This window comes from Cydia strobilella, chromosome Z (assembly GCF_947568885.1).
Source record: "Cydia strobilella chromosome Z, ilCydStro3.1, whole genome shotgun sequence".
Classification (NCBI taxonomy): domain Eukaryota; kingdom Metazoa; phylum Arthropoda; class Insecta; order Lepidoptera; family Tortricidae; genus Cydia; species Cydia strobilella.
Genome location: NC_086068.1, coordinates 52,873,933 through 54,027,365, shown reverse-complemented (window position 1 = coordinate 54,027,365; position 1,153,433 = coordinate 52,873,933). Strand labels below are relative to the sequence as shown.

The following is a 1,153,433-nucleotide window of genomic DNA, read 5'->3' as shown; positions in this document are numbered from 1 at the left end:
AAAAAATATTTTTATTTTACGCCTCTTTTTTATTTATAATATAATTAATTTAATTTTTCACGAGGATTTATTATTTATTTAGATCGCTCTAATATATTCACAAATCTAAAATTGGAGATTAAATTGGAGATTGAAGCCAATGAGGGCTATCGTTTTTTTGCTCACCAGTTGGCGCCTCTGTTGATGGTGGTCCAAAAGACTATAGAAAAGCTGTCAGTCATTGAAGTGACAAGTGACATTTGACATTTCGAACTATGGAAAAGACCACCATCTACACTAGCGCCCCTAGCGGCGAATTCATACGCGTTAGCCCTCATTTATTTTCTGATCAAATCGGTCGATTTGACCATCCCGCCTGCACTGGCCTTTAGAGAATTACGTATAAAACGTGTAGTCTTGATGCTTACAAAATCGTGTAAATATATACGTAAAACATATTTAAATTAAGTAATTATTAAAATGACATTATTATGGTCTATTTTTTTTTAATACGCATGAAGTCTACTGGTACAAGTTTACCACAATTTATTATCACACATGGATAAAAAACCTTAGAAAAAATATAGTAAAAGATTACCTTCTTTTTTTAAATAACGGTAATGTGTATGGCTCTGCAATGCGAATTTTAATTTACTAATAGGTAAGTACTTACTGCGATTGTATGAATACATTTAGGTAAAATGACGTTATATAATCGCTTTGTATAAACGCGCTACAAGTTATCGTTTGTCTTAATCTGTCATTTTGACTTATGTATGTATTGTAAGATGAAGAAAGGGACAGGACATAATTTAATTAATAATCTATCATATGTTTTCAGACACGTTTGCATAATTTATTTGGTTATTTCTCAACAACTACTCGAGCGATTTCGATGATCGGGCGTATAAAAACGACAATTCGATGAAAAACTAGGGTTCATTTTTAAAATAATTATTTTGACCGAGTTTTCGCGGTAGCCTGGTGGGTATTATATTGTAAAGTAATGATTCGATTTAATTTTCAAACCAGAGGGTAACGAGGGCGAACAATCGATCCCTCTAGGTTTTATTGTTGCTAAGATTCGCTTTTGAGTGTTTTCAAGTAAGAATTTCAATATTTATAACAAAAAAAAATTTATAATAATTGGTGTGTGTGAAATCCCTATTCCGCTAACAAGGCTGCCTATGATGCCACGTGCAGTGGGACGTAAGTGGGATGCTTGTGATGATGATACAATCATTGTTTATATGATATAAAGTCTAATTTCATGAATTTTCGAATAATGCCTGCAAAAAAAATTAGCAATATGATAGATTATTTGCCGTTACTGTATATCTACTGCTCATAATGTTGTTCACAGCTTATACTTACGTGCGTATTTAAATACTACAAACCACCACGAATAATAGAATACTCCACACGGGTTTCGCGTCTCTACGAGGATACCTCGGATGATGGTGGGATTTTGTCGCCGTCCGCCAAAGCACAACAGTTTTTTCCCCTCATTAACTCGGAAAGCCGTCTTTTATCCTTTAAAACAAGCGGGGAAAAACGCATTTTATCCACTAGTGAGGAAAGTAGTTTGACCTTGAATGGAGCATGTTTAAGTAGCTTGACAGATAACAAAACATAAAACGCTCATAATAATGGTTCGTTCGATATTAATTATCATTAAATAAATGGTTGGAGAATCTAATAAAAAATACAAAATTTAGCTTTATTTAATAAATTTAAGTCATAAACCTTAAAATTCCATAAGAAACGTTAGATTTTTTATAATGATGTTAAATATAATTCTGAACGCACAAGTTGAGTCGATGCAATTTCAAAACGCATCGTTGACATTTCATACGTCAGAACAGAAATGTCAATATTGTCAACAAATTTTTTACTTAAAAACACTTCTCACCGACTCACGTAAAAATCAGAATTTCTAGTGTTTTCTGTTATAATATCGTACAAAAATAAGTTATTCCAGTGATGAAGATGATCTAACGCCTGTGGATGTTGCACTTTCCTCGCTATAGTGAGGGGAAAAGTTTTGTGTTACACACGGGTGCAAATGTATTTTACTTAAATGTATTTTACTTTTTATTTTACGCTCAGGATTCTATTTTAGAACAACCAACTCAACTATAGAATCCTTTCGCTTGCTCGTGTTTCAATTCCACACTCGCGGGTAAAATACAACTTTGCACCCTTGTATATTGTATAACAAATAACTATTCCTTCGAATCACAATAATATTTGTTTGAATTGAGGGTTACCCTTAATCCTGGTTTAAAAATGTGATGGCATTTTTTCGTATCCGAATTTGCAACACAATCTGATTAAGCATTTATCTTTTACTTACCTATTGAAATTGAACATAAAACAAATCAGGCGGACCGTATGCTTGTTTGCCACCGTCGTGGTATTAAAAAAAAAAAACAGTCGCACACAGAAAAACAAATATTTAACAAATAACCTTTTATTAATCAGTGTGCTAAGTAGGTACTGAAGCTATAGTAAAATATGGTAAAATGAACCCTATACAATGATGGATATAATTAAGTAACTTTTAATTTTCTGTCACTTAAACCGTCACCCTGTAAAATGCGGACCAGAGTGATGGGGAAACGGAGGGTGGAAAAGTGACAATTTTTTAGGGTTTCGTAGTCGTATGGGGTATCGTTGGATAGGTCTTTCAAAACAAGTAAGGGTCTCCAGAAGACATTTTTTTGAATTAGTAAATATTATCGGAAATAATCGCTCCAAAAAAAAAATGTATATCCAAAAAATATGAAAAAAATCGTGAAACAAAAGATTAATAAATACTTTCAATTAAAACTATAGCGAACATGTCTGGTCCAGTAGTGTTTGAGTTATTGTAAAATATCTTATTTTCTTAGTAAAAAGACGTACAAAGCGCTTCAAAGGTACCCTTATGTTAGGAATGTACTTACTAATAGCCCCCGTTTGGCCTATTTTGACAGAATAGTAACTATGAAATCCTACACTGAGCATCGCCCGACATGCTCCTGACCGGTTATTACTACATAAATGATACGATCGATTGAGACAAGAACATGTCTTCTTTATAATGCACTATAAATATTACAACTTACTCAAAAAATACGTGTTTTCATTTATAACGAAAAAATGCACTCTTATTGAGACAGCCTTTAGTAAAGGATTACCTATTTGTATATCTCTTTCAAATCAGGTCATTTAATGAAATTTTTAAAACAAATATCATACTTAGTTATGCTTTAATTAGAAAGTGACTGCTTGTTTAAGTACTAACTTAAAATATATTTGTCTCTTCTTGAATGACTCGCAGTATTGAATATTTGGATCAGTTATATGAGTAACTGCCAATCAAGTACTTATACATATTTTAAAATCTGAGAGGTTAGTACGAAATTGACAGGAAGGCAAATGAAAGATACAAATTGCATAAAAATTCAAATCGCCGGGGAATTTCCGCCTTCGGTTCACGAATGAAAAATGAAAGTCGAACGAAAAGCTAACTTTATGAAACTCGTGCTGTATCCTGCGGTGTATTTGCAATAACGACTTTAAATCATAACTGTAAAAGCATAGTTTTCACTGAAGCAAATGTAACATAAAGTGCTTGGCAGAATTACGCTCAAAATATTATTTATGTGATGCCATTGTTTTTATGAACGATGAAAACATTTCTGGGTTTTCGATAAATCCTGTTATTCAAATCATTTCAAAGATTCATTAAATTTGCGTATGCATAAATAAGCCCTTTTAAAGGATTATTTTCCAGTAACAAACCTTATTTGCTATTTCACAGAGAATAGAGTGTATAAGATGGTTATTGCATGTCATAGTGAATTTTGTAGTCACAGTAAATTTACTGCTATCTATCGACACAGGATTAAAACTAAAAAATGTAAATGTATGAAAATATCAAAAATGTATATAATTTATGGATAAACGAGTTTTTATTTATATTTACTATTTTTTATTATTCTTAGAAAGAACGCCATATGACTTTGGCCTATGTTCTTTCACTGATATGTGTAAAATTGTTACATATCAACCGGCGACGCCATCTACACGAGTATAGGCCAAAGGTATGGCGCCATCTATTCGAGCATAATTTTTTCTTGATTTTCCGAGGCACGTTTTTTCCTTTGACTTATCTTATACGCAGCTACATATATCTTTGGTTATTTTGTTTCTAACGAAAAATATTAAGAAGTTGCTATGTTCCCTTTATGTATATGTTGTTGTTAAAGACTACGCCCTCTATCTGCAGGTTTATGAATTACTTGCTTAATGAATAATGGTAACGCCATCTGTTGAAGCAGGCGAACATTCATTCAAAACGCGTTCATTTCTACTAACGCCATCTGACTTCTTCTATCATGATTTAGCTTCTATTTTTGCTGTCTCGTACTCTATCAACTGCTAATGCGCCATCTAGTTTTAAAGGAGACAAGCTCTTTGAAAAAGACACCATTTCTACTGGCATCAAAGATAGATATAACTCCGTAATAGATAGATACAGTCTAAGGAAAAAACGTGCCTCGAAAGTCACGAAAATTAGATTCTCGATCAGATGGCACCACTAGTTTTGGCCTACTCTCGTATAGAGGGCGTTGACGGTTTCGTTTGGTTTTTATAATTTTAACGCATATCAGTGAAAGAACATGCGTCAAAATCATATAAAAATAATTAATGCAAATAAAAAATTCATTTATCCATATTTAAATACATTTTAACGTATTTTTTTATAAAAGAATTATATCTTCATTTTTAGTTTTAAAGTATGTCGATAGATGGCAGTGAATTTACAGTGGTTACAAAATTTACTTTGACAGTACCGCTCTTTCTTGTTATATCCTCTTTGACTGGCATAAAGCCAACATTCAGGTATATAGCGCCATGTAGCGGTGGGTTAGGCAAGCTATCACATCACTACTTTCATGGAAAAAGCGCCCTCTTGTGATAATGCTTGTGAACTACATTGAAGTTGTATTTTGTTGCAGTGTTGAAAAGTTTAAACATCCAACGCCACCTAGTTAGTGATATTTTGTTACAAGGCTTCGTTGTTATGCCGCAAGGACGTGCCACTTGTACTTGTACTTCTTGCAAAATATCGTTAGAGGGAGTTAGGAGTCCGCAGGTTGTACGAATCTGAAAGTTGTATTGTATTTCAATTTCTAAATATGGCTTTCAGGATGTCACTTTCAACATAAGGGTTATTTGCCAAAAAATATAGATAACAAAGGACTTTCATTATTAGTCTTAAGCTAATTGATTCCATTGTGTTACAGTCACCAGTTCATTGATGAGTTGATAAAATTAAGTGAATCAATGTTTTGTCACTAGTAGCCATGGTTGTCCATAATTGTCCAGGGGAAAACAACTCTCTCTTATAATTCTGGTTTTATGGTATTCAGTTTTAACAAACATGCGTCTTTGTGGTAAATAGAAACCATTTCCACTCCATAGATGGCCCATGCCAACTGCTATGCTTCTGCTTTTGCTAGTATAACATGATACATACAAAATTTCTTCTAAAAAAATTGTGCCGCTATTGTCCCTTGGACAACGGGACAGAATAACAACACAAAAAAGTTGACACACCCAATTACAGGAAAGAAAATCCTTCCTGACATCTAAACTATATCAAACAGAAAACAGTACAGTGGCTGGCCTGGTACCAAAGAGGATATAATAAGATAGAGCGGTACTGTCATAGTAAATTTTGTAACTACTGTAAATTCACTGCCATCTATCGACATACTTTAAAATAAAACTATGAAAACGGATTATATCGCGTATATTGAATTTATAATACAACGATACGATACGATAACGATATAATCCGTTTTCATAGTTTTATTTCATGAGTAACTATCGCGGTAACCGAAGACAATATGACATACTTTAAAACTAAAAATGAAGATCTATAAAAATACGTTAAAATGTATTTAAATATAGATAAATTATTTTTTTATTTGCATTAATTATTTTTATATGATTTTGACCCATGTTCTAACAATGATATGAGTTAAAATTATAAATAACAAACGAAACCGTCAACGCCCTCTATACAAGAGTAGGACAAAACTAGTGGCGCCATCTGATCGAGAATAAAATTTTCGTGATTTTCGAGGCACGTTTTTTCCTTAGACTGTAATCTATTACCATAGAGTAACATACTAGAGCGGTACTGTCATAGTAAATTTTGTAACCCCAGTAAATTCACTGCCATCTGTCGACACACTTTAAAACTAAAAATTTAGTTTTTTAAAAATACGATAAATTGTATTTAAATATAGATAAATGATTTTTTGTATTATGCATTAATTATTTTTATGATTTTGACCCATGTTCTTTCACTGATATGCGTTAAAATTGTTAAATAACAAACGAAACAGTCAACGCCATCTATACGACAGTGGGCCAAAACTAGTGGCGCCCTCTGAACGAGAATCAAATTTTCTTGATTTTCGAGGCACGTTTTTTCCTTAGACTGTAAACATCTATTACGGAGTTATATCTATCTTTGCTATTACGGAGTTATATCTATATATATTAGTTATTAGTTTTTTTTTTTTTTTTTTACTAACAGGCACAGCCACCATAGTCAAGTGGACGCCGAAGCGCTCGCCGGTGTAAATGGAACATGGCCTCTTCCCGCCACGTGGCCAGCTGCCATTATTGATTTCCGGCACGCGAGCGAAACAACGCTATACCACAATTTGTTGCACTATTTTCCGTCCCGTTTTCCCCCCAATACATGAATATGACCTATTTTTATGCTCTTTTCCTTTAATAGCAGGCTAAGTAATTAGGTGAAAAGTTTGTGTTGCGATCGTAATCACGTGACACTGAGGAGAGGTTATTTCCTTGTTAATTTAAAATTAAAAAGGGTTCGGTCATATTCCATTGGGGAATTTTCAGCTGGTGAACCCTCTGGTTTTATATTTCTGTGTAAAACTAATATGGGCCATGGCACTGTACAACTTTAGTGTTACAAACGTTATTTTGTTATTTTTAGTGTTCCGTACAAAACTTTGTTCAAGGAACACTTATGGGATCACTTCGGTCTTGCTAATCGGTAAATTGTTTGGCAAATAAAATGCGTTTACAGGGGTTTGGCTGTTTCTGTATCAACCCGTGGAGCGCCCTACGGACACACGTGTGTCTGTAACTAGTATAGGATTCCAGACTACTGTGAAACTGGGTGCTCCAGTGGTTAAAGCTTTATATCGGATATTTTTGTTATTATTACTTTTTGTAACTTCTATTAGGCTATCGGAAGAATTCGGTTAAAAATATTGTCCATTGTATATAGATGAATTTCAGCAGCACCTGTATTTTTTATTATTTATTTAATAAAAATACAGAGTATTCTATAATAATAATCATAGCCCCGCAAACTCAATAAAGAGTTTGACTGTGGGGTCATATCAGTCTCTAGTTACATATGTACTTAACTTAATTATATTATATAGTAGTGCAATTACTACAAAATATTGAGGTAGTGTATTTTTAACAAAGATTTAAATTTAGAATTCTCATTTTCACATCTTATGGCTTCGGGCAAACTATTAAGTAAGTATGGAATTCTTTTCCTAAGGGTTCTATCCCCGTAGTAGTTATTAATTCTAGGAACGCATAGTTTGCTGAAGTCACAGCCTTTGTGATGTATGTGTGATTAACTGGAGTGTTAATGCATCCTCTGAGTTAAGCTCCTGTCGGCCATGGTTATTGATCGCAAGTAGGTATTTATGTTTTAAACTGACTGGTAAAATATTGCAAATTTTGAATAGAAGTCTGTAGTTACCTTTACATTTGAGTTTAGTTATATGGTTAACAAGTAATTTTAATAACCGCACTACACAACCAAAACATCGAACAGACCTATATTAATTTAATCAAAACCATATATAAGAACAGCACAGCAGACATTAAACTCCAATCTTCCGGACCAACGTTTCGGGTACAGCGAGGTGTCAAGCAAGGGGACCCGCTATCTCCAAAACTTTTTACGAGCACGCTCGAAGAAGTTTTCAGCAGCCTGGCGGTTTCTTGGGAGGAAAATGGAATAGTCATCGGTAACAGGAGGTTGTCAAACCTTCGTTTTGCCGACGACATAGTTCTTTTTGCCTCCTGTGCCACAGAACTTCAGCAAATGCTCCAAGATCTGAGCAACGCAAGCCTTCAAGTTGGACTTCAAATGAATCGTGCAAAGACTCAGGTGATGACTAATAGCACGAAACGTTAGGTCGAAGTTGACGGGCAGATTATACAATATGTCAACGAGTATATATATTTGGGCCAGTTAGTCTCTTTCAGCGACAGGCAAGACAAGGAAGTTGAGCGCCGTGTTCAAAACGCCTGGAAGAGCTACTGGTCCATGAAGGAGCTAATGAAGGGGGACCTTCCAATGTCACTAAAGCGTAAACTCGTTGACATGTGTATTCTGCCTGTCCTAACCTACGGTGGCCAAACATGGTCGCTCACCGAGAGTCAGAAGTCCAAATTGAAGGTTTGCCAGAGAGCAATGGAGCGCAGCATTCTAGGTGTCACAAGGATGGATCGCATCCGAAACACTACACTGCGCTCCAGAACAGGCATAGCTGACGTAGGGGAGAAGACCGCTAGGCTGAAGTGGGACTGGGCAGGTCACGTCTGCCGCATGCATCCGGATAGGTGGGTTTGTATAGCCACCAAGTGGATGCCGCAAAAGAAGCGCGGACGTGGCAGGCCCAGGCGGAGATGGCGGGACGACTTAGACACCTTCACTAATAACTGGCCGGAAACAGCTCAACAACGGGAGTCATGGAAATCAAAGGGAGAGGCCTTTGCCCAGCAGTGGGACACTACAGGCTATTAAAAAAAAGGAATTTTAAAAATCTGATCTGCATATTTTCTAATTTATCGATATTGGTCTTAGTTGTGAGCCCATAGCTGTCAAGAGCATAGCTTAGTATTGAATCTACAAGTGACATGTATAAACATCTAAGTGTACTTATAGGAACTTTGAATTTTAAGTGAAAGAATTTACCTAATAAAACTCAGTTTTTCATAAATTAACAATGTAGGCTATGTTATGTGAAAAATAAATGTCTCCTATGGATATAGATATTTTTGAGTGGTATTCGTGTATATAGTTCGACTACAGTAGATGTATAAACGATAAAAAAAATGACCACGGTCCTTTGATTTTTATGATATAAATCTCTAAGTAAAATTTTCATAACAAAAAAAATTCAAATATGAGTGAGCACTCCAAATTAAATAAATTTAAACCTTCATTTATTGAACTATCACACAAATATGTATATTTTTTTTATTGAATTGCAACTTGGTCAAAATGTAAAAATACTTGAAATATGGCCGTACTAGGTAAATACTAACCATCCACTCAAACTCCTTTATAATAATAAAGCAGAGAGTCGAATGACAGCTAACGGATATGATTCACAATTTTAAAACATTTATACCTAAACCGCTAACGAGTAATGTTACACAAATAATCCACATGTTTTTTTTTCAATAGTTTTATTATTATTCCCTTTGCCCAGGCCCACTAACATGCAGCGACAGTGCTATCTCATTTACTCCGATACAAATAGTCAGTGTGCGCGCGTTAGGTATTGACAGCCTCTTAAAGACGTTCTAATCACGACAGTAATGCTCGTTGCCGCATTACTCAACTCGATAATAATAACACCGAAAAGATAAGTAAATATACAGACCTGTCTATAGAGATTAAAACCCAATGGCGAGTGAACACAGTTAAAACCATTCCGATTATCATTTCATCCACAGGTGTTATCCCCCGTACTCTGCATTCCAGCTTCAAGACTTTGGACATTCACCCACTCACGTACATAATCCTACAAAAAGCTGCCGTTATGAACACATGTAGAATAGTTCGGAAATTTCTAGCCCTAGAACAATAGTCTTAAATATATTTCTATATAGGTATTCGTTTGGCCAAAAGCCCGCGGATATGGAAACAAAACTTCCTCCAATTGGAGAGAAAAATAAAGAAATACCAAAAATAATAAAAATAATCCATTTATTGCAAGTAAGTTACACTCATGATGTGGTTAATAAGACTTAATTCTAAATTATGTATTAGTATTTCTTAAACCTAGGGATACATCTATATCTATAAATTATTTTTTAATACATTTGCTCAAAAAGTGCTACTTTTCATGGCTGTTTAGCGTGCGGAAAGTTGGTTTTCGCGAACTAGTGCTTTTTACTTTTCCAATTTTGTTAAATTTATAGGTACTTGTTCCAATTCATGACTAGTACTTATTGATGAGTGTTAATATTAGTTTCCTTTACATAAAACTACATTTTACATAAAAACCTACTGTCAATGTAAGAATACGAAAAATATGCATATTTCATATTTTATTACTTACCTCTTCATCATTACAAGTATTATAACACGTTTATTTTTTAACGTTGAAAAACCGTTCTTAATAAGTTGTCTGAATGGAACGGAACGCCTGTCAAAGAAGAGGCGTTTTTTCTTACTGCAAGAATGTTTCAAGTTTCCAAAGGCAACATTCGATATTGTTTTTATAAATATACGATATTCAAATAATCGTTAATAACGATATTTAGGTAGACTTATATTGACCAGGATATAGACCGTGATTACTTTTTGTATTATTTGTGAGCTCCCGATATTTCGACGCAGTTACATGCATCATGTTCACGGGTGACTGAAGATTTAAAAGAAGAAGAATTAAAGAACACATTGCTGCGGTCAAGAACAATGACGTTCGCAAGTCAGCTATTGCTCAGCATCTGCTTGAGTCGGGTACAAATCACTGGATCGAGTTGCATAGTCCCAAGGTCATTTCGACAGAACGCCACTATATACCAAGATTGGTAAGAGAAGCCGTTGAAATTCACAAATACAAAAATTTCAATCGTGAAGATGGGTTTAAACTGTCAAATGTGTGGAATCCTGTGATTTGTTTGTGTAAAACACCAGCGATATCCGAATCAAACACGCGTAGTGACACCGTGAGTGTAGTGTGTTTGGACAGACCAACGAGTGTGAACGCGACCGGATCAACAAGTGTGAATGCGACCGTTGGTAACGTTGAAAGTGAACGCAGCCGACGCGCAAGAATGAGGGTAGACAGAGCGCTATCTACACAACTTTGACACCCACCCGCTATCTTCAGTCACCCGTGAACATGATGCATGTAACTGCGTCGAAATATCGGGAGCTCACAAATAATACAAAAGGTAATCACGGTCTATATCCCGGTCAATATAAGTCTAGTGAAACTAACCGTGAATCATTCAAAACTCTGATATTTAGGTAATAATAGTACAATGTTTTATATTTGTAAAAAAATACAATGTGTACAATGTTGTATGAAGTGGGTTCAATAATAATAACAAAATCCATTCTAGTCGAATAAAAGCTAAAAAAACACCTCTTCATAATGTCAATGTCAATAATGTCACAGAATTAATAATATAAAAGTTTCGAATTCCTTAAATATTTGTAGTTTTTCTTATTTTTTCGCAACTGTATTAAAAAACGTCGTTCGATACACGTGCGGAAATGTCATTCTTCACTCGTCCCGAGTCTTGCCACTCGCCTACGGCTCGTACTCGATATCTCGGTACTCGTGAATTAATGACATACTTTTCGCACTAGCATCGAAATGTACTATTTCTTGTCAGCTGAGTATGGCACATGTAGCCGACTGCAGCGTAGCAAATAGGATAAAGCGGATAAAGTGTCATTCGGATGTCAACTGCAGCCGCATTACAGCCGCGATTATAATGTTCATTCTGTTACTCATTTTATCAAGGAAATTGACATTACAACATCGCCTGAACAGTAATGCAGGTGCAGTTGACATCAGCGTCAGTGAGCGTCAGCGTTGAGCGTAGCCGTTCGAAGTGTTTTTCCCTGGTTGGGGCAAAAATGTACGACTCGCCTAAGCTAAGCAAGCGGTTGCAATAATCGCCCAGCAGCGTTGTAGCCTGACAGCATTATGCAACAGACAATTCAGTAGAGTTCAGCAAATTGTTTGCGATGCAGATTCGCCCAACTTGGGAGATAAAAGGGTTTGCAGCTGCACCGCTTAAACTTGACTTGGAGTTCAACTTGTACCTACGACATTGTCTGAGCAAAGATAAATATAACTGCGTAATAGATGGATACAGTCTAAGGAAAGAACGTGCCTCGAAAATCGATAGATGGCAGTGAATTTACTGCTGTTACAAAATTTACTATGACAGTACCGATCTATCCTATTATATCCTCTTTGGTCTGAGTAATAAAGTTCATAAATTTATGCTTCATGCTTGTATGTATGTATGTAAACAATTTATTGTACATAAGACAGATTACAAACACAATAAAAGAACAAAAATATGTTATTATTGTATACAATGCACAGGCGGACTTAGCTGTTCATTAGTTAGCAAGATCGAGACCTCATTTTTCTAACTTCTCATTTTCACTCTATTTACTTATTAAGTACTTAGTTATTAAGTCCACTATGATTTTTTCAACGAGTTCTCACGCGAGTTGTTTCTAGAATATACAGTGGCGTAACTAAAGGTGGGGGGGGGGGGCAAGTGCCCCGGGCGCCATCCAAGGGGGGCGCCAAAATGGGCAAAAGGCAGCAGCAGGGAAAAGGAAAAGGAGTGTACAGGTTTTTAAAGGGTCGGCAACGCGCGTGTAATATCTCTGGTGTTGCAGGCGTCCATAGCCTACGGTAACTGCTTACCATCAGGCGGGCCGTATGCTTGATTGCCACCTATGTGGTATAAAAAAAAGGGAAACTTTTGTCAGTCGTCAGGGGGCGCAAATTTGGTGACTGCCCCGGGCGCCATATCCTCTAGCTACTCCCCTGAGAATAGACCCAAAATGGTTGCAACAAAGTTAAAGTCACTTTGGCAGCCATGGTTACGTCACCTGGGTCACACTTTAAAATAGTTATTAATAGTATACGGAATTTAACCGGATCAACGGGCCTTTTAGGGTTCCGTACCCAAAGGGTAAAAACGGGACCCTATTACTAAGACTCCGCTGTCCGTCTGTCCGTCTGTCCGTCTGTCTGTCTGTCACCAGGCTGTATCTCATGAACCGTGATAGCTAGACAGTTGAAATTTTCACAGATGATGTATTTCTGTTGCCGCTATAACAACAAATACTAAAAACAGAATAATATAAATATTTAACTGGGGCTCCCATACAACAAACGTGATTTTTTTGCTGTTTTTTTCCGTAATGGTACAAGAACCCTTCGTGCGCGAGTCCGACTCGCACTTGGCCGGTTTTTTTGTTAATTTTAAGATTATTTCTTTATAAGCTTTCTAAGTACTAATTAATATGTTAGTAGTATGTGTTACAGCGTTCCTTCTGACAATCTTTGCAACAGCTATCCCCTGCCTTACGGGACAAACAACAGCAAAAAATCAAGTTTCAATTGACATACATATTATTATTTAAAATATTTGACGGAGTCTTCAACATAAGTGTCCTTTAAAATACCTAGGTAATCCATGCACACTAAAAGAGGCAACTAGCAACCTGAAGACTTTGCTAGGCTTCGTGGAGGAGCTGGGGTGGCTAGAGTAGCGCTACCTCGTTTCACGCAAAATAGGCACATTTGGATGTCGATTTGCGGAAAATGCCCAGCAAAACTAACTAACTAACTATAGGTGTCCTTTTGAGAAATTCTTCTTGGACACGCCCTTAATAATTTAAAAAAAGGAGTCCACTATCGACACAATATACTTAATTTTTTTAAGCGCAAAATTCCTATAACAGTCATTATTCTATTTTTCACTCGAAAGACTCGACTTCTTTCATATAACTACTTCTTATTATGTAAAGTTTTAAAGTATGTTATCAACTGTCGGCCTTTATAAAGCATTTTTACAGAACTTAACCAGTTTCTTATTTAAAGTACATTATTCTATATACCACACAAGGTACCTATTGTTATTTCAGTTATTTGCCTCTGACGTCAAGTATCTTTATATTTTAAACTATTGTGTTGCTCATAATATGCAGTGTAGGGGCTTTTACTTTTTAGGGTTCCGTACCCAAAGGGTAAAAACGGGGCCTTATTACTAAGAATCCACTGTCTGTATGTCTGTCACCAGGCTGTACCTCATCAACCGTGATAGCTAGACAGTTGAAATTTTCTCATATGATGTATTTTCTTTAAATCGTCAAGTATGGAATGAAGCTCAGCATCAATATTTCTTACTGAAACGATAACTAGATCAAGACACTCAAAGGAGTATCGTATTAAGGAGTATAGAATAGTCCTCCTCATCATTTTCGATGACGGCGACCCTAAATATTATGGACGTATGTCTAGCGTGAGCCCTAATGTGGCTGGCCAGGCCGAACTTGCTCTTGAATACTCTAGGTTTTGCACGCGAGACAATAAAGTTGGCCAGCTGCGATAAACGTGTACACGTAGGAGGGGTTAGGTCTTTCTTTCTGCAACTGGAGTTTAATGTCTAGGCGTGTGAGGCGGTTATCTTCAAATATTTTGACACCGTTATGGATGGTAGAACGCCAAGATGACCTTCTTCCAGCAATCTCCTCCCAACACTTACGGTCGATGGCGCAAGCGCTCAGATGCTCAGAATATCGTATGCATTTGTATTAAACCACAATTTGACTTCAGATACTCATAACTATTGGGACACTGCAGAGAGCCTCCGCAGCATACGCTATGCTATCATTGAAGCCTTAGTCAAACTGCGGTATAATTATTACGGTTAATTATACTACATAGCTTATGACCACTTCCGGGTGACTTTGGTATAAATAACCTATCTAAACCCTAGTACCTACTCACAGTTCTTCTTGCAGTAAGTACCTATGAATACTAACTCCATACAAGCAGGAGGCAACTAATATTTGAGCTAGCTAGAGAGTAACAACTTATATTCTGATTCTGTGTTCTAATGTTCAAGTGTTATTGATATGTAATATTATAACAATATATACATCTGTGTTTTACTTAAACAACATACGCATAATATTGTCTTCGGTTACCGCGATAGTTACTCATGAAATAAAACTATGAAAACGGATTATATCGCGTATATTGAATTTATAATACATCCCGACGTTTCGAACTCTTTACAGCGTTCGTGGTGAACGGGTGACTCGTCAACAATACGTGAATACACGCGATATAATCCGTTTTCAGTTTTATTTCATGAACATACGCATAATTTAGAAATAGAAATACTTTATTTGGTGTTAAACATAAAACTTAACCTATAATACATCTTATTCTAATATATTCTAACACCAAAATAGATTCCACTCACATAATGTTTTTCATCACACTTGCGATACAAAAATGAAGTATAAAGACAAAAAACTGTGAATTATAATACTAGAAACTTCATAACTCCCTAGAGGAAATGCTTTTTCTATAGTTCCCGCTATGCCTGCGTGCAATTTCACATTTACTGAGCGAGTGTGAATAAAAATACTTTTTAATCTTACTTTTAAAAGTTGCTATCGAAGTACAATTTTTATAGGGGGTGGCAGATTGTTCCAACACTTCGTGGCGGCGTATCGAAAGCTGCCTCGAAAAGCAAACGTACTGTGCTTCGGGCCAACAAGCCATTGTGCGCCCCGCACTTCACGCTTAGAGCATTGTATCTTATTAAATAAATATGAAGGTATTTTTGTATGCATTACTCGAAAATCAACATATAAGAGAAGTGTAAAGTTGGCCTTGCCGACATATTCAATAATTTATTATTGTTTAAAAATGGAGTGATGTGGGAGCGGCTTGGTACATAACCAGTTAAAACATTAATCACTGCATGTACTAAATATACCTACATGCTAGTTTCACCCAGACAGCGTCAGCGCTAAATAGTCACTAACTTTGCAGGGCATTAGGCTAGGTTAGGCTATTTTAATTTCCGTGTCTAATTTAGGTGTTTGCCAAATAATTGTTCTAGTAAATAAGTACAATTTGAATTTTAGGCTGCCAACTTAAAGTATATTTTTTTATTCCGTAGACTAAAAAACATTTCATGTTTTGCTAGTTTTTTACGTCTTATAAATATAAATATAAAAAAATATATATATAAGACGTAAAAAACTAGCAACACATGAAATGCCATTTTAGTCTACGGAATAAAAAAATAGACTATAGGTAGCTGAGCGGTTTTGACTTCAACGAAATCTAATCCGGGATTGGGACCATATTAAGAGTAGTCGTAGGTACAATCAGCAACACTCTTAACAGTCCATCGGTGGTCCTTATGCCTTTTGTAATAAGGTTTATTGATAGACAGTTAACAGTGTGGGCGATGGTACTAAACCTTATAATGAAATACACAATAATAATATTTTTAGGGTAACTTTTGTAGTGTGTAAAAATGTTTGTCTAAGTAGCAGACATACATATAAGCTAAATATCCTAAATTTAAAACGATACATCAGATTGTTTTACACAAATTTCATTAGCCGGTAGCGTAGTCCATCTTCAGAACCAGAACTCGGAGCCTGTTTAATTACATTGGGAATTGGGCAAGGGGTCTTCTTAAACTTAACTCCTAAATTATTCAGTACTCGAGTCGAAGGCGTCTGGGTTCGGATGCACTAGAATTATACATATACAGGGTGACCTTGTTATCTTTGACCATTTTTTTCCAGGTACTATGTATCACTCACTCAGAGGTTGACAAATGATTAATTATTACGAAAAGACTGATTGGAATCATTCTCTATCGTGACGTGACTATAGCGTGACGTCATTTTTCCGTCAACGATATGACATGTACGGGCCATAATGTCAATAGGGAAGATTACTCATTATTTGTCATAGACGTCTTATGACTGGCAGAAAATGACAGTTAATATCATGGAGACTATATAAAGGAGCCAAATCTCTATGTATGAAAAGTGTCCATCAAAAAACAGTAATTAGGCGGCGCCATCATACACCGAAATACTACCAAAAACAACCTACGTAAATTGGTCGGGTTATTTGTTTGTTCATGTTATACTCATGTCCCAGAGCCTAACTAGCGCCACCGGAGAGATTAGGAACTATTATTTAAAGCTGAAAGCGGTCACTTTTGCAACAATTCTGCCATAAGAGATTGGCATCCTTTCTATACCATCCATAATTAATATTTTAATTTAGACGTCATTGCATTTTGACGGTAACAAGCCCGTGAAAAGTAGACGCAGGCCTTATCTCGTTGCAATAAGGTTACCACTCAATTGCCTTCACGCTTTAAATGTATTGCGAACAGAGCTCTGAGCTCATTCGCCTAGACCGCTTAGCATGCCCGTTGTCGCGATCGACTATACGTCAAGCGTCAAGCGCGACTTGAAATTTGCAAGTCATGTTAAGCGGTCATATATTGGTCATTATACGGCTAGACATAGCAAAGCCACTACGACTTTTTCAGCCGATATACTCTGGATCCAGGCTATACATTGTGTAAAATGCGTTGGTACGGCCGCAGCCGCCAGTTCAAAGTTCAAGTGTGCCTATAGAAGTAAGGTAAGCGCAGCGCGCCGCGGTGCCCTACTGACCGGGTCGGAGGCTGCATTTAGCTCCTATTTAATGTAACGCAAATGTACTCGTACCATTGCAAGCAGACCCAATGCTTGCCAACGTCGAAGGACCAATTTTTATGTGCGAGACAAAATTAAGGGGCCCTTGGTCCTGACCGTGTCTCCACATTAAAACAACTCGCTGCAACTTGCATTATAAGTAGACATCGCGGGCTCGTGGCATTAAGGTAGCATTTGACGTTTCTGACAGACTAGTGATGTAACCGTGTTTTTACAAGTAAGTTCGAGTAAGGTACAAGTCGAACAAAGGGAACCAATTAGAAAAAATATTTTCAATCATTTAATATAAGGATAAGTTCGCCTTTGTACTGCCTTCTATCTCTGAAAATCCACTTGACTTTAATAACAATCATAACATTTGCATTTTTAATCAAACATGGTCAAAACTACGTTCCTTATTTCAATGGACGTTTAACGAAATCCAATGATGTTAGGTACATCCATGTACCTAACATCATTAAGAAGTGTAGAATCTGTCCTTGCACATGTACTTATAATTTACGCTTAAATAGAAACTAGACACACCAACTACAAGTTAACAATGTAATTCCATTAGTCCAGCCGATGCATTTTCGAATAAAGGCCTGGGTCGATGTACGCTGCACCGCGCCCGCGCGTTCTGCGTTTGACCCCTACACGTGCTCGCTGTATGCACTTTGCGAACTTACTGCGTATAACCGACTTATTTTTTTTATACCACATCGGTGGCAAACAAGCATACGGCCCGCCTGATGGTAAGCAGTCACCGTAGCCTATGGACGCCTACAACTCCAGAGGTGTTACATGCGCATTGCCGACCTTTTAAAAAGCTGTACACTCCTTTTTAAAAGAACCCCTTACTGTAGACCCTCGGGAAAACCTCGCAAGTGGCCCTTACTTCTCTACATTATTTTTTAGAAATTAGATGCCCTCTAACGCTTTGACAATGTGTTCAGATATTTGTGAGCACCTTGGTCGCTCCGATATATCTGATGGACACTGGACAAAGACAATTTTTACATTCTTCTTTTAAACATTCCACGTGGATCGTCATCTAATTTCTAAAAAAATAATGTAGAGTAGTAAGGGCCACTTGCGCGTTTTAGGGTTAGCCGACTAACTCGGAGTTAACCGGTTAACTCTGAGTCCTACAGTACAATTAAACACTGTTTAAACGGTTAACTCCGAGTTAGTTGGCTAACCCTGGAACGTGCAAGTGGCCTATGAGGATTGAAAGGGGGAGTTAGGTGAATTGTTTTCCCCCTCGTGCAGCAACTGTGCAAAAACTTCCAGTGGCGCAATATCAAGTTTAAACAGTGACAGTTGAATAGTTAAATGCAAAAACCGGCCAAGTGCGAGTCAGAATCGCGCACGATTGGTCCGTACCATTATGCAAAAAACGGCAAAAAATCACGTTTGTTGTAGCCCCACTTAAATATTTATTTTATTGTGTTTTTAATATTTGTTGTTATAGCGGCAACAGAAATACATCATCTGTGAAAATTTTAACTGTCTAGCTATCACGGTCCATGGGATACAGCCTTGTGACAGACGGACAGACAGACAGACATACAGCGAAGTCTTAGTAATAGGGTCCCGTTTTTACCCTTTGGGTACGGAACCCTAAAAATAACTCTTTCCTACGGCGTTAGCATGTTTGCATATGAAAAAGTTGGCTTTTTGTGATTATATATTGAAAAATATGAATAACTGTTAGGTTAGGTTAGGCTAGTTGTTTGGTTGTTTTCATTGCAACATTCTACATAAACTGATTTTCATAAATGACAAAAATACCTTCACGGTGATAATAGTTCTTGATAGGTACTACACTGTTAACAGATGGGTCATAACTGTTTTAAGACATTACACATTTATAATTATGCACGGCTTGAGCTTGGTTCGGCAAACTTACACAATGGCCAAGGTTCTTTTGTTCTTTTGCTGTAGCATTTACTAAATTAGGCGTCGCCGTTTAAAGATGTAACTAGGATCATGACTGCAGCGTTGTTTGTTAAGCATTTCAGCAGCGGGAAATGAGCGATTGATTGCTTTTTTGTCGTTGCCGTAAGTACTAATGTCACGTTAATCAGTCAGTTTTTTTAACACATTCACTGCCATTGGAATAATCCATTCAGCCATTTTCAATTTAGAGCAGTTCAAAGTCAACTCTGAATTGTGATTATTTTGATATTTGTAATCTATCACAAAGCGTTTTCATTTGGTACCCCACATGGAATGTTTAAAAGAAGAAAGTAAAAATCTTTGTACAGTCGCCATCAGATATATCGGAGCGGCCAAGGTGCTCACAAATATCTGAACAAGCACTCTAACGCCTTGACAATAGAGGCGTGTTCAGATATTTGTGAGCACCTTGGCTGCTCCGATATACTGCCGACTGCTGCTAATGGCGTCTGTACTGCCGAATTTATGACGTCATAGTAACTGCCCCCACCATTTTTGTGCTAATGCATCATAATGCATTGATACTAAATATTCCCATATCCGAGATAACATGAGCGAAAATCGATTTCTAAAAAATTTAAGACAAAATACCGACTCACTACTGTTTTGTTTTTAAGAGCAACGTTTGAACGAACAGTATGTAGGCTGTAAGCTCTTTTTCAGATCAACAGTTATTGGATCACAGTGAAAAGTGTGATGTGAAACAGTGCAGTTTGTGAATTCAGTGAAATTGGCGAGACAGTGTACAGTGTAGTTTCTTAGTTCCAGAAACATTGTGGGACTCTGTATGGTTGGTAAGCTGCTTTATATGTTGGAACAAACTCATTTAGAATACCTATTCCAATCTTTTTCTCTATTCTCTTAAGGTTGAGCAATATTTTCATTCTTTTATTTTAATTTGTGTAAAAATACAAGCCCTATCAAAAGTAGTAGTCTTACCAATTAATGAAACTTCATCTCAAACCGTTTACACTCAAAGATCACAATGCTACATGGTCCAGAGTAAAACAAAAATTATGAAATATTTGTAAACAGGGCAGCTCTACTGAATACGAGACGAATTTAAAACCAAACATTAATTTTTAGGGTTGATAAAGTGAATAGTTTTGGAAATAATTCGAAAAGATGTGTACTCACCCTCTCAAACTTTTGACTCATTTTTTTCGTCTTCGGTTACCGCGATAGTTACTCATGAAATAAAACTATGAAAACGGATTATATCGCGTATATTGAATTTATAATACATCCCGACGCTTCGAACCCTTTACAGCGTTGACCACCATTGACCACGAACGCTGTAAAGGGTTCGAAACGTCGGGATGTATTATAAATTCAATATACGCGATATAATCCGTTTTCATAATTTTATTTCTTTTTTTTTTTCATTCGGAGCGATTATTACCGAAGAAAATATTACCTATATCAAAAAATGTTTTCTGGAGACCCTTATTTGTTTTAAAAGACCTATCCAACGATACCCCACACTATAGACATAGAAAAAAAAATGAAAAAAAAATTGTACCCTAAAAAATTTTGTTTATAGTTTTTATTTTACCGTTCTGTCGCAATGCATGATTTATGTTATCATGCCAAATTGCAGCTTTCTAGCACTAACGATCACGGAGCAAAGCCTCGGACGGACAGACAGACATGGCGAAACTATAAGGGTTTCTAGGTGACTACGAAACCCTAAAAAGGCAAAATAATTAAATGTAGTCGCGTGAAGCTCGTTAATGACGTTAATTATGTGTACAAAACGCGAGATTTTAAAGTGTTATATATGAAAAAAAAACATGAAAGTAAACCTTAATAAAAACTTCCAACGAAAAATATAAAGAACATGATCGGTTAAGCCGTTTTTTAGTTTTCGAAAAGTATTTTTATTTGAAAAAAATGTAGCCGGTACAAGTGCTGTGAAGGTTCACCTTTGCCTGTCATGTACATCTACTAATAGCCCAGTTCAAGGATGCCTATTGTGATTGCCAAACTACGGAACCCTACACTGAGTATGGCCGGTTTTATTATTGTCATGTCAGTCATTTAAGTTCAAGGGTATAGACAAGTATAGATACATTTTCAACACAAGACTTTCCTCACAGCATATTTAATCGTAAAACTGGGTCGTAAAACTCCAAACGTGAATGTGGGTTGTTGTGTAAAAGAACATCGGGGCAGAGGCGGTTGCAATATGGAGAAACCTGCATGTCCGAACATACTTGGACATGGTTACCAACTTTAAAATATTTCATAGTTTCTGCAATGGTTTTGAGTATTAGGGGCATTTCACGTCAAGCGGGCAGCAAAAAAATTGTCAGGTTCTGGATTTTGTTCATAGTTGGATTAATTGGACCTATATGTGAACTTAAAAAATTTGGCATCATTACTTTTTTAATATATTGCTTCGTTAAAAATTTATACGCATTAAAAAAAACTACAAAATTTGTGGAACGGATTTAAAAAAAAATTATTGCAATTCTTTCAATGGATTTAATAATAACTAAATAGTGATTATTTGAGAATATGTTGATTTCCTTGAAGATTAATAAAAAAAAAATTGATATATTTTTTTTCATATAATAAACCGGAAGTTAGTTTTTTTCCAACTTCGCATTTTTTTTATTTTTACACAATAATGTAGCTTCTGGTGTACTAATGTCCTAAAAAATGTTTTATAATGGCATCTCGATTGGTTTTGAAGATTGGTTTGGACAGAATTCGAAAGTACTGCGCGACGCTCCGTACTGAGCGGTATTAGTTCTATGTGGCAGTCTTTAATGGCCAATTACGGTTTTTTTTTTACTTTTGCGTAACGGAATGTAATTTAGGAGGGAATTAAATCTTATCGGGTCCGAGGTGTAGGGTTGGAGCCGGCGTAGTTTTTATCGCGTTTATATATATATCTTTACTTGAAAATATTTGTAGTGTATAACTAGCCTTATGAACCGATTTTGCATGTACAACCAGCTTTAAAGTTTATAGTCTATAATGGTTCATTATTTTTAGTATGTGGGTGTTTTTGCACTTTGTAATTTTTCCTCAGTCACCCGTTGACCACGAACGCTGTAAAGAGTTCGAAACGTCGGGATGTATTATAAATTCAATATACGCGATATAATCCGTTTTCATAGTTTTATTTCATGAAAAAAAATCTAATTTATAAGTTTTGTTTTTCCTCGCAAGTGTGTTGAAAAATGTCTTATAAAACGCGTGTGCATTGTTCATTACACAGATCGGCTTTCTTATTGCGCACTCGCTTACAGCTCGCGCACACAATATCGCCTCGTGTGTAATGACCAACGTAGCACACTTGTATCATAATGTAATATTAACTACATATACGCTGTCGTCGCTGTCGATGATAAAATATTACTATGTTACATACAACTCCCTTGCTCCTCCCTTGTATGTAATGTACCCTCGGGAACAAGGGTTTCCTAGTTAGCTCAGAGGAGAGAGAGGGCACAGGGTGAGAGAAAAAAACACAGATTAATGCTGTAATGTAAATCGGCGGGTTTTTATGCCGGTTTATTGAAAACTTAGCTCACTTAGATCTAGTCGCGGTTGTCACACTGATGCGAATTCGTACGTTGCTCCGGTATATGAGCGTGGCAGCGCTATTCGCAAATATAGCGATGTCCCGCTCACACACCGGGGTGCGTAGCCAACGTGCAATCGTTAAGACGAAAGTGGAGGACCCGTGCGAAATTGCCCCTTCATACAAACGTAGTCCTCATTTTCCTCTGTGGGTATTAACGTTATTGAAAATATTTTGACACAATTTGTTGTATATCAACCAAAACTGTCTGTCGAATTTTTAATTATTATAAGAGTATGAAATCTGTTTTTCGCTCCTGATTTTTACAATATTCAAAAAATCTAAAAAAGTCAAACGTAGGGGCATAGCTATGGTTAATTTACATCAAATTATGTAAAAATATTTTTCACAATGTCAATATCCAGAGAGGAAAATTGAGACTACGTTTGTATGGAGAAGCGGCCACCCACTTTCCTCTGAACGCTCTGTAGCGAACGAAACGCAACTGTCACTGTCGCACTAGTGTGGAAGAGTGATAGAGAGAGATCACTACGATACGCTACGGAGCGTTAACGATTGGCACGTTGGCTACGCGCCTGGAGCGGCGTGCGAATCCGCATCAAATGTGAAGGCCGCCTTACACGCAAGACTTCTATACTTTTAGGCAGCTAGTGCTATTACATTTGTAAATTAATTAATTAAATGAAAAATAAAATAAAACTATGAAAACGGATTATATCGCGTATATTGAATTTATAATACATCCCGACGTTTCGAACTCTTTACAGCGTTCGTGGTCAACGGGTGACGAACGCTGTAAAGAGTTCGAAACGTCGGGATGTATTATAAATTCAATATACGCGATATAATCCGTTTTCATAGTTTTATTTCATGAGTAACTATCGCGGTAACCGAAGACAATAAATGAAAAATATTTTATAAAACAGTATGTTTTTATCGGTCATTTACATTAAAGTAGCAACACGTCACGTAACTGCTTATATATGATCATAGGTCATACATATCATTCGCCAAGTTCAGATAATATGCGTATTATGACATTTTTGGCACTTAAAATTCTTACTAGTATTGTATACACTACCGCTAAAAAGTATTTAGGCACCCGCAACTTTCACCATACAATTGTATACAAAACTTATTTTCAAAATCATACTGTTCGATCGCAGGCAAATGACTCTCTTACATGTTGGATTGAATTTTTATTTAGGTAAATATATTGAGCCTCAAATTGTTGCCAAAGACATCCTTTAAAATTTCGAGTTTATTTTATACAACGATTTAAAAAATACCTTATGTACAAAATAAAACGATTTTGTATTGGAAAACGATTCATGGATTTTTTTACGCTTGCCATTTGGTAAATAGGCAATGTACACGAATATTCTGCACATCATTTTGAAGCTCGATGTTTGTTAAATTAAAAAGTAAACAGCACAAAAAACTGTTACCCGACTACGACTTAGCGGTATAATTCTAAAAGTCGATTTTGTATACAATTGTATGGAAAAAATTACGAGTGCCTTATATAGTTTAGTTATAAGCGGTAGTGTAGGTATTAACAAAGATAGATATTACTCCGTAATAGATGGATACAGTCTAAGGAAAAAACGTGCCTCGAAAATCAAGAAAATTTGATTCTCGTTCAGAGGGCGCTACTAGCTTTGGCCAACTGTCGTATAGATGGCGTTGACGGTTTCGTTTGTTATTTAACAATTTTAACGCATATCAGTGAAAGAACATGGGTCAAAATCATAAAAATAATTAATGCAAATAAAAGAAATCATTTATCCATATCTAAATACATATTATCGTATTTTAAAAAATATTTATTTTTAGTTTTAAAGTGTGTCGACAGATGGCAGTGAATTTACTGGGGTTACAAAATTTACTATGACAGTACCGCTCTAGTATAAGTTACTCTATGGTATTAATTAAAATCTGGCCCGTTCATTTCTTAACCGGTATCACAAAAACGTCCTCATCATAGCAGGATATCGTACGGTGCCCACAATACGGCCACTTGGGCACTAAATTATTTAAAGGATAGGCACTTTTATTTATTTTAATCTTTGCTGGCTTAAATCGTCTTTAAAATATGATACTACAGATGATAGATATAATCTTATAAATAATTAAAACACAAAGCTTAATACAATATTGACAGACCCTTAACAAATATAATCTTAATCTCCATTTTAATAAACTTTCTTAGTTCCACGGGATCTAACCAGAGACAGAGGTTTTAATCTCGGACACATCGGAGAAGCCACAGTGCTCTACATTGTGGTGTCTTTATCCACACATGTACTAACATGTACTTGGAACATTGTCTAGACCGACGCTAACCTCTTTCTTATGTTCGCATACTTTACCATTATGTCAAAGGTTGATTTACACGAATAATATGGTATATATTATATATTACTAACCTACATGGTGTCCCACTGCTGGGCAAAGGCCGCCCCCTTGCGGCCTGATTCGAACTTTAAGATTCGGCAAAAATTTGCTAAAGATACGACATGGATCGGATATGTCAAGTGTCAAAAGTGACGATTCTTCAAACAAAAACCGGCGAAGTGCAAGTCGGACTCGCGTTCCGTGGGTTCCGTACATTACACAATTTTTAACAATGTATTTTTTATGTGAAACGTGAGTGAAAATTCCGTAGGGGTTTGGATAAAAACCTAAGTCCGACTCACGCTTTACTGCACATTTTTAATAGGTTTTCTCGTTATCTATAGGTAAAAAACTATTTAGCGCATTTTTTTTTTTTCAATTAAACCCAGTAGTTTCGGCGATAAAGGGGGAATGGAAATTTTTGGCCATTTTTTAAATAACATCTAAATTATTTATTTTAAAATTACAAAAAATATATATTTGAGATTCTCACAAAAAGCTCTTTTATTTGATATGTAGCACAATATTGTTTAAAAAACTTTATTTTTTAATTTTTACATTTAGCCCCAAAAGTGGCCCCCATGTTTAAAATTCATTTGTTTACGTTACATGTTCGTCTTTGGATCACAAACTTACATATGTGCACCAAATTAATTGGTCCAGTAGTTTCGGAGAAAATAGGCTGTGACAGCCGGACAGACAGACAGACTGACGCACGAGTGATCCTATAAGGCTTCCGTTTTTTCCTTTTGAGGTACGGAACCCTAAAAACATCACTTTTGACACTGACATAATTATCCGATCCTTATCGTATCTTTAGCAAATTTTTAATGTATCTAAAGTTCGAATCAGGCCGTTGATCTCCATCCGTTTCGGTTTTGAGCAACCTCCGGCCAGCCGTTGAGATATGCGTCCAGGTCACCCCGCCATCTCTGCCTGGGCCTGCCAGCTCCTCGCTCAGCTTGCGGCTTCCACACCGTAGCTATTTTCGCCCACCTCTGTAGTAATGGTAAATAAGTGGTTAACACATTAAATTAATGCATAATAATCACAGGTACATTGATATATTACCTACCTTTCGAAGAAGTAATTTTGCTTAGTGAGCTGCAGACATCCCTGTGCGTATAAACTTCTATGCAGCGAAAGTCAACGGTCTCTGCATGTGATTGTATACACGGTGTAACATGAGGAAACCGAATAATTTTAACGGCGTATTCCTGATCATATTTAGACTAAAATGTCCTAAAAAAATTCTGTAATTCGCCTAGTTTCCAAATTAATACCAATTAAAAAAAACAAGTTTTTATTTTATTGTTACATAGTGCAAAACACATTTTTGATAGCGATGTTGTCACTATGGGACGTCGTCGAAGTATCCGTATTGATAGATGTCAAAAAGTGACAAGTAACGCTGTGTAAAAACTAGATTTTACGCCAAAAAAGAGGAAAGTCCGTTTTAAGTGATAAGTTTACCAATAATATTTACTTTTTTATGTACAAATAAATACATTTAATAAATCGAAAAAAAAAATTTTTTTGTGCGAATTTGACCTAAACTTATTACATTTTTTCCTTCTTTTGGCCTCAAAAAAGCGTGGAAAAAATCTATCGATTTCCTCGTGAACACCTTGTATATGTCAGCGGCAGATCGTAAAATCGGGCATGTCGTGATTTTCCTAGGCATGTCATGAAACGCCGCCATTTCATGGTCTGACTAGCGACTACCAGCCATATCGTTCAAACCTCAACGTTTGACGATTTGCCTGGTGACGTTTAGGCATATCAAATAAGTAGGGTGTGATATTCCTAGACAGATCATGAAACGCCGGCATTTCATGATCTGCCTAACGACCACTAGCCATATCGTGCAAACTTCAAGGTGTGATATTCCTAGGCATATCATGAAACGCCGGCATTTCGTGATCTGCCTAGCGATCACCAGCCATATCGTGCAAACCTCACGGGGTGATATTCCTAGGCAGATCATGAAACGCCGGCATTTCATGATCTGCCTAGCGACCACCAGCCATATCGTGCAAACTTCAAGGATAGTCCGTTTTTGGGCAGCGTACGATTTTATAACTGGTCAAGCAAATCTTGATAGTAGAAAAGGCGCGAAATTCAAATTTTCTATTAGACGATATCCCTACGCGCCTACATTTTTTAAATTTCCTCTGCACTAATGGGTACGATCTGGCAACACTGGGGGACGCAGCGCCACATAGAATGCAGCGCCACTAGTGGTAAAAAATGCAACTATTTTACGATGCGCCCGGTATGAAGCTAGGAATTTCGACGAATACATTGCTTCTATCGATCTGCCGCCTTTTTTATAAGGCATATCGTGATATGCCTGGGTTAATCTTAGTCAGATCATGAAATGGCGGCGTTTCATGATATGCCTAGGAATATCTCAATGAAATTATTTTACGATGCGCCCGGTATGAAGCTAGGAATATCAACGAATGCAATTGGTATGATCGATCTGCCGCCTCGTTTATTAGGCAGATCGTGATATACCTGGGTTAATCTTAGTCAGATCGTGAAAGGGCGGCGTTTCATGATATGCCTAGGAATATCTCGATATGCCCGATTGTACGATCTGCCGCCGACATATACATAACTAAACATGCTACCAAAAAAAAACTTGTAAAGTTTGTATACTCATTTCCCTGTCAAAGTTTAAAAATAGGTCTATACCTATTTTCCCATCCGGAAGAAAACATGAAACTTGACATGCAGCATGTAGCTTCTGTAGATAAGAAACAAAAATAACTTGTCAACTGGATACGTGGTCGAAAAATGTGTAGGTATGAGTGTGGCGCTTGAAAAACTAGACAAATAAGGTTCTTAAATTCGTTTTTAATATTATTTCTGCTCTTGCGAATTACTTTAAACATTAATGATTTGATGTGGAAGGCATTTGTACAATCGAGAATCAGATAAAATGCATAATTCAAATCAGATCTACCTGTAATTGATTGATAAATAACCCGTTGACCACGAACGCTGTAAAGGGTTCGAAACGTCGGGATGTATTATAAATTCAATATACGCGATATATTTAATCCGTTTTCATAGTTTTATTTCATGAGTAACTATTGCAGTAACCGAAGACAATGTTATGATAATCTCAGCTTATCTACACCTAAGTACACGCTGAACAAACCTGATTACTGTATATTTAAAGAAGCCCCTGTGACAGTCTGAAAGTGGACAATGTATCCTTAATCAATTTTTAACGGAATACTGATACTAAACTACCTATATGTTACATAAGGTACCTATATAACTAACGTATCATTGAGATTGTTTATCCAAGTTTGGTTCCTTTTATATACGTAAAAAACTTGCCATATTACTTGCTATAAATAGTTACATTTCAAACGAATTTCTAATAATATAAACTAACAAATCATAATTTTGTACTAACAATAATATTTAGTTGTCCCCTCCATTTAGTTGTCCCCTCAGGACTTGAAAACCATTCATAAACCTAGGTATCCTCAATAGTACGCAAATCACTATCTAGTTTTCATTACAAAACTATCTCGTAAAAGCCTATCGAAAACCAATAAAACCATCGCCTACTGCTTAATGATGATCCAAAATAAATCAAGGCATTTCTAGATACAATTGAAGGGCTTCCCTCGACAGCGACGCGCTACGCGATACCAGAAACTGCATTTCACTTTCGTTTGGAACTCGGGCGAGACTGCAACGGAGTCCCTCAATACTCACTCCCCGTGAATTTGCTGCGTGCCGCCCTACCGTGTTGTTTACAAACGTAAATTGACTACTAAAACAGCTGTTAGCGCTTTCGCTTGATTCTTATTTTACGAAACAAATTTCTGCTAATGCTTTATAATTCGGTGGTAGTTTATGATATATGGAGTTTTAATATACAGGGTGACATTAGCCATTGGACAAACCCTGAAATCCCACGTAGGGCTACTTCTCAGGAATGCTCTAACGTTAATATTTTTTTAATAAGAACAAAAGATAAAAAAAAATTTTTCAAACAAAAGTTATTTTAAATAATCGACAACAAAAAGAAACATGCTGTATTAGTCATTGTCGCACTGCCAATGATTAATAGGTACAATTTTGACAATTTGTTCGAAAATATGCGGCAATGTTGACATTTGTCAAAAGTCAGAATCTTATTAGTGTCTTTAATAAAAAAGATAATCAAAAAGGTCGAAGAAGGTTTCATACTATTTATGACCTCAAGAGCTACTAACACATACAGGCTGCTCCAAAGTAAAAAATCGTAATTTGTTAATTTCTTCGTAACCGCTACACCGGTTGTTATGATACTTTGTATACTGGTTCTAAATACCCTATAATGCATATGTACAATTCGGCTTTGTCCAATGGCTAGGGACACCCTGTATAATGGGTTGTTATTTTTAATAATTTATTTATAACTTAAGCGAAAGTTTGTTATTAGAAGATCTAGGTATTTTGTACAACTAGGTACGCTTACTAACCGCGTGCGTATACTTACACAATGTACGCACAGCTGCAAAAGTGCATAATATCGGCACTTTATTCATAAAGTGGGGCATGCATTTGCAAAAACTGTTTTTTTTATGTCGCACATATCTTTTATTCACAGTGGTTGCCCTGACATTATTAAAAAAAATTTGACCGTACCGCGGCTACAGCTATAAGAATACTCTTATTTATTAGAGAAAAAGTATAATAAACGGTTGGCTTTTATAATATTTTAATTGTAACTACGAAATAAGACATATAATTTTAAAATAAAATTTGCAATTTAGAACTCGATATTCGAATTTACGATTTCAGGCTTGATTGAATAGTGCAATTTGCGTCTTCCAGTCTATGATGAATGTCTGTTATCGTACAATACGCCCTACGATAAGCTGTTCGGAGTGCACAGCTGAGAAGTGCAGTGGGCGGGGGTGGGAACGCATGGCACAGCGCGGGGGCGGGCGCGCGCTGCGTCTGCAGGCGACAGCGGGGGGCTGCTGGTACCCCCCGCCGTGTGTAGGCGGCCGGCTGGTCGACTCGTGCGGTGTTAAGTCATATGGTCGAGGAGCATAAAGCCTATGTTGAAGTAAGAAATTCGGTGGAGGGACCACTCTCCAAAATGGCAAGGCCAAGTCGTAGGCGGACTTACGGCACGGTGCGACACTTGCGCGCGCATAAAAGACTTGCGATCGCGAACGTCGGCGGGCGGCGACGCGCGGCGGGTAGGAGTGCGGGTCAGTGGCGTGCAGAGCGCGCCGCGGACGCCCGCACCGCAGTGTCGAGCAGCAACCCGCCATGCCCGGCCCGCGCCTCTCCCGCGCCGCCTGACAGCATGGCCCACCCGACCGCTACCACCACACGCAGCCACGCTCTGACGACGGTATGCAATCGCTGTCACATAAAAAAAAAATGCCGGCTCGCTCGTTTCATGCGACCTCGGCCCGTCCGCTGACCGTTGCTCCCGTCTAGTGCAAGTCTGTTAGTGGTTCTCGCGGTTGTGTGAGTGGCGGTCTGCGGACGGGGCGCCGTGCCGTTTTTATCATCTGCAGGTGGTGAGGAGTAGCTCTCTAGGTCCCCATGAGGGTTCCTAGATGGCGCTGCTGCTCGCTCCTGCGGCGGACAATCTCAGCCGTCTTGCCTCAAATGCCGCCTGTTGTTTTGCAAAATCTAACTAACAATTGACAAGGCATATGGTGAACCGCTGGGAGTGTCGATGGGTCGCTGGCGTCAGGAATGCAGGCATCAGCAGGGGCTTGAGCCCATGCCAGGTTTTAGGCTTTCCTGACCTTTCGTCACCGTCGTGTTATGGCCAGTCGTGGCAGACCATCACCACTCATCCCTTTCATACCGTCGTGACGTGCACGTGGACACTGCGGTGCCAACCTCAAATGTTATCAATGCCTTTAGACTTTAAGGTGACACTAACAGAACATTAACTAACACTGAAACAATCTTAATGACTCAAGTGCAACACCTCACTTCGAGGGAAAAATTTGATGAACTAGTATACTTAAATCCAGAATCGTGTTTAGTAAGAGAGACTAGTTAACCTAAAAAGTGGACTGCGGTGTACTTAGCTCTGCCTCTAGTTGTTAAATGAACATCCAGGGATTATAAGAAAGACTTGCAATTAACGGCTTTATGTCGTAAATACTACGTAGACACGTGATTATTAAAGGAGTGCCACCGTACAACCTGCCGCGCCCATGCCCTTAAGTTCGGTGAGTCCTAGATTGTAAATAAGGCTTCGCTGAGCAGGGCAATATAAAAGAGGGCAAATAACATGTACAATCTAAAATCTTCAAAACTAAGGCTAAAGCTCATCTTAGATGATGCATTTAAGTTCTAAAAACGTACTCTTGCGGACTCTTGGAGCGCTGTGGCGTACTGTTCCAAAGGTTATATCTATTCTGACCTTTAATACAAAAATACGTCATATATAAACATTCTTTTTTTCAATACTTCACAATGTTTTTATTGCTAACAATTATTGAAATCGTTACCTCTAATCAGAGCAGAGTATCAAAACAACTGAGATATTGATAGAACTCAAAAAAACTACTATTAATATGACGTAGTAGTAGTTTCATACTTCTTTTTTCATTTATCAAGTATTTTGACCAAATATCGAAAGGCATTAGCCCTCTCTTTCTAGCTCTCTACGGATTCTGCGCCAAATTCTTTGCAGAATTGTCGATCCATCCAACATTAGGTTGGTATTTAAGGCCAGCTATCCCTACTATATTATTACAGAATGATGTCTCATACCTTCATAACCTCTAATTGACCAAACATCATGTTACTTCACACTCATCTCAATCACTCATAGATTTTAAGATTCATGCACAAGGCGAATTGTTTTTCCAAATAAGTATCTCGTGGTTTCCTTAAGGGTCCCACTGACTATCAGTCCGCTGGACGATATCGGCCGGTCAGATAAAACAAAAATTTGACAGTTACGAGCAACTGACAGGTCAATATCGTCCGGCGGACTGATAGTCAGTGGGCCCCTTTAGCGCCGGGAAACTTTAATTAACACGTAGGTGCAAACCTTGCGAATGCCAGGAATTTGTTTCGATACAAGACGACAAGGTATTATGGCAAGTAACACGTTCTTACATTGCTTACTCGTACATGTAGTATTATAATCTCATGTCCTCATTGCTCGCTTCACAAAGCTGCAAAGGGCGTTAAAATATGTTCGAAATGACTGTTGATTGACGTTGGATACGTTATTTCTAATTGATATGTACAGAGTAGGTAATGAATTTGTAGTCTCTATGTATATGCTCGTAAGTTCGACGCCATCTTTTGTCGCTTTCCTAAATTACTCCTTTGTGGTAGCGGTTTTTCCGTAGGTCTAGCGTCTAGCTCTTGGCCCGGGCGGCCCGCGTTAGTATGTCTCCTTCTCACCACAGTGTTTGCAGCTTGTGATGTATTTTTGAGACTGTTCTGCTTCAATTTTACGTACGCTAAAATATATAGGACGTTTTACCTTATGTGAAACTAGAGCAGTATAGTACTGATGGGTAATCGGAAGCAATGACAAATTACGTTATTAAAATTGCCATCTCATATTAATGATGTAACTGTAAATGTCATGCCGTTGACGGAAAAATTACGTCACGCCACATGGAGTATGATTCCAATTAGTCTTTTACTTACTTATTATTACTTTTTAGTTAATTTTAATGTAAATTGATATAAATTGTACATAAATATGTCATATAATAAGTAAATACATATGTTTTATAAAATTGAACATTATAAAAAAAATAGTCTTTTCGTAATTGTTAATCATTTGTCAACCTCCTCTAAAACTTGACAATCCGTACATCTAACTGACCATGGAGACTGTATAAAGGAGCCAAATCTCTATGTATGAAAAGTGTCCATCAAAAAACAGTAATTAGGCGGCGCCACCATACACCGAAATACTACCAAAAACAACCTACGTAATTTAATCGGGTTATTTGTTGCCTTATATGGTTCATGTTATACTCATGTCCCAGAGCCTAACTAGCGCCACCGGAGAGATTAGGAACTATTATTTAAAGCTTAACGCGGTCACTTTTACAACAATTCTGCCATAAGAGATTGCGATCCTTTCTATACCATCCATATAACTGACTTTCATCTTCTTGTCACTCAACTAAATAATATATTGTTAGTTTATTAAATAATAGATATTTTTGATATTTAGTAGTGTTACGTATCAAGCATAAATTTTTCTACACGTCAATAGATTAGTTATCTCAATTTGTAGTGTTATACAAAGTATAACTCCGTGTATGTTAAATTACGTCATGTTTGCGTCAACGGTAGGCCCTGCTCATATGAAAATTATCAACAAGTTAATGGTAAATCTTACTCGTATTTGTAAACACGCAGACCTCGGTCCTAGGGTTATAATTTATTGACAGGTAGAGTTCCTATAACGATAATAGTTTTTTTTTACAAGGGGGAAAGTTGTCGTTTAACCTCTTGTGCTAAAATTGATACCCGAGCAAGCGAAAGATTCGAAAAATGGAATCTTGAGCGTTGCAAGGGTTTCAATGCATGAGGGTTAAACAAATGTTGCCTTCGAGTAAAAAACAAAATTATTCACCATACCAACACAAGGAAAATACTAACTGTAAAATATCAAACAAAATCAAAGCAAATCTATTCAAAATTAATTTTATTAAATATTTATCATTCAAAATCATAATTTAAAAGTCAATTTTACCCGCAAACATAAGATCCCAACTCAAAATTTGCATTTGATTACTTTGCCTCACATATGAATAAAATGCACCTTTCTTATCAGCTTTTGAACAATCAAGAGAGCCTTTTACTAGCTGGTGTGGTGTAAATTAGATTATCGATACTTTTCCCTAATACTATAGTGATCACCCCCAGTTTTGTTCGTAACTATATTATTTTTAAGTATTATTTTTTCAATTCAATTCAATTAATTTATTTCAGAATAAAAAATTCCATATACAATTACATTTACATTTAAAATAAAATAAAATAACTACTCCTAAATTAAAACTAAATATGTTAGTAACAATAGGTAATACTTAGAACTATGTTAGTTATAACAGGACCCGAAATATTCAGAATTTAAGCTTTTTTTACTTCCAAAAAGGAAAAAGTAAGGGTACCATTCGATTCCTTACATTTTATCCAAAAAAAGATTGTATAGCAACTATACATACCTACATATAACAAAAACGTAATTTTCTTGTTTTGTCCATACTTCAAGATGGGCTCTCAGTGACCTTGACGTCACGTTCACTTATCGTTTTGTTAGGAGCGTTTCGCGAGTGAAGTACGGCTGTCGGACTATCACTTCTGACTTTTGTATTGTTTTATTGCAAATGGGACCAAACAGACATTTGATCCTAAAAACAACCTGATCTATTGATACCATTACTCGTAATGAAAATTTGTCATCTAGCCCATTAAATAAATAAAAATTGTCGGGTCATTGGTGTTTTTAGGGTTCCGTACCTCAAAAGGAAAAAACGGAACCCTTATAGGATCACTCGTGCGTCTGTCTGTCTGTCTGTCCGTCTGTCACAGCCTATTTTCTCCGAAACTTGAAATTTGGTATACATATGTAAGTTTGTGACCCAAAGACGGACATGTAACATAAACAAATGAATTTTAAACATGGGGGCCACTTTTGGGGGGTAAATGAGAAAATTAAAAAATAAAGTTTTTCAAACCATATCGTGTTATATATCAAATGAAAGAGCTCATTGTGAGAATCTCAAATATATATTTTTTTATAATTTTAGGATAAATAAATAATTTAGAAGTTATTAAAAATTACCCCTTTATCTCCGAAACTACTGGGTCTAAAATTTTGAAAAAAATACACAAAATAGATCTTTACCTATAGATTACAGGAAAACCTATTAGAAATTGCAGTCAAGCGTGAGTCGGACTTAATTACTTAGTTTTTACCCTACGGGTATTTTAAAGACATTTCACTCACGTTTCACATAAAAAATACATTTTACATTGTTTAAACTGTGTAATGTACGGAACCCTTGGAACGCGAGTCCGACTCGCACTTGGCCGGTTTTTTTCAAAATGGCGGTGCCTTACATTTATTCAGTTTTAAGCTATTCTCGTGAGATCTACGGCTCACAAAGCCACTATTATAACATTGTGTGACGGGGACAATATTATAAAACACTATCAATACTATCATGTTCAAAATCTTGGAAAATTTCAAGAAATAATTCTAATTAGAAAAAGCCTGTTGACATACATAGTTTTGTTATGTTATCATACACACGCCGTAGCCTAATCCGGTGTCCAATTGGTAATAAGCACCGGACGAATCAGAGCTCATCATGTAATTTATTTAAATCGTACCCACATAATCACATAAAAGGGTGTCAATTGGCGGTCTCTCTGTTCAGTTATTGTCATTGATGGGGACTCGTATTCGGTAATAACACAATGCAACCGTGAACGTTTGGTGTAGGTTAAATTTAGTCAATGGCAAAGGTTAGTGTATTTTTTTCTATCTTTGGGAGGCTCTCGTTATGGATGAAGGCCAGCCGGCCTAGCCAAGGTGACAATCGCTATCGCTACGACAACGAAACGCTTTGGCTCTCTATCACTCTTCCATATTAGTTCGACAGTGACAGTTGCGTTTTGATCGCTACGGAGTGTTCATTCATGATCATCAATTAAGATGTTTCAAGCGTGAATTAACAAAAACATTTACACTTTTAAAGAGATTAAAGGGGCCCACTGACTATCAGTTCGCCGGACGATATCAGCCTGTCAGAACAAAGATTTGGCAGTTCCGAACAACTGACCGAGGACTGATAGTCAGCAGTGGGCCCCTTAAGAACTGCCTTCAACTTTCTATAAATGACCATAGATGTGTAGACTCCATCCATGTAAGCTAACTTTGCACCGAATTGAATAGAACAAAGTGAGGCAGTGGCATTATAAACGGACCATTTTTTTATACTAATTTGACATTAGTGATGAGATTGCCACATTATGTCAATGCAAATGCCATACAGAGTTACCTTGCTCTGACTCTACTAAGTTTATGAACCTCCAACACCATGCTGACGTACAGTCCTACAAGAAATTGTAGAAATTAAATTAAATGGACTCAAAAGCGAATCTTCTGGTAACACCAGTAGTTAGTTGTCTTGCAGTTTGAATGTTTTTTTTTTGTATAAACATCGTTTTTATTATATAATACTTCTGTGCTTAATAAGTTTTCTTTCGAACAAACGAAATTGCACTTAAGGAAAATAAATTCATGAATATCCTGCTAAAATGCCTGTAAAGAATTACGTAATACATAACTTATATTGATAATGCAAGGCATCAATTTACAATAAATAAATAAACGGACTGTAACAATACTTTGAAACGCTTGAATGATATGTGAAACACATAAGAATTACACATATGTGTGTATGATTGAATGATTACGAGTATACAGACAGAAAACGGTTTCTTTAGTACAGGAAAGTTAAGGAATAATGTGTAATGTGCATGCGGTTTTAGTGTTATGCGGTGTTAGTATATTTGTAGTCATAAAAATATATCACCTCTTCACTTTCGGGAGCATAAAAATTCGAATAAAACATTAAATCTGTCTCACCCGTGAAATTGATTTGAATACATTACAGACTAGTATTTATACTGATGAAAGTTTTATCAGTTCACATTTTATTTAATAGATTCAACTTCATTTGGGTCATAGTGGGGTTGAGCAGACATACATATATTTATATAGCAGAACGTATCACTTGCAATATTTCGAATACTATCCAGTTATATATACATTTCTTATGCTCAATGAGAATTTATAATTCCGCTTGATATAAATCTTAACAAATAATCTGCATTTGCAAAAAAATAATCTGAATAGCTACAAAATTAGCTACTTATAATTTATCGTGCTCTAAAATTAGAGATATAGTAAAGTAAAAATATAACTACTCACACAATATCTCGACTTTGCTTAAGTACTAAATTATACAGGGCACGACACGTCCTTATCAAACCTTGCTAGCAAACATCTCTGGACTGGCCAACACGTCAACCGAATGTCTCGCGCTAAAGCAAAATGAGCTCTCCTCTTTAATACTGTGGTACATTTTTCACCAGTGCCTCCATAATGGGGACCTCCATTTTCGTTGTATTTATGTGCTCTAGTTTTATATTTAGCGGCACTAGTTCAGATTTTAATTGCCTCGGACGTTGCTAAGGCTGCATCGATTGACTGTGATAAGGGTCTTTAAATAAAGTCCAGGTGGTCGAGATTATAGAAAATGACCTGTTGAACAATCTCTTAGGGTACATTTTAAATAACTAATTATTTTTTAAGAGAAGTAGGTACCATGTCTTGGGTAGATCTTTGCTTGGTTAGTAATTTAGAAGTATGAGACACCTTTTTTCATTTTTACTAAAACTTTTGCTTCTCGTTCATCGTACTTTCGAAGTATAAACATCTATTATTGACATGTTATTACTCATAGCGCGTCGAACTCATCAGATGTGTTAGCGAGATGTGTACGGGAGAATAATAGCAACTAACAATGTACAGTCGCCATCAGATATATCGCTGCGGCCGAGGTGTTCAAAAATATCTGAAAACGCACTCTAGCGCCTTGACAATAGAGATAAGATAAGATAAGATAATTATTTATTTGCTTAAACATGGTAATTTTAAGTTGACATAATCATTATAAGCAGTGTCACATGTGAGGCTTGTTCAGATATTTGTAAACACCATGGCTGCTCCGATATATCCGATGGCGACTGTACCCGTAGAATCATCATCAGTCTCTGGAGGCCGATTTTTGAATTTCGAGCGCTCGATTTCGTCACTCCAAAATCTGTGGAAAATGGCGAAATGCTATTTATGAAATACGAGCGATAGAAATTGTGAATCTAGTGGTGTATTGATCACTCGTTTTCAATTCTATTAGTACAATTTAAATGCCGAATGAAACGAAACACACGAAATAGAGCGGTCGAAATTCAAAAATGGTCCCCCAGATCTCTCGTTTACAGCGCTTATAAGGATACTGAAGGCATGTGAAAAGTAAGTAATAAAATAACTAATTTTACTTGAGGGAAAATATTAAAATAACAAAAAGATAGGAATGCGCGATGATGTATTAAGATTAATTATTTAGGTATTAACGAATGGCGTTCATCATAAGTACAGTCGCCATCAGATATATCGGAGCGGCCAAGGTGCTCACAAATATCTGAACACACCTTTATTGTCAAGGCGTTAGAGTGCGTGTTCAGATGTTTTGAGCACCTCGGGCGCTCTGATATATCTGATGGCGACTGTACCTACTAAATTGCTTTCATGCCTTGCCTAGGAAGGTGCAATTCGGCCGATCTTGCCGGGGACTCTTAGGGGTTTTGAAAAGCTAAGTAGTTACGAGTATAATCCCGTCGCTTGGTGCGTGCCTCCCTATGACACGTTTTCATAAATAAATAAACTCCCAACGACACCAATCCATGTCACCTTACTGTTACGTGCATTATTAACACCATTGACGGGATCTAAGCGCGTGTGATTTATTAAAAGTCCAGTCAATGAAGCAGCTGACCTGCTCACGAAATAACTTACAATAGATTTGCTCTTATCTCAGGTGCTTGGTAAAGAAGCGATATTTTAGTAGAAGGCATTGAGTCATTATTACTACAGAGAGATCGCGAGATTCACGTTCCGCTTCTATGGTTTTTTGTCAAAACAACAACAACTTATGATGCAAAATACTTACTGGTTCTCTGTGCCGGTTCTATACCTTAGTAATGAAAGTTCAATGCTTTTCTTTCTTTTCTTTTATTATTCCAAAGCAACTAAATCAAAAGTTAAAGTATGTTACTAGGTAAATCGATAAAGAATTACCTAGTGCCAAGTATTAAGTATAAGGTATACTTAATTGTTTTGTCGTAAGATAAGATTAATTCCGCTTATGTTGCAAAATTATGGAATATAGACTCACTGACGAAAACTGACTCAATTCATCTACCAGTTTCAAATGAAATGAAAATGAATGTAAATACGGGGCTTTTACAGTAATGCTCTTAGAGCAAAGTTTTCAGGAATGTTCCACAAAAAGTAAGACAAGCAACAAAACTAATAATCAAAAATTATTATTCTTTTCTTATAAATATTTTTTTGAATTTATGGGGACAAGAGTTAGACCAAGATAACTCTGCAACGACTTTGACAGCACACTGTGCAAACGTCATAATTTCATAGAAGTTGGATGTTTAAAATGACACTTGCACAGACATTTCATAACTAACCACCACCAAAAGAACAATGACACGTGTTTCGCCTCTACGGGGCATCCTCAGGAGATGCTTGAGATGTTGACGCTCTGACGCCCGGCAACAGAACGCGGTGCATGTAAAAAAATCGGCCAAGTGCGAGTCGGACTCGCGCACCGAGGGTTCCGTACTTGTTAGTATTTGTTGTTATAGCGGCAACAGAAATACATCATCTGTGAAAACATCAACTGTCTAGCTATCACGGATCATGAGATACAGCCTTGTGACAGACAGACAGACGGACAGACGGACAGCGGAGTCTTAGTAATAGGGTCCCGTTTTTTACCCTTACCGTAAGGAACCCCAAAAATACGCAAGTAAGTATAACGGGTTAGCACTGACTGACTAGCACGTTATGTTTCCGCAAAGTAACGCCTGATTCTATTAATTTTTAGGGTTCCGTACCCAAACGGTAAAAACGGGACCCTATTACTAAGACTCCGCTGTCCGTCTGTCTGTCTCCAGGCTGTATCTCATGAACCGTGATAGCTAGACAGTTGAAATTTTCACAGATGATGTATTTCTGTTGCCGCTATAACAACAAATACTAAAAAGTACGGAACCCTCGGTGCGCGAGTCCGACTCGCACTTGGCCGGTTTTTTTTTTTTCAAAGCAAAGTAGACACATTTTACGGTAAGTATTTACTCTTTCTTACTTTCTCAAACCCAGACATAGAGGTAAAAATGAAATACAGCCGGCTGAGAATACGTTTGTGAGCAAAATCGTTTTTTAATGATTCCTAAAATAACAAAAATTATGCTATAACTGACACTAATCGGATTTGAAAAAAAAAATTTTAATGTGCCATATTCGCATTTGACTATAGGATAATTAATTACACTGTTAACAGAAAATTATCACAAAAGTGTGACATATCCAACACTTATGTGTCATGTCATACATTGTACGTTTAACATTTACTCATCAAGAACGGAGAGGGCAATAATAAAAATGCTTTTATTTCATTATTATATTCACAAAATTTGTATGGTACTATAGATAGTTAACATTTATGTGCCTAAATGATAAATAAGTTCAATATTTCTTAAATGCAATACTTTTCGATAAGTTTTTTTTTTTTGCTTCTTTTCGCTCTCCTGTAAGTGGCGTATGGCACAAACCGGTTTCTCACCTGACGATACTTAACTCTGCTATACCCACACGAAATAGAAACGACTATTCCTTTATAAAATAAAAGCTCCGTGAACAAAGTTTTGTACGGAGCTCTAAAAACGGCAGGAAGTTCTTACCTCTGAGAACGTATTTCTGCAAACAGTCCGGACTCGAATACAAAGCAAAGCAAATTACATTGCTCTAGAGAAATTAACTACAGTCTGTTAAGACTTCATCCAGTTCAAGAGTTCCTTTGTGTAAATTGTATCCTATGTTTACGGCTGCTAGACTTGGAGGCGCTTTCAGAATTAAAATAAACTGATTTGATATGATTGGACTAACATGATAGTTACACAATAATTAATATCATATTTTGGTGACCTTTGATTTAAAATATTCCTTATCTATATTATTAAAAATCTCGCCCCTTCCGTTATTTCACATTAAAGGAATGATTTCCAAGATAAAAATGTATCATACATATAAGTTAGTCAAGATTACAAAGCCTACGTTGGGTAGGTACTGCTGGCATGTGGCAAAGGCCTCCTGCGGCTAATTTCCACATGCATTAATAACTTTAAATAAATATAAATTAATAACTGTTTAAAAAGGATAAAGGATAGATTTCGATTGAGAAATTACACATTCGTAGACACCGACTACGAACTTCGTAGGCAATGCTACGGCACGCGTAGCACATTGCATATTTATCACGCGCAACTCAAAATTGCTCGCTGGCAGACTACACCACTCTCGTGCTTCTAAATTGTACTAGTTTTCAGTCGTAAATATATAAATACACTTAACACATGAAAGTACACAACTCATGTGTTAACTCGATAGTTATTATCGATATCTTATAAAAACTAAGTAAAGACCTGGTTAAAAACAAGACACTTTTTCCCTTATTTCGCGTCAACATTTACCTATATACTCTTCATTATTCAGTTAGTTAGAATGAAGCTAAAATTTTAAAATATAATTTAAGGTAAAATTAGTTTCGGATTGTCAATAAAACAACACACAGAAAGTTTATTGTTACACATGGTAAGTTAATATTATAGTAAAATGCAAACAGTCAGTTCGGGTGCACTATTGGTCACTACTAACTTCACATGTTATTGTATTGTATTACGTCTCTGCACTAGAGCATTTTACGTTCCAAGTGGGATTTTTTCATTGTTTTACGATAAACAATTGAAATTTGGCTTTAAATGAATTTGTTATAAAATTTCCCTTCTGATATTTAATTCCCATTCCCCATTCCATTAATAACGATACTTTTGCCTAAATTGTTAATTGAAAGTACCCTCGAGAAATACTATAAAAATGTAGAATACTTAGTCACGTTTTAAAAAAAACATGAATTTTACTTTCCTCGTATTCGAAATGAAAGGTAGAGTGTTTAACTTGGGTGGAAGGCATCATTTCAGCCTCGGACTATTGGCAAACAACCTCGGCAGAGATGAGTGCCTTTCATCCCTTGGTTAACAATCTACTATAGACAACTCGCATACCAGTAGGCCGAGCACATGATTGGCGCGACAGTATCTCACCGCGAGATAGACTGCCCGTCTTTTTCTAACTGTATTAATTAAAGAGGGACGGGTAGTCTATCTCGCGGCGAGATACTGTCGCGCCAATCATATGCTAGCCCGGCAGGAGATTAAAAACTGGAGTTACTCGGTTGGTCGGTGTCGGTACAATTCTGTGGAATCATCATCATCTTCCCCGCGTTGTCCCGGCATTTTGCCACGGCTCATGGGAGCCGGACCCCAGGCAACTAATCCCAAGAAATGGCGTAGGTACCTATGGGTTGTACTAATGTACTCACCTATGGGTCGATTCACGAGAATCGGCGAGGATTCTCTTTTAAATATAATTTACAGTTTCAGTACAAATCTTGCGCCGGCTCTCGTGAGTTTTACCTATACCTTCAAACTATTACTACCTAGTACTGACTTGTTTTACAAACTGAAATTTATATACAATAATGAAACTCCAGGTCTTAATTTAAGAAATATTTGTAAACTTGTTTGTAAACGACTGTTTGTTTCTTAAATAAATAAAAAATATAACATCATACTAGACATCCCAAGAAAAAAAATATGCACCAAATATTAAAGCATGGAGATACTTTCCTGGTAGCGTAAGTAAATAATATGGTCTTTTTAAGTAAATAAAAAAATATTGGGAACCAGTGTGAACATAATATTTTCGCCAGAGTCCTACAGAACGCAGAGCTTGCAAGAAACCATCCGACAGCCTGACATTTTCCCCATATTTTTTTTTATATGTCAGTATTATGCAGCGTTAAAACATGTAATAGCTTATTAACTATTTCTTACGTGGCAGTATGATTTACATAAAAATGTGTTGTATTTATGGGTAAAACACACTTAAAAAGTGTAATGTCCAGTATTTTTCCCGTTGTCGATTATACGGCACTTTTGCTAAGTCCAGTATGTTGGACGTTGCCAAGTACGCGAAGAGTCAAATTATTAAATTTTCTGGTAGTTTTTGTGATAAATAAATTAAACAGAGAGATGTTAGGTATTCAAAACGTTTCAAAAATAAATAAAACGTTTAATCAAAAATCTTACGTACAACTAAATACATATTTTCTTCTGCCAAACCACACAGTGGTTTGTTGGCAGACGAGGCTCCTTTGTGTTTGTGTTAGCGGTTGATATGTAACTTAACTTTATCTTAAACCTAAACTTACCTACTTGCCTACCTTTTCCTACTTAACCCTTTACTTCATGCACAGCCTTATATGGCTGTTATGTTTTTACAACTCTGTTGATAGCTATTAAAGTTTATTTTTAACCAAATTTTTTTTTGACATGAAGTTAGGGGTTAACTTTCTAATCTGAGCGTAAAAAGTCATTACTAACCGTCTGACAAGTTAATGAACCAAATCCTTAAAAAATATTTTTTTTACGGATTTTTTTTCCTTTTCGTTCATCAAGAGAAAGACCCGATTTCAATTGAGAAATTTATTACTAAAAGTTTGATAAAAGTGCTTGCATTATTGTTAAAACCGTTGCTCAGATATTACTGCATCTTACGATACCCCGCTATGTTTATTTTGCGTCCAATAATGACGTTAAAGACTGGTAAATTTTGAACACCACGAGCTATAAAGTTATTGTTGAAACAACAAAAATATAAAAAAAAAATACGTTTTACTTAAATACATTACCTAAGTTGACATTATCGGTAAGGTAAGTGTATTTCTAATAAAAAAATTCAATTATTCTATATTTATTAAAAAAAAATACTATGAATTTGACTATTAAACATAGTGCTGAATACTCGGCAACGTCCAAAATACTGGACTTTTTTCCTTTTGCGGCTATTTCATTACTTCACGTCCAACATACTTGACATATGTTTTTTCTCAACTATTATAAATACAAAAAAATCATGATTTTTCTACAATAAACAGCCACATAATAACACCAAAAACACAATACAACACAGTTTTTTTGAGATTTTTTTTCCTTGTCGATTTAAGGGTTAAGTATGACGAAATATGAAACAAATGAAACAATCTATAATTATAGGTACTCGCATTTTTGGAAAAAATCATAAGTTAAAATTATTTTTATTTGAGTTAATCTTAGTACTTTTATTAGGCACCCACCCAGTAAAACAAAAAATGCCTATTCTGTTCGTGAAGGTTAAGGACACTAGTCTTATTTTCATGTCCCTGTTTCTGTCCATAGACTGCGGTAACATCTTCTATCCAGAGGCTGTATGCTTGTTTGGAACCGACGTAGGATTATAAAAATAATTTTATACACTTAAAAGTGTATCTAAGTATCTGTTTTTTTATTCCGTAGACTAAAATGACATTTCCTGTGTTGCTAGTTTTTTACGTCTTATAAATAGTGATGTGCTATAACCGGTACTAACCGAAAATAAACTATTGGGAGGTACTTATATTTGTTGATGAAGACGAGAGAAAACGCAATGAATACATCCGATCACTATACGATACGTCAATGTCATTTTTTATAATGTTTGAGTAGATTTGTCGACCTGTCTGGCCTAGTGGGTAGTGACCCTGCCTGTGAAGCCGGGTCCTGGGTTCGAATCCCGGTAAGGGCATTCATTTTTGTGATGAGCACAGATATTTGTTCCCGAGTCATGGGTGTTTTCTATGTATTTAAGTATTTATATATTATATATGAAGGGTATACGGAAAGAACATGTCTAGTCACTTAAGTAACATTTAGAGTAATCGCGGTTTTAAAATTTGGAACCATGTCAAAATGTATGGTAATTCCGTGACCAGGCGGCCTAGCCAAGGCGACAATCACTTGCGCTTCGCCATCGAATCGCTTTGTGTCTCTCTATCACTCTTCCATATTAGTGTGACAGGGACAGTTGCGTTTCGTTCGCAACGGAGCGTTAGCGATTGGCATGTTGTCTACGGGGCCAGGTCTTTTTTAACAAAAAAAAAGTTGTGTTACATATATTATACAGTGGTAGCAAAAGATATCTAATTTTCCGAAAAAAGTGACATGTTCTTTCCGTGTACCCTTTATATATCGTTGTCTGAGTATCCATAACACAAGCCTCCTTGGGCTTACCGTGGGACTTAGTCAGTTGTATTTATTATTTTTATAATTATGATTTTGACCCATGTTCTTTCACTTAAAATTGTTAAATAACAAACGAAACCGTCAACGCCATCTGTGCGAGAATAGGCCAAAGATTGGTATTAATGGTAGCGCCATCTGTGCGAGAATCAAATTTTCTTGATTTCCGAGGCAAGTTTTTTCATTAGACTATTCATTTTATAGGTACCATAGAGTAACTTATACTAGAGCGGTACTGTCATAGTAAATTTTGTAACCCCAGTAAATTCACTGCCATCTGTCGACACACTTTAAAACTAAAAATGAAGATTTATAAAAATACGATAAAATGTATTTAAATATGGATAAATGATTTTTTTTATTTGCATAAATTATTTTTATGATTTTGACCCATGTTCTTTCACTGATATGCGTTAAAATTGTTAAATAACAAACGAAACCGTCAACGCCATCTGTACGACAGTAGGCCAAAGCTAGTAGCGCCCTCTGAACGAGAATCAAATTTTCTTGATTTTCGAGGTACGTTTTTTCCTTAGACTGTATTCATCTATTACGGAGTTATATCTATCTTTGTAGGTACGGAGCTATATAGATCTTTGCCCTAACCCAGTCCCGACGTTGCTTTTAGAAGTATAGGTACTTAACATTGTTCATCAAGTATCATACCAATGTACCTTTTAGGTACAGAAAACCAAAATAGTACTTGCACAGTCTTCAACTTTATTTATCCAATGTAATTAATTAATCTTTACCTAATTTGGTCTGTGACTGCTAATTTGCCAAAGCTCTAACCTATTTGAATCCTATGTAACAAAAAAACTGCGTTGTGTTCTTTTATGGTAGTATGTCTCAAGCTGAATTAGAACAAGTACCTATTTTGCAGATATTCCTATTTCACACAGTAATATAAGCATTATTAAAGGGGAATAAGGTTTGTTTCAACATTGACCTGATTCAGTAAGTTCGCGGTCAATACCGGTGCCCTGTAGCTGATATACTGAATTCGTATGAATATGTACGCGTTGTCTTCGTAATGATAATTGGCTTCGTAATGATTTTAGGGGATAATTAAGTAACCGCTTAACCTTCGCGGCGGTCAAGCCGCTATACATGAGTCAACGTAATAAATCAAGTGCACCTTCCTACGCTCCAATAAGGTTTACTGTTGCGAGTTATATAAAAGAGTTGTAGCGGTTAAAAGATTAAAGATGTAATAAATTTAGAACGTAGTGCTCAAGAGTAAATAAAAATACTGAATGTAAATTTTGTAAGTAGATACGATAGCAAAATTGTATTTTTTTTATTGGCGTATTTCGTGAGCGCTACAGCTCACAGAGCCAGTAGTAGTATTTAAAATACCCAAACAATACTTATTAGTCTTATCAGTCATACGAGCGAACCGGCAGCTCGATAACTAGCTGCCGATCCGCGCCGCGCTACTGAAACCGTGTTTCATTCTTCAACACCGAACTGTAGTAGGTAACTACCCGAGCAAAAGATGACGAGACGGGCGCGTGACGTCACAGAGCGCTCTGCGGCTGCGACTATTGATCGGGTTGATAACGGTCGCTTTCTTACTACGTTCGTCTCTTTCACACGCGCGGACGTGTAACTGAAAGCCTGCGTTCCAAAATACGCTACTAATATTTATTTTAACGCAGCCGCCCGGGCTGAACACGTGGCAGGCGGGGCAAGGACGCTCGGTTTTTCAACGAACTGGCGGTAATGACGTGGCGTAGGGATCCGTGGTGCAATGGAAATAACTTTCAGCACTAAGCGGAGCATACGTATTGTACCTTTTCTTGCGCTGCATAATTTCAAGGAGGAACTTTTTATTTAAGCCTTATAACTAAAGTAGAAAGAACACAATAAGGGTTATTCTGGTTGTAATAAGAGGTTATGAATTTGATCTGTATTTGCTATGGATATGATCTGTTATATATGTAGTGTCAAAAGTGTCGTTTCTTCAACCAGAAACATCTTTTTTGACACTGACTGATCATTTATAACAAATCCAGATCAAATTTATAACCTGTTATTGCCCCCAATGAGTATATAAGACCTAAAATAACTACTTTTTCATACATCCTGGAATAAAACGATATACTTTCTTAAATCATGTACCTATATGAATGCTGCATGTTATATTGATGATGGGCAATATAAAGAATTTTGAACGTTGAAAACTCAATATTGACTCTCGTGAAAACCTTTCTTAAGATAAAGGAGAAAAAAAGATGTAGCGGAATAATGTATTTTACTCTCACCTCACCGGGATGTGCAGTACGCAGTGCCTTATGCAGTCGACATAAGGTACTCTTTGGTATAAAAACCACGTATCTTCACCTTACTTACTTATCATACTTTAGTTATATATAACGCTAGTACGCGTCTCTCTGATATGTTACTGATGATGGGGTAGGCTGAAAATCGTCGTGACGTCATCTACCTGACGATAATACCAACAGTGACAAATTAGCACACAACTGCATTCTTTGCAATTCAAGTGGGGATTAACAACTAAGCAACGGGGCACAACTAAATGGCAGTTAGAGCAATGTTCCCGGCATTTAAAGTAATAAACGTGATTCGGAGTTACGGAGGACTTTTTGCCTTACCCCTGTTTTTAAGTTACACCAACATTACACACCCTAGTAGTTTCTAGATTTGAATCTGTTAGTAAGGTGAAACGTTCTCAGTCAGTAAGAAAACTAGAATGGATAATAATAATACGCCAAATTAACTCAGACACGTTTCTATGTTTCCACAGCAGTAATTTAAAAATTGGTTCTGTATGAGGAAATGGGATAATAATAATTTTCCATTCATCAAGAATGCAATATCTAACGAGAAAATGCCGAGGATTCCTTGTTAGATTCTAAATGTTAGACTTCACTAGAGAGCAAACGGTATGGCGGTAATAACCGTGAACCATTTTGATATTTGTTAATAACATAGCAAGTGCGTAGTACAATTTAAGATACCTACTGTAATAATATGTTTTCACAACCAGTGTGTAAACGCCATACGATAAATAATTCGTGTTATTTCATTGTTGTAATTATTTCTTGTCCGTAAGTAAATAATAACTAATACCATCGCAATCGTTTTACTGCTTTGCTTGCGCATTTTAATTTATAATAAATATAAAAATCGACAATAATTTAATAAAACGTGTTTCGTCTTTCTTTAGGTTGACTAAGAATATAAAGAACTTTAGGAATATAAACCCAAATTTTCTAGTTAACTTGTTATCCGCATAAAGGAGTTGTACCTACTTTTCTACTAACTGTCAGAGAAAAATCATTACTTATGCACACAAACTATTAAGATAATGTCTATTGAAGTGGCAACTCTTGTTTTAATATCTAGTTATGACCCATACCGATTTTTTTTTATCAACTATGTATGCTTCCATGATAATGTAACAAGAGTAAAGAGATTAGCGATCACCATGTTACAGTAGCTAATAGGTATGCTTATTGATGATTACATTAAGTGTGGTCACAGTGTGTGATTTGTATCCTATCGCTCCGTTCCAAACGTCATGTAGGTACAAAACTCCGGCTGAAATGTATAATTCGAGTTGGAATATGGCCCAGTTTGACGCGGTCTGAAAGCCGGATCGAGTGATAGCAGCCTAGCTATACTATGTACGTATATCTACTTAAGTACGTACGCAGCCAGAGTGAGCTAGAACCATCATAGAACGGGACGAGGTAGGACGGTAGCCGTAGGTATTAAGATTTCAAACATGTAACGTTGACTTTATATTAAGCTCAGTGCACCTCGCTCGCACTTATATTTTAGCACGGATGCTACAAACAGAAACAATTGTCAAGTCAATATCATTAATATGAAATAGGATTGTAACTCCGGGAAACCTTCGTTAAACGCAAACTCGGCCTGAATCGACTTTCGGCTTTCAGTGTTAGATTATAATGTGAAGTTATAATTATGCGGTAGCTACGGTTGTCAAAAATTTACGTTTGACAATTCGTATGGTGTGTTCGCAAAATATATGGCACCTCTCGCGAAGATATCTTCTATAGTTGTCAAACACTCAGGCTAGGAGGATAAAACCAAACGGAGTTGCCATTTACAGGCGTTCCCCTCTGTTGAAAATAGTCGACCAATGGTCATACACAGTGAAAGTACTGAATGTATAAACTAACTTTATAAATTTAAGAGATTAACATTATCAGTGAGATAATCGGTAACTAAATAGTATGCTTTTTCGGCAAGGCACGATTTCAACTTAGGTTAGGTTAGAACTGTGACTTGTATCTTGGACTTGTCCTCGATTCCCGCTGGAACTTCTGGCATACCGTTGGTTTTTTAGTGGGTAGTGGCGCCTTTTACCGAGTCCCACATAACCCGCACTTTCTCCCCCGAGGGTGTGGGTATGCGTAAAGCATTTTTCCAACGAAAAAAAAATATAGGTTAGAACTGTGACCCTTACAGAAACGAAATGCTACTAGAAAAGTGGGTGGTTTTACCTCCTTTTAGTTAGGTAAACGGTGCTGTCTTTTTCATTTCATTGTCTGGAGCGCACCATCGACAATAAGTAACCTCTCAAGGGCATCTCCCATTGAAGTCGGTTTTTTTTTCTTAAAAAATATTTTGTATAATAAACAATTCATGTACCTATTGTTTCCCCACTTTAAAATCCCATATCGCAACCATTATAATTACTTATGTTAATACCTATTGGTATGTCAACAAGGTCGATTTCTAATATAATATTAATGGTATTTGTATTTTGACCTATTGACCAGAAATAAGTACATAGATGATGTAACTGCGTGTGTTCTCGCGTTGGCGTTAAAAGCACAACTTTCCGACCATGTGTATGTATTGTGTGAGGTCTGGCAGTCAAAGGGTAAAGAGCGCTTTCAGACTACCGTGTTTCTCTTTACGTATTTCGGCATATATGCTTACAAGCTCACTACATTTCACGTACCTATCTCGTGCTTATTCTGACTTACATGCGTTATCCGGTAATCACACGTACATGACACAATAAAGCGCTCGAATCTTAGATACTATTGCGCGGTATCAAATTTAAGGTGTAAATAAATATATCTTTGGAACGTTTGCTAGTAAAGATGTTTCTGAACTCGGAAGTACAACGCACTTATAATATGTATAGGGGAGACCGAGGTGAGTTGTGACAGAGGAGAGTTGTGACATGCATTGTCGATTTTATTGACCCTATTAACTGTTAACGAGCTAGCAACAGTGCGCATTTGTCAGCTAGTAACTTGAACTAACAAACGCGCGCTATTGCGAGCTCGTTATTAGTTAATAGATTCCAAAAAATCGACGATGTCACAACTCTCCTCTGTCACAGCTCACCTCAGTCTCCCCTACATGTTAGAATGGTAATTATAAGTATTATGACAGACGATAAAAACACGAGCGTCATAGCCCGCCTCGCGTTCGATATCACTAAAATATCGTGAATCTGCTAGGTGACCTTTGATCGATTGCTTCGAGGCTGGGTCGTGAAACCATACTTCATTTGAAACCTGCAATATGTTCTCCGTACTTGTGACATTCCTGGAATACTTGCTGTGTTAAATGTCTAGTACCTACGTAATAGGATATTGGAAATATTTCTTGGGATGCATATAACTCAGAAGAATCCATTTTTTGTATATTTTTTTCCGGGATTGAAGACCGATTTTAAAAATGTGTAATATTGTTGATATCTTTGTTATAATTGTACATTACTAAACCTATATATTTTTCACAAACCTAATGAACACGTGAACAAATTAATAAATTACTGCAGAGCAAAAAAATAGTTATTTACGATACAAGTGCGGAAAAGAGGAAATTCGAAACGAGTGGCGATAAATTAAAACACGACCGCAGGGAGTGTTTTAATCGACACGAGTTGCGAATTACCTATTCGCACGTGTATCGTACAACGTTTTACAGTTACTAGCCCTTTAAACTCTCGACATATGCACGAAAAGTGCTCTTTTACGCACTAGGGCGAGAAAGTAGCACAATATGTACTGTAAAAGATTATTGTATACCTGTGTTAATAAAACTCTACTATGAAAAGTGTTATCCATATCGAAGATATTTGCAAATTTCTAGAATTATTTTTAATTTTACGTTACTTATTAACATGCTCAGCTTGCTATGCGAATGCTACAATAAAAATTGTATATATAATGCATATTTTTGTTATTATATATTAAAACTAGGGACGCGCCCCGGCTTCGCACGGGTAGTGAAGCGTATTATTTCATAAGCCTATTTTTTTCGAATTCGACAAATGTTAAATTTTACCATATTATATTGTACAACTATATACCAGACACAAAAAAATGCGACCTTAAACTTTAACTATTTCACCTTCCAACAATATAACTCAAAAAGAAAGTACAATACATCCAGTCATCACATAATTTCGAGTAACAACCATTCACTTTGAAAGTCTGTTGTCTATGCATTTATTATCCCACTGCTGCGCAGTTGCGCACGGTCTAGCTACGCTTGTTTACCACCGATGTGGTACATATTAAAAAAAACATAGGCGGGTCATTCTACGAAAATCTCATTCCCCTGGCCATACCTATTCGCAAATTCCCGGGAAATTTCGCTGCAATTAAGAATTAAACTTAATATTTTGAAAATTCATAGTTTGTTTTTAATATCAATGACGTTTTAGCTTGTCTCTACTCCCTTTTCGACTGACCCTGAATGTCAAGTACATTTATTTAACCTACTTATACAGAATGATTTTGTTATGTCCGACCATACTCTGAGGGGTGAATATATAGGTCATACTTATGAGTATGACCTATATATTCACCCCTCAGAGTATTTACAACAATGTATTTCTGAACAATTTTTACTCCAGAGCCAACCTCGAAATCGTAAAAAAACCGGCCAAGTGCGAGTTGGACTCGCGCACGAAGGGTTCCGTACCATTATGCAAGAAAAAGCAAAAAAATCACGTTTGTTGTATAAGAGCCCGACTTAAATATTTATTTTATTCTGTTTTAAGTATTTTTTGTTATATTTGTTCCACATGTGAGTCGCCGAAATGTACGAGTCAGCGGATTTTTTTTCGTGTTCGGAGTTGGCCTCATAGTAAACGTTATTTAGTATGACCTACATATTCAACCCTCAGAGTATGGCCGGACATGACAAAATCTATTATCTATTATATTAAATATTAGCGTCCCGCCCCGGCTTTGCACGGGAAGTTCAACTAATTTACACAAAACCTTTACAAATTATAAACAAAACATAAACCTTCCTCTTGAATCACTATCTAATAAAAAAAACAGACATAGGGACAGACATACATACAGACAGCGGAAAGCGACTTTGTTTTATACTATGTAGTGATCAGCATGCATCAGATGTGGAATATAGTTGTAAAAATAAACATTTTAAATGCTGATATCTTTCTGTAGTTATCTTATTCACCACTAAGCTACAGTCATAACGCTAAATCATAGCTGAGACTACGGGTTTTTCGGTATGTAGCGAAAAACTTTATATTCATATTCATATTCCTTTATTGATAAAATTACAAATTAAACATGTCACAAATATTAATAAGTAAGTATAAGTATGTCAGTTTAATCACAATTCATTTAAAATAACTATTATCAATTGAAGTAAAATAAAATAAAACAATAAATAACACGTAATAATAGGTAGACAATACAATTTACAATTCAATAATTAAGGCATTAATCAGTACATTAAAATTAAATTAAATCGTTATTATAATATTCGAACATGTCATAAAATGCTTTTGCAGTTAGCCATTTTTTTAATCTGATGAAAAATATCTGATTATTATAAATATTTTTAATACTGCCGGGTGTATAAATGCAGAGCGACAATTCGCTCAATACGACTAAGCGCAGAACGTGTTAAATTATTTGTACCTATTGGCACAATCTAATGACAATGAATACTAGAATCCATCAATATCCTGCAATAATGCAGATCCGATTCGTGCAGTACATTAATCAAATTGAATGGCAACATCAATTAGTTAATTAATTTCACATTGTCACCCGATGCATTGTACTATGGCGACCCGGGCTTGAATTCAAATCAATACTCGTGACCTAGAAGGAAACAACACAGACAAGTTGACTAAGGGATACAGAGGCGTCGTTAGTAGCCATAGCGCCAAGAACGCTTGTAAGTGGCACGGCGTACGTTCCCAAAGTATTTAACCTTCATGCTGAACGCGTTTACTGCCATCGTGAGCCATGCGCTATGTTCGTAGCCGATACCACGTTTTTTTCCGCTTTGTAGCAAAAAGCGCCTACGAACAGAGAACTTGTGTACTTGTACCAATTTCCTATAATATGGAACTACATAAAGGCAGCTGGTTGGTAGAGAATCAGTATTTTTAACCCAGGCAATGTCTTGCAATTTTACGTAGGTACTCAATGAAGTTGCGTGACATTTTTGGATACGATAATGAGGTTTCGTGACGTGGCGATCATGTAATTAAAGTTATAAGCGTTGTTACCGGCGTGCTATGTTTTGCTGTAAGAAATTAACACATTCACTACCAGCGACCCGCTAGGCGGGTTTTCTGTTCCTAGGCGCTTTTCACTACATACGGTTCCCGTATTATATTTTATTTATATATCTTCATCATGCATGCATGCTCCCACAAATATGCGAAAATTACTTATTGGGATGCACTTATATAAAAAAAAACTTCTGTCATACCTGCCTGTAAAAAAAAAACTGTGTACCTATAGTAACAACTCTTCATTTATAACATTTAAAACTTTCGCGTTTTGAACACATATTAAATCACATTTAAAATCGGGTTTATCGCGAATTTATTTTGTTACCTTTATTTACCGACGTTTCGACACAAGGTTTGGTTTCACTGGTCGTGGTCGCGACTAACAGATGTCCCAGCAAAATGTTAAAACAGAGATTTGTGTGACTAACGAACTAAAAGTGTATTTAATGTCTACCATCACATTTTTAAACCACCCACTACACATAAATGTTAGTTATTGTCAATGGTCCGACACGCAACACTCACAACATCCGCGCACACATCCGAAGATAGATCCCTTGGCTTTAACTTTTGGATCGCTGGTCCCCAAGTTGCCGATAAGTTAAAACCATCTTCCCTATTTAAATTTCTGGGGTGCTTTTTGATTTCAATCGCTTCTCGCACAACTCGAGGATAATAATGGCGTTCAGCGGAGACAACTTTTGGTTTATGAAGCTCAATCCAGTGATTTAGCGGATTTGTGTACTTGGCGGTCTTTTTACTGCAGTTATGTGTTCTTTCACCCTCTCTTGCACACTTCGTTTGGTTTGACCAATGTACACACTTCCGCAACTACATTCTATTTTGCAAACGCCCGGATTTTGATACGGAATTACATCTTTTGGACTGCGTAAAAGAACTGCTGGTGGTGGTGGTACCACGACCAGTGAAACCTGTGTCGAAACGTCGGTAAATAAAGGTAACATAATAAATTCGCGATAGACCCGATTTGAAATGTGATTTAATAACTTAATTTTTCCGGCCTTTGCAAACTTTACTTGGAGATCTAAAATGTTGAATCAAGTCTGAAATATTGAATTTATAATGTTCCAAATGGTAAAAAAAAATGGTCAACAGAATAGCGAAGATTTTTATGCATCTATTATTAGGTACACTAATTAAAGTATTTAGGCACCCGCAATTTTCACCATACAATTTTATACAAAAAAAAATTCAAAATCATACTGTTCGATCGCAGGCAAATAACTCTTACATGTTGGATTGAATTTTTATTTAAGTAAATATATTGAGCTTCAAATTGTTGCTAAAGACATCCTTTAAAATTTCGAGTTTACTTTATGCAACGATTTAAAAACCCTTATGTACTAGTTCTTTCAAAATAAAACGATTGTGTATGTACTGGAAAACGATTTATGGTTTTTTACGCTTGCCATTTGATAAATAGGCAATGTACAAGAATATTCAAGACATCATTTTGAAGCTCGATATGTCTGTTAAATTAAAAAAGTAAACTCCACAAAAAACTGTTACCCGACTGCGACTTAGCGGTATAATCCTGAAAGTCGATTTGTAATTTTTTACTCTTTTGAATTGAATTGAATTGAAATAGCCTTTATTCCTGACTCAGTTTTTACATTACAATTATATTAGTATATGTATCTATATTTTATTTATTTATGCTCTTTTTTTTCTGCTTCTTTGTCAGGCTGTCTTTGACATAGGCCTCCTCCAGGCGGCGCCACTCATCGCGGTTTTTTGAGAGTCTTCTTCAGTCTTCAGGAAAGTCATCTTCCCATCTTTTGTATGGTTTACATTGGGGTCTTTTCTTTCCTCTTGGGTACCATTCCGTGACATCTTTTGTCCATTTGTCTTTTTGTGAGCGCATCATGTGCCCTGTCCATTTCCATTTGAGCGTTCGGATTCTCTGGGAAACATCTTCTGGTTTTTGGTTGTTTTTGGTTGTTTTCCTAATATCTGTGAGTCTGCATCGGTCTCTTAGTTTTATTCCCAGCATACTCCACTCCATACTTTGTTGAGTGACTTTGACTTTGTGCTCATTTTCTTTGGTTAAGGCCCAGGTTTCACAACCATATGTTAGTACTGGGAGTATACATGAGTTGTAAATTTTTCTTTTCCCAGAGATTGGCATTGAATTTGACTTCATAATTTCTTTTAGAGACCAGTATCTAGCCCAGCTGTTTGTAATTCTTCTTTGGATTTCTTGTGTTTGTTGTTTATGTGGAGATATTAGTTGACCTAAGTCTTTTACATATTATATTTCTTGATTTTTTATTTTTATTGTTTCTTATTTATTACTATTAGTCATAGCCTTCGTTTTAGAGATGTTTATCACTATGCCAACTTTTTCACTTTCATCGGTAAGCTGGATGAGCATGTGCTGTAAAGACTTAGAATCGGTAGCAAATAGGACTAAATCGTCTGCAAATCTGAGGTGCGTTAATTTGGATCCATTTATGTTTATTCCGTAGCAGTCCCAATTTAGGTTTCTAAATATATTCTCAAGTACCGCTGAAAAAAGTTTTGGTGAGAGTGGGTCTCCCTGACGTACCCCTCTTTGGATTTCGAATTCTTCTCCCTGTGTCTCTAGGCGGATCTTTGAAGTGCTGTTCTCATATGTGTTTCGTATTAAACGTATATATTTTAAATCAATTCCCTGTTTTTGTAGTGACTCATATATAGAGTTATGGTATATGCTGTCAAACGCTTTGTTATAGTTAACAAATGCAATGTAATATATTAGTCTATGTTCTGTGTATTTTTCTATAACTTGTTTCAATACATGCATGTGGTCGATGGTCGAGAAGTCACTGCGGAATCCAGCCTGTTCACGGGGTTGCTGCTCAATAAGTTGTTTGGTTATTCTTATGAGTATAACTTTTGAGAATACTTTGTATATGTTGCTCATGAGGCTTATGGGCCTGTAGTTATTAATCTCGCTCTTATCACCTTTCTTGTGTATTAATATTATGCTGGATTTGGACCATTGTTGTGGTATTTCTTCTTCTGTGAGGATTTTATTGAAGATTCTGGTAAGAGGATTTAGGATGTCATTGATTGTATATTTCAGTATTTCGTTGGATTTTTTACTCTTACTCTTTTCTTTTATGTACTTATATACCTATTAGAAAGTTAGAATTATTCTTCGCTGTTTACTAAGGTACGCTGATTGACTGCGTAGACGTACGACCATAGAGAAATAATAAGCCTAGCATAGTGCTCACTCCAAACATCAGTTTCTTTACTTAATAAATAGTAAATTGTATGGGAGGTATGCTAAAACGTACATTTAAAAGTCAACTAAAAGTTATAAACCAAAAGTTCATACTTATCATTATAAGGCTTAAATCTTATTACAAATAAGTTTTCACAAAGCTCGTTCAAAAATTATACTAGTAATTCTACACGTATTATTATAGGAAGTACACATTTAAAAATGAATCTGTCAGCCGTCACGTTACGAAAATCTATGTTAATCCAACAAACAAGGTCTTTTTAAGGGGCCCACTGATTACCAGTCCGCCGGACGATATCGGCCTGTCAGTTGTTAGGAACTGTCAAATTTTTGTTCTAACTGACATGCCGATATCGTCTGGCGGACTGATAATCATTGGCCCCTTAAGATTGAAAAATCGGACGGTTTCGTCTTCTCATGACGTAGGCGGCGCGTCGATCAATTGCAAAGGGAAATTATCCTATATCCGATATCGGAGTAATACCTAACTGATAGCTGCTAGCTTTAGGAGGCGGTGACACCTACAACGATGATGTTTTTTTCGTGAAGGTACGCACCAATCCACGTTTAGAAATCATTTTTGTAAAAATTAAATACTGCAGTGGGTACTCATAGTAAAGAATAAATAAATAGTACTACCGTACAGAAAGGAAACTTCCTACAAAACCGAAGTTTGACAGCGCTTCTGGGACGTATCATGCTGTCCCTTTCTAATATATGGCACTATCCCTTTCGGTTATTTAGGGTTGTCAAAATTCAAGTCATTATCTTGTCTGTGGTCGCGCACGCAAAGGGACGTCAAGTTGTGTCAACCCTAATAATTGCTGGGAGCAATGCTGAGCCGAAAGGAGCTAAGAATACCCGAAAGTAAGAGTTTCGCACCCCTGCTCATAGGCCTAGCGGTGTACGTAGGTATATGATTATGTATATGTATCGAAATGACAGATGCTACGAAAGGTCACGTGACTATTTCCATACATTATTTAAGGCCTAGTAAGTTCGTGTTCTTCTTCCACTTTCACTGAGTAAGCGTGAGCGAGATGAAAGTACGTGCCCGGGAGCGCCGATATCATGTTTTTTTAGTTTTAATTATTTGTATGTTTAAATAAACTAAGTAATCGATACGTTCCTACAAACATGTATTCATACATCGGGGTTTTTGGTGCGGGAATGTTTGACATTAGCCAAAGAGTAGACTTAAAAAACAGAATGTACTCTAGTAGGTTTCTACCTAATGAATAATTAATTAAACAAGATTAAATTAAAAAATAATATTTTTTATATTCAAATAAACTTTCCTGCCAAGTGAAACACGAATTTTTCACCACACCAATGCTAGGAAAAACAACTGTATAACATCACAAATCAAATCCTAATGAACGTTATTTAATTCCTATCATTCAAAATCATCATTTGAAAGTCAATTCTACTTGCAGACATCAGCCGGGCTAGCACATGATTGGCGACATAGACTACCCGTCCCCCTTTAATTCATACAGTTAGTAAAAGACGAGTTGTCTATCTCGCGGCGAGATACTGTCGCGTCAATCATGTGCTCGGCCTACAGAAATCAATTTAAAATTTGCATCAAATGACTGTGCCACTCTTGTGGATAAAATGCAACTTTCTCTTCCGTTTTTGAAAGATAAAAAGGGAGTTTGTGTAGTGAAAATAAAATTGTATCGTAGTGTGTATAAAATTAACAGAAATCAATTTAAAATTTGCATCAATGACTTTGCCACTCTTGTAGATAAAATGCAACTTTCTCTTCCGTTTTTGAAATTTAAAAAGGGAGTTTGTGTGGTGAAAATAAAATTGTATCGTAATGTGTATAAAATTAACAGAGAGGTCGTTATTCATTAGGCGTAATATGATGTTTTCTCAGACTAACCTATCTGTATATCTATTCTCTTACTCAAATCATTCCCGCACCAAAAACCCCGATGTATGAACATGATATTGCGGATTTTTAGAAGCAATATTCATATTTTTAGCTTTTGTGCATAATTTGTTAAAATTTTTTTTGACCTATGTTCGTGATTTCTTTTTTGTCGAGCGAAAGTCAAAAACTGATTCGACTTGATATAGTCCCTCGAGAAAGGACTCAAGATTCCTAATTAAATTTACAGCGGCCGTATTTTGATCCAAAAATGCTCTACGACTTCTTAAAAACTCCATTTTCTGAACCTACTGCACCTTAAGTTTCGATTGGCGGTTTCTACCAACGATTGGCATCTTGGCTAGACCCCCAAGTGGTACCGTACCTTGAAAACGTTCAACAAAGCGTTTATTTACTTCAACGCGTGTTATAAGTCAAACATTTCTAGTTGAACATTTCTGCTGCTCTGTAAATGCATAAACGCCGACTTCAAAGTTAAAGTTTGTCTTTGTCTTGGCGTTTGCGTCACAGGTGTCCTGTAATAAGCAAACCTTTGCTGGCACAACCTTCACCTTTAGACGGCGAACAGCGCCTTTGGAATTTGCACAAGTCACCTATTTATTTCTTAGCGAAGCTTTTCAGTAAATTCGAACAACGTGATAATTACTAGATACGAGATGTAATAGATACGTTATAGTTTAGTTCTCAACTAGTTATATTTTGCGGTTCGATTCAAGAAACCAATTGTCATTTCACGCTACAATTATTGTGACTTTTTGGATATCCATTAGATATCCATTGGATGTCTAAGTAATATCTTAAGCAAATCTAAGATCGTTCAAGAGGACATTCGGAATCGCGGAAATGTCAAATTTTACATGACTTTCTTAAATATCGTTATCGTTTCTGTTTCATATCTAGGGTATATCTAGTTGATATCTAGATCATTGTTCGAATTGGCCCATTTGATCCTTGCAAAACCGGGAGAAAAGTTTTCAATAGACTAGTTATTACCTAGTAATTTTATCTTAGGTTATTACGTTTTATAAGAATTTCCGCAATGTAGTAAAAAAAATTTATACTGCCAATATTATATAAGTAAAGGTTACGGTTAATTTTAAATCAATGTTAAGTAATGCAGAAGAATTATAAAAAAAGATCCAACATAATTGATCTAAAGTTATAGTTTTCCACTAATTTTCATTTTCTTATTGACTGCTATTTTATTGCACACAACTGTATATACTCGTACATTTGTTGATATTTTTATGTTTAGTTTTAATCGTGTGTCGATAGATGGCATTAAAATTTACTGTGACTACAAAATTTACCCAGTACCCTTCTATCCTATATATTCTCTTTGCTAATGCCTACTAATGTAGTTTAATTTTATATGGAAATATTCTAGAATATCTAAAACCAAATACAAAAAATATCATCTCTACCGAAAGAAACAAAATGCGTTTTTTTTTTTTTTTTCGGGTTTTATAATTAACAGATATAGAAAGGGTTATTAATACAGAGGAAATCAATACTGCCAATGTATTGACAATTTCCCGTCGAGCCCATGCAGGCGGACCTGCTGTAGGAGAAGACAACGTTTTTTAAACGACGTAAAATAGTACATTTTACAACTAGTGTGAAAAGACATTTCACACGTGTTGTAAACGACGTTTTTTAATACAATTGCGAAAAAATAATAAATTAATATATCATTAGTAGAATCATACCACCAACCCAAACCAAAACCAAAAGTACCTATACAGCCCGCGATACGCGAGCTGCCGCAGCCCGCGATACCTTCATACTCGTGCGCGCCCCGGCCGCGGCCGCCGCGGGCCCGGCGCGGGTTGGTCAACGACACCTCCGAGTAACTCATGAGGCCCTGGTACCTGCTCCGCGCTAAATTCAATTTTAACTGCGTTTCGAAAGTATAGTTTGGAACTAAAAAGTAAAAAGCACTAGTTCGAGAAATTGAGCTTCTCGCACGCTACGCAGCCACAAAAAGTACCACTTTTTGAGCAACTGTATTAAAATAGTACATTTTACAACTAGTGTGAAAAGAATGTCTTTTTACCACTAGTACCGAGGTATCTTGCCACGAGCTGAAAGCGAGTGGCAAGACTCGATACGAGTGGTAAAAAGACATTTCACACGTGTTGTAAACGACGTTTTTTAATACAATTGCGAAAAAATAATAAATTAATATATCATTAGTAGAATCATACCACCAAACCAAACCAAAACCAAAAGTACCTATACAGCCCGCGATACGCGAGCTGCCGCAGCCCGCGATACCTTCATACTCGTGCGCGCCCCGGCCGCGGCCGCCGCGGGCCCGGCGCGGGTTGGTCAACGACACCTCCGAGTAACTCATGAGGCCCTGGTACCTGCTCCGCGCTAAATTCAATTTTAACTGCGTTTCGAAAGTATAGTTTGGAACTAAAAAGTAAAAAGCACTAGTTCGAGAAATTGAGCTTCTCGTACGCTACGCAGCCACAAAAAGTACCACTTTTTGAGCAACTGTATTAAAAAATATATTAATTACAAAAAAACCTACAGAAATAAATTGTGATACTTGTACCGGAACGCACAAAAAGATATTTTGATCGATACTATGGTAATATGATAATCATGATATATCCGTTCAATTAAAGACATCAGCTATTAAGTATACATTATTGCCAATTCGCCATACTTCCGGTCTGTAAAATGACTGAAGTAGTCTTAATTTTTTAAGTGTCTGAAAATGCATTAAAGATAATTTTTGGTGTAATTATATAACATGTAAACGAATGGCTTAATAAAACTATCGAGAAGTTCCAAATAGTCCCTAACGGTGGTTCATTTATTTAGCGCTCATATCCAGAGCCGGCAAAAGCAATAAAAGTGATTTTAATAACATATATCTTATCGCCCCGATAATAATGCGATAAATATGGAAGTCGAGTTATGAAAACATTATATTAATTGATATCATGGGGGCTTTATTCAAAAACCGATAACCACTGCCGCATTTTAGCTTCCTATCATAACATTATTATGGTTATGAATCATAACCATAATAAATCTAAGTCAAACTTGCGTTTTGATATCAGAATTATATATATATATATATATATATGATGTCGTTTTGTAATCATTTTCCCGTGGGTACGGACAGGTACGAGCAAAATAGACGCGTAAATATCAATTTGATTTCAAAATATAACCTGTTATTATAATCAAAATACTCCTGAAGTTGTCACTGCTTCAGCGTAGAGCATGCTACGCTCGTAGCTCGTAGCACGCGTAGCTAGCTACAAACATTTCTTTAGCAAGAAATATTACGATTGACACTGACAGATCATTTTGCACCCTTATTGGACTTACACCCTATAGGGAATATTACGCGAAACTGCGTAGGGGGCGCCACTGCCATAATCCATTACAATCTGAGGGTCTACCGCGAAACAAGAAAATCGAAATCTCGTTATCTGACCTCTCTATCACTCTTGCATATACGAGCCATAAAGAGACAGATAACTAAATTTTGATTTTCGCGTTTCTCGGTAGGCCCTTTGTAAACAAACCGCCTTGATGCATCAATTATTATCTGTGAAATTAAAAAAAAAAACAGTTTAAGGTACAGTATGTATAAGTTACTCTATGGTTCGCGATAGGTGCTAGTGCTGCACTCTGGCGGCAGAACATTGCAGTAATACCCCGCATTGTGCTTATTGTGTCTTTTTTCGTTCGTTGCTGTAAGTTTATTTTTGCGACAATAAATGACTTTTTATTTATTTTATTTATGTCCATAACAAATTCTGATCATATTCATAATCTGTTATTACAAAGTCTGTTAAAATGATTTGTTATAGATATTTTGTACTCGCAACGTCTCAGTCGCACCAATATATGAGTACGAGCGCGATGCATAAGCGAATGATTTTAAAATGAGAAAATTAACAACGAATTCAAACAGACTGCTGGTACAGTCATCATCAATAGTATTGGATGAAACAACGCACCAAAAGTGCCTACAGTCCAATAGGGTAGTTGACACATGTTAAATTTTATAACGAAATCTAGTTAAATTGATATAAAATGAGCAATTTATCACAATCAATTCGAAACTTAAAAAATATATGGGAATAAAAAAAAACAAGACGATTTTCAAAAAAAAATATTTTTTAACCAATATACTATAACATATTTCAGATATGGACGGGCTATCCAAACAATACCTACTACATACTCGTATGTAGTTACAAGCACAAATGTATAGCAGAATGATGCTTTCGCTTACATACTAGTAGGTACATCTAGACCTGTGCATACAAGAAAACTATTACTTATGAAATAAAACTATGAAAACGGATTATATCGCGTATATTGAATTTATAATACATCCCGACGTTTCGAACCCTTTACAGCGTTCGTGGTCAACGGGTGACTGAGGAAAAATTACAAAGTGCAAAAATACCCACATACTAAAATAATGAACAATCATAGACTACAAACTTTAAGGCTGGTTGTACATGCAAAAACGGTTTATACGGCTAGTTATACACTACAATTATATTCAAGTAAAGATATATATTTATACGCGATAAAAACTACGCCGGCTCCAACCCTACACCACGGACCCGAGAAGATTTAATTCCCAATATGGGACCGGCAACAAACTCGGCGGGACACATCTTTTCAAAACATATTAAACTCAGAATGTCCAGCATCATCCAACACTAGACACACACACACAACACTTTTCATAGTTTTATTTCATGAGTAACTATCGCGGTAACCGAAGACAATATTAGAACTATTACTTTTCAAAAATGTCACCCAAATTCCTGATTTTGCTCCGAATCTAAAAGGGAGCTGCATACCGACGAGGCAAAAGAATTCACACGCTAAGTTCGCTGAATTTAACGAACAAGGATTAAAATCGGAATCCATTACTAAAAACGACAACATTTTGTGTTTCGTCACTTGCTTTATTTCCTATTTTCATTGTTTTCATGCTACAAATTTGCTTAACTTTTTTGTGTTGTTAGGTTACATTTAACTTGTGATTAATTAGATTTGCAAACCCTAAACCAAACAATATTACTTAACCTTTCCGATAAGAACATATGTAACATGTAGAAGCCGCATGAATTTATTTGACTAACTGTTGGTTAGTTTTAAAGTCACGACACAAAAACAACCCGCATACACCAACAATCCAGCAATCATTTAGTAAAACGAATTCAGTTTAACAACGACTGTTACGATTCGACCTATAAAAAGGTTCGTTATAAACGGGTGGCCCCATTTCTCCCTCTTCTATAAATACTCGGCCGATCCCGCTTAGCAGATAATTCATTTCCTTACGCTTAAATGACTGCAGTCCCTCGCTACGTTTGCGTTCGAAGAAAAGGTAATTTTACCTCGTGTTACTTATACAAGTTTTATTATAATCATAGAGTAACTTATACTAGAGCGGTACTGTCATAGTAAATTTTGTAACCCAGGTAAATTCACTGCCATCTGTCGACACACTTTAAAACTAAAAATGAAGATTTATAAAAATACGATAGAATGTATTTAAATATAGACAAATGATTTTTTTTATTTGCATTAATTATTTTTATGATTTTGACCCATGTTCTTTCACTGATATGCGTTAAAATTTTTAATTAACAAACGAAACCGTCAACGCCATCTATACGACTGTAGGCCAAAACTAGTAGCGCCCTCTGAACGAGAATCAAATTTTCTTGATTTTCGAGGCACGTTTTTTCCTTAGACTGTATCCATCTATTACAGAGTTATATCTATCTTTGATTATAACAATATAATGAATACCAGTATAACAAGGTAGCTACAACTGCCGAAAAACTAAATAACAAAAGACGGGGTCTCTGGTACATGTTTTTTGTGTAGTGGGAAATCCCCCATAGATTCTAGAGTCGAGTCTATAAGACTGGTCAGTCAGTTCCACTGGTGATTTAAGAGCTGGCAGCTACCTCGCGCAACGCATTAGCCTTTTAAGAATTTTAATTGATACTTCTGAGATTTTCAAGAACAGTAAATGACACAACATCAACAGCTATACAAAACTTCTAATTTTATTATAATCCCAAAGAAAGCTTATCTTCGACAGTAATAATTGTAGGTGTATATGTTATTGCTGTTTATGAAATTAGTCTTTAAAGACTTAGCTATTTTTGCATTGCATTTATAGCATCTAGGAATTCACTTCGTAAATAACATTTTCTCCTTACTTTTAATTATCGTGAATCTTCAGTAAAAGAGTTTTTACCTTCCGTTGGAGGGAAATCCTGATTGAGACTAAGCTGTAGTTATGTGTTTATAACTACAATTTATAATTGCAAGAAATTCAAGGCAAAGTCAGTATATTTTTCTCAGAAACATCTTTAAGCAACTTTATTATAAAGAATACCTTCAACAAATGATAGCCTGAATTGAATTGTTAGTTTAATGTATAAAGGCTCAGTCTTTAATAGTTAAAAACAAAATTCAAACCAAGTAATAGGGGGTATTACTGCAATGCTCTGCCACCAGAGTGCAGCAGTAGCCCGTTTAGTAAACCATAGAGTAACTTATACATACTGTGCCTCATCTGTGCCTTTAACAGTTTTTGACAAGTTTTCAGAGATAATAAAATATGACATTGATGCACCAAGGCGCTTTGTTAACTGAGGACCTACCGGAAAACGCGAATCCGAAATTTCGCTACGTCTCTTTATCCCTCGAATATGCAAGTGACAGATGTTAGGTAACGAAATTTAGATTTTCTTGTTTTGTAATAGACCCTCAAATTGTGGTAGTGGCGCCCCCTGCGCAGAGTTTCGCGTAATATTCCCTATTAACTTCAGTCTTCAATAGCGTGAAACTATATTTGAACCAGTGAAGATATCCTTTATTTACAGTACTATTCCGTAGTGCGTGTTAAGAAATAATTATGCTTGACGATCTATTACACACGTTCTGAACTAGCGACAACACTCAAATTTATTTTTATTGGCCTAATACTATGTAAACATACTTTATAATCAGTTGAATATTTACGGCTGTTGTGGTCCTGAATAAAAAAATATTACATGATTAGTTTCATGTAACTTTTGTCCGGCGACGGACGTAGACGAAGCTCATCGTAACACTGAAATGTAAAATCGAATTAAGGATCGACCCTGAGTCACCGCCGCCGTTTGCACACTGAGTCACACGCTTGCACTTCTTCGACGAGATTTCCTATTCCTAACTAATTGGCTTAATCCATTTTTTTGCTAGGATCTTTGCTAGTTACTGACTTAACAGGCAACAGGCTACGGCGTATTGCTAGAAGCTTTACAGTTGTCGTTTTTAATAACAATATCAGCATAATATTGAGACAAGCCGGAGAACTGTAACTGAGTCAAACTAATCCCAAGCTCGAATGTAATTGACCTCGCTACTAATTGACCAATGTTATCATCGGCTTCATTCAATCGTTAAATAGACCGGCAGTTGTTAAGGCGCGCTTAAACTTGCCCTACTGTTAAGCGCTTAGTTTAAAACTTAGCTAGCTCGATGGCTTGACTGACGGAAATGAAAACAAACACTACACGCAACTGATAAAACTATTGCTTAGCTTGTTTAACTTCAGCGGCGGTAGCACGGACCCATTTTTATCGTCTGTCACCATGCCTGTCACGTTCTAACAAGTATGTAAGTGCGAAAGTGACGGGCATACGGCGCGATTCGGAAAATGAATTAGAGATTCACTAAATATAAAATAATAAAGATATGTGACGTCTCACGGGTAAAGGTACCTAATGGGAGTTGGCGCTTACGCTATTATTAATGCCGCTCCAATTAATATTGGATGGCGCGTACGTCGCATCGTATGCCGCCGTAAGGTACCTTTTTCCGAGGAACGTCACATATCTTTACTTTACTATTTCAAATCTAGTGAATCTCTAATTAATTTCCCGAATCGCGCCGATAGTGACAGACGATAAAAATGGATTACCATGCTGCCACCGCATGCTTAGTTTGTTATTAATTTAACGGAGAGCAAGCAGTGTTTAAATGGTATATTTTAACATTTGTCGGTTTTCTAATTCATGAATGCTTAGGTATAAGGTCAAGCACCGCACGTGCATTTATGTGGAAAATGCAACTACCTACTCTAAAAATATAAGAAGTGAGTCTAGAGCTAGGACCACTCAGGCATACATTTTGATCGTGCCGCGCGAACAACCGCTCGCGCCGGCTCCGGGCGGCACATTCAAAATGTAGACTTGAATGAATCTGTTTTGGACGACAGCGGTGGCCCGGCGGCGGCTTTCCGCGCCTCCTACCGCCCCGCTTGCCGCGCCGCGCGCCGCTTGCGTCCAGTCCGCTGAGTCCGTGGCCTTAAGGCCTAATGGGTCGCTGGCAGTGAATGTGTTAACCTAACACGCTCTTCCTCGCTACGCTCGTCATCGTACCTACCTTTTGACTGTGACAAAATACCGTGAAAACTAGTTTTCACTAGTAAAAGCGCGTTTTCCATAGTCAAAACTAATTTTATCTAAATTAAATTTTGAAAGATTAGTGAAAACTAGTTTTCACCGAGGTACTTTTCGATACCTCGAAAAAATATTTAACCCCCAACTGGAGCATTCTACGAAATTGTCTACCGTTGTCCAGTACGAACGCCAATTTTCTGAGGATTTGCAGGTGTAAGTTTCCTTTTCTTAAACTATACTTTAAATTCTATATCTGGTTTAATAAATAACGAGTACCCAGCGCTAATATCGTACAAATTGACGTCGCTACACAGAATGCCATAAAAATACATTTGTTTTTATTTGACTTCTGTGCCGATATTAATAACCAACCAATACCTTAGCCACTTCTCTTTTATATGGCTAGGTATTAAGCATATTATAGCTTATGCCCTTCGCCATAGCTCTTGCGGCTCCGCCATAGGCCATAAGGTCCTGGCGGTTATCCAGCATGATCGAACTTAACGCAATCTAGAAATAGGAAGAACGGCACTACGTAGATACAATCATCAAAAGTGCTTACATTGCGTTGATTGAAAATGAAAATAATGTATGTAACGCGTGTGCATTGGTCATTAAACACATCGGCTTTCTTAAGCCACAATATCGCCTCTTGTATCACAAATATCACTATGTAGTATTTTTCTACAGTACATCCCGTTGAATGAAAAGGTACTTAATTGAATATGTGATTGAGAACTCAATTTTCTCCGCCTCCTGCATAGTAAACAGCATTCAATTTCCTACTAACCTTTGCTTGTGCCACAAATGCAAACAGCAACACGTGTACTCCCACACGATATGGGTTTCAACGCGCACGTGCCACAGACACTGCGCAGTATTAATGGCAAGGCTGAACCGAAACCAATCACTTGTTAGAAATAAATGCAAAAATTTACCGTGATATCATAAAAGTAGCATGTATTTACTTAATACCAAAGATGGATATAACTCTGTAATAGATGGATACAGTCTAACGTGCCTCGAAAATCAAGAAAATTAGATTCTTGATCAGAGGGCGCTACTAGCTTTGGCCTACTGTCGTATAGATGGCGTTGACGGTTTCGTTTGTTATTTAACAATTTTAATGCATATAAGTGAAAGAACATGGGTCAAAATCATAAAAATAATTAATGCAAATAAAAAAAATCATTTATCCATATTTAAATACATACATTTTATCGTATTTTTATAAATCTTCATTTTTAGTTTTAAAATGTGACGACAGATGGCAGTGAATTTACTGGGGTTACAAAATTTACTATGACAGTACCGCTCTAGTATAAGTTACTCTATGCTTAATACTTTTGGCAGCGTAGTCCGTTACCTTTTTGTTCTTTAGCTCTAAATAGTACGCAGAGGTTTCTAGTTTTTATTGATTGCATTTTCAGACACAAGTCTTTCCTTCCTTCCTTTATTTTGAATAGCACGTATTTTTATCATAGTGAGATCCAGGGTTTTCTTTTCTAATAAACAGTGTGACATTTAAATCGTGAGGTGGTTGGAGACTGGTTGGAGACTATACCTATTACTATTTGCACTTATAGATAACTAGTTAAGTATTAGGGTTCTTATTTCAAACAGGTTCGGAAACTGAACTCAAATGCTATACTAATTTCGTGGTCGTTTCACACTTGGATAAATAGGGAGTATTACTTCAATGTTCTGCCACCAAAGTGTAGCACTAGTGCACGTCGTAAACCATAGAGTAATTTATCCATACTATGCCTTAAACAGTTTTTTGACAAGTTTTCACTATGACATTGATGCATCAAGGCGGTTTGTTTAGATATTTACTGTAAACTGTGAAAATTTAAATTTCGTTATCTGCCTCTATCGATCGTATATGCAAGACTGATAAAGAGGCAGAAACCACACTTTGATTTCGTGTTTCGCGGCAGGCCCTGTGATTGTGCTAGTGATGCCCTCTACGCAGAGTTTTGCGTAATATTCTCTATTCATGTAACTAGTTTTGTTGACAAAGTTTTAATGCAGAATTTTTCCGCGGCAAATATTTCATACACGATGCAACATTTCTATAGCGTGCTCACTCGTGTCGCACTTTTGTTACAAGTTCTTTACAATAAATTTTCAACTGTACAAAATCCATTTCAACGCAAGACGTATTCCCTGTGTTTTATTTATTTTTAGTTTTTCATATGCGGTCTCTGCCCGGGGCCCGTGGCACTCACGCTAACTAGTTCGTGCCGTGCCCGACCCGTGTCCGACCTTACTTACAATATAACCTGACTAAATACTCTTTTAGTGTTAGTGGCAGTCACTTATTTCGTAGGTTAATTTTATTTTATGTTGGTGTGACACCCACGCAATTCTTTCGTGTGCCGCTTCGTGCCCGTTCGTGGTCCCAGCGTGTACAGTAGCCGACGATATGCCCCTAGTGGTGCGCTGTGCGGTTTAACGTGACTCATTCATAAAGAACTTCCAGTAAGCAATTTTCTTGAAATACATCTATCGCCCACATGATCGCCCACACTATTATATCTGACGCGACAGTCACTTGTCTACAAAATATTGATGTCATTTTTCCTGCCGTAGGTCCAGAATTTCAGATTTATCATTATCAACATCGGAATCAAGGGTGAAATGGAAAAGTTTCTAAGTAGTTTAACGATATTATTTATAAATACCTAATTGCAAATTAAATCAAATTAATGGTAAATACTTACATTAAATTTATTCCTATTAGTGACTTAAATATTCACAACACTTACCCGATCCGGGGAAACGCAGTAGACGCACAAATACAATACGAAAATACAAAAAAACTTAAATTAACTACTTATGCTATTCAGTTTCCTTAAATGTACAGTTAAAAAAAAAAACGTGTATATGTACCTAATATGAGTGTATGACTACGTTCACGTTTGGCCTCATTGTTATAACAACAATTTTAATGACTTACTTCTGAGTTTTCGTTTAAGAAACGGACTAAGAAGTTGTACTTTATCTCCGTTAGTCTGTTCAGACTGGGGTGACCCTCCATGTTGGGCGCCGCGACGTCGCGGGCGTGCGGCGCCGTCTCGTCTGCCACGCTCCTCAAACCCAGATAACCTCTTTGGAACGAACCCAGGGAACATTTTTGCCTTTTGATGTAGGCCTCGAGGTCAACCGAAATGTTATGGGATGTCCCATTAAGGGACTAACCCTATATTCTAGGTACGAATATAATTTGACAATGTCCTTCTGGGATGTCACTTTGTGGGGTAACTTTTTTAACGATTTTCATATTATAGCAAATTATAGTGAATAATATTGAACACACTTTCAATTAAAACATCAGTGCATACGATACGTTTATATACAGCTGTGAAAATAGGTTTAACTGGTCGCCAGCATTGAAGAGGGCGTGGGCTTTCGAGAGATAATCAATAAGGCGGCGGCTAATCGCGCCAACCAACCCGACACTGTATTTAATATTTACAATCCGCTCTTTGTATCTATTTAAAAAAAAATTACTAAGATAACAGAGCTTAGGCTTGGTTACACACACAAGGAATCGTTCTCGGAACCTGTTTCTTTTCGAAAAATAATTATGTAGGAATTTGTGAATTATTTAGCGGGTATCCGCCGTATCGAAACTAAAATTTAGCATGCGATTTCGTTACACGCTCACCGCTACTGCGGTAGACAGATCATTTGTTCATGTGCTCACCGCCAAGCACACATCTAGGTGAAATATTGAATCATGCAAAACTAGCGTAGTGTTGCCCAGCACTACAAAATGTATGAATTTGTTTAAATAATAATACTCTCCACTTCGTACCTCAATTTTATTATTATTTACACAATATTTGTAAATTTATATTATACTATCTGACATTATACTCTAATACTGGTAATACTAATGAGTAGGTACTGGTAGAAAAACAGGTTCGAATTTTTTTACGAAAGTATCAATGGCGAGTTCTTAGCTCCATATATTTTATAAGGCGCTTTGACGTATTTTATCAGCATACCTAGGTAACTTAAACGCTCAATTGTTTGTTTTAACTTACCTATTCTGTTTTTTTTAATGCCTGCACCTACTACTGTTTCTGTTAAGCCTGATGGGTGATTGGTAGAGAATGCCTTTAGGGATTAAGTTGTACGATATTTTGTGTATTGTGCAGAAAAGTTTAAATAAATAAATAAACATGCTGCTATTTATGCTCTTTCGCAGCACTCACTGGAAAACGAAGGTAAAAGTCGGACTTCGAAATATTTACTCGAACAGAACAGTAATATGTAAAAATCGCATACCAGCTGGAGGCGTAAGCCAAACTGGAGCTGCGCCAACTAGTTCATTTCATATTTGTTGATAGAAAAACTTATAGAAAGCCTGTACTTTGTATCTAGGCTAATCTACATTTATAGTTGACAAACTTAATGGAAGTTGTTGTGTGGCAAATATTTTATTAAAGCTCAAAAGCATTCCACACTGAATTTTTAAAATGAAGTAATAATTTTCCTAACAGTATGATAACTGGACGATCGTATACTTTTAAAGTGTGAAGGTGAAGATTAAACTAACCCCAATACTTATTAAAGAAAAAAACTCTCCAGCTCCATTTTACGCAGCTGTGTTGTCAGTTTTGTAAAAAATCAAAAAGAATTAAATTATTAAGTATTCGGGTCATACATTAAAATGCCATTACATTCAGGGAAAACTTCCCAACTATAATCCAATACTGCAACTATGGTTCACGAGTCCAAAAGGAAATTAATCATCAATACCGATGTCCCTCTTGATTTACTCCGAGTTTTTTCTTCCATTTATAAATATACCTTGCCTTAGAGCGACAAAAAATACAGTAAAAGACACACCTGAACTAAATAATTACAGTAAATTTTGAACCATAGTTGGGAGCTTTGTACTGTTGGGAGGTTTTACGGTACATAAAAGGTGTAGACAATCAATATACGATTTCAATATAGTTTTAACGTAGACGGTTATTGACTTAATTAATGCTGCAGTGTGGCCCTATGTAATGTAAAAGGGTCTCTATTGCTTGACATAATTATTGAAAGTCATAATGTAATGATTGTCATATTATTATTAGTCATAATTTGATTATTCTCAGAACGCGTAACTTTTGAGGATTGCCATAAAACAAACCTAACCTAACCTAACCTATCTATAGGATAACCCGAGGAAAATCCTGAAAAGTTAACGGTTTCAGAATTATGACTAATGATATTATGACAATCATTACATTATGACTTTCAATAATTATGTCAAACAAAGGGACCCTAATGTGAAATTAAGTTTAACTTTATTGCCCGGCCACTTAACTGAGACGGTTACTTAAGTACTTTCTTATCAACGCCTCAGTAGAAAGTACCTTAATTTATGTATTTAATGTATGCTTCCTGGTCATAATAAAAGCAGTCGAAAACAGACAAAACTTTAACCCCCTTATTCATTAACGTCTACTAAAGTTGAGACGCCGCTAATAATCGTTGATCCCTTTCCATCATACCAATACGTCGGAAAGGGACAAACGATTATTAGCGGCTTGTCAACTTTAGTAGACGTTTATGAATAAGGGGGTAAGTATTTACGAGGAGAACACTAAACTTGTAATGAAACGGTAATGTGTGCGGTTGTATGTTAGAAGCCCGGCTAGTAGGTACCTATTAGGTTCTAGAAATTTAACACATTCACTGCCATCCATGCCATCCTGCTTGTAGGCGTTTTTCGCTACAAAGCGGCTAAACCGCGTAATCGGCTACGCTCGTAGCGTTTTGCGCGCGCTGGCTGTAAATGTGTTAAGAAAGAAATTTGCTATTTACCTTTATCTATTCAGTAAAAATAAACACCATAATGCCGTTTCGCCTCTGGCTTAGGAGGTAAGAAGCAATTGCTTTTGCAAGAACGAGTACCTTCGCTAATTCTTGAGTTTGAAATTATTAAGCAAACGTCAGTCTCTTTTAAGCTGCAATAGGAAAAGTGCTAACATAGAAAAAAACCATCTGTACCTGTTTGCTTCGTAGTTCCACCCTTGTCGCAGCGGTCGCAACCGTCGCGTGGATTAGCCCAGCCACCCGGCGCCAACCCACCCACGTGATGGCGTCTGGCGCTTTTTCTGTAGGTTATCAAAATAATTAGTACATTACATTTCTAAAGTCATTAAAAGGCCAATTATCACTCGATACAATATTCTCTGTGCGACAAATGACTACATAATAAAATAATTTTTCGTACAATAAAATCAGTCGTAGACTATCATCGTTTTATTAGACAAATTACAATTTGTTTCCAATAGTTAGTGTATCAACTACCACCGGGCAAATCCGGGGGATTAGTGTTACTAATAAAATGTGTCTTGGTTACATGAAATAAATGTATTGAAATTGAAATTGAAATCTCCAAAATTGCTCCTAAAGTATTCTCGTAAATAATTTAGTAGTCAGTACCTATTATATATAGTAAAATAGGAAATTATTGACACTACTATGAACACAAGCTTGAACGGTATATTGATATTAAAATCTGTTAAGGGTTTTATATTGATATTAATGATATAATTATAATACAATAACTAGCATTAGTGCACGAGAAAGGCACAGGGCGTCGCGTCAAGGTCTTATCATAATAATATCAAAAATTTTACGAATTGTAAATTCAGAATACCGATACCGCTCCTTATACTCGTATCTGAGCCTTTTACCGCTCACCAAGTTGTTGAATACATGCTTTTAATCAGAGAAAATTCAATTAAATTAAAGTACACATGTAATAATTTTTAAGAAAAAAAAAACCGACTTCAATGGGGGATGCCGCTGAAAGTTCACTTATTGTTGATGGTGCACTCTTAGATTCCAGATAATGAAATGAAAAAGACAGCATATTATGCCTAATTATGTAGAAAAGTAGGTAAAACAACCCACTTTTCTAGTAGCATTTCGTTTTTGTAAGGGTCGCAGTTCTAACCTAACCTAACCGACTCTTCTGATAGCATTTCTTTTCTGTAAGGGTCACAGCTCTTACCTAACCTAACCTATTTTTTTGATAGCAGTTCTGTTCTGTGAGAATCGCAGTTCAAAACCCACCCACCAACCTAACCCACTTTTCTAGTAGCATTTCCGGGTCCGAGTCTGGGTCCGGATCCGAGTCCGGGTCCGTGTCCGGCTGTCCGGGTCCAAGTTTGGGTCAGAGTTTGGTCCGGGTCCATTCTGATCATCATCAGCAGTTCCACTTCATCAAATGTCACTTTTTTAATGTAAATGCTGGATTTGTTGATGAAAATACAAAAATTACTATACGTATGCCTTTCACATTTGAGGAGTTCCATCGGTTCCTCGTGGGTCTCATCATCAGAACTCAAGCTTGACAAAAATATGTCTTAAAAACTTAAGTTGCTTAACAAACATAAAGAAGAGGACAAATCGCCAAACGTAAACTTCCAGAACTAGTTTACTCAACGAAAATGAAATTCGTTTTATTATAACTTAACGCTTCGTCAAATCGAAACACGATTGGATTTTAATTCCAGTGCCGGTGTTCCAGCCGCCTCTAGGTTTTCGTCGAACACATTAAACCCTAGCGGAATTAATATTGGAAGTATTTGGAAAATGCAGCATGAATAATTCGGGATTTTAATTAAAATATGTACAGTCAAGGGCATAAATATATATACATTCCCAAAGTTTCAAAAATATGTGTACGCTCTTACACCTTAGACAATAAAGTCGTGTTCACATATTTTTGAGCCATTTGCCTGGATCGATATTTTTGCCTTCGACTGTACTTACGCGTTTTCCCGCTATGTAGGATGTGCCGTCACAGAAATATTCATAATATCTTATTTAATACGAGTAAGTAGGCCATTGAGCATATCCTTTTTAAATATGAAAGTCCCCTGATTGAATCAGACTATTGAATGATAATATTTATAACTGGTATTTAACTAGTTGACGTAGTAGTAGTACTGTACCAGTACTGTAAGTGACCCTACAGTATCAACACTGACATATACGCTAACGTCTACGTAATTTACTTTCTATACATCTCGCTCGCACTAATATGCCAGTACGAGCGAGATTCATAGAAAGTAAGTTACGTTCACGCTAGAGTCTAACCGGTCAATTCGAACAACGTGATAATTACTAGATACGAGAACAATACCATAGATAGATACGTTAGTTTAGTTCTCAACTAGTTATCTTTTGCAGTTCGATTCAAGAAACCAATTGTCATTTCACGCTACAAATATTGTGACGTTTTGGGATATCCATTAGATATCCATTGCGTGTCTAAGTAATATCTTAAGTAAATCTTAAAAAGAACTTTCAAGAGGACATTCGGAATCACGGAAATGTCAAATTTTACATGACTTTCTTAAATATCTCGTTATCGTTTCTGTTTCATATCTAGTAGATATCTAGATCATTGTTCGAATTGGCCCGTATGTCAGTGCCAAACTGATGGTAGCTGTACTTGTGCTTAAATAGGTGGAATATATTGAAATCGTTAAATTACATGTAAACGGCTAAAGTTTCTCGTTATGAAGCGAAATATGACGAGTAGGTAGTATTCAAGTTTAACGATCTTATACGATCTACGACACATCTCTTTTGTTACGTTTATGCTTTAGTGAAATTTTACCTTTAAAACGATTTATTCTTATCGCAAATTATCCCCTCCGGCCGCGTGGTTCGACAGTCTTGTCGGACGACAAGGAATTTTAATTCTGTCCGATCGATCACTCGGACTAAAAGGAATTTTATCAGTATCTGCCTAGGTACAAGTAGAATACCATTTACACTTATAGTACGTATTCTCATAGGAGACATCTAGAGGAATGGGGACGGCCGTTTGTGCATAAAAACGTAGTCCCAATTTTCCTCTCTGGATATTGAAATTATTTAAAATATCTTTACATAATTGGATGTATATTAGCCCTTACTTTTGACTTTTTAAGATTTTTTGATAATGGTTAAAATTAGGAGCGAAAAACTGATTTCATACAAATTTTTAAATGCTCCTAACTCTTATAATAATTAAAAATTCGAAAAAAATCAAACGTAGGGCATAGCTGTGGTTAATATACAAAAAATTGTGTCAAAATATTTTCAATATTGTTAATATCCAAAAAAAAAATTAGGACTAGGTACGTTTGTATTAAAAGGCGATTTCGCGCGGGTCCTCAACTTTCGTCCTAAGAGAGACATTGCCGCGCATATTTATAGTTGGTCCTTGAGAAGAGGTCCTCACACCTAGTCTAGGTCCAAAAACCTAGCGATTCAATTGAGCGGTTCGATGTGTCTGACTTTTTACTGACCTACTGTAGGACAATAAAAAACTTTATATTAATATAGTCTGTTCAATATCACATACCTACTAACACAAGTACCTATTCGACATTGACCATAGTATAGACGTGTATGCAGGCATACCAGCATTATTACAGCGAGATCCTTCACAGCGCGATTTGCAATAAATGTTTCGCAAAACATACCTTTGAAACTCGAGGCTCGCCGCTCGCATCCGTGAATGCATCTCTTACAATTATGAGAGAAATACTCGAAGTTTTAAAATGCTATTCATGCTGTTATAATGCAATCAATGCAGTCTGTTATGCAAATGCTTGCATGTTTATCGACAAATTTTCTTCTATCTTGTTTTTACTTTTTCTCTCAATTACTCGAAGGTTAACTTAAAGAGTTCCTTAAAGAGATAAGTTCGTTCGATCGATGTAAATTATAAAATTCACCTGTCTTATGTATCATAAAGTGCAGACTTCTTTTTATGGGGTTATTTAAAGTCTAAAGTCTATGCCAATAAGCCCACACCCACTCATGCTTTAAAAGAGGAAATTCGGTCATAGAAAATTTTGACAAAAGAGTGCGTATGTGCCAGCAAAGCCTAGGAGGACATTTGCCTGACGTATTATTCCACAAATAACCCTATTTTATGTATTTCAAGATTTTATATACAAATATATTATAACGAAAAAAAAAAATTGTTTTCATCAATTTCAAATTTTGCGTCCTTTTTGGGACACCCTTTATGTACCCAGGTCGTTAACTTTTATTGTATTGTCCACAGAAGAGACCTTCTTTGAAAAGCGTTTGACCCAATTATCACGAATTAAAGGGTAGCAAAATTTTCGGGTAGCGGCACTGATTTTAATAGCTGCCTAGCTACCCGAATTGAAATAGTAGATTGTGTCACAAGGGAGCAAAATGGCATATTTACGGCGAGGGCGTATATTAAATCTTGAACGAAGCGAAGGATTCTATAATTGAATCCTAAGCGTAGCGAGGGATTCTAAAATAGAATCCTGAGCGTAGTGAGGGATTCAAGTGTTACGCCCAAGGTGGAAATAATTTTGCTACCATGTGACACATACTGTTTTTCACATCACCTATGAGGAAATTGTTATGTTCCAAAATATTATTTAACCTTAAAAAATTATATGCAAAAAAGAAAAAAAATCATGTCCTAGAACAGAAAAGTGCCACTTTGATCCCTCATAGCAGGGAAGAAAAGTGCCACTATGATCCCTCCTAGTGGGGAAGAAAAAGTCCTTTATCGAATAGGTGATGTGAAAAATCCTTTTGTAAGTTTATAGTAGGTACTGTTACAATAGTACATTTCGATGCTAGGGCGGAAAGTATGTCATCACTCCAGGAGTACCGAGATATCTTGCCACGAGCCGTAGGCGAGTGGCAAGACTCGGGACGAGTGAAGAATGACATTTCCGGACGTGTATCGAACGACGTTTTTTAATACAGTTGCGAAAAAATGATAAAAACAACAAGTAAGAAATAAAAACTTTGGAAACTTAAAACGCCTCTTAGTAGGTAGTAAAAGTAAGAAAAACGCCTCTTCTTTGACAGGCGTTTCGGCAGCTATTCCGTTCCATTCAGACAACTTATTAAGAACGGTTTTTCAATATTCAATATTAAAAAATAAACGTGTTATAATGGTGATGAGGTAAGTAATTAAATTATAAAATATGTATATTTTTCGTATTCTTACATTAACAGTAGGTTTTAATGTTGATTACGACGTTTAAAGGAAACTAATATTAACACTCATCAATAAGTAGTCATGAATTGGAACAAGTCATCATCTTCCTCGCGTTATCCCGGCATTTTGCCACGGCTCATGGGAGCCTCGGGTCCGCTTGACAACTAATCCTAAGAATTGGCGTAGGCACTAGTTTTTACGAAAGCGATTGCCATCTGACCTTCCAACCCAGAGGGGGAAACTAGGCCTTGTTAGGATTAGTCCGGTTTCCTCACGATGTTTTCCTTCACCGAAAAGCGACTGGTATAAATATCAAATGATATTCCGTACATAAGTTCCGAAAAACTCATTGGTACGAGCCGGGGGTTTGAACCCGCGACCTTCGGATTGAAAGTCGCACGCTCTTACCGCTAGGCCACCAGCGCTGAATTGGAACAAGTATAAATTTAAAAAAATTGGAAAAGTAAAAAGCACTAGTTCGCGAAAACCAACTTTCCGCACGCTAAACAGCTACGTAAAGTAGCACTTTTTGAGCAACTGTATTAAAAAACATTTTATGCAAGTTATTTAGTAGCTAAAGACGTAAAGTTAATGTATTTACATACGTATTGACATCACATAATGTTTAATCTTATTAGGTGCAACATGTGGGTGACATTAAAAATCTGCCTACCTTCTCAACTATTATCATAATTCATTTATTAAAGGCTGGGTTGGACAATAGTCGCGTTTATAGTTTACGTTTTAGCATTTAGCACATATAATTTGATTTTGAATATAGTAACAAGTGATTTTTTATAAGTGAGTTGGCTACATTACAAATGCAGTCGTTTTTCTATGGATGCATCGTGAGTACATTGTGAAAATATGTTAAACGGACTGATTTCTTACTTATCACAGTGAGTGTTTGCGACGTTTGTTCTTTTGTGAAAATATGTTAAACGGACTGATTTCTAACTTATTACAGTGAGTGTTTGCGACGTTTGTTTTTTGTCTTGAAATTTATAAAGTATGTGGAATCGGCGCAAAGTATATTTCGTCGACTATAACGTCTACCGTATTCACATTAGGTTATTCACTCGCTTCAATGTTTACCAATCCAAAAGATCGACGATGCACAAATACCGGGAATAGTACTATGAACTGGCTACATTGCCATTGCTGCTCCGAAATTATGTGCTATAAAAAAAATATTATGTACAAAGGCCAAGCACACGTAAATTCCACCTAAGTAACAGTTTATTAATTTATTGCGAGCTTGCTGGAATAGGTTAGTCAAATCTGTGTTGAATATAATTTTTTTTTGTCAAAATAAAACAGCATCATTCGTTCATTTTAAAACCCTATAATTTAAACACTGTTACAGTTGTTATTTGACTAGCAACTAGCGGTGTAAACAGTCGCATCCGCTGCATAGTGCCTACGGTTGTTTACGATCAAACAGACAATCCGGAGTCTGTAATTTAGCCTTTAGCTGCAGGCCGTGTATTCCCTTTCACGAGTATCCGGTGTAACCGGTGTAACGGAACCTCCAGATACTTAGCAATTATCTGTAAATGGAGTGCTCTCTTAAACTATTTACCCGGAACAGTCAGCTCACTAGTGGTCGGCAAGCATTTGGAATGTTAACCCAGGTTTCACGGGTAGCATACATCCGATCGATGTATTTGCCTGCCTTTTGTCGACGGACGAAACTAGCAATATACCAGTGGATCTGTGAGCTGTAGACCTCGTGACAGGGATCGTAACCGATATTTAAAAATTTTGGAACATCTTTCTTAAATAATTTACATATTTCTATTTTCATTTTAAAATGGGTGTTTATTAGCCTCAATCTATTAAATTAATGATTTCAAGAAGAAAAAAACGTCACGGTTTATGATTAAACGAAATCATTAACCGTAAGTAAGTACCGATATCCGACCCCTGCCTCGCGATAAGCTTACATAAACTTAAAAATATAAAAAATACTTAAGTACATAGTTACCTAGTGGGGCTTAGTCAATTTGTGTAAAAATGTCCTATAACATTATTACAGTTTTATTATAATTATGTGTGTGTCCGTTTTCAAACTCGCGGGTCTTTCGAGCCCGGTCATTTATAAGGCGTGCGTGGGGATATAGATCCAACACGTAGAGGCCGTTTGGAGAGATTTATTATTGTAGTTACTTCGTTGAGTCATTATCTCAGCGATCTAACAATGGTCTTAGGTGTCATAGACCCTGGGCACTTAAGTCCAATTTCCACCTTTTAGAACATTTTTCAAAAAAAACGAAACGATAGATAAATTGTATTTAACTACTGAAACCCCTCACAAAATTTCACGACAATCGGTTGAGAATCTACAGGTCGCGTAGAGGAGAACATTCGGACATACGAAAGCAGTTTGCCCGTGTCCAAACGGAGACCTTTGCTAACGCTTCGGTCAATTAGTTTGAAATTCTTGATAGTTTGGTATTTTAGAATGCAGAATTCCAACTCATTCTACACTGGACAAGCCTTTATAGTCGTATCGTACGAGTAGTTGGGTTAAAGCTAAGAACAGTTCACAAACAGAGCGTGTTCTTATTTCATAACAGGTATAGTGTGACAAATTAACTAAATAAGGAAAAACCACATTGTAATATTTGATACACTATCGGTCAAGATATAATCAATTAGGTATTAAAAAATAGTAGCAATATGATAGCCCATATGGATATCTCCGTCTCCTTTTGTCACTTTCTACAGTGGAATTGAGAAAACTCATACCTACTTTCCTTTTTAGTAGGGTAAGTAAGCGCCTTGAGTATGCACTTTTCCTTATTCCTTAGGTCAAACAAAGCTGATTTGGCCCGGTAGCCACGAGATCGTACCGTGCATACCCCAAAAAGGGTGGGTGAAAGGGTCGGCTCCCCGGGTCCAATCTATGCTATATTTATTCCTGTTCTTAGCAACTGGGGCAAGTTATACATCATCTTCGTATAATTTAGGGACGAGGAATTCATTTTTGAAATAATTATTATACCTTTCCGTAAAAGAAAAATGATTTTTGTACAAAAAATTAAAATGTTATGTAATTTATTTGTAACAATTTTGGCTGTTACAATCAGATACATTTATTACCTAGTAGTAGTATTTTCTGAAATCTTTCCCGCTTTTCCAGAACTCAAAAACCGGAAATGCCATCAAATAATATAGGTATTATTATATTTATTATGCGTCATAAACGCAACCCCGTTTCCCGATAAATAAACAGAATTATTTATCCAGTTCACACTTCAAAACACCTATTAGACAAGCCTGATATCACATGCGTCGTCGCAATCAGAAGGTAGGTCAGCCGACTAGGGTCGCCGATTGCTCTATTATTGTTTGAGAACACGAGTAGCGAAGACTCAGTCGGCCGACGAGTTGCAGTCCTCCCACGCCGTACGAAAAAGCCTTAACTTGTTCATGTCTCATGGTTACGTACGGCCATTTGGTTCTGAGCAGCAAAGTGGGAGCCGGGCGAGCGGAGGCTGCAAGCGCATTCCCGCCCTGGCTCTTGGGCGCTGCGTTCGTGTCGTGCCGCCTCGCTCTTTATTGGTCTGTGCTTGTGCCCACCCCAGTTAATTTGGCTAAGAGACCATTCGTGGGTGTATAAGTGACTAAATGCAGTGCTTCTCGCAATGGGATTTTGCGCAATTACCTAAATTTTCAAGTATCGATTTAAGTTCGCGGTCGCCTATCAAGTAAATACATCGGTGAGTGATTTCAGCCGTAGTCTGCCACAAGAACATATTTAATGTAGGTTACCTATCTGCCAGGATATTAGGTTCCGTGTTCAATTTTCGCCATATCTACTTAAATAGTCCTGTATGTCTCAACCAAGGAAGGAAGTAGGAAAAATATTCTAAGTAAAAAATAGGTACTTTTATTCCCTACGGCAGAACCCGCTTGAATACGATCACGTTTAATACGATTTGCACTGGTCCCTGCAACTTGTTTTCATACATTTAATCACGACACGATTAATATTTACTCTCGCTTAAGATGTGGTCCCTTCAGAATAAACATCGGTATTAACGTTCAACTTTCATGACAGAGTACGGTTTGCATAAAAACAAATACACTAGTATTTTAAACCTTTATTTTTTATAAACAAAAAGAAAGACGCTAAAAATGTTTTAAAGTTTTGAATACTTTAAATAAATTACTAAAATTTGTTCCATGGATTTTGCAGTCATTATTTGACGTCTGTTAGAATAAATCCATTTTAAATGACTATAAGAACTGGCTGAGGACTGAAAATTATCGAACACATTTTTTTTTATTTGCATTTGCTAGTATTTTAACCTCTTTGCTTTTAGACAATTGGTTTATAATTTGTATAGTGTTATAACCACTGTTCTTTACCACATATACAAGTGTAACGCAACTTTTAAATTCCGGTTGCGGAAAAAAATATTCACTTTAGCTATTGCACTTGTTACACGCGGATTAAAAAGCGTCAATAACAGGCTTGATTTGATCATAATGTTTGTGATAATATGAGGCAGCATTTATCCACGAGTCCCATTATCACATCTGTCATGGTCACTGGTCGGAGCGGAAGAGGAATGTTTCCACATATTTGTCGAAATAGTTTTGTCCTTGAAGGAGCGTTTACTCAATTAAATCCATGTGCAATGCACGTTTACATTGAATCATACCTTTATATTGCCGAATAAGATTTGTAGCTGCTTTAGGCATCAGGAGGAGGAGGAGGAGGGATCATCATGGCATCAGTGGAAAATAATATTTAATAATTTATACAAGTGGTTGTAATATTGGTTGCCCCAAAGATCTGCAACGAGTTCTGAAGTCAGTTCTTCAAAAGTTTCATTGACAAATTTGGTTATTGTTAAATGGTTGATCACCTCCAATTAGAAGCAAATCAAGCAAATAAATGTGACTGGGTACTACTCCAGAGCTCAAACAAAAACATTTGCCACATTTTCCCTACGGAATCCGACGTTTCATCAACACTGAGATAAATCATTTTATTTTGCAATTATTGTCCGATTTCAATTTTGTTTTTTGTCACAGTTTTTACTCGTATTTTTGTTTCACTCGGCACAGTAATAGTTTCCATATTTAAAAGGTTTTCTATAAAATTTTGGGTTGACTATACTTTGTTTTTTTAAGCATAAAAAAACGGACAAGAGCGAGTTGGACTCGCCCACCGAGGGTTCCGTACTTTTTAGTATTGTTGTAGCGGCAACAAAAATACATCATCTGTGAAAATTTCAACGGTTCATGAGATACAGCCTGGTGACAGACAAACGGGCAGACGGACAGCGGAGTCTTAGTAACGGGGTCCCGTTTTTACCCTTTAGGTACGGAACCCTAAAAAGTAAAGAATCTTTACGTGATTTGTTATTGAAAATCGCTTTAAAAAATATTAACTATTACTTATGAAAACAAAAGAATATAAATTATCGTACATTGTTTATAATTGTTACATATTTGCCGTTTTCTTTTTATCAAAAGTGTGTTTTAATAAAAAACACGTCGAGATCACTTATCTTCTTTCTAATGCTAAAAAAACGAAGTATCATCATCATACCCGGAATCTTCCGAATGTCGTCCACCCAACGAGCCAACGAACGCAAGGCACTCCTGTCGTCTGAAAGTGGCCACCATTCCGTTAACATTTAGGCCCACCTGCCATTACTTTACCTGGCAACATGTCCCGCCCAGCTCCATTTAAGTTAAAAATAATTGGCCAAACCCGCAGTCTTACTTTATAATACTAGTCCCCCGCCGTGTCTGTCTGTTTGTGTGTATCGTACGTCAAATATAGGGTCTGGAAACAATATTGATTAGATATGTCAAGTGTCAAAGTGACACATTTTCTTTTTAAACAAAAACTTTTTACACTGACATCCATCTAATCCATAGTTTCTAGACCTTATAATCAGTAATTTATTTATTTATTTAAAAATTTAAAAGTTTAAATCAGGCAACAAGGCCCATATTACAAATACCTTACAGACTAACATACATTCGAGGGAAGCCAGTACTGTCAAACTGGTTTAATTTGATAGACATTCAGACGTACTCTATGAGTAACCACAGTTGAAATGAAACAGTACACAAGCTCAAATATATGCATTTTATAAACTTAAAAACTAAACACTATTTAGGCGACAAAACGGCGTGGCTCCGTTGAATCGTCTGGTCTTGTGTCAGATTCGGCAGTTTGCCCCGGAACCTCCGAAACACGACACCCTTCGGCCAGAAGTCGGAAGTCGGAAGTCGGAAGTCGGCTTCGGTCGGTCGGTCGGGTAATATATGACGTATCTTAAAGTTCGAATCAGGCCGTTTGCATTTGGTTTGCATGTTCACGATTAACTCAAAAACTATACTGAACGGATTTTCGAATGCGGTTTTTACCGATAGGTATTGATAAATAGAGATAAAAAAAATATTATAATATTGGGTGTTACAAATAAATAATAATAATATTTTAGTCTATACATGTCCCACTGATTGGGATTGGGCTAAAGTCCACACGCTAGCCCAATGCAGGTTGGGGACTTCACATAAACCTTCTTCGCATACATCCGTATGCAGGTTTCCTGACGATATTTTCCTTCGCCAAAAAGCTAGTGGTAAATATCAAATGATATTCCGTACATAAGTTCTGACAAACCCATTGGTACGAGCTACAATTTTAACCCGCGACCTCCGCATTGAAAGTCTGACATCAGATCCACTCGGCCACCAACGCCTGTTACGAATAAACTACATAAATAACTACCTATAATAAAATTAAAAAGTAAAAATTAAAGATCAATAGTGATTCTTGAGGAAGGTTTAAGTGTATAATTTGTTAAGGTTTTGAGTAACCCGTGCGAAGCAGGGGCGAGTCGCTAGCCCCTTAGGTACCTTGGATTAGTTGGATTGTTAGGCATACACGGGAGGTTTCCACTTGCCTGATTTTACACGCTAATTGCATTACCGCGATTTCTTACTACGGTTCACAATTTACCTACGGTTTTAAACATTCTAAATAATGTCGTAAAATGTGTCAATAATTGCGAAATAAAATAAAAAATATTAAGTCTATATGGAAATTTATTTTTACTCAACATTCCTAAAAACTTTCCTTTGTGTCTTTTGCCTTCACATAAGTCTTTAGTAGGGAAAATTTTCAAAACCATATAAAGATCCGGAGGCCAGAAACTTGAATTTAGCAAGAGCATTTTGTCACTATTAAAATATTTAAAAAAACCAGCCGTCCCTGATTTAACGCAAGGAGGAATGTACCTATTAAGTAGGCTATAAGCGCTGGAGAAAATTTTTATAATTCTTTAAATGGTTTTTTTTATAATATTAGTAAATTTTGGTTGTCTTTTGTTGCATTTGCGAAAACAGAGAGGAAAATATTAAGTACGCAATGGATATAATACGAGAAAATACCTCACAGTCAAAATATCAATTAGTAAGGACGGATACAGATAATACGGATATCACTTTGTCACACGGAACTTGACTCTCATTTCTGACTTTTGTATTGCCTTAATGCAATTAGTCCTATCTAGGCATATAATCCTCACAAGAAACTGGATCACTTGAGACCTAATAAGAAAAAAAAAATATCCCATTTTTTATATAAATGCAGTTTTGTTAACGTGCTGGTGCTGCGTTTCCAGGTTGGCGGCAGCGCAGGAGGCGGCGGGCGCGCAAGCGCGCGCGGCGCCAGCTGATACCATGGGCGGCGCGCATCAGCCCGCTACTCCGGGGCCCACGTCGCTCTTCATACTCTCCGACGAAAATCCTATACGGAGGTACGTCCATATTATGATATTACTAGCAACTCTTATATGCATTTGATGATTAGAAGAAGGTACACGTACGCGTACCTACAGCCGTACAGTCAGTATCAAATACACAAACACAACCCCAGTTCTATGGCAATAAAGGTTGGTTAGGAAAAACTTGGCCACTTTGGCTGTCACTATGTATTTGATGTTGATTGTACAAGTCGTACAATAATCATCAACAGTAGCGGATAGGATAACGCTTCAAAAGTATCTGGTACCCTGTGTTTTAACAGGTTTTAACTAATAGATATATATCTGTACACTACTTACAGTCCACTTTCAAAAGTATCTGGTACCCTATGTTTTAACAGGTTTTAACTAATAGATATATATCTGTACACTACTTACAGTCCACTTTCAAAAGTATCTGGTACCCTATGTTTTAACAGGTTTTAACTAATAGATATATATCTGTACACTACTTACAGTCCACTTTCAAAAGTATCAGCTATAGTTTAACATTGTTCAACATATAAGTAGATTTATATCTCGATTTTTACAGCTATCGGATAATATTAGATAATTTTGCCGCGTAGTCTCATCCGCTGCTATTGTTGCTGTACTCTTTTTACCTTTTAGGGTTTTAATAATACTTTATCTGTCGACACATGACAAAAAAAAACATAATTAAAACGAAGTTATCCAAGAACGACACCAGTTAAAATAAATAAATTTACTTGTAATGTAAATAATGTAACTTGTATTTACGTGTTAACTCGGATTTTAAACATGAAGTCAAAAATATCAAAAAGGAAAACAATAACTATGTGAAAGCCACTAGTTTTACTATTTCACTTGCATACTCGTATAAATAAACGCGTTAACTTCACGATATTATCCGCCTCTAGACTAGACTGAAGTGCCAGGGAAACGCAAAGCTAGCCATTATGGATATTGCAGTAGCAGCGTTACTTATTGCTTATAGATAGCATATAGACAAATGCATGATTAAGATAGTATGATAAAAAGTTACCATGTTTAAAATGTATCTAAAAGAAGGACTGTTTAAAAAACATAATATTTCGTCACTTTTAAACTCTATCATTTCATTAAACAAATGATGATAATAATATGTAGGTATAGGGCATGTAATAGCGAAATATATGTGGTAAATTGATTTCTGAAACCTAACTAAGTATGAATTCGCTGGTAAAATATTTTGATTAATCTTACCACCTTTTTCATGACATTCTTTCTTTTCTGGTAATACCACCAGCACGGAAATCATTAGTCATGGTCGCATTTTTATCACCTGTCATGTCATACGTCACTTTCGCACTCTCATATAAATATACACAAATTCAGGACATCGAGTAGTATAATTATTCCAAATATCAGCAAATTCTATGACCTGACCCTTTTTTCGCTGCCCGCTTGACGTGAAATGCCCCATTTGTTAGAACGTGACAGGCATGGTGACAGATGATAAAAAGGCGACCATCTTAGCCCTACTGAAAACTTAAAATTTTGTCGCAACCTTTAAGAAGCTGCTTACCGGCGAACCGACGAACTCCGAATATACCGAGATGACTCCGAATATTTTGCAGTCGTGATTTTGATGGTCGAAATTACTTTCATGAGACATATTATAAAATATAATATATATACGTCAATTAAATATACGTTACGTTTTTCTTTAAATATTTTGTGATTTTAATGCTCCAAGAAAGGTTCGTCCGTATTTATGTACCTACATACTTACACATGTAATAAACGTAGGTAGCAAGTAAAGAAAACTATGATAGTATTTGAGTGGATCGTCCATTTCTTATTGTTCTTTGTTCTGTCAGCGGGGCGACAACATTACTATAGATACAATGTAGATTATTAAAAATGTTGTATTATATTTTAGTTATATCTTGGTAGGTGACTCAGATGTTAAACTATACATACTCGTATAGGTACTATGCTCAATTCAATAGTAATACTAAGCGCCACTTGCGCCATCCATCCCACTAACCCGGGGTTAACCCGTTAAATCGTTACCAGTGTCAAAATGTACTGGTTACCATGGTAACTCCGGGTTTAACCGGTTAACCCCGGGTTTGTAAAATGTGTTAACATGGTCGTAGGTACTAAACAAGTTTCCTCATGATCTTGAAAAAGAGAATATTTTCGAAAATAATCGCTACAAAAGAAAAAAGGGTGTCCACCTCCCTCCCCCGCTAACTTATGAACCATGGGTCCAAAAAATATGAAACAGACTTCAAGTAAGTATGTAGTCGCGCGCGAGAACGCAATTCATGCTATAGTCGCAGTAGGAATTACGCAATTAAGCCAAACGGTTAGGAAACTAATAATTTAAACTACCCGTGGATAGTAATGATGTAGAATATTGACGTGTGTGTGGAGTAACTACTATACTATGTCTATGGTGTGGAGGTTCTGGAATGTCATTACCAAACGTAGGAACGTCATTATTAGTAAAGTAATTCTAAGTAATAGTGTCTGCTCTGCGTTGGCTTTAAAAAGTAAGAATGCATTGTACTCGGATGCACTTATAAGCTGGTATTTATGTATGCGTAGGTAGTATGACACATTTGACTCAAAAACGCTTTTACGTGCCCGACAGATTTACTCTTCACATCCGTGCTCGTCTTTTATAAAAGTTTGTAAAGTACTTTCAGTTTTCATTCAGCTATATAAACAACAACATAGGTACCTAATAGACTTCATCTCATTGTGTCTTAACTGCAAGCCGCGGTTTACTTGCACTGTGAAAACAATAGGGATGTCAGAACAATTTAAAGCGAAGGGGATATTCAGAGCCCTCTTTAAAGATTGAATTACGAGCAAAAGCGTAGACGGCTCTTGTTGTTAGCGATGCAGGCTTGAAATGCTGAGGCAGGCGTTTTTATAACAAAGTCCCCGCTGACAAAGTGAATTTGCCACATAACAAATTTAAGTCACATGTTAAGCGCTGTTTGTCAAGTAAGGCGTACTATACTGTAAAAGATTTTATAGCCGATAAATATCACTTTAAGCCAGTAGCTTGATCTTGATAGTATGATAAAAAGGCCATGCCAGGATAAGCTAAGTGAATCTGCCCCCAGCGAGTTTTGGCTTGTAATTTTTTTGATGATGTGGCTTTTTATTACTAACAAGTGTGCACAATTTTAGTAAAAACAAAACGAAATATGATCTTTCTTCGATTTTTTTTTCTAGCCAGCCGATTTTGACGTGCGTCACGTATGTTGTGCGTAAAGTAATGACAATTATATGACATCAATTATTGGATATATTTCTATACAAAAAACAATAAAAAAAATACAAAAAAAAATTTTTTTAAGTACTTTCAGGTCAGAGTCCGCTCCAAGTTTTTCACCAAAGCTAGCCTCTATAATAAGAGAAACGAACGTATTTACTTAACTTTATCTGTGGGAGGACAAGGTGTTTTTTTCAATTGAATACATCGCTATACATTTTCTATACCCGCTCGTTCAAGCTACTCGATTAATAACTCTTTAAAGAAACGTGCATTATTTTTCGCAGTTATATTTTTCTACGGGGCAAATGACAAAGTATCTAATATTTCATTGATTCCATATTTGTAATTGTTTTTTGTAATTTTTGGTTATTTTTATTGCTTGGAATTTTTTTACATGTAAATGTGCCCCTGTGGCCTATTTGCTGAATAAATGTCTGATGTTTGAACTATTCACGAATTTGAAATGAGTGGATGCAACTATTATTACCGACTCATGTTGGCTTAAGTATATAAGTATTTAAGTGTGGCTTGGTATGTTGAATCTTATTTCCCTAATAACACCAATTGTATTGTACGTTTTTATTTTTAAGTATTTTTAGTTTTTTTCCTACAATTGTCTTACCTAACTCTTTAGATCTTCTTTGTCTTTTTATTTTTACCAGCAACTATACTAACTTAATACACTACAATTGCATTTAAATACCAAATACTCTATTCCAGATAATATTTGACTCTAGAAGATGACAAGACCAGGTATTATGAACCTTTTCTGTGAATTTGTAATATTCTTTTTATTTAAAGTGAGTTAATTACAATATACATTTACCTAAAAGTAAGTCAAACAAAAATAAAATGCAGTTATGACATAACTAGTATTTATAGGTATTTATTTCATAAATGTATCATTTTCGTGGATTTTCGGAACGATTAATTTTGAAAATATTCACTTAATCCAAAGTTGGTATATCAAAACCCACTTGTTTTGAGTAGTCCATGTTATAATGATACCTCAAGCTATACAGTATAGAATTGAAGCAAGAAATTTACCCCACTGGTCAATTAAATTATGTATGGGATATAATTGTCTTATATTTATTTTATCACTATGTGTATGTAATATATATACGAGTAGGTACCCATGCCAAATTACATATTTTTAGTACTAACGATCTCTGAGCTAAGCCACGAATGAACAAACGGACAGATAGACAGGGTAAAACTATAGTTAACCATGGAGCCCTAAGAAGATGGAAATTTTTTTGTTAATAAAAATAATAAAAATAAAATTATTTTTTTCAGATAATAAGAAATCCATAGAGGTATCCATATAACGAATACAAAATTACAACTAACTTACATTAAACTTAGGAGTATGGATGGTATAGAAAGGATGCCAATCTCTTATGGCAGAATTGTTGCAAAGGTGATCGCTTTCAGCTTTAAATAATAGTTCCTAATCTCTCCGGTGGCGCTAGTTAGGCTCTGGGACATGAGTATAACAATGAACCATAGAAGTGCATAGAAGGCAACAAATAACCCGACCAAATTACGTAAGTTGTTTTTGGTAGTATTTCGGTGTATGGTGGCGCCGCCTAATTACTGTTTTTTGATGGACACTTTTCATACATAGAGATTTGGCTCCTTTATATAGTCTCCATGCTTAGGAGTGGATAAAATACAAGTTAAGTCAATCAGTCACATTCAAATTTAGAAAATTAACATTTAAAAGTTAAAATTTAAACATTATATACATTACAATTAAAATAAATAAATAAAATTAAAACCATTACAATTACAAATATAATTAATAATCGTGTCATTCAATTTGCAAATTATGATATGAAAGTCATTAAAATAATTGATAGATAAATGGGGCGAAAGTATTTTAATCTTCGATATTTTATTTAGGAGTAGGTTTGGAGCGAATAATTTAGAAAGGTTACTTATTGACATTGCTTATTGATTGACATGTGACACATAATTTTTTCCATAAAGAACCATTTTTGCTTTTGTGTAATCCTATGAATCCTATACTCTTTTCATCTAATCCTATCAAATGATATAACCTGTACTGAAATGACAGGTTGACAAAGTTGGTTGGTTGGTGTTTAGCTGCCGGGATAAATTGCCTGCAACCTACTTGACGGGTTATCTGTTAAATACGTTCATAGGCGTATTTCGCTATAAAGCGGAAAGAATACATTATCGGCTACAAGCGTACCGCGCAGGTCGAGCTGCCAGTGAATACGTTTGTATAAGAAATGGTATAATTTCCAAAGGCACTGCTTTTTGTTACAGCAGCTACTTCTTTATTTTTGTTGCCAGGAAAAACTAAGCATATTTTTCCCGGGAATAAAATAATTTTCTCTAGTTTTCTGTCAAAGGCGCTGATAACTTTAATAAAAAAGCATTTTACTTTACTAGAGCACTTAGCTAATGGAAAACATTTTTATTCCTTTTACAAGTTTTTATTTTCACTTTTTCATTGAAGATTTTTCATTATTATTATAGACTGATCGCCGATTGGCCCTAGTCACACCTGATTGAAAGTGAAGACAGGGCCTAAGATGGAGCTCACCGGTTCAGTAATAACCTATTCACTCTTGCTTTAAAGAGACCGAGGTCATATTGATCAGGGAATACAGATGGCGGGAGCGCATTCCACTCTTTAGCCGCCCGTACCGAAAAGGAGGAGGCAAAACGTTTCGTGCGAACAAATGGAACATGGACCACGAACGGGTGCATTCGCTCCCCGCGCCTGAATGTACGATGATGAAAAGGGGAAGGTGGAATCAGGTCGTGCAGTTCTTGTGCGCAATCACAATATCTTATCTTTCTTGTATAAAGGGTACATTATTGTAGTAGGTGATTTTAAACAGTGTGTTCAATAAGTTTAGTAAAACGAATTCAGCCCTAAACTTATGAAAGTTAGGAACGTTGACGAGCGCTTGTTCGATAATCTTTTAATTTTCCTTTTTAGGGTTCCGTACCTCAAAAGGAAAAACAAAACCCTTATAGGATGACTCGCGCGTCTGTCTGTTCGTCCGTCCGTACGTCTGTCCGTCTGGCACAGCCTCTGCTCCGAAAGTACTGGACTAATTAAGTTGAGATTGGGCACACAGATGTAAGTCTGTGATCCAAAGACGGACATGTAACGTCTACAAATAAATTTGAAACATCGGGGCTACTTTTGGGGGGGAGTAAATGAGAAAATTAAAAAACAAAGTTTTGCAAACTATATAGTATCATATATCCAATGAAAGGGCTTATTGTGAGAACCTCAAAATTTTATTTATATTTTTTTTATAAGTTTAGAAGTTATTAAAGAAAATATGCAAAAAATGACAATCCCCTTTTTATCTCCGAACTACTGGGTCTAAAATTTTGAAAAAAATACGTATTAGTTTTTTACCTAAAGATGTCAGGAAAATATTAGAAATATAGAGTCAAGCGTGAATCGGACTTAAGAACAAAAATGCGGTTAAGCTGTTTTAGGGACACATCCGCAATGGTTTACGTGAAACGTGGTGTTATTGTTATTGTGTGATGTACCCTTAAAACGCTAGTCCGACTCGCACTTGGCCGGTTTTTTTTTTGTAAATAGACCAACAGCCTAGTAAAGATCCGGTTTCGCGAAACATAACATTATAATAGCATATTTTTATTTACTTCATTCTGATTCGATATTTTTATATAATATATGCAAGAATCCTACAAATTTTTCACCTGGAAGGCAGTTTATAGGCCATTTTTTGCTAAAATAAGTGCCGCTTTTTAAATTCATATATGAATAAATATTTTGATTAGAGCGTACCTATTATCGACATTTTAATCAGTAAAAAGTTAAGTCGAACAATAGTACGAGTTACATTTATAAAGAGGCTATTATGGTTATTATCTTTTTATTTTATTTATAGACCATGTGTTTCATAGTTAGTAGGGTGAGGAGGAAGGGGCACATCCTTTAAAATTTTCGTAACGATTATTCCCATAAATACCTATTCAACTTTTCTTTAAGACTTATCTAGTAATGCGCCACGCGTCATTACATAAGTCTTTTTGTATCTTTTGTTACGTTTATAAAACAGTGCAGGTCAGCGGAAGTTCGCAATGTCTTAAGAAATTATTCCGTAAACAAGTTTGTAGGCCAGTGCAAATCGATATCGCATCTGTGTCAACGAGCTCAGTGCTGAACGTGCAGCACTGCCGTCACAAGAATGTCATTTAGTTTTGTAAGCAAAAGAAGCTGAGCGCCGGCATTTCCATGATGAATTGAACACAAGTTTATTGTTAACAGAGTACCTAAGACTGCCACTTACAATAGTTATTTACGATACAAGTGCGGAAAAGAGGAAATTCGAAACGAGTGGCGATAAATTAAAACACGACCGCAGGGAGTGTTTTAAATCGACACGAGTTGCGAATTACCTATCCGCACGTGTATCGTACAACGTTTTACAGTACATATGGCCCTTTAAACTTTCGACATATGCACGAAAAGTGCTCTTTTACGCACTAGTGCGAGAAAGTAGCAACATATGTACTGTAAAATATATTACTGTATAGGAATTAACACGGTTTATACTTAATTTTCATTTAGCTCGCTTTTGACATTGACATAAAGTTTGTTCTAACTAACTAATCCAAGATTCGAGCCACGACAATGCGTGACGATCGAATTATTTCCCCACACTAGCTCGGAAAGCCGTATTTTATCCTTTAAAATAAGCGGGTAAAAACGCATTTTATCCACTAGTGGGGAAAGTTATTTAATCTTGGATGGAGCATGTTTAAGTAGCTTTTGACAGATAAGAAAACGTAAAACGCTCATATTAATGGTTCGTTCGATATTAATTATCATAAATAAATGGTTTGAGAATTTAATAAAAAATACCAAATTTAGCTTTATTTAATGATTTTAAGTCATAAACCTTAAAATTCCATAAGAAACATTTGTTTTTTATAATGATGTTGAATATAATTCTGAACGCACAAGTTGAGTCGGTGCAATTTCAAAACGCATCGTCAGAAATGTCAACATTATCAAGTGTCAACAAACATTTTACTTTAAAACTTTTACTTCTCGTGTGTTGAAATACTCGCGGGTAAAATACAGCTTTGCACCCTTGTATAACTATTAAATGGGGTTGACCGCTCGAAGTATTTAGCAGATGGCGCCAGCATAGCTTGCCCTGTCAATCCCTAGAATTGTGTTTATTTAATGCAATTTTATGGCCTGGATGCCAGAGTCCTTTAAGCCAAATCTCATAGAAAAAGGCGCAAGCTATGATGGCGCCATCTATGCAAACCTTTCAAAGTCAAAGTCAAAGTCAATATATTCTTTATTCAAATAGGCCTAGCAACAAGCACTTTTAAATTGTCTAGTTTTAAATATTACCTTAATCTAAATATCAGAGCAATTTATTGATGCAGTTATTATTATTCTTAAAAAAATTGAATTATTATAGATATTTATGTCAAACTTAATAATAAGAATTCACGAAAGGATCGTAAAACACCAAAATTGTATAAAAAATACTAGTCTAGAAACTTTCTAGAATAAAAATCTAAATGTCAAAAAATTCGGATTACCTAATATATTTCATCATTATTAACACAATAATAAATAATTAATTATTTTCAATCACAATCCCACGGTGTTTCGTCATTCATGTAGTCTTGTGTTCTATAATAGGCTTTAGAGATAAGTTTACGTTTTACATATTTTTTACATTTATTAACAGATAATTCAGTGATGATATTTGGAAGTTTATTATAAAATCTTACACAGTTACCCATGAATGATTTTTTAATTTTATGGAGCCGAGTGAAGGGTACCGCAAGCTTATGCTTATTTCTAGTATTAATGTTATGTATGTCACAGTTTTTCTTAAAACTGGCAATGTTTTTATGTACATACAGAATATTCTCATAAATATATTGACAGTGCACTGTCATTATGTCAATTTCCTTAAATTTATCTCTAAGTGAGTCTCTATGGTTCATTTTATATATTGCTCGAATAGCCCTCTTCTGCAGAACAAAAATGGTATTTATCTCTGAAGCACCACCCCACAGTAAAATACCATATGACATAACGCTATGGAAGTAACTAAAATATACTAATCGAGCTGTTTTCACATCAGTTAACTGACGGATTTTGCTCACTGCAAAAGCTGCAGAACTCAGTCTATTCGTAAGAGTATCAATATGGGGACCCCATTGGAGTTTAGAATCTAAAGTTATACCAAGAAAAACTGTACTATCAATCAATTCCAATTCCTCGTCCTTCACAATGACACTTGTTTGCACATGCCTTACGTTACGTGACAAACTTGATACATTTAGTCTTTTTCTCATTTAACAATAAGTTATTAACATTGAACCAATTTACTACTTCTGAAATAGCATCGTTTACAGTTGCCAACCCCATTACGTAAATACATTACTAGGACCTGTCAAATTATATAGACTACCGTCATCCATCTTATTAACTCACGATTCGACCTTATTACTTAGTCATAAAGTCCACCAATGATTCAGTACGAGTGTTACTAAGCTTTGACCCCTAGAACGTCCGTGAAAATATTAGGTGAACCGAATAGTTGAAATTCTGATTGGCTGTCCGATGCAGGAAACTGTACACGCGCAGTTGAAAATGAATTTAAAATGAACAGGTTCTAACAGTTTAACCTCGCCAGTCGGTTAGTTCTCACTGTTCGATTTGTACATTTCTAGGTTAGAGATTTTCAGTTTGTGATGCAAAAATAATATTATTTACAATTTGGTACTATCCCGTACACGGGATAATGGTGTCCCGGACATTTGGGAGGCCAGTGCTGATACGAAGCCCTCCTTTGACAATTTAATTACATACATGTAAAGGGCACGCCGAGGTGCCCCAGTCCGCGTGGAATGACATCAGCTGCAGGAGTAAGGACTTTTGATAGAGTTAGACCAAGATAAGTCTGTAACGACTTTGATAGCATACGCAGTGCAAGTGTTATTTTAAATGTCAAACTTCTATGAAATTATGACGTACAATTAACATTTGCACTGCGTGCGCTATCAAAATCGTTGCACTTATCTTGGTCTAACTTTAGTGAGATAATTCTTTAAAAATAAATATTTTATTCATGTACAATACACTCCATTCCCGATAGGATTAGACAGTAAGAAAAATGGTCTTTATGAAGCAAAATTTTATGTCACATGTCAATCAAAGAGCAAGGCTTAGAATTATACCTACGCTCCAAACCTATAGTACAACCAGATTAAGTCTCACCTCGAAATCCTTCCAAAGATATGAAATTTGGTATGTATGTTAATTAAAGGTCTCTTTTTCATGTCCACACTATTTGACATTTGGGGACCACGAGTAATCGCAGCCATCTTGGAAAATGTGTACCATCCTGGAGAAATTTGCATTTTACTCTAAATATACGTTCTCTATGAAAATATGGTGTAAGGCAACATTAAAGCTTATTAAATTCTACACAAATAAGTTCTAGATAACTTTACGGAAAAAATACATCTTGTTATAGAAAATAATAGCTGAATCCAGATTTAGCGCTTATACCCTTTCAGGGGATATTCTCTTAATATGAAACTTGGAGGAATATGAATTCCACTTTTGTCTGTACATTTGTACACGTTCTACTCCAATATCAACATTTTACCCGACTGCGACTTAAACAGAAAGTAGGGTTATGGGTTTAAATACTGAAAATCAGTACACCCTGTAACTCAGGATACTAGACGGATTTTTTAAAACGACATATTGGTAGATTCCCCTTGCCCTTCACAACCTGTTTACACCTGTTTTATTAAAGAAAAATCAATACAGCTGCCTTGAGAGGACGCCGAATAGTAAATCATATTTTTACTTCTAGCGCCTAAACCATTGAGTAGATTTCAATAAAATAGACATCAGTAGATCCATAATTGGTACACGAGTGCTATGCAATACAAATTTACTAAAATAAATGGAGGAAATATGTGTAAAACTTAAAAATGTGACTATAGAAACAGATTTTAGGTCTTAAATGGGGTTTAAACAATAGTGACAGTAATGAAATTTGACCTACAATTTCAGGGATCCCTGTTTGCGTGTCATAAAATTGGAGCTTTGGGGACCACGGGGATCAAACGCCATCTTGAAAAGTATAAGTCTTTTTTGGTTTTTCTTTTTTTCTCGGAATATCTGGGTTTAATGTGAATACTGTATATGGCGAAACGAAAGCTTATTAAATTCTACACTAAAAAGTTGTACAACACCATGTCCCAAACACGAAGCCTTTTTCTAGAAATAGGGCTTACAAGTTACAAGGGAAGCTTACAAGTTTCCACACATTATTTTTTTTCGTGGTTGGGTAGATAATGTTTTTGTGTTCCAAAAATTGGTAAAAAAATTATACAGATATTTTTTTCTGACCCGTCTTAAAATAAAATTTTAGTAGGAGATGATTAAGTATAACCTTTTGACTTCTGAGCCATATTTCTAGAAGAAAGCTCCGTTTTAGGGACATGGTGTTTTATACCTTTTTTGTGTAGAACTTAATAAACTTTTGTTTCGCTATACACAGTATTCAACCCAGATATTCCGAGAAAAACAGAAAAACCAAAAAAGACATACTTTTCAAGATGGCGTTTGATCCCCGTGGTCCCCGAAGCTCCAATTTTATGACACGCAAACAAGGATCCCTGAAATTGTAGGTGTCAAATTTCATTACTGTCACTATTGTTTAAACCCCATTTAAGACCTAAAATCTGTTTTTATAGTCACATTTTTAAGTTTTACACATTTTTCCTCTATTTATTTTAGTAAATTTGTATTGCATAGAACTCGTGTACCAATTATGGATCTACTGATGTCTATTTTATTGAAATCCACTCAATAGTTTAGGCGCTAGAGATTTACTATTCGGCGTCCTCTCAAGGCAGCTGTATTGATTTTTCTTTAATAAAACAGGTGTAAACAGGTTGAAAAGGGCAAGGGGAATCTACCAATATGTCGTTTTAAAAAATCCGTCCAGTATCCTGAGCTACAGGATGTACTGATTTTCAGTATTTAAACCCATAACCCTACTTTCTGTTTAAGTCGCAGTCGAGTAAAATGTTGATATTGCAGTAGAACGTGTACAAATGTATAGACAAAAGTGGAATTCATATTCCTCCAAGTTTCATATTAAGAGAATATCCCCTGAATCTGGATTCAGCTATTATTTTCTATAACAAAATGTATTTTTTCCGCAAAGTTATCTAGGACTTATTTGTGTAGAATTTAATAAGCTTTAATGTTGCCTTACACCATATTTTCATAGAGAACGTATATTTAGAGTAAAGCGCAAATTTCTCCAGGATGGTACACATTTCCCAAGATGGCTGCGATTCCTCGAGGTCCCCAAATGTCAAATAGTGTGGACATGAAAAAGAGACCTTTAATTAACATACATACCAAATTTCATATCTTTGGAAGGATTTCGAGGTGAGACTTAATCCGATTGTACTACTAGTTCTTAGTAAAATATCGAAGTTGAAAATACTTTCACCCAATTTATCTATCAATTATTTTAATGACATTCATATCATAATTTGTAAATAATAACGAACTGTAATTGAGGAGTGTCTTTACAAAAGGGCTTATTTCTCTATACAAAAATAAGCCCTTTTGAAAAGACACTCCTCAATTATTGTAGTTTACAATAAATAAATAAAGTTTCCATGTAAAACACCTAAATAGGCAGAGGTAAACAACTGGTTACAAGAAATTGTTTGGAAACCTTCTAGTTCCGCCCGTTTTGAAACATCAGTTTTGGATTAAGTGAATATTTTAAGAATTATTTGTTCCGAAAGTCCACAAAATAATTACTTTTATGAAATAAATACAATGTCACGAGTCACGACTGAATTTTTTTATGAACTTTTAGGTAAAATATTATTATTGTAATGAGCACAAAGATATTCTAAGGGTCACTTACACCATCTCACTAACCCGGGGTTAACCGGTTAACCCAGTGTCAAATTGTACAGCGGTGTCAGCATGGTTGCATTTTTGTCACCTGTCACTATGCTTGTCACTTTCGCACTTACATACTTGTTAGAACGTGACAGGCATGGTGACAGGCAATAAAAGTGCTACCGTGCTAAGCCCGCAGGTTTAACCGGTTTACCCCGAGTTAGTAGGATGGTGCAATTGGCCCTATATAAAATATAGTATATAAAAATAATATTAGGACTTCACAGACAAAGCTTACAATCCCTGATTTTGCCATCTTCTAGAGATTCGACTCCGGAATGTTAAATTGTGTCTTCTGGAATGGAGTATAAGTAGATATGGTCTTCCTCAGGTCTAATGTAGGTACTATTGAACTCAGCAATTCATTGTCAAAACTGTGGTAAGTCATTCATTATTATATATAGGTAGTACCTAATTATCAGTTATCGACTCTTCAACCTTATATCCAGGAAAGATGACTTTTCTGCAAAGTAAGGGGCCAATAATTATACTTTAACGGATACCTACAGTTGTTAGCAACCATGGGCACTTCACGCTATGTGGGCAGTGGGGTTGAGTGCTTAATTACGTACATCAACCGCGAATCAAAATACAATCATATGGTATTTACTCGTATATTTATTTAAATCAGTATATTAAATTTTCGTTGTGTCAACTGAATTTAATTTAATGAAACTGTAATAACTTGCAGTTGCAACACGTATTGAATTATATAAAGGTAGTATTTTACTCATTAGTTTTATAATCCCTAGCAACTGCTGAACAAATGTTGGTTAGTTTGAGGCGTACAGCCTCCAGTTTAATTTAATGCTCCTGTTACAGGAAACACCCGGTATACAGTAGAATCCGCATATAATGACATCGAAGGGAAGTGACAAACACGTCATACTAAGCGGATGTCATATAACGCATAGTGGATTGACTTCTTATTTTTGTTAATTTTTCCAAATTAATCTCAAATTCCTTAGTGGCAGATGAGTTTTATGAACCTTGTACCAAATATCAACTTGCCACTGAGAATCAAAACTAATAGTTATTTGTTATACAAGGGTGCAAAGTTGTATTTTACCCGCGAGTGTAGAATTGAAACACGAGCAAGCGAAAGGATTCTATAGGTGTCCTGAGCGTAGCGAGTGTTTCAACACACGAGAAGTAAAATACATTTGCGCCCGTGTGTAACACAAAACTTTTCACCTCACTATAGCGAGGAAAGTGCGACATCCGCACGTTAGATCATCTTCATCACTGGAATCACTCATTTCTTTACGATATTATAACAGAAAACTCTGGAAGTTGTGTATTTTTACGCGAGTCGGTGAGAAAAGGTTTTAAGATAGTTTTAAGTAAAAAAATTGTTGACAATGTTGACATTTCTGATGTATGAAATGTCAACGATGCGTTTTGAAATTGCATCGACTCAACTTGTGCGTTTAGAATTATATTTAACATCATTATAAAAAAACAAACGTTTCTTATGGAATTATGACTTAAAATCATTAAATAAAGCTAAATTTGGTATTTTTTATTAGATTCTCAAACCATTTATTTAATGATAATTAATATCGAACGAACCATTATCATGAGCGTTTTACGTTTTGTTATCTGTCAAGCTACTTAAACACGCTTCCTCCAAGGTCAAATTACTTTCCCCACTAGTGGATAAAACGCGTTTTTCCCCGCTAGTGAGGGGAAAAACAATTTACACGCCTCGGCGCCTCGTGCGCACCAAACGTCCTCGCAGGGAAAGACGTGGGGACGGCCACGAAAACCAGCAAATGTGTCAACTAGTATAACCGGACATAGTTTCATGAAAATAGGATTTATAGGTTAGTAAGCGATTTGTCACTATAAGCGGAGTCAGCTTATCCGACTTTGTCACAAAGAGTTTCGTATGAAAATCAAACTTCGCACAGTAATTATAGTAAGCGGTCTGTTTGTTAATCCTCCCAAGTGTCAACCCATTGTCATAGGCGGCGAACGTCAGCTTGCGAAAATCGATTTTACACCTCCCTTATATTTCAATGGCACTCCGATTCTCTACAGTCAGAGTGTAAAAGTCTTGGGCATCTATATAGACAGCACCCTGAGTTGGAAGACTCAGGTGGCTGAAATAAGCCGTAAAGTTACGGGTTCTCTACACGCCCTTAACAGACTCAAACACTTTTTACCCGTTAAAACCAAAATATTAATTTTGCCCATAATTGACTACGGGGATGTGTGTTATCCGGACTTAAATGCTCTTGAACAAATTAGATCGCTTACTAAATAATTGCATTCGGTTTATTTTCTGTCTCCGTAAATACGACCATGTTTCTTTTTTCCGCTCTAAACTTGAATGGTTTCCTATACGAGTTCGTCTCAACATTCGCATGCTTTGCAGCCTTTTTTCTGTCATTAATGATCCTCGATCCTCCGAATATTTGAAAGCTTTCTTCAACTACTATAGTGTTTCTCGTGTCCGTCAACTTCGCTCTACTGGCAACCTTTCTCTATCTATACCATCTCACCGTACAGGTTACATGTCCAATTCATTCTCCATTCAGGTAGCTCGCCTTTGGAACAGTCTCCCTGTTAAAATTAGACAGTCTCCAAATAGATTCGCTTTTAAAAAAGCTTTAAGGGGATCCCATGCCCCAATGACCTTCGATTTGAATCCCTTAGTTTTCTAATGTTTTTTGTAGCTTATCATATTAACAGCAACGGATTTTAGCAATATAGTATCCCATATTTACTTCAAAGTTCATTGTTTTCGAAATATTTGGCATCAAAGTTGAACAATTTTAGGCCAAAAAACTGGTTTTCTGGCCATAACTTTTGTGTTAATTAGTTTAAAATTAAAACCTTAGACAAATTTTTAGAGACGTCTAAGACGAACCCAAATATGTAGATTTCGTATAAGTAAGATCTTTCACAGCAATCGAGATACGAAAAAAGTATTTTTTAGACAATGTTTAAAACAATCATAAATAAATAAGTATTAATTTTTTTCACAATCCGGTAGACAAAAATGGAGATAAAAGATTGATGAACCGATAGCCGCTTGTCTTACAATTCTATATGTAGTGCAAAAGTAGGAGATACGATTCAAAACTTGTCAAAAATCGATGAAAACCTCAGGCAGCCCCTTAAGTGAGTACTTTGCTGGCAGAATGGCAAAATCTTAGCGTCTCTGTTAGTTTCATCTGATTTCTTATGTATGTATATGTATCTTTATATGTATGTATTATACCTATGTATTATTTATATTACTTGTATTTGTTTAGTTGTATGAGTTGTGTAAAATACCTACTTTGTTTTGTAATTACAACGTGATGTTGCACCGCCTACAAGTTATCTGCTTTGCCCGAAGGTTGACTGGTAGAGAATACCTTGTTAGCATTAAGTCCGCCTTTTGTACATTTGTATTTTCTTTTGTGCAATAAAGATTAAATAAATAAATAAGCGGTTGGTCAGTATAAGCGGAGTCATATTAAACGGATTCCACTGTGTATGTAGGTATCCCTTATCAGGCTCAGTATTACTTAATACATTTTAATCTCCAAACCGACTGTTAACATCCCTGTATTACTGGAAAAATGCAACGCGTGGGTGGTAAACAACATGCTAGGTCTGTATCTAACATGTTGTTTACCATGTTACATGTGGTATATCTGTAATATACCACAATTAGTATGCACTAAGTAGGTACCTACTTAGTGTTACTATTAGATATAGTGTAGAGTATGTACTTTAACTTGATAACGTCAAAGGTTAGAGGTGTTCCCTGAAGACCCTTTTCTTTACTCTTCATCAGTGCCTTGTCATTTGCTCAGGCTGATACTCCACCATTAATGGGCACTTAGCGCGCATAATGTAAGTATAGGTACATTTCTTTATTATATATAGGTACTATAGGTAGTTATAGCAATGGAAGAAACGAACGTTAACTTTACTCGTAAAGCCTCTAGTAGCATACGACGGTGTTCTACTAAATTACTGCTATGAGGGTTAAGTGCATTATAAAGCAAACACCGATTTAATGAGGCGTGTATGGAAAGCTGATATAGTAATTTAAAGCATTAGATGGAGCAGAGCAGAGGCGATGCAATTGAAATTATAACCCTATAAGGTCCTATTAGTTACACTGTTCGTTACCGTCAGCTGTACAATTGCACATGCACAGTCTACTTAAAAAGTCTAACCAGTCTAAGACTGTTTGATTATAGAATAGATAGTTGATATAGGGACACCATTAAAGCGATTTTTAAAATAGCCATAGTCTAACCTAACTATGCGTACAGACAAGGCGAAAAAGGATCATTCCGCGAGAAGAATCGCAAGTTATGGTTTCATTGTGTTTTTAGTTATTAATTGGTGGCTACTCCCAACAAATCCAATTGAAACCTTATTGTTAAGAGTGGCTAATTCCTATGTAGTGGCCAAAAACTATAGCAGTCACCCTATATATCTAGAGATAAAAAGTAACTTATACTAAAAGCTTCCGCATATCAAAGTCCTCGTGACATTTATTTTACAATTACAAATAGGATAGGATGGATGCAGTAGGAACATTTAGGATAGATGCAGTAGGAACATTTTATAGACTCGCAATGTGGTTGATTCTATAGTTGGTCAAACCAAATTGTCAGTAAATAAGAACAAAAACTATTTATACTCATCCTTTTCTTTTGGGTGCTAGTACTAGTGTAAGACAAAAATAGTATGATTCTCTCTGTATTTGAAATGAGACAGTCCTTTGACAAACTATATTTTATTGCAGATTGAATGTTTCCCTGGCTTTTCCTGTGAGCATTATGTTGATATTACAAACGTACAAAAATCTCGTAATCAAAGATACACATTCAGTTAAAATATTGGTCTAATAAATCGGCCTTTATTTTCAGGTACACAAAGTTCATCATTGAGTGGCCACCCTTCGAGTACGCGGTGCTGCTTACCATCATAGCCAACTGCGTGGTGCTGGCGCTGGAGGAGCATTTGCCCAACGGCGATAAGACCATCTTAGCACAGAATCTGGTAAATTTTGCTTAATTTCTCATATCTCAAAGTGTATAATATTTCAACAATACTATCTAACGGACCTACTAGTTAGCGCATGCATGGTTACTTGAGATGGCTGTATAAACGAACGAACGAGATAAGCGAAGTATTAAACTGATGGTAATTAAAAAAAATGTTTTTCTTAAAAATGTAAACTTATTCGTGTAGAATTTGAATTTCATATTCTTATAAGTTCATAAGAAATAGCTAAAAGAGTTTTACCATTATTCGGCAATATCAAGACAGTTTTCTAGATCTAATTCTGAATACTTACCACGCCTGAACAACTCTTCCAGCACCAAAGGACACCAAATCTGCCCAACCCTGTATAATCATTGTTCGAATCGGGCCGTTATTAAGACGAAAGTGGAGGACCCGCGCGAAATCGCCTTTTCATACAAACGTAGTCCTTATTTTCCTCTCTGACTTTATTTGTTGTATTTTGTTTTATTTTATTAAACACAGCTCTGCCCCTACGTTAGACTTTTTCAAATTATTAATTATTATAGGAGTTGGGAGCATTTAAAAATTTGTATATGTATATCTGTTTTTCGCTCCTAATTTTTACCATTATCACAAAATCGAAAAAAGTCAAACGTAGGTAGATATGCCTTATATACATCCAATTATGTAAAAATATTTACAGTGCATATTGTGCTACTTTCTCGCACTAGTGCGTAAAAGAGCACTTTTCGTGCATATGTCGAAAGTTTAAAGGGCCATATGTACTGTAAAACGTTGTACGATACACGTGCGAATAGGTAATTCGCAACTCGTGTCGATTTAAAACACTCCCTGCGGTCGTGTTTTAATTTATCGCCACTCGTTTCGAATTTCCTCTTTTCCGCACTTGTATCGTAAATAACTATTTCCATAATGTCAATATCTAGACAGGAAAATGGGGACTACGTTTGTATAGAGAAACGGCCATCCTCTTTCCTCTTAACCTTCAAGCAGCACTGCATCCTCAACAACAAGCCTCTAACTTCGTTAAATATAATCATTACATCATTAGTTACCAAGCGTGGTTGTTGTCCCACCGTTAGATGGTATTGTCTGATTTAAATATTAGAAGTTATTGACACCTTTGTTTTTGTTACAGGAAAAGACCGAGGCGTACTTTTTAGGAATATTTTGTGTAGAAGCCTCGTTAAAAATTTTAGCTTTAGGTTTCGTTTTACACAGGGGCTCGTATCTTAGAAACGTTTGGAACATTATGGATTTTTTCGTTGTAGTAACCGGGTGAGTTATCAACTTTTTTAACTTATTTGTCGTCATTTTAAGTGGAAATATGGTTTCTTTTGCAATGAAATAGTAATAAATACTTAATTCTGATTTGAAATAACGTAATGAATTTATAATTTAACAGTGTTCATTGCAAAGGCAACGTTTTTAAAATAAATATGAAATACGATATTAAAGTTGTTATAATGTAGGCATTCGGTTGTCATTGTTGTTTACTTGCGCCGAGCACTGTTCGGTATGACGCCACTGACTGAGCTTGCTACGGCTAGGTCGATGACGATTTTCGCCGAATACAACGTCGACGTAGACCTGCGCATGTTGCGCTCCTTCCGAGTCCTCCGCCCGCTGAAGCTCGTCTCGCGGATTCCAAGTAATTCACAGTAATTGGCGAAAAGTTCACTAAATACGTAACTTATTATTGTATAGAACGTTCTCGCTAGATCTTTTCGATTATCGACTTTTTTAACAGTAGATAACTAATTTATATCGCTAGTTTTGAAAATAGAACTTTTTTACAAACATTTTAGTAAAAAAAAGTAGTGTCGGTTCCTCGGCATTTATTATTCAGAAGTTTTGTAACAGTTTTAGAACATGTGTGATATTTTTTTTGTCATTTATTGATTATTATGAGAAAGTGTTTTATGTATACTTTGGATTTCGGCTACCTGTTGCATATAATACTTAGTACGATTTTGGTATGTGTATAAAAAGGCTAAAACTTATTAAACTTAGATAAAAGACTATATATTTTAGTTATTAATTGAAATATATGACGTATTTAGATTAAAATGCGTGAATTATAACATGTGATTAGATCATCAATAATCAAGACTAATTAGTGACAATACTTTAGTCTCGTAGTAACCGAAGCTAGTCCTCGTGATTTGGTACAGATAGGGAGTGTGCTTGGGCGGCCGCACCAGTGGCTTGTACAAACTAACACTCGACAAGCACATTCCTGCGGGCCTCTCTCCACCGGCCTTCATGCTTTACAACCATACACTACTAGTTCTAACACCACTAATAGTACATAACTAATGACCACCTTGCCACCTGCATTATCCTAATTAAAATCAACTTTGTACTTGTGTATAAAATTAGAGCGTGAAGAAAAATTATAAGTGGGTACTTAGTATAGGTATCCTTGTTTCTCTTCAGAGCCTCTCTTGTTCAGTGCCCGGAAAGCAAAATTTAGTTTTTATGAAAGCTAATATTTAAGAATAATGTAATATGGAAACCGACTCCCAGACAAGGAAAATAACTAAAAGCTTAATTGCTCAAATGTGAAGAATGATATTTAGAGGTTTTTACTTTGTGCTAAATTCGCCCCACCAGACTCTAAAATTTAGTGTAGTAGTTTAGCATCGCACTTTAGAAACTAAATTTGTTTTAGTATGGTATGGTGGTTTTAACACTACTTCGTACATTAGATACATTATACATTCAAATCAAATTATGGGGAGTATGACGTGTTCCCTGTTTACACCATATTTTTGGCTAGTATTTTTTATTTGACCTTTGCAAACATACAACCAGTGGAGTGAGGTCCCTGTAGTAATTTTGTTCTTAATTTAGTTGCTAGTTCATGCTATAGTATCAAGTGTGTGTTTGGCAGTATCGTCACGCTGCAGCCGAACATCGCGCCGGATGTCGACTTCAGAACCTTGCGTGCCATTAGGGTGCTGAGGCCCCTTAAATTAGTATCGGGCGTCCCTAGTGAGTTTTAGCACATTCTTAGCATAGTTTACGTTGTTACATGCACTGGCTGTTGCATAATATTGGATTATGTTTAACTGTTCATTGAATTGTCTATTTGGTCGCCGTGTTTTAAAGGTGACTTATTACCATATTATTATGTACACTGTCTTGCGAAAAATAATAATAATTAAGATAACTGTTTTTAAAACCTAAATAGTAGTTAATTTAATGTTAATAAAAACAAACTAACTCAGCATTAAAAGTCAACTAATTATTTTGATTCATGTATAATGCGTAAAATAATGTAAACACCTTTTAAACACAGCGGAAATGGTATGCGATATTTAAAAATATTGTAATGTCAGTCATTTTTTATTCGAACCTTAACATTTCTTGAAACAAATGACACTGGCATGTACTTTAAGCATGCATAATAAATGGAGAAACATGTTAAATGTCTTCGAATGAGTAACGCGCTTCTTTTGTTATCATTTAAATTATGCAACAGCAAATATCCATTGTTCTTGTGCACGATTTGTTTAAGTTCTAACCCAATTATTTCTCATAAAATTTTAGTGATGGTTACATTCAGTTATTTCTTCCTATAATTTATTCTGATGGTGATGAATGAAAATGTTTACATCAATTTACGAGCGAACCCTTAACAAAGTGTGCGTCAGTCAAACTTATTTTTTCCAGTTTTATTTATACACCTCGCCAGGTTTGAGAGTGCGATTAAAATGATGAATTCGAAGTCTGTGGACGTTGTTGTAATTGCACTCTTACCTCCATTCAGACTAAATAAATGCTCAAAATGAGTCATGAATACTGAAGCCTTGTCGCTGAGTAAATCTAATATAACGATTAGTTACAATTTTTAATGCTTATTTTCCCATGTAGGTCTGCAAGTGGTGTTGAAATCCATCATCAAAGCCATGGCGCCACTGCTGCAGATCGGATTACTGGTGCTGTTCGCGATCGTTATATTCGCTATCATCGGCCTGGAGTTCTATTCCGGGGCTCTTCATAAGACTTGTTATAATTTAGAAGATATTAGTAAGTATCTTATCATAGGTTGTTCCATGTGCAGTTAGCATGAATGCCTGAAACTTCCGTCACATAATGCACGTTCGCACTAGATGTTTTCAAACTAAGTTGCAGTGGACAATTTAGTCATATTATCCTGAAACGTGGCAAGTTCTATCACTGACTATAATCGTCTTTTTAAAGTTACATGTGTGCTTAGATTTTCTGAGTGTTCACTCAGATTTTTCTTACGCTAGCATTATAAAGAAATTGATGAGTGGAAGTTATCAACATAGCATTATATTCATAACAATACCTTGTCGCGTTTCATTAAGAGCTAATACGAATTGTTAAACTGATCGTGCTGTTATAATTTTTACATTTAATTAAAAGGGTTTAAATAATTCTGAAGAAGATCAGTCTGACGATTTTTCTATCATAGTTTTAAGTTTCACTATCTATTCTCTATGTAGTATTGAGATATACTTAATTAAGATGCTTTTTGCAATGCCAGCCATGCAAGTTTTATAAAAATGCCAATGCGAATTAAGAGTATCAAACCAAGCTGACTGCGATGTTTACCTAGCGTATTGCAAATCAGTTCTTATGTTATGTATAGGACGCTTTTTAGCCATATTCGTAGTAATATATATTCTCTTAGATTTATCAATTTTCCAATTTGTAATGTATATTTGTTATGTTCGGGGTTTAGTTGGAATTTACTTACGTAGTCGTTTTACTGTTAAACTGACTTCAATTTTCCTGTATTTTTTTCATTCGAATCAATAAGTTTCGAAGATTATTATCACTACTGACATAATACCTACGTATCGCTAGAGTTGCAGAAAGATCAATTTCCGCAACGAATGGCAACTCTAAAATCTAGAAACTAATTCAAAAATATTTTACGAAACCATTTGTAAAAGATTTTTGTCTAATTAGATATTGGTACAATGTAAACTATTATGTGCTGTGCGATAGTAAGTATATAACGGTGTATTTAGTTCATGCTAAGCCTTATCTTTCGCATTTTTTTTTACAAAAACGTATGAAAAGCAATGAGCGAAAATTATTGGTGTTATATAGCATTATCTAGCATGTGTTGACACATACGTAGTAAGGCTTCCGTTACCTGAAGGACAATCCCAACTTGCAAATGGATTTGAATCTCATGTTAATATAACTCGTCCGTGCATCTCGCCCATATAACTCATTTATTTGTGCGAGAAACGTGTAGCATAATCGGATTAGGTCTAACTTCGAAATCTCTAGAACAATCCTGAAATTTGGTATGTATACAGGGTGGCCAAAAAATATGTGCATTCCCATTGCCAGGGAGCTTTAGGGATTATACTGAGCAACTTTTACTATGGGACCAACCCCGAAATCGCGAAAAGAAAAATTACCCTCCCATCGAAAATATGTATGAAACAGCCAAATTTTTTTTACAAAAAATTACATCTATAACAAGATGTACTTTTTCCGCAAAGATATCTAGGACTTTTTTGTGTAGAATTTAATAAGCTTTAATGTTGCCTTACACCATATTCTCATAGAGAATGTAGATTTAGAGTAAAACACGAATTTCTCCAGAATGGTACACAATTTCCAAGATGGCTGCGATTCCTCGAGGTCCCCAAATGTGAAATGGTGTGGAAATGAAAAAAGGGTCTTTAATTTATATACATACCAAATTTCAGGACTGTTCTAGATAATTCAAAGTTAGACCTAATCCGATTGTGCTAGTGCGCTGCGAGTAAAAAACTAATATAGGTTCTACGGAAGCATTGCTTTTACTTGCATTGCAGCTGTGCCTGCGTTGTGGAATGCGATGTAGTTAGTCGATTAAACAAATTAAGGTGAAATTGGATGTGTAATTGGATTCATTCTACTGCAATTATAAAAATTAAGTACTTAGTAGAATGACCGACACATAGCGCAGGCAAAGCTGCGGTGCGAAGTTATACTTTTAAAATGAATCGTCACGATTATAAGTAAAGCTTTATTTTTATTTAATTAAGTCATTTTAACCTAAAATGTCTTATAAGAATCTCCTTAGAAAGATTGCTTTAATAATTGCAGAAACTGTTAAGTTAGACAATTTTAATAATAATATTGACAAAATACTCGTATAAGGGATATTTTGTCAATATTATATTCTCCTTTGCTAATTAGAATGCAGTTAGATACTTTGAGGGTATCAACGCATTTATCGTCACCGAATCGGTTAGAACAGATGCCTTTTAAAGATCTGTACAGGGTTTAATGCACCACTAGAGTGCTTTTCGAAAACTGGAGGCGATTATGAATCAAAACTGACACTTCTTCGACTAGAAATGTCACTTTGGACAATAACAGATCATATCTATGGATATGTCAAATCCAAATCAAATTCATAACCTGTTATTACAATCAGAATACGCGTCCGATAGATACCGCCCGCCTTATAAATGAATACGTTATCGGCCGAATCCGAGCCGAAGCGAAACAAATGACGATTTATTTATTTCTTATGATATGACAGACAGAGATTTATCTGAGCCGTTTCCTATTCGGCGTCGACAAACGCGGTGACACCCTAAAGGCATCGAAACCAGGGTTAGCTTGCTAAAACGCGAATGTTCTCTAAACTGCGTAAGCTATAACGACGTTTCTATTTTCGCAGATGAAATAATGAATGAGGGCGACAGTGCCACGCCGTGCAACGCAGACAACAAGAGTTTGGCGCCGTTGGGGGCCAATGTTTGCGAATACGATAAGAGCACGTGTTTAGAAAAGTGGGAGGGACCGAACAAGGGCATCACGTCGTTTGATAACATCGGCTTCGCTATGCTCACCGTCTTCCAGTGTATCACGATGGAGGGCTGGACTGCCATCCTCTATTGGGTAGCCTATACCTTATAACATACTGAACCTGTACCCACGCTGGCTGACAAAAAAAATTGTGCCCAAAAAAGAGATGGTCATAAGGTGCTACTGGCATAAAAATGCAATAATAATTCGTTCTTATTTACAATTAACAACAAACTAATTTTTTTTACCTAAAAATATTGCGAATGTTCATTTCCCTCTGTTATTGGAAGTGAAGAAAGTTGGAGCCCAGAATAAGTAATAACACTAACGCGCAGAAGGTTCGCTTGCCTGAGACCAGGATAAGATACGGAGTAACTAATCCACGCCTAGTTGGTGTACACACCTGGTTAGTGTATAGAGACGTCGAAGCAAGTACTTGCTTGTTTGGGTATTTGATTTTTGCTGCTTAAAAAACGTTTAATTTCGAGTTAGCTCTTCGTTTGATCCATACTGAACGCGCCACTCTGTACGATCGAACGAATGCCGCATGCGAAAGTCTACAGCATTGTGCTAAAGGCATGGTGCCGTCAACTGTAGAATACGACAGGTACAACAAAGATTAAGGCAAATTAGGGCCTAAAACTGTTATTTACAGGGCACCTACCTCATACTCGACTAGATTGTGAACTTGTAGTAATGCATTGAATATTATAATTATTATGGCTTATACTACCAATTTCACAAAGTGATTTGTTATCTGGATGTGCCCAAACATTCGTGATGCATTTCTTTCCTTTATAAAGCTACGCAACTAAATACAATACGAAAGCCACAACGCAAATCAAATGAGTATACAAATGCATATTAAATCAGACGATTAAAAAAATAGGTACGGATATGACGAATGCACTTTTATCTTCTATGTTGCGTCACTCTCGCACTTGCAAACCTACTTGCTAGAAGTTACGTACACAACACAATAAAACACTATAAAAGCGCGATTATCTTATTAGGCCCGCTGGTTACGTGAAGCATTTGGAGAGTATACCGTGTCCGTCAGGGTTACGAATTTAAACGTGCATCGTTAGTCCTTTGACTTCTGATTAGATGAATCTAATGAATGAATTAAGTCGTTTGTTCCTTTTCCTGAGAATGTAAGGCAATTTTAATAGTTTTAATTAATAACTTGTAGCACAATAGCGTTGATACTTAATGCTTAAAAATAAAGCAAGAATTAATAGAAGACTTAGTTAACATTTTATAAATGGTCACCTTATTCGGCAAATCTTGTAAACAAGGACAGATGTCATTCACTATAATTTCTCGCGTCGAATAATGTTTCCTATTACAGTCTATTTGGTTAGGCAAAATTTAAAAAGTAATTGAATACATGTTTTTACTATACTTTTTTACTGAATTGTATCAATTCTAAATAATTTAATGTGCTTAATTTCCAAAAAATTATAACAAACATTTTACGTGTCTGCAATGCAACTCCATATAAAAATGAAGTGTCGTAGAGACAGACGATCGCTCGATGCGAGAGGTATAATAATTTAACTACCTGAAGTTGTATAGCCAGTAGCACCTTTATAACAAAAGTAAGTTCACACAAAACCAAACATCGTATGAAATAAGTCGATCAAATGATATAAATTTCCCAAATTATTGATTACAATATGGGTCTAAGTTGTCTGGGTTAAAAAATGATTAACAGAACGAATTAAATCATAAACACAAGCAAACAAAATAAGATGAAATTTAACTTTAAAATGGCACCGTCATATCGATATTCAGTCTATCTTCCTGAGATGCCACGTACTTTACCTATTATACCTATTCCACAAGCTAATCTGAACTTTTATAGACAAACACTACATAACTAGAAGTTCCAAAAAACAAAACAACTGCTCCTGTCTCAGGTTATAATATAAATATGCTAGTCGTTATGCGTGCCTATGCCTCTTCTTACGTTGAACTTTTCAGATCGGGAGCAAAATGACACCTGACTAACTACATTTCAATTGTTTCAGACGAACGACGCTTTAGGCAGTGCATTCAATTGGATTTATTTTGTGCCTCTAATAGTATTGGGTTCATTCTTTATGCTCAACTTAGTTCTCGGTGTTCTTAGCGGGTAAGTTTTGAAACGTAAACATGTATTAATTGCGCTTCATTCCTCTTTATTGTAATGTAAGCATCCATCAGAGTCGAGCATCAGAGTGGAATGAGAGGTGTGGAGAAAAAGATTCAGCAATAAGATCGCAAAGAGAAACATGCGCACCATTGTGAATGTAATTTCACACAACACAAGTGTATGCTTAAAGGCCTCTACTCACTTTGCAACAAATAGCATGTGATTTTTGATACATTGCCAGCTAAGGAGGTTGATCCACCTAATTCAATTGATCGATCAAAAGCTGCAATTTATTAAAAATTGTATTTGTTGCAAGATCTGGTAAGGCACGGCCACAACTTATTTGCTAGCAATGACCGATACAGTACTTCATCTCTTTCGTTATTCTTATACTAAAGAATTAAATACAGCATAAATACTAAGGCCAATAAAATCGACAACGATTAAATAATGTACTATTGGAATACATTCAGATTTTGATAAAGATTGAAACCATAAAGTACGAGCCCCGATGCAGTGGAGTTTTTCTAGTTATACACAAATTTTGATATTCTAATAAATTTTACACATGTAGATCTAACGACTGGGTAATGGGAACCATAAAAGTAATGTTTAATCTTGTTTATTTTGATCGTATAATAAAATTGCATGAGACTTTTATCGTTGAAAAAATTAGCTTTAAAAAAACTGTCTAAATCATGTTGTCCTCTCCTACAGCACTTCTGCATGCATGGGTTCGAAGAATAATTGTCAGTATAATTAGATATAATATATTTAGAATAAAATAAACTAATTAATCTTTTTGTAGTTATAATAGTATAATATAAGAAAAAGATGAAGTTCTGTGCCTATATTCCAATGAGCCACTCTAGCCAAACTATATGTAACATCATAAATTCCTCGATCTAGAGAGTTCTCTAACGAGAGAGGGCGTGTGGAGAGACGGGCCCAGTACCAGAAGGAGAGAGCGAGACAGATGTTCAATACGGACTTTACCGCTTATTTAAACTGGATCACGGAAGCAGGTCCGATGTGTGCAGTGACGCTAGGACCCTGGAGGCGTATACAAATTTGAAATGTGATAAAATTAAGATGATAGTAGGCAACCGCTCCTCCATACAAACGTCTGGGTATTGACATTAACATTTTCTAGGATGTCAATATCCCGAGTGGAAAATGGGGACTACGTTTGTATAGGGAACCGGTCGTCCGCTTTCCTCTTAATCTAATTGCATCTAGCCGCACTACAGGCCCCTGGTTCACCACATGCCAAATGTCGCCTGACACTAACAATTCACTGTACAATGCTGGTCCAACAAATAAACTTGGACGCTATGTACCGTCGTATAATTATTGACCCAGTAATGTACAGGAAATTGTGGTTGGTTAAATAGGCGCCTGTTGGTGTAATACTTTAAAATCTGAATACGCCTCTTGATTTTTAACCCCTCGAGCGGCAAGACGCCTCGAAATAAACAAATGTGCCATTTTTAATATTGAAAACTTTCCGTCTAGAGGTTGCGCGCCGCGCCGCACACAAATAAAATTGTTAAATTTTAAAATTATTGCTTTATCGCTCGAGGGAATTGCAAAATAAGAGACGCGTTTTATATAGATTTTTGTACATTGACCCGCCTGTTGCTATCTCTATTGCACGTGCATAATTATATTGCTGTCGCGCCCATGATGCCGGTTGTCAATGACAGTATGCGAGCGAGACAGCAATAAATTAAATACGAGTGCAATAGAGATGACAACAGGCGGGTCAATGTTCGAAAATCTATGTGGAAAGCGGTTCTTTACTGTTTGTATGCTACAAAATACAAAAAATCTTGACCTCTTAGCTCGCCGCTATATCTATATTTATTTTTATTGCTTAGATTTTGTAACGTACTTTGCTTGGTTGTAGCTATATAATATTTCAGCTTCTAACTTCGCAACGGTCAAGAAATATATGCCAAATAAAACTTATTTCATATGTTAATTTGAAGAAGTAGTAACCCATATATTTTATTGCTAGTCGGTAGCTATATCTAAACGCGAAAAAATCTAGAAAATATAGTAATAACCATTCATACGTACAGTATGATATTGTTTCCCATAAAGTTTTAAATCATAATGTATTAAAAACTGTAATATATGTCATATATTAAAGAAAAAGTGACTAAGCCCTCCAGAGGTGAAGGCCGGATTCGAACCGGAGGGCTTCGTCACTTTTTCTTTAATACGAGTATATGACATCTATTACAGTTTTTAGTTTATATATAGTAGTGTAACTTCTTAAAAAAAAACACAAATCAAAATATTTAATAAAATAATTTGATATGTTCCCAAACTTGTTCATAATGTATTGTTTGTCCGCATTTTCGTTAGTCATAATTTGGTTTTTCTCAGAAACGCGTAACTTTTACGGATTGCCATAAAATAAAACTTAACCTAACCTATATATAGGATAACCTTACGAAAATCCTGAAAAGTTAACGGTTTTAGAATTATGACTAATGATAATCTGACAATCATTACATTATGACTTTCAATAATTATGTCAAATAAAGGGACCCCTTATTAATTAAATTACATCATGAACATAATTATACTCGTATTACTTAGGGCAAATCAAAAGCAGGGCTATGATGCTAGTTACTTAGTGACAATGTAGACTATATCATCATAAAAGGGAAAGTAATAATCAGAAAAAAAAATATGGCTTAAAATCATTATCTCAACCCTCATTGCGTTGCCGCATTTGCTTATAATTGTATATGACCTACTAGCAGTTGCCCGCGACTTCGTACGCGTGGATTTGTATGTTGGTGGTTATGTATTGCCCTTTTACCAAGTTTCAACGTCTAATAGAATTTAAACTGTTGTGAGACATACTAACATTAAATAATTTTACGGTTTAGACTTACTAATTTCAGTCACTCGCACGACATGTTTCGGAGAGCCTAGGTCTCCATTCTCAAGCACTAATAGTGCGAGCAGCGTTCACGACGGCCGTATATCACGTACTGCTGCGCGCGCGCCGAGAAAGCCGGTTGGGGGTTGGGTTGCCCTTAGGGGTTGAACTTCTCAAAATCGCTTCTTATCTCTTACACTTTATAAATTCAACCTGGTGTGCAGTTTTCAAATTTCTATCGTTTGTAGTTTCGGCTCTGCGTGGATGAATCAGTCAGTCAGTCAGGACACGTGCATTTATATACAGTACATGTGGAAAGAATGAATCCTCAAAACCTTAAGTTAGCTCATTTTGCTTTAAGGAAACAATATTTTATTTTTGAAAATAAACAAAACTGCATTCAAAGTTTTTTTTGCTTGTCTAAAAATATTCTTGAATACTAAACATTCCATTTTATGGATATTTTGTACGACAGACGAATGTAAGGCCTAATGTTTCATGGAGAAATGTTATCATTAACGTTAACTGTATCGAATAGCAGAATAAAATAGCGTGTTTATCTTTTTTAATTTTTAGTCGGTTCGATTCCCGGGTGAAACAAGCGATTTCAAAAAATCTTTGAATGCAGTTTTGTTTCTTATTAAAAATAAAAGAATGTTTCCTTTAAGCAAAATGAGCTAGCTTAAGGTTTTAAGGCACTTTCCCTCCAGGGCCAATTCATTCTTTCCACACTGTATATATAGATTTGACACAATATAGGTGTAATGTCCATTTACAAATTTTACAGTTTAGAACGTATCGCTAGTTCTGCTAGTTATTAAGTATCGCTATCTTTACAGAGAGTTCGCTAAAGAAAGAGAGAAAGTAGAAAATAGGCAAGAATTTCTTAAGTTAAGAAGACAACAGCAACTAGAAAAAGAACTCAATGGTTATGTTGAGTGGATATGTAAAGCCGGTAAGTTACTTGCCTCAATGCACTTGCTCAAATAGAAATATTACGCTATAACTCAAAAAGCGGCGCGATTATCTAACATGCGGTCAGGGAAGCACAATTATAAGACTCAATTAATGTGTATTTTGTGTCTCCCAACACAAGCACCTTTGCTTACTGGGCGGCCCCATCCCTTGTATTAAGACGATGTACGTTTTTATAATAATAAAGAATATTGTATTATATATTTTCAGAGGAAGTAATTTTAGCTGAAGAAAGAACCACCGAGGAGGAGAAAATGCACATAATAGAAGGTGTGTATGCATTTTTGAGATCCAGTCGCTCTAAAATTATTTTGCATATCAAATTTGCGAATAAAATTTAACAAACCAATTTATTTAACAGCGCGGAGGAAAGCAGCTGCCAAAAAGAAGTTAAAAAACCTTGGCAAAAGTAAAAGCACCGACACTGAAGAGGAGGAGCAGGACGAGGAGTGCGGTGACGACGGTCAGTATACCCGTCTCGCTCTCATGCGTTTATCATTGCCGAGTGGCAGCAGCAAAGAACTGGTTAACATTACCTATTTTTCTTCAGACAGTTGTTTACTATTCATCCAGGCTCGGCAAGATTTTTCGTCGTTTCTTTGCAGAGGTCGTTTGCAGACACATTTTTCTATTTATTGTTTTACCTAAGGGGAACTTTCATGTTTAACTACTAATTGTAAAGAAATAGAAAATCGTAGAGCCAGTTCTTTTTGCTGTTTTTCATCTTTCATTTCTTACTTGCAGTAGGTACGAGTACATATGTAACTTCATCTAGCTGTAAAAAATGAATGTTTTACTTTCGTTCATTAGAAACACATACGCGTCGATAGCGACAGTATATTACTTACTAACTTTTTCACGACAATTTCGATAATTTTTCTTTCTTGTGAATAATAGATAATAGGTTTCGTGCCTTATTATTACAGTAAATTTATGAGTAATCTTTCATTTATAATAGCGATTTTTAAATCGTTTTTATTTTCTTACATAATTTTATGCGAATGTTGCATGACTGTGTTGATTTTCTTTTACACTCATTGCCACCCTACCTTAAAGTATTCGTACTCTATTTCTGTGTTGGTTGTTTACAGTTCCAAAGAAAAAGCAAGGTATGGGATCAAGCGTGATGCTGGTAGAATATTCCTTTACAACTTCTATGTAGTCAAAATAGTATAGTCATAGTCGTAGAATAGTGACCCCTTTCAGATCCCGATAAAGCGCCTTTACGCGCACAAAGACTTTCATGTGGCGTAAAGTCGTTTGAGTACCTTCTATGACGTCCTTGCTATTCTTTCATCTGTTGGTATATTTCCCACTGTCCATGTTAACTAAAGCTTGATAGACTTGGGCTTAGATCCTTACAGCAAAAAGGTTACCTTACAGCGTGACTTGAAAGAGGCTAGAAATAACATGACCAATATTCCCAGAGGGTCAAAGATTTATGAGCGAAGAGTCGAATTCGAGCCGTTATCGAATTTCGACACTAGCGGTGCCAATTACTACAGAGCCTAATTCGGGCACGTTGAGAACATCGCCAACGCTAGAAACATCAACGACATTTAGCTGAATGACGCTAAAATCCCAGTTCTTCCTATAGCTAATGTTGATGCTAGCCAATTGGTCGTTCGGAATTGTTAGCTTATTCATTAGGCTCGCATGAAGATGAAATATTTATATTTGATTAATGGTCCATTGGTGTTTTTAGGTTTTTTGAAGAGCAAGACGCGTTCGGTGGGCAAGTGTGCAGACTTCTGGCGGGCGGAAAAGAGATTTCGTTTTTGGATCCGGCACACGGTCAAGACGCAGTGGTTCTACTGGTTCGTGATTGTGCTGGTGTTGTTCAACACGATATGTGTCGCCGTCGAGCATTATAAACAACCAAAATGGCTGACCTCATTTTTATGTAAGTATTTCGAATGTAAGTAGCTACACATCAGTAATCTCGTATTATAATGATGCCAGTTAGTCATACATCAAAAATTAAAGAGGCAGTATTTATCTTTTATAATTATGATTTATGATTAATTCTAATTGATTTAGACACAATTTGTAAGTACTTAGATGTAGACAGCCTAATATTTACCACACGTTTTAGTCTGTCAACCGGCGATAGCATACTTGGTCATAACATTGGTTCTCGCGATACAAACTTGCCTAGTGCGATTATCAATGTTTTCAATTTGTACAGTGGAAACTTTGTTTAATACATACATTATTTCTTTTTTTTCCAGATTATGCCGAATTTGTGTTCTTGGGTCTTTTTATGATGGAGATGTGGGTGAAGATGTATGCTTTGGGACCTCGGATATACTTCGAGTCTTCTTTCAACCGATTCGACTGCGTGGTCATATCGGGCTCCATATTCGAAGTGGTGTGGTCCGAAGTTAAGGGCGGCTCATTCGGCCTGTCTGTGTTGAGAGCGTTAAGACTGCTGAGGATATTCAAGGTAACTAAAAAACGTTATTTCTCTTTATTGTATCCAAGTAATAATAAATTGCACTAACATCTATAGAAAATAGCGTTTTGTTGAAAGGGTATAGCAGGATAGCCTTGGAAAAATTGCCCCTAAAGGAAAAATTCGAACTGCAAAGCTAATTTAACCTTAACTTAAATCAAGGAAAAAATCTCAAAAAAATTGTGTTGTATCGTTTTTGTTTGGTGTTACTATGTGGTTGTTTATTATAGAAAAATCATGAAAAAAAATTATTTATAATAGTCTCGAAAAAAACATATGTCAAGTATGTTGGACGTTGCCTGGTTCAGCGTAAAGTAATGAAATAGCCGCAAAAGGAAAATACGTCCAGTATTTTGGACGTTCCCGAGTATACAGCACTATGTTTATTAATCAAATTCATGTATTTTTTAATAAATATAGAATAATTGCATTTTTAAATTAGAAATACACTTACCGATAATGTCAACTTATGTAATGAATTTAAGTAAAATCTATTATTTTTTATATTTTTGTTGTTTCAACAATAACTTCATAGCTCGTAGGTGTTGAAAATTTACCAGTCATTAACGTCATTATTTAACATTAAATAAACTTAGCGGGGTATCGCAGGATGCAGTAACATCTGGGTCTTTCTCTTGATGAACGAAAAGAAAAAAAATCCGTAATTTTTTATGGATTTGGTTCATTAAGTTGTCACACGTCTAGTAATGACTTTTTAATGACTTTTGAAATACCTAACACCCATCTGTTTAATTTATTTATCACAAAAACTACCAGAAAAATTAATAATTTTACTCTTCGCATACTTGGCAACGTCCAACATACCTACTGCAATGGACTTAGCAAAAGTGCCGTATAATCGACAACGGGAAAAATACTGGACATTACACTTTTTAAGTGTGTTTTACCCATAAATACAACACATTTTTATGTAAATCATACTGCCACGTAAGAAATAATTAGTAACCTATTACATGTTTTAACGCTGCATAATACTGACATATAAAAAAATATTGAAATATGGGAAAAATGTCAGTCTGTCGGATGCTTCCTTGTAAGCTCTGCGTTTTGTAGGACTGACAAAAATATTAGCGATTTAAGTGTAAAGTACAGTTAATAAATATTAAGATATTTGGCATTATAAAACAACCATGACCTGTACCTTTTGGATGGATAAAAATATGGCTTATAGAGCCAGGAAGTATATAGACTGGCGACGATAAACCATAGATGTTAACCTCCATGTTTCCTCTATTTCAGGTCACCAAGTACTGGTCATCCCTCAGGAACCTAGTGATATCACTCCTGAACTCCATGAGATCTATCATCTCACTGCTGTTCCTACTGTTCTTGTTTATCCTCATCTTCGCTTTACTCGGCATGCAGTTGTTCGGCGGCCAGTTCAACTTCGAGGAGGGAACGCCGCCGACTAACTTCAATACCTTCCCTATCGCGCTGCTTACTGTCTTCCAGGTACGTATCTCTAATTTTTAAGTGTGTTCTGGTCATATAATGACAAACCATGACCAAAGGACTACGTTCCTACCTCGATAATATACACACGGAAAAGTAAGTCTTGTTGTGAACAATATTCCAGAAACCTCCCCGACTTAGTTTTGGTGTGTATCGAAATGTTCTTAACTTTTGGAAAAATAAATTACAAATACTTCATTGAATTTTAAATAACGTTTAATTATAACAGGTTTTTTTATTATTATTAGTTTTTTAACTAAATTTGTAAACATTTTTTTTACATGTTCCTGATTGTGTACGGCAATACCTATGTCGAATCGCAAAAAAATTACCACTAAATCTAACCACTCGTCATTTTATAAGAATGTCTTAAAAATACGGAATCTCCTTTCTTTCAGATTTTAACAGGTGAAGATTGGAACGAAGTGATGTATCACGGCATCGAATCACAGGGTGGCATTCAGAAGGGCATGATCTACTCTTTGTATTTCGTTATACTGGTGCTTTTCGGAAACTACACTCTGCTCAACGTGTTTCTTGCCATCGCTGTCGATAACTTAGCCAACGCTCAGGTAAGTGCATTACTAATGAGAGCATTTCTCCGGTGATCTTATATTATATGTATTGTGTTGTATATATTAGTATTAGTTAATTGTTTTAAAAATTTAATGTTTCTTTTTATGTATAGTTTAAGATCTCGTTCCCAGTCCTATTATACTCAGTCCACGCTATGTACTCCTTAATTGTCGTACTGTATCAGGTGAAGTACTTTGACACAATTTTAATGCAACATATGTAATACATACGATGTGGCTGTACTTAATAAAAAAATAAAATAAAATAAAATAAATGCATTTCGTGAAATTATTGGCCATATCCCCCGCTAAAAATGATACCCCTTCGAACAAAAAAACATTGTCAAATTCCTACTAGCGTTACCATTTTAAATACCTTCCCTTCCCTCGCTACGAGTATAATATGAATGAGGTCACCAGAGATTTTAACGTTTTTTGTCAATATAACATCTGTGTTGCATTGTTGTGCCGCACCTGTAAATTTCAAGCTTTTTGTGTAAATGTTTTGTGTTTTCATTCCAGGAATTGACAGCTGCGGAAGAGGAACAGGTCGAGGAGGACAAGGAAAAGCAACTTGCAGTAAGTACACAACTCTCTTTACCCTGTCACGCTGTTTTCACATGAATGTTACTATTTCATCCTCTGATGCTTCCGACCTGAGTTGATAGAATCACTATTTTCAAAGTCATAGCATGTTCAACCACTCTTCCACGAGCATAAACACAACACTTTCGAGCGGTTGTTGTATGGAAGATCGGATGTGCTGAACAAAATTTGTTTCATACGACAACCTCTGTTTCGGCTGATTAGGAATTGAAGAAAGAGATGGGAGCGTTACACGCGGTGGACGGGATACCACCCGAAGTAGATTCCCCGTCGCCCACTACCAGGAAGGTAAAAGCAGCTCGATGGTGGTGTAAGCTAGGCTTGATCATGCGCAATAAATTTGGAACATTGTTGGTCAGAACAAATTATTATGGATGACTCACGCTAGTCCGTACCGAGCCCGAACTGTGCCTGACACGCTTACGTAGAATATACTTCTTATCTTGACAGTCACATATGCCATATGTCGTAGATTATTTGTTTACAATCTCTCGCTTCTACATTATAAAAAAAGGCTCAACTCTGACGCACGCGGGCTCGTGTCTAAATAATTATGTGCCTGAGCACCGGGTGACGGGCTCCGCTCGGTGTAATGTGTGTCATCTTTTATATGGGTGAATCAACTTTTTCTTGCCACTCGTTGGCATGGTTACGGTCGCCTGGGTCAGTCTTAAAACCCCTGTTCTATGGTTTTTATAATTACCAAATTTTTTTTTTTATGATATGACAGTTATAAATCGTTTTTAATGGGTCATCTACTTAGCATATATGTATGTATTGTAGAACGTAGTAAGTAGATATAATATTTCTTCTAACAAACTTTTCTAATATTATCTGGCTGACGGGATAGAATAACAACAAAAAAGTTGATCCATCCATATCATCTACTATCCTGGTACACTACACTGCATAGTCATTTTTATTTTCATGTTGACAATAAATAAAATCAGCAATGTTCTAAAAATGGTCTCATGCGAGTATGTGTCGCTTTTGTGGGCCTGATGGTTGTTACTTATAGGTGTTCTTTACATTGTTATCGTTGTTGTGTAGATTGCTATCTTGTATAATGTTATATCGTTTGTATTATCCAGGCGTAAACAGTACGTATTGTTATTTAAATTTACATCATCATTGTACTTCCTTTCTTCTGGCTGGTTCATAAGTGCGACAACCGACAACGAAGTGGTGACGTCACCTGTATACAAGCTACTTGTCTTATAGTATTGCATGTGTGTGTAGAATCTGCTGTCATTTACTACTAGCTTCGATGTTATGTTTATGTTATATATAATGTGTTATTGTCAAAAATTATTTTCTAGTGCTTAAACATTAAATATCAAAATTGTTTCAATTAGAAACCAATAAACATTGATTAATTTGCAAATTCGACGTTATGTTAAGTAATAGATTAAAATTCGTTACGAGCCTTGCTAGTTGACTTATATATAGGTACATAAACGTCATACACGTAGATTCTATTTAAGTTTATATTTCAAGTAGTTTATACTGTGTCTCAAACCATTCCAGAACAAAAAGAAAGAAGAGGCCAAAAAGGATGATGATGACGAGGTGCCAGATGGACCAAAACCAATGCTGCCATATTCGTCCATGTTCATTTTGTCACCCACTAATCCGTAAGTTTACTATATATGGCCAAACGGGGAAATTGCATCCATGGATCTCTAGAAATACAAGTAACAGGAATGCTGATTTAAAAGAGAGCGAAACTTTGAGGCAGAATATTCGAACATAATCATTAGGAAGGTCATTGGCGTTCACATTTAGATCAGTCAACTAGTATAAAATACGAGCACTGACGAAGACGACGTCCATTATATTATTATACACAGCCCTTGCGTTCACATAAACCACTGGAAAATTTAGACGACCGACTTAAATTACCTCTTTGAACTGCTGCCATAACAATACTGTTCTGTAAACGTCTGTATTAGCAATTTAGTTCAACTATCTTACTAATCTGTTTGAGCTGACGCTATATTTATTTTCACTGTCTTGGCAGTGCCATACTTGACATAGCACTTAGCATTGTCCGACTCTACGAGTATTCTGCCCCGAGTGATGTCTACATAACGAGAGACAGTTCTACCCACAGATCGTTTTCGACAATCAGATAGAAGTGCAGATTGGTCCAGGATTATCAACCCTTTCCCTCTACTTGTATTTCTAAATATGGTGCATTTACCTCAGTCGCAGATTCCTTTAGCTTTGTGCTGTTCTCGTTCTCATACCAAAAATCTTATCTGGGGACACGGTAGTGCCCCCGCCAAGACGAGCAAAGCGAAGCGCAAGGGCACTATCTACCTTTTCTCGAACCACTTTGACGTTTCTTTGAACCCTCAGAACTTGGGTTTGTATTACACCATTTATATTGCCCGGAGATAGTAAATGTAATACAAAATGCTTTTAATTATATTTAACCACAACCACAATGATGGAAACGATGTAATAATATACTTAAATTAAATATAAAATCAAAGTACATAACATATTAATAGTAGTCTGCTCATATTGCTGGCCCACTCCCACTCGCTCACTGATATCGGTACAATTAACTGCTACTTACAATAAATTTACAATAGTTGATTAAGGGTCGGTTGCACCAATCTGTTTGTCATTGTTAAAGAGTTCGCAAAATTTGATGGATGACGTCGGTCAGTCTGTCAAGTGCGGATGGTGCAACTGGCACTACATGCTCAAAATGTTTGCCTTCCTGTTCTCTACACAATGCAACACTTTTAATAATATCGTTTCCCGTTGATTTATCTATTCTTTCATGGTGAATATTTAAAATAATATTTCTAAGTTCAGTTTGTAACTACTGCACACTAATACTACTGATATGATTTTATTAAATGTGTAAATTCCTGGTCTTTATTTACAAGACATAAAATATTACGATTGTGGGTTTCGATCAGTACAGTAAAATTGCAGGTTTTTTGTTACCACATTTAGCGGGTTCGATTTCGGGACAGGCGATTATTTAAAATTCTTTGAATGCAGTCCGTATTGTTATAAAAATAAAAATAAGTCTTCTTTCAGTAAAATTTCCTATCTACAGTATTTAAAGTACTTCCCCTCCATGTGGCAAAGTCGTGGGACGCCCTGTATACGAGTACGTCGCTCGTGTTTAAAGATTGCGCAGTTTTCTTAATATTTTGTTTTCACTTTAGTTCATATGTACATATCTACCTCTTGAGATGTCTTTAAATATTATTATTGTGTATCTTCTTTGATTTCAGAATTAGGAGAGGCGCACATTGGGTTGTAAATTTAAAATACTTTGATTTTTTTATCATGATTGTTATATGTATGAGTTCTGCGGCTTTAGCAGCTGAAGATCCTGTAGTTGAAGAAAGCGCCTGGTACGTATAAATAACGTGCTTAAGCTAAATAATTCCCTTTAATCATTCAATTAACTTGATTAAGTTTAGCCACCCCTTTTATGTGATAAGCGTACATCCCACCTGGACCATATGGATACATGTAACTCCTGACTCTCCAGAGGTATCATACACTAATTTCCCGCCCTTAAGGAATCAGGATATAGAATAAGCCCCCTCATATAGCTCAAGATTGTACAGTCCAAGCAATTCTGAATATAAAAATATTTAGCCATTAGGTTGTAAAAAACTAACTGAACAATTTTTTTGACAGGAATAAAATATTAAATTTATTCGATTACGCGTTCACCGGTGTATTCACCGTTGAAATGTTACTCAAGATTGTTGATCTGGGAATACTATTTCACCCGGGTGCTTATCTTCGCGACTTATGGAACATCATGGATGCTGCTGTCGTAATATGTGCCCTAGTAAGCTTCGGTTTTGAAATCGGGTACGTAAAAAATATTTCACAATACTAATTATTAAACATTCGGAGCGAATTCGCTGGAGAACATGTGTCTTTAAATATTGTGCGACTGCTACCCGACGGATAGAGTTACTACTGGTGAATGTGAAAAATAAAGTGGCGGAATATAATTATATTGGTTGGCTTATTCACTTCGCCGCATGTTCTCTAGGGCTGTGTTGTTGGGTTAGAACCGGTGGTAGCTTTGGACATTCATTAGTTCATTGTAATATACCTAAATTGAAGAATATCTACATACTTTCACTTTCACTTCATTCGTATGAAAAAAAAAGATGTAAAACCATATGACTGTAATGCGGCGAAAGACACCTAAGTTATTCGAAACATTTTGCCCTAGATACTGCCTACTAAAAGTATGGGATTGTAACCATGCCGTCATTATATATATTTTTTCTATTGTTACAGAGGTGTGAAAAAGGGCGCTCAGAATCTATCCACGATAAAGTCGCTAAGAGTGTTGCGCGTGCTCAGGCCGTTGAAAACTATAAAACGAATCCCTAAATTAAAAGCAGTGTTTGACTGTGTGGTGAATTCTTTGAAAAACGTCATTAACATTCTCATTGTGTACATATTGTTTCAATTCATATTTGCTGTAATTGCAGTACAACTTTTTAATGGTAAATTTTTTCACTGCAACGATATCAGTAAGAATACATTTGAAGACTGCCAGTGAGTATACGTTGTTTTTGCTATAATTTCTGTGGTATTTTTGTCTCTACCTATGTTTTTATATACTCATAGTTTTTATATAGTTGCATAGGCAGTCAAGTAATTCATGTGACTAAAACAAACGGATGGCCGAGAAATCCCTTGTTTTTCACAGTTTTAATTCCGTGTATGTATATTTTTAAGTTGAAGACTGCATGCATATGGTCGTCATGGTATGTGGTATATCAAATGTATGTTTAAGTATGGATGATTTTCAATTGTTTTAGTTACGCGTTGTAGGTATGTTCCCATGAATAATCATTTTTATTGTACTCCATAACTAAATACACCATAAATAAATTATTTTAACTAACACTCATGGGATAAGGGATAATATACCAACTTTCTACTCTACTCAAGTGGAGTCTAACTATTCAAATGGGGTTTGTTTTTATTGCAGAGGGTCGTATTTCGTCTACGAGGCGAATAGCCTGCTGCCGAAAGTAAGCAAACGACAGTGGACGACGCAATTCTTCCATTACGACAACGTCGCCACTGCCATGCTCACGCTTTTTGCTGTACAGACGGGAGAAGGGTGGCCACAGTAAGTGCTGATCTTTGCATTCGCATCGTTTACGCGGGATACCGATCACTTCATAGATGGAGCATATGAGGCAACTCGCGGTCACAACGCATTATCCGTGCCATATTTTGGAATGTGATCACAATTTCCAGTATCAGTTACCTGAAACATCAGGTTGTGTAGTAATGGTGAAGGATATACAACTGAGTCATGGGTCGCGTCATAATACGTTACAAAAAACCGTATATGCGTGGTGACCGCGGCTCTTCTGCGGGAGTTATAATTGCGCGGTATCCCAACAACTCATCATCAACTCGAACTCGCCGCCACCTTTTGCTAATCAAAGCCTACGGAGTAGTCTATTTTCTTGATGATCCATATGTGTGTTGTACCTAACCAAATACCATATCCTAAAATATATTTTTCAGGGTGTTACAAAACTCCATGGCTGCTACGTATGAAGATAGGGGACCCATACAAAACTTTCGAATAGAAATGTCCATATTTTATATAGTTTATTTTGTGGTGTTTCCGTTTTTCTTTGTTAACATATTCGTAGCTCTGATAATTATCACATTTCAAGAGCAAGGTGAAGCCGAGTTACAAGACGGTGAAATTGATAAGAATCAGGTTAGTTTAGTATCTAACTGTGTACAGAAGTAGTAAGCAGTGTATTGTTTTTTTTTTTTTGTTTTCTCTATCATCTTACACAACATTCTTCTTTACAGAAATCGTGTATAGACTTTACTATAGAAGCGCGGCCTCTTGAGAGGTATATGCCAAGCAAAAGGGCGAGTTTTAAGTACAAAGTGTGGAGAATAGTAGTCTCTACGCCTTTTGAGTACTTCATCATGACTCTCATCGTACTCAACACATTGTTACTCATGATGAAGGTATGTATCACATTCTTTCTATTATTTATATATTTAAGTAACTATATTGAATTATTTAATGTCAATAATAATCGTGTCGATGATAGTAGGTATAAATATTGTATAATTGTTTGTACACTATTTAGAGTAAGATATCGTCTAACTAAACAAATTACATACAAACATGAGTAAGCACTTTGAATGTAAAATGTAGAAGCGGTCACTAATGTGTTGCTGGAAAAGTTAGTCCAACCACAAGGCACAGTTGATGACGAGTTAGTTTAGCAGAACAAATTCCGTAATCACTTAGCGCTCGACCAAAGCTAGACAGGTGCTTGTGACCGGACTCACTATGGCGTACCTGAAGACCACAAAAAAATGCCCCAAACGAATTTACTCAACGCTGACGCTGCCAGCGTCAACCACAATTAATAATTGAGTTTTACCAATGGCAGTCTACACACGTTTCTAGCGTCAGCGTCAAGTGAATTTGATCGGGACACTTCTTCGTGGCCTTTGGGTAAAAGGTACTTGTCGGAACTGGCGAGTATCTTTTAGATCTATCCACGATTGAGCCCGCTTCGTGTACAACTATCTAATTTGGTAAAGAGCATAATGCCCCTGACAATAATCCCCACTGTATGTTATACTTGCGTGCGTCCAATACTTGTCGGCACCAAACAACCCCGTTCTTGCAAAACTGTGTACACCTCACTTTGTAATTCCCGCCTTAGATACAAAGGAAACAAATACAAATTGGCTATTAAATTCAAAGTACTGCCTAGCGTAAGATTTTCAAAATTACACAACACATGCAACACTTACAATGACATTTATGGAATATAAACTCGTCGCGAGACTAGGTACACTGCATCGGAATGCGCCGTGGATCTGTCCAAGCCTATCCCGTCAAGTGTACGCCACAAATAATTTTATTGTTTTAATCCTACGTTAAGTTCTGTGTTCCTTTCGTGATTCCTTGCTTGCTATTCATTATGTATGTATCAATGTCTACTGCACGATAAGCGTATCCTTCCTGCACATCTACAGCACATGAAACACAAAATATAAATTGGACTATTCGTGCTTGTTGATGCACAACTACTCTGAAAGCAGTGAGCTCGGGGCATGGGCCATTATTGTTGTTCGTGTTGCATGATCTTGTATAAGACCTATTCCTAATTGTTTTTGTGAGCGATATGCATGCTTCGTGGAATGGCCTACTGCCAGGCGTGATGGTTGGTGGTGGCTATCAGCTGCTGAAATTTCACCGTGAAATCAAAATTTACATAGGAGATTATAACTGATCCAGTAACAATACAAAAGTTCATAACTGTTCAGAATTTGTGTGTTAAGAATCCCCTCATTATGTTACATTAATTTTAGTAATGTTCTATTTAGTAGGCAAGAAAGCATTTGCTGGCTCTCGTTCACTGTGACCCTGTGTATTTTTGTTTGATCTTAATGACTTGTCGGCACGTTTCCTCACCTCACTCATGCTATCCCTCCTTTTGTTATCCTTTTCTACCGTCGTCCAAAATCGTAAGACCTAAAGCTATGATACAACATTACTTGCCAACGTATAATTATCTAAACATCACATCTATCAGTACTCATTAAATGATTGAAGTCTTGATACGATTATATGGAGTAACAAATATCTATTTTCATTGCCATGGGTTTATCCAATACGCCTGGCACATCATCACAAAATGGCAGTACTATAATCAAAATGACCTCTACGCGGATATCCTCAAGTATTCGAATATGGGGTTCACTGGAATGTTTTCTGTGGAAACGGTGTTGAAAATCATCGCTTACGGTGTCAAAGTAAGTAAACCAATACACGGATCGTTCTGGTAAATAATTTTGTTACTATGGAACAGCAAAAATAGGTACAAATGTACTCTTTCTGTTTACTAATATGTTTTTTTGTCTATTTACATGACTGTATGGGAATAATTCAAGCCGAGTAAATAATATCCCTATCCAATGACCACCCAAATTTGATACCTTTTACAAGATTTCTCTCTTAAATTGATGGCTTAGATGCCAATGAAAACGAAACCATTTTTCGGCATTTCATTGTTGAGCATGGCTTTCCTGCTGCATGCGGCACCTGTTTGTTTCACACACAGTCAGTATCAATGTTCCTTTACTTTTACCTGTATTTGTGGTTTCAAGCTGTCTTCAGAGAGTTAGCCACCCGAACATGGGTCAGGTAAGTCAACAGTCGGATCAAACTTGGCGAAGTACTGCTGTAGTCAAAGGTTTGTTAAATTTGTTTCCTTGTATTAATTATATATGTACATTATATTGCAAGTTTCTTGTTAGCGTCTAACTAGCTCACAAGGGATTTGCAACACTTGATGTGTCTAGTAAATTGGTGGTGACGCAATTGTGCATGTTTGTTTACGTTTGCATGAACGCACGTGCTGCACTGAGAAGCCACAATATGACAACACATATACCTACACATTCACACACATATACTTACAACAGGGCCATGAAAAAGGGGAACTTAACAGCATACACCAGTACATTCACATCAACATGATATACACAAAATGAGTTTGTTTTCTACAGTTATAGCAGATAGTAGTAAAAGTTAATATTGTTAGATTATTAAACCAATGAGCCAGAATTATTTTTAAGAACACAGCAGATCGGTGTTTCTTTTGTCGTTTTGAGGGACGTTGTTAAAAGTAAATCTGGCTTGGTATTTACTTATAAAGTTTGAGGTTAAATATATTGGTATTGATTTTGTGGTAGTTTCACGAGGCTCCAACACTACTCATGGACTCGTTATCATTAATGAACCTCATCTTTACGATCTTCTTCCTTCTCGAGACCGTTTTGAAGCTGATTGCCTTCGGATGCCAGGTAAGCTACCCTTTAAATAGTACAACAGATTTAAGTAATGACATAATTCTTGTACACACGGCATAACATTGATTATTATTTTTTTATAATTCTGTCCAATAATGCCGTGTATATAAGACAACACACATTATTTTCTTTAATATATCTTAGAATGATTTTTTAGCATTCAATATTCAGTACTGACTTGAATATTATTAAATTAGAATTATAGATTATAAAACGCCGCTTAACTTTTTTATGATATAGTTTTCATGTCACTCAATTAAAAGTTTTCTAGTTATGCAAAATTAATTTGATTTTGAATAATATCTAAGAGAGAGATTCCTTATCCCACTCCACATCCTACTTGTTCTAAATAGAAAGTGTACATTTGTACCCCTTGTTTTTTTATTACTTTTCGACGTAATATTAATTAACATACGTTTATCCATTGTGTGATTATTTACACTGTGCATTAACTCTAAAAAGTATCATGTAATTTATATTTTCAGAATTTTTTCAAAGATCCATGGAATACATTCGATTTCATTACGGTAATTGGAAGTATTATTGACGCTCTCATCATGGAATTAGGCGTGAGTATGAATATCATGAAGTGATTTTTATTCTTGAGCTATTAAAATGTCCTTCGGGCTTCGAGATACTTCCAAAGCTTGCCTGGTGCCGTTGATCATTAAAGAGAAAAATAACTTTGAAACCTAAGGACTTTTTAAAACCTTGAGGATTGTACTTGCATTGTTTTTATTAAATCTAGATAGTTTTCTGGCACAAACGAAGTATTATCAGTGCTTGACAGAACTAAAACGATGCCTAACCTGATATCTGTAAAAACTTGAGATTCATAAGAAAAATTAAAACGCGAATAAGATAACCGTAAGATCGCAGTAATGTATAAATCAGTCAAAATACGAGTACACTCAACAGCAAAACGTACACTCAAAAGCAATGTTTTGACTCATTTTCTAAGTTCTTGAGTGTAAGTACATGAATGTCTTACATTCACTATTCCTTATAATAATTATTTAAATAAATTTTAGCGAAGGTTTTTTATTTTACTTAGAGCTACACTTGGAAGTATCTGTAATTCTAATCGCCGATCGTAAAAAAATCATTGAAAGATCGTTCATGCCAGAAAACACATTTTTCATTGTCAATCAGTGTTATTTCCAAATGTGACAACACGTTTGTTGATTTATCGCACACAACATCAAACTGGTAACTTTTATAGCCCAGGGTGTAATAAGTATACAGATAATTCACTTTTAGTAGTGCTATATTTTTTAAATCGGCTGCCGCAGATGAGGGTAATGTTTTTAAAAGTCGGTATGTTTGAGAACGGAAGGTAAACGATTTGTCCTGATTACAGAGCGATCTACCAGAACACTGTGCCTCTGACATATCCTGTCAGCAGGTAACCAACTGAGTTAATTGATTTGCTAGGAAACATAGTATTTTTATATACCTATAATGTTATGTTTACAACGGATTATAGTAGAACTCGCAATTAAATTTAAACTGATCGATAATTTATGGTAGTGCTAGTTTTAGGCTAGATTATGTAGTCACACATAAAGTGTTTTCTTAAATTAAAATTATTTAGTTACAAGTTTGTTCCAGTAAATTTTGCTAATAAAGAAAGTAATTTAGACGTAAATTATTTTTTAAAGTTTGGTGTTTATACGTAATTTGATAGTACTCTTAGTTGTGTTGGTTATCATTTAATTGATTTTGTTACATTGGTTGTTTTTGAAAGATCTGTTTAAGATTGTGTGAACAATTGATTATGGTACTTGATTTCTTTAATTTACTTTAGTGTGTCAATTCACAGACCGAGTCAGTGTGAATTTATCTCTTAATAAATTTGATTAGTATTAGAATTTATATCAATAGTATAAAATTAGGTAAACATATTTATAAGTAATGCGATCGTATTAACTAATTACTTTGTGGTATAATATATAGAAAACTAAATGTAGTTTATATAAAATCCATAAAAAAATTGATGTCAATATTTTATTGAAAAACGGAGAAAGCGCAAAAAAGTAATCAGTAATCACCTCATTATATGTGGCTTGTAAACGGCACATTAATAAACACAACATACTAAATAAAACAAAATTTCATTAAAATTGAATATTGTTATTCTTAATTCTGTAATTGTATCTCAAAGCTAAATTATACCTCTCGCGTTGAATTATGATGGTATTTAAGAGATTCCTTCAAGTCTCTTTTCGCTGGGCTTAATTTAAAAGATAATTGAAGAAATATTGTTCTAGAGTTAGACCAAGATAATTCTGCAGCGATTTTGATAGCCCTGACCGCGCAAGTGTTATTTTAAACGTCAAACTACTATAAAATTATAACGTATAAATAACACTTGCACAGTCTGTGCTGCCAAAATCGTTGCAGAGTTATCTAGTGCTGGCGGTACACCCCGAAATTCACTAAAATGCTGCAAATGGTGTTAAAGGTATGTAAATCGGTACGATTGATCTTCAGACCATTTGAATCAATTTGACTCGCAGCATCAAAAAAAGGAAAGGAGTTATGACATCATCTTTTTTGTATGGTAAAATTTATTTTTTGTAAAATTTACCTCAAATAATACCTAATTTAATATCCTCATGTCTAATCCCGAGAAAGCAATTTTGAAAATATTGAATTTTAGTATTTTTTTTTGTAACATTCGATTTTTACAAAGTGTGATAATACCGGTGTCGAATTACTCAATACGAGTATAATATCATTCGGGTTATTTAAACTTGGTTTACGTGTTCCTTGGGTGATATCTAAGGTTTAAGTAAGAAAAAGTTCTGATGGGTGGAGGGTGAGCTCGAAGAAGGGGAGGGGGGCATTGAAGGTGAGTATAGATTATTTGCTGTATACTTTTTTTTTAAATATTTAATTGATAGATGATAGATCACAATTTGTAATATAGAAAAAACTAAATCTAAGTATGTTCTAAATCGCTTTCTTGGGGTTAGACATGAGGATATTAGGTATTATTTTAGGTATATTTTATAAAAAAATATTTAACCGTATCGTATCTGAAGGAGCCCAAACATGGTATGTTTTAAATTATTTGTTTTTAAACATGTGACTGAAATGTAATGATGTGATATATTTTTAGAACCGGCTCAGAATGCCCTTTCATTTAATACTACACACGATAGGTTTCTGAACAATTTTTTTGTTTTTTTTACATACAAAAAAGATGACGTCATAACTCCTCTCCTGTTTTTTTTTGGTGCTTCGCGTCAAATTGATTTATATGGACTAAAGATCAATCGTGCCGATTTTCATAGCTTTAACACCATTTGCAGCGTTTTTTGGCGAACCGCTAACAGTAATCTTGGTCTACAGTAGCGGCAAATAATCTCATATTTTTTCAGCTACATTTGCATTTTTTTGTAATTTCTCAAAAACGGCTTTAGCGATTTCGATAAAACTTTTTAATATAGGGACGTATGAAAACGACAATTCGATCAACCTAGGGTACATTTTTAAAATAATTAGTTTGCCCGAGTTTTTGCGGTAGCCCGGTGGGTATTATATTGTAAAGTAATGATTCGATTTAATTTTCAAAAACGAGGGCGAAATTCGACCCATCTATGTTTTATTGTTGGTAAGATTCGCTTTTGAGTGTTTTTAAATAAGAAATTTAATATTTATAAGTTATAAATTATGACATACATGGTCGTATGGCATGTCGCATGTCGTATGGTATATATGGTCCTGATGATGATACAATCATGGTTTAGATGATATAAAGTCTAATGAGGAATCTTCGAATGAATGCCTGCATAAAAATAGCAATATGATAGATTTTTGCGGCTACTGTAACTCTACAGAATTTTTATTACTTACGTATGTTACATTTCTAAATCAATTAATGTGCTAAACCTTAAAAAAATGTTTACAAATATTTTACATGACAGCTACTCCATATAAAAATAAAAATGAACAGTCGTAGAGACTAAATATCATTCGACGCGAGAGGTATAAGTACAAATTATGTCTTGCTCCATTTCCGTTTTGCAATTTTATTAGTTATTTTCAACAAAGCGTATATATATAAGTATTATAAGTGTGCATTGGTGAGAATAACTAATTTTATTACTTACTTTGTAACTTTTGTAAACAAAAGTTAGTAATTAACGAATTTCAAGGTTCCATCAACACATTATTTTTTTCAAGAGTTAAAACAAGGCATTGTCATCATGCCTTTCTAGTATTAACTTATTCTTATTTCATTACAGTTTTATTTATTTGTGATGGTTTTAGTTTTGCTACCATTCTAATTGATTGTGATTGCGTGTTGCTACAGTTCCTGGTAAAGTTCTACGAGACCCTTGTTACTCTCGCTCTCAATAATGTCACGTACTAATAAACACGCATACATCAGTCCATGAGAGGCAAAAAAATTTCATATCATCAATAGGCCAATCAAATTAGATCCAAAAATAGGATTTTGAGGAATTAATGCCTAGCAAGCTGGAAATCGTTTTAATACTTTATTATTTGGTCCTAAATTCGTGTAATCTGAGTTTGCGCAATCCCAGGAGATGTGCATAAATTTTGGGAGCCTTAGGAGATATTTTTTTCCTTCGATTGCCAAACCACTCGATATAGAAGGAACCATCAATTACAATGGCACTGCCAACAAGGTTTGGTGGATCAGACACTGGTAAAAAGGCGTTTGCGGATTTTTAAGAATTTACCAAAAATAAATAAATTCAAAATGGCGGCCATTTTTTTAAAACAGTACGAATTCATCCGACAGACGTGCCGTTTTCGATCTACAAGCAAAAAAAAACTGAAAAAGAACAAAAATGTATGCACACCTCCTGGGATTGAGCAAACTTGGATTACACGCATTTAGGAGCAAATGAAGGTAATAAAACGATTTCCAGCTTGCTGGGAATTAATTCTTTGAAAAAATCTAATTTTAATGATCAATAACAAAAATATTACTTGGCTAATTCGCGAAAAGATAACGTGATAGCCAATCAGTGCTAACCCGTTATACTTACTTACGTATTTTTTACATGCAATTAATGTTCCCACTCTCCCACCGCAAAATAAAATACGCAAATAAATATAACAAACCACCACCAAACAAACAACACTCGACACGTGTTCCGCCTCTTTACGAGGCATCCTCAGATTGGTCTAACGCCCGGCAACGGAAGCCGCAACGCGGCAACGGAGGCGTTCCGTTGCCGGGCGTTAGACCGTCAGCATCTCCTGAGGATGCCTCGTAGAGAGGCGAAACACGTGTCGAGTATTGTTCTTTTGGTGGTGGTTTGGGTGGGAACATTAATTGCATGTAAAAAGTAAGTATAACCGGTTAGCACTGATTGACTAGCACGTTATCTTTTCGCGAATTAGCAAAGTAATATTTTGGTAATAATTAATATGGATTTTCGCAAAGTAACGCCTGATTCTATTCACTAAATTTGATTGGCCTACGAAGACTGCAACACTTTAAGAATATTTGGTTTATATTAACAAGAGGTAATTTTGTTAGTTTTTATTTTATTCGACGGTGTTGATGGAACTTCAGAGACTAGATAGTAGAACGCTGTTGATGCTTTGCAGGAAAACACTTTTAACGTCGGTTTCCTCCGCCTGTTTCGAGCCGCGCGACTGATCAAGCTGCTCAGGCAGGGTTACACCATTCGAATACTGTTGTGGACGTTCGTGCAGAGCTTCAAAGCCTTACCCTATGTGTGCCTTCTCATCGCGATGCTCTTCTTTATCTACGCCATCATTGGAATGCAGGTCTGTTCATCATTTCTCTCATATGTGTTTTTATGTTGCAAATGTGCCTTTACGGACGTAATAATGATGATGACAACATTTTCTTTCTCAATATTTTAGTCCGGGGAAAATTAATAGTTTGTATAGCTTTTACAGTTGGTATTCATATTAGACACAGTATTAGATTTAACTTGTTCATTGTATTTTCATTTATCTGTAGGTTTTGGGTACTGCAATGCTCATTAGCATTTTTTTACAAATTACCTAAAATAAATTAATATTATAATTAAAAAATAGCTCAAATATTACTTACTAGTTGACCTAGTTTAGCTTACAAGTAGGTTAGTAGTGTTCGGAGTGCAAGCTATTTTGCAAAGTCTAAAATTTAATCTAGTGCCGTAATTTTACTTTTCCTGTGAAATCTAGTTGCCATTTTGATAAAATATCCAATAGTTATTCATAAGGCGTTTATACTGTTTGCTAAATTCTACTAGCGCAGACATTCCTGCCAGATGCGTTATTTTGTTCCATTCCATCTGAACTCAGTAGTTTCATTCCCAAGACTCATTCCTTTTCCATAGGCTAACACGACATGGAAGCGCAGGAGCATTACACTGTAGTAGGCACTGATCATTTTCTAATGGCAGGTTTTCGGAAACATGCAATACGATCCAGACACTGCCATCAACAGGCATAACAACTTCCGATCTTTCGTGGGAGCACTTTTGCTGCTATTTCGGTGAGAGTACAGTACAGCGTAGTGGTGCCAACCGATCTTTTCTGTTCACTTGTCCACTGAGCGGCAGGGCGCCCACACGGCCGAGATTCGTCCTTACAGAGCATGGCACATGGAGTACGGTGTGGCATCTTGACTCAACTCTTGCGCAGTTGTGCCCAAGACTCCGACACTACTGTCTATGTTACATGTACATACCAATCATGATCATCGATTTCGCATCAACATGTCGTAAACATAGTGTTTGGTCACATTCAAGAGTAGATTTAGCCGATAGTGTTGTCTTCAAATTGTCCTTAATATTGCATCTCATTTTTGTAACTAGTAAACCCTTGTATACTATTGTTTTCGCATTGTACTCCTAAAACATTTTATTAGTGGTAGCAATAGATCATTTAGGTAGAACCAACTTAGTAACTGTTATAGAGCGGGGTGAGCATAGGATGTGTAGGGTACACGTATTTTTGCACACAATGCTGATTTTCTGTGTTGTATCTGCTTGGACACAGGTGTTTGGCAATATAGACTTAGCACCCGACTCAGATATGAACAGACACAACAACTTTCAAAGCTTCATTCAAGCACTAATGCTACTATTCAGGTAAGGGACAATACCATAAGGATAATATCGCATTACATTTTATATCTGGGTATTACAAAATTATAGACAGATAATTAATGTTGCTTTGCCATATTTGACAATTGCTGTTTCAGCATTAGCACTGATCAACAAAAATTGGATTACCTTTTGTTAATAAAATTTAAACATTTTTTTAAACAGGTAATATTAATAGTCTGTGTTTGGCAAATGCATGACTGCCCTCACTGCATGACGTTAAATTCGAAGTCAAATTGTACCTCCACATAGGTTTTTTGGCAAAATTAGTTTACACTTATTAGAATCACATGCATTCGAAAACTTAAATGTTTAGTTTGGAGTTACATGTTAAAAATAATTGGTCTACCCGACGATGCCCAATACTTTTTTTTTTTTCATCAAAACCGAATCACTGGTTCTTATGCTGTTGAATAAAATGCCAACAATAATTCATTAATCTATAAACATTCGGAATTTACTTAACCTTTTCGACGCCGTGTCAAACACAAAAGCTGTCACTCGGACGCCACGTCACCGAAGTGTCAAAACTGAAATTGAACTTTATGCACATGCACGTAGGTCTATGTTGCTCTGTTGTCTTCGACCGATTAATCCGTCTTTGGCGTTGGACCTGCGGTGCCGATATATCCGTCATTGGCGTCCAAAAGGTTAAGGGAGTAGAGATACGGTGTTTCGGTTTAGACTCCACGGCCAAAATACCCTTGAACTACTACTGACTGATCCTAATAATTTTAAAAGTTAATAAGATCTTCAACTCGAATGGCTGTGTCTTGGATTTTGCACGATTGCACACGTTCATATGCATTTAAAATAGAGGTCTAACAGGGGCCCCATTCGATACGAGAAAGTTACAGAAGCGACATTGCCATATCAAGTTTAGACAGACAAATATCGAATTGCAATACAGCCGTTAACCATCGCTACTTATCACCACGTCACTTCTATCAATTTCTCGAATCAAATTGGGTCACTATTCGTAGGTCAAGGGTATTTTGGGTAATTGTTGCAAATGCGGGTATTTGTTAGTCACTTGGTATTCAGATGCGCAACGGGCGAATCCTGGCCTAACATCATGTTGGCGTGCCTCAAGCCGGCGAAGTGCGACGAGAAGGCCGGGAAGAGTCCAAGCGAACCTTGCGGAAGTACGCTCGCTTACGCGTACTTCGTATCGTTTATATTCTTCTGTTCATTTCTTGTAAGTACCGTACTAAAATATATTCTAATTAAGACTAAAATATGATAATAAAAGACCTAAAGCCAATCTATCCCTACTATAAATTTTTGAACTACTTACCTACTTAAAACTGAACTATGGATCGCTTAAAATTGGCCTTCTATTTACTTCAAACTGCTACGTATATTGGTCACTCATCTTATGAGTTTCACTTATACAAGTAGTCTCGATTTCTTAATCGAGATTACTTGTATAAGTAAACCTTGCCATTCAGACTAAATTGTATATAAGTCTTCAAACAGACAGAAAGAAATTACGTGTTTATATTTGCAGAACATTTAAGTAATTGTAATTACATGTTTTAGCAGAAAAATATTTATTTTATAACGTAGCCCCAATAAATAGCTTTAGAGTCATAATTATACTCATGTAAAACGAATATCCACAGATGTTAAATTTATTCGTTGCCGTCATTATGGATAACTTTGATTACCTAACGAGGGATTCGTCCATCCTCGGCGCACATCACCTTGATGAGTTTGTTAGAATATGGGCCGAATATGACCCAAATGCCACGTAAGTTTTTACAACTAATATGTCAAGAATTCTATATATTTCTTGTGTTTATTTATGTATTTTTTTTTTTTAGCGGAAAGATCCACTTTACGGAAATGTATGATATGTTAAAAAATATGGATCCTCCGCTGGGGTTTGGCAACAAGTGTCCGAATAGGTTGGCGTATAAGAAATTAATTAGAATGAATATGCCGTTAGACGACGAAGGAAAGGTTAATTTTACTACAACTCTCTTCGCGTTGATACGAGAAAATTTAAACATCAAGATGAGATCAGGTAATTATAAATGGACAAAAAGTCATTGAAAACAAAATGAAAAATTTATTAAATGAAAGTTTTTTCACGAGTTATGTGTTTTCCTAGCGGACGAGATGGACCAAGCGGATGAAGAGCTGAGGGAAACGATTACTCACATATGGCCATTGCAAGCGAAGAAAATGTTAGATTTGCTGGTGCCTCGAAACGATGTACTCAATACAGGGAAAATGACCGTGGGCAAGATCTACGCGGGCCTCCTCATCCTCGAGAGCTGGAGATCGACTAGGTTTGGCCGAAATCCTCAGGGCGTTACGGTAAGTTATTGTGTGAATATTGTATTCTGCACTGATGTTTGCGTTCGGTATTTCAACAAAAATGAACTGTTGTTAGGTATATGTCGTAGGTGCGTAGTTTTAATGAAGCCAGAGTAAATACGTGTGACTACAGTGTAATTAATGTACAGAATCTTCTATTCCTTTGAGCCAAATGTAAATATTAAAGAATAGGTAATTACTACACGTTAAAGTAGTGTTTGTTGATGGACCCTTATAATTCCCACATTAGTGTAAAGTTTCTAACATTATAGTTAGTTAAGTATAGTTGATTGTGTTATTTATGTGGATGTATTGTTGTTAAATGACGCTAAAATGGAATTGAAGTTAAATCGAGAATGAGATTGAAAATTTCGATTGGCTTCTTTATATTAAGAGTGCTAGCAGAGTACAACAATACAGAGTCACGTTAGTGGAATCGACTCGTACGAGTATGAGTCGACTACATTGGTGGTTTACTTTTCAGGCATTCGGCGAGAATAGCCCTACGGCCAATCAGCCGGTAGTATTAAATATTTTACGGAACGAGACTTTGACTACTTTTTTCTTGCACTGTTCTAGACATTTTTATTTTATCATATTTTATCTCGCATCGTATTTGGAAAATCATACAAAAATAGATAATTCCAAATAGCAAATTATGACTTCTAAAGTCATCTCAATAGTAATCCATGAGATATATCATACCATGATAGTAGCATAGAATAGATACAGTTGATTTTGGCACCAGTGACGCACTTGATGTTAGGCTCAAATAAACTTGTGCGCGTCAAGCATATTTTTGTCTGTCAAGTGTCCGTCAGGGCTTCGTAAACCACGACATAGTGACCTGTCCTATAGTTGCAAAATAAACGTAGAACAATCTCATTGTTGGAGAGTTGTTTGGCAGTGTCTTAGTAGCTGCTGAATGTCCGACGTAGTGCCCCGTTTGTGTCGTCTTCTACCAAGTTGTATCGCTCGCTACTCCTACACCTTCTTCTAATTGTGTTGACTATCAATTGGCGAAATCAGATGTATTGTTTGACCGTTTTAGGAAAATTTGCATGACAACCATTTGATATTCTGAAAGTGTTTCTTACTCCAGTAGTTTGTGTTATACAGAATGAATGTTTTATTTTACTTTATCTGATTATCTACATTTTGGCTCAATTAATTTATTCATTGTAGAAGTCTGAAGATTACTGATGAACGAAATAATATGCTTTTCTGCTACGCTCTTTTTGCCTAAGAATGTATTTTTCTGTATAATAGAATGAAAGTTTAATATCGACACTATTTCAAAAAAGTTCGTACTCATACTATCCTAATCACTATCATTCCGATTTCACACTTACAATATCATGAGATGCGTGTTCTTTTGGAAGTAGTTATGATATATACTTTATTACAAATAAGGTAATTTTCATATAAGCGCATGTTGGAGAGAAATACTCAATCCTTCTTCTGATAACGAACGATGCAGCAGTCGTAGCTGCATACCAAACTGCATCTGGCTTCAATATTTTCGCACTAACCTTTCAACTAGCACCATGTATATGAATATATTAAAGCTTTGTAATTTACAGCTCTATCATATATGTATCGTCATCCAACGTATTCACTGAACAGAAACTCTGACATCGTACAATACCTACTAACATAGCGTGTTATAGTTGTTTTCTCAGATATACAGCTGCATTCATCTTCACAATACACCACAGATATACAATGCAGTATGTAGTCATGTTACAATGTCCATTCGTTGGAATTCTTACACTCAACAAACATACACTACGACACAAACTAAAGAACTCCAGCATGGACATGAGGTGTGGGATTGCGCAGACTCATGTAGTAGGCTTTAGTTCGGGGTTCCCAACTAAAAAGCTTGCATCTAGATAGTTGTCATGGTTTAGAAACCACTACTGAGGTTCTCACTGAACTCTGTTCCGCGGACCACCGGTTGGGAACCACTGCTTTAGTTAGTTGCCATTGCGTTTGTTGGCGGCGTGTGACATGAGCTTGCGCATATGCGTGTGTGGGGTGGATGTGTGAAGTGGGGTGCGTGGTGCAGAAGGCGTCCTTCTTTAACTGCCTGTTGGACGTGGCGGCGGGCCTGGGACCGGGCTCGCGCGCCGGCTCGCTGAGCCACGAGCCGCCCGTCGCCCTGCCGGTTGCTGCCCATCCCGAGGACCACGACTCTCACACCCTCGCCGACCTCGCCCGCCGCAACACCAGAAACTCACTCAAGTGAGTACTCATCATCTAAAGCTACTAGTTAAACCAAGACAAGTCTGCAACGATTTTGATAGCATTCGCAGTGCAAGTGTTATTTTAAACGTCAAACTTCTATGAAATTATGACGTACAAATAACACTGCGAATGCTATCAAAATCGTTGCAGACTTTTCTTGGTCTAACTCTATTTACTGTTACTGAGATTCAAACCTCGCAATTATATTTTTAACTTCTGTACTTGACTACATGGTAGTTATTCTAATATCTCTATTAAACGCTCATACTACGATTTATGGTCTGATTTGCCTTATTTTTCCCAAAAGTTAGCACTCCAAATATTATAATTTTTTGTACAGACCAAAACTGCGCCAGATGTATCTTGTAAGTCAGATAAATAGTGGAAGAAATAACTTATTTTTACCCAACTATGTATGTATGTGGCTATGTGGGTTCCATGCTACTTGACCGATTTTGGTGTGGCGTCAATCAATTAGCTTTTAGTGAGCTACATTTTTAGCCGACATTGAAAGAGTACGAGGTTTTTTTGTATGAAGGAACCGCAGTCGGGCTAAAGCTTTTAAACGTTTTGCATGTTGTGTAAAGATGACAGACCAACGTAAACTGACATGGCTTTATCTTTTGTTACAGGAACAATAAAAAGGTGAATTCCGTTTTAAAACGAGCCAACGTTAAGCTATATTTTTGTTGTAAAGCCCTATAATATTATACAATTAGCTATTGTGAAGTGCAATTTGATGTTCCACCGAAATTATTTCTCATCTCGTTCAAGGAGAATTGCACATGAGAACTGAGAAATATCAAAACTATTAATTAGAATGTTGTCCACAAACGTACTGTATCAGAATTATTTATGCTAAATAAACATGTCGATGCATCACCATCTGTTATAGATAGTATATGTTGTCATTTTATTTTAAAGTTAGAACAGTGTTTTGTTAATGTAAAGGACATCTAAGCCGTAGGTTGGTCCCGCTGTCCAGTGTTTGTTGTTGATCATTAGATAATTAATAAAATATTTGTTGTTTTTTTTAGGTATTTGAATTTGTGGTAAAGGATAACTTAGGGGCTTAGGCCCACTATATGTTTAATGGGTTGTATAATATATGTTGTACTTACTAAAAGGATAATGGTAAACGTTTCAAAGTTTACAGATGGTTTTTATAATTAGGTAAATTTTCAGTAATATAGGATTGTTTAACTAATCAGTAAAAATATAGTGTATTGAATTATTCGTGATAATATCTCAATATTAGGTATATTAGGTATAATAGTGAATGTCTCGTTTGTAACTATATGAAGCGAGTAATTTTTCTATGGACTAGACGTTGATAACACATGTTGATATAATTAGACATAGATTTTTCACTACCGATACATATATACAAACATTACAATCGTAATATATAACATTACACCACAACATAATATTCTATGTATATCGCATGAGTATTGGATCTATATAAAAGCATGCAACGCATGATGATATGTATTAGTTAAAACTTTTTACTTGGTAAGTAAATTATATTATTAACGAACAGCACCTTACTGCACGACTTGTAGCATGACGCAAATATTTTTCACTGATCTACTCAATGCATGATTTCCTTAAATGTAAAAATTTTGTAAATATGGGACAGTTATATGCTTAGATATGACACGAAAAGGTGAAGTTGTATACCCTAGAATAATTATTTTTTATTGACTTTTGTGTATGACCTACAGTGATTTTATAGGTGTTGGAGTTGCAAGACGTAGCTTCACATCACGCGTCTATAGAGTCTCTGGACGAGGCGCGACTAACGGCGCCGCACACCTACCAAAACGGTCACCACGGCAGGTCTTCCAGTTTGAGGTGAGATACCACACAAATAATTCACATTATTGTTTTACCGTTTATTTTGAGTTATTTCTGTTTTCATTTTATTTTGTAGTGTCATCGAAGAAGAAATTGATCTCAAAGTAATCGTTGTGAAAAACGGTATGTTAGCGTTGCACGTAATAACGTCCACTAACAAGTTTCTGAACTAACCCGTTTTTTATTCTGAAGGAATTTGCTGTTTCTTGTAATTGTACGTGACATGTAACTGCATGGGATGTCGCATGAGGAGAAACGGGTTGTAAGCCAAAGCTAATGAAGCGTGTTTTCAGACGGACGCCCAGTCCGAGGCGGCGTGGCCACTACGGGGGCTACCACCACGACATCGGGTTCTCGGACACGGTCAGCAACGTTGTGGAGATAGTGAAGCACGAACACCAGCGGCACGGCCGCTCACATCGCCCGCCACACCACTACCATCCACATGGTACGCACTTTTCCCTACAAGCTAACAATGCTACACGTTTGAGATACCCGAGTTAGCTGCCAGTTTATGTGGATTTGCTGGTAATCATACAGACGTCTTGCCACACACCTACTTAGTAGATCAACATAGATATCAGCAAATTTACCGATCGCCGTTTTTGCGAAAGTGCAGAAGCTGTGCTCCTACAGCGCATGCAGCTCTCCCTTTCTAAAACGTGGACAGTGGCTTCATGCTAGCAAATTGGAAATTGTGATTTTATCCAGAAATTTTCTAGTCTTTTAGCTTTTTATTGAGCTGGTTGCCTCAATTGTTATATTATTTTGTTCCCGTAGTGTATATTATATTCATTTAATCAATATTAACGATGACATATTTAACCTTTTCTTAGCTTCAATTAATCAATTTAAACAGTTTTGCAAACATTTTTCTTCTCATGAAGGTACTCTGAAAGTTTTGTGAGAAGATGGGAAGTCTAGCTAGTAGATGTAGACATATTATGTAGCCGTAGTTATAAGACATTTTATGGCCGATCCGGTCATGCTAAAATAAATATGTTGAATAGATACATAGTCTGTAAATTTTAGCCATACTTAATATCATCACAAAGCTAGTTATGTAATCTACATACCAACAAGTAGTTCAAATTAGTTATTATTAAATAACAGCTCATCCATACATGCTCATAACTTGGTTGTTAGCGATTCCTATCGTATGTTTTTTTTTAATCAGGAAATACTTAACATTTCTAGATTTAAGTTATAATAAATCAAGTTTATCTCAAGAAATCATCTTTCGTGTTCCAAATTACTATCAAGATATCTATCAAGTAAATGTGAGAGTTAGCAAGTACTCTAACATTTGTGTCATAGGGTCGGCACCGCCGCCAGCAGATGCAAAGGCGGCTGACGTTATACAACTATTAATAAAACGCTTGTAAAAACTTATTTCTTATTGTTTTGCCTGCTGCATGATATGGCGCCGACTTACAGAACTAACTCTTACCCACCCTTGTTTGCACAAATTTACTTGCTTTTTATAACTACACTAAAACTTCTGGTGCCTAAAGCGCATGCACTTGGCCAGTCTACCTGAACCATGCAGCATGCAAACGCTTAAAGAACTCTTCTTCACTTGGTCGCTTAGTGATTACAATAGTGTTGCAAACGAAAGTGGAACTGATTTGAGCATTATGCGATTTAGTGACGGTTGTGCCATAAAGCCCCAGAAATATCCCAGATCCGAATCCGTGTCCATCACTACCCGTACATTTGGTACCACCTTGAACAGACACCCCAAAACTTTTAGAGTCACCTTTGTGAGCAAGGAAATGAGGTCGGTAGTCCGACGGGCATAGGGTAAACCGTGGTGGAAGGTACATGAAGGTATTCCTGACAGCAGGGAAGGAGTGGAGAGCGCCGCACCCAACGACCAGCCTGAGCCAGCCCTCGCGGTCGCCCAGCCCGCCACACCACACCTACGGTGAGATCCACTCGCCACACACACCACACCCACACTCATACATACACACTGTCAATCAATCCAAACTCGAACATGATAACACACCTTCAAATTTCCGTTCCTCTGCTAACAATTAACTACATAGGTCTTTGTGGTAACAGCTAAAACACACAAAACTGATTTTGACGCACAAGCGGTACACCGATATTTCAGTTTCTTTTCTTGCATCTTACGACTTTATTCTTCAAAAGTCACGCAAGCCAAGTCAAGCTTTAACACAAAGTTTTACCTACACATATTCCTTTACTGTCCCAGACGATTTCTGCATTGAGTCACTTACGTTTGTCTATATTATGAAACTGAATTATTTTAAATACCTGTCGCGCATATCTTGCCAAAAATTTGTAAAGCAAAGGGTCTGAATTAAAAATATATATTGAAATATATACAGTCGATATTGAATTAAACTAAACATCTAAGACCCTTTGCTAAGATTAGCATTGTGTCTAAACCAAATTAGATTTTCAGTGTCAATATTTTGGTTTCGCACGCAGACGCACATGAAGACGAGTGACAGAGCCGTGTGTTTAGATGACTTGATACGTGATATTTCTAGGAAAATTGTTTGCACATCTGTTTATTGTCCAGACTGTATATTTTCATTACGACCCTAATTTTTCTTGTTTATTTCGGCAAAACGTTGATGTATTTTTATGTTGGTTGCGTTGCGAGTATATAAAGCGCATTTGCTTTAGTCGATGGGACCGCATGGGGCATTATAAAGCGCAAACAGAAAAGAACGCGGTTTCCGCATGCACGATGGGGGCCCTATCGAACTATGAAAATGGGCCTTAAGTAGAACGTCCAAATTATTCAAAGAACAGTTTGGGCTCCAATAGGTGAACGAGAGCGGGAGAGGGACCGCGACTGGCGAGCTTGGCGGGACCGGTCGTGGGAGAGGGACGGAGCGCGGCGCGGCCGCGGTCGGCAGCTCCCGCCCACGCCTACCAAGCCGTCCACGCTGCAGGTCAAGCAGCAGCCACCGTTCACTCGAATCACCCATAGCCCCTCTCATGTAAGTATACTCGTACTTGACTTAATAGAGTAGTTGATTTTTTTTTATTAATGGTATCAGTCGATCAGGTATGTTTTGAGGATCAAATGTCTGTATGGGACCCATTGCCTTAAAGAAATACAAGTCACAAATGATGGTCAAAGTAATGGCAATACATCGTGACGTCAAGATGTAACCTCGCTATTGCTTAGGAGCCGTTTCATGTATGGAAAACAAGGAAATTGCGATTTTGTCGGTGAAATGTTGCATTTATGTATATTATATTGTTGCTATACAAAAGTAAGAAATCGAATATACCATATTTTTTTTCTTTTTGTATGTTTAAAGAAACGTTAATTTCGAAACTGAGGTATTTCTTTATTATTCCCATATTTTTGTAAGTTCAATTTATTGTGAAAAATTGCTCATTTTCTATCTATTTAACTAGATTTAGGTACAAAATTCAACATGTGTCAACAACCCTATTATATGCACGCGTCTTCAGTAACTGTTAAAGTACCTGGCACCACCAGATGAGAAGTCAAGATTCTCCCAAAAACTTCATTTAACCCTTAGAGCGCCCTACTATCACACGTGTGATAGTAGTTAGAATAGGAGTTCCATACTACTGTAATACTGGGGCGCTCCACGGGTTAAAAAACCGGCCAAGTGCGAGTCGGACTCGCGCACGAAGGGTTCCGTACCATTACGGAAAAACAGCAAAAAAATCACGTTTGTTGTATGGGAGCCCCATTTAAATATTTAGATTATAATAATAATAATAATAATAGCCTTTTATTTCATGCAATTTAACATAACAATACTTTTTTTTTTTTTTTTACATTTAACTGCATAGCAGGTACAGGTAACATAACATGCAAATAGTATCTACTTATGTATTTATAAAAAAAATTTTTTTTTTATAAGTAGTAAATTTACATTTACTACTATATAAATATTTACTACTTATCTATAGTAATAACTTTTAAATTTTAATTATTTATAATATTTTTCCATTTTAATTATGATGAAAATAATGAATTAGATATGAATTATATACATTAATTAATTGCATGGCGCTTTGCGCATTTTTTTCTGTCTTGAGCTGATCTCCACCAGTGTCTGTCATAACTTCAGATCGTCTCTCCATCTAAGTTTAGGTCTATGATTTTTCCTTTTTCTATATCTGGGCACCCACTCTGTTGTTATTTTTGCCCATCTATTACTTGGCATTCTACATACATGACCTGCCCATGACCATTTAGTTTTTTTGGCTGCGTGGATGACATCTTCTATGCCTGTTTTTTCCCTTATAGCTGTGTTTCTTATTCTATCTTGCCTGGTTATTTTTAGCATCGACCTCTCCATCGCCCTCTGGCATACTCTAAGCTTTTCCGTTTGTTCTTTCGTCAGGCTCCATGTTTGAGACCCATATGTCAGTGTAGGAAGAATAGCCGTATTGAAGGTTGCTCGCTTTATTTTTATGGATAGGTCGCTTTTCATAATAAATTTTAATGCCCAGTACTTTTTCCAGGCTTTACTTATTCTGTTTTCTATCTCTTTGTCTTGTTTGTTGTCGAATGAAACCAGTTGTCCAAGATAAGTAAAATTTTCGACGTACTGCATCTCTTTTTGTCCGAGTTTAATTGGCGTCTCTTGTCCATTAGTCATAACTTTGCATTTGTTTTGGTTCATCACTAGTCCTGCTTCTTTGCACACATAATTAAATTCTGTTAGCATCATTTCTAGTGACGCTGGGTCTTTAGCAAAAATAATAACGTCGTCGGCAAATCTCAGGTTGCTTAGGAATTTCCCGTTTATTTTTAAGCCTTTTGTATCCCAAGGTAGGTTTCTAAATATTGCCTCAAGACTAGCATTAAATAGTATTGGTGAGATTGGATCGCCTTGTTTTACACCTTTTTGTAGTGCGAAGGATTCTCCTTGTATGTCAGTTTTGATTAAGGCTTTGCTGGTTTGGTATATGTATTTTAATATATTTATATATTTTTGGTCTACATTTTGAGCTTCTAGGGTCTTGAAGAGAAAAGTGTGCTCAAGCGAATCAAAGGCCTTAGAAAAGTCAATAAATGCTATGTAAATTTTGTGATTGTATTCTATACATTTTTCTATAATTTGGTTCAAGCTGTGGAGGTGATCGATTGTGCTAAATGAAGATCTAAATCCAGCTTGTTCCTCCGGCTGTTGTTCTTCTAAGGTTCTTTCTATTCTTCGTCTTAATATTGTCATAAACAGTTTGTACATACAAGATGATATACTGATGGGCCTGTAGTTGTCCAAATTATCTTTATTTCCCTTTTTATGCAGTATGGTAATTTTAGAGATGTTCCATTGTTCAGGTGTAATTTCTTCTTCTAATATTTTATTGAAAACTAAAGTAATAGCCTTGTGTAGTTCGTAACTCGAATATTTTAATATCTCGTTGTTTATTCCGTCTGGTCCCATTGCCTTTTCAGATTTCAATTTCGCGATAGCTGAGGAAATTTCATCAATAAGGAACGGTTTCGGTGTTTCACAGTCTTTTCTGTTGTATATGGTGGGATCAAAGTTTTTTGTAGAATAAAGGTGTTTAAAAAACTTGGTTGCTGTAGTAACTATGTCCTGTCTGCTCTCTATTTTGCCCGTCGTATTTGTTAAATTCGGTATCATTTCTTTTCCAATAGACATAATTCTCTCCGCCCTCCTTATTCCACAAACATTGGTAAGCACTTTTTCTATTTCTTCCATCTTTTGATGTTCTAGGTCTCTTTTGATTAGTTTTCTGATTCGTTTATTTATAGCCTTCAATCTGTTTTTTTCAGCTCTTGATTTATTTTGTTTTTGTCGTAATTGCAACTTTAGTTCTATAAATCTATTTGTCTCGTTCGAGTATTTATGTCTCCGTTCCTGTTTCGTTTCAGTACGTATTTCTTTTATAGCTTCTTGTATAGTTTTTTCTAAAATATTATATTTATTTTGAACTGTGTCCTGACCTTTGAATTGTAAGCCTTTTAGTAGTCTGTTAGTGACCTCGTTCACTTGGGTCGCAGAGTTCTTTGTAATTTTCGTCAATTTGCTTGCTATATTAATTCTTCTTTGTACATTTCCTATTATCATTTCTACGGGTCGATGATCAGACGTAAAATGAAGTTTTCTTATTACTGATATGTTAAAGATGTTAGTTATGTTTTGTATAAGAATGAAGTCTATCTGAGCTTTATTTAACTGGTTCGGGTGTTCCCATGTCCATCTTCGGTTTATTCGGTTTTTGTAATAAGTATTGCCAATTTTTAGGTTAAGTGTCCGTGCCAGATTTATCAATCCATCTCCTCTGTAGTTTCTGTTACCGTAGTTGTATGGACCTACCGTGTCTTCCTCTCCGGGTATTCTTTTGCCAATATGACTGTTAAAGTCTCCCATAATAAATTTGTTATTAGACTTGCTTCTCCAGTAGGTTGATTCTATATCTAGTATGAAAGATTCTACCTCCAAGTCAGGTGCGTCACTAGTAGGAGCGTAGACTTGTATAAAAGTATAAGTATTACGTTTTATTTTCATATCTAGACTTATAACTCTTGCTGAGGTGTAAGATATTTTGGTCACATAAGATTTAATTTCTTTGTTTATTAGGAATCCAACTCCATGTCTTCCTTTTTGTGTTCCATAGTAGTAAAACAGGTTTCCGGATTTAAGTTCAATTAGATTTTCTCCTTCTCTTCTTACCTCACTCAATCCAATGACGTGCCATTTATGGTTTTCTAAGCTGAGCTCTAGTTCTTGTAGTCTGTCGTTACTCATGAGGGTACGGACGTTGAACGTCCATATGTGTATTTTTTCTTTACCATCAGTTTTCTTCGTTGGGGGGTAGTGGTCTTTGTTAGTCCCCAGACTGACCAGGATACCTGAGGACTCTTTGTTGGTATGTGTTGATAATTCTTGTTTGCTTGATAGTGTTAGTGGGGAGGCCGCGATGTCTCATGCTGAGGGGGGTTCGCTATAATTTCCTTCCGTTTCAATTTCTCCAGCTTGTGCCAAAGCGGTGCTTTGCTGTGGTTGTAAGTTATTTCGTCCTTCTCTTGGTGTTTGTATCACAAACCCTTTAAGCGTTGCTTCCGTTCTGTTCTTTTTATTGGCTCGCTTGCTCGACGAGTTTCTGGCACCTATCTCTGGCGACTCGCTAAGATTTATTTTCCCGTTTTGATTCTTTTCTGTATTTTTGTCATCTTTTAAGTATATAATTTTATCGTATTTGAGGATAGCTTTTTTCCCGTTTTCTTTTTCTTTGATAAGTTATTGGACGAGCTCCTTGCGTTTTTCCAATATATTTTGCGGAAAGTCTTCCTTAATGTACATTCCATGACTTTCTACGTTTTTTTTATTTCGCAACATTTGAATTTTTTTCCCCAAAGTAGTCATGGTTACTATAATTGGTCTTATTTTTTCCCCTTTTTTCCCTATTCTGCGAACCGCTGAAAGTTCAAATTTTTCGCAGGAAACATTTAAAATTGTATTTATTATATGTAATATATTTAATTCCAGGTCTTCATAATAGCGCTCCTTTTCTGCGACGCCGAAAAACACAAGATTGTTCCGCCTTATGTATTTTTCGATATTGTCTAAGCGATTTTCCTGAATTTTCAGCTTGTACTCCATTTCATCGTTACGTTTTTGGAGTTGGTCAAATTTATTGTTTAAATTTTCGTTAATGCTGTCTTTGACCTCTTGTAGTTCCTTTTTGTGTAAACTCATCTCTCCTTGAATACTCCTAAGCATCTGTTTTATTTCGTCCATTTTATTTATTGATTTTAGCGCCCTCTATGTTTTGCGCCTGAGTAGATCGATATGATTGATATTAGCGCCCTCTATTGGTCTTAGTCTATACTACGACCATGTGTGGTCAGTATTAGAAGATCTGTATCCCTTGTTCGTCTACCATCCGTACTATTACAAGCGAGAATCGGCAGATGGCGCTGTAATCGATATATTATTGCGGTAGAATGCTGAATTTAATAAATAAAAATCACTTTTTAACTAAATCCCTTTTGAAAATATAAATACTGTTCACAATTTAATAGTTTCAAAGTATGAAATGAACACTTGCACTCTGGTTTGCACTAAATAGTTTGTAATTGAGGTTTATGTTCATTGTTTGTATTGCACAATTTATGTATTAATTAAGTCACTTCCATCTTATACGGCACTGTTAATCGATGTTTTCCAGGTGTAAATTATTTGTATATATCTTATTATTCACTTTTGTAGCACTAAAATACTGTTTATTATTTTTAAAAACGCTTATAATTGCGAGCTCGATGTAAACAGTTGCTTTGCAACCTACCCACACACATGACTTAATATTTAGATTATTCTGTTTTTAGTATCTTAGCTATCACGGTTCATGAGATACAGCCTGGTGACAGACAGACAGACGGACAGACGGACAGACGGTAAGACGGACAGACGGACGGACAGACGGACAGCGGAGTTTCCCGTTTTTACCCTTTGGGTACGGAACCCTAAAAACGAACGTATTTATCGCCGACTACTAAATTCCCCTAAAGAATAGGGTTGTTTCCACATGGTGAATTTTATAACTAAATCTAGTTAAATGAGAAATTTATCACAATAAATTGGAAACTTAATAAATATGGGAATAATAAATAAATACAAGATTTCAGTTTCAAAAAAAAATTTAAACTTCCAAATAGGAAAAAATAAGGATACCATTGGATTCCTTACATTTTATTAAAAAATATATTGTCTAGCAACAATATACATAATAACATAAACGCAATATTTCACCGACAGAATCGCAATTTCCTTGTTTTCTACGGCTTCTAAGCAATAGCGACGTTACAATGACGTCACGATGTAATGGTAATTTGTTTACATTATAGATTACCTATTACCGCCTTACATTATAGATATTTTTACTAGATTATTTAATGACTGCGTAACAAACGGAGTTTACCCCACTAACTTAAAAAAGGTTAAGGTTCAACCTGTGTATAAAGGAAAGGGCGAGAAACACGCGTTAAAAAATTATAGACCTATTTCGTTAATTCCGATATTTTCAAAAGTTTTCGAGCGGTTATTAAGCGACGAACTTATGTCTTTTTTCAATAGAAATGATATGTTGAATAAACAGCAATATGCGTATCAACCGGGCCGGTCAACAATTGACGCGGCGCGTGACGTAATAGGCAGAGTAATGGGTCACCTGGACGGGCGAAGGCAGGTCGCTGCGATCTTCTGCGATCTGTCACGCGCTTTCGAACTGGTAAGTCATCCGCTTCTATTAGCCAAGCTCGATCACTACGGCGTCACGGGTAACTATCACCGAGTAATTAAATCATTTCTTGATGCACGCAAACAGCTCACGTCCGTAAACGGTGCAAAATCTGATATCCTAGAACTCGGTCCCTGCGCAGTCCCCCAGGGCTCGTGTATGGGAAACAACCTTTTTATTTTGCTAATGAACGACTTCACCTCTGCAACTGACCAGGCGGAATTCGTCCTATTTGCTGACGACGGTTGTGTCATTGTTGCGGCTGAGACTTACTTCCTACTAAAAGTAAAACTGCAAATGGTCATGGATCAAATATCGGCTTGGTTTTCAGCTAATGGCATGGTGCTCAATGTTGAAAAAACCAACATAATACACTTTAGCCTACGGTGCCCAAGTGATCAATCACTAAATAAATTAAACGTCATGTGCAATGGCCAACCTGTACCTCAAGTCGACCAGGTTAAATATTTGGGACTAACCATCGATGCCGGCTTAAAATGGTCACCTCATATAGACGCGCTGTGCCTACGGTTATCTTCAGCTTGCTTCGCCCTAAGCAGATTATGCCCATGTATGGATTTGGCTAACGTAAAGAAAGCCTACTACGGCTACTTTAACTCCATATTAACTTACGGTATTGACCTTTGGGGCTGGGCTGCGGAACGTGAGCGAGTATTCAAACTCCAAAAAAGAGCATTGCGCATCATCGCTGGTGTTAGTTGGGATCATCCTGCAAAGGATTTGTTCATAAAATACAACATACTAACCGTACCTAGTCTTTACATCTTGGAAATGGCTAAGTATGTTAGAAGTAATATTAACCACTTCCATACCAACGCTGATGCGCACGGCTCCATCACGCGACGGCGACATGACCTGAGCTTGCCACACACACGACTGGCTAAAACTAAAAAATGCCTTAACTTCATTGGTCCAAAGATTTATAATAAGATCCCTCCGGCAATAAAGCAGGCCCCGAGTTATGCTTCATTTGTACGACAAATGAAAACAAAATTAGTCAAAGATGCATTGTACACCATTGACGAATTCTTTTTGTAAATAAGTATTTAGGTTGTAATAGTAATAGTTGTTTAATGTATATTTAATATGTAATGTAATGTGTAATCGTAAACAGACGGACGTATAAAATGTAAAATTTTATGAATAAATAATTGAATTGAATTGAATTGAATTGTTTGTTGTTGTGTTGTTTTGTTGAAGCGTTTCGTCAGTAAAGTGCGGGTGCCAGACTTCGACTATCATTTGTGACTTTTGTATTGCTTTAAGACTTTTAAGAGCCCGTTATCGATTTTAGTCGCAAAAATGTAAAATTTATAGATTTAGTCACTGAAATTGTACTCCTTTTTATACGTTATAGAAATAATAAGTACTGGTTTCTATTAGCACGTCTTCTCATCTTGCCGTTTAACAGATCAATTTTTTGAAAACGGATACTAAATTAGTAATGTTTTTTTTTTTGATGGACGTTTAGGTAAACGCGCGTAAAGCACTGATTTTGTCGCTCTTATTTGTAAATTTCGTAGTTTGGACGGCTAAAAATAGTAATGTTGTGTTACACATATCCTGTACTCGACCTTTTACAGACTACATTTTTATTATTATGAGTGTAAATGAAAGTTAGACGAAATCAATTTTCTCCAGAAATGACTTCAAAACAAGTGACAATATCTCTGAGAATCGACTTAATTTCAACGTAATTTTGATACTTAAAACCACCATAATTTTTTGATGAATTTTTAAAAGCTGCCCCTTCTCTTTATATATTACCGGTACGCACGCTCGCGACCTCATTATTAAAAGGGAAGATGAGAAGACGTGCTAATAGAAACCAATTCTTGATATTTAGATATTACGTAAGAAAAAGTGTATAATTTCAACGACTACATCTATCAATTTTACATTTTTGCTCCAAAATCGTTAACGGGCTCTTAAGACAATGGGATTGCTTGTATGTAAATTCAATGTTGACGTGTACAAGTGCCCTTGTGGCCTATTTGCTTAATAAATGTTGAAGTTTGAAGGTCCCATACAGACATTTGATCCTAAAAACAAACTTGATCGACTGATACCATTAATACAAATTTGTGAAATACCCTATTAGACTCATCAAAATGAAACAAATGACTTTCTGTACATGGGCAAAAAAAATAATAAATAATAGGTACTTGTACGTTTTTCTATTTTTTTAACGAATAATTACCTATACACGTAGAAATTTATACGAGTAGTACTTTTAACTATTACCTTCCAAAATTTTATGTATTTTCTAGACAGAAGAAAAACTAATTAAAAATGTATATATTCATGGGTTCTGTAGCGTGTTTCACTGTCGAAGTGGCTGTGAACGTACAAAACGGGAAACTACAAATTTCATCGACATTGTTTTGGTTGGTCTGTTTCAGTTATCATTAAGGCAAACGGTGCGGGACCCTGTGGAGCCTTTGCACGATGAGTACGAGTATGGCCGAGAAGTAGAAAGACTGATACACCGAGACTATAGATCTAGAGATAGGTACAGGTACAATTCTAAAATAATCGAATAATGCAAATGGATCGTGTCAATGAACAAAAAGGTATATCTAAATAAACCGAGGGTATAAAAAAGTTATTACTATTTCTCATTAATTTCATCACACCCACGTGCATGATGCCTATATCCTCTTTGCATCTTCTGTTCTTTGGGCCCACCAGCAAGCATTTTAATTTGACAGATCTAGAGCGGTGTTAAAATTTTAAAGTAGGTTTTGATAAGATCGCTCGCGCTTACTGGTGCGCACGAAATGCACTGCGAGATGCATTGCGAATTGCGAGTCGTGTCAAAGTCATCAGTAGTTGAGATTAAAAAATTTAGAATCTGCCATTCCTATCGTAGGGTTTTAGTCATTATGAGTTACCTATAGCCTCAAAACCGGAACTTCAAGAAAAAGGACGTGAGTATGTTGATTACATGCTGTTGTACGTTTGTTCACATAGTATTTGCAACAGACGCGGGCGGGGCTACGAGAGCGAGCGGGGAGGGCGGTCGTACGAGCCGGTAGCGCCGCTGTCGTACGAGGCCGCGCTGGCGCTAGGTCGCGGCGGCGGCGGCGCGCGCGCGCTTCCCTCGCCCGCGCCGCCCTCGCGCCTGCCCAACGGGTACAAGCCGCGCGCGCGCCACTCCGACTCCGACGAGGACGACTGGTGCTAGCGGCGCCGACGCGCGCGCTCCCAGAGAGACGTGCGCGCCGCCGCGGCCCCCGCGACTCACGCGCACACCTTCTGAAGCGTCGCGCCCGGCCCGACCCGCGACAACACGCCTCGAACGATCTCGTTTTTTACTCGGCGACCGTGTGTATATAGACGACTTACGTTGCTCAGGATTTTGGACGTCCCTCCTGGACACGGCGGACCTCCGCTGCGCCCCCTCCCGGCGGGCCTCCATGAGCTATATCCAAATTCTAGTATTTACAAAGTTTTGGAAAATTTAATTTTTAATTCGCTAAAATTTTACTCTTAATTTATATAACGATTAAGGTAATCGAAGTATGAAACAGTGCCAGACAGCTCGTTTGCGCTAGGATTTTTACATAAATGAAATTATTAGTCTGTATTGTAAAAGTAACTTTCTATATCATTAAATTTGCACTCGATAAAGTCCACGTATTAATATCGCCTCGCAAGGCGGCGCGCGTCTACATCTACAACTTAGTCGTTGGGAAACACTAGCAATTCATCGTCAGACAAATTAATACTAGTATTGTATAAAATATTTACATAGCAAATAATTTTTACTTAGTTAATATTATACCTAATAAAATAACATTTTTTATTGAATTTGCTGTCCTCCCCCAAGTGCTTTATACGTTATTTAAATTTAATAAATACAATTAAAGCTAAAAATATGGATTGTATATGTATTGTATTTCATTAAAGATGTCATTTTTAAATTAAATTGGGTAAAATTATGAAAATTATGTACTGTTATCGTTTAAACAAGATTATTCTGAATGATTATTTATATTATATGTAATGTTGTGAAGTTATATTTAGTGTTGAGATTGTTTAAATCATCACACACTAGGAGATTCGTAACCGTTGTAAGCATTGAGCCGTCGCCATAGTCGCGGGCGCCCCGCCCGGAGCAGGCGGCGCGCCCGTCGGTCCATTACATTCCAACCCCACACACTCGAACATTACCTATACACAAACCAAATGCTGAAAATGAACGCCACTAGAATAACTCTAGGGTCGCACGTTTGCTTCTCGTTTCTGGAATTTTAATTTGATACTTCCATATTACATTAATACAGTGACGTCCTGACGCCTGTTTATCTAAGGACAATTAAATATAACCTAATGTTTGTCTGTTTAAAAACGATTCGCATAATATAAAGTTCGTTAATCGAGATCAGGTGTGGCGTAATTTAATTATCAACGATAGCACCAGCTACTGAAGGAAACCTGCGTCACCATTTCTTTACAATCAGGGTCAGATAGGCTCACTAACAATTTACTATATAGAACTATTTAATTGTAAACTAATAACTTTATTGCATGTTGTAATTATTCGTTAACGATCTACAATTTAAATGAATGAGTATTTACAATCGTTTAGCCAATTCTGCCGGTTGTTACCCGTGCCGTGCGTGACGTCTTGTATTGGTGCGAGACCGGCTTGACTGTTTTTACTAGGATTTCAAATTACTTTAGCATTTAAGGTTTTTATTCCACCTAAGTGTAGCAAGACTCTAGGGGATAAACGTTTAATAATAAAAGTTTTATACCTTACGCTGTCTTAATAATAATATCCATTAATTGTTATCCTCCTGAAGCCTGAACCCTCCGTGTGGAACATGGCGACTACGAAATGTAATGCCCTGAACAGCAATCAGACAATGAGCAAACCGGCAAGTGCAATAAAGTTGACAGTTGATCTCTAATACTAGTATTAAATGGTTTCAAAGGCTGAATACCAATATTTTAAAAGCATTCATGCCATTTCCTCATTGTACATCTATAAAAGAACGTTAATCGCGGGGAAAGCGAAATAAAAGTGAGAATATAATACTATCTAGGTACCGACGATTCGCAGCTGTATAAGTGACACCTAGTGTACCTACGCCGTGTAGGCATTGTTAGTTACTAGTGGCTGTTCATAAAAATTGTTATTCTTTCTTGCAAAAAGTGCAAACTCATTGAGTGTATAATTAGTCTATTGGCTAGCAAATAATTTAATTAGTTAAGGTTTTTTAATAAGTAAACATCTCAAATGTTTGTAATAATCGTACGCCATACAAACATGGATGAGCGGACAAATAATGGCAAAAGTCTGTGTGAGATATTTATTAGTGAGAATTAAATACCTCCAAGCCGATCCTTTCACCTCGAAAGAGCATGTCATAAGCAATAAACATAGAAAGTACGCGTTCCGTATAATATTATGCTATTGCCTTATCGTCGCATATAACACGACTAATATTAATCATAATCATAGAATATATTTGGAAGCTAAGTACCATTGGTGACAGATCAAAACAAAATTAATTATGGATAAGGGCCTGTTTACACATTGATTGGTGTTTAGTGCGAGTTCATACATTTGCTACTTGCGCTTAATAGCAAATGTATGAATTAGCACTTAATACTAGTCAATGTGAAAACAGGCCATAAAACTAAGTGACTAGCATCCGTTTAATATATTATACCTACGTAGCGGCTTGTTCTAGTGCGTTACAGTAAGGCACTCGAGATATGACTGCCGGTCATTATAATGAAATGAAATCTTCTTTTCATATGAATGCCAGAAGTACTTATAAATTACAGAGTATTTACATTGCTAGCATTTAGATAATTATTTTAGTAGCAATTAGCCCGGAGGGGTGATAACCGTAAACAGTCAGCTTCTTAAGGCATCGTCATCAACGGCGACGGTGGTCATAAACGTGCCCAGCCGCGAAATTATTTTTCTTCGCGCTAAATGACAGATTACAAAACGCAACGAAAAATTTTATCCAACCACTCAGAATTTAACAAATTTGAAACTAGATATCAATATTAGATAATTATATGTAGGTACTTGGTTACACAAATTGGAGTCGTGGGAGGATTAAAATATCTACTTAAATATTTCAAGCTCTTGGACTGATAATAATTGAGCAAACTCCAATACTAAAAGTATTTAGTGATATTGGTAATTCTGTGTGATATATAAAAAAAACTAAATTTGCTGATAATATTACAAATGACATCATGACATCAATAATATAAATATTTCATATGAATCATGCCCCCACGATGCAGACGCTCTAACGTCTTGCTTATAAATTAGAGGTATTAACTGAATAATAATATTTCAAGCGTATGAACGGAATAATAACTAATCAATATTCAACACTAGAAATTTTTCTACATCTGTCAGCAATGGTTCGAGCGTGTAATGTAACCATCCCCTATATTGTACGGTTTAAGTCTTTTGTCGAGTCACACAAGAAATAACCATATGCTTAACTCCTACTTCATTGTACCTAATTAAAATGTATATGTATTAAATTGATCCAAACAGTGTAATGCATATACAAGTGACCCGACAAAATACTGACAAAAGGGAAGCTTTCACCTGTGTTCATATAGCACTAATTGTGATAAGATATCAACTCATGTCACTTCACGCGTTAGCTCCAAGAACCCCTTCCCTTGTTAAAAATACTCCATTATCTTGGCACTAACGTGTGGGCGCTGTAGCTCCTCAAATCATTACTTATACGACTTCAACACTAAACAGTAATATTTCGTAAAGCAATAAAAATGTCGTACACATACAGTAATATATTAAAATTATGGAACTAGTATAATTATACATAGCATCTCACAATATCTCATGTCCGTGGACGATTAAATTTGAAGCATTTCTCACGACTCATGCTGTAGGTTACGACATTTTAGTACGACAAAATTGTATATAAATGGTTTTCTGTGATAAAGAGGAAAAACATAATATTATTAGACCTGTGTGATTGCGTAGAGAAGTTGTTAATTTGTAGCGGCGGCGTCTGCTTGAGAGCGCGACGGGCCCTTGGATCATCCGATACCAAACAGCGAGAATTAATAGGATCTATTCGTTATTATTTGTATAGTGCTACTTCCTTTAGCGTGTAAACTAAATTAGTTACTTAATAAATCTGGGTATTTACATACTGCCTCAACGGCATATATTAAGGCAATAATTTGCAAAGCTTTTATACAATAAAGCAACCTAAAGTGAAATTCAGATTCGTGTTTTAAAATGATGTGATCGAATAAATTTTAGCTTGAGTGAACGTAATATTTTATGCATTTTTTTATTAAAGACGGCAAGTGCGAGGTAACAAGCACATTTATTTATTTAGAGTCGAGTTATCGTTGTGTTGTGGCGCATTGTGGTGATATAGCGGCCCGACACACTCTAGCAGGCGCGGCGGTATCCTGGCCGGGCAGATATTACTCGTCTCATAATGTTTGACGGTTGTTGTAGAGTCGAGGGGGTAAGCGGGTGTTTAGCTTTTAAGTGTGTTTCTTTTTTATATATTTTACGTCAGTTACCTATAGTTGATTATTAGTACAAAGTATCTACTCTGTAATGTGATGCGGATTTTTTCTGTGAGCTTTTAATAATAGTTGATAGATCATCAATATTGCGAGACATGTTTGTCCACAGGATAATGTAAGAAAACGTAAACGAACATATAATTGTGATTATTGTTAAACATGAGAGTAGTACAAGATGCCCTTATATAATATAAGAAACGTACGCCTTTTCGAAACGTGTTTGTATTTAAATTAAGACAAATCGTTGACCTCGACGAAGCGATAGAAAAAATTCGTGTTTCATAAATGTTGTAAATTTCTGATCTCGAAATGTTAGATTTCTTCTATGTAGATTTATTATTTATCCTGATACCTACATTCACTAATATATTTACATTGTTATTGTATAGCTGTAAAATAATTTAAAGCCATTATTAAGTTTATAGCGCCGATGGACTTTCGATGATCCAGTGGTCTAGCGTAACATTGGACGTACTTTGGCGCGCCGCTTAGTCCGCGCCGACCGCAGCGAGCGGCGCGAGCGCGGCGTCGCGCCCCGCGCCGCCTTACCGCTGCCTTACCGCGCCGCGACTCCCCTCACCCACTGGGGACCTCTAACAATATCCTCTTTCATAACAAATTACCTCGAATGGGTTTTATTAATCAATAAATAATATTACAATCGAATCTGTAACTTCCTTTAACAAAATTAAATCGTTTTCACCAGTTTGATAGCGGTCTCTAGTATAGTGATAATTAGAGGCGTATCTTGCTGCCCTCGCTGCGGCGTCGGCCACCGACTTAGTGTTATAAGACGTGTAAATATTGTAAAAAAGCGATCGTTATGTAGGTCGCCTGTGAAAATGTCTAGTGATACGTTACTAGTTATTCTTAATGTTAGCTAGGTAATCTCGTCCCCAACGGTTCTTGGATTTGAGTTGGGTGTTTCACTGCCTTAAAATAATGGAAATGTTCGATGTAATAGTTACCTTAAAAATACCACCGATGTGGCATTTAAATTTTTCTTATACGTTTTTTATATCATTCGGTAAATACGAAATATGCGGGACTTCGAACTGAGGACGCGCAAACTGTGACGTTTATATACTTATCTGTGATTGTGCAAAACTATACGATCCCATGGTTTGTACTATACGGTCGACTAACAGGAAACTAACGATATAATAATATTTTTATTAGATAAATCTTCGCCAAATATTATGCCCGCGAATCTATGACAGTATTGCACACATAGGTAAAATGAAAAAATACAATACTTACCTAAAAATATGCTTCACTTTTATTGTTTGCTTTTATTGACATTCATTTTTATAACCCATGCATATGATAGAGGAATAAAACGAACTATGAAATTAATGTTAAAGAACTTAATACTTTTCTACGTAATAGGTCAACAGCAGTAATTATAATCGATAATTATTCATAATAGATGGACTCGTTCGAATTTTGTTTGAATATTTGGCTCACTCCAGACGATTTCTATGTCGTATAGATTCGCGCGCTCCATTCCCGACTCGGTCCTTGCGCATGCGCACCCGCTAGACTCCGCGTTGTACTCAGCGAAGTGAGATAAGTGTTAGCCCAGTATTATCATGCCTGCCTTGCATCTGTGTATCGCTTCACGATCATCATATTTTATATTGAAATGATACATTTATTACGTATTAAGCATAGAAAGTTCATCGGCAAAGAGAGCACCATAGTATGTTTTTTGGTACATTCCAATAACTTTACAGGATAGTGCAATCCTATTGATATTGTATTAATAAAGAACCAAACTTAATATTAGTATTTAAGTAATTTATTATCCTAAAACTAAACTATACGCATGTTTTCACTATACTGGTAAAAATGGTTATGTACATTATGAAAGAGCTACTGTTTTATATATGAATTCTTGCTCGCCTGTAAAATTTTGCAGAATGAATCATATTATAAGATTGTACAATATGAATAAATGCAAAAAAAAGACAATTTCCTCGATCATGTGTGTTCATTTTACAAGCTTTTATTTAACTTGCCCTGTTAGAATGTATGTGTTTATGTTATTTAGTTAGTGTGGGTCAAATCTTGGAAACTAAATTTGACCCACTTCCCGATTTCCGCTTGAACTGAAACTGCATACATATGTAAATCAGATAACAATGCAATTTTATGATGAAATGGAGCTGATCTGATGATGGAGACGGGAACCATGGGAACTGTGATAAAACAACGCAAATTAATAGTGTTTGGGGTTGTTAGTGTTGTTTCGATGAGTATTAGTTGCCTGTTGGAAAGAAAAGTACAGTCAGCGATAAAAGATTGTACCAAAAATTTCAATTTTTGCCAAAAACATACGTAATATTTCCGACCCCAAACCTAAACCAAAGAGCGTATCGGCATGAAATGTTAATTATTCGAGGGTTCGTAAGCAATTCAATGAGTTTACTAGTTTAATTTCAACTACCTTGAAATAAAGCTAAAGATCACAATAAGTAATAGAGGAGTGCTAGTGCTGGCGGTACACCCCGAAATTCACTAATAATACTACAAATGGTGTAAAGGTATGAAAATCGGTACGATTGATTTTTAGTAGGGTGGCCGAACAGGCTTTAGGTTACTTTTCGCTCATGTCGTCTCGGACATGGGTATATTGGGTATCGTACATTCAGTATGATGTTCTGAATACAAATATATGGGGCATTTTTTATAAAAAGGGACCTTATTGTCGATGGCGCTTACGCCGCACAACGTCGCGCGGCATTGTATTTATATCGGAGCATCGTTAATAATGGCGTAAGCGCCATCGACAATAAGGTCCCTTTTTAAAGAAAATATCACATATGAGATGACAAGCGCGAAAGTGGTGGGGGTCGTTGCTGTGAGATCATAAAGTCGGCAGTACAAGGTTTTTTCCTTTTTTTTAAACATACCATGTGGGGTACCAAATGAAAGGGCTTTGTGAGTAGATCACAAATATATAACATACCGTTACATATTAGTAAACGTTCAAAATTTTCACAATCCACAGTTGACTTTGAACTGCTCTAAACTGAAAATGACAATGGATTATATACCAAGTGACCGTGAATATCCTCTATATAATGTTAAGAAGAATTAACCAGATATATCTATACTTAATATACCCATGTCCAAGATGACATGAGCGAACAACACAAAGCCCTTTCATTTGGTACCCCACATGGTATGTTTAAAAAAAAAGTAAAAAACTTTGTACTGCCGACTTTATGATGTCACAGCAACGACCCCCACCACTTTCGCGCTTGTCATCTCATATATGTGTATTCAGAACATCATACTGAATGTACTGATACCCAATATACCCATGTCCGAGACGACATGAGCGAAAAGTAACCTAAAAGTAGTCTTCTAGAAAGAAGACTACTAGACAAAAATATCGACCCTCTATTTAGACCATTTGAATCAATTTGACCCGTAACTCCAAAAAAAATTAAAAAACCGGCCAAGTGCGAGTCGGACTCGCGCACGAAGGGTTCCGTACCATTACGCAGAAAACGGCAAAAATATCATGTTTGTTGTATGGAAGCCCCACTTAAATATTTATTTTATTCTGTATTTGTTGTTATAGCGGCAACAGAAATACATCTGTGAAATTTTTAACTGTCTAGCTGTCACCGTTCATGATATACAGCCTGGTGACAGACGGACGGCGGTCTTAGTAATAGGGTCCCGTTTTTACCCTTTGGGTACGGAACCTTAAAAAGGAGAGGAGTTATTACGTCATCTTTTTTTGTATGGGAAAAAAATGTTTTGTTCAGAAACCTATTGTGTAGTATCAAATGAAAGGGCTTTTTAAGTTCTCAGCAACCTCGGCCGAATTTCACCTTTCCATACAAACAGAGTTTCATTCTCATTTTAAAACTACGTGTTGGATTGTAATGAAACTCCCATACAATGACATGTCTGTAATTAGTTTATATAGCTCCAAGTTTGTAAAACAAACAAAATAGAGCAAAAACAAGTTTTGTATGAAACACTTAAATTCGCTGTATTTTTTAACTATGATGGTATCTGAAGCTACATAAACTAATTACAGACATAGATATACCTTATCCTATTGTGAGTACAAAGTTTTAGAGCAAAGTAGCTACTCGTTTTAAAATGAGACCGTAACTACGTTTGTATGGAGAACCGAGATTCTAAAAATATATCACATTATTACATTTCAGTCCCTTTTTTTAAATTAGAACAAAAGTTTAACAAAATTTATTTTTTAATAAAAAAAAGATGTCATAACTCTCTCCTTTTTTAGGGTTCCGTAGCCAAATGGCAAAAAACGGAACCCTTATGGATTCGTCATGTCTGTCTGTCTGTCAGTCTGTCTGTCTGTCCGTCCGTATGTCACAGCCACTTTTTTCCGAAACTGTAAGAACTATACTGTTGAAACTTGGTGAGTAGATGTATTTTGTGAACCGCATTAAGATTTTCACACAAAATAGAAAAAAAAAACAATACATTTTGGGGGTTCCGAATACTTAGAACTGAAACTCAATTTTTTTTTGTTTTTTTCATCAAACCCATACGCGTGGGGTATCTATGGATAGGTCTTCAAAAATGATATTGAGGTTCCTAATATCATTTTTTTTAAATGAATAGTTTGCGCGAGAGACACTTCCAAAATGGTAAAATGTGTTCCCCCCCCCCCCCCCCTGTAACTTCTAAAATAAGAGAATGATAAAACTAAAAAAATATATGATGTACATTACCATGCAAACTTCCACCGAAAATTGGTTTGAACGAGATCTAGTAAGTAGTTTTTTTTAATACGTCATAAATCGTTAACCGCAATTTACCTTTCACTCTTTGTTTAAATTGTGTAATGTACAGAACCCTCGGTGCGCGAGTCCGACTCGCACTTGGCCGGTTTTTTAGGTGCTTGGAGTCAAATTGATTTAAAGCCTGACCAGAAATATATGACCATTGTCAAGCGGGCGCTGTTATTCTCATGTATAGAGTTATTAGAGTTACAGTTCAGTATATTATGAAAAATTTAGTTCCAGTGAAATTGCGCAACATGGCGTGTGATCGTATATTCCTGGTCGGGCTTTATATGGACTAAAGATCAATCGTGCCGATTTTCATAGCTTTAACACCATTTGCAGCGTTTTATGGCGAACCGCGAGCACTGCTACAATAGCTGTAGGTTAGGTTTCCATGTGGATAAGTAAATATTACTTTGCTATTTTGAGTTGAAATATTATTTGTATACACGTGTATAATTATTATGCTACGTTGCCCAAAAACAGGCAAAGTAAAAACCTAATAAATATACATATAAAATTTAAGTAAAATACATTCCAGGGCTAGGGCATCTTCTTTCCATTATTAATTTTACTGTTTTGGTGCCAAAACTTTCAGACAGATGAAACACGTCGTATTTTCCATAGATTTGCCCCTAAATACTGTTTATAAAATGATAGCACACATGGATTCCCAAGAACTGATCTCTATTACTACACTTCAAAGCAAAAGAACATTTTCTTATAATTATTTTACACCACCTCAACAAGTACTGAAAGATCCCTCACAATAGTATAAATATTATTCAAATTGCATGAGTAGAGCCCGAGCTAGTTGCTAACTAGGACCAGCCCTCGTACGCTCTCTCTCTCTCTATTGATTCTATTACTTTATTGGGCTTACTGTTACTACTCCACAATATTACCTAACGATAGGATTAAATATGTAAGATAAAAAATGATATAATGTAATAAAGTCGTCGTCAATAGAACTTGAGTACTTAAATTTATTTGAAACTTCAAACATATTGTAGTAAACATTACAATCTGGTTGCAATATCAAGCTACGGTTTAAATTTAAAACGGGACTATGATAAACTCAAATAATTAAACGCTTAGAAATTATGCCACAGATACATGTATAGTAGTCGGACAGACAAGTTCGAATTCAAATACAAAAATACACGTCGATTTACCAAATGGGAGTAAATTAAAAGAATAAATATGAGAAGTATTTGTGTGTTAACTGTGTACATCAAAAAAGAGATATTAATAAACAAGAAATAATAAATTAGCCAAATGAACGATGTCCCCCACCAAGTTTGCGGTGATACATTAATGTACTTAAATGTACTTACAGTACAGGTTGATATATTGGGAAGACACGAAAAAAATTTAGGTATTCGATCGCTTTGGTGAATCGCTGTATTTCTAAGATTAAATACGTGTTACATAGTTACAAAGTTCGAATAAACCGATGCTTGAAAAATAAACGATAATGTCGTTCTAATCGGAGGCGACGTCCGTGTCATTCGAGCTGATGTCGGCGTCGCTGGCCGGCAAGCTCACCCTGTGTATGCTCCGTGGGATACGATTTCTGTTTACATGCCGGTTTTGGTTTTCTGGGTGTGGAAAGAGAACAATTATTATTTATACCCGTAGGCTACTGCATAACATTTAAAAACTAAGTATATTGAAAGTGAAAGCCCCTTTCTTAATAAAAGAAATTGAAAAGAGGCGACGGCGTGTATTATACAGTTGTTGTTTTAAGACTTTATGTTATGAAAAACACGAAGTTAGGTTTTAGACGCGTATTTATCTGATCTATCTGGGTGGTAAGTATTGATTTAATTTTTTAAACATGCAGATACGTCTGCGAGCGATACTTCAAATTTTATATTAAAGGAAAAAATGGAAAAAGTTACACTTCCGGAAGTTACAAAGCTTTTTCCATTTTTTCCTTTAATATGAAATTTGAAGTATTGATTTGCCCCCTAAAGTTAAAGACTAACTTAACTACTGGATGGATTTTAATGATTGATGTGCATATATATCTATTAGTCAGAATCAGAACGTTCGTTTATGTAATGAGTTGTGGTGGAGTAATGACAGACGTGCGATTTTAAAATCCAAGATTGTAGGTTCAAATCCTCTCATTCTAATAAATTTGTAAGAACGTAGGTAAGTAAGGATGTTTACCACATTTGACTTTTGGAATTAGTCTGTTAGTACATTACTGCAGGCGCCAGGAAAGAAGGGCTTGATGGCTGAGTAGGTATAGACGATAGTGATACGAAGCCGGCAAGCCTTTTTCACGGCCAGGCATGTATAGTGCTTTTCTCAAACATATGCAATGAAATAAAGAAATACACCACTAAAAAAAACAAATTTTTCCTTCGACTTTGGCGGCAACAAGTTATTAATTGCTAATTCTGCCCTCGCCCTCAATTGCGACGGAGTACAATTAATTTCTTCGTCGCTATTATCATCGGAACTCACATTGAAAATTTATTAATAAATATCAATCACAAATATAAAAGATAAGATAAGATAATCTTTATTGGTGGCATACTGAAAATCCAGCTACTCTACTCGACAAAAGTTTTTTAATTTTCCCTCCAATATCTACATAATGTTTTTTTTTACGGAAGTCGTGCGTATTTGGCTTGTGTAGTGTTCGAATAGACCTTATTAGGGTTATTATACACAACCTGATATAGTTGGTCAAACCAAATTTTCAGTAAAAAATACTATACTCATCCTTTTCTTTTGGGTGCTAGTACTAGTGTAAGACAAAGATAGTATGATTCTCTCTGTCTATGTTTGAAATGAGACAAACTATAAATGCAGAGGATTTTAAATATTGTCTATGGTCTCTGGTGACTTAGGCCCCATTCGAGCATTCGCTAATCAGCGAAATCGACTCCACACTCACGTTTGCGGCTTCGCGCCGCGTAGTATGGTAGTATTCATGAACACAGACGCCATGTTTACATTAAAATTAAAAAAAAATTACTTCCCGGCCTAGGCCTTCAATTTCGTATGAAATTCCTTTACAGTTCTCTCGAGTTGCTCAGCCCGAAACGTGATACTTTGAAACCTGTTTTGACGCACATAAGGACGATATTTCATTGCATGTTTGAGAAAAGAACAATATTGCTGAAAAAACCAGCCAAAACCTAAAAAGTCCTGTCATACATTCTAACTGGCAGTGTGAACAGCAATCGACATAGGTTTCGTGTGCGTTATGATAATCGCTCGCCAATTGAATTCTCGCCGCTACGCCGAACAGACAGATGCCAAGAAATTTAAATAAACTCACCGGGCGCTGCAATGTCTAAAGTTTCAATCGATTCCTCTGGTGCAGCTACTGCTGAGGAATGTGATCGTTCGCCCGGTGGTGAATAGTCTGCCAGGAACGAGGCCGGGTCTACCACGATGGACTGGAAATAAAAGTATAATTTAATCTTAACGAAAAATAAATGCACAGCCGAGTTCAAAACTCGCGAGCGACTGATTGCTTCACTTCTTTTTCACTCCACAGCTCGGAAATATGACAATGGATGGTCGTTTTAGTCGTTCTGGGTTGTACTATAGGTAGGTAATTTTATTTTCCCGTCATTGATTGGTTGACACTCCACCAGTTTCATATGGTATTTCATTAGGTCTTTTAATCACTTTAAAAATAAGAAAGGTTGTTTATAGGTAAATCGTATAAGGCATTCTTTTAAGCGTTAAAAAAAACTCGTTTTTTTTAAAATAATAAATTGTGGATCCCTCAGCCGTCACCTGCCCCTGCGCCGTTAATCGTCATCTCATTGCCGGCTAGATGCACCCTTCAATTAAGAGCGGATTAGTCTTACCTCGCTATGAACTGTCGAGCTTGCAGTAGAGCTGAACGAAGTCCCCTTGCCGGAGCTGTCCTGCGATTGGTCGGCGCTGTGGATCGCGCACCCGGCCCCCGCGCCCGCGCCGCGAAATGTTAGCTCGTTGCCGGCTAGATACTCCCTTCAATAAAGATCGGATTGGTCTCTTACCTCGCTATGAACTGTCGAGCTTGCAGTAGAGCTGAACGAAGTCTCCTTGCCGGAGCTGTCCTGCGATTGGTCGCTGTGGTTCCCGCACCCGGCCCCCGCGCCCGCGCTGCGAAATGTTAGCTCGTTGCCGGCTAGATGCTCCCTTCAATAAAGATCGGATTGGTCTCTTACATCGCTATGAACTGTCGAGCTTGCAGTAGAGCTGAACGAGGTCCCCTGACCCGAGCTATCCTGCGATTGGTCGCTGTGGATCCCGCAGCCGTCACCCGCCCCTGCGCCATGAACCGTCAGCTCGTTGCCGTTTACGTCAAAATCCCGTTCGGGGACGACTTCTGGTAGGACGGCGTGCCGGCTCGACTAGTGTTAAATATAGAATATATTAGAATCCGTAAGTAAGTTATAAAACATTACTGTTGTACGTTGTACTATACTGCCAAGTATAAGCGATGGCCTGCCAGATAAGATAATGGTCATGTCAAAGCCATAAAATATCAAGCCTAAAAGGATAATATGTATATCTATAGGTATTTATTTTAATTAGTTAGTCATTAGTGCTTACTGATACTTGAGTACCTATTTCACTAGGTATGACGAAAGTTGCTCCCTCAACAACTAGAGAATTGACATGTAGACGAAAAATACCGAGGGCCTACCGCTAACATCGAAAACCGAATTTCGTAATATGTCTCTCTAGTGCTCTTGAATATTCGAACGATAGACGCATATAACCAACTTACGATGTTCGTGGTCGGCCCCCGGCTTTGGGATAATCATTGTGTAACTTACCGAGAAGCTACCCGACGCCTGCTGACTGATGTTATACAACCAGCTCGGGATTGAATCGTCTTCGTCCACCGCGCAAGACACGTAAGTCTCGGACGAACGGCCGGACACCAACACTTCTTCAGAGGTCTGTCACAAATTGTAGTTGTAGTTAACACATGTTAATAGAACATTGGCGTGTTACATATTTTTCTAACGTCTATGATCCGTTTCTTATTCTAAGTATAAAAATGTTGCACATGAAATGCAAGGCTAGATGACAAATATCGATCAGGTTTATTTTTAGAATCTAATGGATCATTGACCATTTATGGGACCCATTGCATTAAAACAATACAAATCCAGAAATGATAGTCAAAGTCCGACCGTCGTATTTCACTCGCGAAACGCTCCTAACAAAACGATAAGTGAACGTGACGTCAAGGTGTCTGAGAGCCCATTTTGAATGTATGGCCAAAACAAGACAATTGCGTTTTTGTCGGTGAAATAATGCGTTTATGTATATAGTTTTTTTTATAAAATGTAAGGAATCGAATGGTACCCTTACTTTTTTCCTTTTTGGAAGTTAAAAATTACTTAAATTTTGAAAGTTTCAAGTCCTGTATTTCTGTATTATTTCCATTGATCATTATGTTACTAGATTTTGTTATAAAATTCAACATGTGTCATCATTCCTATTAAAACTTGAAAACCTATATACTTATATTGCACACTCCAGATCCATGAAAATGGGTCAGTAATTCAGTAGGTAAGTACAGACAGGTTTCTAATTTCGGACCCATTGAAGCACATAAGGCAAGTAGTTTCTTTTTTCCAAATTTAAAGCTAATTTGTGCTTGTACCAGAGGACCGTTTAAATGAAGCTACAATACCGTTTCAATACTAAAACTGTTAAAAAGTAGCTTCCATTTGTATAAAATATGTCCAATAACCAGTGATCGGGATAGGCAGAGTATGAATACCTAAACTTGGTAGAACAAAGCCTCGGAAACGTATCAAGGAAATGATAGTGTTATAAATACGGTAGAAAACAATGCATTTCTCGTTTTTGTCCAAGACAAGGCGTAAAATTAAATAACCACTCTTTTTTGTAAGTTTCTATATAGGTATTTATTATACAGCTCAAAAGAAAATAGGTGCCTCTAAGCATTTCGAACGTAATACGTGAAAAGCACAACGACAAAACAGGCTGTTTGTTGCCTCATTTGCCAAAAAAAATGTTTTTTTATTTATTTCACGCCTAAATCATGTATTGAATAAAAACAAGGTATGCATTGTTTTTTACTGTATTTATAACGATTTTACTTACTTACTAACTTCCGGTGTTATTTCCGTGTATGTTATGTGTATTTTTATTGGTAAAAAAAATATCGCACGGCAGTCTCCACTTATGTCCTACCAAGTTTAGGTATGTCAACGAATTAAGGACTATGGGACATCTATTAGAGTAGGTTATATGCACCCATATTTTACTACAAGTCGCAAACATTTAATGCCGGCTGTACACACTCGTCGAGAGCCTCTCGCCGAGTCTCTACACCGCTCCGATCCAATCTGATGCGGGCTGTACAGTGCATGGGCGTAGCCACGGTGGGGCAAGGTGGGGCAGTTGCCCCACCCTGATCTCTGACCGCTTCTGGTCTGACCAGAAAATTAAATATTAATTTAGGTAATTTAAAAATTACTCCGCGAATCGAGCGCGCATGCACAGAGATCGTGTCTTTTATAGTTTATAGTTTTTTGTTTATTAGAGTTATTTGCGATTTCCGGATGAAGTTAAGGCCAGTCCAGACGGGAGCAATTTTTCGCCAATCTGATTAGATTGTCTGATGAAATCAGGTGGTGCGGACGCAAACGCCAATATGGCTCGCTGATTTCGACCACCGATTATGACCGATATTACTGAAAAAATTGAGGTGCATACACAAGAATACCAATTTATGACGCTAGTATTTGGGGGCATTTGTTCAATTTAGAACGCTCAAATATTTAAAAAATAAAAAATATTTAAACGATTAAAAAATGCCCCCCAAATACTAGCGTCACAAATTGGTATTCCTGCGCCCGCACCCCATTTTATCGGTAATATCGGTCATAATCGGTGAGCCAAATTGGCGTTTGCGTCCGCACGGCCTGATTTGACTGGACAATTTAATCAGATTAGGGAAAAATTGTCTCCGTCTGGACAGGCCTGAAGTTAGATTATTTACAGGCCTTTTTAGTACCTATTAATTATTAAATCTACCCTAGTCTTGTGCTATTTTCACAACTACAAGATAGTAAGGACATTTTTTTTTCTGTTACTACTGCACTCAACCCCTGGTTTACCAATAAAAATAAACCAGGGTTCGAAACAAAACAGCCTACGTACACTAAAACTAATAATTGGAATACTCCGTAAAAGTATCGAATCGAAAAAAAAAAAACTGAATCGTAATATGATTTGCCTTATGGGAATATAGTTCAGATCCGGAATCCGCTTTCAACTTTTACTATGTTATTTAGTATTGGGTTTCCAAAACTGCCGGGAGACAGCGGCGCCGGCCATCTACTTCAGCGGAATGACTCCCAAACTGCATTGCACATACACATGTGGGGTATTAAATATTCTATATTTAATTTCTACACTGTAGTAGTTTAAGAGCAATTTACAAAAGAAATCAAAATGACGTAAAAAAAATTCGATTATTTGGGTTTTACAACCAAACCAAAAGTCGGACGTTAAAGCGATGTACTACAATATTAAAGATGATGTCTCAAGCCATAAACAGATATCAAAAAATCAAAATCAGACCAAAAATGAAAAAAAAATTGTACCAAAATATAGGTATTTGCCAGAACAACTGCATTAAAGTATAAAAAATCCAAATTGGTCATTTTCAAGTTTTGGGGACCCAATACCATGCCCAACAACATACTAAAAGTTGATGGCGGTTTCCGGATCTGAACTATCTCTTCGACCGTTTCCCATAAGGCATAAGTACTATTTATCCGCTCCTCTTTCCCCTAACCCTCACTCTCCTGTAGATCGAAAATATTCGAGCTGTTTCAACCGTACCCTGTATGGTAACAGGGTACGGTTGAAACAGCCTCCCCTACTTCTGCCCCACCCCTTAAAAAATGCTGGCTACGCCCATGATGTGCACACTCGTTCTCAGCTTGTCTCGGGATGTCTCGACGAGTGTGTACAGCCGGCATGAGAGCGCGAAAAGGCGAGAAGGGAGCAGTATGTGGGAGCAGTCTAATAAGGCCTTAGCCAACTAAAAAAGTACTTACAGCTCGCCTAGCCGCCTGCGCACAACTCCCAGTCTCGGAATCGACGAGGTTAACGTAGTCTGGCTGTTGCCTGAACGCTAAAGGACTCGGTTGAGCGTTCACGGAGAAAGTGCTGAACGCGAGACCAGCCTTCGGTTTCTAAAAAAATATACAACTAGATTTAGAGTCAGGTCACATCAGATGCGCGAACTTCCTAGTAAATGAGATAGTAGTACCCTCAACGAACTATAATAACTATAGACGTCTAACTAGTTCAAAAATGGCGCCACGGGAATCGTGCCCCAAGCGACTCAACTGTACTTCCGCAGGTTGAGAATGTCAAATAGTGTAATGCCCCGCAAGAAGTTTGACATATATTTCTATTTTGGCCAATCAAAACTTTTATTGAACAATCATATTTTTTTTTTTTTACCTTTTAACCGCTTATAATTTTTCGTGTGGCGAATTGCGCCACCATTGGTGTAAACAAAGGATAAGCGTAGGTATGCATACAATTCCGACCGAACACCGACGTCTGTCCACTGTGCAATTCACGACACGACTGAGCACGCTGGTGTAACTAAATGCGATTTTGATTCCAATGTATAGGCCCCATTCGTAATGCTCGTAAGGCCGGTCTTTACGAAGTAATTTATATATATATATATATGTCTATGGGTTATAAATAAAAAAATAAAAAATAAATAAAAATGTTATTTATTTAGGTGTCAACCCATTACATTAAGAATAATTATTATATTAATCTAATTTATACATTCTAATCTATATTAAATTTTACTATTCTAAACTAAACTAAACTAATTATTACCTAATCTAACACTAATTAAATATTTGCAGCGGAGGCCTTGCTTATACAGTAGGTTGCGTACACTACGCTAACAATGCTGTTCATCGATTCGCTCACTCTCCCGACAAACGACCAGTGCCTTTTACGCATTATAGCGTAAAAGTCGTCTACTCTGTTCACGGCGAACATGCCACATGCACTACACCGCCACGGTAGCCGTAACATTGCACGAAACGCGTTGTTGTACTGTACTCGAAGCTTATTGAACGATCGTTTCGTGTAATGGTACCACAGCTGACTGGTGTAGAATGCCTGACAGTACGCCCTGAACAAAGTTATTTTAGCTTGGTCGGAACAGTGAGCAAACCGACGCGCCAACATGTTGCTTCTCATCGCTATGGCCCGCCTCTGTCTTTCGAGATCATCATCGTCCTTTAGTCTGTCTGTCAAAACGTGCCCTAGATACTTAAAACTATTTACAGTTTTTAATTCTGTCCCGTTTAGCCTAACGGGAGGAACGATATCTGAGCCCTTATCATATTTAAATACAATTAATTCGGATTTTTTAACATTATATTTTAGTCCGTGTGTTGCAGCATAACGCTCACAAATCGACACTAGTATCCTTAGGCCCGTGATAGAGGGGCTCAGCAGCACCATATCGTCCGCGTAGCTAAAGTTGTTGGCACATACGCCCGCGACGTGACATCCGACGGCAGCGCTGCTGAGCTCCTCTATCAGGTCGTACATATAAAGATTAAACAGCAATGGCGATGTAGCCCCCCCTGCCTAACTCCGCATTGCAACTTGTACGGGTCCGAATTGGCATTTCCCCATCTAACGCTGTTCATCTGCTTACCGTACCAGTATCTCAACAGATTGGTTATTTTACTCGGTACACCTGCTTTTGACACTTTATCCCATAATAAATTATAGTCAATAGTATCAAAAGCACGGCTCAGATCTAGAAAACAGCCGTATACCGACGTTCTTCTCTTAAGATAACTGTTCACTACGTTCTTAAGGCAGAATATAGCCATATCCGTTGAGAGACCCGGACGGAACCCAAACTGTGCATCGTGTAAACGTATATGTTTGGTAAGTATCGGGTTAATTAATCTTTCAAAAACTTTTGAGAACACGGTAGCTAACGAGATAGGTCTGTAGTTGGACGGGTCACTAAGATCGCCAGTCCTGTTTTTAACAACGGGAACCACACTCGTAGTCATAAATTCATCAGGTATGTAGCCATGCGCTAAACACAAATTAAATAATTGCGCCATCTTTACGTGTAATAATGGGCCTGTATACAAAATGTGTTCAATGCTTAGACCGTCGTGACCCGGCGACTGACCGCGTTTCATTTTTCTAACACACTGCAATATCATATCTTGCGTAATGAATAACTCGGAACCAGTCGACGGGTCACCACGGTCCCGCGTTTTATCGAACAAGTGAGATTCCGGCGAGTTTTGGAGTGAGTTATCGACTTTAAATTGCTTAATGAACAAATTTGCTATATCTTTTTCATTTGAATTCCATTTACTAATGTGATAATGGTCTACTTTGTTTATAGCTTAGTTTATTAGTATCCTTCCAGAATTGAGCGAAATTTCCCGCCGACCTATGGGAAGCTATAATGTCCAATTTAATAATTTCTTGGTTCCGTTGGCACCAACTTAATTTATTCTTAAATAATTTGCGTTTATTGGACATATTATCATAAATAGGACCTGAAGAAGGCGAACCGTGCAGCAACCATACTTTATGCGCTTCGCGTGCGTTGTTGTACAGTGGGAGTACATGATAATTCCAACCGGTAATTTTATTCTTATATTCAACCGGTAATTTTATTCTTATATTCAACCGGTAATTTTATTCTTATATTCAAAGCTGCGGGCGAGTTATATTTATGGAGGAGGGATTCAGTGATATCTGACAGATAAGTGTCAGTCATGTGGACCGGTTTTCACAGTCATAAATGTATTGAGAGCCTCGTCGATTCCGTCGCTGAGTACCCTACAACCGAAACATTTAGTTATTAAAATAATTTTAAATAGTCCACTTACCTGAGTTATGCTAATATTATCCTTATTTTCAGATTGAACTTCGCTTCCTGGCCTGGAAGTAGCGATGTTGTACCAACTTTCGTCTGCAAGGCTCTCAGAAATTTTCGAAGCTGACGGCTGCGACTTATACGAGAAATCTGTAAAACTCTGCGTCAGGCTTACTAACGACCCAACGCCATAAGTTCGGTGAAAACTACTGCTAGTCTCATACGTCTCAGATCCAATAGGAGTAACATTGTCAACATCAAAAGATTTTAGATCTGCATCCTCAGAAACTCTATTTAAAGTCACTTCCGATGTATATTTAAAGTTCAAGCATTCTTCTAACAGTTTTCTCATTTCATCTAAAATATCATTAGAGCTATCGGTTATGGTTTCACTAGTATTGTCCATCGCTTTCGACAGCACATCATTGTTTAAAATTCTGGGAGAGCTTTTATTGGAAGTATCACTTTTTGCTCCACTACAGTCAAAACCTGATTCAGTTTTCAAGTCTCGTGTATTTGATTCACTAGGATCAAGTACTAAAGTAGTTTTCGAGTCTTGTTTGTCATTTCGACAAAATCTAATGTTGGTATCAGAACTTTCAAAAAATGTTTTTGTGACACTGGACGTTGACTCTTCACTAGATGCAGCATTATTACCTGCCTCGTCTAACAATAAATCAATTTTTAGAGACAATTTCGAACAGTTTTGTGATATAGTAGAGATTTTCGGCAAGTGCTCTGCAACATTCGTGTGCGATTTTTTCGTAAACATTAAATTGGCTAGTTTCTTAATTCTGGAAACCATTTTGCTATCTGTCCCTTCGCATTTTATGCTAGATTTTATTGTTGATTTTATCGCCGTAGTTTTCCTACTTAATTGAAAAGGATGGAGATTAGTCAATACTGGGTTTAACGCGACGGGGGCGCTGTTGGTAGATGAGTAGGCAGAGTCGTTGTTGCTGAGATTACTGAGTTTGCGCCTTAAAACATCTTCCTTACTATTAGGTCTGGCCGTAACGGGCATATTTTCTACTGCAGTTCTGCAATGAGAGTTCTCCATTTCATTCCGAAACACAACGTAATTTACATCCTTTGGGGGTTTAATGGAGACTTTTACCAACGCCGATAACAGATCTTCAACTTTCGATTCCGATGGTATCGACGTTTTCTGTTCGTTATTTATATTTAACAGATTTGACAGACTATCTGATTTAGCCTCTATCTTGCTGGATTTTTTTGGTACATGCTGCTTTTTTGTCATTTTCTCCAAATAGGGAGGAATGTACACTTTTCTCTTCTTTGTAATCGGAATGGTATTTTCTTTTATTATAGTAGGCTTTGATGCAAATCTAGTATTCCGCGGAGGCTGAATTATCTTATTTGATTTCGCCTTTATTGGTTTTGAATAACTGGAGGTAAAAAAGGGAGATAAAATGTTTAATCGGTAGTACTTTCAGAAGAATGGTAATGAGCAATATTTAATGTAAGTATTTAAACCAATACCTAGATCAAACCAAAGAGAATTAATTGTATTAGAGAGGTAAAGTTAAGAAAAAACGTGCCCCTTAGTATCACATCCAAAACAGATGGCGCTGTACTGCGCCATATGCTTTGCGGTCACTGAATTGTCAAACGTCAACTTTTGACAATCAAGACTTTTGACAACCTGTCAAATTCGAAATTGTCTTAGATTTTACGCATCTTAAAAACTTACCTTACATTCGACTTGGATGTAACCTGTAATAAAATAAATTAATAAATATGAGCACCTAACTGAGCTGTCGCTCTGCTGAATAGAACAGCAAAAATCTATACAGGGTTGGGCAGATTAAGTGTCCTAGTTTTGTACTGCCGTTTAACTTAAATATAGCGGATTTTTTTTTAACTATATTATTTTTAGGGTTCCGTACCCAAAGGATAAAAACGGGACCCTATTACTGAGATTCCGCTGTCCATCTGTCCGTCATCACCAGGCTGTATCTCATGAACCGTGATAGCTAGACAGTTGTAATTTTCACAGATGATGTATTTCTGTTGCCGCTACAACAACAAATACTAAAAAGTACGGAACCCTCGGTGGGCGAGTCCGACTCGCACTTGTCCGGTTTTTTTATTAATCCAGAATTTATGCGTCTTTATGATTTCTAGACGTCAGATGAGGTAGTGCGTGTCGCGTGCAACTCTTTCTATGGTAGAATGCGTAAAGTTATACAGGTTAAAGGAGAGTGATTTGAGTTAATGAATTGATTTTGTAAATAGAGTATGATTTTTAAAATAAAAACAAGTTTATAAGGTATTAAAATTTGAAGTTTTGTTTCAATTTTATGGTTATTTTAAACTAGGACAGTTAATCTGCCCAACCCTGTAGTTGCGGACATAGAAAGTACCAAACACATTTGAATACATTTACGATGTTAAAACGTAAAAATAAGATACCTTTGGCACCTGCCGAATTACGGTCCTATTTTTAGGTACTTGCTGTTTTGTGGGAGCTAATTTAGCTTGTATGTGCATCTTAGTTACAGCTTCTTTCATCTTGTTCGCTTTAGTATTTCGGATTATTATAGGCGTAACGACGGTTTTTTGAACTATCGGCTTTTGAAGTATTGGCGGGACACTCGTTTTACGGGTAAACTTTAGTTTATCCAAAGAAGGTTGGTTAGATTTTTTAGGATTGCGATATCGCCTGTGTCGTTGCCACTTGCCTTGGTAAACTATGTCTTCAGATACCTGCAAATCTTTGTAACTATGGACATGGACACCTCCACAGCTCAGTTTGGACCGTACCCCCTTTGGTACATGCAAAACCCGAGACACTACCTGATTAGAATCTTTCTTTTTAATTTCATTCCATTTCGGCCGGTCATGTGGGCTAGGGCTCTTGATGTTTCTAGTTCGTATATTAGGTATAGTTTTCTTGGTATAGTCAAGAGTATGTTCCACTAGTAGGGTAGGGTGCAGAGTTTCAATTAGCACAGAGTTTTCGGGTAGTGTATTTATGAACTCGTCACCTACTATTGTGAAAGACCCAGAAACAGTTTCTGTTTCTTTGGATGTATTATTAATTTCATGATTTGAGTCTTTTATTTTGATACCAACAGATTTCATCCAAGGAGACGCCATTGGTTCACAAGGTTTCAAAATGTCGTGCGTCGAGGTTACGCAGTCATTTTTAAGGACTGCCCGATACTCATGATTTGAACCTTCAAATTCTAATGCCGGCCGAAGCATGTTTAAGGGACACGTGAATGAGGTCGTCGCAGATATCTGACGCTCTGTGCCGCATTGCACGTCCATGCTTACGTGACGAATCCCTTTCGATGTCGTAGGCTCATTTAAATCTATAAAAAAAAAAACTATAGAAACTAAAAGACCATAAAAAAAGATAAAAGCAAGCACTTTTTTCACTTTTTTCATTCTTCTTCAAAACTGTAAAATAAAGGAACTATACCATATAGAAAGAATTCCCGTGATGTCACGTTCCCTACCCCGTCAGGAAACTTCTCGAACGATGCCATATTATTAAGAGAAGTTGTTAATTTCGAATCCCTTAATTCTTGCTCGTACTCTTCGGTATCAATTTCTGGGTCTGTACCAATGGTATGTTGTAAAGCAATAAATTCCTGGCCGTCTTGCGTTACAATTTCTACAACCGGAGTCTTCAAAGGGTTAATTTTTTGCTGTACGCTGGTAGAAACTTGAGTGAATGCGCCTATTCCAGGTGGATCTAAACGTTTAAAGTACCTTTATTATTATTAGACTATTCATAAAAAAAGATGGAATAAGCTGGGCTTGAGTCGGTCATGAACTAAGAACTGTTAAGAATGAAATCCCGCGAAGGACCTTAAGGAACTAAATCTTTAGTAGAGTGGGATTAAAGAGCGCTTGACTGAGTGAAACGGCACATGGATGGAACGAAACGGTTGACAATGTCGCTGGCACGAGTGTGAACGAAATGAAAGAACGATGTGTTACTTCTAAACCCGTAAAATATGTAATTTTTTATAGCGTTAAGGTTGTACAAGTTGAATTGTATTCAGTTACCAAAGATTGGAAAAAAATCCAATGAATAACCGATTCCTATTCATTCCCGGCTTTCAACAAACGAAATGAACTAAAGGAACTAAAAGACCGACTAGTTCGTTTGATCGATTGACCTAGAGCGGAGCGCTCTCTGTAGTGACCGAGCAGGCACAAGACTAGAATAAACCCTAAAAAGACACTTCTCAAATAGTTCAAGAGTGTTGCTTAATTATAACAGACTGACGCTACCCTACCAACCGATTCATATTTTTTTTACAATTCACTCCCATCGACATATACAGTTACAAATGTATCGATTGGTGTGAAGCCATAAGTATCTACCATACCATACCATATACCGCAACTTTAGATGGATTCTTCTCGGTATGAGCAAAGTATGTGATATCATTCAACAAACTGTTCAAATCTGACAGCTCTAATTCATGCTCGTATATTTCTGCATCCACATCTGGGTCAGTACCAATCATTCTTTGCAAAGCCACCATTACCGTTTTGCTCTGGCTCAAAATTTCTACCCTCTGACTGTGCTCAGTGGCCGCCACAGGGGCCACAGGTGATTCGACTGTGTCATCCCTGGAGTTGATGGTTTTTTGTAAGGGCTCAGCTATTTTGTGATGCAAATGAGGATGACATAATTCAAGTATGCTGCCTGGAATCTAAAATAATAATCAGTATTATATTATTGATAGTGATATACATTAATGATCTTCATCGAAAAACAAGTTACCATAGTACCATATATGTGTAAATAAAACCTTCAAACTGACTATCACAAATCATGGGCCACATCAATATGTTGAAAGAAAGAAAATCTTAGCTAACATACTAAACGAATCTAAAAAATACTGCAAGTAAATTATATGATACACTTTCAAATGAATAGGTTTAATTTAAAGCTTACAGGTTTGGGCGGAACCGAGAGTACCAACGTAGGCCCCATTTTCCTCCTCATCGTATCAATACAGACTAATGTATTATTGTATGTCAATTTGTTCATAACTTTTCCTGGTTTATGTCTGGCACTATCATGTTTCCTGCCCAGAACTTTGTTACTAGTTGTATGTACGAGACTTCGTTTCACTGCTATTAGAGTCGCACTGTGTTTCGATTTTTTTTTACATATACTGCTGTTTGAGCTGTTAGTTATTTTCCTTTTCTTAGATTTGGTTCTGGTTTTCCCTTTATTATCTTTGTGCGATTTCTTGTGCTTAGATTGTTTTGGCGAAATTTTATCACCATATTTTCTGATTATTATATCGTTTGTTTCTTCTTGATACAGACTCATATCTTTTTCTTCCCAGTCTTGTAGACTGTCAATGTGTTGATCATCTAACGTGTAACGTGTCAATTCTTCGTTAGGCGACAAACTTAGATCATTAGTCTCGGAAGCAGGAAATTTGCAAAATTCTTTATTATCATGTAACTTTGATATGTCAACACTGCTACTATGTTCTAAAAACAAATCGTAAATAAAAATAATGTCTAATAATCGTTCATAACTCAACTAAAGTTTAAATTCCGACAGCCTTCAATACAACAATCGCAATTCAACATGTATACCGAAACCATTTTAGTAACGATACAGAAAAACATTCTCTAAGTAAATAGCTCCTTTATCACTGAGAAGTCGACGTACCTATCTGACGGCTTATGTTGGTTAAGACTATACACCGTGTTTTTTTTATTTCCGTTAATTTCAAGGGTGCATACCTGAGCTTAAATCAAGTAACTTTCTTTAAGACACCGGTATTCTAATTAACTCCATTTCGGAGATAATCAATAATTTATTTTTTTCTGATTAGGCCCCTACGAGCGTGTACACTTGCCTTAGGGCTTGATTACATATTGATTAGTGTTTAGTATGAGTTCATACATTTGCTACTAAACTTAAGTACTATCTTGGACGATCGATGTTCGAAATGACATTGATATGTCACAGTAGTCAATTGTTTGGTTGAGTGAAATGTAATGCGCATGTTACAACAACGCTATATGCAACATTTAATTACTTTTTATATATATATATATAAAAAAAAAAAAAAAAAAGAGAGAGTAAGATTAGTCAAGGAGCATATTTCAGATTTTTATAATTAGCTCGAATTCTCTTAAACTTGTTAAAGACCAAGTCTTTTGTAGAGACTGGAGTCGTCTTCGTAAAATTAAAAAATAAATAAATACGCATACGTTATTTATAGATATACTTAAAAGACTCTAATACCTACAAACACTAGTGACGGCTGTAAAGATAAGAGATTTAAATTTTTTGAAATTCCTCCTAAAAACAATTTTATGTCAAAAATGCCTTATGTTATTTAGGAAAAGAGCTGATCGATTTTTATCAAACATAGCTAAGAATCACCGCAAGGAAACTCGCTTTCACGTTAAAAAAAACTGCATCGAAATCGGTCCATCCGTTTAGAGAGCTACGATGCCACCGACAGACACACAGACAGACATTGGCGTCGAACACCCCTCTTTTTGCGCCGGCGGTTAAAAATGATTATAATCAATAACATAGACTCACTCGAACCGTCGGTAACCTTGGAAGGAGAAGACTTGTCACTGCCGTGTTCGTAATTCACTTCGTCAGAGTTATCTAAAACATACGTTCCTTCATAAACCCCTGGCAATCGTGTTAGATGCTACCAATGGTGCCATAAGGACGTGACGCGTCGCAAAATTTATTTATTTATTTAATTAGGTAGAGAAACAAAATACCTGCTGACATCCGCAATATAGCCTCATATTTTTCAACAAATCTTATCCTGGAAAAAACAAATTGATTTAAAATATTACCTTCTGTCGCAGTTAACTTTTTCGCCGCCAGTGACTGATATAAAGTCAACTAGTACATTTAGAATAGAATAGAATAGAATAGAATACTATATTCGTAAACACACACACAGACAATAGACATACATTAAAAGAACATGAAAATAAAGTGTCACGAAATGGCCCCATCTTAGCATGCTGCTGGCGACTTCCAGCGCTGATCTTCCGATGAGACCATCAGGTGCCCCACAGGCCCACACGCCACGACTTGATATGTTATACGGGTTGTCTGCGTACAATTTTTAACATAGCATTTATTAGATCATTGACGTGGCGACGAAAAGGGTAACCGTAACGCTTTAGTTGACAACAGCATTTTTAGGGTTCCGTAACCAAAGGGTAAAAACGGGACCCTATTACTAAGACTCCGCTGTCCGTCTGTCTGTCCGTCTTTCCGTATGTCTGTCACCAGGCTGTTTCTCATGAACCGTGATAGCTAGACAGTTGAAACTTTCACAGATGATGTATTTCTGTTGCCGCTATAACAAAAAATACTAAAAAGTATGGAACCCAACGTGTAGTTCCCAACGTCGTAGCATAAGTGTGATGAATATAAAAATTTGATAAAACACGTTATATACCTTATTAGTTTTTAGTGGTTATTTATTCTATTTAATTTAATTTTTACTGGATTTATTTCTAGGGTTCCGTACCTCAAAAGGAAAAAAACGGCACCCTTATAGGATCACTCATGCGTCTGTCTGTCACAGCTCACAGCCTAATATCTCCGAAACTACTGGAGCAATTAAGTTGAAATTCGGTACACATATGTAATTTTATGACCCTACGACGGACATGTAACGTAAACAAATAAATTTAAAACAGGGGGCCACCTGGGGGGGGTAATTGAGAATATTAAAAAAATAAAGTTTTCCAACTATATCGTGCTACATATCAAAAAAACAAATTACCATTCCCCCCCCCCCCCCCTACCCCTTTTATCAACGAAACTACTACACATTTCTAACAGGAAAACCTAGTTAGAAATGTGCAGTCAAGCATGAGTCGGACTTAATTACTTAGTTTTGAACCGACCCCTAAGGGTTTTAAATACATTTCAATCACGTTTCACATAAAAAAATACATTGTTAAAAATTGTACGGAACCCTTGGAACGCGAATCCGACTCACACTTGGCCGCTTTTTAATGTATTTAAATTTATTGTAAGTATTTATATTTTTTAAATTAAGTAATGGGTCTATAGCCTGAATAAAGAAACATTCATTCATTAATTTAAGAGGCAGTTTACCTTATCCTAAGGTAACAAAGACCCCCCCCCCCCCCTACAAATAACAAGAAAATTATCGTTTCTTACGCTGTATCATCTTCTGCTTTAATTCTAGACAATTGGACGTTTATTTTATCCCCCATGTCTGAAAAATATGAAATTATGATTAGAATTGAAGTCAATGGTTCTTGCCCTAATCATCTATAGCCTCCTAAGGCCCACGACCCTATTAGTAGTACTAATTATATTAATTGTAATGTTGCACTTCTTGTTTCGTTGGATTACAAAACAATAGATGTTTAACCATATTTCCTTCGATATTGATTTCATATTCAACTGCCATTTTTTTGTTTGGTGGCCCTTAGAGAGTATGTAATTAGCTCCATGCATGAATTTTTATTTTACTTTTGTAATCATAATTTATATCGTTTGAACACCGGACAAAATAAAATACTTTTGTAAACCATCACATTATTTTATTAAAAAATATTTAAAATGTTGAACAAATTTTAACGGTTGAAACGCTTATAATTTTTGGCGAGAATTCGACAGAGCGTGATAACGTCACACGTTGGACGGTCCAACTGACGTTTGCTACTAATGACACTACTAGTGAACTAATCTGTCGAACGCGTGACGACGCGTGACGTCACGTGACGTTTCGCGCGTTTCGCTCTAATTAAATGATGAGGCTAATTATAACAAACGTGTCCCCGCCCGCTACTTTGACCGCGTCCAGTTCGTTAACAATTCTCAAACAAAATTGTTAACTGGGCTACATTTCTAAAAATATTAGAGCTTACATTAGAAGAATATATTTTTCGAATTTGAAGGTCGTGCCTTAACCCTAAGCTAAGCAGGCTGACAGTTCTAAAATTACAATCGAATGGTTGAAGTGCCGTATGTGGGAGATATTTCTCCCTCAGCCTGATAAAGAGTAAAACGGTTTAGTCCACGCGTCGACTGTCAGTATATATTGTAACGGAACTGGTTCGTATAAGTACATATACTGAGGAGCATTACTGATCGTTACCTGAGTAAGAGATAAGCTATAAGATAATTCATTTTGTCAATACCTCATTGTTAGAAAAGGTTCTAACGCTTACAATACTTATACCGCATAAAGTAAGAAGACTTACCATAGCCCAAACCTTTTAACGGAACGATCTCGTTTTTCCGCAGATTCCTTCTCAAAATCGATTTCTCCGTCATCGTCAACAGTTCAAGAAGTTTCGATTGAAGCCATTTGGATCGATCCGGGCCCTGCATGCATGGCCCAGAGCTCATCGCGATCTTCTTCAGCCTACATACGACTTGGCCTAAAGCCTGCTTAATGTCCTCTTCTTGAGGTAACATCAGACGCAGCATCTTGATTTTGCGGCCAAGGGTCCGATTGAGCAAGCGGCCTGCGTAGTCAAAGGAATTTGGACTGCGGCAACATTACTAAAGTCTACACTATCATAAATGCCTACATACGAATCTGCGGAAGAGAGATAACGATCCAATATACTAGATTTACATTCGCGGCTCGTCTCGTGTCTCTCGTAAGCTCGTCGAGCTAATGATTACACTCTCGCCTCGTGGCTCGGCTCGTCCTCCTCCACGCGAGCCAGGCGAGCGCGAGCCGAGCCGCGAGACGAGCCACGAGCCCACCGTTTACACTCGCGTCTCGTGGCGCGGCTCGGCTCGTGGCTCACACGCAAATGTAAACCGGACTATAGATACTAGGGTTAGGGGAGGATAGTGGACGTCCGGTTCTCCATACAAACATAGTCCCCATCATGGATATTGACCTACGCTTCGCTTTGCTTGTGGCTGACAACTCATTTTTTTTTTTGAAGCGAAACCGCCTAGCGGGTTGCTGGCAGTGAATGTGTTAACGGATCTGCTATACAACATAAAACACTACCTGGTCATATGTGACGTGTTAATAAAAAAAATAACGAACCATTAAAATCGAGCCCGTTAGAGCTTCCATTGGATACGGATTCGGACTGAAAAAAAATATGTTGCCTACATGTAAATGCAAAACAAAAAAAATAGAAGGGTTTTGAATATAAAATCACATTACAATATCCTACGGCGTTTTAATCAAATGTTTATCTTAGAAATGACAGTTAGTAAAACAAATTAGTACTACTGTGCAACATATTATTTTTTAATACAGTTGCTCAAAAAGTGCTACTTTTCGTGGCTGTTTAGCGTGCGGAAAGTTGGTTTTCGCGAACTAGTGCTTTTTACTTTTCCAATTTTTTAAAATTTTTACTTGTTCCAATTCATGACTACTTATTGATGAGTGTTAATATTAGTTTCCTTTAAACGTCGTAATCAACATAAAAACCTACTGTTAATGTAAGAATACGAAAAATATGCATATTTCATATTTTATTACTTACTTCTTCTTCATTATAAGTATTATAACACGTTTATTTTTTAATGTTGAAAAACCGTTCTTAATAAGTTGTCTGAATGAACGGAACGCCAGTCAAAAAAGAGGCGTATTTTCTTACTGCAAGAATGTTTTAAGTTTCCAAAGGCAACATTCGATATTGTTTTTATAAATATACGATACACAAATAATCGTAAATAACGATATTTAGGTAATAATAGTACAATGTTTTAATATTTACAATTGTTTCTGTCTTATAGAACATGCATTTGAAAAATAAAAAACTTTCATTGAAGTGGGTTCAATAATAATAACAAAATCTATTCTAGTCGAATAAAAGCTAGAAAAACACCTCTTCATAATGTCAATGTCAATGATGGTCAGTGTCACAGAATTAATAATATAAAAGTTTCTAATTCCATTCCTTACTTGTTGCTTTTCATTTTTTCGCAACTGTATTAAAAAACGTCGTTCGATACACGTGCGGATATGTCATTATTCACTCGTCCCGAGTCATCTCTGAGATATCTCGGTACTCGTGAAGTAATGACATACTTTCCGCACTAGCATCGCACTACTTTACGCACATAATGTTATCATTAAGTACCTTATGGGTAAACCAATTTTTTCTTGTCACATTTACGGTCTCCTGGGTCACCCTTACAACCCTGGTTTTATGGTATTAAAATAACAAAACATACATTTTTATAGCAGTTATAAGCCCTTTTCATAATGGGTCATCTCATCTACTCAGTAGCATATTCAGGTGAAAACCAGAACTCACTACAGTATAATCTCACTAATCCGGCCGGCACTAATATGCTGACACAAGAGGGCCAGATTACTGGAAAATTCGGACTACTGGAAGTTAGAGCAAATCTGCATATTACTGATGTGTTTTTTAGTATGTCGTAGAAATACATTTTACTAAAATACTAAATTCAATGAAAATTATACTGTTATCTGGATTTATAAAGAGATTGAAAGGAGAAAATGTAAGCGCACATAGAAAATTAGGACATATAATGATTATTTGTATCCCAATTTTAGAGCCGAATTACTGGGTATACCTACCCTAGGATTTAACCAAACGGAGCCTCCACGTCTGTAATTTGCTGTACAAAAAAGTCTGCCAATTTTTGCGGGGGAGGGGAACTTCAAATGTATACGTAACGTCAAAATAGCCATGTCAGATAAACGTCAGTCCATACATTGTGTATGACCATTGGCCGACTATTTTCGACAGAGGGGAATGCCTGTTAATGGCTACTCCGTGACCATCAAAGTGCCGGATTATCGAGATTTCACTGTAACTGCATAATAAATATTAAATGAAAATCAACCTTGTTTTGTAAATTTAAATACCATAAAATCAGGGTTTTAAGAGATGTCCAGGGGAACGTAGCCATGCCAACGAGTGACATTTCACTCAACTGTTATCTTTGTCTTATACCTCTCGCGTCGAATGATAGTCACTATAACAGTTCCTAGAGTCTCTTTTGGTTGGTTTTAAAACATTATATAAAAAATATAATTATTACTTGAATGTTACATTTCTAAATCAATTACTGTGCTAAACTTTCAAACAATGAACTGTCAAGCCCGCTACAAACTCGTACGCGACTTCGCGCACGAGTGTGGAGGGGCTTCATAGCGCCCATCATTGGACGCGAGAGGTATAGTTACATTTAATACCATATCACAGACTAGACAGACACCGCATTATCAAGCGTTTACAAAGAGCACAAGGTCACCACACATAGTGCAATTTTTCTTGTAAAATACTAAGATTTGAGCAAAACAACTGAGTGGTATTCTACACCACTTTATACTACAACAGCCCAGTGTAGCTACCGTTAGTTTGGCACTGACTAACGGCAGCGTGAACGTAACTTACTTTCTATGCATCTCGCTCGTACTGACATATTAGTGCGGGCGAGATGTATATAAAGTAAATAACGTAGACGTTGGCGTATATGTCAGTTTTGACAATGTCAGTGACTCATGGTACGGGTACACGGTACACCCCTAAAGTTTACTTTTTACACGATTACTGATCGTAATTATGAGCGGAACTGAAATAAGCGGTCGCGTTCCCAAACTAAATTTGTACGGGAGCGCTTATGTGTGGCGACCTCGCTATGCGCTCCATCTAGTTAGTTGGTCTGTGTGCCATATCCAATATACAGGCTTCCATTAAAAAAGAAAATCGTATTTTACATCAAAGCTGGAGTCGAACTCCTCGTCATAGTTGGCCTGCGAGACATCGACGCCAGTGTACACCACGGATTTACCTTCCAACTCGTATCCGCTGTCCTCCATGACCATACTAAAATTTACACAAATACAGTCTAAATACCGTAAAGTTGCGTAACATTGCTTTGCATGCCCAACATTCCCTAGCTTAAAAAACGGTGAATCTTGTCTTTTTCCTAACCATTTGAGTGACGGTTTAAATTTTTTTTAGTGACATGTAATGTGTTAGTTAAGATTTTGTTGTTTAAACGTCCTGAATAAATTTTATTCTATACAGGTATATCTAATAATTAGATGCTGCACTTTTGTAAAGAAACACCGTTTTTTTTTTGTTTCAAGCCAGCCAATGTTGGACATGGTATAGGCAATGTTAAGAAAATTTAAGGAACCGTAGATTTTCTCAACATTCTTAGTATAGTATGTGTAACCCGTTTAAAAGTATATTTAATAAACATTATTTTTATAATAATCTCGTGTTTTTTTTTTTCAGATACTCAGAACGCAAAGTTCTTGGCAAATGAAGTAGCTACATCCAGAAAAAATAACGAAAATCAAACTTTTTTGAAAAGTTACTTTTCCCACCGTCTTTTTGAGAAAAGTTTTTAGAACTACATTTTATCTCCCGTTTACCCCTTTATAGTTTATTGTCCGATATCCGAAAATTAACATCTAATTATTTAAAAAAAAACCGAGAATCCGAAAAACTAATACTGACATAACTTTTTCAACGTCATCCGTGATATGTTTGACAGCGTCCATCAACGCCTCCACAGGTATCCCTAGTTTTCTGCCCAGAACGTGCTTATCAAAAAACTTGTTGATCTCCTCTGATAACACCTCGAGGATCACATCTTCCTCGGATCTCCCCTGGAATATGCAACTGATTCCAATTAAACCCTGTTTAAACTCCTTTTTCGACTAAATTATTTCTAAGATCGGGCAGTGTAGAGTTAGGGCACGTAGGGAGTACAGGGAGGGGTACGCGAGAAATACCTATGGCACAAGAAATAGGATAGGTAGTCTAAATAGCGTTTAAGCTAACTCTAAAACGACTTTGGAGTTACAAAGAGTGTAAATGCCACTGGTATTTACACTCTTACAAACATCATTTATGGTGACACTTCGACATTCTATCATTCCAAAGTCTGTGAAGTTTAACTTCTTTTAAGTTAACTTAACTAACTTAACTTTAACTTGGTCCGACTAAAATAAAGCTTAAAAATAATACAGCTTTAAAATATAGTATTCATATGTATCGTCCTAAGTAGGTTAATCAGTACCACAAACAATAATTTACTAGTAAAATTGTTGAACAAGCGAACGCATACCGCGAGCGAAGCGTCTCCGTTTCATCTTATGCATAAACCTTTTCAGTAGAGATGGGTAACTCAGGGGATATAGATATAAAAGATATATATCTTTCTCTTTTCATGAATCAGTCTTCTTGTCTTTACGAATCCGAATATATCAGTATATCCCAATATATCCGTACACTCGCACCCCCGGCAACGAATATAAGCGATGCCTATTGTCTCGGCCGCGCGTTGACGCCGTCGGTCGACCGAACACGAAGGAGCTACAGTACAGCGGTAGTTCGGGCGGGTTCGGACGCGTCATTCCGCGAGGACCAGATTACGAGTAGATAGTACCTACAGCATTTTTCATTTCACGCTCGCGCAACGCGCAGGATACAATGCAATGATGTGATGAGTCAATGAGTTCTATTGCATAAATAAGCTTTAATTAAAGTTGTTTGGACCTAGCATGATTATTTTCGTTGTTATTATACACTGGCTGCATTTTGTTCCCACAAAGTAATTTAGGTCATATTTTGTTAAGTTTAAGGATTTACACAAAACGTATTTGCGATTTCCTTCGTGAATGAATCCATCTATATCCAATATCCATCATGATATAATACAAAATGAAAGAAACAATCTCGCCACGGTATAATAACTACTCTAGTATCCTCTCTCTCACTCATAATATGACGTAAAGTGAGCAAGTGCCGATACAGTTGCGAGCGGGAGCAGTGACGCATACGGATATAAAGATATAAAAGAGTGATATATATCCCAGTGAGAGAAAGATATATATCACTCTTTTCTTTTTACACACATTTCGCCCATCTCTACTTTTCAGCCATTCTTTTGTCCATCTAAGTTCCCGGCCTATAGCCTAGCTATAGTCAGTTTTTTATTCCGTAGACCAAAATGACAACCACAAATGTCAAACGTAGAAATAATGTGACCTGCTTAAAACAAACAGTGCTGGTCTTTGATTTTGGTTTGTGAATAACCGATAAATATTAATTTTAGATTCATAATAAACAATAAATAAAATCTACTTGCTATATGATAGGAAATAGACAATAAATAAAATCTACTCAGTACTAATCTACTCAAACATTAAAAAAATAACATTGACGTATCGCCGACCTGACGCAACGCCATTTTGGTATTTTGGTTTACGACTTTATTTATTTTTTATACTACGACGGTGGCAAACAAGCATACGGCCCCCGCCTGATGGTAAGCAGTTAGTGCGAGCAGTTATTCGACAACGACATTCGTTACTTTATTCGTATAGTGATCGGATGTATTCAGTGCGTCTTCATCAACAAATATAAATACCTCACAATAGTTTATTTTCGGTTAGTACCGGTTGTAGCACATCACTATTTATAAGACGTAAAAAACTAGCAACACAGGAAATGTCATTTTAGTCTAAGGTAGTAAAAAAACAGACAAATTAAGTTAAATTGACGATTACCTCATACGGAAAGTTATACACTCCCACAACCTTATAATACTGGTTCCAATATGGAACATTTTCGCCCCAATTTACGTTGTTCCACACATGGCATTCATCCCCAGAACGTTGGTTTATTTTGCATGACAATTGATCTATCAACAGTAGGATTTCGTCCATCCAATCCATTTTGTCAAATTCGTTTTTCTCCATTAAATACTGTGTTATTTTAGAGAACTGCTTTACGTAATGCATGGTGTTATTTAACCTGAAATATTAAAGTAGAATCACTTACTTAGTACGAAATATAAAATGGAATAATAGGTAATGTTAAGATAATGGTAATGGTAATGATAAGTAATGTTTTAATAGTAATCAATTCTTTATCCGTCATTTTAACATTTGTGTTTGATAGAAAGGGAGAAACTTTAACAAAGATTTGCTAAGTTTTATGATTTGTAGGGTTCCGTACCTCAAAAGGAAAAAAAGGAACTGACCCTATAATCACTCGTGCGTCTGTCTGTCTGCCTGTCTGTCCGTCTGTCACGGCCTATTTTCTCCGAAACTACTGGACCAATTAAGTTGAAATTTGGTATACATATGACCCAAAGACCGACATGTGACGTAAACAAATGAATTTTAAACACGGGGGCCACTTTTGGGGGGTAAATGAGAAAATTAAAAAATAAAGTTTTTCAAACTATATCAAATGAAAGAGCTCATTATGAGAATCTCAAATATATATTTTTTATAATTTTAGGATAAACAGTTTAGAAGTTTTTCAAGAAAATAGGCGATAAATGACCATTCCCCCCCTTTATCTCCGAAACTACTGGGTCTAAAATTTTGAAAAAAATACAGAAAATAGATCTTTACCTATAGATCACAGGAAAACCTATTAGAAATGTGCAGTCAAGTCACTTGGCCGGTTTTTATAAATATGGGGGCTTGACTTTACATCCCTTCATCTACAATTTATAACTTTGACAATATGCATTAAGCCCAATAAACAGGCAGACTGGGTGTGATACCGCCGGCAACATATTTTAAGCCTCTATGTATGCTAGGCTTACAACAAGCATATATACATATACAATACAGAAAATACATTTTATGGTCATTATTATTCACAACGACGGGACTTAATCGCGTAAAATAAGTTTTGAATTTATGAGTAAAAATCGTGAAAGCTTAAATCAGTGTTTATATTCTATGGTTTCAAATAGTTCTTAGTTAATCTTCCTTAACATTTAGTGCTGAAATACAGACGCAAAAACCGTATCCTTGACATATAAAATATTAAAAAAGCAATACGAACCTGCTTGCAACATCTCCAATTTCATAAACATCTCCGTCGGATCTCTTACGAGGTCTCTTAATCTCATACATTTCGTTATCGTCGAACATAACAAATTTCTTGCCATATTCTACATCAAGGTTGCATTGAACACTCCTGTCTATAGCCTGAATCGTCAAGGGTGTGAAACTTGGTGAATGAGTATCCTCAGATGAGTATTGGCTGGAGCAAATCTCTGAAGATTCATCTCTGTCGAGTAGTACATAAGGTTTATTTTACAATACGTCTATGATTTTCAATTGTACAGTTGCAAGTAAGTAATATGTAATGTATTGTTATACGGTAGATTAAACAATATGTGGCTTTCCATGCGCAATAACAACCATTCTATCAAAATTTCTGTTAGAATTTTAGATTAAATGGTCCTTATTGTACTTGAAGCATAGGGACCACAGCCACATATGGTAGTTTGCCCAGATAAAAACGCCAATATACATACATACCTAAACCTACAAGTAGAATGTATAAGAACTACACTAACAACAGCTATCGCTATTGCCAATGTGATGAAAACAATTAAAAATAAACTACGAGAAGTAGGAAATTTTACTCTCTATTATAAATACGCGCAGAATTTTGCTTATAATCGATGTACATATATAGTTAGTCAAGCAAATCTTGTCAGTATAAAAAGGCGCGAAATTCAATTGGAATGGAATTCAATTCAAATTCTATGGGACGATATCTCTTCGCGCCTACATTTTTAAATTTGCCGCCTGTTACTAGTCGCACGCGCATAATTATATAGCTGTCCCGCCCATGATGGCGGCGGTCAATAACACTGTGCGGGACAGTAATACAAATTATGCGGGTGCGATAGAGATAGGGACAGGCGGGTCAACGAAATTTCTCGTACAAAGCGTCCTTTCTTTAGAGAAAGACACACACTTCTACAAAGTTATAAGAAATTCAGAAAGGCATAATATGTGGCTTTCCATCATAGAAGGATCCTTAATGCTTCAAGTGCAATAAAAATGTCCTTATTGCAGATAAAGCATGAGGACCCTTCTATGATGGAAAGCCACATATAATATTTACTGACTTTATTGAACATCGGGCTTTCGCATAGCGTAAAGATAAATCATATGAGGACGAATAATATAAATAAACATTTTCTAAGAGCTTAAAATGTTTTATTTAGGCTGCGTTTCTTCCAGATATGTGCGAGGGATGTGTTTGTTGAGAACCAAAAGAATCACTTCATTTCTATTGGTTCTTAAAAACACATCCCTCGCAACGCATCCTCGAACATCTCTCGTAGAAACGCAGCCCTATGCTTGAATTCTACTTTTGTGACTAAAAGTCCAATTTTACGTGTTGAAATTATAAACAGCAGTAGGGTGGCAGCTTACATACGCAAGTAACTAAAATGTAAAAAAAAATATATTTAATGCCATCTACATCACTGACGATTCTCGCGGGCTGTCAGAGTTCATGATTTTACTAGATTATGGTGTTACACATTTACCACGCGTCAGTGGAGCAGAGAGCTTAAAGCGAACCACGGTCGACGTGTTGCCTCCCTTTCACACTTACGTACGAATTTACAAGTGCGACCGAGAGGCAACACGTCGATCGTGGTTGGCAGTAGGCTCTCTGGTATGAGGTTTCTTCTACTTTAGACAAAGACATAACATATATATTACTTCTTAAAGACCGGCCTTACGGGCTTACGAGCACTACGAATGGGGCCGACACATTGAAGTCAAAATCGCATTTAGTTACACCAGCGCGCTAGTGAGGGGTAACGCGTATGAATTCGCCGCTAGGGGCGCTAGTGTAGATGGTGGTCTTCGCAAAGTTCGAAATGTCAAATGCCACTTGTCACTTAAGTTACTGACAGCTGTTCTTTAGTCTTTTGGACCACCATCAACAGAGGCGCCAACTGGTGAGCAAAATAACGATAGCACTCATTGCGCAGTGGAAAGGCGTCACCATTGGTGTAAACAAAGTATAAGCGTATGGATACAATTCCGACCGAACACCGACGCCTTTCCACTGCGCAATTCATCGCCACACGACTGAGCGCGCGTGTAACTAAATGCGATTTTGACTCCAATGTATCGGCGGCCTCATTCGTAGTGCTCGTAAGGCCGCGCGGTCTTTGCGAAGTAATATATATGTCTATGACTTTAGACGACTATTAGTTCAGTTGTTTATGTTCATACTAACTCGAGTAGGCTATGGAACGTGCTACGCGAACTATTCGCATTCTTGGGTGATATCCAGCCAATTTCGCTTACTTGTTCAGGCTCTGGGAGATCTGAAGATGTTCATTAAACTAAATATTGCGTTTTATTAAAGCATGTGTGCAATCGCAAAGGCTTATTCATTTAATTACATTATCATTCGCGTTTAAATAAAGTGGGCGGATACGGATATTTATTACTAATCACCATTTTGAAAGGCTTTCGTCCCAAATAAGTAGACATACTATTTGGTTAATAAAATCCAATGTACCTACCACTCTCTTAAAAGGGGCATTTAAGTTTTAGGGACGCAAAAAGCAGGTCTTTGAAAGGTTTCCATCAAAGAAATTACTACCTGCTGAACATTACTGCTTGGTGCCATTATTAGTTTGCAGTTGCATTAGCCTCTTGCCACAGAATAAATAATAGTACTAGGTACAGAAGATTCACTCTCTAACAAAACGCGTCTATTACGACAGATATGACCGCTAGGTGGCGCAAGCGCGAACAGGCCTCCGTTCCGTAGTGGTGCGCGGCAATTACTATGGCTAGACCCCAGAATTGGGGGCGGCCGCATGTACTTGTAGCGGAGCGACGAAATCGCGGAGTGAGTCACGGCTGCTCTTGCTAAGCCAGTTCATGCATACACAAGTAGATAGAAAACACACACTACACACAGTTTGTCATTCAGATATACAATACACATTGTTTATAGTATCTTATTTTACTATTAATACTAACTTGAAACCATCACCAAGCTGTTAACATTGAGTTCCATCTTCTTATAGTAATGTTTTGATATGAAGAGCACAAGCTGACTAAAGCAGCCATAGTGAGAGGTGCCAGGCGGTCCAGGGCCAATGCCTCTTGATATGACCATATATTCTGGGTATCTCATTACAATGTTGCTGCACCTGAAATGTTTAATAATGTAATGATGTAAATAAATACACTATAACGTTGAAAAATCTACAATCTTAAAACTCTTGAGAATACTTTTCGATGGCTGGTATGGCCTAGTCGGAAGTGCCAGAACGCGACGATCCTGGGTTTGAAACCCAGTAAGGGCATTTATTTGCGTGATGACTGATAAGGACAGATAGGGTCATTGTGCTAGTTTTCGCCCAGCTCCAGTTTTCGTCCACTTGTCAAAATTTGAATATAAACCTACATTACTGCACAGATTTAAAATTAAATATATTATTTGCTAATCCGTCAAGTGGACCAAAACTGGACCATGGACGGAAACTAGCACAATGACCCTAATTGTTCCAGAACCATGGGTGTTTTCTTTGTATTTAAGTATCTGTATATCATATATATTGTATTCTGAGTACCCACAACACAAGCAATCTTGAGCTTAGTAAAGTGAGGCTGAGTCAATTTGTGTTAGGATGTCCTATGTCCTATAATATTTATTTATTATTAACATTCATACTTATTTTGATTGCAGAATCCAATAGTTCCAAATAGTTAGGATCGAGAAAAACCAATTACCAATCATGCAACTGTTCTCTGGTCCATTCAAAGTAATGATCTGACTGCCTCAGTCCATTCTTGTCCAAATTCTTCATAAGACAATTAAAATCCGCATTAGGCGTAGTAAACAGGACAACCCAAGGCTTGACAAAACCAAACACATTGTGAATGAGCCTGTCTAGATCATGCGGCAACAGCTTCTGTATCATCTCAATAGCAATGACTGCATCACAGCCAATAAGCCGGTAGTCTGGGTCGGCCGCATTTCCTTGAAGTAGCTGAAATTATTACAAATGAGTCGCTGGGTTCTAGTAGTGTTGTAGTTCACCACATGCGAAGGTTGGTTGTCTGGCAATCTCATACTTTACATTTGGCAATCAACTTGATATGTTTCCAACAGAGATACTGGTTACCAGGTAAACAACCCAGGATTTAACACATTTATTGCCACCCAGACACACAAGACATCCGCCCCAGGCCACAAAAATACAGTCATATAAAATACTGTAGTACAACAATCTATGGGGTTAGTTCAACCATAAAATCCGATAGTCAGGTTTTCGGCATTAAATGTGTTAATTAGCTTAAATAAATTGACTTCAGAAGTCTGTTTCAGAAAAGTGGTATTTTGGGCTTGTGTTTATATCAGGGATGTAACAGATGTGGTTTTATCGGAACCTAAAGCGGTACCAGATGTTTTAAATTTATTTTATCGGAACCAGAAACGGAACCGGAACAGAAACGGATGTTTAATACCAAACGGAAGTTCCGACTTAACGGAAACGGAGCTACGTTCCGTAAGATCCGTGGTTTATATAGTATCCACTTCAACTCAAGTGGTTAAAAATTCATAAATAGAGTAAATTCATATCTAGTGTTCTAAATAACCAAAGATGAACTCAGACTTACAGTAATTTGCAATGGTTTTTCCCATCTTTCTAAATAATTTAATGATAAGTCACATATATCACAGGTACAGTTCAGAGAGTGTGCAAAATCTAGACCAAGTATTTGTGTTACTCCCGCCACTTCAGTTAGGTATCTCAAGAAATTTATGTCATAATGCTTCCCTATATTTAAGACCTGAAACATAAAGTCAAGGTTCAAATGTAAGTGTTACTAGACAGTAGAAGCCTTTATTGGCCAGAAAAGTACTTAAGGAATAAAATAACTGATCTGCATACAGCACTTCAAAGTTTCTAAAAGAAACTGCCAGACATTTTAGTTCATTAGAAATATTATACTCTTGGTATTCCTTCAAATAATTCGATATTTCTTATTAATTACTTATTGGGCATTTGTGCATGTTAGTTTTTATATTATATATAAGGATTATTGTATATACTGCTAATTGTTTTGTTTAGATGCATGATTCTATTATGTAATTGAGCGCTTCAATCGACAACAAACTGGTCACAGTTTGGCGATACTTAAATTTTGTTTCTAAGTATGTACCTTTTGTGTAAATAAATAAAAAAATATATATATCGCGTCGGTGTCGTAGGCGGAGGTGGGCGCAGAGGTAACTTTTCTGCCCACTTAATAGTGTCAATGGAAATTGAGCGGTTCCATAAGAAAAAAAATTGTGGTAATGAAGAATTTTAAAAATAAAAAATAAAACAGAACTTGCCTTTTCTAACCTGCCAAACCACTGCTCATCCATAAGGCAATCGCAGACTGCTGCATACCTTTGAGCGTACACCGGCGGGAAGAATACCACTCCACATTCGTCATCGTGGTCTGCATAAACCTGGTCTTCGATTTCCTCTTTCACATGCACCAGCCCGTTATCACTCAACTTCCTAACCAGTTGAGTGAAAAACGGAGGCAGCAATCCATTCAAAAGGGCCAAAAAAGATTCACGGAAAATAATCAGCATCTGCAATGCTATGATCATTATGCAGCATTATAGGATTTTGGGATTTGTAAAGTATTATTATAAATTAGATTGCAAGGATTTCTGCCAAAACTATTGCACTGACATGTTGATGTTCATATGTTTTTGTTGATGTTTTGAATTATGGATTTTGTCATTTTGAATTTTGGTGTTGTATCTATACTCTATGGTCAAGCCACGGATTTAGATTTTAATAAACCGGATGGAGTACACGGGCCAAAAAGTGTGTCCACATGAGAAGTCAAAGTGGGCGGTTGCATCTCTTTCTAATTAGGGTGACCAAGATCTTTTTTCATTCATGCATAGGAAGTCGGAGAGAATAGATATAGTTTTTTTTCTCCTCTGTAAAACGCTTCTCAAAACCTTACTTAATTTAGTCGTTATAAAAGCTGTTACTGATGACAGACAGACTGACAGACGGACAGCGGAGTCTTAGTGATAGGGTCCCGTTTTTACCCTTTGGGTACGGAACCCTAAAAATGGTCACTTTTTTTCATTTGTAGTCTGCCTCTTTCGCACTCATGGTATGTTCATATACGTAATGGCTTCTCTTTTGCACACTTCAGCTATTCTTTAAGCGTCATCGTAGTTAATTGCACCATTTTTTTTTAATTTGCCGCCTTCGTGTACTGGCGGAAATGTGTGTTCAACTTATATAGATAATTATGTATAAATGTGTCTGTAATATTTAAGGATTTTGGATTTAAATTTTCGCAATTATATAGCTCTCATTACGTGCACAAATAAATCATTTATCTATCTATCTATCAACCAAATAATTAAACATGCCGAAATAAAGATATACTTATTTAGGTAAACTTATTTTTACATTAAGTAAGTACGTAGGTAATCTTCTTCCTCGGTCCCTCATTGCTGAGGATCGCGACCATGTATGCTCCGTCTCCATAGTGTGCGGTCATAAGCCACATGAGTCACGCACTGCATGTTGCCGCCAACCACCCTCTTCACACCATCAGACCATCTCGTGGGTGCTTTTCCTCGCCCGCGCTTGCCATCCATTTGACCCAAGATAATCTGCCTTTCTAGGTCATGCTTCTTAGACCGCATGATATGTCCAAAAAAGCTGAGTGCGCGTTCTTGACATATTGTAAAGAGCCGCGTGGTGATTTTCAGCTCCTCTAGGATGGACTTATTGGTTCTCATAGCCGTCCAGGGTATGCGTAAGAGTCTTCGCCAACACCACATCTCAAAAGCGTCGATTTTTGCCCTGTCGCGACTTTTCAAACTCCACGTTTCGGCACCGTATACGAAAATCGAGAATACCAGAGATCGAGTCAGACGCACCTTGGTTGAACGACGAATGCTTCTGTTCCTCCAGATCTTGTCGAGGTTCGCCATAGCACTTTTGGCTATACCAGATCTACGGCGTATTTCGCCATCGCAGCCACCGTCACAGGTTATCAGCGACCCGAGATACACAAACTCACTTACTTTTTCATATTTTCTGAGTGCATCGGTGATGGGAAGTAGATTGGCTCGGTCTATCACCATTACTTTCGTTTTGGAATGGTTAATCTTAAGACCAAGCCTAGCACTCTCAACCTCAATTTTCTTCAGAAGGGTTGCCATCTCCTCTTCGCTTGATGCCACTATCGTCGTATCGTCTGCGTATCTCAGATTGCTGACCCTGCGTCCACCCACTACGACACCGCCTTTCCAGCCGTCTAATGACTTCCTCATAATATGTTCGCCGTACAAATTAAAAAGTTTCGGGGACAGAATGCAGCCTTGACGAACGCCTCGTTCGGTGTGGAAATTATTGGATTTTTCATTTTCCAGTTTCACGAAGCTCGAACCATCGAGGTACAAATTCTGCACCAAAAAAGTAAGGTAACAAAACTTTCACTTCTGCAACCTTTCACACAATATCTTTTACCCATTTTATAGTTTATTTCGCAAATAAATCTTGAGCGCCGCCATTCATGTATTTTGAAAATTTCTTTATCAAGTTGGGGATACCAATTAATATTCAAAGTTACTACAATGTCTACCATATTAAAATTAATGTATTTTTTGTTGTGCACATGCTTGGTTAAATCAGTTAATAATATTGACATTATAACTATTTACAAATTACGTAAAAGATATCAGAACCGCACTCTGAATATAGCACTTAAATAATATAAGAAGGTATTTAATTTTAGTAGTTATTGATATAAATACTACCAAAATGGTATTTTTTTAACATTGGCAACATGTGCGAGTGGGACACCGCGACCCACTTTTGCTATCTCATGTGGACCGTTTTCTCTAGTCTGGTACGAACACCTTTCTGGCTCGGTGATAAGGTTCAATTTAGTATGGCAAAAAAAGTGACAGCTCGCTCCTGTTTAGGGTATTACTTCATGGGTCAAGCCAACCGAATGTCAATGTCAAATGTCAAAGTTCTTGACCTGTTTAAGTCATTTTTAAAACTGCTAATTATATAAATGCGCGGTTTATTTAATCATATAGTTGGTCAAACCAAATTGTCAGTAAATAAGAACAAAAAAGCTATACTCATCCTTTTCTTTTAGGTGCTAGTACTAGTGTAAGACAAAGATAGTATGATTCTCTCTGTCTATGTTTGAAATGAGACAGTCCTTTGACAAACTATAAGGCCACATACACACGAGAGCTTAAAAAGCGTTGCGTGTTTGACGTACCCATAAGTAAGAGCGAGAAAGCGATATCTCTTTCTCGCGAAGCTCTCGTGCGAATGGGGCCTAAGTATAACGCTAGGCCATACGTGGGCCATATGATACAAACAAGCGCTTTTACAACGCTCGTTAAAAAAGCGTTAGAATGATACAAAAGGATACATGTGTACATGGATACACGATGGCGGTGGCGCTTTTTATTAAGCGTTGTTGGATTTCGACTTAAAGCGCTGGCCGTTAAATCGAATTTAGCGTGCGGGCGGATTCAAGCGCTTTTTTAACGCGCGTTGAAAAAGCGCTCGTGTATGTGGCTCTAAATTTCACGTGATTTGCAAGACAAAGCGGCAATTGATCTATCGATTAAATTTAATTATTATAGATTTTGCTAGTTTATTAAGTCACAAGAGAATTAAGTAGCTATAAGTGGAAAGTAAGCATATTAAATTGACTAAACCCTGTCAAATAAATTTATTGAACGTTTTCCATAAGCCCCTCCAGACTATGTGCGTGAATCGCGGCGCGACTTCGCGGAGAGAACATGTCGCGACGTTGACACTCCACACTTGCTCCACACTTGATGTGGAGTCTTGCCAGTTCTCGCTTCGCTCCTCCTTTGACGCGGGCTAATAAACGGACAAAAAACGGGGAACTAGGAGGACTACGAGGAGGAATCATGAACAATCTGCGAAATTGACACCACACTTACGTTCGCGGCTTCGCGATGTGATTCGCGTATGAGTGTGGAGGGCCCTATACAAACTAACCAAAGAAGAATAAAATTCCTTGGCAAATAATGACGCTACCGTGTAAAGGCGTGCCCTGTCTGGACGACTAACAAACGCCAACGACCGTCCATAATCATTTACGACACGTGCCAACACTGAAAAACGTTCGTTGACTTGGTCAGTACGCACCCCAATCCACACCGCGTTGGGTCGATTGCTTCAAATACTTAAGCTCCCTCCACACTCGTGCGCGATCGCTTCGAACGGTGCACTAGGGTTGCCACCTTTTTTCTATACACATATAGTATTTTTGTCAAAATATTGAAAAAATATAGTGTTTACTGGGAAATTTTAAAAAAATAGGACGGCGATTTGAGGCGAATTGAAAATTCAAGTCTCATACGATGCGATATCGGTGACATTTGTATACCCCATTCTTGAGTGATGAAAATATAGTATTTATCGTACTATATTGTTTTTGTATAATATATAGTACAAGTTTTTTTTTTTTTTTTTGTAATTTTGACATGTAATTTTATAGTGTAAGTGTAACATACCATGTATGATATAATAACATGTAAGCGCCTTGGTTATAGACTGTAAGCTTATTTGTAAATAAATAAAATGAAATGAAAGTGACTAAAATATAGTACGATACTATATATTATAGTATGGGTGGCAACCCTACTCCACTCGCGTTCGCGGATTCGCGCCGCGTATCTGGAGCGAGCTTTTGATGTTACCGCCTCCCTGCGGATCGCCGGCACACGCCAACAAACAATCGTTGGCGTTTGTTAATCCTTCCAGACACAGTCAACGAAGGCCAGCGAAACCCATTCGTTGGCGTTCGTTGCCCTGGGTGTACGCACCTGAACGAAGTGAACGAGAACCAACGAACGTGCGACAGCCAACACTGGCCAGCACTGAAAAATGTCCGTTGGCTTGGTGTGTACGCACCAAATTAATTTTTTCTTGTGGCAATATAAAGGAAAAAAATATTATTAAAAAAAAAGAAAGTATCACGAATCACGAACAGTCGAACACGAACCTATTCATTCTTCATTCACCGCCGAGTTCTCGAGATACATTGGTTTTCAAGAACTTTGCCAGGCGAATTTAGGTAAGTTGACAAATTATATTATTTAGCTAATCAAGTTTATTTTATTACAGCTACTACGATGTCCACAATCCTCACTTTTAAGGGTTTTGGAAAGCAGCATCCATTGTCAGTTTTTTGTAGCCACATGCTCAATCTTATTGTGGCACATGTTTCGCTTGAATTCGGGCAAAAAAATAATAGTTTTCTCGTGCGTTAACCTTGTGTTAGGTCAGCAGAGCTAACCTAGTGTTAGCTTTGCTGCGCGCTGCGGCGCTCCAGACTGCTGTGATAGATAACCCGTATTTCTAATCGTTCTATAAAGTACCCACTTTCGACGTTCCAGTGGCTAATGTTTTGTGACGGTCTTTTATTAGATGTGATAAAATTACTTGCATTAATAATTAGTATGCCTTTTGTTGTTCTAGAAGGTGTGCAGAAAATGATAAGTATGCACTAGAGCATTTTACGTTTCAAGTACGATTTTAATTTTTTACGATAAGTAATTGAAATTTGGGTTTAAATGGATTTGTTATACAATTTCCATTCTGATATTTAACTCCCCATTCGATAAATAACGATATTTTTGCCTAAATTGTTAATTAAAAGTACCCTCAAGAAATACTATAGAAATTTATACTTAGTTGTGTTTTTAAAAAAACACATGCATTTTACTTTCCAGGTATTCGAAATGAAAAGTAGAGTGTTTAACTCGGGTGAAAGGCATCATTTCAGCCTCGGACTATTGGCCAAATTACCTCGGCAGAAATGAGTGCCTCATCCCTTGGTTAACAATAATATAATTAAACTTTGTAAAAAAATACCCTCAATTTTATACAAAACATTCAGACATACCCCGACGTTACGCCAGCAGGTTTCAAAATAAGTTGGTGCCGGTTGTATTGTATTGTAGTTCGGGCGATTTTCCGCAACTCGACGACTGGCGCCTATTTTGCGTGACATGGGGGTGGGCTAGTCCTGCCAGCCCAGCTCCTCGAGGAAACCTATTAAATCTTTGATGTTGAGTAGGACCTCGGGGAGGTCTCTCGGGGATCCGAGATGTTTTGCCCTGTATGGGGCCACTCCGCTGCACTCCAGCACCACGTGAGAGGCTGTTTCTTCTGTCTCCATGCATCCTCTGCATAGGGGACTGTCTGTGACACCTGTTATAAAAAGATGTTTGTTAAATAGTCGATGACCTGTTATGACATTGGTTACCATGCTCAGTCGGGTCTTTCCTAATTGAAGGAGCACCCTTGTGAGCTTTCCGTTGATGCCAGGCATGGCTTGTTTGGCCTGTCTGCATCCAGTCTGGTTTAGCCAATGTTCTGTGTGTAGTTTCCCTGTACGTGCCAGCAGCATTGAGCGTACCTTGCTAAACGGTATCGGGAGGATCGGTTCTGGGCCAATCGCTCCCGCATTCGATCCTTGCCTGGCAAGCTCGTCCGCAGCATCGTTACCCCGGGATCCGCTGTGTCCTTTGATCCATTGTAGGGTGATCTTATTGTTATGACATACCTCCATTATGAAATAAAACTATGAAAACGGATTATATCGCGTATATTGAATTTATAATACATCCCGACGTTTCGAACTCTTTACAGCGTTCGTGGTCAACGGGTGACCCGCCATGAGTAACTATCTCTATCGGTTAACCGAAGACAATATTATACCTCCATTAGTCGTTCGTGGCATTCGTGTATAAGTTTGGATGTGACTATATGGCTTTTTAGAGCCATCAAGACTGCTCTACTGTCGGAGAGTATGCGGATGGAGGATCCTACTACCTTCCTTGCAGTGATGGCAGCCGCCGCGTTTATGATGCCCATGCACTCAGCTTGGAATACCGAGTTATGGGCTCCTAGCGGAGTGGTGATTGACATGTTCAGGTCTTCTGAGAAGGTTCCAGAGCCCGATCCGCTGTCTTTTTTGGACCCATCAGTGAAGATTCTGAGCTCCCGAGGATTGAGTCCTTCGTAATTGTCGTCCTCGTATAACTGTATTTTGTACCTTTTGTCGAAGATAGCTTGTTTATGAATCCGATCCGTGCCCGAATTGAGCACTGGAAATTCATCATATACCTTCTTCTTTTTCTAGGGGCTATGTAAGGCTCCAGAGCCTATGTATCACTGCGACCATCTCTGATCTATTGTGATCGCCACCTACTACAACTCTCGATCCAAACCTGGTCATATACCTTATCCAGGCAAGTTGTGTGAAGAGCTCCTATGATGTTGGACCATATATTAAGGGCTTGCAGCCTTACCGCTGAGAGACTGGCCTCTTGTTGTATGTGTAGGTGCAGCGGTGGAAGGCTTAACATGACCTCCATGGCTGCAGTCGGTGTGGACCTCGTACAGCCAGTGGTGGCCGCGCATGCGAGCCTTTGGAGTCTTTGTAGCTTGTCTCGTACGTTGTCTAGGTTTGTTCTTGGCCACCAAACCAGAGCACCGTAACAGCGTAAGGGGCGGATTATTGTCTTATAGAGCCAGAGAGTAATTTTTGGGTTAGTCCCCACCTCTTACCAATCATCCTTCTGCATTGCCAGAAGACAACTCCCGCCTTGTCTATACGTTTGTTGATGTGATCGTTCCAGTTGAGTTTACTGTCGAGAGTTAGCCCTAAGTACTTAACTTCATCGGTCAGCTGTAGCTCGGTTTGGAAAAGTGTTGGTCTGGTAAAGTTGCCAAGCGCCCTTTTATTGGTGAACATTACCATTTCTGTTTTGGTGGGGTTGACTGATAGGTCGAATTCTCTACACCAGCGTTCTACAATCTGAAGAGCAGCCTGGGTGAGATCGCAGACTGTACTGGCAAATTTACCTGATATTAATATTGCCAGATCATCAGCGTAGCCTATTGTGTAGAAGTGTTCCTCGTTCAGTTTGGTTATAAGGTTGTTGACTACTAGGTACCACAGCAGAGGTGACAGGACTCCCCCTTGAGGGCATCCTCGCACCGCCGCCACGGCCTGCGGTTCACCTGCATACCTTATAGTTCTTTTGTTTAGCATGTTCATAATCCACTTTGTTAGTCCGGGTTCCGCGCCGTGGCTATCCAAGGCATTCCCTATTAGTCATACTTGTTATGAACAAAATGCTGCACTTCATGATTAAAGCAAGCCGCTTTGCACAGTGATAGTAGGGACCAAACTGAGCGATTTGACCCGCAGCAGCGGCAGTTTCACCCCTTGGGAACAGAGATGGCGCCACTTCTTTAAAAAATATTTCAAAAAATTCTACAAGCTACACCAATGGACCGATTTAAATGTTTAATATCTCAAATAAAAGCTCATTATATACATTACTTTTAAAAAATACTCAAAAAATATATACTGAATAATTTCGACAAAAAACGGCATCTTAAATTTTTATTTTTTACTCGATTGATAGTTTTTACTTGATTTCTCAAAAAAAATGTATGGAACATGAATAGTTTAATGCATGTATATATTACTGAATAAATAACAAGTATTACAAAAAAAACCCGACACTGATACCTCTCATACTTCACAAAATATGAAAGTTTGAATGTGAGTGTAAATTTCTTCAAAATATATTTCAAAAAATTCTACAAGCTAAACTATTTGACCGATTTCAATGTTTAATATCTCAAATTAAAGCTCATTATATACATGACATAAAAAAATACACAAGAAACATATACTGAATACTTTTGACAAAAAACGGCATCTTAAGTTTTTTTTCTTACTCGATTGATAGTTTTTACCTGATTTCTTAAAAAAAAATGGGACATGAATAGTTATATACACACATATAGTACTGAGTATATAAAAAGTATTACAAAAAAAACCCGATACCGATACCTTTAATTCTTCACGAAATATTTAAGTTCAATTATGCACGCTCTTACAAATAAAATTATTTAAAAGAAATCTTCAACCGCAGTAAGTGCACTGATTTTCATATGAAATGTGTCATATGAAAAGAAATCACCCAATTTATTTTAATAAATAAAAAATAAATAAATAAAACCTGAATAAAGTTTTTTCCTGGTGCTGAATTACAATAAAATATAACAAAATAGAAATTATTTTTATTTAAAGTGACTACATTCGTAAACAAAAAACTTAAATGTCCTCTTCGGGTTCACCGATAGATGTAGAACTGAAAAAGAAAAGTCGTTTTGAGGTACTCGTACCATTCCAATACTACAAAATCACCGATCATACATGAACTGGTTGCTGTAGATTACTGTTGAATTATTTTTGTGCCGGTAGATTACTGTTGAATTATTTTTGCGGTCTTTTTTTTTAAAGTAATGTATATAATGAGCTTTGATTTGAGATATTAAACATTTAAATCGGTCCATTGGTTTAGCTTGTAGAATTTTTTGAAATATTTTTTAAAGAAGTGGCGCCATCTTTGTTCCTAAGGGGTGAAACTTGCGCGGCTGCGGGTCAAATCACTCGGTTTGGTCCCTTCTAACACTGTGCAAAGCGGCTTGCTTTTATCATGAAGTGCAGCATCCGGGCAAAAAATGGCCATAACAAACATGGTGACTAGAAAGAGGCACGAATGCCAGTCGCTAGTGACGTTGCCCAGGGTGGACCAGAGGAGACAGACGGACCTTTGGGCGGGCCGAAGCCCACCCAAACTTCCCCCTGTCTCCCGCTCGGGGAGGTCATCACACCACTCCACCCCTGGTGCAGGTTATCCCCTCGAAACTAAAACTACATTCAAAAGGTCCTAACTAGATGGCAATAAAATTATTCAAAAAATTAGTAACAAAATAAATAACACCAAGTCCGACAATGAATGCTTTAAAAAATTTAAAGAACACCTGATTAAAAAAGCTTATTATACATTAAATGAATTTTAAATAATTATAATTAATAAAGTACCCATACAATAAATAATACTTATATATTGTATAACCTTGTACAATAAACTCGTTCTCCTCTTGAATAAACTGTTTGCTGTGCCCTACAGGGTGTCATGTTGTATACAATTATATGTTAAGAGCCCTTATTCCCTGGAGCGTTCATCGATTTCACGAAATAACACTCAATAGATGGCGTTGACGCGCGGTACGCGAGCGCCGGCAACTATAACGCGTTTTGAACGCAGAGAAGAATAATCTTGATCTTTGTCGATTTCAACAGCAAGTTACATTATTTTTATTGTTATAGCCCCTCTTTTATTTTATTTTATATGCATGGTAGTAGTAATTTCAGTTTATTATGTTAAGAACATATACATACTTGTACCCAGAGATGACCAGGGTGCCTAGCCAAGATGCCAACCGTTTAGGTACTTATAGTTTACATTAAAACCAAATCTGCAGCTGGCCTCTGAAATGGGTAATAGAAACGCGATCCGTATGTCTTTCATTTTCCAAATGACCAGGGTGCCTAGCCAAGATGCCAACCGTTTATGCTCCGTAGCAAACGAAACGTAACTGTCTCTGCCGCACTAATATTGAAGAGTGATAGAGAGAGATTACGCTATTGTTCGCTTCGGAACGAACGACTGGAATCTTGGCTAGGCACTCGGGTTTAGTACCTACAGTTTACGTTAAAACCACTTAAAACCAAATCTGTAGCTGGCCACTGAAATGGGTAATAGAAACGCGTTCCGCATGTGTTTTGCTTTCCAGATAATCAGAGTACCTAGCCAAGATGCCAGTCGTTCGTTCCGTAGCGAACGATAGGGTAATTTCTCTCTATCCCTCTTTCATATTAGTGCGACAGAGACGGTTGCGATTCGTTCGCTACGGAGCGTAAACGGTTGGCATCTTGGCTAGGCACCCTGGTCATCTGCAAAGCGAAACACATACAGAACGCGTTTCTATTACCCATTACAGTGGCCAGCTATAGATTTGGTTCTAATGTAAACTATAGGTACCTCAACCTGGGTGCCTAGCCAAGATGCCAGTCGTTCGTTCCGCAGCGAACGATAGGGTAATCGCTCTCTATCACTCTTGCATATTAGTGCGACAGAGACGGTTGCGTTTCGTTCGCTACGGAGCGTAAACAGTTGGCATCTTGGCTAGGCACCCTGGTCATCTGCAAAGCGAAACACATACGGAACGCGTTTCTACTACCCATTCAGAGGCCAGCTACAGATTTGGTTTTAATGTAGACTATAGGTACCTAAACGGTTGGCATTTTGGCTAGGCACCCTGGTCATCTGGAAAGTGAAAGACATAAGGAACGCGTTTCTACTACCCATTTTAGAGGCCAGCTACAGATTTGGTTTTAATGTAAATTATATTATAGATACCTAAACGGTTGGCATCTTGGCTAGGCACCTTGGTCATCTGGAAAGGGAAAGACATACGGAACCCGTTTCTACTACCCATCCAGAGACCAGCTACAGATTAGGTTTTAATGTAAACTATAGGTACCTAAACGGTTGGCATCTTGGCTAGGCACCTTGGTCATCTGAAAAGGGAAAGACATACGGAACCCGTTTCTACTACCCATCCAGAGGCCAGCTACAGATTTGGTTTTAATGTAAACTATAGGTACCTAAACGGTCGGCATCTTGGCTAGGCACCCTGGTCATCTAGAAAGCGAAAGATACAAGGAACGCGTTTCTACGACCCATTTTAGAGGCCAGCTACAGATTTGGTTTTAATGTAAATTATATTCTAGGTACCTAAACGGTTGGCATCTTGGCTAGGCACCTTGGTCATCTGGAAAGGGAAAGACATACGGAACCCGTTTCTACTACCCATTCAGAGGCCAGCTACAGATTTGGTTTTAATGTAAACTATAGGTACCTAAACGGTTGGCATCTTGGCTAGGTACCCTGGTCATCTAGAAAGCGAAAGATACAAGGAACGCGTTTCTACGACCCATTTTAGAGGCCAGCTACAGATTTGGTTTTAATGTAAACTATATTCTAGGTACCTAAACGGTTGGCATCTTGGCTAGGCACCTTGGTCATCTGGAAAGGGAAACACATACGGAACCCGTTTCTACTACCCATTCAGAGGCCAGCTACAGATTTGGTTTTAATGTAAACTATAGGTACCTAAACGGTTGGCATCTTGGCTAGGCACCCCTGAACAGACCCGATCACCTAGGCGAAAAAATTTAATATTTGTGCTATAAAATGTACCTATGATTACATTGATCACCTAAGGATCAAGATTTTCTAATCGCAGTATACACCACTTCTCGGAACTAGCTCGTTGATTACGAACGAAACAAACGCCTGACGATCGAGCACAGGTCCGTCCCCTAAGCGCGCCCGGCGGAGACTGAGCGCGCAGTGTCGGTGCAGCGTGATTTATACGTCTTTTAAAAATATTTAAATTTACGGTAAAATAGGTCCTATAGTTATGATTATTTTTTTATGGGTTCACATAAAGTTAGAGTTTGCTATAATATTATTTTGAGTTCAAAATATAAGTACAATTTGCGATAAAAAAATATAATGCGACCCTGTTTTCACCGAAAAAATGAAAAAACTCGGAAGGTATTTTATCATTTTTTTTAAATGAATCTTTGATTTTCAATCATTTTAGCCCCTCGTCCAAGATATGGTGAATTGAATTGTAATCATTCATGTACCAAATGATTCTTGTTTACTGCAAAATTGGCAACCGAAACGACACCTTTCACTGCAAATTTTGAAAAATACTCCCAGGAAAACTCATTTATTTTAGGTTTAAAAAGAGAAAATGCAAACTTTAATTATTTCAGCCGCTAGTTTAGGAAATGATTATTTAAGAACGTTAACAGTTTTTGAATAAATACTAATAGTTACGTCGTAATGTTGAATGAAAAAGGAAGCATTTTGCAAAATACGCTCGTTTGTAGGAATAAGGCCTCTTAAGTATAGGTTAAGATACAATGTGATATGCAATAAAGATTATAAGTATGAGTATAACTAGTATACAGTTCAATTGTGTCTGGATGAGTGTTCATTATCAATATTTACAACAATAGTGAATGCAGCTGAACACACATGGTATTTTAGGGTTCCATACCCAAGGGTAAAAAGGGGACCCTATTACTAAGACTCCCGCTGTCCGTCTGTCTGTCACCAGGCTGTATCTCTTGAACCGTGATAGTTCGACAGTTGAAATTTTCACAGATGATGTATTTCGGTTGCTGCTATAACAACAAATACTAAAAAGTACGGAACCCTCGGTGCGCGAGTCCGACTCGCACTTGGCCGTTTTTTTTTTAAACTATAAAGTACTCCAAATACATTTTCTATGCAAGAAACAAATATGAGCCTTACTATTTCATATGGCTCGTATTTCATAGTAAAAAAAAAATTCAGACTATAATAAGCTTTATGTTTCCAACCAAGACCAAAAGAGGTTTACAAATGCACTGTTTATTATGTTACTGTTAGTATATATTTTTTATTGACATGAAACAATTTGTATTGTTAAACGCAAAGATTTTAAAATTACAGGCTACAATGACAACACCTACACTTGATTTGAAACTCCGCAATCAGCTGACAAGGTTCCTTCATACTGGAAATGAAGTACCCAAGTGTTTCCCCGGCTGTTGGCCGAAACAAAAATACTTTCAAGCTGAAAACTTGAAAACAATTGATGAGGCACTTGCTAATGGAGTCAATAATCTTGAAGTAGTGGATGTAATTCTAAAGGTAACTTGTCAAACATATAGGTTCTATATATTAATTAGAGCAACTGGCCAAATTAATTTGATAACTATGACGATATTATTATTAATTTAAAAACTGGATATAATTTTTCTAGAGACTGAGGGTCTACTGTCACCGTCAGAAAACGTTATCTGCCTCACTGTTGCTTGAATATGCAAGAGCGATAGAGAGGCAGACAATATAAAAAATGTTGATGTTTGCGGTAGGCCCTCTGTTACCGTTTTGTCCCAACTGGTCAGAATTAAACTGCAATATGATGATATATGACCAATACTGTTGTAGACACAGTTAAACTGACCAGTCCTAAGCCTTATTGCAACTCAATAAGGCCTAGGACAGTTTTCAATTGAGTGTTTTATTTTTAGTACATAATTAGGTGTTTTGGAATCAATTTCAGAATAGGGTTTCATGGAATCCAGTAATTTAGCCCGTGTTGTTTATCGGACTGCGATCTTGTTTCGGTATTATAATGGAAGATATAATGATGACGAGGGATTAGTATTAATACATTTAATACCGTGTAACTGTCGTAAACAGAAAAAATGACAAAGTAAAACCGGCGCCCGGTGTTTTCACTAGAAATTTACATCTATCTAGATAGTTCATCTTAAATTGCAAGTTTTTCTATAAATTGAGTTATTGTGATAAATTGTATTTATCATCTCTAATAGATATAGTGCTGAATTAACAATATGATTCGGGTGCAAGGGAAAATTCGTAACTGTGAGTGTGTAAAGTAATATATATTCGTGTGTAAAGTACTCATGTAAACAATGTCTACCACCAACTTAACCGTGACGTCACAAATGGACGCGAGGCGTTTTCGCGCGAGGTATACACCAGCTATAAAAAAATGCAATTATTTATGTTAATACTTATGAGTATAGCTGAAATATTGTGTTTTCCGGAACCAATACAAGTGTACCGACAGTATTAAAAGGGATATCAAAATTTGTCATCATGCCAATTATATTTTCTACACAGGCTTACAATGATGGGTGGTACACAAGATTTGAAACCATTGCTTTTGCTCTCTCAAAGTGCCTATTGCTTGGAAGTGCTGATGTCAAAGCCGCTACTTACAAAGCTGTTGGACAAATTTGCAACACTTCTGAGCAGATGATGCTTTTCTGCAAATTCACAAGGCTATTGAAAACAGGTACATAGTTTATTTAAATAGGCATGATGACAGTAATTAAAAGTAACTAAAATATTATATTTATTTAATGAAACTTTAGTCGTAGAATACGAAAAACGCATTTATTTTTTTATATTTAGCGAGATTGGTAAATGTTTTGTTAAAATAAAATTACAAAATACGCAAGTCCGCCATGATTCGGTGAACACCAATCAGAGCGAATGACGTCACGTTCATGTCAACAAATATCCAAAGTACTGAAAGTACTGGTTCTCCTATGGTTCTCCTGCTATTTTATTTACGATTCACGGATTCAATATTAGTAGTTTAAACCGAATATTAACTAATAATAATAACTTGAATCATTTACTAAGGCAAACAGGGCTAATTTGGAATAAACAAATTATTTAATAAGCTTCTAAGGAACGCCTAGAACGTGAGTTTTGTTTATATGAACTTGACGTCACTAGGGACGCCATGACACTTACAAGCGTTTTGGAGCGAATTTAAAATCTAAAAAACTAAAATGTAGTTTTTTCCTACTAAACCTTTATTAAATGCAGAAATATGTTATTCATACTAAATAATTAATGATTTTTAACATTATAGGACAGTTTTTCAAAATCTGTCATCGTGCCTATTACATTGGCAGAGCATAATAGGTATAAGCAACCGATTACTTTTCCTTTGATGCAAAATAAGGTGATCAAGATAGTGTTAAAAATTGAGTTCTATGGATATTATGTAGCTTTATCCTAAAGATTTGTAATCATGTATCTGGCTTACATAATTGCCGGAAATTAAACAAACAGAGATACGATAATCTATCTGGAAAGCGTCTTTATCCCCAATCCCCTGAAATTATCAAGTACCCATTGTTAACCAGTTTCGATTGAACACTATCGCTAACGTATGTATTCATAAAAACATACGTTTATACACAGGAAATGGCCAAGGTTGGTGCAATATCATCAGGTTGTGGTACACCTCCAAAGACACCATGGAACTAGCACAGGAGGTCACCAGGGTGAAGGCTCGCCACGGCCGCTCTCACAACACCCTCCTCAGGAAGAGCCATGTTAAGGTCGACGAAAATGATAAAGGTAAGTAAATTTATCATGTCCTATACAGTTTTAAATAAATAAATAAAGATTTCTAGTGAAAGTGCACGAATTTTAATCCGATACTTCAGGTGGCTCCAATAACAAGCGCAACCACATAATGAGGGCTATCGTTTTTTTGCTCACCAGTTGGCGCCTCTGTTGATGGTGGTCCAAAAGACTATAGAAAAGCTGTCAGTCATTGAAGTGACAAGTGACATTTGACATTTCGAACTATGGAAAAGACCACCATCTACACTAGCGCCCCTAGCGGCGAATTCATACGCGTTAGCCCTCATTAGCGGCTCGTATAAAGCACTCGCGGCGCATTCGCTGAATCTGGACGCACCTTAACAGAATATGGTAACGTGTTGACCTTTGGTTGCCACTTTAGGACAGTGTTACTTCGTTATATTAATGATATTTATTTTAATGTAGACTTACTTTGAGATAGGTTGTTCTATGAAATAAGTTTTTTTTTATGAAAAATGATATTTCAGCCCGCGACGCCGTCGTCAAATACGCGATCTTCGGTTTGAAAAAAGTGAAGCAACTGGTCGCCGACCACGAACAGACAAGGGCTGTGCTCGAGTACATACAACAGGTAAAATTTGTCTAATATATTTTTAAATAAGGATTTAATATTTTTTTATGTGTATACGGTTCCACATAGAACGAGGCACACGTGGCCACGATGCCTCGGGTAATGCACGACTTTGCAGACCGAAGTGCTTCACGCGAGAATATGCTTGCGAGGCGATTCGTTTTGTGTGGACCCTTTTGTGTGCCTAGCCTAGTGTAACAAGATGGCCGGAGTTAGGACTACAAACAACATTTTCATATTTTGCTAAAATATAATATTGACTTGTAATAGGTGGAGGACTTGAGGCACTGTGAGGATCCAGTCGCGGCGGCCGCGATGGTTGAACAACATCGGTTCACGCTCGACCACATACCCGGACATTTGCTGACTTCACAGGATGTATGTTCTATTTTTTTTCTATTGAACGAAATCAAACTATATTTAATAAATTCTATTTTTCTTTAGCTTCACTTGTTTCACGGGCTATGTGTAGCTACAAACAAATATTACAATTTATATTATTATTATTTCATTTATTCCTTTTATATCTTGGGAAAGGTTATTTATAATGTGAATATAAAAGTGAAATATGAAAACACTTACAAAACAATACAAAATACATATAAACACATTATAAAAAACCCAACCTAGAGTGCCGCCGGCAGCGGGGCAAGGCCCAAGCTGCCGGTAGTCAGGGCCGCAGAGTGAGGAACCGACGTACTATACGCGCCGTGTCCAAAATTACCGCCTTCTGCATCTGACCCTTGATCCAACCACCCAGCGAGAGTCTCTCTAGGTGGTGTTGGTCGAGACTCTATTATTATTTGTATCTCATATAAACTCACGGGTATATACATCCCGGTCATTTGATAGGCGTGCGTGGGGATACAGATCCAACACGTAGATGCCCTTTGGAGAAGTTTGCTGTTATGTAATACACCTGCTAGAACTCATTCACGGGTACAAATAGATACCCGTAAATCCGTTCCAACAGGCGTATAAACACAGTGGAAAAGAGTGCCGGTTATGGTGTTGAAGTTTGGCTGGTCAAAAGATTGGGCTATTACTGAGAGGTCCGGACACCTGCCATAACAATGTTGTACACGTTATTATTATTATTCTCTTTATTTATTATTTTTCTTACGTTAGGTTTTTTATAATATGCATATAAAAGTAAAATATAAAAACACTTACAAAACAATACAAAATACATATAAACAAATTATAAAAAACCTAACCTAGGGTGCCGCCAGCAGCGGGGCAGGGCCCAAGCTGCCGGTGGTCAGGGCCGCAGAGAGAGGAACCGGCGGACTATCCGCGCCGTGTCCAAGATCACCGCCTTCTGCATCTGACCCTTGATCCAACCACCTAGCGAGAGTCTCTCAAGGTGTTGGTCGAGACTCTTCGCTATGAGACCGTTCGCTGAAACGACTATCGGGACAATGATCGTCGAATCAACATCCCACATGGCGGTTATCTCGTGAGCCAAGTCTAGGTACTTACTGGACTTGTCCTTCTCGGCTTTCACGAGATTCTCATCATGGGGGATGGTGATGTCGACGAGCACGGCCCGGCGCTGCGATCGATCTATTATCACAATGTCAGGCTTATTGGCTACAATAGTCCTGTCAGTGATAATAGATCGATCCCAATAGAGCGTGGCACGACCATTCTCGAGAACTGGCACAGGTAAATACTTGTAGTACGGTACTTCGCAGTCCACAAGGCCGTATAGAAGAGCAAGCTGCTGGTGAATAATCCTGGCTACGAGATTATGTCTGTGCAAGTACTCGCCGTTAGCAAGATGAGAACAACCGGAAATGATATGCCTGAGTGACTCTCCGGGACGGCGGCATGCCCGACAAATGTCGACCGTACCGTCCTTCAGGATATATTTCCGATAGTTGTTCGTCATCATAACTTCGTCCGCAATTGCACAGGCAAAACCCTCGGTTTCTCCGAAGAGGTCCCCGAATCGTAACCAGTTCACCGACGCGAGCAGGTCTACATCGGGTCCCATGAGGGCCTTGTAGAACCGCCCGTGTAGCACCTTACTCTCCCATACCGCCCTGCGGCCCGCAGCACTTTGTACCACAGGTTTGTGCCAGTTCTCGTTTGCCAAGGAGAGCGGCGTGAAGTGCCTGTCCACTGCCACCACATCACGATGCATCCCACACTCGTTGTTAAGGAAATAATTCCTGAGATTGCACACCTCGCGGTTGTGGAGATCTTTGGCGTTAAGGAAGCCTCGACCTCCACACTTCCGTGAGATGTACAATCTCATAACTGACGAGCGTGGGTGTAGCATACGGTGTGTGGTGAGTAGTAGACGGACCCTCCGATCCAGGGCGTCCAGCTCGGTCTGAGTCCACCTTAGTATGCCAAAGGAGTATATGAGTATGGGCATTACCCAGGCGTTGAAGGCGCGCACTTTATTGCCTCCTGACAAAAGACTGTTAAGGACTTTTGTGAGCCGACTGAAAAAGCGCTCCTTCACCGACCGTCTAATACCCTCGCCCTCAATACCCAACGACTGTGACATACCAAGGTATTTATAGGTTTCTGATTCAGAGATAGATCTGAAAGACATTGTCTCAGAAAGTTGTAAATTTGTTGAATTTACAACCTCCCCCAGCTGTACATGCATAACCGCACACTTATCGACACCAAACTCCATTCTGATGGCGGTACTGAAAACTTCTGTGGTTTTTAATAGCACCATCAAGTCTTGGTTATTTGGCGCAAATAGCTTGAGGTCATCCATGTACAGAAGGTGAGAAATGACTTCACCCTCTCTCCGAAGCTGGCAACCTAACCCTGAATCCTTCAGCAGGGTGCTGAGGGGATTCAGAGCTAGGCAGAACCACAGGGGACTCAGACTGTCACCCTGAAATATTCCTCGCTCGATCCTTATAAAGTCTTGCGGGCCAGGGCGGTCATCTCCACCTCCTGGTTGACGAAGGACTGTGATCCACTGCCTCATACACGCACTTAGGAAGGATATTAAAGCTGCATCAAGTTTATACAGCTCCAATACCCTTCTCAGCCATGAGTGAGGCACCGAATCATAGGCCTTCTTATAGTCAATCCAGGCGGCCGAGAGGGCCCCCTTGTTCCGTCGAACTTGCTGGCATATGGTCATGTCTATGAGGAGGAGCTCTTTAGTACCACGGGACCCAACCCTACATCCATTTTGAGCGGAGGCCAAAATGTTGTTAGCGACAATGTGCGCGTTAATTTTTGCTCTCAAAATGGATGTAAGGAGCTTGTAAAGTGTAGGCAAGCACGTGATGGGTCTGTAGTTCTTTGCTTCCGTGGTACTACCGGACTTGTAGAGCAGGAAGGTTACACCAGTTGTTAGGGAAGGTGGGAGGGAACCGAGCTCTAGGGCTTGTTGGAACTGCGTTGCCAACCGTGCGTGCGAGCATCGAAACCATTTTAGCCAGAAGTTGTGCAATCCGTCCGGTCCAGGACTTTTCCAGTTCTGGGTCGTACGAATGGCACAACTTATGTCATCGGGGCTGATGGTGATAGCCCCCATAGGTTCGATGTTCTCGCACTCACGTTCGACAACGTCTATCCAACCGCCCTCCGTGTGTTCCACAGGCACTGACCAGATGCTACGCCAGAAATCAGTCATGGCAGTAGCATCCGGTAGCCGCACGTCGGACACACGAGAGTCGGCTTCCTCCCACCTTCGGTACACCTTCCTTTGGTCACTTTGAAAAAGACGATTCTGCTGGAATCGATCCACACGCTTTCTGTAGCGGCGAATACGGTTTGCCCATGCATAGACTTTCTGCTTTAGAAAGTCGATGCGCTCTGTGACATTGGCCATGTAGTCGCGGGGCCTGACATCCGTCCCCGCGAACGCCTGGTTCACAAAGCGCATTACTCGGGGGCGGTTGTTGCCCCCCCTAAAGCAGATCAGCTTTGCAATGAGAGTCCTAAACGAGCTGATACGTCGCTCAATCCGCGCTTGCCATGCAGGGACACCTCCGGCGGTCCTAGGTGCACGTTCAGCGTCCGGAAACTTGACTCGAGCAACACGGCACGCCGCGATGGCTCCGCAGTACATGATCGAGTGCGTATCATCTAAATCTTTACTAGTCCGTAAATGTGGCTCTAGTAAAGCGTTTAGGGCTCCCACTAGCGCTAGATTGCGTCTATTTATAGGCAGACGTGGTAATCGTGGCCTAGAGTTGGTTGTGGCGCGATACTGCGTAATCGTCTCTTCCAAAGTCCTCCTCAGTTGCTCATTGGCAGATGTACTCACGCTCTGACTCGCAAAATCCCCCTCGTCGGTACTAAAATCAACCCGCGGCGCCCCCGGTGCCAGGTCGGGTGCGGGCACCGGATCCGGCGACGTGGCGGGCAGATCTCGCATCGAGGCGGAGGCTGCGCGAGCAGAGAGAGCCTCCAGGCGAAGCCGATCAAGTGTCGCATCATCCAAACGCTTTAGCCGCTGAATGACGCGCACCTGATCCGATAATCGTTGCTCCGACACGGTGATGGTGGGTTCAAGAACCTGAAACAGTGGCAGTATTCTTGAACGATACGCGGATAGCTGTGTTCCCCCCTCTGTAGCCCCATAATAGGCGCGCATGACATTCTCATTAATGGATTGAGACCATCTCATGCGACGCACTATACCACCGGCAGCGGGAGCCGTGGGCGGGGCAGGATGTCCCGCAGGCCCCAAGCGTGCCGGCAGCGGTGGCCGCCCTCGTCGCGCAGGTGGTCGTGGCGGCGGCGGCGGCGGCGGCCCGCTCTCGTCACTGGACCCGTCTGTGTCAGGCGCCGTTGCAAACTCGTCGCCTGACGACGATGTGGACGAGGAACTGGACGAGGCGGGCGGGGGTGGTGGTCGTGCGCTTGATGTTACCGCTTTAGTTCGACTCCTTGTTATCATTTCTAATAATTTTGTAGTTTTGCCGGTGAAGTATGACAAATGTCAACACGGTTGTAATGCGACTGCGACCCATGGTCGCGGTGTCTACAATGAAAAATATCAATTGTCCGCATGGTTTAGTAATAACTCGGTTCACACATGAGTATTTATCACTATTTTAGGGCAAAAACCACATTTAAAATATATTTTATCAAAAGAAATGTAAAAGGACGTCTGTCAGTGTCAGCGGATGTTTTTTTTATTTATTATTATTATTATTATTAAAGCCTTTATTATACGAACTGTTGACATTTTATGTAACAATTATTAATATTTATTGTATGTTTCTTCTATATGCATGTTAGTAAGGTCTTTTTGACCTAGGCCTCTTCCGAATCGCCTTTTTCTATTATATTTAAGTATTTGTCCAACATTTTTTTCCATTTTTGTCTGTCTGTTGCCATTTCTTTCCAGTCTTTTCCTATTGTTTCTATTAGGTCTTTTTCCCGTCTTGTTTTTGGTTTGCCTTTTTTTCTCTTACCAATCTTTGGATTCCAATTTGTTGCTGTTTTTGTCCATCTGTTATTTTTCATCCTCGCTATGTGCCCTGCCCAATTGTATTTTTGTTTCAGTATATGTATCGCCGCATCTATAAGTTTTGTTCTTCTTCTAATCTCTGTGTTTCTAACTCTGTTTGATAACTTTATGCATAGAGTAACTTATACTAGAGCGGTACTGTCATAGTAAATTTTGTAACCCCAGTAAATTCACACACTCGTCGACACACTTTAAAACAAAAAATAAATATTTATAAAAATACGATTAATTGTATTTAAATATGGATAAATGATTTTTTTTATTTGCATTAATTATTTTTATGATTTTGACCCATGTTCTTTCACTGATATGCGTTAAAATTGTTAAAAAACAAACGAAACCCTCAACGCCATCTATACGACAGTAAGCCAAAGCTAGTAGCGCCCTCTGAACGAGAATCAAATTTTCTTGATTTTCGAGGCACGTTTTTTCCTTAGACTATACATCTATTACGGAGTTATATCTATCTTTGCTTTATGTTAAGGACACTTCTCTCCATTGACCGTTGACAGACTTGAATTCGTTTGATGATATCTCCTGTGAGTGACCATGTTTGACTACCATACGTGAGACAGGGTAGAATGCATGAGTCAAAGGCTAGTTTTTTTTAGTTTCATTGGTATTTTCTTCTTGAATATATCTTTCATAGACCAGTACTTTTATTCTATTGAACGAAATCAAACTATATTGAATAAATTCTATTTTTCTTTAGCTTCACTTGTTTCACGTGCTATGTGTAGCTACAAACAAATATTACAATTTATATTAGACTGTGATAATGGAGCCTGATTATGACAATCCGAAGATAGAACCATGGAACCAAATGTTTTTAGAATCTCCTTGATGTAATAGTTGATATTTGTAAATAAAATCAATGACGCTTTTCTGGTACAAAAGAAATGTGTACGAGCCGTGTGCAACACTCACTACTTAGAACCATGTAGGCCCTTATTTAAGGAAATAAAAGTTTTACCACTTCCATGCTTGTACATTAAACAAATGTGCATGTTTGTAAGAGAATTTTTTGAAAAACAGTACGAGTACCTTCTATCCAAGATCCACTAGTAAATAAATATTGTAAATATTTATTTACTAGTGGATTTATTTGTACTTGTAAATAAATATTGTAAATATTGCATGCCTTCTGTCTGATAGAACATAAGACACGCTTCTTTTAAATGTTTATCTACTTATGTAATACTATGTTCTTGCAATAAATTATTGATTGATTGAAAAAAAAATATAGACGACAATAAAAGCTTGTCTCGTATTTTTCTTTCAATGGCTCTATGTCTTCTATAGGGTATTTGACTACTATTCAAATCAGTTTCTTATTTCGAACTGTCAAACGATTTTGCTACTATGAAATTTATATTAAACACTAGCATGTGACGTCACAATCAAATTACCAACACTTTATAGTTTTATATAGGTTTTAAAATATAAATTGTGTCTCAAAATAACTGCTGTCTACGTTTCTCTACTAATCTTTTGGTGCTTTATATGCATGGTGTAAAATAATTTATTTTAAATACAGTCACAGTCAAAACCCTATTGCGCTATGGATATATCTTACTTAAAAATGTTCCACGCACACATTAACACATTGTCTATGGACATTACACACCCTTTAACCATTTGATATTTATTTCTAGTCATTCGATTTCGAACCGTAATTCTTATAGTAGATATGCGTTTTTGTTTTAAGTATATTGCCGCTACGGACTAGGGTTAAACTGTCTACGCAATTACACAATTAAAATTGTTTTTCAATATTTTTTAACCGCCTCTTAAGAGAACTATATAATATGCTTTGTGTAAACTTTATCATCGTCTCCAAAATAATACTTACAAAAACGCGTTTTCACTGAGGCGATACGGGAAACAAGGTAAAATGCGTTTTGACCTTTTACTTCATGTCATAATAAAATATTGCTATCAATAGAGTTGAATATTATAACTGCCATTATACGACTGCGTATGCGGTAGAGGGTTAACTAAAAACGGGTTTTTACGGTAACTTATACACACTAGTTTACAAACATTGGAAAATGGAAATCACTAGTACATGGAAAAAGCATCGAAAATTGAGGTTATCGGTATAGGAACTTCCTCCCAGGTTTTGCCCCCTAAAATTCAATGGCTGCCTATAACCATATTCTTATCCTCAGGTGTGGGACGCAGTGCTCCCTCACATGGAGCTCGGCGATCTCCTAAACAACGTGCAGCGCTTGCACAACATGGGTTTCCTCACAAGCGACTCGCCCACCACCGCGATTCTGGTGTCGTTGCTTAGCAACAGTGATGTCATTAAGAAGTCTAAAGTTACGCCCATCGAGGTTTACATCACGCTGAGTAATTACAAAAAAAAGGGCAGGTTGGTTTATTTATACTGTTATCATGTGATACCTTCTAAAAATAGGAATATAACGTATGTAATATCACTACATATTATAAAACAAAGTCCCCGCCGCGTCTGTATGTTCGCGATAAACTCAAAAACTACTGAACGGATTTTGATGCGGTTTTCATCTATCAATAGAGTAATTTTTGAGGCAGGTTTAGGTGTATAATTTGTTAAGATTTTATATTACCCTTGCAAGCCGGTGTGGGTCGCTAGTATATATATATATATATATATATTCGTTAGTCGGCAGTTAAATTAAAAAGTCCCAATTCTAAGACGTAAAATAATTAAGTCTGAATAGGTTAAACTTGACAGCTAATCAAGTTATCAGTCAAATAGTTGTTTCCATTTGGCGCCAAAAATATCTCAACTTGGTTATATTAGACAATCAATTTTAATTTTAAGTTCATGATAAATATTCAATGAAATTTTAATGTAAGTATGGATATTAGGTAAAACTTTATTTAAATAAGTTAAAATGATATTTTGCTAAGATATTATAGACAATACAGCTACAAGGATATTTTCATGGACAAATTTGTGTGGTACACAATTTAACAGAGGTTTAATAAGTTTTATAAATATGAGGGTAAGTGTACAGATAATTGAGTACAATGCCTATTACAGACCGCTGAAACACCAGAAAGCAAAAGTAGCCGTGGAGAAAGAGAGACGTCGCCGGGCCCGCCAGATATTTGATAGCAAGACCGGGCTCTGGCAGTGGTCAGTTACCCGCCGTCACCCCAAGGAGGTCAAGCATTGGGGTAAGTAAAGTATAAATGTATACTTCTTGCTTTTCAATCGGACTGCGCAAAACCACAAGGAAGGGTTAGCGCTTACTATATCAAATCTTTTTCAAGTCACTTTCGAAAGGTAGGGTGTGCCATGGATTTCCGAAGGCCGGGATGAGTTTTTGAGAGTTGGTTTTGAGAGCATGAAATATCGGAACATCGTTAAGAATACTTGATATGTAAAAAAAAAACCGGCCAAGTGCGAGTTGGACTCACACACGAAGGGTTCCGTACCATTAACTATAAAAACGGTTGCTTAACTTCGGTCAAAAATCAAGTTTGTTGTATGGGAGCCCCACTTAAATTTCTATTTTATTCTGTTTTTAGTATTTGTTGTTATAGCGGCAACCGAAATACATCATCTGTGAAAATTTCAGCTGTCTAGCTATCACAGATCAAGAGATACAGCCTGGTGACAGGCGGACAGACAGACGGACAGCGAAGTCTTAGTAATAGGGTCCCGGTTTACCCTTTGGGTACGGAACCCTAAATAAGGATCTCTATTGTTTCCCATATAGTTTTAAATCATAATGTATTGTCGACATTTTCGTTAGTCATAATTTGGTTTTTTCTCAGAAACGCGTAATTTTTCAGGATTGCCATAAAATTGCCTCCAAACAGGCGTTTATTGTAAAAAAAACATCAATTCAAGTGCCTACTATATTGCTGAAATCTTGTTCATCTTTAAACTACAGTTTTGTAATACCTAATAACTTTGCAGGCATCGATCAGCCTCCGAACCAAGCTGTGCTGAATGTGCTAACGAATCTGGTGGATATGACCTGGTCGCTCACGCCCAAAACTGGAGCGCGCTACCTTATCACTATGGACATGAGACCGCATATGTTTATAGGTAAACAACACTTCGGTAAACGGTGGTCTATGGGTGCAGTACATAAAAAGTACTTCTGAAAGACACGGTTCCCGTTGTGTTTATTTTTTCTAAATTTATTACAATTTGTTTTAAGTAACAAGCTCGATATAAAGGTTTTTGATTCCAACTATCAGAGTGAAACTACACTAACGAGCAAATGGTACAATTATTACTAGTATAATTATTCATTATACCTGCAATATACCCTCAGGCCGCCACTTCTGCAAGAACTTCGTGCTACCCAAAAAGGGTCGTAAGACGACCGCCACCGCCACCCCGACGAAATCGTCACCGGCGCCCGTCACCGCCGCTGGCGACGGCAACGCCAACGCCGAGAAGAAGTCCAAGAAACGTCTGCTTGCCGAGTGCTTCTATAATAAACACGTCTCACCGGGACATGCCGGTAACTATCTTTTTTTTTTGTTGTTTACTCTTGGCAGAATGTTTGGGGCAAGTTGGCAACATGTTGTTTAAAATTTACTAAATAAACAGCGGTTGGTGGGGTTAAATTAAAAAAGAAAATGAAATACATTTTCATCCATTTTTGGCATTTCTAATGCCCTAAACTAGAAGGCTTCGACGAAGATTTTGATCAAGGACAGCGATGGAATTTATTGATCTCGTCACTTACACGCGAATTAAAGTCATTGTTGGTGATTGTACATTTATTCCAAAGTCTTTAAATGCATATCGTCGTTATTATCTTAAGACCGTATTCGCATAGCAGAATAGAATTAAGTAGCTGCCCTCAGTGCCCCATTTATACATCTACGTTTCTAAACAACTATGTACAATGCAGATAATATTGTAATATTTGTTTATATTTTGCAGCTATCATACTGGCTCTTCAAATCCTGAAGCGCGAGGACAACGTGAAGCTCGCTGTGTTCACAGAAGAAGGCGTCCAAATCGTGAACGTCGACAAGAAATCGGCATCTATCGACCAGGCGGAGTTCATTCTCAGGGTAAACATTAACACTACTATTCATAAAACATAGAATCCTTGTACAAACCTCTGATAAGTTTTGTCTCTTTAACAAACAAAAATGTTAAAATGACGGTTATCAACGGTTTGTTAAATTTGACAAACGTTTATGTTATGAATAACGCCATTTTATGTAGTTTATTTAATGTCCTGCGAAATGGATAAACCATTTTCCGGTGTCATAATAGTTAAGAGTCCCCGGCAAGGTCGGCTGAATTGCACCTTCCCATACAAATGTAGTTCCGCTCTCATTTTAAAATTACGTGTTAGATTGTAATGAAACTTTGCACATACAAGGACATGAGGTATATCTAGGTCTGTAATTGCTTTATATAGCCATACAGTAACTTATAGTAGAGCGGTACTGTCATAGTAAATTTTGTAACCCCACTAAATTCACTGCCATCTATCGACACACTTTAAAACTAAAAATGAAGATTTATAAAAATACGATAAAATGTATTTAAATATGGATAAATGATTTTTTTATTTGCATTAATTATTTTTATGATTTTGACCCATGTTCTTTCACTGATATGCGTTAAAATTGTTAAATAACAAACGAAACCGTCAACGCCATCTATACGACAGTAGGCCAAAGCTAGTAGCGCCCTCTGAACGAGAATCAAATTTTCTTGATTTTCGAGGCACGTTTTTTCCTTAGACTGTATCCATCTATTACGGAGTTATATCCATCTTTGATATAGCTCTAGTTTATAAAGCAAACGAAATAGAGCAAAAACAAGTTTTGTATGAGAAACTTAAATTCGCTGAATTTTTTAAACTATAGTATCTGAAGCTACATAAACTGATTACAGACATAGATATACCTTATCCTATTGTAAGTACAAAGTTTCAGAGCAATCTAGCTAGTCGTTTTAGAATGAGAGCGGAACTACGTTTGTGGAGAACCGAGCTTGCCGGGGACCCTTAAAGGCCAGGATACATCGAGATCGCACACTATTGCACAAACGAGCAATTGCTATTCTGAAACGAAATCGTATTTACTAAACTTATTTTCCCTATAAATGTAGGTTTCTCTATCCATTCTATAGCAGGATGTTTGTCTCAATTATTGTTCTTATTTTTGTTTTGCGTAATATTGGCTCTGTGTATATGTGTGTGTGTGTGTATTTAAGATCTGTGCGTAATTTCAAACTACCACCAACAGAAAGCCAAACTCGGTCGAGTTCAACTAGACGCGCCCATAGAGTGGGCCGCCAAAAAGAAGAACAAGTACGATGTGTTCATCAACATGGTGGACCGGACCACGCGGTTCATGGAGCTGGATGAGGAGCAGCGGGGCGGGCGTGGCTCGGGGGGGAGGTTCGGGCCGCCGCCGGCGCCGTCCAAGGAGATCGCCGACCACTGCCCCGTTAGGGCGCTGATGCGTTATAGGGCGGCGATCCAGACCAACGCCAAGTAAGTACTATACCTAGTAGCCTATATACTAGCCGCAAACCAAACTGAGGACCGGGGTCATATCACTATCTCTCTCGTTCTACCTACGACCAAGGGAATGTGAATGAGAAGTTCTACGACCCCATGCAATCGTTAGTATAGTTTGCTGATAGTTAAAAAAGCAACACTCTCAACTCACCTTTAATGGACCTTATGTCTTTGCAATAAGGTTCAAGAATTGTCAGTTAAGTGTGAATAGTGGTACAGTAGAGTCCGGTTAGTACGACTTCGCATATAACAACCAACTGGTTATAGCGACGTAAGTATAGGCTCCTGTTTGGTTCTAGTATGAGCTACTATGAAAGTACATCCGTTTATTACGACTCCGCTTATAACGACCGACCGCTTTTAACGACGGAAATTTACACAAAATCCGTCCGTCAAGTCCGGTTACAACGACGAGCCACGTAGTTTTTACAAATAAATTGGTGGTAAGCTTACTTCGTCCCGTGCACCCAGCTCCTCTCCCCACTTTGCCTATACACAGCAAGACGAAATAAACATGTGACTTTTCGTAATATTGCAAGCTAAATAAAACCCACCTCACAGACATAATTGTGTAAGCTGGGTGACAATGCAATATTTTGGTACCTTCTAGCTGATCTGATGATGAATACAAGAGGTGGTCATAGGAACTGTGTGATAAAACAACGCAACCTAATTGCGTTTATTAGAATTGTCTCAATGAGTACAAGTTGCGTGTTGAAACAAAAGTACGCAGTCAGCGATAAAGGCTTGTATCAAATTGAAAATATTGGCAAAAAACGTATTTATTCTTTGACTGCCGATGTACGATTGTCATCTTTATTAGATCCCTAAGAATTATGACTTTTATTTTACGGGATTCGAGTAATTTGCAGGTGATGAGTGAGTACGCGTACAAAAGTGGTTTCTTCCAAACTCACAAGTCTTCATTTAAGGCAAAAACTCGTAGGTAATACTAACGTAAATATAAATATTTTAATTGAAATGTTTTTTTCTTTCTGTGATGGTCGCATAAGGATTAATAAATACAATATGATGTAATTATTTAGATTAAAAAATATATTAAAACTGGCAGTTCGTTTAGTACGACGTCCGGTTATTACGACGTAATATCAGTGGTCCATTGGACGTCCTTATAACCGGACTCTACTGTATAATTAGTACGTGAGGTAATAGGCCAAGCAATCTTCGTAGCTTTGTTTGGACTAGTTAGGAGATGAACATATCAAAAGTCCCCGGCCGTAACCCTGGTGCTGGGGGGGAGAGGGGGGTTTGAAGGTTCCATTTTTCGGTTTTTCGATTATATCTCGGAAACTATGCGTCGGAGCGAATTGGCCACTCATACAAAATGAAAAGAGATTTAATTTGTTACAAGTTTTATTCAGTCGAGTTTTTTGTTATCTCGAGTTTTTGAGATATCCGCTCTTGAAGGTTTATTTAGGGCTCTCATTTTTATCTTGATTATCTACATCAGTAAAGCTGCTAGGCCGGGTTTGGTAACGTTTTCGTATAAATCAGGGGGTGCTGAATTCATTTATGGTATCAACAATACACCTTTCCGAAGTAGCTAGAAGAAGATTTTAGCGATTGATATATCTATCAATTCGTATTGACACCTGTAATCGAAAAAAAAAACCTTTTAAGAAATTAAAGATGGCGGCCGAATATTAAGAAAATTGTGGTTTTTTTTTTTCTTTTTTTCCTTCTAATGAATCTGATAAATGGCATTCGTTTGATCCGCATTAAACGCTTTTCACTTATTGTTCACTCTTGTCTGAGTGTTCAGGGTGTTGTACGCTGGAACAAGAGTGAACCACTGAATTACCCATGAGTCTAGCGATTTCTTTATACGAAAGCTAAGCTAACTTTGGTTTCTAGGCTAATCGTGATGTCGCTAGCGTCGCACCGCGTCGCGACAACCGACGGGAGCCACGAGGGCGTCCTCGACATGATCGGCGTCGACGAGCACACGCCCAAAGTCATGGACGCATTCACACTCGGACACTTCAAGTAAAACCCCAAAACAAATGTCTGTCCGTATAGAAGGGACCTAAATGTGGGTCCAGGCTCGCCAAACACCGCGAATGAAGCTGTTTGCGGTGTAGTACGATATGTATTGCACAATTTGTGCGGATTAGCGGCGCATTCGCCAGGTTTGGACTCACCTTTAGTAACTAACAATTTAGGGCATTTTTTCATAATGCAGTAAGCATAAATCGCTCTGTGTAAGTGTAAAGCTTAAATTGGTTCCTTTTATGCGGTATAATACTAGAATAAAAAACTCCTTAGAAGCGGCGCTGGCAACGTGGACTGTCTGGTTATTTATCCAGATTATAATTATCTGAACATTACTCATAATTAATTTCCAGTGACTGAAATGATAGGTTTAAGTGTCAGTCGTAACATTCAGCAAAAACCGTTATACTGCCAGTAAGATAATCACAATTAATTTTACATACATATAATCAAGAAGTTTTTGTTATGAGATTTATATGTCGATTTAAGGAAATGAGCAGAAAAACGGAGTTTTAACGATATACACAAATCTGGCAAGGCGTCACATGCAAAGTTTTATAAGTTATATAAGTTAAATTTCAAGCTCAGGTGTGGTCCTAGTTCCAGCGTCGCTTCTATTTGTTGAATACACATCAACGCGTCAATTCCCAACATTTGGTCCTTAAATCGTAAGAAAACTACCGGTGTACCTCATTATAGTAATCAATTGATCTGTGTATTTTTACCACAAAGTGTTCCGAAAACCATGTGATTGTGCGTCTAAAATGTATTTTTACAGTACATATGGTGCTAATTTACCGCCCTAGTGCGGTAACTAGCACTATACGTGCGTATGTGAACAAAATTTAAAATCGAATTTGTTTTGACGTAGCCGGTGGGCCGTCGTGGCTTCGGCCGCTTATCGTCTAACTTTTGTTTATTAAGATATGCTCGTTTTGCTTCTGAAATTAGTTAAGGAAACGATTTATTTATAAGTTTTCTTGTGCTCTAGATATTGAAAATTACTGAGTTGTCAAAAGATCTCTTATCAATAGGTACATTTATATGAGACAAGCAAAAAGGTTAGTGTCGACCTAACACATATCGCTAATACACGATAGTATTATGCTACTGCCTTCTTATTGCATTTCATTCTCATTGCAGTTATTAGCCTCATGACGACAATGGGATGATATTCTTATTGGAAATATATGGAATACATGTTTTATCATGTCGTATATGATCGATAAAACGGCTAAAAGCGACAATAAAGTTTGTACAGGCAGAGCAAATCTATTTAAAACATACAAAACCACATATACATACAGTTTGGTGTATTTTGTTTACTGAAGTTTATTTGGCATATTAAGAAAATCATAGTATGTCGCTAAGGATGATATTCCGTCTGTCCAATATCTTGGTCCAATGTGTATTGGCGAGAGTGAGACGCAATTCACATTGGACGAAGAAATTGGACTGGTGGAATATCACCCTTACCTTCTACTGTAACTTTGATGCATATGTCGAATGATAGCACCCAGCTAAATATTTATTTTACATATATCGCTTTACACAAAATACCTATTCATGTAGAAATGCCGCAACCTATACTTCTGTATAACGTATCTTCCGAATAACATTGAAATGTTTTAACTCCAAATATCCTAAATGTTTATAGATTTGATGTTGTAGATCGACCTCACGTATTGTTTGTTAGTTTTTGTATTGCATGTACGCAAGTAAGTTAGTTAGCAAGTATTCCTATGTATAAGCGAGTTTTGTTGAGACGTAGTTTAAGCATAGTACAGGGTCTTTTTTTGATATCAAAATAGGCTCCTGTATCTCTTGTTTCACATATATAATCGGGGTGATAAGAGGTAGGGAATATTTCTTTTATTTAAAGTTTATAAAAGATTATATTTATTACACCTTACTATAATTATTTGCACCCTCCGATCATATACACGTGCCAGTACTTTGATGATTGTATACATACATATAACATGGTGAAAAATATTATTTTATGTGTAACTAAGTGCCTCGTATGAATAGTGAGTCGTTAATATTTAATATTATATTTGCCAAAGTAATGTTGCATTTGTAATTTAGCCACAAAGTACTGGCAGCTTTTGAAGTTGTATTTTAAATTATGGTACATACAGCATTTTGTAATAATATATGTATTATACCGTATTGGAATACATGTCATGCGACCGAGGACTATTTTTGAAAGGTATATTCATAATGCTTAAAGGTGCAAATGTTAAGAAAGGGGCCTTGACAACGTGAGGTACCTACTTTAATTGTTGTTAAAAAGGTTAAAATTTCAAATATTAAATATCTGTTTGAGCATTTAAATGCGCGGCTCTCTTTCTTGACCTTTTCAACTATTCTCTCCAAGGCCCAGCCTACCATACGCGAAAGAAAATGTCTCAATGGACATGCAATTCAAAAGTTTGTAGTGTTGCATTTCCTTTGTTCTGCAATATTTAGTGTTTCACCGTTCGCCCGTGGGACCCGTGGGTTACTGTTCTATCTTAGCCGGTCACTGCTAACACACCGTAACAAAGGAAATGTAACTCTATTACTTAATTTTATATGAATAATGCTATGGTACAACAGGCCTCACGAGATTTTAAATCATTGCATTCTCGAGGCGTGCTGATGCGAACGAAATTCTCCAAATCTGTGATGACTTTGGTACTCTCTGATGGTTTAAGTGTTTTTTATATCTAAAATATTTAAAAAAAAATCGGAAGGTTCATGAACATCATATTGTTAATTTACGCTTTGTTTATCTACATAATAAACAACAAATCGTTTTGTTAGATAATATATTAGATAGAGTAATCCTGTAAGATTTAAGTATTATCTTTGTTGGTCGACGAAACAGTTGTTATAAATTGCGATTGGTGTCATATAAAGCTGTTGGTAGTGACTACTTATTTACGATACATATGAAAATCTCTCGTAGCCATCGACAATAGATACTTGTTATCGTTATATAAATTTATGGCTAGTCACTATATCTCAAAAATAGCATTCTGTGATTTAATGATACCTTGGCAATTTCAGACTTTTAGGACTATAGTATTCGGTCCTGTGGTGGTGGCACGAAGAGAACTGTCACTAGATTATAATATTATTTGTTGAAATCGTCATAGACTGGACCAAAATTCAGGAATAAATAAATAACGAAGAAGAGAAACGAATAAAAACGAACAAGAATCAAAATAAAAACCTTTAAGTTGCTCTATAGTTGTCGAGAAAAATTACGTATCAGCCTTTGAATGTTAATACAAACGGTTCGAAAAAGCATCCCTAGACTAAATTACTGAATATTTTTTTGAATCTCCACGGGGCCGGATCCTATACAAGATACCTAAGGCATATATTATAAGGATTGCAGCCGCATTAGGTATAATCTAATATATATAGTATTACGCATGTAATGTAAAACTACCTGTTGTTGTTTCATTTTTTTTTTTATTAGTGTTATGAAGTTTTATTTTACGTTTTTTCTTTTCTTTTCAGCCACATTTGTAAAACAAGAGCTTGCTAGTGCATTTTTTTATTAATCTGGAGAGAACTAATTGATCCGTCCTATTTTGAATCGAAACATATTTAGGCACCTAAACAGTTTTTAGTTTTAAGTGTTTAGTACATAGTTACAATGATAATTATTTTTATTATGTATAACCCATCCACAGCAGCATACCAATGGCACCATTAAAGATAACAAAATTTAACATTAAAAAAATGTACTTGCATATTTTTTTCCTTTCATGATAATTAAACTCTTGTGTAAAACAGGCGTATTTTATTTATTTTCCTAGGCGATCATTATTATTACTATAAAGGAGTTTGAATGGATGGTTAGTGTTCTCCTTCTACTACCATGCATATAAAATAAAATAAAAGAGTGGCTATAACAATAAAAATAATAGTTATAGGTAGGCATATTTTAATATTCCTGCTTATACAATTGAATTGTTTGCATGCTGTTTGTGGACAGCTGAATACGGAGGACAACAACAAACGTGAACATCTGGAACTGTACCCCACTGTACCCTTGTCAAGCAAATAAATAATTTATGATTTAAAAAATATAGTGATAGTTCAATAAAGGTTTGATATTTATTTAATTTAGAGTGGTCGCTCTCATTGGAATATTTTTTTTGCTATGAAAATTTGACAGTGATTTATATCATAAAAATTACAGCAGAAACGTCTACGAACGATGCTATTAAGCTTAGAATAAATTTAAAAGTGGAAAAATGACTGCCTTGGGTGAGCTTGAACTTACGGGCTCTGGATCGATACTCCAGCGCTCTGCCAACCGAGCCACCAAGACATCATCCAGGGTCTAGGGGATTCTAAAGTAGAATCCTGAGCGTAGTAAGGGATTCAATTGTGTTACGCCCAAGATGGAAATAATTTTGCTACCATGTGACACATATGCTTTTTACATCACCTAAAATTATAATAAGCTAAAAAAATAATGCGGAAAAAATGTTAAAATAGTGTCCTAGAACAGAAAAGTGTTATTTTGATCCCTCCTAGCGGGAAAGAAAAGCTCTTTTTCGCATTGGTGATGTGAAAAAATAAATGTTAATGTGTCGCTTGCTACGCTTGTGGTTTAACTTAATTTTAGAATCTTTCGCTTGTTCGAGTATCAATATTAGACCGAAGGATTAAAAAACTACTTTGCTTCTTGTAAACCAAATAGGGAACGTGCATGATGGACCTGCTGCATTATAAATGGACGTACAGCGGACCACCTTACACACGATCGAACAGTCCTCGGACCGGACCAAGGTCGTGGTCCTGTACGCCTGTCTGTTACGACTTTAAAAGGTTGCAAGGTCTGTGGAGGACCTCTGGAGGACGGTGCAGCTCTCAAAGCTGCGTAACAGACTACCACACCGCGCCTCCACCTTGGTGCGGTCAAAATATATCTTTCTCGCTCTAACTTATAGCTGCGTCCTTAACGCACGTACGGGGACCACCGTTCACACCAAAACGTAGTGGTTATATACTCTTTGGTTCACACTATCGATAATGTACAATTGTACAGTCCGTTAACTCTGAGAATGACCTTCGGATATTAGAAAGATACATCGGGTATCGGCGGTAACACGCGAAGGTGATACTGCTGTTCTGCTTTCTTGTCAACTCACAAAAAGTTTTAAATTTACCGCAAAAAGTTAAGGATACCTATTGTCTCAATGTAAAATAAGCCCTAATTTAATGACATTATGCTTAATATTCGGTTGATGACTATTGCGATTTGACTTTTTGTCATAATCTAAATAAAATAGCATTAAAATAAAATCTGAATTTGAAATTCGTCCGGAGGTAATTTGAAAATAGAACGTCACACCGTCATTTACTACTTCTGGCGGAAATTATATAGTTGTTAATACCAGTCACATATTTCAATTCATAAGGGCCCGGGCCCTCCACACTCATGCGCATCGCGGCGCAAAGCCGCGAACGCGAGTGTGGAGCCTAGTTCGCTGATTAGCAAAAGGGATGCTTGCATACGAAAGTATTAAATTACACGTGAAACTGTTGGTAAAACTACTGTCACGACATTAATTTCACGTCACTAATTTCGTAATGTAAAATAAATGTAAATTTTAATAATAAGTCGTCACCTGTGGGGTCGGAGGGGTTGCAGGTGCCTGACACTGAAGAGGGGAGTGACTTGCAGATACGTTATAGTGCAAAAGATATAACTAAAACATTGCGGGATATGAAAAGGGGAAAGTCTCCCGGTCACGACTTTCTTAGCGTTGAGCACTTGCAATTTGCCGGCCCTCACTTGCCTAGAATCCTAGCAATGTTTTTTAACCTGTGCATCGGACACTCATATTTACCTACCCATATGACGAAAACGATAGTGGTACCTATTGTTAAAAACAAAACTGGCGATATATCTGATGTGACAAATTACAGACTATTTCTCTGGCAACAATCGTAGCCAGAGTACTTGACAGCCTACTTAACGTGCAATTGGACAAATGCTTGCATTTACACGACGCACAGTTCGTAGGAGTGCGATCATTTGTTTAAAGAACACTGTTGAGTACTATACTATACTCGGCGTAAAACACCTATTTATGCGTGTTTTCTAGATCTTTCTAAGGCTTTTGACCTTGTAAATTACGATTTACTTTGACGAGACAAATTTCCCTAGAGAGCTAACACGCATATTTATATACTGGTACGCCACCAAGGGAAATAGTGTCCGATGGGGAAACGTTTTGTCAGATGAATACGGATTAGATTGTGGCGTCAGGCAAGGCGGACTAAGCTCGCCAAAATTATTTAATCTGTATGTTAATGAGCTTATCGGTGAGCTCAGCAGCACGCATGTCGGATGCCACGTGAACAGGGTAGCATTCAACAACATAAGCTATGCAGATGATATGGTGCTGTTGAGTCCATCGGTAGGCGGACTGAGAACCCTTATTAATAAGTGTGTCATATGCTTTAAAACATAATTTAAAATATAATGTGTCGAAAAGCGAATACATGGTTTTCAAGGCGGGAACCAAGTGCCCATCTCATGTCCCATCCATTCGCTTGAATGGCGAGCAGCTTAAGAGGGTTAACTCGTTTAAATACCTTGGGCACTTGGTCACCGACGACTTGCGCGACGATGCGGATTTATATTCTTTGATGCGGATATCGAGAGGGAGCGAAGGGCTCTGGCTATCAGAGCCAACATGATAGCTCGCAGGTTCAGTCGGTGTACAGCGCAAGTTAAAATTACGCTATTCCGTGCGTACTGTATAGGTACATCACTGTATACCTGCAGCTTATGGTCGAGATACACGCAGCGCTCGCTCAATACATTGCGGGTTCAATATAATGACGCGTTCAGGGTGCTGTTGCGGCTGCCGCGGCATTGCAGCGCGTCTGGCATGTTCGCTGACGCACACGTCGACGGTTTCCATGCGACGCTGCGCAAGCGCTGCGCCGCGACGCTCCGCAGAGTCCGCGACAGCCGCCTCAGCCTCCTGAGCGTAGTAGCGGGGAGGTGGGACAGTGGCCTAATCAGGCACTGGTCCTCGCTTCACTTAGGTTTAGGTACTAATATAGTTAATACTTAAATAACTATTAATATATTTTTAAGTATTTTTTTGGTACTAACATGCTATGGACACCTATTCGTCTGAAATAAATGCATTTTTTTTTAAATCCCGCTTAATAGAACATGAAATCGCCCATTTGTATATATTTTCTGTATCTGTGCAGGTCTGCAGGAAGGTGACGGCCTTTTGACAGTTGCATGGCATATGAATTGTGATTGTTACACCCTAGTTTTGCGTTTTACACTTTGCCTTTTTGTAGTAATTATACTAATATACGAACCACTCCGCATACAGAAAAGATTAAATCTGTTGCATTTTATATAGCAGTCAATAAGAATCCTCCTCTACCTAATCTCGAGAAGTTTACTCTTTTTGTTCAAGTTTGTCATCGAGTTTTGTTCTGGTCTGTAAGCAAGATCCTGGGAACTCACTAAACTCGCAATCGTATCTTTACAATATATCTAAGATGACTGACGTGGATAAGTGGATCGAGATCGCAAAGCGGTGTAAATATCTGCCTGAAGATGATCTACGGGAGTTGTGCAATATTGTGTGTGATTTGTTACTTGAAGAGCCTAATGTTCAGCCGGTTCAGACGCCTGTTACAGTGTGTGGGGACATACATGGACAGGTAAACATAAAGTAGTTATAGGTTCACAAAGGTACATAAAGTATAAAACTAGTATCAACTTTATTAAAAGACTATCATAGATCAGTTCTTCCCAAACAGCATATTATAACTTAATTAGAATATCTCAACTTAAGTGGAATGATGATTATAGAAAACTTGTGTGCTTCTGCAGTATATTACGAAAATGAAAAGTATTGATAAAACATTCAGCAAATTAAGAATATGCGCAGAATGTTGTTAGAGTCAGACTATGCTAACTCTGCATGGCATTTGCAATGACGGCAGCGTGCGTTGTTATGACTTATGACTGCCTAGTAATTTTTCCACTTTTAAATTTATTCTAAGCTTAATAGCATCAATCGCAGACGTTTCTGCTTGTTAAAAATTAATTTAGAATGGGTAGCACATCGTAACTGATGAATTTCCAATATGACTTGGAACTCCGGTGGCCGTTTAAGAAGTGTAACACTCTTACGGTAGATGTCGCTAGGGACCCCTAGACCCATATAGTGGGAAGATTTGCTGACTATGGATGAGGTCTTGGTGGCTTAGTTGGCAGAGCGCTGGAGTATCGATCCAGAGGCCGTGAGTTCAAGTCTCACCCAAGGCAGTAATTTTTCCACTTTTAAATTTATTCTAAGCATTTTATTAATGTTTTTATTTCATGACGTTTTGCTATTAACTCGTTCTGTGTTTATGTCAATTAACTAATTTCACTTTCGGCTCATTAGATATTTTAATCATATGGACTATTTCTATTTTCAGACGTTTGGCTACTTATTCATTCTAATTCTTAGCCATCCAGCTAAACTGTATTTTTGCTGACTGAGTATTCTACTTTCATGTCGAAGCAGCTGAATTCACTATATGCTGACTGTGTATTTAAATTTTATGTCATCTAGCTGAAATGGTCGTTTAACGATAAGGTCAATTTGATAGTGACCCATTAAAAAAAACTGTTCTCTAAATAAACCCTCTCAACCCCCTTAGAAGACGTTCTTTACCAAACACTGATAAAATTTTTCTTGTATTCCAATATAATGCTTTGTGATAAAGTTTAAGGAAATTACTTTTCTTGTAATCTACAAGGCAGATAATTTCACTGTTATTATTTAGAAAAGTAAAAGAGTGACACTAAACATGCAAAATGTGCTCACAAACGAGCATCTCATTGTATATCATCATTATTTGACAGCATAATTTTTTAACAAGCAGACACGTCTGCGAACAATGATATTAAGCTTAGAATAAGAAAAGTGGAAAAAGTGGTCCAGAGGCCATGAGTTCAAGACTCACCCGAGGCAGTATTTTTCCCACTTAATTTTTTTTTTGTATTTCAGTTTTATGACTTGGAAGAACTGTTCAACATAGGTGGTCAAGTACCGCAGACCAAGTATATATTCATGGGGGACTATGTGGACCGCGGATATTATAGTCTGGAAACACTGACGTTGCTCATGGCTCTGAAAGCCAGGTATCCAGATAGGTGAGTTGTACTTTGCAGTCTTTACACATTAGAGTAAATTCTTTGTTTATTATTGTTTTTCTTACATTAGGATACAATTTGGCTGGTTTGAAGAGCTCATTCTGGGCGGAAATACGAAATCATAACTGTCCTGAAAAAATTTACGTAATTTTCAGTTTCCGTTTTCCGAGGAAGATTTATTAGGACACACATAGGGCATACGGTGATGTTGCTCTTTTATTGTCCAGAATAGGGAACAACCTGTCCACCAAATTTTATTGAAATCTGACGAATAAAAATCGACAACGAAATAAAAATCGGCTCATTAAACATTGAGCCTTATTGCTTTTCAACTGATCAGACTTAAGTAAGCCTATCGACATATTTTGCCCACCTGGTTCAGAGTTAGAGTGTAGTTATGCATAAGAAGGAACAAACTTATTCCACCACATACATAGCTGCATATCTGCATCTATTTTAAATACTGATCAAAAGGCCTATTTTTTGTCATTTGCATGCAAGTGGAGCGCATGCAAATTGCATCAATGTTGGTGATATAAATTTTGTTTTACTTTATAAACTTTATATTATGAAATTACATCACAGTGAAGATGTTACCCCTTATAATAAGATATACATATATAATTATATGTATACATTAGGTTGTCTTGTCTTATCTTACCTACGGGATATTATTACTATCGCTGCTGCCACTGGGACATCGCTATTATAATGTGCATAGCGCTGTCTCTCTCACACAGCGGATCCGCGTCAGGCCTCTTTTCCATGGCACGGTTTGACCACGGTACGGGGTGTTATCGGCGCCGTGCTCAAACCGTGCCGAGCTTGTACACGACGCGGTAAAATAACAGACGGCACAACGTAGGTACTACTAATTTTACGCGGTGCGCCAGGGGGGAGCCGGGGCGCACACGGCGGCGTTGCCGCGCCGTGCTAAAACCGTGGCCGTGTATAAACCTCCATAGTAGCCCGTACAACATTGGAGACCGTGTGTACAAGAGGCCTAGTATGACCGAAGCGAAGCCTACATTATAATTTTAATTAATTTAAATTTTATTCTTAATTTTTTTATTTTCAATTTTAATGCTTCACTGCTTTTATGAGCCATATTGCTTGAAATAAAGTATTAATAATAATAATAATTAGATTTCATTTAAAAAAAATAAGGTGTTTAAATAATGAATGAACTGATATAATTCAAATAATGTGTTGAACCATTAATGTCTTTGTATTTCAGAATCGTGTTGCTAAGGGGAAACCATGAAACCTCGCAAATAACAAAAGTGTACGGATTTTACGATGAATGTTTTAATAAATATGGCAATGTGAATGCTTGGAAGGACTGCTGCAGGGTGTTTGATCTACTGACAGTGGCAGCGGTAAGTTTAATGTACAAGTATACTTATTTAAAAAAAAATAGTCTTCAACAATAACACGTTTTGGCACAAGCATCCCTTTATCAAAAAGATTGGAGCTCCCTGAACTACAACCTACAACTATACCAACTGGAGCTGAAGCCCTTGGCAAATGCATTGGATGAACTGTCCTTTCTACCCAATTTCCGAAAGTACTGAAACAGGGTTATTAAGAAAATTTTAGGTGCTTCCGACTACTCGTGTCTATAAGGCCCGCGGCATTATTCCCGCTCCGCCATCTTAAAGTTACGCAAAATTAAAGATATATAAAAAAAAATATTGGAATAACTTACACAAATCGACCTATCCCCACAGTAAACAATAAGGCATGTTGTGGCTACTAGACGACGATATAAGGCAGAGTCACTACCGACAGTAACAGTATCGACTAGGCTAGGAGGGTTATTCCCACTAGTAAAAGGTGGGAAAAAAAAATCCAGTAGTTACCACTGGTAACAACTTGGTGGTAACTAGTGGGATTAACCCGGCTAGGAGGTCATTACTTACCTTAGATATGATTTTATGTTACAGCTAATAGACGAGACAGTGCTCTGCGTGCACGGCGGACTGTCCCCAGAGATATCGATGATCGACGAGATCCGCTGCATAGACAGGAATCAGCAGATCCCCCACAAAGGAGCCTTCTGCGACCTGCTGTGGTCCGATCCGGCGGATGTCGAGATGTGGTACAGTCGCCATCAGATATATCGGAGCGGCCAGGGTGCTCGCAAATATCTGAACACTCCTTTATTGTCAAGGCATTAGAGTGCGTGTTCAGATATTTTGTGTGGCGACTGTACGTAGTTAAGACGATAGTGGACGTTTACGTACTACGTTTTTATGGAGAAGAGGTCACGTGACGTCGTCCCCTTTCCTCTTAAGTAGAAATCATTTCGTTTACTCCCACTAGTTCATAGAATTATGGTATAGGTACCCACTTAGGTACCTTGTTATTTATCTTCAGTAGTAACCTACATTGCGGTTCATATCAGCAGACACCAGAGCGTCCCTTACGAAAGCTACTGTAAGAGTTACGGAAAAGAAAATGTTGAGTTACGGAAAATTCCATACGTTTTCCGTAACTCAGTGGAAGATTTTGTAGGACATACAGTGAAAGTACGCTTGTTTGTACAGAATAAGGATCTGTATCTATCCAACAAATTTTATCAAAATCTGAGAAAAATAAAAATATAACCCAAACGACACTGGTGGAAAGTTTGCGACCCTGTCTTGTGGTCGAGTTCATAAATCAAAATTAAATTTCATTGTTATTTAGTTGGAGATTTTCATAAGCTCTTTTGGATAAATACTTACTGACGACTCGGTCATTGAAATTTGTAGGCCTTTCTATACAGCCTGATGGATATTTGTAAGATATCTGAGAGTTGAATAAAACGGGAAAAGAAAACATAAACGTATTTCATATATTGATGTAAGTCAAGGAGAATAATCGGATATTGTGATGCCGACTGTGGACTGGACCAGTGATCCACTGGATAGAAGATCGTGCACGGGCTATGTATTTCTGTTCGTTCCGCGAGACCATTAGACTGAGGGGAATACGAAGTGCTCGTTTGATGTTCAATTCCATGTCTGCGCAAGAAGCCTTCAAAGTCTTTGTTGCAGTACTCTTTACCATTGTCTGAACGAATTGCCTTTATTTTTCTCTCAAGTTCATTTTCTTCTCTGCTCTTATAATCTTTAAAAACTTCAAGCACATTCAACTTGTTTTTCAAGAGATACATATGAACTTTTCTAGTAAAATCGTCTACAAAGGTAATAAAGTATTTCATTCCTCCAAGAGACCTTGCTCCATCGGTCCACATAAGTCGGTGTGGACAAGCTGTAGTGCGTCTGTAGCTCTCGTGCCTATATTATTGAAGGGCAGTCGGGCCTGCTTTCCCGTGAGACTGGTAGTACAGGTAACAGGGCTCTTACTTTTCTCAAGAAACGGTTCAACTCCCTCGGCACACTCCGGCAGCTTGCTAACATCTGTAAAGTTTAGATGTCCCATGCGTCTATGCCACAGGACAACATCATTTAAATTAGCAGAAGTAGTCGGGTTGGAGACAACTTCTCGGTGTGTATTCAAAATGAACAAATTGTTTTCATGTGTTTACCTTTCCCATACTTTCAACTGGAAGCGGTGTCTTACTGGCTTCTATCACGTTAGGTGTCGGTGGATTTGTGACGTCATACATCCAATCGAATCTGTTGGTCATATGCATCGAGGCACCGGAATCCACATACCAAAGGTCGGGGAATTTGGTCCGACAAAATGCTGAAAAAGCTACAAAAAAACTTTTACTTTCTTCCGGTTTTTCAGACTGCTTCTTTTTCGGAGCACGACAGTTCTTCGCGAAATGCCCGTGCTTGTTGCAGTTAAAACATCGGGGCCCACTATTTGCCTTCGCTGGACTTGCTTGACTTCCACGAGCGGCCTTACTCTTTGTGAAGAACGATGAGCTCTCGGGGCATTGAACTTCCTGCAGGAGTTTAGACTTGATGGAATCTGCGCTGATCTCGATACCTGAACTCTCCAATCCCATAATCATTGGCTTATACATTTCAGGTAAGCCTGCCCACATCAGCGTTCCGAGCCATTCGTCATCAATACTGAACTTAATATTTCTTAGTTTGTGGGCGGTTGACATTATTTTGTTTACGTAGTCCTCGACATTACTGCACGAGTCCAGCGTGGTAGTAATAAGGTTTCTCAACAAGGCTACTCTTCTGTAATAACCCTTTATCATCAAACGCCTTTTCTTAATTCTCCCAGGCTTCTTTACATGTAGTGGCATTCTGCACATGTATACTATAATTGATCGGGTCTAACAGCAAGATAAGCTTCGACTTCGTCTTTGTCTCCTTTTTAGTGTCGGTATTACTACCAGTAACACATGTCCACAATTCTTCAAGCTCGAAGTAAGCTTGTACAGCAAATTTCCAACTTGCGTAATTTTCTCGCCCGACAAGTTTATCAATATGTATATTATTATGTTATTGCCTGAATTCGACATATTTACGTGGTAACAATAATTCGATGAACATCTGACGTAACATAAATAATTCGCCGTTCAAACTCGCCCGTCGACGTTCAAGAGATGTGAAGTGTTCACTACGGCGTTTTATTCACTGACTCTTTTACTGCTTACAAACCACGCTCTGCTACCATGATGGATATTTGTAAGATATCTGAGTTAAATAAAACGGGAACAGAAAACATAAACGTATTTCATATATTGATGTAAGTCAAGAAGTGACGTGACAACACATGTCAGTAAAAACAGAAAAAATAAAACCTATCTAATGAGGTGGCGTTCTTAATCTCCAACACAGCCGAATATATTCTCAACCGTACAGCTTCTGGCAAGTTAAGGAATTAATTCAATTAATATAAAAACCGGCCAAGTGCGAGTCGGACTCGCGCACGAAGGGTTCCGTACCATTAAATTATTTATTTGGCAGGCAAGAAACCCAATTTTTACAATTTACAAAAAAAAAAATGTTCTTCTTACTTAATGTTCTTAATACTTAAGGTTTCTTTTATCACTTAAAACTTTTTTGTCTTTATTCCTTTTATTATGTAATAGGTACTTAGTGTTTCTTTTTGTTTATAGGATCCGACTGAAAACCAGCGTTGCAGTAAATTTACTGCAACATTATGCTGAGTCGAGACTCCTTTTTAACATCACGCTGTCTTTAATGCCAAGTTCAATTAATTTAGTTAAGTAATTTAGTAAACTATTAACCTACATATTTTATGTTTAATAATGTTTTGTGATGTTAAATAAATTTTCTCTCTCTCTCTCTCCATTACGAAAAAAAACAGCAAAAAAATCACGTTTGTTGTATGGGAGCCCCATTTAAATATTTATATTATTCTGTTTTAGTATTTGTTGTTATAGCGGCAACAGAAATACATCATCTGTGAAAATTTCAACTGTCTAGCTATCACGGTTCATGAGATACAGCCTGGTGACAGACAGACAGACGGACAGCGGAGTCTTAGTAATAGGGTCCCGTTTTTACCCTTTGGGTACGGAACCCTAAAAAGTACAATCAACGTCAAAGATATGTTTACGATAATTTTCGCCTTATTACAAAGGGATAAGGTGCAAGGCTAAGCAAAAGTGTAAACATATCTTTGACGTCGACTATATAAGCCTTGTGTCGAGTGTCCTTTATACTTCTCCTCATTTTTTTTAAATTCTCACGCCTGGTGACAGACAGACAGACGGACAGCGGAGTCTTAGTAATAGGGTCCCGTTTTTACCCTTTGGGTACGGAACCCTAAAAAGTACAATCAACGTCAAAGATATGTTTACGATAATTTTCGCCTTATTACAAAGGGATAAGGTGCAAGGCTAAGCAAAAGTGTAAACATATCTTTGACGTCGACTATATAAGCCTTGTGTCGAGTGTCCTTTATATTTCTCCTCATTTTTTTTAAATTCTCACGTTGCTTCCAGGTCGGTGAGCCCCCGCGGTGCGGGTTGGCTGTTCGGCAGCTACGTGACTGAGCTTTTTATGAACTACAATAGTTTGAATTTGATATGTCGGGCCCATCAGCTCGTGAATGAAGGTGAGTTGTTCCCTTGGTAGCATCCATGTATAAAAGACCTACGTACATAATCCCATAGAACAAAACTAGAAACAGGATACACGTGCTGGTGCCATCTCTATAAAAACTTTTGACAGTTACTAAGCCCATTTACCACTATAGACTCAAATCCATTTGGGATGTTGACTGACCAGTTAAATCAGCTTCTTTCTTGGAACTGGCAAACGATAATCATGAATGATTCCTAATTACCGGGTGTTGCATTTTTTAATTTATAAACTAATATTACCAGCCTTTACGATGGTGTAATAACTTAATAACTTTCCAGTACACACAAATGAGCATAGAGCATCTATTTTTTTGGCATGAAAATTGTATCAGAGACAACCTTTTGGACGCCAATGACCGATAAATACGCACCGTAGGTTCAACGCTAAAGACCGATTAATCGGTCATAGACCACAGAGCAAAAAAATACCCATATGCATAAAGTTCAATTTCAGTTTTGACACTTCGGTCACATGGCGTCTGGATGACAGCTTTTGTGTTTGACACGGCGTCGAAAAGGTTAACTATACTCAGCCAATATGGAGATTTATATAACACTAGCTAGGCAGCTACTCAATTACCTGTGTTCTTTGTAGTGGTTCCGTAGGTTTGTAGGTACCCAAAAATTACTGCGAAAAATTTTATTCCAATATTTTAGTGGTTTATTTCGTCTATAGCGTGAAACAATTTATATTTTCCCCGTTGTTTACAGGTTACAAATACATGTTTGACAAGCGGCTAGTGACCGTTTGGTCGGCACCCAACTATTGCTATCGCTGCGGCAACGTCGCCTCCATAATGGAGTTCAAAACAGTCTCTTTTCGAGTTGCAAAACTATTCCAAGCAGTCCCCGACGCCGAACGAGAAGTGCCCCCACAGCATACCACCCCATATTTCTTATAAGGATAAATGACGTGTTATACAGTATGTAGTGAAATAATTATCAATTGTATGTACTATTTTGTATAATGAATTGTGTGTTGCACATTTTAGTGTTTGGTTTTAATTTACTTGCCATTATACATGTATATAATATATCTAATACCCGAGTATTACGGCACGCTTTCATAAGGGCCAACGTTCAAAAGTATATGTATTTCAATTGACGGCGTATTCCCGTTTGTCCCCGCCGCCATACATGAGGCGGGGACAAATGGGAACGACTTATATGAAGCGCTTATTCCCATCTGTGTGCCCGGCAGGGGCCATATGAGAATACACTCAATCGACTTTATGTAATACGTATGGCATTCGTTTCTCCGAGCCAGTCATCTAACCTTAAAATTAAGTTATACAAAAATTGTACCTAACCTAACCATACCACTATTTAAGCACTCACATTCAAACAATGAATAATTTGTATTTGTAAAAACAAAAAATACTTCGTTGTCATTATCACAGCGTACTTACAATGGTTTTAAGTGCAATAGACCCTAGTGGCACTTAAGTCCTTTATACCAATTTCCACAGTTTTGAACATACTCCAAAAAATTAAACAACAGAAAAATCTATGTAACTAATGAAACTGCTCACAAAATTTCACGAGAATTGGTTGAGAATTGCGAGAATTGAGATTGCAGTTTGCCTGAGTCAAAACGGAGACCTTCGCTAACGCTTCAGTCAATAATCGTACTTAAAGTAGGTATATCGTTCTTCAGGTTCCAAATAGTCCCAAATAACTAAACGATTTTCAAGCTACTATATTTGTATTCTTAAATTAAGACATCAAATCAAACACCATTCCAGTTCATTAAATATATTCTTCAGTGTGGATTTAATCGTGAGAGAATTAATACTTCCGCGCAAAGAAAACTGTTTGCGGGACAGAGTACGGATTAACAGCTCAATCCCGGTTGTAATCAAAGGTATAGTCGAAGTAAGACTGGTCGAAGCTCTGCACACGCACGTAGCCGTCCTCGCCGCCAGACGCGTAACTCTTGCCGTCCGGGTGGAACGCTAAACTGTTGATGGGCCCGAAATGTCCCTTCACACGGCCGAACTCCTCTTCGAACACGAGATGGAAGAAGCGAGCGTCGAACTTGCCCTGACGAATCAAAAAACAATTATTCAGTCTGGGAAATTATCAAATTTAAACATATTACCAATATAATTTAATTCATACTTTAATATATAAGGTGCTAACAAATTAGTCACGGATATTTTAAGGGATAATAAAATAAAATAAAAATAAAAATAAAAAAGCCTTTTATTCTAAGCACTGAGTTTTCCTAGTTACATATACTCGTATTGTATAAAGAAAACATTTTTATTTGAAATTTGTTTTAGGTTTTTTATATATTCTTGTTTTGTGCGTTAGACCCCTTCTGGGTGAAGGCCTCCTCCATCGATTTCCACTTGTCTCTGTCTTGAGCCATTCGGATCCAGTTTTTTCCAGACGTTTTTTTGATGTCTTCGTCCCATCTTGTACATGGTTTGCCGCTACGTCGTTTGCCTAGAGGGCCACCCCATTTTGTGATCTCAGATGTCCATCTGTCATCTTCGAGTCGTGCCACATGACCTGCCCATCGAAATTTCAATTTTTTTGCATAGCACAAAGCATCTATAGTTTTTGTTACACTTCTTATTTTAGTGTGCCGAACTTTCTCAATTTTTTTAATTTTTAGGATGCTGCGTTCCATGGCTCTTTGGCATGTAGTGATTTTGTTTGAGACCTTTTTTGTAAATTTCCAAGTCTGGCAGCCATATGTTAGGCACGGAAGTATGCAGGAGTCCATTATTTTTCTTTTTAATTCAATTGACATATTGCTTTTTAATATTTCTTTGTAGCTCCAGAACTTATTCCAGCTTTGTCGTGATCTTCTTTCTATCTCGAGCTCGTTGTTGTTGCTTTCAAATCCCATTTGCTTGCCGAGATAGATATACTGTTCAACATACTGTACTGGTTCATTTTCCAAGGTGATATTTTTCTTTATGCTGTTTGTCATAATTTTGGTTTTTGATAGGTTGATCTCCAAGCCTACTTTTTTACTAGCTGCTTGGAGTGTTTCCATCATGTATTGTAAATTTGCACTTGTTTCAGCTAATAGGACCAGATCGTCTGCAAATCTTAGGTGTGTAAGGCATCTTCCTCTGACTTTTAAGCCATAATTTTTCCAGTCTAGTGGGCTTATAACTGATTCCAGTACAGAAATAAATAATTTTGGCGATAATGGATCCCCCTGCCTAACTCCTCTTTTTATGGGAAAGCTGCAGCCTGCTGTCTCTAGTTTGATTTTACTTGTGCTTTGTTTATATATGTGTTTTATTATTGCTATATATTCTCTTTCTACTCCTTGGCTTTTCAGTGCTTGCCAGATACTGGAATGTGAGATTGTATCAAATGCTTTTTGGTAATCAATGTAAGCTATGTATAAGGATCTTCGTTTTTCTTGGTACTTTTCGATAACAAGTTCGAGTGTGTGTATATGATCTATTGTAGAGAAGCCTTTTCGGAATCCCGCTTGCTCTACAGGTTGTGTTTCTTCTAGTTGTTTGCTTATTCTGCGGTCTATAATAGATGTGAAGATTTTGTATAAGGTTGATAAGAGGCTTATAGGCCTGTAGTTGCCCATGTCGTTAGGGTCTCCTTTTTTATATAATAATATAATCTCAGATTCTGACCACTGCGAGGGAGTTTCTGCTGTCTCTAGTATTAAGTTGAATAAAAATGCGAGTGGAGTAGCTAATATTTCAATTCCTAATTTTATATCTTCGTTTCTTATGTTGTCACAGCTGGGGCTTTTTTCAGATTTTAGTTTTTTTACAACTTGAATGATCTCAGCCTCATCAATTTGTTGTATCTGATTTACTTGATTTAAGCATGATTCCGTTTCAACATTATTGTTTTCTGTGTCTTGAGTAGCACTGTATAGCTTTTTGTAGAAGTTGGTAGCAATAGTAATAATATCTGTGCGGTTTTGTGTTGTTTCACCTGACTGTTTTAAGCCTTCTATCCAGGTTTTATTTGTTTGCAGCTTTTTGTATGCCTTTTTTAAACCCTTGCCTTGATCAAGATAGGATTGGAATGTCTTCAATCTGTAGTTCTTATAATCCGATTTTATATATTTACTGGTGAGTTTATATAGAGCACTGAGTTCATTCTTTTCCGATCTAGATTTTCCTGAAATTTTTTGTAGTTGTTGTCTTCTCTGTATCAGTGCCAAAGTTCTTTCTGTTAAGATGTTGTGTTTTGTAGTGGATTTTTTTTGGCGATTTTGCTTGTTTTAGACTGTCCTTGATGATGTGTATTAATTTATTATAGTGGGTTTGAACAGATTCTTGACTTTGATTGTTTCCTTGTGTATGTAGATGTTGTTGGAGGTTTGTCTTGTAGGTTTCTATTTCATTGTCAGTATTTAGAGTGTTATTCTGAATATTTGTATATCTGGACCTGTTATTTTTGAGGTTTTTTAACATTATTGTGCCTCGAACCATTCTGTGGTCAGTTGAAAAATTTAAGTTGAGTGTTTCTATATTTGTAAATAATTTCGGTTGATTTGTCATTATATAATCAATTTCATTTTTATATTTGCCATTTGGGGAGCGCCATGTCCACCTGCAATTTGGTTTTTTGTTAAAGAAAGTGTTGATCACCGAGAGCTTGTTTTCAAAAGCAAAGTCTATTAGCAGTTGACCTCTTTCATTTCTTTCTCCGTATCCATATTTCTTGGTTATAATGTGTTCTTCTTGCAGTGGCTTTCCTATTTTAGCGTTAAAGTCTCCCATAACTATTAGATTCTTATAACTGGATTCTATTGCTCTGTCTACATCTTTGTAAAACTTGTTGATTTCATCTTCACTTGCTGATTCTGTGGGAGCATATGCTTGGATAATGCTTATTTTATGTCCTTGAATGTTGAGGTCTAGTAGAGCTACTCTTTCTGTGATACCTCTAAAACTTTCCAAGTTTTTCTTCAAAGATTTGTTTATTAAAAAGCCGACTCCATACTTCCCTGGTGTGTTGCCGATGTAGCACAAAATATATTTTTCATATTCTTCTATCTTATTTCCAAATCTTCTGACCTCTGGGATAATACATTACATTAAAACAATTAACTTTTAACTGTAATTAAGGAAGCTTTGTATATCATTTTTTTGTTTTCATTTCCCGATCAAAAAAAAATATTATTAATTTTTAAAATAATCACCCCTGTTAAGATGTTAACACTGTCTGTCATGTCACGTCAAAAGTTGTCTTAAATGTCATTATGATTCGGCGGGAAAACGGTAGGTTAATAAATACAAGCGTCTGCCCACGGCTCTGCCCGTGTGGACAAAAAAACTGTCCCATGCGAACAAGTCGTGTAAAAAAAGTAGTGTGCTATTCCATACTAATAACCTATCTATGTGCCTAATTTCATCCAGATCAGTTTAAACTGTTTGGGCCTGACGTGATAGTGTAACAAACATCCATCCACCCACACAAACTTTCACATTTAATAATAATTAGGTTAGATATTTAACGAATGCTAACCTACCTAATTAACAAGTCTAAGTAATTTAAAAAGCAAGCACGAACATAAGAAAACTTTTATTAGCATAAACAGTTTATAAAAATTGTTGAAAATGGTGATGGCTGGTTTTCAATGCACAATAGTGCTCGCTTTCGGATATTTTCATTAACACGCATTAAGATCTCTCTTTCCCTTTTCATAACCTCAAAGGCGTCGGTAATCCGAGTTTGTAGTTCTTCTGACGTTCTGATTGTGTGCCCGGCGTTTCCATAAACCAAGTCTTTGGCTCGTCCCCATACGTGGTAATCAAGTGGTGTTAAATCTGGTGAGCGGGCTGGCCAGTTCACTGCACCTGCTTGAACCCCACCGCGGCCAATACGTCGTAATTGGAATCGTTCCGTTAAGTACCTTCTTACGTTGCGATCGTAATGGGGTGGGGCACATTACCAGGGGGGTGTCACTGCGCAGTTTAGGTATATTTGGCCGGCGCACCGCCCGAGACGGTGTATGGTAGTGGGCTGCCGCTCGGCTCGCACGATAGTCGTGTCACGTGGCGCTCGCGCAAAATTGTAAATACGCAATGGCTTCGAAACCTAAATCGCGATCTAATCTGTATAAAAGATAATGTTCTATTTACGGATGTCTGAATAAACGGAAGAACAAGGAAGCAGAAAAAACATTTTTTTTAAATTCCGGACTATATTGACAGACATATTTTCAAATGAATAAGTACTTCTAGGGATCCCTTATAGGGATAAGTCCGCCTTTGTACATTGTATATATTTTTGTTCTTTTATTGTGTGTGTAATCTGTCTTATGTACAATAAAGTGTTTACATACATACATACATACTTCTGTGGCATACCTACTTCCGTGAGAATCAGACATACTCTCTCCGGCTAAAAATTTTATGTTTACAGAATCAACGTTTGTAATTCCTACATATTTATCTTAAAAATAATAAATCAGTAGGTTACAAAAACTTGTCAAGTGACAACCCCGTGCCGACACTCGCAGCTCGGTCATAAAACTGCGGCGCGCAAAGAAGATTCACGGTTCGTGCGCGGTTATAAGTTTCAATTTTGCTTGCAGGCGGCGAGTGTAGGTATAATTTTATACCTAAATCTGGCTTCTGTGAAGGAGTGAATTTTCTGTACGGTAGTACAATTAGTTATTCTGTGACATTACATTGTCCTACGGAGATCGACTCGTACTTCATCTAGCAATTCTGGTAGCAGTGGTAGGCCTTCTTGTAGGAATTGAAGATACGTCCTTCCATTGAGGCGGTTGAGAAAGACAGGGCCCAACAAATAATCGCCAAGTAATCCTGCCCACACGTTAACGCTGAAACGAGTCTGAAAGTGGTCAGGACGTGCTAATGCAGGGATTCTGTTCCGACCAAAAGTGTGCATTGTGAATGTTAAATAATCCCACCCTCGCAAATGTACACTCTTCGATACACAGTATGTTACGTCTGGCTTTTCTAATAAGCCACTGACTGAATAATACACGTGGTTCATAATCCTGTGGTTGCAGTTCTTGAACACGCGTGAAATGGTAAGGATGCTTTCCCTCACGTTTTTGAATTTTCCATACGTAGACGTCACTGACATTAAATACGTTCGCTGCGTCCCTAGTACTGCTCATAGGATGGCGGTCAAAAAAATCCAAAATTGCAATTTCTAGACGAACTGGGCACCTAGGTTTACCGGCTTCACCTATTGGCATGATGTTTCCGGCAAGAAATCTTTGATGTGCCCGGTAGATAGTCTGAGGATTCACAATCGTATTGTATCTTTGTGCATAAAGCCTTGAAGCTCCTGCCGCACTGTAGTTTGAGTTGCGATAACATCTTACCATGTACTCGTTAAGTGTGTAGCGGTAATAGGCCAAGCAATAAGAAGGTATAGAGGGAAATGCTAGGAACACAATTTTTAACTTCGTAGCTTTGTTTGGACTAGTTAGGAGATGAACATATCAAAATGGGGATGGTGTCAATATTGATACCCATAAGTGAATTCAGCACCCCCGATTTATACGAAAACGATTCCAAACCCGGCCTCGCAGCTTTACTGATGTAGATAATCAAGATAAAAGTGAGAGCCCTAAATAAACCTTCAAGAGCGGATATCTCAAAAACTATACAAGATATCGAAAAACTTGACTGAATAAAACTTGTAACAAATTTTTCATTTTGTATAAGAGGCCAAGTCGATCAGATGCATAGTTTCCGAGATATAATCGAAAAACCGAAAAATGGAACTTTCAAACCCCCCTCTCCCCCCCAGCACCAGGGTTACGGCCGGGGACTTTTGATATGTTCACCTCCTAACTAGTCCAAACAAAGCTACGAAGTCAATAATTGTGTTTCAAGCATTTCCCTCTATACCTTTTTTTGGGCATTTATTTCCTGACCTATAAGGCATAGCGGTAATTAATTAAATTTATTTGCAGCCGACACAATCAGAGAGCAAATTGCATGATATTGACATTTAAGTATTTTATTTATCAACTTTAAGAGGCCACTTGAATGATAGTTTAAAAAGGTTCTAGAATGTCTAAAGAGGTCTCATTTAATTATCTTATTAACAGGGTGTTTTAACGTAGTAAATTTGTTTCCTAGTTTTTTCCAAAAAAACATAACAAAACCAATGATGTTTCATACTTAAATGTACTCCGAGAACCGAGTACTATCAGCTGTAAAAATATCCGTGACTAATTTGTTAGCACCTTATATATATTATAATTTCATTTTTATTTTTAATCTACAGAAAACAATCATCTAATAACCATAACACGAGCATAATTTTAACAAGCAGGCAATTATAATAACAGATGTTGCCTGTATATATGGAGAAAACTTCAAGCAAATGTCATCATAATAAGTGGTGGACATGACAATGTTGTGTGTTGTGTCCGACTGAAACATGTTTTTTGCCGAAACCCAAGATTCGGGTTTGGCTCTAGTTTCGGCCGAAATCGAAACTTTTGTAGATTTGTTAAAATCGTTGAAGAAATTTCATAAAACCGCTTTTATACGCATATTAAGACTGCGTCGACCGTCCAGTGGCGCCCTCATTAGGGGAATTGAGTTTTCTAATAAACCAATTAATTTCTGTATACATAAATCAGTATATAAATAATGTCCTTCTTGTTCCCCAACTTTTGGTTTTGTCATATAGTTTAGTTTCGGCCCGGCCGAGATGTCATGCCGTTTATCGGCCGAAACCGAAACAACGGCCGAAACCAAAACCGAATCTTCGGTCGGGCACTAGCTAACAATTGTTCTATATTATATATTTATACCAGTGGTAACACAAAGCACATTAGATACAGAAATTGTCAGTGTTTTATCATCACTTTGCGAGAAAGGGATCTACATTTGCATAATTTTAACCATTTGAGGTCCTTTTTACGCTATTCGTCTTCAAATTACTCCTTCCCTTCAAGTTCATAAATAAAAACAATACAATACAATACTGTAAAACCCCCTATATAGATTGAATTTACCTGTCTGGTAGACGTCGTGGTCACTTCCATAGCGTCCTGTCCACCGCCAAGTACAACATGGTCCAGAATGGGACTGAGGGCAGCAGAGTTGACCGGACGCTCAGTCTTGTACTCCTTGAGTAGCTCCAGCGAGCTGGTGTCGAAGAGCTTGGCGGTCTGGTCCTTGGAGGCGGTGATGAACATGGTGCCGTCGCGGGACAGCTGCATGTCGTTGATCTGGTGCGTGTGCTCCTTGATGGAATGTACTTTCTTGCCAGTCTGGAAGGTGTGGTTTGTTGTGTAAGTTTTTTGGGAAGGCCTGATAACCTAGCTTAGGTTTAGTATAAAGTAATATATTGGAAACAACATTTTATTCCATACATTTGAAGAATCATCAACTTCTCTGTTATACCAGGAATGAAACCTGGATTAGCAAGACAAACATTGTTGTATCATAAACAAAGGTTGGAAAAGGTGCCTAACTCATAAGTTTAGTCTCTTTACTGTATTTGATTTCTTTAGAGGAGGCTTTTGTCGGAAACCCCGACAACCTGACTAGTGAAAATCATTAAGCAATTATAAAGAAACTAAACATATCGTTAAAATAGTCAGTGAATAAACGCTAATTGTATTGTACTGTATTTGATATTCTGACATAATATTACGTTCTTAAGATATTTATGTACCCTTCTATTCACTAAATAAAAATAACATAAACGTACATTACATTTAACCAAAGAGGGATTATAATAAGATAGAGCGGTACTGTCATAATAAACTTTGTAACCACTGAAAATTCACTGCCATCTATCGATACACTTTAAAACTGAAAATGAAGACTTATAAAAATACGATAAAATTATTTAAATATGGACAAATGATTTTTTTATTTGCACTAATTATTTTTATATGATTTGACCCATGGCCTTCCACTGATATGCGTTAAAATTGTTAAATAACAAACGAAACTGTCAACGCCATCTATAGAGAGAGAGAGAGAGTAGGCCAAAGGTAGTGGCGCCATCTGATCGAGAATCAAATTTTCGTGATTTTCGAGGCAAGTTTTTTCCTTAGACTGTATACATCTATACGGATCTTTGATTTAACGTAACATTTAGTTATTTTATTAGTTAAAATAACACACTTCTTTGATCATAATAAATATTAAGCCTACCCTGAGATCCCATTGGATGAGGTCTCCGGCTTCGTGGCCTGTGATGATGGTTTCATCAAGGGTGCCCCACACCATTGACGTCACCTTGGAGTCGGTGATCTCCCACTTCAGGATCGGAGACGCGGACGAAATGGAGTCATCAACGGTTCTCGTGTCAATAATGAACACCTAAAATGAGTGTAATTATTGCAATATAAAAAAAAAAAATATCATTAAATAAAAACGAATCTGGAGGTTATGCTGAAAATGAAGTCTGACAGACAATGGTACAATTTTATCATTCTCTCAACATATTATAAAATGAAACAAGAAAATCAAATTTACTGAGCATAGGACTTTTAACTTATTTTGTTAATTTGTTTTAATTAGTTAAAATTAAATGAGTGACTTTTGAATTCAATTCCTGTAATAGGAAATTAAATATGCAAGGTAAGGATAATGTGAATCATAAAATACTAAATAACATGTATAAAATGTTCATTCTTCTTCAATATGACACATTGAATTTGATCTGTATGCTTGTTTTGTGATCTACCTACCAAGCCAGTAATAAATCAGACGTCAATGCAAACGGTCGTTTTACTTGCTAACGCTCTTTATGTAAATCTCATCCTCGATTTGCTTTAGTCGCAATGTGGTGTGTATCACGTACAGTTCTCAGGCAAACAGTTAAGTGATACTTTTTGAAGAAAAAACCACCAGTTTCATATAACTGGTGATTTCTTTTCAGTGGTCTAAAAAATACTTCTTTAAGTAGCCACTTTTGGCTCTTCACCTTCAAAGAGCCGTGTTTTGGCGATGCAATGGGAAACCATTTTTATAATAGACCAAGTATACAACACCCACCTCACAAGGATGACCCATGGCTTTGTCGGTGGTGTATGCAGCCTCATTGGCACTAAAGCTGAAGTTGCATGTCCTCACAGAGGAGTTTGTCTTCACCGTAGCTATGTTTTTGCCGGACTCCAAATCCCATAGTCTAGTCAAAAAGCAAAACATGTTATGACTATACGACTGCAATTATATGTTATGACATATAATTGCACACATAAAAAGATCATTTACATCATGATAATTATGTGGAATATATTAGGCTTAAGTAAATTCTGCAACCATAAGGCTGCATTTCGACCAGAGCTGTCTGAGGATGCGTTGCGAGGGATGTATCTGTTAAGAACCAATAGTGTGGCTCAGCATGCAGTGATTCTCTTGGCCCTTAAAAACACATCCCTCGCACATCTCTGGTCAAAACTCAAAACACAGCCTAAGTGGTAAGCTAGTATGTGAAGCTGTATTAATAGTAGTAATTTGTTTGCACACAAAGGTTTTAATTTCGCAAAGCATTAACAGGAATATATAGGTAACAACACACTTGAATTTATAAAAACAGAAACCAATATACTATTCAATAAACTCTAATAATCTTTGAATGCAGTTTTGTTTCTTTTTAAAAATAAAAGATTGTTTCCTTGAGCAAAATGAGCTAACTTAAGGTTTTAAGGCACATTCCCTACAGGGCCCATTCATTCTTTCCACACTGTATAAATACAGTCTACATACAAATATAAATAACGACCTCATGTGGTAGCAACCCTCAGCTATGAGGAACCGAGCAATAAGAAAGATATACAGTGTGGAAAAAATTAATGGGTCTTGGAGGGAAAGTGCCTTAAAACCTTAAGATAGCTCATTTTACACAAAGGAAACATTCTTTTATTTTTAAAAAGAAAAAAACTGCAGATTTTTTTTATATTCGCTTTGTCTCGCCCGGGAAATGAACCAAATTTACAAAAAATTTACACTCGATATTTTATTCCATTAGTTAATACAGTTCATGTTGATGAAAATATTGCTCCAAGAAACATTAGGTCTAGCACTCGTCTGTTGTACAAAATATCCATACAATCGAATATTTAGTACTCAAGATTTTGATAAATCATTTTTCATTTTCAAGGATATTTTAAGACGAGCAAAATTGAAGAAAAAAGAAAAATCTTTAAATGCAGTTTTGTTTCTTTTTAAAATTACTTTTTGTCTAATTCACAATGAGCAACATCGTGAAACTTTATACTACTACATTTGATAACTTACTCTTTATTTTATAGTAGACTAGAGCCTATCTATACAATTATTATTAGTATAAGGATAAACAACCTTAATGTCACTTAACTTTTTTAATAATTCATCTTATATTTTATCATGCATTAGTCTGAAATAAAAAGAAATCTAATCATGAGTAATTGTAATGTATTGCGAAAGCAGCAACTGAGATTCAACCAAAACGTGTCAGTTTTTAGAGGCTTACCTGCATGAACTGTCGCCACCTCCTGTGATCAGGTTGACTGTTTGCCAGTCGACGTCCAGGCACCACACTACACCTCCGTGGCCATTGAATGTGCCAAGACGCTCGCCGTTTAGCGACCACCAAACATTGGGCTTGGAGTCTTTCGCGGCCGAGAACAGCAAATCACCTTCGCGGTTATACTTGATCTGAGTTATGGCACGCTCGTGCCCTTGCAACATTAGGGGTTTCTGAAAAAAATATGCCATTACAAATAATCTTTCGATGTAGATGCAGAATGCATTTGATATCTTGACTGAATATTACCATTTTAATGATTATTCACAGGAAATTAGCGTTACAACATGTGGCGACAGCAATTTTTTGACAGAAAGGCCGGTGTAGGTGAATCATGTGGTGTTGCTATAGGTGAAAAATTTTAAAATGTTTCACACGATTTGGCTACCTGACTATAATTGGTCAAATTTTGGTCAAACCAAATTGGCAGTAAATAAGAACAAAAAAAACTATACTCATCCTTTTCTTTTGGGTGCTTGTTCTAGTGTGAGACAAAGATAGTATGAGTCTCTCTGTCTATGTTTGAAATAAGAGTACTTTGACTAACTATATATTTGAAAATTATAGTAAAATCAAGTACAATTCCCAATATATATAAATACTAATATACTATATATAAATAACAAATACTTCGTCTGCGTGGAATTAGTAATTTGGGTACCTTAATTCTTATACAAATCTGCTTTTTAATCCATCCTTTTTCACCCCCAAATTGGTCCACACTATACATTTCCATCCCATTTTTAACATCCTTAAGGGATGATTTCGGGGATAAAAGTTATTCTATATCATTTCCCACAGCTCAAACTATCCCCATACCAAGTTTCATCTAAATCGGTTCAGCGGTTATTGATTCCCCATACAAATTTCCACCCCCCTTTTCACCCCCTTGAGGGGTGAGTTCTGGGATAAAAAGTATCCTATGTCCTTCCCCGGGACTCAAACTATCTGTATACCAAATTTCAGCTAACTCGGTTCAGCGGTTTAAGCGTGAAGAGGTAACACATAGACAGACAGACAGACTTTCGCATTTATAATATTAGTATGGATAGTATGGATCGATTGAAACCTGTAATATTAAATAATACTTTTATTGAGATATATAAGATTTATTAACAAGAACATTGTACATTGCATCATCATGCATGTATTGACAACAATGACAGTGACAGATGGAAAACGCGGGAGACCTCCGGCCGGGGTTAAGGATGCGTTCCATGCTTCCATGTCATCCTTCCTTTTCAGCGATATCTAGCAGGCGTGATGATTAGCCGGCCACTGCGAGTACTTCGAGTTTGAGGAGCTGTCAGTAGCTGCTGTATTTCTGGACTCGACACAGTCAGTGTGGGTTTTACTGGTGATATAGGTGACAGCTGCCCTACAGCGACTGGTGACTGGTCTATAGGTGATGGCTGCCCAACAGTGTCTGGATCTTCTGTTCCTGGCTCTGGTGCCTCTGTGGCTAGCTCTGTAGAATTGGCTGTCGGTTTTAGGTGCCAGGAGTTTCTTTTATAAATTGCACCATCATCAGTCTCTACTTTGTAGGCTCGATGACCTTCTTCCGTCACTATTTTTGCGGGGACCCAGTTTTGATGACCTTTTCGTAGCATCACGTTTTCATTACTAACAAACTCTTTATTTTCCTTTTTTCCTCTGTCTGCATATTTCTTTTCCTCTTCTTTAATTTTTTGTAATTGTTTAGTGACATTTCTTATTATTTTTGGTATAAAGAGTTTACTGTTTGTAGGAAGTAAGGTTTTAGTCCTTCTATTAAACATCCTTTGTGCCGGTGACCCAAGATCTAGTCGGGGTGTGTTCCTGTGATGTAGTAACGCTAATTGTAAGTCTGTGTTGTCTTCCATACATTTTTTCATTAAGTTTTTAGCTTCTTGAACATAGCGTTCCGATAATCCGTTGGAGCGTGGAAAGTGTGGACTTGATATTCTGTGTTCAAAGTTCCATTCCTTTCTGAATTGTCTAAACTCTTGGCAGTCATATTGTTTACCACCATCAGTCAATAGTATATCTGGAATTCCAAATGTTGCAAACCAAGATTTCAGATTGTCAATTATGTCCAAGCTGGTAACTCTTTTCAGTTCCTTAAAGTCAAAGAAACCTGAGTAGCCATCTGCTATCACTATATAGTCTTTGCCTTTCAAATGAAATAAATCCGTTGCCACGAGACTCCAAGGGCGTTCTGGTGCTGTTTGTACAACAATAGGCTCCATTGGATTATCATTTTGTACTTTTGCACATGCTGTACAAGATTTCGTGTAATTGACTAAATCAGTAGTCATACCTGGCCAAAATACGTTATCTCGGGCGAGCCGTATTGTGCCTTGAATACCTTTGTGACCCAGGTGGCATTGTTTCATCACTAGTGGTACCATTGATATGGGTACTAGTACCCTGTCGTTTTTGAAAATGAGGTCGTTGTATACACTGAGTGTTTCTCTATAGTGCCAGTATTTTTTTAAGTTATCTGGTAATTGCCCCATTTTTTCAGGCCACCCATCTTGTATAATTTGTTTTAAGTTTTTCAACTCACTGCTATTCTCAATTTCTTGTTTGATTTCTTCTCTGCGGTTTTTTGAAAATGGCACAATAGCACATATTTGTAAGTTTTCTGAGTTAACATCTTCACAGTTTAGCTTCTCACAATCTCGACTCAAAGTGTCGGCTACATACATCTCCGAACCCTTTTTATATGTCACTTTGGGATTATATGGCAAAATCTGGTATAACATTCTTTGTAGTCTTGGTGGTGCACTGGTAAGTGGTTTTCTGAAAATTGTTTCTAAAGGTTTATGATCAGATTCTATTGATAAGTCCTTGCAACCCCAGATATAGTTATGGAATTTTTTACAAGCCACTAAGATTGCATTGGCCTCTTTTTCCAGCTGACTATAGCCTTGCTCAGTTTTAGTGAAAGATTTAGCACAGTAAGCAATAGGTTTTTCTTTTTGAATCATTACACCACCACAGGCATAACTACTAGAATCAACTGAGAGCAAAATTGGTGCTTGAGGATCATAAAATCCCAGAACAGGTGGGTTTTTTAACAGCTCTTTTAATTTGATGAATGCTTGTTCTTGTGGTTGATCCCAAACCCATTCTACATCTTTGTGTAATAATTGTCTCAGGGGGCTGGTAATGTCTGCCATATTTTTTATGAATTTTGACAAGTAGGTAATTAATCCTAGAAACCGTTGCAGTTCTTTTACGTTTTCTGGTCTCTTAATTTTTGTGATGGTTTCTATTTTTTCCGGATCGGGCTTTAAGCCTTCGCTGGTTACTATGTGGCCCAGAAATTTGACTTCTTGTGTACTGAACACACACTTTTCCTTATTAAGTTTAAGACCTGCGTTCCTAAACTTTTCTAGTACTCTCTGTGTAGTCTTCTCTAATTCGTCTTTACTGGGAGCATGTAGAAGTACATCATCCATTGACACCTCTGTATTTTCCAGGTCCGCTAAGAGTGAGCTCATAACTTGCTGGAAGACTTCTGGAGCTGATGCTAAGCCGAAGGGCATTCTTAAGCAAGAATATCTTCCAAAGGGTGTACTAAATGTGAGATACTCTGATGTGCGGGGTGTCACTTGCAGTTGCCAAAATCCTTTTCTACAGTCTAGCAGTGTGAACCATTTCGAGCCATGAATTCTGGCCGCAATTTCTTCAAGAGTATTAAGTGGGTAATGTCTCCTTTTTAAATTTTTGTTTATATCTGAGGGATCTAAGCACAGTCTTATTTTGTCATTTTTCTGCACCACAACCATAGGTGAAACAGCTGGTGTAGGCTTTGTCACTGGTTTTATTATTTTCTGTTCCACCATGCTATCCAACTCAGCTTTTACTTTTTGTCTTATGGTGTGGGGAATTTTACGTGCCGGGCATATTGGTAAATTTGGATTGTCTACTAAATCAATATCATATTTGTACTGTTTCAGGCAACCAATTCCTTCAAACAAGTCATCATTTATTGTAATAGCATCAATTCTCTTTACTAAATTTAATTTTTCACATGTTTTCCTGCCAAGAATTGGTGTCACTTTTTCATCAACAACATAGTATTTAATCAGGTTTTGCTGTCCTTTACTAATAGTCATCAGTTTGGTTTCACCTAAGACTTGCATCTTATGCCTTGAATAGGATGTTAGGTACCTGGTTGTTGATGGACTGACATGTGATTTTGTTCTATCCATTATTTCTCGGTTAATAACATTGCACCGACTGCCTGAATCAAGTTTGAACATCACTGTGACTCCATTAGGTAAGGTTAATGGCTCATACCAGTCTTCTGTACCCACATCATCATCAGTATCTATTGATGACACCATAAATCCATCTTCACTATCATATTCATCATTCTGGAGAAGTGAATCCACCGTTTTTATTTTGCAACATTTGGTGAGATGGTTTCTTCGGTTACATCTCAGGCATATTTTCTTAAAAGCAGGACAATTTCTCCGGCCATGTATAGTGTCACATCTACCACAATGAAATGTCTCTTCACTTTTATCTTCTTTTTTCTTATTATTCATATTGACGTTTTCTTCTTTTTTCTTAATATTTGTGTTTTTACTGTTCCAGGTAACCGCATCGACAGTAGGAGCCTGCTTCATAGTTTTTACTTGCATTTTAACTTGCTCCGCTGAGCGGCTGAGATCAATCGTTTTTTGCAGTGTAAGGTCTTGTTCAGCTAACAACTTCTCTCTAAGGGAGTCGCTCCTTACTCCTACTACAATTCTGTCACGAATGAGGCTGTCCTCTAAGGTACCATAATCACAGTTTTTCACTTTACTTTTAAGTTCTGTGAGAAATTCGTCAAATGGTTGGCCCTCTTTTTGTATTATGGTATTAAATATATACCTTTCATATGATTCGTTGATCTTTGGAGTGAAGTGATTTGTAAATTTGTCTTTAATGGTTTGTAATTTTAACTGCTCTTCACTAGTAAGATTGAACGTATTGTATATAACCACCGCGTCAGGTCCGATACATGCCATGAATACCGCCACTTGCACCGCTGGTTTTTTCTCTTCCAGGTTTGTAGCGATGGCATACCACTCGAATTGTTGGAGCCACAGCTTCCATGCCTTTGCTACATCTTCACTAGCGTTTATTATGAATTGTTTGGGCGGCTTTATGTTGACGTCTGTTTTGTTTTCGGCCATATTTTGATGGTTTTCCCTGGTTTCGGCACCATGTAATATTAAATAATACTTTTATTGAGATATATAAGATTTATTAACAAGAACATTGTACATTGCATCATCATGCATGTATTGACAACAATGACAGTGACAGATGGAAAACGCGGGAGACCTCCGGCCGGGGTTAAGGATGCGTTCCATGCTTCCATGTCAAAACCTTAGTGAAACCACGGATGTAAATTTAGATAGAGATTGTAGAGAAGCCGGATAGAATACACTGGCCAAAAAGTGTGTCCCCATAAGAAGTCAAACTTGATGGTGGTCCAAAACATGGAGACTATATAAAGGAGCCAAATCTCTATGTATGAAAAGTGTCCATCAAAAAACAGTAATTAGGCGGCGCCACCATACACCAAAATACTACCAAAAACAATCTACGTAATTTGGTCGGGTTATTTGTTGCCTTATATGGTTCATGTTATACTCATGTCCCAGAGCCTAACTAGCGCCACCGGAGAAAATAGGAACTATTATTTAAAGCTGAAAGCGGTCACTTTTTCAACAATTCTGCCATAGAGATTGGCATCCTTTCTATACCATCCGTAGTCCAAAAGCATGAATCTAGTATAACTGGATCGGTCATGAGGGGTGGGGGAAAATTACCGAACGGGATAGTCTTATGTATCTTTCAGTAGGAGTAGCAGAGAAAGCGCTGTTATTGTTTGTCCTTGTCATAGTTTCACTTTTCCACCGCTGCCACAACCGAGGTTGTGGCAAACAAATAAGTACGTGACATGTCATGTTTGTTCGTTGCTTGTTTAATTATCGTTGTTTTGTATGAAATTGTGCTTTCTCTTATGAAATATAGTGATGGTTAGCGTTTTGAATGCTTGAACTTTGATAAAATACTGGTGAATTGTTCTGTAATCGGCTGTAATAGCCGCTCTGAGCAAAAATATGAGATCATAACCTTTCACACGTAAGTACGGTATTTTACACCTTCCTCTTAACGCAATATGTGAGAATAACATCGTAAAATTACGTTACACTCAAAGCAATGTAGAATCAAACGATTTCAATAAAAATATCACAATTATTTACGCAAATTAACAAAACATTATTTGTAAAATTATCCGCCCAAATTACGTAGGTAGGTAGGAGTCTGAGGTCAGCCATTTTTAAACTTCTTCTTAATTTAGCTGCATAACAATCATGTTAGGGATACCAGATGAAAATATCATAATTTTATGGGTAATTTTGACCTCGAAGTTTTTTCGTACTTCTAATTCCAAAAAATAAATAAACAAATGTTGTGAAGATTAAATGTGGTGTACATTAATTGGTGTGATTGCGATTTGTGATTTCTTTAAATTAAAACCCATAATACATTTTATTTTACGTCTTATTTACTAAACATGTTTAGTTTTGTACCACCTGCGCGAATTATAGGAGGTATTTCATTGTTCATACGCCTAAAAAGAACGGCCCATTGACATTTTATTTAACAATTTTTTAATACCGTCAAACAAGCTAACTTTGCCTCCAGGGTAATCGCCCCAACGTGATATCAAATATTGGGGTAATTTTTACCAATATGGTATCCCCACGTTTATGACGTCATCTATGTCTATCCCTTACGGGCGCACGCGTATAGCTGGTCTATGTAATGCTAGGTCTATGTCCAAAAGACTAAAGAACAGCTGTCAGTCATTGAAGTGACATTTGACATTTCGAACTATGGAAAAGACCACCATCTATACTAGCGCCCCTAGCGGTGAATTCATACGCGTTAGCCCTCATTAGCGTGACCATAAGTCATATGTATATAGGATATTAGGATAACATGGAATATATTAGTAGGGTGTGTCATTTTCTAAATAAATATAAATTTTAAGTGGTCACGTTTTTTCATTTGTAGTCTGCCTCTTTCGCACTCACTCATGGTATGTTCATAAAGGAGGGCTTCCCTTTTGCACACTTCAGGTATTTTTAAGTATAAGCGTCATTGCAGATCTGTAGTTGCAAGTTTTTCAAATTTGCCACTTTTTTCTATAGACAGAAATGTGTCCTACCTTTATAGAACCGATTACATATATATAAATAGTTTGACAAACAGTTTCCGTAACAAAATATTATGTATAAATATAAGTCTGTAATGTTTAAGGATTTTGGATATAAATTTTGGCAATTATTCTATAACAAATCTCAAATCAAACATGCCGAAATAAAGACATACTTCTTTAGATAAACTTATTTTTACATTATAAATAAATAATAAGAATACCTACGTAAATAAAGGACCGATTCACAAAGTGCTGACATCATAGTCACCATGTAGTAATGAGTTTGAGTCATTGTATTGTGTATTAGTTAGATTTTAGGTATAAGCTGTATAATTACTTTTTCTCAAAAATGGACGGCAAAGTCGACGTTGCCGGTTAAAAAGTAGGTCGCGAAGTGCGTAGTTTATGGTCAGTCAAAAATTAAAAAGTTAAAAACATTGCAGTCTCGATTTCGGGACTGCAATGTTGCATACAAATTCCATTATTTGTCGAGTTCCAAACTTTTTAAAAGTTGAAGTGGCCATATAAATGAAGGCATAGGTCCATTAAACAGCCAAACAGATGATCAGTACTTATTATTATAATGTTGGTACCGCGACTATTTAGGTGTCTCAAATAGGTTGGCGTATTTTCAGCAGAAAAATACACTTCTATTTTTAATTAAAAAAAATAAAACGGCGGCAAAGCAAATCTTTTACTTTTTTCTGTGAAAATATATACATAAAAACGTTGCTTCTGTAAAATATTTCTATTATATTTGTATTTATTGCGCCATTTTTGAGAAAAGCACTATATATGACTCGGCTGGAAGGCTACTTGCTGGCTTCGGATTCAATTAAACGGACTCCCAAGGTCGTCCGTTTAAAACGAATCCTCAGCCAGCAAGTAGCTACTTCCGAGCCTCGACAATAATGTACTATTGTGTTTTATGTTTGAGCTGATGGCCAAGTTGCCAATGCTCGCAATAAATTAAAAAAAAAAAAGTTATGAGTTTGACAATTGGGGATACCAATTAATTATGGATGGTATAGAAAGGATGCACATCTCTTATGGCAAAATTGTTGCAAAAGTGACCGCTTTCAACTTTAAATAATAGTTCCTAATCTCTCCGGTGGCGCTAGTTAGGCTCTGGGACATAAGCCATATAAGGCAACAAATAACCCGACCAAATTACGTAGGTTGTTTTTGGTAGTATTTCGGTGTATGGTGGCGCCGCCTAATTATTGTTTTTTGATGGACACTTTTCATTCATAGAGATTTAGCTCCTTTCTATAGTCTCCATGCAATTAATATTCAGTTACTACAATGTCTAAGTCCGCTCCAGACTACGCGGCGCGAAGCCGCGAATGCGAGTGTGGAGTCGATTTCGCTGATTAGCTTCGCGCCGCAATTTGCGCACGAGTGTGGAGGGCCCTTACTATACTTTTTTTGTTTTTTTTTTGTTGTGCACATGCTTTGTTTAATCAGTTAATAATATTACCATCATAATTACTTAAAAGATATCAGAACCGTAATCTGATTATAGCACTCAAATAATATAAGAAGATAATTAATTTCAGTAGTATATTGATATAAATAATGGTATCTTTTTAACATTGGCAACATGTGCGAGTGACACACGGGGCTCTGGTTTGCTATCTCATGTGGACCGTTTTCTGTAGTCTGGATACGAAGTTCTGGCTCGGTGATAAGGTTTAATTTAGTATGGCAAAAAAAGTGACAGCTCGCTCCTCCATAGGTATAACTTCATTCATGGTATGATTGAAACCATGGAGACTATACAAAGGAGCCAAATCTCTATGTATGAAAAGTGTCCATTATTGTCCACAGGGATAACCCTGTGGACAATAATACAAACAAATAATTGTTGCCTTATATGGTTAATGTTGGCCGCTCCGATATATCTGATGGCGACTGTACAAATTTTTAATGCAAGGACAACAGCGGGACATTAAATTTTGCTAAACCGTACCCAGTACTTTGATACTTTTGTCGTCCTTCTCATTACTATTATTATTGGGTTGATCACTTCGACCAATCAGTGATCTATTGTGACGGCCCTTTAAAGTTCATTACTAATGCCCGTTGAGTCCAGAAAATTCCAGATTCTTTGGGCCGTAATATTCTGTACCTCATAGGGTTGCAGTACGTGCCGCCCTAGGTGGGTACTTCTTTTTGACATTAGTGGTCCACATGAACAGAGAATGTGCATTGCAGTCTCCTCTGACTCCTGGCAGAACCTGCATGTCGCATCTTGTTTCTTCCCAATTTGAAACATGTGTTTATTCAACTTACAGTGTCCAGTCAGTAATTCTAGTCACTGCGCAGGCTTTGTGTCTTTTGAGCCCTAGAAGCTCCTTAGCAGTTTGACTGTTGAACCCTTTGATTAGAGCTTTCAAGTGTTCTTGTCCGTTGACGAACTTCCACCAATCGACTGCTCTAGTTTTTAGGGTTCCGTACCCAAAGGGTAAAAACGGGACCCTATTACTAACTCCACTGTCCGTCTGTCTGTCACCAGGCTGTATCTCATGAATCGTGATAGCTAGATAGTTGAAAGTTGTCCAATACACATTTGTTATTATTTATAGGCCAGGAAATGAATGCTCAAAAAAAGGTATAGAGGCAATTGCTTGGAACACAATTTTTGACTTCGTAGCGATGAGAGCCCTAAATAAACCTTCAAGAGCGGATATCGCAAAAACTATACAAGATATCGAAAAACTTTCTTAATAAAACTTGTAACAAATTAAATCACTTTTCATTTTGTATAAGTGGCCATGTCGCTGAGACGCATAGTTTCCGAGATATAATCAAAAAACCGAAAAATGGAACCTTCAAACCCCCCTCCCCCCGGCACCAGGGCTACGGCCGGGGACTTGATATGTTCACCCTAACTAGTCCAAACAAAGTTACGGAGTCAAAAATTGTCCTAGACATCCTAGCGTTTCCCTCTATACCTTCTTATTGCTTGGCCTATTTATTACCTATCGAAGACAATGTCGAACAACTGTAAAATATTAGCCCGTGGATCGCCTTCCTATACATGTAGGTATTTATTTAACAGTAGCAAGATGGATTAAGGTAGAATGAATAGTCAAACAAATAATTCACATACATTTTATTTTCTTAATTTATTAACCATTGATTTCCAAGAGTAAAACTAAAAAACAAATTAAAGTACAAACACGTTATGCATCGCTAACTAAACACAACTTGTAGGTAACTTCTCTTGGCAAACCATTACAATCTTTTGACTATCAGCCGGCGCACCACACAACGAGACAATATAGAGCAGTACATGACTTTCTGAGTGCAATATTACACATGGGGCTGGGCCGGGCGCGACACGTACGCGACACGTACGCGACACACGTACATCACGAGATAGCTAACAGCGGGCATTCCATAACTATAATTATAAAGTCCTTCAATCAATACTGTCCTCACGCCAGCAATAAAATGATTATTTGTGCCATTCTCAATCATAAGGCGCTATTTCCATATAGCTCCAATTTGAAATCAACCTTATTGACAAGCGACAATGTGGTACCTTTTGGTTGAAAATGTCACATTTGTTTTATTAGGAATTAAACCCTGCACTGAGATATTTCGATGACAACTATAGCACCATCGCAACCATCTGTCAATACTTACGATACCTACAGTTTTAACGTTTCCTTTTTTTATAGAATTGATATGCAACTGAAACTATGACGCATAGTATAGCCAGATATCGAAACGAATTGAGTTCAACTAGGGAACAAATCAAATGGTTTTCATATGAAATATTTCTTGATGTTTTTTTTAAGTATAAGTAGTCACACTACTACTATACATTATAATTACTATTTCAGTTTAGAATTGAGTTGACTTTTTTGGTCCACTGTAGCTATTTATATGAAGTTAGTCTGAATAGAAAGCGCAAAGTGGACGCGTTCGGTGATAGATAAGGCCGTGTTGTAGGTCCGGTTGCGTTCGTGGCCCACAAATCAAATGGTTTCGCCGGAAGACCAGCGCTGACTTAAGGGTTAGCATTATGCTGAGGCGGGACAATTTCTTGGTAAATTATATACTTTTTGTTTTAAATATACTTTTTTTGTAATACGTTTGTATGAAATGTAGTTTGCCATGAATAAATGAATTATTCTATTATATTCTTAAAGAATAAGAATTTCCTTGTAAATTCCATTGCAGCGTCAGATTTGTGTCTATTGAAGTCCGTGGCCAGCCCGGCCCGGCCGGAACCAACGAGAACGAGAGCGATCAGCAACTAAGTGACAACTACAAGTACAGAACCCTATCGTATTGATAATACTTAAATTAAAGCGAACAATGTATAATATGCTAGTTCTGAAAGCGATAAGTCTTGAAATTGAGCGAGCCCAAATAAATACGAGAGTATAGTACAACAGCACACCCGTTCACAATCAACTATAAAATTGTATAAAGAACAGCATATAGCTCCTGCTCGGGCAAGGCGGCTAAAAGCCTGATAGAGTCGCGGACTGCCGCCCGCCGTGCCCGAGCGACCACTGCGCTGCGGCCCCATGGGCGAACCGTGACACGTGTACAGATAAACATACTTGTATACCATATTATATCTCTAAAATACTTCGATTCAGAAAAGTGAGGAAACATAGATACAAAATCGTAGAATGAACCAGACAAGCGAAACGTGTTTGTTTATAGTTTTTATTTAGACACTTAACCATAACAGAACACGATTACCTATTGTTATCTGAATAAAACATTTAGAACAGATGTCTATGAATGTGTATGTACTTATTTCAAATATTCATCAGTGACATGTAGTTTTATATATGTATATTGTATATGTACAACAATCACTCTTCAACGTTTCCAAATATATATATTCTGTTACTGATTTACACACCATTTTTCAGTACTATTTAATACAATGTCTAATGTACACAATTTCAACCCTTCTTTTACCCGAAATACACGAAACGCTATTTTACACAACAAACCTTACACTATCAATGTGAAAATATTTCGTCACAATATCTTACATGTAATTTTTCTTATGGACTGTAAAGAAAGTGTGAAATGCATTAAGTTTTTTGTTACATTCTTATAAATATATTAACATTATTACGTTTAAATTATTATATCAGTCAAAATATTTCCGCGATATTAACTAGGTCCACCCGTTGGCGCCCGCGCCCTCGGCGGCGCTCGGTCGCGTCACGCCACCACCGCACATTATATCTCAGCCTTAAAGTACTTTACAATACGGCGGCACTCGTTCGCGTCATGCCATCACCGCACATTACATCTCAGCCTTAAAGTACTTTACAATACATTACTGTACCATAGATTAACTATTAATAATTGATTGTGAGCGCATCGGACGGACGGCGGCCGCCCCAGCGCGGGGCCGCGGGCAGGCGCGAACTGCGCGGCGTTATGACCGTAACTTCCAGCAGCCTCTAAAATCGACTCCATTCCACAACGCATAATTAGTCTGTGGTCAGGAGTGAACTTAGTTTTAATTCAAGAGCCGACTGGTACGGATGCAAATTACTCAAACGCAATCAAATCACCAACCAGGAGCAAATTCTACGTTCCATTACTTTCATTATATTTTTGAATCTAATATCCTGGATTGCTTTGAAAAAAGAAGACGAGTTTGAAAGAAGAAATAGGCGATTAAGTCTTATTACAGAGTCCAGCAAATAATCAGGACAGCATCGAAAAGCATGTGGCCGTCTTATGTCAAAATAGTATATATTTACACAAGAAATGTTAGCCTCAGGGGGCTCTTCGTGTACTATTCTAATTAGGTACTCGCCAGTAATGCGCCAATTTTATCGTTAATTTCTATCAATACTATCCTTTGTACAACGCCAATAACATCCTTACCGTCCTAATCTCCATTTCATACAACGCCGTTAGTTTCACCTTAATAACAATATACGCTACGATACTAACAAAATAAGTGCCATATTATCTACATACATATAATCATTTACAAGTTAGTAGAATGACGCACGATTCGTGATTAGTTTTTTTTATGATTTCCTCGTAACATGTAATCTATAAAGGCATCTTTACCTCAGACTTTAGAGTTACACCGTCGTTAAGATGGTGTTTTATAAAACTAATTTACAATTAAGATAAATAAATATAGTTACCCAATTAAGGAGAATATTTGACATGAAGTACCTACAGGCGAGGATACGCCACGGCGGGACTGAGGGCCCTAAAGCAAGCTACACATGTGCGGATATCAAAGTCCTTCTGACGTAAGTGTGCAAAGCCGGCCGCAGATACCCGCTCAGTTAGAGGGCTATAAACGCGAACTTCCGGAAATAGAAATAGGTACTCGTATCTCTGTCTTTTTGTCACTCGCACATTGCAAGAGCTAAACATTGATATTAGACTAATTTCTAATTACGGAGTTAGCAGTAGACCTAGGTGGTAAGTAGTTGCCTTAGCGTGCCCCACGATTTGCCGCTCGAGCACGGGGCGCCCTTTACCCCGAATATTTACTCTATCACTGTTTAATTATCACATTTAACTTATAATTTCACGAACGCCGTTTTACTAAGTTAAATCATATACACATTAGTTACCTATAACAAAATTATTTTGAAACTAGGTAATTATATATTTAGGCATTTAATGGCAGTATTGTAACTGGTTGTATTCACTAATTTTAAATTTATACACATATAAAACACGTTAATACCTAACACTTATCTAATGGTAACATGACGAGGAACGGTCGTGTGTCGCTCGATTTAGTTAACACGGCTGAACTTCTAGTAATATGAATAGACTTCCACTTTTGCCAACTGAAGTCTAAGCCGAAACACACATTTCTGCTAAGCTGCCTCTATCATTCTGAACACAAAACTTTCGTCCAAAAACATTGAAAGAATCGAATGCCATATGTTCAAGCTAAAGGTTGGAGTGCTAGAGATGGGATTACTCTTAAGCTAGGGCCCAAGAGTGGCCTAGAAGAAAATTATAATCCAAATTATAAGTGTTTATTGGATATGAGTTACCGCCTTCATTGCCGGGACGAGATCGTAAGCTATACGTGGAATAACTATGTCGTGGCTTATTAAGTATGTGTAGAACGGTACGAGATGCCTTTTCAAAAGCGGCAATATTTTGCCAAAAAATTCGTTCTTGTACTAAGATTAAGAGCGTTATAGAAAGCCGTTCTTGTAACAGAGTTGCTACACGCTCGCCAAGACATCGATTAATGTGTGGTACAACGCTTAACCGTTTTAAACTAGAATCTATGTAAGTCCCTATAACGAACTTTTTGGTTGTAATTACTTAAGATAATCGGCGTACGTCGCCTTCCTAAAGCTATTGGTAACTGTTCACCGTTGCTGGAACGTCCATTATACTAAAACATTAACGAGAAATCTGAGACTTATGTATAGCAATAACGGCAAATATGTTTTAAAAACGAAAGGCAGTGATATACTGACAGTGTTAAGGTAAGAAAGTCTCTTTGTTTCTATTTATTTAAAGTAGTATTATTAATGTTATACAATTAAGTTTCATTTACCTATTTATTATACATATACATAATGTACGAGTACGGGATAAATATGGAAGTTCTATGAGGCAATGTTGTCGGAAAGGAAGTTGAACGGAAGATGACCATGATGAGAAAGTTTTGCGGGGAATGAACCATTGCATTGAGAGTTCTATACGTTGCTAATAAATGACTATGAAGGAATGATTTTTTTCTAAGTATATCCTGTGATTTTAGGTTCAGTGACATAAAGAAACTATATCTACCTACCAATTTAGTAGACCGATATATTTACGTATAAGTGCATAAGTAAATTCGAACATAGGGTGGGATGGATATCTCGAGTGAGATATTTGATGCTGATGTATATTACCTTCATACTTATTTATCGCAATTAGTGACTGGAAATTGAGCTCGAATTTGTCTAAGCACAGTAACAAACGAAGGTGTAAAGCACCTGTATAATAGGTACACGGGAAGTTAACTTCGTTTAGAGAAATGCAATAAGCAAGTACAATAAAACACCGTCTACAATGTACACCGGACACTTAAATTAATTAGTTAAGTCAGAATAGGGACAAGAGAAAACATTAGATAAAATTATAATGCACGAAACGTGTCTATAGATGCGAAATATTGGCAATAAAAATGCATAAGTTGTGACTATAGAACATTATGTTTGTTAGTGTATAAACAGTACAGTTGTATACAAGCAGTCTTGGTAAACACTGAGAGTACGTACTTACAGTCTACTTACATAACATTACTTACCAACAAGTCTTAGACAGATAAAATTCTCATTTTTACATTACACTGGTTAAGTGGTTAGGTACCCCTACACAATATAAAATGCAAATTAAAACAGAAATATTCCATGTACAAGAAACAAATCTATCTAAAACAACATCTTAACAATCTACCTATGCTATAAAATACTCTATATTTACAGAAGTAATATATTATGCGATCCGTCTGTCAGTTTTAAATATTAACTAACATTAAACTAATTTACACTAATTAGTATACACTACCACGTAGGTATAAAACACGCATTCGAGTCCCTGGCGCTTATCACATAAGAACTATTAATAAAAATCAGTCTGTCAATTGGGACGTTTTAATTCCTCTAACTAAAATAAACATCGTTACACACATGGACTCGTGGGTGCGAGTATGTAATGTAGCCGTGCTCGCAGGGAATTCACTATCGCGCGGTGAGGGCTGCCCGTGCCGGAGGCTTGGCGGCGGGCCGCGGCCCCGAGCCGAGCCGAGCGGCCGGGCCCCTTGGCGGGCGACTAGGAACATTTGTACGAGCTCTTGTGCCGGGGCAGTGAACACAGGTGGTGACATAAGACGCGCGGCGCGACTACACGTACTATCTGATCTCTGCCGAGTTTAACACAAACGGCACATAGAACATCTTGCTCTCGAGTAGGAGGTTCGCCGCTGCTTGGATCTGGGAACACGACAAAATAATAGTTAACATATAACTTCGACCAGCTGAGTGATTTCGAAAAAAACATTAGATAGAGTAAAAGTATGAGAAAATTATTGGTAGTCTAGGCCATTTTCCGAATATTTTCGTTATACGTATGTACCTAATTAAAAAGATGTAGGTAGGTAATACCTTAAAAAAATATATTTTTAAGGTAATACCTACCAGAACCAGAACGCAGTAAGGAGTTCAAAATATCGCATAGCCTAAATACGAACCGTATTAAATTGATCACAACTTATCCGATAATTACTAGAACCTATGAATTTTAAACCTATTTATCAATCCTCAACTTACCCTCCATATAAAGCCTGACCAGAAATATATGATCATGCGCCATGTTGCGGAATTTCATTGGAACTAATTTCTTACACTGGCAATAATTTTAATGATAGGTTGTCACTGTTGTCAGTGTCATTGTGGCGGTTTACTTGAATAATGCTTAAGTGTTGAATATTAAATAATAAATGACAAAAATGCCCAAAACTATACATAGTCAGGAGCGGAACATTGTTAATAATGTAAATAATAAACTGCTGGAAAAGAACAGTTCGGGAAATGAAACTATTTCGCTACGAAGCATTTCCAAATTAACATCAGAGCTGACAGGTAAACAAATCAAAATGTCATTATAGTCTGGTTATTACGACTTAGTTATTGTAGTGTTATGTTATGTTATACAAGCGAGGAAACACAGTAACAAAAATAAGTTTGAGTTTGGAAAATATTTACTATGGGCTTTGGAGAGGATCAATCTTGTTAATTGACACCCACCCTACCCAGTAACATGACCATCATCATCATCATGGTTGCCTTTTGGTGATCCAATCTTGGATGTAGGCCTCTTCCCAGAATGGAGTAACATGATAGACGAAAAATTTTTTCAACTATAGAGCTGAGCTGAGCTGATCGTGTGGCTAATTGTAGTCACACCATCTGGTATGTTACGACTAAATTTAATACATATATGTAAATTTATATAAATTTCTAGGTATATCGGTGGCATCTATTACGTGGATTACGAGAGAAGGTTGTACCTCCTGAGGTTTTATGTAAATCAAAAAATAAAAAAGAAGATTCAATTAGACGATTTTGACCTATGTGTGATACGTTAGAAAATAAATAAATAAAAGTAGATGTAAGTCACACGAGTTGCCAATCCACATTGTTCAGACTATACTGAACTATTGCCATATAAATGAGAATAATAGCGCCCCCTTGACAATGATCATATATTCCTGGTCAGGCTTTAACTTCACACACTCATTAGTCATTACGAGTATATATATTTTATTAATTTCTGCCCTATTAATTAAACGTAAGAGTTCTTGTGATATGTAAATACTGATTTTACTCCGAAGACTGGTAAATAGAATTTAAGTAGGTATGGCTCATAATTTCTTTTTTTATCCGCTGTTATTATTTATTAATATTATGTACTTAATAAGGAACCTCCGAGTCTGTTTCCTAAGTACACTACCGCTCAAAACTATTTAGTCACCCGCAATTTTCACCATACAATTGTATACAAAAAATATTTTCAAAATCATACTGTTCGATCGCAGGCAAATGACTTACAAGTTGTATTGAATTTTTATTTAGGTAAATATATTGAGCCTCAAATTGTTGCCAGACATCTTTTAAAATTTCGAGTTTACATTATGCAACGATTAAAAAATTCCTTATGTACTATTGTATATTGTATATGTGACTGTTTGTGTTCTGAATATATTAAAAAATAAAATAAATAAAATATTTTCGATGCGCTCATGTTTATGGTGTAGGGAGGAGTAAGGTTTGAGTTAGAGTATACAAAGTAGGTACCTAAGTACCTAAGAAAAAAATGCCTCACCTCAGGTATCCTGGCAAAAAGTTCCTGCATTCTGCCGGGATGGTGGGGAGCTGCGTGCTCCAGATAGCTGCGTAAAACCTGCACGTATCGCTCCTGAATGCCTTCCAATTCCACTTCTAAGACAAAAGAAAACATATGTAAAGCATACAAAACCGAAGTCTGAAACGTGTCATTTTATGAATCCCCACAACAGTGACGTACGCCATGTTTGGAAAACTGATTAGTTCCTAAATATAACACAAGTAGCGCTAAATAAGAAATGCTTAGTTCGTCTACTCGCCCTTAGATGGCGGTGTAAGGCTACAGCGCTCCAATGCCATTTGTATCGAGCGAGCGCGCGGTGCGGCGGTGACGTCACGCGCTCAGTAGGTCACTCCGATAGCGGGGCAACGACCGCGGCTAGCCGTTGACCTCCGCTCAAGCGCGCTGCGTCCTCACTCTATAGCCATTTCGCTTGCACGCGAGCGCTTTTCCACGGGTAGGCCGCGCGGCTGTTTCATGTGCGCGTTTTGCATTCAACCAAGCCGATGTTTTGTGTTTAGAAAATGAGGAAGGAAAAATAGACGCTTCATCATTTATTTACTGTTTATGTAAATGTTATTTTGTTCTATCTTGTGTATCGGAGTACTTACATGGTTTTGATTAAATTTAATAAACTGTAAGGTCTATTTATAAACTAACGACGACGGGGTTTCGGTGCGCTACCTAAATTTATCTGTCTGTGACCTTTAGCGCTGGTTGGCAGCACCGACTTTAGCTAATGTTTTACCTTTGTATTTTTACACAAAATTAAACTTATTAATTACATTCTTGACGCCAATTATATTGTATTTTTTCATAGCTCTTGGATAATTAGTCAGGAGTTATATAGCATTGTGAGTTTCTAGGTCAAACTTATACCTACACATTGGACCGGTTTTATAAGTAGCGTAGGACGTTTTAATTACACCTTGTGTATTTTTATTTTTCGTACTCTGCAACGGTTGCAGAGGACAAAAAATAAAAATACACAAGGTGTAATAAAAACGTCCTACGCTACTTATAAGCTTATAACATTGTGAAGTTTTGGTAACACATTTATATATATTAGTACGGTAATGAAGTGTTACTAATATAAATTTAGCCTCTGCATTTAGCAATTCGTGATACTCTGTGCTTCGATTTTGGTACGCTAACAATTGGGTAACATAACTTTGTTCTCAAATTTATCTATATGTAGAAAAGGGCGCAATAAGCAAGCGTACACGTTGTACGGCTAATCGGTGTTACGTAAAGTACCGCTGCATAGTGCGGGTATCTGCGGGGCGAAGAGAAAGTATCCTCAAGTCTCGCTTTCCGCTCAGAACTGTCCTAGCTGACGTAACCACCGAGAACACGAGCGACAACGGTGTATCTGGTAAGTAATATCATTTGAATTAGATACGACCTTGTTGATCCGTGTGAAATGACCAGCGAAAGTTGTGCGGTGATTATTCAGTCTTAACTAATTGTCATAACCGAATGTATTATGATTTAACTTAGATCATTCAATCTACGTAACCTATCTACGTTGTTGCAGATGATTATAAAATAAAAAATATAAAGATAACATGATAAATACGAGGTTGGTAAATACGAGCCGTAAAAAATATAGCTGCAAAACCACAACCAACACCTACCTAGGTAAGTATATACTTAAACTTTTATCATTTATTAATTATAAATTAAATGTATTTTATTTGTACCGTCGTCGTCTAAATAAAAGTAAAAGTGATGGTGTCAGGTTAGTTATGTCAAAACTTAGTTTTACAAATAAATATGTTTTTATTGCAAAGTTGTACGACGACATGAATGCTAAAAGCATACTCAATATTTATTTTATATAATGTAAGCAAAACAACCTATTGTCACGGGGGTTTCATTACGGGTAAATTTTCCATGGGATATTATAGACGATTATTTTGTAAACGATAAACTGCATTCCGTCGTACTAAAAGTCTAAAGATACATCTTTTAGAGCACGACCTTACAATGTTGTTCACAGGATTTCCTCAACGAGCTGCGATTGTAAACATTTCGTATTCATTGGAATATTGCGAATATGAACTAGAAATAGGAATAATTTTGAATTAATGCTCTTACCTAAAGGTCGGTCGGTCGGAACAGTACTGCTTTTTGGCGATATAGATGGCGGTAGAAACTATTCGTTGTCCGTGTTGAGCTTAAAGTAATTGCTACGGCAACTGTTCTGTCTAAAATCGTAAAATGTGGGCTACATGTGTCTATTTAGCGTAGCAGAACCCTAGTTTCATGTTCAATAGCATACCAACAGCTCAACGCGCACACATGCGCGCGCTGTGCAGACGCACATAGACGCGGAACTGTTGTGCAAGCACTTTCCATTTCACTATAGCCACAACGAGTACGTACAGTGGCTATAAAATGCTTTATGTGTTTTATATGGAAGCGCAGATACTTCATTTTAATAAAAATATATTGCTACGGAATTAACACCCTAATGTTCTTCGTGTTTTCTTGTACTATATGACTAATCAATTCTAGTAATCTCCGATGTCATGTACTTAGGCAAGGTAGGCAGGGAGCAAACGAAGGTTTAGGTACGCCAAATTTTGCTAAATGCTTATTGAAATCGGTAATAGGTAAATTTTATCAACCAGCTACCACTACTAACTACTCGTTGTTTAGGTGCTGATGCCATTAGCTGATACGCGACGCCATTTCTAATCGCTAGTACTTTGATAAGTGCGTACGTCGGTGCGGTGAAAATTAACATGGTATGTGAGGGCCGACCTAGTTGTACTGCGATAACGCAGGATGTCATGCCTAGTTTCCCTATTCTAGCTCATTTGTGCAAACATATGCTTTAGCACGACGCTTTAGAGGCTATAATAGCAGAAAACAAGGAAAGCTGCAACCGCTGTCAAGTGTATAAACTCTACCAGCGATAGCGAGTTTGCGTGGAGATGTTTTGTAAGGTCTATTTTAGGTGGGTAAAGAAGTAACGACACTAAAGTATCTAGACTCGTGAGGTGGTTCTATGTTCTAAGGGTTAATGTACGCTGTAAAGTGTTATTGGTGACAGTTAATAAGTCTTCCTAAAGTTCCTAATCGATTTCACAAGCGACAGCTCTCGCACGTATAGGTTACATGGACTATAATCATAATAACTGTGACGACTGAGTACTGACCGTGTTGCAATACTGCGCCTCGTTGTGATTTAATATAATATCTAATTTACTTTTCTTCTTTTTAAAACGGCCGAATAAATTGCACTCGAACAAAAACGTCCGCGTACTAAATCTAATAATTTCAAAGGATTCAGAATTAAAATTCAATTAATTCTTCCTCAGCCAACAAATATGAAATTTGACTCTTTCATTAAATTTCCGTTTGTTGATTTCACATGTTTATCGTCCCTGTGCAAAACCAAATGGCTGTAGAAGACATCATGTAGTCGAAATCCGGCTAGTTAATTTCTTTCATGTGCTGAAATAACGTAATTAACTGAAATTTTATAAAAGTAAGTATAACATACATACAGACAAGTATATTATAGATTACGGAAAGGTTTCGCTTGGCAGCAGATTACTTAATGGTAAACAACACACATAAATAAATAAAAAGTCACATGTGTAATTTATATGTACGTACTTTACTTATGCCCGAATTGATTCTTAATCAGCGAATGACGGAGTGTTTTTTGAAAGGCCAATATTTATTTAACCTAAATAACGAGCATCAGCCCGCGGGCCGGCGAAAGGTTATCCGTTAACAATTAACACAATTCCAAATCAGAGAGATGATTTCGACGTCACTATCGTTCGAAATGAACTACTTCCGTCACTGATATTGAAACAATTTGGGTACAATTTACACAAAAGATTCGCTGCGCATAATATACAAAAACGAACACTTCACATGTTTTAGACTTAGCTGCTTAAAATCGTATGCATGCCTTTAATAGTGTACTTACCTTGGTTCAACAATATGTAGACTTTGAGGCAGACGTACTCTTCCATCCGGAGTTGTATGCGGCGGAAGACGCAGGTGATCTGGGTCATCTTCTCCACCACCAGCCCCACGTCCAGTCGCAGCTGCTCCAAGGTGATAGGGCGCCCCATCAGCGAGGTCAGGCAGTTCTGTAGCGTCCGCAGGTTTGCGTTCACCTGAGTCAACACTCAATTGTTCATAACTTTTTTTACAATGCTGTCATAACAATAGCATTACTTCAACTAAATTTTCACTAGTATTAGATTTAGGTAGCTATTGATTGTAATTTGTGTCATAAATTATAATATGTACTGTTTTAGGTATTATTTGATAACTAACTAGTAAGCACTCAAGGTATTTCATAATTCGGAATATGTATATCAGTATATACAATGCTTTAATGGGTGCATTTTTATGCTTGTTTTACATCAGTAGAATTCTAATGTATTTGATTTTAGTATATTCATAGAAACGAATACAATACTTTAATTAAGTAGCTGGGTATGAGTAAGCAATATTATAAGTTCTTATAATTTCCCTGTCGTCTAAAATTATATGAAGGAAGAGGTACCTTTAAACCGGTCGCGTTCTATTCATATCTTCTTGGTTTACCTACGCTATAACAGCTTCTAACTATTTTTTTATTAGTTCCTTATGTAACATAGGAAAAGGCTTTAGACAATGAAAATATGTAACTGCATACTATAATGCATTTACGTAACGCACGCAATCACTTGCTTGATAAGTCAACTTACACTACATTTATAATCGATCTATTTCTCTTAAAGTGTATAATATTAATAAACTGGGTCATATCAATGTTAATAAGGAAGTGTATTATCCGTGATCCATACTCGTACTCGTACCTATGTTATATTTATTTATAAACTTTATTGCACAAATTTCAAAACGGAATTGCTTGTACCTTAGCCATTTTTAGATGTTTGTCGTAACGAACGTCTCGTGGGACAAATATTTATGTATTTATTTTAAACTTTATTGCACAATAAAAAATAAGTACAAATGGTGGACTTAATGCCTTAAGGCATTCTCTACCAGCATGTTTAAGGGACCGGGAGGAACGCAGTTCACAGCCCCCACGGGGGGTAACGAAATTAAATTTGGACCTAAGGTAATCAGTAGCGGAAGGATTGAACAAGATAGAGAAAAGAGGACATATAATTCTAAGAGACCTGCGCAAATATGTTGATAAGGATCAGCTAATATATAATTGGATCGGTTAAATGTAATGGCGTAATTGTATAATTTCCTACTTGTCAGGGGTACTTGCTAACTCTAACAATTATTTGATAGATATCTTGATAGTAATTTGGAACACCAAAGACGATGTCTTGAGATTAACTTGATTTATTATAACTTGATAGGTGTGCACACTTATAGAATAGCGAACGTGAATTGTGAATGAATGAATAGGTAGTTGTTGACTAATTACGAAACCTCTATAAAAACTAAATGCTGATGGGGCAAATGAACAATATGATGCATTTGCAATTTACTTGTACACTAGTATATTGTTCTTGAGCTCATTTACTATGTAAGTGAGTGAAACCTACTTCATATCTCCCTAACGTTTCATAAATATGTATTCAATTTCAATCGACATACGAGTATCTACTTTACTTATCAATGCAGGTGCATAAAAATGCAATATTTTATGTAACATGAATAGTTAAGTATACTTACAAAATACTTATTTGTCTAGCAGTAATATTATTCACCTTTCGAAGCAAATAACTGCATACAATTCCTATGCGTTCGATCGAGCCGAAGGCTATTGAAACGTCCGACGCGTTGCATTAGTTTACGGGTGTAATAGAGCGCACTATGCACTGAGCTCGGTCGAGTGCAGCTAGTTCTCTGCCAAAGGCAGCGACTTTCTATCGCGGTTGCGTAAGCGCCGATGCAGATCACGTAACTGCACTCCAAGCAAGCGGCGGAAGTCTCTGGAGCGAAAGTGACCCGGTGCCTGGTCCAACTGAACCCGGCTCAAATGCATAAACGAGATACTCTCGGTCCCTATCATGCTGTAAATGTAACACTCACCTCTTGTATGAAGTCGTGCTCGTGATCCGAGGAGGGCGGCGCGTGCGCGTGCTTCCCGTGCATCGCCTGGAACGCCGCCGTCGTCAGCACAGAGATCTCGTGCCACTTTTCCATTAGCAGCTTGGAGTGTATTTCCATCGGAATCTCCATTATAAACGGGAGTTTCTTCGTCCACGCGACCATCTTGTGTACGATGGAGTCCCCAATTTTGCAGAGCTTGTCGCCTATTTCTGAGGTGTCGTGCAGGAGGTCGGGCAGGTGGCGCACGGTGGCGATGTCCTCCATGGCATCGCAGTCGATGAGGGCGCGGATCATGTGCAGCGCCCTTTCCAGCGGCACCGCGCGGTCCCGTGAGGATGATACTGCGCTCTCTAATCGAGCCCTTAGGTGGACAACCTGAACGCAACACATCTATATAATATGTAAAAGGAAGTGTTCTCATCTAATTTAAGAGTTTACAAGTAAAATGTGGCATAAAAATAAAGTTTACCATAAATCTAAGAAACACAAGAGTAGAGTTATTTAATGGAAGTATGTGATATGTGAGCATGTTTTAAGGAACATAACCTAACTCTGATAATAAAGGACAGTTATGAGACTATTAATTATATTTACCTCGCTAGGATTGGTGAGAGCAGTCTTAAGAATAGTGCCGTTGACCAGATGTGGCGGGAGAGGTGGCATTGGCTCTTTAGGCTTTTCTGGTGGCGACGCCCGGCTTGTTGTTGTCGCTGCTTTATTTGCCTTTTTGTGCTTCTTATATTTTACTTTGTACAAATTGTACACTGCGCCGCTATTTCGGCCTCCCGGCATGCGGTCTTCTCTCACAGCTGAAAAATAAGTTTACTTAGTTTTGTTGGTACGTTGATAATCTCTAGAATACAATTTAAAAATATTTAATGTTACCTTGTAAAACCATGCCTTGTTCGATACATTTCTTGAAACGACAGTATTGACATCGATTTCTTTGCGCTTTTGTGATTTCACAGCCTCCATCAGCGACGCATGTGTACACGCGTCTATTCTGTACAGTTCTCTTGAAGAAGCCTTTGCATCCCTCACAGGTGATAATTCCGTAATGTAAACCTGTTGCTTTGTCTTCGCATATCATGCAGATCATGGGCTGTTCATCTTCTTCGCGTTCAGCTTCAGGCGCGTAGGCGCGTAGTTCCGGACGAGGCATAGAGTGTGGGCTTGGGGCTGGCGCGCCTGAAGCTCCGGCCGTGTTGCCTGCCGCCGCACTCAGGTTCAGAGCGTGTAGCTGTTGGTGAGCTGGCAGCTGTGATACGTCTCCTGCCCATAACAGTTCCATGTTCAATGGCGGGCCGCGCTGTCGCCTTAACTCGCCACCAAGGTTCAAAAGCAGCCTAGCTGCAGATTCCTCGCTGCATGTAGAGGGGTCGGGAGCCGGCGGTGTTGGCGTGTGTGACCCGCTCGGTGTCGCAGATGCCTCACCCCCGGGAGTGGGCGCCGGTAGCGTCCAGAACATTGTGCGTACGCCCCCGGATTCACCCATAATAACGGCGGGCGCCCCTCTCCATTGCGCAGGCCCTCGCGCACCTGTCTTGGGTTCCTGCGGTTGTGGCGGAAAGTGTCCGCCGATAAGTTCGGGCTTGACGCCGTTGATGCAAGCCGCTGGCGGCCAGGGCCCCGGCGCGAGAGGAGAGTGCACGCCGGGCGGCGGCGCGAGCGCTCGCGGCCTGTACGGGAGCGGTGGCTCCGGCGGCGGGCCCTCCAGCTTCACGGAGGAGTGTTGCGTGGGCGACGTGACCACGTGTTTAATGGCATGCGAATTGTCACACTTGTTGGAGCTGGCGGCTCCTTCGAACTTGATGACGGAGTATGGTGGGGCTGAGCGAATGACGGTGGGGTGGCAGGCCGGGGTGAGCGTGGGTGAGCTGCCGTCGTCGAACATGGGCGGCGGGTGCGGCGGCGTGCTGCAGCCGGCGTCGGCCATGCGCGGCGAGGGCGGGCCCGGGTCCGGAGATGACGTGCTGGTGTCGGCAGCCGACTCGCCTGCGGGAACGCCACACGGTCAACGTTAGCGACAAAATTCTCGTCTATGCGCGGGAAGGAAGAGAGCACCACGGACTTTTAGACGCAAGAATAGAAACTGGGTGAAATGTCAACGACCGCGCGGAGTGGCCGCGAGGCGCGGGGCGGGGACGCGACACTGCACTTCCCGACGCCGACTAGATTAGCCGGTTGCGTCACGACGACGTGAGCGTCACCGTGGCACATGTATCTAGCCGTATAGAAAACTGATTTGTAATAATTATGTATAACATAATATACATACACGTAACGGCAATGAAAAATGGTGTTAATTTCCAAACGTTCGAGGAATATTTTATGTAACAATCCGGAATAGACGTAGCGATAGAATATGTAGGAAGCGTGGAGCAGGCGCGAGATGCGGCGGGCGAGGAGAAAGTGAAAGCAGCGCAGATGCCGCGCCGCCCGGAAGCGAGCGCGCTCCGCTGCGCTCGCGCACAGAGCACAGCCACAAAGGGCCTATCTAACATGAGATTAACTGCCATTGAAAAACTATCATTTAATAAATCCGCAATAGTAATAAATAACGAATTATGCAAATTGAACTATATAGCAACAGAACCATTTCTTAACATCAATTAACAGAGAATGTTATTTTGCACAAATGTATAAGCTTTTCTCTTAATTATACAAACATTTACCGACTTTTTATGACCAAATCCATAGGCGAAGTACCCTCACGTAACCAGCTCACATCGCTATGCACAAACAGTCCGACTTGAGTAGAGCAATCACATAGTCCGGGGCCCGGGTTGAATTTTGTTTATATTAAAGTTGCGCTTAGACCGGCGCACGCGCTTCAGTTTAAAGGAAAAGCGAAGAAAGTTTTCCACGGCTGCGGCGGCGCGGCGGGCGTCGGTCGCGCACAGTGAGCCCGACCTACCACACGATGCGCCCCGCGGCCGCCCCCCTGCGCTTCCCGATCCCTCCCTCCAGCCACTATTAGGTCACTTCGTGCGTGCGAAGTGCAACACAATGACTGCAGACTAGTGCAGCGCGCACCACTCTCGCCTCGAGGACGATCTCTATTCGCTATGCGTCCTATGCTGGTGGGGACAGTGTTGCAAGAGGCCTCAGTACAGACATTATGTCCCGTTTTAATTGCTGTTATGTCGATTTTGGCCGATTTGTGCCAGCCGCTCGCTGTATAACCAGCACGGAAGAGATATGGATTACAACCGTGTGGGATTAATACCTTTCGGTATCGTACAGATATCAATATCACTTCCATACTAAATATTTTACTACTGAACTCTATTATTAAAGCTACATCCGTTTATCCGAAGCTACCTAGTGTATTAGGTATTATTACTTCCTGGAGAAAACCAACACGTTAAATGGGCACATCTGTTGTGAGGTAATCAGTCGTAAATACTGTTAATATTTAGTAGGAACTTATAGTATGATTATGATTCTTCCTCAATTTGAGTAACAGCGAGATTATGTCAGGAAAGCAGATACGCGCATTGACGGCAATGCAAATGTATTACAGAACTTTAGAAGCAAAGAAACATATTTTTCCCCTCACTAGCTCGGAAAGCGTCTTTTATCCTTTAAAACAAGCGGGGAAAAACGCATTTTATCCACTAGTGGGGAAAGTAACCTTGGATGGCGTGTTTAAGTAGCTTTTGATAGATAATAAAACGTAAAAGTTCATAATAATGGTTCGTTCGATATTAATAATGATTAAATAAATGGTTTGCAAATATTATAAAAAATACCAAATATAGCTTTATTTCATGATTTTAAGTCATAAAACTATAAATTCCATAAGAAATATTTGTTATTTTATAATGATGTTGCATATAACTGAACGCACAAGTTGAGTCGATGCAATTCCAAAACGCATCGTAGAAATGTCAACATTGTCAAGTGTCAACAAAAATTTTACTTTAAAAGTTCTCACTGACTCCGACTCACGTAAAAATACACAACTTCCAGAGTTTTCTCTAATAATATCGTAAAAAGATGAGTGATTTCAGTGATGAAGATGATCTAACGCCTGTGGATGTTGCACTTTCCTCGCTTAGTGAGGCGAAAAGTTTTGTGTTACACACGGGTGCAAATGTATCTGTTATCTGTGTATTACAACTTCATATGCAACACTTCAACCTTACTCTTTTCAACGTTGGATAGACATAAGAATTTTATCGATACGGTTTAGCCAATTATAAAAATTTTGAAAATAGAACTTCATACATTTCGATAAAATATTTCTTGTTTAAGGAGACTCGATTCAATGCAAATTAGCCTACTTAAACACGCTGCTGCGTCGCATCTAATTTGTGATTGGTTGGCCAACAAAAACATTTTATTTTATGTTGTAGTAGAAACAATTGCTTCATAAGTCAGAAACGCGCATGTGACACCCTTCATATTTAGCGTTGCTTGTTAGTCTCTATAGGCTACGGTGGCCAAAATCGAGAAAAAAACTGTCTTAAAATTGAATTTAGCAAGGGCCTCATGAGTTACGAGGAGGTGTCGTTGACCAACTCGCCGGAGGCGGCCAACCCCGGTGGCCGGGGCGCGTACGAGTATGAAGGTATCGCGTATCTTAGCTGTATACTTTTGTTTTGTTTACATTATGATTCTACTAGTTGAAAGTATAATTTTTTTGTCTCGTAGAAAAAGTATTGTATACAATAGTAATATAATCAATTGATTGTATTATTGTATTATTTTGACATTTTGTATAATTGTAAATGAAATTATTTAATTGTAAATTATTTGTAAATAGGCATGTTTTATTTAATAATGTAAACATTCAAACACAATGTATTATTGTATATCAATAAATGAAATGAAATGAAATAATCAAGCTTTACAAACACGGTACTCGACTGAAAAGTTCTCTATTATATCACGATTGTATAAAATACTATTTCACAACATCAGATCGTAAAGGCTCTCTTTGTAACTCAAAAACTGATAAGAAAGTTGCATTTATCCACATATGTGGCAAAGTAATCTAATGCAAATTTTGAGTTGGGTGATACAATTGATTTTTAAGTGATGATTTTAAGATATATTTACATATTTAAATTTGATTTATAATAAACTGTAATAGATATCATATATTAAGAAAAAGTGACGAAGCCCTCCAGTGGTGAAGGCCGGATTCGAACCGGCGTCTTTAGCTATCGCGGCTAACGCCATGAACCCCTAGGCCACCTTGCCACGTTGATTTATAGTTTTGCAGTTACTATTTTCGTCGCGGTGTTGAGGTCAAAAATTTTGTGTTTAACTCGAGAGGAAAGTTTAGGTAACCCTCGTGCCCTAAAACCCGCTCATTTTGGAATCTTTCGCTTGCTCGGGTATCAACATTAGTACGAGGGGTTAACCTATATATACCCTTGAGGTTCCAGGCTCACTCTCCTACAAATTTTAATGCGTAGGAGCGAGTTTTATTCAGTGGGTCAAAAACGATCCAACGGACATATTTGGGTCAAACAAATATTCCCCCTTGTAAAACAAATAACTATTTTCACTTACTGTCACAACCACGTGAGTAGGAATTGCTCTCGCCTGTCAGCTGCATTTGCAATTTATTTATTATTAAGTAGTTATAGGTAAATACCTATATATACATATTGTTAAATAGTGTAATTTTGTGTCTGTAATTTTTTTCATGTGTGATCCTTGCCTGTCACAAACGTTTTATTATTGTTATTATGTCTTTCCATATCTCGGGAGCATGGGGTCGGGGATGGTGTTCCGGACCTTTGGAAGGCGTGTGCGGAGCCGAAGCCAACACGTAGAGGCCCTTTTGATACTTTAATGAAATGTAAGGGGTATACCGAGCGGATGCTGCCCTTGCCCGTGTCATAGGACGCACGCAGAGGCAGCACCCGCCAAAGTGTAAGGACTATTAAGAGTTCATGGAATCTAAAATAAACTAGGTTATTGGGTGAAAGCGATGGACTAAGTAATGGGACAAAAAAACCGTAATATAACGGTATGCAATTTTATTTCCGGCAGACGGTGACTCGCCCTGCGACTAGGATGGCTCAAGGGCAACACCGGTGTAAGCGGCTCAGGGGTTGGCTGTTAACAGCCACTGTGCCAACTCGCGTCTTATGCATATTATTATTATCTCTTTATTTTACCATTTTATTAAGAATGAATATATATATTGTATGTGACATTAGATACAAATTATGCAGCTCTTATTTTGTTTTCACAGATTTGTGAAATTTAAACATGCCCAGTTGGGGGAGTGGAACAAAATTCAATTGAGATGTACTACTTAACATGAATAGGGCCACCTCTATACTCATAGGTATGATACGGTCATTCGTCATGATTATCATCATCATCATATCAGCCTAGTCGGTCATTCGTATTATCGTTTAAGTAGCCCAAATATCAACAGAATTTTAAAAGATGAATAAACTTTCCCGACTACGTGTACAAGGCTCCCAGGCTACCCATAGTGTTCAACTAGGCAACCAACTACTCAACACCAACACGCAAACGCCGCCCTAAAACGCGCTTTTCGTCCGGCGACCGACTTAAAGAAAAGCCTCGGGGATAAACATCGGTCTGTTTTGGTGAGTGTGAAGGTCGGCCTCGGCTATAGGCCCCGGTAACCGGGTCACACCCCCCTCTTCTGAGCCACGTGTAACCCGGCCCTTCCTAATTCGAGCCCTTTCTACGTCATCCAATTGTACAGATAAATGAGACCATTCCCACTCCGAAAAGTCTCGATGATTCGTATTACGGATACGCCTTTGTATCTGGCCAGCTTGCATTCAAATAAAATGGTTCAAAAAGTGATGATGACGAAAAATCTAAACTAATCAGCTGTATATATTCTGTTTGGGCACTTAGCGCCTGTAATTTCAAGTGGTTTCATAAACGAATAATGACTTTATGAGAATGTTTCTTAAAAGGCACTAAGCCTATTTACTAAATGTTAATTATTCAGTTACAATTTGTCTCATTCTTTCAAATATAAGTGTCAAAATGATGGAAAAGGGCAACGATTTCGACGGCAGTTTAGATTTGACATACGTTTATGAACATCACTATGAAGCTCGGCAATCGTTGCTATTATATTACCAAAATTTAAAATGCTACGATTTGCAGTGACTGTTCACAAATAAATCTATCAATGTTGGTGATTATTAAATAAGTGCTCTAGTTATAATAACAAAGGTTTTACACCTATGATTTATTACTAACCTTAAGAGTTACGATAACAGCAACAATTAAGTAAGTGGTTATTTATACTCGTAGTTCTGCGCCTACATATATAGCAATCTGCAGAATTTAATATGCTATGCAAATCTTACTTGCGAACTCATAAATGTAATCTGCGTTTCGATGACATTTCGAATCTCCGGACACGGTTCTTGAATGGAACCGAATACGCTTATCGCGTAAAAGTCCTTGAATGTTAAGCGGAATTAGGTCACTACGAGCCGGGTGAGCGTACTACGTTGTTTATTTTACGTATTCTAAGCGCCACTTGCACCACCCCACTAACCCAGGTTTAACCGGCTAACCCTGGAGTTACCATGGTTACCAGTACAAATTGACACTGAGTTAACGGTTCCACCGTTTTACCGGATAACCCCGGGTTAGTGGGATGGTGTAAGTGGCGCTAAGTAGCTTATTAGACTTTTGAGCTCCCGATATTTCAACGCAGTTACATGCATCTTGTTCACGGGTGACTGAAGATAGCGGGTGAGTGTCAAAGTTGTGTAGACCGCGCTCGGTCTACCCTCATTCGTGTGCGTCGGCTGCGTTCGCTTTCAACGTTACCACCGCTCGCATTTATACTGGTTGGTCTGTCTAACTCTACACTCACTCTATGCCTGTTGGTGTGTTTGTCTGTGTAAGTCTATTGAAACTAACCGTGAATCATTCAAAACTCTTAAGTAGCTTATTATTTATATTCGGAATGGGGATTCCGCAAGGGTCGTCAGTGTTGAATATACTTTTCTCGCTGCTTCTAAATGACCTTGCGAAAGCAATAACAGCGGGAGAAGCTTATATGTATGCTGATGACGTCGCTGTTGTAGTATCCGCACCTAATATAGATGAACTCGAGCTGCGCCTAAATGAAGTTGCTAGTCAGGTATCGAGGTATTTCAGTGTAAACGGCTTATTCTTCTTCTTCTTCTTTGTCCTCGCCTTATCCCTTTACGTGGGGTCGGCTTTCCTAATCTTGAGGCGCCACTTTGTTCGCTGATATGCGTCGTCACTGGACAGGCCCAATTCCTTCATGTCTCTCCGGACATTCGTCAGCCAGGTAGTTACTGGCCTGCCCTTTCCTCCCTTTGCTGCAGGCATGGAAAGGCACTTTTTCACAACGGCTCACTACTTATTACTTTATCTAAACGGCTTATTACTTTATCTAAATAAGACCCATTTCCTGCATTTCCATCTTGCAGGAAAGGATCCTAGGAATCTAGTGGTACTCGTGGACAGTGTCAAAGTAGGCCAGGTCCAAAACACCGCATTCCTGGGCATTGAACTTGATAGGGACCTTCGGTGGGCGGGTGCCTGCTTCGCACTGCGACGCCTGGCAAGGGTGGTGCCCAGGGATGTGGTGAGGACTTGCTATTTTGCCATTGTGCACTCGATCCTTCAATACGGCGCGGAGCTGTGAGGCCGCGTTGCCGAATGGGAGCGTGTCTTCCGAATGCAAAAAAGAGCCGTCCGAGCGATTGTGCAGGTAGGACAAAGTACATCTGCAAAACCACACTTTAAGGACCTCCAGATACTCACGCTGCCCTCTGTGGTGATATACCAAGTGGCTGTCTATGTGCGATGTCACCTTAATGAATACGCGAGAGGAGCTGACGTCCACGGTCGTAACTTGCGGAATGCCCACAGACTCCTGGGTGTTAAGCATAGGTTAGCCAAGTCAGCGAAACTAACCCACGTGATGGGGCCGACTGTGTACAACCGACTGCCGAGTCATGTCACGAATGCGTCGTCATTAATGAGCTTTAAAATGCACCTGAAACGATGGCTTATCGAGTACACTTTTTATAGCTTTAATGTGTTTATGGAGTACGAAATAAGTTCTTAAACATAGATTTAATTTATTTTAATTTTTATATTATTATGTAAAATGTTACATTAGCTACAAATACAAATCATATTTTGTAAATAATTTATAATATTGTGACATGTAATACGAAATATTATGATTAAATATATGAGTATGAGTATGTTTACATAAAAGTTTTCGTTCAGTTTCGAATCAAATGAATCAGACTGCTTTAAGTCTTGAACTTTATACTTATGAAATATTAGTATCTAGACGTCAAACATATCATTAGATAATGTGCATAATATTATAGAGACCGTGCGTGTTGGAGGGTCTGCCATCTCGTGACCTAAATCGAAATCGAAAACAATTTACGCTTCTAAGCATGTGCTGCCCCCTATACTTCACGCTGGTTCTATTTCGCATAGTAGGGTCTGCCATCTAGTGGCTTAAATCTAAAAATGGAAACTTGATAATGCTTCGCCCCTATGAATAAGGGGCTTCTGTGCTGCCGTCTACAGTTCATTGCACGCTCCCTATAATGCTTTTCGGTTGTTTATTGAATACTTCCGTTTAGATGTTTGAACGTTTATTAAGACTGGGCAGATTTGGATGAAATTGGCACATAAATAGTTTAGAATCTGAAATAAGTGAAGGCATATTTATCCTTGACATCTCCTAAGATGGATTAAATGGGGTTTAAGATTCAATGCGGAAGTACCAAGGAGAGAAGCGGAGAGATAGGTAATATAACGGCTTCTTTCTAAATTCGCGGGCACAGAGGCTACTCTAGTCAATATTTTTATATACCTAGGTACTCATATTGTACGAGTACACACAAGTTTCTTATCAGCATTATGCAAGTACAAGTGCAACAGGCGTGGCATGACGTGTCCTGCCACTCCTGCGTCACTTCGCGTCACCCCACGTCACCGGGCCACGTAAACCCCGTGACGCTTAAGATTTGCACGCACGTTAACGTAAACCAACACGGTTATCTAGAGGTGTGGGGATCATGACCAATCACTGTTAATAGATCAACGCGCGTACTAACGCGCACCGAGATCCACAAGAAACTCGTCGGGTAAGTAAAAACACCTGTGGTCTAACTAACAGAGCATCTCGCGGTCATCTCTAGTTGAGAATGGAAAGACAGAAAGGTTTCTTTAAAAGGCCCGCAATAGGTATAAACTGAAAATCACAACTGGTTACATTTCCGTTACTTAAAGTTTGTGAAGTACCTTCTCGGTGCTACTCCTTAGTTGTTTAATTATAAGATAATTTAACTAAATTCTAAAATTGTAAAAAAAAAAAAAAAAATCGCCTAGTTTGGTATTTTTCTATCCCTTACACACTCACTCAGTCCCACTCATACTCGCCCGATTCTTAAGACGATTCATAAGTCGTAGAGCAAAGCCTCGAGGAAACGTTACGTCGTATGACAGCTTACATCTTTCACTCATGTCTTATTCATGAGAGCACAATGGAAATAATTACGGCACCGGCACCGTTTTAATGCTTTCACCTCTTTTACGTAAACTTTCTTTATAACTGCGGGTTCACGCCGTCTTACATCATAATTACTATTCAATGATTTAAATGTTTTTTCTTTATTACATTAGTTTTTTTATCAGTAAATCTATTTAACGATCGGAGAACATAATATTTATTTGTGAAAGGACTTAAATATCTTAAACACTATTTTGAATTTAAATATGTTGACTATTAGCAAAGGCAAAGTTCAATCAAATAACTTCCAAAATTTATTCCTTATACGGTTTATATTTTTTATATCTCACTTAGACGTCCCGTATCTTAAAGCAAAAATTTTCGTGTTCCACAGAACAATATTCCCAACCAGTATTGTTCATTGCCGACTCTAAATTGGTGTATTTCGTAGGGAAAGGTGCGGCCGAATCGGAACTCCTTTAAGATATATTTCAACGGAGTGAAAGTAATTTCTCTGAAACCGGTCCGTGGTCTCTCACGGTCTTATGCCGTGAATAATATAACTTTCGTTAGACGATGACGATTATTATCAAACTAATCTGTTTACCAATAGCTATCGGATTATGCAACGATGTCATTTGCATTCGTAGAAACATTTGGAGTTGGGTGTCGGGTGTCTAAGCTGTTTCTTTTGACGATAACCGTGCATTGGTAAAATTTCGACATCGGTCTTTTTCAATTAATATTTGGTCAGATTAAGAATATGACAATTAACATTTTCATCCATTTTTAATTTAAATTATGTCTCAAGTGTGTCAGCCAGTTAGAATAACAATGAAATTACACGTAGAACGAAGTCGAAAGTGATAGCTGTCCGTGAGCAGAACTGTGATGTGCTTTAGCCTTATACAAAACGGCGTATAGTGCCCACAGATGCCAAGGTACGTTGCCTTTTCTAATCGGGCGTCGCGTCGGGCGTTACACGGCTCTCGTGGAATAACAATGGTTGACCTTAGTTCGCTTCAACTTTTAAACCTTCGGCGAGATCTCGTGCTATTGGAAATGCAACTTCAGGCACAAACATTGTATATTGCTCCAAAGCGATTTTTACTAAGTGTTACCGTACTGTTTACTCTTTAGCATACAAAACGCATCTCCGGGCCGGAAATTATGACTGTCCAACCTACTTATTAATTAATTAATTAATTAGTAATATACGGCTATACATGCGTCCAAACTCGTCTAAGAAGGTGCTCTCTTCCTTAATCCGTTAGAATGTAGAATGTAAACAAACACAAATGTAATTAGAAACGAATACTTGATGTATTAGAAACTTAATGATTTAGTGAGTAGCCAATTAAATTACTAAGAGGGGAAAAATAACTGACCAAATATAAGTAATATGATTATAATATTACTTACCATCGCTACTACATCGGGAGTCAACTTTACGCCTCTTTAGTTTTAGGTCTTGGAAGAGACTCATGTTGTCAAGGTCACACGGGCCGCGGCTGAGTGTCATTATTCCTGTAGACAAGGCAGAAGATCGACGTTAGTTACAATGTCAACAAACCAATAGGGTATTCCACAAATTGTTATTAATGGCATCAGTCGATCAGGTTTGTTTTGATCAAATGTCTGTAGGATATCCATTGTCTTAAAGCAATTCAAAAGCCACAAATGATGGTCAAAGTCTGGCACCTGCACTTTACTGACGAAACGCTTCCAACAAATTGGCATTACATCGTGACGTCAGCATGTAACGTCGCTATTGCTTAGAAACCGTAGAAAACAAGGAAATTGCAATTTTGTCGGTGAAATATTGCGTTTATGTATATTGTAAGAAATCGTATGGTAAGTACCATTATTTTTTTCCTATTTGGAAGTTAGAAACAACCCTATACTCGCCGAAATACACAAATAAACCTGAATAAGAGTCATAAAATTTTAGTCAAAAAACACAGAAATAAGTAAAGCAGCCAACGGTATTATTTCTGTTTCTGTAAAAAACGTTTGCCGACATCAGTGTAATACAGCAAAGTACAAAACTTCTCAATTATCATTTTTAGAAAATAGTTCTGCGTTTGGGAGGAATTGCCAAAACCTTTTCATTAATTTTCATACGTAGTCGTGGCAATTAGACCGCACATATATTTTCTGTGAATGACCGCTATTGGAACTACTTACGACGCTTCCAAGTCGGGACAAATCTGCTAATGTAAAAGGGTCCCGACACTTTCGCGTAAATATCGGGCATCATTTCGGTCCCGAACCAATTTAGACAGTTAATATATTAAATTCGTGACATTTGATGTCGAGTCAGCCTCTCCTCACAGTGTTTCAGTCGGACTACTGGCCGAACAAGTCGGACCCCATATTTTATTCAAGATCGTTTACTATTACGCGTCTGACGTCGCAAATTTTTATGACTTTGATAACGCGAGGAATTTGCACATGTTGTTGCGTGGATAAAATTACATTCTATATACTTAGCACATTTTATAAACTAAACAAAATGGCTTTAATTATAAATTATATGAGTGTTTTGGCAATATCATTTTATGGCAATATCATGGCTTTGGTAAACCTTTTTTCCGATACGTCCGGAATTAAAGTAATTAGCTGCTATTACATGCATATACTGAACATTGTAATAAATTAACGATTATTCGACTTGATTTCATGACAATAATCATTGACATTACAGCAAAACTTGAGCACACTAAATAAACAGAAGTCGTTTGGCTCGCAAATTCAAATTCAACATCCTCAAAAAGTAATATTGGCCCTATCTACAAAACGTCTAGTCTGTATTAAGTCAGGAACGTCATAATCATAACGCGAAAATTTAACGTAAGTTAGCCGTCCGTTAATCGGTTACCTGTTGCGTACGTCTGACTATAAATAGGTATCGAATTGGATAACACGCGATCAGTAGCCGCGTGTACGTCACTTGGCCGAGTGTTTACGTGATAATGACCGATATCGAACCGATCTGAGTTCACTGTCTAACCCTAAACTACTATACTTAGGCTAGACTAGTTTTGAATTCGTGGGCTTTAAAGATATGGGGACGTAGCAATATGGTTAGAGGGCTCGAAACGCCTTGCTGAAATAATCTTCATCAAGCGGCTCGACTTAAAAGGGTTGGGAACCTAGATGTTCCCAACTAGGCAGACTTAGCTAAATATCGGAATACTTAGGTACTTAATAATATAAGGTGATATACGGCTTGAAATGGAGAAAAAAGGACAACTCTAAAACTCGTTTGATAATGTAAACAATAGCGAAGAGGCTTTACCTATCTAACGAGAAAAACAACAATTAATTTATAAAAATATATGAGTTTTATTTTCTAAAGTGAGTCTATAGGTAATACCACCTACAGGTATAGGTACAAAGGTAAGAAAACGAAAGGTTCACAGCCTTGACTATTTTCGAGCGATTTTACAGCTGATCTATAAATAAAGCACTTATTTACCGTCACAGGTCATTAAACTCAGAATTAAAAATGTTTTCACTTAAGGACGTTCACTCGTGTTGCCCGACGTAATCTAGTCTACATTTTTTTTTGTTCTGATACAATGTTATAAAAATGGGTACTATTTATGTATCTACGTTTTAGAGCAACAAAAACGGATCACTTTCTATGATTTTTTTTGAGGGATGATGGAACTAAATAATTGTACGTAGCTACAACATAGGTACGTACTAATTTTACATTTCGTGGTACTTTTTACGATTTAATACGCTCCATCTTATGTTTAAAAATTATATTTATACACGGTGTTTTTTTTAATGTTTTCTAAATGGAGTTAATTAGAATACCGGTTTCTTTGAGAGTGTTACTTAATTTAAGCTCAGGATTGCATCCTTGACCTCCTCCTCCCCCCCTCCCCCCTCCTCCTCCTCCTCTTGATCCTTATTAACGGACTTAAAAAAAAAAACGTATTGAAACATTGCGCAAAATAAAGCTTCATTTATATCATATAAAGGGGTAATATTCGACCGACCTAAAAATAACATGACCTTCCTTCGTGAGTTAGCGGGGTGAAAATACGTCATTAGGTATTTTATTTATAGCCCGCGCAGCCAATGCACTCTTACTCATCATTTAGGTACTTACACAACTGCAATAAACGTGATACGGTTAAGTATTATCGACTTAATGCCTTATCAAGGTATACAATAGGCGACAAAAGTTTCTCATTTGCTGACCATGCCTAACCTTAATGATGAACAAACCATTCATTTTTAGCTACCGTATACTGTCGTAGTATGGCAAAACGTAGTAAATTTACGAGTACGTGGTTTATAAGCAATTGATAAGAAATACGTACATTCAGTGCCAACGTCATCCGATTTTTCTATAAAAAAAGCAATTTCCGGTATGAATGACTCATCTTGACGTCGAAATCAAATCTTAGAAAATAATTCGCAATGCATTCTTCCTAGATGTTAGTTGAGACGTCATTCACTGCCCTTTTGACTATAACATATCGAAAGAGTGAGACTCATGAAAGCTGTAACGAGTAGGTGGAAATACTATACGTCAATATGTTTGTATTTTGTGTAATATTGTAGGAAAATGAAATTATTTGGTTTTGTTTTAGTGAGCCACACTCTAATGATCAATTTACATTTACACAAAGGCAGGCTAAAAAAAACGAGCCGAATGTCAAAGACCTTGATAATGGAGTAGACAAGCAATAAACAATTCGCAAGCGCCAGCAGACAACAGTTTCGCAATAGTGTATTTGATCCAAGTCCACGGTTATTTTTAGGTTGATTGCACAAAATTTTATATCAACGGCCCCGTCTTAGTCGGACTCTCAACAGTGTATAGTCGCCATCAGATATATTGGAGCGGCCGAGGTGCTCAAAAATATCTAAACACGCATCTAACGCCTTGACAATAGAGGCGTGTTCAGATATTTGTGAGCACCTTGGTCGCTCAGATATACCTGATGGCGACTGTACATATTTGCTTAATTGTACCAGCTTAGTTAATAGCCATTAATGAATGCTAGTAACCGCTCGCGACTACGACTATGTTTTACTCCTCCTCTCCTCTCATTTTACCCATTAAGAGAAAATTTATGAGATAAAGAATAATCTATCATGTTAATACAGGTTCTTAAACTATACCTAACCCCGTCATTCATAAAACTTAGCAAACCTCAGTAAATTTTTGTCTCTTTCTAACAAACACAAAAGTTTAAATTACATGAATTAAATGAACGATTATCAACGGCTTGTTAGATTTGACAAACTTTTGTGAATAACGCCATTAATCTGTGTGTGCCAAATATCTTCCAAACCGTTCAGCCGCTTTTGCGTGCTTGCTTACTAAGTTAACGTTTTATAGTTTTTATCAATGTAATACCAAAATAACGTTTTTGCGTGATTTCTGTATAAAACAAAGTTTTACTATTAATTTAGCGCAAACGAATATTCGAAAGTAGATAGATGCACACATATTTATGTAGTAATAGGGTGTATTGACTTAATAAAACGCAATTGCTTTTTGTATGGAAAGTGAACCACCTTAACACCTAGAATATCTGTAATGTAAAACTCTGTTTGTTGTCAATCTCCTAGCAGCTGTCGGCAAATGCGTGATCTTCGGAGGAGCTAATACGCTTATTTAATTTCAGAAAGGCACTACTGGCATAAATACAGAATTAAAAGCCACTTTTAGTAACAAACAATAGACTTGTAGTACTTGTACGTTTGTCTGAGAAAGTCACATATTTAATTAAGCTTTCATATTGAGCAGTTGTAACCAGCTTAGTAATTTGGTCGTCATCAAATATGTTAAGTAAAATGATATACCAGCGTTTTGAATGTTGGCCGGCGTTGAATGAATTTGGGTCTTGTTAAATTGAAATCGATCAAGGGACAAAGGAAGCCCGAAGGTGAAACGCAGGCGTGAGGCGAGTTCGTGCGGAAGCGGCGACCGCGAGCAGGGCCGCTGCCCATTTCATGTTTACAAAGTTTTGATTAAAACCAAATAAACTTTTAAATCTGACTACTAGATAATAGCTGAACCGATGATTAGGTCAGGTCGGCTAACTGCGGCTCGCGAGCTCCTGCAACTCTTTTGAGGCAACATTGCACCTTTCGCGTTCGCGGAAATTCTCGAACCATAATATTTCTTTTATACATTTCATGTATATTGCAAATCTTAATGCTGTAGTGTAGCTCCTTATTATTAATGTTTGCACTAATCTAGCCTAGGTAGCTTGAGGGTTCCCTTTCAGTAGAAAAATCACAGCCTTGTGAATTACGACTGGTGGTTATAAAGCGGCTACTAATTTAGAACGGAAGTTGTGTTCTAGTAACAAAACATTGTTTGGCAGTCTAAGTAATCCATAAGTAATTAGGCTCGAGCATATCCCGCTTCAGTCAGACTAAAACAATATCAGTTTAAAACTGCTCGTAATATTGAGCCCATTCGTGTATACCTATATTGTATGTATTATAGTTCTTTAAAATGGTGATTATTGTATCTATGAGGAGTTATGCTATCTAAACTTGCTAAAGTCACATAAGTCAAGAATGGATTTGAAGTTAATTGCAATATCGTTCCGATAAGTAAAAAACCGGCCAAGTGCGAATCGGTCTTGCGTTCCAAGGGTTGCGTACATTACACAATTTAAACAATGTATTTTTTATGTGAACCGTAAGTGAAATGTCTTAAAAACCCGTAGGGGTCGGATCAAAAACTAAGTAATTAAGTCCGACTCACGCTTGACTGCACATATCTAATAGGTTGTCCCGTAATCTATAGGTATAGATATTATGTGTATTTTTTAAAATTTTAGACACAGTAGTTTCGGAGATAAAGGGGGGGGGGAATGGTCATTTTTGCCTTTTTTCTTGAATAAAAAAAAATGTATTTGAGATTCTCATAATGAGCTCTTTCATTTGATATGTAACACGATATAGTTTGAAAAACTTTATTTTCTAATTTTCTCATTTACTCCCCATAAGTGGTCCCCTTGTTTAAAATTAATTTGGTTACGTTACATAACGGCTTTGGGTCACAAACTTACATATGTATACCAAATTTCAACTTAATTGGTCCAGTAGTTTCGGAGAAATATATTCTACAAAAATATATACTACCTACTTGTAACATAGTTCTAACTCCTAATCATAAATTATAAATATTATAATCTAATAATTTGAGCGGGCAACTATCACGAACGACCGTATTTTTTTGTCTGACATTTAAGCTCAACATGTTACTGATGATCTTTAGAGCGCATCAAAACACTATAAAATAAGTTCTACTCGCCAAGTGACAAGGTTAAACAAAATACTCGTTGTGTTGCATCATCAAATAAAAATGTTAATGTGACTTACAGCTATCAGGAAGTGCAGCTTCCGACCGCTGCGCGGCGCCGAATGTAATATGTAGAACTTATTGTTTTTCACCTTCATCTATCTATTATGGTCGGGGAGCCCAAGAGGAGATTTTTAGAGTCACTCGAGCGCGTCAGATTAAGATATGGGGGATACCTTGCATCCTGTTGAGTACCTCCACCAAGTATGCGTCCTTGACACCGAGCAGGGGGTCAAGGACAGCCCGCCAAAATAGTAAAAAAAATCGCCACCTTGAAATACTCGAGCGCGTCAGATTAAGATATGGTGGATTAATTACTTGTTAAATAGTGCCCATTTCAATAATCTGACGATTTTAGCGATCCGTAAGCGAGTGCAGGGTCACAGATGCAAAAAAAAATCGCAACCTTGACTTACTCGAGCGCGGTCCATTTTTATTTTATTGTGAAGGGAATAATGCAAGAATAACTAAATAAAAAAAATCTGCCAGTGTGTCAAAAATCGTTTATGAAGTTTAGTGCACCCAGCTCTTTTCCCTTTAACTTTTTCGCTATCACGGACTCCTATTTGTAAATTAAGCTCTTTTATAAATTTTATCTAGGTTAAGTATAACTTACGGGTGTAAAATTTTATTGTTATTTATATTTTTAGTTGTTGCATTTTTTCCTTTCTTTCTCTCACACACTGTCCCCATATAACCCTCCGTTGTCATTATTTTAATAATACGCTTTTAACGATATAATTAAACAATGTTAATAACAGGGGAGCCCAAGATGCTACATTTGAAGTAACTCAAGCTTCGTTGTTAACCAACATTTATTTAGAAATCTCCAAACTGTGATATCTCGTGAACCTCTTGGTCGATTTTGATCTAGTGGATCTAGCGGGCTTCTGCTCATTGTTTTAGATACAAAAAGTTTATAAATAAAATAAACACATACGACAGGAATATTTAAAATATCAAAAAAATCAAAATGTCAGAATAAGGATACTGCTCCACATTATCGTCAGATTAAGGTTTTAGATAACTGGGACATCAATCTGAACCTGTCTGTATAATAATCTGACACGTTCGAGTATTTCAAGAAAGCGGTTTTTGTGACTCTGCCTTTTGCTTACTGCTCGCTAAAATCGTCAGATTATTGAAATAGACACTTTTGTAGGGTCCATTTAACAATCCCTTTGAATATGAGACGCGCTCGGGTAAATATTGTTTTTTTTCCAATTTTCTACCCTTCCGTGTGACAACCCTGACTATGTAAACCGGCAGATTAACATACCCTTGTTATCAGAGACATGTTGCGCGACTGACACTACCAATCGCTCGAGTAACTACACATGGTGTTTTTTTTTTACGTTTTAAAAAATCTATAGACGCTCTCCTGCTCGCTAAAAAAGAAAATATTATATTACATTTTTTTCCCATCATCTAATCTTTTGATTACAATAGGTTTCTACGACGATCAAGTTACTACACAATAAGCATCATCGCCTCCCCTGCTATTAGTATCTAAGTACCTGTTAAAGTTGTAATTGATAAAGGTCAGAGAACATGCCAAGTTTTGAACCTGTTTGCTTCCGCTATGCGCTTAACATTTTGACAAAGTATTGATATATTAAGGTAGGTAGTGGAGATTATACGTCGTGATATTTAAACTTCAAAAGACTGACTGTTAGTCAGTTGCTCAAATACCACATTTAGGTACATGATAGAGGTTAAGTGAAGATACATTTTGATTTTATATCGCGGATTATTTTTTAGACATTGGTTCTTCGCATTTAGGATATCGTACAAGGGTACAGATTGCATCGCACATACCGGTCGGTATAGGAAGTAATTCGGTTCCGGACAATGTCAGTGTCGCGCCGAGGTCGCTTAACCCGCGGCCATCTTTTCAATGCCTCGTTAACACTTTAAATTAATTGCTATCGAAAATAACACTAAATAAAAACTCAGACGTGCTACACTGGTAAGAATAATAAACTAATATAGTAACTTATTTTTGTTTATTAGGTTACTACTTATAATTTTTTAGTTAAAACCATTGTAACTAACTGTTTTTAGTTACTGCACAAAAACCCGGTTTAAAATGTTAATATATTAGATAAAGTTTAGTTCAATACTTATACCATCTAATAACATTATACCATCCAAAAGAACCCCAGATTTCTCCAAGTCATAAATCTACAGCCTTGAATGAAACATTATACATGCGTAAGTAAGTCTAAGTAATCTAAGCTCTATTTTATGTGAGATTGGTCCTAACAGTTTACGATATGAACCTCTCAAGTTTGTAATAATACTTGTTCGTTATGTTACGGGCTCGAGAGCCCCACCACACGCTCCGTGGTCGTGCGGCCTCCCGCGCCGCCTTGACATTTCCCTTCCACATTCACGCGCTGAAACGTTCCATTTTTTAAGCACTTCCGATCTAAACACTTCCTCAATTTTATTTTGATCTTGACTGGCTTGTCTTGAAATCGTATTTTTGTTGATGCTTTACATATTTTGCTAATTTCAATGTCATATCAAGTCGGTGTAAAAATAAATTATAATAATTTTAAGAAAATGTTATTTAACTGTGTGACTAATAAAGTTATGACTATAAAACTTACGAAAATATATAAATATATAGGTAGTCTTATTTCCGTAATCCACAGAAAATAAGTTATCTATAAAACTATTATTATATATTATGTAATCTATACGAAGTGGAAGTACTTAAATAAATAAAACATAACGCTCGGGTAGTCGAGTCATTTTTTGATATCAAAACGATTCAAATCCAAAGATTTAATAATATAATAGATAACAGCTGCCTAACACACACAAACAAGTTAATTAATTTATTTACACTAAGAGATCAGCGGTCGATGAAAAATACACGCATTGTTGGTCGAATGCCATACCTATTAGACCATAAAGTCATGACCGCGACTCTAGGTACTCAAAATGGCGAACAATGTATTTTCTAATGGCTCGGCCAACACGCCTATTATCATTTAAACTCAACAGCCGTCACCGGTATCCTCCCACTACAATACATTGAAAGGAAGCAGTGACATTCAGTACCTTTTTCGCTTTCACTATTGGAAAGTGAGCGTAAAAAACGTATTTCGGCAACGCCAAAATGGCGGACGGTCGTCGACCTCATCGAGTCATAGACCATAGACAAAGGGGTAGCCATATTGTAGCGAAAGTAAAAGTGTTGTCGGTCATAGAGTGACGGTTACGCAGTCACGATCACGATCCACGAGACGATTCGGGAATGTCACGGTTACCGCTCGAGGAGCTATCTTTTGTTTTGCAATGGAGAACGGCTTGCCCCAATCTGTTTTAGAACAGAGAGCAATTTATTGTTTTTGCACAATTCAGGGATTGCGAAAATCATGTTTTGCAGATACAAAAGTGATCATAAGACTAGCAATTTACACCAAGTACATACAGCAGCAGCCACATTTGTATGTGTTAATATACTGGGTGATCCCAGGGCTATAATCAAGAAAAGCAAAAAGTAATGAATATGATTTTGTTGCCATTATGGGTATGCGAATACCTTTTGCGAACAAAAAAGACAAAAATCAACACATCAAAATCAATCAAGATAAATCTCTGATTGTAATATGTACAGATTGTATAGATAGAAAATATGTACATATAAAGTAAACTATGCAATGTTTTTTCGTGTAATAAACATATATCAAAATAAATGGGTCTTTTTTAACTGTGCTCCGAAAGCTCGTTTGTCTTTCCCGTTCCTGCACCAAAATCACACCATGACTGGTGTTTGCCTGTTTGAAGGCACAAGTTAACTTTTAAATATCGAAGAGGCATCTTTAAATTTTACCGTCCCATTTGATCCATAACTGCATATATAATTTTTGTATCTTCTCAACGTGAGAATTATTTTAAGAAATTATACAAAAAAAACGAATAAAGGAATAACCACGAAGTAAAAAAAACGAGAACGAAAAAGGTACAAAAGCTATGATTGTATTTTTTGAATTTGCTTATATATGTATATATATATATATATATATATATACCATGAATACCTCACAACAACGCGAGGAAATTGCAATGTTTGTGCAATATAGAAAACTAAGATCTGCGTCAAGTTCTCAGAAATGAAACAAATAGAATATGATAGTCCTTCAGGTATATTTTATATATGTAGCTAAACGTAATTTATATACAGATATAGATAACATATAACGTCTTTAATTTCGGTTTGAAACTTTCAATGAAAGCGTACGAGGGTACGAGTAGAATTGTATGGAGTTCGTAGCACTACGCGTAGCAGTTGCTACGAAACTACGAACTGTATCTTTGTCGGTTGCATCGTTATTATAATCAAATGGATGATTTTGGGGTCGTGATCCCGAATGTCAAAAATGTGTTATAATGGTCATAATAAACATATTTCCCCATGGGACTAACCACAAAATCGCGAAAATAAATCTAATGTAACTATTCCCTTGAGGGCCCAAAGTAGACGAAATGTATGGGCCCAGGATTATATTTTTTTCACGATTTTCATATCGGTCCCATGGGAAACCTTGTTCAGTATGACCATCTCAATACATTTTTGACATTGGGGATCAGGACCCCGAAATCACCCAGTATATTTACTATACATTTTATATGAGATTATAGTACTAGTGTAACATTTAAAAAATGTTACAAATTCGCATTGCATTTTACAAATATGGCTTAAAAATGTCGCAAAATAAAATACAGAATTTTAAGGATAATGTGTGAACATGCAATATTTACCCATTGTGGAAGTCATGTTGTGCAGTCGGTGCGTGTGCGCGGAGGCGGCGCGCGCCTCGTCGGGCCCCAGCTTGCGCAGCTAGGGCTCCGCGAGCATCCCTCGAACTAGCTCTGAATACACCGATCACCTTTTTAATTTACGCCTGCGAAAATTTTTGGACACACCAACTCTCAGCATAGTTTCTCAATAAGCACTGGGTTCAGCATTCGGCCGGCGCACTTCCTGTGGAGCAAACGAGAGGGTAGCCCGTGTTCCAAGCTCGCGCTCCCCGAACCTCTCGATTCGGCAAAGTCACGATAACGACTGCGCGCGAATGTCGTCATGTCGAAATTCGAAACACTTTCACCTAAATATTCCGCCTCCGTTTCGGACGCGGGCGTCGCTCTCGACGCGCACGCACACACCGCCGGCGCCATCAGTCCTCAATTACGTACGCTGTAAAAATTGCGTCAGTGTTTTTCGTAGTCGACCTTACGCTCGACGAGTACGCCGCCGAAATATAGTCATCTCGCTCTGGTACTTATTCACCGTTACTATAAAAGTTTTTGTTTCGCTTTTTTATCTGAGCGCGCACACGCGCACGAGTGCGGATTTCGATAGCGAGGTCGTTGAACTGCCGAAAAAGATTTCTTTGGTATTAAAAAGTTGGTGGTAAGTGTTCAGTGTTAGGATGGGTCGTTTGCAGTTGGCGTATGGTGATGCCGGTGCGCGAGCGCGGCGTGTGTGGCCGAGGCGCGGAACTAGGTCAGCTGTGCCGGAGTGCGCGCGCCGCTCCCGACGCCATCCATCCGGATGATGCTCATAACTTCATTAACATCCACTTTTGTTTTTCTGTTTCATTTAATTAACTTAACGCGCTTAATAATGTAAGAATACATAAACACAAACATATAAGAAAATATGGACCAGTGGCGTTAAAACACGAAGATACGATTATATGAGCAGATAGAATCTCTTTCGTAATACGGCCTTGTCGGTACTGTTTACAACTCGAAGTACCCGCAATGCAATAAAATCAATACAAGTTATTATTTTAATGATCGAACGTACGCAATGGCCGCGCTAGCTGAACATCATGACAACAACATAACCTAGTTGAGCGGCCGTTGGTTTTTGTCTGAAAGGTTAGGCGGGCCGATGGCACACTTCGGTGTTGGATTACATTAAAACTGAGTTCATTCGCATCGACCGCGATTGTGGTTGCCTATCCATGAATCTGAACAATGACATTTTAATCGTTACTGTTATTTGATTCGCGTTTGATGATTGAAAATGATATGCGTGAAACAAAGTAGATACCTAAATTCAATAAATTTTGGTGCACCAGTAACACCTAGCTAGTTGTGAAAAGGTTTGTTGAACTATGTATGTAGATAAGTACACCGATACCCACGCGTGCTGCAGCCACTTGCACGTCATCCGTCACGTTATTCCGACAAAACGTGTCAATGGAAATTGAAATATGGTATTAACTATTAATACTTAAGACTGACATCTTTGGCCGATGACCGCTGCGTCCCGCCAGTCAGGTATCGTGGTAAAATTAGCGTGCGCTCATCGAAACTGGGTTAGCTATTCTGCTGCGCTAGTTAAAAATGAAACATAGCTCGTTAGAACTGCTGGTGAGTTACGCTCTTTTATGCCTGCACGGATGTTCCTATACAAACAGGCCACTCGAAACATTGACGCAACAATATGTACTATCCGTAGAATGGGAGAAAGCGACGCATAACCCATTTAGTATCGAAAAACAGGAAGCACCGTCGTTTGGCAGTGTATCATGTTCAATGAACATTGTTCATTTCTCAAGAAATATGGCCCCACTGAATAAGGCATATAAAAACTGCAGAAGATTTTTATTTTTTGTTAAATATACGTGTATGTATAATTCATTATTTTCCTGGCTTTCATATTTAAATGCGTATAATATAACCTAACACACGGATTTATAGAGAGGTAGAATGCTTAAAAATGTTCGAGTGGTGCAGTCACGGTTGGTGTTATCAAATACGTATTAGGGAAGGTCTGAGAAAAACGACATAAAATGTTATTATCTAATATAAACAGAAAGAAATATATTATACGACAAGTTCTATGTAAACAAGTTTTGCAATGTTATAAGGGGAAATTTTTTTGGTTCTCATTTGTTATCAGTTTAGTATTGGGTCATATCGATCACAGTGTGATATCGACTACAGGCGATACTGTTGATTTCACACGGCTCGCCGTGCAGGCTGATCTATTCGCGTTGAATGACCTGCCTTTTGGATAGCGCTAATCTCACAATCTATCAACACGGTTGGCTAATTATGACAAACATATTGCTTAACTATAGCGATAAACATGAGAACACATTAAAACATTTCATTCCAATGTGGTTATTCTCTACTTAAAACGAGTTCACTTTATTTAACTTTAAACATTATTTATTTGTTCATATAGGCAGTATCTTACTGTTACTACTGCACTACATGCGTCTTAGTTTCGTCCGGGTTATACTAAAAAAACCGTATGACCATTTTTTGTTAAAAAAAACTCAAGATTTTGGGTACAAATAATATAAAGCCCGTCCAAAAAAACCCGTGTATATATATTGAAAAGACGTATTCATCTAGGGATATACTAGCTAAAGTCTGACCAGAAATATATGATCATTGTCAAGAGGGCGCTGTTATTTTCATATATAGGGTGATAGTTCAGTATAGTATGAAAAAATTAGTTCCAGTGAAATTCCGCAACATGGCGCGTGATCATAATATACGATTATTCCTGGTCAGGCTTTAGTTAGACTCTACATCCGATTTGTAAGTGAATACAAATGAACTACAGAGTGCAGAAATATGAGGTAGAACATCTTTCCTTTCACAAGCACCGCAGAAAAAGCTATACATTAACTTAAAAAAATCAATTAATCTACAAGCTAAACGAATTACGAATCGTCCTTGATAGGACAACGAGATTCCTATTTATGATGTGCAATATAAGTAATTAATGAAATTATGAACTTCTTTTAATTTTAGTACCCACTTCTAATTTCTTTTCTACATAAAAATAAGAAAAATATTTTGTTTGATAATCTAAATGTATCAGTTTGTATTGGAGTACGCTGGTGAACCGAATACTGATCCATACATAACCCACTTAGATGTTGGCTCATTTGGGGTTCGAAACAATTGAAAATTGCTACGTGATTTAGGCCTGATAGCCACATTAGGGCTTACTTATGACGTCATCGGAAACGCGAAACACCTGACCGATAAACTGAATATTATTGTGATGTTTCCGCAGAGGCCCATGCCTGGTGACAATTGAAAATTCATCGAGTTGCACGATAACGAGGTGAACGACCTGACGCAAGTAAACAGCTTGACAATGCGATTCTAAATAATGAGTCTACCTACCCGTATTGTAATTACACTACACCTTATATTTTAACTGCTTACTCTCCATTTAATACGTTATATTAAAATTTCCTCTATTCAATACCGTGCAAGTTTTAATACTTTGCAGTTTTATTTACTTGAGTAATATGTCGCTAATGTTAACACTATGCACTGTTAGCAGGCAAATTTATCGCTGGTTGGCTGAATAATAATGCACTCGCATTGTTACGTATTAGCCGAACATATGTATATTTACATTTTAGGAGCAGATAACATTACTTATGCATATTTCATTCCACATATACATACACCAAAATCTTATGACATCACTAGCTTCTGCCCGCGACTTTTTTTGCGTGGAATGATGATGATTGATAAAACCGGCCAAGTGCGAGTCGGACTCGCGCACGAAGGGTTCCGTACCATTACGAAGAAAAACGGCAATATTTATATTAATTCTGTTTTTAGTATTTGTTGTTATAGCGGCAACAGAAATACATCATCTGTGAAAACTTCAACTGTCTAGCTATCACGGTTAATGACATACAGCCTGGTGACAGACGGACGAACGGATGGACAGACGGAATGACGGACAGCGGAGTCTTAGTAATAGGGTCCCGTTTTTACCCTTTGGGTACGGAACCCTAAAAAACGACCCTTTGTACTAAATTGCATCTAAATCGGTTCGGCGGTTGAATATCTATCAGGAATTATTCTCGGTATAAAACAAGTGTTACTGATCAACAGTAAAGACTGTACACGATATAATCCGGCCATGCCTGATCTGGTATATATTTTTACCGAATGGACATATTCAAGCAGTTATTTTATTTTGATAATCTGTATATATATTACTATATAATAAAAATACTATCATATTACAATATATAGACGTGTGTGTTTTCGCCATCATATCTTAAATTTATGTTCAGGGTTTTTGATAATCTTGACTCGCCACACAATTGTGTTTATATTTTTACAAGCTATTTTATGCACATTAGGATGTCATCTAAAAAAAAATACTTTTTGATACTCTTTTCTACTTGAGGTAGTCAGGAAGACTTTCTATTCCAAGCACTGAGTCGTTTTTGTATGGGAGGCATTTTTTTGCCAAAAAGTCGAATTCACCAATGTTAACTCAGTACAATTAGAAAAACGTTAGCTATGGTATAATTTGGCTTATCTAATTAAAAACAATAATATGTTTTTAACCTTTTCGACGCCGTGTCAAACACAAAAGCCATAGTCATCCAGACGCCACGTCACCGAAGTGTCAAAACTGATATTGAACTTTATGCTTATGCATGTAGGTCTATGTTGCTCTGTGGTCTGATTAATCGGTCTTTGGCGTTGAACCTACGGTGCGTATATATTTATCAGTCATTAGCGTCCAAAAGGTTAACAGGAGAATTTGGTAAAAACTGTCAGAAGACCGTAAACAAAAAAAAATAGGAACTGTGGAATATTTAATGCAATATTGTGTTTGTAATTTTATTATGTAGTTTGATAACTACAAATTATTTCAAAAAGTACTGCTTGAAGCACATTCATTAAAAATATATACCATATCATGCGTTGGCCGGGTTTTATTGTGTACAGTCTAATGTTGCCGACATAAGTAAAGCCAAAGATAGATATAACTCCGTAATAGATGGATACAGTCTAAGGACAAAACGTGCCTCGAAAATCAAGAAAATTTGATTCTCGTTCAGAGGGCGCTACTAGTTTAAGCCTACAGTCGTATAGATGGCGTTGAATCTTCATTTTTAGTTTTAAAGTGTGTCGACAGATGGCAGTGAATTTACTGGGGTTACAAAATTTACTATGACAGTACCGCTCTAGTATAAGTTACTCTATGGTAAAGCTCATGCTCATGCAAGATTTTTAGCTTGCGAGCAATTCAATCAGTCTCCCTTATATTTTCCAAATTAACACGCGCCTTTCAGTAGAATTAACGAATATTTGATTACACTCATATAATCAAACGATTACTTATAATAGATACCGCAGATATTGCGACAAAATGATTTATATGAAAATGATTTAGCGCTCGTGTGTAGGGTCACTTAGGTACACGCTTTTTGATGGTAGGCCCTCTGGACATGGCCCTTGGGTCAATAATTGTAGACCCCTGTACCGGTTTTTAAATAGATAGAAACTTAGTTTACCACCATGTAGATAAGCCATTAAGTGCATGCTCTCAATATTTTCCAATAAAAACACTTTAGTATAAATAAATAAATAAATAAATAAATAAATAAATAAATAAAACGGTTCAGCTATTCTAATTGATAAACATGAAAAGACTGGATCAGATACAAATGATCAGTATCGTCTGATTTCGTCTTCGACATGCCGATGGGAGGCTTCCCTATTCAAAATGCTTTCGCAAAGCGTAATAGGCTTTCGTTGAATGCCACAATGCACAATAGTTCGATGTCATTGGCATCCGTGATGTGACTAACAATTAGGCGACTCGTGTTGCCAAAAGCCAGCAACTATGAGTACAGTACTACACATTCAGAGGTAGTACACGTACACGCATTCCGGTAGACTAATAAGCATTGAACATTCATTCATTTATTACTTAATTGTGGTTGTATGGAAACATTTTAAAATTTATGTTGTTAAATTTAATTTATTTGACTGGCTTGTGGTAATTGATTGATTTATTGATTTTACAACACTTAACGAAACACCAAGGTTTAGGTTATAAGTAAATTGTATATAGTCCACACACACTTAACATACACTTTATGGAGGGTTAATTCGGTTCGTAAACTATATAATATCAAAGATAGATATAACTTCGTAATAGATGGATACAGTCTAAGGAAAAAACGTGCCTCGAAAATCACGAAAATTTTATTCTCGATCAGATGTCGCTACTACCTTTGGCCTACTCTCGTATAGAGGGCGTTGACGGTTTCGTTTGTTATTTAACAATTTTAACGCATATCAGTGAAAGAACATGGGTCAAAATAATAAAAATAATTAATGCAAATAAAAAAAAAACATTTATCCATATTTAAATACATTTTATCGTATTTTTATAAATCTTCATTTTTAGTTTTAAAGTGTGTCGATAGATGGCAGTGAATTTACTGAGGTTACAAAATTTACTATGACAGTACCGCTCTATAATATTATATCCTCTTTGATAATATCAATAGGGTTTCCATGTCAGTGTGACCGCTTGCTTTTTAAATCACGGACCCGCCCACATTAGCAATCCGGACAAGTTCCTTGAAAACGTCTACAGCTTCTAGAAAATGTGCATCTATGTTTTGTGAGCTGGGACTTCGAGTTTCAAACGATCAATAAGTAAATGTACTTTGTCACTAAAAATGTAACAAGCTCCACGCATATCTTGAAAACGGAACAGTTATCATACGGATTGCCAACATCTTATATTACCTGTAATCTACTCAGTTTGAATACTGCCGTGTAAAATGTACATTTTACCAAGTCTTTAAATAGTATTAGTAAATATTATTGAATTTAATTGAATATCAGAACCGATCTGAGGTATTAGTACTTTGAGTGCTTAGTCTTGTTTAGTTCAGTATACTCTCAATAGAGGACTATTGTATATATAAGCTAGTACAATAGGGCTGGTATCGAAATTCTACTTTATGTGTGGTACCTATCTAATGCTACGAATGGCCGCAGCACACATGTTATATAACACGGTGCAGCGCTCGTGACGCGCGGGCCCCGGCGCTCGCGCCTAGTTTCACAACCCAACCACCACAGCCGTTTTCACTTTTTCGCTGTCAAGAACGCGCGCGAACGATAAACAAAATAACATTTCGACCGTCACTGCCAACCATCCTATCCAGCCTAACAAGCCCAAACCGTCAAGCCTTGATCGAGCAAAACTAGTCAATACAACTCCGCGATTAGGTCGAATTTGCATCGCTGTCGAAGAGCGACCTACGACAACCGACGGTACGCATCGCGTAGTACAAACCACAAGGTAGAGGGACTTCTATCGGCAAAGGCTAAATGGCATTTTGAACTTTAATCCTCAACGGATAGTATCCTAATTAATCGAGCAAGTCGATGTGATTAATGACTTTACGGTGTGCATTTTGATATGTAGAAACGTCGAGGCTGTTCATTGACCTCTTTTTGGCACATACGAGTACACCGCAACTATACTGTACGACGAAACAAAAGACCAATTTCAGATATTAGTTAGTGGAACCTTGATCCGAACAAGATTGCTGTGTTTGCTGCAATGGTTGAGAACACGCGCTAGCATGCGAACTTTTTAACATAATCGGGTAATTTCCGTAGCCGCTACGCACGTAGACTTTCGTAGAGGCTTGCTACGTCTATAGATCATTGGTTTTGTTTCTTGTTCAGACATGTATTTTTAAAATCGAAACACGCCTCCTGAGATCGAATAGTATGTATGCCATACCAGCATCGTTATTTACAAAATGTATATATTTTCGTCTGAGTAATTACTTTTCATTCATAGTTTTTTGTTTATATTGTATTACAAACAGACAAGTCGAATAAGAGGCCAATGCGAATCCGAAAACCTCTTCATAATCTGACATTGACAGATATATAATATTTTAATATTTTCACCGTAGTATAACAAGATAATAAAGTTCAAATCCCCCTTCAGATTTAGATAAAAATTTTGATGTTGGAAATAGCCTCCAAGGGTCAGGTGGGGTAAATATAAGACGGGTAAAAATAAGACAAAGTTTTAAACACTCAAAAACTTATTCTATTTTATTCCTGTCATTTAAAAATAGGTCTACATACGAGGCTTATTTTTAAATGGAATAGGAATGAATTAGAATAAGTTTTTAATTGTTAAAAACTTTATCCATTTGCTGGTGCAATTCATACATCTCAAATATTGGTGTGAGTGAATTAGGCACAGCAAGTAATAATATACCATATTGTAATGAATAAATCGGTAGTAGATTTTTAATGTTCGAATGTGCTCTAGGTTTATAGAGCCAAAAGTACTGATTCCGGTTTCTTACCTGCTCTCGTCAGTTTTGAAATAATGGTATGTTCTTATAATCCGAACGCCGTTTGTTTTGTTACATAGTTACTATTGTTTTTTTTTAGAAACAAAAGCCGTTGTGTACTGAAATCTGCTTACTCGTCATAATAATAGCACGGCTACAATGGCTGACATTGCCTCTCACCGGCATGTAACTCGGTTATGTAAAAGTTCTTTGCCCTTGCTTATCCGGGACGAATGTATAAAAGATGTTTTAATTTGTTAGCACTTGTAGTGAAGGTTGTGCAATCTCTAACAATACAGTAGCGGCGACTGCTCATCTTCGGATACTATTTCAATTACTGATGTACTGTCGAAAATTTTCCGAAATTGCGAAATTTCCACATGAAATTTTTTCGGAAAGTTTGTATGGGAATGGAATTTTCTTTATTTCTTGTCAAATTTTCCTGATATTTCCTGGAACATTTGCAACATTTTGGAAACTTTCTGCTGCTTGTATAATTGTACATCTGTAATTTCAATTGACTCTTTTGTCGTGTCTCTCGAAATTATGTGTAATATTGAGACGCTACTTAATGACACAAAAACGATTTAATGAATTTGAATGAAATTAGTCACGCAAAATTGACAACCTGACATGAAATCATATAATAAGACACGTTTATCTTGGAAGTTGTGTCTCCGTCTAGGATACGTCATAAACTACATTAAAAATACCTTGAGTTGGAACCTGAAACTTTAAAAAAAAATTCCCTTTGCAAAAAAGTTTGGGTCGTGCGAAGTTATGCGGGTTAAAACGGTCAGTGGATTTGTATGGTATCAATAACGTTCTACGCCGATGATTTTATCGGCAATAGAGAACTGTTCAGTAATGTATGTTGTGTTAATACCAGAAGGTATATTCTTATTTAGTTGATTTTCAGTGAAGTAGATAAAACTCACCGACGCGTCGCGTCGCACCTAAACGAGGTTGTAATGTCACTGACAGGTGCAGATAAATATGAGCAAATTGGGTTAATTGATTTATTGTTACACGGCGTCTACTCATATTTAAATGGGAATAGTCGGCGCTGTATACTTACATTAAACTGTTTCAAGGCGACGCAATCTCGTCAGTAGCAAGTAACCTTGACTAGTCTACCTAGGTAGGTAATATTATTTATGTTTGAAGGAAGTAGAATAATAATTTTCACCATAAGCCTATATGCACAGTCCTACAAAAATATATCGTATTTAATGTGGTATTAATTTGATGAATTGACAAAAACAAGTGATTTCAATTTTTTACGCCAACACATAAAGAAAAAGAATTAAAAACTGCATACGTAGATTTAAAACTAGTCGTGGTAATTAAATTTAATATTTTTTCTTTAAAGTTTTTTTTTCAGCGCATCGCTACCGTGTATAATTTGGCTTCGACAAAACAATACAGTCACAGAAAACGAATAGTAATTATGATTCGGGTTTTCCTTATTCTTGAATACACGCGAGGATCGCTTTCGCAAGGGAGCCGCGCAGTCGCATCTTTTCGTAAGGCGCCAAGACGCGGCAATGTCATTGCTTATATCAATATAACACTCGCAAACTCGTAATTATTCAGACCTATTCAATCAGGATTAAGCTTTAAGCTAAACGGACTAGGTTTATTTTACCTTGATTAGACTGATGTCACATCGGAGCTGCAGAATGTCGAAAGTGGTTACGTAAATGTTGATGCCGATGAAAAGGCTAAAGTATTCATACCCTTAGAAGACGTGTTGGTGACACTCGTGTAAGTGAGTGAACTCTAAGAGTGCCGACACCGTGGCTGCAACGCAGTTTATGCAATTTGAATAGGATTTTCTACTTTCGGGTGTTTGTCTAGCGTAAATAGTTTGTAGAATCGATTGTTCTCGTATATTTTTAGGCTTAATTGATGTATCATAACTATTTTAATTTTATTAAAAGGAGCGCTTTTCTGAGGTTTTTGTATGAAAGATGACCAACAAAACCCACTTGAAACGGGTTTAATCAGAATCAAAAGTAATGCGTTCAGGGTGCGTAGCCAACGTGCAATCGTTAACGCTCCGTAGTGAAAGAAACGCGACTGTCAGGCCAAAAATGACGTTTTTCTTTGAAGAAAGAAACGTCATTTTTGACACTGATATCTAATCCATATCGTTTTGTAGAACAAGTAGATGTCGTATTTCATTGTTCGAATTACCCTGTGTCACTGTCGCACTAGTGTGGAGGAGTGATAGAGAGAGAGATGACTACGATACGCTACGGAGTGTTAACGATAAGCACGTTGGCTACGCGCCCTGAACTATTCATAGATTATGTCGAGTCCAAAGTGTTTCAGGTTTCCAAATGTTTAATAAGTTTTAGCAGAGATCGTAACCCACATTATGCATATAAAACGGTATTGTTTAAAGCTTAACTCTGCGCGGTACATGCGTTATTAAATTTCCAGGAGACCAAAATACTAAAACGAATTTCCACATGCACGTTAACCTAGCTACAAATATGCGTTACGAAGCCAGAATGAACGGTAAATTTTATATTTTTGTTTGCCTGTGTACGGTTCCCATCTATTTCAGGCATAGTGTTGCAAGTAATAGATAAACTATTTGTTAAAATACATCTACAAGTACAAGAAAAAGGCTGCATTACATAACCTACTACGAGTTAGGAAAATTATCTACTTTTATATTAGGTACTATAATTATTACTAATCAGTTCTGATTAACTTTGAGTGCTTTTGCCTCATCCGTAACTACCTTTACAAGCAAAACCTGTAGCTGTTTCAAAGATACTTAATGGCCTCAATGACTAATTGAGTGTTTGCAGGAAATACAAATAACTCGGTCACTCAGCTGTTAATGACACCACGTAACTTAATGACGCTGCGAAAACGCGAACAAAAATAAACTGTTTCGTGGAGACATTCCTCACAAAACGTTTGTGGCCATGCGTTTAAAATGTCTGGATGACGCGTGAGGAGCAGCCGTAACGTTAAAGTGAATAGTATGAGAACGATTCGGCTGCAAGTGAACAGCACTTGTCATTACGGCAGTGCACAGTTCGCTTGCAACTAAAAGCAAACATTAGTGCATCTTCAACATATATTTGTCTCGTGTGATAAAGGAATTAGGTTTGTGCAGCTCTGAGTGGCTGAGATCCGGTCGCAAGATGCATTAATTCTAGTACCTACTCCACACGCTAGCGAGTCACGCGATCACCACAGTAACACACTGCTAAAGAAACTGCGAGGAAAACGCCTTCCGGGGTGAACGGCCTGGTTGCGTAAAGCGAGCTCCGTGGCGCAACAAGCGCACACGAGGGCCTCGCGCGCAAGACCCAGCGCCATCTCGCGCGCTGCGCGAGAACAAGCTCACGCGCACCACATCTATACCTACCCATCTATCAGTAATTTAGGTCAATTTTAAAGCTACTTTACGTCGAGCAACGGAACTGCTGCCCGAGAAATGCTCACTAAGAATGTTTTTATTAAGGAAAATAAGTCTCGCAGGCAACATACGATGAATTAAAGAGGGTTAGTCACACTTGTTTATAAGCGAGCGCTTTATAAATGGTATCCCGGCTTGTAGCGCCGCGTGAGTGACGAAATGAAATTTTTATTCGTAGGTCAAGGTTTAGCTTCTCTTCGAAATGAGAAAATTGCCACATATCCACGACCTTAACGACCATGGGCCGAGTTCGCGACGTTTCGAAACTATAATGTGTAAAGACTTTAAATACTTCCTTTGAATTACCAGAGAAAAATAACAAACTTGTAACTTTGAATGAAATTACATTGTTTTTGTTTATTAATTTTTACCCACGAGTAATTAAATAATCCACAGTATCCTTTTATTTAGTTATGTTTGCACAAATTAGTTATGCAAATATACATGAATGAGGTAGTTATACTATTTTTATTTTCTACCTTGCAAAGAACTTGGTAAAGAAATGGAAAGTCGGTTCAGTTATACAACGGCACCTGATTGGGCCGTGAAAGCAGCGTGCGATTTTAATGTCAGTCACCCGTGGTCAAGGTTTTAAAAGTTTTCTTGCGCCTGTGATTATATCTTTTGTCCGAGCGGTGGGATAAATAATTACTTTAATTTTAACAGAAAAAAAGTTTCGCTTCTGCGAGTAACGACCGCTCTTTTTCGAGCTTGAGCATATGTTATTCACATTTGTGGCGTGGCTACACCACAGCAGTGTGGCTTGGGTTTAAATAAGTAAGTGATCTGTCGTAGTTTAAAATAACTTCGTGTGAATAGGCGCTATCTTCCCAGGAAACAACCATATGGAGTTTGGGCTAATTAGAAAAGTATAAAAAAGGAGTTGACACTTGTAAAGGACAGGAGCGTGTATGAAACAAATATTTTTGAGAGTAATTTGTCATATTTCTTATTTTGTCCTGCAAATATTAAGAGAATGTCTAACGTAGGTGGTGAATTGCGAAACTCGACAAAAAAATAAGACAATAGAAATGAAAAACCCTACGGGTCAGACGTGAAATTTTGTCTCATCATTCATCATTCAATTCAATTCAAGAGCTGGGCTCTTGTCGGTGCAGCGTGATGAAGTTGCCTCCGCCTTGGTCGATCCGAAGCCGGCCTTTAGTATATTATGAAATGTTGTCTAAAGAAAACTTTACAGTAGTGTAATATTTTTCTTAGTATACTCAAATAGAAACAAAGTAAACGAACTTGTAAGTCTATATGGCATGACGTAGTTTGAACAAAAAGAGGAAGGCCTCAAACGGAAAGCGAGAGTAGTGGGTCTAGGCGGCGGCGCGGGCGCCGTAGACGGGGTAACGGTACCGCGTTAGCGCTGCGGTAACGGGAGTACTTACGCGTGCGCGGTAACGGTACCTCCCGTAGGACCGCGCACGTGGGCTAGAGCCGCCCGCCGAGGGGGAAAGTGATGGCGTGAATGGCGTGATCATTTATTTGTTTTTGGTTTGACTACTTTTAGGCTTGGCAGGTATTATAATGAAATTAATCGATGCTAACGTTGCTATCAGTATTGTATGTAACCAAGCATGGATTTTACACGAAATTTGTACTTTCTAGTCACATATTTTAATTTGCTTGGGTAATTTCAAAGGTGGTGTGAACTCATGATTTTTTTACAAACATAACTTAAGTGGCGTTGGTCAATTACCGTCGCCGACAACTTAGCAGGTTCTATGGAGTTATTTTAAACAATTACATGTAATACAAAGTTGTAGCAAAAGAAGTCAAAAGAAAGGCTTAGTTTAAAAAACGTACAATAAACGAAAATACATATATACAAGACGACATACCTACAACGTTTTATGACTTGTTGGGAACAAAGTGCCACTACAATTCTTAGTACAGAAGTTTCCAACTAGATGGCGCTGAATGCCCCACCTAAACTCCGAGATTTTCTAAACCATTTCGATGAATATGGTGTGCAATATTTATTTTTCCATAGGAAAGTATCGACACAAAAGACGTTGTGAACCAACGCCCTTTTGGGCCAGTTGCATCAACCACAATTAGCGGAGTGAAAAAATGAAACTTTCCATACAGTATACAATAAAAATTTACGGTGACAAACGCTTTGGTGCATCCGACCCTTAGTCCAGTCTGTGAAGTACGAGTAGTGATCAACCAATAGACGAAGGGATTAATCGAACACGCCATTGAATACCGATGTCGACATTGACTGCGCTGCACTGCCCCACACCGGTCAGACCCCATTGAGACCTCAGCTTTCACTTTCGATCGCACACACAGATGCATAACGGTGTAACTAGCTATGACTGTGTGGGTAATGCCATTACATCACGTTGCTTTGGCTGACGCATCCAAGCGAAAGGTCACTATCTATATATAGAATAGATGTGCTCACTTTCCATAAGAATGTCTTTACTGTTAGATTTGATTTGCAGGTCGCTGACCCTTTACTAGCAAGACGTTCTGAAATTTTTTGTACTTATTGCTTCTTTTTGCCAATATGACTTTTGAAATAAAAATGAGTGTAAGCTTTATTCCTAAATGTTTTATACATTTGTATAGTAAATTACTTATGAAATGTGGAAGGCTTTTACCCTCTGAATTACACATAAAGTTACTTATCACCTAGCAAGGGAACAAAATAAATATAATATTCATTAAAAATAAATGTTAAATACAACAAAATTATAAATATTGGTCCGCAATTCTGGTAATTGTTGACGTAATACAAGGTATTAAATATTGTGAGACATATTTTAATCAGCCTTTATAATTGTGTTTATTTTACAACGAAACTTTTATAAGTTTAGTTGTTCATCATTTGTTGTTATCAGCAAAGGGAAGTATTAATAATAATTTTATTTCAGTATGCGCTCAGCATACGTGGCATTCAATTATTTATGCGCTAGTGTGATTAAAGCACATACAGGCGTATTCTGATTCTAATAACAGGTTATGAATTACATCTGGATTAGTTAGGTATGGATCTTTCAGTGTCAAAAGTGCCATTTCTTCAACCAGAAACGTATTCACACACGCAGAATTGCACGGATTTATGAGTGTTTGGTTTTCAATCATTATGTTTGAGTATAAATTTATTGGTAATAACAAAGAGAATAGAGGGTTATTATCATAGTAAATTTTTGCAATTTAAATTTACATAAAAATATCTGTATATATATATGGATAAATTCACCGCTGCACCTACACATACAACAAGAGGCCAGTCTCTCAGCGGTAAGGCTGCGAGCCCTTAATATATGGTCCAACATCATAGAAGCTCTTCACACAACTTGCCTGGATAAGGTATATGACGAATTTCCAGTGCTTAATTCGGGCACGGATCGGATTCATAAACAAGCTGTCTTCGACAAAAGGTACAAAATACAGTTATACGAGGACGACAATAACGAAGGACTCAATGCTCGGGAGCTCAAAATCTTCACTGATGGGTCCAAAACAGACAGCGGATAGGGCTCTGAAACCTTCTCAGAAGACCTGAACATGTCAATCACCACTCCGCTAGGAGCCCATAACTTGGTATTCCAAGCTGAGTGCATGGGCATCATAAACGCGGCGGCTGCCATCACTGCAAGGAAGGTAGTAGGATCCTCCATCCGCATACTCTCCGACAGTAGAGCAGTCTTGATGGCACTAAAAAGCCATATAGTCACATCTAAACTTATACACGAATGCCACGAACGACTAATGGAGGTATGTCATAACAATAAGATCACCCTACAATGGATCAAAGGACAGCGGATCCCGGGGTAACGATGCTGCGGAGGATCGAGTGCGGGAGCGATTGGCCCAGAACCGATCCTCCCGATACCGTTTAGCAAGGTACGCTCAATGCTGCTGGCACGTACAGGGAAACTACACACAGAACATTGGCTAAACTAGAATGGATGCAGACAGGCCAAACAAGCCTGGCATCAACGGAAATCTCACAAGGGTGCTCCTTCAATTAGGAAAGACCCGACTGAGCATGGTAACAGGTCATGGACTATTTAACAAACATCTTTTTATAACAGGTGTCACAGACAGTCCCCTATGCAGAGGATGCATGGAGACAGAAGAAACAGCCTCTCACGTTGTGCTGGAGTGCAGCGGAGTGGCCCCATACAGGGTAAAATATCTCGGATCCCCGAGAGACCTCCCCGAGGTCCTACTCAACATCAAAGGTTTGATAGGTTTCCTCGAGGAGCTGGGCTGGCAGGACTAGCCCACCCCCATGAAACGGCAAATAGGCGCCAGTCGTCGAGTTGCGGAAAATCGCCCGAACTACAATACAATATATGGATAAATGTTTTATTATAATATTTAGAACGCCATATGACTTTCACCATAGAGTAACTTATACTAGAGCGGTACTGTCATAGTAAATTTTGTAACCCCAGTAAATTCACTGCCATCTGTCGACACACTTTAAAACTAAAAATAAATATTTATAAAAATACGATAAAATGTATTTAAATATGGATAAATGATTTTTTTATTTGCATTAATTATTTTTATATGATTTTGACCCATGTTCTTTCACTGGTCTGCGTTAAAATTATAAATAACAAACGAAATAGTCAACGCCCTCTATACGAGCGTAGGCCAAAACTAGTGGCGCCATCTGATCGAAAATCAAATTTTCGTGATTTTCGAGGCACGTTTTTTCCTTAGACTGTATCCATCTATTACGGAGTTATATCTATCTTTGCTTTCACCCATGTTCTTTCACTGATATGTGTTAAAATTACTAAATATGTGTCGGTGTCGCCATCTACCCGAGTATAAGCTAAAGGCGTGGCGCCAACTATTCGACCATAATTTTTTCTTGATTTTCCGAGGCACGTTTTTTATATTATCTTACACGGAGTTACATATATCATTGGTAATACGCATTTTAATAATTTTTACTCTTTAACCAGTTTCTCCGCTCTTTTCGCGTTATATTTTAATGTTTCCATTGTAAGTCAGTGCTTAATACAAAATCTTATGGGAATATGGAATCTTTAAGCCGAGCAGTACCGTCTCAACGACAACAGTTGAGATGTTACGTGGGCCTGGTAGGTTCCCACGCAGTGGCGCGGGCGCCGCGCCGGCCTTGCCACCGGACCTTTGCGCCGACAATGCGCACGAGTCACGGACTCCCCTTTGTTGCCGCAAGAACGTTCTATACGCTTTGAAGTACTAATTTGTTTCCAATTATGCATACAAGAACAAAATGCTTTCGATTTCGTGGTATAAAGGTCAACTACTTAGGATAAACTCGGGCTGATTTGTGATAAAGCGATTTAATAAATAAAAAACCGGCCAAGTGCGAGTCGGATTCGCGTTCTAAGGGTTTCGTACATAACTCAATTTAAACAATGTATTTTTTATGTGAAACGTGAGTGAAATGTCTTAAAAAAACCCGTAGGGGTCGGATCAAAAACCGACTCACGCGTGACTGCACATTTCTAATAGGTTTTCCTGTGATCTGTAGGTAAAGAGCTATATTGTGGATTTTTTTCAAAATTTTAGACCCAGTAGTTTCAGAGATAAGGGGGGGGGGGGGGGGGTGGTCATTTTTTTGTCTATCTTCTTGAATAACTTCTAAACTGTTTTTCCTAAAATTATAAAAAAAATATATTTGAGATTCTCATAATGAGCTCTTTCATGTGATATGTAATATAGTTTGAAAAAACTTTATTTTTAATTTTCTCATTTACCCCCCAAAAAGATAATGATCTTTAATTTCTTGTCTACAATATTAAATTTTATTTCAAAAACAATTAACAAAAACAAACATAATAAAACTTAACCTATAGGTAAAAAACGGCCCCCCTGTTTAAAATTTATTTGTTTACGTTATATGTCCGTCTTAGGGTCACATATTTACATATGTATACCAAATTTTAACTTAATTGGTCCAGTAGTTTTGGAGAAAATAGGCTGTGACAGACGGACAGACAGACGCACGAGTGATCCTATAAGGGTTCCGTTTTTTCCTTTTGAGGTACGGAACCCTAAAAAAGATGTAATATCAAAATAGTCATAGAATTAATTGATAAAATAGAGAGGAGTTGGAAAAAATACACATATATACATTAAAGAAGTTCTACTTTAATCAAAATTAGTTAGTACTAATATGTCTTAGGTATACCCTCGCGAGGCCATGCGTATATATTAAACATTGTAAATATACGAGTACGTACTATTAAATAACAGACGGTTCCAACTCCTAAACAAAATAGTAGCTTCTGGAACTCAGGATACTCGTATGAATCGTTTCTAATATTTAAGTCGTAACAAATAGTAGCACTATTTTAGTTCGTGTCGTTACCGTTGGCGCTAGCTGCATATGTAGCTGTAATGTTCAGCCAAGGTATGGTTGGACCGGACCGATACAGTGACTGAGCGTTATAAGTAGGACGGTACGAGGCTTGTTTTATATAAATAATTTTAATTTAATCGTTATGTTGTATCTTCTGCTGTGTAACTTTTTCTTATTTAACAATTTGTTCATTGTATGTTATTTTATGTCTTTTTTCTTCTTGTCTGTTACCTTCCGTGATTCTTCTCACCTGATGGTCTCATCGGAAGATCAGCGCTGGAAGCCACCAGCAATATGCTGAGATGAGGTCATTTCGTGTCTCTCTTCTTATTTTATGTTTTCTTTTAAATTATGTAATGTTTTGTTTGTTTGTGCTTACGAATAAAATTCTATTCTATTCTCTTCTATTCTACTCTATTTAGGCCTTTATTGAGCGACGCCATTGTCACGATCATATTATTATTGTAGGTGACTGCACCGACTACATCCTGTTAGTACCGTCAGCTATTAGATAGGCCGATTTATGTCGTTCTGTTGAAAAAGGGACCTTAGGCCAGTAGGCACTTGAGCCGTTACTATTGATGCTTTTTCTAAGAACTTAACATTTACTAATTGGAATTTCAGAAAAGCCAAATATTCTTAGGCTAAAATAACTTCTACAAATTATTATTCTAACAAAAGAACGTAAGTACTAAGTAACTAGCTGGTTTGTCATTATTTGACCACATTTTGTTCACCTCATTATCATGACCGAATTTCCCGTACTTGTGAGAAAATAGTTTGCCATTTTGTTAGGTCATTCAAGGTCAAAAATGGATGGAAAGATAAAGGGACAAAAATGTCTAAACACTACCTTAATGTCCAAGCAACTATGTCGTGTACACATATTTGCGCCGTTTCAGCCCGTGTCGATATTATAGACCTTCACTGTATTACTATGATCTATAGTGTGATTACTGTTCATGACGCCTCAGTTACTGAATTGTTGGTTTAATTCCGCGATTCGGCTGCTTATTTATACCCTCTAGTCTAGTTACATTAACATTTTAGAAAAGTAAATATTATAGTTAAATAAAGGGTGTCTGTGTCTGTATGGTCGCAGCATGACATTACTCTAGCAGCTAGCACAAGCACGGCTGGCAGTTGGCGGTTGTCTAAAATTAGGGTCAATGATGACATAGTTATAAAATTGTCATTTAACGCCGTGTTGCCGCCGCGGCTGCTGTGCGTGACTACGTCATCGAATGTCAGTTATATATTAGCTATGTGTGTTTGCTGTATTATGTATACTTTCTATCGCATAGGGCTAAATTGGAAGCCACGGATCCACTTGAAACTATGAGGATCATTAAGGTTATATAATCTAAATAATAATAAATCAATAAGTTATATTAGTAGTTTATATACCTCTTTGAAATATATATGTGTGAGCTGTGGTCACCTATAAGTGGCTAAACATCTGTAATGTTAATTATCCTTGTTCTTATGTATTTGTATTATCCGTTGGTGATCCTTAAATAAATAAAATAATTTATTCTAGTTAACAGCGTTGGAACTAATTTGTTCTCCACCAATCATATGCACGATGGTATAAAAATCAAAATAAATATGTTTTTCATTTCATAGTTTAGTGAAAAGGTATTTAAGAATTGGACTGTACCTACGGCTTTTAACGACCACTGGTGTAACGACACAATGTAAATAAACATAAATATGCGATACTAAATTAGTTCAGTTTCATTACTGTATACTAAATGCTAACAATTATGCGCTGAATTATTATGATAGAATAGCTAAGGTTATTATGAAGGGTAAGTTTAATTTAATGGTACCATAACTTAATCGGCCGCGTCTATAAAAACTATATTCAAAAACAAAACACGATATTCTCGCACTAATTTAATTTCAATATCAGTGCATCGCGCAAGTGTGTGCGCTGTTAAGAACATGTGTGTTGAGCGTGACGCACTTGATATTGATAACACTGAATTCAAGTCTATCAGTATTATCAAATGCGCTAATTTTTAAAATTTACTTAGAAGCAACGATTTTAATGACAGTCTAGGTATTAAAATATGTTACACAATTAAATAAAGAGAAAAAATATACACTATTAACCTGCACTATTGTTTGCCGTACATTAATTACTTGAAGGCAGTAATACACTTTCTAAGGACACTCATCGTCTATGCGATAACAAAAGAAATAAACAGTTGATAAGATGCTATCGAATAACAAAATAACTCATCTTAGAACAAATAATTACCTAAGTATAAATATTATTGTTACAGTGCACTCACTTTCTTACGTCATATTGGGACAATAAAATAGGCCAATTTTTGTATAGTTTTCACACGAAACGACCCATTTTTCTATCGTTGTTGTATTACTATTGAAACCAGATTTATTTTTATTATTTCATGTGTTTTTATTTATGTATTTAAATGTAGTCTTTAATCGTTAGGGTCGATATAATATAAACACAATGTGAGTGTATTATTTCCCATTCTATTGCAATTGATTTATTTGAAATATTCCTGGTGTCAGTTTTTGAGGCCACTGGAAAATTTTAGTGCAGTCTGCCAAGAAATAGGCATTAAACAAAACTTCCTACGTTTATGAATACAGTATGATAATTAAGTAAAATTATACTTTTTAGCTGTGAAGATGCAGTAATTTTTGTTTTGTTTATTTTCTGTAATTAAGTATGTTGAAAATGTCTAACAATTTCTATGTAATACCTTAACATAAAGATAAGTTAGTTGTGGCACTTTTTACAAAAATCGTCATGCATTACAGTTGTTAAGGTTATGCTTTGTAGATGTTTGTAGTTTGTACATTTATACACCAATGATATATTTGGTTAACTTATTTAATCAAGAACCTACAGAAGCGGCCAGTAATCTATTTTCATATAAATAAATATATTAGAATGTATATGTATTCTAACATTAAACCTTGTATTCAGTCCCCCTTTTAACAAAGAGATGATGTAGATGTAAATATTGGTTATTTCAGGCATTTGACTTTATATTGAATGAAATGAGCTATTGAAGCTTCTAGATTTATTTCTTTAGAAAGTCATACCTAGATATGTTTGGGTCATTAGTAACTACTAGCGTAGCAATTAGATATTATTTAATTTTAACGTTGGTAGGCAAACTGTTATAAATGTGTGGCATATTATAAACAGTGGCGTAATCACAGGGAGGCACGGCAGGCGAAATGTCCCAGGCCCCCGGCCAGCTAGGCGCCCCAGGATTGTGTCTATTGTGAGCATCGGGGGAATCTCATTTTAATTGATGGATATATGATGAATTTACTACTAGTCTCGAATGGTATAGCTACGCCAACGATTAGTTATTATAAAGCGGATGCGTGATCTGCTTATGCTTTCGAATAAATGTTATCCACGTAGTTGCATCTCTAGTTCAAACATCAAACATTTATTCAGCAAATAGGCCACAGGGGCACTTTTACATGTTAATTTCTACAAACAATAAAATTAATCCAAAATTGCAAAAAACAATTAAATGTTAAATTACACAAGAAAAAAAAAACTATACAAATGCATAACATGCAGTGGCAGCAGGAGATTAAATATGTTTAAGTAAGTACAAGTATGTTCACTGAAAGTGGTTTAAGATTAGCGTGAAAATTTGGATTATTTTTTACATATATCCGTATTAGGAATCCTAGTTTAGGATATTATGATCAGATTATAATTTAGTTACCATCAACTGCTTCTACATTGCCTAGCCATGCCAAACATTGCCTGGCTTAAAAAACAGTGGTACTCTACCAAATCGCTATGTATATTTAATTCTTAATAATGGGAAGAGGGTAATCGTTAAAAGGAATACGACACACAGGTATTTGATAAAAAATTACTATTTTTTTGAGCCATTAGTTTTTGAAGCAGTTGACGGTATTCACATGGATTAATTTTCTGAAGTTAGATTTATGATTTCTATGTATCTGTATAATATAATGCTATACGATTAAATAAATATTATTTTATTCAATCAGTCGCGTATACTTAAGATTTAAAATGACCGACGTTTCGAGAACACACTTTACACTTAATTATGACCCCGTAATTATTATTTTTTAAATTCACCGAGCAGCAATGTACTGCTAACATTAAGAAACATAAGATGACATGACATTACGAGATACGAGCTTTTTAATAGTAACTGCCAACAAGCCAACAACACCGTTAAGAGATTCGCCCGTATTAGATTTACACACTGTATATATTTCGTCGCTGTTTTATATATATTATGAATAAAATTGAATTGAAAATTGGTGTGACACGTGTTTTATTACTCCCGGCGCCACAGCGTAGTTACATTGCTGCCGCTGTCACCTTGCAAGGTTCGTTGACGCATCTACGTTTTGTCCAAGCGACCTTAAGCCCATACCGCGCACTAGACTAAACTATGAACAACATACTACGTAATCAATCTATCCTCCTCGCACAAACTAACGCTGTAATTGTAATGACTGCGATGAACTTAGTGACGGTCCATGCGTTCACCTTTGTAGGCAAAGTGTGGAAGGCGCTAACAAAAATGAAGGGCGATGGTCGATTCAAGCGTTTGAAGGCAAACTTGGGTTACTAATTAAGAATCCACGATTGTGCGCATTGTTGTCGAAAGTTAATCCTGTGTACTGTATGTAACGACTTCAGAGGTTATATGAATTATCGTGTTGTGCAATTTGTTTACGTTACTATACAGTACAAACGTTGATCTGTTGAGCAAGATACAGGAAATTAAAGATTAAATACGTGATATATGCATTGATTATCTAAATAAGTGACCTTTGGTTTTCTTATTATTTGCGCATTATCATACCATACGCGTGGCAAGTTTAGATGGCAAGGCAATCAATTTTTATAAATAGATGGGTGAAACTGCTGAAACCCCGCTCTCTCTAATACCTAATAACTTTTCTAAACAGTTCGCAAAACTAGCCTGTTGTAGCCTGTTGGAACTGTTGGAAGTGACGTCATTAACTTTCACCAACCTTGGCACATGTTATTTTGTACAGATAGACACACTCCTGTCAAGTTCGCATGCATGTAAACGGATATTAATCTTTAACTCTTGACACGGAAGATTCATATTCTATTGAGGGGTAGGGGCTCGGTTAATCATTTGTAGGTGGTTCGTGCCCGCGATACTTCATTTGTATGGCGAGTGCCTGTCAGCGCGATCTAATCCATGAGAGCATCAATCTTGCTGGCCGGCTCGCATTTAACGTCGTTAGGATGCCAGGAGAAAGTTGCATGAAATAGTCCATGTCAATTTTGGCAGCATTACGAGTACTTATTCATTTTATACCTAGGGACCTTAATTAATAAATTTACTGTCAAATATCGGTACACAACGGCCCTATTATGGCACTTCTTATTACCTTCTAACGCCCTGAGTTCTTTCATAAGGTCTTCGGCGGTATTAGCGTTAGGTAGGTACTGAGTACTGACTAAGCCTGTAACTCAGTTTCAGACTAATTTAAACAAATCATACGTTTCAGTAGCCCGTGCAAAGATATAACGTGGTTTCAAATGAATATAACCTTTCATTTGAAACCACGGGTTTTAGTTTATACTAGTATCTATTGTTTTCATTTAATAGGGTTCCATATTACATTCTTCAGATACGAAAATTTTCAACCTAAAATATTGTGTCCAATACCAAAAATATTAATGTGATTTCTTGCGAGCACTCCTAGTACGTCAATTAAGCTGATTGTAAGCGAATTAAATATACTGATTTTATTCGCCCAACCCATTTTTTATCGGCGATATGAAAAACATTTTCGGTAATTTTCAGCCGAAGGAAACCGAGCCGTATTCACAACAGCATTGGTTGCAAATTGCGTTGCCGACGATCATGAGTGGGAGACAGGTTGCCCGGTAGATAACCTAAACGAAAATGCGAACAGTGATAATGATAAGCCGCGAGGCTATGGCGGGCGCGCACAATCGTTAGGTAAACATATGGGTCACTGAACCGACCTAGTTTCGATAGCCCACACGCCTGCCAAGTGTGCGCGTTTTACGTGAAACATAAGTTGATTTAGGAAAACGTTAAGTAGAAGGGTTAAGGTTCATATTTACTAACTGATTACTGCTTTTAAACAGTTTAAAATTTTTGAGGAAAAAACGACGCTGGCGTCCACGCAAGCGTCATACTTTCGTGTGTTTTAGTATACCTATTCAAGGAAAGCGATTGCGGCGTTTACAAAGTTGTATAAAAAAGAAGAGAATACGGAGGGAGTCTTAATTTCTATGAAATTGTGTTTCTCTCAAAAAGCGCAAGTAGATAAAAATAATACATCTATTTAAGTTTATTTAGGGAAAATTACCTCTCACAACGGAGGACACGAAAAAAGCTCATTAGAAAATAAACCCTAACATGTACCACATACCTCACGACGATGATTTACTTTTCTAGGATGATTTAGTAGACTTATTTAAAATTATCAGGTTTTATTAACTCCTGTAACAAACGGCCCTTTATGAATAAGGTATTAAGGCTTGAAATCAACAAGTTTAATAGCCTTGCAGTCCACCGTTTTAACTAACATAGGTCGTACCCGACACTGGTTGACGAAGGCCTGTGTTGTGACTGTTGTGAGGCTTTTGTGTAGGTATTAATGTGACGAATGAATGGCTCAGTACTACATGACCTACATACAGTGTAAAGGTTATTTTAGAAAATTGCGGCTTACGGCAAAATTTGGTTCTGTTCTGCAAGAATCTTGTGCTCTGCACGGAAGATGTGAATAACCTTTCTGATCTATATTTTTCACATGTTTTATGCTGGTTTTATACCCATGCATAAGTATTATAAATAAACTAGAGACCCGCCCCGGCTTCGCACGGATTACACAAAATCTTAACAAATTATACACCTAAACCTACCTCAAGAATCACACTATTGATAGACATAGACATGAAAATCCGTTCAGTTTATCGCGAACATACATAATACACACAAACAGACTGACGCGGCGGGGGACTTTGTTTTATAAGGTGTAGTGATATTCTGATAGTCAGCAACGATTAGATCATAAGTCAACTATAATACTCAATAAAGTTTTAATGTGTTAAAATAAGTATTAAATAGGTACAAGGAATATATTTACAGACTGACGTGTTTCTGGCATTATTTTTACGACGATAGGTAATAATATAAATTGTACAATATAAATAAGTGGATTATAAAATGGAATAATACGTAGGGACGCTCTAATCAAATAAAAATAGATACAATAATCAATTAAAGAAATTGGTACAATTTTTTTTGTTATTTCCCAACCCCTACATGATTGGCAAATAACAAAAAAATTATTATCCACTACTCTGTACACTTACTTTGAGGACCTCCTCAATATAACTACCTACATACATATATGCATTCCGTCTTCTACCTAAATAGAAGAACTTATTGGTTGTCGCAATAAACGTAGCCAACGGTGACCTAGACTAGACATAGCAAAACCTTTGGTATTCCATCCTTACAAAAAATCCTTATTCTGTATACTTTAAAACATGGTGAAACATAATTGTAACAGAACAAGTGCCTGACACTCTTTGATAAAGAAAGATAGTCTTATTGCGATTCCTATAAGAGGAAAGAGAAAATAGTGCCATGCTTTGTCCTTATCACAGACCGGGTTTTTTTTCATGATCGGGTTATGGCAGCATAGGTAGGCGATGGCGAAATACCGAAATTTATAAGAGTGAAAGAGAAAAAGGATTATGCTGCCTCTCTTGCTGCTATTATACATTAACCTGTCAATACATGAATATGTTTTTCTCTTACCCCTGGTCGCTCGGTTTCATGTCTATAACTACTATACTATGTCTATGTAACAGAATAAGAAATTTCTAGAATTTCGATACTACACGAGCGAACAAGTTGCGAGCTTTGTATTAGAAAAAATCTAAACAACTACTAGATGGCGACACTGCAACGCAAAATCCAAGATGGCCGACTGGACCGTCACGGCATGTAAAAATGATGTTAAAAATGGCGGTAAAATTGGTAAGAGTTTTTTACACAAATTGTCTTCTACATATACCAAACTTTTTTACTGGTATAAGTATATTAATATAAGTTATTGTTATTATACTGCATCAAATATACAGTTTACAAAGTTACTGATGTTTTGTTGTCTACTGAGATAACATAAATGAAATAAATATACCTCCATCTATGCATAAGTATTTAAGAAACATGTCATCACATAAATAAAGATTGAAGTTTGGTACATAATGTACTTGATAAGAAAACACAGACTTTTGGCACTTAAATATATTTTTGTGCAACTTTCGCATAAAAAAAATAGACGCGTTGCTAGTGCGGTGTGTGCGTGGCCGTCTGATAATAATAATGAATGGACGACAACTGTAGTGCATGCCAACATGTAAAACAACAACAGAAAAAAACAGGACAATAGTAAACAATACATCGTAACAGTTCTCACCGTAAAACATTTTGGCAAAAAAATCTTGTCCACGGGTCACATGTGTGTCCATTAAACCAAATCGTAACCAAAGAGTTCATTAACCAAGTATATACGTTACACTGAAACCGTCACTGTACTAAAGCTAGTAGCGGAGCGGCGCGAGCGGAGCGGGTATCGCGCTCACGGCGCTCGTACGGAAGTAGGTTACTAACTAAAGTTTTGTTTGGCTTGCGTGAGGCTGCGGCAGTGCACTCTGCTCGCTAGCTGCGAGCCGCGACTCCGTTTGCGTCCACTCCTCCCCCTCGCCCCGCGACTGCGCATCTTTCAATTTCGGCTCTTCGCGCCGCCCGCCCTCCGATACCATCCAAGCACAGGAGCACCCATTCAAGCATCTCGGTACTAGATATTTGCATTCATGATGCTTATTTGCCAGCTTTCTGTGAATGTTGATGGTCTGTCGTAAATTTGATGGAGAGGCGAGGTGACCTTACCTAGATTGTGGGGCGGATTACATTCATTTTATAAACGAACACTAGTGCACTGGTTAGGAACAACCCTAGCAACTGGCAAGCACAGAAGGGTTTCATTATAGCGCTCTATTGTTGGGTATTTTTCTTTTCGATTTCCTTTACGGGGTTCATTTTACTCTGGTAAGTAGGTCCCTTGTTAGTATTTTATTACGACAGCGGAAAACTAAGTTATTGGCCTTTTAACTATAAAGGCTGCATCTCACTTTTCTGGGAAATACAAATGTTTTTAAGATTTTACTTTTGCTCTCTTAGCGTAGAAAATTTTAATTATTAAGAGGGGGTGTAAAGACAGGAAATTAGAAGGAAACAAAAGATATCGCACGCCTGCCTGCCTGCCTGAAAATATACTTCTGTTTAAAATTTTGCTTGTCAGATCCCTCTTTTATACTAAAATTAGATTGCTATAGTATGCAGAGTAACGAAATACAAGTGTAAATAAATGAAAATTTTACATGTCCTCGCGATATTTTTGTATCGAGCCACCTTTAACTTTTCCATGTGTTGGTTGGTGTCTGCTCTTGCAAATATACTCGTAGTCTAGTTTCCGTGTGATTTTTTTTCATGGAATTTGCACTTGATTAGAATGTGTAAAAATTCAATATTAAAACTAGAATGTTGCACCCTCCTTAAACAAAAAACAATGTTTAAGGCTTTCATGTTTTGTTTTTTTTGTATTAAGTATCGTTAAGCGACACCGCAGGCGTGTCTGGTCCGGAATATTATTTTATAGTGGGCAGATGCGGACGGAATGGCATGGAAGAATCTAAAAAAATTAGGTCAGGATCAGTGAATGAATATTTTCAGTACTAAGGTGATTAAACTAAGTTTCATCCGTTGTGTCTAAAATGAATACATGCGTAAGTGCCAGTGTTACAGTCGAACTTTAGATTATTATGAACTGTAAAACAATTTCGCAATTTTCCGTCGGATATTCATGTTAGTTAGAGTAGGTACGTGATGTTGTGAGTGGCATGGGTCGGCAGCGGCACACACGACACGGCGCGGCGCTGCGGTGGGCGAGCGCCGCTTATTGTCGGTGGTTATGTAAGCCGGAGGCCGCGCCGACGCCGCGCGCCGCTGCTTCGAGTCAACGAACGGCATTGACACGCGCCCGCCGCCCGCGCGCCCCACTCTCCCCGCGGCGCCCGACGTCGCTGCTGGAACCACCAGCTGCGAAATTGGGTCACGAGCTCTGAGCCACCTCGCCTAACCGGCCACCAAACGCAGACCCTTTAAAGCTACGTAACTCACGGAAACTTTGACACCGACGAAGGGTCGCGGAGGCCAACCGAATCTGGTGTTTGAGAGAAGATGAACGATACGAACCGTCGGTCTCGTATCAGGACAGGTCAATTACTCTATCGATTTTCAGCGAGTATATTTGAACTATAAATAATTAAACGGGTTCAATGGTTCTTAATATAGTTCCGGAGTTTGAATTAGACAGTGACTGTTATGTCACTAACTCGTCGATTTATCTTCCACGGTTCTGGTAGCTCAAGGTACTTACTGTACTTAGGATAGGTTAGTAATAAAAAAAAGTTTAGTACCTTATGTATACACAACACAAGCCTTATTGAGCTGACGTCCTACAGGCAAAATAGGTCGATTTGTATAAAATTGTTCCATAACATTTATATCAAATATTAAAACAATTTGAAACTAAATAGACTCACTAGAGTTAGACCAAGGTAAGTCTGCAACCATTTTGATAGCATACGCAGTGCAAGTGTTATTTATACGTCATAATTTCATAAAAGTTTGACGTTTAAAATAACGCACTGCGTATGCTATCAAAATCGTTGCAGAATTTTCTTGGTCTAACTCTACCACATCTGCGTGTATTTAGTGCAAAAAAAAAACAACATTAACTGCCTGTCAAATCAAATAAACGAGTATAAAAAACAAATTCTAGGAACAATAGTTCCTAGTCCTAGGGCTCAATTGTTTAAAAGTTCTCATAATGTTCATGACATTGTAAAGTTTATGAGTCCCCGGCAAGCTCGGCCGAATTTCACCTTCCCATACAAACGGAGTTCGTTCTCATTTTAAAACTACGTGTTGGTTTGTAATGAATCTGTACATACAATGACATGAGGTATATTTAGGTCTGTAATTAGTTTATATAGCTCCAGTTTACGAGTATGAAACAAACGAAATAGAGCAAAAACAAGTTTTGTCTGAAAAACTTAAATTCGCTGTATTTTTTTAACTACGGTATCTGAATCTACATAAATTAATTACAGACATAGATATACCTTATCCTATTGTAAGTACAAAGTTTCAGAGCAAACCAGCTACTCGCTTTAAAATGAGAGCGTAACTACGTCAACTCGTCATAAAAGGATTCTAATATTTTCAGGGTTCATGTTCGTTTGTATGTAAATTCATTATTGCATCAGCACTATTAAGGGTGTAAATACTATTTTGTGACATGCAATTGCATGTAACTATTCAATCTCCATTATTATAGTATTTAAATATTTTCTAATATCAATGCATGAAAACGGAGAAGGAAAACCAGCACTGCGCCCAGCGTCGCCATCGAACGCTCGTGTCAATGAACGTCATTGAGCAATGCCTCCGAGTCATTAAATACCCTACAGTTACACAGATAAGGTCTACATTCGAACGACGGCACACCGCCAACTAGCCTTGGCTCCTACTAGCCTGGCTGACTTAGACATTCTATCCACTTTTACATAGCCTACTGTATAGATCTGATAAAGGTACGACTATATGCATGATGCAAGTCTATAGCACTGATCGATTGCTGTGAAAATTGCCATTTATACAAATCCAAAGTCTGTATTTTTAAATGGATCAGGTCACGTCCGAAATCACGTAAAATCACTCGATAAACCTTCAAGAAAAGTAAAACCGGCTTCAAAACGGATAAAATAAAATATTATCCCTTTTATATGCGCTAGCAACTGATACGTTTGAAATCGGTGCTGTCCGTCACCGTCTAATTTCATTAAATTACACTTGAATGCAAATGCTCGATTTGTTTATGTAAATACTAAAATTGCTATAATAAGTGTGTCTTTGATTAAGAAGTTCTCAATTACTCATGGATCTCATCATAAAAACTGGATTTCACAAAAATTAGATCTAGTAGAACTATTTTCTTTTGAATGAAAAAAGTATTTTAAAAATTTCTGAAAATAAATTATAATTTTTGAACTACATACATATGATAAAAATGGTATTAGAAGACCGTCTCAAACAAAATAACTAATGAAGTTTATTATTTACAGATTTTGGATAAACGGAAATCTGTGGGCCAAATTGACTCGTTTTAGTGTCATATCATATGACGTGTTGAATATTTTTAGTAACATTTTGAGTAATCGCGGTTTTAAGATTTGGAACCATGTCAAAGTGTATGGTAATTCCGTGGCCAGGTCATTTTAAACTAAAAAAAAGTTGTGTTACATATATTATACAGTGGTAGCAAAATATATAACTAATAGTTCATTAAGACCTGTACATTTTGAGATGAAAATATCATTTTCCGAAAAAAGTGATTAGACACCACGTTCTTTCCGTGTACCCTTCATATGAGGAAAATATTACGGAAATATCTCTTGAAACTGGATTATTTTTCTATATTCCTTAAACGGTTATTAAGGATATTATAAAATATTTTTGTGACCACAGCTATACATTTTTAGTACCTAAAATCGCATAGCCCTTGGCTGTAGGTACTAAATGTCATATAAACGGTATATTATAAATAATAAAGTATGTCTAAGAAAAAAAGTAGTGGTGGATGATCTGGTAATTCTGGTATATATTTTTACCGAATGTACATTTTCAAGAAGTTTTTTTATTTTAATAATTTGCATATATAATACTATATAACAAAATAAAATCGTATTTTAATGTATAGGTTTGTGTGAGTTTTTGCCAAATCAATTCCATCATACCTTTCATTGCTTGTACAGCGTTTTTTGACAATATTCACGCGTTTCCCGCTACAATGTCACAACTGTATTTGTATTTTTACAAGCTGTTTTAGGCAGATAAGAATGTCATCTTACCAAAAAAATCCTCCTTGAAACTCATTCCTATTTGTGGTAGTCAGGAAGACTTTCTACCCCAATCACTGAAAGTAGTTTTTATATGGGAGGCATTTTTTCGTCAAAAAGTCAAATTCACCAAAGTTAAAGAACCTGAGAACTATCGCAATATGAATACGATTAAAAATAAAATTCTTCTGCGAAAACAGGACGTCATATATAATTTGGATTATCTAATTAAAAAAAACCGGCCAAGTGTGAGTCAGACTCGCGTTCCAAGGGTTCCGTACATTACACAATTTAAACAATGTATATTTTATGTGAAACGTGAGTGAAATGTCTTTAAAAAACCCGTAGGGGTTGGATCAATAAGTAATTTAGTCCCGACTCACGCTTGACTGCAAGTTTCTAATAGGTTTTCCTGTGATTATTTGTACAGATAAAGGTAAAGATCTATTTTGTGTATTTTTTTCAAAATTTTAGACCCAGTAGTTTCGGCGATGGGGGTGGGGGATGGTAATTTTTTGTCCCCTTTTTCTTGAATAACTTCTAAACTGTTTATTATAAAATTAAAAAATATATATATATTTAAGATTCCCATAATGAGCTCTTTCATTTGATATTATGTAACACGATATAGTTTGAAAAACTTTATTTGTAATTTTTTTCATTTACCCGCCAAAAGTTTCCCCCGTGTTTAAAATTCATTTGTTTACGTTACATGTCCGTCTTTGGGTCATAAACTTATATATGAATGAATGAATGAATATTCTTTAATTCAGACCATGTCCATATACAATTAAATTTCATGTAAAATTAATATTAAATTATATAATAAATTTCATTTGTTAGTAGCAGTATTAAGCCTTACAACTAAGGTATATATACACAGCATTCTATTTTATTTTTTTACATACAGTAAATTGGCTTGCCTGTCAGCACATGTATCATATGGCAATGGTTCATGTACTGACAGTCAAACCTTGACGCAAATGCCCTCAGGACGCTGTTCGTGCTGCCCCGCACGCAAAAACAGTCTACCCTAGCATCAGCAAACATCCCCGATGCATACACAGCATTCTATTTTATTTTTTTACATACAGTAAATTGGCTTGCCTGTCAGCACATGTATCATATGGCAATGGTTCATGTACTGACAGTCAAACCTTGACGCAAATGCCCTCAGGACGCTGTTCGTGCTGCCCCGCACGCAAAAACAGTCTACCCTAGCATCAGCAAACATCCCCGATGCGCTGCAGTAGCGAGGCAGCCCCATCATCATCCTGAAGGCATTGTTGTACTGTACACGGAGGGCGTTGTACTGTTTCTGCGTGTAAGAGATCCACAGGCTGCTCGTGTAGAAGGTTGTACAAAAGGCTCTAAAGAGAGTTACCTTAACTTCAGCAGAACAGCGAGCAAACCTGTTGCAAGCAAACATATGTATACCAAATTTCAACTTAATTGGTCCAGTAGTTTCGGAGAAAATAGGCTGTGACAGACGGACAGACAGACAGACAGACAGACGCACGAGTGATCCTATAAGGGTTCCGTTTTTTTCTTTTGAGGTACGGAACCCTAAAAACTATATATTTTGCAGGAAAACTTGGTAAAGAATGCCAGAAGACGCTGTACAACAAAACATTGGTACCATGGTATATGCATATATTGCTAAAATTCATAGAAAATCTAACGGTATATCATGTTTGTATTTTTAATATGTAGTTTGATATCTTCAAATTACGTACAAAACGTGTTGCTTGAAAATTCACACTCATATAAAAGATTTACGCTATTATGCACGACCACTTTTTTTCGTGGACAGGCTTTAATTCAGCACTGCTGGGCACAGGCCTCCTTTCAGGCGCGAGAGGGATTGGGCTATAGTCTCCACGCTGGCCTAATGCGGGTTGGGGACTTCACATAAACCTTTGATTTCTTCGCGGATGTATGCAGGTTTCCTCACGATGTTTTTCTTCACCGAAAAGCTAGTGGTAAATATCAAATGATATTCCGCACATAAGTTCCAAAAAACTCATTAGTAAGAGCCAGGATTTGAACTCGCGACCTCCGGATTGAATGTCGGACGACAGATCCACTCGGCCACCACCGCTTGTGATAATACTACCATTTCTATGTGACATGATTTTTATACTATAATATAATACGATAATCAACAAAATTGATGAAAAAGATGACGATGTCTAGGTTAAATAAGCCAATTAATCCAATAAGCGAAATATCCAAAGTAGCCGAAAGGTGGAGGGAGTACTGTGCAGATCTATACAAGGATCAAAACTGCGACAGTCACTGGAATGCTAGCCGAGGCAGTAAGCCCAGAACCAGACATACTACGCTCGGAAGTGACGGAGGCCATTAGCCCTTAAATGCATGATTTTTTGTATAACTTTTTAATAAATTGAAATAGATGTGTCATGCTGTATAAAAGTAATAAATGTGATTTTGGATAGCTGCATATTGAGCCACGGACCATCAAATATACGATGCATATATACATCATTATGCATTTAAGGGTTAAGAAATTAAAAAAGAACAAAACATCCGGTCCAGATAATATCACAGCGGAGGTCTTAAAGGCTCTTGGGGACAAGGTGTCGACATTCTCCACAACATTTGTAACTCCGTATGGTCCACAAACTAATGGCCTTCAGATTGGGTACACCCCTCGATACTATCTCTGCACAAAAAAGGTTCTGTCAAGAACTGTTACAATTACAGAACCATTGCTCTCATCTCCCATGCTAGCAAGGTGCTGCTACACGTCATTAACAACCGTTTGAGGTATTTCTTAGACTGGAAAATACCTCAAGAGCAGGCAGGATTTGTTAAAGGCCGAGGCACACGTGAAAAAATTCTCAACGTCAACCAGATCATTGAAAAGTGCTATGAATTTAAACTACCGTTGGTCATGTGCTTCGTGGATTACCAGAAAGCCTTTGACTGTGTCCAGTGGAACAAACTTTGAGATGTCTTGAGCGAGTTTGGTGTCCCGCAGCATTTGGTTAAACTCATACAAAACCTGTATGAATCTGGCTTTGGAACTGTGAGGGTGGAGAACACAACATTTAGTCGTTTCGTGTTCCAGAAGGGCGTTCGACAAGGCTGTATCATATCCCCGATACTATTTAACATCTACAGAGAGCACATCATGCGACGAACGTTGGCATGCGTTGGTTGGGTGGGAGAACTGGGATGGAGGTGTTACGGTAGGTAGCTGCAAAATCTCTAACCTCAGATACGCCGACGACACCACACTCTTTGCTTCGATGAAATCCGAAATGAGAATATTGCGGGACCACCTTGAAGACACAAGCCGAGAACACGGACTAACTATCAATAAGGCAAAAACCAAAATCATGATAGGTGACGGATTCAATGCCTGTCAGCAAATAGACGCCCTTAACAGCTATGAAATAGTTAAGTTCACATACCTAGGCGCTGATCTGAGCAACAGGGGCGGATCTGAGGCAGAAATAATGTCTCAGCTGCAAAGCATATGGAGACAGGAATATTCTCAACAAAACCAAAATCAGAATAGTTAGGACCCTTGTCTTTTCCATATTTCTCAACGAAGCGAAAACCTGGACACTGAAAGCGGATCTTCGGAAAAAAGTTGATGCCTTTGAGATGTAGATGTGGCGGCGCATGCTCCGAATACCCTGGAAGGCACGTCGCACTAATGTATCCATATTAGCGCATCTCAAATTGGAAAAGGAACCTAGACTATCCACCATCTGTCTTCAACGAGTACTGAAATACTTCGATCACATAGTTCGCAGAGACCCTGACAACTTGGAGAGACTTGTGGTGATAGGAAAGGTGGACGGCAGACGGCCTAGAGGACCAAGTCCAACGAGATGGTCTGACTAAGTATCCACCCAGATGGACATCACACTAAGCAACGCTTTCCACAAAACAACTGACAGGGAGAAGTGGAGAGCTACCATAAGGAAAATTAGTATGCGGAATCACGATCCTCAGCAGTGAGGGACCGACTTAGAAGAAGAAGAGTCTAGGATTAGGTATACAACAGTGGCGGCGTAAGGCCACAGATTATAAAAAAATTCTTACGAAGTAAGGCGGCTATTGACCACTTGTAAAATGATAGGTGGGTATGAAAATTTGTGATGTTGATTCAAGTCATGAATATTTACATCTTTGCTTTCGACAGCAAGCACTTCGCACATAGCTAATAGAGGTATTAGAAGACAAATATACATTTACATAGAATTTTACTTTCGATATACTTACTAATATTAAGAGCGAAGAAGACGGCCGCTTCTCCATACTAACGTAGTCCCCATTTTCCTCTCTGGATATTTACATATATTTTTACATAATTTGATGTATATAAACCATTGCTAAGTATGTAGGTACGTTTGACTTTTTTAAATTTTTATGCTTCTAACTAGTAGCTTGGCGGAACAGGCTTTAGGTTACTTTTCGCTCATGTCGTCGCAGACATGGATATATTTGGTATCAGTACATTCAGTATGATGTCCTGAACAAAATTATATGAGATGAGATGACGGGTGTGAAAGTGGTGGGGGTAGTTGCTGTGACATCATAAAGTCGGCAGTACAAAGTTTTTTATCTTTTTCTTCTAAACATACCCTGTGGGGTACCAAATGAAAGGGTTTTGTGAGTAGATCACATATATATAACATACTGTAACATTTTCACTACTTGGTCTAACAAATTATTAGAAAACGTTCAAAAATTTCACAATCCACAGTTGACTTTGAACGTCCTAAATTGAAAATTACTGAATGGATTATTCCAAAATATATACCAAGAGACAGTGAATATCCTTTATATAATGTTAAAAAATAATTAACCAGATATATCCAAAAATAGATTTAGATTCATTTATTTCATAATACAGATTACATTATAAATTGCAGGCATGTCAATCTACAAGAATTCATATTATGATCGTCAAAACAAGGATGTCATAAGAATATAATCAATAAAATAATAATTTAATATATAAATAAATAATTTAATAAAAAAGGTACATCAAGTTGAATAACAGTATAATTTTCTGTTACATTATACTGCAATTATTATTAAAAGAAATAAAAAAAACTGACTATTATAATACTGACGGTTACTGTTATAATAAAAGAACATTTCAAAAATATATGTATATATTTTTGAAATGTTCTTTTCACTAGCTTTCATTTGGTACCCATATTGCTATAGTAAGAAAAAAAAAACAATCCCCCTCTCCCTTTTTTCATTAGCGGGCGCCATTTTCAAAATGTATATAGCCTTTGTCACTACCATAATTCTCTCGAATTCAACCACACCTCATATCTCAAAAACCGTCCAACCGTTTAGGCCGTAGGGCGTGCCAAATAATTTGTAAAAAACTTTGTACTGCCGACTTCTTGACGTCACAGCAACTACCCCCACCACTTTCGCGCTTGTCATCTCATATATTTGTGTTCAGGACATTATTATTATTATTGTTGGGGTGTTGTGGGCCTGTGAGTGTCACGTCGACCAAGCAGTGATCTATTGTGACGGCCCTTTAGAGTTCGTTACTAATGCCCGTTGAGTCCAGAAAATTCCAGATTCTTTGGGCCGTAATGTTCTGTACCTCATAGGGTTGCAGTATGTGCCGCCCTAAGTGGATACTTCTTTTTGACATTAGTGGTCCACAGGAACAGAGAATGTGCATTGCAGTCTCCTCTGTCTCCTGATAGAACCTGCATGTCGCATCCTGTTTCTTTCCAATTCGGAACATGTGTTTGTTCAACTTACAGTGTCCAGTCAATATTCTAGTCACTGCGCAGGTTTTATATCTTTTGAGCCTTAGAAGCTCCTTAGCAGTTTTGCCGTTGAACCCTTTGATTAGAGCTTTCGAGTGTTCTTGTCCTTTGACAAACTTCCACCAATCGATTGCTCTCGTTTTTTCTATGTTGCTGAGCAGAGAGTATGCATCCCGTTTTGTGATTCCACAGAACGGTTCTGGGCCGACCAGGGGTGTGTCTGCGCCCTTTCTAGCAAGTACGTCCGCTTCTTCGTTTCCGTTAATGTCGGAGTGCCCTGGTACCCATCTAAGTAGGACTTTGTTGGAGTTAGCCAGTGCATTTAGGTTTGTTTTACAGTTCTGGACTAGTTTTGAGTTTGACTCGAGGGAATCTAGTGCCAGCAGAGCAGCCTGGCTGTCTGAGTTGATGTAGATATGATGGTGTCTTAGGTTTCTATCCAGGTTAATCTCCGCACATTTGTTGATGGCGAAGACTTCTGCCTGGAAGATTGATGCCTGTGTGCCCGTGCTGACGCTAGCTCTGAGCTTAGGTCTCTCACCATAGATCCCGCATCCTACATCATTGCCTTTCTTGGAACCATCCGTGTACCAAATATGGCTTCCCTCTTCGACGTACATTTGGTCGTTGGTCCATTTGTCTCTAGGAGGGATTTCTACTGTGTAAAGTTTGGTAAAATGACATTCAGTGTGCGTGTCATCAGTGGGCATGCTAAGGGTTCTATTTGCAAAAACCCAGGCCTTTAGTTTGGTTAATGCTTGAGAGCGCCATTTTGGCCTGTTTAGCGTGCATATTCTGTAGACGCACTGCTTGGCCTCCTTTTGCACGTGCAGGTGGAATGGTATAATGTCCAGCAGTGCGTCTAGGGCCGCTCCCGGTGTCGAGGAGAAGGCGCCTGTTGCGGTTAAACAAGCCGTGCGTTGCAGGCTGTTTAGAGTATCTATCGCCGTCTTTTGGCTGGTTTTGTTACACCAGACTGCGGAGGCATAGGTGATAATGGGCCTCACTACCGCTGTGTACAACCACATAGTAATTTGGGGTCTTATGCCCCATCTTGCTCCTGCCATTCGACAGCATGACCACATGGCCATTTTTGCTTTTTGTATAATATTTCTCAAATGAGGGTTCCATGTTAACTTTTGGTCGAAAGTGACCCCTAGATACTTGACCTCTTCTGAGAACGGTACTATTTGTCCATTAAGTCTTGGTTGTGTAAGCTTTTCCAGCTTTCGTTTCCTTGTGAATGGTACTATTACAGTCTTGCTCGGATTAATGGACAAGTCATTTTCTCTACACCATTTGAATATAGTGTTTAGAGCACCTTGCATTAGGTTGGAAATCGTGTGGAGGCAAGGGCCTTTGACAATGACTACCAGGTCGTCGGCATATCCCTGTATGTCATAGTCATGGCCTGACATAATTGCAAGAAGTTGGTCCACTGCTAGGGTCCATAATAGTGGGGATAGAACGCCTCCTTGTGGGCACCCTTTTGTGGTATAAAAATTATGCTCTATGGTATTGAGGGTCAGAGTGGCTACTCTGTTCGAGAGCATGCTATGTACCCATCTGGTGGTGGTTTCGTCTACTTCCTTTGAATTCATACCATTGAGTATGGTCTCTGTGGGCGTATTGTCGAAAGCACCCTCGACATCAAGGAACGCACATAGAGCAGTTTGCTTTTCCTCTAGGGTTTTCTGCACCTTGTCAACCAGGTCGAGTAGGGCAGTCTCCGTAGATTTTCCCTTTTGGTAAGCATGTTGGTTTACACTTAGTGGTCTATCCACCAGGTATTTCGCTCTAATGTGTTGATCAATGATTCTTTCCATCGTTTTGAGTAGGAACGATGTTAGACTAATAGGTCTGAAGGATTTAGGTTGTGAATAGTCCTTTTTCCCTGCTTTTGGTATGAAGCGTACCTTGACCCTAGTCCATTCATCTGGTATAATTCCCCATGCGAAACTTGCTCGGAATATTCTGGCCAGATGCGGGAGGAGGAGTTCCTGTCCTTGCTGTAAAAGCGCCGGAAATACTCCATCTTCTCCTGCCGATTTAAATGGTTTAAATTTATCCAATGCCCATCTAATTTTGTTTGGTCTGAAAATGTTAGTTGCCAAATTCCAGTCGATATTGCTTGCCCTGTGGTTTCGAGAATTCCTTTGGGCGCAAAGTTGTGTGTTACTGGTTGAGTACGAACCGGGGAAGTGGGTGCCTCTAAGCAAGTCCAGAGTTTCCTCTTCTGCGTTCGTAAATGTGCCATCTGGTCTTTTAAGAAGACCGAGATAGTTGGTTGGTGTCTTGGAGAGTATTTTGTGAATTCTCGCTCCTTTATGAGTTTGGGCAATCTCTTCACAGAACTTCCTCCATGACCTTCTTTTTGCTTTCCTGATTTGTTTATTATATTCAGTCAGCGCTCTACCATACCTTTCCCACTCATTCGGTGTGGTCGAGTGATTGAATATGCGACGTGTGGACCTACGGAGATTTTCTAGCCTTTTGTTCCACCACGTCGTTGTGTTAGTAGTTTATGACTCTTTCAGTGGGCAGCTTTGTTCGTAGGCCCTACGTATGCCTTCAGATATTAAATTAACTGCCAAGTTGAGAGAATCTGGGGTTTTGACATATTTTGGGACATCCTTTAGACGGTATTCGAGGTCGGCCTTGTAGGCTTCCCAAGACGTTTCTTTTGGATTTCTACGCGTAAGTGGTTCCCTATCTAGAGAGCCTTTTACCCTGAACAAAATATGTCTATGGTCCGACATTGAATTTTCGCTGCTGACACGCCAGTCGGCTAGGCAGCTTGTCGCCTTTTCAGAACATCACACTGAATGCACTGATACCAAATATATCCATGTCTGCGACGACATAAGCGAAAATCGATTTCTAGAAGACTTCTAGACCGTCCCTCTAATAATAATTAAAAATTCGAAAAAAAAAACAAACGTAGGGGCATAGCTGCAGTTGATATACAACAAATTATGTTAAAACATATTTAATAATATTAACATCCAGAAAGGAAAATGAATACTACGTTTGTATGAAAAGGCGATTTTGCACGGGTCCTCCACATTCGTCTTTAGAGTACCTATACCATGAAATCGCATAAGCATACTCAAAGTAGAACTTTCGCAAGCGCACTAGTAATCTATAACAGCTATATTTTCTCAATGCGTCTTCTTTTCGAACCGCACGTTACTAGAAACGGTTTTGCACAAGCAAACCCTCTAGTAACGCGCGGTAAACTTATATCAACGACAGTTTCAGAATGTCGTATGTACCGTGAAAATTCATGCCGGGTGACGCTATTTTGACTTGAATCGGTACTTATTTATGTTTCCGTAGTCAAGGGCAGTGGTGATGCATATTCAACAGTATCTGTTACGTTCACGTAATCGCACAGCTCCACCGTAACCGTTACTTAATTGTAATAAAAAGTTTGTGCCAAGTGCATGATTCTAATCACAAAAATTTGAGGCCCAAAGTTAGCCGATCGTAGTTTAATTAAAGGCAAAGTTCATTTCATACTTATTTATTACAGATTATGTAGTATCAATATGTATATGAAATTCACACTATATGTATAATAAATTTAAAATAAAATCACAAGAATGCAACTGTATTACGGCCCAATTCGAACAATGCTTCTAAGAGATCACTGCGGTTTGACACATAACCTAACATTTTTACAAAAGTTATTTTCCCTGAAATATTAATAATAAACATTTAAGTTAACTAAAAAATTATATAAATAAAATATTTAAGTACAGAGACAGTAAGTACAAAGACTTGTTGATAAGGTCATGGTTGTCCTTTTAAAGAGCGAGATTACGAAGTAATGAAGGTAAAATGGTTTGTTTACATTATTTGCAAGTTCTATTGACGACGACTATAGTATGGTATAATGAATGCGCTTTTATCAGCTACCGCGTCATGAGTCACGCTGAGACATATTTAGGTACTTTTTAAAACGTGACAAGTAACGGCTACAGTGACTGACAAGAAAAGCGCAACGCGCAGATTCTTATCCTCAATATTGTTTGTCAATAATGGTATCAATACCAATGTCTTTGTAAATAATCTTCATTATTTGATTATCAAACATGGGAGAACGCTTATGAAAAGCTATGGGTATGGGCCTATGGGGGAAATTAAAATACCACTACAGTGATGGTTCGCTTGGCCGATCTACTGCCCGATTTATTTGTTTTAGTACTAAAACGCGTTGGATTGAAAAAAAGGAGTATTTCACAATTAAATGATTTTATTATACATATACAAGAGTAAAGTCATAAAGTGCAACTCAAATTATCATTCGGATCATTACTAATTCCTCAGTAAATATTAAACCTCGATGACAATCATATGGTTAATTAAAAACTTAATGATCAATTTGATGGACTCATTTGTAAATTTTGCATGTCATTACAAAACATTTGGTTGTAATAAAAAAAATATGAGTAATTTTTTTGGGTTCCGTACCCAAAGGGTAAAAACGGGACCCTATTACTAAGACTCCGCTGTCCGTCTGTCCGTCCGTCTGTACGTCTGTCCGTCTGTCCGTCTGTCCGTCTGTCCGTCTGTCCGTCTGTCCGTCTGTCCGTCTGTCCGTCTGTCCGTCTGTCCGTCTGTCCGTCTGTCCGTCTGTCCGTCTGTCCGTCTGTCCGTCTGTCCATCTGTCCGTCTGTCTGTCTGTCACCAGGCTGTATCTCATGAACCGTGATAGCTAGACAGTTGAAATTTTCACAGATGATGTATTTCTGTTGCCGCTATAACAACAAATACTAAAAACAGAATAATATAAATATTTAAATGGGGCTCCCATACAACAAACGTGATTTTTTTGCTGTTTTTTTCCGTAATGGTACGGAACCCTTCTTGCGCGAGTCCGACTCGCACTTGGCCGGTTTTTTTTATAATATTAACAGTTTTTAAAATATTGAATACAAAGCGTGTTTATAATAAGGTGCTGAACAAAAACGACCAAATGCCAAACTCGCTGATGCCCGTGCGACACGACATCTTTAGCTCTCCGTTTTCAAACTGCATGCACACGACATCAAAAGGGTTATAAAAGTGGCTTCAGTATCACGCGTGAGGTGTACAGTGCAGGTAGGGACACTGACCAGAACCAAGTACATAAATATTAATAATTGAGAGAATAAAGCGGTACGATTAATTGGATGGTTCATTCTGGGTAGAAAAATGTTGTAAACGCTTACTAACATACGATTGCTTATGTGAAGCGAAGTCCACGAACTCATGGCCAATGCAATAAAAAACCGGCCAAGTGCGAGTCGGGCTTGTGCACGAAGGGTTCCCGTAACATTACGCGAAAAAATCAGTTTGTTGTATGGGAGCCCCACTTAAATATTTATTTTATTCTGTTTTTAGTATTTGTTGTTATAGCGGCAACAGAAATACATCATCTGTGAAAATTTCAACAGTCTAGCTATCACGGTTCGTGCAGAGATACAGCCTGGTGACAGACAGACAGACAGACAGGTAGACAGACAGCGGAGTCTTAGTAATAGGGTCCGGTTTTTACCCTTTGGGTACGGAACCCTAAAAAGGACCATGAACACATCGGTCTATGATTATGGTTAGTTTCCGTAACGCAACCGCTACAAACACTTTCATTGTTTAGAACTTCAACTTTTTAACTGGTAACTTTTTTTTATGGACTTCTGAAAATGTAATTCTCAATACATCTAAGTATTTACTATTGAGCGAAAAAACACGAGTTAAAAAATAACGTAATACCACAGAATAAATAATAGTACTGCCCTACAGAACGGACACTTCCTACAAAACCGAAGTTTTACAGCGATTCAGGGACGAATCATGCTGTCCCTCTCTAATGTATGGCACTATCCCTTTCGGTTATTTAGGGTTGTCAAAATTCAAGTCATTATCTTATCTGTGGTTGTGCACGCAAAGGGACGTCAAGTTGTGCCAACCCTAATAATTGCTCGGAGCAATGCTGAGCCGAGAATACCCGAAAGGAGAAGATATTTTATGCCGATAAGTACTAGTATGCAATAGCCGAAATTCGGCGCTTCAGTAGAATATTCGGAATCAGCTAATGACTTCATAGCATCCCAATTATAAATATTTTTGTCTACGTATTAAAAAAAGTTCGTATCAATTAAAACCAAAATGCATAAAGCCTGCCTGTTTTTTGTTTGTATTTGTATAAAACCTGTCGCGTTAGCTCAATGCAATAACATTCATTAAAATTGGCTTATAGGCCATCAGGCAACGAATGCTCAAAAAAAGTTACAGTGAAATGTTTGGAACACAATTTTAGACTTCGTACCTTTGTTTGGACTAGTTAGGTGAACATACCAAAAGTCTCAGGTCGTAGCCCTTGAGCAGGGGGGGGGGGGGAGAGCGGGGTTTGAAGGTCCCATTTTTCGGTTTTTCTATAATATCTTGGAAACTATGCGTCAGAACATACAAAAAATGAAAGTTGATTAAATGTGCCACAAGTTTTATTTTGTCAAGTTTTACGATATCTTGTATAGTATAGTTTTTGAGATATCTAATCTTGAAAGTTTATTTAGGGCTCTCAATTTTTTCTTGATATCTACATCAGTGAAGCTGCTAGGCCGTGTTTGGTATGGTTTTCGTATAAATCGGGGGTGCTGAATTAATTTATGGTATAAATTGACACCATTCCGAAGTAAAAAATAAAAAAAAAACTTTTTTAGCCCCTTACGCTTAAACCGCTGAAGCGATTTCGTTGAAATTTGGTATAGAGATAGTTTCTACGGCCGGGGACTATTGACATGTTCACCTCCTAACTAGTCCAAACAAAGTTACGGAGACAAAAATTGCGTTTAAAGCATTTCCCTCTATACCTTCTTGTTGCTTGGCCTATTAGTCGATTCAATGATACGGTGGAATACACATTTACGCATACACAAAAATAGTCATAGTCATTTAGCAAATAATACGATGTGCATTATTCTACTGTCCAGTACAGTTGACGTCAAATATGATTACATTTTTCGCTTTATTACAAAGGCGTTAGTTGCAAAAAGTTTTAACATAATCTTTGATGTGGACTGTCTGTACGTAACGTATAACTTTATTAAATGTCATGAGCGTGGTTTTTATCTGCGGTAGCGTGCGTGCGAGGGGTGATGTGATGTGTAGCTACGAGCTGTCCTAGTTTCGCGCCGCGCCGCCTGCAGCGGGTGAAGGAACGTCATTGACCCAACTCTCGGCGACAGACATAGACTGGATCCATTGATCACCACACTTAATACTATAAAGTTTTCAATTACACCATTTTCCTTCATTACTTCGTAATCTCGCTCTTTAAAAATACAACCATGACCTTATCAACAGTCTATATACTTAAATATTTTATTTACATATTTTTTTTGTTAAATTAAATGTGAATTGTTAATATTTCAGGGAAAATAACCTTCGTTAAAATTTAAGGTTATGTGTCAAACGCTAACTAAATCTGTCATATTTGTTTACATTATTTGCAAGGTCTATTGACGACTTTATACGCTACTACTTCACGCTGTCCGCTTATTTTCGGCGACGTAACGTTGAGTTTTTTGAGTGGCAAACAAGCATACGGCCCGCCTGATGTTAAGCAGTCTCCGTAGCATATGTACGCCTGTAACTCCAGAGGAGAGTTACATGCGCGTTGCCGACCCTAACCCGGACACCGGACCCTCGTTGAGCTCTCTGGCAAACTTACCACCTTTATCTTGATAAAATACTTACGCGCATTTGTGATACGTTTACCATAGAGGTTTCTCCAAATTATAAATCTCGTTCGCACCCACATTTAATCCTCCCAATCGCACGTGCAATGTGCTCGTCGTCCACGCCAATTGACAATTTGTAAATTTTATTGCACTGCAATGGTCAGATCACCGACCGAACCGATGACAGCGAGTCTGATGTCAGTGGCATGTTGAGTTACCTAATTGGGGCTGCCTTATGATAAAATGGAATATCCTGACAAAAGCCCAGACGTCACTCTAAAAATCTGACAATATGACATTTCGATATATTTTCGAAGCAAATAACATTGGCCCGAGTAGCCGTTGTCACGTGGGCCACTAGGCCCTTAAATCGTCACACTCCAGAGCTAGCTTCTAGTGGTTGCCTGAGGATTCTAAAAAAAACCCTGACACTCCTATTCCCCCGGAATCCTGGCAATGGACTGAAAATCCTGCCATTTCAGGTGAAATACAGATATATACATAATTATGTTATAATATTTATAATGTGTTTCGAACTGTGCAGTCACCATCAGATATATCGGAGCGGCTAAGGTGTTCATAAATATCTGAACAAAGCTTCTATTATCAAGACTTTAAAGAACAGTCAGCTGCGGAGAGAAGTGGTCCCTCTTCCAAACAAATTTCTATGCAGGGTGGTTCACCTTTCTGCAGCTGACTGTACATGCTCGTACTCGTGATCTGGCCGCTCTGATATAATTATCTGATGGCGACTGTACAATAGGTAGGTAAATAGTAATTGGTACGTCCGCTCGGTCTACGTACGCAACTGACGTCAAGAGTTATGATACTTATGGTCTAGGTCTGTACCTACTCAAGTATAAGAACCAGTAATTCAGAACCAATATAGTATAATCAATTCAATGTACTTGAATATCAGTGCATCGCGCTTCTACATCTGGCTTTGCTCTAAGAGCGAGAGCGCATTTAACTGATACTTTTTCGAAATACATTTAAGTACTCCTAACGGTATGGAAATAAAAAAAATAGATATTTGTGTAGGTGCACATGAAATGCAATGTGTACACGTTGAATAAATAAAACATTTACAGTTTAATTTTAAAACACCTGTTTTTACGTTGAAACACCTCACAAGTGAATCGAGGTTCTGTTCTCGACATTTTCCTCCTCCAAAACTAACAATTGTAACGAAATTTTGGGAACGGAATGAGAAAGAAATTATCTGAGTCTGACCGTTTTGATTTTTGCGTTTATTGTTGCCGATTTTATATGCTAGGCGTCTGTTTACGGCGCATTTATTATGCCGTTTTTAGCGCTATTTGTAGTAACCTAGTTCGTATAAAAACAAGAATATCAGAAAAAGCAAAATGTGCACAGATTACTGGTAATATTGAACTCATATAAAAAAATATTCATCTAGGGCCTAAATCCAGAGAGGAAAATGTCGAGAACATTTGTATGGAAAAATGACCAGTAATGTTTCCTTTTAAAGCTGTATGATGTCAATAATACATATGCATATTTGCACCATAATAAATTACAAATTGCAATAAAGCTAAGAATGTACGTACCTATACACTTGACTATGACGTCAACGGTACAATAATCAAAGGCCCAACCTGTAGACTCCCAAATCAATAGAGACGAGCCTCCTGAGTCCGTGACGTCACTGCGAACGAGATAAACGGGGCACGCTTGTCAAGAGGCCGCTCTCCTTCTACCCACAAACATTTACATAAGCGTGAGCGGAACAAGAATAGTATTATTACGTATCAACTATTGTTAAAATGATGGCATCTAAATAAAAGTCAAGTTGACAGGTTATTCTTGGATGCCTAGGTCAAATTTTGTAGTTTCTTTTAATCGCTCGCAGTCCCACTCTCCGCTTATCGCTCCTCTTCCACATGATAGGGCCAAGGTCCCCGCCACCCTGGTTCCAGTCCTGACCTCATTTTGAGCAAAAAAAAAATGTTTTTATTTTCATTCCTTACTTTAAAAAAATACGTATTTTCTTATCTTAAGACTACTTGATTTTTTTCTTTACTGCGTTTTTAATAGCTACAGCAATATTTAAAAAAAATGTATTTCAATTTCATAAACTTTGGAAGTCCATAGTTTCTCAACTTAGTGCCGCACCAAAAAAAAAGAATGTATACCTTCATGTCCTCAAAGACTTCAATTGACCTAAATATGAGCGAAATTCAAGATGTCACTTTTTCTTATGTTCGCTTCACGTGAAATGCCCCCTAGTTTAAATACTTGTTAATATTATACCCCGGCCACACACTCGACGAGTGGTATGGGAAGTAGTAAGGGAAGTATACAGGGCAGTATGGAGTAGCGCGGACACACCATCTCTGTATGTGGCCGGGGTATTAAGAGGAAAGAGGAGGGGATGGCCGCTTCTCCATACAAACGTAATAGTCCCCATTCTCCGCTCTGGATATTGACATTATGCAAAAACATTTTGAATAACTTGATGTATATTAACCATAGCTGCCCCTACGTTTGACTTTTTTAATTTTTTTGATTATTAAATTTTTAAATGCTCCTAACTTTTATAATAATTAGAAATTCAAAAATAATCAAACGTTAGGACATAGTAGCTATTGGTTGATATATTTACAACAAATTGTGTCAAAATATTTTCAATAATATTAATATCCAGAGAGGAAGAAAATGAGGATTACGTTTGTATAAAAAGGCGATTTCGCGCGGGTCCTCCACATTCGTCTTAAACAACCTAAGAAAGAACATTGCACAAATGTGTTGATTATATTAACAATAACTAATATGTTTATTTATTTATTTATTGTTTATTAAGAAACAAACGGTTGTATACATTTACAGATAAGCAGAAATATATGATAATATTATTAAACCTACAGTTTCCTTAATTAAAGATACGATAGCTAATTACATTTATAAATACTTAACCAAAAAATCTGAGCTGTTGCTAAATTTATATATCCGGGTACAGTCGAGGTCGCAAAAATTACATTGTTATTATAAGTATTTTATTCATTTAATGCCTTCACTGTACCTATAACATCTGCAAAAACGAGAACGTCGATATGTGATCTGACACTCTGGTTTCTCGACAATATGATATATATATAATTCACTTTTGTCTGATAATCACGAAAAATATACCATCATAGACAACCAAGACTTCTTTTAATCAAATAAATGTAATCGTTGTCCAGAAATCAGTTTTAATAAATAAATGAATTAAAAAGAGACGCTTGTATTACAACTTTCAAACTTTCATAAAATAAATGCGGCTCTGTTGGTATTTACGCAAATGAATTTAAATAGGTACCTTTATTTTAAAACGGAACGAAAATTTACCTTTAGTAATTGCTGAACTTTGTTACTTACAAGTTACAATGCAGCTCTATTAAAACTTGTATGTAATAGCTAGAAAATTATGTTCGGATTTTTAATTACAATTGGATTTGGATACTAAATAAGCCTAATGATACAGCTGAAAGTACACAGTAGATTGGAACATTTAATTTAAATTCAGTCTTATGTAGGCACCTATAAAATTAAGCAAATGGTACAAATACACGCAAATGGACTCAAAGATTTGATTACGGTATAAGTAAATGTTCCAAGAGCACCACAACAATTATAGGAATGTCATCGCAATAGGTAATATTTATTCCCACCATAAAGGTTAGTAACGATCGTGACGGTATAATTTGGCAAAAGGCGGGGTTCGGGGGGTTCGGGGTCGGATGCGAAGGCACGTGCGGGCTGCAGCGGGTGAACGAACGTCATTGACCCAGCTTTGGGGCCTACTTATACCGGGAAGATAACACCCCCGTTGGTAGGCGAGACCCTTCCGCTCTTAACCCAAACGAAACGCCTAGGAGCTAGCGTCGACATACAAATCCAGTACCTACTAGCTTTACCTTAAGTTAGTGGTATTATAATTTATTCAAATTAAGCTTTAATAAAAAGGAGACTGATTATAAATTATAGTTTTTTATTGATTTTTATACAATAGCGTCACTGTAAGCACATTGTGTACGGTTTCAACCAGGGCTCGGAACCGGTATTTTTTTAAAACCCCGAAATAGCCCAATATTTTGAATTTTTTTATGCTCATTACGTAGGACTGAATCATGTATTTAGGAAATAATTTTGCATTATTAAAACGTCCCATTAAAAATGAAATTATAAACAAAAGAACGAAAAAGAACGTAATAATACCGGTATTTTTGTATGGAGCAAATACCGGTTTCCGACCCCTGGTTTCAACTGTGGTTACTCATAGAGTACGTCTGAATGTCTGCCAAATTAAACCAGTTTGACAGTACTGGGTTCCTTCGAATGCGGCTGACCCACTACAGTACTACAGGGTGTACTACAGGGTATAGTCACAGAACCCCAGTACCGGTACACAGTGGCTCATTTCCCTTTTATATAAAAACCTTGACTAGCTACTTTATACCTATATTCATTGAAAAACTGGCAATGCCAACACAGACAGACAGATGAATAACCAAAGTATGTTGTTGTTGAGTGTAAATTTCAGCTCGGTACAACTAATTTTTCTATATAATTTGGCTGTCAGAAAAAATCCTAGTCACTGTTGCCGACCTAACCCTACTCTTGATGACAATACTATTATACTTAATGGAAAAATGACATGTGAATACAAAAATAGACGACGACGAAAAATGAATTAAATAATGATGCATGCTCAATTGTAATACCGTATTTATTATTTAACTAAATAGAAACATCGGAACACAGGCAAACGTTAACGTTCTTAATTATATAAAATTACGAGTAATACAAGATCGTCCATTCACATCAGATGCAATATTTACAAGCGAAGGTAGTTCAAACCTTGACTGAGTACGGCCTTTAGATTTTCCTTCTTTCAACAAGTACGAGTATTTTATCAATGTCAAGTGCAACAGGACCAGTGCTAACTACTCGTATTGAACGTCGTCATCACCCAGCTACGAATGCGACCGTTCCACAGTTCACTACAAACAACAACATGTTTTCTATACTTTTACTTTTATTTGTCATTTACACTTGTACACTTATGTATCTAATAGCATACATAATATTTAAGCCTGAAGAAAAGTTAAATATAGGTACCTTATATTATTAGGAATACCCTGTAACAGCATATGTGCGTTAATGTCGCCAAAACAATATTTCTTGTAAATATACACAACTTTACTATTAATGCTTTGCTACCGAAGTAACCGTGAATCTAAGTAAAGTTTTTATTAAAGAAATAAGCTAAAAATAATAATTTGCGTTAAAGGTCCACAGGATTTCTTCTACAGTATTTTTTTTAAATCTTAATGTAAACCTAAGATTAACGATTAAAGATTACGGTACTATTAAAAACTAGTCCATTAGGGTTATAATCGCCCAAATATATAAAAATACCAAATTTGCGCGGTTTTTTCGATTTTTGACAAAGTTGCGTTCGGCGCTCGAGGTCTCAAAGTTGGATTATTCATTGGGCCAACATCATAAACAAGTCTGCATAGAATCAGAAATACCGGATTTGGAGCAAAGGCTAACACTGTAATTAAAAGGGGTCCAGCTGGTATATCCTACAAAAATTACGGTAAATGTATTGTATTCGTATAGGTACCAATAAAATATTATCAGAATGGGAAAAAATACTTAAAGAAAAAATAATTCATCCCAATTTCAGACATTACATAGTGCTCAAGGCCCAGGAGATGACCAGGGTGTATTTGAAGACTTTTAAAATGTTGGCAACTATATGCATAAACGCAATATTTTACCGACAAAATCGCAATTTTACTTATTTTCCATACATTCTAGATGGGCTCTCAGTGACCTTGACGTCACGTTCACTTATCGTTTTGTTAGGAGCGTTTCGCGAGTGAAGTACGACCGTCGGACTTTGACTGTCATTTTTGACTTTTGTATTGCTTTAATGCAATTGGGTCCCATATAGACATTTGATCCCAAAAACAAACCTGATCGACTGATAGTATTGATACCATTAATAAAATAAAAAATTGTCATCGAGCCTATTCGACAATCCTGTGGTTGCCATGCCTTATGAAATCATAATGTAAATTTACGAGTAATATCAACCCAATATTATACAGCCTCGGCTCCAATACAAATTTATATTAATTATTTTGGATATTTGGGATTTCGTGGATTTCGCAATTAATGCGTGTAAATAAAATGGTTAAAATAAAATCATAACCTATTTTCGTATGTGATAAAAATGAAATGTTAATTTAATATTTAGGGGTATTATTTTCAACCGAATCATCGATAATGTATGCCATGAATGTTCATTAAAATTATACTCAACCTGATTGCCTATTGCTGTCTGACTGTCATTGCCGTTACAGGGTAAGACAGGCGCAGGGCCGGGATCAGTCTGCGTATATTGGAAAAAGCGTAGACTTATGCTCAACCTAAAGTGCCTCTGAGTAATACCACGTACACCGTTATAGTTAGGTACTTCATAATTTTCAAAAATAAAGTTAGGTCTTTTGTGAACACTAGGGAGAGGGGAGCATCTTCATTGCTGAGCATCAGTGAGGGTTTTGCTCTAATTATGAATCGACCACAGCGTCGTCATACGTAGCGAACCCTATACAAGCGCCCACATACAGTGAAGTATCTTGTACTTGATAGATATTTGCTATTTCGTTGCGCAAACGCACTGCACTACTGTAGATACTTTAGGATAGGTCCAGATTACAGAACGAGTGATGGGACAGGAGCACCGTTCAAATTCGCTTGCGGCTGCCGCTATTATAGCGGCTAACGACTTCCCCCGATTTGCAACATCAATGCAGCCTCATTAAATAAACCGGGGGTGGTGTTACCAGCGCTTTTGGTGTCCGCTGCACCGGAGTCCCACTTCCGGCCTCGCTGGCTCGATCAATACGTCGCGGGGAACGAACCCGTGACCTCGGGTTGAGAAGTAGGACGCCGCGCAAGCGCCGCGCCGCCGCCGCCTGGTGCATCCATAGGCAACTCTTTGAATTGCTAATGTGAGAGCCTCGAGCGTCTGAAGTGCATCGACTCTTTGAATTATAGATGGCCCGGCTAACACCCCCTACTTGGTCACTCTTTGGATTCCTTTTGAATATAATTAAGTCTTCCTAAGGTTTACGAAGGAAATTTTGCAGCCAAATTCAGGACGATTCGGTATATCGGAGGACGATTTGACTTATTTTAAAATAGGTCGTGACGGGCAAGTTTGACCTCTATTGCGAGGTTTAGACTAGCAAGAACTTGAATGCAACTTTCATTACATTGCGGTATCTGATAAACATTATTATTTAGTAGTCTGCAATGTAACGTAAATTGCATGCAAGTTTTTGCTAGTCTAAAGCTCACTTATGGCCACTTTAAAGAAACACTTGATGTGTTTTGTTTCTGTACAAAATTTATATCAATATTAGAAAAAAATGTAGGTAGTTATTCATAGTTGTATTGCAAATTACCTGTGTGATTTGGTGATATACAATGTATAAGTCAAATAGCATTAACATTTGGTAAGTCATAAGTGTGATTACGTAGGCCTTCATAGCCCGTAATATTCTCCTCGACTTATTTATCCACGACAACCCATTGAACACCTTCAGCGGCGCTGCATAAAAAAATATGGATTCGATATGAAAGTTCTTTGTGAATTGGCTTAACTTAATGTAGTCAAATTTATATCCAAACAACCTTGACGCTCGTAGAAAGTTTTCTAGATACTCCTTGTTCGAGTATGTCCTACATTACGAGTAACTATATCCAGAGCACCACCGTCTGACATTTCGCTATGTGGGATCGATACAGCTTTGTCCATCAATGGTTATACTTAATAAGGAGCAGATACAATATTATAGGTCACAGTTTCCGAGTACAGCGATTTCTATGAATTCTGGAGTATCGGAACGTAACTCAAACTTCACTATTATCTCGTTCTGACGTAGTGAAAGTTAGATGGTTCGGAGAGGCTAGAATGAATAGGAAATGGTGAAATATTCGTGGCCATCCACATCAATGGAAAATGGAAATTCAAAATCCATTTATTACGTCAATCGAGAATATTCACAGAGGCGACGATATCAGTCACCGCAATCGAATATTTCTATATAAAATATGTTTATTGAATATCTATTAGTTACGCCTTATATTCATGATATCCTCTGGGTAGAAGTAGTTAAGCCGACCGCTATCCCTTCAGTCGTATAAACGTATATACCTATTTTACACAAGATAATAAGTCGGCACATAGTGTAAGTATATACATATACTACTAGTAGTCCAGGTTATAAAATCTGTAAGCGAAATTCCACACTAATCTTTTGAGAACTTTTTGCGAAATTAGTCAGTTACAAGGTATATATTACTAGAATGTTATTACCATTACCATATAAAATTTCCTCATCCATTTTACCACTTTAAGCAATGACATCTGGTAAAAAGAGCATTCGTCTGAAAAATCGTTGAACTCTGTTTAGTGGTTTTTGGATTTTCACCAAGTGTTTTGACCATTTGATAAAACTGTAACAATTTCCAACAAGTTCGACGATTTGTCAATTTCCATTTCATTCCACCGATTTCGTCTTTAGTTCTAACCGTGTGCCCAAGTGTCCGCCGCATCGCCACTTAGAGCTCAAGAGGAAAGTGGAAACCCGCTTTTCCGCTCTTCTCCTTTCGTCTTAAATCCATTTCCGCTGCGTCCATTATTATGTTTGTCATTTTACAGATATTTAGTTTACAGTAGTGGTACCCAGAAACATGTTTTGACGTCTAAAAAGCTCCTCTCGACGATTTAACAATTTTCGTTTCTAGGGTTCCGTACCCAAAGGGTAAAAACGGGACCCTATTACTAAGATTCCGCTCTCCGTCTGTCCGTCTGTCCGTCCGTCTGTCTGTCACCAGGCTGTATCTCATGAACCGTGATAGCTAGACGGTTGAAATTTTCACAGATGATGTATTTCTGTTGCCGCTATAACAACAAATACTAAAAACAGAATAATATAAATATTTAAATGGGGCTCCCATACAACAAACGTGATTTTTTTGCTGTTTTTTTCCGTAATGGTACGGAACCCTTCGTGCGCGAGTCCGACTCGCACTTGGCCGGTATTTTTACTATTAAAATCTTGGCCGTGGCTCATATTTATCTAAAGCTGCCTCACACTGCCTCAGCGACCTGTTAGGCGGGTTCTATATGTTATCAGCTACGCTCGTAGCACGTAGCTCGCGCTGCCACTGAATGGATTAAAGTTAAGTATATGAAGTCTCTATATATTGTAATTGTATGCCACTAACCTTAATTAATTTTAAGTTTTGTTGTACTTACTAAATAACACTATATGGATTAAAATGATTTGAAATAAATAATTGAATTGAATTGAATTGAATATATTATATTCAAAGGAATTTTACTGCAAATAAACTCCCACGGAATTCATTATTGTAATTTTTAGTTTGTTATCGAGGATTAATCTTATAATTACGGCCTGAACGATATTAGAGCAGCTCATTAAGCACGCATTACATACGTTGATGTCGTTACGGTAGTCTATAACTACAATATGATCTAATTGATTTTTTACCGACTCCGAACCGAACCGACTTCAAAATTCCAAAAGGAGGAGGTTCTCAATTCGGTTGTTTTTTTTTTTTTTTTTGGCTTTTAGATATATTTTCCTTCAGCTGTAAATAATAAAGTGTCACAGAGGGTTCACTCAGTTGCCATGACGATTTCCCAATTATTCTAAAGGCAATTAATAAGTAACTTGTTGACGAAAATATCCAATGTATAAAAGTGACTTCATTATCTACTGCGAAACTGACGATATTTGCACTTAGGTGCGTCACCTCTGTGTGACAGGCTCTCCTATTGTCTAAGATCATCATTTCCAAAGTTTTATGAATAAATTGTAAATTATAGCTGAAATCATATAAATCTATTCTCAGCCATAACGAGCGGTCGCTGTGGCCTTAATTACTATCGATGCTATCCCACTGAGTTAACAGATGTTGCTCGCTTGATATCCTCACTCGTCATTTTAAATAAATAATTGACTGTATGCATTTTAAGAGCAGCACTAAGGTGCAGAAACGTTTAGACTTTTGATCTTTAACAAACCGTTAACCTAAACTCAGCTAAAATTATTTCTATCGTTGATCATTGACAAGTCTAACTATTTGAATTTTACTTTACTCTTTTCACTTATTTTCGATCTTAGCAGTAGGTACTAGTTAATTCATTTTCTTTACCACGTATTTATTAAAAATTATGTACCCTCACATAATATATTCTGCACGAACTTGAATTTGGAACACAGCTGTAAGTTGCTTAACAATTAAAGGCAAAAAATCTCCAAACAATTTATAATTGACTGCATATTTTCAGTTATTTCACTTAAGCGTGCATAAGCAAGCAAAAGCTTTTCCCGCGCTAAGCGCTACGATCGTAGGCCGTGATCAAACACGAATTAAACAGCTTCACCAACAGCTTGGACAACTCGCAGGGCCCCTGACATTGGCAGCTGACCTCACGCCTTTTGGCAGTCGCCTTGGCATTGCAGCAACAAGACGGCGCTCAAAATTTGTACTTAGTAATTATACTGGCCGGCCTTTACCTTCGCCTCTTACATCTTACGCGTGTTTCGCTTCGTTTGTTCGAAGTAAATAGTAGATTGTGTCACAAGGGAGCAAAATTACATATTTACGGCGAGGGCGTACATTGAATCCTAAACGAAGCGAAGGGTTCTATAATAGAATCCCGAGAGTAAAAAATATGCCCTTTATCGGATAACCATTTTTTTCGTTGACCTTGTATACATAAACAACACATTACACCTATATAAAATTACGCATTCACCACGCATTACTTAGGCCGCAATCAGTCTTCATGGAAATATGATCATAGGTGTAAGAGTCATTTAAATATGAAGAACCTATTATATTTATTTATTTTAAACTTTATTGCACAATTAAAACACGTACAAATGGCGGACTTAATGCCTCAAGGCATTCTCTACCAGTCAACGATAGCGCAAAACAGAAATTCTCGAATGTGGGTACAGTGTGAAAAATAATTAGGAAAACAGTTTTTTAACAACTATACTAACTAAGCTATTTTGGACAATGACAACATTATTTACAATATTACACAAATTATATTACTACATAATAGACATATTGCTATGTACATACATATTATAAACACTATGCATATGCGCGGAGGAGGAGGACTAACTCACTAGTGCTGCACTCAGCAGGTGCTTGTGAATCATGCGTTTGAAAACAAACTTATTGTCAGGGAAAGTGACGATAGTGGGAGATATGGTCAAATTTACGCAAACCGAAAATGAAACATATGCCATTATTGAGAGTACGGTCGAGCTTGTTTAGAGCATCTTGGGAAATGTTGGTAGTGCACACATCAGCATAGTTTATTAGAGGCAAAATCAAGGCCTGCACCAGCAGCTTCTTGGTACTCACCGGCAAGAAGTGCTTAAACCTGTATAAGAATCGCAATGTTCCAGTGACCTTACGCGTTACTTCCGTGAGGTGTCCGTCCCACGAAAGATTCTTGACAATAACAAGGCCGAGATCCTTCACCTGGTTAGAGACCGCGATCACTGAGCTATCAAACACGATCGGTGCGACGGAACAGCTTCCAACTTGAAGAGTTGGCGCGAGCTCCCCACAATGATGGCCTGGCACTTTAAAGGGTTAACAGAAATGCCAAAACTACGGGACCAGACGGCGATGTGAGCCAGGTCATGATTGAGGACAGAAATAGCTTCATTCACCTTATGTACCTCTGCTTGGGCGTACAGTTGCAGATCGTCTGCGTACAAATGGTGATGGTATAGTGTAATAACAACAATTTTAACAAAATCGACGTATATGATCATAATTGTAGGATTACTGTCAAATAGGATCCCTAAAAAAAATAGTCGATTTCTATGATAGTCTAATTGCGGCCTTAACCTTATAATATTTTTAATGGTTAATATTTGCAGTCTGGTAGTATTTACTCCTGGTTCATTCAACAAACAACTCTATGACCTCGAAATACATATTTTCGACTAAAATAGTTATTTCATTGTCAATTTGAGGGCAACAACTGGCAAAACAAAATTCTTACTTGTACGTTATTAATTTTCAAACCTTTGTCAGTTAGCTTGATGTACCCGATATAATGGCTCATCATTTAATCGGGCTTTGTATGATAAAGTGTCATTTTTTTATACGCTCCGAAACAGGCTTATCTTATTGTTTGGATTATGGAAAAATATGCAAAAACAAACTAATCAATAGCAGAATCCTAAAATATGAAATTGGTCAATATACAGGTAATAAAGTTGTCAGTTGAACAAACCAGTAGCGCTATTAGAGTTAGTACTTAATTACTAAATATAATTAGTTAGTAATTTAAAACTTAACTATATGAGTATTTATTTTTTTAAATTTGCGCAAACTTAAATCATATTAAAATAATATAACTATATAATTTATTGCCGAATCTCAATTACCTTGGTAAGGAAACTGCATCAGTATTGGACAGTTTAATGAAAAAATTATGTTATGAAATGCATATATTTAGGTACCTATTTATATTTAGAATAAGAATTATCCAGGAATTGAGGAGAATAATGTTCATCATTCGGTCCTTGTCCATTACTGGTGCCATCGCTATACTGAACGAGGCGATTCCAACGAATCTATACCTCTAGACCTAAACAACCTATGGCTACTTTCAAGTTACATTATAAGACCTGAGACATTCTACTCTATAACGATGTAACAACAAATAATTTGTAATTCATATAACTCACACAGTGCTTACATTATTTAAATAATGTTTAATTTGTGAAATTATTCAAAACTCAAACATTTATTTTGCAAATAGGCCACAAGGGCACTTTTTTATGATTTTCACAATTAGAATGAGAATTAGAAATACTTTGGCAAAAACAATGTAACCTAGCGTGTGTAGTTGTAGACTTTTTTAAGAATAAACGAATCCTGTATTACATTACAGCTGGTAAAATTTTATCTTCATGATAATGAAAAACTTTTGAAATAACTATTACTTTATCACATATTTACACACTTGGACAGGATTTTAGGTCATAACATAGGTAAATAATAATAATTATTGTTAGGAACCTATAATGTCCCACTGCTGGGCAAAGGCCTGTATGTAATATAGGTAAATGATTATTTTCCTATATTACATACAGATCATAAGTCACCGGGTCGTCAAATAACGAGTCTACAAGTTCATCACTTGATATTAAAATAGAACAGAAGTTTGTTAATAACGCAATACGCCTATGGCGTAATTGTTTGCGGGAACTTTGTGCCACTAAGAGCAGAGAAGCCATAGCAATGGCGATTCCGATGACATCCTGACCTCTCGAAAATTCGAAGGTCACCCTGGCATTACACGTGCCGGCATATTATAGCTATGGGTGTCTTACGTTATGGTAGTGACAGTGGATCGACCCCCATTTGACCTATTTCCCGGCTCCAGCGACCGACCGGTGACGTGAAACTGCGCATGAACCGACGCCGGGACCGTTTTCGTGTTCACTTGGTTTATTTTCGGAGTTTCTTTTCAATTATGTAAATATTTATTAAATCGTTGTTTACGCTTTGGAATTTTTCTGCATTCGGCGTTACAACAGTGGTTTTTTTTGGTAATTGTGTCTTTCTTTTCTTAAGTTGTGTAATAGTGTATGTTTGCCACAACCGTTAGGAAATAGTTCTAAGCTACCCTCCGGCCCGGGGCGCCACCGAAAACCAGCGCTGTGGTATTTATTTATACCAGAGCATATATGCTGAGTGGCGTTCTTTTGTAGCCACTATAGCGGCGCCAAAATTTATTTTGTAATAGCTACCTTACTCCTTTTTCTTTTCTTTTTCACTCTGCTGGTGGACCTGTCTATTTTTGTGTAACATTTACTTTAATAATTACCCTGTATCTTTAAGTGTTTAGTGAGTAAGTTCTTTTTTAGGGATCCGTAGCCAAATGGCAAAAAACGGAACCCTTATAGATTCGTCATGTCTGTCTGTCTGTCTGTCCGTCCGTATGTCAGAGCCACTTTTTTTTCCGAAACTATAGGAACTATACTGTTGACTTGGTAAGTAGATGTATTCTGTGAACCGAATTAAGATTTTCACACAAAAAGAGGACTTTGTTAAGAACTATAGATAATAGAAGAGGAAAGATGCTTGGGCACCTGATACGACACGACGAATTTATCAAAAACATCATAGAAGGGAAAGTTGAAGCAAAGAGGAAGGAGGGAAGACCAAGGAGAGCGTACATGCATCAAATAAAGGAAAAACTCAACGTCGTGTCGTATCAGGCTGTCAAAGAGAAGGCAGAGGACCGCGAAACATGGAAATTGCTCCACCGACAAGAGACTTACTCTTAAGTATATGATGATGACACAAAAATAAAAAATAAAACAATAAATTTTGGGGGTTCCCCATACTTAGAACCGAAACTCAAAAAATTTTTTTCATCAAACCCATACGTGTAGGGTATCTATGGATAGGTCTTCAAAAATGATATTGAGGTTTCTAATATAATTTTTTTCTAAACTGAATAGTTTAGAAAAAAAGGGGCCGGAAGGTTCTGGAGTGGCGTCCGCGTACCGGAAGACGAACTGCCGGTAGGCCTCCAACGAGATGGAGTGACGACCTGGTGAAGGTCGCGGGAATTCGGTGGTTGCGAGCGGCACAGGATCGGTCGGAGTGGCGAGTCTTGGGGGAGGCCTATGTCCAGCAGTGGACGTCTATCGGCTGACATGATGAATAGTTTGCGCGAGAGACACTTCCAAAGTGGTAAAATGTGTGTAACTTCTAAAATAAGAGAATGATAAAACTAAAATATATGATGTACATTACCATGCAATCTTCCACCGAAAATTGGGTTGAACGACATCTAGTAAGTAGTTTTTTTAATACTTACGTCATAAATCGTAAACCGCAATTTACCTCTCACTCACGTTACGGAACCCTCGGTGCGCGAGTCCGACTAGCACTTGGCAGGTTTTTTGTAACTGAAGTGGCCCTGTATGTAGAAGGTTTTTACAATAAATGTCTCTTTCTTTCTTATTTTATAAATCCGACTAATTATTTTAATGACATCGGATAATCATTAGTGACTAATTTGCGCTATTCTTAGTCCATTTAGTAGTCTAAAGATTCATGATACCTAATTAAAAAAAAAAAAACATTTTTTTCAATTCTGCTTCCTAACAAGCACTCTTATTAAATGAGTTAAATTTCATCAGTGGCCATTAAAAAAGAAAGGTCAATTCGGAGAAGACCGTCTATCAGGCAACTCCGTCTACTCACTATAACTTTTAAGTTTATATATAGTGCTTCAAATCTTGTAACTAAAATTTGCACCACTTCCCGGTATCTCACTATCGTAATTCCGGTGACAATGCAATAATATGCTAACATGGAGGTGTTCTGATGATGCAGCCGGCAGCCAAAGGAACTCCTCGATGGAAAAACACAAACACATCAAGTTTAGGCTCATTATAAAGGTCTCAAGAAGTACTCTATAGACATGCAAACGAGAAGAAGGACAGTCAGCAATAAAAATGTGTCACAAAAAAAAAAATTACAGTTACTTATTCCTGTCTAGTGCTATTAATGCACTCAAAACGCTTTCAATTTATAGTTTTAAGTTTTGAAATATCTAACCTCAAAATTGTGCCTAGTCGGAAAGTTCGTCATATAAGTTTAAAGGAAGACCGTCATATGCCGGTCTTTGAGGTATTTTTGGTAATAGGTACCTCTTACAGTGAAGAATATTTTATGCCGAGTATAAACATCCTATTTATGACAGTTTTTGGCTAGTGATTTTTTTTATTTGCTTTTGGGGATTGTTTTTGGGGATTTGCTTAACATTTCGAAATTATATTATTTATTTAGATTTGCATCATCGCCCAAAATAAAATTACTGATTATCATTTAAAAAATGAAAAAAAACAAAAACAGATAACAGCTAATATTAGAACTTAAAAAAAAGGTTTGGAATCCCATCTACAGGGCATATACCGATCTAACCTTAAAAACAGAAAAATGCTTAAATGTTAAAATTGTAACGTTATTTCCATGAAAGCAAACACACTTTTCACTGGTATAAAGAAAGTAAAAAATCATCTTGTAGCAACACCTATTAATCTATCTAATTACGCGTCAATGAGCACAAGACGGTCTTACCTTACTTAGCCTAGTTTAAAAAGACTCCTTTTTTATAGGTAAGCTTTAGTAGTAAGGATAAGGTTGAGTTTAAGTAGTAAGGTTACCTTATTTTGTCAATTTATTATAACAACATCGTAAAGTACAATATTTATTACACCATAGGGTCATGTAGTTTATCCTAGACATAATACCTATATATAACACCTTAGGTTCATCCAGTCAAACTTTATTTTAAATAGAGTATGCCGGTCTTCCCCGCATTGACCTTAGTGACTACATGACCCGTACGTAGAGCAGTCCTTAACAAGCCGAATCGCACAAGCTTTTCCGCAACGGCTGTTGGTAAACCGTCCGCCATGTTGCCCGAGACGCGTTGCCGTGACAACGCTGCAGCGCACCGCCCTAGTTCCGAGCCCACCCAAATGTTAATGACCTCTAAACCCAGGTCGAAGTTCAAGCGTTACACGAGCAAAAGATTTACCTACGCCAGTACATTTCACGGGTCACCCCTTATATTGATCGACGGTAATTTGGAAGGAATCTAGGTTAGAGGCTCGGAAGTCGGATGTCGTAATCGAGTACGAATCTGATCGCGCTTATCCCGTGACATGATATAGCATACGTCACTCTTTGCCACCGCGTGAACGAGTAATGCGAGAGATGAGCGCCATATCATGTGTCTTGGGCGAGTAGCGCGACCACAATACGACTGTTTCCGATTTAATGTCGAAATAAAAGCAGACGTTTGGAACGGAATGGAATATACGTTGGTATCTAAGAACTCAACTCAAAATAAGGGTGACATTTTCAATTGTGAAAAAACCCTATTTCTAATAAAGATTTTAAAAAAAGAACATCAGCATTGGTATTATTGGTAGAGTAGGAGGAAAAAAAAGAAATATAACTAAATAATCAAAAAGTCCGCTTGACATCTGTTTGTGCCTTACGCTAGTTACGCTTACTGCTATGTAGAGTCGAGTTCATAAATATGTATACATTTTTTCACCTTATTGCAATGGATTAAGGTGGAGAAATACAAACATTGATACATGTTCCTAACTTCATTCATTAAGTATATAAGTATTCACTTATTGTCAGCTTTATTACAAAATAGAAAATCCGTTTGGGATCGAAGCGGCCTAAGCAAACAGGGAGTTACATGAGTTAGTTTCTTTTGATTTAGGAGTAACATTTAATGGACATTTTTATCCGTCGAACTTTTAGCCCCGCCTTACCCTGTAGAACAATAAAGGTAAGCTCAGACAAGTACTTCTTCAAGTTCCAAACCAAACGCCATTGCGCATGCCCTAAAGTTGCATGTGTTGTCACGTTAGTCTCCAGAGTCTAGTCTAGAGCATGCACATGAGAAATATGAAAAAAAAAATACATATACAAGTGGATATACCATATTATATGTCGTTCGCATGGCAGGCAGATACACAATTTACAACGTTCTGAATTATTAAAATCAAATGGATACGTACCAGAATAAAACAGAACCTCCTCCTCACTCTCGACAAATAATTTGTCATGCTGTAAGTCGTCTATCGCCTGTCACTTTCGAAACTCGTGTGATCTCTTTCACACTTCGCCATCGCATAATAACGGCTCCATCTGTCAAAAACGATTTTGTTATTGACGTTTCCGATATCATGTAAACAAGAGGTTATTTTATTGCTGTAAGTTCATGTGTCCTTAGGTTTCCTAGAAAGTTTACAGGTTATACTCAGAATCACGAGCACAATTGATTTTACTACGAGAAAAAAAATGCCCTAATTTATTCCAAATATTTTCGTTCTTTACGTTTCCTCATTACTCATTACAAATTGCTTATAGTAGAAAACTCACAGACCTGCCATTTTTATGCTATGAGAAAACTAGCATTACTGGATTTTTAAAAGTTAGGACACTTTCTTTGTTCTAGTACAATCAACGGTGCTCGTGAGTTCGAGTAGGTTTGGAACTTACAATACTTAATATAAAATATCGCCCAAACCACTTTTATAGGGGGAACGTACAGAAATGTAAAATTGATATCAATATTATTTCAATACTTGGACGCCAAGCTCACACAAATGTAACAAATCTCGATTTGGATCTATAATAGGGGATATTACTGCAATGTTCTGCTACCAGAGTGCATCACAAGCCTATTTTGTAAACCATAGAGTAACTTATACATACTGTACCTTTAACAGGTATTTGACAAATTTTCAGAGATAATAAAATATGACATTGATGCATCAAAGCGGTTTGTTTACAGAGGACTTGCCCCTTTATCGCTCGAATATGCAAGAGTGACAGAGATGTTAGATAACGAAATTTCGATTTTCTTGTTTCGCGATAGACCTTCAGTTTGTGGTACTGGCGCCACCTACGCAAAGTTTCGCGCAGTATTCCCTATTGACTGCTAAAGAATGCATCAGTGAAAGTGATTCACGGCCCGATTCGAACAATGCTTATAAGATGCGACAGATGCACAGAGATACGATACTGACCTGTCAAAAGTGATGTGATGAGTGATATACCTAGTTGGTTGAAAAATGAAAACATTTCTTTAACCAAAAACGTCTGTTTTGACACTGACAGATCAGTATCACATCAGTATCGTATTGGAAACAGATCTAATAGTTAAACTCGAATTGGCGTGTAATTTGATGGAAGGTGAACGGGGAGGTGCGGTAATTGGTCTTTCACATGAGGCTCATTCTAAGTCTGAAAATATGATCTTGATTAGTAAAAACATTATGCGCGAGAGCTCTATGTACTTTCAGGCCGAGGCAGCACGGAGGTGCGAGACAAGCGGGGTTCCGTTCATATTCCTCAGGACTCGTGCGCACACTGTACGTAATAAAATAACATCGTTGAATACCACCCCGTTATTTGTTTATGAGCAGGAAAAGAAACAAATGGACATTGTAGTCAGTCTTTAGGTTCCTGTCCATGGTCGGATGTCCGTCGATTTTTAAACTAGGCCAGTTTGATGATTGCTATCGGCTCTCGGTGAACCGAAGCTGAAATGGATTTGTTTTTCATTTTCTCGTGACGTAGTTGAACAAACCTATATAGACTATCTTTAGATACATTGATATATACTATGAAACGCTGTTTATATTTTAACTCTATGATAATCCTAAAGGCCAATTGCTATAAGTACTTAAACTTTAATACATGCAAATTTAGAGATCAAATCTTTGCGCATGTTGTATTTTTGATATTATTCTTTTAAATGTAAATAAAGACCAAGTATTTGGTCGTACAGTTTATGATTATGACTTTCATTGTTCCTAATAACATAGGTACATCGGGGATTTTGATGCGCGAATGATTTGCGTGTATTTATAACTTTGTTAATTGTAAAATAATTATCAAACTATGAATTAAAAATAAGTAGTAAGCTCCAAATGTGCTTAAAAATGTTAAATATAGTATTGGTTTTTACAGTTTTGACCTATTTTTAGGCTAGTGTAAAACATTTTCGCATCACCCCGATGTATGCTAATGATTTTGACATAGCCACATCAATTTTCTACAATAAATCGCTGACTGTTGTTAGTTGAGTTCATTCAATGAGGGCTACCGCGTTGTTTTCGCCGCTAGGGGCGCTAGTGTATATGGAGGTCTTCCAAAATGTAAAATGCATAGAAGTTTTGGGGGTTTCAAGCTTTTTTACCAGGAATTTTCAGTCCTTATTCATAATTGCGGTAAATCTTTGTCCATCTTTGATTAAGAAACAATAGATATATAATGACAAAGACAATAGATACTCGTATAGCTCAATAAATGTTAGTGGTTTAAAAAAAGGGGCCACTAAAATATATGCATAATTAAACAGGTTGAAAAAATGGCACGTTTAGACTTTAAAATACCATTGTGTATATTAGAACGTATTTATTTTATAAAAATAAGCATAGAAGAATTTTGAGATCTGTTTTTCTGGACCTACATCTACAGTGGCGCTAACTGGTGAGCACAAAAACGCGGTAGCCCTCATTGAATGCGGCGCACCCAGAGTGATAGAGTCATTTCCCTTTTATTGCGGGTGTGCATTATAAATACCGCGTATAGCCGTGAACCGGCATGCAGCGCCGTCCTTAAGCGCTGGGCTCTTGGCTGGACCAGGGCGCGAGGCGGGGGCGGCGCCTATTCGTAGCGCGAAACTAGGCCGACCGCCGACCGCGACCGCGGCCGCTTGCCGCAAGCCTAAAGCGGAAAGACCGACCTATCTTTCAAACATGTTTATATTGTTTACGGGAAACGGGAGATAATTTGGCTTACATGTTCTCCAAAACAAGGAAACAAGGTGGATCGGCGAGCTACTTGGCCGAGATCGCATGAAGCCGCTGGGCCGCTTTTATCCAGCAGTTGACGTCCGTCTTCTGGAATTCAGCGCCTTGGCTCTAAAGTAGCAACTGAGGATTCAGTCGCATTGAACACCAAAGAGCAACGCTTTTGGTGTGGTGTGTAAAATCCACAAAGACTGGAAACTGACAGTCATCAAGCACTGAAAAATAGCTTGACAGTGGATGACCGCCATGCGAAATTGGTATTAATATATTATTCATATTAACGCCACCCAGTCTTGTTGACCGCTACATATTGCTGCATTGCAACTAACATGATCTTAATACTTAGTCCGCTACACCTTTCATTTGCACCACGCAACATTTTTGAGTCCGGACGCATACAGTGCCAACAAAAAAAATAGGCATGTACTTCTTAGAACCGAGGTTCAAGATCCATGCCGCTTGACTCAGGCTTAAATATCAGATACTCTTCCTACATAGAGTGTTACAAACATAATTTCAACGAGCAGCCGATCTTCGGTGACACATTGACGACTTGTGTTATAATTATAGATGCTTTGAAAATTGAATATTCGACAACAAAACAAGGACGAACACAAAAGACAAGGAAAAAAAACACGTTGGTACTTCAGGGCGCAATTTTGTGGCTATCCTTCTATGCGGCGAATATACTAAGACCCGATATGTCACCATAAAAATAGCCATTGCCAAACATGCTTAACTATATTGGCTACCTATACAAACTCTTCTTTTAAATATATTTTCTTAAATATATTTAGTTTAACTATGTCTAAAGTGCATTTTTATAACCTTTGTCTTATTATTATTATTATTTTTTACCTGCTGGAATTAAAGACGAATTACATAAAATCGCACTCATTAATTTAGGTAGGTATTTTGACATTTAGGTATTATGACACTATTTCGATTTAAAGTATAGGCATTTTGGGAATGTGGTATTTTGAGAAATAGAATTGGCATTCTGAGATTCAAGCATTTTGACACTATTCCTTTTTGAGATCTAGGGATTTCGGTAAATGGGTAGAATGAAATTAAGGTGCAATGAAACCAAAGCGTTAAGTATTACACATAGTTACTTTGAACGTAGTACTCACAAACGTACTATTTGTATCTAAGATTTAAGCAACAAGTTTTCTTGTTATTTGTTCGCATTAGCACCGCGAACCGTCCAGCTTTATGACCGCGATGACAAAAAAATATGTGACGTTTTCAACCAAAAGGTACCACATTGTCGCTTGTCAATAGGGTTGGTTTCAAATTGAAGGTATATGGAAATAGCGCCTTATTGTCAACCGACAATAAGTACCCTTTTGGTGAGAATGGCACATATTTGAAATGTAGTGTACCTACACAGATTTAACCATACTATATAATCAAGTTTTTTTATACTTTTATACCAAGCATCTTTTGTCTTGAGTGAAGTGTGGACACATACCTACTTAATAAAATAAAGGACGTTCTATGTACATGGCATTAAAATAGCAGCCAGAACAAATGCCGGTAAATACATGTTTAATCCATACTATAATATTATAAATGCGAAAGTCTGTCTGTCTGTCTGTCTGTCTGTCTGTGTGTTCCGTCTTTACGCTTAAACCGCTGAATCGATTTAGATGAAATTTGGCATAGAGATAGGTTGAGTCCCTGAGAAGGACATAGGATAGTTTTTATCCCGAAAATCATCCCTTAAGAAAGTAAAAAGCGGGGTGGAATTGAGATAATTAATGAAGTGTCTGCTAATTTGTGTGCATAATATGCTCAAATTGAATAATTGCTATAAGATTTTCTCCAGGCGCTATTCTTACTCTAGCTGGGGTTAGTCCACGCAGACGAAGTCGCGGGCAAAAGCTAGTTAAGAATAAAGTAGAAAGCTAAGTAATCAGTTTCCTTCACGGGTGAAAAAAGACAGTGGGTCTAGAGTAAAAACCGAATGCTGAATACCTTTTTAGAAAATGGAAACTTGACCTAGAAACGTGGGTTGGTATTATGGTTACGTTGAACTTTTAAAATGAATCATGCCAGAGCTTCGTCGAATTTTAGTGGCACACATTTTGTATATGGTCTAGTTATGCGAAAATAGATTCTGTTTCAACAGCGACAAGCAACTGTGCTACAGTTTGAAAATAACATTGCATTTTTGTGGTTTACGGATTTTGTTTCAGCCATTTGTTATATTGTAAAACGAGGGCCGTGAAATAGAAGCTGGTTGTTAGAATAAATTCTGACAACCAGTTAGATCAGTCGAACTTGGTCCATAAAATACATTTAGTAATGAAAAATGTTTTTGGTATAAATTAAAAGGTCAAGCTTTTAATGCTGACTGTACTTTTCTTTCCACAGGAAACTAATACTCATCGAGACATTAGGTTGCGTTGTTTTATAACAGAGTTCCTATGGCCACCTCCTGTCTCCAACATCAGATCATGGTATCCTTAATATTGCATGGTCACCCGACTTACAAATGTATGCAAATAGGAAAGAACACCATCAAAATATCGTGCGAATGGTTTTCCTATCATCCCCTTATCGAGAAAATGGCAGTTTGCTGTGACTAAACAATCAGAATAATGTTATTATGCTTCTACAGTGCAGGTGCAGGGGCCATCTATTAGCGTCAGTTAGGGCGAACATTAGGCAGGAAGCTATGCTAATAAAATAAATAGCAACTGATTCTTAAATAGAATTTCGTTTAGTATCTGATGGATGATCTATGGTCTTCCGATATCGAACCACATTTCGCCTGCACTTTAGAAAGCGAGTCTTTGTTTTCACTCCGTAGCCTTAATTTATAGTAATGAGGAGAGATCATTGTACGCCGTTTCGTAAATTGTTCTCAAGTCCATCGTCTCGCCGTGTTTGGCTACGTTTCAAATGAGCAAGATTTCTTTTTTTGAATTATTTCCATTCAGTTTAGAGGGATCGTTCTAATTGTAAGAGGAAAAGTTGCGTGCTAAGTGCGCGCGTCTAGATGCAGGTGTTAGAACCTTGGTCGGTGAAGTGAACGCACTTTCACTTAAATGCACGACCACTGCAGGTATTAAGGTGTAGATACGACAGATATAGAATATAGGGCGAGCCGACGACCGACACAAACGCGTCGTAATTTCATTGTGCCTTTTCTATGTCAGCTTATCGCTAATATCCTTCAGTGTTTTCGGCGGCGTCGGTTATCATTTTCATAGGTAGTATTTATGTCATAAACGGAGTCACGGCCGGTTGCCGATCGCCTAAATTGATGGCCATTGTGATTTAAACACATGATACGTATTGTTGCGACGATAATTTTCGTTCTAAATACGTTATATTTTCTTTAATATATGATATGAAAAAATATATGATTTCACAATTGCTAAATGATACAGTCTTGATGCTCAGAAGATAATGAAATCGCACTGTTGCACTGCAAGGTCTGGGAGACTGTATTCCGCCTTACTAAAGCAGGGTGATTGCTGCCTGTGACGGAGCCTTCAATGAAGGTTAATACGAGTATAGCAGTCTCTTGTCAAGGCCGAGCAAGCTAACTCCTTGAGATGCAAGTTCGCATTACTTTAACTATTACACGATTCACCTATTTTTTTCAATTTACATCAACTTTGAATAAATTTTTGCATACATACATTGTATTACCATTTGGACGTATCTAGGTTGCTGGAAAGGTTAACAAAGAGTATGACTCAAACTATGCCGTCGTCGACTCAAATTATATTCAGCCGCTTTCTTGCCAATGCAACTGTCTATGTAAATATGTCTTGTTAGCGATTTTATTTGCGGGAAAACCGTATGCTCTTAGCCTCAGTAGTTTAAGAGATGACATCTGTATGTGTTTTATATTGCTCAACATTCTACTGGTTGTATTCTTAATTTTATAAGATCATTCAATTTCATACGTGATTTACCATCGTGTAGCCGGCTAACTAGAGCGGTAGAATATGAAAACTAGGTTCTTAGTAAAACAGTATAATAGTAAAAATATGTACAATAAATTTAACCAATTTCTGTCAGTATACGAGTCTAACCGAATAAAATATCGTTTCCGAATTCCAATCTTCGTTGAGCCGAACGATGAATTCCGGCAGCGAGTGCTACTACGGGCTACGCGGGCTCACCAGCCGGGTTAGCACATGATTGGAGCGACAGTATCTCGCGGCGAGATAGACTACCCGTCCCTCTTTTGTTTACATACTAAGAAAAAGACGGGTGGCCTATCTCGCCGCGAGATACTGCCGCGCCTACTGGCGTAAGGCGTAAGCAGACAATAACTTCAGGAGCGAATATCCAGAAAATAAGTAGATTGAATAATGCGTCTTCAGTTTTAAACCAAAAGAAAGGGCTGCAACAATCGTGCGTTCTTAGATTTCGGGTCGGAACCTAACCCAAGCCTCATTTAGTTAAAAGAACCAGTGACGTACAAATAAGACTTGGATTAGGTTTAATTTAAACATAAACAGAAACTTAATACTATATATACAATTATACAAATTTTACCTGCCTTAGACGCAGCCCTCGTATAAACTTTTAACACAAATCATAAGCATTGAGTCACATTAAATAAATGAAATCAGAGTTGTGCTATTTGCAACAAAATTCCAAGAGAAAATTGCTGAAAAAAAAACAAAAGACAGGCGAATGGCTTAATTTTTTTTTATAACCGGCCAGTGCGCGCGGTAGCTGCACTATGCAGGTTTGCCATGTTACAATCGTGCCAATCAAATACCTATGAAGAAAATAAAAAAAATTATTTACTTATACAGCAGTAGAATTAAGCGTTACAAAGTTTAAACAAAGTATAATATACCTGTAAAATGCTACAGAATAAATTAAAAACGTTATATTAAAGTGCAGAACACTAGGTGTAGTATAAGGAATCCAAACGAAAACATCAACCCCGTTCGGCAGCGTCGTATTTTTGAACGGAGCATTCAAACGCTGACCACGGCCTCCAACTGGACTTGTCCGATTTAATGGAGTTAAAAAGCCAGCGAACTTGTCCCACTAACCACTGGTTTGGGTTCATATAAATATAATGAAACTGCGGTCGAAATTTAATAATAGATTTGTCCGTGACATACTGCTAAGCAGTGATGTTTTAACTAAACGCTTTCATCTGAAACTATATGATACTGGTACTGTTTTCTAGGTAATTTCACACAAAGCCTTTTAAAACCGGCTAGATCACTGTTTCAACCCAGCCTGTTATATGTTTAACATGATAATTTTCCACGTGTACTGCATGTAACTTAATTGTGCATTTGGCATTTTCTTGTTAAAAATATACATAGATGCATAGATTATAGAAGTAGTTGCGTGGCGCGGAGAGCGCGGGCGCGGGGTGAAGCGGCTTGCTGGTTCGCGCGGTGTAACCTACATACCGGTCAACACTCCGGCTCAGTCAACACTCGCTACAGGGACGTTAGGTGCGTTGTATAAGAGAGCGCACTTGTACAAGTAGATGGTGTTTGACTTAACGCCCGAAACTTTTGGCCAGTATTAAAGTTTAATACCCAAGGCCTATAACATATTAACAACGTTTATGTGTGAGACTAGGGCCTTGGGACTAAAGCTAGAAATTGAGAATCATACAAACCTAAATATCATACCGGCGAAATAATTCGGCATTGTATCTTAGCAGACTCACCTGAAACAAAACAGAAATACGTATGATTCAACAGTGAACTATAAATTGTTTCCGCATAAACTTTATATCCATATCATTGACCATAAAATTCTTTTGGAACGGAACATCTGTTTATACATTTAATAACTTTTTTGTTATAAACACGGAATGTAACCTACAAAGACCAAATTAATTGGTGCGTGTTTAATATTGTTTTCACGAGTACTGTACGTGTTAAAACGCTGAGGCTAGGCAATAAGAATTAAGAAACAGTCGCATCGGCTAACGTTGGTCTGGACAGTTACTGGAACGAGTAACGCAACAGACGCGTTGAAGGAGAGTAGAGTAAACAGACTAATGCCAGCATTAGATGCGACTAGACAAGGCCATAGCTATCAGTGAAATGTCGAGAAGGAAAGAGAGGGATACACAAGTATTTATTGCACATAACTACACCACAAGTGCAATTTACGCACACATACACATGTTTTCTATTTCTATTAGACTCATGTTTCTACGTTGAATATTGGTGTTTATGAAGGGTTTTGAATTAACTTGACTCATGGCATGGCGCGATGAATGATGACGATGACGAGTGTTCGGGTATAGCAAGATGGCCTCAGTGTGTGAGATCTAATAGTTAGCCAGGAAGCGAGGCTGCCGATGCCACGGCGCTGTCGGGCTGTAATTGGAGTACTGGTGTAAGCGGTTGAGAGGCGATAAGTCAGCGTGCGACGTGCGACGGCTGTTGCGACAGACTGTCCTAGAACTCCGCCTGAACCCGAGTAGCCTCAATATTGCGGCCCCAAATCATGTACATACAGTCATGTTATATCTCGCTATCAGAACTCGGTGCGCAATATTCGTACTTAAAAATACTGTAGCACTGATGCCGTTCACTGAAATATAACTGAAATAAATAAATCTAAATCTAATCTAAATCTAGAAATTAATTCCCATTTTCCAGCGGTTACTTATTCTTACAAGGAGATGGTAGATTTTAATACCAGGTGTCTTAAAAGGCGCTTTTGTATTAAGATAGGGTATGACGCTGCAAAGGCTTGGCTTAACTCAAAAAAAAAACTATCCTTTATCTACCTCGTCCACGGCTACATCCTTTGAAGCTTTGGTATTGTAATATTGACTTTTTCTAAGACTAGAATTATGCAGCCAATTTCCTTGGAAAACAGGTTAGGTATCTTCATAGATTGCACTTCGTTGCCACAAGATCCCGTGTAAGATAAGGGTAAAACCTGGTAACAGAACTTGACGATAGCTGATCATACATATGTTTCCATTTTCATAATGATCCAATAATAATAAATCGTCACGCATACTGAACAACCGTAAGTGACATTTGATAACCTATATTCTTGCTCAATATATTCTAAGTTCATATTGGCGTATAAATAAAAAAATACAGTGACGGAATAGACGAAAAGTTGCATTACAAAATACAAAGTAACAATTAAACAGTTAATATACATTAAGATTCAAGTGCGAAAAGAAGAAAATTTGCAACGAGTGGCGATAAATTAAAACACGACCGAAGGGAGAGTTTTAAATCGCCACGAGTTGCGAATTAACTATTCGCATGTGTATCGTACAACGTTTTACAGTGCATATGGCCCTTTAAATTTTCTACATAGGCACGTAATGTGCTAATTACCGCACAAGTGCGGTAAAGTAGTAAAATAAATTGACATTAGTTAGGTATAATATGAACTCACATACCTATCAGGTGATACTCATGTGAGTCCAGGCTGAACTGAGAAATTGATGCGGACTGTTTTATGAACAGTATTTGCTGACTCCATATTTTATTTTATTATTTATCCAGTAAGCATAAACTTTGAGCGAATGACTGCATGCGGTTTTAGCTCTTATGCAGTTGAGTTAAGGTGCTGGCCGTAAAGTATATCTGATGAAGTGTTCCAGCGTTGATGGGCGATTACGGACGTGTGAGTACTAGGAGAGTGCACATTAGTTGACCCGTGCATAAATGTTAAGGGGTGCTGTGTAATAATGTTAATGGTAGGCATACGTTTACACTTATATAGAAAGAAAAGTGGGACCAACAATAATGGTCTACGGAACTAGTACCTACAGACACTGCTGTAATGTACCTATAGCAATACTATTCTCAATCATAATATTCTTCGAAAGTCAAGCGATATTCTCGAATCTTTTGCAATCTTTCGTGTATTTTATTAGCTATGTGTACACTTTTGAATAGATGTAATTTACAAAAAAGGACAATTATGTTACATACAAAAGAGAATTCAATAAAATATAATGAAAGTTGTGGGACATAGGCATTATGGAAAATATTAAGCTTTTAGTTGCATCTGTATTTAGTGTAATTGGGAATGGCGTGAGTCATCGGTATGCCAGTGCGGCGATGCAGCTCACATAACAAATTATTGTATTCCGTGGTACATCTCATGATTTTTATGTCCTATCGCCAAGTTTAGCAGGAAAATAATATATCTTAAGACATTCTTGAAGAAGTTACATTTAAATAAATATTTTACAAAAAGCAGATTATTGTATCCCAAACAATAAACGGTAAATGACATCTATATATTTGTTATTTTTTGTATCAAATATATTCCTTACAAACTGAATGCATTACAGCAATTGCACAACGGAACAATGCGCCGGAGTTTATGCTATATTTGACTTTCACTTCGGTTTATTTACTCTCTCCGGCCGGTGGTAAACAAAGCCGGTCTGGTGGCAATGGAGATAAATTATAAGATCAAATACCATGCCAAATTTATTTTTACAAGATAAGATCGATTTGTATTTAGTCTTAATAAAAATTATTTACTTCATGACATTTTCACTCAAATTGAACGACAACTATGCATTTTTTATACACAAATATATGTATTTACATATATAGGTACATAATCTCATACATTTTCCACAGAGGTAGGCAGAGATGACGGTAAATTATGTATGTATATTTTCTGTTTATTGCCTGATTGCGCGGCAGCAAAGGCCCATCCTACTAGAGGTACATATTTAACAAAGAATAAGATAGCTCTTTTTGATATACGAGTATTTTGACGAGTATGTAGGATTATAAATGTATTATGCATTTGATATTTGCTGGTTGAACACCAAATTATTAAATACACATGTATATAATATATACAATACGAATGTGGAAATTTATAAGTCTTAATTTTTCGTACAAAGAATTGCTGATCCTATGACATTCAGAGGCAAATTTTAGATGGTTAATTTTTTATTGCTTTAGTTACTGCATGAATAAGGTAGGGTAAACTGTTAATACCTAGATGTACCTCGAACACTTGTCAATATCTAAATACTGAGGCCCTTATTTATATTAAAATACATAACGTTAGATTACTGAGAGTATTTCTGGAAAACCCTCTAAGCGCCACTTGCACCATTCCACTAACCCCGGGTTAACCGGTAAAACCTGGAGTTACTATGGCTACCAGTACACCGGGTAAACGGTTTAACCGCTTAACCCCGGGTTAGTGGGATGGTGCAAGTGGCCCTGTCATGTAGAATTTTAATAGTTTATTTAAGGGTTATGTACAACGCAAGCATCGCACATTTCTCGCGTCAGCATTTTATATAATGAATGACTTTATAATTATTATTGCTGTTTATGCGATAACGCTTTAATTCGATTTATATTTCAGTTTACGTACAAACGTGCTCCTAGCTAGTACCTTGGTTATAAATAAAGACATATACATAAATCATTATTTTTATCTATTTAAAAAAATATTTCGACATTAATGATTAGTTATTGATAGTTAGGCGCAATAACACTAATTGGAGCTGTCGTAATGTCAGCGTGAGCTATTAGTTATTCTGTGGCGTGAGGTCATTTATGTTTTCACTGAAACCATCAAGTAATCTAATCAGTAGTTTTACATTGTAAGACCCGTTATATAATTCTGTATTTATGTGTTAATTCTTGTGTTTGCTCCTATCTGCCCGGAAATTATAGCCTGTATCTTTAGGTATTTAAAAGAATGTAAACAAACCACAATTACGTATTTTATTGGGCAAGAAAATTCTTCAAGTCAATTAATTTTATACGAAATGTCAACACTTACAGAAGTTTTACTTCGATATACTATTTACTTAGTCAACGTAACAACGAAGCTATTTTGTTAATAGGAATATATCGGAATGATTTGATTAATCAATAATAATGAGTAAAAATCGTGAAAGTTAAAATAGTAATTTAGTATTGTAATATACGCTACTACTTCGCCCAAGTAAAGAACCTAAAACGAGATGTAATATTTAGCCATTTGAGGGTAGATTAAAACATTACACGATTAAATGAAATAGGTTAAAGCCAGAACGATGAGGAACAGATCCAGGCAGTTTTATATTTGGGGATAAATATTTCAAGTCCCGAAAACTTAAAAACACATTGGTTACATTTATTTAACTACCTAAAGATACAGACTTATAAACAACAGTCGACTTTTATTTCACGTGACCTAATAGTTCTTAACAACAAAAAGTGACTATTGACCTACGTTAGGTACGTAGAACACTAATTTATATGACAATTGATATGATAAGTAAATAACCTGTTTGAGATTTAATACGAAATAATTAAAAATAAGATAGACTAAATAATCATTTAAGAATTAAAATAATGTAAAAGCACGATTATCATTTATAAATTTAACACGCGTAACGTTGTTTCAGTAATATACGCGTACTGACTGAGAGAGCCATCTGTCGGCGAATCGCTGAACTATGGAAGTTCCAGCCTCTCGCCAATAGATAGCGTCCTGAATAGAACTGTACTTCAGAACAATTATAATGATACGAATGGAAATAATATACCTAAAAATAAATTGCTTTTAATAGAAATTTGATGTAGCTAACACTCGTTTTATTCATTCAAAAACAGATTTAAATACTTAGTTTCTACTAACTTATCAAAATATTTTTTTTTTCTCTTGCTGTTAGCGATTACAATAGGTATTTCAGTATTAATAAACTTTAGATGCAGGCTTTAATTTTAGGTATTTACGTATTAACTTACTGTCCATTCTCAACTTCAGCTTCATTCACTACGAAGAATTTTTTTGTAGGCAATTTAATTTAAGCCTTTTCCAGGTTGTACCATTCTAGAAACCGGTTTCCGAGCAAATCGAAATATATTCCAAATAGTTACGTTTTGGTGATTTATTTGAAGTCACATTTCCTGAAAGACCAGTCTAATTTGAATCTTAAATTAAAGTTTGAAATTAAATTGACTCGTATTTGATCGATAAATCGTACTTTGTCTGGAAAAGGGTTAAAAGCATTACATAGATGAGCTATACCCGTGCGCCCGTGAGGGACAAAACATATGCAATGCGACAATATGATTGGTCGAGTAGATTTGTAGCCCACCATAAACCATACTAAATTTACGGTGGGGAATTAAAAAAAATGTGAGACTGTGACAAAGACAATGAGGAATGGCAGCCACCGAAACGCGAAACACGCTCTTTCCACCGCGATACAACCGGCTGACGATTTGTTTTATTAACAATAGCATCTAAACTATCATCTGACAAAGTATCAATTAAACGGGAGGCGATGACGCCACTAGGAACATAATGTTGAATTCTCATAATGTTGGATTCTCGAAATGTTGGATTTTCAAAATGTTGAATCTCGAAATGTTGAATTCTCAAAATGATGAATCCTCAAAATGTTGGATTCCCAAAATGTTGAATCTCAAAATGTTGAATTCTAAAAATGTTGTAGTCTCAATTTAACTAGATGCGGGGCTCCTATTTTTGGGCGGTTTGCCCTTCGGGCACCTGAAGCTACCTAACGAACCTAACCAGGGGAAAAAAGCGTAAGTTAGGTTAGGTTTGTTAGGTAGCTTCATATGCCCGAAGGGCAAGTCGCCCAAAAATAGGAGGCTCGCGAAGCGGGGCTCCGTCTAGTTATGTTCCGAATTTAACATTTTTAGAATTCAAGATTTTGAGAATCCAACATTTCGAGAATTCAACATTAAGCTTTAATTTTCAACATTTTGAGATTCAACATTTCGAGAATCTAACATTATGAGAATTCAACATTATGTTCCTAAAGGATGACGCCGATGACTGAAAAGAATTTTCTTTTTTACATGTTCATGTGACCAACTGACGGTCTTTCCACAGCGATACAATCGGCTGACGATTTTGTTTATTCACAATAGCATCTAAACTATCATCTGACAAAGTATCAAGCGGGAGGCGATGACTTAATTTTTTGCCATTCCTCAACCCACCAACGGAGCGGCAGCTGACGTTCACGAGGGTTCATCATACATAGCCGTTAACCACTATACGAGTTGTCGCCCGGGAGGCGATTGGTCATGGAAATCTGTTCCTGGCCCGCGGTCTACTAGCGACAAAAATAACGAAGTGGATATGTACAGCGAGCTGCACTATAAGTAGAGCCTTCTGACTCCGGCAGCAAAGCTTCCTGGATTTGATAGGCCAAAGTGCTCACTATTATCTGAACATGCCTCTATTGTCAAGGCGTTAGAGCGCGTTGTCAGATATTTATGAGCGTCTCGGCCACTCCGATATGTTTGATGGCAACTATGCTCGCGCGGGTTCGTACCTGGTGCAAAGGTTGGCCATCGCTATCCAACGTGGTAGGGCGGCAAGTGTGATGGGCACTTTTGCACCCGGTACAGCTCGCGGAAGTCTTTTTGAATAAAATATTTAGTTAGTTTTGTAGTTTATTGTTTAATTTAGACAAGTTTAAGTTATTTTTTATGATTGTATATATACCATTAACTGTACGTTTTTAAAATAAATTTATTTATTTCTATACAATAGTATTATCCTAAAAATGTTACATGTATTTGTTTTAACGGCAAAAATAACTAGTGTTTTAAAGCTTCGTCAGAATGCGTGTTTCCAAACCAAACATAGATTGACTGCTATATTCTGCTATATACCTACACCCGTGAGTACCTTAACAAATTATCTTTACTGAAGTTTGAGAAACGTGTTTTGATGAGTCGTTTAAGGTATTGTGTTGCATTAGTTAGTGTATGTAAGCATATACAATTATACTAAATGGCTAAAATACGAGCCCCGATGCATAATTATGTTTTCGCCTAGTCAAACCATTTTTTGAGGTTCTCCTGTTTGTACAAAAATAATGTTTTAGTTACAAATTACTAATGTTTAATGCAACTTTTGTAGTTTTATTTTAAATAAAAAATCTACATCTATGTCTGTAATTAGTTTATATAGCTCCAGTTTATAAAACAAACGAAATAGAGCAAAAACAAGTTTTGTATGAAAAACTTAAATTAGCTGTATTTTTTTCTATGGTGTCTGAAGCTACATAAACTAATTACAGACCTATATATACCTTGTCTTATTGTAAGTACAAGTTTCAGAGCAATGTAGCTAGTCGTTTTAAAATGAGAGCGTAACTAGGTATGTACGAAGAACCGAGCTTGCCGGAGACTCTTAAGGTGCAGTAGGATCAGAAAACGGAGTTTTTAAAAAGTCGTAGTGCTGTTTTGGATCACAATACGGCTGCCATAAATTTAATTTATTTTTATTGCGGCTTAATCTTAGAATCCTGATTTATTGACTTTCGTTCGATATAACATGCTGCACTTACTGCTGTGGCGTAACGTTCATCCTGCCTTATTACTTGACGTTTTACTGCTACAGTAGACACTGAATGCCAATACGAACCACATGCGTATTGCGTATGCAGCGACCCTTCAACTGAGTAGACATAATGCAGGCGAATATGGATGGCTTTATCCACGTGATAAAATAAGCTACACTTTTTTAACTAGCACGCTGTCACGTAGTTAGACAAATACTACCATCATATCTATACGGGTCTCCCCTCTGCGAGTGTGGCGAAGAAGAACAGACCACTGAGCACATACGAGTATTTCGGCGTTGCCCGCTTCACTCCTATCCTGGCCCAGCTGAGGACCTCGATGCCTTGACACCCAACGTAGTTACCTGGCTTAACACCGTCAAAGCTGTACTCTATGTGCCTAATCATGCATGACATACGAATCATACGATTAAATAAATAAATATACGGGTGTGGTGTGTTTGGGTTGGATTGGGTGTTCAGTGTATAGCTACTATACATACCTATATTTATGGTAAATATTTTTACACAATTTGATGTATTTTAATCATAGCTATGCCCGACTGTTTGATTTTTTTAGATTTTTACTTTATTGTAAGAGTTTAGAGCTTTTAAAAATTTGTATGAAAGCTGCTTTTCCCTCCTAACTCTTATAATAATAAAAAAAAAAAGAAAAATATCAAACGGTCGGCAATAGGTATGATTAAATTAATATACATCAAATTATGTAAAAATATTTTCAATAATGTTAATATCCAGAGAGGAGAATGGGAATACGTTTGTATGGAAAACCGGTTTCGAGGCGGTCGTCCCCTTTCGTCTTAATCCAAACCTACATCCCTAGGCGCAAGATGCTATTGGAAACTATGACTATAATCTGTAAATTTCCATTATATTTTGTAAAATGAGAAAAAGTAACAATGTAAATAATAGTAAAAAAAATAAAGTTAGGTACAGATTTAATTAAATAGTACTTATGGCATTTTATGTAAAATTTCTACCACAAAATGTAAAAATTACAACTTTCATATGTTTTTTACAGATTTTATGTACTCAAATTCAAATGACAATGTAAAATTACGTAATATGTGTAAAATCACTTAAGTGACAATGTAAAAACCACATAAATTTATTCTAAAAGACATAACTTCTGTAAAAAAAAATCGAAAAATATGTAGAATCGCCGTAAATTATGTAACTCTACCGGATTCTCTGTAGTTTCACCCGAATTTCTGGGCAATATAACAGAAATATGTAATTTTATTGCATGTAAATTTACATTTTTTCTAACAGTGTACGACAGTCGCGTAAGCTGTGTCACTACATGCACACAAGCATATTTTATGCAGTCACATACAGATAGCATAGCGTAAGGTTGCTTTATGAATAAAACTGTAAAGGCAGTCTTTGTTGGGGTAGGTCTAGACTAAATAATTATTGGCACGCGGAGGTAAATGGAATGTCATGTCTCATGTCCTCTATTATTTACTTACATCACATTATTATTGCGCGAATGCATTTAATGGAGTGGGGGTAGGGATAGGGATCAATTCATCGCTTTTAACAATCTGCATACTATCTGAATATTTACGTGAATGTTCTTTCCATTTAACAACTGGTCCTTTGTACTTATTATACGCTAATGTTTCCACATGTCGTTTTGACTCCATGGTGAAAAAAAGCTTTTGCAGTGGGTTGTCTTTATTTATTATGTTGACGGGATAGTACTTAGTGTAGGTGATCATAAGTTTTTTGAGGTAGTAAGACGATGTACCTAGTAGTAGTAGTTATGAATTGATACTCTAGAAATACCTAACAAGACGCCTTAGAAAGCATTGCAGAGGCGTAAACCTGATACCCCATTCAATATCGTTTGTGATATATATAAAAAAAACAATTTTTGAGATGATTTAGTGTTGTCGCTTTTTTAAATGTATATCAATATGCTCGAATATACAATTAGGTACAAGAGCGATAGAGGCAGATAGCATTTTACTATTTTACAATCTTAATTGGCGGTAGGCCCTCAGGAACCGTCAAGATGACAACCGTTTGTCGGCAAACAATAATCGTAAACTACTTAGAAATGTTTCGGGATGACGGACGCTAACGAAAAGTCACGTAAACATTTCCATACAAGCTTCGATTTGCATTTTTTTTTAAACGATTGCCAATTGACTAGTGGCTTAATGTGAACTAAGTAGGTTTCGATCTAGAGGAGGGAGATATGTATATAGGTATAGATGTAGAGATCAATATCTCACCAACATCCTCAAGTTTTGGAATACTTAGTATAACCTTCAAACTTAAAATGCATAACGAGCTCCGCCCCCCGCGTGCAATGTCAATGCACGCACACCAACGCGTATAGACGGCGCGCGTGTGTGTGTGTGCGCCACCTAGGTTGTTCGGAACCTATAGATGTCTAGAAATCTAAGTGGAGGGTGCATTCGGCATTGGTATAGGTCAGGCACTATAGTAATAATACTTATACGAGCGAGGCATAACGGTAAGTTCGAAAGGACGTTAGTTGATAAAACGCCTTGTTACCAATCGTGGTATATGACAGGGCGTTATATCAACCCTACGTTATTTGCTTTAGTATTACTATTTTGAAAGTTTTTGTTGGTTGCGTAATAAATAAAATAAATGAACGGAATTGAAAGAAATTTAGGGCCGCTAGGGTTAACCTTGAATAAGACAAATATTATTTTTTATTCCAGGCGCAATTAGGGCTGATACCTAATAAGAGAGAAACTAAGAGAGATGAGGGACCACGCATATAATGTACTCGAAAATGCTACTATTTATGTCTAAGTATAATTGAATGTTTCGTGTCTTGTGTGTATATAATTTTTTTTCTCTCGAGTTTTATTCCCCATAAAAGCTTTTTCTGTAACCGTCAGTTGAAATAATTACCCTTGCTAACATTATAAATAGGTACGAATGTAACACTGTCTGTCTGAACTTCACGCTCTTCAGAAATCTTCATTCTACGCAAAAGTCGCGTGTAGAATCTTGTGACAAGTCATTGCTTTAACTTAAATCGCATACACCCATACGGTCCTATATATATGTCAAATCATTACCTCTGTCCCCTGCTGCCTTCGCTTTTACCCAACTACACGCAGATATCGCTTCAGTAACGGTGTGGTTTTATGTCCAGCATGATTGCACGTCGATGCATTTTACTTTGATATCAAAATGCTCTATTGGCTAAATCACGTCGAAATTAATTGATACCGGTAAGCGACCCAATATGCTGTGGTTACCCTGATGTCAAGCTAATTGCAAACTTATTTTGTTTCGGGATATTGTGGTTGAGTAAACTGAATTGGCTTAGTTATCAATTTCATTAATGAATATTTGTCATTTGGAGCTGATTTCTAATGAAATAGTCAATTACTCAGATAACGTTTTTAATTTAAACAACGTTATTTGGTACATATTAGTTAGCGCTAGTAAAATGGACGTTCAATTTACAGTATTCCTGTTCCTTATGGTTTCAGACAGTTCAGGCAAAGTTACCTTATTCTGGTTATTCAATAAGAACTATTTTAATTTGCGTGTTTATGCCAGTCGCTCTTTTGTGACAAGCGTAACAACCGAGAAAGCGGTACCTTTTGCCTGAGATGTCTTTCTCAGGTCTTAGCTTAGACAGTCGCTACATCTTGTCTCAGAAAAAAAAAAACAGAGTTTGTTAATGGTAATGCTGATCACTGGCTGCAAGCGGTAATTAGAAATGTTGAATCTTCAATTGCTTAAGACTATTTTACAGTTTAAAACAGGTGTACAATTATTATAATATTCAATCAGAATCTTCTAAAAATATTACATAGGTTACGTATCGAAAGCAATAGTGTAAGCGACAAGAAATCAACGGTAATAAGTAATGAACCCTCTATCAATAAAAATGTTGTATTTCGTAGTAGGCGGTTGTGTTAATATAGGCGAAATGATTTGTTTATTATATTTGAATAAGTAACGATGAAATTGATATCCCAATGTGTGTTTTTTTTATTAAAAAATTATTCTAGAAACATTCTAGGGCCACCATCTCACTAACCCGGCGTTAACTGGTTAAACCTGGAGTTACCATGGTTACCAGTACAATTTAACACTGAGTTAACGGTTTAACCGGTTAACCCCGGGTTAGTGGGATGGTGCTAGTGGCGCCTAGACTAGTATTTTTTTATATTTGACGATCTTATTGTGAAAATTCTTATTAATAAATTTGATTTGCATATCAATTCAATATTTATAAAGAACAACAATAATGATATACATATGTAGAAGAATCTAGTTTGAAGTAATCCTCCATATCTTTTATCGATCTTTAAACGCCGCCATAGCACTCCCTATATATATAAAGAAGCTGCCCTGGCTGCCTTTCGCAGCGTCTAACGTAAGCAAACAACTCGCGAACGCGAAGCGAAGCGGCGGCGCGGCGCAACGCGGTGGGTCCACGGCGTTCGCGTTCGCAACGAGATCGCCCACGTAGGACACTTCTATATAGGTACCTATCAAAGGATTGTTTCAACCCGCGCCGCATCACTTCGCTTCGCGTTCGCGTGTTGTTCGCCTACGTAGTACGCTGCGTTAAAAACCCCTTCGCGAGGTGCTGGACCGACTGTGTTTTGCTCTTTTGCAGTTTTTTGCTTGTAGCTTGTAGCTCGAAAACGGTGCGTCTGATGGAAAATATGCTCTAATCACAATGAAAATTGATGACTGAGGATCCAAAGGAAGGGACAATTAAATTATGGACTTAATATTCACACTGCTGTGAGGTAAAAAGTTATATGACATACGAGACTATTTTTTTGTTCTAATACCTTTCGAATCTCTCGCTATAGTTTATAATTAGAATAATAAGTTATTCCCTTTGCTCGGTACTCAAAATCAACACTTTTTTGTAGCAAATACGAACGTTGCTCTCTTGTTGCAAAAATGTTTACAGAACATACATATGGTGCTACTTTACCGCACTAGTGCGATAATTGGCACATTACGTGACTATGTCGAAAATTTAGAGGGCCATATGTACTGTAAAACGTTGTACAATACATGTGCGAATAGGTAATTCGCGACTCGTGTCGATTTAAAACACTCCCTTCGGTCGTGTTTTAATTTATCGCCACTCGTTGCGAATTTCCTATTTTTCGCACTTGTATCCTACCACTATTAACAAAACTATTACCTTTCTTGTTTGGAATCCGATATTATAATATATTTTCGTAATAGACTCATGGAAAAATTTAGAGAAACGCAAAAAAAGTTTTATTACAAAGTAAGAATAAGAATATTTATTTAAAAGAAAAAACCTGTAACTGCTTTAAAAGTGCTGTAAACCATACCGGCAATAGTGGCAATTGTTGGAAATGTTAAGCACTATCAGAATTCGAAAGTGACTAAGTAGATTAAATTTCCGGTATAAGGTATTAAGCGGTTCAAAATTTGCATGTCCATTATTATGGCATGTTCCCAGTATGTACTAGGAAATGGCTACGTGGAATATGTATATTCCACGAAATTAGAAAACTTTCCTCGTTTAATGAAAACCTCATTCAACTGTTTGTATGCTTGGACACAACCGGGTCTAGACGGCAAACATACAGTGTGCTCTAAATACACATTAATCCCCAACGAAATAAATTAGTTTAAAGCCAAGCCAAAACCATGCATTAAACTAGACGACTCCTCTTGTTAGAAGCGAGATTACTATTTTATCCCTTGGCTATACCTAAAGCTAATGGCCTTTAAACGAAGAGGATTTATTCTAGTACTAGCTACCTATACAAACAAATCAACGTGCATTTACAGTTATGCAACTATCTATCTATATCAATGTTTATTTACCAATAATATGGTGTCCCCGGTCGACGACCCCGGTTCCCGATCGGTAAATTTCGGCATTGTCCGCATATTAGAATGAGACGGGCTTATACGAAAAAGTATAGGAAAGAGTGCGTTTCCTCGAAGGGTAGAGACCTTGAGATGGCAAAATCAAGGGTAAGGCTGTGTGAATGTGTGCGTGGCTATTGCAAACCGGCTGTGTTAGTTCCTTATACACCTATAATGCACAAATGTATACGTGGGTAGGCACCTAAAGTAATATTTCTTAGTGCCACTTTGAAGAAAAGCTGGTTACTTAGGTGTAAGTATGTAGATATAATAACGTTACAGGGCAATTTCTCCGATGTCCTTTGAACTTCAGGTGCGGTGCCACGGTACTCTTCATACAGAAGGTTTCTGCTTGAAAAGATTTTCTCTCTTTTTCCCGTTGTTTTTTTGCTTGCTTGCATGCTTTTTAGTAGGTAATGTAGGAAGGAAGGAGTTACAATCTCTCCAGTCCTGACGTTACAAATCAATCCTTGCAACTCTCTCATTCAGGTCCATGTGGAATTGTTCATTCTGCTTAGTATAGTACCTAACGCCGCACATGATCACAAGTGTAGCGAGGGGTTGAAAAAGTGGAATCTAGAGCGTTGCGAGGTTTTCAAGGCACGAATGGTGAACAAACTTTTCTGCCCTGGTGAAACACAAACGAGACGTTTTCACCATACCAACGAAAGGCTTATACTAGACCTGTAAAACATTACAATATTTAGTAGTAGTAGGGTAATTAATACTTTTAAAAATGTACCGTCAAAAACCATCACTTAAAAGTCCATTCTACCGTTTAATATGTGGTTGAGGAAACAACTCGAAATTTGTACTCTAGAGGACTGATTGACACACTGTTTTCAAAGAATAAAAACAACCTTTCCCACTCGGAAACTCCGAGTACTTTCCGAAATACTTTTGAATTCAGACTAGGTATTCACTATTCAGAGTACCTTTTATCGCAAAGTATTTGTATTTTAAAAAAAGTATTTTGAAAATACCTATTTTGTATTTTAAATACAAATTTAAAAACTATTTTGTATTTTGTATTTTGCATTTGAAATAGTATATCAAGGAAGTATTTGATTTGTATTTAAAAACTTTTTATAAACTATTTTTTACATCACTGCCAAAAACATTATATAATTGTCACTTTGTATGGAAAGTTTCGTAAATCCTTTTCAGTTTTTCATGTAGGGTGGTCATAATAAATAGTTATTCCTTTTATAATGTTTACTTACAATGTCATTGTTCCGGTAATATCTTAACTTATGCATGATATTATTTGCAATTATTCAAACGAATATTCGGAAAGCGGGATTGTCGAAACGTTATTGAAATAAGCTTGTACTACGTACGTCTTTCACCTGCTTTAATTATAATGATGTTGATGATGTTCATTTAATGAAATGCATTTATAATTTGTTATTGCCTGAAAGTTAAAATAAATTTTTCGTTGCGTGCACATTTAACTAAACCCGTTTTGTGGTTGCGATTTCGACGCCGACCAGATATCATTGACACAGACAAATAAGTACATTAGTATACAAATACATATCATATACTAACAATCATTTGCAGATAACAAAAACAAATGTATCAAATATGCACGGTAGTAAATATTCATTATTTATACAATGTCTCCTTAAACTTTTAATTATAGGCATTGAATGACTAATATGTGCGAAAGTTACCATCGCGGGCCCCTTGATATCAATCCGCGTATAGTTCCCACCGAACAAGGAAGCATGCGTTATAGGTAGGTGAATGAACCGTTGGAGTCAATGTCAACGGTACCGCTGGTCCAGAATTCGGCAAGTCGAGGGTGCGTACTTAGCACGGGGTAGCAGGGTGCAACCGCCGGGGTAACGACCGCTCCGGGGTCGACGCCCTGCGCCACGCGGCCGACGGTACCCAAACGATTGATTGGAGTGAGACGGCGCTACCTCTCCGCACCCTCACGATTTAACTACCCTCGTCCGTATTAAAGGAAACAACGCTCTGCCTCGTAAAAGATAAGGTATCTTTCTGTTTGTGCTAGAGTTGAGTTACGCCCTAATGGTGCTAAGGTGACGCACACATGCGACAGAAGGGAAGTAAGTTTTGCTCAAAATATTGATTTTTCCGCGGGTTCCACCGGTGCGTATGTGTGAGTGCCGTTAATGTGTGCGCGTGTTGCCTACATACTACATCTATTTTGGGTGAACACGTGGTCACTGGGTACTTGTATTGTGTAGACCAAGTTGTTGACATGCGGCTTTATTTTTAAGTAGATCTAATCGGTGCGTAAATTGTATAGTAATAGAGGTACGAGTATTTATTTACTTGGAACTTTTGACGTATGTATATGTTTTATACCAATTTCCTTTGTTACACAACAATTTTAAAACAATTCACTCCTTTTTCGGGCATTCGTGTAAAAATGAGTGTCAGTAATCTTTATTGTTAAAGTTATTTTTATTTGACACAATTTTTCACTAATAAAATTTTATTCCATTTTAGCTGCCGTTTTTAAGGGTTCCGTACCCAAAGGGTAAAAACGGGAGTAACGGGACCCTATTACTAAGAATCCGCTGTCCGTCCGTTTGTCTGTCCGTCTGTCACCAGGCTGTATCTCATGAACCGTGATAGCTAGACAGTTGAAATTTTCACAGATGATGTATTTCTGTTACCGCTATAACAACAAATACTAAAAACAGAATAAGATAAATATTTAAGTGGGACTCCCATACAACAAACGTGATTTTTTGACGTTTTTCGCGTAATGGTACGGAACCCTTCGTGCGCGAGTCCGCCTCGCACTTGGCCGGTGTTTATTTATTTAAAGAAAGCCCTCATGATAATCGAGGAACTAAAAATTGAACTAACCAGTAGTGACTCCGCCACCTTGACAAACTTCATATATAAATATAAATCTATTAAAAAATTAGTTCAGAAATAAGATCTGTAGAGGAGAACAGCCGGACATACGAAATAATTTTTGCCCAAGCTGAAACGGAAACGCTTCGCTCAAGCTTCGCGCTCGGTCAGTCATAAATTAATAAAAAAGTTAATTTCAACAAGTAGCAAGTAAAATCGAAACGAAGTAATAAATCAAGCGAATAATACCTACCTATACAAAAATAAATCGGAAATTAAATTCTGTTAACATAATTATAATTATAAAATTTTATGTCTCATATTGTTGTTATTTTTTTATGTCTCATATTGTTGTTTAGTTCCTCGATTGTCATGAGGGTTTTCTTTAAACAAATAAAAACCGGCCAAGTGCGAGTCGTACTCGCGCACGAAGGGTTCCGCACCGTTACTCAAAAAACTGCAAAATAATTACGTTTGTTGTATGGGAGCCCCACTTAAATATTTATTTTATTCTGTTTTTAGTATTTGTTGTTATAGCGGCAACAGAAATACATCATCTGTGAAAATTTCAACTGTCTAGCTAACACAGTTCATGAGATACAGCCTGGTGACAGACGGACAGACCGACAGACAGACGGGCGGACAGCGGAGTCTTAGTAATAGGGTCCCGTTTTTACCCTTTGGGTACGGAACCCTAAATACTTACACGGTATTGTATAAGTTTCACTTTTCTCTTCAACATTATGGCGAAAACGGCGTACTCGTACAACGTAGTATATAGGTGCCATCAGTTGTTACACATACTGAAACTCGGGTAAACATATAATTTTTACGCTGTAGTTTTTGGGATCTGTACCTCAAACGAAAAAACACGGAACCCTTATAGGATCACTCGTGAGTCTGTCTGTCTGTCCGTCTGTCACGGCCCATTTTCTCCAAAACTACTGGGCCAGTTGACATTTCGTAAACATATGTAAATTTGTGACCCAAAGACATGTAACGTAAACAAATGAATTTTAAACAACCGATTTTTTTTTCAACCGATGAAAGAGCTCAATTTGAGAATCTCAAATAATGTTTTTTTTTTTTGTAATTTTAAAATAAATAGTGTAGAAGTTATTTAAGAAAAATACGAATAATTACCATCCCTCCCCCCCCCCCCTTTATCTTCGAAACTACTGGGTCTAAAATTGACAGGAAAACCTATGAGAAGCGTGCAGTCAAGCATGAGTTGGACAATTACTTAGTTTTTAAAGATATTTCACTCACGTTTCACACGAAAAATACATCAAAAAAAATTGTAACGTACGAAACCCTTGGAACGCGAGTCCGACTCGCACTTGGCATGTTTTTTATTTTTTCAAAAGCATTGAATTTTTAGTTTCACGCGCACTCAGGTTTCAGGTATTTTATTTATTTTTATTTATTTAAACTTTATTGCACAAGCAAAGAAAAATGTACAAATGGCGGACTTAATGCCAAAAGGCATTCTCTACCAGTCAACCATTAGGTCAAACAGAGACATAAATGTTGGTGCAGGATAGATTCATGAATTATGACGAGAAATAGAACCAAAAAAAGTCAAATATTATGTATATATATATATATATATATATATATATATATATATATGTATAAACATAATAAAGTGAACTAACAAAATTATGATTAAATACTAATGCTTATATGATATACAAAAAATAAACTAATACATATTAGTACATACAAGATGGAGAACATTATTTAAATTCTTCTGACAGAAGATGCTTGCGGAGTAGACGCTTAAAAACAGGTTTGCTTGGGGCTTGTCGAATCGAGAGAGGGAGGGAATTCCAGAGACGGGTTGCCTCAACGGCGAAAGAGTTGGACATAAAATCAGTACGGTGAGATGGGATGGAGAGTTTGAGTGAGCGGGAGGAACGCAGTTCACAGCCTGGACGGGGGGCGACAAAAGTGAATTTACATTTAAGATATCCTGGTGTAGAAGGCTCGAACAAGATGGAAAATAATATACTCAGGATTCTAAGGGACCTACGCCGACGGATGGAAAGCCAGTTGAGCTGACGTCGATAGAAAGAAACATGGTCGTATTTGCGAAGGCCGAAAATAAAACGTATGCCATTATTAATGAGACGGTCAAGTTTATTGAGGTACTCCTGCGAGATATTAGTCATGCACACGTCCGCATAGTCAATGACTGGCAAAACTAGAGCCTGCACATCTCTGGTTTTTAGTATATCTTTGCCTGCAATATACGTTAGTTCACGTACTAAGTACAAGGAAGCAGGTATCGAGTCATCCAAACTGTTCCGAGTGCGGCTAGTATATAATCAAGCCTAAGTGTAAGGAGCTAACCTAGCGAAGCAGCAAATGTGTCTTACCTATAGTGTATTCACACGTACTTACCTAAGTCCACCACCTCATCAACACGATATTTGCGCCTGGCTTGCGGCCTTATACTGAGTGTCTGGAACACATCTCAATTTCCAATACTTATTTCATAACATTAATACGCAAAAATCATTTTAAAAAACGTGTATTACTATCACTTTCACTACACCTTATATGTAAAACCAAGTCCCCCACCGCGTCTGTCTGTCTTTATGTATCATGTTCGCGATAAACTCAAAAACTTCAGAAAGGATTTTCATGCCGTTTTCACTTATCAATAGAGTGCGAAGCCGGGGCGGGATAGTTACTTGAAAATTTAATTCACTTAATTTACTGAAGGCAAGCAATCACACTACGGCGGTAACTACAATTTGCCTACAGATGGTGTGTAAACAAACATAATACGCGAATAACTTTTTGTATTCGCCGGTTCGCAATTTGCTAAAGTGCAGTTTTCTTTGCTGCCGGTTTATTAATATAAAGAGTCCTTTAATCTGATTCATGCTGTGATGTTATCAGATTGCCTGTCACCGGCAAGGATGCGCTGCCCGGAAATTACAGAAAATTCTACGTTTATTTTGTCTAGCCATAAAGTTGAACACAATATTGTTAGACGAGGTTTTGTTGAGTCTTTGTGCTATGAACATTTTGTTACGAGAGAATCATTATCGTAGTAAGTACTTAAGTGTGCCGGTGGAATGTGTCAAAAAAGAATGATAATCCTGTTATAATAAGAAAGTTTGGTCTAGTGCCTACTTTGGTCTAAGTGCGAAATCCTTTGAGATCTTTGCCATAACTTAAAATCTTAGTTTTGGAAGAGTCAGACCACGCCTTTATGCCAAGTGCTACGCCTAGCTCCTATGTATGCATTGTCACTACCAAGTATGTGCAAAGTTAGCGTGGTCAGAGTGTAGCTTGATCTGGAATTGAACTAAATAAAATTACAACACATAACTACTTCAAAATATTTATCAGTACGGTTTTTACTCACCATTATTTTTAAAGCCAAAAGCGACTAAAAATAATAGTGAGTAAAAACCGTACTGATAAATATTTTGAAATATGTCTCACGATAGTTTAAGTGACATAACTACTTATATAAATAAATTGCGGAAAACACAAAACATGTATGGTAATAACTAATAAAGTAACCTATTAAAGTTCACTGTACACACTAAAGTGTTTAATTTATACGAGATGCTAACGACGAGTACCTACTAGGATCACATAAATACGCGGCGATGCGGCTTGATTCAGCAACAGCTGTAGATTCAGGTCCACGCGGTAGGGGTCAATGCCCACTCGTATTTTCAACATGTGCCGACGTTTTCCGCGTTCCACGGAAAGCGCTGCGCTCGCTCGTCATCCCTTCGGGCTTCTTCGGGTATCTTCGGCCGACATCGGTGTTCGATTTCAGCGTTTTTTGGTAGCCATTTTATCCCACTACTATTTGTTTTCATGAATGCTATTAAGGTATGTTTTTTATTACTGATTGATAACTGTAGTAATTAGGTAGTAATGCTCGTAGTGCATGTTCATATTGTTCATTAAGGGAGCATATTGAGGCACGTTAATAATGTGGTTAACAGCAATTAGTACCTACCAAAGAGTTATTGACTGTAGAAGAGGTGTAAAGTCTAAGAAAAAATCGTGCCACCGAGTTTAGCAGGCGAATTAGTTGGCGCTATACGAATTATACGATGCCATAACTGTTGCGGTACAGGTAACTGAATTGTCAATCTTCAACTTTTGACAACCAAAACTACCGCATAATACGTGGTACTTATACAGCGACATCTACATGTAAACCTGTCAAATTTGATGCACACCTAGTTTTTTTTTAAGTGTTAAAACAAGTGTTATAGTGTAACCCGTTCGAATTAAAAAACCGCAAATCGATGTACAGGTTAGCCGTAGCAGGTCAAAACAGAACTGTGTCAGTTTGTAAAATTGAAAAATAAAAAATAAAATGTTAATGATATTATTTTCCAAATCGCTTTCTTGGGTTTGGATATGAGGATATCACGTATCTGAAGGAGCCCAAACTTGGTATGTTTCGAAAATTCTTTTTGTTTTTAATTTAAAAAAAATGGCCGAAATGTAATGATATGATATATTTTTAGAATCGCCTCAAAAAGCCCTTTCGTATGATACCACACACGATAGGTTTTACCGCTCCCCCCCCCCCGGGATTTTTTTTAAGGAACTGCGGGTCAAAAATTTTGTTTTGACCTCTAGTATGCGTGTGCCAAACGGCTAACCTGTACATCGATTTGCAGTTTTTCTTTTAATTGGGGTCGAGCGGCTTCCGCTATTAAAAGGTATAAAATACCTGTTTCCACTATTATTTACTATGATGATATAAGGTACCATATTACTAATATTTATTTACTTATTTATTTGTTTGTTTATATCTGTAAACTAAGGTTATAGTCAAACATTAAACAAAAATAGTTTTGATTGTTATTTTATTTGTTTGATTTATGTTCAAAAAAGTTAATAAGTCTGTGCGGAAAGAGAAGAGTCGGGGAATATAAGGTAATCAATACATTCTATGACTCTTCTCTTTCCGCGCAGACTCTTTTACACGATTTAAAGGTTGTATGCCAAATGGATCGCTCTGCCTTTCATGCTTTTACGTCAAATAATACGTCAAATAATATTTGTAATTTAACTATATAACACTTATTCCAGAGACCGGAATTATTATGGCATTTTTGAACTGTCGTAGAGTTCACATTTATCGTCTACCGATACACATATCGTCGCTATACTTACTTAACCTCATATCTGCAACAATCATTTGACGGAAATGTCGCTTTTTTTTATTCGGAATACGGGTGTCTTTGTCATCAAATGAGTGTTGCAGATACGAGGTTGAGTAAGTATAGCGGCGATATATCGATACAATGTAGTACACAACATATTAAAAAGTTATAATAGTTAATGGATATTTACTGCAAAAGAAGTAATTTAAGCAGATAATATGGAAAATGGATGACTTATTTATTTTATTAAGAATATTTGAAGTACATAATGGAATATTTGTTAGGTAACAAATATTCCATAATATTTGTTAGCACTAAAATAGACTTTGAACGTGAAATTGAAAAAAAAAACCACTGAACTGAAGTAATTAACTGTCTCATTAAATGTGAAACTATTAACTATTATGTTTTCATTGTTTTTATTGCACATCTCTATTTCGCATTTTCAACAACTCAAAAGTTATCTGGAAGAGATCGCTCTTTAGCGATAAGACCGATTGTTATTTAACTCTAATTTTAAAATTTTTTTATATGTTGTATTCTATATTATATCTATATAGGTATTATCGAAAGTCGATAAATGAGAAGTTCCTAATGACAAATCAAACTGCCACGAGAATTCCGGCCTCTGCTTATATAACTTTATTTTTTTCATCGCAAATGTGACGAAAAACATTTTATGTATCACGGAATTAAAAACTCGAGTCATTAAAAGCCTTACACCTTTAGCTTAGGTCTTCTAATAGAGTCTCGTTAGTAATCCATAATGTACTATATAGTTTGATAACCAGAATACATTAACTGATGATCGCACAACAATAACATTTTAAGGGTGTCCGAGCCGATGTAAACTATGTTTCTTGACATCGAGGGTGTTAGATAACAAACGTTTGTTTACCGCAGTTATTTACAGATTAGTAACTTAACCAGCAGGCGCAGGCAAATTAACATGGGCGAAATTCTAGCGGCAACGTTATTAAGGACGTGTTCTTGGCCGTGTGGACTGATGTTGAAACTAAATCCCGATATAAACAACCGATCCAATGTCACTGACACAATGCGAGTGCACCTTGCATCGGCGTGTTATGCAAACAATATTGTCATCAGTTAAATAAGGTGGGGTTGTTAAACCGATGGGTTTATTCAAAATTTATTTTCACATTTTATTACTATCTTAAACCTTAACATAAATCCCGACTAATATTATAGATGCGAAATTAACTCTATCTGTTTATCTGTCTGACTGTTACCGCTTCACGCTTAAACGCCTGAACCGATTTAAATGGATTTTGGTATGGCGAGTTTGAAGTCCAAGGAAGAACATAGGATAGTTTTTATTTTTCATCTTCATTATTATCATACGCAGACGAAGTCGCGGGCAGAAAGAAGCTAGTAATTTATATACTTCGTGTTGTCCTATTGACGCGAAAGGCGCGACCAGGGCACCCTTGAAGATTACTTTAGAATTACAACATTGATAAAGACCTTAATAATATTTTAGATAAAAATCGGTTAAATCTGCCTAGATTGGTTGCCTAACCATGGACTGGATCAACTTTTTAATAAGGCAACCTATTACAGTTAGGTTACATATAAAACAAACTTTATAATATATGTTTAAATAACAAAAAAAAAGTAAAAAAAACTGTCCGTACGCAATTTTACTAGACAACCTATTTGCTTTGTCAATGTCAATATTATCTATCATTTATTTCTTATCACAAATAAATAACAGATGAGGGTAGATATTCCTTATAACGCATCTCCTACTATTTAGTAGGAGATCTTAGGTCCACCACCTTGCATTTTTGAGACAAAGCAAACCGTTTAAGTTTGGTGTCTTTTTCGTGTAATTCGAGGACGAGGAATTTCTGTGAAAAAAAATTCACACCCATACAAATACGAGAAATTAAAAAAAATATCCTTACACTTTTTTTTCCTCCTCTACAGAATTGAAACTGTGGCGATTTTCTCTAGAAAAAAAATATTTATGAATAGCCCAGTTATCCTACTATATAGAATAGTAAACTTGGCAAACGTTTTTCATTGATAACTCTTTTAAAAAAAATGTTTTGTGAGGCGCGGCGTACCTGCGTTGTAAAAGCGGTAGGCAGCTTTTAGGATTTTTAAGTATTTTAGATGATTTCTGATAAGTTGTTATTCTTCTGGTTGTAGACTATATTAATAAATTACTTCTGGACGTGCTATATATACAAATATAAATTAAATCCATACTAATATTATAAATGCGAAAGTGTGTCTGTCTGTCTGTCTGTTACCAAGTTTCATCTAAATCGGTTCAGCGGTTATTGATACCCCATACAAATTTCCATCCCCTTTTCACCCTCTTGAGGGGTGAGTTCTGGGATAAAAAATATCCTATGTCCTTTCCCGGGACTCAAGTATCTGTATACCAAATTTCAACTAAATCGGTTCAGCGGTTTAAGCATGAAGAGGTAACAGACAGACACACTTTCGTATTTATAATATTAGTACGAGGGGCGTTCAATATAAAGTGAGAATGAGATGCAAACTCTTTCAATATTAGGAAATTAAATAATGGCCGGTAAAGCTAATCTATCTAGCTGATTGCTATGAAAAAAAACGAACTGTCTTTTGTTTAAAAAAAATACGGTAATTTCTTTGCAATGCTATTGAGTACGTTAGCGAAAATGGAGAAAATTGAACTGCGCGCCGTTATCAAATACTTGTCTTTGAAAAAAAATTCTACGGACCAAGTCAATTTAGATTCGCGGGACACTTTAGGGTCTAATGCTCCTCCGTATTCGACAGTCGCACGTTGGTGCGGAGTGAGGAATACCTGTTCCAAGCGGTTTGCTTTGTCTCAAAAATGCAAGGTCCCCTTAGAAAACGGGACCTAAGATCTACTAATTATATTCTCCGTTTCAATTATATTTCCTCTATCTGTCTACGCTAATAAGAGGGTAACTAATAGTGAATACACAAAAGCAGTTGGCTCTGATTCAATAAAGTACGTAGGTACCTTATAAAATCAGAAATAAATATTAAGGGCTTACAATGTAAAGCCGCGAAGAAAATTGCAATCAGAAATAGGAAACGAGGAGCGAGATATCGGGGTGCAATTTCGTAGACTGAACTGTTTAAACTTAAGAGTGATCATTCATCATTTCCTTTTGAGGTACGGAACCCTAAAAATTAAGGATCATTTTTTAGGGTAAAAACGGGACCCTATTACTAAGACTCCGCTGTCCGTCTGTCCGTCTGTCTGTCTGTCACCAGGCTCTATCTCATGAACCGTGATAGCTAGACAGTTGAAATTTTCACAGATAATGTATTTCTCTATAACAACAAATACTAAAACGGAACCCTTGGTGCGCGAGTCCGACTCGCACTTGGCCGGTTTTTTTTCTTGATGTTAGGTAATATAATAATTAAATATATACCTAATGTAACCTAATACATAGTCTTGGTCTGGATTAAATATCAGATGAAGGTAGTAGAAACTAAAGTAGACGCTATAATTTAGAAACATGTGTTGATTTGCGGTGTAGTTTAGTGCCTACATCAAATAGATCAGCGTTTCGCAAACTCTTTTGATGACGGGCCCCTTTTGGAAAGCGAAATATTTAAGGGAAAAATTAAAAAACTTTCTTTCATCACTGCGGACCAGATATACCTATAGAAGAGCTGTTTTTTTATACAAGTGTTATTGGCTTTCTCAAAATTATATCACTTTCCAAGTTACATGCACCTTACTTTAGGTATACATTTTATTCTTTTACTCTGATGCGTTGCAACAAAATTATGAGTATTTTTCTTTCATTTTCATATAAAATTATAAACTTTTTTGGATGGTATATTTCCTTTTGTTTCTCTTTATTGTTTTCGTATTTTGTGAAATATGGGTTTATTTAGCCATGATCGATATCATAAAAGTAAAGTACGATGGCGGGATGCAAGGAAATACATCATGGTCATTATGATTGTGTTCGTATCGCAAAAAGAGTTAAATATTCGCCTCAAGGCTCGACCCAAAATATATCGGGCACCTGTGTATTAAATTGACTAATCCGTCGAAGAATCGCTCAGGCTGCGAGTGAATTCGCACAGACGTTGTTTATGGTTTCGTAACAGTAACGGGCGGTATGCGTGAGTCACTGCCGGGCAAGTTCATTGTCGTCCGGCCGAACTTGAACCCGGGCGCCGAAGGCTGGCCGCGCGCACACTGCCGCCGAGAGCGAAGCAAATGCTACAACCACTTAAAATAAACTGCGGGCGCAGCATGGTTCCATTTTTATCGCCTGTCACTATGCCAGTCACTTTCGCATTTACGTACTTGTTAGAACGTGACAGGCATGATGACAAGCGATAAAAATGCGACCGTGCTACCGCCGCTGGAGCCCCAACAGAGGCTTTGCGGAGCCCTAGGGCTCCGCGGAGCACACTTTGAGAATGGCTGAAATAGATAATTTTGTAAATTGCAAATATCTTCTTAACTAGAAGCAATTTGTACCGTAGCAAAAGTAAGCTTAGTTAACAGTAGCGTAAATGTTGCTTAATTTATTTATTTAAACGTTTGTAAAAATAGAAACAATGTAAGTATTGTAAGTAATTTCTGTTGCCGCTATAACAACAAATACTAAAAACAGAATAAAATAAATATTTAGGTGGGACTCCCACACAACAAACGTGTCTTTTTGCCGTTTTTTGCGTAATGGTACGGAACCCTTCTTGCGCGAGTCCGACTAGCACTTGGTCGGTTTTTTCTATCAAGACCACTTTAATCCGTGTTTTTTCTTCTACGCTTTTGGGTTAAATCTGGCAATAAAACATGCACACATTTGTTTTACAAATAACACAAGATGCATGAACGCAAAAATAATAATAATGGTACGCTACCTACGTAGGCTGCGTCATGCAAGCTGTCCGTCATATGGCGTCCGAGCGAGCGCTTGCTGTCCTAATTCGCTTTGATAAAATTCTGACAGGTTAAAATGCGAGTTGTGTTCCTATGCGGGTCACCCATTTGCGGGGCGGCAGAGCTAATTAATTACCTTAATGTAGCATATCATATAGCATATAATCTTTAGGAGATTAATACTATACATGTGATATTAGTTGCAGTTTCATACCTAATTAATCAATTATCAATAATGAAATACCTACCTATCTAGCTGGTACGCTAACAGCTGGTACTTGATATGACAATATCAATACAATTTTGCGATTTTTTTTGGGATAATCCGTTTTCATAGTTTTATTTCATGGCATTTTTAGGTTATAATTTATATGGAAATGACACTAGCCACCCTAAACCACCGAGTTTGAAAAATACTATAGGAGTAAGAGATAATCTTCTCAAGTATCACTTTTACATGCTTTGATATTTTGACTTAATTGACCGGCGATCTTAAACCTTTACGGGGATATAATATAACGATAGTAATAAGATGATTCTTGAAAGTGTGCTATGAGACCGGAAAGATTGTTCGCTAAAAAGGACTAGTGGAACAATGATATCGTGAAATATAAATCGTATAGCATTCGCGGGCAGTGTGCGTTCAACTTAGTCGTGTTGTTGATAAGGTGCGTAAATACGCGCACAGCCGGTATGCAAGCGGCAATGACTCCGGGCCCGTCGCGGCCATGTGCTGGTCATGTATTCCGATCGTTAGAAACCAGTGTAAACATGACCACTACACCCTAAAAACCAGCCGTCTTCAGATATCACTCTTAACACTAGTTTGCGTTGTTTGGTCGGCGCGGGTAGGAATAGCCTCGCTGATAACCGACCGATCGCCCATTGTTTACTGCGACAAGAAAACATCGTCGCTCGTTTGTTTAATTAATAATTACCGCTTTAATCTACGCTTGGTTATTATAACATCAATAATGTACTTTGTCTTTGTTTTAAGACTTTTAAGAGCTCTTGCTATGTTAAATATCTGTAAGCGCTTAGGTGATTTATATTTTGAAGGTTAATATGATATATTTGGCATATAATATGTAGGTAAATACAGTTACCGTCAGATATATATATCGGAGCGGCCAAGGTGTTCAAAAATATCTGAACATACACTGTAACACTTAGATATATATTTGTAAACACATTGGCCGCTCCGATGTATCTGATGGCGACTGTACGTGCAGGATATTACATTACATAAAGACAGTTGTTGTTTTAATTACATACATAAACACATATACATAGTCACAAAATTGGTATCTCAATATCTTGGTTATCAGGGGCTGTCATTTAGGCAATATCTTTACAACCTTTACACAATAAAAGTCTAGGCATAAGCAAAAACCCGCGACAGCTGACCAGACTTGGAAGTGTGCAAAAACGATTTTGTCAAAAGCGTGCTACGTACCCCGCCCACTCCTTTAGTTCTCAATTGTTTTGGAAAGTGGCCCATTGCCTTGTTCGAGTGACAAAGCAAAAGTTCCACGTGTAAATGACGAGTGATATCACCCGCTGACGTGTTCTAATTGAAGAATTCAATGTCAGGTCAGCGACCCCTCGGTGATACGACGCTGCACGTAGGTACATATGAATGCACGTTTATTTTAAATCAATCTAAGGTAGTCGCGCGCACTTAAGTGACAGAGGCGTAGGTGTAGGTATACAGATTATAAAATATATTATGAGTAGTTATTTCAATCTCAGTGTTTCTTTCACTGGAGGTAATAAGTTTGAATAGGGATAACTAAAATTCAATTCATACGTGTTGAATTTAAGGTATCCGCGTACTGCTCCGGCGTGAGAGCGAGGCAGCGCTACGCACGCTACATATACATATATATATGTAATGTCCTGCTCGCACACCAGAGGGGCGTAATCAATGTGACGGTGGAGGGACTGTACCGCGGTCTCGTCTTCAGGACAAGTTGTATCGAAGAGCTCAACTATCACAAATCTTCAGTATTGGTACAACCACTAATTACGCAACTGTTTCTGAAAAACGTTATCACTATGAAATTGTTGTGCTCGCGGCAATGTCAAAACTCAAACCTGTTCTCGACTACGGATCAACAATTACAAATATGGAGAACTTTGTAGTTAACAATGCCTGAGTTTCGCAGGTACTTAAAATTATGTCACACAGACAGACTACCATCCGTAGACTCCGCTTTATGAAGCTAAGTAAGTTTACTAATACTGCCATATCCATAATCCATAATTCATGGTTGTGCTTTTTATACAAAAATAAAGCCCTTACCTGGATACATACTACATACTCATGACCGCCAGCTTCGTATAAGATATACGAATGTTACTTATGAGCTCTTCCTATACTACTTAAAAAAAAACTATTGTAAAACCACTCAATTATGGTCCAGAATTACCATGAATATCTTCGTCCAGGTATGACTTGTATTTAAATGTCGTATGTACTACTCAAACAAACAAACATTTGCTCAGCAACTTTAAAAAAATAACTTGTATTTTGATTTTAGAACACTTTAAGACGCAATGTATTGCGAATTTTGTGATGTTTAAAGCGTGACAATGGTGAGAAGCGACGTCAATAACACTGATGACAGTGTACATTGAAGGTAATATTTAATTTGTATGAAAAATAGAAAGTCTTAAGACTTCATAATATTTAAGTCGCTGAACAAATGTTGGTTTGTTTGAAGACTACAACATACAGTTTAAATTTTTGCTCGTGTAACAGACCACACACAGTATTATAGACCAATGGCAAAATACTTATGTTTATAAATGAAAGGAAAAACTCAGTGAAAACCAAAAAAGGACATTGGTATTTATACTTAATTACGTATTAAATTTGTGGGCCATAGTTCTAGTACTGGACTATAGTTGAGTGGCTTACGGTACATCTGTCGACTGTAGTTAGGTACAATACAATACCCTACCAATGGTACCAATACTTTGTTTTTGTGACGTGACTATTGTGAAACAATGCGCTCTTAGCGACAGTTGTCAATTACCTACAACAATAAAAACAAGAGCGTCCAGAAAGGTATAGACTATAGAGTCTTAATTCACGATGATAAAGCGTACCTTGACATGCGAGCATGCGACCGCCGACTGCATCAATCAAACAGTAATCGCGTTCCTACAAACGGCCGACCGGGCCGCCACATCCACGAGCCGCACCAATCAAAAGGAAAATGCAAATAAAAAACCAAAACACACGGAACAATCCACCACATTCACTTTGACGTTTTTCTATGGAATTTTGTGACGTATTCGTCTCCCAAGTGTATACCTGGCTCAGTATATGTATTATTATAGCATGGCTCACGACATTAGAAGTTCACTCGCGGCCGCGGGGCAACGACCGTCCTTAGCACCGCTGTGCTAAGCTCACAAATGTATACCCGTCCCGCTCTAGCGGACATTGCGCTACTGTTTTCCTAATTCAAATCAATCTATTGTTTTTGGTATGAAGTTTACGGTAGTTCTGGTCCGTTTATTTGCTGTGAAACGTTATTTCTCATTCCAGTTTATATTCTGTGCCTCCAGTGTAAAAGGATTTAAGTCGAGTTTGACCAAATTACAAATTTTGCCAGTAACAGGTTTATTTCATAAAACTACTTACATCTTTTGTGTTGATACTCACAGGCCTACGACTTTTAATGGCTGAGATATCGATTGTGTAGAAGGGTTAAAGTTTGCCAAAAATCTTAACTATTATGTTCAAAACGATTTATTTTCATATTATTTCGTTTAAAAAATTGGTACTTAAGAATCGTGTTACGAACGATGGTTAAAGTAAAGTTTAATCTTAGTGAATAAACTAAAGTTCAAGGAACACTCGATGTAAAGAAATCAAAATTCACTTAGATCTATTTCAGCTACCGGGTCTAGTTCGTGAATGACGGTAAAACTTAAGTTTTCTTATTATTACAAACAATTTTTAGGATGTCATGATGTGTAAAGGGGTATAAATTCATTTACTTTGATCGTTTTTCACAATCTGGTTTAGCTAAATTGAGTTAATGATTATGGTTAATGTTCACATAGATTCCTTTTCATCATATTAAATTTTTAGTTGGTTAATTACATTTTTTACGTTCACATTGAAAAATGTAGTGTTATCATAACGGTGGATGTCAAGAGGATTCGCGGGGTGCAGAAGAGGGGGTCGGCGGCGCGTACGCCGCTCTGCTCCCGAGACTCCCGAGAGTCCCGCTCGTGTCAACATGACGCATGCCAGCTTTTATAACTTCAGTGTGCTATAGAAAACTGAATTCACTGCGAGAAAAGTAAACGAAAAAACCGGCCAAGTGCGAGTCGGACTCGCGCACGAAGGGTTCCGTACCATTACGGAAAAAAACAGCAAAAAAATCACGTTTGTTGTATGGGAGTAAATATTTATATTATTCTGTTTTTAGTATTTGTTGAGGATTGTAGAAGGACCAGGCAGAATAAAAAATTGTTTAAAAATAGAAATGTACTGTATTCTGCCACACAAGTACATATATAAAAATTAGAAAATTATGTTGCTTGTTTCAAGTTCAAAGTTGCAATGTCACAACGTTAGCTAGAGAGAATATCATCAACAGAGGTCGCCCCCGTCTCGCCGCAGTCTTCGTTTTTACCCTTGGGTACGGAACCCTAAAAAAAGGAAAATTCTTGTTCATAGGTAGAGGTAAGTGAATTCAAATATCAAAAAGAAAGTCTTGTAGAAGAAAAAACAACTGGAATGAGACCGATTATAAAATAATTGTGAAATAAAACAAAAAAGGAAACCAAAAATTGGGAAGAAAAACCAACAAGTACAACTGCCCCGTTGTACTTAACCATTAGTAATTTCAGCAGAAAAATTAAAGAAACCTATTCAGTCTTTAATTACATTGATATTATTATTTTTGGGTTGGTTTTTTTATCATCGTACAAAAAAAAATGCTATATTGAATTCCCGAAATGGTTTCTTTACACAATACAAAAGTTAAAAAGATTTTTAGCAAGACTAGAGAAAGTGCAGTTTAACCTTTTCACACATTCATTGTTTTTGTGAAAAGGGATATAAGTTTTTTTTTAAAGCCAATATATCTGTTACTTTCACAAAAGTCAAGTCAATTTAAATGAAAATTTATAATTCATCACCTAAACTATCTAAACTAAAAACAAAAACCAATTTTTTTTAGAAAGAATCCAGAGAAAACACGGTTAGAAACGTTTTTCAGCCATACTGAAAAATTACACTTTTTGAGTTTAACCCTTTTACACTGGAGGCACAGAATTTTTACTTAATCCTTGAAAAATAATTGAGAAGCGACACTTGTATTTTAATGTTTTAGTTAATTATTAATATTATTATAAATTTAAAAAAGTAAAAGTAATATTTAGAGTTAGCATTAACGTCCTATAACTCCGTTATAGGTACATACTGATAATAGGAGTAGGTACCAACTAAGTATTTACTTTTAGTACCAGTGATATATATAAACGTGAAAATCTCGGGTAAAGATATTAAATTTGTTACCTTTTTACGCAAACAGGTAAACAGATTTTGATGAAATATAAGATATAGAAAGCTTATAACCTCTTAATAGTACATTGTGTAATGAGGGAGGGTAAGCGAGATTTTGTAAAGGAGGTCTATAATTAAAGACTCGTTTACAATATTCTTACCCCCGGAGTTACACACAATGTTTTTCATCACACTTGCAAAGAAAAAACTAAATTTTAAGCGAAATCATTATTAAATACGATGACATTTCAAACATTTTTCCGCCATTATCATTTCTTGACAGGTTAGACATCGAATATAAGGCACAGACCTTCGACATTCAGCCACCATTGAAAATTGTGTAAAACATTTTAAACGGCTATTAAAGTAATCAAGTTAAATATTTTTAAACATAAACAAAAATATTATAAATTATAAACGTTAGTATTTTAAAAGTATAACTCCCTTATACCTTGACTTTCAACTAAGTATTTTACTTACAACCTACTTGGTTAGTATGAATTATTGACATAATTAAAAAAGGAAGCTATATATATTTTTTTCACAATCCATAACTCCCGCGGGAACAATATAGGCCTTTACCTTTCAGTACACCTGCATGATCGGCAGCAGTATGTCAAGCATGGATGCTTTGTCTCAGCCCCATATCATACCCGGTCTGGGGTCAGTCAAGGCTCCATATTAGGTCCTCTTATTCGGGATCATGATAAACGACCTCAGGTCAGTCCTTCAATCGGCTCAGTGTCTCTTCCAATCAATCGGAGCAAAGTACTGACTGTGACGTTACATAGGGACATCGACTCGGTTTATCTCTGGAGCACCGGCGAAAACAAACTGCTGTTCATACCGGCTAAATGTTGCGTTTGCATCTACGTCCCGGGACTCAAACCTTAAAATTTGGTATAGAGATACCAAATTTTAACGACATCAGCGGTTTAAGCGTGAAGCGGATCTAAAAAAAAGTATTTTTTAAATTTTGTTTTTACTTAGGAATGGTGTCAATGTTGATACCATAAATGAATTCAGCGCCCCTGATTTATACGAAAACGATACCAAACCCGGCCTAGCAGCTTCACTGATGTAGATAATCAAGACAAAAATTAGAGCCCTAAATAAACCTTCAAGAGCGGATATAACAGAAACTATACAAGATATCGAAAAATTTTACTTAATAAAACTTGTAACAAATTAAATCACTTTTCATTTTATACTAAGTAGCCATGTCGCTCAGACGCATAGTTTCCGAGATATAATCGAAAAACCAAAAATTTAACCTTCGAGCCTGCCTCTCCCCTCCGGCACCCGGGTTACGGCCGGGGACTTTTGATATGTTCACCTCCTAACTAGTCCAAACAAAGCTACGAAGTCAAAAATTGTGTTCCAAGCATTTCCCTCTATAACATTTATTGATCATTCATTTCCTGGCCTAATTGCCCCTGTATTATTTTCGTCAAAATCTTCATAATTAAATACGATACCTTTCGCCATTTTGGCCGTCACTTTCTATTTGATGCTAACTGTACATGGAAATAGGTAGCTATATAGACTTTTCTAAGCTATGCTTCGTGATAGAGGTATCCATATACATGAGGCGAGGCCTACTAACCATTTAGGGAAATTGCATTGGTCTCTGTGAATCCCGAACAGACTCGAAGTATGAATATCGTGGGAACTATACCGAAAGTGAAAACAGATCAACAGGGAAATATAAACGCAATGAATACATTCAAAGGGCCACAGAAGTGCTAGAAGCAAAAGTTTTTAAAAAAGTCGGAAAATTTCTTGAAAATAGTACAATAAATAGTTTCATTTTTTAAAAGGGAATTATTTTCTAATCAAAAATATAAGAATAAGGGTATGTATAGAGTTAGACCATGATAAATCTGCAACGATTTTGATAGCACGCACGTGTAAGTGTTATTTCAAACGTCAAACTTCTATGAAATTATGACGTATAAATAACACTTGTACTGCGTGTTCTATCAAAATCGTTGCAGACTTATCTTGGTCTAACTCTACCTTAAATTATTTATCTTACAATTCCATTTTTAAATTCATTTGTTTCTGAGATACTGCTATTGGGCTAACCTAAATATGATAAGGGCAGTATTGGTAGTTTATCTAGTATATAGGTAATATATAGGTAGGTACTAAATGATAAAAATTTAGCGGCATGATACATGATAGATGTACATGAAATATTTGAATCCTTCGACGTTAAAATTAGACATCTAAACGCAATATACATGTATGTATATGTTAGAAACAACCTAACATATTATGATGTTTTTATTTTATTTTTTCCTAGAAAAAATCCTTTGGTCAATAGATGAGGTTTTAACTCACTATATGGGGTTGAAGCCTAATTATTTATCATTAATTAATTACTTGGATTTATTATGTTATTAAACGAGTACGGGTGCAAAGAGGAAGCGTCGGTTATCGCGGCGGAAGCGAACACGAGCAGCCGTCATTTTGGGCGTTCGTTTCAAGTTCAAGGGTCGTCGACCGCGGATACAATGCTTTCAGGATTCGGGCTGGAAAACGAAACGGTACCTACAGCCCTGGCTCGGTCGTAGAACCCAATCCAGGTCATCAAGTTTTAGCTTCTATAGCTGATCTAGAACAGGGCTACTTACCTTTTTGTTTAAAGCAATGCGTGGTTCTTCTGTTTAGAAAATATCTAATAATAAGTTGTACTAATAACGAATTAGGATTGCGAATAAGCAGAACCATAAAATACGAGTATGTCTCCTCTATTTCCTAAAACTTATGATATAAGGCTAATTTCTGGTGATTATTTGTAAAGATATGTAAATTAAGTAGGTGGTATGACAAAACTGGGTTTCCTAGCTTAGGACACATGGTCGTGATTTACTGTATTATTATATTTATACTTACAATAAACTTTTTTTAATGAAATAAAACTATGAAAACGGATTATATCGCGTATCAAAATATTTATCAGTACGGTTTTTACTCACTATTATTTTTAGTCGCTTTTGGCGACATGTTTCGACCGTACCCGTACCCGTACTGATAAATATTTTGAAATATGTCTCACGATAGTTTAAGTACGATTATATCGCGTATATTGAATTTATAATACATCCCGACGTTTCGAACCCTTTACGTACGTACGTGGTTACGATTTTCTTTTTTTTATATTGCCAGTAACTGTATCACCTTTGTTATTTTTGGATACAGAAAGAGGATATTTGAGCCATTTCTCAGATTTGAGAATTTTAGGCAAATATCTCCGTCGCGCTGACGGGGACGGCTCCTAAAATTAGTGCGATAAGGACAACTGCAGCTTAGGCGAAAAGTCTTGCGTAAAAATCTGAGAAATCGTGGTTCCGTTCTCGACATTTGCCTCTTCCAAAACTTAACCAATAGTAACATAATTTTGGGAACGGAATGATAAAGAAGTTATCTGTGTCCGACCGTTTTGATTTTTGCGTTTATTTTTACCGATTTTGTAAGTAAGGCGTCTGTTGACAGCGCATTTTTATGGCCGTTTTTAGCGCTATTTGAAGTAACCTAGTGCTTATAAAAACAAGAATATCAAAAAAAAAACAAAACGTACAGACACAGATACTGGTAATATTGAATTCATATAAAAAAATTACTCATCTACGGCCAAAATCCATAGAGGAAAATGTCGAGAACGTTTGTATAGAAAAATGACAGCTAATGTATCCTCTCAAGTGCCCCATTAATAAGTACTAGGATTTATAAGTATCTTACGTCTGCAGGTGGGTACATAGTCAATCGATACATCGTCTAAAAGTCTTCTAGAAATCAGTTCTCGCACAAGTCATCTCCGATATGGGTATATTTGGTACCAGTGCATTCAGTATGAAATCCTAAACACAAAAATGTGAAATGACAAGCGCGAAAATGGTGAGGGTAGTAACTGTGACGTCATAAAGTCGGCGGTACAAAGAAAAAAATCTTTTTCTTTTAAACATATCAATATGAACGGTTAATGATACAGCAGAACTGAAAAAAAAAGTATATTTCGGTACAGACACTAACAGCAGGATTGACATGAATAATATCGCCCTTAATAACACTTGCACCGGCTGGGCTATCAAAATAGCTGCCAACTTAGCTTGGTCTAACTTTAACAGTTCAGCATGTGTCAGAAGATAACATAATAATTATTACCTAGTTTCCGTGGTTTACATTTTCACGTAGGTGAGATGTTACTACTTACACTATCAAGAATTAACAATGGTCTCAGTATCGATTTCAGGGATATATGAAAGAATGCTCTAGAAAAACAAACAGTTTGATACTATAGTGCCTTTATTATCACACGTAGGTCAGGCATTACTAAGCTGTCAACACCTAACACTAGCGATACCGGCTTGTAAGATACAGGCAAATATCAATAGCATTTTCTAAGACGGTGCATTACCACGGGAACAAAAGGGTGTCAACACTGTGCAACTCTGGAAATGGAAAACGGAACATACTACTTGATAAGAAAATGACACAAAAACGTTGCGACGTATTTGTTGTCGAATTATTATATTTTAAGTATTAGAGATCAAAACCTGTTGTCGACTAATAAAATTGAAGCTTTCGAGCACAGGTGAGGCTTACCACCACAACCACGAGTGCTGAGTAATGGTTATTTCATGAAAAACTATCGCGATAATAGTAAGAGGATAAAATTATTTTATCCGTTGCATTCGACTCTTCCAGACCCGGAAAACCCCGAAAGTGTAGATTTTCACGAGGACGGCGCGGCGCGGGCGCACCTGGCGAGGCGTTGACCCCTCGGCCGCCGCTCCCGTGACGTCACGCGCTACGCTACCATCACACCTACGCATCGACAACGACATGTGCCCATTCACACTCATTATCATTTTCGCTAAACACAATTTATAAAGTTAGATGTGAGCTTATTTTTGTCATGTAATTTACAAATCCTGCTCAATTAGCTCTTGCGTATGGTAAGCTCCGATCGTCATCATCATAATAATTGAGAACATCACTTTAAAGATATGTTAAGAAATAAATAAATATTTTATAGACCTTGGTGAAAATGTCGTTACGAGTATTATGTCCGTACTAACAAACTGGGAACCAACATGTTTCGGACACTGTGAATCGAAAATAAGTACAAATAACTGTGTATGTGACTCACGCTTATCTATTTATCTGTCACATTTGGTGGTTAATACAATCACCATATTTTCGGGCCTTTTCAATGATGTACTCGTAAAGACTGTTGTTCAGTAGTACAGTACAGGACAAAATCCGGGCATGCATGATATGGTAAATATTTTAATTGAATGTGCATTAATCAAGCAGCACTAATTTTTTAATTTGTGGTTATAAAACTACATAATAAAATTGCAAATATAATTTAACATTAGGTTGTTAGGTTAGGGGACTTAGACTTTTATATATTCCACAGTTTCTATATTTTTTTCAACAAAATTGCTCGTATCATGCAAGTTATTGAACTGCTTTAAGGCTCATAATCCTAGATATTAAACACGCGTGCTTTTCATTATATTATAAAACTTGTTAGGTAATGAATGATAATCCGACTAACTTAAGAAGGTATCTGATTGCTAATAATATGTATGGAAACGGAGTCTTCTTAAATTTGTCGAGTATATTTTACAACACGGACTGGCGAGCGCCGGCGCCCCGCCGACCGCCTGCAGGGGCCCGGCCGGCCCGCCAGCGGTAGGGTCGAGGCGCGGCAGGCAGTATAACAAAATTACCCAGATAGTACTATAACTACAAATTATTAAAATGAAAGAACCGCTTAAATATGTGCATCCGGTAAAAATATATACCAGATCATGCATGCCCGGATTTTGTCCTGCCGGGCTAGCACATAATTGGCGCAAGAGTATCTCGCCGCCCCCCTTTAATTCATACAGTTAGTAAAACACGGGTAGTCTATCTCGCGGCGAGATACTGTCGTGTCAATCATGTGCTCGGCCTACTGTACAGTCTTTATTAGTTTAGGACGCGAGTAAAAATAGAAAATGCAATATTTAATTCTCCAATATGCTCGGAAATGTTCACCCTATTGTAGCACGATACAATCGAAGCTTTTCATTATGGACAAACTCAAACTAAAAAAAAACATTATTGTACTATTTAAGCGCACGGGTTGTAAGAAAATCCATTAGAGTATTGTTGTTTACCTTTTAAAAACATGTTTTGATTAAGAAAAATCAATGCAAACAGCCAATTATTAAAGCCGCGTCTACACTATCCGCGGTACAGACACAGATATCATTTCAAGCTATAGGATAAAATAAGATAGGGAGATCGATGCCCTTACATGTCTCGTTCTTACAAGACCGTTGAGTATGATCGTGCGAATACTGCTGAATAAAATCAAAGATTACACATATGTGATACATTTTTTAATGATATCATGTGTGTAAAAACAACGTGGACATAATGGCTCCTCTACACGATGGCCCAGCGCTGGACCAGCGAGATGGCCATTGGATGAAATGGGTCACGTGTAGATGCGTACGCACCATCGCTGGCCCACTACGACCTTTTATGTGCGGACGAAAAATCGACACCGTGGCCATCCCATCGCTATCCGGCCGCGCCAAAAGCCATCCGACACCACTATCCTCTCTACACGGTGGCCCATCTTAGTGGACCAGTATGATGGCCCATCGTGTAGAGGAGTCATAACTTATACTACACAATTATTAGTTTATATTACGCAATTAATTTGAATGAACATGACAGTATGAATTGTGTCTTTTGAAAAATAATAATTAAGCAGGGAGGTTGCTCGCCTCTGCTTCGCATCATCCAACAAAATCGAATCTCAGCCACGAATTGCTATTTCCCGGCCTCTGTAATAATGTACTATTACCATGACCCATTTAAAATATTATTAGGTATGACTAATGGAGAGCATAACAGCTACACTTGACGGACTTATTGACAATATCGGACGGGGACTTGGTAGGAACCAGCCCGTGCGTTTCTCGTTTCGTATTCTTAAAGATGGCGCCGTTGCGACACTTCTTTATGTTTTTTTTTACCCAGATATTAGATGATACTTTCAAAATCCTTTCCTTTGTTTTAATACTTTTATAGCTTTTTGACCCCCTTAATGAGGTAATCCAATAGTTTGCCATCAGATACATTAAAAATAGATCGTGTTATAGAGGAATAAAATTGTAGAGATGTTTTACACTATTAATTAAGTCAACTCTCCTCTAGTAAATAGACCCAGAAGTTTTTCTAGCAAAAACCAATGGTGAATAAAAGAAAACATCAACAAACCTGTAATCCAACTGTTATCAGTTAGTTGTATTATTATTACAACAATTTTGAGGCACAATCAATACACTTTTACAAATCATACATATCAAGCATCACGTGTATTTTTTTTCAATGGCGACTATTTATTCTTATAACTATAATTTATAAAACTTATGGGCATTTCGGGTAATTAAATCGACTCAGTCTCCTGACTTGGAAGTCTCCTAAAACTAGTGTTCTTCAAATTTAGACTCATAAAAGTCGAGTTTTTACACAATATACAATAATGATGAGGAACGCGTGTTTGTAATTTAAGATATATTTATTTTATCACAAGTAGAGACAACATGTCTCTGCTTCTGCTTAGACCAATGTAGAACTCGCTTCATAGTTCAGCGGAAATTACGTAGGTACCACACAAGGGCCCTATCTCATATCCTATTTATGTCACTTGTCACTGTGTCTATCAGAGGTATTATTAGGATCGTCGCCGGGCCGTCTGATGCATCAGATTACCAATTAAGCCGATAAACCGATCTCCGTCGACTTGGTCACATTACTACGTCATCTAAATCGATGTCAATTCAATTGTGTAATTATATGCACAGAAAGATAGTTTAATCTGAATTATGCTCAGCAATAAAAATACATTAAGCAGTACGTCTAGACGTACTAGAATAGATACGATTTGACGATTAAACTATTTTAATATTGTTAAATATTTTAACCCGAAAGACTAAATAAACAAAATAAAATGTACGACGAGATGAGACAGATAGATGGTTAATTAATTTTAATCTGAATTCTATGCAAGACGATTTTAGAACACCACATGTTCATACATACGTGAAAAAACAAAAATCATGATATCGGTTCATCCTGTACAATACAAATCATGCACAAATATTACCTATATTAAATTACTCGACTGCAAATTGCATATTGAAATGGAAAAGATTAACATCCAATGCGCCTTTAGTTTCTGTTGCAGTTATTGAGACATAATTAGAATTCAAAGATGTAATCACACTCTGTCGTCACCTGACTGACCCGTGTCTTTGTGAAGGTTCTGTTATTAGACAACCACGTTCACCGACTCCACTTAACTCATGGTCCATATAAAGGCGAGGGAGGATCGAAAATGTGCTTGTGCTAGTTCACGACTATTTAAATGTGTGACTGTAAGTTATAACAACGAGAAACAAAACAAAACAACAAGGAAGAATGAATTATCCCGCAAGATTAATTAGGCATATTAATAAATAATTTTTAAGAAAAAAAAACCGACTTCAATGGGGGATGCCGCTGAAAGTTCACTTATTGTTGATGGTGCACTCTTAGATTCCAGACAATGAAATGAAAAAGACAGCATCTTTTGCCTAATAATGTAGAAAAGGAGGTAAAACCACCCACTTTTCTAGTAGCATTTCGTTTCTGTAGGGGTCGCAGTTCTAACCTAACCTAACCTACTTTTCTGATAGCATTTCGTTTCTGTAAGGGTCACAGCTCTAACCTAACCTACTTTTCTGATAGCAGTTCTGTTCTGTGAGAATCGCAGTTCAAAACCCAACCACCCACCTAACCCACTTTTCTAGTAGCATTTCCGGGTCCGGATCAGAGTCCGGGTCCGTGTCCGGCTGTCCGGGTCCAAGATTGGGTCAGAGTTCGGTCCGGGTCCGGGTCTGAGTTGGGGTCCATGTTCAGACCCGGGTCCGGGTCCGAGTCCGGGTCCAAGTTTAGGTCTGGGTCCATAAGGAAGAGAACAAATCGCCAAACGTGAACTATGTGTCATTGGAGAGTTCCATTCTGATCATTATCAGCAGTTTCCATTTCATCAAATGTCACTTTTTTAAATGTAAATGCTGGATTTGTTGATAAAATAACAAAAATCACTATATGTATGCCTTTCACATTTGAGGAGTTCCCTTGGTTCCTCGTGGGTCTCATCATCAGAACTCGAGCTTGACAAAAATATGTCTTAAAAACTTAAGTTGCTTAACAAACATAAAGAGGACAAATCGCAAAACGTAAACTATGCGTCATTAAAGAGTTCCATTCTGATCATCATCAGCAGTTCCACTTCATCAAATGTCGCTTTTGAAAATGGAAGTGCTGGATTTGTTTATAAAATTACAAAAATCACTATATGTATGCCTTTCACATTTGAGGAGTTCCCTCGATTCCTCATGGATACCATCATCAATATGTGTGGCCCACAAAGCATTTGTTTACCATAAAGTAACATAACATGGTATACTATCTATTTATAAATAAATTTATATATGCAGATTTAGATATATTATTAGTATTAAGTAGATGTATGTATGATTGTGGGCTGTGCAAGTCGCCCTAAACTTCGAAACCAACATACCGTGTACATTTAGTCAGTTTTTAGGGTTACGTACCTCAAAAGGAAAAAACGGAACGCTTATAGGATTACTCGTGCGTCTGTCTGTCTGTCCGTCTGTCACAGCCTATTTCCTCCGAAACTACTGGACCAATTAAGTTGATATTTGGTACACATATGTAAGTTTGTGACCCAAAGATGGACGTGTAACGTAAACAAATTAATTTTAAACACGGGGGCCACTTTTGGGGTGTAAATGAGAAAATTAAAAAATAAAGTTTGTCAAACTATCGTGTTACATGTCATATGAAAGAGCTCACTGTGAGAATCTCAAATATATTTTTTTATAGTCTTAAGATAAATATTTCAGGAGTTATTCAAGTAAATAGGCAAAAAATTACCATTCCCCCCCTTTATCTCCGAAACTACTGGGTCTAAAATTTTGAAAAAGACTCAAAATAGATCTTTACCTATAGATCACCGGAAAACCTATTAGAAATGTGCAGTCAAGCGTGAGTCGGACTTAATTACTTAGTTTTTGATCCGACCCGTCGGTTTTTTTTAAAGACATTTCACATAAAAAATACATTGTTTAAATTGTGTAATGTACGGAACCCTTGGAACGCGAGTCCGACTCGCACTTGACCGGTTTTTTAGAAAGGTAGTTGTAATGGAATTTCAGAATTAGCATTAGCAGTTCCTAAACACGTCATGTTTCGTTTTTAGACATATGTAGAATATCGACATTGGACTACCAAATTGATACGGACATTGAACTTGAGTTTGAGAAGTTGTAAATTTGCCTTCTGATGGAATTATGTCAATGTCTCCTTCGTTACTATTAATTTCGCTAAAGTGAAAATTTATGAGGTATTAATTGCTAAAATAAGGCTTTTAAGAGAAAGTGGCTTTCTTAAGTGAAAACTGGTTAAAAATTATAATTCAACTTCCCAGTAAGGTTAACTTTATAAACAAACACTGCTAAACCTAACCTAGATACTAACTGCATGCACATTTTTCAATCCGGACTATTGTATCAAAGGCAAAACATCAAGAAAGATAATTTAGAGCCAATTTATTTTTTTAATACAAGCAACTGCCGATTTTTTTTGTCTATTTAAAATGCCAAACAAAATATTTGATGAAACACACGTTAAACGTTAAAAGGACAAAAATGATAAGGATTTTATAAAATACTAGCTTTTGCCCGCGACTTCGTCTGCGTGGAATTAGTAATTAGATTATTGAGTTTTATTCCCTACTTAAAAAATTATTGATTCCCCATAGAAACTTTCGCCCCCCTCTTTACACCCTTAAGGGATGATTTCGGGGATAATACCCACATTTCAATACCAATATCATCTCCATACCAAATATCATTTAAAGCGGTTTAGCGGTTATTGATTCCCCATACAAATTTCCACCCCCCTTTTCACCCCTCTAAAGGATGATTTCTTGGATAAAAACTACCCTATGTCCTTCACGGGACTCAAACTATTTCTATACCAAATTTCAACTAAATCGGTTCAGCGGTTTAAGCGTGAAGAAGTTAAAGCGTAACAGACAGACACACTTTCGAATTTATAATATAATTATATATTTATAGTATAAGATAGTATAGTATGGATGTATACAGAAGTACCTAAAAGTGCAACTCATGCAACTAGAGCACAGGAAGGCTTTCACAAACATCAATGGACGAAAGAAAACTGAATTAAAACACGATCCTAGAGATTTATTTACGAGGTTTCTCGTACTTATTTTTCTGTTTTTCTTTTGTGGATTATAATACATACTCGTAACGAAAAGGTGGCTATTTGATGTAGGTTATGTTATATAACTTGCCACTATAATTTATCATGCTTTCCTCATAAAAGTATTTTCGTTTTCGTAGAAAGGTAGCATGTTGGTTCATTAAGTGTTATAAATTGGGAAATATTAATCGTTTTGTATCTGTATTATAAGCATAGGTGTATGAAATTAAACATATGATAATTTATATATGATCCATATCATTTCCCGGATTTTACTAAGTCCTTTCATTTTACACGGACCACAATGTTTTCATATCTGTCATTAATAAATGATATTTATTTTTATTTTATTTATTTGGCTCACAAAACAAGTTACAGACATTTATATAAATTACATTAATGGCTTACAGTTCAGGTCTGGACCATAACTCTAAACATGTGTGCACAAAAGGAAAAGAACATTCAGTTAAGATATAACGCTAGAGGGAGGAGATGTCCAGGAAAACTATATAAATAGTAGTAAGATCTTAAGTCTACGTATACCTAATTAAGTTATCTACTACTTAAGCTAGGTCTAAAACTAAGCAAGACAGAGTGTTTAAATTAAAACAAGCTATAATAACTAAAGAAAAAGATCGGCATTTTGATGTGCGAACGCAGCTTATGAACAGAAAGTCTTACGTATTTTGTTTTTAAAAATGGGCAAGCTGCATTCGAATATGTCTATTGACGGATTCTCGGTAACGGTTTCGTTGTATAAACGGCACATTCTTGTTACTGGATTGTAATATGATGTGTTGTTTTTATAAATCTGTAGTTGAAATATTTTGGGTGAGGGGTTGCGAGATTTGTATCGTGTGATAAAATTGAGAAGAGCAAGAAGGGAGGGACAGTCAATTTGGGAATGTATGATTTTGTAGATTAGTAGTTCGCTGCATTTCCGACGACTTGTAAGCGATGGCATATTAAAGTGCTTGAGCCTGCTGGCATATGATCTGAGACTGCGACCAAGCTGGAGCCTGTAGCTAAGGATATTCAGAAATTGCTTTTGCACTTTTTCCATTCTGTCAATGTGAGTATTGTAGTAAGGTGCCCATATTATAGATCCGTACTCTAAGGTGCTTCTGACCAAGGAGCAGTATAAATATTTAAGGACATGTAAGTTTTTGAAGTCCTTGGTAAGGCGAGATATAAATCCATTTAACTTGATACCTTTGGAGATTAAGTTCTCGTAATGAGTTTGAAATGTTATTTGTCGTCAAAGTAGATACCAAGGTCTCGAATTACAGATGTGCGATTAAGCGTGAAATTATTTAAAGAATAATTAAAAAGTAACTTTTGCTTAGATGTCGAGAAAGAAATAACATAACATTTATCTATATTCAGGAACATACGGTTGGATATGCACCATTCCGCAATTGTAATTAGATTACTCTGCAGAATTTGACATTGTTGGATGTTTGTGACTGTTGAGTAGATCTTAAGGTCGTCTGCGTACAGTAAGCAGTGGCACGATAGACGCTCGACTAGGTCGTTAATAAAAACAACAAAAAGAAGAGGACCCAGGTGCGGTCCTTGAGGAACGCCCGAGATAGCTTTTACTGGCTCAGAGACATGACCTTTGACACTTACAAGCTGACTTCTGTTGTCTAGGTAAGATTTGATCCACCTTAGCAAGTTGGCATGTATTCCATACCCTTCCAATTTATTAATAAGGATGGTGTGATCGACTTTGTCAAAGGCCTTCGAGAAATCTGTGTATATTGAATCTACTTGAGTTCTTTTAGCGAATGCACCACAGATATAATTTTTGTAAATTGCTAACCGTCGATCTATTAGAAATAAAGCCATGTTGAAAGGGAGAGATGATGGTTTTAAAATGAGAGAAAAAGCAATTGTACATAACTGATTCGAATAATTTAGAAAATGCTGATAGTATACTAATAGGCCTATAATTGTTACAGTGACTGTTGTCGGCCGATTTGTGGAATGATATAATGTGAGCAAATTTCCATTGGGAAGGACTCCTAATGGACCGGTTATAAATTATGTAGAGAGGTTGACAGAGCTCTTCGCAGCATTTTTTATGAAAGACGGGGGAATGCCATCAGGACCAGCTCCCTTATTATATATATATATATATTAGAAATGTTGCACACAAGCAGAAAATGTCGTCTCCGTTTTATTATTAAAACACTCGCAGTTCCTCTACCGGCGCATGGCGCTGCGCGCACGCGCCGCGGTTGCGTAGCTTCCGCGTGCAACCAGGAAGCGACTTTCCCTTTTGCGCCCAGCAGCCGCGCTCCCGCGCCGTCGCTGAATCCATTGTCTACGGCAAGTCCAAGACCACGTGAACTCACTGGCATATATTTTCCTATGTTTTATATCATGAATAACAGAAGAAAATGTTTGTTCAAATCTTTTCATCAATCACGATTATTATGAATGACACTTCCGTTCCTGGGAAAATATCAGCCAACCGCCAATATACTAAATTATTATTACTCATAGCAACTGAAATCCGGTTATAAAATAATAATTACACCATATTTTTCACCAGTCAAGTAGTCGATTTGACTGCAGAACTAAACTTTTCTGGTGAAAAACTTCAAATTTATATCAAGTCTATTAATTTCCAGTTTCCACTACGAGATTGGTGACCTCGATTAATTCCAAACGGATTGCAGGAAATATATAGGTATAAAAGGATTTAAAAAAACATTACGTTCCTCTCACACTAATAAGTGACTCACCTATGAGTGCAAGCAAGATGTACTGAGATTAATATCAAATCAATTATTTCTAAAATCTGCGCTCGCCCTTTGGTCAATAAGGGTGATGTAGTTTCCCAAATGCGGTAAATATAGATATCAAAGGCATTGCAAAACTGTCCTATACTGAACAATAGATAGGTCACGATAGTACTCATCCTAATTGAAAGTTCATGGAATAATGTTCGGGCTGTTAATGCCTAGACATATTTAGAAGAAGTCTAATTTACAGGTTTAAATATATTTAGTTAAAAAATGCTTTTTTGTTTTTGGTATCCCATTTTGCCAAGTACGGGTGTGATGGTCTTATTTGTTTAGGTACGTAATAAATTTTTTAATATAAATAAATCTAATAATAAATTATTAAATCGAATTAATAAATAAATCGTACGTGACAACTTGATAACATGATAACTGGGAAGCGATTTTTGAATTTTGATCGCTCGATTACGTCACTCGGTGGAAAACGGTGAAATGCTAGTTTTCGAAATACGAGCAATAGAAATTGGGTATCTAGTGGTATTGACCACTCGTTTTGAATTCTATTAGTAGATATTATTGCGGATGCGGAGATATTATTAAACGAAATATACGAAATCGAGCGGTCGAAATTCAACAAAAATCGGCCCCCGTGATGTCTACAGGGTTTCAATCGAGTGATGTTCAAAAGTGACACCTATTTTATGACGTGTATATTTATATAAATACCATAATCCATCCATAATACGCCTGCAAGGTCCTACTTTATGAAAATACGTCGCATGTAATCTATAATATCTTATTCCACGAAGGCGTCGCTGGAGTTGTACTGGTAACAGGAGGAGTAGATTTCCGGAAAAGCGGCAACCTTGCATTTGCGAGTTCTCAACGCACGGCAGCGACGCGACGCCGCGTACCGCCTACCGCAACCGTATCTAACTATAGTAATAGGACTAAATACTGCTAGCTATATCAGAATTTTAGAAATCCGCGTTCGATGTTCTCGCATACATTACTTGCATGACTAGACGTCCCTTAATAAGTAGGTTAATCCAAGCTAACTTGCCTTGTAGCGTGTATTTTCACTTGTTTGTTGCACTCGGCTGGTTTTTAGGATTCCGTACCCAAAGGGTAAAAACGGGACCCTATTACTAAGACTCAGCTGTCCGTCTGTCTGTCTATCAGCCCGTCTGTCTGTCCGTCTGTCTGTCACCAGGCTATACCTCATGAACCGTGATAGCTATAGACAGTTGAAATGTGCACAGATGATGTATTTCTCCTGCCGCTATAACAACAAATACTAAAAAGTACGGAACTCTCGGTAGGCGAGTCCGGTTTTAATTGTACATAGACTACTCTACTTATATATCCACTCTGGCACCGCGTACATGCCTACGCTGCAGTCATGTTATGGTTAAGCTGTTCCACGAACCGAGACTAATAAATATTTGATTATACTTGCATTCGTAAGGTTAACACCGGACAGAAGCAACACCATAACAGATAAATACACAACTAAAGGATGACTCACGGTAGACCGGGCCGTGACCGGGCCGGAGCTTCCGGCGCTTACTTTTATATGACATGACAGGTGATCACGTGATGATTTCCATAGAAAACGAAGCGCCGGAAGCTCCGGCCCGGTCACGGCCCGGTCTAACGTGAGTCATCCTTAATTATTAAACGCTTTGCATGCCCAACATTCAGCACTTATAAAGAAAACTGTAACGTCGCTCATACTAAAAACCGATTAGGTATTTTAAATAGACATTGTAGCCACACAATAAATCATTGTTATATTCAACCCTTTCCGTGCGCTATACAGTTAGTTTAATTCAAAAGAACCGGCAACCCGGACCTGTTCTCAGAACAGGTTTTATCTATTCGAGAGTAAATTCGGCAAAGGCGTCGAGCCAAGCACCAGGCTGACATAATATAGACGGGCAGGCGCCTTCGGCTGACCTATATAACGCCCGCGGACATTGACCCCGGCGACTCGTGCGGCTGCGATCGCGGAACTTTGGGAATCACATAGTGCAGGGACTGCTGGGTCTCTAGAACAGTGTCGCACGAGTATGCATTTTAATCATTAGACCGCAGTTTGAATTTTGATAATTGTAGTGGTGTCCTTAGGCTTCAAGAAACCCGATGGTGCCAGGCTGAAAAGTAGTGCTGTTCGTCCCAGCACTAACACATGCAGAGCCGAAAGGCTTCATTTCCATACCTCATTTTTCTGGACATAAATGGTTGAAATAGTAATAACTTGAAAAACTAAAAGTTCCTACTCTACCATTAGAAAGCAAATAAGAGGTGAGAACCTTTTTCCACAGGTAATTTTTCATTCATTTAAAGTTAGTAAAAAAAATAAAAATAAAAAAGTAGCAAATTTCGAGGTATTTTACAGACCTACTTACATTCTTTTATTACTTTTAGGTACATATATCTTAAGGGCAGGTATGCCCGGTGCAATATTTGGTACCTACCTATCGATATTTTATTGAACGTACTTCTATCGAATTTAGTAATGTCACCGAAGGTACAAACTTGAAACTAGGTAATTACATGATTACCTAGCACTTGGTAAACTACATTTGGTGCCTGACGCACATACAAACTTTTATGCCATGCCAAAGTTCGATCCATGTACCACAAATCTTCCTGGCTATATTAAATTTAGCCTTCATTTGTTCGAATGACTGAAATCGAAAACGTAGCCCCGTATAGTGTATCCTCTTTAAGAATTATTTATTGATAAAACACCTACATTATGAATACATTATGAAATGGAATCAAGATACAATACTACAAACAACATTTGTACAGTACGCTAATATTTAATTAGGTTAATTACTAGGTACGTCACTTGCAGCTATGCAATTATTAAAACAGACTACCTAAACCGACATGCTTTTCTACATTAGAGATTCTCTAGTATATATAAAAAACAGACTTGTAAAACAAAGGCATTATTAAAAAAAAAAGGTGAAGATACAGATTACGTAAGACGCGAAAAGATTTTTTTATTATTTTATTATTTATTACACTAGCAGCTCTTGGAGCTGATGCGTGTATATCGCGCACTTGTATTTTATTTTGCACTTTTCAAAGCTTTTTTGGCACGGCATCGGCACTCGGCAGCAATCGGGCAGGGGTGCAGAGTTCACGATCGGGCGGCGACCTCCGAAACTAGAGCGGCCCTACTCTCCCGCCATTACTTCCACAATAAATCGAATTACTTCCATTAACCCTATCTCACACGCTCTGATAAGTGATAACTAAAAAAAGCTACCTTGTATTGCAGAAATCGAAGATAATTGTTACAATCCCAAAAAACAAATCTTCGAAAGTCGCGCAAGCAAATCCATTAACAAATACCTATAAATATTAGTAAAAACCTACTATAACTACCCTTTAGTCTGCTTTGTTCTTAATCTCGGAGTGCTTTCTAAAGCCCAGCGCTACGCGGCTTTTACGTATTATGGTAAAAAGATGGAAACAAACTTATGAGCTTGATTTATAGATTTGACATAAAAATGAAGGACGACAACGAATCGTGATAGAACCCCGCAACAAAATAAAAATAAACGGTCAAGTGCGAGTTCGTTTAACTCGCGCACCGAGGACTCCGTGCCAACTTTCAATTTTCTCATGTAAATAGAATCACGTAAGACTTGACCAGAAGTATACTAAGCGTAATTGTGTACAGCGCAATCTATCGGCAAATTGGCTAACAAATTTGCGCGACCTGTATGTATGTTGGTTTTTCAGGGATAATTCCTTATCATGTGAACCGATTTCAACAATTTTTGTTTTATTAGAAAGAAGGTGTTTTTAGTGTAATCTCATAGACATTTCAAGTATAACATACAACCGCAAATGGGCTTAAATTGCAAATTAAATTAGAAAATGTTTTATGATAATTAAAAAAAAGTTTTCAAGATAGAGGTGTGATTATATTTTTCCTGTAATATTTATGATAATGTTATTATTAAGTAAAAATTTTATAATTTTTCATTGGTAAACTTCGAAGATAAGGGGGGGGGAGGTGGTATTTTTTTCACAATTTCCTTCATATACATTTTTTTATTTCTATGAAAAACAAATAAAAAAATGTTTTGTTGCGCTCAATTCGAGCTCTTTCAAATGATATCCCACTCGACCTAGTAACTAGACTTTGAAATTTTGCCCCCTCTTTATATTGGGCATTTTTCATAATTAATAAAAAGAAAATAAAAAAATGACACTTCCAATGTGTTTGGGTTAGCGTTGTTCATAACTATTCCAAATTTCAAATCTATAGCTTCTGAGTTCTCGAGATATTTGGCAATGTGACAGACAGACAAACAGACGGACAGAGTCGCACCATAAGGGTTCCTTTTGTACCTTTTTGGTACGGAACCCTAAAAAGTCTACAAAAGACGCCCTACCTACGAATTATAAAGAATGCTTTGATCTATCCAGTTACACAATGAAATCAGGTCACGGCAATCGATATTCAACACTATCTTTTGACATGGCCAGCAAAGTTTATAATGATTTATTCGAGCCGTTTCCGGAATCAACTGAAGACTGTACTCATAATTATTTGTAGTAGGTAGGTACACATGAGGAATCTTTCGCATTTAAAGCCTTGTAATTACATAATAAAAGCGCTTGGTAATGCGATGCAGAAATAATACTAGCAATAGCAACCGATTAGAAAATATATATATATATATATATATATATAGAAATATGCAAAACCAGGTCGAAGAGAACTAACACGATATCGGCGTACTTCACCGATGTAATGAGTCTACTCGTATACGCGGCGATAAGCGAACTTTCTTTGAGGAACAAAGCTCGTTTCCAATCACAATATTTGCCACAAAATGAAACTTTAATAAAAAGGAGTAGTGGCGAGTTTTTAAGTACATACATAAGTATTTGAAATAAGCCCTGCGTATGACCTAAATATTAATCTAGACTTGGCATATGAGGTAGGTACCTAATTATATTTTACACTTTTTATAGCACGTTGACGATATTAAAATGATAAAGCTATATATTAGGCAAAATGCTATATAGTTGAATTACTTGAGTAAGATAATGGTATCACTTACTTTGTTGTGATAAAGGTTGAAGTAATCCATCTTGACAACATTTTATACGCCAGAAGATTTTAGATGCACATCTCAAAAAGAAGCGCTTATTTAAAAGATAAATTAAAGATAAATAACCCATAAATTTTGACATAGGTCACACAAATAGCAAAACCGTAGGTCCCTGCATGGGAGTAAAGTAGGCAGTTAGTCCTTTTTCAGGTGATACATTGACTACAACAATAGCCATTAGCCATTAGTTTGGTACACAGTGCAGGGACCGCGGCTAATCTGACTGACCTATATAATGCAACGGTGAAAGACCTCGTAAACTACCGCCGCCGCCCGCAACAATACAACCGTATCGTAACAAAAGGTTTCATGTGCAACTAGATCGTTATGCGCATGATCCTTTGTCAAATTAACTACTTAATCACAATAGACTGCACTGCGTTCATCGTGCCATTATGCATCTTAACCGTTCACATATAGACGAGGAATCATTTGCACACATTCGCGGAACGTTTGCTCGCTACGTTTATATCTATAAACGTGAAAATTAATGGCTATCTAGAATTTACCGAACGTCTATTTGTATCGTCAAAATGGTTAAATTATTGTTGTTTGTTAAGTAGGTAGTCGATGCTTGATGAATCACAACTAATTATAAATTATTTTAACCTGGCGTAAATCATTAATATACAGTGTGGAAAGAATGAATGGGCCCTGGAGGGAAAGTACCTCAAAAGTCAAAACCTTAGGTTAGCTCATTTTGCTTAAAGGAAACATTCTTTTATTTTTGAAAATAAACAAAACTGCATTTATTTCATTCCTAGTAGTATTCTAACACAATATCTGGGGGCCCATTTCGCGAAGTGTTATTATAACTCCACGAACTGTCAATTGGCATGGATTTCCCAGAGATTCAGTAATATTATTATTTGAATACCTGTTAAGAAATGGGTTTGGGACATCAGCGTCATGTATAACGCAATTATACAGGTCAGTGACGATCATCTCACAAAAATATACATTATAGCATTAACAGTGATGCTAAAAGTACAGCGTGAGCTATAGTAAACTAAAACTGCAAATGAATACATAAATAATATATTTTCATTATTAGTAGCCTCCTTTTGATGAATATCATAATTATCATAGGTGTCAAGTACTTTCAAGTAGCAAGCATTTTTATATCATTTCCTTTTAAACTCAGGTTGCTTCGGTTTACAAGCTTACAAAGCATATGCATGTATTTGCGCATCGTTTAATCACGATAGAATACTGTTCAATATACTACAATAACATCCTGTAACTAAAATTAAGTATTCTTACAAATAAATGATATTGATTGATTAATAACATTTTCGACTTTGAAAACGGGTGATGGTGTGGCGTAGACATAAATGTGGTGAACAACATGTAAGGTATCCAGTACATGGAGTTCTTGCCTAGAAAGAGCGCGCTCCTTAAGCCTCCTATGGAGACGTAATGCGACGGCAAGAAAGGCACTAAGAATCAACAACTTTTTGTAACATAATCAAAATGAAAGGGGGCCAGTTAATTTTAATATACCAACAGAGGCTCGATGCAAAAGAGTTCGGTAAGCTCGATCTAATAGAATACTCTACTTTAACTATAACAAAACAATTCTCCTGACAGGAAAGACTGCAAGCTTTTTATGTAACGTAATAAACTAACCACTTTTTGTTTTTGTGTAAGAGCCATGAAAGTTCATTAAACAGTCTAGGAAAAAATCTAGTATTAATACCACAGAGCAATGTCTCGTACCGCTTGCAAGCGACAGTGAGCGAAAGTGTGTGCAACTCACCGATGCAAAACAATCTAGCTAACCTCACTGCGGGCAAACCGCTCATACTTCTGTGGTACGAACGTGCAGGCGCGATTTGAATCGTCAACTCCGTGATTTCCATATACCTACATATATTTGACATTCACGTCAAACTTGTATCGGCAACGCTCGAAACTTTGATAGCTCGTAATGTCGCCAGCGCTATCAAACTAGAATGAATTTAAGTAATGATAAACCCGCAAAGCTTAACTGAGATTGTGCTACAATCGCTTAAAAACAAAAGATGTCATTAAACATGCCAAATCAAAGGAAACATAAATTATAAACAAGAAACTTCTGTTACTTTTGGTTCCAATTGGATGAAATGATTGGAGAATTGGAGGTAGAAGTCGTAGCACTGTAAATGTTTTAATTATTAGTTATCTGCTGCCCCTTTCTTAAAATTCGTAAAGAAAAACGTACGTACTCTATCTATACTAAGTAATATGTACTTACATTTTAGGTGTTTTCAGCTGCTGCGTGTCTTCAACCTTTTTCCTTCATTTCTCCAAGTCCAGAAGATAGACAAGTGGTATCGAAACTGTCAAAGAAAAAACACTACTTTGCAATATCATTCTCACGGTAAACAAACAGTTTTTTAAAGAAAAAAAACGTGGCACCAACGACCGACAGGAACTAATAACAGTAGTAACCGACACTTTTATTTTTAATCCAAGAAAATAAGCGATTTCCTAATATGGCAACACTGTGCAGTAAAAAATAAAACTGTCGGTCATTGGTGCCGCTACATTATGTTATAATTACAATGAATTAACAAATAAAAGAACCATTGTTACAAATCTGTCTAGCATTCCATCGCTTTATGTATCTGTTCGAGTTTCTGTCATATATCTAAATCATCCGAGTTGTCTGACCAAATCCTGAAATAGTAGCGATCATAACAACAGGATTTAAAAAACAATTTACTTTATTGGTATATACATGTTCGAGAAAACAAGGAACAGATAAAACAATAAATCATCATATCATCAATAATTCCGACGAATTGAGAACTTCTTTCTCTTTGAAGTTATGAAGCTATAACATTCAAAAATTTAGGGTTGGAAAGTAAAACGTCCCATAAAAAATTTGAATCTTGCGCCATTATCAAATGAAGATTTAGATATCTAGTGACAACATCAGTTAGCCAGACTAGTTTGCCAAGCTTCATAGTGAGTGAAACATACATGAACATTATTTATTACTTACCTACTTAAGGCGGTTCCCTGAGCGAGAAGGCGAAAAATCTTATATGATCATATTTTTCTAAGAGACGTTGATATTCGTAAACGTGGAAAAAATATATGTAGTTCTTTAATTTATAAGCTTCCGATACACGAATACTTCGCTCGATACAATTAATTCCAAAAGTAACCTCTAACTAGGACTTTTAATACAACTTTACTTGGTTATTTATTATGTGCCACTATTTATAAACAACAACCGGCCAAGTGCGAGTCGGACTCGCGCACGAAGGGTTCCGTACCATTACGGAAAAAACAGCAAAAAAATCACGTTTGTTGTATGGGAGCCCCTATTCTATTTTTAGTATTTGTTGTTATAGTGGCAACAGAAATACATCATCTGTGAAAATTTCAACTGTCTAGCTATCACGGTTCATGAGATATAGCCTGGTGACAGACAGACGGACAGACGGACAGCGGAGTCTTAGTAATAGGGTCCCGTTTTTACCCTTTGGGTACGGAACCCTAAAAAGAAGAAAAAACTGTTTTAACTTAAATAGTAATTTTACCGCTTTCGAATTTAGATATTGTAAGGCAACGTTTTTAAAATAAATAAAAATCGACAAAATTCGAACAAAATTGACACTTGGCGCCAATCGTCTTCGTTCTTTCTTGCGAAATGTGACAGTGATAACGGCAAACTGATAAAACGGCCTTAACCTTTTGAACGCTAAGAACAGCTAAAGGTGTCGTAACTAGTCGCGCCCACCGCGCCATGGACACCTATAGGTGTTATGGCGGACGCTGTCAAACTAATCTTCACATTTTTCAAGTAAGGTTTACATTAGCTCGATTACGTTTGGCACCTTGGCGTGTGAGTGACGTTTTTGTTTATAACGTAAAGCATTCAAAGAGGTAATTCTGATGTCACGTCTTACAACTATCGTTCTATGTAACTGTTGTTTTTTGTACAAATGCTTTTATATTGTAATAAATGATATTCATTCAGTTTTGACATAACAGCCAATCATATTATATTGGTCATTGGTAGATTTAGGTTTGCGCAACTCATTGAGTTAATTATTACTAATAATAATATTACGTTAGTAATAATAGTTCAATGGCGCAACTACGTATAAACGAAAAGCAGATTGCTGAAAAGGATGGTCAACTAGGTATAAACGGGTAAAAACGGGGCCCTATTACTAAGACTACACTGTCTGTCTGTCTGTCTATCACTAGGCTGTATCTCATGAACCGTGATAGCTAGACAATTGAAATTTTCACAGATGATGTGAAAATTTTAACTTATGTTGCCGCTATAATAACAAATACTAAAAAGTACGGAACCCTCGGTGGGCGAATCCGACTCGCACTTGTCCGGTTTTATTAATTATTCGTACCTATTTTAAACAAATATATTAAAGAGCTTTGGTTACCTTTATGTTATTCGTACTTTTGTAGGTACTTCTGTTCAATATATTTTCAACCATATTAATTGAAACGCCCACATTTCGTAGTCTGAGATGCTCCCCCGGCGATTGGGCATCCCTTTGTACTCTGCACGCTGGTGCGTATGTCGACCACATGCAATCATCACGTTTAAATTCACTTAAAGCCTAAATATTTTACAAATTTAACAGTCTGATAGCCAGGAATTAGCTGAATAATTTACATATCATTTGACACGAGGATGTCAAGAGCATGGAGACTGTATATACTTCTATACCATCCATAGTCAAGAGTCAAAGATTTGAAGGTAGAAGAGAATAAGGGAACATGTCAAACGTCAATCTGTCATTCAAGTTTAAAAACCTATCTGTGAGGTTTTATTATTTATTTATAGAAAACCTTTATAAAAAAATCTAAAGTAACTTTTATTTATAGCTTCTGCCGGCGACTTCGTCTTCGTAGAATGATGATTTAGGTTATAAAAATTATGAAATGTCCTTCCCCGGGACTCGAACTCAAATTGTCTCCGAGACGAAATTAGGTACCTCAAAAGGAAAAAGGAAATAAAAAGTCAACGAATAGACAACTGTCAATTTATTGACTTCCTTTCACAGTGGCCGTACCAAGGCTTTACTTTTCACCTTTAGAACAATTTACGATTGGCTGAAATTATACCTATTGTGTTTTGTAAAAGTGATTTTTCAGACGGATGAGCTACTTATGCGTTAGGTGGCACGAGGCTCGTAAAGGCACCTAAGTATTTAGAGTAAGTAACATACTTTTTCTATAGGTAAGTTAAAATGAAAGCCTGGTAAGATTATATTTGGCCCTGAGTGTCGCTACAGGACTAGGGCCTAGGACTTCAGGAAGTACCCTAAAGGTTTTGATGATCATCAGTGAGTGAGTGAGTGAGACAGTGACGAAATCGGGGCTTTTTAGATATGAAAAAAGCTATGCAATAGGGAATATTACGCGAAACTGCGCAGGGGGCGCCACTATTACCACAATCTGAGGGTCTATCGCAAAACAAGAAAATCAAAATTTTGTTATCTAACATCTCTGTCACTTGCATATTCGAGCGATAGAGGCAGATAGCGAAATTTCGTATTCGCGTTTTCCGGTAGGTTCTCTGTAAATAAACCGCCTTGATGCATTAATGTCATACTTTATTATCTCTGAAAACTTGTCAAAAACCTGCTAAAGGCACAGTTTGTACCTATAAGTTACTCTATGGTTTAATAAACGGGCTAGTCCTGCACTCTGGTGGCAGAACATTGCAGTAATATTCCCTAATTTTTGATGCTTAATAAGTCGACTATTGACATCATATCCCGAGAATTTTGTATATCTGGTATAATCCAAACCAAAGTTATTTATTTATTTTACATGGAGAACCAACAGCTATAACTAGACTAATAACGACATAAATAGTGATACAGAGCCAATTATAGGAGTTCACATGATAATAAACATTAAGTAAAGCGCACAATTTTACATGGGTATATGCAATAATATTTTAAGAACATCATGTATTAAATACTAAAACTGATTACTTAAGTTGGATCAAGTTCACAATCGCAATGAGTAATTCAATACCTAACAATCTATTTTATACATATGAGTAGCAAACAGCAACTGCAGTTATTATGACCAATTAAATATCTTGTAATAAGTATGTTGGACTTAAAAACTAGAACTTGGATACTATCTAGAAACTATACCTACTTCGGACACGGGCATACCATCATCTGTCAGTATTTTCAATTAAAACAGCTTGTCCCCAATTTACGCCTCGCAGAAGGAATGGAACAATTGAATATGTCAATATCTAGCTCTCTTTTCACACTATTTAAGCAAGGCTTGCTCGAATCAGAAAACTATTTTGCCTATATTTAGATGAAACACATTTAACTGAAAGAGGGGGAAAAAAACGTTTATACCGAGTAGGCGTATTAAATGAAAGTTTGTGAAGCAGTTCGGGACAATCGAGAGTAGTAAGTTGAGTTATAAGCTTGTGACCTCTTTTCCATGTTCGTTAACGCCAAGAAAGCCATCATACTAGCGCAAGGATGTTCAGAACAGCCAACGATCATGCTTAACGGCGCACCTCTCGAGGTGTGGTCAGCAAGTTTTGCTACCTTGGTTCGCTTGTGTCGAGCAATCTCTTGCTTGACGCAGAGATCGACTCCTTCGTCGGCAGAGCAGCCACTACGTTCGGGAGACTCCGTGCAAGGGCTTGGGACAACAAACATCTCACGGTAAAAACAGAAATGCTTATTTACCAAGCACTTGTCCTAAGCACACTTCTGTACGGAGCGAAATCCTGGACGACTTACGCAAAACAAGAACGCCGGCTAAACATCTTTCATATGCGCTATCTGCTACTATACTTGGATCACGCGACAAATGAGTCTGTTCTAAGCGAGGCACAGCTCCCTAGTATCACAGCCACACTAAAGAAGAGATGACTGAGGTGGCTTGGGCATGTGTATCGTATGGAACGGACTCGTTTGCCACGTCAAATCTTGCTAGGAGAGATTGCAGACGCAAAAAGACCGGTCGGGCGGCCAATGCTGCAGTTTAAAGATTGCATGAAACGTGACATGGTTGTCTTTAACTTTAACTTTCACGATGGTCAATCCAAGCACGACGATGCCTGGTTTTCCTCATTAAAAGAGAAACGCATGAGGCGCCACGAGCAGGCCGCCAACCCACGCCCACCTGGCACCTGGGGGAGCATACACCTGCTGCGTGTGTGGCCGAGGGATCCTCTCTCGTGTACTTAGGGCTCTACAGCCACGAACGCAAGTGTCGCAACCAGGATGCTGTTTAGACCATCTGACACAGATGACCTGTTACTTCGGAAAGGTGTCAATGTTGATACCATAAATGAATTCAGCACCCCCGATTTATACGAAAACGTTACCAAACCCGGCCTAGCAGCTTCACTGATGTAGATAATCAAGATAAAAATGAGAGCCCTAAATAAACCTTCAAGAGCGGATATCTCAAAAACTATACAAGATATTGAAAAACGACTTAATAAAACTTGTAGTAAATTAAATCTCTACATTTTGTATAAGTGGCCAAGTTGCTCAGACGCATAGTTTCCGAGATATAATCGAAAAACCGAAATTTTTTACCTTCATAGACTGATTTCTTGAAGTTAGACATGAGGATATCACGTCTCATTTGTGGTATATTGTACAAAAAAAAAATCAGCCATATCGTGTCTGGAGGAGCCCAAACTTGGTATGTTTCGAAAATTCTTTTTGTTTTAATTAAAAAAAAATGGCCGAAATGTAATGATGTGATATATTTTTAGAATTGCCTCAAAAAGCCCTTTCGTATGATACCACACTCGATAGGTTTTGGAAAAAAAATTTTTTTTTTCATACAAAAAAAAATAATGTTTCACCACTCCCCTCCGCAGCGAATTTTTTTAGGAACTGCGGGTCAAAAATTTTGTTTTGGGCTCTAGTATGTGTGTGCCAAACGGCTAACCTGTACATCGATTTGCGGTATTCCTTTGAAATTGGGGTCGAGCGGCTTCCGCTACTAGTCAAAACAAAGCTATGAAGTCAAAAATTGTGGTCCTAGCATTTCCCTCTACCGTCTTATTGCTTGGCCTATAGCCCATCATTCGGACTTTGTTGTTGATTTTTGACCAAATAGGTCCTTGGTTTTGTTTGTTTGCTTGAGGCTCTAAATGATAGTGCCGCCAATGACTTATTAAATTGTGCCGCCCACCTTTTAAATTACCTCTACTAATTTAAAAGGTTTTATTAATAAAAATGACGTAATATAGTAATAGGTCTACACGTGCTGCACATGCATCTAAATATACATCTGGAAAACTTCAGTTTTAGAGGTATCTACCCATTATCTATTGAAATGACAGATTACGATTATTTTATGCAATTATTACATTTATTACTAATATCAATTAAATACTTAATAATGGATTTCCATTAATTTTGTACATAACGAAAAGATGATAAAAGCGCTCGAATGATGAGTTAATTGGGTTTGGCATACGTCGGTACCTACTTAAAACTTCATAATATATCAGTATGCCTCGAGTTTCATTCTGCTATTACTCGGCAACAGTGAAATTCGAACCACAGTAATTTACAGCGAACAACAGTAATTTTAACATCCTTTACTACTATTATAAAAAACAACATAAAACTGCGAAACGTGCAAAAGTTTTGTAAAACATTGATTAATTGATATTAATCAATTTAAAATCATCTCTGTTAAAAACAAGCATTTGCAACTAAGAACCAAAGTTACGAAAACATAAAGCTACCATATCATATATCGCTTTGAAACTTATTTAAAATACTTGTATAAACAAAATACCTATACAACGTGTTTACATTTACATCCGCAATCCTTAACGCAGCGTCCGCTTCTACTATCCTTTTGCAAAAAATCCTTGCTAGTCACTCACAATCACTCTGTCACTCACTCAGCACGTCAAGAGTTCATACGAGGTGGCAGGGTGGGAGATAAACTGAACAATAGTCGAACGTCGCAGGCGGCGGGCGCGCGGCACGCCGGCAGAACGGTGACTGGCCGGCCCACTGCCGGCGCCCCGCGGGATCGCTCCTCCGGGACGCGGGACCCTTCCGTGTCGAGGACTTGCAATGCTTCCTCACGAACCCTTCCTACTCATTTCACACGCACCTATACTTATGTACCCCAAATACTACACGTGACAGGTGGATGTGTCAAACTCACCAATAATGCGTTTCATAAAGTGCGAACTTTCAGTGACAAATAACAAAATAGCTTTTGATTATTTAATAGGAGATCTAATGAACGTTTAATCTGCAAAGGACCTCTACAATAGCCTTCGTAAAATATAAACATCGTGAAACAAGGCACGGTCTGTTATGATGTTATGAAATGAAATGACGAGTACCTACAGGCAACTCATAAAATGTCATTTTAGTATCAGGGATCTACAACAAATTTTAACATGCCCATCATTACATAATCTTACAATCGACAAGTAGTATCAAATATGCGAAAGGTCCGTTACTTTTTACTTTTTGTAAACAAATTGGTAATGGAGATGAAAGGTCGGCGGCCCGGCCGTGGGCCGGTGCAGCGGCGGAGGCGCGGTGGTCTCCGGCGACAGTGAAAGTGCTCCACGGTCTAGCGAGTGCATCGCCGTGTCCTCTATGAGACCTTGGCGATTTTGTCTCGTACGATGCATAACAGTTAGACAAGATTCGCGATTTCTCAATCCGTGAAGCGACTGAATGGTCTATCCGAACGTTTAACCGATCAAATTTATGTATAAAAATATTCTCTCTGTTCTTTTCGTTATTTTTTCATATTCTGTATCTAATCTACTAATTGCTAAGATGACATTATAATATCAGTAAATACATACATATAATCACGCCTATTTCCCGGAGAGGTAGGCAGAGACCACGGATTCCATGGTCTCTGCCTCTGCCTGTCGAGAGGAAACACACTTGCTACGATCCTGACATACCTCTTTCGCTTCCTTCACTTTCATAACATTCTTCATACACGCTCGCCGGTTTAGGGTGCTCTTGACCTGGCATTTCCTCAGGATTTCCCCGATTTGATCAGAGAAAGTCCGCCGCCTACCCCTTCTAACTCCCGCTTCTACTACTCCCTTATACACTGTCTTTGTTAGCCATCTTTCACTCATTTTTCCCACGTGTCCAAACCATCTCAACATACCCTTCTCAATTTTTGTCACTACATCTTCGTTCAGTCCACACTTTTCCCTTATCACACCGTTCCTAATTCTATCTTGCAATCTCACATCACACACACTTCTATACGCTCTCATTTCCACTGCATTCACTTGGCTCTGATGCCCTTTCTGCCATACCCAACTTTCGCTACCATACATAAGCAGGCGTGTCTCACTCCGCGACTTCGTCGCGTCGCTACAAGAACCTGCGGCCGCCTCAATTTTGAGGTTTCACGGAACGCACGCCTGCACGCGCTTGCGCCACCTTGCGCGGAGTAGACGCGTTTTGTTAGGGAGTGAATCTTCTGTTGTAGGCACCAACATCAACACCCCTCTATGCACAGCTAACCGTGCTTTTTGCGACACCTTCTGGCTGCTTATAAAAGCGTTAAGTGCCCCATTCACGCGATTTCCAGCATTCACTCTCCTTTCAATGTCTTTATTATGCTTACCGTCCCTAGTGAACAAGGTTCCCAGATACACATACAAACTCTTTCACTTGTTTCACTCCTTCTTGACCAATCAAATTTCACATTTTGTCGTATTTTCTTCCTTTTTAAAAACCATTACTTTCGGCTTGCTTACATTTACTTTCAATCCTTTCCTTTCAAAACACCCATGCATTCTGTTACCATCTCCTGCAACTCTTCACCCGATCAGTAAATGACATTTTAATAAAAAGATCTCTATAGAACACACCACAAAAGCAAGTATAGCAAATATCAAAGTTTCTATCAGATTGCTAGCATTTGTATCTAAAGAATTATTATCATTATCAGAGAGTAGAGATTTGTCTTTATCACTAAAATGAATAAGTACAAATTAGCTACCACTTTTATATTTTGCTTTTACGTTAATCTTATATGCAAGTAAAATCTGTAACAAATAATGTATAAGTGAATCTACAATAAAATAAATAAATAAAATAAAGTAAATCTACAATTAGTTTTATTTACAAAATAACGAAACAACTGAAAATAGACCAAAGCATAACGCGAACGAGAAAAATACGACAAAGATTTTTTTAAATCTTTACCTCCTTGCGAGGGAAATATAATCAGTTCCTAGCAGTAAAGAGTTGCATTTGTATTTCTAACAAGGCAACACGACCACTTGTTATAACGAGACGAACTAAAGTATTAAAATCGTATAAAAGACGTACGTGAATTTCCTTTGACCAGAATGTGTTTCGCTCCGACTTGTTAGAAATTGCTAAGATTTCCGTATATAATTACTTTTCCCCTCACTTTTCCTTTTAGTCAATGGTCACTGGAACATCCTTTCAACCTCAACCTCCCGCCAAAGAAACAAAGCTCATCTTCACTTCCTTGACACGTGGCAAACCAAGAACAAGCGGGCATCTCGCTCGTTTTTGCCCAGAACGTGCAAGTTGTGGAATGAACTAGATACCTTCTGTGTTTTTCTTGCGCTATGATAACGATAATAGTTATTTGTTTTACAAGGGGGCAAAGTTGTTGTTTAACAGCTCGTGATAATATTGATACACGAGCAAGCGAAATATTCCAAAACTGAACCACGAGAGCGTAGCGAGTGGTGCGAAAAGGGGAATCTTAAGCGTTGCGAGGGGTTCAAGGCACCAAGGTTAAACAAATTTTGCCACCAAGTGAAACACAACTTTTTTCAATGCAAGGAAAATTCTAACCGTAAAATATCAAAGAAAATGAAACTCAAATGATTATGAAAATTAAATATTTATCATTCAAAATTATCATTTATGTCAATTCTACTAGCCAACATAAGGAAGCATCTCAAAATTTGCATCAGATTACTTTGCCTCACTTGTAAGTAAAATGCAACTTCCTTATCAGTTTTTGAACAATCAAAAGAGCCTTTTGGTGTGGTGAAAATATTATTACAAATATTATCACTAACGATGAAGCTTTTTTTTAATTCACAATCGATTTTGTGGGTTTAAGCGCAAAAAGAACAAATTTGACGACCGGTCTGGCCTAGTGGGCACTGGACAGTGACCCTGCCTATGAAGCAGATGGTCCTGGGTTCGAATCCCGGTAAGGGCATTTATTTGTTTGATATTTAAGTATAAATACCTACATACAAAACACCCATGACTCAGGATCAAATATTTGTGCTCATCACACAAATAAATGCCAATACTGCAAATACTTTTGTATATTATATATATACAAATACTTAGTCAATCTGTGTAATAATGTCGTATAATATATTTATAAAAAAAAAAGAATTTTATATACTTTTCCTAACTACTTATATTTAGTGTAGGTCCTTTGTTCGAAATGTAAATCGCGTATAAATACGAGTATATTTTACTGCGTATAATAGTGAAATATTAAAAAAAAGTTCGCGGTGGTGTCCGTGTTTTTAATAAAGTTCAAAAAGGTAAAACCAATTATTTGTTTGGTGTCCAACAAGCATACCTGCCCGCTGATAGAAAACAGTTACCGCAGCCTAAGAACACTTGCAACCTCAGCCGTGTCACATGCGCGTTGTCGACGCTCTAGGGATCTGTACAATTTTTTTAAATCTCATAAAACAAAAATGAATTGAGAATAGTAAGTACATTTAAATATGCAGTATTTTGATATTAATATATTAATATTAAAACGTGTCACTCGCGTTTTTGAAGTCTGGTCGACATCTCGTTCCAAAACGAGCCGATTCAACAGGAGCTACGTGTTGGCGGACCGACGTAAAAACTCTTTTAATAATGTAATAAGAGATGATAGCCACGCCAGCCTGTATGTGATGTACGAGTAGTAACCACAGTATCACAAAATTACAACGTTTATTGTGAATTATTATTTAATAATTAGCAAAAACTGATACATTCTACAAAAATGTTTAACGTATTGCTCTCCAGATCGAGCCCAAATAAGTCTACTTCATGGACATCACATATCAAATATCTGTTATTTCGTAATTTCTCCCTTCTGAACGAATTAGTTGTTTCCCTTTTGTTTGATCCTCGCGATTCGTACGCGGGGTCGTGTAGCGCAGGGCGATTACGCAAGCCGAGCTTCCCCGACTAAAGGTCGTTGGCAATGGACTCGGTTCAATGTCACCAAATGTATCAACGACCGGTACGTGTCGCTTCACATCACTTGATACTTGTTTACTTGTTTCTGCATTTTCACAATTTAAATAAAGGGTTGCAAGGCATATATTATCCCCGCGGGCGGCAAAGCAATATTTTAAATTTTCAATATAAAAGATGGCGGCCGCTGCATGCGCGGTTGTTGCGGAGCCCGTCCGTTTCGAGGCATCTTGCCGCACGAGGGTTGACAAACTTAATTAGATTTGTTGCCGGTCCCATATTGGGATACTCTCCTACAACTTAGGAGGGAAATAAATCTTCTCGGGTCAGAGGTGTAGGGTTGGAGCCGGTGTAGCTTTATCGCGTATAAATGCCGCCATTTTGCCTAAGGAGAAAATACTTTCTAAGAGGTTTGAAGTAAGGGTCCTTTGAAAAAGTTTACATCAAACCAAACAAAAAGTATTTTCTCCTTAGGCAAAATGGCGGCAAAACAGACTAGCGATTGGCTGAAGTGACAACTCTTTTTGCATATGATCCCGCTATAAAAAATCATAATTATATGGGAAAATACGATTTATGTAATAACGAAATATTTGATATAGGTGCTATTTTTAATTTTCTATAGACTGATAACATTAACTTACTTATTAGCCTCGGTAGAGAGTATCTTTTCGTTCCATTTGGAGTTGAAACTCTAGGTCCATGGGGTCCCAGCGCGCATAAGTTGTTTGCAGAAATTGCGAAGCGTCTGGTTGACGTAACTGGTGACCGAAGAGCTGGCGGCTTTCTCGCACAACGTATCAGCATTGCGATACAGCGGGGAAATGCCGCCAACATCCTTGGTACAATGCCTCAAGGGCCTATTTTAGATTTAAGCTAGTTATTAATTTCGTTTACGTAGTACCACTGTATATATCTTGTATGTAAATAAATTTCTTAACGTTAAATTTTTTGTTACAAATTATATAAACTCCTCTAAACAGACAACAGGAATTGTTTGAAGGTTCGATGTTTTTTTACTTATTTATCAATTTATAGATGCTTACCAATCCCGAAACAATCACATTTATCATAATCTTTTCATGCCTTAAAATAAGAATTTACTTAATAATTTACTTTTTACTTTGCATTCGAACTGCACGCGTGCAGTATCGTGACACTGATATATTTGATTATATACGCGCTTATGCTGCTTATAAATGTCAATGCGTCTCACTTGCAACCCCACTATTTTTAAAATACGAATATGCCCCATGGTAAAGCGACACATTCAAAGCGCGGTTCAAGAAGTGCCGCGCGCACTCTACGGCCGCGCTCCTGACCGGGTCGACGACCGCGCTTTTCGGCAGGCGCCCCGAGTTTCAGCTGTAACGCGATCCTGTACACATGCACAAAACACACACACACTCACAGCCACGTGCACACATACGCTCGCCGCAGGCGCATGCATCTGCCGTCATACTACAACCGGAAAACTATTGTCCAATATGGTCACCAATTCCTGTATGTGAAGTTATGTGTATATTTATTAGAAGTGATTAGAAGATATAATTTTTTAATATAATGTCAAGTATTGAACTAGTCTATGCTTGAGTGTGTTTGGCTGCGATACGAAACTTTTATTTGAATGACCCGAACAGCTGATTTAAGAGGCCGTAGTCGATTTTGGAGCAAAAATGTAAAATTGATAGATTTAGTCGTTGAAATTATACACGTTTTGTTACGTAATATCTAAATAACAAGTATTGGTTTCTATTAGCACATCTTCTCATCTTGCCTTTTAATAATGAGGTCGCGAGCGTGCGTCACCGGGAATATATGAAGAGAAGGGACAGTTTTTAAAAATTCATCAAAAAATTATGGTGGTAAACTATACAAATTGATGTATAAGAATAGTTTCAGCAAATGTTGTAGATTGTTTAAGTATAAAAATTACGTTGAAATTAAGTCGATTTGTAGAGAAAATGTCACTTGTTTTGAATTAATTTCTGCAGAAAATTATTTCGTTTAACTTTCATTTCCTCGAACTCTTAGTCATATAACAAAAATGTAACCTGATAAAGGTCAAGTACAGAATATGTGTAATACAAATTAACCATTTTTAGCAGTCCAAACGTCCATCAGAAAAAAATCATTACTAATGTATAAATACCTAACTATAAATAACCCTGTTATATATGTGTCTGTTTTTAATTGTTATTTCAATTAGGTAACAAAAGGTGTACAATTTCACCGACTAAATCTATCAATTGTTCATTTTTGCGAGTAAATCGACACTGGCCTCTGCTTATTCTGATAACAGCCCGAAAGGGGCTAGCATCCTGAGAGAAACCGTCAATCAGATTTGAATTGGAAAGTGTCGCAGTCAACCTCACTACATTCCAATAATTTATATTTTTATGAATTGTATAGATTTAGATACTATGGCATCGAGTATCATTATTATCATTAATCTACGTGACCGTTCATCTATCTCCGATATCAGAAGTGGGGGGGGGGTGGGGTTATTTATAGTTAGGTATTTATACATTACTTTTGTTTTAAATTACCCGGAATATGGTAATACTGGGCATTGTGACACTATGATACCTTTAAACGAGAAATTCCTGTATATATCTATCTATATATGTATATTTATATATTTCGGGGATCTCGGAAACGGTTCTAACGATTTCGATGAAATTTGCTATATGGGGACTAAAATAAAAATGTGGGGCGTTAGAATTAAAAATTGTTGAAAAGTATAATACATTTATATATTTGGAAAAGAAAATCATAGTAGGTATAAATAACTAGGAACCATTATAATATCATTTTACCTACATTATATCTACCCCAGAAAGCACCACATTGCATTGTATTCTAATGTTTTTAGATCTTACTCAACATTTTTAAATACTAATGCCCCATTTATTTTAGTCTGAGAAAAACTTCCGATTAATACTTAATCCACTGACATAGTGTCGAAAAGTGGCGTTTAGGATGCGACTCGAGTAGACTACATTGCTACTCGTCTTGCATGATTACTGCCCCGAAAGGAACATAGGTAGTATAAAGGATGACTCACGTTAGACCGGGCCGTGTCCGGGCCGGAGCTTCCGGCGCTTCGTTTCCTATGGAAAGCATCACGTGATCACCTGTCATGTCATAGAAAAGTAAGCGCCGGAAGCTTCGGCCCGGACACGGCCCGGTCTAACGTGAGTCATCCTTAATGGGACTCCGATTAGTATAATAATTTTTATTTTCTAGTTTTTGGTATACTTTGTAATTAAAATAAAACCGTTTAACTTAAAACTTTTTTACCGTAATTTTACTTTTAAATTTTTATTAGCATTACGAGTAATTAAACATATTCGATTGCGCTTCCGCTGCAAGATGACAATAGTTATTTGTTTTACTAGGGGGCAAAATTGAATTTGATTTACAGTTAGTATTTTTTCGCCTTGGTGTGCTGAAAAAATGGGGTTAGGCTCGCCGTTGTATCAGGGACACCGCTGCAATGGTTTACGTGAACGTGGCGAGAACAGTCATTATTATATTAAGTATAGCAGTTTCGCGTAGGGCCAAAGGCCCGAAGCGTCCGGGAGGTTAGTGCTCAAACACAGAACAATGGTACAAGTGTCTTAATTGCGAAGGCCGAAGGCCGAGCTCATGAAGTTTAATAATCATATCAACGTCGACTATATTAATCTAGAATAAAATAAGGACACGTTTTGTAAATATGAATATTTATTTATATTACCGACTTGGGTGGCAAGTACAACTAATACCATATCCGCAGTACACGTCAGTATTCACGTATGTTTCTGAAGTTCGTTTCTCTAAATTAGAACGTAGATACGTATGTTAAAAATAAAATGTCTCCGCCAAGCATTAAGAGGTTGTTCACCCATTATTTGGGTGTCGCCCCTCCTTGGCAGGGATTATTTGTCAAAGGATACAAACTATGTATTTCAACTTTCAGGAGCTTCAGATGTGAGAAGTGACACCTGCTGCAGAAGCGTAGGCTATTGACTGAACTGTCATGGTGACCCTACCTACGAGAATTATTATAACACGATTTGTTGGATGTGTTTTGAATCTAAGGATCCTTTTATCAGTCTAATCTTGATTATTTCAAATTATCACTTGATTACACAAAACGTAGTAGTAGTTTTTTAGTAGATATACTTGATTTAGGAGAGTGGGAGGAGCATGACTAGTACATAATCGATAATGTTGATTTAACTACCTATATATCATATATAAAGACATTTTTTACACTTTTATTAAATGTTGTTATTCTGTAGAAACACCTACAACCAATTATCTCATGGATATCGTTAAATTCAATGGAACATTAGGATAAATAAAATAAACTATTCCAATACCGCAGTATACACAACAGTTCTTTTTAATCTTACTAGATTTGGTAAGAATTCAAATTTTACTACTATCTACATAGAGCGTACTTATCACAAGTTAAACATCCTCATTGCGATCTTGTATGAATCTGACGATTATTAAATGTGTCCTAGTTTAACTATAGAGTGAGCTTGCTTTCCTTAGTCTGGCTTATCAAGCCTATGTTTGAAATAAAGGAAAAAAATTAATAATTTCTGCCTCGACCGAAAATAGTACTCGCAACTTCGAGATAGCAACCCGCCGCTCTACCAACAGGATAGGTAATCCGCGGTTACTCAGTTGGTTTCAAAATACTAAGTATTTAACTCAAAAATGGAGCTGCCAAATCTTAGACTGTTGGTTTTTTAATTTGAAATTTATTGACTCCAAAAAATGCCACAAACATGGCACAAAGACCTTATCTAAGATATTAAAATAAGCAGAAAACATGAATATTTATTTGCTTATGTATTATTACGTCAAAATCCTCATACTTACGATATACATTTGTCCACTTTTTCCGTCACTCTATACAGGATGTCCCAGAAGTACCACGTCACAGTGACACCGGAGGTCAACTCAAGAGGAACCTAACCAGAATAACATGACCCCAGTAAAAGTTGCACGGTTTTAGTTATTACCGAAATAAAATAAAAAATTGAGAATTTTCCCCTTTGTTTTAACGTTTTTAGTACCTACCAGCATAACTCGAAAACCATGCAACTTTTACTGGGGTCATGTTCGGTTTGGCGGAATGGCTAACTGCATTACTCCACGTAAAACAAAAACGCTGGTTAGGTTCCTCTTCAGTTGACCTACCTCCGGTGTCACTGTGACGTGGTGGTTCTGAGACACCTGTATATGATGTTGACTGTACAAGCCGGGATTTTATAACGCGACTTTCGGAGTTAGGATTTCAAAATCAACATTATAAAGTTACAAATTGTGCCCCAGTAAACAGAGAAAAGGTCATTCTCATTCTATTTTCATCATTGCTCTTTACCTATACTTCACTACGAAGTAAAGATGAAGTGAATTGTATTGTATTTTTCGAAGGATGTTCTTGTGGTCCGACAAGAAATTGTAGAAAATTATTGAGGAAGCCACTTCCTACGTAACTATCACAATTTTGACGTATCATGCTTAAACATGGCAATTTAGTACAGAATTGTTTTAATTTTATTTTATTTGATTTCTACTATTTAATGTATCAAACAATACCGTAATTGTTATAGGAAATGCCATAAAATTGTTGTTTTTTTACAAGGGGCAAAGTTGTTGTTTAACCTCTCGTGCTAATTTTGATACCCGAGCAAGCGAAAGATTTCAAAATTCAACCGCGAGCGTAGCGAGTGGTTCAAAAAATGGAATCTTGAGCCAGCTCGGCCCGGTCTAGCGTGAGTCATCCTTTAGCGAAGCACATTCTGTGTAAATGATAAATAATAAATTTTAAATAGGTACCAAATTTTGCTGAAGAGCTCGCACTGAATCGGAGCTTTAGGTAAATGATTTCAGTCGGAATCATCATAATCTGCAAAGCCGGCAAGACATTGGAATATAAATGGTTAGCTTACCATGTCGCTGGAATAATTGACCGAGCAAAAGTAAAGTTGTCCGTTTCGGCTTGGTCAAAAATTATTTCGTATGCCCGGACGTTCTCGTCAAAAGGTCGCATTTTTCAGCGAATTCTCGTTAAATTTGATGAGCAGGCTCGTTTAATTATATCGATTTATTTTCCGGGGTTCGCCAGGTCTATACAGCTCACAGAGCCACTAGTAAATTAAAATAGCAATGGAATCATGCAGTAAAGAAGCTCTATATTTACGTGAAGTGATGAAGACTAGCAGAGCAGCTCAGTGAAGTCACTATACGAACACTTCAGGGGCACACGGGATGACGGTGCTACGCTACGTCATGGTCATGGCTGTCCTTTACCACAAAAACAGTCAAATTGTGTGACTACAGCCCACAGAGAAAATTACAAATTATGTAATTTCAGCCACAAAAGCCCTTTGTAACCACATAAACTTCGGTCACTTTCTTGTGTCCCGATATCGCTTGTAATGTGACGAGCGTGTCGCGACTTCCATTGTGCACTAACTTGTTGCTGATGATGGGCCTTGATGGGCGCTTCTTGATGTTTCTGCGATTCCGAGATTAACTAACCTCGTCAACAGAGTCGATGGCGACATGATTACATTTTTTCCAAATATTTAACTAAACGGATCGAAAAATGGGCCGACAGATCTGGTGTAACTGATACCTACTACCACCTGCACAAAGAAGGCTAATCGTTATTTTTATTGTTTTATATTTTAAATGAACTTGCAGTTTTGTGTATTGCCAAAGATATATATAACTCCGTAATAGATGGATACAGTCTAAGGAAAAAACGTGCCTCGAAAATCAAGAAAATTTGATTCTCGTTCAGAGGGCGCTACTAGCTTTGGCCAACTGTCGTATAGATGGCGTTGACGGTTTCGTTTGTTATTTAACAATTTTAACGCATATCATTGAAAGAACATGGGTCAAAATCATATAAATAATTAATGCAAATAAAAAAAATCATTTATCCATATCTAAATACATTTTATCGTATTTTAAAAAATATTTATTTTTAGTTTTAAAGTGTGTCGACAGATGGCAGTGAATTTACTGGGGTTACAAAATTTACTATGACAGTACCGCTCTAGTATAAGTTACTCTATGGTATTGCACTAGCGACCATAGACCCAAAATTTGAACCCACACACTCATAAAAGTAAGAAATTTCGAAAATAGGCAAGCTTAAGTAACGGGGCTTTTTTTAGCGCAGATACCTTAAGCCACTAACCTGGTTTTGTGATCGACCATAACGGATAAATATCTGTAATTTTCTATAAGTACCTACAGGTTTCAGAAGCATATCTGTAATTATGGTACCTATTGTACCCTTTTAAGTTGCTCCTAATGAACTGCCCACCATAAAAATTGCAAACAGTGCTTTTATTTCTGTTCTTTCGCTTATCCGTTGCATAATACAATGCACACATGCGCGCACGCAACGCATTCAAACACGCGTACAACACGTGCACGCACACCAGAGATAAGGGGGGCCATTGACCCGTGGAGAAATGCCCACTGAAATCACAACTAGAAGTCGAGCTGAAACCATAATCATTAATGTATTTCATTCATTGATGTAAGTATACCTTTGAAGCACCTATAGGGCTTCTGCTTCGGCAGTTACTACTCGTACATTCGATTTAATGAATTCTTCTGATATTTTATGCGTTCTATTAGCGTGAAACGTGGATCAAATTACTTACTCAGTACTTCTGTAGCTCAGTTTTAGTTTGTAATGTTTAATAGAAAATTTGTAATAAAAAAGCAAAAGGTAATCAATTTACTAATCAAATTTCAGAGTATTAAGTAATATGTTGAATGGGCCGATTTTTATTTTTTTATGACGAATTTTTTTACGTTAGATTTGGAGCAATTTTGGCTAGTTTGAAAAGACATCCTGCGTGGAATAAATACGAAATCACAATTAGGAACGAATTTATGTAATTTTCAGTTGAGTTACTAAAATACCACACGTTTTCGTAACTCAGTGGCAGTTTTTATAGGTATTTGAAAGTGAAATTTATAGTGAAATTGTGCTTATTATACACATAACAGGAAACTCTATCCATCCACCAAACTATCAAAATCTGACGAAAACTAAAAAACCGGCCAGGTGCGAGTCGGAGTCACGCACGCAGGGTTCGGCACCATTACGCAAAAAACGGCAAAAGAATCACGTTTGTTATAGAGGAGCCCCACTAAATATTTATTTTATTCTGTTTCGTATTTATTGTTTTAGCGGCAACAGAAATACATCATCTGTGAATCAACTGTCTAGCTATCACGGTTCATGAGATACAGCCTAGTGACAGACAGACAGACAGACAGACAGCGGAGACTTAGTAATAGGGTCCCGTTTTTACCTTTTGGGTACGGAACCCTAAAAATCGACAACAAAATAAAAAATCGGCCAAAAGCATGTCGGGCCATGCACAGTGTAGGTTATGTCTATCTTTGGTGTAGGGTTCCGTAGTTACCATTCTGTCAGAATAGGCTAAACGGGGTCTGTTAGTAAGTAGTCACTAAGTATCATGTACCTTCTAGTGATATACCGACTATGGTTTTGGTACTTTTCGACTAGCCGACTAATCGACCGACGATCGGTTGGCCGATTAGTTCATAATCGTTACTTCCCGACAAAGGTTACTTTAAATTAATAATTCCCATGCGAATTATCTCATTCTTAATTATTTCTCGCAGGGAAACTCAAAGCAAAACTCTGTTGCTGTTTGAGCACTTAAAGCAACATTAGACTTTAGACATCTTAGTAGGTCCTAACAACTGTTTATTTACTAAGAGAAGGCTTATATGTATACATATATTACGCCGCCTTCTACCTATTTTCACATTAAATTAACATTTTCCTGCTACTAGCTCATTATCTTTTTATTTGAAAAACTATCACTGACGCTTAGACAATAATACTCGTGGCTTTATTTGCCAGATGCAACTGAGATCTTGAATGGAGTGAAAGTGCCTGCATGCTTCCTGTCAGTGCCACGAGGAAAGTTGTTGCATGCGCTAGACACGACATCGGCTAGCCCTAGCCGAGAGCAACGGCGATAGACGAGACATTGTCTCACATCGTACTTTAATACCTGCGATATTAAGCTATGGCTCTCATACAAAAGATATATCACGTTTTAAATATTAAACACGGAAATATTTAAGATACGTCGATTGTCCAGTGACATTCCTCCAATTCATTGGGGGAATTGTCTTTTTTAATAAACCAATTAATTTCTGTATAAATCAGAACATTAATATTGTTGTCCTACTGATTCCCGAACTTTTGGTCTTTGTCACAGACATAGTTTTATTTAACTTATTTTTTGTTTTATCAACTAAATGGTAAATTGTAGCCAATTTTTTCCGTTTAGGTGATACAATCAAAAGTAAGGGCGCTACTGGGCGGTCGTCGCAGTCTTAAGTAAAATTGTTAAAAATAAAAAATAAAACTGTTCAGTACTTTCTATAACAATCCGTAGAAAGTTAAGAAAAAACCTAAAGAAACAAAAATCTAGTCGAGAGGATTTTCTTTGGGCTCCTTTGCCACTGGGCCACTTTTGTTTAAAGAAAGTATTTAGTTTCTCAAGGAAAATAACATTGGTTATAGGTCTCTGAACTTTATGTTAAGCAAAAACCTAAACAATGTGTAATACATACGCTAATATTAAACTTTTTTTCATGGCTTTCATGTTTTGAAATTCTCTGTCGCGAATAAACTTAACATTGTTGGCGGGATTGGAGTATCTCTATAATGAAATACTATTATTTTCTAACAGCAAATCGAAGCTACGAATACAGATATACCTAGTTATCAAACGAGCGAAGTGAAGCGAAATGAAGCGAAGTTCTTACATTCTACTTGAAACACAGGGCTGGCTAGGGGCACGTCCCTGCATTTCGATGTTTTTAAACTCAACTATCAGAGGATAGATTGTTACGTGATAATTTAAGTAAATTTGTTCTAATTTAAATTCTATTAGGTAAACGTGTAGTTAAAGAGGGCATTATATTTTATTTATTTTATTATGAGCTGGCTCGATCAAGGCGTTATGAGCTAGAGGAGTCTAGAAGGCCCAAAAGCTATTATGCTATTGCGTGCTATTGCTAAACTGGTCAATTCGTCTGCAAGAAAGTATGCGTGCCCATAGTGTAGGTACATCAGTGAGGTACATAGGGAAGGTAAGTGGACTGTTGTCTGGTCAATTGGCAGGGTAGGCAGGAAACTGGGCATTTTAGGAGGCATATAAAATATTACTAGGTATCACCGGCCTGACTGAGTTGGAAATCAAGACGAGGGTGTACGTAGTCTAAACGAGGGTCAATAATGGACAAATAAGTTAGCCCTTTATTTTTCGAATTCATTGGTCTTATCATGACAAAATTGATTACTGAGGATTTGAAAGGTCGCTTAATATGAATATGTAGTTAAAATTGGGCCAAACGGCCTCCATCTTGAATTTCTTGAATAAAAAAAAATGGTTGTCTGTAAAGTCGATGTCGGTGTCGGTGTCAGATTTTGCGTGATAATGTCATAAGAAAACATTGATGAAAAGGCCGTAACGTTACCACGGAGATCTGTCCACAACGTGACACTTTTTCGAGCATGCTACCGGTGTTCATCGATTTATAAGACGTTATCACGTCAAAAAACGGCCGCCATCTTGAATTCCGTCATTTTTGTTGCGATAATAAAGAAAATTGATGTATACGAATCTAACTTAAAAGGCCTTTTAACATAAATTCGTAGTCGAAATTATTAAAAAAAACGGCGGCCATCTTCAATTTCGACATCTTTTATACAATTTTGTCGAAAATTAAATAGATGTCTATGAATCTACACTGAGTAATATAGATTTTGGCGAACCGCGAGAACACTTCACTGATTAAATAATTGCGAACCTAGCCGTTGCCTGTTGAGTTTTATAACAGAGGTTATACCTGCCAAAAGTTTCCGACAGATATTAAGTAAATTTAATACTTACCGACCGGTGCATTAAAGCCAAAACCATAATTAATTAAAGATAAGATATTAAGCATACATGCTAAAATTTCAAGATTCAAAAAAATAAAAAATAAAAAAAGAAGAAAGTACCTATTAGAAAATTTGCGATAAAGAAACAAATACTAAATTATACGAGTAAATTATAAGTATGCATTGATATTGCAACTAATCAAATCCGATTCCCAAATTAAGTCTTAGCATATAATACGTAAGAAATATTTTTGTTGAATTAGCCTTTTATTTCTATTGTACGCTTCTACAATTTATAATCTTAAGCCTTAGCCTAGGTAATGGCCGTGATATACATCTCACGTTCTGCACAACAGAAAGTTACAAAACTTCTCTACTACTAGTATTTGACTAAATAGAGACTTCTATTAATAATAACAATAAGTCAAAATTAACAGATTGCTCTGTTTTTAAATAACAAAGTATCTTAGATTTTTACAATCCTTGACGTACATATCAAACGTTTTTACATTAAAAATTTGACCATGAAAAAATTACTAGGCTAGGTTACTGTGTAATGTCCTTCTATTACTAGTAAATACTATAAGTATTTACCTATTTAATTATACCCTTTACCTATTTACCTATACCTATTTAATTATATTTAGGCCATGTCATAAGTAAAGTAAAATTCACTATGTTTCCAAAAAAATACGATCTTCCTTCTAACACCAACAGTGGCCTTTACTCGGGCCGCCACCAAAACACCATAAATTAATCAATGGGCCACTTTATTTTAATTGAGTAGCTAATGTAGATTATTTTAGGTGTGTGTCACTGCCACAGACTCGCAGAGCAGAGATAATCCTTAGCTTTGTTATAATTTAACATTCGTTATGTTTATCTCGAATATTTAAGATTTTTACCATGGTTTATAGGCTGCAAGAAGTTTTTATTGTAAGTATATAAGAATCAGGTAGTTTAGTTTTTAATTCGCTTTATTCATGATGTACATCATGAATAAAGCGAATTAAAAACTAAACTAAAATTGAAATAAGACTAAATATTAAATCTGATATAAAACTATACTAAATCTAAAAAAACCGGCCAAGAGCATGTCGGGCCATGCTCAGTGTATGGTTCCGTAGTTACCCTTCCGTGACAATAGGCTAAGTTGGAGTCATTAGTACCTATACAAGATTGTTAACAAAGGGATGAAATGAGGCTTGGTGCCTTTCACCAGTGTTAAAAAATCCACTCATGATTTTTTCCTCAGGACTTACTTTCAATCGGAGACTTTACATGTCTGGTCATATAATATTTATGAAAAAACATATTTTGGGAAACTGCAGCAATTTTAAAATGATTTGTTAATTAAGGTATGAAAATCAGTGGGATTGCCTCTTACTTTCTTTTTTTTTTTTTTACTTTTTCGTTCTAAAACTGCCGATAGTCAACGGCATTACTCATTTAGCCAATGAAACTGTTTTAGAAAAATTAAATATAAATAACAAATGAATTAGTAACATAAGCAATTTTTATGTTAAATATAATCCATATCGCGTAGGTATATTGAATTACACCTGATCATGTTCGCTATAGTTTTCATTTAATGTCTTTCTTAAGCTCTATTTCTACGATTTTTTTCTTATTTTTTGGACCCGTGGTTCAAAAGTTAGAGGGGGGGGGGACCATTTTTTTTCTTTCGGAGCCATTATTTCCGTTAAAATATTCACTTTCTTCTATGGTTTTGTTGTGCAATTTAACAAATCGCGGAACTTTGTGTATTTAACTTAGGATATGACCAGACGCCAATATTATTATTAATTGTCGTTTGAGTAAATCCCTAGAAGACATCTGTAATAGTAAATTTCGATGCTAGTGCGGAAAGTATGTCATTACCTACTTCACAAGTACCGAGATATCGCCTCGCCTACGGCTTGTGGCAAGACTCGGGACGAGTGAGAATGACATATCCGCACGTGTATCGAACGAAGTTTTTTAATACAGTTGCGAAAAAATAAGAAAAGCAACAAGTAAGAAATGGAATTCGAAACTTTTATATTATTAATTCTGTGACACTGACATCATTGACATTGACATTATGAAGAGGTGTTTTTCTAGCTTTTATTCGACTAGAATAGACTTTGTTATTATTATTGAACCCACTTCAATTAATGTTTTTTTTTTTTCAAATGCATGTTCTATAAGACAGAAACAATTGTAAATATTAAAACATTGTACTAATATTACCTAAATATCGTTTATACCATTATTTGTGTATCGTATATTTGCAAAAACAATATCGAATGTTGCCTTTGGAAACTTAAAACATTCTTGCAGTAAGAAAATACGCCTCTTCTTTGACAGGCGTTCCGTTCCATTCAGACAACTTATTAAGAACGGTTTTTAAACATTAAAAAATAAACGTGTTATAATACTTATAATGATGAAGAGGTAAGTAATAAAATATGAAATATGCATATTTTTCGTATTCTTACATTAACAGTAGGTTTTTATGTTGATTACGACGTTTAAAGGAAACTAATATTAACACTCATCAATAAGTAGTCATGAAAAGTGGAAAAGTAAAAAGCACTAGTTCGCGAAAACCAACTTTCCGCACGCTAAACAGCCACGAAAAGTAGCACTTTTTGAGCAACTGTATTAAAAAATATATTATAAACTGAATTTTAAACATAATGTAGTGACTGTCGATACAAAAAATGGGTAAATAAATTTATTAAGTTACAGTCTTTAAACAAGCCGTAAGGAGCACACTATTTCCATTTCTAAAGGTGAATAGCTTTTATTGCTATTTCCTAACTGTTTATTTATATACTCTGGAGAACGTTTTTGGTTTATAAGGCCTTTATTTTAAGTTTATTGTTATTTAGGTAATTTGTCGCACTAAATAAATTCTACCTTTACATTTTGTGTTTTTGTTGGGTTTAAGTACCTGTAGGTAACTGAAGTGCGTGATAAAGCTCCATTTTATTAATATACCTATACTTAGGTATACTGAAAGATTTTGGGGGGTCATGATCCTCAATGTCAAAATGTGTTTAGATGGTCATACCCAGTCTACTATACAAATTTCCCCATTGGACTAACCACAAATTCGCAAATAAAACTAATTTACACCTTAAGGGCCCAAAGTGGATGAAACTTATGTGCCCGGGCGTATATTTTGTTTACGATTTTCATATCGGTCCCATGGTAAACCTTGTTCACTATGACCAATCTAATACATTTTCTAAATCGAAAATCCCTCAGTATATTGGCACATCGAGACTACCGGCTAATGAATGTGGAATTTCGTAGGACGTCAAGGAATGTCTAAATATATAATACTTACCAGTTACTCCCTTCATCCATCAGTTTTTGCGAAGCTCTATATACTAAATATGGCGTTCCTCCTATTGTTCAGATTTCAGATACAGGATCCGGTCTACCTTAAGACATATACAAACACAGATTAATGCCGTACGACGTGCTCTGTTTCGTAAGCTAATATCTCCCTTCGAAGTCTTGAACTATGAGCTGTATTTCCATGCACTAAATACATTGTATGCGTTGCGTGTCACGCGAGCTTGCGAAAGTTTCTTCAACTTGTATTGTCAGGGGTACTGAACTGATGCACATATGTATGCAACAGTTAAACCTATGCCAGACTGACACCACGGATATATCTGTTGGCTTTACATAATGCATTATTGTTTCGTATAATAGCGGTCGGGCTGTAAATTCATAGATGCATTTGCACGCGCTTTTATTCACTTCTGGTGCTTTGTAATTCGATACGTAAGGTTTGACGCAATTGGTATAACATAGTTAGTCTTCTGCATTTCATATTTTCTTTAAGGGCTATCACTGCGTAAATACTGTGCAAGACTATGGCGGCACCAACCACAAGTATCGAAATTATTTTCATGGATGTTAGCGTGCATTTACATGCGTTAATGTGATAGAAATAAAATAACTAATTTTGATTACCTGAAGTTTATCAATGGGTTGTTAATATACTGATTTCATAGTGTTTAACTGCCTATTTGTAACTTCTAATTTTAGAAATTAGGGAACATTTTGAAACGGTTGGGACAGTGTCGAACATTGGGACATTCTCAATATAATTCACCGAATTGTTTATGGAAAATTAATATACTCAATTCAATTAATGAAATCACAAAATAATAGGTATTGGGATCCTGTAAGTAATTCGTAGTGTCAATTCAATTTATTTATACAACTTCAATTCAAATTAATAAGCATTTATATGGGTTACTTTTGTTTCATTAGTAGACATGTAAATTGATATTGAGTCATTTATATCGTCGTATATCTTCTCAGCGAATTCTACTTATTACACAATTTCACAAATTATCTACTATACTGCCCCACAAATATAAATAATTCGTTAATAATTGGTTTTAATTTATTGTGATTATGTTCAGCGGAGGTCTAGTGGGCTGGTTCGTTGAGGAGAATAATAGGACACCGTCTTGATGGTCACACATTATTTTATTAAATTAAAAGCACATAAAGTAAAATGTGATGTGAATATTATATGGTATAAATTGTAACGAGAACTTGAATTGAATAGAGAACGAATAGAGCATAGAGTACAGAGCAATGAATGAGGCATGCTATTGGTTATTTCCTCAGTATTACATATTGCATTGGTACGAAACAATATGAACTTCATAAAATTGACTCGATGAGGATATTGCGGATGATTCCAAAATTGAACTACGAGTTTAGCAAAAAGCCTCCGTAGCCTAATCGATCCTACCTCTAGAGCGGCATTTTACCTCGAAACAATTGACGGCAGGTTTAGGGAAAAACAAGTAAAATAAAGTATAATAGGGTGACTATAGTTATTAGCCACTACATAGTAATTGGCCACTCCTAACAAATCAGAAAGAAACAAGCCAATAGAAGTCTTATTGTTAAGAGTGGTCAATAACTATAGCAGTCACCCTAGTGATTTTGTACTCATTGTATAGTACAGAACCGATACAAATCGGGCTGGAGCCCTGGCTTATAGACCAAACCAAACAGGAAAAAACAACTAGTATGAAAACATTAAATTGGATAAAAAAATTAAAAATGGACCATAAATAAAATAAGGGTCTTATATTCAGTATCCTAGATATATATATTAAGGGTAGCCAAATAACAGGTATATATACATTTTAGTTTTGTAATTTTATTCTATGAAATATAAGAAACATTAAGTATTATTAGGCCCTAAATATAGTAATAATTAGGGCCGGCAGTTAAACATGGAAAATAATGTCAGACAAATGTCCACCTCTTTCGTTCCATAACATCGCGCTTTTGTTCCATCGTAAAACGCTCCATAACAAATTTGTCTGACCATGTTGCCAATACTCCAAATAAATGAAAAAAAAAAAAAGTATCTAAACAAAGTAATTTTCATGCAACAACTGTCATATTTACCGCCAAAACAAAACGGCGGCAAAAAAGTTGTATACCTCCAAGTTCGCCATTATGTACACCCGTGGGTACCCGACAGATTTTAAAGGTGTATTCTTGACCGCATTTTGCGACTAAAAATATGTTATACAAAGTTTTCTGAAATCGATCAACTTTTAGAGATGTGTCAATTCTTGTAAAAATTTGTTTCTGTAATAACTCAGTAAAAACACATTTTTGGCTGCGACGCTACCACTATGCGACTTGGTTTGGGCGTATATATACCTACTAACAGACAAAGTTTTAAAGGACACTCGCAAAATCAATCTATCAATAAAAAACTACGTAGTCGTTGTAATGTTACTTTTTTCGCCAAGATCTAGAATAAAATAAAACATTAAACATTTTTTGCTCATGACCTCAGAAATGCGTGGTTAAAATCTGTCGTGTCGGGTTACTCAAGCCCGCGGTATTTATGATTACATCACAAAATCGAAATGAGGGTTTAAATCAAAGAATATAATACTCAGTTTAAATTCTTTAAAAAAACAATAATCAACAATATATAGTTTGTCAAAGGACTGTCTCATTTCAAACATAGACAGAGAGAATCATACTATCTTTGTCTTACACTAGTACTAGCACCCAAAAGAAAAGGATGAGTATAGTTTTTTTTGTTTCTATTTACTGACAAGATTTGCTTGACCAACTTTATATTTTGCTGAGGGAGTGAGTTAAAATTACCTTGAAATTAGAGTGGCATTTCAAAGTTCATGTGAAACCAATACCAATTTGAAACAATTGGATTCATATATTATTTATTTTAGTTAAATAAATAATATATAGTTATTGGATTCATCTAATAATGGTTACGGTTTCGACTTTTACCAACTAGACCTGGCACAACTACTGGACTGGGACTTTTGTTGGGAGTATGTTTGGGAATTAGTATGGATATTGTATTGTATTGTATTTGTATGGTGTACCTACGGTACGAGGTGGTATAGTTTGGAATGGAATAGTATGGTATGGGGATTTTTTTTCCTTCTTATATGTTCTTACTGAAGGGGTGGAAAAATGTATGGACTATATACACGAGACTACAGTTTTTGCACTTCGTGCTTTATATGTAGACGAAGAGGCAGACCCGGAAAATGGTGTATGATAATGAGAGCCATGAAACTAAATAGCTAAGTTCATGTTTGCTCTCTTGTTGCACAAATAACTAAGTATTTAAATTACACTTCACAAAAACGAACTGATGGACGAACCAAAAACTGGGTTACGTTAAGTTTAGAACAGCGTTCCAGAAACGAAGCTCTGACAGAAGCAGGTAGAGTGCGATAAACCGCTAGACCGGGCCGGGTCGGGCCGGAGCTTCCGGCGCTTCGTTTTCTATGGAAAGCACCACGTGATCACCTATCAGTCGTCATAGAAAATGACATGTCGGACGCCTCGGCCCCGGCCCGGTCTAGCGCTAGTCATCTTTTAAGCGTTTCACACAAAGCTTCAGCAGCCCTATATGCAAGACACGACGTCATTACCGGGTTAAATTTAGACATGCAAAACTGATAAGACTGCGCGACAAAGTTGCTTTCGCCCTGGGGGCTGGCTGTGTTTCGGTATAATGTTCAGAGCTTAAACATTGAAATGGATTCGTTGGTGCGTATGAATGAGGTGAGGAATTATTCAGGTGACAAATGGTGTAGACGCGGCCGTTCACCCTAGTCCGGTCTGTGACCGCTCCCAGCTGATACCTTGCTGGACTGGACGCAGCAATGGGGTGGCAAGGCGAGTTGTCCTTCAGCGCAATTTATTTTTCACCTCAGCAGCTCGAACAAGCCTACTTTCCTCACTCCAGGGAGTGAAGAAAGTGCGACTTTCCTCACTCCAGGGAGTGAAACAAAGTAGCTTTTTAATTTAGTGAAGGCCATGAATCGCCACTTCATACTTTTATAACATTTTTTTTTCTGTATTATTCTGTGTAATTCGAAATACATTTTAACCTTTAATTTGTTCTCACTACTGAGGTGAAAAAGTATATATTTATTTACTAAGGTAGCCATAAATAACGGTTAAAAAGTCAGTGCCTACCTCTTTCGCTTTTTATCCATTGTTTATTTACATAAATATCGGTTCGAATGCGAGCTCCTCTCCTGAAGTTTCGCCAAGTTTGTTGTCGCCATCAAGGGTCGTTGAGGGCCTTTTCTGCTGCTATTTTCATATCGAATAATTTTTATGAAAAAAAACCGACTTTAATGGGGGATGCCGTTGAGAGGTTACTTATTGTTGATGGTGCACTCCAGACAATGAAATGAAAATGACAGCACTGTTTGCCTAACCAAAAGGAGGTAAAACCGTCCACTTTTCTTGTAGCATTTCGTTTCTGTAAGGGTCACAGTTCTAACCTAACCTAACCCAATATTCTGATAGCATTTCGTTTCTGTAAGGGTTACAGTTCTAACCTAACCTAACCCACTTTTCTGAAAGCAGTTCGTTTCTGTGAGGATCGCAGTTCAAAAAAGTTCCACCATCAAATGTCACTTCTTTATGTAAATGCTGGATTTGTTGATGAAAATACAAAAATCACTATATGTATGCCTTTCACATTTGTGGAGTTCCCTCGGTTCCTTATGGATCCCATCATCAGAACTCGAGCTTGACAAAAATGCGTCTTGAAAACCTAACTTGCTTAACAAACATAACGAAGAGGACAAATCGCCAAACGTGAATTATGCGGCATTGAAGAGTTATGTTCTGATCATCATCAGCAGTTCCACTTCATCAAATGTCACTTTTTTTAAATGGAAATGCTGGATTTGTTGATGTTAATACAAAAATCACTATATGTATGCCTTTCACATTTGAGGAGTTCCCTCGATTCCTCATGAATCCCATCATCAGAACTCGAGCTTGACAAAAATGCGTCTTGAAAACCTAACTTGCTTAACAAACATAACGAAGAGGACAAATCGCCAAACGTGAATTATGCGGCATTGAAGAGTTCCGTTCTGATTATCATCAGCAGTTCCACTTCATCAAATGTCACTTTTTTAAATGTAAATGCTTGATTTGTTGATGAAAATACTAAAATCACTATATGTATGCCTTTAACATTTGAGGTTATTTAGGATTTAGGATTAACCGCTTTATTAATAACCATTACTTAAGGTGGCATAGGTTCAGCCAGCAGTTTTTGAAAAATCGGAGTGCTTTTTAACCGACTTCCAAAAAGGAGCAGGTTATCAATTCGACCGTATTTTTGTTTTTGTATGTATGTTACCTCATAACTCCGTCATTAGTGAACCGATTTGGAAAATTGTTTTTTTGTTTGAATGTGTATAGTCCCAAGTTGGTCTCGTTTTTGTCAAAACCCAGTTCTGATGATGGGATCCATAAGGAATCCAGGGAACTCCTCGAATTTTTGTATTTTCATTAATAAATCAAGTATTTACGTTCAGAAAAATTTACATTTAATGAAGAGGAACTGCTGATGATGATCAAAACGAAACTTTTTAACGATGCATTAGTTCACTTTGACGATTTGTCCTCTTCGTTTTATGTTTACTAAGCCAGTAAGATTTATAAAGAACATTTTTATCAAGGTTTAGTCTGATGATGGATTCCCTTGGGGATTGAGGGAACTCCTCAAATATTATAAGCATACATATATACAGCGATTTTTGTATTTTCATCAGCAAACTAAGCATTAACAATTAAAGTCCCATTTGATAAAGTGGAACTGCTGATGAAGACCAGAACGGAACTTAAACGATGCATAGTACGCTTTAGCGATATGTCCTCTTCGTTAAGTTTACTAAGCCATTAAGATTTGTAAAGAACATTTTTATGAAGGTTTAGTCTGATGATGGATTCCATGAGAGATTGAAGGAACTCCTGAAATATTATACAGCGATTTTTGTATTTTCTATAATAAATTAAGCATTAACAATTAAATAGTGCCATTTGACAGTGGACATGAAAAAAATTTAACTAAAAAGTAGAATATAAACTTTAAAAAAAAATAGAAAATCCGAGAATAAATTTAATTTATCGATCGCAGACGTTTCTGCTTGTTAAAAATTAATATAGAAAATCCGACTTCAAAAAGGATAAAATAAATTTTATTTTATTTATTAAAATAATATTATTCCTTTTCTATGCGCTAGCAACTGATACGTTTGAAGTCGGTGCCAAGCCAATAAGTGATATGCGTATGAATGCCTAATATTTAAGGAGTTTCAATACTGCCTCCTATTTCATAAAAAAACTCATTATATACTGGTTCTTTCTTTCTTATCAAACTACACCAGGGTTGGCATTCGATTTGACGGTGTTGATCATAGAAATATGAATATAAGGAGAAGTGGTTTGACAGCCGGGCGCGTGTCTCTATTTTGTGATCAAAATGATCATAAAGCACGATCGCATTGTCATTTTGATGACAGCCGTTGCGGTGTAAACAATAGTTATTTGTGCAACAAGAGAGGAAAGTTGGTTTTTCTTGCGAGAGTTTATTTTGAGTCCCGAGAAAGCGAAAGATTCTAAGGTTGAATCGTGAGCGTAGCGAGGGACTCAAAAACACGAGATGTAAAATAGATGTGAGATGTAGTCAGCCAGGGCTCGATTCTAGGCCCGTTGCTCTTTGGAGTTATGGTCAACGACCTGGCTTCGGTTCCTAAGTACGCAAGATGCTTACTTAATGCCGATGATCTGAAACTGATTTATGGCATAATAATAATAATAATAAAAGACGTTTATTCAAGAAGTTGTAACATAGGTACATAATAAAAGTACACGATAATGCTTACAAACTAATTGAAAGGGAAGGTGGCTCAGCTGATGTCTGTGCCAAAAAGGCTTCACACACACACACATACACACACAGACACAGATACAGGATATATCGGATTTTGTGTCACTGCAAGATGATATTGACCGAGTACATCAGTGGAGTCTCGATAACGGACTTCTATTTAATGCTGCCAAATGTGCACTTATGACATTTAGTAGGGCCCGCAATCCGCTATATAATAAATATCTTCTAGATTCCGAATCAATAGCTAGAGTCAATACTATTCGGGATTTAGGAGTTATTCTGGATGCGAACCTTAACTTCCATGAGCATATGTATACGCTGGCTCGTACCTGTTACAAGAGACTAGGATTCGTTACTCGGATGACTAAGGACTTCATAGATGCCAGGGCAATAAAACTCCTTTACACCGCTCTTGTCAGAAGCAAGCTCGAAGCGGCTTGTGTTGTTTGGAACCCCTATGAAACAACCTATATCCTGCTGCTAGAGCGAGTGCAAAAGGCGTTCCTACGCTCCCTCTACAAAAAAATGTACGGATATTACCCATTTTTATACCCAACAAATTTTTTGCAGGGTACATTAGGTTTTAACTCACTTGAGGTGAGGCGAAATTACAGACTGTGTACTTTAGCCAGTAGAATTTTACGTGGGGATTCTGACTGCCCGAACTAGTAACTCAGTTGCTGCGTCTATATGTAGGGAACCGACTAGATTTCTGTTTCGACCGCGTTGTCGCCATTTAGGTTAGGGCTGCCACCAGTACGAACTGTGTCCCGCCGTAAATCACCGCTGCCTTGCACCTGCTAAACTCGCTCCTCGAATCAGCACCAAACTGTGATGTGTTTGCGAGTGGATGGTTGTACGTGTGTTATGAATGCTTGAGGTTCTGCGAGACATGAACGGCCTTCTTCCGTTATATGTTAATTTTGATTTGTGTACTATGTGTATGAAATGTCTATTGGTTTCACAGTGCTTTGGATCACTGTTATGCTGTGAAATGTAATGAATAAAAAAAAAACCATACCATACCAACGCTAATACCAACGCTAATAATTTTCAACGCTAACACGCAATAGACAATGAACGTGTGAAATATGACATAAGTCTCAATATTGAAGTAATGTTAACTCAGAATAATAACTAAAGCATAGAAGCCGGGCAAAAATGCTTCGCAAATATTTATACCCGTCCTTTATTTCCTTACGAATTAGATATTGTGCCGAAAAGAGATGCATATATGCTTGTTATTTCTCATTTACGTACGGTGTCATAAGTTTGATAATTTGCTAGGGATGTAACTGTCGACTTTTTATATCGATAAATTATGCATAAGTTTATGTGCCGTGTAAAAAAAAACACGAAATTGGCGAATTGATAATAGTCTGGCTAATGAAATTTATGCATGTACCTAATATAGCTTTTATCTCATTTGCAGTCTACAACTCAGAACCGTCTAACTATACCTCTCGTTTTCCTATCATTATAAAGAAGGCGAGCGATCTTAACGTGTCGTTTTATCGAAAAACACTTTTGAAAATAAGTCACAACAAATATAATATACGATCATTTACATACTTTTGCTTTCATAAGTAAAATATTGCTTTATTTATAAAAGAAACTTGTCAATAAAAAGACACGTGCAAATGGTTTACCTTTTTTTGTAATGCTAAAAAACTAAGTATAGTTTCTAGCAGTATTGGCCGAAACGTTAATGCAATTAACGTTCGGCCAACACTGGTTTCTATTCATGTACCAATGAGGAAATAAATAAAAAAACGTTCGTGTATATATATTTTTTTTATTTAATAATAGGGAATATTACGCGAAACTCGGCGTAGGTGGCGCCACTACCACAATCTGAGGGTCTATCGCGAAACAAGAAAATCGAACTTTCGTTATCTAACATCTCTGTCACTCTTGCGTATTCGAGAGATAGAGGCAGATAACAAAATTTCGGATTCGAGTTTTCCGGTAGGTCCTCTGAAAACTTGTCAAAAACCTGTTAAAGGTACAGTATGTATAAGTAAGTTACTCTACGGTTTACTAAAAAAGGCTAGTGCTGCACTCTGGTGGCAGAACATTGCAGTAATATCCCCTATTCCTCGTCCTTTGGGAATCTGAAATAAAAAGTTGAGTTTTGTGAGATAGGTAAACCAACAATATTAACACGTTCGCGGACGCTCAGTCAGTTGGACACCTAAATTTTGTATGGAGACTTTGGGACTGTTTAAGCATTCCCGTCACTACAAACATATCAATTATAATTTCATAATGACATAATAATATAATATAAGTATGTACCTATTTAATGATATAATTCGTAATGAAACATTTGATAGAATTGTATAATAACAGAAAGATGAATATGTAGAATTATATTAGTGTATAATCACATGAAATAATTACTAACAACACTATTAGCACGTAAGGTTTATCTGTAAGTGCTGATATGTATAATAATAAACAAATAATAATAATAAATAATAAAAAAAAATAATAATAATAATTAGGTTGCTATGTGACGCGTTATTCTATGCAAGTCAAATGCTATGCAATCCGCGTCAATATGAAGTATATTTTTTATATGCTATGTGACAACAAATGCTCTACAATTCGGATGCATAAGCATGTATGTCACATGACGTAGTCAAGTTGTAATTCTATGTGACATCGCATGTCATAGCATTCATTAATTGTGCTCAACGGCAGATACTTCTGAGTTCTAGAGGCGAGATTATTGCTCTAAAGACTCATTGCTTACCCCTACAAACACTTTTATACTTTCTTTCTTGTTCCGTCATTGCATATCATCGTAAATATGTGTCAATCTCATACGTGCGCCATTCCAAATACCTTCGACATTCATTCGACTTAAACTTATGCGATTCCACAACATCATGCGTTGGAGACCGTATAATATATCTGAAGAATCAAAGGGTCTGCTCATGGCATGCCGTGGAGAGCAGAGTTGCAATGTTGAGCTCTCTTAGTATGGGTAAGTTTGTTCTTCTAGCTGTCCAAGGTTTACGCAGCATTTTACGCCTACCCATCTTCTCGAAAGCGTCAATCTTTACCACAATTCACTTTTTGAGTCCTCTGTGCGGCTTTGCCACGTTAAGTCCTGGAATTAAAGTATCTACCGCTTTTCTTGCCAGGCTGATTGATGATGATGATTTGCCCAAATTTATATTCTTTTTGGGATGCATCTGCACCAATCACAAGACGTGAAATATACACAAAAGTATGCCATAATGCTTGTCATAAGGGGCTTACCTTGTGAGAGGTGGTCATCAAGCGCTAACAGGCTATAATTTCACAATTATATCACCAAACCTATGACTACTAACGTAATTACTTGAATAATAGGTATACACCATTCATGCCTCACTTTTTTATGTTAACCGTTATCAAAATTTGGTTGTAGTGCAATAACGAGCAAGTACACATGTTTGTTCATTAAAACACAATCAAAAACTTGAAGAAATTGTAAGAAAAACATTCATTACGATAATACAAAAATCCATCAAAATAGCGATCGCGTGCGAAATTCGCCCAAATTGCACGTGTCCACTCCCAGACGCACCTGCTGGGCTACTAAGACCCATACAAAGGCGAATGCTATAGCATCCTATGCTAATGCTATAGCATCCGCGTCACGAAAAGGGGGGCACAATTGCAGACGTCACAGCAAAATTTTAACTGCGATAAAACTGTGTAATTTGACAGTATGCCTTCTGTGACTGGTGACTGGTAGAGGAAATGTTGGTGAATAATATATAATATTATACTGTGACAAAGCGGATTGGTAAGCATATCAACCCAGAAATTTAAACCGAAAAACGGATTCAATAGCATCCGCGTCACCAGGAGTAGTACAAAAACGGATGCTATGCAATCCGCGTCCGCGAACGTGTTAATAAAAGGAACACTCATCAATGATAATTAATGTTTTTTTTATTAGGGTTCCGTACCCAAAGGGTAAAAAGGGACCCCTTTATTACTAAGACTTCGCTGTCCGTCTGTCTGTCACCAGGCTGTATCTCATAGATTACTTAAATTGAGCATGTTATGAACTTTCCTATGTTGTTGTTATATTTTATTATTGTATCAAATCTACTGCGGATGGTGTACCGAGACAAACCTTACTGGTTTAACGGTACTTTTGTAATTAAGTTGTATATTATGTGTATTTACCTGATTAAAATAAATAAATAATAATAATGAACCGTGATAGTTGAAATTTTCACAGATGATGCATTTCTGTTGCCGCTATAACAACAAATACTAAAAAGTACGGTACCCTTGATCCGCACTTGACCGGTTTTTAGTATTATACTATTAGTCTGGCAAACACAATCTGTCAGTAAGTAAGAACAAAGAAAACTATAGGTACAGTCGAAGGCAAAAATATCGATCCAAACAAATGGCTCAAAAATAGAGCGTACACATATTTTTGAGACTTTGGGAATGTATATATATTTATGCCCTTGACTGTACTTATCAATTAAAATGAGACAGTCCTGGGCCAAACTATAAGAAAGCTGTAAATGTCGATAGGTTATTGATCTGAGGTCGATAAATACACAGTACATCACTATGCCAAAATTATAACCTTTTATAGTTAGCAGAAAATTTCGAAAATATATGCAAAAATCTATACAGACTTGAATGCAAGTATATATATAGTCCTCCACATCGATTTCGATGACGGCGACCTCAACAATCAAGGTTTTTCCCTCTCATGAGCTCTTATGTGGCTGGCCAGGCCAAACTTGCTCTTAAAAACTCTTTTACACTCACGACACTAGAGTTGACCGGCCGCATTGTACATATACACGTAGGAGGGCTTAGGTCTTTCCTTGCGCAATTGTCGTTTTACATCTTACGTCGTGAGGCGGTTTTTCTCAAACGACTTGATGGATTCGAACATGGTAGACCGCCAAGATGACCGTTTCGCAGCGAGCTCCTCCCAACGTGTAGGATCGATAGAGCACGCGCTCAGGTGACGCTTAAGCACATCCTTATATCGAAGATGTTGACCGCCGTGCTTCCGCTTACCCTCTGCTAACTCCGAGTAGAATATAGCTTTGGGCAAGCGGCGATCATCCATTCGGAGAACATGCTCACACCACCTGAGCTGGCGCTGCATCAATAGCGCCTCCATACCGTACATCCCGGAACGACGCAAAACCTCAGAATTCGGGATACGGTCCTGCCACTTAATCCTAAGTATATATCTCAGACATCTTAGGTGGTAGGTGTCTAGTCATCTGATATCTGGCTTGTACAGGCACCAGGTTTCTGCGCCATACAGAAGAACTGGGATTATCAGGGCCTTATAGACGCTTATCTTTGTCTCAAGCTTGATATCATGGGACCTCCAGACACGATCAGTGAGACGTCCGAAATTGGCAGCGGCGTTAGCAATGCGCGATGGTATTTCAGAAGCCAGGGTGTTATCACGTCGTATAGTGCTTCCAAGATATTTAAAGTGAATGAATGCAAGTAATAATTACATAAACAACATATCGATTTCAATGTTTAGCGTCAGGTCCTAAATTAATTTCTTCAAAATTTAACAAAACACCGATTAAAGGTTACCGGTTCGTGCGTATTTTCTTTTCTTCCTGTATGCGATTTACAGCCCTCGATCACACAAGATATTATCACATAGGGAACTTCAAACCATTACAAATAAAAACAGCACGTTTTCCAACAATCTTTCAGGAATAGCAACAGTATAATTAAAATTAAGCAAGATGACCGCTGAAATTCCGCGAAATATTTCAACTAAAATAATACGACTATGTCAAGTTATTACAGTTGACACCTACCTGTCAAATAACGAACATATTTTTATTTGGCTGGATTAAAAGACCACAAAAACCACCATTTGACAATTTCCTCAGTTCATCTTATGACAATACTGAAAAAAAAAACGAAAGAACTTGCGGATTTGTGAATACGATACTTTTTACCAAGCTCTTATTTTTGCCCAGCTTCTATGCATGCTTTAGTTATTATTCTGAGGTTCAATGACTTTAATGACAGCATTAACATTAAAGATTTGAGATTTTGTCTATGTTCTTAGTTCTTACCAGCCAGAGTCCAGACTTGTAGTAGTGTGACTACTGATTAAATAATATCTTGCCTTATGTTTTCCTTCATATTGCATAAAACCTATTTTTGACTCGATCGAGTACATTTACGAAAATCTGTCACGTCAATGCATGTCATTATGACAAATTTGTACATTGTCTGAGTTTCGATAGAAACTGTATTTTTTTCTAAATTGCAGTTTAAACTGTTTTTTTTTTTCAAAAAAAACACGTGTTTCGTAATCAACTAGGTAAACCATTTTTGTAAAATCATCATGATTAGCACACATGGGAGCCAAGTTCACCAAGATGCGGACTCGTTCTTCCGTGACCCCGCGCAGCAACGCTCGCAGATCGTGTACGCCAAGCAGACCCGCGAGCGACAAGTCTTTATGGAAGACCTCAGAGAATATCGACGGCAGCTTGAAAAACAGGCCATGAAGACAATGAGAAAACTAGTCGGCCCGCGCTGGTACCAAGTACTCAGTGTACCGCAAAGAGACGCACTCGATAGGTTAGCGTCATCAGTTTACCAGGATTTACTTGAAGGACGGCCCACTAGGACATCCCGCATAATCCATAGACTCGGTGTCTTTCCTCCCCCAAAACCCATGGACTTGATGATTGCGAACTTCCACGGAAGCGATGACCCGAAAAAAATGTTGGCGCATTTATTTTTCCTGCTCTACGGCCACTCGATCGAGGGAAAGCGGAATTGTTACTGTTTTAATGCCAAGCTCATTTTATCGGCTATATATTATTTGGGTTTAAAAAATTTGATCGAATTGTTGCGAGAAAAATTTAAACCAGATCAAGATGTGCCACCAACGCCACCAAAGCCAAAGTCTAAACGCCAACCGCCCGTTCCGTCTCCGTATCTGGAGAGATCCATAATACCGGTGTGGTATCCTGCTAGCCCCAAAAAGTTTACACCTCCTCCCCTGCCTAACTTAGACGAGCTCAACGAACCTTATGTGGACAACGACGAATACAGAATTCGAGTAAAGCCACCGCCGCCTCCACCTCCACCGCCTCCCCCAAAACGCATTCCACGAGCAATTTGTGACAAATTGGCAGGCGTGTTTAATATCGCGCCGAGTCAGGTGACCACTGTCACGATGAAGACTACGATGAGTCAACGAAAGCATCAGAATCATAATATGACACTTGAAGTTAAAAAGAAAACTTATGGAATATGCATAACGCGACCGGAACGCAAAAGTTGCCGTCGCAAGCTTAAACCTCCCACGACTGGCGTAAACAACGCTCAGTACTTGATACAAGGAGTGTATACAGTTGGCCGGCGGACAGTATTCGTGCTTGGTAGCGTTTCTATACTGCCCGCAGAGGGCGACCTTATACACGGTGGGTTCGCGCAGTGTCCTACCGGCTACATGAACATACACCTCGGATTCCGTGGCTACCCGGCACCACCTCCACCTGATCCATGCGACTGCAACAAGAAATGGCAAGACAAAATACTAAAATACGTCAAAGAAAGCAAATGCTACTGCGGTCACAACTACGACTACAGCAACGAGGGCACTTTCCCATCGGACGAGCTTCCTCATTTCCAAAAGCCGACGGCGGGCGCACCGTATCAATTTAACTACCACACAATATTTGACATAGATGAAAAGCAGCTGTTAATCAAAAAAGAAGTGAAAAAGATTCTGGAGGGGGATAGCGTGATAGGGTCAAAGAAGGATCTAGTTGTCAAAAAGAAAGAAAAAGAAAAGAAGAGGTCATCTAAGACATGTTTGGGGCAGAATCCGAAGCCCTCGCAGTATCTAAAGTGCGCGCTGCGAGTGCTGCGAGGCGTGAACGTGGCGGCGCGGCTGCCTGACGTGCACCTAGCGCCCGAGCTGGTGGAATGGATGCGGCGCCGCATCGCCGGCCCGCTGGGCCCCGCCCAGCGCCAGGCCTACCTGCGCCAGACCCGCGAACTGCAGACCATGCTCGACAGCATCACGCCCAGGATTTACGGGCCCCTCTTAACAAAGAACAATACCGAGTTCCGGGGCGCTTCTACCTGGACCCATAAGTTAAAATTCAGAGACAGATTTAATAAGTACTCGTGCGAATACAGAAGACAACTGTTCAAGTGTTTCGCCAATATAAATAATTTATTATGGCGGATCATGTTCCTCCCGGAGTTTCCCGACAAGAAGTTCCGCGAGATATTCTTTTCGTATTTGTACGCGACGTCAGACGACCTGATGCTGATGCGACCGTACAGCACGTTCGAGACGAACGACCGCAAGGAGCGGCTCATGAGCCGGCGCATGATCTGCCTGCCCGACGGCTACGAGCCGCCGCAGTGACGCGCACGCGCCGCGCCGTGCGGCCCGCTCAACTAGAGCCGGAGGAAATTCGTTTGGACTCAAAATATGAACACATTTTGAATACTTTATTTGTTTCTTTTATTATTACTAGACACAAAGAAAAACATCATAAACACGACAGTTTCCAGTGTAGGTAATTTAAGTCAGACATATAATTATTTTAAAATAACATTTGATTACGTATTGCTAAATTAATGTTATTAAGATAAACTGCTGACAGTGACGTTCACTGGAGAGCAACTAGGTTGGCTCGCGCAGCGCGCTACGGTAGTAGTTGAAACACTCATTAAACGTAGCCCATAGGCGATTCTCTACGTAAATAAAATACACAAGTAACAGATACTATTTGTGTGGATAGTAGACCTTTGTACCGCTGTATGAGACCCCTTCGAAACGATATAATTCAAAATTGATTTCATCATATTGGTGATTTTAAATTCATTTACAATGAATATTTACTTTATGAAAAAATCTTACCATGTCATGGTCGTATTATAATACTCCAAGGTATTATAAAATATTTCTTTATTTACTAATTGCATATGCCATCTACACAATATATGCTTACTATCTAGAAAATATTATGATACAAGTCTTAAATTAGGGTAATTTATAATAATAAAAATAACGTTTTATTGTAAATACAACACTATTGCTACAATTGTAGTACCTAGGTAGATAGATCACTACAACGATAGCTATAATAGAACGCTTACGGATATTCAATCTTCTTTGGTATCAATGTTGCAGAACAAAACATAACAGGTCGCAGACAGAACATCTAACCAGCTGAGAGGAATACTGATACGAAATCAAAGGATAATGTCATTAAAGCATCTCTTAACTAAACCTAATGAAACAACTTATAACAATGTTAATAGATAATGGCAAAACGAACCGTGATTATTGATCCAGGGATCTAATTATAAACCAATTGACCTCATTAGACAATCCCTATATCGGTAGCCGAATAATTTTAGCGCGACAAGGCCATTCTTCCACCGGCTATGTACTGCTGTAGTTATTTTAGGTATAAAACCTTACGAACTATTTTAATTTGGCTTTCATAGTCGGTGTAAAAATTAACTTATCATACCAATATTACGCTATGGTCTTTAAATTGTGCAACATTACATTCATATTAAAAAGTAATAAAATATAGAATTAAAAAAACATAAAATATCAGATGTAAAACAAGACGGACAGTGGAACGGTTTGTGCACGAAGCTTACAACAAAGGTTTAAAATATAATATATACATATATAAATAATAATAAGAATAATGCCTCTAGGCTTATATTTTTTGTTAAGATGTGGCTAACACACACCATCACGATAGCGTACTCAACAACTCGACCGAACATTTACAATAAGTACGGACAAGGAAACGTAACACCGATGCGAAATTACTATATTACTATTACATGTATGCATGCACTACTGAATTCAATCTGGTTAAATATGTATATGTAAAACGTTTACTCCGTTTAAAATTGTTTCGATATTTATCAAGTTCAACAGTCAAATAGCAATTTATGATGGTTTTCAGTCCATTTCAAGCAATTCGGTGGATTAAACAAATAAATATATTCATTATTTTAAATCCGAGATAATAAAGACAATTAAAACATTCAGACTAGTACGATTAATGTTTATATACACATGATTAAAAATTACCTTTTCACTTAACCATCATGCATTGACAGTCGATTAAATGAAGTTCATAAGTAGTCATACTAGTCATGCAGCCTATAAAGGTATGTGTTTATAGTTGGTCAAACCAAATTGGCAGTAAATAGGAACCAAAAAAACTATACTCATCCTTTTTTTTTGGGTACTAGTACGAGTGTAAGACAAATATAGTATGATTATCTTTGTCTATGTTTGAAATGAGACAGTACTTTGACAAACTATAGTAACATTATTGTGTTCCATTGGTAACATTGTTTATAAAAACTCTTTTTAGACTGCATGTATCCATAAAATGTTTAAAAAAATTTAAATACCTTTTTATATTCTTGAATGAACTTGAGTGTCTTAACCCTTAAATGCATGATTTTTTGTATAACTTTTTAATAAATTGAAATAGATGTGTCATGCTGTATAAAAGCAATAAATGTGATTTTGGATAGCTGCATATTGAGCCACGGACCATCAAATATACGATGCATATATACATCATTATGCATTTAAGGGTTAAGACGGATTTTTGTGAAAATATCTTATGTATTCTATTATAGCTGAAATTTCAAATCATCAATTAGAAATCAACGCAACGCTTTGGTGAATGAATGTTGATATTGTTCTCAGACATAATACACGTAAACGCTGTCGATAGGCTAGTCGCTACTGTCGCTAGTCACCGAGTGGCATGCAAGTAATGAATAAGTGTGTGTACAGTATAGTATAGTATAGAGCTGTTATTGTGATTATATTTGTAGCTCCTGGTGGTTGTGGTGGTGCGCGGGGTGCGGCGCGCGCTGCTGCAGGTGCACGAGCGCGGACAGCAGGCGCGTGTTGGCCTCGTCGAGCGCGGCGATGCGATGCTCCTGCGCCTCGATCACACGCTGCTTGTGAGACAGCGCGGCCGCCATCTTGCGCTGCTCGCGACGCAGCTCCTCCTCCACACTTATCAACCTGTCCACGTTTCTAAGTTATTTGACAATTTTTTAACGCGAATATAGCGACTAATAGAGGAATTATTTTTTCAACTCTAATTAAAGGACTAAATTCTATTTCAAGAGCTTTTATCATATACAAGAGAGCTTTATCATAATTGTAAGGGCCTCAAATCTATAATATCATTAAATTACCCAGGGGTAATTTAATGATGACCGTAAAATATGCATAATTTCAAATCAATTATAATTTTAAAGCAGTTCACATTTTCGTATGTATACGAAAACAAATGGAAACATTTGCAAATATTTCCTCAAGCTTAAAAAGGGATTTAAAGAGAATCTTGCCTTTAAGAATCGTAAACTTTTTTACCTGGTGATAATAGCTTTCATCTTGGTGTCTGAAGTGTCCTGGCCGGGCTCGGCGGGGCCCAGCCTCCCGCGCAGCAGATCTACGGAGTTCTTTAGCCGGTCGATCTCTCGCTCGTACTGGGAATGATATTATATAATGACTAATGATGATTCTACGTGAACCTTTTAATGTTTAAATGCTTGCTGCGGGATACAGCCTACAACCATATTATTTCGATAGAAAACTAATCAATAGGGAGCGTGCATGAACTGTAGTACAGGAGCACCCTGTTTATTGGCGCGAAGTGTAAATATCAAGTTTAAGCTTCCAATGTAGCTTATGTAGCCCACAAGAGGGCAGAACCTATAATGCACAAGAAAACATACGTGAATTGTAGAGGGCAGCACTAGTTATGGCGTGTAGTGTCATTGTCACAGTCAGTGTATTGTTTATGTTTCCGATTCAGGCCACAAGATGGCAGGTTTGCCAACGCGCCCGGAAGCGCCCAGAAGTTATTAGTTTTTTTTTGTATTTAATTTATTTAAAAATAGTTAATTGTAACAAAGAGGATATAATTGGATAGAGCGGTACTGTCATAGTAAATTTTGTAACCACAGTAAATTCACTGCCATCTATCGACACACTTTAAAACTAAAAATGCAGATTTATTAATATACGGTAAAATGTATTTAAATACGGATAAATGATTATTTTATTTGCATTAATTATTTTTATATGATTTTGACCCATGTTATTTCACTGATATGCGTTAAATTTTTTAAAAAACAAACGAATCCGTACCGTACCGTACCTATACGAGAGTAGGCCAAAGGTAGTGGCGCCATCTGATCGAGAACCAAATTTTCGTGATTTTAGAGGCACGTTTTTTCCTTAGACTGTATCCATCTATTACGAAGTATATATCTTTGATTGTAAGGATGTTTACCTGTTCGATGGTCCTGTGATGCTTGTTGCGGCGGCGGCCAGTGGTGCTGTAGAGCGTGTCTTCCAGCTCGTCGGAGCTGTCCGTGAGCTCCCGCGCCGACTCCAGGCTCAGCCGCCTCTGCAACTTCTCTCTGCCCGGCTCGCGGACCTCGCGAGCCTCTCGCGGCGTCTCCCGCGCCTCGCGCCCGGCGCGCTCGCTCGCCTCACTCGAGTGAGACTCTCGACTAAAGACCATTCGGGAAGGCGATTCCCGCCTCTGGTAATATTCCTGGTGCCTGTCCACGTCCTCGTTCAACCGACTGCTCGACATCTTAGCCGCTGAATACGCGCGATCTAGGGGATAATTAGTTTCGGACGCGGCTTCGCCAAGAGAATATTTCTCTGGAGACACCTTCAAATTGTCCATATTGCTCAACGCCTTCTGACTCCGTGAGATCTGTAATCGGTACATCTCCTTGTTGACCTCTTCGACATTGGACTCGGAGCGGCTCATGGGGTAGTCCTCGGTGGAGATGTGGTGAGGCTTGCTCTCATACAGTGACTCGCCGCGCTGACCGAAATGCTTGTAGTTTGGTGGGTTTTGGTTAGTGGAATAGGAGAGCATGGGATTGGTGCGCGGCATTCGCGTTTTGCTGCTCTTGCGCAGGCTCGGCGAGTTGCTGGAGGACTCATCGTCGCGCACGCGCGGCGAGTGACTGTGGTTGCTCCTTTGGTATACGTCTTCGTAATTACTATCTCTGGTTATCTTTCGGTGGGTATTATTGCGGTTCTGCTGATCGTAGCTTCTACCTTCGTCGTTGAAGTTTGTAGAACCCTCCTCGGAGTTAGTTTCCACGTTGTCCGTGCTCAGAACCTCCTCATCTATCGATGAACTGGACGAGCCACAGGGACATCGCTTGGAATTCCTGTTCTCATTGGTTTTCTTCTTCTCTGGAGTCTGACGGCTGTCCTCCATGTTGTAGACGGGATTTGTGAACACGAGCGGAGCCATCTTCGAGTTCGCGCTCGTGTTGGTCTGCGCGGTGTCGGGCATTGTAAAGTTTTGGATGCCGTATTTTTGGATGTCGTACTCTATTTTCTGTTGCACTTGGCTTTTTGGGTAAAACTTGTCGTTCTTGTTGTCGTAGTAGTGCTTGTCCCTCTGCTTCTGGTAGTTAAGTTGCGAGTACCGGCTCATTGGCTGGCCGCCGTTCTCGTAAGGTGGATGGTGATGGGCGGCGTTTTCTACGGGACTAGAACTTTGGCTGTAGGTGGCTATGCTTTGATACCCGGAGCTGGCGACGTTCGAGAGCCCGCTGATAGAGACGTTCGATCCGTTATTAGCATAACCCTTATTCCCATTAACGACAATATTGTTATTGTTATTCGACTGGGTTTGTGACAATGTCTTCTTGTTCATAATAAGTTTCTCGTCGACGATATCAGAATCGTCGGCGTATTTTAATAAGTCTGATAACTCCTCGAGAGTGGCCGTGTCCCTCATGAGATTTTGCATGTCATTGGAGCAATAATTGTGGTTAATGTTGTCGGAGCTGGGCGACCGCTCGGTTCCGTTGTAGTTTGCGTTGTGGAAGTGAGTGGATTGATAGTTGCTGGCTTTGTAGCCCTGTATGCGGCGCTCGAGGCTCTCGCCGACGCCATTATTCATGCCTTTGGGGTACTGATCGGAGCCGAATCCTATCTGAACGACTTTAAGGTTGACGCAATGCTCCTGGTTGTTGTACTGCGAGCTGTAGCGGTCAGGGTTAACGTTTTGAACGGGGCTAGAGGCGTACACGTTTCTGGGGAGGGTGGCGGAGCGGAGGTTGGCGGGGGATTTCATGCCGCCAGCGTACGCGCCTTTGTACTTGGAATCCTCGGCGTTGGATTTGGAGGGGCTTATGTTGAACTGCACGCCGCTCTTGGGCATGATAGGGGAGCTGTGAGCGAAGCTGTTCTGGCCGCTGGAGGGCTCGGCGGGCTTGTTGGTGGGGGTGGTGCAGGTGGGGTCGTTGAAGCGGAAGATGTTGTCGGCGACGTGCGGCGTGACGCCGTTGTCGCTGCTCGCGAGTCGCTTGCTCAGCTCGTCCAGGATGTCTTGCAACGGCTCCAGTTCCTGTAACAAGTTTGGAATAATGTCAATTGTAAGCTTAAGCAAATTTATGAAAGATTACTGATTTGAAATTATTAGAAGTTAACTTTTGGGTAATCAAATTTATTGTCAAAGCACGAGCTCTATGCATTTTCGGTCTGAAGAAACGGAAGAGTACGCACGTTATATGCCAAGCATATCAGCGCCGGAGTGCAAGGAGGCAAGGTGGGACTGCCATACCATTAATTACTCAGAGCTGGTGTGCAGAGTGAAAATGGAGTATTATATTTGGACGCATTTATGCCGAAAGCTTGATAGGTCACTCAACGAGTTAAAGCATAGTTAAGTAATCAAGGCACTGAAATCCGTTCAGTGATGAAAGTAAAATACTTTTACCTGAATACCTGAGCCTCCCGCCAAGCAATTTAGGCAGGCTGTCAACAAGCAGTGTGTGCAAAGTAGCCAGCTGTTTGAGCAAGAGCACGTGCAGCGTATATTTGAGGTCCAGCTCCACCGCTTCCACGGAGCTCTGCCAGTCTGCGACGCTGAGTGTCACTGAGAAGCAGTTGCTGCCTTCTTATGCTTGATCTTACAGTTGGGTGATAATTAGTATCTTACCTGAGTCCTCCCGCCAGGCAGTTTAGGCAGGCTGTCGACCAGCAGCGAGTGCAAAGTCGCCAGTTGCTTGCCCAAGTCCACGTGCGGCGCCCACTCGGGGTCCGCCTCCACCGCTTCCACGGAGCTCTGCGACGCCGAGGAGTTGCGGTTGCTGCCCTCCTGCGGTTGGTCTTGAGGACACATCTGGAAAAATTACGTCACGCCTTAGGTCTCGATCTTTGGCGCCGGATAGCAATTCGTTCTATAAATGTATTGGCACTTAGGGACCTGATTTGGCGTTGGGATTTTAGATTATAAAATGTATTCCTCTCATAAAATTGTCCTAATATTTGGAAATTTATTTTTTTGGCAATAAATGATTATCATTGTCTTTTTATCATTTATAGCCCAAGCCAAAGAGTATGCCTAAGCCCTCTGGCGCATGAGAGAAGGCTTGTGCCCAACAGTGAGACATATAGTGTATAGCTCAATTATTATTTATTCTATCATTTATTTATCATTATTTATATTTATCATTCATTTTTCACCTAATTAGTGACAAGATTAGGTTTTACTAATTGAAACTAATGTATGTTTACTGTTTGACAGATATAATTTTAAAGTTTCTTACCGAAATAGCTCTAAGGAACGCCTTCATATTAGGCGCCTCTTGTTCAAGGAAGTCATTGAGGAACTCCATGAAAGCCTCCTTGCCCTGGAACCGCGTGAAATTCGCCAGTGTCTGCAGGGTCTTGGCAACTAGTGTCAGGTTGCGGGCGGCTCGCTCATTCGGGTACTCTGGAAACCAATGGTCTTTTAACAAACCATGTAGTTCACACATGTACAGATAGATGGCGTTGTAATCAAATTATCAAATTTTGTTAGAACGGAAATGTTCTTACCGTGAGTAATCCCAAATAGACTTGGAGATAGAATTGCAGGGCAGAGGAAGCGGAGGAATATGGACGCACTTATCAAGTTGTCCGAAATGTCCTCTCGGCCCATCGCAGTCAGTCTGTAAACAACGCAAATGAAACGCATGAGGCGCCATCTATTGACGAGTAGCAAACATAGATATAACTCCGTAACAGATGGACACAGTCTAAGGAAAAAACGTGCCTCGAAAATCACGAAAATTTGATTCTAGATCAGATAGCACCACTAGTTTTGGCCTACTCTCTATATAGAGGGCGTTGACGGTTTCGTTTGTTATTTATAATTTTAACGCATCAGTGAAAGAACATGGGTCAAAATCATATAAAAATAATTAATTCAAATAAAAAAATCATTTATCCATATTTAAATACATTTGAACGTATTTTTATAAATCTTCATCTTTAGTTTTAAAGTATGTCGATAGATGACAGTGAATTTACAGTGGTTACAAAATTATAGACAGTACCGCTCTATCTTATTATATCCTCTTTGCGAGTAGCAAACTACAACAGCGAATTAACTCTCTTGTTGGCAGTGTATCTCACAAGATTCAAAACAATTGCGGATTAATGTAATAAAAAAGGATTTTATTCTCTTGCTCACGATTTTTATAATTTGCCAAGAGTTAAAATGTTGCCGAATACAAGATAGAAAATGAAATAGATATAGGAGATATTAATAACATAATTAAACTGTATTTCGCAGTAGTGTTTAAACCATAAAACAAACAATATGGTATATAAAATAAAATAAAACAATTTCGCATGGCTAGCAGACAAACACAAGTGAAGAAAGTTAGATCATATGCTTTCGCACAAACATTGCAGGAAATAAAAATACATCGCTTAGTCATCCCAACGAAAAGTAAGAAATCGTAACGTACCGTTTATTATTTTTGTCTTCTTCCGGGAAAAAAAGTTCTTCAATCTTCCAAGCTTCGATTCTTCGATTCTGGGCGAAACCTAGGTGCAAAGTATTATGAATGAGACATACCTCTCGCGGAAGGTGGCGAAACAGTCCCTGAGCGGTGGGGGGAACCGTGGCGCGGAGCCAGCTATGGCCCTCCAGGCTAGAGTGACCGCGTCCCTAAGGGCCGTTTGTTGCCGACGCAGGGCTGCGCCGCTGCCGGCACGCAAGGGGTCCACTTCGCATTCAGCCGCGCCGGGACCGGCGGCCGCAGCCACCGCTTCGCTCAGTGTGTCCTGTTGATACAAGAGATTACATGTGGTCCTGATATACGTATTTTTACAAGTAAATTGCATTTGGAATTTGGGTGAATCAACTTTTACAACACTTGATTTCGTGTCCCTAGACTACCTAGCAAAGAAAAATCGATTTTTCAAAAACCATGTTGATTTTTTTTACTTTTTTGTTTACACGGGCATTATTTGATCCATAAGTATTAATTTACACGTTAAAATTAACAACTTGATAGGATAAAAGTTACATTTTGTACGGTAACGTAGCAGAAAAAAGTTTATTCCCACACAAAAATCAGTGACATACTATTTGTGTATTTTTCTGCTGCGTTACCGTACAAAATGTAACTTTTATCTGATCAAGTTGTTAATTTTAATGTGTTAATTAAACACTCATTTATGTGTCTAATAATGCCCGTGTAAAAAAAAAGTAAAAAAAACATGGTTTTTGAAAAATCGATTTTTAGGGTTCCGTACCCAAAGGGTTAAAACGGGACCCTATTACTAAGACTCCGCTGTCCATATGTCCGTCTGTCTGTCTGTCACCAGGCTGTATCTCATGAACCGTGATAGCTAGACAGTTGAAATTTTTACAGATGATGTATTTCTGTTGCCGCTATAACAAAAAATACTAAAAAGTACGGAATCCTCGGTGCGCGAGTCCGACTCGCACTTTGATGGTTTTTCTTTGCTAGGGAGTCTAAAACACGAAATCAGTGTTCTAAAAGTTGATTGACCCATTTAGTTACATCAGGCATGGCAGCTTATGACGACTTCAGTCGTGTCGTTGTCGGCAAAAAATGATGTTTAAATGTATGTATTAATTAATGTACAATTGTTTATTTAAACCCATACCCTTTGTAGTTAAGGCGCCGTGAGTTCAAGTCGCAGCTCGCTAAGCACTGAGCGGACAGCCGAGCGTGCCTGGGATGTTATATTTAGTCATTTTTAACAAATAAAGTAATCGATGAGTTAAGCATTTTTAGAAGCAATTTACATATTTTTAGCTTTTGTGCAATAAAATTAACAATTTTTTATAGTGCGTATTATACCTATGTTCGTGTTTTTTTTAATTTCTATCGAGCGAAAGTTGTTATCACGTTTCGAATAGATGAAGTAACTAAAGAAAGGCCTCAAGTTTGCTATTCGTATTTCTTGGTAACCATCTTATGATCTATAAAAAAGCGCTACGATTTCTCAAAAACCCTGCTGGCTACACCCGCGGCACCTTAACTAGGTATATTTTCTTTAGGGTTTACAATTGAAGAAATGAATACAGATTCGCTGTGTTCACATTGCATGCTCTGGAAATCTAGCCACACTAGAAACGTACCTGCAGATATTGATCGCCGACGAGTTTCAAATACGCCTCCATACTCTTGGTAGCCAGCGAGTTGCCTCGGAAAGTGAGCGAATGGTCGCCCGTCCTGCGGACGTCCAGGGCTACCACGTCGGCCAAATAGCGAGGCGCTAGGCCCGCGCCAGCCATGCACAGGACCAATGCGCAACCGATATCCTCTTTAGCCTTTACGCCTAATAAAAATACAGAAGAAATGGAATTCAATGATCAGTTGGCGCCTGCACAAAAGTGTAGTGTAGTTGAATTGAGTGTAGTAACTCGTTGACAGAGAGCGCTGATTTCAATGCTTCTATGTAACATATTTGCCGACAGATGGCGCTAGTATACGCAGAATCAGCTTATTTCATGACGCTCGTTTTTAACCGGTTGCAACGTACGGTTAAATTATAATATGTAATTGTAGATTGTTGTATTTGTGTGCGTACTTGCGTAGGTAATAACTTGGTGCTCGACATATTTACTGTATTTTTATAAGATGCAAGTTCAGCAAGTTGCCTCTCTTTGACAAAGGCTTTCTTTACAGATCAAATGCTGTATACATATTTTTATCATAGGGCTTTTGAAGGGTTTGACAGTGCATTTAATTTTTTGTACGTAACCACCAGTTATTTAGCGCGTCACTTACCAATATGCGGTTCCAGATATTCGCATAGCCTCTTGTAATTTCTCTTGAGATAGTCCAGGAACCTCGCGTAGTGGTCCAGCGGAAGCACGTCCACGCTCTGGTAGCGGCACTTGATGCGGAGCGCGGGCGCGGGGGGCGGCGGGGCGCGGCCCCCCGGCGACTGGGGCTTGTCCCCCCCGGAGAGGGGGTACCAACGCTCGTTGAGGTATCGGGAGGATACGTCGTCGACCGGGATGCGGACTGTGCCTGGAATAGTAAGGTTTCACATTTAGGACACCGTTGTATTAACTCTAGCCGCCTAGAGGCCAATAAAAAGGTTTCCTATTTCATTACACATATTATCAATCGTAATTAAAACAAGTAATCTGTATAGAAACCTCTGCAAACCTTGCATTGCTCGTGAGTGTACGGGCAATACAAAAGTTGGTGGAAACCATTGTCCACACTGTTAGCTCTAATTTAAAAACCTTATTTACAAATGCAAAGTGTCCGCCGATACTCAGTTAACGCCTCGGTCACGAAAAGCAATCTCGACGCTGACGCCGACTGTATAAGTCCCATAACATTGGTCAAAACTAATGCATGATGGTGGTCGGCGTCAGCGTTGCAGTTAGTACTAACCGACAAGCGCGTGTTTGTCCCGCTTGCGGCTGCGCCGCTCGGGCTCCCTGTACACGTTGACGTTGATCGCGCGCACCGCCTGGAGCCCGGTGAACTCGTACACCTCGCCCCAGAAGCACAGCTCTGACTTCAATTTCGACGATGACCTGTACATGATAGAGGATTTATTAGTAAAACTTTCGCAAACAAAGTTGTACCGTCTATACTAATTAGATTTGTTTATGTACTACGTAAGTTAAGACGCTCATCAGGTTTACATACAGCATTAGCCGCGTATCATGGATATATTAGTTCAGTGTTAAGATATGGGCTCATTTTGTGGGGAAATTGCACAGACTTTAATATACCATTCGTAACACAGAAAAAATGTATATGTGCTACTTGTAATATAGCCCCCTACAAGATATGCAAACCATCTTTCAAAAAACTTAGGATTTTACCGCTACCATGTTTATACATTTTGGAAATCTGCATGTTTGTAACGAGGCATATGTATTTATTTACAACAGCTGAAAGCGCCTCTACTAGAAATCAACGGGATCCTGGAAGGCTGGTTCATGACTATGTTCCCAGGACAGCATTATACACTAATCACTGTTTTGTTATGTGCATGAAACTTTTTAACAAACTACCTAAAACTATAAGAGAACTACCTGTACATAGATTTAGAAATAAATTGATGAAGCTATTGACTGATAAAAGCTATTACAGTGTAAAAGATTACCTATCTCAAGATATACAGCCAGATTTGTAGTAGTTTCTAGTTTTAAGATTTTTGCATGCTAGTACAACCTGTATAGTACAAATAGCAGAATAAGCAACCAATTGTCACTACCAACTAAGACACTATTGTAACTAGTTATTCTTTGCAAATAAATATTTACTTAATTACTTCACTGGTAAGTACCAGTGCCCACATTAAGATATGAAGGTACCCAGGCTCCTGTTTAGAGCCTAGTCAACTCTATGGCCGCTGCTTGACGCATCGTTGGCGCAACTGCTAAGCGACGCCATTTTCCATAGCGCTGACGCTGACGCCGACGCTCAAAAGACGCTAGTGTGGGTTGGCTCTTAACCTCTCTGACAATTGACGCCTGACGTTAACAATTCATCGTACATTTCTGGTCCAACAAGTAAATATAGACGCTATGTACCATCATTAGTATCCGACTCAGAAATGTACAGGAAATCGTCAAAATTAGGTGTCAATTGTCAGCGTGGTGAAATAGACGCCAGATGACGAATGCACCGCTAGCGCGCCATTCGCTAACATTTGTGAAAGGATCGCTAACTGCTCGAGTATAGTCGCTAAATGTGAACGCCCTTTTTAGAAATATCTGTCGAGTTTTAGAAATAGGTGCTATAGTTGTCCATAGAATCATCTGTATTAAATAAGGACGCTTATCTTCCAATTCTCCCATAAAGCAAGATAATATGATAGCTGAGTCGCAAGTGAGGTAACGAAGATAGAAACTAAATCAACAGGCCTTCTGTACTATATTTACTCGGAATACAAATGTCTGTTAAATATAACGTTGTCATGTATTTTTTTTTCTGTGCCTTAGACGTAGAGTTAGACCAAGATAAGCAACGATTTTGATAGCACACGCAGTGCAAGTGTTATTTATACGTCATAATAACATAGTCAAGTTTGACGTTTAAAAAAACGGTTGCACTGCGTGTGCTACCGAAATCGTTGCAGACTTATCTTGGTCTAACTGTATCATAACTATGGAAAAAAATTATATCATCCAAAGGAAGGATGAGCTCACATGAATGAAAAATGAACAGAGAAAACTGCAGTAACCGTAGTTGCAATGCCTCAGGCTCTCATTCCCGCGACCCTGCCCCGGCTTTTTTTTGTATTTTAAGATGATAACGTATTTTCATTTCACTCATATTATCATTGGTGTAATATTTGTCGACGTACTCGTGCGAGTTAGATCATGTTATTTATCTCCACATCGTGCATACGGAGTGGTAACCAGTTTACCTTACCACCAATTCCACCCTTTTTTTTAGGTGAATCAAATAAACGTACTGGCACGTTACTAAGGCTTTTTTCTACTCGTCGAGTATAATCTGTGTATTACAACTTCACATGCAACACTACAACCTTACTCTTTTCAACGTTGGATAGTCTATGGCACTTCCGACTCAAGCATAAGAATTTTAACGATACGGTTTAGTCAATTATAAAAAATTTGAAAATAGAACTTCATACATTTCGATTAAATATTTCTTGAACAAGTTTGAGAACAAATCAAATTATTTTATTAAATATTTTGATTTGTGTTTCTTTAAGTAGTCACATTACTATATATAAATTAAAAACTGTAATAGATGATATGACATCTATTACAGTTTTTAAATATTTCTTGTTTAAGGAGACTCGATTCAATAAAAATTAGCAGACTTAAACACGCTGCTGCGTCGCATCTGCTTTGTGATTGGTTGGCCAACAAAAACATTTTATTTTATGTTCTAGTAGAAACAATTGCTTCATAAGTCAGAAACGCGCATGTGACACCATACCCTACGAAAACCGCTTAGCGTTGATTGTTAGTCTCCATAGGCTACGGTGGCCAAAATCGAGAAAAAAACTGTTTTAAAATTGAACAACATTGAAAACACGGTACTCGACTGAAAAGCTCTCTATTATATCACGATTGTATAAAATACTATTATTATGCAACTTTTAAGAACTACCTATAAGGTGCCTATGAGGGTTCAGAAACAAAATTAGGCTTTAAGGCCATTTATGTTATCATGTGCAAAGGAAAAACGCATAACCCAACAAGTAACTCATACTAAAAAGTTTTTGACCCAGTTATTTATACGCGTTGTTTTATCCGATTTTATCAGATTTTATGATAACTGTCCATGACCATTACCGGCGTCTTCACCCCGCGTGGTTAGAATATAGTAGCTGTGGAAGTGCAACTTTACTCACCTCGCGTAAAGCGTGTCGTCGAGCAATATCTCGCAGTAGTAGCGCTTCTTGGGCGGAATCGCCTTGGCCTCAAGCAGCCACAGTTTCACCGAGCGCTCGCAGCGCCGCGTGCGCATCTCGTCGGGCCGCGCGGCCTGCCGCAAACTGCACATACAGAACGCTAATTATAATATATATTATTATAAACTGAAATAGATTACATATACTAAGCTAAAAGTAACCAAGCACTGCAGTGGTCGAAGACGCATTTATAAATTTGATTGATTTGTTCCCTAGTTGTATAATATACTAGTTTATAGTACAGATAACTCTATTTTTTTAGGAAACGTGAACGCAGCTATCTTAAGTACCAGAAACAAGCTCACCAGGTACACAATATACACACTAAAACCTCGTTAGCGTATCCACTCGGTTACATTGTAGTGAGAACTCAGCTCTGGATCTGCGGCGAAACGTCGATCGATACATTTCATCTGGATCGAGTCAGTAAGGCGTACAAGCCGAAGGCAAAGTCCGGCTTTATAAGAGGCCAGTATACTAGTAGCAGTACAGACTAAGCACGTAAGTACAGGTAAATGAAGATTTAATAAGCGTAGGCTTAAGACTGCAAATCACCATGAGTCTGAGCTAGTCTAATACTTTACAGCCTTAAGCGGCCACCAAGCACGGTAGATACTAGATTAGACCTGTCGTCAGAACCGATGTTAAGCACAATTCTGTTCTGCTCGATTACAGTAACAATAGGCCATAAGTAGGAATAATTTATTATTGAAACTAGCCATCGATTTATATTACTGAATGTTCTTAGACACTTAAAATAAACATTGCGAATTTACGTCCATTCCAGCGGTTTTACGGACGCATTCCGCAGATATTTTAAATTCAAATCTTACCTGTAAATCCAACGGTCACGTTCCTTTCTCGAGGCGCAAGCGAAATATCGAGGAGCGCGATTCTCAGCGCTTAGGGCGAAGCAATGCGGCCGGCCTAGCACCGAGGAGTGCAAAGCACGTATTTCCACCTGGATAACAGATGCACATGTTACAAGAATCCAAACGTTCCAGCTTTGAATTTGCGAATTCTGTTAAGCTACTCCACAACCTACATTCATGCCACAACGAAATGTTAACGTGTCTTAATATCAAACATTTTATTTTAGCGTTCAGTGAATAAAATGTGAAATGTGATAGAACTGATATTTCAAAATAAAATCGAATATTATGCGTTAGCTAACACAAGTGAGACTGATATTAATAGGTATATAAATAGGTAAAATTTTATTTTAAACTTTCACATAAAAGTACATTAGCGAAATTAATGCGATTTTTTCATACATTATATTTTAAGACAATTATGACTCTTATGGTACCGCTCGCCAACCGTATTTATACATCGGGTAAAGTTAGCTAGCTAACCCACCTGATTTGGCGGTCCCAAATCCATGGTGGAAACTGCAGGGGAGTGCGCTGATAGTAAACTCTCGTGCGATCTGTAACAATCGATTTAACTAATTAATACAATCTTAGGTGATCTACGCCGTGGACAGATACATTCGAGATACTCGTACCTAGGGAATCAATATCCGGGAGACGACAGTTAGGAAAATCAGACGTGGTAAAATACCTAATAGAGACTTATCTAACCTAATTATATTTGCATTAGGTATAGGTATACCTACACGAATCTACGCTATTAATGTTAAAGGTACAGTACAGCTGCATAATTATGAATTATCCGTATTCATATAAGTACACCTACGCAAACGAATTCATGTTAAAGCTCGAGTTACACAAATCAATCCTGGAATCATTGGGATTGGATCCTAAAGTAAGGCAATGCGATGGGATTACAGGCGCAAGTAGATCTAAGTATAATAATAGGAATAGCTATGAAGTTGTTCGTGTTTAGTTAGCGGGGAAGTAATTAAAGAGCCACTAGTAAATAAGGCGCGCAGACGGGCGGGGCGACACTCCCATACCCACAACATTACGCCTTGTCTCGGTAACGTAGTGGGTAATGTCACGACATATCGCTAAATACAACAGTTTAAATACATGCAGATACACACCACCAAAATTCCTTTTTATTATTATCTCAGATAGGTTCAAGAAGTTGTTCGCTGACGCCGTTATATTATGAAGTATTTAGCGACATTAGCGTCAAAGCCTAAATATGCCATATTTCAAGTGACTCGGTACTCCCTATGCGCCAACACTTATACGTACGCTGATGTCTTAAGGGGCCCACTGACTATCAATCCGCCGGACGATATCACTGTCAATTTTTTTGTTCTAACTGACAGGCCGATATCGTCCGGCGGGCTGATAGTCAGTGGGCTCCTCTAGACAGACGGTTTATATGTATACATACATATTTTCAAATATTTGATGTGTTAATAACTATTGATATTACTTATGGCGAATAATAACGATATTCATCATTTCATGTCGATATAGCATTCGTGTAATGTAGGTGCTCATTTCAATTAGTATTTTATTGTCTTTTCAAAGAGAGACCTTGTTGAATGCAAAATCAAGTTCACATTTCAATAGAAGATTGATGAAGTAAACAAGCGGTATGTGCTGCGATACGTGTGCGGAATGAATCCACAAATTAACATCAAACGAAAATAAACGAATTGCATTGAAACCTAACCAAATTAACCCCCGCCGCGCTGGCCGAAGCTTTATAGAATGTAGAATTAGTCTACTTCAAGTTCAATTCTGTGGTGTTGGGATTTAGAGTATTATAGGAAATAACTACGCAACTGAGATAATATTACATATTATATGTTTAGGCAGACAGGTATTATACTCTAGTCTATATTCCATATGCTATAATCGTAGATACAATGAAGTGTAATGAATATAATGGTATTGAAAAAGGCTATTAGGTTTTTCATATGAATATACCTATGTAAATATAATAATGTATGACGTCATTTTTAAAATCCTATCACTTGTTTTTAAATAAAACTTGATCCCGTATATGTCTGTCTCATTTCGTTAAAACCGTAATTTTGTTAGAAGCTAGATGTATTCGTTCCAGACTAAATTAAGGGAGATTACAAAGGGAAAACTGACATAAAATTACAGCTGAGTCGCCTGAGATTGTACCGTGGAAGCCATGAGTTTGATGAGGGCGATTGCCAGCAGAGAAATAAATAAGTAAGAAACAATGAAGTAAAGCGGGTGGCTAAGCAATCTTTTGCAATATCAATGTCTGAAACTAATGTTCAACTTTCATGTTCGATTAATATCGAACATGAAAGTTGAACCATGTCTAATTTATTTCCTCGACCACGGCCTTTCTATTTGTTGCGCTTTGTTATACCAAATCACGACGTTGGACACAAAATCGAAACCACAAGGTGGGCTAAATATTCTTCAGAAATTGATCTTGCGCTTGCGTAGCTAATAAAGTAACAATGTAACGAGCTGAGGAGTTAAAAATACATTTTACTCGCTCTGCTACTCTGCCGCTTAGACTTTGTGGATGCGGTTTACCTGGAAGTCCTCAAAGCATGCGAGGCCGGGTGCGTGGGCGGAGCTTGCAGGGCGCGATCGCGCTCCAACTTGGTGGCTGACTTGGTCCGCTTGAGCGGGTTGTTGCGGAAGGAGCGCTTGGAGAAGAAGAAGGAGGCCAGCCGCGAGGGGCTGTGCTGGGCCTGCGCCCCCGGCACGGGTGTACTGGGCGCCGAGCCGCGCCGACATGCTTTCTCGTATGATGTGTCTGTGGGACAAAATTATATTCATTAGTGTATATGTTTGGATTGACTGGAAATGATGTGCAGTCGCAAAACCAAATGTATAAGATTTAATTGAATTTAAATGGTTGCCTCTGATTACAGTATTATAGCATGTTTTATATTATGTGTTCTGATATTTATGGCAATTTTAATTTTTATCCTTACTTTGAATTATCTGAAGTTTAAACTTACTTAAACATAGATTTCATTCTCTTACTTAACGTTACTTAAAAGGCATATATCTATATTCTTTATTATTATTCACGTTCTTTAAAAGAAAACGAGTACAAGTTTAATTTGAAGTAATATAAAGTACAGAACATTCGTAGGAAATAGACAACTAAAACATAAAACATATCGTGTCATATAAAACACTGTCTAAATAGCTCATGGTTTAAAATAAAATAACTAGCCCTGACAAGGAGAATGTACCTACATGCTATGGGCAACATACATTTCCCTTGCAAATGAGTCATGCGTTGCACATGGGCACGGCGGCCATATCGTTTGCAAATCTAAATTAAAGCCGAGTTCATAATGGAGTCGTGTAATAATGACAACTTTAAACAGTTGCATAATAGATAATAGACATTTGTCAGTCTCGCGTGGCAGAAATGGCCGTGATTGCAAACAATAGTGGCACACAAGGTCCTTCTTTACCACTGACCGATGGCAAAGCATAACATACTAAACCTTACGGCAACGCAGACATATGTGTAGTAATCTAGTCAAAGGTCCCACTTTGTCGATTACCATAAGGACGAGATTTGCTTGTATCTTTATACGGATAACCTGTCAAAGCATCTTTATGGCATGCGACAAAGTGGGACGTTTTGACTGTTTGGACCAGAACAGCATATTACTCCCGTTATAGACGGAATTATATAATATAATTAATAATTGCACACTAACTTGAGGGATTTCGTTGCTCTATAAATTGCAAACCTATTTCCGTAGTTAGCTCTTAGACTATTACATTTCCAAACAAATATTATTTTTTAAGAAGACGTGATCTATTAAATATATTAATAACGGGTCACTCCCGTGTTTTAAGTCGAAAAACGCTCGACATGTTTCACTCCGTACCGGGGAGTGTCATCAGTAGCTTGCGTTGACGGTGACTTAAAATACGTGAGTGACCCGTTATTAATATATTTAATATGTCTGTGTCTCACGGAAGTTTTGTTATTAAGACGTGATCTAATTACACATGCATATTTTGCACTCTACATAATACCTACATTCCTTTTGTCTTGGCGTGTTGGCGTAGCTATGCAGAGCTTGCAAAATAAACAAGAACGGCACAACAATATTTTGATTACAAAATATGAAAATATATCGAACATTAAATAGCTGCATAAACGACGATCAACGTTCAGAATTCCGAGTTTCTTGCAAAGTAGATAGGTCTAGATAGTTAAATAGAAGCTACCTACATATATTACATGCAGTCTTGTTTTTCTCGCGTTGTGAATATTGCGTAAATTCAACTCATTATTTTTTTAGATGGCTCTAGCCTCCACGAAATCAATGCTTCTAGTTCGGTAGATGAACTATCTTATATTACTATATTAAGGGATACCTTACACCGATCAACCTAGCCCCAAACTAAGCAAAGCTTGTACTTAGGTGCTAGGCGACGATATGCATACATATATAGATAAATACATACTTATATACATAGAAAACACCCATGAGTCAGGAACAAATATTTGTGTTCATCACACAAATAAATGGCCTTACCGGGATTCGAACCCAAGACCACCGGCTTCACAGGCAGGGTCACTACCCACTAGGTGAGAACGGTCGTCATCTAACATACGATACGATAACACAAAAAATGGGATGCAAGATTTTGCAAGCCACTTTGTGTACGCAAATATCAAGAGGTCAGCAGAACGCGGAACTCCAGATTGCTCTCTGTGTGTGCGGGCTCTTACAGTCATAGTTCTCCATGTCCATTTCACCGGTGTCGCTTACCAAACAATATTCTCTTGATTATTCCGATTTTTGGTCTTATTTCCTGGTTTGACTTAAAAGTATAGCTGCGTCAGATAATAAATCAGTTTCCTAGTTTTTACTGCAGCTGACCTGTTAAAGAAATTGCCTACCAGGCGCACTATACTGACGCGCAACGCATGAAAACAATGACATAGATATAGTATATTATAACTTATCGCAGACAAGTGACGGTGTTGTATATGGCGTGGCTTGGCATCCGCCGGAAGTGGCGTGCACGCAGCCCGTGACCAACGTATGTCTGACAATAGCTTCATTTTTTTCAAGTGATGCTTTTATCAAAAACCTTATAATTTGTTCTGAAATTAAGCCTACATGATTCAAATTTTATTTTTACTCACTAAGAACAAAGCTCTAAAGTATACTGTCATAAAATAAATAGAAATTTCACCAGAATGCCAAGTTCAGGTTATGCTAAGCTCTTGACTGTGGTCGATGTGCGCGTGTAGTACGTACTCGTAGCTTAAATATTTAACCAGGCTATACTAGTGTTGTTTACTACCGCCACACTTTTAATAAGTAAATATCTGGGAGACCCAGCTTTGCTCGGAAAACATATAAAAATTCAAAAATGCGCGTTTTCCCAGAGATAAGACCTCTAGATCGACCCCGAAAACCCTCATATTTTTCGAGATCTCCGAAATATATAAAAATGCAAGAATTGCTCGGTATAAGATAAGATGTAATGTGGCGATGCATGTCACATTTAGTACTTGTTTACGACGATGCAAAATTACAGCTAAATTTGAAATATTTTCTTATTGCAGAGGTACGTTTTAAGTAAGTTAACTTGGGCACTTTAGAGCTTTTAATAATTTTAAAACTAACACGGGACTTAATCGCGTACTGGTGAAATTTCTGTTTATTTTATGACAACCGGAACCGGAACACAATTAGTGTTAACGACGTGTCAAGCAAGGAAACGCAAACTGGAAAATGCCGTTATCTGTAAATGATTTCTTACAATAAGCTCGGTACTGGTAGGCCAGTAAAATTGTATTGAAATACTGGGAGGTGCCAACGGCACTCGCCGCTTTAAGCAGGCCTGTGAAGCAACAGATGTTCCGAGGGAGCCATTAGATTTACTACACCCTCAAACAATAAGGTCGTTTATATGTACGAATTTAGATACCACATGGGTCCTTGTTATATTAATAGGACAGTTCCTTTAATATTTCGATGTTATTTGCGCCTGACATGTCATTAGAGAGGCTTACAATATCCAAAGCTGATATACTCATTAAAATTGTCCAACAGTGACATTCTTAACGCCAACTCGAGTTCAGTATTGTTTTTTTTTTTCAACATTAAATCGACATCAATAACCCTTAAGGGAAGTAATTAAATGATCAGCCATTTTTAAAACTGATCTGCAAAAAAAAAATAGCCCTTAATTTATTTGGGCAGCATACAAATAGGTTGCTGGCAATAAATAAAAATCGAGCTGCAACTCTTGTTCAGCAAATAATTCACAAACGGTCAACATTATAACCAATATCCATCTGCTTAATAAATAGTTGAGCTGCAAAATTATTATTTGGTCAGCAAGATTTAAAAATTGGTTGGCAGTTTAATTGAGAGTATTGAGACGTATGCATATTAAACAAATGGTAATCTGATATAATAAAATGGGTTGCGTTTGATTTGAAAAATCGGCAGGGTTGCAGCGGAGCAGAATCGTGTGCGTGCATTTCATTCGATGATTATTAGCAGTCACATTGCGGTGTTGTAACGTATTTGTTGGTGATAATTATCCGTTATGGTATTTTGAGAGCATTATAGGTGTAAAATGGAAGATATTAGCTACAAGAAAAGTGGGTTAGGTTAGATTAGAACTGCGACCTTCACAGAAAACAACTGCTACTAGAAAAGTGGGTTAGGTCAGGTTAGAACTGCGGCCCCCCCGCGGGTTGCTCACCTTGTCGTGGTGGAGGGGCTTAGTAACCGTGGCTTGGTCACCCACGGGGAAGCGAAGAGGCAACCAGGGCCAGCCTGTTTGGATCGCGGGCTGGCCCGAGGAGGACGCTCCAAGTGGTCTGGTTTAGCCCGCTTGTGATGCGCCGAAGGTGGACCGTCGAGGAAGAGGAGTGTCGGTATTGCGGTAAGCCGTTCTCCCTATCCTCGGCGGCCGATGTGGGATCGCAGGGGAAGAGGAGTGATGGTATTTCGATGCGCCACTCTCCCTATCCCCTGCGAACTTGGCGGGGCCGTTCCGCTGTAGCGGCGTTGGTGGGGCTGCAGAGGAAGAGGAGTGTCGGTGTTACGATGTGCCGTTCTCCCTGTCCTCTGCAGCCGAGTTGTGGTTTTGCGGCAGAACCTGATCTGTCGCCGGGCGCCGGGGAAATTTCTGGCGCCCGTGGCTTCCTTGTGGCGGGCTTGGGGGGGTCCGCTACAATGCAGAACGAAAGCCGAGGAGGAAGGCGCGTCGTACCATCTGGCGCGCCTAGCGTGAAGGGCCTTAGGGCATTCGCGGAGGAGCCGCTCATGGGCGGCTGCCGCCGGTGGACTCGCGGATGAGTACGTAAGCGTTCCCGTAACCGCACCAATAGGGCGGCGAGGCGGCATATGGGGGGTTTATTAGTGGGTACACCGTGGGCCTCATTAGCCTAGACGGGAGTCCAACATAACCACTCGGGACACCCACAGAAACCAACTGCTACTAGAAAAGTGGGTTAGGTTAGGTAAGAACTAATTTTTGCGGATCAGTTAAATTGTAATCCAAAATGAAATAATCCGCTTACCCACTGACTGCTTAACAAAATTTGATTAACGGTGGATCGCTTACTGCCGATCAAATAATTAATTTGCCAACCAAATCATTTTATAGCAGCGAACTGATTTTGAAATACTTGCTTACCTTAAGTTGCTGATCAAATAGACATTTTGGCTGACCAAATATATATTTTTGTTCATCAAAATAGGAATATTTTGCAGATCGATTAAATAACACCCATACTTTAATACATTACATTCTTACACGTACCTATTACTCTGGACTCTACAAGAAAAAAAAAGGTGATATACAAATACAAATTAAAGAATTATATTGGCGCGCCTTATATAGAATTAAAATATGTTCCTATTAACTTTTTACTTATGGCGTTATTCATAAACGTTTGTGTAATCTAACAAACCGTTGATAATCGTTTAACCCTATCCGTCATTTTGACATTACTGTTTGTTAGAAAGAGACAAAATTTAATAAAGGTTTATAAGAGTACGCTAAGTAAGTTACGTCTTGGCATTTCTGATAAAAATATTGCCACATAAGTTAATTCAGGGACATCGTTACGTAATACCGAACCTACACCATAAATATAAATACATAGACGATAGATGGGCGTCCACTAACATTTGAAAAAATAAACAGTGCATAGCTGCTGCACTCGTTTTCCTGAGTGTAGGTTTAGTTCGATAAGATCAACAAAACCGTTCAGTCCACATATTTTACAATAACTAATAAGACTTTAAACCTTAAATGCATGATTTTTTTCTTTTTGCCCGAAATTAATATACTTATGTGTTACGTAATTGTTTGCTGATTATGGGAAAAACAGTAAAAAAATTATAACATCGATTTTCACCGCGAAACCAGTGTTAGAAGTTGCATACGCTAAATCATATTTATGTAAATACAATATTATTTTCATTGAGAGATATATTAAAATCTTACTACCCTCAGAATGGTACACTATTTGTGATACACCTATGATAAAGTTTTTTAATATAAAATAAATACAAAGCCCGAAAAAAACGTCCAAAATCACGTACAATCCGTAATCATCAAATTCTGGATTTATTCTAATTTTCCGACATTACGTCTTAAAATGAATGTAAATTTTTATAAATAAAAATATTGCGTAAAATTAAATTAAAAATCGGAAAAAGGATTAGTTTTTCTATTGAAATAATATATAAGGAACAAATAGATTTTATCTAATGAATGTATAAAATTAGATGTTTTTGTTGTGTAGGCTGCATCCATCACTATTCATTTAGTGTAGGTATTATCGTGTCTTATGTAATAAATCGTTTGCTTCATTAGCAACTGAATGTTCCGTCTGTTTGGTTCAGTAAGGAGCGTGGACGGTCGGCCAGTGGATGGCAGTGGATGGCAGTGGCACTCCCGGCAGCAATCACAAATTGCACGTCGCGATAACGCTCCGATAAACGCCCACGAGGAAGTGATGATAACGACGCCTGAATAACTACTGATTTAACACATAATAAACACATTTTAACAATATTTTTTATCATTGTTCTAAACTAGACACGACAATAGGTACCTATCCAACGACGTCAGTAATTATCAACAAACTACGAGTGGCATCGTCCACAAGCCCGAATGGGGCCCTTCATAACTATAAACATGGTTGAGATTACGTTCTCCTACGAATTGTATTCAATGCAACAATTTACCTACTAATAAATTGTTACAGTAGCAATGACATGCACTTAATAGCAAATTAAAATGGGTACCTTTGTGTCGACATTTCTATACAAAGCCGTTTTGATTGCTTTTATGTGTATTTCTTACCGTCTCATCTCTCTTAGGCAAACGCAACAAAGACCTGGCATTTGTAAGCTTTGGGAAAAGCTTTAGTTTATTGCAGTAATAGACTTATAGAAAATGAAAGCCATATATTGTGTACAATAATAAAGGAAATACTAAGTCAACAGGTCAAAAGGTATTGTCTTCACTTTTGTATTACCAAAGCTTTCCGCATTACAATCTTAAATTTGACGAAGGAAACTAAGCATTATACCTTTTCTTGACGTGCAATTAGTGAGCATTGTTTTGCAACGTGAGTCGTCAAGAAGCGTACAACTCGGAAACAGCGGAGTCATTCATATTAAGGTGCTGTTGGGCTGAAGGACGCTTACTAAGCGCACTTCAACCGCTTCTACGCGTTTCTACATAAACATATTTTCAACTCGACTGTTCTGATACATTCACATTACGTAACGGATTGGCATAACGTACTTACTTTCTGTTCACACCGTGAGTATTGTTTCCGAAAAAAAACGTAAGATTCTGTGTGAACCCTATCGATATAAACCGTTATAAAATTATTCTAATTAAGATAACAACAATACCTTAATATCAAAGCTAAGCCTATCAAGCGATCACGACTCAATATCTCACTGGTGCAACGAGGTTATCGAGCTATTAAATGTTACGCAACTACCATCGGGCCACGGAGTATGGCAATAAATAATGTTTCGTTAGAGTCGTCAGGTTGTAAACGTGTGTTTAAATTACGAGCAGCTTACCAGAATGCACAGCGACGTCGTCGTGCACGTCCAGGTATCCTCGCCGAATACTCAGAGGACTGTTCGCCAGTTGAGCTTCGTGCTTTTTGATCAATGCCCCGATCACCTGGCTCTCGCCGCCGTTGTCGTCTACGAACTTATCATAGTTATCCATTAGGTCGGTCACTATAGCCTTTTCGTCCGCACATTCTTCTATATTTCTAGCAGTAACACTCCTCAGCAATGAATTGCTTCTCGATAACTTAGTGCTACGGGAGCGTCGAATGAAATTCAAACCCGACATTTTGCCAGGACTTCGACTTGGGCTGTCTGGTGTTATCATAATTCTTGGAGTTTTGAATATAGAAGTTGAGCTACTGCTTCCTCGAATTGGGGAAGCGACGGTGAGATTTTGTGGTAAAGTTTTTGATTTTTCTTTGCCTGGCGTGAGAAGTTTCGGAGAGTCGGGTATCAAAGACAAATTAGAATGCTGCATCGAGTTTTTAGTTCCAATACTGACCGTCGAGTTATTTAATTTGTTAGATGACATAGATCCACCCAACGGAGAAAATATTCTATCATATCTGGGTTCGCACGATGTCGTGCTGCGCAACCTCGGTTTGTGTCTCGACAAACCACTCTCAGCGACCAATCTTGGACTTGTGAGATCTCGGTGGCCTACTCTTGTCAGCGTCTCGTTGGAGCTCATGGTAGACGATAAAGGTCGACGAAATCTGCGTTCCGGGCTGAACACGCTTATGTCGCTTTCGCTTTCCGTCAAGGATGAGTCGCCATAATACGGCAGTTGTAATCTCCCACTATCAGATAGAATTCTCCTTTTGTTTTTCGTTGGATAAGCCTCTAGGTGTTGGCCTGATATAAGAGCATCTCTTTCTTCGGGGGTGAGAGGTAAGTAGTTTTCGAAGCTTTCGAATAATGGCACATAAAAGACTGAACGGCGGCGGGTATTGTCGTCGCAGCTCGCGCCGGCACCGGGGCCGGGCGGGGGGGCATTCGCCATGGCGGCGGCTGCACTGGGCTTAGCGGAAACGCGCTGCGTTAGCGCCGCTTGCCCTTGGCGGCGTTGTTTCGTCGCATCGTTATTGCAATTCGCTCCGCTAGCAACGATTTCCTTGTCCTCCAGCTTCTTCACAGTTCACTAGCAGCAGAAAAAAAAACAATATTTTTCTTAATGTTACACTTTACAGCTCTAACTCAGAGTAACACTAAGAAATAACGTTGGAGTATTAAAGCCCTTTTCCAATAAGAATACTTTTGAGAATTTCTTTAGAAAACCGGGATGGATTCCTGGAGGAAGGCTGCAAGTATATAGGTAATGAAGTGCAATATTATTGATCGCAGCACTGGGTGCTTTCAATGAGTAGCTACACTTATCGAAGAGCGATAAGATTAGTTTTCATAGCCTATACTAGCGCTATAGCTGAGTCATCAACATTAAAACGTGCTGTGGCTAAAAAAAATGCAGAGGCGTACGGGAATTTAAAAAGTTAAAAATTTTAGGTATATTGGGACACACGTGTTGAGTCCGCTCATGTCGAAGCAAGGAGTGGCGGTTGTCATGCTAAAGTAATTTTAAGCGCCGCGCCGCCTGTAGGAAGGAAAGGTCGCCTCGCCACGTAGGCGCGTACACCATATTTAGATCGCTAACACACTGGCTAATTTTGATTAAAGGGCTTAGTTTGTGATTCGTACTTGTTTTGATGACTCGACATGCTTGGTGTGTAAAAGCTTTTGTCTGACCCCAAACATATTTTATGTCTACAGATGTTCGTAGTAGCTAATACGAATGATACGCTTGTATATACATTTCATGTAGGGTTTGCACGACTTATCCCAAATGTATGGGAAGATCCGCGGATCCCGATCCAGATCCGGATAATTTCGTACAGTTCGGATTGCAAACCCTAATCTCATGAGAGATCACTGAACAAAGAAGTACACGAGGTATATTTTTTAAATAGAAAAAAAAGCCGGACAATTGCGAGTCGGACTAGTATTTGTTGTTATAGCGGCAACAGAAATACATCATCTGTGAAAATTTCAAATGTCTAGCTATCACGGTTAATGAGATACAGCCTGGTGACAAACAGACGGACAGTGAAGTCTAGTAATAGGGTCCCGTTTTTACCCTTTGGGTACGGAATCCTAAAAAGCAATGATGACAAGTCGCCTTAGGGTAAAAGGACGACGACGATACGAAATTCCTGGCCAATCTTCTTCAAGCAATTCCAAGCAATTACGTTATATGTGCAGTTTGTTGTTCCCTCGATACAAGTGTTACAAGATGAGTTATTAGAACCGGACGTAATACAGAGGTGATTATTGAACGACTCTCAATTGAGCAGAGCGAAGCACGCGTGACGAATGAGCAACCCGCAAACTACCAACTCATCCTGAAATAAGCGATAATCTAACCCCTCTTTCTACAAAATTAAATTTGAAAGCCCAGATAAATAAACCTTATTTCGTTCGGCGTAATATTTAGTCAGTAATATAGTGTCGATATTATTTTAAAGAGAAATATACGAGCTAACTCTACGAGTATTTAAACGATGTAATAGACCGCGGTCCAGGAACAGATTTCCATGACCAATAGCATCCCGGCCGAAACTGCGTAAAGTGGTTGTGGCCCTCGTGGACGTGAGCTCTGTTGGTGGGTTGAGGAACGGCAGCCACCCAAACACGTAAAAAATTAAATAAATTTCGTCATAGCATCCCGATTGTAACTTTGTCAGAAGATTGTATTTTGAAGTAAATATTAACTAATAAGGCATATTCTCAACAATACGGTGTTAAAATTCCGTGTTTTTGTATACATATATGTACAACAAAAAAGAATATGATCCAAGTGATAATTCATAACATGACCTTCAAAGACGATTATACGTATAATGCTCTAAAAAATTCTTATTTCAGGAGTTGGGAGTTCCAGTGCAGAATCCAAAGAGTGTATGCAAGAGAAGGCAAATAAAACACGATTTACACGATCAAGCTATTCATGTCAATGTTTTTTGTCTCGTGCAGCCCCTCTCGTAATTCCTTTGGCGGGAATGATAAACGTCCTCCTCGTACAATTAGGATACCAGCGGCGAAGTAAGTATTTAGACGTGCCTAACAAGTAGTTCTTGAGAACGAACATTCGAAAGTTTGGGTGATGAGAGTTACATCCCATTAAAAACATTACATCTAACAAAAAGCAAGTTTCGCAACGCAACTCAACTGGCCTAAACTGTTACCTAATAATGATTAGTTAACTAATTACTTGTTAAAGTGACAGCAAGAAATATGGTACTTTTTATGCATGTTATTCTGGTGTGATTTTGTCCCATCAATGAGGAGCGCTAGAATGCATAGAAGTTTTAGGGGCTTCAAGCTTTTTTATCGGGAATTTTCACTCCTTATTCATAATTGAGGTAAATCTTTGTCCATCTCTGATTAATCATGGTAAACAATAGGTATAGCTCAATAAATGTTAGTGGTTTAAAAAAAGTTCCAACTAAAATATATGCAAAATTAAACAGATTGAAAAAATTGCACATTTAGTCGTTAAAATACCTTTGTGTATATCAGAACGTATTGATTTTTTAAAAATAAGCATAGAAAAATTTTGAGATCTGTTTTTCTGGACCTACATCTACAGTGGCGCCAACTGGTGAGCACAAAAACGGTAGCCCTCATTCTTCTTTACTTTATTCTAAAGTAAAAAGTATAAAGTTATGCCAATATTTGTCTAAAGCAGGTAAAGAGTATTGGGATCACAACTGATCCTACCTACTTCATCATGATAGCGTATATGACACGTACCTATTATTCGAACTTAAATAGTTTCTTTTGCAGTCGCCTATTAAAGCTCCTCTTAATTTTCCGCTCTATATTCGGCTTCATCATTATTCAGAATTCAGAAAGCTCTTGGTGCTGCTAATTACGACAAAACCTGGTATAGGTATTATGTATATTCTAAAACTGCGCGAAAGAGCCACTTCAGCTATATCATTACGCCTTAGCTTTCTAAGGCGTAATGATATAGCTGAAGAATGATATTAGTCTAATAGCTGAAGTGGGTATTTAGCGCAGTTTTAGAATATACATAATACCTATATCAGTAGGGCTAAGATGGTTGGTTTTTTATTATCTGTCATCATGCCTGTCACGTTCTAACAAGTATGTAAGTGCGAAAGTGACACATGACATGACAAGTGATAAAAATGCGACCATGATACCGCCGCAGGTTTTACATTTACCAACTCGCTCAATCTTTGAGCAAAAAGAGAAAACAAGTGATCATGCTAACGCAAGCCACAGCACCTCATAAATAAGTATCATAATTACGAGATTACGGTGTATCGTTTTCTGGGCAAAAAAAAAGTAGACTAAAATGGTAATAAAACATTATTAATATAAGATCTGATCTGACACGTTATTTCCACCTTTTCGATAATTTTGTTCTAAGTAAGTTTACGTAACATTTTCTAGATAATACCCGTGTTGGTATTTGAGAAAGACATTTCCGTCAAGATTAGAGGCAAGCCGGCGCCAGACGTGGTTTGAAACTAAAACATAGTTGCGAAACTTTCCTATAAGCTCTCGCAAAGCAATTTCAACCGCAGGCAGGCCCTCTAAATACCATGAAACCGCAGAGATTACGCCACTGGCAATAAATTATTTAATACCGAAAGTTGATCGCTCATCAAGTTGCCTTGCGTTGGTTTAAAATACACCTAGTCCTAGAAAAAAGTTAATCAACTCAAACCTCCTGGCAAGCAATGGATAAATCGACACTAACGTCAACAACAACAAGAAACTTTCGCTTTACTACAAGACATAACAAATAAAATATTTGGTTCACTAACTTTAAGGCTAATGTAATTTTGGGTTTTAATGCAAAAGTAAAATGGCTCTTATTTACAAAGTTAAGTACGTATTATTAAAACAAATGTTAAACACAGGTCACTAATAATACCTTTATAATGTTATAAAACAAGCGTTGGCAGCGTTTATGAGTGCGGATGGAGTCATTAATCATAGTAGTATAGGCACAAAAATAGATCATACCGGCGTAATTTTAATTTTTCAACATAATTAACAATTTGCTGCAGATCTGTCCTCATAATATAACATCATCGAATTTAACACAGACACCCACGTAGAATCTTATTGCTTGAAAACTAGTTAGAGAACGTGTACAACTGACATAAGTTGGTAGGTAATAAGTTTGGTTGTCTATCACACACAGGCAACGAAACATACACTTTTAAAGTTTGACTACATAACTAGAGTTATAACAACAAATAAATTAAGCCGCAATTAACATTGACTATCTTTGATTGTTGGGCAAATAGGTATATACGAATAGTTTAAAGTTAGAAAGGTACTTGTTTATAAAAAAGATGGCCTAAATTGTGAATTAAAGAAAATTGAGAATTTTCAATTAAAGAAAGTTTGGCAGAATGCGGGTAAGAACACAGTAAATAAGTAGAAGAATGAGAAAGCGGTGTAGCGTTGTATGTGAGTCGCTTTAATACACAAGACGAAGGCGGTTTGAGCGGATATGCTTTTAAGACGTCCTCGGACGCCGACTGGTGAGATGTGAGATTCCTAGCCACAGATACGGGTTTGTCGACCGGACCGAGCGGCACTATGTGGCTACTAGTGAGTACACAACCAAGCGATCAAGGAGATTTTCTTTCTCATGGAGTTACGTGCACAAACTCATAATGGCTAACGACAAATGAGAACCGCATAGCAGTTTATCGGATAATGAGGCGATATATTTAAAGAACCTCGTGGTAACCAATCCTAGTCTAGTCATAGTAAGTTTACTTTTCAATTAGTCTAATGACTTGACTATCAGCATAAAGATGCAGCGACTAGTTCGGCAACTAGTCTGTCCGTAAAGCGTTCTTTATGCAAAGGATCAAAGTCGTCAATATGTCGAACCCAACGATTTACATAACTTTACCGATATACGGTAGTTACTTACGTGGGATATTGGGTTTATCTGGGAAATGGTAATTTATAATCTCTCTAATTGCGTCTCATTTATTCGAGAATCCGAAATGTTTTTAGTTACATGATGCTAAATAGTATATATTATTCCGCACTTTCTAAGATTTATTGGTTTGAATAATTTAATGAACGGATACTAAAATACTGTTAATATTGCAAGCGGATACGTAATACATTACCGTTATAATAAATAGTAAACAGACTATATAGGTTAGGTACAACATACATCACAGCTGACAACATTTATAATTATCTTACATCGTAAACATGAGCCTTCTAGTTTAATTACCGGATATATAGACAACAAAAAAATGATTCACTGACAATAATGACGTAAATTTTTCTTTCTAATCCATTATGGATCACTGCGAGAATGTGTCGCGAAGCTTAAAAATCGATTAATATTTTAGATGAAACTAGTAGACACGCACATCGTTGAGAAATGGTCAAACTACGGCTACATAAGTTAGTATTTCATTGTTAAAATTTGAAAGTGGGTCCGGTAAAGTTAAACTGAACAAATATCAGGAATATGTGTCATCAACCCTCGGGATATAGGGCAGGCGGAGAGGTCACGATAAAAGCTATTAGTAACAACACACGTCTTCTGTGAGTCACCAAAACGGGGGCAAGAGTGCTTAGTCAAACCACAAGTTCAGTCTAATCTCTTTTAGGCACGACTTTTCCAAAATTTTGAAGATTTGATTTAAGATGAAGATGTAAATACTCGAAAGTACTGTGTTTTCCTTGTCATGGATCAGCGCAGTCTGACTTCTATGTAACTAATATCATGGAATTATGTGTAGGTAATAGTATTTTATACAATCGTGATATAATAGAGAGCTTTTTAGTCGAGTACAGTGTTTAAGCAACGAAGCTTGCTGAGTTGCTTAAGTAAGGCACGAGATTGAAAAGCTTGATTATATCACTATTGTATACAATACTTTCTCTACTAGACAAAAAAATAATACTTTCAACTAGTAGAATCATATAGGTAAACAAACTAAAAGTATACAGCTAAGATCCGCGAGCTGCCGCAGCCTGCGATACCTTCATATATACTCGTACGCGCCCCGGCCCCCGGGGCCCGGCGCCCCCGGCGAGTTGGTCAACGACACCTCCTCGTCATGAGGCCCTGCTCCTTGATAAATTCAATTTTAAGACATTTTTTTTTTCGATTTTGGCCACCGTAGCCTCTGGAGACTAACAAGAAACGCTAAGCGGTTTTCGTAGGGTATGGATGTTGCTATATGAAGGGTGTCACAATATGTTTTTGTTGGCCAACCAATCACAAAGCAGATGCGACGCAGCAGCGTGTTTAAAGTAGGCTAATTTGCATTGAATAGAGTCTCCTTAAACAAGAAATATTTTATCGAAATGTATGAATTTCTATTTTCAAAATTTTTATAATTGACTAAACCGTATCGATAAAATTCTTACGCTTGAGTCGGAAGTGCCATATACTACACGTTGAAAAGAGTAAGGTTGTAGTGTTGCATATGAAATTGTAATGCACAGATTATAGTCGATGAGTAGAAAAAATGTTAAAATAATGCGTGGAATGCCTTTAGAATTAAGTTAGCCGCAGTGTGACGCTTTGCCTTGTGCAATCACAATTCTCCACGCTGTGCGAGAACACTGAGAAAAAGTCAGTCACAGAAATGATCAAATAGGAATGTTGCTTTCGCAAAACGTATTTGGTAGGTAATAATAAAAGTAGACATATTTCTCGTAGATTTAAAATTACCTTCAAAATATCTTTTTACAAGTTTTAATTTATTATTTTAAATTGTATTTACGCTTAATTAGATATAATTACACACATTGCGCTCCCCTAAATAAGCGCATATTATGACTCACGCCAGGGCAGCTACCTATAACGCAGACTTAAAGTTTGCATATGACAAGTACAATATGTTTCCTTTTCTGTTTTTAAGACGTAATCCGTGAGGGTTTTTTATTTATTTATTGCGTCCATGTCACACGGTGATCAGTCCTAGTTAGCTTCGTCGAGGACGGGACTAGGCGACTAGCATGAGCCTGCAGCATTGTTAACTGTTTAGTTTTCGGTCGAAGTCGTGACCGAGTTGGCGAAGCTCACGGGTTTAAGTTGGAATAAGTTGTTGTACGTTCACTAGCAAGGTCAGGACCAGACGGTGTGACGACGACGTTAATGCGACTACACTAGCAACTAATTTGAATAGTCGAGGATCGAATAAAGGCTTGAAAGGTCAATATCGTTATAACTGGACGCCAGTCCATTAGGACTAGTTATAGACGGCCTTGATTTTAAAACAAAGTTATTACAACTGATGAAATAAAACAATGCACTACATAAGTAATATTTATTTTAGACTGAGTTTATGCTAAATTGCTTTTAAGAAAGCGTGCAAAAAATATTTTTAAATTAATTTTAATAGCGCTGAAGACTAATGAATGTAATGTCACGAATTACAATAATCACAAATTACGGACGACGACATTTGCCGAAATTATTTGTGACTGTACAATACAAGGGGCGGGAACATTCAATAACAAATTAACAGTATTTGAAGGCTTTCTCAGCTTTCTGGGTACTTATGGTAACCAGTAAACCGGTACCGTGCAAAAACTAAAATATATGCAAGGATAAATTTAATCATCCATTTAGATTTATTTTAAGTTATTTTATTAATTAAACAGTTTATGTTTCAGTAATTTTGATCATTTTCAATGCAATTAGAGTTTTGAATGATTCACAGTTAGTTTCACTAGACTTATATTGACCGGGATATAGACCGTGATTACCTTTTGTACAGGGTGGGCCAGTGATAAATGCATTAAAAAAAATATGTTTTTAAATAAAAAATATAATTAGAATTTGGGATATGGAAATAAATTTTACGTTTTAAAAATTAAATCATCAAGACGTCGTCCGTAGCTGTTTCGGCACTCTTCCAGTCTTGCTTGTAAATTTTGAAAGACTTAACAAGATTTCCTGGCTCCGAAACTTCACGAATCGTTTGGTTACAACAACAACACATAGTTTCAGCAAGACGGGGCACCCTGCCATACAAGTAACGTGACCCTGGAAGTTTTGCGTGAAATGTTTCCTCAAAAATTGATATCGAGGCGAGGTGACATTGCTTGGCCTCCCAGGAGCCCTGACTTAACTTCGGCAGACTTCTTTTTGTGGAGTTACTTGAAGAGTAAAGTGTACTCCAATAATCCGACAACCACAGCAGAATGAAAGGAGAATATTCGTCAAGAAATCCAATCAATATCTCCGCAACTTCTAACGAGTCTTTCAAAATTACAAGCAAGACTGCAAGAGTGCCGCAACCGCTACGGACGACATCTTGATGATTTAATTTTTAAAACGTAAAATTTATTTCTTTATCCCAAATTCTAATTATTTTATTTAAAAACATACAAATTGATTATTTATTAATTTTTTTTAAATACATTTATCACTGGCTCACCCTGTATTATAAAACAATGTTGTTTTGCACTGTGTTTGTGTTTTGTTTTTGTATAATATAAAAGGTAATCACGGTCTATATCCCGGTCAATATAAGTCATTTTCAATGCAATTTACTGAAATGAAACACTAATCAATTTATAAAAGTTTATTAGAGCAAAATTTATTTAAAAAAATTGGCTTTCACGATGAATCAACTCTTGCAATGATTAGTGTCAGTGACTCACCTCACTGACCAATCTGATCATACTTCCAGAAATACTCTTCATTTTAGATAGATAGATAGAGATCTTTATTAGCATCCAATTTTAAGATTCATTATAAAGATATCAAATCAAAACGCTAGTTAATTTGTGGTATGAATGTAATGAATGTCTACTTCACACAGATTTTTATAAGCACAATTATGTATGGGAATGGAAAAAAGTCGAGGTCCGCATAAGACGTTGTTTCAAGACGTCCAACACGTCATATTATGTAATATGTTTATATTGAAAATTAATAAACAGATGATTTAATAACGTAACGTAACGTAACGTAAATGGCGACTAATTTATTGATCCTATTAATATAGATATAAAAAAGTTAAGGTCTAAAGTCAAAAACTATTTAGCAAAACCGCTGCCTCACCCTGGTACACTTCAAAACAATTAACTTTAATTTGTCCCTATACGGCTTCTAGTAAACGTCACAAGACACAGTGATACTGATAAACGATGTTTCCTGTGTAGCCGTTTTGTCTGCTGCTACCATCCAATAAACTTAGTTACTCATTTTAGGTCATGGGCCTATGTCGATATATTGGATTGTAATTTTAATTTTAACAGTTAAATAGTATTGATTTATTGAAACCTGGTTTTGTCATTTTCTATGTTCTACAATAAAATATTAACTATTAAACGCTTTTGTTTTGGGAAGTAATTAAATGAGCCTTTTTTAAACTGATCTGCAAAAAAATAGCCATTAAATTATTTGGACAGCATACAAATATGTTGCTGGCAATAAATAAAAATCGAGCTGTAACTCTTGTTCAGCAAATAATTCACAAACGGTCAACATTATAACCAATATCGATCTGCTTAAAAAATAGATGAGCAGCAAAATTATTATTTGGTCAGCAAGATTTAAAAATTGGTTGGCAGTTTAATTGAGACGTATGCATATCGAAGAAATGGTAATCTGATATAATAAGGTGGGTTGCGTTTGTTTTGAAAAATCGGCAGTGTTGTGGGCGGAGCGGAATCAGCCCACGTGACCATCACGTGACACGAGCAGCCAGTCGTGTGCGTGCATTTCATTCGATGATTGTTAGCAGTCACATTGCGTTCTAACGTATTTGTTGGTGATATATCCGTTTTGGTATTTTGAGAGTAATGTAGGTGTAATAAAATGGCAGATATGGCTACTAGAAAAGTGGGTTACGTTAGGTTAGAACTGCGACCTTTACAGAAACCAACTGCTACTAGAAAAGTGGGTTAGGTTAGGTTAGAAGTGCGACCTTCACAGAAACCAACTGCTTCTAGAAAAGTGGGTTAGGTTAGAACTTTTTTTTAAAAACGTTTAAAAAAAATTTAGGTTAGAACTGCGATCTACACAAAAACCAACTGCTATTGGAAAACAGTTAGCGGGCCGAAAGTTTTTTGAAGAACATAATGCGAGGGAAGTTATCATTTGATGGCCAATATTTTCTTTGTTTAATAAACCGGCCAAGTGCGAGTCGTACTCCATACCATTACGCAAAAACGACACATCATCATCTGTGAAAATTTTAACTGTCTAGCTATCACGGTTCATGAGATACAGCCTGGTTACAGACGGACGGACAGCGAAGTCTTAGTAATAGGGTCCCGTTTTCACCCTTTGGGTACGGAACCCTAAAAATCAGCATTACCCACTGATTGCTTATTAAAACTTGATTAATCGCTTACTGCCGATTGAATAATTAATTTGCCAACCAAATCAGTTTAGAGCAGCTTAATATGAAATACTTGCTAACCTTAAGTTGCTGATCAAATACACATTTTGGCTGACCAATCACCAAATATATATTTTTTATCATCAAAATAGGAACATTTTGCAGATCGATTAAATAACACCCTTTTGTTTTTGACCAAGCTCGCTACTGCAAAATGGAAACATAACATGTGTCGAAGTTACACTAAACCATGAAGATTAAATCAAGCGTGAAGCGGAGACAATCACCGTACTCATGTCATACCGCGCTAATGCATTAATTTCTTTTTTCTAATGGTTGGGGAGCCCAAGAGTGGATTTTTGATGTTACTCGAGCGCGTCAGATTAAGACAGGCGAGATACCTTGCATCCTGTTGAGTACCTCCACCAAGTATGCGTCCTAGAAACCGAGCCGGGAGTCCAGGACAGCCCGTCTGAATAGTAAAAAAAATATCGCCACCTTGAAATACTCAAGCGCGTCAGATTAAGATATGATGGATTAATTACTTCTTAAATAGTGCCCACTTCAATAATCTCACGATTTTAGCAATCCGTAGCGAAATGGCAGGATCACAAAGTTGCCGGATGATGTGTTTCTGTTGCCGCTATAACAATACTAAAAAAATAATAAAATAAATATTTATGTGGGGCTCCCATGCAACAAACGTGATTTTTTTGCCGTTTTTGCGTAATGGTACGGAACCCTTCGTGCTCGAGTCCGACTCGCACTCGGACGGTTTTTTTTACATTTTTAAAATCTGTAAACGCTTTCCTGCTCGCTAAAAAAGAAAATACATATCATATAACCTTTTTTTCTTCCTATTATCTAATCTTTAGATTCCAATAGGTCTCCACGACGCTCGACTAACTACACATTTAGCATCGCCGCCTCCCCAGCTATAATGCCTAGCAGCTATAAAGCTTTTGTAAATAGCTAACGATACCGACAGTGATCTTCGATACTCTGGAGAATCAGTGAGGATTGGATCTTTTTACTCTTCAGACTTTTATTTAACGACCACCTGTATAGTCCTGTATAATTAAAACAAGTAACCTAAATTAATTTTGTATCAAGCAGAAACGTCAGCAAAGGCATCGTTTGCTTAGAAATAAATTAAAAGTGGAAAAATTCACTGTCTTGGGCGAGGCTCGTACTCGCGACTATGGATCACTAGCCCATTGCTCTGTCAACTGTGAGCTACCGAGACTTCACTCGAGGACAGCGAAAATTAATTTAGTATGGGGCGGCGCATCGTTACTGGTGAATTTCCAATATGACTTGGAACTCCGGTAGCCGTTTAAGACGTGTAATACTCTTACGGTATGTCGCTAGGCGCCTCCCTAAGGCGCATATGGTTGCTCAGTGGGCAGAACGATGTGCTAGTGATCCAGACCAGAGTCGCGGGTTCGACAGTGACATTGATTTTCTTCAATTTTTTATTTATTTAACAAGTAACCTTTAGAGGAGAACAGACGGACGGCGGGCAGACCAAGCATTTTTGCCCAAGCAAAAACGGAGACGCTTTGATTGCGCTCGGCGCTCGCTTGGTCAATAAATTTACTAAGGTAAGGTAGGGTAAGACTAACATGCAGTTTATTTTGCTCGGGGCAAGACAAACAGTATGAGATTTCCATACAAGTGATAGTCTTACCCCACCTTACCCTATGTCATATGTATATACAACTAGGAATTTATTAGGATATTATTATGGTGGTTTTTTTTTTTGTTTTTCTGTCCCGTCAACGAGGCGACAGTAGTAAATTAGTTTGTTAATATACTAAGTAGATGACCCATTATGGAAAGGCCTTATAACATCCATAAAAATGTATGCTTGGTTATTTTAAATACTATAAAACAAAGGTTTTCAAAGAATGACTTAGGCGACCATTACCATGGCAACGAGTGACAAGAAAAATATGTATACATATAGTTAAATTAATATTTGAACATTGTCAAGAAAAATAACGTTTCTCGTAAAGGCGGAAATCGGAATGCGTATAAACATCAAATCATTGCCGCTGTAAGTTATAACTTATACACTAAATACATACCTACTCAAAAAATCCCTAAGAGCAAGAGAGAAAGGCGAATTCAAATCACCTGTTTAGTATGTAAAGCGACACCTGCAGGCCGACAGATGGTATACAAAAAATACGCCCCTTCCTTGCCGGGTTCGGGGACTCGGACCAACGAACAATCAGATTACTGTCATTAACTGTGTCGCAAAAACCTACCTGTTACGAAGTTTAGCAGAAATAGCTAAGCTAAATGCAACACGGCATAAAAGATTGTGAACTATTGACCCACAGAATTTGTACAGATGAACTGAATTACGTAAACTAAAGGATATATTATCTAAAAATGGACGAGCACAAGCTGAGTCCGGTTTGGCGGAGCGCGGCCGCTCACAGGCCTGGAATGTGACCCAGACCTCGATGGGGACTCGCTGCGGTGACTCACATCAATGGAATACTATTTTTTTCTCAAACAACAGTTGGGCGGCGAAGCCGACTACAATTCCTTCTGTTTAGAAAGTACAGGCGCGTGGGTGGATAAAGGTTTATACTCCACGAAACCCACTGCCCACTACGTTTTTAATCATATACCTATACATCGTCCCACGATACTTACATCAAGGATGATATAAAATGCATTTCAATAATGTTATATTCAGAGGCAAAGGTCATTAGTTTTGTAGGACCTTATTTAAGAAATTTTTATTAGTCCATAGCAAGTAATTAGTGTTCAATAAACAAATTATAAAAATAAAGTACTAAAGCCTCATTATGATTGAATGCGTTTTGAGCTATGAGACGATTCAGGAAGATTTATGAGGCGTTTTGCGCCCATGTCCATTAAAGTAATGGTGATTAAGCATACCAGGTCTAGAAGATTCATATTCCTGGTAATTTGTACTTTCAAGTAGAATAAGCGTATAGATAGATAATGATATCCTCGGTTCGGTAGCCTTGTTCGCATTGTCGAAAGAAGACAATTTGTTCGGGCGAGCAATTTCCTAAACACCATCCGCATCTAATAAGAAAAACGTAAATAAATTTGTTTTATTGAGGTCCATTTAAAAGCTAGTCGGATCCGTTCCACAAACAAAGCGAAATTTTCATTAAAGTCCAAATATTATACCTGTTTAAGGTACCTATAGTTTTAGAATTTGCACGAGTTGCACGACTGACTACATGTTATTCGTTTCCACGTTTCGGCACTGGGGAATGTCCATACGTGGGGTCCATAAGTTAGTTCATTTCAATTATTATTATTAGTAAACTACTAAATCGATGAATTCCTTTCTGTTGTTTCTATTCCCTGACAACACTAAGTATATGTATACATATTTTAGATAGGGAATAGGCTACTTTATTAGAAATAACTACCTGTTTGCCCTGCCGACACGTCATATATTATGCTTGCCATTTTGTAAATTTTAAAATGAAAAATCACAAGAAAAAACTTCTCTAGCCAGAGGTAGAGTCCAAGTCAATTCATTTACTAAAATTACTACTATAGTTAACGCTATCTCTACTGAGCTCGTTCACTTACCTGTACTAACAATGGCATTCTGTTAAAAAAAAGCCATTATTTCTTTTATGTGAGCGCGTGGCCTTTGTGCCTGAGGCTCACACACAATGGCCACGCGCTCAGTACAGATAGCGTTAACTATACCTATGTAGTCATTTTTATAAATGTGTTAGCTAAAAATAGCTAAGAGGTTTTGGCATATGTTATCGAAAGGGATTATGGAGCATTGTGTTTTTGTAACAATACTGGACTGGAGTGACTGCCTGCTGCGCAACAAGTTGGGACACTTGGGACACTTGGGACCGGCACGGCACGGCACGTCAGGCACGTGCATTGGTTCATGCTTGGATTAGACTCCCGTTCATTATACCACCACACACAGAAGGGTGTCCAGTTCAATGTCAAATAGAATTACACAAAACTCTACAAACCATGATTTTAAGAGAATATGTCGGGGTGTAGAGCGTATTAACATAACATAAACAACCTTTCGGTTTACCGAGCAATCCGAGCAACCTGTAAGATCCATTTATTGCTACGGAACTGATAAAGTGCCAATAATGAATAATGTTATAAGTTTAGCTACTAAATGACTCGGTTGATGTTTAAACTGCCCTAAGAATGCAATGAAAGTTTATCAAACTAGTGAAACGTATACAGACGAAAGACATTGAATGTTCGATGTGAACACGAAATTGGGCAAATAGATAAGATAGGTGTCTTAAGTACTGAAACAAGTACGTAAGTTTCTAAACAACTATTTAAGGTAAGTACACCTATTTTTTTAAGTTTTACCAATAATAAATATTATGACTGCTACAACATAAATAAATTCTTATAAGTAAAGGACTTGTCATACTCCAACTTTAATAAAACTTATGAAAAAATATACCTTATCCAATAAATACGCACTAAATTGATTTTAAATGGTAATAATTTCGATCCCAGTAAAGTATAGCACATTTCACTAGTATCACATAAGTAATCACATCAAGCGGCAACCGAACAAGTTCTGATACAAAATCAACAGGAGGGCGCGCGGCCGCGAAGGCGGTCGGAGGAACTTTGTTGACAAGCGCGAAGCGTGCACCGCCCGCCATGTTTGGAGCCTTCGGCTATCTCCGCTGGTCTTCGGCTATGTGGAATAGCTTTGTCTTGCTCGCACTCTGGCTCTACACAACAACATTGGCATGGCGATGTTAACTGTAAAACTGCGTACACTTCGGTGACAGTATATTATGAATATGAACTAGATAATAATGTATGAATGCATTTTCATAAGATTGTTAATGAATACCTACACATAAAACAACTTTGTAAAAAGAAGAACCGAGCGTGAGCATCCAATCTAAATGGAATTTGGAACTCTACATAAAGTAGGCAATAGTAAAGCGACGAACTGGAATGACTATCTATAGAAGTCTGACTAGAGAGAGCTCAAAAATGACCCCACGTGTATTGTGCCATTGTGGCGCGACGCGACGGGAGCGACTCGACTGTACATACCTATACATCGTACAGCGCGCAGTTTAACAACTTCAAACAATATTGTAATGCCGCTCAAGAGATGATAGAGTTACACCAAGCTAAGTTGGCAACGATTTTGATAGCCCCGACCGTGCAAGTGTTATGTGAAACGACAAACTTCTATGAAATTATGACGTTTAACTTACACGTGCACAGTGCGCTATCAAAATCGCTGACGACTTAGCTTGGTCTACCTAGTTTTTTTTTTTTTTTTTTTCATTTTTAATAGCGGAAAGTTGTATACACAATTCGGATAATATTGAAAGCTGCGGGCGGGGTATATTTTTATGGAGAAGGGATAACTGTCAGTGATATTTGTCGTGTAGTGTCAGATAAGTGAGAAGTATCAGTCATCTGGGTACTCCGACATTACATTACATGGGTACATTCCGAAATCAAAACTGTACTGAGAGCTGCGTTATATATTAACCGCAGTTTGAATAACCCCATGTAGGTCCGTAGTTTACTAGTTTAATCATAATAATCAATATAATCATCCTTGTAATAAGTTCTAAGTATAAACTAGTAGTGACCTGCAATAAGAAGGCACTCTTCGAAGGCCGCATAAATATGTGACACGCTCTTGGCTCTACAAATAAGATCATACATATTATTGCAGGTGACTACAGTAATAAACTATGGGTATGATAGTAGAGGTATGAAAAAGTTTAACTAAGGGTTATACCTTAGACCACCTTTTATTTCATTTCTTACCTACACGAAAATGTATCGTAACTAAAAGTTAGTGCTATTTAAACAAAATAAAACCTCACACTAATTGCATAATTACATACATAATATAAGAAATTAAATAGGCCCATTGCTTCCCACATTAACACAAAACTCCGATTTTTCTGTAAGTAAGAGCAGCTATTAATTGACTAAATTTGTATGCGTTCTTTTCATACGTTTATACCTCCGCTATGCGTTTTTTTGTTTCAGATATCGCCAATTTTATATTGGTCTCAGCCGCGCATTATCTTAATAGCAAAGGTAAAAGGCAGCATGGTTCCGATTGGAGTGGTGGTTGTCGGAATAGCTCCCTTCTCGGTCAGTTTTTGCTTGCCGGAGGGCGAGTGGTAGTGGTAGGTAAGTACTTACGTTGTGTTTAAATCACGACGCAGGCTTGGCATTATGCGCGAGGCGATCGCGCCGGTCATGAACCTACTTTACTGGTTCTTGCCGGTATTGTTCTTGGGCCAGAACAAGGTAAGGAGGCATCACGATTGTGTTCAATTTCGGCGCGGAACACCACGTGTTCTGCTTCGTAACCCGAACTGTTATGTGCTTGAAAATTATATGAAATATGTGTAGTTTTGTAAGACAATTATAATACCTAAAAATAATGAATGTATATTCAATTTAAATAATAGCTACAATGGAAAATCAATGTCATGTAAATAGTTTATTGTTAATGTAAATAATGTATATAGCTTAATTTTAAGATCAATATTTGCATGCTGCCATTGGCTAAACATGTGATACTGCTTATAATGATTATGTGAACTTAAAATTACCATGTTTAAGCAAATAAATAATTATCTTATCTTATCTTATCTTATCTTGTGGTGAATCAATATAGTCTTTTTATTAAACATTATCAATGGACCTAAACTTTATCACAGAAATACCTACTACCTACAGTAGGATTACTGATTTAATCCGGCCGGGCAAGAAACCGGCCGTTGACGAATTACAGGTGGTTTCTAAATAATCATCTAGAATTTTTTTTATGTTATAAAAACCACCTAATTAAAAAGTAAAAAAAGAATTGATTAATATATATTATGTAGGTTTTAAAACGTTATTTATTTAGATAACCAAGATCCACATATTGTTAGTTACATATTTTATGTTTTACTTATAACTAAGGTTAGTACGTTTATAATAAAATAAAATAAAAATTAAATACCTACGCAACAACATATTACTTTGATGAAACTAGGCAAAAAAATCATAACTTTACATCTTCGCATTTCATTTCGAAGGCTTTTCTAAGTCGGGGAAGAAATTTCAAAATTTCGTGTCTATCAAAGGCGGTGCCGAAAAAAATTTGGCTGTTTCATACATTTTGTTGGCTGGTCCATTTTCTATGGGAGGGTAAAATTTTTTCACGATTTCGTGGTTGATCCCATAGTAAAAGTTGCTCAGTATAATCCCAAAACCTCCCTGGCAACGGGAATGCACTTATTTTTTAGCCATCCTGTATATAGAAGGATATTTTTTTTTAGAACGCCATATGACTTTGACCCATGTTCTTTCACTGATAAGTGTTAAAATTGTTAAATATCAAACGGTGTCGCCATCTACCCGAGTATAGGCCAAAGGTGTGGCGCCATCTATTGAAGCATACATTTTCTTGATTTTTCCCAGCCACGCTTTTCTTTAGACTACTTATCTTATACAGAGTTGTTCCCACTTAACCTCTTTTACTACCTATCTGAAAATTATTGAATTAATTAATTAGGCATTTAGAACAAACTGATGCTTTTTATCTAAATACTAAGCTATTATTACTATAATTTTGCTTAAGATAATTAATTATAATACCTGTGTGACCAAAATTTCTGCGCCATAAAAATGCTTGGAAGCGGATTGTTGTCCAAACCTTTCTTCTTAGTAAGTATTACCAGGGGCCGCATTAGGTAAAAATTACATTCTAGTGGAATTATCCGTACATCGTCACTTCGGGCGTAAATAAGTTTTATCTTCGTCATTTTTATTTATTAATAACAAAACACATTTAATACTTTAAAACTAAACCTTAAAACCTAAGGGACTAAAACTAAAATACAACTATACATAAAAAACCTCCCCCAAATCCCCTGTTTCCGTTTCCGTTTAAGTTTATTGTTATATTTACAATGCAAGAAATTAAAAGGGTCAAAGATATAAGACAACTCGTTTACTACCTATAAGTAATTAATAAAGTATCTGTATTTGCACCTCCTTAATGAGTATACAGAATAATTACATGTACACAGTTAAGTAAGTCGTACGATTAAGGGAAGAGTATTTTTTTTTTGTAGTGAAACTTCTAACGCGACTTCCAAGTGACTTCCAACAAGGTTGCGTTAAACGTTTAACGCATGGAGGGGTTAATTTTATACTCTATTATTAACTCACTAAAGTTAACTTTCGCTCGACCAGCACGGTGTCGCTTATCTCTCTCTCTCTCTCTCTCTCTTGTTTGAATATACATACATGTACCAGGCGAACATAACGACCGGTCTGACCCTGCCTGTGAAGCCGATAGGCCTGGGTTCGTATCCCGGTAAGGGCATTTATTTGTGTGATGAACATAGATATTTGTTCCTGATTCATGGATGTTTTCTATGTATTTAAGTATTTGTATAAGTATTATATATATCGTTGTCTGAGTACCCACAACACACCACAACACAAGCCTTCTTGAGCTTACCGTGGGACTTAGCCAATTTGTGTAAGAATGTCCCTATAATATTTATTTATTATAACTATGAAGGAGGTTTACGCTTATTTTTTTATAAATTATCAAACTTCGAAACAAGAGTGTGACCAGTAAGTTGAATAGGGTAATTTCCCGAAAGTAGGGTAATTGATGCTAGTTCCACTTCTTTCGCGCGGAGGGACTCCACGCACTACATATTTTTTTCTTGATTTTTCGAGGTGCGTTTTTTCTTACTTATCTTATACGGAGTTACATATATGTATTATCTTTGGTATGACCAAATCAAAATGAGATAAAAATCTAAATAGAAAATATTCTATTTATGTTTGTTCGTATTAATACTTACATAGCTTAATTCATGTAAATTGTATTTTACATCACTTTTAGAAAGTTTTCAAAAAATATTGTTCTACAAAATTGAATTGTAATGATATAACATGTCGCGCCATCTACCGCCAAGTGGCAAGACTACACTACTACAAAGGCGCATAACAGATGGCGATACTAGTTACTTACGAGCCGTATAGTAGTGCTTGTCGCGACCACTAAACCAATGTGACTTACCTGGAACAATAACAACAATAGAATATTAAATATTGTAAATTAAATTGTAATAATAGTAATAAAGTATGTGGATCAATGACAGATTTCCGTTCTCAAACGTGTCAATATATAAAAATGCCTGCTTCGTGTCGATCGGATCACTACCAAATTATCAATAGCAAACCAGACAATGTTTATTTTTAATATATTATTGTTTTGGTAATTTTCAGTGCATCTTCAATATGGCGGATGGCGGCAACGCAACTTGCCAATGTACCAATTTACATGCACACTGACATTTCCGGCTTGCGAGTTGCGACACACTTTTCACATGCGATAACAACTTTAGAACGCAGACACCAGCCCAACTCAGTATATTGCACTATTCCGTGTAGTTTTATAATTAAGTTACAAAAAAAACGTAGAAATGAAATGTCTTTTGAAGGTAAATGTTCTCACTAATGACAATTCAGTACATTGTTAACAATAACACGGTAATGATATCATTACAACGCGATGATGGAACAAGGTGCCTACAAGTACGTTATCGAGTACCTACGTAAAACTAAAGCGAGGTTTAGACTAGCAAGACTTGCATGCAATTTTCATTACATTGCAGTATCTGATCAAACTTTTGAATGCAGTTTACCTTAGTAGTCGGCAACGTAAAGTAAATTGCATGCAAGTTCTTGCTAGTCTAAACCTCGCTTAATATTTAAATTTCTGATATTGCCAGTTTACCTGCCTATTTCACATAATTCTCTTACAGTAAAATGTTTCGTTAGGCACTATCGCCAGTTTGCAAAAACATAAATTTTCAGATTTTCAGGAAACCATTGCACGTATATAAAAAAAACCGACCAAGTGCGAGTCGGACTCGCGCACGAAGGGTTCCGTACCATTACGGAAAAAAACCGCAAAAAAATCACGTTTGTTGTATGGGAGCCCCATTTAAATATTTATATTATTCTGTTTTTAGTATTTGTTGTTATAGCGGCAACAGAAATGCATCATCTGTGAAAATTTCAACTGTCTAGCTACCACGGTTCATAAGATACAGCCTGGTGACAGACGGACAGACGGACAGCGGAGTCTTAGTAATAGGGTCCCGTTTTTACCCTTTGGGTACGGAACCCTAAAAAACTATTTCTTACTCATCTCATAGTGATATGAAAATGCGAGATGCGATTAATATCAGTGTTGGGCAAAATGTAACCTAACTACTGATTACTAACTACAACTACATTTTGTAGTTAGTAATCGTGATTACTAACTACAAAAAGTAACCGTAAAAGTAGTTAAAAATTTTGATTACTAACTACAAATTGTAGTTGCAATTGCGGTTACGTGATGACTTTTTCTAACTACTTATCTATCAGAGGGGCATTTCGTAATTGATTCCTGATAGGTTTAAGGGAATGCAGATTTCGAAATGAGGATTTTGGAAACCAAGATGGCGGCCGTGCGCTTGGTCATAAAAGTCGTCATGGATGTCGTTATATGGCTTTTAGGGAGTGCCGATTTTGAAAATGATGACGATTTTGGAATCCAAGATGGTGGCTACGCATTTTGTCATAAAAGTCGTCATGTATGTCGTTTTATAGGTTTTACGGAGTACCGGTTTCGAAAATGATGACCATTTTGGAATCAAAGATGGCGGCTACGCATTATGTCACAAAAGTCGTCATGGATATCGTTTTATAGGTTTATGGGAGTGCAGATTTCAAAAATGATGACGATTTTGGAAGCCAAGATGGCGTCTAAGCATTTTGTCATAAAAATCGTCATGAATGTCGTTTTATAGGTTTTAGGGAGTGCAGATCTCAAAAATGATACCTAACCATTTTGGAATCAAATTCACAAAAGTCATCATGAATGTCGTTATATGGGTTTTGGGAGTGCAGATACATTCATCCATGACGACTTTTGTGACAGTGCATGGCCGCCATCTTGGATTCCAAAATGGTCATCATTTTCGAAACCGGCTCCCTGAAACCTATAAAACGACATCCATGACGACTTTTATGACCATACCCCGCAATCGAACTAGCAAATCTGTAGCAGTTGTACATCAGGGTTGTCACTGTTGCCAAATGAAGATCAATGTCATGTTGGTAGAAAGTATAATATTTGCAACTTACTTTCTACCAACATGACATTGATCTTCATTTGGCAACAGTGACAACCCTGATGTACAACTGCTACAGATTTGCTAGTTCGATTGCGGGGTATGTTTATGACAAAATGCGTAGCCGCCATCATGGATTCCAAACTGGTCACCATTTTCGAAACCGGTACTCCGTAAAACCTATAAAACGACAAACTTTTATGACAAAATGCGTAGCCGCCATATTGGATTCCGAAATGGTCATCATTTTTGAAATCTGCACGCCCTAAAACCTATAAAACGACATCCATGACGACTTTTATGACAAAATGCGTAGACGCCATCTTGGATTTCATAATGGTCATCATTTTTAAAATATGCACTCACTAAAACCTATAAAACCACATCCGTGACGACTTTTAAGACATGGTGCATGGCCGCCGTTTTGGGATCCGAAATAGCCCATATTTTTTACATAAAGAAAGTGGTTCTATGTCAAGGACAAGAAAGATCAAAGTATTTTTACAGTACATATAATTATAGTGCTATTTTCTCGCACTAGTGCGTAAAGTGCACTTTTTGTGCATATGTCAAAAGATTAAAGGGCCATAATAATATGTATTGTAAAACGTTGTTCGATACACGTACGAATAGGTAATTCGCAACTCGTGTCGATTTAAAACACTCCCTGCGGTTTTAATTTATCGCCACTCATTTCGAATTTCCTCTTTTCCGTACTTGTATCGAAAATAACTATTTCATACAGTAATGTAATTTAGTCTGGAATATTAGCACTTTTACATATTTAGCCACCAAACAAAATATTCTTAGAACTAAAGTAGTCAGTAGTTACAACTACTCGATTACAGTAATCAGATTAACGACTACTTTATGTAACCTGATTATTGTAGTTAGGTTACATGTAGTTATGACTACATGTAGTTATGACTACTTGTAGTTAACTATTTTTAGTCGTAATCAGTAGTTAGATTACAAAATGTAGTTAACTGCGCGAAACACTGATTAATATCCGATATCAAAGATACATATAACTCCGTCCGATATGTAAGTATTGTACTTATGTATGCCTTATGTACGAGATAGGTATATATACTTATATGAGTGCAGGAGTGATCTCATGCATTTTATGCGGGCACGCGTTGGGGCGTTGGTTGCGACCTACACGCTTCACGCTGCAACGAACCAACTATCTACATAAAACATTGCTGTTTGCACAGTGGGATCATGCGGTTTCATCAAACTTAATTGACTTCCCAATCTGCAATCTGTAGGCTGCAGGTAAATCGGAAATTGTAACGTTAGCGTGGGCATTAGCAAAGGGCTAAATTCAGACGAAACTTTTACATTGGTACTTCGTATTCTGCATTTTATTCGAATGCTCACTTTATGAATTCATAAAGTGCACTTTTGCAGCTGGGTGTGCATACATAGAATAAAAACTTAAAATTTTACTTTGTACCAAGTAGGAAAGATAATTATACAAAAGTGGAACAGTAGTCATTCATAAATCTATGTAGTAAAGCTAGGTGGTAGAACTAATGCTTTCACGATATGTGTATTTGAAAATAGATAAACACAAATACATATGTACTATTTAAATGTCCAAACATAAACATAATAACAACGTGCTAGATCTTGGTGGGTTATACATAGCTAGTGGGGTGGGCGTCGGTTTTGCTAAAAAGTAACAACGTTTATGTAATTTTTACTGTAATATATAGTCGTAATGTAATGGCTGGCAGGCATTATACCTATACAAATTCATAAGAGCCTTAAGTTTCGAAAACAAATGGTAGCCACTAGAGGCCAGGTCGGGACTATACGGTGGGTGGCGAATTTTCTCGAAGCCCCACTTTGCAACAGCATCCTTGGTAATTGAAGCAGTGTGAATGGGCGCATGGTAGTAGAGAAGGCGCACACCTCTGCTAAGTTTTGTCCGAAGATTGTGCTTGATCACCTCTCGTAACTGTTCTTTAAGGGTAGCGTAGTAGCTGCCAGTCACCGTGGTATTACTTTATTTTATGTCTATCAACAGTATTCCGTGACAATCCCAGAACATGGTAGCCATGATATTTTTAGTGGATTGCGTTACCTTGGCCTGCCAAGGCGGCTGTTCACCATGACGACGCCACTCCTTTAATTCTCTTTTATAGAGGGAATCATAGTACAAAACCATTGTTTCGTCCGCAGTAACAACTGACTCCAGAAAACTCTTTCCGTTTTTATTATAGGCATCTAAAACTTCCTGAGAGCACGCTTCAGAACTTCCTCTTCCACTAACTTGACGCAGTCGTCAGTGAGTGCCGCAACCGTTCGGCCGGAGCGAGGTTCGTCAGTAACAGACTCCCGCCCTAAACGAAACTGCTAACTCTATTATTTAACAGTGAAAAATGATGGAGAGGAGTCCTTGTACACAGCATCCAGCCTTTTTTTAATGTCGAACGGGTTTACTCCTTCTTTTGTAAAGAACATGATCACGGAACGATGTTCTAATTTAAACATTTCGAAAAATTTCAGACTTCCTGTTGTTTTAACCGCCGTGAAATAAAAACCACAAACAATAGAAACCCAAAATCTACAAAAGAGCAGAATGAATGACAATCAGAATGACTTTTTTTTTCTTTTTTTAAAACGGCCAATACATTCCAGCCAGAAATATTTGGTCCGCACCTAGTACATAACTGACATAGGATGATAGGACACAGAATAACTAATAGTACTACCCATAGGATTCGCTTTAAATTTTGGAGACGTTCCGTATTGTTCGTCGACAAACTCATAACTAGCAACGACATTTATTCAAAAATTAACGTGTCTAGTGCCTTCTTTCTGACCCACTCCAAAATTCATTCAAGACGCAATGAAAGAACTAGAGGATGTGGTGTAATAGGTACATATGTATAATATACTCGTAGACGTAGGTAGGGATTTACAATTTACAACCCGTTCGGCTTCCTCTCTTAATTGATGGTGCAAACAAAAACCAGCCTCTGCCGCTAACGACATTGCATACTAAGGATAATCCCACTATACCGGATTGACAATATCGACGTTCGATACTCGATACGGAGTAATAAATTATCGTAGATATAACCAATGCATTTACAGGGACTTCAGTTTGTTAATTAAAATTGGCTGGGAAATATGACAAATCAGAAGCAGATATACCTATTTCTGTGAACTGACATTGTTACCATCGATAATCCCAGTGAAAGGATTATTACTCCATTAGTGTAATTCTGACTCTGACATTCTAATCTGTAATGCATTATTATTGTTGTGATTGTTTTATTATATTTTTTGTTGATTTTATTGTGTACCATATAATTAATTGTATTTGCATGCATATTAAACATATTAAAAACGGGTCACTCGCGTATTTTAAGTCGAAAAAGTCGAGTCGAGTTTTTTTATTAAAATTGTATTTGCATGCATTTAAGTATGTTTTATTGCAAATAAAGTGATTGATTGATTGTTTAGGAAAAGCCAAATTAATTAAAAAATGAGATCAACACTAACTGATGATAATCTGATCGTTCGTCGGAACAAGTAGGTAGTTGTTTGAGATGAGTTAAAAAAAGCTCACATGAATACGAATAAAACCAAAACTATTTAAAGCTGTAAAATGGAACAGAAGCATTATTATTTGTTCGCGGTAGGGTTGCACAAGCAGTGTATTTAAAACAAAAGATCGTATAGCTTCGGCTGATTACTCTATTTCGGTTCTTATTAGTATTGGGATTGGGGTTGGTTTGCTCATTGGTGTATTGTAGTTTTTGAGGTAGCACGTAAGGGACGGGAGGCAGGAACCGGATGCGCACGGTGCTGCGCCCGCGCCGCGATGCGACACAGGTGCGCCAAACGCACGCGACTGGAATCGCTAACATTGGACGTGATCTAACGCAAACGGTTGACTTTTAGGGACCTCAAATTACAGGAAATAGGCACGGAATAACAAAAATCTCCAATTACTTTTTACCTACCTGCTCGAAGCGGGTGGCAAAGCCGGAAATGTTAAATATTCTTAAGTACCTACGACACTCAATAAAACAAGTAACTGTCAAATTTTTTTTGTGACACACTTTTAGCTGACTGTACTTCTTCTCGTTTGCATGTCCATAGAGTACTTCTTGAGACCTTCATAATGAGCCTACACTTGATGTGTTTGTGTTTTTCCATCTAGGAGTTCCTTTGGCTACCTACCGGCTGCATCATCAGAACACCTCCATGTTAGCATATTATTGCATAGTACTCCAAATTTCAACTGAAGTGGTTCAAATTGTAGTTACAAGATTTGAAGCACTATAAATACAAAGGTTAGGTATATACGCAGTGAAGCTAAATAATAGTGTGTAAAGGAGCCCACTGACTATCAGTCCACCGGACGATATCGGCCTGTCAGTTAGAACAAAAATTAGACAGTTTCGAACAACTGACAGGCCGATATCGTCCGGCGGACTGATAGTCAGTGAGCCCCTTAAAATTACCTTTTAGCCGGGCTTGTCTCAAAGTTGATACTTGTAAATAACCAATATTAGAATTGTGTGTTTGCCTATTTTACTCCAGAGGTTTAAATTGAAGTCAATCTATCAACGACGGACATTATAAAATACAATTACAATTTGTCGATTGTAACGATTCCTTCGGTGACAATATCGTCTTTTGTTATGTAAACCGGTTATACAATAACGCCGGCGATAACCGCACACAGCTAGGGTGATTCTCAATTCTCAATGAGTCTGAAGGCTTAAATCGATGACCACTCAGGTCACGTCAAGGCGAGTACCTAACTACCTAATAGTAATCGATGCTCGAGTTTTTTCTTTGTTGCGAGTCTGTTTTGTCCTTAAGAGAAAATGCATGAATTTATTTTATTAACACGGGATCTCCATCCACCAATAGCTTCCTCGAGGAAATAGTAGCGATCGCTATAGTCGCCTTCTCGTTGGCGGTCCGAAACATGCATATTATAATCATGAAAATTTTAATTCCAATTGCAGTCCATCAAAGGAGGCAAATATGAATAAATCGTTAGGACATTTTTACGTTGTCAGTTTGCTATTGTATAGTTACGCTACGGTACAGTGGAGACTCGGCGGTTGGAATGCTGTTACAGTTTTATCGCATCTCCCACTACCGCTATGCGATCTACGGGAACAGGCGAGGCGGCATAACGCATATAATAACGTCATTCCCGCCCGGGATTGTGTAGCGACTAATGAATGCGAATCGAGACTACAAAAGCGCAGACCGGTCCCGAGATTACTATGGTAAACTCCATAGTTTGATATACTTGATATACTTATTCAACTTTAATATTCGCGATTCAGTATTAGTTATGCGTATTACAATGTAAATAATTCATAAACAATAAAAATAATAAAATAATTCAGTCTATATAATGGTGTCCCACTGCTGGGCACAGTCCCCCTCTCATGCGCGAGAGGACTTGAGCTATAGGTGGTAATAGGCGTGGGGACTACGCTAGTGTAATATGCTGGCAATTACCCACATAATGCGAGTTGGGGATTAGACATACACATATGTACACGTTTAAATTATTCGCATTTGTATGCAGGTTTCCAACATAGGTTCCATAAAAATCATTAGTACGAGCCAGGATTTGAACCCACGACTTCCGGATTGAAACTAGGACGCAGATCCACTCGGCCACCACCGCTTCTCAAATAATCCAATGACATAATAAATCAAATCTTGTTTATTTGTATTATCATGTATATAGTACATATTTAAAACAATCGAAAACTGCTTCAATCATAAATCATAAACTTATGTTTTCTCTGGCGTTGCATAGGGTAAAAATAAGATCTAAACTCTCGCATTGGCTGCAAAAGAGACAATTAAAACTAATAATTCCCATTATTACATTATTGATATCCTTAAACGTGTAGTTTATTTAAAGGACGATGTCGATGTTTAACCATCTACCAGTTGGTATTGCTTTATAGTTTAGTTATTATATTATAAAACACTTACCATTATTTTCCTCTTGTGTAGTTTCAAAGTCCGCAAGGGACATATTGGAGAGATCCTCGACGTAGACCTGCGGCTGGCGACTAAGAGAGTGCCGGCCCCCCAGCGAGTGGTAGCAGTTCTCCTCCTCGTCGGCCGCCTCCTCGGTGGAAGAGCCCTTCAGGCACGAGTGGAAGCTCCGGGAGAGACGCCGCTCCGTACTCATCGTGGCACATGTCCTGACGCTCCTCACGTAATCCAAAACTCTGGCACTAAACTTGCACTTTACTATTAAAGTTCACTATAGCATCACGAACACAAACTACTTGTTATATGGCACTGGTACCAGTGTTGGCCGAACGCTAATGCCATTAACCATTAAAAATTAACAATTAAAAAGGTTAATGGCCATTAACCATTAGCCATTTAATTCGGATTAAAGTTAATTCGGATTAAAGTTAATTCGGATTAAATTTTTGAGACGTTAATGGCCATTGAAGTTAATTCGGATTAACTTTAATTCGGATTAACTTCAATGGCCATTAAAGTTTCTAAAAATTTATTAGAATTACTCTCAATTGCATCAACGTCTAATAAAATTACATTCGTGATATTTTAAAATGAGACAGCAAAATGACCCTGACTGAACCCTGGCAGTAGTAGCAGTACCTACCTACTACCTAGTAGAATTCTGGTTTGGTGCAACACAGACATACGCGGTTTTGGTCATTTAAATCGTCTTGATGAGCACTTCGGAGAGCCGTACCCACGATAGAGCTGATGCTGAACCCTGGCAGTACCTAATGGATCTAAGGTTTGGTGCAACATAGGCACACGCTGTTTTAGTCATCCGACTCGTCTTGATGAGCACTTCGGAGAGCCATACCCATGATAGAGCTGATGCTGAACCCTGGCAGTACCTAATGGATCTAAGGTTTGGTGCAACATAGGCACACGCTGTTTTAGTCACCCGACTCGTCTTGATGAGCACTTAGGAGAGCAGTACCCATAATGGAGGTGATGCTGAACCCTGGCAGTACCTAGCGGAACTAAGGTTTGGTGCAACATAGGCACACGCTGTTTTAGTCATCCGACTCGTCTTGATGAGCACTTAGGAGAGCAGTACCCATGATAGAGCTGATGCTGAACCCTGGCACTACCTAGTGGATCTAAGGTTTGGTGCAACATAGGCACACGCTGTTTTAGTCACCCGACTCGTCTTGATGAGCACTTAGGAGAGCGGTACCCATGATAGAGCTGATGCTGAACCCTAGCAGTACCTAGTGGATCTAAGGTTTGGTGCAACATAGGCACACGCTGTTTTAGTCACCCGACTCGTCTTGATGAGCACTTAGGAGAGCAGTACCCATAATGGAGCTGATGCTGAACCCTGGCAGTACCTAGTGGATCTAAGGTTTGGTGCAACATAGGCACACGCTGTTTTAGTCACCCGACTCGTCTTGATGAGCACTTAGGAGAGCAGTACCCATGATAGAGCTGATGCTGAACCCTGGCAGTACCTAGTGGATCTAAGGTTTGGTGCAACATAGGCACACGCTGTTTTAGTCACCCGACTCGTCTTGATGAGCACTTAGGAGAGCGGTACCCATGATAGAGCTGATGCTGAACCCTGGCAGTACCTAGTGGATCTAAGGTTTGGTGCAACATAGGCACACGCTGTTTTAGTCACCCGACTCGTCTTGATGAGCACTTAGGAGAGCAGTACCCATGATAGAGCTGATGCTGAACCCTGGCACTACCTAGTGGATCTAAGGTTTGGTGCAACATAGGCACACGCTGTTTTAGTCATCCGACTCGTCTTGATGAGCACTTAGGAGAGCAGTACCCATGATAGAGCTGATGCTGAACCCTGGCAGTACCTAGTGGATCTAAGGTTTGGTGCAACATAGGCACACGCTGTTTTAGTCACCCGACTCGTCTTGATGAGCACTTAGGAGAGCGGTACCCATGATAGAGCTGATGCTGAACCCTGGCAGTACCTAGTGGATCTAAGGTTTGGTGCAACATAGGCACGCGCTGTTTCGGTCATCTGACTCGTCTTGATGAGCACTTAGGAGAGCGGTACCCATGATAGAGCTGATGCTGCACCCTGGCAGTACCTAGTGGATCTAAGGTTTGGTGCAACATAGGCACGCGCTGTTTAGGTCATCCGACTCGTCTTGATGAGCACTTAGAAGAGCAGTACCCATGATAGAGCTGATGCTGAACCCTGGCAGTACCTAGTGGGTCTAAGGTTTGGTGCAACATAGGCACACGCTGTTTTAGTCATCCGACTCGTCTTGATGAGCACTTAGGAGAGCAGTACCCATGATAGAGCTGATGCTGAACCCTGGCAGTACCTAGTGGATCTAAGGTTTGGTGCAACATAGGCACACGCTGTTTTAGTCACCCGACTCGTCTTGATGAGCACTTAGTAGAGCGGTACCCATGATAGAGCTGATGCTGAACCCTGGCAGTACCTAGTGGATCTAAGGTTTGGTGCAACATAGGCACGCGCTGTTTAGGTCGTCCGACTCGTCTTGATGAGCACTTAGGAGAGCAGTACCCATGATAGAGCTGATGCTGCACCCTGGCAGTACCTAGTGGATCTAAGGTTTGGTGCAACATAGGCACGCGCTGTTTTGGTCATCTGACTCGTCTTGATGAGCACTTAGGAGAGCGGTACCCACGATAGAGCTGATGCTGAACCCTGGCAGTACCTAGTGGATCTAAGGTTTGGTGCAACATAGGCACGCGCTGTTTTGGTCATCTGACTCGTCTTGATGAGCACTTAGTAGAGCGGTACCCATGATAGAGCTGATGCTGAACCCTGGCAGTACATAGTGGAAGTAAGGTTTGGTGCAACATAGGCACGCGCTGTTTTGGTCATCCGACTCGTCTTGAGGAGCACTTAGAAGAGCAGTAACCATGATAGAGCTGATGCTGAACCCTGGCAGTACCTAGTGGATCTAGGGTTTGGTGCAACATAGGCACACGCTGTTTTAGTCATCCGACTCGTCTTGATGAGCACTTAGGAGAGCAGTACCCATGATAGAGCTGATGCTGAACCCTGGCACTACCTAGTGGATCTAAGGTTTGGTGCAACATAGGCACACGCTGTTTTAGTCATCCGACTCGTCTTGATGAGCACTTAGGAGAGCAGTACCCATGATAGAGCTGATGCTGAACCCTGGCAGTACCTAGTGGATCTAAGGTTTGGTGCAACATAGGCACACGCTGTTTTAGTCATCCGACTCGTCTTGATGAGCACTTAGGAGAGCAGTACCCATGATAGAGCTGATGCTGAACCCTGGCAGTACCTAATGGATCTAAGGTTTGGTGCGACATAGGCACACGCTGTTTTAGTCATCCGACTCGTCTTGATGAGCACTTATGAGAGCAGTACCCATAATGGAGCTGATGCTGAACCCTGGCAGTACCTAGCGGAACTAAGGTTTGGTGCAACGTAGGCACACGCTGTTTTAGTCATCCGACTCGTCTTGATGAGCACTTAGGAGAGCAGTACCCATGATAGAGCTGATGCTGAACCCTGGCAGTACCTAGTGGATCTAAGGTTTGGTGCATCATAGGGACACGCTGTTTTAGTCACCCGACTCGTCTTGATAAGCACTTAGGAGAGCGGTACCCATGATAGAGCTGATGCTGAACCCTGGCAGTACCTAGTGGATCTAGGGTTTGGTGCAACATAGGCACACGCTGTTTTAGTCACCCGACTCGTCTTGATGAGCACTTAGGAGAGCAGTACCCATAATGGAGCTGATGCTGAACCCTGGCAGTACATAGTGGATCTAAGGTTTGGTGCAATATAGGCACGCGCTGTTTAGGTCATCCGACTCGTCTTGATGAGCACTTAGAAGAGCAGTACCCATGATAGAGCTGATGCTGAACCCTGGCAGTACCTAGTGGATCTAAGGTTTGGTGCAACATAGGCACACGCTGTTTTAGTCACCCGACTCGTCTTGATGAGCACTTAGGAGAGCGGTACCCATGATAGAGCCTTACCACCTACCTTAGATCCACTAGGTATTGCCAGGGTTCAGCATCAGCTCTATCATGGGTACTGCTCTCCTAAGTGCTCATCAAGACGAGTCGGATGACCAAAACAGCGCGTGCCTATGTTGCACCAAACCTTAGATCCACTAGGTACTGCCAGGGTTCAGCATCAGCTCTATCATGGGTACTGCTCTCCTAAGTGCTCATCAAGACGAGTCGGATGACTAAAACAGCGTGTCCCTATGATGCACCAAACCTTAGATCCACTAGGTACTGCCAGGGTTCAGCATCAGCTCTATCATGGGTACCGCTCTCCTAAGTGCTTATCAAGACGAGTCGGGTGACTAAAACAGCGTGTCCCTATGATGCACCAAACCTTAGATCCACTAGGTACTGCCAGGGTTCAGCATCAGCTCTATCATGGGTACTGCTCTCCTAAGTGCTCATCAAGACGAGTCGGATGACTAAAACAGCGTGTGCCTACGTTGCACCAAACCTTAGTTCCGCTAGGTACTGCCAGGGTTCAGCATCAGCTCCATTATGGGTACTGCTCTCATAAGTGCTCATCAAGACGAGTCGGATGACTAAAACAGCGTGTGCCTATGTCGCACCAAACCTTAGATCCATTAGGTACTGCCAGGGTTCAGCATCAGCTCTATCATGGGTACTGCTCTCCTAAGTGCTCATCAAGACGAGTCGGATGACTAAAACAGCGTGTGCCTATGTTGCACCAAACCTTAGATCCATTAGGTACTGCCAGGGTTCAGCATCAGCTCTATCATGGGTACTGCTCTCCTAAGTGCTCATCAAGACGAGTCGGATGACTAAAACAGCGTGTGCCTATGTTGCACCAAACCTTAGACCCACTAGGTACTGCCAGGGTTCAGCATCAGCTCTATCATGGGTACTGCTCTTCTAAGTGCTCATCAAGACGAGTCGGATGACCTAAACAGCGCGTGCCTATGTTGCACCAAACCTTAGATCCACTATGTACTGCCAGGGTTCAGCATCAGCTCCATTATGGGTACTGCTCTCCTAAGTGCTCATCAAGACGAGTCGGGTGACTAAAACAGCGTGTGCCTATGTTGCACCAAACCCTAGATCCACTAGGTACTGCCAGGGTTCAGCATCAGCTCTATCATGGGTACCGCTCTCCTAAGTGCTTATCAAGACGAGTCGGGTGACTAAAACAGCGTGTCCCTATGATGCACCAAACCTTAGATCCACTAGGTACTGCCAGGGTTCAGCATCAGCTCTATCATGGGTACTGCTCTCCTAAGTGCTCATCAAGACGAGTCGGATGACTAAAACAGCGTGTGCCTACGTTGCACCAAACCTTAGTTCCGCTAGGTACTGCCAGGGTTCAGCATCAGCTCCATTATGGGTACTGCTCTCATAAGTGCTCATCAAGACGAGTCGGATGACTAAAACAGCGTGTGCCTATGTCGCACCAAACCTTAGATCCATTAGGTACTGCCAGGGTTCAGCATCAGCTCTATCATGGGTACTGCTCTCCTAAGTGCTCATCAAGACGAGTCGGATGACTAAAACAGCGTGTGCCTATGTTGCACCAAACCTTAGATCCATTAGGTACTGCCAGGGTTCAGCATCAGCTCTATCATGGGTATGGCTCTCCGAAGTGCTCATCAAGACGAGTCGGATGACTAAAACAGCCTGTGCCTATGTTGCACCAAACCTTAGATCCATTAGGTACTGCCAGGGTCCAGCATCAGCTCTATCTTGGGTACTGCTCTTCCAAGTGCTCATCAAGACGAGTCGGATGACTAAAACAGCGTGTGCCTATGTTGCACCAAACCTTAGTTCCGCTAGGTACTGCCAGGGTTCAGCATCAGCTACATTATGAGTACTGCTCTCCTAAGTGCTCATCAAGACGAGTCGGGTGACTAAAACAGCGTGTGCCTATATTGCACCAAACCTTAGATCCACTAGGTACTGCCAGGGTTCAGCATCAGCTCTATCATGGGTACTGCTCTCCTAAGCGCTCATCAAGACGAGTCGGATGACTAAAACAGCGTGTGCCTATGTTGCACCAAACCTTAGATCCATTAGGTACTGCCAGGGTTCAGCATCAGCTCTATCATGGGTACTGCACTCCTAAGTGCTCATCAAGACGAGTCGGATGACTAAAACAGCGTGTGCCTATGTTGCACCAAACCTTAGTTCCGCTAGGTACTGCCAGGGTTCAGCATCAGCTCCATTATGGGTACTGCTCTCCTAAGTGCTCATCAAGACGAGTCAGGTGACTAAAACAGCGTGTGCCTATGTTGCACCAAACCTTAGATCCACTAGGTAGTTCCAGGGTTCAGCATCAGCTCTATCATGGGTACTGCTCTCCTAAGTGCTCATCAAGACGAATCGGATGACTAAAACAGCGTGTGCCTATTTTGCACCAAACCTTAGTTCCGCGAGGTACTGCCAGGGTTCAGCATCAGCTCCATTATGGGTACTGCTCTCCTAAGTGCTCATCAAGACGAGTCGGGTGACTAAAACAGCGTGTGCCTATGTTGCACCAAACCTTAGATCCACTAGGTACTGCCAGGGTTCAGCATCAGCTCTATCATGGGTACTGCTCTCCTAAGTGCTCATCAAGACGAGTCAGGTGACTAAAACAGCGTGTGCCTATGTTGCACCAAACCTTAGATCCACTAGGTACTGCCAGGGTTCAGCATCAGCTCTATCATGGGTACTGCTCTCCTAAGTGCTCATCAAGACGAGTCGGGTGACTAAAACAGCGTGTGCCTATGTTGCACCAAACCTTAGATCCACTAGGTACTGCCAGGGTTCAGCATCAGCTCTATCATGGGTACCGCTCTCCTAAGTGCTCATCAAGACGAGTCGGGTGACTAAAACAGCGTGTGCCTATATTGCACCAAACCTTAGATCCACTAGGTACTGCCAGGGTTCAGCATCAGCTCTATCATGGGTACCGCTCTCCTAAGTGCTTATCAAGACGAGTCGGGTGACTAAAACAGCGTGTCCCTATGATGCACCAAACCTTAGATCCACTAGGTACTGCCAGGGTTCAGCATCAGCTCTATCATGGGTACTGCTCTCCTAAGTGCTCATCAAGACGAGTCGGATGACTAAAACAGCGTGTGCCTACGTTGCACCAAACCTTAGTTCCGCTAGGTACTGCCAGGGTTCAGCATCAGCTCCATTATGGGTACTGCTCTCATAAGTGCTCATCAAGACGAGTCGGATGACTAAAACAGCGTGTGCCTATGTTGCACCAAACCTTAGATCCATTAGGTACTGCCAGGGTTCAGCATCAGCTCTATCATGGGTATGGCTCTCCGAAGTGCTCATCAAGACGAGTCGGATGACTAAAACAGCCTGTGCCTATGTTGCACCAAACCTTAGATCCATTAGGTACTGCCAGGGTTCAGCATCAGCTCTATCATGGGTATGGCTCTCCGAAGTGCTCATCAAGACGAGTCGGATGACTAAAACAGCCTGTGCCTATGTTGCACCAAACCTTAGATCCATTAGGTACTGCCAGGGTTCAGCATCAGCTCTATCATGGGTACGGCTCTCCGAAGTGCTCATCAAGACGATTTAAATGACCAAAACCGCGTATGTCTGTGTTGCACCAAACCAGAATTCTACTAGGTAGTAGGTAGGTACTGCTACTACTGCCAGGGTTCAGTCAGGGTCATTTTGCTCTCTCATTTTAAAATATCACGAATGTAATTTTATTAGACGTTAATCCAAATTGAGAGTAATTCGGATTAATTATTTGACTTTCATGCCCATTGAAGTTAATCCGAATTAAAGTTAATCCGAATTAACTTCAATGGCCATTAACGTCTCAAAAATTTAATCCGAATTAACTTTAATGCAATTGGTTAATGGCGGAACTAATGGTTAATAAAATTGATCAATGGTTAATTAAAATTAACAATTACGGCCAACACTGACTGGTACTATTAATCACTTAGATCAGAAGCATATTTTTAAGAACTTGCATCACCTGTTTATATAAAAAAAGTCAGATACAATCAATATGGAAGCGTTGTATTCTTATAGAATGCAGTTCCAAGTATCGTGACCTAACCGACTGCTATCTATCATGTGTGCTCTACACACCTTCTCAGATAAGACTGCATTTGTTTCACGTATTACAATATTAGTTTTTTATCGTCCGTTATCACGAAGTACCTGTAATCATACGACATCAGCGCTCCACTGAGCCAATGAACTATATGCATACTTACTATAAATATATATAGGTAAGATAACGTACTCAAGCTAATAAGATCAATTATTAACAGTAGCCTTCGAACACTATTTTGAACAACTGAAATCTTGATTTTAAGCAACGTCTACGATCGCGAATGAAAAAAAGATCATGTTTGCTGAACCCTGTTTTACAAATTGTCTGAATAGTTTTTGCGAGAAGAAGCAATTGCCACATCCTTTAAGATGAAGCGTCGAGGACCAGACAAACACGTTATAGAGGAACTGAGCGGGAACGTGGGACTCGACCAAAAGCGAGTTCAACGAACCTCTAAAGAATGAGGTCTTCAAATGTGACATACGACTAATGAATGGCAGACTGACAAAGGCCCATCGCTGTCGAGCTCAAACACCGAAGCTAGTACCTACCTAATGATGAAGTGTTGTACCTACCATTTAAAACCTTCTTACAAATAAAGCTAACCTCATAAGTTTGAGCTGCTCTCATTTGAGTGCTGAATAAGGATATACATAGCAAGATTACTAGAGGTAAAAAACGAGAGTTTCTACTGCAATATAAAAAGACACATTCATTTCATTAAGTCAAACGCGTTTTGTCTGGTTTTATGTCTTTGCGTGACGCAGGTACTCAAAATAACCATACCTCTTACACCATAACAGTGTCTTAATTGTAGAAAAACTACCGTAATGCCAAGTAATTAAAAGATAGCGCAACGATAGTTGCACAAACGGTTCGTAGCCTAGCCCTGACCACTTTATTTGAATTACCACAGCAAATCGTAGATTTAATAAATAAATATTTATCCAATAAAACGACAAGAAATGTCTTCCATACTGAAAATTGAATTATGCGTCGTACCGTTTCCGTATTAGGTGACTATACGTAAAGATGAGATTCAAAACAATGATACGTTGACGCTTAAATTGCTCTCGATTACTCTCAGTTTTTGCAAGTTGCGCAAGAGTCGAATCACGCGAAACTCGAAGTAGGAAGAGACAGTTACGATTGCGGGCCCATCACACATGGTTTTAATTAACACCACGATGCAATAAGCAGCTTACACATTGACAAAAAGAGTGAAATCTTCAACGAGCCATTGTCTCGGTGGAAAGTTCCGCGTGGGAACGGGATGTGAATCTATTTAGTCGTTCCGAGGAGAAAATCGCGAAATAAACCTTTATTACAATACATGCTAACAAAGACCTCGAGGAAGAGGTGCTGTTATGAAATGTTGAAAGTCTAAACTACAAGACGTAAGTAACACGACACAAACCACCGTTCCTATTGGTATTAGTACAAGTAAAATGAAAGCCTTATTACTTTAGCCCAACAGCACTTCCCGTTTTGTTGAAGGTCTTGCGGTTCAGCTGGCTATCTTACTTTCATGCAAGAAAATAAGATTCGGAAACACGACAATGGGGAGGTGAACTAAATTTACCGTCGCATATTCGCAATAGCAAAAATAGCATGTGGCCGGTGACCGTCAGTGAACCCGCGCGGAGGAAGTAAGGGCTACGTTAACATTCACACTTCGTATTTGCAGAATATTAGATGGTCGTAAGCACGTGGTGGCTTACGACGGCGACGAGGTGTTGCTAGGCTCCCGTCGGGGCAAACAATCTGCGCCTACTTTGCGGTGAAGGCCGTCTCAAGGTGCCAGCCCATCCGGAACGCCCAATAGCCATGGCAAATATTTTATAGTTACAACACGTTTCCATTCAACTCATTGCAATTACAAACCCCCGCGCTTCCCATACGGTACTTACGAGTATAATGCCAATCTCTAAGTATACAATAACAAATGAACGGCGACTCATCCACTTGAAGATAAGGCATATGAGCGACGTGCAATCAAATACTGGAGCTTAGTCGATATGAACGACGAAACATCCTGATAAGAGTGATAATTGCAACGGTTGGATTACGAGATGAATGGGAACAACGGCGTGTGCTAAATGAGAAGATGGCATGTTTGATGCACGGTTATGGAAACGAAGTGGGTCATGATTGGCTTGCAGCCAACACTTTTACGGCACGAGACCGATATTTCCTTGAGATTAAGACTGACCAGAGTCCGGCAGCGTTCGCGTGCTGAGTCATTAGTACCCTTATAATGTGCCACGTGGACATCGACTTATTTAATTACCGTCCACTGCCTACACCATGAACTGAGAACCGAATTACTACAATACATCAGGTTTAAACTCCGCTACCGATTAAAATAAATTAAATACGAGTATTAAATATCCCAGGTATCGCTGGTGCGACATGGTGAAGGGGGATCTGCGCGAACTTGGGGTCGCACAGGACCAAAGAAAAGTGGCTGATAGCTGTCTTGTGTCGGAGGTCGGAGGCCAAGTCTCATTTTGGGTCGCTGAGCCAACGTCAGTAAGCAAGCGAAAGATTCAAAATTGAACCACGAGCGTAGCGAGTGGTTCGAAAAGTGGAATCTTGAGCGATGCGAGGGTTTCAAAGCACGAGGATTAAACAAATTTTGCCCCCAAGTGAAACACAACATTTTTCACCACACTAACCCGAAGAAAATATTAACTGTAAGATATCAAACAAAAACAAATCCAAATGAACGTCATTAAATATTTATCATTCTAAATTATCGTTTAAAAGTCAATTCTACCAGCTAACTAAGGAAACAACTCAAAATTTGCGCCTAATTACTTTGCCCCACATGTGGATAAAATACAAATTTCTCATCAGTTTTTAGGGTTCCGTACCCAAAGGGTAAAAACGGGACCCTATTACTAAGACTCCGCTGTCTGTCTGTCTGTCTGTCTGTCTGTCCGTCTGTCACCAGGCCGTAGCTCATGAACCGTGATAGCTAGACATTTAAATTTTCACAGATGATGTATTTCTGTTGCCGTTATAACAGCAAATACTAAAAACAGAATAAAATTAATATTTTAGCGGGGCTCCCATACAACAAATGTGATTTTTTGCCGTAATGGTACGGAACCCTTCGTGCGCGAGTCCGACACGCACTTGGCCAGTTTTATAATTAATCAAGAGAGCCGTTACCAGCTAGTGTGGTGAAAAATAATAATATTACATAACTTAAGTTATTAACGAGAGTCGAAAGTTAACATTTAATGTGCGAAGCGAACTTCTTTGAACAACCGGCCAAGTGCGAGTCGGACTCGCGTTCCAAGGGTTCCGTACATTACACAATTTAAACAAAGTATTTTTTATGTGAAACGTGAGTGAAATGTCTTTAAAAAACCCGTAGGGGCGGATCAAAAACTAAGTAATTAAGCCCGACTCACGCTTGACTGCACTTTTCTAATAGGTTTTCTTGTAATGTGTTTTCTGGTAAAGATCTATTTTGCGTATTTTTCAAAATTTTTGACCCAGTAGTTTCGGAGATAAAGGGGGGGGGAATGGTCATTTTTTGCCTATTTTCTTGAATAACTTCTAAATTGTTTATCCTAAAATGATAAAAAATATATATTTGAGATTCTTACAATGGGCTCTTTCATTTGATATGTAACACGATATAGTTTGAAAAACTTTATTTTTTAATTTTCACATTTACCCCCCAAAAGTGCCCCCCCCTGTTTAAAATTCATTTGTTTACGTTACATGTTCGTCTTTGGGTCACAAACTTACATATGTATACCAAATTTCAACTTAATTAGTCCAGTAATTTCAGAGAAAATAGGCTGTGACAGACGGACAGACAGACAGACGCACGAGTGATCCTATAAGGGTTCCATTTTTCCTTTTGAGGTACGGAACCCTAAAAAAGGCATCATAATTCGATTTATGCAAATTTCTAAATTTGAATTACTTTGGGATCTAATTAAATTTTATTTTTTGTTGGAAGTATTCGAATGGTCAGTAGGTACAACTTTGACACGTTGTAGGTATAACATTCACTAAAGTAAAATCTCAATTTAGCGCTTTCGCAGGTAGGTTCTTTTACTTTCTTCGGAATATAGTCGCAATGTGTAGTTAGCAAACGTCGTTAAAACGTACAACATTTAACATGGTAAAAATAAACAAGGAACTTATTCTCGTAAAATAACAGTTTAAAAAATCCTGGGTATGTTTGATGTGTCCGCGCCGGGTTAAATTGCCTGAGATTTGACATTCAAATTATTTTCAACGGAAAGTTATTCGTTAACATTATGTTCATGAAACAGCCATTACAATATCTGGCAGCTGCAGCCAACACGCGTGCGGCATTCTGCTGCAAATCGCATCAATGTTTAGGCGTACGCGTACGTAAACATCTACTGAGTCGATGTATGCCAGGGAAAGCTTTTATAGCCGGCCTATAGTGGCTATACATATTACGTCGACGGCAGGTTATGAAGGTAAGCCACACATAATAAAAGCATGTTGCCCTAAATAAACGTTATGATTAACTTTCACTCGAAAAGTACTCTAATAGGAGTAATGATCTCCAAACAGCCGGATAGTCGGAGCGCCGGTTTGAAGCGCGCTTTTGTTCAGTTCATATGAAAGGCTGTAAATAGGTTGTTCGAGCAAATAAAACGCATCCGCCTGCGACAAACGCTGACATCGTAACTAATGACGTGGCAGGTATAAATCATGTTTATAATAGCCGGGCCCAGGCGAAGACGCCGAAGGAAACGGTCGATTTGCGACGGATATGGCCACTGGGACAAGTAGAGCGAGGTACTCGTTCGGCGGAATTAATCTAAGTACACTTTAAATAAGTAGATATGTGTTGTATTAGTAGATTGTGTCACAAGGGAGCAAAATGACATATTAACGGCGAGGGCGTACAATTGAATCCTAAACGAAGCGAAGGATTCTATAATAGAATCCTGAGCGTAGCGAGGGATTCTAACATAGAATCCTGAGCGTAGTGAGGGATTCAAGTGTTAACGCCCAAGGTAAAATAATTTTGCTACATACTATTACATATATTAGGTTTCAAAACATTATTATTTTAAGCAAAGATCGGTACGGACAAAGTGCCAAAAATATGTATACACGACCTTAGTATAGGTACATAGTACATACTTCTGGCACTTTGTCTGTATCGATATTTTCAGACGTGTCTGTCTGTACTGACAAATTAAAAGTACCTACAGCTCATAATTATGTACCTAATTTATTTTCAAAGACAGCAGCAAACACCTAAAATGATACAATGAAAATCAAGTACATTATTTTTGATGATTTTTCTTGTAACAAATTAGCTCTTACCCCTTTAAACCAAATCATCGGAAGAACACTATGAAGACTGATATCACTTATATTTATTATTATAAAGTTATTGATTTAAACTAAGTATTTACAAATTTATACACAATACAGAACCGCATAATTATGCTTTGTGAAATATTTGTACAAAACTTTTTAAATTGTATAGACAAGTATGGCTGCGTTTAAGGAGACCTAAAATGTCAAAATAAAAATTAAATTATTAAACTAATGTCTTTTTACGTTTCTTTGTAAATATTACGCTAATTAATTAATTTACTTAATTTAAATATGCTGTTAATTAATTTAAAATACGCTAATTGCATTTATTGTTTACAATTACAACAAAATATTATTTAAATTAGAAAAATTGTATGCACGTAATCGATTATAAAGAAATTGTAATCGATTATATGCATACTAATTTCATATGTCTTTGTGTCAATATTTAATACAGGCAACAAAATGTCCTTGAACAGAAAAGTGCCACTTTGATCCCTCCTAGAAGGGAAGAAAAATCCAGTTTCCGAATAGGTGATGTGAAAAAAAATATTCCTACAGACCAAAATAAAATGGGTATAATAGGGTGGCCCAGGATATAAGTAAAGTCAATTATGAATCCCTAAACTATGGCAGATTAGTTTTATATCAACCACACACAATTTAAATGTAATTGAGTAGGTATGTTATTTGTCTTGCGACGACAAATATAAAAGTTATCAAATTTTCAGTTTTTTGAGTAGGCAGTTCAATTTACAGATGTAGAGACAAGATTGTTCTATAATATTATGGATTATTTTATGTATTATGCAGTTTTAACAATTACAATTATATATCGACGAAGACAAACAATTATTATTAGTTAACTCGTGTCACGTTTCATTGCGTTTTCCCCGTAATTAACAAAAATGTGAAACAAAAATATCTATAAATAATACTAATACTGCCAAAGAACGACTGCAATGTACGTAATGATAATTAACGATAGTAATTAAATTTAGTTGGTTCCAGCTCTCATTGTGACCTTAAAGTACGACGCACAGCGATGACGCCTTACCGCTCACGCTAAACAGGCAATTAACAACGTTAACTACACTAACGAAACATCCACAATACCATCGACACAGAATTAGACGCACCGAAATAGAGGCAAACGTCATAAACAGAACAGACAACACTCGCGCACTGACGGTACTCTCGCCCTACTGGGCCTGTGTCATATCCGTTGCGAAAGTCGGACTCTCATGCCGGGTCCCTTCAGAGATGTCTCCACTTTCGTGTCGCGCAGACAGACGCGTGTCTGTTTCGATTCACAGGCGCGGGCGCACTGAGACCAAGCGAGACGCCACCTAACTACGTGCGCGCTCGCCCTCCATGTTCGTTTATTTACTATTCAGTTTGGTTGGAATACGAGCGTGCTCCAATAATTATCATGGTCGTATGTGGGCCGTAGAACTTCAAACAATATTGAAGCTGTTGTACTAATTCAATTATGAAAATGTGTAATGATATTTAAAGAAATAACCAAATCACAGCAAATTAAAACAAAGCATCTACCGCCTTCTAGGCGAGTTAATTTTTTTTACAATGTATGTATGTTTTATAAATTGATATACCAAAATCGCTTATTTACAAATTTTACAATTTGATAAAGATTCATTCTTCTGCCTTCAGGTAAAGCCGGGGGGAGCGAGGGTAGCGTCCGCAGCAACACTTGTGTAATTATTTTAAGCCGCGGCAAACAGAGATACACGATGGAATGCTGGCTGGGTGTTTAAGGATAGATTTACGCCGTTCTATGATGACGTAAAAAACATCAATTTTCTGCCTGTGACTAGCACGAGCCTCTTATTGTAAACTGTCATTAGATCATAATTTGATGACTAAAAAATATGTAATAGTAATCTGCCTTCTTAAATACCATGTCAAATTATTCCAATCGATCATGTTGTTCAGGACGGTCTAATAATCTTAAATAAATACATATAAAACTCCTCACTCACTAAGTCAAAGATACTAAAAATGTTTTTGCTTGTAAAGTACAAGAAATATCCTATTTTATACTATTAAGAATAGACATGAAAACATTTACAAATATACTCATGCAAAATATTGTAACAGCGAAGATAAGGACACTAACATCGATATAGTCATGTAGTTAAACTACGACGACTGGTAACAGTAAGAAGTCGGCCTTGAGCACGGGGCATCATTGCATGCCAAGTGCAGTAACGGATGCGTAGATAACGTAGAAAAACGAGATCTTATTATGGGAACGGGATGAGACTTATTGCGACAATAGCAAGAACTCTTTATGAACAAGAACGTGTTCGAGGAAATGCACAATTAGTTGGTAGTTACAAGTTAATACACACTACATGTATTTGGTAAAATAAAAGTTGGTTTTGACAAAAACGTAGCACGAGAGACTTAATTTACAAAGTCTGGAAGACTTCATTTATAACCAACATCGATATAATCGATTATTTTTAATAGCAAATGATCGAGATTTGCAATTAAAGCAGCTTCAACTTCAAACTTATAATTAATTAAACCGTTAATATTCATCTTATTACAAATTGTCCGTCTAAATAGTGAGCATGTGGCGTTGTAAGGTTGTATTGTAACACTACCATGGCAAAATGAGCTTCGTTATTACCGGCAGTACACTTTATCAAACTCTGCGTAGGAGAGCAACTTAGATGCCTGTGGGCGGTCAAAAGATCTATTCGAAACAGAACTTCGATTCAAACACTTGGTTTACAAGGTATAAAAACATTTACGCTTATTACGAGAATATACTTAATAGTTCCAGTACGATTAGTTTAAAGTTTTAATGCAGAATTTGTCAGTTTAAATTCTTGTGGAATTAACATCAACCGATTTTGTATATTTAATCCTTCCATTAAATGAACACCAATGCCGTCCGAAGGCAAACATTCAATAAGTTGTATCAACATGAACGAATTCTCTAAAATGTGTTTAGGTACTTAACAAATCTACCGGCTTACTTAAGAAATTAGTTAGTTACAAGTGGTTTTCCAAGTTTTATACATCCTCAATTTCTCATTACTATTAACTTAGTCTTGCAAAAACCTTATCCTCATCTTAATTAATAATAATCAACTGCTTCAAAACAGTGGCACTCTACCAAAGCGATATCTACATAATATGTATATTTATATGTAATTCTTAATAATGGGAAGAGGGTGACTGTTAAGAGGAATACGACATACACAGCTATTTGATAGATAATCATAATCAAGCTAGGCAATGTTTGGCATGGTAGGCAATATTGAAGCAGTTGATGGTACAATCTCCTGGTGCAATCAAATCTCTCACTGCATTGAGTTTTATATTTATTGAGAAAGTAATAATTAGTGATGCGCAAAGAAGATTTTTTACACATTTGTAAACAGAAGAAAGGAAACAAGAGATCGTCAACGGCACGCCTATACGCAGCCAAATGGATGATTCATCTAACGACCTTAACTGCCAGTGGCTACAGCTTAAACGGCGATTGCCTATCAAACAGCATTCAATGAAATTATTCATACAAGATGTTCAAATTAAATCATTGATATTTCCGTTGAACATTTTTCCCGAAGAATCACAAGTTAAATAGGTTCACTATAAAATAAGCTACGTTCGTACCATAGAGTAACTTATACTAGAGCGGTACTGTCATAGTAAATTTTGTAACCCCAGTAAATTCACTGCCATCTGTCGACACACTTTAAAACTAAAAATAAATATTTATAAAAATACGATAAAATGTATTTAAATATGGATAAATGATTTTTTTTATTAGCATTAATTATTTTTATGATTTTGACCTATGTTCTTTCACTGATATGCGTTAAAATTGTTAAATAACAAACGAAACGGTCAACGCCATCTATACGACAGTATGCCAAAGCTAGTAGCGCCCTCTGAACGAGAATCAAATTTTCTTGATTTTCGAGGCACGTTTTTTCCTTAGACTATATCCATCTATTACAGTTATATCTCTCTTTGTTCGTACGTAACATAGAGTAACTTATACTAGAGCGGTATTGTCATAGTAAATTTTGTAACCCCAGTAAATTCACTGCCATCTGTCGACACACTTTAAAACTAAAAATGAAGATTTATAAAAATACGATAAAATGTATTTAAATATGAATAAATGTTTTTTTTTTATTTGCATTAATTATTTTTATGATTTTGACCCATGTTCTTTCACTGATATGCGTTAAAATTGTTAAATAACAAACGAAACCGTCAACGCCATCTATACGACAATAGGCTAAAGCTAGTAGCGCCCTCTGAACGAGAATCAAATTTTCTTGATTTTCGAGGCACGTTCTTTCCTTAGACTGTAACCATCTATTACGGAGTTATATCTATCTTTGGTACGTAATAATTCAGTTATAAAAGAACACCCACTCTCGATTACAATTACAGACATGTTACATCGCACAGACGATTTAGAAAATGCCTGTAAACATATCTCTAAGATTAACATTAACTGCAACGGACAGAGTAATGCAAGGCTTACATAATTATAATGTAAATTCAAATGTTACGCGCGTTTTAATAGCCAAATTAATCAGTTCAATAGTACAGTGGATCATTCGATCGGCTAATGGCGAGGAATACGCAAAAAGTAGAATATGTAAGTAACAAACTTTCGTTAGAGAAGTGTGCCAGTAGAATGCTGGTGTTGTGCGTGCGGTGTGCGAACTGTGAATGCGCACACGTCAGCGAATAAGTGCATAATGTAAGTACTCGGGTTCTACAGCCATTAGCGAGACTGATGGCCCGTTGTTAACGAAGTCATCCCTTCCCTGGTCGCACTCCTCGCCTAACAAGCAATCTGCTCCTGATAGACGATCTTCATCAATGTTTACTATACCCTAACAAGCTAAAGTTGAAATTCATATAAAAATCGATAGACGCCGCAATTGTTTGAATACCTAAATAAACGTTAAGATTCAGAAGTAGCGTATAAATAGCCCACGTTGCTATTGGACTAGAAAATGTGGGGCACATATCATGTGCCTACTTTGTCGTTGCACGTTGCAAAAACAAGGACACGTAACGCGAATATTTTTTCGCCTTTCTGCCCGCATGGAAATTACACTTGCAACTCGGACGAGATTAAGCACGTCGGCACTGCGACGGTGCATTTAAGTGCATCATACTGCACTGCACACTGACACACATCGGCGTATTAAACCAACGCACCATGTGAGGCTTCTTTGTTACATGTGAAACTCGCAAACATAAGTATTTGGAAAGAATATAAATATTAATAAACAAAATGCTAATAACAAGCAATAAACTTAATGAAATTCATTACATGATGGTTTCTTTGTGTATAATTTGAGTTCAGTACAAAATGAACTTAATAACTTTTGCTAGAGGTCCGCTTTGCAACATTTTGCTATCACAAGGGTCGCAATCACACAATAATGCTAATACGTCACTTAATTAAATATTTAAATGCATTAATTAATTAATGATTATATAAAAAGTGAAATCATGTGAAAGGAGAGTAGGATTGTTGATTCATTCACGTTTCGAGATTTGTACTGCGGTAAAAGGAGAGCGATAAAAGCAATAAATCAGAGCACAGCCAGAGCCCATGTATAGAGCACGTCGATCCGACCGTTATTGTCCACTTGGTCCCGCAAGTAAAAATCGCGACAACCTTGGTAGTCCTGGACGAACCGAACAGAACATCGTCGGCGTGGGCTGTAAAATGGCCAAGTCGGCCAAGCTCACCCACATCATGGGGCCCGCCGTCTATAACAAGCTGCCCGACAGCATCACCAGCGCCCAGAGCTTGGGCAGTTTTAAATGTCGCCTCAAACGCTGGCTTGTTGAGCATCCGTTTTATGACTATGACGAGTACCTAAATTTCCACAAAAGGGATGTTAACTAGCTAATTCTTTTATTTCTATATTATTACGAATAATGTGATTTATGTGATGTTATGATTATTTCAAATTGATTTTGTGTATTTGTTAACGGCATATGTAAATATGTTCCATTTTTATAACGTGTAAATTAGCTTTATGAATAAATGACTTATGACAGTAAAAATGTACATATATCGGGATGACAAATGGTACGAAAAATCACGTGACTATTTCCATACATTCCAGTTTCCACTGACGTTTACTATCAAGGCTGGTACAATTAAGTACATGTTATGTACATAATTCACCTTTTTGGTAGGTGCAGTCAGCTGCAGATATAGTTCCCCCCCCCCCCCCTATATAAATATATATAAATTTATTTATATATTACTAACGATTTCGATGAAATTTGCTATACCACTGGGAAAACGCGCATTTCTGAGTTTTTATATGTTTTCTGAGCAAATCTCGGTCTCCCAGGGACTATTATTGTATATTATGTACTCGTACTTAGGTATAGATCGATGTGGCCATAGTGAGGAGCAACTGGCCGCGCTCCACAGCGGTAGCATATTAGTGACGCGCAGCAGCTTTTTTTTAATTTTTTTTAATTTTTTTTAATTTAATTTATTATTTGAATTCTCATTCAATAGCAAACCACGCACATTCACTCATCTTCACATACAGCTCATATCGCTTACACAAGTAGACTACAGACAACACACAAATTAAATTTAGGCAGCGGCGTTTCGACACTCGACGCACTTGTCACACCATTTTTCTACTGGTACCTACTTCAATCACTTACGTAACGCAAGTCTTTGTATTTACACTGGTTTTAGCTTAAAGCTAGCAACGGCTCTTCCGGATCGTGCTTTGGGCTTATATGTTTCGAGGTCGCTTTCTTCCACTGCTCCTTTTTGTTAAACTTTTGCTTTGTTGCTGCTAGCTTCGCTTTAGATTTCGTAATCTTTGGCGGCTTAGGTTCGTCTAGACGTTCTAATGTCTCTATAATATTTTTAGGCTCTGAAACAACTCGTCTAGTTTCTTCGCTGATTTCGTCCATCGTTGCATTTTTGTTGGCGTACACGACGACGAAATGCGAGTACGCGGAGTTGGATGGAGAGTTGATGTCGGCGAAGTCTCTGAAGTTAGCGAACTGATCTTGATTGAAATTAGGTCTAGGGTTGGCTATGTAGCCTGATCCGAGAGACGGTCGGCCGTGGCCATTGTTGTAGAATGAGTTGAAGCTGTCGTGGAAATCGTCGGTGTCCTCATCGTTTTGGGCGAAGAAAGTTCCTCCTCTAATGATTCCAAAGTTTCCTGAGCCAAGCAAGCTAGAGCTTGCATCTACTAAAGGCGCCGAAGCAACGCTATTCTGCTTTCCGAAACCATCAATACTTCTGTAGTTTCCAAACAAAGGGTAGTTTAGCAACGATCTGTACGATTGCGGTTTCTGACTGTACGCCGTCTCTTGATTTCCAAAACCGCCTATTCTGTACCCGCTTTGCTGCCGGGGTTCGAAGAGGTTTGCGAAGGAGGGAAAGAAAGTCTGTGAGCCGCCGACGAGCTCGATCGAGTGGTCGGTCTGGACGGACGTCGAAGCCGCAGATTGAGGCTCATGCTGTTGATTTTGCCACTGCTGATGCGGTGCTGCCACCACCTCTGGGACAATCTCGGACGACTCTGCACTGAGATCCGTTGCATCATCTTTATTTACCGACGTTTCGACACAGGTTTCACTGGTCGTGGTCGCGGCTAACATTGTCCGCTATAAACTGTTGTTTAGACGGACGGGACGCCAGAGCGCATATGATTCATTACAGTCAGTATGGAAACACCTTTATTTCGATATTCTCCTATTGATACAGTCTTCAAGCGTAAGCGTAGTAAGTTCTGTAGACTGAAATAGTAACTTAAGAAATTGAGTTGTACAGTTGGCATTAAATATATCGGAGCGGTCAAGGTGCTCAAAAATAACTGCTGAACATGCACTTTAAGAGGCTTTGTTTAGATATTTGTGAACACCTTGGCCAGTCCGATTGGTCAAGCAAATCTTGTCAGTAGAAAAAGGCGCGAAATTCAAATTTTTCTATGGGATGATATCCCTTCGCGTCTGCATTTTTTTAAATCCGCCTATTTCTATTGACAAGATTGACCAACAATATCTGATGGCGGCTTTCTTATTTTAAGTACGATTACTGTCGCCCACCCGTAAGTTTGAGAGTCGTATCGGTCCGGAAATTTATGTGTTTGTCTTGGAGCTTAACGCATCCTTTAGAGGCATATGTGTCACAAAGGCTAGGTGCCATAATGTCCATTGTAAATTAGTCCGAACTCCGAATGTAATAATGCCTTAATGTCGGAAAGTCCAGATCCATCTAGCTCCATCTAGCGAAGTTAGGTATAGTGCATCTAAGATGAAAGTACCTAACTCGAATTTAAACTATCGTGAGACATATTAACTTGACTAACTTAGGCACTGTTAGTGCTTGAAAATGGAGACCGAGGCTCTCCGAAACATGTCGCGCGAGTGACTAAAAAAACACGTGAGTGAAACCGCTAAGTTAGTTAAAGTACCTAAATCTTTTCCTTACCTTACTTCTTTTACTAGCACAACTCCGCGTTTCTAGAAACATAGAAACTGTACTTATCCATAGGCCTATTCGTGTCCCCTGTGTGAACAAATGAACAAGTTTAGTCTTATAACTACAGTAATAACAACTAAGTAACCTTAAGCAAGAGCGACGGACGTTCTATTTGAATCAGTAATTCAGTATAAATGATATCAATCACTCATTTCGCCATTTAATTTGTCCCTTACCGACATTAACTTTACCGGCACAGAGCTCATGGAGATTGAATTCGTGACTATCTCTAACAGCAAAATGCCGAATTAGTAAACCCTACTGCACGACCTCTAGGCGTAGTGTTTCAGACTTGCTTAAAACAGATTAGGTGCCCTTTGAATAAGGTCAAAAAGCCACGCAAAGACAGACACGCAATAAAACGATCCGTTTACACTCTAAACAAGTTTCTATTATTTCGAACCCAAACTTCACTACAAAACATGAATCCTACCTACGTAAATAAAGGGTAACATAATGACTACCGCGCGTCTAGCTACTCATGCTCATACAGTGTGTAAATCTAATACGGGCGATAAATTAAACCAGATATAGAATTTATCCGTGTAATCATTAATTAAGAAGTTTTTTAAATTACACTTAATTATGATATGACCCCGTAATTATTTATTGAAAATTTATCGAACAGTAATGTACTGCAAACATTACGAGACATAATATGACATTACGAGATACAAGTACGAGCCTTTTATAGTAACTGCTAGTGCCAACAAGCGTTGACGGTTATAATACTTTAAAAACCTTGTATCTCGTAACTTGAATGTTGCTTTACATTGCATGCTGAATTATTTTGTATGGTTAATGTTAATATTATCTTTGTATTTCTAAGCAAAAGTTATCTCAATAAACTTCTTTTTTGCTTTAGAGATTTGGTTATTGTATTTTCAATAATTTTATGTTTATAAAAAGAGAATTTTCATGGCAATTTTAACTTTCGAGCGTTAAATAGAAGTAAATATTGACCAAATATTTTTTTATAAATATCGATAAAACTTACATTATGGGCGTGGAGGGCTTCGTCACTTTTACTTTAATATGACATCTATTACAGTTTTTACATTATCTATTTACATATCGATACACTAACTCACACTCGCACTAATTGCGCGGAAAGGTATCTACATACATACATAACATAGCCAATCAGCACATTTCCTTTTTATCCAAACAGAAGAATTATAGTTATTAGAATTACCTAATGTAATGAACATAAAATTTCAGTGCAATATACGATTCTGAAATAGCCCAACTGTAGCACATGATTGCAAGCCGATATCCGGTCAGCGCATAGGTAGGACACCGGAAGAGAGCGGCCAATGACCGCGGGATCCGTATTCTACTAGTACCTATCGGTTTGATAAAGGGAGGTTCACCTAAAACTGCAGGGTTACATGCTCGCATGTTATCAAAATTACGGTAAAACACTAATGTAATTTGAAAATAACACTACGTTTCGCGTTTCGCACGGAACATTTGGCAGTATTACCGCAGAAGAAGACTCCTGCCATGGGTGAGTTACCATAGGTGTAAAAAGCGCAAATTTTGAATCATTACTCTTTAAAATGAGAGGCTAACCTACAAGTTTTACTAATATAGGTAATTTACTGCGAAAAGTAATCCAGTAAAGTAATTAATTACTTTAAGTAGCTTAAGGACATACTCGCACGCTCCCTGGTTTAACGCCATGCTTTGTTCAGCTATGCAGCTAAGTAGTTCAATTACTTAAGTTCCATGTGTGATATACGAACAACATACACTAAGACTGGACATATTTGATATAGCCCGATATAAGCGATCACACTTAAGCTTACATCCGATCTCACCTTACCATTAGCCATACGAGTAGAGCACAAAATAAGACCAACACATTGATGAAACTCGATGACATAGCGTCAACTGTGAACCACTACGTAATGTATTAAATTACTCCTTCGATCTCGTTACAACAGGAAAAGCAACTTTTTTATAAAACCAAAATCCTACAGTACGGTTGCCTCACAGCAAGGGATAAAAAGCTTATTCAGAGAAAACTACACGTAGTTACCAAGTGAAACTCCTGTTTTATGTTTAAACGTTAACTTGTTTTAAGTTTCAGATTATCCCTACAAATATTCTCACGGCAGTTATCGGCGACGCGGGGGAATTCGGGCCGCTGACGATAACCACACTCTTATCTGTCACCGCCTCACTGACGCGATTTATAACATAACACATAACACCGTCTACCAGAAACTAAAATGAGGAGCCGCCTCTTTAAACTTTCAAATGCAAGGAACATAGTACACGTCGATTTTTTTTTAATTTACTAAATAGGAAATTAATATCTTTACACATTTACACAGCCGGCCGATTCGCAAATCTCTCTTGTGTAAAACGATATTTTTGGTGTAACGGCGATTAAAATTCCAACGTTTGTTGAACGGCCAGTATCAAATTCTTTGCGCATACAACCAGTGATGTACGGTGACTATAGGCAAGGAACGTGCCCAGAGTGACAAAGAGGTAGTGGGAACGACCGCCCTATTATGATCGTTTACCTGCATTCTAAAGCATCCGTTTTTTTATACTACGTCTGTGGCAAACAAACATATTGGTAAGCATTCTCCGTAGCCTATGGACGACTGCAACTCCAGAGGTGACATGCGCGTTGCCGACCCTCTCTCCGCACCCTCGTTGAGGTCTATCTCAGATGATCTATATTTGTTTGTATGTAATATGTATAATGCAAGACCGCACAAGATCATGACAAAAAACGCATTTAACTGATTTGCGTGATCCCATAAGTGTTCCGTTTGTCAAAACCAAGTTTTGCACGGAACACTAAAAATCAGAATTGTAATGGACGTAGTCGAAGTGGCTTGAGATTCTTAACCCAAAAGTTCAACATTCCAATATTCAAGAGAGATGAAGTGCACTGATGACGCACTTGAATATAAAGCGTGGGGATTTTGGTTAGAACAATACTATGCTAGCAGGTTGTATTATAACGATGGAGAGAGGCAACAATGGTGGGCGAAGCAGGTAGCGGGATGGGATGCGGGCCCGACGCAAGATGTGCACGACATGCACACGCGTGATTTCAGCCACCCGGCGCGACAGATGCTTCTGAACTTTACTTACTAATAAAATAAGTAATAATAACGTATTTTTATTTTAATGTAGGATTTTACTTATACTGGCCCATAAACAAACTATGTAGGGTGACTGCTATGGTTATTGGCCACTACATAGTAATTGGCCAATCTTAACAATAAGGCTTCAAGTTCAAGTGGTTTTATCTGATTTGTTAGGAGTGGCCAATAACTATCAGTCACCCTACTTCATGTAATTATCAAAAAACGAACGAATAGTTATAACTATTAAGATAACGTGAAGTTTAAGCAGAATTTATTGTAATTGGAAAAATGAAATCTGCAGAAAATTTGTTGTTAAAAGGTAAGAAAAATTATTTACTGTCGTTCGAGCGTATCAAAAGTGTTTCTATTAATGACAATTGAACCGAGAAGCGATGGTCACGTCTGAGTTTATAAAAGGTTTTGTGAGGGGAATGTCTTGAAATTTGTGAATACAAGCATTTTTTGTTCCTACTTAAACTGGAATAAGAGCAATATTATTATTAAAATAATTAAGGCAGGTTATTTTAAAAATACGTCGAATAAAACAACTCCATTTGTTTTTTCTTCCGACAACAGTACCTACATATGTAGGTACAGTACATTTTGCTTTTCCTTCCTGCATGTCATGTTGAAAGTGGGGGTTAATATGGATTTTTCATAAGCCTGTTACAAGTTGAACGGTGAATGCCATTGCAAAGGGTGACGATCGGCGTGGAAGTGTCTAAATATAGTATTCTCCTACACAGCACAGCATCCTAGCGTATGATACGTTGCTAAGGCCAGCGGAGTCAATCGATTTGCTGGGTGATTGATTATTACACTACATCGCTCCCTGAAGCCACTGCCACATTAAAAACAAATTTGACATTTCGGTGACCCGCCAAACTCATCTGGCGAGTCTCGCGACGTCTTTGACATTTGAAAGTTCGGAACGTAGGTAATTGATCAGATTATATAACTTACATAAACTTGTTTACAAACTTGCTCAGAAGGTAAACTTGAGACGTAAATTACCGAGATACAGTAAATTAGTCACGGATACTACGAAATTCGAATCGAAAATTTGAAGATCATCGACATGGTCAATGGATTTTCGTTGTACCTAATATGCAACAATGATTTACAATTGTATTTAATCCAGGCAATAGAGTTAGACCAGCCAAGTTGGCAGCTAAGTTGGCAGCGATTTTGAAAGCACACTGTGCAAGTGTTATTTAAACGTCATAATTTCGTAGAAGATTGACGTTTAAAATAACACTTGCATTAGCTTGGCCTAACTCACACTTTTCGACTTATTGTAATTGTAACTGACACGAATAAAATGCCACCACATATGTATAATGTTTCTGAACGTGTCACGCGGAGTTCCTGTGTATTGTAAACGCGTGGCGAGGAACAACGGAGCGCAGCACCCGAGGCGAGACGGGCAAACGAGCACACCGAACCGTGGTGGCAACCGAGCGCGGACGTTCGGCGCGCTTCGCGGGCTTGTTGCGACTGTTTACCAATACCAACCATCGAGACTCAACGCGTCAACTTACGGCTGACGCTACCACAAACTACTCATGAATTATACAGTTATTATGTTAAAAATTACCATTTACTATTCATACTACTATGACTATAAAACTTACACGTAGTTTTTAGACCCAGAATATTTATGAAAGTACCAGTACTACGTACTATTATTGGACGATACGGACATCAACCCTTAATACATATACTACCCGGTTTTGTGCACCGACGATGTCATAAAAAGTACGGGCCCGTCGAGTGGGTTCGCAGAAAAAACTTGAGTCGCACGATAAGTACGTTATCAAGCCGGGACTTCAGCGTTATCAACGAGATTAGTTAGACAGTAAGCAAAAGCCTGGATCAGATATAATGGTCGTAATGGATATTCTAATGAGTATATAATCAACTTAGGGCCAGTTGCACCAACCACACTTGACAGACTGGTCAACGTCACGCGGCAGAGAACTGTGAAAATTCCCACACAATAAAATTTTGCGAATTTTGACTGGCGGTTTTGTACAACCGACCCTTAGTCGCGGTCGCGACGAGTGACTGAAACTCAAATTCACAGGAAAGACAAAGCATAGGTTATGCTGCAGAGTGGCATGTATATATTTCCCAGTAAAATGGAAAACTTAAATGCTCAACACTTGATCTATGTTAATTAAATAAAAACTACTTACGGCATACTTTAGAAAGTAAAACGCATAGCTATATTAAAAAAAATCAAAGCTAAAAAGGCCCGAAAATGTCTGAGAAACAATAGTACATTATACATATAGGTACTAATTAAGTATTTTATTAATAATAGTATTTTACTTCTATGAGTAGAATTGGGAAATTCACGGATGATTTATGCGTATACAAACATAAAGACTTGGAAACTAAATGCAGTGTAAACTCCATATAACGTCACTCCCTATAACGTCGACATTTTTTGCTATAGTTGCTTTACTTTAATATTAATTTCTCTCTTTTAAAACGAAAACTCAACAAGGTGGCTAAAAAATAAGTGCATTCCCGTTGCCAGGGAGGTTTTGGGATTATACTGAGCAACTTTTACTATGGGACTAACCACGACACGCGAAAAAAAATTACCCTCCCATAGAAAATGTTTTTTTTTTCGCGTTTTCGGGGTTGGTCCCATTGTAAAAGTTGCTCAGTATAATCCCAAAACCTCCCTGGCAGCGGGAATGCACTTATTTTCTAGTCACCGTGTTGCGTGTATAGCGTCAAAAATCGTCCGGCCCGGCCGTGAGTGTCGCTATATACATACTTAGTTTACACTGTAGGTATAAAAAAAGACAGATGATCAAAAAAGTTGTGAAAATTTTGTAGAAATTGCAACTTTGTCGCTGTTTGTCGCGACATACTGGCTGGATCTTTAGTCCTTAAAGTTAAAGGCTATTTAATCACAATTAAAAACATTAGTAGTTGCTTATATTTATATGTATGTACCTATTAGTTACACTTATACACCCAGCCGCAAAATTGCATCACCACTTTATGAATTAAATCCATATACGTGGTAACTTCGCACAAAAATGCCTACCTATACATGTTAGCTACCTAGGCATATATAATAGTTCACGCTAATCTATATATGTGCTTAATAGCATTAATAGTAATGGTGCTCCCACATTCGCTGTTATAGATATAACATTGTGTGATAGGGACAACATGAGTGATAGTGTTGATGACAGTAGTGTTATGTTGTCCCTGTCACACAATGTTGTATAACATTTTATAACAGCCAATGTAGGAGCACCAATACCATGTCAAAAAATAGTTATAGCCTAACGTAACCAATTCATGAAAATGCAAAATGTAAACAAAGCAATAAGAGTTGTAGGCCGCCCGTACTGGAAGCAAGGAACTGTAACTATAAAATTAGAGGGAAAAAAACGTAACCAATTACATACATATTATCCTTAACACAGAGAAATTATGCCATAAGTATAATGGCTCAAATGACAACGGTTTGTCCAATAAACAATAATATCAATAACAACTACTCCAGTAAATTTATGAAATACTTGCATACAGTTACTATAGCATTACCAAAAATTAAGAGTAAACATACCAAACAAAAGCCAACCGAGTTCATCGTTGCTCCACGAGGGGTCCATAAGTAAACTCTTATCGTAGGCAACTTACTCACACTAATTGAAACTTCACTTGGACAAATTGACACTGATAGCCGAAACGAGGGCACGCGACGACATGATAAATCCACAAAACTCTTTTTATATCGTCAACTCGATAGGGCACGCGAGTTGAAATGAACTTTTATGTAAATACTGTTTAGGTTAGGCATGTCAATGTACATTACAAACGACAACTGTGCAACGATTGAGCAATGGCGATAGCGCTGATAGGTAAATAGGGCCGTTGTGTCACCGTTCTATTATTACGTGTATAAAAAAAACTACACACCAGCTAAGTAGTGTTACTTGTAGAATGTCAAGATAAGCTTTGCTTAGTAGAGTTACTACTTACTACCCACTAGCATTGTCTTGTGATATGACTTAATGTAATATCTAAAAAAACCGGCCAAGTGCGAGTCGGACTCGCGCACGAAGGGTTCCGTACCATTACGAAAAAAAACGGCAAAAAAAACATGTTTGTTGTATGGGAGCCCCACTTAAATATTTATTTTATTCTGTTTTTAGTATTTGTTGTTATAGCGGCAACAGAAATACATCATCTGTGAAAATTTCAACTGTCTAGCTATCACGGTTCATGAGATACAGCCTGGTGACAGACGGACAGCGGAGTCTTAGTAATAGGGTCCCGTTTTTACCCTTTGGGTACGGAACCCTAAAAAGGCAAGTTTTATTAAAGGAAAGAATAATTAAGAAAAATCATCAATAAAATTTCAGGTTCTGAAAAATACAAACTGTTTACACGTCGCTGAGATTTATGTCGGGCAAACGCCGGAAGGCGAGGATAAACATAACTTTTCTCGGCTATAATTAACATATAAACAGAGTAAAAGCTTAGCTGTGCTGTCGAAGGCGTAAACAGTACAAAAGGAGATATAAAAGGGAAACTGTACTATATCGAGACCGACTGAGTCAACGCTGTTGCATCAAGCACCTACGTTTCAAAAGGTTTAAATATGAGAACCGTTGATGGTTCAATTCAAACGACGTTTTCTACGTGATGAGTACTCTTCCCCACGTGGGGTCACAAAGGCATGCGGACTACATCAAATCTGCCCAATCAAAATCAAATAAACTAAAACCAATACATATGTTATCGTTGTCTAAACAACCAAAGCCGTGCATTAATCTGTTTGGGATTTTTCTTCCGAATGTATAGCTGTAGAATAGAACACGTTCCTGGCCCAATTTGGATGCGTGAAATGGCACATCTGCATTGGCGTTGGATGCGGAAATAATATTTTTGGCACGAAATCGTTAAAATCAGGCCAAAACACATTATGGAAATAATAGTATTAGTTATTTACTGAAATGTAGAACTGAAAAATATTTTACTAAGTAGCTTACTTAAACCCGTTAATTAAATAGACGTATTTATTATTAAATGATAAAACAGTAACGTGCAGTATTTTGGGTTCCGTACCCAAAGGGTAAAAATGGGACCCTATTACTAAGACACCGCATTCTGTTTGTCCGTCTGTCACCAGGCTATATCTCATGAACCGTGATAGCTAGACAGTTGAAATTTTCACAGATGATGTATTTCTGTTGCCGTTATAACAACAAATACTAAAAACAGAATAAAATAAATATTTAAGTGGGGCTCCCATACAACAAACGTGATATTTTTGCAGTTTTTTGCGTAATGGTACGGAACCCTTCGTGCGCGAGTCCGACTCGCACTTGGCCGGTTTTCAATTACAAACGACGGTATATCTTATGATTAGCACATATTTTAAAAATCACAGGATCTACGTCATTTATTCACACACAACAAAACACAACATTGTACAAGGACAAGGGAAGCTGCTTAAATATGTAAAAAAATGTTAAACGGCTACAGTGAAACTCGTTGCAGTCATTGCATCGTTACAATCACGTAATTAATTGTACTTAAACTGAGTGAAAACAACGGTAAGCTTAGTATTAGATATAATCATTAATTATTTTATTTTCTAAAAACTTGGGTTCACATACTAACATAATTACTGCAATAAACAAAAAAAAATACACACATACTTAGTTTTAAAGTTCCATCCAATCCATTATAATTAAATGCACAAAACACTACCCAATAAAGTATTTGTCAATGAAATGCAGCATTCAACCTATTTATATTGGCCTGCGTTCTCAGGAAGTCAGCAGGACTACATTATGGAGGCGTGGACAAAATAACTAATAAACAAGATGGAGGATGTCCAACACGTTCCGATTCGGGAGCGAGCGGATGCAACATACCGATTTCTCCAACCGTATCCCACGCACAAACTATCCCGCTCGCGCTCACGTCTATTAAAAGGGACGGTTATATGTGGTATTGTTTTATGGTGTTGATGCAGAATCGACGCGTTAACGGTGATCTCGTATGAATTCACAGCTTCCACGGTTAAGTCGACATCCGGCGGCAATGGCGTGTATCAGCAAACAGTGCACAATTACTGCGTTTAACTATCACATCTTATGATTGTTTAAGATATTGATTTAATATTCATTTACATGTATAGGTACAAACAAAGACAGGGAGTGCCATTACTTAAGTAACATATTATGTACTTATTGAGCTATTTCTAATAGTTTCCGAGGTTTACTATATGAATGTTGCAACAAAAAATCTTTAATTAAATCAATTACAACCGCTTCTCCATAGAAAAGTAGTCCCCATTTTCCTCTCTGGATATTAACATTATACTTATGTACTTTTAAGAAATTTGATGTAAGTATATTAATTATAGCTATGCAGCGACGGAATAATAAGTTAGCTTTTTAAAAGGCGTATGGAATTAGATATTCGCTCCTAACTCTTATAAAAGTTATAATACCTAATCAAAAAAGCTATGCTTACTATACAATATTTTTTCATATTTTCAATGTCTAGTGCGGAAAATGGGGACTACGTTTGTATGGAGAAGCGGTCGTCCACTATCCTCTTAATTAATTACCTTCTTAGGAAGACACATGTCGTACGCCATCATAAATGTGTAAGTTTAGTGTAAAGGTCAACCTAACTCATCAAACAATTGTTTAGCATAAAAGTAATTAAGGGTGTTAGGCTGTGTCGCGACGCGTGAACCTCCCACTTAATGGAACTGGGCCCTTATTCTTAAATGCGTTTTTCACGTATCCCGATGATATGGAAAATGTATTAGTTTCATGCGTTAGCTTTCTGCCGAGCGCAGTAAAGTACGCAAAGTGCGACTTACTGTTAAATATATTGAATTTGTTTAAATATTAGTTTCTGAATTATGTCCGTGGTTAGTGATGGACATAGTTCATCACGCTCACTGAGTGAGCAGCGAGTGGACGAGCAATTAAAATAACAGCAAACTGTAGCAAAAGAAAGCGTTAGCTTTTTGTCACGCTCTCTAAAGCCCAAGTCTTAACACATTTACGGGCTAATAACAACACCCTTTCTTCGCTTCGAGTTTGGGCCATCTACCTAATGCGAACTCGCACCTTTCAATTTCATCGAGCCATGGTTACTCTAGGCGTTTCCTAATATTACGTTGCTAGGTAGAACTGATATCATCAGTTTTTGAAACGACACAACTACGAGTAATAGGTGTTATTATTTTTGATGACAACAATATTAAGAATCTAACGTTTGTTTATGTCATTTGTCTAAGGGACGACTTAAAATTAATTAATTCAATCGTAGAACTGCCTAGGTCGCGTTTTTGGTTGAAGAATAAGTTGGTAATATCGCATTAGTAAAATGTAATGTCTGCGTCAATTACTTACAGGAATTAGGTTGCAAGCCGTGGTAAAAAATCAAAGCGACGTTAATGGGAAGATGAATGTACATTGTAAAACTACTTACCAACGAAACACACCTGAGACATAACCTCTAATAATCGATGATTTTTCGTAACCTAGTATCGACTACTTACCTGTAACAAAAATAAAAGGTATATTAGCAGTCTTAAATAACCATTAACTACACATCCTTGCAGCTTACATGTTACATATACTGGTTGAAATGACATGATGTGATTCGTGCATGTAAAAATATCACTGTAAAGCAAATAGGTAACCCAAACAAACAGTTCAAAGCAAACAAATACGTCTTTCTTTGATAGCGTCAATGGTATTTTCTGTTTAATATGGCCCACAAAAACATACAAAAGAGAACTATGTACATATCTACATGTATTCAATTCCAACTTTTCCTGTTCAAATGGTGCACTTCTGACTAAATAAAAATTAAATTTTCGTGAACTTAACAGCTAGAGCGGAAGCTGGATAGTTTTTCTCTTGAAGAATGTAGGCAGGTTAAACAGTTTCCGAGAGCCAGGGCAAATAAAAAGCATAGACAATTTAGTAATGATCGCCTTCCGAGCGTAACTAGTTTTTTATAGCGCCGTGCGCTCTCTCTGTCAAGTGCTATGGAAGCCAGTTTTCTCTAGGCAAAGCTGGTTCGCATATATGGGGCTATTAACAACTCTGTGCCACCTTTTGAGATCGACCACTTTGTAAAGATATTTCTCAGCAAGTTGTTCGAGTTCTGATACAACTAATCTCAATCCTGGTCAGCATATATTTCGATAAATCTGCTAGATTTACGCCTAAAAGAGCGAGTGATTGGGTATGTACTGTAACTACGTATAATTGCTAACATATAATATACTAATCCGCAGCGACACGCATAGTTCGCAAAATGTTCTTTGATGTCTTTGAACTTTAGTAAACGTTACGATTTTCCGAGTCGCAAGTAAATGGCTGCGTAAGAGCACTGACATGAAAGAAACAAGTCGTGCCCCAAAATAGTCATACAGATGAAACAATCCGACGGACACATCTCGTTCTTAGAAGCGGGGAGTTTTAATTCTCAATTAAGGACAAAGGCGGCTCTTGTATCGGGAATTGCAATGATGCACACGCCACGTCACACATCCCTCTGAAACTAGAAGGAATGAGATTAGTATTTAGCAACCACATTCTTATTGTCAAGGTACTCAAGGTTTAAATATAATTGCTTTTGAATTTTTATTAACAACACTGGGTAAGAAATTGGAGCAAATTGAAAAATATATATTGATTGAATAAAATAATTGTACTTACTTTATAGATAATTAATTAACCGAAAGCTGAATATGAATGAACGGAAATTGATCCAATTTATAATGAAACTGTATATGACGCTATTACATCTCGAAGTATGAATTACTATTAGTTATTGTTGCCTATGTTGTGTTACACAAATCAAAGGCCTCCTTCCTCTGTAATCACTCGATAAAAACTGAAACACGCATTGGATTAAAAAAGTTAATTCATTTAATCACAGACCACCTCGTGTACTAAGTAAAGTTGACGCGTATCTACTCTTAATTCGTCCGGCAAGATATAACTTCGTCTCTCGAGCTTTGCTAAGCAGGTTTGATATTCACATGGAGATAGCTAATGGAATTGACAGGACGCATGGATTACAACTGGAAAACTGCACTTGCACTAATCTTTTTATTTAAAATAATCACAAAAGTTCTGACTGACTGACTAATCAACGCCCAGCCCAAACTGTTTGACCTATTTTTTTATTGCTGAATTTTTTACAATAGATAGTAGGAGATACGTTATATATGGTCGACCTTCACCCATACGTCTGACGGATGAAACTTATATCTTATGAAAGAAAATATGTTCCTGAACATAAATAAATAGGGTTGTCTAAAGAAATATGGTCAAGGCTATTTTAAATAAATTTTTGAAAATATTTTTTTTTTTTTCAAATTTCACCGATTTGTCTGACGAACGAAATAAGTTCCAATGGAAAGTATACAACTTGTACAACATGAATAAATTAGGTTGCCTATGTTTTTCCGGTCACTATTATGAGGTTGCCGTGTTTAAACGGGTGAGTTAAAATCGATAATTGCACCCATCTGTCTGACGCTTGAATTATATATCAAAATAATGGTAATTTTATTGCGAATACAATGGTATAGGGTTGCCTGCAAAAATCCGGTCACAAATAAGGGTTGCCAGGCTTTAAAAGAAAATAAGAAGGAAAGACTTTTAGCGATAACTCAAACACGGCTTAACTGATCACTATTTTTGTGATTTTTTTCATAATTTTTGGATGTATGGTTCTAAAGTTAGAAGGAAAAACCCTGTTTTTTTTCTTTCTCAATAATTATTTCCGAAATGATTTACTTCATCAAAAAATGTTGTTTAAAGACCCCTATTTATTTTGAAAGACCTATCTAACGACACCCCACACTATAGGGTTGAAATAATAAAAAAATTGTCACACACATTTTGTTTCTTTCAAAGCGATTATTTCCGAAAATAATTACTTTATCAAAAAATGTTTTTCTAAAATCCCTATTTATTTTAAAAGACCTATCCAACGACATCCCACATTATAGGGTTGAAACGAAACAAAAAATCCTTACATACATTTTGTTTCTTTCGAGGCGATTATTTCCGAAAATATTCACTTTATCAACAATTGATTTTTGAAAACCCCTATTCATTTTAAAAGACCTATCGAACAATATCCGGCACTATAGGTTTGAAATGAAAAAATATATCCTCACATACATTTTATTTCTTTGGAAGGGATTATTTCCGAAAATATCCACTTTATCAAAAAAGTTGGTTCCCATCAAAAACTTAAAGCTATGGACCTAACAAGTACCTGAAAAAAAAATTGGTTCTTTTGTCCAGCGTGTCACCTGAAACTACACACCTGAGACTGCCCTACTATAACAAATGTATCAAGGAAATTTACAGTAATATCGTTCGCGTTAGCACCCCAGCAGTTACAATGCAACAGTGCAACGCTGCTGCAGTCGCCAAACACATTCCTAAAATCCAATAACAGTCCAGTAATAGCGTTAGATAATAACGTAACCTACAATCCTCAAAACAATACTTATATTTTCCTCAAAACGTGACTCAGGAGTGCTAGTTTGAAATCACAAAAGAGGCCCGACAGAACCTACTAGGTCAACCACAAGCAGTAGAAATGCGTGAGCAACGTTTGCTCTACATGTGTATTTACACTTTTCTATATTCATGGACTTGTACGCGCGTATCATCCGTAATTACTCGTATTGCTGAAGTGCTGATGTTAGCGCTCTGGACCATAAATGTAGTATGTTGAAACGTAAATCTAATGGATATGTAGCTTTCTATACTAATGAGTAGTAAATGCTTTCATTACGGTATAAGGAAGATTCAGACGATTGCTGTAATTAGATGTTATCGACGTTAATTATGTGGAATTTGAAATGAAGCACTTTTACACCCTGTACCACTGGGTCGTTTAGTCGACGTAAATATACACGTACCATGATTAATAAAAGAACGGAACGTCATGTTATAGTAGTACATTAATGTTTTTTTTTACGAAAGTTAATATGTAAACCATGAAAAAAGACTACTATTGTATTGTGCTTGTTACATGAATGTCATCACTGTCATCAGTCAAGAAAATGAGTAAGAATTTAGCAACGAGCTCTATCGGAGATTGTATTGATAATTATCTGGCCCCAATATAAAAACCTATTCAATAGCACAATAATGCCCACTTTTTGCTATTAATATTTTTTTTCAGAAGTGTAGAAACAATTTAAGACGACGTGTAAACGAGCAAGTAGTTAGGTGTATTTACGTAAATCCATGGAAACTGTGCCGTGGGAGTCATATTGTCTGCGCTTGGGCACCTCGTCACGACATTTACTATGTGTACCTACAAGTGAGGCGACACTCGAGCCCGGTTAACGTAGTCTGCGTGGACGCATAACTACGCGTCATAAGACACCGGGTTGTGCGTGCGACTCGATTGAATGATTTACAAAAGAAACTAAAGCCTGACCAGGAATATATGATCACACGCCATGTTGCGGAATTTCATTAGAACTAAATTTTTCATAATAAACTGAACTGTCACCACATACGTGAGAATAACAGCGCCCTCTTGACAATCATGATATTTTTCTGATCGGGCTCGAGACTTCTCCGTGTTAGATACATATGAAATAAAACTATGAAATAAAACTATGAAAACGGATTATATCGCGTATATTGAATTTATCCCGACGTTTCGAACCCTTTACAGCGTTCGTGGTCAACGGGTGACTGAGGAAAAACTACAAAGTGCAAAAATACCCACATACTAAAAATAATGAACCATCATAGATTATAAACTTTAAGGCTGGTTGTACATGCAAAATCGGTTCATAAGGCTAGTTATACAATACAAGTAAAGATATATATATACGCGATAAAAACTACGCCGGCTCCAACCCTACACCACGGACCCGAGAAGATTTAATTCCCTCCTAAATTGTAGGAGGGTATCCCAATATGGGACCGGCAACAAACTCGGCGGGACACATCTTTTCAAAACATATTATACTCAGGATGTCCAACATCATCCAACACTAAGGTCTCACAGTCTGTTTCACTTGCTCCTTTATCAGATGGACTACAGGATCCCAAGTTGGTGGTAGAGAAAAGCCATCTTCCCTATTAAAGTTTGGATATTTCTTAATCTCAATGACCTCCTTCTCTCAATGGGATGTATTATAAATTCAATATACGCGATATAATCCGTTTTCATAGTTTTATTTCATGAGTAACTATCGCGGTAACCGAAGACAATATTAGATACATATGTTTGGCTTTTTGTTTATTTGCGAAACATGTCTACTTCAGTCAGTGAATTTTCAACTTTATGACATGACCTAGCAGCCTATTTCATATACTTACAGCGAACTGAATTCTACTGTACAATAAATAAATAAGGAAAATTATATCTCCAGTAGCTCTGTATTATGCTTGTAATTAAAGAAACTCATAGCAAAAACACAACTCCATACATGTGTCCTCCAGCCTCAACCTCACCTAGCAGCGTTACTAAATAAAAAACAGCTTTACATTTTTTCACTATCACAAGCATGCAAATCCCAGCTTGGCCTCGCGATTGTATATACTTATCGGCGTCGGTGTCAGTTTCTTTATTGGTCAGCTCATTGTTCCAAAGCTAAACAAATGAAGGATTACTTCACAAGATTGCCAAGCGTCGTCCTTTCACGCTTTTTGCCGCGCACAAAGACAATATTGTTTCTGAGTAAGGGTTATGCGTGGGTTATTGTTCCGTTGCTATTATAAGGTCTGGGTTGATTAATTTTAGGACTTGCGTTAAAGGTACACGGGTAAGCACTAGGTACTTTTAGGTTTTGTTCTAGTTCCCATAGTGCTGCCTTAAATAAAACGGAATTTAGCGAAGTACCTAATAGTTGTGTTGACATAGAAACATAGTCTTGTTTATATTTGACACAAAAATAGCCTTATTTCAATTAATGTTCCGTGACATAAGTAAAAATTTTGTCCTTAGTAGGTTGAGTTGAGATTCTGTCAGTTTGTTTATCACTGCAGTACTTCACAAACTTTTTTTTACCTAGCTAGTAGCTACTGATAACACTTTGAATTGAGATAAATGATAATGATAAGTGATAAAGGGTATTTATATCTATAATTTTAGTTTAACTCCACTAATATACATGATTTTAAGTTAGATAAACTATTTCAAAAACAAGTGATACTTAGTTCAAAAACTTTGCTTGCTTACATAGGTACCGTAAACTCAGGTATAACTATATAGTCATTAAGTACAACTATGATCTAGTTAATTTAGCGTTGATTCTTAACGAGATTGATTGATACTCGTTGATTGATACGTTGATTTGTACTCGTTACATTTATTTTAGAGCTTAGATACACTAATGCTCTTTCTATATTATATACTCAACATAATTTGAAAAATACTTAAGTAATAGTATTTTACTGGACCTTGAATTTGGACCATAGTTGTGTTGTGGACTAAAGTTACCTGATTTTACGGTACCAGTGAAATACTATTACTTCTGTATAGAAGTAAAAAACATAGCCACCAAGAACTAAGGTTAACTGGAAGTGATCCCTGAAAAGGATGCGTTCACTTTTTTACTAATGATGTGTGTTTTTTTCTGTTTTATTGTACAATAAAGTGTTTTACTACTACTACTACAACTACTAAGAAAATAAAATAGCTGACCCTAAAAACAGTTTTCATTTCGGCGTTAAAGCAGGCATTTTCTATGTATTCACACTATTCAGAGGTCATGAAGGTTATATGCACAAAAAATCACGCGAGCTATCCTTATACAGTAAGCGGCGGTCTTTTGTTGCGGTTCGTATCATAAACACAATGGTGCGCAAGTATGAATCACATTCAGCAGCAAGTACAGGAAACTCGTACAGCATTACGGCAAATGACTACATTTCAATATGTACCATCAGCCGTAAAAGTGCATGGCGAATTTATCAACTAATTCATGCATAATTTCTCCATACAATTTCGTAGCTTACTGTACATGTGACTGAATAAATACACCATCAGCTATTTAAACTAGGCGCCTTGTGCGTGGGACATTAAATGCATTCCAATTATTACGCAGCAAGCAAATCCTGTTAGCGTCAAAATTTGAATAATGCTGAGGTACTTATTGAATTAGAATGTTATAATCAGAAAGTAAATATGTACACAACACCTACAACATATTATTTTCATATATTGTAAGTTAACAATCCAAAGATTTATTATTTCTAAAAGTATAGTAAAGCAAAATGTATGTAAAGTTCCGCCATCTAGCGACGAGTAGCAAAAGTACTTACATGCACGCAACGCATCAAGAGACGGCGGTAGCGTCGCCGCGCTGCCTCCTTGCATCGCCGCTAGGGCGGCGTACGATTCGACATCGCATGGAAGTGCTTCGCTGTACTTTCTTTTCCTATGAATGATGGACTTCCACATCTTAAATCTCGTACTTTTGGGTCTTTGTAGACTCATTACATTGTAATCACTTCACTTTTGCACAAAGGGTCACTTTAAAAAATCTTAATGTTACAAGCTGTGTCCAGAATTCCAGTTAATAAGTACTACCTTGGGAATATTGTTCGTACAAAGTATTTATATTTATGTGGATGGGTGTCAAGTGAACGGCCACCAAATAGTTGGCATAATAAATCTATATACGCTGAGTTACGACATCCAATTATCTTCTATGAGCATAGGGGTAGGGGTCAATTCTTTAAGTCTATTCCCTACCTACAATCGCTTGGGATTGTGTTATCATAATAATATACGATCCTGAGATCGCAATGTTTACTATAAATTCTTCTCAGATACTAGTCACTAAATAATTGTTTATCATACAAACTAAGAGTAATGAGTACCTAAATTTAATATTTATATGTATTTCAAATTTAACACTATGCCAGTTACACTTCCGTGACATTATGGCTTTCAATCACAGAAGGCTCCTTATGTCTGAAATCCGAACAGAAATTCTAATAGAATGGTCCCTATTGCAGTTATCGCACATGAAGCCCTTCTCTGAAGGAAAACCACATATGGACAGGTTTGGTAAATGCATGTATAGAAGATAGCCTCTAATCATTAGGATATACGCGAATTTGTTGAGTCGATTTAGTCGAATAGGTCTACGATGAATCTGCTCCGTGTATCCATTCTATGCTGGTGGTGCCTTTATATACAGTTGACTGCTGGGTATACAGCAATGAGCAGGTGGATACAGAAAATCTGTTTACGCAAAAGAGGAAAGTAGCCTTTTTTATTAGACTATGATATTTAAATATGAAGGCCACTAACCAGGGAGACTGCCACTTTATTTTTTTAATATAGTGCTGTTCTATAATTTTATGAGCATAACCGTTATGATATGGGCTAAAATTACAATAGTTTAGATTGTGTTGTCAAGTTTGGTATGAAACTACTAACGTTGTATAAATTGCTCCTGAATAGGTAAGGATGTCATAATTTCATATTTTTCATAATAATAATGACATTATGAGTAGGTAGCGTAAAACCATATAATAAATAACAATGTTTCTTCTGCCTGAGAAGGAGGCCATGATTTTTTAGGGTTCCGTACCTCAAAAGGAAAAAACGGAACCCTTATAGGATCACTCGTGCGTCTGTCTGTCTGTCCGTCTGTCACAGCTTATTTTCTCCGAAACTACTGGACCCAATTAAGTTGAAATTTGGTGTAAGTTTGTGACCCAAAGACGGACATGTAACGTAAACAAATGAATTTTAAATATGGGGGCCGATTTTGGGGGGTAAATGAGAAAATTAAAAAATAAAGTTTTTCAAACTATATCGTGTTACATATCAAATAAAAGAGCTCATTGTGAGAATCTCAAATATATTTTTTTTATAATTTTAGGATAAACAATTTAGAAGTTATTCAAGAAAATAGGCAAAAAATGACCATTCCCCCTTTATCTCCGAAACTACTGGGTCTAAAATTTTGAAAAAAATACACAAAATAGATCTTTACCTATAGATCACAGGAAAACCTATTAGAAATGTGCAGTCAAGCGTGAGTCGGACTTATTTACTTAGTTTTTGATTCGACCTTACGGGTTTTTAAAAATATTTCACTCACGATTCAAATAAAAACCGTCCAAGTGCGAGTCGGACTCGCGCACCGAGGGTTTCGTACTTTTAACTTTTTTATTTTTATATTTGAGTTGATTGAATGAAAGGTAAATTGCGGTTTACGATTTATGACGTTTATTTAAAAAAAACTACTTACTAGATCTCATTCAAACCATTTTTCGGTGGAAGTTTCCATGGTAATGTACATCATATATTTTTTTTAGATTTATCATTCTCTTATTTTAGAAGTTACAGGGGGGGGGGACACATATTTTACCACTTTGGAAGTGTCTCGCGCAAACTATTCAGTTTAGAAAAAAGTGATATTAGAAACCTCAATACCATTTTTGAAGACCTATCCATAGATACCCCACACGTATGGGTTTGATTTTCAGTTCTAAGTATGGGGAATGCCCCAAATTTTTTTTGTATGAATGCATGAAAATCTTAATGCGGTTCACAGAATACATCTACTTACCAAGTTTCAACAGTATAGCTCTTATAGTTTCGGAAAAAAATGGCTGTGACATACGGACGGACAGACAGACAGACAGACATGACGAATCCATAAGGGTTCCGTTTTTAGCCATTTGGCTACGGAACCCTAAAAATACATTGTTTAAATTGTGTAATACGGAACCCTTGGAACGCGAGTCCGACTCGCACTTGGCCGGTTTTTTTTTATCATGTCCAAGGGGTTGTGCGTCATGAAAAATATTTGAAATGCCCGACTAGACTAGCTTACCTTCCTTAACCGGCATAACTAGTTAGTAAACCTAGCTATCATCGTATTAAACGAAATCAATGCACGTTCGAAATCGAATTTAATATTTTCAATTAGTTACCTCCACCGCAACGAACGGATCACGCACAGGCACCTTATACGGCCAGCTGTAAATTGGATCGCATAACAGTCCGTGATACTTTGAAATCATCAGGGCCACTTGCCGCCGGCCTTTTCTATAAACATTATCATGAAAAATCCAGCTAAAGGTTATGACGCGGCAATATTGGCAAAACTTTCATTTCAGCTTCATCGGAAATCGGGAGGTGGGTCAAATTTAACTTGCAAGATTTGATTAGACAGGTGAAACTAAATAAATCTTATAAAAAATGATTTTTTTAACGCGATTTGAAGTACTGAATATTATGTGTAGGGGGCTTGCTGTAGGGGGCATTAATTTTAAAATATGCTATTTGGATCCATTGAGGTCTGAGAGGTATTTGAATAAAATACGGCCAGAAATCAAGGTAATTAAATAAAAAAGAGTTTCAATCTGTTACAGTACATACGCAGCTCAGCAAATAATTTATTGGAAAAGGAATGTTTTTTGACGTATACGTAGCAAAATTAAGAATAAATATTATATTTATTTGAATGATTATGTAATTTTAGAACAAAGGAGACAAAGAAATGAGTCCAGTGTGCTTTACGTTGTGAACAATTATTTTTCAGGCTTTGGGGCACAGCCAACTTTGTAAAAACCATCCGACAAAGCGCATCTCCGCAACGTCGGAGGATTTTCCTAAGAACAATAGTTTTATAGTTTCTGCTGTGAAGTGATGTGCAGTTTAGGCTTTGCTTTCATTACAACGAAATGCGACACTATATCTTATGTCTCTTATGTCAGTAATATACATTGTTGTTGGCGTTATTGTACACGTGTCGTCTTAAGACTACTCCGTCCAGTGGCGCCCTCATTGGGGGTATTGTGTTTTCCAAACAACTTTTGGTCTTTGTCAGATAGTTTTTTTTGCTTATTTTTCGCTTTATCAACTAAACTTTTAAACAAATTTACTATTTCACATGTCGATTAGTGCTTACTAGCTAGATGAAAAGTTTTGAATGTTCAATGAGCAATTTGAGGACGAGTTTTATGACTGCATAACCATAACTGTATAAGGTCTGCGAGGGCAATTGCAACTATGGGGCAAATACAACTACTCTAAAAATACAAGATAGGCCAATCAAATTAGATTTTTTCGAAGAATTAATTCCCAGCAAGCCGGAAACCGTTTTAATACGTTCATTTGGTCTTAAATGCGTGTAATCAATCCCAGGAAGTACGCGACGCTAGTAGGTATTATCTTGTTCATATGTTTACATAGTACAGTGGAATCTCGATAAGGCGAAATCCTCGTTAACACGAAATAAAACGCAATTTCCTTTCCTTTAAAGTCTTCAAATCTAAAAACCTCTACAACTCGAAATATTTATTATTATCCGTTATAAACTCTCGGGTTTTCAGGCCCGGTCATTTATAAGGCGTGCGTGGGGATATAGATCCAACACGTAGAGGCCGTTTGGAGAGTTTTAATGTCATGTAGAACACCTGCTGGAACCCATTCACGGGTACATTAATAGATACCCGTAAACCGGTTTCAGCAGGCATTGGGAGCTATTATAGAAAAGTGGAAAGAGTCCTGGTCTATGGCTTAAATTTGGGTGGAATATAAATTATATAGCCCTTTTTTCTGAACATGTTTGTTTTGTGGTTGTAGTGTTTATATGAAGTCTCTTAATTCAGTGTGCCTGTCGGCAAAGGCCTCCTCCAACTCCTTCCAGTATTGCCTCTCTCTTGCCACCCTTGTCCAGAGTGGTCCCACTGTACGTATAATTTCGTCTTCCCATCGTGTTAATTAAGGGCCTTGCGCTCTTGACCCATCGGTAGGGTGCCACATAAGAATTCTTTGGCTCCACTTCTCTGTCTTGCATCTTATAGTGTGACCTGCCCACCTCCATTTTTGCATGTCTTTGTGGGTGAGGATATCTGCTACTTTTGTTCTGGTTCTTATATCAGAGCTGCGGTTTCTATCCTGTAATTTTACACCGAGCATGCTCCTCTCCATAGCTCTCTGGCACTTCGCAAGTTTATCCCTTTGTTTTTTAGTAAGAGACCAGGTTTCGCAGCCGTAAGTCACACATGTGTTGAAAGTTTTGCTCTTGATCTTTATACCTAGGTTGCTTTTTATGATTTCCTTAAGTGACCAGTATTTGCTCCAGCCGGATGCTATTCTTTTTTCAATTTCTTTATCCATTTGGTCCTTGAAAGATATTATTTGACCCAGATATACGTATTCTTCAACGTAGTCTAGAATGTAGCCATCGACTGCAATTTCTTGTCTCTTAGAATTTGTCATCAATTTAGTCTTGTCTGAGTTAAGCTCCAGTCCCACTGCCTTGCTCTGTTTTGCTAGATCTATTAGCATGCATTCTAGTTCCTTTGGGTTTTCCTCTAACAAGACTATGTCGTCGGCAAACCTTAAGTGATTTAGGCGCCTAAATCACAACTCGAAATATACTACCTGGTTATGATTTTATGATTATGATGGTAACGAATGATTCCCTTCACGGGTAATCAGTACAATTTATACCTCCATAACTCGAAAAATTGAAATTGATCTCTTTATCCCGAAAAATAGACGTATTGTTTCATTACGAATCTCGAATTTATTAAATAACAAACCTCTGTAACTCGAAGAAAAGACTGGTAGGTATTATACGTATTTGTGAGATAACCTCTGTAATACGAATTTTTCGTTGGTTTTACCTCTATAACTCGAAATTATTTTAAACGAACTAAAACTTCTTTAAGACGAATCATAATCCATATAAACCTCTAATACCCTCCATAAGGCGTTAACTTAACACGAACTTTTTGGCGTTTCTTGACATTCCTGCTATCGAAGTTCCACTCTATTAAGATTGCAGTTAGTTAACAAATTGTTGGCAGCTTTGTTTAAACGCCATTGTTCCACCAAAAAGAGCCCAGACAGAAGGCGCAAGGCAAACGCGGAGGCGGTAAATGTTCTTCAAACCTTGGAACTGGTACGTAGTCCTGAGCTGTGGTTAGCGAACACAGAACCCTGTGAGTATACTTAAATATTATATACATATGTATATAAAACCTTTCGATATTTTGGTACCCTAATCTCCTGAATATCCAACAAGATATTTTTGAGAACCAATACTGATGTCGGCTGATGATAAGACTCCCAGAACAAAGTAGCCTCTAATTCGAAAAGTTTTATTTTATTACAACAGAAAGCTTTTTTCAATTTTAACAAAACCTCAATTCTACTTTTGACACATTTTGAAGTTACGTTCCTCTCGAGTAAATTAAGATAAATAACTACTTAATACGCTAGTATTTTACCATCCTATACCCGCGCGCAAAGCTTACCGTTGGGTGTGTGGCCCACACCATCTGAAGGTACTAACGGAAAATCGTTTGCATACAATAACTTATAAAATGATTCAACGGTAAATAAAGTAGGTACTTAAGATGTTACTTGCGGTCACGACCGGTGACCGTCGAGCCTTAAAGACCTCGTCAACGGTAGCATCCTGTCATTTAAATATAGCTCGTATTTGTACTGACTCAAAGTCTTGAACTAACAGACGTGTAATCTACGAAATTGCCACAAATCTGATTAGGTACTGCATTAAAAAGGATTAGAAGCAACTCAAGCAACGCAATAAGGGGCTGCAAACAGGTCTTTAAATTCACATGGTGTCTTAATCGCGTGGGAAACGACCTTGCATGCATATGTGGTGAGAAAAATTATATTATGAGTCCGCTAACTATATGCAGACATTTATTTTTGGATATTTCATTGTGTGTTTCTTACATTGAGTTAATTCATGGACTAGTAGTAGTAGTTCTTCTTTTTCATCCAGCTCTAAGACGTGGTTAGCGTAATAAAAAGAGACTCCTTTAACTATTTAGTTATTCTTGATTCGATAAAAGTAATGCAAGTTAGAAAAGCTAAGAATCATGTTTAAGAAGGTCAAAGAAAAGTTAGTACATTTATCGAAGAGAATTTAGTATAGAGGCGTATTGTCAAAGTAAATGTTGTAGTCACAGAAATAACCATCGCTCGAAAAGATGGCGCCATACCTTTGGCCTATACTCTACATTTCCGTGTAGATGGCGACACCTTTTGATATTTAACAAATCCAACACATGTTCAAGGATCAAAGTCAAATGGCGTTCTAAAAGTTTTAATCCTGTGTCGAAAGATGGCAGTAAATTTACTATGACTACTAAATTTACTTTGACAATACGCCTCTACTCTAAAAATCTCTTTGGTATGTATTTAATAGATGACCTAAAAAAGAGTGAGAAATGACGGTCTATTCACTATAACTGCAGGTTAAAACAGTGCAGTAACTTTACGTCAATACAGTTTCTGGAGGCCATTAGTCATATTCAAATCTCCAGACTAGAAGGCGTGAGGGCACTACCCACTCGATACTTCGACTGTGTGTGTATGACTCACAGGATATCCTACAACGCAACCTAAACTAACACGACTGGTATCAGCTACGCGGAGAGAAATTAATGAATAAACATAATATATTACTTACTTATTTTCTCAAAGTAAAGCTTAATACCAACGATCGTCGAGTATGAAATGTCAATGTCCAAGCCCGCTAACAGACGAAAGTTAATAAATAGTACATTACGATACAAGTGCGAAAAGTAGAAAATTAACAACGAGTGGCGTGAATAAATTAAAACACGACTGGAGGGAGTGAGATATTTACTTACATCCTTCAAGTTTAATACTCATTATGTATTTTGTGAGTATTAATGTGCATTGAAAATAGCAAATTATTGTAACAATTTAAAATATATCATAGTTTTGACAATAGCCTCAATTTTAGGAAAATATCTGACGAAATGAATAATAAGTACCCTATAAATGCTACAGCCATTTTTGAAAAACCAAATAGTCAAAGTCAAGGAAAACAGATAGGTTAATATACGTAATTATACTTTATAGGAAAAACGTAAATTTTCACCTCCTTGAGGGAAATTCGAACCTTTGATTTTTTTTATCTCTCCTCTTATCCTATTATCGATGCGAACTGAGCATTTAAAAAAATCCGTTTTATTCGATAGTGTCCATAACACCAATGAGGATATAATAAGATAGAGCGGTACTGTCATAGTAAATTTTGTAACCACTGTAAATTCACTGCCATCTATCGACATACTTTAAAACTAAAAATGAAGATTTATAAAAATACGTTAAAATGTATTTAAATATGGATAAATGATTTTTTTATTTGCATTAATTATTTTTATATGATTTTGGCCCATGTTCTTTCACTGGTATGCGTTAAAATTATAAATAACAAACGAAACAGTCAACGCCCTCTATACGAGTGTAGGCCAAAACTAGTGGCGCCATCTGATCGAGAATCAAATTTTCGTGATTTTCGAGGCACGTTTTTTCCTTAGACTGTATCCATCTATTACGGAGTTATATCTATCTTTGATAAAACATATGCCGACAATTCCTATGGCCCCCACGATTTGGTTGTCCTCGGTCTTAAGATGGGCATGCATTGTGGCCGTTGTGCCAGGTGTCAACTAGCCGTGACCTTAAGGATTAATGAATCATACGCATCACCTGAAGACGGCATATACAAGAACGTATAAATCGCGTTTGTAGCGCTAACCTTGTTTTGCTCATCTAATGACGCCATGGGATGTTTACCAATCTAAAAAGTCCAAAGTATAACCGATTTCATAATATACATAAGCCTTTATTTCCTCAGAAGTTTTTATGGGTAATTACTAAAGTATGGACCATTGCCAGCTTCATTGTATATGTAATAAAAAGTTTTATAACACGAGCACTACCTACATACGTCCTACGATTGTTTAAGCGAGACTGATGATGATAATGATGATCTACTTGAAATAATATTAAGTTTATATAGAATAATGTATTTATAAATGCAGAAGCTCACGTGACCTTAATAGTATCAAAGATAGATATAACTCCGTAATAGATGGATACAGTCTAAGGAAAAAACGTGCCTCGAAAATCAAGAAAATTTGATTCTCGTTCAGAGGGCGCTACTAGTTTTGGCCTACAGTCGTATAGATGGCGTTGACGGTTTCGTTTGTTATTTAACAATTTTAACACGTATCAGTGAAAGAACTTGGGTCAAAATCATAAAAATAATTAATGCAAATAAAAAAAATCATTTATCTGTATTTAAATACATTCTATCGTATTTTTATAAATCTTCATTTTTAGTTTTAAAGTGTGTCGACAGATGGCAGTGAATTTACTGGGGTTACAAAATTTACTATGACAGTAACGCTCTAGTATCAGTTACTCTATGATAGTATATAAAGTATGGACACGAAAAAATCTGGTCATGCATGATATGTTAAATATATTAATAACGGGTCACTCACGTATTTTAAGTCGAAAACGCTCGACATGCATGATATGGTAAATCTTTTAAATGAATGAAGATTTTCAAGCATCACTTTTTTTTAATGATTTGTTGATATCAGACTATATAATAAAAATACAATCATAATATAACGTTAAGTTGATTGTGAGTTTCAGCATTATATATTACACCGTACCTTTATTTTGTTGAACAGCGTTTTCTGATAATCTTCACTCGCTTCTCGCTTCCTGCTACAATGCTACAATTGTATTTATATTTTCACAATTGAATGTATGTTATGTATGTATGTAGTAGTTTTTAAGTTATTCACATTCATTGAAATTTGTTTATAATGTGTTTTTTTATGTTCATGTAAATGTTATGTAATAAATGATACTCTACTTTAATGAATGAATGAAAAAAATTTTTTTTCACAAGTTGCGTTACGCTCAATAAAATATCATCTTACCAAAAAAATACTTGTTTTAACATTTTTCTACTGGAGGTAGTCAGAGACTTTCTATTCCAAGCACTGAAAGTTGTTTTTATATGGGAGGCATTTTTCTGTAAAAAAGGCAAATATACGATAATTAAAACACCGCCGAACTATCTCAATCTGAGTGAAGTCGACTAGAAAAATGTTAGCTATTGTGAAATGGCGATGTAATATGATGAAATATCAAGTTCAAAAAAAAAATACAGGAAAATTTGGTAAATACTGTCTGAAAACGCTGTTCAAAAAAACATAGTGGAAACATGGTGGAATATATAATGCTGAAACTCATAAACAACTTAACGTTATATTATGCTTGTATTTTATTATGTAGTTAGATATGTACAAATCATTAAAAATAAGTGCTGCTTGAAAATCCTCATTCATATAAAAGATTTACCATATCATGCACGACCCGATTTATTCGTGTCCATACTTTATTCTTAATTTATGGACGTGTGGATGGATCTATTTATCCTTAAGATGTGAATGAATAATGTGAAGTTTAATTGTTTCGGTATTTACCCGTGTATTTTATAATATTCATATATTTACGTACCTACTCGTAATTTAACGGTACTTTTGTAATTAAGTTGTATATTATGTGTATTTACATGAATAAATAAAATAAATAAAAATACATACATATGACCATGTTTGAGATATTGAAAAGCTTCACCGCCAAACTTATTCAAACATCGGAAATGCTAGGCAATGACTTGATACTTTTTTACATTATTTAAATTAAAACATTTTGGGTGATGAAACGATTTACTTGACCGACTGCCATTTATTACATAATTAATTAATTATACTTACAATACTATTACAAATACTCTTTTCTCAAACATGCAATGAAATGTCGATATTATGTTCTACATATTAGGCTGGGAAGTATTACGTTTCGGGCGCAGCTAAACGAGAGGTATTTAATGAAATTTCACATAAAATTTCACATATATTTGTGACACAGCAACATGGCATTCAGCCATTAAAAAAAACTTTAAGCAATATTTGCTTTTTGGTTCGTTATGACATACTGCCATCACTACGCCTATTAAAAAAACAATAAACGATGCTTGCTATATTTTGCAGTTTTATTAATATAAAATTGACATGAACATAATACATATAAGTTGATCAAGCAAATCTTGTCAGTACAAAAGGCGCAAATTTAAAAAATGTAGGCGCGAAGGGATATCGTCCCATAGAAAATTTGAATTTTGCGCCTTTTTCTACTGCCAAGATTTGCTTGACCAACTAATAACACATTATTTTAACAAAATCTAATAAACGTGAATTGCAAATTAAACTACACAAATACACATTTAAAATATTTCATTTAAATATTAGCGGTAGAAATGTCTACTCAAACACGCGTAGGTATTTTTTTATCGTTTTGGAGGAAGTTTGAAAATTTTTCATTCCGTAATTCTATTTTATTGAATAAATTGTACATTCATGATTGTGTTATTTAATATGAGTTTCGACAAAAATATGAAATGAATACCTATTAATTGTACTCATACAAAATTGAGAGCCGAAGCAGAATTGACTTAAAATAACTTGCTGCCACCAAAATCAAAGGCGAAGTATATGGATGCTTAAGGCAATTCTATAAATTGAAAAACTAAGAAAAATGCTCACAGTTTATCAGAATGTTGCATAATAGCAACATAAAAACTATGTAAGCTAGTAAAGTTATGTGGCTAAAACGACAGTCAGACGGATGCAAGGCGAAAAAATCAGATACATAAATATATCTTGAACATTTGTCTAATAAAATATACGACACGTGTGATAAAGATAGTTATAGGTGGTAGTTATATTTTGTGCCTAGTTTACTTTTAGTTTCTTTAGAAATAAAACATTGATTTCGTGATTTCTTTATTTATTTCAATGCATGTTTGAGAAAAGCACTACACATACATCGGCGTGAAAAGGGGTTGTCGGCCTCATAACTAACCGGCGTCACTACGTTCGGCCAGACATATGCATTCGACCGGCAACCCCTTACTTCCCAGCCTCTGTAGTAATGTACATGTAATAGTACTATTATTGCACACCATAAAACAGAACACTACTATGAATACAACAACAGGCGGTCTTATCGCTAAAAAGCAATCTCTGCCAGACAACCTTTAGTTAGCTGAAATTAAAAAAAATATGTCATGTCTGTAGGTGCTCCAGATGCATTATATGTATAGTATATTAGTACAAACTAAATTCAATTAAGTTTTAACCCACATTTAATATTTACCCTACTAACTATACATACTTACCTTCATTTTATTTAAAATACCTTAATATGAAATATATTCATTACAATCATTACTATGCCACATATTTTGATTAAAGTTGGCTGACATCATGTTGCCATTCTCTATCGGCGTAATATTTATTATAATGTGTATTCGATGTAACATGACTTATTTAACATTATGATCCATACATTACAGAAAACAAGTGTGTGGTTTGAAAAGCAGCTCATGATTTGCTTACTTAAACAAAAAACTCACGACTGGTACGGGGTACAGATATAAAAAGAACATAAACACCAGATTTCTAATGAGACGTAAGTCTTTGTGCAATTAAAACCATAATATTGTCGTGCTACACACGTGCGAGAACGAATGGATCACAAGCAATATATAAATATCATGGATACATGTGCTACTAAAACGTGTTTTATATAACCCGTATGTCTATATTGATCTCGACACACGAGGAAATTGTCATGTGGATGAGGAGCGCCAAGGTACAGTAGTGTAATGTTTAGCGATAGGATGCGATACTGGCCTAGCTACTGAGTAAGGGCGGACTTAAATTGAGTAACAGCCACGCTAACATCAATAAAACACCCTTACGTTCGGTTTAGAATTCAGATATAGATTACCTACGTAAATGTCTATTGGTAGAAAATATCAGCAGAATATATTTTTTTGCTAAATTCATTTGCACTTCAGCCGGAATAGAGATTGGAATGTATAACTAAACCAATTTTTTGTAAGTATAGTTGGTCAAACCAAATTGTCAGTAAATAAGAACAAAAAAAACAATACTCATCCTTTTCTTTTGGGTGCTATAGTACTAGTGTAAGACAAAGATAGTATTATTCTCTCTGTCTATGTTTGAAATGAGACTGTCCTTTGGCAAACTATAAGTACCTAGTATTTATAAACAAAGTGAAACAAAAGGTTTTCATGCAAGAGCACAAAATACAACAGGTTTGACGCGTGTCCGGTGGGATGACGTCTGCAACCGAACTTAGAAGGTTAGATCACGCTAGCCAATTTTTCCAGTGAACGCCATGGTCGTTAAATTTAAATATAATATACGGCATGCGTAAACAGGTACTCGTATTTTTTTTTTTTTTTACTTATATAGGTAGTTATTTGCCTGCACAGAAAAATAGTAAAAATCTTACACATGTCCCTTCCGCACAAAATGTCAACTTATTAACTTTCAAGAATCACTGTTAAAACGGTTTGCTACTGAACAGGTATCACAATTTAATCTATTGAACTGTACTGTATCAGTTAGGCTTAGATGTCTCTTTTACGTCGTGTACTTTACCCACCAATTGTAAGGAAGTGATATTATAGTAGAGTTATAAAAAAAAAACTTTATAGTTATGACATAAAACGTAATTTAACAAGTTAATAATTATGAGATGAACATTACGGTAATAATATATGCTGGTATAGTATTTCATACTAATGATAGAAATAATTGTCAAGTCGAACATGAAAAAAACTAAGCGACTGACTGATGCGATCAGCAATATTGGACCATTAAGGGCGGGTTGCATTGCCAGTGTCCACACTGTCCAACTTTCGATTTCCATACATGATCATTTTAACTAACGAGTCGTAAGTAACGACGCTAAACCAGTTCTAAATGGGTTTGTATGTTGTAAACAATAAGAAGTTGACGCTCGTGGCTAGATGACCTTATCAACTTAGATAAACACGGGTAATTTAGTTCGACCATAACATCTTGACTACTTAATCGATAACGGATATAATTAAGTACGATAGACACAACATACTCGAAGTCAATTGAAAAGCACATTAGAGGTAAAACGTTACAAGTATACAAAATAACATCAGTATACCTAATAATTCCTAGTTGAAAACGTCATTCGGATGGATTCGTTAAAGCGCAGTTTAAAGATCAGTAAAAGAGCAACCCCCACCTGAACTTAACTTTGACGCACGCAGCCAACGCAGCGTAAACGTACACAGAAGACAGTGGCTGGCACATGCGCTTTTACCAATTTGCCATATATTTTTTATTTTATGTAAAAGGCGCGCGGAGCTTGTTTTAAGCATTGGCATTTCTTACTATTTAGATTTTTGTATGGCAAAAATACCTAGCAAGATTGTTTTTCTACGTCATTATAAACATTAAAAAGATTATTTCTCTGCGCTCAGCTGTCAACTGCTCAAAAACTTAATTTTTCGAAGTAGTCAAGCAAAATGTGACTGTATCAACTGAAATATACACGGTGTTACTTGAGCCACTGAAAACCTGAGACACCCCAACAGATTTTTTTTAAAAAATATTCGTTGCTTAGTTTTCTTAGGGCCTGTTTCACAATGTCCAAGTAAAGTATTGGATAGCTAATTAACAAATAAATTAACTGCCAGATAAAATTTCCTACAAAAAAAGCACTTTATCCAGCAGATAAAGCTTATTTGGAGATTGTGAAACGCCAACGATGACTTTATTCGTCAGATAAGTGGCAAGTAGCTTATTCAGGACTTTACTTGGACATTGTGAAACAGGCCCTTAACAATTCTATTCGACTGGTAATTCTACACAAGATACTTCGTCGTTTTAGTGACATCAAACAATTGCTAGTTACCATCGTAAACACAGTTAACTGACAATTTGCATACCTTACTGCAACGAGATAAAGTTTACCAATGGCCAGTTAAGGCTGTTGCTCATTGACAAATAACGTGTCAAATGCTAGTTATTGATATTGTTGCATTATAAACTTGTAGACTGAGCATGTAAAAATAATAATAAATAATTAAAGAATTACCCCCATTAAAATCGAATCGAATTATCGATTCTGAACAATCTGTTTTTAGGTTTTCAGTGGGTCATGAAACACCGTGTATAAAAAGCCTACTTCCGACAGTGGCATTTATGATGGTGATTTTAAATAAATAATCTGAAGTAGGCGAAAAAAGCGCTGGTGGCCTAGCGGTAAGAGCGTGCGACTTTAAATCCGGAGGTCGCGGGTTCAAACCCCGGCTCGTACCAATGAGTTTTTCGGAACTTATGTACGAAATATCATTTGATATTTACCAGTTGCTTTTCGGTGAAGGAAAACATCGTAAGGAAACCGGACTAATCCCAATTAGGCCTAGTTTCCCGTCTGGGTTGGAAGGTCAGACGGCAGTCGCTTTCGTAAAAACTAGTGCCTACGTCAATTCTTGGGGTTAGTTGTCAAAGCGGACCCCAGGCTCCCATGAGCCGTGGCAAAAATGCCGGGATAACGCGAGGAAGAAGAAGAAGAATCTGAAGTAGGCGAAATCCATATGCAGGTATAAAGCTCGCCACTTGTTGTGTGTTAATATTTTCAAAAACGTAGGTAACGGACCAAAATGGAATGCTTTAAGTTAGAAAGATACATACTAAATTTATTAAACCGGCGGGTGCATAGTGGAGCCGACGTAAAGCGCAAAGCGCTGTAAAACAATTCATAGAGAGCCAAATACTTGAAATACCTGCAAAGGCACTTGTCAAAGACCCCTCTCTGTGCCTGAAGGAAATATTTCCTTAGCAAGCTCAGCAGCTTCGCAAATCAAAAAGGATGCAAGTGGAATTATGGTTTCATTAAAGATAAGTTTTTGTTTATAAAGCAGAGTATCGAGAGGCATGCGTTTGCTTATCTACGCATTCATTGCACTTAAACGGATTCAACTCCCCTCAGCATTCCTCGTTGCAGAGGGGTCTAGGTCACCCCCAACCCCCCCAGGGTTGAAGATAAATGAATAATGCTTAATGAATTACGCCAGGGCTCAACATGTTACAGAGACAGGGGATGCTTGCATAAGCTTGCAATTTAGGGGTAAAATTCGATGCATTTATCAAGTCACCCTTTACAAATAAATGCATAGGATTTAGGTGCACGTATCAAGACTGACTATATTGTTATGGAAAACATTGAAACTATAATTTAGTTACTTTAAACGACTAGATATTTCTTAAGATTGGATAAAAAAGGTTGGGCTTATTGGTAAATCAAAGTCACATGCCAAGTTTCCTGGCGCCAATAGTCACGTTTAATAAGCTGGTTTATTGATTTATAGTATAAGCGACAAAGCGGTTAAGCGAAAGGAAAACTGCTGTTCAATTTCCATAATTATACACATACATAAGTATGCATCCGCCCAAAGCAACTTTCGCTGTGAAATACAAGTTTCTCTGGTCGCTGTCACGAGATAAATGTAGTTAAACAACTTCTAGGCTTGCTGGTGATAGTGGTGATGGAACGCAAACCGGGCATGTTTTGAAAGGCTGGTTGCCACGTGCTTAGTGGTGTGGTGAGTAGTGTGTGCGCGACGTGCGCGACGTGCGCGTACGCGTGCGTCTTGCACTCGCGGTTATAGTCACATTCGACTCTTGGAATTGCATTGTTTAATTTGTCACATCCTGTTTCCCGTGACCCTAATTGTTTACTTATCGATTTAAATATATGCCTTTACTCCGCCAATGGTGTCCGCAATTTATCTTTTGTGAATGACGTTTGTATAGGGAGATTGTAAGAATTTACTTACTACAAGTTCGTACAATCCCCAACACATTCAATTGTTGGAGTTGCAACATAATCAGCGGTCTAATTAGGCTTAGATTGAGTGAAACAATGTACCTCGTACCTCCATACGGATGAAGTGGATAAGCAGGCAAGTGGCAAGTATCGCACTGAGATATCAGAAAGTTGGACGGCAAGCGTTTCCCCTCGCGTGACCGCTTCACCAATTGATTAAACCACTACATTAACAGCTTAACTCGCTACGTAACCACAGTAACTTACGTCGTTTTTCAAAACAACTGTTTCAATTGATGCAGATGCTCACTAAAGAAAAATGGCCCCGTTGAATGCAGTAACAGACGGAACGAAATATATAGTCCGTTGCATCACGAGGAAGTGAGCATTACAGATAATTCGTTTGCGAATTAACATTACTCTGAACGGGACTACACGAAGGTGATCGGTCAGTGCACGATACCTTGCCTAACTATGCTTATGCAATATCATCGCAGAAAAACTTGACATGGAAGCGAGAAACCAGCGCCTGCGCTGCAATATTTATCTCGTTTCGACTTAATCACAGAATAAGTAATAGTATTATGATACAGAACGGCCACGCACAACCCCGCCCCGACTCGAATTACCTCGCCCCGCGACAGCAGATTGACGGCCGTTTGCCGGCCGCTCAGTACTATGACGCATGATGCGTGTACAGACGTGACGTTCACTCATAGAAACGCAAGTGATTTTTGATGTATAGCGTGTCCGCCCTGTGACTTAATGACCGCACTCGCTGAAATCGGAGAGAGAAATATTTGGGCTATCTTTTATGATGCCAACACACTTAGCATCTCATTTCTGTTCTTAAAAACCAGAAGACATGCAGATCCCTATTTACAAATATGTAATACTATTTGCGCGAAGTGGATAAGCGCCATTAAGGTGGTATTCCAACTGTCCAATTTCTTAGTGTATTTGCGTCTCACATTTTGCTTCATGAGAGAGTGAGACGCAATGCACATTGGACCAAGAAATTGGTATATGTAATTACATTGAGACACCTCACTCGGTTCTCGTATGTTTTTTTTCTCTTAATGAATGTTTGAATTAATTATACAGCATTATGACTCTTGGAGATCCTATACATCTCTAAGGATAATTTGATTAAGTATATGTATAATCTTTTAGTTCTGACACTTACACCTCTAAATAATTTTAGGTTTTTTTGTATGTGTGTTTTTTACTATTATTATTATAGGTTTTTTTTGTAATTATCGACATGAGACTTTATACATGTAAGTAATTGTAATACTTTAGTTTGAATTGATATTTGCAGTTAGATGGATTTTATAATTATGATTGTTTCGTAATTCAAACTCAATCGTAATAGTCTTAATTTGTTTTTATTGCATCCAAAATGGCTACATTCAAGTATTCAACTCTCAACACTGCGTGTGCACTTGATCAAACGCTGTCACCAATCAATCTATCCCTTTTTCGATCTACATCGCTCCTCAAACCGGACCGGAAACGAGTCGGATTGGCGTTTTGTAATCCTCGCCTGTCATTGGCTAATTAGAAGCGGGCTAACAAAACTGACATTAGTGTTGCTAGCCATAATAATTGTGACCAGGAGATCGCTAAATATTAATTATCATTGAAAATCATACTAAAATTACCTTATTAATTAAAAATCATAACAATTGTTAATGTGTTTTGTTTTTGCTTGTATGTGAATTCCATATTGACGTGTAAAAGTGCCCTTGTGGCCTATTTGTTGAATAAATGTTAAAGTTTGAAGTATGAATTGGACAGGTACAATACCATCCTTAGACACAACGGCGCTTCAATTCATTTGAGTGAGACCTCAATAAAGGTAATTGCAAAAATCTAAAGGAAGATGGTAGTAGAAACTCTCAGTTATCAAATTTATTTAATCTTTACTCCTAAATAAATATTTATATTTATTCTACTTTATTATTTATATGAGCCTAGAGTGTCCCACTGCCGGGCAAAGGCCTCCCTCCCCCTTTCCACGTATCTCGGTCTTGACCCGTCTCCCACCAGTTCCTGTCAAAGGCGTCAAGGTTGAGTTTTCAGTCCCCAGTTATACAGACGCAAAGGATTTATTCCATTCATAACACGATTCTCATGTGTCATTCTCATAACTTAATTCGTTAGAATAGTTATGGGACGAGTTAAATGATAATTGAAAAATCGGCCCTTAATATAATATACTTGTTATAATTTATATTAATTCGTGTTTGGTTTGGTAAAAATTGACTTTATTGAACATGATACAACAAGAGGATACAATAAAATGAAACAACTAATAATTTTGTTTTGTTTATTTACTAATAATAACGTTATTCATAAACGCGTTACTGGCCTGAATTAGCTATGAATCGTTTGTCTTTATCTGTAATTTTGACTTATGTATTTGTAAGAAAGGGATAAATCAGGGCCGTAAAGTTTTATGAATAAGGGGGTTAGTATTTACGTTCAATACTGTATATTACTTATTTAAATTTAAGTGACAAATGTTTAAAAAAAACTTCCTCAAGGCCAAGTTTGTAATGAATAATTTCATTGTCTTCTCTACAAGGACCATGGACCATGCACCTCGTACATATATTTGTTACTTTAAATTGCTAATTATATTTTTTCCCCGATTGCAAAACACACATTTCTAGTAAGATGAAGTGTAATTATGTAAAACCATTAAATTAATTTTAGTAGTAGTTCAAGATATTTCGCAGTTTGTCCTATTCCGATCGTGCTATAGGCTCTCCGAAACATGTCGCGCTAGTGATCAAAAACACGTGAGTCTAAACCGCTAAAATAATTTGATGTAATAGTATGTCTCACGACAGTTTTAATACGATGTAAAAACATGTTCAAAATGACGGTAGTCTGAATACTTGATGCCGGTGATACCGTACATTAATGATAATGATCAAGGCATACTTCATTATACTGTCTCATTACCTACTCGTACGTAACTGCAAGTCTCACACTGGTTACCCTGGTATCACAACATTACGAGCGACGGTAGCGGAGTAGCAAGGCGTGCGGCTTCCGAACCGGAGGTCGCAGCTTCAACTCTCGCTCGTACTAATGAGTTTCTTGGAACTTATGCACGAAATATCTCTCAATATTTACTAAGAAATATATTTGAAAAACACATCATCCGGAAACCGGTCTAATGTAATCGGAAAAAAGCACTATAAGATGATAAGGCCAGTATGACAAAATAGTTATAATAAACGAGGTTAAGACTATTTTCTAGGAGCATAATATGCAGATGGTGATCAAGGTACTTATATGATGAGAACAACAATACAAAAATAAACAGACATGGATCCCGTTATCATAGCAAGATCGATTCTTCATGGCAACACTTTGGTTAGAGATAGGCAACATGCCACGAGATTATCGGTGAGCATACTTAAACAATAAACACATACCCCCAAACATATATGGCTTCCTCCTCTTTGCGAGTCCATCCAGTTTCCCTGCCTAACCTTATACGATAAAGGCAACAAAGATATCTACATACTTAAGTCCTGATGTAATCTCACATATACCTAATATGCATTATTCACTCTCAAATTACTGTTACCCTGAACTCTTAATTTATTTAGGTAATTGTCTCTCGGGAGGTTACTGAATGGTACTATAATAGAGATGACTAATAACAAACAGGAAAACACCTGTCATAACATTGTACGATTCTGGAATATTTTCGTTGGACTTTAACAACAGGTAAGTTTTTTATTTGGATCTCTGAAGGTACTCAAATATGGATATGTAATTTATAACACGTCCGTTTTCCAAATAGAATTACCAAAAAAAACCGTATACCTGTTAAAGTCTAAGCTAGTGTTGGGTTGGACTGGAGTCCTTTGAGTTCTCTGCTTTAAGACGACTCAGTTTTTCAGACTCTTATAATTAAGTCTAAGCTCGAGTTATTTTCAACTTGATAGAGTCCCGAGTCTTTTGTAGAGGCTTGAGTCCTTTTCAGAGAACTCGATTTTTTTACAACCAATTACGAAATGCATTGTCTTTATATAATTTGTGGTTAGGTACACAAATCATACAATAACGCCCAATTTACTGTTATTTAGAAAAAAACCTATAAAAAATTTCACGGAGTCTTAATTCGGAGGCTTGAGCCCTTTGGAGATGCTCTTAAAAAGACTCAACAAAGGACTTAAAGACTCAGAAGTATTTTAAGCGCAGTCTCGTAAAAACGGGCTGAGTTCTTCAAATTCAGACTCAAAGCACTTGAGTTCCGACCAACACCAGTCTAAGCTGTTGTTGTTAAAGTTAGAGCTTACTATAGTCTGAATTTTATCGCACTACAGACAACATACAAGTATTGAATCTTTCGTGGTAAGGTATCTAATTTACTCAAAGTTCTAATAGATATCCATATATAAATAGAGCCATATATTTATTTGATTTAACGACCAACGGGTCCACATGTCAACTTACAAATAGTATACGATCTTAAGCAATCTTAGTCCTTCCTAACGACTTGTCGCATAGTTTGTTTACATGCACCGATAAGAAATCTTACACTCAACTAAATTCAGCCAATTTCTGTATGACACTATTGATACAACTTGTAACATTACACGCCTCCACTTTGCTTTACGGTCACAAAAGCAACACGAGCGCGAAGAAAGTTCGTATTTACGAAAGGATTCGAAATTTTAAATCAAAACCCGATGCGTCGCTGGTCGGACGCGGCATCAAACTGGCGCGTACGGCGCGGCTCTACCGATTGCCATTGAGTCAGAGAGTAGTAGGGGCGTCACACTCGTTATTTTCCGCTTATTGAGAATTAACACAAGAAATATGTTAATGACTGATCAGCTTTACATCTGAATGACTACATCGCACACGATAAGATGAAATAGAGAATGTTTTTTTAGTTCTTCTAGTGTTCAATTGTTCGGAACCGTTACTCTAGTAGAGCTTAATATTTGTTGTTTATTGTACATATACATTTAAATATGGTTACGATATTTAGTGACTAACTAGTACTTTTTAGAAAAAAAAAATGCTAATAGATAGTTACCATACAAAGGTATGGTAGAAACTAAAACAATATGATTTTACTATAACTATAGTCTCCGCTGAAATATGTATGTCTTTGACGAGTAGGTATAAGCTATGAATAAATAATATTATAGGAAATTCTTACACAGATTGACGAAGTCCCACAATAAGCTCAAGAAGGCTTGTGTTGTGGGTACTCAGACAACGATATATATAATAGGTATATGTGGTAGGTGGATTGTCCCCATACATCGAAACAGGTCACACAATTGCAAAAAAACCGGCCAAGTGCGAGTCGGTATCGCGCACGAAGGGTTCCATACCATTACGCAAAAAACGGCCAAAAATAACGTTTGTTGTATGGGAGCCCCACTTAAATATTGATTTTATTTTGTTTTTAGTATTTGTTGTTATAGCGGCTTCAGAAATATGTACATCATCTGTGAAAATTTAACTGTCTAGCTACCTATCACGGTTCATGAGATACAGCCTGGTTACAGGCGGACAGACGGATGGACAGCGGAGTCAATAGGATGCCGTTTTTCCCTTTGGGTACGTAACCCTAATAATTATTTTTTGATTTAACTATAGGTACAAATTTACGGTATTTGGGCTTCTTACTTTACTTGTGCCACATGGCATTGTTCTTGCCTAATTTCAGGATTCTAGGTCATCGGGAATCGGGTTTTAATTCCCTTGCGAGCGTCATAATATACACCATAGACGGAGCATAAATGGCCATATCTTTAAATAATACTGTGAAAACTTGGCTTGTGAAAATACTTTAAGTACATCTACTTATTATATCTAATATCTATAAACTTATTTTTTCGAAGTCAAAATGAGCAAAAGAAATAGTCATGATCGATTAAGTCAGATATTACCAACCAAATATATGATCACGAAGCACATGAGGGCAGAGGCAGCCCTGACGACTTAATTACGAAGACAATGGGCATAGAGCGGCTACGCCGCCGCGACGCGCCGCCACCGTCGCCAATATGACACGAGCCCCGGCAATCGCCTCTTGCGGCCATGTCAGCAAACGCACCCGAACCCGATTTATGTATGTATAAAAATTGCACCCGATGGTGATGAATCACAAAGGAAAGGAATAGACTAGCCAAGTGTGAGTTGGGCACGCGCTCCGACGTTTCCGTATTATCGAGGACATATACTAATGTGTACAATATATTAATGTCTTATTTTTTTCCATCAGCACCGACAAGTTTTTATTAATAATTGTTATATTAAGTAGTAAAATTTTTAACCGTCATAGAGATTCAATAAATATGTACCTACACAAAATCTGGTAGGAGTGGTAGGACATAGAACACAAATAAAATAATAAATAATAAAACCCTCACACTAACCCAGCGTGGATTTTTACACGACTGCCCAAAAACAGGAGTGTATTGGTATATTGGTTGTTTTAATTTTACATAAAATTAGTGCAGCAAAAAATTGCACATGGATGAATAATTAATTTGACACGTATTTAACATTAGCCTGTCACACTGGCGGAAAATCAGTCAGCTGCCATTGTTAAATTGAACTATCGTATTTTTTAGCATTCCGTACCCAAAGGGTAAAACGGGACCCTATTACTAAGACTCCGCTGTCCGTCCGTCTGTCTGTCTGTCCGTCTGTCACCAGGTTGTATCGCATGAACCGTGATAGTTAGACAGTTGAAATTTTCACAGAGGATGTAGGTATTTCTGTTGCCGCTATAACAACAAATACTAAAAACAGAATAAAATAAATATTTAAGTGGGGCTCCCATACAACAATAAGCGTAATAATACGGAACCCTTTATGAGCGAGTCCGACTCGCACTTGGCAGGTTTTCTAAAGTGTTTTAAGCCAAATGGATTCTGATGTAGTCTGCGTAGGTGATTAATGACAAAACCAGCATGGAATTGTCAATTCAATTTATAAAGCCATCAATTAAAAAGCTGAATAGTGGCATATGTAACAGACTGACATCTACACTCATTTACTTACCCTCTCGGAACTATTGAATCAGTTACGATTCGATACAAGTCGGGCGCCATCTAGTACGTTGAGAGTGAACCAGTAGGTAGGTTAGTTTTGATTCACGCGTTACTACCCTAAATACATACATAAATAAATAAATAATACATAATATAAATCGCTGAAATACATTTATTGTTTAATTAATTAAATACACTAAACTTTTTAGCTTTTTAATTTATTCATGTTGTCTTTAGAGACGCCATCTGCTGTAAGGCAGGTGAATCAAAATACGCGGGAATAAAGACAACCAATGACATGCAAGGATAATATAGGTTATCCAATCAGATCTCTTGATTTTGGTTGAACCAATAGGGAATTGGATTAACACGGCGGTTGTTAGGGGTTCTCATGGAAGCGGGGAGCGAGGTTATTTAAGTGACCGTAAGGAGGATTCGAGGCTTTTTCCATCGGCAGAGCGTCGTGTCAAAGGAGATCAGTGAGTGCTAGTTGTAAGATAAACCACGTGTTTGAGCTTGTTCACAGATGCGTATAATGGCTGCCATCTTCTAGTAGTACAAGACGTGGAAATGAGTGGCAACAATGGGCGTGATGCTCCTACAACAAATCATGGTGTACCAGAGCTACGGGCGTGTAGATCTACGACTGCCACGACGCTGCGACGAGGGCGGCAGGCTGTCGGAGCTTCACCAGGACCGTGGGCATGAAGAACTACATCAAACCATAACGGGTCAGCAGCCAAACAATATTCTGCCACGGTATGTTAATTCAATATGTTAAATGGTTTGTGAGTTATTTTACATCACGAAAGTACCTGCATACATATTGTGGTCATACATGTACGATAATTCAACATACTAATTTATTTGCGTGGAGTTAGTAATTATCTTATTTTTTACCTGATCTGGGGTTTTTATCGATTCTCCATACAAACTTCCAGGCCCCTTTTCACCCCTTTAAAGGATGATTTTAGAGATAAAAGCTACCCTATGTTCTTCCCCGAGGCCCAAACTATCTCAATACCAAATTTCAACTAAATCTCGGTTCCGCGGTTTAAGCGTGAAGAGATAACAGACAGACACCCTTTAGCATCTATAATATTATCACGGTTTATGAGTTGTGATGTGTCAATTGCGGGTAGTTGGCGCATTGTACGGTGGATTGTGGAAAAAAAATAATAACTTGCATTCGAGGTTAACGTAGGACGTTTGTGTTATTTTTAGCAATTAAGGCAGTAATGATTTGAGTTTAATATGTTTTGTTTCATTTGATCTATAAATTCTTAATCGTGAAAAGGCTTGAGTGTGGTTATATCAAACTAGTTTTATCAGTGTTTTGTGTAGACTGTGAGTATAGGACACCTAAGTATTGGTAATTAGATAGTATTTGTTGACCTGTGAATCTTTAGTCGTACATGTATGTAAATAAACAAGCTTGCTCGTGATAGTGATTTTGGACAACAAGACTGTGTGTAGGGGCGTACTTCCATCCTAAGGGCCGTCAACGCGGCTGCAGTATATCTGGTGTTGTAGACGATACGCCTGCTCGTTTGCCTTCATATCATTAACAGACCTACATTATTGTAAATATATCACCGTATAATTAGATTGCTTAGTAGGTACCCTTAATTGAATTATAACTTCCATAAATAGATTAGGCGTAAAATTAATAAACGTTGTAGGTGGTTTGGATTATGGTTTGTTTTAACATATAACTTAAATTGTGTATTTCTCAAATTCTCGGTTCACGTACGAGGAGCGTCTAGTCCAGCCAATGGCTCCTAAGGGCTCCAGGCTCCAGTTTTCCAGAGCATCCTCGCGACCCAGGGACTGGCTCCAAGGAACTTAGAGGCGAGATGCAGACCTCGCAGAAGCGGCTACAAGGCGAAGCTAAACCCATAGGCTAGATGGCCGAAGCTAGTCGAAATGGTGCGTTGGTTCTGATTTAACCTTATTTCAATTTTGATTCGACATATTTACATATATAGTAATTATATCTTATGCTTTCATATTTGAGTGTTAGTGAGTTGCATAATTCGGATTAATAATGTGGTTTGGTAGGTTGAGTGCGTTATAATACTTTGCCTACATAATTTACCTTATAACAATAATTCAATAAATAATTGGTTGTTTATTTGCAAATTTGGTTGTGTAACTATATGTGCGCGTTGTATGGGTATACCGCCATGTTTGTTTTAATTAGCAACCAAGTTCGAGTGACTAATCTTAAAATATCTTGTTTTGGGAATGAAGTTCAGAAATACCTGTTAATTTATGCTGAGTTATCTGGGTAGTGTCAATGTTCAATTATGCTATTTTAATTAATAAATAACATTCCTTGTCTAATTTAGAGACTGGTATTTACCAGACTCATACTTTAAAATCCAGTCATTGTTTTATTTATTAGTGCGTATGGTATTTATTTAGGACATTATATTAACAGGTTAATAGTGTATTATTTTGTAGCCATAATTTATAGGCTATTTCTAGTCACGTCATAGTTGCTTATATACTAATTTCGGTAGGTACGTCAGTGAGTTGACCCTTAACCTTCATTATTTCAGTTCGTTAATGGTATAGAATATACTTGCAATTCCAATTAAACCTCTCAAATTATAGCTTTTACAGTTGAAATGTTTCTCTATAAATGCCTATTTGTCTTTGTCCTTGTAAATCATTAACTTAATATTTTCCATATTGCATAAATGTTTTAGTTCAATTAAAATTAGGTACCTACTTCAACGATTGCTACAATACTTTGTTAAACACTATGTATTTTCTAATTTCCGGCTACGAGCGGATGCGGGCGAGCCTTTTCCCATTGGCGGCTTTGAAGGGTATCCCTGAGCAACATCACCTGCGAACCTGATCAACCTCACTGCTACGGCGACTACTCATCACGATGTGATAGCGTCGGAACTCTGCCAAGCAGAATCTACCTAAACAGTGATGTAGACCATATTCATGTATTTGCCTAAAATATTATTGTTCGTCGTTTAAATAATTATGTTGGCGTACTAAAGTGGTTGAATACTATTATTGATTTATTATGGGATGACGTCATTATCTGTAGGCAGAATTATGTAGTACGTTTGCCATTTAATTTTATTGTTATACCTTTGCGGGTTAATTATATAAATAGGTGGAAATACTCTTACGGATTCAGGTTTAGAATGTAGGCACGGATTTTAGTTCTTGACGTTTATTATTGGTTTAGTCTATGATTCTTATGACAATTTGAGATGATTTAGCTGAATGTAAATGATCTATGACAATGTGAGGTCTCTATGAAATCAGGTGAAGCCATCTGTGTGATAATTGATACCTATTTAATGTTGTGATTATACATTCATAATTTAATATAGGAGTTTACAAATTCTAGACACACCTATCTTATTATATTACGTATTCAATGTTGATGCGAAAATTCATGAGTACTATAGGTACATAAATACTGAATATATAACTTTATACAACTGGTTCAGCTTTATTTGATTGCGAATCATTGTATCATTGCAGTTACATCGTTGTCTATCATTACTGATAATATTCGGTAAACAGATTGGTATATTACTTATGGTCTTACATTTTATACTTTAACTATGAATCTGAGTGATTTGCACGCAACTATCTGCTCTATAAGTTCAAGAGCCATAAATTGCTATTGTGGGTGTATATTTTGATCATTTGGTATATAGTTTGACCTATATTTAGCCAATATTTTATACTTGCCCTAAATTCATTTGTCATATTGAATCAAGTCAATTTGACTAGTGTACATAGTACATAGTAACTTCCATTTTGGTTTACGTCCAATTGAAATTCTTTTATATTTATTTACTAACCAATGGTAGTTGTTAAAACCGGTCACAATGGTTATAAGTACATGTGGCTGTTTTAGCAATGAGGTATGAGGTATTTAGTTATATCTGGAATTACTGTCAACTGAGTTTTCCAGTTATGACAAAAAAGTTCTTGACTACCCAGAATTCAATTATTTTAAATATCGCTAAGCGATGGTTTTATCCCAGGTTGATGAAATACGACCTTGTGTTTTACTATAGGGCCCGTTCATTCGTTTCTATGAAGGGTGGCCCACCTTTGGTCACACCCACTGAAGTCGATCTTTGGAAAGGGATTGCTTCAGTGTTGTAGCACGTTCAGTGGAGCTAAGCTAAGTATATTGATTGTATTAATCTTATGATTCATGCAATACGTTTACCCACCTCCCCTCACATAGAGGTTCGTGCATCTTGGAGCGCCAAATTGCTGCTTATCGAAATCTGTCTGGATGCGTATAAAAGACGCATATATCCTTATAGATTTTTATAAGACGTCTATTCACCTCCCTGACGAGAAATCTGTGTTTGTCGTTTGCTGGTACAAGCCATTAAAGACTCCTTTATATATTAATACTGATAGGACTATATACATTTATAGGATGAGATGGTTATGTATCGGAGTCAACAATGATACAGATTATTGGTGGGGGCGCGTTTACCCCATTGCCCTTCATAGGTAACTGAATCCTTATTGGGTCTTACTTAGGTAAGCTCAGTAATGAGAACAACTTAGATTATAAGTGATCTTTTTAGTATGATTCAACCTGGATATAATCCTGTACTGTGAATGCTTGGCTTTTGACTACTTTATTGGGTAAAGGTAAAGGTAATGAAAGGTAACCCTAATCCACCTGGCCTTTAAGTAACAGTTGTATTTTACCCTTCGAGTGATGTACCTATGTGCATATAAAATGTGTAATGAAATGGCTGATCTCATGATAATAGGGGCAACGCTTATATCATTGTCTTGTATATGGTCGTTATTGGGCACTCATATCAATTACTTAATAGATATGTCTCGGTTTCTGTACTCGATAGTATAAACCATTACGTGAAATATTCCATTTAAGCGACGGGCTTAGAAGGTATTGCAGACGGTGCAAGTCCTAATGACATACCTATGGAAATATTCTCGTAGAGACTTGCGGCTCGACATATAAGGAGTGGTCCATAGTGCGGCGTATGCATGATAGTTTTATGAGATTCAAAAGGTTGCCTTATAATTGACTGCAAGCAGCTATTTTATTCTACAACATACTTAACTAAAATAATAAAACCCTTCGAAGCCAGACTTCACCCACCGATCCTGACGTATTCATAAATACGTCAGGCACACGATAAACTAACGTATCGTTATATATTACATCTGAACGTATTAGTTAATCTTATATATTATTAATAGATCGTGTTACAACCTAATTTCATATCTGAACATTTTGACTGAAACACATTCAATTATTTTAGATTGTCTGCATAAATTTCAGGCACCTTCTTATTTTAATTTAGAAGTATCCCACAATAGCATTTTATAGGAAGAAGGTAGGGTTTATAATAGTCGTATTAGTAATAATATTTAATAACTGTGATAGGATTTAACCAATTCTTATTGATTTAAATAATTTAAAATAGCGTTGTATTCTATGGACATGTGTTAATTTTACTTTACTTTAGGAGCGTTAGCTGTTATTTCCCATTTCTTGAAGCTTATTTATTAGGCAATATTTATGATGTATTGTGCTTGTTGGAACATATTTCAGATCTTATCTTATCGTGTAACATGTCTCACACCTCAGAGAGCTTTGGTTATTACTTGTCATGATGTTAGTCCTTACCTACCACTAGACGATCTTGCCATATTTTCTTATGTATTAATAGGTTTTAATTCTTACTATGACATATTTTATTATGTTTGTGTATAGGTTAAACTTGTGCAGTCAGGTTTTTGTTCCGCCTTGTTTTCCTGACTTAGGTTTGGCCCTAGCAATCGAGGCGGTGTATCCAATGTTAGTCCTTACCAGACTTAATTGGATATAGAGTTTGTAAAATTTTGAATTAATATATCTTACAAACTTAATCAATTTAAATGCAATAAATCAAATTCGTTAGTATTCACAATCTTGTTTATTTTATACTTCACCCCTATAGTATAGATCCTTTTTATTAAAATTCAGTATTACTTTCCAAAGATTCAATAATAGAGTAGGTAGAGGAAAGTTTCATTATTTAAGATTATAAGATCTTGCCTTGAGTAAGTGACTACACATAGTACTTACCTATTTTTTGATCCTGCTATTTAGCAATTGAATATCGGAATGTAGCTAGGTAATTCCCTTGTGTGATATTTACCTACAAAGCGAAGGTTCAAAACGAAATGGATGCAGTGCTGTCATTAAAAATGTAACGGCGTGCTCGAAACATACGTACAGCGCAGTCAGAAATAAGATACACTTTTGACAGACAGACGAGTGCAAGAGACAGAGCGGGCTCTCATGAAAGTTCAATACCTACCGCCCGTCTGGACGAGAGAACACCTTTTAAGGGAGGGCATGCGCATTCAACCAGTTAATTGACTATAGAAACAGTTCGGAGACGTTTAGTAAGAGGAACGGCGACTTTAGCGATATCCTACAGTGGCTACAATAGAGACAGGAGTAACGAGTATAGTGTCTGGCTCTTGGAAAGCGATTACCAAACGCTCCTCTGTACCGTCTTACATTTTTAACGACTGCATCGCTCGACTAGAACAATGAATTGTTCTGAATTTAAATTACATGCTACTGACTCTAATTTTTGGGTTATGCATGGACATTAGTAGGTAGTATTACCCTCAGAGCGCAGTTTTCCGAGACATTGTTTAATTGATGTATCGAGCAGACTAATATATGATGGATGGAGGTCACTAATAATCAGTACTGCGTTTGTGTTCTCAACTAACAGACTTGAAGTAAATAAAACCCATAAATCTATATTTTAACATTATAACATGTACATTTTGCCTTGCATGAAATCGGGCAGTTCTGTTTTTTTTAATGTTCTATGTGATGAAGTGGTTATGGCAAATCGGAGTTTTCGACCTCGGAAACCCAGCGGATCATTGTCAAATTTTTTAAAAACCTAAATTTTCTGACTTTTTTTAGTTTCTGCCAATTTTTACCAACAAGGACTTATTTTACTGCAAATATCACTATTACCACTTTAAAGAAGACTAAATTCTTAACAATGTATGTTAAAGTGAGAAGGCGATAAACCGAATAGTTTGTAAGATACAGTTGTTCAAAAGGTTGCAAAATTTCCAATATAATTTTTTTTACACTTTTTTTTACTTTCTGCCAATTTTTACCAACAAGCACTTATTTTACGGCAAATGTCACTATGAACACTTTAAAAAAGCCGTGAATCCAGAGGCCGTGAGTTCAAGTCTCACCCAAGGCAGTAATTTTTCCAATTTTAAATTTATTCTAAGCTTAATAGCATCGATCGCAAACGTTTCTGCTTGTTAAAAATTAACTTTAAAGAAGACTAAATTATCAACAAAACGTGATCAATTTGGTCTATTAATACCTCATAGTTCTTTAGATACAGCTGTTCCAAGTTGCTGAGGTGAGTAAACAAAATAATAGAAGGGTTGTACATTTTGCCTTGCATGTTCTCCACCGGCCAAGTGTGAGTTGGACTCGCGCACGAAGGGTTCGACTTTTTGGCCGGTTTTTTGTAAATTATAATACTTATTTCTTATGTCGCATTTCATTCTACAAATCCTTATATTAATTTGTTCACTCACCTCAGCAACTTGGAACAGCTGTATCTAAAGAACTATCAGGTCCTAATAGACCAAATTGGTCTCGCTCTGTTGCGAATGATGTGTACTTTAATAAAGTACGTGGAGTTGTGACGTAAAATGGGTCCATAGTTGACCACATTGACGAAACTTAAAAAACGTAAGAAAAATTGTTTTTTTGGAAATTTTTGAACAGCTGTATCTTACAAACTATTCGGTGTATTGCCTTTTCACTTTAAAATACTTTGTTGATAATTTAGTCTTCTTAAAAGTGTTCATAGTGACATTTGCCGTAAAATAGGTCCTTGTTGGTAAAAAATGGCAGAAACTGAAAAAAAGTGAGAATTAATGGTTTTTTCACTATCAACTAGGATTTGCCATAACCACTTCATCACATAGAACATACAAAAAATCAGAACTACCCGAATGATAAAAATTGGCAGAAACTAAAAAATATCAGAAAGTTTAGAGGTTGTCAAAAATTTGACAATGATCCGCTGGGTTTCCGAGGTCGAAAACTCGGATTTGCCATAACCACTTCATCACATAGAACATAAAAAAAAACAGAGCTGCCCGATTTCATGCCAGGCAACTCCCCTTTTTGAGTACGATTTCAATGGGCTATTATAGATACCTAATTTGGAGAATACCGAGTAGATTAAAATGAAACACACCTACGGAGAAACACTATTAATTAATATTTCTCCGTTTATACAACTAGACGATACCATATTCATGGCCCCAAGTAGGTATAAGATAACGCAGCGTCATAAATATGAATGTCCACGGCATGGTCTGCAGTGCACACATTTTCGGTACAGAGTTCATATGACTCGCACACTACCTAACACCTCTGACGGGTACACGCCCATTCAAATCTATGATAAATACAAACATTGCATATTATTGTAATTTTGTTAATGGTTTACAAAACAATGAGACTATTGAGCCTACACCTATCAATAGGTATAAGTATTGAACGTTATGAAAAACTAAGACAATATCTAGAACTATAAATTAGTTTTAAGTGTATCATTCGCAGAATGGTTGAAAACAGTGAATAGGTCCGCCTCATTGAAGTTTTATACTTTATTAGAAACATATATACGTACTAAATGATAATTTTCCTGTTACATCGTTATTTTATACCAAAACTTTCAAGTGAAACGTGAGTCATCACATATATATATAGTTGGTCAAGCAAATCTTGCCAGTAGAAATACGCGCGAAATTCAAATTGTCTATGGGACGATATCCCTTCGCGCCTGCATTTTTTAAATTTGCCGCCTTTTTCTACTGACAAGATTTGCTTGACCAGCTATAGTTACATTTCATGAGTAAATATAAATAATGACAATTCATTTACCACAGGTCCAATAAGAAAACCTCGTGAAACGCACAAAAAATCTAGTATCCCCTAAAGTTTAGTCTCTCTTTTCTGAACATTCGGCAGAACAGGTTCGTTTACACTTGAATTACTTATGGCAATGAATGTCATTAGTATGCCCGAGGTGACCGCTGACAGCGTCGCGTTGGTGGCCAATCGGCAGGCGGAGTTAGCTTCCCTATTAGTATTACCTTATGATTATGAGTCATGGCCAATAATTTAATGTGAACTGACAAATACTTACATCAATTGTCCGAGCACTAAAGTAGGATTTGTTAGGTAGCTGCAACATGTTTACCAATTATTAATCTTCTCAAAGGTTTTAGATTTCTTACCCATATCTACTGGAATTATTTTACTCAAAACATCAGATTCTCACTGCCTAGTCTTAGCCGACGTGTTACCGAAATATGGTAAACAGGTACCGCGGCCACCGACGAAAACAAAAGCAAGCCGACCCGCTACGAAATTAGAAATTTCTCCAACAGGACGAACTGGAGCCGTCAGTTATTTCGAGCTCGTCAATCGCCCGCGTGTTTCCTCTACTTAGGAAATTTCGTAGCAAAGGCGCATGTCAACCGAAGCTGTAAAGTGGTTGTCATATTCAGAAAAAATCGATGTCTGACTTTTCGCCACGGTGTGGTTCTACAAATTTATAAATAAAGCATTATTGACGGCAACAAGTCTAGACTGAAAACCATTTAGTAAGTGCGCCCAATGCGTTTATGTAGCATCACGGCTTAAAGGATTATTATTCAGGTAGACCTCACGTGAAATTTATCTACTTTTAATAGATTGTACGAGAAGATCGTATAAAATATTAAAGTACGTATGTAGGTAGGTAAATATTTGCCAAGAATGCAGGGACGAAAGAAAGCTATTATTTTTGTGTTTTCGTCTAATAATGTCCATATTTTAAAAATTGTCCTAATGTAACTGTTTAATTGTAATATTAAACGGTAATATTTTTCTTATACATTAAAATATATCAAACGCCTCTTGAGCATAAACAAAATATGGCAATACTTCCTTCAGGATGTCACCAGTAAACTGATACTTGTATCGTAACAAGCAATTTTAACGGTCACAATAACTTCCAGTGTAAACAATCATGAAACATTGCTTAAATATTTGATAGCAATAAGTTATTTCGTTACCAATACGTGCGCCTACTTCAATCTTTGTTGGCTCTCCCGCGAGATCGTATTTCCAATCTAACATGTTTTCAGTAGGTATTTTTTCTATAGTTGTTTCGTTTTCACTTTTTTTTGTGATAAATGTATCATAATAATTCATAACATAACATTACTAAAAAATTTAGAAATTTAATTAACATTATATGTTATGAATTATTATGATACAATTCATATTGATTCATAACGTAATGTTAATTAAATTTCTTTCTTGAAACACAATTACATGCTCGTGTCACTTGCTATTTAATTATTTAATTACTATTAAGAGATTATTGGAGCGCAGTATACTAGGTGTTCGCAGAACTGATAGAATCAGAAACACGGAACTGCGCTCCAGAACTCGAGTTGTAGATGTAGGTGTCCAGACCGCTAAGCTTAAGTGGGACTGGGCTGGGCATGTCTGCCGCATGCACCCTGAAAGGTGGGCCAAAATGGTTACCGAGTGGGACCCACGGAACACCATAGATGGTGCTGGCCGGGGTGCAGGCAGGCCGAAAAGGAGATGGCGGGACGACTTGGACGCATTTTATCCGGATTGGCGGGACACTACAAACGACAGGGTCGAGTGGAGAAAACGAGGGGAGGCCTTTGCCCAGCAGTGGGACACTAAATTAGGCTAGTAAAAAAAAAAAAATAGAGGTTGTCAAGATTAGCTTTAATTATCGGACAGAAGCCCATATAATTAATTTATACTCCTTTACATATCAATTTCCTGTAAGTTACTGGTAAAGACGATTACGACATAGTAAATGTATTTACTGATATAAATGGGCAAACTATCAACGCCACCTATTCATATTCGTGTCAGAACTAGACGATTAAAATAAGGTATTGACGATGTTACAACGGACTTGAAGGATAGCACTGCCAGTTTGTTTTAAGTAGGTACTTTTTTACCATAGATATTCAACAATCAACACCAACTATATCTACTCCATTCCAGATAATAAATACTAGACTAGAAGATGACAAGACCAGGAACTTTAAACATTTTTTGTCACGTAATATTATTTTTCATATACCTAGAGTATATTTGTGCTCATTACAATAATATATTTTCCCCTCACCAGCTCGGAAAGCCGTCTTTTATCCTTTAAAACAAGCGGGGAAAAACGCATTTTATCCACTAGTGGGGAAAGTAATTTGACCTTGGATGGAGCGTGTTTAAGTAGCTTGACAGATAACAAAACGTAAAACGCTCATAATAATGGTTCGTTCGATATTAATTATCATTAAATAAATGGTTTGAGAATCTAATAAAAAATACCAGATTTAGCTTTATTTAATGATTTTAAGTCATAAACCTTAAAACTCCATAATAAACGTTTGTTTTTAATAATTATGTTAAATATAATTCTGAACGCACAAGTTAAGTCGATGCAATTTCAAAACGCATCATTGACATTTCATACGTCAGAAATGTCAACATTGTCAACAAAAATTTTACTTAAATACTTCTCACGTAAAAGTACAGAATTTCCAGTTTTTTGTTATAATATCGTAAAAAAATTAGTGATTCCAGTTGATGAAGATGATCTAACGCCTGTGGATGTTGCACTTTCCTCGCTATAGTGTGGGTAAAAGTTTTGTTACACACGGGTGCAAATGTATTTTACTTCTCGTGTGTTAAAACACTCGCGGGTAAAATACAACTTTGCACCCTTGTATAACAAATAACTATTACTCAACTAAACAAATGCAGTCATGACATAGTCTTTTTTATTGTATAAATGTAACAACTCATTTGGATTGGTTAACCTTTTAAAACGGTATATTCACTTGAACAGAAGTATTCTCTTGCTGTATATTTTGCTGAGTATATGGTTATTGTTGGTTAGCAGTAACAGTAGGCAACTAGCCCTACATCTAGTAGTTCTAGTAGTTCAGGAACAGAAGCCAACTGTACACTAATAAAAGTTGCAGCCACTGGCACAGTAAGCTATGCCGAGGAGTATTCATTGCGCTGCATGGGCCAAGAAAAACTGTTTCGCCACCGTTTTAATGGTTGCTGGTGATATACGACAAATGGCACAGTAATTTGAAACTGCTACTTGAAAAACCGAATGTGACCGTAAGGATTGCGTGTGTTGTTGCTAAAACCCAGTTTGCTATTTGTTAGCCTGCGGGGTGTTTTTTTTTTTTTTTTCATTACATTAGTGCCCCGTGCAATTATTATATTACTAGCTTTTGCCCGCGACTTCGTCTGCGTAGAGTTAGTAATTTGGGTAGCTTATTTTTTATCCAATCTGCTTTTTATCGATTTCCCATACACACTTCCACCCCCCTTTTCACCCCCTTAAATGATGATGTCTGGGATAAAAACTACCCTATGTCCTTCCCCGGGACTCAAACTATCTCTATACCAAATTTCAACTAAATCGGTTCAGCGGTTTAAGCGTGAAGAGGTAACAGACAGACACACTTTCGCGTGTATAATATTAGTATGAATGTTTATAGACTTGTCATAAATAGCTAAATCGTGTTTTTGACCGACAAAACATAAATCAATTGTCAAAAGTAGAGAACGTAAGATGCTTGCTAAATGTTTAAATATATTACTATATCCACTTGTCAAATTACACTTACACCAGTAGTCAAGTAATTATATTGATTTAATAAATACTTAACGGCACCAAAGGCAATAACGTACACCTAATATTATAGGTACGTTTATAATTACACTGTTTTGCTATAAATACTCGGGCAAACTAAGCAAAGCTTGTATTATGGGTACTAGGCGACGATATACACCCTCATATATACACACACTAATATACATATGTATGTAGATACTCGTAAGTAGGGATTTCAACATGACAGTTTTCACAAATAAGAAGGAGCAGCTGTTTATTCACAAATTTACATTACATAGCGCATATCCTCAAGCACACCAGAATATAAGTGATTTCCAATAGCACATTGCTATTACGTACTCGTATTAAAGGTATCAAGTTATATTAGGGGAGAGCAAGTAGTTTCGTGTTTTAGCTGAATTTAATCTGTCGCACCACGAAAGAGTGCGCTCCGTGACGCGACGCGCGGCGCTAATCGATTATGTCCCGATCTTCTGTCACGCTGCATAGTTGTCACTTCTCAAATAACAGGGAGGCTAATTTTTCAACTGAACTCTGCTTTAAAAACCGTCACGCTTTGGAGGCGATTTCATGATGTTGATGAGGTACGAGGTTCTTTTCATATTTTTTTTGTAATTTCGACCAATGTACATATTAGTAGAGAGTATAGAGGGTTATTGTCATAGTAAATGTTGTAGTCACATTAAATTTACTGCCATCTACCTATCGACACACGATTAACACTTAAAATTTAAATGTATATGTAAAAAAATGGAAATATACGTATATGGATAAATTATTTTTTTATTTTTTTAAGAACGGGTACACGGAAAGAACATGTCTAGTCACTTTAGTAACATTTTGAGTAATCGCGGTTTTTAAATTTGGATCCATGTCAAAATTCGGTGACCAGGTCTTTTCTAACTAAAAAAAAATTATGTTACATATATTATACAGTGGTAGCAAAATATAATCTAATAGTTCATTAACAGCTCTACATTTTAAAATGAAAATATTATTTTTCGATAAAAGTGACTAGACCTGTTCTTTCCGTGTACCCTTCATATACATATCTTTGTTAGTATGTAAGGTCATTAACTTGTTCCTATTCCTAGTGCCAACCTGTCACGCTGTCTATTAAGAAAAGAAAAATACCGGCAGGTACTATAGAATTAAACTATAATAATAAAATATTTAAAATTAAAATATTTTTATAAGGCATCCAGTCAAAATTCTAGGTAACCCTTTTATACCCTAGGGCTCTTTATCTACTCCTCATTTCTCCGTGGCATTTGTTAAAAGTATTTAAACCCTCGATTGCCCTATTGTGTCACATGACGGAGATAGGACTGTGACACAATACGCATTTGTTTGTCATGATGTCACAAGCAAACTCTTAAGGGGCCCACTGACAATCAGTTCGCCAGACGATATCAACCTGTCAGAACAAAAAATTGACAGTTCCGAACAACTGACAGGCCGATATCGTCCGGCGGACTGATAGTTAGTGGGCCCCTTTATTCAATTATCATACAAAAAAAGTTCATAATTACATACGTTACATTTGGATTTACAGTAATTAGAATTAGACTACATATTTTTTGAGAATGGCCAACGTGCATTGAATTGAACTATAAAAGGCAACTTAAATAATGAGTTGGTGATGGTCAGCTTCACTTTGTACGTCAATTGTAGACGAATATCTCTTATCAGTTACCCAAGTTATTTTGGCTTAATATTTTTTAACAAAACAAAACATGCTTTACTGTTCTAATATAGGCACGCCACGTCATTGACAACTTGGTGAAAATCTGCCGAAACATAAGGCAAGTTTTAATGCGCTTGAAATTCAAAAATCGGCCCCCTGGGTGCCATTTCGTTAAATTAGTTGGTACAACTAGCACCGAGTCAAAGAGTAAATGCGTATGGGCATTGCTTCAGTACCTTAACAAACGCTGCTATTTTGATTCGAGTCGAGTGTGACAGCGCCGCTGGCTGCGTGAAATGGGCACAATTAGGACTCGTCCGCCTAATTGACGCGCCGCTCGGGGACGAGGGCGCGACACCGTGAAATCAATCTCTAGCTAGTCTAACTGAACTGAACCCCGCACATTACGCAAATCGAGTATTAGAAATACCTTCACATGGTAAATGTGAAAGAAAAGCGTGGAATATTTTTTCACATGGCCGAATCACGCACGCATTAGATAAAAAATACAGGTTCGCGTGTCGGCGAATATGCAAACTTACAGAAATTATCGTTAGTGTTTATTGGTTCAAGATTAGTCCGCAAAATTTTGGAGTACCTGTCTGGTTAACAGAATGATCAATCCAGGCAATATGCCTGTATCACAAACGAAAATTCCTTGGAGAAGCATAGATAATTATTAATACTATGTATTAAGTTAAACGGATGATCTAAAAGAGTTTTTAGAATAATTTATTGCTCATTAACTAACTTTAAAACAGGTAGTTAAAACGATTTTCGTTAGAAATGTTTTGTATAAAAACGTTGGTCATAGTCTTATCAAAACATAACAATGAGTCATAATTATTATTTGCCGTTATCAAAATATAGTAAACATCGCCATCTATTAAACTAGTCATGAGTTAGAAGCGCCACCTAGCGTGACATAACAGTTCGCTGTGCAAAAACTTGTTTAACAACAGTCTAACTTCGTCATAGTACTGCTACTCGACACTAGATGGCGTTTTAAGCAGAACCGTGCAAACGAGTGCGATGCATCATTATCATTCACGTAAACTTTTTGCTTTAAATACATAAGTATCAGTATTAGGTCCTATTTCTTACCTTGCACAGGCAACGCTCTCAACGAGATGGCGTCTTCCTCGATTTCGTCTTCAGCTTCCTCCTCGGTGATGGAGGGTGGTGCAGCCCAGCACCGAAGTCGCGACGCAGCGTTACCGTTTGCAACTTGACCACCGCCATCGAGCCGGACTCGAGGCAAACTTCTTGTGTACTCTGTGTTGTTATTATTGTTGTTGCTGTTGTTGTTTGCCTGTAAACAAAAAGGAACATCAAATTAATAGGTATGCCGACGAATTGGGCAGGGATGTTTCAATCAGCTAAATAAGTAAGTACAACTGTTGTAGTCATAGATACATATAAATATGGCTAGGTATTACTAATGCGCACAGTTATGTACAAATACAGTGGAGTCTAGGGTAAAAATAGGTATCGATATTATAGATGTTATAGTACCTAGACTCCTAGAGCTTATATCAGGTGAACTTTTCGGCTCAGCGAGATCGTGGTGGAGTTAAAAACCTCCTACATTACACGACCTTGTTGCCTTATATTATAATATTTGGGTTGTGTAGACTGTGAAGAGATATTTCGGAGTTGTTCTGACACATCGTTCGTCGACTACACCTACTTATATTAAAAAATGAAACATTTTAAATGGCGTTGATGTTGATTTCTAATTTGCCTTTGTATGAAGAAAGTGTATTGGACATTGGTTCTACACTGTTAAGCTTTATACCAGACATCAGGGATCGGCCTAGAATAAATCTTCAAACCCTTTGGTTTGAAGGCCTAATACACTCACAAACCAATTTTATATCACAAACTTCACAGAAAACTCAAGTACTCTACATTTAAACTACCTTTACGAGCTTTAAAGAGCCTGTTTCAAAGCTAACCCTTGCTTTTCTCGAAACACATGAGTCTTTATTCCACCTAAGTGCTTTATCAATTTTATCATTGATTCGCGAGTCAGCCCTATTGATAATGGCCCGCATTGGCCGGCTGCAGCTGCTAACGTCAGCCCTTCCGTATGTCGAATCACAATCACCCGACTATGTATTTTTTAAGTTTACTAGTGTTGTGAAAAAAGCTAAGCACCTGGCGAAATAAATTCACGTTAATATGCTTACTATGCTTAGTGTTAAAAATATAATGAAACCACAAATACTTATATGTACTAGGTATGTTAAACAATCTAATGAGGCTAGTTTTAGCTTTTTAATTTCCTAATGCTTCTGAACTACAAGATATTCTTAATTAAGTACGAGAGTGAATCAAAATTCTTAGAAATAGGTTCAAAAACAACAGATTTTTTTAAACTTTGCTATACATTTTAAGTGCCGTTATTATTATTATTTTATTCCGTCTATAAAACAAAAATCCTACGTAAACTTCTACAGCAGTCATCACCGCGTTATCGTCATCAAAATTAGTTCCACGGATGTCCTCCGATAATTTTGTAAACACATTTTGCAAACAATTGGAAACAGGCGCGGATCCACCGTTGTGGGCAAGATGGGCATGCCCACAACCTTTTTTACACTTTCACGGTATATTGAGATCGATAGGCCTTAAAAATAAAAACAATGAATCGTGCGTGATTCGGAACGCAGCAAAGAGCCATAGACAAAAATGGTGATACTTTTTGTCACATTTTTGACAACATATTATCTGTTTCGTTTTGGCGCATGAATATGTATTAGAAAAAAAGAGATGACTACTGGTTGGAAGCGCGCACTCGCGCAGACCATAGACAATAGACAGATCTACTAATTTAAAAGCAAGAGTGTATTGAGTTGTATGCATGCACATGTAGATTCCCGCCAAAATGCCAAAAGTTCCGAGGCAAGCCGCCATTCTTTAAAAGTTTTTTGTTAATGTCAGTCAGGGTAAAATAGCTGTGATAGTGTGATTGTTGTTTCGACACAATGGTAAGTTATTTTAATGAAATTATTGCTATTTTACCGCTCTAATGCAATGCCCCACTCTATATATCATTTGTAACTTTATTTTAACTTTGTTTTTTGTTAATTTCGGCCAGGGTTTACCTAAACAATCAGAGCAATTTATCGCTCTGATTGTTTCTCGACGTGTAAGTAAGCTACTCTATGTATATTACTTTTATAATAAAACAAAGTTACAAATTATCCAATAAAATATTCATTACCTACATTGTTTATCGATTTATTATTTGTACCTATGATATTTCGTGTTGTGTGTGATTTGTTTTCTTGAGGGCTTTTTTGGCGTCTTCTAGTCAATGACTAAGTAAATATCTTGAAAATTAAATCCTACAACTACTCACGCAGCTGTGCAATAGGTATATATTTATGGGGCATATCATGCTATCTCGACTGAACATTTAGATTTAAAAATTTTAATTGGGTAGATTCTTTATGTACCTAGTCAAATATAAAATAATTTACCTACATATTTAGTGGTCGATTGAGTAGTAATGGAATACCTCATACTATAGGGAAATAAGTCAGCTAAGCGTAACTACGTTTACTAAGTATTAGGTTCAAGGGAGTTTAAAAATTATTCATAATACGTATGTATTATTAGTAATTTTCAAACTTTACCATACTATATATTAAGTAAGGAAACTGGTATATGGAGTACTCTATGCTTACTTATTTATCTATGCGTCATACCTACACATAATTGCTTATGCTAATTATACACAACGAAAGGTTGAAACTTCATAGAACAGGAAATAGATTTAGTTTACGTTGGTAATTAAATTGCCTACCTATTTTTTTTTTAAGTTACAGTCCTACAGCTAACCAAGATTGGACCTAATATAAAATACATTTAAAAATAAGACCTCTCCCACCTCACGCCAATTCTTAATATTTTCGAAAAGCTTGCTTGTGCATGTTGTTTTGAGTTTTGGTTGCATTGTTTTACAGGGTGATGAGGGTAGAGGTAGTGTGGAGAAAAAGGGTAGTGCCTAGTACCTAGTACTAATTAACTAATAAAAATACGGTATAAACATAAAATATTTCTTATCTTAAGTTCTTAAGCCTATTCAAATTTGACTTTGGAAAGTAGGTAAAGGTGTAAAACTGAGTCAAAAAGTAGTACCTTAGTAATAAATAGATATATATTGATTATAGTCTAGCATGACTTAATTGCTTTTAATGCAACTTATAGATTATGAAAAGCTCTGACAACTAAGTAGTCCACAAATTAGCTGTCTATCATTTATGATTTTTTACCTTGGGCTTACCGTGGGACTTAGTCAATCTGTGTAAGAATGTCCTATAATATTTATTCATTTATTTACTTACGCAAAAGGCTAAAATGTAAAATTCTTACTTTTTATAACCTCGATACGAATGACTCCCTGTATACAGATTGGATCAAATAATTTTTTGCAAAAAATTATTGTAAACAAAGAGAGTGGTGCAAAACTGAATCATTGCAAATAAATATGTATGAAGCAGACCACTGATTAATTTTTGCACGTAGTATTTATTTCTGCAATAATTACTAGATTTAAGATTTGAGAGAATTGCTGTTTATTATAAGACGCGTTACAATAACAAAACAAATTAATAATAAAATTTTATAGGAATGTAAATAGGTATAGTGTTGTAGCACTATACCTATTTACATAAAAAAATCCTATAATTTTTTTTTAAAGTTCCTACTTAAACCAACTTGTCTGAATTATATTGGTTAAAAAGGAGTAGTTATATTACTAATCATCAGTCATGATCATTATCTTTAATTTCTATTTAAGTAAAAAAAATTAAACTAATTATCTATTTTTAGTTCATGTACGTATAATAACTTGATGGATGTCAAAGGATATTTATGAAGATCTTAGAAGTTTTGTTATGAAAAAAAATAGACTACCCGACTACCCGCCAATCATACCTCTATGATTGGTGCAAAACATGGTAATAACTTTTTAAAGATAAAATTCAACATCCTATTTTCAAATTACTCAAAATGGGAAATAATTTACAGCAAACATAATTGCTTACCAAATTCGTATACCTACATTTAAGATTCATTTCAAAGTAGAGTAGAATGCGGTTCGGTTTAGCATCTAACTGTAAATAAAGTTATTTAATGTAAAATGTATACTAGCGTTTAATTTAATTTGATATCATTTGAAGTAGCCGAAATTTCATCAAATCGGTTCAGTAGTTGTAAATTAAGTCTCGCCTGGTGCATGTCACTTGCTGGTCACACTACAATTTCCGAGACACCGTCAAGACACCGCCCAGTTTAGTGTCCCTATTGGCTTACTAGCTGTGGCTAGTATAGGAAACAAAAAAAAAGATTGATTGAAATTGATTTGGAATTTAATCAAAACTGACTATTTAATTGGACGAAATCAGCTCTGAATTAATTCAAAGCCAAAGTCCTGATGCGCAGGAAAAAGGAAATAGGTAATCAAATTCAAAAGTCATTCATGACTCATAATTGCTTTATGAGCGAACTTAGAGTCGCACTTGGCCGATTTTCGGTTTTCGGGTGGCTGTGACCACAACCTTTTTTGAGGGCTGGATCCGCGCCTGATTGGAAATTACTCGGATCTAAGTCTGGCGAGCAGGGATAGCCGATAAAAAGTGCCCAGATCGATAATTTTGGGATTTCGCTTTAAAATTTCCAAACGCAAGTATTTGTTAACCTTGGTTAAAAATGAACATTCGTGAAACCCATTACCTATTCTGACACTGTTTTAAAATCCAAAACATCTGTTAAGATTGATTGCACACTACTAAATGAAATCTAAAGGGGTCTTTGGATATTTAAAACTGATTTGCCTGTCTTCTAAAACCATTGTTTCTATTTTTTTAAACGGTTTTGTTCGTTAACTGAGGTGGAAGGCCGGCCGGAGCGGGGGTCGACTTTACAGCTAGATCAGCTTCTTTAAAATTCAGCAATCCAGTAAGCCGCCTTGGAATAGAGTAAAGCATCAGTGCCAACAGCCTTCTGAATATCCAAAAAAATCTCCGTTAGTTTTTTTTTTTTTTTCAGACAATACTTTATCACGGCAATAAGCTATTTTTTTCCATAGTTGGACTTATTAAATTACTTGTTGCACAAAATAATTGATGACAGTGATATGGCAGGAGTAGTTACATAAAAAATAATTGTCCAATAATACGACATAATGACACCTTTTAAATGTGCAATTCTAATTTTTATTTTATTTACATGTTTAAAATGTTGTTCCGTTTTGACGACAAGTTTCATTTAAGTAAATTTTTAAACCTATAGTTTCACAGCTTTCGGATGAGCAAATAATTGTGTGAGGTATTTAATATTTGACGCACAAGAACAATGTCGCAATATCGTTTACGTAAACTTTTAGGAATACGATTCTTGGATAACGCGCCAACTGAATGTTTCTGTCACTTTTCTTCTATGTGGTTTGCTTAACATGGCGGAACGAATTAAGATTAAAGAGTACATAGCAAGATTAATATAATTACAAAACCAATTCGCTTAACTATTCGCTTCCGTGAGAATGGGCATGCTGCGCTCGCTCTATCGAGGCCTTCTAAAAGCCATTCGATAGGATACAGCTCTAAAACGGAAGTTACATACAATTCAGTTGATTAGGTATCGGTTTTCTATGGCCCAGTTATTTAATAATATTTTTCGATTTTACAGTTTTGCTCGGTTCTATTATACTATTCGTTTCGCTATCGGGTCACTACTCAATACTCAACTCAATAGGGTCACTACTAGTCATATCAGTTTCTTTTTCGAACTGTCAAAACGATTTTGCTACTATGGAATTTATATGAAACAGCATGTGACGTCACAATTAAATTACCTACTCTTTATAGTTTTATACGGGTTTTAAAATAGAAATTGTCTAAAAATAACTACTGTCTACGTTTCTCTATTAATCTTTTGGTGCTTTATTTCATGCATGGTGTAAAATAATTTATTTTAAATACAGTCAAATACCCTATTTTGACGTTTGACGTATGTCATATTGTGCGTATGTCACTAGACCTATACTAAATTGATTCCATTGGCCAGTAAGGAAGTCCCGTCTCTTAAAACGTAGTGGTTATATACTCTTTGGTCACCCGTTGACCACGAACGCTGTAAAGGGTTCGAAACGTCGGGATGTATTATTCAATTTACGCGATATAATCCGTTTTCAGTTTTATTTCTTGAGGTACACATTAGTAACATAATTGAGGGCGCAACTGAAAAAAGCAGTTTCGCTCCCATACTAAATTTGTACGGGAGTGCTTATGTGTGGTGACATCGCTTGAAAAAAACTGGACAAGCGCGAGTGGGACTCGCCCACCGGGGGTTCCGTACTTTTTAGTATGTGTTGTTATAGCGGCAACAGAAATAGATCATCTGTGAAAATTTCAACTGTCTAGCTATCACGGTTCATGAGATATAGCCTGGTGACAAACAGACGGACAGACAGACGGACAGTGGAGTCTTAGTAATAGGGTCCCGTTTTTACCCTTTGGGTACGGAACCCTATAAATCATCACCTTTAGGGTCCAACACTGATCCATAGGTATACATGACAACAGGTCTTATGATAGTTTTATAAATTTTACCCTTCAATCGTAGAGGCACCCGGGCGTCGCTAATGGTTCCCGTGACCTATTGCCATTTCATGCATCCTGTTATAATCCGGTTACTTAATTATTAAAACAATACAGTAACGATAAAGTATTACTGTGACATAATACTCACGAGAAAAACATTGGTATGACCGTTGAGAAATCATAGAGTATGAATGTGAACGGTGGAAATAGTTGAAGCGTGATGTCCTGATGTCAATGTAACTGGATACAATACTAGCTCGCATACTATCGCGTTTCGGCCTTGCATCTCTATAAACAACCGACTTAAAACATAGATTGCCTACCATAAGATCTCGCCAAGCGTGGCAATTACGATATTCCCCTCTATCGTGAACACAATATTCTTGGGGGTAGCCTGTGTCTAGACACGGATGGACGTATTTAGACTGATATGTCAATCGTCTGTACTTATAAATTATTTACCTACTATGTATGCTGCGAATAACTTTCTAAAAAATAATCCGGCAATAAACACAGACATTACTTATTAGTAAGCAGTTAAACGATTAAGCCTGCAGCTTCAGCTTAGGGCTAGTTGCACCAACCACAGTTTACAGACTGATCAACGTCACGCAGCAGAGATCTATGAAACTTCCTATACAATAAAAATTTTCGAACGCTTTAACGGTGGCAGACGGTTTGGTGCAACCAACCCTTACTTCACATGCCCATGTGTTCACGTTTAATACGGGCGGTAAGATCGAACGCGGCTTTATATTATGTGTTCCATCTAGTGATAGTTAGTGATTTTTATAAAAAGGTCGTAATTAGTTGACTGAGATCAACGCGTACGTATATAAATATACACGCGCCTCACTTTTGTTTCAGTGACACAACTCTGTGATTTAGTTTGCATCCAGCCGCAAAACAATTGTATGGGATTATGCAAGAGTAAGGAAGACACGCGCTTGAGAAAAACTGCGAGACAATGATGTTAGCGCATGTGAATCTCATAATGCTTATGTTTAAGTATTGAAACATATGATTAGTCATACAGTCATACCTTCGAACAACACCGGCTTTCGACACGTCGGAAGGGAGGAGCCCAAGCGATATCTTACCGTACAAATCTATCTGCCATTTTTTGCGGGGGGAAACGTGCACACAGTCGCACTTCTCACACACTTACATACAAAATCCAATATTTAATGACAACAGAAAATGACACACTATACAGACAAATCTTGCAGTTGCACACCTCGATTTGTTTTTGTGTACGGACGAGTCACATCACGCACACTAACACATTCTCGTCGAAGAATTTTATTGCTTTCTATGAGATGTGCTTGAATCGACACAGCAATATCGAATTATTATCGATAAGTAAGGGCATTTATCATATTAAAGAGGAAGGAAATAAAACATTTTTTCACAAACAACTATAAAATTCAGTATTTTTTATTTATTTGCAAACTTGTACAGGACTATAGCACAGATAAAAATCGGATGTTTGGAAGTGAATTGAGCAAACTACGCTACTAGTTACTTAATTCTGGATTTTTGGGAAAGCTGTAAACGCAAAAAGTGATCCCACTTTTTAAGTCACGACACCATGAAGATCATAATGTTTTCATCAGTCTCTAAGATAATCATACGAAAAGCCGTAAATAGTAGACCGAAAATACATTGGGAGCTCATAGCTCCTTGGTTCAGTGGAGCGTTTCGTAGCCGCTACTATAACTAAATATACTATAAATACATAATAATATACAGGTTTAAACACCTTGATCGCCTATAACTGAGGAACGAGTACCTAAAGACTACTTAAGTTTTTCTTTTGACTTAGTTATATAGGAGCACAGATGTATAGGATTCCACAGCCACCTAAGTCTACTGACGGCACTTTCTAGGGTTCCGACCCAAAGGGTAAAAACGGGACCCTATTACTAAGACTCCGCTGTCCGTCTGTCTGTCTGTCACCAGGCTGAATCTCATGAACCGTGATAGCTAGACAGTTGAAATTTTCACAGATGATGTATTTCTGTTGCCGCTATAACAACAAATAAAGTAATGGTACGGAACCCTTCGTGCGCGAGTCCAACTCGCACTTGGCCGGTTTTATTTATAGATGTGTGCGTCAGAGGGTTATTAGTTGAAAGGGATGGACATATTTTTATGGTTCCGTACCCAAAAGGTAAAAACGGGACCCTATTGCTAAGACTCCACTGTCCGTCTGTCTGTCTGTCCGTCTGTCTGTCACCAGGCTGTATCTCATGAACCGTGACAGAGAGACAGTTGAAATCTTCACAGATGATGTATTTCTCTGGCCGGTTTTATCGACATCGGCTTTTCTTTTCAGAATAATCTACTTTTAGTCCGAAAAAACAGGAAATTTTGTTTTTTTATTCCACCATTTTCAATTTTCCAAAAAAATTTACCAACCGATTTTCGAAAATGTCGGCACCGTAGGGTACTACGATGCTCCGCAAGCTCCTGCATTTTTTTAAACCACTCAATTCGTATATCTTTGTAACTTTTGGAAATATAGCCGAATTACACTCTCCCACGAAAAACATTTTCAATGCTAAAACCGAGCAATTAGGCATTTTTTCTGCTGCGGTGTTCACTCGCGCGTCTTGACTCGGGTTCAGTTTAAAATACGAGCACAACTAGTTTTATTACCCGCGCTAGATCAGTTGTTCGTGTACCTCAGCAAGGGCACGCAGAGGGGAAATAGTGCGAATGCAGACTCCCTTCCGTGTTGCTCCATGCCATACCATGCACAATTTCAGTAAAAACTGCATGCTAATTTGAATCCCGTCCCATTTCCACTAATAGGTATGCGGAGTACATAAAAATAATTATTGCTACAAATTAAATCCTTCATAGAGTAGCTATGAAAAGAACTACCTTACAACTATGAAGTACGATTGATAGATCTAAGTAAAGCTGCGACTTAAAAAAAAAAGAAACAATAAAAGGTTAAACCAGTTGAAGTTTAGTAACTGCAGTCGGGTTGCAGTCCGTCTGTATCGGTATTGAAAAAATAATAAAACTTACTTGAAAAAGTTAGGAGTGTCAGTGGGAAATATGGCTAGGATGCATAGGTACCTACTCGTACTACAGTTTCGCTTGGCTTTTTCTAAGAATTTGGCGGGATCCGCTGCTTAGTTATATAAAGTTTGCATGGTAATGTACATCTTATATTTTTTTCAGAGCATTCTCTTATTTTAGAAGTTACAGGGGGGGGGGGACACACATTTTACCACTTTGGAAGTGTCTCCCGCGCAAACTATTCAGTTTAGAAAAAAAATGATATTAGAAACCTTAATATATTTTAAGACCTATCCATAGATACCCCAGGCGTATGGGTTTGATGAAAAAAAAATTTTTGAGTTTCAGCTCCAAGTATGGGGAACCCCCAAAATTTATTGTTTTTTTTTCGTCTATTTTTGTGTGAAAATCTTAATGCGGTTGACAGAATACATCTACTTACCAAGTTTCAACAGTATAGTTCTTATAGTTTCAGAGAAAAGTGGCTGTGACATACGGACGGACAGACAGACACACAGACATGAAAATCTATAAGGGTTCCGTTTTTTGCCATTTGGCTACGGAACCCTAATAAAATCTACATTAAATCTAAACTTACCAAACCAAAACATTTTATTTACTACATGGAAATCTGTTTACCTAAGTAAATGATATTGAAGCAAACTTCTCATATACCTAAGAATTTATTTATTTAGAAAGCGTCGTGTTTATTGCTTGCGCTATCTTTGCGATGTTGTAATGTACATTCATTAAATAAATAAATAAATAATTATTTATTGTCGCAAAAACAAACTTACAGCAACAGAAGAAAAAACAATATGCACAATAGGCTGGAAGTCCAGTGTAAGGGTTGTTTACTGTATACTTATTATATTAAAAATATATGTATTTATTTAGTAATAAACTGGTTTAACAGTCTACTAACCTATAAGGGCTATAAGTATTATTTACAGAACACTAAAATTAAATAACACATAAAGCAAGTTTCCGTATAAAACGATACCAGTATCCTGTAAGCGATTCTAAGTATATAATTGTGCGTAATCCATGGTTTTAGGCGTACTTCTAGCCAGCGCTAGAACAGGAAATTCGAACCAATTAACCAAGGGAAATTAATAATTAAAACCACGCTCACCTCATTGCCCAGGAAAGTCGGAAAGTAGAAACGAGTATTTACACAGTGGTTAATCTCCGCCTATATTTAAATAGTTATTTTGTTATACAAGGGTGCAAAGTTGTATTCAACACACGAGAAGTAAAATACATTTGCACCCGTGTGTAACACAAAACTTTTCACCTCACTATAGCGAGGAAAGTGCAACATCCACAGGCGTTAGATCATCTTCATCACTGGAATCACTCATTTTTTTACGATATTATAACAAAAAACTCAGGAAATTGTGTATTTTTACGTGAGAAGTTTTTAAGTAAAAATTTTGTTGACAATGTTGACATTTCTGACGTATGAAATGTCAATGATGCGTTTTGAAATTGCATTGACTCAACTCGTGCGTTCCGAATTATATTTAACATCATTATTAAAAAACAAACGTTTTTTATGGAACGTTAAGGTTTATGACATAAAATCATTAAATAAAGCTAAATTTGGTATTTTTTATTAGATGCTCAAACCATTCATTTAATGATAATTAATATCGAACGAACCATTATTATGAGCGTTTTACGTTTTGTTATCTGTCAAGCTACTTAAACACGCTCCATCCAAGGTCAAATTACTTTCTCCACTAGTGGATAAAATGCGTTTTTCCCCGCTTGTTTTAAAGGATAATAGACAACTTTCCGAGCTAGTGAGGGGAAAAATAAGTACCTACTTCATATGTAGAAATGGGTCAGTAGGTATAAATTTAAAACACTAAGAAACATGTTTAGGGCCAAAAAAACGATGTATAGATTTTTTTTAAATGCACGTCGAATTCTTATCAATTGACATTCGACAATAATTTAGTCCGGTGAACATGGTTACGATCGGAGCGAAAACTTTAAACATTCGGGAGATGACCTAAAAAATAACTGGGGTAGCGGAAACATGGCGAAGCTGCGTTGTGTGTTAACCTCTGTTGACTTGCTATATTTTGTACTACAATGATTCGACGAGGCATTCAGCGCATGCACTTCATATAAATTCATAGGTAGTTAGGCACCCACTTATACCTAAATGTGACATGACGTAAAATTAGAAACGTGGTAAAATCGCCCATGACCCAACTAAAAACTCACGAGAAGAAGATTTTTTTACTTGAATACTCGTATTGCATTATAAATATGATGCAGTCAAGTTTCCGTAAACGATTAAGTATAATAATAATAATAGTATGTTTTCGGAGACATTTTAAAGCGGATGTTGCCGGAACATGCAATATTGTATTACGTTATAAATTTAAAAGACGGGTAGAATATGCAAGCTAAGCTAATATAAAACTGTATTAAATAAAAAGGAGATGTCGAGACGACCTGGACTTCTTGTGGCGTCTGGCGGGAGCATGCACAAAGCCGTGACGAGTGGCGGAAGACAGGGGAGGCCTTTGCCCAGCAGTGGGACACAATATAGGCTATTAAAAAAAGAATAGGAAGACTGTGCAAGTATATCATACCAAAGAGAATATAATAAGATAGAGCGGTACTGTCATAGTAAATTTTGTAACCACTGTAAATTCACTGCCATCTATCGACATACTTTAAAACTAAAAATGAAGATTTATAAAAATACGTTAAAATGTATTTAAATATGGATAAATGATTTTTTTATTTGCATTAATTATTTTTATATGATTTTAACCCATGTTCTTTCACTGATATGCGTTAAAATTATAAATAACAAACGAAACCTTCAACGCCCCCTATACGAGAGTAGGCCAAAACTAGTGACGCCATCTGATCGAGAATCAAAATTTCGTGATTTTCGAGGCACGTTTTTTCCTTAGTGTATCTATCTATTACGGAGTTATATCTAAAAAAAAAAAAAATTAAAATTTTAACTGTTTATTTTTTATAAAGAACAAGAAACAACATTCCTAGCTCCAATCTTATATTTTTAAGATTATATGGGCTAAGGGATATGGGGATGCAACCCCTGCTTACATTATTAAATTTTAATTAAATATTTTACACATTTATACATTTATGTTTATCAGCGCTTTTTTAACAATAGCCTTAATATTACTAGGTTTCTTAATTATATCTTCAATCTATCTTCTATCTATCTTTGATCATACTAAAAACATTGGATAATTTGGTGAATGCAAGAACTTACGAAGTACCTAGGTTCCATTTCCGCTCGTATGAAGAAAAAGCATTAGGTACACAGTTCTACACGAGCACAGAGCTTCAAGCAATTAGTTCTAATTAAGGTCCTGCTTCAGTGTTCAGTGCGGCATAATAGTTAACACGCAATTGACAATATTTGTCCAAGTTTTTTTTTAATCGTACCAATCAGAGCAATGTGCATAGCGCATTAACAAACCTAATTTAAATTTCCGCTCGTATGCAGAAATTAATAAAAAAAGCGCATTAACAACGAGTTAAATAAAGTTCAAGCTAAAATTATTACTGGCTAATAAGTAATAATTTAAACTAAATACTTAAAATGTTGCAGTTACGTTTTAAGTGTTACTATTGTAAAATGTAATATTCCAATAATTTATTCTTAGCCTCTCGAGTCCCAGCCGTACTAACAATGATGACAATTTTTGACTTGGCAATATTTTGTAATTAAATCGCGTGCAACATGACGTCAAAGGGTCTTTTAGGGTTCTGTACCCAACGGGATCGTATTACTAAAACTCCACTGTCCGTCTGTCTGTCTGTCTGTCTGTCACTAGGCTGTATCTCATGAACCGTGATAGCTAGACAGTTGAAATTTTCACAGATGATGTATTTCTGTTGCCGCTATATTAGAGCAAATACTAAAAACAGAATAAAATAAATATTAAAGTGGTGCTCCCATACAACAAACGTGATTTTTTTGCCGTTTTTGCGTTATGGTACGAAACCCGTCGTGCGCGTGTCCGACTCACACTTGGCCGGTTTTTACGGAGTGCTGTCAAGCAATAACAGATCTTGTTATTGCTATACATACTTTCCATGTGTTCTTATAACTAAGGGAGATTAGGCAAACTATGACCTCGCGATCCATATCAACTATCAGTAGGCCAAGCACATGATTGGCGCGACGGTATCTCGCCGCGAGATAGACTTACCCGTCTGTTACTAACTGTATGATTTAAAGGGGGACGGGTAGTCTATGTCGCGGCGAGATACTCTCGCGCCAATCATGTGCTAGCCCGGGGCTGTAAACAGAGATCGCTTGCTTCGAAAGTGGAGAACAACACCCCTTACGTTGTCATGCGTACCATACGGACACACTCGTATTTGTCACAGCGTAGAATGTCAACACGCCAACAGGCATAAATGTATTACCTGTCAAAGCAAATTGTGCTACAGTTGCGAGAAATCTAATTAATTTTACTAAACACACAGGGGTCTGTCTCAATAGGTGAACGAGGAATTCAATGCACTTTACCGTTACATACCAAGGTACCAAGGTTTTATCCACGCATTTCAGGAAAAATGTTTTATGAATTTAGGGCAATTTCGCGAAAAAAAAATGATTTCTTTTTTGTTCCGTACCCAAACGGTAAAAACGGGACCCTATTACTAAGACTCCGCTGTCCGTATGTCCGTCAGTCTGTCTGTCTGTCCGTCTGTCAAGTCAAGTTTATTTAGCAGGTTAAGAATTTGATCTGAATTTGTTCATATTCGACCAAAAACGTTTCTTTAAAACACTGACCGACCATACCCGTAACACAGATCAAATACATAACCATAACCTGTTATATTACAATACGCCTAAACGTAGTTTATTCACGATTTTCCGGTGAAAGCTTCCTTAACTAATCAGAACTATCTGATGGGTGTTTTCAATAATTCGATAAATAAATTCGTGCGTTACGATCGAATACTACCAAATACGTATATTTATTGTATCAAATAACAATTTAAAGATTACTGGCATAAATATTTAGCGTTGATGTGGTAATTGTAGGCTTGGTTTATGTTATTATTTACCAACTTTACACCACAAAGTGATTTAGGAGCTCTGTTCTAGTTATCATTATTGTCAATTGATCCATTGAAATGGTACATTTTGCCTTGCATGAAATCGGGCAGTTCTGTTTTTTTTTATGTTCTATGTGATGAAGTGATTATGGCAAATCCGAGTTTTCGACCTCGGAAACCCAGCGGATCATTTTAAAATTTTTGAAAAACATGACACTATGAACACAAATGACACTATGAACACAAATGACACTATGAACACTTTAAAGAAGACTAAATTCTTAACAAAACGTGACCAATTTGGTCTATTAAGACCTGATAGTTCTTTAGATACAGCTGTTCCAAGTTGCTGAGGTGAGTGAACAAAATAATAGAAGGGTTGTACATTTTGCCTTGCATCAATCGGGCTGTTCTGATTTTTTTGTATGTTCTATGTGATGAAGTGGTTATGGCAAATCCAAGTTCATCACCTGGAAAACCCTCCGGTTATTGTCAAATTTTTGAAAAAACCATAAATTCTCACTTTTTTCAGTTTCTGCCATTTTTTTACCAACAAGGACCTATTTTACGGCATATGTCACTATGAACACTTTAAAGAAGACTAAATTATCAACAAAGTATGTTAAAGTGAGGAGGCAATACACCGAATAGTTAGTAAGATACAGTTGTTCAAAAAGTTGCAAAATGTACAATATAAATTTTTTTTACACTTTTTTTTAGTTTCTGCCAATTTTTACCAACAAGCACTTATTATACGGCAAATGTCACTATGAACACTTTAAAGAAGACTAAATTATCAACAAAACGTGACCAATTTGGTCTATTAAGACCTGATAGTTCTTTAGATACAGCTGTTTCAAGTTGTTGAGGTGAGTAAACAAAATAATAGAAGGGTTGTACATTTTGCCTTGCATCAATCGGGTAGTTCTGATTTATTTGTATGTTCTATGTGATGAAGTGGTTATGGCAAATTCAAGTTCATCACCTGGGTTAATGATCCGCTGGGTTTCCGAGGTCGAAAACTCGGATTTGCCATAACCACTTCATCACATAGAACATAATAAAAAAAACAGAACTGCCCGATTTCACGCAAGGCAATGGGGTAGTTCTGATTTATTTGTATGTTCTATGTGATGAAGTGGTTATGGCAAATTCAAGTTCATCACCTGGGTTAATGATCCGCTGGGTTTCCGAGGTCGAAAACTCGGATTTGCCATAACCACTTCATCACATAGAACATAATTAAAAAAAAAACAGAACTGCCCGATTTCACGCAAGGCAACCCCCCTTTTTGAGTACGATTTCAATGGGCTAAATTGGTTTGTGGTTATGGCGGTTCTGAAACCCTTTTGTTCATAAACATCAGCTCAATTTATAGCCACGATGTACGCAATTATTATTTGACGCTCCATTTAATTGAGGCCGGTACCATCTGCACACTCCATTATAAGTTAAAGACATAACGACTATCGTTCCCTTGAACTTTGTCTGGGTGCTCTCTTTATTTTAAACAATTTAATTATGTTTTTTTTTTTGCTAGCTTACCTAATCTGCTGGGTCGCCTATCACTAGTGTGTGTGGTGCATTGCAAATTGTTCAAAATAAATAAAAGACGTTTGCATGTTTATTTCCTTTTAACTAACAGTAAATATTGATAAGGTACTTTATTTTACTCCAATAGGGTCCACTGATTAACAGTCCGCCGGACGATATCGGCCTGTCAGTTGTTGGGAACTGTCAAATTTTTGTACTAACTGACAGGCTGATATCGTCCGGCGGGCTGATAATCAGTGGGCCCCTTCAAGCAAATCTAGAAGTGACAGTCAATGTTAGAAAGCATGGACATAACTGTCATAAGCTACGGTTTTATTAAAACGCCGCGAAACAACATATATATATTTTGTATGTTTTTGTCAGTAAAGGAAATTAAGATTCTAATATGAGAAAGAGAAAGAAGTATGGTTTTAATTTGTAACAATGTTACATTATAATTTAGGTATTTTAAGATTAAAACAAAGCTTTAACAAGTCGTAAAGTTCGTTGCAATATGAAAACAACCGGCCAAGTGCGAGTCGGACTCGCGAACGAAGGGTTCCGTACCATAACACAAAAAACAGCACATTTTTAGAGTTAGACCAAGTAAAGTCTGCAACGATTTTGATAGCATACGCAGTGCAAGTGTTACTTGTACGTCATAATTTCATAGAACTTTGACATTTAAAATAACACTTGCACTGCGTATGCTATCAAAATCGTTGCAGACTTTTCTTGGTCAGACTCTAGTATGCGAGCCGCACATAAATATTTCTTTTATTCTGTTTTTAGTACTTGTTGTTATAGCGGCAAGAAAAATACGTCATCTGTGAAAATTTCAACTGTCTAGCTATCACGGTTCATGAGATACAGCCTGGTGACGGACAGACAGACAGACGGACAGTGGAGTCTTAGTAATAGGGTCCCGTTTTTAATCTTTGAGTACGGAACCCTAAAAAGCGGGTCACAATAAATAACAGTTCTAATTAAACTTTTTAATATGAATACATTGCATGTCATAGAACGAAGATCCACGTCATCTCTTACGTAACGATTTCTCTCAGATGCAGACATGATTAGATCCCGAGGTCGTAATTCTTAATCTTATGAAAAACTGAGGTGAAATCTCAAGCTTTTCATCCAACTATAAAAAAACTTACACATTTATATTATATATATAAATGTACATAATAAGTTAATAAGGTCCATTCAACATTGGCTAAAAACGCTTTATTTACATACAAGATACAGTGGTACTACGTAAACGAAATTAATAACTAGCTTAAATCTAAAACTTGGCTTAATTAAGGTAAATTTATTTAGATTTTTCGGTGCCGATTTTATGATGGTCATACAGAAATAAGGTGATGAATATATTATCCAATAACTTGCTTTTAGGGTTCCGTACATAAAGGGTAAAAACGGGACCCTATTACTAAGACTCCGCTGTCCTGTCCGTCTGTCCGTCTGTCACCAGGCTGTATCTCATGAACCGTGATAGCTAGACAGTTGAAATTTTCACAGATGATGTATTTCTCTTGCCGCTATAACAACAAATACTAAAAAGTACGGAACCCTCGGTGCGCGAGTCCGACTCGCACTTGGCCGGTTTTTATATGTTTATACATCAGTTTACTTTTACGTTACCATTTATATTTAATTGCTAAGTTGAAGTTGGTATAATGTCAATTTCGGGATATCTCAACATTATATAACATTTCAGATGTTACTGCAGTCACAAGTTAAACTTATAAACCATTTTCTCTTGATATACCTCGTTTTTTTAAGCATTAGAAAAAGACTACGCGATTTTGACGTGTCTCTTTATTGAAAAACACGTTTGAAAAATAAGTCACAGCAAATATGTAACAATTATTAAGCACATGTTCATATACATTCTTTTGGTTTCATAAGTAATAATTTAAAAAAATTTGAAAGCATTTTTCAATAATAAGGCACGTCAAGATCGTGTAGTTTTGTCTAATGCTAAAGAAACGAGGTATAGCTTAAGTATTGGTTAGTTCGAAATGCGAAAACTACCATGTGATACAAATTTGATGGTAGCTGGTTTGATAGTGCACGACAGTTTTTGTTAGAAAGTGCATTGTTTTTGTTCTAAAAATACATTCCTCATCCTTAATTTCACACCTTCAAAGTATGATTTTTGAGATAAAGACTATATTATATCCTGTCGCGGTACTTAAAACATCTATTTACCAAATTTCAACGAAATCCGTTCAGCGGTTTAAGCGTAGTTTAAAAAAAATAACAATTTAGTTTTTACTTAGAAGTGGTGGCAATGTTGATACCATAAATTAATTCAGCACCCCCTATTTATACGAAAACGTTACCAAACCCGGCCTAGCATCAGCTTCACTGATGTAGATAAACAAGATAAAAATGAGAGCCCTAAATAAACCTATAATAAATAAATACAAGATATCGAAAAACTTGTAACAAATTAAATCTCTTTTCAAGTTGCCAAGTCGCTCGGACGCATAGTTTCTGAGATATAATCGAAAAACCGAAAAATTAAACCTTCAACCCCCCCCCCCCCCCCCTCCAGCACCAGGGTTACGGCCGGGGACTTTTGATATCTAACTAGTCCAAACAAAGTCAAAAATTGTGTTCCAAGCATTTCCCTCTATAACTTTTTTTGGGCATTCATTTCCTGGCCTAATATTACATGCCCTGATATGTAAAGTTTTAGAGAAGCGCGGCAGCGTCGAACTTTCCCCCCTCCCCCCTACCTATGTTTGGCGTAACAAAGGTACTTGCCTGTTTTATGTCTACACGTCGGTCCTAGTTATACATACCTAATTTTTTTTTTAAGTTATGACATAGAACAGTGTAATAATTTAAATTAGTTCACAACGAAACTAAAATGTACCAATTAGACCTTATTAATCCTTGCAGGAATATTTTAATTTTATCAAATTTTGTATTGTAATAAGAATAACTTCACAGCTACGGCAGCTTCCGAATTATTTCTGATATAAATATTGATCTTTATTGTATACTTAGGCTAATTGTAAAAAAAAATTGGCTCATTAGCTTATTAACTTGAACATTTGTTTTATTTATTTTCAAGATAACAATGTTAAAGTTAAAATGCCGCTCCTGTGTTCATTTATTCTTTTGCGGCGTGAATCCCTTTTCGCGCATCACCGAGCCTTGATGAACCTTTGTTTCACAGCCGATATGTTTTGCTTCGGGCATTTTCGTTAGCATTTTATTTACGATCAAGTAAATAACGTACGCAATCATTTCAGTTTATTTTACTTTTTGGTAGGTTAATGCTTTTTACTAAAACGCAATTGCATTGAATGAATGAATGAAAGTTTATTCACAAGAACATATATGGTACAGTACAGTAGATGTTATAAAATTTACATTTCACCTCAGCAGCTCGAAGAAGCCTACTTTCGTCACTCCCTGGAGTGAGGAAAGTGCGACTTTCCTCACTCCAGGGAGTGAAACAATGTAGCTTTTGAATTTAGTGAAGGCCATGAACTTCATACTTTTATTAAATTTTTTTTTATGGTATGGTACGGTACGGTACGGTACGGTCCGGTACGGTCCGGTCCGGTCTCGTCTCGTATCGTATCGTATCTTATCGTATCGTACATATTATAATACTTTTTTTTCTGTTTTTTCTGTGTAATTCGAAATACATTTTAACCTTTAATATGTTCTCATTACTGAGGTGAAAAATTATGTGTGCAACACGAGAGCAAAGTTATTTTACATCTCGTGTTTTTGAGTCCCTCGCTACGCTCAAGATTCTACCTTAGAGTGATTCAATTATAGAATCTCGCTTTCTCGGGACTCAAAATAAACACTCGCAAGAAAAACCAACTTCCCTCTCTTGTTGCACAAATAACTATTGTTGACCCTTAATATGTTCTGCCATAAGGCATGTGAAAATGTTCTGTCTATGACATTTATGTCTTGTTGTTATTCAATTTATCAAGGAAATTCACATTGACATCGCCCTATTTTCCCGCTGCTGCAACATTACACAAGCAATGTTTCAGCAGTAACGCTGCTGCACTCGCCACCCTTAAGGTGACTTAAATTATACGATTTCTGGAGGAATCTAGCAGCGAGTAGTTCAATGCCAAAAAAGAGTAGCAGACAACAACTTTGTAAACGGATTTTTTTTTCGTTTCTTTTATTTAATTCGATGCTAAGAAGAAATACAGAATAGCAACATTCGCTACAAAAAGTTGTTAGAGATTTGTGTTTATGTTCAACAATAAACTAATTTCATGATATTTACTCTACCGCATTCATTTACCTACCTTACAAGTAGGTATCTGCAAGTGCAATCGCTGCAGGTGCAGTCAAGGTTAAACACATTTTCACGAGAGTCACGAGACCAATCTGTAAGTATATACTTTAATTTTAAAAAATCTAAATCGGTTGAGAAATGAGGTAAAAAACATTAAAAAACACATAGGTACAATAAAGGGGAAGATTTTACGAAATAACAAATCAATTCAATCGGATAACATAGTACATATATATTTAAAAATACTTAAATACAAACGTTTCAGTGACGCAAATGGAAATGTGCTTGATCTTGTTAAAACTAGATTTTAAATAAAACGCTCCGCGAACCAGTGAAACCTACGAATAGCGAGATTATTATGTAGAACCACGCTGTTTAAAATAAATAAATATGTAACGCGATACAAATAAATACATTGAAATCAGTTTTTCTCTCAGATACAGTCAACATCAAATATATCGGAGCGCAATATTGGCTGTCTAATGAATCTAACGTCTTGGCGTTATAGTGCGTGTTGCGATATTTTTTGGCACTCTGTGCATATATTTTTGATATGCAATGCAATGACTTGTAAGTTGTAACGAAAACAAATTGTATTTTTCGGGACACAAATTAAAACCTTTAGGTGATTGTGTATACTCGTAGCTATAGGAATGGTATGGTCGCAGGCTGTACCGCAGATGTGCGTTTATTTGCCATGACATCATGCAATGTGTTTTAAATTGGTTCTAAGAAAAAGGAATGGAATATTTTTGAATCTGAAATAAAGACAGTAGGTATGAAGTTGCTAGTACTAGTTAAGTAGGTAATGTATAATCAAGCATCCAGCATCATCCAGCCTCAACCATTGACGTCACCAAAAAAGCCGTAAGTCTACAGGTATATTAATTTTTATTGTTCAACAACACTTGACATTCCTTGTGGGGTTGACATCCATCCATATCTTAGAAAAGTATTAGTACTTAAGTGACATTTCGTTTTTGGTAGGAAAAGTTTCTGGCGGCCTTGCATATTCGAGCGATAGAGCCAGAAAAGACCGCCGACGCAAAAAGAGGGCTGATATGTTTAACGCCATTGTCTGTCTGTCTGTATTTCGTCACTCCAGGGAGTGAGGAAAGTGTGACTTTCGTAAGTCCCTGGAGTGAATTGATATTTCTAGAAGCTTTCGTCATAATGATTGTGCCTTTCATTCATGAATGTAAATAAAGGCAGTTAACTGTACTTGATGTTTAATTTTTTTTACCTTTAATTTTTTCTCACTACTGTAGTGAAAAGTTGTATGTGTCACACGAGAGCAGTAATTTTACATCTCTCGTGTTTTTTAAATCAACACTCGTAAGAAAAACCAACTTTCCTCTCTTATTGCACAAATAACTATGGTTGGCATATAGCGTGGCGGGTTTTTTTATTTATTTTACTTAATAGTTATTATCTCACTGTGGATATTATAATAGTTATATAAAATCATTGGCTGTGGGTAATAACAGTGGCATGCTACTGCACCTGTGCACCTAATCATTTATATCTTTATTATGAAATCGAAATCATTCCAAATAAGGGATGGTGCCAAATTGGACTCATTTCGTGGCAAATTTAGTCTACTCGAATCTTCTTAGCTACTTTAGCCGTAACCTTAGTGATTACTAGCAAAGAGCATATAATAAGATAGAGCGGTACTGTCATAGTAAATTTTGTAACCACTGTAAATTCAGTGCCATCTATCGACATACTTTAAAACTAAAAATGAAGATTTTTAAAAATGCGTTAAAATGTATTTAAATATGGATAAATGATTTTTTATTTGCATTAATTATTTTTATATGATTTTGACCCATGTTCTTTTACTGATATGCGTTAAAATTATAAATAACAAACGAAACCGTCATTGCCCTCTATACGAGAGTAGGCCAAAGCTAGTGGCGCCATCTGATCGAGAATCAAATATTCGTGATTTTTGAGGCACGTTTTTTCCTTAGACTGTATCCATCTATTACGGAGTTATATCTATCTTTGTTACTAGGAAAAATTCTCAGAATCCACATGGTCCACACGAATTTACAATGACCCGAATGAATACTTAAATAAGACAATAACGTAGCATTTCAATGGCCTATATGTATCGTCTATGATTTGGTTAAACAATCTTTTATTTTGATAATGATTACTATGCAATGTGTGAAGGCTCATGCGTCGTCACCGTCAGTGAGGCAGGTGGGTGAATGATACTTTGGAGGCAAATTAATTGTTTCTGTACATAGGTACAGAAACAATTAGTAATAATAAAAATTATACACAGTATTGAATCTACGTTAATTTGGGATGTGTCAAGGGTACTTCCGATTGTGATGAATAATGATTATTTAAACAAAGTAAATACAACAGGACATAGGACAACACGACACATAAACACTCATCTTACCTTGTAGTCCAAATAGAAACCCGGAAAGGACTGTCCGGTTGCGTGCAAAAAACACAAATGCATTAGAAACCTAGAAAGTGTACATATATTCTTAATTACCTAAATATCAAATATTTTTCATTTAATACAGTTAAAGTTCAAGGGGGCATGACTCGACAGCGCACTTGAGGTTCATTAAAATTATAAAAATCGATTAAAATCCTTGGTTTCGTTTTTTTTTTTTTTTTTTTTTCATTTTATTTCAGTGTCATTTCAGTACAAAAAGTACTGAGGTTGGCTGAAGTAGCATGACAAATACAAACGTTTCCGAGCAAATAAGATGGTAAAGGATTATGCACTTTATCTTGTACCGGTACCAACACAAATAGATAAGAATGAGCGATATGCACTGATTATTTGTTTTACCGTGAAATCGTGAATGCTCTTCTATGTTTTACACCAAATGCAACATGCTATAGCGTAGTACCTCTAGGTATGCGCTTACTTAAGTTCCTAATCTTATGGTAGAAGAGCCGGCAGTAAAGTTTCGAACCAACGTGATACCGCGATGAGATGCACAATGGTTTCCCATAAAAGTGATGCTAAGTCCGAATTTGATAGTCTGCCACGGCGGAACTGGCCGAAAGTACAAAAAAGATAGCCACTTCCGGTGCGAAAAAGGGGGGGTCATTTAACCCATCTGATACTGCAATAATAGCTATGGCATCAGTTAGAAATTTACTGGTAGATACAGAAAAGCTAAATCTGCCAGTATGATTCCTGCCGGAAGTGCTTGGCATACGCTCTCAAAGGTGACCATCGGGACCCCTAAATTAACCCATCTGATACCAGCATGAAACCAATTCCAGTCGGTAGATATGAACCTTCTATTCAGGAATATATAAGTCTGCCAGGGCGTTTTCAGCCGAAACACCTTGACATACGAGATTTTGTGGCGCAACATCCGTGGTACCCGTATTTCGGAATTGTACATATTACGGACATTTCAAATACTGCAGGCTTATTAATTTATTACTCTATGCTTATATTTGTATATTATTACGTTATTAATAACATATATTTATAATAAATTAAGTTAAAATAAATTAAATAATGTGATTAATATGATTGATAGTCATTGAATTAGCTATATGAATCGTTTGTCTTTGTTTGTCATTTTGACTTATGTATTTGTAAGAAAAGGATAAAACATAATTTAACTAATTAAGGCTCGTAAAGTTTTACGAATAAGGGGGTATTAGTATTCATAACTAAATCAGGCTTGAAATGCGACATAAAATGATTTTTGGTGGTTTCTTTTACGCTTGAGGCGTTTTTTCACCTATTTGGTGTGTCTAATCACTATCTTATGTAGGGGAAAGAGGGGCAAGACGAGTAAGACGGGGTAGCGGCTTTATATGGCGACACGACTGACCAACCATCAGAATCCTGTTAGTGCATGACGATGCGTCGCCATCATGGCAATCAGTTCACACAGTGACAGGCTAGACAAATGGTGTCGTTAATTATTTATTTGCAACAAAACTGTTTTTGCCATATTCCTTGTTATTTCTAGGGTTCCGTACCCAAAGGGTAAAAACGGGACCCTATAACTAAGACTCCGCTGTCTGTCTGTCTGTTTGTCTGTCCGTCTGTCACCAGCCTGTATCTCATCAACCGTGATAGCTAGACAGATGACATTTTCACAGATGATGTATTTCTGTTGCCGCTATAACAACAAACTATAACTAATTGTTTATAACACCTGTATTCATTACCTGTAATGCACAATTGATGCATAAATGATTCTAAAAACATAATAAAATAAATATTTAAGTGGGGTTCCCATACAACAAACATGACTTTTTGCCGTTTTTTGCGTAATGGTATTATGGTACGGAACGCGACTCGCACTTGGCCGGTTTTTGTGTTTTATTTGGTTTGCGTTTGTTTCCTTATTATCACCAGCACATATATACTGTTAATTTATTCCTATGGCCCAGCAATCACGCCAACAGCTAAGGACTTGTTTGGTTTCAAGTACGGTTTTTTTTTACTTTCGAATTTCATTAGGCACATGGGGCAAGATAGGGTTGACGGCCGTAGTTTTAAAGTGATAAACTGATGAAGAATTGCGGATTTGAATTTATTTATTCTTCTCTTGTAGAACGGTGAAAAAGTATAAAAGAAAGTCAAATAGAGGATAGTGGTTAGAGGCCAAGAAAAAAGCGGTGGATGCTGTTATAAAGGGAAGATGGGGTACATGTTAGCTGTAAACACATTTTCTGTCTCTCAGACGACTTAAGAAATTAAAGTAAAACAGTTCGTGAGAAGGTATTAGACGATGGACCCAATATCCAAAAATTGAAGTTTTGTTTAGGCCCTAAATATAATATTTCTATGAATCATTCTTATCTTGTCCGGTATGGGTTCCCCCATCTTACCATACCTGGGGGGCAAGATGGAGAGTAGGCACTTTTGGCCATTTTAATTTATTTCTAATTTAATTATCTAACTAGAGAGTTCCTAGTAAGTGTTGATTATAAAAGACTGATTACCAAAGATAATAATAAAAATAACAAAAACTTAAAAATAATAGCATTTTAAGTTTTATTGGACTTAAAACATTAAGTATACCGTCATTCCCACCTCTCCCCTACATTTCTTGACGTTGACGCAAAAATGACGTAGTTTAACATTCAGGGTGTTGTTTTATAACACTACAAATTGAGATAACTAATCTATTGACGACCGGTCTGGCCTACTTACTGCCTGCAAAGCCGATGGTCTTGGTTTCGAATTCCGATAAGGGCATATATTTGTGTGATGAAAACATATATTTATTCCTGAGTCATGGTTGTTATCTATGTATTTAAGTATATATTTATCTATATAAGTATGTATGTATATCCTCGCCTGGTACCCATAATACTCCCAATATTTATAAATAACAACAGAAATACATCATCTGTGAAAATTTCAACTGTCTAGCTATCACAGTTCATGAGATACAGCCTGGTGACAGACGGAACGGACGGACAGACGGACAGCGGAGTCTTAGTAATAGGGTCCCGTCTTTACCCTTTGGGTACGGAACCCTAAAAATGATGTAAAATGCTCATATTTGGATTATTGGTAAAAATCGTCCTTGACGTTGAAATCCTGTCTTTTCACACCCGTTTACAATAAGTATGTAATAATAATAATTTTGTTCATTTTGGTAAATAAAGGATATTGTAATTTAAAATTATTTTATTATTTATATATAAGGTGCTAACAAATTAGCTACAGAAATTTTACGAGATGGTACTTTACACTAGAACAATTAACTTTTAACAGAAATTAAGAAATTTTCTCATAATTTTTATTTTATTTACCGAACAAAATAAATAAACTAATTATATCTAAAAAATAATCATCATGTGTTTAACTGCTTGTTTGTCTTAAATGTCATTGTCAACGTGTCATTTGATTTATCAACGTGAAGTGGCCAGTTACGTTTTATATTTAAAAGAGGTTTTAGGATCTGTTCAATGAGGTCTCATTTAATTATCTCATTAACAATATATATATAAAATAAGAGCTATTAATCCAACTAAAAATTATATTAGATTATTTTTTCAAGTCAGCTACGTATATTTATACCATAAAACCCGCATAAATTCCGCATAAAAATACGTATGCACAGATTATTTGTTTTACCGTGAAATCGTGAATGCTCTTCTATGTTTTACACCAAATGCTACGTGCTATGGCGTAGTACCTCTAGGTATGCGCTAACTTAGATTCCTAATCTTACCTCAATAAAGGACAACAAATTAATAAGCACGGTCATTAAGATTTAAACAATATATATATAAAATAAGAGCTATTAATCCAACTAAAAATTATATTAGATTATTTTTTCAAGTCAGCTACGTATATTTATACCATAAAACCCGCATAAATTCCGCATAAAAATACGTATGCACAGATTATTTGTTTTACCGTGAAATCGTGAATGCTCTTCTATGTTTTACACCAAATGCTACGTGCTATGGCGTAGTACCTCTAGGTATGCGCTAACTTAGATTCCTAATCTTACCTCAATAAAGGACAACAAATTAATAAGCACGGTCATTAAGATTTAAACAATATATATATAAAATAAGAGCTATTAATCCAACTAAAAATTATATTAGATTATTTTTTCAAGTCAGCTACGTATATTTATACCATAAAACTCGCATAAATTCCGCATAAAAATACGTATGCACAGATTATTTGTTTTACCGTGAAATCGTGAATGCTCTTCTATGTTTTACACCAAATGCTACGTGCTATGGCGTAGTACCTCTAGGTATGCGCTAACTTAGATTCCTAATCTTACCTCAATAAAGGACAACAAATTAATAAGCACGGTCATTAAGATTTAAACAATATATATAGAGAATAAGAGCTATTAATCCAACTAAAAATTATATTAGATTATTTTTTCAAGTCAGCTACGTATATTTATACCATAAAACTCGCATAAATTCTGCATAAAAATACGTATGCACAGATTATTTGTTTTACCGTGAAATCGTGAATGCTCTTCTATGTTTTACACCAAATGCTACGTGCTATGGCGTAGTACCTCTAGGTATGCGCTAACTTAGATTCCTAATCTTACCTCAATAAAAGGACAACAAATTAATAAGCACGGTCATTAAGATTTAAACAATATATATATAAAATAAGAGCCATTAATCCAACTAAAAATATTATTAGATAATTTTTTCAAGTCAGCTACGCATATACGTACGTAGCCTAGATACCTAATTAATACAATTCCCATCTCCATTACACAACGCCTGCGGAACTTTTCATGTATGATAATGTTGTGGTACGTATGAGTTAATGGCAACAATAGTAAGAAGTTACCGCGACACTATTAATCAGGTAATACTCGGTTCATCTCCGTGGGAAGCGGAACGCAGCAGTTCGCACTTCCGTCGACATTGTTCCAAGACATCCTGCATGCGCCTGCGATTCGGAACGGCGCGTCAAATCTTTAAAGCATACATACATACATAAGAGTTTAAAGCTAATTTATGGAACAATCACAACTAGACGCAGCGGATACAAAAACCGCAAATTACGACCAGCATAAAGATTAGCTGTTTTGAAGAATACCTTTCTTATCTATGATAAAGTTATTATAAAATCGAATTCGATTTTATAGTTTATACGTCGGCGGACTAATATAAGGTATTGGTAATATTAATATATCTTAAATGGAGCAAATTTGAATGGGAGTATTTTTAATATTATGTCTTGATTCACAGTGGAAGTACACATAGGTATCTACATTTTAATCGAAACAAACAACCTATCGTCCTCAAAACATACGTCGAATCATACCTACATTAAAACTATATTTTCGTGGCTTCTTATAGTTTCAACAAAACAAACGTGAACGAAAGTAACTTGTAAATTAAAGAAAAACAAATCAGAATTTAGAATAAAAATATTGAAACTGTAGATAGAAGGAAAGACAATCCAATCGCATTATCTGATACCTCTATTTGGCTTAAAAATATGCAATCTAATAAAAATGTGGAACCTCCATTATCTTTTTCGTGTAACATATACATACATATTTTATACAGGTACATGCAGTATCATTTACTCGAAATTTAAATCTTAAATTTACAGTACATTAATGTAATATATGCTTTACTACAATTTAACAATGTTTTGATTTCAATTAAGATGTGCAAGAGTCGAAAATTGTAGTCATAAAAACCATTAACTACACGTTGCCAGTAAACATTAACCTGGCTTTGATACAAACAGAAAGTATGACTTTTTATTTATAAACGACCTCGTTGTCTCCTTGATCTTAAATTAAGATAATTTGTAATAAACAAAAGCAGAAGACCGCTAATTTTAAACAGACTTTAAAAATGTAACGACTGGGACCTTTCTTTTTAACTGCTATTTAAAAGTATGTTTTCCCCTCCCCTTGTATGTTTTCGATTCGGTCAGGACTGTTGATTACACGTTGATTAGTGATTCTGATTAAATAAGCCTTTACTGCATATAAATAAAGTTGAAACAAAATTCACAAAATTATAGGTAATTATTGTTTTCCCTTCCGTTACTCTTGTTGAATGCTCTAAGGACCAGTGGAGTATCTATTTAATTTCTTACTTGGCATGATATACGTAAGTAAGTCATAGACCGGAGTTCATCCATCTTAATCTCGGGACGAAACCCTCCTTGCTTGGTTTATTTTGATTTATGCAGAGTGACGGCACGGCGGCGCCTACGCATCGTAAAACATGACGGCGTTTATTGCCCCCAAGACGATCCTCCATTGTTTTTGCACTCATGCAGATACTGTTTAGAAAAGTTACATTAGGTAACTGATACTTAGGTGCATTATGTGGATGTCACGGTAGATTATTAATTCCTTTATTCAAATTCGAAATAAACACATGCTTCATTTAGTCAAGCTCAGTAAATATCTCTTTTATGTCGTGTCGGGTGTCGTATGGCGCGGCGGGATGGCGATGGGATGGCCAGGTATCGGTTTTTCGTCCGTACATCAAAGGTAGTGGGCCAGCGATGGCGGTAGCCCATTCCATAGTGCGTGCTCTCAACCATCGCATGGCCATCTCGCTGGTCCAGCGCTGGGCCATCGTGAAGAGGAGCCATAACCATCGCATGGCCACCTCGCTGGTCCAGCGCTGGGCTATCGTGTAGCCATTAATCAACGGCATCCTAGCCTAGTCGATAGTGACCCTGCCTACAAAACAGGAGGCCCCGGGTTCGAATCCTAGTAAGACCACTTCTCTTCTTCTTCTCAGCCGGATACTCTTGTCAGAGCAGTCGTGGTCGTTGAGGTCGTTGTACGGCGTTTTTCATTGTTTCCCGCCATGCTTCTCTATATTTATTGCATTCTACACGCACAGATTTAAAGGTGACCCGGTGAGAGCTTTAACTTGGTCGGTCCATCGCATTGAGGGCCGCAACTTATTTGTGTGTTTATCGCAGATTCTTCCTGAGTTATGAATGCTTTCTATGTATACTTTTTTTATACCACGTCGGTGGCAATCAAGCATACGGCCCGGTCGGTGGTAAGCAGTTACCGTAGCCTATGGACGCCTGCAACACCGGAGATATTACACGCGCGTTGCCGACCCTTTAAAAACCTGTACACTCTTTTTTTGAAGAACCCCATACTGTAGCCCCTCGGGAAAACCTCGGCAGGGAGCTCATTCCACAGCCGAAGCGTACGCGGGAGGAAATTCCTCTTAAACCGCACAGTACGCGAACATTTAGGTGCTAGGGTGTGAGGATGAACACCCTGCCGATGGCGAGCGGTGCGGTGATAGAAAGCGGCCGTTGGCATTATGTCAAACAATTTTTCAGAGCACAGCCCATTGTACAAGCGGTAGAACACGCATAAGGAGGCAAAGTCTCTCCTTAGACTTAAAGGTTCAATACCGCTTGTGAGTTTGGGATCGTCGACGATTCGTACAGCGCGCCTTTGGACTGAGTCGAAGGGTCCAAGCTGGCATCCAGGTGCTCCTGCCCAAAGGTGACAGCAGTACTCCATATGGGGTCTGACTTGCGATTTATATAGCAGCAGTCTTTGCCCCGGAGTAAAGTATCGCCGTGCTTTATTGAGCACACCGAGTTTTTTGGATGCCAGATCAGCCTTCTTACTTATACTTATAAGTATTTATCTTTTTCTATCTATTACAAATATCGCCATCAAGTATAAGTTGCACACAAGTCTTAATGCGCTTTCTGCGGGACTGTGGTGATTTGTGTGTTATGTCTTATGTCCCATAATATGTACTTATTATTATGTTTACTTTGGCAAAACGATAAAATAAATGAACTGTAATCAAAACATTTATAACATCAGGACTAGCTAAATGTAAGTAATGGGTCTATTGGAGGGATACTTATATCTGAAATTGCGCGAAAACTCAATAAGTCCGTAGATCACATTAAACTATCCACGTAACATAATTCTTACATTATGTTTCCCCCATTAAATGATAATGACGATAATCAAAAGCAGTGCAGTGTAACGCTAGAGAACGCACGCGTTCGCTCTCTGGAGTACTTTCACTAAACTGCGTAGGTACCTACAGCAGGATGACTCATTACAGTCATTACGACCATATACTATGTTACGACGATCCGTTTCACTAAGGTCTAGAAGCGAGTACCTAGAGATTAATTATAGGGTACTTTTAATTAGGGTTACCACAGCCCGTATTAGGTAAAAATCGATTGCTTATTCTTTAACCCCATACTTTGTCTGAAATAAGACCCATCCACGTATCTAACCGAGCAAGGTTACTTTTGTAACGACACTTTAATAACATACGGGCTTGAGAAAGAAGGCAATTGAAGTGCTTTTAAAACGCTAATTTCAATAAATGGTCGATTATACCCACTTGCTCATGCCAGTCTATTAAGTGGCGCAATTTTTTGTACCTACTTGTGAAGAGTTCAACACGAAACGATAAGTGCAATAATGAACATGCTTACAATATTTGCATATGCATTAAGATTCAGTTAAAGATCCTTTTTAATTTGAACTGGAGCCAAAAAAACTTTTTTAAAAGAGGTCTAGAGGTATTGTCGATTCTTCTTGCAAGGGAACAGATCATCTGTACTTATTTCAAACCACAGTTTTAATTATTCTTATTTTTATTGTGTATGTTTATTTATACTACATTTATTACTACGTTGAGAATATGAACTAATACAGAAAGATATTCTATTTATGCCTTCATTCATCTACCGTTGCGTTGTTAGCCGTCACAATATATGACTAACGCATTACTGCTGTTAGCCAACTCTAAGTAGGTACTTATATTCATATGATAATATGACTAATATAATGGATTTTGGGCATGATGTGGTCTGAAGATTGAGATATAGCTCTTTCTCACACTAAGTACTCGTAGTTATAGCACGAGTGAGAGAGACAACGCCAAGTAGTCATTCAGCGGAATGCGGAACGTTTTTCAAACGCGCTTTTAAGTGTTGGGCAATAGTCCTATTTTTATACGTCATCATCATCGGGACACGTTATTATACCGCTAAAGCGGAATCACAAATCACAAAAGATCTAGGAGACTTTAAGAGACATTGACAAGGTAATAAATAATTGATGGGATGAACTATTATGAAGGGTCTTTTTATAAGTTTGATAAATTCACATTTATATTGTAAAAAAAAGATCATACTCGAGCTCGAATCAGTTATACGAAAGAATCTCAAAGAATGCTTCGCACTTTAAATAGGTATACTTCGTGTATTGGAGTATTTTGAGTTGTGCTTGCGGCCGCTGCATCGCCAGTTCTCTTCTTTTGAACTTGGCTTGAATATTCTTAGGTACCTACGTCTAGTCGTCACCGCACATTAGATTACGCAAAGCAATTTTCTTCTTGTTACCAAATTCAAATAAATCAATCTAAATTAAGTATATTACGTATCATAAATCTATTAGTTGCAGTCACTCAGAATTCAGCTGTAAATATTAACTAGGATCCACCAACATTTCTAACACAGTGTTCAACTACTAACCACAAGTGTTTGCGTGTATAAACTGTGCCACGAATGTTGTTTCAAAACTAGCTTTTACATATGTAGTTATACGAAATAACACATTTACATTAAAAACCTATTTCACTTATACATTTACTCGTGACCGCCGCGCTCTATTGGTTATCGGATTTAGCAAACTGCGTCCGGTGTGCAAAAACTTCGATACATTTACCTATTGATCCGAACAAAATATTTATGAATGGCAACGCACAAAACAAAAGAAGTTACACAAATGTCTGTAAGGTGTTGCGTTATGTCCGCAGCTTATTGTATTTAATTAGGGATACCGTTTATAACTACACCGTTTAGGGGTTCAGTTAAGGGAATCTCGAAAAAATAAAAATACGGTTAACTAATGGCAAAATGTCATATTTAGTTAGTGATGTATAACTATAGCGGATATAACTCAAAACGCATGCAAAGAATGCAATAAAAGCCTTAGTTATTGAGTAATGCGTACACGTACACACGTTCAGCCGATTTGCCTGTTAAGATACAAAAGATACCATCAGTTCCTTTTTACCTTTTTGGTACGGAACCCAAAAAGAAGTCTTCGTAATTCGCCAGTATGTCGTAATAATTGTTAATGATATTTAAAAAACAATTCTTAAAAAACACGAAGGCTGGTATTTTTGGCCAATACAGTATACTGGCCACTAGCGACGGCTGATCGATTTTAACGTCAATAATTTGTAAAATGAATTGTAACATCAAGACTAACCAAAAATATATAACAGCTACAACCGCATACATTCAGCACAACATAATCTGACCAAATGAAGAATTACGCGTCAATACGCAAATGTGACGAGACTAGTTATAAAGATCTATGGTACTTACAGCAAGCTCCTCGCTAGTGTAGGCGGTGAGGACCCGTCTGTCCTGCTGCAGAACGCAGTAGAAGGGCTCCCATGACGGCGGTACACCCACAACGGCGCCGCTGCCTGCGCTCGGAGCAGTATCTGAAACAAACGATATCGCCGTCAGTGACTATTTCTTTTGCAGATATCTCGAATCCATTAAATATGATGCGAAATCGTCACACTTTTTTTTTTCATTAATTATATACATTGGTACCCAAGTGCCACGGAATACGCGCTCCGTGTATGCACGCTGCAACGATGACGCCGCGCCGAACGCCATAGGTATTGGTAAAATAAAGCAATTAGGCGGTATACTGTTAGGATTTTCTCGACTTCTTTAGTTCACCTTGCGTTTCTGAAAGTCCTCGAGTGGTATGCGCTATACGGTTTACTTGAGTGCAGAAGGTTTATCTTAGCACAATAATCCTAGTTTTCGGTAGGTATTATTACGAATATTAAGCACTTTAATCTAGTTTGTAGTACAATTTAAGAGCAGAACCAATATTGCAGTAGCGCGGCAGCTCGCGGTAAACTTTTCCGGACGACTAGTTCCAATTCATAGTTCTTTCAAGTTGGAAACCCGGAATAATTAACTTCGAGCAAAAGTTCAAAATGAAACATTAGCTACAAAAAGATTCCTGAAAGATCCTGTAATTATTTAAATGTCGCTAACTATTTCTTTTGATCCAGCCAACTATAAGAAGTTACACCGATGACCATAAACTATCGTAATGACTTACTTATGTGTTTTGTATTGGGGTGAGGCTCCATTTCTAAATACGTAAGTTGGCAAACAGTAAAGTTAGATAATTTACTATTTATATTTCAATAAGGGCCTGTTAGCAATTAATAAAGCTTTACTCTATTACAATATTTATGCAGATACTAAAGTATGTGCAGATAGAACAGACATTTAATTTAAAATGCACAAACCAGATTTCACAACAACTCTTCACTAACGTAGTTCGGTAAAATTATACATAAAATCCTCGTATTTTTTTACATTTATAACTGAGACTTTAACATATTTATTTTAAAGTCACGAGTGTAGTCCTAGATCCCGTCGATGTTTTAAAGCATTTACCATTTTATGACATTAATATTTTGAACGCGGGGCGGGGGGTCGGTGTTTCAATTTTCAGCTCAAAGCTCAAACATTTATCGACTTGCACTATTTCACATCGTCTATAATGGAAAATAAAATGTATTTTCAGTCGAGCTAGGACTTCGAGGTAAATAGTAATTAATAAATATAAAGGCCAAATGGTATGTAAACGTTATGTTATGTATATGTTTAGAGCACCATCGACGTAAAATTCATTGAACAATATTTATGCAGACAAAATAATGATTGAATGTTGAAGAGAGACGACTCAATAATACGTGTTAAACATAATACTTATGGTGCATTTAATATATTTCATCACTTTATTTTTAATAATGTGATATTACAATAACCTGCTTAATATAAAAGAAAAGTATTTTTGTACAGTACCGACTGTTCAAATTAGTACGTACGAGTACGTATTTAGTTATTGTACATAAGTACCTATAGCACTTCAATGTTAACTGATACGCATTATTGTTACAACAAAGTAAATACATTTGTTTAGACGTAAACTTGAACAGCTTTAATCTGGAATAAAATTAATATAAATCCCTTTGCGATGCGAACCCGCTTTGGAACATGAAACACAAATCAAAATCCTGAAAGACTCTTTGACAAACAAATACATACTACCAGTGATATTGCATTTTTCGTGAGTCTGGACGTGAATTTCAGTGTGAAACTCGATAGGTTGCACATTGTAGAGGCAGTAGGGAACGGAAATGATATACTCAAAAAGATTTTCCATTTTATTAAAATTAAAAATTAATTTTTACACGGCACGACACAGAAAAGGTATTTTTATTTAAAAGAATATATCTGATGCTGTTAACTACACACTTGCCCAGTTTACGTTTTGGCTTTTAGCGCAGCAGTTCTCTAAAATCATAAAATTAAAATATGACAAATGAAATAAAAAAAAAAATTGACTTATTTTGTTTTGTAAATTTATTTTGTCCATTTTCCCTTCCTTTCAGAGACAAGTTAGCCTTTGTTGTTTTCTTTTGGTTGTAATATATTAAGTATGTGTGTGCTTTTTTAAATTCAGCTTCCCTTTGGTGGCGTTGTTTGCGGCGTAGTATTTAGATTACCCACTGCCACTTTGCGGAATCTTTCAAGAGGCGCAATAAGATGCTAAGCGGTAACATAATACAGACAGCATCAAATTGATGGTGACAGCCAAAGTGGTCAAATATATCGTGACAAAGGTGTGCTACGATACATTTGGTCACTTCGGCCATGACTGTCTATTTGATGCTGATTGTAAGTACAGTAAGTATCCTCAATAAGCTCTCCTACTTCAAAAGTTGGGAAGCAGTCTAAATGACGATGGAAGTAAAGTGGAACAATTGCTCAGCCAATGAGCGTTAATCTGTTAAACACTGGCGGGAGGATGTGTAAAACAGTGACTCAATGCTACAGATCACTAACCTACTAGACAAAGTATATAAGACGACTCGCGTTCAGCTCAGTCGCCATCAGATATATCGGAGCGGTCAAGGTGTTGACAAATATCTGAACGAAGCCTCTATTGTTCAGACGTTAAAGTGCATGTTTTGATATTTTTGATCACCTCGGCCGATCCGATTTATCCTATGGCGACTGTACCTACGTGGCGCTTGGAGCTCAGAGAGCTTCAACAATTTCATCCATATTAACGATCTGTTAAGTAAAAAACAAGTATAAACAAAACTAGATGTATCCGTCTCCGTTACGACTTCTACAAAAATTCTGCAGGTCACATTCTCAATCGGTTATCGTGATAATTATACATATAGGTAGAACATTTTTGTCAAAGAAGATTTTTTTCAAAATGGCGAAGGGGGTGTACAGCTAACAAAGCCACTAGTATAAGATGGTATTAGGTGTGGCTCACTGGTGCGGCTCGTGACTTCGTGAGTCACGTGACATAATTTTTCACAAGTACCTACGTTATGAGTGCTGCTGGTATTCCTAAACTTTACATAATGAGGAGACGACAGGATGTAGTCTATGTTCAACGCTCAACTTGACTGTTTGTTAGGGGCCTTCGGCCCTACAGCAAATTAAATTAACGCTCGATTGATACAAAGATAACGTTCACTTTAACCCTAATTTAAAGGTTATTTGTACAATGCAATCCAAGGAAGAAATTCAAAGCTGTGCCTGAAGCTAATTTAGAAATAGTTGTGTGTACGAGCGTATTCTACCACTGTACCTAAATATTGTAATTATGGGAGTAATATCAAAATTAAATGAATACCATATAATCGAAATCAGGGGGTCAAGGTGGTAATCATTTAATAAGTTATATAGAAATGCGTGAGTGTATACCGAAAAGTCCTATAACAATAGAATAGATAGAAAACTGCACAAATTGTTACAATGTACTCCAGTTTATATTGCCGGTACAGTCAAAGGCATAAATATATATACATTCCCAAAGTTTCAAAAATCTGTGTACGCTCTTACACCTTAGACAATAAAGTCGTGTTCACATATTTTTGCCTTCGACTGTACCACCAACTTATTTAAAACCCTGAACTACATCAGAATTAAAACTGCAAAATTCAACTCTTTTTCATAATTTGTTCTGTACTTACACAGCTTCGCATAAAAGCTACAGCATAATACGTTGTGTTGCTGTGATTTAAGATCTTATTCAATTACTATATTCAGTTATCTTAAAACTGTAATAAACATCCATATACTCTAATTTATATCCTACGTTTAAAATATTATGGTATATTTTTCGAATCGTCGTACATTTTACGGAGGACCGCGTGGGAGGCACCGGTTTAACGCCAGACCGGCCTGTAACACGACAATGAACTTAACTATTACGAATAAACAAACGAACATCGCCAACCGTCGACATGTTGCGTTGCCGATTTATTTATAAACACACTACTAATCGTGGAGATGCATGTATCGTAGTCATGTGTGCGATAACCGATAAGTATTGGGGCGGGCGCAGCGCAGGCGGGCAGTGCAAGATAACCAAAAGGTATAATCTTAGAGAGTGCCATCCACGCGCCTTTTCATGGCTTTCCTTACTTATATAAACATTAATATTGAGCAACCTTTAAAGTTTAAACAGTTACGCTTTGCTGTAGTAAATAAAAAAATCAAGTTAACTGGAATAGTAAATAATAATAAAGTTGTCATCTACGAGTATGTACAGCCAGTAAAACTATAAGACTGACTATACATAAGGTAGTTAGCGTAAATACTTACTAATACGGTCAAATTAGAAACAAGATTATTTAAAGAATTAACATATTTTTAGTGTTCCGTGCAAAAATTTGTTTTGACAAACGGAACACGATCACTTCGGTCTTGCAAATCAGTTAAATGCGTTTTTCTCAAAGACCGTTTGACGTAGATACCTAAAATTTTAAATAGTTATTTATTAATAAAATATTATGACTGTCAGGTTATGTGGCAGTACTTTTGTAAACATTTTGTTAGTCTGAATTCTTCTAATTAAATATAAATGTTACCGCAAAACCCAAAAGTCTAACCTAAAACGAAAAGTGCCTTGGTGAAAACTCATTTTGATAACACAAAAAAGCTTTTTTTAGGGTTTCGTACCTCAAAAGGAAAAAACTTAACTTTTGACTTTAAATCCCAGGTAAAACTGGTTTCCACCAAGGCGATTCGGAAAACAACTATTTAACTGTACTTTGTTTTTTTTTAGCATTACAAAAGTTAAGTTTTAACAAGGGAAAACGCGTATTATACTTAAAACGGGTGTTTACTTAAAGCATAAACACCTTGAAGCTATGCTGCATTTACACTTTATTCGCATTGCCGAGTTAACAATGAAGTATTAAGATTAAGATACAGATTATGCTCAGCATAAAAATAAAAATCACCCTTGAATTAAACTTTACCTTGAAGTAATATTATGTGAACCTGTATTTTTACTCACGACGTATTGCATGTTGTTTTTGTGTTTGATTGTGCACTCGGATGAATGATTTCATTAATCTTAAAAATGGCCGATTCGTCATATCAGCGGTGTCTTTCCATATCTCGGGACCATTGGGAGGCGTGCGTGGGGCTGAAGCCAACATCGCAGAGAACCTTTAAGACAAGTTTGATGTCATGTAGAACACGGCGTCAGCGATTATTCTTAATTATTATCATTTTAAAGTTTTAACTCACCAAGAGCACTAGTATCTTTTATGACAGAAATTTGAATTTCGAGTATTTTTTCAGACTCGTACCTATCATGTTTTACCGGGCCATGTCATGTAGGTATATGTATTTGATAAATTCTATTAAGAAAGCTACTTTTTTATTAACTTACTCAATATGTATTTCACTTCACTGGCTCAGTGACCCAAAAAGGATTTTGGCCTCTGACACAAGAGAGCCACTCTGCCCTATTCTGCGCCACTTCACGCCAGTTGGGAATTCCTTTTAGCCTAGCCTAATAGCCTCTAGACGCCTACTAATTAAAACTTGCCCAGAAAACTGCAATTTTCATTTGTCAAATGGATTTGGAGCCCTTTTTATAGGCCTCTTAGCAGCCCGAGGTAAAACGGTATAAGAAATTAAAGAGATGTTTGAAATTTTTACTTCATTGTGCGGTTTGCCTATTCTCCAGTGTTATGAAATTCTACATCAGTCTACTTCGCTATTTGTAATTAAAAAACCGCAGTGTCACGGTTCTGTGTCCGTGGAAACGCAAAGGTCAGTTGTCCACCGCCTGCAAAGGGCGTCGCCCCACTCGCTATGCCAGTAATTATACAGCATAACCAGCCGCAGCACATACATAAACTCTAATTATATTACAACACCACCGTATGGATATACACATGCATATGGATGGAGATGTCCACATACTATTCAACCGTGAGAATGTTATATAAGTTGGTGTTTGTTTTATAAGGCCACTATAATAGTCGTAATACCGTAATATTATAGCCACGACATGATCAGTACCATCACCTACAGTCGTTACTTTAATTCGCATGAGTTGAGTAGACTGACGACGCTTGCACATTTGATACGATTTGACGTATAAATAAGAAGAATAATATTTATTTATTTATTTAAGTTACCTTATTTTCACTAGTCATGCAGGGGAACACCCAATAATTCCGAAATATGTTTTTCCGAATTTCATAAGCACGATTTTCATAATCCCAATTTTTTATAAGTCCGAAATATCAAAATTACGATTTTTAAAAACACGATGGAAGAAAATTTTAAATCCGATTGTCATTTTACCGAAAGCTTAAAGTTCCGATTTAACACTTTTCCGAAAAAATGTTTTTCCGAATTCTTAAATTCCGAAAAACCATTGTTTTCCGATCGGAAATAAAATAATTCGGAATTCAGAAATTCGGTCTTTTGTAAGGTCGAAAATATGAAATTCGTGATATTCAAATGAAGACACGTTTCGTTTGAGTAATTCGGTTATTCAGAAATTCGGGCTTTTGTAAGGTCGGAAAAATGAAATTCGTGATATTCAAATGAAGACGTTTCGTATGAGTATTTCAGTATTCAGAAATTCGGTCTTTTGTAAGGTGGAAAAATGAAATTCGTGATATTCAAATGAAGACTCACGTTTTAGTAATTATTACGGGTGCCTGTCGTGCCGTCTCACGTTAAATTCGGCATAAAATATTTTTGGCATAAAAATTCGGCATAAATAAATTCGGATTCGGAGATTCGACCTCCAAGAAAACTAACTGTTGCCAGATAAGTGGGTTAGGTTAGGTTATAACTGCGACCTTGAAATAAACGAACTCTTGCCAGAAGTGGGTTAGGTTAGGTTAGAACTGTGACTCCCAAGTAAACGAACTGTTGCCAGAAGTGGGTTAGGTTAGGTTTGAACTGCGACCCCCAAGAAAACGAACTGTTGTCAGAAGTAGGTTAGGTTAGATTAGAACTGCGACCCTCAAGAAAACGAACTGTCGCTAGAAAAGTGGGTTAGGTTAGGTTAGAACGGCGACCCCCACTGAAAAGAATTGTTTTTAGAGAAATAGAAGGAATAACGTCAATTCGGAATTAAAAAATTCGGAATAATGGCAATTTGGAATTCGTGATTTCAAAAATCGTAAATGTAAAATTCGGCGTTTTCACTGTCGGAATTGTTATAATCGGAATAATGTGGTTCGGAATTTAAAATTTCGGAATAATGGCAATTCGGAATTCGTGATTTCAAAAATCGTAATTGTTAAATTCGGTGTTTGTTACCATCGGAATTGTTATAATCGGAATTATGTGGTTCGGAATTTACAAAATTCGGCTTTTCGGCTTTTCGGAAATATAAATCTTCGTGATTTACGACAGTCGGAATTTTGATAGGTCGAGCATTTAAAATCGGAATAATAACATTCGGTATTCTGAAATTCGGCATAACATTTTTCGGAATTATGTAGTGTACCCGTCATGCAGTACTCATTAATTTTTTTACCAAATAATTCCACTAGCTGCAGTCATTTCTTTCCATTTTTTTACTAAAACTACGATTGCACTCCTAAATTAAATATTGATCCATTGAAATGGTACATTTTGCCTTGCATGAAATCGGGCAGTTCTGTTTTTAGGGTTCCGTACCCAAAGGGTAAAAACGGAACCCTATTACTAAGACTGTCTGTCCGTCTGCCACCAGGCCGTATCTCATGAACTGTGATAGCTAGACAGTTGAAATTTTCACAGATGATGTATTTCTGTTTCCGCTATAACAACAAATACTGTTAACAGAATATTATAAATATTTAAGTGGGGCTCCCATACAACAAACGTGATTTTTTTGCTGTTTTTTTTTTTCGTTATTTATTTATCTATTTTATTTATTATTATTCGGAGATCCAACAGCTGTTAACATGTCTATAGGTTTTATAAATATGATACAAAATGTTCTCACCAGTAGCTACATATTAACAAAAACAATTGGTGGTTGATAAATAAAAGTTAAGGTAATGGTACGGAACCCTTCGTGCGCGAGTCCGATTCGCACTTGGCCGGTTTTTTTTAATGTTCTATGTGATGAAGTGGTTATGGCAAATCCGAGTTTTCGACCTCGGAAACCCAGCGGATCATTGTCAAATTTTTGAAAAACCTCTAAATTTTCTGACTTTGCATTTTATTTTACAAACCCATTAATTTGTTCACTCACCTCAGCAACTTGGAACAGCTGTATCTAAAGAACTATCAGGTCCTAATAGACCAAATTGGTCTCGTTCTGTTGAGAATGATGTGTACTTTAATAACGTATGTGGAGTTGTGACGTAAAATGGGTCCATAGTTGACCACATTGACGAAACTTAAAAACACATCTTTTTTAACATCTGGTTTACTGATGTTTCGGCGAAAATTACTTAACAAACTTTCTAACCCCCTTATTTATAAAACTTTAGGGGCCTGATTTAGTTAAATTATGTCTTATCCCTTTCTTACAAATACATAAGTAAAATGATAGATAAAGACAAACGATTCATAGCTAATTCAGGCCAGTAACGCGTTTATGAATAACGCCATTAGGGTATATGTACTTCTCATATTATAATGATTTATTAGCTTGGTCAGGATTCTGTTGTGATAAGTGTTGCAGATTTTAAACTTATTTAGTGATAAACGCAAGTTGCACATTGTGAACAACATCAATAGCATCACGACACATAGGTACATCCACCAAAAAATTTAACGTGATGTTGTTTGCCGCTAATTAAAATAATATACGTGAACAATCATACATAAAGGCGATTATAAATTAAAGCCAGCTAGCTTTAGAAGCAGTACGCAGTCAAGCTGTATTGTAAATTATAAATCCCTTAATGTTTACCATTCATAAACGTGCATGCATAGAATGAACAAAGGGGAATAAAGGTCACTTCCTCTGCTAGAGCGCGCCCATTCAATGTCTTATGAAAAGAAATCAATTAATAAATAAGTCGTGAATGCACGCACTATTCACTGTGACACCCGATCGACGTGACTCGAGCCGAGAAACCCTTTAGGCTGACACAGTTTTCAACGGTACTTACACAGCCTGACTTATGACTAGCTGACTGCGCTCAACTTAGAGATCAAGCAAGCACCTCTTCTTCTTTATGATTTTATTAAGTATATTGTTCTGAAACTGTTATGGATTTGATCTATTGAGTTATAGAACAAGAAATTAAAATTAGAAATGGGCTTTATAATGGATCACAGGTTTTACATATACGTACTTTAAAATAAAATAAACTGATATTTTATTCCCACACTGATGGAGGCCACGCAACAAGGCAAATATTTCCCGTAAATAGTTGATATGCAGACCAGGTCTTTAACTGAACCATAATGAGTCAGAAATGCTGTTAAGTGAAACAGTAACATATTTAGTTAAGAGTTATTACGCTCCCGCTGCGTTATTACTCTCTACTAGATATATTGTAATCACAAGCCAAGTCAATTAAAAGCGGTTGACATTTTTAAACTGCATTCGTTCACGCGATCCAAAGTGAGGCCGTGACTTTTAGTTATTTGATCCCATTTACATACACAGACAAGCCGTCACACTTTATATCACAATTTTTTCCTTTAAAGAGAATACATTTATTAGATATTGTTACAATTTGTGCCATTACATGAAGAACTTGAATTTTATAAACATGGAACACGTGTTCTCCTATCATTCGAATTATAAATATAGTCCATAGATACTTATAATATAATAAATATTTAGTTGAATCATGAACGTTTTAGATTATGTAGTAGGTTTAGAATACAATGTGAACTGTTTTTATAAGAAAAGCTTTTCTTGATGGGTTAATCGTGCTATAGTGGACAAACGCTATAACACGTGAAATTGCCTGAACACTTGATTAAACTCGATCATAATCAGGAGGTGACGTCAGTGTAGTCGGGTTGCGGGAGATGCAAACCTGTTTGGCAATGTTCGTTACAAACGAGGCCAAGCCTCTTTATGGGGCAAACTCCAAGACATACTCGAGAACGAATGTAGTCTCTTCGACGCATATTTTCTAATGAATCTAATATTTTCTAATTAATCGTAGGTCAAATGTAGGTAGGTAGGTAAGGAATGACTACTACAGATAATTAGTAAAGACTTTTTTCCTTTGTTTTCCTTACTGCCTTTAGTTTTAATTGTAGCGCACATACAAGTTTTTGTTACGAATTTCGGATAACGTATAATTCAATTTGTATGAAAAGTCTCGCTCATCAGGCCTTACCGAAGAAAAAGTATTAGTGGAAATACAAATGTATCCTGTGAGAAGATCATAGATCATACTTTGTACAATATACAATAGGTATTTAATTTACTTTATACACCCATATTCGTATATTATACTTTGTCGTATAGGTATGTGATAATTTAATTAAAGAAAAACATCAAGAATGAATTAGATATAGTTACATACAGTCGTACAGTCGAAGGCAAAAATATCGATCCAGACAAATGGCTTAAAAATATGTGAACGACTTTATTGTCTAAGGTGTAAGAGCGTACACATATTTTTGAAACTTTGGGAATGTATATATATTTATGCCGTTGACTGTACTGTACGAATGTACAAAGCTTTCGGAATTTGTGCTTGGTATACAGGTGCGGCGGAGGTTGGTAAACCGTAAACGTAAACCTCTTCTGATACAGTGTCGCCGATCAAATGAAATAACAAGTGTCCGACAGAAGTTAAGGTTTCGGTTTCGGCAGGTTTTGGACTTTTGGCACAATAATAATTTATGATTCGGTTTAGACCAAAACTGCCGAACCTTTCGGCGGCGCCGAAACTGTATTTTCGGTGGTGTCCAGTTTCGGTTCCGGTTGAAACAAGAGCAAAACCGAACCTTCGGTTTAGATTTCAGCAAAAAATCCGGTTTCGGTGGGACAATAAAAATAACCAGTCAAGTGCAAGTTAGACTTCTACCTCATCAACCTATCATCACACGTTTTTTCTGGACTCACGTGACATATTGAGTTATTTTTATTCGTTGTTATACTTGTTATAGCATAAAGTATATATTATTTTTAATAATTATTAGAATACAAGCTAAAGATGAAACTGTCTTCATAAAATAGACGGATAGCGGAGATCTCGTTGGCATCTTTGTTATGATTATTATGATTAACTAGGGTTAACGGATTACATTTTTCGGCTTAAAACATATTTTATGTAATTTCTTCGTTGATTGTTTTGCGCAACGTTTGACTAATGAATATTTAAAGCTTTATAAACTTTTAACTTACGGTAATATGATGACCGATCCGTATCAATAACGATTTGCATCTAATTAAAAAAAAGGTTCAGATGATTGCAGGCTTTCAAAGAACCGAGTAGTAGAACCTAATGAATGCAGTGGCCCATAAGCAAAGGTTATTTTACACTAAAGGTCTCAATAAAACTTGCATTGTGCAACCTCTACCATTTACCAAAATATCAATTGCATAATGACATTTTTGTACATAATAACCGTTCGCTATCAACATCCGATGTACAACTTTTATAAAACGTATCGGCAAAACAAGACTAAAAATATGTTTAACATGAAAATACGCCAAATAAAATAAGTAGATCGGTATGAGACAGATATAAAAACTTACTTTCATTGACTAAGTATATAGATATTTGAATCATACGAAGTGTGTAATATTAAAGACGATGATTTGGCATTTAAAGCTGTGAGAAACTGTGATAAATCATTATTCATGAAATTAAAGTAACCTCTACCTCTTTACATATATTATTTAAGCTTTAAAAGTTGCTCGATCGAGGTTTGGGGTTTTATATTCATATCATATGTGAATACTTTACATACTGCTTTAATATAAGTCACCATCTTCCTCGCGTTGTCCCGGCATTTTTGCCACGGCTCATGGGAGCCTGGGGCCCGCTTGGCAACTAATCTCAAGAATTGGCGTAGGCACTAGTTTTTACGAAAGCGACTGCCATCTGACCTTCCAACCCAGAGGGAAAACTAGGCCTTGTTGGGATTAGTCCGGTTTCCTTACGATGTTTTCCTTCACCGAAAAGCGACTGGTAAATATCAAATGATATTTCGTACATAAGTTCCGAAAACTCACTGGTACGAGCCGGGGTTTGAACCCGCGACCTCCGGATTGCAAGTCGCACGCTCTACCGCTAGGCCACCAGCGCCGCTTCTTGTTACGGCGTGTTCCAACAAGTACAATAACAAAAATATCTACAAATTATTAACATATTAAAAAACGAAGCATCTATATCTAATATCTAATATCTCCGGTGTTGCAGGCGTCCATAGGCTACGGTAACTGCTTACCATCAGGCGGGCCGTATGCTTGATTGCCACCGATGTGGTATAAAAAAATCTACTGACTAAAAAAACAACACTAAGTGTTACGAATTTATAATGTTAAAATTGGTAATTAAAAATGGAGTAATATTCTGTAATTAACGCATTTTCTAAAGTACATGTAATCTGCATGTAGTTTAGGTTCAATTATCCATATAAGCACAAAATTAAGTGAAATTAAAAAGTTTAGAAATTTAAAAAAAATTGGTCGAAGTCAATAATGTTCTTCTAACCTTGCAAATAACTTTGGCACCCTGTGTCTTCTAATAACAATGTGGGTACAAAATTAAACGATTCTCAACTTTCTAGCTGTCAAGGTAGAACATGCTTTAATAATATGTCATACATATCTATAATAACATTAATAATTGCGCCGGAGTATACGGTAGACCCGAATCAAATTATGCTCAACTAAAAGAGCGTAAAAAAATAACTGTTTTGAATCGACAACATATATCCGCAAAATTCGTATTGTCGCGTATTTTGCATTTAAAAGTGAAAAATAATTGATAAACAATGCAAAAGGTCAGCCATATTCAATTTGTTGGTTGAAACTTGACAGTTACGGTGCGTTCGAAAATAGTAGTAATAGTTGGTTGCGTCATCGTGTGTTATCAGTGGTCTCGGACAAACTTTTTTTTTTAAAGTATGATTGTCACTGTCACTGTCTGTGTGTATATGACACTGAACGGATAAAACAAAATGTAAACATTATGCGTTTTTTATTAACTTAAATTCAATTTTCTGTAAAGGACAATCTACATAATTATTTCACTCTTTCATTATTGTTTTGTTGTTGATACATAATTTTGTTACTCAGTCAAACCTTGCACTTGGGAAGCATTACAACTAACATCTATGTATGCATAATATAATGTTGATTATCTGCTTAGTTTTGTTTCATATACTTTTATTTTAAGGTCACTTGTGAAGACTTCGAAATGCCGGAGGAATTAATTATGTTACTTCAAAAGGAGAGGAAGAGCAGGACGGTATGGAACAAAATTAAAACATCATGGCCGGAAGACCATCTAAAAGACGGAAATATACAAGTAGGTTCAGTTCTTTTCATCAACCTCATAGAACTAACGTCTTATACTGGGCTCTTTCTGACGGGATACTCCAGGTACCCGTTCATTCAGTTGGGCTTATGATGTAGGAATGCGTCCAGTGACATGCACTTCATTTCTTAGGAAAAAAATCAGTCGTATTAGGTAATACAGAAACGGATGTGGTATTTGTAAATGGGAAGGTATATTTAGATGAACAAAGATCATTAAAGCCAACGCTAGATATGCTATTATAAGTATTATATTAGATTGGATAGGCCATAAGGGGCAAAATCAGATTAAAATCATTTAAAGATGAAAATTAGGAAGTAATGCAGTATTTGCTATGGCAGCTTTAAAATAAAATTTACCCACTCTGCCTCCCCGGCCCGGGTTTTTCACTAAGGCTCACTTGCACCATCCCACTAACCCGGGGTTAAGCGGTTAAACCGTTAACCCAGTGTCAATATGTACTGGTAACAATGGTATTTTAGGTTTACCCCGGGTTAGCGGAATGGTGCGTGGCGCTTAAAGTTTTATGCTTTTTGAATCAAATTTGTTTTAAGAGATTGAGATGTGTTTAGTAGAAGGTGTAAGGCTACGTTTCCTTCTGGGATGTGAAGGGATGTATAGCGAGGAATATGTTTAAAACCAATACAAATTGTCCACTAGACCTGCGCTGAGCGAGGATAGGTAAATGATGTGATTCGATTCGCTCTAAACAAACACATAGGTACCTCGCTACGCATTGCACACCTCTGGTGGAATCACAGGCTTTGCACATCTTTATTGGAATCATAGCCTTATGTTACAAGGGTAACCTTTTTTGTTATAGTTCATCATTATTTAACTGTAAAAGACTGATTGTTGTAGTAAATTTGTAGTTGTCGTAAAAAAAAAGTTTCCTTTACAATTACTTACTCATTTTGTCACAAACGTGCAATCAATTAAAATTCGGGCTTATGAAAATGTAAAAAAATGTAATTCAGGCAAACATTAAAGGAGAACCAAAAAGGGGAAAGATTTTCGAGATTTTAATAATCGCATTTAAAGTTTCGGGAGATGCGATAAGGCCTTGATAAGGTTTAGTCTAAAAGTAGATAAATAATTACTTAATTCAAAATGAGAATTTTTATTTATTTTATTATCCGGGCGAAGCCGGGTTCTCATCTAGTCAGTATATATTTATCTACTGCTCAAATCTCAAACTCTCAAGCAATACATCTCCGCCCATTTAATATTACGGAATCACGATTGTAACATCAAAAACTAATCAACTTGCTAGCCTAATATTGCTCCTCGGGTTACTGGCATTCCGTAACCAAAAAAGGTTTAACTACATCACAATATGTAGTTAAAAACCTTTTTTTTATTCAAGTTTTACGTGAGCATTAGCTTAGTAACTGTATGTTTGTAATTTTGTACATATAATGTCTAGACAACAGCATGCTGAACAGAAAAACGTTCTATCCACGTCGGTCAGGTCCCGAGTTTTTATCAAGTTTAATATTATAGCTTCATGAAACCTTCTCAAAAGGAGAAAGATATAATTAATTTAGACAACGCAATTTCACCAGCCTTTCACTACAGGTTCAACTATTGGACGGGAGAGGGGAGACAACAGTAGTTTACCCTATTGGTCCACATTACGCAATTACATACTTGCCCTTACTCGAAACAAGGACAAGATCAGCACCCCCGATTTATACAAAAACAATACCAAACACGGCCTAGCAGCTTCACTGATGTAGATATCAAGATAAAATTGAGAGCTTTAAATAAACTTTGAAGAGCGGATATCTCCAAAACTATACAAGATATAGAAAAAGGGCAAAATATTCGTGTGATAAGCAAGAAGTGTAGTGCTGCCCACATATTGTTATAGAACACGGAAAAGAACATATAGTTTGTAGTAGGTAGCTATTTAGGCCCATGACTTGTAGTAACATAACACTTGTATTGTATGTCAAGAGAAATGTGGCGCTGCGGCCACGCGACGGAACCCCTCGGACATTGTAGACAACTAACGGCAAACCCACTTTACACACGCGTGTCTCATGTACAGTTAAGTGTAAAAATACGGGTGCATACAACTTCCTCAAAATATGTACTTTAGTTCTTAATTCACTGACATAAGAGCAATGGGAAATATTTTTGAGTATGATGAGTGCACCCATATTTTTACACTTGACTGTACCTACACCTACATTAGATATGAAACACAATACCTACTGGTGTAGTAGCTTACAAAAGGGAAAACACAAAGCATACCTAAATAAACAGTAAAAAAATAATATTCGATCAATAAGACAATTATTTAACATTTCCAATATCTCCCAGTTTTTAGGGTTCCGTACCCAAAGGGTAAAACCGGGACCCTATTACTAAGACTTCGCTGTCTATCCGTCTGTCTGTCTGTCTGTCTGTGTGTCCGTCTGTCACCAGGCTGTATCTCATAAACCGTGACAGCTAGACAGTTGAAATTTTCACAGATGATGCATTTCTGTTGCCGCTATAACAACAAATACTAAAACCAGAATAAAATAAATATTTAAGTGGGGCTCCCATACAACAAACGTGATTTTTTGCCGTTTTTTGCGTAATGGTACGGAACCCTTCGTGCGCGAGTCCGACTCGCACTTGGCCGTTTTTTTCTGTTAGTAGGTACTATTTACAAGTCGAAAAACATAATAGTAATAATGTTTGTAGAAAGATTTCCCTTCACAGCCATCGTTGAGCTACTTTAAAACGGTCACTAGCGTAAGATAATTTTGATATTTGGATTTTACAAAAGTTAATACTTATTGTATTATTCTTAGTCCACACATTTTGTTTTGTATTATACTCGTAGTATATGCATAATGAATAACCTTGATGTAAATAAAAGCTACCTCCAGGACCACACCTAATGTCTTCAATATAATATTGCTATCAGCAATCAACCAAACCGCGCTAAAAACTGGTATTTCAATATCTGTCATTAATGCATAATGTATGTAGTTTTACAACACGTATTTCAACATGAGTGTCGAAGGTTACTCCATTAGTTCAGAATGAAAAATTGACAAAATTAGTATAAATCATTTCACAACTCGATGTCAAGTTCATCGTGGGCAACGAACAATAGAGCCCAGCCAATGGATAAAAATACTCGATAAACATATACGTCGAATGAAATAAACATGATAACCGGTTGAATCGACTTATCGAAGCCTTCGCGGTGGTAAAACGTACCCAGAATCCAGGTTATTGACTTGCATTGTCTTTGTACTGTACCTACAGTGACAACTCCGCCAACCGATCAAACAAAAATGCCAACGGCCCGGCCTTGTCGGCCACTTAATAAATCTGTAAAAGTATGGCAATGTACCACTAAGCTAACTCGAACAGGAACGAACGGCAAACATTTACCTATAGTCCATTCTCTATAAATAAGTAACCGAACACAAATAAACCTTGAAAGCGGACATTATAAATCGTGTGCCAAAATGCAATGTTCTTAAAACCATTTACTTATTTGGGTGGATAAACGAAACTAGAATGGTACAAACCCGAAAAACAAACAGCGGATATATCAGCAATCTAAAATTAGTGGTTCAAGACAACAGTTGATTACAAGGTAGTTAGTTACAGTTACAAGTTTTGTAGGTGGAATTCGACAGAGTAATTTGAAACAATGTTATTGCAAAAAATATTTCTAAACTTGCCTCTAGAAAAATAATCGATACAAATTTATACGATTATATTACACGATACGATTTAGGTACATAATATATATACTTATATGCTGACAAGCTATGCACAGCCTAAACCCTAATCCATGGAACTGGAAAAACAGATATTCTTTCAATGTTGTAGAGCTCAACTATGAAAGGTGAGCACTATCCAACCCATAACCATAAAGAAGGGGTACCAAATAAAATTTGTAACGACATATAGGTACACGAACGAATCCGCGGGCGGAGGTTATTATACAATATTTTCGGATTACGTTTACTTACGATAGTGATACTTGTAAATTTAATATGAGAGATGTATAATTGATCCTTCATACGGCCTAATTCTAACTTTATTAAGACATCGAACAAAATTGACGTATCTTAAAGTTCAAATCAGGCCGTTACTCAGTTACATCGAGTGCATTCATGGTATAATATTTAAGCACTAGGGGTTTCTTTGTTATAATAACATTTAGCAATTGAACCAAACATTCCTCCTCTTGCTCCATCCAAGTATTGAATAGCAAGTGTTAAATGCATATGCAAGCATCCTGTAAGGTAAACGGTCCGCAGGAAGGCCGCATTTGTTAGAAAGTATAATCAAGCGATTGTATCTCCACTGGACAAGGATGCAGTCGTCATTGTCATCCCAGAAAATACTTATGGAACGTATTAGAAAAGCCAAAAATTGTAAATTTTGTAGAACAATTATTAAAGTATAAATAACAATTTAACAGGTTATTATGTTGATGCTTTGATTGGAATAGCGAAGCAGGTTAGACAGGAGTGACAACATTCCGCGTAACGTCGAGCTCGACCGGCGTACGATGGTGTTTTGTGAAGAACGGCAGGAAATAAAGAAGAAACTCATGAATAATTTAAAACGAGTGCGCCTTTTTGCAACATGTACATGTACAAATAGGCTTTTATTAATTGAGAAACCTAATCACTTCTATAAGGTGAGTTACCCTTAATCTATTATTAACAGAATATTTGTGCTACATTTATTATTCTAACTCCAAAGTATCCCATCGGATGATCAAGGTACAAGTCACCACTAACAGAAATGATCGCGTGCAGCATCACACACCATGTTTTGCCGACCGACACGTTTCCGGCCAAGAGACCAAACATGGTCCACATAACAATGTTATTTAAAGCAAGCGAAGAAAAGACATACTTACTTCAGAAATGATTGTTCGGGCGCGCTGTTTGAGGACCAACAAAACATCGTAAAATATTAAACATGGGCCCTGAAACTTTCCAGGCAACTGCATAAAATACCTGAGTAAGTATGAATTTGTAATTTACTTTCAGCAAATAAATTTCTTGCTTGCTTTTCTTGCTAATTCTTTTGGCGTTTTGTATTGAGTACCTACCTATTAAAGGATCGTCAGTTCCTAAACTGATGTGTCAGTCGAGTAAAATGAGATTTTAGCCGGTTAAAGATTAAAAAAAGCTAACACACATGGAAACGAAATAAGACAGATTCGGTCGCAGTCAGTGGTACCTAACATTAAAAATTGAATTTGGTGTTTGCAATAAAACTTTTTTTCTCAGCGATGGTAATAAGGGATTTGACGCAGTCTACTACGAGTATCTTGTTGGCCTACCACCGGCTTGCCTGTTTCGCAACTGAGCACCCTGATCTTGCAAGTCTCGCGAAAAAGCGATCCAATAATGGCCTTAAGGATGGTATGTTCGATGCGTCGCCACTGTTAATATTTATACCTATAACCTAAATCTGTATATATACTCAAGTCAGATACACAACTCAGATTATAAATACACGCAAACTTCATGCTATGCTGTCTAATATAACGAATTTATAGTTTGTTGCTCAAATACGACACGATTGAGACGTGGCATGAATCTGTCACGCCTTGGCTGTTAATCCTATAGAATCGATAGACTTAAGCAAATGGTCGTTAAAAAGCGCCGCATTCGTAATCAAGTACCGGCTATCTGTTTAACATAGACGTACGAGTACATTCATCTGCTATACATGTTTCACTTTGTACAAATGTACATATATCAGCTTATCTGCTCCCGCGCTACAATTTACATACGATCCAACAATCGTAATCTATCTCTACCGGTAATTAGAAACTTGCGAATGTAACGGTGCATGCCGTTTGTAGAGCAACTAAACTTGAACTTGTAAAACTGATGAGCGAACTCGAGCATTTCACTTTTTTTATTTATTGATGTAGGAGGCAAACGAGCAGACGAATTGCCTGATGGTAAGCGGTTACCGTCGCCCATGGACACCCACAACATCAGAGGGCTTACCGACGCCGGAGGGACATACGCTCTTTTCTTGAAAGTTAGAAAGGTCGTAACTGTGTAAAAAAAAATCTGGAAAGCATACAAAAGCAACTTCAAGTCGTCTCATTGACTTGAATTCTTATGTACTTTACTTACGATGTAATGACAAATTAGAATCATATTGATCTCGTGAGCTACTGTATACTAGTTAGTCATCTACTATGACTTGACGCTATGTTCTTATGCTTGCAGAATGATTTGTACAAGTGCGCCATTTGTGGCTTACTTGGACATTCCGATAACCGTCTTACAGTGCTTTACGGGTGTGACAATGCCTACTTGTGATTGATGCGATAGTAATTTCCTGAACACCGTTGTTCGTATCGAATACGAGTTTGATTGCAGCAGACCACACGGCGCGGTCGAGTATACTCCGCCGAGCGGTTCTTCGTGCTCCTAATCACTGTAATTGAACGTTATCACAATGTCTGTTTCGGGATTCATGCGCTTAAATACAAATAAATTTAGTCTAGAAGGCACTTACCGATGCTAGTGTGCGGAAGCGCATACAGTACTCCACAGAGCGCAGTCGGTATCTGTGCGCTTTTAAGTACCGGAGGGTCATTTTCGTAATCGAGGCAGTCGGTTGCTGCCGGTTCGAACAGAGCTAGATCAAGACCATCCATGTCGCTGCGAACTGAAACCCTATCTTCCTCGACCACGCGATCACAAAAATTTTCAGGCGACTCAACATCTTTCGGGCTGCGACTGCAAACTTCATCACTGAGTGGCTCGCAACAACATGTGTCGGAAAATGGCTCAAAATCCCGGCAGTCAAATTCGCATCGCTCAAAGCTGTCACAAGTGCAGGACGACAACGCATCGGAATCCGACCCTTCTACTACAAACAAATCATTGCCTTCTACTTCTTCTGTTTTCGCAGCTGTCCTTGCCGACACATAAAATACGCTCGAAGTGTATGGCACCTTTTGCACTTGTAGTGTCACTTTTCCGTCTGTTAATATTTCTTCAGTATATGTGTCATCTACATCTTTAGCTATGCCTTCTAACTGCGGCCGGCAGTCTTCATAGTGGGCAAAGCTCGAAGTATCGGTGAGATTAGAGGAACGGTCCACGGAGTAGGCGTCTGCGTACGGGTCACCCGCATCGCTCTGTCGGGTTTGCAAGCGGTGAGGCGTTTGGTGTGAGCGAGCTCCTAGGAATATAGTGGTGTAGGGGCATGTGTGGGCGGGTCGAGTGCGATCAGCGCGCCGCGGGTAACTGGCCGCGAGAGGGTCCCGCGGCGGCGTTTCCTTCGCGTCTACGTACGCTTCGTTCGCCGACAGCACGTTGTAACGCCAATCCGGCATTATTGATCACCATCTCCTACTTCAGGTTATAAACTGACCACCGTGCGGTCACATGATACATTATTTATGGAATGCGTGCAAAAGTTTAATTGTTACTATGTCACTAAATAACGGCATAACTTAACTACGGCCGACGTCCGCAACTGTTCAAACAAGCCTTGCCTAAGTGATGCAAGTAAAGTGGGTCACTAGATATATCGACTGCAATGAGAACGCCTACTTTTATTTGCATACACATTAACAGATAAAATTGACAACATGTAATGACTAATTGTATAATAAAATAGCGTGACAGTATGTATTTAGTAATAAACAAGTATAACCTACTGCATTCAGCAGCAAGAAACCATAATTATGGACATATTATGGACTTATACAAGTCAATAAACACAACTGGAAAATGTTTTAATATTGCGCCCTGAGCTTTGTTAGGAAGCTCGGCCGAGTTATCTATCGCTCGTACATAAATAATAGGTAAAGACTTATTCTTCCTTATCGCGTGAATCCAATTTTTTTAAGGAAGGTTTTCCAGGTGTAGTAATGTTGTGGCTAGACCGTCACATGTATCGTAAAGAATAGCAAATGATCATCTCATGCAAATATAGGTATAATGTATTTATTTTAATCTGTCTTTTAAATATATCTAAAAGATGCTTCCGTTAGAATAAGAAATGCATTAAGTACGTAGGTGTGTATGTGGGTAGTTCCAAGAGTCGAAGGGACGGGCCAAAATAAATGAATAGAATAATTGTGAAATACTATGTGTGTTATTAATTTAGTAGGCATAAAAATTTAAAACAAGTAGGCATTGAATTAAGCTTATACATAGATATTTTAAATACAGATATTTAAAAATAAACCAAGTAAAGAGAGCAAGGTGCAAAGCAAAATGCGCGGAACGCGGTACCTGCGTGTGACCAAGTGTGACGGAGCGCAATGTAATCCTGCGTGCGTGAGAAAAACCTACGAATGACAATATATGTATAATGGCAAAGCCAATTAAGATGGTAAGTAAGTTAAATATTTGTGCAACAAAATTACTTCATGATGCTGATTTACATGGCTATCTATAGTATTCCGAGAGGTGAAAAACTGCCTACTATATAATCTGTGTTATTACTAAAACTGTGTATTATGTCATGTCAGAAAGTTTACCCGATTAGACTTAAGTCCAACTTACTAGTTACTTCTTTAAGTCCAACGACTTGAACTTTGATGTTTCACACAAACTTTTTAGAAAAAAAAAAATACATACTATAAATTAAGGAAAGATGAACGTATACATAATCTTTCAGGAATATAATATAACTAACTAGACTCTAATTAATGTTTTAAATTTTACCAACCTCATACCAGGTAAAATAAAGGCTTTTGGTATCCATTTAATCGAGTGATTTATTAATTTTTAAAAATGAGCACGGCAGTTGTCCTAATTCTAAGAGACCTGACATACAAGTTGCACGCTTCATAAACACGATAAACTTTAAAAGCTGTCTATGGAAATAGAAAAGCTACGAGAGACAGGTTGCAGTAGTCAGTAACGGGCCACTAGTCGCTGGTGTATTACGGTATCGAAAGTTGAAGCCCGCTATGTCCGGATTATTTGCGTTTTCGTCATACGCATAACCAAAGATATATAGATATAATCCGTAATAGATGGATACAGTCTAAGGAAAAAACGTGCCTCGAAAATCAAGAAAATTTTATTCTCGATCAGATGGCGCCACTAGCTTTGGCCTACTCTCGTATAGATAGCGTTGACAGTTTCGTTTGTTATTTATAATTTTAACGCATATCAGTGAAAGAACATGGGTCAAAATTATATAAAAATAATTAATGCAAATAAAAACATCATTTAGCCATATTTAAATACATTTTAACGTATTTTTATAAATCTTCATTTTTAGTTTTAAAGTATGTCGATAGATGGCAGTGAATTTACAGTGGTTACAAAATTTACTATGTCAGTACCGCTCTATCTTATTATATCCTCTTTGGCATAACTAATGCTGCGTCAATGCTTAAATTTCTTTAAGTTTCGGGATTTTAGTACCTATTAATATAAATAAGCGCTATCTAACGTGTGTATTAGGGTTTTGTTAGGGATTTGTGAAATTTTGGGTTTTTCCTACTCAGAATCACGAGCCCTATCGAATCTACTAGGTGAAAATAGTGTCCCATTGTTTACCTAACTTTTTTACTTCCAAAACGCTACTGCCATACAAGAGCCTATAGAAAAGTAGCGTTATTGGAACAAAAAAAATGGGACACTTTTTTTCACCTAGTTAACTCGAAAGGGCTCGTGATTCTGAGTAGGATAAACCTAAAATTTCACGGATCCCTAACAACTCATGAACTTCAACGAAAAAAAACGCACATTAAGTAGATTGATAGAAAAAATAACTTACATACCAATAATATGTTATGTGTGTGTGTCATGGCAATATTTTAAGTAAGTCCGGCGATTCAAATACTCGCTGACACTTTTTGCACGAATATAATATATCATCTAAAGAATGTGTCATTGCTACATCAACTTCTTAATTAACCCTTAAATCTATAGTGTTAGGATGCAACACAATAAAAACATCTAATTTTATAATTTATGCATAATTAACTAATTAGATAAAATCTATTTGTTCCAATTCATTATTCCGATAGTTAAACTAATTCACTTTCCGATTGTTTACTAAAATTTGCGCAGTATTTAAATTTAAAAAAGTTACATTTTAGACAATTTGGCGGAACATTTGGAAAAAGGCTTAAGTTGATGATTTTTAGTACGGAACTTAAGCGGTTTTTCTACAGGTTCTTATTTTTTTATATTCAAAAACTACATTATAGGTTTATCAAATTATCGCAAATAATGTATCTTTCTGATGGTGGTAAAAATTATCATATATATTTTACCAATCATTGTATATTTACATAAATAAGATTTTGATTTCGCCTATGTGACTTAATTCATAATTCTTTATTGCAACCATGGTACAGTATAGATGTAAATTATAATATACAATGTCTCACATGGACCCTGTAAGGGCACAGCATATCAATTGCTTACTCATAACTGCCTACCCCACTTCCTACACCGATTTAGCAGTAAAATCTATGTTTTTAGTACTATTTTAATATTGATTTTTCACAGCATCAGGTAAACAATTATGTGTCACATATATTAATTTCGGGCAAAAAGAAAAAAATGCTTATTTAAGTGTAAAAAATGTATATCCTATTAAGAGTATAAGGCTTGTGTTTAAATAAATAAATATTTGACGATGTTAGCCAGTGTTACTTTTGGTACACATTAGAGTTGTGCCATTCCCGGTAACATTCCCCATTTTGTATGGGGAAATTTCTCGCTCGGTAACATTCCCCATACAAAATGGGTAATGTTACCGGGAACGGCACAACTCTATACACATCGCAAACAATAAATGTTCCAGATTTGAATACAAGATCAAATTGAAAAAATTATTGGAAAATAAAGGCGTAATCAAGCCAATTGATATCGTTTAAAATAATTTGATCGTCATTTGTTGGAGAGGTCAACGTATGTAGGTTTCCTGTTTGATCTTGATCTTCCACTCACACATCTGACGTTAGGTATCCAACTTTTCTGAATACGCTCTAAATAATAACCTAATGAGGTAAAGACTGTAACTGAATTTAATTGATATAACGTTTTTGCTTTTAAATACACCTACTCGTATGTAGTTCATAATCATAGGAGAGCAAAATAGTATTAAAATTCATGTGGATTGTGCGGTTATTTTTAATATGTTTACTTACAAAATTTATGACTTGGAAAAGAAGTTATAATTACATTATAAACGTTACAAGAATCTGTTTTAGGTAGGTACACTACCGCTCAAAAGTATTTAGGCACCCGCAATTTTCACCATACAATTGTATACAAAAATTATTTTCATAATCATACTGTTCGATCGCAGGAAATGACTCTCTTACATGTTGGACTGAATTTTTATTTAGATAAATATATTGAGCCTCAAATTGTTGCCAAAGACATCCTTTAAAATTTCGAGTTTACTTTATGCAACGATTAAAAAAACCCTTATGTACTAGTTCATACAAAATAAAACGATTTTGTGCTGGAAAACGATTTATGTTTTTTTTTATTAAAGTTAACTAAACAAAAAACTGTTACCCGACTGCGACTTAGCGGTATAATTCTGAAAGTCGAAAAAATTACGAGTGCCTAAATAGTTATGAGCGGTAGTGTACTTATTATTCTCGCAGTTCAAAATTAACAATTTGGACCAACCGCTTATCACCTGGCTGGGGATACAATCTTGGCGTTTTGTTATAAACGTATATACGTGAATAAAAGTTCAATGCCTCAGAGTCGTGCTTAGAGAACGTCATTATTTTGTGAGTACATACGAAATTGTTAGTCGGCTTTATAATAACGGCGGCTCGTGACCGCTGCAGCATTCACTCTACACTAAATTCTCTTTGGACCATGCATGATGTATTTTCATAGTAAATATTGTCTGATTGCACATGAACCTACTCGTTATAGCTTCCGAATATTGTATAACTATACAACCTAATTTATAATTCCCGGACCCCAGCTCAGCTTATCAGGTCCTCAATGTAGAAATGTTTAAAAAAAAGCATCCTTTGTATAAACGGATTCGAGGTTAACACTCCTTTAGTATCAATTCGCATACCATGAACAGGGTAACTGTTAATACTTTTATTTCTGCTTGGTCTCTATCTAATATGAGTATACATACGAGTATGTATTACCATATGGAAGTTAAAAAGGTAATTCCTAGGTATTTTAGTTACCAGCCTGGAAATGATACGCTAAACCAGATACCAAAAACAAATTCATGGCGTAACGAATTTAATTTAAAGTCTGACCAGAAATATATGATCACGCGCCATGTTGCGGAATTTCACTGAAACTATTTTTTTCATACTATAATGAACTGTCACCTTATACAATGGGAATAACAGCGCCCTCTTGACAATGATCATATATTACTGGTCGGGCTTTAAAACCTACGAATTCGAACAGTGTGTGATTTAACGGCCGGTGGCCACGTGCCACTATTCCATTTCTACTTTGACAAAAACACCGCCACGGTCAATGAACGAAAATAACTAGGCACGCGTACTTTTATAGGTACGCGTTGATGAGAGCACTGGGTAACTGTCATTAGATAAATCACCCGGTACCGCCGAAACTATGTATACTTAACTACTGCCTATGTTACGATTATTGATCACTCTAGGTTTCGGATAGCCAGACTGGTATACGATTTCTCAGCTGTTTGTAATCAGCTGCTAGTACTACGAATTAAACGGGAACACATTAGAAGTTTCTACGCGTTATAGTAGGGTAAACTCGCATTATTTGGTGACACGCCTAATTCGGTGATACAAGTTTTGAAGCATGACACCGAGGAAAGCTAGTGAATTAGGGCCTTTAAAATGGGCCTCACGGCAAAGCCGCCGAAGCTGTAACTGTCACTTAGCTACACCCTTGTATAAAAATAAACTGTTTGTAAACAAAGTACCTACACGCGCATAGCTAAGGTATTCGATCCGATTACTAAGTGTTGCACTTAGGTACGCAGTATAAAAAGCTTACATAAAGCTAAATATAATACCCGTTGTAGGCGACGCATATATTTTATGTGAACTGTACTTTTAGGTTTATCAATTTTTATTGTTGTTGGTTAATTTTGGTACTTGTTACGCCATCTAGTGTAAACTATTCTAATTAAAGCTACATAAAACAATGAACGGTAGCGAGCCCAAGTCATACGCTGCACCTATATATGTAACTGTAGGTAGGAGTACATTGCCAGAATTCACACCCGCCGCGTTGGCTCCTCGCTCGCTCATAGTTTTGGCCTCGTATTTCGCGAATTTACGCCTTTTATTTAACCTGTCGCCTACAATAAAGTGGTCTTCGAACCGAATCTGTGCTAGAAGTGATGTACAGGACCCCATCGCAGGTTAAAACTCGTAGACAACATCGCCGCGAACTCGAGCGCACGCAATTGCAAATGGCGAGTACATCGAGCAACGCGCCCGCGCCCGCGCCCGCGGAACCTATAGTTAATAAGTTCCTAGACCTCGGCACCGATAGTGAAAAAGTGAAACAGCCGAAGGATTTGGAACAAGTGAAAATGGAAACACCAAAAAGTGTACGTGGTTCGATTTCGTCTGCCAAGTCGGAGTTATCTACGTCATCATCCATTGCAAGACGTAAGCAATTAGAATTTGAAGCCGCTCAGGCCAAGGCCCAGATTGAGTTGGCACTTATTGATAAAAAGCTAGAAGCTGATCTAGCCCAAGTTGACGCCGAAGAATCGCAGAGGGAAAATGAGCGCGGTAGTGAAGCGAGCGGAGGTGCGCCTAGCAACAGAGCGCGGTCTAGCGTCGAACGATGGTTGAGTCAAGGTCACGACGAAACTACTTACATACCGCAGCCAGATGTGCCCTATCAGCCACAGCAGCAAGCACTGCCACCCAACCCTGCACCAGCACCCGTCAACTTACCTATAGTCCGGCAACCCGATGTCCCCAGTGACAGCATTCGAGAACTAGCGCTTACCTTGAAGGATATCATGACGAACTCGTCAGCCAAGCGCGAGGATCGTTTGCTTAGCCGCCTGTCTACGCCACGAGACTTACCGATTTTCAGCGGCGACAGCGTCGAATGGTTGCACTTTAAAAAGGCTTACACGGAATCTACTCGAGTTTGTGAGTTCAGTGAGTCTGAGAACCTGGAGAGACTACGTAAAGCACTGCGAGGCGACGCCAAGGACACGGTCACCGCTCTGCTGATCGGTAACACCCCGCCCGCAGCCGTCATGGAAGCTCTCGAATTAAGGTTTGGCCGATCGGAAGTCATCATCATGAACCTTACGACGCAGCTGAAGAAGCTACCTTCGTTACCCACGTCGTACCATTATGACCTAATTGATTTTTCAATTAAAGTAAATAACTGCGTAGCAACAATAGGTGCGCTAAATAAGCCAGATTATCTACGCAGCCCTGAGCTCGCATCAGCTGTTCTTAACAAGCTACCGAGCACTTTGATTGGCAAATGGACCGATTTCGCATACAAAAGATTAGATGAAGACCAGCCTAAGTTGACCCTAATCTCTGAGTTTCTTAAACAAGAAGCACAAATGTTATCACTAGTTGGAATGACACAGGTACGTGAACAAAGTAAGCTGAGTGAAATAAAAACTACAGCAAAGTACTCAAGTGATAACAAAGTCCGTATTAATCGGCCTGTATTAACAACTAAAGCCGTCGAGGAAAACAAAGATTGTAAATTTTGCTCAAAAGGATTTCACCCGCTACCAGAGTGCCGTGTGTTCAAACGTGCCATGCGCCGTGATAGATGGAAGTTCATCAAATCGCAAGGACTTTGTTATTGTTGTCTGACGTCACGACACGACAGAGAAACATGCCCCGCGCCCGTTTGCGACATAAATGGTTGTGGACTCGCACACCACAAGATACTACACTGGAAGAAGCCTACGTCATCACAATCAGCTGACGCGGTCGTCGACCCGCCGCCCGAGCCGGCCCCGGCGCAGGCTCAACCGCCGGCCCCCGAGCCGGCACCTTCGGCCCCCGACACCGTGGCACATGTTACATCGGATTGTGCTAAACCTTCTTCTACGGATAACGTTATGGTAAAAGTAGTGTCAGTGCGATTGCGTGGACCTAAAGGTACCGTAAGTACATACGCGCTACTGGACGATTGCTCTTCAGTGTCTATGATAGACTCTGACCTAGCAACCGAGCTAGGTCTTAAATGTGAACAACCGCGTTCTATAAAGTTTACCGACGCGTTTGGACTAGAAGTGTACCAATCAGCCGTACCGACCGTCATCGCTCAGATAAGTGGACAAAACAATAACAATAGTTATGACATTAAGTTGCGTAAAGTGTCTAAATTACATTTACCAGCACAAGATTTGTCTGTAATTAGGAGTTTAAATTGTAAACGTTTATCTCATATTAAGGATTATGTGTGTAAAAGTCGTGTTATGCCGCGCATTCTTATTGGGGAAGATAATTACTTTTTAATCGCTCCGATTGAAATCATTCATGGTAGTGAAACCGAGCCCTATGGATCTCTGTGCAAGTTAGGTTGGTCAATTCATGGCAATTGTGGTCGCACTCACTCTAACGCTGCCAACGTGTTCCATCTCAGTCACACAGACAGCGAGAATATAGGTGAATTAAATGATTTAATTAAACATTCTTTTTCCCTAGACTCCATAGGAATTTCAACCTTACGCCGGGAAAATAGCGATCATTTAAGGGCGTTGCAGATATTAGAAAATTCCGCGCGCCTTATCGGAAATCAATGGGAGGTTGGTCTGCCGTTCAAGAAGGACGTATGCACCATGCCAGATACACGCGAAGCTGCCTTAACGCGACTACAGTCTTTAATGCGCAAATTTGCTAAAGACGACGCGTACGCAGATCGCTACCGAATGGAGGTAAACAAGCTGTTTGCCGCTGGTTATGCACGTGAGCTCAAGGAAAATGAACTTTCGGCCGACCGCGTATGGTATCTCCCGCACTTCGGAATTCAGAATCCCAACAAACCTGGTAAGTTGAGACTTGTTTATGATTGTGCTGCTAAAGTAAATGGGAATTGTCTTAATAGTTATTTATTAACGGGACCAGACTTATATAACTCACTTATGGGAATTATGCTCAGGTTTCGCGAGAATAAAATAGTTATAATTGGGGACATTAAAGACATGTTTTTAAGGGTGAAAATAAGGCCGGAAGATCAACATGTACTTCGTTTTTTATGGCGGGAATCTCCGGGCGCACCCGTAAAAACATGTGTTATGCAAAGTCTATTGTTTGGTGCTACTTGCAGTCCTTTTATAGCTCAATTCATTAAGAATAAAAATGCATCGAAGTACGATGATTTATATCCGGAGGCGGTAAATGTTATTGTAAATAGTCATTATATGGATGATTGTTTATATTCAACTAGCAGTGTAGAAAATGCAGTTAAGTTGGTTGAACAAATTACTCTTATTCACAAGAGCGGTGGATTCGAGATACGAAACTGGTCCAGCAATAGTAAGGAGGTATTGAAAAAAATACCTACCGATGCGCTCGCGCAATCAGCTGTTCACTTCAAGGACGGAGTCATGAATACAACTGAGCGCACATTAGGGTTAATGTTTCATCCTTCAGATGATACTTTTGGATTTAGAATTTCATTTAATCGTGTTCCACAGGAGATATTAAATGGATCTGAGGCTCCTACGAAAGCAAAAATGCTTAGTCTCATCATGTCGGTTTATGACCTTCACGGTTTTTTGTCACCTTTTATTATAAAGAGCAAAATAATATTTCAGAACGTTCACCGCAGTGGCGTGGATTGGAACAACCGCATCCGACCGGAGGAGCATGCGTGCTGGGTAAGGTGGCTCAACGAGCTTAAACTACTAGCATCGCTGCGCATACCACGGCACTACGCTGACGCGGGAGCATGGACGCGATGCTATGACGATTCGGCGGATGGGGTGAGTGACCCCACCATTATAAGTACCGAATTGCATGCTTTTTGTGACGCCAGCAGTAAGGCATATGCCGCTGTTGTTTATTGGCGTTTTGTTCGCTCAGATGGGACTCTGAATGTATGTTTTGTGGCTAGTAAAAGCAGAGTGACCTCACTTCGTCCGGTATCCATACCGAGGTTGGAACTTCAAGGTTGTTTGCTCTCTGCTCGTCTTGCCGCCACAATACAGAGCGAGCACAAAGATATTAAGCCAAACAAAAGGTATTTTTGGACGGATTCAAATACCGCCCTCCAATGGATTCGCAGTGACCCAAGAGACTATAAACCATACGTCGCTCACCGCCTTGGTGAGATTGACGAGTTGACCACTGCGTCAGAGTGGCGTTACGTGCCCACGGCCTTAAACGTAGCCGATGTGGCCACTCGCGAGGATGCGCCACCTCTGCAGTTCGATGATGTATGGTTCCAGGGGCCTAGGTTCTTGCGTGAACGCGAAAGTGAGTGGCCCAAGGATCTTAAGAGTTCTAAGCAGCTCGAAGAGGCTGTTTGTGAACGTAAGATTATTAACGTCGTGTCCTCGGCCGACTGTACTAGCACGCTGCCGGTACCTAACGAAAATAATTTTTCGTCGTGGATTCGATTAATTATGACAACTGCAAGGGTATTATTATTTATAAAAAAATGTCAACGTAAATGTAATCGAATCGACACCGGGCTGGTGCAGTCGGCAGAGGACCTGTTGATTAAAAAATGTCAACATGATTCTTTTCTTGCAGAAATTGATTGTTTAAAGAAAAATAAGCCGTTATCGAAAGATAGCCGGCTACTGCAGTTAACGCCTTATCTTGACGATGCGGGCCTACTACGGGTAGGAGGCCGTATCGACAAGACTGTGGGTGTCAAGGAGTCTGCGAAGAGGCCAGTGATTCTTGATGGCAAGCATCGAATCACCAGACTGCTCGTAGAACACCACCACAGGCGAGCACTGCACCGAGCTCAAGAACTAGTAGTTAATGAGTTAAGGCAACACTATTGGATTTTGCAACTGCGACCAACTGTACGCGCAGTCGCAGCTCATTGTCTCTTGTGCAAATATCGCCGCGCCATGCCGCAGCCGCAGCGCATGGGTGACCTGCCAGCTGCCCGGCTGCAGCACAACCGTCGTCCGTTTTCGTTCACCGGAATTGACTTTTTTGGCCCAATGGAGGTCACCGTCGGTCGTGGTAGGCAAAAACGCTATGGTATGTTATTTACATGCCTGACAGTTCGAGCCGTTCATGTCGAAATAACGGAAAGCCTTACAACTGACTCGACCATAATGGGTTTGAGACGGATGATAGCCCGTAGAGGTACCCCTACCGCGATATACTGCGATAATGGGACAAATCTTAAAGGCGCCGATTTAGAATTGAAACGCAGTATCGCTGAACTAGACAGCGATGCGCTGCGCCGTGATGGACTCGTGAGAGGAATCGAGTGGAAGTTTATTCCTCCAGGCGCTCCAGAGATGGGAGGCGCATGGGAGCGTATGGTGCGCACTGTAAAATCATCCCTGCGAGCTGTACTCAAGGAACGCGCACCACGCCCAGAGACGCTCTCAACATTGATGGCTGAGGTTGAGGTCTTGGTCAACAGTCGTCCAATAACGTACGTATCGACGGACCCTTCTTATCCAGAAGCTCTGACGCCTAATCATTTTTTGATTGGCACGTCATCAAATGGACCAGCTTTTGGTAGGTACGACAACGAGGACCTCCACCTAAAACGTCAGTGGCGGATAGCGCAACGTCTCACTGATATGTTCTGGGCACGTTGGCTTAAGGAGTATTTGCCTACACTTCTTCCACGACAGAAGTGGACGCGCGAAAGGCGTTCCTTACACGTAGGAGATTACGTAATCCTAGTCGAACCTAACTTAGATCGTGGATCATGGCGGCACGGAATAGTGAGTGCGACACACGCCGGTACTGATGGACGTACTCGCGTGGTCGATGTCCGCACGCGCACCGGTATTTTACGCCGTCCCGTCACACGCGTCGCCTTACTTGCACCAGAGATGGCTCGTGATGACTAGTCATCACTAAGGGGGTGGGATTGTAGGCGACGCATATATTTTATGTGAACTGTACTTTTAGGTTTATCAATTTTTATTGTTGTTGGTTAATTTTGGTACTTGTTACGCCATCTAGTGTAAACTATTCTAATTAAAGCTACATAAAACAATGAACGGTAGCGAGCCCAAGTCATACGCTGCACCTATATATGTAACTGTAGGTAGGAGTACATTGCCAGAATTCACACCCGCCGCGTTGGCTCCTCGCTCGCTCATAGTTTTGGCCTCGTATTTCGCGAATTTACGCCTTTTATTTAACCTGTCGCCTACACCCGTCTGGATATAAAGCCATAAGTATAATTCTTCTCCATTACTATTAGAAAGATGCACTGTACACAGTGTTTGTAAAGCCCAAATCAAATATGCACTGTAAATTGAAGTCGACCCTCGTACTTAAAATACTCTACTCTAGTTACATACAAATCTAAGAATTCTCGAAATAAAAATAAACCTTAAAAGAAATACTGACACCATATCTTGGTTAAGTAAATGTTTATATTGTTTATGGTTTCTCTATTCTAACTTCCTACTATAGAGTTGCTTACGCTTAGTTTGACAATGTATATGTAAGGGAACGACATAGTTGCCGTAGCACTTGGCGTGAAATCTTATCGTGATCGAAGTCTAGCAACCAGTATATAGTAAATACCGAAAAGTCGGCACTGGAGTCACTACAATGCAACAAAAGGGAGAGAAGTCAAATTTGACTTGCCCAGTTCCTTGAAGGCGTCAGGGCCTCGTTGATATCTTAGTAGGCGTAGGTTATAAAGACAAGTGCGGAACCAGGGAAAGCTGGTCACAGTATCGAGGATTGAGTATAAACCAGGTTTATTGTTGCCATCAGAATCTCTCCTAGCAACGGAGATCGATAGTTTATGGGTTGTTAACATCGTGTACTCCCCGACCGGCGTAAGCCGCCGCCATCACGCCGGCCTGTGTACTGCGTGTGAGCAATCACCCTCAATTTATGGTTTCTTACTTGATACATACATTACCTAATAATCTGAGAATAAACGTCGACATTGCATGCACTAATCACGATTGAAATGTTTATTATTACAAGCTACATCTACATATTAGAATTAACCAATATTTGAGTACCTATTTAAATAATAAGAATATTAAAAACCATAAAGCTATTGTTCAATATCTATCAAATAAGACCTTAATGAGACTATATAAATCGCCCTATTTACTAATTAGACTGCAAAGTTAGCTCCGTAATTCCTTGAAATTAGTACAAATCCTAATAAGAACCTACTTCGGTGTCGTATTTGCTTAATTCTTGAATGAGTAAATTATAAAATTTAACAGAATAAGACGTCTGCCGTAGCCAGTTACCCCAAATCCTACGGTAGTCACACACAACACTGACACTCGTTTATGTTTCTGTCATAAATTCGTTTCGATCGGCGCGCGATGGAGGTGCGCGTACCAGGTCGCGCAATGACCGACTGGGTTGGGTTGAGTCAGTGCAGCCGCACGCGCGGGGCGACCGCCGCAAGTTCTACCATACTGACAGTTCAGTTCGCCTTACTCATCTGTTCACCTTAGCCGTTTGATTCTGGACCGTTACCACAATCATGCGTTGTTGTGACAACACTCCATAACGCAACGACCAATAAAACAACGGCCGTTTAACAATTTTTTTTTATACCACGTCGGTGGGAATCAAGCATACGGCCCGCCTGATGGTAAGCAGTTACCGTAGCCTATGGACGCCTGCAACACTGGAGATATTACACGCGCGTTGCCGACCCTTTAAAAACCTGTACACTCCTTTTTTGAAGAACCCCAACTGTAGCCCCTAGCCCCTCGGGCTAAATATTTGAATGTTGTAAGCAAAAGGTCGGGGCTATGGCTAGTCGGCGCAAGATCTCATACTTGACAGTTATGAATTGACCCTTATATATATGGCGTTAAGGTTATCAGTTAAACGGTAGTTCTTATAATCATATAACATATAAAGGTCAATTCACAACTGGCAAATTCCACTATAATATGGCTATTATAAGTACCAAAGATAGATATGATATAACTCCGTAATAGATAGATACAGTGTAAGGAAAAAACGTGCCTCGAAAATCAAGAAAATTTGATTCTCGTTCAGAGGGCGCTACTAGTTTTGGCCTACAGTCGAATAGATGGCGTTGACGGTTTCGTTTGTTATTTAACAATTTTAACGCATATCAGTGAAAGAACATGGGTCAAAATCATAAAAATAATTAATGCAAATAAAAAAATCATTTATCTATATTTAAATACATTTTATCGTATTTTTATAAATCTTCATTTTTAGTTTTAAAGTGTGTCGAAAGATGGCAGTGAATTTACTGGGGTTACAAAATTTACTATGACAGTACCGCTCCAGTATAAGTTACTCTATGTAAGTACGTACTTAAATGCATTGATCAGTCAAGCTAAAGATGCGAAAGGTCATAAAGAACCTGCTTTTGCTTGCAAAACATTTCCGAAAGCTACAAAATCTGCAAGGTACACGATTACTGTGCTAAGTTTTGCTACTGTTGCTATTGAGCAACACCAGCAAAACGAGATACGGATAGGGATTGCCCTATCCGTATCTGGATTTGCTTGTCATTAAAAGGTATCTCAATTGTCATTAATTTGCTTGTCATTAAAAAATATTTCAAGAAGACCACACCACAAATAAAATACCAGAGCGTGCCCTGTCTGTCACCACGCTCACACTGAAACTAGTTTGCACACCTTGATGCTGGGTCTTGTGACGCTGTCCGCAAGACCCAGCATTCAATGGAGAGGGTTCCGTACGTCAAATTCCTTGCGACCTACTCTTACAATTTCCTTGCGTCGTGTTGTTTAGTAATATTTGGTAAAGTAAACGTACCTACCTAAACCTAAGGATTTTCTAAATTCTGATTTATATATAAATTAATTTTAAATCAACTGTAATGTATAAATGCGAAATAAATGAGACTTGTAATAAGCCAAACACGAAACAATCCCACAAGGTACAGTCCGTTAGCAAAACATGAACAGAAATGATTTGCTAGGAAAACCCCTAATGCACCATTGGTGTTATCACAAGCATAATGATAATGACAAATATTTACCGAAACTAAATAGTGGCCAAATTTTTTTCGGCAGTCAGATAAAAGAGAATACAAGTAAAACAAATACAGCTAAAATATGGCCATAGACAAACAAACAATTCGAAACCTCTAATAAACTGTTAATACGCGATAAACGTGGAACCCTAAAATTAAAACGCCAGTCCTACCCCTTGTTTACGACGAGAAGACGAATCTAACGTTTTTTTTGTGATAAAGGGGATTTAAAATAGATATCTACTACCAGTTCAATTGTAAAAGGGGTCGTTCGTCCTTTGAAAGCGTATTGAGCACGTCATGTATTTGATTGACTATTTTAACTCGCATAGGACAAACCCACCGGTAGCTTTCAAAAGCTCACTATTACTTAACTGTAAGACCGAAAAAGCTACTTTATACCAGTAACTGTACTCAAATTGAGTTTCAATGCAACCAAACAAAGCTTAATAGAGTTAGACAGAGGTAACGATCTTTATAGCACACGCAGAGCAAGTGTTCTTTATACGTTATAATTTCATAGAAATTTGACGTTTAAAATAACACTTGCACTGCGTGTGCTATGAAAATCGTTGCAGACTTATCTCGGCCTGACTCTTAGTATCGTAGGAGGTTACGAAAGCAAGTCGATTTAGCTTATAGGAGTTACCTGGCGACGTCTGGGACCGGTTAGAGCATTTGCATGCACGGTTCTCCGTTAACCATGGAATACATATACATACTCGTATATGTACCTACATACTGTCACTACATTTCGTCTATTTACTTTCTTAACGTTTCATCATGTTAATATATGATATAACAAGCTTCTGCCTGCGACTTCGTCTGCTTGTAATGATGATGATGATGATTGACAAAAACTATCCTGTCCGTCCTCGGGCCTCAAACTATCTCCGCACTTACATCTAAATCGGTTCAGCGGATTAAGCGTGAAAGAAAGTACCTAAAATCGTAGTAAAACGTACGGTTTGGCCAAAAACGGTTTAGCTCTGGTTTTCTTTGAGGTGCGGAATGTAACGTACTAAGACAAGACAAGTAAAAGGGCACCTATGTGATCGCGAGTCTTAATAAAAACCTCACAATGCGGAGTCTGTCCGAGGTAGTCCATGATCAATCATCAAAGAGCAAAAGCGTTGATATTGATACATGGTCGGATATCTAAGTGAACATTTTATGTTGGGCAGTTTAACTCCCACTATGCCTACAGTGAGTTTCAAAATGAAGTTAAAAAAACGTTAGGCATATTTAACATAAGAACGTCTGTCCACACCTTAAGTGTCTACTTGTATAACGAGATAATGTTTTTCTATGTTACTTATTGATTAGGCAACGGAAATCATAAAAGGTAGCTATTATTATTGCTTAATGACACCTTAGTTCAGTTGGTCCTTTTAGAAATTTACTTAATGAACTTTGAGTGTGTGTGACAATGACACTGAGACGCTCTTATTACACCTTTAAGTAAAACATGACATGACCATGATATAACGTGTTCCTTCCTTATAAAAAGATAGACTAGGGAAATTAGGGAATAAACAATGGAAAAGTACAGAAGATAGTAACTACCATTAACCTTTTGAACGCTTTATATTATAAACAAAAACGTCACTGTCACGGCAAGGTAACGGGCGCAAGCGAGCGAATGTAAACTTTACTTGAAAGTGTCAAGGTTACTTTGACAGCGTCCGCCATAACCCATATAGTGGTCCTTGGCGCTGTGGGCACGACTAGTAACTACCACTTTAGTGGCTCTTGGCGTTCAAAAGGTTAATATTGTACGCTTTAACAATGTTTGTCTATCTTCGGCTTAATTTTGTTAAGTTATTAACGAATTAAAGACACCATCAGGCCAATTCAAACGTACACTGCCGTCAGAATGATATGGCTACACTGACATCAAAATAAAATTTTCGACATCAGTATACGTTCGAATTAGCCTGTAGTTTTGTGGCATCTTACATCGGATTTCAGCTTCAGTTCGATCATTACCTCCGGAGGCTATATAGGAAATTTAAATCGTATTCAATTGGAATAGAGTTTTGTTTGTTTTGTTTCATTCAATTTTCAAACAAAAAAGGCACTATTTTTTACACAACAGGTTCAAATTTCAGTAAAACCTGTATTTAGTCACAAGTTCTTGATTCTTATTGTATTACGACAATTAAGCAGTGTCATTAAAATTACATGCATGAAAGTGTGTTAGCGTAAGCTATAAACTTATAGGTATGTGTTTGAATTAAGTCCAATAAATATAACACAATTTACATGGGTAATTTTTGCGCTAATAATTAATTGCGCTTAATTAGGTAGTTTTTTTGCAATTTACTTGTCTGTAATAAGTACATTCATAAAGAAACCAAATTATATATCGAAAGTTGAGGCTCTGTTTCTGGAAGGAGGTGAGTAAAACCTTGAATATTATACGGAGTCGTCATCTCTAAAAATACTTAATAGACTAGGAGGACGGTTGCATGAAGGAGCCAGGTTTGGAAAGAGCGACTTGCTGAGTAATTGCTAAATGCTTTTGAAATAATTTTCGGTAGAATCGGAGTCAAATCTTTGTAGGTGACGTGAAATTACTAATTAGTGTTTCCGCTTTAAATAAATAAAAGCTCGTACAAATTCGCTCTGAAATAACAAAAATAATGCAAATGGCTCTTAAAAACCGTGCGCCTTCCACTCTCCTTTCCCCCTACATACTAATCATAATCTAATAATTGATATACCAATTGCAGTTTTTTTTCTGACGCTTTATATCTTTCATTTTCTTAACTCAGGTAGAAGAAGATCATCAAGAACGTAGATTTTATTACTCTTCTTTAACTACTTGGATACTTATGTCAATAATGATACATTGACGACTTCTCCTTCGAGTCGCTTCGTATTCGCCGTCGTATTTATGAGATAACCTACAAAAGGAGTACCTACTTAGTTATAAAAAAAACATACAGTCTTTAAAGCGACAACTTTTGTAAGACGCAGTCAAGCACTTCAACCTGACTCGAGTCCTTACCTACACTACATTATCACATATAATAGCTAACTCGCATTCTAGGTGATTAGAGTCCACAGGACGAACATTTTCACACGGGAAGTAATTATTTGCCGACTCCTACACCCGGGCTGATGGGTAACCGAACGTCGGCAGTCAATACTGAGACTATGTAAATATTCCCCATATCGGCTTGTTTGCTTACCTTGCTCGTGTTTAAAATTTTAGAATTCAACTGGTGGCTCGTAACTTCCCACATTTTATTCAATATTATTTGACCTGAGCACGTTTTGTGACTTATTTTAATGGGATTTATCATACAAACTTTTTTTACTGAGTATTGTTTTCCATGTAAACATACAAACCATGAACAAATCGTATATTTTGCAATACCTAAAGATTTGACTTAGTTGGATTATGTTTATGAGCTAGCTACCTCTGCAGTCTGCAATCTGCAGTATTTATAGGTGTATGGATGCCAAACAGTAAAAGTTAAAAGTTAATTACAAAATAGTATTTCTTACAATTAGTTGTTACAAACAAGTTACAAATCTTTGACGTCATGACACCTCCATTAACTAAATAGCCAATAAAATAGGTAGACTACTTGTAACATAATTTTAGGCGCCTTCGCGCCGTCTCGGATTATATGCAAAACACCTACGCAACTAGGAATAATTTGTTTGTTTTCCAGCTTAATTACTACACGACCTCGTAAAACCGTTAATTAGGCCAAGTGCTGTTTGGGTCAAAATTATTTTCGTTATCTTGTTTCGGACCACTGTATTGTATTTCTGTATTTTATCAAATAAAAAAAAATTACGAGTGCTATTGAAAGCTCCACTCCGTCACATTTTTGGGGCCAAAAAACAAGACAACGAAAAGAATTTTGACTCGTTTACCAATGCTAAACAAATGGAAGCTTGTTCTAATGTTTTTCTATCATTACTCTGAGGTACATACATGTACGTGGATTATAATTTATAACACATGCTAAGCGGCATGGCATAGGGCACGTCTGAACTACTATAAATAGATTTATTGGATATGGATTAGTTTTTCAAGCTGACTAGTTAGTATAGGTATTCTATGGACTACATCAAAGAGTAAAGTAAGTACAATAGGTAAAGAGAGCCCTCTCACCATCACCACCACCATCAGAGCACCATCTCAGATTTGCTCCCGAAACTAACTATGTATGTGTGCGTGCACATATGCATCCGTACGTGTACTTTCGTCCTACATAATATTAGGTCTACTTGGGCGGTTTACAAGTTAATTTTTTTGTTTGATTTCTTGTAACTTATAAAATATTTTTGATTACAATTCAAACAAAAAAAATGACTCGTAAACCGTACAAGTAGACCTAATATTATGTAGAAAAGGTTTTAAAGAGTGGAATTAATGTAACAAAAAAATAATAGTGAAGTAAGTATTTTTATTGCTATCAATTTGGCATACAAACATAGTACCTAATAAGAGCAGAAGTACCAAGTTGGTACCAAGTAGGTTGAATCCATCACTTGCAGCTTCTGACTCTACACATATCCATTTTCTATGCAATAATTGTCACATTAGGAGAATTTGGGGTAATACCTACGCCACGCCACGCCACGCTCTGTAGCTCCGTACACAGTTTGCTCCAGATATTGTTTAAAATATGAGTAATGATGTCATAATTCGGATCCATCTTGTAACTGAAGAATTTCAGGCATAGGTAGTATGTCTTGTTTAAGCGTCACGTGTCTTTAGCGGAATCAAATCGCATGATTTTTTGCAATGTCCTCGGTCTTTTTCATTGCTAGTCTTTTCATCGCTAGCTGCCGTGAGCGCCAATTATGGTATAAGTTAAACTTCGAGAATATCTAAACCTCCCGGCATTGCCTTGAGCACTATTAAAATATTAAGCCTCCAGGTGTTGTAATATTGAGAGGCTAATTTCCTTATTCTTGTGTTTCTTGCTTGGTCTATTTTACTCGGTTACACTTTAAATGAAATTAATATTTAGAGAAAAAATAAGCTTATTTCTGTTTACTATATTTATTTTTGTCTGACAATAAACAACAATTGCCAGGTAACACCATTATAAATAAAGAAAGGTCTTGACAAACTAGGTATAGTTTGTCAAAGGACTGTCTCATTTCAAAGATAGACAGAGAGAATCATACTATCTTTGTCTTGCACTAGTACAAGCATACGGCCCGCCTAGCACCCAAAAGAAAAGGATGAGTATAGTTTTCTTGGTTCTTATTTACTGCCAATTTGATTTGACTAACTATATATGCAACCTGTATGCAACCCTTTCAATGTTGTATTCATGCCTTAAAATTGTATCAATTTTAGAGTGACATCCGGTGACCTAGTTTCCATAATCGGAAGTTTCCTTTACGCAATTTTTCTGTCTTTCTTCAAATTGCCCCTGTCATTCTCCATCTTTACTGACGTTAACTATATTCCTAGTGCCCCCCCCCCCCCCCCCCTCTGGACTACATGGAGTAAATTGCTGGATACTTTGTTATCTGCGCAATGCAAAATCATAATTATAGCTTATTCCCATGGAGACTATATAGCTTATTCCTAGTATGAACGTTTGGAAAGCATCATAAAGAACATAAGTATTGTGAGAGCCTAAGTGTGCCTAAGTTAAGAAGCAATTTTCAATCAACAACTTACATATTTACATAGTTACAGACATGAGTAGATAAAAGCAACAAACTTGCTCGTTTCGAGTTAGTTACGGTCTCTCATTACTCGTATTATACTCGCTCCTATAATTTGCTTGATATGAGATGAATGGATCTCTAATAAAAAGACCGAGCCATACAAATGCCCCGCTGTTACAGCCAGCTTAATACCACACCGTGGGTAATAAACATCGATAACATAATAACGAAAACAAGTGTAACTACTGTAGTGATGTGCGCTACGGAAACTCGTGGCCATGGGTAAGTGTCAGCAACTTTCACGTTAACAACCGCGTGTCAATTATAATTTCAGTCAGTATTCAAGATGCCGACCAAGGGAAAGAGTTTGCGTTTTGTTTTACATTCACAAAGGTTCATTAAATGATATAGGTAATTTATAAAACACTACGAATTATTTTGTTTTGCCGGTAAACATGACAACATTCGGGAAAATTGTCAGTGGAAGAACCTGAGATGAAGAATATTGGCGACGGCACGTCACTATGTGTAACTCTGGTAACTCTCTCGAGATAATGTCAGCGTCGAGTCGGGCAACGATTTATCCTTGTTCCGTTTTTATTAACTTTCGCCACGCGGAAAAATGTTTTGAAACAGTTCATAATAAAATTAGCTGATTCGTGTTCTGCTTAATCCTTCCAAAGAGCTCGGTGTTTTCGACAGCAATTGAATGCCAAACGGCTGTACAAAGGGGCCGCTTTTGGGATCCTAAGTGCACATATACCTAATATATGTAGATAGCAGCTAAGCGCTGCTGTGCTCGCGTAATGATTGCAGTGCACGAGACCAGAAACCGAGATTTTAATAGCGCATTTATTCCTAACAATCCTATCCATGTTTAGAAACAAGAGTTACTTATAAAGAAGGACTAGTTCAAGAAGTTATGAGTGATAACGCAGCGTAAAAAGCTTTTGGATTGCGACGTGGTCTAATTTGGTAGATATACCTATAAAATAGGTTTAGAGACAGGAACTTACTAATTCACTTACAAGTAACAACGAGAGTAGTTTATAATAATATTATTAATGTATGTTAGCTAATATGATTATTTTAACCTAAAGGGTCTTTTACAAATACCCCAATATTATCTCAGAAATGCTCGGTTAAAATAAAGCAGAAACAGTTAAAAGTTATATATATGTAGGTACCAAATGTGCTAAGGATAACCAGGTTAATGTAAATCTTTATGTTTTTTTTTTCAAAAAAGTATAATACGTTTTAAACTTATACTAGATTCGCCAAACTTGCGTTTAACGGCGAAACGTTAGATAAGCTTCATTACTTTCATTAATAGCTATGACTTTGACGAGTTCCTTTGAGACTAGAAACGGATGTTGTAAAATTATAACCAGTTAATACGTTGGCAAATTCAATTTTGTTGCAACGTATTATAAATAGTAATCTAGCTCCTCGTGCCTTTATGAGCAACGCAGTGGTATACCAAGTTGTTAGACAATCATTTAAATATAACGCTGAAATTAAGCGTGGCGAATGTATGGCGGTAGTACTTGGCAGACAGAAACAAACTTAACGTTTTCAATAAAACCTCGCTACTAGCTTATTCATTATTAGCTCTAAATTGCTAGTCTAGTTCATGGGTCGGTATTTTAAGCGAAGGACCCGGGTATTCGGGTATTGTAATTTATTTTTCATATTCTTATTTTTGTAATTCATATTCTTATTTAGATATATTCCTTATGAACCTTAAGAACCTTATTATCCTTAAGAACCCCACACGTCTCTTCTGCTTTCTACTCTAGTTTTAGAAGAAATGATTAGACATGAATGATCTTATTTATATAGGTACTAAAAAAGGTACTCGTACATTTATCAAGCCAAACATTTATGTTGGCAAAACTTCCTAGTTGTGCTGTGACAGGAACGAAAAACAAAAAGTCAATCGAACTCAGACTATAGTATGTACTTATTTAGATTTCCAAGTTTATGTATGTGAAACTTAGTCTGCCTATTTATGGTCGTTCAATGAACCTAGCATGATCGTCGCTTGTTACTTAACCTCAACACGCATAGCAAGTATTTTGCATTAGTAGTTTGTCATAACCTGTGCATGATGAGTGATGAAAATGTAATTCCAAAGGAAAAACGTTTGAAATAAAGACTTGCAATATCCAAGACGAAACATCGTCTCCTCTAAATAAAATGACAGCTCATAACAATCTAATATTGGTTTATAAAATATTAGAACGCACTTAAAGTTAAGTTTTATCACAGGTGCTTTAACCAAGTTATTTACCTACTTTAAATTAAGTAAACGTTATGTTTGACGACCTCTCGAACTTGTATGTCGAAGGTGGAAATTATATTTCGTCACCCAGAAGTATACTTCCGTTAAAGGTACTTGAAAGTACAACCTGATATAACTATACCTATTTTGTTATTTGTTAGTATAATGCACATTATAAATATTTACGGGTGAATCAACTTTTAGAACACTTTTAATTTCGTGTCCCTAGCAAAGAAAAATCGATTTTTCAAAAATCATGTTGATATTTTTACTTTTGTTTACACGGGCATTATTAGATCCATATGTATTAATTTAACACATTGAAATTAGCAACTTGATCAGATAGAAGTTACATTTTATACGGTAACGCAGCAGAAAAAGTTGCATCCCATACAAAAATCAGGGACACCATTTTTGTATTTTTCTGCTGCGTTACCGTAGAACAAAATGTATCTAATAATGCCCGTGTAAACAAAAAAGTAAAAAAATCAACAAAAATCGTTTCTCATTGCTAGGGAGTCTAAAACACGAAATCAGTGTTCTAAAAGTTGATTCACCCTTGGGGTCATTCCAAAGTGACGGGTGGGACATTTTTACTTCTTTTTTACCTACACTTTGATTTATTTCTTCCTAACAACTACAATATTTGTATTAAATACTATATAATCATAAACCCAAATAATCATTTTATACTTCACCATTGAAAAAAGTAATAATTAGAAGTGTGACGGGTGGGACATCAAATGACCCCTCCTCTGCGAGGGCACGACACTTCGCAAATTGTAAACAGCATGATCAAAACTGCTATTCGAATCAAACTTATTGATTCCTAAAAATATGATTAATGAACTTTCCTCTAGATATTCATTTCAATGTAAAAACAGTTTATGAATTTATCACCTGTGGTGTTGTTTTTGCTGGAATGACCCCTTAGTAGAATATTGAACCTCAAATATTTCGATAGGTAATTGAAAATGTTGCTATAAATTCTAAGGCAGAAGTACATTTATCATCATCAAGGGAATAATAGACAAGTTGTCTATAACTTACTATTTATTTATTTTTAATTTCAAGATTGTAGCTAAGCCGACTTTTATATACTAATAGACGCTCTTAGATATTACATTACAAGTATGGTTATAGCCCATGGCGTAAAATCCCGACCTCTTCTTCGTTCCCATATAAATCCTAAAATGACGTAAGTGAAACAGAGGTTAGTCCTTAAGCCTTGAGGTTTCTTATAACGCTCCCATTGGTAATGTTCTAGTTGAATACAAGCCAGTAATGGCTAGACTACATTTTGCAGACGACGCCGTAAATCTGCGGCTAGGCGGTCTACTTTGATGCCTACCTTATGGAACGGATGAGGCATGTCTGCAATACTTAAGCACCAAGTCACTCGAGTACCCAATAAATATATCAAGTATACCTATCTAATACGCAGGTTTGTTAAGCTTAAATTGCGAAGTCGTAATTTAGGTATTGCCCTACAACTACGCTAGCATGCCCATAATAGGACTATAATTGGAACGAACTATAGGTACCTAGTATAAAAACAGCTAACCTGTTAAATTATTGATTGTACTATTTGTGTGCGACTAAAAACCATACTTTTTATAGAGATTTTAAATTGTAGATAGGTACTGTAACCCCAAAGCAATTAAAGTAAACAATAACACCTACAGTACACCATATTCGTTCAGACGCTATTGAAAACAAGTCGTTGACCTTTTAAAATTGCGGACGACGAGAGTAAAAAAATATGTCCATCAACCACACAAAAGTAATTAGTGTCACAAAATATCCATGTGGTACATTTCGGTTGCGACTGCCGATTTAATTCAACATAATATAAGCACTCGATTGTATATCTTAGCGACATCTGTGAGCGAGTAGCGGTATTAAAACCCGCTTGATCAAGCGCATGCTTGTTCTTTCGGCATATAAGTAGAGCGCGCTTGCGCTTTTATCGAAACGTTATTGAGACTGTACGTTAGATGGCGCTAGCATGCATACGTTTGCGATTAGTAAACAACTTTTTATTAAACAATGTTTTTAATCATTTTAGTTTGAACTGATTCTCCATATCAAATCTCTATAAATCAGCGTCCCGGCTTGCATTACTCTGAGCGGAAGCTGTGTTAATATTGTTGGACATTAATATTATTAATATATTTAGTTTATCTCTTTCTTTCATACCTAAGCTATGTTATGAATACAGTGTTGACAAGTCTCTGGTGTACATACCTACAACTTGTAGTGTAAGCCGTTCGAATAAAAAAAACGCAAATGATATACAGGTTAGCCGTTTGGCACACGCATACTAGAGGTCAAAACCAAATTTTTGACCCGCAATTCCTAAAAAATTTCCCTTAGGAGGGGAGTGCTGAAACATTTATTTTTTTGTATGATTTGATAAATCTTTTTTTTAATTTAAAAAAAATGATGTCGTATATTTTTAGAATCGCCTCAAAAAGCCCTTTTGTATGATACCACACATGAAAGGTTTTTGAATAAAAAAATAGTTATTTGTTATACAAGGGTGCAAAGTTGTATCTTACCCGCGAGTATGGAATTGAAACACGAGCAAGCGAAAGGAATCCTGACCGTAGCGAGTGTTTCAACACACGAGAAGTAAAATACATTTACACCCGTGTGTAACACAAAACTTTTCCCCTCACTATAGTGAGGAAAGTGCAACATCTACAGGCGTTAGATCATCTTCATCACTGGAATCACTTTTTTTTTATGATAATACGATATTATAACAGAAAACTGGAAGTTATGTATTTTTACGTGTCGGAGTCGGTGAGAAAATTTTTGTTGACAATGTTGACATTTCTAACGATGCGTTTTGAAATTGCATCGACTTAACTTGTGCGTTCAGAATTACATTCAACATCATTTAAAAAAACAAATGTGTCTTATGTAATTTAAGGTTTATGACTTAAAATCCTTAAATAAAGCTAAATTTGGTACTTTTTATTAAATTCTTAAACCATTTATTTAATGATAATTAATATCGAACTTCTTCTTCTTCTCGTGTCAATTGGTTTCAGACTGTGCGGGACCAGAAGGTAGCGACATTTATCGCCCTGTCTGTCGCATCACGGAGATCCCGCTCAGAGCAGGCCTGCGGGCATGCTGGACAGGATATCATGTGCTCCATCGTTTGTGGAGCCGTCCCACATTGGCATTGGGTGTCTGAGCCGCTTAGGGCTCACGGTCAACACTTGTGCTGACCGGCGAATCCTTCCACCACGATGGTTTCACTGAGTTCCAATGCGAATACAAATTAATATCGAACGAACTATTTTTATAAGCGTTTTACGTTTTGTTATCTGTCAAAAGCTATTTAAGGGGCCCACTGACTATCAGTCCGCCGGACGATATCGGCCTGTCAGCTAGAACAAAAATTTGACAGTTCCGAAGAACTGACAGGCCGATATCGTCCGGCGGACTGATAGTCAGTGGGCCCCTTTAAACACGCTCTATCCAAGGTCAAATTACTTTCCCCACTAGTGGATAAAATGCGTTTTTCCCCGCTTGTTTTAAAGGATAAAAGACGGGTTTCCGAGCTAGTGAGGGGAAACATTTTTTTTTTCATACAAAAAAATAAATGTTTCAGCACTCCCCTCCTAAGGGAATTTTTTTTAGGAACTGCGGGTCAAAAATTTTGTTTTTACCTCTAGTATGCGTGTGCCAAATGGCTAACCTGTACATCGATTTGCGGTTTTTCTTTGAAATTTGGGTCGAGCGGCTTCCACTATTGCACCTTGATAGTCCACTCCACTCTTTGTCATCCGTATGGGTTGGTCTTCAACTATTTTGTTGTTATGAAGCTCTTTATATGTTCAAAATCTACCAGCACCGTGTAACATTTAGTGACTATTGTAGAAAGAGGTTTAAGAGGAATTTCCTCCCGCGGACGCTTCGGCTGTGGAATGAGCTCCCTGCCGAGGTTTTCCCGAGGGGCTACAGTATGGGGTTCTTCAAAAAAGGAGTGTACAGGTTTTTAAAGGGTCGGCAACGCGCGTGTTATATCTCTGGTGTTGCAGGCGTCTATAGGCTACGGTAACTGCTTACCATCAGGCGGGCCGTATGCTTGATTGCCACCGACGTGGTATAAAAAAAATTGAAAATAACTCAGTTTCTACAAGTAATTTCTATGAATGTGTGTGTGTGTGTGTGTGTTCTGTGTGTGTTTCATAAATCATAGATATGAAATATTATATGTAATTTAATGTAGTTGTTGTAGTTAAAATAGTTAAGTGTTGCATGTTGCTAGGTTTACATTCTAATACCACTTATGTTCTCGGTGAGATATGCTTAAGGAAACAACATAATCTATAATAGTTATGTATATTCTGTCTATATTGTTCTTCACTTGTATGCTTCTGTTTTATCTCCTTGTAATAAAATAAATAAATAAATGTATGTACACGTTGTGGCCCAGGCTTAACGAAATAAAAAAAATTCTGTATTCGCTAGGTGCATGACTGGTGCTGCGTGCTGCCCTCCTTTTGTGGGCTTTTCTACGTTAAATCTTATGGAGTATACAATAAGTTCAAATAGCTGCCGCTAGCATTAATGTGCGGCATTCCATAAGATTACGTGTGTTTGTGACAATCAGCGCCACGTCTCCCACCACCAACTTCGCACCTTGCCAGTAAGTACGTACTCATTTTGCAAAAGAAACAAATGGCAAAACCCTAAAAATAAAAGTACGTAGGAAGATAGCTGGTAGATACCAGTGGGTTCCATGGCCTTCTGGCTTTTGTGGTGAATTTTCCTCCTTCCTTGTTTAACGCGAACATAGCCAAGTTACCAACAATCATTTGACGAGCGAACTTAGGCAGGCTATGCAAATTGGTGACAGCGATGAGGTCACTGCTTTTCACCGTCCCATACGTCCGGGCAGAGGAATTGTTCTGATCGCTTGACCAGTTGCAGCGAGTCGAACCTTTAGCGAAACCGCGTTTCCCGCTTATTCATAGTTTTAAAGGACCTCGGGGCATAGTTAAGCTGGTTCGCTTACGCGGTGTACTCGCCTGCTGTTGGTCAGCAGCGGCAATGCTCGGCCAGCACGGCCTTCCTCACCCATCCGGTGCCTTACCCAGGCGCAGCAAGTACCGTTATCTAAACCATGTAAACCACTAGTACTATTAAGCACAATGAACGTGTGAAACTGATACACTTACGCTCTTTGGTTTTGGACAACACTTCATATATTTGCACATCGTGATCGTCGCTTTTGGCTCAGCTCTGCGGTGTTACCGTAGTTTTTGTTTTACTCAGTCCGTTGAACTGTGTTGAATCAATTATTTACATTATTTAACACATCAGTTGTGCTTGACTATTCGCTGTTATTTGCTATAATGCATTATCTATTAATGCACGGTCAAAAAATTTGTGTTTTTTGTCATTACTGTGCACTTCAGTGTTTTTTTCAATAAACATCAATTAAGACCTACGGCAAAAACTCCTCACGCAAATGTAAGAACGTTGATGATCCGTGGTCCAAACTTTCGTCATAAAAAGATATTAATATTTATTTATTTTATTTATTTGGGGCATCAACAACATATTCAACAACATTTATTAATAGGGAACAGCTATTATTACAGTACATTATTATGATGAACGGCGTGTGATGTAAATGAACCGCACGATTCATTCGCTGTGTGAGTGGGTGACTTAATGCCTAAATCAAGAATGTATTTCACGCTTATAGCTTACTCACCTTCGTTGTAAGCGCATAGGTAAAAATTTGCCACGCATTTAAGCCATTTAAGTGCGGCAACTTTAATCACATAGTGGACGTAGTAGTATTTGCCCAAATATTTTATTTCATATGACTTCTTACTGGTCCGCCTTGAGTTTGATACAGATTATTATAAGCCAAAATGATTGACTGATGATGATTGATGATGATCGTCAAATGATTGTTGGTAACTTGGCTATGTTCGCGTTAAATAAGTAAGGAGGAAAATTCACCACAAAAGCCAGAAGTACCCACTGGTATCTAATCTACCAGCTATCTTCCTACGTACTTTTATTTTTAGGGTTTTACATGCCATTTCTTTTGCCAGAGCCCAAAGCAGTGCAAGAATAAATAAATGTCCACGTAAAATTATTTCCAAAAATCCGATTAACAAAAACCTATATAGCAAAAGGGTGAATTGTGAACTGCTTCTGTTATCGACGTAGTATAACTGTCACTTTAACACCGCTTGATATAAAGTGACTGCCGCTGTTTTATCATGCTATCACGTGGGTATATAGTTACGACCATCATATCCGTACAGGTTAAAAGTTGATAGTAGTTACCCCGCTTCCCATATTCTCAAAGGTTAACTGGAAGAGATCCCTGATAGGGATAAGTTCGCCTTTGTACAAATGATGCGTTTTTCTCTTGTTTTATGTTTCTTTTAATACAATAAAGAGTTTTACTACTACTACTACTCACTTCCAGTTAATCGGTCCAAATGTATATTTCATGTAGGTACTCCGAGGAGCTAAATAATTTAATTGCCAGAATGTACCCATATTTTTACAAAGCTACGCTACGAGATATGTTTACAAAGAAAGCAAAATATTAGGCAAAAACCGGTTTTTATCCCATAGGTCCATCGTAATATTCGTAATCACTTAGTCTATTGCTTTTACCCAATAACCTAGTTCATTTTAGATTCCATTAACTCTCAATAGTCCTTACACCCTGGCGGGTGCTGCCTTTGCGTGCGTCCCATGACACGGGCAAGGGCAGTATCCGGTCGGTGTACCCCTTACATTTCATTAAAGTGTCAAAGGGGCCACTACGTGTTGGCATCGGCTCCGAGCACGCCTCCCAAAGGTCCGCAACACCATTGTTCGGTTATGGGAAAGACATAAAATAGGTAAGATATAATATAACTTACTTACACCAAAGAGAAGGGCCTCGTTATTTTTATTTTTCTTATGTTTAATATATAATATAATATGTATAAACAAGAACGCAAAATTTGTAAATCGGACCCTGTTTGGAGCAGGTACTTTAAACATCCTTACTGAATATAACTGAAAAACGTTTAAATCCATAATAATCGACATCAAGAGAGAATAAATGATATTCAATGTAAAATCGACAAACTTGGAAATTGATTTTAATTTTAGAAACGTAAATACCGAATTCAGTCAAAAATCCAAGGCACTGCAATAAACATAAACACATCATCATCACTCAATGCGATTTCTTCGGCAGTCGGCCACAAACCATAATTAGCTGTATGCGGCATTACCACCACACCCACCCACCACAAACCACATATTATTATTATTAGCCACATATTAGTTTCTTTTCTATTCATTCATAGTGTTAAGAGGCCGGTGTCGATTTTAGTCGCAAAAATAAAAATAATTATATATTTAGTTTGTGAAATTGTACTCCTTTTGATACCTAATTGAAATAACAAGTACTGGTTTCTATTAGCACGTCTTCTTATCTTACCTTTTATCAGATCAATTTTTTGAAAACAGACTCACTAAATTAGTAATGTTTGCTTTTCTGATGGACGTTTAGGTAAACGCGCGTAAAGCATTGAGTTTTGTCGCTCTAATTTGTAAATTTCGTGAAGTTTGGACTGCTAAACATGGTAATTTTGTAATACACATATTCTGTACTTGACGTTTATCAGACTACATTTTTATTATAATGACTTTGAAGTAGTGTAAATGAAAGTTAGACAAAATCAATTTTCTCCAGAAATTACTTCAAAACAAGTGACAATATCTCTGAAAATCCACTTAATTTCAACTTAATTTTGATACTTAAATAATCTACAACATCTGCTGAAACTATTCTTATACGTCAATTTGTATAATTTACCACCATAATTTTTTTATGAATTTTTAAAAACTGCCTCTTTTTTTCATATTTTACCGGTGACGCACGCTCGCGACCTCATTATTAAAAGACAAGATGAGAAGACGTGCTAATAGAAACCAATACTTGTTTTTTAGATATTACGTAACAAAACGTGTATAATTTCAACGATTAATTCTATCAATTTTACTTTTTTGCTCCAAAATCGACTACGGCCTCTTAATTATGAATCACATTTGCATTAGAATGTAGTAAAGTAAATTGATCTTAGACTAATTGGTTGTCGAATCGTGCGAGCCATAAGATCATTATTATCATATAGACCAACTAATACAAAGTGTAAATATGGGTGCATTTGGACTCCTGCGGTCATGTCGGTACGTATATCTAGGCAGTTGCTAAACTGAAATGTGTTTACGACAATTTACCCACATTGTGCGTTTTGGCTCGTTAATTTGCTATTTGCTATGCATCGTTACGTCGCTAAGAATAAGTAGTTTCGTAAATATTACGTGTTTCTTCCACGAATGGTACAGTTAACATTTAAAGTTATTAGTAAGTAGGTATACAAGTAAGTAGGTGAAATAAAACTATGAAAACGGATTATATCGCGTATATTGAATTTATAATACATCCCGACGTTTCGAACCCTTTACAGCGTTCGTGGTCAACGGGTGAGTAAGGAAAAACTACAAAGTGCAAAAATACCCACATACAAAAAATAATGAACCATAAACTAAGGCTGGTTGTACATGCAAAATCGGTTTATAAGGCTAGTTATACAATACAACTATTTTTAAGTAAAGATATATATATATATACGCGATAAAGCTACGCCGGCTCCAACCCTACACCTCGGACCCGAGAAGAGTTAATAGACCCGACCCGAGAGTATTGCTGACTGTACAAATAGATTAATAGCTAAGATATCAATTATATTGTTTTAGCTTCCCGGCATAGGTTACAAAACTACACAGTATTTAAGGTACCTAAGACAAGTAGCCGAGTTGCTAAACAGATTTATTGTATCGACAAGTATCTTCGTGGGAGTTAACATCAACAAGTAGCGTGGAGGCCAAGCCATATTCGGCACGAGCCGATGCAGCGTGTTTGCGGACCAACCAAACCAGTCCACCTCTGACTTTGAGCTGCATTTCAATATCTGTGTCAAGGCCTTCTGGAATCAAGACAATTCTAGCATTCACGCTAATTAGCACAAAACTGAAATAATGATAATTAAATTAGTTTTCATTTCATTGCAATTTACCTGTGCAAAATGGAGCGTAGAAATAACACGGCAATTTCAAATACTTATGTATTCCTTCCTACGTGATGTAGTCATAAGCTGCATTCAAAATAATAGAAGGATTTTACGTGCTAATAAAATTCATATTGTGGTCCAGATGTCCTCTCCGGTGTTGTGAGAGAGCGTTTATTGGATTTTTGCCTCAAATAGCCCATCTGATGACTTCTTCCTGTGGTGACGTCACTTTCCCATTTTATTTGGTTTTTTTTTTCGGAGTGGGAAATGCATTTACGCACCGTCCCCCCGGCCGCGGGAAGGCCATTGATGGGGGGGTGTGTGGGACTCGCCGCTCCTGTCCTCTCTCAGCGAGAGGGGAGGGAGAACTTGGCCCTACCCACTAAACCCACTCCGGCGTTTCACCCTCTTTGCCGTTTGCAATAGCGCCATGGGATCGAGTACACTTCACTCCACCATGGCGCCCCCCAGCAACGTCACTTTCCCTGCAATCCTTTTGCCGCCATTCAACAGGGTTCGGTTTGATTCGAGCGATTAATGGTCATTGCGTCTCACCACTTTCACCAGGTAGGCTTTAATAGGCTTGTCATGGTCAGATTGTTCGCGATCCCATGACGTCTCCCATACGGCATTGCGGGTAAAGCCGATGTGGGTTTAGTGGGTAAGACTTCTCCCCCTTTTCTCGCCAAGAGAAAGGAATGGGAGATGGGAATCCCACATAACCCCCGACGCCTCTCTAGGTCACAGGGGGTATGCGTAACATCATTACCACATCGTTAAAAAAAGGCCTAAATAGAGAGGACTTCTGGACCACAATATGGATTTTATTGGCAGGTAAAATCCTTCTATTGTGGTCCTTTCATCCTCTCCGATGTGGTGAGACCCTGAGACTTGTCTGTTATCACCTGGTGAATGGCCATAAAGATTAAATGTAAACAAACATCTAGGTATATGAGTACATTTATTAATAATTATAAGCATAGGTACATAATACATAACTACTACTAAAAAGAAATAGTAAGCATCAAAATTAATATTAAAATAAAACGTACTTAAACTCTGAAGATAACATAAAAGGTGTGACGCACTTATGCGGCAGAACGAGATGGACGTACGGATGTTTGAATCATGTGTTGCCTGATGAATCTCAGTGGCGCCCTTAAAAATTTCTACAATTTTATGTAGGATTTTATATATTGACAATTTAGGATTTATTTATAAGTATGGAAAATTGTCTTCTAACAGATGTCTTTTACCACGACGCTAGGGCTACTAAAATATAACTCAGTCAAGACGCCGAGGCGTAATATGTATTAACATCGTACAATATAAAGTTAATGGTCCGTAGTGAATAACTTTAGTTTAATTGTCATTTTATCAGTAACATTATTAATTTAAGAACTCTGCTTGATTGTGGTATGATGCACATACTGAGAAATTTTACTACTTTCTGTTTCGCACAACGATAACTGAAGCCGTCTGGTATCGGAATACGATAACATTTCTCATGGAGTTAGAAAATGTTATAATAGCAATTCTATGTTGACCTGATTTCTGCTTACTTAATCGGGCAAATAATGCGAAGTAATAGCGGTACTGATAATTAAAAACGTGCCGTTACCTCAATCGGCAGAATTCCCGCGATGTTGACCGACACGACATCGTACTTACTCTACAATTTTAAATAGCGATTTTCCATTGACTTCAGCAACCTTAGCGATTTGTTGGCATAATACTTTAGCCACATAATAAATAATAATATATGTATGTAAGTAAATCGGTAACACGGGCAACATCCAAGTGACGAATGTGACGTTCTTGTAATTTGTAACTAGGATATTTTAGTGATTGGCAATGCATACGGGCGTGTTCATCGATTCATAATTTAGCATTTTTATTTATTCTGCTGCTGACCAATCACAACTCGAATCCAATCAAACTATACAGAAAATGCACACAGTAAATGCCAAAATGCAAAATATAAATAAGTACGCAAATGGATAACAAAGAACAAAACAACTCTTCCTTCAACGTAGCAAAAATTTGAATTGTACTATATATACCACGACCCCATTTAGTAATAGGTAATACATACGAGTACATAACTAGCGTAGAAATTCCTATGTGGCGCCATAACCCTTGGTCGCTACCAAGTTGGTGCAGAATTAGCTTAGGGTGGTATTCCACCCAATGACCCTATGTTTGATCAAATGTGCATAGCGTCTCTCTCTTATTAAGCAAAATGTGAGATGCAAATACAAATTTGATCAAAACTGGACAGGTGGAATACCACCCTTAGGGCCACTTGCACCATTTACTAACCCAGGGTTAACTGGTTAAATCTGGAGTTACCATGGTTACCAGTACAATTTGACACTGGGTTAACGGTTTAACCGCTTAACCCCGGGTTAGAGGGCTGGTGGAAGTGGCGATTAGAGAGACTCATTATGTAGCTAGATATTTTTTTATCTAGAATCGAAATCGCGGGAAGGTCGTTGTTTAGCAGGTCGCCTATAAAGTGAAGTTATAAATGAAATAATTAATCTTCCTCTCAAAAAGTGGTAAGTTGGGAACGCAAGCAAAACGAATTTGTGGCTGCTGAAGGGGGTGATGTTTTACATATAGGTACTTACTGTATTGAACATTTAGTATGTTTTATGCGTATTCCTTTGATCGGACAGCGACATAGCTAAACCAAGTTTCAACAGACAGGTGTACTAAATACTTATATCATTTTTAACTTATTTATGAGCAAAATCACAAGTATATAAGTTTATCCAACCTGATAAAATGATAGTATTCAGGATAGTTGTTGCAGTGAAGCTCTTACAGCAGGCCCATTGGCTTGTATTCGCAGACCATTGAAGTTCAAATGTTTCTAAGAATAAAATGAATACTCGTACCTATGTACTTGCCTATTGTGTACTAAAGCGAAAGTGGGGTTGCCAAATAACACGACATTATACAAGTTGAAATGCCAGCAGGAAGCAACCCGATGCCCATGGCAGTGTAAGAAATGGGCCCCTGTGATTCTTTTGATCATCCTAATCTCGGATTAGTTCAGGTTTTTTTGTCCTCGGTATATTCATCCTATAATGGAATGGAACATGGTAAAACATTGATATCAAATTGAAAGCTCGGATTTAATGTTTTTGAATTGAAGCGAATATGTAGAATAGAGCACTCGTAGCGTTCGTAACTGCTTCGTATCTTTGTTTAAATATTTCCTCTAATCTTAGCAACATTATTATCATATCTCCAAGTCATAACATAGGGCTCATTGGGTTTCAAAAAAATGTAGTTTGTTTTCAAGAGTATTTATTTTGATTTCGTTGATAGTGATAGCATGCTTGTGTGTCGCGAAATAGTACATTTCAATATCGCGAAATAATGACATATCCGCACGTGTATCGAACGACGTTTTTTAATACAGTTGCGAAAAAATAAGAAAAGCAACAAGTATTAAGGAATGGAATTCGAAACTTTTTATATTATTAATTCTGTGACATCATTGACATTGACATTATGAAGAAGTGTTTTTCTAGCTTTTATTCGACTAGAATAGATTTTGTTATTATTATTGAACCCACTTCAATGTTTTTTTTTTTAATGCATTTTCTATAAGACAGAAACAATTGTAAATATTAAAACATTGTACTATTATTACCTAAATATCATTATTTACGATTATTTTTGTATCGTATATTTATAAAAACAATATCGAATGTTGCCTTTGGAAACTTAAAACATTCTTGCAGTAAGAAAATACGCCTCTTTTTTGACAGGCGTTCCGTTCCATTCAGACAACTTATTAAGAACGGTTTTTCAACATTAAAAAATAATCGTGTTATAATACTTATAATGATGAGTTGAGTGAGAGAGATATGTTCCAATTCATGACTACTTATTGATGAGTGTTAATATTAGTTTCCTTTAAACGTCGTAATCAACATAAAAACCTACTGTTAATGTAAGAATACGAAAAAATACATATTTTATAATTTAATTACTTACCTCATCATCATTATAACACGTTTAATTTTTAATATTGAATATTGAAAAACCGTTCTTAATAAGTTTTCTGAATGGAACGGAATAGCTGCCGAAACGCCTGTCAAATAAGAGGCGTTTTTTCTTACTTTTACAACCTACTAAGAGGCGTTTTAAGTTTCCAAAGTTTTTATTCCTTACTTGTTGTTTTTATTATTTTTTCGCAACTGTATTAAAAAACGTCGTTCGATACACGTGCGGAAATGTCATTCTTCACTCGTCATGAATCGTCGTACTCGTGAAGTAATGACATACTTTCCACACTAGCATCGAAATGTACTATTTCTTCATCTTTTTGCGAAGGCTAAAAATAGTTCTTCCCAGAGGCTTTGTTGCGCGCTGCCCTCGCCTCGCAATCAACTAGTAGATTGTTAACCAAGGGATGAAAGGTACTCATTGCAGTCGAGGCAGTAGTAGTATTAAGTAATCTGAGCGACAATGAAATGGTGCCTTTCACCCGATTTATACACTCTACTTTTCATTTCGAATATAAGGAAAGTAAAGTACCTACATGTGTATGCTTAAAAACACGATTAAGTAAACTTTTATAGTATTTCTTAAGGGTACTTCAATTAACAATAAAAAAAATTAGATATATTCAGTGAATCTATTTTTTTTTTACTTTAGATAAAAGTATAGTTATTTATGGAATGGGGGTTAAATATCAGAATGGAAATTGTACAACAAATCCATTTAGTTTAGAACCAAATTGATTTTTATTTAAAAACGTACTTGGAAAGTTAAACGCCCTAATAGAGCAGAAACGTATCACTTTCAGCCAGCTTCATAGATAAACTATGGTATATGACCCATTTTCAGAGCATGAGAAATGAAAATTAGCTTACGGCGTTTGCACCAAAATTATTATTAACGAGGTGCCTAGTTTTGCTAAACTGATAAAAATAAATATGGCGGTAAAAGGAATTAAATCAATTTAGATCCCCGACTTACTTTATTATCGCAACAATAAAACTCCCTACGATCCCGTGCCAACGCCTGCTTATCACCGCTGAACACGTCGTTTGTAGTGCTTTTAATTCTTACTAAAAATATATCATTTATATTACACGCACGCGCCACAAAAATAGGGAACGAGGGTGCTCCCCGTCTGGTCTGGATTGTCTGTCAATATTTGTGACGTTAGGAGAATATTGACGTATGACACTGTGAAGGCACTAGAAAGAGGACGTTGTAGTTCCGAGGGTCCGTTTTCGCGAGAGGCGTTGCCATAGTAACCACGCTTCCGACGTGGCGGTCGGTGCCCTCCGTGCAGTAATGCATCAGGAGGGTCGGAGGGCGAAAGAGCTGTTGTCTGCATATACGCAAGGGCGGCGACGTGTCAGAGAGATTGTTACGGTCTACGATGCTTTGATATGTATAAAAGTCATTTCGCGTGCATAAGAATGGCCACGAGTTTTTGCGCACATGTGCATTTAATAGGATTGCGCATCGTCTAGATTTTGATGAATTTTTAAGCGGTTACTTACTACATTGTAGTAAATACATTAGTTCAGAGTTCAGGTTACGTACAGCAACTTTATATGTGCTCTTCGTACCTACTCGTACGTAATTTGCAATGAAACCTTTTTTACACGACTGCCCAAAAAAGGAGTGTATTGTTTTTTGTGTTTGTATCGGTATATCAACATTCGTTAGAATGGTTTCGTTGCTGCATTCATATCAATAGGAATCTAATTTATTAGAATTGTTAAAAACTATATCAACGAAATTTACACATATTATAGGTACGCGTTGCGGTGCATGTGTTCGCGGGTAGGGAATGCAATCTCGCATCAAGATCGGTGATTCGCCTGATTCGAGATCTCGCACGAAAAATCTGAATCGAGATTGGGTGATTCGAGATCTCGACCAAGCCAAACCGGCCAAGTGCGAGTCGGACTCGCGTTCCAAGGGTTCCGTACATTACACAATTTAAACAATGTATTTTTTATGTGAAACTTGAGTGAAATGTCTTAAAAACCCGTAGGGGTCGGATCAAAAACTAAGTAACTAAACCAGATTCACGCTTGACTGCACATTTCTAATAGGTTTTCCTGTAATCTAATAGGTAAAGATCTATTTTGTGAATTTTTTTCAAAATTTTAGGGGGAATGGTCGTTTTTTGCCTATTTTCTTGAATAACTTCTAAATTGTTTATCCTTAAATTATAAAAAAAATATATTTGAGATTCTCACAATGAGCTCTTTCATTTGATATGTAACACGATATAGTTTAAAAACTTTATTTTTTTATTTTCGCATTTACCCCCCAAAAGTGGCCCCCATGTTTAAAATTCATTTGTTTACGTTACATATTCGTCTTTGGCTCACAAACGTACATATATGTACCAAATTTCAACTTAATTGCTCCAGTAGTTTCGGAGAAAATTGGCTGTGACAGACGGATAGACAGACAGACAGACAGACGCACGAGTGATCCTATAGGGGTTCCGTTTTTTCCTTTTGAGGTACGGAACCCTAAAAATGTGTTATTATGATCAGGAATCTCTAAGAATTCCGTATATACTACTTAATTAGTGTATGTCATGTCATGTTATATTTTGAAAATGAAAACAACGAATTAAATCAACATTTAACAAAAAAAATAACTTTTATTAAAAATAACAAACAAGTATATACTTAGCTCTAATTTGCATGTACCTATGTACGAAAAAGTGGGTGGTAATAATAATTTTTAATTGTGGGTACGCTAAGTTCGCCCGATTCTTCCGCACAAGTTGAGTTAAAGCCGGCCACACACAATAGCACCGACTGAAGAACATGAGTCTAAGGTCAAAATGATTACTCAAAACAAAGTAATTCACTTTCAATCTCGTTCGAGATCTCGAAAATATTATTCGAGATCTCGACCGAGATTGCCAAAACCAAGATAACCTGTCAACGAGATGACTCTAAAATTCCTGCGAGATCTCGCGAGATCGAGATTGCATTCCCTAATCGCGGGCCATAGTTTTGGAAAGATTTAGACACAATACAAACACAGATGATAGTTGGTTTATAATAGACCATATAGACATTAATGATTCTCACAAATTAAACATGAAACAATTAAAAGAGAACAAATTAAAAAGTGAAACCTAATTGAAGATGTTGTGCAATAAAAATAAAACATTACTAAAATATAACACTAGTTAAATCACCTAATCTGACATGTTTTCAGTTTCACGCCGGTGTTCGCGAAATAGCTTTAGGACGACACCAGGCGTTCAATTAAGTTTGCAGCAACTAACTGTAGTCTCAAAATCGTCTCCCACGATATGAGAGGCGTATAAATTTCATAATGAAGCGGTCTCGGTTCTCATGGTAACGCGACACGCGTGATTCGCTCTATCGCTTTCCTCATCCAAAATATTTTATTTTTCCCCGACCAGCGACAAATGGACTAAAGCTCTGGCTTGGCTATTTACAAGTAAAACGGCTTGATTAATTTTAATAATTTTAAAATGAATATGCCGTTTTGTAGTAGCTTGCCATTTGCTACAAACATGTAAGTAAATATACCATGCGTACATCAGATACGCAGGAGTATACGTTGACTTACAAGTACTTAAATTCCTTTATCGCAGGAAGAAACTTCTCAAACTGGCCAATTACGTGACCGATAGCAAACAATTACGACAATGTTACGCAAACCTACAAAATTCAATAAGGCTTATATTACTTATAATTTTTAACTTAATCAGTGTTTGTTCTAAAAACACTAGCGAGGAAGTTCGCTTAATAGACTTTAAAATTTTAACGATTGACTTTATATGTATAAGTACAGTCGCCATCAGATATATCGGAGCGGCCGAGGTGGTCAAAAATATCTGAACACGGACTCTAACGCCTTGACAATAGAGGCGTGTTCAGGTATTTGTGAGCGCCTTGGCCGCTCCGATATATCTGATGGCGACTGTACCATCTTAGCATGTTACGTTGCAGACAATGTTTACCTTCTGGGCCGTTATGAGCTGATGCACTTGATAGGTTAGTGATGGATATAACATATAACATTCCTAGTATCCAGTGCTAATCAATCCAACGATATATTAACCGGCCACTTTACCCTAGTCGGTAATGAGTTAATGACACTGCCGGCGAAGGTACTATAGTACATTATTGTCGAGGTTCGGAAGTAGCTACTTGCTGGCTGAGGATTCGTTTTAAACGGACGACCTTGGGAGTCCGTTTAATTGAATCCGAAGCCAGCAAGTAGCCTTCCAGCCGAGTCATATATAGTGCTTTTCTCAAAAATGGCGCAATGAATGCAAATATAATAGAAATATTTTACAGAAGCAACATTCTTATGTATATATTTTCACAGAAAAAAGTAAAAAGATTTGCTTTGCCGCCGTTTTATTTTTTTAATTAAAAATGGAAGTGTATTTTTCTGCTGAAAATACGCCAACCTATTTGAGACACCTAAATAGTCGCGGTACCAACATTATAATAATAAGTACTGATCATTTGTTTGGCTGTTTAATGGACCTATGCCTTCATTTGATATGGTCACTTCAACTTTTAAAAAGTTTGGAACTCGACAAATAATGGAATTTGTATGCAACATTGCAGTCCCGAAATCGAGACTGCAATGTTTTTAACTTTTTAATTTTTTGACTGGCCATAAACTACGCACTTCGCGACCTACTTTTTAACTGGCAACGTCGACTTTGTCGTCCATTTTTGAGAAAAGTATATTTCCATTGTGCAAATTTACCTTAGTTTGGGACTGGGGCCTATCTGTGACCATTGTACCTACAATTATATTATATTGATCATAATTTTATAAAAAAAATTATAAATGTTTGAATTACAGCTCAAGCTTGTTGAATGACCCATTACAGTGTTCGTGAATTTACTACGGGTCTCAATGCTTCCGCAAGTTCTTAGCCAGAGTAAAGAGTTAATAACTATGTCGTCAACGTAACCTACCCGATATCACCGACTCATAGCTATTTATTACAACCGTCATTTTGTGGTTTCTTCTCTTACCTTATAGATCGTATCAGTTTGTCGCAATTACATCATTAAAATTCTGATGTTGTATATTTTGGCCGTTGAGCGTGACATGGTGTCCTTTATGGGTCGTTTAGTCGGCTTGATACCTCGGTAACCTTCAAATACCTTTACATACACGTTTATAATACTAAGTAAATAAGTTATCAAACGGAATATTTGTGATTAAGTAGTAAAGGCTATTGAGATTACCAAGAAGGTTGGATTGCTATTATCCCGTTCCATCCTACACGGCAACTTAGCCAAAGGCGTTGTGTATAATTTGTTCAAGCACGCACACTTATATTTCATCGAAAATAGTTATTTACGATACAAGTGCGGAAAAGAGGAAATTCGAAACGAGTGGCGATAAATTAAAACACGACCGCAGGGAGTGTTTTAAATCGACACGAGTTGCGAATTACCTTTTCGCACGTGTATCGTACAACGTTTTACAGTACATATGGCCCGTTAAACTTTCGACATATGCACGAAAAGTGCTCATTCCTGCACTAGTGCGAAAAAGTAGCACCATTGTACTGTAAAAGTAGTTTTCGATTCAACTAGTAAGGTATGTTTGACCTTATTTTATTCGTCAAATGCCTGTGACACTACTACCCGTAAAATAAAAGGTTAAATGTAACATGTAAGTTCTAAATATCAAATATTTGTAGTATTGTTCACTTTGTGTTTTTATTAAAGTGGTTTGAATATGGAAGTATAACAATTAAGGCACTCGATTCCAACTTAGGCAATATACCTATTAAAATTTCACTGAAATATAAGTGGCCCGGTACATAAATATGTACTTTTATTAAATAATTTATTGTATCTAATCATCATTTATATCATTTATTGAATGCCAACCATGGTATTACAAGGTGTTTACATATAATAATAACATTATGGAGTACAGCATGGACCCTGCTAGAATCCATACTTTATAAAGTTTATTACCTACAGTCTCGGTCATAGTCATATCATAAGCAACATGTTATGTTTAGTTAGTTAAAAAGAGTTAATAGTATGTATAGTATATTTATAATCATTACTGTACCTATATATACGTACCTATTTGTCAACTACAAATAAATAGTGGTGACTAATAGTTGTCAGAAATGCCGACGACCCGCTCCCATTTGTAGAAGATAAGCTGCAGCAGTGGGAGGAGCGCTTCCCTGACCTCTGTAAACTTATAATTGGATGATAGTTCTAAATATTCATTCAATCTATTTGGCCGTCACATCTGCGCTGAGTTGGGAAGCGCTCCAATTGACAACATTTCAGATACCTAGGCTACCAAAATGAAATAGTTATTTGTAGAACCAAGCTAGAGAATAGTGTAAAGAGTGGAAACTACAGCTTTGCCTTAGTTACCATTTCCAGGCCTCTGCAATAATGTGTTATTATTTCCAAAGGAAAACCATAACCAGATTCATTTTTATTTAAAAACGATGATTAAAAATTATAAACGTTTTCAAAGTTACTTATAGTTACAGCGACAATAAACGATTATACGAGCGCGTGGCGTATAACGTAGTGATTAGTGATTACCACGAAAATGCCACTTAACTCTTAAGTACCGGTAAGAATTAATCAGCATTGTTAAGGTTAGCGTATTAAGGCCGGAATTCACTATGGGACAAGTGTTAGATGATGTCACGATTGACTATATGTTTTCCGAGTAAAGCTCGGTCTCCCAGATATTAAATAATTATCTTTGAGTTTTGCGTCAGCTTCTTTGCATTTTGAATATTGTTGTGCTTTGTGCTACAACCGTTCTAATGCTACCGCGTATTTCGTGATAATAGATAGGCATAGGTACGTGACAAGTCTAGCCAAGTCGCACGATTTCATGTGATGTCCTAGTGAGCTCACACACAACTATGTACAGCAGACTGGCAAGACAACACAAAAGGACTTATAAAGTGTGAGATGCATTTTTGCTTTGTCGATCTGACCTAATTCGCACAGGTTTAACTCTCACTTACCAAGCCTCATAACTTTATAAGATATAGCTGCAGTGGCCGTGTGTCCACAGAAATCGATTACCTTGGCGTCACCAATTTATTAGCTTTATCAGATTGGCTTATTCATCTTAGAAACACAGAAAACCACACTAAACTAATAGCTAGGTATTAGTAACTATACTATTGAATTATAATTGATCCACTGTTCATTTTTTTTTAAATTATACTCCGTTCTAACTGCTAATCGCTCTCAATAAAATAATAGAATTGCCACAAATAATATTGACACAGTTTGTCTCCAATGGATTGCCGGTTTACGCAACACATAGCACGCATCGTATGTCAGTGATGCAATGTGTGTACTCAGATGCACATTCCCATTGCCGCTGATACCACTCCCTAGTCAGCTTACAAGAGAAAGTGCACGAAATATTGAATATATTTGTAAAGAACCCTAGTCGGAAAACAATAATCTATCCGAATTATTCGATTGGATGGACATTTAGCCGGATTCGATCTATATAAGAAATTGCAATGGCCTGCAGTTCTCCGGATATCGGGTAGTTATCCAGATTTATGGGCTTCGACAGCCCTCACGGCCCCTAGGCATGACGCCTCGGGTGCATAATTACCCACTTTTCGAATGCGAATCCAAAGTCCCCCATATTCGAACGCGTTCATTAGATTGTTGGCACTCGCCCTTCGAATCACCCCAATCTATTATATAGCTGTCCGACTCCAAAAAATCCACACTAAGCACTTACAACTCAATTAACTTATTTATTTACGGGACATTTCTACAGTTCAACCTGTTTATCCAACATTTCGTTAGACAAGAACTTGGAATGAGAATGCAAGATCAAAAGCCAAGCGGCGAAATAACATTTCATACTTTCTACTTTTTAAACAAAGACACCTTGAATAATTAACAAAACAGCAAAACCATAAGAGTTGTCGTGTGAACGCGAGTAATATTTTACTAATTAAACTTAAGTATAATTATGTGTTTAAATAATATCTTACTCTCTAAGAAATTATTCGGGAGAAATTAAAGCAGTTCGGGAGATAGTGGTAATCTTGTTTGCGGTACGAGTAACAATGGGCTGTGGCTAGTCGGTGTCGCGGAGGCGCTTTGTGACTGGAGAGTTTACTTTCTACAATACCTACACAGTCATTCACAGGCGCGGCACGTGTTGACGTCTTCACCTGACTAACGGAGCCTCGAGCGCCGGGCCAGTCCTCTAGTCCCGGAATACAACTGTTTGTTGTTACTTTATAAATTTGATTCTATAACTTTTTTTATCGCTTACGCTTAACTAAGACGGTTCGTGAGAATTAATTATGGTTAACCATGGTGTGGTGGAAATTTTGTAGTGTGCGACTGATTAGGGCTTTGCTCAGAAAGTAAAAATAGATTAGATACCTACTTGAACAATATGACTAAGTAATATGAGAAAAGAGAACCACAGCAAAACTATTACATGACCTGTCTCACTGTATAATTTATACCCATGAGGAGATAGATAGGCGAGTAGTTATGACTATGACTCTAAAATTAATAAAGGACATGGACGTATTTTAATAAAGAGCATATCTAAACCGGAAATACGGAGCCACTTGCTATTGTAAGCATCAATGACGTTTTATTGTATATTTTTTGTCACAGTACAACCCATGTACAACCCCTAAGAATGAGTCACTCATCGTCCATTGACAACTGACTTACTTACGTACATTTGGAGAAATGAGACGTTCATAGAAGCCAATTACCACTAAATTGCATTTTTTGGAGAAAAGAGACGTTCATAGAAGCCAATTACCACTAAATTGCATTTTTTTGGAGAAAAGACACGTTCATAGAAGCCATTACCACCAAATTGCATTTTTGTTTAAGACTATCCTATAGGTTTGCACATTACCCTACAGCCCCTACAGGCCTACAGGTATTGACCAAAAAACAAGACAAAATTGCTCCTGTTAGTCCTGTTTCCCTAGCGGATATGCTTGATGCCCCAACAATTCATTTGTTTAAATAATAATGGTGTTACCGGTAGTACATATAAATAAAAACAATGTAAACACAAAAAAACTGTTAAGTCAAATCGCTGACACAACAATCGTGTTACACACCCTGTCGTGTCGCGGCGCGATGCTATTCGCATACTAATGTCAGCGACTAAATTCAATTTCTTCTCGCGACCAGCCCCGATCGTGCGAGAGACGGACGTGACCAAACCAGACCTAACTTTCTGGTACACAATACTGGGAACATGACATGACATTACGACTCCACGAATGTCGTGTCTTGAATGTGCTTAGGTGAGAGCCTCAACATTTACGCCTCATTCAAATATACGAATATAAATAACAGCTTTTTCGACGGTCGTTAATACTTCTATAGTAAATTCGATCCCCTTTTCCATCCCCTTCAGGGATGGTATCAAAACTGGCCTACTTAATTGTTAAAGTGTAAATTCGGAGGTCGAGGACATGGGGGGGGGGTGCGCCGCGCCCTTACGTAGGTACAAAATGACACTTCTTACACAATTTGATGTATTTTAATCATAACTATGCCCGACCGTTTGATTTTTTTCGATAATACATCAAATTGTGTAAAAATACTTTCATTAATATACGGAGGAAAATGGGAAATACGTTTGTATGGAAAACCAGTTTCAGCGGTCGTCCTCTTTCGTCTACATGTACGCGATACAATCGGTCATATTTTTAATTTTTCTTAGGTTCCTCGATACTTTTAAGCGTTGCCTTATAATTCTTCACGCAGCCACCGTATGGTATGGCCTACGACAAAACATTATCTTATCTGCCTCTCTGACGCTTGAATACCCAAAGGCGATAGAGATGCAGATAACTATTTTCGATTTTTCGATGTTGGTGGTAGGCCACCACCACATAAGTACCGCGATATAAACGGTCGCCAAGAGACTAGTGCAGTAAACGAGCTAGAATCTAACTCAACATTTGACGAAGACTGATTTTTGACAACTTTTACTTATAAATATTTCCTAAAGGTACAGGTGCGTAAAGGGGCCCACTGACTATCAGTCCGCCGGACGATATCGGCCTGTCAGATAGAATAAAAATTTGACAGTTCCGAACAACTGACAGGCCGATATCGTCCGGCAGACTGATAGTCAGTGGGCCCCGTAAGTGTGAATGTTTGTTTCTTAGACACGCAAAAATGGCTTATCTTATTTTTATAAGACTTTCTTTTAAGGACACAGTATTAAGATACCTACTTTAGAACCATTAAGCTCCAAGCAATTTTTGTAAATCATCTCAGTGTGTGTAGGCATGTGTCAATAGGTATAACGTTGATATGTATAATAATAGAACAACAATATATAATGTAATGTAAAGTTTCTTTTTAATCGGTGGTTTTAGGCTATACATCTTAAATACTTTTTCTGTAGTGAGGAAAAAGTGGGGATAGTTTATTTTGTATGTAAACTATGACAGTACAAGCACTACCAGCAGAATCGTTCAACATCCAGAGAATTCATCAATTCATGTCGTACTTAAATAGGTGCATACATAATTTCTTTATAGGAAGGAAGGAACGCTACGTCGTGTAAGTGAGTAATTAATTTGTGCCAGTAACAAGATGTGCCTAGGATAAACTGCAGCACAGCGAAATATCGATGGTATATTACTCCTCATCAACAAGTATATTACTTTATTACTAAACAGTTATTTCTACAATAAGTGTATGCGAAACAGTGCATTGACAGGTACCCCGTACCTACTATGAAAGAAACTATATAATATATGCAGCATCGACCCACATGGCTTGGTTTACAACTAGATGGCCATTGGTCCGTGGCAATGAATTATTAGTTCCAGTAGGTACCTGGGTATAATTTGTATGCAAAATTGCAATATGATTGCTATTCACAGTCAGCTAATTTTATTATTTAGGTGCATACTTGCACTACAACATAATTATTAGGTTGAGGTCGCTGATGTCATAATCATAAGTAGGTACATGAATAAGTGTTGACAAAACAAAGTAATAACTAATAACGTTGATCACGACATAAATTTATTATCATTTCTCATGCTCTGAAAGAGTCATTGTTGTTCTAAAAACTGTGCGGAAAGTGATACGTTTCTGCACTAGGTTTATGAATTTTTTTTACGATTAGGAATTGAAATTTGGTTTTAAATGGATTTGTTATACAATTGCCATTCTGATAATTAACTCCCCATTCCATAACGATACTTTTGGTTAATTGAAAGTAAACTCAAGAAATGCTATAAAAATTATACTTAGTCATGTTTTAAAAAAAACACATGTATTTTACTTTCCTCGTATTCGCAATGAAAAGTCGTGTTTAACTCGGGGTTAACAATCTACTATTCACTGATCCATTGGAATTCCTGTTAGGTTAGAAATTCTATACCAGTGGGGCATGCTCAAGACGTAGAAAGATGGCATTGGCAACAAGACCTTATAAGGTTTACTTATGAAACCTGTACAGTATCTAGAAGTACCTAGATAAACTGACTGAGATAAATTTCTATACACTAATTTCGTAATGTATCATTTCGCTCTAAAAAATAATTTTCGATAGAGGAACTGCGGAGTACCTACTGATGTGACAAACATTAAAAACATAATTGAGAGCATCTTCTTAAAAACAAGGTAGGCGCGTTTTATTGCACATGTGACTTTCCATCAGAGAAGAGCCGTTATGCTACATGTGCATTATATATATATGGTTTCGCAGATCTGAGAATGGGTTGTTAGTTGATTGCGATTAAATAATCTGCCTGTCTAATTCGAATTCGAACCATTTTTTGTATCATCGACGCCCTAATGCCTCAGTCACGCAACACATTTGGCCAAAACCGTTACACTAGCCAGTTTCAAGCCATATAAAGCTATATCTGATTATCATTCATATTGAGATGAACTTTTAGATATCATATCAGCTTGCGATGCCTTTTTTGGCCCATTACTGTTACGTATATATATCAAGACGTCGAACTCATATTATGAATAAGATAAATTACGACGCCTGTCCTTAGTAGATTCCTGTTCTCTTTTCGTTAAAAAAAGTTATCTACAGCGATTAAAAGAAGGTCAGTCGGGAAAAGTACGTCTATTCTATAGAGACAACTGAACCTACCCTACCCTATCTACATCTGTATATGTAGCCGTGAATTAAGGGATAGAGGCTCTTTCACTGTAACCGCACTTTTACTGGAATCGAAGCAAATATATAAAGATAAAATAATATCCCACTAAAAACATTTCACAATTTGGGGGGCACAGGGGATTGTAAAACGTTACTTGTTTTTTTATTCAATAAAATACATACATACATGTAATCACGCCTATTTCCCGGAGGGGTATGCAGAGACCACGGATTTCCACTTGCTACGATCCTGACATCTCTTTCGCTTCCTTCACTTTCATGCTATAACTTTCCTCATACACGCTCGCTCATTTCTTCAATTTTATGATTATACTTTGCTGAACATAATTCTGACTTTTAGGTAAAAATGGTCACTTGGGTGTTACGTAACTTTTCGATGGGGGGGGGGGGGGGTACACGAAAACATTACGGCGCCTTTCCTTGGGGAGGGGGAGGGGGGGTCAAAAATCTTCGAAAATTGCGTTAAGTAATATTTGAACGCCCCCAAATGATGCACAGACGAGACCATAATGGCCCGCACTGTCAAAAAGTTATCAGATCTCATGTAGAGCCACGGTTCTAACTCTACACCCCCTAACTCTACAGTCTACAAGCCTCAACTTCACAAACTCTACACCTTAGTCAAAATATGTGGCTTGGCCGTTTCGTTACTACAACTATTGTATAATAACAGAAAAGTATTGAACAGAGAATATTTTCTTTCACCTGCCCATGTGACGGTAGGATTTTGGAATTCAGGAAGTACCCTAAGAATTTTGATGATCATATCATCAGTGAGTGAGTGAGTCAGTGACGAAATTGGTTTTTTTTAGATATCAATAAAATTTAAATCATAAGAGCTATGCAATTAAAACTTTATATGTTTAATAAGTCCACTATTGACATCAGATCATACCCCGAGAATTTTGTTTATCTAGTATAATCCAAACACAAGTTAAAAGGGTTCAAATAAACGACGAAGCGCCTCGAGAAAAGGTAGGTAGTGCTCTTGCGCTCCGCTTGGCTCGTCTTGACGGGGGCAACATCATTACATCATTATGAAAGAGTAATGATTCGGGTAGTCAAGAGTAGGTAATTAGAAAGCAAGTGGCTGAGTCCTAGCGTGGTGGACCGAAACCCGATAGAAAACCACAACGCTGCTACACGTATAGTTTTCACTGCAAGTGCCCTACTTACTACACAGCGCGAATGCATGACCATCAGGTCTCTTGACGATAACCTGCCCATTGTTAATATGTTCAAGTATTCAATATTCATAATCATAATTTCATTTTGCCCGCAATAATATTCCGTTCCAGGTAAATTATCATTCACCTTTAGGTTTGTAACTTCGACGATTCCGGGCTGGTTTCGGTAGTTATTTTGTAATAATGCTCGCATTAGCAATTTTTCTTAACATGAGAATTGCAAGCAGCCAAATACAGAAAAATATTAAACGGGAGCTGCTCGTAGTTTGTTCGTAGTAAAGCCCATCACAGACGGAGCGATAATATATCGGCAGATATCAACAGATACGGCATCTGCCGATATCTTTTACGTACTATTTGACAGAGCCCACACACGAAGCTATTTTGGTATCTGCCGATATCTTATCCCAAGGCATCTGCCTTGCGATTGGCCTTGAGATTGAGATGTATCGGTCGGTTTATTTCGTCTCTCTCACAATGTAGGTGCTAGACAGAGAGCGATATATATATTGGTATCGTTGCGTGTGTGGTGCTCAAGGATACTCGCAGATATCTGTCGGTATCTGCCGATATCGGCCGATATATTTATATTATCGCTCCGTCTGTGACGAGCTTAAGTAAGAAAGTTATTACAAGCTTTTTATTAACTTGCAATGTACCTATATATGTATATATGTATGTATGTAACTATAGGTATGTTTGTACGGATCAAATTTTGCAAGTTGTCTCGATGAGTATTAGTTACCTGTGGAAAGAAAAGTACAGTCAGCGATAAAAGCTTGTAACAAAAATGAAATTTTTGACAAAAACTTCAATCAGTTTCATAGAAATATTATATTGTCCGTTACTTTTCATTTGTAACTATTTAGTGCGGAATTATGTCGCGAGTGGCAATGATTCCAATAATTTGTGTATATTATTATGTGATTACATGTTGTAAGACGTAAGACTTTGTAAGTAGCGTGCGTCGGACCGAAGCCGAAGGTAATTAGTTACAACTACAAGTTGAGCCGAATAAGCAATGCAGCCTGAAGCTTATCTATGAACATATTGGACAAGTCGTGTGAACTCAGAGTATGTTAACGTGTCGTTTGATTAATATGAGATACTTGTCTAATAAGATTTTTTTGAAGGCGTTTTTAGGGTTCCGTACCAAAAAGGTACAAAAGGAACCCTAAAGCTACGATTCTGTCCGTCCGTCCGTCCATCCGTCCGTCCGTCCGTCTGTCTGTCAGTCACATCTCTAAATATCTCGAGTACTACTAAAGCTATCAATTTGAAATTTAGAATAGTCATGAACAACGCTAACCCAGACACATTGTGTTTTTTTTTTTCATTAAATATGAAAAATGCCCCATATGAATAGAGGGCAAAATTGCAGTCTAGTTACTAGGTCAAGTGGGGTATCGTTTGAAAGAGCTTAAATTGTACATTTCAAAACTTTTTTATTATAGTGAAAAAACTATTTATGAAGGAAAATGTTACAATGGTGAAAAATCATGAAATGAGTTACTGCGAAAGGCGCAACAAATTCCGTGAGTGAGGATGACCACCCATTAATCAGCACGACATTTACAGCACACTCACTCGCCGCACCTCCAAAACCGTAAGACCTTGGTCCCCCTCCCCCGTCAACGCCGTATACGCTGCGTATCTACAGCGTCAAATTCTATAGAATCTCGGTGTAATCACGTATGTATAATGTTCAAATATAGATCGCCATTGGTATACCAAGCTTTACCGATGTGTAATGCTGACTATACTATCTGTCTGACTCCTCTATTCCTTTGACGACCTGTCTGGCTTAGTGGGTACCCTGTACCCTGCCTATGAAGCCGACGGTCCCGGGTTCAAATCCTTGGAAGGGAATTTATTTGAATGGGTGTTCTGCCCATTCGCCGAAGTTTTATTGTTCGAATTTCACTTGCCAACCAAGTTTTCATAGATGGATTTACTTTGGCAACTAACATTCGGCAAATTTTCATTATGACAACGTTTTACTTGGTAGAATTATTGTTAGGTAGATTATTATGACATTTAAAAAAATACACCATTTGGAATACATTTCTCAAATCATTCATTTGGCTAAATATTTATTAATACGATAACGTCTAGTCTAGTAAAATGACATAGTTATGATAGGTGCGACGACGAGCGAAGCGAGGAGGAGCGTGTTAGGTGAACTGCGACCAGAGCCGATTTTTTTTTTTGCATCGAACGATGTTAAAATACGAATTTAAACTATCTGAGGGCACGGTAGTGCCCCCGCCAAGACGAGCAAAGCGAAGCTCAAGCGCTTTTCTCGAAGCACTTCGTCGTTTTTTTGAACTCTCATAACTTGGGTTTGGATTACATCATTTTCATCGAAACTGAAGTCCTATGAAGCTGAATTTTGGTGGTTACACTGTAAGTTTATATTGAAATATATACATGGAATTAAATGAAATGAAACACAACACAAGCCTTATTGAGCTTACTGTGGAATACTATAATATTTATTTATTTTGTTTACATATTTATTTATTTATTTATTCCTAGTAAATTGCAACATCAAACTAATATTCGTAAGTCGAAATCAAAAGTTGGATCCTTCATTTCCTTTTAATTTTGCATCCGATAAAGGGACTACAACTTTGTTTAGTCGACAAAAATCGCTACGTAATACGTCTGCATTTTACTTCGTGGTAGGTAAACGAGTAAATATTTCAGGGGTTATGGAACTCAAACCATCAAGAGGTCGCTTACATTTGCTACAGCTGCTAGGAATGGCACCTCAAATATATAATAAAATTCCAAACACCATAAAAGAATTAAATACTGTACATTTTAAGAAGACTTTAAAATCACTGCTAATCAAGAAATGTTACTATAGTGTACAGCAGTTCTTGAATGATAATAATTTATAGCTCGTTTTTCTATTTTTGTAAATTTTTGGTAGTTTTCTGTGAAAATTTCATTGTTGACATTCTTTAATATTTATTGTTTTTTTTATTATTATTGTGAATTATCTTTCTGTTCTTATTTATTATTTTTGTAATTGATTCGATTATTGAAGCATGAATACCTTAGACTGGCGCATGTTTAACTTAGTTTATATAGGCAAAGAGGATATAATAAGATAGAGCGGTACTGTCATAGTAAATTTTGTAACCACTAAATTCACTGCCATCTATCGACATACTTTAAAACTAAAAATGAAGATTTATAAAAATACGTTAAAATGTATTTAAATATAGATAAATGACTTTTTAATTTGCACAAATTATTTTTATATGATTTTGACCCATGTTCTTTAACGGATATGCGTTAAAATTATAAATAACAAACGAAACCGTCAACGCCCTCTATACGAGAGTAGGCCAAAGCTAGTGACGCCATCTGAACAAGAATCAAATTTTCGTGATTTTCGAGGCACGTTTTTTCCTTAGACTGTATCCATCTATTACGGAGTTATATCTATAGGTAAACAAATTCGTACGCCTAGCGGCAAAACATAGCGTTCGCAATATGCTCTAACTATAAGACCAATACAATGTACCTATGTTGTAACGAATAAATGCATTCTGATTCTGATTCTACACTGAGTGAATAAGCGCCGGCAACGTGCAACCCGCGTCCAATTTAGGGGACACAATTAGCCACACTTTTAATGTAGGTACTTACGCCAATTTTGTCTTTGCTTATTAGATAGAATTGACAGCCGTAGGTATATAAAACTATGAAAACGGATTATATCGCGTATATTGAATTTATAATACATCCCGACGTTTCGAACTCTTTACAGCGTTCGTGGTCAGTCACCCGTTGACCACGAACGCTGTAAAGAGTTCGAAACGTCGGGATGTATTATAAATTCAATATACGCGATATAATCCGTTTTCATAGTTTTATTTCATGAGTAACTATCGCGGTAACCGAAGACAATATTAGCCGTAGGTATATGTTTATATAATTAAGTACTTATTATATAGGTAGATCTGAGACATTGGTACAAGTTAGAAGTAATGAGTACAGCAATTATCTTTATGAATGATCTGCTTGAATATTTTTTTTATTATATATAACAACAGGTCTCAATGGATTTTGAAACACGGCTTTAAGACATCGTGTTCTGACGCCTGGCATACAAAAAGTTAAGGCAAGAGGCTATCTAGCGATTCTAGCGGTAGTAAAGATATTTAGCTCATAAAATGGATGAACCCGGTAATGTTTAAATCAAGGGAAACGTTTGCGATTATCGATCAACACGATAAAAATGTCTGATAGTTGGTGGGGCGCCATCGCCAGCGTGCAACATCGAACCGAGCACTGTTGTGCCATTTGACAATTAGACCAATAACGCCTGCGGGCCTACAAATCAAATTCAAATCATAAATTGCCATGAACGAGTGTGCCTGTTATCGCTGCCCAAATTGACCTAATAATTAAATTATAAGTTTTATTGTTAGATACCTACATGTAATTTTCTTATTAACGGCTTATTTATTATTATCCAAGAAACCTATGTGACTAAATAATGCGTATATCTCTGGTATATATTATTCAGTGGAGACTAGTTATTTTGGTGACAATGCGACAATACGGATTGAGTCCACTCAGTCAGTCAGCACATTAGATTAGTCTTACTGATCTTGTAGCTATAGAATGGCAACAAGGAAAGTATACCGAGCGTTTACGTTTAATAAAATTTGCAAATATATGATATGAGTAATTAAGAAAATCTATTAATTCAATTTCTTTTTACTAATGTAGAAATTAAGTGATCGTTGTTTGGTTACATATTTGAATGACACCAAGACCCTTGATTAGATAGGTATGTACTATGTACTCATAAAAAATGATACTAATAACCCATTAGGATACCTACTTCGGTTGGGTTGTACCCATCAATGCTATTCCTTTTGTTAATGATTTAGAACATAACACCTTATTTTGAAAACGTTCTAAAGAATGTGACCTTTAGCTCTCGCTTGCTCGCCTCACCTACATCTCACTCATTGAGCACTTACGTAAACAGCTCCAAATAGCACGCCGGCCAATGTAACGTTCAAAATAGAAATTGCACAAATGCGAGTCCCGTGTAAAATATCCTGCAACCCTGAAGACGCACAGGGGTTGCCACATTAAGGTTATAAAAGATAAATAGTTATTGTAACCTGGAGGAACGACTTTAGTGAGATAAAAAAGGAGGATAAATGCATGGTAACCTACTGTATTGCCTAGTTTTGTTAAAGTCTTTAAGCCAAATCTCATAGAAAAAGGGGCAAGCTATGGCGCCATCTATGCAAACCTTTGACCGTTGCCAACCCGGTTCCTAAAAGTGTTCGGTAAAAGAAAGCTACCAAATGTTAGACCTATAGTTTAGGTACTTACTCTCTTCAGTATTTTATTTGGTGGTGCTGGGATTAAAAGTAAAAAATAATGATAAACGACTTACCGCATCTGTCTAACCAGCCCTCGGCTCTGCAGGGGAACGGGATCAGCACCCGCTGATCATCTGCCCTCATCTTGCCACTGTCACTTTGCGTCAACAATATGTCACTTCACATTACACTGTTTGTGGCTTGAATGCGTGTCGTTCAGGCCAAAATTGTTTAAAAGAATTACACTGTTTGCTATTTGTCGCTTGTCGACCGGCGCGCGCGTCGCACTGGGTTCTCGGTTCTCGATCGCCACACCTAACTTTCACCTGCCGATAAAAAACGACTATGATAATCACAGATAAATAGCAACGATTGAATTTTAACTAGTGATGCTAAAATTGCCCGTCATATAGATAAGTAAGTGGTTTCATGAGAGCGTGACAATATTTTTCACACAGTTTGACCCGTAGGTATGTTTTGTTCATAACAAATTTTTCATGTGTGTGGTTGTCTAAATTTAACCGTTGTCGAAAAAATGCAAAAAGATGAATAAAACTTAGGGGTCAGCCGATGGCCTTGGGTTCGAATCCCGGTAAGGGCATTTATTTGTGTATATATCGTTGTCTAAAGTACCCATAACACAAGCCTCCTTGGGCTTACCGTAGGACTTAGTCAATCTGTGTAAGAATGTCCTATAATATTTATTTATTTAATTACATCACACGTTTAGGGGGTGGGAGAGGGTCAAGGAAATTGTGACATGTGACAAGGGGGAGGGGGTCACAAACTTTGTGACGTCACTAACTTCATCAGTAACCGAAAATTTATTTTTCCCCTCACTAGCTCGGAAAGCCGTCTTTTATCCTTTAAAACAAGCGGGGAAAAACGCAATTTATCCACTAGTGGGAAAAGTAATTTGACCTTGGATGGAGCGTGTTTAAGTAACTTTTGACAGACAACCAAACGTAAAAGGCTCATAATAATGGTTCGTTCGATGTTAATTATCATTAAATAAATGGTTTGAGAATTTAATAAAAAGTACAAAATTTAGCTTTATTTAATGATTTTAAGTCATAACCCGTAAATTCCATAAGAAACATTTGTTTTTTTTTAAATGATGTTGAATGTAATTCTGAACGCACAAGTTGAGTCGATGCAATTTCAAAACGCATCGTCAGAAATGTCAACATTGTCAACAAAAATTTTCTCACCGGCTCCGACACGTAAAAATACACAACTTCCAGTTTTCTGTTATAATATCGTATTATCGTAAAAAAACCGGTAAAGTGCGAGTCGGACTCGCGCACCGAGGGTTCCGTACTTTTTAGTATTTAAAGAAAATACATCATCTGTGAAAATTTCAACTGTCTAGCTATCACGGTTCATGAGCTACAGCCTGGTGACAGACAGACAGACGAACATACAGACGGACAAACGGACAGCGGAGTCTTAGTAATAGGGTCCCGTTTTTACCCTTTGGGTACGGAACCCTAAAAATGAGTGATTCCAGTGATGAAGATGATCTAACGCCTGTGGATATTGCACTTTCCTCGCTATAGTGAGGGTAAAACTGAGAAAAGTATTGTGTTACACACGGGTGCAAATGTATTTTACTTCTCGTGTGTTGAAACACTCGCTACGCTCAGGATTCTATTTTAGAACCACTCGTTTCGCTCGTGGTTCAACTATAGGCACCTTTCGCTTGTTCGTGTTTCAATTCCACACTCTCGGGTAAAATACAGCTTTGCACCCTTGTATAACAAATAACTATAAATTATTTCATTTTCTGTACAGTTAAGTAACAATTTTCTGGAACGATAATCGTTTTTATTCGTTTTTTTTCTAATCAGTTTTGTTATAATTTTTTTTATATTTCTTTTGTCAAAAATATTTTTATACAATTTTAATAATATATATACTTAAATAATATAATAATAATATATAATATATAATAGTATATAATATATATACTATTCGATTTGCCGTTTTCGTTGAAAAAATGTGACGTCACACCGGGGGGAGGGGTTTGCCAAATGTGACCAAGTGTGACCAGAGGGGGAGGGTTAAAAAAACCTAGAAATTCGCGTGATGTAAAGCCTGACCAAGAATATATAATCAAGCGCCATGTTGCGGAATTTCATTGCACTAAATTTTTCATACTAAACTGAACTGTCACCACATACATGAGAATAACAGCGCCCTCTTGACAATGATCATATATTTCTGGTCGGGCTTTACCTAATTAATGGATGACCCCTTAGGTAATAAGGAACCTTATCATAAACATCATAATACAAAAGGTTAAGAAGTAGTTACCTATGTAATTCTATATCTACATTTGAGTTCATTATCATTATTATCAAACCAACATAACGCTTCACGATGGGTAAGTAAGTGTTGTATAGGTAGGTAGGTATCTAGTAAAGTAATAACATATACTAATCTATGGTATCTACGAGATCATTGAGATCCTCTCAGCCTCTCTAACAAAATAAGAACGTAAAACAGAGACTGACAACGAGTTCTATGAATCCTTTGCTTTGCTGTATACGAGTATGTACCTACCTGTATTTATTATTTTTATTTGTAATGATGGCTTCTCTGCTACCAGGGCATTTTGCCAACGTCAAGTGTATACATATATATAAGAGTAAGTTGTCGATATTCAGTCATCTGTCGAGGCCTTCATGATGCACTGGAGGATAGCTGGAGCAGCAGTACAAACGAAGCATATATAATGGCGGCCGAGACCACAAACCGCTGAATGATGTCCAAAGAATTAGTTCGCATTTCCAGAAGAATTCTTCATTAACTGCACCTTTTTGCATTTTTTTTTTTTTTGTTATAATGGCTTTTGCTGCTAGGGCACTTTGCCAACGTCAAGTTTTTAAGGACAAATCGAGGAGTGCACCTATGATTTAGCCCAGAATTTTGAATTCAGATAATTTGCATAATTTGGCCATAGATATAATCAACCCGTATGTCAGTCATTGACACTGGGTGCCAATTTAACAAAAAAAGTTGTATATATAAATAGATGTATTTTGTGCCAGTGACTCACAACAGACAACAAGAAATCGTAGAAATCTAATTTTACCTCCTGCCTCCTCCTAAACCTCCTAAACATAGCGCTTTCCCATTTGCATCCTATAGGAGACCAGAACATTCAGAACAACCTGATGCCAATAATTCGGAACAAGCACTACTTTTTACAAGACGAAGATACATTATTATAATAATAAAATAAAAAAATAAATAAAAAGAAGAACAACACCTGCTAGTATTTAATTTTTATAACAAGCTTGAAAAAGCTACTTTTAGGAACATAAATTTGCTTATTTTAATAATTAAACCGGCATTCTTAATATCAATATTATTTCTTTTTAAATGTACAAACATGTAGGTACAAGTTGTACCACGCTGATTAGTGATTACATTTAAATCCCCGGCCATCTGAAACCCTATCAGCTTACATTTTCCTAACATGCACATTTCACCAAATAAAATCTTTTTAAATAAGGTATTTTCGTTGATTAATTAGAGAAAATGTACAACTCATAATAAAAATTAAATAATCATATATATATTGACTCACCTTTAAATCATTAATGTACGTGAAGGGAACCACAGTCACCAAACTTTAAAAACACATAAATAATACGCGCACGTGATTAACACATTCCGCCACGCATCAACACATCCACCTTAGAACACTAACTCATATAAACTGATGATGGATATTACGAATTACGAATACGATGTCTGATGAACAATTTGACATTGACGTTTTGTTTTTTTTTTTCGTTCGATGGAGCTGTTCAAGTTCCAGTTAAAGCCCACTGTTTTATTCCAACCCTTATAACTCCATCTAGTGACGAGTAGCAAAAAGCCATCGTAAACTAATCCCCGATTTCATCTTTACCAAAGAGGATATAATAAGATAGAGTGGTACTGTCATAGTAGATTTTGTAACCACAGTAAATTCACTGCCATCTATCGACACACCTTAAAACTAAAAATGAAGATTTATAAAAATTCGATAAAATGTATTTAAATATATATAAATACATTAATTATTTTTATGATTTTGACCCACGTTCTTTCACTGATATGCGTTAAAATTGTTAAATAACAAACGAAACCGTCAACGCCAACTATACGACAGTAGGGCAAAGCTTGTAGCGCCCTCTGATCGAGAATCAAATTTTCTTGATTTTCGAGGCACGTTTTTCCATTTTCATTTCCATTTCCATCCATCTATTGTCTTTACTAAAATGACATTAAATAAATACATAATTATAGTTCTAATCAAGTTCTTTAAACTAATATTAATATTGTTACGAGAATATTATTATTTTAAATAGATACCCTTCTTAGAAATTGATTTAGACTATATAAAAAGCAAATTATTCAAGACAAATATACTGAAGACATTTTTATTGGATTTAACTTATGGATTTAACAAAAGTATAGTTGATTTCATTTAATAATTATAATTTTTCACTCTGTATTAATTGGATGGATTTATATAGTCTCCATGCCTGAAGTATAAGGTAGTTTGAGTAACCTAAGCACTATTGACAATTTTTTTTTCCTGGCAGTTGGTGCCTTGTACATGGCTGTGATCTGCTGTCATCTACTTTTACGTCCGTACTAAAACGTAGTGGTTATATACTCTTTGGTCCGTACTGTTGCTGTTAATTCTTTAGTCTGTGATCCAAAATGGCGCTGAAAGCACTTGTCGGGCAAAGTGAGTTAAAAAATATTTTATTTTTTAGCTACACGAGTTATTTACGTTCAAATTGTCTGTTAAATTTTATATACATGTAGGTTGATTGTTCTTATAACAAAATAAATATGAGATCGAGCTGTTGTGACACATTCATTGTACAAACTCTTATCGATGACTAATCGCTTGCAACCTAAATTCTTATTTGTTATTTTGTTGTTAAAATTGCAAGAGCCGAAAACCAAACTAGTCGAATGCTAGTGCTGACTAGAAGATAATATTATTTACGCACTACTACTACAGAATACAAAATTTATCTAAAATTAAGGCTAGTAATAGGAGTTGCATTTTGTCCTTGCACTAGTAATTACTCTAGTTAGTTCAATTATTGTTGTCCCAACTAATAGATGGGTATTAAAATTCCGTAATTGAATAAGATGCTTTCGCACCTGTGTTGAATAGTATTGATTTTCTTACGTCACTAAGTCGGTGGGATGAGGAGGGTGGCACACGTCACTTGGCGGTCGAGAAGCTTTCCTTGTTTTCATATATCTAGTTCTAGAATTAAGTAAAGCTCTACTAATGTTTTACAGGATATATTTCTTAAATATTAAGCCTGACGTAAAGCATGCTATACAATAGTGTGTACTGTTGATAATGATAACACTATCTACATTATATTTACATTAAAAACAACAAAGTCAAAATCGAATTTTTATTTCCAACGCTCTTGTTCATTGTACTTAATTGTAGTAATACACTACTAATATTGTAGTACAGATGTTTTTCTGAGCATTGTTTAGTTTACTGAATGTGCAGATAACATGATGAAAAATGAAAGGAATGGGTTTCAAAATTACAATTTGTAAAGAGGTTTATATTTGTCTAAGGTACTGAGTACAACAAGTATTGTATTCCCTGATGACGTATCATTATTATTGGATTTTAATGCAAACAATTATTATAATGACATTATGGAAAGTACAATAATCAACATTAATAACTGGATGAGCGATTGCAATGTTCAGATCAATAATTATTTAGAAAAGCCCAAAATAATTCAATTTTATCCTTACCCTTGCACATAGACATAGTAATTAATAATACGAAAATTGAAGAAACTGAGACATTCTTACCATACCTTGTCAATACATACTTGACATAGCCTTGGTCACTCACAAAAATTTACACTGCTTCATAGTATCCCATAATAGAAGGCACAAAAACAAAATATTCCTACCAATAGAGAAAATGAAATTGTGCCAAAGTGACCCTTGCCATGTCGCTATAAATTTTTTTAACTATATACCAGATAGTATCAGGTCAGAGCAAAAGGACAAAACCTTTGAAATTAAATTAAAATCACTACTTACTACCTACTCAGTAGAAGAATTTATGTCAGATAATATTATATAATTACTCTAATTTACCTAATAATCTTTAATTAATTATCTCAACTTGACTTAATATCGATCAATTTAAAATATTCTTATTTTTAATTTTACTTTATGTAATTTGTAACTAGTACCCACCTAGTACCTAAGCCATGTATTGTAACACCTCTACAGAGAAGTAGCATGTACGACACAAACCTTAAGCTATTCCATCTGCAATTATACCTTTGTACATGCACAATAAGTAAATATGAGATATTAACAGTGTAATCTATGATTGCAGAAATTATGAATGAAGTGATCCGCTACCGCGGACCAAAGGGGAAGGAGTCCCAGCGCATTGACTGGAGAATCCTCATTGTGGATCAACTGTCAATGCGCATGGTCTCCGCCTGCTGCAAAATGCATGACATCTCTGCAGAGGGCATTACATGTAAGTATATATTTGATTGAATTAAAATTCACATCACCTGGTTGCAGTAGACCAATGCAAGCACTGCCCATTTCTTTTCCATATCAATCCATAAGAGGCCTGTAGCTAGCAGTAGGACAAGGAAAAGATAAATGTCATACAATGGGTACATAGACTCTGCTTTACGATACGGAATTATTATATGGGGTAACTCCGTTGATAAGGAAGATTTGTTTTTAATTCAAAAGCGCTGTGTAAGAGCCTTATTTGGACTTAAACAAGAAGACTCGTGTCGTCCTTATTTCATTAAACATCGCGTTTTAACTTTATATAGTCTGTACATCTTAGAGACATGTTTATTTGTTTATAACAGGGATGTTGCGGATGCCGATTTTTTGACATCCGCGGACGCGGATGCGGATTTTTAATAAATAAATAAAATTAAATAATCATTTATTTCGGAATATAAATTTCCATAATGTATCAGTAGCTTATTACTAAAATGTTTAAACCTATAATCTGCAATAGCGCGGCAACCCCAACAGCATCCTAAAAGCGTTATTATATTGCACGCGTAGGGCGCTTTAAGTTTTTAGAGTAAAGTTGATCCATAGGCTGCAAGTGTAAAATGACTGGCAGTACGCCTTAAAAAGGGTGATTTTAACGCTGATTTTATCTTGCGAACCTACGAATCAACATATTACTTCTTACTGCCAGCGCCTTACACTCCCTTTCCACATCTACGTCACCTTTTAGCGAAGCGGTTACCCAGTGCCCCAAGTACTTAAATTCTGATACTACTTTAAGAAGAGTGCCATTCAGTCTCACTGGAGGTAACATTTGGTCGTCTAAGTTGACAGTTCTTCCTCTGAAGACCAGCAGCTCACTTTTAGAGACATTGTACTTGAGACCATGGGCCTCCGCATACCGCTCACAGACACTTACCAGCGTCCTAACGCCGATCGACGGGCTCAGCAACACCATGCCGTCCGCGTAGCTGATGTTATTTACGAACTTTCCATTTATTGAACATCCGACCATAGTGTTGCTGAGCTCCTCGATCAGCCGGTTGACATACAGGCTGAAGAGTCTGGGCGACGTAAGCCCCCCCTGCCTGACCCCACACTCCAACCTATACTCATCGGATAGCGACCCCGCCCACCTTACGACATTAGTTTGGTGGCCGTACCAAAACCTGAACAGTTCCACCAATTCCCCGCGTAGAGACGTCTCCTCGTACAGTTTTTGCCAAAGTTTACTATAGGACACCAGATCGAAGGCTTTCGAGAGATCAAGAAAACACGCAAAAACTGGTGTTTTCCTATCTGTGTACAATCGGACAGTGTGCTTAAGACAAAGGACTGCCGTCTCAGTAGACAAGCCCGACCGAAATCCAAATTGTGCATCATGAAGCACCGTGTGTTTTTCCAACTGTTTGTCCAGCACACTGTCCAGCACCTTTGCTACGATCGTAGCCAACGAAATGGGCCTATAATTTTTAATGTCCGCGGTGTCTCCTGTACGGTTTTTTATAATTGGTACAACCACAGTTCTCATCATATCGCTCGGTATATAAGTATGGCTGACACAGAAGCTGAAGAACATGGCGAGTATTCTAGGTAGGTGTACCCCTGCATGCTGCAGGTGCTCAATGCTAAGGGAGTCGTGACCTGGCGACTTTCCTCGCGTCATGTTCTTCACCACCGATGCCACCTCCTTAGCCGTAATTCTCACCAGAGGTCCCGCAGGGAGGGCCGATGGGAGACTCGACCTTGAAATGTTTTTGAAACAAATCAGCTTATCTCATTAGGCTCGCTAACACCCTCTACACTCACAGCTAATATTTTGAGACAAGATGGATTTTATTTATTTAAAAGTAATGTATCAAAAGGTTCCTCTTAGGTTGTTCATTATGAAAGTTTCAAAGTGTATTTAAAAACCCATTTAACCCCTAATCTTGTACATGTTGCAGTGGTTGAAGACATTCACAAGAAGAGAGAGCCGCTCTGTACCATGGATGGCATCTACCTCATTACTCCACTGGAGAATTCAGTCCGTGCCTTGATCAATGATTTCTCAGTGGGGAACCGCATCATGTACAAAGCGGCTCATGTTTTCTTCACTGAAGGTATACACTCAAATTATTGTTATTTAGATATATTTGTTTATCCACCGGACATAGTGTAAACGAGCTTGTAATATCACTAGTCATGCTTCAAGATGTGGATTTCTTCCCTCTAGTTCTTTTTTCAATTCTAATTACATATTACCAACTGCCAAAACGCATCTGCCAACCAATTTGCGATCTACATTGCAAGTGACAGTGCCTCACATGCATGCAAAGTTTCCTACAATGTACAAAATGTTCGTACGCATTCACTTGCCCCAAGTAGGAACTAGTGGGAATAAACCAAGATTTTTTGTTTGCACCATCAATATTTTTATTTTTCCAGCTTGCCCTGATGTTCTTTTTGATGAATTATCACGTAGTCGCGTAGCTAAATACATAAAAACACTAAAGGAAATCAACATCGCCTTTGTTCCATATGAACAACAGGTTAGTATTTCTATTTTATTGAAGGTTTAGCAAGCATGTAAAGTGGTATATGTAGACTATGTAGTATTTTTAATGCCATTACAGATAACGACTTTATTAACAATTTTACAGGTTTGCTAAATTCATTTGTATTTAGGGTAAACAAACTTATTGTTAGCACACTTTAAGTTGCCTTATTTCAAATGGTACTCTCTGTGTGCTAATAATCAGTTAAATTACCTTATTTTCTTGAATAACAATCTTTTTTGCTGTGTATTTAATCATATGTACACTAAGTATTGAAATACGAAATATTTGATTATTTTACACGCTGCTAAATTAGTGTGTCCTGAGGAATTGTTCAATGAACTCTGCAAATCATCGGCAGCAAGGAAAATCAAAACGCTTAAGGAAATCAACATTGCATTCTTACCTTACGAGAGTCAGGTGAATACGTAGCTGTATGCTTTCAGTACCTATTTTTAGATTATACGTAATTACTTACTAATCACATTTCATAACGCATTTAAAAACACCTCACCCATGGTAGGTTAAAGGCTCCGTCAGACTTGACAAGTCAGCAGAACCATGCAAGTTAGAAAGCAAGAAAAAATATTAGTTATGAGATAGAAATCAATGCATTTTAATTTAAATATACTCACATTAAATTATTAGTCTGACCTATGGTGCCCGATTTCTGAAAATAAAAGAAATAAAAGATCTCGGGCCCCATATGGAAAGTTTACGTGACATTTCTAAACATTTTTTAAAACAAAGTCTGTAACTAGTGTCAACCAAATTATTGTAACTCACTCGCTAAACCTGGCACAGCCATAAAGCTAGACATAACTATAAGCCTTGGTCTCCGATTGACAACGTTCTGCGTCACACACAATAGCTTTGATGTAAAATATACTGCTGTAAGCAGCGTCAGCTGTAGGTCAGGGCCTAAGATTTCAGGGGTGTTTTAGGTGTTCTCGTTGGACTCGCCGAACACGTTCCAGCACATGTACAACCCGAACCACGCCGCGTCCCGCAACGCGAGCATGGAGCGCATCGCGGAGCAGATTGCGACGCTCTGCGCCACGCTTGGAGAATATCCCTCCGTCAGATACCGCAGGTGGGTTGTTTGATGTCTTCTTCCTTAGTTCATTACGGCTGAAGACCGTGATATAAAACAAAAACCTGTATGTACAAACCTGGAGCCTAATGTTAAAACTACATCTCAAATAACATCTTCGGCGTTTATTTTTCAACAGTGACGGCGAGCGCAATGTCGAGCTTGCTCAGCTCATCCAACAGAAACTGGATGCATACAAAGTAAGTAAAGGAACATAGCGACATTCCTTACATAATCATAAAAGGAAACAATACCTACCTACCTGCTTATAATTTTTTATAATTTTTATAATTGTTGTAACATATTTTGTAAATATTATTATGTACTTACCCAATTCCTGACATGTAAAATTATATTGCTTTTACCAATCCAATCTGCCCAATAATGAATTACTCGAGAAAAAAAGGAATGTACAATTTTATCTACAATTTTTGCCTTGGTAGGTACTATTATAATTGTCGAGTTACGTTAACTTGTTACAATTACCAATAACTATTTAAGGAATTCAAAATTAACGTCAAAAGCGTTTTTGCAATCGAAACTAAGATAACGACATCAGAGGTCAATTAGGAAATAAAATTGAATCATGGACTGCCTGTTTAATTTTACGTCTGTTCAAATTCCGTAATAAACGTTACCCCAAAAGGTGACAAATGCCAATAGCTGTCTAAAAACAGTCGTTGGAAGTAGGTCGCAGATAACTTTAGTTCTGTTATCTGCGACCATTACTCGCATTGTGTTCATGGCTCTTTGTCAACTTGCACTCGGCCGCGACCGCTTTGTATTGATCGCCGGATAAACGTTTTGTACACTGGAGAAATAAAGTAACCCATGTTTTAGACCATTTTATTGAAGTAAAGTATAAAAGTCAGGAAACATCCTGCCTTACTTTCCATTAAGACTACTCAAAACATTATCTAGTTTTTTCTACTACTCAATACCTTTTCACTTTCAGCGTAAATTTATATTGACGACAATTTGTGGTTTTCTCGCTAGCGGTCTCTTCATGCAAAACTATAATCATTAATACGATAATCATAAAACACACGATCTACTAAATAAAAAAATAAGCGTATACGAAATAAGTACGAAATGAAATACTAAATTTATTATTGAAGACATTCTTTACTGGCCCGATATTGAGTCTGCAAAATTCGATAAGACGAAAGTGGAGGACCCGCGCGAAATAGCCTTTTCATACAACCGTAGTCCTCATTTTCCTCTCTGGATTTAACATTATTGAAAATATTTTGATACAATTGGTTGTATATCAAGCACAGCTATGCCCCTACGTACGATTTTTTTTAAATTTTTAATTATTATAAAAGTTACGAGCATTTAAAACTTTATATGAAATCTGTTTTTCGCTCCTAGTTTTTACAATAATCGAAAAATCGAAAAAACTCCAACTTAGGGGCATAGCTACGGTTAATATACATCAAGTTATGTAAATATATAATGTCAATATCCAGAGAGGAAAATGGGGACTACGTTTGTATGGAGAAGGTGTAGTTCCCCTTTCCTCTTAAGGTGTAGTTCGTCTCTTTTATAAAGTGCACTTAGACCTTCCCTTTAGATTTATCTTTACATACTGGTATTGTACTCGTAGGCTGACGAGCCCACCATGGGTGAGGGGCCGGAGAAGGCTCGCTCGCAGCTGCTGGTGCTCGACCGCGGCTTCGACTGCGTGTCGCCTCTGTTGCACGAGCTCACGCTGCAGGCCATGGCCTACGACCTGCTGCCGATCGAGAACGATGTCTACAAGTGAGTGTTCTCTGAACATTACAGCCTTGGACGCGATATCTGTGTTCCTCACGCTAGAGCGTTTTCACATTGTCAGATGATGTTTGGAGAAAAGCAGCTCCTAGAGAGTAAGTACCCTATACTGTGTGTACCCTAGCAGCAAGTGGATTCAAAAATGTAATATATACATATAATAAAAAGATACTTTTTTAAATGTCCGATATCGGATACGACCACAAGGAAGTCACTTGTGGTCGTATCCGATATCGGACCGGACATTGTGAAAACGCTCTTATGTCAATAAGGCTGAAAGACCGGACAAACTAAAACCAAAATATTCGTCAGTAGGTATAAGTTTAAAGAGTGTCGGCGGATAACACGCACAGGTTTCAAAAGTATGGTAATGAGAATTCAAAATTTCAATGGTACTAACAGTGGCATGCCAGACTACATGTTGTGTTCATAAGCACTTTCTAAAAGGCAATACCTACAATAGTAGACTCAGTGCCTCTTTTATTTAGTTTGCTTTTTTGTCCAAAATTGTCTGAAGGGTAAAAATAAGTACCTTGTAATCTGTGCATATAGGTCCTATTATCTGTTTAGTGACAACCTGCTTAACCATCAAAATTTTCACTTTATGAATAAAATGCAGATCCCATATAACAGTTGACACTGTTTCACCAGGTACGAGGCATCCCAAGGGCAAATGAAGGAGGTGCTCTTGGACGAGAACGACGAGCTGTGGGTGGAGCTGCGCCACCAGCACATCGCCGTCGTGTCCACCTCCGTCACCAAGAACCTCAAGAAGTTCACAGAGTCCAAGCGCATGGGCGGAGGTAACTTATACACATGGTTTTGTACTATAGGGAGCAGGCGTGAACTGTTCACAGCACCGGAGCCAATCGTTTATGACTCGAAGGTATAATATTAAGTTTATATTTCCGATATGGAAAACAAGATAGAAGACCTTCCTACCCACAAGGGAGTATGCGTAATTTGTAGAATGCAGCACCATTGGAAAATAATATGCTGAAATTGGTTACAACTATACTGTATATTTTAAAACCAAATACATGTTTCCGATTGTAAAAGAAATTGACAAGTTTTACAGGAGGGAAAGCGAATCCTCTGTCTATAATATCAACATGCCTGATATAATTACATTTCAATATTAAGATATTTTTTACACTTCAATATTAAAGTTCGGTTATTTATCCATAATTTTATAACCAGGCGACAAGCAGTCCATGCGAGATCTGTCCCAGATGATAAAGAAGATGCCCCAGTACCAGAAGGAATTGTCAAAATACGCGACCCATCTCCGCCTCGCCGAAGACTGCATGAAGGCCTACCAGGGCTACGTCGACAAGCTATGCAAAGTGGAGCAGGTAATCACCACTTTACAAGGTTTTTTTAGCAATAAAAGTAACTGGTTCTACTTTGACCTGTATCAATACAACACGTTTTACTTCGAAGCGTAGCTAACAACTTCAGTGATTATTTACCCTAATTAGGTAATCCTAATGAGAGGGTTAAAAAGTAAAACAAGAAAAACCTTATACGTCATAACTATCTGATCAACTGACTGTGTTTCATGTGTACTTGAATCCTGATGTCCTGTTGCAGGATCTGGCCATGGGCACTGACGCGGAGGGTGAGAAGATCAAAGATCACATGAGGAGCATTGTGCCAGTTCTCCTTGATCAGGTAAATAGTGTACAGTGATAGTAGCAGTACATGGTGTGAGTATTAAGTAAGAAATTTTGTATACTACACAAAACGTGACATACTGGTGAATAGGGTGAATTTAAAATAAATTATTTTACACCATGCATGAATTAAAGCACCAGGAGATTAATAGAGAAACGTAGACAGCAGTTATTTTTAGACACAATTTCTATTTTATAACCCGTATAAAACTAAGAGTAGGTAATTTGATTGTGACGTCACATGCTAGTGTTTCATAATATAAAATCCATAGTAGCAAAATCGTTTTGACAGTTCTAAAAAAGAAACTGATTTGACTAGTAGTCAAATACCCTATTGATTTGACAAAGGAGAAATAAATCTAGTTAGGATTTTGTGTACATTAAATACAAATAGAATTTAAGGTACCCGTCTGATATTGTCGTTTAAATAGCTTCAAAAAATATCACAGTTACGAATTGAAATGCGGTAAAATTAATATGTGTAACAATATATTTTTCTCATTATCAAAGTGAAAAGCAGATAAAATGAATAGATAATATGTCTACATTAACTTGTGTTAAATTGCAATCACACTCAAACACACACACACAAACACTAATGCAATCGCAATTCATGTGTTGTGTGTCTTGTCTTGGAATACCTTTTTGTATCCTTTTTTTGTGGTCCCTTTGTTTGACATAATTATTGAAAGTCATATTGTAATGATTGTCATATTATCATTAACCGTTAACTTTTTAGGATTTTCCACAGGTTATCCTATAGATAGGTTAGGTTAGGTTTGTTTTATGGCAATCCTGAAAAGTTACGCGTTTCTGAGCAAAACCAAATTCATAATTTGACTAACGAAAATGTGGACAAACAATACATTATGACTTAAAACTATATGGAAAACAATAGAGACCTTTTTTTATTTATTTATTTATTATCCAATTTGTTTATTTTTTAATAGTTTTACTTGCCAAGCGACTTTATTTATTGTATATTTTTAGGGTTCCGTACCTCAAAAGGAAAAAACCGAACCCTTATATTATCACTCGTGCATCTGTCTGTCTGTCCGTCTGTCAGCCTATTTCTCCGAAACTACTAGACCAATTAAGTTGAAATTTGGTACACATATGTAAGATTATGACCCAAAGATGGCCATGTAACGTGAACAAATTAATTTTAAACATGGGGGCCACTTTTATGATGTAAATGAGAAAATTAAAAAAAAATTCCACGAATTAATAAACTAGTGGATGTGAAATGACTCCTATTTAGTATGAAAACCAGTGTCGCTAAACTCACACATTCATAGCCACGTTAAAATACGTCACACACTTACAAAATTGCTCTGATTCGTAGCAACTTTCCATACCAAAAGGTTATTACCGGTGGACATTTCTCGAACGAATATCAACTGTAGGCTACATGAGTGACGGTTTAAAATATAATGTCAAAGCTATATGACATACGACTCTTTCATTATCTCATTAATCTCACAAAAGCTCGCTCAACGTTCACCTAATACAACTACTCAACACCAGATGGCGTTATTTTATAGTTTTAAAATCACTTACTTATTACAGGCGAGAAAAGGGCTAAAAAACCAGTATAAGTAAGGTCTAATTACGCATGGTTTGTTACGGATCTCACGGTCACGTTACACTGGTCTTTTCGAGATCTCTACACGCCTGCGAGTAGCTAACTGTTGGAACTTCTTTCCATTCCACGATATAGGGAGGGGTCAGTGTAATCGGAGTGTTTTATCGATATTTGTGTGTTCAGTTAGGTATTGATATTTCATTACCGTATGTTTTAACACATTTAGATGATACTTTATTTATGATTATAATATAGGTAGTGATAATCGTGATTGTATGAAAAATAATATGTAGTACAGTACAACAAATATCTAACTAGAAATTTGTTTCTTATTAATCGACCAACTAGGTTGTTAATGTGAACATTAAATATATCTTAAAGTCAAACAGATAAAATCATAGTTCTTTAAAGGTCTATTAACTCAGTATTGCTGTTATTTTGTAATCACAAATCTGCAATTACTTACATAGGTAAGTATTCGTCTTTAACAATATATTTACTTGTAGCAGCATTTAAGGCCAATCTAGACGGGACAACCTGATTAAATTGTTAAATTAATTGTATGGTGTGAAAGCATACATGAAACTGGCTCATCGATCCCGCTTGATTTGATTGTAAGATTGTGACCTATCAAATCAGGAAGGGGGGCGGCAAAATTCCAATATTTGACGCTAGTTTGCGTGGTACGGAACACTTTTTATTCATTTAGTGAGCCCGAATGTCACTAATAATTACTAAATTAGTAACTAAGTTTTAGGCGTGTGGACGCTAGATGCGATGCACCGATGTATGGCAATTTTATCCCCAGAGATCTTTCTCTAAGAAATGCTCCTAGCAAATGGTGCTATATTTTTGCGGAAACTAATTTTCTTGCCCAGTAGCATTGATCCATTTATTTTTAATATCGGCATCTTGTGGTAACCTACAATAATTAATAATAAAGAAGTAGAAAATATAAAACGTTTATTCATGGCACATTGCATGCATTGTACGCATAAGTGCATTAAGTACCTAGTCTAATTATATTAACGATGAAAATATGATGGGTGTAAAAAACAAAAACGTATGTAAAAGAATACGAAGGTTTGAAAGGTTGCCATGAAATGACCCCGACTTAACTTAGTGCTTGATGACCAGAGCTGCCATATTTACTAAGACATTGATTATCCCAAATAATAATTAGAAACGTGTCTAAAATAATAATTTATTACCGAACCAAACATCAAACTTGAAATATCGTAACTTTAACTTTATCGATATAAATATCGACATTGCGCAGCATCTGAGTAGCGAAGTTATTTGACATTTAGGATAGCGAATATTCCAGATAAACGTAAAGAATAGTGACAAAGGATTGTGAACTCTAAGTTCTAACTGATAAAATATAGATTTACTTAACGAACATTCGTAAATAATGCAAAATAAACAGATTTTTCGTATTTATCGGATTATATTTAAATAAATAACCACCGGTGATAGGAAATACCTCCACGTGAAAGATTTTTTAAACCGCTGTGATTTCTGCAGCTTAATACTGCACAATACGGCATTTTAAATTTAATTATCAATTTTTGTTAGACGAGCGTACGTACGACGTGAATGTCATTCGAGCATAAAGTTTACACAACAACTGAGCATAGTCTGTGCATAAAGTGAGTCGGTCGCTACTAACTGTCGGATAGACGGGAACGCCCACTTGCCATCTCCATCCTACTCCGTGAAAAATTCAAACTATATCGTGTTACATATCACATGAAAGAGCTCATTGTGAGAATCTCAAATATATTTTTTTATATAATTTTAAGATAAACAGTTTAGAAGTTATTCAAGAAAAAAAATGATCATCCCCCCTCCCCTTTATCTCCGAAACTACAGGGTCTAAAATTTTGAAAAAAATACACAAAATAGATCTTTTACAGAGATTACAGGAAAACCTATTAGAAATGTGCAGGAACCCTTGGAACGCGAGTCCGACTCGCACTTGGCTGGTTTTTTTTACTTCATTTTTTCTTGTGTTTTGTTATATTTTATTATTATTTTTATAGGTTTAATAGGTAGATGAATGCAAATGCTTTCATCGTTTTGTTTTACTTTTTATGAATGTAATAGCTATATATTTTTAATAAATGACATTTTAAATTGTGTATCTTACTGAATATATATGGTCAGTCACCTAGTGTTGTTCACGCACGCTCCTTATACAGACTGCTATTGATAGTTTGTATAATTCTTCATGTTCTCTAGCAGTGCTAACTTGACAGACCTTTACCTGAACCAAGTTGCATTATAACTTTGTAGATTGCTTAGGATTCTATCCTGCTATTTTATAACTACATTCAATAAATTACAAGAACTCCTATTATGTGTAAATGTAATGATCAATTGCAATTAAATGCATCGCAGTGTTTAGCACTACGACTTGGCAAGCTTATTTTTATATTCAAATTATATTTCTGCACTAACCACACATTGTTATAATTGATAAATTTCTGCTAATAATCAGCTAGTCCACTTAAACTGTGTAAAACAAAACATATTTTCATTCAATTTATGCCTTATCCTGTGAAATACTTATTGAATTATTTTCTTATGAATTCTGCAATGCTGAAATAAAATCAGTTTGGCCAGTGCAATGCTAATGTCACTTAAATTACATCCACTAAAATGAAATTGTTTATCAAACACCAACTGTTAAGCGAGTGATGCAGGTCCAGTGTAAAACATCTTCTTTAAATGCTAGCTGTTTGCGAGAGCATGATTATAATTATACTTAGTTGCCGTTGCCAAATTTGACATGCTATCGGCAAGTGTTTTTAAAAATCGTTTTGCTGCAGCCAATTACCAATATTCCGTTTTCATGCCTTAAATATGTACCAATTAAACAGACATCACTTAACACGATATTTCGAACTAGTTACTGTTTATAATGGGTAAAAAGCCAGTGCTTGATTATAAAATTGTTACAATCCATTAAAATGAGTACTGGTAAAGAAAAGAGTAATATTCGCTTGCAGTCCGTGGACAACAACAACAAAATGCGCATCATAGCCCTATACATCATGTCCAAAAACGGCATATCCGAGGAGAACCTCAACAAGCTCGTGTCGCACGCGCAGCTCGAGCAGTCAGACAAGCAGACGCTGCTCAACCTCGCCTACCTCGGGCTCAACGTGGTCATCGATGTAAGTATATGATTGCCACTTAGATATGGAATATAAGACGCGCCCCGACAATAACTACCTATTTGATATGAATCGTACAGAATATCACTGTGCCCTTATCGTCGTAGCTCCGACAGGTTTTCGCAAAAACAAATACGATAATAAAAAAGGCGCATATTTTGAACATTTGTTGGTCGCGACAGTTAATATAATTTAGAATTTAATTAAAAAAACATTGTAAATAACACGACTTGAAAACATCTAGTTCTATATTCGAGTTACGGCTGTTTTGTATTATCATGAATTTGCAGTGGCTCGTACTAGTGGTGCACACGTGATGCAGTGTGATTTTATAAACTACCACTGTGACCGCATGACAAGGGTACGGAATATATAACAATAGGATATGTAGGAACCCCGCTGTCAATAAAACAACCGATGTATATGCGACGACACGTACGACAATGCACGTGTTTGTACGACAGCTGAGTAATAAGTAATAAATTATGCTACGCTTTTTTTTTCGGCTCTGCAGTTTGCACATTCCTCGTAACAAGGCACCACTGAGTGAATAATATAGCGTATGATGGAAAAAACGACTAGCATAGCGCAGTAACTGGCATCATCAATAGGGAATTTTACGCGAAACGGCCTAGGGGGCGCCACTACTACAATCAATCTGAGGGTCTAACGCGAAACAAGAAAACCGAAATTTCGTTATCTAACCACTCTATCACTCTTGCATATTCGAGCGATAAAGAGGCAGATGACTAAATTTCGACTTTCGCGTTTCCCGGTAGGCCCTTTGTAAACAAATCGCCTTGATGCATCAATGTCATATTTTTTATTATCTATAAAAACGGCACAGTATGTATAAGTTACTCTATGGTTTACGATAGGTGCGCTAGTGGTGCATTCTGGCGGCAGAACATTGCATTGCAGTAATTGCTCGCGAGCCGACTGCGCTTGAACAGCGCAGCGGCTGCAGTTGAATGAATTATTGTACACCTATTTGTTTTTAATTTCTCGCAGGGCAACAGGAAGAAGCAATACCAGGTGACGAGGAAAGAGAGGATAACGGAACAAACATACCAGATGTCACGATGGACGCCCGTCATGAAAGTAACTATTATCCGTATTTAACTTGTTTCATAATTTTCACACAGTTGCATTTGGAGCCATCTATGGATAAAAGTGGACACACAACAAACGAAAGGTATTATACCTGCGCCATTGATGGCCTCAAGCACTTTCTAAATGTCAAACTTTTGTAAGTATGAAAGGGTTCAAATGTTGCGTCCATATTCGCTAGTACCATAGATAAAACTGCAAGTACATACTATAAATAAGAAAATAAAATAACGATGGGCCTTCTTTGATTTAGGTTTCTAATCCTAACTTGTACAAGTGCCGTTTCATATGTATGTTTATCTCCCCGCAGGACATCATCGAAGACTCCATTGAAGACAAACTTGACCAGCGCCACTTCCCGTACCTGGCGGGCCGCGCTCAGACCTCGGGGTACCAAGCGCCCACCAGGTAAGCCTATCATTCTTGGCCCTGACCATCACAAGTCCGTACTAATTTAATCTTCTGCCGCTTAAAAGACATTACATATTAAGTTACCACAGTCGTCTTTACCACCTCTGCAAAAAGCTGATGGTGATCTGGCCCACAGTGCAAAAGAGAAAGCCGATCTTCTTTTTGCCTCGAACTCGACCCTGAACGAGGACGGTAGCGCCGTGCCGCCCACCATCCCGCGGTGTGCATACTCCATGCCCGAAATCTCATTCACGCAGAGGGATATTCGGCGGGAGTTGCTATCCCTCAACGTTCATAAGTCGAGCGGGCCAGACGGCATTCCAGCACTTGTGCTTAAGCAGTGTGCTCCTGAGTTATGTTCCGTGTTGGCGCGTCTTTTCACACTCTCTAGCAACAAACGGCATGTTTCATCTTCGTGGAAGACGGCCCTTGTGCACCCTGTGCCTAAAAAGGGACTCCCTTCTCTCTAAGTTCATGGAGCGTATAATCAACGCAAAGCTCCTGAGATACCTAGAAGAACACGACCTGATCAGCGACCGTCAGTATGGTTTTCGCCACGGTCTCTCGACTGGTGATCTTCTAGTGTATCTCACTCACCGCTGGGCTTCGGCCATTGAGAGTCAAGGTGAGGCATTGGCAGTTAGCCTAGATATAGCGAAGGCGTTCGATCGGGTCATGCATCGGGGTCTCCTGTCAAAGTTACCATCTTATGGATTGCCGGAGAGACTATGCAAATGGATCGCTAGCTTTTTGTCTGGCAGACGCATACGAGCCGTAGTAGACGGAAGCTGCTCCGATAGCATGGACATTAACGCTGGCGTTCCGCAAGGCTCTGTGCTATCCTCAACGCTGTTTTTGCTGCACATCAATGACATGTTGTCTATCGACGACATTCATTGCTATGCAGACGACAGTACTGGGGATGGCTATTACGCAGGCCGTGCCAACATCCCTCGTTCCGTGGTGCTAGAGAGTCGTGAAAAGCTTGTGTCGGATATTGAGGGCACTCTATCCAGAGTTTCGGTGTGGGGCCGGGACAATTTAGTGCGATTCAACCCCACCAAGACACAAGTTTGCGCGTTTACCGCTAAGAAAACCCCATTTACTGTGGTCCCACAGTTTGAAGGCACAGCCCTTACCATGTCAGGGAGTATTCGTATTCGTTTTCGGTGTCGACATCTCCAGTGACGTCCAATTCCGTAGCCACCTGGAAGGGAAGGCTGATCTGGCATCCACAAAACTCGGTGTGCTCAATAAAGCACGGCGATACTTTACTCCGGGGCAAAGACTGCTGCTATATAAATCGCAAGTCAGACCCCATATGGAGTACTGCTGTCACCTTTGGGCAGGAGCACCTGGATGCCAGCTTGGACCCCTCGACTCCGTCCAAAGGCGCGCTGTACGAATCGTCGACGATCCCAAACTCACAAGCGGTATTGAACCTTTAAGTCTAAGGAGAGACTTCGCCTCCTTATGCGTGTTCTACCGCTTGTACAATGGGCTGTACTCTGAATAATTGTTTGACATGATGCCAACGGCCGCTTTCTATCACCGCACCGCTCGCCATCGGCAGGGTGTTCATCCTCACACCCTAGCACCTAAATGGTCGCGTACTGTGCGGTTTAAGAGGAATTTCCTCCCGCGTACGCTTCGGCTGTGGAATGAGCTCCCTGCCGAGGTTTTCCCGAGGGGCTACAGTATGGGGTTCTTCAAAAAAGGTTTTTAACGGGTCGGCAACGCGCGTGTAATATCTCCGGTGTTGCAGGCGTCCATAGGCTACGGTAACTGCTTACCATCAGGCGGGCCGTATGCTTGATTGCCACCGACGTGGTATTAAAAAAAAAAAGTTTTGTTCGGTGTTATAACGGAGCTAATTGTTTTAAATTATTTCTAGTAGACTGTTATAAATCGTAAAAAGTGAGTCCAATGTTACCTATAAAGGTTTTGATAAAGTTGACACGTGAATTGATAATATTAAATGTTTAGGTAGTAGATCATTCTCTTTTTTTTTTCAGTATTGTATACATATTTGGCGATTTTTAAAATTGCAGAATTAGATTTATCTATGAATGCCAGAAATAACACTGTATACAAAACTGTACTTTCTAAGGTTTTGGGAATCTGTCAAACTGGGAAGTTAAGGGATTTATTGAAACGGAATTATGTTAAGAAGGGAAATCTCCAGAGACCAAACCACAGGAAATCCTTGGACTCAAAGTCGATTTGTAATACGCCAAAGGCATTTCAACTGTAACACTCGATTTTGTTTGTTATCAGTGTTCGCTACGGCCACTGGCATAAGGACAAGGCGCAGCAAACCGTCAAGAACGTTCCGCGTCTCATTGTCTTCATCGTTGGAGGTAAGAGATTTTACTTTAGAATGCAACTTGTTAGGCGTAGGTAGTATAACCTGATGATGATATATATGATGATTTAAGGATGTTAAAGGAGAGAGGAGAGGTATAAGAAACTCGCCGCGCGGAGACGTCATTAACGTCTGTATTCCAAACAATGTATATTGATCACATGTATAAGGAAATTAAGATATTTTTATTTTATTTAATAGGATAGTGGATGACCGCCTCTCCATACAAACATAGTCCTCATTTTCCTCTCTGGATATTGACATTATGGAAAATATTGTTACACATTTTGATGTATATTAAACCATATGCCCCTTCGTATGCTTTTTTCGATTATTTGTTTGTTATAAGAGTTATGAGCGAATACTAATCCATACAAATTTTGAAAAGCTCCTAACTCTTATAATAATTAAAAATCCAGAGAGGAAAACGACGACTATGTTTGTATTGAAAGACTGTTTCGTGCGGTCGTCCATTCTCCTCTTAAGCCAAATTTACCATTTTGTCTATCTTTGAAAGTGATAAATAGTGTTATCTGATAAAGTTGATGTGAAAACTTTTCTATTTATCAACTATAAACTATACCTATTTCAGATGTGAGAACAACATACAAATACATCCCAAATAAAATCTAGTCGTCCAAGATCTCACTTTTCTCACTCAAAGGAATTAATCAATTTCGATCAATCCAATGTCGTAGGTATTGTCTGTTATTTTTAGAAGTATGTTGTTATTAAGCCACAGATGAATATCACATCGTACGAGCACAATGACTCCGTAGGCAGGGTCCCGCAGGTTATCAATCACATTGTGTTGTTTCAGGCGTTTGCTTCTCCGAGATTCGCTGCGCGTATGAGGTGACCGCCGCTCTCAAGAACTGGGAGGTTATCATCGGCTCCTCCCACATCCTCACTCCCGACAACTTCTTGTCCGACCTCAACTCTCTCACAGCCTAACTTTAACTCAACGTGGCATCACCAATCGTCAACTCACAGCTACAAGTGTAACTTGCCCGTCTACCGTCTACTATACCCGTGTACGCGCAACCAAGCATCGGCGTCGGCGGACGGGCTCTTCAGATATTTTGGATCACAGATGAAGTTTTTTGACATGTTTATTGAACATTATTCATATATTACCGTATTGCGCGTTCGCTTAACATATAGTGAAATATTCAGCAATAAAGTAACTAAAATAATTACAAACTAATCAAGCGTACGAGAAGTCGAGAAACTAAGACAGAAACGAAATATTGCTAATGATAATTACGGGCATCGGTTTTATATAGATGACCTGATGCTGTCACTTTGTGTCTCCGGCTTCGTTTCTGTCATAGACGTCATAGTTCATTGTGTGCTAGTAATTGTCGTTATGGCGATAGTGTCTGGCGTAGCTGTAGTATGCCGCTAGCTAATTCTTGAGCAGTGTGACGTGCCCTTACCGTAGTGCGATGCTAGATACACCTCAATGTGATACAGAACTTGAACGGCGCTCCGCCGTTAGGAGTAGGCGCCCGTCGATGTGGGCTAATAGATTATACTGTATAGCACTCGTGTAAAACTTCAGTGAATATGTTTAATGTTTGTACAAATTTCCATATTTTATATTGTTTAATTATTTGTTGTTAAATTAACTTGTTATAAAAAGTATCGCGTTTCCGCGCATAAATAAAATATGTTTAAGATGAGTTACATTTGCAAAAATCTGAAGGATTTAGTATTGGTTACATTATATGTATAAATATTCGAGTTTAAAATACAAAGCGTAACCTTAATATAAATCCCTGTCTGTCTCAATATTTTTTCTTAACTCTTTAGTACTCGGACATTGCGATAAAAAAATGTGATTACGAAAAGTAGCTATAGGTGTTTTTAAGTTTGTTTATGACAGAAGATTTGTTGCTGTTTTATCTTCAAATGGTTAAGAAAAATGGTACATACGCGTACCATCCGTTCAATACCGACAAAATACTAGAATATTATTGTTTCATTAGTTAAACGCGTTTACCATTGTTTGGCTATATTAGTTTTCAGCTATATTATATTTGATGTTTCGTGTAGATTTAACGCCGAACAAAAAATATACAAAGATTGAATTAAGCTAAGTATTTAGTATAGTCAGTGTAATATCCATGTAATATCCGCATGTACTTTCAAATCGATGACAGTGATTAATGATTATGGACGGTATAGAAAGGACGACAATCTCTTAATGGCAGAACTGTTGCAAAAGTGACCAGCTTTCAGCTGTAAATAATAGTTCCTAATCTCTCCGGTGGCGCTAGGTAGGCTCTGGGGTATGACATGAACCATACAGAGAATTGAAATGGGGAGGGGCAACAAATAACCCGACCAAATTACGTACGTTGTTTTTGGTATGTTTTCAGGAATGTTAAAACGTGTTTTTAATTTTGTCACATTGCGTATGTTTTGTCCCTCACGATCGCACGGGCGCACATCTATATTAAATACTAGGTATATGACATTTCATTTCGGTGTATTGTGTCGCCGCCTAATTACTGTTTTTGATGGACACTTCATATATATAGATTTTGCTCCTTTATATAGTCTCCATAACAGTGATGTTCATATTTCAAATAAAATCATGGAAATAAATTTCGTATAATTGACGCATTAAATGTCAAACACTTGTATGTTGCAGATTACGAGCATTTATTTGTCTGTTTCATATATTGATATTTAGACTTTGAAGAAGTAGGGATATAGCTGTAAACATTGCTTCTTCATATTTTAATGCCAAATTCAAGAAAAAAGATCTTATGGCGTGTTTACATTAGGTCGACTGTCGTATGCGGGAATCGGCCCAGTATAAATACGCCCTTACACCTGCCGTTACAACACCGCGCGGATTTGTTACCAGACTAACACAGGGCGCCGGCAGGCGCTGGCAACCAATAGGGTTAAATTAAAATGGCCAATTGCCACACCAGAGGCTCTTGCGCCTTGGGCTTAGGCCCAGAGGCGCAGGCGATATTACGGACTAGAATTGGTTTTGGACTCTGTACCTTGATGCATTTATGGAAACAACATCTCGAGGCACCGAGTGTCGCGAATTAAGTTAACCCTTCGGTTCGGACGACACACATTCCAGTTTTCTGGTATTTTTAATTGTTAATAGTCTTTTCTGATGTTTTGAAATTAACCAGTTTGCCCTCCTTAAGCTTTTATTTTTTAACCCCATTTGGTGCCGGCCATAGTGTTGTATTTTATATATAGGGTTTCACTAGTGATAATTCTCTATTATGGTTACTATCTAACGTTTAAAGTTGTTATTGTCTTGACGTCGCCTATATTAAAGAATTCAAATTGTCTACATTCCAACTTCTGTTTGTCTAGGAGTTAATCTTTCACGCACTTGTGCTTTTTCATTCTTCCACACTGTATTGTATTGTATAGTTGATAAATTACTACAGTTAGATCATTTTTAACAAATAAGTATAGAGTACTTTAAAATACTAAATTCCAGACCCGAGTATAGAATTTGGTTATGCTAGGGTCCGTTCGTGTGTCGTTTGATTGCTTTATTTGCGTAGAATTCGGGCCCAGCCTAAACTCCTCGCTACGGGACTGGCTGGCTAACACTTTGGGCGTCAACCTTGGAACACGAATGCCATTGATGCTCCAGTAATTAGGGAATGCAAACCGGTTTTTATTTGTATGAAATTTCGGTTAATAACCGGTTGTTAACCGGTTTTTCATACCATTAAAAACCGGTTTGCATTCCCTACCGGTAATACACTAAACGTGATATAATGTTGTTAATTTAAGCTCTGATTTTAAATTCTATTCGGGTTAAGCTTAGAAATAAATAAGGAGTACAGCAATAATAAAAGTATAAAAAACATTTTTATAAGGCAGTGTTGACGAATTATATCACGCAAATTGTGTAATTGCCCTTTACGGAATTCGTGGTCACGGGGTAGAAACCGAGAAATACAATGGTGTCAACGTGAACGGCCATCTTTGGCGCTCAAAAGGTTATTCGTTGTAATCTGCGGTCGATATATTTAATCAATCACTTGAGTAACGGTATTAAATTCGACTAGTCGTATTATATGTAATTGGACGTGTTTACACTTAAATATTTACCGATGTTAATTACTTGCTGGAACAGCTGAACTTGCATGTATCAGCTGTATGATCAAGAGTAAAACCATAAAACATCTGGTTTTTTTTGCCAGACAGGGATTTAACGCCAATCTAGATGGTCGCCTATGCATCATTAGGATGATATGATATCACTCTTGGCTATACAACTAGTACAAAATTAAGTGCAACAAATTATAAGTACTAGACTACTGAAATAAATATGCTGAATCAGTCGTTTCGTAGTTGAGATGTTTAACCAAAAAAATAGTTAAACTCTAAAGTATAGAACTTAATTTATTTAACATTATATGTTAAACAGATTAAGTTGTATACTTACAAACATGGCATTTTCTAGAAAGTATATCAATATAAAATACTATTTTTTCGAAATAGATGAAACATTCACATTTTAATATACAACTAGACAACTTTATAATAGCAACATACTTCATTATCAGTATTAAAGTGTTGAAACGTTTATTAAATTATTTAATCGTCTAATCAGGTGTTTTATTGTTCAGTGAGGTCACCTTGTCTCTGGAGATGGCTCCGGGGTTATCGCGGGTGCTTTGTGACTGCTTCAAGATTTACTATAGAGTTCAAGGGAGTCCAATTCTTAGTCAACCAGTGCTACTATAGACTCTAGTACGAGATATATGTAGTCCAACCTACGAGTTGGCCTGTGGCATGATGTCGCAATAACTAACGCATAACTGCGTCTCGTAGACATTGGCCCTACATGAAGATCCAGCCTCAATTTATAGTCGTGAAATATATGTTTACACTTTTGCACCTTACTCCTTTGTAACAAGGCAAAAAAGTAAACATATATTTGACGTCGACTGTACGAATTACATCAAACAGTCTTCAATCACATCAAAAGTCGCGACGCGGATTTTATTTTGTGCAAAGGAATTTGAACAGTCCGAAGTAGTAGAAGAGCACGAGTAGTAGAACACCGCGACGCCTGCGTGATTGTGCGACCATTGGCGCTGCCACTGAAAAATGAAATGTAATTACTGTACAAAACCTTTCAATTTCTCAGAATTTAGTAAAATGTGGCCCGACTCCAGTGGTCTCGTGTGAACCTACCAGTTTGTAATTCGGGATTTCTCTCGCTGGTTCACTAAAGCGTTCGATTCGCATGTGCTCATCATTTAGTTGTAACAGCACCCCAACGCTGGTCGCTCGGCTCAGTGTTTACTTACAATCCTCGAAGACCGGACACTTTCAAAATGGCCAAAGATCTCGTAGTCCTCGCATATTCCGGCGGCCTGGATACTAGCTGCATCTTGAAATGGTATTCAATATTTATACTGCATACCAATACCTACATGTAAATTTTCTTCACATTATATATATTTTTAAGCCTCTTTGCTTAATAACAAATATATAATTCACATAAAGAAATGTAGTTAGTGCATTTTGTTTGTTTGTATCACCGATTTCACTTTTAGGTTGATCCAAAAAAAATATGATGTAGTGTGTTATATGGCTGACATCGGCCAAGACGAGGATTTCGGAAAAGCAAAACAAAAGGCGAAAGCCATTGGAGCTAATGATGTAAGTATATTATCAATGTATTTGAATATATTCTCTTTTTTCATAAGAATTTCACATGAATATTTTCAATAGTAAGTTTTATTATATTATAGGTATAGTTTTGATATGTCTTTATTAGTTTCCTATGCTTAATTGCTGTCGTATAATGGAACTCTTTTAGCTACTTTCATTTTATTAACTAAATTGCCATTAATCTGGTCGTAAATGAAGATATCCTAAAAATATGAACCCTGGTGATTTAAGGTGATCGTGGAAGACCTTCGCAACGAATTCGTGACTAACTACATGCTCCCGGCCATCCAAATGGGACTCGTGTACGAAAGCCGTTACTATCTGGGCACCTCCCTGGCCCGCCCGTGCATTTCTGTGGGCATTGTCAACGCCGCTAAGAAGTTGGGCGCGAAATACGTCTCTCACGGCGCCACGGGCAAGGGAAACGATCAAGTTCGTTTCGAATTGAGTGTGTATTCTCTCTGGCCGGAGGGCAAGGTAATACCGACCGCGAGCCAGGCGCAAATTTCGTCAGTCATCGCCTCCCGGGCAAAAACTCGTATAGCGGTTAACGGCTATGTATGATGAACCCTCGTGAACGTCAGCTGCCGCTCCGTTGGTGGATTGAGGAATGGCAGCCTTCGAAACGCGTAACACGGTCTTTCCACCGCGATACAACCGTCTGACGATTTGTTTTATTAACAATAGCATCTAAACTATCATCTGACAAAGTATCAAACGGGAGGCGATGACGCCGATGATTGAAAAGAATTTTCTTTTTTACATGTTGATCCACGTCTCTGCATCATAAAGGAGGATGTGGAATACCAGGACCCACATCAACCGAATTTTGGTGTCAATAAATATCTTCTTCCATATTTTATTTAGGCGAGTCATAGCGTCCTTGGCCATCCCAATGCATCTCTTTATCTATAGTGCGCAACTGCTGTCCTGGTTCACTTATGCATCCAGATAGATGTAGCGATGCACAGTTTCCACTCCCGGAATAATGTTCCCCGTTTGAGGCATGTGTTCAGCACGATCCACCACCATGATCTTTGTTTTATTCCTGTTTACTGCTAGATGCCTGTTATTGAACTTTCGTTTGAGCAGATTATCGCTCCGTGGCGTTTACCAGAATTCTACGAGAGGTTCCAAGGGCGCAGTGACCTCATAGAATTCGCCAAGAAGGAAAAAATCCCCGTCTCTGCTACGCCTAAAGAACCTTGGTCTACCGACGAGAACATCATGCATATAAGGTAATAGGCAATATTCTTTTTACAAGCTTTTATCTAGTTTCACCTGTCCCGTTGTCTGTGCGGCTGTAATCAAATCTTGCAATTTAAATTTGACCCAAATACCATTTTCGCATACATACTCGTATGTAGTTAAGTTGGGGGAGAATAGTAACACCCTTATATTTCGCCTTACAGTAAACCTTCCATATCTTATACAGTTATGAATCAGGGGTTCTAGAAGACCCGTCAGCCATCCCCCCCAACGGCATTTATAAGATGACTAGAGACCTTCACCAGACGGAAGACTACCCATGCACCATCGACATCAGTTTTAACAAAGGTAATTTAAAGCAATTTATTATAAGAGAAAGCCATATCTTGTTTTTATTTTCTTTGTCACATATCAATAATAGGATGAAATGAAAGTGAAGCAATGTATTGTAGGTATTAACTAGAATCTAGACTAACGTACGTTCCACGAGAGTCACGTCATTTGTCTGCGATATGCGGTAGGTATGTTTACCTATTATTTTATCCAAGAACTTCAAATATTAAGTTACCTTGTTTTACTTTGATTAACTTTTTATTTTTTATCATTCATTAGTCATTACACATTGTATACGTACGAACCTCATAATGTCAATTCAGTAACTTACAAAACTAATTAGAAAGTTTACCTATTTATTGCTTCTACTCGCCACCAGATGTCGCTTTAAGTCCCAGTATTAATGTCTAAACAACGTAGGTACAGGCTACAATAATTATATGTTTTGATTGTTTTACTCGTCTTAGTATACCTTTGTGTATAATAGTAGTGGTAAAACTACCGGTCCACATAAAACACTTCCCTGTTTATTGTCAGGTGTGCCGATCTCCGCCACTATACCTAGCGGTCACGAGAAAGCCCTGGTAGTGACTGATCCCTTGGCTTTGGTCGAAACCCTGAATAAGCTGGGTGGACAACATGGCATCGGCCGAATTGACATCGTCGAAAATAGATTCCTTGGTTTAAAGGTACTATATTTCATCCAAAAAGGAAATAACTAATGAAGACTGTATCATTTAGAACAAGTATTAGACACGTGACTTTGTATAAAGAGTAATAGTCTTTAGTATTTCCTAGCTTTGCTATTGTCAAGTTGGTGAAACACGACAAGGTACCCGTTTGTAAATAAACGATTTAAAAAGAGGGTTCCGCTTGTATAACACATAAAAACGTTCTTGAAATAGGCCCTAGAATGAGGAAGATGGTGTGTTATAACCAAGATGTACCTATACTTTCACTCGTCACTTAGCTTTTTAGGCACGTGTTATGGCTAAAAGATCAATATCCTATCAAAGGAAACTGCAATATTTCAAGATGGATTCCCTAGAAGACCGACGGACGCTCTTAGAAACTTTTTTGTACAAGTTAGTGAACCACAAAATACATTGTCCGCAACTGCTGACGTTGTTGAACTTTCGTGCTCCATCTCGTTTCCCCCGTAACGCTATCACCCCTCTTTACGCCCCGCTTAGAAGAACAGTTTCAGGCACTAACTCTCCAATATGCAGGTTATGTAAAATTGCTAATGGTTGCTGTGACAAGGCGGATATGCACTGTGACCCACTAAATAAATTTATAACATCTGTCCGAAAATATTTCTTAAAACACGAATAATTAGAAAATAAGTTTAAATTTAGGTATTTCTATAGTTGTTTACTTATATTTGTTATGCATGCGGTGTTTACCTATAAGTAATTGTGACACCACTCCTTACATGTTTTAGCTTAGTACATTATTAATGTATCGATGTCAACAATTGTTGGTAAACCTTAAATAAATAAATACTTAATTAAAAAAATATATTTTACTGTTAAAATGTGTTTATCATGTGTACAAACTTAATAGATTAGTTTAATTAGGTACATACATTGACTTATGTATATGTATTACTTCGTTAAAATGGGCCTTACGGGCGGTACGATGTGGGCCAGTACCCTTATCACAGACAAGATATTAACTCGGTTTCCGAACTTCGGATTTGCAGTCTCGAGGGTTGTACGAAACACCGGCTGGCACAATCTTACACGCTGCTCATCTGGACCTCGAAGCTTACTCTCTTGACAGAGAGGTACTAAGGTAAAGTAACAATATCTAGTAACATCTCCTTTGAATCCTTGCAAGTAAATTCCGTCCATCTTACTTAGGTACTTACTGCTGTGGCACGACGACCCGAAGTGGATCTTGGCCTCTTGACACCAAAGACCGTCCCAAAGACTTCGCTGTCCAAAGCAGTTTCTGTCCAAAGCCTTTTCTGTCCAAAGCCGTTTCTGTCCAGTCAACGGCGCCGAGTTCCATCCAAAGAATAATATATATAAAATAATATATTATACATCAACGTTGGTTCGTTATAAAGAATTGTACTGAAGGAGTTGCAAGCCGAGCTTACAAGATGACACAGTGACACGAATCTAATAATGGGCTAATAATTCTATTTTGTGGTGCTTGTAACTATTTTTAATCTGTGGTAACGTTGCTCAGCGTCGTGCAGCCATGTTGCCATTATAACTCTCCAATTCTTGTAAGAAATAGAGTTTGCACGTGTATTTATGTAATATGTACCTATATCTATTGTTTTTCTGGTTCAACAGGTTAAAGAAATACCTCCAAGACAAGATGGCCGACTTCGTTTACAACGGCTTTTGGTTTTCACCTGAAGCGACTTATACTTCGCGGTGTCTGCAGATGTCACAAGAGACCGTAACCGGCACGGTCACCGTCAGGCTGTTCAAAGGAAATGGTAAGATTAAAGATCTAACAACGAGTAACTAATACAGTCCTACACAATGAGTCAACGACGATAGTACCAAATTAAGTAATCTTATGACCGCCAAAGACATCAACTAACGCACGCGGCTACAACCCATCAATAACAACCTTCGGGCTTTCCGACAACGTTTACGACACACGATTGGTGTCGTTTAAAGTTTTAACTTCCATTCCGTACAATGTCTTATTATTATTGTAGTAAATGCCACTATTTATTGCGTTTACACTTTAGCTTTATGCGTGTAAAAACCGGTATCTTAAGTGCTATTTATAACTTGGAAACTTATAACTAGACTTTACCTAACCGCTGTCACAGGCACAAACATAAAAGTCATTTTAAGCCATCAACACTAGATGGCGTAGTTGATAAATAAAGTGTTAAATATTTTGTTTCTTGTTCCAGTGACAATATTAGCCCGCAAGAGTGCAACCAGCCTGTATAATAAAGAGTTGGTTTCAATGGACGTCGCCGGCGGATTCTCACCGGGCGACAGCACCGGTTTTATCAACATAAACGCCTTGAGATTGAAGGAATACTCTCGGTTTACCGCCCAAACTAAACTTTAATCGTACAACTACTGCACCACGCAACTAAAAATATGTATGTACATTGAAAAATCAAATTGTTCACACTATTTAATTAATAAATAACATCCAGAACATCGATTGACTTTTAAATTGAATACGAGTTATGGTTAAGGCAATACAAGTGCCTGGCAACATTTACTTATCCTAAAACATTAATAAAGAATATCAAATTAGCAATAGCTAAGTTTCAGGTACAAGTAAGGGAAAAATTAACAATAGGTATAGGTTGACCTGACAAGAGAGGTTTCTCCGAATCGGAGTAATTTTTGTAATAAATGTAATATGTAGGTAATATAAGTACATATAAGGTCAACCGGAATAAATGCGTCTATTGAATATATCTTCGAAACGCAACATATAATAAGTATTGTACTATACCTTACTACAATAAAAGTTCGGTGACCGTACTTCGAACATTGCATTGCATTCGAACAGAAGGTTGCAATAGTTATAATATGTTCCGTTTAGAAGATATCTTTAATAGACGCATTTATCCCTGTTGACCTTAACCAGTTTCGGTACTTATCTAAATAAAAAACAGCATCATCATGAGATACCTCACACATCTGGTCAGGCTTTATAAAGAATATTTCTTGCGTAAGTACAACGAGTTAAATATATTCATGTATTTTTAAAGTAAATAAGGGTAGAATTAATTGTTTTTCCATATGTAACAACCACTTTTTCCTAAATTCGATGCACTCTAATGGAAGGCTTAGCATATTTAAAGCAAGCTGCCTATTTATATTGTATATAATATTTAGGTATCGTAAGTATAAGAACATATTATTATAAATTCCCACTAACCAGTTCAATACCTGAGCTGTTTGTGAACAGAAAATTACTATTTATTACCTTTCAACTAGATTTTTTTATTGAAAAACTTATTATCAATCACAAGTAATAGGTACACAGAGCCCTGAAAGTAGATTTCCCAGTATTTGACACCGCCTAAATTCATGAATAAAAGTGGCGAATATTAGAACAGAAAATGATGACAGATGGGGTGGTCTGTGCAGATGATTACTTTGTGATATCAGGATTTCTTCGTCTATATCATTTAAGTCGGTCGATCCCTGTTTTTCTTTATTTTCTGAAGAGAATGCTGTTTTTTTTTTCTCTTTTGGCATTCTTTTTTACGCCATCAGGTACAGATTCTGCTTGCTATTTTAAAAGGCGATCCATAGTATAACCGCATTTGGAGCCCTTAGCATTTCTTCCTAAGGTAAACTTTTGGGAAGTAGGTACCCCAGTAGCATTTACACGTCATTATGACGTCAGCGACGTCATTATGACGTAATAATGCCGTCATTAAGACGTCGCTGACGTCATTTTGCTACCTGGGTATGTAAGTGGCTCTGCGTACATAAATTCGCGACATGATATGTAGGTAGCTTTGGCCTGTACATGAAATGCTCATCGTAAATTACTAATCAAATACAAATTATGAGTAGTTTCCTTATGTGGGCTGGTAGAATTTACTTTCAAATGATGATTTTGAATGATAAATATTTAATAACATTCATTTCGAATAGATTTGTTTTGATATTTTTAACCGACTTCAAAATTTCAAAGGAATACCGCAAATCGATGTACAGGTTAGCCGTTTGGCACACGCATACTAAGAGGTCGAAACAAAAAATTTGACCCGCAGTTCCTAAAAAAATTTCGCTGGGGGGAGGTAAAACATTTTTTTTTTGTATGGAAAAAAAATTTTTTTTTCCAAAACCTATCGAGTGTGGTATCATACGAAAGGGCTTTTTGAGGCGATTATAAAAATATATCACATCATTACATTTCGGGCATTTTTTTTTTATTAACAAAAAGAATTTTCGAAACATACCAAGTTTGGGCTCCTCCAGACACGATACTTTCCGAGCTAGTGAGGGGAAAACGAAATTAATAACTAGCTTAAATTTAAAATAAAAATATAAGTTGCAAATGTAGTGTTAATTGTCTTGACTGGAGCGCGGGTTCAAACCCCGGCTCGTACCAATGAGTTTTTCGGAACATATATATAAGTGTACGAAATATCATTTGATATTTACCAGTCGCTTTTCGGTGAAGGAAAATATCGTGAGGAAACCGGACTAATCTCAACAAGGCCTAGTTTCCCCTCTGGGTTGGAAGGTCAGATGGCAGTCGCTTTCGTAGAAACTAGTGCCTACGCCCATTCTCGGGATTAGTTGCCAAGCGGACCCCAGGCTCTCATGAGCCGTGGCAAAAATCTGGGATAACGCGAGGAAGATGATGAGTGATCTTAGTTTTAGTTCCGTCCACGTATGAGCTAATAGTTTTCGACCACTGCATTATTGAGTAGAAAATCAATTATATATTTCGTTTTTAGTTTTTATGGACCGCGAGCCAGGCGCAAATTTCGTCAGTCATCGTCTTCCGGGCGAAAACTCGTATAGCGGTTAACGGCCATGTATTATGAACCCTCGTGAACGTCAGCTGCTGCTCCGTTGATGGGTTGAGGAATGGCAGCCACCGAAACGCGTAACACGGTCTTTCCACCGCGATAGAACCGGCTGACGATTTGTTTTATTAGCAACTAGCTGTGCCCGCGGCTTCGCCTGCGTGGAATTCGGTCTGTGTCAGTAAGCGGCTAATTCACCCCTAATTTATCTCCCTGTCCCCTGGAGACGGAACTTAAAGTAAAGTTGACAAATGGATACGCTAGAGGACTGTAGTCCAGATAAAATATTTTACAATTAGGTACCTACCACCAAAGATAGATATAACTCCGTAATAGATGGATACAGTCTAAGGAAAAAACGTGCCTCGAAAATCACGAAAATTTGATTCTCGATCAGATGTCGCCACTACCTTTTGCCTACTCTCGTATAGAGGGCGTTAACGGTTTCGTTTGTTATTATTTAACAATTTTAACGCATATCAGTGAAAGAACATGGGTCAAAATAATAAAAATAATTAATGCAAATAAAATAAAAAACATTTATCCATATTTAAATACATTTTATCGTATTTTTATAAATCTTCATTTTTAGTTTTAAAGTGTGTCGATAGATGGCAGTGAATTTAGTGTGGTTACAAAATTTACTATGACAGTACCGCTCTATAATATTACATCCTCTTTGCTACCACTAAATAAAATTACACTCCAAAATGTTTTTTTTTTTTGCCCTTATTCAAATTTTTGACGTGATTTAAACGGCATAGAGTAGTAGGTGTATATCGAACGATACAGTACCATTTTTGTATTTTTACGTCCTTGACTGTACCTATCCAAATCGGGTACACTACATATTTCCGAAAAAAAAATATTCCGAATTTTAGAATGTCGAATTTTATCATTCCGATTTTTAAATGCTCGACTCATCAAAATTCCGATTGTCATAATTACGAATGATGAAAATCACGAAGATTTATATTTCCGAAAACCCAAAAAGCCGAATTTTGTAAATTCCGAACTACATAATTCCGACTATAACAATTCCGATGATGGCAAACACCGAATTTAACATTTACGATTTTCAAAATCACGAATTCGGAATTGCCCTTATTCCGAATTAACGTGATTCCTATTTTAAATATCCCAATTTTTAAATTTCCACTTTTTTGGCAACAGTTCGTTTTCTTGGGGGTCGCAGTTCTAACCTAACCTAACCCACTTTTCTGGCAACAGTTCGTTTTCTTGGGGGTCGCAATTCTAACCTAACCTAACCCACTTCTGGCAACAGTTCGTTTTCTTGGGGGTCGCAGTTCTAACCTAACCTAACCCACTTCTAGCAACAGTTCGGGTTCGCAGTTCTGTCTAATTTATTTATGCCGATTTTTTATGCCAAAAATATTTTATGCCGAATTTAACATGACGCGGCACGACAGGTACCCGTAATAATTACTTAAACGTGAGTCTTCATTTGAATATCACGGACTTCATTTTTCCAATCTTGTAAAAAACCGAATTTCTGAATACCGAATTATTTTATTTCCGATCGGACAATGATTTTTCGGAATTTAGGAATTCGGAAAAAAAATATTTTCGGAAAAGTGTAAAATCGGAACTTTAAGCTTTCTGTCAAGTGACAATCGGATTTAAAATTTTCGGAAATAGCACATTCGTGATTTTATTCCATCGTGTTTTTAAAAATCGTAATTTTGATATTTCGGACTTATAAATAATCGGGATTATGAAAGTCGTGGTTATAAAAATCGGAAAAACGTATTTCGGAATATTTGGGTGTTCCCATCAAAATCATGTCATCCAAATCGGTCCTCCAGTGAAATCAGTCTAAGCATGACGCCGGCGGCGGGCAGTGTCTGCCCCTTTTTTTTTGCCCCTACGACTTGTTGATAGTCATAGCGAAGCAGACGCTCACGGGGACCTGTAGGCGCTTAAAGCGGAACGGGAAGTTGCTCGGAATGAGGAGGATACGCAGGATGAACACGGCTTCTCCGGCGCCACACTCCGTCAGGATCTGCGCCTACATATGTATTGCGTACGATGTATTTGGGATCACAATCGAGACTCGCGCTGGCTTGCCGTTTCAGCCGAAAGCGAGGCGACCTGCCTGGCTAGAGCGCCACTGAGTCTCTCACCGTGGTTTTTCTTAGACTCCTGTGACCGTGCCGCTTGTGGCCGCAATGCATTGCGAGACTTTCGCGAAAGATTCGATTTTTTTCGGGAAGGCATGGTAACGCGTATAAGTCCCAAATCGTTTGACATTTACTGAAAAATGTTTTTTTTAAAGTACCCACCTTCGTGACCATTATTAAGAGGAAAGGGCACGGTTGCTTCTCCATGCAAACGCAGTCTCCATTTTTTGGATAAAAACTACCCTATGTTCTTCCACGGGATTCAAACTATTTCTATACCAAATTTTATCTAAATCGGTTTAGCGGTTTAAGCGTAAAGAGAAATTAAAAAAGTTTTTTTCATATTTTTTGTGTTTTCACTCGGGAATGGTGTCATTTTGATATCATAAATGAATTCGGCATACCCGATTTATACAAAAACGATACCTAACTTGGCCTAGTAGCTAAAATGATATAGTTATCAAGATAAAGTTTTTAACCCCTTTTTCCATGGGGGATGAATTTTTAAAAACGCTGAAAAAAAATCTTGCTTTTTAATATAATTAACGTTATGCAAAGTTTTAAGTTCCTGGCTTAAAATAAAATTTGCACCCCAAGACAAACTTTCATCCCCTTTTCAACCCCCTGAGGGGTTAAATTTCCAAAAACGTCAAAATTAGTTTTTTTGTAATCGTCTATCATACATTTCTAAGAAGTTTCAAAGCATTTGTAATGGATTCAAACTTTCAACCCCCTTTTAACCCTGTTAGGGGACGAATTCTTGAAAACGCTAAAATTACTTTTCCTGTATTATAATAATATGCCCATTATACAAAGTTTCAAGTAACGCACTCAAAAAAAATGAACTCCATACAAACTTTCAACCTCTATTTCACCTCCTTAGGGGATGAATTTTCAAAAACGCTGAAATTAGTTTTCTTGTATTTCAATAATATATCTTCTTACGAAGTTTCAAATTGCTAGCTTAAAATAAATCTTGAACTCCATACAACCTTTCATCCCTTTTTTAACCCCCTTAGGGGTAAAATGGCCGTGGATTTTTTGGACAGATTAGTAAAGTTTGCATCAAAATCCGTTCAGCCGTTTTCATTTGTAGCGCGGTCAAATAAACAGACAAACAGATAAACAGACAAAAATTCTAAAAACTGTTGGAATGTGTTCTGTTATCGATTCTAAGTATCCCCAGCCAATTTTTTTTCGAATATCTTCCATGTACAGACTTTCGACCCTCTTCCGCTTTATTATATGTATAGATAGCATCTATAAACTATCATCTGACAAAGTATCAAACGCGAGGCGATGACGCCGATGACTGAAAATAATTTTGTTTTTACATGTTCATGTGACCAGCTGACGGTCTTTCCACAGCGATACAATCGGCTGTCGATTTTGTTTATTCACAATCGCATCTAAACTATCATCTGACAAAGTATCAAGCGGGAGGCGATGACAAAAAAAAATTATAGACTATTTGCTGCCATTCCTCAACCCACCAACGGAGCGGCAGCTGACGTTCACGAGGGTTCATCATACATAGCCGTTAACCACTATACGAGTTTCCTTCAAGGGAGGTGATTGGTCATGGAAATCTGTTCCTGGCCCGCCGTCTATTATGTTATATATTAAAGTATATTTTCTCAAAAATGGACGGCAAAGTCCATGGAGACTATACAAAGGAGCCAAAACTCTATGTATGAAAAGTGTTCATCAAAAAACAGTAATTAGGCGGCGACACCATACACTGAAATACTACCAAAACCAACCTACGTAATTTGGTCGGGTTATTTGTTGCCTTATATTATGGTTCATGTTATACTCGTGTCCCAGAGCCTAACTAGTGCCACCGGAGAGATTAAGAACTATTATTTACATGAAAGCTGTCACTTTTGCAATAGTTCTGCCCAAAGAGTATATAACCACCACGTTTTGTTCTGCCATAAGAGATTGTCGTCCTTTCTATACCGTCCATATTGTGGACTCTGTGGATTGACTGTACTGTCAGGTCAGTCTGTCATCCATGTCAATAAAATTGTTGATGCTCTAAAGCAATCAGCTCATTCAAAAATATTATAGTAATTATATTTCAAAATACTACCGTGTAATTTGCGTTACTCTGAAATATGCATAGAAATTTGCCTCAAAACAAAGAAGCGTTGTTGAAATCCTACACTACTCGGCTGAAAGAAGATGTAAAGAGTATGCTCGACAATTTTGAAGGTACTACTGGTTATAATTTTATTTACAGTTGAAACAGTATTTCTGTGCCTTTTTTAGTACGAAAAGTAATTAAAACATTTCCTCAATAGTATGGGCATAATGCAATGATCTGTAATTACTAAATCGACAAATATTTTTAGTACGAAAGTAATTCAAACATTTCGTCAATCGTATGGACATAATGCAATGCTCTATAATTACTAAATCGACAAATACTTTTAGTACGAAAAATAATTAAAACATTTCGTCAATAGTATGGGCATAATGCAATGATCTGTAATTACTAAATCGACAAATATTTTTAGTACGAAAGTAATTCAAACATTTCGTCAATCGTATGGACATAATGCAATGCTCTATAATTACTAAATCGACAAATACTTTTAGTACGAAAGTAATTCAAACATTTCGTCAATAGTATGGACATAATGCAATGCTCTATAATTACTAAATCGACAAATATTTTTTCAGAGATCATTAAATTGGCTAAAGGCGAAAATGAGTCTCAATTGAACAGGATGACCCAAATAGAACAAGACACTTTTGAAATGCAAGTCAGAGCTGCTAATATTGGTAATTTCCTTCACATAAGTATTATTAGTTTCATGAGCCTATTTCTCTTATTGCAAAAGATAGATTGAATTTGGTTTAGATTGGATTATCGAGAACTACACACTTGGTAACAGGAAGTGACAAGTTGAGTTAGTAATAAGGTTATATGTGTTCTATTCCTGGCCCTATCCAAGTTTCTTAACCCCCTCAGCCTCACCGCCTCTGCCTAAGCAGACATGCCTAATAAGACTTGAGACATTGAAATATGTTTCAGTGCGAGCTGGAGAATCCCTGATGAAGCTGGTGTCTGATATAAAACAATATTTGATTTTAAACGACTTTCCATCAGTTAATGAAGCTATTACTCAGAACTCAAAACTCTTCAGGACTAAGCAGCAAGAGTGTGACCAAAAACTGATGTCCTTACGAGATGATATAGCCGCTGATCTGTATGACCTAGAGGATGAATATTTTACTAGTATATATAAATAATTAATTTTAAATTGTAATTGATAAGGTATAAAGGTATACATAAAATCATTATTTCATAAAAGGCAGTTTTATTAATTTCACTTTTTAGTTTTTAACACATTCAAAGCCGAATATTTTATGGTTTATTGTTAGGATAGTTGGGATCATTGTACTACAGTACAGCTTTATATGACTAAATTTTAGTGGCCTGGTGCAGATGTCTTGTGTGGCTGGGTGGCAATGAATGTGTTAATACTGCAATTGTTCCTGTTTCTCCTGTCATCCTGTGGTTTTATGTTTCATACAATTTCAAAGCATAAACTACAACTAATATTACAAGCAGAACTCCTTTTTTAATTTCACTTATTTTGCAACACAGCTCAGGTCTCTTAAGACCAAAACATTGGTATGATGTATGAAAACTAATACCACCAAAATTTCGAGTTCAATACTAATAAAAACACTATAAATACAGGATGTTTTTTTTTTTTTTTAGCTTTATCCCACATTAGTGGTCCCCTGTATAAGCCTCCTCCATCTGTCTCCACTTCTCTTTGTCGGTGGCAACATCCATCCATTTTTTTCCCGCAGCCTGTACAATGTCATCTGCCCATCTTTTTCTTTGCCTTCCCGCTCTTCTCTTTCCAGCTGGGCCTGGCCATTTTGTTACAAGATTTGTCCACCTTTGATTCTGATATCTTGCTACATGACCTGCCCACCTCCACTTTTGTTTCAGACTAATCTGCAGGGCATCTGTTATCTTTGTTCTCTTGCGAATACTGGGAAAAACCATTCCCAGTTACCACCAGTAAAAGGTGGGATTTTTTTTCCCAGTAGTACCTGGGAACATCTTGGTGATAACTATTGGGAATAAACCAAAGTATCCTACTACTACCTAATTTGGACTAATAGACACAATGGCTTTGTTTAGTTACACTAACAATTATTATTGTTCAAAACAATTATAGTAATTCTCTGTCTCGCTAGAAGCACATGGCATGGAAGCACTCCTGCAACTCTGGCTTAGTTAAACATGTCATATATGTACATATATACATGTTTCATTGGTCACTACTCCCCAGCGACCCCATGTGCCCCACGGGAGTTCTAAGCTGTCACCCCAAAAGGTGGGTGGGTTGGACAGCATTCTCTGCGTCTGCAGAGTGGAACCAGGCTGCATTCTCGAGGGTAGGTGTGAAAACGTAAGTGGCAAGTTGGCTGTATGTCCAGTGACACCTAGTTTTCTATCCTCAGCCCTCACACCGGTGTTGCCCTTGAGCCATCCTAGATGTCTCTTTTTATGGGGGCCCATCTCAGGAGTGAGTCACCACCTGCTGGAAAAAAAATTGTATACCGTTTTATTAGGCAGTCGTCCGGTATCCCATAGCCTTGTATTAATTGTTCCATGATGGGATAGAAAATAAAAACAACTTTCAGAAAAAAAATTTAATCAAGCTAACTCCAATTCAATTTCTAATCAGTTAACCACAGCTGAAAAAAATAATTAGTTACTGAAGGTATAGTGTGGCCCATCTTTAGGGTACTGTTTGATGGTCACAGGCCTTCCCATCTTCATGTCTTCAAGGTAGAAGTACAGGGCAAAGCACCCTCCAACAACTCCAAAGAACCACATAGCCTGGTACCATACAGGAAAGCGGGGTCTCATACTTATGTCATAGCGGTCTTCCCCAAAAATTTCAGCTCGGGCATGCAACTACAAGAGAAAAATTAAATTACTTAGGTATTTCAAGAATGCTATCACAACTCAATCATTTGACAAACACTACTGACATATTTCTACATATATCAGCCATTGCACTGATATTTTAGATAACCTGAGTGACGTGCCTGGGACGTCATAGGCGTTAAGTCTGTAAAGTACACACACAGTAAGGGTGATCAATGTCTGACACATGTGAAATATGTTGCTGCTGGTGAATTTCTTACGGGTTCGTTGAAATTCCTCTTCAGCTCTGGTTGATCGTATGGATAGAAAGGGTCTTTGGAGTCAGCGCCGATATCAGGCATCTTTGGGTAGTCGCCATAACCCATTTCCTCAGGGTACGGTTGATATTCCTCTACGCTCAATCCATACTTCTTGGCTGCTGCTTCGCGCTGTTCCAAGGTTACAGGGTATGGGCCAGGTTTGTACTGATAATTCCAATCTACGAATAAAAGAAGTGACGTAACAACCATAACAAGTAGAATTTATCGACATCACTTAAAAACGGACTTACGATTCCGTGCAGCATTGCTAAGTATTGCAGCCGTCTTACGTACTACATTTGGATTAGTTAGAATTGCCTTTTTCAGTAAAGCTGAAGCCATTTTCACTGGCCCAACCTCCAAACCTAAAATATTTTCTCCTCGATCCGAACCTTCTAAAATCTATTTGACAGCGGATAGAACAGATAATGGAAAGGCAAAGAGTAGTAGTATAATTCTAGGTCAGTAATGCCAATATATGAAACTAAAAGGTTCATGGTTCGGTTCAGAAGGTTTGTATAACCAATTTCGCTGATTAGCGAACTGACTCCACACTCGCGTTCGTGGCTTCGCGCCGCGATTTGCGCACGAGTGTGGAGGGCCCCTTAAAGTCCAAGCGGCGCGAAGCCGCGAACGCGAGTGTGGAAGCTATTTCGCTTATTAGCGAACTTGGTGTGGTTCATTTAATCAGCGATCGAAATCACCGAGCCAAATGAGGGCTACCGCGTTTAATTTCGCCGCTAGGGGCGCTAGTGTAGATGGAGGTCTTTCAAAATATCAAATTCATAGAAGTTTTGGGGGTTTCAAGCTTTTTTATCGGGAATTTTCACTCCTTATTCATAATTGTGGTAAATCTTTGTCCATCTTTGATTAATCATGATAAACAATAGATATAGCTCAATAAATGTTTGTGGTTTAAAAAAGTGCCAAATTCAACAGGTTGAAAAAAATGGCACATTTAGACGTTAAAATACCTTTGTGTATTGATTTTATAAAAATAAGCATAGAAGAATTTTAAGATCTGTCTTTCTGGACCTACATCTACAGTGGCGCCAACTGGTGAGCACAAAAACGGTAGCCCTCATTGGCGTTTCAGTCCGAACGGCCCTCGGAACGGCCTGATTTGATCGGGCAATTTAATCAGATTGGCGAAAAATTGTCCTCGTCAGGACAGCCCTCTTGTCTTGACACGACATAGTGTGACAGAACGAAGAACGAACAACAAGGTTAAAATATTTAGATTATCCCGAAGTTTTAGAACACTGTGCCTAGTCAAGTTAATTTCATTTGCTAAATCTCTGAAGAATTATAGGCTTTAGCAAAACACCCGCATGATGGGCAATGAGGGTTCACAACTAAGTGGTTTGGAGATTGAAGAGAAGGCGGCTGAGATAACAGACTTTTGGGCCCATTATAGAGCGACAATAAACGATAGTTGTAGTTATTTTAGTTTAAAAAGTGATGGTTCCGTGTCTGTTTTCAAAGGGGAAATGGTATCGGGGCCGCTATGGACAGTGTCAACACCTCTGGAAAAATTTTCTAATGTATGTACTTTTTCCTGTTTCTTATCAATAAACAGCAATTTTCTCATTAAAAATATATCGAAATATTTATGACTGTCTAGCATAAAATGCTAGCTAGTCTTAACAGTTGGTATATTGGTAAGACTGTTCTTAAGAACATTACAAATCTCTGGAACATAACTAACAAACTAAACCTAACAATATTTATAGATGGTACATGCCATTACATTAAGCTTAATTTGTTAACCCTTGTTTTCAGAACTTGTTGAAGTACAGACACCCATGTATCTTGCGCTATGTGTCAGCATGGCAGCAAAGATCAACTTTTTACCTAGCCACAGAGTATGTGCAACCACTGACACAGGTGCTTGGCTCCTTGACTCCGCTGCAGATATGCATTGGCTTGAATAACATACTGAGACCATTAGTATTTTTACATCAACAGGTCTGGTTATTTTTATATAATAGTTTTAGTTGTCACTTACAAACTTATTTTTAAACTTTTCTCTTGTGCAAAAAATGTTTAAGGCCAACACATTTTCTCATAGTAAAAGAATATTATGAGTATTGTTAGGTTACATTAGTAATATTACAGTTGACATCAAATATATGTTTACACTTTTGCACCTTGCTCCTGTAATAAGGCGAAAAGTGTAAACATATGTTTGACATGGACTGTACCAGTAGGATTACTACTTGGCAACTATAAAGTAAACTATCACAGCCAAAGGAGAGTCATAATTTTCAGGTGTATTTCTAATTAGGCTTGTGCCTGCTCGGTCACTACAGAGAGCGCTCCACTCTCGGTCAATCAATCAAATAAACTAAACATATATTTATTCCTCTTTACAAATTCAAGTTGATGCTTACACATAATAAAGAGCTATAAGTACAGTGCAGAATTCGAAAGAACAGGGTCTGTGCCTTCCAGTTGACCTGGTTCCTACACTAGGCGGGGCCTGTCCCGTAGGAAACCAGCTTACATCCGAGTTTCACAATTCAACTAGTTCGGTCTTTTAGTTCCTTTAGTTCAGTTCGGTTGTTGAGAGCCGGGAATGAATAGGAATCGGTTTCTCATTGGATTTAGTAACTGAATACAATTTAACTTGTACGATACGATTTGTCGATATTAAACATTAAAACACCTTAACAATACAAAAATGAAAAATATTTGATTTTCCTTCATATTTTACGGGCTTAGGATTGTCACGTCGTTCATTCATCTCATTCACACTCGTGCCAGGGACAGTGATATCCGTTTCGTTCCATCCATTTACCGTTTCACTCAGTCACGCGCTCTCCAATCCCACTGAACTAAAGGACCTAAAGACCGATTAAGAGCATGCAAAAAGATTTAGTACCTTTCGGTCCTTCACGGGATTTCATTCTTAACAGTTCTTAGTTCATGACCGACTCAAGCCTATTTCTAATTCTAATTATTTGGCACACCCTACATCCAATCTTACTTGATGGACATCAACATATTGTCATTTGATTTGCCTCAGTGGTGAGTGACAGGGTATATAAAAACAAGTTCAAAATGACAGATTTAGGTTTTAGGTGCCAACATCGCTGGTAAAAGTGGTAAGTAGGGACCACAGTTGGGTTTTTTAATTTTGATAATTTGACTTGTTACCAGGCTGGAATGTCACACAACAATGTTAGTATGCAAGCCATATACGTCACTGGAGATGGACAGTGGAAACTTGGTGGCTTGCAGTATCTCTGCTCGTTCCAAGAGCTTACAGGTGCTTATTTGAAGCATGCTCGGATACACAGGTTGGTGGTATTTATTGTACTATTATATTAGTATTTTCTTGTATAGATACACTTGAAAAGTAAACCTATATTGTATATGTTTTGATAAAAGTTTTCTATGCAAGTGTCCACTGTTGTAATATTTGTAATTTGTAACCATGTAACCTGTCAATTTTTGTCTTCAGATATGACAAGGCTGTAGACCCTAATGAGGATTCTCAAGAGGTTACAAAGAATGTGGACCAGTATGGCTTTGCTGCCCTCGTAGATGATGTGTTTGCTGGACACGAAGATGGTAAATTCTACCTTTCTTCAATAAGGGCAGAGTCTGACAGATTTTATATGTATAAAGTTAAAATGAGAAAATAGTAAAAAGGCAAGGGAATGGAGATTGTTAGTCTTAAATATTTACTTATCAGACTAACAGACCAAACTAAAGGCTCACTAAACTAAACAATTGTTTTTAGATACCTACTGTTATAACTGACATACATCTTGTGTTTTCAGATCAAGTACCCCATTTAAGAGAATTTAAACAATACTGCAGCAATAGTCTTCAACATAGTAACCCTGAGATGCGACCTAGTCTCTCGGAGGTCCTTCAGCACAGCTTCTTTAACCACGAATTTATTTCTATTTATAAATTCCTTAATTTCCTACCCCTGAAAAGTGAAGAAGAAAGAAGCGAATTTTTTTCGACCATTTTAGAGACACTTAAATGCTATCACGAAGATACTGTTGCAAAACAATTGGGTGGTCTGTTACTTTCTAGGTTAACTATGTTAGACCAAACAGCAAGAAAAGATGTAATACCATTCATCTTAAAACCAAAGCACGGTAATAATAACAGATATACATACTTACTTTCTTCTTCTTTTCCTGTTACCCCCTGCTGGGGTGTAGGGCTTACATACTTACTTACTTTACTAAGTAACAACAAGGGTTACATACTTACTTTACTAGTGTAAAATATAATATATATATAATATATATAGTTTAAAATATCTCTTCTTTTTTTTTCAGAGCGGTCACAAAATTGTGAATACCCCGGATTTTTCAGTATTAGCGTGTTTAAAGAACACGTCAAACCAAGACTTATGCAGTTGTTTGTAGTTAGAGACAGCCAAATACGAACGTTGCTGCTAACACATTTTTCCAAATATGTTCATGTATTTTCACACGAAGAACTCTCCCAACACATACTTCCAGAGGTAAATGACATGGATTGTTTTAGTAAAAATTATATATCTGTTTAAAAAAAGATAATTAAAAAAAAGTTTCTCATTGTTACAGTTACTGCTCGGAATCAAAGACACAGATGACAACTTGGTTGCTTCTACTCTTATATGCTTAAGTGAACTAGTACCTATATTAGGAGCTAGCACAGTAATAGGCGGCAAGAGGTCTAAATACTTTACCGACGGGCGCCCCAACTCAAAGAGCAGCCCTCATGTGCCTCCACTGGGCCGGACCCCTGACAACACCTTTGCACAAAGGCAGTCTCTCAAAGACTTGTCATGTTCCGAAGAAATATTCAAACAAAATCACGAGAAGGCTGAGGTTTATGACACTGAAAACATATCACATTTGATTGAAAGGCCTTCACCGGTGGGTGGCGAGTCAGTAGAAATAGAAACTGTTAGAATAAATTCGAATGTAGCAGATGCAAGTGAAGACGATTGGAGTGACTGGGACAACACTAACAACGCAAATAACGCTGCATTTAACCATCCAGATATGAAAGAGTTTCAGGATATCCCTGTAGCCATCAGTAGCGAAGTCACAATTCAAAAACCGTTGGTTAAGTCTTCACTTCTACAAAAAGCTGCAATACAAGCCAAGAAAAACATAATTGATATTTCAGAGTTGGATATAAAGAATCAGAAATTTGAGAACATAAAGAAAGCTGCGGCGGATGAGTTTGATTTTTTTGCAGACATGACCCCGGTCATAGAAAAACCAACTATAAGTGCAGTCGCGGCCGACAGCGTCTTGTCGTCCAGCAGTAAACTGGACTTTGTCCCGGACGACGGCGCCGACGCCGACGAGAGCGAAGGCTGGGGGGAGAACTGGAATGACTAGGTCACTGGTTACGATTCAAACACAAACATTCGGTTGAGTATTTATTGAATATGAGACAAATTGGTACAAGCTATATCAATCAGATGAACTGTTCATTTGTTTCCTAGATTAAATGTACATATGTATTATAGAATATTAAGGCGGAAACACAAGAGGGTGGATAGACATATGATTGTAATTCATTAAATAATTTATTATTGTTTCTTTTATATATATTTTTATTTATAAACAATTCGTGATAGTAGAAAGTGGCATATAAGTTATTATCAGTGGTCGTGGGACACTTCCTCATGAATTTGATTTGATAAGGAATCATGTTTAACGGTAAGTCTTACACATTTAAAAGTTCAATCGAGAGTGTACGAGTATCGTTACGGCAAAAATAATTTCGAAATCTATACAAGCTTTATATACACGTATATAAGACTCAAATCCTGTTTCACTTACTCTAATGTTACTCAGCAGAAAATTATGAATTGTGGAGCCATTTAGGGTTCACTTTACATTGGACGTTTCATATGTTAGTATTGATAACCAAATTAGCTTGAACCCTAAATGGATAAATAATTGAAGTCTGTGACCGTACTTATGAGGTAATACATATTGTGGGAAGACGAGTAACAAATGTACTGTCGTATATATGCAAAAGCAGCACTCAATGTTAAGGTGTGAAACTGAAACACATTATTCTTAGTAATGTCCTTGACAAACTTGAATGCACAATAAAAAGGAATTGATTTGTTGTTGTTTATGTTATTGATTTTCTTGTCTCATATACGAGTATATTAAAATTAAGTAGGTACTGATAAAAAAAGAAGTGTAATATTTGCTCGTACACTCAGGGAAATGTATGTTATCCCACTTATATTTAGGGTATCTTCGGTTCGGAAACGGGTTAATTTCTGAACTCGCAAATATATAAAAGCGACACTTGCAAAGAAGCGTTCAAGCGTATAGCACAAAGTGATTATAGTTTAGTGATAGTTCCGAAGTTACCCTAATGCACCATACTTTGAAAATTGTAGTTAACTATGTCAATAAAACACGTGTATCAATTTTCTAAAAATCAGACATTCCTTGCTGACGCTGCCCGTGCTAGAAGGCCGTACGATAAGTGTCAAAAGTGAAAAATAGCCCAAGAGTCAGTGTAGTGTCATATTATTTGTAATATACACTATATAAATTATTGCTACTTATATTATTGGTATTTTATTTGTTACATAATTTATTTTTACCTTAACCGTATCCACTTTGCGAAAGTACATACTTAAGACATCTCCCCAACATCTCCCTGTCAAGTTCGTTTAGAACTTCAAAATGTTATTAATAAGTAAGGTACAGTCACCTGCAATTATGTTACACAACGTTGGCCGCAAAAATATCTGACTCGATCTTATTTGTAGAGCCACATATTTTTGCGGCCTTCGAAGAGTAACATATTATTGCAGGTGAGTGTACCATCGTCCACACCCTTGGTACTAAACATTATTTTGACGTTAGTCCGAAAAGAACTAAAACGATGAGTATCTACTTATGCTATTTAGTTAGGCACCGTACGCATTTGTAATGTGCACTGTTGCTTGGCTACCTTGACAAGTAATGTTCACAGAGTTACGTTATGGCTTATGTTTACGAACTGATCATATTAGCATTGCCCGTGCCTTTTCCCGCCTGGGAATCTGTACGCATTACGGTATTATATAACCTGCATCCACAAATCAACAAACTTAAATAACATAATTATGTCTATTCCTAGTTTAAGATTTTTTAAATTCACCGAATAGCAAGTGGTAAATACAAAAATGCATTTCGTACATAAGTTTTGAAAAACTCATTGGTACAATTCCAACCCCGGACCTCCGGATTAAAAACGGGACGTCAGATCCACTCGGCGCATCCGTTTTATATATAAAATATATCGTAAAAAATAAAACGTAGCGCGATTTATCTGATTCCTTTGGGCCGCGACACCAATCTTCTCATAAAAAAAGCAGTCGCTGGTCACTATGTCGACGAAACTGTGTAATCACGTTTAAAAAAAGTGTTACTTATACGAAAAACTGTAAACCAAGTAGAAGAATAAATGATGGAAGCATACAGGTTTCGACTGGAGTGACTAATAAAGTGGAAGAGCCATTTATTTATATGAAAATCTGGTACTACTTAATTAGCACGCTAGACTCTTACCACGCTAACTTTGCACAAACTTATTTGGCACTAAGAATGCATACATATCCCTATAAGCTCCATACTTTACGTAGCACTTGGCATGAAAACTTAGCGTGTGCCGACTCTAGCACATCCTGCTTCGCCGCGCGCGACTTAACATGTGCAGTCGCGCGTGACAATCCGAGACCTGCCAGACTTGCAGGGGGCCTGGCCAAGATAACAATCGTACATCGACAAACACCAAAAGAAAAGAAAAATTGTATTATAACCGATTCTATACAAAAAGTTAAGTGACCATTTCCATACATGTTTCGATTGTCGTTTTCTATCAACGATTGTTGTCTTGGCTAGGCCCCCAGGTATCTGTGGCATCCGGTCATATAGTTACCTCACACGCGTATGCTTTCGAAACCATCCTCATAGCGAAATAGTACAGAGAGCCTACCACAAACATTGATACTTAATAGAAATATTGATATCTACCTCTCTATCACTATTGTCAAGACCCATGTTCTTTCACTGAAATGTGTTAAATATCATTTGGTGTCGCCATCTAATCCAGTATAGGCCAAAGGTGTGACGCCATCTAATCATATTTTTTTCTTATTTTCCTAGGTAAGTTTTTTTTCTTAGACTTTATTTATCTTATCCGGAGTTATATATACATATCTTTGATATTGTCGAGCGATAGAGAGGCAAATAGATGTGGAACAAGAAAAATATCTAGTATCAAGGTAACTTATTTGATATTTCAAACCCATTTCAATTATAGGTAATTACACAAATATTTACACTGTGTTACCCATTTCAAATGAATAGAATAAATTATTACCAGCAACAAATTTCTTGTTTGGGATCATGTTGTACGGTTTGCTTTTGACTAATTAAGTACAATTTATTAGAATATTTTGTACTTATTTGACTTATACCCACAATTTGATTCAGATTTAAGAAAAAACCAAACCGCTCAATTACTACATTGATCGAAGATAATTGCCACTAATTTTGAAAGACCATGTACCTTACTTAAGAGATTAACATCTGATTTGTCAAAATTGTTTTGGGTAAGGTGCGAGTATATAGCTCATAATATAAATACCCTTATTTAATAATCGACTAGTTCGTACACATCAGGAAAACTTATAAAGATCAATAATAGGAACTGGATAAAAATATAGCCTATAAAGTAGTATTTAACTGTTAGATAATATGAAACAGTAGTGCGATAATACGTGATCACTTGATCAGTTGCTAGCCACAAATTTCCAATCTATAAACTTAAGTAGGTATTATGCTCTTATTATTAAACTTAAAAATACGACCAACAAACGCAGTGATATGGATTTCATGAAGCCAACTTAGGCAACTTACATCTTTCACAATACTGTAAATAATGAAAATACTGCAATGGTCAAGAGAATAATATAAATAAATTTTAAAATTATCACGCACCAAAGATAGACCCTGGCTTACGAAAGTGGAGCTAGAGCCCACTTCATGATAAACACCATTTAAATAAATCTTTGATAGGGTTCAAAGACTTATTTTAAGTTAAAATATTAATTTTTGATACTTATTTAATTTTTTCCATTTACCTAGATTAAACATTATAATTTATCAACAGTTAACATTACTTTTAAACAATTAAGACAATCAACCTCAACACAAAGTAGCGTTTGACGCGAACTTCATCGTTATTGCAGATGGCGCCACTTACAATTCTCTGGCCCAGAAATAATATCTCACCGATTTTTTTTAACTCTATGCAGATTAGCAGTTTTTAATATTTATTTTGAACGTTTATAAATACTTTCGTTAACCAGTTTCTAGAACATTAACATAACATAGTACCTACATTCAGGGACAGGGACTGCATGGTCACCTCCCTTGAGGTGCAGGACTTTTAATATCAAAGTACCCTGTTCTTTAGGATTACGTTTATTATTGACTGACACGCTCTCTCACAACCTCACGAGCCAAGACGACATCTTGGCCGAAACACAGCCGATTGCAGTCATATGACACACCACACATGGCTTTGCCGAATTAACATTTAAGTAGGTACACATAATATCGTATCAGTACATTCTAAAGTGCTTCTTATATTCAATAGCCAGAAACTTGGTTTGTTTCTGTAATGTGTTTTTTATTATTAAATTGATCCTACATTAGATAACGTATCTACCAGATACTTGCGTAGTACCAGATTTTGATTTGCGTATATAATCGCCACGTAAAAGGTACCACATTGTCGTATGATGGAAATAGCGTCTTATTGACACCTGACACTGCCGGTACCCTTTTGGTTGATAACGGCACAAATGTGTCTTTTATACTTAACCTATTCTTAGTATAGCTGGCATTGCCACTGATGTACAGACAGTGTATCACTAGGTACACACGCATTAACTGTGATCAGCGCTTCTAAGGGCCACTTAGGCGTGAAATAGCCTTTACTAATAGTTGTGAAATGAACCTTACTGAAAATAAATAAGTCATAATTGCAATAAATGATTATGATTATGAAGCTCTGCCAATGACTAGTTAAGTTTTTTGCTGTCAGTGACACCTTGAACTATTTTGCACGGCTACATATTTTCGTAGTTTAAATATGGATTTTAGAGTGACAAGCTAATATCCTTTACAGTATATATGGTACTACTTTCTCGCACTAGTGCGTAAAGTGCACTTTTCGTGCATATGTCGAAAATTTCAAGGACCATATGTACTCTAAAACGTTGTTCGATACACGTGCGAAAAGGTAATTCGCAGAATTTCCTCTTTTCCGCACTTGTATCGAAAATAACTAGTCTGGTAGGTGTCATACTTACCTAATACCCTAACCTGACCTTGCCTAAGTAGCCCTCCAGCGTACAAAACTAAAAAAAAACTATGGAAATAACGAGATATAGGTTTCGCAAGCTTGCATCGCGCGTATAAATTACAGTGCACAAATAAGGTTTAAATCCAGAAGTTACTTGTAAAGCACGAGCTTGTGATAGTTATAATAACTCGATATGTGCTATTGCACATAATAATAAATAAATAAATAAAACAAAATGTAGGTACAATACAAGCATCGGTCTGTTTAGTTTAGAATATTGAGTGAATAATCTTAAAGGCTAATATTATTTGAATAGTTCGCAGTCATAAATATGTGGGTATAGATATGTCATTACACAAAGGCTTAGGATTTAAACTATATTAGTCGTTGACGTCACAATAATATGTGTTACTCTGCGCCTTGGTGCAGTGACTTAGCTTGGAACTCACCTTTCAGGCTTGTCTAACTATCGGCGACATACTGCCAACGCAACGCTACTTCAGCTTAAATAATATAATAAATATTATAGGACATTCTTACACAGATTGACCAAGTCCCACGGTAAGCACAAGGAGGCTTGTGTTATGGGTACTCAGACAACGATATATATAATTACATATAATACATATACTATAAATACTTAAATACATAGAAAACACCCACCGACCTTACCATGATTCAGGAACAAATATCTGTGCTTATCACACAAATAAATGCCCTGACCCTTAATTGATAAGCTTTGTCGTGGCTTTGTCCACACCTGTCCTCAGAGGAACAAATGGCACCAATAAAGTCCCACTTGTTACCTGCCAATGGTAAGGTTTCATTCTCAGTTGTTACCTCGTTAATAATGCGTGGTACTGGTAAAATCGAAGTTTTGTCTATCTCCCTCTTTATCTTTCAAATGTACAAGAGCGACAGAGAGGCAAACAAAACTTCGATTTTCGAGCTTCGCTAGGCTTATGCGAGATCAATAGACAATATACTGTATGTTTTAAAAATAACTAAACAACTAATAACAGACAAAAAGTGCCGATTTAAACTAACGAATATTAATAACTTAATACATAAACAAATAGCTCAAAAATATTTGGTATGGTTTGGCTAGAATTAGAATTAGACCTGTTGTAAACGTAATAATACTATTATAGGTATTTAAATAAAACTGAATTACAAAAGGAATCATTATTTTCACCTTGTAGAGTGTTTACCCAATGATTGGCCCTATTAAGTACCGTCATAGTCACTTCTTTTGTAGGAAAGTCGCAACTGTTTAAAATAAAACTAATGGAGCTACTATACTATAGTTTACAGTTGACCCTATGTGTCTAGACTCGCCTTTTAGCCTGAATAGAGAGTAAGCTTAGAATGCTCACTCCATACACGAGTTCTTTTACTCAATGATAATAAGTTGAATAGGAGGTATGATAAAACGTATAATTAATAACATTAAAACTCGCTTAAAACTTTACAAATAAGTCGCAGAGCTCGGTTAAACTTAATATAAATGGGTTTTCTATCTGAGTGAGTAATCTAAGCCTAATTATTTTTCTATGCCTTTTGTAAGAGCTCCTTTAAATTATACAGCGATCTTCTTCTGCATGACAAGGTCTTTAGAGGTCTCGTTAAATACCTCGATCATCTTCTGGCGCGCCATCTCCGAGAGCACCTCGATATCGTCGCGGGTCATCCCCTTTGTCGGTATAGGCGGCAAACTTGTGATCACTACCTTCCCTGAAAATCATTTACATAAGCTTTACATTATTGTATTGTACCTGGTAGATTTAAGACTCACAGGAACCCGCCGTTAAAAAGCCGCCCCCAATACAATCGAAAACGAAATTATGCTCTCATTTAAAACTACATGTAACATATGTATATCTATGTCCGCTACTAAGTAGTTGAAAATCGAGTGAGTAAAAGAATTGGATGTAAAGCCTGCTCCAGACTACGCGGCGCGAAGCCGCAAACGCGTGTGTGGAGTCGAATTCGCTGATTAGCGAACTAGACTCCAGACTCGCGTTTGCGGCTTCGCGCCGTGATTCGCGCGAGTGTGGAGGGCCCTTAAAACTTCTACTCGCTTTAATTTCAAGCAGACCAAAGGGCGGACACGCTACACATCAAAAATCACTTGCGTTTCTATGTGTGAACGGCACGTCCAAGTGGTTATATACTCTTTGGGCACGTCTGTACTGTACACGCGGCATGGCATGCGTCATTGTGTGAGTACTGTGAGCAATCGGCAAAAGGTCGTCAATCTGCTCTGCTGTCGCGGGGTGAGGTAATTCGAATCGGAGCGGGGCGGTGCGTGGCCGTTCTGTATGATAATACTATTACTTATTCTGTGACCGGACAGACATGTTACTTGACTGCTCATGTCAAATTTCATGTTATTACAGAATGTCGTTTAAAATGAGAGCGTGACTCCAGTCCAGTTGTATGGCGGCGGCTTGGTTTGTGTGACTCTCACGTGACTCTTAAATGGCGCCTTTATTGCGAAAGCTATATAGAAGTTTCAAATTAGTTCAGAGAGCTCCTTAAATGTCAACTTGAACAATTTTAACCGCTATACGTGACAACTCCTAAATGCACCTTCATAGCTTTCGATAAGGTTTACTATCGCGAGTTATGTAAAACAGTCGTGGCGATTGATTAAATACTTGAATTGATTGAGACTTGAAAATGGCTAATATAGGATATTTATCTATAATATTATAACCCTAAAAAGAGACGTTATAGAATTAATATGTAAATGCATCTCTTGTTGTAGAATACATTATGGACCCATTGCATTAAAGCAATACAAAATTCAGAAATGATAGTCAGTCCGACAGTCGTTCTTCACTCACGAAAAGCTCCTAACAAAGCGATAAGTGAACGTGACGTCACGGTCACTGAGAGCCCTTCTTGAAGTATGGACATAACAAGAAAATTGCGTTTATGTCGGTAAAATATTGCGTTTATTGCGTGTATAGTTGCTATACAATCTTTTTTTGGATAAAATGTAAGGAATCGAATGGTACCCTTAGATTTTCCTTTTTGGAAGTTAAATAAAACTTAAATTTTGAAATTTTCAGGTCATGTATTATTTTATTATATACATACTTACATATATTATTTAAATATCCACATTATTGTATTAAATTGCTCATTTGTTATCTGTTTTACTAGATTTTGTTATAAAATTCAACATGTGCCAATTCAACCGATTGGAGCGCAATATGATATAATTCTTGTCTGTTATCACTTATTTATCATGTTTCTTAGTCTTAGTTCTCTAGGTGGAGCTGTTAAAATTAATTTTTAATTTAGAATTATGAAAATATCATAGCGCAATGTGTGTGTTTGACTCACCTGGTTCAAAAGTTTTGGTGTCACTGTCCAGAAAGTAGTACTGGCTGAATACAACAGGCATGATTGGTATCTGAGCATCAATGGCGAGGTAAAACGCACCTTTTTTGAAAGGCTGGATGCTGCCTTTGTTGAATCTTGCACCTTCTGGGAATACCCAGAGTTTAGTCTACAAAAATAAATATATTGCTTAGCATAATGTTTATTCATAACTAATCGCTGGGCGGCCGACTGACTTTCTTACAAAAATTGCCTGGTAACTGTGTAGATGGAATAAGCGCTTTAGGCCTGTACCAGCTAGTAAGGCTATGGAGTCCTACAAGAAACAAGTATAATAGTGAAAAACCGGCCAAGTTCGAGTCGGACTCGCGCACAAAGGGTTCCGCACCAATACGCAAAAAACGGCAAAAAAATCACGTGTTGTATGGGAGCCCCACTTAAATATTTAATTTATTCTGTGTTTAGTATTTGTTGATACAGTGGCAACAGAAATGCATCATTTGTGAAAGTTTCTACTGTCTAGCTACCACGGTTCATGTAATACAGCCTGGCGGACAGTGGAGAGTTAGTAATAGGGTCCCGTTTCTACCCTTTGGGTACGGAACCCTAAAACTAAACTAGTGAAAAGATTAATAGAGCCAGTAAGCGTTTTGTCACCTTTTCTTGAATAACACGCTCAGTAGCTTCCCTCATGAGCTGACGAGCTCTGTCAGTCTTCAGGCGGTCAATAAACACCAGCCCCGATAGCCAGGCACCAAACCCAAATGCTCCGGTGAACATCAGTGGTCTCTTGGCAACTACTGTGCATCGCTTCATCCGGGGCCACATCTCAAACATTCCTAAATAAGTAAAGGGAGGTGATTAATTAAATGTCATTGTCAACATATGAAAAGTACCCATAAAAAACTCATAGTACTAAACTAAATTTAGTTTGAAATTTGATATTTCCAAATTTCACTATTATAGTTACAATTAAAAGAAATATATGTATCTCTATAGTACAGTATAATTTAATTTGAGGCTGTTTTATGTAATGACATTATTTATTTATGTACATCAACCTGCCGTAAATAAAATTCGTAATTGTTAGACGAATGTTAGTTTATAATAAATATATTTATTTTTGTACTGACCTAGAATGTCCAGAGAGCTCTGATGATTGGAAATGACTATGTAGCACTGCTCGCTGTCCCAGTGCTCCAGACCTCTCAACTCCCATTCTATTCCCACTATATAAGAAGCATAACGGCAAAACCTGGAAGCAACACTGTGCACCACGACATATAAGAATATATTTTCCTTTCTAACACTTAATTATAGATTGACATACAAGAATAAAAAAATAATCGATATCTTACACTAAGTTAGTTACGTCGCGAGGATATAGTAGCACTACGGGTAATAAAACTGTGCAGATCACTAGCACATATACATAATATAAGAAAAACTTCAGGTAATATCGAAAAACATCACTTTTTTCGTAAAGGAAGGGCAAGGTAAATATAAAACCCGCCAAAAATAATTCAGGATACGAATAGGAGGAAGCCATAACGAAGAGTGACAGCTAGAAAAAAATGTTACAAGAGAAAAAAATAGTTGTTGGCCAACCAAATCTTAGATTTTTAAAAGATCTCAAGGGCCCTCCACACTCATGCGCGAATCGCGGCTTCGCGCCGTGATTCGCGCATGAGTGTGGAGGGCCTTCAAAGTAGAAAAAGGCGGCAAATTTAAAAAAATGTAGGCGCGAAGGGATATCGCCCCATAGAAAATTTGAATTTCGCGCCTTTTTCTACTGACAAGATTTGCTTAACCAACTATATAACCAACGATTTAAAGGTTATAATCACTGTGGAGGTGAGCAAGAAGAAAAATTATGGCCATATAAAGAAAGACAAAGACCTTACTTATACCATCAAGGGCATCAAGCAATCAGATCATATTTTTTTATTGTGGGTCTGTTTTGACTTACTTTTTCCGCTCACGTTTACAAAACGCTACACAGTACAGAAATAAGCAGCACCATAAGGCCGCTCCAGACTACGCCTTTAGTCGAATCGAAAGGGCCCTCCACACTCATGCGCGAATCGCGGCGCGAAGCCGCGAACGCGAGTCTAGAGCCTAGTTCGCTGAATAGCGAAATCGACTCCACACTCGCGTTCGCTGCTTCGCGCCGTGATTCGCGCATGAGTGTAGAGGGCCCTTAATGTCTCAGTCGCCTTAAGCGTATGCTAGACGGTCGCTGACAAGCCTTCAGACCATCTGACCTTGGTAATGTTTGTATAAATATTGTTGGAAACCTGTCTACACAGTCCGTCCAGACCAAGGCCACGCGGTCCGAGGGCTTGTCGGCGACCGTCTAGCAAGACTTTATTTGCTCACTTGTTTATGGCGATCGAGGTGTTATGTTAAGCTAGTTAAGCTGGCAACTTTTGAAAGAATTGTCAGTGGTGGTGGACGTGTTTAAAAAAGCTTTCTTTTCCGGTGGTGTTCTTGTAGTGAATACCACTGTTGCGGACTTTAAGTTTAATTAAAAATGGTGAGTGGTTATAGTTAAAATATTGCTGAAAGCGCGAATAACTAAGTGTGTTACTGTGCAATTGTGTGATAATTTCTATTATATACATGTGATGATTGAAATATAACCAGATTTAGTTGTCCACCTTCCATCATACATTGTGTATATCGAGATTTCCGTACATTGTATTTACTTGAAAATACCACGCTATAGTATTTAGTTTTATTTTTGTGCACCTGTGATTCTTGAATAATGGTGCGTTTTCATTGCTCAAACAGTACATTTGTTAGGTTATAACCTAAATGATGAAACACCGACACATGCGCGTCATCTGAGGCCACGGAAGATTCAGAATTGACCTGTAGTGAGATGTTCTATCAAGCTGCAGTAATGTTTTGTTCTCGACCGTGGCACGTAGTGATTATAAAGTGTCTCTGATACATTAAATAAGCTGTAGTTGATAAGCTTGTTTCGCAAATGAATTCTAACCTCTAGTTTTTCTAGGGTTTCGTGAAAGTGGTGAAGAATAAGCAGTACTTTAAGAGATTCCAAGTTAAGTTCAAGAGGCGTCGTGAGGGTAAAACCGACTACTACGCCCGCAAGCGTCTCGTCGTTCAGGTAATTTACTTATACTATACCTGGCTTTGCTAAACATTGTATAGCGATCGATTGACCCTGCCTGTGTTGCGAGTTGTTTATTATGAATATTCACTTGAATCGTTATTTTAGGACAAGAACAAGTACAACACCCCCAAGTACCGCCTGATCGTCCGTCTCTCCAACAAGGATGTGACCTGCCAGGTCGCCTACTCCCGCATTGAGGGAGACCACATTGTATGCGCCGCATACTCCCACGAACTGCCGCGTTATGGCGTCAAGGTATGTTATTAATTTGTTTATTATGACTTCCAAATCAGCTATAATTATCTTTGTACAAAAATGTCTAGGCTAATATTCCCTGCGCGTAGTTTTCTAACCCAACTCTTTTAGCACATGTTAATTATATCTTGCTGACGCATTACCTGTCGTGTTTATTAAGAAGCTCTGCATAAAATATATATGCCTTAATAAATGATGATTCTGAACGGGCGGTCTGAAGAGACGTACAAACTCACAACACCCTGTTGTTATATGTTCATTACTGATATTACTACTAAACAATCTTCAATGCTTGTTGTTTTTTGCTAGTGCTGACATAACATTGTTGTTTAGGTCGGTCTTACAAACTATGCCGCCTCCTACTGCACTGGTCTGTTGCTGGCTCGACGACTGCTGCAGAGGCTAGGCCTTGACTCCCTGTATGTGGGTGCCACACAAGTCACTGGTGACGAGTTCCATGTTCCAGAGTCTAGTGGACCTAGTGCTTTCAGGTGAGTTTCTATTGCCAATAAAATTAATTATTACATATATATTTTTAGAAGTGATGACAATAATACGGGCGGACAGAGAGCAACGTACAAATGCTAACAAATCATGTTGAATGTATTTACTGACTACAAAAGGCCTTAGTAAATAAAAATGTGCTTTATACCGTGTACTAATTTATTTTATCTCTAGATGTTACTTGGATGTTGGTCTGGCTCGCACCACTACTGGCGCAAGAGTGTTCGGAGCCATGAAGGGTGCCGTTGATGGTGGCCTGAATGTACCTCACTCTGTCAAAAGATTCCCTGGTTATGATGCAGAGGCAAAGAAGTTCAATGCCGATGTTCATAGGTAAGATGAACAATATACAGTTGCACCAAACTTATAACATCAAGTATGTATAGTTCATCCACCTATTGCTCTATTCATCCACCGAATAATACTTTGTTGATTATTTGGACAGCCCTATTAGAGCAACATAAACTAGCAAGGTTTTTGGTTGTCGAAATGTTAATACTTAACCTTTAAACCGATTTTGCTAACAATTATCCTTTTCAATAAAGTAACCTGCCATAACATCAGCATTCAGCCACCTTTAAATCTAATTAGCACCAGGTGGCCCATCTTAGGCAATGGGATAAAGCTAAATAATAATAATTGTATTAATTATTGTCTAGGTCACACATCTTCGGTCTACATGTTGCCGACTACATGCGCAACTTGGAGCAGGATGACGATGATGCCTTTAAGAGACAGTTCGGCAAATACATCAAGAATGGTGTAAATGCTGATGCGGTAAGTTTAACTACAATGTGCAGCACTGTTTTATAATAAAGATGCCTAACTTTATTTAGTGCAATTCCCTTAGTTTTTATGTTGAAATGTCATTTTTGAATATTTGGACCTGTATTGTAGTAGGATAGGACGGGGACGTTTGAAACACTGTTTAACCGCCTGTAACTAAAAGAGTATGTGCCTGTATTATTAAAGGTTATTTATTTGGATTTTAAATAAAATGTGTGAAAACCCTATTGCCCATGGCTCGCGCGCTCGAGCGCTATTGGTCCAGGATTTAAGAATGACTGACCGCATGGCCTGAGTATTGCGTCACATAGATCATAACGTGTTTCAATTGTCCCTGTCCTACCCTCTAACATCTATTACACACGTCTAACCAAATTACTGTTTTACAATCAATTTGTGAACAGTGTCGAAGTTAGACAAAATTACTTGCAATAGCAAATAACTTTTTGATTGTTTTCATTTAAAGAGTCTCGTTTATTGCTACAGCTAAGCACAACCTAAACCTAAGCAAGCCAATACAACTATGTAATAGTTTGTCATCATGCATATATACTTATCCTTTTTTGTGTAGATTGAGACCATCTACCAGAAAGCACATGAAGCCATCCGCTCTGACCCATCACACAAAAAGAAGGAAAGCAAGAAGGACCCGGCCAAGCAGAAACGCTGGAACAAACGAAAGCTCACCGTGGCCGAGAGGAAGAACAGGATCAAGCAGAAGAAGGATTCCTTCATCAAGCGTCTGCAGAATCAGGCAGAAGCTTAGTTGCATTTAAAAGTATATCAATAAATGCCATTGGAGTCGATTTTATTTGTTTTATTCACTCAATAGATTAACCCCATATAATATTTAGGCTTGAGGTATTGGGTGGCTGATTTAGTTGGCAGCAGCGACGCTCAAAAGACGCCAGTCACACCCTCAAGTAGTTATAGACGCGCCACCGAGCGACCGGGGGTAAGAGAAAGAATGTTCATATAAAATGGGGAAGGCGGCTGAAAACTAATTGTAGGCGCCACTAGAGTTTGAGACAACTCGACCAACTCGTATGAAATTTATAACTGAAAAAAAAAACTATTTGTAGGTATTTAATAAAACTTCATAATTAAACTCTCTGTATAAGTATTAAATTTAGTATCTAAGGCCAAGCAACTGTCGGATAAAGTTTCAAAGCCATTCATATAAAAAAAAGTTTCGTTTTGACAGGAGCTTGTAGGTTATTTCATGTACGTAATAATACATCATCTGTGAAAATGTCAACTGTCAAAATGTCAGGGTTCATGAGATACAGCCTGATGACAGACAGACGGACAGCGGAGTCTTAGTAATAGGGTCCCGTTTTTACCCTTTGGGTACGGAACCCTAAAAAAGACCTGATAGAAAAGTTGAGTATATTTGGCTATGTACTGTTTTCACTCGAAAATATTATGCTTAAAATATCAAGGAAAATGTACAATATCAACATTTAAAATTGATTTCCTGTTTATTTCAGGTTAATATATTACGATCCAAATAAAAAATGTTTTGTTCATTTTCTGTCAAGCGACGCCACAGCCCAAACTAATCTTTTTTTTTTTAATTCAAAGAAAAAATGTGGGGCCAAACTAATGTCATGTCACAAACTCTAGTGGCGCCACCTAGTAGCAAAGTTTGGCAGCCGCCTTCCCCATTTCTAGAGAATGTAGAGCTTATTTAGATTGCAATTGTAAGTAGTATAAGTGTAAATAATGATAATGTTAATGTTCATTTCTTTGCCAGACTATCTCTAATGTACTTAAGAGTCACAGAAACTCGAAATAAATGAATAAGGTATTAATACTATTAATCTAGTGAATTAAAACATCTATTTCTTATATTTTGCTCCTCTTCTGTGCCACAATTATGTATAGTTCAAGTTCAATATTATCTTTGTCTATGTGCTCTACAAGTATGTGCCGCATATGTTTAAACAAAACAAAAGACCACGCTTTAAATATATTTGAAGATAATGAAGAATCTAAAGAAGTTCTTAGTAAGATATATACATGTTTTCAAATAAAATTAAGTTCTGAAAAGGACCTGCCAAATGTGATGTGCAAGAATTGTATAGTTGAATTAAATATAGCCTATAACTTTAGATTGAAGTGCTTAACATTTGAAAAGAAATATGGCAATTACCTTAAAGAAATTAAGGAAGAGACGGAATATGGTGGTAATGTTAATAAAATAAAGGAAGTTGGTAAATCTGAAGATGCCCTAATAGACATAATTGAGGATAATTACGATATGCATGATCATGATATCACATTAGATGATACAATCAAGTCAGAAACTGATGGAGTACATAGTCGAACATTTAATGTCATTTCTCTTTCTGACACTCAAAATAAATTTCAATGCAGTATATGTGATAAAGTGTTGAGATCAAAGGTATCTTTAGCAAAACATAATGTATGTATGCATCAAAAGCGTAAGCATGCAGGCAGAGTAACAGGCAGTGGAGCTTCAAGACGCTACCACTGCACTAAATGCCCGTACCACACCCCCCACAGCCAAACATTGGTGAATCATATGAACAGGCATGATGGGGTAAGGCCATACACATGTGAATGTGGGAAGACCTTTACACAGTCCTCTAGTCTCGCCGCACACCGCAAAATACACAGCCTCACTACATTCTACACTTGTTCAACATGTGGCAAGCAGTTTAAACATGCCTTTTCACTCAAAAAACACTTACTGGTCCATGAAAAAGGAAATTTCAATTGCAAAATTTGTCACAAAACTCTTAAAACAAAGAAAAGCCTGCAGGATCACATGCACCGACATTACAACATTCGCAACTACAACTGTGAGGACTGTGGAGATACTTTTGTTACTTCTTCCGAGCTGCAGAGCCATCGGTTAAAACACAGTTGGGAGAAGAAAGTTGAATGTCACTTGTGTGGATACAGAACTAATACCAAAAAGAGTTTGATAGTCCATCTGAAGAGGTGAGATCAATAAATAAATGCCTGTGAATGTTGAATATAAATTTAACCCTTTACAAGGCCACAATAGATTTGCACCCGTATTGAACATCTCATTCAAAATGTATTTACAAAAGTCTGATGTGTTCCTGTTAACCAGAAAAAAGGTCCAGGAGCATATATGGTCAGTCATCGCCTCCCGGCTGCTACTTTGTCAGATGATAGTTTAGATGCTATTATGAATTTAAAAAAATGGTCAGCCGTTTATATCGCCGTGGAAAGACCGTCAGTTGATGATATGAACATGTAAAAAAACTGTTTTTAGTCATCGCCTCCCGATTGATATTATGTGAGATGATAGTTTAGATGCTATTTAAAATAAAATAAAACCGTTAGCCGGTTGTTTCGCGCTGATCACATGAAGATGCGCGCCTTACCACTTAGGCCTGATTTCCTCCTACGCTAAAGTCGGTCGCTGACGTCGGTCGAGCGTACCGTCGGAAGAAAAATTGCCGCGGACGTCAGCGTCGCTGTGCGTGGGCCCATAGAACATTGTGTTAATTCGTACGCTCGACCGACGTCAGCGATCGATGTCAGCATAGAAGAAAATCAAGCCTTATGTCCGCAAAGTATGCGTAATGCGTAATCCGTTTATTGAAACGCCTGAGGGAATGCTACATGCATAGTTTCATGATTTGGTATCACTATCATAAAAAGGTAAAGCGCTTTTTTTTACATGTTCATGCGACCAGCTGACGTTCTTTCCACCGCGATACAACCGGCTGACGATTTTTCTAAGTCACAATAGCGTCTAAACTATCATCTGACAACGTATCAAATAGGAGGCGATGACTAATTTTTTTTACGTGTTTCGGTGGCTGCCATTCCTCAACCCACCAACGGAGCGGCAGCTGGCGTCAAGACGACGTGACGAGTATTCATCATACATCCACTATACTAGTTATCGCCCGGAAAGCGATTGGTCATGGAAATCTGTTTTTGGCTCGCGGTCTAGTTTACCATCAGTCAGTTTTTAACACTAAATCTCCTAAGAGGACAAGTCTTTAAAGGGACCCTTTAAAACTTTGCAAATTCTATAGTTATAAGTTGATCACAATAAGAATATTATTACATGATACGACAAGACAACTAACCGGGCTATGGGCGGAATAGTTCCCACATAGTCAAACTCTAACAAGGCAATGGGATAGTGTCATCCCACATCCTAATTCTGGTCATATTACAAAGATGCATGAATGTTTAGCAAAGTATGAGATTAGATAACCTTACAACACTCAAAATCTGCAGAATATCAAAAATTTGTCCGACCTATTTGCTTTTATTTCTCTGAAATTAAGTAGTGTTCCGTTTTCGTCAAAAACCACCTAAATTACTGGTCAAATGAATTCAAACGACTGCCAAAGAAGCATTGTACTTGTAGGATATAGAAGCATGTTGTGAATGAAGATCATAGAATAATATTTTCAGGGATCGATATGTTTTGTATGAGATTTCAAGCTAAAACTTGACTATGGTAAACGATATACTATGTGGGTGGCATATCACCCTTTGCCTTAAAATTAGAATTCCTCTATTTAGAAATAAATAGTAGTAGGGTCTATAAAAGAGAGACCCAGATCAACATGTTTTTGAATTTGGATATTAATTTAGTAAAAAAAAAACCCTTAGTTAATTTTCAACTAATTCAACTCATAAACAGATTAAAACATGTATGCAGCCTCTGCACTTTATCCGCGAAATCACAAAATCATTATTTGGATTCTAGGCACGCCGGCAATAAATCATTCAAGTGTGGCTCCTGCGACTTATCATTCTACACCAGCGGGGACCTCCGCCGGCACCGCCGCGTCCACTCGCGCGAGAAGCCGTACCCATGCCCCGCGTGCGCGGCGCGCTTTACGCACAGTTCGTCGCTTAACAAGCACGTGCTGAACTTGCACCACGTACAATACCGGTGGGCTGACTTCCATCCGAGGGACGCTAGGAAGATACTGGCTAAATAAATTTATGCATTAACTATATTTTCATTTCTCATGCTCTGAAAGAGGGTTATTGTTGTTCTAAAAGGTGTGCAGAAAATGATACGTGTTGCACTAGAGCATTTTACGTTCTAAGTACGATTTTTTGAATTTTTTTACGATAAGCAATTGAAATTTGAGTTTAAATGGATTTGTTATACAATTTCCATTCTGATATTTGACACTCCATTCCATAGATAACGATACTTTTGCCTAAATTGTTAACTGAAAGTACCCTTAATAAATACTATAAACATGTATACTTGGTCATGTTTTAAAATAAAACATGCATTTTACTTTCCTCGTATTCGAAATGAAAAGTAGTGTTTAACTCGGGTGAAAGGCATCATTTCAGCCTCGGACTATTGACGAACTCACTGCGTTCGAGCGCCAAAATACCTCAGCAGAAATGAGCGCCTTTCATCCCTTGGTTAACAATCTACTATTTTTTAAGCATACCTTTAATTTTATAGTGGATTACTGCCATGATACTTGTAGAAAACAAATTCATCCGATCTAAAGTAGTATTCTGCCCGGCGTGCGCGGCGCGCTTCATGCACAGCGTACAATACCGGTGGGCTGACTTCCATCCGAGGGACGTTGGGACGCGTGCGTCGGATTTTACCTACATTGACACCCACGTGCGTACGCCCGCTCCGTGTACCCGCGCCAGCTAGCGGACGCCCTAACGTTTACCTATTGGGATAGGCCGCAGACGGACCAAACGGATATAGCACTTAGACTCTGACCACGCCACCACGCTAACTTGCACATATCCCTATAAGCTCCATAGGTAACACTTAAGAAATTGGCATCAAAACTTAGCGTGGTTCGGCTCTAAAGGTTTGCATTGCATAGTATAACAAAATGTGTCAATATTTTGACATTGCCAAACCACGAAGTTAGTTACTCGCTAACGTTAAAAACATTACCTACGTTATATAACATTTAAAACTTTCGCGTTTCGAACACATATTAAATCACATTTACAATCGGGTCTATCGCGAATTTGGGACGTCAGTTAGCCGCGACCACGACCAGTGAAACCTGTGTCGAAACGTCGGTAAATAAAGGTAACAAAATAAAATCGCGATAGACCCGATTGTAAATGTGATTTAATATTACCTACGTATACATATACTATTATACTCTTTGACCTACGTTTACTCTAGCGAAAATGAAACCGTCACTTCTGCAACAATTTGTCCATGAAATGAAGGGATTTTAACCTTTTCGACGCCGTGTCAAACACAACAGCTGTTACTCGGACGCCACGCCACCGAAGTGTCAAATTATCTGAAATTGAACTTTATGCACATGCACGTAGGTCTATGTTGCTCTGTGGTCTGTGACGGATTAATAGGTCTTTGGCGTTGGACCTGCGCTGCCGATATATCGGTCATTGGCGTCCAAAAGGTTAACCTCCTAAGACCTTGCGTACTACATATTCCACAATAAATTTTGAACTTTCATGAGTAACTTAGGGTTCCAAATTCAAAAGCAAAACAAATCCTTCTGGGTCTCGGGAATACCATCCATATCTCAGGAGTCAGGAGCATAAATAAAATAAAGTATTGACAGAAATTGATTTAATGATGCCAAAGCACGCAAAGTTCATACTACATTAAATATTCCCTACTATTAAATTCCTAATGAAGAAAATACTCTTAAAAAGATAAAATGTCGCTTTAAAGAAAGCATGGTGCTATATTTAATTCCATTTTAAAATACCATTATTACGATTTTTAACCATATTAATCGCTAGAAAATCTAAATCTAAATAAGAAAATCTAAAATACTTAGTCAGTAAATATTCATTATGTTTACTTTATTTCCTGAGATTTGTCCTTATTTACAGCATTTCATATATTTTTTTAACTTTTACCATACATGATTCAGTCATTTGCCAATAATAACATAAATGAAATATTTTATATAGTGAATAATTTCATAACAATGTATGTAAAATGGTTATACATTTCAGTTTAAATAGTCTAGTAAGTAGTCCAGTCACTAAAAATGAACTAAATGACATGCAATGTCAAACAACAATTCGCGGCTTCGAAATAATATTATAAATCGATAAGAGCATTACAAAATACATGACAGGACCATGAATGGTACTATTCCGTCGCGATGAATTGATGTTTGACTTCGTACGTCTATTTTAGTTGAGGGGTCTGTACTCTGTAGTCTAGCATATAAGTTAGGATATAAGTAGGTAGGATATAAGTTAAATGAGTAATATTGTCGTGTGACGATGTTCGCGGCATCGCGCAGTTTCTACGGTGCAGGTCACGAGTCTGACGAGTCTGGCGAGGCCGCGGAGTCCCGCTAGTCCACTTCAAAGTCCTCGTCGTCGGAGATGTACTTGCGCGGCTTCCGCTTACGGCCTGGCGTGCCCTTGCTCTTGCCCTTCAACTTGATCTTCATTTTGACGGAGCGGCTCGACTCCTCGTCTGATTCCTCTTCCTCTTCTGCCGCTGCACCCGACGGAGCTGTTAAACAAACATTAAAGTTAGATTGTTCGCGCGTTTATTGCGTCAGAAGAACAACTTTTAGGGTTGTGAAGAAATCAATCCAATATTTGTAAGTTGATCACCTCACTCACCTTCGTCTGGCGTACCTTTCTCGTCCTCCGAGTCCTCCGACAGCTGGCCGGCGTCGCAGCGGCGCCGGATCTCGATGAAGGCGGTGCGCAGCCGCACCGAGTCGGCGTAAATCAGCGACAAGTCGTCGTTGTACGCCTGCGCGTTGGAGCACAGCGTGAAGAAGTCGCGCTCCAGGTCGGCCAGCTCATTGTACTGCGAACACATTGAGTTTATAAGTCAACGACTACCTAACTAGCCAGGCAGCTATCCAACGAAAATGGTTATTTGCTAGGTTATTCAAAGAACATTCGGATATCGAACATCGAACCTCTAGCTGGCCACAAATCAAAATATGTCATGAAAAATGCAACAAAATGTTTGTCAAAATAAAGTTTACAAATACAATGAAGACGAAGTATTTTTAGCGGCGGGCGGCTAGAGGATATATACGGGGGGGAGCTATATAGTTAATAGTTACCTTTCCATCCTCAATCCTGTTAAGGATCTTCTTGATGTCGAGCGGTTTCTTGATGATGTCGTAGTAGTCTGGCAGCTCGCGCCGCGACGGCAGCTTCATGAACGGCTCGGACAGGACGCGACCCGATCTGCACACATCAGAAATAATGCTTCATTAACTCAATCAATATCAGCTAATCTTTGTGAGAATTTGATGCTATTACCAAAGACCTATGTTACTCCGTATAAGATGAATAACCGTCTAAGGAAAAAACGTAAATAAATAAAAATAATAAACATTATAGAACATTCTTACACAGATTGACTAAGTCCCACAGTAAGCTCAAGAAGGCTTGTGTTGTGGGTACTTAGACAACGATATATATAATATACAAATACATAAATACATATAAAACACCCAAGACTCAGGAACAAATATCTGTGCTAATCACACAAATAAATGCCCTTACCGGGATTCGAACCCAGGACCATCGGCTTCACAGGCAGGGTCCACTACCCACTAAGCCAGACCGGTGGTCAAATATCTCGGGAATCAAGAAAAAATGATTCTCCGATAGATGGCGCCTTCAACTTTGGCCAATTCTCGGCTAAATGGCGTTGACGATCCCGTTTTGTTTAAAATTTAACAATTTTAACACATATCAGTGACATAACATGGGTCAAAATCATATAAAAATAAAAAAATACAAATAAAAAAGACTACATTGTGATACAAGTATGCTACTTTGGTCATTACACACGAGGCGATATTGTACGCGCGAGCTGTAAGCGAGCGCGCAATAAGAAAGCCGATGCGTTTTATACGACTTTTTCAACACACTTGCGAGGACAGAAAGGAAACATTCATATCAATCAAATTTTAATAGTTAAAACAGTTCGTATGCAGTCTTGCATCTGTCATACTGCCTGCCGCCCCTCTCGCCTGCCGCTGACGAGCCGGCCGGGCCCCGGTTGTAAAATCGCCAGTCCGTGTTGTCAAATCTACTCGACAAATTTAAGAAAGCTCCGTTTCCATACATATTATTGTCAATCAGTTACCTTTCTTAAGTCAGTCTGATTATCATTCATTACCTAACAAGTTCTATAATATAATGAAAAAGCACGCGTGTTTAATATCTAGAGTGATTATGAGCCTAAAAGCGGTTCCATAACTCGCATGTTACGAGAAAGTGTGTTGAAAAATACTATTACTTTATAGTAAGTACTCACTCGTCAGTATAGTCAATGACTTTCTTCATGACGTTCTTAAGCGTCTTCTTGAGCTGGTTGGTCTCTGTTTTGTTCTTCTTTTTGGATGAGCTCGGCGCGTCCTCCTCGTCAGAGTCCTCTTGACGGCTGCCAAATTAAATGTCAACTTCAATATGGCTTTTACATAAGGTGGTTCGACTAGGTTACCCAAAGCTTAAACCCCGCTAGATGGCGTCACTTTCGCAAATTTCCAGGTTTTATTTTTTTGTGGAATAGTGTTGGTATCTGTATACTTAAAAGTATGTTTAGCGCACTCTTTACATAAATATTGAACTATTATAATAAACATTGAATACTTCATTAGTGTAAAAAACACTTTTAAAGTCGACAAGAGTGTTTCTGTCATGCTATTTCCTACTATTACTCACACATGCAAACAGTGTTTCCGTGATTGCTTGTAGTAGACAATTTCATGCAGTGTAAGTATGCTGCAATGGCGTTGCGGTATGTTCGTGGAAATACGTCCGAAAGGATTCGGGTTCGAGACTGGTACGTCAGGGGTACTTTTTTTTGTCCTTTTTGTGTTATCTTATGTTTCTTATACCTTTTATTCTTTGAATTCTTGTCCGATTCCGATATAACCGAAATATATTTCAGTGATATCGGAAACGGCTCTAACGATTTCGATGAAATTTGCTGTAAGGGGTTCGATCTAGCTAGGTCTTATCTCTGGGAAAACGAGCATTTTTGAGTTTTTACTTATGTTTTCTTTTTCTCCCAGATATTCATTATTATTAATAAATTAGTTTATAACATTTTATAAAAATATGTGACGTTTTGAACTAAGAGGTACCACATTGTCGGTTGTCGATTAGGTTGATTTCATTTTGAAGCTTTATGGGAATAGTTTGGTTGAAAACGCCACATATATTGAAAACCTGACTTTCACAAATCTCACCTCTTTGGGTTCTTCCAACTCAGAAAGGGTGGAGAATACTGACGATTCTTAGTAGCACTAGCCCAAGGAAGTCCAGGTTTGTAAGTATCAGGTATCAGTTTTTTTTTAAAGCGCTAAATATAGTTCTACAAGTAAAGCAATCCCTTACTGCCCAGCCTCTATAGTATTTTTCAAACTGGAAGGGTACGATGATAGATTTCATCTCCATACAATTTATAACCTAATAATGCCAAATGTTGCAAAATTATATTGAATTGAGATCTATCATCGTACCCTTGCAGTTTGAAATAGTTATTTACGATACAAGTGCGGAAAAGAGAAAATTCGAAACGAGTGGCGACAGATTAAAACACGACCGCAGAGTGTTTTAAATCGACACGAGTTGCGAATTACCTATTCGCACGTGTATCGTACAACGTTTTACAGTACATACACCCTTTAAACTTTCGACATATGCATGAAAAGTGCTCTTTACGCACTAGGGCGAGAAAGTTGCACCATATGTACTGTAAAATACTTTTTAGTACATATGGTGCTACATATACGTTACCGCCCTAGTGCGGTAATTAGTACAATACGTGCATATGTCGAAAATGTAAAGGGCCATAATTATGTACTGTAAAACGTTGTACAATACACGTGCGAAAAGGTAATTCGCAACTCGTGTCGATTAAAACACTTCCTTCGGTCGTGTTTCAATTTATCGCCACTCGTTGCCAATTTACTACTTTTCGCACTTGTATCGTAATGTACTAATAATAAAGTAGTGATTGTAAAATAAAATTAAAACTTTTTTTATATATTTTTTTTTATTCAAGTAGGTACAGTGAGTAACAACATTGCATGGCCTTCTAATTATAACTATTATAGAAAACGGGATATTTATCATGTTTATTTATATTATTTATTTCTCGATATTTTGGCCGGTCTTGCAAGACCAGTCGTTGTGGAGATCCCTGGGGAGGCCTATGTCCAGCAGTGGATGTCTTGTTGGTGTAGATGGATTCACACAACAAATGAAATAACATTTTTTCATATTTGTTATCCGTAGTTGTCCCTGTACCTGAAAGAAAAATAATATCATGATAGCACAGAATCTCTAATGTGAGAAATGTGTGTGTGTGTGTTAATGGAAGAAAGATGAAGCAACAATATGGATTCTAATAAAGTTATCATTTACTTACCTAGTAATAATTGTGTTTTTCATTCATAGACAAAATTCCATAATTTTCATCCCCAGGAAATGTTTTATTTTACTTTATTGCAGTGAGGATGTCCTGATTTTTTCTGGCTAATGAAGGAAAACATTTTATTTTCAAGAATGCCTCTTCATTTTGCACAATACCTAAAAAAAACCTAGAGTTAGTGACACATTGACTATTCGGCAACCAAAACAGTAATAATTACATTATATAGGTATTGTTCACTGCTTATATCTACCATTACGGAAGAAGTGAGAATTATTTTCTGAAAAGATCGGCACGAGAAAATTACAATGTACAATGAAGGAATGAAACTGTACCTACCTTACGAAACTTCACCATCATGAATTCCGCTTCAATTGAGTCTGAATTTTTCTGGATTTTCGCGGACCAGAACACCGATGATTTTTGTAACTTGATTTAGACGTTGCTACATATATTATTATACTCTTTGCGATGCTATCATTTTCAATTTATACAAACAAATCGATGTCACAATGAACATGACCCTATGTGTCAGTGTCAACACTGTCAAATAAAAATGCACTAAACAATGACTAAACATGACGGCACTGCAAATCCTGCCAGGTCGGCCAGGCAACGTCGCCAACGTCATAGAGTGGCAACGCCGCACGCAACGTATTTGTACACGACATTTGTGACACACACATACGTAAAATTGATGAAAAAATTACGTTGATTTATGTATGATTTCTGTATGAAACAAAGTTTTTCTATTAATTTAGCGCAAACGAATATTCGAAAGTAGATAAATGAGCAAATATTTGTGTAGTAATAGTGTGTAGTGCCTTAATTAAAGCAGATTGAATTTTGTATGAAAATCGAACCACCATAATATACCGGCGACATTCCTTAGCGTGGACTACGTTATAAACAAGTCGAGTTGGGAAATATAATACGCGTCCGGTGTTAGGGTTCGCCAGCAATTCTAATACACCCTATGTCGTTCCCACAAATGAGACAACTATGTAAGCTGTAGGCCGTGCCAAATAAAATACGCTTGAAAACCCTCCTTCTGCAGTCGGGTAAAAAAGAGGAAACATTTCAGGACACCTAACCGTCCTAACCTCATGACTGATACAGCACTGATAATTAAATTTTTTCGTCAAAGGTTTTTTGTTAAAAAACAAAGTGTTACCGTCGCTTGCAGCCCTCCTTCCGCTGCTTGTCATCAAATTTTGACATTGATGACCTTGAGTCACTCCTCCGTCAGCGAGCCCGTGTACTCCAAGCACAGATCAATTCATCGATTTTGCGTATTCTAAGTTAAAATGTTAGTACTGTACTAGACTGTTACCGTCGCTTGACGCCCTTCTTCAGCTTATAGTCGAGCTCCTCCTCGTCGATGGCTTTAAGCCACTCCTTCTCCGACAGCGAGTCCGTGTATCCCAAGCCCAGAACAAAACTTTTGCTTTGCGTATCTTGATTCTAAGTTAAAATGTTAGTAATTAGTGTTACCGTCGCTTGCGGCCCTTCTTCCGCTTCTTGTCGAGCACCTCGTCATCGTCCTCGTCCTCCTCCTCCTCGTCGAACTCGTCGTCGATGGCCTTAAGCCACTCCTTCTCCGTCAGCGAGTCCGTGTAGTCCACCTCCTTACGTTGTCTGGTGCCGCGCCCCCGTATCTCGTCTTCGTCGATGAAGCTCCAGTTTTGGCCCTGATGGAATAATGCACGGATTTATTTCATACTTTACTCACTTAACACGCGATTTCATAAAAGACACAAAAAATCCAGAGCACCTAGGAGTTAGTTTGGTTTTAAACATCTTTAAACTTTTAAGTGCTAGGAGTAGACTATTCGATACCACTCACCTTGTTGCAGACGACCTCGTCGTCATTCTTGACCAGCCAGTCGGGTAGCTCGGACTCTTCTATGAGCCGCGTCTGCGTCTCCGTCTTGCGCCGCTCGATGTCGATCTGCTTGAATATCTCCAGCTCCTCTTCCGAGCGGGCTATCATCTCGTTGATCAGGTCGTCGTCTGGCAACTCGTTCTCCTCCTGTTAAGAAGGTTGTTTTAGAACTCCTGTAGGAGTACAGACACGGTGGTCCGCTGTAAGAGCCGTTGTTTCAATACAATTTCATCAGAATAGACTACAGTTGAACTAGCAGAGCATCAATTATAACGCGACGATGGGTCTTGCGACAGTGCCGAAAACAGAGACGTCACAAAAATATAATAGATACAGTATTAAATAGTTGCTACTATTGAGAGAGAAGTACTTTTGTCAGTGCTTATTACACCAGTGTCAAAGTACTCTTTTCAACGCAATTATAAAAATGAAATAGACATTACGAATGGCGGCAAAAGCGCGAGTGAGAAAAATTTAGCGACTGAAGACTTGGCATAGGTATCCTTGGAACAAATAACCTGGTTTTGAAGGGACAAAATATTCACATGTGAGCCAAGTAATCAAATGCAAAATTTGAGTTGTTTCCTTATGTTTGCTGGTAGAATTGACTTTTAAATGATAATTTTGAATGATACATATTTAATAACATTCATTTTGAATCGATTTACTTTGATCTTGTTTCATATTTTACAGTTAGTATTTTCCTTATGGTGGTGTGGTGAAATAAAAAGGCGCAAAGGGTTATCGTCCCATTACAAAATTTTAATTTCACGCCTTTTTCTACTGACAAAGTTGTTTGACCAGCTATAATTGTGCAATATAACCTTTATGTGCACGCATGAGCTCCATAAAAAAATATAAGTTACATAGTCTTTGATTTTATTTAGCAGTATTCGCACGATCATACACGACGGTCTTGTAAGAACGAGACATATAACCTTACGGTCCTTTATCTTACCACTCACTCTATCCTATAGCTTGAAATGATAGCTGACCAGGTCATATAGACGCGGCCCGCGGCTATAATAATTGGCTGTTTGCATTTTTCTTAGTGGATACATGTTTTTAAAAAGTAAAAAACAATACAGTAATGAACACTTCCCGTCCGCTGAAACAGGACAATAATGGTTTGATTTTTTTTATTTGAGTTTATCCATAACGAAGAACTACCCATACTATTTTTGATACAATTAGGTGAACATTTCCGAGCATATTGGAGAAAACGTAGCTTACCTCCTCATCGTCACCGTCCTGGTGCAGAATGCTCTGAAGGAACTGCTGCCGCTCGGAGCCCGTCGACTTCTGATCGAACATACCAGCCTGGATGACCTTCTCGTCCATGTTCAACTTGTACCTATAAATAATATAGTATGTGCTCAATATGCAGACTGTAGGTTCATAGAAATTTGACGTTTAAAATAACACCTGCACTGCGTGTGCTATCAAAATCTCTACAGACTATTCTTGGTTTAACTCTAACCAATCTAACTCAAGTTTATTATGATCCGCGATTCATTTGCTCACAGAATATAGAAAGTAGGTAGAGCCCGTCTAAGCTAACTTTGCACCCACTTGAAAGAAACAAAATGAAGGAGTGTCATTATACTCATTATATACGTCATATTTTCATAGAAATTTGGCATGAATGATGGCATGAACACACTTTGTCACTGCAAATGCTATGCAGAGTTAGCTTGGTCCGACTCTAGTTAACAAGATTTACAATGCAAAATATCTTCTTCCCACCGAATAAACACAAACATTGACTATTCTTCGTGAACGGAATTCGTGCCACAAGAGATCAGCGGCTTAGTCGCCCAAGAATATGGCGGAACAATCTGAACGTACATATTAATGACTTAAAGCTCACAGTCCTTTGTAGCTACATTTGAATACACAACAAAGTAATTAGCAACCAACCTTGCAGCAGCTAGGATTCTCTCTTCAACAGAGTTCACGGTCATGAGCCGCAGCACTCGCACTTCGTTCCGCTGTCCTATACGATGCGCACGATCCTGAGCTTGCAAGTCCTGTCAAGCAATAAAACCCTTATTAATCTCTGTCATCTCAGCTATTGCTCTACCTAGGTAGAGATCGTATTAAAAAAACCGACCAAGTGCGAGTCGGACTCGCGCACGAAGGGTTCCGTACCTGTGGCTGACTGTGCGTTATGACGCCGTGGAACTTTCCACATGTCGTCACCGTAAAGACGGCCGTCTTTTTGCGTCCGCTATATTATTAAGACGGCACCGCTTTCCTAGGAAACCAAAGCTGTGCGTGCCAAAGAGTGCGTGCAGATAATTTCAAGGTACGTCCAAACCAGCCGAATCCCTCGCATAGAAATTTGCGCGGTTTACGCGATCCTTGCTTGAGTTGCGCTGATCAAATGCGCAATCTGACGAAATATTGTACTTTTAAACATACAGAGTCGAAAAAATTAATGAGTCCTTGAGGGAGTGCCTTAAAATCTTAAGTTAGCTAATTTTACTTAAAGGAAACATTCATTTATTTAAAAAAAAAACAAAGCTGCATTCAAAGAATGTTCAATGTTAATAAGAATCCGCTGTCTGTCGGTCTGTCCGTTGAAATTTTCACAGATGATGTTTCCGTTTTTTGCGTAATGGTACAGAACCCTTTATGCGCACCGACACCGTCCGACTCGCACTAGGCCGGTTTTTTTTTTCACTTTTGCATGTCTAAAAATGTTCTTGAGTACTAAATATTCGATTTTATGGATATTTTGTACGACAGAAGAGAGTAAGACCTAATGTTTCTTGGAGAAATGTTATCATTAACTGTATCGACTAGTAAAATAAAATGGAGTGTTTATTTTTTGGATATTTTAGTTGGTTCGATTCCCGGACAAGACAAGCGAATGTTAAGAATTCTTTGAACGCAGTTTTGTTTGTTTAAAAAAACAAAAGAATGTTTCCTTTAAGTAAAATGGGCTAGCTTATTAACAGTGGCGTAGCGTGAACTAATCTAGCCGTGGGCGAAATCGCATCTGCGAGGCCCTTTTCTTTCACTGTGCCCGAAGGGGCCTCGCGCGAGGCCCCCCGTGGGGCGCGAGGCCGTGGGCGACGGCCCACTTCGCCCACGCCTAGCTACGCCACTGCTTATTAAGGTTTAAAGGCGCTTTCCCTCCTGGGCCTATTAATTTTTTCCACACTAGCTATACAGTATATACTATACAGAACCCGGGTATGTCCTTAAACTACGTCCAAAAGAGAGGTAAGGGCACTGTGAATGACAACTCGCTTTGTGTGGAAGGGCACAGGACAGCGGATGTCATTCCAGATCCAGAGCAGAGCACAACTGGGGAAGTACCTCCACCTTACAGAAAACCGCAGCCAAATAACACTAGACCCTACTCATAGTGTTGTGTTCCTGCCGGTGAGTAAGGTTGCCAGAGCTCAACGAGGGAGAGGAGTGTTAGGGTCGGCAACGCGCATGTAACTCCTCTGGAGTTGCAGGCGTACATACTGTACATAGGCTACGGAGAATGCTTAACATCAGGCGGGCCGTATGCTTGGTTTACCTGATGTGGATTCCAATCGCTGTCGAAGATGATGACGGTGTCGGCGCTCTGCAAGTTGAGGCCGAGCCCGCCCGCGCGCGTCGACAGCAGGAAGATGAAGTACTCCGAGTCCACGTCGTTGAACTTCTTCAGCAGGTCGCCGCGGTCCTCCGCCTTCGTCATACCGTCCAACCTACACACAAATTGTTATATATGTCAAAAGCAAGCAATTAACCTCATGTATATAAAAATTGTGACCGAATTTTGAGGACCAAGAAAATTTAGTACTTATTACTTATGCCACCTTTTTTTATTTTTTTGATAACGATTTTTTTTTCTGCTCTATACAGCGTTTTTGCGAGGTTTTTAATCCCACGATTTTGACCACCACACACATATGAAAAGTAATTCATTTGAGATTTTAAGTAATTGAAGATTTAGATTTAGATTACGTTTAGAGAACTTAACTGATGGTCAATTCAGTTGGAACTCAATGTTCGTATGAAAACGTATTAGTTTGCCGACTACTAAAGTTGTAAGAGGGTTTCAATCGAGTTCTATATATAGACTGTTTTGACAGACGACAGACTTGGCGGCAAGGCGTACCTAATACTTATTCTGTTAATCATAATTCTCATATTTCAAACGTCAAATTAATGCTTATAAACGATAAAAATAACTTATTTTATAAAATATTTAAATTTCCCTATAAAGTTTCCGTCGCACTATGAAAATTGGTACTTTATGATACGACATTCATTGACAGACAATGGCAAACATATTTCCTTGTAAAAGACAATAGAAGGATAAAAAAAATTCTCGCTTAAGGTGCTCTTATAGACGAATTGTAGGTTTTTGAGGGGGTGAAGCAGACGAACGGGTAGAATAGGCTAAACAAACAGTCACTACAAGAAAGACTTGAGAATGATTCGTTTAGTTTATTAAACTGTTAACTTCCGAATAGATTTGTGCGAATTACGCGAAATATTGATTTGGACGCCTGTCTCACGTATCCTTTATTGACTGTTAACTCCACCGTCGCAGGATCGCGTCCTCGGAAAAAAATACCTCGGCTTCCTATTTTATAGAAAATATATGACAATTAATAAACACCAGTTTGAAGCCCATGACATATCGAAATGCTTCCAGCATTAAGGGGTTAAATGGAATGGTTTAAGCACTAACCGTAAGTACTGGAAGGCTCTCCACGACAGGTAGTCCTCGATGATAGTCATGCACTGCGTCATCTGACAGAACACCAGCACCCTGTGCCCGGTCTGCTTCAGCTTCGGCAGGATGCGGTCCAGCAACTCAAACTTGCCCGACACGCGGTATAGATCAGGCCTGGGGGCGAACATGTTTTTTAGTTTCACAAAAATAAAATAACTTTAAAACTTAATATTTCACAAAAAAATGTCAAATGGGTTTCGAAGATACGAATCATTTTCAGAAACTTATCGAATAGCATCTCACACCATGGGGTAAAAAAAAACTTTTGTCTGCGTCATCGATTCATGCTTAAATGGCATATTACAGCTTCAGAGTACGAGCTAAGCCACAGACGGACAGCCAGACATACCATGGCGGAAATATAACGTCAAACTTCAACTACGCAAGTCTACAGCTGACAATGTATTTCCTATTCGCGAAAATATTTTTGTAGCATCTCTATCATTAATATAAAAAAGAAAAGAGACGCAGAGTTGTATTTGTGCGAATATACAATTGTATTATTCTTGGATCCAACATTGTTACCCAGACACAACACCGCCGCCGGTACCGATGTGGTCGCAGAACTTCTCCTCGATGTGCTGGAACATGAAGGGGTGGTTGCAGAGCTTGCGCAGCTGCACGATGGTGTTCATGAGCGCCTTGGCGCCGCCCTTGCCCTTGTTGCCCTTCTCCGAGCCGTCCGTGAGCAGCACGCCCTTCGACTGCATGTGTCTGGCGGGGAATTATCAATCATTATTGGGAATAGCCATTATTATAACAGTCAGTGTCTGCTGCTGCTACAACACCGTAGAGTTACATCACATCACAACACATTACATTGCCCAAAGAGCAAGTCTACACTAAGTTGACTAAGTACTAGAAATAAAGTGGAATTTTACTAATGCTGTAGTGGCTGTAATTATGTAATGCGACATGCTAATGACAGACCAAAAAATTTGAGGCGATAGTATAAAAGTTAATACGTATCTTGTTAATACGAGCATACTAGATCACCCAAAATAAATCACTACGCATTGGTCAATTTTATTGAACTACGTTTCACTAGCAGACCTATTACTGCAGGAATATTTACGAATAGCCAGTTAACAGTATCCACGATGGTACAGGATAGAATAAAGATACACATACTTGTACAAGACCCGCTGTAGGCCGCTCATGTCGCACTTTATGATGTATTCCACCTTGTCGGGCAGCTGGCTCTCCACTTCCTTCTTCAGCCTTCGCAGCAAGAAGGGACGCAGCACCTTGTGCAGACGACGGATGATGAGGATCGTTTCTTCCTCGTTCAGTTCCACCTGTAACACAACTGGCGTTAGCAACAACCCATATATATACAGGTAATTTCGTACATTACGAACGTCCTAGACCCAAAACGATGCGAATAAGCTCCACAGTATATGTACAAGTACATCGTACCTTCTCTCCGGTAGTAGCGAAGGGCGCATTGAACCACTGTTCGAAGGTCGAGCAGCTCTTGAAGATGGAGGGCAGCAGGAAGTTGAGCAGCGCCCACAGCTCGGGCAGCTTGTTCTGCAGCGGCGTGCCCGTGAGCAGCAGGCGGTGCGGCGCGATGTAGTGCGTGTTCAGCACCTGCGTCAGCTTGCAGTGGTGGTTCTTCATGCGGTGACCCTCGTCGATTATCATGTACTTCCACTGGAGCTGGGGGACACTTGAAAATTATAGCATAGTCCATTGGAATTAGCAAAAAAAAAAACAAACCACACAGTTAATTGAGAACTCGCTAGCAAAGCGTAGCAAAGATGTTAATCGCTTACGATTATCAACAAACATCAATCGAAAAGTATGACAGATCCGAACGAAAAGTGAGGTCTTTAAATCCATACATTAGTTAAGTTTCGATTATTGTTTTCTACCAGCGATTGTCTCACCAGTAAACAAACACGAACATATTTTTTAATTAATTCCATATCATAGTTATAATAAGAATCAGAGCCCACTGGAAAATATATAAAATTATCACTCGTTATACTGGCGCCCAACTTTATCTTAGTAGATTTCTGAAGTTGCATATGACATATTCCATAGACATGAAAGAACCAAATTTTCCTGGCAAATGTTTAAAGTTGTTTTACCTTGGACAGCCAGCCCTTGTCCTTGATGACGTACTCGTAGGTGGTGAGCAGCACGTTGAACTTGGTGGAGCGCATCTGGTTCTGCACGAGCCGCCGCGACTGCGGCGAGCCCTTGTACGACACCACCACCACTGTTGGCGCCCACTTCTCGAACTCGAGCACCCAGTTCGATAGAGTACTGGGAACGTGGTTTGTAAATTTAATTATACATTTAAATAAAGTATTATTATTTTTATATTTAGTCATAGCGAAGCTGTAGAAATATAACGAGTACGATCGATTCACCAAAACTCCGCCAAAACTGATATGAATATAATGAACTATCTACTACTAGTACTACTTACTACTAGTGTTAGCATTTGTTGTTTACATTACATGTCCATATTTGGGTCACAAACTTACATATGTATACCAAATTTCAACTTAATTGGTCCAGTAGTTTCGGAGAAAATAGGGTGTGACAGACGGACAGACAGAAAAGGGTTCCGTTTTTTCCTTTTGAGGTACGGAACCCTAAAAAGTGTGAATTCTTCACATAAATAACAATACCTATGCAGTATAGCTAACAAAAACAAACTAAGTTGAATATATTTTTATAAACACGACCGTGACGCCCGTGACATATAGGGTATGAGTTAAGGTTATGCGATTTTCTTGCCGGATATTTGCAAACTTTTACTTCTTAAAAGCTCCATACATACACATTTACTGCCCCCAACGCACATGTGCGTTCACCGTCATACAAGTTTGTTCCTAGGCCACGCCCCCCGCAGTGAATGCGTTAAAGCCTCAGTAAAAAGTACGCCAATCGCTAACTTCCGTATTGTCCACAGAAAAGACGGCAGTTATCCCGAAAGTTATTGCCTCATTGAATCTGCAAGGCCCACACAACTTATGTCATGTCTTACCTGAGCGGTACAATGATGAGGAAGGGCCCGTTAACTTTCTTCTTCTCCATCAAGTAGGTGACCAGCGCGATGGTCTGGATGGTCTTGCCGAGACCCATCTCGTCGGCGAGGATGCCGTTCAGGTTGTTGTTGAATAGCGACACCAGCCACTCCAAACCCTAAACAACCAGTTATAACTACTTATAACACTGTGGGTGATTATTTAATTGTAGACAGCTGTACAGCTGACGCTAGTACGTCTTAACTAATAACCTAAAAATAATTCACTTAGCAAGATTTCGCCGTATTAAATCTAATTTTGAATTGATCAACATGGTTCACATGAAAGTTTTTGGCGTAATTTTGAATATTTGCTACATATGACATACTGTTACTATGAAATTTGATATCATATGATTTTGTTGCTATACACGACCTCAAAATTCGCGTCGCCTCTAATATTTCATGATTTTCATGATAGTCTCTCCTAATGTCAATTGTTGTGGATCAAAAAATATGTGATGACTTGTCATTATCGGGTAACTGATCTAGAGAAGTAGGCAACAATATGTGACGTTTTCAATCAATAGGTACCACATTGTCGCTTACCATAAGGACCAAAAATTGCTTGTATTCGTATACGAGAAACCTGTCAGAGCGTCCTTATGGCAAGCGACAATGTGGTACCTTTTGCTTGAAAACGACACATATGTGTAATCTTACCTTGATCTGATACTCCTTCAGGTTGCCGTTGACCAGGATACTGGATTGCTCCGTGACAGACTCGTGAACCGTGTGCGCGATGCTGTTGGACAAAACATAAACGTTTTAAATCAATGTGCTTTCACACATAGTAAAATTAGAATTAAACATGTTGTTAAACTTCCAAAGCGGTATGAACTGTTTGTTGAAAAACAGAGAAAGTGTAATGGAAAATATTGATTGACTTGAGTGTATGTCTTGGTTTGGTTAACAAATTCAACTAACTATTCAGCAACTAAAATGATATGTTAATACATATACTATTGGTTAAAATGTATGACCTGTCTCGACTCTACTGTCCGCGTGCGAATTCCGTGCACGGCTGAGGAATGTTAGGAATGTTGGGCGTCATGACAGAGTGATGGTGACTGGTGTCATTTTGTACGTACGGGCGCGGCGCAACCCCCCCCCCCCCTCCTCCGAATGCAGAATTGGCGCGCGGACAGTAGTTAGTCAAATCATGACTGAGCCATTTATTATTTATGTAAATGGCTAAACGGTGAATAAAACCGAGTTCTAACTGTTCGGCTATTGGCTCCGTGCATGACTGTGGCGCCTTAGTGACCCCACACTAGCGTCTTTTGAGCGTCGGCGTTTGGTTAGTCAGCGCCATTAAAAAAGGCGACGCTCCGCAGTTGCGCCAACGTTGCATCGAGCAGCAGCCATAGAATTGAGTAGACGCCGACGCACTTATAGTTTATTTGTCAATTTTTGCAGGTGCGTTGCGCGTGTTAACCACGTCGTGCGTTGGCGTCGCTTTTATTTCCCCCACTACCAACTTCGCGAACTGTTAACAACTCACCTGTAGTATGTCTGATCCTCCGTCTTGTACTCGTCGTCCTCGACCTTGTCCTACTTGATCATTTCACACCCACTGGGGCGGTGCCACAGTTATGCACGGAGCGAGTACCCGAACTGTAGTTAACTCACCTGTAGTAAGTCTGTTCCTCCGTCTTGTACTCGTCGTCCTCGACCTTGGCCTTCTTGATCATTTCACACCCACTAGGGCGGCACCACAGTCATGCACGGAGCGAGTATCCGAACTTTAGACAACTCACCTGTAGTAAGTCTGTTCCTCCGTCTTGTACTCGTCGTCCTCGACCTTGGCCTTCTTGATCATTTCACACCCACTAGGGCGGCACCACAGTCATGCACGGAGCGAGTATCCGAACTGTAGACAACTCACCTGTAGTAAGTCTGTTCCTCCGTCTTGTACTCGTCGTCCTCGACCTTGGCCTTCTTGATCATTTCACACCCACTAGGGCGGCACCACAGTCATGCACGGAGCGAGTATCCGAACTGTAGACAACTCACCTGTAGTAAGTCTGTTCCTCCGTCTTGTACTCGTCGTCCTCGACCTTGGCCTTCTTGATCATTTCGCGCGCCCTCTCTTCATCTGTCTTCTCCTTGTCGCTCTTTTCGTGGTGCCTGTCCCTCCGTTTCTCTGTTTAACCGGCACAAAACAAATAAATGGACAATTGGAAAGATTTTATTATTATACCAAGACACATCTTTCAAATTGAAATAAGTGCTATTATTACTAATTACTTTATTATTTTAAAATCTTACCCCCTTATTCATAAAACTTTATGGGCCTGATTAAGTTAAATTATGTTTTATCCCTTTCTTACAAATTATTTACAAATACATAAGTCAAAATGACAGCTAAAAACAAACGTTTCATAGCTAATTCAGGCCAGTATCGCGTTTATGAATAACGCCATTACCTTTCAATGCGGCCGGCAACCCCTTACTTCACGGCCTCTGTAGTAATGTACAGTCGAAGGCAAAAATATCGATCCAGACAAATGGCTCAAAAATATGTGAACACGACTTTATTGTCTAAGGTGTAAGAGCGTATATATATTTTTGAAACTTTGGGAATGTATATATATTTATGCCCTTGACTGTACTATTATCAGTATCATGCCTTTTTAAGTATTTTTTATTCGGCTAGTTATTAGAGATTATTTTACTAAGGTAGGGCACTCAAGGTCTATTAACACATTGCTTATTATTACATTACATTTATATATGAGTGATTGCCTAAATAAAATAAAACAATCTATGACGAAACGCAACAGATACGATACGTCATCGCGTATACACTGCGTCAAGTTTCGATGTGATCTAGCATTTAATCCTCAAATGCGTACTACTTCAATTGTTATTTCCACCTCCAAGTTTGTTATTGCTATACTAGTAAAATACACTTATTATGACAATGAACAACTCGAAATTATAATGATCACGTACCGTCATCCTGGCTATCATCGCCAGAGTCCTCGGAGTCGGAGAGCACCTCCCAGCCGGGGTGCGTCTCCATCCAGTCCTTCAGCTGCGATAACAGCGGCGCCTCTTCGCCTTTCAGTACCTAGTGCCATTTTATTTATGATTATATCGTAACTGGACTGTCGCAGAAATCATTTTGTATAAGGACTAGACATTGACTTTTCTCCGGCCATTTAGTAATTCATTTGTTTGTCGATGGACTACTTCAAACACACTGCTCTGGCTGACGCAAACGAGTTTGCCTCAGGGGACTCACACACTGAAACCAGCGATGAGCTGAGCGACACATTAATGAATTTATGCAAGCAATGTAAATACAATGTTTCCACGTATACAGGGTGGAAAAAAATTATAGGACCTGGAGGGAAAGTGCCTTAAAACCTTATGTTAGCTCGTTTTACTTAGAGAAAACATTATTTTATTTTTAAAAAGAAACAAAACTGCATTCATAGATTTTTAATTTTAATTTTAATTTTGCTTTGCTCAAAATATTCTTGAGTACTAAATATTAGATTTTATGGATATTTTGTACTACAGACGAGTGTAGAAATGTTATCATTTTCTTGGAGAAATGTTATCATTAACATTAACTGTATCGACTAGTAGAATAAAATAGATGGTGTTTATTTTTGGAAGTTTTAGGTCTGTTTGATTCCCAGGCGAGACAACCTATTAAAAAAAATCTTTGAATGCAGTTTTGTTTCTTTTTAAAAATAAAAGAATGTTTCCTTTAAGTAAAATAAGCTAACTTAAGGTTTTAAGGTACTTTCCCTCCAGGGCCCATAATTTTTTTCCACACCGTATATCTCTGTGAAATTCTAATCAGCAGCTTGGCGATACGGGCAAATGCTAAGTAAATTTAATGTTTATATTTTCGAAGAAGTACTACCTGAAACTTTACTTACCTCGCCGGTCTTGGGGTCCATGACGCTGACCCTGGAGTCGGATGTCTGCGAGCTGTCATCCATCGCGTCGATCTCACCGCCCTCCAGTAACTTTTTCTTTCGCGATTTCTGCACACATGAAATGAATTTAAACGGGCGACTGACAACTACAAGTCATCACATTATAAATTACAGCTTATGAAATTAAAGTTAAATTTCAAGCTTATTTTTTTTGTAAGTCTGTAATAAAGTTAATGACATTTTGGTTAGATTTCAGCAAAATCGTTAAGCAATAGCGTACGTTAGGTTTTGGATATAACATTACAATAAAAATGTCCTTTGGCTGCGATCCCTCGCCTAGTCGTTAATCTAATCATACCCCCCCCCCCCCCATATAAAGTTTCCCTGTAATTATACTGTTTAGGACATTACATTCTGTCTAAAATCTATGCAGTGTAAACAGGGTACACCCCTTTTATGTACCTAATTTATTCGATATAAGTTGTCAGTAGATGTCAGCAGTTTTCGTAACAGGGTATTTGACTACTGGTCAAATCAGTTACCTTTTTCGAACTATCAAAACGATTTGCCACTATGGATTTTATATGAAATACTACGATTACGATTTATAAAATAGAAATTGTGTGAAAATAACTTCTGTCTGCGTTTCTCTATTAATGTACTGGTGCTTTATTTAATGCATGTTGTGTTTTTTTTTTTATACCGTCAACATCCATCCCTATTCTTGAAATAGCGTTTTAAAGCCGGACCCTGGATTAAGTTGCTACCCATAAAACGCTAAGGTGAGGAAGAGAAACCAAAATGTTAAGCCCTACTCACCCGCTTCCTGCGCTCTTCTTCTTGCTGCTTCTTTCTCTGCTCTTGTTTGTGCTGCTTGACCATCTCCGTGAGACTGGCGATGTACTCGTCGGTCTGCGACAGCAGGAACGCGAGACGCTTGTCTTTCTTCTGGTCGATGAGCTTGCGGTAGCCCTCCTCGTCCTCCGCCATCAAACTGACGAAAAACAAAATTTATTACTAACTGATCGCGGCTGCGCTCTCCTAAGACTTTCTGGATCTTTTTCTTACCCTCATCGTCTACAATTTCAACCTTTTATCGTCCACTGTTGAGCACATATGCCTCTCTGCGAGAACAGACCTAGTTTCTTACTTACCCAAAATATTTAGAACATAATTTTCAAACATAGAGCTATCTTCTTATATATGTGACGTTTTCAACCAAAAGGAACCACATTGTCGGTTGTCGATAAGGTTGATTTCTAATTGAAGCTATATGGAAATAGCGCCTTACTGACAAGCGACAATAAGTACCCTTTTAATTGAAAATGGAACATATATACAATGTTAAAAATATCTATAACGTTAAGGTAACAACAATGATGTCAATCACTTTATTTTGCTACAAAAACTTCTATGTCTGAATTAATTTTCTTCTAAATGGGTGACGCTCTGAACTTAAGTCTAAGCGCGAGGTCGCGATGCAGAGGCGCCAAATTGTATGTGACAGTTAAAAAATATACCAACTGGTTTAAGTGTCGTGGATAGAACATTAGTATTTATCTATTCTCAGAGCAATTGGATAATGCCGTTAATAAAGGGATTATAGGACACTTGTAGAGCTTACCGTCTCATACGCTCCTTCTCTATGCGCTCCTGTTCCTTCTTCTGCTCGCGCTCGGCGTTGGCGTGGTAGTTCATGATGGCCTTGTTCATGCGAGACAGTTTGGCTTGGTTGTTGCGGTGATACTCCTTGAAGTCTTTGGCTGCAAATAAAAGTATACATGAGTCATGTTATGAACGTGTAAACTTCTGATATATTAGAAAATTGCAGCAATTTAAAGAAAAAATGTAGGCGCGAAGGGTTATCGTCCCATAGAAAATTTGAACTTCGCGCCTATTTTTACTGACAAAGTGGTTTGACAGACTATACTTTACGATTACTACTGAAATTTAAAATGTAGGATATAATAAATGCTTGGATCATATCCGAATAATGATTTTATAATAAGAAAGCATAATAAATCAAAGATCTGGTGGTGTCCACTGCACACCGGCGCGTGGAAACCATTTGCGAAAAGATCGCTTACTGCTCGTAGCGTCCGTCCGACTTAAGGCCCATTTAGACTATGCAAGCTTCTTGTACAAGAATCGGCAATATTTGTATGCAATTATTTTGTTTCAATAGTAGTATTCAAGAATTGCAATAATCAAACAAATGTAATCAATTACTGAATATACGAGTATATACAAGTATTGACAGGAAATAATTGCTACCCTACTGTGTTTACATTTATGACATTATTGCACGAAAATAATTGTATGCAAGTCTTGACAAGTCTAAACCTTTTAGTTGTACACTACATGACGTATTGCTGCAATTATTGTACGTATTTTCAGTCGCAGATTTTCATTCAATAATTGAACGTTCGATGTGAGTGGTAAAAATTAGCAATAAAACGTATTGAAATTTGGTTTTTCCTATTCGATAAAATTTATAGAAATAGAAGGCAACCATAAATGTTTGTGGGATACGAAAAAATAATAATTATAAAACACTGGGCAAGTGAGAGTCGGACTCGCGCACAAAGAGTTCCGTACCATTATCTATTGTTTTTAGTATTTGTCGTTATAGCGGCAACAGAAATACATCATCTGTGAAAATTTCAACTGTCTAGCTATCATGGTTCATGAGATACAGCCTGGTGACAGACAGTGGAGTCTTAGTAATAGGGTCCCGTTTTTACCATTTGGGTATGGAACCCTAAAAAACTGCGATTCTGTACTAAAATCATTTTCCATAGAAGAATGGGGTAGAAGATATTGATCCAAACGAAATTATTAATAAGATTAAAAACTAAAGTTATTTCAACGAGAGAGAGTTTTAAGAGAGATAATTATTATAATGTACCTAATTTTATCCAGGTATTGGCTGTTGCATTTATAAACGTTGCTATGTATTTTTCATGTCACTACATGATGCCACTGTAAATGCTGTATTGACTTGTAAAGGCAGAAAGAAAATTGAATTTTGAATTTTTGGTCCTTTGTTTCCTATTGTTTATTGCACACACGGTTTTGACAATAGCATCTGATTTGTATATACTGGATACGAACGGCGAAATCCATCTTATGGATGATAGGTGTAGCGGCAATTCTTGCATTCAACCGACTGTTGGCCTCTGTTTACATCTATTCCAGAATTGAAATCAAATTACTTTTAATATGCAAAAATATCACGTTAGGTTTAGAATGAGCAATTCTTTTGTGCCTCAATTTTATTGTATGGGATGTGCAAGAAAGTTGTATAATGTAAATGGGTCTTTAAACAGAAAGTGAGGCCGCGTCATTATTAAAATCATACTTTCATAGAAATATGACACGAATGATGACATTGTCACACTTTGTCATTACAAATGCCATGCAGAGTCAGCTTGGTCACACTCTAGTATAGTACGACGTGCCGCGCGCAAGCGTTTCGCGAACGTTTCGGGGGGGAATTTAGTTGGACCTTTAATGTTATTTGCTTGAGTTGCTTGTGCCGGGTCGGTAGGTAATTCAAACAAAGCACTGCTGGACGCTTACCATGCTGCAGTACGGTCTGCAAGAACTCCTGGTGTTTCTGGCGACGCTTGCGCTCGGCTTCGAGCTTCTGCTGTTTCTCCAGCTTCTCCGTGGCGCGCGCCTCGCGCAGCCCCTGACGCTTGGTGCGCTTGTACGCCTTTATGTTAACAGCCGTCTCCAACGTTGTGTCGCGCCGGACCTGGCCGAGGATCTATCAACATATATCTGTTTATATTATACGTGTATTATAAATACTGAATGTTTAATGTACGCCATAACACGTGGAATTGACAATTAGAAGACCTTATGGCGTCATAATGAAGTTTACTGTGTGCTCCTATATTGTTCTGGATATCTGTTTTTTTAATATTAGTTAGAAGTCTTGTGTGTAGTTAGAAGTGTCTACTAAAGAACTAAATTAACTTAAAAGAATAATTTGTAGATTTTTATTAAATCTTTTTAAAATATAGTTATACTGTCTAATATACTGCATCAAAAGCATTATTTCACCAGTGCCTACTTAGGTCTACCACCATACTACTCCATCATACTTTAAATGTTCCCAACAAAACAAAATTATATATCGAGTTACTTAAGGGCGATTCTGTGTAAACTCCGTAAACGGCTGTCCTGGACATTTTTCCCGAAAATAAATATTATTTTCGAAATTAATAAAATTACAGATCAAAGCATTGCAATATTCATATTTAGAGCGCTTGTAATTAAAAACGAAATATTTTTAGGTGTTTTTTTTTTATAAAAATTCTTGAACTTTAGGTAGTTCAAGAATTTTCCCTGGACTGTCCCTTTTCCAGTTTTCCAGAATTGAGACTTTGAGATTGAATTCCAACACATTCACGTATAAAATATAATTTTGTGCATAAAGTTTATAAACAAAATTAATTTACTTATTAGTCTTCCAAAATAAATAATAGCAATTTTGATACATTTTTATCAATACCTGACGAAATTTAAAACATTATCAACAGACAAAATAAACAGTCCCCTGGCTTGCAACGGGCCAAAAGTTCAGTTTTCATACATGTATCTCTTTTTAGGGTTCCGTACCCAAAGAGTAAAAACGGGACCCTATTACTAAGACTCCGCTGTCCGTCTGTCTGTCACCAGGAGTCGTAGCACGGTACGCTTATCACCATGCCTGTCACGTTCTAACAAGTATGTGAGTGCGAAAGTGACGGACTTAGTGATAGGGGAACCATGCTGCGCGGGCTGGCTGTATCTCATGAACCGTGATACCTAGAGAGTTGAAATTTTCACAGATGATGTATTTCTGTTGAAGCTATATCAAGAAATACTAAAAACAGAATAAAATTAATATTTAAATGGGGCTCCCATAAACCAAACGTGATTTTTTTGCCGTTTTTTTGTGTAATGGTACGGAACCCTTCGTGCGCGAGTCCGACTCGCACTTGGCCGGTTTTTTTAAATTAATTAAGCATATCCTAATAATCTTTTTAAAAATCCCTAGTCTTCTTAAAAATAAAAAATCTAAAATCTTTTAAAAATTATTATTATTTTTAAAAATCTATCAATGATTTAATAAAACATTTATCGGACTGGTTCATTCTGTCAAAACGTACAGGCATTGAATATTTAGTTATTGCTATTATTTAGTGATTTTTTTTGTTTATTTTCGCTTAAAAATAAAACAGTATGATTATAGGAATGCTAATCCTATATGTCATATATTAATAAATTATTATAATTATGGTTTTGGTATACTTGCAACAGTCCCCTATAATTTTTCTTAAAAACGTTAATATTTCGAAAAATAGCTAGAAATTCAATGGGCTTTATATCATTAAACTGTTATTTTTCTAGACCTTAGAAGTTTTTTTTAAACTAAGAACAAAATAATTTGATCGGAAAACTTCGTACAGGCTGAAAACGACTTTACAGAGAATCACCCTTAACTACAAAGCATTCATTTTTTGTAAGTAATGTAGGTACCTGCCCCGGCTTCGTACTGGTTACACAAAACTAAGAAATTATACACCTAAACCTTCCTCAAGAATCACTATATTGATAGGTAAAAACGGCATGAAAATCAGTTCAGTAGTTTTTGAGTTTATTGCGAACATATATACAGACAGACGCGGCGGGGGAGTTTGTTTTATAAGGTGTAGTGATGTTTATTCTTACGACAAAGAAAAATATATATAATTTAACCTCAGCCCTCAGTTGCTTCTGAAAGTTGAGCACGCGCAGCGCTCTGAGCTCGATCTGCGCCTGCAGCCGCAGGTCATCCGATATGTTGGCCGGCAAGTTGGACAACACGTCCATCCGATGTGCAATACGAGCGGCAATTCTACAAACATAATATACGATTCCATTTTCGATTCATAACATATTCTGCTATGCTATTACAGTGAAAGAAAAAGTAGGGGTCGTGTCGTATCAAAAAGTCAAAGAGCTGGCGCGGGATAGGGAAAGCTGGAAGATACTCCACCGACAAGAGAATAACTCTTAAGTTAATGATGATGATTACAGGATCAACTACAAAAGCATATATGTACTCGTATCGGCACCAGAGTGGAATTTACGCAAACAACAACACCTCATGTTGTAACAGCGGGATTTTGACATTAGTGTTCTTTTCGCGTACCGGCAAGTTCGCAGCCAACTGAAAGATTTACCTAAATGTTTCTATGGGATATTCAGCTTATAAATGTTCGTCAATTCATTCACAAACTTTTTTGCTATTAGAACTCTATTTAGCACCCCAAACACAAGATTTAAAAATCCCCGATAAAATATAACAGTTTTATATAGTGCGATAGTCCTTTAAACAGAAGAAATCTTACCTGTTTTCTCTTTCGTTAAGAATTTGTAAGGGGTCGAGTCCCACGGGCTTGGGTATGCTTGTGATGCGATTCTGTTTCGCACCAGGAGTAGGCGCACCCGGCTATAATAAAAGTGGTATGTTATTGAAATTAAGTTTTTAAGTTTAATTAATAAGCTAAACAAATAATGCCTTCCCACAAAAGTAGGGATGGAATTCCGATTAGATTAATTTGGCAAAAAAAAAAAAATATTATGTAGGATTTGAAAAAATTACATAATCAACTGGCAAATAGGTAATCGATTAATTTGCTTTTGATTCCTATCTAAAAATCCAGTAATTGCTTGTGAAAATAGATACGGATGCAAGTTGTTATATGTAGAGCTATGCTATATTACCTGCTGACTGGTGGGAGCAGCAGCGCTGCCTGGGCCTGGCGGTCTGACTGGCGCCGCGCCGCGAGGCGCTCCTTGTCCCATTGGCTGGTTATAGATATTACAATAATAAGAATGACAAATACCAGAACCTTTTACAATAAGAACCAAATATTTATTATGTATTTTTTTTGTAACTGACACAATACCGAAAACCTAAATTCGTAATATAAGATAATATATGTTTGGTTCTCGGAATTAATGCCTATGAAAGTATAAATTTCAGTTGTTGCAAACACATAGCTGCGCTCCAGAGCGAGTGAGCGCACTTACTTTGAAACAATGTGCAACTGTTACATGTTTTTGCCCCTGCTGCCCTATCCTCCTTCCTCCTTCAAAGGTCAAATAAGAGGAAGATGTGATGACATACCGGGTTAACAAGCGGCGGTGTAGGTTGAGTAGGCGGCGCCATTTGCCCCGTCATAGGCAACGGCGTCGGTGGTGCCCCTCCGCCTCCCCGCGCGGTATCGCCCGACGCGCCCTTGCCCGCGGGCTGTCCCTGGCCCTGCCCTTGCTGGCTGTACGGCGACGGCGGCTGCGCCGGTGGCGTGGGGCACTCTGGCGGCGTGTCCCCGGTGCGCTTGCCTGCTGCCATGAGGGATATCTGCTGCGACACGGGCTGGTTGCGAGCCAGATTTCTGTATGCGGCTATCTGAGCCCTGTAATGTTAAACAGTATTGGCAGGATGCATTTAATTGAAAAACAGTATGTTTTAAACATGCGCGCCATTACATCAAGTATTATATCCTAGCCTAGCCAGCATATTATTATTGTACTTACTTGAGTTGGCTAAGCTGGCTGTTAGAGAACAGACCCTTGCTAGGGTCCTGGGCGTTAGATCTCGCTCTAAGAGCTAGAAGCTGCGAGTATCGCGGGTCTTCCTGCAGCCCCTTCTCTTCCATAGAATCGATGGCCCGCTGCAGCGCGTGAAGGTTGTCCGGACCCGGTGTCGCCATGGAGCCTTGCATAGGCGAGGAGGACGACGCGCCGTTGGAGGAGGTGGAGGGCGGAGCGCTCTGGTGCGGAGGGGTCTGCGCCGATGGCGGGTGCTGCGGCGGGGCGGGTGGCTGCGCGTGCGACGGCTGGTTGGGCGGCGTGCCGGGCGCGGCGGGCCCGTGCGCCGAGTAACCGGGCGCGGGCGTGTGCGGCGGCGGACCCTGGCCGGCCATGAGGGCGTGGTGTGGCATATGGCCGGGCGCACCGGCCGGCAGCCCGTGGGGCGGCAGTGGCACGCCCGCGGGGCCCGCGGGACCGTTGCCCGGCGGAGGAGCGCCTCCGCCCATTGCCATTGGGGCCTATATAATGATAATATTCTGTAAAACCTTTCATTTTGCGAAACCACGTCTTAACAGTACGAAATACTAATAGTTTCAAATAACAATGCGAAACGTGTTTGTACAATACGAAAAACCTGTGGAAAAAAACCTACTTTGAGTATGTACTTACTGCTCATTGAGTGAAATGTATGCGTAATTTACCCTTAACGAGTTTTTATTAAATCGTCGCAGCCTACTTGATTAAGATAACGGTTTTACAACCAAAATGGTGCGTGCAATAGAGATATATAGCTGCGCCTTTATTTTATTTCTAAGCTTACTTACGTGTGATGCCAATAAGAATTACACCTTGTACAAATTAGTAGCATTAACTAAAAGGGACAGGCAAATATTGTACGTTATTCACAGAAACTATGACCATGGCTATTTTTTAAATGGAGTTACAAATGAAGCAGCCATACCAATGCATGTTATAGTTGAAGAGCAATACATGACGGAATTTGAGGGTATAGTTAACAACAGTGAGACATTATTCACAAAGTATAAGCATTATCATTTGTATGTTGGTTTAATATGTTTCATTGGTTTAATGTTAATTAATTAATGATGTGAACATATTATGGTATATTTATTATTTTCTCTACAGTGCCCCACAACTGACTGAAGATGCATGGGATTCAGGAGAAATAACTAATGACATGATCATTTATAATGGATTTCAAGATTTTTCCACAATACAAAAACTATATCAATACTGGGAAAATAAATATACGAAAAAATTTGAAAAAATTGTAATTGGCAAGACACATGAGAAAAAGGATATTGTAATTTTAAAAGTTCCTGGTAATCAAACAAATGGACATAGAAATCCAGCAATATTTATGTTAGGTGGGGAGGCAGGTCGGGACTGGATTTCACCAGCCTTAGTGCTTGCTTATATGAAAAGTCTTTTGGATGAAAAATTCCATCCATTTACAAAACGATTTGATGCATATTTTCTCCCAGTACTAAATCCTGATGGTTACACTTACAGTTTGTACAGAGTATGTAAAAACATATTTCTATACATATGTTTATATTTGTGCATTGTATAATTGTTGAATTTTATTCATATATCAATTTGGGACTAATTTTAGGATCGTTTTTGGGCTAAGAATAGAAAAGTCGTTCAGCCCCAAATATTGTGCCACTCCGATCTCGCCAGAGGTGTCAATCTTGATAGGAACTGGTTATACAAAGCAAAAGGTAAACTATACATGAGACATATTTAAACAGTAGACTAATGAATTTGCCCTAATTATAAGATGTATGGGAACTATTTGGGCAGGGTCATTATAACACCTGAAGAAAACCCACTGAACTGAGACTTCACTGAAATTTCCAGGGTATTCTAGTAAATTTACTAAGTAAGTAGATACAACCAATTATACAAATGCCACTCAAATATGTATTTAAAAAATGCTACAAAATGTATTAATTTGACAGGTGAGAAAGCCTGTAGTAATATGTTCTTTGATAATGCTCTTTCTGAATATGAGACATATAATCTGTCAGAATTCCTGGATAGTATTGCACCAAATACATTGGCCTTCTTCAATATCAAAGGATTTGATAATTTAATAACTACACCCTATGCCGTTGGAGATAAAGAACAAAGTAATATGGATACTATTGTAAGTAAGCAGACTTTGTAAGTATGTAATATTTACTGTCAAATATACTTCTCATATTCTTAGAGAACTAATACTAAGGAGCAAGTATATACAAATATGATAGTAGAAATTAAAAACTTATTTTGCTCTTTAAATTGTTAAAACATAACATGTGTTAAAATGAGATGATACAGTAGGTACTTAGTATATATGTTTTATCTATTTATGCTTAAATCTTAAATTATTATAATCCACAAGAGATCACAATTATGAGTAAACGATTAAAAACCTTCCAAGTGCGAGTCGTGCTCGCGCACGACGGGTTCCGTACCATTACGCAAAAAAACGGCAAAAAATCACGTTTCTTGTATGCGAGCCCTAGTTAAATATTTATCTTATTCTGTTTTTAGTATTTGTTGTTATAGCGGCAACAGAAATACATCATCTGTGAAAATTTCAACTGTGCAGCTATCACGGTTTGTGAGATACAGCCTGGTGACAGATGGACCGACAGACAGCGGATTCTTAGTAACAGGGTCCCGTTTTTACCCTTTGGGTACGGAACCCTAAAAAATGGCAATAAAAAAAAAGAATTGAGCTGTAGCAATAATAAAAAATATAGTATAGGTATAGTATTTGCCTCTACTTAAATAACTTATAATATTAATCAGGACTGTGTCAAATGGATACAATGTACAACACAACATATTAAAGAAGATTGAAAGTAGAGGTAAACAACAGCAGTCTTATCATTAAAGAGCAATCACTTCCAGATTCTTTGTAAAAGAAATTGATAGTCATATTTTTTCCATATTATTTGGTTAAATTACTTCTTTTACGATTAAATATCCATTAACTATTAATTTCTTATATGTTGTGTTCTAAGAGCGTCCTCAAAGTAGACCCCAGATGCGTTGGGACGACGACATCAAGAAGACTGCGGGGAAGCAGTGGCTAAGCCGCGGAGAACCGTGACAAATGGCGCAAAATGAAGGAGGCCTACACCCAAAGGGTAGAAAAAGGCTATAGAGAGATGTTGTGTTCTACATTGTATCGATATTATGTATATCTGGTGTCGATAAATAACAAGTCCTATGACAGTTTAAAAAAGCCACGATAATTCATCCAGCCTTTTATTTATGAATTGACTGGTAGAAAAATGTAATTTTAAGTTAAGTTCACCCCTAGTATTCCATAAACGTTTCGTATGCCTTGTCCACAGTGGCGGATTTGCAGTCTTGGCCGCCCTAGTCCCCAGGCCCTGTAGTAACTAGTAGCCGCCCCTTTCTCAGCACTCATCTTGCTTGCTGCCGCCCCTAATATCTTGCCGCCATAGGCCCGAGCCTACTTGGCCTTAGGGCAAATACTCCACTGCTTGTCCCTATACATCCCAGTCAATTTGGACTGTAATTTACAATTTCAAGGTTATTGATTCAGTAGCAAATTTTTGACAAGGGCATAGGAAGGGTTAATGTCTTTTGTTTCCTTAAATTAGTTATTAGTACAAAAATTGCAATGGCTTTTTTGTGCAAATAATCATGTGCAATATTTCCATAGAGGGAAATACTACGGCAAACAACTCGAGACTTGAATGCAAAGTTCAACAAGTCTTATTACTATGGAACTACCAGGAATCTTCTGTGTAATTATATTTTAGATCTAATTTTCAGTTTAGACATATTTAGCTAACAACGTGTTCAAACAAAATATTAGATATGACTTATATAAGGTAAGGTGTGGTTAGGCTATCACTTGTATTGTATGGAATCCTCATACTGTTTGTCTTGCCCCGAGCAAAATAAACTATGTTAGTCTTACCCCACCTTAGGGCTCTTACAGACGAGCGACAGTACGCGACACACTGTCAGCGACGGTCGCCGTTGGTCGCCGACGGCCTCCGACGGTCGCCGATTGCAGTCGCGGCATCGCTGTCGTGTCACGACAGCGACCGCCTGCGACAGCAACGCCGCGACTGCAATCGGCGACCATTGGCGATAGCTGTCGCAGGCGGTCGCCAGCGACCGTCGCCGACAGTGTGTCGCGTACTGTCGCTCGTCTGTAATAGCCCTTACCTTACCTATATTCAAATTAGCTCTACTTGATTGGTTGTATTAACAATTTTTTTTTTCAGTTAACTATACCGGAAATTGTGCAGACTGGGTTAAGGAAAATTTAAATGTGCCTGTGGTAATTACTTTCTACTTGACAAACTTTGATAATGTTCTGCCAGAAGCATCTGATATTGGGCCATTGCATTATGAGTTGGCAAGGGGAATAAATGAAATCCTTTCATTTACTATTGATCTTTACAGGCCACTATTCAATTCACAATGTGGACAAAAATGCAACATAATGTTATTACTACTGAATGTGTTTATAATATTTTCATTTCTAATTGAGCATAAGATAATTTTGATAACAATAAACATTTAGCATGCACATTTGATGTTTAATTTAAATGAAGTAGCATCATGAAATAAATGTTTACAGCATACCTGCCCTGGAGCCATATGTCCAATTTGATGCTGCATATATCCATGGGGTGGGCCTTGCCCGGCCATGTTGGGATGCTGTGCTCCACCTGGCATGGCCAAGCCATTAGGACCAGAGGGATGCGAGCCAGTGGGCATGGCGTGTCCCGGACTGCCCATATGCCCTCCAACCATATGAGGCGGCATCTGATGCGAGTTTGGCGGCATGCTGGGATGTTGCTGTGGGGGCCCGTTCGAGTTAGACGCCGGCCCGGGCGACATGTGGTTCGACATCTGACCCTGAGGAGCTCCCGCTTGATGCGGTGTCGGCGGCCCGTTCACATGCTGCTGGTTGTACGGGCTGTGAGGCGACTGAGGAGGCGCCGGGCTTTGCGTAGGCGGCCCCATAGGACTTGGAGCCTGTGGCGGGGGCATTGGACTGCTCTGAGGAGACGGACTAGCCATCTTTAAACAATGATAATGTGGTTACACCATGTCACACTTGAATCATGAGAATTCGCGTCGCTAGATGATATGGCGGCGCGTCGCCCGATGTATTGACTAGATTGACTTCTGTTCGGTCACTTCAAATACACATTACTTATACTAAGTTCAAAATGTATGTATATCGCTTTTTTAGTACTATTTCAAACACGTAATTTCTAGATAACTCAAAGAAATACGAAATATGGAATATGGGAAACAAGCCCACACAAGCGAGTGAGAAAGTAGATTGCATAGAGTAACTTATACTTATATTGGTAGATTGGTCACCAGTGGCACCACCACAGATTAAGCTAGACCAGCACTGAGCACAGTACACATAGATTATATTTATATGTCAGTGACATTTAATTTCATTTGACACGAGAAAAGTACTACCAACTTAACGTCGTTTAAAATCGTCCTGTTCTACGCAATGGAAAGAGAGCGAGACAGAACAGCTTAATGTTTTCTACTCCGTTAACTCCGTACGAGCTTTACACTTTACTGTGCATCTTTTACACAAAAGTATATTTTTCCCTTAAAATTGTACTTATCTTCAGAAAGAACATTTTACTAGTGTTACATTAAAGCCCATTTCATTTATTAGTTAGGTTAGGTTAGGTTAAATTCATAATCATAATTATGTGTTATACATTACGCGTACGCATCATTAATAACGCGCGATTTGCCGGTATGCTGTAAATACGATATTTAATCAAGTACATTAGATACTCGCACATAACATCAAATTGATGAAGAAATAATGTATGAAGAGGATGATTACATTGAAGAAAATACTTGGGCATACATTGCATTATGTGGCGAACCAACCCTCTACGAGGGGCTTAGATTTGCAAAAGACTTGATAATAGCGAACATTATTCTGCGCTGTATAATACAGTACGTGCCAATACCACATCACGTGCGGCACAGCGTGTCCCTTGTCACCGGATCCTTCCTGCTGTACTGCAATGTCGGCGCCGCCTTCGTGTGGACGGTGGGCCTGGCTGCCAGCTCCTACATTATCATACTCGCTCTATCCTACTTGACAAAGAAGCATAGAGGGGTAATAATCTCTGTCATTACCATTAGTTACCTGCTACTGTGTGAGGTATATGTGATCAATCCCAAGATGTGGCAGCAGATTCGAGGTATTCAAATGATTGCAGCAATGAAAATAATATCAGTAGCTATCGATTTGGATAGAAATCTTTTTAAAAGTATGATTAACCCTGTGGAGTTTGGCGGTTACATGATGTGCCCAGCCAATTGTATTCTTGGACCCTGGATCTCCTTCCATACCTACACCACTTACCTTGATGTCAAATTTTTAACGAGGAGGTGGATAAAATTAATTGTAATAAATTTTGCATTATCAATACTTTTTTTAGTTTTGTCAAACTGCATTGTGCCCTGGTATGTCCCAGATAATATTACTAAATGGTTAGTTGCCTATCGAGATGCCCAAGCTTTCAGGATGTCACATTATTTTGTTTCAAGTATGTCAGTGGTAACAATGCTGAGTGCAGGTTTTGGCCTCACAAATGACTGTCACTCAGAACTAACTGTCACAAGACCATTCTTCATTGAGCTTCCAAGATCTCTTGTGCAAGTAGTAGTGTACTGGAATATGCCTATGCATCAATGGTTAAAGAATTATGTGTTTAGGACATGTCAACCCTTTGGGCACTTTGTTGCTCTGCTATCAACTTATGTGGTCTCTTCATTGCTCCATGGTCTGAATTTCCAATTAGCTGCTGTCTTGCTGAGCATTGGAACCTTTTCATATGTAGAATATAACTTTAGACACAAGGTTGCATCAGCATTGGAAGTCTGCTGCTTAGCTAACCCATGTACAAAAGCATGCCACCACAGACACAAAAAGAACAGTTTCCTAGCAGTTATTATCAACACTGTATTTTCCTTAACAACAATAATACACCTTGCTTATCTTGGAGTAATGTTTGAGGCATCATTCTCTGTGCAGGAGTCTGGCTACTCTTATAATCATACTCTCAGTAAATGGGAAAACCTTAATTACTTCAGTCATGGTTTAGTAGCATTCACATACATTATCTATTTAATGATGTAACATTACAGTGAATAGTCAATAGCATTACAAGTAATATTGAATTTACAATTCTTACATTTTATCTTAGGTTTATTTGCACCAACATAATCACACCTAATGATAGGTACTAGTAGAAATATCACTATAGGGCTTAGATCAATATTTGGTAGCTATATTGGTAACTGGTTTGTTAATAAAACAATGTAATACTGTCATTTTGTATTAGAATCATTCATAAATGCATTGAGTGATACTACCTAGAAGGGCCACCTCAACTATGAGAAGTATAGATGGATTGAAAACATTTTGCATAATGTGTATAAATACTAAATCCAAACAAAAATGGTGTAATATAATTATGTTATTTTACTAAATTTAGCTATCCTGCAATACAATGCAAACATTTTTTTAACATAATAGAGATATTATAGACATTTAAATGGGTATGCAATTTTGTAGAATCTAGATTCTTTACCTTCAGTTAACTGAAATCTAGATTGTGACTGGCTGATGTGTTTTAATCTTTTGTGATTTTCTGCTGAACAGAAAAAATATGATGCTATTACAACAAAATAAAACATCAAAACATAACATATTTATAAAAATCAGTTAATCATAAATAATAATATTGTACACATGGTGTACATTTATCATAGTTGTAATGGAAATGCTGGGTAGTATCACACATTTATTTTATCATTGTAAGTACAGTATGGTGATAATATTTGCATGTCTGAAGTCAATCTGAAATGTTTACTGGAAAACTTTGTAATGTAGTTTATATATAGTTCTTAAGGGTCCCTGGCAAGCTTGGTTCTCCATACAAACATAGTTATGCTCTCATTTTAAAACAAGTAGCTAGTTTGCTCTGAAACTTTGTACTTACAATAGGATAAGGTAGTTTAAGCTTCAGATACCATAGTTAAAAAAATACAGCATATTTAAGTTTTTCATACAAAACTTCTTTTTTCTCTATTTCGGTTGTTTTAAAAACTGGAGCTATATAAACTAATTACAGACCTAGATACCTCATGTCATTGTATGTGCAAAGTTTCATTACAATCCGACACATAGTTTTAAAATGAGAACAAAACTCTATTTGTATGGGAAGCTGAAATTCAGCCGAGCTTGCCAGCGAGCTTACAATATCAATTTCATAACTGATAAGTTTGTTTCTAAGAAACGCATATATCATTGTAATATCAGATCTTTTGAATCTCATCCTATTCTTAACTTTTATATAATTGATCTCTTAGTATTACTATGTATTAAGACTACTATTTTAGCTCTGAAGCAAAACATTTGTATACTTTTTCCTTTAACAAAAAGTGCATGAAGAAATGTAAGATCATAAAATATAGCAGCACAATAAAAACAGCTGAAGTTGTTATCAGACTTTCTCTTACAACCAACTTATTTGAATCAATCCTATTTTAAAGTTCTTTCTGGTAACATAACTAGATGTTGTAACATTTGCAGTAAAGGTTTCATCTTCATTTTGTAACACTTGTATCCTGCAATTCACTTTTTCAGCAGTAGGGACTTCAGCGCAAGCCTCAGTGTTCTCTAAATCTTTGCTAGAGTTAAAGTACTCTGGCCGTGTGTATAATATAGTTACTTCTTGGCCTTGCACAGCTTTTTGTACAATACGAAGGAGATTCCTCAAATAAATATCCATCTTGGTAATTTTAAAGCTCTGTTCTGACCAGTAGAATGCTGTCAGTGTATCAATTACACACAGTGAAATATTATTATGTTTTGTTAAAATATTTTCTAGGTTTTGAAAACTGGTGTATAGTTGAGTGGCATCAAAAACATCCAATATGAAAATATTGTCAATCATATCATTTAGCACCTTTGCACAGTCATCTTCATGAAGGCCAAAATTATGTTGTGTGTAAAGTTTATTCTGTAATGATACAGTTAATGCTTGCAAGCTAATGTGACCATCTGTATTTAAGATTAGAACACCTATTTCGGCACCACCAAATTTTACAGGAAGTACAGCTTCGATAATCATGTCAATCAGTAAAAATGAACAGCTTCTGTTACTAAATATTTCAATCACTTCTCCTGACTTCGGACCCGATTGAAACAAGTTCGGATAGAAATTCTCGACTGTAGTTTTCTTGGTGCACAATCTTGTTAATAATTGTATTCCGGATTCTACTTTGAATTTAGGTTTATCCATGTTTAAAGCCTCCTTACTTTTTAAATTTGTTGACTAAGATAATAAGTTTCCAATTCCAATAGTTTAACGGCATACCTATGCTCCAGGCAGTGTTGGTACAAACGTAGTACGATTTTTTAACAAATCGACGATACAACTTTTTATAATATTAAATTCAAATTTTCCTTTAAAGTTATACTTAACAAAATTAAGCAACCGGCTTATGACATTATGAATGACAGTAAACAGTTTGACGTGTTTGAAGTACGTTCAGAAACGTGTCACCTTCGTTTTAATGCTCGTCTCATTGATTGTCTCATTGGAATATGCAGTTACAGTTTGGCCATGGACTGTCTCATTTCAAACATATATTAAGCCTGACCAGTAATATATGATCATTGTCAAGAGGGCGCTGTCCATTCTCATGTATAGGGTGACAGTTTAGTATAGTAAGAAAAAATTAGTTCCAGTGAAATTCCGCCCTTAAAGGAATATATCACGCATGGTGCGTGATCATTGCGTGATATATTCCTTTAAGGGCGTAACACACCATTGCACCGCACCGCGACCTTGGAGCAGTTCTAGGAATAGGTAGTAGTAGTACTGGCTGGGCTTCCACTTAGCTTAATACTACTCTTTGACTTGGCTTTCACCCTATCCCACCGAACCGTCAAAACGGTGCGATCCTCCTTACAGACTGCCGCACACGTGCGCCAGTGTTGCAAAGTGTCAAGTGTCCCATATTTCCATGAAAAAAAAAATGAAAATCATAAAGGCACTCCAGACTACGCGACGCGAAGCCGCGAACGCGAGTGTGGAGTCGATTTCGCTGTTTAGCGAACTAGACTCCACACTCGCGTTAGCGGCTTCGCGCCGCGATTCGCGCATGAGTGTGGAGGGCCCTTTAAGCTCGCTTTAGACTACAAAGACCAGACTACGCGGCGAGAAGCCGCGATTTGCGCACGAGTGTGGAGGACGCTTTACCCTAGTACTTTCACTTGACTTTCACCCAAAAGAAAGGAATGAATATAGAATTAGGCTTGCCAGACTACAACCATATGACACCAGAGCTATAACCGCGAAAATCGAAGTTCGTCAATTGCGGGTATTTTTCTCTGTCACACTCATTACGTCTTAATGAGAGTAAAAGAGAAAGATCCCCGCAATTTGCGAATTTCGATTTTCGCGGTAGGCCTCCAGAACTCAATAGCATCATGTATGTAGCAACAGAAAAAGGAGACTATATAAGCGATGAATATTTTAATATGGGTGTCATTTAATCGATCTGCAAAATATTCCTATTTTGATGAACAAAAATATATATTTGGTCCAATTCCCAATTAATGTCATACTGAGCTGCTTTGATTTGGTTTGGTTGGCATATATATTATTTGATCGGCAGTAAGCGATCCACCATTGTCCACCATTAACCAAATTTTGTTAAACAATCAGTGGGTAAGCGGATTATTTCATTTTGTCAAAGGACTGTCTCTATAGACAGAGAGAATCATACTTTCTGTCTTACACTAGTACTAACACCAAAAAAAAGGATGAGTATAGTTTTTAGGTTCTTATTTACTGACAAGATTTCCTTGACCAACCATATATGCTGAACATCAGCCATTTTACTACCGACTGGAATAAAAATTCCACACCAAAGAAAACTTATTAGGTAGGTACCCAAACGCTCCCTTCAATATGGCAGCTGTCCAGCTGTCAATGCTGTCATTGTCGCGATGCTGTCATAGTACATTGTTCTTAGCACGCACGATATCGCAATTTTATTTGATATTATACAAAATCAACTAGAACCAGTAACGTAGTAGGTAAGAGAGAAGGAAATAAAAATTATGATATCTTAAAATTAAAACAAACCAAACAATTTAATCAACTTTCATAAAACTACATATTTGTATTTTTTACAGGCTTCAATGACTACCTGTTGTCCTAATAATCTTGAAATTTAAAGAAACGAAGTATTAAATAGCTAAGAAGAACAGGCTGTGTACTTGGAGAAAGCAACTACTTCTACATATTAAATAATTAAGCAGATTGAGGACTAGTTAAAAATGAAATACTGTAGCCTACTTTTGATATTTATCATAACCTGCGGTCTTCTAGAATGTATGGTTGCAGAGCTAATTACTATGTCCTTGATGAGTGCAGCTTTTATAACAGGTGGTTGGTACAAGTGGCAAACAATAAAAGAGAACTCATATTGTCGGTTCATGGAATGTTGCAATGCAAATTATGTCCCATATGACATTGAGAGTAAGTATTGTATAAGTTTAAAATTATTGGTAATGGAGCTGTTAATCATCATCTTACTCGCGTTATCCCGGCCTTATGCCATGACTCATGGGAGCCTGGGGTCCGCTTGGAAACTAATCCTGAGAATTGGCGCAGGCACTAGTTTTTACGAAAGCGACCTTCTGACCTTCCAACTAGAGTTGTGCATGCTCGTTCACTGAAAAGATCGCTCTCAACTAGTACAATCTCACAACTGTACTAGTTCGGTCTTTTAGTACAGTAGTACACAGAGAGAGTCAACGTTTAGTTTTAGTTCGGTTGGATGAGTCGGATCACTCGGATCGCTTTTCTGTCATTGTCACTCCTCGGTCCTCGCTCCCATTCTGTTTTGTTCGTGTGTAGTGTACTAAAACATACCAAGAGTAGAATCAATAGGGAAAAGTTCAGTCTAGTACAGTGGAGGGAATCGTCATATTTAATAATTGTAATATTAATATTAATCGTAATATTTTTGATTTTAGTACAAGCCTACTTCCAACCCAGATGGGAAACTAGGCCTTGTTGCGATTAATCTGGTTTCCTCACAATGTTTTCCTTTACTGACAAGCGACTGGTAAATATCAAATGATATTTCGTACACAAGTTCCTAAAAACTCATTGGTATGAGCCGGGGTGTGAACACGTAACCTCCAGATTAAAAGCCGCATACTGCTAGGCCATCAGGGCACATGTAATATACTCAAATAATGCAGCTGTAAGCTGTAATATACTCAATAAACTTATAATAAATGTACATAGAATCAACTTTACCAGAATAATATGAACAGAAAAATTACACCAAGTCTCATAACTAACTCAGACAAATCCATTCGACCCTCATAGGAAATATCTACCCTATTACCTTTTCTTAACAGGTACCAAAATCGCATAATCTGACAGTTGGATTCGTTCCGGTGGGGAATGCACTAGTCCCAAAACGCACTATTAGTCTATACACTAATTTCGAAAGCCCCCACTTCTCATAAGAAACTAGGCCCAAAAGTCCCAAAACACCATATTTCCAAAAGAGCCCCCGATTCGATTCGCAATGGTCCTGTTGTAAATCGAGAGATTCTTGATTTACAACAGGACCATTGCGAACCACGGAACTAGTCCCAAAATACACCTTTCCCAAAATACCCTATTTTTTTTCTTTTATTTCCGCTTGTCTCTTTGTAATTACTTTCAAAATGTGCATTATTATGATGCTTGCGTATATACCAAATACGTATAGGATGCGTATTTACCAAAATAGATACCCTATTCTTTTCCGCATATCTGTTTGTATATCCCTCCTCGGCTTAGCTCAGTGGTCGTTATTGCTAGGGAGCTGAACTTTGGCAAAGAAATTGGTTTTTTCGTAAGCCGACCAAGTGGTAAAATTAAAAATATACCCTCTTAGTAAAACAACGTCAGTTTATGTTTTAACTTCATAAAATTTTCAGAATTAAAGACATCACTCTCCAAGTATATGTTTGGACAACCCTTAGTGAATGAGCTAGGCAGTATCATAAGTGCACACAAAGAAGCAGTGCTGATCAACAGCAACCGGAAAGCACTAGTAATCAGTCTGCACGGTTGGTCAGGGGTTGGCAAGAACTATGCATCCAATATGATCGCTGAGGCCCTCTACAAGAAGGGAACTAAAAGCCAATATGTCAAGTTCTTCATGGGAGACAAAGACTTTAACTGTGAGGATTTGGACAAGAAGAAGGTAATAGAATAGTGTATAATATGTGATAACATTTAACCAATAATTATTATGGCTTAACCTTTTGATCTTTTTGAACCTTACATTTGAATCTGATTGATATTTATTGAAATTGTTGACTGTTTTACATACCACACTAGTTTCATGCCACCTGTCTTGGGTAATGTTCTTATGGAATTAAACAATAAAGTTATTTAGAATCAATGTCATGGACTATGAAAATGATTTACAAACATAACCTATGCAAATTGACCTTATTTAAATGCATGTGAGTGAATTTAGTAGTAAATGTACTTTGTGAATCAAAAAAAGAATTATAACAACAGTTATTAGCAGAGCTGCACAATTTGTGTTCTTAATATAAGAGATAATAATGTTTTCTGAAAAAAATCATTGAGAAACTGTGTCAAAATTCTTTATCTTTAACTATATAATTATGTAGGTTCAATAAAATTGTATTATTTATATCCTAACACACAAAACATACATAATCAATTTACATTTTCAGAAGGAAGTAATGTCCGAAGTATTCAGGGTTGTGAAGAGCTGTCCAACGTCTCTAATAATATTTGATGAAATACATGACATGTGTCCGAGCATTCTGGACACTGTAAAGCCTTTCCTGGATCACCACCAGTCTGTGGATGGGGTAGATTTTAGGTCTGTATTTATTTTTTATTAGCCTGGTTTAGTGTCCCACTGCTGGAAAAAAGGCCTTCCATCGTTTCCTCCACTCGACCCTGTCGTTTGAAATTTCCCGCCAGTCCAGATAAAATGCGTCCAAGTCGTCCCGCCATCTCCTTTTCGGCCTGCCTGCACCCCGGCCAGCACCATCTATGGTGTTCCGTGGGTCCCATTCGGTAACCATTTTGGCCCACTTTTCAGGGTGCTTGCGGCAGACATGCCCAGCCCAGTCCCACTTAAGCTTAGCGGTCTGGACACCTACATCTACAACTCGAGTTCTGGAGCGCAGTTCCGTGTTTCTGATACTATCAGTTCTGCGAACACCTAGTATACTGCGCTCCATCGCTCGCTGGCAAACCTTGAGTTTGGACTTTTACGCCTCAGTTAATGACCATGTTTGAGCACCATAGGTTAGGATATATTTGATTATCATGTTAGAGACTGTTCTTTTGAGCAGGAGTCTCGCTTTTTGAATCCAGGACCCTTGTTGGCTTCAGCTGCCTTTACGCGGAGCTTTTATTCTCGCTCGTCGGATGCGGTGCGCGGGCCTGTTTCGAGAAGACTGCTCTTGAGAATTGATTGTGTTAACATATAGCTATAGAATTTCAAATAGGTATTTGGGGCCATTACTGGTAAAAAATATGTATAAGTTGCGTTGGGGTAAGATTGAAAGGGGTTTTCATGAGGGGTAAGACAAAAAATCTTTCGTATGCCGAAGCATTACGGGCGACTTTTCATCTTATACCCCGCATGAAAAACCCTTTCAATCTTACCCCAACGCATCTTAATTTTAAAGATCCACTTTTCTGCATTTCAGGAATAGCATATTCATCTTCATCTCTAATATTGGAGGAGGTCAGATAGCTTCGACTCTTCTGGACTTGTATGGACAAGGAGTGAAAAGGAATGATGTAGAATTCCACATGTTCGAACCTATTATTCGCAAAACGGCATATTTTACAGGTATACACTTTCTTCTTATTTTATGGATAAAAGGTAATATTCTAAATAAACCAGATCATTTTAAGTCTACAATACAATACAATACATATAGGCATCTTTATTGGTATGAAATATACGTACTCGTACCGTATATCAGAGCCAGGTCACATCCACCCAGTTTCTTATTATTAACCTCTAGAATATTATTCTCTAAGGCCAGGATTACACTTTTAAGTTTTACTTACGTAAGTAGGGACACAGCTATACTACAGAATGAGATATGAATATCGTTATCTCATTCTAGCAAATAGCTTTGTCCCTACTTACGTAAGTAAAACTTACAAGTGTAATCCTGGCCTAAGGCAGATAACTAAAATCCAGTTGTTACGCAATTTTCTATATTTAAATTTCATTTTCGGTGCAAGTCCGAATTGTTCGAATGATTAGTATAAAACTGGATTAGGCATGAGTGTGGGGGGACGGGGAGAACGGGATAGTCTTATGTATCTTTTGAGAAGTAGCAGAGAAAGCGTTATTATTGTTTGTCCTTGTTACAGTCTCACTTTTTTTTTATTCCCCACCGTAAATTTGTATGGTTTATGGTGGGCTACAAATTACTCGACCAATCATATTGTCGCATTGCGTATTTTGTTGCTCACGGGCGCGCGCGGTAGGCCACTTCTATAGGGTCCTACCTTCTATGCTTTAACGATTTTATTACAGAAACAGACATACTAAAAGCTTCTTAATAAAATCTCGTATAATAATTAACCCCACAGCGGTGTGCGGTCTTCCGCCGGGACCGCTATATGAGTCAAACTTGTGAATAAGTAATGTTTGTAGGTGGCTTCAAGCAGTCGTCGACGATCGCGAACCACCTGATAGACCACTACATCCCGTTCCTGCCCCTGCAGCAGGAGCACGTAGAGCAGTGCGCGCTGGCCGAGCTGCGCGCGCACGGCGTCGCCGACCCCACGGACCACATGATGGCGTAAGTTGCAGGCGTAATATCCTTCCCTAGGGCTCAACTCGAACGCCATGCATGGGAAATACAAATGGCACTGTATATTATGTTTAGATCTCAATTTTTTTTTTAATTTCAGAGATGCGATGTCTGTGATAACGTACGGGCCGAGCGAGGCGCAGCCAATTTTCGCGAATAACGGCTGCAAAAGATTCACGAAGCACATTCCCTACGTAGTACAGAAGCACAAACCGAAAAAGGAGAACAGTGAGCTATAATTAGGTCTATTGTTATAAGTTTCAATTGTGATAATTTAAGAAATCATGTTTACTTTTTAAAAGCGGGTTTTACACTGAGCAAGCATTTGGGTATGAACCATTTTACCTACCAGCGGTCGACAAACCAAGAACTGCTTGAAATGAAGGGCTTCGGACAGCTGCCTGTCCTTTGACCGCCAAAGACTGCCACAGATTAAAATTAATCTTTGTGCATTTCATTAAGATTTACTTTGACGTGTTATAATAATGTAGTCATGGCGTTCAAAAGTTTCAAAAACCTCTTGGAATTCAGTCATTTTTGCACTGAAACAGTCTAAGACAGATAAGTGTTGGCGGCTACTCGACAAATCTGGACCCGGCTAAATGGAGTCAAGTTGAACGAGTAGATTAGTAGTAAGTTCTCAGAAAGTTGATCATGGTTTTCTCTACCTTTTTAGTTAGATTATGTTTTTATCATAAGATCTAATCTATGGATACAAAACACGACTTACGTATGAGTATTAGATACTCGTATTTTAAAGAGAACTATGTTCTACTTTTTACCTTAAATATATTATATGTTTTAATAATATTTTGCAACTAATGTAGGTAAATTAATTTATTATAAACATGAAGAGATCTATAAGTATATTTTCATACTTAAACGAAGTCCTAACTTTTATTAATACTTGTAATGCCTGCCGTAATCATTTTTTACTTCAAGGTCGCACTTGAACTAAAACATAATTACTGCGGGCATCACAAAAGTAAACAAAATAATTGATTTTAACCTCTATTGATAAAATTGTCCTTGTTTTATTTTATTAACTTACTTCCATTTTTATATAATACGAATAAAATGTACAGTTGAGCTGTTTTGTATTTTATGTAACCTGGCTATGGAAAGTTACCTCCTTATTTGGTGCCAAGTTAATTTTGTGTCATTTGGGTGCTTATGGATCTCAGGCTCAGCTATTGCTCTGGGTAGCATGACAGCATTCCTTATTTATTTATTTTTTATCAGGTTGCCCAGTGATACCTACTTTTTTATACTGTATGTTTGTTTTTCGTCCATCAACGTTAAAAAATAAATGTTACTAGTACTGCTTTGTTTTAATGCACAGTACATAATATACGTTATCCAAATCAAACCGAAACAATAATGTTGGTATTGTCTGCAAAGAACTTTTGACCAGTGATAAGTATAGTCCGTCAAGAAATTGTAGAATATTATTGAGGGTGACACTTATTCCTACGTAACTGTAACATAACATTTTTGACGTAAAATGCTTTAACATGGCAACAATTTAGTACGGATTTATTTAGTTTAATTTTATTTAATTTCTAAGATTTTATGCCGCACTATACCTAAAGGTTCGATTGTCATAACATAACGCGGAAAAAACCCACTTTGGATCGCCACTCGTGGATCGATTTTGCAAGTCCCACAGTACGCTCAATATGGCTTGTGTTGTGGGTACTAGGCGACATATTAACTATTGATCTAAATCAAAGAGGATATAATAGGATAGAGCGGTACTGTCATAGTAAATTTTGTGACCACAGTAAATTCACTGTCATCTATAGACACACATTTATAAAAATACGATGCATTTAAATATGGATAAATGATTTTTTATTTGCATTAATTATTTGTATATGATTTTGACCCATGTTCTTTCACTGATATGCATTAAAATTGTTAAATAACAAACGAAACCGTCAACGCCATCTATACGAGAGTAGGCCAAAGGTAGTGGCGCCATCTGATCGAGAATCAAATTTTCTTGATTTTCGAGGCACGTTTTTTCCTTAGACTGTATTCATCTATTACGGAGTTATATCATTGATCTAAATAAATTGATTTTCCTAAAGATAATCCACCAAATTCCATTAATTTCATTATGCCGTAAGGTTTTTTTTATTATTTCTGTTCATTCGATTTTGCTTCTTATCAAAGGAGTTATAGAGTACCTAGTAACTAACGTACTAACGTAACTAACTGGCGTACTGGAAGAGGCCTATGCTCAGCAGTGGGCGATAAAGGGCTGATATGATGATGATGACAAAAACTAACATTGTCAATCTGACTTACTCGACTATACGAAACGAATATTTCAAAGGAATACAGAAGTGTATCAAATGAATTAGGCACATTATATACCTTACTTACTGCTTACTGCTAGCCTTTCTCCGCAGACGTCTTGTCTGGTTGCTCTTGGCATAGGCCTCTCCCATATTCCTCCACGAGTCTCTGTCCAGAGTACATTATATACCTACCTACATTTAACGCCGTGTCAAACACAAAGGCTGTCACTCGGACGCCACGTCACCGAAGTGTCAAAACTGAAATTGAACTTTATGCACATGCACGTAGGTCTATGTTGCTCTGTGGTCTATGACCGATTAATCCGTCTTTGGCGTTGGACCTGCGGTGCCGATATATCCGTCATTGGCGTCCAAAAGGTTAAATACTTCACAGTAAAGCTAGATGAAACATGTTATTTTACTTTTTTTTACAATGGAACGCTTTTTCAGTCTCAGTTCCTTAAAGGAGGCCTGTGGTTAATACCAAACTAATAATGGCACCTTTAAAAAATCATTAGGGGTCACTGACCTGTCCCAATCAATTGAGGTAGTGCGCGAGAAGTGTTGGTGAGTGTGAAGTGCGTTGGTGTGTGTGTAATGGGGTAATTTGACAGAACCCTCTGCTACGGACTCTTGAGGAATGCGTTAATTTTATTGGTGATTAAGTATATGTGTTATTATTAAGCATAGTTAGCATAAGCAAAGGTGCAGGAAGTTGTCCGGGTAGCTGAGGTGCTCCGACAGCCACTGCAGAGGCGCGTCGCGCGGTATCACGATGCCGTGCGTCCGTAATTTCACTGGAAATATAAATACTAATTAATCATTTCAAAGGCTGTAAAATTAACGCCTCGTATGCTTAGACACAGATCCGTGCGTGGGAATTTAAATCTATTGTATTAAATGTCAAGGTCATTTTTTCTTTTCAATGATCAAATCTGACAGGCCGCATACGAGCGGGTTATGTTACCAATTAAGGCAACAAGATGGCATTCCCTCCAACTCGTTTTGGATGGCGGCGCCTGCGTTTTACATGAAATGTAATATGACTAGACTAGTTTTAGATTAAGGCCACAAGGTGGTATACCCTTCAACGCCCAGAGTTGCCAGAGTGTGATGTTAACGGGCGAGCGAACAGGAAGAGAAGTCTTTTAGTAATGCAAAGCTTGCAAACTCATTTTGTACAAAATGTTGACACCATTATTTGATCTTATGGGAATTTTGGTCTTACAAGATCATTTACTAAAGTGTTAGAATTTACATAGGGTACATCATAATTTATGTAAATATACAATTATTGGTAAAAGATACATGAAAAATCTTACTACCATTAGAAATTTACACTATTTGTAATGTAATATGTAATATACCTATAATAAAGATTTTAAATATTAAATAATTGCAAACCCCGAAAAAACCACCTGAATTACATACTAAAAATCATTAACTTTTCCAATTTTCCCGCCATTTTGAATTACACCAAATGTATTTTTTTTTAACTAAAATATTGCGCAAATTTGAATAGAACATAGGAAAGTGTAATAATTTACGATCAAAATAATTATACAGGACCAAATCGATTTTATCTAATTATGCAATTAAACATATAATTTTGTTTTTTATTGTGTAGGCTGCATCAATCACTATGCACTTAAGGGTTAAGACCACCCCTATAGCTGATTTGCGACATGTAATGAGAAAATCTTAAGGATGCAAAATTCACAAACCGTCAGGCTTATCAGGATATATTTCTGCTATCATCTGCTGGAGTATTTTCCTACTCTTATCACTGTTCTTTGGACTGACTAGATGCTGACTGAAGGTTCCGTCGTCAGAGTATATTCGTATTGGAATGTGCTTGAAGCCTTCGCTGTCACCGTGCGACTCCATCAATCTTCTGTTTATGGCCCAGAACTGATCGAATTTGTCTGTAATAAAATTTAAGTTTTGAGCCTATCGTAGTTAGTCGAGAAATAAGGCGTGTGGCGTCCAAACGTAGGTTTAATCACGCTCATACCAATACATTTCTCGGAAGTTACACCGAACAATGTTGTTTAGACATTTAGATATTTATTAAGATGTCTGGTTCCTACATTGCGCACAAACGGCTGAACTTTTTCGATGAAATTCTTAGATAAAATGTATTTTATGCATCATCATCATCATCATGTCAGCCGATAGACTTCCACTGCTGGACATAGGCCTCCCCCAAGGCTCGCCACTCCCGATCCTGTGCCGCTCGCATCCACCGAATTCCCGCGAACTTCACCAGGTCGTCGCTCCACCTCGTTGGAGGCCTACCGGCAGTTCGTCTTCCGGTACGCATTCTATGCATACTACATACAAAACATTATATCACAAAAGTAATGGTTCAAGGGAGTGGAATGGAAGTAGCATTTTAGTAAGTGAAGAGGTTAATTTACATTTGGCACTTGTAAATTTTAGCGAGGGAGGAAACCTCGAGGAAATGGACGGACCAATACAGTTTATTTAGGTCAGAATAGAAGGCATTAACTATCTTAAAAAGTAGAATGGGCACTAAAATTTGTGTAGTGGAAATTAGTGTGGTGGTTGATTAAGGAAAAAAGTTCTAAGCTGAATTGGATTTGTTAAATTAAAACAGATGCAGCTGCATCCAATTTAAATAATATCAATAACATGCTCTTATAATTAGCTTAATATAATGTAAGACTTCATAAGTGCTTTTACTCTGAGAGCAAGGGAACAATGTCAACCTATAAACGTCCGAGGTTATTTTAAAACTTAATTATTCAATGTTTGTTGCTAGGCCTACTTGAATGTAGAATATTTTTAATCTTGATTTTTGAAACAGATCTTGACAGTGGTAGTAGTTAGCCTTTGAGTGGCAAAAAGTACATATGTTTTTGAATTTAGATGAAACCAATACAAAGGTTTTACTTGCATAATACAATATTACGTATTAAAATATGATGCATACCATTCTGTAAGCCAAGCCAAAGTTGATTGTGATCTTTTTTCTGCATAGTAGACATGACTTGGCCCCGATGCTTGAGGACATCAGCCTCCTTTACAGTGGACATGTAATGTGCTTCCACTACATCTCTGGAAAATGTATACACAATTTAGAATTTGCTCTAATGAAAATATACTTAAAATGGTTCTTTAACATCATGGAAATTGTTGATCCATTATACTGTCATTCATTATACTCATTATATTAGGGATTTCCAATCTCTTTCAGTCTGTGGTGCACTTGCAAGTAAAAAAAAAACTCGGTGCGTTAACCGAGCTTGGCTATTCCATAAAAGATAGGTAACACGGTGAGAAGAATGCCTCATGGCACCCTTCTTTAAATACTGTCTGCAGCGCACCAGGGTGCCGTGGCGCACAGTTTGGGAAGCCCTGCATTATATTGTATTTATGCAACTGGATAATAGATAATAATAAAATGGGTGATAATGCATATACAGTGAAATCTCGATAATCCGGCATTTCAATGGTCCAGTACAAACCGTAATGTAAAGTTTTCTATCTACATTTACACTAACATTCTCTTTATAAATGGCTAAAATTCAAATAACAATTTTCTTTGAATTTATTAGTTTAGTAGTGTTTTTCTATGATGTACTAAATTCATATAATAATAATATGGAGATTTTCTCTAACTTCCAGTAATCTGGGCTCTCTTATGTCAGCAATAGTGCGGAATTGGCTAGATTTGACTGTATTTGATACTGAAAGTGTAACTAGTTTATCCAGTACAGGAATTAGCAGCATGGCAATGCTACAATTGTTTAACATCCTCATTCCTTAATTCCAAAAATGTGATGTAAAAGGTAATTTCATTATAGAAGATTACTTGTTGGGACAATGTAGGAGAATAGCTTCTGGGAACTTGGTGAAGTGCACAGTGAGGTTCCATGGCAGCTGAGGGTCGGTTCCGCAGAAGAGATCATACAAAAACCCTATAGGATAGTGCCACTTGAGGGGCTGTCCGTTGAAGTCAAGCCACATTTCATTATCTGCATTTTCTTGAGATGTGTATCTTAGAAAATGTCTTTTCATCTGAAACGTTACAAAGAAACTTTGAGATACAAATGTAACATCCAAAAATATATAAGCTTATATATCCTTTGTTAAGACAGGAAACGCAAGTTTCTGTAGTACAATAGCTTAAACGTATTAAAAGCAGTTTACCTTATCAGTGACCAAAGGAAAAAAACTTAATCTTGGAACCATTACATAGAACGGATCGGGCTGTTGAATTTCCATTATTTCTTCTTGATGTAATTGAAAGCATATTGGTAACTTTCCGTCCCATATTTCACGCAATACTTCTCTGTCATTCGCCATTACAGAATTGGTAAAAAGCAGCTAACGACACATTTAAATAAATTAAATTTTAAGCCCGTTTATCACAATGAAAAGAAAACTATTCAATTTTATCCTGTAGCTCGAGCTCGATGTCTGTCAAACTGTCATCCTATGTCTGTCAATACTCAAAGCTGTTCGGGTATTTTTTTAAACGCTGAATTATAGTCTTATTTGTCTGCATGTTGGCGTTCATGCCGTTCATGTTTTTCCCCTACCCTATTTTTAGAATGGATACGTCTTTCAATTTTTTCGTTATCTGCAAAGAGTATATAACCACTACGTTTTAAGAGACGGGACTTCCTTACTGGCTGGCCAATGGAATCAATTTACTACATAGACCTAGCATTACATAGACCAGCTATACGCGTGCGCCCGTAAGGGATAGACATAGATGACGTCATAAACGTGGGGATACCATATTGGTAAAAATTACCCCAATATTTGATATCACGTTGGGGCGATTACCCTGGAGGCAAAGTTAGCTTGTTTGACGGTATTAAAAAATTGTTAAATAAAATGTCAATGGGCCGTTCTTTTTAGGCGTATAAACAATGAAATACCTCCTATAATTCGCGCAGGTGGTACAAAACTAAATATGTTTAGTAAATAAAACGTAAAATAAAATGTATTATGGGTTTTAATTTAAAGAAATCACAAATCGCAATCACACCAATTAATGTACACCACATTTAATCTTCACAACATTTTTTTATTTATTTTTTGGAATTAGAAGTACGAAAAAACTTCGAGGTCAAAATTACAATAAAAAGAAATATTTTTATGGTTCATTAATTGGAGCTGCTATTTGAACACGCCTTATACATAATATTTGAATGGCATACAATACAGAATTTAAATTACAAATTTTAGAGTAAATAGACTTATTTTAAATGGTAACAAAAAAAAAATGTCCGCCGGCGCCATCTTCACGTGTTTATCAGCACAGGCGCGCATGCACGTGTGTAATTATTTAACTATTTTTTTGTTTAGATATTCTTTCCAAAAGTTGTAATAACTATGCAATTTAAAATATTATGAGAAAGGTACAATGCGATATTTGTTAAGGTGGTAAGAGGCATAAACCTGCGTGCGCCTTGGCATACGTTTGTATTTACTAAAAAAAACTGCTAAAACAGAAAACCATGGTGGGTAAGAAGAGAAAACTTAATCAAAAAGGCAATGAGTTCGAGTATGACCCAGTGCCACGACATTTAGTCACATCCCATATCAAAAAGCAGGAAAAGCGGTTAATAGTGATATTAGAAGGCGCTCAGTTGGAAACAGTGAAGGTAAGGTTGTAGTAGTAAAAGTGCTATTGTAATGTTTGCCTAGTTATCATTTCAGTGAACGAGTGTCGCAAGATGATTAAAAACATTTATATAGTATATATAATATTTTCATTGTTATTTATTGTAACTTTCAGGCTGGGAATAGCTTTGAGCTGTTAAACTGCGATGACCATGCTAACATTCTTCGCAAGAATGACCGAGACCCAGGCTCTTGCAGGCCAGACATCACGCACCAGTCACTCCTTATGTTGATGGATTCCCCGTTAAACCGGGCTGGTCTACTTCAGGTGTATATTCACACTGAAAAGAATGTACTCATAGAAATTAATCCACAAACTCGGATACCTAGAACATTCAAGAGATTTGCTGGATTAATGGGTATGTATCACTAGCTCTGTTTACTTTTTAGTCAAATATTAAGATGTATTTGTATCTATCAGAACATTAACTTCTCTGCCTAATATCTCTTTAAAAGAGTAGAATCCAATAAAACTAGGTACATTTAATTGGTTACCTGCCCAAGCTCTTTCCTTGCAAGGAATATCTGCCAATTTTTGTTTTATATATATTTTTAGTATTGTATAAAATAGGCACTGCAATATTTTGTACAATCAGCAAATTGGAACCCTAACTAGATCACTGGTAGAACTATTTGACTGTTTGTACTCTGAAGCTTAACATGCGGCTATACATATTTGCAAGGCGAAACCAAGCTTAGCTATTATACAGTATCTGGTTTTCACTTGACATACAAAGAGTAGGTTATATATTTCGAGTACGAAATGAATGTAGCCCATATAATTGTATTCCCTTTTTTACGGAGGCTTTGTGACATAAGGATCCTCTTACAGAGGTGTCACGACTCTATGGGGATGCAACCCAAAGGTTGAAAACCAATGCGTTATATTAAAGAAGTAGCAAAAATGCACTCAAATCATCAAAATATTTATAAAAAAAATTGCTTTTTTATGTGGTCAAATAATGACCCTAAACCCTAATCAAGAATATTTATGAAGATATTGACATGCAATGCTAAAATATTGCCTGTTGCGAATGTGTTATGCGAAATTATTTAATGCTTTAGCAGTAGTCTTTTTCTATTATTCATATTATCTCATTCACTAGCAGTGCTTTTTTTGCTTCAAAGCGGAAAACGCGTGTTATTGGCTACGCTCGTAGCGGATAGCTCGCACTGGCAGTGAATGTATTATGTGCTAATGCAGTTTTACTCTTCTCAAGGTGCAATAAGATTGTATGTAGTATTCTCTTGTATTGTACAGTCTGCTGAAGAGAAGTACGGATCACTAATCATTTAATTTACACTAAGAACATTTTAAGCTGGGTACAGAGTTATACTAAATAATTAACTAGAACGTATTAAAAGAAATGGGAACACAAATATTAGCTAAATGAACTTATTGCCTTTAAAATTTTATAAGCCATTTTCGGAAACCCATCAATTGAACACATCTGTTGGTGATGAAATAAAACTATGAAAACGGATTATATCGCGTATATTGAATTTATAATACATCCCGACGTTTCGAACCCGAGATGGGGTGACATGTCACCCGTTGACCACGAACGCTGTAAAGGGTTCGAAACGTCGGGATGTATTATAAAATTTAATAGTTTTATTTCATGAGTAACTATCGCGGTAACCGAAGACAATATTACATCTGTTGGTGTTCAATTGTAGGCATAGAATAAAAAGAATAATATATTGCATATTCACTTGCGAATTCTTGAAATATATATATTTAGTATGTCTTATTTTTCCCCTATATACAAAATAGGTTGGTGCCATGGTTAACCTTATTTGCTATGCAAATATATTCATTATTACCCCAATTAGAGGATAATCTTGTGCTTCATGTGGATAATGCTATTGTGATATTTTGATTAAGTATACAAGCTTAAACATTTATATTGTCTTTTTTAAACAGAATTGTTGTTTATTTTATTTATGCAACACTACAGTCATTAGATAAGCGCCAATATTGCCATTATATAAAAAAATATACTCTTCTTCAAGTGTACCTATTAATTTAAACATTTTTAATATTTTTCCAGTGCAACTTCTCCATAAATTCGCTATCAGAGCATCAGATGGTCCCATGAAGCTCTTGAAGGTCATTAAAAATCCAGTGACATCACATCTGCCCGTGGGCGTAAAGAAAATTGCCATGTCGTTTAGTTCGAAAACAGTGCAGAGCTGTAGAGAACTCGTCCCTAAAGACGAGCCTATTGTCTTGATCGTGGGCGCCATGGCACACGGGAAAGTGGAAGTGGACTATGCAGAGGATGTTGTATCCGTTAGCAACTACCCTCTATCGGGGGCCTTGACGTGTGCCAAGTTGTGTTCCGCCTTTGAAGAAGTTTGGGGCGTAGTCTAAGGAAGTAAATATATACCCAAGTAAATAGTTTTCATTTTTAATCTGTCTTATGAGATGCACCGAATAATCCCTTTCAGTGGTGGATTAAGCGGCATGAGGCCCGTAGTATGTTCTCAAGTGATTCTAGGTATGCATTAGATATTTTAACTGACCACAGACTGTAGTGGTAGGTGCGCTGGGTCTCGGTAAAGTAGACTAATCCGCCTCTGATCCCTTTTGCTTCTTTTTTGTTGCTTGGCCTACAAAAGTTGATTAGTGTAGAAACTGTAGACGTATCTAGGATTTCTGGAGCTGTGCTGCTCAACAACATTTCACGAGAAAATGAATTCAAAGAAAAAATGTGATTAAGGCCCAGTAGGTTCGTTTTATTTCCTCACTCTCACTGAGCGTAAGCGTGAGCGAGATGGATGTGGGTTTATTTTTTATGTCTAAATAATAATAAAAATCTCTCGAGCATAATATTGCTCATTATTAGAAATATGTTACATATTTTTAGTTTTTGTGCAAAATTTATTATAATTTTTAAAGTGCATTTTAAACCTAAGTTCGTAATTTTTTCTATCGAGTGAAAGTCAAAACTCCGGATTAAAATCGCTGAAGTCCCTAGAAAAAGAAAGGCCTCAAGATTGCTAATTAAATTTTGGCAAACGTATTGTGATCTAAAAAAGCGCTACGACTTTTCTCTGCACCTTAATTATTGACACTCGATATTGCTTGCTTAGTGCGATTTATTCAAAGTAGAAAATACAATATGGCTGGTAGTTCAGTTTTAGTATCGTTTCTTTATAGTGAATAAGTGAAACCCAACCTACTGAGTAACATTCAAGTTAAGATTTCACTGATGGAATATTTTAAGTATGACTTCATGCATACGAGATAACAAAGGTGGAAAGAGGTCTTCCAGCTCGTCGAAGCGAAGGTTATCGAGGAGGCCAGAACAGAAGATTTATGCAGTAAGTATCTAAATCTATTACGGTGTTTTAGACGTTTAGGTAGATATGAATGTATTGCTAGATCAAGGGTTAATAATGACTGTTGACACACATGTAGCTATGCTATAGGGAGATAAATCGCGCGGACGCGTGTTGTTATGTCAAGTTTGCATTATAACCCTTATTCGTATTCGTTTTGCTTTATTTTATTGTATATTTTTCACACCACGCGTTACTTTTTATTTTTAATCCCTTATGAAGAACAGGAAGGAAGAACTTTTTTCGAGAAACGCTTTAATCACACATAGATTGTACTCCTCAAACGCTGACACTTTAGTTCAATAACTTTTAAAAATTTGAAATCTTTAGACTTCCTATTTTTCATACAAATTAAATGTTATCTTCAATGTACGCCATTAAAGTCGACGTCAATAGAACTTGCAAAGAATGTAAACAAATACGACAGATTTTGTTAGCGTTTGACATATAACCTAACATTTTTACGAAGGTTATTTTCCCTGAAATATAAATAATTAAAACTTAATTTAACTAAAAATGTATAGGTATGAATAAAATATTTAAGTATATAGACTGTTGATAAGGTCATGGTTGTCCTTTTAAAGAGCGAGATTACGAAGTAATGAAGGTAAAAATGGTTTGTTTACATTATTTCCAAGTTCTATTGACGACGACTTTATCATTGTGATCGACGCTGCTTGTCACGCCTTAAACATGACAAAATTCACAATACATTGCGTCTTATTAGCTTTAGTGTATTAAAAATCAAAACAACTTATTTTTGGTCAGAGTAGTTTAATTTTTTGCTTGTATTACCGGCCACACTGGTACTACCTATATATATAAAATTAAGTAAAACATGAGACGTACAGAACCAACTCGTTATTAAGCGTCACTGAAAAGGCCTCCACTCAGCTTAACCCTTAAATGCATGATTTTTGTTTTAGTCTGAAATTACAATACGAGTAACATAATTGTTTTCTGATTCTCGGAAAAATAATAAAACTCAATAATAAATCAGTGTTAGAATTTACATAGGGTCAATCATAATGTATGTACCTAAATATACTATTACTGGTCAAAGATATATGAAAAATCTTACTACCATTAGAAATTTACACTATTTGTTATATATATACCTATAATAAATATTTTAAATATAAAATAATTGCAAACCTCTAAAAAAACCGGCTAAATTTCATACTAAAAATCATAAACATTTCCAAATTTTCCGCTATTTCGTCTTAAAACAAATGTATTTTTTTAAACTAAAATACTGCGCAAATTTTAATAAAACATCGGAACGTGTATTTACGAGAAAAATAATTATACAAGACCAAATCGATTTGACCTAATTGTAATTATGCATAAAATTATATGTTTTTTGTTGTGTAGGCTGCATCCATCACTATTTTGCATTTAAGGGTTAAGTGATGCAGCGGCGTAATGTTTAGTGAGCTATCATTTTTTAGGGTTCCGTAGCCAAATTAGTAGCCATAGTATAACTCGGCAGCATGTTCGAGTCCCCTCTTGAGACCAAGGCTATGGTTTGTAATATATAAAGATTTGTTAAATAGTTAAAATATGTAACATTCCATGTCTATGGTTTGTCAAAGGACTGTCTCATTTCAAACATGGACAGAGATAATCATACTATCTTTGTCTTACACTAGTACTAGCAGAGCACCCAAAAGAAAAGGATGAGTGTAGTTTTTTTTGCTCTTATTTACTGACAATTTGGTTTGACCAACTATAGATTTTCGCTTAGTTAGAAATGTACTTAATATTTACTCTGATAAAGGGTAAATGGAATAAGGGGGGTGGGTAGTTCCGGAGGGAAAAAAAAATTTGTAGATAATTTCGAATAGGGACTCTTATTACAGCGGAATACGAGTGATTTTTAAATGATTTTCAATTTACGAGATTACCCAAATACACAAACGAACAAACTTATCCCTCACGCTGCGTCTTACGTAAGCGAACAACTCGCGAACGCGATAAATAAATAAAGATTTGGGGACAATCTTACACAGAACGACCTAGCCCCAAACTAAGCAAAGCTTGTACTGTGGGTACTAGGCGACGATATACATACTTAAATATGTAGATAAATACATACTTATATACATATAAAACACCTATGACTTAGGAACAAATATCCGTGCTCATCACACAAATATTTTATATTTTTTTATTTTATAAAATACCTACAGCAACTATCCTTACAGGTAACCCTAATACAATAGTGCATTAACCTTAAATTAAAAATAATCCTTATTACTACTTAACTAAATAATTCAAATTAAAAATTCAATTTATTACAATTACTTACAATACACAATAGTCAATTTAGATTTCAATATGTCATTACACAATAATTCAAATTAAATTTCAATCCATTACATAACACAATACATATAAACACGTTTTTGACAATTCCCACATAGAGGGCAATAAAAAAAATCTGTTTTGTCGGCAACGAGGTTCAGAACGTGTATAGTACGGCTGAGAGGTGCCTTACGGAGCAGATTCGTCCTGCCAGTTGGCTCGGCCAGCAGCTGTGGTTGCCGCCGCCGCTCGGTGTACCTGTCAGGCACGCACAGCTTGAACATTTGTAAAATGTCCGGGTTGCAGATACTACCGCGGAGAACCCGAAGCAAGTAGCACGACTAGCACGTAAGCGCCAGATTCCTGCGAGTTTCTAATTTGTCGTAACCGACCATGCCAATCACAAAAAGTGTGGGATACATCAGCGGATAGAAAGGATACACTCCATACCGTTTCCAGTATAAGTATCTAGTAAACTTATTTTGTATCCTTTCTATCATGATGCTGTATTTGGCCTCATGCGGAGCCCATATTGCCGCGTTATATTCTAATTGGCTTATTCTTACCAGAGCATTGTACAGCGCCGAGACGGCTTTCATATGTCTGAGAAGCTTACTGCTCGGCGGAGTACAAAGCCCAGAATTTTGAACGCCTTTTTACATGCACTGACAACATGGTCCCTGAAACTATAATTAATAACCTCTAAACTATAATTAATAACCCTTATAATTTCAAACCCGGGACCATCGGCTTCGCAGGGTCATTATTACCCACTAGACCAGACAGGTCGTCTACTTATTACAGCCTTAAATATTACAGTGACATGCCCCCTCCTTGGTAAATTCTTAATTATGGCTGAATAATTTCTTGATTCTTATTTATTTATTTATTTAAAATTTATTGCACAGTATAAAATATACAGTGACAAAATGCGGCCTTAATGCCACACGGCATTCTGTATCAGTCAACCTTTAGGCCAAACAGAGAAGCACAGTTGATGCAGGGTATGTAAAGAACACTAAAACTTGACGCTTAAAATTAATAGGCACAAATATAAATGTAATGTATTCTTCGTATTGATAGTTCTGTAAGTTCTGTTACTATTATATGTACGCAGGTAAGATATCCCTTCCACAGATAAAATAAATGATGATATTACTGAGCCTCAATTCAGTTTTTGCCGATATTTTTCAACAAAAATAGTAAAAATATCACATGTAGTTTAGGATTAAACCAAAATATATTATTTCGTAGCATAGGACGCAGATGCAGTCCATATCACAGTTAATGTAGCCAATGTAGGCAGTAAGTCTTAAATACACATACTTAATTTGTACGATACGATAATATTATTATCGTAAAAATGAAGTGTGTTGTACCTTCCCTATGGTACTTTTAATATTGTACCAATGTTAATTGTAATTGTTAATTATATGTATTAAAAAATAAAGTTATCTAATATTTATACGATTTTAACACCCCCTAGCACTGACTAAAATACCGACTTGGTTTCACATTACATCTCAAAACTTTTTTGTAGTAGAAGAATTGCGTTGCGAGACTTGCATCTTTTTACATGTAATGTTTTTGATGGCATTGAATATTACGCGAAATTCTGCGTAGGGGGCGCCACTACCACAATCTGAGGGTCTATCGCGAAACAGGAAAATCGAAATCTCTGAAAACTTGTCAAAAACCTATTAAAGGAACAGTATGTATAAGTTACTCTAAAGAGGCTAGTGCTGCACTCTGGTGGCAGAACATTGCAGTAATACCCCCTATTGTGATAACCTCCTCCTTTTGAGATTTGGAAGTCAGTTAAAATAGTATTTTGTACAATCGTGATATAATGGAGAGCTTATCAGTCGAGTACCGTGTTAATTGGGTACGAAATTGATAAGCTTGATTATATCACTATTGCATACAATACTTTTTCTACGAGTCAACAAAAATAATACTTTAAACTAGTAGAATAAGCAAACCAAAAGTATACAGCGCAGATACGCGAGCTGCTGCGGGCCCGCGATACCTTCATACTCGTATGCGCTCCGGGTTGGTCAACGACACCTTCTCGTAACTCATAAGGCCCTGGTACCTGCTCCTTGCTAATTCAAGTTTTAGACAGTTTTTTCTTGATTTTGGCCACCGTAGCTTATGAAGACTAACAAGCAACGCTAAGCGGTTTTCGTAGTCACATGCGCGTGTCTGACTTATGAAGCAATTGTTTCTACTATACAACCTAAAATAAGTAATTAATTTGAGCTATCGTTTTGTTTCATCCTCTTGACCGCGGCGAGCTGTCATTGGTCAATTTCATTATAGTCGACAAAGGTTTTTCTACTTGTCGACTGTAATTGTAGATTTCGTATACCAAACCTTAATTGGGTTGTTTTCATGTATGGATTCCCAACTCAACTACAATATTCATTTGTTGACTCGTAGAAAAAGTATTGTGTACAGTACAATACCTAGTGATATAATTAAGCTTTTCAATCTCGTACCCGGTACTCGACTAACACTAACACGGTACTCGACTGAAAAGCTCTCCATTATATCACGATTGTATAAAATACTATTATATGTGGCGCAAACAATATATATAAATCTGTATCAGACGGGTCTGTATAATCGGTCTTTTAGGAGTTACCAAATTTATATTTAGGTGTCATTGGCACAGTTCGGTAACTTAGATTATTTATTCAAAACTACATTTTTAATATGGTACAAAAATCTTAATCTTCAAAAAATAAAACCAGTAGTTTTTTTTCCGTCTGCCGTATCTTGTAGCGTAGTCTAATAGGCTCACACGTTTGCTAGTAACACGCAGCGCGCGGTGCGTTTGAATATTTTGAACGCCGCCCTCTTGGTTCTAATTTGCAACAAATGGCGTCGCCGGCGCACGGGCGGAAGCGGCGCGACATCCGTCGAATTTGTACCTAACCCTCACTAGACACCCTCGACTAATATCTAATTAGCAGTTACAAGGATGCGTCTGCATTCATACCTTGGTAGCTTGAAACACGTTCGTAATTTTTCAATAGTTTTTTCGGCTCTTTCCATACCCACTTATTGCTCTTCATACTTTCTTTAATGCCAATAACACGCAAATGCATGGCAATAATTATCGGGCGCCTTATACGTATACACTTGCTTACTCTCATTGAGTATTAAATAAAAAAAAACGATTTGAAAATCATTTAAATAATTATGAAACTGCTAAATATTGTTCTGACTCTCTTTGCCCGAAATCTGATTCTGTATTACATTAAAGTATTAATAATAACGCGTGTTATTATATTTTCTGTAAGAAACATTGGAATCAAAATGTTTGTTGCTAACTGACTATTTTAATACGTACATATTTTCGAATACCAACTGACAAAAAAAGATATCAAGATAATAACATGATAGGAGAGCCGCGGGTCAGAGGGATGGAATGGAATGCACGAAGAATGCACTTTATCCTGCTCTGACCGCGTCTATCTGTCATTTTTTGAGTGGATCTCTACGTCGTTATGCTGAACAAAAAACACTTGGGGATATCGCTCGAGACAATCGCGCGTTTGGGGATTTAAACACTTATAAATTGACAACGTGGCGTCAATAAAGTGGAGGTACCTTGTGTTCATGTCTTCTCGCTGTGGTATGGATGGAGAGACGTGGGAGAGACTATGTAAGAAAGCAAGAGCTGAGCCCCGTAAAGTCAAGCCGCGCCTTTGCCTCCTCGCCAGTCAACTAAAACTAGATTCTCGACAACATACCGTAAATGGCATAAGGACCGACTCTTGCGAGCCAATTAAATGCACAATAATGTAAAGCAGCTATGAACTAAAAATGTGAGGGCTCGAAAACAACTTTGTGCTAACTTATATGGCTGGACCCATTGAACTACAGCCGATGTGTTCGAACGACTACATGTATTATTTATATCTTATTCCAAAGAATATACCAGTTGTTTTTTTCCGATTTGAAATAAACAGAACTTATGTTTCATGCAAGAACTAAGAAAGAAACAAAAACAGATCTTTTAAATGGAACGACTTTTTTACGAAAAAGGTGTTGCTAACTCGATGTTATCTTTTTTGACGAAGGATCAGAGAGGCCATAAGACCGCGGAAGATTTCTGAGAATTCAAGCATTGGGATCTCATCGCACCATCGTAAATTAAACTTGTATTAGAGATTAAACTTGTTAGTGTTTCAGATTATTACTTACATGTACTAATAACAAATACATACTAGTATGTATATGTAGTAAACTTTATGAAAATAACGTTCATGCCCCTCATCCACACCCCCTTTAGACACCTAGCTGTTCCTAGATTCATTATAAATTAAAGACTTATCTTACCCTTATTATTATATAATAATAATATAATAATAATAATATCTTACCCATAATCTCATCTCAAATCAGTTTGCCAGTGTAGGTATGTTACTTGCATAGAGGGGGACGTTCGGTGAGGGAAGTGAGGAATGCCGGTGTTTCAAGTGTCTACCTATAAACATTCATAGTAGTTGCTGCGTCAAGGCAAATGACGGTGAGTCAGGTGACGACGTAGCAATGCAGTGGCGTGATGTTATGACACGTTATTCTCGTATCTATCACAATTGTCATGTGAGGAATGATTAATGCTGCATTTATATAATACATAGGTATATTAATATACATATAATAATTGCTTGCATAAGTAGGTAATAGAATCATGCGATTAAATCGCTATCGTTTATCACGTTTGTCCTGTCTGTTTGTCCTTTTAAATACTTAACAAACAATTATTATATTTATTAACGATACTTTGTACTTTGAGGTGTAATAATTTGAATTTTTAATGGAGCAAGTGTAAATAATTTATGTACTACAAGAAATCTTGTGTATTCTTATTCTAGTGACATCATGATGTCACTAGAATAAGAAAAACAGCGTATGACAAAAGACGATAAGCGCCAAAAAAATTGACGTTAAGTTCATAGCCCAGGCTGTTTTTTAATCATATTTGTTAAGGAATAAAGCGTGTATGGTATTACACGAAAGATTTCCTAGCGTCGAATCAATGGTCGGTAAACAGTAGCAAGCGGATTCATTGTATGTCGGATTAAACTGTCGCTATTAAGGAAAGGAAGCGCAGGCGCAGGCAGGACTACGGCGAGCGAGGAGCGCGGCGCGGGGGGCAGCATTGTATGCAGATGTAACGCACGCCCGCGCCGCGCGCGTCTCATCCGCCATATTGGGATCACAGTACGTGTGTGACAAAGCGAGTCCGAATAATACGAGTATCAGATAGATAGAGCCGAACGGGCCAGACTGAGCGGCGCGCCGCGCGCTGCGCGCCCAGACCGATCGGCGCCTGCGCGCACAAAGGGCTTATTGTATTCCAAGCCATCCATTTCTTTAGAAGGGACCCTTCATTTTTTCTTCAGTCTCGATACCAGAATGACACACAAACAATAGGTTTCCGTCCCTTTATTGGCACCTTAGTTTTTTGCCATGTTTCAAATGGACCTACCTTCCTCCGAATCACAACCTGTTCGATTTACCGAGCATTTGTCCATTTTAGGCTTCCGATACTGGCAAAATCTTTTTTTATGGTACAGTAGATACTTAACAAAGTTTTCTCAAAATAGGTATGAATATTGTTACTAAAGTAACAAGTTTCACGTTGGTTTTTAAGTACGTAAGGTATCATAAAAATACGTTAAAAAATAAACATAAAATGGATTTATTTGCCTTCAATTCCAATTGAGTCTGATATTTATTAATACATTAAACACGAATAGATAGATACATGTAGTAAACAGTCTTATTGTTAAAGTAACTGTCTGTCTGTAGTCTGTATGTATGTTTTAACATCTTTATGTTTATACCCCTTACTTGACCGATTTAGTTTGAAACCCGGGGAAGGACATAGGATGATAGGATACCCTTGAATTTTAACCAAACAATTATTATGAATTTAAGAGCGCGGGCAGAAACTAGTAGGTACCTGGCATTAATTAAAAACCTGTAAAACAAAGTAGTCTAATTATTTTTTATTATGTACAAATACTTAAGTGCACAGATTCGACATAACTAAAAATGCGTTGCTGATGAAGTACCTAAAGCTGTCGTTGTCGGTATAGTTTTTACTTCTATCGACGGCGACGAGGCAGTTTTCTCGACACTATGCGGGCAGACGCCCACGGACACTCAGCGTTCCACGAAACAGGTTTCCTCTCACCGACCACGACCAAGCTGCCGGTGTTCGTTCACTATTCCAATCAGAAGAAAATTCTGATTCCGAATAGATATTCAATTCGATAAAGGTATTTAACAGTTTTGAGAGTCTGAAGTAAGCCCATTACAAGTTAGTTTATCGCAGTAGACTAAACAAGTAAACACGCAATCCGATATGCAAAACTCAGTAGTAGGTAGGTACATAATTACATTTTCACGTTCTTGGAGCGTTATTCGTATAGGTCTATCTGTATCTTTATTATGTCATCGCAGTGAAATGTTATCTACATCCGCCTGTGGAAGTCCAACCCACGTGATGACAAACATCACGTCAATTTCTTCCACTGTCGTATAGCTATGGTTTCTGTGAAATCAAAACACGTTATATGGACTTCATTGATTATGATTAGATTAGTGTGGATTAGTGCTACGAATTATAGGTACTATCCAATATGCAGACTTATAGGCAATAGTAAATTGTTAACCAAGGGTTGAATGGCACCTATTTTTGTCGAGGTAGTTTGGCGCTCGAACGCAGTGAGAGCGCCAATAGTCCGAGACGGAGATGGTGCCTTTCACCCGAGTTAAACACTCCACTTTTCATATCGAATGCGAGGAAACAAGACAAGGCAATTTTGCAAAATCAGTAATTAAAGTACCTACGGCCACGGCCGATATTTTTCCTTAGGACCTACTTGCAATCGGAAACTACATGTGTGAAGATAAATAACCCCTAGCGAAAATCATTTAGACTGAAATATTTACGAAAACACACATATTTTAACAAACTGCAATAATTTTAAAATGATTTGTTACAATTGGCTTTTTGTTATTTACTTATATAACTATTGTATAATTGATAGCTGTTGGTTCTCCGAAAATAAATAAATAAATAAATAACACAAAAATCAGCAAGATTGCCTCTCTTACTTTTAAATTTTTGACTTTTTCGTTCTACAACTCCTACAATGTTCAATGGCATCCTACTCATTCCGCCAACATATAAATATTTTAAAGAATTTAAACATGAAATAACAATTTAATTAATAAAATAAGCAATTTTTATCTTATATTTTATTTTATTTTATTTTCATGAATATAGTGCTAAATAACTTTAAAAATCCATTTTATATCATACAAACGTTTAACTGTGGCTGTATAAGATTCTGCCTTTGCTCATTTACGCAAGTGTAAAGTTTAAAAAAATATTTTTGGTCTATTCCTTTTGGTTCCTGCCTTAAGAAATCGAGTAAATACAATTAAACAAAAAATCAAGATTAATTTATTTTAACAATTTACTTACAGCATTTTTGATAAAAATGATTAATGCGGGATTAGTAAAATTAGAACTACCAATTGTTCCAGGCGGGAAAATAAAGACACTATTTTTCCATTCTGTTTCCAACCAGTTGCTCGTGGGATGGGGACGCAGAGGAGTACACCACTTTTCTGCACTAGAGCAGAATCGTATCACTTTCTGCTCACTTTTTAGAACAATAACGACCCACTTTCAGAGCATGGGATATGAAAATGTTTTTTTCTGCTGATGATACCCATTCGCAAACACCAAGACGGCACACATTATAATTATTATTATTACCTATACATCGCGTATAATTAATATTAAAGTCTGTCCACGAAAAAAGTGGTCATGCAATAATAGTGTAAATATTTTATATTTATATGAATGTGAATTTTCAAGCAGCACGTTTCGTACGTAAATTGTGGATATCAAATTACATATTAAAAATACAAACATGATATACCCTTAGAATTTCTATGAATTTTAGCAATATATGTATATCCCATCGTTTGACCAATGTTTTCTTGTACAGCGTTTTCTGGCAATCTTTGTCTTTACCAAGTTTTCCTGCAAAATATATAGTTTTTTTATTAGATAATTCAAATTATACCTTATGACGTCCTCTTTTCACAAAAGAATCAATTTTTCTAATTGTATTCAGATTGAGATAGTTCTGAGGTTCTAACTTTGGTGAATTTGACTATTTGACAAAAAAATGCCTTCTAATAAATACTACTTTCAGTGCTTGTTACTAGAAAGTCTGCCTGACTATCACAAATAGAAATGAGTTTCTAGAAGTAATTTTTTGGTAAGATGACATTCTATAATCTGCCTAAAACAGCTTGTAAAAATACAAATACAGTTAACATTGTAGCGGGAAGCGAGTGAAGATTGTCAAAAAACGCTGTACAAGCAATGTAAGGTATGATGGAATTTATTTGGCGAGAACTCAGACAAACCTATACATTAAAATACGATTTTATTTTTGTTATATAGTATTATATATACAAATTATTAAAATAAAAAAACTTCTTGAAAATGTACATTCGGTAAAAAGATATACCAGATCATCCACCACCACTGTTTTTCGTGGACATACTTTATTGTCTAATCAAAATTTTGGTACAGAAAGAAATGCTAAAGTATAAAAACGCCCATTCATAACATATCTAGTTAGTAAACTTTGACTATGATATGTAGTAATATGTACAGAATACCTACTATTTTATGTGGTATGCGGATAAAGCTGACATCCAGATGACCACTGCAGCTGCAACTGCATTACTGTTGCGGTATTACTTCTACGGCGTTGAAGCGCTTCCACTGTCAATTTCCTTGATAAAATAAGTCATGCCATGTCATGGTTACCTTAGTTTTTGAAGGAACTTGCACACCTGATGAAATGTATGTGAACTTAAATACTTACATAAGTACCTACCTATTGATTTTATTATAATTTTGCGCGTTTAAAATGATAGCCAATAAAAACATATCAGTTTTTTATATATATCGCAGGTAGCAGTGTTTAATTAATGCAGTGATCTAGTCGAGTCGATAGAATAATCTGAGCCACAAATAACTGATTGCATTAGATGGCCGTGGTCACTTGGCTAGGCGCCGCCGCCGGGCCGCTCTCGCCGGGCACCCATTGCACAGTATGTAAATGCGCCAGCGCCCTACAGTAACGATTAATTTACATTTAAGACCGCTCAGACCAGACTAGTTGGCTTCAGGATCTATTAATACGAACTAGGTATTCTTGGTAGTTTGTGCTTAGATTTTGAAATCGTATTTTAGTTTAGCTATCAAATTGGGCAATGTTTATGTTATAGGAGCGTCGCCGGTCAGAATTACGAATCAAGACTCGCGTGACTTGCTCCGTAGTCCTTTCTGAAAAGCCGTATGTGATCATGATTACATGTTTTTGTTTGCATATAAAACCTTTCGTCTTAACACGGCAGGTACGGTGGGGTGCTGGGGGGGGGGGGGCGCATACGCTGCCCGCGTCGATAAACATGTTAGATAAGATTCAGAGGGCGTACCGCGAAAATCGAAACGTGCAAATTGCGAGGATCTTTCTCTTTTACTCCAATGAAGGCGTAAAAATTAGAGTGCATGACAGGGAAAGATTCCCGCAATTTGCGAACTTCGATTTACGCGGTTATAGCCCAGAGCCGGCAGAGCCCAATAGGAAGTTACATGTAGGGTAAAATGATAATAACTGCCGACTTGAAAACTACAATCAGTTTTTGTACATTGTTACCACAATGAACAACTGGTAAAAAAATGCTGCAATGTTTTTAAGTAAAGGAAAAAATAGTGCCCCTTCTTTTTCTTACCTACATAAGCTAGAGTCGGACCAAGCTACCTCTGCATGGCATTTAAAATTAAAAAGTGTGGCAATATCATCATTAATGTCAGCAAACTTGGCTGCAGTCACGTGCGCGAGCGCTACGAGAATATGAGGGCTTCGTGCTTAACATAACGTACCTATCTAAAGTCTAAACCATTAGGTAGTTGTCCAAGTCCATCAATTGTGACGACCTCATTAAACACAAAGAAAAGGTATAACAACTTTAAATGATCACATTTTTTTATCACGCTCATACGTCTGCAACGATCCTACAACTTTTTAAATTAAAGAAAAAATGGAAAAATTCACCGTGTCGGGCAAGATGTTGCTCTCGGTTCATCGTCAACTATTGGCGAATCGACTTCGGGAAAATGTGAAGGGCATAGCTGAATCCTACCTTGTCTGTATGCAGGAGCCTATTTATCTAATTATCTAAAGAGGGGAGGCCTTTGCCCAACAGTGGGACACACGAACAGGTTAATAAAAAATAAATAAAAAAAAAAATTATTAAAAAATATATCAGGCAACTCCGTAATAGATGGATATAGTCTAAGGAAAAAACGTGCCTCGAAAAGCAAGAAAATTTGATTCTCGTTCAGAGGTCGCTACTAGCTTTGGCCTACTGTCGTATAGATGGCGTTGACGGTTTCGTTTGTTATTTAACAATTTTAACGCATATCAGTGAAAGAACATGGGTCAAAATAATAAAAATAATTAATGCAAATAAAAAAAAATCATTTATCCATATTAAAATACATTTTATCCTATTTTTATAAATCTTCATTTGTAGTTTTAAAGTGTGTCGATAGATGGCAGTGAATTTACTGTGGTTACAAAATTTACTATGACAGTACCGCTCTATAATATTATATCCTCTTTGCAAATACCTTACTAACACACACAGATAACAGACAAGTTCACCTTTAATAAACCAAAACAAATTGGAGATAATATTATATTATGATGGCGAGAAGTCGAGAACGTATGCAACGGATTTATCCGCGTGACTGATAATGTTACAGTGCGATAAACATCCTGCCATTTTCCAGGCCATACGCATCGGAATTATAGGTAGGTATAGTGGCTACGATCTGTTTAACGGTCACTGTGATTGTTAACGTATTGTACGTTATGTATTTACGATTTCGATAATGCCATACACATAGTAGATTGTTGACCAAGGGACAAAAGGCACCCATGTTAGACCATGTCCGAGGAGGTATTTTACCGAGCCAATAGTTCGAGTCATAATGGGTGCTTTTCACCCGAATACGAGATAAATTAAATACCTACCACTTCCAGCCCGCTTTATAGATAAACAATAAGCCACTTTCAGAGCATGAGAAATGTAGAGAATCAACTTTACCTGACGTACGAAAATTATGAAAGAAGAGATGGTTTCGTTTTTCGAGATTGTATGTTTGTATACCTAATATACCTATATATAATATGTACCTACATATTTGCGCACATCCCGTAGCCCAGACGGCTTGGTCTATTTTAACGCAACATTAACAGATTACTGTCATTAGATTCGTTATTTATAGTTCGGATAAGGATAAGTGACACAAGGTATAAATATATGTATGTAAGTAGCTAACCTAGGTACCTAAACTATCAGAGATACATATGAATATTTAAATTGAGTAATTGCTCTGTAAATCGTCTACCACTTTAACACTCTTTGGGCTATTGCGTTCGGTTCTTCGCAGATAGAATTTGAGTCCAATAATCTTTAAATATGTAGATGTATTTCTTAGTGCCATATCTCAAATATCTGTAACGTTTTAATTTGCTGACCTAATGTAATAACCACGTAACGCTGTGACGCCTGTGACGATAGGTTTCTTACAAATGAGATAACTAAACCTCCATTTTAGACCTCTTATCTTAAATACTCTGCTCAGCTCTTCTTACATTCTGCTAGTAGATATCATGTTAGAAGTTAAAATATATGTGTATGTGTTTACCCGAACTATAGTTACTTTTACTAAAATATATAAAAAACCGAACGAGTATAATAAAGCTATCACAGAAACTCTCAAACTATAAAAAAATCTAAATGCATAGATGTCCACAACCTCATGTATGTAGTACGATGGTTTTTGGTCTAGAAGTCTTCTGGAAATCGATTTTCGCTTATGTCGTCGCAAATATGGATAGTGCATTCAGTGTGATGTCCTGAACCCAAATATATGAGATGACAAGCGCGAAAGTGGTGGGGGTAGTTGCTGTGACGTCAAAAAGTCGGCAGTACAGTTTTTTACTTTTTTTTTTTAATCATACCTTGTGGGCTATCAAATGAAAGGGCTTTGTGAGTACTGAGTAGATCACAAATATATAACATACTGTAACATTTTCACTACTTCGTCTAACAAATTATTAGAAAACGTTCAAAATTTTCACAATCTACAGTTGACTTTGAACTGCTCTAAATTGTAAATGACTTAATGATCATTCCAAAATACATACTAAGTGACTGTGAATATCCTGTATATAACGTTAAAAAATAATTACCCAGATATAACCAAAAATAAGAAAAGTACATCTAGTTGAAAAAAGTATAATTTTCTGTTACATTAAACTGCAACTATTATTAAAACAAACAAAAAACCAGACTATTTACATATATTTTTGAAATGGTCTTTTCACTAGCTTTCATTTGATACCCATATAATAGGGGCCATATTGCTATATAAATGCAGCTCTGTTTAAAACAGAAAATTATGTAATTTCTCTGAGATTAAGGGTCAGTTGTACCAAACCGTCTGCGATTTTATTGTGTGGGAAGTTTCATACATAGTTTACTGCTGAGTGACGATGACGTTGAGCTGTCCGCTAATGTTGGTTGGTGCAACTGACCCTAATACGTAGTAGTTTATGTGACTGCTACATAACAAAAGCACAGAATAAGTAATAATATAGCACTACCGTACAGAGAAGAAACTTCCTGCAAAACCGAACCGAAGTTTGACAGCGGTTCAGGGACGAATTATGCTGTCCCTTTCTTATATATGGTACTATCCCTTTCGGCTATTTAGGGTTGTCAAAATTCAGGTCATTATCTTATCTGTGGGCGTACACGCAAAGGGACGTCAAGTTGTGCCAACCCTAATAATTGCTCGGAGCAATGCTGAGCCGAACGGAGCCGAGAATGCCCGAAAGGAGGAGTTTCGCACCCCTGACGACAGGTCTTAACAATAGGATCTCTCGAGTATTTACATGCCTAATTTTACACACATATTCTTATCTATGATGTGTGCAGGCACCGCATGTTACAATTACAACCGACATTGCGGCATCATTGCTATATTATAATAAATCATGTGTATGTAGGAGTGTCTTGTGTCCCCAACTCCCCAGCAAAGGAAAACGTTGTTGCGAGTTGCGACAGTGTTTTACATTATATGATCAATTTAATTATTATCTTTACTGCCCCGAGACAAAAGGAATAATCTTAGTACTTATTTACATCGATATTTACATAATAATATTCTGCTGGTTCAATAGCTGCAGTCGGCTCGGACAAGTGGCAATCATATCATTATCTGTGCGAAACAGTAGGTAAATACATCGTGCCAGTATTAGCATTGAGCGATAGTGGACAGAGGAGTGTTTACTGAAACGACGTAACTACACTAGCCGACAACGCGTGTGGTGGCACGTAGGCGCCGCCGCCCGTGCCCCCGTGCGAAACAATACTAATTTCTGCACTTACATCTTAGCTTAGACGCATTATGAGGCAAATGCGGATAAATATTATGTTCCATGATACGGATAAAGTAGTAAATAAATTCAGATAAGAAACGAACTCGCAACTCTTTGTGTGTCGTCTACAGTCTACACGACAACGTAAAATAGTTATGTATCTTACTCGTTATGTTGTGAATAGTTCGTTAGTGTTCAGTACGGTTATTTTATTATTTTTATAAGAGTTAATTGGAGGCCCAAAGCGGCCTCATCATAGTAATCATAACAGTAATTTTTATTGTAGGATACCTAGCGAAAAACCGTTCTGCGAGTCGAGCATTGTGCGTTGTGCGCGTGAAGACGTATCTTGATAGTCTTGATACAAATAATTCCCAGCACAAAATGCCAATGCCCAGTAGCCTTCAGTACCCTTCTCTGATCTGACGGGCAGGCAGGATTAAATCAAACAGAAATGATCTGGGCTTCTTTAGTATCTATAACATGCACGACCTGAAAGAAAAGGTCATCAGGTGGAAATATTTTGTCTAGGTAAATATGATAATCTTCTATATATATAAACGTAAAAGTCCTGACTGACTGACTCACTTAAATTAACGCCCAGCTCAAACCGTTGGACCTAGAGAGCTGAATTTTTACAATAGGTAGCTTTTATAACTTTAGTATCCACTAAGAAGGGGTTTTTCAAAATTCATCCCCTAAGGGGATGAAATGAGGGTCCAAAGTTTGTATGGGGTTAAAGTTTTATTTTAAACTATGAATTCGAACCGTGGGTAAAATAGATATTATTAAAAAATAAGAAAATTAATTTCAGCGTTTTTGAAAATTCATCCCCTAAGGTGGTGAAAAAGGGGTTGAAAGTTTGAATGAAGATCAAATTTTTTATCAAATACGGGACTTAAAACTTTGTATATAGGCATATTATTAGAATACAGGAAAAGTAATTTCAGCTTTTTTAAAAAAATTCATCCCCTAAAAGGGTTAAAAAGTGGTTAAAAGTTTGTATGGAGATCAGACATTTTATTGAGTACGGGACTTGAATATTTTGTATAAAGGTATATTATTAGCATAGAAGAAAAGTAATTTTAGCAAATTTAAAAATTCACCCCTTAAACTTATTTCAGCATTTTTGAAAATTCATCCCCCAAGGTGGTAAAAAAGAGGTTGAAAGTTTGTATGGAGATCAAAACTTTTTGTGCGTACAGGACTTCTGTCTCTTACAGGCATATTTTTAGAATACAAGAAAAGTAATTTAAGCGTTTTTAAATATTCATCCCCTAAAAGGGTTAAAAAGGGGTTTAAAGTTTGAATCCATTACAAATGCTTTGAAACTTCTTAGGCATTGTATAATATTACAAAAAATAGTTATTTGTGACGAGAGCAAAGTTATTTTACATCTCGTGTTTTTGAGTCCCTCGCTACGTTCAAGATTCTACCTTAGAATCACTCGCTTCGCTCGTGATCCAATTATAGAATCTTTCGCTTTCTCGGGACTCAAAATAAACGCTCGCAAGAAAAACCAACTTTCCTCTCGTGTTGCACACATAATTTTTCACCTCAGTAGTGAGAACATATTAAAGGTTAAAATGTATTTCGAATTACACAGAATAAACAGAAAAAAAGTATTATAATATGTACGATATGATAAGATACGATACGATACGAGACGAGACCGGACCGGACCGGACCGGACCGGACCGTACCGTACCGTACCGTACCGTACCATAAAAAAAATGTAATAAAAGTATGAAGTTCATGGCCTTCACTAAATTAAAAAGCTACATTGTTTCACTCCCTGGAGAAACCTGACGAAAGTAGGCTTGTTCGAGCTGCTGAGGTGAAAAAGTTATTTCAACGTTCTTAATAATTCAACCCCTAAGGGGGTTAAAAAGAGGATGTAGTTTATATGTTGTACAAGTTTTCGTTTAAGCGAGGAACATGAAACTTGGTAAAAGGGCATTATATTATAAAAGACGAAAACTGATTGCAGCGTGTTTGTAAAGTTTGTATTAATAAAGTTTGCATCGGGAGCGAACATTTTATTTTAATAGTGGACTTGAAAATCTAAGTGTTGAGAATTGAGAAGGATTATATCGAGAACAATTTTTTTAATACAGTTGCTCAAAAAGTGCTACTTTTCGTGGCTGTTTAGCGTGCGGAAAGTTGGTTTTCGCGAACTAGTGCTTTTTACTTTTCCAATTTTTTTAAATTTATACTTGTTCCAATTCATGACTACTTATTGATGAGTGTTTATATTAGTTTCCTTTAAACGTCGTAATCAACATAAAAACCTACTGTTAATGTAAGAATACGAAAAATATGCTTATTTCATATTTTATTACTTACCTCTTCATCATTATAAGTATTATAACACGTTTATTTTTTAATGTTGTAAAACCGTTCTTAATAAGTTGTCTGAATGGAACGGAACGTCTGTCAAAGAAGAGGCGTATTTTCTTACTGCAAGAATGTTTTAAGTTTCCAAAGGCAACATTCGATATTGTTTTTATAAATATACGATACACAAATAATGGTAAATAACGATATTTAGGTAATAATTGTACAATGTTTTAATATTTACAATTGTTTCTGTCTTATAAAACATGCATTTGAAAAAAAAAAACTTTCATTGAAGTGGGTTCAATAATAATAACAAAATCTATTCTAGTCGAATAAAAGCTAGAAAAACACCTCTTCATAATGTCAATGATGTCAGTGTCACAGAATTAATAATATAAAAGTTTCGAATTCCATTCCTTACTTGTTGCTTTTCTTATTTTTTCGCAACTGTATTAAAAAACGTCGTTCGATACACGTGCGGATATGTCATTCTTCACTCGTCCCGAGTCTTGCCACTCGCCTGCGGCTCGTGGCAAGATATCTCGGTGCTCGTGAAGTAATGACATACTTTCCGCACTAGCATCGAAATGTACTATTTTCAGTTAGGGACTTGAAACTTCGTACTTTGTGAAAGACAAATTTCATGCGTTTTATAATTATTAACTAATGATTAACCGTCCCTACTGATATCTTTTGCTGCATAATGTTACAAATCCACGCGTACGAAGTCGCGGGCAACAGCTAGTATTTTATATTTTTAATATTTTATTGTGTGTAATAAAATCTTTAAATTTGACCCTTTGCAAGCTGTTCAATCGAGCTAACGATAGGGGATATTACTGCAATGTTCTGCCACCAGAGTGCAGGACTAGCTTTTTTAGTAAACCATAGAGTAACTTATACATACTGTACCTTTAACAGGTTTTTGACAAGTTTTCAGAGATAATAAAATATGACATTGATGCATCAAGGCGGTATGTTTACAGAGGACCTATCGGGAAACGCGAATCCGAAATTTCGCTATCTGCCTTTTTATCGCTCGAATATGCAAGAGTGGCAGAGATAACGAAATTTCCATTTCCTTGTTTCGCGATTGCGATAGACCCTCAGATTGTGGTAGTGGCGCCCTGGCGCCCCCTACGCAGAGTTTCGCGTAATATTCCCTACCTAGATAATAACTTAAGGTGCAGTGCAGTGCGTAAGTAGTTCTTAAATATAAATACCAATTTTTGAGGCCTTTCTTAAGAGATATAAGATGCAGTTTGGAGTATGAAGTTGGCCATTAATTTGAGCTGAACTTTAGTTAGTAATAATTAAAACAACACAACACAACCCCATAGAGTTTGAACTCATTAAATTAGAAATTAGAATCGTCTCGGTGCGTATATTTCAACTGTGACTATGTTTAAGAAAAATACAGTTTACCACAAAACATTGTGTCAAACCTGATATTTTGACACAATCTTATTATACAATCTTATCTTATATTTTTACAATCGTTGCCGTAGAAAGCGTAATGTGAATGAGGCGAGCGGAGAGACCGGTACAGAGTTACAGACTGGGGCGACCGGGCGGGTGCACAAGTCTCACAACATGATGACCAGTCAGACCCGTCACTGTCAGAAAGGGCCTATGTGTCGTCGAGGCTTCAAAACTACTTGTGACTGCCACGACTGCGGCTGCGGCTGAGAAACCGGTTGCCGATGTTGGACATTTTCGCGCCTCCTGACGGTTTTATTTAATACCACATAAGCGGGGTATTCTAAACATAAGAATCACAGGGAGTGGAGCAGTTAGATTCATCACTATACTCTGAAACTGGCTGGCCAAACATAACGAGAGAAGATAATTTAGATCGATTAATTTCGATTTTGTCTTTACCTATGTGGATTTCATTTAGGTACATAGTTACGTATATTATTGATCGTTAAATAGGATATACTTAAATAAGATCTTTATGTACTTACTGAATATAATTTATTTGACTTACCTACTCCTAGGGTAACATACACGAAACAAACTGGCTTTTAATAGTTAATGTTTAATAACGTAGACTTGTATGACATGTTAATTTAACTTCTTAGATTTCTATTGTTTTCTATTGGTATCGATCGGGTTTCCTAATTGTCGTGATAAACGATGATTAAGCTAATGATAATATTCCCAGAATTCAATGGCTATTTACTGGAAATACCTACACTTATGACCTGTATTGTGAAGTTAATGAATAGTTAATTTGTTGGCATAATAATAGCGGAATTAGGAAATTGTTATTCAAGCGGGTCGGTGCAGTAATATGCGTTAGAGTTCTCTTCTTATTTGTTTAGAGTAAAGCAAACGTCCGTGAGAAATGGAGCGCATTACACATGCGCGCGATGCGCCGGCGGCGCCGTCTTCAGCCGCACGCATATCCATATAATTATCTATCCCATGTGCATTTGGATATTAGTACTTATGTTTACTGTATACAAGGTGGACAATTGAACAAGCTATTAAATGCACATATTGTGGACATCACATGATAATCGCGGCAGCCTCGATGGCCGTGTAGTGTAGGTATTATAGCGAATGCAGGTGACTAGGTATTTCCATACATTGTTTAAGTTTCGATTGAGTTTTCTATTGTCGACGATTCTAACGTTTGTCATCTTGGCTAGGCTCGATACTTGAGTAATTTTCTACTCTCATCATAATTAATACACAACAGAAGCTCAGTAATATTTATTTTTGATCCCCGTTTGATAGAGACGAAACTTAAGTATCATTTATTTCAGTCCAACCAAGGGTGAGCAAAGCCATTTTATGATTTGGCTTATTTGGCACCGACTTGAAACGTATCAGTAGCTAGCGCATATAAAACGTGATGATATTTTATTTTATCCTTTTTGAAGTCTGTTTTACTTTTTTTATGAGATATATATTATTAAAATTTTACTGGGCCTCCTATGTATATGTACGGGTTATTAGTACCTAATGTACCTATTGTATTGTATGATTTGATACAATTTAATATCATCAAATGTACTTACATAAAACATGCTCATTGCTCACTGCCTCAGCTAGAGACACAAATAAGTACACTTTTGAGTACATCAATCTGAACTCCTGGTAAATACACTTATCGTTGTGATCTCGATGGGCCGCGCCACAAAAACAATAGTAACATCCTTATGCATACTTGGAAAAAAACGACATCGCGGTAGGTAGGTACCTGGGGCGAAGCTATGACAACAGAATTGATAGGGACTGTTTAAAATATACTATTAAAAATATACTCTTTTTAAAGGCTGGTCTACCTGTTGTTATTAGGCGTTATTTATTACTAGCTTTTGCCCGCGACTTCGTCTGCGTGGAATTAATCCATCCTTTTTCACCCCCAAATTGGTCCACACTATACATTTCCACCCCATTTTTTACACCCTTAAGGGATGATTTCAGGGATAAAAGTTGTTCTATATCATTTTCCACAGCTCAAACTATCCCCATACCAAGTTTCATCTAAATCGGTTCAGCGGTTATTGATTCCCCATACAAATTTCCACCCCCCTTTTCACCCCCTTGAGGGGTGAGTTCTGGGATAAAAAGTATCCTATGTCCTTCCCCAGGACTCAAACTATCTATATACCAAATTTCAACTAAATCGGTTCAGCGGTTTAAGCGTGAAGAGGTAACACACAGACAGACAGACAGACAGACTTTCGCATTTATAATATTAGTATGGATTCACCGTCAGTCAGTAATTGTTTTACACTGTTAATATTACACGTCCAACGGCGTGTTGTTTATTACAAAGCGTCTGTTAAGTAGTTGGAAAAGTATATCAGCGCCGTTTTACTAATCGGTACGGTATGTAATGGGTAGGTACTTGACTGATATATTATTATACAACCCGCTAATGTTTAATGAAACTCAATGCCTTTGTTCGTTAGCCATTGTGCAATAGGCATGGGCCCTAAGAGATTTTACCTACTATGCCCAAACTGGTCTTCATTCCATTAAGGTGAGGCTCGAACGCACGTGTGCTCGCTTGACGCTAGCCTCCATTTGCTCTCAGGGGTTTCCGCACAAAGGGCTTTATACTGTAGTTCTTTTGCCGAGGAATCATTTTCCTCCGCTCTTTGGTCAGCATAAGTTGTTATTGGTATTCAATCGAGTAAAACTGAAGTTTATAGCTCTACGAACTGCGCTTTGCATACACGCACTTATTTTATGGGTAGTAAGGTTTATAGCTCGTTTGATCGTTGGTTGTTAGTATGTTTTATATTCGTTGGCGTCTCATTGGTATGGCAAACAGGCTGCGGCGTCGATGTGTCTGTGGGTTTCATTACTTTGATTAGCTCATGAATTTGAGTGTTATTGTACCATCGCGTTTGCAGCGGCCGTTAGTTTGACACTTCTGTTGTATTTACTTATAAAAAGTTATTCACCATATAAGTTTCGTAATATATAATTCTGCTAAAGTCGTATAAGCGAAAGGGTGTACCTATGTTAGGATGTTGATTACTTAGTCACGTGAAGACGGCTGAACGCTTTTTGATAAAATTTGGCAAACATCTTTTGCTAAGGTCCAGTTGCACCCACCATAATTAGCAGACTGATCAACGTCACTCAGCACCTCAGCAGTAAACTGAATCTTCTCAATCTTCTCATACAGTAAAGGAACCGACAATAATTAATTAGTCTGATATTGAAAACGACAGTCTTCACTCGGCAACGGTCGTTTATGTATTTCCCCGACATGGCACAGTCCTTAGTGTAGCTAAATAAAAGTAATTGACCTTATGTCAGACCATTTTTTGTGGTTTTGCGTTTGTACCCACAAATAATGTTTTATTATTGTCGAAATGAACTCGATGGGATTTACATTATGCATGTAAGTAGGTACACCTAGTACCTAGTATACGCCTTGTAAGAGTTGTAAGAAGTGCTTATTACTGACGTTCGACGCGACGGTAGCTTGACCACGTAAGTGAACTAAATGTACAATAAGATCGTGTCAGATATTTTTGCGGCCTTCGAAGAGTAACATACTCGTACTGTTGCAGGGGACTGGACAGAGATTTTGCTCATACTAGGGTAATTCTGGGGTAAATGGCCATAGTTTTTTTTAAACGCGATACCTGTTATTAAAGAAATCTTTGTTTCTTCATAAACTATGATCAATTGATCAGATAACTTTTGGAATACGTTAATCCGTGATAGAAACATCTTCATTACTGTGTACCTTCACAGCCATATGGCCATAATACCCCGACTTGAACTGGCTATCTCTCCTTTTCGTCCGCAGGAGTGAAGACCACCCCTAAAATCAATGAAGTTGAGACTCGAGCTTCATTCTTATTTAGGTTAGAACTAGAACAAAACTACAGCCGTAAACTTTGCACCAAAATCAAATAACACCATAAGAATAAGACTAGCATCACCACCATGTAAAATATGAACTCTCTAAAAATATTTTCACTAATCAAAACAATCAACAAGGATCTTATGTAAGTACTTTAAGAAAAACTCTCCAAAATTTTGGTCACATCTTTGCTCCCAAGCATGACGTGTAGCGTACTAAACAAGAGCTAGCGACATTTAGCCATCAGAACCATGAAATATTTCGATGGGCCACCCCGGAATTACCCTATGTAAAAAAATTGTTTGCACGTGTAAGGTGGAGTTTGTATAGTGTCTATCTACCAGTACCTACATTCTGCGACCACGTCCGCCTCTGCTGTTTGAGTACTTACTAGTTTAATTATTCGAGGTACTCGGACTTGTGCAAAAACGTGCGTGGTCGGCGGAATATTACTCCACAGTACTCCGGCCAACGCCATGATGTCATGGTGGATTAAATTACCGAGCACATGACCTTGTCAGCGGGCACAACATCGTGATCGCTCGCTTGACTCTCGCAGTTGCTTACACATGCTGCCGCTCTCAAACATGATCGCCATAGATCCGACGAAACAATTATACTGAGCACAGGATTTCGCTTCAAAAACCTATGGCGCTTTAGAAATAGTAATTTGTTTTACTGGGGGGCAAAGATACCCGAGCAAGCTAAAGATTTCAAAATTGATCCACGAGCGTAGCGACTAGCGAGTGGTTCGAGAAGTGGAATTTTGAGCGTTGCGGGGGCTGAACAAACTTTGCCTCCGAGTGAAACACAAAAATGTTCACCACACCAACGCGAGGAAAACACTAACTATGAAATACCAAAAAAATCAAACCAAATCAAATCCAATGGCGAATCTTGGATTTTGAGTTTGGCGGCACGGCACTACCCAATAAGTAACAAAAGGTTCTAGAACTAAGGCATTTTATCACCACACAGTGATATAGTAGGCCTATGATGGTAACCGTTGTGACTGCTTGTACTATAAAGGTTTTTCCCCTCACTAGCTCGGAAAGCCGTCTTTTATGTTTTAAAACAAGCGGGTAGCCGACATGTCTCACTGATAAAGGCTCCTTTTAAATATGTAGATTAAAAAAAAAAAAAAACAAGCGGGTAATAACGCATTTTATCCACTAGTGGGGAAAGTAATTTGACCTTGGATGGAGCGTGTTTAAATAGCTTTTGACAGATAACAAAACTTAAAACTCTCATAATAATGGTTCGTTCGATATTAATTATCATAAAAAAATGGTTTGAGATTTTAATCAAAAATACCAAATTTAGCTTTATTTATTGATTTTAAGTCATAAACCTTAAAATTCCATAAGAAATATTTGTTTTTTTTTTTATAATGATGTTGAAAATATGTAATTCTGAACGCACAAGTTGAATCGATATGCAATTTAAAAACGCATCGTCAGAAATGTCAAATTGTCAACTTCAAACATTTTACTTTAAAACTTTTCTCACCGACTCCGACTCACGTAAAGATACACAACTTCCAGAGTTTTCTATTATAATATCGTAAAAAAAATTAGTGATTCCAGAGATGAAGATGATCTAACGCCTGTGGATGTTGCACTTTCCTCGCTATAGTGAGGTGAAAAGTTTTGTGTATCGCTTCGCTCGTGGTTCAACCATAGACTCCTTTCGCTTGCTCGTGTTTCAATTCCACACTCGCGGGTAAAATACAACTTTGCACCCTTGTATAACAAATAACTATTAACAGTGTTTTGGTTCTATAAATTAAATAGCATTTAAGTTATATAATTTAGCTCTTAGAACGCTTATAGGACCACACAAAAGAATCTTTAAAGTGCTGCACTGTACTAGATATGCAAAAGCGATTATGGTATTATTTAATACTATAGACGACTTTACTGCCGCTTTTATGTACCTATTTTGCGCTAATAATGCCTCAAAATAACTTTTATAGTTCTAATATTGTAGCAGTATCGTAAACACTATTAGAGGATCAATCTGCACTATAAAAGGACTTTGCAAGATCATTACGTAAAGTTTTAGCTTTTTAAAAGCTCTCTCAACATCGCTATAAGGCTAGAGTTCTGTAAAAGTCATGAAAGTTTTTTTATAGTGCTATATAGTACCATAAAAGTTACCTGCTAAGCTGCTAAATAACCCGTAAAATATGGCTGCTGTCTGCTGTTTTCTGCCATGATAGCACATTAGCAGCACGGCTGGAGCCTATGTGTACTCTATAGCAGCTACAGTTGGGACAAGTCCTTATTTTATAATTTTGAATTTAATTAATGCATGAAAATTTTGAGAGCGCATTGTCAAATTTGAAATCAGCATAATGATTTTATCGATACAATTAATTTCGCATGTTACAAGTAACGGTCCGCGAATGTTTTTTAGTACGTCCTTTTTATTACCTAATTAGAAATGTCACTAAGAAACAATGGCGAATGAACTTACCGATAATAAAAGAGCTTAATTTACAAAATAGGAGTCAGAGATAGCGAAAAAGTTAACGATTCGTGATCGTGACACTTCTGCTTGGTCAAATCGGCAGATTTTTTTATTTAGTTGATCTTGCATTATTCCCTTCAAAATAAAATAAAAATCGAACGCGCTCGATTACTTACGTCAAGGTCGCGATTTTTTTTGCAACTTTGTGACCCTGCCACTCGCTTACGGATCGCGTAAAATCGTCAGGTTATTGAACTGTGCACTATTTAACAAGTAATTAATCCACCATATCTTAATCTGACGAGCTCGAGTATTTCAAGGTGGCGAGTTTTTTTTTACTATTCTGACGGGCTGTCCTTTACTCCCTGCTCGGTGTCAAGGACGCATACCTACTCGGTGGAGGTACTCAACAGGATGCAAAGTACCTATCCCCCATATCTTAATCTGACGCGATCGAGTGACTCCAAAAGTCCCCTCTTGTGCTCCCCGTCCCCGACCATTAAGTTTATGGGTGCTTAAGAGTCCCCGGCAAGCTCGGTACTCTATACACACGTAGTTACGCTCTCATTTTAAAACGACTGGCTAGATTGCTCTGTACTTACAATAGGATTTATGTAGCTTGAGATACAATAGTAAAAAAAGATACAACTTTGCTCTATTTCGTTTGTTTTATATACTAGAGCTATATAAACTAATTACACACCTAGATATACCTCATGTCATTGTATGTGCAAAGTTTCATTACGATATTTACAATCCAACACGTAGTTTTAAAATGAGATCGAAACTCCGTTTGTATGGGAAGGTGAAATTCGGGCCAGCTTGCCGGGGACTCTTAAGACTTCTTAGTATACTACCATCTTATACTAGAGCGGTACTGTCATAGTATATTTTGTAACCCCAGTAAATTCCCTTTAGGTGGGCCAGGACAGATTCGTATTAAGGCAGTTGGGTTTTAGGCCAGAATCTAAGTAAGTACGACTCTGTTGAGGTCTGATTTGCTATAAGTATGTTTCTGAATAAAGCAGTTTCGACATACGACTTATGATATGGAAGTCACCTCTTTAAACCAATTTCTGAGTAGGACAGATTCGAATAAAGGGGTCCCGTGACATGACAGTACTACGTCAGATTGGTAACGAGTTGGATTAGGACTAATGCAGTTTCTTATCTCATCCGATTAGCAACGATTCGATTAAGAAATTGAACAGAATCTTTTAATGATGAATAACGTCACACTAAATCAATAGGTAGGTAGGTTAGGTTCGTTAGGTTGCTTTAGATGCCCGAAGGGCAAACCGCCGAGAAATAGGAGCCCCGCATAGCGGGGCTCCGTCGACTCAGGGTAAGAAGGAAATGTTCATTGGACAAGTATCTATTTTGGCATAATGGTACATATTTTGTGGATAATTTTTTAATTTTTTTTTATAACAGAATCCGATCAACATCGAATCGGTCGTACTCGGAATTATACATACTAAGATTCTAATGTGTAATTTTCTGTCCTACTCAGAATTCGGCATAATGAGAATCTGAAGTGCTAGGAATTTGAGATTTTAATAACCTAACATTTTAGGAACTTGGATAACTTAGAAAATGCCCTATTCATAATGAAACCTATTTAGAATCCGAATTAAATAGAAACTGGCAACCTTAGAGTCGTACTTACTCAGATTAAGGCCTAAACCTCAACTGATTTAATATGAATCTGTCCTGGCCCGCCTAAAGGGCAAATTCACTGCCATCTGTCGACACACTTTAAAACTAAAAATGAAGATTTATAAAAATACGATAAAATGTATTTAAATATGGATATGTTAGCAACACTGTTTGTAAGGATCATTATTTATTAATAGCTTATATTTTGATCATTTTTACTTTTACGATTAGCTTAAAAAAGAGTATCAGTTGACCCTTACTTGTCACTGGTTCCCGCCATCTTGAATTGTTATTAAAAGGCGGGTACACTGTGACAAGGGGCAGTTCGTGGACAGACGAGTTATAGTGTAGACGTTTTGGAATATTTATTGTAAATTGGTTGTTATTATGTTGGTAGCGAACGAATAAAGTTAAAATATTGGTAAAAGTATTAGTATTCATCATCAACCCGGTGGTAACCTAACAATCAGAAGCTGGATCCAACAAAAATCGATAAGATTTTGTTTTGCCACGCCCCACGACGGTAGGTTTTCTTTCCGTTTGTATCAGTGAGTAAAACATTATTTACCGGAAAGTATGTTAAATTATGGTAAGTCAGTCATAATTTTTATGTATTTTTTTACCTTTTTTCATTTTAAATAAAACTGGTTAGATAATCTATCGTCGTCTAAGACAATATCATTTAATGTAGTAATTTTGGCATATGTATGTGAAGAAAGAACGTACGAACAAATAACAGGTATTCTCAGTAATAATTAAAAGTTAAAAATATGAAATTTTAAAATCTACAGTTGTCTATTAAGCTTTTTTGAATACAGCATATGAGTTAGTGAAAAGTCGATCGTGTCATAAGAATGTTTCTTATTTTTATTTTATGAAAATCGATTGTACGATGCTGTAACACATCGATTATTTCAAGTTCAGGCTAAGGATTCATTGTTTAGTTTTCTGCGTAGCAAAATAGCATAGCATAGCAGTAGTGTAGTAGCAGACTACAGTAGGATATTGTTTTATAGACATTAAAAATTTACGATCTGCTGCATCTTTGAGGTCAGTTTGTGGTACTGAAATAGGCTAGATGACAAATTTTCTTTAATGGTATCAATCGATCAGGTTTATTTTTTGGATTATATTCATATTCCTTTATTGATAAAATTGCAAATTTTACATGTCATAAATATTAACAAGTAAACATATGTCAGTTTAATTACAATTCATCCAATGTCTATATGGGACCCATTGCATTAAAGCAATACAAAAGTCAGAATTGATAGTCAAAGTCCGACAGTCGTACTTCACTCGCGAAACGGTCATAATAAAACGATATGAACATGACGTCAAGGTCACTGGGAGCCCAACTTGAATGTATGGAAAATAAGTAAAATTGCGATTTTGTCTGTGAAATATTGCGTTTATGCATATCGTTGCTATAAAATCTTTTTTTGGATAAAATGTAAGGAATCGAATAGTACCCTTTCTTTATTCCTTTTTGGAAGTTGAAAAAACTTTAGATTTGGAAACATAGATCCTGTATTTTCTTATCATTTCCATATATTATTTTAATATCCATATTATTGCAATTAATTGCTGAATTGCTATCTATTTTTGTTATAAAATTAGATTTTGTTATAAAATTTAACATGTGTCATCATCCCTATTGTATAAATACACTGACTTAGTAGCCGTGAAACCGATGAGTAAACTAAAAATTATAACTTGTCAATTGAATATCTCTTAATTAATGCTGCGTTTGAATAAGAAATGCCTCGAGTTCCAAGTTGTTAAACGCGATTTGCGTCAGTCCCGAATGTAATCTGTTCTTAAACTAAAATAAGCCTCAAATATTTCTGTCGAAAAACGAACCTTATTCTAATTTTGCCAACTCTGGTATGTTAAATCTCCAAGTTATGGAGCAGAGCATATGTCGTATTTTCCATATTGTACACTCCTCGTGATATATATATCTCGTAACTTTATGCGCTGAGCATTCAATTATTTTTGTGTCAATGTACCTATACACCTACTAGACATCGTGAACTTAAATCTCAATGGATTCAATTTAATAATCGGTCACCTTTTGTTTATCGAATGTAAGTTACTACATGTAACAATTCACTACAACACTTATTTTGGCTATCTAATATAATCAGTTTCCTCATAACAACTTTATAATGGCCAGTAATTTCGGCACAAGTACTTAATCAATGTATATAAATCTACGTTATTTTTTGTATTAGTTTGTGTAAACTGTGTAATTTATTTTTCGCCATATTTTATGTTTCTTTCCTTTACGTTGCTTTTCTATTCTAAATAAACTATTCTATTCTACGTGTATTAACCATGTTGATCATAGAGAAATAATAATATCAAGCCAATATACAGTGCATGTACACCTGTATAGGTAAAATCTTGGTGAAACAAACTCAAAATATTGTACCCAACACCTACTTATGTAACCCAATATTCATATGCAAATAAATCATTCATCATTCATACGAGGTTGTTGGGAAGTCGATATTATTATTGGATTAACTCGCATATTTTGAAAATTTAAAAACTCATTTACCCGTTTTCTATTATTTATTGATAATATTTTGAATGTCGTATAGTGTATTATATGGCAGTAACTACATTTTATTATTTCTGTTTTGTAATAATACTAATTCATACGTAAATAAAATAAAAATAAGGGACCTTAATTGGAATCATATAATATATATAATGCGTAAAAAATGGGCTTTGCCCCGCTGCCGGCGGCCAGGTTAGGTTTTTTTATAATGTGTTCATATATTTATATTTTTTGTATTGTTTTGTAAGTGCTTTTATATTTTACTTTAATATCCATATTATAAAAACACTAACTTAAGATGAAAGACAAATATAGAGAATATGATGCGTAATATGTAGTCGGTTATGTAGTCAAGTCACATGTACTCATATGTAGTCACATGTAGTCACATGTAGAGTCACTTGTAGAGTCACATGTAGAGTCACATGTATAGTCACTTGTAGAGTCACATGTAGTCACATGCAGTCACATGTAGAGTCACTTGTAGAGTCACTTGTAGAGACATGTAGTCACATGTAGAGTCACTTGTAGAGTCACATGTAGAGTCATATGTACAGTCAGAGCTATATTGAGTAATTCTCATAAATAGAAATTATGGCGTACATGTAGACGCTAGTGTCAGTAAATACGAACATACATCTTGTGAAATCGATGTGTATAGTTACCGCACGTGGATGAACGTGTGAGACCTTTAAGTGCGTGGATGAAGGCGCTAGACTTTTATTACAACTTTCATAAACATATTTACAACACTAAAATAATGAGTTAACCATGTAAATATGTATAACATACAAATAAACAATAATAATAAAAAGAAAAACTTAATAATGTCACTACACGCTAATATGTGGAGTTATCATTTAAGTGCAATTTAGATTAAAACTGAATAAATTACAGATTATGTGAATGAAATATCATATTACATGTGTTATACATTACTCGTACTTGTATTTTTGTGTACACCTAAAAAAAATAAGACGAAGGAATTAGACACTTGACTAATACAAGGAACGCAGCGTTATTATCGCTCGTTCGTAAATATAAAGGAAATCGATATACGCGTACATTAGTGATACCTGTTTTCTTAATATTCAATTTGAATTTGAGCGCGTTAGCCATAGAGTTGAGACATTCCATATATATATATATGAAAACTGCTTATTACTGAGGAGATATGATAAAATCTTTACAAAAGAAATAACATGATCTTATAAGTTTCGTTCATAAGAGAATCTCATTTCTTCCATTATTTAAATCACCATAGTGACATGCAATTATGTACATATAAAATAGTAATTGATAAGGTGCTTAGCTTTCAATATGCTGTTTCTGTTCAATATTATCTTGACAAGTAAACATGATGTAAATTCTAGTCTCATATTTTATATTCTAATATGTAGTGTGTTTGATAACTGATAATTCAGAAGAAAGTATCATTTATTCAAATGTCAATTTCAATACAACTAATAAATTGACAAAAAAATTCTCAATTTAATGAGGTTTCAGAAAACGGTTCTTAGTTTGAATAATTATTTACGAATACCTATCTCGATATAGTAAAATAGTATTAAAAATAATCTGCAAGACAAAATGGTATTCGACATATATACACACACTATTTTGTCCAGGGTTTTATACGTGAATTATGACAGTATTATTAATAAAGTCTTGTTTTCGTAAAGCCAAAATAATTTAAATAAAAAAACATTCCAAGCATACATATTGAAATAATCACATGCATTGATTGTGGAATCTGGAATTTAGTCTAAATAACGAATTAGGATAACAAATGCACCGTAATACCTATTACAATTTGTTTTTTAGAAAAAAATACGATTATATTTGGAAATTAAATACTTTTAATAAAGTAATTAATTAAATCCATCTTTTTTTTGTGACAAGGAATTTGCTCTTGTAATGAATCACTCGTTAGTTTATTTGATGTTCTTAAATTTGATTGAGTATTCATAAGTCTTTAATGGCTATAATAATAACCTAAAGCGGGTAACCGTCAAAGTACTATAATTATAAAGAAATTATCGAATAATTTTAATATTGAAACGGGACTTACTCGTTTACACTTCCGTTTATTAAGTATATGAATGAAATATTGTCAAATAATCGGTAGCCTAAACCAAACAACATAATTGGTTACTAATAATTATTATTATTATCAAGAGGTTTTTATCTCAGCATATGCTTGCATTCATGTTGACTACGGGCTGGACCCGAAGATATGAAATCAAAACCATGCATTGTTTATATAGGTGTAAGACTTATTATGTTAATCATTCATTATTAAACGTTATTGCACAATACAATTATATAATATATGACTAAATGACAAATAAATTGTGGACTATGTGACTTTAATAATTTGGTAAAATACTTGGTAGCCATGTCGTTTATGTACGAAAATATCTGAAACGTGTAGCAATATTAATCCATAACAAGCTTAAATCGATATGACTACTAAACCAAGAAATGAAATAAATCAATTTAATAAAACCACGAGTTAAGTATTCAATAATAATTTGAAAGGAAGTCTTGAAATATCGTCAATACCAAAGGGTTTACTATTGCTTAACTGCTGTTGACAATAGGAACATCGTAATATGGACAATAGTCACCATTAAGTACTGCCTTACTGTTGGTTACGTTTGGTTGTTAACTTATTAAAAATATTTGATAAATGAAATGGTTATTTAGGATGGTACATATGTCTTGATAATTATTCTAGATCTTACTATTCATTTTTTAATAATAAGGTATATGTGTTGTCTGATCTCTATTTGGTACCTGCGAGGACATGTTATTCCAGGTTGCTTTATTATTATTAGAAGATATATATTTGCTATCGCAAACTTCTGGCGATTTGAGAATACATAGTTAAAAAAACTCATGACAAACTCAAACTGGCTGACTTATGTCATTAAATAAAGTGTAACTAAAAAATAATACTAACAATATTTACATGATTAGAATAAGCGCAACATAGTCTGCGTTATATGTAGTATTTATGTTGGTGTGATATTTAATACATTTATATTCAATTCAGGTACTGAAATATGCCGTATACTGCGGTGATCAGTGATTAAGCAAGAAAATTTATCCGAACTGAAATATGCCGTGAATTCGGTGATCAGTGATGATACGAAAATGAATGTTTATGCTGAAATATGCCGTGAATTCGGTGATCAGTGATGATACGAAAATGAATGTTTATGCTGAAATATGCCGTATACTGCGGTGATCAGTGATTAAACAAGAAAATATATCTGAACTGAAATATGCCGTGAATTCGGTGATCAGTGATGATACGAAAATGAATGTCTATGCTGAAATATGCCGTGAATTCGGTGATCAGTGATGATACGATAATGAATGTTTGTTCTGAAATATGCCGTGTAATGCGGTGATCTGTGACAAAATGAGAATGAATGTTTGTACTGAAATATCATCATTATTTCTGTTTTGGAAATGCACCTGTCGTTTAACGTGACAAGAATGGCGGATACCTTTAGATAATCACTTAATTCCCTTTTGTCGATGATGATGATAATTTAATGATGGGAAAACACAGATCAAAAAGAAGTCTCAATAAGTCACAGAGGATATTAAACGCTTCCTGAGCGTTGTTCGGGCTAATAAACTCACAAAAGGAGAGAGCCTTTATACTATCATGAAACTTTCTAATATTATCTCTACAATAGTCTTGATTTCATTAAAGGTTTAAAGCAATTGATTGTGCCAGGTCATGATCAGATGATTCAAGTTGCGTTTTAAGCATGAGATCTTGTCTACGGTGACGTGACGCGTATATATAAGAAGGAATGTGAGATTTCGTCTACGGTGACGAGTACACATAAGAAGGTATGAGTGATCACGTCTACGGTGACGAGTACACATAAGAAAGTATAGATGATCTCGTCTACGGTGAATTAGACACATGAGAAGAAATGTGCGACCTGGTCTACGGTGACGTCCACCAAAGAAGGAGCGTGTGATCACGTTTAAGGTGACGTGCACACTTGCAAGGAATCGACTCTACGCTGCAAAATTGTATGTGTGCAAGTTTTGAAATAATGTTTTGTTTTTTATTAGTTTTCTTTTTTTTGTGTAATTCGACATTTAGACTTGATACATCTCTGACAAAGTATCTAATATTTTATTGATTCCATATTTGTAAGTTTTTTATAAATTTTGGTTTTGTATTGCTTGTAAAAATTGACACGTAAAAGTGCCCCTGTGGCCTATTTGCTGAATAAATGTTTGATGTTTAATGGATTGGATGATAAAAGTGATACATTGTCCTAGAAAGTCTTATTTTATTTTAGTTTCATTTTTATATGCTTATTGCTAATTAATGATGTATAAGATTAAAGTTACATTTTAGAAGACTAGTCTTGTTTAGACGTGTTTATTGTAATTAAATCCTTAATTTTGTAGAGATTCAAAATAATTGTATGAGGCCATACGCCTTTTGTAGAATGGCCGAGCATTAATCGGAATTCGGAATAGGGACATTCCTACATCAGAATGGCCGTCTGTTAGCAACACTGTTTGTAAGGATCATTATTTATTAATAGCTTATATTTTGATCATTTTTACTTTTACGATTAGCTTAAAAAAGTATCAGTTGACCCTTACTTGTCACTGGTTCCCGCCATCTTGAATTGTTATTAAAAGGCGGGTACACTGTGACAAGGGGCAGTTCGTGGACAGACGAGTTATAGTGTAGACGTTTTGGAATATTTATTGTAAATTGGTTGTTATTATGTTGGTAGCGAACGAATAAAGTTAAAATATTGGTAAAAGTATTAGTATTCATCATCAACCCGGTGGTAACCTAACAGATAAATGATTTTTTTTATTTGCATTAATTATTTTTATGATTTTGACCCATGTTCTTTCACTGATATGCGTTAAAATTGTTAAATAACAAACGAAACCGTCAACGCCATCTATACGACAGTAGGCCAAAGCTAGTAGCGCCCTCTGAACGAGAATCAAATTTTCTTGATTTTCGAGGCACGTTTTTTCCTTAGACTGTATCCATCTATTACGGAGTTATATCTATCTTTGATACTTCAGTTGGCAAGTTGTTTAGCCAGCCGCCTGCGTGGGCCCCATATTAGCGTGGTCGTGGTGTAATTTTAATCAAGTACTTGCGCAAATGACTGCCCTCAGTGCCGGTCTGCCGTTTGAAAATATATAAATATAAAGTAAAAAAATAAATAAACTGAAATTATATCTTACTGCCAATTTAAAGTCTTATATGTATATCTGTCAATTAAGCCGGTCCGCATTGGGTCCATTTTCTTAACAAAAAACTAGAAAGGGGTCGTCCAGCCGGAAATCACGTGATCATATTTGGCCTATTTTTGCCTTTCTTCGTGAAATACTTGGTCAAGTGGCATTATTAGGTACTTAAATGCCGATGTTTTTGACTCGAAAAACTGACAAAAGGTCACTGATGAATGAAACTGACAAAAATATTATATATCCTATTCTAGGCTACCGTTTTGATAAGTTAATTGGTATGTCACGTAGCTTTGGCCGTTAAAATAGCCACTTACCCAAAGGTAGCCGTTTGGTAGCCACTATTAGCTACACACAACACCTGTGTCACTTTCGTGAGTCAAATAGGTCCCCAAGTGGTCGACTTTAGAATTTTGACCGCTCGATTTCGTGTATTTCGTTCAATAATATCTCCACTACTAGTCATTTAAATTCTACTAATAGAAATAAAAACTAGTGGTTAATATCACTAGATTCCCAATTTCTATCGCTCGTATTTCAAAAATTAGCATTTCGCCGATTTCCACCGATTTTCGTTCGAGTAACGAAATCGAGCGATCGAAATTCAAAAGTCGCCCCTTTGTGCGTTCTTTCTTAGTAGGTATTGCAATTAGAATTACTAATGAGTGCGTACCATTTGGAGTTGAAGTGTTGAAACTCCAGGTCCCAGCGCGCAAAAGTTTTTTGCAGAAATCGCGAAGCGTCTGGTTGACGTAACTGGTGACCGAAGAGCTGGCGGCTTCCTCGCACAAAGTATCAGCAAATCAGCATTGAAATGCCGCCAGCATCCTTGGTATAATGCCTCAAGGGCCTATTTTAGATTCAAGCTCGTTGTTAATTTTAGTTTAGTATTTTTATGTATGGCAGTACCTCCACAGTACCTCTGTATATCTAATTATGTAAAGTGTTATTTAACCGACTTCCAAATCTCAAAAGGAGGAGGTTATCAATTCGGTTGTAAGTTTTTTTTTATATGTTTGTTACTCCATTTCTGGACCGATTATGAAAATCGTTTTTTCCCCTCACTAGCTCGGAAAGCCGTCTTTTATCCTTTAAAACAAGCGGGGAAAAACGCATTTTATCCACTAGTGGGGAAAGAAATTTGACCTTGGATGGACCGTGTTTAAGTAGCTTGACAGATAACAAAACGTAAAACGCTCATAATAATGGTTCGTTCGATATTAATTATCATTAAATAAAAAGACCAAATTTAGCTTTATTTAATAATTTTAAGTCATAAACCTTAAATTTCCGTACGAAACGTTAGATTTTTTATTTATATAAATATAATTCTGAACGCACAAGTTGAGTCAATCAATCTTTATGTAGAATGGCTCCATCGATACTGTTGATTATGGATGGTATAGAAAGGATGCCAATCTCTTATGGCAGAATTGTTGCAAAAGTGACCGCTTTCAGCTTTAGTAGTTTGTTTTTGGTAGTATTTCGGTGTATGGTGGCGCCGCCTAATTACTGTTTTTTGATGGACACTTTTCATAAATAGAGATTTGGCTCCTTTATATAGTCTCCATGCTGTTGATGATTTCGCCAACGTCAAAGTGGGATCCACGGGGGATCGAGTTATATTTCTTCAATCTTGATGTAAATCAGCCAGTGTACGGTAAAAGTATAAATAATACAATTATGGCCTCTAGGGCTCTATCCAGATACGGTTAGAGGTAGAAATACCAAATGCTCTTAGAGCACGACGTTGTTCGGTAGTTGTGATATTATGAGCTCTTGTATAGCGATAGCGACTATACAAGGGCCACGTGGAGCTACTTGGCGTTGACGCCAAAACGGTGGATAAACTCGTATCTAGATTAATTCTTCATTATCCGCACACGTCTTCATTAGTTTACTGCATAATAAGCTTAGTATTACACTTCAAACAACGTTAATGAGCAAAAACAAAAAATTAATCCCGACTCGATCTCGCCAAGATGGCGGTCGTCAAGCAACTCCACAAGTTGAGTCGATGCAATTTCAAAACGCATCGTTGACATTTCATACGTCAGAACAGAAATGTCAACATTGTCAACAATTTTTTTACTTAAAAACACTTCTCACCGACTCACGTAAAAATCAGAATTTCCAGTGTTTTCTGTTATAATATCGTAAAAAAATAAGTGATTCCAGTAATGAAGATGATCTAACGCCCGTGGATGTTGCACTTTCCTCGCTATAGTGAGGGGAAAAGTTTTGTGTTACACACGGGTGCAAATGTATTTTACTTCTCGTGTGTTGAAACACTCGCGGGTAAAATACAACTTTGCACCCTTGTATAACAAATAACTATTTTGATTGTAAGTAAGTATAGACATACAGATTGGTCCCGTTTTTGTCAAAACGCATTAACGCAAGTCTGATGATGGGATCCATAAGGGAACTCCTCAAATGTGAAAGGCATATATATAGTGTTTTTTGTATTTTTATCAACAAATCCAGCATTTGCATTTAAAAGAGTGACATTTGATGAAGTGGAACTGCTGATGATGATCAGAATGGAACTCTTTAACGACACATAGGGTAGACTCGCATTATTAGGGCCTTTTAAATGGGACCTCACGGCTTCACGGCTTCGGCGGCTTTGCCGTGAGGCCCATTTAAAAGGCCTTCATTCACTAGCTTTCCTGGGTGTCATGCTTCAAAACTTGTACTGTAATATCACCGAATTAGGCGTGTCACCGAATAATGCGAGTTTACCCTAGTTCACGTTTGGCGAATTGTCCTCTTCGTTACGGTCCCGGACTCGGACCCGGATCTGGACATGGACCTGGTCCCTAGACCTGGAACCAGCCCCGGATCAAGACCTGGACTCGACCTCGGACCCCGACTCGGACTCGGACCCGGACCCGGACCGAACTTGGGTCCAAACTTGGACCCGGACACGGACCCGGACCCGTATCTGGACATGGTCCTGGACCTGAACCTGGACCCGGTCCAGGACCCGGATCCGAACCCAGGCCCGGAGCCAAACCCGAAAATGATACTAGAAAAGTGGGTTAGGTTAGGTTTGAACTGCGATCCTCACAGAACCGAATTGCTATCAGTAAATTGGGTTAGGTTAGAACTGCGATCCTCACAGAAACGAAATGCTACTAGAAAAGTGGGTAGTTTAACTCCTTTTCTACATAATTAGGTAAGCAGAGATGTCTTTATCATTTCATTGTATGGAATCGTGCACCATCAACAATAATCTTTCACCGACATCCCACATGGAAGTCGGATTTTTTTCCTTGAAAATTATTAATTGTCAATTACTCATTAGTATTAGGGTAAAGCAGTAATTGTTATCTTACTGCATTCTTTGCCGATTGATTGATTGATAATAAATTGTTATCTTATGACTAATAAAAGTTATTCGGACAAAGAATGGTGTCTGTTTTGGCCAAGGTAATTAATAATATATGTAAGTTCTAAATGATCGTCATTGCGTTTTATTCGTTTGTGCGTTTTTAAACACCCTACTTTCTCTCTGTTTTTAATATGAAGAGGTTCTCAATTGGGTTGCAAATCTTATAAGTGAAACTAATGACTTACCTATCAAAACTTATTGACTAGGTACTAATATGAAGAAATGTTACCTACCCACATCTACGAGAGAAAACGCACGCGTAATAAGATCTTTATCTAGTACACACATAATCATAAACCCTCTATGATGCCTTCAAAATCCGTAAATAATGGCCAACATTAAGATAAACTGTTTTGTTACAGCAAATTTTTTATCTTTGAAAATGTTATTATTGCTAAATAATAACATCGATTTCGATAATATTATTTCATTTAAATTTTGAACATCTCTAAAAACAAAGAAATTTGATTTGACCTCTATTCTAATATCAGTCCAGATGACGTTTTATTCGAAATGAAATGTCAATTGCATGCATAGACATAGTATAGTAGTTATGTACAGTTACATACACTGCTTTATCTACACACATATTATAAACTTTCTATGATATATTCACTAACCTCATATTACAGTCGAAATTGGGGCATAGGGCATCATAGTTGCTCTCTGGCGGAATTCGCGGATATGAGGTGGCGTCTCCGAAATATCTTTATCGCACATTTTACACGAAACTTTTGCTAGAGTTATAGTACTGTGCCTTATGGGAAACGGTCGAAGAGATAGTTCAGATCCGGAAACCGCTACCAAATTTTAGTATGTTGTTAGGCATGGTACTGAGTCTCCAAAACTGCCGGGAGACAGCGACGCCGGTCATCTACTTCAGCGGAATGACGTCATCAAAAAGACTCCCGCCTCGTTGCGAATATTGCATTTTGCACCCAAACTATGCATTGCACATACACGTGTGGAAAGCTAATAAAATATTATATATTTCATTAAAACACTATGTACCAAAATATACAATAGTTTAAGAGAAATTTAAAAATAAATCAAAATGATGAAAAAAAAAACGATTATTTGGGTTTTTCAACCAAACCAAAAGTCGGACGTTAAAGCAATGTACAACAAAATTAAAGCTGATGTCTGAAGCCATTATTTATTATTGTTGGGGTGTTGTGGGCCTGTGAGTGTCACGTCGACCAAGCGGTGATCTATTGTGACGGCCCTTTAAAGTTCGTTACTAATGCCCGTTGAGTCCAGAAAATTCCAGATTCTTTGGGCCGTAATGATCTGTACCTCATAGGGTTGCAGTATGTGCCGCCCTAAGTGGATACTTCTTTTTGACATTAGTGGTCCACAGGAACAGAGAATGTGCATTGCAGTCTCCTCTGACTCCTGGCAGAACCTGCACGTCGCATCCTGTTTCTTCCCAATTCGGAACATGTGTTTGTTCAACTTACAGTGTCCAGTCAATATTCTAGTCACTGCGCAGGTTTTATATCTTTTGAGCCTTAGAAGCTCATTAGCAGTTTTGCCATTGAACCCTTTGATTAGAGCTTTCGAGTGTTCTTGTCCTTTGACGAACTTCCACCAATCGATTGCTCTCGTTTTTTCTATGTTGCTGAGCAGAGAGTATGCATCCCGTTTTGTGATTCCACAGAACGGTTCTGGGCCGACCAGGGGTGTGTCTGCGCCCTTTCTAGCAAGTTCGTCCGCTTCTTCGTTTCCGTTAATGTCGGAGTGCCCTGGTACCCATCTAAGTATGACTTTGTTGGAGTTAGCCAGTGCATTAAGGTTTGTTTTACAGTTCTGGACTAGTTTTGAGTTTGACTCGAGGGAATCTAGTGCCAGCAGAGCAGCCTGGCTGTCTGAGTTGATGTAGATATGTTGGTGTCTTAGGTTTCTATCCAGGTTAATCTCCGCACATTTGTTGATGGCGAAGACTTCTGCCTGGAAGATTGATGCCTGTGTGCCCATGCTGACGCTAGCTCTGAGCTTAGGTCTCTCACCATAGATCCCACATCCTACATCATTGCCTTTCTTGGAACCATCCGTGTACCAAATATGGCTTCCCTCTTCGACGTACATTTGGTCGTTGGTCCATTTGTCTCTAGGAGTGATTTCTACTGTGTACAGTGTCAGTGTCATCAGTGGGCATGCTAAGGGTTCTATTTGCAAAAACCCAGGCCTTTAGTTTGGTTAATGCTTGAGAGCGCCATTTTGGCCTGTTTAGCGTGCATATTCTGTAAACGCACTGCTTGGCCTCCTTTTGCACGTGCAGGTGGAGTGGTATAATGTCCAGCAGTGCGTCTGGGGCCGCCCCCGGTGTCGAGGAGAAGGCGCCTGTTGCGGTTAAACAAGCCGTGCGTTGCAGGCTGTTTAGAGTATCTATCGCCGTCTTTTGGCTGGTTTTGTTACACCAGACTGCGGAGGCATAGGTGATAATGGGCCTCACTACCGCTGTGTACAACCACATAGCAATTTGGGGTCTTATGCCCCATCTTGCTCCTGCCATTCGACAGCATGACCACATGGCCATTTTTGCTTTTTGTATAATATTTCTCAAGTGAGGGTTCCAAGTTAAATTTTGGTCGAAAGTGACCCCTAGATACTTGACCTCTTCTGAGAACGGTATTATTTGTCCATTAAGTCTTGGTTGTGTAAGCTTTTCCAGCTTTCGTTTCCTTGTGAATGGTACTATTACAGTCTTGCTCGGATTAATGGACAAGTCATTTTCTCTACACCATTTGAAAATAGTGTTTAGAGCTCCTTGCATTAGGTTGGAAATCGTGTGGAGGCAAGGGCCTTTGACAATGACTACCAGGTCGTCGGAATATCCCTGTGTGTCATAGTCATGGCCTGACATAATTGCAAGAAGTTGGTCCACTGCTAGGGTCCATAATAGTGGGGATAGAACGCCTCCTTGTGGGCACCCTTTTGTGGTATAAAATTCATGCTCTATGGTATTGAGGGTCAGAGTGGCTACCCTGTTCGAGAGCATGCTATGTACCCATCTGGTGGTGGTTTCGTCTACTCCCTTTGAATTCATACCATTGAGTATGGTCTCTGTGGGCGTATTGTCGAAAGCACCCTCGACATCAAGGAACGCACATAGAGCGGTTTGCTTTTCCTCTAGGGTTTTCTGCACCTTGTCAGCCAGGTCGAGTAGGGCAGTCTCCGGTAGGTACGAAAAGAAACCGTTGTTTTGCTTATTTATCAAAAAAATTCAATATATAAATTATGATTTCTACTCCAAAATGTCGTTTTCATGTATTTTATGTAATGTTCTTTTATTTAATACCCCATAATTAGGATTATTCTTTGCATAATATGAGCGCATTAAGGTAGAATTGTTGGCGCGCTTTAGTTATTTTTTGTAAAACTTCCACAGTTTTTGTCGGAAATTAAAAATTTAAGCAGTGACGTATAGTTGAATAACTGGTTTCTTTTATATTAGACGCAAAATTGTTTTAACGTTTTTAGTTGAGCTATAAAATATATATACACGAACTTTTCTCAAAAAAAGTAGTTTTTCTTTGTTTGTAGCTCCTAAAATATACATTGTTTTTATAAATAATGTATTAACGAATCATAATATATTTAATAACCTTTCGTTTGATATAGCACACGTGTATGTATGACTCATGGTATAGTTATAATTTAGATTTTGCAAATTTCGGTAGTGGTCACATGTATGACGCCATTATTTGTCACTCAGGCACTATAGAGATTGTCTCCCAGCAGTTTTATGATCCTTTTTATATTGCTAATAACATACTAGAAGCTTATGCGGATTATCCTGAAAATGACCAATTTCGATTTTTTTAACTTTAATGCATTTGTTCTAGCAAATACCTACATTTTGATGCATAATTTTCACATTTTTAGTCTGATTTTGATTATTTTAATATCAGTGTATGGCTTTAGACATCAGCTTTAATTTTGTAGTACATTGCTTTAACGTCCGACTTTTGGTTTGGTTGAAAAACCCAAATAATCGAATTTTTTTTTTCATCATTTTGATTTATTTTTAAATTTCTCTTAAACTATTGTATATTTTGGTACATAGTGTTTTAGTGAAATATATAATACTTTATTAGCTTTCGTTTAATACCCCACACGTGTATGTGCAATGCATAGTTTAGGTGCAAAATGCAATATTCGCAACGAGGCGGGAGTCATTTTGATGACGTCATTCCGCTGAAGTAGATGGCCGGCGTCGCTGTCTCCCGGCAGTTTTGGAGACTCAGTACCATGCCTAACAACATACTAAAATTTGGTAGCGGTTTCCGGATCTGAACTATATTCCCATAAGGCAGTGCACTATTACTTTAAAAACAAAAAAAAAAATCTGTTTTACTTACAAACTAATTAAAGATAACCTGCACGTCAAATGGCGGCAAAGTAAACTTTTTCACGCATGTCACGCATCCGTAGTTTTTTTTAATTCATAGACAAACTAGAGTGGGGGTCGATTGTCATATCGTTCGATACCAACTAATAAGCGAAATTTGTCAAAATTGTATGCTATCAAGGGCCTGACACTCTGTGATAGAGAAAGATAGTCTTATTGCGATTCCTATAAGAGGAAAGAGAAAATAGTGCCATGCTTTGTCCTTATCACCGACCGGGTTTTTTTTTTCATGGTCGGGTTATGGCAGCATAGGTAGGAGGCGATGGCGAAATACCGAAATTTATAAGAGTGAAAGAGAAAAAGGATTATGCTGCCATACATTAACCTCTCAATACATGAATATGTCTTTCTCTTACCCCTGGTCGCTCGGTTTCATGTCTATAATTAAGCATTAAAACACTCGTGTGATTCTATTATGAAACTCACTTCGTTCTTTTCATAAACCCACACTCGAATTTTAATGCCTTTCATTATGTAGCAGTCACATAAACTACTATTGCTTCAGGTATATGTTGCACTTGAGCTTTTTAACACAATAATAATAGTTATTTGTTTTACACGGGGGCAAATTGTTGGAATCTTGAGCGTTGCGAGGGTTTCAAGTCACGAGGGTTAAACAAATTTTGCCATCGAGTGAAACACAAAATTTTTCACCACACCAACACAAGGAAAATATTGTACTAACTGTAAAATATCTCAAACAAAATCAAAGCAAATCGATTCAAAATGAATGGTACTATCCCACTACTTGCACTATCCCACTAACCGTTAACCCAGTGTCAAATTGTACTGGTAACCATGGTAACTCCAGGTTTAAAGATAAATATATGTTTATTTGCACAAATGTAGTGATGAACATAGGTGGACAGTAATTTTGGATGCGTACATTTCACTTGAAGAAGCATGCAAATTTTTCTTACTAGCTAATAAGTACTATAACTAAATATATACAAATTGAAGCTACGGTAAGTTATACGATAATAACATCATGGGAATACACATATGACCCGGTGTTAACCGGTTAACCCCGGGTTAGTGAATGGTGCAAGTGGCCCTTAAAATATATTATCATTCAAAATCATTATAATTTAAAAGTCAATTCTACCAGCAAACATAAGAAAACAACTCAAAATTTGCATTTGATTACTTTGCCTCACATGTGAATAAAATGCAACTTTCTTATCAGTTTTTGAACAATCAAGAGAGCCTTTATTTACCAGCTGGTGTGGTGAAATAGTATTGTCACAAGGGAGCAAAATTACATATTTACGGCGAGGGCGTATATTGAATCCTGAACGAAGCGAAGGATTCTAAAATATAATCCTGAGCGTAGTGAGGGATTCAAGTGTTAACGCCTAAGGTGGAAATAATTTTGCTACCATGTGACACATACTGTTTTTCAAATCACCTATGAGGAAATTGTTATGTTCTAAAATATTATTTACCCTAAAAAAATTGTATGCAATTCTTATTTGCATACTAAAAAAACCATGTCCTAGAAAAGTGCCACTTTGATCCCCCCTAGCAGGGAAGAAAAGTGCCACTTTGATTCCTCCTAGCGGGGAAGAAAAGGCCCTTTTTCGAATAGGTGATGTGAAAAATTATTTTTAAACCTACTTCATTATGGATAAGCAAATTAAACAAAGTCGGGTTTTAAGTTGAAGCTATATTTAAAAAAAGCGGCCAAGTCCGAGTCGGACTCGCGCACGAAGGGTTCCGTACCATTACGGTATGTTTTTTTTAACCCTTTGGGTACGGAACCCTAAAAAGATGCGGTGCGATGAGAAAAGATGCGCTAATATGCGGCCATCACCGAACACACCTTGACACCTCCTTGACAGTGTTGTAGATAGTTTTTCTTAAACAGGTATCTAAGTAGTTTCAATTTACAAAACTAGGTACTAAAACTAATTGTCAAAACAAGGATGTGTCCACATTTGTGTTTTGCATAGGTAAACCTACCTAAATGGGAGTACGTAGGTATTAACCTATAATTTAAAAGTTGATCGCTAGGGGAGTGGATCGCTGTTTTCACGGTCGCCGGACGCAAGGCAGCGCGGCAGGCGGCCGTCGTTCGCACCAAAAAAAACAACTTTCCTCGAAACGGCGATGGCGCTAAGCCACCTATGCGACTCAAAACGCAACAAGCACTCCCACGCGGCATATCACTTGAGATCTTCTGGCCATACACAGGTTTGGGCCGAAATAACTTGTTGATGTACGCTGCGGGCTCGGAGGGGATCGCGCGGGTGCAGGGGAGCTAGCGCCGCCGAGCGACGGCCTGTCTACGGCGGCGAGCCGGCGACACCCTGTCTGCCGCGGACGGCGGCGCTGCCGCTCCGTGCGCATTCTTGTCCGCCCGCGCCCCCCACCCTGAGCTCATGAACGCGGCCCGCGCCTCGCTGCTCCGCCCGGCAACGTTGCATGCAAACTTGTTTCGTAAACGGATGTAGCAGCGGCCAGGCAGGGCAAGTGTCTGTCCCGCTCTTTCCGCCGTGGCTTACGGGCTGAACAAGGATAGCAATGGTGGCGCTACGTGCTATCGGCTCCCACTTGCGGCATTTTTTCACGCCGAGAATGAGGCAAGCGAGATTACTGCCTTGGTAAACGTTCACACTGTTCTTTATTTCATTAAAAATATAAATATCATGAGTTCATTCACTTTATATTCTAATGGGCCAGTCATTTTAAGCCTAAAAAGGGGGTCAACCTCGGAATGAGAGATAATAAGCTGGAAACTCGTATACACCTTCGTTATGACGTATTAAAGGTTCTCAAAATCTACGCATAGATCGTGTGCGCGTCAGAAGTTATTCAAGGTCAAATGTCATACAAATCGGTTTTTCGCGGATATCAAAATTTCTATAGCTCCGATGTTATTTACATGTAGGAAAGGGTTGTAGACCTTAAAATTTACCAAATATTTTTTCATGAGATAAGACGTTTTCAAGATATAGGGCACAGAAAGCGTAGTGAATTGATCAGACATAGGTACTATGAGGCAAGGTCAATCGTGAATATCGGCGAATAATACCTAATAATACCTTCTATAAAGTTATTTAATAATCTTTTATTGATCATATACGGCTTTTAAAAGATGTCTGTCCTGTAGAAAATAAGTAACCGCTTGTGTCCAGGTAAGTATACGTACGGCGTACTTACAGGTTATTATTGTAATCGATCGTACACTGAGTTCCTATGGCCATCTAAGGTTCCCATCAACAGATCAGCTCGATGTTATTACATTGTCATCGGTCTTTAATAATGTATGCCAAATTTTAGCTCAATCTGAAACCATTAAGTAGCCGAGAAATGGTGGGCAAATTTTGTAGCCAAGTTTCATTGTTAGATACAAACATCGGGAGTTAAATAAAAGCTAGTGAAAACATTTTTTTGTATTATTATTACTTAAAATGTACCTCTTTCATGTAGAAATACCTAAATTTATAGGCTATAAAGCTTAATTTCCTGATTAAACCTGTGTAAAGGGGTACCCTTCTTATATTAAACCATGTCATAAAAATCATTACATACATGCACACAAGCTGTTAACTAATGTCCACAGGAGGGGCAACTTTTGGTTTAAAATCTATGTATGACCCACAAGTGTCATTTTAACGATTTAAAAACTTTATAGAATGTAGTATTCACAGAGATTACCAGCTAACCTTGCGCCATAGTGCGTTTGGCTGCCGCTGCGCCTTCTATGCCGTATATTTTGAAAACGACTAATCACATGGAAACATATAAACATATTTGGTACCTAATTGTCGCAAATTTTTTTCTCTACAATACAACTCTTCACTACATGTAAATAACATCTGAGCTATAGAAATTTTGATATCCGCGAAAAACCGATTTGTATGACATTTGAACTTCTGACGCGCACACGATCTATGCGTAGATTATTAAGAGAAACTTTAATACCTCATAACGAAGGTGTATACGAGTTTCCATCTTATTATCTCTCATTCCGAGGCGAAACCCTTAATTTAACTGGGCCAAAGTTAAAATAAACTTATTATGAAAAGCAACTGACTAATTACCTTATCAGTGTTGTCGCGAGTGTTGATAGGTGTGCGTAGTTAGTTGACTAAGTAGTTAGTTAATGACAATTGTAAATCCTAATTACAAAAGAAGGTCCTTCCGTACATAAGTACAGTCAGCAGCAGAAGTTGCTAAGCCACCGAGGTGTTTAAAATTACCTTGACGCGCTCTAAAGTCGCGTCAAGATCATTTAGAACACCTGGCACGCTTAGCAACTATTGCTGCTCACTGTACATGGCATCATACTATGTACTTATGTACCTATATTATATATGTAGTTATTTAACGTATTTTACGTGGTTGATTTGCATAATTTTACGTAAAAACTTCTACGTAAGGTATGTTGGGGTAATACTGGACGAATTTGAGACTAATTGAGACCTCGCGAAAAAATTTTTTGTCTCGATCTCAGTACTTGTCAGATTCTAGAAATATGGTCCAAATCGTTAAATAATAGGTTAACCGTAGTTTAGCCCTGAATATTGGCAACCTTCAATATTCAACGGTTTCAGTTTTGTACCAGTGTAAAGATGAGACATACTTTTATTCGAGGGTACAATGAATTTGTCATCACGGGTTAACATCGGATGGCGATAAAAAAACTTCTAATGCTCATATAAAAAGGTATCCAAAAGGATTTATATATCCAATGTTTAACCTCCTCCGACTCCGACATATATAAATTGCAGCCATGAATAACTAGAAACTCAAAAGTTCTCATCAAATGTTTATTTTTTTTTGTAATTTTGCATCCGATCTTTACCACATACGAAAATTTTGTAAATCTGTGGCTGAGTTTGATATGTCAATAGAAACAATTTCCTAAGTAATACATCCATACATATATACCTACATACAGTGCTTAAATTAAATCTCTTCCTTTTGAATTACCGCCCTCGAATAAAAAAAATGGAACGATATTATTACAATATAAACAGAATTATTGCAGTCATAAAATTTTAAAGTTTGACAATCACTGTTGTATTTTAAATGGGTACCTGAAGTTCGGATTGTTGCTTTCCGATCTTTACCTGCAAGGGCGAAGATCGGAAATCGGTCTACAGCAGTTCTAGGCCTGTTTTGATTGGATTGATTTAGGTAAAACATAAAAACGAAATTTTACATCAACTGAATCACAAAAACAACCACAATACACGACATAAATTACAGGGCGAAGACCGGATGGCCAGAAAAATTACCAAAATTACCTTGCTCTCTTTAATGGCGCGTAGCACACGTCCGACAACTCCGACATCACTGAGCGGCGGAGGGACGCTGGCGGCCGAGGCGCAATGAAATGGCGTCTTGCACATTGTTGTCAAAATTAAAAATTTCAGGGGAAATGAATTTCCTACGTTCTACACCCGCATTCGGTATTATCCCAACATACCTTACCTACTCACGACGTTGTGCCCACTTTCCTATCCGCAGTGAAAAAGGCACTTTACATTATTTCAAAACAAAGCAAACAATCCGTAGTGAAAAAGGCACCGTACATTACAAGACATAACAAACAAGTGTTTTTTGTTCGTCATTGTGAACCGACCTTTACGGGCACACTCTGCTCGCGTCGCGGGCTCACGTCGCCGCGCGGGTCGGCGGTGCGGCGGTGCCGCGGGCAACGAGCGCCGACATCCGCCGACAGTCAGTCCGGCGCCGACAGCCGCCACGCGCACACGTGTCCTCACTATGGCCGCCGCCCACGCACACTCGCCCTCCGACCGCCGCCCCGACGGCCGCGCTGGCTCGCGCCGCATTTTCCCACCACAATTCAAACTACAAGTTCTCGAAGCCTACAGACGTGACGCTCAATGTCGCGGGAACCAGCGCGCGACTGCCAGAAAGTTTGGCATTCATCGCCGTCAGATTCAGAAGTGGCTACAGGCCGAGCCCGCTCTGCGCGCCGCGCTGCTGAGGCGAGCCCCGCAGCCGGCGCCTTCACCACCGCCATATTCCGCCGGCTCCCCCGAGAGCGCGAGGCTGCCGTCGTCGCCGCCGCCCGCAGTACTTCCCACGCCGCCTGTTCAGGTGCCCACGCCGCTGCCGCTGAGCCCTGAACCGATAGACCTGTCGGTGCGGCGCCCCACCCCGCCGCCCGCACCACAACCTGCGTTCGTGCCCCGCTCGGCGCCGGAGCCCGCGCGCAAGCCGTTCAAGTTGTTTCGGCCGTACCTGGATGAGGAGGATGAGCGGCCACCGCCGCCGCCGCAGGTGCACGTGCTGCACGCGTTCGTACCTGTGAGCCCGGCGAGCGCGGGCTGTGCGCTGACCGCGTGCGCCGCGCCGCGCTGGTGCGCGCCCGTGCCTTCTTTCCCGGCGCCGCTCAGATGAGAGCCTGCAGCCGGGGCTGTGCCCTGCTCCTCCTGTGATCTAGTCGCCGACGCCCGCCTGACGCCTCCCGGGGCGTAGCCTTCCATCATCGTGCCTTAATGTACACACGCCATAGTGCATATGCCGTCATCTCGAGATGACTGCTTATTTTTGTGTATTGTATAAGAACGTATTTTTATATTGTGGAGTTTATGAAGCGTACATTATTATAAAGATTGATTAGGTATTAAACCAATTATTACTATTATAATGAATGAATAAAGAGAATTGTTTTAATAAAAGGCATTTTGATTAATCCGCGGGCGCGGGCCGCTTGCGCAGGTAGCGCCGGCGCCCCGCGCCTGTTACCTGCCGCCTGTTTAGTCCCCGATTCCCTTGTAATGATAATTCTCGACGCTCCGAAACTACCCCCGACCTAACCGGAGGATATCGAATTGTTCCCTTTCCAGGAATACCCTTTGTCCGCTCATCGAGAAGATGGTGAAACTAACAAAACTATTGTCTGTCTATGCCTACCTATCTAATGTTTAGTTTCCTTATTTAAGTCACTGCGATTTTTGCTTATAGCAAAGCGATATTTATTTTCATTATGTGCTTTTTGCGAATACCTACTGTTTTGTTCATTGCGGTTATAATTAATAAAATATTGTATTCCCATTTGTCCCCGCCACACTGAGGCGGGAACAAATGGGAATGATTTATAGTTTATATGAAGCGCCTATTCCCACCTGTGCTCGGCGGAGACAAATGGGAATACACGAAAATACTTAAATAATCTTTTGAAGTAAAACTTCTTTAGGCGCGACTTGAGGGTAACTCAGATTTTTTTCTGACGGAAGTAACGCTCAGTAGTGACACGCACAATAGGACACACGTCAAAGTGCGAACATAGCGATAAACCTCAAAGAAGTTTAACTACAATCGCGCGTAACAAAGATAACACGCACACACTTAAAAAAAACCATGGTGATTCATGAAACGTGAGCTGAACCACACACAGAAAATGTTAAGTGAAACAATCACACCTTTATCCAAATTTTTTACTTTTTTTGGTGTGGACAAATTTAATTCTCTACAATAATGGTACAGCACCTAATTATTAAAGATAAAACTTTTTTTCACCTCAGCAGCTCAAACCTCTAACAACTACTTAAAAACAGTGAGCAAATTCTCATTTTGTCCACTGAGTGAGACAAAATGGCATTCAAGTGACCTTTATATTCAAATACCATTCTAACATGCGGGATCTAATAGGTACGTTCGCAATACTTGGATTCTATTATCTCTGTCCCTTTCACGTCGTTAGCAATAAGAAAAAGAAAAAAGTTCAAACGACATTCAACGTCATATTGACGGTTTATATTATAATAGACCCCCGAAAAACGTCAGAACGCATAGTTCCAAAACACGCAATGAATATGAATTCTTCATAATTATAGTTCGTCAAACAAATCTTATCAGTAGAAAAAGCGCGAAATTCTAATTTTCTATGGGACGATATCCCTTCGCGGCCTTCGCGCCTACATTTTATAAATTTGCCGCTTTTTCTACTGACAAGATTTGCTTGACAAACTATAATTAATAAAAATAAAGTTAATTTTTTTATAAAACTATATTTTACGTATTTTATTGTACAATAAAAATAATAAAATAAAATTAAAAAACCTTTTATTTCCCGCTAAATTATTACCGATAATTAACGATTTCTTAATTTATGATAGTAAATAGCTAGTTTTTGGGTTGTTAGTTGCTTAAAAATATTTACTAAATAATTTGTATGTAACAGGAACCCCTCTCAGGTGAAGGCCACCACCACCAACTATAATTAATAAAAATAACGTATTTTTTTTATAAAACACTATATTTTACGTATTTTATTGTATAATTAAAATAATGAACTTAAAAACACACAGATTAGCACGCAAAATAAATATTTCTACTTGTATAAAGTTGGTCAAGCATATCTTGTCAGTAGAAAAAGGCGGCAAATTTAAAAAATCTAGGCGCGAAAGGATATCGTCCCATAGAAAATATGATTTCGCGCCTTTTTTTACTGACAACTGACAAGATTTGCTTGACCAACTATAACAATCAACTATAGTTGACAAATAATAAGTCTCCGCAATTCGGACCGTATCTTACAAGTTTTTTTTTTTATAAAAAAAAGGTTGTCGATTGAAGTGTCAATTGATGTTCGTTATTTCTATATTACTTTACTGAAATTTATTACGTTTTATTTTTGTGTTTGATTGCGGTAATTAAAGTTAATTGTTAGAATATCTTAAGAGAACATGAGGACGAAGAAGGATTACATTTTTCAGGTTATCTAATATGTTCTCACTGCTGTGGTGAAAAGTTGTGTGTACAACACGTAATCGCGCTCCGTCTAGTTAAGTTGTGAGGGAAATGTTTCTTGAAAAGAAACAGTGCGGTGGGACCATGGTTTCGTACGTTAGACTTTAAACTAAGGTCAGCTAAACGTAGGACAAATGTCGTTAGAAATTTAACGAATGTCTAATTTGACGAATCAAGGATTTGACGAATGTCTAACTTGACAAATCAAGGATTTTACGAATATCTAACTTGACGAATCAAGAATTTGACGAATGTCTAACTTGACGAATCAAGGATTTGACGAATGTCTAACTTGACGAATCAAGGGTTTGACGGGCTGCGTAATCTCACTACTAGTGTTACGAAACAGTTGCTTATAATTTACTGGGTGCCCAGTGTTGATCCTACTCACGTCTCCTGAATCATCCTTTATAAGTCGTGGCCAGAATTTATAACCTGTAAAATACACCTGTATTGTATTTAGTGTTTAGTTAGTAGGTATACTCTTTTCTCAAACTTACCACTACTTAACCGTACCAAAGATATATGTAATTAAGTAGTGTAAGGAAAAAACGTGCCTCGATTGCGCCATAGTCGCCATACCTTTGGCCTATACTCGTGTAGATGGCGTTAGCGTTTGATATTTAACAATTTTAACACATATCAGTGAAAAAACATGGGAAAGTCATATGGCGTTCTAAAAATAATAAATAAAAAATCATCACATTTTTTGATATTTTTATACATTTTCATTTTTAGTTTTAATCCTGTGTGGATAGATGGCAGCAAATTTACTGTAAGTACAAAATTTACTATGACAATAATCCTCTATCACTCTTTTCTCTTTGACCGTACATAAGAAGGCCCACCTTAGCTACTACCCATAGTATGAAGTGTTTTTTTTTAATTCGAAGGTAAATGAAACATAACATTAGAAACATATTCATACTTGTTTTTATATAATGTACAATATGGCTAATAGTTAATACCCATAAAAAATGGCATTAAATCTCCGCTCTGTAATTTTAATGAAATTCTATTGCTGGACTTTTTCCCCGCTTACCGCTCCGCTCCAGTGGACAGGCAACCTAACTTTTAGAACCATACTCTAGCGGCGTTTTGACGCCGCAACGGGTCTCTAGTTATACATATTACGGACATTTCAAATACTGCAGGCTTATTAATGTATTACTCTGTGCTTATATTTGTATATTATTACGTTATCAATAACATATATAGGTATTTATAATACATTAAGTTAAAATAAATTAAATAATGTGATTAATATAATTGATAGTCTTTGAATTAGCTATATGAATCGTTTGTCTTTGTCTGTCATTTTGACTTATGCATTTGTAAGAAAAGGATAAAACATAATATAACTTATTCAGGCTCGTAAAGTTTTATGAATAAGGGGGTATTAGTATTCATAGCTAAATCAGGCTTGTAATGCGACATAAAATGATTTTTGGTGGTTTCTTTTACGTTTGATGCGTTTTTTCACCTATTTGGTGTATCTAATCACTACCTTATGTAGGGGAGAGAGGGGCAAGACGAGTAAGACGAAGTAGCGGCTTTATAGGGTAAAGGCATCAGTGCTCAGCCATGCACCAGTGGTCAGCCTTTCTTGCTTATTTTTGGCTGTAATTATCAAACCCTTTCTAATTTTCATGTCAAAAGTAGGTGATATTATAGATTGATAAACTATTAATTGAAAAATAGTTTAATTAAAAAAATAATGTCTAGCATGAACCACAACACTATTTAAAAGAAGTGCTGTCTTCTGTCTTGGACCATTGTGGCTGCAAATCTGGCTGCGAAACTATGCGTTGTGAGTGTCGTCGCGTCAGCTTACCATGCACAGCCCAGTGTAAATCATGCAAAGGTGGCTGTACAAATCAAAAGTAATTTAATGTAATTTTCAATCCAGAGTTATTTTGCATGCTGACCACTAATTATAGGTCTGGCACAAAATTATAGGTTTTATGGTTATCAACTAGGCACAAAAATAATTCAACAGTAATCTACAGCAACCAGTTCATGTATGATCAGTGATTTTGTAGTATTTTAATGGTACGAGTACTTCAAAACGACTTTTCTTTTTCAGTTTTACATCTACCGGTGAACCATATAATTTGACATCACCTAAAATAATTAGTTGCCCGTTTATTTTTGTATTTAATACACTGACAATTATCTGATTCAATTCGGCTATATGTATAAAAACTACTAAATTGACCTACTTTTATATTATACACATAGATTTAAGATTAGATCCTAAGTATGCATGTAATATTGGTATGCCCCCACGGGGTCCATCTGGAACTACCAAGAATTTGTAATACCTATAAAACCATGGTTGCAAATGTTGCAATAAATGAATATGAACCCGAAGAGGACATTTAAGTTTTTTGTTTACAAATGTAGTCACTTTAAATAAAAATAATTCCTAATTTTAGATTTGTTATATTTTTTTTGTAATTCACCACCAGGAAAAAACTTTATTCAGTTTTTATTGACGAATTTTTTATTTATTAAAATAAATTGGGTGATTTCTTTTCATATGACACATTTCATATTAAAATCAGTGCACTTACTGCGGTTGAAGATTTCCTTTAAAGGATTTATTTGTAAGAACGTGCATAATTGAACTTAAATATTTCGTGAAGAATGAAAGGTATCGGTGTCAGGTTTTTTTATAATACTTTTATATACTCAGTACTATATATATATTTATTAAACTATTCATGTTCCATAATATTTTTTTTAAGAAATCAAGTAAAAACTATCAATCGAGTAAGAAAAAAAACTTAAGATGCCATTTTTTGCCAAAAGGGTTCAGTATATGTTTTATGAGTATTTTTTATAAGTAATGTATATAATTAGCTTTTATTTGAGATATTAAACATTGAAATCGGTCAAATAGTTAAGCTTGTAGAATTTTTTGAAAAATATTTTGAAGAAATTTACACTCACATTTAAACTTTTATATTTCGTGAAGTATGAGAGGTATCGGTGTCGGGTTTTTTTATAATACTTGTTATTTAATCAGTAATATATACATGCATTAAGCTATTCATGTTCCATACATTTTTTTTGAGAAACCAAGTAAAAACTATCAATCGAGTAAAAAAAAAACTTAAGATGCCGTTTTTTGTCGAAAGTAATCAGTATATATTTTTTCAGTATTTTTTTTAAAGTAATTTATATAATGAGCTTTCATTTGAGATATTAAACATTTAAATCGGTTCATTGGTTTAGCTTGTAGAATTTTTTGAAATATTTTTTAAAGAAGTGGCGCCATCTCTGTTCCTAAGGGGTGAAACTTGCGCTGCTGCGGGTCAAATCACTCAGTTTGGTCCCTACTAGCACTGTGCAAAGCGGCTTGCTTTTATCATGAAGTGCAGCATCCGGGCAAAAAATGGCCATAACAAGTATGACTACTGGGTTTATGGCAGTAATTTTGAAAAGGTCGTAAACCCAGAAGTCAGCCGGGGGAGGCTGACCATATGAATCACAACTTTTATTTTATTTTAAAATAAAATCTAAGTCGTTAAGCCAAGCACCTTCAAATATTTACATTATGATGACTTTATTTGATTGAAATAAGTAACTACCCAGTAGTCAGCCTGTGGCTGACCAGTGAACATTGACATCGCGGAACTCAGAACCCACTAATCAGTCGTTATAATGGGATGGCTGGGCACTGGGTACTTAAAGGCTGTCTATTGGTACAGAGGGGGCTGATTACTGGCAAAAACGCACTTTCATTATATTTAATGAAATATTTCCAAAAGCAACGTTTAAAAACGTTTTATTCCTAACAAAACTTAAACTATATGAAATTCTTGAACAGCAAAAACTTTAATAATTCTTATAGGTCAATTAGTAAGCAAATCAAACGATCTTGAACATAGAAATTTCGTAAAAAGGCTGACTACTGGTGCCTTTACCCTATGGCGACACGACTGACCAACCATCAGAATCCTGTTAGTGCATGACGATGCGTCGCCATCATGGCAATCAGTTAGCACAGTGACCGGCTAGACAAATGGTGTCGTTAATTATTTATTTGCAAAAACACTGTTTTTGCCATATTGTTATTTTTAGGGTTCCGTACCCAAAGGGTAAAAACGGGACCCTATTACTAAGACTCCGCTGTCTGTCTGTGTCTGTCTGTCCGTCTGTCACCAGGCTGTATCTCATCAACCGTGATAGCTAGACAGATGAAATTTTCACAGATGATGTATTTTTGTACTAAAAACATAATAAAATAAATATTTTAGTGGGGTTCCCATACAACAAACGTGTTTTTTTGCCGTTTTTTGCGTAATGGTATTATGGTACAAAACCCTATTTATTTGGTTTGCCTTTGTTGCCTTATTATCATCAGCACATATATAGTGTTAATTTATTCCTATGGCCCAGCAATCACGCCAACAGCTAAGGACTTGTTTGGTTTCAAGTACGGTTTTTTTTACAATAAACTTTCGAATTTCATTAGGCACATGGGGACAAGATGTCGTACATCATGACGGCCGTAGTTTTAAAGTGATAAACTGATGAAGAATTGCGGATTTGAATTTATTTATTCTTGTCTTGTAGAACGGTGAAAAAGTATAAAAGAAAGTCAAATAAAAGAGAGTGGTTAGAGGCCAAGAAAAAAGCGGTGGATGCTGTTATAAAGGGAAGATACCCCACATGTTAGCTGTCAACACATTTTCTGTCCCTCAGACGACTTAAGAAATAAAAGTAAAACAGTTCGTGAGAAGTTATCAGACGATGGTTCCAATAGCCAAAAATTGAAGTTTTGTTTAGGCCCTATATATAGTATTTCTATGAATCATTCTTATCTTGTCCCGTAGGGGTTCCCCATCTTACCATACCTAGGGGGCAAGATGGAGAGAAGGCACCTTTGGCCATTTTAATTTATTTTTAATTTAATTATCTAACTAGAGAGTTCCTAGTAAGTGTTGATTATGAAATACTGATTACCAAAGATAAAAATAAAAATAACAAAAACTTAAAAAGAATAGCATTTTCAGTTTTATTGGACTTGAAACATTAAGTATCCCGTCATGCCCACCTCTCCCCTACATTTCTTGACGTTGACGCAAAAATTACGTAGTTTAACATTCAGGGTGTTGTTTTATAACACTACAAATTGAGATAACTAATCTATTGACGACCGGTCTGGCCTACTTACTGCCTGCAAAGCCGATGATCTTGGGTTCGAATTCCGATAAGGGCATATATTTGTGTGATGAAAACATATATTATATATTTATTCCTGAGTCATCACAATTGAAAAACTAACAAGGGACTCAAAAAATGATGTAAAATGTTCATATTTGGATTATTGGTAAAAATCGTCCTTGACGTTGGAAATCCTGTCTTTTCACACCCGTTTACAATAAGTATGTAATAATAATAATTTTGTTCATTTTGGTAAATAAAGGATATTGTAATTTGAAATTATTTTATTATTTATATACCGGGTGTTTCCTGTAACAGGAGCATTAAATTAAACTGGAGGTTGTACGCCTCAAACTGACCAACATTTGTTGAGCAACTTTTTAAAATTATGAAATTTTTAGATTATGCCTTTTTCATACTAATTAAATATTATTTTCAATGTACGCTGCAATCTGTGTGTTTGACGTTGCTTGTCACTCTTTAAACATAACAAATTTTGTAATACATTGCGTCTTAAAATAAACTTTAAAGTGTAATGAAAATCAAAACACAAGTTATTTTTAAAAGTGGCTGAATAAATGTCGGTCAGTTTGAGGAGTACAGCCTACAGCTTAATTTAATGCTCCTGTTACAGGAAACACCCGGTATAAGGTGCTAACAAATTAGCTACAGAAATTTTACGAGATGGTACTTTACACTAGAATAATTAACTTTTAATAATAATTAAGAAAATTTCTCATAATTTGAATTTTATTTACCGAAAAAAATAAATGAACTATAATTCTATCTAAAAAATAATCATCATGTATTTAACTGCTTGTTTGTCTTAAATGTCATTGTCAATAATTCAACAATTTGATTTATCAACGTGAAGTGGCCAGTTAAATTTTATATTTAAAAGAGGTCTTAGAATCTGTTCAATGAGGTCTAATTTTATTATCTCATTAACAGAGGTTTTTTACAAAGCATATTTGTTTTCCAATTTTCTCAAAATAACATCATAAAACCTATAATGTTTCATACTTACATGTACTTCAGGAGCCGAGTACTATCAACTGTAAAGATATCGGTAGCTAATTTGTTAGCACCTTTATAAGGCAAACAAAGAAGTACAAAGCCGTAAGTAGGTATTAAAATAATGCCCAAATTATATTGTGTATATTAATAAATTTGAAATATATGTTATTAATGACATAAAAATATACAAATATAAGCATTAGGTAATAAATCATAAGCCTGCTATAATTAAAATGTCTGTAATCTGTACAATTCTAAAATACGGGTTCAACGGATGTTGCTTACATAATCTCGTATGTCAAGGTGTTTCGGCAGAAAACGCCCTGGCAGACTTATATATTCCTGAATAGAAGGTTCATATCTACCGACTGGAATTGGTTTCATGCTGGTATCAGATGGGTTAATTTAGGGGTCCCGATGGTCATCTTTGAGAGCGTCTGCCAAGCACTTCCGGCAGGGAACATACTGGCAGATTTCGCTTTTCTGTATCTACCAGTAAATTTCTAACTGATGCCATAACTATTACCGTACTACTATTTTCGCACCGGAAGTGGCTATCTTTTTTGTACTTTCGGCAAGTTCCGCCGTGGCAGACTATCAAATTCGGACTTAGCATCATTTTTATGGCAAACCATTGTGCATCTCATCGCGGTATCAAGTTGGTTTCTAAATATTACTGCCGGCTCTTCTACCACTATTATTAATAATGAAATATAACGTTAGCTAAGGTACCAAACGACAGTACGTGAACACCGTCAGGTAGCTTTATATGTGGACGTGTGTAAACCTGTATATAAATGCCTTCATTGGGTTTCAATTGACGTTTAAGATAAAGCAGATAAGCCTACGGATGCAAAATGCGTCACTCGGCCGGCCGTACGTGCGCTAGCGCTGTAGCGACCAACTCATCGTTTTCTGTTTGTTGGTTGTTTTCTGCGATTCAATCCAATTGTGCAGTACCTAATATTAATAGGTTATTTTCGTGTAGACTAGTCGAACGAGCGAGCGAAGCGATGTGAAGTTCTCACGCAGCGTACTACGTAGGCGAACAACACGCGAACGCGATGCGGCGCGGCGCGGGGTGAATCAATCCTTTGATACTTATAGAAGTGTCCTACGTGGGCGATCTCGTGCGTAGACAATGGTACTCGCTCGGAGAGCAACTTGGCCTCTTCCATGAGCTGTTTGAAGGTGTTTTTCTTCTCTTTGCGCTCCTCCATGGTGCATCATGGGCGGGGGACAGCTATATAATTATGCGCGTGCAATAGAGATAGCAACAGGCGGGTGAATGTACGAAAATCTATGTGGAAAGCGTCTCTGCTTTAGCTTGTTCTATATTCTGTGGGTCATGATACTTTTGGGTTAATTTTAATATCTCGTTATCGAGATGCTATATGCTATATGATAGATAATGATCGATCGGTATTAAAGTGATTGTCAAGTATAAGAAAATGGTCGTCTATAAAATAATCAAATCCTAATCGAAAGATTATCGAATGTCGCCGAATCATCAAATACAGTTGGCAATATTGGCATCGATTAGATTGCTTATGGGTTATTAATATTTGGATTAAAATATGAAAAATACCGTTTTTAATTTTCTAGGAATCTACTAACAAAATGTGACTAAAGTTTGAGGCACTAAAAGTTTCGGCAGTTTACACTGAAACTAGAATCGACAGTGGAAAATTTGAAAATTTAATTAAACACGTAGACGAGAATGGCAAAAATATGAGGGTTCCTAATTGACTAAACGAACATATTAAATGTAGAGTAGAGAGTAATAAGGCTCTCCCAACCGGCAACCGGTAATAAAGTGGATTTGTGCTTCTCACACTTTTCTTGTAATAGGTATCTTGCCACCCTTGATCAAAGTTGTTTTGTTAGTAAGTGGCGCAATAGCTATCGGTAACGTTCATGACATGAATCATGGGAAATCGTATACGTCATGTCATGTACAGCTGCAACAAGTTAATAAAATTATTAGATTGATACCAAATTTGCTCCCACGACAACTTTTTTTTTATTATCTTAGATTGTTCGCGGCCAGTCACATTACGGATGTTCAGGATTTTGCTTGGATTTTGCAGCCGTCTCGTTTGGCCATACAAAGTAGTGGGTCAAGCAAATCTTGTCAGTAGCAATGTAAAGCAAACTAAAGTAGGGCAACACTTAGAGCAGTATTCATGCACATGGTCATGAAATAAAAAAAAAAAAAGTATTGCGCTAAGAAAAGCAGTAATGTACATCGAACCAAAAAATGTTTTTTTTTTCCCGCTGAGCGCGCTCTTCGTACGTCAACTCAAATTGCCGATCGCGGTTTATACTTTATTGAAACATTTTGAAATGGTTATTATTATGGAGTAAAAACGATGATAATATTGTTAATCAATAGGTGATTAACAAGTTTGACACGATCAAAAAATATTTAGAAACGGATTATGTTGGAAAAAAGAATGTGAAACAAATCATTGCTTCCGCAGGTACATATCCTACTGGATTTTAGTATTTTAGCTTACTGGGCGGTTCCATCCCCTTAGATCATTTTGTAAAACTAATTTATTAAATAAAGAATTTTTCCCCTCACTAGCTCGGAAAGCCGTCTTTTATCCTTTAAAACAAGCGGGGAAAAACGCATTTTATCCACTAGTGGGGAAAGTAATTTGACCTTGGATGGAGCGTGTTTAAGTAGCTTGACAGATAACAAAACGTAAAACGCTCATAATAATGGTTCGTTCGATATTAATTATCATTAAATAAATGGTTTGAGAATCTAATAAAAAATACCAGATTTAGCTTTATTTAATGATTTTAAGTCATAAACCTTAAAATTCCATAATAAACGTTTGTTTTTTAATAATTATATTAAATACAATTCTGAACGCACAAGTTAAGTCGATGCAATTTCAAAACGCATCATTGACATTTCATACGTCAGAAATGTCAACATTGTCAACAAAAATTTTACTTAAAAACTTCTCACGTCAAAGTACAGAATTTCCAGAGTTTTTTGTTATAATATCGTAAAAAAATGAGTGATTCCAGTTGATGAAGATGATCTAACGATCCACAGGGGATGTTGTACTTTCCTCGCTATAGAGAGGGGAAAAGTTTTGTGTTACACACGGGTGCAAATGTATTTTACTTCTCGTGTGTTAAATACAACTTTGCACCCTTGTATAACAAATAACTATTGTATTTGTATAAACCACTGAGCAGTCACTGGTAGGGTATCACTGTAACTATTCCTCTCACGATTACAGGACTTATTAAATATCAAATATATGGACTATTGACACTTTGATATGATTTTGTTTTAGTAAACTTAGAAAACATTGATAGGGAGCAAACAGAATATCAGCACTGCGATAGGGGGCTGTTTTGGACGCCAGTTCAGACTGAAGGAGCTCGAAAATAATAAATATGCCACTTGTTAATGTAAATAATTGTACTTTTCCTGAAGAATGTCACATACCTGTGTATTTTTTATATGGTTGTATATTATACATATTAAAAATAAAAACAATTGTTATTTTGGTGTTTATTTATTTTAAAGGTAAACAAGATATACCTAACTTTAGCTTACACTATAATTCAGGTCATTCATTGAAAGAATATTATTGTTACCAATATTACAAGAATAATCTAATCCATTGCTCTCAATATTTTTGTTAAATTTCAAATAATAAGTTTATTTTTCGCCTTGGTTGCGTTGTACACGTACATAAACCGCCGTAGGTAAGTTGTCTGAAGAGAAAATACTACGAACGCCTTATATTGGGCGAGTTTTAATCCTGCATCAAAATATGTAAGGATTAGATTGATGTTGCGAACGAACGGCGATATATTCAAGGTTTTTAATACTAATAATAAAGTTTACCTTTGTAAAAAGTCGAATCAGTCGCTGAAAATATTAGACATGTGGGCCTATGGACGGTTTTCAGAACTCCATTTGTGGTCTTATTGGATAGATTTAGGCATACTTTTTAATTTTATTTATGCCTTTTAACCCTAAAACAAAAAAACAGCACAATCTTAAAAGTTTAGTTCTTCCCAACCCAAGTAACATTTTAGCGATAAAACTAGTTCTATAAAAGCTGACTATTATTTCGATTAAACACTAATAGCGATAGTGCGGCCTAAAATTTAGCGATATAGCACGCTATAACTCTCTTATAGTCGGAATTAGGCACCGACGTTAGTGCTTGAAGCTCTACAGTGGTTTATTTTATGTGCAATAGTGATAAACTAGTGATATAATAGTGCTACAATAGGGATTATTCTTGCCGGAAGTGATAATAAAGGGTTAAAGTAGCAGTATTTTTACTTATATTTCTAATAACCTTGTAATATGTTATCTTGTATCACTTACAGTGTTACAAGAACGCTGCAGTAGTGAAAACAATCGTTTGTAGTTTTAAAATGTCAAAATATTTAATACAATTTCCAATAATCGCTCATAGTGTTGCGTGACGTAGTCAGACAGATTGTTTATAATGGCGACAGCTTGATGGTTTATTGGAATTATTATTAGGTACCTGGTGAGTACATAGCAAAGCTTCACGACACGTATTAGAGAATTCAACTGAAATTCTATTGCGGTTATTACTTTTCTGTCATTATATATGGTATTTTACATCTCAATTTTCAAGCGCCTTGTAAATATACATGTTTTGATAAATTTTGTATACTAAAAATACTAGCCTAGTTTATTTTTTGTAACTAAGTTAATTATAATCTTTAACAAGTTTGGGAACAAATCAAATTATTTTATTAAATATTTTGATTTGGTTTTTTTTTAAGTAGTCACACTACTATATATAAATTAAAAACTGTAATAGATGTCATATATTAAAGAAAAAGTGACGAAGCCCTCCAGTGGTGAAGGCCGGATATAATCTTTAGTTTTGTGAATGATTATGCTAAACATACTAGATATTGTAATATCAGAACAAAATGACCTTAACAATTACTGCTTTATTACTAGATATATCAAGCACAAAGTTTGTTTGTAAACAAAATGGCGTAAATGATTATTAACACTTATGTCGTAGTTTAGAGCTTTTGGGCCTATTAAGGCTATATTTGATGTGGTATTCAACTTTAAACAACAATGTATCACGATAAACCATTAAAGGTAAATATAGAGAGAGACTGAAATACTTAAAAATAACTTTAAGCTGTAATAATGTTCGCACAAACACTCTTGAAGAGCTACGGTTCCATACTGCTGTTATAGCACTTCTAGCACTAAAAAACTACGTGATTTAACAGGGAAAATTATGTCGGTTGTATCACTATATTACTAAGAGCTATAAGAATTACTGTTGCCACTCTTAAATGGCTTAAGAGTATTTGTATAGCTGTTGTAACACTGTAGGCGGCATTAAGCACTAAAAGGTAAACATAACACGATTATAGAGCTATAGCACGAGTAAGTTATAATGGGCACCCCAAAAGAACCTTCAGCGTTAAAATCTACTTAAAGTGGTAACCATAATATATAAAGAGGCAGCTAATACCATCTTATTACAGCCTTTAGCTGCATTATGCAATCATATGTCTATTATATCACCTTACTAGCGCCAGTGTATTAATAAGACCGTTTATTTCCATAGTATCACCTAAAACTATTATTATGGGTCTTATAAAACTACTATGTCACTCAGGACTCTAAATGAGTTGTTGTTATGGCTAATGTGTTTGTTGGGAAGTTCTTCCAGTAATTATCATAACCTCAAATTTTAGAAATGTTTACCATCAATGAGCACGATTATACATTGTAGGCACCTTAAGTTCATGCACATTTGCACAATATTTTTTAACTAGCTTTTGCCCGCGACTTCGTCTGCGTGGAATTAATAATTTGGTTCTAACAAATCTGCTTTTTAATCCAACCTTTTTTCACCCCCAAATTGGTCCACACTATACATTTCCACCCCATTTAATACACCCTTAAGGGATGATTTCGGGGATAAAAGTTATTCTTTATCATTTCCCACAGCTCAAACTATCCCCATACCAAGTTTCATTTAAATCGGTTCAGCGGTTATTGATTTCCCATACAAATTTCCACCCCCCTTTTTACCCCTTTGAGGGGTGGGTTCTGGAATAAAAAGTATCCTATGTCCTTTCCCGGGACTCAAACTATCTATATACCAAATTTCAACTAAATCGGTTCAGCGGTTTAAGCGTGAAGAAGTAACACACAGACAGACAGACAGACAGACTTTCGCATTTATAATATTACTAGCTTTTGCCCGCGACTTCGTCTGCGTGGACTTAGTAACCCCAGCTAGAGTAAGAATAGCGCCTGGAGAAAATCTTATAGTAATTATTCAATTTGAGCATATTATGCACACAAATTAGCAGACACTTCATTAATTATCTCAATTCCATCCCGCTTTTTACTTTCTTAAAGGATGATTTTCGGGATAAAAATTGTCCTATGTCCTTCTCAGGGACTCAACCTATCTCTATGCCAAATTTCATCTAAATCGATTCAGCGGTTTAAGCGTGAAGAGGAAACACACAGACAGACAGACAGACAGACAGACAGACTTTCGCATTTATAATATTAGTATGGATATGGATATATTGGTATTTAATGGTGACACCAGAAATTCTCTTATAAAATAGAGACGATTCAGAATATAAACAAACAAGATGGCGATCCACATTTAACAGATAAGACAGATGACACGCGATTATTCGAACAGTGTTGCTAACCCGCGATTTTTTAAATTTGCCGCCTTTTTCTACTGACAAGATTTGCTTGACCCACTATATTTCGTAAAAAAAATTGGCTTTTGGTATAATTTTTTGGTCCTAAAAGTCACATCTATACGACTGAATGGAAATTAATGAATGGTTGTACGGAAATGTTTCCTTCATGAACATCATTGGGATTTGGTTCAATCGTCAATAAATCGTTGAGTATATTTTTCAGCTATTTTTAGGGTTCCGTACCCAAAGGGTAAAAACGGGACCCTATTACTAAGACTCCGCTGTCCGTCTGTCTGTCTGTCACCAGGCTGTATCTCATGAACCGTGATAGCTAGACAGTTGAAATTTTCACAGATGATGTATTTCTGTTGCCGCTATAACAACAAATACTAAAAACAGAATAATATAAATATTTAAATGGGGCTCCCATACAACAAACGTGATTTTTTTGCTTCATCTAGCAGCCCTCCAGGTGTTCCAGGTCTTGAATAACTTAACCTGCCTATAGTATCACCAACCCCCTCTACCAACTTCAGATTAAAGTAGTTTTACCCCTCATCCGATGCATCCAGCAGCACTCCAGGTGTTGAGCTGTCTCCATCATACACTACCAACGACACGTTGAGCGAGTGTTACCCCTGACCCTTTGCACTCAGCAGCACTCCAGGTGTTCCATGTCTTGAGCTGTCTCCATCATACACTACCAACGACACGTTGAGCGAGTGTTACCCCTGACTCGTTGCACCCAGCAGCACTCCAGCTGTTCCAGGTCTTGAGCTGTATCCGTTATACACTACCAGCGGCACGTTGAGCGAGTGTTACCCTTGACTCGTTGCACCCAGCAGCACTCCAGGTGTTCCAGGTCTTGAGCTGGATCCATCATACACTACCAGCGGCACGTTGAGCGAGTGTTACCCTTGACTCGTTGCACCCAGCAGCACTCCAGGTGTTCCAGGTCTTGAGCTGTATTCATCATACACTACCAGCGGCACGTTGAGCGAGTGTTACCCTTGACTCGTTGCACCCAGCAGCACTCCAGGTATTCTAGGTCTTGAGCTCCCTCCACCATACACTACCCGGTACGCTGAGTAAGTGTTAGAAGAGTGGGGAAGAGAAGAGAAGAGTATGACTTCGGGAATAAAAACTATTCTATACCCTTCCCTTCCCAACAATTAAGACTATCTTCATATCAAATTTCATCTAAATCGGTTTCATTGGGTCCCATACAAATTACCATCCCCCTTTTCACCCCCTTTAGGGTTGATTTTAGGGGTAAAACCTATCCTATGTCTTTCCCTAGGACTCAAACTATGTCCATACCTAATGTCATCTTAATCGGTTCGGCGTTTATTAATTGCCCATACAAATTTCCACCCCCTTTTCACCCCCTTAATGGGTGAGTTCTGGAATAAAAAGTATCCTATGTCCTTCCCCGGGACTCAAACTACCCCTATACCAAATTTCAACAAAATCGGTTCAGCGGTTTAAGCGTAAAGAGGTAACAGACAGACAGACAGACCGACAGACACACTTTCGCATTTATAATATTATTATACCTATATATTATATTATATATATCATATACTAGCTTTTGCCCGCGACTTCGTCTGTGTAGTCACAAATTGGTCTACTCTATAAATTTCTACACCCTTACACCTTTACACCCTTAAGGGATGATTACGGGGATAAAAATTATTCTATACCCCCCCCCCCACAGTTCCCCACAGTTCAAATCAAACTATCCCCATACCACGTTTCATCTAAATCGGTTCAGCAGTTATTGATTCCCAATACAAATTACCATTTGAGGGGTGATTTCTGGGATAAAAAGTATCCTATGTCCTTCCCCGGGACTCAAACTATCTGTATACCAAATTTCAACTAAATCGGTTCAGCGGTTTAAGCGTGAAGAGGTAACAGACAGACAGACAGACACACTTTCGCATTTATAATATTAGTATGGCTATACTAGTTTGTCTAGCTTTTACTTAAAGTGTTTTACTATCCCTTTTGATATGCGACTCGTAAAATAAACGCAATTCTGAATAATCCTATTAGCAATTAGTGCTTCATATTCTGATCATTCATTTTGAAAAACTAATATGCAATAACGAAATTGAAATGACAGATAACGAAATCGTAGATGCAACGACACCATGCAAAGCATTCCTTTTGTTTTAATAATACTTTCGCCATTACGACTGAAAGTTGTCTCTTTATATCTGGGACAGCCTTTATTTTGCCTATATCAATTCTTAGTATAAATTTAATATATGTTAAGTAACTGTTAATATTTTTCAGTGAAAACAACCTTCGTAAAAATGTTAGGTATTATGTCAAATGCTAAAATTAAATAAATCCATTCGTGAGGAAACCTGACCTATTGGTTAACATAATTAGTATTATCACTGATTCACGGACTTTCATTCAATCCGTACTGAAAGACAAAACTAGGGAATGCGGAACCGGTACTGTTCCCAGAACTGGGACTGACATTTCCGGTACTGGGAAAGAACCGGGATTTCCCTGTTCTTCGGTACTTTTCGGTACTGAGTATTTACTGTTGTATTTTTTGTTAAATGATGAATTATTTATATGAAACTGAAAATAAAGATTCACTTTTGTGTAATTCAGTACAAACACAACCTAGAAAAGAACAAAATGATGAAAATCGACACTAGCAAAGAAACACAATTATGTACCTCAGCTTTCTTACTTTATTCAATAATTTTCGCAAAATGCGAAATTTTACGCTCAAGATCTATAAAAAAATATGTCATAAATTATTATTTTATAATCAATAAATGGAAAAGCAAATTAATGATTTATAAGAACAAACAGCAGTTTCATAACCTTTCACTAATCAAGAAAAATAGTATATTTTCTCATTAACTTTTGTAGACCTTCACGAAGACGTTCTCTTTTTGTGTCATATTCCTTGAGTGAAATTTCCCTGATTGTGCTGGGAGATTTATTAGGCAGCGGTTGACCAGCTCCAAACAGCGGTGTCAAATCGAGAGATATGGTAAACTGTTTCAAAGGAACTCGTCGAGTGCAACCATGCGGAAAATTCTGTGTTTTTGTTATTTTTGGGTTTACAATCAAATTCATTAAGTAGACTATAAGCTTCATGTTCTTGAGTAGTTGGCATTGGGAAAACGTCTGTGTGCAAAGAATCATCTCTTGTACTGGGTCCTGGTTGTGGGTCTGTCTGGCTGCACGTCAAGGACAATTAAATGAACCTTTTTTTAAATGCTTGCATAATCCATTAGCACTAAGTTGATCCACCTAACGTTTTTAAAACTTTCCCGCACTGATGTGTGTAGATTGTCTTTTTCTTTTTCACATAAAATAATAATTTAAATATCAAAAAGTACGTTCGGATTGGCCCTCTAATCTTTACTTGTTTGTTTTAATTCACATATATAGACCATCAAACTACAACAGCTACAATACTTATAACAAGTATTTATTTGACTACTCGAGCCGGACTGTCAAGGTTGGGGACTTTGGGTAGTTATCGCGCCAAAGCCCAAATCGTAGCCGGAAAATACCGAGCGGGATAAACCTTGGGCAGCCGAGACTGCCGAGAGCACTACACGGGTGCTACGGAGATTACGCGCCAAATTTTAAAGTGAATAATGAGGTTTACTTTACTAACTTTTCAGTACCGAAAAGTACCGAAGAACCGGGATTTTCATTACCAGAACCGGTACCCGAAAAGTTGAAATTTCTCGTGATTTCCCGGTACTTTTAGTACCGGGAATTCCCGGGAGCATTCCCTAGACCTAGACGACAACCTGTATTACTATAAATTTGTCCATGTTTTCTTAAGACGAAAGTGAAAGACCGCACGAAATCGCCTTTCCATACAAACGTAGTCCTGAATGTCCCGATTCTCCTTTCTGGATATTAACAGTACCAATTGAAAATATTTTGACACAATTGGATGGTGTCGTATCGAATTTATAATTATTATTAGGAGCATTTAAAGATTTGTATGGAATAGACCCTGTTTTTCGCTCCTAATTCTTGTAATAATCAAAAATCTAAAAAAGTCAAACGAAAAAAGAATATTTTCCATAATGTCCATGTCCAGAGAGGAAAATGGGGACTACGTTTGTATGAAAAAGCCGTCGTCCCCTTTCCTCTTAATAATAACATGAGGTTAAAAACCCATATATATAGATTGTAAATTGTTCTAACTGTCAAGAACTCAAAAAGAATTGATATACATATTTGATGACGTTTTTTAACCGATTCCAGCGCCATTCATTTATCGTCATTTAGTTAAGGGAGGGCAATATGAACGGTTTCAGGGTAGGTAGGCTAGGTACATTACCAGAATACATGTTTCTCCCGACTATTGTGTATGAGTTGCATATCCTGCCAGGAATAGCATTAACACTATTAAGAGCTCAGGATGAGCATTTTTGTTTATGGTTCTCGCGCTCGGTCGGCGTCGGCGTCGGCGTCGAGCCGTCTGGCGATGTCGGCTTGGCGGCGGCGACGGCGGGTCTGGCGGGCCGAGGGCCGCGGCTAGCAGTCACGCTCACGCGCCCTCTACGACGATATGTTACTCGTACACAGGTGCGACTGGTGCGAGGATATTGCATGATTTGCATGCTTGTTGCTATTCTCCCTATTAGGAGCATTCCTTATAGGTATCGCGATCAAAAATACTCTTTTAAATCTATAAAAAATAGTTATTTGTTATACAAGGGTGCAAAGTTGTATTTTACCCGCGAGTGTAGAATTGAAACACGAGCAAGCGAAAGGATTCTATAGGTGAACCACGAGCGAAGCGAGTGGTTCTAAAATAGAATCTGAGCGTAGCGAGTGTTTCAACACACGAGAAGTAAAATACATTTGCGCCCGTGTGTAGCACAAAACTTTTCACCTCACTATAGCGAGGAAAGTGCAACATCCACAGGCGTTAGATGATCTTCATCACTGGAATCACTTATTTCTTTACGATATTATAACAGAAAACTCTGGAAGTTTTGTATTTTTACGCGAGTCGATGAGAAAAGGTTTTAAGTAAAAAAATTGTTGACAATGTTGACATTTTTGATGTATGAAATGTCAACGATGCGTTTTGAAATTGCATCGATTCAACTTGTGCGTTCAGAATTATATTTAACATCATTATAAAAAAACAAACGTCTCTTATGGAATTTTAAGGTTTATGACTTAAAATCATTAAATAAAGCTAAATTTGGTATTTTTTATTAGATTCTCAAACCATTTATTTAATGATAATTAATATCGAACGAACCATTATCATGAGCGTTTTACGTTTTGTTATCTGTCAAGCTACTTAAACACGCTCCATCCAAGGTCAAATTACTTTCCCCACTAGTGGATAAAACGCGTTTTTCCCCGCTTGTATTGAAGGATAAACGACAACTTTCCGAGCTAGTGAGGGGAAATAGTACATTTCGATGCTAGTGCGGAAAGTATGTCATTACTTCACGAGTACCGAGATATCTTGCCACGAGCCGTAGGCGTGTGAAGAATGACATATCCGCACGTGTATCGAACGACGTTTTTTAATACAGTTGCGAAAAAATAAGAAAAGCAACAATTAAGGAATGGGATTAGAAACTTTTATATTATTAATTCTGTGACACTGACATCATTGACATTGACATTATGAAGAGGTGTTTTTCTAACTTTTATTCGACTAGAATAGATTTTGTTATTATTATTGAACCCAATTCAATGAGTTTTTTTTTTCAAATGCACGTTCTAGACAGAAACAATTGTAAATATTAAATCATTGTACTATTATTACCTAAATATCGTTATTTACGATTATTTGTGTATCGTATATTTATAAAAACAATATCGAATGTTGCCTTTGGAAACTTAAAACATTCTTGCAGTAAGAAAATACGCCTCTTCTTTGACAGGCGTTCCGTTCCATTCAGACAACTTATTAAGAACAGTTTTTCAACATTAAAAAATAAACGTGTTATAATACTTATAATGATGAAGAGGTAAGTAATAAAATATGAAATATGCATATTTTTCGTATTCTTACATTAACAGTAGGTTTTTATGTTGATTACGACGTTTTAAGGAAACTAATATTAACACTCATCAATAAGTAGTCATGAATTGGAACAAGTAAAAATTTAAAAAAATTGGAAAAGTAAAAAGCACTAGTTCGCGAAAACCAACTTTCCGCACGCTAAACAGCCACGAAAAGTAGCACTTTTTGAACAACTGTATTATAAAAGTATTTTATTGAATAAGTACTTACACTGCGTCTTACGTAAGCGAACAACTCGCGAACGCGAACGCGAAGCAAAGCGGCGCGGACGGCGCGGCGCGGCGGGCCCACAGCGTTCGCGTTCGCAACGAGATCGCCCACGTAGGACACTTCTATAGGTATCGAGAATTGATTCACCCCGCGCCGCATCGCTTCGCTTCGCATTCGCGTGTTGTTCGCCTACGTAGTACGCTGCATAAGCTAAGCACTGTTAACATTTTATTGTTTTCTGCTTGTGTCTTGAATTAATTCATTTAAGATGTCACTTACGTCTGGATGTAACGATTTTTGTTTTAGTATATTTATTTATTTAACTTATAGCAACTTATAGAAATGAAAGAAAAGTCATTTTTAATACAGTTGCTCAAAAAGTGCTACCTTACGTAGCTATATAGCGTTCGCAAAGTTGTTTTTTGCGAACTAGTGATTTTTACTTTTCCAAGTTTTTATTTTATTTAATTCTGACCATAATCGATACGTCCACACCAAAGAGTTTGGATGTTCAAAAACTTTAAATATATTTTTATTTTGCAATTAGACATTAATTACGTACAAAATGTATTGTTACATGATATAAAGTAAATATATTTATTTGTTATTATATAAATAAAACGTTATAATAGTTGATTACACATGTTGAATTATATAACAAAATCCAGTAACATATAGTTTGTCAAGGGACTGTCTCATTTCAAACATAAACAGAGAGAATCATACTATCTTTGTCTTACACTAGTACTAGCACCCAAAAGAAAAGGATGAGTAGGTATAGTTTTCTTTGTTCCTATTTACTGACAACATTTGGTTGACCAACTATAGATAGCAAATGAGTAATTTATCACAAGAATGTAGATATTAAAATAATATATGGAAAAAATACTAAAACACAGGACTTGAAAGTTTCAAAATTTAAGTATTTTTCAACTTCTAAAAAGGAAAAAAGTAAGGCTCGATTCGATTCCTTACATTTTATCCAAAAAATAATGTATAGCAACTACCTATATATACATAAACGCAATATTTCACCGACAAAAACGCAATTTTCTTATTTTGTTCATACGTTCAAAATGGGCTCTCAGTGAACTTGACGTCATGTTCACTTATCGTTTTGTTAGAAGCGTTTCCCGAGTGAAGTACGACTGTCGGACTTTGATTATTATTTCTGACTTTTGTATTGCTTAATGCAATGGGTCCCATATATACATTTGATCCTAAAAATAAACCTGATCGATTGATACCATTAATGAAAATTTGTCATCTAGCCTATAATACGATATTTCAATAAAAAACTTTTTTATTATTTGGCTGAATGGAACTATGATTGCGACGTAAGCTGTCGTTACCAGAAAAAATAAAAAATAAAAACACAAAAAGGAAAATTGAGCGTTGCGAGGGTTAAACAAATGTTGCCACCGTTTTGTGTTTCACAAAAAGTTTCACCACACCAACACAAGGAAAATACTAATTGTAAAATATCAAACAAAATCAAAGCAAATCAATTCAAAATTAATGTTATTAAATATTTATCATACAAAATCATCATTTAAAAGTCAATTCTTCCAGCAAAGAAGAAAACAACTCAAAATGTGCATTTGATTACAATGATTACTTTGCCTCACATGTGAATAAAATGCAACTTTATCAGTTTTTGAACAATCAAAAGAGCCTTTACAATTTAAAATCCGTGTCAATAATCCTGAGTTTTAAATACCTGTCATGTCAGAAATATTCGAGTTGTAGCATAGGTACATACTTACTTGTTTTAAGTTATTTTATTATTCGTGTAGGTATATAACATACTAAACTTGTGTGCAATAGACGGTTTAAATGAAAACTCGATAAGTAGCTATTTGTTATAGGTGTTAAGTACTGTTTATTTCGACGTCCTGCTGTTTGGGCTTCAATAGAACAGCCCACGCCCGACTACCTACTGCGCAAAAACACGAATTGTTCAGTTTACGAGAACTCGTTTTTAATTAATAGAAGATCGTTTAAATACCTGCAGCTGTTTATTAATTGTATTAATTTACCGTCCCTGCTCCAGTGCTCTCGCAACCGTAACGACTTGCTTATTGTTCGGCTTGATAATAGATGTTTTTCTCGGGTAACCGTCGCACAGGGTGTCGTTGTCATCTTATACTGATCATTCGCTGACAGAACACTTGTAATTAATTGTTCCTATCCTCTACAAGTATATACGTGGCCGAGGTTGGATTATTAATGGCCAGTGATTCACGTCCGACCTGTGAGGGTAGGGCTGGCTCTAGAGCAGCAAGTATTTCGGTGCTCGTGCCTCGTGCCCCGGCCAGCCTGACGCGTTGGCGTCTTCGACAGACGTCACGTCACATTTTCGAACTTGGAACATTTTGCCCAGTTGCGTCATTTGCGAGCGTTGTGCGGCGTGGCCAGCCAGATATTTATTAAAGTGTGTTTTGCAGAACGGGGAAGAATGTTTTAATAATGCAGTTTTCGCGAAGGCGTAGGTACAGAAACACAAGCGTGGCAGTAGCAAGTGGGCAACCCAACGAGCAAAAAGCGGTTTTATAATAATCCTAAGACCAATTTTCAATAGACTTATAGCGAAATTATAAGGGCTTACAAGCCCGGAAAAGGGCCCACTTTATTAGTGTATTCAGTTTTTTAATAGTCTAATAATACCCTCACGGAATTCAACTCACGACTGTAACAGCCGTGTAGCGGCATTTTGTAAAACCGTACACTCCTACGAAATCTATTTTTAGCCTCTTATAAAACTAAACTAGATTGTAATGCACTTCACAATTCTTCTTCAAGTTCTTACTCGTTCATTTCGTTCAGTCAATCATTCAGTTATCAATATATTGGGAGTTGTGCATCACGCTTCGTGTAATAGTGAAAACTTTATTAGAATACTTAATAATATTTTGGACCTTAATAAGGTAACCAAGTTATATTATAATTTATCAGTGTTCGTTATTTCATGTTGTTAATCAAAAACATACAGGGAACTCATATTTTTCATGCAACATACCAAGTTTCTGGTTAAAATTTTAAAGCCCCTCTTAAAATAAGCAATTATACATTCGTATTCATTATTTTAAAATAACTAAATCTTCCCCATTAGTCATTTTCGGTAGCCATTTTAGGCTAGCATTTCGAAGTGTTTTACAATACCACTATTGACAAACTCGGTTCTATAATGTCCCATAGTCACTGCATTCACTCGCCATGTTGTTATCATGATTTATAATAACATTGCCAACGAATCAATAAGTGTTTCTTTGACAATAACAGCATTGAACATAGCTCTTATAAAACCATTACGTTTATAATAGCATGCGGCAAGTATGTTATTGGAATAAGTAGTATCATTAAGAGAGTTTATAAGCTTGCATAAAACTAGATTCAATTACGACTTACAAATGCTTTTATCAAACTATTTTATTTGTAACGGATTCAAATATTGTACTTATTAGCGCTTATAAAACTAAGTAACAAGTGTAAATGGAATCAAGTGTATTTACACTTATAGGCAGCTTTAATAGGAGATTCGGATCTATAGTAGCCTAATAAGCAATCTTAAAAGCGCTTACAAGTGCTATTTATAAGAAGCTTCATTCTTAAGTCTGATTGCTCTTACTAAAAGCTTTTAAAAGAGGGTGCGGCTTATAGTGGTTTATATACTTAGTTTTATAAGCGCTTAAAAGGCTAATTATCATAGTAATCGTGATCAAATACTAAATAGCATTTTCTGAGACGCATATAAGAGTAATTGCGAACGCCAAAATCAATATAAGAATCTTATAAGTGTCTTATTAAACTGAAATAAATGTCATATACGAAGGAAAAATGACCAAAGCCTCCAGTGTCCAGAGCTGGAATCGAACCAGCGTACCCCGTTTACCGGACAGGTGCCTGAACCGCTCGGCTATCCGGTCAGGATGGCATGGCTTGAAAAACCACAAATTAAAATATTTTCATAGAAAATAATTTAATTTGTTCTTAGAGTTGAAGTGTCTTATTCCTAAAACATATGTGTTCTGAGACTATTTTGCTTGTTGGGAATTGCTAAGTCATGGAACGTCTAATGAGCCTCTATAATTATGTTTTTATGTTCTTTACCGGCTACATCGGACGTGGCCCTGCCTTTGCCTTATATAGGGTGTCCCTGAACTTGGGGCTTTAAATGCAAGGTTTGTTCCTTAAATTGCCAACAAATTTAAGCAATAATTTGTGTTTAGTTTTTTTACTTAGTGCTTAAAAATTATTTAAGCAAGATAAGCCTCAACTGTATCCTAACTAAAACCAGACAATAGCTAAAACCAGAGTATGTAATTCAGAAACAGTTTTTCAGCTTGCATACTTTTCTGAGGTTACAGTAATGTCAAAGTACTGTTTTGAGAAGAACAACACCGCGCTTTTTGGCAGCGAACGACGCATCTGTTACGCTTAATAAGTAGATGAATGTAGCACACGTTTCCCGCACGTCGCTACATTTGTAAATGTACTCCGAAGCCATATGATATTTTACGAGTGCGCCGCGCGCGCGAATGTGATGGCCCATAAAGCACAAGTTGTAGTGTAGCATAGCACAGCCCACGATGATGTCAAGGATATTCTTGGCACGGCACCAGTCCGCACTATATAGATGCGAAGTCTGCTTTGGATAATTTATTATAATATTTACTTGATTATGTAAGAATACTTAAGCTTGCGTTGGAACTGTCACGCCACGCATAGCTACCTATGGTTGAGAAATAGTTATTAAGTACTTTATAATACTTGTCCGTGAAGATTATGAAGTACCTAAGCAGGATTGGCATGACATGATAAGTAGGTAGGTATGTGATAACTAATGACGCTAACTGCTTCTTGTCTTGTGTAGGTAAAATTTTGCTTAGGTAAATATGTGTTTAAAATATGTATTTATGTACATTTAATATACCTAGACCCTATACCTGCATAATAGCTTTCTCTTTGATCTACGGGTTGCCTATTTTTAAGACGGTAGGTAGTGTAATTCCCTATTTCTACATTCGTAAAGAATGCACGTCTAATTTAGCTCCGGCTTGCCCACTCGTAGTTAATTGTCGGTCCGCTCGCTATTACTTATTTTTTTTAAACTCCAGTCCGGAACCAATTACCATAATGCAATGATTGATCCTCGTGAGTCTCGTGACAGCTAGATATCTAACTCTTTTGGCCGTCCTTACCTACCTGCACTGCAGCGAGCATTGTGCGCTCAGCGTTGCGCTGGTTGGTCCTTTGAATGAGTTTGTTTCCTTGACGCAAACAGCCAGTTATATTATTAGGCGGCCCCTTTGTCCGTCTCTCCCAGAAATCCCTTTTGAAGTGTTGTTTGTGGTAACCAACTAATGTTGTTCCTTATAACTTCAGGACTGACCGTTTATTTTAGAATACCTGCCTACTCTTGCAGCTTCTCTGTATGTAGCTTTTATAGATCTTACAATTACATATTATTAGTAAACGCATACCATGTATTCAGAAATATAATAATGCAACTATAGCTTATTTTTGCATTATAACTTACAAGGAAATCCGAAGAAGTAAGCATTGGGAAATGTATCTATATAGGTACTCTATGTAGATACTTTAATGAAACAAATCTACTTGACATGTTTATTAATTAAATATTACTAATTTGTTCTTCTAAAGGGACAGGGTTCTAAGGGGTTTGCAGCAGGATAGTATTGGTAACATTGCCCCCAAAGCTTCCACTTTGAAACTATAGCCAAACTATGCTTTATAAGGATATAAGGTGTAATCTGAATGAAATGATATAAAATGAAATTTAAATGACGGATTTAAAAGGAGATTGCCGTTATTTAGGCCAAAATAGTACCTATGAATATGTCAAAATACAAATAAAATTGTAGAGCATTTTTTCTACTCGTGGACTGGTTGAATTAAGACTTCGTATACCAAACTATAATCGCATACTTAATTACGAAACACTTAGTGTATACTATAATTAATTTGACCTATCACGTGTCGCCACAAAACTAAACTATAAAACAAAAGATATCAACTCGCCTCTTTTTCAGTAGATAGCACTGTTTATTTATTTAGGTTGTAAAGTAAAAACAGTATTATTTTAGTTGACTCATAAAAAAATATTGTATACAATATACAATAGTGATTAATTAATATTGTATACAATATACAATAGTGATTAATAGTTGTCAATCTCGTACCTTACTTAGGCCTTAGGCCACGACTTAGGCCACCCAGCAAGCTTCGTGGCCTAAACACTGTACTCGACGAAAAGCTCTCCATTACCTATATCTTTTACTTACGCAGTTGGGTAAATCATTCGAAAGTGACAATCGAAGCCGTTTTTGGTTATAAGCTTATGGGCAATCTTGTCATTCATAGCTAGATCTGTAAATTACTGGGTTACATGGCCCACCGTCGCAACGTTTGTGTTATTAGGCCTTTTTCGTTTAACACTTTAAACCATAATATAAATAATCTACGCTCCATGTTTTAAAACTGAAACCCGGAAATATTTATCAAAGGCTTTTCCATTTTTTATACCTATACAAAAATATACCCTACATTTGACACCTCGCTGAAAATTCCCGAGTTAAGGCGCTTCGTGCAGTTTTTGGCCAAAAACTGTTACTTTTTAGAGCTTATAACTTCTAAATAAGTCACCAAAAATTATGAAAAAAATATATATGCTGCATATATGATGCATAATGCATGTTCACTCTATGCACAACAATTGTAACATTTGACTTTTTTCCTGAAATTTGTAGTTTCACCGAAAAAAAAAATAACACGACAGGCCGTTTTGCGGCTAACTTTGCTTATCTTAATCGATCGATAGCTTAATCGATTAAAATTATTTTTAAACTAACAAAAATGTTTTAAGAGTTTCTACAAATGCAACATAGCTTTTGTTAATCAAAAAATATTTTCTTAAGAAATCGAACGTTTTTCCACATTTCATGCGTATGCAGCCTGAAAACTGAAAATGGCGTGGCCGGCACGGCAGTCGTGTGCCAGCTTTGAGACGAGGAGGCTGTGTCGCTCGTCGCTCCGTGCCTTCCTTGCACTATGTTCGCTTATGCACAAGCAAAGTGCTATAATATCGGAGTTATTGTGGCCAAAGAATAAATAAAAAACTGCAGAGCGCTGATTTGGTTGCGACGCGCATTAGCGAGCGCAACACGGTATTTTGCGGTCTATTACAATGAATGTAATGATAATATCCGTGTATATTATACTATATAGGTAATATACGTATGTTTAAGAAAACTTCATTTGAAATAAATAAATAAATGTTTTCTAACCGACATATTATAATGCCATTCAAGTTTTACGTTTTAAATGATGTTCCATTCCATCTCGAAACAATAAATAATTGATTAACATAAGCTACCTATTACCTATTACGTTGTATGTATGTATAGTACCTGTAAAAAAATTGTTTTTGTAGTTAAAAATAATTTTAATCGATTAAGAACTAGCGAAACGGCCTATCGTATTTTTATTTACGGAAAAGCTTACTATTAAGCTCGTCACAGACGGAGCGATAATCTGTCGCGCGTGTAAAGCGCCAAGTCGAGCTAAAACAAAGAGGCACGGCCGTACCATCCTTTTCTCAAAGCCACTCGGGCCATTTTCAACGTCCTGTAATTTTGTGTTGGCTTAAGCTAGAACCCTGAATTTAGTGACACATATGGCATAATATGGCTTAGATATATCCCCAAGAACATTCCATTTAAACTTGTAGTAAGTATAAGAATTATTGCACGTCAAAGTTGCTTACTTTGGTCACTGACACACGCGGAAACAGGTATCCTTAGGTTGTTTTATTGACATAAACAATGCCTACAACAACGTTAACGTTAGGGAGCTGCTATTAATTCTGGATAGACTTGATGTAGGTAAGTCAATATGTAGCTACCTGTGGAACTTTCTTACATATAGGAACATAAATATAAAACTAGAAAATTCCACTGTGTGCAGAAGGTCAGGCCAGGGATTAGGACAAGGGGACCCGCTCTCTCCGTTGCTTTTTAATGTTGCCACAATTGACATTTGTAAACGTATAAACAATGTATATATTTCGCAGTACGCAGACGATTTTGTGATATTTACTAGTGGGGCCAACTTACGCGATTTGATACCTACACTGCAATCAGCTATTAATCCCTTCATAGTTATATTATGTAATCTCGGATTAGAGGTATCGTCAGAAAAAACTAAATTATGTTTGTTCAATTCTGGTAATAAGCCTATATGACACTGTATTGATATTAAAATTAATGACACATGTTTAAAAGTATGTTGGGGCTGAGCTACAGGCTACCAACGGGGTCACAGGTGACGGATAGTGAACGGCCATCAGATATGGTGGTTAGCTGTGAATATGATGAATAAGCAGTCCCCGATCAAGAAGCGGCGAGGTCATCGGGCGTAGTGGGTAGGACGGTGGGACGGACTTCCCATTAAAAGCTACATGAGCCCTATGAAGACCTTGTGACATGGCGAGTAAATGCCGCCATCAAATAAGCATTCCCCTGATGTAGAGCAGCAGCTATATCAGTAGTGGCAAGAGGCCGAGGAAGCGGGTTCCGGTAGGGCTTTTGACCATAAAGTAATGGGCGATCCAAACCGGCCATTACACTGCGATGTGGAAGGCAAGTGGGGAAACCACCACATAACAAGTTCCCGATACGGAGTAATGAAAATGTCACAAATAAGAAATAACGTTCTTGACAACGGGCTTCCACGACGTAACATTCCGTGGCAGTCTGAGTCCGGCAGGGTCAGGAGTAAGGCTGACTCGGTCGTCATCATGCGAAACCCTTGCAAAATCGGAACGTGGAATGTGAGAACTATGCTCACACCAGGAAAATTGGAAGAATTAAAAGCAGAGATGAGCAGACTAAATATAGATATACTAGGACTTAGTGAAGTAAGATGGGAAGGAAGTGGTGACTATTGGAGCGATGATTTTAGGATAATTTACACTGGAGATGAACAAGGAGCTAACGGTACAGCTATAGTTTTGAACAAAAAATGGGGTACAAATATAGAAAACACAATACATTACAGTGATAGAATAACAGCGATAAAATTAACAAATAGTCCGGATAATATAATTATAGTCCAAGTATATATGCCAACTAGCAGATATTCTGACGATGATATCGAAGAGATGTATAACCATATCGACACAATACTGGATTCTGTTAAGGAAAAAGATATGTTAATAGTAATGGGGGATTTTAATTCAGTCGTGGGAGAAGGGTCAGAAGGTAATATAGTAGGGAAATTTGGACTTGGAAGGAGGAACAATAGAGGAAATAGACTAGTACAGTTTTGTAAAGAAAATAACTTATTCATAGCAAACACAATCTTTGAACAACCCAAACGGCGGCTATATACTTGGAAAATGCCTGGCGACATAGGTAGATATCAATTGGATTTTATTATTACTAAACAGAAACATTATCAACAAGTCAGTTCATGTAAAACATTGCCCGGGGCAGACGTAAACACGGATCATAATCTACTAGTTAGCACATTTAACTTCACGAGCAATAGACCAAAAAGGAAGAACAGGCCAAAGAAAATCGATCTCAGTAAGCTTAAGGAAACCGATAGCAATCACAGAGTGCAATATAGTAATAAGGTAGGATTAAAATTAGAACAGTATAAGAATGATGCAATAGATAACTTAGATAGCATAAGTATAGAAAATAGATGGAATAATATAAGAGATATTATTAAGACCAGTGCGGAAGAAGCACTGGGAAAGGAAAAAATTACACCTAAAAAGAATTGGTTGACTACAGAAATTATGGATCTGATGATTAAAAGACGGAAAGTAAGGAATAGAACAGATGAAGAAAGCATAAGACAATATAAACAACTTACAAATAGAATAACCTTGAAGTGCAGAGAAGCAAAGGCAGCAGACATTGAAAAAGCGTGCGATAATATAGAAGGTTGTATGAAAAGAGGAAAAATAGACATAGCCTATAAGGTGGTTAGAGACATAGGAAAACGCCACAGGACAAAAAGTGCTACAATAAAAGATGAAAACGGTAAAATTTTAATAAACAATGAAGATATTTTGCAAAGATGGATAAGATACATTGAAAGATTATATGAAGGCAATGGTTTAACAGACAATGATTTAGAAACCGTAATGGAAGTAGATGATGATAGATTAGGCCCAGAAATTATGAGAGAAGAATTTGATAGAGCGATAAATAGTATTCAGAACGGTAAAGCTGCAGGAGACGATCAAATTTACATTGAATATATAAACAAGTTAGAGTGTGAATCCATGAAAAATGAAATATTTACAATAGTTAAGGATATATACAATACAGGCGAAGTTCCAAGTGATTTCAAAATTAGTAAAACTATAGCATTACCTAAGAAATTAAACACACTTAAATGCGAAGAGCATAGAACATTAAGTCTTATATCACAGGCCTCTAAAATACTTCTGAAAATAATACAAAGCAGAATAAGACCGATAGCTGAAAGCTATTTAGGACCCGACCAATACGGTTTCAGACAACATAAAGGAACTAGGGAAGCCATTCTCGCTCTTAGGTTAATTATTGATAGAAGATTGGATGTAGGGCTTAATACCCACATCGCATTTATAGATTTAGAGAAAGCATTTGACAAGATAGACTGGATAAAGATGATGAACATTATGAAAACAATAGGCATAGATTATAGAGACAGACCAATTATACATGCATTATATAAGGAACAGGAAACTATAGTAGAAATAGGACAGGAAAAAGGAAAGGCGAAAGTAAGACAGGGAGTGCGTCAGGGTTGTCCACTCTCGCCACTAATTTTTAATATATTCATTGAAACCGCCATCAGAAAAATTGTTGAACTAGAAAAGGGGGGTGTAAAACTTAACGGAGAAAGGTTTTATTTCGTTAGGTTTGCAGATGACATAGCAGCCATAGCAGAAAAATCTATAGAACTTGAACAGCTTGTAACGGAAATGGACCACATATTTACAGAATTTGGACTTAAAATCAACATCAATAAAACAAAAACATTAATAACATCCAAGCACAATAACAAAATAGATCCTATAAAAATCAGAAATACGGTCATTGAGCAAGTAAAAAGTTTCAAATACTTAGGAAGCATCATAACATGCAACTCCAGATGCATTTCGGATATCGTCACACGCATAGCCATGGCTAAGAAAGCTTTCAACACCAAAAAACACCTATTTAAAGCAAAGATATCTCGAAACATTAGAAAGCGATTTATCAAGACCTACGTCTGGAGTATAGCGTTATATGGTAGCGAGACGTGGACATTAACCCAGCGTGATAGAGACAGACTAAGCGCTTTTGAAATGTGGACATGGAGAAGAATGGAAGGTATAAGCTGGAAGGAGAGGAAAACGAATGCAGAAGTGTTGGACTTGGTAGGTGAGAAGCGATCTCTGCTGAGAATGATTGAAAACAGAAGGGGAAACATGTTGGGGCACCTGATACGTCACGATACTTACATAAAGTCTATAATAGAAGGAAGAATAGAAAAAAGCAGAGGCAGAGGAAGACCGAGACGTGCGTTTTTGGACCAAGCCAAAGAGAAAATCAACGTAGTGACGTATCAGGAGCTCAAAACAGCGGCAGAAGGAAGAACGGAGTGGCGGTTACTCCACCGACAAGAGCCAGGCTCTTAAGAGTTATGATGATGATAATGTTTAAAAGTAGTGAGCACTGTTAAATATCTAGGTCTCTGGCTTGATCGTTCCTTACGATGGGGTAAACATATAACAGAGCTATGCGAAAAATTAACTAAGTACATTAATTTATTTAATGTACTAGCGGGCGCGGGGTGGGGTGTACATCATAAACATCTTAGACGATTGTACATTTCTTTAATACGAAGCCGGATGGATTACGCTAGTTTCTTATATGACAGTAGCTGCAAAAATAACCTTATTAAATTAGACAGGGTGCAGAATCAAGCTTTGAGAGTGATAGGAGGATATATAAAAACAACCCCGATCCATGTTATGGAAGTGGAATTACACCTCCCGCCCCTTGAGATCCGTAGGAAATACTTAGCAGGAAAATCTTGTCTTAAAATGAAATCCTTTAATAACAGTCCCGTAAATACAACCCTAAATCAGTTTCATGAATGAAATGAAAAAAAAAGACAACATCTTTTGCCTAACTAAAATGAGGTTAAACCACCCACGTTTCTAGTAGCATTTCGTTTCTGTAAGGGTCATAGTTCTAACCTAACCTAACCCACTTTCCTGATAGCAGCTCGGTTCTGTGAGGATCGCAGTTCAAAAAAAAGTCCAGGTCCAAGTTTGGGTCTGGGTCCATAACGAAGAGAATAAATCGCCAAACGTGAACTATGTGTCATTGAAGAGTTCCGTTCTGATCATCATCAGCAGTTCCACTTTATCAAATGTCACTTTTTTAAATGTAAATGCTTGATTTGTTGATGAAAATACTAAAATCACTATATGTATGCCTTTAACATTTGAGGAGTTCCCTCGATTCCTCATGGATCCCATCATCAGAACTGCGTTTTGACCAAAACGGGACCAATCTGTATGTATATATTTACAATCAAAAAAAGAATTTTCAAAATCGGTCCAGAAATGACGGAGTTATGGAGTAACAAACATAAAAAAAAAACAACCGAATTGATAACCTCCTCCTTTTGAAATCTTGAAGTCGGTTATAAATAGCAGGCACTGGAGGCGGAAAAAAATACCGTTACTCGTTACGTCGCACAATCAATTAAAAGAAACACCTATACACGCAAGTAAACAATTAGAAATGTTTACATTTAATACCTGGATAAATAGCATAGATTTAAGTGGCATTATAGACTTGTTGCCGTGCCGCGAGTCAAAATTCACGTACGATCGCAGTGAGCGGAGTGCGGGGTGAAGTGGGTACATTTTGACCAGACGGTCAAGGCCAAATCAGCGAGAATCGTCTTAAGTTAAACACATGTGTATAACACATATTTACCCCCTTATTTATAAAACTACTGATTTTGTTAAATTATGTTTTATCCCTTTCTTACAAATACATAAGTCAAAATGACAGATAAAGACAAACGATTCATAGCAAATTCAGGCCAGTAACGTGTTTATGAATAACGCCAAATATAACCTCACAAATAACTTATTTTCGACTAAAAATAGTAGTAGGTCGGTTTGGGGGTCGGCCTATTCTTAATTTTTCTTACATAGGGGAGGGAGGGGGTCAAAATTTGCCAAAAATCGTCTTGCGTAATAAATTAATGGCGCCCAAGCTCCCGCGCGGTGTGGGTTGCTGCCGTCCATCAAGTAATCATTTTGCATTATGGTTTCAGCCTTCGACTCCCCCCGACGTCCTCTCACGGTCATTGATAATCCGTGTTGATAGGTTCTCATTTCAAACTGGGCCGGTGCGCAACAGATCGCTCTACTCTGTTAGGATCCTCGATTTATTCAATGCACTAGGCACGCATACAATGTATGCGGACAATATATGGTGACAATGAACACAAACATAGTTAAATCAGGGATAAAATTGATGTACCTACACATTGTACTATTTGTACTATACTACACTTGATATTTGTACAAATATACTATAGTTTGTCAATGGACTCTCTCATTTCAAACATAGACAGAGTGAGTCATACTCTCTTTGTCTTATACTAGTACTAGCACCCAAAAGAAAAGGATGAGTATATTTTTTTTGTTCCTATTTACTGACTAGATTTGCTTGACCAACTATATCTACTAATGCATAAATATGTGACAGCGATATTATGTAACTGGTTATAAGTTAAAAAAATGTAGCTATATACAGCGTGGAAAAAAACTATGGGCCCTAGGGAAAATGCCTTAAAACTCGCAGCCTGCAAAATGAGCCAACCTTAAGTTAGCTCATTTTACTTAAAGGAAACATTCTTTTATTTTTAAATAGAAACATAACTGCATTCAAAATATTTAATATTCATTAGACGGCTCAAAGTTTTGGATAAGTCCCTCGGAAAACTAGTCACTTAGACAACGAAAGTGATTGTCCGTAGGACATTTTGGTTGTCTCTTGGACAAAGGCAATGTGATAAGATTTTTATAGGGTATGAAACCAATTTAATAAAGTATCAGAAAGCACTAACAGACTTACATATATATGTTAGTGCTTTCTGAGATTTTGTAAAATTTGTTTCATTAAGTACCCTCTCTAAGATTTATTATTAATATTTCCATTGGACAACCAGATATGTCTATGGCACAACTAAGTTGTCCCTAAATTAAAAAACACATATCATTATTATTTATATTTTTAAATACAAGCGCAGTTATATTTTTTTAAAGATACAATAACACAATATAAAACAAAGTAGCAGGAGCAATTTTCTTACATTACTATAACTATTTCGCGTTTTAATTAAAAACTTCCGATTTTGTGAAATAAGAGTTTTACGGGATAATTTTAAGGAAATATTGTAAAATTTCGTGAGATATATGCCATATATAAAGAGAAAAAAATAAACTGCATTGTTTAATGAACGTAAGTAAAATAAAAGTTTAAAAAACAATAATTGATACCACGTCGGTGGCAATCAAGCATACGGGCCGCCTGATGGTAAGCAGTTACCGTAGCCTATGGACGCCTGCAACACCAGAGATATTACACGCGCGTAATAATAATTGATGTCTACTTTGTTTAAAAATACTTTTGGATAGTGGTCCAGGGTAGTACGGGGCAGATTTGGGATGGTGAATGTTTTTAGTCAAATTCAATAAATTTCTTAAAGAAACAGCTCTATGTTATACTTACATAATCATAAACAAGTGAAAATTATCTTAAATAAAATATACTTATAAATATGGACAATAAGAAAAATATAAAATATCCAAAATTAAAAAATCCAAATTTAAAAGTTGATTCACCCAGGTACTTAATCCTTACGTATACGTAATTTTCAAACATATTAGGGTTAACTATGTATGTAAACTTCTGTAAAGAGGGCATGGGCAATGTTACCTAGGCGTACGGTAGCACAGAATAAGTAATAGCGGGATACGATGTCAATAGTGGACTTAAATTTTCAATTACATAGTTTTTATACTTTAGAATACTTTAGATTATATTGATATCTAAAAAAAAACGATTTCGTCACTAACTCACTCACTCACTTGCTGAAGATCATCAAAATTCTTAGGTTACTTCCCTGAAGTCCTAGAAAGCTGAAATTTGATATGTAAGCGAGTAATTAGTACACAAACAACAAAAACATCCTAAAACGTGGAACTTTACCCCATAACCCCGTTCTAATCTAACCGAAGGCGTTTAATTCAGGGCTTTTGGTACCTTGTAACATCCTCGTACTCTCTGCTCCCGTCTAGAGGCACCACGTGAACTTCGTGTATTCTTTAAATTTATATCCAAGCACCAAAGGCGTCGCCAAGGGGGAGCGTGGGGGAGCAGCTGCCCAGATAAAATTTTACATACAATGCCCCTACTCCTCTCCGCTAGGCCTTTGGCGATACCAACTTGCCCCTCCCCCCACTAAACCGTCGGCTGGCGACGCCCTTGCGATATTTGAGAAATATATTAATAATTTACCAAACTACACTAAGGGTCGTGTCCTCTTGCCCTATCTATCTAGTATCTACTGAACTGGATATATCCATATCTATCGGTAAATAGATCGTGTCACTACTCGAGTGATCAAATGAATAAACTGAATTCTTCTTCAATCTTCGTACTTAGCATAGCTTAGCATTTAAAAAAAACGGATTATACGACTCGTGTATACTGCTGGGCGAAAAAACTTTAGTTTCAATTAAATCTTCTAAGCCCTACGAGTCATTACATAGCATTCATAATAGAATTGAATATTGAGTCTCTTGAGAGCTAAATTTCTAAATAAATCAGCTCGCCGTCACACAAGCACATTAAAATAGCTAAAGTCACAAGACAGACGAGGCGGCGGCGGCGGCGCGGGCGCGGCCGCGAGCTTGGGGCCGCGCGGTGTTGCCCACCTACCGGCTCCCTTTCCCTGGGAATCTAAAACCAGATAAGTTTAAACAGTGAAATGAATCTCGCATGTAACTTGGCTTTAGAAAAGTTTGTTCCAGTCTGGAAACGAAACTAACCGTACGTAGTACGTACTGTACGTAGCTATCTAGGTACTGCTGGACACGGACACCACTTTCCATAGTCAAGGTTCGGGCCCGGGAGCGTTACGTTAGTCTTAGGTATGCGATGCGCTTATCTTTTAGCAATAGCAGACAATTTAAGTTTTCATCCAGTCTGTCTGCACACGGCCCATCTCATTAAAAATTCCTTAGAAGAAGGAAAGTGTCTAATGGTGGTCGCGCTATGTGCGCTTGTGTTGCTCGGGCTGCGCCGATCGCCCCGCTTGGCGCCAACGCGCTCCGCGTGTTATTTCCGACGCCATTACTCACACCGACTTCGACTAATTATAATATTATCACTGTGCTGCGGCTCACATTGCCAGCGTCCTCTGTGAGCGAAGAGTACCCTGCCCAGTGGCGTAACTACTGTAACTAGTTATATCTGAGGTCCCTGGTATTCTCTCTCGGGGCTGGTCAGGGGCACGTAGCATTTTGCCCCTTCTATTACCTTTAAATAACTCCACGTTGCTCGTTTTCTGCGATTTTTCACACGAAAACAATGCAAACAGTTGGTAATATTTAGGGTAATTGATACGTTTTATCAAAAGCGATAGGTGTCGGCGCTCTTCAGAAGTTGTGGACGACGCGAATGCGCGCTGACGCAATCGAGACGCCCTCTTGACTCCGGCCGCTCGAGCAAGTTAGTAGTGACCACTGGACCTATCTGTTGTTATTAACATCTATTGAAATTATGCTACTTGGTCTACATTCAAGTCTTGGAACACCTTTTTAGGGGTCAGTGCACATGCGTAAAAAACGTTCTGGCACTAACCTGGCTAATAATTTATAAAATAAATCAGAATGTCAGAGTGGCCATGTTGGAGTCCATTAGGGAATTTCGTTATATACTTTATTTCAAACAATCAATAAACCATTATAACTGATGATTGTGTTTTTATCATTTGCTTCTATTTTAGGTTGACTATTAAGTAGACACGTTTTTAATTTGATTGCATTAAGGTACTTTTCCCATCGTATGTAATTTGTCATTGAAGTGATACTGATAATAATCAATACTTAATGTATTGCTAATCGACAAATAGGGTATGCAAATTTTGGGCAGAATCAAATAATTACAACAAATTTATCCCTTGGGCTGCGTGAGGTTTTTAATTAAGGGATTGTTCACTCGTTAAGTAGGAGCAGGAGCTGCAACCTCGGTGACTATATATATAACAGGAGGCAGAACATGTAGAACACGATTCACAGTAGGTACGTGCAGATTCTTTTACAGATCACGAGATCACCGTGTAACGATGCATTCACATGAACGTTCAAAGAAAAAAAAGCCTGAGTGTTGTGGGGTAGTAAGTAACATTACATACTTTTTGGTAATGTTCGCTGGATGGCTGATAATGCTTATTTGCCACCGGTGTGGTCTAAAAAAGTGAGAAGATACCGAATAAAATGGTTAAAATGTAGGTAGTTTAATCATTCTTTGCATTTTTATGAATATAATAGAATAGTTTATTTGTGCAAAAAAGGGTATAAATTGTTGTTACATAATATTGTTTCCAGTCAGTCAGTGTAGTGTTGTTATTGTTGGGATGCTTACAACGGTGATGCTGTATATTGCAGGGTATAAAAAAGTTGGGTATAAAAACAGCTCAGACATCCGTCCATTTCCATTCCGTCCCACTGAGCTGAGCTGAGTAGAGGGCTCTGACGCGCATTGACAAATTTGTAGAATCAGTCATCTCATTAACCTTGGCGTAATGTCGGACGCTTCGCATCGCAACGAGGGTCAATGCCGTGACAGTGACTTTTTACTTATTTCAGGAACGACGTCCGACCATGACGTACTGTCAATGAAACTGTAATAGTAGTTTATGCAACTGATACATAATGAGAGGCCTTAAAACACAAGTGTGGTTTTATGAAACGAGTGTCAGCGAGTTTCATAATAGAATCACACGAGTACTCTAAAATGGGTTCAGAAGCCGTAGAGAAATGACCTGCATTGCTACTAGTGCTACCTGTAAAATATCTAAAGACTATAGATATTAGAATAATGCAATAAAAATAAATTTGAACAAATACAGAAACAAACTACTCATATTTTCAACTAAAATGTAAATTACAAACAATTTTTCACAATTCTACTTTCGTAACACGCAAAAAAGTAAAAAAAACCAACAAACAATGATAACAGTAATGGCGGCAATTCGATCCTCCGTCAAGACGAATGTTTTTTAAAATTATAGACAAACGAATGAAGTCCCTATTCTCATGTCACTCGGGATCAAATGTCGTGCGGTTTATATTAAAAAACATACTGAATTGACGTTTCGTTTCGATAACTGTTTTAATATCTATGAATACTAGAATAGGCACCCACTTGAGTTCCGACAGCTGTTTCAAATTTAAACTCATAACCTTACAGAAATCTATAACTTAATAACATTAAAGTACAGATTTTACCTACTACCATAGATAAGAAAGTTCTCATAGTAAAATTGGTTGTAATAATGCTGGTCATTTCCTACGATTTCTGAACGCATTTTAGAGCACTAACGATATGTGCGTAGATAAAAGTATGTTTCAATTGTTATAGATCAAAAATGCTAGGCCTAATTTAGATACGTAATTTGAGGATTTAATTGAGAAATAATGTCAAATTCGTATTAAAATGTCCTTGCTGCTACAAAAACTTCTAAAATAGTATATTATATAGTTAGGTAAGTCAAGTTAGGTAGTTACATGAGGTACTCAACATTTCATTTACGCAATAAGTAGGAATATAACCTTTTTAATACAGTTGCTCAAAATGCGCTACTTTACGTAGCTGTTTAGCGTGCGGAAAGTTGGTTTTCGCGAACTAGTGCTTTTTACTTTTCCATTTTTTTTAAATTTATACTTGTTCCAATTCATGACTACTTATTGATGAGTGTTAATTTTAGTTTCCTTTAAACGTCGTTATCAACATAAAAACCTACTGTTAATGTAAGAATATGAAAAACATACATATTTCATGTTTTATTACTTACCTCGTCATCATTATAACACGTTTATTTTTTGATATTGAATATTGAAAAACCGTTCTTAATAAGTTGTCTGAATGGAACGGAATAGCTATGGAAGGCAGAAGTAGGAATAGCTGCTGGAACGCCTGTCAAAGAAGAGGCGTTTTTTCTTACTGCAAGCTAAGTTCCCAAAGGCAGCATTCGTTTTTATTCCTTACTTGTTGTTTTTCTTATTTTTTCGCAACTGTATTAAAAAACGTCGTTCGATACACGTGCGGAGATGTCATTCTTCACTCGTCCCGAGTCTTGCCTCGGTACTCGTGATGTAATGACATACTTTCCGCACTAGCATACTGCTATAAGCAGTTTCCGTGCATAATTAATTTAAAGGGCCATCCATATGTAGGTATTGTAAAACTTTGTACAATAGACGTGCGAATAGGTAATTCGCAACCCATGTCGATCTAAAACACTCCCTTCGTTCGTGTTTTAATTTATACACCACTCGTTGCGAATTTCCTACTTTCCGTACTTGTATCGTAAATAACTATTATTTCAACGATGGAATAATCAAAATAATGCTGAACGTGGTACGTGCTTGTATTTTCAATGATAATATTATATTGTTATTAGGTAAATAACTGTCTTGTTACAATTTAGTCATCTTAAAATGTAAACGCTTGCCACTTGATAAACTTTGTTTGATAAGATGTGTGCACGACCACCCGAGAGAGGACGTAATCGAAGTCGTAAATATCGTGGCGCAACGCAACGCAACGGGATAACGCCTCGCCGCGGTGTTCTGCTTCTGACACGTAATCCCTGATAAGCAGCTTTGTTCCACTTGTTAATCCACGAATCCTATGAAACATAGCTACTAAAGGCAGTGGAAATGTTATAATTCTTATCAATATCCACTGGAAAATCGGAGTACTCCAGTGCGTATTTGACCCCGTTTCTAAAACAAAGAATTAGTCAGTGCACTTGGTCGCTTAATAGTAATACCCACCCTCGTGACTCGATTATCTTCGTACTTAAATCATTGTGAAACTTTGTAAGTGTTGGTCAAGATAGGTAGGTAACATGATATAAATATTATATTGTTAGGCGTACTTAAGTTTTTTTAACCCAGAGTTAATGGAAAACTCAGTTCAGCCAAATATGATAACTACAAGAACGTAATTTTGTTATTCGTTAGGTATATTAATAATAATAACACATTAGTTATTATATGCGTCGAACAGGTTAGACGATGGGTGCGCCAAGCATTTTGCTGAGAGGCAACGGGGCAGGAGCTGCGGGCAGCGGGGCTCAGCGACAAGTTGTCTGGCAGGGCAGGCGCCCGGGCCGCAACCCCCCTCCGCCCGCCCGCGCCCTGCGCCCGCGCCACATCTAACCGCTTCTCGGAAACCGACACCAAGCTAATAGACCTGTACCGCTGGCTATATTTTGACCCCTAGGTTATAAAAATATTAAAGTCAATTCTGTTTTCGCTTATGAATACTTTGTTAAGATGTAAATCTTACATTTTGTTTTGTGTCATATATATAATTTGCTTTTCTAGTAATTTGTTATTTTGTGGTAATTATTTTTTATTTTGAATTATCTTGGAGAAAAAAATATTCGAGAGAAAACATGTAACTGTGTTGCATTTAGGATAGTGTTTTTAGTGTGAAAACATAGTTTGTGTCAATTACGTCCACTGCAATCTGATACTATGTCATAATATTCTAAATGACACAAAAAAAAATTAGAGTTAAAAAAAATTACTTAGGTCGAATTTAATCGTTTAAATAGGTCCATTAAATGATTTTGTGTCTTATTAAGGCATAGCTTCATAAGATATTTGATGATTTTGTTGTAACAGGCTGTCACCGTTACAAAAGAATATTAAAGATATTAGAGTTTACATCTTATTAATTTGAAATGCGGGATAAATAAGATGTATGAATTTGTGTCACTTGCATCCACTGCATAAACAAATATTACAAAAATATTATTTGCGTTCAAACGAAGCTAGCGGGCGGTCTGAATGGGCAACGGAGGCCGTGCAGGGTGGGGCCGCGGCGTGACCTTGCCGTACGCAACGCATGTTTACTTCGCCTGTGCGCCAAATTAACGCAACTTATTCAAAGAAGTTACGCAAACAACACAACAACAAGCAACAAGCAAGCAAAGAATGCGTCGAATTATCTTTTACCTATTTAAAACTCATAGATATTGTACAATGTCACCATTATGCAAAAGAACTGTAAGTACATGTTTGATTTGCGAGCGAGCTGGCAACATTGCGCAGGGAAATCTTAAAAATATCGCGTTTACGTGAACGCCACATACATTTGTGACAGTGATAGGGAAAAGGTACCACTAAAGTAAAATTTGGTTATTAATACCGTGACTTTCATTCATTCTTTGATAAAAAAAAATTCTATTTATGCAACAAGTGCGGAAATCATCTTTACGCACGTGTATCATACAATGTTTTACTATGCATTGTGCGAGTAAATAAAAAAACATGTGAAAAAATGAAAAATGAAAATGAAAAAAGTTTATTGTGCAAATTTGAGTATACAATAAATCACGGCCCTGTGTGTGTGTGAGCTAGGAAACCCTGTGTTACAGGACCCAGTTTCGTTATACTAGTTTCTTAATCTAGGTATATATTGGTACAAATTGTACAGAGTTACTTTGAAACTTACAGATAGCTGTGCATACTTTAACATATATGTTGCTGCGTGTGAGCGAGTGTTTGTTTGTATGTATGTGTATTTGTGTGTGTATGTCATGGCAAATAAGTTTAATTATTAAAAGGAGTGTTTTATATCGACACGAGTTGCGAATTACCTATTCGCACGTGTATCGTACGTTTTACAGTACATATGGCCCTTTAAACTTTCGACATATGCACGGTAAGTGCTCTTTTCCGCACTAGTGCGAGAAAGTAGCACCATATGTACTGTAAAAAAATTGAAAACAAAAAGCACTAGTGCGGAAAAGCAGTACTTTCCGCACGATATGGCTCCGTAGGAAACGCACTTTTCGAGCACATGCATTGTAAAAAAAAATATAGGACTGTATCTCCTAAACCATGCGTCGTAGCGCAAAAATAATAAAATTTTCGTTTCCCTTTATGTAACCCAAAAGTAATACATGAAAAATACAATGAAAAAAAAAAACAAAATCTTTATAGGGCTGTATTAGCTGCATGGTAGCGCAAAAATAATAAAATTTTCGCTCCCCTTTAAGAAGCCCCTAATTAAGATTTAAAAACGCAAAAAAGAAAAAAAAGAGGAAAAAATCTTTATAGGGCTGTATCTCCTAAACCGTGCATCGTAGCACAAAAATAATCAAATTTTCGTTCCCCTTAAGAAACCCTTAATTAAAACTTTAAAAAAAAACCAGGAAAAAAACTTTATAAAGCTATTATAGCTATATATATAGATATAATATCTCCTAAACCGTGCGTGGTGGCGCAAAAATAATAAAAATTTCGTTCCCCTTTATGAAGCCCCAAAGTAATATACTAAAAACACAATGAAAAAAAAGAAAAAAAAATAACAAAAAACTTTATAGGGCTGTATCTCCTACACCGTGCATCGTAGCGCAAAAATAATTATAAAAATCCCTTTAAGAGACCTCTAATTAAGATTGAAAAACGCAAAAAAGAAGAAGAGGAAAAAAAATCATTTTAGGGCTGTATCTCCTAAACCGTGCGTCGTAGCGCAAAAATAATAAAATTTTCGTTCCCCTTTACGGAACCCCAAAGTAATATACAAAAAACACAATGAAAAAAAAAAACAAAAAAAACTTTATAGGGCTGTATCTCCTAAACCGTCATAGCGCAAAAATAATCAAATTTTCGTTCCCCTTTGTGGAACCCCAAACTAATATACAAAAAACACAATGAAAAAAAAAACAAAAAAAATCTTTATAGGGCTGCATCTCCTAAATCGTGCATCGTAGCGCAAAAATAATCAATTTTTCGTTCCCCTTTAAGGATCCCTTAATTAATACTTAAAAAAAAAACAAAAAAAAACAGGAAAAAATCTTTATAGAGCTATATCTCCTAAACCGTGCGTGGTAGCGCAAAAAGAACAAAATTTTTGTTCCCCTTTACGGAACCCCAAAATAATATACAAAAAACACAATGAAAAAAAAATCAACAAAAAAAATCTTTATAGGGCTGCATCTCCTAAACCGTGCATCGTAGCACAAAAATAATCAATTTTTCGTTCCCCTTTAAGGATCCCTTAATTAATACTTAAAAAAAAAACAAAAAAAAACAGGAAAAAATCTTTATAGAGCTATATCTCCTAAACCGTGCGTGGTAGCGCAAAAAGAACAAAATTTTTGTTCCCCTTTACGGAACCCCAAAATAATATACAAAAAACACAATGAAAAAAAAATCAACAAAAAAAATCTTTATAGGGCTGCATCTCCTAAACCGTGCATCGTAGCACAAAAATAATCAAATTTTCGTTCCCCTTTATGCAACCCATAATTTATATTTTAAAAAAAACGCAAAATTTAAAAAAAAAATCATTATAGGGCTGTATCTCTTAAACCATGCGTCGTAGCGCAAAAATAATTAAAAAAAAACCCCTTTAAGAAACCCGTAATTAATACTTAAAAAAAAAACCAAGAAAAAAAACTTTATAGAGCTGTATCTCCTAAACCGTGCGTGGTACCGCAAAAACAATAAAATTTTCGTTCCCCTTTATGCAACCCATAATTTATATTTAAAAAAAACGCAAAATTTAAAAAAAAAACTTTATAGGGCTGTATCTCCTAAACCATGCGTCGTAGCGCAATAATAATAAAATTTTCGTTCCCCTTTATGCAACCCATAATTTATATTAAAAAAAAAAACGCAAAATTAAAAAAAAAAAAAACATTATATGGCTGTATCTCTTAAACCATGCGTCGTAGCGCAAAAATAATTTAAAAAACCCCTTTAAGAAACCCGTAATTAATACTTAAAAAAAAAAACAAAAAAAAACAGGAAAAAAACTTTATAGAGCTGTATCTCCTAAACCGTGCGTGGTACCGCAAAAACAATAAAATTTTCGTTCCCCTTTATGCAACCCATAATTTATATTTAAAAAAACGCAAAATTTAAAAAAAAAATCTTTATAGGGCTGTATCTCCTAAACCATGTGTCGTAGCGCAAAAATAATAAAATTTTCGTTCCCCTTTATGAAACCCCAAAGTAATATACAAAAAACACAATGTAAAAAAGAAAAAAAGAAAAAAAACAATAAAAAAATCTTTATAGGGCTGTATCTCCTAAACCATGCGTCGTAGCGCAAAAATAATAAAATTTTCGTTCCCCTTTATGCAACCCATAATTTATATTTAAAAAAAAACGCAAAATTTAAAAAAAAATCATTATAGGGCTGTATCTCTTAAACCATGCGTCGTAGCGCAAAAATAATTTAAAAAACCCCTTTAAGAAACCCGTAATTAATACTTTAAAAAAAAACAAAAAAAAACCAGGAAAAAAAACTTTATAGAGCTGTATCTCCTAAACCGTGCGTGGTACCGCAAAAACAATAAAATTTTCGTTCCCCTTTATGCAACCCATAATTTATATTTAAAAAAAACGCAAAATTTAAAAAAAAAATCTTTATAGGGCTGTATCTCCTAAACCATGCGTCGTAGCGCAAAAATAATAAAATTTTCGTTCCCCTTTATGAAGCCCCAAAATAATATACAAAAACACAAGAAAAAGAAAGAAAAAAATAATAACAAAAAAACTTTATAGGGCTGTATCTCTTAAACCGTGCATCGTAGCGCAAAAATAATCAATATCCGTTCCCCTTTAAGAAGCCCCTAATTAAGATTTAAAAACGCAAAAAAGAAAAAGAGAAAAAAATCATTTTAGGGCTGTATCTCCTAAACCGTGCGTCGTAGCGCAAAAATAATAAAATTTTCGTTCCCTTTTATGAAACCCCAAAGTAATAACAAAAAAAGCAATGACAAAAAAAAGAAAAAAAAACAACAAAAAAAACTTTAGGGATGTATCTCCTAAACCGTGCATGGTAGCGAAAAATAATCAAATTGTCGTTCCCCTTAAGAAGCCCTTAATTAAGATTTAAAAACGTAAAAAAGAAAAAGAAAAAAATCTATATAGGGCTGTATCTCCTAAACCGTGCGTCGTAGCGCAAAAATAATCAACTTTTCGGTCCCCTTTATGTAACCATTAATTTATACAAAAAAAAAACGCAAAAAAAAAGTTTTTTTTTATAGGGCTTGATCTCCTAAGCCATGCGTCGTAGCGCAAAAATAATTAAATTTTCGTTCCCCTTTATGAAACCCCAAAGTAATATACAAAAAACACAACGTAAAAAAGAAAAAAACAATAAAAAAAACTTTATAGGGCTGTATCTCCTAAACCGTGCGTCGTAGCGCAAAAATAATCAAATTTTCTTTCCCCTTTATGCAACCCATAATTTATATTAAAAAACAAACGCAAAAAAATCAACAAAAATCTTTATAGGGCTGTATCTCCTAAACCATGCGGCGTAGCGCAACAATAATAAAATTTTCGTTCCCTTTATGAAGCCCCAAAGTAATATACAAAAAAAGCAATGAAGAAAAAGAAAAAAAAAATACAAAAAAACTTTATAGGGCTGTATCTCCTTAACCGTGCATCGTAGCGCAAAAATAATCAATATCCGTTCCCCTTTAAGAATGCCCTAATTAAGATTTAAAAACGCAAAAAAAGAAAAAGAGGAAAAAAAATATTTAAGTGATGTATCTCCTAAACCGTGCGTCGTAGCGCAAAAATAATAAAATGTTCGTTCCCTTTTATTAAATCGCAAAGTAATATACAAAAAACACAATGTAAAAAAAAGAAAAAAAACTTTAGGGATGTATCTCCTAAACCGTGCATGGTAGCGAAAAATAATCAAATTTTCGTTCCCCTTAAGAAGCCCTTAATTAAGATTTAAAACCGCAAAAAAGAAAAAGAAAAAATCTATATAGGGTTGTATCTCCTAAACCGTGCGTCGTAGCGCAAAAATAATTAACTTTTCGGTCCCCTTTATGTAACCATTAATTTATACAAAAAAAAACGCAAAAAAAAACAAAAAAAAACAGAAAAAAAATCTTTATAGGGCTGTATCTCCTAAACCATGCGGCGTAGCGCAACAATAATAAAATTTTCATTCCCCTTTATGAAGCCCCAAAGTAATATACAAAAACACAATGAAAAAAAAGAAAAAAAAAAACAATAAAAAAAACTTTATAGGGCTGTACTGTATCTCCTAAACCGTGCGTCGTAGTGCAAAAATAATCAACTTTTCGGTCCCCTTTATGTCACAACCATTAATTTATATTTAAAAAAAAACTGGCCAAGTGCGAGTCGGACTCGCGTTCCAAGGGTTCCGTACATTACACAATTTAAGCAATGTATTTTTTATGTGAAATGTCTTTAAAAGACCCGTAGGGGTCGGATCAAAAACTAAGTAATTAAGTCCGACTCACGCTTGACTGCACATTTCGAATAGGTTTTCCGGTAATCTGTAGGTAAAGATCTATTTTGTGTATTTTTTCAAAATTTTTGACCCAGTAGTTTCGGAGATAAAGGGGGGGGGGGGTCATTTTTTGCCTATTTTCTTGAATAACTTCTAAACTATTTATCTTAAAATTATAAAAAAAAATTTGCGAGCTTTCACTAAACTGCTGTAACTCGGTTAGAATCCACAAAGGGGACTTTACTAAATTTTGACACATATTACTTCAAAAAAAAATTATATTGATAAAATGGTTGGAGAGCCGGCAGTAATGTTTCGAACCAACGTGATACCGCGATGAGATGCACAATGGTTTACCATAAAACTGATGCTAAGTCCGAATTTGATAGTCTGCCACGGCGGAACTAGCCGAAAGTACAAAAAAAATAGCCACTTCCGGTGCGAAAAAGGGGGGGTCATTTAACCCATCTGATACTGCAATAAAAGCTATGGCATCAGTTAGAAATTTACTGGTAGATACAGAAAAGCGAAATCTGCCAGTATGATTCCTGCCGGAAGTGCTTGGCATACGTTCTCAAAGGTGATCATCAGGACCCCTAAATTAACCGATCTGATACCAGCATGAAACCAATTCCAGTCGGTAGATATGAACCTTCTCTTCAGGAATATATAAGTCTGCCAGGGCGCTTTCAGCCGAAACACCTTGACATACGAGATTATGTGGCGCAACATCCGTGGTACCCGTATAAACGGAATTGTACATATTACGGACATTTCAAATACTGCAGGCTTATTAATTTATTACTCTATGCTTATATTTGTATATTATTACGTTATTAATAACACATATTTATAATAAATTAAGTTAAAATAAATTAAATAATGTGATTAATATGATTAATAGTCATTGAATTAGCTATATGAATCGTTTGTCTTTGTCTGTCATTTTGACTTATGTATTTGTAAGAAAAGGATAAAACATAATTTAACTAATTCAGGCTCGTAAAGTTTTACGAATAAGGGGGTATTAGTATTCATAGCTAAATCAGGCTTGTAATGCGGCATAAAATGATTTTTGGTGGTTTCTTTTACGCTTGAGGCGTTTTTTCACCTATTTGGTGTATCTAATCACTATCTTATGTAGAGGAGAGAGGGGCAAGACGAGTAAGACGGGGTAGCGGCTTTATATGGCGACACGACTGACCAACCATCAGAATCCCGTTAACGCATGACGATGCGTCGCCATCATAGCAATCAGTTCGCACAGTGACTGGCTAGACAAATGGTGTCGTTAATTATTTATTTGCAAAAAAACTGTTTTTGCCATATTCCTTGTTATTTTTAGGGTTCCGTACCCAAAGGGTAAAAACGGGACCCTATAACTAAAACTCCGCTTTCTGTCTGTCTGTCTGTCTGTCCGTCTGTCACCAGGCTGTATCTCATCAACCGTGATAGCTAGACAGATGAAATTTTCACAGATGATGTATTTCTGTTGCCGTTATAACAAACTAAAACTAATTGTTTATAACACCTGTATTCATTACCTGTAATGCACAATTGATGAATAAATGATTCTAAAAACATAATAAAATAAATATTTAAGTGGGGTTCCCATACAACAAACGTGACTTTTTTGCCATTTTTTGCGTAATGGTATTATGGTACGGAACCTTACGTGCGCGAGTCCGACTCGTACTTGGCCGGTTTTTGTGTTTTATTTGGTTTGCGTTTGTTTCCTTATTATCGCCAGCACATATATACTGTTAATTTATTCCTATGGCCCAGCAATCACGCCAACAGCTAAGGACTTGTTTGGTTTCAAGTACGGTTTATTTTACAAAAAACTTTCGAATTTCATTAGGCACATGGGGCAAGATGGGGTACATCTTGACGGCCGTAGTTTTAGTGATAAACTGATGAAGAATTGCGGATTTGAATTTATTTATTCTTCAACATCAACATCAACATCAAACATTTATTCAGCAAATAGGCCACAGGGGCACTTTTACATGTCAATTTTTACAAACAATAAAATTAACCCAACAAACAATAAAATTAACAAGGGAAGATGGGGTACATGTTAGCTGTAAACACATTTTCTGTCTCTCAGACGACTTAAGAAATAAAAGTAAAACAGTTCGTGAGAAGTTATCAGACGATGGACCCAAAAGCCAAAAATTTTAGTTTTGTTTAGGCCCTAAATATAATATTTATATGAATCATTCTTATCTTGTCCCGTAGGGGTCCCCATCTTACCGTACTTGGGGGGCAAGATGGAGAGAAGGCACTTTTGGCCATTTTAATTTATTTTTAATTTAATTATCTAACTAGAGAGTTCCTAGTAAGTGTTGATTATGAAAGACTGATTACCAAAGATAAAAATAAAAATAACAAAAACTTAAAAAAAATAGCATTTTCAGTTTTATTGGACTTGAAACATTAAGTATCCCGTCATGCCCACCTCTCCCCTACATTTCTTGACGTTGACGCAAAACTAACGTAGTTTAACATTCAGGGTGTTGTTTTATAACACTACAAATTGAGATAACTAAGGTCTGTTTTTTTATTCCGTAGACTAAAATGACGTTTCATATGTAAGACATGACATTTCTTAGTACCACATGAAATGTCATTTTAGTCTACGGATTACGGAATAAAAAACAGAATATAATCTATTGGAGTCTTAGTAATAGGGTCCCGTTTTTACCCTTTGGGTACGGAACCCTAAAAATGATTTAAAATGTTCATATTTGGATTATTGGTAAAAATCGTCCTTGACGTTGAAAATCCTGTCTTTTTACACCCGTTTACAATAAGTATGTAATAATAATAATTTTGTTCATTTTGGTAAATAAAGGATATTGTAATTTGAAATTATTGTATTATTTATATATAAGGTGCTAACAAATTAGCTACAGAAATTTTACGAGATGGTTGGTACTTTACACTAGAACAATTAACTTTTAATAGAAATTAAGAAAGTTTCTCATAATTTTTATTTTATTTACCGAACAAAATAAATAAACTATAATTCTATCTAAAAAATAATCATCATGTATTTAACTGCTTGTTTGTCTTAAATGTCATTGTCAACGTGTCATTTGATTTATCAGCGTGAAGTGGCCAGTTAAGTTTTATATTTAAAAGAGGTTTTAGAATCTGTTCAATGAGGTCTCATTTAATTATCTCATTAACAGAGTTTTTTTTACAAAGCAAATTTGTTTTCCAATTTTCTCAAAATAACATCATAAAACCTATAATGTTTTATACTTACATATACTTCAGGAGCCGAGTACTATCAACTGTAAAGATATCGGTAGCTAATTTGTTAGCACCTTTATAAGGCAAACAAAGAAGTACAAAGCCGTAAGCAGGTATTAAATTAATGCCCAAATTATATTGTGTATATTAATAAATTTGAAATATATGTTATTAATGGCATAAAAATATACAAATATAAGCATTAGGTAATAAATCATAAGCCTGCAATAATTAAAATGTCTGTAATCTGTACAATTCCAAAATACGGGTTCCACGGATGTTGCTCACATAATCTCGTATGTCAAGGTGTTTCGGCTGAAAGCGCCCTGGCAGACTTATATATTCCTGAAGAGAAGGTTCATATCTACCGACTGGAATTGGTTTCGTGCTGGTATCAGATGGGTTAATTTAGGGGTCCCGATGGTCATCTTTGAGAGCGTATGCCAAGCACTTCCGGCAGGAATCATACTGGCAGATTTCGCTTTTCTGTATCTACCAGTAAATTTCTAACTGATGCCATAGCTTTTATTGCAGTATCAGATGGGTTAAATGACCCCCCCTTTTTCGCACCGGAAGTGACTATTTTTTTTGTACTTTCGGCTAGTTCCGCCGTGGCAGACTATCAAATTCGGACTTAGCATCAGTTTTATGGGAAACCATTGTGCATCTCATCGCGGTATCACGTTGGTTCGAAACTTTACTGCCGGCTCTTCTACCAAAAATAATGTTATCCGTTGGAGTTGGAGACGTCCTGAAACGAAAGCGTTCAATTCATGTTATGTTGTGGGGGCTTGGGTAACGATAATCGCAAGCCATAATTTTGTAACATACTAATATACCAGGTGGGGCCTGTAACACGACCAAAATAATTAAAACATAATATTCTACTCATCAAACGATGACACTTTTTTTCAATAACTTTCGAATATATAGGTATTATAAAGTCTTGTATTTAATGTACATCATTATCATTGTAATCTATGTTGCATGCCACGCTTAAACATAACAAAAATCACAATAAATTGCGTCTTAAAATAAACTTAAAGTCTACTAAAAATCGAAACAAAAAAGTCGCTGATGTGATATTCTCAATCAAAAGGTAGGTACCACTTTGTCGTTTACCATAAAGACGAAATTTGATTATATCTTTATACAAATAATCTGTCAGAGAGTCCTCGACAAAGTGGTCAGTATGAGGAGTGAAGCCTACAGTTTATTTTTAATTATATTTACATACCTACTCCCACACTACGCTAAGATTGGTAAGGTACCTTTTGATTAGGAACGTCACAAATGATGGTCAGTATGAGGAGTGCAGCCTACAGTTTATTTTTAATTATATTTACATACCTACTCCCACACTACGGTAAGATTGGTAAGGTTGATAAGACAATGTAATTGTGCCTCCGAAATGAAATAAATACACTGTATCGCAAAACTAAGTGGCGAGACAGCTCATATTGCCATCTCTTTCACTCTTGGTTGGTCTTAACAAGGGTAAAGGAGATAGTATTAAGATATAGATATAGATAGATTATTTGCCGCCAGCTAATATTGCGGCAAGTATAATAAGCACCCCACCCGCGTAGGTACCCTTCCCCGCGCACGCCCTTCTTGCTCAATTGAGTTTTATTTTGCCAGATAGTAAAAAAACCGTGGATCAAAATGACCCAAATTATGAATGATGTCTCAATGTGGTATTATAATATTGTAGACGTAAACTTAATAACATGAATTTTTTTTTGTGGCAGATACAGGTTGTTAATTAGAAAAAAAATTTTTTTTAATAAAAGCGGTGGATGAATTTGACACAGATTTGTTTGAATAACATATAACAATGTTCTGTAAAGTACAACACTTCATTTACTGACTATAATATTTTTTTAGGCGTTTTAGGATCAATATTAGGTATTTATTAAATGCCATTATACCCGTGGATGAAAATGACACAAAATACGTGTGTATGTCGGAAGCCACTTTGCCTTTACAGGGAAACAAAGAATTTCGTCTCTAATTTTTTTTTTACAGAATGCTGATTGAAAAAAGAAATACCTAAATTTCTACCTAAGCAAATACCTAGGATGACACAAAATATTATTTTTAGGTTTAGTATATGGTCTGGAAACTATATATAAAAAATAAGCAACATTAATATTCTTATAACCTCAGAAGTTATTGGTACAGGTCTATAAGCTACCGACACATTGGCGCTACACACACGCGCGTTGCGTACACTATACCGGACGGAATCAAATTTAATAGAATACCTCATCAAGTAAACACGCTATTATAGGAATCTGTTTTGCGACAAGATTAGACATTGATTCGCGATTGTGGCCGGACTTCCCGGGTGCATATTTTTACTTCTATTGTAGGTATAGTCTATGTCGGGCGAATTCCCGTGTGGGTCAAAATTCTTTTCGTTGCCTTATTTCTGACCACTGTCACGCTTGTTCGCTTGTATTTATGTATTCTATCAAATAAATAAAAAAAGCCGAGTGCTATTGTATGTCTTTCTAGCTGTAGATTATAATGTAATGTAAGTACATAGCATGTAAGTACAAGCTCACCTCCGTCACAGTTTTTGGGGACAAAACATAAGACAACGAATAAACTTTGACCCACGTACCTGTTAGAATATAATCCTAATAGCAATTACATATATAATCTTTAATTAATTGCTATAAGGATGAATATGGTGTGTCACTTTTGTATAGAGATAAATAAACTTTTTTTCAACTTCCAATAGTTACCAAAAGTTAGGTTTAGGTCTAATATAAAGAAATATGTTAAAAAAGTACTGTTCTTATATACATACTTTCAGCTCGCTCAAACGAGGTAAAAAATGGCTAAGTTCATACAAACACTAAATTTTAATCATTGGTATAGAACTCCTTAGTCTTTAAAAAGTTTTATTTGTCAATAAATAATACTGTTAGATAAAAAAAAAATTGTAAAGAAGGAATTTTTTTTGCCTATGGCGCGCCGTTTAACAGGTATACAATTACATATTGTATTAAAATATTGTAGTTTTGGATTTATTTTGCGGTTATTTTATTAAATGCATATTTTGATAATATATGACGACTGGTCTGGCCTAGTGGGTAGTGACAGTGACCCTGCCTGTGAAGCCGATGATTGTGTGATGAACACAAATATTTGTTCGTGAGTCATGGGTGTTTTCTTTGTATTTAAGTATGTATTTATCTATTACGTATGTATATCGTCGCCTAGTACCCATAGCACAAGCTTTGCTTAGTTTGGGTCTAGGTTGATCTGTGTAAGATGTCCCCTTATAAAAAAATATATAAAAATCTCAGAATAAGCAAAACACATTTGAAAAGTTAGGTTTATATGGAGTTTTCAAAACTTCAAGGCCGTTGAGCGAGCTATTTAAGTGACATCTGAAGTACATATTTAAAAAGACAGATTGTAATTACCTATATACTTAAATTACTTCATTAAGCAACATTTCAAATTTTTTATTTAGGTTTCGCTCTTCTTTCAAAATTAAATCGGTCGATTTGAATAGAAAAGAAATTGGCGTCAATCTCCAATTTAATCATGAAATGCTATTTTTGAAAATACGAGCGATAGCAATTGAGAATCGAGTGGTATTCACCACACAATGATTAGGACTAACTTCGAAATCTCTAGAACAGTCGTGAAATTTGGTATGTATGTTAATTAAAGGTCTCTTTTTCATGTCCACACAATTTGACATTTGGGGACCTCGAGGAATCGCAGCCATCTTGGAAAATGTGTACATCCTGGAGAAATTTGTATTTTACTCTAAATCTACGTTCTCTGTGAAAATATGGTGTAAGGCATTACACATTAAAGCTTATTAAATTCGACACACTGTCTGTGTGTTTACCTCTTCACGCTTAAACCGCTGAACCGCTTAGTTGAAATTTGGCATAGAGATAGTTTGAGTCCCGGAGGACATAGGATAGTCCTTCTCCGGGACTCAAACTATATCTGTACTTAACTTGGAGGAATATGAATTCCACTTTTGTCTATATATTTGTACACGTTCTACCCCAATATCAACATTTTACTCGACTGCGACTTGAACAGAAAGTAGGGTTATGGGTTTAAATACTGACAATCAGTATACCCTGTAGCTCAGGATACTGGACGGATTTTTTAAAATGACGTATCGGTAGATTCCTCTTGCCCTTCACATCACAACATTCACAACCTGTTTACACCACACTTATAACACTTTAAACTCTCGCGTTTTGAACATATTTAATTATACGAACTGGTCTACCGCGATTTAATTTCATTGTTTTTACCTTAGATTCTGACGTTCCTACTTTCGACGTCGGAATTTAAGATAAAAACAATGAAATTAAATCGCGGTTAGCCCCGTTCGTATAATTAAGCATCTGTTTACACTTGATTTATTAAAGAAAAATCAATAGCTGGCTTGAGAGGACGCCGAATATTAAATCATATTTTTACTTCTAGCGCCTAAACTATTGAGTGGATTTCAATAAAATAGACATCACTGACATCAGTAGATGCATAATTGGTACACGACTGTTATGCAATACAAATTTACTAAAATAAACGAAGGAAAAATGTTTAGGACTAAAAAATGTGATTGCAAAAACAGATTTTAGGTCTTAATTGGGGTTTAAACAATAGTGACAGTAATCAAATTTGACACCTACAATTTTAAGGATCCCTGTTTGCGTGTCATAAAATTTGAGCTTCGGGGAACACGGGGATCAAACGCCATCTGAAAAGTGTGTCTTGTTTTGGTTTTTCTTTTTTTCTCCGAATATCTGTGTTTAATGTGAATACTGTGTATGGCGAAACGAAAGCTTATTAAATTCCACACTAAAAAGGCATACAACACCATGTCCCAAAAACGAACCTTTTTCTTGAAATAGGGCTCAGCGTACGCATCTACACGTGGCCCATGCCATAGTGCGTGCTCTCAACTCAACCATCGCGTGGCCATCTCGCTGCTCCAGCGCTGAGCCATCGTATAGATAGAGGAGGCATGAATAGTATTGAAGAGATATAACCTAAAACCAAAGAGGATATAATAAGATAGAGCGGTACTGTCATAGTAAATTTTGTAAGCACTGTAAATTCACTGCCATCTATCGACATACTTTAAAACTAAGAATGAAGATTTATAAAAATATGTTAAAATGTATTTAAATATGGATAAATGATTTTTTTATATGCATTTATAATTTTTATATGATTTTGACCCATGTTCTTTCACTGATATGCGTTAAAATTATAAATAACAAACGAAACCGTCAACGCCCTCTATACGAGAGTAGGCCAAAACTAGTGGCGCCATCTGATCGAGAATCAAATTTTCGTGATTTTTCGAGGCACGTTTTTCCTTAGACTGTATCCATCTATTACGGAGTTATATCTATCTTTGCTAAAACCTATAAAACAACAAAACAAAGATCATGTTTGTACCTAAAATTAATCGAGAGAAAATTTGTCGAATAATTGTGTCATTTTCAATCAAAAGGGTACTTATTGTCGCTTGTCAGTAAGGCGCTATTTCCATATAGCTTCAATTAGAAATCAACCTTATGAACAAGCGACAATGTGGTACCTTTTGGTTGAAAACGTCACAATTATTCGATAAAAAAATTTGGGAATTAGTCGAAGATTAATTTAATCGCGACTAAAGTTAATCGAAACTCTTCGACAAAACTAATTAATCGTCACTTTTAATCGTCGCTGGCGATTAAATCGGTTAATTTTAATCGTTAGTCGATTACATGTTGCCCAACTCTGGTAACCTACGGTACTATTAACATGTGTGGACCAACCAACTTGCATACAATACACAATACCTATGTAAGTACATATATGTGACAGATAAATGCAACTGAAATAGCATCAGCACAAAGGAAATAAATAGATCCGCTTGTGGACACTGTCAGTGTTCTGGATCAACAGATACCTACATTTAAACGTACGGATACCTGCTAGTGTGTGCAGTGACGTGAAACGTGGTTTGCAAGTGTGTGGGTCGAGTTAGTTGTAACGTGTGTCGGTGTGCGTGTATAATTTATCGGCAGGCGAAGCGCCGCCGAGCCGATGCTGCATGTCCCCCGCCCCGCGCCCTGCCTTAACATGCCCTAGCTCTGTATGAGACAAGATTTACACAAGGAATCGCTAATGGGGCCTAGATCCTGGATAAATGGCAAGCGCGGCTTTGATGTCATCATAGCATCTGTAATATTTCAGACATCTCGAACACACGTTACACACGTGCTACAAGAACCGCGAAGTAAAATTATACCAATAAATATAACTAAATATTAAATTTGTGAAAACCTATACGTTATCTCATATCTGAATGTGATCATTCGACGCCGGATGCGTGAGGCTCGGCCGGGGTCCCGCGGCTTGCGGCTTGCGCGTACGTGCGCGCGTGCACCGTGCAGTGAAAGTGGCACTGCACTCACCCCGAGTCGATGCGTTAGCGCCACCGGTCACGCATTCCCATAAACTTACATTCCCCCCTCGGGATCCCGAAGAGGTCAAGCATGCTTGACACGCAGGAAACCTTACTAAGTGCTATTTGCAGCATCCGCACTTGACAGACTGATCAACGTCACCCGGCGCGCCGCGGCGGTTTACTATGAAACTTTCCATACAATAAAATTTTGCGAACTCTTTAACGATGACATACAGTTTGGTGCAACCAACCCTAATTTTGCGATTGATCAAAGCCACAGAATAACTAATTGTCACAGCCTAGCTTGAAGCGATTGTCAAGCACGGCTGTCAAGCTCTTTAAGGTAGTTTCAGGAATTTAAACGAGCCATTAATATAATAAATATAGATTTGCCCAGACTAATCACGCTAAATGTTGATTTTTTTGGAAACTAGAAGAGATAAGTAAAAAAACTTTTATAAAAAAAAGATAAACCGACTTCAAAAAGGATGAAATAAAATATTATCCTTTTTAGGGTTCCGTGTTTAAGTATATGCGTTACCAACTGATATTTTTGAAGTCGGTGCCAAGCCAAATTTTAAACCATATATTCATAATGATTTTGGTGCAATTCGATAAAGATACATAGATATAGAAGTGTCCTACGTGGGCGATCTCGTTGCGAACGCGAACGCCTTGGGCCGGCCGCGCCGTGCCGCGTCGCTTCGCTTCGCGTTCGCGAGTGTTCGCCTATGTAAGACGCAGCGTACACGACGACAATAAACGAACTTTCTGTACACCTCAGAACAGAACACACGGTTGAACCTTCTTGGCGCAGTTCGTACCATGCTTGTCGGCACGTTAGTGTAAATCTAATACGTTTTGTCGTCGTATTTTTTTAAAGAGCATTTCTTACTAATTCTTGAACAGTCATAGCACGCAAGTGTGGGATTGGGACTGTCGCTTATCCAGAGGACTACATTTCAAAATATAAAACAATTCAAGGAACCTTCATGCAAAATTTCAGCTAAAGCGGTTCAGTTGTTTAGCCATGAAAAGGTAACAAAGAGGCAGACATAATTGCTTTCACGTTTATAATATTTGTACAGTTGTAATGGGATTTATAGACATAAAGCTGATTATTTTCGACTGGTATTGTTACTACTTGGAGTACTTGGCTTGGCACCGACTTCAAAAATATCAGTTGGTAACGCATATACTTAAACACGGAACCCTAAAAAGGATAATATTTTATTTCATCCTTTTTGTAGTCGGTTTATCTTTTTTTTTATAAAAGTTTTTATTTTTCTATTTTTAGTTTTAAAACATTGTTAAGAGCGTGACGCATGAATGAAAAACATAATGATGTTTAACTGTAAATTCGTAAACTTTATTAAATAATCAGAATTCCGTCTGGGAAATCATTCCTGTCACTAAATCCATTCTCCGCCCCGCCACTGACCCAATCCCTTAAACCCGGTGATCACTCAACCTCACAGCACATCAACCCCTGATCACTGAACCCCTCGACCCTAAACCACCAACCCTTCAACCGCCATTCCCCGACCCCTAACCTCAGACCCCTTAACTTCTAACCCTAACCCCCGATCCCTTAACTCCCAACCCCACAGTCCCCGACCCATCAACTCACCTCCCCTCAACCCCCAACCTCAAACCCCCCAAACACTAATACCCTCTACCTTCACCTCTCAGTCTCTTTGGTTGTTTCCAACACTACCTACATCAAAAATCATAATACACATACGAGGGAAGTTATCAGTAGCCTTACCACGAGTTTGACATTGATATATTCGCTATCGTGTGCGTAACTTACTGTTTATGCATCTCGCTCGTACTAGCATATTAGTGTACAAAGTAAGTTACGAAGAATATTTAGTGTCAAACTCGTGGTTAGGCTACAGTTGCACTACATCAAATTGGTGGTTTTGGGGAGGAAATGCTTGAGTTACTTTAGAAAACACCGAAATTACCACACACGTGCCTTTAAAAATTGAGGAGTTCCCTCAATTCCTCACGGATTCCATCATCAGATCAAAACCAAAAATATTACGAAAACACCTTGGAGAGGTAACTTCTTTCAAACAGAAAAAGAATAACTCAAATCGGATCATGGGTGCCGGAGTAATCGCTGAAATCATTATCATCAAAACAATCATCATCATCAGCTCCACTTCATCAAATTGGTGGTTTTCGAGAAAAAATGCTCAATTTGCTTAAGAAAACGACCAAATCACCATACATGTGCCTTTAAAAATTGAGGAGTTCCCTCAATTCCTCATGGATCCCATCATCAGAACAGCACCAGATTAATGTGGGACCACCTTGGAGGTAGTTCCTTTCAAACAAAAAAAGAATTGTTCAAGTCGGACCACGGGTCTCGGAGTATTCGCTGAACATCCTACAATAAAAAAAATCATCATCACTATCTTCAAAACAATCATCATCATCAGGTGCAATTCATCAAATTGGTCGTTTTCGAGAGAAAATGCTAAAGTTGCTTATGAAAACACCCAAATCACCATACATGTGCCTTTAAAAATTGAGGAGTTCCGTCAATTCCTCAGGAATCCCATCATCAGATCAGAACCAGATTAATATGGGACCAACTTGGAAGTAGCTCCTTTCGAACAAAAAAAGAATTACTCAAATCGGACCACGGGTCTCGGAATAATCGGTGAACATACATAAAAAAAAAAAAAAAAAACAGCCACAACCGAATACAGAACCTCCTCCTTCTATGAAATTGAAGTCGGTTAAAAATAATGTCTCACGTAATGTGGAATTGTCAAATGTCGACTAATACTCTGATGTTTGGCAGTCCGAAACTGTAGACAGAGGTGCTTTGTTACTTAAAACCATAGAATAGTACATTTCGATGCTAGTGCGGAAAGTATGTCATTACTTCACGAGTACCGAGATATCTAGACTCGGGACGAGTGAAGAATGACATATCTGCACGTGTATCGAACGACGTTTTTTAATACAGTTGCGATAAAATAAGGAAAGCAACAAGTATTAAGGAATGGAATTCGAAAATTTTTATATTATTAATTTTGTGACATCACTGACATTGACATTATGAAGAGGTGTTTTTCTAGCTTTTATTCGACTAGAATAGATTTTGTTATTATTATTGAACCCACTTCAATGAAAGTTTTTTTTTCAAATGCATGTTCTATAAGACAGAAACAATTGTAAATATTAAAACATTGTACTATTATTACCTAAATATCGTTATTTACTACAATTATTTGTGTATCGTATATTTATAAAAACAATATCGAATGTCGCCTTTGGAAACTTAAAACATTTTTGCAGTAAGAAAATACGCCTCTTCTTTGACAGGCGTTCCGTTCCATTCAGACAACTTATTAAGAACGGTTTTACAACATTAAAAAATAAACGTGTTATAATACTTATAATGATGAAGAGGTAAGTAATAAAATATGAAATATGCATATTTTTCGTATTCTTACATTAACAGTAGGTTTTTATGTTGATTACGACGTTTAAAGGAAACTAATATAAACACTCATGAATAAGTAGTCATGAATTGGAACAAGTATAAATTTAAAAAAATTGGAAAAGTAAAAAGCACTAGTTCGCAAAAACCAACTTTCCGCACGCTAAACAGCCACGAAAAGTAGCACTTTTTAAGCAACTGTATTAAAAATTTGTTTTCCATAATTGATACTAGGTAGTAGTTAGTTACAGGGTAGGGTAGGTGGGAACTGTGGGAAGCTACCTATTATCTTTGTCACTTGTGTGTGAAAACACGTCCGTCTTATACAGCATGACCTGAAATGAAATGGTTAAATTAAAAGTTCTTGTGTTAACTACTGTAGACAGTGTATTTAAACCTAAACTAATCCTGGTAGTTTTTATTTCATAATATCAAAGACGATAAATATAATAGGATAGAGCGGTACTATCATAGTAAATTTTGTAGCCACAGTAAATTCACTGCCATCTATCGACACAAGATTAAAACTAAAAATGAAGATGTATAAAAATACCATAAAATGTATTTGGATAAATGATTTTTTTATTTGCATTAATTATTTTTATATGATTTTGATATGCGTTAAAATTGTTAAATAACAAACGAAACCGTCAACGCCATCTATTCGAGAGTAGGCCAAAGGTAGTGGCGCCATCTGTTTGAGAATCAAATATTCTTGATTTACGTGGCACGTTTTTTCCTTAGACTGTATCCATCTATTACGGAGTTATTATTATTTACAACGACGGGACTTAATCGCGTAAAATAGTTCTAGATTTACCTCCGACGTTTCGAGGACGGCGTTGTCCCCGTGGTCTCGGAGAAGACTGGCTAAAGTTGACATCAACATCTTCTAGGCGCGCGAGTTTTTCGAACTACCCGCACTTGGTCTTGTTTATTAACTTGAACGTTTTGCGCACTAGGGATGCTACCGGGTCGACACACAACACTCACAATATTAGATTTTTCAACTTTCGATATTTGGTTTCGCTTACACTCGAGACGAAGGTTTTAAGATCTCATCCACATGGAACCCAGTCATTATCGAATATTGTGAGTGTTGTGTGTCGACCCGGTAGCATCCCTAGTGCGCAAAATGTTCAAGTTAATAAACAAGACCAAGTGCGGGTAGTTCGAAAAACTCGCGCGCCTAGAAGATGTTGATGTCAACTTTAGCCAGTCTTCTCCGAGACCACGGGGACAACGCCGTCCTCGAAACGTCGGAGGTAAATTTAAAACTATTTTACGCGATTAAGTCCCGTCGTTGTAAACAATAATGAGTAAAAATCGTGAAAGTTTAAATCAGTGTATTACGGAGTTATATCTATCTTTGGTAATATATATTAATTATACCTATAGTATAGCACCCCTATGATGAACGTGGCACCAGTAATGGGATGTTATAGACAAATCCTGTAAAATAAGTATTTATCATCAACATTTTACCATAAATAAGAACCATAAAGCTGCTTGTTTGATGTTCCATTGATGTTTGTTTGTTTTAAAATTAATGGCACCATACTGCCCATGACATGACTTTCAAACAAAATAATAATTAAAAAAAAAACAATTAAGTAGGTAATTAATTAGGTAGGCTATTTTTGAATTTAGAACGCTCGATTTCGTGACTCGAAATTCTGTTGAAAACGATGAAATGCTATTTTTAGGGTTCCGTAGCCAAATGGCAAAAAACGTCTGCCTGTCTGTCCGTCCGTATGACACAGCCACTTTTCTCTGAAACTATAAGAACTATACTATTGAAACTTGGTAAGTAGATGTATTCTGTGAACCTCATTAAGATTTTCACACAAAAAAAAAACAATACATTTTGGGAGCTCCCCATTCTTGAAACTGAAATTAAAAAAAATTTTTTTCATCAAACCCATACATGTGGAGTATCCATGGATATATGTCTTCAAAAATGATATTGAGGTTTATAATATCATTTATTTCTAAACTGAATAGTTTGCGCGAGAGACACTTCCAAAGTGGTAAAATGTGTGTCCCCCCCTTTAACTTCTAAAATAAGAGAATGATAAAACTGAAAAAAATATATGATGTACATTACCATGCAAACTTCCACCGAAAATTGGTTTGAACGAGATCTGGTAAGTAGTTTTTTTTTAATACGTCATAAATCGTAAACCGCAATTTACCTTTCACTCACGTTTCGCATAAAAAATACATTGTTAAAATGATGTGTACGGAACCCTCGGTGCGCGAGTCCGACTCGCACTTGGCCGGTTTTTTAAATACGAGCGATAGAAATTGAGAATCGAGTGGTATTGAGATTGACCACTCGTATTCAATTCTATTAGTATAATTTAAATGCCTTGTAGTGTGAATAGTATTGAAGAGAGCCATAGCAGTCATAGTAAATTTAGTAGTCACAGTAAATTTAGTGCCATCTATCGACACACGATTAAAAATATCAAAAAATGTGTATAATATATGTATATGGATAAATGATTTTTTAATTTGTATTTATTATTTTTATATGATTATGACCCATATGTTCTTTCACTGATAATATATGTGATAAAATTGTAAATAAAAATAACAAACTAAACCGTCACCGCCATCTAGCCGAGAATAGGCCAAAGGTTGGTATTGGTGGTATCTGTGCAAGAATCAAATTTTCTTTATTTCCGAGGCACGTTTTTTCCTTACTTTATTCATCTGTTACATTACATAGGTCTTTGCTCCTACTTACCTTTTCAGTGATAGTGTAGAAAGTCATGGGGGTGGGCATGGGATTGGCCATGGGGTGGTCCTAGGGTTGATCATATGGGTGGACATGGGTCGGCCATGGGGTGGTCATGGGATTGGCCATGGGGTGGTCATGTCATGGGAAGATCCCGTGATCAGCCATGGTGTGGTCATAGGTTGGCCATGTGATGGGGTTGGCCATGGGTATATAATGTATATAATCTGTGCCATGGGGTGGTCATGGGATTGGCCAATGGGGTGGTGGTGGGCGGTGGGGTTGGTAGTGTGTTTGAGATGGGGACTGCCATGGAAGTATTCATAGTGACTACTAACTACTGCTTAGCGACAAGCACCCGCAAGTCCATAATGCATTCTTGATAGTGCGGTCTTTCGAGTGAAGTCAAAAAAACGTATTTTTAAAGTGAAATCACTATTCACAACGAAAGCAATATTTTTTAGTTTAACGTTACTATCCTCACTTAGGTAAGAAAAGGACTGGCGAGAAAGAAACGGATTAAATTTTAATTGGTTATAGGTCAGGAAATAAATTCGTGAATTTATTAGACAAAAGGCTACATTGTCGTTTGTCAAAAAGGACACCTTTTAATATACATTTTTATGCAAAAGAGTGCCGAAATTCAGATCGCGCTTCGCGAGTTCTTACATACAGGGCGCCCCTCATCGTCTTACATGCAGGGCTCCTGCGGCGTCCCTCACAGTTATTCAGCGCGCGCTCTTACATTCAGGGCGCCTGCGGCGTCCCTCACAGTTATTCAGCGCCATTCGCGCTCTTACATACATACTTAAAGGTCGGACGGAGCCGGACATTCATCGCGCTTGGCGCGCTCTTACACGCAGGGCGCCTTTTTTTTTTTTTTTGTCGGAGTGGGAATGCACTTACGCACGGTGTGTGGGACTCGCCGCTCCTTTTCCCTCTCTTGGCGAGAGGGGGGGAGAACTGGCCCTACCCACTAAACCCACTCCGGCGTTTCAACCTCTTGGCCATTCGTGAGGGCGCACTGGGATCGATAACATTCCACCATGCATGCAGGGCGCCTGCGGTGTTCCTCAGAGTTATTCAGCGCCCTTCGCGCGCTCTTACATACAGGGCGCCTGCGATGGCCCTCACACTTAAAGGTCGGGCGAAGCCGGACATTCAGCTAGTCGCGCTTTGCGCGCTTTTCACATGCAGGGCGCCTTTAAAGGTCGGGCGAAGCCCGACATCCAGCGAACCCTCCACACTTAAATGTCGGGAGAAACCCGACATTCAGCGTGCTTCGCGCGCTCTTACATTGCGATAAGGGCCCTCCACACTCGTACGCGAATCGCGGCGCGAAGCCGCGAACGCGAGTCTGGAGTCTAGTTCGCTAATCAGCGAAATCGACTCCACACTCGCGTTCGCGGCTTCGCGCCGCGTAGTCTGGAGCGCCCTATAGGCAGACACTCATATTGGCACGTCTGTGCATAGTGCATATTGAGTGATCAGCACATTTAATGTAGATCTTGTGATAACCCAACCCAATTCCAAATAATTAAATTGAAATTAAAGACTTTTCTTTTTCACTCGATCACTTTAGTGACGTAGGACTGATGTAACCCGGAGGCTCGCGGGCCGCCGGTTGCCGACCCCTGAGTTAGGAGATGAACATATCAAAAGTCCCCTGCCATAACCCTGGTGCTAGGGGGGAAAGGGGGTTTTGAAAGGTTCCATTTTTCGGTTTTTCGATTATATCTCGGAAACTATGCGTCTGAGCGACTTGGCCACTTATACAAAATGAAAAGAGATTTAATTTGTTACAAGTTTTATTCAGTCAAGTTTTTCGATATCTTGTATAGTTTTTGAGATATCCGCTCTTCAAGGTTTATTTAGGGCTCTCATTTTTATCTTGATTATCTACATCGGTGAAGTTGCTAGGCCGGATGTGGGATCTTTTTCGTATAAATCGGGGGTGCTGAATTCATTTATGGTATCAACATTGACACCATTCCTAAGTAAAAACAAAATTTAAAAAAAATGATTTTTTATAAAACTCCTCTTTACGCTTAAACCGCCGAACCGATTTCGTTGAAATTTGGTACAGAGATGGTTTGAGTCCCGGGACAGTACATAGGATAGTTTGTATAACCAAAATAATATTTTAAGGGTGTGAAAAGTGGGGTGGAAATTTGTATGGGAAATCAATAACCGCTGAACCTATTTAAATAATATTTGGGATGGTCTACATGTTTGATTTAGTTGATAATGATACCAAACATGACTTCAAACCTAAATTTAAACAGTATTAACCTCAGGAATTCAACTTCAGCAAAGAAGCTGAATTCCCCACACACCAAATTTCACACCTTCAAAGTATGATTTTTGAGATAAAAACTATATTATATCCTGGCTCGGGACTTAAAACACCTATTTACCAAATTTCAACTAAATCGGTTCAGTGGTTTAAGCGTGAAGAGGAGTTAAAAAAAAGTTATTTGTTTAAAGTTTGTTTTTACTTCGGAAAGGTGTATTGTTGATACCATAAATGAATTCAGCACCCCCGATTTATACAAAAACGTTACCAAACCCGGCCTAGCAGCTTTACTCATGTAGATGTAGCGGAAATCTCAAAAACTATACAAGATATCGAAAAACATTACTGAATAAAACTTGTAACAAATTAAATCTCTTTTCATTTTGTATAAGTGGCCAAGTCGCTCAGACGCATAGTTTCAGAGATATAATCGAAAAACCTATAAATGGAACCTTCAAAACCCCCGCTTCCCCCCAGCACCAGGGTTACGGCCGGGGACTTTTGATATGTTCATCTCCTAACTAGTCCAAACAAAGCTACGAAGTAAAAAATTGTGTTCCTTGCATTTCCCTCTATACCTTCTTATTGCTATTACTATTTATTTATAAAAATTGTAAAGTAGTTAGATATAAATAGTGTAATAACTAAAATAAAAATAATAATGTAATGTAGCTTCAGCCTATGAATGTGTAGCAGTAGGACCTGTATATTACTTTGATTACAGACCTAGGCAGAGCAGGAACCCGTGCCATTGAATTTGCCATGGCTATTTAGTTAGGAAAATGCGCCACTTGCGATTTGCTTGACATCACGTGCAACTGCCCATATCATGGAGGCCAGCCACACTCATGCATCATGCACTCGACTATGCGATACTGACAAAAAATGTATATGCATATTATAATACATTACAGGCGAATCATTCCACTGTTGAACTGTACCCGTACCATGAGTCACTGACAGTGTCAAAACTGACATATACTCTAGTCTACGTAATATACTTTCCTCAGCTCAGAACAAAGAGGGTTACGGAGTTATATCTATCTTTGCTCAGAATAATAAAAAGTTGTCATGCATAATAGTAAAAAAATAGTAAAAATCATTTATTGTACACAAAGATTTAGGCAGAAACAAAAATTAACTGGTCTTAAAACTAAGGGACAATTATGTACATTTATGCATTTACAATTAAGGTTGTCAGTATAATAGTGTAAATCTTTTATACGAGTAGATATTAAAAAGTGGCATTACAATGTCGTCCCTTTCAAATTAATCTATATAAGAAAACGGGACGAGACTACAATATTGCCACTTTTTAATTTTTACTCTTTTTTGTCTCACTATATCTTCTAAACCGTGCGTCGTAGCGCAATAATAATAATAAAATGTTTGTGCCCCTTTAATACCCCACGCACTGAATAACCTATCACATTAGGACATAACAATCATCATCATCATCATATTTGAATTATTATTTAATTCCATGTTTGAGAAAAGCACTATACCTCAGCGTGAAAAGAGGTTGCCGGCCTCATAACTATGCGGCCTCACTACGTTCGACCGGCAACCCCTTACTTCACGGCCTCTGTAGTAATGTACTATTATCTGACATTAAGAATGGAATGTATGTAGGTACTATTAGGTAGGTATAAAAATAAGTTCACGTACCCACCGTCACATACAGAATATCTAAATCAGTCATGCATGAACGCCGTTGCCTTTCATTTAATTGATTTAATACTCTGTAATACCAAAGATAGATATAACTCCGTAATAGATGGATACAGTCTAAGGAAAAACGTGCCTCGAAAATCACGAAAATTTGATTCTCGATCAGATGGCACCACTAGTTTTGGCCTACTCTCGTATAGAGGGCGTTGACTGTTTCGTTTGTTATTTATAATTTTAACGCATACCAGTGAAAGAACATGGGTCAAAATCATATAAGAATAATTAATGCAAATAAAAAAATAATTTATCCATATTTAAATACATTTTAAAGTATTTTTATAAATCTTCATTTTTAGTTTTAAAGTATGTCGATAGATGGCAGTGAATTTACAGTGGTTACAAAATTTACTATTACAGTACCGCTCTATCTTATTATATCCTCATTGGTAATACTAAAGTAAGTGAGTGAGGAGTGAACGCTATATCAAATCAGAGCGTTAGTTAAGTATTATCCTTTCAGACTCAGATTATCAAAAAAATGTGGACGTACTAATTTAACATATAGTTGTAAAAGCAATTCAGTCAGCAAGCAACAGCACTGTCAAGTCAACATCGAGAATTCGAGATCGAGTAGAGCGGGTAATGTAATATTGGAGACGGCTGAGATTAACCATTATTATATCGTTCCTAGAAAACAAAAAAAATCGTTCTCTTAACTAACCGGTAAGAAGAGAGAACTAAATTTTATAGTTCGCGTTCCATCAATTAACCGGTTTATTAATGAACGAAATAAAATAACGGTTTAGGAACGATATTAACCGGTATTTCACTACCGGTTTCGAACCCTGCTACGGGCTACGTCCGGGGACTTTTGATATGTTCACCTAACTTTAACTAGTCCAAACAAAGTTACGGAGTCAAAAATAGTGTTCTAAGCGCTTCCCTCTATACCTTCTTATTCTTATTGCTTGGCCTAAAATAATTCTTACACTACACATGACATACTATGAACAGTTGCTGTATCATGTACCTACTTACATTGTTTTACACACCCAAACCTTTGCTCCCCAGGTAATAAAAATTGTTTTAATCTTTACATTCTTTAGGTAACATGGTAACAATTATCAATGTATCAGAGATATAGAATCTACATTGTAGATGTCTGACCACTGTCTGACCTACTGATTCGCTTGTAACGATGCACGGTATGCGTTTTTTGTTATGTTGTTTGAACACCTATTGTTTCCAGAATGTCAACATCACACACGTGAACACCTGGCTGGCCATAATAATAATCTTAGTAACGTTTTCTCAAAGAGCTGTCTTAGCAATTAAGGGCATAATGAGTAAGGGGCATTCTTAAGGGCTTACTGAATGCACAGACACGCGGCCAGTGCAGCGGAGCGGTGAAGGCCGCAGATCGGGTTACAAATGCCCTACCACATAATATTGTAACTCGTATCGTACCTCAATGACTCAGACCTTAATAACTACTTAATAGTTTAATAATATTCAATAGTTCGATGTTTGGAATATATACATATAAGTTAGCTCTAATTGAAACCCAATATCGAAAATCAGTTCCGGAATTGGAAACCATCCGATATTGCAAGCCCTACCTTTAGTGGGTAACGTAACGGCAAGATATATATTTGCCGTCATATTAGGCGTCAGACACTTTTTTTTCTCAATGAACGCGTTGTTAGTTGTTAGTCAATAAGTAATTATAAATTTTAGTTCGCATAGGAGAATATATTCGTACTAATCTACAAAAAAAGAAGAGCCGATAAAAGTTATTCCATCTCTTGTAAAATGTTAATTCTTTGACCAGGTCTTAGATATTTTGATGATGCGCCTTCATTTGAACAAAATTCTTTGTTATGAGGCAACAGGAGTGGTCATTTTAACACTTCCACCCCTGGAGCATATAGCTCTGACAACTCCCCTCTGGACAGAGCTGAGAGTCCCGCGCAAGTCCTGCGGGTCTCCTTGGGGTTCCACTCCGACCATGAATCTCGTATAACTGGATCGGGCATGAGGGGTGGGGGGAAATGACCGAACGGGATAGTCTTATGTATCTTTCAGTAGGAGTAGCAGAGAAAGCGCTGTTAGCTATTGTTTGTCCTTGTCACAGTCACATTTTTTTTATTCCCCACCTTAAATTTAGTGTGTGGGCTACCAATCTACTCGACCATCGCATTGCGTATGTTCTGTCCCTCACGGGCGCACGCGTATTGCTCATCTATGTAATGCTAGGTCTATGACTCCGACCGACGAAGACACGCCGGAGACGGAGACCCTGACCGACTCTCTGGAGCACCCGGGTCCGTGGGGTCGTTACTCCCCATCAGCTCGCCACAAGCTGCCCTGCGGGCTTATTAATATTATTTAGAACAAGGGTATAATTCAATGCTTCAAATTATTACGTGTCATGATTTTTTAGTAGGTAATTGTATTAAAAGTGTAAGCAAATATGATTTTACTTGGCAATATTCTTAAAATACCTGAATGTTATAATATATCGGGGTGATGGGTAATGTCAACACTTGAGTTAGCAAGTGGTAGGAATAAGCGGGAGTTAAAAAGACGGTTGTTCAGAGCCGTTCACTTGGGTTGAGGCCTGCAAGTACCTCCATTGTTGTGTTGGTAATAGTTTAAATAGTTACTCTAAACTTTAGAGTAACCATGCGAGAAGCATCACACATGCTAGCAACTGTAGCAACCTACCCTCTGCTTTGTTCGGATTACGATACCTACTTGGAAATAATATACAATACATAATTACTCGTATAGTAATAAATATTTTTTTTTATAAACAGCCTAGGCTAAGACATCGAAAATCACAACAAAAAATAATCCATGCCGTGCATATCACCAAATATCACTAAAATTTTCGTTTCATTCTTATAGAAAAATATTGGTTAGGGTTAAAACAATTAAGCTTATGTATATTTTAGTAGTATTAGATTAAGAAATTCACCTTTTTCATAAAAATTACCCACTGATTGGATGTTATATTTTTACTAGATTCCATTCCACTTCATGTCATCATCTTCCTCGCGTTGTCCCGGCATTTTGCCACGGCTCATGGGAACCTGGGGTCAGCTTGGCAACTAATCCCAAGAATTGGCGTAGGCACTAGTTTTTACGAAAGCGACTGCCATCTGACCTTCCAACCCAGAGGGGAAACTAGGCCTTGTTGGGATTAGTCCGGTTTCCTCACAATGTTATCCTTCACCGAAAAGCAACTGGTAAATATCAAATAATATTACGTACATAAGTTCCGAAAAACTCATTGGTACGATACGAGCCGTGGTTTGAACCCGCGACCTCTGGATTGCAAGTCGCACGCTCTTACCGCTAGGCCACCAGCGCTCCATTCCACTTCATGTACGTAAATACAGTACACAATTACACATATTATCTATGTATAGTAAGGTGTAGTGGAATGGCCAGGAAATCAAAGTACCTAAAGTTATTTCACCGATAATGCAAACTAAGACTCGTCATATGTGGGTAGGTTTGTCATTAAATAAGTACAAATTATTCAATACCGCATTGAGAGGTAAAAAGCTAAAAAGTAGATCGTTTTTGAGGTACCTACGTATCGTTGTGTACCTGTCGTTCCTTTTTAATGCAATAATGAGATAAGATCGATTTAATCTCCAGTTATTAGATATTAGAAAAAGATTGAACTGTCGAGCGGCGAGTGGCGGGTAGGTAGCGCCGCCAAGTCTGGTCGGACGGCGGCGCCCCACCACCGCTGGAAACCAGATCATTAGACAAGCCCAGCCAAGCAGGTTTGCGCCGCGCGCCTGCCCGTGCCCACGCATCGCATTTCCACAACACTCCAACACTTGTGACTTCCTACCTATTTGACAAGTCAATTTCTTGGCATTACTTGTTTTTTTTTTTTAATGTAGGTAGGGGATAGAAATTACAACTGTTTGGTAGCTATGTTTTGTATCTTAGGAATGCAGCAAGTTTAAAAATAAATCAATAAAAAAAAACCGGCCAAGTACGAGTCGGACTCGCGCACTAAGGGTTCCGTCCCATTACGCAAAAAAAATCACGTTTGTTGTACGGGAGCCCCACTTAAATATTTATTTTATTCTGTTTTTAGTATTTCTTGTTATAGCGGCAACAGAAATACATCATATGTGAAAATTTCAACTGTCTAGCTATCACGGTTCATGAGATACAGCTTGGTGACAGACGGACAGACAGACAGACAGCGGAGTCTTAGTAATAGGGTCCCGTTTTTACCCGTTTTTATGGAACCCTAACAACTTCAAAAAGGTTAAGATAAAATAGTCGGTGCCAAGGCGAATAAGTTTGTACTTACTTATTGTAATCGGCGTAATAGCTTTCTTTATATTAGGCTTGTTTAGGGCCGACTAACTTCTCTGTCTGCAGTTCTCTCTCTCTATGTGGTAGTCTGACTGTAAGCGCATGTCTTCAGTTTTAGCTTACTTTAAATTTAATGTTGTAGAACACACTTAAAATAATATAAAATCATAAGCCGATAAGTACACTCAGCGTCAAATACTTTGTATTAGCAACCAAAGTAGTCAAATAGTTCGGTACACCATATATTTAATATGGTGTAAAGCCTGACCAGGAATATATGATCACGCGCCATGTTGCGGAATATCACTGGAACTAATTTTTTCATACTATACTGAACTGTCACTCTATACATGAGAATAACAGCGCCCTCTTGACAAATGATCATATATTTCTGGTCGGGCTTTACCGAACCATTTGGCCACTTTTACTGCTACAGAGTATTTGACACTGAGTACCTACCTACTTTATTTCTTATTATATTATCTGTCAATTAATGTTCTAACTTCGTGCAAATAAATAAAATGCACGACTAAGTCTAAGCTAAGACAATCCATACTAAGACATTTTCAAATTACGCTTTCTTATGTCAATTGATACTTTCCACGATTATCAGTACTCCTAGTGTAAATTTCATTCGATAGCGTGATGTTAACATACGCGTTTGCGTAATTTTGTAAAGTCGTAGTCAATAGAACTTGCAAACAATGTAAACAAACCATTTTACCTTCATTACTTCGTAATCTCACTCTTTAAAAGGACAATCATGACCTTATCAACAGTCTATATACTCAAACATATTATTTATATAATTTTTTGTTAAATTAAATGTTAATTATTAAAATTTCAGGGAAAATAACCTTTGTAAAAATGTTAGGTTATGTGTCAAACGCTAACAAAATCTGTCATATTTGTTTACATTATTTGCAAGTTCTATTGACGATGACTTTATGGAATTTTGAGTTTCCAAAACGACCCGCTTAGCGCTCTGTTTTAAATCCCATACAAAAATAGACATAACGCAAACTTTTCAGGCTAGTAGCGACGCGGAACTCGACCATACTTAACTATCAAAATGAGTCATCGCATGACTAATGCATTAATTAACTTGACTTCTGCATTTTCTGTTTAAACACTATTTATAAGTGACCTGTTGCTTCATTATGACTGAACGTAATCGATTTTGATAATTGCATGCGGATACTGCTTAACTCTTCCAAGCAACGCCAACGGGATAGGAGCAATAATAAAAATACAAAAAGATCTTATGGGTGCTCATCATAACATCGGTCATACGCCTTTTTAGCAGAACAGAGGCGCTTGTCATAGTAGGTTTGACTATGTTAATTAACAATACACTTTAACTCAACATGAAACAGGGGTCACATTGAACATAAGTATGTATAATTATGTCATTATATTCAGTATGGTCGGCTAGATGCTCGAGTCGTGATGGAAAAAGCGCCACAATTACACTATCCCTATTTTCTCTCTCAAGTCTCAGTACTCATCCTACTAGGTACCTACCCACATTTACAACTGTATCCTTAAAGTAAATAATGTGTTTCCCCCTCACAAGCTCGGAAAGCCGTATTTTATCCTTTAAAACAAGCGGGTAAAATCGCATTTTTTCCACTAGTGGGGAAAGTAATTTGACCTTCGATGGAGCGTGTTTAAATAGCTTTTGACAGATAACAAAACGTAAAAAGCTCATAATAATAGTTCGTTCGATATTAATTATCATAAATAAATGGTTTGAGAATTTACTATAAAATACCAAAGGGTCTAGCAGGCTAAGCGAACAAGAAGTGCCCCCTACGACGGATTTGGTCATTCTTTCAGGTGGTGTACTGGCAGGACCTAAGAACACTCTACGCTTAATATCAATCCTCGATCTTCTTTTGTTTTCGAGTTATTCAGGATAATGTAAAATAATCAGCGTATCATTGAAAGTGTCATATTTTGTAAACTGTACAAGTTAGATGAACCAAACAAAATTATATTTGACAATAATAAAATAGACTACAAAATGCATATTTTTAATTTGCATCATGTCCTTATACTTCATTATAAAAAACATTTTTTTTTCTTTTAATTTTTTTTTACTTTATTTTCTCCGAAATAACTGGACCAATTAAGTTGAAATTTGGTACACATATGTAAGTTTATGACCCAAAGACGGACATGTAACGTAAACAAATGAATTTTAAACTTGGGGGCTACTTTTGGGGGCTAAATGAAAAATTTAAAAAATAAAGTTTTTTCAAACTATATCGTGTTACGTAATATCACATGAAAGAGCTCATTGTGAGAATCTTAAATACATTTTTTTTATAGTTTTAGGATAAACAGTTTAGAAGTTATTCAAGAAAACAGGAAAAAATGACCACCCCCAAATCTACTGGGGTCTAAAATTTTGAGAAAAAAATTATACAAAATAGATCTTTACCTTTAAATAGATCACAGGAAAACCTATTAGAAATGTGCAGTCAAGCGTGAGTCGGACTTAATTACTTAACTTACTTTTTTACACTCACAAACCAAGCATACCTACCACTCACGTTTCACATAAAAAATATATTGTTTAAATTGTGTAATGTACGGAACCCTTGGAACGCGAGTCCGACTCGCACTTGGTTTTTTTTTTAGTTTTAATTTACAAAGTTTTTACCACCGCGTTTACCTACTTCACACTTAATAAATAACAAATCGGACAGTGTAATATCGGCTTAAACGGCTATTAAAGGACTTCGGACGTCTGGTCGGCATTATCATACCTTGGGGTTACGGGGCACATGTAACGTATAGGTAAATATAAATAAATAATACCTCATTATAATTATCACGGGTCGCTGATCCGCGATAGGATCGCCAAGAAGCCGAGCCGACAATTACACGACACAATTCTTTACATGACTGTTATATATGATCAATACAATTAAGGTTCGTAGTAAAATCCTCTCTCAACATACACTGAAGCCACGGGTAGTGTAAATTATCACCTTCCCGTTAGGTTGAAACCATGGCTTTTACTTATATTTCGTCGCCGCTTATATGTATAGTATATACAATAATAAAAAATGCTTACATATAACCAAATAGAACCAAATTTTTGAATACCTAGCCTTTTTTAAAGTAAGTATTAAAAGTTCTCTGTATCTGGAAAATGGATTGTGTAGTGTAGTTGATAATAGATCAGGAATAAACGTCATTTTGGTTTGTTTAAGATTCCGCTTATAAGAATGCTTTACCTCTATAACATAGGTATTACTAAGCCAAGTAGTTTGGACTTTAAGTACCTACTATTTTGTGCGCATTGGCCTACACACACATATTTCAATATCTGACGTTCAACCTTGTGACCAGGCAAAAGACGATATAAAAATCAATTAAAAAAGATACACAACACTGATTTTCAAATTAAGTCTAACGAATGAATTAAAAATTGCACTAGCAGTAAAATAATTTTAATTAAGTGATATGATAACCTACTCTTTTATTCCTATATAGCAGCCATGTTGCCCGCTTGGTTATTACATTGTGCAGTTTTTGGGTGTTTACTTGGTATATCATTGTTTTGTTTACTTGTTACAAGTTTAAATAAGCCAAAACTTTGAGACACAAATGCTGATTTTGCAATTGGTACTTGGTAGCCATATTGTATGCTTAAGTTTGGTTTCAGAAAACTAAATTACCTAATAACTAAACCTATTTCAGGCTATTATAATGTCCTTGGTCAACTAAAATACAGAAAAAATCCGGCACCGGATGGACACAGGTCAGTACTACGTACGTACGTACGTACGTTTACTCCTGATCTATTATCAATGCGGAAAGTTGGTTTTCGCGAACTAGTGCTTTTTACTTTTCCAATTTTTTTAAATTTATACTTGTTCCAATTCATGACTACTTATTGATGAGTGTTTATATTAGTTTCTTTTAAACGTCGTGATCAACATAAAAACCTACTGTTAATGTAAGAATACGAAAAATATGCATATTTAATTACTTACCTCTTCATCATTATAAGTATTATAACACGTTTATTTTTTAATGTTGAAAAACCGTTCTTAATAAGTTGTCTGAATGGAACGCCTGTCAAAGAAGAGGCGTATTTTCTTACTGCAAGAATTTTTTAAGTTTCCAAAGGCAACATTCGATATTGTTTTTATAAATATACGATACACAAATAATCGTAAATAACGATATTTAGGTAATAATAGTACAATGTTTTAATATTTACAATTGTTTCTGTCTTATAGAACATGCACTTGAAAAAAAAACTCATTGAAGTGGGTTCGATAATAATAACAAAATCTATTCTAGTCGAATAAAAGCTAGAGAAACACCTCTTCATAATGTCAATGTCAATGATGTCACAGAATTAATAATATAAAAAGTTTCGAATTCCATTCCTTAATACTTGTTGCTTTTCTTATTTTTTCGCAACTGTATTAAAAAACGTCGTTCGATACACGTGCGGATATGTCATTCTTCACTCGTCCCGAGTCTAGATATCTCGGTACTCGTGAAGTGATGACATACTTTCCGCACTAGCATCGAAATGTACTATTGTTATACAAGGGTGCAAAGTTGTATTTTACCCGCGAGTGTGGAATTCAAACACGAGCAAGCGAAAGGATTCAAATTCAAATTCAGGAAAACAAAAGAAGATCGAGGACTGATATTAAGCGTAGAGTGTTCTTAGGTCCTGCCAGTACACCACCTGAAAGAATGACCAAATCCGTGGTAGGGGGCACTTCTTGTTCGCTTAGCCTGCTAGACCCTTTGGTATTTTTTAGTAAATTCTCAAACCATTTATTTATGATAATTAATATCGAACGAACTATTATTATGAGCTTATTTTTACGTTTTGTTGTCTGTCAAAAGCTATTTAAACACGCTCCATCGAAGGTCAAATTACTTTCCCCACTAGTGGAAAAAAATGCGATTTTCCCCGCTAGTTTTAAAGGATAAAAGACGGCTTTCCGAGCTAGTGAGGGGAAATAGTTATTTGTTATACAAGGGTGCAAAGTTGTATTTTACCCGCGAGTGTGGACAATAACAATTTATTACATACGTACAAACAACACACGAGAAGTAAAATACATTTGCACCCCTGTGTAACACAAAACTTTTCACCTCACTATAGCGAAGAAAGTGCAACATCCACAGGCGTTAGATCTTCTACATCACTAGAATCACTCATTTTTTTACGATATTATAACAGAAAACTCTGGATGTTGTGTATTTTTACGTGAGTCTGAGTCGTTGAGATTTTTTTTAACCTTTTGGACGCCAATGACGGATATATCGGCACCGCAGGTCCAACGCCAAAGACAGATTAATCCGTCACAGACCACAGAGCAACATAGACCTACGTGCATGTGCATAAAGTTCAATTTCAGTTTTGACACTTTGGTGACGTGGCGTCTGAGTGACAGCTTTTGTGTTTGGCACGGCGTCGAAAAGGTTAAAGTAAAAGTTTTGAAGTTGACATTTCTGACGATGCGTTTTGAAATCGCATCGACTCAACTTGTGCGTTCAGAATTGTTGGCCGGTCGAAATAATTAGCAGAGCGCCAGCATAGCTTGCCCTGTCAATCCCTAGAATTGTGTCAAATTTTTGTTTTTTTAATGCCCTGGATGCCAGCCCTTTAAGCCAAATCTCATAGAAAAAGGGGCAAGCTATGATGCCGCCATCTCTGCAAACCTTTGACAGTTGCCAACCCCATTATATTCAACATCATTATAAAAAAAAGCAAATGTTTCTTATGGAATTTTAATTTTAAGACTTAAAATCATTAAATAAAGCTAAATTTGGTATTTTTTATTACATTCTCAAACCATTTATTTATGATAATTAATATCGAACGAACCATTATTATGAGCGTTTTACGTTTTGTTATCAGTCAAAAGCTATTTAAACACGCTCCATCCAAGGTCAAATTACTTTCCCCACTAGTGGAAAAAATGCAGAAAAGGAAAACTTTCTGTCATATCTCTCATATGTCTAAGTCATCCGATATCGGATCGGACAATGTGAAAACGCTCTAAAGCTAACGTCTAACCCCCTTATTCATAAACGTCTACTAAAGTTGACAAACCGCTAATAATCGTTGGTCCCTTTCCATCATACCGATACGTCGGAAAGGGACAAACGATTATTAACGGCTTGTCAACTTTAGTAGACGTTTATGAATAAGAGGGCTACTACTTGAACTACGCCACGATTCTTTTACAGGTGCGGCATCTGTCCTACGTACTACCGGAAAATCTGCGCATTCGACTTTACAACTAATTTAACATACATATTTGACAATCACTGCGTAATGGATCTGTACAACTGTATCCACGCTACTGGTTGGTAGCATCTGAAGCCTTCTGGGCCCGTGAATACACACACTATTACTTCCTCACTGGTGGGGCCGCGAGATACCAACGATCCTACTGCACTAAATATTGCCAGTTACTAACTACATAGAGGTTATAGCCTCCGAAAAACTATGCCATAAATAAAGGCAGTAGATGTAGTGGGTTGTAAATTAACAAACCGAATTTTTAGTGTAATGGTCCCACTAGTGGGAAATATTCCTTGTGTCAGGGGCCCAAAAGGAACTAGATAATCTACTTTAATTACCGATATATTTATTTTTTTATACTTCGTTTTTTTAGCATTAGAAAGAACTCCACAAAAGTAAGCGTGCAGTTTTTATCAAACTCTTTATTTGTTAATAATAATGGAATGTATCTAATGTGATGCATGTCAATACTTATTAATTAACATCTAAATTTTACACTTAAAGTGCCCGCTTTGGAACCACAAACTCACTTCTGCGAAGTTCTTTCCAATATTAAAAACCCGGCCAAGTGCGAGTCGGACTCGCGTTCAAGGGTTCCGTACATTACATAATTTAAAGAATGTATTTCTTATGTGAAACGTGAGTGAAATGTCTTTAAAAAACCCGTAGGGGTCGGATCAAAAACTAAGTAATTAAGTCCGCCTCACGCTTGACTGCAATTTCTAATAGGTTTTCCTGTAATCTATAGGTAAAGATCTATTTTGTGTATTTTTTCAAAATTTTAGACCCAGTAGTTTCGGAGATAAAGGGGGGGGGGGGGGAATGGTAATTTTTTACCTATTTTCTTGAATAACTTCTAAATTGTTTATCCTAAAATTATAAAAAATATATATTTGAGATTCTCACAATGAGCTCTTTCATTTGATATGTAACACGATAAACTTTGAATTTTTTAATTTTCTCATTTACCCCCCAAAAGTGGCCCCCATGTCTAAAATTAATTTGTTTACGTTACATGTCCGTCGTTGGGTCACAAAGTTACATATGTGTACCAAATTTCAACTTAATTGGTCCAGTAGTTTCGAAGAAAATAGGCTGTGACAGACGGACAGACGCACGAGTGATCCTATAAGGGTTCCGTTTTTTCCTTTTGAAGTACGGAACCCTAAAAACGAAGCCCCCAACCCCCAACATCCATAAATTAGCACAACACGGATTGGTGGTATTGGCAACCAATCATCCATAGTGTCCATACGGAAACCATACGTTACGGTCGTTATTTCTGAAAAATATTTTTTTTTTAATTAAAAATTTGGAATTGCAAGAGCAAAACGATAATATTATGGCGGTGTTATCAGGCTATCACATGTGAATAGAACCATAGGTTAGGTTTTAACCCCATGTAGCCTAATTAAAATATTGTTTTTATGTTTTGCCTATATTATCGTCATACGATGAAGTATACAACCCGATTCAACTTATTTAAATGGCCATGGTCATATACTTATGACACCGGCAACCGACGAACCGAAAATATTGATTTTTAATAGTAAGTAACACTATAAGTAGTAGTTGCAGAAAATAAATCGCTCGAACTGTCGAAAAATAATATGAAATCGTGGCCTGTATGCTTGTAGATTTCGAGCAAACCAATTACGGGGCGTGCCTGTACTTCGGTAACTTTGCGTACGTGCACGGATTAAAGTATGAGGACCAGGACTACGACGAAGATCACATCATGGTCATCGGCGCCAAGAAAAACCCGGACTTCGCTTAATAAATCCTTTATTCCATCTAGACATGCGAGCCGGGTGCGAAACAGTCGGCGGCGGCGCGCCGGCAAAATTTTCGCGGCGGCGGCGTCTAGCCGGCGGCTCGTTTTTGATTTCTACCCTAATCTAACTTTTAGGCTGAAATCAAGCCATACTAACAGTTTAGACAATCTGACTATGATAAAGAATATTCGAATGATGTTGATGACTTAACGATTGATCATTGTTGTAAAAATAAAAGAATACATGAATCAATTATACGTTTTTAAATTATTTAGTCGTCTGCGTCTGCACACACTGCAGCAGTCTTTGCACACACGATAATTATCGTGGATAAATATAATTTTATTGACACGCTGTGGCATCAGGCGTGATCTTTTTGCCGTGAGCACTAGTCCCGCAACAGAAAATACCCGCTCTCTCGGTGAGCTTGTGGCAGGGACACAAAGCATCGCTTTAGCCAAAGTTGACAGCAACGGAAAAGAGGTTGTTCTTTTTTATTTTCAAAAAGATAGCAGGTCGACATCATCAAGTTCAGTGGGACCGTCAGCTGCTAGATATTTCCACGTTTCTTAATCAATTGCATCTTCGTTTTGAAAGCCAATACTGTTGTAAGAGCAATGCTTCTTGGCTAACTTTAACAACAGCTGAGAAGAGCTTGTGTCCTTTGTTTTACGGACAGGGACAGTACTAGTGCTAGGAACTACTGCTTGAGTAGTCTCGCTGTCACTGGTTTCCACAATATCCTTAAAATACCCAGCCAGAAATGATGCACGAGTCATATTATGCTTTTCAAGATACACATCTATCTCCGTCAGTCCCATGAACCCGTAGTCTAGCAGAGCTGTTGCTATGGTTGCTTTTGTTGTAGGGAACCTCTTGTCAACTTGCTTCATCATATTGCTTTTCAAGGACAGCATTATGATAAAGGTTTCGTCTTCTGGGATAGAATTCAACACATCCTTTATTTCGGACTTGAAAACCAATGCCACATTCAAGGTGCAAGCTTTCTGCGATTGCAGCAGTGGATCATGCTCTTGAGCATTTCAAGTACGCTATGCCAACGTGTTGGTGTTGCTAATTTAATACTTGGAACGTGATCCAAGTTTAATTGGATTGGATTATCCAACCCGCCAACCCGATGCTGTCCATCGTTTTGGGTAAATAAATCCTGTTCCTGTTCTTCATCAGAAATAGGGTCATTTTTATCATCTTCGAAAGTGCGCGCTGGCTTTTCAAGTAAACGAAAGTATTGCACTTGGGAATCGGCTTCTTTTTCTAAATCTGGTAAACGGTACCGTACGGCTTTTAAATTTTTTTGCGCTGGCCAATCGCGGGTGAGCTTGATAATGCTGTCGCGGCGCGAATTTCGAAAAGGCCGGCGGCGGCGGCGGCGCGCCACCTCTTCATGGCGGCGGCTAGCCGGCGCGGCTCGCATATCTAATTCCATCATTATGTATTACTGAATCAATTTATGTTAATTATTAGCAATATTTTTGCGAGCTTCGGCTAAATTTCTATGTCTATGTGCAAAACTGTGGCACTTGATATCCGAGAATGACTCAAGCCTTCAAGAACTTATATAAATATTGCATGCAAGTTCTTGAACCGTCTAAATGGGGCTTAACTTTGGGTATGCCCATAGGTAAATGGCCCATATCTATTATTTATGAATTTCAGAAATTATATATAGGGTCTCATTACCTTGACTACCATTTTAACTTCTAGTATAAAAATCACCGCACCACAGTGCAGGCATATTTCCTAAAGATAGTCTTTAAAGGCATAACTAATAAGTATAAGTACCTAAGTAATAACAGGCGTATAGTGACTGGTTAGTAGTCTTATTTCACCTTCAGATATTAATACATCACATATGGCATTTAATTAAATTAAAACTAATCAAATCATTCAATTTTAATTATCCCTTACTTTAGATGTAGGTATTAAAATGTCTTCTTACGAATAATGAATAAATTGTATGCGTTCTATATATCTGTCACGATGTAACTGTATAAAGCAGTTGCTACTTTTACATCTGACGAATATAATAACTTACAAGTATCATGTTCCAAGTATACTAGGTAGCTTTTAATAATTCGGATATATGTACCTATATCCATTTTCTTAGCAATGTATGTAGGTATCTGATCTTATCCTCTAGCGGCCCACTATACACGATAAAATGGCTGTCAAACATTTGAATCAATGGTATTACAAAAAAAGAATTCGTTTTTAAAAACGACCAAAATAAAAGCAACTAAAAGGCAATTTGTACTGGTATTAAAACCATGGGACGCTCGCTTATAAAGCTACATTATAAAGTTATGTACTTTTACAATTTGTTTGATAATTTTTCAATAAATTCAGAACACACTTTTTTTTATTAATTTGCAAAAAAAGGGATATAGAATAAATTGATCTATAATTATTTGTTTTATTTGCTAAACAATCTTCAAATACATATGACCTTAGCACTAAAGAGGTACAAAGATTTTTTTAAGATAAATATCCGTTGCCAGAAGATTGTTTACCAAATATTTACTGTACAAGCGCTAGCTGTTGCGGGGCTAAGGAAACGAATTAAATTACAATTAAAATATGGTCAGTGTAAGACTACATGTAGTCATGAAACGATACGAATGAAGTAAAACGGACGCAATCGCATCAAGAGCAGCCTCCCAGCGGAGCGCGGCTGAGGCGGCGTCGACCGGCGCGGCGGCGGCGGCGGCGGCGGTCGACGCGGCCTAAGCCAGGAACATGGGCTATGTCATGTGGCCGAGCCGCTTGTAGTCGATTTTGTCGAGTTGCACCAGCGGCCGAAGCTGGTCGGCGAACGCGCGCATGTCCTCCGCGATCGCGTCCTGCCCTTGAGGGGCTAGCACCTGCCAATGACATTGGTAGATATTGTTAAACAAGGGATGAAAGACACCCATTTTCGACGAGGTGTTATGGCGCTCGCACGGGGTGAATTAAACACTCTTCTTTTCAAAATTAATTTTTAACAAGCAGAAACGTCTGCGATCGATGCTATTAAGCTTAGAATAAATTTAAAAGTGGAAAAATTACTGCCTTGGGTGAGACTTGAACTCACGGCCTCTGGATCGATACTCCAGCGCTCTGCCAACTGAGCCACCAAGACCTCATCCATAGTCAGCAAATCTTCCCACTATATGGGTCTAGGGGACCCTAGCGACATCTACCGTAAGAGTGTTACACTTCTTAAACGGCCACCGGAGTTCCAAGTAATTTTTTTTTTTTGGGGCATCAACAGCAATACAAAAATTAATACAAATCATAGTGAACAGAAAACATAGCCAATAACAGATGTCCACAAAAGTACAATTAACATGCAATAACTAAGTGGAAACACAAAAAAAAGAAGGGAGTAAAAAAGCATTCTATACAAACTAGATATGGCTTGCATAACATGTGTACGTGTGTGTGTGTGCACATTGGAAATTCACCAGTTACGATGTGCTACCCATTCTAAATTAATTTTTAACAAGCAGAAACGTCTGCGATCGATGCTATTAAGCTTAGAATAAATTATCGATCCAGAGGCCGTGAGTTCAAGTCTCAACCAAGGCAGTAATTTTTCCACTTTTAAATTTACTCTTCTTTTCATTTCGAATACGAGGAAAGTAGAATACATGTGTATTTTACAAATCATGAGCGAGTATAAACTTAAGTACTTATTTTTAGTGTTCCGTGCAAAACTTTGTTTTGACAAACGGAACACTTATGGGATCACTTCGGTCTTGCAAATCAGGATAATGCGTTTTTTGAGGGTACTTTCAATTGACATATTAAATAAAAGGATCATTATTTATGGAATCGGGAGTTAAATATCATTTAATAATATGAAATTTTACAACAAATCCATTTAGAACCCGGTTTTCATTGCTTACATACATGGTAAAAAAAAGAAAAAAAAAACTTGGAAAGTAAGACTCCCTTGGGCAGAAACGTGTCACTTTTAGACCGCTTCATAAATACACAATGAGCAACCTTAAAAGAATGAGAAATGAAAATATTATACCTAAATCAATCGTTTAACACTAACCTTACCACGACTGCCTTAGCAGTGTCAAACTGACATATTCGCTAACGTCTGCGTAACTTACGTTCTACTTATATACATCTCTCTCACACTAATATTTATGTGACTACGAGATGAATACAATAGTAAGTTACGCACACGCTAGCGTATATGTCAGTGTCAAACTATTAAGGGTACCCGTACAGGTTAGGCTTCGGTCCCGGTTGACGCCGTACGTATCGGTACAGATTTTTGCTAGGACTGCGTGTGGACTGTATTAGGTATTTTAGCGCCGAATGACGTCTTTCCATACCAACTTGAATTGGATTTTGGACAAAATACTATAAATATTACAAGTAGCACAACAACAATTATGTAATATAATATAAACAAACACTTACCGACAGCTCAACTAGATAGCTTTGTGAAATGGGCTCGGGAGGCATAGAGTTCTGTGGTATCTTGAATACTTTTGCAACTGTTATCTTCATCCTTCCTTTCCGAAACATGTACCCTGCAGAAACAAAACATTTAAATGTAAACAAATCAAACAGAAATCAAGTCTGTAAAATGCTTAAATCCGTTAATTGTTCAATACGTTAAATGTGTTAAGGGGTAGAACCCACCTTTAACACTATATTCAAACTCGATCCTGCAGCCAAGCTCACTGAGGAACTCCAGAAGCATGCCATTGCAGGCAATGTCGAGGCTGGAGCGCACCACAGTGGGACGATTCTTGTCGCCCAGGTCTGGTTGTCCAATGTAACGGAGCTGGTATGGCATGTCGCGCGCGTCCAGGGCTTTGCGCACGCGTAACATCAGTGGGGCTGTCTGCAAATTATGCATTGGATTTTAAGCATTGATGTCAATACTAATAATGACTATATAGCCTTCTGAGCCCCCTCATACAAATTTTAGTACATAGGGGAAGATAGGCACCATTCGGCCTTTTAGATTTACTTAGATTTTTCAAAAATTGGTCTTTTAATATAGATTGCTCAATTAATTATTATAACATTCTGCGTACGTTCAGCTGCCAACTAAAAGAGTTAGAAGTTGATAACGTTTATAATAAATGAATGAATTGAGTTTTAGTAGAAGCTCTTGAATGTACGAATCTACCCCCCGAAATTGTACTGAATGTACCCCACATTAATAGGGCAACATTCAGACACCATCAAAATAATCACTACGTAGTATAAAACAAAGTCGCTTTCGGCTGTCTTTTTGGATTTAATGTTGGCCATTATTTACGGATTTTGAAGGCATCATAGAGGGTTTATGATATGTGTGTAGATAAAATACTTTAATACTTTTAATAGAGACTAAAGCCTAAAAAGGGCTAGCAAAACTTACCAGACAAAATGCTTCTGCATTAGGAAAGGCTTTGTAATCTCTCTTAATAGTATGGTCACTGTCAATGTCTATGGCATATTGGCATCCTCAAAACATCAGAGGTAATTTAAAATCTTAATTATATCCATTTAACTCACGTTTTCGTAATTAATAATGTGTAAAAATTGTGTAAGTTTAAATCAGCATATTTTAAAACACAATCAACATTAAAAAGCCATGCTATTATGATATAGCTAATAAAATCAGCAAAATGCTAACTAAGAAAACTATACATAATTAGTTTTTCTGTATTAACTTTGGTTATGTAGATCATAATGGTGCTTTGTTTTAGAATTTATATAATTTATTAAGACTTGAATTAAAAGACATTTAAAACTTTTTAACAAATTAAAAACTGTAATAGATGTCATATATTAAAGAAAAAGTGACGAAGCCCTATTACAGTTTTTAATTTATATATAGTAGTGTGACTACTTAAAAAAAAAACACAAATCAAAATATTTAATAAAATAATTTAATTTGTTCCCAAACTTCTTCACTTTTTAACAACTAAGAAAATTAATATCCTGACTGTGCCGTCGCTTTATATCCTCGTACTTCTAACAGATTTAATCATGCATTTAAATAAATATGAGAGCATTACAGACAGGGAAATCAGGCTGTCGACTAGACGGAAGGACCTGAAATGCAACTTTGTCCCGCGTCTTAATATCATGAAACATGCCGCTAGCTATCAGGCAGTCTTTCTGTTTAACAAGTTACCAATCGAATTAAAATCTATTTTAAATAGCAAATTGTTTAATGCAAGACTCAAACAGTATCTTTTAAAAAAATCCATTACTCTATAACAGATTTTGTATCAGACGAGCAAGGCTATTAATGTTTTTTTCTTCTAAGACATTTGTCTCCAATATTGAAATGAATTATTAATACGGTGTATAAACTGAGTGACCCTTTTTAATATATTTAATTTAAATTGTTAATGTTCTATATTTTTGTAACAGGAATTTATGTATTTATTTTTGAGTTGACTGACATTTGACTTGAGTTTGGCATTTGTAATTATTTTCTAATAAGTGATTGTTAAATTGGATGTGTACGTGAATTTTTATTCTAATAATTTTGTAAATATGTTGACATTTGTAATTGTAATTTGTAATTCTATACTATATTTAATTTCAATATTTATTTTAATTTTTAATAGGTACATTGTACACAATTTTAATTATTAAGAAACTATGTTCGACACAATATAATTATTGTTAAGAATAAATTAATAGTTTGTTTAAATAGAAAGGATTAATTTTTCTTCCATTGTATCAATTCAATAGAAAAGTACTTGAGACCACCCTACAGATCATTTGATCCATTGAAATGGTACATTTTGCCCTGCATGAAATCGGGCAGTTCTGTTTTTTTTCTGTTTTTGGTTATGGCAAATCCGAGTTTTCGACCTCGGAAACCCTCTCGGATCTCGGAAACTTTTTGAGCAACTGTATTCTGTTTTCGATCTCGGAAACTTTTTGAACAACTGTATCTTACAAACTATTCGGTTTATCGCCTTCTCAAGAATTGCCTTGTTAAGAATTTAGTCTTCTTTAAAGTGTTCATAGTGACATTTGCCGTAAAATAAGTCCTTGTTGGTAAAAATTGGCAGAAACTAAAAAGTCAGAAAATTTAGATTTTTCAAAAATTTGACAATGATCTGGTGTGGGTGGTGGGTGGCTGCAATGGGTTTCCGAGGTTCAAAACTCGGATTTGCCATAACCACTCCATCACATAGAACAAAAAAAAAAACAGAACTGCCCAATTTCATGCAAGGTAACATGTAAGGTGGTAGGTGGTGCTTCTTGAGTACGATTTCAATGGGCTAATTCTGTTTTGTAAGAAAAACATGCATAATAGTGTCTGCATTGGTCAGCCAGAACATTCACTATTTTGTATGATAAATGTCCTCAATTTAACCCAGTGGTGAGCAAATTTTTTTTCAGAGGGCCAGAATTGCAGCTAAAATGCATTTTCATTATTTCACTGGCCATATAATAATTCTTTTGAAGGACTGGCGGCGGGCCAGATAAAGTCCTTTCGTGGGCCGGAACCGGCCCGTTGGCTGTACTTTTCCCACCCATTAAGCGCTGATCACAACATGTTGTTGTTTTGCCTCTATTAAGCATTTTTGCTATATCCGGGAAACCCATGTTATCGGGTACAACCGTAGCTCAGTGGTGAATGTGTTAAGAATGGCACTACTTAATAGAAAATTTACATTGTACTAACAAATCTGTTATTTTACTGCCAAGGCTAAAGTGAAAATAGCACCTGTTGATTAGGGTCTCGAAGACTGAAGCAGACTTCTTGGTCGTCAAAGGTCTCAGGGCCGGCGTCGACATTGTCGCATAGGCCACGCAGCCGATGCAGCAAAACCTCCACGGCAGAGTCCAATACTGAACCCTGTCACACATACAGAAACCTTTTATTTTCAAAATAATATCTCGGGGCTCCGTTCTAGGTTTTACCTGTATCGCGGAGGACCAGTTAGAGGATTAGTCTACAACAAAAACCCCATCATATAAACTTCAACAGTGTAAATACCATGAATCGTAGTTTACCTGTAATAAGTATTCTTGGTTAGGGATAATATTAGCCTTCAACGCTTGGGTAAGGCTGTCCGTAGCGGTGATGGGCGCTGCGTTTGCAGCAGACATTGTAATTGGTTGTGTTATCAATCTGTTAATTTCATTATTTAACTCAAAACAACCCGAAACTTAGACAGTCTAGACCAAGTCTAGACAGTTAGACACAAGTCGTGCAGCTTAATGCTTATTTGATTAATTTGATTTGCTGCACCTGTCACTGTCAGTGTTATCGTGGTGATTTTTTTATGAAACACATCCCTAGTATATATTATATAGTTCGTCAAGCAAATCTTGTCAGTAGAAAAAGGCGGCAAATTTAAAAAATATAGGCGCGAAGCATTGACATAGTATAGTAGTTATAAGTTTGATATCGTCCCATAGAAAATTTGAATTTAGTGCTTTTTTCTACTGACAAGATTTGCTTTACCAAGTATACATATAGTTTGTCAAAGGACTGTCTTATTTCAAACATAGAATCATACTATCTTTGTCTTACACTAGTACTAGCACCCAAAAGAAAAGGATGAGTATATAGTTTGTCAAAGGACTCTCATTTCAAACTGACAGAGAATCATACTATCTTTGTGTTGCATTAGTACAGCACCCAAAGCACCCAAAAGAAAGGGATGAGTATAGATTTTTTTGTTCTTATTTACTGACAACATTTGCTTGACCAGCTATAGTTTATTTTTTTCTTATTTACTGACAATATGGTTTGACCAACTATATATAAATCTCGTAGTTTTAGAGTATAATAAATTCAACGTATAATCAGTTTAGCCAACCTTGTGTTACATTTTCATTTAGTATCAGTCTCAGTCTATGCTGTGGTAACTGTCATAATATCGGACATCGGACGGACATGTCGGATTCGGATGGATCTTCTTTATTGTTTACTTACGTTACCTGTGTGATTTCTCGTGATTTAATTCGACTTACTATTTTGTAATTAAGTATTTAATAGCCATTAAAATGTCTGGTCGTGTTTCTATCAGATTAGCATCCGAAAGGGTTAATCATAGTGTAGCATCTAATACAGATTTACCCAGGTTTTATACGCCCGGTGAGGTTATAACTGGCATGCAAGATTTTATGCGGTAAGATCATTGATAAATAAAATCAGTATCATATTCAAGGGTATTACAAAAATGCGATAGCGTTTTATAAATATATGTGGTTCTTTTCAGTGGTCATGGAACATCATCGGTTGGCGAGAATCTCGTGGCGTCAGTGGCTGGAGTCATGCAAAAAGTCAACAAATTGATCTGCATCCAGCCTTTTCGCAGCCGCTACGTTGGCGAGATAGGCGATGTAGTGGTCGGAAGGGTCGTCGAGGTCCAACAGAAGCGATGGAAGGTGGAGACCAATGCACGTTTGGACTCGATATTGCAGCTTTCGGCCGTAAATCTACCTGGTGGGGAACTGGTAAGTTCTATAATTATTGCAGCATTCTATAATAAACTTATACTTCCGATTGCTAGTGCTAATGTGATTGTTTCTAATCCTTATAAGATATGGGTTAAATAGTGTCCCGGACTTTAGTTCGTTTTTTTTAGCATTAGAGAGAAGATAAGCGATCTTGACGTGTATTTTTATTAAAAATCACGTTTGAAAATAAGTCACAGCATCTTTTACATTCTTTTGCTTTTATAAGTTATATAAACTAATTTTTAAAAAACTGTTTTTCAATAAAAAGATGTCAAGATTGTTTACCTTTTTTCTAATGCTAAAGAAAATGAACTATAGATAAAATCCTACTTTCAAAAAACAATATCTTATTTTATTTTTTAAAATAGTGATTTCCTAATTGGTCAGGACATGAGATTGTAAAGTAAGTTATTTTTATTTCTTTCATATCATTCCTAGAATAATAAGAATAGAGTAGTAATAATAAAAGTAGGTTTAAATTCAAATTCTGTTGTTTATAAGGCCTATCCTTCATTTCATCCTTATTTCACTCTTTAATGGTTGTGAGTGAGGTAAAACCTGATAAATTAAAATATTTTGTTATTTAAATAACTATTACCTGTATTGTCACATAAAGATATAATTAAAATAATGCTTGACTTAACTTTGGTTCCGTACGTTACATTGTGTTGTGTGTGTAGCGCCGCAGGTCTGCAGAAGACGAGCAAACGATGAGGAAGCATCTACAAGAAGGGGACCTAATCAGTGCTGAAGTGCAGAATGTCTTCCATGATGGATCCTTGTCATTGCACACTAGGAGCTTGAAATATGGAAAGGTATGATTGTTTTAACTAAATGGCTATACTAAAATCAAACACTTGCTGCACGCAAATAGATAATGTGTTCTTTGTCACACCTACTCATTGTAGGTAGGCGTGACAGAGAGCACACTACATATTCGCGTGCAGCAACTGTATGAGTTTAGTATAGTACTAATTAGGTATTCATTGCCACTAACTCTTTACTACTACTGTTGCAGCTCTACCATATTTATTGCAGATTACTGATTAAAAATGAAAGCTATGTTACCATTGGTGTTATTTTGATATAAACCAATTTCAATGTTATAGTTGTAAATGTTAACATTTCAGTTGCCCCAAGGAATGCTGGTAAAAGTGTTCCCATCTTTAATAAAGCGGAGGAAAAACCATTTCCACAATTTGCCCTGTGGCATATCAATGATAATTGGCAACAATGGCTACATATGGCTTAGCCCCCAGCGGCAGGACATTATGGCAGAGGAAAATAAGGAAGAAATACAGAACTATGAGACACAGGTTGGTCAACTTATTATTATCACTACAGTACCCATCTTCCTGGGCTGTATGCACAACATCCATATTTTGAACCTTTTCCTTCATACTTGATTAAACATTTGCAAACTTTGACTAGTTAAAAAGAAGAATGATCCTGTCTCTTATGTTGCATGCTTTAAAAGAGCAATTTTTAAGTGTACTTTATGTTCCAGCCCGTAAGCCTGGCAGACCGCGAAGCCATGGCGCGTGTGAAGAACTGCATCGCATCACTCGTGGCGTCGCAGGTGATGTTAGACGACACCAGCATCAACTTCGCGTACGAGGAGAGCCTCAAGTATAATGCTGTGAAAGACTTCCTCGCGCCCGAGGCCATGCTGGACGTCGCCTTCCTCACGCAGCATAGAATTAAACATCTAATGGATTCGTACAAAATCTTTCATTTCAATCCTTTTTAGGGTTCCGTAGCCAAATGGCAAAAAACGGAACCCTTATAGATTCGTCATGTCTGTCTGTCTGTCCGTCCGTATGTCACAGCCACTTTTCTCTGAAACTATAAGAACTATACTGTTGAACTGTACTTTTAGTAAGTAGATGTATAAAAATAAAAATAAAAACAATAAATTTTGGGGGCTCCCCATACTTGGAACTGAAACTCAAAAAAAAAATTTCATCAAACCCCTACGTGTGTGGTATCTATGGATAGGTCTTCAAAAATGATATTGAGGTTTCTAATATAATTTTTTTCTAAACTGAATAGTTTGCGCGAGAGACTTCTGTTTTAATGTTTATTTGGGCACAAACGGTACATGTTTCTTATAACTAGTGTCTTATACATAATTCATATACCAGGACAGTTGCCACCACTTAATAGCTCATTAAAGAAAAACAAAATACGGGATAACTAAACTTAAAGATTAACAACGAGGGTCGAATTAGGACAGGGGCTAAATTAATGAAGACAAAACTATTTTTATACATTACATTTGCAATTAAGTGAAGTTACAGTGTATTTAATTCGTTTGTTTATTTAAAACCAAAAGTACTTGACGTTTAAATTTAGACAAGGAGTCATTAAATATATCAATTTTTGAGAAAATATCATTATTAAATCTGCAAGCTCTTATCAGAAAGGAGTTTGATTTGTATTTCTTTTTAGTAAAGGGAATACAAAATAATTTATCGCTACGCCGTGTGTTCAAGCGGGGAGTTTTAAAGCTAAGTCTACTTAACAAATAAGGGGAGTCAATTAAATTTCTTAATACTTTATACAAAAATATTTGATCTTTTAATGTGCGCCGGCTTTCAAGAGACACCAGTTTATTCAGGTTAAGCGGTTGAGTTGACACAAGGTTTTTTATATTTTAAATGTTTGATGAGCTTCTTTTGAATTCTTTCAATACTATGAATATAACATTTATAGCTAGGGTTCCATACTGTTGATCCATATTCCAGAATTGGTCTGACTAGCGAGTTGAAGAGTGTCAGCAAGGTGATAGCTTCTTTGAATTCTTTACAAGTTCTCAAGATGAACCCAAGTAACCTAAAGGCTCTATTTATTACGTTGTCGGTGTGGTCGCTGAATAATAATTTGCTATCCAAATGAATACCTAAATCTTTAATGGTAGAAACTCTACATAATGACACGTTGTTTATAAGGTAGTCGTAGTTAATAAATTGTTTTTTTCTACTGAACGTTATTATGTTACACTTATTTATATTTAAGTGCAAATGATTTAATTGACAATATATATGCAGTCGGGTTAAGTCTTCCTGTAAAGCTTGACAATCACTTATGCTCTTAACAAGTTTCAGTATCTTTTTATCGTCGGCGTATAAAAGGCAGGTTGAAGATTTTAGATGGGAAGTAACGTCATTAATAAAAACATTAAAGAACAGGGGCCCCAAATGAGATCCTTGAGGGACGCCGGAGCTGACAGGGACAAAACTAGAACAGAAACCCTTAACAGCTACAGCCTGAGATCGGTCCCGCAGATACGAGGTAACCCAGCGCAGGAGATCGCCATGCACTCCGACTGACTCTAGTTTTTGTAAAAGTATAGGATGAGAAATTTACTACCGATACTTGGTTTGAACGAGATCTGGTAAGTAGTTTTTTTAATACGTCATAAATCGTAAACCGCAATTTACCTTTCACTCACGTTTCGCATAAAAAATACATTGTTAAATTTATGTAATGTACGGAACCCTCGGTGCGCGAGTCCGACTCGCACTTGGCCGGGTTTTTTTTGTACCAAGAGGTGACCAATGAGCAAGCCTGCTTCATTTTCAAGAATATCTTGACCCTGCTTCGCTAACCTCACTTGGCTAGAGCCAAATTATACATAGAACCCAGTTGATTTGCATGTTAACAGCCTTTTAGGCTAGCAATATTTGTATATTTATAACTCGGGAAAAACAAGTGACACAAGTTTAAATTTATAATACAATAACTTAACAATAGTGCTAAGCGGCGTTGCCCGAGACAAAAGTTCATACTCACTGGACTCACTTAGCCTACGAATTAAAGTTCGAAAAATTGTAAGTTTTGAAAGGCTTTATCTCGGAAACTATTAGATCTACAGAGCCAATTCTAGTCTATTATTGTAGCCAATTTAGTCTACTTTAAGATTTTTGACAGACTTGCGTTCGGCGTTCGAGGTCACAAACTTGTATTATTCATTGGGCCAACATCATAAACAAGTCAGGAAAAAATCAGAACTACCGGATTTGACGCAAACGAACCCCGCTACAACTGGCGACAAAGTTACTGGATTATTACATGTGGTCGTTTCTTTTATGAGTGACATATAGGATCAATTTCTAAGTGATACAGGAATTTAGTACTGGTGGACTTGGTGTTATTATGCTTGTTGCCTAGTGGGGTTACAAATAACGGGTAAAAATAAAACAGTGCACTTATCTAAATAAAAGTATATCAATAGAAATCTATAATTAATCGTATCACAATTAGTAACGTAAATACTAACATTATAAAAGTAGACAATCTCTGGCACTCAATTGCACATCATTATTATGCTATAATAATTAATTATTATTTTGAGACATTCGATTTATTTCATAATAATCTACAGCAATTACGTATGTAACTGCGACCTGTTTATTTATTTGGCTTGTAGCATTGATTTATTAAGGTACTTTAAAAGAGGCTTAAAAAATGTAAAAGTTTACAAATATTTACATAATAAATAATTTAGAAAACGTTACAGTTACATTCACTGCATTAGGTAACGAGTACATGAATCATATCATACGAACGAATTACACCAAATGTACAATGACTGTAATTAATCTTTCTTATTCTTTTTACCGAGTATCCTCATAAGATCTTTCGACATTAAATACTTCTTCTCAGAAGAACCGTCGTTGCGTTCGCAGTCTTCCACTGAAACAAACAATACATTCCAAATTAAACCACAAATCATAGCGATGCGTAACTACACTTTGAATAAATATAGCTCGGAACAAAAATAGACACGTAGCAGTTGTACTCGTAATACCGAGTCAGGGCCCTTCGAAACAAATTTAACCGTTCTTCTGTTTCATTAGGATCCTGATGTAATTTTTCTGCAATTTTTTTGACACGTTTTTTTCTGCTCTACGAGTATGCGGCGCGGTCAGAATTTGATATGACTGTTTTAGGCCGACATACACATACGAAAGGTTAAGTCGCTTTTATAAACCTTGTTTCCACGAAAGCGTTGATGTGAAAGGAAAATAACCAACCGGCAATTAACCAGTGACTTACAAAAGCAGAGGAACAGCGTATCCACCGCCATGGCGTACACGTTGAAGAATATGGTACTGATGAGATAGGTGGCCACACCCAGCAGGATGGCGGGCACGTAGTTGGAATGCAGCCGCTGGCCCTGCGTCACCTCGTACACGAGCCCCCACTCCATCAGGTAGTACACGGCGAAGCCCACGCCGATGGATAGTAGCAGCTTGGACAGGAAGAAGATGAAGTCCGTCACCTAAAACAACAGTGAGTTAAATTAAAAACCGGCCAAGTCCGACACGGACTCACGCACAAAGGTTTATGTACCATTACGCAAAAAAAACACGTTTGTTGTATGGGAGCCCCCACTTAAATATTTATTTTATTCTGTTTTTAGTATTTGTTCTTATAGCGGCAACAGAAATACATCATCTGTGAAAATGTCAACTGTCTAGCAATCACGGTTCACAAGATACAACCTGGAGCGGTATTCGACATGCGTTAAGTGACGTTTCGTGTTGAACTTCAGTTGAATGGAAGAAATCGTGTGTTGTCGAATAGGTAAATTTGACATTAGCAATCCACAGTTAGGCGACAACGAAACCAAACCGAACCACGCAGAGTTCAGAGCCATTTTAAACCGTATAGTAGTAAGAAAACAAAGTTGATTTTTGTTGCATAATTTTTTCAATGAATGAGTTTTGGTTGTACCAAATGATACTTTCCACAGTTGATGAACAAATGATTCATTCCACTGTTGAACTGATGTTGAAGCCGAAACTGACAGTTGTGCATCTCGAATAGGGCCCCTGGTGACAGACAGAGGGACAGTGGAGTCTTAATAATAGGGTCCCGTTTTTACCCTTTGGGTACGGAACCCTGAAAACTATAAAGTAGGTAATTTTGTCATTTCTGGAATAAAGATATGTAGATGTGTTCGGGTAATTTCCAAAATCAATGTTGAGTGGGCTTGTACGTTGTGCACGTAAACATGCTAACCATGGTCTTTACGCATCATCCAATCGATTCCTTGCGGCCGAATGGTATCGTTCATAATTGAGTGCACGGTGCAGTGGCACGAGATTAAGTTAAGAGATGTTACCCAAAATTAACTAACCTTATCTAAAACGACCACTCGTATGATGTTCCTCATGAGCAGAGAGAAGGCATCGCGGGCGCTGGCGCAGAAGTTGTTCCCGTGCACCGCGCACATTATGTACGCGTTCTTGTTGATGAACTTGAGGAAGCTCTCCAAGCACCAGAAGCAGCACTTGCAGCAGCAGAGGATGCAGCGCGTGAAGGGGTTGTCGAACTTCTTCAGCTTGTGGTCGATGTATTCCAGCATTATTCGGATCACGCGGACGATGGCGATGATCAAGGCGCCAAATGCGACGGTCCCTAAGTGGAAGCTGAAGATAACAGAAAAGGTCAAGTTGTAATCAGGAGATAATGTTATTGTGCTGCGGTGTACCTACGCGAAATAATTAATTTCAAGTTTGTCTGACTTTTGACTTAGCTTAAGGCATGTTTATTCGATTGAACTGTTAAATAATAGCATTACCTTGCAAACCAAAAATAGGCGGCGTTCTGCATAATTATATATACTTATTCAGCTGGCTTAATGGTCGAAGGTTTATAATCACCCAACACAAATTCATTACTCATTAGCATCGCTGTTAATTAGTTAACAACCATGCAAGGAAATGCTGTGTTACAAACAAAAAATGTTCTAAAATTAAATCATTTGACCATAACATTATGCAGGTAAATCAACATACCAAACTGTTCTATAGATGGCAGCAGTAAGGGTCCAGAAAGGCACGTTCCGCTTGTCAAAGGTCCAGTACCATTTGGAAAACGCGCCAGCGAGGATCATGTCCGCGCAGCCGCTGATGAAGAACATCACCCAGCAGCAGCCCAGCAGGTTCACAACTGTACAGACCAATCATTATACCAGAATCCGGTCCTTCAAGGATTCTCGAAGGGGGTTTTCGTAAGGGTTTGCTAAAGCTCGTTACAGACGGAGCGATAATATATCGGAAGATATCGACAGATATCTTAGAGTATCGCTACCAAAGATACCAAAATAATTATATATCGCTCTCTGTCTAGCACCTACATTGTCAGATAGACAAAATATACCGAGCGATATGTCGCAAGGCATCTGTAGATGCTTTGGGGTAAGGTATCGTAAGATAGTGTACCAAAATATGTACATATTACAGCTTCGTGTGTGGACTCTGTCAAACAGTACATAAAAGATATCGGCAGATGCCGTATCTTACGGTATCCGCCGATATTATCATCGCTCCGTGTGATGGACTTTAACCAGTCATAAGTGTCATTGCGTAGCACCCTAAAAACCTGTTAATATTTTCAAGCGCTTAATAAAGCCTGCTTGATGAAGGGATTTCGACTAAGCCATTTTTTTTTATTCATAGGGTTTTTCTGTAAAGGGTTTGACGTTTCCCTTCATTTTTTGACCAAGCAATATCGACTACATTGAGAAGGGTATCAACGCTCGGTTTAAAGGTTAACTACATCTTTATGAATACCAGCGACAGTCGGTGTCCCGACCCGGATTATACAAACTTACAGTGCATGTAGTTAACCTCGTGAGGACTGACCAACCCGGAGAAGTGGCAGATGGCGTCCTCGCACGCCCTCGTGGTCCCGGCTTGTTTACACTTCTCCAGGAACACCGACGGGTTGCAGGTATCTTGGTCCTGCAAATAGTATACTTAAAGTACCTACGTATTATATAAAGATTTTACTCTTCGCGTTTTAGAAAAAAATGTCTGTACCTAACAAAATAAATAATTTAGCCTTAACTCAAAGACTTCAATGTACAGCGAGCTGCAAAAGTGCATGGACACATTATGACTGAAATATATTTATAAAGTGGCCATGCAATTTTGCGGCTCAGTTTACCTTAGCTATTTTACGTAATGTTCCCGGTTCACTTCATATACGAGTATAACGTGATCGTATTAAGCAGCTTCTATATACTGTAGGTACCTACATGTATCTGCAAGTTTGGCTAGAATGTGGCTATACCTTATAAAACCCCCCGCAGTCGCAGGTTTCGTTCAGACCGACCACCTTGAACTCAGGCTCGCCGATGGACAGCAGATACACCAGCACTGTGGCGAAGTACGCCAACACACCGCATTGGATTATCCAAGGGAATATCGGGAAGAACACCGTCGATTTTATGTCGATTACAGCTCTGTGGAGTTGAAAAACTGTTAGGTACCTACAACTTGTTTTATATTTAACAAAGATATTTTATAGAAATTTCATACGGGGTCCCTTTGTTTGACATAATTATTGAAAGTCATAATGTAATGATTGTCATATTATCATTAGTCATAATTCTGAAACCGTTAACTTTTCAGGATTTTCCTCGGGTTATCGTATAGATAGGTTAGGTTACGTTTGTATTATGGCAATCCTGAAAAGTTACGCGTTTCTGAGAAAAACCAAATTATGACTAATGATAATATGAGAATCATTACATTATGACTTTCAATAATTATGTCAAACAATAGAGACCCATTTCATACATATAGCTAATCCAACCTTTGTATACGCTTGGATATGGATACAGGCGCTAGTTAAAGGACTGGTCAAATGAAATTGGTCAAAGCTTATGTATAAATATGGTTATGGCTATGGTTATGGTTGGGGATGTTGCGGATGCAGATTTTTTGATATTTTAACATACATATTAAATACATAATCTCGTTGAATAATTGAATAATAAAATAAATTTATAATTCGCGAATGGCTTGTTCTTGATTGATGGTGCAGGATGTTAGATGCGAAACGTTTTTTCTATTTAATAACCAATAAAGGACTTACTTGCTTCCCTCGCGGATAAGTGCAATGGCGATGGTGATTCTGCTTCTCAGGAAGATAACTATGAGGAGCACGATGATCAGGATGATGGCAAGGATAATGAGCAGCGCCAGCCAGGTCTGGTGCTTGGAGAACATCGTCTGGAAGAAGCCCTGCAGGCTGTAGCTCGTGGTGTAGAGACCCGCAGACTTGCCCCGGTAGAACACGTACTGATCGTAACAGAGGTAGCATGCTAGAAGAAACGTGTAGGTTGTATGAGGTGATACATTTCATAATGATTGAACCGTAAAATATATACTCTTTCAGAAAACTAAAAATTGTATGTAGATATAGATTAACCGCTGTAGAGGAGAACTAGACTTTAAATCTCTAGAGTCTAATGGCGTTTGACTATTAATCGCTCGCCTTAATCAGTCATGTTGAATTATGTATTGGCGAAAAAGGGATAAAACATAATTGAACTAATTGAGGTCTGTATAGTTTTGCAAATCAAAATTGCTTTCTGACGTGGAACCTAGACCGGGTGATTTTACACCAATTTGGAATTAGGCACTTTAAGAGACCCCCACCCGGAAATAATTTGGTAAATAAATTCGAATAAAAAGGCAAGTAATACTTGTGCTATGTAGACAGGCCACTGACTGCGGATACTTACAGAAGGCCAGCAATGCGAGCAGCCCGACGATGGAGACCCATACGACAGGCGTTACCACCCACCGCAGTATGAGGATGTAGAGGAAACATAGCACCACGACGGCCACCAGCGCACCCAACATGTACCAGCGCGACTGCACCAGGTCTTGCGCTATCTGGGAAGACAACTGCAAGCACACAACATGTCACCACTCCGCCTAGGCGAAACGCAACTGGGATCGCAGACAACTATTAACCATGCTAAATTAAAGAAGAATTAATTTGTATGATTAAAATACATCGCTAATGACGACGCCATTTTATTGACCTCTGCATTTGGGCCATTCCATCTGATTTCAACAAATAGGTTGCGTCGTGTGATTTTTAATTGCTTCCTCCTCCTTATGGTGTCAGAAAAGATAAGCCACCATTTCTTTATTTTATCTTTTAATTTCCGAGCAGTACCCATTTGAAGGTAAAATCGGGTCAAATTCTTGCCTACACATAATGTGCCCTAACTTTTGATTTAGAATAGGTAACAACATAAAAGGTTCTTGATTTGTTTAATTAAATAGTATGACAAAAGTTAGCTAAACAAACACAAAATGGTGGCCATCTAAAATGTTTACGTTTCCGGTCAATTTTTGCGATTTTTAAATAATTTCTGTGGCAACCCTATTGCACATCAAGGGTTACTTTTTTCTGAAATATTAAGTACTTGCCTTTCTTATATTGGTAAATAAATTCTTGTAAAATAATATCTTCTATGAGAAAAAAAGTTCTGAAAATTGAGAATTTCGAAAAATGGTAAACCCCCAAAAACCCCACGTGGAGGAAGATTCCGAAAATATAGTTTATGTCTTTGTTAACTAACTCAGTAAGTACTATTCTATTATTTTCACTAATTTGGGAAGTGCTACTTTTTAAAATATCTGTGTATCTCTTTAATAAAAGTCGTATTTAACGTTTTAACCGAGTTGAAAAAGCAGGTTATCAATTCGACTTTTTTTTTGGATGTGTGCTGCCTTACAACTCCGTTATGTGAACCGATTTGAGTAATTATTTTTGTGTTCAAAAGGATATTTAGTTCCAAGTTGGTTTCCTTTTTCTCAAATCCAATTCTGAGGACGGATCCATGAGGAATTGACAGAACTCCTCAAATCCTAAAGGCAAACATATAGGGATTATTTTATTTTTATCAACAATTCAGACACTTGCCTAACCTTTTGAACGCTTTACATCATAATTCATAAACAAAAACGTCACTGTCACGCCAAGGTAACGGGCGCAAGCTAGCGAATGTAAACTTTACTTGAAAGTGTGAAGGTTACTTTGACAGCGTCCGCCATAACACCTATAGTGGTCCTTGGCGCTGTGGACACGACTAGTAACTACCACTTTAGGGGTTTTTGGCGTTCAAAGAAAAAGTGCCATTTGGTGAAGTGAAACTGCTGATAAAGACCAGAACAGAACTCTCTATCATGATTTGAGGAGTTCCATTTATTTCTCATTCAACTTACAACCTTGACGAAAACTTATTCTCAGTAACTTGTGCTTAAGAAACTTAACGACTTAACGAAGAATACAAATCGCCAAACATGAAATACGTGTCGTTGAAGAATTTCGTTCTGGTCTTCATCAGCAGTTCCGCTTCACCAAATGCCTTTCTTAAATGCAAACTCTTAGTTTCTTGACGAAAATATAAAATTCGATATATATACAGGCGGTCCCGAAACTATGGGACATGAAGGGAAAGTACCTTAAATATCGTAGATAGGATATTTTGCTGAAAGAAGACTATGTTATTTTTAAAAGTTAGCATCTTAGCATTTACTGTATTCAAAGATTTTCTAAAAATTACTTGCTTCGTCTGGGAATCCAACCGGCTTAAATGTGAAAAAAAAAAACACCCGTATTTTTATGATGCCAATCGAAAGAATGGACAAAAAAAAATTCTTCTTAAGTAGCATAGTATCTTAAAAGAAAGGAATAACGTAAAATTAATCATTTTAATCAAATTAAAAACCTATAATATTTGAGGAATTCCCTCGATTCTTCGTGGATTCCATCACCAGAACTGGATTTGACAAAAAGGCAACTAACTTGGAACTATGTAATATCCTTTTGAACACGAAAATAATTATCCAAATCAGCTCACACATGATGGGGCTTAGAGGTAACCAACATAATAAAAGGTTGAATTGACAACTTTCTCTTGTTTTGAAGTCGGTTATTAGAGGTAACCAACATAATAAAAGGTTGAATTGATAACTTTCTCTTGTTTTGAAGTCGGTTAAAAAGTGAATGTGACCTTTATTGACTCACTTTTACTTCAATTGCCATAATCCGAAGTTGATAATAAACGTTAGAAAAATATCCTGATAAAGCAAAAAGTACACTTAAGAAAGCACTGATTAACACTAACTAATGTAAGTTAATACTAATATAAAATAACATGTATGTACTAACTAACTAAAACGAATAACACATATAATTAGTTAAAATAATCTCAAAATATAGAGATTGTAACTAAGTTAAGACGAATGTTTGTACCTAACCTCTTATGAAATAAACAGTTTAAATTTAATATTTTTTTAATAAATTATGAAAAACTTTAAATTGACACTTTAAAAACTTTAGATATTTTTAAAAATAGCACTTTAAAAAATCATATTTCCTAAGTGAATGTAAATAACAAAATGAAACGTACTGAACCTGATTCACAAAGATGTTGGTCATATTATCAGAAAATTTCCGATTTATATTTTATCCTACACGTCAGTTTTTTGGGGGTCAAACTAAAGCACTTTTCGAAATTGTCAATTTTCACACCTATTTTTATTTTACAGAAAATATAATCATAAGACAACGATAGTTATTTCCTAGTATTAGAAGGCCAAGTACTTTATTAAAAAAAAAGTAACTTGATATGCAACAAGTTGACACAGTATACAGTTGAAAATCGCAAAAATGAGAAATGAAGATAAAACTTTAGACGGACACCATTTAGTTTTTTATGAGTCTATAGTTTGTTTTGTTATACAAAATAAGATGCCCATTTATTGCCCTATCAAACGAAACAATATTCATTTAAATACCTGTTCTAAATAAAAAGTTTCAGCCTATTAAGTACAAGTATGAATTTGACTAAGTTCTTAAATTTAAATGGACACTCCTTGGATGTTACACGGTAAAAAAAACGATAGCACTTCTGGTACCACAAAGGATATTCTCAATTTTTTAAGTTCATGCACCACACTTTTTAATTCCGATTTGTTGATTTCATATCGAATGGCCCATTTGAATTCCGGGATACTTTGCATCTAATTGCACTGATTTTTACACGTCTCTGTATTATTAATATGATTATAGGACGAACATGTGACTAAAACATTTATGCATAGAAACAAAAAATAATTGTAAGTATTTTGCCATTATCTTAGTATATTGTGGGAAATGTGTATGAGAAAGTAGAAATAGAAATATAGGCACATAACTTTTGCTTTAATATTTACAGTGAAACCTGGGACCTGGATAAATGGGTAACTTCAATAAGTGCAACCAAACCGGAAAATGGACCGGTCCCGGTCCCTTAGGACGAAAGGGCCTCTATAATTGTAATTATGGACCCTCTTTTTTTTGTTTTTTTCTACAATTCACGGAAAATGTTAAAACCTAAATAAATATATGAAAATAAAATAGTAATTAGATATATAAGTGCAAGTTATATAAATTAATCTATAGGACCAGAAACCCAGAACATAAGCTTTTAAATCTACTTTCGAAGGTTATATATTTGCTCCTGCATAAAGGCAGAACGCCTCTGTTTTAACACTTTTAACTACCTATAATTGAGACAAGGTTTTTCAGGTTCCACTGTGCCTACAATGTGTTGCCAAGTAAATCTTTGTTTACCTCAATGAATTTTTAAGTATTCTAAAAGTTTTAGAATATACATATAAACGAATGATACTAATACTAACGAATGAACCTATATAAATACCTTAAATTCTATATCCCACTTATTATTCCAAGAACTAGTCCACTTAAGTAACCGGTTTATTAAATTGTGCATTGTGACTTAAGTATTTATAAGCCAATTGCGTACGCTTTTATAAACATATTAGCTATACATACCTATGTACATATATCTAAGCTACTCTACATATATACCCTTAAGTTATTTAACAGATCCCCACCCATCGAACAAAAATTGAAGTGAACTTAATGTACCTAGATTCAATTATGGTTATCTAATTCACTCATACGAACTAGGTAGGTATCTAAATAAAATTTCTACACTATTTAGAGGTGTATGAATGTGTATTGCGTGTGTAGGTACCGCTAAATATTACATTATTGTAAGTATGTAATTTTATAGTTACCAAGAATTACGTATTTTGAGGATCTCTTCGGAAACATTGTCATTGTTTGGCGTGTGTCCATCTGTTTTTGTTAGGTATACAGGGTGGCTAAAAAATAAGTGCATTCCCGTTGCCAGGGAGGTTTTGGGATTATACTGAGCAACTTTTACTATAGGACCAACCCCGAAATCGCGAAAAAAGATTTAGCTGTTTAATACATTTTGGCTGGTCCATTTTTTATAGGAGGGTAAATTTATTTTTCGCGATTTTATAATTCAGTGGTAAATTACGGTAGGTGTTCTAGTTGCATTCGATATTAGGGTAACATTGTGCATGCTTGAATTAATAAACACCTATGTTTAAAGGCCTGGGGACTATATTCGACAGAAGACATCTCTTCCTAAATCACAGATCTCGATAATAATAACATTAATGGAGTGCAATTATCGAATTGCCTTTGTTCATTAGGTTTAGCTATCTCTAGATCGCGCTCAGTTGCATAGCACTTGTAACACCAAACTACCTAGTTTTCATTAAGTTCACTTTGTACTAATGACGAATGTTATTTTTCCTGTTTTGTTTTGATTTTTCTTCAATAACGTGTTTTACTACTATTACTACTACAATTAATAATAATGTTATAAATGTTAAAGTAACTGCCTTTACCACTTCACGCTTTACCGGTTTAGACGAAATTTGGTATAGAGATAGGTAGTTTGAGTCCCATCCATTGAGACAATGAAAATGGGGGATATTACTATGGAAGTGGTATATGGAAATGCTATTAATTCCACGCAGACGAAGTTGCGGACAGAAACTAGTTCTTAATAAGTTGATAGTATGACCTTCTAGTCCAAAAGTAATAAGTAACTCTTTAACTCAACTTTTGTATATAATGGCCGGTCGTCATCTGTATATGCAATATGCCTATGTCACAACGGTTAGAATGAGCATATAATGAAATAATAATCTGCAAAAAATTATCAACTCTCTCTCGGCTTTACACAATCTATTTACTGGGTTTCATAATATGTTTGTGTTACAGACGAGAATTACTCTAAAACTAATAAACAAAGGATCAAAATCAAAAGATGTTAGTACTCAAATTAAAATAGCGTTAACAGCGTAAAGTACGTATAACAGATCAGTGACCGCGGATCCACATGTTTTCAAGTAAATACTGTAATATCACTATTAGTTATTCTGTGGTAATATAAACAAAGTTAGGTGCACCGTCTACTTACTTGTTTATATCGTAACAAGTTGCTGAGGTTATTGACGATATCATCTTCGGTGTAATTGCCGAATGCTTCTATTTTCTCTATGGCTTCCGTGACGTTGATGAAGCATCTGCCCAGCACTGCGACCATATGCCACCACCGTGGAGTTAGTGGAGTAGGTAAGTATAATATACATGTACAAGAATAGCATATAGGTACGTTAAGGTAGGGGGCGGCAACTGTCGTGTCGTGGCTCGCCAGAATCAAGCTGCCCATTCGAGGTACAATTGTAAATAAAACCGAACAAGTGCGAGTCGGACTCGCCCACCGAGGGTTCCGTACTTTTTAGTATTTGTTGTTATAGCGGCAACAGAAATACATCATCTGTGAAAATTTCAACTGTCTAGCTATCACGGTTCATGAGATACAGCCTGGTGACAGACAGACGGACAGTGGAGTCTTATATATAGGGTCCCGTTTTTATCCTTTGGGTACGGAACCCTAAAAAATATTTAGATAGAACAAATGAATATTAATTTTTCATTCATCTTTTAGGGTTCCGTACCCAAAGGGTAAAAACGAGACCCTATGACTAAGACCCCACTATCCGTCTGTCACCAGACTGTATCTCATGAACCGTGATAGCTACAGTTGAAATTTTTACAGATGATGTATTTCTGTTGCCGCTATAACAACAAATACTAAAAAGTAAGGAACCCTCGGTGGGCGAGTCTGACTCGCACTTGTCCAATTTTTAGATGCTTGCCGACCCCAGAGTTAGGGAACGTGCACATAGTATAACCGCGAGCGAACAAACTACCACGCTCGCGGAAACGAGCTCATTCGAGACAATATTACATTAGTGAATGGTTAAGGGTGTTGGATTAATTATAGTGCGGTCAGGCAACATGTTAGTTAGGGTAAGTTCATGCGGAGTTACTATACACGAGCAGGGAACGTGCTACACGGACGTTCGGCCGCCTGGGCCGGGCTACCTACAATGTGGGCATCTCGCTCGTTTCCGCTGGTGAAGAACGTCACCCATTTGGCAGCCAGCCACCCCACGTACGAGTCCAGGACCGTTGCTTTCTCCCGCAACTGTTTCTGGACCTCTTTAGGGTTTCTCACACATTTCATATCCGTGCTCTGCAAGGTCCCATTCGCCTGATCCTTGCACTCCATTTCAGTCAGGTAACCGATGCATCGAGACAGCACTGGAGCGTATTATACATACATATCTAAATGGGTCCGGTTAGAGAAAACAGGCAGATTTTTTTATAGGCAAAAATGCAATTTAAGGAACTAACTTTCACTCGAGTTAGTGGCAAATAAGTCAAATAACACCGGGTGTCACGCGAAACAAAAGGTACTTATTGTATTAAATACAATAAAAGTTACCTGACTGGCTTTTCAACACATAGCTGGCACATTTGGTGTCCTTCATATACTGCGTGGCCTCATCGTGGGTCATGGTGGCCGTGTTTATACCGTCGACACAAATCATTTTCGATCTCCAATTGTTGAAGGTTGCTGCCGTGTTACTGCCGGTATTGAACACTATCGTTTCTGTCGGACATCCGTTAACACATACCTGAAATATAGGCTTGAATGTATAGGTCGTCGTCAATCACATATTATTATAATAATATCCCTCCTTCTCATCAGTAGGTAGAGCGTCTCTGGGAAACAATTACAAAAAATACGTGGTTCTGTTTCTTACTTGCGGAGTTTTACAACCAGAGATAGCGGTTGTGGGAGAGAGGCACTCGCTGATATCGAAGAAAACTAGGTACTTCTTGTCTTGAAGCGTCGAGTCGAGCCCGCACCGTCTTCCCTTCATATCCATGGGCGCCAAAAGTTGTTCTACATTTCCGTGTTTTATACCTAAAAAATATGGGGGATTTAGAAGAAATTTGGTATTTTTTATTAAGAACCAGCGGAGCAAGTAGGTATCTCATGGATGCGCATTCTCTAAATATACAGCCGTATGTAAAAATTTTGATGCCGACAGCCCTAAGGAAATAGTTGGTCCAGGTGGAACCACTAACGGTTTATAGTTACAGCACGTAGGTATTTTTCTCTCGACGTTTGAACCCCCGAAAAGCCTTATTGCATCTACTCATTTATTAAAGTGTTAGCTTCAGCGAAGCCGGAGGTGGCGAGTGGCCTAAGCCCCGCTCGGGCAAAAATTTATTTCCATTACTTTTGTGATAAAAAACTACAGCTATTCATTAGCGGAAATTGAAATAGATATAAAGTAAGCAAAAATGCCAGTCCTACAGAGACTGACTGAGAAGTGTAATTTTGTCATAAGTTCTCATACAGTAATTAAACATGTAACCCTCACTTTTTGTTACAAACCTTTCAGTAACACAGTGATTTTGTAGCTAGTAGACTTGTAGAACCTAATAGAAAAACTTACCTTTACCATTTTTACGTAAGTATTATAAACTGTTAAAAATTTGCAGTGTCGGTGATACATACCATAGTAACCCACGTAGCCCCACGCACCCAGGAACAGTATGAAGGCAATCAGCCACACGACGTCGGTGCAGGAGCGGCTGCGGACGGGCCCGCTGAACTCCGGGTCGTGCCGCAGCGGGTCCCCTGCAAACCACGCGTTTTACATATGGTGAGTCTGTAGGTACTGTTCCCAAAATGTTCACATTTCCTAATTCAGAAAAAAAAATCCCCAATTTCCTATCTGGATAATAACATTATATAAAATATGTTTACGCATTTTGATGTAGGTATGTATAAACTGTTCGTTTGTTTTTTTTTTGTTTTGATTTGAGTTGCTCGCAGTGAATGTGTTAAGTAAACCAACGACACGTAATACAGCCGCAAAATATGCAGCATATTTGACTTAATATTCCGTAGTGCTTCAGTTTTAGATGAATATTCGCCATGCTCGCTTTATTCGCTTATGACTATTTTGCTTCACGTTGAATTCAAAATATCTGAAAAACCGCACCTCAACTTATTATAACAACTAGTGGCTCTGTGAGCTGTAGACCTCGCGAGCACAACTAATAGCTGAATAAATGTTTGGCTCCGCCATTTATGTAAAAAAGTTATGTAAACTAAGGATCCAACCAGGAACCTCCCTACTTCAAAGCGAATGTTTGCAAATTGCGCCATGATAGCTCTTAGCTAAGCTGACGAAATTAGGCTACTTATTCTCGAGTACAAACTAAATATCTAAATACCGCCTAAACCAGCGATACAAAATTTCTGCATTTTTTGCCATTTACTCTGTAAACATGTCTCAAAAAGGAAAAACTCTTATGATATCGATACGACTATTTGTTTAGGCGCGAGTTATCACGACTCCGCCATTTTGAAAAATAACGAAATTTTATTTCATCATAGTCTGTTCACAAAATTTCACGAGAATCGATTGAGTATTGCGACCTGTAGAGGAAAACATCCGGACATACGAAAGCAAAATGCCCGAGTCAAAACGTAGACCTTCGCTACGCTTCGGTCAATAATACGTGAGTGAACCGTTTATAATAATTTTAATGTCCCCCTTATATAAGATTTATTGATATTTGGAAATGCTAAATATTATATATATACCTACTCATATTGTATATTTATATTTGTGTAAATGCAATTTCCTTGGTGGATGCATATTTTATAGCAATTTAGCAGTGCGAATATGATAAAATGCGATGGTAAAAATATTCACTCAGTCGAAGAACTAATTTAAGTATAGCCTTGATTTTATATGCTGCTTTCACGGTAATCAGCCCTGTAATCGTTGAACATAGAACGGATATTGTTCCGGTCCGATCTGTGGCCCTTGAGATGCGACTCTCTAATCGCGAGCCGATCCTGCACCCTGCAGTTTTCTTCCAGTGCCTATACAGCATTATTGTTTTGTTCGAAAAGTAATTCGTATATGTACGAGTATATTTTTTGTCAACGTGTTTTTGGGCCACCAATGTCTAAATGTGTTATCACTAGTAATTCGCCCCGAAATTAGAACTCGCGGTTCGCCAAAAAGTTAGATCAATGAGGGCTACCGCGTTTAATTTCGCCGCTAGGGGCGCTAGTGTAGATGGAGGTCTTTCAAAATGACAAATGCATAGTAGTCTTGGGGGTTTCAAGCTTTTTTATCGGGAATTTTCACTCCTTATTCACAATTGTGGTAAATCTTTATTGTCCATCTTTGATTAATCATGGTAAACAATAGACATAGCTCAATAAATGTTAGTGGTTTAAAAAAAGTGCCAACTAAAATATATGCAAAATAAAACCGGTTGAAAAAATGGCACATTTTGACGTTAAAATACCATTGTGTATATTAGAACGTATTGATTTTATAAAAATAAGCATAGAAGAATTTTGAGATCTGTTTTTCTGCATCTACATCTACAGTGGCGCCAACTGGTGAGCACATAAACGGGTGCCCTTATTGAATGTACATACCTAGTCGGTAAAGGATCGGAAACCGCGTGCGATTTATTGTAAGGTCTGTGGAGCCCTTAACTGATAGATTTAAGTCAACATAGAGATTAAAATAAACTGTATCTGTGGTAAGCCTTAATCTTTCTTGTCAAATACCTGTATTAATTATGTTTATTTTAATTCGTTATTATTTTGCCCATTAAATTTTATATCGCATTTAAAAAAAAAACATTATAAAATGTGTAAACCGAGCACATTCATTTGATACCAAACTCGACCATACTTTCTTGCAAATAAAATGACCAGAATAGCAAGACCCCTCACAAATAGCTTTTTGGCCTTTTAGGCTTTTAGTACTTAAAATGCATTGTATCTCTTTCTTTCGTATACGTGCCTGGGCTTGGTTCAACACTGATCTACTGATTCATTTTTAACCTTAATACATGTTTTAACTTTTTACTTACTGGACTCTTTCGAAGGAACAGTACAACAGTCTCCACAGCAGCCCATTGTTCAATTTATATCACTAACATCACTTCATTTTTCGAGACTTGCATGAATTGTATCTAGGTACTGTATTTTGATGAATTCGATGTGTTCGGTGTTATGAGTAATCGCATACTAGTAGTGCGTTATTTCTCTTGCCTTATCGGTGCTGATAACGCCGGATTGGTTGTCTGGATAATTTTGATACAGCTAATTTTGTCAGTTTACATACGGGCATAGCTTACGAGAGTTCATGGGCTAGTCAAATGGCGAAACGTGACAACAGTGATTGAGGCTAGAGCTATTTGTTATTTAACGATTAGTCGTCAATAAATTAAGAGCAATAATTCGATAACCTACTACTACTACTAGTGTAATCTAAGATTGTAACTATACGAGAAGGCTCCACTATGTTGATTTGATAATCCATTTATTTCTGAAACTTCTTTGCTCCGTATCCCGAAATGATCATGTCACATAAAGAGAGGCAGATGTGGAGGACTGCAGAGTGTGTAGAGGCATACCCGCGCGGGCGCGCAAGCGCAAAAGGTTCATGCACGACAATAATATTCATCACAAATCACAAAGGAGGCGACAAATTATACATACAATATTATTTAGGGTAACTTGCGCATTTCAGGGATACCCAACTAACTCGGAGTTAACCGTTTATACAGTACAGCAGTTTAAATCTGTATAAACGGTTAACTCCGAGTTATTTGGCTGACCCTGGAACGCGCAAGTGGCCCTTCTTTATACTGTACCAGAGGTTACAGATAATACCATTTTTTTATAAAACACGATATAGCTTTATACTTCTAATATATTTTAATTTCTCTAAAAAGGTTCAACGCCAATAAAGGTTCTTTTAACCTGACAGAATTTCTACGAGGATACCTCCTCGTAGAAATTTTATATATTATCTATATTAAATTTGTTCTTCTTATCCAAGTAGCCTAATGTGTTGACAGTGTTTGTTTATAAATTATAACTGCTGTAAACACACGACGACACTAATTATTACTTGGTAGAGATTGTACGGATACGGAGGGCGGCTGCTACTGAGTTTATTATCAATGTGACCATGACCTGGTGTCACTTGTATTTTTTTAAACAATACGTAAAATGTGCTTATCTTGTATATAATTCCCCACTCACACATTAATTTAAATAGCCGGGAATTCGGGGGCAAAACTTACCCGACCGCGTAGCCAACATGCCAATCGCTTACGCTCCGTAGAGATCGAAACGCAACTGTCACTGTCGCACTAATATGGAAGAGTGATAGAGAGACACAAAGCGTTTTGTTATTATTAGCGATAGCGATTGTCACCTTGCGTAGGCCGGCGTGCTGATGATTAATTAAAATATCGACTCAAATGTTATCGATATCGATAGCAAGAAATTTCTAAACTAATAAACAAAGCTTAATGTGATTCATATTCGACATCTGGCTTTTATTCAAGTGATTATTGTGTTATAATTAGAATTACATCGAATAATAATTCAATTTAAAAATTTCATTATGTCACGTCAAAATTTTGTCAGCATCGACTTTAAGTTACATGTTTTACTTGTCCTCGCACTTTTTAAACTTCAAACTAAATTGCACCCGTCACCAACCGGGGTATGTAAATTCGTATTATTGGAACGATTTTTGCTAGTTAGGTTAGTTAGGTACCTAAGTACCTAGTTTGTAAAGCAGGGGCAACGACCAGGTACCAGGTATTATTGGTATTAACAAAGGTTCTTACTCCCAACCGTTAATTACGAGATGGCTCGTGCTAATTGTTTCAAGTGGGTCTTGAATTCGCTCGGATTAGGAAGTCCCTTGTTATCATTACCAGTTATTATGTTAACTTTAGAATTCTACGTTTGATTGTGACTTTTTCAGACAACTTTCACGGATTTTTATGAGTAGACCAGGCAACGAATGCTCAAATAAAGTTACAGAGGGAAATGCTTGGAACACAATTTTTGACTTCGTAACTTGTTAGGTGGTGAACGTAATTATCAAAAGTCCCCGGCCGTAGCCCTTGAGCCGGGGGGAGAGGCGGTCTGATGGTCCCGTTCTTCGGTTTTTCGGTTATATCTCGGAAACTATGCGTCTGAGCGACAGCATGGCCACTCATACATAATGAAAGCCGATTAAATTTGTTGCAAGTTTTATTTGGTCAAGTGTTTCGATATCTTGTATAGTTTTTGAGATATCCGCTCTTAAGTTTATTTAGGGCTCTCAATTTCATCTTGATATCTATATACATCTGTGAAGCTGCTAGGCCGTGTTTGGTATCGTTTTCGTATAACTCAGGGGTGCTGAATTCATTTACGGTATCACATTGACATCATTCCGAAGTAAAAACAAAATTTATAAAATAGTACCTCTTCACGCTTAAATTGCTGAACCGATTTCATTGAAATTTGGTATAGAGATAGTTTGAGTCCCGGGACAGGACATAGGATAATAGTTTTTATAACCAAAATCATCTTTTGAGGGTGTGAATAGTGGGGTGGGAGTTTGTATGGGGAATCAATAACCGCGTTGAACGGATTTAGATGAAATTTGGGATGGTCTACATCTTTAATTTACTTGAAAATGATATGAAACATGACTTCGAACCTAAACTTAAACAGTAACAGTAAACTTAAACAACTAGCCTAAGTAGCAAAAATCGTTCCAATAATACGAATTTACATACCCCGGCTGGTGATGGGTGCAATTTAGTTTGAAGTTTAAAAAGTGCGAGAACCTCAGAAATTCAGCTTCGACGAAGAAGCTGAACTCCCCATTTCACACCTTTAAAGGTTGATTTTTGAAATAAAAACTTTCTTATGTCCTGGCTCGAGACTCAAAATAACTCTATACCTTTCAACTTGTAAATCGGTTCAGCGGTTTAAGCGTGAAGAGCAGTTAAAAAACCGGCCAAGTGCGAGTCGGACTCGCGCACGAAAGGTTACGTTATCCGTACCATTACGCAAAATTGAAACCATTACTTAAGTTGTTATGGACCGCGAGCCAGGCGCAAATTTCGTCAGTCATCGCCTCACGTGCGAAAACTCTTATAGCGGTTAAGGGCTATGTATGATGAACCCTCGTGAACGCCAGCTGCCGTTCCGTTGCTGGGTTGAGGAATGGCAGCCACCGAAAAGCGTAACACGGTCTTTCCACCGCGATACAACCGGCTGACGATTTGTCTTATTAACAATAGCATCTAAACTATCATCTGACAAAGTATTAAACGGGAGGCGATGACGCCGATGACTGAAAAGAATTTTCTTTTTTACATGTTCATGTGACCAGCTGACGGTCTTTCCACAGCGATACAATCGGCTGACGATTTTGTTTATTCACAATAGCATCTAAACTATCATCTGACAAAGTATTAAGCGGGAGGCGTAGACAAAAAAATTTTTATAGACTATTTGCTGCCATTCCTCAACCCACCAACGGAGCGGCAGCTGACGTTCACGAGGGTTCATCATACATAGCCGTTAACCACTATACGAGTTTTCGCCCGGGAGGCGATTGGTCATGGAAATCTGTTCCTGGCCCGCGGTCTATTATAGCGGCAATAGAAATATATCATCTGTGAAAATTTTAACTGTCTAGCTAATACGGTTCATGAAATACAGCCTGGTGACAGACGGACAGACAGACATACAGCGGAGTCTTAATATAAATAGTGTCCCGTTTTTACCCTTTGGGTAAGGAACCCTACAAAAGTTATTTGTTTAAAGTTTATATATTATATTTTTACTTCGGAATGGTGTCAATGTGATACCATAAATGAATTTGGCACCCCCGATTTATACGAAAACGATACCAAACATGGCCATAGTAGCCTCACATGTAGATATCGAGATAAAATTGAGAGCCCCAAATAAACTTTCAAGAGAGGATATCTCGAAAACTATTCAATATATCGAAAAACTTGACGAAATTAAACTTGTAGCTAATTTAATCAGCTTTTGTTTTGTGTAAGTAGTCATGTCGCTAAGACGCAAAGTTTCCAAGATACTTATGTGAACAACCGAAAAATGGGACCTTCAAACCCTCCTGTCCTGTCCCCTCCAGCTCAAGGGCTACTGCCGGGGACTTTTAATATGCTCACCTCATAACTTAGTCCAAACAAAGTTACGGAGTAAAAAATTGTGTTCCAAGCATTACCCTCTATACCTTCTTGTTGCTTGGCCTAGAGGTTGATTTCTGATTGTAGCTTTAACAATTAATATCCTTTTGCATGTAATTGCACAGATGTGAAAACAAACCCTACAGCAGATACAAAGACTACTCTGATTTAGTTAACTACTAAAAAAAACATGTAATGTACCAATACATAATATTGTTAGGCAGTGCGTAAGCAACTAAGCACAGACGAAGGCAATGGCCGGGGTTAGATAGATATATAGTTAGAAGGCAATTAGGGAACCACTCATGCAGTTTTTGTAACCCCTCATTTTCCTTGACTGGTCGCTTTACAGCAATCGACATTCGTAAAGTGAAGTTTTAGCATTATTCACTGTAGGTATTTAGTTACTGCAGATTTTATTAAATATTGTATTGATCTAAAATCAACATCAATCATCAATCAAATTTTTTTCTTTCTTAATGTATTCTGAGCGGCGAGTAATTAGTTCTGAAAGACTACTTATAGAAAAATTTAGTATTGTAACAATAGCGTGGTGTAACCAAGGTTTAGCTTTATTAGATTTAATAGTAATTTTGGAAACCCAACAAGCAACAAGAGCCTTCTTACGTTAGCAATTGTTATCAATCATACTAATTTTAGTGACAACGCATGCTACTAAAATAGTATTCTATCCCATCTATTTAACCCTATAATTCAATATATCATTAGTTATTCTGTGATATATCTATCTACTATCTACAGTGAACGTCTTGTCACCTACTAACCTGAGTTATGGATATTTTTATGTGTATGTGTGTGTCTAAAGAATTATAGTATCGTCGTCTAAGACTTCCCAAAACACATGCACAAAGGTATTTTACAAAGTTATAAGTAAATTTTTGTTTTATCTGCTCTGAAATGGACCACTATAAAGTCTTTGAATACCGGTACCTACGTTGGTACTGGTTTGTATTTGTACCTATATAATAATTGTAATAATAAACTATTAGATAGCCTCCGGTACCTACATGAATGTACATAATAAATGCGGTAATATTTGTAATCATCAGTTGGTAACATCACATTAACATATGATTTAAATCGCGGTTTTAAACGCGAGTCAGTATAATAAGTTACGTCATTGAATAAATAGATAGGTACAAGTATACTTTTAGTAGGTCCTACGTAGGTAGATGCCTACGGTACAAACTGCTAAAATGTTTTTACGTCAAAAGAGGCTTACGACGAGGTCACGCATAGTCAATGTAAACAATGATTCTTATCTTAACGTTTTACTAGGTAAATAGGCAGGTAGAACTCAGAAACCTTTAACGATATTTTTGGTCAACAAGAACTTCTCGTAAAGTGCCTATACATATAGAGGGACTTTCGAAGCTGACTTTAGGCACGTACATTATTAGCTTGGTACATGTGTAAATTGTATACAAACATATGAAACATAATAGTTTAGAAACAGCAAAAGTGATCGCCTAAAACTACCTAGTTTTAATAATATCCCCGACATTAAATAATGTGGGTAACGTATCGTGCGTTACTTATATTTAGAAATGGGACATTTCACGCGCACTCATTTGTAATTTAGGATCGCTTGTAGAAGAAAACTGGATTAAACAAAAAATATCAAACGAAATAATGTGAACTAGCATGGAGATCGAATGATAACAATTTGCAAGACAACAACTAATAAATATTACGAACTACTTATTATATACTCAATTGAAAATGTATTGCAAAATAACTAATTATCCAGACTATGATGAATTGCTTAACTTCCCGGTCACATCGAATTCACTACTTTTTCCGACTCCCTGAATCACTGTTTACGTTTTGTTATTGCTATGGGACATGTGTACCACATAAAGTCACGTCGAAGACTGATTCGCTTGTGTAAGAGGTACGTGAGCGGGCAGAATAAAGAACATTTCACATGAGTCACCTCGGCTAGAGACTGCGGTTTAATAGATTATATTAATACTAATTGACTTTAATTGAGTCTGGAGGATAACCATTAACTCTAAAGTGGTTGTCTTCCATCTTTCTCGCGTTATCCCGGCTTTTTGCTACGGCTCATGGAAGCCAGGGGGTCCGCTTGGCAAGTAATCCCAAGAATAGAAGGCAGTAGTTTTTATGAAACCGACTACTATCTGACCTTCCAACTCAGAGGGGAAACTGGGCCTTATTGGGATTAGTCCGGTTTCCTCACGATATTTTCCTTCACCGAAAAGCGACTGGTAAAATATAATTTCGTACTTATGTGTGTTGAGATCTTATGATCTGATAACTCATTGGTACGAGCCGGAGTTTGACCCGCGACCTCCGGATTGAAAGTCGCACCCTCTTACCGCTAGGCCACCAGCGCTTCTCTAAACGGGTTGTATTTGAGTCTATTTAAAGGCCAGAGCACACCGGCTGCGTGTGCGTAGACGTAGATCAAGACTGATATGATGCTATAAATGTATATTATCATTCTAGCTTTGTATTTAGCGACCCTCTACTACAATTATCTAGGTAATGGAGTGTCTTTTATTTAACACACAGTAAAAAACGTAGCTATTGAATAGTTGTGCATTGTGGTCTCCGGCTAATGTGTACTAATAGTGTGATAAATGTGTGAATGGCTGACGGTATCTTTATTTACGTCCCGCGGTGCGATCACCGTCCGGCAGCATTCATATATTCCAGCATGCCGTACACACAATCAAGATAACCAATATAAAGTGTTACCTGGTCTACTCAAGCTACGCGCAATAGTTACACTTTTTGAGGTCAAAGTTATACTAGCTCATCTGAATGAGTAAGCGTTGGGAATACAAGGCCAGTTAGCAACAACATTGGTGCATCAATCATTGAAATCTAGCTTTTAGTGTCTTGCATTAAGGTCCTCGCCCAAGCATCCCGCGTTTTACAATTTACGGTGAGTAGTCGCGGTTTTATGGAGCCACGCTACCGTGGGCACACGCCCAATAAATGTGCCTACCTACTGTGTAACTGTGTACTTACGAGTACTATATTTACGCGTGTCATAATTTATTCCTATCACCGAACATTATAAATAGGTAAAACTTGAATGGTATTGGCAACTTGTTATAATAAACTGCCCAGAAATATCGTCGAAGCTTCCAATTTAATAAGCTTTAAGCGCCCAAAAACTGGCATGTCGAGCGCCCATTCTACACCTACCATGAGTTCTGTGCACAGTGCACACCACTGGTGCACACAAATAACCAAAATTGTAGAAATAGTATACTTAATTACAATATTTTTTTTTAATAATGTATGTATAAATTGTAAATAATTATAAATCTATCTATAATGTTGACATATAAATTGGTTTTAGGAATATAAATGATAACGATTATGCGAACATTTATTTTTACAGGCTGTTGCAAGTGTTGCATGTAAATGATGAATCAATATGTTTTGTAAAAAAAAACACATGGAAGGATTTTTCCTATTTCCGCACATTCACTGAAGTAACTCAGATAGATGTCACTTTCCACAATAAGCTATAATTCATATCATCTTATTAGGTCTTTGATCAAGTATAGTGATTAGGTAAAATACAAAGCACTTCAAATCAATGTTATTTATGAATCATGTTAAATGTGATCTAGTTAACCTATCTAGGGGGAAACACAACACGTTAAGACGAAAGTGGAGGACCCGCGCGAAATCGCGTTTTCATACAAATATAGTCTTCATTTTCCTCTCTCTGGATATTAACATTATTTAAAATATTCTGACACAATTTGTTGTATATCAACCACTGTTTAATTATTATAAAAGAAGCATTTAAAAATTTGTATGAAATCTGTTTTCGCTCATATTTTTTTCAATAATTTATTTATAATTAAAACATCGAAAAAAGTCAAAAAGTTAAATATAAATAAAAAAAAAGTATATGGTTAATATACATCAAGTTCTGCAAAAATATTTTGCATGATGTCAATACCCAGAGAGAAAAATGGTGACGACGTTTGTATGGAGAAGCGGCCGTCCGCGTCCCCTTTCCTCTTAAGTGTTAAGTGTTAATTATAACGTCATCCTATCGCTAGTATCGCTTATCGCGCCGAGTGCACTCTTGTCTATTCACAAAACATGCTCGTAGCTATAATATGAGCTTGTGCCTTATATAACAGATCTACCAGTCGTAATAGGTATTTGTTATATTATGTTGTAGACTAGGTACAGTCACCATCAGATATATCGGAGCGGCGAAGACTCTCACAAATATCTGAACACGCCTCTATTGTCAAGGCGTTAGAGTGCGTGTTCAGATATTGTGACCACCTCGGCCGCTCCGATATATCTGATGGCGACTGTACAACATAATTCCGTCATCTATAGGTGATTCTGATCAGGCATTTCTTTTTAAGTTGAATTGAAAGGTTAGCTAGCATCATTGCTTTTGTAAAAACAGGTGTTTCAGGCAATTTTCGTTAGTGTGGCCTTGAAAGAATAAAAACTATAGTACATTGTGCCACGTAAGTGGGGGGTAAGTGAAATATTGTACGAGAGCCTAATATATTCACGAGTTTCACGACAGCCGCAGGCTGGAGTGAATTAAAGACTCGAGTAACAATATTTTTACCCCCGAAGTTACACACAATGTTTTTCATCACACTTGCGAAGAAAAAACTAAATTTTAAACGAAATCATTCTTAAATACGGTGACATTTCAAACATTCGTCCGCCATTTTGAAATGTTTTGGCAGTTTAGGCATCGGAGGCACAGACCCATCGGCATTCGCCCACAATTAAAAAATGTGTAAAATTATTTGAAACGGCTATTAAATTAATCAAATTAAATATTTTAAAGCATAAACAAAAACTAATAATTTGTAAACGTCAGTATTTTCAAAGTAAAACTCATTTATACCTACTTGGTTCGTATGAATTAGTGACATAATTAAAAAAAAGCTATAACTCACGAGTGAATTATAGCCTTTTTTCAGAATCCATAACTCACGCGGGAACAATATAGGCCTTTGTACTTCAGTACACCTGCATGAAATAAGATCTTTTCCCCTCACTAGCTCGGAAAGCCGTCTTTTATCCTTTAAAACCAGCGGGGAAAAACGCATTTTATCCACTAGTGGGGAAAGTAATTTGACCTTGGATGGAGCGTGTTTAAGTAGCTTGACAGATAACAAAACGTAAAACGCCCATAATAATGGTTCGTTCGATATTAATTATCATTAAATAAATGGTTTGAGAATTTAATAAAAAATACCAAATTTAGCTTTATTTACTGATTTTAAGTCAGCTATTTACATATACACATAACAAACCTTAAAATTCCATAAGAAACGTTTGTTTTCTAATAATGATGTTAAATAACGCGCAAATTCTGAACGCACAAGTTGAGTCGTCACAATTTCAAAACGCATCACTGACATTTCATACGTCATAAATGTCAACATTGTCAACAAAATTTTTACTTTAAAACTTCTCACGTAAAAATACAGAATTTCCAGAGTTTATTGTTATAATATGGTAAAAAAATTAGTGATTCCACTGATGAAGATGATCTAACGCCTGTGGATGTTGCACTTTCCTCGCTATAGTGAGGTGAAAAGTTTTGTGTTACACACGGGTGCAAATGTATTTTACTTCTCGTGTGTCGAAACACTCGCTACGCTCAGGATTCTATTTTAGAACCACTCGCTTCGCTCGTGGTTCAACTATAGAATCCTTTCACTTGCTCGTGTTTCAATTCTACACTCGCTGGTAAAATACAACTTTGCACCCTTGTATAACAAATAACTATTTTCGAACAAGTGTGATGAAAAAACTATTGAAAGAATGCAAAAAGTGAAAGAATGATCAAACTAAAGCGGTCCACTGTGTTTACAATAGCAAATTACAGCTCATTACAGCAACACATTTTAGCCATGATTATCCAAACATTTGTGTTGCATCTCTTTCCATTATATCACAAAAGATATAAACTTCCATATGCTTGGCATGACATTAAAGTGCTCTCGACAAACGTGAGACTCGTGAGAGCGCGTTTGACCAGTGAGTCATATTCGGCTCGTTGAAAAACCCTGTGCATTGTCCTTGTCATATTGGTCTTCCATTACGTTACGACTCTTGTTTGTTCACTTTTCTTATCGCACATTTAGCAATCGCTTTTCCTCTTTTACGCGCTATTACTTATTTCATTTCGCACGCTGTTACTAATAAATATTGATGATGATTGATGAATGAGTATATAGGACAATCCATTTCCTAAAGTTTTCGTGTTCTTCCGTGCCTTTTCTTAGTCCGTTTTGGGTCAGCCCTCTGAATAAGTTTTGCCAATGAAATCTGTCATTACTTGAAAAGTCAATACTGAAGTCAATTTACGAGTAAAACTTATTACAAATTATTTTTGAATTTGAAGTAGGTACTGAAAAAATCACTATCACTAAAATGTCCGACTTGACAAAAATAAAATTCATTAGGTATATATGTATAATATGTAATAGGATAACCTGTAACCTTATGCCGTTGTTTCGAGGCCTATTATAATATATCAGTTGGTAAAGTTTTTTTATACTAATTCACAATATCAAAGTTACAATAATCGCACCGCACCACTAAATCACTTTATTATAATCATTTATAATATATTATAAAACAAAGTCACCCGCCGCGTCTGTCTGTGTGTATGTATGTTCGCGATATAAACTACTAAACGGATTTTTATGCGGTTTTCACCTATCAATAGAGTGATTATTGAGGAAGGTTTAGGTATATAATTGGTTAAAGTTTTGTGTAACCCGTGCGAAGCCGGGGCGGGTCGCTAGTAAATATTATACAGTGTGTAAATCTAATACGGGCGATAAATTAAACCAGATACAGAATTTATTCGTCTAATCATTAATTAAGAAGTTTTTTATTTTCACTTAATTATGACCCCGTAATTATTATTTTTTTAATTTACCGAGCAGCAATGTACTGCAAACATTAAGAAACATAAGATGACATGACATTACGAGATACGAGCTTTTTAATAGTAACTGCCAACAAGCGTTGACAGTTACTTTAAAACGCTCGTATCTCGAAACTTGTGTGGTGTATTACATTGCGGGCTGAATTATTTTGTATGGATAAAATTTTATAGTTGGTCAAGCAATGTAAAGCAAATTAAAGTAGGGCAACACTCAAATGCAGTATTGCGCTAAGAAAAGCAGCAATGTACATCGAAGTCATCGAACCTAAAATAGTAGATTGTACAACAAGGGCACAAAGCGATTCAGGTACATACGAGGCAATTTATTGGTCCGAGCGGCAGCGAGGACCAATATAGCCGAGGATAAAAATAGGCGTTTGTGCCTGAGTTATACACACTGCTTTTCACTTCGATTGTGAGTAAAATAAAACAATGGCAAAAAAAACATTTTTTTTCTTTTTTTTTTTAATTTTTAACACGTCATATTTACCTTAAGCCCACTGCACACTCGTGCGCGAATCGCGGCGCAAAGCCGCGAACGCGAGTGTGGTATCGATTTCGCTGATTAGCGAACTGTCCACACTCGCGTTCACGGCTTCGCGCCGCAATTCGTGTGGAGGGCGCTTTAAGTCTTTATTCATACTGCCAAATTATAACTACATTTTGTAGTTTATTTCTATAATAACTATGCTGTATTGTAAGATTTTAATGATTTAGTAATATATAAAACACGGATTATAAAAAAAACGGGCCAAATAAAGTGGAATAACAATATTATCCGATTATGTTTTATTGTGTACTATGGCAATGATTTGATTGTCTTAGTCTTTAAAAAAAATTACTTTGTGCACTAGAGCATAAAAGTAGCATTTTGTGCAGCCTACATCAGTACAAAGGAGAACTTTATGAGCATGAGAAGTGAAAATGTTTTTTTTTTTCCCGCTCTGAGTGCGGCCGCGCTCTTCGTACTACGTCAACTCGAATTGCCGCTCGCGGTTTATACTTTATTAAACCTTTTGAAATTATTATTATTATTGAGTAAAAACGATGTAAATATTGTTAATCAATATGATTTACAAGTTTGACAAGATCAAAAAATATTTAGAAACTGACTATGTTGGAAAAAAGAATGTGAAACAAATCATTGCTTCCGCAGGTACATATCCTACTGGATTGTGATATTTTAATATGCTTGTTGGGCGGCTACATCCCCTTAGATCATTTGTAAAACGAATTTATTAAATCAAGGATTTTGTATTTGTAAAACACTGAGCAGTCACTGGTAGGGTATCACTGTAACTATTCCTCTCACGATTACAGGACTTATTAAATATCAAATATATGGACTATTTACATTTTGATATGATTTTGTTTTAGTAAACTTAGAAGACATATCATATCATATCATATCATATCATTTATTCAGTAATAATCATACATTGTCATTGTCATAGGTAGGGAGCAAACAGAATATCAGCACTGCGATGGGGAGCTGTTTTTGACGCCAGTTCAGAAACTGAAGGAGCTTGAAGAGAATAAATATGCCACTTGTTAATGTAAATAATTGTACTTTTCCTGAAGAATGCCACATACCTGTGTATTTTTTTATATGGTTGTATATTATACATATATAAAAAAAAAAACAATTGATTATTTGGTGTTTATAATTATTTTAAACGTAAATAAAATATGGGTCACTTCAGCTTACACTATAATTCTGGTCATTATTACAAGAATAATCTAATCAATATTTTTGTTAAATTTCAAATAACAAGTTTATTTTTCGCCTTGGTTGCGTTGTACACGTACATAAACCGCCGTAGGGCCCGTAGGTAAGTTGTCTGAAGAGAAAAAACTACGAACGCCTTATAATTGGCGAGTTTTAATCCTGCAACAAACATATGTAAGGATTAGGTAGATGTTGCGAATGAACAAACTTTACCTTTGCAAAAAGTCGAATCAGTCGCTGAAAATATTAGACATGTAGGCCTATGGACGGTTTCCAGAACTCCATATACTTAAAATAATAACTTGTCAGCGTCAGTTTTTTCCTTGTTTCCGTCAGGTTAACCTTTTAATCGAAAGGAACGTTTTCTTCTGAAGTTGCCAATAATAACTTGGAGTGCGCTTTTCTTCCCGTCGTTCCGCGGCCTTGTTGGCCGTAGTTGCCTGCACCAGGACCTTTTTAAGGCCACCGTCGAGCAGTGCTCCGGTGGTGCGTGGTGGCCGTCGACGGGGCGCAGCCGCCGACGGGCAGTCGGCAGTGGATGGTCGTCGACCGGCGGTCAGGTATCAGACCCACGGAGGACACGAGCCCGCATACTGCGTGGTTCGAAAGGTCAAAGTACAGCGTTGGTTGGCCGAACGTTTTCTTTGGAAAGGAACTAGCAGACCCACGGAGGACACGAGCCCGCATACAGCGCGGTTCGATAGGTCACGGTACAGCTTTGGTTGGCCGAACGTTTTCTTTGGAAAGGAACTAGCAAATTGTCATCGCCTACGGAGCTTGAACATTTTTTAACGTTATGGAATCGGTTCCCGTTTAATAACCCTATAATTGTTCATTGTTATTTTTTGTGCCATATTTCTTTTAATTCTGTAAAGCCGCTGTTATCCGTATTCCGCATTTCTTTACGGCATTTTCAAAATTCTAATTGCCCCTAATTGTCAGGCGAAACTAATATTCGGCATTAAATTTAGGCACCTATCACCCGTTGAAACAGCCATTATCGTCCATAATCTCCATCTCATTAATCCATTTCTTTCCTTCTACAGCTAAATTTATACGCCGTTATCTTTCGCACGTACACCAGTTCACGCCAGTGCGGAAAGCGGACCGTCAGAAAAATAATTTGTTTTGGTTATATAAAATTTTTAAATACCATGTGTAGATATTTTTTAGTGTTGTTTGGAAGTGCTTAACAAATTATACGTGTTGTGCAGAAATATGTGTTATTCTGCAATATAAATTTGACTCTACACATCATGCAAATGACTCTACATTTCATATAAATGTGACTCTACATTTCATATAAATGTGACTCTACATTTCGCATAAATGTGACTCTATATGGCATAAAACTGACAATAACATAACATTCACATTCAATACATGGGCTCTACATGCAAACCATTATGCTTTACATTAACATACATACATTTTAACAGCGCCTTAAACACATTGCATTCATGAACAAACTATTTTGTTTACCATTCAGCACTTTAGTTAAAACATCTGCTATCATATTGCCTGAGCACAAATATTTTACCACCATAAAACCACTTTCTACTAAATCCTTAACAAAATGGTATCTGACATCTATATGCTTTGTGCGCTTATGGCTTATGGCACATTTCTTTCTTATCTACCTGTTTAAGCGCACTCTGATTATCATTATACAATGTTATATTTACTACAGTTTCTGGCATTATCTCTGACATAAGTTGGTTAACAAAACATAATTCTTTAGATACATCTGCTATTGCTAAATATTCAGCTTCACAAGAACTTAATGAAACTGACCGCTGCTTTCTGGATTCCCAATTCACTGTGTTAGAACCAAGCTTAATTATGTAACCAGTATATGATTTTCTATCAAGACAGTCATTGGCCCAGTCAGCATCGGTATATGCACTTATTGACAATTCCTTACTTTTGGGTTTGATGAAAATAAAAATTTGAGTTTCAGTTCCAAGTATGGCGAACCCCCAAAATTTATTGTTTTTTTTTCTATTTTTGTGTGAAAATCTTAATGCGGTTCACAGAATACATCTACTTACCAAGTTTCAACAGTATAGTTCTTATAGTTTCAGAGAAAAGTGGCTGTGACATACGGACGGACGGACAGACAAGACAGACAGACAGACATGACGAATCTATAAGGGTTCCGTTTTTTGCCATTTGGCTACGGAACCTTAAAAACAATAATGTGTAAACCGAGCACTCATTTGATACCAAGCTCGACCATACTTTCTTGCAACTAAGATGACCAGAATAGCAAGACCCCTCACAAATAGCTTTTTGGCCTTCTAGGTTCTTCTAGCTCCATAATCCATAACCCCATGAATGAGGGCGAGCCTGCTCATAATTTACTACAATATATGTATAATGCCTTCATCTACACGTTTACCCAATTTCATTTAAATTAGAACAAATTTATTTAAGTTATTGTTCATCAAACTATCCTCTGATAGTTCAGCTTAAAAACATCGAAATGCCGGGATGTGCCCCTAGCCAGCCGTGTGTTCCACTAGTTGAATGTAAGAACTTCACTTCGCTTCGCTTGCTCGTTCTATAAAAACACAGCTTAAGTAGGTGTTTCTTAATTAATCTCTTTCATAAAAACCTACCTAAGTAGGTATAGCCATTTATGAGAAAAGTCAGGATAGAGACAGTTGCGCACATTTCATTTCATTTATTCGTTGTAAAATCGTGTATATCAAATCAGAAAGGTGTTAAATAATTAAATAATGTCAGTCCATGACGCCCTGCTAGGGCACACAACATACTTAAAACTAACTAATTAAATTAGGTAAAAACAAATTCGATTAAATTAAAAGAAAATAAATTAGTTTAAAACTATATTATATATTTAATATTATATTATCCGCATTAGCAATAACATTAGAAGTGACATGAAAGTGCAATTTTGATTATGTGGTTAGGTTATGGTCATACATTAACATATCCCATTAGCATAAACTTAAGCTGGCCATACACACTAGGGTACGCATTACCACCGCAGTTCTGTTCAACTGCACAGGTAAAGCTGGTTAGAAAACTGCGCAGTCGAATGCCACACACGCTACGTTTCACCTGTGTAGTTGGCAAAACTGATTAATTAAGTACAACATGACCACACTGATACTGATGTAGGTTTTTTTTACAAGTGTCACGAAGTGTTATTCTATGTCAATTATTTTGTTGTCTTGTCATACAAGTGCACTTGCATACTGTACCTAGTTTCTTAAATCTTATCAGCTAGCGTAATCGCATTTCTATGTGGGTCTGGATCATATACTGTTCCTGTCAAATTCCTGATCAAATTCTAAGTTTAAGCCTGAGCTTGTATATATAATATTTATAAAGTAAAATTGGGGGGTAGATCACGAGTTGAAAAATAAAAGTGCGCGCGCAAAACCTACAGGGTACAGGTACCTAAGTCTGAAACAGACTTCCACAAATGCATCGTGATATTCATGATCCTTATGTATTAGAATAAATTATGTAGTTAAATAAATGTAACGTGGACTTACCATAGTCCGTTCCCATTGTGCTTTAATTAGAGGTCGTCACTTAACCACGAACGCTGAACCACTGTTTTTTTCAACTTTCGTGCATTGTTGAGAAATAGTTTGTCAAATGTCACTTCCTAGCAAGTTCCTTCCCACTTCTTTAGCGTGTATTTGCTTGTCAGTAAAATTCCAGTTACTTAAATGTTTTCAATTGAACCTATTTGTTTATACGAAAGTGAAAGTTTAAAGTTGTATTTGCAGTTCGAGGCAAGTGGAGACGGCGGTGACGCGTTTCGTCGCGCAGAGCTACCGCGCCAGACTGAATTAACAAGCAAGCGCAGTGCTAGTACTCCGCTCCCTGTCGCCGTGTGGCTTGCATCTTGCATTGCAATCTCATTCTGATTTATTTCTAGTCCACTCTCTTTGACAATGGTGCTACAGAGTATAACTTCTACAAATGAACAGGATAAGCCATCCAAATGGCTTAATACTTTTGAGGGAGACTAAAAGGTCAATGCGGTCAATATAGCGCACACGAGCAAGTTAACGATAGAAAATAATTAAACCTCATCAGAAACGAATCTCGATTCCAAAAAAAATGTGCTATCTAATTTAGGTATATAGGTACCTACAGTCAAGTGTAAAAATATGGATGCATACAACTAACATAAGATATTACCTAATTGTTCTATGGACTTTTGTCTGAATTAAAGTGGTTTTTTTTATATAAGAGCTATGGGACATATTTTTGAGCATGAGTGCACCCATATTTTTACACTTGACTGTACCTATATGTATTTAGGCGGTTGGTTTATCTGGTACCTAATGAAGGTATTACCTATATCTAGGTATTCATGGCAGCATTTGTCCAACAACTTTTATCATAAATTGTTACCTAATTAATAACTTGATCAACATTGACATAGTTCTATTACTTTTTTGATCAACACCATGGCTAATTTAAAATTAATTAGCATGATTTTGTTCTAAAAATGTGTAAGACCATTATTAAAGGGCAGTAGGTAGGCATAGGCAAGAACAGTTTTGACTGATTCACGGTAAGTTTCACTATACTTATATTGACCGGGATATGGACCGTGACTTTTTGTATTGTTTTCGAGCTCCCGATGAACAAGATTCATGTAACTGGTTCGAAATACCGGGAGCTCGAAAACAATACAAAAGGTAATCACGGTCCGTATCCAGGTCAATATAAGTCTAGGCATAGGCAAGGTCAGCAAAAAAGTGAAGGCTGTATTTTACGTAGGTTCAGTACAGTACAGTACAGTTAGACTCAAACTGATAGTGACAGCCAAAGTAGCCAAATCCATGTGAAGTAGGTAGGTATTGCAACACATCTTTGTTACTATAGGAATAACGATGTGTTGTGTCATCATTAATCATTTAGTTGGTGTTTACTGATTGTACAATAATGCAACATTGCGCTACAGTAGTTTTGTGTAAGAATACTATTTTTCCATTGTCCTAGAATGCCTACCTTTGACTATCAGTGTAACTAATTTCAATTTCTCACTCCGGAGATAAGGAAGAAAAGGCGAACAGTAGGCTACGCAAGGGTACGCAATTAGCGAAAATCAACTTCCGGTAACGTGCAGCTGTTTTTTTTTTGGCACCACCATAGCATGCCCACACCTGCAACGATTTCAGAACAGTTCTTAGAACTCATATAGTGCAATACTTAGGTATAACTCATTTATAATGTAATAAGTATAATATAGTGACCGAGATATTCAAGATTTTCTGTTAGGACAATACAATTTAAGATTAACAATTCCTCAACTAAAATTCCGCAATCAGTAAATGCGGACGTAGTGCAGATGAACATTCTACCCGCAGCTGCCCAAGAACTTCCACCGCCAGGTGCTGCACCAACTGCTGTGCACAAAACAGCGAACACAGCCCTCCTGCTTATAGCCAGCATTGTCCGGAGTGGCTCAAGTGGGACCAGATAGCAAGAATGTCCATCCGGTACTGCTACTTAAGGGCCTCCCTGTAGTAAACAATAACAGATTTCATCACATCACAGTACTACAGTGTAATTTGGGTAGGGGCTATCACGCCATGCAAGAGTTGTTACAGAGCGCCAAAGTCAAAGAATTCGATATCATCTGCATGTCAGAACCGTACGTTGGTAACGAAAAAACAGTATCTGTTACGGGCATCGACGGGTATGACATCTACCAACACAGCGACATAAACAACAGAACGAAGGCCTGCATTGCTGAAAGGAAAAAGCTGGGAGGATACATCGTGCTCACTTAGCATGCTACAACCAACTTTCTAGTGATCGAACTAACTCATTGCGATAACATCAAAAAGCTGCTGATATCCTCTATTTATGTCGAACCTGGAGAAGATCCCTCAGATACGATGACCCACCCACCTGAAGCGGCTGGAGCAATCCCTCCAACAGCACGCAAATAGGTATAGCACGTCATAAGCGGGGATCTAAACGGTTGGCATACAATATGGGGATCAGATATACGACAGAGGGACAGCTATCTACGACTTGGCAGTAAATGTGACGTTTTCATCCAAAAGGTACCACATTGTCGCTTGTCAATAAGGTTGATTTCAAATTGAAGCTATATGGAAATAGCGCCTTATTGACAACCGACAATAGGTACCCTTTTGGTTGAGAATGGCATAAATTATGATCTTATTAATTATCATTAATTATTAGCTGTAATGTTGGTAATGAACCCACATTTGAGACAGCCACTCACAACCAAGTCAAACACTCCATCGTAGACATCACCCGCGCCACTCGTTGCATGGCGAATAGCATTCTTGCCTGGAAAGTCAACACTGGGATCATACTCTCCTGTGACCACCACGAAATCGAATTTACTATTAATTCCTATAATAATATAACACCATCATCACCAAGCAAGGTACACAGATCCTCTGTCAATACATAACTATAAGTATATAATTTTTAGGAAAAAAAACCGACTTCAATGGGGGATGCCGCTGAAAGTTTACTTATTGTTGATGGTGCACTCTTAGATTCCAGGCAATTAAATGAAAAAGACAGCATATTTTGCCTAATTATGTAGAAAAGGAGGTAAAACCACCCACTTTTCTAGAAGCAGTACGTTTCTGTAAGGGTCGCAGTTCTAACCTAACCTAACCCACTTTTTCTGATAGCATTTCGTTTCTGTAAGGGTCACAGTTCTAACCTAACCTAACCTACTTTTCTGATAGCAGTTCTGTTCTGTGAGAATGGATCCCATCATCAGAACTCGAGCTTGACAAAAATGTGTCTTGAAAACTTAACTTGCTTAACAAACATAACGAAGAGGACAAATCGCCAAACGTGAACTATGCGTCATTGAAGAGTTCCGTTCTGATCATCATCAGCAGTTCCACTTCATCAAATGTCACTTTTTTAAATGTAAGTGTTTGATTTGTTGATGAAATACTAAAATCACTATATTTATGCCTTTAACATTTGAGGAGTTCTCTCGATTCCTCATGGATCCCATCATCAGAACTGCGGTTTGACAAAAACGGGACCAATCTGTATGTACGAGTATATACTTACAATCAAAAAAAGAATTTTCAAAATCGGTCCAGAAATGACAGTTATGGAGTAACAAACATTAAAAAAAATAACAACCGTATTGAAAACCGCCTCCTTTTGAAATCTTGAAGTCGGTTAAAATACTGATACTGACTCGTAAATTGATTCATCGTGCAAACATGGCGTGGTATTTGTAAACTTCATACTTTCAACACGTCCTAGGATGATGTAGAGCTGTGTTTAGAAACAAATGAAACAATCAGTGAAATATTTTTCTACTTCACGTCAAACCTTTAATTATTTTAAGGTTAATGTCGAGAAGACCGGTTTAAAAGAGATTTTCTGAAGACCTATTAGCTCTACCCAAATTATACCTACGAAAGGAGTGGACGAAACAGTGGACATCTGGTGCAAGTACTGTTTCTGCGTTACACTATCGGAGCATTCAAACATCAATTCCTGCCAAACCATGGTTTGCTAAAATCTCTTTGTCAAAACCGGAAGTTGGGTCACGTATGTACTCCGCAACACCTGAAACTGCAAAATAGTGTGGCCAGCTCCGCATGTATAGGTATTTGCGGAGCTGATCCCGCCGATCTTAACCATATATTTTTTGCATGAAGCTTATATGATTGTTCTTTATTATTAAGAGCCAACAGGAGCCGAGACCAAACTCAATTTTGAGATTTGAAAGAGAATATCGTCGTCGCGCTGACGGGGGCGGTACCGCGTACCGAGGGACTATCCCAGTGTGTGTGGTGCACGCACACCGACGCGCACGTTATTTGCGCTCCTCGCCGGCCTCACGCCGCTCGCGTTTTTAGTAACTGAATTCAATATCCTTCTACAACCTGCAATCTAATTAACATTTCGAGTTACAGAATAGTAAAAAAACATAACATAACATGGACATACAAGAAAACATTGTTGTATAAAAACATACAAGATAACGGCTGTTAAATTAATCCAATTAAATATTTTTAAATATGATAAACAAAAATATTAAATTATAGTCGTGAGTATTTTAAAAGTAAAACTCCCTTATACCTTGATTTTAAACAAAGTATTTTACTTATAACTTACTTGGTTCGTATGAATTAGTGACATACCTAATTAAAAAAGAAAGCTATAACTCCCGCGGGAACAATATAGGCCTTTTCCCTTCAGTACACCTGCATGAAATAAGATCTTTTCGAGCAAGCATCTTGAAAAACAAATTTGCCGCTCTCCGGCTCCGTTGAATAGAAAAAAAGAAAGCCTCAGGTTAGATAAAATTATCATAATAAAGAAACATGTGACATGTGATATTTCTTACTTTGATGTAATTATACAGTTTTATTGATGGTCCGTTTTTTTATTTATGTGTCAGATTTTGATAAAAATAGGTATAAATTGAAGAGCTCCTAATTCTGATCGGAATAAATATGAAACCCAATAAATAAATAAATAATAATAAATATTAAATCAATATTATAGGACATTCTTACACAGATTGACTAAGTCCCACGGTAAGCCCAAGGAGGCTTGTGTTATGGGTACTCAGACAACGATATACATAATATATAAATACTTAAATACAAATAGAAAACACCCATGACTCAGGAACAAATATCTGTGCTCATCATATCATATCATCGAACCCAGGACCATCGGCTTCACAGGCAGGGTCACTACCTCCTAGGCCAGACGACCGGTCGTCGCCCAATATTTTGGGACAATAGTCTAGTCTACAAAAGGTTCAAGGTGGTGAAAAAAATAGTGCAAGCTGTTCGCATAAAAAAACCGCAAATCGATGTACAGGTTAGCCGTTTGGTACACGTATATACTAGTCAAAACAAAAATTTTGACCCGCAGTTCCTAAAAAAAATTCCCTTAGGAGGGGAGTGCTGAAACCTTTTTTTGTATAAAAAAAAACTTTTTTTTTAAACCTATCGTATACTTCTCATCTATCATACGAAAGGGCTTTTTGAAGCGATTCTGAAAATATACCACATCATTGCATTTTAGCCATTTTTAGGGTTCCGTAGCCAAATGGCAAAAAACGGAACCCTTATGGATTCGTCATGTCTGTCTGTCTGTCGTCCGTCCGTATGTCACAGCCACTTCTTTCCGAAACTATAAGAACTGTTGAAACTTGGTAAGTAGATGTATTCTGTGAACCGCATAAAGATTTTCACTCAAAAATAGGAAAAAAAAAATTTAGGGGTTCCCCATACTTAGAACTGAAACCCAAAAATTTTTTTTTTCATCAAACCCATACGACCGTGTGTGGTATCTATGGATAGGTCTTCAAAAATGATATTGAGGTTTCTCATATATTTTTTTTCTAAACTGAATAGTTTGCGCGAGACCGAGAGACACTTCCAAAGTGGTAAAATGTGTAACCCCCCCTCTAACTTCTAAAATAAGAGAATGATAAAATTGAAAAAATATATGATGTACATTACCTTGCCAACTTTTACCGAGAACTGGTTTGAACGAGATCTAGTTAGTAGTTTTTTTTTAATACGTTATAAATCGTAAACCGCAATTTACCTTTCACTCACGTTTCACATAAAAATACATTGTTTAAATTGTGTAATGTACGGAACCCTCGGCGCCCGATTCCGATTCGCACTTGGCCGGTTTTTTCTTAAATTGAAAGAAAAAGAATTTTCAAAACATTCCAAGTTTGGGCTCCTCCAGATACGATATGGCTGATTTTTTTTGTACAAATGATACGTGATATCCTCATATGTAACCCCAAAAAAGCAATAAAAAATTTATTTAGTTTTTTTTTTCAATACAAAGTGACACAGTTCTACTTAACCCTTTAACTTGACCCCAAACTTGGTGTGTTTTGAAAATTCTATTTGTTTTAATTTACAAAAAAATGGCTAAAATGTAATGATGTGGTATAATTTTAGAATCGCCTCAAAAAGCCCTTTCGTATGATACCACACACGATAGGTTTTTGGAAAAAAATATTTTTTTTTTTTCATACAAAAAAAATGTTTTAGCATACCCCTCCTAAGGGATTTTTTTTAGAAACTGCGGGTCAAAAATTTTGTTTTGACCTCTTAGTATGCGTGTGCCAAACGGCTAACCTGTACATCGATTTGCGGTTTTTCTTTGAAATTGGGCTTGTACGGCTGCCACTAATAGAGATACTAACTCCTAAAAATACGTATGATACCTCATTGGATTCAGAATGATGTCTAGAAAAATGTATTCGAAGCGTTTATTCCCACATAAAAAAAGTTCAAAGCTATTAACAAAAAACGGCCAAGTGCGAGTCGGTTCCGTACCATTATACGCAAAAAACGGCAAAAAATCCCGTTTGTTGTTTGGGAGCCCCACTTAAAAAAATATTTTATTCTGTTTTTAGTATTTGTTGTTATAGCGGCAACAGAAATACATCATCCGTAAATATTGCAACTTTTTAGCTATCACGGTTCACGAGATACAGCCTGGTGACAGACGGACAGGCAGATTGACAGACAGATAGACAGATATTATTTTAAAAGTATTAAATATTCTTTTAAAAATTAGGAAATAATATGGTGTATTTAAAACATATCATGGAATATACTACGGTTATAAATTGATATTATGTAAAGTAATTTTTTCAACAAGTTAGGCAATTATTAAGTAACCACATTTTTTTCGAACTTTCGTCTTTGTTGTAAATTAAAAAAAAAAGGAAATAATTGGCGTAAAAAGTATTTCGCCTCGTGGAGCCCCTTTCATGAGATCACGTCACAAAAGTTTTAATAAAATTAATACTTTGTTTAAAATAAATTTTTGAATAATAGTGAAAAATGTAAAATATAAAGCAATATAATAATACGTACTTAGAACTGATACTTTTCTAAATAAAGAATGAATAAACTAAATTGTGTAATTAATTTTTAGTGCAAATCACCACAATTTGCTTCTAAAGAGCAAATCTGTGACCAAAAATTATATATAGTTTTAATTTTTCGTTCGTATATTCAGATTTGTGTATGAAAATGTGAAACTATTATTTCTAAAATAAATTATTCGTCCCTAATTTACACAAAATTTATACCAAATTTGATCTCATATCAAGAGATAGGTAGAAATAGAGGCAAACTGAACCGCAGAAGCCGACTTTTCCCCTCCCTTTTTGGGGGGTAGCCAGGACTTAATCTCGTAGCTAGTGCGTCAGCTCAGCTTTGTATGAACCAAGGAATAATAAATAGTGTTAAACGATATCCCCTGAGGCCAAAGTGCATACTCACTTTACTTACTTCGCCTACTAAGAGGCAAATCGCGACTTTGTTATGGTTTATCGATAACTTATCACATCACTAGATTATCGACTTTCAATGTCGACTATTGCCCATCACTTTTCTGTCCGTGTACGTATTTAGAAACTTGACCCCGCCCCTAAAATTAGTGCGATATGGACAACTGCAGCTTAGGCGAAAAATCCTGCGTAAAAATCTCAAAAATCGAGGTTTCGTACTCGACTGTTTCCTCCTCCAAAACTTAAGCAATCGTAACCAAACTTGGAAATCTAAATGATTATGAAATTGTCTGTGTCGGACTGTTTTGATTTTTTGGCTAATTGATACCAGTTTTGAATACCACGCCTCTCATTGCGGCATAGTCAGTGAGGCCATTTTTGGCCATGTTTAAAGGGCTCTAGCGCCTTAAAAAACAAAAATATCAAAAAAAGCAAAACACACCGACACAGATATTGACAATATTAATCTGTGTTGAAAAAATCATTCCTCTAGCTTCAAAAACCAGGGAGGAAACAGTCGAGTACGTTTGTATGGAGAAATGACCACTCCTGTTGGCTCTTAAGACAGCTGTCAGATCTAAAAGTTCCGTTTCCCACATCCATTACATCACTCCTGCATATTAATGATTTCTCTAGATATATTTAAAGTATTATATTCATTCCTATCACGTCATAATATAAAACTTAAATTTATTATACTTTACCTTTCCCTGATCCATCCAAAATTCCGTCTTATCCGTTATAATGTAATTCCGTTTCCCCGTTTGGCTGAATGCGCCAGGAGCGCGATGCCATTAAAAAAACCGGCCAAGTGCGAGTCGGACTCGCGTTCCAAGGGTTCCGCACATAACACAATTTAAGCAATGTATTTTTATGTGAAATGTCTTTAAAAAACCCGTAGGGGTCGGATCAATAACTAAGTAATGAAGTCCGACTCACGCTTGACTGCACATTTCTAATAGGTTTTCCGGTGATCTATAGGTAAAGATCTATTTTGTATATTTTTTTCATAATTTTTGACCCAGTAGTTTCGGAGATAAAGGGGGGAGGGAATGGTAATTTTTTGCCTATTTTCTTGAATAACTTCTAAACTATTTATCTTAAAATTATAAAAAAATATATTTGAGATTCTCACAATGAGCTCTTTCATTTGATATGTAACACGATATAGTTTGACAAACTTTATTTTTGAATTTTCTCATTTACCCCCCAAAAGTGGCCCCGTGTTTAAAATTAATTTGTTTACGTTACATGTCCATCTTTGGGTCACAAACTTACATATCCGTACCAAATTTCAACTTAATTGGTCCAATAGTTTCGGAGAAAATAGGCTGTGACAGACGGACAAACAGACGGACAGACAGACAGACTGTCAGACGCACGAGTGATCCTATAAGGGTTCCACGCACGAGTGATCCTATAAGGGTTCCGTTTTTTCCTTTTTAGGTACGGAACCCTAAAAAACCGGCCAAGTGCGAGTCGGACTCGCGTTCCAAGGGTTCCGTACATTACGCAATTTAAACAATGTATTTTTAATTTTTTATGTGAAACGTGAGTGAAATGTCTAAAAAACCCGTAGGGGTCGGTTCAAAAACTAAGTAATTAAGCCCGACTCACGCTTGACTGCACATTTCTAATAGTTTTCCTGTAATCTATAGGTAAAGATCTATTTTGTTTTTTTTTTCAAAATTTTAGACCCAGTAGTTTCGGAGATAGGGGGGGGGGGGGAATAGTATTTTCTTGAATAACTTCTAAATTGTTTATCCTAAAATTATAAAAAATATATATTTGAGATTCTCACAATGAGCTCTTTCATTTGATATATAACACGATATAGTTTAAAAAACTTTATATTTTAATTTTCACATTTACTATTCAAAAGTGGCCCCCATGTTTAAAATTCTTTCTTTACGTTACATATTCGTCTTTGGGTCATAAACTTACATATGTATACCAAATTTCAACTTAATTGGTCCAGTAGTTTCGGAGAAAATAGGCAGTGACAGACGGACAGACAGACGCACGAGTGATCCTATAAGGGTTCCGTTTTTTCCTTTTGAGGTACGGAACCCTAAAAAAAAAAGTTTGGATAAAACCACAGATATAAAACTAGGGTATTACATAAGACGATACTCGCTGATTTGGCCTTGAGCGTCTGGGCAAATGTACCCGCTTCACCCCGCACCCCGCTCACTGCGATCGTACGTGAATTTTGACTCGCGGCACGGCAATGAGGTTCAAAGAGTATAATAAGACAGGCCAGAGGCGCGCGGATGGCGCTATACTCGTATAACTCGTATTTGTGTATCTTTGGACTGCAAAGACTGCTTTGCAGCTATTTTGTCGTTTGAGTATGAGTAGATCATGCATTTAGTGGAGGTCGAAAATTATAAGAAAAATAATGCCACTAATAGTTAACTTATAAACTAAGTACTACATTTATTAAATCACATTTGCAATCGGGTCTATCGCGAATTTATTATGTTACCTTTATTTACCGACGTTTCGACACAGGTTTCACTGGTCGTGGTCGTGGCTAACTGACGTCCCAGCAAAATGTCAAAACAGACATTTGTGTGACTAGCTGACTACCCGACGAAAAAATAAAATGTGATTTGTGTGTGTGAAAAATTTGTAAATGTGATTTATAATATGTGTTCAAAACGCGAGTTTTAAATGTTATATAAGTACTACATTTTTAGAATCGTTACCTTACTATTAAACTATTGTTATTTTTCGAGTAGTTGGTTGATAAATAAAATAGGTACTTAATCAATTTTAAACTATTAGTTAGTCGGAACTATTTTTTCCTGTGACTTAGTTTTTTTCGTAAAAAACACTACTATACATGCCGTTTTGCTACTAGGTATTTTTGCCTATTATGCCTATTATTTTGCTATCACATGCAGTTTGAGCATTACACATAATTACGAGTACGGTACGAGTAAAGCAGTGCACGTGCGATTGCCAAGTCATTATATGTATAAAAAATAAAGATATCTAATATTGATACATCCCCTGGCACTGACTAAAATACCGACTTGGTTTCACATTACATCTCAAAACTTTTTTGTAGTTTAAGAATTGCGTTGCGAGACTTACATCTTTTTACATGTAATGTTTTTGATGGGATCTCATCTCTTTTTGTAGACAGTCTTTCTTTTCGGGTACTACTTCTTGTACGCCAGCTACCACTTTTCTCAAAGCTCATACTAGCCACCCCACACTATAGGTACTCGTACTCATACCTATACAATACTCATGCCCTTACCCATCCCACATCATACCCGCACTCATACCTATACCATATTCATATCCTTACCATATTCATAGCCATACGATACTCATACTATACTCATATTATAACTATACACATCTTCATACTCACATCGTAGACCTTTGCCTACTATTTGTAGGAACTGCAAAAGTAACTTTGTAATAGCATATATTTATATGGGATTACAAAGTAACTTATGCATTTCTCAAATCTTTAAAACGTCTGAAATTGCAATATTCTTAGGATTTTTATGGCTTTATAAGCTAAAAACTACTTACTATGATTAAATTTGAAGCTTGTGGGTCTGCTAGAATTATGATGATCGGTGAATGAGTGAGTGTGTCAGTGACAAAAGTAAGCAACTTTGACGTGCAATAATTCTTATACTACAAGTTCAAATGGAATGTTCTTGGAGATATATCTAAGCCACATTATGCCATATGTGCCACTAAATTCAGGGTTCTAGCTTGAGCCAACACAAAATTACAGGACGTTGAAAATGGCTTGAGTGGCTTTGACAAAAGGATGGTACGGCCGTGCCTCTTTGTTTTAGCTCGGCTTGGCGCTTTACACGCGCGACAGACTATCGCTCCGTCTGTGACGAGCTTAATAGTAAGTTTTTCCGTAAATAAAAATACGATAGGCCGTTTTGCTAGTTCTTAATCGATTAAAATTATTTTTAAACAACAAGAACAAAATGTTTTAACAGGTACTATACATACATACAACGTAATAGGTAATAGGTAGCTTATGTTAAATCAATTATTTATTGTTTGCATGGAACATTATTCAAAACGTAAAACTTGAATGACATTATAATATGTCTGTTAGAAAACATTTATTTATTAATTTCAAAATGATTTTTTCTCAAACATACGTATATTATAGTATAATATATACGGACATTATCATTACATTCATTGTAATAGACCGCAAAATACCGCGTTGCGCTCGCTAATGCGCGTCGCAACCAAATCAGCGCTCTGCAGTTATTTATTCTTTGGCCACAATAACTCCGATATTATGGCACTTTGCTTGCGCATAAGCGAACATAGTGCAAGGAAGGCACGGATCGTCTCAAAGCTGGCACACGACTGCCGGCCACGCCAATTTCAGGCTGCATACGCATGAAATGTGGAAAAACGTTCGATTTCTTAAAAAAAATATTTATTAATTTTTAACAAGCAGAAACGTCTGCGATCGATGCTATTAAGCTTAGAATAAATTTAAAAGTGGAAAAATTACTGCCTTGGGTGAGACTTGAACTCCTGAACATCCCGAGGCCGTGAGTTCAAGTCTCACCCAAGGCAGTAATTTTTCCACTTTTAAATTTAAAATATTTATTGATTAACAAAAGCTATGTTGTATTTGTAGAACCTGTTAAAACATTTTTGTTAGTTTAAAAATAATTTTAATCGATTAAGCCGTTTAGCAAAGATAGATATAACTCCGTAGTAGATGTATACAGTCTAAGGAAAAAACGTGCCTCGAAAATCAAGAAAATTTGATTCTCGTTCAGAGGGCGCTACTAGTTTTGGCCTACAGTCGTATAGATGGCGTTGACGGTTTCGTTTGTTATTTAACAATTTTAACGCATATCAGTGAAAGAACATGGGTCAAAATCATAAAAATAATTAATGCAATAAAAAAAAACATTTATCTATATTTAAATACATTCTATCGTATTTTTATAAATCTTCATTTTTAGTTTTAAAGTGTGTCGACAGATGGCAGTGAATTTACTGGGGTTACAAAATTTACTATGACAGTACCGCTCTAGTATAAGTTACTCTATGCGTTTAGTAAATATAAGCAAAGTTAGCCGCAAAACGGCCTGTCGTATTATTATTTTTTCGGTGAAACTATAAATTTCAGGAAGAAAGTCAAATGTTACAATTGTTGTGCATAGAGTGAACATGCATATATATTTTTTTGATAATTTTTAGTTGACCCATTTAGAAGATATAGGCTCCAGAAATTAACAGTAACTACGCGAAGCGCCAAGTCTAGGATAAACGACATGACCCTGTGGTGTAAATAATATTATACTTTACAATGTTGTTGTAATAAACTGGCGAAATAAGGTAAATTTACGTAAAAAAATTATGTTTTTCTACTCGTCGACTATAATCTGTGTATTACAACTTCATATGCAACACTACAACCTTACTCTTTTCAACGTTAGATAGTCTATGGCACTTCCGACTCAAGCATAAGAATTTTATCGATACGGTTTAGTCAATTATAAAAACAATTGAAAATAGAACTTCATACATTTCGATAAAATATTGCAAATTAGCCACACGCTGCTACGTCGCATCTGCTTTGTGATTGGTTGGCCAGCAAAAACATTTTGTTTTATGTTGTAGCAGAAACAATTGGTTCATAAGTCAGAAACGCGCATGTGACACCCTTCATATAGCAACATCCATACCCTACGAAAACCGCTTAGCGTTGATTGTTAGTCTTCAAAGGCTACGGTGGCCAAAATCGAGAAAAAAATTGTCTTAAAATTGAATTTAGCAAGGAGCAGGTACCAGGGCCTCATGAGTTACGAGGAGGTGTCGTTCACCAACCCGCCGGGGGCGCCGGGCCCGGCGACCGGGGCACGTACGAGTATGAAGGTATCGCGGGCCGCGGCAGCTCGCGTAATATTAGCTGTATACTTTTGGTTTGTTTACCTATATAATTCTACTAGCTGTTGCCCGCGACTTCGTACGCGTGGGGTTGTATGTTAGTGGTTATATATTTTACATGAGCATAGAACATTATGCAGCAAAATATATCAGTAGGGACGGTTAATCATTTGTTAATAATACTTATACAACGCATGAAATTTGTCTTTCACAAACTACGCAGTTTCAAGCCCCTAACTGAAAAGAAATGTTCTCGATATAATCCCTCTCAACCCTCTTAGAAGATTTTCAAGTCCACTACTTATTTAAAAAAAGGTTTGCTCCCGATGCAAACTATTCACCACTACCATTTCGTTTGTATCTCTCTCCGGATGAATTTTTAAAAACGCTGATTTTTTTTTTCTTGTATTCCAATAATATGCATTTATACAAAGATTCAAGTCCCGCACTCAAAAAAATGTTTGACCTCCATACAAACTTTCAACCCCATTTTTACCACCTTAGGGGATGAATTGTTAAAAACGCTAATATTAATTTTAATATAATACCTTCTTGCAAAGTTTCAAGTTCCTAGCTTATAATAAAATTTTAACCCCAAGACAAACTTTCATCCCCTTTTTAACCCCCTTAGGGGTTGCGATTCCAAAAACTCCGAAATAAATTTTCTTTGTAAGCGGCTATTATGCCTTTCTGAAATTTTCAAAGCATTTGTAATGGATTAAAATTTTCAACCCCTTATTAACCCTTTTAGGGGATAAATTTTTAAAACCGATGAAATTACTTTTCCTGTATTTAATAATATGCCCATATACAAAGCTTCAAGTTCCGCACTTGATAAAATATTTGGTCTCCATACAAACTTTCAACCCCTTTTTCACCACCTTAGGGGATGAATTTTCAAAAACGCTAAAATCGATTTCCTTGTATTCTAATAATATATCGTTTTACCAAGTTTTAAATAGCTAGCTTAAAATAAAACTTGAACCCCATACTAAAACTCATCCCTTTTTTAACCCCCTTAGGGGATAAATTTTCAAAAACCCCTTCATAGTGGATACTAACGTTATAAAAACTACCTGTTGTGAAAAATTCAGCTCTGTAGTTCCAACGGTTTGGGCTGGGCGTTGATTTAAGTGAGTCAGTCAGTCACTCAGGACTTTTACGTTAATATATATAGACTAGTTGAAAGTATTATTTTTTTGTCTCGTAGAAAAAGTATTGTATACAATAGTGATACAATCAAGCTTTCAATCTCGTACCTTACTTAAGCAGCTCAGCAAGCTTCGTTGCTTAAACACGGTACTCGGCTGAAAAGCTCTCTATTATATCACGATTGTATAAAATACTATTTCAAACTATATCGTGTGACATACTTAAATTTAACCCATTGGCGAAAATAACAGGACTGAAAATTGGAAGCGTTGCGAGTCAGATTTGGGCGGTTTTATCTTGGGTTTTCTCGTGACAATTAAAACTGTTTATTTAACCTATCACGATTCTTGAGATACATGAACGATCATAAAAGAACCGAAAAATCGATTTTTTTTCTTCTATTACTTCTAAAAGGTAGAAGTGTGTAATGTAAATTGATTAACCACCTGCATCGTCTATCAAGATGCAGTTCACAGAGGTCACAGCCAGCAGGGTTACAGCCAGGGTAACGGCCCAGAATACGGGCAAAGCTCCTTGTTGTCTGGGCGTTGAACCTGGATCCCCAGGACTACGCGGTAAGACGAAGGTAGCTAAGTAAGTAATGCATTTTCGAAGTTTTTAGCGATATATATATACTTACGTTATTCGTTTTTGGCCGGCGTATGACATTGTCTTCAGTAATTTACTATACTAGTAGGAGCCTACTGAAAACCTTGGGGGATATAACCAAACGGAGACGCCTTGTCTGTAATTTTCTGTACAAAAAAGTCTGCCGATTTTTGCGGGGGAGGGGAAAGTCAAATGTATACGTAACGTAAAAATAGCCATGTCAGATAAACGTCAGTCCATACACTGTGTATGACCATTGGCTGATTATTTTCGAGTCGACAGAGGAGAACGCCTGTTAATGGCTCCATTTGGTTATATCCTCTAAGACTGATAACGGATCATTTTGTACAAAAGTTTAGAAACTTACTAATTGGCTTAAACCAAAATTTAGCAACATGCGATCATTTCGAAACCATTTTGAGGCTTGCTGTTAAATATAATATCCTATTGTTGGGTTATTTTTTATTTATTGCTTCTATGATACAGGCTGTCTTTAATTTAAATTTGGCTTTCTTTAACCTCTACGGGCGTGTAATCAGATGGTCATATAAAAATATATATAGACATAGAATATCGAGCCTTTTTATCGTTTGGTATCTCCCATTTCCATTAAGTATGGAAATTCTATAAAAAATGTTATGAATCGAATTGTATGTATGTACGTAATCGAAAATCGCGATGTGTTATAGAGCGATTTAAAGCCTATTGCTAAAATTTTATTGACATTGTCAGAGGCGCCGGCTCGACGGGGGACTACCCCTGGCCACGGGAGCTCTATCGGGGTGTCGAAAACTGGCAAGGCGCCAAACACGCATTGCTCTAAATACATACTTGTTTTCGCTTCGGCTTGCGAAAGTAAATAGTACATGTATGATAAGCGTAAGCTTTGTTTAAAGAGAGCAAGGCGATAATAATGTTTAATGAGTTACCTAAATATTCAAGGCGTTGGCTTAACTGCCAATGGAAACATTAAGGTGGTAGTTTCAGTTTATTAGTTTTTAGATAAGTACAGAGATACTCATGGCGACAGGCGAAGTAGAATCAGACCAAGATAGCTCTGCATAGCATTTGCAAAGAAAAAGTGTGGCAAATTCATCATCCCTCACTTTGTTGTATTAACCCTGTTCTATAACCAGGCTAAGGGAGATATATGTCAAACGTATGTTCTATCCTCAGAATAATGACTTCTATCTCTTTTTATACAGTCTCCATGGTTCTGTTTTCAAGGAGTAGGAAAGACTGACATTCGATTGTCATCTTTAAACTGTCAGTCCATAGACATAGTATATACAAGTAGTTATAGACATGAAACCATGAAACCGAGCGACCAGGGGTAAGAGAAAGACATATTCACATATTGACAGTTTCATGTATGGCAGCATAATACTTTTTCTCTTTCAGTCATAAATTTCGGTATTTCGCCATCGCCTCCTTTATGGATGGTATAGAAAGGATCGCAATCTCTTATGGCAGAATTGTTGTAAAAGTGACCGCGTTAAGCTTTAAATAATAGTTCCTAATCTCTCCGGTGGCGCTAGTTAGGCTCTGGGACATGAGTATAACATGAACCATATAAGGTAACAAATAACCCGACCAAATTACGTAGGTTGTTTTTGGTAGTATTTCCGTGTATGGTGGCGCCGCCTAATTACTGTTTTTTGATGGACACTTTTAATACATGGAGATTTGGCTCCTTTATACAGTCTCCATGGCCTCCTTGCTATGATGCCATAACCCGACCATGAAAAAATGTCCGGTCGGTGATAAAAACAAAGCATGACACTATTTTCTCTTTCCTCTGATAGGAATCGCAATAAGACTATCTTTCTCTATCAAAGAGTGTCAGGCCCTTTTGTCAGCCTGATAAAGGGTTAAAATCTGTTAGTCTTAGAGCCACTTGCACCATCCCACTGACCCGGGGCCCCGGGGTTAAGTGGTTAACAGTGTCAAATTGTACTGGTAACCATGGTGACTCCGGTAACTCCAGGTTTAACGCGGTGTATGAACTAATATGTAGTATATTTAATCTGCTTTCATTTGATACCCTACACGTGTATATGAAACAAGTAAATAATTTGGGTGCAATATGCATTATTCACAAAGAGGTGAGACTGATTCTGACGACGACGTCATTCTGCTGAAGTAGATGGCCGGCGGGCGCCGCTGTCTCCCGGCAGTTTTAGAAAACTAATATTTTAGCCCAGTCTAAATTTAATGAAGTATCTATCACTAAAAAGTAAAACAAAATAAATATATAAATAAAAAAAGATGATAAAAAATTGAAATAATAAAAACAACTATCACTAAAAAGTAAGAAATAAAATTTAATAAATAAAAAAGTAAATAAAATAAAATAAAAAACCGGCCAAGTGCGAGTCGGACTCGCGCACCGAGGGTTCCGTACTTTTTAGTATATGTTGTTATAGCGGCAACAGAAATACATCATCTGTATAAATTTCAACTGTCTAGCTATCACGGTTCATGAGATACAGCCTGGCGACAGACAGACGGATAGCGGAGTCTTAGTAAAAAAAAAAACAAAACCAAAATAACAATTTTATTTCTTTTTAAAAAAAAGGGAACCACTTTCAAAAAGCCAACCCACTGAAAAGCACAAAATAATTTTTATATTTCCCACCCCTATCCCTATCCAGTCCCTATACCGTCGTAAAGCAAATTTCTGCCAAAAAGTAATTAATACCTAATAATAAGCAAATTAATAAACATGCGGGTAATGACTTAGGTTTTGAAGGCGGTGGTTCCCTTAAAAAAAAGAAATGAAATTAAGTTAATTTGGTTTTCTTTTTTTTTTTTTCTTTTTAGTGAGTTGTTTTTTATTTATTTAAAACTATGGTATCTAAAGCTACATAAACTAATTACAGGCATAGATATACTTTATCCTATTGTAAGTACAAAGTTTCAGAGCAATCTAGCTAGTCGTTTTAAAATGATAGCGTAATAGCCTAAGATACGTTATACCGGGTGTTTCCTGTAATAGGAGCATTAAATTAAGCTGTAGGCTGTACAGCTCAAGCTGACCAACATTTGTTTAGCAACTTTTAAATAGTTATTTGTGCAGCAAGAGAGGAAAGTTGGTTTTTCTTGCGAGTGTTTATTTTGAGTCCCGAGAAAGCGAAAGATTCTAAGTTAGAATCTTGAGCGTAGCGAGGGACTCAAAAACACGAGATGTAAAATAACTTTGCTCTCGTGTTGTACACATAATTTTTCACCTCAGTAGTGAGAACATGTTGAAGGTTAAAATCTATTTCGAATTACACAGAATAAAACAGAAACAAAAAAAAATTGTAATAAAAGTATGAAGTGGCAGTTCATGGCCTTCACTAAATTAAAAAGCTACTTTTGTTTCACTCTCTGGAGTGACGAAAGTAGGCTAGTTCGAGCTGCTGAGGTGAAAAATAACTTGTGTTTTGATTTTCATTACACTTTAAAGTTTATTCTAAGACGCAATGTATTGCAAAATTTGTTATGTTTAAAGGGTGACAAGCAACGTCAAACACACAGATGGCAGCGTACATTGAAAATAATATTTACCCCTCACTAGCTCAGAAAGCCGTCTTTTATCCTTTAAAATAAGCGGGGAAAAACGCATTTTATCCACTAGTGGGGAAAGTAATTTGACCTTGAATGAAGCGTGTTTAAGTAGCTTGACAGATAACAAAACGTAAAACGCTCATAATAATGGTTCGTTCGATACTAATTATCATTAAATAAATGGTTAGAGAATCTAATAAAAAAATACCAAATTTAGCTTTATTTAATAATTTTAAGTCATAAACCTTAAAATTCCATAAGAATTTTTATAGTGATGTTAAATATAATTCTGAACGCACAAGTTGAGTTGATGCAATTTCAAAACGCATCGTTGACATTTCATACGTCAGAACAGAAATGTCAACATTGTCAACAAAATTTTTACTTCAAAACACTTCTTACCGACTCACGTATAAATCAGAATTTCCAGTGTTTTCTGTTATAATATCGTACAAAAATAAGTGATTCCACTGATGAAGATGATCTAACGCCTGTGGATGTTGCACTTTCCTCGCTATAGTGAGGGGAAAAGTTTTGTGTTACACACGGGTGCAAATGTATTTTACTTCTCGTGTGTTGAAACACTCGCGGGTAAAATATAACTTTGCACCTTTGTATAACAAATAACTATTAATTAGTATGAAAAAGGTAAAATCTAAAAATTTCATAATTTTAAAAAGTTGCTGAACAAATGTTGGTCGGTTTGAGGCGTACAGCCTCCAGTTTAATTTATTGCTCCTGTTTAAGAGCGCTATTACATTTCGGCGTTGAGCGAGTTTAGGTATTTTACGCGCTGCGGCGGGCTGTGCGAGCTCAGTATGCCGATCCCTTCTACCACGTTTTCCCTCTCGCTCGCACTACAATGATGTATTAAACAATCTTGATCCTTCGTGAAGCATATTGAAAACAATTATAACGACACTAACTTAAAATCCTAATTATTGTTATTTGGTACGAAAATACTAAATCCAGTGCAAATGTACTTACTTTTGTATTATAAAAGAATTATTTTATACTAGAAAGAAATTATACTCGCTTGTTTACATGTTTCGTCATTACATTTGGTACAGGTACAGGGTAACCGTACAGCTTGGGACAATGTCACTTGGTGCTAAATTATATCCCAAAAAGATAATTTTCACTGAAAATGACAAAAACTGACAATTTGTCAAATTTAACTGATATGTCAAACAACACTAAACTATGTCACTTAGTACCAAACTTTAACAAAACATGTTAATTTTCACTAAAAATGACAAAAACTGTCAAACTGTCAATTTTGACAGTTTTGACAGATGTGTCAAACTAACCAATTGCATTACGCACCAATTGCATTAAAGTTAATCTGAATTAAATTTTTGAGACGTTAATGGCCATTGAAGTTAATGTTTTGTTTAGTGTTGTTTGACATATCAGTCAAATTTGACAGATTGACAGTTTTTGTAATTTTCAGTGAAAATTGTCTTTTTGGGATAGAATCTAGCACCCACTGACATTGTTAAATGTAGATTTATACTATCTGTCAAAATTGACAGTTGGTGACCTTTTGACAGTTTTGGATCCCAAATCGAAACGGCTTGTCCGATTTTGATAGGACCTTCAACATTAGTCATGGGATGGAAAATGTAGTTTGACACATCTGTCAAAACTGTCAAAATTGACAGTTTGACAGTTTTTGTCTTTTTTTGTAAAAATTAACATGGTTTGTTTGCTAAATTATATCCCAAAAAGATAATTTTCACTGAAAATGACAGAAACTGTCAATCTGTCAAACTTGACTGATATGTCAAACAACACTAAACTATGTCACTTAGTACTAAACTTTAACAAAACGATAATTTTCACAAAAAATTACAAAAACTGCCATACTGTCAATTTTGACAGTTTTGACAGATGTGTCAAACTGCATTTTCCATCCCATGACTAATGTTGAAGGTCCTATCAAAATCGGACAAGCCGTTTCGATTTGGGATCCAAAACTGTCAAAATGTCACAGACTGTCAATTTTGACAGATAGTATAAATCTAAACTTAACAATGTCACTGGGTGCTAAATTCTACCCCAAAAAGATAATTTTCACTGAAAATGACAAAAACTGTCAATCTGTCAAATTTGACTGATATGTCAAACAACACTAAACTATGTCACTTAGTACCAAACTTTAACAAAACATGTTAATTTTCACTAAAAATGACAAAAACTGTCAAACTGTAAATTTTGACAGTTTTGACAGATGTGTCAAACTACATTTTCCATCCCATGACTAATGTTAAAGGTCCTATCAAAATTGGACAAGCCGTTTCGATCTGGGATCCAAAACTGTCAAAAATGTCAATTTTGACAGAGAGTATAAATCTACACTTAACAATGTTACTTGGTGCTAAATTCTATCCCAAAAAGATAATTTTCACTGAAAATGACAAAAACTGTCAATCTGTCAAATTTGACTGATATGTCAACCAACCCTTAGTTCCACTAGGTACTGCCAGGGTTCAGCATCAGCACTATCATGGGTACTGCTCTCCTAAGTGCTCATCAAGACGAGTCGGATGACTAAAACAGCGTGTGCCTATGTTGCACCAAACCTTAGAACCACTAGGTACTGCCAGGGTTCAGCATCAGCTCTATCATGGGTACTGCGTACTGCTCTCCCAAGTTGCTCATCAAGACGAGTCGAATGACCAAAACAGTGTGCGCCTATGTTGCACCAAACCTAAGTTCCACTAGGTACTGCCAGGGTTCATAAGGAGGATGAGTAATACATAATTAAAAACTTATACAAGTTCAGTCTTAGTTATATCGGAGCATCGTTTATAATGGCGTAAGCGCCATCGACAATAAGGTCCCTTTTTATAGGAAATACCACATTTTATTCTGTTTTTAGTATTTGTTGTTATAGCGGCAACAGAAATACATCATCTGTGAAAATTTCAACTGTCTAGCTATCACGGTTCATGAGATACAGCCTGGTGACAGACGGACAGACAGACAGACAGACAGCGGAGTCCTAGTAATAGGGTCCCGTTTTTACCCTTTGGGCACGGAACCCTAAAAACAGAATAAAATAGATATTTAAGTGGGGCTCCCATACAACAAACGTGATTTATTTACCGTTTTGTGCGTAATAGTACGGAACCCTTTGTGCGCGAGTCCAACTCGCACTTGGCTGTTTTTTTTTATTTACTACCTATAAAATGTCAGGTCATTTCAAATATTTTTAATGTTGTTCGGAAGTTTGTTATGTTACTATACTATATTATAATACTATAAAAACAAATACAGTACTCGGATCAAAGTTTCTCAGTCGCAATTTACACGCACACAGTATAGCGTTTTACACGGCGCCTGCCGCACACAACGATAAAAAACCTCGTTGTCGCCGTCGAAAACGTGCGGAGCCGACCGACACAGGTCCGACCTCTTTAAGCTCTGCCGCGGTACTGAGATCGCCAGCGCGCGTCATCGGCAATATAGAGTAGTTTTCAAAAAATTGCCAAAAAATTAAAGTAGAATTTGATAAACACAAATGTATACCAACAGTATAAGCAAACGTTGTAGATTGCTCGTGTATAAAAATGACTTCGATACTAAGTAGATTTTCGTAGGAATTTACACTTGTTTCGAAGAGAAAATTCAATTCGTTTAACATTGATTTTCTCTTTCTTAAAAGCATGTAGGAAGAATATCATTCGATATTCCTAAAGTACAGGATATTAGTAATACAAAATATCCAACTTTAGCAGAGTAAACTTCTCAAAATTTACAAATAAGAGGTCACAATTCAGTGCTTCACGCGGTTTTTCGTAAATGACCATCAGAAAAACAGTCATTACTAATTTAATTAGTCCTTTTTCTAAAATGTACAACGATATTCCTAAGGATAAGAAGACGCTCTAACTGGAACAAGTACTCTTTATTTCTAATAATGAGCGTAAAATCTTAAATGTTGTCGGGAATATCATCAATTTTACATTATTTAGACTTTTCTTGTAAGAACGCTCTTAATTTATTACATGAAACACCGTGTATATGGTCGAACTTCACCGATACGTCTGACGGATGAAACTTATATTTTATGAAAGAAAATATGTTCCTGAATATGTCCTGTGTATCCTGTTAATAAATAGGGTTGCCTAAAGAAAAATAGTCAAGGCTATTTTTAATAAATTTTTGAAAATATTTTTTTTTCTTTAAATCTCACCGACTTGTTTGACGAACTAAATAAATTCCAATGGAAAGTATTCAACTTACATTAATAAATTAGGTTGCCTATCTTTTTCCGGTCAATATTATGAGGTTGCCGTGTTTAAACAGGTGAGTTTTTATCGATAATTGCACTCATCTGTCTGACACTTGAATTATATATCAAAACAATGGTAATTTTAAGGCAAGCAATATAATGAGTGCAATTATCGATAAAAACTCACCTGTTTAAACACGGCAACCTCATATTCATGTTGTACAAGTTGTATTCTTTCCATTGGAACTCATTTCGTTCGTCAGACAAGTCGGTGAAATTTGAAGAAAAAAAATATTTTCAAAAAATTATTAAAAATAGCCTTGACCATATTAAACCCTCTTATTCTTTAGGCAACCCTATTTATTTATGTTTAGGGACATATTTTCTTTCATAAAATATAAATTTCATCCGTCAGACGTCTCGGTGAAGGTGGACCATATATACCGTATATCTTACTATAACTACGTTTGTATGGAGAACCGAGCTTTCTGTGGACTTAGGTCGGGTTGCACCAAACCATCTGTCACCGTTTTAGCGTTCGCTAAATTTTATTGTATGGGAAGTTTCATAGTTCTCTTCTGCTTGACGTTGATCAGTCTGTTAATTGTGGTTGGTGCAACTGGCCCTTAATGAATGGCAGGAGCAAGGAATCCACCGTGCGATTATCTAAAACCGAGTCTAAAGAAAGGATGCGTAGCACTTGGAGTTTCTTACACTGATCCGCTTGTTCCTATTTCTATCGCACGCGTAATTCTTATCGCTGTCGTGTTTTTTGTCCCAAAAAAATATGACGGTGTGGAAGCTTTTAGTATGGGGTGAAATTTAGTTTTTAATTTTTCTCAAGAGCAATAATCAACAGCTTGAAAGACATGCAATAGCACGCAACTTTTTTTATTTATTTGATAAAAGACAAAAATATAAGCGTGACAGTCATCAGAAACAAGACAACAAAAATAATTTTGACTTATGACATATGTGGAACTCACTATAAGGATTTCTAAATAAAAGCTATAAATCGATCATAATATTTTTATTCGCATACAATAATTGATTATGATACATTGAGCGCAAAACGCGCGTCGCTAGCGGCCGTCGAGCGAGCAAACGCTCGCTCGCCTTTCGCTTCAAATTACATTACAATATTCATTTATATTGCAGCTTTCATGTTGCAATAACCGTTGCTACATATTCACTAGTGAGAAGTCTAGAGGCAGCATCTGTCAGTGCGTGTCGGCGCGGGCGCCTTCGCACGGGGCCGCTAACCGTTCGCGTATATACTTAAATATAGCAGTCCAATAGACTATCCCTCGTCTCTCTTCTTCAAATATATTTACATACAGACAAACGGCGCGGCAGGCGCGCCGACGCCGATCCCGGCCCGCGCGGCGAATCCGGGCGGCAGGCGGATCCACCATACACTTCCAAAGTACTCTAACAGATCGTTTTCTTGCAAGCCTCAATGCCCTTACACGGCTCAAATACAAATATAGTTAGTTATTTGCAAGAAAGAAGGTACATAACGGTATTTCTTTATAATAAGAACCTTCGGCATCCTACAACTGGATTGATGTAATATTCGTATTAACTATCATGCGATACATTCAACATTATATTACACATGCAACAGGTAAGCGTAAACCAAGTCACTGACAGTTTATAAAAGGAGATCAGGAGTAAATGGGAGCTCCGAGCGCAACGCTTAGCTCTTTTCACATTAGCACAGAGATTGATTCGTCTCATTAGTCCGTAACGCAGTCGTAGACAACCTCTGGATTTAATCAAAGTACTCTAAGGCAGTATCATAACATAACGTGTAGTAGCATGTACACAACAATGGAAGAAAACGGTTGTAATTATTACACGACTATCTAAATCTAGCTATAAACAACACCATTGCCCGGACCGGACGCATGTTATAAGCTCGGTTGGCTAAGTAATCGTGCCCATACACACAGCTTTGCTACAAGTCTTGATATATTTTATCGAGACGCCACGCATGCAGATATGTTACACTAGAATAGACATGCCAAACTGGGCCACCCCTGCCAAGGTGAAGTCTTATGAACTTATCATCTTAGGTAAGGTGGTTGTACTGATTGATTAAAATACTTACCTATACCTGTCATTATATCTATAATGTAACGTCTTTTCTAGTGTCGGCATAATACACAATGATGGCATAAATGATTTTTAACTATATGACCAAAAGAGCGTAAAATGTGTCAAAACTTGTAGAAAACGTACCGATAACCACTTATTAGAACCAAGACCATCTCCCACCTGCGATGCTAGCCGCTTGCATACAGTGTTTGCCACTCGCGCAGTGGCCGCAGCTCAAAGGTATAAGGTACGGCTCACGGCGCCTAAGAATCACGCAAGTGAACGTCTCTAATTTCAACCACCGCTTTTACTCAGAATTCGCTGCTTAAAACGGCAGAGGTCTATAATTAGTAACATCCAGTTGCAGTAAGTATGCATTAAACCAAAATTATATCTAAGTCTTATTCGATTCTAACTCGTCTACTTTATTTTATCAAAAGGACTGTATGTTATATGTGAGAAAGTTGAAACTAAATAACTAAAGGTATCATAACCAATGTGTCTTAAACAGATGTAGGTTTATAGTTAGTGTAAAATAGCTGTGTTGCTAGCCAACTCTGGCGTCGTATTGGAGAGTTGCCTGGCGTGTGTATCGTAGTGTGTGGCGTGTGTATGTAAAGTGGGGCCGGCACAGAGGGCCGGGCCGCCGAAGCTCGGACGCCTTATCTAACTTGTAGCAGTCACGCTCACGAGTAATGATAAGTCATTTGAGTAAAGTTATGAAACACTAACATAGAATGCCGCTGTTTTTGTTTATTGCTTTCTAATAGCGTTGCCGTAAACTTTTTGTGCAATAGAAAACAGTTTGCCGTTGCCGATACATACACACAATGCATTCGCTTTTGAAATATATAATCGCAAACAGCTTTATAGGTAGAACAAAAACCCAACGGTTTCGACCCCACCACACCACCACATCCAATTATGAGTTTGCATGCCATAAATATATGACTCCGTTTTAAACAAATTATTAATAAAACGCACACGCAAATCAGTCGTGTTTTCTAATTTCGTATTAAGCTAAATTCATAAAATGTAGTGCCATCAATTTACAACAAATGATGAAACAAAGGGCCACTTCATTTTACATTATGTAGGTCATTGCCAAGATACAGCTAATACATGCTGGATAAAGTGTATTTAGAAATTAACCTAGTTTATGCACAGGCACTTGTAGGATTGCTTCTTGATGTTTGTAAAAATCATTCTAGTGTATTGCTTTTTTTAATACTACATATAAAATTGGCAAAACAGTCGGCCGCGTTTTAACAAGGATTGCCGGTGCTACGTTTCGGTTATTTCTATCTTAACGGAATTGGTGTACGCCTTGTATGCAATATGCTACAAAATGGTTACAGCAAGGGTGTGCGATGTACGTGTAGACTGAGGGGGCAGCACTAACAGTGAGGTGCGTGTTCAACAAATTCATAAATACGCCGTTACCAAGCAATGGGGTACTTACTGTCGCTTGTTGGTAAGGAGCTACTAGAAGGAGCAATTAGAATTAACCTTATCAACAAATGATAATATGGTATATCCCTTGTTTGAAAACGTCACAAATATATTGAACTTGTGACAAACTGACAGGTGTTCTAATTACTCGGCGGATGAATTAAGCAGAAGGCCTGTTGCCCCCTGCAGCCCCCTGTTGGCCTACTACAACATCAACACCACACTTTGACTATATATCAAACAAAAGATAAAATAAATTGAACTCGCACGATATTCTTATGGCGTCTGCTAGCAATGCCTCTGTCTTATATCAAAGATTGCTGTACACTGACGATTGATTTTACCTAAGGTTGTACAGAAGTAAAAGAGTTGAGAATAATAAAGAGAGAGTCCACTTAAGAAAAATATTTGGCTACTTAGTTCATTTCGATTGTATGGAGCGACCCAATTGAGGAATTTTAACAAGTCATGGTCGTCTAGTAGTGACTATACCTTCACGGCAACCAACTACCGTTTTGGTAAATTTTAGAAACTATATATAAATTATAATTATTAGAAGTATATTTAGTCTCATATCATAATCATCACATAATTTAATAAATAAATTACTATTAAGCATTATTGCTATTTCATAATTCAATTTAAAGTTAATACAACATTAATTTAAAATAATAAAATTTTACACATACAATTTGAATTTTAATTTAAAATAATAAAATTTTACACATACAATTCGAATTTTAATTTAAAATAATAAAATTTTACACATACAATTCGAATTTCAAGTATCAAATACAAAAGCCGCCTAAATGTTCAGATCCCTCGGGAATCGGGACTGCGCCTCAACGCGCAGAATAGGTGATCCGAAGTATTTGAACAGCTTGACTGCCCTCTATTTTATGGCCGGCGACCACTAGCGCCAGGAGTACTTATTGTAGATAAACAGTAATTGAAGTAAGTAAGTAAGTAATTCTAAGTTAAGGTAGCAATTTGACTACGAAAATACTTAATTTTTGCGTGGATTGGACAGTTAGCATTTAAATTAAGCCAGTAACTCCACTACATTAAGTTTCATTATTGTTCGTGTAATGAGCGCCAGCCATTACTGTTCCACCGTCTGCAAATTGTTCATTCAAAGACATGATATAATGATATTTACGTACATTTTGTATGCAGATCAGTGCTTGCTACGTTACCTACATAAGACCTAATGAAAACTCTAAGAATAATAATAATAGGTATTGCACAGATATCATAACAAGCGAGTATTTGTATGTCATAGGCAATGACAAGATCGTATACGGATTAGATGTGATGAAATTTATAGCGAATCAATCAATCAATCTATGTTAGTTAACGTACGATTGTCGGATGTTATGTTTATGCTGTTAACCGCCATTCACAATTCTTTGACATCAGACAGAGTGTGCGGTCGATATAGTTATTAATATATAGACACAGTTTGATGAGAAATGAAATAGCTGCATTTTGAGGATATTTGACACAGTTATTTTAAGTAACTAATATTACACGTTAAAAGCACTTTGAAGTTCATGCTTGTAATTAAAACCATAGCATCTAGTTTGCTATAAATCATAATAACATTATATTTATTATATATTTTGAAATAAATCAATTAAAATTAAACTAGAAACTAGTTTGCGATCAATCATTACAATTATTAATCATAATATCCACAATTTGGAAATAAATGAAATTATTGAAATAAATATTTTTACGTAGTCACACTACTATATATAAATATAATATGTTGATAATCATAATATCCAGTTCACAGAAAACTCATTATAAAGTGTGAACAATCTACGAGCGAACTCAGTATTATGTCGTAAAGTAATACTTGTCGTCGCAGCCTGTTTCGGCAATCGGACAATGCAATAAATTCATTAAATTACAATAATGTCAATAATTAAAATAATAATATTGTATGCATAAGTGCATTGAGATTTGTATGAAAAAAAATATTATCTGCCAGTGTTTGCACCCCACATAATCTTAATCTTCGATAATTAACGTTTAACTTATAATACCGAAATCGTCGGTCGGCGTGTCGTGTTGCTTGTTTGGGTAGAGGCGGGCGGGCGGAGCCGCGTGGCGGCAGCGCACGCTCACTCGGCCTTCACCTCGGCGGGCTGCGCCTCCACGGGCGGCGCCTCCGCCTCCTCGGGCGCTGCAGCCGGCTCGCCGCCCTCCGAGGGCCGCTCCATCACACCGCCGCCATCTGTACCCACATTATACTATGTATAATACACATAAGCTGCCTACTTTTACCTTCATTCAAGTTTCGCACAAGTTACATCACACATTGACATAGGTATACATGAGAAAAAGCATTTCACTCATCAAATATTTCGAGAGCTAACGCATGTAATCAAAACTACAAATTGCTCAGTAAGGAAAGTAGTAAGACTAGTAAGATAAAAAAAAAAACAGTTTTCCAAGGGTTTTTTTATATGGAAGAGTTATTGATGCATGGTGGCAATCGATTCCATAGCAGTCATTCGGTACACATTAATCGCGTTTTTAAATAGGACAATTGACCTGAACATGTTAAGATTCCATCCTATATACAAGGTATAACACCACCTACTGAAAACCTCAAAACAGTTTGCTCAGAATTGAGCCCAAGTTAAATCAAAAAGGAGCGCAACTTTTATAATGTAATTTTTTACCACGCCCAATCTTAAAAGAATGTAACATAAATGAAGAAAGGAAAGAATTGTCCATAATTTTCAGTAGTCAATGTTACACGTCATTTACGCCACAGGACTCACGAGTACTTTTCAGCGTACATATGTATGGTAGTTGTTGCAGTGGATACTGACTGCGCTGGTGGTGGTGGTAGTAGAGATTGTGGCGCGGCGGCGCGTGGTGTGGGCGTGCGGGCGCGGGCGGCGCGCGGTACAGCGGCATGGCGGGCGCGTGCGGGCGCTGGATGGGCGCGGGGTAGCGCGGCGCCGCCAGTCCGCCACGCGGCATGCCGCCGCCGCACCGCCCGTTGTTGCCGCCGCCCATCTGAAACAACACCCAAGTGGGAATAAGTTACAACTTACTATCAGGGTGAATCATGTTGAATTTTTTTTACATGCAGATACGTCTGCGAGCGATACAATTTCTTATTGTCACTTCTTGCCGTGGTTATGTTCCCCTTGGACACTCTTTGGTCGCCCTAGTTTTATGTCACTTTAATTAAATAATCATGTATTTTTGTGGTAGTTATAACTGTTATAACCGCATTTCACAATGGGCAATCTACCAAGCATTTTTAGCACAACGAACTAGAATACGTAACTATAGAATTGACTAGAGCTCAAAAATGATCCCAATCACAATACATGCACTCAACCGTAAAGCGCACAGTTTGACATCAAATATTGTAATGCCACGAAAGAGGCAAGCCAATTGAACTTTTATTGACCAATCACAACTTTTTAATAAGGTCATCTACAGGAAGTATTCTTGTAGGGTGACTCACGACGGCCTCGTCTCCGAGGACATGCAAGACAAACTGGACCTACGACGAGACGCTTTGGAGGCGGGACTAAAGATCAAAACCCCGGAAGACCCAGGACATGAGGTGCGGAGCGACGAGCTCGTTGCCGTTGCTCATCGGCACAGAGGGGATGGAAAAGGTCCACAAGTTTACGTACCTCGGTAGTGTAGTGTCGGAAACAGGTGGGACCGAAGACGAGATCGCTTCGAGAATCGCCAAGGGGAAAGCAACCTTCGCATAGCTCCGTCCGGTATGGCAATCGCGGAAACTGACTAGGAGAGTTAACATATACTCGTTGTGGTCCAACGTGAGAACCGTATTGCTGTACGGATGTGAGACGTGGAAGGTCACTAACAACATCTCGCGTCGGCTCCAAGTCTTCATCAACCGCTGTCTTCGCCGTATCCTCGGTGTATACTGGCCCGAGAGAACCAATCCAACGTAGATCTGTGGGAACGTTGCGGCGAGACTCCGATCGACCAGCAGATCAAACGCCGCAAGTGGAACTGGATCGGCCACACGCTCCGAAAGGACCCCGATCACATCTCGAGGCAAGCCCTAGACTGGAATCGTAGAGGCGGCGACCATTGGCAAGACGTGGAGCGAAATGAAGCGCGAAACTCAAGACCGAACGGGATGGCGGAGCACTGTGGATGGCCTCTGCCCCATCTAGGGGATATAGGACCATAAGTCAAGTCACAACTTTTTAATAATAGCGAGCAATTAGGTAATATTGCAAGCTGCGGGCGGGGTTTATTTATGGAGAAGGGATAACTATCGGTGGTATGTATAGGTATGTGTCAGACAAGTCACCAATCAACCACCGCCACTGTCACCAGTCAGTCGCTCCAATTCTCCCTCAATTGCTCAAAGGTTAACTGGAAGAGATCCCTGAACGGGATAAGTTCGCCTTTGTACAAATGATGCGTTTTTCTCTTGTTTTATGTTTCTTTTTGTACAATAATAGTACATTACTACAGAGGCCGTGAAGTAAGGGGTTGCCGGCCGAAGAGAATTGTCGGCCGAACGTAGTAAGGCCGCATAGTTATGAGGCCGCCAACCCCTTTTCACGCCGAGGTATGTATAGTGCTTTTCTCAAACATGCAATGAAATAATAATACAAACATGATGATGATGATTGTTTCATGTTGTAATGTGGATAGGTTACTCAATGCGTGGAGTATCGAGGAGGAACAAAAATTTAATTATTTTTGCGCTACGACACACGGTTCAGGAGATACAGATAAAAAAAATTGTTTATTGTTTTTTTTATGTTTCTTTTTTTTTCTTTCTAGGGTCACCTAGAGGGGAACGAAAATTTGAGTATTTTTGCGCTTTACGACGCATGGTGTATGAGATACAGCCCTCTAAAGATTTTTTTTGCTTTTTTTTTTTCAAATATAAATGGAGGGCACCTAGAGGGGAACGAAAATTTTATTATTTTTGCGCTACGACGCATGGTTTAGGAGATACAGCCCCATATTTTTTTTTGTATGTTGCAAGTATGCTTACAGAGAGATTGGTCGTTGGCTGTATGTAATATTTCCTTTGTCAGTCTAATCTTAGTGAGGAAATTTCAAAAGTATACAGCGGACAATAATGTACGTTTCATACTAACTCCCTACATTACTTCTTGGCCTAGATCAAAAAGTAATGTAAGGAGCCATAAATGAGCAACTTCATGTCTTCATTTCGTGACTTTAGACGCTTAAATGTTTCATCACACGGCTCGTTTCTCAGATCGGCAGATAGGTGTTATATTAAGACACCTGCGCCGAAGCCCCGGGTCCTAAGTTTGCCTACTTCATACTTGATGCTTTTAAGCAATAATGTGTCAACCCTCAACCCGCATTAATTTTGCAATAAAATGTCTACTCAAAAAAAATTACGTTTAAAGTTGACATTTTATTAAAAAATTACTGTAGGTTGATACATTTTTGCTAAAGAGCATCCAAGTGTAAATGGGTACCATAGACAAAACTGCAAGTTCATATTAAACTTTTGAAACTAAAAAAAACAACGATGTACCTTCTTTGGTCCAGTTACCAAACCAGGTAGTTTTCTAACAAACGTTGCAAAATACAACAAGAAATTGTAGGCATGCAATGCATGTACAGTACCCGCCAATAATATATCACCTCCATGTTTTTACGGTATAACTTTATTTATTTATTTGTAAGTGATTTCCACCTCACTGCTTTAGGCAGTCTAGTAGTATGACGAGAAAAATTGGCTTCATATAGGGAATGCAATCCCGCATGAAGAATTCAATCCCGGTATTTAGCGGGATTGGCAGTCTCAGTCCCGCGGGATCCCGGTATATGCGGGATCCCGCAAGTTAGTAAGTATACAATTTTACGAATTGGTACTAAATTTGAAGGTTTAAAACAAAATTTAGAAATTGTATTAAGGGCGGTAAAGTTTACCGCCCTTAATACAATTTCTAAATTGTTGTTTATTATTGTTTACCGGGTAAACAATAATTCACGAACGAGTGTGAACTGAAGGCTTAATCAACTCGAGTTCCTAATTCCTGTACCGTGGCACACACAATTTGTTTTTCATCACACTTGTGAGAAAAAAGAGGAAGGAAAAAAATAAAACCTGCCAAATTTCGGACGTACATTACAGCCCTGGGTCTAAATTTAGGATTTATGGTCCGCATCGCCTAGCAAGTGTACCGAAAAAATATATTACAACCCTGGGTCGAAATTTACGATTTACAGACGGCATCGCCTACCGTGTAATAACAACTTTAACGAGCAAGTGTGATGAGTAGTTATTTATTTAACTTCTTAAAGAATAATTAATTATTAGACGTTAATGGTATAAAATACTTCCCTTAGTTTTGTGATTGCTTTACACAACTTGCATCTAGCACTGAGAATCTTCCGCCATCAAAAAATACTTCCACACACATCGTAAGCTTCCTAATAAGTAGTGTTGCCAGTATTTGGAAACTCTTTATACACCGTCTCCAACATACTTAATATTTACAAGCAAAAACATTTACTCATAATATTACTCAATGCACAAGGTAGCAAAAATAGACAAATTCGGGCGAAATTCTCTTCCGTGTCCCTACCCCCTTCCTCTACAGATGCATCTAGGCTCCGTAAAGAACTTTCGCCATTGGGCGCGCGTCCACGCACGTGTTACTTGTAGTAAAATGTAAGAACCACGTCACTCCACAATCCCGCGGGATCCCGCTTAATTTACGAGCGGGATTAATCCCGCAAATTTCATGCGGGATCCCGGTATTTCGGGATCCTGGTATCCCGGTATTGCATTCCCTAGCTTCATATAATGGTTTTAACATAGAAGTTTTTTTTTAATGTAGTCAACTTCTTTTTTTTGTAGAGATTTTTTTGTAATATGCTGAGTCTCCTTTTGTAATTCACAGTATTTCATTGCAGTATTCATCATATATTTGTATAAAATAACTAGTAAAATATGCAATCTACAAACTTACCTATATTTTACTCTATACAAGCTCATACAAAAATACAAAATACTCAAAGGTGATATATTATTGGCCGGTACTGTAGGTCCGGCGAGCTGCAAAGTGCATGGACACTTTATGAATGAAATCTATTGTGATGTGATACATGATATTGCATCTAACCTGCTGCTGATGTTGCTGATGCTGTTGGTGCTGCGGGTGCTGTTGGTGCTGCGGGTGCTGCGGGTGTTGCTGGTGCTGCTGGTGCTGCGGATGCTGCGGGTGCTGCGGGTGGTGCTGGTGCGGGGTGTGCGCGGGCGGCGGGTGCGGCGGCGGCGCGTGGTACTTGTGGTGCGGCGGAGAGTGCGGCGGCTTTTGTACCTACACAACCACGCATTGTGTATTCATACAAAGTCATTCTAGTCTGTTTCTTGTTCAAAAGATGTCAATGTTGTTCAATGCTAATTTTGAGAACGATTAAACATAAAACAGTACGTATTCAAGTATGTATGTAACATGACAAATACGAACGCTTCCGAGAAAATACGATTGTAAAGGATTATGCTACATGCTATTTAGTACGTACAAAGCTTTAAAAAAATGTTGGCAAACTAATACTTATAGGTGTTTTTTTAATTAAAAATTGTACCTACACAACCACCACACCACAACGTGGACAATAGTGACAGTAGTGAGTAGTGGCCACAGCTTGACAATGTGGTGGCTTTTTATTGTGTAATTTTTCTTTTTAGGTAGGTGCAATAGATATTCGGTATTCGGCAGAATAGTAGGTAATTAACATTCGGCCGAATACCGAATAGTTGCCGAGTAAAGTATAGTTCATATAGAATGGGTACATAATTAGTTGTGGTTAATTTTTTATTTTTTCATGGCGGGATAAAAATTACTATTACGTTTTAATCACCAACCTTCAAAGTCTTCATGGTGAAAATGTTATTTTGCTAGCTTTATGCATTTTAAAGTTTTGTTTTTCTTTCTAAAAACAAGAACCGAACTACGGACTGATACTGTTCTTTCTTCATAATAAACTTGGTCAAACCAAATTGTCAGTAAATAAGAACAAAAAGTACTCATCCTTTTCTTTTGGGTCATACTATCTTTGTCTCACACTAGTACTAGCCCTAAAGAAAAGGACGAATATAGTTTTTTTTGTTCTTATTTACTGCCAATTTGGTTTGACCAACTATAGATATGCAAATATAGTCGACCGCTTACGTTTGATAGCGTTCGAAGGAAGAAAAAACAAGAGCGCTAATTTTTTTTTTTACTTTTAAGGCTTATAAAAGGTGCCTCACAAATGTGGAAAATACATTTTTGACCAGTGACATTGGCAATCTGTAAAAACAGGTACTTATCAAACCGCCCTCGTATGTAAAGAGTGCTTAGAGAAATGAGTTTTGCCATTGTATTAAAACCTCATAACGATCCCGTAAAATTTTGGCCTGATTTAGCCAGCTGCCACTACTCAAAACAAGTTTTGGCATGGTATGCTAATAATCAGGTTGATTACATACCCCACGAGATGAATCTTCCGAATTGTCCCCAATTTCGATCTATCGAAAACTACTGGGAAATTATGAAAAAAAAATTAAACATGACTAGTCAAATTGTCCAGGATATCAATTCGTTGCGATTGGTTTTACCTCCTTTTCTACATAATTAGGCAAAAGATGATATCTTTTTTATTTCATTGTCTGGAATCTAAGAGTGCACCATCAACAATAATCTTTCACCGGCATTCCCCATTGAAGTAGGTTTTTTTTTATTCAAAATTACCAGTCTAAATATTCTTTTAAATGAGTAAATTCCCAGCAAACATTGTCTATGGAAATAGTTTTAAAAAGTATGTGTGATAGGCCAACTCTTTGTCTACTGTAAAATGTATCTGGTGACCTGTCTTAATGTGCCAAAACAACGTTATGTTTGGTAGACTCACGTTGGGCTTGGGTTGCTTGCCCTGCGGCGTGGGCGAGGCGGGCTCGCAGAGCGGCGCGAAGCCGTTGGCGTGCTCGTGAAGCGGGCTCTTGAGCTGCTGCGGCGGCGGGCGCGGCTGCGCGGCCGCGGGCGGGGGCGCGAACTGCTGCTGGAGCGGTGCGCGGAACTGTTGCTGCTGCTGTATCAACAATAGTTTCTCTTTATTACTTTGTCCAGTCAATAAAAGATTTTGACAAATAATAATCAGATAAATATATCCATAGAGTTCAGCCATCAACTAAAATATATAAGGTTGGTATTGCACCTGTCCAATATCCTGCTACAAGGTGCATTTTCGTCTCTCTCTCTCTCTCTCTCTTTCACTAAGCAAAATCTGAGATGCTTGCAAATACACATTGAACACTAATCGACATATTTTGTCCTTACTGAAACGTCACCTTCGCAACTTAGCAATGATGTTTACTATAATATGAGAAACCTATCAAATATTTAGATTTATGTTCTCCCGTTTGCCAAGCTGATTTTAGAAAATAGATTAAAGAAGAATAAGATAAATTATATGAAGGGTACTTTTGAGTAATAGCGGTTTTAAAATTTGGAACCATGTCAAAATGTATGGTAATTCTGTGACCAGGTATTTTTTAACTTAAAAAAAGTTGTGTTACATATATTATACAGTGGTAGCAAAATATATAAGTAATAGTTCATTAAGAGCTCTACATTTTGAGATGAAAATCTCATTTTCGAAAAAAAGGGACGTTCTTTCCGTGTACCCTTCATTTGATATTGATAATTCCAAAAAAAGTAACACTTAAAAAGCTGCTGGGGCATTTGTATTCAACGTAAGGCTTAGAACGCACTGCGATAAATTTCTTGCGGTTTCAGTCTTCTAAGTGCGTGCGCTTATGAAGCATGCCGTACGTTACACTTTTTGCACACGCAAAAAAATAATCGCAGTGCGTTCTCAGCCTAACACATAGAGAGCGGCCGGTTGTGAATAAGTTACCTGCATCTGTTGGACGGCTGCTGCGACTTGCAGTTGGTTCGACAAGAACTGAGAGCTGAATGCCCCCGACTGCGCGGGCTGCGTGAACTGCAGCGGGTAGGTGGGCGCCGGCGCGGCGGGCGGCTGGTACGGCGAGTAGTACGAGCTCGCGGGCGGCGCGGGCCGCGGCATGAGGCCCTGCAGGGAGTACGACGCGTCGCCGACCGGACCGGAGTAGCCTAAGTATTGTTGCTGGTAGGTATTCACTCCGCCCACGCCACCGACGCCACCGACGCCGCCACCTTTGCTACCTGAAAGGTATCATTTATGTAATGTGGCAACCTTAAAATCATACATAAATCATTGCAGATTTACAGTAATGAAAACCGGTCGCAACGACATGGAACAATTTTGTACTTTGATATGTTAAACAAATTGGTGCTATTTTTTAGATTCCGTACCAAAAAGGTAATAAAAAGGAACCCTTTTTGCGTTAGACTTCATGACTTTCTAAAGATTTTGAACTGTATATTATTATGCAAGTTTTTCATTGGAGTATTTTAACAATATCGATTTTATCACTGTTGAGACTGAATTTGAAAGTGCAGTAATTGGCTTGATCATACCGAACATACCTATGGCGCCGATCTGTTGCGTAGAGGGCTTGACGGAGGCAGACATGAGCGAGTTGGAAGTGCTGGAGATGAGCACCGTGCTGGGGCTGTTGCCGAGCTGGCCGGACTGGCCGAACGCCGCGCCGCCGCCCGCTGCTGCCGCCTGTACACACAAACACGTGCCATATTTACACATTTTTTAAACAAGTCAAATCTGATTTAAAAGCAGTATTTTTTATTCAACTACACGTAAGCTACATTTCACCAATTATAACCATTAAATTAAACTTACTAATTTAATCAAACTTACCATGCGGTACTGATTAGGAAGGCTCTGGAACATGTCAGGCGGAGGTTGATAGTTGTAAGGTGCCGCGGAGCCGGCACCGTACGGCGTCCCGGGGAAGCCTCCGAACTGGCCCCGGCTCTGGTCGAGGAAGGCACCGTACAGCCCGCCCTGCTGCGGCATCTGCTGCGACGAACCCAGGAGTTGCTGCGACGAATTGAACAGCACCGCGGGCGGCGACGGCACCGACAGCCCGCCGTATCCCCCTTGGTATCCCATGTGGTTGTAGTGCTGCGGGGGCGGCGACTGCAGCTGTTGCGTCGGTTTAACCTTGCACACGTTCGGGGGAGCACCCGTTTCCGTATTGCCCTCCTCGAAACCTGCAAACTGCAATTCTTCACTCCCTTCGGCCACCGCAGACATCTCCCATACTTTCTTGACGCTGGCGATTTTTAAATTGAGATCCGCAGCCAACGGCGAAATTGTGTTTGAAGTGCTCATGTGCGTCCCACGCGGCAAGCCTAGCGCAGATTTGGCCGACTTATCCTCAGTCAATTGACCGAGATCCGAATCGAAAGCGAAATCTAATTTCATATCGGACGAATCCTCGGCTTTCTGAGTCGTGTCGAACGACATCGGCAAGCCCAGAGTGCTCTCCCCGTCAGTCACGGGTCTATCTGATATTAATTCTTGAATAGAACGCGGCGGCGGTCTTACGTCCCCATTGAATGTGAGCGCTCGGGCGTCAACTTCCGTAGGCATTTCCTCGCCTTGCGGCTTGGCAGTATTTGCACTAGGTTGATACTTCTGTTTGAGAGCCTCGGCGGGTGGAGCAGTCTTGTAGTTAGTATTTTCGAATATAATAGTTTCCACAGGCGGCGTGGTCCCGTCAAGAACCCCAGCCCCAGCATTATCAGTGGCGAGGGACGGAGCGATAGCAGGCCCCACTGGCGCCGGCTTGTTCTCGGCGGGAGCGTCGCCTGGCGTGCTACGCTGACTTGGTGGACCAGACTTGTTTTCGATCGGCTCGGAGGGTTCTTCAACATTACCCCGCAGAGTTTGCGAAATAGGTTTATCCCAAGCATTAACTGCGGGCGGCGGAGGTGCCGCACCCGTGTCTGGTCCAAATGCGGTCACCAAGCCCATTTGCTGCTTTTGTCTCTGCTTCACAAAACGCGGTGCCAGGTTAGCCTGTCGCGTTCGATCGTACTGCGGCCCGGTCTTACCAGACACGGGGGCGGAACCTCTTGCGTTAGACTTATCGTTAGTATTTCTAGTAGTCGATCTATTTCGGCCACCGCCCTGGTTTGAGTGAGATCTAGGCTGTTTGGCAATGTTCTGAGTTTCTTCTTTTACAGTAGGTCCTCTAGTGTCCTTTGAATTTTTCTTATTACGCACCTCCTGGAAACCGTCGTCCGCGACCTCATCTTCTTTTTTAACGACAGTTATGTTAAGATCAGTCATAGCCTCCGTAATATCAACAGTTTTATTATCTACTAGAGCATCTTTCTTGCCGGGCTGCGAGTTGCGGCCACCGTTGTTTTGGCGGTTTCCGGATGCCTGGTTGCGCCCTTGCCCTTTGAGGGACTGGCTCGACATTCGACCGCCGACGGACCTTCGACGGCCGCTGGATCCTCCTCCTTCGGAATGTTCAGACGTCGTTTCCCAATTTTCATCTTCACCACTAAGCGGGCCCGGCCCGGTTCCCTTCGGGCGGCGGTCTCGACCTCTGCCGAGAGACGAGCCGGTGCGAGGCTTGTTGCCAGGTTTCCCCTTGTCGTCCAGCGGCGCATTGTCTTTTACTTCGTCCATATCCTTAACGGCGCGATTTGCCTGACTAAACGGACTTTTGGTATTTGGCGGCCCATAGCCAGTAACCCTTTTAGCGGGCGCCGGTGGCCGCGTGGTACCCTGGAAGCCGCCTCGCCCCCGTCGAGAAGGCTGACCTCGAGGCGCAAAGGGCTCACGATTTTCCATATTATCCATGGGAGGAGGCTGGTCAACAAGTAGAGGGCGATTAGGATCGTCGATTCTGTCAGGTTTCTTCATGCCCCTCGGGCTGCGCGGTGCGCGGCGCCGCTCCTTCCGCTCGGCGTTGGGCGCGCCGTCAGTGGAGCCGTCTGACTCGCTGGCTCGGTTGTTGGAGTGCGAGCTGCGGTGCGAGCGTCTCCCACGTGACTCTCGCTGTCCCCAGCCTCGGTAGACGCCGCACCCGACTCCACCTCCATACCCTCCTCTTCCTTTCTTTTCTGAACCGGAGCCACTAGATTTCCTTTCAATAGGTTCTTTATTAGGAATTTTATTAAACGCCTCAGTAAACCTTTCGTGTCTTTTGTCATCAACATTGCGCTTTTGAGACTCCGACCCACTGTGAAGAGATTCTACGGAGTGTGCCTCGTTAGGCTTGGGCACCGTGGGGGCTGCAGGATCCGTACTCGACTTGGAACAGATTGATTCAGATTCTGAGAGTTCCTTCTCCGACTTTTGCGGCGTAAATATTGGCTTCACGTTCATCGCCATTGGATCAGATGTAGGAGGATTTTGTAAATGCGGGTTGGTTAGAGGTTCCAGAAGACTTTTACTTATAGATAAATTCGAAGTTTTAGAAACTTGGGCGTCCGTAAACGACTGAGAATGACTTAGAGAGGTGACAGGTTGGGTTGGTTGGTTTGTAAAAGAATTAGCTTGAGATGGTTGATTATGAGAGAAGTTTTGTACCGCAATGCCATGATTCTTGTTTTGACCTTGAGCGGCGAATGGAGTCATGTTTGTTGGAGCTGCTGTCTGTTGTAGGGGAGGTCCTGCGCTGGGTGGTAGAGACTGACGCTTGGGTTCCTCGTCTTTCAGAACAGGATCTTTAGGCTTCTGTTCATTCTCACTGGAATGTACAATTTTCTCAGTGGGAGATTTTGATGAAAAGTTAGCGTGATCTTCTTGCGAGGCTTCGGCCCAGGAAGTATTACCAAAGTCTCTCTCGGATGATTCGCGCTGAGAATTGGACGCAGGCGAATTACGTACATCAGTCGTAGGCGCGTTGGAAGACGAGTCAGATGAAAAAGCTTCCGTTATTCCAATGCTCTTTCGTTCAAAAACTTCTGATAGTTTGTCAGCAGCGGAAGGCTTGCTGATTTGTTCCGTGGATCGTTCCACAGATTTCCGATCGGATTCGCTTCTCCTTTCTTTATGATCGCCATAGTCTTTATAGGACTCCTTGGAGTTAGATCTGTCCAATTCACGGCCCACTTTCTCATAATCCTGCATTTCGGATCGCCAGTGTTGCCCAGATCCTTCTTTGCTGTCCCTTCTGAACTCATCTTCGCGGTCCGAGTAATCCCTGAAATAAGACAAACGTAAAGATAAACGAACATGTTACATTATCTATGGAGTGTAAAATTTATGTAGGAATTGTGTTGATCATAGAAACATTTATTCTGAAAGATTCCAAAAAAGCAAGTACCTGGAATAGGAACGGCGGCCATTGTGCGGCGCATGGCGGGGAGCGTTGTAGGACGGTGGCTCCTGGCGGCGCGGTGCCTGCTTGCCGGAGAAAGCCCAGCCCTTGTGCTGCTCGTCCTGCTGTCTGTTCTGCTGTTGTTTTAGGAATCGAGGCGGAATATTTTGTTGGAAAGTCTTGGAAAACGCGGGATTGTTTTGATCATGTTGGCGTCCGTAGTCCCTGTCGCGGAAGTCCCGGTCGCGATCCCTTTCCCGGTCCCCTCGGTCGCGATCGCCGCGGTCGCGGTCGCCACGGTCGCGGTCACCGCGCTCGCGGTCCCTGTTGTCTGTGCGCTCTCGCTCCCGGTCAAACCGGTCGCGATCTGTGCGCTCTCTATTATCGTTGCGGTCTCTGTCGCGGTTGTCCGCTCTCTCCTTCTCGCCATCTTGGCGTTCTCTGTTATCCATGCGACCTCGGTTGTCTCGGTTTTCTCCGCGATCGCGAGTGTCCATGCGATCGCGGTCTCGGTCCCTGTTGTCGAACCGTTCCCTGTTATCCATGCGATCTCTGTCGCGGTTATCGACACGCTCCTTGTCCCGGGTGTCGCGAATTTCGTTATTAACTTTATCCCTATTGTCTACGCGGTCCCTGTTGTCGGCCCGCTCCCTGTCTCGGTTATCAGTCCTTTCTTTGTCCCTAGTGTCGGGCTCGCGGTCCCTGCTGTCCTTGGCGGTCGGCGGCGGCGCGCCCGAGTCGGACATCTGCCGCCGCTGCTCCTCGGCCTTGCGCTGACGCGCCCGCGCTACTGCCTGAGCGATCTCGTTGCTTTGCTTCTGTCGCCGCTCCGCCCACAATTGTTCCTCGTCACCCACTTCCTGTATTTTCGAATCTCCCACCCGATCCATGTCAACAGCTGCTCTGTTGTGATTGATTTTGTGAATCCCCTTACTCGCGGAAGGCATCGAGGATTCTCCGTCAGAAAAGTCCAATTTTTGACTGAAAGAAAACAAAATGATAATTAATTTGTGAAATTCGATTACTATGTAGCTAACTAGAAATATTATGGTATGAAAAGTAGCATAAAGATAAACGAAGTGTCCAGGTTACATTCCTTTGGGGACAGGATCAAAACGTACTCATAATCAATGTCATCATGTTGCGCCCATCCGGCGTCGCGCGAGATGTCGTCGAGCGAGGATATCTGCTCCTCGCGCAGGATGGGACGCGCAGTGAGCACCTCGACGGCGCGGGGCGTGGCGGGCGGGCGAGGGGCGGGCCGCGGCGCGCCGCCGCCGCCGCCGCCGCGGCTGTCGCGGAGCGCGCCCAGAGACCCCAACCCTAGCCCGCTGCCGCTGCTACCTTTTATCAGCTGCGGCGATAATGGAGAATTTGTACAATCCAACTATCAGACAATAGAAAAATATACACTGTAGTTTGAACATCAGTAGGACGTCACAAAAAAAACCTACTTATGATGGATATACCCACTTATAGCTTGAGAAGTGAATACCGTGTCCAGTTTGAATTATCAGAAGAACTCGTGGGAAGTATATAAGAAACATAAAGAACACTTGCAAGTAGCTGAGCTGAGTAGTGTGCAGTGAGCAGTCTGTAGTCTATTTTTGATAAGTCTTTCGACCCAGTTTGTATAATTCATCATCTCAAAGTTGCTTATTATCATATTTATAATCATTATGGTATTAGGACAATTCCCAAGAAACGTAACTGCGTGGGTAATCCAATAAAATACGGGAATACGTACAAATGAGGGCAGAATGGCACGGTAGTGGGGCGGCTGTGCGGCCGCGCTGGGCGCAGGGGCGGCGGGCGCGGGCGACGCGCCCTCGGGCCTCACGCCGGCGGTGCCACCGCACGTCCAGCTGCCTTCCGCTGCAACAGATAGAGACAATAAGATCACGTTAAACACTCACCCGAGGGCCACCGAACACACGTTTATAGCTGACGCCGATCGCCAAACATTTATTTTAACCAATGATTGGCGATCGTCGTCAGTTATGATAATGAGCGTGCGCATGTTCGCAGCGTGAGTTTCGTGGCCCTAATTCTAAACACAATCTACACTTTAGGAATATTTCAATTTTAACTATCTAGAGATATTTATTGTAAGACTATACTTGGGTTCTGATGCTCTAGCTATTATTGTAAACATACAAGAGTAGGTGTACACAGCTGCAAACAATCCGTAACAGCGGCCCTGACAAGAAGTTGCGGCGAAAATGTAACTACTGGTATATACTCTAACAAATTAAATTATTTTCTATGAAAATAATGATGATGATAAATAATGATGTTTTTATTGCAGTTTACTGGTATATAATTGCTATACCATCCTCCCTCTTTTTTCCTCATGGATTCTATCATCAAAATTCGAGCTTGACAAATATGTGTCTTAAAAACTTAACTTGCTTAACAAACATAACGAAGAGGACACATCGCCAAACGTGAACTATGCGTCGTTGAAGAGTTCCATTCTGATCATCATCAGCAGTTCCACTTCATCAAATGTCACTTTCTAAAATCTAAATGCTTGATTTGTTGATGAAAATACTAAAATCACTATATGTATGTCTTTAACATTTGAGGAGTTCCCTCGATTCCTCATGGATCCCATCATCAGAACTGCGTTTTGAGAAAAACGGGACCATTATGTACGTATTGTAGCATGACGCTACATCTGTCGTCAATTTTGGAAACTACTTGCTTGTCTGTCATGTCTAGTTTGCTTGTTTGTTTAGTCGTGTCGTACAGAGTGAATTGATTTACGCAAGTACGGTTAGATGGCGCTCTATAAAAACACATGGAACCTTTTTTGGACTGAGATGTTTTCGATGTTGGCAGGTTACAATTGCGTTGAATTTTGAATTTCAATTCTGATTCGGAAAGAGGAAATTTGTTTTCTGTGGGGGACTTCAGATGGATTTTGAGATTGACGTGAAAACATCTGTTTGTGGTGCGCGAATATTTTTCAATTTTTTCCTTGTTTCCGTCAAGTTAACCTTTTAATCGAGAGGAACGTTTTCTTCTGAAGTTGCCAATAATAACTTGGAGTGCGCTTTTCTTCCCGTCGTTCCGCGGCCTTGTTGGCCGTAGTGGCCTGCACCAGGACCTTTTAAGGCCACCGTCGAGCAGTGCTCCGGTGGTGCGTGGTGGCCGTATCAACGACGGGGCGCAGCCGCCGACGGGCAGTCGGCAGTGGATGGCAGGATGGTCGTCGACCGGCGGTGGAGGACACGAGCCCGCATACTGCGTGGTTCGATAGGTCACGGTACAGCGTCGGTTGGCCGAACTTTTTCTTTGGAAAGGAACTAGCAGACCCACGGAGGACACGAGCCCGCATACTGCGCGGTTCGATAGGTCACGGTACAGCTTTGGTTGGCCGAACGTTTTCTTTGGAAAGGAACTAGCTAATTGTCATCGTCTACGGAGCTTAAATATTTTTTAACGTTATGGAATCGGTTCCCGTTTAATAACGCTATAATTGTTCATTGTTATTTTTTGTGCCATATTTCTTTTAATTATGTAAAGCCGCTGTTATCCGTATTCCGCATTTCTTTACGGTTTTTTCAAAATTTTAATTGCCCCTAATTGTCAGGCGAAACTAATATTCGGCATTAAATTTAGGCACCTATCACCCGTTGAAACAGCCATTATCGTCCATAATCTCCATCTCATTCATCCATTTCTTTCCTTCTACAGCTAAATTTATACGCCGTTATTTTTCGCACGTACACCAGTTCACGCCAGTGCGGAAAGCGGACCGTCAGAAAAATAATTTGTTTTGGTTATATTATTATTTTAAATTCCATGTGTAGATTTTTTTGTGGTGTTCGGAAGTGCTTTACAAATTATACGTGTTGTGCAGAAGTATTTGTTTTACTGCAGTATACACTAACAATAAAATAAAAAAGATTTTCAAAATCGGTCCAGAAATGACGGAGTTATGGAGTAACAAACATTAAAAAACAAAACAAAAACATGCAACCGAATTGAGAACCTCCTCCTTTTGAAACTAGAATAGAATAAGAGAGACCCTTTTATAGGCCTCTGGGCGGCTAGAGGCCAAGTGTTAGTAAAAAGTACTCACTTTGTGGTCTGAGTTGCGGCTGCGGTGCCGCGTGTTCTGCGGAGCGGTGCGAGGGCTGAGCAGCAGCCTCGAGCGAGGGGAACTCTGTGCGCGAGTACGGCGCCGAGGGCGGCGGCAGCGGCACCCAGCCGCCAGGGGCGCCCGCAGCCGCACCGCTGGGCGGCGCGACACTCTGCAGTACAACGAAAAGCTTTTTGTCAAAAATTGTATTTTCACATCACCTATTCGAAAAGGGAACTTTTCTTCCCTGCTAGGAGGGATCAAAGTGGCACTTTTCTGTTCAAGGACATTTTGTTGCCAGTATGAAATATTGACACAAAGACATATGAAATTAGTATGCATATAATCGATTACAATTTCTTTATTAATTTGTTGTAATTGTTTTTAAATTAATTAATAGCATATTTAAATTAAGTAAATTAATTAATTAGCGTAATATTTACAAAGAAACGTAAAAAAAAAACATTCGTTTAATAATTTAATTTTTATTTTGAAATTTTAGGTCTCCTTAAACGCAGCACGCAGCCATACTTGTCTATGCAATTTAAAAAGTTTATATTTAAAAAGTTTTGTAGAAATATTTCACAAAGCATTATGCGATTCTGTATTGTGTATAAATTTGTAAATACTTAGTTTAAATCAATAACTTTATAATAATAAATATAAGTGATATCAGTCTTCATAGTGTTCTTCCGAAGATTTGTTTCAAAGTGGTAAAAGCTAATTTGTTACCAGAAAAATCTACAAAAATAATGTACTTGATTTTCATTGTATAATTTTAGTTGTTTGCTGCTGTTTTTGAAAAGATATTAGGTACATAATTATGAGCTGTTAACTTTTAATTTGTCAGTACAGTCACGTCTGAAAATATCGATACGGAATTACAGACAAAGTGCCAGAAGCATGTAGGTCCCTATACTAAGGTCGTGTATACATATTTTTTGCACTTTGTCCGTATCGATCTTTGCTTAAAATAATAATGTTTTGAAACCTAATATATGTATGTAATTTCCTCATAGGTAATGTGAAAAGCAGTATGTGTCACATGGTAGCAAAATTATTTTCACCTTGGGCGTTAACACTTGAATCCCTCACTACGCTCAGGATTCTATGTTAGAATCCCTCGCTACGCTCAGGATTCTATTATAGAATCCTTCGCTTCGTTTAGGATTCAATTGTACGCCCTCGCCGTAAATATGTCATTTTGCTCCCTTGTGACACAATCTACTATTTTCTACTCGTCGAGTATAATCTGTGTATTACAACTTCACATGCAACACTACAACCTTACTCTTTTCAACGTTGGATAGTCTATGGCACTTCCGACTCGAGCATAAGAATTTTATCGATACGGTTTAGTCAATTATAAAAATTTTGAAAATAGAACTTCATACATTTCGAGGAGACTCGATTCAATGCATCTGCTTTGTGATTGGTTGGCCAACAAAAACATATTATTTTATGTTGTAGTAGAAACAATTTCTTCATAAGTCAGAAACGCGCATGTGACACCCTTCATATAGCAACATCCATACCCTACGAAAACCACTTAGCGTTGCTTGTTAGTCTCCATAGGTTACGGTGGCCAAAATCGAGACAAAAACTGTCTTAAAATTGAATTTAGCGCCTACCAGGGCCTCATGAGTTACGAGGAGGTGTCGTTGACCAACCCGCCGGGTGCGCCGGGCCCGGCGGCCGGGGCATCGGTATGAACTGTATGAAGGTATCGCGGGCTGCGGCGGCTTGCGTATCTTAGCTGTATACTTTTGGTTTGTTTACCTATATGATTCTACTAGTTGAAAGTATTATTTTTTTGTCTCGTAGAAAAAGTATTGTATACAATAGTGATATAATCAAGCTTTTCAATCTCGTACCTTAACTTAAGCAACTCAGCAAGCTTCGTTGCTTAAACACGGTACTCGACTGAAAAGCTCTCTATTATATCACGATTGTATAAAATACTATTTTCACCTCAGCAGCTCGAACAAGCCTACTTGCGTCACTCCCTGGAGTGAGGAAAGTAGCTTTTTAATTTAGTGAAGGCCATGAACTGCCACTTCATACTTTTATTACATTATTTTTTATTTATTTATTTTTTCTAGTATTCTGTGTAATTCGAAATACATTTTAACCTTTAATATGTTCTCACTACTGAGGTACTGAGGTGAAAAATTATGTGTGCAACACGAGAGGAAAGTTGGTTTTTCTTGCGAGTGTTTATTTTGAGTCCCGAGTAAGCGAAAGATTCTATAATTGAATCACGAGCGAAAACACACGAGATGTAAAATAACTATTGATACAAGCCTTAATCGCCGACTGTATTTTTCTTTTAACAGACAACTACTACTCATCGAGGCAATGCTAACAAACCCAAAGTCAATAAGGTCGCGTTGTTTCATCACAGAGTTCCTATGGCTCCATCATTAGATCAGGGGCTATTAGTGATTTTGTATGTAAAATCTTGCAAGCTTGTATTTTATTATGCAATAGGCCCCAGCTCCATGGTACCATAATATTTCATTGTCCCCCAACTTCCTTAAGCGTGTGAAGTTTCTGCTCGATCGAAGAATGGGAAATATTTAGCTTGCAACATTTGATTACATACAGACAACAGGCGAAAGAAAATAAAAGCTATTTTTTTATCAAGGTACCACAAAAAGTGAAACTTTAGTTTTACGCTTCCGCCAGGACTTAAACACATTTCCATTTTTCCTTTACTATAAAATGTGTAAAATAAAAGCTTGTAATTATATCTCGCAGTTAAATTACAACCCGTATCAAGCGAGGTTTCGATATTGTAACCGATACTGCAAAATCCTATCTTCACAAGCATGCTGACCTAACAAAGACTGGCTGACCCCGGAGTCTATTAGGGCATTTTACTTTGCATCAAGACTAGATACTGAATAATATTCGTTCATTGGTTAAGTGTTAAACTGCTAAATCCATTAAAAAATAGTGCACTTTGTACCTTTATTTACAGTTGAATCGGCTAATAATGACATCGAAGGGAAGTGACAAATCCGTCATAATAAGCGGATGTCATATAAATTAAAAACCGGCCAAGTGCGAGTCAGACTCGCGCACGAAGGGTTCCGTACCATTAAGCAAAAAAACGGCAAAAAAATCACGTTTGTTGTATGGGAGCCCCACTTAAATATGTATTTTATTTTGTTTTTAGTATTTGTTGTTGTAGCGGCAACTGAAATAAATCATATGTGAAAATTTAAACTGTCTAGCTATCACGGTTTATGAGATACATCCTGGTGACAGACGGACGGCCAGACATACAGACATTCAGACAGACAGCGAAGTCTTAGTAATAGGGTCTCGTTTTTATCCTTTGGGTACGGAACCCTAAAAATTGTTGATCAACTTCTTAATTATGTTAAGTTTTCCAAATTATTCTCAAACTCCTTTGTGAGAGACGAGTTTTATTAATTTTGGACCAATTATCAACTTGTCACTGAGAATCGAAACTGAAACAACTTACACGCCGCGCACGCATCAAAAATCCACGCAGATAAAGACGTGGGGACGGCCACGAAAACCAGCGAATGTGTCAGCATAACCGGTCATACTTTCATGAAAATAGGATTTATAGGTCATAGGTAGGTAAGCGATTTGTCAATAAAAGCGGAGTCATCCGACTTTGTTAAAAATAATTTTACATGAAAACCAAACTTCGCACAGTAGTTACCTACGTCATAGTAAGCGGTTGGTGAATATAAGCAAGTCATAATAAACGGATTCCACTGTATATACAATAAAGTTGAAAATAAATAAATTTAAAAAATGTATTTAGCAGGTTTACACTTAAACTATATTAACAAAGTTGTTTTAAAGTTTTCGGAGATTTTTTTCTTAAGATTAGCTCATACACTTTTTTAAGATTAGGTATACTATTTTATAGTATGATAAAATAACGACTGATTAGTTACGGATTAGATTGGCTATATAAATGTATATTTATTTCGTTATAAACTAAACAGGCTATAAATGAGTTGCGAACACTGATTACATTTTTCTGTCTCAGACAGTATGGAGTGTGCGTATTAGCATGTATAAACGAAACATGATGCCCCTTGTCTTTATCGTCTAGGTCTGTTCTGTGTTACATACAGACTCCAAAGAGTCACTGATTGTTGAAAATTTTTAATGTCTGACAACAGAAGTAGATGGCGCGGAACTGCCAAACGGCCATATTTGTGGCCTATTGAAAATATAAATGTTTATTTATATTAAAACATACAGGTGATTTTACAATGGTAAAGATCTCCTAGTAGGTATACTATACCTGGGGCAGGAGATCCTGATGCTCATCTATTGTAGCAGAATAATGTCCGGAGTGTTACCGAGTCACTTATGTTTCATGTTTCAGTGTACTGCATGTCAGATTTACGGATACGGACAGTATGGACATCGTAATACATATTGTAGGATATCGTGGTTAATATCAACATTTACGCAATCATGACTAGTTGACTTTTTGAGTTGACGTTACGGGCTTTATCATCCGGACCTATCATTATGGCAAACTTCGATTTAATAATGTATGTACATGTACATCCTATATCACATGTGATTAGAATAAGATATAAATGTGTACACTTACATGTTTTGGTCGTAACTGTAGTAATTAGTAGATCATGCTCGACGTGGCAAAAATGTACATTTTCGTGGACGCAAATATTGATACAATTAGGACTGTCAAATTATTTTTTATTTTAAGTTTTTCTTATGTGTCGTGCACCTTATGTTATTTATCTGCCTTACTAACTAACTAACTGCCTAAGTCCTTGTACGTTTTTACCCTTTACGTACGGAACCCTAAAAACGTATTTCATAATCATGCTTCTTTCGTACAAACAGTGAAAGATAAATTATGACGTCAATAGTAAATCGATAATGAGATGGGTCAATCAACTTTTTCTTGTTAGGTACCTACTCGTTGCACTTATAGAGTTTCCTACGTCAAACTTAAAAAGCAACGATTTTATATGATTTAAATTCATTTAAATACATGTTGTAGGATTCCATACCCAAAACGGATCCGTGACATAATGGAAATGGAATCCGTATATCATAGCTGTAAGCCAATCCCATCCATTAAGCGTATTGCATATAGCATTTGATACATCATAAAAAAAGTGTTATCTTAATATCTTTGTTGACGGGGCATTATAACTTCAGATAAATAATATAAACATTTGATTTACTAGTAGGTAGTTATTACAAACTATGTTTTGGTTGGCGCCTGAAGATTTCGTCTTATTGCGGACTATTCGGCAAAATAAAGTATTGCAAGCAAAAATTAAAATAAGTTATCGCCGTCGATATACTTGTTTTTCTTTTTTTTTTAGCAATGGGAACTCGTATTAAAAAGATTCAAAAGTGTGCACAACACTTTCAGCAAGGAAGGGTAGGGCAGTAACATTCAAGAAACATGTCACTAGAATTTGTTGGCAAACAAGTGAAAATTTATTGTTAACACAGCTGTTCAATAAATAATAAACAGATCATGTCCCGTCTTACAGCGTCCATTTTTAATTTACCTAAAAAAACGAAATATCTATAATCCATTTTCAAAAGCACCTACTGAAAACATACGCTTGATGAAATATTCATTACAATCTTCATTTTACGCCGATCAGCCATTTTCGGCAACTCTCGGCTGATTTCGTTTCGGTGGTGTTACAGACCAAATTATTTGACGTAAGTTCAAACAAAGATAGATAATTATAACTCTGTAATAGATAGATACAGTCTAAGGAAAAAACGTGCCTCGTAAATTACGAAAATTTGATTCCCGACCGCCACTAGTTTTGGCCTACTCTCGTATAGAGGGCGTTGACAGTTTCGTTTGTTACTTATAATTTTAACGCATATCAGTGAAAGAACATGGGTCAAAATCATATAAAAATAATTAATGCAAATAAAAAAATCATTCATCCATATTTTAATATTTCTATTCTATTCTATATACATTTTAACGTATTTTTATAAATCTTCATTTTTAGTTTTAAAGTATGTCGATAGATGGCAGTGAATTTACAGTGGTTACAAAATTCACTATGACAGTACCGCTCTATCTTATTATATCCTCTTTGGTTCAAATAAGTTTGTCATGTTAGTATACAGTTATTTCGGCGTTTTTTACTCGAAGTAAATTAAAAAATGCTGTCAACCTTAGTCTATGCCCATACGAGTGTCTTATACCATATGACTTATGTCATAGTGGTGATGTATGAAAGTGTAAGTCTTAACATCATATTTATTACTAATTTGTATTTTATAGTTTAAAATTTCTGTGTTTTTAGGGTTCCGTACCTCAAAAGGAAAAAAACGGAACCCTTATAGGATCACTCGTGCCTCTGTCTGTCTGTCCGTCTGTCACAGCCTATTTTCTCCGAAACTACTGGACCAATTAAGTTAAGAATTGGTACACATATGTAAGTTTGTGACCCAAAGTTGGACATGTAACGTAAATAAATTAATTTTAAACACGGGGGCCACTTTTGGGGGGTAAATGAGAAAATTAAAAAATAAAGTTTGTCAAACTATATCGTGTTACGTATCAAATGAAAGAGCTCATTGTGAGAATTTCAAATATATATTTTTTTTATAATTTTAAGATAAATAGTTTAGAAGTTATTCAAGAAAATAGGCAAAAATGACCCCCCCCCCCCCTTTATCTCCGAAACTACTGCACTAAATACACAAAATAGATCTTTACCTATAGATCACCGGAAAACCTATTAGAAATGTGCAGTCAAGCGTGAGTCGGACTTTTACTTAGTTTTTGATCCGACCCGTACGGGTTTTTTAAATACATTTCACATAAAAAATACATTGTTTAAATAGTGTAATGTACGGAACCCTTGGAACGCGAGTCCGACTCGCACTTGGCCGGTTTTATTATTCAGTGGCTTTCACGGCTTTGGCAAACACTGTCATGCATGCGGCGGGTGGATGGCGAGTAGCGCCAAAAGTTAGATTCCATGGCCAAAAATACAAAGCTGATAGCAAGTTCTGTAGCCTATCAGTTCAAGGAATGCTGCGAAGGGATGGTGCCCGTAACAAGGGAAATTGGTTGTGGTGGTGTCGGTGTATGTAAATATGTATTTTATTAAGTTAATAATTACACTTCAATGACTAGAGATTATAATCAATTCGGGAACTGTTTTCTCGTGTAATATGATAGGACTCCACCAGGTAGGATTTTTTTTGTTCTTGCTGAACAGTCACAATCAGATATATCGAAGCGGCCAGGTATTATCAAATATCTGAACAATGTCAAATATAATATAGGTATGCTTCAACTGCTACTATTTCTGTTATTAAGGTTACGTACTCAAAGGGTAAAAACGGGACCCCATTACTAAGACTCCGCTGACCGTCCGTCCGTCTGTCACCAGGCTGTGACTCATGAACTGTGATAGCTAGACAGTTAAAATTTTCACAGATGATGTATTTCTGTTGCCGCTATAACAACAAATACTAAAAACAGAATAAAATAAATATTTAAGTGGGGCTCCCATACAACTAACGTGATTCTTTTGCCGTTTTTTGCGTAATGGTACGGAACCCTTCGTGCGCGAGTCCGACTCGCATTTGGCCGGTTTAAGTGCTTATCCTGTATAATATCCAAAAAGGAAAATGGGGACTACCTACGCGTAGGTACGTTTGTATGGATAGGCCGTTTATGGGCTGTGGTCGTCCACTTTCGTTAAGGCGGCAATTAATCTAATGAACGTTTTTGCAACTGGGCTTATAAAATTAAATAGTAATTTTATGTTAAAAAGAGTTTTTAATAAATACGTGGATGAAAAAATACAATTTTGCGTTTTAACAAATCACAGTATTTATTGAGAAATTTGCGAATTAAAAGTTATCTAAATAACGGTTACAAATAAGTCCATATCACAGAGCTATGAACCCTGGCAGGGTTGAATGCTGAAGGGATAGATTACATAGTAAGGTCGGTGTTTAAGTAAACATAAGACAAACCCTTTATTTCACTTACGCGAGCGGAGCCGCGGGCCCGGTTAGTTTACGGTTAAAAGTGAACGACCTGACAATGACTTGAGGACGATGTGTTACATACAAAGACAAATTAAATATGTATCGTTTACTATTCATTTGTTTTTAGAATATAAAAATATACAATAAAGTTTTCGAGACTGAAAAGTATCAAGCATGTATAGTGTTGTACAATAGCAGCTGGTATCACATACGGAAAAACAATTTAAATACCCAAAGCAACTCTTTTTCGATAAATAAAGTCAAGTAAATGCTTTTCGAAACTTTCGAGCGCGATATAGTGTTTTTCCAACTCCAGCGAAGTGCATAACAGCGACCGGCGCGGCGCTGTAGCGACCTGCACAAACTGCGCATTTCGCAATAACATTCCAATACATGTCGATTGTCGGCATTGCCGACCAACATCGCACATAGATAGCGAAGTCAAGTGAAAGTAATAGTCATAGTCAACAACCATGCGCTCTAATATAACACCAACAAAATAAAACAACACAGACCGATGAATGTAGGTTAGGTCAGTTATTCATCGTAGCTCACACGGTTGGACATTCAGAAACGAATTGAAATCTACCTAGTTACGATGACCACTCCTGTAGATTGTGGACGGGCATCAAAAAACGTGGGGAAAGCTGACAAAGCTACCAAGATACTTTGTTAGAAAATAAGATAGGAGACTCAAACAGAAAATATTGTCACGATCGATAACTTGGTGCATGCGCATAGCGGCGTTGCCGAGAGAGCATGCGCGCCATTTCGGCTGCCCATTGGCCCAGTCAAATGATATCAACACTCGCGCGCTAAAGCAATAATAAAAACTTTCGCAAAGCTGGAAACTTAATGAAATTCAAACAGCCTCAAGTAGTCCACTGCATGTTCTCTTAAATGGATCGGGTTTATATTAATTAGGTTTAAAACATTAATCATATTTTTGAATATAATACTATATTCAGAAATTGTAAAATTGAGGGAGGTTAATGCATTAATGAGGGCTATCGTTTTTTTGCTCACCAGTTGGCACCTCTGTTGATGGTGGCCCAAAAGACTAAAGAACAGCTGTCAGTCATTGAAGTGACAAGTGACATTTCGAACTATGGAAAAGACCACCATCTACACTAGCGCCCCTAGCGGCAAATTCATACGCGTTAGCCCTCATTAGCCATTAATTAACTATTCAGAAACTTAAACGAAGCATATTTAAAATGTAAATGTTATTTAGTAGACAGCAGATCGTAAGTTGTGATTTGGCGGCCGTAGGGCGCAGGCGCAGGCGGCAAGGATGCAGTGTAGTCGGCTGCTACTACCCAACCGCCCGTAATCAACCAGTTCCCCTTTAACTACGGTAGAAGGCAACTCTAGGGAGTTTACTCTTTATTATGTTCTTATGGCACTTGTGACCTATTTACAGATTTTAATTCAAACATGTTGTGTAGATATCGGTCGTAAAGTAATAAATCAAAATGTCCAATATCTCAGATAAGGCTAATATAATAAATATTTGGGAAACAGAGCTTTGCTCGGAAAACATAAAAACTCAAAACCGCGCGTTTTCCCAGATATAAAACCTAGCTAGATCGATTTTTCGCCCCCGAAAACCCCTATATAGCAAATTTCATCGAAATCGTTAGACCCGTTTTTGAGATCCTCGAAATATATATACAAGAATTGCTTGTTTAAAGGTATAAGAAAATGTCATGACCTATATGTACAACGAGTAAAAAAATCGCACTGCATGCATATCTTCAAATAGTTAGTTTGCAATATTTTTTTTAAATAAATTAAAGATAATTTTAAAAAATGCACAACCTACCTACCTACCTATGTGAGAAAGACTGTGGCACAGTGTGTTAAAAATCCTCATTTTGTCTCATTCAGTTTTTATTTGAAAAATACATAGTCCTAATCGTTAAAGCAGCTGACAAGAACTATGGCTTGGCAAAACTTTCTAGTTTTTATATTACCTATCAGATGTGTTGACCCGGGTGTAGGTAAAGAAAATTTAAAAATAATTAATTGTCATACAACTAAGCGGCCTATTTTATTTTTGTTAATACACAGGTATTGTAAATGATATGCTTAACTTTTATATAAATTTTCGTTACTAGACCGTGAACAGTTTAGAATGTATATTGTTTTTTTATGATCTTTAATTTTATTTTTATTACAACATATCTTTATTTAGAGAATTAATATCACTGTTTAATTCCGTGGAATCCAGAAGATATTACAATTTAAAATATTCCTTCAGAGTTGTCACTTACGTATATCCGGATGCCCGAAATATTTGAATCGGATTAAAAGTAAAATTAGTATTTAAAACATACACCCGGGTCGATTTTAATTAAAATGTGACAACCCTAGGTTTGGAAAACCCGGCTAACTTTAAAATACTTATTACTTCTAGATTCCATGGAATTGGATCGTGACTTTTTTAATTAATCGTGTTATGTTGGAATCACGACTCAAATACGGCGGTATTACGGAGTAAAAAAAATAAAACTAAAGATCATAAAAAATATTATACCTTCTATCATGACATGAAGATGACATGACGATGGGTCAAATTATTGCTTGCTGTTAATTATTCTCTTCTGTCAGTCAGTAAAGATAGGATGGTTGAAATTATATATTGTGTCATGTGTAACTCTCGCTCTACCATACTTGTTAATAAGTGACGGCCACTTAGGCTTACAAGAGAGAGACAACAGTAACACGGTTTGCTAGAAACTTAGAAAGAGAAACTTACGATGGGGAATCAAAAAGTCCTTAGAACTACGTATTTGTAAAACCTATTTACTTGAGGTTTGTCTTTTATTCTGAGCTGGCACTATGACGTAGTTTCTGACAGTTTCTTTTTTTTCAATTGTTCCCGCCATTATATTGTAAATGAGTCTTTTGTGAAAGAAGCTGACTAAAACGTTCAATGGGGTCAGCCGGTCGAAGTATTTAGCAGATGGCGCTAGCATAGCTTGCCCTGACAATCCCTAGAATTAGCTCCATGCATGATTTTTTTTAATTTTTTGTAATCATAATTTATATCGTTTGAACACCGGAAAAAATTTAAATTCTTTTGTAAACGTTCCTTTTGAAAAAAATATTTACGGTTGAAACGCTCATATTTTTAGAGCGTGATGACGTCACACGTTGGACGGTCCAACTTAACTTACGTTTGCTACTAATGACACTTATGTGAACTAATTAATCTGTCGAACGCGTGACGTCACGTGGCGTTACGCTCAATAGCTTTTCGCGGGCAAATTTTTGTACTTTTTATTTATTATTTTAAGCATGAGGCTAATTGTGTCAACTCTTTGCTTTTTTAATGGAATTTTATGCCCTGGATGCCAGCCTGCAATGGTTTTAGAAGACAGGCGAATCACAATCAAATATCTAGCCTAGCAGAGACCCTAAAGATTTCATTTGGCGGTGTACATTCGATAATAACAGATGTTAAGGGTTTTAAAAAGTGTCAGCAAGATGGGTTCCGCGAATGGTGCTTTTCCACTACAACAATATTCCGGCTCATCGGTCAGATGGCTCTCACTGCTATCCGCCAGGCTGGTTTTGAGATCTTTGACCATCCTCCCTACTCGCCAGACTTAGCTCCGAGTGATCTTCACTTATTTACAAAATTAAAGAAGTACATTCGCGGAACTAATTTTGAGGACGACAACGCGGTCATTCATGCGTGCTGTAGAGGAGGTTTTCGAGACCCAATAATAAACTTTTTTTTGAACGAATAATTTTTTTTAATAACTAATGTATGTACCAAAAAAAACAATTTATATTTGTTTGTTTTTGACCCTATTTCGACTTGATTCACCCTCGTAGTAGATGGCACAGAATAGAATGGCTTATAAGTTTAACAAAAATGTATGATTAGTGAATTAAGACGATCATTTGTACACGCCGCCTTGATGGAGTACCTAATGACAGTACTATTTTAAGCTGATGCTAACTGTGCAGAGTGCAAGCGTCAGCATCCCACGGTCCGAGCTGCCCCGGCGCGGGGGCAAGTGCAATGTGACACTGCGTTTCATGTATTCGGAATTAGATAGTCACAGTTTATACAGACACCCCATTATGAAGCATTTACGAAGAGCGCGAGGTTACCATACATAGGTGCAATCTTACAGGTAAAATTCGACGCCGCCTGCGTATATCTGAGTTGGATCCTGCACCCTTTTATATCAGTTATTTTTAATTTACATGAGTACAGGCCATAAAAGTACACCCAACTGAATTAAGCGCACGCGCACCCTTACTTAAATATTATGGTAGCATCTGTGTATGTGTGACCGCGAGTCAATAGTTATGATGATTGGTTAGTCAACTGGCACACAACTTTGCACACCACCATAGATAAAACCTGAGATTTGATTAAAATGTTGGCAAACAAATTCCATCTTAATTAAGTAGGAAGGAAGGTCATTTTATTTTAATATTTGGAAAACCAAGCTTTTCCAAGCTTTCTAAAAAACGAAATTCCTAAAACAGTAGATGTAGCTTAATATTATCTCTCTCTCTCTAAGATGATTACTTATTGCTGGTCACAAAACAGTATGTCGAGACGTAAGGTTTACATTCATAATGCCTGAAAAGTCAGGAAAGAGCCTTAGTACATAATATTTACATTTTTGGGAAATCATAGTAATAAAATAAATTCCTTACCATAGTCTGAGTAGTGCATGTTGCTGGTGCAGGGGCAGTAGTGGCAGCAGTCGAGACAGTGCTGAAAACAAAGCTTGCATTTAGAGTCGGGTTTAGTGAAATACCCTAGGATATTGGGTGAAAGCAATGGACTAATTACTGGGCTATTGAATAGGAAACTGAATGGCTGCCTAATCAAACATTATCCAAGTTTGTCTCCAGGAGACTAAAACTCGCCCTCGGTAAGATAGGCCACCCAAAAAGCAACATCATAGATGTCTCAGTGCAGTGGGCTGGGGGTATAAAGAAAGATGTATTTATAATACTCATTATTAAACACTTTCATTGTCACCTTGGTGGCAATTCCATGTTAACTAACCAAGTATAATTAGTACTTCATTTGTTGAATACTTCTTTAAAGATTTCAAACATATATTATGTATGACTATCTGCAAGGAAATCTAACAGACATTTATGTCATTTTTATAGCATTTTATAACCACTTCTTTCCCCATCTTTAGCAATGAAAATGCTGTAATAACATGGAAGATGACCTGAAATGAAAGTTTGGTTTTCTAAATAACTCTTTTTAACAGACATCAATTAAGAATGCTGAAATTTTGCACAATCATTTTTGAAACTATGGGTAATCAATTAATGACAGAGGAATATACAAAAGTTTGTTGCTACACTAATACTATACTGGCACTATCTGTTTTATTCAGTACTAGAAATACACAGTGAAGGCGTGTGGTATGTTTTCTTATACGAAGAAAGATTATTATAGCGTTTTATTGCATTTATCACGTGGACACTAAAGATTGGTTGCCCTAATCCATAAATACATTAACTAATGATTATATCCTGAAATACATTAACATTCAGTCATTAACAGTCAATTGCCTGTGATTGATATAACCAGACCTAATAAAGTGATAGTTATGCTTACTTAGTATTGGGATCTTGTCCAGTTTCAGTTTTCAAAGAAGGCAAGTTGGCAGGTGGACGCCGGGCTGAGGGTACTTTTCCGAGACTTTGCATTCCATGTTTACGGCTTAGTTGAGATTTCACAGATGACGGTTCAGAGCTCTCGTTCTGAAAAGATTATAAATATTGATACATAGCCAAAGATAAACAATATCGATTTTGTTCCTGTGCTAATATTAAATTTGACTAGCCTTTACTTCAGCATTATCCTTTTTGCATAAACAATCAACTTACTAAACTAAAATTTGTAGTGGCAAAAATTAAATAATACATAGGGATATGAAAAAATAAAAATGGTACATGCCAGATTCAAAGTTATCATTGCCGGAGGACTTGCAATATTTATAGTATATCTGTAATAATGTAGGAAGAACTTTATTTTATATTAAATGTTTCAGATTTTGTACTTCTACAGACCAAAGATACTAAGTATAAGGATTTACAATTACAAAGCAAAATAATTTCCCCAATAAATTATTCTTTGAGGTTTTTATAACAGACACCGGGTTTCATGATAACTTCCATCAACTAGCACCAACAAACTGAAGGTCAATATATTCCGTTTAGAAAGATTATGTTCCTCTCTATTGCAACATTTGTATTGAAATGAAACTAGGAAATGGCCTCTAAATCTGACACAATGCAACTGAGCAGTCATCTCTTCATAGTATAATACTGAAGAAACTCAAACAATTGAGTCTGGTTTTTTTTAACTATAAAGTGCTATGCCATTCAATTTATTGCAAGAAACATAAAATATAGACTAAAGTCTTCAGTTTCTTAGTAAATACAGACTAGTCTTTTAAGTCAGTTTAGATAATCTATGGATTAGGACTCTAAAATAATGAATTTTAAACATCATTATTACAATGAGTAACAAGCTTACATTTAGTTGAGCAATATACTGTATCAATTATATGAGTAACAATGAGAACAGTAGTTACTTGCTTACACAGGTAAAGTAAACATAACCATATGAAAGCTGCGTCTGGTAAATTAAAATCAGCATTAAGAAAAGACTAACTTCTAAAGTATTCAAGATTCTGTATTGAAAGAAGTTAGTCACATATATAGGGATCAATGACCTATAATTTAATACAGTTTGACAGGTAATTCTGTGATGGTTGGTATGTGAATAGATCTAGTTTAAGCAATTAATTGTTACTTTTAGACAGTAACATGAATCACACACAGCTAAATCTTAAAACACCATGTAGTCAACCATAATAATTAGTCATTACAAACTAGCAGTTACCCAGTAGTATATGCAAAAAAGTAGTATTACTTACTTTGTTGGTACAGTACAAGCTATTGATGTCCAACTTTTGATACTTTTGCTTGCCGGACGTCGGCTTGCTCTGCGCCGAAGTGCCTCCGCCGCCCGGCGTCGAGAGTGCAGACATGCTGCGATATACACACCATCAGGAGGTCACCCTCGCAACTGACCACCAACTGCAACCAACGCAACTCACCACTTTAAACCGAATTAGTTAATCACTCGAATAACAGTAAATCAAATTCCGCTAATCTACGGTCGTAAAGATACAATAATTCTAACAAACTACAAGTTACAATAGTCAGGCATTTGTCTATAGTTGCACAACGTTAAAACGATTTACTTTAACAAAGTAGACACCGTATTAAAGAAGCCATAGATCACAGGAACAGAAATCACTTTCACAGCACTGACAGGACAATAAATTGGAGCCCTGCCCCTTCGAGGTCTTTATTGACGTGTTACATCCGTACAACGAATGCTGGATCGATCACTTTTAGTTTTTATTGCATTAAATTCTACACAATCTCGCCATTAATTTGAGAAATAATCTCCATCCACGGATATAAGGAATCTAGCTCGTAATAACGGTACTAGACAAGACTGAAGCAGAAGAACGGTAAATAACAAACTAATTTCAAAAAATTCATGTAATAACAAAAGCAAAATAGAAATGTACCTTGGTCCGTTATACCTGATATCACAATATTAATAATACCTAAGCTCGACTGCTAATGACATATAGGAGATTACTTTGGATTTTTAATGTAATCTACCCTACACCCTACCGAAACTTATATCACTTTATTTTTAAGATGGCGTCTCTAAAAGACGGTCTCCTTTCAATCAATAGAGTGACGTCACAAAGACGCAGCGAAGCGAACTCTGGCGGAAATATTGATAACTAAGTTTTTTTTTATTCATTTGGATACTAGGCCGGCTCAATCATTGAAACGGAATGAAAAAGCAGTTTTGACCTTTAAAAGCTCAAAGAACTAAAATAAACATGTCCTTTAACATAATAAACAATGCAACTATGTAATTTTCTATACTAAGTAACTTTAAGCCATGATAAAGCTACGTAGGCCAAAACAATGGGTTCCAGTATTCCTCTTGTGTTGCCAGCACCCAAATTAAATTTTCCGAAAAAAAAGTTACGAGAAACGTGTACGCAAGTTTAGTATACGCAACAGAAATTGCTTCCAATACTCACTAGGAGAAGAACGATAACTCCATACAAAAAAATGTCCCTTTCAAAAGTTTGTTTATACTAGTGGCGCCCTCCTCGTTGTATGCCAATGTAAATAAAATTGATAACTGGTTTAGCCTGGCGGGTAGGTATTGGTAGTAATTCTGTTGATAAACATATTTGTTATGTAGGTACCTACATAACACGAAATATATGAAAGATGCAAATAAGTTCCTTTAGGACTGACTATTATCCCTTGTTTGTGGTAAAACTAATTGCAATTCTTCACTTGATTTAAATAAAATGCATATTTATGTTTAATAATAATAATACAATGTTATGTTTATAACATTGTATTATTTATTAAAACATGTTTTACATAATGGAAATATACACAAAAATTATACCCTAACAACTTAATACGAAATAGGCGTTATGAAATCGCAGTCACAGGGTTTTCAGTAATACAAATAACTAGGCATGCCTACCTACTACACTATTTTCGTATTTACAAAGCACAGTATAATATAACCCACTTTACACACACAAATTCACTAAACTTTACACACGGCATTTTACACGGATCTTCAACTTGCGTTCATACATTTCTTCATGGTTAATACGCTATCCAGATGCGCTTATGATGCGGTTCCTTCTGACTGAACCTACTAAAGCTGTGGATTTCACTCAAATACATATGTATATTCAGCAGCCGTTGCTCTGCATTTAACACTTTTACTATATGCATTGCTGTAGTCCATAGTTCCAGGTTTCATAGTCTAAGTTGTTGTTGCACTGTTGTTGTCTTGTTTAAGAATTTAATAAATAAAATTTATTAAATTTTAACTATAAAACTCCCGTGAGACTCAAACACGGCACACGACCGGCGTCCGACACTTGACAAACGCAATACGGAGGGTAGAGCTATCCTCTCAACGGTGACGTCGCCGGCACCGCCGACGCCGTCTGTCGTGAGCGGCCGGGCGAGTCGGGCTTTGGCCCGCAGTACACGCCGCGCCCTCGACCAGTGAAGACGTGTCGTGTCTCCGTGAAGACGGTCCTCGTAAATTGGACCGAAACATGTCGAGCTATTCGACTTAATAATACGTGAGTGACCCGGTTTAAAATAATATAATTTATTAAATGTTATATACTCTTTCTCTTTGGCCCAGCCAGCCTGTGTAAGTGTTATTTTAAACGTCAAACTTCTATGAAATAGGGTATTTGATTACTAGTCAAATCAGTTTTTTTTCGAACTGTCAAAACGATTTTACTTATATGGAATTTATATGAAACACTAGCATGTGAAGTCACAATCAAATCACCTACTCTTTATCGTTTTATACGGGTAAATTGTGTCAAAAAATAACTGCTGCCTACGTTTCTATATTAATCTTCTGGGGCTTCATTTCATACATGGTGTAAAATAATTTATTTTAAATACTGTCAAAACCCTATTCTTACGTTAAAATAATATTTGCACAGTCTGGGCTATCAAAATTGCTGCCAACTTAGGATGGTATTCCACCTGTACAATATCTTGGTCCAATTTGCATTGCTTCCAACTCTCTCATTAAGCAAAATCATCATTCGCTTGCCCTTGTCCCATTCACTATTTGTCTCTCATTAAGCAAAATGTGAGACGCAAATACACATTAAGATATTGGACAGGTGAAATTGCACCTTTTAGGCCTCATACGCATGAAGGCATACGCAAAAATATATATGAATAAATTATTTTTTATTTGTATTTATTATTTTTATGGTTTCGACATTTTTGACCCATGTTCTTACACTGATATGTCTTAAAATTGTTAAATAACAAACGAAACCGTCAACGCCATCTAAACGAGAATAGGCCAAAGGTTGGTATTGGTGGTAGCGCCATCTGTCCGAGAATCAAATTTTCTTAATTTCCGAGTAACGTTTTTTGCATAGACCATTCATCTTATACGGAGTTATACAGATCTTTGCTATTAGGTACAGTATAGTTCATAAATACTTTTTTACAAAAATGACGTTTGATTCCGTCTTTTACTTACTGTATCAATTAAAGCGAAAAGGATAGTGTAAATAATGCGCGAGATACTGTCTATTTAAGCTTTTATTAATATTTTTTTGTAGGTGTGTTTTGTATTTCTATGTAACAAGTAGGTTAACCACGAGACTCAGTAAATGTTTCTTAAAATATTAATTGACTATCGATCCGCCCCGGTTACACAAAACGTGAACACATTGTACCTAAAATCCGTTCAGTAGTTTTTGAGTTTATCGGGAACATACAAACATACAGACAGACGGTCGCGGCGGAGGACTTAGTTTTATAAAGTGCAGTGATAATATTAATTAATAATAACAAGATATGTTTACAGATTTTTGGATATTTTCAAAGATTCTTGGATTCAAGCAAATATATATGTAACTCTGTATAAGATTAATACTCGTAAAGTCTAAGGAAAAAACGTGCCTAGGAAATTAAGAAAAAGTCAGGTCAGAGTAAACCAAAGCGTTATATTTTGTTTGATCGCTGTCAACCTAACGCACTCCTCCTCGCTTCGCTCGTCGTCGCTCCTATCTTGCCTCTGTTACTTAAGTTGTAAGTTCCTAACGCCTTTAAAAATTGTCGATTACTAGCCCGCCTATCTCCATGATGGTTGATCTTACGGAAAAATTATACATGACAAAAGATATTTATTTTAATATTTCATGCATGATGAAGTAATAAAAAGTTGGTGTTGTTTGAAAAAAAAAAGTTTTTTTTCCTGTCCATCAACCTCTTCAAATTTTGGAATGCAATATCTCGGTATTCTTAAATTTTAGAAAAAAGTTTAACAAGTAAAACCTGCTTATTTTGACGTATTCCGTAAGATACAATTATGGAATGTAGAGTTAGATACAATCATAAAAAAATTAATTGACATCACACCGACGATTTATTTTCTAAGTTCTGGGTACCCTTTGCTACACCCCAACCAAAAGTCATTCCCGAATAGATGGCGCCACACCTTTACTTGGCTAGATGGCGTTAACGACACCGTTTGATATTTATTTTAACACAAATCAGTGAAAGAACATGGGTCAGTCATATGTCATAGAAAACAGCCATTACCAAAGGCCATGACTCAGGAACAAATATCTGTCTAATTATCTATTTTTAACATGATTCATTAAAAATCTTACCAACACGTCTAAAACAAAATTAACGTGCTATTATTACGATAGTATCTAATATCTATTATAGTTTTGTAAGTACTATCTAGTAGGCAAGACGAGACGACTAGGGTACACTGCAGCCAGAAAACTTAAAGGTCAACATATACCTACAAGCAGTATCTTAGAGATTTGTCTTGCGCAATAAGGAGTACTTAATATTCTCCTACTCTGATGTATCTATATAGCGTTCTATTTAATCTGAATTATTTGTGTGCGGTAGAAAAAATTGCAACAGGTAATTCGATGGCCTAAATTTGTTAAAATATAACTATATATTATGTGTTTGTTCCAGTTCCTTTAATGATAAGTTCACAATTTTTCATGCAGAGACAGCAATATCTGTTGCTCTTCTCTCATACGCTTGCGCATTAGAAGCCTGGTACTATATTGATGAACGAAAAATCAGTAAGCGAAGATCTGCGGAGAAGCTCATAAAACGAGGAGTGTTTGGTAAAACCGGCAGCCATGTCGGGGAATATGGGAATGGAGCAGTTGATCCCCATCGTCAATAAGCTACAAGATGCTTTCACTCAGCTTGGTGTGCACATGCAACTTGATCTACCACAAATAGCGGTAGTGGGAGGACAGTCTGCTGGAAAGAGTTCCGTTTTGGAAAACTTCGTCGGAAGGTAAGACTGCGTTACGCCTATTACTAAATTATAAGGCTTTACGAACAAATAGGTGATATATTATTTAAATTAAAAGCTTTGTTCATGTAAACCCATGGCCTATATCGTACTTGCATACGGGATGCCAAACGAGAGATCCTCTTTTCTTAAGTTAATAATAAAATCCTAATATTATCTGAAATGTCTAAGTCGTAATTATATTTCTCTGACTATATTATGGAAATTGACTAAATGACGGTAATTATTCAAAATATAACAGTTGTATTTACTTAGGCAGTAAATTGGTTATGCAAATAAGTAAGTTTTTATATCACGTCAAATTAAATTCAATCTTATTGCATTGAAATAATCATAATTGATAGTGTAGGCCTTATATGCTTTGAAGGCTGGCCTAGATTTGATGCGCATGACAAGTATTATTGATTTTACGCAACTCTTCTGCCATTGGTTTTTAATATTTTTACATTATTGAATATTCATTTATTTCATATAACTATAATTATGATATTTTACACAATTATCAAAACAAAAAATTAATTAGTAATCACTACATTACATATAATGATTTCATATGGCAACCTTTATTTTTGTGAGAAAGAGATAGACGGAAATGTTTTGAAGTTTGAGCTGTTTGAGTTGGGATGCCGCTACACAGCGCATTGTTCGTGCTTCGACCCGATGCCTGTCGAAACATCAGTTGGCGTTCCAGCTATTGTATATTGAACACTGTGCCACTTTATGACAGCTCATTCACCAATGACGTACTTTAATATAAACATAGCTAGACGTTTATTGGTAACTCATCTGTCATTTGAGCACGGTGCTCCATTCACAGTCGAGGTTAAAATACTCCTATTACTCCTAACAACGTAACCACCCACCATATTGAAAAAGTAGTTTATCGGTGAATGATGAACAAGACGTTAAAGTAGTGAATTCGGATCGTAAAGTTTAATGTATTTAAAACAAAATGTCGGGGAATTTCGGAATGCAGCAGTTAATCCCCATTGTAAACAAACTACAAGATGCATTTGTGCAAATGGGCGTGCACATGTCTTTAGATCTCCCACAAATTGCAGTTGTGGGTGGCCAGTCCGCTGGAAAGAGTTCAGTGTTAGAAAACTTCGTCGGCAGGTGAGTCTCTGAATATCCTGGATACATGCGATATCCGTTGTTCAATAGTAAATAAAGAAATATTGCCTGACTTCACAAGTATGAATCAGCTGTCTTTATTTGTTAGTTTGCATGGTACCTAACCGAAAGTATTGTCTTTGTACTGTATCATGCATAAAGTAATGATTTAGATTTGGTGTAAGAAGTGGTCGAAGAGTACTTTTGATATCTGAAGTCTACAAGTCAATATGAGATAGCTTTTTGTGCCATAGTAATAAGGGTTTTAAGATAAAGTAGTCATCTAGTCTCTAATCTTACAGTTAATAAATTATATACTTTTAAAGATTATAATTGTCTTAACATTTTACATTATAAATGGGAAAGATAAGTTGTCATTGTATGATACTGTATCACCAGCAAATGCATGGCCTGAATTGCTATCACACAATTGTTATCAGTTGTTGGGATTGGTTCTGCTAAATTGATTGTTTCCAGTAAACTTCATATTAACTGTCCCCTTTGGAAAAACTCTGTGCTTAAGTTTATTCTTGCATTCTAAATTTGTTGTTCTATAAAGCCTAATGATTATTATATAGTAATTTTATTCTTGATTCTGGTTACAGACAATAAAAAACAATAACAAATCTGAAACCAGAATAGTGCAGTGGTGTCCTTTACTTACTGCATGAGAGGATCCCCAGAATGTGGATCTTTACATTTGTCATTCCGTGGGACATGCAATTACACAAATGAACCAACCTTGTAGGTGGATTTAATTCTTTTCAAGCAAATTTCCGGTTGGACTAAAGCAAAGGGGGTGCCGACACTTGGAAAAAATTTCATCGATGTTATTATGACACCTATTTTTTATTGTGTTATCGTAGAGAATACGCTAAAATGAGCATGTTTTGTAGGAAAAACTTTTCTCTAAAATCAAAAATGGCCGAGATATTTGACTCGCAAGTTGAAACCACTACTTGACAAATTAAAACCAATCATTTGGAACAGTAAATTCAAGTAACAGAGACAAGATAGGTGCGACGACGAGCGAAACGAGGAGGAGTGTGTTAGGTTGACCGCGATGATCGCGATCAAATAGAACAACATGTAATTGTACCTACTAAAAAAATTCTAAGTCTTTTTTTTTGCATCCCCTTTGCTTTAGGGCAACCATTTTCCTAATTTAATTATATGCTGCTATCTTAGATTCACGTTGTTGTTCTTGATGCATATCTCTAAAGCTTATCATGAACAATAGTGCCAAGACATTAAACAATACCTAATTGTCTTTTGTTTTTAATAGCATATAATTAAATAATTATGTTTATTCTAAAAAGAGGCTGTTTCTAATAAACTACAATTGTTCTTAAAGCCTTAGGGCCACTTCACCATTCACTTAACCGGTTAAACCTGAAGTTACCATGGTTACCAGTACAATTTGTTTAACCGGTTAACCCTGGGTTAGTGGTATGGTGCAAGAGGCGCTTAATAATCAGGCATATGAGTTATTTGTTATATAAATTCTAGCATCCCATGGTCCTTAACTAGTACAAATTACCTTTAATGAAATTTAAATCATTATTAAATGGAACAGGTTGCTTTTCTTTTGTTGCATTCAGTTTTTAAAACAAAACAAATTGCACATGAGTTTAACATAAGTAGTAGTTTACTTCTCATGCTTATATTGTCACCTGTGTAAGGGAAATATTCCAAAATTAAAAAAGTGAAATCCATAGCATCGCAAGGCAAGAAAAATACAAATGGTAAAATAAAATTAATGCTGTTGAAGATAAAAAACCGGCCAAGTGCGAGACGGACTCGCGCACTATGGGTGCCGTACCATTACGCAAAAACGGCAAAAAAGTCACGTTTGTTGTATGGGAGCCCCACTAAAATATTTATTTTATTCTGTTTATAGAATTTGTTGTACATCATTTGTGAAAATTTCAACTGTCTAGCTATCACGGTTCATATGAGGTACAGCCTGGTGACAGACGGACGGAGGGACAGCGGAGTCTTAGTAATAGGGTCCCGTTTTTACCCTTTGGGTACGGAACCCTAAAAACGATTGGCCTGCGGTTTTTATAAACAAGGCCTGACTTTGTGAACAAGTGTAGGTAAAAAATATTAGATCCTGAACACTATAGTTTTTAGTGTTGTTTCCAATTACATGACATAACTGTCACATAAGGAACTGTCTGAAGCAAAGGTTTCCTACAGTTTTCTAAGAAAAATAATCAACACTCACTAATTACCAATTTTTGAGAAGGTTGCCCTTCATCGTAGAAATAACAACCAGATTCCAAACTATTTCTTTTGTAAATAAGTCACATCAAATTCATCAAAATCAACCCAAAAAATATTAATGATTTAACAGTTTTGAATGATTCATGGTTAGTTTCACTAGACTTATATTGTCTGGGATATATAAAAGGTAAATACAAAAGGTAATCACGGTCTATATCCCGGTCAATATAAGTCTAGTGATTCATAATATTGATGACTACACATAGACATCTAAACCATAACCCTTTCTTTTAACTTTGCCGTCAGGTTGTTAAGCAGGAATTGCTTTTCCTTTTGTTTAAGTTTCATGAAATGATGTGAGTGTACTGCATATAAACTCTGGCATTTGATGTCATTGAGTTACATTGAAATTTTGCATTTTGCAACATGATTGCTACCTTTGGTTTTATGATTGGAACTCAGTGTCAATATAATATTAGGTAGATTTGATGATTTGTGTAAACATATTTATATAAAGAAGTGAAGACACACAAGAACACAAAAAAAATAACCCCATTTGTATCAAGAATGGATTGACCAATTTAGTTGCAGTTTTATGTTATTTGTAATGGTTCTCAGTTAAGGTTTTAACTCGCCTGATTGGTTGGCTATGATTTTAGTAACAAATTTGCAAAGATTTCTATATTTAAATCACCACCATTGTTTAATATATTAAATAAGCTAAATGGAATAGTAAAATGATACTGTTTGTGGTTCATTTCATTTACATCAAGTTTTTCTTTTTCTATTTTTGACTTAAGACGGGTATCAGGTTAAGGCTAGGCAAGTTAGAGCTTGAGACCTAGTTCTGCGGACTGAGTTGGGTTATAACCGCGAAAATCGAAGTTCGCAAATTGCGGGCATCTTCCTCTGTCACTATTACGCCTTCATTGGAGTAAATATTTTCGCGATAGACCCTCTGAACTGTGTTCATATAATAACCAAGTGTAAGACAGACCAGCGCTGTATGTTATCAAATGTTGTGTTTATGTATGCGTAGTCAAAGCAACTAAGTTTAAAAAACCGGACAAGTGCGCGTCGGACTCGCCCACCGAGGGATCCGTAGTTTTTTTTGTAATTTGTTGTTATAGCGGCATCATCTGTGAAAATTTCAACTGTCTAGCTATCGGTTCATGAGATGCCTGGTGACAGACAGAGAGACAGACGGACAGTGGAGTCTTAGAAATGGGGTTCCGTTTTTACCCTTTGGGTACGGAACCCTAGAAATGGTTTTCTATTGTGTGACCTTTGACTCTTTAATATATTAAGGGTTAGGGACATATGTAGGTAAGATATGCATCAACATATATTTTTCGTCCAGGACAGAACCCAGTTGTTACACGCATTTAGATTTAGGGGTTGCTTGCATGTATCTGCATACAAATGAATATTTCCAATTATCTCAGAATTGTGATGAACTTATTAAGTTACGACTTTCTAAAAATAGTTTGTGATCTGCCTACCGAGTACCGACCTACCAGGTCAACGGTGGTTCGTTGATGGATCGTGGGTTAAGCTGGCGCTGATATAATTTCGTCGGAGTTCTTTAAATGTATGGTATGGTTATGAGTTATATGTTTATTTTAAAGCAAGTGGGTTGTAATGATTTTTAATTGTTACAGGGATTTTCTGCCCCGTGGCTCCGGTATTGTAACTCGTCGTCCTTTGATTCTACAGCTCATACATGGAAACGCAGGTACGTTGTCGTCGAAGCATCTACATATTTAATGAGGCATTGATTAAAGTACGGATTTGCACGTTCAATACCTACCAAAAACATTTTTAACAAATAGTTGAGTAAGTATAGTTGGTCAAACCAAATTGTCAGTAAAAAAGAACAAAAAAAAAACTATACTCATCCTTTTTTTTGGGTGCTAGTCTTACACTAGACAAAGATAGTATGATTCTCTCTGTCTACGTTTGAAATAAGACAGTCCTTTGACAAACTATAGTAGAAATCCGAAAACAAAATTAATCCTTATGTTAAAATATAAATAACTCGGTGTCACGTGTGGTGACACCCTACGTTACTGCTCTATTATGTCTCGCAATAATAGTTGTCCCTCTCTTCTTAAATTTAGAACCGTGTGTTCTTAATAAATAAAAAATTGTTACACATTTTTTGCTTAAAAAACCGGCCAAGTGCGAGTCGGACTCGCCCTCCAAGGGTTCCGTACATTACACAATTTTTAACACTATATTTTTTATGTGAAACGTGAGTGAAATGTCTTTAAAATAGACCGCGGGCCAGGAACAGATTTCCATGACCAATCGCCTCCCGGGCGAAAACTCGTATAGTGGTTAACGGCTATGTATGATGAACCCTCGTGAACGTCAGCTGCCGCTCCGTTGGTGGGTTGAGGGATTTTCACTATCCTTTATGTGAGCATAAATTGCATGTTCGTTTCCACATTCCAACAAACGTCATAGCACTTCTAATTACCTTCCATTTATAGTTACCATAGCAGGGATATTTTTTGTGCTAAATACGTAATTTTATGGTGCTGTTAACTATTTCGAGTCTCCTGAATGAACACTTGTCACACCTCTAAACCAGTGATACCAGTAATATCAATTCTAACACTTTTAATGCCAAGCCCGTTGAAAGTTACTAAGGAATTCTCGAGTTGAGTTTCGGATAAAGAATTTAAAACTCCGTGGGAATGTATGTCACTGAGTATGGGTGATAAAAAACTCCAAAAAGCGAAACTGATCTCCATAGATTCTTATCGTTTCTAAGAGTTAATGAAATATTAACTTGAAGTGTACGTCTTCGCTCCATCTATGTATGAATAATGCAGGGGTGTAGTTTTCGCGTTATGTGCACAAATTGTTGCTCATTAACCTTCGGCGCTCCGACGAATGTTAAAACGAACTAATTGGCTTATTGCGTCTGCGAATTGCGAGCATGCATGGATGGAACTTCTGTATACGTATCTTACTTTTTATATGTAACAAGACCGCTTTTCTTTTCATTGAAGTCTGAACGGTTGCTATGTATACTACTACAACTTAAAAATGATTTTTGAAAGGTTGCAACGCGCGGCTGGCTATGAGTGGTAGGTACTAGGTACACTGGGCTAGGTATACGTTATACGATACCTACCTACCTCCCTGCCTACCAATATAATAGTTTTTTTTAAATAAAACAATGATGGTGGCAAACAGGAATACGGCCCGCCCGATGGTAAGAGGTAACCGTAGCCCATGGATGCCTGTAACGTCAGCAAGAGTGATGTCGACAATTGTCGAACCTGTCACCGTGATCAAATAGGGGCCTGAGGGCTTCCTTAACACATATACTTATCTGCGATCCGCGTCGAATGATTGTTTATGTGTGACTGAATTTTCCTCGTATCATTAACGGTCGGTGACTACTTGGAACATTCATTTTAGAAAGCCTTCGAATATAAGATTATTATATTACGCGTTTTAAATGTATCTGTCATACTACTCGAAACTTGCTGACTAGCAAATTAATGTAAGTTTAATCATTTGCTCCCGTTACAAGGCACATCCTGTGCATATGTGAATGAAAGACCGAGGAAGCGGCTATTTAACTATATCGTTAATGTTTTTATAGAGCAGTGCATTAGTTCTGCGCAATGCTAGGAATGTCCACAGTTAACTGACAATTCTTAAACCTTATTGCAACGATATAAGGTCCACCGACGATCAGGAGTGTTAGTGCCATGGTCAACGCGTCAGACCTTTTTTAAGCCTTATGACGACGAGATAGGGACTATCACTGACGTGTATTGCTGTTAGTATCTCTGCAGGCAGGATGCAGCTTCCGTATCCGATTTTTTGCCCAATTGGGTACCGCGGCTTGCACGCGATAAAATATACGACGTCCAGCATCGAAGAGATCGGATCTTTATTTGTACTGCTTAAACAACTTCAACTGTATAATTGTAAAAATACATCATCTGTGAAAATCTCAACTGTCTAGCTATCACGGTTCATGAGATACAGCCTGGTGACAGACAGACGGACAGCGGAGTCTTAGTAATAGGGTCACGTTATTACCCCTTGGGTACGGAACCCTAAAAACTACAATAGAGTAGGTACGTGGGATAAGTGGCATTACAACACCGTACGGGCTTAGAAGAAATTATCCTTAGAAGCGACTACGAGCACAGAATAGCTAATAGCTACGAGTATGTAATCTCGCACAGATCTCTAGGTGACGATGACCGCATCCTATCACCATCAGGCGGCTCGTCTGTTTGTTTGATACCTATTTCTAGAAACAAAATGAATAAAAAAAGCATCGACCTCGCTATAAACTAGTAACGCATAAAACGCTACAGCAGGTTGAAAAAGTATGATATCAATCAAACGAAACGTTTGAAGAACTAACCCAACTAAAGGGGCCCACTGACTATCAGTCCGCCGGACGATATCGGCCTGTCAGTTAGAACAAAAATTTGACAGTTCCGAACAACTGACAGGACGATACAAAGTAGGATCGACCGTAACTGTGACTTACCTATACGAGGTGGGCGATGCTGAAAACTAAGAGCGTTGGAATATATTGTGTAGGTACTTTGTGTACCCTTTTTTAAACCGAATCCAATTTCATAGAAGGAGGAGGTTCTGTATTCGGTTTGGTTTTTTTTTTAAATGTATTTTCACCGATTACTCCCACCGGTATTGTTACTATTTGGCTTGGCGCCGACTTTAAACATATCAGTTGGTAACTCATATTCGCATATACTTAATAAAGCATAATATTTTATTTTATCCGTTTTGAAGTCGGTTTTCCTTTTTTTTTGTAAAAAGTTTTTATAACACGAGGCAATTACGTTGTGACTACCATAAGAAACATATCCATTTTCCTAATGCTAATACGTCGAATATTTTTCAACTTTTGGCAGCACACTACGTATTGCTACAAGACTATCGATCTTGACGTTTTTTAGTTCGTATCCTTATCAAATCGCACCAAAATCATGGCATGCTTCAAAATTTGGCTTGGCACCGACTTCATACATATCAGTTGGTGACGCATACACTTAATAAAGGATAATATTTATTTTATCCTGTTTGAAGTCGGTTTTTTTTTGTAAAAAGTTTTTATAACACGAGGCAATTACGTTGTGAAGACCATTAGAATTTCAAGAATGAGAACCGCGAGAGCGAGTTTTCCTAATGCAATATTTTCCAATTTTTGGCAGCACACTACGTATTGTTACAAGACTATCGATCTTGACCTTGACGTTTTTTAGTTATCTACGTAAAACTACTTCCAGATTAGTGATGGGCGAGCGGAAAGTTTCCTTTATGGGAAACTTTCGGTAACGTAATTTACTGAGAATATTTCCGCAATATTCTCCTGACGTGAAAAATAAGGAAATTTACATTTTTTTGATGATTATATTGCACTTTTCTTAGTGAGTAGAGCTGTCAAAAGAGTTACTTAGTAATATTACAAATGGAAAATATAATACATACCTAAAAGGGTTTCTAACTTAGGGATAGGAATATTTTGAAAATTTAAATTTAATAGAAAAATTAACGTACATAAATTTGTGCCTCATCATTCAATAGAGTTTTAAAAATGATTTCAAGGTATTTAAGATCATTTTTTGCTTAAATAAATACTTTGGGAGATAATCTAACCGAAAGTCTTAAGAGATTATGAACCTGAATCAACAGTTTCCTACAGTTTTACATTATTTTTCTAGCTAAACTTTATTTATTTTGCTTTCTTATATTTGTATAAAATTTAAGAATCTTAAAATAATCTAAGGAAACGTGTGTACAAAAAGAGCGTATGTTCTAAAGAAACTTACGGCAGTTATGCCCTTTTGACGGTACCACTATTGTACCAAAAAAAGTTAGTAGGTAACTAGGGAGGATATTATGTGACCTCAACAATGAACTTTCGAACAAACCAGTCTCACCGAGGGGACTAATTGATGCGTTCACATGCAGTTATAATTTGATTTAACATAACTAGCACTTAAATATATGTCAATCACTAAAATGCATTTTCTATTTTCTATACAAAAAACACGCGCTTTTAGATAAATTGCCAGTTTTGGAAATGTTTCCGTAACATTTCCGAGAATATTCTCTCAATCGGAAATATTCTCGGCAATTTCCCATCACTATTCCAGATATTAACCTATTATTGTGTTAATAAGTAGAAACACTTTTTGTGACTACCCCGTCTCGTTGTCACCTTAGCATAGACAGCTTGATGATTGTAGGTAATTAGTAATTGCTGTACGACATAGTTGACATAACGCCTGTAATTGCATTACACGTTCCACGATTTGTAGTTTTTAATGTATAGTGTCGACTGTAGGATGCCAGTGTTTTATTCATCCTATACTAAGTTATATTATCTACTATAGAAATCCATTAAAACATCATGTATATTTATAGGCATAGCATTACTATGACGATGCCTGGAAAAAACTTGTTGTTAATACGTACGTTAATATCTGGTGGTGGTATGGTTAAACTCAACTCAATCTATTATAGTTTGGTCAGTGCGTACCATTGTAAAGGCATTCTATCTAATAACTCTAAAGCCCGCTCCAGACTACGAACGCGAGTGTGGAGTCGATTTCGCTGATTAGCTAACTAGACTCCACACTCGCGTTCGCGGCTTCGCGCCGCGATTCGCGCACGAGTCCCCTCCACACTCGTAATAGACTTAATAGTTACTTTTATTACATACGGAGCGGAATAATTTGAGTTATGAATAATACGCCCCAGCTTTTTAAATAGCTTGGTTGAAAATTTGTGTTGATATAATATATATTTTCAAATTTTTAAATTCACGCGTAATTGGAAAAATCCTTTAATTTTTATTGGGAATGGATTTTTCCTTCAATTTAAAAATTTGTAGTAACGGTCGTAGACGTTTCTGCTTGATATAAAATTAGTTTATATAATATTAAAGAAATTAAAATTCTATGTTTTGATTAAAAGACAAGATGAAAGTAGCGACAATACATTTCAAAAGTTTTAGACATCCTTATGTTAAAGTCAAAATAAGTGTGTAAAAATATTGAAAGTATTGGCCCTTGTATTGTATAGACCGATATTGTGTTAGTAATTATGTCAAATGGTCTTTTTATCTTTTTCCTAGACGTTCCTTAAGGGGCCTAGGGAGGGGCCTACTGATTATCAGTTCGCCGGACCGGACGATATCGGCCTCTCAGTTAGAACAAAAATTTGACAGGCCGATATCGTCCGGCGGACTGATAATCAGTGGGATCGCAGCTCTCTGATTTAGTTGAAAATTTCCTGTTAGATCTAGAACCATGATAGAGTCAGTGGTCAGATTACGATCGAAAGTATCTACCTCTCGCGTCGTATGATGGTCCCTTATATGTCAGTTTCTTCAAATCTATTTTGGTTGGGTTTAATTTAAAAAATAATTAATGAAATATGTTTTTTATGTTGTTTTTTATTACTTAAATATTACATTACTAAATAAATTAATGTGCTAAACTCCCAAAAAATGTCTACAAATATTTTAAGTGGCAGTGAGTTAAAAATCAACTGTCATAGGGAACATCATTCGACACGAGAATTAAGTATACAATTATACATAGTTCTTTTTAAATATCTCTAAAACTTTCAATACAAGATTGTCGCTTCTGTGTAGGTATATCGTTGCAATATGACCGGGAAAGTTCGATCCGTACCCGTTTTGTCTGGATTTTTCTGGGAAAGTGTTTGAAATATGCCCAGGAAGGTTCAATTTGAACTCATTTAATTTAATTGGCCTTTTTAGTCAATGACCCCCGTGTGGCGAGCCATTAGCACGTTGACTGCATCGTTCAATTTGTTCCAATCAACTGTTACAAATTAGATAGACTCTGGTTTTGATTGTAGGTCTGATCAGAAACGAATGAAATATGTACATTACAATGTTTAAACCTTTTCCGGGTAGTCAATCGTATACACATTACATTATTGTGATTGTTCTGTACAATCTTACAACCACGGCCCACGTGAAGATGTAACAGAGAATTAACGTATTGAAAATATTTAACTTTTTCTTGCCAGTTTTCTAAGTGCCATACAAGGTTGACGTGTTTATGTCGTTGCCTTTAAAAGGTTAAAGTGAAGGCTAAATCACGTTTCCTCCAACAGAATATGCGGAGTTCCTCCACTGCAAGGGCAAGAAGTTCGTGGACTTCAACGAGGTGCGAGGGGAGATCGAGGCGGAGACCGACCGCATCACGGGCTCCAACAAGGGCATCTCGCCCGTGCCCATCAACCTTCGCGTCTACTCGCCCAACGGTAAGTCTCTTTGCTTTTTGTGACAAAAATGTTCAACGTTCTCTGACTAGGAGGGGTTTGTCTGGATGACGAAATACAGTAAAGGGTAAGAAAAGAAAAGGGGTGAATTTTATTTTTCTTTAAGAACCTTGACTTGAACATCTGGTCCTAAAGTGCCTTCTGCAAGACTCGTCGACTCAAGCGATCATACCAGAGAAGGTCATATTGACGTGCTCATCAGATCAAAGGAAATAGTAGGTTTTCCAGGTGGTTGATGAAATTATCGTTAGGTTACAACCTTTTTTGTATGTATACTAAACTAAGTACTTATTAACTTATTTACCGTTTTCACTGTTAGCGGTGAGCTGACATTTACTTTTGTATTGTTGGTCAAAGGTCAATGACATCTGCTACTTTAATATTTGTAGAGTTTAATAAGTACTACAGAACTTTTAAGTGTTAACGTGTATGTTAACATAGTCACGTTTATAAAGATGTGTTGCACCTTCTTACCGCTTTACAAAGACGAGAATGAAAAGTGTAGGCATAGATGTTTATGACTAACATTACAAGAGCTAGTGAAAAATAAAACACCTTGCTTGTAGTATTGCTTTAGTGCAGTTTGTTTAGGTTGTTTTTTTTTGTAAATGTCAATCTGAGGAGTTCGTATTTCGGCAGGTCTCTAATGTAAATCTCAATTTGGATAAGCAGTAATAGGGATGTTTCCTCTACTTATAAATTATTTCACACCGTGCACGAAATAAGCACCAGATAATTATTAGAAAAACATAGCAGTTATGTATTTTTATTTACTATATGTAAATCGGATTGAAATATAAAAAGTAGGAGAGTTGACCGTGACGTCACTATACTCGTTTTCATATAATTACCATATTAGTAAATCGTTTTGACAGTTCTAAAAAGAAGCTGATTTGACTAATAGGAAAGTAGCCTAATTACAAGTACATATTACATCGCCTCGGTAACCGTTAGGAGTTAGGACGACCACGGTCTAGTTAAAAACCCTAAAAACAATTAATTGAGTCCGATTCTGTACCGGTTTACTTGACAAATATAAAGAATCCAACTAAGCCGGTAGTCGCGTAGATGTCTTGATCCGACCATAAACGTAACTGGATGCAAGTAAACAGTCAACAAAGAACCTCGCGCAGATAATGATCCTGGACTATAATCCCTGACGCTTGCCTAGCACGCACGTCGCTTGTGCCCTATCCAGTGTAAACGTGATCTCAAACTACGTGTTTATTATAGGTTTAGTTAGTCTGGTTTGGCTGAGGCGTGCGTTTTATGAGTGATGGTAATGCTAGGCTAGAAGTATGCGTGACGCGTTTTTGCGCCGTCTAACCAGGCGGGCCCTCGCTTGCCGGCCTCCGGGTCGTGACGTCACAACCCAATCGTTCACCTTTGACAAGTTGCTTCGATCTACCTGATCAATGCCGCTTTGCCGCTCCTCGCTCGTCCTCCTTTCTTGACCTAATTCTGTCTCGATTATTTTGTGTAAAGCTCTTTTTATCGCTTAAATATATGAGTACAATATTACCTATTGTTTTAGTTTAGAGGTTAGAGACTTTGCTTGGAAATGACACAAAAAACATGCAAAATAACGTTGAATAATTGTGGCCTTCCGTAGTCATTTTTCGTGAGTCAATCCTAGATTGTCATTAAAGTGTCTTGAATTGTTGCAGTAGAAGCGACTCAGGCCTTACGATGACTCACATCTAATCTTAGTACTTAAGATAGAGCCACTGCAAGTTAATTGGATACTGAGGTAACAAGATTGATTCATGTACACATATACTTATACCTATAGATGTACGCATATGTGTGGGAAAAGGGCGGTAATAGCTGCTTCGGCCACCGTGGTTATACAAATACGCGAACCCCCAAAACACATGAATTTTATAATATAATCTGGAAATGGAATTTTATATATTTTTTAAAATCAAATAAATTCTATTAAAATAGATAATTATCAATCACTCACAACATTAATAATTTGAAAATATAAAAATTTAAATTTCAATTCGTCAGGTGACATTGACATCCCAAACTCATTAATTGCATAATAATAAAATTGTATATAAATATATATAAAATAAAATACTTTATTTAAATGAAATTTAACGTTAAAAAATAAATGATCTATTATGGCAGGGTCGTTATTGCCATTAACAAAACACGTAATATAAATTATCACCATCTGATAGCATGTTTTTTGTGGTCTTATCGATCATCTGCATTCGCTGGACTACGATATACATACCTACAAATCTATATCAAGAGCGTAAATGCGGATAAGATAGGTTAACTATCGGTCGTCGGCACTGTTCATGTTTCAATTATTGACATGTACAAACTTATGCTAAATCACTTCTTCGTAAACTGGGTGCCATTCACTGGTGTCATTTAGGGTGCCAGTAAATTGAGTTGTTTCGAATCCGGTCTGGTACCAAAATCGCCCTCTAAGAAATAAACTCAGTAGTTTGTGTAAATGTGTAGTTTCCTACTGGTTTTGATTTTATTTTTTGACTGCCTATAATAAGTTTTTTTTTAAAGATAAATGTGGATCTAATCTAACCCGAGTATGTCCAATAATACAAACGATCACGAGACTGGAATGAATTTGGATCAAAGTTTCGAGTTTGTCAGTATTCTAGGAACACATATAAAACTTATCCTCATTTAATTTATCAAAATAAAGAATCATGCAGTTTGTTTAATTCCCATGACTCACTAATATTTCGTAACGACCACTATTGTACCTACCAACTTTACTGTATGTAATTATGCAAGTCTGTGGATATTATACTACACGTATTACTGCGGACCTATTGGAACGCTGCGTGTCAAATGTGATTTTTAGGGTTCCGTACCCAAACGGTAACAACGGGACCCTATTACTAAGACATCACTGTCCGTCTGTGTGTCTGTCCATCTGTTTGTGTGTAACCACTGTATCTCATGAACCGTGATAGCTAGACATTTGAAAATTTCACAGATGATGTATTTCTGTTGCCGCTATAACAACAAATACTAAAAAGTACGGAACCCTCGGTGGGCGAGTCCGACTCTCACTTGACCGGTGTTTTATCTAATCGACCTTATCTGTGTGTGATTCAGAGAGTTGTGTACATTAGATTTTCTCAGTGACTTTATAAATCTATCATCCATGTGTAGACTTGGTGCAAAAGTAAAGAAGATGAATATGATTTCATTGTGTGGCTCGGGGATTAAAATTTAAATGTATTGAAGGTTAAGGAAGCTCTCGTGTACTTTAAAGCTACAAAACGTAGAAATGAGAGTTCAAATTTAATGGACGAAAAGTCGATATAACTACAGTCCATCCTTAGAAAAAAAATACTAACGGAATATTCTCGGTCACCCAGATATTGTATTTAAATGCACCTACCAAGCGTGCGTAGGATGTCACTCTGGCACCTCTGTTTATATTCGCTACATATGTATATTGGTGGCTCCGGGGCGACGGTCGAGTTTTTATCGCCCGACAATCACTCACCCCAGACGACTCCCAGAGCCATGGTCGTTACAGTAACTGACCATTCGTATGCGTTGTTGCAAAGAGATAAGGTCTAACGATGGTCATTTGCTCTTACTACCGTGGCTTCTACTTCATAAAGTGGCGAAATAATAAGTGCCTGGGTGCCTAACTCCTCGATCAATAACCTTCCAGCAGATTTATGACACGAGTGGCATGACGCAGCTGCTCTTCATTTTCATTTTGGACATCGTTATGGGGATAGAATGCATTTAATGAAGACATTACTTCTGCTTAATATGTAGGTCGCTACGTGCGGCCATGATGCATAATTTACAACATTTTTCTATGTCCGCACCCATTCCCTATACACATAGGTACACGTTATACTGCTCAGCAGGGCCACTTCAGCTTCAATGAATGTAAATAAATTGGAAAATTCCTGTATTTTAGCAACTTAGAACCTTAAAAATGAGAATAAAATTAAGAACATGTTGCTCTGTTACAAACTGAATTAGTCTGTGTAAAGTGACTTTTAACGAATACGATGATTGATCTATACCGTACTTACTTCTACAGGCCACTTGAAATAGGCGCCTACTTCTAGTTAGTGTAGTCACTGTTGCGTTTTTATACATTAAGCGCGGTTTAGACTAGCAAGAACTTGCATGCAATTTTCATTACATTGCGGCATATGATCAAACTTTTGAATGCAGTTTACTTTAGTAGTCGGCAATGTAACGAAAATTGCATGCAAGTTCTTGCTAGTCTAAACCTCGCTTTATATTGGTTTGTATGTGTGTTGTGAGTACACTTTCCGCTACGGGCCGCGCAGCTCCCTATATCAAGTTCCTGAGCACTGGCCATGAATCACTGCTTATTTACTATGTACAAAGTAATGAATAAAATAATAGCCACTTTCAACTGACTAAGCCTGAAATGGTCCTTTTCCTGTTTCTAGTTTCTTTTTGACGAAACATGCTACAACTATTGTACTATTGTAGACTATTCACCTTTTATTAACATCCCTACAATATCTATAGTATTAAAGCCCGCCCCCTAAAATTTAATTATGAGGTATGACCTTTCAATACATTTTGTTTAAATATTAACACTTTCTGACACAAAATAATATGTTGAAATGTCTTAAAATTGAATACTAAGCGGCAGATGACTGTATTCTTTTGTTATTTTGGTTGCCAGTGAAAGAGGGTCTTACTTTATCCGTCGAAACGTCTTTTGAGCTTTTAGGGGCATATATGTTCAAGTGTCAGAATGTCCAGTCCAGTCACAATGTCCTACTGCCAATAAGTCCAAATGTATTATTGTTCTGTATGACAGAAAGTCTAGAACAATTGCCAGATGTCACAATGTCTAGTGTTAAAACGTTCGAATGTTATAATACCCTTGTGACAGAATGCACTGGTGACAAAATGTCGAACCAAAAGGTGAGATACGGGAAATATGACACCTGGGCTATAACCGCGAAAATCGAAGTTCGCAAATTGCGGGCATCTTTCTCTGTTAATCTTATTACGCCTTCATTGGAGTAAAAGAGAAAGATCCCCGCAATTTGCGAATTTCGGTTTTTGCGGTAGGCCCCCTGGGCATTTTGACACCATGATTACTTAACAAAAGGGAATAAAGAATTCTGACATTAGGGCATCATAACATCCGGACTTTTTGACAAATTGGTATTGTTACACCTGTACTTTCCGACATCAGGGCGTTGTTACATTCGGACTAATTGACCATGGACATTGTGACCAATTGCCTTTCTGACACTTGGACGTATATGCCCCTAAAGGTTTTTGAGTACCTACATAAATTTAACGATGTATGATCTAAATCGTAATTGTATTTGTATGACTGCGAATTGATATTAATACTCACAATTTAGAATTAAATATTCAGATAGTAGGTAAATTAATACAGTGTACTTTGTCATGGGTATATTACTCTACCAATGATGATATAAAATACCGGGCGAGATCTCTTATCTTCGATGACGGACAGAGTCGTGACGATCAACGGTTCTTATTGTAATTACTGGTTTAACAAAACAGCACATTGGGATGCATTCTGGTTCAAGGCTACTACAATACTCTAAATAAGTCTTGTAAAAGCTGTAGGAGTAATTTCTAGTAAAATTGAGCTCGACATTCTCATTGAAGAGTCAGCAGCGATGATAATAATGTGTGTATGTCTTGACGAAATATATAGTTATAGACATACAGAGACAGTCATTTCGCTATTTCGGTAGGTTAAAAGTTCCAATCCTAGTAGGAACTAATGATTTAAACTTTCACGATTTTTACTCATTATTATTCACAACGACGGAATCGTGAATCGTTATCGTGAATGTTGTGTCAGTTGTGTGTCGATCCGGTGACAGTGCGAAATAGTAGATTATGTCATAAGGGAGCAAAATGACATATTTACAGCGACGGCGTACGTTGAATCCTGAATAATTGAATCCTGAGCGTATTGAGGGATTCAAGTGTTTACGCCCAAAGTGGAAATAATTTGGCTACCACAGAATAACTAATAGTATGTGACACATACTGTTTTTCACATCATAATATATAAGGAAATTATTATGTTCCCAAATATTATTTGACCTAAAAAATAGTATGCAAAAAATAAAAAATAAAACATGTCCCAGAACAGAAAAGTGCCACTTTGAGGCACTTTGATCCCTCTTAGCAGGGAAGAAAAGTGCCACTTTGATACCTCCTAGCAGGGAAGAAAAAGCCCTTTTTTCGAATAGGTGATGTGAAAAACCAGTTAATAAACAAGACCAAGTGCGGGTAGTTCGCAAACTCGCGCGCCTTAAGATGTTGATGACAACTTTAGCCAGTCTTCTCCGAGACCACGGGGACAACGCAGTCCTCGAAACGTCGGAGGTAAATTTAAAACTTATTTTACGCGATTAAGTCCCGTCGTTGTGAATAATAATAATAAGGAACGAAAACTTATGGAAACTTATTTACGAAATATAATAATATAATTTTCACCACACCAGCTCGTGACTGTTGAGAAAGTTGCATTTTATCCACAAGAGGGGCAAAGTAATTTAATGCAAATTTTGAGGTGTTTCCTTATGTTGGCTGGTAGAATTGATGATTTTGAATGATAAATATTTAATTACGTTCGTTTGAATTTAATTAGGTTTGATTTTGTTTGATGTTTTACAGTTAGTATTTTCCTCGCGTTGGTGTGGTGAAAAGATTTGTTTTTCACTTTTTAGTAAATTTTATTAACCCTCGTGCCTTGAAACCCTCGCAACGCTCAAAATTCCACTGTTCATACCACTCGCTACGCTCGTCTTTCTTTTGCTTCGTTGTTAAACTGCATTGCCCCCTTGTTAAACTCGTTAAAACTTTTAAGGGTAGAATTTCAAAAAATCCTTTCTTATAGGTACTCGTTTTCTTAGCATTAGAAAGAAGTCATAGAAGGTAAGCGATATTTACGTGTGTTTTCGTTGAAAAACACTTTTTAAAGTCACAGCAAATATGTAAGAATTATATAGCATATAGGTATGTTCATTTACATTATTTTGGTTTCATATGTACTAGTTACTTTTCTAATGCCATAGAGTAACTGATACTAGAGCGTTACTGTCATAGTAAATTTTGTAACCCCAGTAAATTCACTGCCATCTGTCGACACACTTTAAAACTAAAAATGAAGATTTATAAAAATACGATAGAATGTATTTAAATATAGATAAATGATTTTTTTTATTTGCATTAATTAATTTTATGATTTTGACCCATGTTTTTTCACTGATATGCGTTAAAATTGTTAAATAACAAACGAAACCGTCAACGCCATCTATACGACTGTAGGCCAAAACTAGTAGCGCCCTCTGAACGAGAATCAAATTTTCTTGATTTTCCATCCATATTACGGAGTTATATCTATCTTTGCTAATGCTAAAAAAACGAGGTATAGTGGAGGGGAAGAATATTTATTTCAAATTTCAAGATCCTGCCTCCAAGGGTTTAGGCGTAAATATCTAAGTAGCGGAACTATTTTATATATGTTTAAATATTTATTGTTTTTCGATGAAGATAAAACTACGTTACTATTTCTAACCCACACGTATAATTTCCAGTACTTAACCTGACGCTGATCGACTTGCCCGGGCTGACGAAGGTGCCCATCGGCGACCAGCCGGTCGACATCGAAGCCCAGATCAAGGGGATGATCTTCCAGTTCATCCGGCGGGAGTCCTGCCTGATCCTGGCCGTCACCCCGGCCAACACCGATCTGGCCAACAGCGATGCTCTCAAACTTGCCAAAGAAGTTGACCCGCAAGGTATATATATCTCTAAGTTTTCTCTTTTGGAACATTCAAAGGAATAGTCTATTCTAAGGAATTTTGTGGAGAAGTTAAAGAGACTAGAAAAATATGCCATACCAACAACGCCTTTTTATGGGACAAGGCCGTGGATATAACTCGCTGGTTAGAAGCGTTTTACATACAATTCGGCTAATTTCCGTGTTGAGATATTATGCTATTGCCTGTTTTACCTAATATAGAATTATATTTTTTTTATAATATAGATAGAAAAACTACAATTTTTTTGGAATGGTAAGAAATAAGACGAACATGCACTTATTATTGCAGTTTCATGTATTTGAACAAATTGAATACCTAATAAGAAACTAGACAGTCATTTTAAATACTTGTCATGTAGATGTTTTTTCGCATTGTGTGTGACACACTGACAACACCCTTGTAGTTTTCAAAATTAAATTACCTGTTATGACCAGCAAGTTTTAATACATGCAATCTGGCCATAACATGCATACGAACAATACGGCTATTACCTTTAAAGGGAACTGAAGCGTAGCCACGGAACCGCCAGGCGTTGCGACCTACGGCACCAGTTCTGTCCAGTCAATGAAGCTGGTAACCCCCAGTAACCAATTTTTAGGGCTCCCCAAGTCCCCATCCGTGAACGTGTTTGAACTGTGCTGACCAGCACTCTTGTTTATTGGAACAAAGTGATCCATGTTATGGTTAAGTTTACTATTTATACTTTGCACAAGGGAGCGTTGCGTGAGACTCAGAAACAATACTATAGAAGCGATAAGGGGGGAGGCAGGAGACGACCGGACGAGATGGAACTTTCAGTAGGAGTAGCAGAGAAAGCGTTTGTCCTTATCATGGTCTCACTTTTAATTTGTTCACCCGAAGACCGCGTGCTACGCCCGACTTCATCTGCATAAGTGAACTGTACATAACACCCTCGGCATCCTTCAGGTCTGCGCACGATCGGTGTGATCACGAAGCTGGATCTGATGGACGAAGGGACCGACGCTCGCGACGTGCTGGAGAACAAGCTGCTGCCGCTGCGCCGCGGGTACATCGGCGTCGTCAACCGCTCGCAGAAGGACATCGATGGCCGCAAGGACATTGCTGCCGCGCTCGCTGCTGAGAGGAAGTTCTTCCTAAGGTATGTACCTATGCGGCAAAATGCTGGGCCGCCCACCGACACCCTGTCAAAGTGACAATTTATTAGGTTATTATTCATTTATATATTATTATTTATAAAAACTAAATTTAGAATATGTGTTAATAATAGATACAAATGTCTATGTGAGAGATGACTAAATAAATAGCCTGACAAGATTTTATTTGGCCTAAGTATGTACTATTAATTTAGTTTAATGGCAATAAGTACCGTAAGGTCGGGGTACTTTAGCCCTCCAAGGTTACTATGCACACCCATGAAAACCTATTTTATTGAATTGATACATTCTTAAAAACGACATTATGTGATTAATCTGGTTTTCTGTAAGCGTTTAGTGTCGTTTTTAAGAATTTATTAATTCAATAAATGGGTAAAGTACCCCGACCTTACGTTACTCATTGACAATCAGATGTTGAAAGTCATAAAATGTCACAAGTGTAAAGAAGTAAAAAGATATCGCAATTATTAACGAGTACTACAAAAATGCCTTAAGATTCCCAAAGATGCAAGGAAAAATATTTTGTATACAAAAAAATATTAAAGGGTAATCGTTATGTAAGAAATTCGTTTATAATGTCACTTTGATTTTCCGTGAGGGCTTAGGGTTCCATTTGGTAGCTGGGCGGCACTTGCAACACCCAGGTACTTTCCGATTGTTCTACATTTTATATTTATTATCAGGTACCTCTAACCTTTATATCATAAAATATACTTTAAAAATACTCTTTGGACAAGCGTACTTCAACTTCTTAGTCTGTTATCACTGTAATGACAAATTTCGGGATCTTATGTGTCGTGAGGTTTAAAATATAAAAATAAAAAGTTAGGTAGTAATAGTACTCGAGCCAGCCTCATAATTTTGACCGTTGTACTTTAGCTTCAAAATCTTCCCATGATATATTGTTGAACAAGTAGGCTTAGTTAGCACAGGAGCACCGCGAAGCCGCGATATAGTAGATGTAGATGTAGTGTAGGGACGCCCGGCCGGAAGCAGGCGGGCTGTCGGTCACGTGTCGCGTTCATTCAGCCCAGTTACCGAAAGTTGGAGCTGCAGGTTACTGTCCCGGCGGCATTCCCACACTATTCTCCTCAAAACTTCTTGTTCTCCTGCAGAACAGAAGGACATCTTTAAGTTCGACGTCCTTTAGTTCGTTCTCCTTCAGTGTGACTCTACCGAATGTATTATATCGCGGTGCCGCGTGCATAATACACTCTGCTAGTAAGAGAAAGCTAGTCTCCTCCTTACCACAATATGGGCAGGAGGCGGCTCTACTAATTTCCATTATCTTAAGATGTCTGTTGAGTATGTTGTGACCTGTAATGATCAGGGTGCGTTAATATTGTTCATTTGTCTATAGGTAATAATAATAATAACATATCTTACAGTTGGTTTGGTGACAACTATATATTTTAAAATTTAACATGTGTCGTCGACCCAATTACGATGTAACATTTTTGTTGATCATTACAATGGGGAAACCGGACAAGTGCGAGCCAGACTCGCCCACCGAGGGTTCCGTACTTTTTAGCATTTGTTATTATAGCGGCAACAGAAATACATCATCTTTGAAAATTTCAACTGTCTAGCGGTCCACAGTTCATGAGATACAGCCTAGTGGCAGACAGATAGATGGACATACAGACAGACGGACAGTGGAGTCTTAGTAATAGGGTCCCGTTTTTACCCTTTGGTTACGGAACCCTAAAAAAGTAAGGAAAAATGTATCAACAACGACTACATTTGGTTCTCATAACCAGTTCTTTATTATAGTATATTTATGAAGAGTAAGCTTGTCATATTGTTACTAAGTACTTATGTGCTGAGCGAATTGATGTGTACTGTTAGTGCAATAACAGCTTTGCGAAAATAGAGGTCACAGTAAGATTTGGTGCTAAATTTAAAGGTGTGACAATTTGTAATTTTATTTTATTTTATTAAGAGCCGACTGTGTTCCATTGCTGGCTGGGCAAAGGCCTCCTGCTCTTTTTTCGGCTCATCTCAGTTTTGTGCTTATTTTGACCAAAAAGGTACACATATTTTTTCCACTTACAGTTGTATGCAATAAAATAGCAGTCGCAGATACCAAATTATAAATATAGTTCACAATTGTATTTTTGTCGTAGGTTGTTACGCTTTTATAAGAACTTCCGCATATTCGCAACTCGTGTCGATTTAAAACACTCCCTAATTCGCCACTCGTTGCGAATTTCCCAAGTAAAAAAGTCGATTTTCAAGATATTGTTTTTTTATACTTCCAATATTATTTAAGTAAAAGGTTTACAGTTAATTTTGAAACAATGACAAGTAATGCAGAAGACTTATAAAAAAAGATCCAATATAATTGATGTAAAGTTATAGTTTTCCCCTATTTTTCATTTACCTACGGACTGTTATTATATTGCACACCTCTGTAGCTGCGCTTTGTATGTTTTTTATTGTATTTTAAATATTTGGATTTTGCTGACATGCCATTTGGGCGTAAAAAATACATACATGCTACATACTAGTTTTTTTTAAATTGGAATTCTAAGGTTATGACAGAAAGTCGTAATTGCATTATATATTTTACAGTAGTTATATCTAGTGATACATTACGACAACAGGTGCTATAATAAGCACATTACGCAACTACGCCGAAAAATTTAAAAGGCCATATGTACTGTAAAACATTGTACGATACACGTGCGAATAGATAATACGCAACTCGTTTAAAACACTCCCTAATTCGCCACTCGTTGCGAATTTCCCATTTTTCGCACTTGTATCGTAAATAACTGCATGACCCCTTTCGCTGAACTACAATCAATTAGTGTATCCTGTTTGTTTTAGACTTTTAGTGTCAATGTTATTACCTACTTTATCTAAAATACACACGCTTCTGTTTGGTGTTTTTGATGTTGATAAAATTTTAGGACATATTAAAAAAAAAATTAAATCAGGCAACATGACCCATATTACAAATTCGTTATTCTATATTGTATAGTCTATATTGACTAACATACATTATACTACCTAAGTAATAAAACATTGGTAAAATACGTTTAATTTGTTATTTTTTGGGGCAATTATTATCGGACAGTTTGTTATTGTCAGTTTATTATACATTTTTCATTGACTGTCAGTTTTGTGAGTTGCGCTAACCACCGGTTTTTCTACAGCTTACTTCCTAATGAGATTTCATAAGCGGTCACGTGAATCTTCGACATTGCATGCTGAGGCATTTGTATGGCCTTAGTACATACTACGCTAAATAATCGCAACAGAAATGTTATAGTACAGAACACATAAATAACTCTAAGCCGCACGGGGTAACCTTGGCCGCCACTCTGATTGATTTCGAGTGGGTCAAGATTATAATGTGGTGCGTGCATCGTGCACAGCTCATAAGTAGAAGTCATTATTATTATCTGTAGAAACAGTCGTTACTTATAACTCCAATGTAGCCCACGCAATGCTGTCTACTTATCATGCTATTTAGCGATGTTATTTAAGAAATGTTGTCTGAAATTAAATCTGCATTTTCCACTAGCTCTAGTTTGCAAATTATTACAGCCACGAAGTTGAAATACGCATGTTTTGAATGATAGAATAAAACTTAAAATATCTACCTGCTTAATAATTGGTTGAGAAAACAACTGATTAGCATCCGAAATAACCGAACTTCCATCCAGACCTTCGGAAACTGTCAGCACTATTAATAAATAATGCTTGACCCGTTATAGGGTGGTTTACCCTATTCTGCATTCATAAATATTTAATTCCCGGTAATCAATATTAAATGCTGGTTATGTTAGTTGCCGATAAGCCGAGCCAAGCTACACTACCCTTCCTGCTATTATTCAATTTAATCTTAGATTTTAATTAATTAAGTCCAGAAATTTCAAATACATATATTTGTACTTAAACTAAGAAATGACTGTTATCTACGTCTAAGAAGGCCACAATTTCATGGAAATATGTCGCCTTGTACATTTTGTACAGGCGTATTTCTATGAATGTTGCTGTAGTGAATGCATCTGACTTTATAACTTGAATGTTGTATTGTATCCTGTAGCCACCCCTCGTACCGGCACCTCGCGGACCGCCTCGGGACCCCGTACCTGCAGCGCGTGCTGAACCAGCAGCTCACCAACCACATCCGCGACACGCTGCCCGGCCTGCGCGACAAGCTGCAGAAGCAGCTGCTCACGCTCGAGAAGGATGTCGACCAGTACAAGCACTTCCGGCCCGACGACCCGTCCATCAAGACCAAGGCCATGCTGCAGTGAGTATAGTATACTCTACGGTGGAACAGATTATTCTTGACAATCATGGTCACTATTAACTATCGTTTTATGGGATTTCAATTTACCAAACATGCAGTTTTGTTGTGGTTAAAAGGTCACGTTAATGTTAAACTGTTTTACTGTTGTCACCTGACTGAAAGGACCGTGTAACAACAAGAATACTTGATCCCCCCGTTAAATATTCGATTTTATTTTAATGATTGTTTAACATAGTTAAACTTTTGGAATCTTGAATATTCAAATAAGCTGTACTTCCTTGCTCTAGGATGATACAACAACTGCAAACAGACTTCGAGCGTACAATTGAGGGTTCCGGCTCTGCACAAATCAACACCAATGAGCTGTCGGGCGGTGCCAAGATCAACCGGCTCTTCCACGAGAGGTTCCCCTTCGAGATCGTCAAGATGGAGTTCGACGAAAAGGAGTTACGGCGCGAGATCGCATTCGCTATCCGGAATATCCACGGTATCAGGGTACGAGGACATTAACCCATTCAATGGCACGCCTAGCGTGTGCGGCGCGTCATCGTGAACCATCAGGATTGTAGCCGCGCGCGCCGGTCGATGACGTCTTTGGCGGGCAAAGGGTTCAATGTGTCCGATCTGTGTTACACTAAGCTTACACAATATTTGTGTTGCAGGTGGGGCTGTTCACGCCCGACATGGCGTTCGAGGCCATCGTGAAGAAGCAGATCGGCAGGCTGAAGGAGCCGAGCCTCAAGTGCGTGGATCTCGTCGTGCAAGAGCTCTCCAACGTCGTCCGCATCTGCACTGAGAGGGTAACTTCAGTTGTCATACTTTGCACTAAACCTTGTTTTTATATCCCAGATGACAGTTTGATAGGGCCCCAGTCGAACTGTCATTTTATTATCTTTGATGTAAAATAGCTGTGCAGAAAACGACCAACTGCATTTTTTTATCAATGCAGAAAGCGACCAAAGCCACTGAGTTAGGGTGTAAGTCACTCTGACAATAGTAGATTGTTAACCAAGGGTTGAAAGGCACCCATTTCTGTCAAGGTAGTTAATGTATATTGTCCGAGACGGAAATGGTGCCTTTCACCCGATATAAACACTCCATTTTCATATCGAATGCGAGGAAACCAAACAAGACAAGGCTATTTTGCAAAATCAGTAATTAAAGTACCTAATAGACTTACGGCCATGATTTTTTTCCTTAGGGCTTACATGCAATCGGAGACTTTACATGTGTGAATAAAATAACCCCTAGCGAAAAACATTTAGATTGCAATATTTACGAAAACACACATATTTTAACACACTGCAGTAATTTAAAAATGATTTGTTCATTAAAGTAACAAAATCAGCGGGATTGCCTCTTACTTTTGTAAGATATATAAGATAAGGCTGTATAAGATTCTGCCTTTGCTCATTTACGCATGTGTAAGGTTTAAAAAAGATATTTACAGCACATATGGTGCTACTTTCTAACTATTATGAAATCAAGAATATAGTTATTTTCGACACAAGTGCGGAAAAGAGAAAATTCGAAATGAGTGGCGATAAATTAAAACACGACCGCAGGGGAGTATTTTAAATCGACACGAGTTGCGAATTACCTATTAGCACGTGTATCGAACAACGTTTTACAGTACATATGGCCCTTTAAACTTTCGACATATGCACAAAAAGTGCACTTTCCGCACTAGTGCGAGAAAGTAGCACCATATGTACTGTAAAAATATTTTATCAATTTACTTATATAATTTTTGATTAAAAAAAAAAAAAGATTCAATGCGGGATTAGTTAAATTAGAACAATTGCCAATTGTTTCAGGCTGGGAAATAAGACACTATTTTTCCATTTTGTTCCCACCCAGTTGCTCGTGGTACGGGGACGCAGAGGAGTACTTTACTTTTCTGCACTAGAGCAGAAACGAAACGTGTCACTTTCTGCGCACTTTTTAGAACAACAACGACCCACTTTCAGAGCTTGAGATATGAAAAGATAAAATTTTACAGAACTACAGTCACATTTATACTCGTAAGTCACATCACTTCGCGCCCTTACAAAACTTTGCCGCATTCTAGAAAACTGTACAATTGTAACATTATGTTTAACACCCTACAGATGTCGCGCTACCCGCGCCTGCGCGAGGAGACGGAGCGCATCATCATGTCGCACGTGCGCTCGCGCGAGAACCAGTGCAAGGACCAGCTCGTGCTGCTCATAGATTGCGAGCTCGCCTACATGAACACCAACCACGAGGACTTCATAGGATTCGCCAAGTATGACCGCTGCTCTTCACTACCTCTACTCTACCTCACGAACATTCAAAATAGAAGTTGTTTCAAAAAGCTCTGAGCCTGTAGGTAATTTAACGATGGCCAGAGTGAAATCTGGGAATTATTAGTAATAGCATTAGCGAATTCTAGATGACGCAGAGTTTGAATTAGGTATTATTTAAAACAGTTAATGTATATTGTCTTAAATAGCGTTGATGGGCTCCAAGTAAGCTAAAAAACCTGATTATGAACAAAAATAACATTCAATATAAGATCAACATATTTACTCATAATAATATATTCACATGCTGACATTCATGCGACAATCACATCATCCACTTTTTATCTATTTCGTAATCGGGTAAACGAGAGCCAGTCAAAACTCACAAGACATTATTCGTAACTCTTTTACAAGTTAAAAACATAAATAAATTCACTGTTATAATTAATAGTATACGACTGACATTCTTTCCATATATTTACCTTTGATTAGGCTTGTTTTTGTCTTCTCCCGACGGTTAGTTCTGTTTCCGGTCGTGCGTAGGCAGAGCTTACCGCATGCGCCGAACGCTCAGTGTTTTTTTTATCTAAAAGCACAAACTGTTTCCTTGACACTATCTTCGTTGAACCGACATCAATGCTGACCAGCAGAACAAGTCTGAAACAAGCCTTGATCAAGCAAAAAGTGTGAAATTGTATTTTTAAACGTTACTATGTTTAGTGGCTCATTTGTAGACAGCATCCGCTAGACTGACCCACGTTTCAGTGTGACTTTTGCCTTTTCCGTAATAAGGTTCAAAGATAATCGAATTCACAGGTCTCACGCTAGATCTGGTCTGAACGCAGAAAACGCCTCCTCTAGGTTAGTAATGGAGACCAATGAAATGGAGTCCGTGGTACATTGACTGGTCAAAAGATTTCATTAAAATTGCGTGGGATGCGTTCAGCTGTTTATAAATTCATTGGCCATTAAATTGCATGATAACAGGTTTATTCATCCACAACACACAGATACAACGATACTTGATATATCAAGGCACATGAGCATATGCAGCTAGCTATATTACTAGGGTTTGTTTATTCGTTAATTGTTCGCGAGGCAAAAATTCAACTTTTATTTTACGTTATCGGTGAAATTTTGGCCTTATAATTTTTTTACTGTTTTACTCTTAAAAGGCCATGCCAGGATAAGCTAAGTGAACCTGCTCCCTGCGATTTTGGCTTGTATTTTTTTTGATGTGGCTTTTTATTAAATAGTAACAAGTATGCAAAATTTCAGCCCCACAAAACTTTATCGGTTTTTGTAAAAGAAAAACGAAATATGATCTTTCTTCAATATTTTTTTTCTAGCTAGCCGATTTTGACGTGCGTCACGTGTGTACGTTGGGCATATAGTAAAGACAATTATATGACATCAAGGGCCTGACACTCTTTGATAGAGAAAGATAGTCTTATTGCGATTCCTATAAGAGGAAAGAGCAAATAGTGCCATGCTTTGTCCTTATCACCGACCGGGTGGCATCATAGGTAGGAGGCGATGGCGAAATACCGAAATTTATAAGTGAAAGAGAAAAAAATCCTATGCTGCCCAAATTTTATATGAATATTATTTCTCTTACCCCCGATCGCTCGGTGGCGCGTCTATAACTACTTGTATATACTATGTCTATGTATGACGTCAATTATTATAGGATATATTGCTGTACAAAAAAAAATACAATTTTAATTTTTTTTAAGTACTTTCACGTCAGCACCTCTTAGTTTTTCACCAAAGCTAGCCTCACCAAGAAAAGTGCAGAGATGTTGACAGCACACGCAGTGCAGCGATGGCAGCATAGTTCCATTTTTATCGCCTGTCACTATGCCTGTCACTTTCGCATTTAAGTACTTGTTAGAACGTGAGAGGCATGGTGATAGACTGATAGGTGATAAAAATGCGACCGTGCTACGGCCGCTGGTGTTATTTTAAACTTAAAACTTCTATGAAATTATCACGTATAAATAACACTGGCACTGCGTGTGCTGTCAAATTCTCTGCAGACTTTTCTTGGTCTCTCTTTACTTAATTTTATGTGTGGTAGAATAAGGTGTTTTTTTAATTGAATACATCACTATACATTTTCTATACCCGCTCGTTAAAACTAATCGATTAATAACTCTTTAGAGAAACGTGCATGTTTATAATAAACACTGGCCACTTATGAAAAAAAAAAATTCATACGTTCCTTCTGTGCCGGTTATTCAAATTAACTTCGGATTAACTAACAACAAAATGGATTTTGCTACGTTTTAACGTACATACACCGTGTTTTTATTGAATTCCGTTAATTTCGGGGTATGGTTTACGTATAAGAAAACTAAATGGCATCGTAGTTAATTAATAATTATAAAATGTTTATTTTTATTTTATAAAAAATAATTAAATGTAGCATATAGCGTTGTTGTAACACGGGCAGTACATTTAACTCGACCAAACAATTGAAAACTGTGACATATCAATGACATTTCGAACATCGATCGTCCGAGAATAGTACTTAAGTTTAGTAGCAAATGTATGAACTCGTACTAAACACTAATCAATGTGTAATCAGGCCCTACGGCAAGTGTGTACACGCTCGTAGGGGCCTTATCAGAAAGAAAAAAAACAAATATTGATTATCTCGGAAATGGAGTTAATTAGAATACCGGTACACAACTTTGGGAACAAATCAAAATATTTTATTAAATATTTTGATTTGTATTGTCTTCGGTTACCGCGATAGTTACTCATGAGATAAAACTATGAATACGGATTACGAGTATATCGCGTATATTGAATTTATAATACATCCCGAGTAAAGATAATCAAGTAAAGATAATAAAGATATATATAGCGATAAAGCTAGGCCGGCTCCAACCCTACACCTCGGACCCGAGAAGATTGAATTCCCTCCTAAATTGTAGGAGGGTATCCCAATATGGGACCGGCAACAGAATAGAATAGAATATCGTTTATTTGCGTGAATTATGGTAGTTATCAGATGTTACATAGTTTTTTATAGGTCAGGACATAATTCAGTCGAATAGCGGCATGCAAATATTACAGCCTACAACATAACAACAACCGGCGGCAAGCGATATAATCCGTTTTCATAGTTTTATTTCATTTTGGTTTGTGTTTTTATAAGTAGTCGGGTTACTATATATAAATTATAAACTGAAATAAATGTCATATACTAAAGAAAAAGTGACGAAACCCTCCAGTGGTGAGCAACTAACTATAGCAGCGTATAGGAGGTGCAAGCGCGTACTGCTCGCTCTTAAAGTTGATTAAAGACGCCTAATTGGTGGCCTAGGGGTTTAAGGCGTTAACCCGGATTGTTAAAGACGCCGGTTCGAATCCGGCCTTCATAGTGCAAGCTGTTCGCATAAAAGAACCGCAAATCGAAAAATGTTAATCGAGAAATGTTAGCCGTTTGGCAGACACATAATAGAGCCCAAAACAAAAATTTTCACCCGCAGTTCTTAAAAAAAAATCCCTTAGGAGGGGAGTGCTGAAACATTTTTTTTTTTTATGGAATTTTTTTTACCTGTCGTGTGTGATATCACCATATCATTACATTTTAGCCGTTTTTTTTAAATTAAAACAATAAGAATTTTCAAAACATACCAAGTTTGGGCTCCTCCAGATAAGATATGGCTGATTTTTTTTTTGTACAATATACCACAAATGATACCGTGATATCCTCATATCTAACCCCAAAAAAGCAATTTTGAAAATAATTTCATTTAGTATATTTAAAAAAAAAACAATATTACAAAGTGACACAGTTATTTCAATACCTATTTTACGAGACTTATGGAACTGTACCGCAGATACGGTACATATTAATCATAAAATGATACGTAATCTCGTGATATCTCACCCCAAGAAAGCAATTTTTAAAATGTTTTTCTTTTTTTGTTTTTTTTTTGTACAGCAACATATCCTATAATTGATCATATAACTGTCTTTACTACATGCACAATATACGTGACGCACGTCAAAATCGTCTGGTTAGATTTTTTTTAAGAAAGATCATAATTTCTTTTTTTTTGTTTTTACAAAAAAACTATAAAGTTTGGGGGGCTGAAATTTTGCATACTTGTTACTAATAGAAAGCCACATCATCAAAAAAACTTACAAGCCAGAACTCGCTAGGGGCAGATTCACTTAGCTCATCCTGGCATGGCCTTTCTGAACACATCCCAATTTTTCTACCTGTCACTTTAATAATATTTGATCTAGACATCGCCAGGGACGTATATTTACTTGGGCTCCGTAAAATAAGAATCGATTTGTGAAATAGCAACAGTATTTAGATGTTGTCGTCTCTCTTCCAGTGCTCAGAACCAATCAGAGAACTCGGCCAAGTCGGGCCACCGCGCGCTCGGTAACCAGGTTATCAGGAAAGGTTACATGTGCATACACAACCTGGGCATCATGAAAGGTATATCACACGACCAGTTGGCTGGAATGTGCGCTGCGCTATTGCTACTGATTGGCGCTTTTTACTAAGTTTCTTTCGACTAATCTATCCATTTCGAGCAGATTGAACGGCATTGTTTGGTAAAATTCTGGGGATAAATTAAAACTTGTACCCAACTGTGCACTATTTTTTATTTATATATTATTATTTCCTATTTGGGAGTATCTAAAATAATTTATGGGTTTAGTCATAACAGATGGACAGTTTATTATGAATTTAGTGCGTGTGGAAAATAGTCTAAAATCGAGAGCAGGCTGAATCTTTAGAATGCCTGGTTGGCTCCAGTTCAACTTATTTATTTGGCCGAACTAAATCTGTGCTCGCCCGTCTGTTACGTCTAATTTGATAATTACTTGGTCCTTTAATTGTGTACCGGTATTAACCAAACATGTACTAACTAATTGTCTTTTGTCAATAATACTTTACTATTCAACTCTATCGACAATCGACTATGTGGTACATTTTGAATTTATTGCCTTTAAAACTGCATCCTAATGCCACTTTCTTCCTTTGCACAGCCGGGCGCTTTACTCAGCTAGCTATTGGTATGGACGAATGTTAGTTTTTTTCTGCCCTAGGAGGTTCCCGCGATTACTGGTTCGTTCTCACGTCGGAGAGCATCTCGTGGTACAAAGACGAGGAGGAGCGCGAGAAGAAGTACATGCTGCCGCTCGACGGGCTCAAGCTGCGCGACCTGGAGCAGGGCTTCATGTCGCGCCGCCACATGTTCGCGCTCTTCAACCCCGAGGGCAGGAATGTCTACAAGGTACATATTACCACAAGCAAGAGACCACTGCAAACAAACTGATGCCTATTTCATTTTTTTCATAGTAGCGCACTCAATCAGTTGTTTTTGACAATAACGTGTGTTTATGTGGTCAATTCAGATTAATGTGAATATCTCGAGCAATGTTTGAAACTGTTGTATGTGTGCAGGATTATAAGCAGCTGGAGTTATCATGCGAGACCCAAGACGACGTGGACTCGTGGAAGGCGTCCTTCCTGCGCGCCGGCGTCTACCCCGAAAAGACATCCGAGGCAGCGAACGGCGAAGAGGTCAGTCCGTATGTCATTGTAGCTCGGTGTACTTCCTGTCTTATTCTAACTAACATTTTATTTTATCAGTCCTCAAGTATGCCCCGATCCTAACTTTTATGAAACCATATCTAAGTGTATTGTTGCTTTATAACCGTTTATAATAACATATCTTGAATGTAATGCCGTTTTATTTTTAACGTTGATGTATGTTTTGCCATGCTATTCAGGGTGAAGGAACAGAGGTTTGTTTACGCGACACACACGAAAACGCTCCATGTAACTCATGCTAAACCGACACCCTTATTTTAAATGTTAACGTAGTGAATTTCAAGATTTTCTCTATATTATTTGTTTCGTTTTTTTATTAGAATACTAGTGATGTCTTGTGCTTTCCTTAATCCACTTTGATGGGGTCTAGGCGACTTCTCGAAATATTTACATAGTGAAAGCATGTTCTTATGAGTGTTCACTTTTTGTATTACTTTTGAGACTGCTATATTTCCATCATTACATTGAATATCATGAGGTCGTTAAGTTGACTACAAACTACTGGGACAAACTTTCATTTAACTACTTTATATTTATAACAAAATTAAATGCCCGAAAGGAGAAAGAAAAATATGTAGGTAGAGATACTTGCCTTGACAGTATTCACCGCCGTTTAAAAATATGTGAGATAGGCGACATTATAATAATACATTTTGAATTTAAATAATTGTAAAAGCGCCACTTGCGCCAGCCAGGGTTAAGCCACTAACCCGGGGATAACTGGTTAAACCTGGAGTTACCATGGTTACAAGTACAATTTAACACTGGGTTAACGGTTAACTACGAGTTAATGGCTAGCCCTGGATGGTGCAACACTTACTATTTTGTTACCTAAAGAGTTCGAACCAAGTTACTTGGCGCCTCTTTCTTTTAAATTCCCCGCTAATCTTATGATTCTGCTTCTAAAGTAACTGGTTTGCTCGGCATTGCTATTGAAATCGCCTCCCCTTGTTAATTACATTTTTTTCCGTCCATTGGATTTTGGATAGCTTTGGTTTAACTTTCTATTAACTTACTTGATTCGTTTGATTTATGTTTTTGTTTTATTTTTAGTTATTTCCTTTCTCTGCTTTGTCGGGGATGTCGGGGGGTCGGAAAGCCTCCGTGAGTATATTTTGTTGGCATTGAGCCTGGTGTGTGAACTCGCCAAACTGCTGAATTGGAATGAGAACATTTCCTTGTTTTTTTTTTACATGATCTGACATGCTATGTAATATAAATCATTGCATTTTTGTTCCAAATTATTATTTATTCGTTTAAACTACCAAAAAGTAGGCACGTAGGTACGTATCGTGCGAGGAGGTAATGTTATGCTTTCTTTAGCACGTGTACGCTTATTTAGCGGCGTTTAAAATAGTAGTTTATGCAACTGATACATAATGAGAGGCCCTTAAGGCCTAATTATGTACAATTGCATACACTACTTTATCTAAATACATATCATAAGTACTCTAAGATGGGTTCAGAAGCCGTAGGGAAATGACCTGCATTGCTACTAGTGCTACCTGTGAAAAAGGTATCTATAGACTGTAGATATTAAAATAATGCAATAAAAAATAAATTTGAACAAGTACAGAAACAAACTACTCATATTTTCAAATAAAATGTAAATTACAAACAACTTTTCACAATTCTACTTTCGCAAAAAACCAACAAACAAATAACAACAGTAATGGCGGCAAATTAATCCTCCGTCAAGACGAATGTTTTTTTATTTATAATAGGCAAACGAATGAAGTCCCTATAGGGTATTTGACTACTAGTCAAATCAGTTTCTTTTTTCGAACTGTCAAAACGATTTTGCTAATATGGAATTTATATGAAACACTAGCATGTGACGTCACAATCAAATTACCTACTCTTTATTGTTTTATACGGGTTTTAAAATAGAAATTGTGTCCAAAAATAACTGCTACGTTTCTCTATTAATCTTCTGGTGCTTTATTTCATGCATGGTGTAAAATATTTTTTTTATATACAGCTAGTCAAATACCCTAACCTCATGTCACTCGACATCAAATGTCGTGCGGTTTATATTAAAACAACTATACTGAATTGAATTTTCGTATCGATAACTGTTTTAAAACCTATGGATACTAGAATAGAGACCCACTTGAGTTTTGACAGCTGTTCCAAATTTCAACTCAGAACCTTACAAAAATCTATACTGTAATAACATTAACACGTTCGCGGACGGTAATTGACGTCATGTGTCATAGGCCAAAGGAAACAAAAGACTACGCGAATGCTATAGCATTCATGTCCGCGAATATTTTACCTACTACCACAGACAAAGTTCTCATAGTAAAATTGGTTGTAATAATGCTGGTCATTTCCTACGGTTTCTGAACGCATTTTAGAGCACTAACGATATGTGCGTAGATAAATATTAATAAATAGTTAATTGCTTATTGTAATATTGCCTTTATAATACGGTTTAGAAAACCATTCTACATACTATACTAAGAATAAATTATTATGCTATATATATATATAGACCGCTAGCAGTTGGTTTCTGTGTATAACCAATGTTTCCCTTTTTCTTGAGACTAGGTAGTGCTGTGATGATTTCTACTTATTCATAAAATGCATCTTTACCTACTAGCAGACATGCTCAGCCCGAGGAGAATGTTTCCTTCCAACATATCTGTTTAAAATGCTGTCGTTACCGTTGTCCGTGAACATTTTTCATTTTAGGACCACGCGTCAAAAGTTTCTATCTACGATTCACTAGTAGCTTCATCCTCGTAAGGCCCTTTGTCCTACCCGTACTACTAATTACTTGAATGTTATATAAACTATTTTCAATTCTAACCGAGTTGCATTTCTTTTGTTTTCTTTCATTCCAAAACAAAATAAATTCAACCATATTTCCTTCACGATTGACTTCAAACTCAACTGACAATTTGTTTGTATGATGGACCTTAAAAGGTTAATATGAATTTTATTAGCAAATTAAGAGAGTGATAGTTGCATTCGAACATGAACCGTAGCGATATCTCACTATTGCTAAAACTGTTAGAGGAAGAACTGTTTGTTTTACGAGGGGGCAAAGTTGTTGTTTAACTCCTCTTGCTAATATTGTTATCCAACCAGGCGAAACATCCTGAAATTGAACCACGAGCGTATTGAGGGGTTAAAAAAGTGGAGACTTGAGTGTTGCGAGAGTTAATCAAACTTTGCTACCGAAACTATTTTTCTTTTACACAAACGCGAGGAAAATCAAATCCAAATGAATGCTAACTATTAAATATTGGTCATTCATAATCATCACTTAAAAGTGAATTCAACCAGTTAACATGAGGAATCAACTCAAAATTGGCATCAAATTACTTTTCCACTCTTGTGGATAAAATTCAATTTACTCATCAGTTTATGAAGAATAAAGAGAGCTTTTACGAGCTTATCTAAAGATAGTTTTAGCGCATTATGTGTTTTATCTGGTACTATCGATAATCGACGCTGTCTGTATAACCATAGAGTAACTTATACTAGAGCGGTACTGTCATAGTAAATTTTGTAACCCCAGTAAATTCACTGCCATCTGTCGACACACTTTAAAACTAAAAATAACTAGTTTTAAAAATACGATAAAATGTATTTAGATATGGATAAATGATTTTTTTATTTGCATTAATTATTTTTATGATTTTGACCCATGTTCTTTCACTGATATGCGTTAAAATTGTTAAATAACAAACGAAACCGTCAACGCCATCTATACGACAGTTGGCCAAAGCTAGTAGCGCCCTCTGAACGAGAATCCAATTTTCTTGACTTTCGAGGCACGTTTTTTCCATAGACTGTATCCATCTATTACGGAGTTATATCTATCTTTGGTATAACGCTTGCTGGCTCGCTTTCTTGTTCTCGCGTTTTCTCGCGACTAACACGTTTCTATTCGTCACGTTTGTCCTATTATTATTCACAACGACGGGACTTAATCGCGTAAACTAAGTTTGTCCTAGTTCCTACCTGTTCCGAAACAGACCAGGTAATTTTAAAAAGATGATGGAAATATGTTACATTCCTTTTTTTGAGGCATGAAGAGTCGCAACTCAGCAAATAACGTATTGCAGTTATTTAAGACTTGTGTGGTTATTCGGCGTGTTGCAGAGATTTTGGAACTCATTTTACGTAAATAAATGCTTCTATGATTTAGTTATTAAATTAGGCAATAAATCACGGTTTCTAAAAGAGTTGTGTTGTACCAAAGATAGATATAACTCCGTAATAGATGGATACAGTCTAAGGAAAAAACGTGCCTCGAAAATCAAGAAAATTTGATTCTCGTTCAGAGGGCGCTACTAGCTTTGGCTTACTGTCGTATAGATGGCGTTGACGGTTTCGTTTGTTATTTAACAATTTAAACGCATATCAGTGAAAGAACATGGGTCAAAATCATAAAAATAATTAATGCAAATAAAAAAAATCATTTATCCATATTTAAATACATTTTATCGTATTTTTATAAATCTTCATTTTTAGTTTTAAAGTGTGTCGACAGATGGCAGTGAATTTACTGGGGTTACAAAATTTACTATGACAGTACCTCTCTAGTATAAGTTATTCTATGGTTGTACTATTTTGATGAAAATTTATGAGCATTTCTTTTTGAACAGCAGGAATAAATGCATGACATGAAATTGTTATACTTCTATTATCGTCATGTTCGTCTATTATGAAAATACTGAAAGGATGCAAATAGAGCTGACCGTCATAAGGAATCATTATTGATCATGGATCATCATATCATCTCTTTTGGTTTTTTCTTTATTTACTTCACTGCGTTATTCAAAGTGTTACAGTTGTTTTTTTCATGGTTTTACAGTTGTTTTTTATGGTCTTGATGTAACTCGTGTGACTTAAAGCTATAACGGACGGGCGTGACGGTCCGATGCGAGGCCTGTTTGATCGAGTGGAAGTGGTCCGTTGAGGACGTAGCTATAAGTGAGAGCGAAAAAGAGATATACTGACCGGTCCAAGGTCGCGGTCCGATATGCCCGTCTGTTACAGCTTTTAGATTCGTAAGTGCTGAGTGAGTGGTAAGTAAGAGTATGATGCATCCCTGCCAGTGAGTGTGTAGTAATTGTACCTTTAAGCTTATTGATTCCACCTACATGCTTACTCACTACTACGGCCAGCGAATTTTAGTATTAGGTATTTTGAAAGTCAGGAGAAATTAAAATCAATGCTTGTCTGCAAATAAGGAGGTTAGGTACTTTTTAGTTCGCGGAAAAGGATTAGAAAATACTGATTCGATTGTTGTTATGGTGGTTTCGTTTGTTAAAGGAACACACTCAGTTACACTCTTTATGGGCTTACCCTATAAAGAGTGCAATTTGCTTTTGTTGCTCTGCTCTTGAATGGCTCTTGTTGCGGGTGATAATAATAATCTACTGTTACTCTTTAGCTATTTTTTCATAGGAACTATCATACTTAAATGTACGAATTAGGATACACTGTCTATTGATCATAAACAGAAGTACTTATGGTATCATACACACCACAACTACCTTTAGGTTAGATTTAACAGATGGTTTAATAGTTGTTTATGGTTTCATACACACTACAACTACCTTCAGGTTGGATTTAACAGATGGTTTAATAGTTGTTTATGTGACTGCTACTGCAAAGGCATTAAAAGTATGTATCTAAAATACACGTATCACGCGAGTGTTTTAATGACGTATTATGTACAGTTACATACACTGCCTTATCTACACACCTATTATAAGCTCTCTAGAATATATTCAGGAACCGTATGTTACGGACTCGCGGATATGCGTTGGCGTCTCCGAAATATCTTTACCGCACATTGTACACGTTTTTAGGGTTCCGTACCCAAAGGGTAAAAACGGGACCCTATTACTAAGACTCCGTTGTCTGTCTGTCTGTCTGTCCGTCCGTCTGTCACCAGGCTGTATCTCATGAACCGTGATAGCTAGACAGTTTAAATTTTCACAGATGCTGTATTTCTGTTGCCGCTGTAACAACAAATACTAAAAATAGAATAAAATACATATTTAAGTGGGACTCCCATACAACAAACGTGACTTTTTTGCCGATTTTTGCGTAATGGTACGTAACCCTACGTGCGCGAGTCCGGCTTGCACTTGGCCGGTTTTTTTGCTTTAGTTTATAAACAAATCAAAACAAATTAATTTTGTACTTACAAGCTAATTAAAAGATAAACTGAACGTTAAATGGCGGTAAATGAATACTTTTGCACGCATGCCACGCATATGTCGTTTTTTTAAATTAAACCACTAATTGCCACCACAAATACAGGTTTCTTAATAGGCCGTTAGCTTATAGTTTCTGAATATAAGTTTGGGATTTTATGATATGATTATGGATGTAAATAAACAAATATTAAGTAATACCGGAAAATAATATCATAGTTAAATTAATGAAATAAAATAAAATAAAATATATTAAAACAATTTGTCAATCTGAAACTGTACTTTTATAAATTTGTATCTTTTGAATGTTAGTCAACTATCATCACATTGTGATATGTTATGTTTTGTTTTTGCAAGAGTATTCTGGTTTCTTTTAATTAGCTGAAAGATGTAATGGATTCCTGTCACTCCCATATAACTGACTACGACCAAATACCAATAAGCTTAAGCTATTTTATGGAACCAGGCTAGATCAGTCTTTTAGAACCAAAACTCTCGAACAACTCTCTCTCTTCTCTCTCTGAACTCTGCCATTTCATGTGATGTTGAATAAAAATGTTCTATTCTATTCTAAAACAAGGCTTTTGGCGCAAACGGTTTCCTATAGATAGGTATGAGGACATTGAATACGCTGTTGGACTCTCTTGTATAAAGACGGCACTAGCACGCAATCTACGCATCATGACCAAAGAAAACTATGTTGGAATATTTTGTGTTAATTATTCTTTGCTCATCTCCAACTTACTATAAGGTAAATACAATTAACAAACCTAAGAGTTAGAACGTTTACGCATAGTGCCATAAAAATGCCATCTGAATAACCCACTAGCAATCGCATGTTCTTGTACAGTCCAGACATAGTTGAGGCGAGATGAGGCTTGTAACGGTATCGTATTCAGGGTTGAGGGCATGCCTACAGCGACTTATCGTGTATTGCCATAAAAAATTCTTCAGTAACATGTTCACTTTAGTCCCTTTTGTAATTACAAACTTCGCTAACAAGCCAGACTGGCCATTCATATCTTTAACCCGAATATTCAATGGTCTAAGCCCGCCTTGCACTATTGCCTTATTCACTTATCTCATCATATTAGCAGGGTCCTGTGTACAGATCGATTCTCCGAAACTGTAACTATTATTTCTCATCATTCCTCGCTGTGCGGTCCTTACAATAAGCGACATCCGATTTTAACATTTTTCCGATTAAAATTGAGCACTATGCGTTAGGTGTTAATATCTTCCACGGAACTGTAAACATGATCAAGTTCGTTTGAAAATTCATCATGTTTGTATTTGTCACGAGACGCACGGTTTATTCCAGAGCTCGGATACCGGCGGCTCCAGCAGCATGGACCCGCAGCTCGAGCGGCAGGTGGAGACCATCCGCAACCTGGTGGACTCGTACATGCGCATCGTGACCAAGACCACGCGCGACCTAGTGCCCAAGACGATCATGATGTTGATCATCAACAACGCCAAAGATTTCATCAACGGGGAGCTGCTGGCGCATTTGTACGCGTCCGGTGATCAGGTATGGTAGATAAAGTAGTATGTTAAAATTTGCCCAGTGAATCAAAAATGAATTCTTATATTGAATATTTTTCATGTACATTCTCAGAGTCAAGAATATTTCTGGGCATTAGGGTTAGATCAATCAATGAAAAACAAGCAAATATGCTGACCTTATTCTTCCCTTTGACTGATTTAACTTAAGCTTGATCTCTGAATAGGTACAAATAGAAACTGGTTAATACTTGTTGTCAAGTCGCTGTTTTTTTTCCTAAAAGCATTTCGTGCGCACTTTAGGCCCATCGCTGTGTAAATGTCGGGCCCTCGCTAGACTGAGAATGAAGGACTTTGCAGTAGGCATTCTGTGACTTTTATCATCCAACACATGGAGATGGTCGAACAAGGTCTTGAGTAGGCACAAGGTAGTTCTTGAAGGGGCAATTACACAAAAGATCCCCGGTCGAAGTGTATCCGCAAGGGCCCCCGATAACATTAAGATTAGGTCCACCGCTACAAAATGCGTCGCCAGTTACCAAACAGTACCCGACTATACCTTAATGTTAACGTGTTTTTCAGTCGCAAATGATGGAAGAATCACCCGAGGAAGCGCTGAAACGTGAGGAGATGCTCCGCATGTACCACGCGTGCAAGGAGGCGCTCCACATCATCGGCGACGTGTCGATGGCGACCGTGAGCACGCCCGTGCCGCCGCCCGTCAAGAACGACTGGCTCGAGAGCCGGCTCGACTCCAACCCGCGCCTGTCGCCACCCTCGCCCGGCGGCCCGAGACGCGCCGCGCCTGCTCAGCAAGGCAAGTCTTCATCAATCAATCATCCTAACTTGTACCAGGTCTGCGAACAAATTATCATTAAAATATAAATTTGCAGGCTCGATGGGACAACGTGGTGCTCCGCCCCCGCCCGGCGCAGGCACAGGCCGGCCGGCGCCCCCGCTGCCGTCGCGGCCCGGTGGTGCGGCACCGCCACCCCCTGGCGGCCGGCCGCAACCCGGCGGAGGCCTGCCTGCCCCGCTCATACCGACGTGAGTACAAATGCTACTATTATACCTACTATGAAACAGCTCTCTTAACTTTTCGATATTAAGGTTATACGGGTTTGAAAATATTAGGGCAAGTCACAGTTACGCTCAAAATTATCGATGTCAAAAATATTTACAAAGGTGTCATAAATGGATGACTTGAAATTTAGTCCAAACCTAGTTCGCATATGACATGACGTAGTGTTGACACCATACTCCAGTAGGAGACGAGCGCTATATAAGTTCATGTTTAGCCGTCGTCACCGACCACGAAGTTGAATTGTGTGATATTATGCTTTCGAGTATAAATTTTATTTGTCGATATGGCTCTCACACATTAAACACTTTAAATAACTACACATGATTTAAGTTAATCTATGACGTAAAAATTATTAAGTGATTGAGGATATTTTCTTGGAGATAAATCAATCTCATTATTACCCAGTTTGTCATCAAAACTTTAGCATTAATAAGTGCTACACATTATTGGTGGAGGTGCATTTGCATTTGATAGTTACTTGCCTGGGATTTAGAACTTATATGATTCTTAATTAATGAGTGATTGAAAATGAGTAGTTTGCTGATTTGAATCATCTAAACCTTGAAGTTTTTTTTACGTAAACTAAATAAATTTGCTTGGTTGTATGGTAATGGAAAGGTACTTTCTTGTTTAATGGATTTAACTTGTGAGTAACAGATAATAACGATTTAACTTATGATAACGCGATTAGTCAATAGTTCGACGAGAATCTTCTCTCGTATAACTTTCACGAGCTTCGCTTTTTTGGAGCATTTGTATGGGTGATGTAACAGCCATAATATGCATAAATAGGTGTACCTAGTATTTTTTTGTATACCTAAATCAGCTTATCGTGTTAGTACATATATGTAATTTATAACATATTAATATATTGAAATTTATGGAATAGCTTATTTTGTGCAATATAAGGTTTTGTAAATAGTTTGTGCCAAGGTACATATTTGATTATGCCTCTTCGTCATAGTAATTATGCAAAAGTGAAACGATACAATTGTAAAAGGTTGATAATAATGTATTCGTGACTGAATTCCAAGGTCGATCAAGTATGTTCTACAAATTGAGCGCAAACATTTTCAAATGTTGAGTGTGTGGTTGTTTTCGCAGGCGGCGCTAAGCGAGCCAGCCCGTCGTCTGCCCACTAACTAACTAACTTAAGTTACGTACGAACCTAAAGGTACTAACTCTGACGCGATTGTTAACTTAATACAGTTTAATTTCTTTCTAAGACACATATTCACGAACCAAGAGGACGCTAGCGCACTTCGCCGTTTAACTAATGGTTGATTTAGACGGAACGTAGGAACAGTATTCACACATGCAGGAATGCTTTTACGCAAGTATGTAAGTAAGACAGCGTTCAAGCTTTGGGTGCTGTTTTTAATACGGGTCTATTAAACACTGGGTGCTTATATCTGCGATAAACGCTAGCGTTCTCCTGGATCTGGTCATGCACTAATAATTATGAATAATTCAGTAACATTAGCATTTTATGTTTAATTGGTCATCAGTCTAAGATTGAACATTGTCAAAGAATTTGTCTGTTGTGAGTTAACGTAGAAAGCAGTGAAATAATCATTTATCGCAATAAATGTAATAAGTTAACAACTGCTCGGAAACCTAGAAAATAAATATACATATGTTACATACATTATTTATTAGTTATAATATAATACGATCTATACTTATGATACGTCTGAAAAAAATATTGCTTCCAAAGATTATTAAATGAATAGTGAATTTATCATGTACTCAAACATATACCTATATGTATACAAATACTTACATATACATGTTTGCTTTCAAGATCTCCTTCAGGCAGCCTGTCCCGTTTGTTTCACGGAATAGTAGTGACAAGACAATAGCAATAAATTGATACGATTGTATTGTTCGGTCACCAAGAGGTTGTGTGCACAACGATACTGGTTCACGTTCAAAACGGCTGCCTTCAGAGAGATAATTATATTATAGCCTATAATGACATGTTAGGAGTCATCAGCATTTTATCTATACACTGTTTGTTCTCTTACACTTCGGGGAGAAAACGAGGAAACAAAGAGAGATTGCATTATGTTTTTTAAGCATTTTACTATTTTTAATTTAAATCATGTTACAAAAGTATTGTTAGAAAAGTATTTTCCTTGGAGTCATTCTTTGATAATTATCATATATTATTATATTAATGTCAATCACTGCATGTATTTTTTTGCACATTGATTTGTGTGTGGTCTTCAAAACTTTTTCTGTCTTTTCATTAACTAATTGTCAAGTAATTTTATTTCCCGCCGGATCGGCGGACGCGACGCGAGTTCAAAGTAGAGCACTCCCTCGTAGTGGTAGCACGGAATATCCGCTTTAGCAGGAGTTTATCTTCTTGTATATTGTAAAAAGTCGCGCGTGTACTGAAAATATTACTGTATTCACAGTTGCCCTGTAAGAATAATACTTACTTACTTTGAACTTTCGTGTTATTAATTAATGTATCAATTATGGCGGTTACATTACTCTGAAAATGTCTTACAGAGAAGCTGTGAGAATCATTGTTTATGTTTATAAATTAGGGGCCAACAAGTTTATAATTTTCAGTAAATGTCGTAAGTATGGAAGACGTCCCGACGTTCGTGTGACGGCAAAGTCAGTATGTTTTTAGTTTAGGTTATGAGGTGTGTGTGTGTGTGTGGGTAGTTATTGATGTGGGTTGGGTGCAGGCGGCCGGGCGCGGGCGGCGCGGCGGGCGCGATGCAGGCGGCGGGCGCGGCGAACGCGGCCATGAACCACATGCCGCCGCACATGCGACAGCAGATCAACCAGGCCGTGGGGCAGGCCGTCACCAACGCCGCCATGAACGAGCTCAACTCCGCCTTCGCCAGATTCAAGTAAAGCGGGCCGCCAGCCGCGCTCACGGGCGCCCCGCCGGCGCCTCTGGGCGCGGCGACCGAGCCACACTAACCCGAACGCACAACTCGTACCCGCAAGCGTTATCGTGTTACCACATTGTACGACGTGTCGAGCCGATCCCACTCCGACATCGCCAACACTACTTGTATAGATTTGTCAGTCGGTTTTTTCAAAAATATTGAAATATTAATTTCTATACAAATATTTGATACAGTAATAACATTATCGTATCTCATATAAGACACGCAGTAGATAAATAAGCATCGTTGCCGCAAATTACCAATGTGTCCACCCATTTGTTACGCTTACTGGTGTTGTCCGAGATCGAGATTTTGTGTAGTGTGTGCGCGACACTAACAGTTAAGCTTTTGTTGTTCGTGAAAAGTTGCTTCCGGACGGTACCCGAGTGTGCCTGACTAACATGACTGTTGTGCACATATTAACAGTTAGATCAGTAGTGATTCGTTATCAATGTTACCATTTTATGATAACGTCGCTAAGATTATGCCTTCGCCCTGACCTACTAAACTCCAATAAAATGTAATTCACAGTATGCCTAAGAAAACTTGCTCAATCAGAAGTGACCAGACGATGAGGTTTTCTGAAGATCGCACACGATTTCAGTTATTTAAGAATTCGTTGTACCGGTATACATTCGTAAAAGCAATAAGATCTTTTAAAATTTAGTACTTAACGTGTATGAAATCGAACCAAATTCGTGTTAAGTATAAAATTCTCAATATGGCAATGGATGAATTCAGTATTATATTTGATGAAATTATTTTTGAAGAGTGCTATTTATGATTAGCTGTACGGATATTCCACGATACGGATTGCGTATGTAATCTTTATTATTATAAATATTATTGAATCTGTAATTAACTTTATTTAATGTAATTAATTGTAAATGTTACATTGAGTGGCTTATTATAAGTGTATAAAGAATTGTGTAGATGAGCTGCACGAAGGGCCGTTTGCTGCGACAGCGCGCCCCGCGCGTCTCGAGTGAGTGGTGTGACCTCTTCTTGGTCGCACCGGCGAATATCTAGTATATCGGTCTGCCGCCTGCGATAGGTTCCGCGACATCGATAACCGGAAGACCTGTAGGCACGCGTCGTTCGGGGCCGCCCGTCCTCCGCAAGCCGCTCTGTGCCGCGCTAGGGGACTATCGAGCATATCATATTGTTTTGTATATGTGCTAGAGTTGTATGAACGCATTATATTAAGACGAGAGTGTTTATTTGTCTTTGGTGCACTCGACACTATGTTCGCGTAGAGCTAGCTGCATAGATGCAGTTGTTGCAACTCGTTCTCACCTCAGTGTCTAGGTGTTTCGTAGCATTGAACTTGACCAGACGAGACTCACGTTACTCTTCCGTCTCTAGTAGTGACGCAACGTGTCTATTTATGCATTTAATATACGACGTGTACCCCAGCTTGGTTTATTATATCTAATCACGTTCGATTCACAATATTTGTAGTACTTAGGAAAATCAGTGGCCCTTACCGTGACATTATCACTCGATGAAGATTATGATCACACATCGCAAATAAAAACGAGACCGGCGGGCAAAGACTAGAGTACGGAATATAGTCATAAGCATAACAATCTTATGAGTATTCGTTAAAGTATGTGGTATTGTACATAATTGTATAATATACTCGTAAAATGCCAGGTACTTGTAACAAGTACTCATAAGATTTTTGTACCTCGTACTCATTGACGAACCCAAAACAGCTTAATTATTGTTGGGATGTATGGGTGCGGTATGTATCCGCGAATCCCGCGATGGCAACTGCCGATAACATGTATCTTCTATTATAGCAATATATTTGGTCAATTATTAGAATGTTTTACCCCGGTGATACAATATGAATTCGTTATTAAATGTAACATTTAAAAGTTTATGGGCATTTGAATTTGAATCATATTCATAATGTCAGCGTTCCATCGTTCGCTTGCGTCCACGTTCAGTGATTAAGCGCCCAGTGGAAGTTTGTCGAGGCCGAGCACGATGTATGTCGCTGCGCGCCTCCACGGCGTCCGCGAGGTGGTGCAGCTGCGGCTGCCAGAACCGAGTTCCTACATCACAAGTATTTAGCGCTGTAGCCATGCATTGCTCTATCGATATTAAATAGACGAATATGATACAATAGTTGTAATAAATCATCTAACGTTTTGCTCTCTCTCTATTGTTAATAGCGTTAGCGTACCATCGAATAAAGGTATAGGCAGTGATTGTTGGATTTGATATAGTTTATGAATATTGTTAATCTTATGCTGTATAAATAGAGTAATTAAACGCTATATGTGTACCAGAGATGTTTGATTTATTCCAGTAGTTATTCGCATATAAAGTAATTTTGGCTTTATATAAGTAAGAGTAAATTTTGGATGCAATATTCTACGGGAAATTTAGGTAAGCTTACTTTTAATTACGGTAAATACAAGATATAGAGTAGTGCAACGAAATAGGCACGTATTGTTTTACCAAGCTATGTTAAGACGTGTTTACTGAATTATGAACTTAGTCATTATTAAATAAATATAATAACTAAGCTTGGTTAAATAAATAATTATACATTACATTATAATGTAATTCAAGTAAGTGAAGGTGCAGGTCTAGTAAAAAAACTTTCCCACTGGCTAGGAGAAAACTAACACTTTAAAATGGGCAAGTTTTTCTCACTATATCTGTGGTTGTAGAATCATGTAAATGAGCTTCTCTGAGATCGGTATTATGTCGTATACTAGAATATCAGTGGTTTAAGATTAACATTAGTCTGCAGAGACACGGTCACTTAGAAAGTCACATAAAAATCTGTATCAATTTCGGTGTTTCGTAAGCGGTGTTGCCATCTACGCTGCTGATTGTATAGTAAAGAACAGGGCGCAATCTGTTTGCAGTAGTACAGTTTAGTTTAGCAAATAACTTGTCGTTGTATTATAGTTTAAGCTCGGTCGTCCCTTGATACTAATACTAATTACCTTCAAATTTAAATCATTTTTAATTGGAACAATGTTGCATTTGTTTTATTTCGTTCGGTTTCGGATCCAACGGATGCCAACTTTTCTTGTATCGTGAGCCGCTAGAGGGTAAATGCGATTACCCACTGAAAGTGTAAGATTTGTTCTATCAGATTAGCCCATTTACATGAAGATATGCATAGGCACGTAATTGGCTTTCATACGACTGAGTCTGGCACCTGCTTGCCTAGCGAACGAAGTCAGGGAACGATGCATGCGTTTGGCGTATTATTGCTTTAGTACAAACCACGTGTACGTAGGTATAGGAAACGGCGTAGAGATTTATTTGCATGAAACTAGTTATGCATTATCATATACATAATAATAAGGAACATGTTAAGCCTTTATAAGGCAGAGGGAATATATTTCCCACCTGATTTTTTACATTATTTTGTATACAAGTAATAAGGTTGAATTTTGCATAATTTCTGACACCCTTATGCCTTATGTATGACTTTATATATGACAATGTATGACTATTACTGAATAAATGATGATATGATATAAAGGTAACAAGGGTTTACACATTTATTTTATCTAATTAGCCCTTAAGTTACTGAAATTCAATGTTAGAATGCACGTCTTTGGTATTTAGGCTCACTTGCTCCATTCCACTAACCCCGGGTTACCATGGTTGCCAGTACAATTTGACACTGGTTAACGGTTTAACCCCGGGTTAGTGGGATGGTGCAAGTGGCGCTTAGTGTTTGCATTGTAACCTAAACGTCCTAAACAAACACCTGCTTGCTTAGCTTACAGCTCTGTGTTAGGTTTTAAAAAAATGTTGTACATATTGTTTCTGTCTTACTGGCCCAGAGGGGTGGCAGCAGACAACAGATAAAAAAATATGTTGTTTTTTTTAAATTAAATCTCATGAAATAACACTATGAAAACGGATTTTATCGCGTACATTGAATTTATAATACATCCCGACGTTTCTAACCTTTTACAGCGTTCGTGGTCAACGGGTGACTGAGGAAAAACTACTAAGTGCAAAAATACCCACATACTAAAAATAATGAACCATCATAGACTATAAACTTTAAGGCTGGTTGTACATGCAGAATCGGTGGAAATTTAGGAGGGAATTAAATCTTCTCGGGTCCGAGGTGTAGGGTTGGAGCCGGCGTAGTTTTTAGGGTTCCGTACCCAAAGGGTAAAAACGTGACCCTATTACTAAGACTCCGCTGTCCGTCTGTGCGTCGGTCCGTCTGTCCGTCTGTCTGTCACCAGGCTGTATCTCATGAACCGTGATAGCTAGACAGTTGAAATTTTCACAGATGATGTATTTCTATTGCCGCTATAACAACAAATACTAAAAACAGAATAATATAAATATTTAAATGGGGCTCCCATACAACAAACGTGATTTTTTTGCTGTTTTTTTCCGTAATGGTACGGAACCCTTCGTGCGCGAGTCCGACTCGCACTTGGCCGGTTTTTATATATATATTTACTTGGAAATAATTGTATTGTATAACTAGCCTTATGAACCGATTTTGCATGTACAACCAGCCTTAAAGTTTATAGTCTATGATGGTTCGTTATTTTTAGTGTGTGAGTATTTTTGCACTTTGTAGTTTTTCCTCAGTCACCCGTTGACCACGAACGCTGTAAAGGGTTCGAAACGTCTGGATGTATTATAAATTCAATATACGCGATATAATCCGTTTTCATAGTTTTATTTCATGATTAACTATCGCGGTAACCGAAGACAATATTAATTAAATCTGTTTTAATACAACTATGAGACTCAGGTTGTTTGACGCCCCACCACTGTACTGTTCTGTCTCCAATACTTGTATATTTTTAGAATTAGTTGTATGTATTATATGTAACGAAGATGTTTTATCTTACAAAAATGGGTTAACAACTGTTGTAACCAGCTTTTTTGAGATAAAACAAACCTGGTTTTGTTAAATGACGAAGGATATTTAATTAATGCTGTTTTTCGTGTGTAGCCGACCTGTCCCGAACGTGCCGCCGAAGTTGCCCGAGCGACCACAGAACGGACGACCATTTTGAACTCCTTCGCCGCCATCTTGTGATACGCTGCACTGTAAATATATAATATCCTATTTCTCTGTATATTGCTTTAATTCTATTTATTTAAGCGTTATTATGTTGCGGTCTGTAGGTTATAATTAAAGTTAGCATAATTTAGGATCGTTGAAATGAAATTAGTATTACCTATATGAAAATCAGGTGTGATTGTGTCTTATTAATTTGCGAGCATGTGATAAGATGTTATTATCCCTTATTATGAATTTAACGTGGTGTAATCAAATGAGTATACTTAAACGTTGCAAGCAAGACTTGTTGAGAAGTGCGGTGTCCTATCATATGAATATAATCAATATTTTTAATGTGGCAATAATAATAGGGCTATCTATCCGTTATAGTTCAAGTAATCCAGAATGGTTATTTTTGTCTAGCGTAGCGCTTATTTAACTTACCACTGTGGGTTTCCTTAACTAATGTGTGTACACTGCTGTTATACTTTATAAATGTTAAGCACATTCACTGCACAGCGACCCGCAAGGCGGGTTCTCTGTCCGTAGGCGGTTAACGCTACTAAGCGCAAAACGCGTGTTATCGTCTACACTCGTAGCGCGTAGCTCGCGCTGGCAGTGAGTGGGGTAATTGAAACGATTTCATGTTAGACCTGTTCCTAATGTTTTTAAATTAACAAACTCGGCGAACTCTCGATATACTTTTATGTCAGGAATTCGTAGGTATTACAAATTTCTATTGTAGGAAATTTTGATTTAAGTATTTCCTAGTTATAATCTTATAATTCGAAGTCTTTTTGATTGTATGTATGTGGTTATTGACCATTGTGTCTAAAATAATGCACTTTGTTACTGACTATTTATGTATCGTATAACAATTCATCACGGAGCATGGCTTTGTTAAAATTATACTTTATGTATGTATTAAAAATTCCATTTTATATTACGTACATCTCATTGACATTGTAATTTATCAATAATTTTAAATTCATATAAGAGCTAACATTAATTTGGTCTTAGCTATATTCATACCTATGGGTGTGGACGCTAAAGGTTGTATCATAACATAACGAACAACAAGTGTACGTTAATTACAGGTATGGAAATATTACATGCACGTTAAATAGGTGCGTTCTGTATTTTTTATTGTTAACGTGTTTAGCGACCAGACCCATACAAGTTATTAATATTCGCGCCTTAAAATATAATTCATAAGCATATGCATATGGGTTCTATTCAACCGGTGACGAAAAAGCGACTAGCGGTCGACTGTTTTCTCGCGCAAGAAACGTACATGTAGATAAATCCCATATAAATAAATGTAATGGACATTTTCGTACTGACAGTGAGAACTTTTTAAATAGAAAAGATTTTCTCATGGCTACAAGATTTTCGCTCATCGTCGGCGGTGGGATAGCTGCCTCTAGAAAATGTCATATATATTGTCGCTCAGGCAATATGCTGTAAATTTATCAAAGACACAAAAAAATACACAAGAATTAAAATCAGCATTACAATAATAAGTCGAAAGGTACAAGGTAGATACTTTTTTAAGTAGGTAACCTGAAGAAATAGTGCCAAGGAATTACGAAACTAATGAGTTAAACCAATGATTATAATTTATTACTTATATTAATTATTTTAAATTATTGAACATCAAAAACACAATTAAAGTATTGTGTAGTTATATTATTACACATTTTTTTCCAAACCTCTACTAAGGCTCATGGTCCTATCCTACCTGTAGGTACCTACTTATTCAGTTCAATGAAATTTAAATCATTTTCCAGTAGAATACAGTTACATTTGTTTAGTATCGTCCAATTTTCAATTAAAACCAAATCAACTCTTTTTCCCATACGTCTTGTACCTTCATGTTTCGTGATGCAAATGTTGATTCTATACATGATATGAAGTTGTGAAAGTTAATAATTTAATTTCATGCCATATCAGAGAGTGCTAAGTTAGTTATATAACATCGTGTGACAGGAGTAACATAATAAAATTAATATAACACACACACACAAACATCAATACTATCATATTGTCTCTGTCACACGATATTATATAGCGTTATATAATAGCCAGTATGGGAGCAACGGAAGTATTTACTACGAGTATACAAAAGATATGAGACTGTTATAACCACATCTAGTGAAACTGCTATTTTTATACTTTTGTAACTGATTTTATGTAATAGACTAAGAACTAGTCCCACTGAAAATGGTTCGGGAGATTGAGAGCAACATCCATTACTGGATCCAGGCGTCTGGCAGCTCTTACATTTGAATTGAATACATAATACTTTAACATTTAAAACTACATCAAACCCAAAACTCATAAGCTTGCATCCTAGAAGTGGCATGCATTATGTAACCTCCACCTATGAATGGCTGCCAGAGGCTTGGCTCCACTCTAGTAAGAAAAGTATAGCAAACTGTCAAGTTTCGTTACTCTCATTGTCATGTACCGTTTTTAGGGTCTAGCTCTCCGTCTGTAATATCTTTTGTGGGCTAGTTAGAAAAGCGATGTTTCTTCATTTAATTTTAAGAATATACATAATGAACCTTTTTAAATCAATTTATACCTTAGGCGTTTAAGGCCGCGGATTGCGAACGTCGCCGCCCACCGCCGCGGCCGCCGTCGTCCAGGACAGACTCATTCAAGTGTATACATTTTGATGGAGTCGCACGAACCTACCATTCGCGTCGCCCCACTTGAGCGACTTGATCAAAATGTATAGATTTCAATGAATATGTTCTGGACGACGGCGCTCGCGGAAGCGGGCATCACAAGCGTACGTTCACTGTCCCCATACAAAATGATATGACAAAGTCACACGTCCAAGTGTGCTTCCACTTTGAAGTTGTGAACCCATAGTCGAAGCACGGATTCCTGAAAATAAAACTAAGTAATTAAGTCCGACTCTCGCTTGACTGCACATTTCTAATTGATTTTCCTGTGATCTATAGGCAAAGATCTATTTTGTATTTTTTTCAAAATTTTAGAGGAGATAAAGGGGGGGGGGGGATGGTCATTTTTTGCCTATTTTCTTGAATAACTTCTAAACTGTTTATCCAAAATATATTTAAAAAATATGTATGAGATTCTCACAATGAGCTCTTTCATTTGATATGTAACACAAAAACAAACAAACGAACCAACATTCATTCATTTGAAAAACGATTTGTTGTATATTTTCTCATTTACCCCCCAAAAGTGGCCCCATGTTTAAAATTAATTTGTTTACGTTACATGTCCGTCTTTGGGTCACAAACTTACTTATGTGTACCAATTTTCAACTTAATTGGTCCAGTAGTTTAGGAGAAAATAGGCTGTGACAGACAGACAGACAGACGCACGAGTGATCCTATAAGGGTTCCGTTTTTTCCTTTTGAGGTACGGAACCCTAAAAAGCTTCATGGCCCTACATTGGGGGCACCCGGACAGGAAACGTGTTGAATGCGTAAGGTTTAAGTATAAATGTATAAGCATCAGTTTCCCGAGGCACTTAAGTATGTTCGAAGGTAGGCGGCATTTAGTGGCATTGCTTTCCCGGCCCGTGAACAATGCCAATACATGATACGTCACACGCAAAGAGATTTGAAGGCTAGTCAACATTTTTTATATCTTTTCTTGGAATAATTTTATACTTTTAATTTATTAGTTTATTACTGCCACATAGAAAACTGCATTAACCTTTTGGACGTCAGGTCGCCTATTTTAGTCCGTCGCTAAAAAGTCCTTTAATTTAACACCCGTCAATTCAATGGATCTTGTATCCAAATGTGACCTTTTTGACACTTTTTTTTTAGAAATAACGGGTCAAATTGTATTTGTTAGCGGCGTGCTAAAAATATTGCTCGTAGTATTATACTGTCGTGTAGATAGTAGATACATATAAATGCCTGTCCAAATTTGAGGACTTTTTTGTAGTCCATCTAAGCTAACTCCCCACTGACTTTTACTGAACAAAATGTGGAGTGCCACTATTATTATTATTTGGAGCCTTACGTGTCCCACTGCTGGGCAAAGGCCTCCCCCAATTTCTCCACAGATCTCTGTCCAGTGATGTGTCTGGCCACTCCTTCAAAAAGGAGTCTAGTTCATCCCGCCATCGCCACTATAAACGATATATTTTTGTGACACTGCCACACTTTGCTACCGAAAAGTCTGTGCAGTGTTAGCTTGGTCTGAACTTCTGCTGCTGACTGTACGTAAATTGTTTTCAAGTTTAATTGAAGTAAGCCGGCCGATTGCTATTTTGTCTACAATCCCAAAACTTTTCGAATCCCTGATTTATCCTGTTATTTATAGTCATTTCAAGCAGCAGCTATCAGACAAACAACACGGGTTTGTTAAGTCAAGATCAACTGGCTCAAACATGGTTTCCTTTGTCGATACTTTGAGTAATCACATGGATAATAGGACCCAAGTCGATGCAATATATACTGACTTCAGTAAAGCATTCGATAAGGTAAACCATATGCTATTACTGGATAAACTTTCAAGATGCGGCATTGGTGAGCCATTGTTGAGTTGGTTCAGATCGTACCTGATGAACCGTGAACTGTCTGTTGCGGTTAATGGGGAGCTGTCAAAGCCATTTTCTGCCACATCAGGCGTACCTCAGGGATCACATTTAGGCCCCCTGCTCTTTTTAATTTTTATTAATGACATAGTCAACTGTTGCATGAATTCTGAAGCCTACCTCTTTGCTGATGATTTAAAGATTATAAGACCTATTAACAATGACGTAGACCGTGCAATGTTGCAGGACGATGTTAACAGAATAACCGAGTGGTGCAAAAATAATAAAATGGCACTAAACGCTGGAAAATGCTACCACATGACGTTTACGCGAAACAAAATCCCAGTACCAACAGAGTTCAATATAAATGGACTAATCTTACAAAAAGTCACAGTTGTGCGTGACTTAGGCATAATGATAGATGATCAACTAAATTTCAATGCGCATTTTGATTACATCACTAAAAAAGCTTCTGCAATGGTGGGCTTTGTGACAAGGAACACCAAGGATTTTAAACAAGCCCGTACAAAGCTTCTATTATTTAAGACTCTCGTCAGAAGCAACCTGGAATACTGTCCTCAGGTTTGGTCACCTTGTTACGAAGTCCACAAGAACCGGATTGAGAGAGTGCAAAGGCGCTTCTTGGCTATATTGAGTTATACATCCGGAAAAGCCCGGTGTTTGAGATCCTATCAAGACCGTTTAAAATTTTTCAAACTCTCATCCCTCAGTAACAGAAGAAAAGTTCACGACTTGATGTTCCTTTATAAGCTAGTTAACTGCAGAGGTATATGTTGTCCTGAGTTGCTAAAATCTGTAAACTTTACCATACCTAGTAGATTACCTAGAAAAGGAACCTACAAATTGTTTAAAGAGCGCTTTAGGAGGACAAGGCTAGGCACCAATTCGCCAATCTCTAGAATGGTACGGCTATACAACTCAATCCCTGACTCCGGGAGTATAGATATATTTAATGATTCTGAAACTAAATACAGAAACTCTATTGTCTCGCACCTAAAGCCACATTAGAGGAATTGTCACTACATTTAATCCCATGTTCTTTTATTGTTACTATAAGTCTATGTCTGCATGTCTGCATGCTTATCTTCTCTACCTTAAGTAAATCTAATATTTAAGTTAATTTATTCAATAAGTTATATTAGTTGTTTATATACTCTCTTTGAAATATACATGTGTGAGCTGTGGTCACCTATAAGTGGCTAAACATCAGTCAATGTTAATTATCCTTGTGCTAATGTACTAGTGTAGATGTATTATCCGTTGGTGATCCTTAAATAAATAAAATAAAATAAAATAAATAAAATAAGCAAATATAACAAGTTTAGGCAAATTTTTATCGCTGATATATATAACAGTTGTGAGAAATTTATGTATTATCTACCTAATTTTGATTACAAACGAATATTGTATAATTAATAAAAAATCTTATACAATTATAATTTGACCACACAAACTTAGCAATACCGATTAGCTATTTATATCACACTTACATATATTAGTAATGTTAGCTTTTATTTTTTCTCATCTTTTACTTTTGACACTGATAGATTGTTGTATATAATATAAGTAAGCCTCGTGTTCGTCCCTGCTGATCATAAGTTTATCTAAAATACATTCCCTAAATGTGCATTGTTCACGCGCCAGGATATATTATATATTTTGTATATAATTATTATGTAAATTAATGTAACATAGACCTGTTTATATTTCGCGTACTGTTGTACGCAATTGTAATAAATGTGTATAATAAATAATAAAACCAAGTTCTTTTGTTTGTATACTAGGTTTCGTTACCAAGGTGAACCTTAAACATTATGCGCTGTGGATCGGCTTTATTGCGTTGTTATTCTGTTTCGTTATTCAGGGGATAGTGGCACAGTTGTTAGAAGAAATGTTTTCACGTTCCACTGACGTAATTAGTATGTCCCATTATGGAAGGGCTTATAACTATCACATAAATACATGTTTCATAAATAGGGAATATTATGCGAAACTCTGCGTAGGTGGCGCCAGGACGCTACTACCACAATCTGAGGGTCTATTCGCGAAACAAGAAAATGGAAATTTCGTTATCTCTGTCACTTGCATATTCGAGCAATAAAGAGGCAGATAGCGAAATTTCAGATTCGCGTTTCCCGGTAGGTCCTCTGTAAACAAACCGCCTTGATGTATCAATGTCATACATAGACATAGTATATACAGGATGTCATATTTTATTATCTCTAAAAAACTTGTCAAAAACCTGTTTAAGGTACAGTATGTATAAGTTACTTTATGGTTTACTAAAAAGGCTAGTCCTGCACTCTGGTGGCAGAACATTGCAGTAATATACCCTAATGTAATATCATATATTCAAGCAAAGAAAAGTAAGTATTAGACTCGGGGTTCTAAGAGTTGTTCAGAGAAACGTTACCATAGCAACCAGTGACGAGAAAAAGTTGATTCACCCATGTAACCCTTACCGTCAACATTTGGGTAAAAGAGATAGTTATGTCAACTATGAACACGATTTTTTCTGCAGAAGAAGCAGATAGTTTTTGAGATTGCGTTTTTAGCAGTTTGTGAAATACTGAAATGAAGCAATGAAATCAACTTCTACTAGCAAAAACGTAAATCGACAATAGTTTGTACCTTTTTTAGGGTTCCGTACCCAAAGGGTAGAAACGGGACCCTATTACTAAGACTGTCCGTCTGTCTGTCACCAGGCTGTATCTCATGAACCGTGATAGCTAGACAGTTGAAATTTTCACAAAGGATGTATTTCTGTTGCCGCTTTAACAACAAATACTGAAAACATAATAAAATACATATTTAAGTGGGGCTCCCATACAATCGTGTTTTTTTTTTGGATAGGTCTTCAAAAATGATATTGAGGTTTCTAATACCATTTTTAGGGTTCCGTAGCCAAATGGCAAAAAACGGAACCCTTATAGATTCGTCATGTCTGTCTGTCTGACCGTCCGTCCGTATGTCACAGCCACTTTTCTCTGAAACTATAAGAACTATACTGCTGAAGCTTGGCAAGTAGATGTATTCTGTGAACCGCATTAAGATTTTCACACAAAAATAGAAAAAAAAAACAATAAATTTTGGGGGTAATATATATTTGGAACTGAAACTCGAAAAAAATTTTTTTATCAAACCCATTCGTGTGGGGTATCTATTGGATAGGTCTTCAAAAATGATATTGAGGTTTCTAATATCATTGTGTGTGTGTGTGTGTTCCCCCTGTAACTTCTAAAATAAGATAATGATAAAACTGGAAAAAATGTATGATGTACATTACCATGCAAACTTCCACCGAAAATTGGTTTGAACGAGATCTAGTAAGTAGTTTTTTTTTAATACGTCATAAATCGTAAACCGCAATTTACCTTTCATTCACGTTTCACATAAAAAATACATTGTTCAAATTATGTAATGTACGAAACCCTCGGTGCGCGAGTCCGACTCGCACTTGGCCGGTTTTTTCTAAACTCAATAGTTTGTGCGAGAGACACTTCCAAAGTGGTAAAATGTGTGTGTGTCCCCCCTCTAACTTCTAAAATAAGAGAATGATAAAACTAAAAAAAATATATAATGTACATTACCATGTAAACTTCCACCGAAAATTGGTTTGAACGAGATCTAATAAGTAGTTTTTTATTAATAGGTACGTCATAAATCGTAAACCGCAGTTTACCTTTCACTCACGTTTCACATAAAAATACATTGTTTAAATTGTGCAATGTACGGAACCCTCGGTGCGCGAGTCCGAGTCGCACTTGGTCGGTTTTTTGTGTAATGGTACGAAACCCTTCGTGCGCGAGTTCGACTCGCACTTGACCGGTTTTCTTGAACACACTCCCGCATTTAAAAGCTCCCTCATTGGTGTTCTCTTCTCGCGTATTGTCGTCGGTCGGACAACAGCATTAGGTCTCACATTTTGACATACTACCAAGTACCTTGCACCTGCCGTGCAAACAGTTATTACAAAACAAAAGTTACCTATATTAGATAAAAATACATTTCATGTTGACAATACAGTACCGAAAAACTTATGGATTATGATTATTAAATTATGTTGCAAACGTTACGTTTGATAATTTACAGTGATTTGTTAATTTTCTGTTCTGTTTTTAACTCTTTCGACCAATTTACCCCAACTATCCCTACGTTACGTAAGTAGGTACTACCTTATTATTTAAATCTTCCACGTGGCAGGGATGCGTAATGCTAATGGCGTCCCAAGCGGTACCTCCGCGGGCACAGCTAGTAAATAAATATAGATAGTAAACAACTTAAACAAGTATTACGAATCAAACTATAGGTCTACCATTTACCTACCTATCTCAGGCGGGTGGGAAAGAAGATTAAAACTAGTTTATATTTTACATTTTTACTTACTTCACATCACATCATAAAAATCAGCTTCATGCAGCCTAGTCTTCAACCAGTCCAGGCCATAGCTAACCATAATAATATCTGACGAACTGCCTCAGTTAAACGGTAGACCTATATAAGTACCTAAGCTTTATATATGTATATGTAAACACAAGAATACATGTAAAGTTATCGAAATATCCAACACTACAACGTAAACAAACCTAAGTTTAATTTCTCCTTTCCCCTCCTAATCATTGCTAATTGCCAAATCGCATGATGCGGAGCGCGTTTTAACAATGTGAAAACGTTTCCGAAAACAAGCTACGCGCACTTATAGTGTATTACTCGCTTTGAATATTAATATATCTTATATTACTATTTATATGCCATTTAGTGAGTTCTTAGTCAGAAAAAATGCGATTACGACCTCATTTTCATAAGGGAGCATAAAAATAGGCTTACATAAACTGACCAACATTTGTTCAGCAACTTTTAAAAATAACTTGTGTTTTGATTTTCATTACACTTTAAAGTCTACTGCAAAATTTGTTATGTTTAAAGGGTGACAAGCAACGTCAAACACACAGATGGCAGCGTACATTGAAAATAATATTTAATTAGTATGAAAAAGATAAAATCTAAAAATTTCATAATTTTAAAAAGTTGCTGAACAAATGTTGGTCATTTTGAGGCGTATAGCCTCTAGTTTAATTTATTGCTCCTGTTACAGGAAACACCCGTATAACATAATATGGTACAGGTGGCAAATAGTAGTATTGATAAGAATTTAAATTTTAAATGACGCTGACAGTTTCACGTCTAAGTATGCAAAACGGTTAAGGGGCCGACTGACTATCAGTCCGCCGGACGATATCGGCCTGTCAGTTGTTCGGAACTGTCAAATTTTTGTTCTAACCATTCTAACTGGCAGGCCGATATCGTCCTGGGGACTGATAGTCAGTGGGCTCCTTAAGTTGTTGTCCTTATTATGTTATAATGTGATGTGTTGCGTATCCAAGTTACTTTTTTAACAGCTGACTGTATCCTACCGTCCAATGTTATAGGTATGTAGGTAGATTGTTTGTAGGTATATATGTCACCTCTTCGCGTAGATAAACGGCTAAATCGATTATTTGTGGTTACATATGATTAAATAAAGACTCCGTAACACTTAATATTGTTGACTTATTACGATGTACAGTAAGCTTCAGAGTTAAGTCACCCCCCCTGCATAGATATTTGTTTGCAGGGGGGTCACTCAACTCTAATAATAATTTTCAACACACTTGCTCGTAACATGCAAGTTATTGAACCGCTTTTAGGCTCATTAAACGTTTATCATTATACAGGATGTTTCTGACCATGGGGCTTTAAATTCAAGGCTCGATTTTACTCGCTAAACTGGGCTACTTTTATTATGGGACCAACCCCGAAATCGCGAAAAAAAAAACTATGCTTTTTCATACATTTTGGCTGATCAGATGTCGACGTTTTCTATGGAAAACCTAAAAAAAAATTCGCGATATTAGGGTTGGTCCTATAATACAAGTAGCTCAGTTTAGCTCAGGTCAGAGACATACTGTATTATAGAACTTGCTAGGTTATGAATGATAATCCGACTGACTTAAGAAGGTAACTGATTGCTAATAATATGTATGGAAACTGATCCTTCTTAAATTTGTCGAGTAGATTTGACAACACGGACTGGCGGGCGCCGGCGCCCCGCCAACCGCCTGCGGCAGGCGAGAGGGGCGGCAGGCAGTATGACACATGCAAAACTGCATACTAACTGTTTTAACAATTAAAATTTTATTATTATGAAAGTTTCCTTGTTTTCCTCGCAAGTGTGTTGAAAAACGTCATATAAAACGCGTGCGCATTGGTCATTACACACATCGGCTTTCTTATTGCGCGCTCGCTTACAGCTGCGCGCACAATATCGCCTCGTGTGTATTAACTAACGTAGCACACTTGTATCACAATGTACTATTACAAAACACTATTGTCTAAGTATTTGTTTTTTATGGCAATTATATTGGGATTTTTGCGCTAATGATACTATTAACAATTACATTAAACGATACTACTTTAATGTACTTTATGAAATTCGACATAATACATAATCCCCGACAAGTTATGCCGCGGTAATCTAGGTACGAGTATATACTGACGCCTGTACACCGTGCCATGACAAAAACACCTTCCATCATTACGTTCTAATGAAGAGAGAAAACCATTAGGAACTTGCCTTGATTAAATCGTCGGCGAGCAATTGTCGACTCAGATGGCGCCCTGCCTCGCTACTGACACAATACTTGGTAATTTCACACGATTGTTCCCTTAACTGTCCCTGTCTGACCTTTACTAAGTTTTATATGTTGGACAAGGATGTATACATAAATCCGACCGACGCCTGTCGCGGGCAGGTCGTCGAGTAAGAGCCACAGTATGGCCTCTAATCGCACCGACACGATTCTGATTACGTGTGATTGTCATATCAATCATTTCCCCTATCAAATTATTCAGTGGCCAGTAATTCTATCGCCTTCGCCTGTCCGTGGTAATGGCCGAAGAGATGGCCCAAAACTGGTAGAGTGGTGATATTGTGATTGGTAGATGCGTAGCGTGAAACAACCATCAGGCTCCATTAAATATTCGTCGTTTGTTGGTTTGTAAGTAGGTAAATAAAAAACTTTCATATGACAACATGCAGAAAATATCTACACACATGGACAAATTTAGAGGAACGCAAAAAAAGTATAATTAATTATTTTGAAATTACTTTAGGTGCTGTAATCCAGTAATAACATGCCAAATCTTATCAAATTATATACACCTTAAAATAAGCTAAAATTTGACATAGAAACAAATTAAAACTAACAAAAATAAATTAAACTATGAACTAAACAAACTAAATTAAAACTACCTAAAAAGTAAAACCCTAAAAATAGAAAATTGGCCCCAGGTCTGTGTCATCGGGTAGGGTGCTCAGAAGGCTGGCGGCGTAATAAAACCTTTTTCCCCTCACTAGCTCGGAAAGCCGTCTTTTATCCTTTAAAACAAGCGGGGAAAAACGCATTTTATCCACTAGTGGGGAAAGTAATTTGACCTTGGATGGAGCGTGTTTGACAGATAACAAAACGTAAAACGCTCATAATAATGGTTCGTTTGATATTAATTATCATTAAATAAATGGTTTGAGAATCTAATAAAAAAAGACCAAATTTAGCTTTATTTAATAATTTTAACTCATTAACCTTAAAATTCCATAAGTAACGTTAGATTTTTTATTTATATAAATATAATTCAGAACGCACAAGTTGAGTCGATGCAATTTCAAAACGCATCGTTGACATTTCATACGTCAGAACAGAAACGTTAACATTGTCAACAAATTTGTTATATAAAAACACTTCTTACCGACTCACGTAAAAATCAGAATTTCCAGTGGTTTCTGTTATAATATCGTAAAAAAATAAGTGATTCCAGTGATGAAGATGATCTAACGCCTGTGGATGTTGCACTTTCCTCGCTATAGTGAGGGGAAAAGTTTTGTGTTACACACGGGTGCAAATGTATTTTACTTCTCGTGTGTTGAAACACTCGCGGGTAAAATACAACGTTGCACCCTTGTATAACAAATAACTATTTTTGCGTTCCTTTTTTGTCCTTTATTATATAATAACTACTATAAAATGATACATTAAACAATTTATTAATTTGCAAATATACAGTGTGCTTGACAAGAGCGTGACCAGTGTATATGGTTACTTAAGAATGTGGCACAGAAAAAAAAGTATTGACTGAATAGAATGTTCTTTTGCCTAAAATGCTTCGTACAAAAAAAAGCCGCTTACGATTCATGTTATGAGGCAGTGTTCCTCTGTATGTACCCGAATGGATCCAAAATGTCACTGAACCAAGCTGATTGTATATGAATTAATCGAAGGCGTTTGTAATTAAGTGGGTGGGTAATTATGATTACTTACTCACACATTTTTAAATTGTAATTTTGAATTTATTTGATAATGTAATGTATATTATTGTAATTAAATTGTATTTTTGAATTTATCAAATAATGTAAATTGTATGTACTGACGATCATAATATAAATTCGTGTAGATTAGTCTAAGATAATTTATATTGTAATTTTATATTATGAGAATAAATATCTAAATCTAAATCTAAATCTATATGGAGTATAAAATATTTTACGATTTAACAGAATGCTGCGAAATAAAAAATACCTCCGAAGAGGATAAACGGGTCTTGCAGATGTTTTCAAAAATTCCACTTCTATCATTGCGTTCTGGCAACATGAAGAAAAAAGGTTTGAAGATATCTCTAGATACAATACGTTTGACAGAAAATGGTTTAAAATATTGCAGTACGGTGAAGAAACTTTTCCTTACTGAGAAACATATGGAGAAAAGGCTTTGGTGGGCGAGAAAAAACAAAAACCGAGATTGCAATAATATACTTTTTTTCCGACGAAGTTTCTTTTTGGGCAGCTAATTACTCGACTTCGGCTTGGTCTACGGCAGATACCTAACAGTGCTTGAGCGACCTGAGAATTACCCAGTAAGTAAAGGTACATATTTGGGGATGCTTTTCGAAGCAGGGTTTCGACCATTTGCACTTATTAACCAGTACACTGGTTCCGCTTTCAAGGTGTTCCCAAAGCATAACGCTTCTTGGAGGAGAATAATGACCCTAAATGAAGATGTCAGCACTGTATTGTATGAAAAACTGAAAATGGCGACGATGTTTTGAATTGGCCCTCACACTCACCCGACGCCAATCCAATTCAAAATGTTTGGGCGTAGATAAAGCTCAAATTACGAGGAACGAATATTCTTAGTATTATTGACCTAACTCGTGAACTGAAGTCCGTGTGAACGTCTTTACCTTGCAGTTTTGCTGAACATTTGGTCAAAATTATGCCTTAGATGCCAAGCTATTATTGGTAATCCAGGTGACTGGACGCCTTATTAAAAATAAAACCGGTCAAGTGCGAGTTCGTTTAACTCGCGCACCGAGGGTTCAGTACAAACTTTCAATTTTCTCATGTAAATAGAATCACGAAAGACTTGACCAGAAGTATACTAAAGATAGATATAACTCCGTAATAGATGAATACAGTCTTAAGGAAAAAACGTGCCTCGAAAATCACGAAAATTTGATTCTCGATCAGATGGCGCCACTAGTTTTGGCCTACTCTCGTATAGAGGGCGTTGACGGTTTCGTTTGTTATTCATAATTTTAACGCATATCGTTGAAAGAACATGGGTCAAAATCATATTAAAATAATTAATGCAAATAAAAAAATCATTTATCCATATTTAAATACATTTTAACGTATTTTTATAAATCTTCATTTTTTGTCTTAAAGTATGTCGATAGATGGCAGTGAATTTACAGTGGTTACAAAATTTACTATGAGTACCGCTCTATCTTATTATATCCTCTTTGAGTATACTAAGAGTAATTGTGTACAGTGCCATCTATCGGCAAATTTGCTAACTAATTTGCGCGACCTGATTGTATGTTGGTTTTTCAAGGATACTTAATTCTTTATCATGTGAACCGATTTCAACAATGTTTTATATGAAAGAAGGTATTTTTAGAGTAATCTTATAGACATTTCAAGTATAACAATCACCCGCAAATGGGCTTAAATTGCAAATTGAATTAGAAAATGATTTTTGATAATTAAAAAAAAAGTTTTTAAGATATTATTATTATTTTTAGGTGTGATTATACTTTTCCTGTAATATTTATGACAATGTTATTATTATGAAAAAATTCAAAAATGTTCGTTGGTAAACTTCGGAGATAAGGGGGGGGATGGTATTTTTTTTCACATTTTCCTTCATAAGTCAATTTTTTTTACTATGAAAAACAAATAAAACATTGTTTTGTAATGTTCAATTCGAGCTCTTTCAAATGATATCTCACTCGACCTAGTAACTAGACTTTCTTTTTGCCCCCTCTTTATAGTGGGCATTTTTCATAATTAATATAAAAAAATTACACTTCCAATATGTTAAGGTTAGCGCTGTTCATAACTATTCCAAATTTCAAATCGATAGCTTCAGTAGTTCTCGAGATATTTAGCAATGTGACAGACAGACAGACAGACGGACAGAGTCGCACCATAAGGGTTCCATTTGTACCTTTTTGGTACGGAACCCTAAAAATAAAGCATGAATATGTAATTAAAATACTCTTATATTATAGTATTTGACATATTAACTCTTTTTTTTAAGCTTTACTGGTCACGCTCTTATCGTACATAGTGTATGTTTTGTTGCAAGTTTTGCAACCATTTTCTCCTTTAAATCTGTAACACAACATGTAGCAGCGATCTATTTATTGGGCCCGCGTACCCCATGCCTTACTGACCTGTTTTCTTTTTATTAAGTACTAAAAACTCATAGTATTATAATTATTAGTGAAATATTCGTTGGTGAAATGTAAAGAAGATTTAAAGAAGATTAGATGTAAAGAAGTACGCTGGTATTAAATTATTTTAAAACGGGTCACTCACGTATTATTAAGTTAAAAAAAGCCGTTTTAAAATAATTTAATATGTTTGAGTCTCACGGGACGGGAGTTTTATAGTTAAAGTACGCTGGTGTTCTAAGCCAAATTGAATGTCCCGGGCCTGTTGTATTGTATTGTATGCCGAGTTGCCGAGTCTACCCTCGCACGGCATCGCCGGCCGAACGGAAACATTCGGTCGCACTTAGTCTCGCTTTGTTACTCGACGGATTGTAATTCATACGATATAATAAGTGTGTGTAGGTGTATACAGTTAAAACGAAAATTAGTGAGAAAATTGGCTCCGTGGCTATTGCCGTTGTGTGCTACATAAACCTGTGCCCTTTCAGAATTAAATTAGGTACCACGTTTATTTACCTGCGAAGCTCAGTACTGGAATAACAAATAGCCTTGACAAATAACAATATTTATAATTCATTCATTCGGTCATATTCTAGATAATGGTTAAACATGTTGAATTACTTATATTTTTATATTGCATCCCTCATTTATTTACTTATAAATTAAATGGAACCTAACTTACGCATCTACTTGTAATTAAGTAGGTAACTTGTTATTTATAAAGAACTTAATAAGTGTAGGTAGGTTGTTATAAGGTGTAACTTATCATGAGATTCACTCTATGTACAAACTTAACTGAACGAATAATACTACTCCTCGCTGAAGCTAATTATAAATATCACAAAACAAATAAAATATATTCATCTGCATTTAATACTTTTGAATTGCCTCACTTAGCGTAGAGTAAGATCATACTGGTGGGGGATGATATAGAATTAATGAGTATTTTAGGTAGACGTCCAAGTACAGTATATATGACGATGCAATGTCATATTTAAATTTCTTAGTCAAAAGAGGTGACGGTAGGGTGTCATCTATAGGGCATTACTTAGCATGTCGAGCACTAAGACAATTACCTTACTCAGACGAGACCTAATTATGATAAGTTTAAGCTGCTTCGACGTAATCAGAAAAAAGGCGGCATAGAAGTAGGTAATATAAGAAGCCCACCTTTGAATAAATAATTTATGAAACAGTATCAAAGCTAAGATAACATAACCAATTGTGCCGACCGACAACGCCGGTACGAAAACACATGTACTTAATAATCTTAACAGGGCCTGTTAATCGGTTCGTTTATGGCTAATCAGTCATAGTGTTAACCTTAGTGGGCTAAGTCACGATAGCCCTCGTGTGACCCGCGATTAGCTATGTAAATCGAACCAAATTACATTGCCGGTTACTGAAACAGAGCTATAAAGAGGCCGATGCCGGTAGAAGTTTAGAGGAATGTTATATACCTTTGTGTTCGTTCGGGTAAAGATGACGAATGTAACTTTTTAATTTTTAATAGGTATATAGTGTAAAAATAGAAATTTAATTTAGAGAGCAAACTTCACTATACGGTTTAGAGAAGCTTTAGATTTCAGGGTGAGCAACTCAAATGGGCAGGGGAAAACTGGAGTTATATAAATGGTACCTACCTAAAATATGTTCTTAGCAGTCATAACTGACTCATAAGGTCGTTTTTAGTCGAAACTGGTGTCATCATTCATGAGATTTGTCTATACTAGTAGATACCTACAAAATTTCAGACCTTCACTGCCCCGATTAAATTATAAATTATTTATAATAATAAAATCTATGTATATCTATTTATAATAATTATTATTCACCATAAGCTTTAGAAAGGTGCTCCGTAATATCTAGACACGACTCGATTGTCGAGGCGATCCTATTATTATGTGAGTAGAATGCTATTTGAGTGGTAGGTAGATATTTTTAATGGCACCCATACCTACTATGTATTTGCATTTTACATTATGTATAGTGGTTGTGCCCCTTAAGCTAACCAAAGCTAACGTAACATAATAGGCACTTAATTTACTTACCTATTTGAAATTATTCCCTAATTATAGAAAATTTTTGAGATCCTTAAGAAAAAATAATTTAAGTATAAGTTAAATCATTTCCCCAATTATCTTCCTTGTAAAAAAGCGTCAAAATGATTTGAATTAATTGCCCTAATTAAAGCAGTGCCGGTGACAGGTATCTGTTTGGTACGGTATACGAATCGAGTTATATTTTGATATGGTCACGACGTGTTGTCTACCCTAAGCCGTACCAGTAAATACAGATTTAGCTTGCAGCGATGCTATCTGGAGCGGCTCACGCGTGGCCGGCGGTACAAAGCCCTCTGATAAACGGTGGTTATGTAATTAAACAGTTGTCTAATTTAATTGGCAATAGGCGAGTTTCCCACAAGTCAGAAAGTCACCCTCGCTCATTACACCGAAATATGGCGGTGTTATTATATTGCAGTAATTACAGGTGAGGCGGCAACCGCACGGTGGCGGTGCAGCGCCGCTCGGCTCGTTGTGACAGCTGCCCACAACATTGATTTATTTAACTGCTACATTCCAACATAACACGTGTACTGCTTAATCTGTTTTCTAAAAATATCGCTGCGGACAAAGTGTCAAAAATATGTATACAAACAGATTTTATAGAAAATATGTTGTATTTTCTATAAAAAGGGACCTTATTGTCGATGGCGCTTACGCCATTATTAACGATGCTCCGATATAAATAAAATGCCGCGCGATGCTGTGCGGCGTAAGCGCCATCGACAATAAGGTCCCTTTTCATAGAAAATGCCCCATATGTGGGCGCATACATACATATTTTTGGCACCTTATCCGTATCGATATTTTTAGACGTGACTGTACATATAGATGGAGAATGTAGAATGTATTATTTTCAGCCGTTGTTTTTTTATACTTGTTTTTTCAATGTTTTTTTTTTCATGGCGGGACGACTTAGACACTAATAACTGGCCGGAAAAAAGTTCAACAACGGGAGTCGTGGAAATCAAGGGGAGAGGCCTTTGCCCAGCAGTAGGACACTATAACAGGCTATTAAAAAAAATTTTTTTTTGAGATAAATAGGTACTTATCGACACGTCCATGATGGAAGTTTAATAAAATCCCTAATGAAGTAAATAGATTTACAAAAAGGTAAAATTTTTGTCTTATCTTTCTAAAGAATATAAAGACGTAGGTACTTAATAGGTATTGCTTTTTAGTAAACTACGGAAGTTTTAAATTGAGGGATTTTGTAGCCGTGTACAATACGAGTAAGGTCCTTTCACATAAACAAATAATTATATTTGAAAATGTTTTCTTCGTCTTATGGTAAGTGTACTTAATGATTTTCCTAAAAATTCAGTGTTCTAAAGTTCCTAGTGTTTCCATTTACGTCTTTGAAGTCATGCTGTAGATAAGGAATCATGATAACCACCCTAACTTAAAACGACGACGGTTAAAGACTTATACGCCCACAAAGAAAGATTTGGAAAAGTAAAACTGGCATTAATTTCTCATTTGGGCGCTTGAAATACGATGTGACCCTGCGCTGCCTACTTATAAGTAATTACAATTATTACTTTTATAAGTCGTGGTGTAATTACGTAGATTCCTCGTGTAATTGAAAAAGTTTTCCACCGGTGCGGGGAAACAGCCGAAAATTACGCTTGCTTTCATATTTCATCAGTGGCGAGATCATATCGGGTTGTTTAGCAGTTGTTATTGAACTTTAAATAATGCCACTCGATGTGGGAATGCCGTGTTGATTCGGAGCCTAATAACTCCAATGTAACTACTTACAAAGTAGGTAATTACAGTAGGTATAGGTACCTAGTTTTATACAACTATGTACTTATGTAGGTATAGATTGACAGCGTAGGTATATTTTACTAAATTAAGTTTTATCTTCATATTATATAGGGAAGGGTGTAGGGGAAACTGTTGTAACTTGGACCTAGTTTTACCTGGACTGATGGCAATATTTCCACATTGCCACGGTTATTGAAATATTTCATTTATTATATTTCAATCGTTATTATCTATATATATAAATGCACGTGTCCAGACTGACTCATCAACGCAGAGGCGAAACCACAAAAGCTAGAAAGTTGAAATTTGCACACCAGGTTGCATTTATAAAGTGTACAAGAGATAAGAAGCGATTTTGAAAAATTCAACCCCTAAGGGGGTTAAAAAGGGGATGAAAGTTTGAATGGGGTTCAAGTTTTATAATAAGCTAGCAATTTGAAACTTTGTAAAAAGATATATTATTAGAATACAAGAAAACTAATTTCAGTGTCTTTGAAAATTCATCCCCCAAGGTGGTGAAAAAGGGGTTGAAAGTTTGTATGGAGATCAAAAATTTTATCAAGTGCAGGACTTGAAACTTTGTATAAAGGCATATTATTAGAATACGAGAAAAGTAATTTCAGCGTTTTTAAAAATTCATACCCTAAAAGGGTTAAAAAGGGGTTGAAAGTTTGAACCCATTAAAAATGCTTTGAAACTTCTTAGAAAGGCCTTAAAATTTTATTTCAACGTTCTTTATAATTCAACCCAAATTCAAAGAGGTTTAAGAAGGGGATGTAAGTTTATATGTGATACAAGTTTTCGTTTAAGCTAGGAACATAAAACTTGGTAAAAGGGCATTATAATAAAATAGACGAAAACTGATTGATAAAGTTTGCATCGGGAGCGAACATTTTTTTAAATAGTGGACTTGAAAATCTAAGTGTTGAGATGGATTATATCGAGAACAATTATTTTCAGTTAGGGGCTTGAAACTTCGTAGTTTGTGAAAGACAAATTTCATGCGTTGTATAATTATTAACAAATGATTAACCGTCCCTACTGATATCTTTTGCTGCATAATGTTCTATGCTCATGTAAAATATATAACCACCAACATACAAATCCACGCGTACGAAGTCGCGGGCAACAGCTAGTTAAGTATAAAAAAACAAGCTATCAACGAAACTTGAGAGCGGTCGGTAACTCAATAAAAAAATAAAATATAAATTGTGTTATTAAAAGTCTGTAAACTTTACATCAAGGATGACTATTTTATGTTTTGCTAATAGATAATAAAACTTAATATAAAGGTTAGTTAAGTTAATACTCGATGGTAAGTAGGATCATTTCAGCCTAATCTCAATTGGACTCCCATATTTAACAATTGCACATATTTAACATGTGTTAAGAGTACGCTGTGGGTAAGAGATCGCGTTGTGCCGTTCACCGGCGAAGGTGATGGGAGCGAATTTAATTAGATAGCAGGATTTTTATGCCCTCCACATGTTGCATTAAAAAACCTATAAATATTTATTTCTTATATTTGTTGTGAAGTGTTTACAAATTAAATAGATGGACCAGAGTCAGTTAGACTATTACTTACGTTTATATTATTCAGTTCGTGCAATATTTAAATAAAAGTAATATCTCGATATAAGGAGTGGACATATGGGTTAGGACCAATATATTTTTCATTTCTCATGCTCTGAAAGTGGGTCGTTGTTGTCCTAAAAATGATACGCTTCTGCTCTAGAGAACTGTACTTTCTAAGTACGTATTTTTTTCCTTTTTTTACGATAAGCAATTAAAATATTGGTTTTTAAATCGATTTGTTATACAATTATCATTCTGATAATTAACTCCCCATTTTATTTTTACCTAAATTGTTAATTGAAAGTACCCTCAAGAAATACTACTGAAGTTTACCTATACCTAGCCGTGTTTTTTTATATGCACATGTATTTTATTTTCCTCGTATTCGAAATGAAAAGTAGTGTTGCTCGGGTGAAAGGCACCATTTCATCCCTTGGTTACAATCTACTATTAGGTAATTATTACTTTAACAGCATTAGGTACAACTATTGCGGCATTCATACGAAACTGATTCGAATATATTAATTGGAGTATTAAACAAAGAACCCCGTCGATTAATAAGTGTCGGTACTTTAGTCGAGAGCATTTTAACTTTTTGTAAAGTGCAACACTTTCCCAGCCCTCGCGAGTGCCCTTCAAAACGTTACTGCGATTAGAAAAATGAACAGCGGTGTTGCACCCTCCGCGGCACACGCCACCCGACAAGGCATTACACTCTGGTTCTGGAAGAGACTTCTTTTTTAGACATTTTATTATATTAATCTGGTACCGGAAATATTGAACTTATAAAATTACATAAGTAGGTACATATTATGTATGTATCTATCATTCTAATAATTTAATTAAAGATTAATTACTGTTTTAGTTAGTTGAGCATTTTTATGTTATAGTTAAGGTAAGCGTAGTTAAGCAAATCAATTTTGTTAGTGTTGTTTCGGCGGAAGATTAACCTCTCATACAAATTTTGAGCTATGTGCCTATTTAACGGGTCTTTTGGTTTACCAGCGTACCTATGTTACAACTAAAGAGAATCTGGAAGATCTACTAATGGTGCAATTCCACTGGTACCCTGGGTCGTTCGCCGCGTGAAAAGGATGTCGGGTGCTTGCTGAGCTCAACACTTGATTCGGCGATAGCCTTAGTGTAATAGGATCCTATGATAAGTTTTAATATTTTTTATTTCTTCAATCGCCAGATCATACGTTTATTGAATAGTACTTTCATAACTACCTAAATGTCTCACTCGGCAATACATATTTGTAAGAATCCTACAGTTTACCTTCCTAACTATAACAGCTATTGTCGTACTTGTCGTTTCCTTCCAGAAACTCTTGGTGCGGGGGACACAATATGAACCACGCCACAAAATGGCGGATCCGTGGAATACAATAAATCAATTGGAGTGGGTGGTTGACTTTTCACTCAAATGTGTGGTTAATTGTAACCGAAAATGACTGTTGATCGAGCCACACTTAATTTGAGTGGTGCTTTAGTGTTATTTGTTGGGGTTGTATTTTGTAGCGCTGGGGTGGAAAGTAATGGTTCGGTCGGGTTGATTATTTGATATTTGTATTAATTTTGTTAACCGGAACTATGCGGCAATTAAGCATCTATTTTAGATCGTTAAACGCTTTTCAATTACAGTAATCGTTATTAGTTTATAACTTCGCAGATTTTTGATTGTACTGATGTGCTGTTACCGAATGTTGCCCATAATGCCTAGAATGACGGTGAGACGGTAAACGGCAGAGTCACAGCAGCATACCTATCCAGCATCGGTGAATAAAATTAAGAAGCACCATCTAAAGAGAAATTAAAGTAAATACCTAAATTATTTTGATATAAAAACTGACTACAGCAGAAAATTTTAACAGTGACAAAAATGAAGAAAAATTGAGTGGAGCAGCTTTCTTGGGGCACACCTGTACCTGTTTCTCGGTAGCATAATACGTACCTAGTGTTTAAGATTGAAGTGAAAACAAGAGTAACTTCAGACATCTATTGACTGCGTCCAATAAAAAAATTACTATCACAACCAAGACAATTGAAGTCCGTCGTTTTAAGAGGGAATTTTGACTGCATACTCGTATCTGATTAATGACGACCGGTATGGCCTAGTGGATAGTGACTAGGGTTTGCTTGTTTTCTATGTATTTATATATTATATATATCGTTGTCTGAGTACCCATAACACAAGCCTCCTTGGGCTTACCGTAGGACTTAGTCAATCTGTGTAAGAATATGTGTGTCCTATAATATTTATTTATTTATTTATCTACAAGTAAAATGCTCCTGCCGGCGTAGGTATGTGACTGGCGATAGTAATTAGAATTATTACCTACTCGCCCATGCCTGCCCTTATATTTGCCGCACCCTTTCACGATAGCAAATGCAATGGGTAATTATAATATACTATAACAATATTATTGTCTTTTGACGTCATCTGACTCTCAGATAGTTTAATGTTAGCATTGAAATGTTTAATGAATAGTAGTGCAGCGAGTAACTTTCAATTACTCTCCCGCTACCTGCTCAATTTATTGTTAATGATATATTCCATGTCCATGGCATGATATAGCGTTTCCGTAATTTAAGCTTGCATTTAGCGACAAACAATTTTTTTGAAATATAATAGGTTCTCAAACAAGCATAGTACTTAATAACATTTCATTATAATTATATTTGTATTCCTTCGAAATGTTTTGTGTGTAGGTATCGAAAGTAGGTACTTAAGTGTTTTCTAACATAACAATTTACTCATGAAATGGTACTAGACTACCTAGCTGTGTTGAATGCAGCGCAGCGTGAGGCAGGTGAGATTATCCGATTTTGCTTTTTAATTTTCCAAATATTAAATTCCCACCAAATGAGTCTATGTTCAAGTTGAGGTCTAGTTTTACACACTTATTTAGCTAAATTGCATGTGTATAAATGTTGTCTTACCCACCTTTGACTTATTTCCCGCTATCTGATTCAGTCAAAATTTGGAGTCCTACTTCAGAAAATCCAATGGCAATGCAAAAATATGCTAACATGGAGATTAAATACGAAATTACTTACTTATTTAATTCTACACTTTAGTGGCTGTCAAGTAAAATGCATTTTCGAATAATTTAATTTCTAAAAAAAACTGATTTCAATCCATACCTTATGACTTAGCGGAATGACTGTTAGCTATCGTAAATAGAAAAATAATTGTCCACGAGCATGTCCGGTTGTGCTCGGTGTAGGGATCCAAACTCCAAAAACAACATAAAAATTTAATGAAGCGTTTAATTATTAGTCGTCTACGTCCTTTAAATGAAACGTCTAACCGTTTATTTAAAGGGTAAAGGGGCCCACTGACTATCAGTCCGCCGGACGATATCGGCCTGTCAGTTAGAACAACGGACTAATAGTCAGTGGGCCCCTTAAGGCATAGTCTATTTCTGTTATTAAAACTATCTCTATATAAAAAGAAAACTATTTATTTAGAGTTACATACCTATGTATGTAACTTAATTCTTTAGCCATAATATAAAACACCCGTCATAGTTCTGACCAGAAAATCAATAGTAGGTAACCTATGAGATATTTTATATCTCCCGGCTTCGGGTGAATCTGCCTTAACGCCTGTTTCTTTGACTCGGACATCGACAATCAAAGGATCTCTGAAACCCGAAAAACATTCTACTATAGTACTGCTCTGACAACGCATCCACACACAGACGGTTGAGGAGATACATATTATGCAGTCTTAGTTTGGAACTAAATCAAGAACCGCCGCCATAAAATCGAAGTTACGTTATATGAAACTCAGCATGAACATTTAAGTAAGATATATATTACTATTATTTATGTTTGCTACTAGTTGCTAGAAATTGTAATACATAGAAAATAATGCGAGTAGAAGTTTTACATATACATTTTGTTTTACTTTCTAGTTACAAAAACTAGTACCAGACATAGATATGACTTGAATGTTTATACCAGTGTCATTTAATTTCAGCATGTCGCTATAAAATACCAGCGTCACTTAGATTGTGTGGGAGCGGTTTTTTGGCAGCGGGTTCTTGTGACTGGTAATGTATATAGTTTTTAATTACTGAGTATAATAGAAATCAACCACCCATAGCAAACCCTTTAACCACATAGTCAACCGTAAAAACTTATAAACTACCGTGTGAGTTAAATCGTACCAATAATCCTGTATCCTGTTTAATACCATAGTGATAAACCGTGCACGGAAAAAATGTAGGCAATGTGACTGGGTGCGCTATAAGAAAACTTAGTGCGTTTAAGTCGAAAGGTAAATAACTTTCTTTCCATAAACGAATATTTATATCATAAGCATATCGCAGGCGAATGCAGTTTATGCCCAACTCATAATTCACATCTCTAGGTGTTTGACGAGCAGCGCGCGCAGGTAACAGACCACGAGTGCGTGCGATTCACGAAAAAGGCCATGTGGTCCAGACATGTGCAGTGTACATATATTCAACAGTACCTAGAGTTGGTTAACGGGGGAGGCATCATCAGGCCAGAAAGCGTCGAGCAGCGCGCGCAGCCGTTCGTCCACGCTGTGCGTACGGCCCATAAGGAAGGCCACGTGATCCACGCAGTCCAGCATGTGCAGGTAGCGGCCCTCCAGCAGCTTCAGCCGCATCGGGTAGCGGTGGAACTCCGCCAGGTCGAACTTGGCTAAAGAGTGCAAACAACCAATTAGGATTCTAGATTATTATTATGCGAGGCATGCAATATTTTTAACTGATTTTGACTAGGATATCTGATAATTTTGATATATATTTAAAACTCAGCTATAAAAATTGGTGGACTATCTAGCACTACGAGCCCGTCAGACTGCTGAATTGGGTTTTACAAAGGCGATTGTCATTTGGTTTCCAGTCCAGAAATATTTCCAGCCGTTCCCGGAAGTAGGTTGCCCGGCGGGTTGTGCTGATAAAGAAGAAGATTAAATACCATTATTGGCTGGCATCTGAAGAGTTCGGTAGGAGCCGTGATCTTCCAGCCGCTCCAGGAAGTAGGTCGCCCGGCGGGTGGCGTTGGACTGCGCGCAAGGTATCTGCATCTTGAGGGTTATGTTCTTCCACTCCAGGTTCTCCACATATTGGGCGATTAGCTCTTTGAGGCCATTTCGTTCCTGGATATTTGGTTAAAGTACATTTTTTGTGATTGTTGTCTACATATATACAAGTTACGAGTATACTGTAAGTTTATTTTTAAGAAGATTATTAACATTTAAATCAGACGTCAGCTCGTAAAGGCTCTTTTTACAAGCTTTTTATTAACTTGCAATGTACCTATGTAAGTTAAGTATGTATGTAATATGTATGTAACTATGTACGTTTGTACGGGTCAAATCTTGCAAGTTAAATTTGACCCACTTCCCGGTATCAGATGAAGCTGAAAATTGCATACGTGTGTAAGTTGGGTGACAATGCAATATTATGGTACCATCGAGCTGATCTGATGATGGAGACAGGAGGTGGCCATAGGAACTCCGTGAAAAAACAACGCAACCTCATTGTGTGTTTGGGTTTTTTAGAATTGTCTCGATGAGTATTAGTTGTATGTGGAAAGAAAAGTACAGTCAGCGATAAAAGCTTGTATCAAAAATGAAATTTTTGCCAAAAACTTATTTTATTACAATTCAAAAACTGATAATAAAGTTGAATTTTATCCACATTAGGAGTGGCAAAGTAACGTGATGCAAATTTTGAGTTGGTAGGTACAAAACCTAAGCAATACAGCTTAGATAGGGGGAAGTCCCCCAGTGGCGGACACCTAAGCCTTTTCGAATGAATGAATTGATGAATGTATGAATTACTTTACTCAACAATCAATAGAATCAAAATAAAATAACACAAATGCAATTTCTACATAAACTAATTCAAAAACGAAAAGTAAACTTTAAAAAAAAAACTTATTCTTTGCAAGAGGCACCTAGTACCGGACCGGACTGACTACATTTCGAAACGGACGGTTTAAAATTTTTGACATCGATCACAAATATTCTGGAATATCAAGCACAGGCTTCCTGCGCCCACCCACGGCAACTGGAGCACTGTAAGAATGCAGTTTTCGTCATAGTCTAAACATACTACGGGATGCTTCAACCAATGGCTGCTGTTTCTTCTCCTTTTTTAACTTCGCGCTTCACTTGTTTATTTAGTTTCCCCTCAGCATCACCTTTTTCTTTACTTTTTATATTGTTAGCTTGCTTTCCTTTATATATCAAATTTTCACTTCTTTCACGCCTTCGTTTGCGAACATTTTTTTCTTCCATTTTTCCTTGCCCGTTCTTCTATCTGAAGCATCGTAGGTACAAAATACAACCGAAAAAAAAAACATATTTACTGTCTGCCTTTACGGGACTACTACTGTGTCCGGTACTGAGGGATAGGAGGGTGGATTTCAAAATCCGACGAAAAGTTATGTCTCGGTCTTTATTAAAAAAACAGTAGGTTGTGCGTGTTGCAACTTCTGATTTGTTTTTAAGAACAATATCTTAATATTCCTTCAATTAACATCTCCAATAACTTTAACAGGTTTTTTTTATAAAATGTTTCATGTGTAAAATCATCACCGTCTACCGGAAAAATCGAAATCCTTTAGTTAGCATTGAAAATTATCGCATACCTATCGTACGATTGCGATTTTTATTTTAGTTATATCTTTTCCATGTTGTTGTTTAACACATGAAAAAATATGCAATAACTCGTTCAACGAGAAAGTACTTTTTTTTTAATTTTGTCACGAATATCCGTCAACACCGTCATGGTAATGTCAATGTGACCTTATCTCCGTGTACTCAGAATAATGAGATCTCCGTGTATAGGGAGCGTGCATAAACTGTAGGGGGCAACACAGGAGACGTCAGATTTTTGGCGCGAGGCGTAAATGTGTAGTTTATGCTTCCAAAGTAGCCCACAAGATGGCAGCACTTGCTTTGGCGTGAAGTGTCAATGAACATGTGATGTACATGTTTATGGTTCCGATTCAGGCCACAAGATGGCAGACCCTCCAACGCGCACGTTCCCTATGAACAACAAAATACTGCTAAAAGTCCCTGCCCTATTTTTCACTTTAGTATAAAATTCAAAAAATGATTTTATTTCAGATTTACATGATTGAATCGTGAGAAATACTACGAACAAATTTGTAAAACGCAGTTTGTCACAACAAAGGATCATCACCGTTATGCTTTGGTTTAAAGAAGTTACGAATAATATATTAGAAACAAGGGCCTGACACTCTTTGATAGAGAAAGATAGTCTTATTGCGATTCCTATAAGAGGAAAGAGAAAACAGTGCCATGCTTTGTCCTTATCACCGACCGGGTTTTTTTTCATGGTCGGGTTATGGCAGCATAGGTAGGAGGCGATGGCGAAATACCGAAATTTATAAGAGTGAAAGAGAAAAAGGATTATGCTGCCATACATTAACCTGTCAATACGGTGAAAATACAATGTGAATATGTCTTTCTCTTACAGTGGTCGCTCGGTTCCATATCTATAACTACTATACTATGTCTATGATTAAAAATAATTACTGAAATGAATGGAAAACTACATGAAGTTTATTGTGTGGCATAGATATTAACTACTGTTTTTTTTATGATGTATAGCGGCAGGCGTTTGATCACGATCATATTTTATTCGTATTCTAGAAACAAAAACAATAAACTCAAATCGTCAACACCATACCCATCATCACCGGGAAAAAATGACGAGCGGTGATGATTTCATGTGGTGATGACGGTTCTCAGAAACGTTTCTAGTTATTTTGCTATAATTAAGCTTAAAATAAATTTAAAAGTGGAAAAATTACTGCCTTGGGTGAGACAAAAAGAGTAATTAAAAGTAATTTTTCCACTTAAAATTTATTCTAAACTTAATAGCATCGTCCGCAGACGTTTCTGCTTGTTAAAAATTAATTGCTATAATTCATTATGAAATTAAGTTGTATGTTTGAAAAAGGTATCTGTCTTCTAACACTATATAATAATGTTATGTACTTATGTTATGTTCTTATGTCGTCATATTGTATCTCTTTTTGTATTAGTTTGTGTAAACGATGTGTAATTTTATTTTTCGCCATATTTTATGTCTCTTTCTTTTATGTTGCTTTCTTTTTGTCTGTTACCTTCCGTGATTCTCACGTGATGGTCTCATCGGAAGATCAGCGCTGGAAGTCGCCAGCAGCATGCTGAGATGGGGCCATTTCGTGACACTTTATTTTCATGTTCTTTTAATGTATGTCTATTGTCTCTGTGTGTGTTTACGAATAAAGTATTCTATTCTATTCTATTCTATATAATATTTACCTTATAAATGTAGAATAAATGTAGAAAAAGATATAACTAATTCTTTCACACTAGAGGATGGTTAGGTTTTAAATAACATTATGACTAAGTAGGCAAAATTTAGGCCACTTAGGACATACAATATGTTTTTCCCCACTAGTTCGGAAAGCCGTCTTTTATCCTTTAAAACAAGCGGGGAAAAACGCATTTTATCCACTAGTGGGGAAAGTAATTTGACCTTGAAACGTTTTTAAGTAGCTTTTGACAGATAACAAAACGTAAAACGCTCATAATAATAGTTCGTTCGATATAAATTACCATTAAATAAATGGTTTGAGAATTTAATAAAAAATACCAAATATAGGTTTATTTAATGATTTTGAGTCATAAACCTTAAAATTCCATAAGGAATATTTTTTTTTTTATAATGATGTTGCATATAACTGACCGCAGAAGTTGAGTCGATGCAATTTCAAAACGCATCGTCAGAAATGTCAACATTATCAAGTGTCACCAAAATTTTTACTTTAAAACCGTTCTCACCGACTCCGACTCACGTAAAAATACATAACTTCCAGTTTTCTATTATAATATCGTAAAAAAATGAGTGATTCCAATGATGAAGATGATCTAACGCCTGTTGATGTTGCACTTTCCTCGCTATAGTGAGGCGAAAAGTTTTGTGTTACACACGGGTGCAAGTGTATTTTACTTCTCGTGTGTTAAAACACGCTCTCTCGTGGTTCAACTATAGAATCCTTTCGCTTGCTCGTGTTTCAATTCCACACTCGCGGGTAAAATACAACTTTGCATCCTTGTATAACAAATAACTATTTTTTAATAATCTAATACACCGAAAAATTGAACCTTCACACCCCCCTCTCCCCCCCGGCACCAGGGTTACGGCCGGGACTTTTGATATGTTCACTTCCTAACTAGTCCAAACAAAGCTACGAAGTCAAAAATTGTGTTCCAAGCATTTCCTCCTATACCTTTTTTTGAGCATTCATTTCCTGGCCTACTTAGAAAAAACTGATTATATATAAATATTTATAACAACATATATATATGGTTTTAAATCATTTTAGGTATATTTATTAGGTTTTTTTTGGTAATCAAATTATCAAAAAAAAAATATATAAATTAAGCTCATTGGTAAGCCAGCAATAAATCTAATAAATATGGTATAAATACCAAGATACGCAGCGGATAAAAGAAGATGCGGGTTTAAACTAATAAAAAAAAATTACACTATGGTAAACAATATTCGGATTTCTTTCTAGTCTTAGGGGTTCCATGCGACGGTAGATATTTTCTGATTAAGAATACGAGTAAATACAATGCGTTGCGAATGTTCCAGATAAACGAATTTTCTACATTGCGAGTTCCCTAGTCATAAAGAGGAAATACTTCATTTGGGAAACGTATAAAACTGCCGTAAGACCAATGAAAAGTATCCAAGATTGCCCATAATACATGTGTTCCTGCATTATGTGAGTCAATAGGTATTCGTCCCTATCACACTTACATACTTGCTAGTACCGGACATAACTTTACACGCGATCCTATTAGTCTGGGTGATGTGGTTGACACATAGACATTTAAGACATAGTGTAAGTTAAATATTAACTTAAAAAATCATAATATTTAACCAAATCTGATAGCTCCACTGGAACGCTGCACGCTGGTGCTCCTGTACGCCTTGGGCGCTGCTAGACACTAACCTCCTCAATGACGCGCGAGAAGTCCACACAATGCGTGTTGTCGACGGCGTTAGTCGCATAAGTCTTCATGCGCAACAGTATCCAGGTGTCCAACGGCATGCTGCTCCACGAACCGAGCTCCGCGCGGGGACTCGTGGCAGCTTCAGCGTCTCATATGGGCCCTGGCCGGGGCTAGACACTAACCTCCTCATTGACGTGCGAGAAGTCCACGCAATGCGTGTTGTCGACGGCGTTAGTCGCCTCAGTCTTCATGCGCAACAGTATCCAGGTGCCCACGGCATGCTGCTCCTCGAAGCGAGCCCCGCGCGGGGACTCGTGGCAGTTCCAGTGGTTCTTGTGAGCCTTGGGCGCGGCTACAACCACACCTAGGGCTAGGGCTGAAAGATACATAAAAAAATATGTAACAAGAACACGATTTGTCATCAAACTGGCAAGTCTATGACCGCAGTCGGCTCCAGCCTCCAGATCTTTAAATAAGCGGGGCATATAAGTATTATTATTGGTTAGCATAAGATAATACATTCATTCGATTAAACAGCAATAGCGTATATTATCACTAGCTGTTGCCCGCGACTTCGTACGCGTGGATTTGTATGTTGGTGGTTATATATTTTACATGACTATGAGCATAGAACATTATGCAGCAAAAGATATCAGTAGGGACGGTTAATCATTTGTTAATAATTATACAACGTATGAAATTTGTCTTTCACAAACTACGAAGTTTTAAGCCCCTAACTGAAAAAAATTTGTTCTCGATATAATCCCTCTCAACACTTAGATTTTCAAGTCCATTATTTAAAAAAAAAATTCGCTCCCGATGCAAACTTTTTAATACAAACTTTTCAAACACGGTGCAATCAGTTTTCGTCTATTTTAATATAATGCCCTTTTACCAAGTTTCGTGTTCCTAGCTTAAACGAAAACTTGTACCACATATAAACTTACATCCCCTTTTTAACCCCCTTAGGGGTTGAATTATTAAGAACGTTGTAATAATTTTTTTTGTAATATTAGACAATGCCTTTCTAAGAAGTTTCAAAGCAATGGATTCAAACTTTCAACCCCTTTTTAAACCTTTTAGGGGATGAATATTTAAA

At 37.2% G+C, this 1,153,433-nt stretch overlaps 33 protein-coding genes and 1 long non-coding RNA gene across 78 annotated transcripts in view; 18 read left to right on the top strand and 16 right to left on the bottom strand.

Moving 5' to 3' along the window:
• The first annotated feature begins 30,452 nt into the window (after positions 1 to 30,452).
• LOC134755211 (uncharacterized) lies at positions 30,453 to 31,557 on the top strand. Its single transcript, XM_063691733.1, has 2 exons — positions 30,453 to 30,873; positions 31,262 to 31,557. Exons 1-2 carry the CDS (start codon positions 30,550 to 30,552, stop codon positions 31,427 to 31,429), a joined length of 492 nt encoding a protein of 163 aa, XP_063547803.1. The 5' UTR covers positions 30,453 to 30,549; the 3' UTR covers positions 31,430 to 31,557.
• A 47,897-nt stretch (positions 31,558 to 79,454) lies between these two features.
• LOC134755148 (voltage-dependent calcium channel type A subunit alpha-1) lies at positions 79,455 to 163,939 on the top strand. The gene is given in 39 exon segments (XM_063691634.1): positions 79,455 to 79,567; positions 86,381 to 86,515; positions 104,661 to 104,793; positions 105,920 to 106,059; positions 107,678 to 107,778; positions 108,661 to 108,816; positions 111,452 to 111,672; positions 113,613 to 113,716; positions 117,455 to 117,570; positions 117,801 to 117,860; positions 117,952 to 118,053; positions 119,296 to 119,493; positions 119,822 to 120,036; positions 121,306 to 121,518; positions 121,917 to 122,090; positions 122,616 to 122,672; positions 122,904 to 122,987; positions 124,227 to 124,333; positions 125,960 to 126,082; positions 126,375 to 126,554; positions 126,996 to 127,259; positions 127,699 to 127,842; positions 128,250 to 128,451; positions 128,550 to 128,714; positions 130,413 to 130,523; positions 132,068 to 132,151; positions 137,178 to 137,360; positions 138,585 to 138,676; positions 139,736 to 139,889; positions 140,317 to 140,444; positions 140,518 to 140,720; positions 140,808 to 141,016; positions 145,005 to 145,123; positions 145,420 to 145,574; positions 146,973 to 147,053; positions 147,917 to 148,107; positions 156,796 to 156,905; positions 157,367 to 157,508; positions 157,510 to 163,939. Coding segments are annotated over 39 exon segments (5,718 nt in total). The 5' UTR covers positions 79,455 to 79,556; the 3' UTR covers positions 157,861 to 163,939.
• Positions 163,940 to 168,119: 4,180 nt separating this feature from the next.
• LOC134755014 (uncharacterized) lies at positions 168,120 to 200,197 on the bottom strand. The gene is made up of 25 exons (XM_063691491.1): positions 199,814 to 200,197; positions 199,093 to 199,266; positions 198,202 to 198,461; positions 197,446 to 197,618; positions 196,688 to 196,778; positions 194,477 to 194,704; positions 193,180 to 193,426; positions 191,123 to 191,274; positions 190,372 to 190,480; positions 187,711 to 187,756; positions 186,902 to 187,168; positions 185,850 to 185,907; positions 184,421 to 184,467; positions 184,227 to 184,298; positions 182,604 to 183,154; positions 182,034 to 182,358; positions 181,110 to 181,385; positions 180,095 to 180,999; positions 179,373 to 179,395; positions 177,672 to 179,067; positions 174,816 to 174,953; positions 171,543 to 171,668; positions 170,928 to 171,113; positions 170,042 to 170,162; positions 168,120 to 168,341 (listed from the first exon to the last, which is right to left on the bottom strand). Exons 1-25 carry the CDS (start codon positions 200,078 to 200,080, stop codon positions 168,226 to 168,228), a joined length of 6,354 nt encoding a protein of 2,117 aa, XP_063547561.1. The 5' UTR covers positions 200,081 to 200,197; the 3' UTR covers positions 168,120 to 168,225.
• A 4,268-nt stretch (positions 200,198 to 204,465) lies between these two features.
• On the top strand, positions 204,466 to 233,797 carry LOC134754692 (uncharacterized). Of its 2 annotated transcripts, none has more exons than XM_063691027.1 (13): positions 204,466 to 204,585; positions 212,960 to 213,160; positions 214,163 to 214,337; positions 215,261 to 215,419; positions 215,917 to 216,020; positions 216,291 to 216,398; positions 223,659 to 223,864; positions 224,522 to 224,658; positions 225,407 to 225,538; positions 225,771 to 225,962; positions 226,391 to 226,524; positions 227,716 to 227,966; positions 229,869 to 233,797. In XM_063691027.1, the coding sequence occupies exons 2-13, from the start codon at positions 212,966 to 212,968 to the stop codon at positions 230,002 to 230,004; spliced, it is 1,929 nt and encodes a 642-aa protein (XP_063547097.1). In that variant the 5' UTR covers positions 204,466 to 204,585; positions 212,960 to 212,965; the 3' UTR covers positions 230,005 to 233,797. The 2 variants fall into 2 exon arrangements, with proteins under 2 accessions (XP_063547097.1, XP_063547098.1); XM_063691028.1 differs by lacking the exon at positions 204,466 to 204,585 and adding an exon at positions 204,998 to 205,038.
• Positions 205,519 to 207,573, bottom strand: LOC134755013 (uncharacterized). The gene is made up of 3 exons (XM_063691490.1): positions 207,384 to 207,573; positions 206,235 to 206,623; positions 205,519 to 206,079 (listed from the first exon to the last, which is right to left on the bottom strand). The coding sequence occupies exons 1-3, from the start codon at positions 207,571 to 207,573 to the stop codon at positions 205,534 to 205,536; spliced, it is 1,125 nt and encodes a 374-aa protein (XP_063547560.1). The 3' UTR covers positions 205,519 to 205,533.
• A 3,480-nt stretch (positions 233,798 to 237,277) lies between the features above and the next one.
• On the top strand, positions 237,278 to 246,224 carry LOC134754615 (serine/threonine-protein phosphatase 6 catalytic subunit). The gene is made up of 6 exons (XM_063690933.1): positions 237,278 to 237,719; positions 239,060 to 239,205; positions 240,443 to 240,584; positions 241,152 to 241,306; positions 245,093 to 245,205; positions 245,945 to 246,224. The coding sequence occupies exons 1-6, from the start codon at positions 237,555 to 237,557 to the stop codon at positions 246,133 to 246,135; spliced, it is 912 nt and encodes a 303-aa protein (XP_063547003.1). The 5' UTR covers positions 237,278 to 237,554; the 3' UTR covers positions 246,136 to 246,224.
• A 748-nt stretch (positions 246,225 to 246,972) lies between these two features.
• Positions 246,973 to 258,092, bottom strand: LOC134754613 (eukaryotic translation initiation factor 3 subunit I). The gene is made up of 6 exons (XM_063690932.1): positions 257,957 to 258,092; positions 257,654 to 257,880; positions 256,195 to 256,327; positions 255,349 to 255,516; positions 254,196 to 254,453; positions 246,973 to 247,276 (listed from the first exon to the last, which is right to left on the bottom strand). Exons 1-6 carry the CDS (start codon positions 257,957 to 257,959, stop codon positions 247,076 to 247,078), a joined length of 990 nt encoding a protein of 329 aa, XP_063547002.1. The 5' UTR covers positions 257,960 to 258,092; the 3' UTR covers positions 246,973 to 247,075.
• Positions 258,093 to 268,024: 9,932 nt separating this feature from the next.
• On the bottom strand, positions 268,025 to 331,504 carry LOC134754773 (hormone receptor 4-like). 5 transcript variants are annotated; one of them, XM_063691134.1, is made up of 9 exons: positions 331,146 to 331,504; positions 304,478 to 304,700; positions 293,773 to 293,877; positions 282,750 to 283,859; positions 282,459 to 282,673; positions 281,844 to 282,254; positions 279,763 to 279,955; positions 275,790 to 275,905; positions 268,025 to 273,898 (listed from the first exon to the last, which is right to left on the bottom strand). In XM_063691134.1, exons 2-9 carry the CDS (start codon positions 304,491 to 304,493, stop codon positions 273,818 to 273,820), a joined length of 2,247 nt encoding a protein of 748 aa, XP_063547204.1. In that variant the 5' UTR covers positions 304,494 to 304,700; positions 331,146 to 331,504; the 3' UTR covers positions 268,025 to 273,817. The 5 variants fall into 5 exon arrangements, with proteins under 5 accessions (XP_063547204.1, XP_063547203.1, XP_063547205.1 ...); XM_063691133.1 differs by lacking the exon at positions 304,478 to 304,700; XM_063691135.1 differs by lacking the exon at positions 331,146 to 331,504 and having other exon boundaries at positions 281,844 to 282,239; positions 304,478 to 304,497.
• Positions 331,505 to 467,307: 135,803 nt separating this feature from the next.
• Positions 467,308 to 469,543, top strand: LOC134755017 (uncharacterized). The gene has a single exon (XM_063691495.1). The coding sequence runs from the start codon at positions 467,406 to 467,408 to the stop codon at positions 469,452 to 469,454; it is 2,049 nt and encodes a 682-aa protein (XP_063547565.1). The 5' UTR covers positions 467,308 to 467,405; the 3' UTR covers positions 469,455 to 469,543.
• Positions 469,544 to 471,677: 2,134 nt separating this feature from the next.
• LOC134754770 (ras GTPase-activating protein raskol) lies at positions 471,678 to 710,629 on the bottom strand. 6 transcript variants are annotated; one of them, XM_063691121.1, is made up of 18 exons: positions 668,792 to 668,909; positions 654,959 to 655,927; positions 634,974 to 635,095; positions 601,688 to 601,895; positions 487,259 to 487,484; positions 485,172 to 485,241; positions 484,646 to 484,773; positions 483,753 to 483,896; positions 480,800 to 480,945; positions 480,179 to 480,424; positions 479,527 to 479,726; positions 477,988 to 478,196; positions 476,961 to 477,073; positions 476,690 to 476,856; positions 476,080 to 476,262; positions 473,392 to 475,485; positions 472,467 to 472,582; positions 471,678 to 472,112 (listed from the first exon to the last, which is right to left on the bottom strand). In XM_063691121.1, the coding sequence occupies exons 2-18, from the start codon at positions 655,782 to 655,784 to the stop codon at positions 471,905 to 471,907; spliced, it is 5,406 nt and encodes a 1,801-aa protein (XP_063547191.1). In that variant the 5' UTR covers positions 655,785 to 655,927; positions 668,792 to 668,909; the 3' UTR covers positions 471,678 to 471,904. The 6 variants fall into 6 exon arrangements, with proteins under 6 accessions (XP_063547191.1, XP_063547194.1, XP_063547193.1 ...); XM_063691124.1 differs by lacking the exons at positions 654,959 to 655,927; positions 668,792 to 668,909 and adding an exon at positions 710,425 to 710,629; XM_063691126.1 differs by lacking the exons at positions 601,688 to 601,895; positions 634,974 to 635,095; positions 654,959 to 655,927; positions 668,792 to 668,909 and adding exons at positions 562,781 to 562,991; positions 583,621 to 583,767 and having other exon boundaries at positions 471,680 to 472,112.
• LOC134755010 (uncharacterized) lies at positions 543,269 to 544,442 on the bottom strand. The gene has a single exon (XM_063691489.1). The coding sequence runs from the start codon at positions 544,440 to 544,442 to the stop codon at positions 543,516 to 543,518; it is 927 nt and encodes a 308-aa protein (XP_063547559.1). The 3' UTR covers positions 543,269 to 543,515.
• On the top strand, positions 661,668 to 665,399 carry LOC134754772 (uncharacterized). Its single transcript, XM_063691130.1, has 2 exons — positions 661,668 to 664,403; positions 665,174 to 665,399. The coding sequence occupies exons 1-2, from the start codon at positions 661,757 to 661,759 to the stop codon at positions 665,257 to 665,259; spliced, it is 2,733 nt and encodes a 910-aa protein (XP_063547200.1). The 5' UTR covers positions 661,668 to 661,756; the 3' UTR covers positions 665,260 to 665,399.
• A 4,395-nt stretch (positions 710,630 to 715,024) lies between the features above and the next one.
• Positions 715,025 to 975,753, top strand: LOC134754777 (protein ROP). Of its 3 annotated transcripts, XR_010128976.1 has the most exons (16): positions 715,025 to 715,100; positions 716,757 to 716,906; positions 718,858 to 719,013; positions 719,339 to 719,442; positions 720,393 to 720,541; positions 720,681 to 720,741; positions 722,151 to 722,305; positions 722,969 to 723,120; positions 723,518 to 723,672; positions 723,911 to 723,991; positions 728,593 to 728,760; positions 729,772 to 729,861; positions 730,181 to 730,278; positions 732,559 to 732,641; positions 733,467 to 735,495; positions 975,744 to 975,753. XR_010128976.1 is itself a non-coding variant. In XM_063691143.1 (15 exons), exons 1-15 carry the CDS (start codon positions 715,073 to 715,075, stop codon positions 733,598 to 733,600), a joined length of 1,764 nt encoding a protein of 587 aa, XP_063547213.1. In that variant the 5' UTR covers positions 715,025 to 715,072; the 3' UTR covers positions 733,601 to 737,254. The 3 variants fall into 3 exon arrangements, 2 of the variants coding, with proteins under 2 accessions (XP_063547213.1, XP_063547212.1); XM_063691143.1 differs by lacking the exons at positions 719,339 to 719,442; positions 975,744 to 975,753 and adding an exon at positions 719,765 to 719,868 and having other exon boundaries at positions 733,467 to 737,254; XM_063691142.1 differs by lacking the exon at positions 975,744 to 975,753 and having other exon boundaries at positions 733,467 to 737,254.
• LOC134753927 (argininosuccinate synthase) lies at positions 737,922 to 743,021 on the top strand. The gene is made up of 9 exons (XM_063689902.1): positions 737,922 to 738,053; positions 738,211 to 738,316; positions 738,560 to 738,805; positions 739,421 to 739,566; positions 739,764 to 739,885; positions 740,408 to 740,559; positions 741,576 to 741,667; positions 742,180 to 742,328; positions 742,761 to 743,021. Exons 1-9 carry the CDS (start codon positions 737,989 to 737,991, stop codon positions 742,922 to 742,924), a joined length of 1,242 nt encoding a protein of 413 aa, XP_063545972.1. The 5' UTR covers positions 737,922 to 737,988; the 3' UTR covers positions 742,925 to 743,021.
• On the top strand, positions 749,505 to 750,811 carry LOC134753857 (mediator of RNA polymerase II transcription subunit 22). Its single transcript, XM_063689802.1, has 3 exons — positions 749,505 to 749,722; positions 750,194 to 750,295; positions 750,549 to 750,811. Exons 1-3 carry the CDS (start codon positions 749,626 to 749,628, stop codon positions 750,764 to 750,766), a joined length of 417 nt encoding a protein of 138 aa, XP_063545872.1. The 5' UTR covers positions 749,505 to 749,625; the 3' UTR covers positions 750,767 to 750,811.
• Positions 752,177 to 753,157, bottom strand: LOC134753878 (NADH dehydrogenase [ubiquinone] 1 beta subcomplex subunit 8, mitochondrial). The gene is made up of 3 exons (XM_063689836.1): positions 752,983 to 753,157; positions 752,693 to 752,910; positions 752,177 to 752,459 (listed from the first exon to the last, which is right to left on the bottom strand). The coding sequence occupies exons 1-3, from the start codon at positions 753,071 to 753,073 to the stop codon at positions 752,250 to 752,252; spliced, it is 519 nt and encodes a 172-aa protein (XP_063545906.1). The 5' UTR covers positions 753,074 to 753,157; the 3' UTR covers positions 752,177 to 752,249.
• Positions 753,919 to 758,301, top strand: LOC134754776 (protein-associating with the carboxyl-terminal domain of ezrin). Its single transcript, XM_063691141.1, has 7 exons — positions 753,919 to 754,275; positions 754,514 to 754,699; positions 755,894 to 756,033; positions 756,198 to 756,307; positions 756,520 to 756,849; positions 757,036 to 757,223; positions 757,306 to 758,301. Exons 1-7 carry the CDS (start codon positions 754,063 to 754,065, stop codon positions 758,092 to 758,094), a joined length of 1,956 nt encoding a protein of 651 aa, XP_063547211.1. The 5' UTR covers positions 753,919 to 754,062; the 3' UTR covers positions 758,095 to 758,301.
• On the bottom strand, positions 763,854 to 767,987 carry LOC134754781 (1-acyl-sn-glycerol-3-phosphate acyltransferase alpha). Its single transcript, XM_063691148.1, has 5 exons — positions 767,797 to 767,987; positions 767,572 to 767,705; positions 767,096 to 767,277; positions 766,442 to 766,607; positions 763,854 to 764,821 (listed from the first exon to the last, which is right to left on the bottom strand). Exons 1-5 carry the CDS (start codon positions 767,985 to 767,987, stop codon positions 764,667 to 764,669), a joined length of 828 nt encoding a protein of 275 aa, XP_063547218.1. The 3' UTR covers positions 763,854 to 764,666.
• Positions 768,834 to 771,928, top strand: LOC134754780 (large ribosomal subunit protein uL18). 2 transcript variants are annotated; one of them, XM_063691146.1, is made up of 7 exons: positions 768,834 to 768,974; positions 769,458 to 769,571; positions 769,683 to 769,832; positions 770,166 to 770,323; positions 770,511 to 770,669; positions 770,996 to 771,113; positions 771,694 to 771,928. In XM_063691146.1, the coding sequence occupies exons 1-7, from the start codon at positions 768,972 to 768,974 to the stop codon at positions 771,886 to 771,888; spliced, it is 897 nt and encodes a 298-aa protein (XP_063547216.1). In that variant the 5' UTR covers positions 768,834 to 768,971; the 3' UTR covers positions 771,889 to 771,928. The 2 variants fall into 2 exon arrangements, with proteins under 2 accessions (XP_063547216.1, XP_063547217.1); XM_063691147.1 differs by lacking the exon at positions 768,834 to 768,974 and adding an exon at positions 769,184 to 769,208.
• Positions 772,850 to 776,128, top strand: LOC134754044 (zinc finger protein 675-like). Its single transcript, XM_063690103.1, has 2 exons — positions 772,850 to 774,092; positions 775,855 to 776,128. Exons 1-2 carry the CDS (start codon positions 773,002 to 773,004, stop codon positions 776,090 to 776,092), a joined length of 1,329 nt encoding a protein of 442 aa, XP_063546173.1. The 5' UTR covers positions 772,850 to 773,001; the 3' UTR covers positions 776,093 to 776,128.
• LOC134754771 (ATP-dependent helicase brm) lies at positions 777,788 to 808,991 on the bottom strand. 2 transcript variants are annotated; one of them, XM_063691128.1, is made up of 28 exons: positions 808,305 to 808,991; positions 803,661 to 804,175; positions 803,251 to 803,539; positions 802,845 to 802,928; positions 802,469 to 802,569; positions 801,834 to 801,972; positions 799,665 to 799,854; positions 797,707 to 797,845; positions 796,902 to 797,076; positions 796,083 to 796,190; positions 795,142 to 795,259; positions 794,200 to 794,329; positions 792,847 to 792,928; positions 792,145 to 792,302; positions 791,237 to 791,414; positions 790,560 to 790,802; positions 790,272 to 790,438; positions 789,666 to 789,854; positions 789,096 to 789,254; positions 787,932 to 788,103; positions 786,314 to 786,423; positions 785,627 to 785,747; positions 784,355 to 784,540; positions 784,003 to 784,199; positions 780,385 to 780,510; positions 779,177 to 779,303; positions 778,719 to 778,911; positions 777,788 to 778,605 (listed from the first exon to the last, which is right to left on the bottom strand). In XM_063691128.1, exons 1-28 carry the CDS (start codon positions 808,743 to 808,745, stop codon positions 778,442 to 778,444), a joined length of 5,001 nt encoding a protein of 1,666 aa, XP_063547198.1. In that variant the 5' UTR covers positions 808,746 to 808,991; the 3' UTR covers positions 777,788 to 778,441. The 2 variants fall into 2 exon arrangements, with proteins under 2 accessions (XP_063547198.1, XP_063547199.1); XM_063691129.1 differs by having other exon boundaries at positions 778,734 to 778,911.
• LOC134754778 (torsin-like protein) lies at positions 809,291 to 819,987 on the top strand. Of its 2 annotated transcripts, none has more exons than XM_063691145.1 (7): positions 809,291 to 809,877; positions 815,146 to 815,278; positions 816,742 to 817,010; positions 817,516 to 817,667; positions 818,509 to 818,654; positions 819,477 to 819,624; positions 819,737 to 819,987. In XM_063691145.1, exons 1-7 carry the CDS (start codon positions 809,530 to 809,532, stop codon positions 819,873 to 819,875), a joined length of 1,335 nt encoding a protein of 444 aa, XP_063547215.1. In that variant the 5' UTR covers positions 809,291 to 809,529; the 3' UTR covers positions 819,876 to 819,987. The 2 variants fall into 2 exon arrangements, with proteins under 2 accessions (XP_063547215.1, XP_063547214.1); XM_063691144.1 differs by lacking the exon at positions 809,291 to 809,877 and adding an exon at positions 814,722 to 814,833 and having other exon boundaries at positions 814,933 to 815,278.
• Positions 812,004 to 813,226, bottom strand: LOC134754782 (DNA repair protein XRCC2). The gene has a single exon (XM_063691150.1). The coding sequence runs from the start codon at positions 813,026 to 813,028 to the stop codon at positions 812,240 to 812,242; it is 789 nt and encodes a 262-aa protein (XP_063547220.1). The 5' UTR covers positions 813,029 to 813,226; the 3' UTR covers positions 812,004 to 812,239.
• Positions 822,576 to 826,385, bottom strand: LOC134754000 (autophagy protein 5). Its single transcript, XM_063690043.1, has 5 exons — positions 826,119 to 826,385; positions 825,781 to 825,986; positions 824,899 to 825,023; positions 823,667 to 823,867; positions 822,576 to 822,739 (listed from the first exon to the last, which is right to left on the bottom strand). Exons 1-5 carry the CDS (start codon positions 826,272 to 826,274, stop codon positions 822,633 to 822,635), a joined length of 795 nt encoding a protein of 264 aa, XP_063546113.1. The 5' UTR covers positions 826,275 to 826,385; the 3' UTR covers positions 822,576 to 822,632.
• LOC134753914 (ribosomal RNA small subunit methyltransferase NEP1) lies at positions 827,236 to 830,005 on the top strand. The gene is made up of 3 exons (XM_063689878.1): positions 827,236 to 827,584; positions 827,719 to 827,962; positions 829,658 to 830,005. The coding sequence occupies exons 1-3, from the start codon at positions 827,438 to 827,440 to the stop codon at positions 829,978 to 829,980; spliced, it is 714 nt and encodes a 237-aa protein (XP_063545948.1). The 5' UTR covers positions 827,236 to 827,437; the 3' UTR covers positions 829,981 to 830,005.
• On the top strand, positions 879,903 to 880,951 carry LOC134753702 (uncharacterized). The gene has a single exon (XM_063689639.1). It carries the CDS (start codon positions 880,029 to 880,031, stop codon positions 880,668 to 880,670), a length of 642 nt encoding a protein of 213 aa, XP_063545709.1. The 5' UTR covers positions 879,903 to 880,028; the 3' UTR covers positions 880,671 to 880,951.
• Positions 956,575 to 961,175, top strand: LOC134754132 (uncharacterized). Its single transcript, XM_063690210.1, has 4 exons — positions 956,575 to 956,643; positions 956,797 to 956,857; positions 959,323 to 959,441; positions 961,018 to 961,175. Exons 1-4 carry the CDS (start codon positions 956,595 to 956,597, stop codon positions 961,155 to 961,157), a joined length of 369 nt encoding a protein of 122 aa, XP_063546280.1. The 5' UTR covers positions 956,575 to 956,594; the 3' UTR covers positions 961,158 to 961,175.
• LOC134753696 (mediator of RNA polymerase II transcription subunit 18) lies at positions 962,602 to 969,374 on the bottom strand. Its single transcript, XM_063689628.1, has 5 exons — positions 969,160 to 969,374; positions 968,870 to 969,001; positions 965,821 to 966,025; positions 965,596 to 965,708; positions 962,602 to 964,037 (listed from the first exon to the last, which is right to left on the bottom strand). The coding sequence occupies exons 1-5, from the start codon at positions 969,253 to 969,255 to the stop codon at positions 963,918 to 963,920; spliced, it is 666 nt and encodes a 221-aa protein (XP_063545698.1). The 5' UTR covers positions 969,256 to 969,374; the 3' UTR covers positions 962,602 to 963,917.
• LOC134755127 (exosome complex component RRP4) lies at positions 970,061 to 972,475 on the top strand. Its single transcript, XM_063691606.1, has 5 exons — positions 970,061 to 970,283; positions 970,374 to 970,611; positions 971,295 to 971,429; positions 971,745 to 971,930; positions 972,122 to 972,475. The coding sequence occupies exons 1-5, from the start codon at positions 970,159 to 970,161 to the stop codon at positions 972,362 to 972,364; spliced, it is 927 nt and encodes a 308-aa protein (XP_063547676.1). The 5' UTR covers positions 970,061 to 970,158; the 3' UTR covers positions 972,365 to 972,475.
• Positions 972,575 to 1,012,906, bottom strand: LOC134754783 (uncharacterized). The gene is made up of 2 exons (XR_010128977.1): positions 1,012,860 to 1,012,906; positions 972,575 to 972,682 (listed from the first exon to the last, which is right to left on the bottom strand). It is a non-coding gene; the product is annotated as an uncharacterized LOC134754783 (long non-coding RNA).
• LOC134754775 (choline transporter-like 2) lies at positions 974,826 to 1,007,237 on the bottom strand. Of its 4 annotated transcripts, none has more exons than XM_063691138.1 (13): positions 1,006,973 to 1,007,237; positions 988,208 to 988,330; positions 987,444 to 987,607; positions 987,122 to 987,314; positions 986,723 to 986,937; positions 980,162 to 980,327; positions 979,510 to 979,738; positions 978,703 to 978,874; positions 978,242 to 978,371; positions 977,424 to 977,577; positions 976,763 to 977,054; positions 975,676 to 975,901; positions 974,826 to 975,312 (listed from the first exon to the last, which is right to left on the bottom strand). In XM_063691138.1, the coding sequence occupies exons 1-13, from the start codon at positions 1,006,986 to 1,006,988 to the stop codon at positions 975,215 to 975,217; spliced, it is 2,178 nt and encodes a 725-aa protein (XP_063547208.1). In that variant the 5' UTR covers positions 1,006,989 to 1,007,237; the 3' UTR covers positions 974,826 to 975,214. The 4 variants fall into 4 exon arrangements, with proteins under 4 accessions (XP_063547208.1, XP_063547209.1, XP_063547210.1 ...); XM_063691139.1 differs by lacking the exons at positions 986,723 to 986,937; positions 1,006,973 to 1,007,237 and adding exons at positions 985,748 to 985,863; positions 990,604 to 990,910; XM_063691140.1 differs by lacking the exons at positions 986,723 to 986,937; positions 1,006,973 to 1,007,237 and adding exons at positions 985,748 to 985,863; positions 990,604 to 990,910 and having other exon boundaries at positions 980,162 to 980,315.
• Positions 1,012,907 to 1,034,920: 22,014 nt separating the features above from the next.
• Positions 1,034,921 to 1,067,924, bottom strand: LOC134754769 (protein PRRC2C-like). Of its 11 annotated transcripts, none has more exons than XM_063691109.1 (15): positions 1,067,739 to 1,067,924; positions 1,067,073 to 1,067,235; positions 1,065,746 to 1,065,891; positions 1,064,818 to 1,064,878; positions 1,052,107 to 1,052,278; positions 1,049,764 to 1,049,891; positions 1,049,138 to 1,049,403; positions 1,048,023 to 1,048,997; positions 1,044,590 to 1,047,899; positions 1,044,301 to 1,044,442; positions 1,043,687 to 1,043,976; positions 1,042,682 to 1,042,858; positions 1,040,908 to 1,041,105; positions 1,036,564 to 1,036,804; positions 1,034,921 to 1,036,010 (listed from the first exon to the last, which is right to left on the bottom strand). In XM_063691109.1, exons 2-15 carry the CDS (start codon positions 1,067,184 to 1,067,186, stop codon positions 1,035,898 to 1,035,900), a joined length of 6,333 nt encoding a protein of 2,110 aa, XP_063547179.1. In that variant the 5' UTR covers positions 1,067,187 to 1,067,235; positions 1,067,739 to 1,067,924; the 3' UTR covers positions 1,034,921 to 1,035,897. The 11 variants fall into 11 exon arrangements, with proteins under 11 accessions (XP_063547179.1, XP_063547183.1, XP_063547181.1 ...); XM_063691113.1 differs by having other exon boundaries at positions 1,036,582 to 1,036,804; XM_063691111.1 differs by having other exon boundaries at positions 1,042,682 to 1,042,852.
• A 3,854-nt stretch (positions 1,067,925 to 1,071,778) lies between these two features.
• LOC134753944 (dynamin) lies at positions 1,071,779 to 1,122,280 on the top strand. Of its 17 annotated transcripts, none has more exons than XM_063689947.1 (19): positions 1,071,779 to 1,072,090; positions 1,077,112 to 1,077,185; positions 1,083,611 to 1,083,760; positions 1,091,377 to 1,091,580; positions 1,092,532 to 1,092,724; positions 1,096,798 to 1,097,007; positions 1,097,295 to 1,097,502; positions 1,097,670 to 1,097,807; positions 1,099,119 to 1,099,276; positions 1,100,091 to 1,100,135; positions 1,103,636 to 1,103,742; positions 1,104,363 to 1,104,547; positions 1,104,718 to 1,104,837; positions 1,105,047 to 1,105,061; positions 1,112,374 to 1,112,583; positions 1,113,138 to 1,113,372; positions 1,113,449 to 1,113,602; positions 1,116,345 to 1,116,512; positions 1,121,524 to 1,122,280. In XM_063689947.1, the coding sequence occupies exons 1-19, from the start codon at positions 1,071,927 to 1,071,929 to the stop codon at positions 1,121,585 to 1,121,587; spliced, it is 2,802 nt and encodes a 933-aa protein (XP_063546017.1). In that variant the 5' UTR covers positions 1,071,779 to 1,071,926; the 3' UTR covers positions 1,121,588 to 1,122,280. The 17 variants fall into 17 exon arrangements, 15 of the variants coding, with proteins under 15 accessions (XP_063546017.1, XP_063546015.1, XP_063546021.1 ...); XM_063689945.1 differs by having other exon boundaries at positions 1,071,781 to 1,072,090; positions 1,104,360 to 1,104,547; positions 1,121,524 to 1,122,277; XR_010128855.1 differs by lacking the exon at positions 1,116,345 to 1,116,512 and adding an exon at positions 1,114,744 to 1,114,813 and having other exon boundaries at positions 1,071,784 to 1,072,090; positions 1,104,360 to 1,104,547; positions 1,121,524 to 1,122,276.
• A 23,524-nt stretch (positions 1,122,281 to 1,145,804) lies between these two features.
• Positions 1,145,805 to 1,153,433, bottom strand: part of LOC134755114 (uncharacterized) — a 10,672-nt gene continuing 3,043 nt past the window's right edge. Inside the window, exons 2-5 of the mRNA XM_063691591.1 lie at positions 1,152,517 to 1,152,710; positions 1,147,264 to 1,147,444; positions 1,146,791 to 1,146,984; positions 1,145,805 to 1,145,954 (exon numbers count right to left, since the gene is read on the bottom strand). Coding sequence (XP_063547661.1) covers positions 1,146,791 to 1,146,984; positions 1,147,264 to 1,147,444; positions 1,152,517 to 1,152,710 — 569 coding nt within the window. The 3' untranslated portion in view covers positions 1,145,805 to 1,145,954. The remainder of the gene's footprint in view (positions 1,145,955 to 1,146,790; positions 1,146,985 to 1,147,263; positions 1,147,445 to 1,152,516; positions 1,152,711 to 1,153,433) is intronic.

Coding starts and splice junctions, on each gene's coding strand:
- LOC134754780 (XM_063691146.1), top strand. Junction 769,572..769,682: donor GCAAGCGTCTCGTCGTTCAG/GTAATTTACTTA, acceptor TCGTTATTTTAG/GACAAGAACAAGTACAACAC. Junction 771,114..771,693: donor ATGGTGTAAATGCTGATGCG/GTAAGTTTAACT, acceptor TTTTTTGTGTAG/ATTGAGACCATCTACCAGAA.
- LOC134755010 (XM_063691489.1), bottom strand. CDS start 544,442: ATGTTAGCCGCGACCACGACCAGTGAAACCTGTGTCGAAACGTCGGTA.
- LOC134754776 (XM_063691141.1), top strand. CDS start 754,063: ATGATGGGCAATGAGGGTTCACAACTAAGTGGTTTGGAGATTGAAGAG. Junction 754,276..754,513: donor CTCTGGAAAAATTTTCTAAT/GTATGTACTTTT, acceptor CCTTGTTTTCAG/AACTTGTTGAAGTACAGACA. Junction 756,308..756,519: donor GTTTGCTGGACACGAAGATG/GTAAATTCTACC, acceptor TTGTGTTTTCAG/ATCAAGTACCCCATTTAAGA.
- LOC134755127 (XM_063691606.1), top strand. CDS start 970,159: ATGTCTGGTCGTGTTTCTATCAGATTAGCATCCGAAAGGGTTAATCAT. Junction 970,284..970,373: donor GGCATGCAAGATTTTATGCG/GTAAGATCATTG, acceptor GGTTCTTTTCAG/TGGTCATGGAACATCATCGG. Junction 970,612..971,294: donor ATCTACCTGGTGGGGAACTG/GTAAGTTCTATA, acceptor TTGTGTGTGTAG/CGCCGCAGGTCTGCAGAAGA.
- LOC134753696 (XM_063689628.1), bottom strand. CDS start 969,255: ATGTCTGCTGCAAACGCAGCGCCCATCACCGCTACGGACAGCCTTACC. Junction 966,026..968,869: donor TTCGAGACCCTAATCAACAG/GTGCTATTTTCA, acceptor CATAATTTGCAG/ACAGCCCCACTGATGTTACG. Junction 964,038..965,595: donor GCTATCTAGTTGAGCTGTCG/GTAAGTGTTTGT, acceptor TGTCATTGGCAG/GTGCTAGCCCCTCAAGGGCA.
- LOC134754781 (XM_063691148.1), bottom strand. CDS start 767,987: ATGGCTTCCTCCTATTCGTATCCTGAATTATTTTTGGCGGGTTTTATA. Junction 766,608..767,095: donor AGCGTGTTATTCAAGAAAAG/GTGACAAAACGC, acceptor TTATTTTTGTAG/ACTAAACTCTGGGTATTCCC. Junction 764,822..766,441: donor CACCAAAACTTTTGAACCAG/GTGAGTCAAACA, acceptor AATGATTTTCAG/GGAAGGTAGTGATCACAAGT.
- LOC134753702 (XM_063689639.1), top strand. CDS start 880,029: ATGGCCGCCGCCCACGCACACTCGCCCTCCGACCGCCGCCCCGACGGC.
- LOC134754769 (XM_063691109.1), bottom strand. CDS start 1,067,186: ATGTCTGCACTCTCGACGCCGGGCGGCGGAGGCACTTCGGCGCAGAGC. Junction 1,064,879..1,065,745: donor GGACAAGATCCCAATACTAA/GTAAGCATAACT, acceptor CTTTGTTTTCAG/CACTGTCTCGACTGCTGCCA. Junction 1,052,279..1,064,817: donor CATGCACTACTCAGACTATG/GTAAGGAATTTA, acceptor GTTGTACTGCAG/AGTGTCGCGCCGCCCAGCGG.
- LOC134754770 (XM_063691121.1), bottom strand. CDS start 655,784: ATGCCGGATTGGCGTTACAACGTGCTGTCGGCGAACGAAGCGTACGTA. Junction 484,774..485,171: donor ATTTGGGACCGCCAAATCAG/GTGGGTTAGCTA, acceptor TCTGTTATCCAG/GTGGAAATACGTGCTTTGCA. Junction 476,857..476,960: donor TCTATTTGGGATTACTCACG/GTAAGAACATTT, acceptor ATTGGTTTCCAG/AGTACCCGAATGAGCGAGCC.
- LOC134754772 (XM_063691130.1), top strand. CDS start 661,757: ATGTACAGGACCCCATCGCAGGTTAAAACTCGTAGACAACATCGCCGC. Junction 664,404..665,173: donor TCAGAATCCCAACAAACCTG/GTAAGTTGAGAC, acceptor ATAATATTTCAG/AACGTTCACCGCAGTGGCGT.
- LOC134755017 (XM_063691495.1), top strand. CDS start 467,406: ATGATTAGCACACATGGGAGCCAAGTTCACCAAGATGCGGACTCGTTC.
- LOC134754773 (XM_063691131.1), bottom strand. CDS start 294,610: ATGATGCCCGATATTTACGCGAAAGTGTCGGGACCCTTTTACATTAGC. Junction 279,956..281,843: donor AGCACGACTTCATACAAGAG/GTGAGTGTTACA, acceptor GTGTTGACTCAG/GTGAACGCAAACCTGCGGAC. Junction 273,899..275,789: donor TTTTTGCCAGGATACCTGAG/GTGAGGCATTTT, acceptor TCGTGTTCCCAG/ATCCAAGCAGCGGCGAACCT.
- LOC134754777 (XM_063691143.1), top strand. CDS start 715,073: ATGGCGCTGAAAGCACTTGTCGGGCAAA. Junction 723,121..723,517: donor GTCCAAGCGCATGGGCGGAG/GTAACTTATACA, acceptor TTTTATAACCAG/GCGACAAGCAGTCCATGCGA. Junction 730,279..732,558: donor GGGTACCAAGCGCCCACCAG/GTAAGCCTATCA, acceptor GTTTGTTATCAG/TGTTCGCTACGGCCACTGGC.
- LOC134753927 (XM_063689902.1), top strand. CDS start 737,989: ATGGCCAAAGATCTCGTAGTCCTCGCATATTCCGGCGGCCTGGATACT. Junction 738,054..738,210: donor ACTAGCTGCATCTTGAAATG/GTATTCAATATT, acceptor TTTCACTTTTAG/GTTGATCCAAAAAAAATATG. Junction 741,668..742,179: donor CTTGACAGAGAGGTACTAAG/GTAAAGTAACAA, acceptor CTGGTTCAACAG/GTTAAAGAAATACCTCCAAG.
- LOC134755013 (XM_063691490.1), bottom strand. CDS start 207,573: ATGCTAAACAAAAGAACTATAAGGTATGCAGGTGAACCGCAGGCCGTG. Junction 206,624..207,383: donor TCTGGCAATATTAATATCAG/GTAAATTTGCCA, acceptor ATGAATTTCCAG/TGCTCAATTCGGGCACGGAT. Junction 206,080..206,234: donor GCCACGAACGACTAATGGAG/GTATAATATTGT, acceptor TTCATAATGGAG/GTATGTCATAACAATAAGAT.
- LOC134754132 (XM_063690210.1), top strand. CDS start 956,595: ATGTTGCCCGCTTGGTTATTACATTGTGCAGTTTTTGGGTGTTTACTT. Junction 956,858..959,322: donor CCGGCACCGGATGGACACAG/GTCAGTACTACG, acceptor ATTCTTTTACAG/GTGCGGCATCTGTCCTACGT. Junction 959,442..961,017: donor CAACTGTATCCACGCTACTG/GTTGGTAGCATC, acceptor GTATGCTTGTAG/ATTTCGAGCAAACCAATTAC.
- LOC134753857 (XM_063689802.1), top strand. CDS start 749,626: ATGCATAGAAATTTGCCTCAAAACAAAGAAGCGTTGTTGAAATCCTAC. Junction 749,723..750,193: donor TATGCTCGACAATTTTGAAG/GTACTACTGGTT, acceptor ATATTTTTTCAG/AGATCATTAAATTGGCTAAA. Junction 750,296..750,548: donor AGTCAGAGCTGCTAATATTG/GTAATTTCCTTC, acceptor AATATGTTTCAG/TGCGAGCTGGAGAATCCCTG.
- LOC134754782 (XM_063691150.1), bottom strand. CDS start 813,028: ATGGATAAACCTAAATTCAAAGTAGAATCCGGAATACAATTATTAACA.
- LOC134755014 (XM_063691491.1), bottom strand. CDS start 200,080: ATGATCATAGCATTGCAGATGCTGATTATTTTCCGTGAATCTTTTTTG. Junction 187,169..187,710: donor TAACGGGCTCGATTTTAATG/GTTCGTTATTTT, acceptor TTGACTACGCAG/GCCGCTTGCTCAATCGGACC. Junction 168,342..170,041: donor TTTAGACATTGCAGCGCCCG/GTGAGTTTATTT, acceptor TTCCACACCCAG/AAAACCAAAACCGGCATGTA.
- LOC134754778 (XM_063691145.1), top strand. CDS start 809,530: ATGTATGAAGAGGATGATTACATTGAAGAAAATACTTGGGCATACATT. Junction 809,878..815,145: donor GTTACCTGCTACTGTGTGAG/GTATATGTGATC, acceptor ATGGTTGCAGAG/CTAATTACTATGTCCTTGAT. Junction 818,655..819,476: donor CAAAACGGCATATTTTACAG/GTATACACTTTC, acceptor TAATGTTTGTAG/GTGGCTTCAAGCAGTCGTCG.
- LOC134753914 (XM_063689878.1), top strand. CDS start 827,438: ATGGTGGGTAAGAAGAGAAAACTTAATCAAAAAGGCAATGAGTTCGAG. Junction 827,585..827,718: donor CTCAGTTGGAAACAGTGAAG/GTAAGGTTGTAG, acceptor TGTAACTTTCAG/GCTGGGAATAGCTTTGAGCT. Junction 827,963..829,657: donor GAGATTTGCTGGATTAATGG/GTATGTATCACT, acceptor ATATTTTTCCAG/TGCAACTTCTCCATAAATTC.
- LOC134754771 (XM_063691128.1), bottom strand. CDS start 808,745: ATGGCTAGTCCGTCTCCTCAGAGCAGTCCAATGCCCCCGCCACAGGCT. Junction 789,255..789,665: donor GGCGGCGGTGTTGTGTCTGG/GTAACAATGTTG, acceptor GTTCGCCCCCAG/GCCTGATCTATACCGCGTGT. Junction 786,424..787,931: donor GCGATTGGAATCCACATCAG/GTAAACCAAGCA, acceptor ATTGCTTGACAG/GACTTGCAAGCTCAGGATCG.
- LOC134754775 (XM_063691137.1), bottom strand. CDS start 990,649: ATGGGCTGCTGTGGAGACTGTTGTACTGTTCCTTCGAAAGAGTCCA. Junction 987,608..988,207: donor GGGCTACGTGGGTTACTATG/GTATGTATCACC, acceptor CATATTTTTTAG/GTATAAAACACGGAAATGTA. Junction 978,875..979,509: donor CTTATCCGCGAGGGAAGCAA/GTAAGTCCTTTA, acceptor TCAACTCCACAG/AGCTGTAATCGACATAAAAT.
- LOC134753944 (XM_063689945.1), top strand. CDS start 1,071,927: ATGTCGGGGAATATGGGAATGGAGCAGTTGATCCCCATCGTCAATAAG. Junction 1,072,091..1,077,111: donor TTGGAAAACTTCGTCGGAAG/GTAAGACTGCGT, acceptor TAATTGTTACAG/GGATTTTCTGCCCCGTGGCT. Junction 1,116,513..1,121,523: donor TCCGCCTTCGCCAGATTCAA/GTAAAGCGGGCC, acceptor TTTCGTGTGTAG/CCGACCTGTCCCGAACGTGC.
- LOC134754000 (XM_063690043.1), bottom strand. CDS start 826,274: ATGGCGAATGACAGAGAAGTATTGCGTGAAATATGGGACGGAAAGTTA. Junction 825,987..826,118: donor TTCCTTTGGTCACTGATAAG/GTAAACTGCTTT, acceptor GTAACGTTTCAG/ATGAAAAGACATTTTCTAAG. Junction 825,024..825,780: donor CTCCTACATTGTCCCAACAA/GTAATCTTCTAT, acceptor TACATTTTCCAG/AGATGTAGTGGAAGCACATT.
- LOC134754692 (XM_063691027.1), top strand. CDS start 212,966: ATGACAACACCTACACTTGATTTGAAACTCCGCAATCAGCTGACAAGG. Junction 214,338..215,260: donor CACAAGGCTATTGAAAACAG/GTACATAGTTTA, acceptor GTTTATACACAG/GAAATGGCCAAGGTTGGTGC. Junction 225,963..226,390: donor CGTCTCACCGGGACATGCCG/GTAACTATCTTT, acceptor TATATTTTGCAG/CTATCATACTGGCTCTTCAA.
- LOC134753878 (XM_063689836.1), bottom strand. CDS start 753,073: ATGGCTTCAGCTTTACTGAAAAAGGCAATTCTAACTAATCCAAATGTA. Junction 752,911..752,982: donor TAGCAATGCTGCACGGAATC/GTAAGTCCGTTT, acceptor TTTTATTCGTAG/ATTGGAATTATCAGTACAAA. Junction 752,460..752,692: donor AGAGGAATTTCAACGAACCC/GTAAGAAATTCA, acceptor TTTCTCTTGTAG/TTGCATGCCCGAGCTGAAAT.
- LOC134754044 (XM_063690103.1), top strand. CDS start 773,002: ATGTATAGTTCAAGTTCAATATTATCTTTGTCTATGTGCTCTACAAGT. Junction 774,093..775,854: donor TTGATAGTCCATCTGAAGAG/GTGAGATCAATA, acceptor TTTGGATTCTAG/GCACGCCGGCAATAAATCAT.
- LOC134754615 (XM_063690933.1), top strand. CDS start 237,555: ATGACTGACGTGGATAAGTGGATCGAGATCGCAAAGCGGTGTAAATAT. Junction 237,720..239,059: donor GTGGGGACATACATGGACAG/GTAAACATAAAG, acceptor TTTGTATTTCAG/TTTTATGACTTGGAAGAACT. Junction 240,585..241,151: donor ATCTACTGACAGTGGCAGCG/GTAAGTTTAATG, acceptor TTTATGTTACAG/CTAATAGACGAGACAGTGCT.
- LOC134755211 (XM_063691733.1), top strand. CDS start 30,550: ATGGTCGAGGAGCATAAAGCCTATGTTGAAGTAAGAAATTCGGTGGAG. Junction 30,874..31,261: donor GCAGCCACGCTCTGACGACG/GTATGCAATCGC, acceptor AGCCCATGCCAG/GTTTTAGGCTTTCCTGACCT.
- LOC134754613 (XM_063690932.1), bottom strand. Junction 256,328..257,653: donor GGTGGCGACAGTTCATGCAG/GTAAGCCTCTAA, acceptor CTTTTTGACTAG/ACTATGGGATTTGGAGTCCG. Junction 254,454..255,348: donor TCATCCAATGGGATCTCAGG/GTAGGCTTAATA, acceptor CACACCTTCCAG/ACTGGCAAGAAAGTACATTC.